Source organism: Pogona vitticeps, chromosome 3 (assembly GCF_051106095.1).
Source record: "Pogona vitticeps strain Pit_001003342236 chromosome 3, PviZW2.1, whole genome shotgun sequence".
NCBI lineage: Eukaryota > Metazoa > Chordata > Lepidosauria > Squamata > Agamidae > Pogona > Pogona vitticeps.
The window spans coordinates 113,711,044-114,832,500 of NC_135785.1; the positions used below are offsets into that span (position 1 = coordinate 113,711,044).

General features: G+C 41.2%; 13 protein-coding genes, 2 long non-coding RNA genes and 2 pseudogenes across 55 annotated transcripts; 9 read left to right on the forward strand and 8 right to left on the reverse strand.

Annotated features, from left to right (window-relative positions):
• The first annotated feature begins 26,495 nt into the window (after nucleotides 1–26,495).
• COMTD1 (catechol-O-methyltransferase domain containing 1) lies at nucleotides 26,496–40,686 on the forward strand. Its single transcript, XM_072995002.2, has 7 exons — nucleotides 26,496–26,661; nucleotides 30,796–30,923; nucleotides 34,711–34,816; nucleotides 37,948–38,066; nucleotides 38,680–38,734; nucleotides 39,620–39,753; nucleotides 40,255–40,686. The coding sequence occupies exons 1-7, from the start codon at nucleotides 26,580–26,582 to the stop codon at nucleotides 40,402–40,404; spliced, it is 774 nt and encodes a 257-aa protein (XP_072851103.2). The 5' UTR covers nucleotides 26,496–26,579; the 3' UTR covers nucleotides 40,405–40,686.
• Nucleotides 40,687–55,031: 14,345 nt separating this feature from the next.
• VDAC2 (voltage dependent anion channel 2) lies at nucleotides 55,032–81,964 on the reverse strand. Of its 4 annotated transcripts, XM_020796133.3 has the most exons (10): nucleotides 71,360–71,529; nucleotides 70,097–70,158; nucleotides 67,541–67,612; nucleotides 66,381–66,430; nucleotides 65,810–65,962; nucleotides 65,666–65,718; nucleotides 63,465–63,692; nucleotides 60,062–60,212; nucleotides 58,252–58,309; nucleotides 55,032–55,591 (listed from the first exon to the last, which is right to left on the reverse strand). In XM_020796133.3, exons 2-10 carry the CDS (start codon nucleotides 70,131–70,133, stop codon nucleotides 55,500–55,502), a joined length of 894 nt encoding a protein of 297 aa, XP_020651792.2. In that variant the 5' UTR covers nucleotides 70,134–70,158; nucleotides 71,360–71,529; the 3' UTR covers nucleotides 55,032–55,499. The 4 variants fall into 4 exon arrangements, with proteins under 4 accessions (XP_020651792.2, XP_020651791.3, XP_078247215.1 ...); XM_020796132.3 differs by lacking the exons at nucleotides 70,097–70,158; nucleotides 71,360–71,529 and adding an exon at nucleotides 73,950–81,964; XM_078391089.1 differs by lacking the exons at nucleotides 70,097–70,158; nucleotides 71,360–71,529 and adding an exon at nucleotides 71,682–71,822.
• Nucleotides 81,965–97,291: 15,327 nt separating this feature from the next.
• SAMD8 (sterile alpha motif domain containing 8) lies at nucleotides 97,292–225,170 on the reverse strand. 5 transcript variants are annotated; one of them, XM_078391087.1, is made up of 7 exons: nucleotides 225,000–225,170; nucleotides 124,929–124,983; nucleotides 110,684–111,273; nucleotides 105,240–105,335; nucleotides 104,309–104,426; nucleotides 103,205–103,355; nucleotides 97,292–102,296 (listed from the first exon to the last, which is right to left on the reverse strand). In XM_078391087.1, the coding sequence occupies exons 2-7, from the start codon at nucleotides 124,929–124,931 to the stop codon at nucleotides 101,992–101,994; spliced, it is 1,263 nt and encodes a 420-aa protein (XP_078247213.1). In that variant the 5' UTR covers nucleotides 124,932–124,983; nucleotides 225,000–225,170; the 3' UTR covers nucleotides 97,292–101,991. The 5 variants fall into 5 exon arrangements, with proteins under 5 accessions (XP_078247213.1, XP_078247212.1, XP_078247214.1 ...); XM_078391086.1 differs by lacking the exon at nucleotides 225,000–225,170 and adding an exon at nucleotides 187,566–187,592; XM_078391088.1 differs by lacking the exons at nucleotides 124,929–124,983; nucleotides 225,000–225,170 and adding exons at nucleotides 115,408–115,501; nucleotides 121,780–122,984.
• Nucleotides 136,332–142,485, forward strand: DUSP13A (dual specificity phosphatase 13A). The gene is made up of 3 exons (XM_020796160.3): nucleotides 136,332–136,560; nucleotides 138,337–138,554; nucleotides 140,319–142,485. The coding sequence occupies exons 1-3, from the start codon at nucleotides 136,400–136,402 to the stop codon at nucleotides 140,531–140,533; spliced, it is 594 nt and encodes a 197-aa protein (XP_020651819.3). The 5' UTR covers nucleotides 136,332–136,399; the 3' UTR covers nucleotides 140,534–142,485.
• On the forward strand, nucleotides 144,115–159,743 carry LOC110080337 (dual specificity protein phosphatase 13A). The gene is made up of 3 exons (XM_020796159.3): nucleotides 144,115–145,009; nucleotides 154,431–154,648; nucleotides 155,533–159,743. Exons 1-3 carry the CDS (start codon nucleotides 144,780–144,782, stop codon nucleotides 155,742–155,744), a joined length of 660 nt encoding a protein of 219 aa, XP_020651818.3. The 5' UTR covers nucleotides 144,115–144,779; the 3' UTR covers nucleotides 155,745–159,743.
• On the forward strand, nucleotides 176,866–188,411 carry LOC110080339 (dual specificity protein phosphatase 13B-like). Of its 2 annotated transcripts, XM_020796161.3 has the most exons (4): nucleotides 176,866–181,400; nucleotides 183,358–183,564; nucleotides 186,303–186,523; nucleotides 188,121–188,411. In XM_020796161.3, exons 2-4 carry the CDS (start codon nucleotides 183,404–183,406, stop codon nucleotides 188,321–188,323), a joined length of 585 nt encoding a protein of 194 aa, XP_020651820.3. In that variant the 5' UTR covers nucleotides 176,866–181,400; nucleotides 183,358–183,403; the 3' UTR covers nucleotides 188,324–188,411. The 2 variants fall into 2 exon arrangements, with proteins under 2 accessions (XP_020651820.3, XP_078247217.1); XM_078391091.1 differs by lacking the exon at nucleotides 176,866–181,400 and having other exon boundaries at nucleotides 183,361–183,574.
• On the forward strand, nucleotides 188,881–221,718 carry DUSP13B (dual specificity phosphatase 13B). Of its 2 annotated transcripts, none has more exons than XM_020796136.3 (4): nucleotides 188,881–198,600; nucleotides 214,621–214,812; nucleotides 217,324–217,544; nucleotides 221,364–221,718. In XM_020796136.3, exons 2-4 carry the CDS (start codon nucleotides 214,622–214,624, stop codon nucleotides 221,585–221,587), a joined length of 636 nt encoding a protein of 211 aa, XP_020651795.3. In that variant the 5' UTR covers nucleotides 188,881–198,600; nucleotide 214,621; the 3' UTR covers nucleotides 221,588–221,718. The 2 variants fall into 2 exon arrangements, with proteins under 2 accessions (XP_020651795.3, XP_072851100.2); XM_072994999.2 differs by lacking the exon at nucleotides 188,881–198,600 and adding an exon at nucleotides 209,455–213,180.
• A 98-nt stretch (nucleotides 225,171–225,268) lies between the features above and the next one.
• On the forward strand, nucleotides 225,269–275,004 carry DUSP29 (dual specificity phosphatase 29). 6 transcript variants are annotated; one of them, XM_072994996.2, is made up of 4 exons: nucleotides 225,269–225,412; nucleotides 259,068–259,290; nucleotides 268,792–269,012; nucleotides 274,697–275,004. In XM_072994996.2, exons 2-4 carry the CDS (start codon nucleotides 259,115–259,117, stop codon nucleotides 274,951–274,953), a joined length of 654 nt encoding a protein of 217 aa, XP_072851097.2. In that variant the 5' UTR covers nucleotides 225,269–225,412; nucleotides 259,068–259,114; the 3' UTR covers nucleotides 274,954–275,004. The 6 variants fall into 6 exon arrangements, with proteins under 6 accessions (XP_072851097.2, XP_072851096.2, XP_078247216.1 ...); XM_072994995.2 differs by having other exon boundaries at nucleotides 259,101–259,290; XM_078391090.1 differs by lacking the exon at nucleotides 225,269–225,412 and adding an exon at nucleotides 225,914–226,056.
• Nucleotides 253,455–259,061, reverse strand: LOC144588369 (uncharacterized). Its single transcript, XR_013543890.1, has 2 exons — nucleotides 256,982–259,061; nucleotides 253,455–256,365 (listed from the first exon to the last, which is right to left on the reverse strand). It is a non-coding gene; the product is annotated as an uncharacterized LOC144588369 (long non-coding RNA).
• Nucleotides 275,005–284,651: 9,647 nt separating the features above from the next.
• Nucleotides 284,652–452,857, reverse strand: KAT6B (lysine acetyltransferase 6B). 11 transcript variants are annotated; one of them, XM_078391092.1, is made up of 18 exons: nucleotides 451,932–452,857; nucleotides 450,689–451,158; nucleotides 419,708–420,647; nucleotides 369,175–369,283; nucleotides 354,852–354,967; nucleotides 353,263–353,344; nucleotides 344,077–344,209; nucleotides 338,388–339,319; nucleotides 337,335–337,456; nucleotides 330,783–330,898; nucleotides 328,039–328,180; nucleotides 320,498–320,659; nucleotides 318,572–318,665; nucleotides 302,612–302,843; nucleotides 298,684–298,843; nucleotides 297,063–297,353; nucleotides 294,107–294,407; nucleotides 284,652–288,520 (listed from the first exon to the last, which is right to left on the reverse strand). In XM_078391092.1, the coding sequence occupies exons 3-18, from the start codon at nucleotides 420,323–420,325 to the stop codon at nucleotides 286,089–286,091; spliced, it is 6,042 nt and encodes a 2,013-aa protein (XP_078247218.1). In that variant the 5' UTR covers nucleotides 420,326–420,647; nucleotides 450,689–451,158; nucleotides 451,932–452,857; the 3' UTR covers nucleotides 284,652–286,088. The 11 variants fall into 11 exon arrangements, with proteins under 11 accessions (XP_078247218.1, XP_078247222.1, XP_020651804.3 ...); XM_078391096.1 differs by lacking the exons at nucleotides 450,689–451,158; nucleotides 451,932–452,857 and adding an exon at nucleotides 435,666–436,217 and having other exon boundaries at nucleotides 339,264–339,319; XM_020796145.3 differs by lacking the exons at nucleotides 450,689–451,158; nucleotides 451,932–452,857 and adding an exon at nucleotides 435,666–436,212.
• Nucleotides 452,858–470,334: 17,477 nt separating this feature from the next.
• ADK (adenosine kinase) lies at nucleotides 470,335–845,919 on the reverse strand. 11 transcript variants are annotated; one of them, XM_078391110.1, is made up of 14 exons: nucleotides 845,743–845,824; nucleotides 839,961–840,050; nucleotides 838,969–839,487; nucleotides 819,528–819,657; nucleotides 818,021–818,095; nucleotides 790,180–790,233; nucleotides 725,603–725,681; nucleotides 672,579–672,751; nucleotides 668,918–669,026; nucleotides 601,733–601,903; nucleotides 559,552–559,587; nucleotides 554,057–554,171; nucleotides 521,586–521,672; nucleotides 470,335–471,518 (listed from the first exon to the last, which is right to left on the reverse strand). In XM_078391110.1, exons 4-14 carry the CDS (start codon nucleotides 819,551–819,553, stop codon nucleotides 471,394–471,396), a joined length of 1,050 nt encoding a protein of 349 aa, XP_078247236.1. In that variant the 5' UTR covers nucleotides 819,554–819,657; nucleotides 838,969–839,487; nucleotides 839,961–840,050; nucleotides 845,743–845,824; the 3' UTR covers nucleotides 470,335–471,393. The 11 variants fall into 11 exon arrangements, with proteins under 11 accessions (XP_078247236.1, XP_078247237.1, XP_072851089.1 ...); XM_078391111.1 differs by lacking the exons at nucleotides 839,961–840,050; nucleotides 845,743–845,824 and adding an exon at nucleotides 837,551–837,635 and having other exon boundaries at nucleotides 838,969–839,084; XM_072994988.2 differs by lacking the exons at nucleotides 819,528–819,657; nucleotides 838,969–839,487; nucleotides 839,961–840,050 and adding an exon at nucleotides 479,372–479,400 and having other exon boundaries at nucleotides 845,743–845,892.
• Nucleotides 540,325–540,479, forward strand: LOC140706112 (U1 spliceosomal RNA; annotated as a pseudogene).
• Nucleotides 605,597–605,751, reverse strand: LOC140706142 (U1 spliceosomal RNA; annotated as a pseudogene).
• Nucleotides 845,920–845,973: 54 nt separating the features above from the next.
• Nucleotides 845,974–868,995, forward strand: AP3M1 (adaptor related protein complex 3 subunit mu 1). 5 transcript variants are annotated; one of them, XM_072994982.2, is made up of 10 exons: nucleotides 845,978–846,113; nucleotides 847,750–847,919; nucleotides 849,570–849,845; nucleotides 850,894–851,065; nucleotides 851,601–851,738; nucleotides 852,558–852,643; nucleotides 860,883–861,016; nucleotides 862,936–863,143; nucleotides 864,494–864,638; nucleotides 868,074–868,995. In XM_072994982.2, the coding sequence occupies exons 3-10, from the start codon at nucleotides 849,573–849,575 to the stop codon at nucleotides 868,172–868,174; spliced, it is 1,257 nt and encodes a 418-aa protein (XP_072851083.1). In that variant the 5' UTR covers nucleotides 845,978–846,113; nucleotides 847,750–847,919; nucleotides 849,570–849,572; the 3' UTR covers nucleotides 868,175–868,995. The 5 variants fall into 5 exon arrangements, with proteins under 5 accessions (XP_020646927.1, XP_078247235.1, XP_072851083.1 ...); XM_020791268.3 differs by lacking the exon at nucleotides 847,750–847,919 and having other exon boundaries at nucleotides 845,974–846,113; XM_020791266.3 differs by lacking the exons at nucleotides 845,978–846,113; nucleotides 847,750–847,919 and adding an exon at nucleotides 846,362–846,525.
• A 1,108-nt stretch (nucleotides 868,996–870,103) lies between these two features.
• On the reverse strand, nucleotides 870,104–964,617 carry VCL (vinculin). Of its 3 annotated transcripts, XM_072994981.2 has the most exons (22): nucleotides 964,141–964,475; nucleotides 937,408–937,478; nucleotides 926,122–926,272; nucleotides 924,616–924,724; nucleotides 918,900–919,022; nucleotides 916,166–916,326; nucleotides 903,518–903,608; nucleotides 902,108–902,255; nucleotides 900,333–900,486; nucleotides 899,468–899,643; nucleotides 897,910–898,100; nucleotides 895,675–895,874; nucleotides 894,653–894,781; nucleotides 889,012–889,161; nucleotides 888,129–888,237; nucleotides 887,027–887,329; nucleotides 886,287–886,411; nucleotides 885,754–885,939; nucleotides 880,594–880,815; nucleotides 876,462–876,665; nucleotides 874,713–874,817; nucleotides 872,375–872,528 (listed from the first exon to the last, which is right to left on the reverse strand). In XM_072994981.2, the coding sequence occupies exons 1-22, from the start codon at nucleotides 964,306–964,308 to the stop codon at nucleotides 872,382–872,384; spliced, it is 3,423 nt and encodes a 1,140-aa protein (XP_072851082.1). In that variant the 5' UTR covers nucleotides 964,309–964,475; the 3' UTR covers nucleotides 872,375–872,381. The 3 variants fall into 3 exon arrangements, with proteins under 3 accessions (XP_072851080.1, XP_072851081.1, XP_072851082.1); XM_072994979.2 differs by lacking the exon at nucleotides 880,594–880,815 and having other exon boundaries at nucleotides 870,104–872,528; nucleotides 964,141–964,617; XM_072994980.2 differs by lacking the exons at nucleotides 880,594–880,815; nucleotides 924,616–924,724; nucleotides 926,122–926,272; nucleotides 937,408–937,478; nucleotides 964,141–964,475 and adding an exon at nucleotides 919,403–920,582 and having other exon boundaries at nucleotides 870,104–872,528.
• A 35,424-nt stretch (nucleotides 964,618–1,000,041) lies between these two features.
• On the forward strand, nucleotides 1,000,042–1,029,827 carry LOC144588370 (uncharacterized). Its single transcript, XR_013543891.1, has 3 exons — nucleotides 1,000,042–1,000,164; nucleotides 1,001,151–1,001,251; nucleotides 1,029,729–1,029,827. It is a non-coding gene; the product is annotated as an uncharacterized LOC144588370 (long non-coding RNA).
• On the reverse strand, nucleotides 1,006,341–1,023,755 carry PLAU (plasminogen activator, urokinase). The gene is made up of 11 exons (XM_020791246.3): nucleotides 1,023,637–1,023,755; nucleotides 1,020,249–1,020,381; nucleotides 1,018,172–1,018,229; nucleotides 1,017,732–1,017,836; nucleotides 1,015,791–1,015,965; nucleotides 1,014,692–1,014,783; nucleotides 1,013,609–1,013,804; nucleotides 1,010,620–1,010,765; nucleotides 1,009,568–1,009,708; nucleotides 1,009,102–1,009,247; nucleotides 1,006,341–1,008,661 (listed from the first exon to the last, which is right to left on the reverse strand). Exons 2-11 carry the CDS (start codon nucleotides 1,020,309–1,020,311, stop codon nucleotides 1,008,473–1,008,475), a joined length of 1,311 nt encoding a protein of 436 aa, XP_020646905.3. The 5' UTR covers nucleotides 1,020,312–1,020,381; nucleotides 1,023,637–1,023,755; the 3' UTR covers nucleotides 1,006,341–1,008,472.
• Nucleotides 1,029,828–1,121,457: the final 91,630 nt, after the last annotated feature.

The following is a 1,121,457-nucleotide window of genomic DNA, read 5'->3' on the forward strand; positions in this document are numbered from 1 at the left end:
TCTATGGCTTTTTTTATTATGTTTAGCGATGTTTCGCTATAGCGAAGGTTAATCTGGAACGGATTAACCTCGCTATGCGAGGCACCACTGTATTTGTATATCCAGGGATACGAACACAGATCACCCAACTCTATATTTAATCATACCAGCAGGTTATCCAATGATCACATGTTATTTAACTTTTTTTGAAATAGAATATAATGAAAGGAATTTGTGTCTTGATCCATGGCACTGAGACCCACAAGACAGCAAGGCCAGCTACAATATATGTAGTTTCCTCTTGGCAAATGGTCACCATGATCCTGTCATTCAGTTGTATCCCATGGCTTCCTGTCATTGCCATGCACTATGAAGTCCTTTCCAATTTATGGTGACAATATGAATTAATGATGGGCAAAAGACTTTACTATTTGCAGCCCTCTTCCATTCTTATAAATTAAATGTTGTGGGTTCATTTACAGAGTCTATCTCTTCCTCTTTTCCTGATGCTCTCAGTTTTTTCCCTACTATTATTGTCTTTTCTAGTGAGCTTTTTCTTCTCATGATATGTCCAAAGTACAAAAAAAAAACTCTGTTCAGTCATTTCAATGTCTACTAAGAGTTTCACTTCATTTAATATCTGTAAAGCCATCATCCAACATTTTGAAAAACCCGATGATCAGCTGTTTTGATCGTCGTAATGTGAAGAATCGGTTCCCGAAGCAGGGAACTGATCTTCGCAAAGCGAAATTCTCCCATTTAAAACATTGTTTTGAGATCGCAATTGCGATCGCAAAAACATCGTGGTGAAGCGGATTCATCGTAATGCGGGGTAATCGTTAAGCAGGGCACGACTGTACTGCAGTTTTTTTCCTTCAAATTGAAATGTACAGTATATATTGAAGATTTCCACTCTGTGAACCATTATTTCGTTTTTCGTTTTTTCATATAGATTGGTATATTCTTGTTCGACCTTTAATAGAGTCAGTCTCTGTAGCTTGAAATAGGTCTATTGGCATCTCATTTAAGATTTATTTATTCCAAGTGCTTGGAAAGTAGCTTTCCCCTTTCTTTCCAAAACTCTAAGTCTTTCATCAAAAGATTCTTCTTTGAAAGACCTATCAATCTTGCATCTTTTCTGTATAGTTCTTCAGGATGTTGTTTCCACATTTACTTATTTTATTCTGATCAGAAAATATATTTCCTTGTTGATGTTTCAGCATCCCTAATGTTGTTTTAAATTTTCTTCAGTCTCTTGGATTTTATGGAAGAGATCTTTTGCTTTCCCTTTTTCTTATTCTCTTCTGTTTCTTTGCAATGATTACTAAAATAGTCACCTTTTGTTTCTATGTGGAAATCTCTGAACAGATGCATTTAGGATAATGACTATTTCTGTCACCTTTTACATCTGCTTCTAATCTATCATTAACAATTTTAAACTTTAATTTAGTCCTCCACGGAAGCTTTCTTTTTTTAAATTTCACTACATGTATAGTCTTTTTTCATTCTTCCCTGATAGCATTTGTGACGTTTACCCTTGTGGCCCCGGCTTGTCTCCCCAAACACAGAGCTCACAAAGGCAAACCAAAACCTCTTGACATGCTGCCACCAGTTGATCTCCTTTTCAATTTATGTTACTTAGGAAAGATGAAGCTCCATTCAGTACTGACTTATTAATAAAACAGGTTTATTGATTACAGATGGTTTCTAGGATAATTCATAAGCAAATTCTTTCAGTTTCACCAAGCATCAATATAAATTTTCTATATTAAATATCACAGGTTACTAATCATTCCTCAGGCTAATCACTCCTCAGCCCCCAAACTATCCTTCTCTCTGATTCCTAACACATACTCCTCTGACTCTCCCCTCCTCTCAGGCTCCGCCTTTTTAACATCTCTCTCGGCTCCGCCTCTCAACCACATTAGCATAGAGCATGAATAATACATGACTTATTACCTAACAAAGGCTGAATGCTACAGCATCATTCCACAATTATTCCGGTTTCTGATCAGCTAAGTTTAATAACACAAAGCAGTTCTTTATATGGATTTAAATTCACAAGGAATGTTGTTTACATTATATTTTGTCCCTATTGTTGTTTCATTGTTCTTCTTCGCCTTTATCTCAACTTGGATATTAACTGTTCATAATCTGTGCACTTCTAGTCTTGTTTTTGCAGAGAGAATAGTGCTTATCGATCTTCTGCTTCCAATGGTATAGTCTATTTGATTTCTGTATTGTCCATCCAATGAGGTCCATGTTGACAGAAATCTGTTAGGTTGATTGACACATATATTTGAACTAAACACATTGTTGACTTCACAGCACAGCCATTAATTAAATTTGCTCATGGAAACCACAAAATTTGTATTGATATTTAATTATTTGGCTAATGATTTGTTTAGTTCTTTATCTATTCAAATTTTATCCTAGGTTTGCAGTACAAGTAGTAATCAGGATGTCTAAGAAAAAGATAACTCAAGAAAAATAATAATATTATTATTATACCAAAAGCATTACAGTCGTGCCCCGCTTTACGATTACCCTGCATTACGATGAATCCGCTTCACAATGATGTTTTTGTGATCGCAAAACGATGGTCTAAATAGGGTTTTTTCACTTTGCGATGATCCGTTCCCTGCTTCGGGAACCGATTCTTCGCAAAACAATGTTTTCTTAACAGCTGATTGGCGGTTTCAAAATGGCCGTTGGGTAATTAAAATGGCTCCCCGCTGTGTTTAGGGACGGATTCCTCGCTATACAAGCAGCGAAAATGGCCGCCGTATGGAGGATCTTCGCTGGACAGTGAGTTTTGAGCCCATTGGAACGCACTGAACGGTTTTCAGTGCATTTCAATGAGCTTTTTATTTCCACTTTACGACATTTTCGCTTAACAGTGATTTTCCTGGAACAGATTATCGCCATTAAGCGAGGCACCACTGTACAGTATTAAACTGCAGAAGCAACTGAATAAAAACCCATCAATAAAATATATATAGATTATTAACTAATTAAAATCTATTTTGGCAAAAAAAAAAAAAGTGAGACTGAAAGCTAAAATTCTTTATCTTTGAATGCACGCTTATGGGCAACAGAAGGGAGAAAATTCCATGATCCCAAGTCAAGTTACCCTGAGAAACAGCATGTCATAATTAGAGCCTTTGCAATTTTCCTATCAAGTACTGTAGATATTCTTGACAAATCTGACAAGTGAATTGTCTTCTCCTTTCCTTTCCTTCCATATACATTCCCCATTACATTTTGCCATGGAAACCTACCCCAAAAGTAGCTGTTCTGGGGGTCAAGAATGGTCATTTATTAATATGGTTAAACATTAAAGACCATCACTGGACTGTCATTTGCAGTTTGAATTTACAGACAACTACAGTGGAATCTTTTACACCTAGCAATAAGCTTTGTCTGTCACCCAAAATAAATCTCTTCATCCAATTAGCAATAAATTAACTGAACTGAACTTCATTAGTGAGCAGCAATCTGACCCACCTACCCTAAAAAGCTGGGCAGAAAATATATCCTAGGCCAGCCACGCTGCTTTGATTGCAATAGCCACAGAACAACGGGTCCCTTCAGAGCCTTTCTTCTGTTTCAGAGAAGAAAGAGGAAAGGCGGCAGCAGCAACAACAGAGAATGAAGAAGAAGAAACCAGTGTATATGGTGCTTAACAGAGAAGCACAAATCATTTTTGTAAACGAAAAACACACCTAAGAAGAAAGCACGATGACAATCACACATCTTCAAACACTGAAGAAATTCCCTTTTCTAATGACGTGCAATCTGTAATGCATAATTTCACTAGTTACTTTTATTTTCAGAATAAAAGAACAATAGGCCCCAGAGTTGGAAAAAAAAAACCTTCTGGCTGACATGGAGGCACTACAGCAGTGGTGAGAGAACAGGGGTAAATTATCCCAAATGGGGTAAAAATGAAAATCCTGGGGGTAATGAGGACGGTCGCGGCAGCATGGCTGTCCTCATTACCCCCATGCATTTTATTTCTGACGATGCTGTGTGTAGGCGGGCATTCCATCGTGAGGAGAGTGAGCCACAGCAAGTAATTGCACAGGGCACCCGCCTGGCCTCCTCACCTCCAAAGTGGGGGGGAGGCCAGTGGACCGGGCCAGCTTGACTCTTTGCCCGGCGAAGCCCTGGCCAGGGCTCTCCTTCCTGCCCATGCCCGCCCGCCCAGTGCGCTGGCGAGGAGGCCCCCTTCCCACCCTGCCTCACCTGAGCTCATGGCCGGTGGACCTGTCGGCCTTATGGTGCCCGCCTCCCCTCGCCAAAGATGCGCTTTGCCAGTGGCGTGGCAGCTCCAGACTGGCTGCTCGGATGGCGGCCACAGGTCCCGGGTGAGTGCAGAGGTGGGGAGGGAGGGATCAGCCATGCACAGAGAGAGCAGAGGGGTGGTGCTTGGAGGGGGTGGGGTAATGTCAGCTTATATAAATATTGGGGGGGGGAGATAAAAAAGTTCTCTGACCCCTGCACTATAGCAATTTTCTGCTGAATATTGCACCCTTGTGCAACCTGTGGGACTCCTTGCCACAGGATGTGTGGCAATGGCATCTGGCCTAGATGCCTTTAAAAGGGGATTGGACAGATTCCTGGAGGAAAAGTCCATTGCAGGTTACAAACCATGATGGGGACGTATAATCTCCAGGCTTAAAAGGGAGGTATCTCCAAATGCCAGATGCAGGGGAAGGGTATCCGGAGACAGGTATCTTGTTGTCTCATGTGCTCCCAGAGGCATCTGTTGGGGCCACTGTGAGATACAGGAAGCTGGACAAGATGGGACCTTGGCCTGATCCAGCAGGGCTCTTCTTATGTTTTTAAAAGGTCAAGATAAAGGTTCCCCTTGACATTTTTTTTTGTCCAGTCGTGTTCGACTCTAGGGGGTGGTGCTCATCCCCGTTTCCAAGCCATAGAGCCAGCGTTTTGTCCGAAGACAATCTTTCGTGGTCACATGGCCAGTGCGACTTAGACACGGAACACTGTTACCTTCCCACCGAGGTGGTCCCTATTTATCTACTCGCATTTTGCATGCTTTCGAACCGCTAGGTTGGTGGGAGCTGGGACAAGCGACGGGGGCTCACTCTGTCATGCGAATCCGATCGAAGACTGCTGGTCTTCTGACCTTGCAGCACAGCGGCTTCTGTGGTTTAGCCCGCAGCACCACCACGTCCCTTCTTATGTTCTTATGTAAGAGCAAATAGCAGCCAGATAGGCAGCAATTTTCCAGCAAAAAACAGCCACAGGCTCCCAATTGACTTTTCCCCAGATAACAGTCATAAGGTTAAGCATCCTTTTTTAAACTTGCCAGTAACTATCTGTCCAGTGTAGTCCTAAGACTTAGTCAATACATTCAGTAGAATCAAATCAAACTCTTCCTGAATTGTGCTGCTCCAGATGTTTCTGTGGAAGAACACTCCTCTGCAAGTAGAAATCCAGCAAATCAGGGAAATAATCACAATATTATGTTCCATCAGGGAGCACTTAGCATTTAGCCTGGCAGATCCCTACCCTCAGTGGTAAAGTCTAGGAACAGCACTATTTCTTATATAGCATGTGCAAACCTTCAAATCAAAGCAAAGCATATTTCAATGAAAATTGCGGTGAAATACTGTAGAAGTATATTCAGCATTTATTTTTGGGATCTGCATCCTGATTGGTTGGTTGGTTGGTTGGTTGGTTGGTTGGTTGGTTGGTTGGTTGGTTGGTTGGTTGGTTGGTTGGTTGGTTGGTTGGTTGGTTGGTTGGTTGGTTTGGTATCACACTACACTATGCTCACGTAATCTGTTATCCTGCACCACCAATGTCGTTTCAAACTCCAAGAGTGACCTTTACTCCTGCCATCTTTATTGTCAAGAGGGGGTTAACTAGCAGAGACCACCCAGACTGCTTTTTGCCATTATTTCTTTAGTCAAAGGAGCTCCCTTGATTTTTACATGTGGAAAAATAGATGCAATTTGAGAAAATCAGCTTGCATAATGAGCAACCCTGATTATTTCTTTAATCAATTTGCAGCTCTATTTTCTGCAATGTGACAAGTTTAAATGGCATTCCAGTAGCTTTTCATGTAAGGTGTCACTCTGTTTTCTTACTAATGCCTGAGCAAGTGCCTTGCCTATTGTCAGGTTGTTAATTCTCTATTATTAAGTACTCAGGAGCTTCTTCCTTGAAAGGGCTGTCAGTTTCCCAGGTAGGATGGGTAAGCTTTAGAAACCTGAGGACGTGTCAGATGTTCTGTGCTTCCTTTTAACTGGCTGAAAATCCAAATTCCCAAAGCAGGAGCTTTTCTATTGAGTAGTCCCCTATATCATTTTAAAAACAACATGGATATAATGGGGTGAGTGGGGAGGAAGCAGCCAAAGAAATAAGAAACCATCACACATGCAAATCTTGAATACCCATCAGGAAACAAGAACAATTTCTGATCTATTTTGAGGGACAAAGGATCAAGTTTGCTGATTAGTAAAATGAAAACAGTTGGGCAGAAATCATGTGGGAACTGTTATGTATAAACTGGCAGTCACATGTGTGGAGGGCACATCTAGCAAGAGGTCTGTAGCGTGCTCAGACGTGCCTGTTGAAACTGGACACAGGGCAAACACACAACATAATGTAGAAACTGCTTGAGACTGTCCATTAGATTTTGGTCTGGAACGTAGGTCATCATAAAAAGTCTCTTGACGTTATAATTGGTTGTGCAGACTCCCCTTTGAACTGTGCAGCACTCTCTGCCATGAATAATACTCACTTAAAGGTATGCACTTTGGATTTCTTGGCACAATGAGCCTTTCCCCAACCTCAATCTGCAATATAGCGGTAGCAGTACTAACCTACTGACCAAAACTGCCCTAATGGTTTCTGTAATGATGAGCAATACTCTCAAACCTTGATCTTCACTCGGTCACGCATCAGTCTACACTAGATTGTTCCTCGACATTGCTGCCATGAAAATGTTCTTTATTTGAGTGTTTTGTATAAGAGAGTGTGTATGTGTGCATAATAGGAGGAAAAAAGTGAACACCAAGAGAGAAAAATAAGAGTTTCAGGTTGCAAACAAGGGTTAACACATACATAGGTCCCAAGTTTGCAGTAACACACTGAAGTGTTGTTATCAATATTCAGCATAAGGTGGCAGCATTGGGCCACATGAAACCTACCTCCCAAACCTCATGCAATGTGAAGTTATCATTTATTGGACTTTGTCCTTGAAACATAATTTTATCAAGGCATTTTCCTACTTCTCTTCTCTTCTCTCTCTCTCTCTCTCTCTCTCTCTCTCTCTCCTTTTCAAGGTGCACAGTTTTCAAAGAGCTGAGATGTTCAGCTCATCCGCATATGCTTCATGCTCTCAAGTGACAGTAATTTCCAACTGCTGCTTTTTAAAAAAATCCTGTACAGCATGACTGCTTTTCTCTACTTGAGAATGGTTTCTCATTCCCTTCATGTGCTTTTGTGTTGTACAAATTGCTACTACGTAAGTGTGAAGGCAAGAGGAGAAGGGGACGACAGAGAACGAGATGGCTGGACAGTGTCACCGAAGTGACCAACATGAATTTGACCAAACTCTGGGAGGCAGTGGAAGACAGGAGGGCCTGGCATGCTCTGGTCCATGGGGGTCACGAAGAGTCGGACACGACTAAACAACTGAACAACAACAAAAAAGCAAGAATATAACGCTCTGGGTGCCAAAGGCTTTACTTTATGTCCCTTGGCTTTGCACACCTTGGCCAGACCAAATGAACTTGTGTACCAAGAGGAGTACCCACATAAACACATTCAGGTGGCTATGTGCGCACATGTGTACATGTTTTCTAAAGGCTGCTTCGATAAACTACAAAGACATAGAGGCCAAATGATGTGGTTTGAGAGCCAAAATGAGCTCTGCAAGCCTGTGACATGCCAAGGGCTGTATGAGATTAACTCAAGGGCCACCGCTGGCCTGCCTTGTGCTCTAGCCCTGTTTAGGTATCTGTGGAAGTAACAGGGACACATTTGTGTCCATGGAGGTAACGGTGACAAATGGTGCATTCCTCCCCCCCCCCATTTGCTTTATCAACATTCTCAATGGTTCAGCTGCTGGACTGGGAAAGGAGGTAGAGCTCTTTGGCTCCTTTTGGCGATGAATTACTTGAGCTGACACTAGGATGGACATGTATTAACTAACAACCCCCTTTCCCCATGTTGTAGTTTTTGCAACCTCGCATGCTGCCTCTAGTAGGTATGGATGGGAGGGACCTTTCTGGGCTGGGGTGACTATCAATCTTTCTAGCACTAACCAATTTTTTCCTTCCGCACCTCTAATTCAAAGAGAGCCCCACCTTTCAGCTCTGAGTTTTTTTCCCTCTCTCAGTCTGCTGAAAACTGTTGCTGAAAGTCTGTCAGCCATGTTTGTCAGATTGCTGTTTGATATGTTTGACTGAAAGTTTTAAAAATGTTTTAATTCTTTCTCCTACTATTGTCTTAAATGAGTTATTGAGACTGTAAGTGACAGTTGATGAAAAAGGGGGACTCTTCTTTTGTGCAGCTAGAGGAATTTAACCAAAAATTCAAAATTCTGCCACATCCCATCCATTCTTTCACCTTGCCTTTGATTCTTCCTTTAGTTCAGGGCAAAGTCATGGATGATTGTTTCTCCTCCCCCTCCCCCTCCTCTGCTTTTATCTTCCTCTGGCTTTTATTGGGAGCCCCCAGACTCCAGCCACTTCTTCATTCCCCTTCCTTATTCACAAGTAGCTGTGGCTTCGCAGAAAACATTCCCCTTCCTCTAATTTTGCTATGTCAGAAGCACTCAGCTGCTCAGTTCCTGGGAGTCCTTTGGCTCCTTTTCCATACCAGCACTTCCAGTGTTGCTGGGGTGCTCTCTTATCAAAGATTCAAGGTTTATTGTCATAATAAAAGTACTGTTCTAAAAAAATGTACTAAAGGAGGAAGAAAACAAGGGCAACACTAAAAAAATCTTTTAAAAATATATATTAAATTAACAGAATTTCTGCAACTTTACCTGCAGTAGCAACTACACACCTCTAGGAGGGAACAGACCCAAGGAAAGATACTTAGGGTTGCCCACCTGCGCACTGCCTTCTCCCTATCTTCCTCACTTATAGACTTCCAGGGTTGACTTCATGTCCTACCACATACCTCTTCCTCTCTCTTTTCATTACGTGATCAACTGCTAGCAGACACTCTCTTTCTTCTATCCCAGATATTTAATTTCCTCTACCAAAATTTTCTCTTCGCTGAAGGTGGCTTTTTGCTGATGGTTCCAAACACGAACTATATAGTTGGGGCTGGATGTTTTACCTCTAATGTCTTTATAAACGAGAAGATCAAACAAGTAATGGAAGGAGTTCTGTGGCTGCTAGGAGAGATTCAGTTCCTTAACCCCCACAGCCTCTCCCTGAAGCAGGCTTCCTGGACAGCTGAAATTATCCATTAGGAGGCTTAAATCTCTTTTGCAGCCATGCTTGTAATGCCTCTAACAGCATGCTCTTTAAAGACAACGAGCTCGTACAAACAAATTACAGCTTGTTAAATAGTTCCTGGCTATGCCAAGAAAATGCCTGAATTGCAGGCTGCGTTGTCAGACCAAGGAGATTATGTTCGAGAAACCAGGCAGTGAATGAAAATGATAACTTACTGTTAATAGACTTGTAGGGAGCCCAGGTATTTGCCCCCATCCACCGGCAAGCAAAAACCATAATCCTGCTGTCCTTCTCCTCCTCTGAGTTCAGAAGGATGGGAGCAAAAAGGTCCCAGCTGCCAAAACAGCCTTCTGCTTGGGGTGGCGGCGGCGGCTGTGTGGTCCAAAAGGGTCCATTTGGTTGCTTGTCAACAGAGCAGCTGTGAAGATCCACATCTTACTTTCAGCAGTGAGTGACCTCTTCCAAGGACAGCAAATGCCTGAGCAGCACAGCCTGGGTTGCCTGCTTTCAGTGGGAAAACTTGAAGACAAGCAGGCTTTCTTTCCCCCTTCATGAATCAGCTTTTAGCACCAGGTGTGGCAGTTACTACTGTCCTGCTAAATGCCCAAGAAGAGGGAAGAAGAGCTTATGATGAGACAATGTCCCTCTTAGGCCTGGATTCAGCATTCATGAAAAGTCTGAAATGGATGTTCATCAGTATAATGAGGCTATCCTCTTCCTCATTTGCTGGCAAGACTCTGAACTTGCCCTGTCAAGAGTTGTCTTCAGTGTGCACCCCTTATAACAATAATTACAAATGTGATACTTGCATTCTTAACATTGCTGCCCACTAATGGCTCCAGGGCCAACCTGCCCAGAGATTGTGCTTTGGGCTCACAGTCATGCAATCAGTGTTTGTGGGGGGAAGACCAGCATGCTGTCAGATGTGCTCAAATCAGCTTCCACCACATAAGCAGGAACACTGGCCAATCAGATAATTCCACTTAGGCCTCAATTCCTCTGCATAAGGTTGTCCAAATACCTTGATAACGTTGCCCTCACCTCCTTCTTATTGACACCAGTGGAATTTTATCCTTTCTTCACACAGACACACACACCCCAGAACTAACCCCTTAGAGTCTGGAAACGTTGGTTTTCTTGGATTGGTTCAAAAAAAATTACAATTCCAAATTTAGTCTGAGGGGAAGGGCCAGAGACTATATGTCTGTATATCTATACAGTATACCTAAGATAGCTACAGACTTCCCAGAATATGCAGAAACCACTGTGCTTACCATTACTGTTAGTTAGTAGGTGACTGGTGTAGTCTAGTGGATAGAGTGACAGACGTGGATTCAGGAAACCTGGTTTGGAGTCCCTGTTCAGCCATGGAAACTCGTGGGTAGGGGTTAGAATTGGTAAAATCATTCCTTAAATATCTCACTTGCCATGAAAGACCTGTTAGGGTTTCTGCAACTCAATTCTGACTTGACAGCACATAACACACTAGTTTTAGAATTAGTATTTAAGTTGACTTGGCTTGGCTTCCAGACTGATAGCCATTCAACCTTAAAAGGTTGGTAGCAGTATATACACCTGGACCTGCAATACTTGGAAATGTATCTTTACTCCCAATAGAAATTCCATTGTCACCAAGTAGAGCACTCCACTTTTAGGTAACACTGTATTATTATTTATTTTCACTACCAGTTGGCATTCTATATGGCTACAGAGCATGGTCACTCCTCATTGGGCTGTTTAGAGTGTGTCGTTATTGTGCACTCTTAGGTTGTTCTTCCAAAAAAATATTTCTGGACTTCTACAAATCACCAAGATTTCTCTCTGTATGCTGATTCCGACCACTGTCACCATGCTTCCCAGAGGTCCTTTCTTGACTCTTAGAAGTTGATGTTCACTATCCCTTCCTCCCGTCTTTGAGGGGGAACATACAACCCAGTCTTTTCATGAACTAAGCAGTGGTCCCCAACTTTGGGCCTCCAGATGTTCCTGGCCTTCAATTCCCAGAAATCCTGGCCAGCAGAGGTGGTAGTGAAGGCTTCTGGGAGTTCTAGTCCAAGAACATCTGGAGGCCCAAGGTTGGGGACCACTGAACTAGAGCATACAAAGAAGTGGCCCACTTTGTATGCCAGTTACTTCATTCCACCATTTAAAGGCACACAAACATTACCTCCAGAACAACTCCCAGAAGTCCTAACCAGCACAGCTAGTGGTGAAGGCTTCTGGGAATGTTAATCCAGTAACATCTGGGGACCCAAGGTTAGAACTAGAATCATGCAAAACTAATGTTGTTTATTAGGCACATGTCCCCCCCCCCACTTAAACATGTAGAAATCCCCAGGGATATCTAACAACGCTGCAGGACATCTTCTCTACTAATGCCCCACACCTTTGCAAATCATTCTTTCTCTTTCACTTTCTGAACCACTTTGCAGAAGCCTGAAAAATTCATGTATACCAGGGAAACCTGCAAACTTTCCTCTTGGAAAAAGTCTTCTAATTGTCCACCCACAATAAACAACCACATAATGGAGATCTGCCACTTTCCTCGATCTAAGGAATCTTCAGCAAGGCACCTACCTATTCCATTCCCTTCTCAGATCTGTTTGCATGCCTGGCAACAAGCACCACTCACACTGAGAATATCACCCTGTTTTATGGGACTGTGGACATAGAGAACTCGGTAATAATTAACACGGTTGCTGTCTGGATGGAAACGGATATGGGAGACTGCTGTATTTTGGGAAGCAGGCAAAGAAGAGGGAAGGAAAGAATGAGGAAACACAAGGCAAGAGAAAAACAGTGACAAAACCAGACGGGAAGAGATGTTATGGCAATCACTGACTGCATTCCATGTACAGGCACAGCCCTATCCATTGCTGGGCATCTCACCCATAACCAAGAAGAAGCAACATGTTCATTTGTGGACTTGGAAGCAGCTTGACTTGGAAAGAAAGCTACTCATGCCATCTAGTTACAGGGGAAATGGCCTCTGCCTCCATCCAAACCAGTAGGGCTGATTGCCCAAAAAAGGCATTCCAGCAGGAAAGTATATGGTCCACAATAAAATCTGAGATCCTGTACAACAGGAGACCAGCTGCATCCTTCTCCACCCTCTGGCACCCCTTCCCCGATTATCTGGCTCCTGCCCCTGCTGCTCAGGTGAAATAAGACCATGGACAAAATAGTCTAGCAGCATCAACACTGCCGCTGCCAGCTGGGCATCTCAGCTTAGTTATCACATTACTTTACAATGTGCTTCCAAACGCTTGTTTACGTATGGCTGCAACAGCCTTTAACAGGCTGCTCAGCACCAATGAAAGTCTAATAAGCTGGGGGGGGGGGGAGAGACATAGGACACAATTTTGAACTGAATTAGATTTCTGGCCCATCTAGCCCGGTGCTATCAGCGCCGGCTGCAGCTGCTCTCCCATGAGTTCAGTGGGTGACTTTCCTGGGTGTGTGACTCAAGAGCTGTTTATCTCGAGATCTTAGGAGTTCAACCAAGGACCATGTGCCAACATGACTTGCTTTTAAGGTGTGGCCACTCCAAAGAAAAGGGCGGCTAAATCAATATTCTTAGCAGAGCCTGGAAATGTTACTCTTTTTTTTAAACTACTGCTCCCAGCATTCCCCAGTCATAGCAATGCTGATCTACTGCTAGATGTCCTGCTAGGCGTCCTGAGCAGAGTTGGGGCAAGTTATTTTTTTTTTACTAGAGTTCCCAGAATCCCCCAGCCAGTCTAGCCACAATGGCTGGGGATTCTGGGAGTTAAAGTCCAAAAGTAACTTTTCTAGACTCTCATTGTGGGTGTCTGAAAAACCAAAACTATTACAAGAAGGACTTGGGCTCCACCATCAGTGTCACACAAGAAAACCTTGACTGAGTGCAACATATTCCCATATTCGTAGCACCTAATCACTGTGCTCCAAATTGCCAGGTTTGTGGTCTGATTGTTACCAGCATGGGCCAATTCATTAGGCACATGCATGGAAATGGGAGGGTGGAATTATGACCCTGACAAGGCAAAATGTACATTAGAAAAAGAAAATTAGACTCAGTACAATTAAAATCATAACAACCAAACCACATCACCTAAAACCATTTCTGTTCAGTCAACAAGGAGAACTGAGGAAGGATTTAGGGATGGTGCCATAATTCCTTATTGGCTTTCTAATATGATCCTGGCAAAGAGGATGCACTAGCCTGTGATTTGAAAATACAAAAGCAAGGAGAGAATGATGTTGCAGGAAAATACTGAACATTAATCCATTAAATAAATCCATTCAATCCATTAAATGAACACACAGAGAGAACAGCAGCCCATGACTAAATGTTTTAACCTTAAAATATCCATCGCCAGACAGCTGAATTCTATTTAACGCCTACAGCATGAACCTGCAGAACAGGAATTAATCTAAAAAGGCAGATGTGTTGTTGTAAAATCAAAAACAAAGAAAAGCTATTTTAAATGAACGGAGTTGTTTTGGGCCTAAAAAGCCTATATACAGAAGGTGTGTGACTGGTCAAAGGTATAGGGCTAGTTTATTAACCTCAAGAATGTGCTGGAGATGCCAGAAGAAGATGGGAGAAAATGAAGTTAGGAATTTGTGACCTTTAAAATATCACCTATTAGTATACTGTGTATTTGGAAATTAGCATTATCCTAATCCTTAGTATTTGTGTTTAATCAGGCAGAAAACGAGCAGTGTATTCCAAAAATGTATACTTTGTGCTTTCATAGGCAATCTGTTATGTAATCAATAGCTGATGTACATGCTAGAAAAAGTATATGATCAATGTATTAAGTCATGAATGGCGAGACACACTGCTTTCAGCGTTGCACTCCTATTCTGCAGAATAAAGAATAGCATAAATCCTTGTGCTGTCTGTGTTCTTTGTCTCTGTAGGTGATTGGGTTAACCTAATGGGATTCCTGGACCCCATTTTTGGGCAACAGTGTCACTTAAAGCCAAAACCCGGCACACATTTTAAAAAGCTAAGAGAAGCACATCTGCGTCTACACCAATTGATACTGTAGTCTCAATTAGTGTAAACCCATGTAATCAATTAGATCTACCTACGTGTTGATACACAGTTTGTAAATCAATTCAGTAGGTCTACTTCAGTTGGGATTATGGGCTGGATTTAGAGATGGGCATGAATAAAAAAAATGAATTGAAAAAGTCATCCAAAATCACTAATTCATCAAATATGTGTTGCTTCGTATTCATCAGACATGACAACACCAACGAATACGAATCAACAAATTTTTAGTGATTTTTCAGTTAGTCAATTTGCCAACCCATTTTTCACACTGTGTTCGTTCCCATCTTGCCACCTGCAGATTGCTTCTGTCAATCAGAATCTTGAGACAGCCCCTGCTCCAGGACGTAGTTCCCATTGGGGCTGCAGCAACTTTCAGCAGATGGCCCAATGGCAAGGCACAGGAGGTGGGCACTCATTTTGTAATCAAGATGGTTGTCCCGCTTGGGCTCCCATTGTCCACTGTGGAAACCATGGCTGTCTACTGTTTGTCACTTTTTGGGGGGGGGGTCTGTGATATTTCCCACCCACCCACCCCGGAGGACCATCCACTGAAGAGTCCTGCCCAACATCTATGAATCCATGTGGAAGTGGGTCCATGACCAGCTGTCATGGGCACACGGCCATAAGGTCCACTTTACAGCTGACATGTGGACCAGAGGTCACCATGGGTATCTCTCACTCACGGCACACTGGGGGCAATTGGAGGACCTGAAGAGTGGCCGGGCATCAGCGAAAGGGCCACAGGGGAGCCACTTGTCTTGACACCAGGGTAGAGGGCCATTCTTCTGCAGATTCAGAATATGGAGGCTCAGTCAACAGGGAGGAACATCACTGATGGGTTTCTGGCAGTGCGGAATGAGTGGGCACCTGAGGGTGATGTCATTTGTGGGCACAGGGTGATGGATGCTGGGAGAAATATGTTGGCAGCATTTGGTGTAGCAGGCTTTGAGGGCATCGTGCGCATGGTGAATAAGTTACATCTTGTGCATGATGCCATTGGCCTGGGCAGCAAGATTAAGCCTGAGTGGGATGCAGGCAATTGGGAGATGTGAACATTTCTATAGAAATGCTGCCAACTGGTGAGCCGTTTTGAAAGCTGCCCAATGGCTGCATGAGAGACAGGAGGAGTTCAGGGGAAAGAAACATGCTCTCCTGCAGAACCTGCCAACCCTGGAGCAGAAGACCCTTTTGGAGGACATCATGTCCTCTGTGCCCATTCTGCCCATGGGGAGAGAGGTGGGCATCAGTGCTACAGATTGGCTTGCCCTCTCCCAGATAGTGGAGGTCCTCAAGTCCTGCCAGGAGACCACAGATGTTCTCTGTGGTCACAATGCAAGACTGAGGCAAGTCATCTCCCTTATTCGCACACTTGACCTCTTTCTCAGGGATCTTCCCTACTTTCATGGACCAGGGCCTTGGTGTTGAGGTTACAGAAGAGATTCCATCGTCTCTGCAGAGACAGAACTTACCGCTTGGCTTGCCTCTGTGATCCCCACATCAAGGGCAGCTTGGCATCACACACTGCGGAGCCAGAGGAATGGAGAACAGAGCTCTTCACTGCGGTCTGCAGGGTGCTGGGAGCATGACACGTACATGGAGCCAGGAATGCAAGGGTGCCAGGATGTGTGGGGGAAAGGGGCTCTCAGGAGCCACATGCAGGAGCTTCTTCTGGCAAGGGATCCAGTCCAAATTATCAGAGCAGGGTGATGAGCTGGGCAGTTGCCACCACAGGGGAGAGCACACAGGTGGCATAACTCTGGAGAGGCTGTGGTGAAAAGTACCTTGCATAGCCCGCCCAGCCCCCCCCCAGATCAGATCCCCTGCAGTACTGGGCACAAAAAATGGGCATATAGCCAGAGTTGTCCATAGATCTCCTTTCCATTATCCCCTACCAGTGTCCAGGGTGAGCGTGTCTTTTCTCTTCTCAGTGAGATGCCCTGACCCTGCCGCTCCTGTTTGGATCCATTAACTGTGGAAAGGCTGTCATTCATAAAGGTTATCCTTCCCTTGTTCGGCTTCCCTTCATTGAACCCAATGAGACAGGGATCCTGTCCCAGCCTCTCTGCCTCCTCAACCTACTAAATTCAAATCTACCTCTGCCAGTCCCTTCAACCTCTCTGCTGCTTCTGCCCACTCAGGGAAATCAGTCTGCCTGCCTCTCTCCCACCTCTGCCACTCAGGGGGAGAAGTCGACCATTGTGCCAAACATCTCTGTAAATCAGGGGAACAAACCGACCTCTCTGCAACTTCTGTAACCCAGGAGAAGAAATCTATCTGCCCTCCAGCAAGAGGAACAGACCTACCCGACTGCCAGCCATCTCTGTAACCCAGGGGAACCAGCATAAGCCTACGTCTATGGCGCGAATCTGTGAATCAGGGGAAACTACCCAAGCCTATCTCTGTGCCACCTATGTGAGTTAGAGGAACCAGCCTACCTCTATGCCATCTCTGTTTGCCATGCTCCCTGGCATGAATCAGTGCTGAAATTTCCTCCAAGCCAGCTGCTAAAGGGCATTTTCCTCGGGAGCCTGCTTCATGGGTGTATAACATGGACATCTGAAACCCAAACTTGGAGAGATTTTAGAGGAAATTCAAGAGAGGCGTCACTGTGATTTTGGTGTCTCTCGGTGCCTGAAGGCACCTTCCTCAAGAGACCTACTTTGTGGGTGTTTCTTAGACATCCAAAACTCAAACATCACCATACTTGGGGAGGTTATAGAGGAGAGTCAGGGGAAGTTTCCCTGAGACTTTGGTGTCTCCAAGTACCTGGGGGCCATTTTACAGGCCCAACAAAATAATGAATTACTTTGTGATTCATTCCACAAAAATTCATAAATTCATGATTTGTGATTCATGCACCTAGATGAATCACAAATCAAGACAAATTGTCATTTTGCTAATTTGTGCCCATCTCTAATTGGATTCAGGCCCTAAGTATCAACAATCTGACCATCTCTGACTTGTAAGTCCAATTTCACTCTAGTATCTGATGAAGATGGAAAAATTATTGCCTATGAATGCATGTGCTCTTTCCATTACAATCTCTTTAGTCTGGACTCTGCAGTAGAGGTGCAACTGGACACTTTTACTATACTATTGATGCACAGCAGTGCAGCACTAGATAATGTGCAACAGAATAACTCAGTATTTCATGAGGCAGTTCTAAAAATAGGGGCACCCAAAACAAAAGTTTAGTCCAAAAGGCAAAGGAACATCTTTTAGAAAATGTGCACAAAACATGTCCATAGTGCTTTTGGTGCAATATAGTTTTTCTCCCTCAGCTTGTCTAACTCAAGGAAAGGGTTAGAAATTGGAACTTGGCATTCTATTCTGCATCTGCAGAGCAGATATGACAACAGTAGTTTATTTGAAAGGTTAAAGGGGGTGTATGTTTCTCCATTGTACATGTTGCACTCACACCTTTGCTTCACCCTTTCATGAAGTATAAAAAACCTTTCAAAACATTTTGGCACAGAGGGACTATAGCCACATCCAAGCTGTTCCTGATTCTATCCTCTCCCACCAACTGTAGTACAGATGGTGTGCTCATCCCCTGGAATCCTCTAGCACTGAATAATTCTACATAAGGGAAGTTTCTGTTGGGATTTGTGTGTAGTGTGTGTATATGTAAACTTCCATTTTAAAAAGCTAGAAAATTTAATTCTTTAAAAAAAAAAAACCTCCAGTTTGTGACTGCGGGATATTGTGCTTCTATACCCATGATTCAAAATGCAAGGAAATGGCCCAATATTGCTGCACAATATCATGGCTGCATTGACACTTAGAAAAAGGATGCCTATCATTCTCGAAGTGACACCACATAAGGGAAAATCCCAGAGGTTGACACCTTTTTTAAACCAGTTAACGACATCTCACCCAGACAAAGCATTTGTCAGGGCTGTTTGTCAACAAGTCTAAATGGTAGTGAGCACAAGAGGGTGTCCTGTAGACCATTTTGACGGCTGCCATTGGTGCTGTCAACATGTAAGCTGCCCTTTGCTATGTAAAGCGTGGCATTCTTTTTCCTGCTGACAAGATGGGAATAATATTGTACAGTAATATCAGGCCATTTCCTGACATTCAGAATTGTGGATATAGATGCACAATATCCCACATTCATAAGCAGGAGGTTTTTAAAAAAGAATTGACTCTATTTTAACCAAGAGAAATCAGTGATACTTCAGGGACCACCTCCACTACATCAAAGGCTCCAAACTCAGGTCCACACAAGACAATCAGCACATTGTTAGATGCAAAACTGCTTAAAGTGACAGAAGACATCAGGTTCTCCAAGCACAGCCTTGTCTCTGTCTTTTCCAAATTAGCTTTTGTGATCAGTAACCAGAAGAGAAACACAGGCTTCCTTCGTGAATCTGCCTGTGATCTGAAGGAAATGCATGCCTGGAGGGAAAATATTGTAATGGTATATACACATTTCTTTTAGTGTCTGATTTGACCTGCAGGATTCCTGATAGAGGAAGAGGAGGAGGAGAAGTAACCAAGGTGATGGGAAAGTCAGGGGGAAACAGCTACACTTCCAGAAAGGAGACAACAAAGCTTGGGAACATTATTTTTTTTTAGGATTCCAGAACCTTCAGTTCCCAGAACCACCTGGCCAACATGGGGATTCTGGAAGCTGTCATTCAAAAAGCAACTTCTTCAAGTTCTGGGAAGCAGATTGCTATCATTTATCACACACACACATTCAGAAACAAACAAATACGCTGAGTAACCCAGAACTATGTGGAAGCAAGAGATTTCTGCTGAGGGTCCCCAAAACCAATCGCGACTCAAGGCTTCATTTTCTATAAGCACATTATAATAATGATTATTCATTGAACTTTGAAACAGACAGGAGAATAATGATTTTACTATCTTATGGGTCCAACACTGATATCTCGCAGGCCAGTCCCTCAGTGACAGTCCTATGGAAAGGAATCATGTCATCCCACACCATGGAAATCTCTGCCACCCTTCCCATTCATTTTACTTCATTGAAAACTTGCCCACTAAATTGTGCATCTCAGCTCCAGACCAAAAACAAAAAACAAAAACCCACATCTGAGGTATAAAAGTGACATATGCAGAGTTGATCGAAGGCAAACTGGCTAGTTTTACAGCCTGCAGGGAAAAAAACCTATCATATATTCTCCCGATGACAAACAACCAAGAAAGTAATTGAGAGCCTCGCAGAAACCAATGTTGTTACCTCAGCATTATTGATTTTTGTCAGACATCTTAATCTAGCACATGACAAAACTTTGGCCATGGCAGTAAGATATAGCTTTCGAGGCAAAATGGTATTTATAAAAGGAGTTTATGATCCAAGTTAGGGATTCTTTTGAAGCCAGCCCCAGGCTATAAATGAAGAGAGGAGAGTGGACTTTTCCATCAAATGTCTTTCTTGTTCTGTTCCTTGATGAGGAACAGCTTGAGTGGCCGTCTGCAGGGACACTGAACTTTAAAAATTGGGCAGTTAATTTTATTCAGCTCAAGTATCCGATTCTGGAAATGCAGATGTTTCCTCAGAATCAGTCTGCGGTTGAAACTAGACTTCACAGATACTGTGTAGCTATCCAAGCTCTCCTGGATTTTATACCATACCAGTTATAAATGTCAAAGGAAGCATTGTTTGTACGTGTTCTATATGTTTATTTTCTCAAGATGCAGAATCTGATTGACCACTAAAGAAAAGCAGAAAATATTATCTTGCTTTTGTCTGGTGTGTGATAATCAATGTTTATGCACATAATTAAAGACGGGCACCAATCTGGGTCGTCGGATCATGCTGGATCATCATACTGGCACCTCAGGCTGGATTCCCTCACTCACCAGCCAGTGTGTGCTCTGCTCCTCCTTCTCTTCAGTTATTTCACCAGGCACAGCAAGAGCACAGACTTCTCTTCTCGGCCTCTTCCAGCAGCTGCCCACTCAGACAAGGAAACAGGGCAGAAATTGCTACAGCACTGCCTTTGAGTGAGCAGCTGCTGGAGGAGGCGAAGGGAAATCTGTGCTCCTTCTGTGCCGGGTAAAACAACCGAGGAGGAGGCGTGGAGTGCATGCCAGGTGGTGAGTGGGAGAATCCAGCTGCAGGGGTGGGGGACCTGTGGTGCTGGTATGATGATTCAGCACAATCCAACAGTCTGGATCTATGCCCATCTCTACTCAAAATAAACTAAACCAACCAACAGTAAGGACAACCCAGTTCTCCAGCTCCACTCTGGTGTCCATATCCAGAGTGGACCACCTTCCACTGTCTCCACCTAGTTTCCAAATCAATGGATTCAGATGACATGAAAGGAGATGTTAGCTAAACATTGGGAAGAAATTCAGGAACAGTAGTGCCTTGCTTAACAACGATAATCCGTTCCAGGAAAATTGCTGTTAAGCGAAAACATTGTAAAGCGAAATTTAAAAACCCATTGAAACGCATTGAAACCCATTCAATGCGTTTCAGTGGGCTGAAAACTCACCGTCCAGCGAAGATCCTCCATAGGGGCGGCCATTTTAGGGTACCTATATAGCGAAAAATGGCTCCTAAAAACAGCGGGGAGCCATTTTGTATGCCAGGCGGCCATTTTGAAACCCGATGATGACCTGTTTTTAGATCATTGTAATGCAAAAATCGGTTCCCAAGGCAGAGAACCGATCATCGTGAAGCGGATTTTCCCATTTAGACCATCGTTTTGCAATCACAATTGTGATCGCAAAAACCTATTCGTCAAGTAATTTCCTTGTTAAGCGAGGCAATCGTTAAGCAAGGCACCACTATAGTAGGAGCTCCTTGGTACTGAAACAAAAGTCCCTCAGAGAGCTGTGGACTCTTCTTTCCCAGGTTTTGAACAGTGATTGGAAGTCCATCATTCGGAGATGTTTTGATTGTTGATTTCTTGCATCAGCAGAGAGTTAACCTGCTGACCTTCAAGGTCTATTCCAACTCTGCTAATCTATTATTCTGCCGCTGGTTTCACCATCTTCCATATGTAGAGTAGGTGCAGGCCAAGTGCAGCCCTACAGATGTTGTTGGACCAGAGCTTCCATTAGTTCTAGCTGGCACTGCTGATGGTAAGGAATTCAGGGAGCTCTAGTCCAGCAACACCTGGAGGGTAATGGTCTGAAGTGCATCATCTGTCCAGGCTCCCTGTGTGATCTGGAACCCTGAAAAAGCAAGGTTCAAAAACATGCAAAGGAAATCCACAGACTCACCCCACAAGTTTCCCCTCCATTTTGAGCAATAGAAACAGTCGCTTTTGGGACAGGGCTAGTTTACATTCCTCTTTGCTTATTGAACTTACACAGACTCCTAAATTCTACACAAAGGTGCTGTAGTCCTGTGGAAATGGGAAATCCAAACTTGTTCTCTTTGACCGGAAGCCTCTGTGAGCTCAGTCCACTGCAAGCATAAAGAATTCCCTAGATCTTTCCCTCCAAGAAATCCCATGTGTAGCAGCTCCTGGTCACAAAGGAGCCAGGTAGAGTGAAGTGATGGGCCTTCAGCCCTCCATTGTCTTTCTTTGCAGGGAAACTACTTCTAGTCATACATATGTAAAGTGAATGTTAAGAAAGACCAAAATCAGAGATAGCAGTGTACTCTGTCAGCAATGGTTCATGGAGGCACCCTGCTCTGCTTCAGACAGACACACGTTCCTATTCTAACTGGAGTAAGTGGGGACTTTTCTCTCCTGCTCCACGTTGCCTTGTTTTAAACCTCTTAAATTCAGTCACTACAACTGCATTAAGAAAAATTCATACAAGAGAGTAGAAAAATAGAAATATCAAGAAATATGTATACAGCAACACTTTCAATGAAGGTTAATTCATGGTTTATTTTATTTTACAGGGTATTACAATGTGAACTATATTTCCACACCTAGAAAATAGGTAACTTCTAGTGAAATGGGGATAATTGACTGAATTAATCTATATGGGAATGCAGCTGTATTTATAATCTGTTTCCTTGAAAATAAGCCTAACCTGAAAATAAGCCCTAGTATGATTTTTCAAGATGCTCGTAATATAAGCCCTACCCAAAAAATAAGCCCTAGTTAAGTGAAAGCCTGCCCTCCACCACTGTCCAGCAACCAAAAGTTGATGACAGGACTATATTTGAATAAACACAGATTGTACATGAAAAAAAAAAATAAAGCTCCCCTGAAAATAAGCCGTAATGCGTTTTTTGGAGCAAAAAATAATATAAGACCCTGTCTTATTTTCGGGAAAACACGATGGGCGGGGTATAAATAAATAAATAGATAGATAGATAGATAGATAGATAGATAGATAGATAGATAGATAGATAGATAGATAGATAGATAGATAGATAGATAGATAGACAGACAGACAGACAGACAGACAGACAGACAGACAGACAGACAGACAGACAGACAGATAGATAGATAGATAGATAGATAGATAGATAGATAGATAGATAGATAGATAGATAGATAGATAGATAGATAGATAGATAGATAGATAGATAGATAGATAGATAGATAGATAAATAAAATATATGGGTCCTACTGTATAAAAATATGACAAAACTTGATATCATCTAGCTATATACACACCTCACATTGACATAGCACTTTTGAACTTTCAAAACTATTATCGTTATGTTTGTTGCCATCGCCCTCAGCAATACATTAATAATTTTGTATTTAAAATATTGATAATGTGTAATATTTTTAAGTGATCAAACCATTTCATGTGCATTATCCAGTCATAAACTCTATAGCAGCTCTACATAGTAAGTAACTGTTATCCTCCTTCATGTTCAAGAAAACATGTTATGGACAACAATGGCAACAACAGTAAGAATATTGATACTGAAACCCACCTCAGGAGTTAATATCAGACGTAAGATTCAAGCTGGTGATTCAAAGTTAGGCATTATACTGCAACAGTTCTCACAACCACCATCCTTCAAGAACTATGGAATACCAACTTTCACAATAAAGGTTTATTTGTTTTATAATCTTCAACAAGGTGAACCATAGAAACAATTACACAAAATGTTAGAAATTGCATGCTTTCTCTTGTTTTTACTCAGAATTGCCACTAGATGGAGGCAGACTGCTGGAAATATGATTTATAGCCACCTTTAGAATGTTACTAGTTATTTTTTCCCTTCCTTCCTTCCTTCCTTGTCTTGTTTTGGGCCCAAAAACAAGCCTGGAAGAACCAGTCCTAAACACCTTGTATCCATGGGAGATTTCAATCCATTCTCCAATTAATTTGATTGATGCAGATACATATAAGGCAGTTATGAAATGTTTGTGGCAGCTACAAGTTATCATCATCCTTAGAACTGCAGAGCTGGAAGGGACCCTGTGGATCATCGAGTGTGCAGTCCAGGTGGTCTACACTACAGGACACTCTCTTCTACTCACTAGCATTCATGAAAGAGACATGAAGGAGGGGGGAAATCCCAGAACCTGACTCCTTTTTTTTTCATCAGTTAACCACTTCTCACCCAAATACAAAGCAATTGTCAGGGCTGTTTTTCAACAAGTTCTCTAGGTATCTATTGCTTGGAGATAAAAAAAAAAAGGTAATTAAAATGTCTAGGGGAAAAATGGCAGTTAATACAATGAAGTGGGGGTTGGGTTGAATTAAACCTTTTCTCCCAGCACTGTGTTCCTAATCTAATAATACTCCTCTCCAGTTTTTGTTTGTTTGTTTGTCTGTTTGGGGTTTTTTTGTTAAAGAGGAAGAGGGAGAATACGACAACGTCTAAGTAGATGTGTACGCACTTGCTGTGCACGTCTTGCTATGCCCAGCCATTGGAATTACTTCTCTAAAAATAAAACCAGGAAGACAGTTTCAAGCATGAAACTCAGCCATTTCATCGAGTCTGGCCCTCTCTTGTTCAGCTGACTTGGTGGGACAACCCTCCCCCACCCCCACCCCCACCCCCACCCCATGCTAGAAGCCCTCAAACACTGCCAAATCATGCAAACTTGCCCACCCGTGAGGCCCAAGGGTTCTGTGCTGACATTAGCAAACTTGTGCAAGGGACGGCCTTCTCCCACGAGATGGCCAGGTGCCAAGGCAAATGGAACAGCCCTGCACTATTGCAACAGTTGCACAAAAGGCATTTTGGCAACTGTGGCATTTCCCATCCCTGCGTAAGCCGCCTTTATAGATACCCACCTCTCTCTCTCTCTCTCTCTCTCTCTCTTTAATTTTTTTACAAAACCAGCACCACACCCCCTATTCTTTGTCTGCCTATTCTGATTAGTGATTACGGTATCTCACTAATGTCTGCTAACACAAATAAAACAACCTTAGCTGCAAGTCCAAAGGCCAAGCTTCCTGGTGATGTCCATCTTAAGAACGCAGGCTGTTTGCTTGCATCTTAGGGGGACAGGCAGACAGTGCAGGGCCCTCTGGGTGGTGCTGGATTACAACCCCCAGCATTCCTCGGTGTTATTTATGCCAACAGGACTGATGAGAGATGAAGTGCAACATCTGTAGGGTTTGTTTTGCTCACCCCTGCCATAGGGCAACATGCCTGCAATAGGGTTAGAGCGGCTGGTTCTAAATATGAGGGGCCTTTTGGGTGCTGCAGTCTTTCTGGTAGCAACAGTACCTTAACTGGGCCTTTTCATTTTACCCCCAGTGCCCCTCCCCCTACAAAAAGTATAAAGACAAAAGCATTATAAAAAGTGCAAGTTAATGCAGCTGGCTGGATAGCTCAGTGAGGGGGATATCAGCTGCAGAGCATGGTTGGGAGTTTGATTCCCTACCATGCCTACCCCGGGAAAAGAGCCAGCCTGTGCAGCCTTGGGCAAGCAGCACAGTCCCAGAGGGCCCCCTAGAAGAAAAGGATGGCAGACCCCTTCTGAGTGCTGTCTACTTAGGAAGCCCTGGGATGGGTTGCTGCAAGTAAAAATTGACTTGATGGCATGTGGGGGGGGGGGTTGCTCACTCGAAAGACAGATCCTGAAGCTGAGGCTTCAATACTTTGGCCATCTCATGAGAAGCGAAGACTCCTTGGAAAAGACCCTGATGTTGGGGAAGTGTGAAGGCAAGAGGAGAAGGGGACGACAGTGTCATTGAAGCTACCAACATGAATTTGACCCAACTCCAGGAGGCAGTGAAAGACAGGAGGGCATGGTGGGCTCTGGTCCATGGGGTCACGAAGAGTCAGGCACGACTTAGCGACTAAACAGCAAAAAGCAGGGGGGAGGGTGTTTAGATACCCCAATATATGGGAAGAGACATCTGTTTCACCAATAAGCCACGGGTTCCGGCGGCACCGTTGCCCCCCCCCATGTATTTACCTACTTCCAGGGGTCTGCCCTCAGGAAACATACTAGCTCCCAAAAAGGGTATTGCTGGCATGTAGAAGGGCAACACCGCCATGCTTGTGCTTGTGGCTTAGAAGCGGAGCGGCGAGGCGGGGCACTCATTTCAGTCAGACATACCCTCGCCTCGGAAGGGCTGTTTTTAGACCGTCGGCAGGAAGCACCAGGCCTTAGAAAAGTCATCTTTCAAACTACAGCCTCCCCAGCCAGCAAGGGCACTGACCTTGCCCGCCCTTGAGACGCTGGCGGAGGGGGCTCTGGGAGTTGTAGTCCAAACATAACTTATCTGAGGAACCATCCGCCTTCCTCGTTCCCCCGCTCCTTCTCTCTCTCTCTGCGGTCCCTAGTCTGGCAGTGTCTCCGGTCCCGGCTGAGAGAAGGCAAGTCCCCCAACGCCATCCCAGCGTCACCTGGGGAAAGATGATGATGATGATTGGGGGTTCTGCCGGGTCTGGACGCCCGTCCTTTTCTGGCAATATTGTCACAACGCCTGAACGCCTTTGCACCGCGAAGGCTCTCGGCTGCAAAAACCCCAATCATCACCAGGGTTAGGAATCGGGGTTGGAAGGTGGGTAGGCTCGACCCCGGAGCGTTTGGACGGCCAGCTCTCGGGCTCGCGATTGCAGCCGGGCGTCACGTGACCTGCCCCGCCCGCGGTCCCGGGACTTGAATGGAGCCCCACGTGACCCTCTCTCCGTAAAGGCGGCGCTGGGAAAGTTCCGCGGGGGCGGAGGTGGCGCGGCTCGTTCCTGCCTGGTTGGCTGGGAGGGGGGGAATCTTCTCTCTCTGCCCAGGATGCCTGCATTCAACATCTCCAAAGAAGCGCTGGTTGGGACGGCAGCCCTCGGGGCGGTGGCTCTGGCCGGGTTCTTGGCAGGTAGAAAGGAACTTCTGCCTCTTTCTCTCTCCCCACCCCTCCTCACCCTCAGCCAACCCCCGACTCCGTTCTCACCGCCATCCCCGTGCGCCGTGGTGTAGTTTCACCCCCGTGCCATCCACTTTCTGATGCAGAAGGGAGAAGCGGGGCCCGCGTTGCTTAGGGTCAGAACACGGGGGCGGAGGGGGATCCCGACGTTCATGGGCTTCGGCTGGCCTTCCTGGATTTCAGAGGGCTCTCCCAGGGAAGGTCGTCGTCGCTACATATTTTGAGAAGTAGTCACAATGGGACTGAGTCCTTTCCTAAAAGTGTTGGAGCAGGCAATCCAACAGGTGCAGTTTCGTCACCCTTGTGCGGCGAGCTGCCGTGAGGCGCGCTTCTTTCACCTTTGCGCTCCGTTACCCTCGAGGTTGTCGGAGCGGTCGTCCACCTTTCTTTTCTCGCTGCCAGGCGGGTGGAGCGGTGCCTGCTGGCAGGGGTACCGAGGCGGGGCTACCAGCCTTTGGAGGGCAAGGGCAGCCAGGGCTTGGCACCTAGGGGTGCCCCTCCCAAAAGACAGGGTGACGGGAGGGGGTTACTGTCTTTGAGCCCAGGCAGCGGGGGGGGGGGGGAGAGCCACACTCCAGGCGGAGCCATTAGCAGCCAGAGGAGCGATCTGGAAACTAATGGAGGGGAAATGATGGGGAGGCGGGCATATCCCCGCTTAACACCCCTGTCCCCGTTCACCCATTAGGAGCACTGTCCCTTTGCAACTTAAAGACTTTTTTGGGGGTGATTGGCCAGCACCGAAGATGCCTTATTTGATACAAACTGGTTTGCCAAAGGGGGTTAACTAAGCAGCAAAAGCAGTAGTGCCCCCACATATGGTAACCGAAAGGGAGGGAATTGTGACAGGTGCCACCAGGTGCCCATTTTCCAAGGCCAAATTCTTCCAGATGTTACCCATAAAAGAGGAATTTAAAAATATCTGAGTTTAACCTGTGTGAGAGTGTGTTCCCTCTCGTTCTCCAAAGCCCTTGGGTTAGGTTTGGGAGCAAAAGCCATTTGCCCCATATTTAGGGAAGACATTCAAAGACGCTGAGCCCCAGGACTCACTCAGACCCGCCAAATACAGGTGTGATTGTGTGCTGTGCAGCACTCAGCATGGAGCAAACCTTGTGTGGCGCTACTGATTGGAACGGATGGAGGAAGAGGGTTGCCCCATGCTGTGCTCATCCCAGCGCTGCACATTGAGTCCTGAACAGTGCCTGATCCTGCATAACAGAACCACAGTCCTGTCGAGGGTTTCAGTGAAGCCTGGAGGAAGAATGAGGCAGCCGTGTCATTTAGTGCTACCACACTGTGGTTAGGGTTCATGGCTCGGCCAGCCCCAGACAGGAGCAAGGGCTATAACACTTGGCTTTCTATCCGAATGAATTTACTGAGAACCATTCCTCAGAAATAATCAGTTTCATCATGTAATTCCCCTCTTCCCCATAGAAAGGGCACTCTTGCTTGTGTTCTGTGTTGCCATGTCAGAACCAACGTACAACTAACAGAGCTTTCAGGGTGAGATATTTAAGGAGTGATCTTGCCCGTTTCACTCCCCCAGCGAGTTTTCATGGCCAAGTGGGGATTCGAACCCTGTTCTCCAGAGTCCTTGTCCATCACTCTATCCACTACACCACACTAGGAATTGCTCTTGCTTGCTGTCCCCTTAAGACATATGTTTCACAAACGTCCTTGCCCAGCTTGACTCCACCTCCAGTAATCACCTGGTGATTTATTCTTCTGGCATCTGAAAGTGTGCACTTGAGAAAGAGGTGAAGGTTTGACTGTCTCTACACAATTGCAGAGGGACAGCCCCTCTAAAGGTATAGTCACGCAGGGAGAATATTGGAGGCCATCTGAGATAGAGCTTCCAAGAACTTCCACCATTAGATTTTGTTGAGAGAAAGAATTTTTTAAAAAACCTCCAGAAATAATTTATAGTTGTCAAACAGAGTTGATCTAGTTTATTTCAAATATTTGCACATTGCTGTTAATCTCCAGAACTACAACCCCGTTTTGAGAACTGCACATTTTTTTTTCTGACAGTAGCCACCAAATTGATACCCAGAGTGGTGTAGCGGATGGAGTAGGACGCAGGAGAACCAAGTGTGAACTCCACTTGACCAAGAAACTGACAGGGGAGGGTAAGATTGGTAAAACTCCTCCTTCAGTATGTCACTTACCTTGAAAGACCTATTAGGATCGCTATAAGCCAGTTCTAATTTGCTAAACATCAAAGACATAATACATCTATTGAATTGAATACTGGGGGGACATAGAAAGATTAATCCAAATCATTTATATAGAATCTCATGTCATCGAAGCCTGAGTTGGATAAATGTTCAACTATGTTGCAGAATATTTTGTAACTTTTTAAATACATGGTATTTATAAATACAATGTATAAAACTGTGTAAATACATTGCCTTATAAAACAGAATCAGATTTTGTAACCCTTATTTCGTAACTGAGCTCTTTGAGCTGAAATACTTTTTAAATTAAGATTATTATCCCATAGTCAGCCATGATTGACTTATAGCAAGCCTAATAGGGCTTTTAAGGTAAGTGAGATACTCAGGGAGTGCTCTTACCAGTCCCACTCCCCCAATGAGCTTCCGTGGCTGATCAGGGATTCAAACTCTAGTGTCCTGCTGTTCCACATCCTCCATACAAAGCACGTTACCATAGTCTCTCGAGATTGAAGGATGCCTACACTGGGTCCTAGTGCATCACTCTGTCCAATACACCACACTGGGTACCCCAAAATAGAGAACATTTCATCCTCCCTGATTATCTCTAAGGAGGGAAATCCATGTAGGGCCTAACAGCAGTACGTCTTCTAGGAATGAGAGAGGGAAGCATGGATTTTCCGCTCCCTCCTGTGTTCCAGAACTTCTTTGTTCACACGTAGTCTCAGTCTACAACTAAAGGGAAAGATTGCGCAGCCTGAGTGAATATGCTTCTTCTTGCCATGAATGAGGAAGGCCTCAAGTATGAGGGAATGACCTATACAGCCACCACGAGTGGGTGGATCAGGTTGAGCTGCTTTGATTCCTAGTAAAAGTCACACTCCACTTTGTGATGCAGCTCCCTCATAGCCTGTGTAATACTGGGAATACAGATGCAAGATTCTCATACTTATTCTTGCAGTTCTGAATCTCCACTAAGAATTTAACATCTGAAATGGTATGGAGATGTAGAGATCTCCCTTTCAGGTGATCAGAGGCTGCTGGGCTCAGGTGTTCTAAAAGGGAATCAAATGCTTTTATTTGTTATTATTGTATTACTGTTGCATTTTTTCTCCTTCACTGTGCCCACGGAGAAGCCCTTGTGGGAGAATATGTCTCTGGTGCTCTACAGTATGGCTGGCCTTGGGTTTTATGCCTAGGGGTCGAGACAGGGCAGCCTCAAGCAACACAATGACTGGAATTCTGTTGCTCACATTAGGTTTGTGAATCAGTGGAGGTTTAGTGAGTCAACTCCTCCGTAAGTTCCATTGATTCAATGGGCCTACTTTAGTTGCAACTTACTATGCTAAGAAACTGGATTTCACTCCTTATCCTGGGTTGATCCCGGGTGCGACACATCATCTCCAGAAGTCATTTCAACCACATGGGATTCTTTGCTGGGAACATTAGGCTTCTTGAGTTCTAGAACTGGAGGGCATCCCCACCCCTTGCCAAAGCAGGACATGTGCATCCCTGACAGGTGGCTATCTAACCTTCTGATTAAAAACCTTCAATGACAGAGAGTCCCCCCCCCACCTCTGATGCTCTCTATTCCATTGCTGAGCCGCTCCTGTTGCCTTATTAATGAACCCCTTTATTACATATAAGCAAAGACTTAAACATACAAGTTGTTCCTTGTTGAAACCTGTGCTTGCCTCTTGGCAGATGACTGCATGGTTCCATCACTTTAAAAGGTAAATTTAAAAATGTATATTTAAAGAGAAAATGGAAGGGACTGATCCTGCCACAGTCACCCTTAGCATGGCTTATTGTGAAACATTTCAAAACTATTTGTTGCAAGTATGTGCCTGTGCCTTTGGATTGAAATGGGAGTGTAATTTTGTCTCATGTGGTTGTTGATCTGTTTGTTTTTAAGGCAGAAGATATTCAAGGTTACATTTTGGTACTTTCAAAGGTTCGTCCTATGAGAAGAACAGCCAATTACAGCAGTATATTCTAGATTACTCCTTACGGGAGCACCCTATCCTAAAGAAGTTGAGATTGGTTAGTATGCATTTTACTGATGTTTTTAAAAACATTCTTTTAGAATCTGCCTTGCATTTCACAGACACCTGGATATGAGATTCAGATTATACAAAACAGCAGCTTCACAGTTAGAAGCGGAGATTCCTTAAGAGGTAAAGGATGTTTGATTGTCCCAATGAAAGGTTACCACAGGTCTGCAATTTGCAGTTCCATTTGCATTTGATTGGTAATTGCTGATCTGGGAGGTAACAATAAGTTTTGTTTGCAAGCTGGTTCCTCAGACACAGGCATTTTGAATGAACATTGTTCTGGACAGATGGCATTTTTATAACTTCGTAATTAGAAAGGTGACATCTCATATCATTCGCCCTTTAATTTCATCTTCATTGTTTATGGCATGTGGCATCTACTTACAAAATATGAAGTAGAGACCTTCTAGAATATATTTTTAAAAGGTTTTATTGCATATTTGCTTCTCATTCTTACTATTGCTTAACATGTAATGCAGCCCAAACTGAGTTTGGTGTTGGATATTGGGTAAGGAACCAGATCAGTCACAATTTCAGGTAAGAATCTTGAGGGGAAAAAAGGTTATAAAATAACAATATAAAACAAAGAAATGAAAAGCCTTGCACCAATAAAAAGAAAATGCAACAAAGATGGTGCTAGGTGAATTCAACATGAATTTGACCAAACTCCGGGAGGCAGTGGAAGACAGGAGGGCCTGGCATGCTCTGGCCCATGGGGTCACGAAGAGTCAGACACGACAAAACGACTAAACAGCAACAGGTGAATTCCAATTCCAAAGGAATTGTGACGACTGGGGGCCACCAATGAAAAGGCCCATCTCTGAAAACTACCTGGCTTACTTCCGTTGGTCAGAGAGGGGCCTTGGAGGCCTGGTTGTCAACTGGTTGTCAACTTCCGTTGTTTGGTCTCAGCATGATTTGGGCACTAGAGGTTAATACAGGCACTTTGAATTCTGTTTAGAAATAGCTTAGTCTCTTGAATAACTGTTTCAAAACAAGTGAGGTATGTTCCTTGTTCAATCAACAGCTAATAAACATGGCTTGCAGTTTTCCCTAGTTGTAATTTCTCAGTTCTCCAAAGCTAACCCCAGATAAAACACACTGCAGTAGCACAACAAGGTGATAGCCAGGGGCCTGGAATGTTGTGGTTAGGTGGTCTCTACTTAGAAGGAGTCTGGCTGCTGGATGTGCTTTGTGGGATAGAGCTTGCTTACCTAAAGTTGAGTTCATCAGCTTCTCCAGTAGTAATATTGCTCTTTCATGTGCCATGTGAGAGACTTAGACACCAGTCAGAGCCCAGACAAATCCAGCCAGTCACAGTACCTTCTGCCGACCTGCGCTGAGATTCAGCTTTTGTGGTTTATAACTAGGGCAGACATCTTTCTGATGAGAATTTGCTTAAGAGCAGTCTGTAAGATTATTCCTCTTTGGCACCAGCATCATCACAGCTGAAGTAAAGTTACTCTCAGTGCTCCGACTCCTGAGGGGTGTAGGAAAGCTAGAGGGCCTTAACTCAGCGGTTTCCAACCTTTGGTTCTCTGGCGTTCTTGGACTAAAACTTCCAGAAACCTTCACCACTAGCTGTGTGTGCAAGGATTTCTGGGAGCTGTAGTCCAAAAACATCTGGAGGCCCAAGGTTGGGGACCACTGGCCTTACTGAACTCCATGGCCTTCGCCACAAACCCTCCTTCCCAGATCTTTTTAACCATACCGTCGAGAGCTCTCTATAATTCAAACACTGGCTGAAATCCTGTTGCATAACAGTAAATTGCAACTACAGTAGGCCCATTGAATCAGTGGGGCTTATTAAGGAGTTGACTCACCAAATCAGCAGTTATTCAGTGGGCTGACTCTTATGTGCCTCAGTATGCTAAGCAACAGGATTTCAGCCTGTGTCTAGTTCCCACTGAGGTAGTAAACCTGTTCCTGGGCTGTACCAGTTTGAAATGCAGATGGAGGCAAACAGGATCAAATGATCCTATGTACGTAAGAAGTCCTGCACATCAAAGCTGAAGCGCAAGAGGTTCTTTCTACCTAATGTGCTCGTTTCGTATTGTACAGCCATTTTGTCCTCCTTTTCTGAGACAGCTGTGTGTGAGCTGACACACACACAAAACACACCCACCTCTTATCTGAACTGGTAAATCTCAGGTTTGCCATCTGACTGAGAATTGACCTGTCCCTTTCTATTCCCTTGCAGGTGCTGTAAACTTGCTGAAGCCACCATTCTAAATTTAGTCAGGAGTAGGACCTGGTCAACACAACACAATTCATAGGCAAACATCTGCAGGGTTGCACGCATTAGTTAAATCCGAAGAGTTTTGCCACCCACTGGCCCCTTCTGATACAGTGGTGCCTCGCTTAGCGATTGCTCCGTTTAACAATGTATTCACTTAACGATGGGTTTTTAAAAGAATTTTCCGCATCGTTTAACGATGTTTCCTATGGGCGATTTTCGCTTAGCGATTTCGGGACCATGCTTCGCATAGCAAATGCATTTTGGGTCCCCTGTTTCGCTTAACGATGTCCATTTTTGCAATTTTAAAAGTGTCTTAAAATGTTCAAAACTGTTTTAAATGCTAGGAATCATTAGTGCACCTTCTAAAACATGTGCAAATGTAATCTGGCTTTGTTCTGAGTCTTCGTTAATTTTTGGTGAATTTTTTTCTCCCCCATTGGAATGTATTGAACCGATTTTGACAGCTGTCAAACGGGCACTTCAATGCATTCCAATGGGGAGAAAAAAATTCACCACAAATTAACGAAGAGTCAGAAACTGTTTTAAATGCTTGGATTCGTTAGAGCACCTTGTAAAACGTGTGCAGACTTAATTTGGCTTTGTTCTGACTCTTCGTTAATTTTTGGCAAAGTTTTCCCCCCGATTGAAATGCATTGAACCCAATTTTGACAGCTGCATTCAATGCATTCCAATGGGGGGGGGGAATTCATAGACTAAAGTTGCCTATTATATGCATGTCACAAATTTCATTTTTTTAATTGCTATGGCATCATGAAAGCAATTAAATGGATAGATGTTGAACTGACTGTTCATTCTGTGCTTAAGCCTCCAAGACAGCAATAACATTTTCTCCTGTCCATAAAATAAGACCCCTCTAGGATATATTATTCTATAATGAATGGAAACCTACAGCAAACAGCTCAGTTCTGAATGTAGTAGCGGCTGTATACCCATTTGTATCAAGCTGAAGATCAGTGCAACACAGAGAAGTAGAGCTGTCTCCATGCTGCAGGCCTTTCTGCCTAGGCATGCCTCTGAGCTTCTTCTGGAACCCATCCCTGAGATAGTAATTGTGGTTGCATGATTTGTGATTAATCTCCCTTTGCCATCATCTGATAAAGTGGTTTTTTCCTGGCACTCCTATCCAGCAAGTGTAGTTTTGCCATGGCCGAGACAGCAGCTACAAGCCTGTGCAGGTGTGTTCAAAAGTATGTATCGCTTATCCTCAGATAAACTTACATAGCTTTGAAAACTGAAATCGCAATAGCAAAAATGCTGAGGGGTGAGTAACTATTGGGTACCCACTGTGGTGTTGTGGGCAGAGTAATGGACTAGGACTCAGGAAACCTGGGTTTGCCGCCAAAATCACTTATGCTGGCCCTGGAATATGCAATGTAACTATAATTCATCACGAGTGCACATTACTCCACCATCACCTAAAACAAACAAACAAACAAACAAAACAGCACTACTGAGAACTTTAAGGGATACATAGCTGGCTGAAGAGCAGCATTAACATTTTGGCCTCTTTTTCTAGATTACATCACAATGTCGTCATGGCTTTATGATGGTGTCTTGTGATGAGGCCCAGCTTCTGGCAAACCTGGCAAAGCTGATCAGAGCAAAGAAAGCAATTGAAGTTGGTATGTAAGCCTCTCACCCTCAGCCGGGGCTCCAGGAATGTAGAATGTGGATCCAGGTGCATCACCAGAGGCAGAGTGAGGGGAGAAAAGGAGGAAGCGGAGTGCCTGTTCATGTTCTAGTCATTACTCCTTGGTGCCTGTGTGTTAATTGGCTCTACAAGGTCTAGAACATCTTAATCCACAGCTCGTGGGGTGTAGTTGGTGGATAGGGAACTCAGAGAGACCTGGGTTTAGATCCCCACTTGACTGTGAAGATCACTAGGTGATGTGAGGGAAAAGTAAGAAAGGAGTGGAACATATACAGTGGTGCCTCACATAACGTTTTTAATTGGTTCCAAAAAAACAAACCTTATGCGAAAAAAACTTTATGCGAAACACCATTTCCCATAGAGATGCATTGGAAACCGGTTAATCCGTTCCAATAGGCACGGATTGCCGTCCTTAAGCGAAAAAACCCATAGGAAACATCGTTAAATGATACAATGTATCCTCCATTGGAATGTATTGTAGCTGACTCAATAGGTTTCAATGGCTTTGCGAAGTCAATTTTTGCAAAATTAAGTGTGTCATAAAAGGGTCAAAAATGGTTTTAAATGCTTGGATTAGCTTCTGCACCCTCTAAAACGGATGCAAAAGTTAATTTGGCTTTGATCTGACTTTTCGTTAATTAATGGTGAATTTTTTTCCCCCAACTTTTGACAGCTGTCAAAATCTGACAGCTCCATTAATTCCTATGGGGGAAGAAAAAATTCACAAAAAATTAATGAAGACTCAGCAACTGTTCTAAATTCTTGGGTTCGTTAGAGGACCCCCTAAATTGTGTGCAAACCTGATTTGGCTTTGATCTGAACTTTCGTTAATTTTTTGTAAATTGTTTTCTCCCCCATAGGAAAGCATGGAGCTGTCAGATTTTGACAGGTCCATTGGTTCCTATGGGCCAAAAAACAAAAATTCACAAAAAATTAACGAAACGTCAGATCAAAGCCAAATCAGGTTTGCACATGACTTAAGGGGTCCTCTAACGAATCCAAGCATTTAGAACCGTTTTGGACCCTTCTAAGACACTTTTTAAATTGAAAACAAAAAAAACGTTAAGCGAAGCAGGGGACCTAAAACCAAAAACGTTAAGCGAAGCATGGTCCCAAAAACGCTATGCGAAAATCGCCCATAGGGAAAAACGTTATACGAAGCACAATCTGCCTCTGAAAAAATAAACGTTAAGCGAAAAAAACGTTAAACGAAGCAAACGTTAAGCGAGGCACCACTGTATAGTGTCTAAATAAGAAATCAGTCCTTCCCACACTGCAGACTGAAGCAGAAAACTAAATACAGTATGACTAATTCTTTAAAGAATTAACTCCAGTAATAGGCTCTAACTACATCGCTGGCTGTATTTTAATCATAGGACAGGCATGGTGGGCTAAATGAGAAGGAAAAAATGTGTGAAGTCGTGGGGTGGTGTTTGTTTGGAAACACCAGGTGTGTGTCAACCCTCTTAGCTGTAACTGAGGTTTTGTTGGCGACGTGCCTTCTCTCATCGTTTCTGTCTTAATCCAAATTAATACAGAAGAATACCTGGGAATTATGTTAGTCTAAACACAAATCTACATACTTCAGTTCTTACCTTAACCCAGAGTCTGAAATGAACATACTTTCAGATGAATAAAATTTCCCTATTAGCTATCAGTCAGGCTTGTGGAGATACAGTGGTGCCTTGCTTAACGACGATAATCCGTTCCAGGAAAATCGCTGTTAAGCGAAAACATCGTAAAGCGAAAATAAAAACCCCATTGAAACGCATTGAAACCTGTTCAGTGCGTTCCAGTGGGGTAAAAACTCACCGTCCAGTGAAGATCCTCCATACAGCGGCCATTTTCGCTGCCTGTATAGCGAGGAATCCGTCCCTAAACACAGCGGGAAGCCATTTTGAAACCACCGATCAGCTGTTAAAAAAACATCGTTTTGCAAAGAATTGGTTCCCGAAGCAGGGAACCGATCATCACAAAGCGAAATTCCCCCATTTAGACCATCGTTTTTCGATCGCAAAAAGATCGCCATAAAGCCAGTTTGTCGTAATGCGGGGCAATTGTTAAGCGAGGCACCACTGTATTGTATTTCTCTATCCCATCACCTCCTGGAAAATAGAAGGGGAAGATATGGAGGCAGTGTCAGATTTTATCTTCCTGGGCTCCATGATCACTGCAGATGGAGACAGCAGCCACGAAATTAAAAGACACCTGCTTCTTGGGAGGAAACCGATGACAAATCTTGACAGCATCTTAAAAAGCAGAGACATCACCTTGCCAATGAAAGTCCGAATAGTCATAGCTATGTTTTTTCCTGTTGTGATGTATGGAAGTTAGAGCTGGACCATAAAGAAAGCAGACCACCGAAGAATTGATGCCTTTGAATTGTGGTGCTGGAGGAGGCTCTTGAGAATGCCCTGGACTGCAAGGAGAACAAACCTATCAATTCTAAAGGAAATCAACCCTGAGTGCTCACTGGAAGGACAGATCCTGAAGCTGAGGCTCCAGTACTTTGGCCATCTCATGAGAAGAGAAGACTCCTTGGAAAAAACCTTGATGTTAGGAAAGTGCGACGGCAAGAGGAGAAGTGGACAACTGAAGATGAGATGGCTGGACAGTGTCTGCGAAGCAACCAACATGAATTTGACACAACTCCGGGAGGCAGTGGAAGATAGGAGCGCCTGGCGTGCTCTGGTCCATGGGGTCACGAAGAGTCGGACATGACTAAATGACTAAACGAAACGATGGCAAAGACAGGAGAGGAGAAGATACTGCAAAGTGCCTGGAGTTTAGAGAACAGGGCTAATATTTCTTTAGCGTAGATAAGAAGGAACCACAGGAAGGTCTGCTCTTTTGAGCCAAGTTGGTGAGGGGATGGCAGTCTCATACAAAATGAGGTCGAGAGTTGCTTAAATGCATCTTCCTGTACCCTCCCCCAAACTTGGAAAGTGCATAATTAACTAATTCAAGATGCTCCAGCCAATCAAGGTCACTCATGTGAGAAAAAATAAGTGATGTTATTTTGTTGTTAAAGGTAGGGTCTAGAACTCTTGGGATTGCTTTGTTATAGACATTGAAACTAACTTAACAATTTCTTATTAATAGGTGTTTTTACAGGCTACAACACTTTAAGTATGGCTTTAGTCCTACCAGAGGATGGCAGAATTGTTGCCTGTGATGTCAGTGAAGAGTATGCCAGTATTGGGAAGCCTCTCTGGAAAGAGGTAATCGAGGTCAGCTGGTACTTCCCAGAGCTAAGAATGGGAGCTAAGCTGCATGTGATATAGGAGGTCACATATGCGCACCATCTAACTTCGATTGGGTGTTTAAAGTTGAAGGAACTATGTGCTTGATTGGAAGAGTTATGCTGGTACTGGGGGGGGGGGGAAGAATTCAGCACAGTTGTGCTTACACAGTGTAAAAACAGTGTTGTTGTTTTTAGAAAAACAATAATACAAACATATGATGGAATTTTCCTGCATGTACAGATAATGCTGATTATGCAGCCTAGTGATGCAGGTTACTTTGTCCACGACCACACTATTGCTTGCTAGTGTGTGCATGTGGTACCTCTTGCACAACTGGAGAATTTAGCCAAACTCTATTAGCGCACTGTCTTCCCCTACCAGTTTTACATTGGATTTATACTGTACTTAGTGCTTCTGTTGCAGGCTTAATGCCTACATCTGCCAAAATTAAGTACTAACACTACCCTGACAACAGGAGTAATCAAAAGGGTTTCTGTAGAGAGGCAGAATTTTGTCCAGCTTCTAATCTCAAAGCACTTTGCCATCTTTCCCCTTGGGGTGCCTTTGATAATGTTTCCTCTCCTTTCAGGCAGGAGTAGATCATAAAATTGACCTAAGGATAAAACCAGCCATCCAAACTTTGGGTACGTACACATGGATCAAAACTACAAAATGTAAAGATTAAAACTAACTGGTAATATGTAAGAAGAAAAGTAGGAACAATAACAGACTAGCTTCACCGGTCCAGTAGTGAGGTGGGAAGCAGAGGCTTACTCAGAAAACCACAACTACTGCTGTTTCCTCTTTTTTGTGGGCTGTGTGAATATTCACATCTTTGTACAGTGGTGCCTTGCTTGACGACGTTAATTTGTTCCAGCAAAATCACTGTAGAGTGAAATTGTTGTCAAACGAAATAAAAAAACCCATTGAAACGCATTAAAACCGTTCAGTGCGTTCCAATGGGCTGAATACCTGCTCGTCCAGTGAAGATCCTCCATACGGCGGCCATTTTTTGGTGCCTGTAATGCGAGGAATGCGTTCCTAACATAGCGGGGAGCCATTTTCTTCGGCCGGCGGCCATTTTGAAACCCAACAATCAGCTGTTTGCTGATCGTCATAAAGCGAAAAATCGGTTCCCGAAGCAGGGAACCGATCATTGCTAAGCGAAAAAACCCCATCTAAACACTGTGACACCCCATCTAAACTTCAGCGTTAAGTGGATTCGTTGTAGAGCGGGGTAATAATCCAGCGGGGCATGACTGTAAATGGCACCTGCACGATATTCTGAGAGATTAGTGGAAGTTACTGGGCAGGCTTTTCTAATTTTACTGAAAAGCTTAGCTCCTCTTTGAGGTCCTAGAAAAGCTTTGGATGAGCAGAAGACCTCAACGCTTGGCTGTGATCGAGCAACAGCTGTTCTTTATACAACAGCCCCAAGCTGTGTAGGAGAGTCTGGAAGTTCTAAGTCCAACTTAGGAGGCAAAGTGGCTTCATTTCTACATGTAAAATGATATTTCTCTTATGTCTAGATGAACTTCTAGCAAATGGTGAAGCTGAAACCTTTGATTTTGCTTTCATCGATGCTGACAAAGAGAGTTACAATGATTACTATGAAAAATGTTTACGCCTCGTAAGAAAAGGGGGAATAATAGCTATTGACAATGTAAGTACTGCAGGAAGAAATAGAAAAGGTCTCATGGCTCCTTAGCATTTAACAAATTTATTGGTCTAATAACCCTTTCTTCTCTGAGCATGAAGTTATCTACAGTTGGCAGATACATACACACACATAACACATGCATAGAAAAATAGTTAAAATTGACAGGGGCAAAGGCCCAGAAAAATGAGGTAGCTCCTTCACTTAATGGCCCTTTTGGCTCAACTGTTTACATAGTATCAGCCAAGGGCAACATTTCTATCTCATAAAGCAAAGGTCAGTCTGTGAAGGCAACAAATTGGTTTAATTTCTTGTGGCAAACATTGCAGGTAGAGAACTAAAGATTGACTCAGAAAGCATACTTTAGATCTGGTAGAACACAGGCAAACTTCTAATTTTAGATTCCAGTTCTATCTGCATATGATTATAGTTGCAATAAAAAGTGAGTGTGGTGTCCGTCTGTTCCTTTGTTTTTCTGTTACCCTCCTCTTTCTTTCCCTCTGTTAGGTTTTGTGGTCGGGGAAGGTACTTAAACCAGCAAGTCATGATATTGCCCAGATGATGCATCAGTTGAATGAAAAGATATTCCATGATCCGCGTGTGGTTGTAAGCATGATCATGATGTGGGATGGCCTAACATTGGCATTCAAGCTCTAATGGAGGAGGAGGAGAAAGAGGAGGAGGGTGGCTTTGAAGAAGCAAGTAGGCTGAGCCCTGAAAACCTCTTCACATATTGGGAATGAAGAGGAAACATACAATTATGTGTATTTTGATCTTGTCTCAGCAAAATATTTCAGGCTTCAAATTGTAATATAAACAAAGAGGAGGTCGCTCCAATTATTTTCTTATCTGCTACAGCGATGGCTAACAATCATGGACAGAATTATGAAGAAATTGCCTTGTATGTTTTCAAGATAAAATGGAGGCTGTTTTTTCACAGAGAGTGTGAACGTTTGTTTTTCTTAACTAAGTAGTCTGTTTTTCTGATTTACCTAGTGAAGTATATTTGTGTTTTTACATGAGTGCAAGAGGAAGGAATGGGATATGAACTAATCTGGACAGTAGAGGCGAAGGGGTGGTTTGCTTTACTGATTGGTAACATTTAAAGTGTTAAAGATCAGAAGAAGGGCAGGATCTGTTCTCAGTAATCCCACAGTGTGTAGGACTTGGAATAATAGACTAAAGTTACAGGAAGTCAGATTTTGGCTGACTATCAGGAAAAACCTCCTATGTAACTGTTAGAGCAGTACAACAATGGAACCAATTACCTTGAGAGATGGTGAGCACTCCAAAACTGGAGGCATTCAAGAGAAAATGAGGCAACCATCTGTCAGATATATTTTAACTTGTATTCCTGCATTAACCAGAGACTTGGACTGTAAGAACTTTTAGGCCCCCTCCAACTCCAGGATTCTGTGATTTACATCCTGGTTTTTCTCCAGTGATTTCAGGGCAGATTTCCCTCTTTCTACATTACCTTCATAACAGCCTTGTGAGATAGACCATATTAAAACAGTGTAGCATGGCTAAAATCACCCAGTCAGTAGATCTCAAGTCCCCATTTAACAAGGTAACTTTTGCACCACACTACCTTTAAATTGGCTCCTTTTCAGACAGTCCATTGGGCAAAATCTGTTGCCATTGTTCCACTGATGTAAATTGGATCAAAGCCCTCAAAATAATAAATTTAAATTAATTGAAAGCTTCTTATCCCTGGGGAAGCATTTGGAATCCTCAGGTCAGTGGGCAGGAGCTTTCGCAACTTTTAAAAAAGCCATAGCCAAATAAATCCCTGCCAACAGTCCTGATCCCAGTAGCTGCAATGCAGCAGAGAATATCTGACTGGCAGCAGAGAAATTCAAATGTAGTGAGGGCTGCAAAGCAGGAGAGTGGCATGTGAGTGCCATTAATCTCTAGGGGCACACATTGATTCTGCTGTTGCTGTACATTTTTCTTATGTATTGATATACTTCATTGTACAGTGGTGCCTCGCTTAACGGCGATAATCCGTTCCAGGAAAATCACCGGTAAGTGAAAACATCGCAAAGCAAAAATAAAAAGCCCATTGAAAGGCACTGAAAACATGCGTTCCAATGGGCTTAAAACTCACCGTCCAGCAAAGATCCTCCATATGGCAGCCATTTTCACTGCCTGTATAGCGAGGAATCCGTCCCTAAACACAGCGGGGAGCCATTTTAAGTTACCTGGTGGCCATTTTGAAACCGCCGATCAGCTGTTTAAAAATCATTGTTTTGCGAAGAATCGGTTCCCGAAGCAGGGAACCAATCATCGCAAAGCGAAATTCCCCCATTTAGACCATCGTTTTGCGGTCGCAATTTCGATCACAAAAAGATCATTGTAAAGCGGATTCGACGTAATGCGGGGCAATCGTAAAGCGAGGCACCACTGTACAGTACAGTCCATCCCAGAATGTGTCCATGACCGTCTGCACTTGACACCTTGCAAGGAGTTAAGAGTGTTCATTATGTTGAGCCATCGTGACCCTCGCCGTAGCATTGGCAGATTCGCATCACTGGTTAGCCTGATTGGGTGGAGCTGTTTAGTAGTTTGGGTGGGGGTGGGGCGCGGGGGAGGGAAGGAGCAGGAATGGTTTGTTTGATGGAACTGTCATCTTGTTACTCTGATAGAACTGAAAGAGTCCGAGAGCCATTACAACTCTTTAAAGTCTGATGGAGAAGGGCAGCAGCTTCCTTTGCCCTTCCATCCTAAGCTCTGCTGTCCGAGAATCACACAAGCAGCTTTGGCTCCTTCAAAACAGGGGTCTTTATTTGTACTGTAGTGCAAGCTGGATCCATTATGAACCAGAAGGGCGGTCCCTTCTAAAACAAGGAGATGAACTGGTCAGGTGGACAAACTACTCCGGATGATACCGTTTGTGTCACCATAACACCCAGTAGGCATCGATTTCTTGTCCCTTCTTGAAAGCTAAATGCAACTTCGCCTGATAAATTATTGGATGTGAAACCACCAGGGGAAACAAGGAATCTCTAGGTAGGACTTGAAAATAATGGATGGGTGTCTGCAAATGCGGCCATAAGAAGCAACTGCATGTCCCCTACTCCCTCCAAGCTTCTGTGTAATTTTGTACTCGGTTCATTGCCTGATAAACACCTGCATTTTAGTTCAGTGGTTTAGGTATCTGGATGTGGAGCCAGAGATTCGGAGTTCGATTCCCCACTGCGTCTCCTGTGAGTAGAGCCAGCCTGTGTGGCCTTGGGCCAGCTGCACAGTCCCAGGGCACCTTCAGAAAAACAGGATGGTAAACCACTTCTTAGTCTCTACCTGGCAAACTGGAAAACCCTGGAAAAGGTAGCCATATGCCAGAACTGACTTGATGGCACAGAATTATTTGCTCTTATTAAGGTATGAATTAAAGATGTTAACACCTGATAAAATGCTTCTGTCTGAAAGGCACAGTCTAAAAGCAATGCTTTAGGAAAAAAGGAATGAGCAGTCATAAAATCTGAAAAAAGAGGGAAATTAATGCATCGTTCTGAACAAGGTATTTATCTCTCTCTTGTGCACGGATGAGTACATAACTAGCTGCTCTAATATTTATTCCTATTATTGCAAATGTAAATATTGCCAATAACTCATGGGATTTTTGCATTACATTTCATATTTTAGAGAATGATTTAAGTCCACAGAAAAGCAAACATTTATCTTTTTCTATTGTTCGCATTACTCTCTTGAGTTCCAAGCAAATTGTGCCTACTTATATTTTATGATTTTTAGACAATTAAAATATTTTATGAAGGCAACTAAAAGTCCTCCCCAGAGTTAGCAGCAAGATTATTGATTGACTAGTGCTGTATTAAAAGGGGAGGTTGGGGTGTAAAATCATTCTTCAAAGATTCATAATTTGCTTCTCTTTGATGTGCTAAATACAGCAACCTCCTACACTGTTCAGACTCCAGGGAGAGATTGCAGATTCAAAACATTTATTCCTAACAATGCGTCAGAGTTACTGAAAATAGTTCACACTTATGCCTTACTGCCAGTTTTAGAAGCAACTCACACGTCAAATTACTGCAAACATTTACAATACCAACGTTCTTTCATTACAGTAAAACTGCAGTAAGAGCAATGGAGGCCAGTCTCTCAGGGCAGGGAGACACAGGTCTGCTTCACATTCAGCCTACCCAGTCCTGCTTGTCTCCTTATCAGAGACAGGGTTTGGGTTAAAGAGACAGGAGAGATGAGCTGCAGCTGGTAGGGATGTCTCTAATTTGGAGGCAACATGCCGCTTGGTGCCCCCCAACTGAGTTATAGAAGGTATGGATGGGGTGAAATAAGGCAGACTACGAGTGAGTGAGTTCCAGGCTGCCTCTCTGTATGGATGCCCATTTTTGCTGCTGGCTCAACCTTTTTACCTTGACTCCGCCCACTATTAGTTTCTGTGTTTTCTACCCCATCACCCCTAGTGGGCATCAGCTGTTACCAACCGTAGGATTAACATGAATAGAAGGTCATGAGACACAGGGAAAGACTACATTCCTCTTAGGCTTGTCCCATAATGGGATGGAGGCTAGAGTTTGAATGTAGCGGAATAGGTTCTCTTCAAATGCTTTTTAACAATGAACACTAGGTTGGATCCAGATTTAGTAAGAACTAACATGTTGAATTGACTACTCAAAAGCCTTTGTGTAGACCACAACAAACTATGGCAAGTCCTTAAAGAAATGGGAGTGCCAGACCACCTCATCTACCTCCTGAGAAATCTATATGTGGGACAGGAAGCAACAGTTAGAACTGGCTATGGAACAACTGATTGGTTCAAAACTGGGAAAGGAATACGACAAGGCTGTATATTGTCCCCCTGCTTATTTAACTTATATCCAAAATACATCATGTGAAAGACTGGACTGGATGAATCCCATGATGGAATTAAGATTGCCAGAAGAAATAATAACAACCTCAGATATGCAGATGTGCAGATGATACCACTCTGATAGCAGAAAGTGAGGCGGACTTAAGGAACCTCTTAATGAGGGTGAAAGAGGAGAGTGCAAAAAATGGTCTGAAGCTCAACATCAAACAAAGATCATGGCCACTGGTCCTATCACCTCCTGGCAAATAGAAGGGAAAGATATGGAGGCAGTGACAGATTTGACTTTCTTGGGCTCCATGATCACTGCCGATGGTGACAGCAGCCACGAAATTAAAAGACGCCTGCTTCTTGGGAGGAAAGTGATGACAAACCTAGACAGCATCTTAAAAAGCAGAGACATCACCTTGCCACAAACGTCCACATAGTCAAAGCTATGGTTTTTCCCAGTAGCAATGTATGGAAGTGAGAGCTGGACCATAAAGAAGGCTGACCGCTGAAGGATTGATGCTTTTGAATTGTGGTGCTGGAGACTCATGAGAGTCCCCTGGACTGCAAAAAGAACAAACCTATCCATTTTGAAGGAAATCAACCATGAGTGCTCACTGGAAGGACAGATCCTGAAGCTGAGACTCCAATACTTTGGCTGTCTGATGAAAAGAGAAGACTCCCTGGAAAAGACCCTGATGTTGGGAAAGTGTGAGGATGAGATGTTTGGACAGTGTCATCGAAGCTACCAACATGAATTTGACCCAACTCCGGGAGGCGGTGGAGGACAGGACGTCCTGGCGTGCTCTGGTCAATGGAGCCATGAAGAGTCGGATACAACTAAATGACTAAACAACAACAAAACATGTTGAATTAGACCTGGGTGCACCATCATTCTCTTAAGTGCCACTAGTTTTGATGAGTCAATTCTAAGTACATGGCAAAGTGGAAATCCAGCTTGTTGAATGGAAGTGTTAGTATGTGAGGGATGGGAATGATTATCAGCTGTGGGTCCAATGGCTATTTTTAGAGTATATATTTTAATTGCATTTTAATTGTTTTGACTTTTTATTGTATTTTAAATGTTGTAAGCTGCCCAGAGACCTTTGGGTAGTGTTGGCGGCATATAAGTCAAATAAATAAATAAATAAATAAATAAATAAATAAATAAATAAATAAATAAATTTGGCCGGTGATGATGAGAATACCAACCTAAAATGAATTAGAAGTATAGAAGCACTACTCTAAGCTATCATGCATTACTTTTACTGTTGTTGCTGTCCTGCCTTTCATTGGCTGATCTTTCGTTGGTACTGTCTTGAAATCTCCCCATGCACAAAGACATACAGGGTGACTGTGTTTTGTCCAGCTCTTCAAGGATCTCAGAGCAGCATGCATGCTATTCCACCTGCTGCTTTGAAAAAATTCACAATGACCCTGCCAGGTAGCTTTGGCTGACAGAGGGAAACCGTGATAAGCCGGGTCTCTAAAGACACAAGACTAGTTTCCCTTCTTAAGACTTCCATTACACGTGCATCCCAGTCCCCTAGACATGAGGAAAGTGCGGTTAGCTGGGCAACTTGCTCCAGGCCACTGCAAAGCAAAGGCCTTTCTGTTTTCAGTCCTTTCCTAGCATTTCTCACCAGAGTCCTGCCCAACACACAGGGGTCGCTGTAAGGGTCAGCGTGCACGCACGCACACACACAGACACACATCTACCCCAGGGCCCCATAGTCTGCTGGAGAATCCTGGCATTTCCTGTTGATCCCTATGCTTACCTTCCTTCATACATGGAAGGCAGTTCCCCATCCCCTTAGGGAGAACTGCTGTACACAGCAACCAGCATGAACAGTTCTCTGTTTCATCTGGTGTTATAAATACAGTATTCTGTATCATATGATCACAATCAAAGCAAAGTTTGATACAGCCAAAGAGAGGATCTAAGGTGATGCACATTGAAGGGAAAGCTGAGGAGGAAAGAGAGAGATCATAAAGTATCTACAAGATTTATTACTACCTAGCTTGGCAACCTAAATGGTGCTGACATAGATTAAATTTTTCACTGCGCACACACTCTGCAGTATTTTAACTAATTGATTACATTGCTTGCAAACCACTTTCCTAATAAAAGACAGCAATGCTGCTTCCAAGATAAAAACCAATAAAATAAAAAAACTATTAAATGTACAACAAGATAGGCAGCATCCAGTCAAGTCGATACTAAAGATGGGTGCCTAAGAGCATCTAAATGGATGGATATGTTCTAACTAAGCAGAACATCACCATTTTACCAGACTTGAGGGGAAAATAGGAAGCTGCCTTCTATCAGGACATTGGTCTGCCTCGGATCCATGTAGTCAGTCCTGATTAGCAGCAGGTCCTAGGTAAGAGACTTTCCCAGTCCTTCCTGCAGATCCCGAACATGGGGAACCTCTGCATGCAAATGTATACTTAAGACTCAATTACACCAAGAACATAGTGATGCAGTGCAGTCAAGACTCTGCTCATGACCTGAGTTTGATCTTGACGGACTCAAGTAATCAGCTCAATGTTGACTTTGCCTTCCATCCTTTGGAGGTCAGTAAACTGAGTAACCAGCTTGCTGGGGTAGGGCAATGTGTAGCCTACGTACTTAAATTATAAACTACCAAGAGAGGATGTCAAGTGCTATGGGGTAGTAACCCACACGCTTTGCTTCAAAGTACAGCTACTCCCTGAAGGGGAGTTCCTTCCACAACGCAAGGGCCATCAGAAAGACCTTCCTTTGATTCACTCTATAATGTTACTCTGGTTTAAGTGGCATGCCCAGTAGTACCTCCAGTGACTACCTACCTCAGTGAAGAGGCCAATCAGCAGTGAAGGAACTGCTTTCCTGGATCGCCTGCACCAAGCTACTCAGGCCCTAAACTGGAGGTAGACATAGAAGGCACACAGGGTGTTCAGTGCACAGGGGATTAGAGAGAGTCCATCTTGATAGCAAGCAGCATGTTTACAGGTCCACACTCCCTTTCTCTCAGGAACAAAGAAACAAGTGGATTAAACAAGATGCTCCTTTGCAACAGTTCAGCTCAGTGGAAGGAGTTTGCTATTTAAGCAATTTGTAAGTAAACAAATATTATAGCCAGAGAAGGGTGCATGTGATGATGTTCTCCAGTTCTAGGAGGAGCAGGGTGAGTGTTTTCTGGTTCTAGAAAAGCCAAAGACGTTCAACCAGATTTCCCTCCCCCCGCCAACATTTCTGTCCAGTGCTATTTTGCAAACCAGGGAACCGCTGCTGCTGTGGCTCTCACTTTCTCCCACAAAACGGAGGGTGTTTGGCAAGCTGGCTTTACCATCTAAGAATCATCCACAAATATTGTGGTGGCAAGGTGTTGGAAATGCTGCCTGGAATCGGGGTATGAGTTTTAAAAGGAAGCATTTCGCAGCTATATTGTGTTCAGAGGGTAACGAAGGTTTTGCCATCCTTTAGCTTTGCCTCTGAATGTAGCTGGAGCTCCCCCTCTTGGTTCAAAGTGCTCTCTTTGGCCATTGACTTCTCCCACTGCTACAGAGACGCCCCCTAGAGAAGGAAAAGGAAGCAGTGCCTGGCTTTGATTTAAGACAAATGTGCAGAGAACTCTATCCCAAGAGGGACAAAAGAGAAAAAGAAACACAGAGATGAGATTTTGTTTCCAAACACGAAGTTTTCTTTTATTAATTATGTTAACAAGAATGACAAGACACGTACTTCCCACCAGTATCTCATGTCAATCTTTGGTGCAAAAATCCAGACTGCAAAGATAGGAATGTTTATGCGTTTCTTAATCTTTACTTTGATTTTACAGAGAAATACTGTATCAGATTATGCATTCCTAATGAAAACTTGTATTATTTTGTTGTTGTTGTTTCCATGTTCTTTCAAATAAAGTTTAAAAAAACCATGTGGAGGTGACAGTGAACAAAGGATGTCTTTGTAGGAATAAGGTAGCACTTAACTCCCAAAGATTATCGCCACAGGAAGAGCAAAGGTCCAGGGGAGGAAATCGTGAAGCATCCTGCCCATATCTGAGTATGATTGGTGTGGATGAGACAAAGCAACTACCCTTTCCCAGAAAATAAGACCTAACCTGAAAATAAGCCCTAGTACTGTATGATTTTTCAGGATGCTTATATTATAAGCCCTACCCCCCAAAAAAGCCCCAGTTAAGTGAAACCGCACCCTCCACCATTGTGCAGCAACCAGAAGATGGCATGACTGTATTTGAATGAATGTAGATTGTTGCACATGAAAAAAATAAAACATCCCCTGAAAATAAGCCCTAATGCATTTTTGGAGCAAAAATTAATATAAGACCCTGTCTTATTTTTGGGGAAACACGGTAGGCTGAGTCTTAGGGATGATTTGCATCATCAGCAGAATCACCTGGTAGGCCTGTCTCCTTTTATGTATACTGTGAAAAAAAAACACACACATTTGCATGTGCACATGTCTATATATTTATATGTACGTATATGTGTGTGTACACACACATACAGTACATACATATACACACACATATATATATACACATATATGCATATACATACACATACGTATCCTCTTACACAGAAACCAAACAGCTTATGATTTCCAGTTAAATAATCTGCATAAGGAAGTTTGGGATATAACTATCAATGATAAGCTTGCATATAATATAAAAGTTAAGAGGGGGATAACAGGCAGAGATGAATTTATAGCTATATGGGGAGAAGTTATCGGTTTTATACTAAAAAGGGGAAGAGGCAAAACCCTTGCACGAGTCAATGCAATTCTGGTAGGGACATGGGGCTCAACAAGGGTAAATGAGCGATCAGCCAAGGAGGCAGGGCAGGGGAGCCTGTGCTCCTGCCGGTGACTGGTCGAACAGGGAAAGAGGGGGAGGCGAGGAGCCCTGCACTGGCTGGTGGGGGGGGGATCCAACCAGGGAGGCATGGAGAGGGAACGAGCAGCACCTGTGGTGCCACACATACCAAGGCATGTCCCTCCAAACTGCGGTTCGTGCCCATCTCTACTCCCAAATGGTCCTGTGTGGAGTGGGGAAGCACTGTGGTTTTAGATGTTTGTTAGACTTCTTTTTCTTTCTGTGTTTGGGGGGGCTTTGTACAAATAAATATTCCTAATAAAACAAACAAAAAAGGAAAAGGATGAGCTAAACTTTCTCCCTGATGCATTTGCTTTCTATGTGCATTGAGGCAATAGCCATTTATCCATGCAGGCAACTCACCCCCAGCGTCACCACACATACACACCCTACAGCTTGATAAAAAAAATCCATTACCATGTGACACTCTTGGTCCCTATAATCTGTTTGACTTAGACCCATAAACCTGGTCAGTCACTGAGTAAATATAGAGTTTGTTTTAAGACCAAACTACATAATATATGGGATTCTATGCATTTTTCATCCATAGTGTGCCTTTGTTCGTTCACGTGTAATCTAAAGGAACCTGGGAGATATTGCATCTGAGTGAGTAAGAGGGAACAGGAGAGAAAGAGCCCTGAAGCCCTTCTCTGCTCTTTTTTTCAGTTCAAAAATGCACTTACAAATGTGGCATAAAGATGTTAGGAATGTCACAGGCCAGGTGATCGAGACCTTCGATTTCTATATATACATTGGGAGCATAAAGCCTCTTTTCAAATACAGAAATGATTTTATGAACCCTCAGATTGAAGAAATAAAATAAGGGCTATGCAATCTGACATACAAAAGAACAGAAACGCATAATGCTAACAAGTTAGTAAATGACTCTGCAATGGTAACAGCAATGAGTTATTGGCTAAAATCCAGTAGTGAAACAAAGCAAGAGTAGGCCCACTGAATTGCTGTCCAACCTCCTTCTGCACAACTAGCCCTGATCCTGCCAGTGGCCATTCTGTCTCACAATCATTCTGCCACTAATGGCCTTATCCTGTACCTTACCTTAACCTGCATCTGCAGTCAGTAACCAGTTAAATACACTAAGTGGCCATTGTTGTATACAAGGAAACAGGCCTATGTGCCAGCTGTGCAAGCCAAATACACAAATCTCTCTTTCTCTCAAATCCCAGCCCCTTAAAACCTCTCTTAAAGAAATGAATATGAAGTCATCCTATCTGGATAAATTTCTTCATCCTATTTAGTGTAGGATCCTTAAAAAACAATAGCTTTTAAACTGAAGCAAGTGTGGCTAATTTATATACTTCAAGAAAACCTATTCATAGCCAAGGGCACAATCCACCAGAAAATGGATCCATTGCCACTATGCTTTATTTCGGTGGAGCCTGCCCAGGAAAATTAATTCCTCCTCCAGGAAATATTCATCTTTAAAATGTATGTTATTTTGGCCACCTACTCAAGTATTCTTCTTGTAGATGATTTGTCGATGTTGTCATTGACCTATTACACCTATTTACATTTCTCCCTCTGTGGGAATAAAACAGCTACTGTACAAGTAAAACAGAAGGGAACACATGCCTTTTGCAATGGATTCTGAACCAAACAGAACAGAACAGAATGACCAGCAGATGGCAGAACTGTTCCACGTAGTGTTTACTGTGAAGCACACATATTTGTGGGTATATTATAGTGGATTTTTCAAAACATTTTTCATGTACTTTCTTAACCTCATAGACTGCTAAGCAGCCATTTCCTACCAGACACCACCACTGAATCATCAGAGATAGCTGCATGGATGGAGCCCACTCTTGTGGCTATAAGGAACTGTGAACTGGCCTGCTTATTCAGCCCAGGCAACTACAAAGAATGCTCAAATACACTCATGAAACCATTCCGTGAAGCCAGAATCACTCATACTTCTCCCCTTAGCAGGTTTCATGGTTAGCATAGCAGTGGGGAGGGAACTGTAATGTCTGATCACTGCTACGGAGAGAGATGTGCCTCAGACTGCAAAGGCCGCAACTCAAAATAAAGAGGCAAATGTTCACATCAACATCTGGCCCTCACTATGTGACCCATCCAAGTCTAAGAACCACCACTTTCTTATATGGCTTCAGGTAGAAAAACAGAGAGGCTAATTGTTTGTCATACTGCGCAAATTCATCTCTTTGATAATTTCAGACCACCCCTCCAGTTCAAGGCCTCTTGCATGGCTCTTTGAACACTGAATTCTCCACTATGATTCTTTTCACATCTTAGTGCATCTTTTAGATGGTCTAAACTTTAAAGCACACATATCAGAGAAAGCCTTGATTGCCTTCTGTGACTTCTTTGCAAAGGATTTTGGAGAAACCCCTCCTATCCACTGTGATTTAGGTATCATGTTGATTACGTTAGAGGCCATGACAGTCACAATGTGTCACATTTGCCTTCTTGCCTTGTAGCCTAAAGACACAGACAGGGCACTAGGACGATACTTACATCTGAGCTCATAACCCTTGACCTTCTGGGTGAATTAGTACGGCTCCAGGGTGGCCAGACTGCATCAGTGGCTTAAGCTGATAATTCAGCTATACTCTCTCCTGGACTAAAAAAAAAAAAAACCCACAGTTGACCATCCTCAGCCATGCCCTGGGAAATTTAGGTTAAGACTCCTAGTTTGCTTTACACAGTGGTAACCCTGCCAAGCAGAATAGGTAGAAATCAGAGGTCTTTTACATAGCTCCACCTGAAAAGCAGGAATAATGACACTGCCAACAGCAGAATGCTGCTAATAAAGTTCCTTTTTCAATGTTCAGAGTCCATGTCACCTCTCTCACACAATGACATAATGTAATGCTCACCCCCAAATCAAGAATTGTATTGTTAAATGAAGTGGAACCTGCTGCTTTCAGTGACAGCAATTCTATTGCATAAGCTGAGTGGCATGAGATACTGACCTCTAAATTTTTTTAATGAGATTTTTTTTAAAAAAAAAAAACTTTTTTTACTTTTATGGTTAAAATGCTTCTTCTCTGACATATTCTATAAGGGTGCTAGGTTTTAACTTAAAAATGTTCCCTAATTCAAAGACCTTAATTGTAGAAAATGATTATATTTCTAAATCTAATACTATGAAGCAATGTATTCATAAAATTTTTAAAAATGAAAAGGGTCTACCAGTTCTTGGTTTGGGGTATCAATTTTACCAGGTTCACATGCTTCTGTATAAGTACTTATATTAATCTTGTATCTTGTACTAAAACCAGTATTATTAGGAAAAAAATTGCAATTCTCAGACAGGGTCTAGCTCCAGAAATAAGTATTTGTTAACAGCAATATATGAAGACAAGAAATAACAGACTTTACCACTCCCGTTTTCCAACTCTGACTAAAGTATGTCTTGAGTCCCTCCACCGCCCCCAATGTTGGAAATTTTGGAAACACTATCAAGATCTCCAGGAGTACTTTTCATTAGCTTACCTGAACACAGCTGATTCCTTTAAAACAGCAAACTTTAGCTACTGACTCTCTGCAACTTCAAGCAGACAAAATCAAAACGCTTTATCTCTCTCTCTGAAAGTGCATGCTTTTAAACACTGGAAGCATCAATAAATAGAGCGTTATTGGAGACGGAGTCAAGCTAAGCAAGGAGATACTCAAAATATACCTTAACATTGTAAAAAGCAAGAGAGCACTTTCGGGGGGGACAATCCCATGAACAATTTGAATCTTTCTAAGAAATAATTTAACCCATAATTTAAATCAGTTTCATTTCAAATGCAGCTTGTTGACAAGTTTTACAAGATCAGAAAACACAAGATCAGAATGCAGCAGCCTGGATTTTGCCGGTGCTAACAGCACTCAGCACTTTATCCTGGTTTGTATCAACTCCTCTGGCTCCACTTGGTTTAGCAGCCTGATCCAAAGTACTAGTGTTGCTCTGATCCTAAATGGCAAGAGGCTGAAATATCTGAATGGGTCTCTCATAAGACCCCTCCCTAGTCTCACAGAACATATTTGGAAAATCCTACTTTTGTGTTTATTCATCTCTAAAGGCGTTACGGAACACAATATTTTTACTTGTTCCATAGACTGTCGAACTGTTTTCATAGCACAACACAAACTTCCTTGTTAATGAATTTTATGCAGCAGATTGAAACTGACTATGCATTGGATTCAGGCCAGTGTTGCAAACATTGAGTGCTTATGTCCAAAATCAGTCAAAAGCTGGGAGAAATTTCAATAACTGAAAGGGGATGTAGTGCTGTGGCTAAGAGGCTAAGTACTATGAACTTTAAAATGCTATATGGATACTATAAGTAGTATCCCTTCGTCAGATACACAGGAAGTAAATAGTCAATGCTACTTTTAAATGTAGTGCTGTACTTAAAGATGAAACAGACTGTGTCAACGTGGTTGTCTTGACTTAGTTCCTACAGGGGTCTTTCAAGTGCATTGATTAGCATCTAAAGAGATCCCCCCCCCCCAAGATTTACCTTTGGAACTTACAATTTAACAGGTGTTACTTTCTTATTCCTGTGTGTTACATGTCAGTCAAGACAATTCAGACTTATGCTAACTCTAGTAGGGTTTCCAAAGTATAGGAGCTATCTAATGCATAATTTTACCAGCTCTCTTAGCCACCACCTTGTGAGTTTCCATAGCTGAACAGGAATTTGAACCCAGGTTTTCCAAACCCTAGTCTAATATTTTATCCACTGTAACATGCTGGCTTCTAATTACTCCCAATTTATCTGACACAGTAATAACTGTACTTTAATCTTCACACATTTGTTCGTTTCTGTAATTTGAGTTGTTATTCTAAGACAAATCCTTAAAGGAGCTTAGTTCTGAGCAGAGATGCAGAACGCTGCGCTACTGAAGTATCAATACATTGATAAGGACTTAATCAGTGATTAATTTAAGGTTTTTAGTGGACTGATACAAGTAATATACAAGAAAGAAGCTAATCCAAACCCAGCTGACCTCAGCAAGACATTCTCGGTATCAGGAACAAAGCAAAGCCATCAGGGTTGCTTCTAAAAAGAAACCCAGACCATGCAATAAATGGCTGAGCTCAAACAGGCACCTACATTTACTTTCCATATGAATAGAATAAGACACATTTAGGCAAGATCAGAAAAGTATCTTCCAGGATTAACAAGAGAAGGATCATAACCACAGTTTTTTCTCCAAATTGGAATCCTAGAAGACACCTTTCCTCTCTGCCTTACATGACATTCTTAGCCCACGGAGCATTCTCCCTTTTTGTCAGAAGCTTTAAAAAAAGTCTTCAGGGAAGTACTATGTCGTAACAGGAAATGAGCCTTAAAAAGGCCTCACTAACATGCTGGCCTTATCAGCCCCTTCCAACTCAATTATTCTAACTCACAAGCAGATTCCTCAAGAACTCTCGAGGGCAGGCATAAACAGCTTCCAGAAACTGAACTTACAACAGAAATAGCAGAAGGCCAAGGAGCTAAAGTATACAGAAATCAGCTTTTTAAGCACAAATTTAAGACTGACCTCAGCTCTACCTTTAAATAACTTAAACCTGAAGGCACAAGGGGTGTGTGTATTTGTTTTATTCATAATTTTGGAATTGCCGTGGGATACCAAAAGTATTTCTAATTAAGGTGATCTTAACAAAACTATTGACCTCACTTTTCAGCAAATCCACTGATCCATTTTGTTATTTCGATAGCTATATAATGTGTTAAAAAGAAACATAACATGCACACATTTGTACAGGTTTTCATAAAGTCTATTTCATCATTTGTGGGCAGCGCATTCAACAGTTAAATACATTTACATAATGTATTATGCAGTGACTGCACTAATGCAGGATTGAAAACTAGATAGGTAACCAATTTAAACTAAAAACCAGCTAACAAGTAACTGCCTAAATACTCAGAATACAGCTCTTGTTCTAGGCCATCTCTCTGAGGAGGAAAAAACCTCCAAGTCACACTGAAATTATATTTTAAGGCCATGTTCTTCCAATATCCCATTTCTTGTGGCAGTTTTCTTCACACCTGTTAAGCCTCCAGTTCTAGGCCAAGACCGAGTTTATGTCCACCAGCATTAATGTTCTTCCCATCGATTAGGGCAGACATACTGAGCTTCACACCTGTAAATCAATACAAGCAAAAAAAAAAAAACCCTTTCAGAGGTGACAAGATGCATTCAGTATATTACTGTTCCTAATTTTTTCCCCAGGAAAAAATGAAATTAAAAGTAATTTTTTGCTGAACCTTTTTGTTCTCGTATACAACTGACACAAAGCCATTAGCTCCGAAAATTTCTATCAACTGATTTTTAGCTTCCCCTCTGTGGGTTTTTTTCCCACCAACAACATTTATGCTTCTCAGTGCAAGGACATAATTTTTGCCTCACTTTGGGAATGAGGGAAAACATTGCAGAAACACACACAAAAAGAGCAAGCACATCTTCCACCTGGCTTTCCAGGAGTCATCGTTTAGATCAGGGCTTCCCAACCTTGAGTCCCCAGATGGTCTTGGAGTAAAGCTCTAGGAAGCCTTCACCATTAGTCATGCTGGTGAAAATTTCTGGGAGTTGTAGTCCAACAATTTCTGGGGACCCAAGGTTAGGGACCACTGGTTTAGATACAAAAAATGATTTAACACGCATCAGAATGTCATCAGAATGGATTAAATCATGCTGACAGCAGCTATCAACATGTAGTTGATGAACCCTACTTTATCAGAAGTAACTTTTTATTTCTTCAGTAACAATGAGCAATAAAAAACTAGTACCAGAATATGAGCATCATGACACCAAGCCCTAGCAAGGATCTTTTCATGCAATGAAAAGGCTTGAATACATGTTGACAGACAACTGTTTTTCTACATTGCAAGGCATGTCTCCTGATTTTGCCCACAATGATTTTTAAAAACCTTCCTGTAATGGGACTCTTGTTTGTATGAATGCAACCCAATGGCTTTGAGGATCTCACAATTTCATGGACAAACATTTCCTCTACCCTTATCCTAATAAAAAAGGATGCATCATCGTTTCAGACACTCAAACTCATTCTTCAGAGTTTTTAATTTAATAAAATGTAGAGTTCTCCTGCACCACACTAGCTGCTGTTTTGCCCAGCTTTCCCAGTGTTCTGAATATATTTTAGCAGTTTCTTCTCATCTTTGGCAGATTGTTTGATGGATACTCCCACTCTTCAGCAGCAGACCACATAACTCTGTTTTTACAGAGCAGGAGGAAAAAGCAACAAATGTTTGCAGTTGCAAGGCTAGTTTCCCTGCAACAAGTCACCCCATGACTCCATTATGCTTATACAGCAAATCACACTACCTCTGCAGACTACCAAAAAGGGCACTGCAAACAAGGGAGGTCTCTCTCATTGCTCTTTTAAAACAGGGTTTATCAACTCAAACTCCAAAAATGGTCAATAAGTCACTTTCCAGCTACTGGGCAATTTTTTAAATTTATACAAATGCAGTATCTGCCACTCAACAAAAGTCACCAGAAAAAACTGCACAGATTATCAATCCATTGGTTGCCAAGGAAATTGTAAGGATGAAACTTTTAAGTTAAACCAAATGGGGAGAAAACATAGAAGAGGCCCTTCTCAGAATCATTTGTGGCTTTAAGGTACAATGGACCCTTGACTTACAGACGGCTTGACTTACAGACTTTTTGAGTTACAGACTTCTCTGGCCGCAAAATTTAGGTTTGACCTGCAACCTGAGAATTGACTTACAGACCAGAAAAAAACCAAAATGGAACAAAAACGGGCTGTTACGGGATTAATCGGTTTTCAATGCACTGTAGGTCAATGGAGACTCGACCTACAGACTTTTTGACTTGAGAACCGCCTTCCAATACGGATTACGTTCTCAAGTCAAGACCCCACTGTATACAACCTTTGATATACAAAGGTTTGGGGATTCCAAAAGTCAACCACAATATAAATTTATATTTATTTTTATATTTTCCTGCTTTTTTTTGTCTTCTATCGATATTTGGAGGGATTTCCCCTCCTTTCCTTTTGTTGCCTAGAGTGCCCGTCGCTCTGTCTTTCAACTGGTAGACCACTACTGCTTGCACTGCTGGACTGAAACTACAGTGGAACCTCTACTGTATCAGATCTCCCCTCAGCCACCTTTTCTAAAGGCTAAACATACCCAGTTCTTTCAGTCTTTCCTCATTGGGTTTGATTTCTAGCCCCCAGATCATCCTTGCTGCCCTCCCTCTGAATTTGTTCCAATTTGTCACCATCCTTCCTGAAATGCAGTGTCCAGAACTGGACACAGTACTCAAGATGAAGCCTAAGGAGTGCTGAGTAGAGTGGAATTAGTACTTCACAGGATTTGGAAACTATACTTGTGATAATGCAGCCTAAAGTAGCATTTGTCTTTTTTTGTAGCACATCACACTGTTCGCTCATATTCAGCTTGTGATCTACAACAATTTCAAGATCTTTCTTGCTCGTAGCATTGTTGAGCCAGGTATCCCCCATTTTGTAACTCTGTGTTTGATTTCTTTTCTCTAGGTGCAATACTTTGCACTTATCCCTGTTGAATTTCATTCTGTTATTTTCAGCCCAGTGCTCAAGCCTACCTAGATCATTTTGAATTTTGTTTGTCTTCCAGGGTATTAGCTATTCCACCCAATTGTGTGTCAACCACAAATTTGATTAGCATTTCCTGCACCCCCGATCCAGTTCATTATTCATCGTCTTCTTAATTACAGTCTGTATCCAGCCTTAATCTATCTTCCAAATCTTCAGTTCTTATGACAAATATTTACCTGGCCTCAGGGTCTGGGTGTAACCAATTCCAATTAGACTAGAGTTGTTCACTTTTGCCTGCAAAACAATAAGCAAGCAGAAGCAAGTGAAAAAGGGAGACTGCTCAATTCACTTCAATAACAATGTCATCCAGCAAAATTAAAGTTGTAGTTTAACATTGTTGAGGAACTCCAAATATAGACCACTAAAAGATGGAAGAATTTTATTTATGCACATAACACACTGAAGTAACAAACTAAATGCTTAAAAGCTGCAACATCTAGCACAATGTTTTACCATCTTCAGTGTGTATGGAAATGGGGGGGTATAAAAAAGACACCAGACATCTGACATTATAATCTCCCTGCTGCAATGTGACCAAATGGATCCCATCAATTCACTTTTCAAAAATTCAAGCACATACAGTGGTGCCTCGCTTGACGACGTTAATCCGTTCCAGCGAAATCGCTGTAGAGCGAAATCATCATTAAGCGAAATAAAAAAGCCCATTGAAATGCATTGAAAAATGCAAAAGTGATCGCAAAAACCTAATCATCAAGCGGATTTGTCGTTTAACGAGGTAATCATTAAGCGAGGCACCACATGTATTAAGATTATTTATACCTCATTATCAGCACTAATCATTCAAAAATTTCAATAATTTTAAAATTTATTGGAAAATTCCCTTTGATATTGCCAACATTAACACTTATTATTTATTTATTTATTTATTTAACTTATATGCCACCTACTGACTGTCTTGCATCTGGTACAAGCACTGAAGTGAAATTCTATGCCATCCTATGGAATACAAAATCCTGGAGATGTGGGTGTGCGATCCACACTGACCCAAATCTTATTTCATTGTATACCCCTACCCACCTTGTTTCTTATTCATTTGGATATACACTGCCAATTATATAGGGATGCCATAATGGATAACGTCTTTCTTGTGGGTGCATGATCTAATCACTGGCCAGTGATTGGAAAAATGTTTCAGCAAATCAAAGGTGACATTTGAATACTTGACAGAAGGGCAATCTGTGGCATCCTGAATCATCTCCACCCACCAGTCTGAAATAAAATTAGGTTGCCAGCTAGAAACAAAACCCCATAACATTTTGTTTTGTCCTGCACCTTTAATATCCTGTTTCTTAAGCTATCCTGCTTGCTTTCTCAAATAATAATAAAAGATCATGCCTACTTTTCATTACCTTCATTGGCTTACTAGTGAAAAACAAACTGTTTTGAGTACCTTTTACTTTAACTACTGCTCTAATGCAACTACAGGGAAAGATACATCCAGGGATCAAAGAGCAAACCCTACCACCTAAAGCAGGAGTATACCATGGCAATCACAAATTTTTATGACTACTCTCCAAAATCATCCATAAATTGTTGATCACCTACATAAATAAAATGCATATTTAGTATTAGATAGCAATGCTCTGAAGTGAAGACATACACAAGCTAAAATCTCCTGTTCTTTTGCCGTAAAGACTACACAACAATGAGACTACACCTTATAATATGTACAATGAAAATCAGGGACATTCTTAATTATAACTGCCATCTACCATAGGTGGCACTTTGAAAATAAGTGGAGGATGGATCTAATGGACATGGCAGAACTTTGCAGCAATGTCTTGGAACCACAGCCCTTATGTTTAATGCAAAGAGACAGAACCATTACACTTTGGGTTCTAACAGCCAACTGCTATTACCTCCACCAATAACCTGAATACAAAACAGACCAAGAATAGAGAGGGGGCTTTTCAAGACAGGAGAAGCAGAACTTTCATACCAAATGTGGTTGAGGTGCCTACTTACGGAAATAGAAGCAGTGGGATCCAACTGGTACTTTGCTGCAATTCCAAAACGGGTACTATTGGTGCCCGCCATCCAGTTAAGATTTATAGCAGTCTCAAGGTTGTCGCTGACTTTTTGGTAAATTGAGCCACCAAACTCTGACCCATCATTGCTGAAAAATATTTTTACAATGATTGTAAAATTAAACAATTAAAGACAGAAATGGTCATAATTGGTAATAATAAAATTAAACAATTAAGACAGAAATGCTCATAATTGGTAATAAACAAAACGAGGAAACAATTAAAGCAAACACGTACCACTGTCAATTCCATTTTCATCATCAGCATTAGTTGTACTGATGAGAATGCAACACTCTCCTCAGCTGTGCACCAGTGCTGACACTGAAGAATGCCAGAGCTGTGATACTGCACTCAAAGCAAAACCCTGCTAAACCAAATAATATTTTGACCTAATTTGTGGCCGAATGCAAGACTAAACTTCCCCTCATATCTACTGGTGCACTTGGATCCACTGGAAATACTGTAGGATGCCCATACAGGAGAACAATGTTCCAGTATGGCCCATGTATATAAACCCAGTGAATGATGTATGATCAGCTGCTGAATTTTAGGAGGGGGGAAAAAACTCTACATGAGTAAGTCAGGTGTAAACAAGCAGCCACGGACAGGACTGATAAGCTCTTAAATTTCTCTGCACATATGTTATGAGAGCAAAGGAGGTAAGCAGAGGGAAACACATTGCTCTGCCATCCTTACCATGAATTCTTATCCTGCCCTCTTTATGGTAAAACTGGGTAGGGAGGTTCCCCAAATAAACAGAAAACAGGTAATAGACATATGTGCAGAAATAACTAGAGATTTTTCCCCAGAAGTACTGTAATTAACATTTTTTGAGAAATACAAGCCCTGACTTCTAATTAGCAGCAATCTGGCCCAGCAATTTATGCTATTCAATTTATGGAGTAGATATGTGTAAGACCGGATGTGAGAGTAAAGCCCCTCTCACGGGAATGCCGTCCCATCTGCCTACTGCCAATAAAGAAATACAGACTTTGCCTATTCCCCCGCCCAGGAAGATAGGACCACCGGGATGAGACCTGGGGAAGATAGAGGAAAATTTGAAAAGGGTAACTGTCAAGGAAACCAGGGCTGTTTTGGTGGGAATGGAACGGAAGCCACGGGTAGAAGTAGGGGCTGGTCTGGCGGATATAAAGAGGGTGAGGAGGAGTTACCGCCAGGTTGGGAATGGATTTGGTTAGAAGATCTATGGGCAGGGAAGGTGGAGAAGCTCCGGATACCAAAAGAGAAAGCAGATGCCCGGAGAAGGAGGGAAATCGGCCCTAGACCTTCCATTTGAGGAGAAAAAAAGACAAGTGGAGAAGGAAGTTGAAGGAGGAGGAGGAGAAAGAAAGGAGATAGGAAGGAGGGTGAGGGAGATGCAAATGAGGGGACAGCCAGGGGACCATGGCAGACCCACTCTCCCTCCAGAGACCTGGCCTGGCTGGACAACAGAGACAAAGACAACATCCCCCTACTAGAAGGGGAGGCAGGACAGATATTAAACCGGGGTGTATCTCTGGACTGGCTGGGGCCGTGGAATGTTCAGAGGGGGAAACCCCTTTAAAGTTGAAGAATGGAAACCCCTTGCAGACACGTTGTTGGGGGGAGATAAAGGTTGGAATACGTTTGCTGACACTGGTTTCTTGTTGAATAATCCAATAAATGTTACACTGATTTCAAAACCCTGCAAGTCTAGTGATTTATTTGAAGAAAAACTGGAGCCAGAGAGAGCACCCTCACAATATGAAATAGGATTCTAGCCAACATGCTATCATCCCTCATGCACTTGGCTATTTGTATCATGTGAGCTGTGAGGTATTTTCTAAGCTCACCAACAAGTCTTAATGCTTACTTATAAGGCCCTAAACGGTTTAGGACCTCGATATTTGGCGGAACGCCTCCTCCCACCAAGGTCTACCCAGATCACCCGTGCGAGTCAGGAGGTGAGGCTGAGGAGCCTGATGCTGAGAGAGGCCCGGAAGGAGAAGACATGAAACCAGGCCTTCTCGGCGGTGGCTCCTCACCTATGGAACAACCTCCCTCTGGAGATTTGCACAGCACCTATGCTGGGAATCTTTAAAACCCAATTAAAAACATGGTTATACATCCAGACGTTCCCTCCAGTCAATACCTGATTTCTTTCTATTTTCCTTTATTTTTTCTTATACTTTATTACAATTGTTATTGAATGACTATGCACATTCTTGAGTTTATTGTTTTATCCTACATTGTAAGCCGCATGGACGAGTAGTCCAGATAGGCGGGGTATAAATCAAATAAATAAATAAATTAAAAAAAATAACCTCCAATATATTGTGAGATAGGATTGTTGTCCAGGCGTAAAATAGATTTCTTATGTTCCCTGACTTCAATCAGAATCCCAGTATTTTGAAAAGGAAGGAACGTCACTTTTTTTTTTAGGGCAACCGACTGATAACCAGAGCTGCACGCAAAGTTTCTGTTCCAAAATGACTGGGGCAAAAAATGAAGCGCTCCAATGGTGAAAAGCAACAGATTTCTTAGGAAAAAACTCATCCTAACCATTTATATTTATGATGACAAAACAGTTATTTGCAAATGTCTGATTTGGTGACATTCTCTACAACTGTCCAAGAATCAATATCATGCAATGCTAACGTTCTAGTTCTGTGTGGATTTGAAATATGCCTCTGGGGGTGTTCAAGTCCATGACAGTGGACAATTCAGAACACGCATAAAAACCAGTCTGGATCACACCAGCTCTAGCTGCTAAACACCATTTCTATCAAGCAGGTGAAAATTATTTTCTGTATGAAACTAATGTGCTGGCAACACAAATGTTGTTTCCCTGTCCAAGTTCATTCAAGTGTAGAAGATATTTATACAATACATAACAATGTGAAACCTGAATGTGTAAACACTTCCATGACATACACAGCTAAAGTTGTATGAAACAGAACAGAGCAGTGGTTCCCAATCTTGGGTCCCAGATATTCTTGGACTAAAACTCCCAGAAGCCTTCACCACTAGTTGTGCAGAACATCTAGTTATCCAAGAACGTCTGGGGACCCACAGCTAAGAACCAGTGCATTTGCGCAAGTACAAAAAAGAAAGTTCTCTCCTCATTATAGCTGACACCTGGATTCTTACAATGGATACATTTTAGATCAATGTTTTGAAAGCCACTTTTGCCCTTTCAGATTTTCAAGATGCCTTCTAATAATTAAGCTATTAGTAAATAATCCCTTGAGCATTGAAGGCACACTTATAGAAGCCACGGCAATGACAAATTACTTTCCCATACGTAATAAAGTTGACCATAAATATTGACATTTTAATTGCAAGTCTGCTTTCATACTTACACATTAGTGTGCAACTGGAAGTCTCCAGTCTTGTAACCCACAGCAAAGTTGTTTCGTGTCAATTTGGATTTGGCACTATCAAAGGTCATTTGGTAACCAGCAAGCCAACCCTCATAACCTAAAACAACTGCGCCATGGATGGCAGGTCCCGCAAAATCAAAGTCAACATCGCACCCAAGATTTACGCATTCACGTTTATAAGCAGATTTGATTTTGCCACTCTTCTTTCTGAAATGAGAAATTATTGAATCAGAGTCTTTCTTCCTTTGGAATACTTGAGTTATACTGAATCTCATCATTACAGGGAAATAAAGGACAACCATTTAGAAGCTGTCTTGGGTCCTTTTAAGGAGAAAGGCAGGGTAAAAATATTTTAAATAAACCAATGCAAAGTATAAGTAATCACAGACAAAGTATAGCAGCTAAGCAAAGTCCTGAAAAAAAAAGAGCCCAGCTAAAATTAATGGATGACATCTAAACATTTAAAGCAGCAGTTCCCAGCTTTGGGTCCCCAGATGTTCTTGGGACTAAAACTCCCAGAAGCCTTCACCATTAGCTGTGCTGGCAAAGATTTCTGGAAGCTGTAGTCCAAGAACATCTGGGGACCTAAGGTGGGGAATCACTGATTTAAAAGGAATGAGACACCATGCATTTATTTCATATTTACAAAACAATGCTGGGACAAGCAACTTGTTTAGCATCAAATCCCTGCTATCTATAAAGCAGTGGGAGAAATTCTTTGAAATTAAGGCAAGATGATGCCAGTCAAGTGCATACAATGACGATCTGGACCAGCAGCCTGACATATATAAGCAGTTTCTTATTCTTTCAAGTGTCATGCTAAAATCATATGACTGAGTGAAGGAACACAGGAAATTAAAAATTTTAGTATACAGTTGACATTCATGTATTTTCCCCATGGAAATGTTACACATAGAACTTAAAATAAAAACTAGTTTGGCATTTTAAAACATTTTATGCAGAATGTAGAAATGAAACCAATTCAATCCCAGGTAACCGGTTCAAGGTTGACTCGACCTTCTATCCTTCTGAGGTCAGTAAAATGAGTACCCAGCTTGCTGGGGGGGGGGCAATGTGTAGCCTGCATAATTAACTTGCAAACCACCCAGAGAGTGTTTTAAGTGCTATGGGGTGGTATATAACCAGCACACTTTGCTTTTCACTTTTTCTCAGAACATTTTTCTTTCTGTCTTTTATATCTATAACTTTTATACCCATAATTACAAATAAAAAACTAGACTGTAGAGAAAGAGATTTAGCAGGGTCATATGGATCCAGGGACTTTATGATGCCCATTTTGGCTCTGACTGAGACTTGGCAGAAGATTTTCTTCTATCTCCAAGTCAGATTCACAGCAATCAACAAACATTTTGTTCAGTTCTTCACTGCATGTTTGAGACCAAAGAAATAAACCAACTAAGTTTTATAAAACTGATCTCAAACTAGCTATGTACTTCTCATGTAATTATTTTATGCCCATCTATGCTGTGCTATCACTACAACTTATCACTTACAAATCACTAAAAAAAAGTTAATACACGAAGATTAAAAAGAAGCAAGAGAGTCCTTTTCCTGTAGACTTGCAAAGTAAGAAACATAACGCAAAAGAAAAAAATTATGAAAAAGAGGAAAATAAGCAAATTTACGTTCCTGAAATTACACAAGTCCTACTTAGCTGTTCAGAACAGGGTTAAATAACTATATGAGAAAAGGAGGCAGATGACTACACCACCTTCTGTTGTGGCTTTCCATATGCAGAGACCAACAATTTAAACAACACAGCCTCATCTACATACTCAGACTCTCTATATACAACAGAAGTAAACAGGGCTAGTATGCTCCACCTCCTCACATATTTATTTTAACTCTATTTCAACACCTGAAGGGGCCAATATCTGGTGGCACACTTCCACTGGATCCCACTGTTTCCCTTCTCTCTCCTGTGGATTCTAAATGTTCCAGAGAGCTGGGAAACCTTCTACAACCGCTTGTGGCATGTCAGGGGGGTGTAGTAAGAAGGGAAGTCCCAATTCTGCTGGCACTGAATATGCCATTGGATCTTGGTCTAGAACTATAGTGTTAACATTAGCATCTGATAAACACAATAAGCATAATCTATCTTTCACTTGGAATGTCATCTACTTGGAGAGTACCAACAATTTTAATAGAGAAAAACCTACCCGGTGTTTGGCGAGAAAGTTGTATCAAATGTCAATTTCAAACCTTTGGCAATCTAGATTAGGGAGAGAAAAAGCTGTTAAACAAAATGTCAGTGCATTCTTTTTTAAAAAAATTAAAAATTTAATAAACGTAAATTCTATTACCTGATCTTCAATTGCCATTTCTGTTCCTAAAGTGTTATCTGTATTCCATTTTTCTGTGAAAGTCACACCATACTCAGCCCACTTGTATTTGGTCTCCAAGCTTCCATGCACTTTCCCTGTGTCTGTATTTGATGAACCAGCTGTTGCAAACTCCTAGGAAGACAATGCAGGTTAAGATATTTTTTAGTTCAAGAAACCAGTGAGATAAAGAGTAGCCACAACCCTCCACTTGTAAATTAAATCTATCTGAAATTATGATTTGGAGGTCAATATTACTTCGCCCAATATGAACATCACTGTTCCTTTTCTATTCCTGTTTTCTCAGAATGCTTGCTTCTGACCAAAGATGCCATGGTACGCAAGCAAGTCTGTGCCTCAGAGATCCAGAAATGCACTCTCCTTTTACTCCAACTATCTAGAGATTTCCTGAGAAATTTACCACCAAGAGATTTCAGACACCAGCTGCTTGTAGATATGCAAAAAAGCTAGGAAAAGCTGAAGGAAAACAAAGTAACAGCTTTATCAAATTTGCAAATTTGCTATTGCGTAACATTACAATGCTGGCACTTACCACTCCACTTGCAGATTTCGTTTTCACATCCAATTTCACCAGACCAAAACCTTAACAAACAGAAAGGAAGTTACTGTAGTACTATCTGGTTTTCCCAAAAATAAGACCTAACCTGAAAATAAGCTCTAGTATAAGTTTTCAGGATGCTCACAATATAAGCCCTACCCCAGTTAAGTGAAACCCCACCCTCTACCATTGTGTAGCAACCAGAAGATGACACGACTGTATTTGAATAAATGTAGATAGTTGCACATGAAAAAATAAAACATGCCCTGAAAATAAGCCCTAATGTCTTTTTTTGGAGCAAAAATTAATATATAAGACCCTGTCTTATTTTCAGGAAAACACGGTACCTTTTTAACAGGATACAGCTTGAATATAATTCCAGACAGAACTATATGAAAAAATTTTGAAAGTTGAAAACTAGAAAAATGGTTCAAGTTACTATGGTTGAACAGCTGATACTAGTAACAGAATCCTGATGCAAAAATCTATATGGACGGACAAAGCCCCTTAGGTACAGTACAATTTCAAATGGAAGGTCTAACATCCTCACAATCTCATCCCTCCCTAGAACCAGTTCCCGCTCCAGGTGCTCAACAATCTCACAACCTGAGAAATTCTGACCTACTTGGGGTTCACCTCAATGTGTATGAGTGAACTCTCCCATCTCCTGCTTCTGTGAGAACAAACAATACCGTGTGCATGGGAGGGTACAGTTGGCATCTTCTTTTAGCAAATTACATATACCCTCTTCAAAATGCCTGGCCTCACGCTAGAAAAACACAATACAAAAGCAATAATTGGTATCCTAACATAATCTTGTTTCCTCAAAGCACTTCATTTAATACTTCTACTTCTTTGCCAATCCTGAATAAAGCTTCAATGTAGTAAAAAGCACAAATATATTATATGTAAGAAAAAGACCAATAACAAATCTTTACGTGAACTAGATCAGATGGAACAAAATTCTACAACAAGCTCCACTATGTCTCATTTGTACTCAAAAATACAACATTCTAGTTATACGTGTTTCTTTTCAATATCAGTTGAAGGAAGTGGACAAATGGTCCACAAATGGTTTGTAGTCTACTTGCAAAAACATAAACAATACTGTGCTAAAATAAGAACAGCTTATTTAGTATGAATATTATCCATACCGAATCCTTTGTTGAAGATGTCTCTGGCAGACTTGCCGAGGTCTGCATATGCTGGTGGGATAGCCATTGGAGCTGGAGAGGCACAATAATAGGCATGTTAGTACTGCAAAAAATGAATATACATTTAATTTCACCATCATTATTATATGTTTTATTTTTCAATGCTAGCACATATTATACTACTCTATAATTAGATTCTTTATCTTTAATTTTACTATATCTGTATTTTTCATTATTTTATAGCACTTTATAGTAATCTTTATTTACTAAAAACAAAGGAACAAATGTACTACTAGCTGGATGAGGATAACTGTTCTAGCATTTCAGCCCTCAAGTTTCAAAAAAGAAAATGGTTCTCTGATGCTACCAATGGCATTGCTAGATTGGAACATCCGCTTTGGGGGTCTTCATGTATGGCATGAGGTTGGGATGTTATATGTTTTTAATGAATATATTTTGCATTACCTTTGTGCAATATGTTTGGAGAAAAACTGGGCTAAGGGAAATACATATTCTTATATATTTGCATAAAGAGTGTTGCACTGGAATGATATTCTCCTGATAAACCAGAATACATTCAGGTATGCTGATGAATGCCATGTCTATTGTTCTAGTGCTTTACTACCACAACTGCAAAGCTAAGATGACCAAAAAACTCATTTCATTAAAACCAAAAACATTTCAGACCAACATACCCAAATGTATTATGACTAGCAAGGGCATACTACTCCAAGGCAACGCCTTCTCAACATTTTATGCAAACATTAAGAATATGCACTTATTTTAGCACAACCTTTATCAAAACATATTAAACATAGATAATAATAATCAAGGCAACTACACATAATACCTTCAGTCATCCCACACATGAAAGTGCTTCAAAACAGATGTTCAAATTCCATGCCACAAATCTGTTTCACAACAGATCTCACTCCAAATAAAATCTCATATCCGCTTTACTTATTAAAGTCTGTTATCATACAGGAGATCAGTTTATTTTGTAATACAGCTTTGCTTGTAGATCCTAGGAATCTACAGCAACCCTGAAAAACATGGAAAATCCCATGATATTTAGGACACACAAATCAGTTTGTATATGGGTATACTACAAGGTTACAAAACGTTTAACATTAATGTCAAACGTAGCTAGCATATTATTATTAACACAGTATTTACTATTCCATTCCTGAAGTCTTGATGTGCAGATATTAGAATGTGATATTTTCCTCTCTACTGCAAAAAAAACACCTTCACTGACTGATTTCTGCACATCAGGCTATTTTTAGATATAAGAGCAAGCCAGACCAGTTACATTCTAGGCAGTTGTAAACCCTGGCTACTACTCAAAGCAACAGATTTTTCATTTCACAGAGGAATGAGGGTGGCAGTAGTTCAATTAATATTTTGAAATGTAGTTGGCACAACACTACCTTTTAAAAGAAGTGTTCTTCCAATTCCACAAATACACAACCACTTTATATCCCAAGAGCTGTTCTGTATATGAAAAATCTCCACATACAGCAAGTTTCAGATCATACACGGCCAGTTTTCATATTACTTCCATTTGCAATTTTATTCTATTTGTATTCCAGTTATTTTATAATCTGTCCAAACAGTACTGCTAAAAATTGAAGTATAAACATACCAAATAATATTTTATATTGTGATTCTTATTTGAAATATGAAGAATTTAACATAAATGAAATTTCACAAATATTCCAACACTTTTTCTAATATTCATGAAACCACAAAAGCACCATCTCTATGCTTCTGCTGCACTGGATAGAAATATTATCCTTCATGCCTCAATGCTCAGAAGAGTCATACAGGCTACAGGCAGAACTAACAGGTAGTGTGTCACCTTTTCTTCCTCCTTGTCTGAACCAAAAATACATAGTACTCTCCCGGGCTAAAATATGTTGTCAAGTTGATCAAAATATTTGTTTAAGGAAAAATGCCTACTAAACTAAAGTTATTAAATGCTAAGTTCAAATTAAATGAATGAAAGTAATTTTCAAGTCAACAGATTTCAAATTACAGTGTCAGTCTTATAAAAATTATTTCATTTAAAAATGAAGGAAGTGGTGGCACTTCCCAATTCGTTATGCAGAAAGCTTCAGCAGAATGTAAGGAGGGGAGAGAAAAACCTCTGCAAAACATAAGCATAACATTGGCAAGAAGCAGCAAGCATACACTGATTAACCAAAAGTCATGAAGATTATGCTGCACCCTTCCCTGAAGATATCCTTTCTAATTGCTCCACACCCTTATATTTAAGCACCCCAAGGAATTTCTAAAAGGTTTTACACACCTCTACATCATGAATGTATTCAGCAGTACATACAGAGGCAGGTGACAGATAACAGAAAAGGTTTTTTAAGCACACATTCAAGCAGCACAGTACAGTATTTATCTCAAATACTTTATATCATAAAAGACAACTATTTCTGCCTACTGATTAATCACTGTTAGATGTTAGTCTATCTTCAAACCTCACAATTATTGTAACGTATAAAACTGTTAGCTTGGTTACTTCAACAACTTGTCCCTACTTACGTCTTGGTGGGAGCTGACATGCTGGATTAAAATTCATAGCTATTTAGTCCAATTTAAAGAATCTATAAAATGATGGGGAAATCACATAAAAAAATAAACTACATATGTTTAGAGTGAAGGTTAGCAACTCTTTGTGTACAGACAATGGCTTTCCCCAGTATTATGCTACAATTGGAATTATGTGCCTTTTTCAATCTAACTGTTCCTTCACTCATGAAAGCTTCCTCTGCCCCAGAAAAGAGACAATAATGTGGCCTACCAACTACTGTACTGTGTTCACCAGGGGTTGAAGAAAGGGCATGAGAGAGAGCCGATACATTTCAATAGCAGCACATTTTAATACCGCAAGAGGAACACTTCCACGTGGAGACAAGAGTGGCTCTTTCTCTCTCCCTGATTCTAATGTTTCCTGCATCTGCACTCCGGGAGCAAACCCTCCCACCCACCACCTATTTATAAAAGTAGCGCTTCAGGAGCTGTGAGTTAAAGGAAAAGACAGGCAGCAAAACTGGCCAGGGTCAAGCATGCGTGCACGGAACGAAAAAGAATGAAGATACATTCCTGCAAGAGGCACTTTGCGAACAGAAACAGAACAATGCAATGCCCCAAAGAGGACACATGCTGACAACATTGGGGCGGGGGGAGCGGGCAGGCACAAGATAAGCAGAGCAGACCACCATCTAATGTTGCAATAGAATAGCCCCTCAATTCATCAGAAACACAATTCAATTTAAAAGGGCCTTTCTGCCAAGCCCACAGGCCCAGGCCCACCCTTGTCTGTCGAGGGGCAGGGAGGGGGACCGTAGCCGCCCAACAGAAAAGAGAGGGGCAAACGGAGGGTATGATCAAGGAAGCTCCCCTGCCAGGTAAGTGGGGGGGGGGAGGGAAATCAGCATACAGTACACCCTTCCTTCCCATTTCACATGCCCACTAAATACGACGAGCAGTTATTCCGACCGCCGAACTCTTGGAAGAGGCGGGAACTACGCCCTGAACTCACGAGGAGGCCCTGCTCCACCCAGCCCCTTCCTCTCAGCCCAGCCCACTCCACAGGGGTGTTGTGAGACAATTTGGGGGGGGGGGGAGGCGGAAGAGAAGGCCACGTTCCCTGCCCGGGTCTCCTCGGAGGGCTCGCAATTTATAGGGACCGGGGGGGGGAGGGAAAGGGACCTGGCAACGGACGAACCCACTCCTAGAAAGGGGGTCCTGGTCTCCCCCCCCTTCTCCTTCTTCCCACCTTGTCGCCATAGCAATCCCACTTACCAGTCTAGCCTGGCGAGGGAGGTTCCTTTTTCGCCCACCGCGCACGCTCTCCTCTCTCTCTCTCTGGCCGCGTGAAGGCCGCGCTGGAGGGCGAAGTGAAGGAGACACCCTAGCGCTCGCCCGCCTGCGCCCGAGGACCTTCCGCAACGCTCGGCGGCTGCCTGCTCCGGACGCCTGAGCGGAGTTCCTACTCTTAGTGCTCTCTCTCTCACTCGGTGACTTTCCCAACACCCTCCAAGAATCGCCGGGCAGACCCACAGTACAAATAAACACCCCCTGAACCGGCAGGAAATGAGAAGACAGACGCGGGGGGAAAAATCACCTTGCTAGTCAGGCACTGAGCTAGACAGCCCAGGCACGAAACCCAGCGGGGTCCTCGGCAAGCGGCTCAGCTTGGAAGGCGGAGCGAGGAAAGGGTCCTTTCCTGCCTGCCCTGGGGGGTGGGGGGGAGGAGAAGGAGGAGGAGGAGGGGCAGAGTGAGGCTTGTCTTATCTAACCAGAGGACGAAGTGACGGCACTCCGGGCATGCGCTGTTTGAGGAAGCTAGCCGCGTGTTCTCATGCAGCTTTAGTGCCTAATCGGATGTGCTTTAGGAAAAGTTCCATAATAATGGAAAAGCATCGCATTGGGATCGAAGAGGCAGCCGTAGGTCGCTTTCTAAACCAAAAAAGTGTAGGTCGTAAACATAATTTAAATATTCACCTTTTCATGAATGGTAAGAAGCTACGCAATTGGTTTGATTATATGCTCCCAGAATGGCATATCAGACAAAAAACAAAAACAAGAGGCAGAAACGTTGTGGCACATTCAAGACTAAAATCTGATATGAGCTTTCGTGGATCAAGCCCACTTAAGCAATCAGAAGCGAATCAAATGCCAGACCATTCCCAGAATGGGTGGTTTCAAGCCTGTGTTTCAGCAGAACTACTTCGTTCTATGCCTTGTTTGTAGAACACTTTTGTTCCTACTGTATACTTATGTGCTCATACTCATTCGGTAAGTCTCATAACTTAGGGCTTTTAAACAGGCAGGTCTCAAGATACAATATCCACCCAACAAAAAGTAGGGGGGAAAAGAGACAAGACCCAGGAATTAACTTGTACTGTATCTTACAGGAAGGGACACCCAATTTCCATGTTCTTTTTAAACCCTGCTTACGATCTCCTTTTCTGTCTGAGGAGTCCTTCCTCTTGCTCCTGAAGACTTCCTGCTGAAGCTAGTGAACCACAGAAAGCTTGATTCCTTTTGAATGTAATCCATCATGTCCCTGAAGTCCCCCTGAGCTGGAATTCCTCTCACAGTCAGAATTCAGGAGTTCGCTTAAAAAAAATTAGTTAATCTTTTTCTCCTGAATCCCTGGTTGTGGCCTTGGAAATGTGTTAGCTTGCCCTTACTTGAAATCTCCACCCACGATTTCCATTGTTTTGCTCCAGCTGGAATTACAACACTCTCCAGCTCCTTCTCAAGACAATCCGATGAAACTAAGGACAGGTAATCTTTGTCACACCTATATCTATTTTTGGAGGCTTATTTTCCCTGGGTGGTGGCAGTTCTTTCATCTGTTCCCCCCCCCCCACTTTTGCTTTAGAGGAGAGTGTTTAATAAAGAAAGATCTTTCTCTATTCTCGTCCTTGTAACAACTTCTGCACCTCAAATTGCTTACTCCCACACGCTGGCTAGTTTACTCAGGACCTCCAGCAGCAGGCTGGACCCTCTTGGTCTCTGCGGCAGAAGCAAGTTCCACACAGTTCAGTTGGACTCATTGTCAAAAATTTAGAGGATTGCAACCTTACACAGATTGACCAGTCTGCCACTTCCACATATTACTTCCAAATTGTTTGAGCATGCAAAAGATTTTTCCTATCTAATTAAAATAGTTCCTGTCCCAGCTATGAGAGGAAAGATATTACAGCAGCACAGCCCATGCTGGGATAATTGAGTAGGACACCTGGGTGAAGTATGTTTAATTTGTAAGAGTCAAAAGAATGTGGAAATAATGAGTTTTCTTTATATTACCTCCAGCATTGCTAAGTACTCCCTAGAAAGTAGTGGTGAGCTAGCCTTTTGCTGTACTTAAGATCCCCCAAAATGCATGACTGTACACACCCAGAACCCTGACTGAATTCTTGTTATTAGTCTGGTCAATACTGTGTTCATTAATGCATTCATTTATAACTTTTCTGCCTGGGCTCCTAAATCAATGAATAGTAAAGCAGATTAAAATGTTCCAGAACAAATCAAAAACCAGAGCTGTAACTAGACGTTTGGCACCCACAGCAAAGAACACCATCTCCTACCCATTCTGCTTTCAGTGAGCCATGGGTGTGACTGTCACCCACCCCTACCAAGAAAAAGGAGCAGCAGAATGTGGCGCCATCCAAAATAAGAACTTTTTTTAAAAAAAGCTTAAGAGGGGAAAAAAATTAAGTCAATAGGGCCAGGCGGTATTGAAGTTCACTTTTCCTGCCACAGAATACCTAGAGTTTCCTCTAGCTTTTGGTGTCTGAGAGCAAAGCTCTGATTGCCCCACCCTAGTTATTGCCCTGTTAAAGAAACATTTAAAAAATAAATTGTAAAGTCATATACTCACACATATGTTTCTCTTTATTTAAGTGTTTATGCCCTTTCTTCTTTTTCTTCTTCTTCTTTTCTACCTTTTCTTCTTGCAACTCCAAAAAATTCAACCTTTCTGACATGAGTAAAAAAAAAAAAACCCACGGTGTTCCAGTTGCTTCAATGGAATCTGAATGACTGAAGCCTCAAAATTTGCTGGACTGATAAACTTTAGCACATAGGTTAAGAGGCTGTTTTACTGCCTCTCTATACAAACAAAGATATTTTAAATTTGCTGTCTTGAAAAAAGGATTTAGGGAACTGTTGCAAATGGAGGAAGGTTAAATAAGAGATAGCCCTCTCCTGCAACTTACAAATCAGTGGGAGGGGCATGTTTTTAAACTAACACAATTTGAGGCAGTCTTAACCCACTTCTATGAAAGCAGAGCTTGGAAAGCTTTTTTTATTTTTACTACAGCTCTCAGAATCCTCAAGCCAGTGGATTCTTGAAGATGTAGTTCCCCCCCCCAAAAAAAATTGCATTTCTAAATTGGAAATACTCTGTTGGACTTAGTAGATCTAACTTCAGAGTAAGGAGTCATTCAGTCAGGGTGGTCATGTCTGAATCAAAATACAACCCCATTCTAACTACTGTTTCCTCTTGAGGTTGGCAGACCCTAAGAGAGCTCCTTTATTTTATGTATGTACTCAGCAGTATCCCATTGAACTCACTGGGACTAATGTGTAAATATGCATAGTGCCAGGCTGCAATAAGATGCAAACTTACTTATAAGGAAACACCATTACAATTAATAGGCCTTGCTTATAATAAATGCATTTAAAATAGGAGGCAAATGTTTGTTTTGAAGGAAAATTCTAATAGATGAGCTCCAGTCTTTACAATGTGATGATGAAAGCCACACCTAAACTTTTTCTTGCTGTGTAGTGCTTAATACACAAGCTATCTCGTTTTCTTACTTCTTTGTCTTGCATCATTGACAGCGGACAAATAGGCAGAACTGCAGCGGTTGAAATCCTACTGATGCTTGTAATGGTTGCATAGGATTTGTGTAACTTGCTTTGGTTAATTGCAGCTAATTGACAAGATGCCAGGATGTGCCTGAGGCACATGCCATGGACCATGTTCCAAAGCTTACTTGGCTTGAGGCCTGATGAAATGAGAAGCAACAAGCTTGATATCAAATCAGTCAGCTTGAGAGCATGCCCAGAAGCCACAGTTGGGAAACGCAACTCAAGAAATTGTTGCTCCACAGGAACACAACAAAATCCAGAATCCACAAGTGGACAATACCTTTATTAGGATGAATTAACTGCTGAGAAGCAGAGGAGATGGAAGCAGGTCCTCCTTCTCCACAAGGACAAAGCAACATCAAGGGGGTTATGGTAACTACTTACAAGGTTTCTGCCTATAGACTACCCAGAAGTGGTTTACTTGTCCCTTCTTCTCATGGTACCTTGAGACCATGTAGCTTGCCCAAAGCTACACAGGCTGGCTCTTCCAGTGGCAGATTGAGCCTCTGACCACTGGCTTGCTATACAGTCAGCTTGTGTCTACATTAGCAGTGACCAAAATACAGTAGTCAGGATCATTGGCAAGGGTGCATAGAAACCACTCAGTTGTATCAAAGGATGGGCAACATGTAGCCACACCAGGGCTATGTGGCCCCAAGACTCAAACATCCCACTGAAAAAAGCACACACCCAGAGACCTCCAGGAGCAGCATTTTCAGCTTAGTTCCTTGGGGATCCCTCACCAATAGAACCTGGAAGTTTCTGACCATTTTGGGGCCCAGTTCAGCCCATGGTTAGGCTGGGGGCAAGAATATGGCCCAAAATTCACTGAGAATGGCCACTCATCTTGTGCAGCATAACTGAAGACTAAACTTCAGTTTCATGCTTGGGAAGAAAAACCTAGTTAAAGTCAGATGGAAAGATTACTACCAAGCCACTGAGTACTTGTGCGGACTTCTTTGAAATTTTATTTTCTGCTGGTAGATCCCAGCACAAATGGCCAAATGGCGTATTTTCTAAGCCATCCCAAAACTCATGCTTCCCCTCTTCCCATTTTTCGGAGGCTCATCATAGTCTGACAAAACGGCATAATCTCCTTAACAACTGGGAAAACATTCCCTTACTGTACCCTCTCCCATCCAGTCCCAGTGAACTCTTGGTAAAGAATTATCATGCTTTTGCCTGAGACACAGATTGCCACAAAGTTCCAATCAAGTCATTAGGATGGCCGCTGCTGCTTGGATTTTCATTAATGAATCAACATGAATAGGTGTTTTTAGCTATTAAAATGAGGTATTGTTATTGCAGATTTTCAAGGGTTGGCAGGTCGGCAACATTCCATTCTCTGAGATTTCAAGACCAAAATGTGAGAGCAAGGGAAATATGATACAGAGGCAGTGAATATGCCCCTGTGATGTTGTAGGCAACAAGTCCTTCTGCAGCAGTGGCAGAATGGTATGTGTGTGTGTGTGTGTGAGAGAGAGAGAGAGAAATGGACAGCGTGGAGACACAATGATTAAAGTCCAGTGAAGTAGTGCTAGCAAGGGTTTACTTGCCATAGTGTTTTGGGAGTGGTTGCAGGCTGAATACTACAACACAAAGTGGAAAGCAAACAACTGTTACTAAAAGGAAAAGGAACATTTTACAAAATGGACTGGGACAAAAGTAATGCTGGAAGAACTGGTACATCTTTAAGTGATTTGAACTGGAAGGATGGATTCCAATCAAGTTCAGAATTTTTAGATGAGCAGCATCCCATTTCCTGAGATTTCAGAGACAGAGTCCTGAAAACCCCCCACACACACCTTTCAAGGTAGAAAGCTAAGCTCAATCAATATTTTGCTCCTACGTGCAGTTGCTTTCTGCCTAAAGTCAAAGAAACATGATAAGGGATTCAGTTAAATCTCTCCACATTTTCATTTTTCAGCTTTCTACGTTGTAATGTGCCCTCAAGTTGCATCTGGCATATAGCACCCCTAATAGGATTTTCAAGGTTTGTGAGATATTTAAAAGTAATTTTACCAGAGCCGTCCCCCCCACAACACATCAGTGAGTTTCCATGTCTGAGCAGGGATTTGAACCCATATTGTCTGAGTCCTGGTCCAGCACTCTGTCTATTGCATCACACTGCTCTAGAAAACTAGTTTTGATCAATGTCTGCTGGACATTTGTCAGGGAAGCCAGGAAATAGTTCTAGTGAAGCCAGGGGGGAGTGAGGTGTGGGCTAAGTTATGCTGCCCTACAGCCTTCTCCATGCATTCTGTCAATGTGGGTAGCAGGGTTGTTACCCTCTTGAGGAGAGAATTTAATAAGAAATAGGCAATGCTCCTTTTGTGGGGGGGGGGACAATAGCTAAGAATTCCATAGCCAGCACATGGTTGGCTAGCAGTTGGGCACAACTAGTGGCCAGACTGACTGTGGAATTCTGGGAGTTACAGTAAAAAAACCACAAACTTTTCCCATCTCTGAATGCAATATAAGGTTGACTTCTGAAACAGAAAGTTCCATAGTGTGAGAGACAGAATAGACATACAGAGACAAGATTTCTCAATATGATATAAAGAAGTACAGATGGCAAAACAGAGATGGAAAAGCAGCCATCTGATATGCACTTACCTGGAAGTAAGCCCCATTGAGTTCAAAAGCACTTCAGAGTAGAAATCCGTAGAATAGCACTGTAGGACTATATTCTCATTTGCTTCAATTTAAAATGAAGGAAATCCAGTGTAATACAAATCCAAATACAGAAGGAAGCAGTCCAAGCAGATGTAAGAAGTCGTTTTAATGTAGCACTGCTTAATAAGTCCCAAAGTGATGCAAGCTGAAATAATGGTATCAAATAAGATATTTGCATATGAAAACAATGTAATTTATTCAATATTCCTACATCAAATTGGACTATGAGTGTAGAAATGTTTTTCTTGTTTTTTTGGACTACAACTCCCTAGTAACCAGATTCTGGGAGTTGCAGTCTGAAAAAGTAACTTTTGAAAACTTATTGGGCTAAGTAGAGCTATGTGGCAAACAGAGTTAACTGGATAGCTCCGCCAGTTCAATATCTGGTTTTGGAGCCATAGGTTGGGACTTTGATTCCCCATTATGCATCCTAGTGTACTCAGCCTGTGTGGCCTTGGGCAACCTGCACAGTCCCAGGGCACCCATAGAAGAAAGTGTAAACCACTTCTGAATCCTCTCTACCTAGGAAACCCCAAAATGGATTGCCATAAGCCAGAATAGACTTGATGGCACATTAATTACCTAGCAAGTAAAAATGTTGTAAGTGCACACTGTGTTGTAGAAGACGATTCCTGCTGGTCCACAACAGTGACAAAACTTGCTTCCATTCTGATAGAGCTGGAAGGATTTTGGCCCACGGCACGTTGCTGAATTTTATTTACCCTCAGCTATAGCCAGTCTGGCTAATGAGGAGGAATGATGTGACTTGTTACTGAACAATATCGGGGGGGGGGGGGGGGAGGTTCTCTACTCCTGCTGTGTTCACCATGGCGGGAATATGCTTTCCTCATGACACACATAGAACTAGAGGCCACTGAGGGAGGAATCGGAAATGGGCAGGGCAGCTGATATTTTGCTGCCCAAAATGAAGATTCCAGTCTCACGCAAGTTGGCCAGGTTGATTGTTCAGTCTTGCTTGGTCTTTGGTGATGGGGCAGCATCCTGCAACACACCTGAGGGCAATAAACGTGCTCAGCAAGTGCGAAAGAGAGTGCCTAAAATACCGATCTTTGTCACTCAGTAGAACTGTAACAGTCTGTCACTATTGACAGACTGCTCTATAGATCCTGACATTTGCTGCTTGAGGCCACTGCCTTACCCTGCCTAATGGAAGGGCTGGCCATTGTAAGGGGTTAAAAAGTAAGAATAATTGAATGATTCTCTCAAAGGATTCATGTCTGAATTAGGTTCCTTCAAGGGTGTCTATGGAGACTGGTGCTTTCTGCCTTTTCTTTAAATTATCTGGGCTTTTATTAGGGGAACTGAGGTATCCATGCTTGCTGTTATCCAGAACAGAGAAAACTCAAATGGAGCCAATCTCCCTGAACTGACTATTCAGTAAAATGGCAAGCTTAAGTGGTAATAGGTATGAAATGGTGAACACACTGAGGCAAATTATCCTAACCACCTACACAGTGACATTGTATGGACAGTTGGCAAGTCTCTCACAATGAGATCTTATGGTTGCAGTGGATAGCTCAGTCAAAATGCTGACCCAGTACATGAGGAATCTGAAGGAGGAAAATACCATGCTGAAGACTATCAGGAAAGAAATTAAAATAAAATTGCCAGTTGCTGTGAAGGGTCCTGTGTCTTTTATAGCCATATTTGGAATTTGGTGTGCAATTTTGACTTCAAAACAGAAATTGTAGAGCTGGAAGAGGTGAAGAAAATGGCAGGCAAACAAAACCATGAAGGGTCTGGAATATCTTTTCTTGTACAAGAATGGTTAAAGCACAGGGGCTGAAAAGAGCAGCCACCTTGAAATCAAGAGTGCAGGTCAAAAGAAAACAATAAAGTACAGACACTGTTAATACTGAACATTCTTACAGCTGGTAACATTTCTGGACTTACTGACAGGGCTGAATTGTAGCCCTCTAACCTGCTGTTACCAGTAAATTTAGCTCTCAAGGAATACTGTCTGAAAGACTGTTTTGTTGTTGAAGTTAAGATAACCTTTCCCTTGTTCCTTCCAGCTAAAGGAATATACTGCCAGGTTCAGTTAAGCAAATGTAACTTGGAGGCAGGGTTAAAAGCTCTCTTCTAGGCAATCAGGCATCTCCGTATGTCTTGAATTTCCGCATGGCTTCTGGCTAAAGGAAGATGAGTCACTCATGTGGAATTGCAATAGAAATCATGAGAGCTTTGGGCACAGTAAAATAAACACGTAATTATTTGTATGATCCCTGCTTCCCTAGCATCCCCACCCCTGAGGGGCAAATGATCATAACACTTACACATCTGTATTCATGCTAAGCTATCTGCACATACCCTAAAGTTAACTATTAAGACTAACAGTTAACTTCAGTTGGAGCCTTGTGTCTTTTCCCTACTCGATGACCTGCTGGTGAATATGGTTACTGTGCTTCATCCCTCTGTGTGGTAGCAACCAGGCAGTACATAAGATACACTCTTCATAATATGAAATTGTGGATAGTCATTAACATTATCTGGAGAGTACGCAAATTAACCCAACAAACACAAAGCCAAATGCTGCTCCCACAATATCAAGAACTTCGGCAATCTGCACATGCATCATTCAACTCAGATTATCCATGGCATATATAAAAACTGACACCCAATGTTCAGCCACATCGATGGTTCCCAGTCTTGGGCTCCCCTAAGTTCTTGGACTAAAACACGGGGAGATTCAGTCCAAGAACATCTGGGGAACCAAGGTTGGGAACCAATGAGCAAAATCAAGAGCCAACACAAATAACTCAAAGTGGGATCAAGCAAATAGCAACAGCCTTTATTTATTTATGTATGTATTTATTTTGTCTTTGGTTGAGTTTTAAAATTTTGATTGAAATTTGCTGCAAACAAAGACAAAGGAAAAAGTATACAGTATGATTATACCGAACAATATCACATAAGAATATTCTATAATCCAATCAATGAGTCACCAGTCTTAATCAACTCATATTCACAGTGATTAAATGGGCCTACTCAGAAACTTTTGGCTTATTTCAATAGTTAGTAAGAAGACTCCAGTTGTCTTTAACGGACTGAAGAGTCTCAAGGCTTGGAAAGATGTACCGCCATGTGAAGGTGGGGTAAAGGGTGAGCCCTGTCTTTTTGTCTGCCTCTATAGCTCTCCCAGGACATAGATCTGTTGTGGACGCCACAAGTTGATTCCTAGATTCAGCTACTACTGGCAATGAGGTGGCCAGCAACATGAGGATGAGGGGAGTGAAGAGAGATTGTATCTCCCCTGCTCAAAGTTTCAACTTCAAAGCCAAATTTCTCTTTTTCTCTCCTTGCCATCAGTGTATAGAAATTCCTTGAGTTTCTCTGGAGTGTTAAGGTTGAAAGACTTGGTGACTGCTTTGCAGTCATTGCAGTTATTTCCCTACTCAGTTCTAGAATATGAGCTGGTTACCAGGCCACCAGGAAATGCTTGCTCTCCCCATCTCTGCCCCACCCAATTACTCACTTCTCCTCAAACAGGCAAAAGAACCAGAAAAAGCCAAAGCCTATCCTCTCAGCTGCGTACCTCAGAGCCAGTTCTGAATACCACAGTTGTCAGAACAGACTGGTTGTGCCAACCTTTGTCATACAACAAAGCCTCCATTCACTTCTTCTAAATAGAAGGCAGCATGAAATTATGAACAGCATGGGGAGAGACAGAGGAAAGAATGGAAAAGGAAATGTCAAACTGACTGGCAGCAGATTCAGGACAGGCAAAATAAAGTGGTTTTTTTCCCCTACAACATCTAGACATAAGTGACCAGATTTGTGCCACATGATATGATTATTGCCTAAGGTATGCAGTACAGTCCTACTGTAGATATGACTATTTAGAAGTAAACCCAATTGACTTGATTCTAACTTTCTCCAGAATTTCATTTTAGATGGCTATTTAAAAAGAGGATAGGGGTGTATGGAATGTGAAACATAAGGAGAATTGTGTTAGACTAAACTAATGTTCTTTCTTGTGCAAATCAGATGTCTTTTGGAAGCTCAGAACAGGACAAGACCAAAACAGCTCGGTGACTGTTATTCAGAAAAATGGTGTGTCTGATAATATAGTTGCACCAAAAAAAAAAAAAGGCTTTTTGTCACAACACATTTGTTAATCTGTTGAGGTACACTATGTTTGTGTTTGTACACAACTATACTGTACTGTGTTTCCCTGAAAATAAGACAGGGTCTTATATTAATTTTTGCTCCAAAAACGCATTAGGGCTTATTTTCAGGGGATTTTTTTTTCCATGTACAACAATCTGCATTTATTCAAATATAGTTGTGTCATCTTCATCTGGCTGCTGCATAATGGTGGAGGGCAGGCTTTCACTTAACTAGGGCTTATTTTTGGGGTAGTGCTTATATTACAAGCATCCTGAAAAATCATACTAGGGCTTATTTTCAGGGAAACAGGGTACTATTTTGTTAATTATTTATTATCCATGTGCCATCAATTCAGAACCAACTTTTAGCAGCCCTGATAAGATTTTCAAGGTGAATGAGATATTTTAGTAATGGTTTTACCGGTTCCATTCCTTGAGTGAGTTTCCATGGCTGAGCAAGGATCCAGACCCTGGTTTCCAGAGTCCTAGTCAGTCACTCCGTTCACTACATCACACTGGTTATCTTACTTTGTTAATAAACACTGTTAAGATAATCATTAGTGTTTGGATTTCTTGCATTTCAACCACCTCTCATCCCACTGATTACTTTTCCTCACTAACATATATATACACCATGTTTCCCCCAAAATAAAACAGGGTCTTATATTAATTCTTGCTCCAAAAAACTCACTAGGGCTTATTTTCAGGGGATGCTTTATTTTACAGTCATCTTCTTCTGGTTGCTGCACAATGGTGGAGGGCGGGGCTTCACTTGACTGGGGCTTATTTTGGTAGGCTTATATTACAAGCATCCTGAAAAATCATAAAGGTAAAGGTAATGGTTCCCCTTGACAATTTGTCCAGTCGTGTCCGTCACCATCCAGATGGTCCATATACTCCCCCCCCACAGCTTTCCTTCTATGTATCCACAGCTATCATTTCCAGCCCCTGTCGTTCCTGTCACAATGGAACCCTACACCGGGAGGGGGCGGACTCACACCTGGGGGTGATAATTAGAAGGAAGATTGATTGGGAAGCAGTTTCTGTTTAGGAAAGTATCCCTCTGTTGCACTGGCTGCTCATACAGAAATGCATTGCACACAACAGACCGAGATCTATCTCTCTCTCTCTCTCTCTCTCTCTCTCTCTCTCTCTCTCTCTCTCTCTCTCTCACACACACACACACACACACACACACACACACACACACACACACACACACACACACACACACACACGACATTGGCATACCAACATTTCGATGTATTTTCCCACAGGAAAGAAAAAATTATTACTTGCCAGTAATGTTATGGCGGCATCCCCCCCCCGTGACATATTTTTAGACATTCACTGATGTATCAGGCACAATTTTTATATGCATTGATGTATCAGGCACAATTTTTAAAAAATGTGAGCACTGCAGTAATGGCAGCCACCTTCCTGGCTTTGATTCTGAAAAGAAGCGGGGCAGGTCATGCACACAGGCAGTCCTAGTAAGAAATGCACAGGTATAACAAAAATACAAAATAACACAACTGTCCTGGCGATGGGGAAATATTCCACAGTTACACTGCTAGGGAGGAAAACGTCTCAGTCTCGACTCTGCATCGTGTGACCAGGAAAAGAAATACCAACATAATTGGTAGATAACTTTGGTAGATAATTTTCCTCACATAACCAGGACTTTATTGATCTGTATGCCCAGTCTACATATGGAGATACAGAAGTGGCTCCTAGAGTCCCTCAGAGTAGTTACAAGTAACCTAGTTTGTTCGGTTGGGAAATCAATAGTACCTGTAGAAAACAAAATGGTTCTAGCTATGATAATTTTTTAACAATGCTACTTCTCCCCCCAGAATCCTCCAGCAGCATAGCCAGTCAAGACATAACTCAATGTGACGTGCCCCTTGCGTGTCCCTGGATTATTTCACTAATCTAAGGCCCACACCACTTTCCTATTTAATCTGCCACCAATTGATCTCTGTCAACATTATTTACTTGGAAAGATTGAGGTCCATACTGCATGTAACTTTTAACAGAAAAAACAGGTTTATTGGATACAGTAGATTCCTAAAAGACGTTAAAGCTTTCAGTCGTTTTGTAATAACTTATTCCACACTTAACTCTCCCTAAATTCCACACTCTTAATTGCTTTCCAACTTCCCACTGACTATTTACTCTTCCTATCTGCTTCAGCCCTTCCTTTTTTACTGCCTCCACTTCCCAACAACTCTTATTGGTGCATGCGACACACTCATACATATGCATAGGCAGGGTGATCACTACACCCAACAATTTATTTAAGTTGAGGCATCAGCAGTATCCATCTGAAATCTTCTCTTTCTAGCTTTACATTTGACCTTTATAGTTAGAAAACTGCAAACTCCCCCCCACCCCACAAAAAACCCAGCCACCAGAGTTTGTTGAGATATAGCCCACCCAATTGTTTTAAGTTGAGACTTCAGAAGTGTTCTGTTTCTGGCTCTTACTATTTTGGGGATCCTTCAAGACAAACTCACCAACTTTCTGCTGTATTCATAAGGGTATATTTGAAATATACAATCACCATGTATCTTAAAGGAGGCTTGCAAATTAAAACAAATCACCTCTCATAAAACCAGTACAGGAATAGCAAGTTAAAACGGTGCCCCATATTCTTACTAGATGGGATGTAAGTGTGAAAGATTACTGTCTTTTTTAGCAGCAGAATACTTGGGAATAGTTGAAGCAAATGTACTTTCCAAGATAGGACATTCCAAGAGCTGGACAGTACGTTTAAAAGGGCCCTTCCCTTTAATGAGCCAGTGGGCTAATTTGGGAGGAGATAGTATCGGAGTATCTCGAGCAGCCAGGGCTTTAAAGATAAAGAATACTTCAAATGATAACTAGAAACAAACTGGTTTCCCATACTAGAAACATAAGAATGATTCTTGTATATGCTAACCAGTGTCTCTACAGAATTACAAAAATTCCAGTGACTGGAAGTGATTAAAATGTGCTGATTCTCTTCACACAAACTTTGGGTCTCTCAAGGTCAGTCTCCTCCTTTATGACCCTGTCTGCCTACCTACACTAACATCAACAGTTGAGACCCTTGATGTTGTGCTTATTCAGTACAGTATTTTAACTGGAGGTGGCAGAAACATGCGAAACAAACCTCTCCACGGTTGGGCCAATGTTGTGGACTCCTTGGCTTAGGCGAGCCTTTTGTCTCTCTCTGGTGTGAGTCTATTATCAGTATGAAGATATTCTTTCTCAAGAAGCTTGGAACCTGACTGGAGATTGATCATGGAAGGGCTGAATTTTTTTATTTGATGTTCCTTCTGTCTTCTTTCCCACAACTTCCACTCTTCAGTTTAAAACTCCAATTGTTTTAAAATGATGAAAGTGAAATGCTTTGGACATTACATTCAGACACAGAGGCTGAACAAAACTGTTCTTGTTCAGAATGTTGTGTTTTTTTAAAAAAAAAATTAAGACGGGATAGTGTTCCCCATCCCCAAAAAACAGAGAGTAGCTCAGCAGGCAATGCAGGGGTGAATCTTTTCAGCCCAGAAGCTTTGTTAACACCAATGGAAAGCTTTAGGTCATATGATGTACAGAAGCTTTCGTACTTAATAGGAGTTTATTTTCTGGGTTGTGAAATATAGATTCATGACATGTTAGTCCCTTTCTAAGCACAGTTCCCAGTTACTATATGATATTAGGTCAAAATGAAAAAGTAATATAACCTGCCCTGCCCTCACACACCATGAAAATATTTTTCCTCACTTGTTGAATTTATGACAGGACAGTGATTGTGACACAGGATAAGTCACTGTTATGGTTGTCAGACATCATAGAGTGTAAACTTACTGCCAGTCCCTTACACCTGTGTCCAGCATTTCAGCCTACTCTCATCTCAGACACTCAGTTACAGGGCACTCTATTCTTCTATTTGAAGATGGCAGCATAGACAGTGACCAGGTAAGCATGGCCAAGGGAATGAACAAAAGTGACAAGCCAGTCTCCAATTCATAGGAATACTGGAAATGGATACAGACCTCTTGATATCTCAATCTGTGTATTTCTCTTTTCAGATAATGAATTACATTTTATTTCTTCATATGTACTTTTCTTTTTTGGCCAGGAGAAACCATTTAATTACATTCTAGACTCAATGGTCAGCATCCAATTTTTTAAAGGGACGTGGCATTCAGCCACCTGAGACTGAGTGCTCTAGACTTAATGGTATTACAGATATCCTTAATTTAGGTGGTAGTGTATATTATTCTGCTTTCATCATCTTGCTGTACCTTGGAGATTTCTTGCTCATTCTGAGGTGCTGCCTCCTCAATTTGTGCCTCAGAATGCAACCCTCAAACAACACCATTGCCGAAAGCAATTCTTTTTGGTCCTTTCAAATTTGGTTGTAACTCCTGGCCTAGAGAAATGGCACCACAACCATTGCACAGCATGTGAATAAAAAAAAAAAACACGCTCCTTTGTTGGGCGAATTTTCATTTTGTGAATAACAATTTTAAGGAGGGGAAAAAACAGCTAAAGAAAAAGATAGGTTACCTACCTGTAACTTTGGTTCTTCTAGTGGTGCTTTGTGAATTCACACAAATACAGGTTAATCCTGCGCCTGCGCAGGACGTCTGGATGATTCTAGAGCTTTAGAAAAAAGAGTCAATTAGCTCCCCCCCAGAGGTTATATAGGCTCCGCCTTCTCCGTCTTCCTTTCAGTTCCCTGAGTCCGCTGTTACCGTATAAAATTAGATAAGTATGGTATCATAGAACGGTACCGTGACAGACAGAGGGGAGGAAGGGAGGGATGTGTGAATTCACAGAGTACCACTAGAAGAACCAAAGTTACAGGTAGGTAACCTAACTTTCTTCGTAGTGGTCTCTGTGAATGCACACAAATGGGTGAATAGCAAGCTGTACTCACCGGAAGGAGGGCCGTCACGGTATCAAGGATGATAGTATCGCCCGTCCAAATGCCGCATCATTTTTGGCTCTGACATCCAAGTGGTAGTGTCTGGCAAACGTCAGAGGGGTGGCCCAGGGAGCCGCCTTGCATATATTTTGTAGTTGGACACCTTTGAACAGGGCTGTCGAAGTGGAGACTGCCCTAGTAGAATGGGCCTTCAGTCCGTCCAGAACAGGCTTATGAGCCAGCTGGTAAGCCAGTTGTATGAGCTGAACAATCCATTTGGATACTGATTGTGAAAAAGCAGGAGCACCCTTATGTGGTCCATGGTAACACAGGAGAAGACGCGGGGACCATCGGATGTGCTTGGTATGATGCAGGTAGAAGGCAAGGCTCTTCTGATGTCAAGAAAATGGAGTTTATGCTCTAATGGCGTGAACGGAGAAGGGAATAGTGTTGGAAGCACAATAGGCTGGTTAATATGAAAATCCGATACCACCTTTGGTAGGAAGGAGATGTCCATGTACAAGGTGACCTTGTCAAGATGCATTTGAAGATACAGGGACTTCCAGCTTGATGTTGCAACGAGACAGCAGCAGGAGGACAGAGCTCTGTCCCCTGGGCTGAATTCTGACCCATTTTGGGACACCGCAAGGTGTCAGAACCACCCTGGAGGGGTGGTGAACTGGGGGAAAAAGCCTGTTGATCACGGGGGGCGGCAGCCACTCCGGTTCGATCCAGGAAACTCCCTAATCAGCCAATGGGCAGAAATAAGCAGCTTCGGCAAGCTTCCAAGTCGCTGGCAGCCGTCTGAGAGAAGCAAGGAACAGCACCTGGCATCGCTGTTTTTCCATCGGGTGAGAATTCTTTCGCAACTAATTGCCTACGTACTCCTATATATGGAAAAAAAGAATTGCTATCTTATCTCAGTAACTTTTTAAAGCGGCAGAAAATCTGGTGAGAGGGATAGCTGAAGAAAGTAACTTTTTAAATTACACTTTAAGAATATTTACAACCTGGCGTTATAAGCTTAAGAGACCTTCTTCAAATTAAGTGTGGACATTGTTTTGTCTATCTAAAGTGTTTGGAATGATTCCCAGAAGAGGTGGCCTTGGACATTCTGTTGTTGCTTAAGGCTGAAAAACTGTTTATCTCCTCGTGAGCTTCTCTTTGCATTTGGCTGGAATTAACCCTAAAGTGGACTTTTCAAAACTGTTCCTTGGGTCGAATTTGGTTCAACTCTACATAGCCAAAGCGGAACCCCTGAAATGACTCTGGAAATTTGGAATATCTGTTTATAAGCACCTAGGCAGCAGAAACAGAATGGGACAACAAGGACAATTTTGGAATGAAGTAAAATTTAGGCTTCAACAAATACTAACAATCATGACATTTCATTATGAAGAGGCAAAATTATCCAATCAACATCAGAAGGACTATAGTCCACAAGCGACTGAAAACAACAAGGAAGGAAATGGGAGTATCACAGATGATGTATGCCAAACTAAAGAAAGGTTACTTACCTGTAACGATGGTTCTTCAAGTGGTCATTCTGTGAATTCACACAAAGGGTTAATACCAGCGCCAGCGTTGGTCCTCTCGGAACATTCTCTAGCTGCAAGAGAAAAGTAACAATGTTTAGGACTACCCCTACTGCGCACACCCAGCCTAACCGTCCCTCAGTTCCATTTGTCCGCCACAGGTACCCGAAGTTATAGAGATACCAGTGACAGAAAGACAGAGGGGAGGCCGGGCGGGATTGTGTGAATTCACAGAATGACCACTTGAAGAACCATCGTTACAGGTAAGTAACCTTTCTTTCTTCATCGTGGTCTTCTGTGAATGCACACAAAGGGTGATTAGCACGCTTACTAACCGGATGGTGGGCTGTCACTGAAGAACTGATGTTAGCACTGCCCTCCCGAATCTCGTCTCATCTCTTGCCCTCACGTCCAATCTGTAGTGGGTTATGAAGGTAGAGGCATTGGACCAGGTAGCGGACCGGCAGATGTCAGGCAGGTCAACGCCACGGAGTAAGGCAGTTGATGAGGCTATAGCCCTGGTGGAGTGTGCCCTAAGTCCTTCTGGAGGATCTCTGTGGTTGAGCTCGTAGGCAAGAGCGATGGTAGATACAAGCCACCTAGAGAGCGTCGACGGCGAGGCCGGACAGCCCTTCTTTGGACCAAAGTAACAGAGAAAAAGTCTGTTGGCTTGTCTAAATTCCCTGGTCCTAGAGACATAAAAAGCCAGGGATCGCCGAACATCGAGCATGTGGAGCATGCGCTCAACATCGGTAGCCGGAGACGGAAACAAGGTTGGCAGAATTAGTGGCTGATTCACATGGAAGTCCGAGACCACCTTTGGGAGAAACGACACGTCCAGATAGAGCATAACCTTGTCCCTGAAGAATTGAAGGAATGGCTGATCAGAGCGGAGCGCTGCTAACTCACTAGCCCGACGAGCAGACGTGATAGCCACCAGGAACAGCGTCTTTAAAGACAGCATCTTAAGGTCACAGGTAGCCATGGGCTCAAAGGGAGGCCTAGAAAGAGCATGAAGAACCAAGTGAAGGGACCACTGTGGGAGTGGTGGACGAACGGGAGGTCGGAGGTTAGAGAGACCCCTCAAGAACATCCTGACGGTAGGGTGAGAGAAAAGCCGGGAAGAGGGTGAGTCTCTGGGTTGGAAGAAAACAACCGCTGCGAGGTACACTTTGATAGTAGATATAGAAAGGTGAAAGTCAAACAGGTAACGGAGGTACTGTAGAAGCGTGGAAACAGATACAGGGGACGGAACGAGATCCCTCTGCTGGGTAAATTTCAAAAAACTTTTCCACTTGTACGCATACAAGCGAGACGTGGAGGGCTTGACGGCGTTAGTCAAGACCTCCTTGATTTCGGGATGATCCTCCACGCTGTCAGATGGAGCGTGTCGAGGTCCGGGTGAAGGACTTTGCCCGCCTCTTGGGTCAGCAGGTCCGGCCATAGAGGAAGGGTCGTGGAGTCCACAGCCATCTCGACTAGAGTGGGAAACCACACCTGCCGAGGCCAAAAGGGTGCGATGAAAATGGCCGGAGTCATCGAACGTCGGAGTTTGACTAGGGACCTCTGTATCAACGGAATCGGTGGAAACATGTATAAGAGGCCCTGGTTCCATGGAATCATGAATGCGTCGCCGAGAGAATGTAGGCCGAGGCCGGCCCGAGACGCATACGTGGGGCATTTCGCATTGTGAGGGGATGCAAACACGTCCAGCACCGGGGTCCCCCATCGGTAGCAAAGGTCCTGGAAGACCAGAGGGTTCAATTCCCATTCGTGTGTCTGATGTTGAAGCCTGCTCAGAGTGTCTGCGACTGTGTTGTCCTCTGTGGCCACATGGATGGCTACCGGGTAGACATGATGACGGTAACACCACTCCCAGAGGAGGATGGAGAGGTATAGGAGTGAGTGAGAATGAGTTCCTCCCTGCTTGTTGACATAGTGCATTGTGGTAGTGTTGTCCGTCACCAGCTGAACTCCGCGGCCCTGTAGCAGTGGAAGGAAGGACCTGAACGCTTTGATGACTGCAAGTAGCTCCAGGTGATTGATGTGGAGCATGGTTTCCTGTGGGGTCCAGAGGGCATGAATGATGTGATGGCCGCAGTGCGCCCCCCAGCCGGATGGACTGGCGTCCGTTGTGACTTGAGCGGTGAGACGGAGTGGACGAAAGGGCCGGCCAACCATGAGGTGGGGTGTGTACGTCCACCACTGGAGCTGTCTGACTAGCTCCGGCGTGACACGAAGACGTTTCCTCTGGCTGTCCATCATAGGGTCGAAAAGAGTCAGGAACCATGACTGGAGCGACCGTAGCTTGAGGCGAGCGTGGGCTAGCGCCGGCGTCATAGAAGACATCAGGCCAAGAAGATGCTGGGCATGATGGGCTGTCACCCGACCGCGAGGCTGAAATTTTCTGATGGCTCGTTGAATCTTGTGTATTCTCTCCGGGGGGAGAAATGCACGACCCTTTACGGCGTCCAAGCAGACCCCTATGTATTGTACTGTTTTGGAGGGGACGAGTTGAGACTTCTCTTTGTTGACAGTGAGACCGAGATTGCGAAGGAGATACAGGATGAATTTTGTGTCTTTCAGGGATTGTCTTCGTGACGTGGAGACCACTAGCCAATCGTCCAGATAAGGATAGACGTGGATGCCCCTGAGACAAAGGTAAGCTGCCACTGGGGCCATGACCTTGGTGAAGGTTCGGGGAGCTGTGGACAGGCCGAATGGCAGGGCCTGGAATTCGTAGATTGTGCCCTGAAAGATGAACCGAAGAAACTTGCGGTGGTCGGGGTGGATAGTGACGTGAAAGTATGCGTCCTTTAGATCTATAAGGACGAACCAGTTGTTTTTCTTCAGCAGGTGCATGATGGACTCTAAGGTGAGCATTCGAAACCGTCTGGGTCGCAGGTAAGTATTTAGGAGTCTTAGATCGAGGATGGGCCTTATGCCTCCTCCTCTTTTTGATACAGCAAAATAGCGGGAGTAAAACCCGCGTTGTATGTCGCGAGGTGGTACTGTATAGATGGCATCTTTTTCCAAGAGAGATGAGATTTCTTCCTCTAGCGAGGGATCGAAGGAGGAATGATTTATGAAACCTAGCGGAGGAGATTTTATAAACTCCAGCTGGTAACCGTGCTGAATAATCTTTAGAGCCCAAGTGTCGGTTGTGATGGCAGACCAGTTGTGAAGAAACGGCTGAAGACGGGTGGTAGGTGGTGAATGGGTAAAAATGGGGGGCCGAAAGTCAAAGGTACTGTTTTTGTTTTCTTCCAGGTGGTTTAAAGGATTGGCGGCGATGAGACGGACGAGGCCGGTATCCCTGGTATCCCTGAACAGAAGAAGAGGACTGTCCAGAGCGTTGCTGAGGTAAGTGCTTATAAGGACGGTATTGTTGAGAAGGTTGTTGGTATTGGCCGTAAGATTTACACCATTGGGGTCTTCGCTGTCTAGATTGAGTTTGAACAGAGTAGGACTTGGCAGTCCTCTTGGCTTTGTGGAGGTCCTCTAAGTGGGAGTCGGTCTTTTCATTGAATAAGCCGCTGGCGTCGAAAGCGAGACTCTCAACTTTCGATTTGACATCATCCAAAATGTCTGCAGAACGGAGCCAAGCGTGCCTCCGGATGGTGATGGCAGACATAAGAACTCTAGCAGCAATCTCTGCTGCATGTCTAATGGAGAGACGTTCATGCTTGGATACCGTCTGAGCCTCCTCATATGAGTTTAGAAAAGCTTGCCGGGTGTCTTCAGGTATCATTTTCAGTCCTGGCAAAACTTTAAGCCATAACTGTTTGTGATAAGCCCCCAATACAGTCTGGTAATTGATGACTCGGAGCAGCAAAGTGACAAGGGAGTAGATTTTCCTGCCGATGATTTCCAGTTTTTTACCCTCCTTGTCAACGGGGGTAACATGAGCCTTGGCAGATGGTCGTGAACAGCTTGTTTCTACAATGAGTGAGTTTGGAATTGGATGTTTGAGCAGAAAGTGGGTGTCAGCGCCATGAATTCTGTAAAAGTTCTCTGTGCGATGAGGAACATTAGGGGTATTCGCGGGCTGAGCCCAGAATTCCTTAATGGCCTCCATAACCACAGGCACAAAAGCTATACTAGGAGGAGCGGTACTGTCCTTTTTAATGTCCCCGAAGAACAAGTCTTCGCCTGGAGGTGAAGGAAGATTCAAGTCTAGTTTCAAGGTTTTAGCAAGTCTGGACATCATCTGGGAGTAGCAAGAAAAGTCCTCAGATGGAGAAGATGCGTGAGGATCACCAGTGTCTGAAACCACCACATCTCCCTGAGGCAACTCGTGAGGTGGCAGGGGTGGGGGTTGTTCTTGATCAGAGTCAGAAGACTGCTCTGTGGACACCTCATCTGGATCCGAGGAGAAGACATCCCTCTTCTTTTTTGGAGGTGGTCCCTCGATGCCGACTGACGCTGTCGGAGGTCGTGGCGGGACCGCAGTGGGCGCCGACGTCGAAGGCACTGGTTGCGGTGCAGGGGCAACCGGTAGCGAAGGTGGCTTATCTCCGACTCGGATAACTCGGCGCCGACGTCGAGGACGGGTGGACTCCGACGAAGAAGACAGGTAGATGTACCGGATCTTCTTATGGTACCGATCTCGAGATGCGGACGTCGAAGACGAGGAAGGAGACCTCGAGCGCCCATGTCGACGTCGATGGTGTTTACGACGCCTGGGTCGGTCCGAGTCCACTGAATAGGAAGAAGAGGATCGACGTCGATGTTTGCTACGACGTCGATGGGATCTGCGCTTCTTCCTAGAGCGTTTGCGCTTCGAAGATTTGGAGTCCGAACGATGGGAAGAGTCGGACTGGGTCGAAGCCCGATGCCTCTTCTTCGACCGTTTTCGTCAAGGAGACTTCGACCTCGAGCGGTCGGAGGAAGGGGACCGACTCGGGGAGCGATGTTTCTCCGTGCGAGGACGTTTGTCTCGAGGGGATTTCGACCTCGAACGCACGGGTGAGCGAGGCACCTTGTCTCGTGGAGATCTCGAGTCCGAGTGTACGGACGAGATCGACAAGGGAAACGACCCCTGGCCCGCAGGAGATGGGCTATGTGGGGCAGAAGTGAGACCAGTAGTGGCTCCGACTAACTGGCTCGGCGTCGGGGAAGACATTCCCGCTGGTAGCACGGCTTCAGTGCGTCGAACCGGAGGTGGAGCGGGTGCGTCGGACGAAGCTTCGAAGCGTCTCGACAACCCCTCGAGAATCGGTGAAGGTATCGAGCCCGAGCTCGGAGAAAGTCGAAGAGATGTCACCTTAGACTTGGCGGATGCCTTGGTTTTCGACGTTTTCGACGGTTTAGCCTTCGCCAGAGCAGGGGCTGGGGGCTCGGGATTCGAAACAGGAGCGGCCGATTTCGACGCCGCGGATTTTTTCGACATTTTCGAAACTTTGGAGACCACCGATTGTACAGGAGCTGCTCGAGAAGTGGAAGCCATCTCCCCCTCCGAGGGCGCTGTGGAAGACAATGTTGACTCCCACAGGTGAAGTTTAAGGCGCTGCTGGCGAGCCTTAAGAGCGGCTTTAGTGAAAGCTTTGCAGTGTGGGCAAGTTTTGGAGTTGTGCGATTCCCCCAAACAATACAAACAAGTATCATGGCCGTCCTGGTGGGGAATTTTGCGATCGCACACCACACACCTGCTGAAGGGCCCGGACGGGGACATAGGGTGGTAAGGCACCGACGTCGACTAGTTTAAGGGAGAAGGCAAAGCAGTCCGTAAGCAGTCCGGGTAAAAGCCAGAAGAAAATAGAGTAAACCGAGGAATAAAGGCCAGATTTCGAATAGAACGCAGCTAAGAACGAGAGGCTCCAAACCGCTAGGCGGAAAAATGGAACTGAGGGACGGTTAGGCTGGGCGTGCGCAGTAGGGGTAGTCCTAAACATTGTTACTTTTCTCTTGCAGCTAGAGAATGTTCCGAGAGGACCAACGCTGGCGCTGGTATTAACCCTTTGTGTGCATTCACAGAAGACCACGATGAAGAAGCAGCAGCTTGAGAAAGTTAATCTAAGAAAAACATCAGTCTTGGACCAGAGGAGAGTACCAAGGGAAGACAAAGGGAAAAAAACAGCAAAATTAACCAAAAAAAGCCTGGAAGACTCATTGAAGATAGACCAAGTACAAAAAATGGACATAAATCAGATCTACAAAATGGTTTTAGAGGACATGAAAGATGACAGCATGTTTAGAGATATAGCAGGGAATGAAAAAAGAGGAACCAGAGAGGGAATTACCTAGAAAGATGAAAAAAGGGAAAACAAGGAAGGGCCCCTTAATATTGGAAACATGTTTATATTTATCATTTGGATCTGTAAAAGGGTATATTCTATATATTAAAAGGAGAACTAAATTGAAATAAGGGAGCCCGAATCAGGGTAAAGATGTAATATGGTGACTTTTTATTTTTATTTTAGGCAAACTAAACTAGATATAAAGCTGGGTCATGGATCTGGAACCACTTTCAATAAGAATGTTAATAGAAGATCTTGAGAACTTTATATAATATGAGAGTAATATTATGATAGTAGCTATACTATATACTAAAATCTGTATATGAATGGTTTGAAAGAAGGTCGGAATTTGGGGGGGATAATCGAGAAGACACTGAGATGTAAAAAACAAATAATTGTAAGCAAGTATGTAACACAATGTCTGATAAGCACAAACAATGTAGATAGATTGGAAAATTAATTAAAAAATGTTTTTTAAAAAAGATGTATTTGAAGATACAAATGCCTCCTTTTTAATGCCTGCACTTTCAAACACTTTCAATTAGTTTTGGAGCTGATATAGACCAAAGAAAGGTGCAGAGTATAAAGAAGCTTAGTATGTGTTTGATGTTGTGTTTAATATATTTTATCAGTCCTAATGTGCTCAGTATACAGTGGTGCCCCACATAGCGACGATAATCCCTTCCGGATAAATCGTCACTATCCGGATTCGTTGCTATACAGGGCAAAAAAACCCATAGGAATGCATTAAACCCTGTTTAATGCGTTCCTATGGGGGAAAAACTCACCGTTATGCGAAGATCCTCCATAGGGGTGGCCATTTTCGGTGCCTTTAAAGCGAGGCAACACAGCGGGTGGCCATTTTGGAACCGCCGATCAGCTGTGCGAAAATGGGGCCTTTGGGAGGATCGTGGGGGAGGGTTCCCCCACGGTTCTTTCGAAGCCCCCGCCAGCATTTTCGCCCAGCTGAGCGGCGGGAGCTTCCGAAGGACCGCGGGGGAGGGCTCCCCCACGGTCCTCGCAAAGCCCTAGCCGGCATTTTCCCCCAGCTGAGTGGCAGGAGCTTCCGAAGGACCGCGGGAGAACCAAATGTACCAAACTCCGGTAGGTAGTGGAAGACAGGAGGGCCTGTGTTGTGGTTCATGGGGTTACAAAGAGTCAGACACGACTTAACAACTAAGCAACAAAGCAGTTTTTAAAATAAAAGGAAATGTAAATAATAGGTAGAAGAAACAGAGAGGCCAGGGAGGGAGAACATACTCCATAGGATAAAGGGGAACTGGATTCATCCAGAAAAAGCATTGAGCCTAAGAAACAACAAAGGGAGTAATTGTAATTTGCTGCAACTGTAGCCTTAGCACTTTAATTCATATGATAAAAATGAAAAGCTAGCAGAGCAATCTTACGTGTGTTTGCTCAGAAAATATTTTTTCTTGTCAAGTTCTGACTTATGGTGACCCTTTCCAAGATTTTCTAGGTGGCGAGTACTCAGAAGTGGTTATTTCTTGCTTCTTCTAGGGGCATCCTGGGACTGTGTAGCTTGCCCAAGGCCACACAGGCTGGTTCTACCTGTGGATGCACAATGGGGGTTGAAGTCCCAACTCCTGGCTCTGCAGCCAGATACCTAAACTACTGGGCTATCCAGCCAGGAAGTTGTTCAGTCTCACTAAATTCAACAGTATTTTTCCTAGTTGAGTATATATTGGCTTTCAGACTAAGTACAGTACTGTAGTTGAAATTCCATCTGAAGGCTTAGAAGGGCAAATCAGCAGTGTGAAATTAAAGAGAATCCCAAACACCCACAACCTCCAATATATGAATTTTCATGTAACACTGATGAGTTCATGAGAATAAAGCTGAGGGCAGTAATGGGTCAAAACTTCACATATATAATCCTCTCAGAGCAGGCAAGGAGAATTTGGACACATCTGAAAGGCATGTTTATTTATTTATTTATACCCCGCCTATCTGTTCAAAATGGCCACTCTAGGCGTTTGGGTTTGAATCTGCTGCAAATCTGCTGTCAAACTTGGTCTTTGTTTCAGAGTAAAATAAAAGAACATTTGTATTTCACATGTCCATGCCTTGTCTTGATCATTAAGTTAGAGATAAAATCTCATTAGAGATTTTGATTCCTTAAGCCAATATTGTAATTGGGTTTAGACAAAATGCTCTTACTGGGATTTTTTCCTTTGCAATAAATTAGCAATTTATTACAGTGACATTTTTAAAAGATCTATACAACCTGGAACTAGATCAAATATATTGGCCAATGAGCGAGACTAACTGCCAACTGCTGACAACTTTAAAGCTACAGGTTCTATAGTTGCTTACCATGTTATCAACCCATATAGAACAGGATAATCCTTTAAAAGCTTTGGGGACTTTATTTAGGCAGTGTATCTGTTCCACTCTGGTACTTGTTTTCAGTACTTCAAACCATAAAAGTCAAACATAGTTTTGAGTAATCCATGCACATGATCTCATCTATTTATAAACTGGAGTTATTATGATCAAGTCTCTATTGGCAGGTGTCCTCTTCAGCACAAATGACCAAATGATGTAATTTCGCCCAATGCAGAAATCTAGCAGAACTATTCAAACCCAGGCATGGCTATTCTAGACTCTAGAGTAGAATGCAGTTACCTTCACATGTTGGTTGGCTGTTCCTTCCAGCAGTTTGAACCAGCACAACTAAGGGTGATGAATGCTGGGAATTGTAGTTCAACAGTGTTTTAGACAGCCTATCCCTACTGTGTAGACTCGATGCAGGAATATTGACACATGGGAAAAAGTGAAATTAGTCTAGATGGATGTTTAGGTAAGAATATTTATGACACAAAGGATTGGTCATACTGTAGTCTGTTTATTGATCTTAAACTTTATTTAATGTTTCAACAGTTTAACAGAACACATACAAAACAATATTATAAGTTAAATCTAGATTCAAATTTGAGAAAAATCCACCTTTATTTACACATCTGTGCTTCAAGCTGATCTGCAAAAGAAACATTCAAGCTTCTCAGTAACACTTTATTTTAGTGCCAGTAAAAGTAAAAGACCATGTCAAGCACCATGTCAACAACTTTAGACCAAACACTTTCCCCTACATTCCCTGGTTACACTGAGGAAAATGCAAAAACACAGTGGAAGTGTTATTCATTTAATGTATAATTGAAAAAAACAGGTACATAGAACTAACAAGACTGTAAAATCTTGTTCTTAAAATAGGACAACTTCAAGCCAGATTAGCCTTTTCAACATAATTAAGACCCCTGCCATCTTGAATATGCACAGAGGGCCATAAAGACATCCTCATACCATGGGATTTACTGGTCTAGTTTGTCAGAGAGTCAGTTAAATACCTAGTGAAATCAAAATGTTCTGATTTCCTACTGGAAACATGTAGAGTACATACCAGTCTCAACAAAACGTCCTTACAGCATTGTTATACAATTCAGCAACAGGCAGATGTTTGTAGATCGAGTGAGTTCTTCTTTACTGAGTAATTTCACAATTTCAAAACCTATTATTAGTGGAAACTCAAACCAAATAGTTAGAGGATGGAGTGTGCATAACATATTCTGCTCTGTTGATTATAAGAAACTTTTGCACATTTAAAATTTCAAAGAAAGAGAAAATTTAGATATTGATTTCTTCATTCTTTATGCTGGTTAGCCATTTCCCAATTGAGTATCAGGGCTATAATCCAAAAGCTAAACAGCTTTACCACCACTTTCTATTCCAAATAGTAAGGTGTTCAAATAAAGACAGTACTGCTTGGAAGACCCAGAAAGGAATGACAAATGTAATCCATTTCATTTTTCTTAAGAAGAGGAAAAGAACAAACAAAAGAAAAGGTTGACCATTCAGACCAGAAATTTCTGTATGTGGATTCTATTGGGGGGGAATATTTAATGGTGGTAAAAAAGTGTAACAGGGGCTATTAAATTTAAGATGATGTATCAAAGAAAACATAACTGTTTAAAATACAATAATCCATAAAAAGACAAATTTTGATTGGAAATCAAGTTGCAAATGTAGGCCACAGAACTATAAAAAATAATTTAAAGTTAAAGAGATTGTACTAAGTATTATTCTTAAATAATGTGACTACCTCACGTGCCATTAAAAAAAAGGTAAACTTTGCCCCAGTCCTTTCTCTTGTACCATGTAAACTAAATGCATGGGCTCTAATACAGTTTCTGTTAATGGCAACTATATCTTTAATTTCTGTGCTTAATTCCAACTATGTCCCAACAGAAACCAGGGCACAGAGGTGACAAAGAAATATCTATGCCATACTGAAAGATATTACGTGTCCAAATGCTGCACTGAAAAAAAATCCTGTAGACAGAAAAATATTATGTCCTAAAGGGAAATTATAATTTAGCGTATTTCTACCAGTTTGCTATTTATTTTTTCTATTTTTTCATTCTAAATGGATGAGCATTGCATCAGAGATGACATCACAGCTGCCTCACATGCCATATTCCAAGCACGGATTGACTCAACACTCCCTCTAAGCTGCGCGTGAGCTGCTCCATTGGGCATGCGCAGCAGAGTGAGTGTACCCACACTCCATATAGACGGGGTGCAGCCTCCACACAGAGCTCCAGAGAATTAGAGGGAATGTTGGAATAACTGTCTGTTAGATGTGACTGCTTAAAATTCATTCAGGGATTAATGTTGAATGCTAGAGTCCACTGCTTCTTCTTATTCATTTATCCATCCATCCATCCTTCCATCCATCCAAGTTTCACTGGATTGGGGTCTTTCCATTTGAACTCACCACTTAATACTGCTTACGGTATAACGTAAATCTCAATGGTAAATTTACTGATGCATTAAGAAAAAGGACCATCTCCCTAGAATTCCCAGCTGCATTTGAGATTTGATCTAAGCAACCACCATTGTGCTTCAAAGGATGCTAAACTGTGATGCAAAAATCCAGAGCAGATTATGGTGTCCGATGAAGTAGAGAGAAATGTCCTCTTATGCCCTGCAAAAGTGCCATCCTGAAGAAAAATACAATCCCATTCAAAAACACATGATGTGCATCTTAATATTTATTTAAATAATAGCTCTAGAAAGGATGGCCACAGCAGTTGGTTAACGTATATGAGAGCAGCTGCTGCTTCTGTCTTTGGGATACACAAATCATGATGCCATGGAGTAGACCAGCAACATAATTCTTGCCACACATCTTCACATACCAATCCTTCCAATGTAAAGGTCCAAACATAAAGGAAAGGATCTATAACATGGATTCAACTGCAGAGTACAGACTCTGCAACACACTATGTGAGAAAAATAAGACATGCTCTGAGATACTATTTTCCCATTAAAGTGGCAGATAAAGATATTGAATATGTATAAATACTGTAATACTGAGGGAATATTAAATATAGGTAGGAGATGTACAATGTTCTAGTCTGTAAATGGTTCTCAAGTGCAGATTAGCAAGTTGAATTACACTTATTTCTAGATCAGCACATTTTGGAAATAATTCTTGAACACTGTTCAATGCAATGGTGCATGCATTTTTTGCACATAAATATTAAGCCAAATGCAGCAATGCTTGGCACAGAATTAGAAAAAAAAGGTCTCATTGTGGAAGCAATAAAAATCAAGTGACAACCCTATGGTACCGCAGTAAACTAGAAAAACGAAGCAAAGTGGCTTTGTGGGACTGACTTAGTTTAAGTTACTGGGAAGATATACTGGAAAGGGGGATTAAATGGTTACCAATGGTAATTCCAAGACGTCTGAACTTCTATTTGAACATTCAGAGACTGGCGAAACGTTAAGAAGAACAACTTTCAGAACACAGCCAAAGAGCCCAAAAACCCCACAACAACCATCAGATCCCGGCCATGAAAGCCTTCGAGAATACATTCAATGTTTGTTAATTATTCATTAATTTTAAAAGACTTCAAAACACAAGATGGCTGATCCTGTTCTGATTTGTAGAAACCTAGTGTGCTGCGTGGACGTCTTGTAATAGCATATATTCTGCCTAACCACAGTTTTAACGCTATAAGTGATTCAAATACAGTGTGACTGAAGATCTTGAACTTACTAGACTGAAGATCTGAACAGCCTAATAAATACCAAGTGGTGTAAGCAAGACTATTTTTAACAAACACATTTTAATATACAGAATGAAAATTAATCCAATGCATGAACAGCTGGTGCTAGACTAGCAAATCGTGAATGTGAATCTCAACTGTAACACACAATTTTGAAATGCTACAATCTGAAGCACTGTTGAATCAATGTGCTAATATAACCATTGCCATTTTACACAAATAGTAACACAATTTCCCATTAAATGGATGGCTTAAAGGATTAAGTGAAAACCTGAGTATTTTCTATAAAAGCTAGACACCACAAACAAAATGTAAGGTTTGCATGACTGCCAAGTGCCATGTGCTTTGCTTGTACTTCTAATGTTTTAAGCTCCAGTTCTATTCATTATTCTTGCTATAATCATAGTACTTTCTAAATAAGTGAAAGTAATACTTATCACAAAAGTTAAGCTGATTAAGACAGTTTTCAACTTGCAAGAAAAGTAAGAATAAAGTATTCACTGAAAATATTCAGATGTTTTTCAACTAGCCAATTATATTGCAGCATCGACCAGTGTAATGTGGAGCAGAATGAGATGTTTTTGTCAGTCATACATGAGAGCAAAGAAAAAAGATTGCTATCAACAGTATTCCCAAAAGCTACTGTTCAATTTCTTCCCATTTGCTTCATCAAAATAGAAATAAAAATAAATGCCACAACATTTCTTTTGTTCATAGGGATAAGGCCTGCTATTATCCCAACTTAACAATATTCTTCTAGGAGCACTATTTAAAAGCAAAGACAGACTTAACGGTTTAATACTGTAATGAAAAGTTGTGGCACCAAAACTAAATCACTATCATTTCAAAAGATAATTTATTTTTTAATTAATTTACTGAAATGTAAACAAGAAAATCTTCTAGATGGTAGAAGAGTATGAAGTCACTTACGTCACGTAAATGAAACTCCCATTCATTCTCATCACTGCCCCTTCTGTACCTACGACACACAGCATGTATTTCTCAAACATTCAGGGAGGGTTTTGTTGTTGTTGTTTTGCCAGTTGAATGTTCCTCTACTCATTTACCTCCCGAACACACCTTACTGTCATATGACATTCATTTTGAAGTATAACATTAGTTTGAGATACATTAGCTAACTAAGTGATATTTGATGTAATCTACAGCCCGTCATTCCCTTATCACAGGACAACTGAAAGTCTTCCAAATGCTCGAGTTATAAAGATTACTGAAGTAGTAACTCAACTTTATCTCATTCATGCAGCATTTCACTACAGGTTAACAAATTTGTCTGCATATTAGAAATGGCAACAGGTAATTCTCTTCTTGTTGTTGTAACTAAGAGAAAAAACAAGGCCAGAGGAGGTCACATGGATAAGAAGAACCCCATCCTATTCTTTAAGAAAAGTTAGTCACAAATACTTCACACAGGTGCGAATTAAGCCCAGTGCTCTTTAGCCAATTAATCTTTTCATTATAGCTGGTTTAGAGAAGGGCCAACAATATTCATTTGGAACGGTACCATTTACATTGCATTCAAAAAAAGAGAACATAGGAAACCAGATCCTGGCCCTCCTACTTTGCTGATAAGCTCTTGTGTTAGCCAATGTGTGATAATAAAGAAACAGTCTTGTGGTGATATAGAAGGCAATAAAAACATCAATGGAGTAGTGTTCATGTGCAGCCAAAATGAAGAAGATTCCAAAGAGATTCAGCACCCAGGACAGAGTGTGCAAGAAGTTCCAGCTTCTTGGTGTATCTAAAGAAGAGAATACAGTACAGTATTGTACCAGTCATAACTTCTGATGCTTCATAATGATGAGAAATGAGTTTACAAGAATCAGAGCTAACTAGAGGAAACAATTGGACCCAAGATTGCTAGGAGGTTAATACTATTCCTCTTAGCTAGGATGACAAAGCAAAGAACAGTATAACCCTCACTGAGTTTAAGTGAATTCATAACTTGCTTCTGCATCCTGTCACTCTCAAACGGATCTTACTCTGTATTTTTGCCAGCCACTGCCCCTCACATGTGTGTCCTCTGGATTCTAAGCAAAAGAAAAGGACCTCCTTCTCACTTTTGGGTTCTTATATAAATTTTTCAGCAGTGGTTCCTCACTTCGGGTAGCCTAGGTGTTCTTGGCCTGTAATTCCCAGAAGCCTTCATCACCAACTATGCTAGCTGTGGTTTCTGTGAGTTGCAGTCCAAGAACACATGGGTTACCCAAGACTGGGAAACTACTGTTATAGAGCACCAACAGGACATAGACACCATACGTGAGTTGGTTTATTTGTCTCCTTGCTTGTTTTATGCTTTCTATGAAATTCATATTGGATTTGTACCAGTTAAGATTCACTTAATTTGGTATCAGTTCATTGACTGTGAAGAGAAGCTAGGCTAAAATATTGTTTGTACTTTAAGAACATAACTGACAATCCATTCTTTGAGCATCTGACACACCAAGTGATGTTTTTCATAACAATCTGATCAAAAACTGCTGCCTGTACAATTTTATGTCCTTCCTACTGAAAAATGTAGGAAGCCACCAGAGAAACCCCCATTTCACATGCTAAACACACAATGGTGCATGAAGGCAACTTATTATAAGAGTTGTGATGAGTTAAATTCATAACAATACTCTTGTCTAGTTTTGATGTTATACTTACATTCAGTGACAAAGAAATTGAGCATAGTCAAGACAACAGTATGGCCGCTGAACATGTAGTCTCCACACGTATGCACTCCTGTCAGTGTCATGCCAAATCCACTCCAAATTGCAAAGGCTCGCTGAAGTTTTGCCCAGACATTGCCATAGAGCTAGAATGAGAATCACATACCACATTTTAAAGGAACACATGAAGAACAGTTGAGGAGACTTTTTAAAGTGCTGTATTTGCCCCTTAGTCAATCCAAAGGCACCAACAAAACCAAAATACAGCTCACTTTTTCTTTTGGTGATCTTTGGAAACAATCAAGAATTAATTGTACAGGATTTATTCTGTGTCTCGCAGGAAAAACACCATTCACATTCTTGAAATATAAAACCTAAAAATAAGTTTTCAGATCTACAACTCAATTTATCATGCTCTGAACAGACATCTATATATGTATTTGCATGCCATAACCTCACATAATCAGGTGAGATAAAATCTACATACTTTCATAGGCCTTACTGTTTTAATCACTCTACTGCTGATGAAGTATAGGGCTTTATCAATATTCTAACTTGACATTTGCATAGCATCATAAAAATATTCAGAGTTTTTCATTCACTTTATTTCAAAATTCTGCAGAACATCCTGCAGGATAGTTTATTATTATTTGAGACAAGGAAATGAATGCAGCGGTACAGTGCATGATTTGCATCCATAAGATTCATAGTTCAACCTCTGGTTTATCTAAGTAGCAGGTGATGTCTAAGACCTCTTCGGAAGACCCTGAGACTTGTTGTCATCAGGCAAAGCAGATGAGTCCTATAACCTGTTGCCCTCAAGATATATTGCAGTACAACATTTATTATCCCCAGCCAGTAGAGCAGTAGCCAGGCAGCCAGAGGTGATGGAAGCTGTGGCACATCACATTTGAAGGGTAGCAGGCTACAGAAGGTTTAAGTAAAACAATGTTTCATGAGATGATAGCCTGGTGAAAGAATGGTTTCTATATTCCTAACATGTTGAAAGTATAATTGCTGCCCTTCGTTCATAGCAAAAGCAGGAGACAAACTATGGAAGAGTGAGGATGACAGAAGAGAGAAGGAGATACCTACTTACCTTTCCAGAACACTGCAAATGTTGGCCTGGCACAGACAGCGAGGTCACAAACATTGTAATGCAACGCAACAAGAACACAGTACCCATAAGACTGCATAACCGTCGTAAAAGAATAGATCTACCAAAGCAAACAAATAATAAGAGTTGCTTTAAATACCTAGACTTGATCCTAAGAAAGACAAATTTAAGGAAATTTATGGAAGATGTTTCCTGTCCCCATGTGTTGATCAGGAGGAGCACTCTCCACAAATGCTAGGGGGCTAACTGCATGAGGAGCATGAGACTGAAAACCTTCCTTCCAGGAATGTCTTGAGAGCCAAGCTTTTGCTCCAACCTGGACACATGGACTCCCTCTGCGTTAAAACCATCTTTATCACATGAACTTCAAAATCACAAACCAATTTAGTATGACTGCTTTTTGAAACTAGAATTTTTGGCTTTGTTTGGGTGCCAAACAAGAACTTTTTGTAAATTGCCCATTAGTTTAGTGACGGTAGTCTATTTTCATACAAATAAAGAGAGTCTGCCATGCTTTTGAAGAAGAAACATCACCTTTTCTTGGAGATAAATGGTATAACATCTCAAATTATCTCCTGGCATGGAAACCAGTAATGAGTTTGAATATACCCTCCTCCTTACATGCACACAACTTCACATAAACATTTTCATTTGTTAAATCAGAGTTCATAGTGATACTCGAACCAGAAAAATGTAGTTTATGCATTTCTTTTAGTACAGCATGTAAGCCAGAAAAAACTGAAGCACTTCAAAAGCAACAAGGCCTGTTATAGTTCATGTCCGAATCTGGAAGAAAGGGATTATATCCTTGGATCTTGCATTCAGTTACAACACAAATATAATGGACCATAACAGAAGCGCAGAGCTTTCTACTAATCTATTACTTCCAAATGAAAGAACTTATGAACGATACCTGTGTTTGTGAAGGAGGAGTACAATTAACCAGATGTAGCAGAGAACCACTCCACATACTTCAGTCATGGCAAAGGCCCATGGTATCCTAGGAACACTAGAACAGAATAAGCCATTTAAAGTCAAGGTCTCCGACTACAATCTCAGATACAATAAATTAGTATACATATAATCAGCATTATACTCTAAACTATTTGGTTTGAATGTACATTTTTCAAGTATATACACAGCACACAACTAGTTAAGGTAAAAAGATTGGTTTAAGTGCAGTGTTGTTATTTCAACATGACATATCAAGAAGCACACTGGAGTTTATCAGAAGAGTCGCGTTTCTTTAGAGATAAATATCTTACCCATTTACATTTGAATTTGGCTTACTTGATATAAAACTGGAAAAATTATTCCAGCAACTAACCAGACAGCAAGACGATCTGTCTTCTGTTCCGCAGCCACAAAATATAAACTGCTGAATTAAACTGGTTGTCACAACAAATTGTGGTAGTAGATCAGCACAAAGAACAGAAGCTTGACCTAGTAAAAGAAAACACTTAAAAACACCAACCTCACAAGTAATATATCTGTCTGAACCAAAGCAATATGCTTTCTAAAGTCTGTTAGGTAAGAGAAGTGTTGTTAGTAACAAGTTTGGTATAAATCTACAATATGCTAATCTTCATTTCTTCTACAGTGGGCAAAAGAAACCAGTCTACATTTGGAAATATGAGCCAAATTAATATATGAAAGAGTGGATAAAAAGTATATAGTATATAGATTGCTTCAATCCACACAAAACCACAGGTCCCTGAAAACACTGAGATAAAAAAATTAAAGTTCAAAAATCAAACACTACAGACGATTCAGAAACTGATTCTACTCCCCTTGAAAGATTCTATCATTCCTTTAGACATCTAAAGGGACATCTATAAGTCACTTAATATCAGGCACAGATTACATGACTGAAGTGATTCTGTGTATCATTAATTCTGTTTTTAATTTCTGTCCTGTCCTTATCAAACCATACTGGCCCACCACATTTAAATTGATTTGTCTTGTATGTAGCACACAAAGAAGTCAATTATGGTGAAGGTTAAATATAAACAGAACAATTTCAAAATATCTGAGGATGAAGACTCAGAATTAAGAAGATAAATGTGAATTAACAGAATTAGACTTGAGTAAACTATAATTACTATTCTACAAATACTCTGTATCCTTGGCTAGCATTCATGGTGAAAATACAAACCTTTTCTGGATAAAAGCAATGTTCAAAGTGATTTAAATGCTCCTTAGAATCAAAGAATAATGGAGTTGGATGGGGCTGATAAAGCCATCAAGCCCAACACCCTGCTCAATGCAGGAATCCAAATAAAAATATACTGAACAGATGTCTAACCTTCCCTTGAATGCCTCCTACAATTCTTGTTGGAATTGTTTGTAGTTGTGTCTTAAGAATGTCCTTTTATAGAAACTCCCACCCATCTTGGACTCCTTTTCTTGTTAGGGTCCTTACTTATCAATGTTATTTATAAATCATAAATTCAATCACACTAAAATGAACATTTTAAAATACTGCCTTTCTTTGTGAAATTTCTTAATGTTAATGTAGCCTACAAAATCAAGGGCCAAACAAGATATGAAAGCAGATCTCTGTGTTTTAAAAACAGATCCCCCTCAATTATGTAGAAAGGAGAGAGATACTTTTTAAACAGATGAAAAATTAGTGTTAAAACCTTTCCTGCTTCCCTCACTGAAGCATCTTTTCAATTGTTTCACTCACCATGTTTTGATACAAAGAGTAAACTCAGGTGAGAACCAGTTATGTGGAACAAGAAAATAAGTCCTATGTGGTCCTTGTACACAATCCAAAGACAAGGAGAGATAAAACGATTATCATCCCACTGTTTGAAACCCCCACCCCCAAACACTAGCTTGCAACCCATACAGGTCTTTGTCAGGCTAGGCACCACTTTGTTGTGGATGGTACAGAAAAATGGAGATTATGTTATGGAATGTGTTCTGCACTAAAAACTCCCCAGCTCTACTTTATATACAGCTGGACAGAACTGCCTCAAGCAACAGTTATACCCTTCACGACATTTCTCCACATTTACTCGAGAAATGAGTGTCAGTGTCATGTAATAAATACACAAATACAAAAAAAGAAATGAAATAAAAATAAATGCATTTAAAAGTCATCTAGGTGGCATAAAGTTTCATAGACTGTAGAGCATGTCATAAGACATATGTATGAAAACAAATATATAGAGAAAAATGGGAGCCACAGAGAAAGGCTGGCTATCAATTTTTAGATTATCTATTTTAATTGTATTTTAATTGTTTTATCTTTTAATTGTATTTTTATTGTATTTTAATTGTTGTAAGTCGCCCAGAGACCTTTGGGTAGAGTGGGCAGCATATAAGTTAAATAAATCAATCAATAAATGAAAAAATATAAATAAATATTTTTAAGTGTAGAACCAGTATCTCAATGTTTTAAAATGTAAGACAACAAGAAGGGTGTTGCCTGGCATTTAAAGAATTAGGCATCAGATAAAATCTTCAGCAATATCATTCCAAGATGACATAGTTGAGAAGACTTTGCCCTGAACTGCCACGTTCTTAATTCCAAGGGTGGAATATCTAGATTCTAGAAAGTCTCCAAAGACAATAGACATAACAGGTAAGCATTCAAATAACCAGCTCAAATACAGACCAGGAACCAGTGAAGCTGTTTAAGCAGTGGCATTATAAACCTGAAAAAAGACAACCCAGAAGATGACAAAGAGGATACTAATAATTAAATGCCATCAAGTCAATTCCGATTTATGGGAATCCTTTCCACTACCACTGCTGAGTCATAGCAGCATTACAGACTGGAAGGGTGCACAAGTACTTATTCTTGAGACCCAAACACTTAGAAAAAAACAGCTGCTTATGCACAACAGAAAACACTACAAATCAGCCACACAAGTAATTAAAGCCTTGTTTTTTTAAAAAACCAAAAATCTCCATATGGCAACTGTTTCTTTTGGGAAAGCCTCCAGATACCATCCAGGTGAATGTGATGTCTGCAGCTTATAAGCAAAGAAAAATTGTCTGTTTCCCAAATCCTGTTAAGAGAGAGCTTATAACTACCAGTATATCTATAATACAGTCTGGGATTTTCTGCACAAGATAGAATAACTACTGTATCAATAAAATGTCCTTTACAAGCACCAACACAGCAAAGAGTGGATCAAGTAATAAACTTAAGAGCTGAAGACTTTGAAGCTACTGATGACCTGATCTATCCCTCACATCTATTCAGTCATTGCCCTTTTGTTACCCCCTGTACTATTAGCAAATCACAGCCATGGGAAAACTTTGCCTTTTTGCTGGCCTACAAAATCTCATGAACCCTTTAGCTTTGCAATCACTGTCAGCAACTCATGCTTCCTGGAGACAGCATATGTTCACTATAACATTGCCACAAATACACAATTCCTCAATTCAGCTGATGCTTATTCTGTAATCACATGCTGCTGTATTATTAAAAGTGAACCAGTGGACAGCCATTATCTTCCACTTCTTTTTTCTGCCCACAGTGGTTTAGAGCTTTTTCTTTCAAATCCTTCCCTAATGCCCTGATGACATAATTTATCCTAGGATAGAACTGTTAACATTCAGGAGGCATGATTTCCCTCTTCACTGTCCATAAAGGTAAACCTATTTTAAAAGCTAGTTATGTCTAAATTCCGTTTCAAACAATACAGAAATCATGTTACCAGAATAAATAAACAGAATTCTTTGTGTGATATTCTGGCCCAAACCTCAAGCTAGGGAATCCAAAACTACATCTGGAGGATTATACTCTTGTTCCCGCTAAGAACATGCATTTGAACTGTCCAGTGTTCATGGTATCACTTCTACAGGGCAGCAAGTACTTTTGAAATTTTTTTGGCAGATTCCAAAAATATTTTGGAACCATTTAAAATCTCAAGTATGAATGAGAGATCACTCATCAATACAGAGAGTAGCTATCCTGTGTTTCCATATAGATTATTTGGATTAAATTATATTCTGTTGATCCTATTTCTTTGTAATGAACTTTGACATCACTTAGCAGAAAAGGCTACCAAAATGCCTCCATTTATTCACTTTATGTTTTACCCTTTTGATGTTTTGATGTTGATTAACTGTAAACCATCAAAAGCCAAATGTAGCTTACATCTGAAGTAAATTTATGAGGCAAAACATTGACTATATCTCCAAACTGTCCCAGGGGCATGGGAGTACATTATGTTATATATTTTGGTTGTGTTGTTTTTGTTTTGTGTTCCTCATCTAATCTCACTAAGAAAACAACTCAATATTAATTGCAGAATGGGTTCATAATACATTTTACACCTGCCAGACCTAGAAATGGTTTGTCTAGAGGCCCTTTTTTGACATTCACTAGCTTATTTCAGACCAGTTTTTTCTATAGAAATAAGAGTTTAGAAACATAAGAAACTGACTAATACTGGCACACAGACCTTAATAATAAATTACATGGTGTCAAGTTGATTTTGAGTTTTAATGACCACTTCCAAAGTTGTTTTAATGTACAAGGTACTCAGAAGTTATTTAAAATTCCTTTCTTACAGGAGAAATTTTGACCTCTAACTAAGTAGCCAGGCATCCAATTTGCTGAACTATCCTCACAAGATGTCAGCATCTTCAAACCATATGTAAATTAATTCATGTCCAAAAATTTCAATCCCATGCTTACAGGAAGTTAATAGTCATACATTAGTATAGGTCATGAGTGTATAAATCAATTCATTCCTGTGGCCACCATTATATTTTTAGTAAAATAAAAAGTAATGGTCAGCTTAATTTTGAATCTGGGTTTTGTTTTTGTACATGGCATGGTATGTGTTTTGGAAGAAAGTTGCATCCCATATAGAAACAATTCTCCCTTGGTTTAGAAAAAAAATGAGGGGGCACAAAAATATCCTTGGAATTGCATGATTCCCACCAGCCATCTAAGATTATGAGTGCATCCCACATCTTTATAAGTAAGGAGGGATGCAAATAAATAGGCTGCTTCCACCAGGTGGTTTTCATTTTTCAAAAACAGTAGAGAATTGCCTGATATTCTCTGTGTTACGTATATCACCATGTATTGGCAAGTCAATTCTGACCGATGGTGATCCTTTTCAGGTTTTTCTTGATAGAGAGTATTCAGAACTGGTGTATCATTTCCTTCTTCTAAGAGCACCCTGGGACTGTAAAGCTTGCCCAAGGCCACAAAGGCTGGCCTGACTTGCAGGAGGCACAGCAAGGAATCAAACTCCCAATCTCTGGCAGTCAGATACTTAATCCATTGCGCTATCCAGCCACCTCATGTGTTACATACTTTGGACTAAACAGTTGAAGAATTATGAGTTAAGATTTTTTTTTGTAGGGTAAAGTTGCACTTACCTGTCTAGGAATATGTCTGGTAGTGGTGGGTAAGTTTGCATGTCAGGTACTCGTTCATGGACAATGACCATGACGAATGATGTGAAACCAAACACAATGAAAACATATATACAACTCAACGCTGTCTTCCAGTACTCTGGGTTCAGTCTTCGTGTGGGATGTTTGTTTTTTCCATTTGCATACTGATACTGCTCAGCATTCAAATCAGCAGCAGGCTCACAGTCATCACAGTCCCGTTGCACGTCACCATTACAAAACCAGTCTGTTCCTTGAAGAGAGCCCACAGGGGACAGAGAACCAATGGGGCTGTCACTGTTGTAACCAAGCTCTTCCAAAACTTCAATATGGTGCTTTTGCAATTTGCGAATTGACAACATGAGCCTTTTGATATCACCCAGTACTTTAATTTCCAGAGGTGGAGACCTCAAGTCATATTCTGTCAGAGTCAGTAGTGTAATCCCATCCAGTCTGTGCTTATCACACAATATTTCCACATACTCACAAAACCCTTCTTCCTTCAGCCATTTGGCTACATGCCGGGTAGTCCAACGCTGAATGCAAGCTTTACCATTGCCTTCCATTTTCTCCACCTAGGTTTAAAAATATGTTTCAATTATTAAGACAGTAGAAGCCCAACATTCTCAACATGTAATTTTTCCGAATTATGATTCAACTAACTAAGGCTTAGCTGAATCATAATTCGGAAGAATTACATGTGGACTCAGACCAGTGGACTCAGACCTGAACTGGGATCCTATTGAACATCAGCAGAGCAGAAAACTCCACCAGCATAGCAATATTAGGATCTTCCTTCTTGCTGCTGTGCAAGTGAAGATCGTCACTGAGAATATGTGCCTTGCCCTTGTACTGTACACCTCCTTGAGCAGCAATAAAAGTATCACACTGCTTGGTTTTGGGAGAAAGAGAGCTCAATGTGCTTGGCAGAACGCTTAGATTTGCATAAGTACAAATGAAGAAAAATGCAAAGATGACATATTTCAGACAAGCTGCTAAAACAGAACTGTGCATGTGTGTCCACATTGGCCCTTCACTATTCATTTCTATGGGAATTAGAACTAACCCATGGGTGCTGCCATGTAGATCACTGAATCCTAACTCCTGAAAGAGGAATAAAGATGGCTAATTCCTATTTGTGTGTGTGCAGAAATAGTCTGAAGTAACTGGTCTACTTTCTACAAAGCCCATGGCCTCACGTTGCCCTTGTTCATTTATACAGTGGCTTTTAAAATATGTTAAAATGTTCAGTAAAGAGAAATCGATATCAGTGTCGATATCTGTTTGTCCCTACATTTCAAACAGTAGTGGAATTTCCAAAATAGAACTCTTCTGTTTAAAACAAAATAGAACTGCACTTTTGTTTGAATGAGATAGAATCTGAGGTACAAAAACAGTGAATCTATGTACTGATATTTTAAGTGAGAAAGGAAGTTGTTCTGTAGTCCAAATTTCTTTGTTTTGGAGGCCATTACCAACATTTTCTGCATTAAAACAAAGATCGTATTAATTTTTAAAGAATTCGTATATATAGGTTCGGGAGCCAACAGAACCATGCATACCATTTGAATTTTCAATCAACAATATTTACAAGCAAATTTTATTTTTTTCCCTAAAGAGCTATCGAAGTTGAAAGCCAACATCTCTCACTTTTAAGGATATAGTAGAAAATTATGAAGACCAGTTTCCATTCCAAAGATTTAAATATTCTGTTATCTAACCCCAGTATGGAATTATTCACATTTCTAATAATTCATTTAAAATTACTATAGGGGCTCTGTTTAAGCAAACTTTGTAGTATTATGCTGCTGCGGCAATTAAGCAAGCATAAATACACTGCAACCTTACAAAACACTACAGGGACCCTATGAACACCTTTACCTGTCTACAAACACTACTATTAATGATGTGTGCTACACTAGTAACCTGGGGCAAAAAAAAAAAAAAAAAAAAAAACCACAGAAGCTCTTTGCCAATTTAAACACTCTTTCTCTGACTAACACTTATGAGTCAATTCTTACTCATAAGTGGCTGATTACAAGCCTATTACACTATACGTAAGTGTTAAACAAAACCCCTTCTGACACATTAGGGAGAAAGCTGGCCACAAAAAGCAAGCACATAAAAAAAGAGGTACAAAGTCATTCCCTCCTTCCAGTCAATGACAGTTAACTACCAAAGTTGTGGAGGTGGAGCGAAGGCTTCTCGTTTTCTGGAAAAAAGAGTGGAAACGGTTCCCACTTACACCCTATCTTGTTCAACCTTTCTTTTCTCCACCTGAGGGACTCTCCAGTGTGTGCTAACTGCTCATTGAACAAAGTCTCTCTGCTGTGCCTACTTGCTAGGCAGCCTCTTCCTGTTTTTGACAGCAACCTAATTTGATTCTTCTTCACAGAGGCTCAAGCACACTGCACACACCAACTTGACACAGTCTCTTATATTTTGGTCAAGCCACAGCATATTGATTGTCTTCTTTTTTTTCTCTCCACTCACTAATTCTAGCTAGCCTTCATTTGTAAAAGAGAAGCTGATTTTAGGGTCATGATACCTGACAGTATTGATCAAATATGTATACCTTTATCAAAGCACAGCCACCATCTGTAATTGTACCAAATATGCAATCAACACAGGACAGCTAGGAGATTTTTCCAAGTCTGATCTTATGGGAGCACAAAATGTCCAAATACTGAGTCATGACTAATATGATTTTTGTTTCTTTAAGGAATACTGTATCCAGATAGTTTCTACTGAACAACTTTTATTTGGGGATTCTTGGAATTTGAAGATTGATACTATATAGATGCTTCCTTCCAAGTCTCTTCTTGTAGGCCTTGCCATTTTGTTCAATAACCAGCGCGCAAGCTGAAGCTACACAAATATTTTCTTCATCACATTCTCTGGAATTCTGGATAGCTTGTTTAACAGCAATCACCAGATAGTGTAGCACAGAGGTCTCCAACCCCCAGTCCTGGTCCATGGCCTGAGCCAGACCGGGCCACGGAGGCAGACCTCCCCCCCCCCCACAAACGCACTCCTCCCTCACACACAGCCTGTTTGTGCCTGCGTGTGCATGCCTACGCTGACGTGAGTGCTCCCCCACCCCTTCGCGCATGCCCATGAGTGCCCTCTGAGAGCCAGGCTGCCCGTTACGCATGCACATGAGCACAGGGGGGGGGCACCTTCCCCAGCCAGTCCACAGGGCTAAAAAGGTTGGGGACCACTGGTTTAGCAGATAGAGCTGGGGATATTCGTGTATGAATATTCCCCACAGGTGGAAATAACAAGGGTCCACTCACCATTTCACCACTGGCGCAAGCTCGGCAGAGCCTTCCTATCACACCGTTGCCAGCAACTGATTAGCCACTCCTGGCAGGAGGCGGGATGACAAGCCTCTCTGCCAGGTTGCAGAGTGGCTAATTCATGGCGGACAGCACGATAGGAAGGTTCCGCCGAGCTCACATCAGCAGCGAAAAGTTGAGTGGAGAGTGGACCCTCATCATTTCCACCTGTGGGGGGATATTTGTATACAAGTACCCCCAGCTCTAGCAGCAGACTTTAAATGCCACGTGTTTCACCAATATATACATTTCGCAGTACATACAGGAAAGAAGAATACTAATCACTGTATACTAATCACAGACAACATTAAAACCACTGACAGGTGAAGTGAACAGATTGATTATATCATTAAAATGGCACCTGTCAAGGGCTGAGATATATTAGGCACCAAGTCAACAGTCAATTCTTGAATTTCATGAGTTGAAAGCAGGAAATATGGGTAAGTGAAAAAAATCTGACTCTCACAAGGGCCAAATAGTGATGGCTAGGCAACTGGATGAGAGCATCTCCAAAATGGCAAGTTTTGTGGAGTGTTCACGGTTAGTACCTACCAAAAGCGGTGCAAGGAAGGACAAATGGTGAACCGGGATAAGGGTCACATGTGCCCAAGGCTCATGGATGCACATGAAGAGCCTCGTGGCGCAGTGGTTAAAACGCTGTATTGCAGCTAAAACTGTGCTCACGACCTGGGGTTCAAATCCCAGGTAGCCGGCTCAAGGTTGACTCAGCCTTCCATCCTTCCGAGGTCGGTAAAATGAGTACCCAGCTTGCTGGGGGGGGGGGGCAATGTGTAGCCTGTATAATTAAAATTGTAAACCGCCCGGAGAGTGCTTGTAGCGCTATGGGGTGGTATATAAGTCCAAAAACAAACAAACAAACAAACAAACAAACAAATAAATAAATGAATGAATGAATAAATGAATAAATGAAGAGCGAAGGCTAACTTATCTGGTCCGATCACACAGAAGTGTTAGTATAGCTCGAATTGCTGAAAAACCTAACGCTGGCAATGACAAAAAGGTGTCAGAATATACAGTCCATCTGTTTGCTGTGTATGGGGCTGTGTAGCCACCAAATGGACAGAGTGCCCATAATGACACCAAAAGTGTCTACAGTGGGGATGTGAGAATCAAAACTGAACCATGGAGCAATGGAAGAAGGTTGCCTGGTCTGACTAATCATGTTTTCTCTTAGATCAGGTGGATGGCCAGGTGTATGTGCATTGTTTACCTGGGGAAGAGATGGCAGCAGAATGTACTATGGAAAGAAGGCCTGCCGGCAGAGGCAATGTTACACTTTTGGCAATGTTCTGCTGGGAAACCTTGGCTCCTGGCATTCATGTGGATGTTACTTTGAAACATACCACCTACCTAGAGATTGCTGCAGACCACATACACCTCTTCATTCCAATGGTACTCCCTGATGGCAGTGATCTCTTTCAGCAGGATAATGCACCCTACCATCCTAAAAAAAATTGTTCAAAAATGATTTGAGGAAAATGACAAAGAATTCAAGGTGCTGCCTTGGCCTCCAAATACCGCAATATCAATCTAAATGAATATCTATGGGAAGTGCTGGAACACCAAATCCAGTCCATGGAGGCCCCACCTCTATACTTGCAGGGCTTAAAAGGATCTACTGCTAATGACTTGGTGCCAGATACCACATGACACATTCAGAGGTGTTGTGGAGTTCATGCCTTGATGTATTGTAGCTATTTTGGCTGCACAAGGGGGACCTACGCAATACTAAGCAGTTGGTTTTAGTGTTATGACTGCTCGGTGTATATACCTATGGATTGGATAATTGTCTTTGTGAACTACATGAGGTTTGGCCACTGTATAAAAACTAAGCTGTAATACTGCCTTTTAACTCTTGTGTGTGTTTTGTGTCATCAAGTCGGAGCCAACTTATAGAGATTCTAATAGGGCTTTCATGGTAAGTGAGACTACATAAGTGATGTTGGCAGGAAGCCAAGAAACTTAAAACCAGCAATTTTATTGGTGACCAATTATGACTGGACATGGCACACAACAGAATACCTCTACAGCATGCAACATTCCTAGCCCCAACACTGCATCTGGTGGCACAAACAAAGGCACAGCTAGGGTTACTGTGATACAGGCTATACAGATCTTGGAAAAAAATAAACCAATCATCCCAAGATACTGTAAAGATGTAAATAAGGATGGCAATGTGCTCTGTATAGGGATGTTCTGAAAATTTAAATGGTGCAAAATGATGCTGCCAGTTTCTAGAAGGATGTGCGAAAACAAACGATCAGTTCTACAACAATTTAATTAATTATTAGTTAGCTTTATGCTCAACTCTTCCTCTCTCTGTGCCTATATATTTATGGTCCTGCCTGCCTGCCCCTATATGCTGTAATCCATCACCAATTAAAGTCTACACTTGATGCCCTGATCTGTATTCGACCACTATATGGTTACATAAACATCCAGAAGGAAAACTGTACGTATTCTCTATAAGTGAACAGTCTGGTGTTCACAGGAAAGATTACAAGACTTCCAAAAACATTTGCAAGATCCTTATTCAGAAAGATGCTTGGAAGTTGTGAATCATGCCAAGTATTTGATTGCTGTTTCAAAAGTTTTACTTTCATTGATTTAATTTGTCTTATTAAGAGGAAGCCTATTAGGACTCCATTTAAAAGAAAAAAGAAAAACAGATACATGTGCAGTGCTACTCCAGGAGGAACATGAAAACTGCTCTTGAATTTTTAGATTTCAATTAAAAGTGTATCTGGTTCTGTAAACTGGATAGTATTGCTTCAGTGGCTGGTTACATGGAACGTTCTTTCATATTAGTTACTGAAACATCCAATCTTATGTGTCATCAAAAGGAAATAAAATTATAATTAACCCTCTTGCACTGTGTAAACCATGAAAAGTTTACAGGAGTGAAACTGCCTCAGCCTTACAAGTCTTCATTTTCCACATATGATCTACATAAGGGAAATAGCTAGTGATTTCTCTGACAGTGCAACTAAGAGAATCTTCTGATGTGGTAAATAAATGGAAACTATTGATATCGTCACAAAACACTAAAGTGCCTGATAGACCAAATTTGGATAGCTAAGCCATCCTCATACTATGTCTTAACCGACCAGATAGGCGGGATATTAATTAATTAAATAAATAAATAAATAAATAAACACAGAATTGCTACTTATAAAAGATTAATGTGTTTTTAAAAACTGCAAACAATTAGAAATAGGTTGCTAATGTGTAAGCCAATACATAAATGGTGTTTCAATGTGGTCTTCTTCAGCTGTTTTGGAATACAATTCCAGCTATTCCTCACTACTGAATTGCTCTCTACTTTCATGCTGGCCAGTTGACTAGACCTGGAATTCCAAAACATTTGGAGGGGATCAAGTTGGAAAGTCTGTCCTAAGGTGTTATATTTGAAGATTCATCTGGGTATATGTTTCACAAATACATGTTTTGCTAATCTATACATTTATAGATTGGGACCTCAATACCTGGCAGATCGTCTTCTCCCACCCAGATCTACCTGAATCACCCGACACAGCCGGCAGGGACGGCTGAGGGGTCTGACGCCGAGGGAGGCCCGGAAGGAAAAAACAAGAAATCGGGCCTTCTCAGCGGTGGCCCCTCGGCTGTGGAACACCCTTCCCACTGAAATTCGGCTGGCACCCTCGCTGGGCATTTTCAAAAGCCAGCTGAAAACTTGGCTATTCAAGCAGGCCTTCCCTTCAGTCAATTAAGTCATTCTTATTTTTCTTCTTTTATTCTTGCCATCTTGGGACTCTTTGCTTTAAATTAACTGTTAAAATTGTAAATTTATATTACATTTTATATCATTTTGTTTTTAATGTAAAACTGTATATTTTAAATTGTTTTTATCTTCTAAGTTGTGAGCCACCCAGAGTAGACTATGTCTAGATGGGCGGCATATAAATGCAATAAATAAATAAATAAATAAATAAATAAAATAAATGTAGTTCACTAATAAACCTAAAACTGGAAAGACTCATTCCATGCCACCCAAACATACTGTCTATCTAACAATCTGAAATTTTTGCACTGTTTAGCTCTAATCAGCAGAAATTACAGGCTAAATTGTTTACTCACTTTGTTAGGAATTTGTATACCATTTAATGCAGGGACGGACAACCATTCTGCAGGGTGGGAGATGCAATGACTCCTAGGCTGCACGTTGGCCTGCAGCTGGACTAAGTACTAAATGAGGGACTCTGATATCCATCTCCTGATTCAGATAATACTTGCTTATTACATTATACTATGTTTTTCTTCCAGTGAGTTCAAGGTGATGTATATGGTAGAGGTATACCAACCTCTACCTTATTCTCAGGATAATCAGTGAAGTTGGTCAGAGTGTGCAAGAACAACCATCTAAGGTTCAAAATTGCCATTTCTCCACTGCTAACAGCAGATTTGTTCTACTCCATCCAAATGGATGACTGAACAACTGGGCAGCAATTCAAAATGAATGGGGCACCCTGACCTCCTGCTCAAATGGTCAAAGGCGCAACTCAACACTACAGGAATACATGTATGCCCATTCATATTCACTAGCAAACTACACACTCCTGCAATACTGACATCTCTCCTTTGGTACCTCCCTTGGTTTTTATCCCCATTAGAGAGGAAGGGCAAGCATTTATTCCTGTCTGTATGGAATTCTACCTGCTAGCCTCCATCCAATGCCCTTTCATCAATGACTACCAGGCTAGGACTTAAATACAAAATTAAAGAGGAATCTCACCTACCCACCTGTGTAACATTCCTCCTCTCACACACAACAGGAAAAAGGAAATAATCCACTTTCTCTGGTTTTTAGTTTATAGTAAACAAACTGACACAGATTTTCCCTGCACTGGTAAGCACTCTGGTAAGAAATCTGACAAAAGGAACAAACTGTACATCAGCCAACATAAAGAGCAACAGCTATACAAGTTTTAGAAGTCTGCACAAATGCAAAATATAACTATGAAAAAGTTAAATTTGGAAACCATATTTTGAAAATAGTGTTCCAGAGTTACTGTCACTTATTTAAGAGATACAAAGCAATAGTTCTAAGAAAAATGTGTGTTTACTTTGTATAATTCCAAACTGTTCCTAGCATATAAAGGTACACATGCCTGGGAATCTATCCAAGTGCTCACAGACACTTACCACTACTAAACATTTTGTATTATAAACACAAAACAAGACTGTTGAAGCATGTAGGCCACCCATAAAGACATATGTTGGGAATGAGTACATCCCACAATTTGACATCTACAAGAATTTCTATGATAGAGATGTAAAAAGTAGGGGAGAGAATGAGAGGGAGAAAAGCTTTCCCACATCTTGCAAAAAAATCCAAGAAGTTTTAAGGAAACGAAGGGAAAGTATGTACAGTATTATTTTCATTTTCAGAAGGAGTGAAAATATTTATATCACTAGGGCTAATAATGCTGCTGGAAAAGTTCTAGTTCCAAAGCTCAGAGGTACCAATATAGTGATAGCAGTATTACTGCACCTGCCTGTATCAGAAAACAAGCTATAACAGGACTTGATGGAGGGGAAAAAAACTTTAGAAAGTATAGTTTCCATGACATCTTCAGGTATTTGGTCCAAACTAGGAATCTCCAAGCATATTGCTTCTATGATATGGCAGTACGGCTTTCATACCACAAAGGCTCCTCTTACTTCATACTTCACTTAGATTCCTCCATTTTCTGTGTCAAAACAAATGTGTTTCAAAGTACAGTATATGCATACTAACTGACACAGTGGAGAAAAGTGGAGAAGATCAAAAGTTCCAAATCAGCAACACCGAATCTCTTAAGTCATTTTCTGATTACTGTGTTTTTCCAAAGTTCTGCCAACCATTCACTGAAAAGAACAAATAGATGTAGGCTCAGCACAGCAAAGTTTCTGTAACTTTTTTATGAAGCCTTCATATTAACTAACACTGAGGTCCATCCAGTTCAACAGGACTAAACTTCCCTAACCGTGCACACAGGGCTGCCACATGTGTACTGTGAGGTACTATTACAGAGTTCAGTAGTAAATTTAGTTTTATTGCACTCCTTAATTATTTTCCTAGCTCTCTCTCTGACAAACATGTTTTCAATTGTCTTCTGTAGGACAACACTGATGCCTATGAATGTTTCTAAGCTCAGATAATAAAAGCTTCTTTTTATTATTATTATTTTACAAGAATAGAAGAATTAAAAGAATTAGGCCATGTCACCAGTCTGACAACACAGCATATAATGATTCAGAATGTTTTTAAGGTGGCACTTCCACGAGAAACAATGTTGGCCATTGGCACCAATGGTAGCTTCCTTCCTGTACCAAGTAGCCTAGAAGAGTCATCACAGGCGTATGGGGTGGAAATTTAAACACACAGACACATACACTTTGTACAGCTCCAGTTCTTAGCAAGATCTTCTCCCCAGCTGCTGAGAACAAATTCATGCAAAGCTGAACCATGAATTAACATAATTTACAATTTGGTTCTAACCCACATTACTTCAGATGGTCATGAATAGCTCTCCAGGACCAGTACAAAAATGTGGACAAGTGATTTCAAGCACATGATGTGGAATAGCAGAACACCTCAGACACTGATTCCTAGTGTGAGATTATGATGGTTAACAAATGCCTCATGTTCATGTAGAAAAGAGCTGAGGAAACCGGCAACCCTCCAGAGGCTGTCAGATGTTACTTCCAATCAGCACTGGCCAGACTGTTCAATGGTTACTGGATGACAGGAGCAGTTATTTACCAACTACTATACATGGAAGACTACAGGTTCTCCATCCCAATCTAGAACATTCTTGAAGATATATGCTTTCCACAGAAGAATTTCACTTACTCACTCCCAAAGATGCTTGGCTCATTCACACTCTCCCATCCCACCGAGCATCATACAAAAGATCCAGTATTCAACAAGCAGCCAGATGCCCTCCTGTGAAGCTCACAGGGAAAGCACTCTGGTGACCTTCTCCACTTGTTTGTTCCCTGAAGATGATGTTCAGAAAAGATTGCCTCCACACAGGAACACGGAAGTTTTTAATAAAGTTTATTGACAACGTGTAGCCATGCTAGCACGGAGCAAGTGAGGAGAAGGCTTTTCCCTAACTCAGATCAAGACCTGAATTTAAGGATCTATTTAACCTAACAGTCTCCTAACAATAGAGACAATGCCCTTGACAAACCCACAAGCAGGGCATCAAAGCTAAAGCCACGCCTTATCAGTGCCTAGCAACTGATAGCCAAGGGTAGACCATCTCTGCAAATGGAGGCTCCACTCACCTACCACGGCTGATACTTAAAAGATGCCCGTTGTACACATTTCTGTAAGTTGAGACTGTCCTGCCAGGGGAGTCGAGAGAGGCGTCTCGCCCAAGATCGTGTTGCCAACAACCAGCAGCCAGACACTCTGGAGCCGGACAAACGCTGCCGCCCCACCTATATGGCCCTCCAAAAAGAAGCCACTCGTATGCAAAAAGCAGGCTGCTCCTGAACATGGAAGCTCTTCTTCCCTCCCCCCCCCTTGGTACACAGCGCTTATGATAAGTGGTGGAGTCCTCGCAATGGCCTGACTGCCCCCACAAGCCAATCTCGGTTCTGCTCACCTTTTAAACCGAAAAGCCTTTACTTTCAGAGCCGGAACCGCCCCGGGAGCCCAGCCCTTCTTCCTCCTTTCCCAGAGCAAGTCCTCCTCCTCCTCCTCCTCACCTGGCGGGCAAGGCGCCCGGCCCACTACGTGTTGCCACAGGGGGTCCGAGGCAAAGGGCTTCGTCTCCCGCGTCGCCGTGCCTTCCCCATCACACACACCACGCAGCGGTCCCTCCGGCTGCTGCTCCTGCTGCCGCCACCGACAGGTCGCCCCGGCCAAAGGCAAAGCCAGCCAGCAACCGCCCCGCCCCGGCCCGCCCCCGTAGCGAGCGGAAGAGGCGGTAGCCGGCCTTCCACCGCTTCCGCGAAAGGAGGGCGGCCATTTTGAGCGCAGGAGGTGCCTCCAAAGTCCCGCCCCCGCCGGAGGCCCGGAGTAACGGGCTGTGGGAGATTCGGCGGCCTTTGGCTCCAGGGTGGTTGGGTTTTTTTTTCCTCTTCCTTCCCTCATAATATCCTGTAAGAAAAGAAACAAGGAGGCGCTGCGGGCTGTCCTTACTGGCCGGGGCCTTCGGAAGGCTAGCCAGCCAGGGGTGAGATTTGCTGATCTCAGGGGCGGTTCCTTTTCGTCAGGCGCGGGAGGATCCCGGTGCGAGCCGCAAGGGTTGGGGGGGTCGTCCGAGCTCGGTGGAAAGAGGAAAGAAAGGCGGTCATCTCCCTTCCGTCGACTTTCTTCGCTTGTTTACAAAAATCAGACGAGCCTGGCTCGCCACAGGGTACCGTGGTCCCCACGACCTCCTGCAAAGTCGAGGAAGGATTTTGCCCCACATATTAAGGGCAAGTTGTGTGGCAAAAAATCTTTCCCTTCACCTGGATTGGAAGCCAGTCGCCTCTCTGATGGGAAGCGAACAGTCTGGAGCAGTGGGAGGGGGGGAATCCTTACAGGTACCAATTACTACGCATTTAAAATGGCACACGGCTCGGGATGTTACTGATGATGAGCAGCTGATGATTGCCTGCCCACTTCTTTTCAGGAATGTAAATCGCCATGTGTAATTACCAAGACATGTATAACTGCCAAGTCTAAAAACACTGTGTTAATTATCCTATTTATATACGTACATAGCTCCAATGTAAGAGTCAAAGTTTGGACTTTCTAGTCAAGTCGGGAATCTTTGTTGTTGTTTAGTTGTTAAGTTGCCTCCGACTCTTCGTGACCCCATGGACCAGAGCACGCCAGGCCCTCCTGTCTTCCACTGCCTCCCAGAGTTGGGTCAAATTCATGCTGGTAGCTTTGATGACATAGTCCAACCATCTCCTCCTCTGTTATCCCTTATTCCTCTTGCCTTCACACTTTCCCAACATCAGGGTCTTTTCCAGGGAGTCTTCTCATGAGATGGCCAAAGTATTGGAGCCTCAGCTTCAGGATCTGTCCTTCCAGTGAGCCTCAGGGTTGATTTCTTTCAAAATGGATAGGTTTGTTCTCTGCAGTCCAGGGGACTCTCAAGAGTCTCATCCAGCAACACAATTCAAAAGCATCAATTCTTCGGTGGTCAGCCTTCTTTATTGTCCAGCTCTCACTTCCATACATCGCTACTGGAAAAACCATAGCGTTGACTTTCCGGACCTTTGTCGGCAAGGTGATGTCTCTGCTTTTTAATATGCTATCTAGGTTTGTCATTACTTTTCTCCCAAGAAGCAAGCGTCTTTTAATTTCATGGCTGCTGTCACCATCTATTTCGTGGTTGCTGGTCAACCAGACCAGATGGGCGGGATATAAATCAAATCAAATAAATAAATAAATCTGCAGTGATCATGGAGCCCAAGAAAGTAAAATGTGTCACTGCTTCCATATCTTCCCCTTCTATTTGCCAGGAGGTGACAGGACCAGCGTCCATGATCTTAGAATGCAAGTTAAGACCATTCACACTTAAGAGGTGGGTGGAGTGACAATCCTTTTATGCTTAGGCCAGTCATCATCTTGGTCCCATGTTTAATCATGTGCCTAATGGAAACCAAGCTGCATGTAATTTTCAGAAATTTTTGAGTGGAAGTTGACATGCGGTTTTGGGAATGGTATTCTGTTTTGGTGATTATGTGACAGTGACCAGGTCTTGTTGGTGTTTGTGTAACTTGCTGTGGCAAACTGAAGAAGTAACAGGATGCATCTTGATCGTGCCATTAGGCACATGATTAAACATGGGACCAAGATTATGACTGGCCTAAGCATAATAGGATTCTGTCACCCCTCCCTATCTTTTAAGTGTGAATGGTCTTAACTTGCATTCTCAGTTATCACTGATTAAAATTTATTTAGCTTTTCTCTTTGCACATTTTCCCCCTTTTCCAACATGTTATTGAAGCTGTGAGCTTTGTCATTGCATGACTTAACATCACAGAAACCTTTGGTCCTCCACATGCTTCACCTGCAACTCCCATCCAACCTACTCTGTGTGAATAATGTTAAAGGAATATACCAGTTATAGTCTCAAATGTCTGGAGAGGCAGACATTCCCACTTCTGCACTAGATTATCATGCTAGATCTTGGCTGCTCCATGTTGCCAAAAGGACAAAGTATGTCCAAGTCATGGTGCTAGGGGGTTCTTATGATTCAAAATCAGGAGAAGAATTTCACATGGTAGCTGTAATAGAATTTATGATCTTTGTGAATAGGTCCTGTATGCAGTTGTTAGCATTATGCCATGGAAGTTATTTTGATGCAGTAATTTGGCGGGGCAGTGGAATATGTTTCCCAGCAACTGGGTTTCTTACGACACGAAATAGTAGAGTGGGCACAGATTTAATTGCAGCCATCTAACCAAATGGTTGGTGTTTATAAAAAGTGTTTTCTAAATGGACAATAAAGGGAGTAAAATACATCTGTCATATTGCAAGAATATAGTGTAAATGTTCAACTATGTTCCTGATCAAGCTTGGTTTGGATATATTACATTCTACCAAACAGAATTCACAATGTTATTTTAAATTTTTGGATTCTTTTTTAAGAGATTAAAGATAGCTAATGTATGCATCCTCTGTCAGAACAATTCTTGTGGAAGTAGAGAGTACAGGTGGTGTAGGAGGGAAAATATTGTTTACATACAGCTTTACACACTGAGAAAGAATGACAGAAAGGAATATAATAGCAAACGAGCCAAACTGAACAGGTATTTGCATATCTTGTGAATGTGTGTGCATGTTGTATATGAAGAGGGAGTTACCTTTTGCTCATGCCCATACACAGTATAAAAAAGAGGAGAGTAAAACTCACCATTGTTCTTCACTTTATCATGCTGAGCTCTGCTGCTTTCTTTTGCTCTTCTCCCCTACAAAAATACAAAAGTCCTACATGATCAGACCAGGGGAAGCCAGATGCTTCTGGGAAGTTCATAAGAAGGCAACAGCCCACTCCTCGTATTTGCTTTCTAGAACAGCTAGTCTTCAGAGGTAAACTTCCTCTGAATGTGGAAGTTTCATTTAGCTATCATGGCTGACAACCATCAGTCAATCAAGTTGTTCCCCCATCAAGGACCACTAACTCACATTCATAGAAAATGGCAGGAGATAGTCACTGTTTTGCTTCTGAACACTAGTGAAGTTAAAAGGAATGAATCCACCTATGTATTTATAAATAAATAGGTTTGAAAGAGGGTTATTTTGTACCAAGAATAGTACTGTAATCAAGATTTGACAAAGTACACACTGTTACACACAACACTTTTATAGTATACTGCTTTCCTGCCAGTTTAACTTGAAGGTACAAGAATTAGCTGAAACGTTTTGTCTTTTGGCCAATAACCAGATTTTAAAAAAAATAAAAAGCAAACATACTTCAGCATTTCCTTTTACAGGTGGTGTCTTATTGTTCAAAATACCTCCCTCTTCCCTACAGTACAATGTAAAGCTATTTCTTCATTCTATCACCTAGAAATACCAACTCTCTGTAGCTTTTTGCCATTGCTTAACTTCTGTCTTCACTGCATCATCTTAAGAGTTGCCTTGTAGATCCCACTTTGAGAAGTGGAAATAACAAGATTTGAGATTAGGACCACAGAAACGGTCAGGGCTAGGATTAAAATAGCAGTGAGTTCTTGGATTATGTGACAGTCTGAATTATATCATTCATGAGTGTTTCACTAATGCATTTACTGGCATAAACTGTTCATACATGATTTTCAGCAATAGAGGTTTTTTTCTCCTATTTTTCTCCTATTACACATTCAATAACAGCATGTTGTTTACTGTGCATTGACTCACCTGAAGTAGCACTCTTTATAATGGCTAAAAATCAATTTGCATTATACATTCAAGTTGTGTTGCATATGGAGTGTATCACAATAACAGGTACACAGCATCTACTTTTCAGCTGCTTCACAGGAAAAACTATTGAATTAGCCTTTGTATCTAAGTCTTTACACCTTGCTGAAATCTTTCTCCTGGCTGAATTCTCCTTCCCTCAAGCTGGTGCAAAACCTGAGACGTTCCTGAATTCTACCTTGGTAGTTTGTTTCAATGAGAACTAATTCAGTATGGACTGGGGGTGGGAAATAAAACCCACTCTGCAAATGTGCTTGCAGCTCACATTACACAAAGTGAAAAAGCCAGCTAGGAGGATGGGTGATGTCAAATGACATCATAATTCACTTACTGTTCAGTCTTAGTGTAACTATACCACCAGAATCTCTAGGCCCATGCTGTATGTCCAGCCATAACCCTTATTTAGATGTTCCTTAAATGGATAAATCACAATACTTAAGAGGAGAGTGCCAGACCCTTCCTCTTTATCATCACTGTCACCACTTGGAAAGCAAAGGGTCTGAAGAAGGGATGTTCCTAATCATGTGTAGACTCTGTATATACTTTGCTTCCTACATAGAGAACACACCAATTGAGTGAGAAAAGACTAGGCATACAGATGGGCATCGAATCAATCAACTATTGATTCGATGGTTTGTGTCAGTTTGTTTTTTCAGCCAAACAGGTGTTCATTGGCTCCTAGCCTTGCCTCCTACAGCTGGCGCCCACTCAGAAGCAGTGCCAAGAGGAGGCAGGGCAGGGCTTCTGAGTGGATGCCCACCAGAGGCGGCAGGGCTGGGAACTGCCAAATACCTGTTCAGTCAAAAAATGAACCACTGAAGTGGTGATTCATGCCCATCTCTAGGCAATCACCTCTTAAGTATAGTAGTTCTACCTATGGGAGTAATGCCAACTTAATCTTCAATTATTAAGCATTCCACATGCAGGATACTCCCTCATTAAGGATCTACACCCTGAAATAAAGATGTACTTTGTGTGACTAACAGATTTGTATTAACATTGTTAATATATCTACTGTCTCTAAATTTTAGAAATATATCTTTAGATCAGGGGTCTCAAACATGTGGCCCGGGGCCCATTTGTGGCCCACCGGATGATAGTTTGTAGCCCCTGCCTTGCCTGTCCCCCTGAAGTGCCCACACATCCTCTGCTGTCAAGAGTAAAAAAAAGCCAAGCCTCACTCACCGGCTGTCTTTGAAGACAGTGCCTCTTGCACCCTCCATCTGGAACTGCAGCCTGCCCACCTGAGTGTGCCTTTTTTTGAGGGGGGGCTCTCAGAGGAAGGCTGCTGGACCTCCGTGCATGTGTGTGTGTGCATGCACGCACCTGTGGGGGCCCCGCCCAGTTCTGTTTAATTTCATGGGTACCAATGCGGGCTTTTCTCCTTTGGCAAGGCGATTCTGGGAGGCTTTAAAAAAATTTTGTGCCCTCCTCCCCCCCCCCCGCTAGGCGGTCGCCAAAGCTCCCTCCCTTTTCTTCTTCGTCCTGCTGCTGCTGGTGGTGGTAGTGAAGAAGGAGCTGGAGGGGGTCATGGCCGGTGATGACGGCTTGCACACTCCTCCTCCTTGGAGCCCCAGCCGGGCTAAGGAAACTCCCGGGCGGCTTCCTCGGGCTCTTGCTCCGCTTGGCGGAAAATCTGATGCAGCCCAGCCTCACCCAGACTCTGCCTCCAGCGGCCCCCAGGTAAATTGAGTTTGAGACCCCTGCTTTAGATATTTCTCCATTTTTAATATTTCTGTTTTAGAACCTGTGGAACTCCCTACCACAATATCTTGGTGTTTCCCAACTTGCCTGTTGCCACCAATTCTCTTCATGTACTGTATTTTTCTGTGTATAAAATGCCCCCATGTATAAGACTTTTCTAATCCAAAATTAAGAAACCGAAGTGGGGATTAGCAAGTGTAGGGGAAAAGGGATTAAAGCGCTGCAGGATCACTTTGATCCCTTCTTTCCCCTCCACTTGTTTTTGTTCTCTCCTCAGCTTATTTCCATGTATAAGATGACCCTCAATTTTAGTCTAAAGATTTTAGACAAAAGTATAGCATTATACACGGAAAAAATATGGTACTTTGAAATCTCATTGCAACTTAGTATGATTGTCTTATAGAAGAGATGTACAATAATGGAAAACTCAGTGTGATTTATTCAATAAGAGTATTTAAAGGAATGGCAGAAGACAATTAAGTACATAATTTGATTTTTTTTTAAAGTACTTAACTGGACAAAATCCAATAGTAAGTCACAGCTAGCGTAAGTTCTTTGAAACAGTGGAGAGTTGGTGGATCAACTCATCTGTAAGTTCCATTGAGTCAATGGGCCTACTTTGTGACTTGCTACTGAATTTCTGTCAATGATAATTTATAAGACTCAAGAGCCACTGTAGTTGACAAAGTCTTTTAGGTGGTTTTTAATCCCAGGCCAAATTCATTAAACTGCACCCCAGTAAATCTGGCACAATCTTTCTCTGATGCCAAAGTTCCTCCAGTTGTACCTCTGGCTGCTTGGAGAGTTGAGCTGACTTTGAAGCCCACTTACTTTGTCCTTCTTCTGATAACTCTTCCACATAGCCATCTCCTCACATAACACTGGCACCTGCTCCCTTTGTCTGCTCTTCCCCAGCAATATGTCATAAAGCAGGTGATGACTCAAACCTTTGCTTTCTCAGTCCTCACCTCACATCACCATCTCCAACTGGCTGTGTTGTCTTGGGCAAGCTTCACAGTCCCACGATGCCCCCAGAAGAAGGAAAAGGTAAGCCACTGCTGAGTACTCTCTACCAAGGAAATTGACTTGACAACATACAATTATTTAAGCTATTCTCAACATTTTTTCGCCACGGCAATAAAGGCAGTATGAAAGAAATACAAGCCAGATCAGGACTGTGTAAATCGAATAATGAACCTTGTAAGGTGGTGTATGAAGAATTGTTTCCAATCTGTGGCCCCCTTCAAATGTGCCAGGGGGTCAAATGGCCACTGTTGAGAATAGCTGGAGATTAACAAAAGAAATACAGTGGTGCCTCGATTTATGACCATAATCCTTTCCAGAAGATGGACGTAAATCAAAATGGTCGTAAGTTGAAGCACTATTTCCCATAGGAATTCATTGAAATGCAATTAATCCGTTCCGGCAGAAGAAAAAAATCGCACAGACAAAAAACACTGCAAGATTCATTGGAAATGTGATTAATCCCTTCAGGCTGAAGTGGGGGGGGGGAGGAAAAGCAATCAAGCGTGCAAGACCCATTGGAAATGCACAGAAAACAAAAGAAGCAGTTCAGAAATGCACAGAGAACAAAGGGGGGCAGTTGGAAATGCAAAGAAAACAAAGGAAAAAGCAAGGGAAGCATGCAGGACTCATTGGAAATGAGGAAACCCCCCAAAAGCAAACAACCCTCAAGACCCATTGGAAATGGGGGGAAGCCAAAAAACAAACAACCCCCCAAGACCCATCAGAAATGGGGGGAACACTCTAAAAAGCAACCAAAGCCACCAAGACGCACCAAAATGGGGGAGGGGAAGCCAAAAAACAAACAAACCCCTGAGACCCATCGGAAATGGGAAAAAACACTCCAAAAAGCAATAACCCAAGCCCCATCAGAAATGGGGTGGACAAAAACAAATAAACCCCCCAAGACCCATCAGAAATGGGGGAAAACACTTCAAAAAGCAATAAAAACCCCCAAGACCCATTGGAAATGGGGAGGAAACAAACAAACCCCCCCAAGACCCAACACAGCACAGAAACATAACCCCCCCAGCTCAAAAACATGCTGCAAAAACACCCGTAACAGTTTTTAAAAAGCAGAAAACAGCACTTTATCTTACCAGGCAGCTTGAAGCCTCCCTCCAAACACACACACACACTTCACTCAGAAGCAGAAGGAGGCAGTCCTGAGCCTATAACAACGATGCACACTCTCTAACTGCTGGGGTGAAAGAGCTACAAAGAAGCAGCCTCGTCGCCACCTGCAGTTAGAAATTTGAATTTTCTGCCTTTTTCCCCTGCCTTTTTCTGTTCATATGTGGAAACTCCAGTCACAAGTAGAAGCAAAATTTTGCGGCTGGAGCTGGTCATAACTCAAAATGGTCGTGAGTAGGGACGCTCATAAGTCAAGGCACCACTGTACCTAGCCTTCCTCTTCCTTTCGTCACCAAGCAGCTACCAGTAAAAATTGGTGCAACACAATATCAGTAGAAGACCTCCGACCTTACCAGTTACATTCTGACATCCCCTTTGGTCACAGAACTCTTTCCCAGAATACAAAATGTAAGTGGTTGTGGCAAACCCAGACCTACTGGGATATGTCACACAGTTACACTAAGCTGCCACCAACCATTCCCTTTAAGAAGTCACACAGACCAGGGATGGATTTTTAAACAATAAAAAGAATAAGGTTTATTTTAAATACACACAGGGAAAAATAAACAATCAGGTGAATAAAATAAAGTAACGTGGCTTATTCTCACTCATACAAGCATACAGGTTGGTTCACCTAGAACCCTTAACTTGAAGCACAGACCCTGAACCTATCAGTTCTGGCTAACCAACAGACACCTGAACCTATCAGGTTGGTACTCTGACACACAGTAGTACCCTGTCTGGCACCCAGACTTCCACAACAGCTTCTTCTTCCCAGCTGCTGCTTCGTCACATCCCAGTGTCTCTCAGCATCTCATAGTATCTCTCTCTCACCACACAGGCATCACACATTTATACAGTACAGCCCCTCCTCCTGATGTCCCGCCTTCCACTCCCCATAGGATGGAACTTTCCCTCCAAACCCATGACAGACAGGTAACATCAGTGCTGTATGTAACACCTCCCCTCTTTATAAGTTGTTTTGTAGGGGGAAAGCTAACGTGCTTTTCACCAAAAAACAACCTGTATAAAATACACAAAACCAGTTATACATACCATACTTACTTACTTATACTTACATTCTAAGTTAACCATAGCAATTAGACATTTAAACATTTACCATATACATTACATCCATTTACCTTTATTCATACAAACCAAATTCAAAAACAGGTACATTTTACTTTTTGTCATCATTATATACACATAGTCCATGTTTCTTTCGCCGTCTTCATTCTTCAGGTCTTCTTGATAAGGCGTCAGCAACACAGTTCACTGACCCTCTGACCACCTTCACTTCAAAGTCATAGTCCTGTAGGTTTAAAGCCCACCTCATAAGTTTGCTATTGTGGGTTTTCATTGTCTTTAACCATTGCAATGGTGAATGGTCAGTACACAGAATAAAATGTCTTCCCCAGATGTAAGGCTTGGCCTTCTGGATCGCGTAGACTATGGCCAAACACTCCTTCTCCACGGTTGCCAAATGTCTCTCACCTTTTTGAAGTTTCCTACTCAGGTAGGACACTGGATGCTGGTCACCATTCTCATCCTCCTGGCACAGAACTGCTCCTACCCCGCTGTTAGACGCATCGGTGTAGATGATGAACTCCCGGTCGAAGTCTGGAGCCCGCAGGACTGGATAGTTGATTAGCGCCTCCTTCAACCTCTGGAACGCCGCCTCACAGTCGCTGGTCCACGGGATGCGGTCATCAGCCGTCTTCCTCGTCAGATCGGTCAGCGGAGCCGCAATCTCGCTAAACCTCGGGATGAACTTTCTGTAGTAGCCCACCAACCCAAGAAATGATTTGACTTTTTTCTTGGTGTTGGGTCTAGGCCAATCACGAACAGCTTCTATTTTGGCCTCCAGGGGTTTTATCATTCCTCCCCCCACCATGTGACCCAAGTATTTTATTTCTGGGCTACCCAGCTGACACTTGCTGGCCTTTACTGTTAGCCCTGCTGCACTTAACCTCTGCAGCACTAACTCCAGGTGTATCAGGTGATCTTCCCAGGTATTACTGAAGATCCCTATGTCGTCAATGTAGGCCACTGTAAAGTCACTGAGCCCTGCCAAGGTCTGGTCCATCAGCCTTTGGAATGTGGCTGGTGCATTTCTGAGACCAAAGCTCAGGACTCGAAACTCATAGAGACCAAAAGGGCTGCAAAAGGCAGTCTTTTCTTGATCCCTGGGATCAATTCTTAATTGCCAATATCCCTTTACCAGGTCCAATGATGAGATGAACCGACAACCCCCTATGGTTTCAATCAGGTTGTCTAGCCTGGGCATTGGGTAGGCATCAGGAGTGGTTACACGGTTTAATTTCCTGTAATCAACACAAAACCTAATGCTCCCATCAGGCTTGTCCACAAGGACTATCGGAGAGGACCAAGGACTAGAAGAGGGGACGATTATGTTCTCCCTCAGCATCTCGTCCAGCTCCTTCCGCACCTTGTCCCTATAGGGTCCCGTTACTCGGTATGGGGATACTGCCTGCGGGGGTGCATCCCCTGTGTGGATCCGATGCATCACTCCCTTCACTATCCCCGGCTTGTTGGAAAACACCTGTTGATATTTACTAAGCAGCATTTTTAGTTCTTGCTGCTGGTCTTGGGTGAGTGCAGGACTGATCTTTACCTCCTCTGGGTTGTATTTTACTTCCCCTCTACCCTCCCAGAAGGGTAATTCAGCTTCCTCACTCTCAGCTGCTTTTATCGCAAATAAAACCCTCTGTTCCCCTCTGTAGTAGGGTTTTAGGGCATTCACATGAACCACCCTCCTTGCTTGGTTCTCCTCCTGCTCTATAAGGTAGTTCAGGTCTGACATCTTGGAAATGACCCTATATGGTCCTGCCCATTTGAGCTGCAGTTTATTCTCTCTGCAGGGCCTAAGCCAAAGCACTTCCTCCCCTGGGTCAAAGTGCCTCTCTCTAGCTTTGTGGTCATACCATGTTTTCTGTCTGACCTTCTGAGCTTGCAGGTTTTCTGCTGCCAGCTCTAGATTTCTCTTTAGGTCATTCATCAAGGTGTCTATGTAAGTCACAACGTCTTGTGGGTCATCCTGGGTGATCTGCTCCCAATTTTGTTTGATCAAATCAAGGGGCCCTTTCACCCCTAAGTGTGCAGCAAACATGTCAGAGTGCCCCCTTTGTAAGATCATGGGGCGATACTTTTCAGGTACCACCAGCTGACTTCTGATCCCATCTCCCCCTTTTGAGATATTCCTCAGGGTTTCTCTATATAAAATCCCCTTTTTCTCCAGAAATCTCACTGGGGTTTCAGGTGTTAGCTGGGTGTCAGTCACCTGTTCAAAACACTTTTGGAGAGTGGCGTCTGCCTTTTGCTCCTGTCCAAATCTGCTGTCTGTGGTTAAGGTTTCCACCACAGCTTCTGAACTCCCCTCTGCTTCCGTCTCTGGCTCATCATTACCCCCCTGAACTGTCCCTGTGGTGGCTTGTGAGCGTGTAATCACTAGCACCCGTTTCACGTGTTCAGCCAGGTCATTTCCCACGAGCACGGCTGCTGGCAGAGTCGATGAAATCGCTAGCCGCCAAGCTCCCCTCCAGCCTTGAAAGTTGACAGGTACCTCTGCTACTGGCAGAGAGATTACCTGCCCCTCAATCCCTGCCACCTTCATGCTCTCATTTGGGATTATAAACTCCCTAGGAATGATATCTGGATGGCACAGGGTTACCTGGGAACAAGTGTCCCGCAGCCCCCTATACTGACGGTCAAGTATTCCTACGTCCACCCCGGCTGTCTCAAACAACTGAGAATCTGTTTTCACCAGCAAGCAGCGTTTTACCTCCACAAGAGGACCATTTTCCTCAGCCTGATCAGCAGCGGTAGCTGTTCCAGACTGAGTAGCCATGGCAACAGGCTCCCTCAGTGAGACTGAGCCTTGCTCTTTCTGGACACAGAACACAGCTTTTGGCTTGGTTCCACTAGACTCCTGAGGCACCATTCCTTTTAGCTGCTTTAATTTCTGACACTCTGAGATTAGATGACCCTTTCCCTGACAGAAATAGCATTTTCTGGTGTATTTTGATTCTCTCTCATCTTGTTTTGGTTTTCCCTCCAAAATCTGAGGTCTTAGTTTCATGTCTGAGGGCTTCCCTTCACCATGGGCCCCTCCCCCTTGCTGGCTTTTCCCTGGTCCCTGAGAGTACTTGCTGTAGGTTTCTTTGGGTTTACCTACAGATTTCCCCTCACCCAAGGGCTTTCTTATTTGGGAAATAAAATCTGCGATCTCTGCGGCTGCTGCCACAGATTTCGGTTTCCTTTCCCTCACCTGGAATTTCAATTCCCCTTGCAGGACTGAATAGAACTGTTCCAGCGCTATCAAATCTTTAAGCTGCTCATAGGTCTCTGTCCCTTCCTGCGATAGCCATTTCTCAAGCAGCCTCACCAATTGGGCCCCCACTTGGGTAAAAGTCTGTTCTGGTTTCTTGGTGAGGGACCTGAATCTTTGTCTTAGCTGCTCTGCATTTATCCCATGTCTGGCAAACACCAGTTTTTTAAACTCTGCAAAATCTTTCATCAGTTCCTCAGGCATCTCGGCATAAACCTCAGCCAGGCTACCACTGATTAAAGACCGCATGATGGTCATCTTCTCAGTTTCCCTCACTGAGAAGTCCACAAACGCTCTTTCCACTAAGGAAAAGAACACCTCAGGACAATCTCCCTTGTGGTACACAGGGAATTTCTTCAGGTCAGCCTTAGACAGTTGGCCTCCCTCAGAATCCCTATTGTTATTATTGTTCTGGTTCATCAGTTCCAATTTTCTTAACTCATACGCCATCCTTTCTTTTTCCAGAGCAATTTTCTCTCTCTCCATTCTTTCTTCTCTCTCCATTCTCTCTCTCTCTCTCTCTCTAATTCAAATGCCATTTTCTCTCTCTCTAATCTTTCCTCCATTTCCCTCACCCTCAGTTCATGCTGTTGGGCTATGAGTATTTTTCTAAGTTCTGGGTTCTGCTCTCCTGTGCTGTCACCCTGCACTGAGCCAAATTCATCCTCAGAACCTTGGTCAATCTGGGGGTCTTTCACTTCACTCATTTCGGCCATCTGGCTTCGAGTCAAGGGCATAATCCCCCCTCAGAACAGGCTGCTTTAAAAGTCAAGCCTCAAAATAAAACGACCACTTTTTTCCTTTTTGCCTCAGAACCAGCTCTCCCTAGAGATTGCTGCTGTTCTTCAGCACTAACTTGCAACAGTATCGAGTCAGAGCCTACCCCCCTCTGCTGGGCCTCTCAGCTGGCAAGCTAGATCACTGTTACTACGCAGTTTTGCCTCAGCTTTTTCCCGCCAAAACTAGGCTGCCTCAGAGCACCTTAATCTAAGTCTCCCCAGTTGGCACGTTCTTCTACTAGCGCACCTCCCCGTGAGGTACACCTAGAAGATTACCTACGCGCCTCAGACTGTCCCTGACTAGACCCCCCTTGCTCTGGGCACACTTGCCAAGGCTTTGCTGGACCGCTGGACAACTGGACCAGTCGTATCCCACACGCTGGACACCAATCAATGTGGCAAACCCAGACCTACTGGGATATGTCACACAGTTACACTAAGCTGCCACCAACCATTCCCTTTAAGAAGTCACACAGACCAGGGATGGATTTTTAAACAATAAAAAGAATAAGGTTTATTTTAAATACACACAGGGAAAAATAAACAATCAGGTGAATAAAATAAAGTAACATGGCTTATTCTCACTCATACAAGCATACAGGTTGGTTCACCTAGAACCCTTAACTTGAAGCACAGACCCTGAACCTATCAGTTCTGGCTAACCAACAGACACCTGAACCTATCAGGTTGGTACTCTGACACACAGTAGTACCCTGTCTGGCACCCAGACTTCCACAACAGCTTCTTCTTCCCAGCTGCTGCTTCGTCACATCCCAGTGTCTCTCAGCATCTCATAGTATCTCTCTCTCACCACACAGGCATCACACATTTATACAGTACAGCCCCTCCTCCTGATGTCCCGCCTTCCACTCCCCATAGGATGGAACTTTCCCTCCAAACCCATGACAGACAGGTAACATCAGTGCTGTATGTAACAGTGGTTACATACACAGTGTTTCTCAGCAGTGCCTTTGTTAATAAACTCATTACAAGCTGTAGGTTCCAATCCTCCAGGATTTTTGAGTTCAGCTTTACAACCAGGGAGGGCTCCAGGGAGAAAACTCATAAAGGCCAAAGGACAATTCATACCATGCAGCATAAAGAGTGTTTAGCTGAGAGGGAAAGGCGTTTCTGCTCAAGGGACAAGATAATCCTGTCTATCAGAAATAATCTTCCCGTGCTCTTCTGCTCGTTAAACTTTTGCAACGGCTATCACCCAGTGATGGCTTTCCTTCAAGGAAGGCTAGAGTCTGCACTCCTTTTGCAATCTTTGCTTTAACTGGCTCCCTGCCTTGCTGCCACCCAGCACCTGTCATTGCAAATCGATTGTAAATGACAACTGCAAATTCTTATGCAGTAGAGTAAAAAAATAAAAAAGCAAGCCAGGTTCCTTTTCTCAGATTTCAGAAGGAGGTTGTAGCTTTGGTGACAACAGTGATGGCTGAAGAGGGCAACTCACTTTCCAAAGGACTCAAAGGCCCTGAAATATCCCCAGTGGAGACCCCCACTGTTAAGGAGTTGGAAGAGCTCTTGAATACTGGGAGACCTTCCTGTAACCATGTTGACAAAGTTTGGCCTAATCTTTTCTTGGGAGATCTGTAAGTAACCCTTTGTGGAATTGTTCAGCATATCTTTACCAGTCATTCGGAGTTCCTCCAGTGTAAGGAATGAAGCTGAGTAAATACTAATGAAACAAATACTACTTTCAAGGGACACTTGCTTTCATTGGTTGGATGCCAAACTAGTTGCCATGAAGATGTCGCCATTTTAATCAGGAGAACTCAGTGTAAATCAGTGGGACTTTGTTACGCAGACGTGATGTTAGGAAGGCATCTTAATATTTTATGGAATCCTGCTTTCTGAGAAATACATTTTTCAATTAAGCTCTGATAAGGCATTAATAATGTATGGTCTTTCATTCTGTGCCTACTGGACTCTAGCACAAAGTGTGGGACCCTTGAATATTTCATTTTTTTAAAAAAGCAGATTCTCCTCCTTGCCATTGTGGGCAGATATATCTGATGCTATGCAGGCATCATCTGATAATGGCTAGAGTGTTTTGACTTTTTAAATATCGGTAGTTAATCAGGTGATATATAAATCAGTAGTCACATTCACCTTTGATTGAAAATAAATCTGATTTATTTCTGGTGACTAAAACCAGTTTTGGCAGCTACACGTATGAAATCAACTTATTATTTTTCTTTTCTAGGAGCACATTACTTGTACATGTTTTGGCTTTTTTAAAAAAAAAAGCGGATACATTGCTAAATCAGTAGCTGCATTCATCTGAGAAATTATTTTAAACATCATAAGGCAGTCCTGAAAGACTGGCTGTACATAAAGTAGCAGAGAGCATCAGTAATGACAGTGGGAAAACAAGTTTTCATTGCCAGAATGGAGCGAACTGGGAGGATGGTTGTATTATAGAACATATAGATGAAGTGATGCAGTAATAAACTCTTGAAAACTGCACCTTTAAAACTAGGCCTATCACCTTTCCTATAAAAAGAATACTTCCCTAATAAACAAAACTTTTCTACTTTTCTTAGGATGCGTGGACACATTTCTTTTATAAAGAAAGAGGTAGGTTCAGGTAATAAATCTAAAGGCTGAATCCACAAGTTAACATTGCTCTTGTACTGGTGTTTGATTACTCTGCAAAAAAAAAAAAATCATGGTTTTGGTTTTGATTACTCAGCAGGCTTGCTGTATCACTGAAGAATTTAGCAGGGCATCAACTATTGTTGGAGCAATGTCTGTTTTTCTTGGAAGTTCTCCCAGGTCCTATAAAGCCTGACTGTGACTCACAATCTGATATCACTAAGTCTAACAGTCAGCCTGCACTCAGTTGCCAGTTCACCGTGTTCAGGCTTTGCGCTGTGCTCTGAGGACTCAGCCTAGCTATAAAAGATTACTCTAGCTTTCATTACTGCACTCAACATTTTCAAATATAACCACGCACATAATGTTTTGGATGTTCTCTGATTTAGTGCTGGATAGTCATTCATGGTGTGAGATTTGATTTTCCTTAATGTGCGATAGTTTCTCTATAAAATGTGAAAGGATCCAAAACCTAAGAAAAAGCCTGGAATCAGGACTCTTTTCCTACCTGTCTGTTGCTGTTGTTATTGTTGTTAATATGTGCTGTCAAGTTGGAACTGATTTACAGAGACCCCAACAAGGCTTTCAAGGTGAGTGACATATTTAAGGAGTGGTTATACCAGTTCCACTCATCCAGTAAATTCCCATGGTTGACTGGGGATTCAAACCCTGGTTTCCGGAGTCCTAGTCTGTCAGTCTATCTACTACACCACACTAGGTATGCTTCCCACCTGTCCTCCTGCCTTATACTTTGTTTTTCTTTTCTTTAGTGTTACAGCCCACAACAGATTTGGCTTATGGAAAATGGGCATTAGCCACGTTTTAAATGCTGCCCATGGCAGAATATTTTGCCAAGGATCCCATGAATTTTATGGCACTACCATTGAATACCACGGTGTACCAGCCTACGACCTTCCTGACTTCGACCTAAGTCCCTATTTTTACCCCGCAGCAGAATTTATACACAAAGCTTTAACTTCTCCAGGAGGTAGGAAATCACTCTGATCCATAAAAGGTTGATAATATTGTACTAATCCAGCACTAATCTTCCTGAAGTAATGGATGCTAAAAATGAATTGACAGTTCTTCCATTTACATGATGCCTTCCTGTGACTGAAGATGGAGTGAAATAGATAACAAAACCCTCTGTGTCCTTTCCCTCCTTCTCAACTATCTTCATTTTGGGGAAACAGTCATTTTCCTTGGCTTCTCCTTTCCTTTGCCTTTTTTACCAGTAACTCCCAAATCCATGCCCATTTCTGGTTTCCCTTTCCTTATACACAAATACTAACCCTTTCCTCCTTTTCTTACTTGCACATAGAAACCTTGACTTCTTGAGAGGGTTTCATGTATTCCCATTGCTTATGGGAAGAGGTGGACTTCTACCATCTCCCTCTGAACTGTATATGTCAGAGGCACAGATGCCTGCTTCCTACCAGCCTATTGGCTCCTGCTTCTTCTGGTCAGAGCAGGAACACAGTACTGTAGTTCATTTCTCCCTTTGTGGTTCTCATTGCCATTACTAGCAAACAAAGAAACTTGGGTAATGATGACCCTTGGGAGATGCTGTTTGAGAATTAATCTAAAAACCCTCATTACCTACATAAGTATATCTAATATTGTCTAGATATTTTTTTCTCTGAACACATAAAACTGCAATTCACACCCAAGCTGAAATTTAATTCCAAACTCTACAATTTAAAAAAAAGTTAGCACTGAAATTTTGAGATACTAATGTTACATGTGACTTAAAATTTTGAGATACAGTGGGGTCTTGACTTGAGAACTTAATCCGTATTGGAAGGCGGTTCTCAAGTCAAAAAGTTCTCAGGTCAAATCTGCATTTCCCATAGGAATGCATTGAAAACCATTTGATCCGTATCTGCTCTTTTCCGTCCATAGAAACTAATGGGAAGCTGCTATTCTGCCTTCGACCACTAGAGGGGGATATTTTGTTTCTTTTTTTTCTTAGGTCAAGAAAGGTTCAGGGAAGGCAGGGAAAATACAGTCCAGGCAGTACAGTACCAGGCAGTCCGAAGAGTGTCTCCCAATCCACTCTCTAAACGCTGGGAGGAGTGAGGAAGCAGACAGGCACCCTTTTCACTGGCCAACAGTTAACTGAAAGTTCACATTTTGCACTTTCCCTGCCTCCCACGTGGGTTTTTTTCAGTTCTTAACTCAAATCTAAGTACTTAAGTCAAGTCAATATTTTCCTATGAGAGCGGTTCTTAAGTCAAAATGTTCTTAACTCGAGCCGTTCTTAAGTCAAGACCCCACTGTACTGGATAAAGATTTGATTTTCCAAGATATCTGCTTCTGCTGAATTGTGGGGGATTTATGTCCAGACAAAACTGGGTAAACAGTACATTTACACAACTTGTGAAGTGCCAAGGGTCTGCAGCTTGAATAGCAGTAGTGGCAAACATTATTCAGTATTACTACATTTGATGGGTTTGGGACGACCCAGTGCAAAAGACTGTAGAGCTCCTACACCTTGGCAGAGAAGAGGGATTTTAGCAGGTGCCATTTCTCATGCAGAGTACATTTGCAGAAATACTCTACTCTACATAACTATTAAAGGTGTAGGAGAGCAGTATTCCTTTGATTCTGGCCATGCTAGCTCAGGTTAGAAAGGACAACTGTCACATGTACTAGTTTTTATTTTTCCGTTTCCATTTAGTTTTTTTGGGAGTATAAATGCTATATTTAAAGATCATCAAAAGTTTTGCTAATCTTCCACTTTCACTTGCAGCTAAAATCTTAGTGCACTGTGCAGTCGGGATAAGTCGGTCATCTTCCCTGGTGCTGGCATATCTCATGATCTATCATCATTTCTCTTTGGTTCAAGCAATTCAGACCGTGAAAAGCCATCGGTGGATATTCCCCAATCGAGGGTTTCTGAAACAACTGAGAAATCTGGACATTCAATTAAGACAAAACAACAACAAGAAAGCCCCAAATGCCTGATGATCAGAAAGAAAGAATATTTTTTGAGACATGGAATGTTTTCATTTTTTTAATATTAATTTTCTAGTTGTTAAATCAAGAACCAATGCACAGTGATTACAGCAACTAATATGCTGATCAATACAGTGACTGAAATCACTGTTATGTACTGTAAGCAAAGTCTTAAGTTTTGGTCTGCTCCTCACTGTTAAAGAAGAGCAACCACCATGATTCTTAGGACTCTGCCACCCATGAGAAGTATGAGACAGTCTCTTTATTTAGCAGCAAGAAATGGACTGAATCTATATGTGGGACAGGAAGCAACAGCTAGAACTGGATATGGAACAACTGATTGGTTCAAAATTGGGAAAGGAGTACGACAAGGCTGCATATTGTCTCCCTGCTTATTTAACTTATATGCAGACTATTACATGCAAAAGGCTGGACTGGATGGATCCCAAGACAGAATTAAGATTGCAGGAAGAAATATCAACAACCTCAGATATGCAGATGATATCACTCTGATAGCAAAAAGTGAGGAGGAATTAAAGAACCTCTTAATAAGGGTGAAAGAGGAGAGCGCCAAAAATGGTCAGAAGCTCAACTTCAAAAAAACCAAGATCATGGCCACTGGTCCCATCACCTCCTGGTAAATAGAACGGGAAGATATGGAGGCAGTGACAGATTTGACTTTCTTGGGCTCCATGATCACTGCAGATAGTGACAGCAACCATGAAATTAAAAGAGGCCTGCTTCTTGGGAGGAAAGTGATGACAAACCTAGAGAACATCTTAAAAAGCAGAGACATCACCTTGCCGACAAAGGTCTGCATAGTCAAAGCTATGGTTTTTCCAGTAGTGATGTATGGAAGTGAGAGCTGGACCATAAAGAAGACTGAGCGCCGAAGAATTGATGCTTTTGAATTGTGGTGCTGGAGGAGACTCTTGAAAGTCTCCTGGACTGCAAGGAGAAAAAACCTATCCATTTTGAAGGAAATCAACTGTGAGTGCTCACTGGAAGGACAGTTCCTGAAGTTGAGGCTCCAGTACTTTGACCATCTCATGAGAAGAGAAAACTCCTTGGAAAAGACCCTGATGTTGGGAAAGTGTGAAGGCAAGAGGAGAAGGGGACGACAGAGGACAAGATGGTTGGACAGTGTCACCGAAGCGACCAGCATGAATTTGACCCGACTCCAGGAGGCAGTGGAAGACAGGAGGGCCTGGCGTGTTCTGGTCCATGCGATCACAAAGAGTCAGACACGACTTAACAACTAAACAACAACAATGGACTGAAACTTGTGACCTGGTTTACATGAACACAACAGGAGCTTGGTCAATGTATGGAAATGTTGGAAAAGGCCACCATATAAGCCCACATTTTGTATGCCTGTTTTAAAAGCTCCAAGGTGGAAGAAGAATGGTCTTGGGAACACACCTCCCATTCAACTACAAAAGAGAAAGAGAAAACAGTGGCCAAAAAACAAACCAAAGCAAAACAAAATTCTGACACAGCCAGGCTAAATATCTTATAATAATTATCATATTTACCTGCACCTTACCTGCTGTGGACTCAGGACAGGACATATAATGTTGCCTAATTTATCTTCCCAACAAGTCCCATGCAATGGGGCAGAGATTAGAGAGGCAGAAATCAGCCTAAAGTCTCCAAGCATATTTATTTGAACAGGGATTTAAATGTAGACCTCCTTGGTCCATATAATATATTCCATATTCCATCTATTCTACCACAATGGTTTTAAAGAGAAATCTATTATGTCCCAGCAATTTGATTACAAATCTTGATTCTCTGTGTAATATTCTGAATAGCTGTCTAGAAGAACGAAGCATGTATTTATTGTAGAAAGGAACTCCCAAGACCTTTCCTGCTTGGTTTGATGACTCAGGGCATACAGTAATTCCTTAAACCTTCTTCATGGCATCTTTTAGAAATATTAAGAATAAGACAAAAAGAAACTCCTCTAAAATGGAAAAATGTGCCAATATTCATCATTAAAAATACTATTACAAAAGATCTTTATCAGAATTAATGAGGATGAATACGTTAATATTTCATTACAATTTATTACCCAATTCCTATGCAACATTGTTCATGCATTTAAAAGGAGAGAGGCCTCTTTTTTTGGCTGGGCAAAATCAGATACAGAAAAGGGGTCAGATTAATGATAGTGCAAAATCTGTTTCTGATACAGATTTAGACTTGCTGAGGCAGAAAACCTCTTCACCCCTCAGGCTATTCTGAAGGATATAGCCCAGTCAGGAAACTTTCACATAGTTCAACACAGAAAAGTCTGAAGCACTCCTGACGCTGTTAGACTCCTTAGAATTAGACACTTATTCAGGAAAAAATGAAGGCACTTGCTGAATCAACATATTTGCATTCAAAGACAACTGCTGACGTGGAGGACAGTTAATTACTCTAGCTATGGCCAGGAAGGTTATGTAATCTACACTCTCAAAGTTAATTACTAGTGTTAATCACTATTGTCAATTTGAAATTTCATTTTCTGTGCTTATATCCCTCTTCATCCCCATAGTGTGAATTACTACATAAGCCTGTGGCTCAATATTTCACTCCATATATCGGAGGAAGCAAATTGGAATACAGTATATTCAGTTCCCCTCCCACGAAGCACTGTTCTGTACACAATGACAATGACTGTTGGCTATATTAAGCTAAGGCTACTACAGATAACAATCAAGAACAATATGATAATGTGTATCTTTAATCACCAATGGAACTTGTGAGGTGGCACCGCTTACTTAATAAGGAAATATACCTGGGAATTCCAGCAGATGCAAAACAGTATTTACATTTGATAATGTCCTAACAAGCCTTGGCTTATACTCAGTCCACTTAGATGGGTTTTCAACATATCTATATCTCAACGGTCCCTCTCAGGAGTCTTGTCCTGTAATTTTTCTTCTCCAGAATGACAACTTTCAGATCATGTGCAAAGTGTCCAAGTAAATTAAACATTTTGAAATAGTCTGTTTTTTTCATTTTTACCTGTTTTGCTAACAGACCAACACAGCTGCCTCTACTAAAATGATTCTAATGGCTGTTTCAAGAGTTCTCCATTCACTGCTAGGATAGCTGCTTACAGCACACATTCATGACCAGAGGGGCTGCATCCAAATCCAGACCTGGAATGATGATATTGAAAACAGTGTTCCTATAATTCACTGCTGTAGTTCACTGTTGCAGCTCATGTAGGGATTTCTGCTTGAGCATGAAGTTGGAGATGGGGCTTGAATCATAGTGCAGAACATACTGTTCTGCTGTCAGGGGGCAGAAGATCAAATTCTTGGTATTCATGTCAGATGTAGCCAACCCTCAATACCAACTACAGTAATCAGAAAGTTTCCTACTGCCTGCCAATCACAGAGGCCAATGTTGTACTCTGTCATTCCCCTTGGCATTTGAACAGTGTACTGAGGCCTCAAAGTACAAACTGGTCATAAAAACTGTGGAACCTATATATTTTCCCATATGGAGTTAATAACAATTTTTGGAGTGGCTGGGTATAAATAGATTTTAACTGTTGTAATAATATTAGGGGAAATTGTTAAACACCCCCACCACACACACACACACACACACACACACACACACACACACACACACACACACACACACACACACACACACACACACACACACACACACACACACACACACACACACACACACACACACACACACACACACACACACACACACACACACACAGCACCACTTCCCTAGTCTGTTTCATGGACCTGTTTTTTTGTTTTTGTTTTTTAAAGTGAAACATCCTGAACACAGATCCCCTGCATTCATGTCACCAAATTCGACCCTCAAGTTCTGAGGTTCTGAGTATAAGATCTGGATTCACGGACAAACACTGACAGCTGCCCATAACAGCTGCCTATAACTGCTTCTGAACTGCACTGATACACCTTTCTTATTTTGGACAGAGAAGTGTACTTATTAACTGTATCTAAAGAAATTCCTGCTTTGAGCAGGGAGTTCGACTCGATGGTGTTATAGGCCCCTTCCAACTCAATCATTCTATGATTCTATGAATCACTAAACAGTAAAAATATGTTTTTATTTTTCTTTCTTTCTTTCTCTGGGGTTAACTTGCTGCTGTGACTCGGCAAAGATTGTTCTCATACCCATTACCCACGTGGGCGGTGGGAAGGGATGTCAAGTGAGGTACTGCAAGATGTTCACCTGTTTCTCGCTGTCAAATGTCAAAAAGTAAATGGAGCTCAGTAAGCTTCAGCAAGGAGGAGGTATGAGCAGACTGACAACCAAACCACATGACAGCCAAAGGATCCATTTCTGGGGAAGAGATGACTGCCACCTTCGGCAAATGAACATCCTTCAATCTGCTATGTCCTCTGTGGAAGAACTAGAGCATGCTGTGGATAGCTGCAGGATGGAATTAAATGAGGTAGATGAAGTGTGGCCCAATCTTTACATAGGCAGCATGTAAGTGTTACCTGGTGCAAAATTATTGCTTTAATGTGGTGGTGGTGGAGAATAAAGAATTTTTGCCAAGGAAGCTGATTTTACAACGCAGCGTTCTTTTGTTAGAGCTTGAAGAAAGCATGGCACTAGGACTGTTTTTTTATTCTGCCTTTCAACATTGTGAATTGTGGAATGGTTTTCAAGACAGAAAGCACTTTATGAGACTTTTAAGTACCACTGACAGGAAGACAGGAAAGGATGATCAGCATAGACAGTACTATTTTATATATAATGAGCCCAAATATCCATGTTCTCTCTCAAAGAGCAAAGAAAAGAAATAATCCTGTGGTTTTTGCCCCCAGAAAAAAATGGGGTTATTTGTTTATTTGAACAATTTCTATGTCTCTTACCATATCTGAAAAATATGTCATGGTAGTGATTGCTAGCCAATGTGAGCATCTAAGTGCCACAGCACTGGCTACTGTTTCTGGGATTATGCAGATTAGCTTGCTTTGTTTAGTGATTGGTCTTCAGGATTTAAGCATGGAATTCCCTTGAAGTCTGATTTCTCACGCACAGAGAAAGACACAGCCTCAGTCAGCAGTCTGTAACATTAACCTGCTTCCAACTCGAATCACAACTCACAGAGGCAAGACAATGCAAGCTGTACGGCTAATCTTCAGACTAACAAACTGACTTGACCTCATGTGCATGGGTCACTGCTGTGCACCTGCTAAAGCCTGGTGTATTCGTATTGGCTTATGGAATCAACTGGCAATATGAAAGCTTGGGAGACAGAACAACGACAATTCCATTCAAGTTAGATGTGCAGCCCTTGGTGTAGAGCACATACTCAGCTAGGCTGTCAAGACACCTGAATGCTGGTGGCAGAAAACTCAGGGAACCTAGGACTGGCTGCTACAGGCTGCAGTTGGAGAGTTATTTATTTTATTTATTTTATTTAATTTATATGCCGCCCACACTACCCAAAGGTCTCTGGGCGGCATATATCTACAGGTGCTGCAGAAAATAGCAGGCAGATGCTAAACATTTGTCAGAATATGACTAAAGATGTTAGCTGATTTGTTAGCGCAAAAACGCGGTTTAGCAGAGTATTTATTTATTTATTTATTTATTTATTTATTTATTTATTTATTTATTTATTCATTTATTCATTCATTCATTCATTCATTCATTCATTTATTTATTTATTTATTTATTTATTTATTTATTTATTTATTTATTTATTTATTTATTTATTTTATATCCCACCTATAGCAGTCCAGGTAGTCCAGAATAACTCACGCTCACACCAGCAGCTTCTCCTCCACCAACATGTATTTATAAGGTATTTACAGCAGTTCAGTCTGGCAGCATAACAGGTAGCAATGATCACCAAGCAGGAAGATACATCAACTGTTCATCTCACACATATATACACATACAGATCTGCTTGTGTCCAATCATATTACGTGTTGCATCATCCATGAGTCAGCACTGCTGAGTCATCATGACTCAGTTTTAACACATCTGTTCATCATGGCTGCTCATTAATATACTTTATTCTGATCAGACCTTTAAATTACCTTGACATGATTTTTATGCCTTCATAAAAGGTGGGGAAAGATCCATTCTATCTGAGAGAAAGACTGTCCACGGTGCTCCAATCTGCCCTGCCTTAGAGACTTCAGAAGGGCAAGAGGGTTTGCTAAATGAGCTCAGCTTGTCTTTGCTCCCCAACTGATTGCAGGGACTGAAGCCCTCTGGGATCAGAAGCAGAACACGGCTTCTGTGTAAGAATGATCCAGGGATTTTGTTTCCTCTCACTTTGTCTTCTGTAGTGGAACTGGGTGAAGAAAGCACTCAGCCCACCTACTGAATGACATGACTCAATTTGCAGAAAGCATCCTTCAACAGCTTTTTAAAGGGAAATAAAGATACTGACAACTTTGACATTATATGGCGTTTCTTCTATAAACAAGGATATCAGAATCCTCAGATATCTAGACAGCTACTGAAAGAACCGATCAGAATAATAACACAGTCAACCCACTGGGACTTCTTTTCGCCCTAACTGCCTCCTCTGACAGGAACAACTGCTGGTATTCAACAAAATGTCACTATGTAGCAGGTGCACATAAGTCCCATCTATGTAACTGAGGTATTATTATTTTTTTATCAAGTAGTGTTTAATGTTTATTTAAAAAATACAATGGCCTGATCAAGCATGTCACTTCAGTTACTTTCACTGAACACCACATGGACAGGCTAAACAGTTAGGAAAATGAAAGATGTCCGTATTAAAATGTGTTGACAATGACTAGCTGTATCCTTTTGCAGGATTTTTCTTCAGACAACACATTTAACCATGTACAACTGAAAAGCCGTTCTGTTAATGAACAGGCAGCTAACAACTCTGCTTGATCTGTGACTGTGACCTGGTTGAGGTCCCATCATGGTACAATTTTGAATCAATGATAGTACTAATAATTTCCAGAGAAGGGGCCATGTTAGTCTGTTTTAGCATGCTGGCATAAGGAGTAAAAATAAAGAAAAAAAACCCATACAAAATAATATAGCACTTTGAAGACCAACAGTTTTGTCATAGTGTGGATCAGACTCCACTTCCACAGACACTGGAGTACAAATACATAACTAGTACACTAATACATGTCTCCATGGCCAAGGGAAGATATATAAATAATAGACCAAGTGACAACTGGCAGCGCCATCAAGGGCCCCAGCATTGTCAGCCATATCAGGGATCAATCTACGTCACATGTGTCAAACTCAAGGCCTGCAGGCTGAATCCGGCCCACCGGGCCATTTCATGTGGCCCTCGCAGTGTTGCCTGCTACTGTGCAGTATACAATACACAGGCACTTATTTGGTCACCCATAATGCTCCACAAGGATGCTGGGAATCTGCCCATCGGGACTTCTAATCCCAGCATTCCAAGCAGTGAAGAGTCAGAAAGTGCAGTTGCTTGGATGGCATACAGCACCTTGGAAAATGTAGTTCTCGCTATTGCCCACTCCTGTTCTTACATTCATATAGTCTTACACATATAACTGGCCCTTTGAGGGTAACCATAATGCCAATGTGGCCCAAGATGAAATTGAAGATTTCACCTCTGATCTACATGGTGATATATGCTATCTTCTGCCAGCAGTACACTGTCTACTTTCTACTTAAAGCAAAGAGGACAATCTCTACAAAAAAAATGAATAGACACAAATCAGATACCAGGAACAGCAGCACAGATAAATACCCTGTTTCCCTGAAAAAGACCTAACCTGAAAATAAGACCTAGTATGATTTTTTAGGATGCTCATTATATAAGCCCTACCCCAAAAATAAGTCCCAGCTAAGTAAACCCCGCCCTCCACCATTGTGCAGCAACCAGAAGAAAATGACATGACTGTATCTGAATAAACATAGATGGTTATAAATGAAAAAAATGAAACATCCCCTGAAAATAAGCCCTAAAGCATTTTTGGAGCAAAAATTAATATAAGACCCTGTCTTATTTTCGGGGAAACATGGTAGGTTTCAGATCACTTCAGACTCCTGGGATGATCTGTTATGGATCTCAAAGTTGCTACTGTAGAAGAAGAAAAAGGGAATTACAAAGGGAGATGCAAGAAGAAGACAACAGAAATAGGCCATATAAACGTCTAATGTATTTACAACGGCCTCAGTAGAAATCAAGGCATTTTAGCCTTTTACATGTATTAATAAACCTGCTTTCTCAGATAACTTATGGATGTAAAACCGTTGGCTCACCTTGACAGAGTCTGACCTCTGTCCCAGAAAAATTTCTTCGTATTCCTATTAGGGATGGGATTTTTGGATTTTTTTTACTACAAATCCCATAAACATCCCTTCTAAGAGTTCTACATGACAGACATTCTGGGCAAAATCCAAAGAAACAAGACAAGAGAAAAACATGTGGCATCTTAAAAATTAACTATTATATTTTAATGTGAGATTTCGTGAACATGTCCACTTCATCAGAGATGAGGAAAAAGAACAAAATGTTAAATGATAGACACCTAAATGTGGCTCACCTGGAAGAAAGGCCTAAAATGGAAAGCTCTGAGGCCTAGCTAGACACAAGCTTTCTGTTTTTGCCCCAGTACTAGCTGGCAGCTTTCTTTCTGAACAGAAAGCTAGACAAAGCTAGGCCTAGCAGCCTTCCACTTTTTATGTCAATGCACAACTGCTATCAATCATCCTGCAGTATATTTCACCCATGGTGTTTCCAGGATCACATGATCTGACTTTTCATGACAGGAAGGAGCTGAATAATTTTGCTATAGTGCCTCCAGTTTCTTGATCACCCTCACTCACAACACTCTGTTGTATGCTCTCTCTTTCTATAGTGAACATTCACTATTGGTATTGCATCCTCTGTGTGGCCTTCTCTTCACAAATTATTCCACAACAGGCAAATAAATTATATATCTAAAGAAAATCAATAGGGCATCAATAGAAATATGAGATTTCGTGCTCCTGATGTATATTTGTAACTACTGCCTATGAATTCTCCTGACACAAGAAACATGTTCAGTGTTTTAGGGCAAGTGTAGGCAATGTGCAGGTTTGAAGGGATTTCACGTAGCCCTCTGCAAGCTGTGAAGAGCTACTTCCATGGCCTTCTCATAGGTTGCTGTACAACTCTATAGGCAACCAAAAGTACTTGGGGTGCCCTTGATAACCCCCCAAGTGACTTTTGTGTGCTCATGTTAAAGAGGAAAAAAACAGAGTAGATACTACATTTTGACTGGTAGCAATAAGAGCTCTTCATCTGGAAGGACTTTAAACTTGGTATAAGAAATCTCAAAATCAGCCATTGATATTATATATGTTTAGATAGCATACTATTGCCCTTGAATCCTGTTTTGCAGAATTTCTTTGCAAAAGCTGGTGAGAGAGAAGGCACTTTGAACTGATGATCTGGATAAGCTTTTGGTGAAGTTCCAATATAGAGAATTAACATTCAACTGGCATGAATACTGCCATGTGGTTTCATTAGCATGGGGCTTTCTTCATGTCCTGCTATGAACTGCTGTTTAGCATCGCTTGGCACTGATGAACGCCTTTCAAAGTCTCGGGATAATGTATGTGAACAGATGTAATTATAATTTCATTTGGACATGAAGGGCTTTAGGTGAGCATGTTTGTGTGCATTCATATGCTCACACCCATGCACACAGAGAAGGATAGCCATCTTCTTTCCCTTTGAAAAGAGGGGCTGAACATAAAATGTGTTCATTTTAACCCGAATCTTCTCTTTTGAAGAATGACAGATTGCATTAACAAAATTGCAGTTCAGATTTGTTTAAGTTATAATTAGATCCGGTTTCCAAAGAAGACAGCTGTAAGAATGCCAGTTAGCTGCTGGAATGTAAGGTACAGTCCTGATGTTAGTAAAATCCCAATCCCTATGGCCAATGTAAGATTACTCAGACAAGTTCTGACCAAGTGACCATTGGAAATTCATTCCCATTTTTTATTTGAACAGGTTCACAGAAGAATTGGTGGGAAAACACAAGAGGGCTACAGATTCAAAAACCTTACAGAATTCTGTATTCCAAGCTGAGAAATTACTATATTACCTGAAAACATCCATAGTATTTTAGAATAAATGATTTTATAGTCTTGATGATTTTATTGGGGGGGGGCTTTATGATAGGCCTGTACAACATGCAACTCACAACACCAAATGGCAGCTCGTAATAGAAACATATGGTAGCCTGCCAGGTATTTGAAAACTCCTTTTTGCTTAGCTCAGGAGGCACATCTCAGGTGAGAGATATGCAGGGCCCATATGATTCTCAGTTGTGCACAATCTTTTGAATGTTGTGCAATGTAAACTTTATATCACAACGCACTGCAGTTGAAATAAGAAAATTTAAAAGCCTATGGCTTGCTTAAACATTTTGCTTAAACCTTTCCTGACATACATATGCACTTTAATACCTGCTTCAAACCAATTATTTGTAGGCTTTTGGCTAAGCCAGCCTGTTACCCCCCTCAGACAATAAACACACTGTACACGTTAAACTTGAAGTAAAAGGCCACAACTTTATTAATTGAATTACAGCCACAGTTTCCCTGGCTAAGCACTGGAGTCAGATATGTTTCCATCGGGAAGACAAGAGTGCATGACTTCCCAGACCCCTCTGGGAAATTACCCAGGATGGCAGATCCTCAGAGACCACATGGGCGGATGCCGCTCTGTGGCTCCCTGTCACCCAAACTGGGGCAGCTCTGGTCCTTGGTCCTACCTACCCCCCCAAAGGGAAGGGGTTCACCGATAGCAGGAGGCAGGACCCTGCCCGCCCACTATCATCCCCCCCCGATCCATCTCTAATGCTCCCAAACCACCAGCAAAGCTGTGACATAGATATAAAATGAGCTGCAATAACAGATCACCCATCTAACACAAACCATTACTAACCTCTATATCTCTTAAACACAGAACAGGTGGGGAAGCCTCCACAAACCCTGGCCTAGGAGCACCCTTTTATCTGGGATGGAGTAAGGTGTGGCAGGCCCCGCCCCCAAGTTGCACCAGCCAATCCCTGGTTGCCAGCACAGCCCTTCACTGGACATCATGCTCCCAGGCTCCCTTGTGGCCTGCCATGCGGCAGCCGCCCTTACACAGAGCCGCAGGGGAGCGCGGGAGGCCAGGTTGTGGCTCCAGCTACAACACAGGACTCCAGTGAGTCTGGGTCCATTGTTAAGATGTCCTATGTCCATCAGGAGGCTGGTGGGTCAGCAGCAAAATGGCTCTTGAATTGCTTCCCTTATATTACGGCAGTTTGTGGCAAGTCATGAGGGCTACTGCTAGGCTGTGCAACTCCCTTCCGAGTGTGGCTAATCATCCTCATCCCTCCTGTCCTTATGTCAGCAGGGGAAAGCCTTTTCATTATCACAGGCTTTTGGCAATTGACAGGCTGTTGAGAAAGAGGCTTGCAAGTTTGCAGAGCTTTGACTTTGTGGTAAAATTCCTTTTTGCTACCCTGTTTTCCCGAAAATAAGACCTAACCTGAGAATAAGCCCTAGTATGATTTTTCAGGATGCTCGTAATATAAGCCCTACCTCAAAAATAAGCCCTAGTTAAGTGAAACCCCACTCTCCACCATTGTGCAGCAACCAGAAGTTAACATGACTGTATTTGAATAAATGTAGATTCCTATACATGAAAAAAAACATCCCCTGATAATAAGCCCTAATGCATTTTTGGAGCAAAAATTAATATAAGACCCTGTCTTATTTTCAGGGAAACATGGTGCATATATCTACGGAGATAGCTACAACTTCCCCACACTCCACTCCTTTCTTATCAACTGCCACTTAACCTCTCAAAAACTTCCTTTGAGACTTTTGTTAAAGAAAGAACAAAAACATTTATTTGGTTACAGTTACTTGAAGTTACAGATTTGTATATACTTACCTTACACATACTCAGCAACCAACTGAACAGATCAGCAGCAAACTGTATTGTAACATTATAAAATGTTCATTTGTGGCTTTAGTATTACCATTCTTTGTGTATTTATTTATAACAGTTTCTAATCTTGTTGTGAGATATCTTGAGTCCTAGTTTTTTTAATAGAAGGAAGGAATTGTGTAGTTTGTTGAAATCTAGCTTCTGAAGTGTGAGCCCCTTATTCTAAAAGCATACTCTTTCTTTCCACTTGTTCCTAGAATTTGTGGCTTTAGTAACAAGATGTAGTTAATCGATGCCATCACTTATTGTAACAGGCAAAAATGTCCATTGTATTTTGCATAATTTTCTGACATAATTTCTAATTTGCTTGTTAGCAAAGCTAGTAAGGAGGCTGATGTCAATCATGCTGCCCAACCTGTTTGTCAGGCTGACCTAACTCACTAATAATTCAAGATAACTGATTAAACAACTATAGCTTAAATGTATTCGCGAAGGCTTTCACGGCCAGGATCTGACTGATGGTTGTTGTGGGTTTTTCGGGCACTAGAGCACAGAGTGCTGTCCTCTGAAGATACCAGCCACAGAGACTGGCAAAACGTTAGGAAGAACAACCTTCAAAACATGGCCAAAGAGCCCGAAAAAACCCACAACAACCACAGCTTAAATCTTTCTAATGATACCCACTGGGCAGTGTGAGAGTACAGAGAAACAGTCTTTTTTGTCTCCCTCTCTTGAGGATCGGGGATGTCAATTGCAATTTTGGAGGAAAACTGACAGTGAAGCTGGAGTGTGAAGGCGAGCTGAAATAAAGTGAGCCGTCCTTGATAACAGAAACGGCTAAAGAGGAAAGAGAATGTTGTAGAGCTGAGGTTTCAAAGGAAAAGGAAATCTTAATAGAAAAGACGGGAAGGATAGAAGAGATTAAAGGGAAGGTAGAAGTCTGCTTAGTGGAAGAAGGGGAGAAAGGAAAAGGGAAGGAGCTAAGGATGTCAGTTTGGGAAGAGGGTATAAGTATCCAGGGAGAGAGGAGGCTAGTCAGTAGGTTTGAAAACGAGGGAGGAAAAAGGAAGGAAGAGAGTGACAGACAGAAGATAGAATACGAAAAGACGCACGGGCTCCTGAGAGATTTCCCAAACCTGAAAGTTGGAGGGTTATTACCAGATCCGGAGCCAAAAAGAGAGGGAGAGACAGTTTATGAGACACAGGAGTGGACGATCATCGTCTTCCCATGGGGGCAAGGGCAAGGCAAAAAGGTAATAAGACCGGACCCCACCTTTAACAAAGTACCAAAGGAAGGAGACTGGGCAAGGCACCCATGCTGCGGCACGATCTGTGCAGTGAGGAGCGCTCCTCTACGACACCCCACCGACCGCAAACACTTTGGCCCAGCAGCTCAATGAGTTATCCAGACTTTCAGCGACAGTTGGCCTCTTCCAGTTATGGCCCGTTACCCAACTTATCATGTTTTGACCCAGTTGAAATAGTTATTTAAAAGCCAGAGATTAATAAAAGTGAAGTTTTGAATATGACTGACAAGTCTCCGTCGTTATTTCCCGCCAAAAGTCAGGAACTGCCGCAAAATTTAAACGAACCCAATCACATGGAGTTAGGAATATTAAAGCGTTTGGCATGCTCAGGGCTGCAATAGCTATTCTCTATTAGAAACTGTTATAAATAATCAGAAACTGATATAAATAATCTCACAGGATTAACAACTGTGCTTCCAATTGAAAATAATGCATGCTCTTTTCCTATCTGTTTCATTTAAAAAGACTTTTAAAAAAAACAACACACACAACCTATTAAAAGGCAGTCAACTCCAGGATTTGCTTCATGTCAGGGAAAGAAAGCTGTATGATACAGATCTTGAATTCTTGCTGCCTGGAGGCACAAAGTTAGCATTCACACTATTTAAGTCAGTCCTGCCATGGGCCTAGGATTGAGCCACCCTGTTAACCCTTGCTTTCTGTTTTCCCACAGTGTAATAGCACACAACGAGGAAGAACTAAGGAAATGTGGCATCACCCACATATTGAATGCTGCACACAATGCTTGGGGAAGCAAAGGAAGCCAAGACTTCTACGGCAAAGAATTCCATTATCACGGAATAGCAGCAGAAGACTCTGTAGACTTTGACCTAAGCACTCATTTTCACCCTGCCTCACAATATATCCACAAAGTGCTAAGCACTCCAAAAGGTCAGTGCCTCTCTTGGCTGAAATTTCATTTCATTTATGAATCTTAAGTCCTATCTAAATATTATCGCAAATGAACTGTCAAAGCAATGATAGTTCTACAATATGGCTTCCCAGGTCTGTATACAGTCTCAATTCTTCATTCAAATCCGTGACCCTCAGACCATCAGGATAGGATTTATCATAGCTAAGTGAAAGAAGTGCCATTGGGGTAGTGCCAAACAACAGGGTGGGCAATTTAGTATATTCAGTGGCTGCCACGGGCACACTCTGTCACTAAAATTCAGCAACAAGGCATATAGGCAAATTGCTGTGGCAAACCACACACACACATACACACACATCTCATTTTGAGTTAGCACATTTTATGGGAAACACCAATAATACTGTGTTAAAAAATACTGGGATCAGGGCTATATAGCTTTTGATAATCTGGTTTCTCTTCAGATCATACGTATTCTTTCCTTTCATGTTGAGAACTCTGGAGATCAAAAGCATTTTTAGAATATTTATTTTACAGTTATTTTTAATGATAGTGTAAAAAAGATCAGAGCAGAAGCACATTTTAAAAAAAACTGGCAACACAACTGGTTGTTTCTGCATCAGATTCCTAGAGAATACCTATTGTTGCAACTCCCATTTGGCCAGACACAACACTCCATACCTGTTAATTAAAAATACTTGTTTTAAACAGGGTTTTCTCAGTATGCTAAGCCATTGCTTTAGGGGTCGGGGGGGAAAAAAGCCATAGAAGCAGGTGCAACTCACTTCTGCAACAGCACCCATCTTGGCCTTGTCCCTCCTTTTAAATTCTTACATGTAAATCAAAATAAAATAGTTCTAGACAGTTTCATACCTGTTAACTTTTTAATCATATTCCCACCTAGGAAAGATCTTAGTTCACTGCATCTTAGGCAAAAGTAGATCAGCAGCCTTGGTTCTGGCATACCTCATGATATACCAGAAATTCCCCCTGGCAGAGGCTATGGAAAGAGTTCTGCAGAAACGAGCCATCTCCCCAAACCGAGGGTTCCTGAAACAGCTGCAAAACCTTGACCTGGAGCTACGATACAAGATAAACCTATGTCGACTTTTATAACATGAAGAAAAGAGAGAAAAGCCAAGTGGTAACACCTCTGTGCGTGTCCACCCTAAGTTATGCATTATTCATAAGTCGTATGTTAATGTGGTTGTGAGGCGGGACCCAGGGGGTTGCTGAGAGGCGGAGCCTGGGAGAGAAGGAGTTCAGACAGAGACAGAAACAGAGAGGAGAGGAGAGGAGTTTGAAGGCGGAGAGAGAGTTTAAGGAGTGATTAGTCAGAGTGTGAGCTGTATTAATTAAGATAGAAGTGATCAAGGTAAAATACTGAAGCTTTGTGTAACCTTAAGAATGTGCTTACAATTCCTGAAACCACATGTAATCAATAAACCTGTTTCTGTTAAGTCAGTACTGGATGGACCTTAGTCTTTCATAAGAAATATAAGTTGATAGAGATCAACTGGTGGCAGAGTGTCAAAGGGCATGTTGGGATACTTGTGTGAGCCCTGTGTTTGGTAAAACAAGCAGGGGCCACGAGGTAAACGTCACAATTGGTGTTCAGCGGTGGGATACAAAATAAGCCAGTGAAGCCAATGTTTAAAAGTGAATTTTCTGGAGCTGTAGGTGCCTTTAATCAGAGGTCTGTGGTGAAGAAGTGGATGACCTGCTAGAGCTTTTGTGGAAAATCTTAGTGCCAGGGCTTCTGAACCCAGATCTGGGAAAACTAAAGATAGGGAACCAGTTCTAAAGGAAAAACTCTTTTTTGTTTACCTCAGGATTTGAAAGACCCAGTGGGCTAGCTTGAAATCCAAGGCTCTGAGAGATAAGGGAGCACTGGTGGATAAAAAGTAGAAGCCAGGGTCAGAGCAAATCTGAGGTGATAGGAAAATGAAAGCAGAGGTTTGAAAATAAAATTATTTTGCTCTCTGAGAGCAAGAACAGCTCAGACATACACAGTAACGAAAAGGTTGAGTGAAGTGCAACAACATAGTTACTGGAATTAACAGCAGAAAGACAGGTCTTTTTAAAAAACAGTACAGACATTAAAGACCAATTCACTCAGACTTAAGCATACCACCCAAATGTAGCCAAAAAGGGAGTAGTGAGGCAGAAAGTTTACCTTGGGAAGTGGAGGGAAATAGAGACCCTCTAGCTCCAGTGGAAGAGGAGGAAACTGATGAAAATGCCTCAGAAAAACAAGGTTTTCTAAGCTCCCAAGATTTTGAAAAATGGAAGTTGGAAGAGGAATTCAGGCTTCGAGTAAAGGAATTAGAAATTAGAGAAAAAGCCAGAGCTGAAGAGAAAGCTAAGGAGGTAGAGCTCAAAGAAATGGAATTAGAGAAAAGGAGAGGGCTGAGGCCAGACAAATGTAATTAAGACAAAGAGAAATGGAATTCGAAATACAGATGAAACAATTAGCATTAGGTCCTCAAAATAACCATAATAATAACAACAACTTTAGTGAGGGAAATCTCTCAAAAATCAACCTAAAGAAATTTCCTCAATATAGGAAAGGAGATTGCCCTGAATCTTTCCTGATTTTATTTGAGAGCATGTGCTGGGACTTTGAGATTAAGGATGGTGAAAGGATGATGAGATCTCAGATAAGTGGGGATTTAGTTGAGTTTTATTCTCAGATGCCTCTGGAGCAAGCTAGAGATTTTGAGGCCTATAGAAAATGGTATATTCTAGATTTGGCATAAATGCAGAACACCTGAGAAGAAAATTTCGTTCCCTTACCAAAAAGCCTGAAGAATCTTATGCCCAATTGGGGGCCAAATTGATTCAGTGTTTGTACAAATTGAGGGAACATGAAAATGTCACTTCTCTAGACCAAACGAAGAATGTGGTTGGTTTAGACCAATTTTATTCCATTTTGTCTGGGGATTTGCGTTATTTAGTCAAAGACAAAAATCCTAAAAATGTATTACAGGCATCTGAATATGCTGATTCCATTACTGCGATTAGAGAGCCTAACTTTTCTGAGGTAAAATTTTACAGGCAGAATTGGGCCAATAGTAAGAAACCCTTCAATAGAAATTACAACAGTAAAATGTCAGGGAAAGATAGCCAGCTTAGTACCTCACTTAAGTTGCCAGAGCCAAGTCCGCAGAAGCAAATGAACTCTGAGGAAAAGTTTAATAGATCTTCTCAGTGTGATCGAAGGACTTATAGACAGTGTTATAACTGTGGCAAGTTTGGGCATATAAAATCAAATTGTAGGAAGAAGAATAAAAATAAAAATGGAAAAGATGATAGTCAGACCAAAAAGGTTTACTGCATCAAACCTGTGAAAGCCACTGAATGAGGCTGTAACAATGGTTCTGTCTCCATGGCAACTAGCACAACAGAAAATTCTGATCTGCCACTAGCCAGAGTCGTTCAGTGCTTCCTTATAAAGACAGATAATATTTTACTACATAACCCTGGTGAGAAAATTCTTATTAATGATAAGTCTTATGTGAGGGTTGTTGTTACCTGTTCCCACATAACCTTGTGTCATCCTGATGTGGTTCCTAAAGAATAAATACTTCCAAAACAAACTGTTACAATCAAGGCAATAAGTTCTACTCCAGTGATTTTACCTAAGGCTAAAGTAAATATAAACTATAGAGACTGAGTTGGAATTTGGGATGTGGCAATTTCTGACCAAATTCCAGCACCTATTTTGATCGGATTAGATCTCACTAAGCATGTGCGGAGTGCTTTTGGAGTAACACATTCCCAGGGAGAGCAGTTAACAATCCCTGAGGGAAAAATGGAATCCCTAACTTCTGAATCAGACCTGGGATGCGCCAGTTTAGAGGAAAACCCTGAGGTAGCAGAAATGGCTGAGGTGGTCATATTGAAAAACCCTAATAATTCATTGTTTGATAAGGAGCAGAAAGAAGATATTACTTTAAATAATTGTATTAGAAGAGCTAATGAGAATCCCATTCCACTGACCCCTGAACTTCCGGAGAGCTTTATAGCTGATAAAAACCTGACATATAGAGATGTTTTAAAGGTACCTCATAGAGGGGGAGGACCTCACAAACAATTACATGTCCCTGTGAAGTATAAAAGCACAAAAGCAAAGCGTGCTGCTTATATACCACCCCATAGCTCTTCAAGTACTCTCCGGGCAGTTTACAAGTTAATTATGCAGGCTACACATTGCCCCCCCAGCGAGCTGGGTACTCATTTTACCGACCTCGGAAGGATAGAAGGCTGAGTCAACCTTGAGCCGCTACCTGGGATTGAACCCCAGGTCGTGAACACAGTTTTGGCTGCAGTACAGCGGTTTAACCACCGCACCACAAGGCTCTATAGAGAGAAGATTTTGGAGAAAGCTCATAGGGATGTGTTTGGAGCACACATGAGTGTCTCCTGTACAAAACAAAGGGCTGCTCAAAACTTTTACTGGCCAGGAATGGGTCAGCAAGTTAAGCAGTTTTGTCAGACATGGGGTTGACAAGACAAAGGCTAAGCTATCATCATCATCAGTGAACTTGACCCCTTGCCAATGCGTAGGTCTGCAGCTGCAAAAACACTTAAAACCTTGCATGGCAAATCCCTACCTAACAAACCAAAGAATAAAAGAAATAGAACCAGATGAAAAGCTCAGTGCATCTAAAATAAACCAAGTGCTTGAGATTGCACTTAAAAAAACCTGCCTGTGAATTTGGAGGTGATCCATGATAGAGGTTCCCCACATAGGGAGAACTTATCAACAAAAGTACCTGGGGTGAATTTGTTGATGAGGAGGAAGGCAAGAGTAGTAAGATCACAAAGAAAATGCAGCCATAGATGTTCTGGAGGAGGGGAAGAAACTACCTACCCTTTCCCCAGCTGAAGCCACGAGCCAGAAAGAAAGCAGGCTTCACCAGGAAATGGCAAGTGGAGGACGTCCAGTGGACATCAGAGTGCCAGGTGACTATTGAGCGTTGGAAGAGAGTGCGGACTTCAAAATCAGTATTTGTTGCTCCAGACTACAACCAGGAGTTTATCGCGTACATTGATGTGTCAAGTGTGGATCTGGGAGGTGTGCTGTGCCAAGCGGGAGTCTACACCCAGTGACTGATCAGGAGATTCCAACCTGGTGAGAGACATTTGTCTGCCATCAAGAGGGCATGCCTATCAATTGTTCGGATGCTGCAAAGACTGAAACCCTACATTTGGGGAAGGAAATTCGTCCTTTGCACCAACCCCTTCCCTCTGGTGTGACTGCAAACTATGGAATCCACTAACAAAAACTGGCAAAATGGACATAGAACCTGCAAGATTTTGACTTTGTAATCTGCAGCGTAAAAGGGACTCAGAGCGTGGATGCTGATACCTTGTCTCAAAGACCAAATAACTAATGGGTAGATAAACAAAGTTTGTAATGTTTTATTAAATGTTCTGTTTGTGTATAGTTATGGATGTTGATGAACTGAGAGGTAGAATGATGGTAAAAATAATGGTGAGTTGCCTTATTGATGTGAATGTGATGCAATGTAATTTGTATTAATGTGATTAATGCAAATGTTTTAACTGTATTAATTGCCTTGGATGTTTAAAGTGCTGAGTTTGATTTGGTAAACATAATAATAAAGAGAAAATGGTATTCTAAGGTATGCATAAGTATTGGTAAGTTATTGTTATACTTGCATGTACTTAGGTGTTTGTTTATGAGCGCAAACTGCTAGGTTTCCCCTCCTAAACGAACATGTTTAAGGGGGGAGGAATGTGGCATCCACCTTAAGTTATGCATTATTCATTTGTTGTATGTTAATGTGGTTGTGAGGTGGGGCCCAGGGGGTTGCTGAGAGGCAGAGTCCGGGAGAGAAGGAGTTCAGTCAGAGACAGAGAGGAGGAGTTCGGAGGTGGAGAGAGAGTTTAAGGAGTGATTAGTCAGAGTGTAACCTGTATTAATTAAGATAGAAGTGATCAAAGTAAAATACTGAAGCTTTGTGTAACCTTAAAAATGTACTTAAGAATTATTCCTGAAACCACGTGTAAACAATAAACCTGTTTCTGTTAAAAAGTCAGTACTGGATGGACCTTTGTCTTTCATAAGAAATATAAGTTGATAAAGAGATCAACTGGTGGCAGCGTGTCAAAGGGCGTGTTGGGATACTCGTGTGAGCCCTGCATTTGGTGAAACAAGCAGGGGCCAAGAGGTAAATGCCAGAATCTCAAAGAAACATTAGCTTTGCTGCAACCAGCAGGAGCAGCCTATGGTCCAAGTAAGGTGAGAGCACTTCAGCCCAAAATTTTGGATTGAGACATTCCTATGCTCAGATATTAGACTACTTATGGCCAATGTTAAAGGTTAAAACTATTTGTGTGGTATTTGGATTCCAGCAACTGCTCTCATTGTAAAATACTATTCATTTTGTTGCAGATAATTTCAAAGATTTCCTTTTGGAAAAAGTTTAATGAATAGACCTTAAAGTCTAGATTGTATAAGAAGGCAGGATTTGTTAAAGTTTGGAATCCAAGCACTTCCAGTCAAAACATATAGTTTAACTATTGAGTCTTCTCCATCTTAGAGATTTTGTGGGTCTAACAAAAACAAAGGTGGACAAGGGAGTAAGACACAGAAGGGTTAAAAACTGAAGACCCTGAATGGAGCAGGGTGATTATACAGTAAAAAGATATTCGAAGCAGAATGTTTTTGTGATCCCACCTCACTACAGTGATGCCTCGTAATACAAATGCCTCACGCAACGAAAAACTCGCAAGACGAAATCATTTTGCGATGTTTTTGGTGACTCACAAGACAAATTTTTCTATGGCCATGCTTCACAAGACGAATAGGAACGCATTAATTAAATTTCAATGCATTCCTATGGGAAACCAGCTATACTGGCTGGGAGATTCTGGGTGTTGTAATCTGAAAGAGTAACTTTTCATAGCTCTGCCTTTGAATAGGAGATGGGGTGGGACTTAAAACAAAGCACAACCCCTATGTGTGGGTCTAAATGCATATTTAGCTAAAAGAATGAAAATGCTCTTAAATGTTAAAATACTTATAGGCTATTTTGAGGACAGATTTATGTGGGCACATTGTCTAGGAAGAATGGGACAGGAACTCTGCCTTTAAAAAAGCGTGCCAGAGTACTAAGGGTGCAACTAGATGGTTGAATTATCATGCCCTGGATTGGACTAGATCATGATAAATAGGATTACTTTGAGGTGCAGTATGTCAGTTGGAGTAATCTTTTTATCCACATGCAAAGATTGGGTGGTTTGGGGGCAGGAAACCCTACTGCATATCAAGCTGACCTACTTGGCCCTTCTTCCCTTTAATTGGGGAGGAGGGAGAAAATAACGAACAATCCCCCTCCTTGCTTTCTGTTGTCTCCTCCTCTGTGGGGAAGCTGGAGGAAGCTTTATATTAAATTTTTTTAAAAAAAACGTTTCCTAAGTGGCATAGATTATCAGTGCTGCCTTACAATGGCTTTTAAAAAGGAGGAGTGGAAGGAAGCTTCCAGTTTCCCAAGGCTATGAAGTGGCTTAAGCAAAGTAATAGTTTAAGCCATCGTTTTGGCTCATTCCTGAAAATTACACAGGCTGGAACTGAACAAAAATGGAGCAACCCTGCCTGCAACAACAACAATGTTAAAAAAGTAGCCCCTGACAGGAACCCAAAAAGGTATCAGGAGGCATGAGTCAGGGACAAGCAGGTTCACAATGACCTGCATACCATGTAGTTGTCAGAGAAAGGAGTGAACAAGCCAATCCCCAACTGAACCAAAACATGGGACAAGTCCCTTATGTCTTGCACCGTAGTTGATTTAGGTGCTCCATTTTCACAGTAGGCTGTAGCAAAATTGCCTCATAAACACCAACTTTTCAAATACTCTGCATACATTAAGGTTCCAATAAAACAAAGACAATTCACACACACACACTTGATCTTAGCCAAAAGGCCAAGAAGCTATGACAATTCAATAAACAGAAGTTAAATCCAGGATTGCAAATTCAAAAGGCAAACTCTAACATACATGTACAGTATTGTCTGTGATCATTCCTATGAACATTGTTTCTGGGTTGGAATTTAAACATGAACTTAGGAAAATGGCAGTTGTGGCTGAGGGCTATTCCAGATAGGGCAAAATACTCTATCTGCACTTTCAGAAGAGTTAGCCATATTAGTCTGTGATAAAGAAAATGAAGAAAAATAAGGGAAAGAAAGAAAACATTGTGGCACCTTAAAGATTAAGTGCTATACTGTATTCTAATGTGAGATTTCGTGGACAAGCCCACTTCCTCAGAGTATAAGGTAAACAAGGTGCACTGTTGACTTGGGTTTTTTCCAACTGTCAAGCTGACATGACTTGACACGTTATGTTCATTCCTTTTTCCCTGTGCCTTTCTGTGTGTCCTGTTCTCAGTTGTGGGCTTTGCTCCAGCGCCAGCAAACCTAGTCTTGCCAGAGTATAAGGTAAACAAAGCACAGTTGATCCAAAGCCAGAATCCAAAACAGTCCAAAAGTTACGCAGCAAACAGGGAGAGTCCAGAAACAGAGTCAAGCAGTACAAAAGTCTCTCTCACAGCAAGGTTGGATACAAAGCATCTAGAACAGACATTGTCTATCGCAAATACACAATTCCAAACTGAAGGCTATTTCTTGGGCTGCCTGGACCCTACCCTGAATTCAGTTGCAGGCATTTGGCCCAGCTGGCAAGAGAGCTCAACTGCAGGATCTGGCCTACTGTTCTTTTTCCAGGAGGAGGAACTTGCCCACAAGGAGATTCTCTACTCCCAAGGAAGCCCATTTTCCCTAGGAGACTCTCTCTGCAATCAGAATAAGCCTGGTTAAGGTCCTTGCAGGCTCTCTGTGGGCTCAAGTCTTCAACCTGTTCAACTTGTGTGGATTGAAAATGGATCCAGCCTCCTCTGACTCTGCCCCAAAGGTGATTTCATCTGGGAATTTCAACTCCTGGCCTTCTGAGTGTGCACCACCATCTCAGGATTTTATCTCCTGGATCTCAGAAGATCCAGGTCTGCTACTTCTAGAAATCCCTCACTTATGTTGGGTCTGAGAGGGTCTGACATGTCTTCACTGGATGATGTATCTGCTGATGACATAATGCAGTGCTTTCTTGCCTCTGATGAAGTAATGGAGAGAGCAGAGTTTAGTTGCATGGCATTTTCAATAGGAATTTCACATCATTGTCAGGGCTCTTGGATGGAAGTTCCAGAAGCAAAACTCCAGATGAAAAGTCAATTTCTAAGGACAAATCTGCCCCCCTCATTGCAAGGACCCCAAAGGTTTCTAGAGGAAAAGTCGTTTTCAATGACGTGGGTTATCAAAATGCAGTTCTGACACATATTCTTGTAAGCCTTTTCATCGGAGGTGGAGCTTTTATCCTGTTTGGAAAAGCCTTGGCTGTTGAGTGAACTGTAAAGAGAAGCAATAAGTGAAGAAGAAAAAAGAAAATCCAAAAATAGAGCAGCAGAAAGACTTGTTTTGTGGATCCTTCTTCATCCTCTGGGGATCACTACTCCTCCTGGGAATTATTCTAGAACTTTACCTTGGTGGATTTACAATGACTTTTTGAACCTCAGTGTTTGGGGGTGGGGTGTTATCTCACAGTCCATCGATTCAATTTTTTCTTTCTGTTTAAGTGCTATTCAAATTGTTGCCTCTATTATGTTATCTGACTATGCTGCACACCATCCTTTTTTTCTTTTTGGTTTTTTCCATAAATACAGTATTTACTTCTGTTTATGGTAAACTGAGAGCTGCACTTATTTATTTTTATATTTATTTATTTATTTATTCTATTTATACCCCGCCTATCTGGTCATTGCGACCACTCTAGGCAGCTTACAACATACAATACAACACAAATATAAGAAAAAATTATAACACAATTAAACAATTCTACAAGATGGAAAACATATGAAATGAATCAGAGAGAGGAGGGGAAAGAGTCAGGGATTAACTGGGGGGGGGGAGGCCTGGCTAAACATTCACATTTATAATTGATTTTTAAAAGTACCCTGCGAGGGAGCCGCACGAATCTCCGGAGGCAGATTGTTCCAGAGACGAGGAGCCACCACCGAGAAGGCCTGGTTTCTTGTTTTTTCCTTCCGGGCCTCCCTCAGCATCAGGCTCCTCAGCCTTACCTCCTGACTCGCACATGTGACACGGGTAGAACTAGGTGGGAGTAAGCATTCCACCAAGTATCGAGGCCCTAAACCGTTTAGGGCTTTATATGTAAGCATCAAAACTTTAAAGTCGACTCAAAACCGAATGGGCAGCCAATGCAGCGTGGCCAGAATAGGAGAAATATGGTGGTATTTTCTCGCTCCGCTAAGGAGTTTCCACGTCAGTTTCAAAGGTAGCCCCACGTAGAGCGCATTACAGTGGTCTAATCTCGAGATTATGAGTGCATGAACCAAGGTAATGAGCACCCCCACATTGAGATAGGGTCGCAGCCGGGCTATCCACCAAAGGTGGAAAAAGGCGGTGTGGACCACAGATGCCACCTGAGTCTCCATGGTGAGCGCCGGGTGCAGATGGACCCCCAGGCTGCGAACCCCACTCTTTGCAGCAAGGGTCAACCCCCCCCCCAAACAAGAGGGAATCACCCAAGCCTCTGATAGTGGGGGCATCCACCCTCAGAACCTCCGTCTTGTCTGGGTTCAGCCTCAGCTCATTTTCCTGCATCCATTGCAGTACAGCCCACAGGCAGTGCTGGAGGGACAGGACGGCATCACCTGCCTAGAAAGGAGATGTAGAGCTGTGTGTCATCAGCATACTGATGACACGATGCCCCACACCCCCTGATGACCCCACCCAGCGGCCACATATAGATGTTAAATAGCGTTGGGGAGATAATCGACCCCTGTGGAACCCCACAATTGAGACTCCAGGGGGCCGAGACACTCTCCCCAAGCTGTACTCTCTGGGGACGGTCCCCCAAGAAGGAATGGAGCCAGGCAAGCGCCAAGCCACCAATTCCCAACTCGGAGAGCCTCCCCAGGAGGATACCGTGGTCGACGGTATCAAAGGTCGCCAAGATGTCGAGAAGGACCAACAGAGATATTTTATCCCTGTCAGCCTCCCTCAACAGGTCATCATACAGGGCAACCAATGCCGTTTCTGTACCATGGCACGGCCTGAAGCCCGACTGAAACAGATCCAGAGCATCTGTTTCATCCAAAAGAGCCTGAAGCTGTTCAGCCACCACCCTCTCCACCACTTTACTGATGAAAGAAGCACTTCAATCAGGTTACATAGAAAGAGACAGAAAAACCAAAATTATCAAATAAAAAAACATTGATCCCCACAGGAAAATATTTTCTTTGCTACCCACAGTAGCCTGTGTTAAATACAATCCAGAGAGGAGAGGGGGTCTTCCAGACTAGATTTTTCTCAACTGTTTCCATCTCCCAAGGCAAGAAGAAAAAGGAAATACTGGGACTGGCAAAAGCAGAACATCCTCTTTTGCCAGTCTTTCTTTCTGGATGTTCTCGCTGTTTCTGCTAGTCTTACTGAACCTTCTCAGCAGCCAGCTATGTTTTACATATATTATAGTGTGTGTTTAATGGAGAAGGTATCTTATGAATAGGAGTCAAAGTAAAGTCACTTTTAATCCTCTATCTGCATCAGATCCCTGGTGGCAAGAAAGAGGAAGGCTGACAATACAATCCTAATACTGTACATGTCTACCAGAAGTAAGTTCTGCTGCACTGAAAGAAATTCACTTCTAGATGAATATGTAGAGAACTGCACCCTAATCTTGCTCTAGTCATATTGAGGATAATTTTTGAAAGTGTCTTTTGCATTTGAAGAAATGAACCTGTGTTCTGCGTTTATTTTGTGACATTTTTATGCCGTGTGTTTAACACAGTGCAGATTCAAGCTTGCCAGAACCTTCTGGTACATTGTTCAGATTGTGCTGAGGTACCAATTTTTCACTTTGTTGATCAGCTGCTGTTTACCTGGTTCTGCACAATATCCCTGCCGATACTTCCATTATTATATTCTGATTCATGGGACTGCTAGGGAAATTTAAATTATGCCTGGTTAAGATATGCAGCTGGAAGCCTACCGCTGCAAAAGCTGTAGTCTTTCAGGTCAGACAGAGTTAAAATAAGAGATTGAAGAATAGCCACATGCTCTTAGATCCCAAAGTTTCTGTCAAAAAATATAACACTCCCAAACTCCCTACATATAGGGATAAATTAGATGACTGGGTGTAAGCCATTACAGCCACACAGAAGGTTATATTTCCCCAGAATATCCTGCTGTTTGAAATATTACCTTCCACTCAGAAGGAAATCACGATAGGGAGACTAACTAGCATTGGGCTCATGGCTATTATTTGCTTTCTTAGACATAACCCTAGATAGCATTCAGCACAGCAGAAATGACACCCTCTCACCTGCCCCTTGCCCCGTATCTTTCTCTTCTTCTGGCTGAAAGCAGAGTAGGAATCTGAATGGTAAATACTGAAAATGGCCAAGCAGGGAGAAAGAAGTAGAGCAGAATAAAAGACCCTGCCCAAGATTCCAGGCTTAAGTGCCAGGCTTTCTGTTTCTGTGTTTAGACAAGGTTTTGCTACTGTTCCCATCTTGAGAAATTCTATTTCCATCACTACTGTCAGTTACAGAACCTAGGATTTTAGCCAAGGGCCCCCTCTCCAATCGATTCCCAGTTCTGGCTTTGAGTGCCTTTGCTAGCCTGCATTCCTGATGTGAAAATTCACGTTCTACTTGGCAGGGCCTAAAACACAGGAACCTCCTAGCCCCACTTGAGAAGAATCTATCAGGGTTCTAAGAGAAAACATGCTTTCCAACAATAATGAGCTTTTGGTAGGTACTTTCCCTCCATATTGCAGCTTCTTACTAAGTGCCATTTTTTTTAATGTTTAAGGAAAAATTACTTCTATCCTGCAACAAATTGGTTGAACTCATTTTTCTTCTTCTATGCTCTCTGAAACCCTCCTTTCAACCGCTTTTTTCACCCCCTTCTCTTCCCAGAATCCTCTGACCTTCAAATGTGTTCGGTATCAATCTCTGCACCTCCCTGAGCACTATTGTCTGTGCAGGCCCAACAAACCTGGCTTGGATCTTGGGGTTCTCTTAGCTTCTGGACCATGCTCAGTTTGTCTGGATGTGCCGCCCCCAAGGTTCAAAGATGTATTTATTCTCACAACATATGTAAAGTCATATTTGATCTGTCCCTCAGTTTGATTCTTCTGTTAGTCACTAATCGAGATAAATCTGTCTAATTATTCTAAGATTATTTTGAAATATAAAGCCACCCTTCATCAAATTAAGTTACCATCACCATCAATTTATTACTTACAATGTGTCTATAATTGTATTAAGTATCATAAACAAATCAGAAGAGACAAGGCCTTACAGTGTAGTAAACTATGACACATGAAGAGAATGAATCAGGAAAGAAGGATCACGTACAAAAAAAAAAGCCAAAGAAAAGGAAATATGTTATTCATACATCAGTGATTAATTGTGAGGTACTTCCCACTTGCTAGATATTGCTAGCTTGGGAGAAAACTACGTGGTTGCTTTTGATTATATGCTTCACTTTCCCTGTAACAACAAACATGCCTCTTCTCTTTTTCTTCCACAGGATTCCATTTATCTCTGTGTGTGCGTAAATAGCTAGATAATAGTTTTCATGTACGTACCAAACTGTTGGGGATAAATCTGAATGAGATGGAATACTGAAATGTAATATACATATATTAACACTGTTACTGAAAAATGTGTGGAAACAGGACCCCACAAAATAGGACGTTAAAAGTATACCCTCAAATGTTTCAAGAACTGCTTCCGATCCACTCAGATGAAAATGTGGTGCATGATTGTACATGACCCAAGTCTTACTGTTTCCTAGTAAAGTGTGTGAAAACACAGTTTTAATTTCTCTGCCAAATTCAAGAGGTATAGGAATCAGCCCTCTAAGTAGAGAATTAATTCCAGGTCAGCTAAATCCTAAAAATTATCCAAGTTCCAAGTTCAAATGTATTCTATTAGCTAAAAGCCATCACTAAAAAGTATCATATATGTTGATTACATGCCAGGCATATTGAATAAAAGAAATTTCTACTACATCATAAAGATCAACATTATGTCTCAGAATATTTATGTGACAGAATGCTAGGTTATGAGCATCTTTCAGCCTTTCTGGCTTGGATTTAGGAGGATGTCTCACGGTAAGGAATATGTGACTATACTTGGTGAATGCAAGCTTTAAGCACATGCATGTCAATATAGCTATAATAACCATACTTTGAACAAGGATCACTTTTCAGAATACAATACATTCATTCCAAAATACGTTCAAACCCAGAGAAAGTGATTGCCATGTATCACTACTTTTCATGGATACACTTATTAAGATATACTTCTAAGGGATGTCTCCAGGCAGATTTTTTTTTTTTTGTCACCTGCTGACTTTTTCCATTCTTGAATGGAGGGCTGCCAGCCGAACCACAATGCAAAAAGGAAGATGTGCTAGATTTCTTCCCTACTGCAATTTCAGGCAGCTTAAATATTGCACCTTGTTCAGACGAAATGCTGGTGTGTTCCACAGGATACACAGATCTTCAGAGCAAAAGGGTTTGCCAGAACCACACAACTGGAATAACAAAGGCAATGGCCTACAAGCTTGCAGGTAGCCTAGGCTTACTTAGCTTGTTCTTGCCAAACGCACAATAAATCAAAAGGACCTTGGTGCCTTTGAAATGTGTTCCCGGATGTCCACTTTATTCTCTGTTTGCAAATAAATTCCTCTAATATATGGTTCTGTTTCTGAACTGATTTTTCAGAGCAAATTTGCTTTGGTTTCATGCTCAGAGAGCATTCTTGAACTGTTGGGCACAGAACGTATTTTACTCTCTTCCTCCCAAAGATACACTAGAAAGAAAAGGAGTTGAAAAATAGCTTATTTGTCACATCAGTGCACAGCTCTTCTTTGTCTGCAGTATCCACAACAATCAGTTCTTGCCTAGGAGTCTTTGTTCTTGACATCTGTCTCAGGTAACTCACACATTTTCATTCAACAAATCTTATATATTTTTTAAAACTGATGGTTAAAAGGCAACCATTCTCATTTCATGAGGATAAGAAAAATTGTCAGGTAGGCTGCAATCAAACATTGCTATAGTTAGAGCACACCTTAGGTACAGGCTAAGTAATGCTCAAGACAGAGACTAGGGGCTTATTGATAACCAGACACCCATCAATGCCACCTATAAGAATTCTTGGACACAGATCTATGGCAAAGCCCTGTTTCACCTCCTCTCCGGTAATCAGTTTTTAAATGGCACCTGATGGATTTAAAAAGCATGATGAGATGGATGAACCACTTACACTCCTAGGCTGAACAGTGAATTATATCTACCATCCATTCTGCAGAATGTCTGTCTTTTACCTCAAGCAGAAATGCATAATGTATAGCAAACCTATTGGTACTCCGCTGAAACATTAAATGGTGCCTAAGTCATTACTACACTTTGGGCACAGGTTCATCAATAGAGTAGGGTAGCCTGGGCTGATTTCAGGGCCAATATTTTGGGCCTGATAGCCCTGACATCCCTCAGGTGGCCGCCCAGGGAGTGGCAGGCAAAGGGACAGTAGTAACGTGGTCCAACATGTGCACATTGACTGACATGAACTAACAAGACTCTTTGAAGCACCCTTATAGCCAAGGAACAGCTGGCAAAAAACAGATACTCAGGGTTACAGATACTCATGTTATTTTTTTAACTTTAAAAAATATACTAACATTTCTACCACAAAAATGGTGCTTATTTTGCACGCCTATTTAGCATTAGATACCAGAAATAATCTCCATTTTAATTATGAAGGTGTTTAAAATGCAAAACTGTATACATGCTCCCAGTATTCCATTTTTAGCAGGAATGGCAAACAGTTTTTCCCCTCCCTCCGTAATACAGATGTGGGTAAATTGCAGCCCCTTGGCTGCATGCAGCCCACCAGGCACTGCACTGTGGCCCCTAAATTAAAAAAAAAAGCCCCAAATTGTCATTTGGCTAGAATATAGGACATGAAATTGGCCACATCAGAACTCTCTCTTCCCCTTTCCAGACTTTTTTTTAGGCCTATAGCAAACGTGTAATCATTTCCTGTTTTGCAAAAAGGCCACCGTATGACTAAGAGGGATGAAAATGGCATGAAATAGTCAGTTGTCACCCTTAAGATTGTGATAAGCCACTGAACCAGGAGCCATGATAGTTAAAAATGACCATGGTACTGTTATGTACAGTCAAGTTGCACCCAACTTATAGCACTCTTAATAGTGCTTTCAAGGTATGTGAGATAATTAAGGAATGGTTTTACCAATGCCACACACATCATACAAATTTCCTTGACTGGACAGAGACTTGAACCTGGGTCTTCTGAGTTCTTGTCCCTCTATCCCCTATACCTTGTTTGCTCTTGTTAATGGTAAAGATAAAGGTTTCCCTTGACAAATTGTCCAGTTGCGTCCAACTCTAGGGGGCGGTGCTCATCCCTGTTTCCAAGCCATAGAGCCACCATTTGTCCATATACAGTTTCTGTGGCCAATGTGACTAGACGTGGAACGCCATTACCTCCCCACCATGGTGGTACCTATTTATCTACATGCTTTCAAACTGCTAGTTTGGCAGGAGCTGGGACAAGCAACGGGAACTCACTCCGTCGCATGGAATTGATCTTACAACTGCAGGTCTTCCAACCTTGCAGCACAGAGGCTTCTGCAGTTTGATCCGCAGCACCACCACGTCCCTTTGTAATATTTAAGGGGTTATCCAAATTTGATATAAAAAGAACAGAATTGTGGACTGTGGCCATCTTTGATGGAAGTATGTGTCATCCAGAATTTCTAGTGTACAGATGGTACACATGGTTGTGCAGGGTAGGATTGCAGACAATGCAATCAGAGAGAAATGATATTTCAATTAGAAAGTACTGACAGTGGCAACTACATCATTAATACTCACCACTTAGAAAACTATGCTTGCCAGTATAACATAAATGTACTGGCAGCACAATAGCCAATGGACATGAAAATCTCATCCCCATTGAAGCTTCTGTGGAAAGACTGGAAAAACATCTTGCTAATCTCTCATACAAAGCTCCCTTTGAAGTTTCTTTGTTTCACAACAGGAACTGTAAAGTTAATGACTGTTCAAAGATGTTGACATGTTACCCTTTCTTTAAAATAAATGTTGTCATTGCAGATTTGTGGCTATTTATTATTTCTTACTGAGACTGGTGTATCTGCCCTAAATAGAATAGATAAGGATGCTGATGATGGAAAATGTTGCATCACATTGGAAGATGAGCCAGTGAACAAACAGTTGATACTGTGGGTGACATTGCTGGGTCCTATAACAGTATGGTTGAAGTATTTGGCTGCAGAGCTATAAGCTGGGAGTTCGATTCCACAGTGTCCTTTGGATGACTATGACAGAGAGCACCCAAAATATTTCAGAACCACTACAGAATTATTACTCTGGAACAGTCTGCTTGCTATCTGTATGAGCATCTCTTGCCTAGATTTGAGGCCAGAGGTGGGGCATATGTGGCCTGCCAGATGTTCTTAGTCTGAATATTCATTCAGCCCTGCACAGCATAGCCATGCTGGAGGTTGCAAAATAGCACCTTCTGGAGAGTGGCATTTTGCCACCCACTGCATTTTAGGCCTTAGAGAGTATTCATTACATATGCATGTAAATATGTATGTATACATTTTATCCCACCCTTCGTCTGAAAAACAGTGCTCAAGGCAGCTCACAGACATCACAAAAACATTTTAAACCGTAGAACCATTAAAATCATCATAATAATTAAAGCATTAAAACAACCTATCTTTATTTTTAAAGTTTATTTTTTTAAAAAAAATCATGACACACTGAAATGATTCTTGTCAGCTGCAATCTTTTCTCCTTTCATCTACTGCAAGGCTAAGACTCCTAATTCCAGAGAATGCTTGACACAGCTTTCTGTGCCCTTCTCTTTTAACTCAGGGTGCAACTACATTGGCAATTTACCTCGTGGTTGGCATTGCATTTGGCAAAATTGAAATTAAAACTGATGATTAAAGTTCACGTAAAGCCCAGCATTTTTCACCAGGGAATTGGCTCTTTTTATTCGGCTGGTAGGGAATGGCTTACAGATAAGCTGGCTGGATACCTCAGTGGTTTAGGTATCTGACTGTGGAGCCAGAGGTTGGGCATTCAATTCCCTATTATGCTTCTCAGGAGAAGAGCCAGCCTATGTGGCCTTGGGTAAACTGAGCAGTCCTAAGGTACTCCCAGCAGAAGGGAATGGTAAACTACTTCTACATATTCCCTAGTTGGAAAACCCTAAAAATGTTGGCCATAAATGAAAACTCACTCAACAGCTTACTTCTACTACTACCACCACCACTATATAGAGGGGAACACATCACAATATATTTTACTATACATATTACTCAGTTTGATTATCATAATCTCAGTTGGCCATCCTCAACACCAATTACTGCTACAACACAAACGCTTCTATTTCTAGATCTAAAAATGCAAACAGCAAATTATGTAACTGGAATCCTACTATCTTCCCATTTCCCACCAACTACTCAGTGACAAACACATATACAGTTTCACTAACTGTTCAAAATATGGCATCAATTTGGGGGTTTTCTATAATGAGCAGAACCTATAATGATTGCCCATTACTAGTGTCCCTTTTTGACCAAAATTGCAGAGCATTGCATCAACATGAAAAGCTTCCCCCAGTATTCAATTTGAAAATATTTACATGTACATACATGAATCCTTTGTTCAATGCACTAGTAAATAAGCATACCTGACAGCTCTTCATCTTCCCTGCCCATCCAGAAGCATAGGGAAAGCAAGCTGTACTGTGTGCTGAGGACATCGCCAGCCTTCACTTGCAACCATTTCTTCACATATATACAGTTCATGCTAAAGTGAGAACCCCCCCCCCCTTTTTAAAAATTGTTTTAAATTATCGCAAGAACTGCTTGTCAGTTGTAAACATACAAAAAGGTGTGAGGGGGAAGAAAAGACTAATCTACTAACTGTTGTAGTCTCAAACAATATTACATAAAGAAAAGAGAAATACTGTGAGGGAAGACAGATTTATCCAGGCTGAGAAAGTCCATATTGTTGCATGTGACCTGAATATAGCATACCACCACACCTTCCCTCCTGGCTTTCCTGATTGCACCAGAGGAGCAACAGATCAGACAGGTGTGCTCATCCAGGTGTGCTCATCCAGGACCGAGCACAGCAGATGGAACGCTGGGTACAGCACTACTCTGAGCTATATTCCAGAGAGAATGTAGTAACCGAAGAAGCATTAAATAACATTGAGTGCCTACCTGTCTTGGAAGAGCTGGACAGCGAACCAACCCTAGCAGAAATAAAAGCGGCCTTGGACTCCCTCGCCTCCGGCAAGGCACCTGGAAAGGATAACATCCCTGCTGAAGTGCTGAAATGCTGTAAGGAGATCATCACCACCGAACTGTACGAAATCTTTTGTCTCTGCTGGAGGGAAGGTGGAGTACCACAGGACATGAAGGATGCAAACATTGTCACATTGTACAAGAACAAAGGAGACAGGGGTGACTGCAATAACTACCGTGGCATCTCTCTTCTTAGCGTTGTAGGGAAGCTGCTTGCCCGTGTTGTTCTGAAGAGGCTCCAGGTGCTTGCAGACAGAGTCTATCCAGAATCACAGTGCGGATTTCGAGCTAATAGATCCACCACTGACATGATATTCTCCCTCCGACAGCTGCAGGAGAAATGCAGGGAACAACAACAGCCACTCTTAGTGGCCTTCATAGACCTTACAAAAGCATTTGATCTGGTTAGCAGGGATGGCCTTTTTAAAATACTTCCCAAGATTGGATGTCCACCTCGTCTCCTTAACATCATCAGATCTTTCCATGAGGGAATGAAAGGCACTGTAGTTTTTGACGGCTCAACATCAGACCCCTTTGACATCCGAAGCGGAGTGAAACAGGGCTGTGTCCTCGCACCAACACTTTTTGGGATCTTTTTTGCTGTCGTGCTGAAGCATGCCTTTGGAACTGCAACCGAGGGTGTCTATCTCCGGACTAGATCAGACGGAAAGCTCTTTAATCTCTCCAGATTGAGAGCGAAGACCAAAGTCCAACTGAAATGCATGCGGGACTTCCTCTTCGCAGATGATGCAGCCATCGTTGCCCACTCTGCTGAAGACCTCCAACAACTCATGAATCGTTTCAGCAAGGCCTGCCAAGACTTTGGACTAACAATCAGCCTGAAGAAAACACAAGTCATGGGCCAGGGCGTGGACTCACCTCCTTCCATTACCATCTCTACACAAGAATTGGAGGTTGTTCATGACTTTGTGTACCTTGGCTCAACCATCTCTCTGGATGTCGAGCTGGATAAACGCATTGGCAAAGCAGCCACCATGTTCTCTAGACTCACAAAGAGAGTATGGCTCAATAAGAAGCTGACGACACATACAAAGATCCAAGTCTATAGAGCCTGTGTCCTAAGCACACTCCTGTACTGCAGCGAGTCCTGGACCCTTTGTGCACGGCAGGAGAGGAAGCTGAACACGTTCCATATGCGTTGCCTCCGACAGATTTTTGGCATCACCTGGCAGGAAAAAGTCCCAAACAGAGTAGTCCTAGAACGAGCTGGAATTTTCAGCATGAATACATTGCTGAAACAGCGACGTCTACGTTGGCTTGGGCACGTCGTGAGAATGGCTGATGGTCGGATCCCAAAGGACCTCCTGTATGGAGAATTAGTGCAGGGAAATCGCCCCAGAGGGAGACCACAGCTGCGATACAAGGACGTCTGCAAGCGAGATCTGAAGGCCTTAGGAATAGACCTCAACAGATGGGAAACCCTGACATCTGAGCGTTCAGCCTGGAGGCAGGCACTGCATCGTGGCCTCTCCCAATTTGAAGCGACCCTTGCCCAGCAGGCCGAGGCAAAGAGGAAATCACAAAAGCAGCAAAACCAGGGAGCTGGACAGGGGACAGATTGGATTTGTCTTCAGTGTGGAAGGGATTGTCACTCTCAAATTGGCCTCCTCAGCCACACTAGACGCTGTTCCAAGTCCTCCATACAGAGCATGCTACCATAGTCTTTCGAGACTGAAGGATGCCTAAGGGAATGGCTATTTCGTCCCAAGTTATCTGGCATTGCTTTTCTCCAGTTTCTGGTAAGTGTGATCACCTATCCTGCTGCAAAGGAACAGTTGCAGGGCTGTTTAGAGTAACACTAACAATGAGGAACTTTTTTACAGCACTTCCCTTCAACTGAGTACCTGCTGTCTCCCCTCCTCCAAACTATTTTTCTATTTTTATTATGTTTGTCAAAATTGATGCTGTATCAGAGAAGTGCTATATTACTTCTGATCAATAAAAATAAAAAAAGAGGATGGAGAGAAGGGATGTTTCTGGTGGAAACTGCTGATTCCAGCAAAGATGGATCTTTTTCCTAACAGTATTTTTTTTCTTATAGCTTTCTGCCTCTGAATGTGTGTTTGTGTGTGTGCGAGTGTGTACACACATACGTATGCCATCTCAAACTTTGAGGCAAAAAAAAGCAAAGAGAGGGCAGGAAAATGGCACAGCACTCATTATGATCTTCTCAGCAAAACTGTGTTTTAAGTGTCAAAGAGGAGATTCGTCCTCATCTCCGTTAGGCAGATTGTGATTGCAATTTCTGCTTTTCAGTCCTAAAGACAAAGCAGTCCCTCCCCCATGAGTAAGAAAGGAAGTGAGCTCTGGTGAGAACCTTTGGTCTAGATGGGTGGGATAGAAATCCAATCAATCAATCAATCAATCAATCAATCAATCAATCAATCAATCAATCAATCAATCAATCAATCAATCAATCAATCAATCAATCAATCAATCAATCAATCAATAAAAAGCTTTGCCTCTAAGGCATACCAATTGAAAAGAGATCTGTGAACAATTGCAACAGGATAATTTATCATAGTAGTATGAACAGCTACCACAATTTCACCAGTGGAAACCAGCAGGGACTCTGTCTGAAAAATCTTGAAGCAAGCTGGGTGTTCCTCCCTGAGTAGCTGCACCCTTAGTATATAGCATTCTGATTGACGATGTGGATATTGATTGTGGTCTGAATTCCCCAGAGTGAGTAAGCTTCACTATAGCTTCAAATTTCTGTTTTTGTTTGTTTATTCATTTTTTGCTTTAAATGGAAGGATTCCCTAGACACACATACAGTCATTGGAAATAAAATTGTGCCTAGTGTGAATGAGACAGATAGGCAAAGCTCTTCTCCTCATGGCCTACTCGTGGGCTTTGTGCAAACGGAACACTGGACAATAGAGGCCAGATATACAGATCCAGCTAAGCTCTTATGTTTTCTGTCCATCATACCCATGTGGCAGCAGCTCTGTAGCAATCCACAAAACAAACATGTGGAATTTCTCTTCGTGTTCATAGCCAGTTTAGTTACTGCCAACCCATAAATGACTAAGAGAACTTGGGTGGAGATGACTGGGAATGCAGTCTTTCAGTGCAAAGGGCAACAAAGTAAAGAATACACTGTAGGAAATAGTTGGGGATTGGTACAGGGAAGGGAGTAGCCTTAAAAGTATTTGCTTCTAGGACTGACATCCTCTCACCTAAGCAGGGTGTGTTCAGCAAGGGGATACAGCAAGAAGCACAATCTCTTAAGATACATAAACATGTTTGCATGAAAACATGGGAATGCATTCATATGACCAACCAATGATAGAAGTTTAACTGTTTAGTTATACATTGAAACTGTTGCTTTCCTCAGTAGCTCAGCTGGAATTCCATATGAAAGTTAGAAATCAAGCTAACAGCTTTAGAACACCTTGGCCCTCACCACTCAATTTACTGATAAAAGCAGAAGCCATGTATATATACTGGGGAGAGAGAGAGAGAGAATCTGTGTTCTTGTCAAAATGTACATGCTTAGGGAGTGCACTGATGTAAAATCAGCAGTTATATATATTTCTTGTGTAGATGCTACCAGGGTTCCAAAGGCAACCATACTGTATTCTAATCTTCTAATTCTGTTCACATGGTTGAGCAGTAAATGCCCAAATGCCTCTCATCATAAGAATGAACATTCAGTTAGTAGTCCAAATAAACCTGTGAAGTCTGGTCATGGTAAATAAAAGTTCAAAACTTCAGCCGATGGTATGATTGTGATCATGTATGTTGTCTGCCTTTTCTCACATTCTGTAAATCTACTTCTCCCAGGACTGATGAGCTTAGTTGCAAACAGGTGGGGCATACAACAAAGCACATCACACTACCAGTGTGAATATTGGTGAATTGTCTTAATATGCTGGAACAGCCATTTTGGTGACTGCTTCCTCTCACTTTTTATGCGATTGTAGAGCAACACCTAGTGTTCAAAATAATGAATCTCTAGCATTCATTTTAACAGCTGTCTTATGGAAAAGAATATTTTTGGCCAATGTGAAGACACTAGAAAATAGATGGTATGGGTTGACAAGGTGTCACATCTGGAGACAGTTCTGAACACATGCAGTAAATCTGGCTTTTTTTAAATGAGTGATTGAAAAATAGACAGCATGGGCCCAGGTTTATATCAACCCAAATTCAGGGAGTGACAACGTCAGCTATTCACCTTGCAATTTGCATTGGATTGGATGCAGATAAATTTGAATTAAAACCTGGTGACTACATGACATAAATCTCAATGTAGGAAGCCCATTGTGGAAGTCTCTTTTGAGTTGGGATTTATCTTTTTTGCTCTGGTGGCAGGAATGATTTAATTTTTTTTCCTGTTCAGGATTACATCACTTTTGCCTGCTTTCTTGCCCAGTATGATTGTCTGATCCAATGCAAAAGGAAGCTCATAGAGATGTCAGTTCCCTGCAACTGATTTCCCCTTGCCTCCAAACTTATATATATAAACTTGTACAGTATATATAAATATAGCACTAGAATATACTATCACTAGGGCACTTGGAGAACAATAAAAAAGAGAGGTGGAAATGGCCAATTAACACCTTGCTGCCATCTTAAAGCTACTGGATTTCCTTGTGAACCAAGCTCTCTACCTCTGCCCCTGTGGACTGCTGCAAATTGTTGTTGGATGGCTACAGTGAATGCACCTACGGAAACCTGATTTGATAAACCACAAATCACTGTGGATCAAACCATATTTTCCCCACAGTGTAGTCACACCCACTCAGTGGTCTTGGGCAAGCTACTATCTCTTGCCTTGGGCAGCTTTCTGCAACAAGATTCACATTGACCTGATTTGCACCGCTAGACATCCTAAAAAGCTAAAATTAAAGCTGAATGTCCTAAGTTTCCTAATCATGACAATTAGGAATGGAATTTTTGTGGTGGGGGACTTCTACTCTCTTAATTCAGAGTGAATGCCCAGGCCAAATTATAAAAATAAAATGCTTCAAGAGCGGCAGGGGGTAAAATAGCCCCTTTATCTCCCTGCCATTCCCACATTGTGTTAAGTAGGAAGAAAAGCTCTCCACTGTAGTGTGCGAGTTGTAAGGATTCCCCACAACTCACAAAGGTTCATAACAGAGCAAATCCCAATGGAGGGCTACAGTAGAGCTACATTAGCAAGCTACAGACAAAGCTATTAATTTCCTCCTCTCTCCCTGTGTGGTCAGTTAACATGAATTGACTTAGGAAGCCCAACTTCCCAGATGTGGCTTCACCGTGAATCAATTTACATTTGTCTTTCTGGTTGATCACACCCTATTATTCACTTATCAGAATAAGGATGGCCTTCCAATTACATTGGTCAGGACAGATAGGAGGAGAGGCTACCAATTGTGCTCTTAAAGAATATCCCACAACTTCGCTCCCTTACATCCTTCCTCCATCACACCATTATGTGCAATGTGTTGGATGCTGTGTGCTTCACACATGCACAGGTATCAAAGACAAGATGGGATTCACAGGGACTGTTCTACACATCCAGTGAAGTTTCACAGCCTAGTCTTGCTCACTGTCTGAACAACAGGCCACCTATCTGTTCTCAGACAGATATCTGTACATTCATGAGAAAAGGTTCCATACATGTGTAGAACTACATCTGAAGAGAACTTCTGTTCCTGACCAAGAACTCTTTGCCTCCACTATCCAACAGGTGCTGTGAGAAGAAGGGATGAAATGGCTCACAGCTCTCAGGGCGTGCAAGGCTTCTTGGGTGGGCATTCACTGAACACCCAAATGAATTTGTACATGAACATCCTCAAAGTGTTTTAGACCTTAGCAGAGGATTCAGCACACTGAAAGTAATGTGTTTGTCATGCAATAACTCCATTGAATATTAAGATTAGATTCTAGAACCAAGATTTGTACATATAGTCAGAACACAAATCCATTTCTCAAGTTCAATTTGCAGTCTGATCGCTGCAAACACATCAATGTGACCTATGCTTCAACATTTCACAGGGGACAACAGAAACATGTTTATAGTATCTCTGTTATATTAAAGGTTGTTAGATATTCCCACACCCTACTTGCCAAAGATTTGACTCCATTGCTGTGTATATTATACCCATTTACTTTTCAGTATGTTGTCCTGCATTTAATTAAAAGCTAAGAGTGTGTTTAGTTTAGGGTTATATATATAAGAGAAAGACACAAGACGTCAAGAAAATAGCATGAGAAGAAAAGTTAATTCCCCCTCCCTCAATATTATAGTTCTTGTCTTAACTAATATTATCCTGTTAGTCCATGTTATCTGCCAACAGTTAATAGACAAGGAGATCCAGCATGGCTATTCGAAGTCTCATCTAGTTTGGATTTTGGTGTTTATATTTATGAATATATTTAATGTCTCTGCCTTCAATTTCAGAATCAGAAAAAGATGAAAAAACAGACAAATTTGGGGAACTGGACTTACTTCCTGATAGTGAAACTGACCTTCATTGTAGTGGCCGGAAGGAGCCTTTAAGATTCAAGCTAGGACCCTCTTGGACATCTTCAAGCACTTCATCCTGAGGTGATTTATCTCTCAATGATTAAAATATTGGCATGGTATGCACATTTAGGACACTGTTCTACATGATAAGTCTAACTCTACCTCAGACCTCACACTCATTTTCACGGCAGTCAGGAAAAGTGTGAAGACCAACACAATGTGAAAGTATGTATTTTTAACAGTAGTGGATATTAATACTCTTTTGGCAGGAGTTGTGTTTAACCTTTGGAAGCATTACAACATGACAAGCACACTTAGTGAAATCCTTTTAGCAAAGCAATGCTTCAAGGCTTCAATCTTACTCTGTCTATAAATACGTAGCTCTGGGGAATGCCTGTACGACAAGCCTCCTGCCAAGTTGAATCTTCATAATCTTTAGTAGTATGGAGCTGTGTTATCTCCCAGACTGAATCTCCTGCACTTATCTAGGAGGTGTTCTCTTTCTGCTCTAATTACAGGTTGCAGTACAGTGCACGGCGAGTGTGGTAAGACTTACAACCACAAGCACGTCAAATAACAGAGTATGAGCAACTTAATCCACAAGCTGTTGGAGGAGGGCATGCTGTTTATCCGAAGCCAAGAGTGGGCTGGACAGCAGTGGCTAAGAAAAGAAACCCAGCAAGAAGAACAGGAGAGGCAAGCAACGTTGCCCACAGCCAAAACAAGACAGCACAGAAGAGACTCCAAGGACTTTAGAGAAGACAGAACAATAAATTACAAAAGGGTACCCAATTCTAAGGTAACAGCTTTTCCCTTGTAATAACTGTAATTTGAAAAATGAAAACAAGAGGTCTTGCCCTGTTATGAAACTTCCACCAGGCTTCCTTTCACGAAAACAATTCCTCACCACCCCGTGATTTACCAGGCCCCGTACAGCTAGCAAGTGCTTGATGATCCCCCTCCCCTTTCTGCTTGCTTAGGCAGGAGGTTTATATGTATCAGTAGTTTTATCCATGGGACTAGCAGCAACAAGGGGCAACTTAGACTGTGGAAACTGTGCAGGTTTCCTTAAGGCAAAAGATAAACACTTCCCAGAAATACTACTATTATGTTGTTGTTGTTTCAACTCAAAACTTTCAAACTGCCTGCCCCTGTGGTTATTTTCAAGTTGTTGGACTTTGTTTCATTGTCAAAAGCACAAATTGCCTGACTCACAAAATCAACATGTTGTGTAGCTATAACTGTTGTGTGAAATTTCCATCTCCCCCGAAACATGTATCTCTCTTTCATGAAAAGGTAGACTTGCTTAAGGCAAGCATGCAGCAAAAAAATGTGGGGTGGTATTTTGTTTCTTTGTTTTCATTTGTCTCTCCAGCAAACAACAGTTCCTGGCTCTGATAGGCACTCAAATCCTTCAAACAGATGTTTTCCTTAACCATCATTGGTTTTTTTAACTGCAATCTCCTTTCTTTGCTTTGTAAAACTGAATGAGAAAGAGAGGACATCTGATTTGTAGAATGTTAATGAAAGGCTTACAAGCTTGGAAAACTTTGTTAGAGAACCTCCACTTGCGTCAACTCATTAAAAAGAACAGAGTCCAGAACTGGAGGTGGAAGGAATTATGTTTCACACTCCTGCATGCTCTGATTTCATGATGCAAATGAAAATTATCTCCTGGGGAGGAGATAGTGTCCCAAATAAACCCAGCTGCCTATGAGAAGTGAAAATAACAGTTTCATACACCTTTCATAACTGATATTTCCTAAAATACATATCCCCATGAGGGAAGATTAACTTCTTAGATTCCAATGAAATATGAAATAAAGAAATATTCCAGCAATGCCATTTTCTAATTAAACATAGAAACTTCTACCGAGCTGCCCTCTTATCACCTGAGGTTTATTAGAAACATTCACTTTCAGGGTCAAATTAAACAAGGCACTGAACTAAAAATTAGCAGATTATTTTGATCCTCCCTCCAAAATACAGTTCCTTCAGAGCCTCATGCCTGTGTAATGAGATTTGCAAATAAAGCCCTTGTTTCCCTCTTAACGACCAATCACCAAACAGCAAGCTAATTTTCAAAATGCAGAGCTGAGAGATGTGCTAGGACAAACAGATGCCTCTGATCCCTTTAGGAAGCACCACTTCTAAATGCAGAGCTGGCTGTCTCACCATGATTGGCCTCAGATTGAGCTACTTACATCAGCTCCAGGAAGACTAAAAACGTAGTCTTGCTGGAGCTGAAGACTCCAGGAAACCAACTTCCTAAAAACTATCAGAAGCTATACTTTAGACTTGTGATTATCCAAAAAGAAACAACTCCATCAGGCCACCCAAAATCCTAATTAAAATTTAGTCATATTTCATCATTAGGCCAGTCATTAGGTTTTTATTTGTTTGTGGCCCTTAAAACTCTCCAAAATAAAATTTGCCTTTAAGCAGCTTATGGTTTGGAAACTTAGTTCATGTCATTTTGAACAGTGTATCCGTGTTAGTCTATTTCAGCATGTATAGAAAATCCAGGAACAGAAGAATTGTGGCACCTTAAAGACTAATAGATTCAGTTCAGTGTGAAGCTTTGTGAATTAAAATCCACTTCCTCAGGCACATGGGGCATAATAGTTGGGCCATCGGTTTTCCCCATTGAGCTGTTGGCTTGTGAACATGGAACTCCTTGTCGCCTATGGTAACAGGCAAAGTGTTAAATCTGATTTCGGTATGAAAGTCCTTTTCTTTCTTTCTTTTGCTTCTAGAAAGACTATTTCTGAGGCATCCAATGCAGGGGATCAGAAAGCAGGAATGAATCATGCTGGGAACCATTCCTCGAAGAACCACAGCTCAGAAAGCAAACAGCATTACGAAACACCAGCTCTCTCTGAGCTGCAGAGGCTGGTGTGGAATAGAGGAGGATCGGACAATCATGTGGACCAAGTGTGGCCAAACCTCTACCTTGGAGATGCGTAAGGGAATGTAGGAATTACTTGCCAGTTATTTACCTCGCAGAAAGGAAGCAGGGGGTTAGATTAAAGAATTTATTCTCTTCCCATTGATTTCTGAAGCTGTCCTCATTCCAGTGGTTTCAGAGGCAAGGTCAAATTCGTGGGCCTTTAGAAGTAAGCAGTCATACTGAAATATAGGTTGATTCCTCAAACAGCTACAGGTAGCCTGTATGGTGCCATGTTATGTACATTAGCCTTGTTGCATTTGCATTAGGGAAAACAATGATGCAATTGTTTTCTTTAATCAAGGGTCCATCTTTATGGAAAGTACTGTGGCCAGCTAGCTGCCTTCTGGAAGTTCACATATTCTCTGTGATTCTGTAGTAAGTATTATTGACCCCATGCAAAATCAACCTCAACTCTACAGAGCACTTTTTCTGCCCTGTGGATATGTTTTACATTTGAAGAGGACAAGCATGGTTCAGTCAAAGCTTACGAAATATGTATAGGTTAACAACCATAGGTTTAGGCCATCGCCCTTAAAAAGAATAATAATGTGTTCCTGTTACTCTTTGAAATATTTAAAAAGAAGCACATTGTCTTGTGACGATGTTGGAAAAGTAGTTAAATTACATTACTGGTTGTGCTTTCTGATTACTTCCCATTGCTTTTCTAGGGGTGCAGGACTAATGAAAGAATGGCATGATAGTTGAAAAATTCACATCTATATATCTCTTTACATATAAGACCTTAAAATGCACTTTAAAAGCAATGTTTGAAAGTAACTAGGAAGCATGACTCTTAACTCCAGTATGATAAGCTCAATAATATGAATTACATTACTTTAAGTGTAACTTTATTACACTTACTTTGCTCCCAAAGTAAGTTTGTATAACTAATTACCTTAACTGTAATCCAGTACTTTCACAATCTACTACTACCCTACCAAAAATTTAACAGGTAAAACTCCTCCTGGCGTTGAGATAAGCGGTGGCTTCTAAATTTTGTTTGTTTACTTGCTATTTAATGACTGAAATGAAGTAGTGAGTAACAGGTAGAACAGGCCTATTAAATCAGTGGGGATTTGGTAAATCAACTCCGTAAGTCCCATTGATTCAGTGGACCTCCTCTAGTTCTGGCTTACTACTGGAGCTCATAAATCTCCTTTTCCAGTCTCAGCTTCTTCTTTCAAGTTACTAAGGGAAACATGCACGATTGTACCTATCCAATGCATATAGTCATTGCTGTCTTGCGTGGTAGGTTAGTCTGGAACAGTGTGTTCAGCACCATTTTTCCTACCAAAGAAAAAGAAAAAAGTAGTCATAGCAGTAGTTGTGGGGAACATCACCAAATGACTTTCCACATTTTTGGAATATTTGACATTATATTTATAATATCTATCTTCATATATTTACTCACAAGCAATTTATTGTACATTTAGTGGTTTATCCCTATATACTGTATGTCTGTGTGTAAAGTACTATCAGCTTTTAAATACACAGATCAGAGGAAAGCAAGCCTTCTAATGTACCTTCTAGTTTACAGTTACAACCGTGAGAAAATCAGCCTCGGGTGCGTTCTAGGACTTTGAGGGATGGGTGGCGAAGACCTGGTGGGTTCTATAAAGACTCATAATAGTTCTGCAGTCAAGAAATACGGTAATGAGGCATCATCAACCCTGTTAAGTCACTCATCTCACTCTCTGACTCAACCAGTTTCTGCTTCCCTATACTGGACAGGCTTGTGCTGCAGTTTCATTAAAAGTCAGGGGATTGGTGGGATGACATTTGAGGGGGAAAAGGGATGGGCTAACAATGTAATGTGGAATTTTTGTAATGAGTGAATGAAGGATAATAATTCTAGAACAACGGACTATGGGGAAGCAGGCTTGCTTGCTTACTCAGTTTTTCACTAATCTGCAGATACTAGACAGCACGGATTCTAGAAGCTGCAGCCTCTGAGAGGGCTGAGGATTATACTAAATGATATATTTTGCACATGTTTGGAAGAGGTGCTTCTTCGGGTAATAAAATATGCCTGAGTGCTATAGGGCATCATTTTGCTCAGCTCCCTATCATGCATTTAGTGTGCTTTTTGTTGTGATTGGTCATTGAAAGATAAACAGGTATCCCAGCACAAGCTTTTCACACATTGCCTCCTTGCAGGTTTGGCTTTCTTTCTTTCCTGATTGCTCATCAGGAGTTAAATCTAGGTTTAATTTGCACATCCGACTGCTCAGGTATGCAGCTCCGAGGAAGTCCTGCCATTGGATGACAATGCACTCGCTGCTTCTAAATGCAAGCTGAGTGCCTTGTCTAGACCAGGCTTCTTTGGCAAACCTCTTGAGGCACATACAGTGTCTCCTTGTGTTACAGGAAGAAATACATATTCCACTAAACATCTCATTTGACATCAGTTGATGAAGATTCCTGAGACCCTGTAGGGTCTCTAGAGGGAGAACTACTGGTTGTCTGCTGTTTCCATGAACAGATTGACAAGGAAAGAAAGACAGACTGACTGTAAACATGACTGCCCAATGGAACAGTCCATGCATAGCCACAGTCCAATAGGCAGGGGCTTCTATAGGTTTCAGACAGTGCTATGTATTGGAGCAGTGGGAAAATGGGAACTTCAGTGATGCTCGGGGAGCTAAGTTATATGTGCTTATTTGTGCCTCCACAGGAAGTTCCTTGGAGGCCTGTTAAATAAATCCACTTCTGTATGGAGCATCGGTAGCAACCTTCGTTATCTTTCAACAGATGGGCAGCTAGAAGTAAAACAATCCTTCAGAGCCTTGGCATCACCCACATCCTTAATGCAGCAGACGGACCATACAACATCAACACTGGAGCTCGCTATTACAGAGACCTGCCCATCGAGTATTACGGGGTACAAGCCTTCGATGACAATGCATTCAATATAAGCATCTTCTTCCATGATGCTGCTAACTTCATACGCAAAGCCTTAAACAGTGAAGGAGGTAAGAAAGAAAGTGAGCTGGCAGTAGAAGTAGGAGCCACATTCAAGCATTAGAATTCTCTATGCCAAAAGCTGCAGCTCTTCTGATTCAGCAAAGCTATTTAAGGGCAGACTTTAATCTTGCCATTTTTAGCAACAGACTTACAGCTAAGCAAAGGTGCTTTGCTTAATTGGCTCTACTTGGTCACAGCTGGGGCATCTCTGTGCCTGATCCCCTGAGGTTGAGGGGTGCATGTAGAGATGTTGCCATTATTAATTCTCGTGAAATTAGATGTCACTGGAGTTGAGGGATTTACTCTAGGTAAAGGTAAAGGTTCCCCTTGACATTTAGTCCAGTTGTGTCTGACTCCAGGGGGCGGTGCTCATCCCTGTTTCCAAGCCATAGAGCCAGCGTTTGTCCGTAGACAGTTTTCCATGGTCACGTGGCCAGCGCGACTAGACACGGAGCGGCATTACCTTCCCACCGTGGTGGTACCTATTTATCTACTTGCATTTTCACATGCTTTCGAACTGCTAGGTTGGCAGGAGCTGGGACAAGTTTCGGGAGCTCACTCTGTTGCGTGGATTCGATCTTACGACTGCAGGTCTTCCAACCGTGCAGCACAGAGGCTTCTGCGGTTTAACCCACAGCAGCACCGCGTCCCTTATTTATTCTAAGGATGACCAAATTCTGCATCCAACCCAACATGCTTGCTTTCTACAAATAGTGTGGCTTATTTGCAAAATCATAGTGACTCTGGAATACGGGTGCCAATGATAATTTTCCATCATTCTAGATTTCCCAATGTAGAAGGAAATGAAGGTAATGCTTGCCTATATACTGAATTTTGTGGGGATTCCATTATATTAAATGGTCTTCCTAAACCATTCACACATCCTTCCTGCCAAAAAAATTTTTTTGAGATTAACAAAATTAACACTACAGCATGTATCTGACATATTTAGGTTAGATGACCACAGTTAGCAGTGGATCATATGGTATTAAAAGATACTTATGATCCATACAGTATATTTAAATGTTCTGAAAATCTAAATTTAATTACCTCAGAAATCCTTATATCATGTCTTTAATGTACATCAATGTTATAATCCCCATATTGTGGACACTTGGGAGGAATCTCAGGACAGAAACAGACAAAAGAGTAGCTTCCCTGTTGGAAGACAAAAAATCTGACTGCTTTGTATTCTCCACAGCTGTCCTGTTTACACAATCATCATGCAAACAAAGCCCAGTATTTGCCTCCTAAGGACCAATCACCAAACAAAAACAAACTAATTTGCAACTTGCAAAGCAACACTGGTAGATTATCAGACCTCCTCTGTGCCTTAAGGCTATTCTGCTTTTAAGTGAAAAGCTGCTTCCTCATCTCTTTCTACCCTAAAAGAGGTTTTCTGAAGGCCACCTAAGGTTAGCTGAATGGGCAATTTTCAATCCACACATTTAAACTTCCAACAATAATTGTAACATTATGTCCTACACAAATATAGATACTCCTCCACCATTCATCTCATGAAGTATATTCTTTGCAAAATCAAGATGTCTAATTCTGCGTGTTCCACATTCATTCAATGCTGCTTTTTTTCTTTTTCTTCAGCAGGAAAAGTATTTGTCCATTGTGCTATGGGGTTAAGCCGCTCAGCCACTTTAGTGCTGGCTTATTTGATGATCCATGAAAACCTGACGCTTGTGGAGGCCTTAAAATCAGTGGATTCACACAGAGGTATTTGCCCAAACACAGGCTTCCTCAGCCAGCTCCGAGACCTGGACATCAAATTAAATAATGAAAGGAAAACTATCTAAGCGCTTGAGGCAAAAGGTAGTGAAATTGCATTGGAAGGACCACAGATACTTCATTATGAAACCATAATTCAAGCAGCACAACCCTTGTTTACTCAGATCCTTCTATATTAGGGGTGTTCAAGCATATGTGTTTTTTTTACAACAAAGTCCCAGAATTTCCCAGGCAGTATGGCCACTGGGACACCTTTGTTCTGTATGCAATAAAGATATGAGTTTCATATTTGTCTCTCAGGGGAGATGAATATGAAGCTTGCCGGCACAAGTGGCTGGCACGATCAGGGCCTCTCCCTTCAAACTGGGCATCCACTTATGACTCGCCTCATGACCCATGTGGGCATCATCATCAAAAGCATACCAATCATAGCAGTAGCCCAGCTGGTGCTGCCCCATCTCTCTGCTCGGCTGGCCACTCCAGCAAAGGGGAGGGATGGTGAGCCTCCCCACTCAGCTCCTGAGTGGCCACCCAAGCAGGGAGGCAGGGCAGCACCAGCCGGGCTACTGTCATGATTGGCGAACTTTCGAAGATGCCAGCCATGCATGCTATGCGGCAAGTCGGGAGTGGACGCCCGGTTTGACAGGGGAGGGTCCAGTCGGACTGGCCAACTGTGCCAGTGAGCTTCGTATTTGTCTCCCCCAAGAGACAAATGCAAAGCTCCTATCCCTAATACGTAATAATAATTGTGTGCCCTCAAGTCAATTCCGATTTATAGTGATCCTTTTCAGGGTTTTAGGTAAAGAGTACTCAGAACTGCTTTACTTTTCTCTTCTTTTGGGGGGTTTCTTGAACTGTGCAGCTTGCCTAAGGTCACACAGGCTGACCCTCCTGGGAAGCACACTGGGGAAACTGAGTTCCCGACCTCTGGCTCTGTAGCCAAATACCTAACCCACTGAGCTATCCAACCAGCTGTACAGATAAATAGATACTCATCCTGTATATACTCTACTCTTTATATATATGCTCCACTCATTTTATCAAACACTTCCAGTTTGATTCATGGTAGCTCACAACTCGATTACACCATTGGTCTTCAGCTGCTAGAACATGGCCCATCTAACTTGTAGTGAGTCAGTTTTACCATTGTTTTTGAGAAATACGGGGAAAGACAGAGTAGGGCAATGAAATCACATGCCACAGTGGAGAGGAGATCCAAGTTTGAAAACTCATAATTATTATCCCACGCTGTCTTAAAGCTACCCTATGGGATAAATTCAGCTACGAGACAGGGAGTGGCCTAGGATAGTTGACCCCATTCATTCATCTGAAAGCTTTCTAACGTGACTTTCAAGACTTAATAATGTTATCAAAGTCATAAAAACAAAAGGAAATGTGACCGGCTGCTATTTATTTAATTACTGATGCCGCTGTTTGTAATGGGGTTGTAAATAGAGACAGGCACCAGCCTTGGTTCGGAGGTTCGTGTTGGTTCATAAACATGGCACCTTCCCTTCCCCTGCCTCCCCAGCTGGATCCCTCCTCACCAGCCAGTTCAGGCCTCCTCCTCCTCCTCTTTGCCCATTTGACCAGTCACCGGCAGAAGCACAGGCTCCCCTGCCTTGCTCCGTGGCTGATCAGCCATTCAGACAAGGAGTCAGACCCATGACTCCTGCCAGGGACTGGTCAAACAGGCAAACCCATGCTTCTGCCAGGGACTGGTCAAACAGTCGAAGGAGGAGAGGACCCATGGTCTGACTGGTGAGTGGGTCATTGGCTAGGGAGGCAGAAGCAGCAGCTGTGGTGCTATGCATACAAACCTCCAAACCAAGATTTGTTTGTAAATCATGTCACTCAGCACAGAATTTTCTTGCACTGGATGAATGGTGGCATATTTTCTTCATTCACTGAGATATCAAAATAAAATAAAGTAAAACATACTTGGGAGAACAGAGTCATGTTATTGTTACAAAACAAGACTGGGATGCTGTTTAGTGGTCACTGGTATGTTAATATGTGTATAAGACTTAACAGTATTCAAAATACTTTTTATATATTTATCTTATTACAATCCTTAAAACAAAATAATGGTGTTTTTTAATCCCAGAACTGCAAGGCAATGCAGTTTGAAAGGTAAAATACACACTGTGTTGAATATTATATATAGAATGCAGATGCACTCTGATTTCTTCCAAGTAAATGTAAGTTCAATATAATTGTAAAATGCAAAAACCGGGAAGGTTTAAACATTTCTTGGTTGGTGGGGACAGAAGGGGAATGTTTGCCAAGCCAGCCAGAAGACAAATATTTGAACTAGTGGAGACCAGCATGTTAAACTTCTGCTGGTCTTAACACTGTCATGACTACTGGAATAAAATGATGCTTACTTCTGTTCCTTGATGAGAAAAACATTTACTTGGAAATGAACACTTCTGGCTGTGGAAGAGGATAATTTATATTTAAAGCAAAGTAATATAAAAATGACCATCTGCAACAGATTATTGGACTATGTCCAGAGGAGATGAATCAAGGTGATAAAGGGTCTGGAAACCAAGTTCTGTGAGGAAATGGTTCAAAGAGCTCTGTCTGTTTAGCCTGAAAACTAAAAGACAGAGAGGTGATATGATGATCGTCTTCAAATATTTGAATGGCAGTCTCCTGGAAGATGGAGCAACTTGTTTTCTGTGGCTCCAGAGGACAGGACATAAGCAAATTGATTCATATTTCAAGAAAGGACTTTTAGGCTAAGCATTAGGAAGCACTTCCTGATGATTAGTTAGCAATGGAGTAGATTACTTCAGAAGATGGTGGACTCTTCCTCCTTGGGAGGTTTTAAAACTCGGTGACCATCTGTGAGCGATGGTGTAGCTGTGAGTTTCCTCCAATGGCAAGAGGCTGGAGAAGATCCATTCCAACCCTACCTATGATCATTCTATGTACATGCCTGACTTCCAAGCAATATAGCAAGAGGAAACATGCAGATGCCCTCATATGCTGGGAGGCCCCGAGTCCAGATTGGCATGGTCCCTAGTGAGGTGTGGTGCAGAATCCTCTCCCATGGTAGAAGGATTACAGTGGTCTGGGCATTCCAAGGATTTTTATACCCTAGCCTCCTTGTGTTGAAACTGGCAGAAAGGAATGGGAGACAATAGCCACATGAAAAGGCATGTTACTCTTAGAACAACAGGTTCTAAGATCCAACATGCAGTTTCATCCTATGCAGGGGCAAGATCTGTTCTCAATCATCCCAGAGTGCAGGACACGCAACAATGGGCTCAAGTTAAAGGAAACCAGATTTCAGTTGAATATCAGGAAAAACCTCCTAACTGTTAGAGTAGTACGACAGTGGAACCAGTTACCTTGGGAGTTGGTGAATACTCCAACACTGGAGGCATTCAAGAAAAACTTAGACAATCACTTGGCAGATATGCTTTGATTGTATTTCTGCCGTGAGCAGGGCGTTGGACTTGATGCCCTTATAGGCCCCTTCCAACTTCACTTTTCTATGATTCTATGAGTCTAGCTTCCACTAAATTTGTTTATTTATTTAGTTGTTTGTTTGTTTGTTTGAGTTACATACCACCCATCTGGCAGCCAAGGCCACTCTGAGTGGTTTACAACAAGTAGACAGAACAACGAAGTAACAAAATAAAACAACATCAATACATTTGGGGGTGCAAATCAAATATCATACATTGCAGTGAAAACAGAGATACAATATAATAAATTACAATTAAAAGCATGAAAAACGTAAAAACATGGAACATGGCAGTGTGATGGATGTCATCTGATTGCGCACTGTTGTCTCAGGCTGTTGTTTGTTCAGGGAAGACCTGTCTAAATAGCCAGGTTTTTAATAGCTTTTTGAATATGCCCAGTGAAGGGGCTAGGTGAACTTCAGGCGGAAAAGAGTTCCATAGTTGTGGGGCTGCCGCCGAGAAGGCCCAATTTCTAGTAGCTGATTTCTGGGCCTCTCTCGGGATCAGAACTCTCAGCCGCCCTGCCTGCGACAACCTTATAGGATGGGCAGACCTAACTGGAAGGAGGCGCCCAGCCAGATTATCGAGATCTCAAACCATTTAGGGCCTTATAGGTTAATACCATCATCTTGAAACTGGTACAGAAGCAAACAGGTAGCCAGTATAAAGGGCCAGGGTGAGGAAGATATGTTGGTATTCTCTAACCCCACTCAGTAGTCTGGCCAACACGTTCTGGATCTGCTGTATTCTCCATCACAGTCCCAAGGGCAGCCCCACACAGAGGACATTACAGTAGTCTAAACAGGTGACATGGCATCCATGAAACAGTGTATACAGTACATGTGTTTTATGAAGCACATTTTCTGTCCAGGACACTTCACACATGCTGCCCCACATGCTGATAGCAGGGTTGTTTGTCAGTACTGCCCCCTAACCTGCCACCCTCTACAGCATTAGCTACAGTACTAGGCATAATCACCTGGCGTGGTTACAGAGGTGACGTTCCAAGCGGGCACTTCTGAATTCATAGCTTAGTTTCTTACCCATCCATTATACACCCGTTCTTTCTTTGTTTAGAAGACTTTATACCATTTTCCACAATTCAAACATATGTAAAACTTTCAGGGAAGAAATAGTTTTTATAACAGCTACTTCAAGGAAGGAGCAGATTTCCTAAATTCAAATCTGCAAGAGAGCTCTGCTTGCATATAGGTAATTCTGAAAAGCTGCTAGCAACTCTTTAGACGGCAGTAATCAACTGCTGTAAGAGTTAGTCATAATCCTGGTTTTTAGAAAAAAATTATTTTGGTGATATTTTTGAATATGTCTCAGCTGTTCAGAGAGATCTTAGGAGTTCTTAGAGGGACTTCCTTCTGTTTTGCATGTCAAAATGAATGCTAATGATAGAAGAAACACTGAATTGTAAAGCTCTTCAGGGAAAAAGTGGTGGGCTTGTCATGAATTTGATTATGAAAAGTGTAAAAGTAGAATAGAGATGGATTTTGTTTCATAACTGCAACGAAACAACTAGAAGCTGACTAATGTCCAGGTGTTAATTAGGGAGGAAAAAATTGTACAAGGTCAGTTCTTTTTCCAGCAGAAGAAAAAAAAGTAAAGAAGAACAAGCTGACCCTTATCTTATCAAAACTCCAATGGACAAGGACACAACGGCTTAATTTAAGAAAGATGGGCGAAGAGAGAGAAGAAGAGCGACGGAGAAGAGATGGAAGGGAGAGAGACGACACACCGAGAGATAGGCAGCCGACAGGACTTTATTTTGAGATTGCGTAAGAATGCTTATTTAAGATATAGTTAGACAGTTCATTATTTTCACTTTATAGAGGAAATGACTGGTGGCTAAGGCTGGGGGTTATTTTGGAAATAATTTGGAAATACTGAATGACGTTAAAATGAGCTTGTTGAAATGATATCTTTTGTAATAAAATATAAAAAGACAAATTGTCTGTAAGCTGTCTCCTTGTTTAGACTAAGCTACTGTGGTAAATTGGATATTTTGGAACTAGGATTGTTTTGATCTGGCCACATTACGCTACCAAATTAGGGTCCTAAATTAATGAAAGGAAGATTAGATCTTCCAGAGCTCCTAGACATTATTTATTTAAAATCGAGACAGACTTCGGTGAAGGAGTGAGAAGTCGCCTAGGGCAAAATTACAGGACCCGATTTTGCTGGCAATAGGGATGGATCATTCTGAATCCCTCTCTGTTTCGTGTAAAGGCAGTTCTAAGGAACACTTTTACGACAGAGCTGACAATTATTTTTTTCCAAGAGACAACAGAAGTTAAGAAAATGGCTATAAACCTAGACAGGTACTGTAGTGGAGCTGTCCTGAGCAGAAGGGAGAACTAGCTTTAATCCACAGCCTACAGCAGCTAGCTTTGCTTTCAAGCACTTTGGAGTTCAAAAATGTTACTTTTTGGACTACAATTTCCAGAAAGAATAACTTTTCCAAACTCTATTCTATATTGGCTGAAATGTTACTGGTTACAGATGCTTGCTTGCAAGAGACAGCAGATTCAGTGAAGGAAGAAATGCTTCTTAAGGTTCTCACCTCTATTTTTTCCTCCTTTGCATGAACATATATGACTGATGTGCAAGTGATTGGACTGCCGCCGTCCCCCAGTCAAAATGGTTTCCTCTGCCTCAATGGTAGAAGCCCAGGCTGGTGAGAAAGACTCTTTGCAATTTACTAGTGTGGCCATTGAGTGGCTTGCACGCAGGTCAGACACAGTCCAGCCAAAGGCAAGCATATCAATGTCACTGAATGGGACAGCTAAGCACAAAATTAAATTTATCTCTAACATTGCTAAGTTATGCAATAAGGTATGTGTTATTCATGAGTTATATGCTAATATGGTTAAGAGGTGGGGCCAAAAGAGATGTTAAAAGGTGGAGTCAGAGAGGAGGACTCAGTTGAGTTGAGTCAGAGTCTGTATTAGGAATCGGAGATAGAAGGAAGGGTCTGAGGAGTCATTAGTCTGAGTGTAAACTGATAATTTCTATAGAAGCTTAATATTGAAGCTTGGTGAAGAATGTGTTTATGAATTGTTCCAGAAACCAGCTGCAATCAATAAACCTGTTCTATTAAAAAGACAGTGATGAATGGACCTCCGTCTTTCCTAAGTAAACTAAGTTGATAAGGAGATGAACTGGTGGCAGCGTGTCAAGAGGTGTTTTGGTTTGCCTTTGAGAGCTCTGTGTTTGGGGAGACAAACAGGGGCCACGAGGGTGAAAACCACAATTGCTTTAGTGAAGTAAGCCACAACTAGAGCAGACCCATTGAATTGTAGGATTTGGTGGGTCAACTCCATTGTTGAATCAATTTCCATTGATTCAAAGGGCCTATTCTACCTGAAATGTTGTTGTTATATGCTGTCAAGTTGGAACTAACTTATAGTGACCCTACCAGGGATTTCAAGGTAAGTGAGATATTTTAGGAGTGGTTTCACCAGTTCCATTCCCCCAGTGAATTTCCATAGCTGAGCATGGGTTCAAACCCTGGTCTTCAGAGTCCTAGTCCATCATTTTATCCACTACAGCACAGAGGGTATCATTGTAATAATCATCATGTGCTGTCAATTCATTTCTGACGTATAGTGATCCTTTTAAGGGTTTTTAAGATAGAGAATACTCAGAAATAGTTTACCATTCCCTTCTTCTGGAGACACCTGAGACCGCAGCTTGCCCAAGGCCACACAGGCTGGCTCTGTTCACAGGAGGCACAGTGCGGAACTGAACTCCCAACCTCTGACTCCTCAACCGGATACCTAAAGTAAAACACTGTGCTATCCAGCCAGCGGTTGAAACTTAACAGTGCTGAATAAGAGAATTTCAGCCAATATGTTAACTATTTTACAGAGGTTTTCAGATAATTCTTTAAATTCTAAATCTACACGATTAATGGATCTACAATAAATATAACAGAATGAGATACTGCATAACTTTAGGCATTACTTTTAATGCAATGTCAAATGAATCTATAGCCTTACTTGAGTGTTAGGTTAGGATCTATAACCTCCCCACCCCCCAAAATGAAATAGTTTTAAATGTACAGATCTATGTTGCTCTCATTAATTTCACCCGGAAATTAGATTTCTGTTTTTAGTCATCACTTGTATGGAGTACTGCTTTCATAGCAAATATGTAAAATAGATCAACAAACAACATTATTTTTTTATTAATATTTTATTTTTAACAAAGGGTAACAGGAAGGAAAAAGGGATTAAGGTTAAAGGGAAGAGGAGAAATAATGACATACTAATATCTCTTCTATACATATTGCCATATCAACATTCCAAATTGCTCTTTTTGCTATTTTCTGCCTTCCAGATTTAAGTTCTCATTCTAATGCATGTTCTTCAAGCAATGTCTACTGATTCAATCCATTTGTAGAATAAGTCCCATCTTTCAGTTGCCTTTTGTAGAGGACAGTCCTTCATCATTTCTTATAAAATGTCCATTTCCGCTGTTTCCCGTATCTTCTCTATAAGATCTTGTTTCGGTACCATCAAACTTGTCCAATTTTTGGCATAACGAATTCTAGCTGCAGTGACTATGTATATAACTATATACTTCTTTGCCTTATCTATGTTATCAGGCATCATACTCAATAAAAACAGTTCTGGGGTTAATGGCACCCAGAGCAATATTTGTTGCAACACAGCATGTACTCTTTTCCAATATTGCTTCGCTACTCTACATGACCACCACATATGATAATAGCTTCCCACATGTGCTTCACATTTCCAGCACACACTTGATACATCTGTATACATCTTCAACAATTTTTCTGGAGTCATATGCCACCTGTAAAACATCTTATATATATTCTCTTTAAAATTAACCGATCTTGTAAGCTTCATATTTTTTTGCCATATTTTCAACCATTGATCAATATCAATATTATCCCCTATATTTTGTGCCCACTTAATCATACATTCTTTAACCATGTCATCTTGCATTTTGATTTCTAACAGATAATTATACATTTTCTTGACTATTTTATCTTTTGAACCTAATAAAAACTTATCAAATGTCGTTTGTTCTGAATAAAAGCCTTCTATTTTGTCTTTTGTATATCTAGATTCCAGCTGTGCTCTGGACCACCAGTCTATAAGAAACAACATTATAACCTGGTAGAGAGAATGAAAAAACACATTAAGGTGTTATGATTCTCTTCAACAGCAGATGTCAGTATAAATCCAGGCCAGTTAAAGAATTGTGTTTAACAAGGTTGGAATCAAATTCCAGCAACATCTAGTGTTGTTGTTTTTCTTCAAAAATGGGGGAATCAGCATTATGTCTTTGTCCCAGAATATAACCTGAAACCTCTTCCTCCACTTTATCTTAACACTCTAATCACACAACTCTCATCACTTTCAACAGGCCAGATTTCTGTTGGTAATTGACACATAAGTAAGTTAAAGTGCAAGCCTCCCTGATAATTTATGGGGTTCCAGTGCCCCACTAATTGGTGCCTCATTAGTTTAGTGAACTCTCCAGAGAGCATTTGCACTAATTGGGCAGTATACAAGTTGAAATAATGAATGAATGAATAAGTTAGCAGCAACTGAACGATAAGAATTATGCAGTTTGACTTACATGTCTATGCCACCAACAAGATTCTAGCCTCTGTTTTACATAAATATATTGTAAATGATCTTATTAATAATGTTAGCCACTATAGCCATTTTGATTTCTCTCAAGGCCAATTGGTCACAAGACTGAAACAAAAGGCAGGTGTATTATGACATAAGAATGGTACTGTAAATCAACCTCACATCCAAAATTTATTTAAAGCATATTCCAACACTGGTGACTATCATGTTGGTGCTCTTCTGTATCTCGCTTCCCAACAGATGTTGGGAAGTCCTCTTCTTACCATGAAATGTGGCAGAACAAAAGTTCTCAGAGATACCAGTCTAGCAGTCCATGTGGTGTAATGAATAAAGTCAAACTCGGAGTTGGAAGACTCCTAATCAGCGATGGAAATGGGGGAAATGGTAAATGATTCCTTGGACATGTCACACACTTCAAAAACCCTATTAGGATGGTCACAAATTGAAAGTGAACTGACAGCATATAATAACCAAATGTCTGTCTGAAGCACTCTTGGGTTTGTCCTTAATGGAATACATGACAGAAGTAATGGGAATCTCTTTTATACCACTGCACTTTTATTTGTGTAAGAATAGCAAGACTTGCTATTGTTTGATTTGCCTTTCCCCAGAGCTAAGAAAAGTTACTTTTTATACCTACTTTTCCCAGAATCCTCCAGCCATCATGATTTTCCCAGCTCTGCTTGTTCCATCTTCATCTTGGTGACAAGATACCCAGTGTGAGGACAGAGTGATGAGCTAGGACTCAAGAGACTCCTATTCAAATCACCGTATAGCCATCAGAAGTCACAAGGTGGCTGTGGGAATTGGTAGAATCATTCTTTAAATATCTCACTTGCCTTGAAAGACCTGTTAGGGTCACTATTAGTCAGTTCTGACTTAACAGCACATAATAGACACCCCTAGATAATAGAGGTGCAAACTCTAAAAGCATGAGCTCAGGATGGCTCTGCTGAAACCAATTCATAGTTGACAATCCATTCTCATCTGGGCTCCTTTCCATCACTGCCCAGCTGCTTTTCACTCTGAAATGTTTGGAAGTCCACAAGAAGAACACAGTTCATGGTTTATAATTAACACAATTAAAAATAGAAATTGAATAAACTGAATGCAGCAAACAGGGCAGAGAGAGATGGTTGTGTAACTACCAGCCTTGAAGGAAGCGCCAGAAGGGTGTCATCCTCTAAAAGAGTCAAGTGCAGGCATTGGAGCAGCTCTTCCTAAAAGGCAAGTCATTTTAAGCTTGATGATAAGCTGATACTCACTGAATTTAATGCATGCATTGAGTAGCACAGTGTTCATTAACTGAGCAATTTGATTACAATTACAGCTGCACAGCATGTTGTTGTTCTTGTTGTTGCTTTTGCTGTTGTTGGGACCTCAGAAAAAAGAACTGAGGGTAGACCTGCCAACTCTTCCTAATATGGATTGTATATTAACATGTGACTATGTGGTTGCCTGCCTACCTAGAGGAAAAATAATAGATATTTAAAGAATCTTTTTTTAAATGTAAAGAGAGAAACCAAACACTGTAATGAAGCTGAGATTTACTTTATTTTTTAAAAATAATAAATTTCCACATGCAAATTCCAAAACTGGAGAGATAATTTTGCATACAGGTAAACTCCAGATCTCTTGTTTCAGCAACAAGAATGCCTGAGAACTTGAGACTGCACAGGACTTGTTAGTAAATCCCCATCTCACGGCAAGTGAAAGGGCTGAAATTTTGCCTGAGCACATTTTCTGCAATGTTTGAGAGCAGGGCACCAAAAGCTGTTGTTGCAATGGTGACAGGAGCCTTTGGCTGCAGCAACTCAGAAAGCTGCCCTCGTGAAAAGGGTCAGAGCATGAAAGAGGATCTCTGGCCATCCCTGGCTGAGTAGATCATGTCCTAGAAGGGGAAAAAGAAGTACAGGAGGCCAAAAAAGGTGGGATCAAGGGGGTTTTGAGCTGCAAAATGGTGAAGTTCCTTGGAAAAGAGGGTTGCAGGTACCCGTTAGTCCAGAAGAACAAAGACATGAAGAAGAGGCAAGAGTGAAGAGCCTGAAAGGGAAAAACAGAGAGAGAGAGAGAGAGAGAGAGAGAGAGAGAAGCAGAGAAGAGGAAGCTATGCAATTGGAGGGAAGCTGATATTGACATTGGTTCATAATGTCACATACTGTATCTAACCACACTGCTTAAATATGCTATTATTACTGTATAATACTAATATTAATACTGATACAGATGTTTCAGAAGCAACTATGTGAGTTCGAAACATCGCTCTTTGTAGTTGAGCATTCACAGACATGCTCCTAAATGTGGGATTTAAGTGTCAGTTTGACATTCAACTTTTGAATTTCCAGCACTGAAATTTGGATAGGCAAATTTCATGCATGCAAACTTGACATGTAAAGATCCAGGCTCTTTCCTTTTTTGCACAGCTCCAGATGTTTTTGTGTGTAGAGGCCTGGTGTTTGCATGTGAGAGGGGGAATCTTGCAAATGTATCTCGGAGTGAATATTTAGGCAGAATGTGCCTTATAGGGCAATTTTAAACACTTTTATTCAGAAGACTAACCTAGTCCCAAGCCATTTGGGATTTTAAGGCTGTACTGTCCTCACCAACCTGGGACTAAGGGCCTATTGAATGCAGTAAGGTTTCCCTCTGGGTATACCTGTGTTGGAATACCCTAGATAGGTCATAGGAGACACTTTGTTAAAGCGGAGGGGGAAGGAACTCAATCCCTCACCCACAAGTTACAGGTTCTGCTCCCATAGCACCTGACAGCAGACAACAGAAACATGGCTACAATGGAGATCCCTATGCATATGGCGGGGGCCTAAATATTACAGTACAGTATTTCACATATATTACAGTGGCAAAAATCTTGTTGCTCACTGTTGTAAATCAGACTAGAGCAGGGCCATTGAATCAATCTGGATTTGGTGAGTCAATTCCCCAGTTAGTTCCACTGATTAAAATGCACCTACTCTGCTTTGAATACTGTCTTTTAGTGTGGTATTTGTTCAGCCATTTTCAGTACTTGTATACTTACTGTTTTTAGCTTTAAATTGTGTATTTTAATGGTGTAAGCCACCTTGGGTCCTTCTTAAGGAGAAAGGCAGGGTAAAAATATTTAAAATAAATCAATTAAATAATGGCAACTTACAATGCTAAAGGGAATCACCATTAGAAAAGGCCATTTGAACCAATGGAACTTATGGAGGAGCTGACTCGTGGAATCTCCATTGATTCAATGGGCCTGCTGTAGTGCAATTTTCTACACCAAGCAACAGGATTTGGGTCAGTATTTAATAGTGCTGTGAGCAAAGTGTAAGTGGGAAAAAGGAGCTTTGGGGTTCATAATTGCACTCTTGTGGGAGCAAGGAGCACGGGGGGGAACAGCAAAGGACAGAGGGAGGGAAAACAAGAGTCTGGAGGCTAACTCCTCAACTCTACTGAAAAGAAATTAAAAGAAGTAGACCAAAGGTGGTGTACATTTTGAGAATGAGATCTGGCAGCTACAGAAAACAACTTCACTGACTTCATTAGGGAGGATAGATGAAAGTTTCCCCACCCCCACACAACCACTTCTAGACAACATAGCCTAGACCAGTGATGGTGAACCTTTTTGAGCCTGAGTGCTGAAACTGCAACACAAAATCAACCTATTTATTTCAAAGTGCCAACACTGCAATTAAAACCCAAATACTGAGGTTTTAGTTTAGAAAAAAAGCAACTGCTCCTGCACTGCAAGGGTTAAATGTTTGCGTCCCCCCCATGGGTGGTATTAACAAAGAAATACTTAACAGTCCTCCAATACCCCATTGGGCAAGACTAGTAATGTTCACCATTGCACCCCTCTGCTGGACCACTGCACCAGCAGAGGCAAGTGCCAAAATCCGGATCAGAGGACGGGTAAGTATTTCTCGATGGTGACTTATGGCTCGAGTGCCCACAGAGAGGGCTCTGCATGCCAGCTGTGGCACACATGCCATAGGTTCGCCATCGCTGCAGTGACATAGACACCATGCTCTAGTAATGTTATAGGAAGAGCCACTATCCTACCTTCGGCCGAGAAATTAGACCAAATTCTTGAGCCTTGCTTGCAGTTATAGTTCTGCAAGTGATGCCATTGCAAAGGAAAAACCTAATAATAATCATCATCATCATCATCATCATCATCATCATCATCATCATCATCATCATCATCATCATAGCATGATGCTTATATACCACCCCATAGTGCTTGAAGCCCTCTCTGGGTGGCTTACAAGTTAGTTATGCAGGCTACAGATTGCCCCCCCCCGCGAGCTGGGTACTCATTTTACCAACCTGACCTCGAAAGGATAGAAGGCTGAGTCAACCTTGAGCCGCTACCTGGGATTGAACCCCAGGTCGTGAGCTTTGGCTGCAGTACATCAGTTTAACCACTGCGCCACAAGGCTCTTAATAAGGCTTCCTTTCCTCATTTCCTTGGTTTTATCTTTTTTTTTTTTTTTAGAAAAGAAAATTCTTGCCAATGGAAAGAAGCTTTGTTCTCTGTTCTTAAGCTGTTAAAAAAACCCGCAAGAGCCATTATTATTATCCTCTATAGAATTACAGGCATATCTAATATATTATGTTGATTGTGCACCAGTGTCCATGCAAGCACACACATACGGGCTCCTGGTGCAAGCTTCACCCTTCTCTCTTCAACTGTTAAAAAAAGACCCTCCACTAGAGCAGTATAATGAGTCTTCACAGGATAGTAGCACCGGACACTACAATCTCCCACATTGCTGCTTGTGTTGTTCAATCTTCTTTTTTTTTCCTTTTAATTTCACATTACTGCCCTACATTGTTGCCTCAAAATACAGAAATGTAGGAACCAGGTGATCAAACCCACAAGTGCCTCGTATGCCACCCAGGTTTGTACCAAGCAACAATAAAAACATTACAAGCCCTAGTGTTTTTCTACCCTAGCTCCCAAATACTGCCACATCCCATCAGTTTGGCATCCTTGGCAACTGCTCAGCTTGCCCAAGCCAGCCCTGTTGGGAATTCAGTCCAACTCAGGCCGAGGCAAAAAGAAAGCTCGTTTTTGTAACAGATGTGCTGGTTTTCATATTATCCCTTAAGCCAGCTGTAGAAATCTCTCATGGCATACCCGTTTATTTCTGAAGCTTTCTTTTCTGTCTGTTGTTCTACTACCACCGCCGCCGCCTTGCTTCCGCTCTTTGTTCTGCTCCCACCCCGCTGTCTGTGATGCCAGCAGCAGAAGCTTTAAGTCCCAGACCTACTTTGAGAGGCAGGTAATTATGATGTGCATCTGGTATGATGATCTTGGCTTCAGCAGGTGGAAGGCACATTGCCACTGCTGCGATAAATTTGCAGATCTGTTTTCCTGGTTTCTCTTTCCCTGGATACCAAGCATTTGCTGCTGTTGTTTTGCTTTCAAATCACAAACAGTTTTACTAGCTGCCGCAAAGAATCTTCTGGTAAATGTCTCTGATATATAAAAGATTTGAGCAGTCATTCACAGAAAGCAAAATGCAAGCATAGAGGAGGAATTCAAATGGCGGTTCATTTTTTCCCTCTCTTCTTGCTGGTCTAGAGAGACAGACTGCCTGTTTTACAGATTTATAGGAGCAAATGTTGGAAACCAGACCAAGTACGCCAGTAATACAGCACAGGAATCACTCTGTGTTACATTCACTGTCCCACAATTTAGGTACAGTATGTGCAGAATTCCTGTAAATATTGTGCTCTGCAGTGCCTTTTCTCACTCCATAGGTTGCTTGTCAGCACCGTTCCAACTAGCCGATAACATCTCCTTTTGGTAATATTAATGGCCAGAGAACTCATCTGATTTTCTCTGGGTTTTGATTGTGTCGGTCAGGGAGAAAGTCTGTTAAATTTGGCTCAGTTGAAAGGAAATATTTATTTCTCTGCGTGGTCTCTTTCTTTGTCTAATGCACAAAATTTTTTAAAAATTATGCCGACACCAAATATCACAAGCCACCAGTTTTTGCCTTGTAAGAGTAAATCTGTTGCTCATAGACCTAGTGGGAAATGACAGAGGAAGTAATGCCAGCAAAATAGTCAAATATCTTGGTCAGGACAGAGTGGCTCTGCTGCTAGTACCCTATATCGGTACCCTATACTGAATCCTATTGGCGTTTGTGTAACTTCCTGTAGATAATTGCACTGGATTGATGAGGTGCTGGGGCACATCTTAGTTGGATTCCCGATAACACACCCAGTTACACAGCTGAGATGCACCCTGGCACTTTGTCAAGTGGCCACAAATAGCCATAGCAAATCTTATGGGATTCTATTCATTTGTGCCTGCCAGCTATCATATACAATCAAATATATTATAGCAAGTAGTCCTTAAATTGTTTCTTGGTGAATTTGGAATACTTCTTGGAAACTCGCAAAAATACGCAGTTTCACCTGAGTTCTCAAGCCTGCTACTCCACCCCTTCACAGTGCTATTTTTCCTCCATAAAAATGTGCGCACATACAAAGACTTTCTCTCTCACACGGGCCTTCCCCTTCCTCCCCTCCTCCTACTTGTTCACCCCTTACCAGCTTCAGTTGGATTAAAGAAACCCCTTTGTACCCCTCCTGGTGTTTTCTCTCTTTTCTTATTTCAGCCTCCCCAACTTTTTTTTTAATTTCACAAATCTTTCTCCCATCCAGAATCATACAGCTTTCTTCTAAATCACCCTCCCCCGAACCAGCATCTGGATTTTTTTCTCTTTGTTTACTTCTCTAAATACATGTAACCCACCTGCATATTATGCAGATTATTTGCACATTATGCATATTACATGATGAGTCCTGAAATGGCACATGCGCATGCATGCACCCATACATGCCTATAATTTCTCACTTCAGAGTACTCTTTCAAAGGATCTGGCTACATGGGGCTGGGGGGAAGAAAGGATAGACAAGAGGTTTGGGCTGAACTGATTCACATTTTTCCCATTCATTATATGACGCGTCAGGAAATGCAAATCACACCAGAGCCCCACACCCCCAATCCATAGTTCTTCCTCCCCACCAGAGACCCTTTTACTTTTTAAAAAGTCAAATCCTTATCCTTCACTTCAAAGCATGTGATTACCTGAATCACTGAACCAATGCAGAAAGAAAAAAAACCAAATGAACATGTGCATGTATGTGCACCTGTGCATACACCCACCCACACAAAGCGGTGCTTTGGCAAAGCACTTTCCCCTCTGCCTCACCAGGTAGTACAAGATTACAGTGCATGCAAACACAAAAACAGTGCCAGCATGCGTTCGCTCCATACAGTCTCTCTCCCAATGTACTTCTTTCTTTTTTTACAGCTTCTCCTGAGTGGGCACAGCTCCTGATTATTTATTTAGTCTTACAAGCACTCCAGTTGTCAAGTAAGATGAGAAAATAGTCACCGAGGCAGGAAAATCCTTTTAATTTGTTACACATACACCCCTAGAGTCATAGACAAGTAAGGTTTACCAGATAGCTGGGTTATATAGCAGTAGAACCTTTGCTATTCCAGCAGTGTGTATGGGGGGGGGGGATGAATGAATGTTTTTGTAGCTTGGAGCCTCATAGCCCCACTTGGTGAGCTCTACCGTTTACACCAAAACTCAAGGCTTCTTACTTTTGCAGAGTCCCTTTGTTTTGAGAAGCCCTCTTACGTTTGAGGAGCCCTATTACTCCTGACTAACTTGTTCCCTATGGCTTTTTGGCCTAAGGAGTCAATGTTACCATGTGACTCCATATAATCCAGCAGGCTTCAGACTACTTAAACCAATAAATCCAATTTAAAAATATAATCACTCTGGAGTGCACACCCTTAGAATCTCCTTAGTATCTATGTCAAATCCCAGGTGTCTAGGTGTCACAGTCTTAGAGGTGTGATGGAGGGGGAAAAACACACACACACAATTTTTATTATTATAGAATCCTCTGTGACAAGGTTACTAAAGGCAAACAATTTTCCCTTCAAGTCACCTTACTGGCCTTTTGACTTAACATTTCTCCACAATGGGAAGACACAGGAATGCACGTGGGTTTCCTTATTTTTAACAACAGTCAGTAATGAAATCCCCCTTGAAGCTAAGTATCCACCGAAAGACATGCCTCAGAATTCTATGCAGTGTTTTCTTGATAGAGAAATTGGTGTGTTTGGAAACATTCAGAGACCATTTGGAGAGATAACTGTTACAAAATTAGCAAACAAAATGTAAGAGAATCAATATACAGTATATCGGCTCTAGGGCAGTGCTTCTTGGCTATGGTTATGGAAGTGATAGTCCCACAGATCTGAAGGGTACCGAAGTAGGGATGACTCAGAGTCCAGCTCTGCGGTGTGCCTGACTGTTCCATGTGTCTGCTCCAACTAGTCTTGTGGTGCTGCATGCTGACCAAGAGCCTCCGGTTTTCACTAGGCAGCCTAAGCCTCTCTTCCCCCACATTTCCTTAAAGATCTTGAGCCTCAGACGTGCCTCTTTCCCACAACACTGCCTTGACTACAATCTTCTCCAGCTCCATTTTCTCTCACACATTTCAGGCTTAATCATGAAATATGGTCATGGGAAGAAGCAAGACAAGATTTCATCTATTTCACTGCATCATTCAGCTTGCACCGCTAAAAGGATGAACTAGCTGATTCCCAGTCCCTCTGTGCTGGCTTGACCTTTGTGCTAATTTGATTGATTATTTTTAGTGCATTACAGTATACTCAGCCATCTCAACTCGCAGGGCTGTATGCTAATGATTTATGGGAGACATCTGGGATTCCATGGAGTAGCGTACAGATTGTGTCACTGCTATCCGAGAAGGCTCCATTGATCCCTCCCGATACCCAACAAAGCAACGGAGTGTCAAATTCCAATCAGCTTCAGTTTACAAACCCTAATTGAAACAGGTGGCTACAACCATTCTATAGCTCATGGTATCCTATGGTAGGAATAAAATTAGAAACAGCTGAGTTTCTTAATTCCACCAACAGAGGTTCTTCACATTCTATTCCTAACTAACAACAGGGAGGGTAGCTTTTTCCTCCTCTCCAATAGATTAACTCCATGAATGTCCAAATCACCTCTATGGCTAGGTCAAGGGCCTACATTTGAACATCCTCAAGATGACACAGCAAGGAAAAAATAGCCCCCCATTGTGATTGAGCAGTAGTTGTTTTAGTAACTCTATTATACCTGAAAATGCTTCTGAATGATGAGCAATATTATCAGTGCAGGCCAAAGAGTCACCTTTTCAGAAAAGCTAAATGAGTGTAAATAGTACACAAAGCTGGTACACACACCAGTTTCACCAAATAGTCATTCAAGGTGTAGTAGCCGAGTGGATTGCTATGGAACTTGGCTTTCAGCCAGAAATGTAGGCAAAAAGTCTTCTGAAAGACAGAATTCCTTAAGGAGTCATGAACAGTGGAAGGCAAAGTCTGGTGTCTTCTTTCATGGTAGCTCCACAATGTACACAAAGTTTGTATGCTTCAGGGAACTTGCAAACAACATGAATTGAGCTGACATGATATAGCACAAACATATTCAGACTTTGGGTTGAACTAGACTGCCATAACATGGTTCCAAACTTGATGGGATGACATGGGACAGGATTGAACATTCCTCCCCAATTCCCCATTGCTAGTGACATGTAATTACTAATTTAAAGGTGTTGTGGATAACTGTGCCCTTATAGCCACTTGCTGCCATAGTTGGAAATGTGAACTTGAAGCAAAGAAACATATTTTCTTTGGCATTTATAGTTTCTTTGGCCCTGTAGTTCATAAATTGTGATCCACGTTATTTAACAGCAGGTTAAGCAACTAAAGTCTAGCTAGTAATACCTTATTTGACTAGAAAACAGTATTTTTCTTGCAAATTGGATTAAGATAGTAAAAATTATTCAGTGCCTCTAGCACTGGATGATAAGAGCTTTCAGTGTTATTTCCCTCAAAGAAAATAATGGTGGAGATGGTGCTCTTTTTTCCTTTTCTTTCCAGCAACCTTTTTACTACAGCTTTTATTCACTAAGGCAATTATATCTGTCAGTTCTTACACCTTCTGAAAGGATGCCTCTTCTTGTGCTTTTAGCCAAAGTAGACAATGTATGGCTGACTGTAATATGGGGTAAAAATTGTGATGTTCTGACCACCACCTCCTCAGTGAACCATGCCATATTCTAAAATACATTTCTTGTGAGAAAACTTTGAACAGAACAGCAGGTATTCATGTGGGGGCGTATTTGTGAGTAACACCTTGTCTTTTTAAAGTAAAGGTGTAAGTGCAACTTTCTCTGCTTGGTGAGTGAGTATACGTTTCTTCTTCTTTTAATTAATAAAAGAAAAATTACAAATAACAAAATTAAAACTAAAAATACAAACTCAATGGTGACTACACACAATACACATTGAACTTTCCCCACCTGTGCCACCTTCATCCTTGGGACTAGGTGAACAATAATTTATTCAGTTTATACCTCTTTTCACCCCATACCTCTCAAAAATGCATTGATTCTTTTGCTGGCATATAGCCTTTCCCCTTTGAAAACACATACTCCAAGAATAAAGTCCCTACATCTTTGAAATCATTAGATTTTACCATTCCTCTTCGTATTTTCATTTCACATGTTAACTTATGAATTGCCAAGCTTCACATTTCTTTATACGAGTCTTCAAAATTGATTTGTTGGTTGCTTTTCCAATTCTTTGCAAATATTAATCTTGCTACTGTAACCATTAGAACAACTAACTCTTTCTGATATACGTTTCTTAGGGATCCAGTCCTTTGGAAGAGGTTGGTGAGTCAAAGATTTTCTATTCCCCTTGACTATTAACTTTGTTTTTTCATTCCATAGCTTTAGGTTCCCCCCCCCCAGGTGTTCAATAAAGGAAGAATTTCTTCTTCCAACATTTCTGTTCATGTGTTCCTACCTTTTAAAAAGTAGAGAAATTCTCAAAAGAGAAAAAAAGAATTCCGTAGAGTCCCAAACATGGCCAGAAGGTTAGCCTCATGGTTTTAATGTGATTCAAATTTCCTGGTTGAGATTGTCATTATTCTCATCTTTGTAATGCTGTGACAGGATCACTGTCATATTGTTACCCCTGAAAATGGGTTCTTTATCTCCGGCGAAGAACACAGACCAAGATGCAAAGACCGACTGTCTATTATGCCAATTTATTAAAATACACAGCCAGGGCCCAACCTCTTAAAGGCAGAGATGGACCCTGAACAATAGGAGCATAAACATTATATAGGTTTTGAGATACAGCGTTGGGGATATAGGGGTTTTGACCTGATTGGTTCTTTGGGTCTTTGACATAGGATCTTCCTGATTATTGGCCAAAGAAGTTCCAGAGGTTATTCTAATTGGTCGGACTACAATGTCCATGTTATGCCCTCGTGTCCAGTTGACCTAGGATTGAGATGTTCTCTTGAGGAGTCAGGATGTCTGCAAGGAGTGCATCTGAATTACTTTTATCTCCCTTCCCCATGTTGATGTTACTTTCTTTGTATATGTAAAATAACCCAAGTTGCTAGATTTGTGGCGTTTTTGTTTTCTTCTCTTCGCACATTAGGGTCAACTATCTAGGGTATTTGTCTTCATAAATGTCCTTGATGACTCTGCCCCTGAGTCAGATGGCCCCTTTGTTGTTCTTTTGGGGAGGAAGATAGCTGAGGATATCTCCTTATATTACTCTTATATTGTTTCCTCTTGTAGTCTGGCTTATCTCACAAGTGAAGCATGTTGTAGCTTTTGAAGTGTAAACTATCCCCTTCTCCCTGTCTATTCTGTTCGTTTCTCTGGCCAATCCTCAGGATATGCATTTCAAGAATAAAATATTACATATCTGTTGCAATGATCTTCAAGAATAAAATATTACATTGCTTACAAGGTACATGCATCAAAAAGTTGGCATTACATACATATCAGTAAAAGGCAGTACAGAGGATTCTTTAGCATTACATACATATTAGTAAAAGGCAATACAGAGGATTCTTTAGCATTACATGATATGCAGGAATACATTTAGGTAGCCTCTGAGCATGTTAAATGTATTATGTCTGTCGGTCTACTAACAATATGTGCCATCTGGAGCTGCCCTTGATGATTGTTGGACAGTTCAATTGATGCAAAATGCAGCCTCTTCCTCTTCCCTTCAAGGATAGGCTGCATATTTCACTTGTACTCCAAGCAAGTGTTGATCTATAACATCAAGTCTCCTCTCCCCATAACCTCAGTCAATGAAGACGTATGCATGTGTGCTGACGTCACAAAACAAAGGAACTATGCATGTAACGTCTCAGTAACAGCCATGCATTGTGATACTGCACGGTATTTAATAGTAATATCATTTGTCTTTCTAGTGGGAAGGAATAAACACAATGGAGAGAAAGTAGCAAATAGCTGCTAAAACACAAAAAACCCCAGCAAACTCATTTCTTTTAGAGATTACCACAGATGTGTTAAAATCAACCCCCACCAAACCTTTTAGCAGATATGGGGAGGAGTATACATTGATTTGCTCTCACACATTTAGTTTGGGCCATACAAGAGGCTCCCAAACAAAACCGACTGTCCCATCGCAGTACCTCATTCATGGATTTACAGGAGGTCCAGACAATGATATATTCAAAATCCAGCCCTCCCATGTTTTCCCATGATTCCTTCCATCTTTTTTCACGCTAGAGAAAAATTACAAAATGCTCTTTACTTGTGCACAGCAGGAGCCCTAAATCTGGAAGCACACTGTGGCTTTCTTGAGATTCCAGGTGCTAGCGATAGTTAAGGAGACACTCATCAAAACATTTTCCCGGAAATCTTCTTAAAATTAAAACTTGCTGACACTTTGAGCAGCAATTCAACCGCGCTTTCTAAATGGATTGAAGCCTAAACGAAACCCACCGGTTTCACAGCAGCTTCAGTTACCAGATCCCCTTCTGGCAGCCTCGGCCCTGCCAAATATTTCACCCTCTTCAAAGGGAACACAGGCTGGAGGGAGGGGGTAGAGAGAAGGGGCTGCAAGGACTGGCCGCCAGTCTTTCCTTTGCCTCGCCTGCCAAGAGCAAAAGCAGGCCCTGGGGATCTCGCTTCCTCCAGATGATGACTTCAGCAACACCTAGCACCAGAGAAGAACACAACTCCCTGGGCAGGTTTAAATGTTTGTGTTTCCCTGCAAATGTTGATGACATCATTGACGCGCAAGGGCTTGAACTCCGCTCTTGGCAAACAAAAGCCCTCTGGGTGACTCTTACACCAGGGGTTGATGCTCTTGATGGATATTTATGTAACATTGCCTATAATTACAGGATTGTAAAATGAGGTCTAAACGGTACTGGTAATAAATTCTGAACAGACAAGGCTGCAGTAAGCCACGGCACCCTCACTTGCTCTCTCATATATCACTCTCACACACATACGCACACATGGTTCAACATAAGCTGTTAAACTCACCCATAACATTTGTAACCAGGAAAGGGAAAATACACAAAATATTTTAAGAGCGTTCAGCAACACAGAAGGAATGGAAAGTCTGGATGGCTCATGGCTGGATTGGCCAGGATGGTGGCCCAAAACCTCTACCTGCTGGCGTGGGCCCAGAACAGGCAAGGCATCTTGGCACTTGAGGCATTATCTACTGACTTTACTTCCAGGAAACATGCCTCTGCCACATTGGCACCACTGTGCATGGCTTGAAGAGCATGGTTAGAAAGAGGAGGGAATCATTCTAGAAGGAGTGTCCACATGGAAAAGGGGAGATTTTTAAAATGCTTCTGTGGCGACCGCCCATGTCACTCATGCCAATCATATTCATGAGCTGATTTGCATTAACCTATGAGAGGACTGGAGAAGCGGAGTCAGCAGTTACATGAGGCTTGGCGGAAGAAAGAGGAGTCAGGGCTGGTTAGTCAGAGAGATAGGGAGCAGGTAGGGAATTGAGAGAGAGAGAGTCAAGAGATGAGAGTCTGAAGTAGAAGTTAGTCTGTGGTAGTTAGAGAATGTGGCAGAGTTAGGAGTTAAGAGTGTGGAACTTATAGAGAGCTAAAAGAATTAAGAGTGAAACAAGTTATTAATAATCTAATGAATACATTAAAGTCTGTGAAGAACCTGTTTAAGCAAACTGTAATCAATAAACCTGTGTTGTTCAACTGCATACTCAGCTTGGACCTCAATCTTTCTAGTTAAAGGGCGTTGACAGAGATCAGCTGGTGGCAGCGTGGTAAAGGATGTGTTGGAATACTCACATGAGCTCTGTGTTTGGTGAAAGAAGCAAGGGCCACATGGGTAAACGTCACAGCTTCTTGTAAAAGAAGATAACTCAGGCATCAACCACCATAGTCTAACCAAAGATTTGTTCAGGACCAATGAACCAAGATATTACTTAGGCAAATTAGCAATGCCTAGGGATATAATTTTTGGATTTTCTAGACCTCAAATGCCATTATCCTTCACTCTGTTAGTTCTACCTATCTCAAAGACACCTTACCAGCACCTGAACGTGATGCACTTATGAGAAGGGCCAAAACCAGAAAGCTTTGAGTCTTAGTAAAGCCTCTTTCTGCCCAAGCTTCCTGTTGCCTCTCCAGTGTTTGTTGGGAGCCTTTTTTTCTGATCAGGAAGCTTGGAGTGGTGGAGTGGGGGCAACGATACCCGGTATCATTTAAAGACTGTTCTCCCTATCTGGTGCACGACTATTAAATCTGAATGCTAAAACTGCCTAAGTGCCCTTTTGTGATGTGGAATTAATTTATGAAACTGCCTTGCACAGATGGCTTTTAAAAAAATAATAACCAAATCAATGCATAAGAATATCAACAGCTATCAGTTATAAGACCTCACTTGAGTACTATATGGCAGTGAAGAACCTCAAAGGATGGCTATCACCACGATGTGCTGCTTGTGAGCTTCTGTAAGTATAAAGCCAGATGCTGCTATAAAAAAAACAGGCTGAACATGAACATGGATCTGAAAAAGATCTGGAAAAAGTTATTTTTTGGGGCCAATCTATCTTAGAATCCTTTAGCTAGCCAGCATGCCTACTCCATGTTGGCCCGGCCACTCTGGTAGCTGCAATCCAAAAAAGTAACTTTTTGAGCTTTCATCTAATCAGCAAGAACATTGGTATATTGCAACAAGCAAATGGGACTGAACCATGACAAGAGGCTTTAAAAAGTGAGGAGCCTTATGGGCAGTTTTAAAGCAAGGTCAGTCAAATGCATACAGCAAGAGGCAGATGACCAAACTCCAAAACTAAAGTGATCCAGAAACAGCGTAGAGGAAGATACTATGTAATGGCACACCCAATAGACTTGAGTTTCCTGGTGCAGAATGTTTATTTGGCTAGCTAATGGACTGGGCATCTGCTTTATAAAGTTGGACATCCTGGTAAAACAGCCATTCATAAGGGAATCCTCGGAAAGCTTTGTCACTGGTAACCAAGGACCAAGGACCTCTTTATCGAGAAGACTAGGCAGTCTCACCTGTTTGGAGGAAACACGGATTGTTGAACTGATACATGTGTATATTTAGACCTACTCTATTGGGACCATATCCCACAACAGGCACCACACATACATCCAGCATAGTCCAGGGAACTGAAATGTATTCCGGTTCTTGCACCCCATGGCCTCTGGTCACCTTGTGAAAAATATGTTAAGTGGAACCCAAACTGTTGTTCACAGAGCCTTCTCCTAACCTGTCAGAAGTTATTTCCAGCTGCTGGAGAGATTTTCTTACAAATAGTTGGCCGCTTAAATAAGTTTGCATCCCAAGAAACCACCAGCGGCGCAGCTTTCAAAGTTAGCCAGTCGGGCTTCGATCATTATTGTGAGTTCAGTTATTCTCATTCTATCCCCACGGTACTCCCTATGAGCAAAAAAATTAGACAATCAGGTTTAAGCGGTCAATTACCAATCCCAATAATGGTCGCAAAACATGTAATTTGCGGAGAGAGGTCATGATGGAAATGTTTTTCTAGAAAGCTTAGGGGAAAATTCACCTAAAGGCCTGTGTCTGTGGCTTAATTCTTACTGAGGTGGTTGTGCCTCTGGGGTACTGCTTCGAGTTGCAGCTGCACACGATTAAATTCTCCTCCCTAGAACACAATTTCCTCTCAAAGAATTCTCACCTAAGTCTTTTCCTATGTGCAAGCGCTGCAAAGGCATCATTTTGAATGGAGTAACTTTCAGTCATGTGACACCCACATCCACACACCCCACAGGCACAGTCTGAAGTGGTATAGCCCAGGTATAGGTTGAGCACTTCAGTATGTGGGTTGCTGGCTCTCAGGTTTTAGCCCCAAGGCTCAGATTTTCATGTCCATTTTCAGAGTCATAGGCGTCGGACTGGGAATCTCAGGGACAGGGATATTGCAGCCCTATATTTTGGGGTTAATCCCATGTGTTTGAAACCTGTTACTTTCAGATGCTCAAAAGCATCCCAGTCTTCTTCATTATCTTGCATGTTTTAGAACTGTTGTTGGCCTTTAAATTCATCACAGAGGCTCCACACTGCCCGTCACTCATATGCTATTTGCAATTGTTGCTGAACAATCTGCCATTATTGTTACTCACACCACTGTACATAGCCTTGGACTCTGATCCTACTGACAATAAAAACCGCTCTTGTATCGTGTTCAACTAAAAGAAACCTGACTCAAATTTAGGTGTAAACATGAGGTACATGCACGTGCAGAGTAGTGTTCCAGGGGAGTGAGTTTTTCTGCTCCTCTGCTCCTTGTTTGTTTTGAGGTAGATGTAGAATCGATTCATTGGAATCAATTCCACATGTGTGAATACCCCTGGGCAGGAGCAGAAAAAATCATTCTCATTCACCCACTAGACCCCAAATGCTGTTTTGTGAAGGACAGCGCAATCTTGTCAAGAAGGGGATGACCACCTCCAAAGGGGTTATTAGAATCCTCAACCAGCACAACAAACATCTCTAGATTAAATGTCAGTTCATTCCCTCTAGGAACTGAACTCCATATTAGCCCCTGAAGCCTCCAGCGTTGGTTCAGGTTCCCACTACCTCCCTGGGATTAGAAAACAAATCCTGCCTTTGCAGAATCCCATCGACTGGTATATGGGTTTTGTCCTGAATTCAACAGCAAGTCTTATTTTTATGCCAGAAACTTTGAAATTTATTATATGCTTGGCTGAGTAAAAATTTGACTCAAGGTTTGCTTAAATCCAGCACTTTGATCACTACACTATAATTGATCATCATGAGGTCAAAGGACTCCTGGTTCTCTACTTTGTCTTTTAGAATGTCTTGGGATTCACTACATGGGGATGACTTGCGGCGGCCCAGGATACGAACAGCTTCAAGCCTCAGTTCCAGCAGACTAGGGGACTATAAAACACCAGAACTGGGGGACCTCCAGCGCATGCTGTGGACACCTGTGCCCTGCCGTGGCAACGTCAATGAGGTCTGGCCAAATCTCTACATTGGAGATTTGTAAGTAATGAGATCGGTGCGCTTAACAGTAGTCCAAAATGCCCTTGAGGGCCACAGCTTTTCCAGTCCAGGCCTAGAGGCTCGAGAGTTCACTGCTATAATTGACATTCAGCCAGATAATCAAAATATTTATTTTGGTAAGCATTGCAGGTAACTTCCAACCCACCAGGTAAATATTATCAATCAGCTGACACCTTTCAGTACAGTCAGGGCTTTTGTACTTTTATATTTTAAATTTTCATTGTGCAAGAGTCCTGCTAAGCTATCTCTATAGCAGTTTATTTTTACATTTCTTGCATTCCAACAAAGCATTAAATTGTGCATACTAAAAATGTGTGAGTATGGCAGAATATTACTTGGCTCACAGATCATCACTGGCCCAGATGGCAAACCTGACAGGGCACACAGTGACTTGAAAAAGCACAATGCTTGACCATGGTATTCTGTCTGCATGAATAGATTGCCACAGTTTACTTGTATGTTTCAACCAGTAAACAAATAAGGTCGGGGCAGATGTCCTCAGGATCACCTAGGTAACTTGACTTGACCCCGAATAACAAGGCTACAGAGTGAGTCCACTTCTGATCCGCTGAAATACCGGCAAGAAAGATCTTCTTAGGTGCCCCACTCTAAGGAGTGTTGGTGTTGTCAGATCAGAAACCACAGCTGTAATAGGATTTGGAATTCAGGCAGAAGGCCAAGTCAGTGCCATAAGTCTTGGCAGAGGTAGGAAAATTCTCTTTCTTAAACTACAAGTCTAAAAAAAAACTGTAGTGAGTATGGCTGGCCAAACTAGCTGGGGTGTTTTCAAAGGTGTAGCCAAAAACATAACTTCTCCCACCTCTAGTTCCTGGGATGAACCAACTGGGAAGCATACATACAGGAAGGTTCCTGGCCCATACTATTTGTATTCTAGCTTGAATCCCCTGCTCCTTCTACTTAAAACTGAGCAGGAAACTGGTAAGCATAGCTACTGACTTCAATTAAATCCTTTCCCTGCACAGTAGTTCTGTTACTGGGGTGGGCAACTGGAGCCCTCTGGATGTTTTGGGAGTGGATAAACTCCATGAGATCTGAAAGGGATTAGAGGATTGGTAGCCCCTCTGCTTATTCAGATCTCTACAGGGGCCTCTCAAAAGTCCTCTAGTCATTTGCAGCTCCCATGAAGCTTAGACATTCCCTCTTTTTCATCCTAATGGCTTTCAATGGGGGGGGGGGAGAGACTTGCCAAGACACAGGTGCGTGTACTGAAACTCCTCTAAGGACTTGGATTTTTTGGCTACAGTGACCAGAATTCCGGTGAGGAATTCCTGGTAAACTCTGGGAGCTATGGTGAAAAAAAAATCTGAAAGGCCCATGTCTATTTATTTTAGATTAGGCATCCTTCAATCTTGAGAGACTATGCCTATTTACTGCCATTGTGACATACCATTAAGTGGCATTCATCTTATGGTGACACTAATAGAGTTTTCAAGATTTGTGAGATATTTAATAAGTTTTTACCAGTGCTACCCACCAGGGAATTTGCAAGCTATCCAGACACTTCAACCAAGGTCATTCTTTGTTACTTTGACTATTATGCCATGCTGGGTCTCTGGTTTACTGTTACAGGATGTGATTTCTGCTGGCTTATCTAGTTAATCAAATGCTTTTAATGTTTTTACATGCACCTACAATTTTCATGAATTTATTGTTTTCCAGTTTAAGAACATGTTGGAAATGAGATCATATCAATTCAGTGGCTGAAATCCTGTTGGTTAGCATAGTAACTAGTCAAATTAGAGTAGGCCCACTGAATCAGCAGGGGATTTGGGGAGTCAACTCCTTCATAAATTCAAGCGATTCAAATGGGCCTACTCTAGTTGCAAATCACCTTAGCATAGTAAGTCATGTGGAGTAGGTTTATTTGAATTAATGGAACTTGCGAGGAGTTGACTCACCAAATCCCCACTGATTCAATGGGTTTACTCTAGTGTGACTTATTACACTAAGCAACAGCATTTCAGCCAATAAATATAGAAATAAACTACAAGTATCAGCATTAAAACAATCCCAGACACTCCAAGCACCATGCTGAGTGGAAAAAAATATAAACACTGTTGCTAGAAATTTGATATTTTTCAGCACTTGAAAATGGGACAATGGTATCCAGCCCTTACAAAAGATTTTGCCAACATAACTGAACAGTTCTCTTTATCTTCCCCACTACTGTGGATCACTTAGAAGCCTGCCAAACCTCTGAGCACAACAGGTAGCATATTGAAAAAGTACCTCTATCAGCCACCTTCAACTCTTTGAAATGGGAAGGAGTGGGGAAACAAACTCCAGTTGTCTGCCTGCAGGCTATTTAGCAGGAGGAACAATGACTCTTAAAAAGCAAGTTCGGAAGATAATGTATTGAGGTTCAATGTATGGGGCTTGTCCAGGCTAGATATTTTGTGTGTCTTTTAACAGCAAGAAAAGTACATGTAATATCATAATAAATGCAACTGAAGTACTCTTTTTTGGCAGATATATCGCCCGTGACATTGAACAACTTCGCCGAATGGGTATCACTCATATAGTGAATGCTGCTGCTGGAAGATTCCACATTGACACTGGACCCAAATTCTACAAAGACCTGCCTGTGGACTACTATGGAATTGAAGCAGATGATGATCCAAAGTTTGACCTCAGTATTTACTTCCAGCCAACTGCTAAATATATAAGAGCAGCGCTGAACTCTCCCAGAGGTAAATGTGAAAGGCCAGGGGAATACCATTTATCTCATTGCATAGTACAACAGGACCCCCTTATATGGGGGAATCAATATCTGCTGATTCACTTATCTGCTGGCTGAAAATACTAAATAAAAAACCCCAGAAACATGGATTTATATGTATTTCCAGAGTGTATTTACCAGAACTGGCCCCTAGAGTGAGCCAGAGACCATGTAAGGTATAGCAGTTGATACTTCTGTGTTTTCTGGCATCTGCAAGCAGGATTGGAACTGACTCCAGCTGCAGCAGATACTGCAATAAGATCCGCATACAGCTATGTTTGTTTGTATATGTTTAGAGACTGTCAGATGACCTAAGTGGTTACACATCTCTCTCTCTTTCTTACCCACACACTTGTGCACAACACAAGACCCTTTACTGTACACTCGCATACAAATGTTCACAAACATTAAACACACCTGTTCTTGTGTAACCACTTTCCCTTCCCCAGCTGTTCCTGCCAGCCTGCTTTGTGCCTCTGTGCTGCAACATCAGTTTGGAGAAAGCCTCCTGTGCCAGTTGGAGGAAAGCTTTTTCTACCATAAAAGTTACTTATGGGAGGTGGGAGAGGAAGGAATAGAGTGCAAGGAGAAGGCCTATGGGTCAAGGCTTTGTACCCGAAGCCCAGCCTTCTCAAGCATTCAGAATGCCCATAATAGACAGACTAATTAATTAATAAAATCTGGCATGGTCTATTACCTTGTACTCCTCTCATGCTTTGGATGATTCTTCTCTGCCTTTTAATTTTCTAATAAGCATGCTCTGACATCTGAGCGTTCAGCCTGGAGGCAGGCAGTGTATCACGGCCTCTCCCAATTTGAAGAGACACTTGTCCAGCAGGCTGAGGCAAAGAGGCAGTCCCGAAACCAGCAAAATCAGGGAGATGGACAGGGGGACAGATTGTATTTGTCTTCAGTGTGGAAGGGGTTGCCACACTCGAATTGGCCTCAGCCACACTAGACACTGTTCCAAGTCTTCTATTCAGACCACGTTACCATAGTCTCTCGAGACTGAAAGATGCCTACTAGAAGCGGTCACTCAGCTTCTTCTTTAACAGGAGGTCATGTGGCTGAACCCGGCACAGGTAAGGCTGCTGACCAAGATGGCCTTGCCCTTCCAAATTAGGTGCTTCTGGAGCAACCCTGCTTTGTATACTTCAGGGTGGCAGGAAACTGGAATAATCAATGTGGTCCTAGGCTAGAGGATTGCTCTTGATTTTGATAAGAGGCATTTTTAATCCAAAACCCTGGCAAAAGCCAGCAACTTGCTTTATATTTACCGGGATGTCGATTCCTCCTTTGTAGTAAAGCCGCTGAGCTTGTCTGGTGTAGGGTTAGGGCTATAGAGCGTGCATGTCAGAGGGAGGTAAGAGGGCACTGGCTACAGAAACCCTAAATTTACCAAGCCTTTCAATGTATGATGGTAGACAAAATGTGTTGTAGTTGCATGAAAATTTGGGTAACTTGATTAGTCTGCAGCCCTCTAAAAAACCTCTGCAAAAAACCTCACTACCAAGTAAATTTGTAACACATGTCATAAGCTAGGCTGAAGGATTCGAGGTGAAGCTGAAACATTCCTACCTAAATCTTTTGATTACTCACCATGTGTATGTTTCAAATATTATCTGAACAGATTGGTTCCCCCCCCAAAATGATAAAATGTCAGTATTCAATGATTTAAAGTAACATCTGTGTTTTAGTTGAGTTTCTGTTCTTATCACAATCTCAACCAATAAACAGAATCTGAAATATTGAATTCAGCAAGTTGAAAAGGACTTTATGAATATTTAACTACAACCCTAACGCTGACCTTTACAAAGAATGTCCGCATTTGCCTTCTCATCTTGCTTTATGAACGAAATTGTTGCCTAGATGTCTCCACTGGTTCCTTCTTATGCAGCTATATTTAGGAATCGGACTTAGGTTTCCTCTCATGCTACTGAGAGGAGATGGCACACAACCCCCCAGGGAATCTGCTCCCCTCGACCAGCTAACCAGGAACTCTCACTAAGCAGGTGCCTATGATGTCACTGTTCACTATTTCTTTCAGATATAGAGGCTGCCGCCTAAGAGAGATTGGGCAGGAAATAAAAATCAGTTGCCGCAATCTGTTAAGAGAAGAACAGATGTTGTGTGCGTATCTCCCTAGCTGAAAACATCTCCCAGCAGGAGTGTGAGCTATTGGGAGTTAACATCCTTTGTGAGAGGAATGGAACCCATCTGCCTCCCCCTCCTCAAAAAAGGATGATTGGTGGTAACAAGTGCAAAGCCTCAGTTCGCTGCTCAAATATTTTTTGACAAGAGAAATATGCACACACATTTTGACATTTGTGTCTTTCAGCAAGATTGTTGGCGTGTGTTTGTGTGTGTTTAGTCGTTTAGTCGTGTCCGACTCTTCGTGACCCCATGGACCAGAGCACGCCAGGCCCTCCTGTCTTCTACTGCCTCCCGGAGTTGTGTCAGGTTCATGTTGGTTGCTTCGCAGACACTGTCCAGCCATCTCATCCTCGGTCGTCCCCTTCTCCTCTTGCCATCACACCTTCCTAACATCAAGGTTTTTTCCAAGGACTCTTTTCTTCTCATGAGATGGCCAAAGTACTGGAGCCTCAGCTTCAGGATCTGTCCTTCAAGTGAGCCCTTCAAGATTGTTGGCAAATCTGTGTAATTATTAGATTTCATATTCCCAAAAATGTGGGAGCCAGCAATGACCTGGTTCCTTGTCCTAATAGTGCTAGACATGACCTGAAACCTCCTGGACACTTACAAGAGCTTCATCCCTGCAGGCCTGTTCATTTTCCAGTATTATGTTGTGAAATTCTGAGTCTATGGGCTTGAAGATGTCTAACATCAAATCAGCCTTTCTACAATTCTGTGCAAAAAATGCAGTTAATTTGAATAAGGATATTGACTAGACATGTCTTTACCCCTTTCTAACTAGTTTTCTGAAGTTGGCTCAGATCACTGGAATGTGTAATGGGGTAGGTGGGATAGTCAGCTGGAAGTGTGACAAATGGACACCTAAAGGAGTGCAGGTATAACAGGTGTCTCCTCAAGGGAAATGTTTCCCTGAGCTCTCTTTGTTGTTGTTGTTTAGTCATTAAGATGTGTCCGACTCTTCATGACCCCATGGACCAGAGCACGCCTGAGCTCTCTAGCCTCACAATAATTTATTGACAAATGATGTCAAGGTGGACATTCTTTTAAAAAGGGCCTTCTTGCACTCTACTAAAGTCTGCTGCTTCCTTTTTTAAAAGACATCTTTTGTCTTGTGAAATAGGGCAGTTGTCATTAGGAAAGTTTGAAGAACATGGGCAATGAGCAAGAAACCCAGAATGGAGTTTTGCTTCAACCAAACTCAGTACAGTTAGACTCCAATATAAGAGTGTGCTGGGATAAATGTTGGGTGCCTCTGGCTTCTACCACTTGCAGTGAATGGAACCACTTTTCATGATGGAACTGGATGAATATATAGCATGCACACACTTATTGGTAAGTTTTAGATGCAGGTCGATCGGTAAATTTTGGCATCTACTGTTTCATGGCAAAAAGTGCCACTTTTGTCCACTAACATTCAATGGCATTTGCCCTTTGTTGTTAAAGAATATTTACTTTGGCATAGGTCAAAAAATTGAAGAAAAAGAAAAGGAAAACAGGATTATGGCGAACTATAGACATTTCCCACTGACTGTCATACAATTGTGGTTTACTGGCAAGTCTAAATATTTACCCAGTTTCTTAGTATGATGTATAAACCATAGCATGTGATGAACACTTCTTTCTCCCCAATTTGCAGGAAGAGTATTGGTTCACTGTGCCATGGGCATAAGCCGCTCAGCAACACTTGTGCTTGCCTTCTTGATGATATGCGAAAACAAGACTCTCGTGGATGCCCTAAACAGTGTGCGGGAGCACAGAGGGGTCTGTCCAAACACTGGCTTCCTCAGCCAACTTCGAGATCTTGACATCCGGCTAGCGAGTGAAAGGGGGAGAGCGAGAAGCGATCCTTTGAAGCTTTAGTTGGCGGTTCCTTAAACTGTGTGTCAAGCCTAGGAGAAAAGGCAGGAAAACAAGATCCCTCTGGAGTACCTGAACTCTTGTGTCTGTGCTAGTAAATGTTTCTGGGAAGTGAAATAAAAAATAGTTATGTATTTCTTTGATGTTAGCAACTCATTTGAGATTAAAGGACTGCCAGAAACTTGGCACGCATACTCTGATTGATGCATGGACAGGTGAGGTCACTCGCTGAAGGGATCATAATTCAATGAAGCATATAAAATGAAAGGAAGAAAAGGCTGCATTGATTTGCCAGGGAATAAAAGTGCAAAGCTCCGGCCAGACCCGAGGTGAAGTGCAATTGAGAATTTCACAGTTCAGTAAGGAGTGAGCTGATATACTGAAGTGGGGAAAAATTAAATGTGGAAGAGAGCTCAAAAGGCATCCATGTAAAAGTAGAAACAGGAGAAAAGAGCCAACCTGCTGTATGTGGTTAGAGCACTGGATTGGGACTTTTGCCTGGGATCAGATCCCTACTCAGCCATCAAAGACACTGGATGACCTTCGGCCACACTCTCTCTTGGACCTCCCTTATCAACTCGTGGGATGGACAAGAACCAAGTAGATCCACCTGAGCTCCCTAGATTGGTAACCTAGCTGGGTTACCAATGTAAGAAATAATTATGTAAAACAAATGAGTTATTTAGTCTGGCCTGGAACATTGGCCTTCAAATGGGAGAATGAGTGTCTCTCTATCTAAACAGGTAGAACTGCTGGCACTATTTTCACAGCTGTATTTTTATTTTAGCAGTTATTGTGCAGTGTCTGTACAGTACATGTCTTTTCTCCTGTGGAACTAATAGCAGTTGGAGAGAGCTGGGGAAAATATTTATTATTTCCTACTCTTTCCACAAGACTCTGACAGTGGCATGGGTGGGTTGGCTCTCGCCTTCACCACAACCCTGCAAGTTAGGTTATGGTAGCTCAGAGAGGTTGTGCGGCTGCCAGACTCAGCTGGAGAGCATCCCGGTGATCATAGAGATGCAAGCCCACTATTTTAACCACCACACCAAACTTGCTTTAGCCTGAGGAAATTGCACAGAAAGGAAAAGCGACACTCATCTCCTCAGCTGCTACTTCCACCATTTTTGAAACAGTCTCACGAGGTTGCTGATCAGTAAAACAAAGGCCCTCGGAATCCCACTAGTAAATCTCTCATTATGTTTATTTTGGCACACAAGCCCTCTGTGCCTGCTAAGCACCAGGCAGGATTGCAGGCAGTTCCCCTCACTGATTTACTGGACTTCAGTGGATTTCACTTCTGAATCAAAAGTTGGCAACCTTTGTGGAGCATCAACATAGCTGCCTTGCTGCTTCCTGCCCCTCCAGCCCAACTACACCCCCCCTCTTCATGTGGATTTAACGAGTTAAGTACCATAATTGGCTCTGTAGTCTCCCCACTTGGCTTTGCATAGAACTGATTCATTACCTCACTTTCCATCCACAAATAAAGCCCTCGGGAGTGATGGCCAGATAGATAAATAATACAGCACAGGCATTTAAACAATGCTAAGGCTTAGCTTTCCCCAGCCTGGTGTCCTCACATGTGTTGCCTGTTGTATGGCAATGTGAGGGGGCTCCCCTCTCTGCTTCTATAAGAGCCTTTAAGGCTGGGCCTGCTTCTGTTGAACAGGTAAAAAGGGGGGACTGGCCGCAGTGTAAAGCACAGAGGAATGGACAGGAAGTGTTGTGACTCAATGTGTGCAAATTTATGTTTATGTACTACAATTCCCAAACCACTTGGAGCTGCAATAAAAAAAACATCTGCATACCTCTAGTTGGGACCTTCCTTCCCCATGTTCCTTAACCACGGGTGCCTTTCTTTCAGCCAAGTTTACAGTCTTTCTTAGAGCCCAGACAAGGTTGAGGTGTTGGGGGGGGGGCAAAAGTATAGGAGGGGGGGAAAGGTTTAACACCCCTCTCCTACTCCCCCCACTTTCCAAATGAAATGGCTTTATAATATGGACCTGTCAACTTCATAAACAGCCTCTCTTTTTTTTGTAGCTGGGAGGTCAAATGGCTGCAACTACCAAGCAAGGAGTGAAAGCCAAAGCTGTGTTAGATAAAATTGCCAGCCAATTTGCAATAATGCACTCATTACCTGGTGATTATGAGAGTGATTTAACACAGCTGGCTTTCTCTGGGTTTTGCACCAGCAGTCAGGGAAGCCTCTTTAAATGAGCTCACTGTGCAAAATGGATCTGGAGGTCTCTCTGAGAGAATAAATATTATAAATTTGGAGCTCCCCAGTATGCACGACACACCAAGGTCAAGGGTCACAGTGACTGAATTCACAGCATGTAAATTCTCTAAAGTGAGTTTGTATATGTGCACTTTCTGACTTTTATGTGGCCAGTTCTCTCCCCCCCCCCCCCAGCATATACCTATGTGTTAGTTTATACCAAACTATTCCTAAACCACTTTCAAGACCAACTAGAGGGCATGGGCTCCTGTATCCGAAAGCAGTCCTCGAGTGTTTCTTCTCCTACCCACAAGGCCTACAAGTTGTTGCTTGCGCTTGAAGGTGCTTTTCTGGTGTTTGCATTTCCCTGTGCAGTTGATCAGATAAAGGCATGCCCTTAGTATTTTGATCCAGCCTGAATAATCCGGTGGCTTGAACCTGCTTGTCTGTCACAGCATGGGCCTTGTATATTCCTGTTTCCTTCTGTGCTTTGAGACCCTGACCACCTCAGTCTGGTGACTCATTGTCTTTAGTCCCCATCTCATGCATTATAGTATTTCCAAACCTTTTTCATTTTCCTGTAGTTCAAGAAAGTGTTCTTAATTCTTAGTGGTTGTTACTTTTACAACAAGATTCATTTTTCATCTTTAAGGGTAACAATACATTTATCACATTAAAAAGTATTATCTATTTATCCGTCCATGTATTAGATGTATACATCCCCTTTCTGTCAATTATACAGCAGCCTGATTCAGACAATCATGTTTTGGCTTAATATACTGAGGGACGCTTGAGGCTCTTGCCTCAATGTCCAGCCTCTTCCCTTATGTCTTTATGACAAGCGGCAGTGAACAAAAGAAGATCCCAATTAATCCTAACATCCTGTTTCAGCCCAAGGATGAATCTAGGCCTACTATGTTCAGAACTAGCCAAAATGCTTGCCATCTTTGTCTTGACTGTACAAAACAGAGCCCAATTACAGCTATCTTGGTTTCATTGTCATGAGGAGGGACTATGATGCAGGTGACAACCCAGCAAAAAAATTAAAATAAAAAAAATCTGAAGGTTTATCCAGCTGGGGCACATTTCAGAATTAAATACCCATGAAACATGATTCAAGAAAACTGATGCATACATTATACTTATGGGAAACACAGCATACAAACTGTGCAGATTTGTATGATATCCACTTACCTGATGGATGAATGTTCTACTACAAGCAATAATCAGGAATAGACAGGTTGTTTGCTCACAAAACTCCTGTCCATGGCAGCTTCCAACACCAGTCCATTTGTATTACTCCATTCTTTCCTCACCATGTTACTGCTCTCTTCATTCGGATTGGACAGAGGTGTCCAGATCTAGATATTTCATTGGACTGTGTTGTCTGATATCATGGCCCCCAAATAAGGCTGCTCCTGCACACCTCTGACCAATCAGAATTACGAAGAGGTGAGTCTCACCAAGGATATCAACCAACTGAAATGCCTGCTGCTGAACTATCTCCTGCTGCTAGTTTGAGCAAAGGGGAGCTGACATCCTGTTGGGATCCTCGCTGAGAAATACATACATTCATTTGTGGGCAAGTGAAGAAAGTGGAAAGGGAGGTAAGGTAAACAAACATCTCAGACATTTTAGGCTTTTCTGAGTAACAACTGTACATGATTAACTTTTTTTTAATGATAATTAGGAAGAAGGCAACATCAGAATTCCTTTATCCTAGGTCTGGTAGTGCCTATACCTGGCTCTGAACTCCGTGTTCTGTGTTGTTTGGCTGAGATGCTGAGATGCAGCTTAGATTAGAAGATTCACTGTAACCTCTTTAGTGCCCACCCTTGGTTACAATGATTCAAAACACCTTCAATGCTCTGGGGGAAAATACTAATACCTGTAAAACTCTTAACCAGTTTTGGGTTCTCTTTGTTGAGGCATGTTTACACTCCTGCATGCAAATATAACTTCTGGTTGTGTGGGAGGAAGGAACCTTTGACCTAAGTTGCTTGTTTGTTTGTCCCTTATTGACCAATTAGCAAAGCCCTTCTGTTCCCCTGCTAGAAAAGCCCCTCCTCTTGTTTCACCTAACCGGAATACTTTCTTGCTCTTTCTTCAGAGTAGTTGATCTCAGCAGTAAGTAAAAAGCTCCATGCAGAATGGATAATTTCTGGCTGACAGAGAAACCTTTTTTTCCTTATTTTAACTTTCCCACCACCTCTACTAACTTCTGATGCATTTATGAAATCTACAGACAGCAGTGAGTAAACATGTACAGTATTTTCTTTTTACCTTAAAGCAGAGCTTTATCCTCAGAACTGCAGGCCCTATAGCAGTCTCTACATGTTTTGTTAGCTTCAGTTCTCTCCTTCATATAACTTCTCAGAGACCTATTTCCATTAGCTTGAGTAGTCAACCTGTCACCCCCACCCCAAGTCATGGTAGTCCTGCATCAACAGCTGCCTTGCATTTCCCATCCATAGAGTACTCCACTTGTCTACTGTGGAGAATGTGCTCCTGTTGTTGCTTTTCATTCCATGTGTTCCAGAGATAGCTTTGCTTTTGAGGCATGCCTATCAGCACCATGCTTTGGCATGAAGAGAAGCTCATGTATAGAATAGTGTAATACTTTACAAAATTACTTGCAGTTTTCCAAGGCCCAATAATATATGTGCACTATTTGGAATGATGTCAATCAGAGGTCTTGGATCCAAGATTTTCTGCATAGTAAAATTTCCTTCCAATTCTTTATGCTCTTTGCAACATAATATTGGCTGTAAATGTTGGTTAACAAAATTAGTTTCTCACATTGATCCTGCCAAACTGACCTAGGTTGTCAGAGGCTGTGTAGTCATCGCAAGGTGTTCAAGGTAATGAATGGCACATAGAATCCCCTTTCATAACTTCACGCTGAAGGCGTGCTACATGCATTGTATCCTGATGCTTTCTGCTCGAATAGGGCAATCTATCTTTTGAATCAGGAGTAAGGGTCATTCCAATTGTCGAAGTCTACCCTGTTTCCCTGAAAATAAGACCTAGCAGGATTTTACAAGAAAAAAAGTAAGGCCCAGTTAAGTGAAGCCCCACCCTCCACCCTTGTGCAGCAACCAGAAGAAGATGACAGGACTGTATGTGAATAAATGTAGATTTTTTTTGTACATGAAAAAAATAAAACATCCCCAGAAAATGAGCCCTAATGCTTTTTTTTTGGGGGGGGGGAAGCAAAAATTAATATGACCCTGTCTTGTTTTTGGGAAAATAGGGTCATAATAATAATACCTTCATAATACCTTCCTCAAGCACATTGAGTTCACATTGATGTAGGACCACTCCGCTCTCTATATATTTATATTTATATTGTGTATATATTGTATATATACATTTATATTTTGCTCCTTCATTAATTTTCTACCCTATTTTCCCAAAAACAAGACAGGGTCATATATTAATTTTTGCTCCCCTCCCCCAAATATTATACCTTCCTCAAGCACATTGAGTTCACATCGATGTAGAACCACTCAGCTATGAGGAAGATGAGGTTCAGATCTCATCTCAGCCCTTAACTCAGCAACACATCATTCTGTCCATAAAAACTACTCAGAAATAAGCCACACTGAATTTTTCCAGTTAACATTAAATGTATTTATTGTTTATTTTTATTTATTTATTTAACTTATATGCCACCCACACTACCCAAAGGTCTCTGCTTATATTTTTATTTTATTCTGCTTTTAAAACTAAATTTATATTCTGCCTTTCTGCTCAAAATGGCACTCAAACAATAAAATTCTGATAAAAAACATATTTAACATGTTATTCAACATATACATATGAAGAAATAATTGCTCCGACTAATTAAAAGGCCCTCTAGTAGTAAGCCAGTTTCACTTCCAAAGGCTTGTTATGAACCATATCATTCTGCTAGCAGATAAAAGTCCAGTCTCTTTTGGAACTCAGTCCCAGATCCTGGGGCCAGCTCCTGAGAAGAGGCTGTCCTGTGTTCCCAGCAATTCTGCCTTTGATGCTGGCAGGACTGGGAGAAGGTACATTCCCACAGATCTGAAAATCTGGAGATGCTCATATGAGAGAACATCATCTTTCAAGTGGCTAGGTCCCAAACCGCAGAAAAAGAGGTGGCCTTTCATTTCAGTTGTTGTTCAACTGCAACTCGCATTCACAAGCCACTGGAAATAGGTATTGCATGTCACCAACATCTCTGGAAGGTCCAAGATGCCCACTTCATAAGTCAAAATCAACACTTTGAATTGTGCCCAGACACAAAGGAATAACCAGTGAAACTATATAAAAAGAAAAGTCATATGTTCCCTGAACTGACCCCCAACAGTAGTCTAGCTATAGCATTCTGGAACATCTGGAATTTCTGGGAAATGGTTCAATATATAGAGTGTATTAAGTGTGATATGATCAAGATAATTGTTTCCAGGTCAGACTGGTTTATGAAAGGTAACACCCGGTACACTGAAGAAAATTATGCAAACCAGCTCTTGTATCTTTGTTGCTACCTAGAATTCTAGGCACAATATAGGATCAAGGATCACTTCTAGTTATGACTCTCACATTTTAGGGAGCCTGATATCCATTTCACCAGGTTGAATCCCAATGTTCATGGTTGATTTTCCATTGACCAATAGCACACCAACTTGTTTGGATTTAATTTCCAGTGATTCTATAATCAAATTCAGGTAATGCTCAGAGATATCAACCGGGGTCGGATAGTAGACCAAGAAAGAAGGGTACCTCACTCCAAATTATGAGGAGTGCATGCTCTCCCTATCCTTCTCACACACACCTGTAGTGCCCACAGCTTTCTTGGTATGCAGGGGAAAAGAGCAGCAGAGCTGGGTTGCCCCTTTATTGTTGTTTTTGTTGTTTAGTCGTTAAGTTGTGTCCGACTTTCCATGACCCCATGGACCAGAGCACGCCAGGTGCTCCTGTCTTCCACTGCCTCCCGGAGTTGGGTCAAATTCATGCTGGTAGCTTCGATGACACTGTCCAATAATCTCCTCCTCTGTAGTCCCCTTCTCTTCTTGCCTTCACACGTTCCCAACAGCAGGGTCTTTTCCAGGGAGTCTTCTCATGAGATGGCTTCAAAATCCAGCTTGTACTTCTGGGAGTTCTTGGTCCATATACTGCTGAAGCCTACCTTGTAGGATTTTGAGCATAACCTTGCTAGCATGTGAGATGAGTACAATTGTACGGTAGTTGGAGCATTCTTTGGCACTCCTCTTCTTTGGGATTGGGATGAAGACTGATCTTTTCCAATCGTCTGGCCACTGTTGAGTTTTCCAAACTTGCTGGCATACTGAGTGTAGCACCTTAACAGCCTCATCTTTTAAGATTTTAAATAGTTCAACTGGAATGCCATCACCTCCACTGGCCTTGTTGTTAGCCATGCTTTCTAAGGCCCACTTGACTTCACTCTCGAGGATGTCTGGCTCAAGGTCAGCAACCACACTATCTGGACCAGAGCATGCCAGGTGCTCCTATCTTCCACTGCCTCCCGGAGTTGGATCAGATTCATGTTGGTTGCTTCGGTGACAATGTCCAACCATCTCATCCTCTGTCATCCCCTTCTCCTCTTGCCTTCACACTTTCCCAACATTCAGGTCTTTTCCAGAGAGTCCTCTCTTCTCATGAGATGGCAAAAGTACTGGAGCCTCAGCTTCAGGATCTGTCCTTCCAGTGAGCACTCAGGGTTGATTTCCTTTAGAATTGATAGGTTTGTTCTCTTTGCAGTCCAGGGGATTCTCAAGAGCCTCCTCCAGCACCACAATTCAAAGGCATCAATTCTCCGGCGGTCAGCTTTCTTTATGGTCCAGCTCTCACTTCCATACATCACTACAGGAAAAGCCATAGCTTTAACTATTTGGACTTTTGTTGGCAAGGTGATATCTCTGCTTTTTAAGATGCTGTCAAGATTTGTCATCGCTTTCCTCCCAAGAAGCAGGCGTCTTTTAATTTCGTGGCTGCTGTCTCCATGTGCAGTGAGTATGGAGCCCAAGAAAGTCAAATCTGTCACTGCCTCCATATCTTCTATTTGCCAGGACGTGATGGGGCCAGTGGCCATGATCTTAGTTTTTTTGATGTTGAGTTTCAGGCCGTTTTTTGCACTCTCCTCTTTCACCCTCATTACAAGGTTCTTTATTTCCTCCTCACTTTCTGCCATCAGAGTGGTATCATCTGCATATCAGAGGTTGTTGATATTTCTTCCGGCAATCTTAATTCTGGCTTGGGATTCCTCCAGTCCAGCCTTCCGCATGATGTATTCTGCATATAAATTAAATAAGCTGGGGGACAATATACAGCCTTGTCGTACTCCTTTCCCAATTTTGAACCAATCAGTTGTTCCATATCCGGTTCTAACTGTTGCTTCCTGTCCCACATACAGGTTTCTCAGGAGATGGATAAGGTGGTCAGGCATGCCCATTTCTTTAAGGACTTGCCATAGTTTGCTGTGGTCCACACAATCAAAGGCTTTTGCATAATCAATGAAGCAGAAGTAGATGTTTTTCTGGAACTCTCTGGCTTTCTCCATAATCCAGCACATGTTAGCAATTTGGTCTCGAGTTCCTCTGCCCCTTCGGAATCTAGCTTTTACTTCTGGGAGTTCTCGGTCCACATACTGCTGAAGCCTACCTTGTAGGATTTTGAGCATAACCTTGCTAGCGTGTGAAATGAGTGCAATTGTGCGGTAGTTGGAGCATTCTTTGGCACTTCCTTTCTTTGGGATTGGGATGTAGACTGATCTTTTCCAATCCTCTGGCCACTGTTGAGTTTTCCAACTTGCTGGCATATTGAATGTAGCACCTTAACAGCCTCATCTTTTAAGATTTTAAATAGTTCAACTGCAATGTCATCACCTCCACTGGCCTTGTTGTTAGCCAGGCTTTCTAAGGCCCACTTGACTTCACTCTCCAGGATGTCTGGCTCTAGGTCAGCAACTACATTGTCTGGGTTGTCCGGGATGACTGGTGCTATCACTTTGTTATTCTGTATTAAATTTCTGTTAGCTTTTCTTTTGCTTACCTTGAGCTATCCCCAGATATTAGATCTATATCTGAGATCACAGGTAGTTTTGCTGCTATTCTTTGTACAGCTAAGTAAGGGGAGGAAATCTAACCTCTTGGAGCTTACAGTGTATTTCAGCAGCAAGGAAGAAATGAAAGGATAGTATGGACTCTGGAGCAGCAAAGCAAATATGCCCTTCGGTACTAGTGGTACCATATCATCTCACCACCCATGAATCAAAATCTATGTAAATTGACCTGAGCAGACTCCAATTAAGAACCCAAATTTGGATTTAATGGCAATCCTTTAATAAACATGGTAGTTTCAGAAACCATGGGTCTCCATTTTCTATCAATTTGAATTTTCACTTGTGATTTAGAATTTAATTTGAATTCCTATGCCAGCAACAAAGGGACGTGGTGGCGCTGTGGGCTAAACCGCAGAAGCCTGTGCTGCAGGGTCAGAAGACCAAGCAGTCATACGATCAAATCCACACGACAGAGTGAGCTCCCGTCGCTTGTCCCAGCTCCCGCCAACCTAGCGGTTCGAAAGCATGCAAATGCGAGTAGATAAATAGGGACCATCTCGGTGGGAAGGTAAACAGCGTTCCGTGTCTAAATCACACTGGCCATGTGACCACGGAAAGATTGTCTTCGGACAAACGCTGGCTCTACGGCTTGGAAACGGGGATGAGCACCGCCCCCTAGAGTCGGACACGACTGGACAAAAATTGTCAAGGGGAACCTTTACCTTTACCTTTATGCCAGCAACACATCCCTCTGGTTAATATTTATCTGAATGGTGGGAGAAAAAAAAATCAGAAGCAGTTGTGACTTGAGTTAGGAACATAAACAGGTCCATCTAAATGTTGTTCAGAACTGATGTGCAGTCCTCTAATGTGAGTCTCCTCCCATCAGGTCAGCTTTGGTACCAGAGATTAACACACAGAACTATGTGGACGCCTTAGTACCTCTTCATCTGCTTTTAGTGGTACCCACAAAAATGTATAAACACATCTTCATACAAATATTTGCAAAATTATTTTTTTTTATACTGAGACAGTGTTTTATGATTGTTTAACAGACCATTTTCCCCACAGGAAGGGACATCTTTTCATTTAATATTTTCCGACCATCTCTAGCTAGGAATTACTCACTCCGGCAATTGGTTGTTGCTTGATAATTCTGACACAGTGTTCCAGAGAACATCTGTTTCCACTTGAGCTCTTTCAACTTTCAGATGTGAAAAACAGAAGTGTCTCTTCATTCCTTGACTCCCACCCGCAATTGGCAACTACTTACGATTGCAAAATTATTGTTATGCTGGACATTCATATTATAGTTGTGTATCATATTTATTTTTGGATCATCATTAGCATCTAGTGGGCCACCCCTTATCTATCTCAAGGCATTTATAGTACAGCTATACAGTTTAATGTAAGGAACTAAGATCTGAAGAAGAGAACCAAACCACATGCCTCCACTTACACACACACACACACACACACAGAGAGAGAGAGAGAGAGAGAGAGAGAGAGAGAGAGATTAATATGATCCTTATTCTATTGTTTTAAATTCAGAATCATTGTTTCACCATCTGCTCTTTGTATGCAACCACCTGTGCTAAAACAATATGTTATTATTCCATGGAGATTTTCAAGTATTATTATTATTTAATTCTCATGGAAGATTTGGATTTAAATTTGCTTTCTCAATCCATTCAGGAGGGGGGGGAGACTGCAGTTCTCAGGCCAATTAAGAAAAATGTTATTTCTCGAGGGTACATGTTTCCTACCCTGGGGCAGTTCTATGCATACTCATGTCTCTGCCTTTGGATACACTCCCACTCTGTGCTTCACATCCTAAACTGTGAATCAAAGTGAGGTGAGTTAATCCAGCTGTGGACCTTTAAGAGTTTCACTGTCCAGATCCTTAGCATCCCATATAGTTCTTCAAGCCCTTTTAGAAAACAGCTGTAAAGGGAAGAAAAAGTCTATAATGGTAGGTTCTGTGTCTGACCTTCAGGCAGAGCTGGCCCTAGTATAAATACCACCCTGGGTGAGGAGTGCCTTCAGCAGGCACATGGGTACGCACATGCACAGTCGTCCAGACAGTTTATGGGCTTTGAGCAGGTGTGCTGTTGAAACCCTGCTGAGCACCAAATTATTGCATGCACAGACTATGTGTGAGGTCTCTTAGCTGCAGCTCTTCCATGCACAACAAAAGATGTACCTTTTTTTATTATTACATGAAGATGAGCAACAAAAGATTGGGTTGTGCTGCCCATGGGTATCTCATCCAGATTCCAAACCCTTTCTGTCAGACCTTTTTTCTGTTTCCTGAGGCTCAGTCTCACCAGCCTTCAGGTTCTGACCTGCTGCTGGCCTTTTTCATTACTAACTCAGGAAGGGTTCCTCCATGAAGGCTTGGCCTCACACCTCTATTTTATGCCTTTCCCTGTGATCCCACGAAAAATGACTCTCCTTAGGTGGCATTCACTTGCTCACTACTGAAACTCTTTCCCTGGCATGCCTGGAGTTAGTTCTTGTTAGCGCAAAATCAGTGGAAATTCAGCAGAATCAGCAGAGTATTGATCAGTCCAGGTAGTTCAAATAATTCATGCATACACAAGCAGCCTCTCCCAACATGTATTTACAGGATATATAGAGCAGTTCAATCTGGCAGCATAACAGGATAGCATTCATCACAAATCAGGAATATATCTTCTGTACAGTTTCACATATATATACATATACACATCTGCATGTGACCAATCACATTAGATGTGACATCATCCATGAGTCAGCATCCATGAGTCAGCATGACTCAGCATTCTTACACACCTGTACAATATGGCTGCTCATTAACACACACCTTGTTCTGTTTGTGGCCCCCAACTTGCCTGCCCTGGCCCAAAGTGCCCACGTGTCCTCTGCTGTAAAGAGTTAAAAAAAAAAAAGCCTCGCCTCACTCACCAGCTCTCTCCCAAGACAGTGCCTCCTGCACCCTCCATCCGGAACTGCAGCCTGCCAGCCAGCCCACCTGTCTGCCAGCTGGCAGGCTGCAGTTCCGGATGGAGGGTGCAAGAGGCACTGTCTTGCGGGAGAGCCGGCAAACAAGGCATGCTGCTGGCCCTTTTCCCCGAGCGCCCGAGCCGCCACTAAGCGATGCCTGAGAGCGGAGCTTGCTCCTGGCTCGTCCTTGAAGAGCGCCTCCAAGCCGCCAACAGCAGCTGCCACCGCCGCTGCCTCTTCCAGGGAAGTGGCTCTCTGGCTGTCTTTCTCTCTCAGAACCCCCAGCACCAGCCTGGCTAGTGGCCGCCTCAGTGCCCAGCAGTGCTTCCTCCTCCTCCTCCTCCTCCTCTTCGTCCTGCTTCAGCCATCTCGGCTCTGGAGGCTGCCTGGGCTCGCCTTGCAAAGTTTGCTCCTCGTCATGGTGGGGGTAGCTGCTGCTGCTGAATGCGCTTTTGGGGGGGGGTCAGAGGAAGGTTGCCGGACCTCCGTGTGTGTGTGTGTTTGTGTGCATGCATGCACCTGTGGGGCCCCCGCCCCTTTCTGTTTAATTTCGCGGGTACCAGTGGGGGCTTTTCTTCTTTGGCAAGGAGAATTCTGTGAGGTGTTTTTTTATATGTTATGCCGTGCCCTACTCCCCACCTCGCTAGGCAGTCGCCGGCCCTCCTTCCCTTCTCCGCTTCTTCGTCCTGCTGTTGCTGGTGGTGGTAGTAGTGAAGAAGGAGCTGGAGGGGGTCGTGGCCAGCGATGAGGGCTCGCGCACCCCTCCTCCTCGGAGCCCCAGCCGGGCTAAGAAAATTCCTGGGCGGCTTCCTCGGGCTCTTCCTCCGCTTGGTGGAAAATCTGATGCAGGCCAGACTCACCCAGACTCTGCCTCCAGCAGCCCCCAGGTAAATTTAGTTTGAGACCCCTGGTCTAATGGCATGTTGGGAAAATTGCAGTCTTGCATGCGTTAACACTGAATGCCAGTAGGAGGGGGCCATACCTTTTTTAAACTATTTGCCACTACTTGCCTCCCATTCTTTCTGATTGTTATCTGATTTCTTTGTTGGTGATTGCTTTCTTTTCCCATGACTACCTTTTTAGAAGCAAGCATGGAGTCTTCCTCTTAGCTAGAAACACCATTTTGTCCTTTTGGACTACAGCAGATAACTATGAGTATACTTCTCTGTTCCTAAGATACATTTAAAATCATCATGTTACCACAAAATCTCTAGACTGTATATCCCAAGGGCTAAATCTTGTCATGCTTTCTCCTTTCTTCTTGCATATGAACAGAGTTTGGAAATGTGACCATTTTTGGACTAACATTCCGAGAACCCATCCCCTTTTGGGATCTTATTGATGACCCTAACCCAAACTTCTTAAAACCAAAGCATATCGTTTAGCCACTTGCCAAAAAAGAAAAAGAATCATGCAGAATGTCTGAAGTATGGGCAGTTGTCATGCTTGAGCTTACCCTTGATGAGTTAATAATACAGCAACAAATATGAGATTGTCTCTTTGACAAAAATGAAAAACCTGGAAAAAGTAAACGAAAAAGTAAAGCTAACACAGCGTATTTGGTTACATGTGGCACTGACTAATAATAAAGCTAGAATGCAATCTACCTCTTAGGCTTTCATGTTTATGGAGGTACTGAGCAGACCTATTGTAGCCCAAGGTTTTATGGACTTCAGATGGATGAACAGTAGAGAGAATGGCTTCCTGCTCCAAAGCAGGTGTTAATTAACGGGGCAGAACTGGGACGAAGGTGCTACCTCTTGTTTACTGATACAGTCACTGTGGTTATCTTGTCCCAGACAGCACCGTCTGTGTTTCATTGCCCTTGGACCTCAGTTTTTATCTTCTCTACCATGTTGATTTATTCTTGTCAGTGGAGAAAATGGGTTCCTGTATCTGATGAAATGAACCATCGTTCATGAAAGCATGCTGGTGCAAGGTCTTTCCCTACCTGAGGTAGCTGTGGTGCTATACCCCACAATGCCACACCATCTCTCTCATGCCCTCCATCAATCTTTTCTTTACTTTTCTTGTTTTGCTGCCAACCACCACTGTCAAACCCAAATTCCTGGCTCTGAGAGCATCCTTCCAAGATTTACTTGTGCATTTTTCCTAAGCCATTCTGAAATGTCAGGCTATACATAAGTGTTATTTTTTTAAATTTACGTATCAGTTAAATGTATTTCAGATGGAAATCACAATCCTAGGTACTCTGAATCAGGCGTAAGTGGGGCTTATTTCCCAATCTGTGTGTCTGTGGATGAGCCGTGATGCACATGATGTATTTTATGGTCCAGCGACATTTATTCAGCAACATTTCCATTTACTCAAGGAGGAGGACTCTTCTTTTCATTTGGATCTTAACCAAGAGGCCTCTTTTGAGATTAAACTCGTCCACAGTTAGGCACCACTTCTTATTTGATGTCACTGAAACCAAAAGGCGAGTGGAGTTTTGCTTCAGGTTGTCAGAAGGATTTGCAGTAATCACTTGCAGACAGAGTAGATGTACAAACATCTGCCCCTTCTGGACAAAGCAAAACATATTAACAGGCTTTCCCTCAGTAATACTCTCACATCTTGCTTCTAATCTCTTTAAGCAAATTGCAAACAGGGACCTTTGATGTATCTGCCAGCCAAAGAAATCCATTTCTTGTTAGTCGATGGAACTGCAAGCATCTCCCCTCTTTATGTGTGTGGATGATTATTACAACTTCAAAGCCCCGACAGCAATGTTTGGCTCTTTGAAATTCCCGGCAGATCATATGTCTTTAGGCCATTCTTATTAACAACAGTGTATGAATGCTATCTCCTCACCCAGTTCTTTTCTCTTTTCTGATAAAACCAGTTTTTGGCTCTCTGCTTAGCCAAAGGAAGGGTGTGTTGGAAGTAAAAAGCATCAGTGTGTGCAACAGGTAACCTGAACTAGAAGCAGGCAAGGGAACAATAGACAGACCGATAAATAAGTGGGCTACCTTTTATCTTCTTTTGTCTTCCCTGAGTGTCCAGCAAGTTCTATGTAAATTGCTTCACTTCTTCATGGCATCTAAACTGTTGTTTTGTTAGAGGCAGACAATCACACACAAGAGGCCTCTCCCATAATGGTTAGCAGCATATTTTCATGTATGGAAGCCTGCTCTAGGACTTGTGTAATCAAGTTTAAATCTATTCTTTCCACATTATCTAAGAATAGAGTTTGTGATGCAATAAACATAGATTTTCCTTCTTTACAGACATACACACTTCTAGAGTGGTTACCCTTATTCAATAACCATACAATACTAGCCTATTGTATTATGTGAGCATAGATGCCAAATCTTCAGCATCAGCATCATCTGAGAACTGCAAAGTTGGAAAGGATCCTCTCAATCATGGAGTCCAGTCCCTCTCAAGGAGGCACAGTGGGGAATTCAATCCACAGCCAGATGCTCAACCACTGAGTCGTCATTTTTACTAAGCAGGGTACTGGGTTTAAGCCAACTGTCTAGACCTTCCTGCTATTTAGAACCATTTGGGAACCCATCGGTATGGGCTTTCTGGACCTCTAAATGGCCTGCCCAGGTCTATAGACCTAATATGGCAGCCATGCACATTGTGTGGAGCATGCACTCCAGCATCACAAGGAGGTAGCCAAGCTCCCAACATGACTGGGTAGTACATGGATGTTAGTGCAATATCACAACGGATGCCACACTAGGGATGAAGGTCAATTTGAGGCAGTGAAACAGAGAGTGAGTGAAAGTAGAGAGGAAAGCTTTATGACTGGAAATATGCATTTGGTTGCTGACAGATGGGTATGGGTAAAAGTAGATTAGGAGGAAAAGGCAACGTGCCAGGGGAAAAAAAACAACAACCCCGGGGCAAACATGTTATAAATGCTACAGGGGATCAGAATATGTTGGGCCATGTGATCAACACTGCAAGTTTGAGCTTAAAGGTAATTATAGCTTGAAGGCAACTCTGAGCATGTTCAGGATGAAGGTAAAGACAACAACTTTACTCTAGGGCACAGAAGGCAAAGTTGTCGTCTAAAAAAATGAATTTCTCTCATCTCTGTGCCAAAGTGATGCTTGCCCCCCCTGCTCCCCGAAAAGGGCCAACATGGCTATGCCTCCCAGGGGCATCGGAAAGTAAACTTATCTGGCATATAATGCCTGGCACAGGGAGCTTAATTGCTCCAGAATGAATCATCTGCTTGTAATTTAAACTTAGAATGTTAAGAGTATATGTGGCAATGTTGTTGTTGTTTTTTTGCTAGAATTCTTCCTCAAACTCTAGACACATTTTTTTAATGACGTCCATGTTTCTATGTGTTCTTCACTGAAATCATAAGAAATCCACCCCCTTTCCTCAAAACCTTTCAGCAAAGATGGGTGTTTTCTGAACCAGGTGTTACCATGTGTGTGCAGGTGGAGTATCCCTGTTACCTCTAATAATTTTTAGCAGGATTTCCCTGCCTAAAAAGAGCAAGCTACAGAGCAGGCCATTAATTGTTCTTTAATGTTATTATGAAAAGGGTGGAGGCAGGGGCTACCCTATAGGGGACCTATAGGGTAGCCCCTATAGGTCCCCTATCAACTTCCCAGTCCTGCTGCCCCATTCCAAATTGCAGCAGATCCATAGTGGGATACCTACTTTTAGCACACGTAAAACCTATCAGAGCATTTGATCAAAGATCATCCATGTCACATCTGGTTTTAATGATTCCTGCAAAGCAAAAGGGCTGAGGTTCCTCTGGGTTGATCATGAGTCTTCTTTTATACAGGACAATTCTCCGTTTGAAGACCTACTGAATTTGAAACGCTATGTAATCCAAAATTGATTGAAAGATCAAGAACTATAAGCAGGGAGAGAAATTATGGATTGAAATTTCCCATTCACAGTAAGTGCCTGCACAGTGGATTCAACAGCCATATGGGTCATGTTTCCTCTTGGATGAGGCATATTATAAGTTTCTTTGTATTGTAAAAATAGTATCTAATTTTGTTACTAGACATACAAAAATATATGCAGCTTTATGCAAACTAGTGACCTCTCTCTCTCTCTCTCTCTCTCTGATTTTAGAATACAGAACTGTGTTAGTCTGTGCTAGTGCATCAGGTAAAAAGAAAAGAAAAATTAGAAAGAGAAAAATGTTGTGGCTCTATGTTAACATGAGCTTTCGTGGACAAGGCCACTGTCTGAGAAAGTGAAGTTGTCCATGAAAGCTTGCATTAAAATATAGCCGTTGGTCTTTCAGCTCTTTGCCTTCTGTATTTTTTGTTTTTCTCTCTGGCGATGCGTCACTTGCCAGCCTAGGTTCCTCTGAAAGTGGCAGATTCTTATTGTAAATCACACTAGCTGAAATCCACTAACATAAATGTATGCTGTGTAAATCTCATGATGCCATCAGCTGCTACTGTATTTTGTAAATGAACAGTTTCTCACCCTCTTTGCGGGGTTCCTGGGTTCTGTTTGGTCCTAGGGAAGCCTTTGGGGAACGCAGGATGGAGGGAAATCTTAAATGTCCAAAAATCAGCACCACAGGTCTTCAGCCATTTCAGACTTCCTGCCCCTCTCCTGCTGTCCCAAAGGCTTCCCTAGGATGAAAGGAATCCTAAGGGAAACTAGGAAATTTGGGGTGGGTGGGTGGGTTAATGGCCCAAATAAGGCCATGGCTGGTGACCTCATCAGACTTACTGTACATGATGTAATTTTACATTACTAGATTTTAGTTTCTGTATCTAAAAGGAATCTTTTATGGATGAATGAGTAACTTAGGCTTTCACTTTTATTTTTGGGTGGTGGTGGGACTGTCTTTGAGTTCTCATCAGTGTGGGTAAAATTGCTCCAGACAAAGCAATTAAATCTAGAAGCATACAATTTACTAAGGCAGAGCTTCAATGTAAAATGTTCTGGGTGTAGAAGGCAATGAATATTTTCCAGATGGAAAGCTGAAAGTACCTTGTAAAATGGAGCTCTTTGTAATCAATACTCTTGCTCTTGGGTTCATCTGCAATAATCCAGGGATGTTATGGCACTGCTGTCGCAGCACGATAAGTCTGAAGCTGGTGTGTCTGTGTGAGAGTGGCATATGGATTCACTTTGCATATAACTGGGCTGTCGTACAGCAGAAGATAAGAAAGTTCATGTATGCATATGCTTTCTTAGGTTAATGGTTTTGGCATTCTATCTGCACTGCTATGCTGCTATAAACGTCCATTAAGATAATATTATATGATTGTACTTGTAAAACTTCCCATGCAGTTTCCCAAACGCAGTTCTTTGCCCTTTTTAAAAAAAGGAAAACTGCCAACCAAAGAAACTCTAATCTTCCAATCAGAACTATTTAAAAACAACAGCACAAAATGTATTAGTTTTATTATAACGTCTTGGTTGAGAGATCTTGGGTGTATCCAGATATCTTTTGGACACTCTGGACCAGCCAGGAGGTTCATCCGCCATCTTTTGCTCACAAGTATACCACCTCCTTTTCAGAACGGCCCCTCAAATTCTGTCAACTTGTAGGAGTGTCAAGTGGCCAATCATTCTCAATCTTTCTTCCTTTGTGTCCAAATAACCACAGTACAGTTAATCTCTCTCTCTCTCTCTCTCTCTCTCTCTCTCTCTCTCTCTAATAATTTTTGCCCTATAACAGACAATATCAAGAGCATTTAGGGCCCTATAACTACCATGAAGTCTTCCATAGTACCTACTGAGGGGCATTGATTACACTGACATAGGTGAGAAGTTCCCTGATCTTCTCCAAAATCACCACCACCATCATTATTAATTTTAGAGCTGCAGAGCTGGAAGGGGCTCTATGGATCATCAGGTCCAGCTGCTGTTAAGGAGGCCCAGTAGGGAACTGAGCCTCCCGCCTCTGATTCTGCAGCTTGAGACCTAAACTGCTGAGCTATCAGGCAGTTCTCAAGAACTGCGTCAATGCAAACCCCTCATTTCCTTAATTTCACATTGGTTCTTCCAACTCCACTCCATAGCCTGTTAAGTGACTTGTGTTTTTCCCCCACATAATCATCCTGACATTCCCTGCTCTTCCTTCAAGATTCAGATATGTTCTGAAAAACATTTCTCCTTGATTTTAATCTGGGAGGGGCAGAGTGGTAAGCAAAGTGTTTGATATATAGATATTTGAACATTTCACTATCATCTGCTACCTCTCTCTGTGTTTCATATGGGTACAATGCCTACTAGGTACAGTAGTTGGTTTTATCAATAAGGGATTGGTTTCAGGCATCCAGTAATGATTCTACAGCTTTCATCTCTTTCAGTTCTACCAGTTTTGCATGGGCTGAACTATAGTACACTGGGCTGGTGTATTCATGTGCAGAGTAGCATAAGGCCAAGGCAGTAGTTCTTAGCATTACTGGTTTACAATAGCTTTCGGAGGGTATTGCTCCTTGTAGAGACCTTTTGCTTTACAGTGGTGCCTCGCTTAACAGGCGCTCCGTTTAGCAATGAAATTGCTTAGCGACAACTTTTTTTAGCGTTTTTGTGCTTCGTTTAGCGATGGTCCCTATGACCGATTTTGGCTTCGCGATGGTTGAGACCATGCTTCGCACAGCGATTAAATTTTGGGTCCCCTGTTTCGCTTAACGATGGTTTAAACAGCCTCATGTTTGCTGTTTTTAAAATGTTTTTCTGTTATTTATAAAGTTTAAGTTTACTGTTTAAAATGTTTGAAATCATAAAGTGCAGTTAATAAACCCTTTGTTAACCAAATTTGACTTTGTTCTGACTCTTTTTTAATTTGTTGTTGTATTTTTTCCCCCATTGAGATGCATTGAATAGGTTTCAATGCATTTCAATTGGGGAACCGCGTTTCGCTTAGCGATGTTTCCTATGGCGATTTTCGCTTAAGGACGGCAATTCATTCCTATTGGAACAGATTATCCAGTTTTCAGTGCATTTCAGTGGGAAACCGCATTTCACTTAGCAATGAAATCGCTTAGCAGCGATTTTTTCAGAACGAATTAACATCGCTGAGCGAGGCACCACTGTATATTTAGGCAGTTTCTTATAAGTCAGCAGATGATCCAGTGGCACATTTAGGTATTGAGGCAAAAATCGTTTTCAGACGCTCTTGTAGATAACCTGAAGTTTCTGAGGTGCCTGTTTGTTTCTCAAATGGAAGGCACATATCTGAGTCTTAGCAGGGATTAAGTTGATTTCTGCTATAGTATGCAACACATTCTTCTAATCCATCTGTTAGAATATGTTCTACCATATGAAAGCTGTCAGAATGAGCAGGGGTGGTTCTGCTACTCCCATTAGATCAGTGGTTCCCAACCATTTTTGAGTTGTGACCTCCTTTTATAACAGCCAAGTAACCTGCAACTCCCCTGCTACATATGCATAAAAAGACATTTTAATGGGGTAAAGTCCCTTCTGAGAAAGTAGAGGCTTCTTTCTCCCCCAAAGGCCTTGTTCCTCATATATACAAATATACACTAACTTAAATATCCTGCTCCAAAAGGTTAAAGAAGATGTTATTTAACAAGGTAAGTGTGAAGGCAGGAGGAGAAGGGGACAACAGAGGATGAGATGGTTGGACAGTGTCATCGAAGCTACCAACATGAATTTGACCAAACTCCGGGAGGCAGTGGAAGATAGGAGGGCCTGGCGTGCTCTGGTCCATGGGGTCACGAAGAGTCGGACACGACTAAACAACTAAACGACAACAACAACACATAATCTATGCCCCTGCAGAAAATACTTTATGACCCCCTTGGGTGTTGTGACCCCCAGGTTGGAAAACCCTGTATTAGGTACTGTAAAAAGGTAAAGGTAAAGGTAAAGGTTCCCCTTGACAATTTTTGTCCAGTCATGTTCGACTCTAGAGGGCTCATCCCCATTTCCAAGCCATAGAGCCAGCGTTTTGTCCAAAGACAATCTTCCGTGGTCACATGACCAGTGTGACTTAGACACGGAATGCTGTTACCTTCCCATCGAGGTGGTCCCTATTTATCTACTTGCATTTGCATGCTTTCGAACTGCTAGGTTGGCGGGAGCTGGGACAAGTGACGGGCGCTCACTCCGTTGCGTGGATTCGATCTTACGACTGCTTGGTCTTCTGACCCTGCAGCACTGGCTTCTGCGGTTTAGCCCGCAGCGCCACCACGTCCCTGAGCTTTAGGGTTTATTTATCTACACAGATATCATCCAGGCCTGCTGCCTTGTATTTTTGTAGGTGCAAATAGCATTTCCTATTTGCTTACGATGAATGATCTTGCAAGGTCACTGGTCTTCAATTGTTTCTTTCTTTCAAATGTTAAGTTCTAATTTATTGAGATGATGTTTAGATCTGCCATTAATGAGGAGCTGGTGGGCTATCTGATTTACTGGAATGTTTGCATGAGTAGGGCCTTTAGCTGGGTTCTTCTTAAGCTGCTTTAATCCTTTTGATTGTTTCTTGACATGTTCTTTGATGAGATTTCCCCCCCCCCCCAATTATCTCTTTTAGTTTTTGAGACTGAAGAAATACATCTTTGTCCACTCAAAATGGTTTCTTCATTCAAGGGATTTGGTTGAAATAGTGAAAAATAATTATCCATTTGGAGAGCTATTGCCAATGTTAAACATTGGAGGAGGTTGATTCTACATCCTCAGGTTATGGACAGCCAAGGCCTTTTCACATGGTCGTAGGCTTCTGGGACTGGACAAGATGCTCAGTATGATTTCATCCAATGTTATGTTGAACACCTGCATCTCAGCTTTTGAAAAATTATATCTTCTGTAGAATTATACTATTGATGTTGCCATGAATGTATACATTTTGGACTTGTGATGTATATTTGGAATTGCTGTACAGATTGGGGTACAAGTTGGGTTATAGGCTTACTAGCAAATATCAGTTATGGGTTATAACCACATTGCCATCTTCTTCTTTTGAAAGATGGTGACGTTTACTATTCTGAACAATGACTGGGTGGGATGTTTTCACTCATTTTAGCAAAAGGTTGCATTGGGTGGCTCATGAACAGAGGGTAACATGCAATTATTTAAATTCAGTGTTATTATCTCTGTATTATCCGGTTCTGTGACAGCGGTAGATAATATGAGATCAGTATAGTACTGTATAGTGCTTCCATATTGTCTATGAGGTCTCTCAACCAGAAATCTCAACTTGGAGTGTAGCTGGTGGCTGTCTACATGTTTTTTTAATACAAAATACTGCACAATCTTCTGTCAGGCCCAGCAATGCAGTAGCTCTTATTTAGATATTGATAAGCCCTCTGTGTTAATAGATTATTATCACTGACAAACCCTCTATGTTGATAGGGATTATGGTTACCTTTGGCCTTGACAAGGACCCTTTTGTTATTGATGGTCACTTGCAGGCCATAATCAAAGTCATCCAATGGTGTTTGTACCGCCTCATGTTTGAGTGTCTGGAGTGGAAGGACAGATGCTGTCATTGTCCAGAGGATGCTAGAATATGTTCACATTGTTTGAGGAGGCTCATTGTGTCCCCCAACTCTATATGAGTGATAGGGTCAAACTATCTTGACAATAAAGAAAATGTATATTGGTTTTCCTCACACAATCTAATTCCCCAATAAGAGTCTTGACAATTGGATTTAAAGACTGAGTCTGTGTTTACCTTCCAATGACGAAGCACAAAACAAAGGTCTCTGGAATGCAATATGCAAAGGTTGTGGGGAGCATGTGATAGGATGGATCAGAATACAGTGTCACTGAAAGTTGTTTTACCTGTTTAAAATGCAAGTCACATCAACAGAGACTCTGAAACCACATTCAATTCCCTGAAGAACCTGCCAGAATGTAGGAACTGACCTCTTCATGCAGTCTGAGAAGTCCATGGCAAAATGTCCCTTCTGTAAAAGTCACAGTTCTTTTTGTCCCGGCTTGTTACAGAGCAGAGTTTGGTGCTATGGCAACTTCCCAAACAAAACAAAATGAACCACCTCAAAAGTGAAAATGACAGAAGTAATTTTTATTTTTCACGTTTAAAAATAGAGTTCAAGATGTCCCATGAAGCTAAAGGACTGGGAAGTGATGGAAGTTCATTGCATGGTTAATCGGAAAACGTAAATGGAAGCCTTATTATTCTTTAGCCTTGAGAAGTAAATGCACCCCCAAAAAAACCATCTATGTCAATATTTTACAATATAAACTTCTCTGAACTATGTATGCGCGAAGGCTTTCACGGCCAGGATCTAATGGTTGTTGTGGGGGTTTTCGGGCTCTTTGGCTGTCTTGTGAAGGTTGTTCTTCCTAACGTTTCACCAGTCTCTGTCGCCGGCATCTTCAGAGGACAACACTCTGTGCTCTGAACTGCATTTTCATTGCATCTTTTAACTGACAGAGGGATGAACGACAATGGTGAGTTTTGGTGCATTTGGTTTTCTATTCTGCTCTGCCTTAGTATTTTAGTGGGTGTATTTTATCTATTTGTTTGTTTGTTTGTTTGTTTGTTTGTTTGTTTGTTTGTTTGTTTGTTTGTACCCCGCCCATCTGGTCTTGCGACCACTCTAGGCGGCTGTATTCTTTGGCAGGTTGTGACAGCATTTTGGTCAGTGCCACCATCTGTACAAGATATTTTTCCATTTATAAGATGATACTTTTGTCTAAAATATTTAGGTTAAAAAGTGAGGGTTGGCTTATACACGGAAGTAAGGGGGGGAGGGATCAAAGCACTTTGATGATTCCAGCTTTCCCCCTCCATTTTCTTTGGAAGTGCGGAAACAGCCAAGAAGACTAGAAAAATAAATGAGTGCCTGAGGATGTACCACATTTTTCCGTGTATAAGATGCCCCCATGTATAAAACGCCCCCCTTTCTAACTCAATTTTTTTTCTTCACAAGAGAGTGGAGGGGGAAGGCAGGAATCATCAAAGCGCTTTGATTCCTGCTTTCCTTCTCTATTTTTTGCAATGAAAGTAAAGGGGGAAAGCACTTTCCTCGCAAGAAAGTGGAGGGGAAAAGCAGGAATCAAAGTGCTTTGATCCCTGCTGTAGGGATCGCCACGTCACTCATGCCATTCATATTCATGAGCTGATTTGCATGAACCTATGAGAGGACTGGAGAGGTGGAGTCAGCAGCTACATGAGGCTTGGTGGGAGAAGGAGGAGTCAGATAGGGCTGGTTAGTCAGAGAGAGAGGGGACAGATACTGAGAGAGATAGAGCTGGTTAGGAAAACAGGTAGAGAAGGCAGTAATGATATAGCAAGAGAAAAGAAGTATGTACTGAGAGGATTGTTAATTATTTGCTTATGTATAATGTGTATCTAAGAAACTTCTGTTACTCAATCTGCTTCACTTCAATAAATAAGATCTGCTTCTGTTCACAAAACAAGTGTTCTGACATACATCATTTAAATTGTGGATTGAAGTAATCCACCGGTGGCAGTGAGAAGAAAACGCAACGTGAGCCTTTGTAAGGGAAAAAAGAATCAGGTGCCACAAGGGTAAATGTCACCCCTGCCTCCCCCTCAACTTTCTTGCGATTAAAGAAATTTCGGGTTAGAAAAGTGGGGAGGTCTTATAAACGGCAAAATATGGTACATCATCAGACACACATTTATATTCCCAGTCTTCTTGGCTGTTTCCCCAAGTCCACGTCTAGAGCTTTGTCTTCATTGTACTACAGCTAAAGTCATAAGAGTAAAGGAGGAGAACGGAACAGTAAGATTAGTATGATAAGTTATGCTAGGAATTGCAAGAGAAAGAAATTGGCATATGGTGGAAATCAGAAGGTTTTTATTAGGGAACGCCCCTCGAGGGAAAAAAAACCCCACTGGTGGGGAGTTGGGTTTTTTAATGATTTTGAAAGGGTTACAGGACTTTTACAAGCTTTTATTTTAGGGAAAATTTCCAGAAAAGTGAATTTTAAAATTAACTTCAGTATGAACAAGAACTCCAGTAGGCCCCGTTCTCCTCAAAGACCAAGCAGGAGACAGAGGAGTGGAATTTCCCCCTATCTGGACGACCCCTATATGTGGATTTTTTAAAAAGGTGCAGGCAAAAGAAAGATGGGGAGGTTTTTTAAAAAATATTATATTTTTTTTTACAATAAATAGAATTGTCTCTGAAGCAGAATTCTTGCTCTCAAAAGCCAAAATCAACTCTAAAATATTTGGTTTAATTCTTACAGAGGCAACAAGGGTACTTATTATTTTGACAGCAAGAGATAAACAATAGTTTAATACTCCATACGTTTGAGAAGATCAAATTTAACAAAACAACAATAAACTAAAATATATACACATCACCCTTCTGGCTCCCAAGGCTGAAAAAAAAAGAACTCTGAAAAATGGGAACACAAATCGACCCTTACAGCCAAAAGGTATTGAGAACAATACGCTGTCCAACAGAAATGACAAAGCTTCAGGAATGCACAATCTAACGTTTGTAATGTCTAGAATAACACCCAGATGTTACACTCGTACTGTAAAAAGGAACAATTCTTACAGTTTCCTCATGAGGGTAGCAGCTTCCAGAATGCGATAATAAAAACATTATACTCTCACAACCTGACACATTACCACAGCAGGACAGGCAGAGGAAATCAATCAATCAATCTGTCAGTCAGTCAGTCAGTCAGTCAGTCAGTCAGTCAGTCAGTCTATCTATCTATCTATCTATCTATCTATCTATCTATCTATCTATCTATCTATCTATCTATCTATCTATCTATCTATCTATCTATCTATCTATCTATCTATCTATCTATCGGCTGTTTTTTTTAAAAAAATGAATGTTTAAATGCTTTTATCTTTACTTACCCTCACGATCGTCCTTTTTGGTTTGTAATACTACGACATAAATTGTTACTGCTGCTTTATCCCCTTTTAATGCCAATAAAGGTTTTAAGAAGAAAAGAAAAAGAAAAGATCTTTACTTGAGAAGAAAGATCTCATAAAGCCATTGTAAGAAAACAAGACTTCCACTCCCCTTTCTAGCTTAACATTCCTCAAATCTTTGCTATTTTCCTTTAAAAAAAAATCTGTGCCATGATTTTATTTTAAAAATACACCTCACAAAAATTACATTCCATAACTATACTATTTTTCCTCATCAAAAACGCATATTGCAGTATCAGGAATTAATTCTCTTTCCCCCTATATATCAAAGGTGAAAGAGAAATAAGTGTACAAAAAAAACACAAATAACTTCTTTAGAACATTCACAAAAGCTGGTGTTAAATGAGTGGGTTCAACTGGGAGCAAAGAGTGAGGGTGAGAGAAAGAGATGGCTAAACAGTCGTAGGTTGAGAATTAAGATTTTTTTTTTTTTACTTTAACAGGCCTCCACTACACTTGTGTTCCACAATAAAAGGCTTGTCCACACTGTGGCTTTGTCTCCACTCCTTCTGGTGTTGCCATGAATCATTCTGGGGTTTGTTTGTTTGTTTGTTTGAGATTTAAATAGATGGTCCCCGTACTGCATAGGAAGGGCGTTTGTGGCTGCATGTACTGAGATACAGCTGGTTCTCCCAGTGCCACCTGTCCACACACATCCAGAATTGCTCCCTGAGGTCTCGCTCCCACCATATATATATTGCCATCTCCTTTTGCCTCTCATTTCTGCCCTCCCCTTTCCTGGTTTTTACCTGCTCACAACTACAAACTTTCATGTTTATTTTCAAACCTTCACATTTTTGTTTAATTAAAAAAACTTTTAGTTTTCACTTTTGTGCCATGCTGCACAAGTCGTAACATTTATTAAAGAAAAAAATCAGAAAGTAAAAATAACTAATAGTCAAGAAGACTAAGCAGGACCAGCAGTTAGACATGGAGGAGTGGAAACTTACCAGCAGAAAAACGCCATGAGGAAACATCATCAAATGATACACATACACAGTGTATGGATCAGCACACATCAACACAATACTGGCATCCACACAAACAAATCCTGCAGTAGAGCTAATCTGAGCAAAATAGAACAAAAATATACCATATCACACTGGTTGTATTAAAAAACACAAACCCAGAGGACCCCGTTAAAACTAGTTTCAACTTTGTATTGTGTACACACTTGGCTGCAGTACTGATATCATGGATTCAAGGAATATTAAACAACTGCACAATGTGGACAGGCCCAAACTTAAATGTAGGCAGTATCCTTGTTTTAAAATTTCTGTACAAAGCACACAGTACAGACAGTAATAATAACAGAAGTTCAACTTTGAAAGAACCAGGCATTCTGCTATTTATCAGCACTTCCTGTAAAGCAGAGCCACCAGACTATGAGAAGGACTCAAGAAAGATTGTGCAGGTGTCTCTGTCTGAGTACCATCACTCCTGGTGTTTCTTGTCCTTGGCATTACCTCAATTCTTCTCACTGAGGTCAGTCACAGATCCGGTCTCCTACAGTTCTTTCACCTCACTTTATATCCTGATTCACCACAATCAAAGGGTAAACACTGAGGTCAGCTAAACAAAATCCTTGCACTCGGCTACAGGTATGCAGCCACAACTGTTTGTCACATAATTATTTGTCATAAAGGGATTTTAAAGAGTTGCAGAATGCCCTCCCTGCAAAATGAAAAGAAGCTATCCTTTCTTCCAGCTGCAAATCAAAATACATCTGGCAAGATGGATTTACAAGTTTATTACATGTATTATCTAGATGGAAGGATGATTATGAAGAGCAGGTGAAGATGAAAAGAAAACGGTGTGCTTGCTTCTTGTGTTCACATGTGCATATTTATGTTCATGTATCCAAGGGTCACCTTGTCTCACTCCCCCAACGGCAGTGTATCGTTTAGGCACCAGAAAGAGAGGGCATAAGTTCCCCTGTGACAATCCTTTTTCGAAGGATCAAGCAGCTACTCTAGAAAAGCCTGGCAAAATGTACTGCATTATGGTTGAGATCATGGACAGCTGCTGCCAGCCAGAGCAGACAGTGATGAGCTAGATCAGTGGTTCTTAACCTTTTTGAAAGAAACGCCCCCTTGAGCCATTGAGGAAGTTATCATCGCCCCCCTCCCCACGGTGATGATATCTTATTTATTTATTTATTTATTTATTTATTTATTTATTTATTTATTTATTTATTTATTTATTTATTTATTTATTTATTTATTTATTCATTCATTCATTCATTCATTCATTCATTCATTCATTCATTCATTCATTCATTTAAGACACTTAAATCCAATGACCCCTGAAAACAAAATTCAATTCCAAGAAAATGAAATGCCCCCAAAAGTAATTGCAAGCGAATTTTAAGACGCAAAAAGAAATATAAAAAGGGCATAAAAACAAACCGCAATGCAGGAACTAAAAAATTCAAGACAAAAACTCTGAAACTAAATTAAGACTGGAGGAAAATATATATTCATGCACATTGTAAAAAGGCTGCAGCCCATCTTCACAGGTTTGGCTTGCACCAGCGCCCCCTTACTGCCCCCTTCTGCTCCAACGCCCCCACGCCGCCCCTTTTCGTTCTACCGTCCCCCTGAAAAATGAAATCGCCCCTTGGGGGGCATTATCGCCCACGTTAAGAACCACTGAGCTAGATGGACAAAAGTCAGGTGCCTTATGGTGTAAAGCACCTCCTGGACAGTGTGAACAGGCCTAGACCCAAGGGGCCAAAAGCAAGGCTGGGTTTGCACTCCAAGACCTCTATCCAGCCTTGTCGTGACTGCAGCTGACCCTGAGTTTGAAAAAGGTGTCATTCAAGTTTGGAAAAGGTATTCTCTCTGTCTTTTTGGATGATAACTCCCAGAATCCCTCAGCCAACATGAATAGCGGCCCAGCTTGGGGGTGGGGGGGGGAAAGGAAATCTGGGTGCAAAAGTCAAAGAAGTAATGCTTCCACCCTCTGACTAGAGTTCATTTCCTCCAGCAGTTAACTGAAAGTTGCCAATGGTTTGAACCAAGGAAGCGAGAGCTGACCTGGCCCCTGACCTGAGGATTGGCTAAGCCCACAGATGCCTGCCTTTTGTACTCTGTCAGAAGCTGCACAACCAAAATGAAGGGCTCACCAGCCTGAACCACTTGCAACCTGTTCGCTGAACTGCCAAGGCCAACGGTTTCAGGTCACATCAGGGAATAGTTTTAGTAGCAGATGTAAAGATTCTCCCCTTTGAGTGGGTATCACACAAGGTCAGTCAGCAAATCCGGCTCTAAAAATAGATGCCCGTTTCAAAGTTGGTAAGATTTCCTTTGTCGTCCCTGTCACACTCCGAAGATCCACGCTACCTACAGCTCCCAGATAAGCCCGCAGGTAAGCCACGATGCGAGAAGCTGGACTGCCTTTCCTCAAATGCTAGCCCATTCCCTTTAAAATGCTAGAGCAGAAAACAGGGGAAAGGCACTGAGCATTTAAAAAGCCTTTCAAAGCAGCTGGTGGCTTCTTAAATCAATTTTCGAACAGAGGCAAGAGTAATATTAGATAGTCACTCCCGGGGGAATAAAATGAGGTCGTTTAACATTCCAGAATGTTATATAATCAGTTCCACTTTCATCTTGTTGGCTGAACCTTTTTATACCTTTCCTTCAATTTACTGTTTCATGGAAATTTGTTTTATAGATTCAAAACTTGTTTTTTTTTGGGGGGGGGGAGAACTTATATTTGGATACCCTTTCTGCTCTCCCCACCTCCTCTGACTTTTTTTTAAAATTATTATTACAATAAGCTTTCACTTGCATCTAACTCCATGGTTGCGCCAGAAATCAGATGGTTTCTGTCTGTCAGTCAGGAAATTCTAAGGGTTTGTGCCTGGCAATTAAAAAAAAAACTAACCCAAAACTCACAGGTTTCACAATAACTCCTTGTTAACTCATCAAGACTAAGGACAAAAACCTCTAGAAACAAGAATTTGAGACATTGTTGTCTTGGATAATACGAGTGAGTAGAGAAAAGGGGCAAGGAAATTGTAATTGAAGAGAGATTATATTTGATTTGTGAGGCAGTTGAAATCTGCAACAGCCCAAGACAAAGATCTTCACTATCAAGAAATGGGGAATACTTGGGAAATTTCCAGGACAGTGGACAAAATTAACTTCTTCTAGTAATTAGCTACTCCAAAAATGTAAGTTCAATCAATCAAGATTCAATCTAGAATTCTTGGTTACTTTAGTTTCAGCCAAAAAGCTTCCTTCAGTTTCTAGTTTCGGTGGCCATCCCTGCTCAATGAAATATGCCTTGTTATTGAGCTTTTGAAAAACATTGCACTGTTTGATCAGAACAACATTTAAAAAATGAATGTGACTCGTGTGTTCTCCTCGGATCTTAGTAAATCCCAGATAAATTTAAGAGACATGGGGCTTTTTTGGTGAGGTCTAGGATTTGCAAAATATCAATGGAGGCAGGGGCAGAAGGGTTAGATTTGCAAATCTTCACAGCGCGACTGTCATGGGCTGGGTAGCTGCATCTGCTCCAACAATTCTGGCAGTCTTTTTGGTTGATTATTTGGTTGCTTTAAAAATGTGATCTTGCATTGATAAAAGGCTGCCTTTTCCATGAGGCAAAGTGAAGTAGCTGCCTCAGGCAGCAGATTTTTTTTTATTTCATTGAAGGGCAGCAAATAGTTATTTGTTTTGTCCTATATTGTTTCCTCTTATATTTTGACTGCTGAACATGGGGAGATAACATTTAAGTGATTTATGCCTCAAGGGCCACTCAGTCATACACCTGAGTCACTTTCTTTATCCACTGAAATCTGAAGCAGTTTTTTCTGCTTCAAAGACACTGGTAACCTGATCTACCAAATGATCTTCATAGTGCCACAGCACAGGGTTTTAACTTGGAAAATGGAAATCTCCAGCATCATTTAGCATCTAAGATTAATCATATTTTTGGAGACAACGCAACAGATCTCTTGCCTGGGTTAGCTCCTTCTCACTGCCATTTACCCATTCCTTTTGAAGCAGTGCTGAAATATAGAATACGACTGGCACTAGGTGCAAAATTTTATGAAGTGACATTGTTGATCCCAGGAAAGCCATTAGAAGTGAGGCCAGCCAGCAGGCCTTTCCAAAATGGTGTGAGTCTGACTGGTAGGGAAGAGAATGTCTCCTGATGTTTTAAAATTTATTTATTTATTAGATTTTCATACCACTCTTCTAGACTATGTCTACTCAGGGCAGCTCACAATAAAATTATTCATAAAACAAAACCATGAATTACATCAACAGTGCTAAGTGTCAAGAAGGAATTGGGTCCCCGGTTCCAAGGGTTCATGTCAGGGGATGTGCTCATGCTTGCAATGTTATCGGCACTGACATGCCCCTAACTTTAGCCCACAGAGATACAGAGTGGTGGGGAGCTGGCCCAGCATCCCAAACCAATTCACCACATGCCCATTAGATCTGTAAGCCAGCCAATAGCCATAAGAGCATAAGAAGAGCCCTGCTGGATCAGGCCAAGGGCCCATCTACACCATCTTCCTGTCTCTCACAGTGGCCTCACCAGATGCCTCTGGGAGCACATGAGACAACGAGATACCTATCTCCTGATAACCCTCCCCTGCATCTGGTATTTGGAGGTACCTCCCTTTTATACATGCCCAGCATGGCTTGTAACCTGTGATGGACTTTTCCTCCAGGAATCTGTCCAATCCCCTTTAAAAGGTATCAAGGCCAGATGCCATCACCTCACTCTGTGGCAGGGAGTTCCACAAACTAACAACACGCTGGGCAAAGAAATATTTTCTTTTGCCTGTTCTCACTCTCCCAACACTCAATTGGAGTGGATGTCCCCTGGTTCTAGTATTGCATGAGAGGGAAAAGAGCTTCTCTCTATCCACTTTATTCATCCCCTGCATCATTTGATATGTCTCAGTCATGTCCCCCCTCAGGTGCCTCTTCTCTAAAGAGCCCCAAACGCTGTTGTCTTTCCTCATAAGGGAGATGCCCCAGTTGAGTCATCTTTTTAGTCGCTCTCTTCTGTACCTTTTCTAGATCCACTATGTCTTTTTTCAGGTGCAGCGACCAGAACTGTACGCAGTACTCCAGGTGCGGCCTTACCATCATTTTGTACAATGGCATTATAATGTTGACGGTTTTATTTTCAATCCCATTTTTAATGAAACCTAGCATGGAATTGGCTTTCTTCACTGCCGCCACACACCGGGTTGACACTTTCATTGAGCTGTCCACCAGCACACCAAGATCTCTTTCCTGATCAGTCATGAACAGCTCAGAACCCATTAGCTGATAACTAAAGTTTTGAATTTTTTTTTTGCCCCAATGTGCATTACTTTGCATTTTCTTATATTGAAACACATTTGCCATTTTGCCGCCCATTCTCCCAGTTTGGAGAGAGCTCTTCACAATCCCTTCTGGTCTTCACCACCCAGAAAAGTTGTGTCTTCTCCAAACTTGGCCACCTCACTGCTTATCCCTGTCTCCAGGTCATTTCTGAACAGGTTGAAAAGCACCGCTCCCAGGACAGATCCCTGGGCCACAGTGCTTTTCACCTCTCTCCATTGTGAAAATTGCCCATTGACACCTACTCTCATTTCCAGGTTCTCGACCAATTCTCACTCCATAAGAGGACCTGCCCTCTTATCCCCTGGCTGTGGAGTTTTCTCAGCCATTGTGATATTAGCCATCTTTCAATCTGGAGAGGGACAGGAGGCTGGTTTCCTTCAGTCATCTCTCTGTGGGCAGCTATTTTTGAGAGAGGGAGAGAACAAGACACCCATTTTCCAAAGCAAAATATTTTTTATCACAATTAAGATCAACATCTTTTTGTGGTATTATGGTGTTTGATCAAAAAGCAGAAAGCAAACAAAAATTCAGCAGGTGCATTTGTAAGAGAATAGATAACCTGCTGGATTTCAGCCTTAAAAGCAAGACTCCAGTCAAGTTGTTCAAAGCCCTAGAGAGCCTAGACTCTTCCCTGGGGAAGAAATACTCTGCACACGTGGAACTCTCCTCTTTCTTATGATATATGCACCATAGTTCTCTTCTTCATGCTCCTGCAGAGGAAGCCGGAGAATCCTAGCTATTCGATGCCAAACTACACATTACATGAAAGGTGGTGGCTCTCACTTGCATCATTTGCCCGCCCCCAATTTAAAATCAGGCACTATGTGTAGAAAACCCAGGTCAGGACCAAGGAGTGAATTGAGAAAACATTTAGCTCTCTTTGAATCACTGTCCTCCAAATTTTTATTTCAATTAGGACCAAAACACCTGTTTGACAGTTATTTTCATGCACCCCAAGGAGCAGATCTACTACGATACATATGTTTCAGAGCCCCTAATACCAGAGGGGCCCCAGAAGCAACTTTGGTCCACATTTTAAAAGAATATTGCGATGATCTGTTACGGAACAACTACACTGAAGATAACAGTGGTTACCCAGACCTTATTGCTGGTTGCAAAGGGCCCTCCATAAGAATTCAAGCTTCAAGGCCTCAGAATATTCTGTTTTAAATAGCAGGAATTGGCCAATGATATCATTCCTGTTGTGCAGCCAAAGCAGTGCAACAAGATTCTGGTCAAAGGTCAATAATGTTTTATTTATCCATGTAATTTACCTATTTTCCCCCTCCCAATATTTCATACCTTATTCTGCAACAGGTCAAACTGCTAGCTAGCTTCCCGCTAGTGTGCCCTGTTGCAAAATTCCTTCTGATTCATTTAAATGTCATATTTACATTTGATCGGCTACTATCTTCTGTCCTTTGACAGCAGCTGTGACTATGCTGTTTAACCATGCTGGCAACATCTTTTCATGTTTGCTGCCATTCTGATTGGCAGCATCTTCTATACAAAATAAGCTTCTTAAAGGAATTTGTCTGCCTGGACTCAGTCTTGCAAATTTTTTTTAAATAACCTTCAAGCACTCAAAAGTCTTCTCTTCTGAAATTGAATGGGCTCTACTTGAACTTTCTGAGCAATCTACCATTCATGTATATATTGGAGGGAATCCTTTACCCTTGAGAGTTTTTTTTTTTAAATGACAACTCCTTTGATCCATTACCATGGATCACACTGGCTGGGTCTTCTGGCATTTGAAGCTCAGCCCTTCATCTTGGACATATATGTTGTATCCAATATCATACACTATTCCTGAGAGATCTGGCAACCCTCATATTTTTCGCCAGATCCTGGGTACCATTCAGTACTAAATCAAAGGCTGTCTCCTTTCTTGTCAGCATCATAAATAATTAATTGAAAGCATAACAGTTTACGATGACCAGCCATGTCCATTTGGCATAACTTCAAGATACATTTAGCCAGCCAATTTGAGGATAGTTAAACTCATCTATCAGTACAGAATTTTGCCCCTGGCTCCTCTCTGATGTCTTTCTGCATCTCTAGGTCAGCAACATTTTGTTTCCATCATTTTATTAATACTTCGGTATGGTATTTTTAACCATAATGATTCTTGGACTAAATTTCTTCCTTTTATGGTAGTTAGTTTATTGCAGTCTCTTGCGGTCTTGATATATGGGCAACTACATTTCCAATACTGCCCGTCTGATAAATTTTAAGTCTAGAAGTATCTCCTTTTCTGCCAGCAGGCCTCCAATAAAAAGCTCCATGGTCTGTATACAAATACCAGACACTATTTCATTCGTTTTGGCTTTCAGTCTTCTAGCATTACTGTAATAAAAACAACACACACATTATGTTAGCCTTCTTGAAATGTTTACAGGGCGTGTCATTTTTCCTGCAACACTACAGGGTTTTTTACTGTCTGCCATTAGTTTCCATATGCTCATTGTCAACATCTATCCTTTCCTCAGTTTATTGCCTGCATTTATATACTACCTTTCTGCCAAGACACTCGAGGCAATTAAGCACTAATGGCAGTTCAGAACATTTTAGATCATCATCCCAAGTGGATGAGTCATCCTGAACTGGACACTGTTCAGCTCCTGTTCAGCTCTTCTCAAGTAATTTAAGAGCTGCTTAATAATCTTTATTACCACCATCATCATTTTTAAAAGGACTTGTAATGTAGTTCCATTACAGGATTTAGGAGTACAATCCACCAGGTGGTTAGTTTATGCCAGGCCCCGGTGTCTGTGCGATCATGGTAGGGGCAGCTCTTCAAACTTTATTGGACCACAACCTCTGTTCCTCCTAGCGGAATAGCCAGTTATTAGGGATGATGGAATTGCAGGCCCGCAACATCTGGAAGGACACACACTCCCCATTCTCAAATTATCACCAGTCCTGCACTATCACTTAAAAAAACAAACACCACATTCCTTACCTTCTGGCTTCCCCAATCAAGGATTTTCTGCGTTAGAAAATTCCCAGGTCCTCAAGCTGAACCATAGCTACACGCTGCGGCCAAGGTCTGAGGAGACACTGCCCCTGCTTTTAATCTGAGAAACCCTGTTTATTCCACACTAACTAGTGGAGGGCATAGCCAAGTTCTTTCTTTGGAGAAGCTTAATAAATAGGCAAAGTCTTCCCCTTATATCTGAGTGTTTGAAAATACTGGGCTCACGAGAAGGTAATATGACATATTATTATTTTTAAAATATGTATGGTGTAGAAATATATCGTGTGGGTCATCTTCAGCCAGTTTAACTGCCTTACGGTGAACATTCTGTGAACAAGCAACAGACGCCATTCAAATCTTTTGGCAAAACTACATACCGTGTTTCCCCGAAAATAAGACAGGGTCTTATATTAATTTTTGCTCCAAAAAACGCACTAGGCCTTATTTTCAGGAGATTTTTTTTTAATCATGTACCACAATCTACATTTATTCCAATACAGTCCTGTCATCTTCTTCTGGTTGCTGCATAGTGGTGGAGGGCAGGGTTTCGCTTATTTGGGGCTTATTTTTGGGGTAGGGCTTATATTATTAGCATCCTGAAAAATCATACTAGGGCTTATTTTCAGATTAGGTCTTATTTTTAGGGAAACAGGTTATTAATGAGGGATGTTTATTAAGTCCTCTTCAGGAAAGTTGTTTTAGTTCAGGCAGGGGGAGTAAATACAGGCTTATAAAGTATTGGTCCAAGTATTTTGCCAGGAGCATTTTCTTACTCTAGCAATGACACCTTGCCTGGGAAAGAGGTTACATTTTCCCCACAACACCAAATAATAAAATATTACACCATTTTCTATTTAATCAATCATAAAGGCCTTGTAAAGTTTGACAAATGCTGTTTCATAATTAATCCACAACCACGAGGACCAGTGGAAAACAAATATGTAACAAGGTCAGAAAACCACCATATCAGAGAAAAATAAATTGAATGGATGTTTCCCCTCAATATTTCTTTCCTTTTCATTTCTCTAAAACCAAAGCTTCAGCTTCTTTGGTTTCCTGGAGGAAGGAAAGGATATAGATACATGAAAGAGGGCAATGCTGAACATATACTCTTTCCATGTTTCCATGACAACAAATATTTTAAAGGGATCAAAATATTTCCAAAACAAAACAATATTTTTCCCCATTTTCTTTAAAGGTCCACAACTACAGATTACCTCACCCACTGTTGCTTTGGTGATATTGTTTTTGTCCCTCAGATGCGCATCTCTCTCCTTCATGATGGCCTGGTTCTCATAAGGAGGAGGGTCATGCTCCTGCTTGCAACAGACAATCAAACATTCCCTGTGCAGAGAGGCTATATATTAAGGGAAAAGTAATGCTTGTAGTTTAGCTTTCTTCTTGCCAAGACTGTTATCATTCAGTTTTATATCCCAATAAGAAATGAAAAACATCAATTTCCCTATTCATGTCTTTTCCTGGTTATACAGTACAGTATTTAGTAAATCTGGTGTGAAGTGCAAGAGATAAAACTTCCACTATTTACAAGAAATAGGACTGTCTGGACCCCAGAGAGAAACCATATAGCACACATATGTGTCACAGTGCTTCACAGACAGATTTGGCCATATAATGACAGCCTTCAGGGAGAACAAAGCCATATCGTTCAAAATGTGATTAGTTAAGCATGACATTTTGAAGAAATCTGTTGCCTGATATGATGACATGTCACAACCTTTTAACTGTGAAACTCTGGTATCCCATATAATTTGACTGTGATTAAAGGAAATGCTTCCTAGTACAACATTGCCCTTTTTCAAAACAGGCAAGCATTTTAAACTTCTTTTAAAACAGCCCATGCCCCCAAGTCATCCAAAGAGAGATGTTTTTTTAACCATAGCAAAATAAAATAAATTCCTCCTCACAAACTCACTTAAAAAAAAAAGAAGAAGAATCAGAATCAGCTGTAGACCTGTCCCCGAGTAATACAGGCACAGTAATACATTTGGGAAGAAAACTTTGGCTGGATTCTTTTCTCTCACAATGCCTTCTGGTTATCATTCTGTCACAGGATATTTTCTGTTTTTTCATCTGTCAAACATAGACTCTTGAGACCAGATGTCTTCCACTGCCCTGAAAACAGGGAAGATAAGTGCGTACACGGCCGTCAAAGTAGACCCTGATGGGGATTACTGTACTCCTGGAGCATTTGACCTGGAGAGGCTCTTTTGGAAAGGCAGCCCGAAATATACGCATGTCAATGAAGTCTGGCCCAACCTCTACATAGGAGATGAGTAAGTGATGTAAACCCTTCCACAGTACAAAAGCAGCCTCCATCCCCCAATGACCATGAAGGCTGTCATGCTTGTTATAAATGAATCACAGCAAGATGCGTTTCTGACATCATAACCTTTTTCGGCTATGCTGTGTAGATGTAAGGGAGCATATTATTTGTCAGGGCAGTAGCTGAGCAACACACACACACACACACACACACACACACACACACACACACACACACACACACACACACACACACACACACACACACACACACACACACACACACACACACACACACACTTGCATTCACATAAGGTAGCATTGTTTGAAATCCTTATATGCACTCACCTTAGTTGCTGTTCTGAAAGTGGAGAGAATGGTGGAGAAGCAAGGGCCGGGGAACTGATTAAAAAACCGAGTGGAGGAATTGACAAACTATACGGTATGTCATACAAGAGCTCTTTCTTTACTAGAGTGCATTCTTATTTCCTGGCACTTAATGGTTATAAAATGGAACCATCTTGGAGGAATATGAGCACACACACACGCACACACACACACACACACACACACACACACACACACATAGTGCAGTTTTTGGAAATCATTAGTGATGCCTTATAAGTGTGTAGCAGCTGAATACCAGAGTTACTCTTTCGGCTCCCACATATTACCGTAACTTTCTCTATGCTCAGTCTCTGAAGATGAGCATATAGGGGTGTTTTTTGAGCATGCTGCCCGGATGTGGTGAGGCTGTGATCTCTCCATGGCAAGAGAATGGGATGCAGTAAGTGCTCCGGTGGTGTCCCTGTTCCACCTTTACTGCATTGGAAAAAATATCCTGAGATAGCAGAAGGCCAAGAGCTGCCTTTTTGGGCATAGGCCTCCAGGGATACAGGGGCAAGAGCAGGACTGACAACGTCCCTTCTTCCATCATATATCTCAAACCATATGGCTGAGGAAGAGGTATTGGGGCATGGTGTCTATAGCAAGAGTGAGGATCAGACTCAGCTGCAGATTTGGAGAAGATGGTAGCACTGGACAACTTGCCCTCAGAGGAGATAGCAGCTTTCAATACACTGGTGGAGAATGGAACAGAACTGAAAGAGAGAACAAGGGGATCCCTCCTCATTCGTTCACTATGGGAACATCAAAATCATTAAACAGTTAAATCAGTAATATAGTGTTCAAGATGGGGAATAATAAACAAAGAATTAGAATTCAAGAATTGACAGAAGGGAAGGCCTGGCTACAGAGCCAAGTCTTTAAATGGCTCTTAAAAACACCCAGCGAGGGTGCCAGGCGGATCTCTGTTGGAAGGCTGTTCCATCGTCAAGGGGCCACTGCCGACAAGGCCCGGTTTCTTGTTCTTTCTTTCCGAGCCTCTCTCGGCGTTAGGCCCCTCAACCGTCCCTCCTGGCTATGCCGAGTAATTCGGGTAGATCTAGAATAGCATTGTCACACAGGTCCATCCTGGGCCATGATTGCCCTTCCACCGCACTGCCTGCCCTGCTGCAGCTAGGTGACAGTGGCATTGATGGCCACTGGGGCCCAACAGTAGGGTGCACCAGTTCCAGTATATGTCAACTCTGCAGAGAACCCTGCTCTTCTAAACACTTTCTATGATGCATATTTTCTTTATGTTTTCCTCTCTCTTTCTCTCCACAACCTCCCTGCCTAAAGCACCATCTCCCAGATACCTTACTCACTGGTTCTCTGCCTGCTGGCTTTCTGTGGCATGAATAATTCTGCCCGACACTGTTCTACCACCAGTTCTCCCTTTGATGACTTCTTTCCCAAATACTGAGTTTCAGCTACTGTTGCGAATGAATGAATGAATGAATGAATGAATGAATGAATGAATGAATGAATGAATGAATGAATGAATGAATGAATGAATGAATGAATGAATGAATGAAGATTAGTATTTGACAAGGGATGGGAAGCGGCTGAGTAAGGATGCTGCAGCAGGAAAGTGACTCACATTTCTCTTTTTAGACATCCAAGGTTCCTTGGGTATCCAGCATATACTTGTAAGATGGATGGTGGCACATGGCAGGCTCCACCACAGCTGCTCCTGCTCACAATATGTAAGGGTGTGCATGCATAGCTATACTGCAGACATGCAAGGGAGCACACTGAAAACTGGAGTGGAGATTGATATCCTCCTCCTCCTCCATTGTGTGTGCATTCATTAACACCCAAGCAGGCTTTAGTTCTACTCTTAGAATCATCAGTAATTTCAGGACTGGGTATATTCCATAACAGCAAACATACACTGCAGTAACTGATATAGAACTCGGAATCCTTGGTTTCAAGTTTCTAGCTGTGGTGGTGGTAAAAGCTAGATTTAAAACTACTGTAGCCAGTTTCTGACAAACTTAGAAGTACCAGAGTAACTATTTCCTGACATCCCCCTCCTGAACTACTGGAAGTGGTAGGGATTGTGCAAAAGTAAACCTGCATCTGGTTGCATTTAGACATGTCTTAGAATTCTGCACTTATTGGCAGAATATTCTAAGAGCAGCTCTGAATATTCCTCTCTCTCCCAGGAGCCTTGCCACTTTTCTTCTAGCAGTTGGTCCCCATAAAGCCCTGTGAGCAAGCAGGAAATGTGATCCTTACACACAAGCAAGCTAAATTCAGCCGAGCTTAGCTCACCGTGGTAGAGTTCATGACAAATCCAGTGGGCTGGGAAGGACGTATCCAACCTGCCAACAGCTGGGACAGCTCTACCTTATGCAAACACCATTTGCTTGGCCTGTTTTATTCATAAAAACATTTATATCCTGCCTTTTGATTTACCCGGAATGCCCTGGCAGCACAAAAATTAAAACACCACAGGACATTTAACAACAATGATGACGGGAGTGCAGAACAGCAATCAAAAAACTTATATCCAAGACCAAATAAAAAACCAACCAAGAAGCAAAAATTAAACAACAGAATAGCAGCACAACAGGAATCTTCCCTTCTCACAAATATAATACTGACTTTGTCAGATATCTAAAAACTATCATGGAAGAAGGAAAACAAATCCATCATTATCACTAGAAGGCAGGCTATTGAACAGTGCCTGCAGAGGCAGGAGCAAACTACTGTACACACAGATGCATGTGATGATGAAGCCCTGCTGTTATAAAGAAGAGCAATTTGCAAACACTGTGATTTTTTTTATCAGAGGAGTTTTCAGTGGAGGAGCAAAAGTAAAGTAATACAGGGACTTACAGGAAGAAAAGACTTCTTGGGTGATAGTTGAGTCTGAGTGGACGAATATGGGGCGGGGTGGGGGGTCTTTGCATGGCTTGCCTCAAAATTACAGCTTCTTAAAGCTGCTCAATATTAAAAAGAAAAATACAAAATATCTTGCATGCATAGCAGGGAGATATATAACTTGCCCTTCATTCCTTCTGTAACCGGACCCTGTTGCAGATATTTCTTAGAAGAAATTAAAATGTCACGAGCATTTTTAAACAGAGAATAAACAAGACTTCAGGTTCAGTCTTTTCCTGGGGAGATATAGAGACGTAAAGCCAGAAATGGGCAATGGGTGTGAAAAGGTAGAAAAATTAAAAATCATAATGTAGGGCTTCTGTGGTTTAAACAGATACAAGAACTAGAAGGCACATTCCAGCCATAGATACTTATTTTAAAAAAGCTTTGTATGTAACTGTTTTGATTCAAATTTTATCTCCTTCGTGTTAAAATTTAACATGCTAAATGGAGGACTCAGGATCACGGATTTTGTTACATGATGAACAGGACCAGAGATGGCATTGCCAGAAGGCAACCTTGGGCTGATGCCTAACTTGCTGGTTTTCAAGCAAAAAGCTCTTCTGCTGCAGCAGACTATGCCAAGAGCTTCCTCTTCCTAACAAGGGTGTCTGGTACTCGTAAACTCTGAGAGCTGAACAAAAGTGCTGGAGGTCTGCTATATTTCCGAGGAGTTAAGGGACAAAACAGTCTTCAAGTGGCAGCAAAATAGGGTGGGCAACAGACCTTCTCAAAATGATTCCACTGGATGTGAACAAGCACTAGGGCAAACATAGGGTCGCTAGAAGAGTACTGTAACCTGTTGGGGTTTGGACTTGGAAGGAGAAAGGAGGAGGTTAAGAGACAGTGAACGGTTATGCATATGGAAACCTAAATAGCCATCTGTCAGAAATATGCTAACTTGGATTCCTGCATTGAGCAGGGGCTTGAACTCAATGGCCTTAGAGGTACCTTCCAACTCCATTCTTCTGTGATTCTAGCCTGATTGATCAAGTGAGGGATTAATACTTGAAAGCCATACTGGATGAGACCCAGAATCCTCTAACTCAACACTCTTTTTGCATGGTGGCCATCCATATTCCTCAAATAGGACATTAAAAGCTCCTGTTGCCAACTCTGCTTCCACCCGACCACGGCCTGCCTCTATTTTGCTATTATAGTAGCTTTCATAGGCTTGTCCTCCATTAATTAACAAATTAATTAGGTATGGGATATGATTGCTGCCATCACCACAGAGTGTTCTCACATTGCACAAAATTGTGTCCTGTGAATTTAGAGGCAATTTAAATTTAGTGATTCTCATGTTCTGATTTAAATGAGAAAAAAATGGAAACAATTCTTAATCCACCCCCTCCTCCCCAGTTCTCTAATTCTCAAAAAGTTGTTATAGCTAATATTTTGCCTAAATCTGTTAAACCCAATCTTGAAGAGCCCACATTCTCTTTTGCCAATAGCAGACAGTCAGTGAGTTTAGGGATATAAATATTTAAGCTCTGAAGCACAACTTGGAAAGGATTCAGGCTCTGATTTAGAGAACAGGAAGCTATTGAAATTCTGAATAGGCACACAACATTTCCTTCCCCGGAATTTTGGGATATTCCTAGAACTATCAGTTTCCCCATCATTACTCATTTAGATTAAGCCTCAGGCTAAGCCCCTGCTATGTTAGCAGACTCTGAATGCGTTTAGGTCCTCTCTTCTGCCGCTGTATCACACAGTGGCTCTAGCCACCATATCATTACCTTTGATAACTGCTTTCCATGTCATCTCCTGCATAGATGTGCATGGTAGGGACTATGCTACAGTATTTTTATTTTTGGCAGCCTCTTTATTACAGCTATAATTCACTGATGTTGCCACTTTCTGAAAGTCTGAAGCCCTTCCCCAAATGAACAGTGTACAACAGCAATCATGGGGTGAAAATTGTGTCTTCCTATTCCCCACCCATGGTAGAACTACCGTATTTTTCTGGGTATAAGACCCCCATGTATAAGACGACTCCCAATTTTCTAACCCAAAATTCAGAAATCAATATTTTAAACATTAGATAGGAACACATTTTTATTTAGTAATCAGGCAATATTTACATGCGAGTATTTTTATTTATTTTTCTAATTTTCTGACATCTTTATGGGCTCAGAATGCTCCAACATTAACCAGTCACTGTTGCATCCATGCACTGCCTACACGTTCTCCTCCGCTTCAGCTGACGTCAGTTACATAAGGCTCATGATGGGGAAGCCTGTTTGCAAATACAAGCTATTGGCAGTTTCGCTCATGAGTGGAGGCAGACTGGCTTGCGAAGACATAGGCAGTTTTGCAACTGTGCAGTTTTCTCCTTGGCTTACTTCTGTGTATAAGACGTCCCTCCATTTTTAATCTAACAATTTTAGGAAAGAGTAGCATCTTATACATGGAAAAATGCAGTAGTTAAAATATATCTGATATTGGAGTGAGTTTCCAGGATAATTTTTGAGACAATGCACCAATACATGGGGGAACAGGGTGGGGAGAGATTTGTGAGAATCAGACTTGTATAACAACTCTGTCTCCTTTGTGAATAATTGTGTTTTCTTTATATTCTGGTGGAACCGGATGAGAGCATTTGGTCTGCTTTCTTCAAGGAAGCTGCGGTTTTGTGTTGCTCTTGACAGTTTGCTTTGTTATTTATATGATTTCTTTCTTATTTTCCCTTACCTTAGGTTGTTCAGTAAAGATAAAATCAGATTGCTAGTCCTCCAAAGTATGCAAATAGTGTTCATCCCTAACACTGATGTATAAATCAAAAATTTGTTGTTGTTTAGTCGTTATGTTCTTTGTGACCCCATGGACCACAGCACGCCAGGCCCTCCTGTCTTCCACAGCCTCTCAGAGTTTGGTCAAATTCATGTTGGTAGCTTCGGCGGCACTGTTCAACCATCTCATCCTCTGTCATCCCCTTCTCCTCTTTCCGTCACACTTTCCCAACATCAGGATCTTTTCCAGGGAGTCTTCTCATGAGATGGCCAAAGTACTGGAGCCTCAGCTTCAGGATCTGTCCTTCCAGTGAGCACTCAGGGTTGATTTCCTTCAGAATGGATAGGTTTGTTCTCCTTGCTGTCCAGGGAAACCCAAATCCCTCAATAGGAGAACCCAAATCCCTCAAAGCAAAAATAAAATAAAAATATCCGGACAACAGATCAACTCCCCCTTCTCAATCAGAAAATGGGCACAGTGATGTGTCCTCTTTGTATTTTAAATCCCACCCACACAAAGACAAGTGGTAAGCTCCATTGTTGGACATCCTAAAAAGAAAAAAAAATGGAGCAACTCTGGCTTAGCTAAGGTTATAGATCTTCCCCATCTCCAGACATGGGTCACCTGGATGAGACTAGGAAAGGTTAGGTAAGTGCAGAAAAAAAACTGTGCTGCAAACATCTCATCTGCATATGTCAAAGTGTATGCATCTTTTCAGCTCATTCACATTACTAGTGATGCTCTGTATACGGAGTGGCCCATGGAACTGTGGCATGAGACCCTGAGCTCCAGAGCACATGCAGAGAGCTGCCTTGTGGGCCACCACCCTGAGCAGTCAGACACTCATAGAGCACTTTCCTGACTCCAAGGGCATCTCAAGGTATCTCTGTAGTTATGAGCTACAAAAATACTGTGCTCTTTACCAGACATAGTACGTACATTCAGAGTTTGACCACTGCCCTGCAGATTACACAGAGTCTGTTTCATGACTTCCTGAAGGAGCTCCCCTGTTGCAAGATATACAAAATGCTAAACACACACAAAAAAGCATCAAGTCACAGAAGCAGAAGCAAGTGAAAAACTGGGTCAAATGCTGATATTCTAAATCTACACCAGACATCAGCAAATTTCATTTGGCATAGAGACATGCACAAAACAGCCATGAAGCTACTAAAATACGTGCAGATAAATTGGAGTTTTGCGTGTACATATATGAATTACAGTACAATCCTTTCAGGAAAGTTTGCCGCTTTCCAAGAGCCTTTATTAAGAGACAGAACAGGGCTTCTGCTACATTCCTCTTTCACCTTTGTCTTTCTTAACTCATTAGGCGGTGGGCCCTTCACGGTATCAAAATTTAGCAAAAGGAAGCTTCAGAGGGAGCTTCCACTACAACCTTAAGGACATGTTTCCTTTTAATTTGATTATCTGATAAGAAAAAGAGAGATTAATGTAGCCTTAAATCAATGGCACACAGTGTCTGTGAAGCAGCTGGAGCAGATGTTTATTGTCCCCCTCAGAGCAGAAGGTTATTCCAGTCTCTCTGTAATTTTTCAAACTGCTCTGAAATAAGGGGTTGGAGTCAGCTCCTGTCATACTTAGGAGTAAACTTGCTGGAATCAGTGGGACTTAATTTAGTCTTCAGATGCCTGTTTATTTCCCAGAAGATGATATTATGGATCATATATTGCAATTTTTGTGGTTACGAGGCCATTATCCATTAAGCCAACTACTTTCTATGTATCTTCTAAGACCAGTGGTTAGGGTTCAGTAGCTACATTCCCTAGTTTGTTTGTTTGCTTGTTTATTTTATATACTGCCCCACAGTGTAACACACTCTTTGGGTAGTTTACACCAAAGCATACAAATAAAGAATAAATGCAAAGCAATATATAAATCAACAAACAAATCAAAATACAAGGCTAAATTGAGCCCCTCCTTTGCCCTTTGGATTTGCTCCGAGTCTTCCCTTCTGCACAGAAACATTTGAAAAGACAAAGAAAGAAAGCAACATGGCAATGTCTTGCATTTTAAAAACTAAACTTGATGAATCAGATCTCTGCTAGTCCTCCAAAGTATGCAAATAATGTTCATCCACAATGATCAGGTTTCTTTTTTTTTCTTTCTTTCTTTTTTCTTTTAATTTATATTTATTTTCAATGGGAATAGGATTTGGGATAGTGGGCTGGGGGAGTGGACATGGGTAGGGGAAGGGTAAAAATCCAGACAGGGTACTTTGACATCCACATATACAATTCTACTAGATTTTTTTTTAAGAACAACTTAACAGGTTTTACCAGAATTACTGTAGTTAATAATCTCTTCGTTCCCTGACTGGACCTTCACATTCTTCTTTAATCTATGCTTTCCATATTTCAAGTCCAACTATAACATCATTCCAAATTTTTGCATCCTTTTTAAGATAACCACATTCCTGTTGTCTTCCAGTTTTTCCCACATTATAGCTGCAGTCATTACGTGTATTTCCTAGCAGACTGTCCTTTTGCCCCTACATTGGGGACCTCAAAACTGAGGGGTCCTGGTCAGTTTCAGGAGCTCTCCCGAAACTCTACCAGTCTTGCTGTGATAAAAACCCCGCCTCTCCGTAATGATCAGGTTTCTTGAATGGGGGTGGGGAGGATCCATTTAAGCTTGAAAACTAGTTTTCTGCCACTATCAAGGCAATGGAGTTGGCAAATTGTTTTATTTTAAACACTGCTGTAGTACAATTCCTTGAACAGGCATTAGCAGTAGTTCACATATTAAATTATCAGCGTTTCCTCTTGAATTGCTTACCAGCAGGCAAGTTACATAATCCTCTTATATTATTCATAATTTATGTAATTTGTGCATCAAAAAGATACATTGGGATGGGATGCTTTTAGAGCATATTCCAAACTGAAGGCATCTGAGAACTTTTCTACATGTAGCCATCAGGCATCAACAATACTTTTTTAAAAAAATGTTCAAAGACATTTATGCATCTGAAACCACAGTGGTAGATGTAGCCTAGGATGCATGGTCCATCACAGATAAAAATACCATTTGCCTTACAATGGAAACATATGATTTATGATAACCTGCAGGACAGCTACTGACTTACAGGAGAAGCAACTGCTGCCTGAAAACCACTTCCATTACATTACATTCAAAGCAAAGCAAAGCAAACCAAAAAATAAAAGAAATAAAGAAATAAAGCCTACATTCATAGGCTTTATTTCTACATAATTTGCTCAATTGCAGCCACAAGAATGGAACTGCTTCCATTGAAAAGCAGGGACACTTATGCCAACATGACATTAAATACATTGAAAATTAAGCACAACTGGATTGAAGTGATGCAGGATAAGTCTTCTGCCTGTGTGCTGTTGCATCTGCAGTGCCTGATTCACAGCTCACCACTTGATGTTGCAGGCTTGATGTGGAAGGCCTGCCTTCTGTTCTTGGCTTCTTGAAAATATTTGCCTTTGCCATGTCCCTGTCTTTTTCTTCTTTGAAAACAGGAAAACAGCGCTTGATCGTTACAGCCTTGAGAAAGCGGGCTTCACCCACATCCTGAATGCAGCCCATGGTCGGTGGAATGTCGACACAGGACCAGAATACTACAGGGACATGGCCATTGAGTACTATGGGGTGGAAGCAGATGATCTACCCACCTTTGATCTTAGCCAGTTCTTCTACTCTGCTGCCAAGTTCATTGACAAAGCACTCCAGAATGAGACAAGTAAGGAATATGAGCTGCAAGTTCAGAGAAGTTCAGATCTAAGCTGCACATGCTGTTAAGCTGGGTAGTTGACAGAGTTGGAGCACAGTGGTTGAAAGTCTGACTCCCCACGGTGCCTCCCATGAGAGGCATTGCTAGAAGGAAAGACTGGTATACCAGAACTGAATATTTTATACTTAGAAAACCCTTGGAGGAGTCGCTGTAAGTCAGAATTAATTATGGCACATAATTATGATTGCTAAGCTGCATAGACCTTCTCAGCCCAAGATTCTTATTATGTGATCAGTGGAATCAGTAGAAAAAGTCTCTCGTGCATTTAGTGTCATATCCTATTTAAATGCAGGGCTGATATACATTCTACCATCAGTTGTACAAGGGGTAGCTGTGTTAGTCTGTGCAAGCACTGTAGGTAAAAGCATAAATAGAAATAAAAAGTAAAAAATGACAAAAACATGGTGGCACCTTAAAGACTAACTTTTATCTTTTTTAATGTGAGCTTCTGTGGACAAGTCTTATAAAGTGGAGTTGTCCATGAAAGCTCACATTAAAAAAAGAAAAAAGTTAGTCTTTGAAGTGCCACCACATTTTTTAAACGTTTTATTTTTATTTTTAATTTTTATTTCTATTTTGCTTTTACCTATACTTCTAACAGCAACAGAAGTACATCTGTGTGCATATACAGCTTTTCTGTCATCCCATAACATCTACAGCCTGTCCCAACTAACAATGGAGATAAAATAGCTGGGTTTTTTTCCCCTAAGCTTTTGGCAAAGCTCCCCCACAGGCACAAGCTCTGGTACCTCTCTTCTTCCGAGCTAAACACCTGGTCAACTTCTTTAAAATGGAATCTAAACTCATTTCAGTACTGCCGTTACTTCTTGCATTTGGTTGCATCCGTCTGCTTTTATTGGTGTGCATGTCAAATGCACAGTATTATTTGGTTCTCCTCATAGACTCACAGCAGAGACCCATCACCTGTTGGGAGCATCCCGTCACCTGTAAATACAGAGAAGTGGGGTGTGCATGCTTGCCACCTATTACGTAAGCCTTACATAAAGCAACATCACTGTCGTCCTTGGGAAAGCAGCTCTTTGTTTGAAAAGGACCCCAAAGGTTGACTCATTGGTCAAGTTTAAGCCTGTAGGCATGCTAACGTGCCCACAACAGGGATTCAGTCTATTTTTTTAAAAAAGTAGGATATTATGGATGTTTAATAATGCTCACATTATAAAATATGAAGCTTTCTTCTTGGAATAGAAAAATTATAATTACAAATAGAAAAGAAAACTGGGATCACTCATGCCTTCCACCACCCCAAGAGATACTCTTCCAAAGTCCACTTGCTGGAGCTACTGAGACCTGTCCTTGGTTCCGAGTGAGATTTCCTGGTAGGGATGGGCCGTCTTCTGTTAGAACCTCTTCAAGTAAGGCAAAAAGTCAGGGCCAACATCAGCCTCATAATCATGTCCTGTCGGGGTGGTGGTGGTTGAAAACCTGCCGCCAACCCAAATAATATACAGTATAGTGTACTAAATTGGAAATAAGCCAATATGAAAATGGGGGATACTTCTGCTTGTTCTGGACCCCCTCTAAATTTATTAATCCTTTTACTCCACTTTCAATTCTAAGCCCTCTCCCCTTCTCCCTGTGAACCAAAGGAAGGGGTTTACTCTCCAGCCTGGGCAATGGTGTGGGATTAGGGCAGTTATCATTCAAAATACCCAGAAGACCAAAGATTCCCCATCACTTTAGACCACACAAACATAGCTAGGCTGTCAGTAGCAGAGGTGATGTTCTGGCTGAGGGAATAAAAGTTTCTCTCTCCCTCCTTGACTCCTGGAACACCTCATGGCAACAACCAGGACTCAAGGTCTCAGTCTGTGCCTCACACTGTCCCATTGGAAGTGCCAAGAAATGTCTCACAAGTCACAGAGATTGCAGTGGGCAGCTTGGACAGACAGACAGACAGAGAACACAATGTCTGAGACTTCCATGTATGAGCAGCAATTAACTTCCCATTTGTTGTTGTAGGGATAGAAAAGAAGAAAAGCTAGATACTGGCTATAAAGAAGGATGATTGAGCAAGCATGTCTTCTGCAGCTCCAGAGGCTAGTGACCAAACAAACGGATCTGAATTTAAAGAAAGTAGATTTTGAATTCATAATAGGAAGAATTTGTTAACAGTAAAAGCCACTCAGTCATGGAATGGGCTACCTGGGAATGTGGTGGACTCTCATTCACAGGAGTTTTTTAAATGAAGTCTGGATGGCCATCTATAAATATATATAATGATGTGTCCATGGAAACAGCTGACTGGATAGCTCAGTGGTTTAGGTATCTGCCTGTGGAGCCAGAGTTTGGAAGTTTGTTCCCCACTTTGCTTGCTGAGAGAAAAGGTAGCCTGTGTGATCTTGGGCAAGCTGGCCAGCCCCAGGGCACCCACAGAAAGGAATGGTAAATGGCTTCTGCATATTTTTTAACCTAGAAAACCCTGGAAATTGACTTAACGGCACACAAATATTATTATCTATGAAAATATATACAGTATAACAGAGGACTGCCTAAGCTTCATGGTCTATCAAAATGGTTACACTGTTGTGTATAGCCTAGTTAGATTGCTCAGGATTATCACAGATGTATCACAAGCCAAAGAACATAGGGGTGCTGGTTTACAGTGGGGCCCAAATTGTGCTGGGCTCCAGGCCTTGATGTAGTCCATGGGTTAAGCTAATGTTCGAGGTGATCAGAAGTGGGCATCTGGGGATCCTAAGGAAGCCCTGGAATTTTCTCCCTCCCCATCTCAAATGCTGACAGTTTTTAGCTAATTGTCTAGCAAACGTGGGTTTCCTCACTACCAACTATCCCTGTGCTTGCAACCCACATTTATTTCTAACTACACCCAGAAATCACGTTGACAGCAAAGTCGTGGAAACATTAAAGTGTCTGTGGAATCACAGCTTGATTGTTACAACTCATTACACACTGACCTTCAGCATTGCCCTGGTTCAAACCCGAGAAGTTTAAAATAATAAAAAATTGCTATAACATTGGCTGGGTTTTAACTTCTTATTCCTCATTTTCCACAAAATAAGCTCCACATTAAAACCCAGCAGAGGAATGCAAGATGTCACCTGTTGACCCACAAAGCCTTCAGAATCACAGGGCCACTTATCAAGTTGCCAACCCTTGATCCACCCGTTGTTTAGATTGACTGCTTCCCTCCAAAATGGATGGGCCTTTAAGGTCCTTCCACTTTCACCAACTGCAGTCTAGCACTATAAATTATTCTCTTGTTAGGGCTGCAAGGGAAAGGATGTTGGCTTCAATAAATAAATACATAAATAAAAACTAAATCAGTATCTTTTTCTTTTTTCTTTCAAGCTTTATGCCGAGATAATAGCATGCTCTGTGCTAATAACAATGCACCTGCAAATCAATTTTGAGTTATGCTGTCCATTCCCAGGGTATCCAGTGTAGCAAGTACTCAGAAATATTTTACAAGTCCCTCCTTTGGGTGGGTGTTCCTGAATCATGCAGCTTGCTAAAGGCAGCACTAGGTAGCAGAGCATTAACTCAATCAACTAACCACATGCTCTGGGTGGGTTTAGATGGTGCCTCTCATGGGAAGTGTGGTGGGAAACTGAACTCCCAAGCCAGGGTTCCACAGGCACTCCAACCCACTGAGCTTTACTAGGTCTCATGTGCTGTAGAGATGTATAGTGAATATGTATTTTCCCCTACATACCCATCTGGCAAAATGGGAAACTGTGTACTGCAAAACAGAGCAGTTGGAGCCAGGTTTAGAACTTGCTTGTGCTGTTGATTCCATAGTATATAACTGCAAATTCTTCACATTAATCATCAAATGAACCACAATCATCAATTCCTCTTCTAGTGGCTAGGAGCATGTACTTATGATTTTGCCAGATTATTCCTGAAGGAGGTCCTCCACATTGGCTTAGTTAGGTGCACATTCTGGTTTGTAGCCCTTCTCTGGCAAAATACCATAGCAGCTAACACAATACGTACCATCGGGAAATGAAACCTGTGAAGGTGTGAATCTCTTTACAGTCTTCTTTTGTCACATGCTTCACATGCCTTATCATTAACATCTTTGTGGTAGATAGCAGGTGTTATAAGCTGATTTAAAAGTATTTTTTGCCTGAAAACCAGAATATAAATATTAAAAAAATACTGGTCATTCTCCTTCAGCATGCATCATTGCCTTTTATGTCACTTAATTTCCTACTAGTGGGAATGAAATAGAAAAGAGGCAGCAATTTACTGGATGTAATATAAAATGGAAGCTGGCTGGATAGCTAAGTGTTTAGGCATCTGGCTGCAGAGCCAGAGGTTGGGGAGTTCAGTCAACCATTGTGCTTCCTGCAAGTAGAGCCAGCCTGTGTGGCCGTGGCCAAGCTACATAGTCCCAGGGCAGCCCCAGAAGGTAAACCATTTATATTCTCTACTTTAAAAAACCCTGGAAAGGGATGATGATGATGATGATGATGATGATGATGATGATGATGATGATGATGATGATGATGATTACTACTACTACTACTACTACTACTACTACTACTACTACTACTACTACTACTACAGTGGTGCCTCACAAGACGAGCGCTTCATTTTACGACGAAATCGCATACGACAAAGTTTTTGCGATCGCAAAAGCGATTGCAAAACGATGTTTCCTATGGGTTTTTTCACTTTGCCATGATCGGTTCCCTGCTTTGCTAACCGATTATCGCAAAACGACGATTTTCGCATAGCTGATTGGCGGTTTCAAAATGGCCACCGGGTTAAAAAAAATGGCAACCTGCTGTTTTCTGGGAGGGATTCCTCACTGCACGGGCAGTGAAAATGGCCCCGCTATGGAGGATCTTCGCTGGACGGTGAGTTTCAAGCCCATAGGAACGCATTAATCGGGTTTTAATGCGTTTCTATGGGCTTTTAAAAATCGCTTTACGATGTTTTCACTCTACAGCGATTTTGCTGGAACGAATTAACATCGTAATGCGAGGCACCACTGTATTATTATTATTATTATTATTAGGCAGTATCTTTAGGATTAATATTTGGAGGTCATTCTGCTCTCTATTGAATATAAGCCCCTAAAGCTTGTATGCAATATGACTTACCTCTAACTTTCCTTACAAATCATGGTAAAAATTTGCTTTATTTGACCAAGCATGGATTTTTACCATTGGAAAAATGCATGCTCAGGGCTTAGTCTTGTGTGCATTTACTGGTAAGTGAATTGTATTCTGTTCAGTAGCACGTACTTCCTTGTATCTGTGAATCAAAATGCAGTCTAAATGATCTGAGGGGATAAATTCTTGCGCATACATCTGTTAAAAAGGACTAATACGGGAAATGAAACATAGTCTTTTTTGTCACTGTAACACAAAGGGGTTTATCATTTGAGCCTATGCACGGGCACTCAAAGCAAGTTGTAGAAAATTCAACAATTTGGATTTATATTGTCGACAGGAACCTGTCCTAGGCTGAACTGATTTCCCAACAGTTAGTCTGATTCTGAGAGAATTACTGTAGTGCTGATCATTCGTGAGCATCAGCACAGTACTAACTTGTCATTTCTCCAGAGGATTTATTTATCCCCTGGTATGCCTGATACAGAACCTGCACGTTTTTTCTTCCTTTTCTCTTCACTTCCACAGACAAGCTCTTGGTCCACTGTGCCATGGGTCGCAGCCGCTCAGCTGCCCTTGTCCTGGCTTACCTGATGATCTACAAGAATATGACAGTGGTTGATGCCATCGATCAGGTGCTCAAACACAGGTGCATTCTCCCAAACCGAGGTTTCCTGAAACAGCTAAGAGAACTGGACATAAAGCTGGCCCTGGAGAGGAGAAACATCGCCAATGGGATGGACTCTGCCAACAAACAGGATGCCAGCACTGAAACAGAGATTTAACATTCCCTCTTTCCCAAAACACAAGCAGCTAAGAACCAGAAAGTCTGAACATGGAGTTGTTTGTTTCTAAGTAATTGGTTGTGTGTGTGTGTGTGTGTGTGTGTGTGTGTGTGTGTGTGTGTGTGTGTGTGTGTGTGTGTGTGTGTGTGTGTGTGTGTGTGTGTGTGTGTGTGTGTGTGTGTGTGTGTGCGCGCGCGCTTGTGGGTAGGTGGATAATCAATAGTGCATTAGATGGTTTAAGGTTATTTCAGCTTGAAAATACATCAGAGGGAGAAATAAAAAAGCAATCTTAAAAGGCAACTGGAAATAGATGGAGAAGACAGCTCTTTAAAAAACGTTCTTCAGAGCTGTTTTTACTTAGAAGTGGTATACCACTCCCTTCTGGGGCACTCTGGGACTATGGGGCTTGCCCAGGGCTCTTCAGGCTGGCTCTTCTCCTGGACACCACAGTGAGCAGTCAAACTCCTGACCCTTATCTCTGCAGCCAGGTGCTCCAAGCCACTGAGCTTTTTTTTTAAAAAAAGCAACCAGGCTTTATATAAACTTTATATGTAAGCACAAACTGAGCAGCTACTTACTTTAATATTGTGACTTTTGAAGCAGTGGAATTGCTTGTTTGTGACAAATATGGAACATGTGCACTGCATGTCTAAGCATATCCCCCCTTACCCCCCATTGGACCAAGACATGTGCATAGGACTGAATGCCTGCTTTAGATGGACTTAATTAGGTCATCTGTCTCCTGGCTGGATTCCTTTCTAATCTCACCCCCAGTCACAGTATATGCTTAGCAGTCACAACATTAAAATATTGACAGGTGAAGTGAACAGCATTGATCATATTGTTACAATGGCACCTGTCAGGGGGCGGGATACATTGGGCAGCAAGTAAACAGTTCTAGATATAGGTACAAACCTTGGTTTGGAGGTTTGTGCCAATTTGTACATGTGGCACCTTCCTCTGCCTACCCAGCCAAAGACACACTCACCACCAGCACATGCTCCTCTCCTTCTCTTTGGCTGTTTGATCAAATCCTCGGTAGGTTTGCCTGTCCTGCCTCCTTATCAGAGTGGGCAATCAGCCAGGGTGGGGCAGGGAAGCCTGTGCTCCTGCCGGAGACTGGTCGAACAGCCGAAGAGGATGGGGAAGAGGAGTGCATGCTGCCTGGTGAATGGGGGATCCAGCTGAGGAAGTAGGGGAAGGGATCTTGCCCATCTCTAGTCAATTTTGGAATTTCATGTGTTGGAAGCAGGAAATATGGGCAAGCAAAAAATTTTTAGTGACTTTGACAAGGACCGAATAGTGATGGCTATGCAACTGGATCAGAGCAACTCCAGAATGGCAAGTCTTGTGGAATCTTCCAGGCATGCAATGGTTACCCTGTTTCCTCTAAAATAAGACCTGCTATGATTTTTCAGGATGCTCATAATATAAGCCCTACCCTCCCCCAAAAAAGCCCTAGTTAAGTGAAAGCCTGTCCTCTACCATTGTGCAGCAACCAGAAGATGATGACTGTATTTGAATAAAATGTAGATTGTTGTACATGAAAAAAAAGACATCCCCTGAAAATAAACCCTAATGCGGTTTTTGGAGCAAAAAATAATACAGTGGTGCCTCGCTTAGCGATTGCCTCATTTAACGATGTATTCGCTTAGCGATGAAGTTTTAGGAGCGATCTTGTGCTCCGTTTAGTGATGTTACGAATTTCGCATAGCGATGTTCGGGACCTTGCTTCGCTTAGCGATGACAGTTTAGGTCCCGTTTCGCTTAGCGATGTTTTTGATAGCTCCATTTTCGCTATTTTTTAAAGGTGTTAAATTGTTTAAAAGGGTTTAGAGTGCTTGAAATCGTTAGTGCACTTAATAAACCCTTTGTTATCCAAATTTGGCTTCGTTCGGACTCTTTTTGAATTTTTGGTGATTTTTTTCTCCCCCATTGAAATGCATTGAAAAGGTTTCAATGCATTCCAATGGGGGAACCGCGTTTCGCTTAGCGATGTTTCCTATGGTGATTTTCGCTTAAGGACGGCAATCCGTTCCCATTGGAATGAATTATCCTGTTTTCAATGCATCTCTATGGGAAAACGCGTTTCGCTTAGCAATGTTTTCCCATAGCGATGTTTTTTCCGGAACCAATTAAAATTGTTAAGCGAGGCATCACTGTACAAGACCCTGTCTTTTTTTCGGGGAAACTGGGTAGTACCTATCAAAAGTAGTGCAAGGAAGGACAACTGGTGATCCAGCATCAGGGTTGTGAGTGCCCAAGACTCATTGATGCACATGGGGAGCAAAGGCTAACCCATCTCGTCCAATAACACAGAAGAGCTACTGTAGCTCAAATTGCTGAAAAACCTAATGCTGTCCATGACATAAAGGTCTCAGTGCATCATAATTTGCTGCATATGGGGCTGCATAGCTGCAGAATGAACAGAGTGTCCATGATGACCCCTGTCCACTTCTGAAAGTACCTACAATGAAGATGTGAGCATGAGAACAGGACCATGGAGCAATGAAAGAAGGTTGCCTGGCCTGATGAATTACGTTTTCTTTTAGATCAAGTGGATGGTCATGTGCGTGTGTCTCATTTACCTGGGAAAGAGATGGCAGCAGGGTGCACTATGAGAAGAAAACAGGCTGCAATTGTTTTAGAATGGTTTACAGAATATGACAAAGAGTTCAGGGTGTTGACTTGACATCCAAATGCCCCAGATCTCAATCCGCTTGAGCATCATTGGCATGTGCTTAAACACCAAATTTGATTTCCTACCTCGCAACTTCCAGGACTTAAAAGGATCTATTGCTAATGTCTTGGTGCCAGATACCACAAGACATGTCCAGAGGTCTTGTGCAGTCCATGTTTCAACACATCAGAGCTGTTTTGGCAGCATGAGGGGCACCTACACAGTATTAGTGTTTTTAATGTGGCTGATCAGTGTATATGTGTTTTATATTATATCTGAATATACACATCTGCAGGTGAACAATGACTACTTTCTTCCTCTCATGAGAAACATAACAACTCTTAGAATCCTATTAGCTAACATTTTCTTTATGTTACTATAAACAGTTATGCACTCATATTGTCATAGAATCATAGGTTATCAAGAAACACCATTCTAGAATTAAGGTACACAACTGACTACAGCTCAGTTACCTGCCCATCATCTGATTATGCAGTCATAAAGATACATTCTCTGTGACATCATCATAATCACTGAACTATACAGCTGGAAGAGATCCTATGGGTCACTGATTCTAGCCTGTCAAGAAGGCACAGTGGGGAATTGAACACTCAGTATCTGCATCTGCAGCAAGATACCTAAACCACGGAGTGATCCAACAGTTCATGTGGTCCTATTGCTAGTCCTGGTCAACTGCCAGCTAGGTCAATAGGGGCAACAGCATGGGGCCAAAGTCAATTAGTAAGTAACCCACCAATGAGTATTCAAACCCAGTTGGCTAAGTCTTAAACCAGACTGGACCATCACCCAAACAAGGACACAGGAACCTGCAACTTCTTTCAAGCAGTATTATGAACACTACAAAGATGTCTATAAAATGCCCCCTTTTCAGAACACCATAGGTCAGTACAAGACCAAAAAATCAACCATGTTTCCTACTTATAAGTTTGGATAGATGCACAGCACTGGAAGGCAAAACCTAGGACATAAACTGTGGTCTCACATGGAAGCTAAGAATGTGACAGTAGCTGGTAACACTAGCAGAAGTGTTCATCTTCCATAAGCTTAAAATTCTACCAGGACACACAGAGAACTAAATACTATAGCAGTGATGGCGAACCTATGGCACACATGCCACAGCTGGCACGTGGAACCCTTTCTGCCGGCACACAAGCCACAGATCACCAGATCGCTACTCCCCTTGCCCCCCACCAAAACTCAGAAGGCAGCTGCAGCAGGTGCTGGCGTTTCAGTGGGCGGGTCCGGAGCAACTGGTGCTGGCAGCAGAGGGGGCTTGAGGCACCTCCCTGCTGCGATTCCCTCTTCCACCACCACTTCTGGTTCTGAGTCCTCCAGGTCTGCCGCCGCGATTCCCTCTTCCAGTTCTGGGTCTGCACTTCAGGATCCAGGTCTGCTGCTATCGCAGCAGCGGCACACCGCCCAATGTTTTGGTCCCCCCCCCGTTTGGCCATGCAAACCCAAAAAAGTTCGCCACCACTGCACTATAGGATATACCATTTATATACCTGAACATATAAACTACTTAGCTATTCTAATTCTGACCCCATACAGTGGGGTCTTGACTTGAGAACTTCAGTCAAAAAGTTCTCAAGTCAAATCTGCATTTCCCATAGGAATGCATTGAAAACCATTTGATCCGTATCTGCTCTTTTCCGTCCATAGAAACTAATGGGAAGCTGCTATTCCACCTTCGACCACTAGAGGGGGATATTTTGTTTCTTTTTTTTCTTAGGTCAAGAAAGGTTCAGGGAAGGCAGGGAAAATACAGTCCAGGCAGTACAGTACCAGGCAGTCCGAAGACTGTCTCCCAATCCACTCTCTAAACGCTGGGAGGAGTGAGGAAGCAGACAGGCACCCTTTTCACTGGCCAACAGTTAACTGAAAGTTCAAATTTTGCACTTCCCCTGCCTCCCACGTGGTTTTTTTTCAGTTCTTAACTCAAATCTAAGTCAATATTTTCCTATGAGAGCGGTTCTTAAGTCAAAATGTTCTTAACTCAAGCCGTTCTTAAGTCAAGACCCCACTGTAGTTGAAGCTACAAAGTACCTAGACAGAACTAATTGGGTCCAATCCAACCAGGTGATTCACAAAAATGTTGAAAGTTTCAGCCAAAATAAATCAACACCCAGCATATCTCCAACAGTTTTTCTTAAAAGAGCTTCATGTAAATATCGGCTCAGCATCTTGCAAAGGATTCAAGATGACCCTATATCTTATCCCACACACTTCATGGACTGCCTTTTCTCCTCAGGAGACCTTTACTGAGTCACTGTTTGCTTTCTTCCTTTTCTGCTGATTAACTTAGATAGCGTTTTTTTTTTTTTTACAAAAAATTATATATTCATGTGAGGCCCCCAAAATGGAGGCCTTAGTGGGAGTGCCGTCGCTCTCGAAGAGAACCCTTCACACTCAAACATCACCACCTCCGTCCCCAACGCGTCGGGTAGAGAAAGGCGTGGAGACCCCAGATTGGGAACAAGAGGTTACCGAACCCCTTACCTTAAATAAGGGGGTAGATACGGGAGATTTGGAGGCGACTATGAAAGGGTTAACCCTTACCCTGGGACCCGGGGGATCTTTGGCGGGAAGACGGAGGGAGGAGATTGAGGCAGCGGCGGGAGATATAAGAGGGAAGCCGGCGGAGATACCGGGGGGGATGGGAGTGGATCTGGATGGAGGATCCCTGGACCCACAAATGGGAGCAGGTCCGAGTCCCCCATGAAGAGGCAGAGAAATGCTGTCAGCTTGGGCTAAAGCCTCGTCCTTCGTATTGGGGCGAGACAGAGGCCAAGGAGTGGAGAAGGAAGCTCCGGGAAGAAAGGGAAGCGGTAGCCCGAGAGCTAGAAAGGAAAAAACAATGGCATATAGCCGAATTCAGGAAGTTGGGGGGCTACCCGGTCCCTGGGGAGTCGAAGGAGGAGACGGGTCGTCCTGGGGTGAGTGGAGCGGGGATGAAGAGACTTTACCGCTGAAATCTCTGGACGAAGAATTGGACCCTGGGCAGGGGACTGTGCCGTTATTAACAGGACCTTGGAACCCAGAGACGACAAACCCTTTTATAAATGGTTTATGGACCCCATTAAAGCTGAGCAATATGTTGCAAGAATCCTTGAACCCCTTTTTAGGGGTGAACCCTGTTGGAGTTGATGTTGCAATAAATACTGAACCATTTGATTTACCTCAACCGACTCGTCCTTTATTTGAAGAACAGACAGCCCCAAAAACTGAACCCTCACAATTCAAAACAAAAATTGTTACATGTATCATCTATACAGATTTGGATATACCAGTTAAGAGTTAAGAGTTCTCCCAGTTAGGGAGAATATGTGCTTCCTGCTTGCTTCAAAAATAACTCCTCCTGATATACTGTATGTCCAGATCTCAACAACAGCTGTAACTGTTTCAAATGTTCAGGCATGATTGTGAGCTCATAAAATTGAGTTGCATCATCACAAAGGATGGGCTGATGGCCAACCCAGATGGATACTGAGAGACCTCCAGGTGTACAATGACCTTTCCATTGTTTGAAATACAGGTAGATAGTAGAATGGCCACAGTGCTCATGCTTGGGTTTCTTCCAATGTGTGTATAACTCTGTCTGCACAACAGGTATTTAAAGCCTTCATTAACAAATACTAAAGTCCTCCATAGTTCTTTCCATAGTGTACACTAAAGTGCAGCGAACTGCTATTTCACTAAGGTAAACTAAGCAAGTGATTCATTTCTTGTACTTTTATGGATGCTCTGTGATGGCAGGACCAATCCCGAGACACAGGGCCTCAGGCACAATAGTAGAAGGCAGCACCTTCTCCATCCAGATGCCTAGTACACAAGGCCAACCAAGTTATTTTAGCACAATTGTGTTTTATGTACAATCCAAGACCAAGTTATTTGAAATATATATAATATATAATACCAAAAAATTATTAAGTGAGGAGTAAGTGATATATGTAGTGCCTGTCACAATCTATAAGAATGAATTCCTCATATAATGGCTGGATTCCCTAAGGCAGCATCAGTGGAATATATATGCAATCATAACCCAAGGTGCAAAAATCATTTTTCAACTGGCCATTTCTTATAGCTCACATCTTTTCTTTCATATCAGAAATTCAGCCATCTCCAGTTTCAGAAAACTGCTACAATATTATATTGAGACAAGGAATTTATCACATAAAACAAAATGTTAAAATCTTAATGGGTATTATACTTCTGAATTAGCAACAAGGAAAAATGTATCTTAAAGAAGCTGTAATTTTATCAACAAGCAACCTCAAAGTACAAATATTGTAAAGTAACAAAGAGGCAAAAAATATCGAAACATTATCAGGTCATCCTCCACCCCATACTAATTTCAGCAGAGTAGAGGTGTTACTTTAGTTACCAATTTAAAAGAATTGTGAATAACTTTTGATTTGCATCCTGAAATTCAAAAATCAATGATTTTTCAAAACACACCTTCTCATACAGAAATCCTTAGGACTTGATTCCCAAAGTATTGTTGCACACCAGGAATACTGAGAAATAAGAAGTGCAATGTAGTAGTAGTAGTAGTAGTAGTAGCAGCAGCAGCAGCAGCAGCAGCAGCAGCAGTAGTAGTAGTAGTAGTATTTTTATCTATAAGGAAACGTCTGGTCACAAAACCTCAGTTTGCTCACAAGACAATAACAAAGCAAATTGACAAAAAGGTTGATATACTTTGCCCACAGATTATGTTCCAAATGCAAAATATGATAAACATGCACTCAGAATAAACACATTACTGTATTTTCTGTATACATTTGCTAGATTTGTATCCTTCCTGTCTAACTGTGTTTTAGAAAATGCAGTAAATACCGTGGATAAATGAACACTAGTAGCCTTCAGAACTTTTTAAGGGAAGAAAATACTAGAGCTATGGAGCCATGCAATCAGGAAGAGTGGCTTTTCCCTGAAGTTACATAGTAATAAATTACAAAACAACGCACATGCTTCCTGTGTGCTTTGTTTGCAAAGAGAATCAGCCTAACAGATTTGAGGAGGACAATTCTATTTCTTAACCAGATTCTTTGTACACACAGAATTGTCTGGTAGCCATAGTATCCTAATAATTTTAAAGTAAACACAAAGTGTGCTGCTTATATACTGCCTCATGGTGCTTAAAGCACTCTCTGGGTAGTTTAGAGTTTAATTATGCGGGCTACACATTGCTCCCCCACCCTTCAGTGAGCTGGGTACTCAATTTATTGACCTTGGAATGATGGAAGATTGAGTCAACCTTGAGCTGCCTACTTAAGTCTGGGATCAAACTCCGGTTGTGAGCCAAGTCTTCATTGCAGTATTGCAGTTTAACCACCATGCCATGAAGCAGTATCCCCAAAGCTCTCCTTTTCTCTCTCACCAGTCTTTCTCTCACACTGCTGCAAAGATGGTTTATCCTTTTTCCTATGGTCAGAAGAACTTCTCTTTCTCAGTTCTTTAAAGGGTTTGAGGGTTCTGTAGACGAAAGTTGCTTTGAGAATCCATACAGAAATGGATTTTCTAAATTTGTTCTTGTCTTTAGGGAAGATTAGGGGCAACTACCACCTGGTGACTGAAAATGCTATGTATCAATTTAAATTAACTAAAACAATCAATTAAAAATCACTCTCAGTGTGCACAACCCAAGGGTCTCCTTCATATGCATACCAGGTTTTAGTATCTAGGTCTGAGCATCTTGGACCTGTAGCAGAGACAATCACATGCATGGGTATACCCTGTTGTTCTTTCTTCGGTGCAAGATAGTTCTGAATTTATAACGGTGGAAACCAGGAAAATAATTTCTACTGGAAATGTGCAGTATGGCTTTGGTATGCTTTGCTTTGGCTGTCAGCAAGGCCACACATTGAGCAAAGCTTGACCAGAGTTTTATAGCTGTTACTAACAAGAGAGCTGGGAGGCAAACTGCCACACTAAATATCAGGGCAAAAAGTACTGATTAGCTCATGTAAGAGCCTGAGAATGTTTCTGCTTGGCACATCCTGGTTGACGGAAGTCATAACATTAATATGAACACGAGTTTGAATGAGAGGGGAATTTCTGTGAGACTAAAAGATGCGTAATCAGGAAACATGCTGACCCAATGAGATGCTGTGCCCTTTAGATGGCATAGTGAGATGAAAGGATTTTGGCAAACAGAAATGGATATTACCAGAATAAAGCACGGGGCTAAAAGGTGAGGGCATTTGAGACAGATGAACAGATGACCTCCAGTGGATGGATGACCTCATCACCTTTATATACCACACCCTGGACCACAGCAATGACATAAACATTATGGAGCAAAACATTTGAATCAAAATATATTTCTGATTTCTCTCTTGTCTTTGCTATTCAACTTCACTTTAGTCTTTCTGATTCTGCTGCTGCTACATCAGTACCATCTCCATATCAAAGCAAGGCACAGGATAAAGGAATTCCATTCCAAAGTATAAACATATTCAAGGGGAATGCAAACTTTTCTAGAACAAGCATCATCTCACATTTCTGAGTATCTCTATCTAATCTGAAGCTCTCTTTTACCACTCAGCTGACATCCCATAGCACTTTCACTAACATTCCCATCTGTCTGGGATCATATTTTGGAAGTGAGTGGTACAAATTTGTCTTCTGCTTATAGATGTCCTTTCAGACCAAGCATTTGGCTGATATTATGCAGTAGCTTTACTTAGTTGTTGAAAAGGCAAAAGAGATAATATTGAATCCCCACCCCCACCCAGCATACTGATGTACAAAGGCCACAGAGTAGAACAATGGTCTCCCTATAGTCACATTCTGAAAACAATGTTCCAAGAATATTTGCAATCACTAAAGTACAATGCCTTGCTAGTAACTTCTTCACAAGGGAGTTCAGAAAAACACCACTCCTGTTACTTGCTAAAAGTCACTAAGACGTCAAAGAGAACCAACAGGAATACATAGCTTTTCATCTCCATCAACAAACCATAAGTATGTCAGACCATGACAAGACACAAGAGGCTAAAATGGCTCATCATAATTTATTTTTATGTTAAAATGTACAGCTTGTCTTTGCTTTATTTAAGTGACTGACTAAAAAGGTAACATAAATACAAGAGTGTGTCACTGGGTCTATTTTTATACATGGATCAAGCCACTTCTTGGCTCTTACAGTCACTCTGTACAGGTACAAAGGCTACAAAAAAAGAAGCCATATAAACAGACACAAATACTTTCTGCTTTTTTACATGCGCTCTTTAAGCTTCATTTGAGCTATTCACACGCTACTGCTCTATTTACTTTTCTTAAAAAATAACTCCAATATTTTATAAAGATAGAAAAATCTACAGATGGAATGAAAATGTAAAGTTAGAGGCATTTCCATAAAATAGCAACTTTACACCAAATTCACTAATTTTTTTAAATCCTGCCAAGTATCTGTATATGAAAATGTTTCAAAATCTTGATAAACATTGATATGCTTCAATCAATCAATAAAGTTTGCTTTTAATAAAAACAGAATAAGCTGCCATTTGTTTCCTTCACTGGGGAAAAAAATCTGCCACTAGAACAAAAAGGACTTGCTTTTATAGCACGTGTTCAAGGGTGTAATTCATCAGGATGTTCTTCTGTGCCAGCCCTGTGGAAATTAATCAGATTTGTGCAAGAGCACAGAAACACACAGGGGATTCTCCCAGTGGATTGCACTCAAATGTCTGAACTAATCAAAATGGTAATAATTTCACAGCTTTAAAAAAAACACCCAAGATTTTTAAAAATCTAATTAACAAAAATATAATTTTTAAAGCCCTCCAATTAGAGCAAAAAAATGAAAGCAAAAAACCCAAGTAAAGAGAATGGCTTACTGTTAAGCACAACACTTGTACAGTACTACAAAACGCACTGTCAATAAGAAAGACATTAGCGGCATGCGGAAGTGTCAACTTGAGGAACAAAACAGTCCATGAATGCAATTCAAAAAGGCATTTACATGGTGAAGGGGAAAGGGAAAGGGAAGGGAAGGACAGAACAGGAGGAAAGCTCACAGTCCAGCACAACATCAGATATACTCCAAAACTATGATCTACATTTCAAATGGGAGCAGGCACATAAAAAATGGCTGTGAACCATCAGCTTGTTTTGCATGTCTGCAGTACAACCAAGTTCTTCCTCACCACAGAACTTCAGTTATAAAATAAAATAAAATAAAATAAAAATAAAAATCAAACAAACTAGAATTACAAAACGAGGAAAATAAAATGAGAACACATTTATATAAGGCTTTCTGCTGCATACATTTTTTTTAAAAAAATGGTGCCAACAAATGTTTTTTGCATTCACACCAATTGCTGGTTTTGAAATCGTACTCAACATCGTACCAAAAAGGACACATTTCTGTGCACATCAAATCTGGCACACCAGTCTGGTAGGTCCACTGTCTCCCCCTCCCCACAAGATCCTACCTACGCATGTAAGAGCTATTCAGAGACTGTTTAGAGATGCCAGTATTTATATAGCCATGATGTGCTGGAGGAGTATACATCATGTTGCTATGAGGGGTGGTCTGCATTGACTGTTGTGCATATGGCTGGCTTCCCATCATTCCCATTTGCATCTGCATAGGGTACTGGGCTGTTTGATTCATATAGCCATGGTTTGCATGATAGCCTCCATTCATCATAGGTTGGGACATACTATACCCATTCATAGCATTAAGAGTGTTCATATTCATATTCACAGAATTAACATTGTATGCTGGAGCTGGCATTAAGTTCACACTCATGTTCATACCACGCTGCATGGTTAAGGTGCGTGCTGGCCCTTGCATGGTCACAGTCTGTGAGGCACGCCCATAGATCTGGGGCTGGTGGGCTGCAGCAGCTGGTGGGAGAGGTGTTGACTTAGTTCTAACATGACCTTTGCCAGGCATCTGAGTTTGCAGTCTTTGGGCATGGGACAGGCCAATATTGGAGGAGGCCATGTTACGTTGCAGAAGGGGAGGTGGCAAATTCATGGGGGGAGGAGTGAGGTTAGGGGGTGGAGTCATTGTAGCCTGGACTTGCCCCCCTCCTGCAACTGGGTGAGGAGATTGAGAAAGCTGAACTAGTCCTGTGCTACTGAGAGGAGTAGATAAAGAGGCACTATTTGCATAGGAAGTAACAGCAGCCGAATGACTATAAGGCAACGAATGATCCATAAGTGTGTTGGTTAACTGCTGCAATTTGGCAAGGCTGAAGGTAGCAGATGGTTGTGGATAATGCCCTGCTGCAAATTCCCCTTGGCCCATTCTTTCATACAAGCCAATGTTGGCATTGCTGCTGTCTGCAATTTCATTTAACTGCATAGGTGGGCTGAAGTTAGCAGCCATGCTGCATTGAGGAAGCTGCTGACTGCTGCTTGGGGGCCTTTCAATTACACAGCCTTGCGGAGATTTCACATTGCAGGGAGGGGGGGAATTGATGCTGGTGTTCTGCATCAAGCTGCAGCTTCCATTCATGTTTGATATCTGCTGGGTCACTGCACAGCTGCTCTGTGTCATGTTGCTGGATGTGAGATTGCTGTATGAACAACTGTTCTGTGAGGAGCTGTTTCCACAGATGTTATTGCCCATAGTGGAATCATAGCTACTTGGGTTCTCATAGTTCTCTGTTGTACTCTCGATGCTGCCCAGATCACTAAATCCACTGTCGACAACCTGCTGAGAATGGTCAGAAACAGATGGAACATCCATCATGGGACTAGTCTCCATGTTCTGTAGAGATGGCACAGAGATGGCACTTTGATCAGGGCTAATTTGAGCATAACTGGTTTCTAATGCAGGCACATTTGGACTACTAACAGAACGAACAGACTGGCTGGGATGAGACTGCACAGATGAGACCGGGCTACTGTGATCAGACTGTTGACACTCATCCAGCGTGGTCATCTGTGGGCTTTGGTCAGGATTGCCATAGGTCTGCAGGCTTCGACATGCCTCCTGAGTCTCTGCACAATCCTGAAACACATCTTCCTGCTGTGTTGTTTCCTGTGTTAGAGACTTCACTGCCTGGGCTGTCTCAGAATCTATCTCCACAGTTTCTCCATTTGGATCTTTGAATGTAGGATTTAGTTCGGTATTGTCAGTCTGGTTTTGATTGCTTATACTTTCACTACTTAACTCAGATTCAGGTTCCAGAAGAGCAGGAAACTCCTTATGGTCACTGTCATGCCCAGCTGCAAAGTCAACAGTGGAATCCATTAGATTTTCCTGATTTGCATTGCTCTTATTTTCAGTTGTGTCTAAAAAAGGTTCCTGACTCTCAAGTCCTTCTTTGAGAGCCTCCTGAGGTTTCCTTTCTGTTGAGCCCTCATGGTTCTCATCCTCATCCTCATGATCCCCCTTAGGAGCTTCTTCCACCTCCTCCTCTTCTTCCTCTTGGACTTTTAAATGCTCAGATTCACCTTTCTCCACTTCAGCTTCCTCTCGCTGGTCTTTATCCTGAATGTTCACATTATCTGCTTCGTCTACTAGGTTACTTTCCTCTGTTGTTAAATCATTTTCTTTTTTTTCTGTCCTGGATTGCTCCAAATACTCCGAAACTGAATCTCTTGTCTCATCTTCAGATGGCAGAATGCTTTCAGAGTTTTTAATTTCTTCTGTAACAACAAATGCTTGGCATGGGTTATTTTCAGCCAACTCTTTTGACTCCTCTCCCGCTGCCTGATAGTCAGGCTCCATAGGAGTCTCAGGTGGAGTGTACAAATTAAGTTTAAAACCTGGTTTTCTCTCTTTGTTTTGCTTCCACTTGGCTGGACACTGCTTCATTCCCGTAGGCCACCCTTTACACTTTATAGGTTGAGGATTGTCTTTATTACCATCTTCCAGGATAGCTCCATCTTCTTCTGCCTTCACTGTGGGGTATGACGAAGAAAGACAAGAAAGCAAGTTAGTCCAACTCAAGACCTTCAAGGGCTGTTTTATGAAATGTAACCAAGAAAATACAACTTCAGACATCCTTATTCTTATCAACTTTATGGCAGGAGTGTTTTCACCCACGCCTTCATTTATTTTAAAAGAAAAAGCATGGCACAGCTATGAACTAAACTAGTTTTTGTGAATACAAGTTGTTTTCATTGACATACACAAAAGGACAGTAACAGTAATGTCTTTCATTCTAGCCTGTTGGATTGTAGTCAGTTGATACACATTTAGTTCTGCCCACTTGATGGGTTCTGTACAAGTTTCTACTACTTGTACACATACAAGTTCTATCCCCCACAACCCCATTTGTTATAGTTGTGAATTCTCTAAAATAATTTGATTTTTAATCAGGAAAAAAACCCAGAAAACTAAAAAACAGCAATGGAAGTGCAGACCACCAACAAGCACAAAACCCTATAACTAGTATCACTGATACAAATTCCAGTATATTACTATTCTATACAGGAATCCAATCCACCTGAAGAATTTTATATTGTGAGAGAAATCATAAACAGGTACCATTTCATCTGGAAAATTTTACAGACAATAAAAAGGTAATATTTTATTTGGAAAACGTTTAGTTTGTCACTGCATGTACATTGTTAAGACATGTTGTCAGAGAAATCCAGGCAACAGTTACATATCTTTTAAACATTTATCCTGCCAGATGCATTTCTCAGTATACATCTGAACCAGCTTCTGAGAAGTTTTCTTGGTTCATGTCTGTTTGACTCACTGCCATGTGACATTATTCCCAGACTGCAATAATGGTGAGCACCTTGATGTTTAGGAAAGTATGGTCAGAAAAGTAAATGTGAAGACCATGACTAAACTGCCATCTTCAAAAACAATTAGTAACTGTTAGTAATTAGTAAACATCCATCTGAAGTATGCTTTGTATGTATTCAATTTAAATATTTTACATACTTTGTCCTTTTGTAGAGCAATGAAGATGTGGTAGTAACATCATAAGAACACTGTGAGTTAGAAGGTAATTGTGAGCCACCTAGAGTGGTCGCAAAACCAGATGGGCGGGGTATAAATTAAATAAATAAATAAAATAAATGAGTGTCATCAGAGGACTATAAAGAATTGTGTCTGGTCACAACAGAAAGGGCCGCTTTGCTGGGAACAACTGTCTTCAAAGCAACCCCTCTGTCTGTGGAGGAATCATTCCAGCCTGCCCCACACAAGTGCTAACCTTACTGCTATAGTGAAAATATCCAACTTGGGCATGGATCTGGATCTAGTTTGGTTGCGATTTCACGGACATCGTGTAATGGCTAGGAGATAGGTTGCACTGAACCATGCAATAAGCAGCCCAAAATGTGAGCTATTTCCCCTCTGATTGCACTCTGTGTTATAAAGCATTTTCTATGGTGGGGAGGAGGTTGGGTTACAGACAAAACACATGTGAAAAACATGTTACTAAAGTACACAACGTTCAGAGATTCCTGCATCCTCCAGCTTACAGCAATTTCCTCAAAAATTCACATATATTTTTATTTCTGACATCGCATTTTGTATGTATATTGTTCCAAGAGTAAGCAAGCTGAGGATTACTTGAGGATTCTCCCAACAGAGAAACAATACCACCAGCACTGTCCCTAATCTTCAGCTTGTTTAATGTATGGAAAACCGCCCTCAGTATTTATTAAGAACTGCAAATTCTACCAAGCCTATAACAGAGAACAAACACTTGCCTTATCTTATCAGATTAAACATTATAGGATAAACAAAACCAAGCATAAAACTTTACAGTCATTAAAACTAAACCTCTTACTTTAATCTAAAATTCTTGTAAGACAGAGATTGTCAAACACATAAAAAAAGGGGGGGGGAATGGAGCTGTCTGGTTTTAAGGGAAAGGAATCCATTATGGTAAAGTTTATATTTTCTGTGCTTACAAGTCTCTTCTGAACCACTAAACCACTTGGCATTTTACCAACAAATTACAGAATAAGCAAGTGTATGTAATTGAAAAGAAGTTCCTGTGAACAGGAAACCCCTAAAAATTACACTGAATGCAATATTTAATGGAAATCTAGGACTGTAGAGCTAAATGCTGTTACATGCATCGAAGGGCTGATTTTTGAGCCACATTTTTCTACAGCAATATAGTCACAATATGGGGGGGGAGACCACTGTATAAGAAGTGAAATATGAGAGTTTATTTTGCCATCAGAACATTGATAAGGTGACAATGCATGTTGTGGCTGCTATTCCTGTAAATTTATATTAATTTATCACAGTGCCCTTTCTTTATTTAACAGAAACATATGTTCTATGAAAAAAAAATCCTAGTATGGAAAAAACCTATTTTAGTTCCAAGTTCTGAAACCTATTCTTGAAGGTTCTCAAATCTTCAGTTTGAAAGGAGACAGAAGGTAAATGTGGCTTGAAACTTGTACTAACCAATTAAAATAGTAGCCTCTGTGGTGCATGTGCATAACTGAAAACTGGCAAAATTGGTGGAAGAAACATCAATAATTTCACATATGCAGATGACGCTGTCCTGTACAAAGCAGCAACTGCCTGAAACAACTTCTAGTGAAAGTGAAAGAAGAAAGTGCCAAAGCAGGAATGAAGTTGAATGTTAAGAAGGTAAAAACCATGAATACAGAAGAACTACAGTACTTTAGCAGTGATTATGAAGAAATTGAAATAGCTAAAAGATTTTTTATACCTTGGTTCAATCTTCAGTCTTAATGGGAGACTGTAGTGAAGAAATCAGAAGAAGACTGAGACTAGGAAGGGCAGCAATGAAGTAATTAGAAAAAATCATCAAGTGTAAGGATCTGTCTGTCTGTCTGTCTGTCTGTCTGTCTGTCTGTCTGTCTTCACCCATCTGGCACCACGGCCACTATGGGCAGTTTACAACAGTAACAAAACCATAAAATAACAAAATAATACAATAACAGTGGAGCGCAAGACCAAGGTCATCCACACTCTTGTATTTCTGATCACCATGTATAGATGTGAAAGCTAAACAGTTAAGAAAGCTGACAGGTGAAAAAATTGATTTCTTGAAATGTGATGCTGGAGGAGAGCTTTGCGGATACCCTGGACTGCCGGAAAGACTTTTTAGTATATATTGAGTGAGAATCGATTCCAAAAAAGGAGTAGGCAGTATAGATCATAATACAAATATAAGCAGACCAAAAAAATTCAGAAGAAAGTCTGCTTTGTAGGTTACAGCAAGGCCTTTGACTGTATGAATCATAAAAACTATAGCTTGTTTTGAAAGAAATGGGTGGGTCCTTGTGTTATAATCTATATTCTGGACAAGAAGCTACAGTTAAAGTAGAGTAAGAAGAAACAGAATGATTTCCTATAGACAAATGTGTCAGGCAAAAGTATATTTGATCTTCCTATCTGTTCAATCTGCATGCAGAATATATCATACAAAAAGCTGGATATGACTTGAAACGACTTGTGATCAAGGTGAAAAAAGAAAGTGCAAAAGCTGGACTGCAGCTGAATATTAAGAAGACAAAAATCACATCTACAGAAAAATAACTGTGAGCTGTCAAGTCTATTCTGAGTTATGGTGACCCTTTTTAAGGGTTTGCTAAGACAAGTATTCAGAACTGGTTCACCATTCCCTTCTTCTGGGAATATCCTAGAACTAATCAGCTTGCCCAAGACCACATAGGCTGGCTCCTCTGGAATGCACAGTGGGGAACTGAACTCCTAACATCTGGCTCCGCAGCCTGATACCTAACTTACTGAGCTATCCAGTCAGCTACATAACTGTTGGCAATGAAGAAATTGAAATTGTTAAAGATTTGTATACCTTGTTTCAATCACCAAATGGACATCAGAAGACTGAGCCTTGGAAGAGCAGCGATGAGGAAACTAGAAAAGATCCTGAAGTGTAAGAAAGTGCCATTGGACAGTGCCACTGGAAAGCTGGACAGCAAAGAAAATTGATAGACAAAAAATTGATTCACTAAAATGTGATGTTGCATGAGAGCTTTGTGGATCCATAGATGCAAGAAACACAAATAAGCGGACACTTGATCAAATGAAGCTTGTATTCTCTCTAGAAATAAAAATGTCTAAACTAAGGCTATCATACTTTAGGGACATAATGAGAAGACAGGACTTGTTGGCAACAACAATAATGCTGGGAGAAGTTGATGGCAGTAGCAAAAGAAGAAAATATGAGATGGACTGAATCAGTAAAAGAAGTCATAGCCTGAGTCTGCAAGACCTGTTACTGACAGGAGGTCACAAGGTTGCCACATGTTGAAAGTGACTTGACAGTAATATTCAACAGTTCTTCATGTTATATTACTGAACAAAAAACTCTCTTGTGATCTCTGTATTGATATCTGAAGCTTCAGGAATAGTTGTTGGAGGTGGAGTCTCTTTTGATCTCTATGCTTGTCTAAAGTCCTTTCCAGCTCTACAATTCTATATCCAGTGCTATGATTTCAGGAGGGAGGTGACTTGATGACCCTTGGGATTCCTTCTATGGTTCACACTTCACTCTGGGTAGAATGAGTCTCCTTCTAAGATTGGTTGAAAGGTCTGTGTGACTACGTAAAGTCACTGTGTCCTCTAGTTACGCTGGTTACCATCAATCTAGTTAATGATGTGGTCATGTACCATCTTGTGACTCACTATGACCCTCTGCAGAAAGTTTTCCAGCATGGATGCATCACACTGATGTGCTTGGCACAATAGTTAAACCAGCACCAATGCGATCATCTGAGGATAGTTGTTATGAACAGCCCGTGTTTACTGTGACTCACACGCTTGCTGCAACCAGTCACATTTTCAGCTTGCCTAACCAGAGTAAACTGCAAGGATGTGGCTGCCTTTCCGTGTGCTAGTGTAGTGGTATAAAGCATCTTCATAAGAATGTATCTCCCTGTTTAATAATGAGTCTGTGAAAGGTAAGGGAAGACGTTAAAGGAGAACAAGAAGGAGGGAAGGAAGAGAGGGAAGGAGGAGGAGAGAGAAGAAGGGCAAAAACCATAAACAAAACCCAAACAAGACAAACAAAAAATCCACGTACTGTACTTTCCTGATAATTACTGGATGACAATGAAAAGATGAAATAAATTACAGTTATGCCACTGCTAAATCACAGACTAAAGGAAGCTGTGATGCTTTCAAAAAAAAGGTACCCAATCCACTGAAGAACTGTTTTACTTTGAACTAGTGGACCCAAATTCTCAATTCAGACAAAATCAGGCAAATCAGTTATAAAATTCTGAAAGGAACCAGAATTAAATAGAATAAAAATGAATTAAAGGGACGCAGAAGCATAAAAACTACAAAGTATTTCAACAAAAATCAAAACACAAAATAAAATCACTATTCAGAGTTTTCTGTACAGAAACTGTACAGAAAAAGCAATCCATAAAAGGTAATTTGAGATATTGATAGTCTAAGCCTATGTGCATTTATTTAGATTAAAGTCCTACTAAGATTAGCAGGGCTCATTTCCAGGTCCATGTGCCATGTGCACAGAATGGCATCCTATATATCCATTTTGCACTCACCTCTGCATGGAGTATCATTCTGGTAACAGTGATTGTCCTTCTCCTGCTCCTTTTCCTCTTGCTGATCTTCTTCCCTCTCCTCCAACTGACACTGGAATACTGTTTGAGTACCAGTCTTTAATTCATCGTTCTCCTCCTCTATCTCAGAGGTGGGTTCCAACTGTGTCACAAGCTGCTCTTCTTCTGAGTTATCAAATGGCTCATTCAGAACTTCAGTGGTTTCAGAAATTGTTTCCGTGGTAACACTGCTATTAATCTTTCGGCGTTTACGACCCCTTTTCTTTTTCAGTATGAAAGGTCTCTAAAAATAATGTTAGAAATGTGAAAGTTAAGAAGGAAAATTGACAACTTTTTGCAGAACATGCAAAGTTTTATGACACACAGGTCAGTGTATTCTGCCCACAGTTCAAAAGTTATTGGCTGTGCCTCACAAATCCATCTATGTACTCTCTTCTTTGTTGTATACAGTGGTGCCTCGCAAGATGATTGCCTCGCAGGACGATTAATCCGCAAGACGATTGGTTTTTGTGATCGCTGTGACGCTTCCCAAGACAATGTTTTCTATGGATGATTTTCGCAAGACGATGATTTTTCCCCATTGGAATGCATTAAATAGATTTCAATGCATTCCAATGGGGAACCACGTTTTGGAAGACAATGTTTTCACAAGACGACATTTTCGCAGAACGAATTAACATCGTCTTGCAAGGCACCACTGTACAGTATACATGCAAAATTGCTGCTATGGACTTCACCAACACTTTACTGAATGCCCCAAACATTTTCATCCACCGTTATCCACAGTGAGCAACTATATGGACCCAGGCTTCTCTCACAAACTGCTTTTTGGGGCATGTGACATGTTGTAGGAGGAGAGGAGCTGATCTTACCCCAGTTTCAACTGGCAAAACCAATTGCCATCAGTGAAATTATGCCATTCGATCCAGCTATTCAAATTCAATTTAAACTTTCCTTCGAACATGTGTATATAATTTTACCACTCACACTCAGTTTCAGTCTCTAATACATGAAAATACTGTCAGCCAACACTAGTTATATATTTAAGAAAGTCACCTCAATAGTTGGGGGTTCATTGCATTTAATTTTGTATTTGACTACTTTCTGTAGACTCAAGTATGTGGTTTCAATGAGTACATTTAGCCTTATGCTATATGAAAAAGTTCTTCAGGTCTATATATGTTCTCTTTATTTATCAGCTATATTCATGCCCTGTCTTCTTCCCATAAGCTCAAGGTAATATACCTGATTCAATTCCCTGCCCAACTTAACCTCGTAACAACTCTGTAAAGTAGGTCAGGCTAAGAAAGAGTATCTAGACCAAGATCACCCAGTGGATTTCAAGGCTCTTTAATGTACACAGCTTATAGCCGTAACCCTGTACTAGGGTTACAAAGACCCTGCCAAGGGACTAGCAGCAAGAAAATGCACTTGGAAATTATCCTGTTTCCGCTGCCCTTTTTTCAGTGTGAACTGGTAGATGCGTTGCTTGCAGGTCAGGGGTGCAAGACAGATTAGTCTTTTTTCTTTACTGCTTGAGGAGAACACTCTGTGTTTTGCACAGTAGGGATGTGTGAGAAATGTATTTCATTCACAATGTGATCCTACCAAATGGACACTTGGGACTATATAAGAACAATAATATAGTTAGATTTTCTGAAGTATGTGAGACATTTCACAAAAAATAAACCATGCCAAAAATGCTTTATTTGTTGAAAATGTGCATTTGCAAAAGTGCATAAAGAAGGGTGTACATTTTAAAAACGTATACAGTATAAGAATTTAAAAAGTGTGTATATTTGAAAAAAAACTTGTATAAGAAGAAAAACATGATAGACAGACAGGCATATCTTTTTAGTGTGCCATAGTGGACAGAATGATGGACTAGGACTGTGTGGATTCCCCACTAATTGGAACTTGCAGAGTGGGGAAAGCTGGTAAAACTAGTCCTTAAATATCTCACTTATCTTGAAAGCCCTGTTAAGGTTGTGACAGTTTGGTTCTGATTTGATGGCACGTAGCAATCATACCTACCAGGAGAGGCACAAGCTCCCAACACACACACACGCCTCCTCTACACACACTGGCAGAGATCATGCTAGCAAGCACCAAGCATAAGCAGGAGGAGAAGCGTCTGAAATTGCTGAGGGAGGAGAGGAGGTGTTCAACTAGCCAAAATTCTGAAGTATTCTAAGTGTTTAACTAGCCAATATTCTATTAAGACCACAAAACTGCCAAATCAAAAGCAGAAGTCTTTTGGTCTGTTTCCAGCAATTACACACTCTGGAAATGAACCAAAAAGAGAGTGATCCTACCTACACACACACACACAAACTGGAAGTCCCTGACAGGGGCCAGAAAAGTGCAGATAAGACAGCTCTGAGGGAGAGCTGGTTCACCCCAGCAAAGATGTCATCTAACTGTCATCTTTAGAAATGAACCAGCCTTCCCCGCAGCACACCAAACCGTGGGCTAATACAGGTGTAGCCAGTCCCTAATTTGTCCTTCTACATTGTACAAAGCTAGAAAGAAGTGGTGGCTCATGAATAGGGCTAATTTACAAGTAGAATAAAGGCATAACAGCAGCATCCTAATGCTAGGTCTTAGAAAAGTTATGTGGCTCCTGATTGTTTGTACAACTTCATCGTACCTAATGACAGGTCAATACAATGAATCTACCTTTTAAACAAACAAAACAAAGCATAGAACAATGTTGCAATGTCCAATGTATTTCAATTAATCTAACTTAAAGCTAGTAGACGGCAAGATTTTAATACAATTCTTGATTTTAAAAGTATAAAAGAAATAAAAATTATGAAATAACAAAATACCATCTTAAAAAAGAACATTTTAAATGCTCAACAAACTTTATGTGCAGTTCTACAGATACTTTTTAGCAGTCTGCTAATGAAATCCATTCTAACTTTAAGCAACTGACCTTTCTCTTCATAGCGAGCAACTGCAGTTTTCCTAGTTTTGGTGGAGAATTTTGATTATGTCCATCCACATCTTCTTCCTCTTCCTCACCATCCTCCTCTTCCTCTCCACTGCTTTCTTTTGGTGGATCTGTGGACTGCCCTTTCTCCATTGCTAATGTTATGTTCTCTTGAGGTCGCAAATACTTGTTTTTAGACTGTAGTTTTGCAGGCAATTGCCTATTAGCTCTTGCAGAGAACAGCTCCTGCTCTTCTTTTTCCCAGCAGCTTGCTTGTTCCATCAATCTTTCAGCCTAAGGAGCACAGAGGTGAAAGAAACGGTTTTGAAATACTGTAGCAGATAGCCAATATCCTTTGAGTAATGGGTGGCAAATGTACTTCCTTTGAGACCTTGTCCAGCTGTAGTTCCCTTCAAGCCATAGCCACCACAGTCAGTGGTGCTGGATAACAGGAATTCCAGTTCGACAAAATCTGGAAGGCTCTAGATTTCCAAACATCACTTTAAGCTCTGCTTTTTAAAAAAAAAGTTACAACAAATCAGCTTTGATTTGCACTAAAGACTACTTCAAGCTACAGTGTCATAGCTAATTCATCCTAGTATCTATTCTGTAATTCATCTTTGCCAATTCATCTTAGTAATTCTCCTACAAAAAGTAAATGGGATAATTAGCATGATTAATGAAGCATCAAACTGCTGTTAGTTCTTCTATAGCTACATCACTTATCCTCTGACATGCATCACTTGGAAGAATTTCATAAATGCAATGGTTGTTATCAAAAGTATCTGAGATTTATTTCAACTTCATTGAAGCCCATGTACATAAGAGTAATACAGAAACAGAATAAAAACTGAATAACTATTATTTATGTTTCAGGCCTAACAATAAGAAAATGCAGAATGCAGGTTTTACCGAGATGACTTACTCTTCTTTGGCGTCCATATTTAATATGGCCACAGCTACGTATACCCCATTTCAAACAAAAACAACCCTGTGTCACATTGACTAAAACTCTGCCATGCATGTTAACATCTCAAATGGTTTTCCTCTTCCTCCTCCTCTCGCTTTTCCAGAGTAGACTGCCGATATAATCATTCACCCCTCACTGCCAAGACCATTAATCCTTTCCTCATTTCTTAGGACATGAAGCACTAAATCCTTTCTTTACCATGACTTTACTCCCATCTTCTCTCTCTGCCTATTTTTCTTGCTCTTCCTCTTGCTCAGATTTTCCTCTTAGAAAATTTCATGGCATCACTCTCACTGAAAGTGTAGATCACCTCCTCTATGGGTTTGTCTGACTTAACCCTTACACATCCTCATTAGAAATGGTGATTAGGCTTCCTTGCATTGTGTCTTCCTTTTGACATCCCTTCTGCTATCCCCCTGATACCAGTCTAATTCAGATCATAAGCACTGTGGGGCAAGGACCTCTCTGCTCCCTATGTTGCTACTTAAGCAATCAATAGAGCAACAAATAAACAAACATATTATGCCTAGCTTGCCTTATGAGCATCTATGGGAGCTCGGTATATGAATATATGTGTTATGCCAGTCATCTTAAGCAGGTCCACTTTTGCAAACATTTAGAAGATAGTTGCCAGATTTGTGTGTCCTCTTTTACCTCTTTTTCAGCTTCTCTCTCTTCCTCAGAAACTGCTGCATTAGGAACCAGAAGGGGAGTCCACCTCAAGCTTTCTGGATCTACTTCGTTGATTCGTGGATTGGTTTTCAGTTTGTCCATGTGACCTGAAATCAGTTTCTCCCTTCTAATTACTGTAAATCTATAAATAAAAACAAACAAACCTGATATTAGGAAGGAGCTATATCAATAAGCATATTGGAATAAATATATTTCTGTTAGCAATTGGGATCCAGGAGGTTTATTTTTTATTTATTAAACATTTATTCCTCCTTTCTATAAGAGCATACCCAAGGTGGTGAACAACAATAAAGAGCATAGAAACCATTTCTGTTAAACCATTACTTTATACCTGAAACAACCTGTAGTCTACAGCCTGATGAAGAATCAGACATCATGACATAGTTATGCTATAAAGATTACAGGTCAAATTAGGAAACGTTTAGGTTAGGATATTTCAGATTTCCACCATCACCTAGTACGGACCACTCTGACCCTTCATGGTACGTTTCTATTACAAATTAAATATTGTATGAACCTAACAACTTGTCCCTTAATCCTTTTTTCACATCCACACTGAAAACAATGAAGTTGTAAAAAGGAAAGGAGGAAAAAAATGAATTTATCAGGAATTGCTTTTCTTTTCTATGCAGGCAAGAGACATTTTGCAGCAGAACCAGTCATTTGCAACTAGATACACCATGATATGTTTATACATCTATATACAGTACGTATGAACAATTCTTTGTCCTGAACACTACTCAATGGAACAATTTTTGACAGAATTCTTTTTCCAGAGGCAGTTTGCAACAAAATAATGGAGTCTACCCAGGATGGTTAGAAGACAGTCAGGAACCAGGTTTTGATGGCAAGCAGATGACGAAACATACATGGTGAAAGCCATGCAAGTGAAGTCATTAGAACAGCACAGCTCTCTATCTGGAATTTATGTGGACATGGATCCTTAGAATTTTTATGACATTTCCATTCAACAGCAGATGACAAGTAGTCATTGGGCAGTTTGTCAAGGACAAAGAAAACCAAAGGAGAAATTCAAATGAGATGAGAGTACTTCGCAACAGAATGATTAAAATACAGTTTTATAGCAGAACAGGGTGATCAGTGAAGCATGGTGAGGGGTGTAAAACATCGTGAAAACCTCAGAAATAATAGAAAGCCTAAAACAGGAGGACACTGACTTAGAAAGAGTCTAATAGAATGTATAATTAGAACTATAAGTGGAGGAAAGCAAGCTTACTAGAGTGCAAATACAAATACCACCCATAACAGAGAGTGTGTGATGATGACAGTGGAAACAGCAGTGGCCAGAAGTTTTGTTAACAGTGATACTGAGGTCAAGGAAGAGTTAGAAGAAGCACAAGCAGCATTGGCAGTGCTATTACAGGTACATCTGATGGACAGGGGCCATTTCTGTAAATGAAATGGAAGTGGCAGGGAATGTGGCTACCCTTATGGAGGTCAAAGCTGTCCCTGCTATCATTCCCAGAACTCCATAAGCCAATCAGCACTTTGGTTGATCAGACATGAGCAATAAGGTCTCAGAATGTGCCAGAGGGAGTGAGTTCATGGACTGAAAACACACAGTACCAAAATGGGATTATGTGACATCAGGTGAAGGGTGACACAGCATGGATTGAATGTAGTTTTGTGTCCACAAAGTCTGAGCTGCCACCCCATCAAGAAATCCACAGAGATCCAAGAGAGACCCACAAGTGAAGAAATAAATATGGGCACGAGGGATAGCAAGGGTTGGCATGGCAAAGAAAGAGGTGTGTTCAAATAGACGGAGCATAAGGGAAGATTGTCCCAATGAACTTTGTTCTGCTCCAGATCTTAATCAGGATATTGCAGCTGAAGACAGTAGCAGCTTGCCAGCTGACAGAGAATGAAAGGTCATAATGCAATGTAACATAGGCTCAGTATTGGTGACTACCAACCAGAGGATGCAACACAGCATGAGTTCAATCATGTTAACTGCTTGATCAGCCCTAGCTGTGGCAGAAAGATGCTAGGAGAAAAGAAGCAAAAAATGAGCTAGCGATTTTGCCACAAGCAAAACCGAGGTGAAAGTTGGACTCAGTGTCTAAAATAACTTAGAGAAGACTCTGTTTTCAAAGCAACAAAGTACTTTTGAAAGTGTCTGTGACCAACTCAGCTTACATGAAAGAAGGTGCGTATCTTTGCAAGGAGAAGAGTAGAAACAGACAACTTCTTTGGTTTTCCAGGGCTGTCCTTTACCTGCTCTGTCCTGTGTCGTCTGTCCTTAAACCTTAGATTACAGTTCCTAGGACTGCTGATGCCACTTATTCCCTTCTCACATCTCTCTGCTGTCTTTATAAGGAGGAGGCATCTTGACTTTGTCCTCTAGAGATGAAAGGGGCAGCCATGGCTGCTTTCATCTCCAAATTGGTTAGCTAGAACTAGGACTTCTATCACCGCCCCCTTATCCCAAGTGTATTTCTCTAATAAACAAAAGCTTGCATCTTTTCTTAGAAAGAAGTGTGGATGTGATTCCTTTACAAAGGGAGGGAAATGTGCTCTGGTAATAAATAATTCTGCGTCTCAAAAGGCTGAATCCACAAGTTAACATTGTTCTAGTACTGCTATGTGTGTACTCTCCAACATGTTATGGGCTCCAGAACAAAGAAACTAAGAGAGTGTTATGCAACCGGAGTTAACAGTTGCGGTAGCTGAAACAGCTAAATCAGAGATAGGAATTTGGAGTACTTTCATGCAAGTTTGAAAAATTACATGCAATTAGTTAAGATAGAAAGAGAAAGGAAAAACGGCTTTAGTTGATTAACAATAACCCAATCACGAGGTTGTAGTCCAATGATAATAATAATAGCAACAACAACAATGGGTGGGGAGAGAAACCCAATAAAATACTGCTATAATGCTACAGACATTTCTCAACAAATGTTGTTCATACATCAGTTCTAAGAGAACTAAAAGGCAAAACACTTAAGTTGCCCATTTAGGAACATTTTAAGAAGACAAGCATGGACCCTGTTATCTGTGTAAAGCTCCAGAATATTATGTTGTTCCATGCAGGTGTCCAGTATATCCCATTAGTGTGATCACAGAGAGAAAGCAAAAGAGGAATGACAGCTAGACCTCCCATAGTAATCTACCAGTGGTCCCCAACCTTGGGCCTCCAGATGTTCTTGGACTTCAATTCCCAGAACTCCTGGCCAGCAGAGGTGGTGGTGAAGGCTTCTGGGAGTTGTAGTCCAAGAACATCTGGAGGCCCAAGGTTGGGGACCACTGATACTAGGGGGCACTGAATGAGATCTGACTCTGTCCGGAATCTACTGTATAACCTATGACAATGGAATGGGCAGAACAAGACTTACCCTCTACTCAGCCACTCTAGACTTCATTCTCTCCATGAGGTGTCTTTCCACTGCTCTTAGGGCCAAGTGGAAGGGGAGGAGGCTTTTTCTGTGCACTAAGCGACTTTCTTGCTATCCCATCAGATATCACAGATGGCCCAAAGAAAGTCATGTTACTCAAATTCAGGGTTGGAGGACCGTAGGTTCCTCATCCCTGCTCTAAATACTTTTGTCTTGCTGTTTTACTCTGGAGGTTGCTCAGGCTGAAGAGGCTCCAGGCAATTTTGGAGAGCAACTGGGCAAAGTCTCTCCCCACTCTGAGTTTTCCATGCTTCTTCCTGCCTATGCAAACCTGATCAAAGAACTTCTCTCAATCCAAAATTCCTTCCCATCTCTAGAGAGCCAATGATATGCTTTACCTTTTGTATGGATCCTTCTTATGAGATAAAAGGAAGATGAAACACAAGAAAAATACGTGTAACAGCACCTCAAGTGGACAAACAGGCTATAAAATGCAAATCGGAAGACAGCAAAGCAAAGCAAGGTTTACTGACTTTTCTTCTCTCCTGTCTATCATGCTGTGCTGCTGCAGGGTGGTGGCAATGTCATGAGGGCACATTCCAGTTGCTCGACTCAGTCCTTTGATGCTGATCTGTTTCTCATGATGGCCATAAAGATACTCCAATATGACACTTTTCCAATAGGCCAAATAGGAGACACGGCCCAGATCAGAGAGTGGCTTTTCAGGTGATCCTGCTTGTCCCTCTCTTCTAGAAAGTAAGTAACCTAATGGGAGGGATGGGAGTAAAGATCACAAATGTGTCACTAGCAATGTTTCAATACATCTTTTAAGAAATGCTTCACAGAATAACTTTAAAATGAATTTCAGTGACAAACAGCTACAACAGGAGTGGGCAACCTTTTTCCTGTGGGAAACATTCCTTCAGGGCAATTTTTGGGGTCTCTATGCCAACAGGGAGTGGAACTGGAGACAGCAGCAGCCAATGTAATCTCCTTTTCTCTCTTGTTGTGGCACATCACTCACATACTCTTCTTCCTTTTCATTCCCACTGAATAGGCTGATGAGGAATGGACAGATTGTTCTTTCCAGAGTCTGAACAGATTGCTTTTGAAATTGGGCCAAGGGCCATATGCAACCCTAGGACTACAGGTTACCCACCCGTGACCTACATCAGTGAATACTGGAGGACATTTTTTCCTAACTTTTGCACAGAAAATTTATGAAGATTTGTCTTGGCTTACCTCAAAACTCATTTTCCCTCCAAGTCAAAACCACCAGGGTTTTTCAAGACACTCTTTTCAAAAGCATGAGTAGAGTGTGCTCACCCTCCCTTTTCCAGACTTTCCACACCACCCAAAGCAAAAATAAGATTCCTGTCTTTAAGAACAGGAATGCATATGGCAATGGAGGCAACCCAGGAGTGGTTTCACCACCCTGTTCCTACACAAAAATCATGTTCTCAAGGACATTAATCATTTTCTGCCAGCAAGCGTGGGGCCTGAAATGCTCTGCTTCCCAAACTGAATCAGGACGCTATGGTGACTAAAGGCCCAATGTTCCTGGATAAAGTTTTGGAAGCAACTTCTGCTGTCCCTGCAAACCAAGCATTGCTCCTTGCCTTTTGGGGAAATTAAGGTGTTTTGTTTCATGGCTTAGAAGGGGGTAGGTAAACCCACAGAAAGGCTGGCTAGTAATGAGAGCGGAAAGTGCTCCTGAAGCCAGCTCAAAACTCAAAGGAATCTGGAGCAAGCTGATAATGGAATGAGGATTTTTTGAACTGAAAGAGTTTCTATTTTAAACTCTCCCCCTTCCAAATCTGCACATAAAGGACGGCATAGGAACATGTTGTCAATATTTTACATCTGGGTGGATGTTTACAACAACACAAGAAAATAATTTTAAGAAAATAGCTGAACATAATAATTAATTGTCTCATTATCAATATTTTGTATGAATACAGGACCCACAAGCTTACAAGTAGGCTCTGAAAGGGAATCCAACACAGCCCTCTTGATTTCTCTGTCTTACATATCCCTTTCAAGGAAATGCAAAATGTACTGTACAAATGTTAAAGTATATCCATAATTACAGCTTTGAAAAAATGATTGTTTTTATAAAGTTATCTGTAATACCAGATTTTTAACTATGTAAGAAAGTATAGATGTAATGTCCTTTCAAACGTACATTTGAAGATACTTTCTTTAGCACTTAAAGGCAAGTCTGCTTGAACATAATGGCAATTTTAAATCTGGCTGAGGATCACACCAACACATACCTCAAGGGGAAGATAAGTCTGTGATTTTGCTTATGTATAGCTTTATTTCCAGTATCAGCCAAATAGTGATAATCTCAGTGGTTTTTCAGGAATTTAAATAACTGTATTTTAATTTAATAGGTTTACAGTTTTCCCTCTCTGTACACCCTGCGCTGAACTGAATTATCTTGATTTTCCAACACTGGGATTTTATTTTTCAGAAAACTTTAGGCAGACCTTCAAGACAGATCAACAAATGATTTGTGGAAAGCCCGGTAAAATTCAATCTCCCCACCTCCACATGCACAAAGAATACTTATTGGAGTGTTTGTATATGAAGAAAAGCCACTGTTTAATGTTAATAAAAGCCAAACTGACCTTTTTTCCAGCTATGTTGAGATAGTAATTAAGGAACTTTTAAATGATTACAGCCTACTGGTATTTAAAGGGCTTCACTATGGGGATACTCCCTTTTTCTGAGTTCAGGCATTGGAGTTCTTTTGCCTATTGGTTTCTAATTTTGCTGTAAGATTTCTGGAACTAGAAAATCCTGCTACATCACCAGCAAACAGCAAAATAAGTACAACAGGAGTGAGAGTTTCCTTTGTAACTGATTTTAGCAGAAGGTACGACAGAAATACAGCAGCAACATCTATCCATCTATGTCCACCAAAGCTAGATAGACAAATTGTTTTCTTTTTTCTCAACAAAGCAAATTTTGAACATCTCTCAGCACACTGGTTTATGTTACTCAGCATTCTTGTAGCACTTCAATGTGTGCAAAGCACTGCACACACATCTCGTTCTTGCCATCCTTATAACTGCCCTGTATGACAGGTCAATATTATTTTCCTCATATTGCGACTGGTAGGATGAAACTGTGAGTTTGCATTGCCTAAGGCCACCTGTTGAGCTCATGGCACAGGAGTTGTATCTCTGTCACTCAGTCACTAATGTATATTAATTATCAGCAATATACAAGGATGTCTTAGGTTAACACTACATAAATAGCACTATATTACATGCAGACAAGCTGACATATTTTCTATTTTTATTCGCTGAAATTCTTGACCTTTAGGATGCAAATAAAATTCAAGGAATTATCAAAGCACAAAAGACAGAAAACTCAAAGAATTCCTAAACATTCTTAAAGGTTATATACAGTTTTGCTCATATGAGCCACGACTTTGAAACAGAAAACATTAATAAAAGTGATCCTCCAGAATGGCAAAACTGTGGTTTTCTAACTGCCTTCTGGGAGATCCTGGCAATATTTTTCAGGAGATGAGAAAGCACCTTGCTCAGTACCACAGATCTTCCCCTTCAGTGAGCACCTTTAGGAAAGTGTTGTGTATATTTTCAATTCACAGGAGCCAAATGGTTGGGCTCAACAGGCCTGGCCAGCAGGCTTTAAGAACCATATGCACAAAAACACAGCATGGAACTCTCTGAAAAATATGTGGATTGTGAGGCAGGCACATCAATACAGAAAGGATTCTGTGAAGGTAGAAAGTCTCAAAATCACTACATGAAAAGGATATAAACAATTTCAAAGAAACTCTGTAGTTCTGCAGATTACAAGTAAACACCAATATTTATGCTCTGGCTTGTGAGATTCTTCCATACAAAGACTGTAGTATAATGAACAGCCACAATCCTTTGTGACAAGCTGCTCTTCCTGATAAACACAGCTTCACCTCTGGCACTTGCAACTTCATAAAAGTCGACCTCAGTACAAGGAAAGTAACATCTATACAGCAAGGGTGGGTAATCTGTAGCCTTCTAGCTGCTATTAGACTACATTCTCTTTTTTTGACCCTTTGTCAGGAAGTTGGTGTCCATCAGTCTATGGAAGGCCATAGGGGCCTCACCTTTAGTGGACACATTAACTGCAGGGCTCATTTTACTACAGCATACATTAGGCAACTGGTTGTGGTTAAGTTACATCCATTAAATTAAACTTACCAAAAAGATTCCAAATAATTGATCTAAGTTGCAGGTAAAAAAAAACATTGATCTTGGCTGCTCGTGAATTTATCCTGAAGCATCTGAAATGAGTACAACATGTCCCTGTTAAATAGATCACCCCAATACTGTAATATCCATCTTGTCTAAACAGTGGATATCCTTAATCCTACACGATTTCCCAAGGGTCTACAGCCTAATTAGGTATCAGCCAAGATGGCTATCTTTTAACAGTCAAAGCACTCCATCTGAAGCATTCAGTTAATGAAAACTATGTGTTGCAAGATAAAAATGAAACTTGGGTAGGGATGGGGGAAAAAACCCACCTTCTTTTCAGAGAAATAGATGGAATTGAACCAAGGCAATCAAGTTTACACATTTTTTAGTCTTGAAGTTAAGCTAACAGCCAAACATTTAGCAATGCCAGTTCAAACACCTAACTGAAATAGAAAAATCAATCCGCATCAACACAGGATTGCTAGTTTTGTCAAACTAGACTTGCAAGTGTGAAGTAGTTCATCAAAGAAGAAGCCTAATAAACTCATTAAAATCAAGTTTCTATGATATTCAATGCTAATAGCTCTATTCTTATGTCAAACATGCTTTGTCCCTGGTCTTATCATACAGAATCAAGTGATATTGCAGGAGTAGGATAGAAGCCTTCCAAATTCACAAAGTCTGCATCTTTACCGGTAAACTCCATATCCTCTTGCATCCCACACATCACTCAATTTGTAAAGGCAGCAATATTTAAATACACGAAACTACTATAATAGCAACCAATTTATCTAACAAGGCTTTATCACTGGCAGAAGACATACCTTCCAATGGGTTCTCTTTTTTCTACATGGTAATCTAACAGGTAGAGTAGCAATCTGCTATACCAGCCCTTACCTTTGCAGTTAGTTTAACAGCTGCCTGCCCAGATGAACCAAGTAGCCACCAATCTAAGAGAAACACTCAACAGTTAGTTGAGACAAAATGGACAATACTTCCAAACAGTCAAAACACCCCACTCCTCTGACCAAACTGGAAGATTAACTTGCTGCTCTAAATAAGGGAAAGGACTAATAAATTTTATTTAAAGCAAACAATTCTTGAAATTTTCTAAGCTCATAAGCTGGTGCATGCACGGTCTATGAGAATGTGCCCACCTTGATTCCCTTCCAGGCCTGCTGTCCCGGTGGGTGGCGCAAATGACTTGAGACTCAGACACAGGATTTGCACCCAAAGACTCAGAGTTGGGTCTCAGACCCAAAGACTTCCAACATCCCTAACAAAGAGTAACAAACTATAAACACTATAATTTAGATCCCTCAACAGTGGAACAATGGCCCAAATGCCTGTGTAGTCATCCTCAAGTCTGTCAAGATGGGACAGCTGTTAAGTAGTAAGAGATGATACAGACCTCATTATTGTAATAGGCTCACCCTTTCTGCCTAAAGGAAGCTACTGAAAAACCTCTGTCTGAAAACCTGCTCTTGATCCAGTCCTGACCAACCAGAGATTCAGCCTGTAGTTACTACTTTTGGCTAAGGTAATGGAGAAGTTGGTGATTCTAAATACCTTTGCTTCCATTCTGTCGAATATCTGGCTGAAGACTGAGACTGACTTGATTGCTTGACAAAGATAACACAAAAGGGTACATGACCTTGCTAGACCTTATGGACCTCTCCATATCTCTCAGCACCATGGTACCCTACTATGGATTGCATCATCAAGTTCAATTTTTAAAATAAATCTAAGCTCTTTTATGAACACTGACTGAAATCCAGTAGTTAAGTCACAACTAGATTGTGGCCACTGAATCAGGGGATTTGGTGAATCAACACCTATGTAAATCCCATTGATTCAATCATCTTACTGTGGTTGTGACTAACCACTGGATTTCAGCCACTAAATAAGAAATTAAAATGACATATTCCCTTATTTACAAACTAATATTTTTTAAATGGTTGAGTACTTCTAGTTCTAAGTGCTTCAACCTGCAGTGGTGGTATATTCATTTGTCTTCTTCAGAAGTGTCTGCCCATGGCCACTCTCAGAGCTGCAGGAACTTTCTACACCATCTGCAAACATGCAGTATTCACACTGGGGGCTGCAGTGTTGTATGTACATAGTGAAAGCTGTTTGCATACCTTGATTAGGCAGAAATCTCATTCCAGCTGATCACACGTCCAGGACTGTGAAGAGTAACATATGGAGCTCAATTTGGTAGTCAATTAATGTGCATAGTTAGACATTGAGCTATTAGAACAACATATGCAAACCACAATCAGGATTGCCATGCTGGTTTTCTTCGCTTCATTATACTGCCTAATGACACTCATTGAAGTCCTACAGTGTTCAGTCTGTGTACTACTAAGTTGCAAGTCCACAAAACAAAATGCAGAAGAAATATTCTCAAATTTCTAAGATTTGCAGTAAAAACAAGACCAGCATTACTGTAAGGAGGAAGGTGAAATAAAACCAAGCAATGAAACTGAGTACTGAAAATAATTTTAATTGTTGACAAAGCTGGTTTATACACTACTCTGACATCCTCTGAATTCTAAATGGGGCAACACAGGTAACTGGTCTGAAGATCTCATGTAGCATTCTTCTTTTCATCATTTCTAATCATCTGTAAACTGGAAGAGATTATATTTATTGAAATACAGGGTCTCGTTGATTCTGAAAGAATCTGGTGAAATGAAAGAACTAGTACAAAAGGCAAGGGTCTCACAATATGAACGCCTTGTTCAAAAGAAACTCACGGGGAAATAACCCATTCCCCTCCCTCTTAAAACACTGCCACCATATCTCATCCCCGCAGGCCTTCTGCTCTAAGTTGCAATTTGGTGCAGACCCTTTGCGCTATGATGCAGGGTCTCAATCAAATTGCAGCTTCAAGTAGAATTCCAGGCAGCAGCTGAACAGCCTACAGTGTGAAATATTGTACACATGGCCCTTAAGGTCACAAAGTCCTATTTTGTTATTTGAACATACTGAAAGTTTAAGGTCTCTGTGAATTTTACCCAAGCAGACATGGAACCGTGAGATACTAGAGTGAAAATTATGATTTTCTAACCTTGCCCCTCTCCTCCCCACAACTACTTTTTGATGGAACATGCCTGATCCTGGAAGTATTTGCTAAGGAAAAACTGATTTAATAGTACAGTAATACCATGCTGGACTTTTTATCTGACTTTTTAGCATTTGCTTTGTTTACTTCTACAATGGGTTACAAAGATTATCTAACTTTAAATTGTTCAGTAAAGTGAGATTTTCTTGTTGGAACATATCTATGTGAATCTACATGGCAAGAAGCAAGAAACTCCCTAGAGAAAGAAAACCCTTCGTCTTATAGCACAAAGTTACAAGTAAAGCTAAATCCCAAAAAGCAAAGAAACCAAAGACAACAGATAAGGTAAAAGGTAAAGGTTCCCCTTGACATTTTCAGTCCAGTTGTGTCCGACTTTAGGGGGTGGCGCTCATCCCGCCTTTCAAGCCACAGAGCCAGCGCCTGTCTGAAGACAGTTTTCAATTGTCACGTGGCCAGCGTGACTAGGGAACGCCGTTTTACCTTCCCACTGAGATGGTACCTATTTATCGACTCGCATTTGCATGCTTTCGAACTGCTAGGTTGGCGAGGAGCTGGGACAAAGCGACGGGAGCTCACTCCGTCGCGTGGATTCGATCTTATGACTTCTGGTCTTCTGACCCTGCAGCACAGGCTTCTGCGGTTCAGCCCACAGCGCCACCACGTCCCTAACCCCACCCCAAATAGGGTGCACTCTTTTTCTATCTTAATGTTTCCCATAGTTAAACACAAAAAGAGAACTCTGTTCAAGGAAGAGAGGATTCATCTTTCTATCTACTAGCGTAACCACAATTTGACAGCATGCATACTTCTTATAAAACAGATAAACCAAGTGTTTTCAGTCCAAACTCTTTTCATAAAAAGGCTCTTTTTTAAAAAAAGGATTTCTATCCAAACTCACAGTCATGTAATTGTTACACTTCATGTAAGAGATACAGCTGCCATACATTTGGTGAAGTAACATACTTAGTATATTTTAGTATATTCTTAGTACAGTATATTCTACACAACATGAAATAAATGGCATCACTATGTGAGAAAGACAGCGAGGATGAGGCTTCCCTCGCTGGAGCGCTGTCCATCATAGACCCGCAAAGTAGAATGAAAGCATGGTTAGAACAGCCCAAAGAGGGATGTAGGAAAGGCACACTGAAGAAAGGAAATCCAATACCCTGGTGTCAGACTTAAAGGGGACGAGTATTGGAGAAGGAGAAGGAAAAAGAGCAGGAAACCAGAAGAAGATAACCTGGGAGGTGGGGCAAGGGGACGCTATAAAAAGGGATGAGCCCTTGCCTCCAAGGTGGGAGTATATATGGAAGAAGGAACCTTGGACAGATAGATGGGAGAGAATCAGAGTTCCTCATGAGGAGGCAGATTACAGGAGAAGATCCCCCATTCCAGTTCATCCTTCTTATGGGGGGGGGCTAAGGAGTGGCGGAGAAAGTTGAAGGAAGAGAGGGAGAAAGTTGAGGCAGAAAGACAGGCGAGGACAGGATAGAGGATTCTGGATATTTATTTATTTATTCTATTTATATCCCACCTATCTGGTAACATGACCACTCTAGGCGGCTAGAGAATGAAGGAGAAGAAAAGGGATGGCGAGCACTGGATAGGCTGGGGGATACCCAGTGGGACGAGATTCCCAGAGATGACACTGTGTCCCTGTTGCTGGGTTTGCCGATCCCCACTTTGAAGCATTGGACGTCCACTGATCTCCCAGGACCATGGAATACTAGTTATAATAACCCGTTTGTTATGGACAAATGGAAACCCCTGTTGGCCACGTTGGCTGAAGGAGATAAGAATTCAGATACAATTAAAGACACTGGTTTATTTGTTAAGAGCACAATAAATGTTCCTTTGTTAGAAAAGCAATCCGCGTCTGAAGCATTCCTTTTGAACGAGCCAGAGTTAGCCCCCCACACACACCAAACCCTCACAATGGGATTGGAGGGGAAAAAAATCAGCAAAATTACAGAGGGGAGATGTATAACAGGAACATAAACATTTCAAGCAAACTTTTGACTCACACTTTAGCTGAACTACTCACTTACTTTAATATTTCATATACAGTTACTCTTAACTATATAACAGTTGGTATAAGAGTTGAAGAGTGATTGTGGCTGTGTTTGCGTGTGTAATTTTACATCTGAACACCTGTACATTTCCTGTGAAGACTCTATTTGGTTAAACCATATCCAACGTTCCTTCATCTGATTCAATGAAATATTTTATTTCTACAACTGAGTTATATTTCAAGCAATATTATATCCACGCCATATAAGCACAGAAGTATATTTTGATCTTGCTGGCACGCTTTTTGATACATAAGTATATTACAACTTCCCATCTCCTTCTTATCCACAATCTATTTGGATGGCCCAAGGTTTAAGTACTGACACAATCTATGCCTGACTGATACTACTCTCAAATTATCACTATCTGGTTACCCTTGATGAAACAAAAATCATATAAAACACAGTTTAACCAAAAGAAACTGGCTGGAGAGCTCAGTGGTTTAGATATCTAGATGCAAAGCCAGAGCTTTGGAGTTTGATTCCTCACTGTGCCTCCAGTGAGAAAAGCCAGTCCGTGTGGGCATGGACAAGCTGTACAGTCCCAGCGCACCCACAGAAGAAGAGAATGGTAAACCACTTCCATGTATCCCATCCCTTGAAAATCCTGAAAAAGCTTGCTGTGACGCACCCCTTACATGTCCCCAAGTTGTTTCACTACTCTGAGGCCCATGGCACATTCTCTTCTTTATGCAGCCACCAGTTGATCTCTGTCAACACCTTTAATTAGAAAGATTGAGGTCCAAGCTGAGTATAAAGTTGAACAACACAGGTTTATTGATTACAGTTTGCTTAAACACGTTCTTCACAGACTTTAATGTATTAATTAGATTATTAATAACTTGTTTCACTATTAACTCTCTTAGTTCTCTGTAAGTTCCACACTCTTTAACTCCTAAACCTGCCACACTCTCTAACTACCACAGACTAACTTCTACTTCCAACTCTCATCTCTGACTCTCACTGACTGAACTAACTAAACTCAGACTCACCCTTCCCTTCTGGTTTCTCTGGCTCCAACAGCTCCCATTGGTGTATGCAAACAACCTCCTACATGAGCCAAAGCAGTCGCCACATGTCAGAACTGACTTGACGGAACATCATATTTATTTAATCAAAAGTATAAACAATGTGATAAATCACTACAAAAAAGCTTTGGAAGAATAACAAATACTCAACATATGGTATACTGTCTGCATTACTATTTGCAGAAATGGTGCAGTCAACTACGTTTTCCAAAATTTGCAATTGTTTTTCCATTTTGGTGACCTTCTTCTTTTTTTACAAAAAAGTTCTGGTGATAACACAGGTGATCCTCTTGGACAAGAACTATCCCTTAATTCACTGGTTCTTAACCTTGGGTTACTCAGGAGTTTTGGACTGCAACTCCTAGAAGCCTTCACCACCAGCTATCCTGACTGGGGTTTCTGGGAGTTGCAGTTCAAAAGCATCCGAGTAACAAAGGTTAAGAACCACTGCCTTAATTTGTCTGGCTGCTCTTCTGTCAAGTAAAAACAAGACTAAAAGAAGTGTATGTGTGTGTTATGCGTTTGTATTAGAAGCATTCCTCCCAATCCCTGCAAAAAAACCTCTTTAGTATTTGTGAAGATTAACAGGTTTAAAATAAAAATACAGTAATCATAACATCACTATTTCATTTTATTTTTAAGTAAAGTTGGTTTGGCCCCCTGAACACAGTTCAGATTTTTTATGTGCCCCCCTATAGAAATTAATTGCTCACCCCTGATGTAATCCTATACATGTCTACTCAATAATACTTATCACTGAGGCCAGTGGAACTTATTCTCAGATAAGTAACCGAACTGTAGCCTCAGGGATTTTCCAGATGTAGCATGTGTTCCTCTTTGTTTCAGCTCCTTTTTTTTTTCAGTTTGGTGATCAAAAGTCCTGGTATTTACCAGGATGTACATCCTAACTATTAAATGACTAGCACTAAGATGCTTCACTGTTTGCCCACAATTCATCCTACTGCTAAAGATTACAATAAATAAAGTTTTTCTTTATTGGGACAGTTGTAGTGAGGATATCTCATCACCAGAGCAGGCAAACAATGCATGAGAGCATCTGGCATTTTCATGCACTTGCTCCTCCGCAGCATCTGTCAACCTCTTGAAAGGACACCGTCAGTGAGGAAGCAGCTGTGAGGAGGGTGTATATTTGCATTTATTTTGTATAATGCTGATTATGAAGTTCAAGGAGTGAAATTCTGTGGAATGCTTCCCCATGGCAAGGGATCTTTCATTCTCTCCACAGAAGCAGCCTGCAGATGGAAAAGGGAGCAGGGATTTCAGTGGTGAGCTTGAACTTCCTTACTAAAATGCCTACCTGGTGCCTCAAAGTTACAGTCCTTCCCAGGTACAAAGAGGCTTAAAAATAAACAAGGACTTGGGGAGGTATAAAATAGAGTGGGATGTGCTAGTGGCAACCGCAAACTGAGATAAGAGGAATCCCATCTGGCAACTGGGGAAAATTCTGCTAAAAGATCTTCTAAAAATGAATGTTGTGCCTAAAAGAGCCCGGAGTCTATTGTCTATCTATTCTCCTAGATTAGTTCTTATTCTGTGCTTTTAAGAAATGTGAATTATCCTAGCCAATATCTGGAATTTTAGTCTATAATAGGGTATGTCCTTCAAAATTTATCTCAGTGGATTAAATCTCATAGATTACATTTATTCATTTCAAAGATACCATAAATGTATGGTTTTTAATATGGTGTTTGTTTGATCCTTTTTAGTAAGTGTATATTCACTGGTTAGCTTTAAAATACTGTCTTAATTATGTAAGCCGCCCTGGGTCCTTTTTAAGAAGAAAGGTGGGGTAGAAGATATTTTAAATAAATAAATACATAAATAAATATTTCATTTTTGTTTTGTTTTTCTTAAACAAAATATGGAAATCCAGTCAGTTTCACCAGAATGGAAAAAAAAATTAATACAAAATGAATAATGATCTCTGATGGTAGTCCATTATGCACTCTGGCTGGTACATCCCAAATTTCAAAGAATCGTGAATGACAAATGATGTAGAAGTACTGAAAATACTTTGTTTATTGCTTATTTTGTTGCAAGGAGGGAGAAATCAACCCAAAAGGTGAAATGACAACAAACAAAATCTGACAATAAATGCAGAGGGGGGTTTCTTTTCAATCCCAATAAAAATGGCCATATCATAAGAATGCAGTGCTAAATGACCATATCAATAACTGCAAGATACTATACTCAGAATTGGCAGGTGCATTTTTGTGTGTTTTTTCACTTTGAAAGACACCCCCCCTTGAAATGATTCCCAGTCAAGAGGAATGTGCCTGACATACCTATTACTGGCTGAGAGAGAGAGACAATGAAGCACAAACTCCTCTAAACATATATTTCAAGATCCACATGATAACTTTCTCTACAAATGACCAAAAGTATTTAAGATATCATATGCAGTGATAACTTGCAGGGTGCTTATAGGGTATGGGAGGAAAATGGAGGAATTTCTCCCCTTGCAACACTTGAAGTAAAAGGACTTACTGCTCACAGAACTAGGTCCCCACTAGAATTGACATTTACCAGTGTAACCAAAAAGATTCTGGAGAGGCACACAGTTCTATGTAGGAAAATTTCCACCATGACCTATTTACCTTTTAGGTGAAGAATTCATTTGATGGAGGAAGGAAAAAAGAACCTGCAAACTTACCCGCATTTCTCCACCATGAATCCTTCAGACAGGGCTGCTGATAAGGGCCACTTCATACAATATGCATTTTAGGTGAAGTCCTTGTGAAAAACCATTTTTAAAAATGCAAGCTCCAACAGCACTCAGTTTAGTTTACATTCTTATCTCCAATGCATCGCATAGGCATAAACACAATTTAAACTATGTCAGACCCTGAAATTAGGTGTTTGACTCTAAGAAATTCCATATATCTCCAAGGAAAAATCAGAAGGCTGTGTTAGTCACAGGTGGCATTTATCCCAATAAATGAAATCAAAAAATCACAATCATTTCAAAATTCACTAGTGTCAAGGTATAAATATTTCATAGTTGCAATCATTCCAAGCAACTTCTCCTTGTCTATTCCTACCCAGCTTTATTTATCTACCCTGCCTCTATGGTCCATGTGCACAAAATCACCTCAGAGTTGCTGTAAAATACAAAAGTCTTACAGCAATGTAGAAAACTGTAGGTACATAAACTTAAAAATATATCCATCCAACTTATGGAAAGCCACAGGTGTTAAAACTTAGGTTTTAGGCAAATACTTAAGATACAAGAGCAATATCCCCTCTAATTTTGTAGAATGCTGGGTGGGATGTCCACCCTATGTTCATGGGGTTCCGGCCGTGACCGGAAGGAAATGGGCAGCAACACTGACTCAACTGCATGGCCTCAGTGCAGCGCTGTGCAGAGGGGATGTTGTACAGGAGCAAAATATAATAAAATATCAAAAATAATGTTTTGAGTTAGATTCTAAAAATACAAGAGCTCAATAACATAACAAGCAGAGAATATATCTCTAAAATACACAAGTGAAAGGCAAAAGCTATTAAACACACATTCAAACCTTGATAACCACGCAAATATGAAATATACATTACAAGGGAAGACAATCATTAGTCAAAACTGGTTATCAAGACTGCTTGAAGCAAGGTGGGTGGCATTCTACTCTTTTTCAACAGACGTCGCTGAATCTGCCCTAACTGGAAATGAAAACATTTAACTTACTCCCCCCCCCCACCTTCAATGTTTGAGCAATATTTAACAGTAAGAATTCCTTAGTTCTCACAAAACATACAGGTTTCTTAAACTAGTGATATTCCAAGACTTAAGAATACTGAATCTTTCAAATTTCCCTTCTTTCTTCTTCCAATATTAAGAATAATTATATCATTTAGTATATTAATAATAATAGATAAGAAATTGTGTGGGACATTCTCAGAAGCATTTTTCAATGGAAACATACAAGAAGTATCAAAGCAGTGCTATTCCTCAACAAATATGAAGAGTACTCAACATGAAGGAAGGCGATATGTCCCTACATAAGGGTTAGTCCACATTTCTCTGAAACATCCTGTACTCAGAAGTTTCTAGGCAGTGAGCTCATCAAGTCTGATTGTTTTAAAATAGTGTGTGGATGCTGAAGTAGACACTCTAGCTTGTTATGGGATTGCAGTTTCCATCATACTGTACATCACCATCAGCAATGCTAGCTGGGACTAATGGGAGATATGTTTCAGGAAAATCTGAAGGCTACAATCATCAATCCACGCTCTAGAGTGCAAAGACAAGATTTCTGGTGCTCCTCTTCTACCAATGAATGAGAAAAGTGTGTCCAATACTCATGGTGCTAGAGTTTCCTAAATAATACTAGTTCTAGCCACATGAGGGGAAACATACTCATGTGTAGAAATGGTCCAGAACTAATGAATCTAGTCAAATGAAAAATTCAGACACAAGTTGACAAATAAAGACTGTTCTTGCTGCCCATATGGAGATTTAATATGGTACCTCTCTAGTCCAGTGTCTTTCGGGAGCTCTCCAACTATGAGGACACGAAGAGATGAAAAATAGCAAATTGATGCTTGAGAAACATGCTAAAATGGCAGCTCTCCTTGGTTTATTGATATAATTTTCAGGGCCTAGAAATACTTTGAAGTACTTTTTCTTTCAGAGTCTCCTAAGTATGCAGGGTGATTGCTTGCTGTGCTTCTTATTCAACAGATTTTCTCTAGTCAGAAAATACCTGCTGAAGCAGAAGACAACAGAGTACTAGAAATGATAGGGTTCATCTAAAGACATATTATTCTATATACAAATATGCCTCCTACCCTGAAGTGGAAGAAAAATGTACAAATACAAAACCCCATCAGGATGTTACCTTACACCTGAAACTTTGTATCTGAGCCACATTATTTGTATTGTACTCATCCAGTTAATATGACCATGCTCAATGTGAGGGCATAATCTGTTACATTAAGATATGGCTTCCAAAAGATGGTTTCCATAAGTTCCGTTGAAGAGTCAGAGAATTTAACCACATCATATGCCTACTGAGTTATATACGTATTATGTTTTATTGTTATACCAATTTTGATCATACTGAAACAATTTAAGAGTTATTGTTTGAGTTGTTCAAAGTATATGAAACCTACAACTGCATGAGAAATATTATACCCACTGATACAGTGCTGCCAAAATGATCCTTTACTTCAGGAGTAAGTAATGACATTTTAAAAAAAGAGAAAAGAAACAAGGGAAGAAAAAAAATTAATAGTATAGTCTCCCATCATTAGCATTCTTCAGCTAAAATAGACTCCATGTCACATATATGGAAACTAGAGAATGCCCTGGATGAACACCTTCCTTGGTTTTAATCACAAATAATTGCCACTCTTTCCACTAATGAGCAATATAAATGAATGCAATTTAGACAATTCATTCAGCGTAATAGCTTTGAGAGCTAATATTACTGCAGAGAGTTGTACTCAATTTCCTGGAGTACAACAGAGGCAGATTTTTCACTTCAGGGAGCTTTTCCTGTGACTACACAAATACAGTGGTGCCTCGCTTAGCGATGTTAATCGGTGCAGCAAAAATCACCGCTAACCAAAAACATCGCTAAGCGATTTTTAAAAGCCCATAGGAATGCACTGAAACCCCTTCAATGCGTTCCTATGAGCAAAAAACTTACCTTTAAGCGAAAATCCTCCATACGGCGGCCATTTTCGCTGCCCAGTATGCGAGGAATCCATCCCAAAACACAGCGGGCGGCCATGTTTTTTAACCGGCGGCCATTTTGGAACCGCCAATCAGCTGTTGGGAAAACATCGCTATGTGAAAATCGGTAAGTGAAACAGCTTACCGATCATCGCAAAGCAATTTTTCCATTTAAAACATCGCAATGCAATCGCAAAAACCAAATCGCTATGCAATTTCATCGTTAACCGGTGTGTTCATTAAGCGAGGCACCACTGTAGTAATAGAAATCCCATTATCTATTGGTAAAAGCAACAATGATAAAACAGGTTAAACGAAGTTCTTATGTCATTGTATTCCCATAACAATCATAATTTCCCAGGAACTTGAATGTAAATAAATCCTTTCACTTACTGAAATCAATGAGAAATCTTCCAAATCCTTGCCTTTGGTACTGAGGCATGATCATTATGCAGGAAACATTATACTTCTGTTGGCAGAGCTTTTCCTGTGGGAAGAAAAAAACAGATCAAGTATGCCAAAACACTGCTGAGATGGGCAATTCCAAACTCTTGCTTTTATCTTTGTAGAAGAGCCCAGCAAGGTGAACTAATAATAAAACAAAATAATCCCATAAAATTTAGTATCACCTGTGAGGCACAGGAGCAAACCAAACTTAACTTCTAAAAAAATTGTATTTTACAAGATATCACCTTAGGAGTTAAGACCAGAAAAAAAAGGTAACAAACTGCATTAGCAAACTTGAATGAAATGGGATGGAATAAAGAATTTTGTTTATATTCTAACTTTTTTGTTCAGTATATAAAATTAGTAGATAGTACTACAAATTTATCTACTGAATATATCAGATTGAGCCACAAATAATGGCCAGTAAAATAAGTTACCACTTTTCAATCACTTTCCATCTGTCTCTAAGTACTTCTAACTGGCAGAACCATTTATTTAAAAAGGTGTTTGAAGCACAGGTTTCCTACAACCACATGCAGTAAGTGGATGGCAGTTAGTTATAAAAGATGTGGAGAAGGGGATGATCAAGCTTGATGCTGTCATCAAATTATTGAGGGTGATAAAAACACAAAGGATAGCTATGGGCATGTACATGCTGACCTTCGACCACAACAAGATACAGAAAAGAGTTTAGTAAGCCTTGGAAACTCATCTAAATCAGTGAAAATAGGGAATTTAGGAAGTATTACTCATGTTCCTAATCCACATAATCATGAAGCTAAATTCAGCTATTGTTGATGCACGTCTGTGATTTTAGTCTCCATAGTTTCAAGTTCTAAAGGAAAAGAATGAGTGTTCAGTCATCATCTCCAAAGAAAATAGTCACTATGCTTAGTAAGGGGTGTCAATTCAGCTTTTGTTGTCCTCTACATACGGGAAGTGATGTGTCTGCATTGCAGATGTTCCAGCATGTGGGCTCTACATATAAGCAAAGCCTGTGATCTTCCAGATTCCTGCTCACATATAAAGGCCAAACACAAGGATGAATGTCTCCACAGCAGATGCATAGCTTTCCATATCTAGAAAGCAGTGACAGAGAAGGGAGAAGCTAGGTGCTCCCTTCTAAGAGTGATTTGTATATCTTTGAATGCAAGAACAGAGTACTGTATTCTAACAGTTAATGGTATGCATATACCAAGACTTTCTACCTACACTTGATTGTACATATCCATCAAGCAAATGGGACATTGCTTCACACCAAAATGTTAAAGGGAGAACAAGCCACCTATTAAAACCTTAAAACATTAAAACCTTCTCCTCTGTCTTCAAGCTTTCTGAAGGTTTTTGTCCTTCTAAGATTGTGGTCTGTTCCCAGGCCCCCATGATGTACTTCAAAACAACTAGTATAGACTACAATTCAAACAACCTAGAATTCCCTTTAAGTGTAGACACATTAGAGATTATTGCCTCAGGAGAACTATCCCCCCCCCCCCCCCGAATCCGTAAATAGCAGCTCACTTGCTGCCTTTTGGCTAAGTGCTCAAGAACATGCACAAACCTGATTAAGTCTACATATGCCAGATAAGTTAGAAGTACAACTCTACAACTCTTGACAGAGTACAATAATGACTAATGCTTCAAACAATGATTTTTCTTTGGCCTTTAATCAACAACATCTCAAGAATTAGGGAAATAAATAGGGCAGAATACTGGGTAAGCTGGTGAGTAAATACTAGGTAAGTAAATATTTACTTATTTATAATCAGAAAACTGGAATTGTTTTTAGTTGAAATTATGCACACCAAAACAGAAAGTACTGAAACTTTCATACAAAATCATGATAGTCTTACAATGCTGAAATCAGACTTTTACCTTAGAGAAGTATCCAACCAAGTGGCATCCTTTCTCATCGTTTTTTGTGAGAACATAGAAAAGAAATGGCTCGACATCATAATATAAGGTTTTGTGGTCCAGAAAGAGCTTTGCTAATAAGCAAAGATTTTGGCAATAAATTTTGCTCACATTCCCATCAACCTATGAAGAAGAGAATTTTCAATGTCAATATTTCACAAAATTGTAGGGTCATTGTATACCGTATTTCTATGAAATAAATGCACAGATACAGAGCGATATTGGTAAAAATCCTCTGTTTTTAATATTGTAGGCAACCACTAGTTCCACTTTTCCCCTGAAACAAACAAACAAAAATCTTAATATTAATTGTCTACATTTGTTTTTCTTTCTGATTAAACAGAACAGAAATTTGTGGGCACATTATGTTAAGCTGCTGATTACTGAAGACAGGAATGAAGGAAGAGAAAGTCAATACCAAAATTCCAAGCTTTGGAAGTATTGCTTACTAACCAGGGAGCTATAGTTTGGCATTATGCACAGTGGTTTTTACACAGAACTACAGAATCTATTGTTACCTTAAGTGAAATACTGAAAGTTTCAGAGTGACGCAACACAAACTGCAGTGGCCAGACTTCTTAGCGAAGTGAAAAAATACCAACATATTTCACCCACGCTGGCCGCATTGCATTGGCTGCCCATCCGCTTCCGCATCGACTTCAAAGTGTTGATGCTTACGTATAAAGCCCTAAACGATTTAGGGCCTCGATATTTGGCGGAACGCCTACTCCCACCAAGATCTATCCGTATCACTTGTGCGAGCCAGGAGGTGAGGCTGAGGAGCCTAACGCCGAGGGAGGCCCGGAAGGAAAAGACAAGAAATCGGGCCTTCTCGGCGGTGGCTCCTCGCCTCTGGAACAACCTTCCTCCTGAGATTCGTGCGGCTCCCTCGCTGGGTATCTTTAAAAATCAGCTGAAAACATGGATGTTCCGGCAGGCCTTCCCTCCAGTCAATCACTGATCTCCTCTTTTTCCCTTCCTTTATTGCTTGCTCTATCTTCTTGATATGTTTTACTCTGTAAAAATTGTCTTATATATACTTTTATTGTGTATTTTTATGTTGTAAGCCGCCTAGAGTGGTCTTAGCTGGCTAGATAGGTGGGATATAAATAAAATAAATAAATAAAATAAATAAACTAATCTTATTTAATTTTTCTGCACTCTCCATGAAGTTGTGGAGTTTAGCTTGATGAAGTGGAATTTTCTCCACAAAAGTTTGCAATTTGTTATTTTATTTGTGCAATAAAAGGTATCACCATCTCTTACATTTATGTAATCTTAAGGACTAAACAACCTTTTCCTAATTCTTTCTTAAGATAGACTAAGATTTCCTTTGACTCTAAATAAATTCTTTTATGAACAAAGAGATTAAACCAAATATTTAAAGCTGTTCCCCTTTATTTTCTGAATGGAAATCTGGACTTAAATGTGTTCTTTCCTAGATGTGCTCTCTTATATCTGCATTATATTTTGACCTGCTATTTTTTCGAACATTCTCCGTCATTTAGTTACCCATTCAATGTGCATTATTTATTTATCAAAAACTTCCATCTTGCCTTTCTGTTTTTTTACAGAAATACTGAAAGCTGCTAGCAATAACTCACATCCAAATACAGTCACAAAAGATACACAAAATCTACGGCAGGTGTCATATTAATCCTCAAATAACCAGAAACATGAGAGGAAACAAGTCAAATATGCATGGATGTGGCAGTAAGTGCCTCAGTTACGAAGCATTTGCTTTATTTTGACATTAACTATATTTCAGACAGCGTGGTATAGAGTATAAGAAATTGCTAAAAATACAGATAGGCTTACATAGAAATTATTTGTTGTTATCAAGTGCTGTCAAGCTGCATCCAACTTGCAGTGACCCTAATAGGGCTTTCAAGGCATATAAGAAATTTAAGAAGTCGTTTTACCAGTGCCACCCACCAGTGAGTTTCCATGGTAAAATAGAGATTTGACCTCAGGTTGCCTGACTCCTAGTCTATTGCTCCATTGATTACACCATACTTGCTCAACATTCAACAACCAGATCATAAGTGTCTCCAACTTTTGAGGGTCACTGAGTGTAACTGGAGTGTCAAGAATGTTGTGGGCAATTTTACAAAATGACTCTCATTTCCTTGAAGATAGATTAGTGAGGATGAAACAAAATCATTTTGCTCAAAATCTTAATACAGCAGAGAATGGGCCAATGACAAATAATGAATTGGCATAAGAAAGCATCACAAACAACCCATTTCACAGAAGGCAAACTGTTGATAACCAAAGATATTTGCACAAGCACAAAATAATCATCAACGAAAATAAATAAGTAAAGCAGTTCAGAAAGAAAGAAAGAAAGAAAGAAAGAAAGAAAGAAAGAAAGAAAGAAAGAAAGAAAGAAAGAAAGAAAGAAAGAAAGACAGACAGACAGACAGACAGACAGACAGACAGACAGACAGACAGACAGACAATGAGTGTGAAAATAAAGATGTTTCTGCAGGCTAATGCTTTGCTTTTCAGCATGTCAGCCTCCTAGTTTTTTTAATTAACAATTTATACAGTAATAAAATAATTTTCGAAATTGGGAGGGACAGAGATTCACTGGACACAGTCCATGTGCACAGCAGTACTCCAGGACTGTGACCTGGACTGAGGAAACAAAGTCAGTATAGTTGCACAATATGTTCCCAATAGTTGATTTCAGTCAACAAACTTCCATTTTATATCTACTAAAATTTCTGCGTACTTTTCAAAGACAGTCTCAGAGAACATGTTAGAAATAATCTAGATGTAATCAAGGCATGAATTATTTATTGTGACCAGCTTGTACTTCCCTAGGACTGAGAACAGTTGAAAAAATAGTTTTAAGCTGGCAAAAGACTTCCCACGAACATCATTACATACATACCAAAGAGCAGGTCAGAGTGTGAGAACTACACTACTGAATCTTCAAGGAAAGTTCAACTTTGTCTTACATTCATATGTCAGACAAATGGCAAACCTACAGAACCTCACCCACTTCTGTTCCAGTTTGTTCACCTTCATCTGGGACATTGCCAGTTCAGAAATTCTACTCCCTCCTTAAGTTTTACTGAAAGAATAAGTCTAAGCTGCCATAGTGCCAATAACATGGCACGACGGATCCCCAGATGGCCTCTCCTCCTAGTAGGTGTTGAATAGCATGAAGGACATATTTTATATTAACCCAAAAAGTATATTTATATTAGCTCAAAAAGTATATGGTATGGTAAAACAACTGAAAGCAAACTACACAAAGCCATCAAAACTCACAAGACTAGCGATCACTGCAATATATTATACAGCTTGATATATATAGCAGTAGTTAACAGAACAGCAGCATGGATTTCCTTCTGCAAAGACATCTGCTTTGCAGTTCCTGCCATTCCAGGTCTAAAACACAGAACTCCTGCTGAATTTTAAATATATTCTCATAACAGCTTCAAATGCAATCTTCCATTATTTCAACACAACTGGGGGGAAAAGGGATGCATAATCAGACTTTGTTAATCTAAATATTTAGCTGAACACTTTTTTCCTTTCAAATTGTTGTCAGATCTACATTCATTCATTCGGTACTACTGACACTTTCAGCATTATATTGTCTAAAAGTATTTTTTGCAATATACTTAGTAATTTTGCCCTATCAAATCGATTCTGATTTATGGTAACCGTTTTCAGTGTTTTGTAGGTAGAAAGTACTCAGAAGTGGTTTACCATTCCCCTTTTCTGGGAGCATCCTGGGATTGTGCACTTTGCTCAAAGCCAAACAAAGCTTACTAATCTGGGATGCCCAGTAAGGAATTGAACTCCCAAACTCTGCCTCTGTAGCTATTTTTATTTATTTTATTTAGGTGTTCTATTTTTACCCCGCCCATTGTAGATTCAGGAATCTACAATGGTTCTAGATGCTTAACCCACTGAGCTATCCAGCCAACATGACTTCCTTACAAACTGAATTCTTAAGTAGGCACATACTGAAGATTAAAAGCCTGAAGGTGAATTTCAGTAGAATATGTAGAGTGGAATCCACAAAAAACACTAGAATTCACATAAAAAGGAAGGTATATGTAAACATAACGAGTTCTATAATTCCTACAAACTTCATGCAATGTGACCAAGAGGGAAGAATTATGGAAGCTATACTGCAAAACATATGGAAGGCATCAGGCTAGCTATCCCACAAGGAAAACAACTCTCCAGTTTTCCTTGAGGTGTTGCCAAAAATAAGATGAATGGTATAAATCTGCACACTTCAGGAACAAATAGTGAAGATTTAGCTAGAATCACCTCTCATGCTACAGTCAGGTGAAAATCAAAGTACACCCTCTTTGAATTCTATGGTTTTACGTATCAGGACATAATAAAAATCATCTGGTCCTTAGCAGGTCTGAAAATTAGATAAATACAACTTCAGATGAACAACAACACATGACATATTACATGGTGCCATGATTTATTTAACAAAAGTAAAGCCAAACTGAAGAAGTCATGTGTGAAAAATGAAGTACACCCTTACTGCTTCCATAGGAATTAAGGGACTAAGTAGCAGCCAAGTGCTGCTAATCAATTGCCACTGAGTAACTGATCATCAGCAAGGGTGACAACCTCTATAAAAGCCAAAGTTTTAGTGGTATGCTGATCTGTAGCATTCAGGTGTATTAACACACGCGAAGGAGGAAAGACATCAGCAATGATCACAGAGAAGCAACTGTTAAGGCCATTTTCAAACAACTTGAAATCCATAATTCTATAGTGAGGAAGATTATTCACAAATGGAAAGCATTCAAGACAATTGCCAATTTTCCCAGGAGTGGACATCCAAGCAAATTCACCCCAAAGCAGACTGTGTAATGCTGAGAGAAATTGCAAAAAAACCCACAAGTTACATCTCAGACTCTACAGGCCTCAGTTATCATGTGAAACGTTAAAGTTCATGACAGTACAATTACATACAGTACAGGTATGGTTTGTTTGGAAGGGTTGCCAGGAGAAAGCCTCTTCTCTCTAAAAAGAACATGGTAGCACAGCTTAGGTTTGCAAAGTTGTATCTGGACAAACCACAAGATTTCTGGAACAATGTCCTTTGGACAGATGAGACCAGAGTGGAGATGTATGCATAATATACAGTGCCATGTTTGGTGACAACCAAACACAGCAGCACACTCCCACTGTCAAGCACAATGGTGGAGGTGTGACGATTTGGACTTGTTTTGCAGCTACAGTCACTGAGTTGACTATGAATTCCTCTATATACCGAAGTATTCTAGAGTCAAATGTGAGGCCATCTGTCCAACAGCTAAAGCTTGGCCAAAACTGGGTCACACAACAAGACAATGATCCCAAACATATCAGCCAATCTACAACAGAATGGCTGAAAAAAAAAGAATCAAGTTGCAATGGCCCAGTCAAAGTCCAGATCTCAACCCAGTTGCAATGCTGTGGCAGGACTTTCAGAGAGCTGTGCATAAACATATGCCCACAAACCTCAATGAATGGAAGCAACATTGTAAAGAAGAGTGGCCCAAAATTCCTCCACAACGGGAGAGACTAATAAAGTCATAGAGAAAACTATTATTTGATGTTATTGCTGCTAAAGGTGATTCTAAAAGCTGTTGGATCAGAAGGTGTACTTTGTTTTTCACACATTGCTTCTCCATTTTGGCTTTATTTTTGTTAAATAAATCATAGCACCATGTAATATGGCATGTGTCGTTGTTCATCTGAAGTTATATTTATCTAATTTTCAGACCTGTTAAGGACCATATGATTTTTATGTCCTGATATGTAAAACCATAGAATTAAAAGAAGCTGTAGTTTTTTTTCACATGACTGAATATTTTTCACTTCACATCAGAAGAAACTCTAAATCAGCCAGTGATTTATTTACATCGGGATGGCAAACTGTTTTCTGTCAAGGGCTGTATTCTCACAGGAATAATCTCAGGGTCTGTGTGCTGCTGCTTGGACTCTGCCATTGCCAGCACTATGCAGACTCCTTATTCCTTCTCCCTGACCAATATAGTGTTGGGGGAGAGACAGACTGCTTTTGCCAAATACTGTATGTAAATTGATCACATACAGAGAAGTTAAAAAATCAAAACAAGGACTGCCCAAAATTAGATCAAGGTGTATAGCCTAGTTTGTAACGAGAACAAATATGTCCACCTAAGAGATTTGGTAGCTCAGTATCAAGTCCTTAATATGGTATCTCTTTGAATGACACAGCAAATATCTAAAATAATCTCTCAGTCTTTGAGCCATATATTTCTAAAAATTTGCCACACTGGCCAGGAACCTTTCGAGATTGCACAGCATAACTGGGTAATCACACAAGAGATTCTACCTGACTAGCTTGCCATCCATTATGCTCTCCCACCTCCTTCAGCCTGGAAAATGGGTCACCACATAGCCAAACTGAAGGAGAAACCATTTGCACAACTTCCCTTGTTCATGTGGTTTTTTTCAACAGGATTTTTGCAACTGTAGAATAGTTGATGATCTGACCAAGACAAAGCAATAACATATTAGCTCCTTATAGAAGAATCGTAAGGAACCAGTCGACACATTTTCTGCCGAGCAGAATTTCCAAAGACGGCTTAAGTCGATTAAATAACGAAGGGAATTTCCTACATGACACTGTGTAAAATACTTACATTATGCAGCATCTGGACCAGCTTAACTATTTTTTTAAAACCATGTCTACAAAAGGGCATTGTACTATTTACTTATGTGGAAAGTCCTCCTAATATATATCTACTTTCCACTGACTAGGAAAAAGTTAAAACTTACTAAGACTCATGTGTATGAGAAGTCAGGGGGAAAAACTATTTCAGCATGTATACTATTCCAAAGGACAACAAAAAGACACAATTCAAACCAATTTAAAATACTGGTATTACAAATAAAGAAAAGGATCAAATTTGAAAGCTACCTCAAATATACAAGAATGATGAGCTGGGAGGACTAAGGTTCTGACAAATACATTTAGGACCAAATGAGAAAATCCTGTTCATGTAAGTTCTATGGTGTAAAGGTAATGACGTAATCAACTAGGTGAATTTACCCAAGTGCTGGGTAATCCATTTCATTGTTGGGAACCTGCGGGAGCCACACTGATGGGAGAGAAAAGTCTTTAATTACAAAAACTAATAATAATAATCACTGGTATTGGGATGACTTTACCAGCAGTGGTGATTTTTGGTAATTAAAGACTAGCTCATCAGATCAGAGATAACAAGAACATGATTCGGGGTGGTTGTAATAATTTCAACTAGTTAATGTAATGGAACAATTCTGAATATTTAAAAGTGCCGTACCAGGCTTAAACATTAAGATTCAAAACACCTATCAAAAGTACACAGCACTCATATTTCTTGCAGGGCCAGCCACAGACCTCCAATGGTCAGAGGAAACTTTATTTCTCTTTACAATATATGCTTGCTCTTCAAACAGCATGCAGCCGTTACTAAGACAAAGGAACTATCGCCTACCTCAAAGACTGAAAGGTCCTTCCTTCTGTAGATTTCATTGGCTGGAGGATGAAACCAGCCACACTTTTTTGCATGCCTTAGCAAAATATTTTTACTCTTCATATATTTAAGACAGAATTCACACAGGAAGAGCTTTGACAGTCTGTTGATGTTTAAAAATCAGACCAGTTAATATCAATTTTTCATTACAAAAGTCCTGACCAACATTTCTATTCAGTTTGATTTCAATATGCATTACAGAAGGAAAAGAAAAAACTGGAATTGAAAGAATGTAAATTATTCTTAATAATAAATTAATCATTAAGAAGTCAGGGTTATGAACAATTCTAGTTAGGAAACATAGTTCCAGGACTTCATGAACTCCAGCTAGCCATGATAGACAACATTTTAAATCCTATCAGCAAGCTCTGAAGCACTATCCCACCAAAATATTGGAACAATATTATACACATTTTCAAAGCCTATCAGTTCATCAGACCGAGTGATGTTACAAAGTTGTGTGTCAGTAGCTCAGTCTTTATCTAGTTTAATGAAAATACAATCAACAAATAATAAGCAGCAATTGATTTCCTATCTTGGAATGCTCCCTTCCAAATTTTAAACCTAATATTTCTCCCTTGTTCAAACAATTTTTATTTATAGCTCAAAATTAATCATTCATGTTTCTGTATTGCAAAAATCCAAATGAGGATGGACTATGGATTTTAACTGACAAATTTCCTTTATTGATTCTCTATTTTAATATTTTCACTTGAAATGGTGAAGAACTACAAGCTAGCATAACTTATGAACATTTAAGATTCCAAATTAAAAATAAAGAAAAGTTCAACTCAAGCACAAGCCTTTCTCACTGCTTCTAATATGGAAAAGAAGGAAACAGGTACATCTACACGGTTTACAAACTACATCTAATCTATACATTCAGAACATGTGACATGTGGCATTTTACAGCATTCAAATAACTCCATGCAAACTTATAAGGCAGACAGGGTTCACGGCATGAAGTTTCACTTTGCCTGTTAATTTTAATACCAGTCTTCCAATTCTTATTGAAGCAGCACGTAAGTGTCCTTCACCATTAAAAAGTTGCTTGGAAGCAAAGGGAATATATTCCAAATATGGAAAGAGGATGGGCTGAATTGTTTTACTGGTGTTGGTTTTTTTTTTTTTTTTCATTTTACATACAAGTTTAAGATCTCTCTATGAAATTAGAAGCCTAAGAGCTATACAAAATATCAATTATGATCGGGCTGACAGACATACTTCTTCCCACTTAGGTATCTATATGGTCACTGGCTCATTTTAAAGTGCCAGTTTCTTCTCTGTCAGTCATTACTACTATAATCATATTCTTCTTCTTGTTGTTGTTCCAGGAACGGAAAGTCAATCAAGTTAGGGTTTTTTGTTTTGCCATCTTCAAAGTGAATGTTTTTGGGCTCATCTGGTTACAAGAACTTACTAGCCCCTTCGATAAGATTCTTGTTAGATCTCTGCAGAATTCATATTTGATAGTCATTGCAAGTTTCTGAACTCACTGCATTTTAATTTATTAAAAATTGACATCATTATTGATATATTCAATCAAAAAAGTATGCAATGAAGATATGTATCTATAGATATTCCCTTGTTCTGGAACTGGGGACTGGAACTTACATGGTATACCTCTTTACTTTGCTGCAAATCACTACTGCTGACCAACAATACATTTTTCTCCTTTTGGCCTGATACTACAGAAATTAAATTTTTGTAAAGTCTCTGAAGTAAGAGTTCCTAATCAAAGCTGAAAATTAAGAACATTTATACAAAAAACAATGTTGCACTTCGTTTTTCAAAAAGATAGCTCTTTTAGTGTGTTTCAGCATATGGAACAAAAATATTTTTAAAAGAGTTGTGGCACTTTAAAGACTAACAAATGTATGGATTATGATCCTCTTTGTAAGATTATGTCATCACCCCATTATTATGTTCCATATATGAGTAAGTGAACGACAAACCATGAAATATCCCACTGAAATAAATTTGTCAGTCTTTAAGGCAGCACAAATCTTTTATTTTTATTCCTGTTAATCTTCTATTTTTATTTCTGCTATAGTTGCATTTTATTGCAACCATATCTCTTTCAGGCTCCCCAGGACAATATCACCAAATTTGATGGCAAACTGTGCCACAGAATGTCTGTGGCAACCAGTAAAAACTATCAAGTTCTTGCTTCAAATAAGTTTTCATGGTTTGCCACCAAAATTCAGAGGTGAACTAGGAAAATCCCATTAAAACAAACAAATAAAAATTCCTTCCTTGTTTAAACAGAAGCTAGCTTTGAGCTCTACAGGAATCTTCAGCAGACTATTATAGAGCTGTGGCTGGTGCATAAGAAACAAAAATGTTCCAAAATAAATGGCCAGAGTTATGGACCCAGTTTCCATTTTTAAAGTAAGTTCCAGAATGGGGGCTGTAGAATGAGCTACATATCTGGCCCACATATCTGGCCACAGATTTTGAACTTTCATTTCTTCAGTTCCACCCCTATCTCTGTAACGTCCAGCCTGACGAAGACTTCTGTGGAATCCAAACCTAGCTTTTCCCTCTGATCTATTAAAAATATCACCTGCCTTTGTCTTTGGATTGTATGCAAGAACCACGTGGCTTTTTCTCCTCTTTCCGGCACAGCATCCATTGGTGGAAAGATGCAGCCTACAGAATAGCTAAAGTTGGCCACTGTTAAAAATGAAAGGACTATTCCTTACCTTGCATATTCCTGTGGATAAGGTGAGGAGTACCAAGTCTGTATCTCGAATTTCCCGAATTCTATAACAGATGGGTACCGTCCATTTGCTTCTCCTCCATTTTTACAACCAATCTTCTATTAATGACAAGTTTTAAAGAAGTTTGTAAGTGTACAACAAAAATTCTTTTTCCATCATGTCCCATTAATCAGACAGTTTTGCTGGATTCTAAAAATGATACTATGTATTAAGTTGCACGAATCTGTTTGCAGAGAATTAAGCTTGCTTACTAGCGCTTGTGACCCTGCCCTGTGTCCATACTGAGACCTCTGAGCCCCCCCCTCCTTGGAGACGAGCCTCGCCGCGCTGGTCGCTGGACGCGTCGGGGAGATCTTGCCACGGAGCTTTGGCGCGGTGGATGGTCGCTGCTACCAGCAAGCGCGGAGCGTAGGACGCCGGGTTCGCCTGCGGAGTGGTGGTGAGCGGCTGCCTGAAGGCGTTTGGGGGACCCTCGTTGCCTGGGAGGTGCCTTGCCTGGTGGAGTTGGCGGAGGAACGGGGCATCTCCTGCAGATTGGGGACCTTGGGGACGCGCCTGGACGGACTGCTGGACTTGGGGGTAGCTGAGAGGGTCCAGGATCCTGCAGCATCAGCGGGAGCTGGGAGGTCACCGGAGCGTGGGAACGCCGGCGCCATGTTGGAGATTCCCCCCCCAGCTCCTTCTTCCCTCGCCTGCTTCTCTGCCTCAGCCTGCTTGCTGCCACTTGATCTCCCCCCAATTGGATCCTTAAGGGGGGAAATGGCAGGGTCCAAGCTTTTTCCAGCTTGCTTACTAGCGCTTGTGACCCTGCCCTGTGTCCATACTGAGACCTCTGAGCCCGTTATTGTGATCTGGGACTCCGGCCGTGTTAACGAAACGCCATTGACTCCAGTTCTATCTAAAGGGTCAAAATCAACTGTCAGAGAAAAACAACTCTCGGCTATATGTGGGGCATAACCTTTGGGGGAATTTTGTAGTCATATTGTGTTCTTATTTTTTTTTTTAATTGTTAATATTTTTTGTTTTCTGTTAGATTACTTTTGTATATTTTATAATTGTATATGTAATTTATTTTGGGTTAACTTGATTGTTTGCACTTACCTGTCTTTTTTTTTTTTTTTTTTTTTTTTTTTGATATGGTTTGGAAGGCCTGCCGTCCCAGCGAGGGGCCCCAGAATATTTCTGTGATTACGGGTAGGGGGAAATATGGCGTTGGCTCCGTCCCTGCTCGTGTTAGAAGAACTAGGGACAGATGTTTAAAGGCTGTTCCTTGTTCTGAGACGGAGACCAGCCTCCAGTATCGAGGTAGCCAGACCAGCCTACCTTCCACTCTACGCCTGGTGTTGTTGAATGCCAGGTCTGTATCCAATAAGGCCCAGGTAATTCAAGACCTTATTCTGGAGGAGGATACAGACCTGGCTTGCATAACCGAAACTTGGATCGGCGGAGAGGGGGGTCCCCCTCTAGCTCTCATCTGTCCGCCCGGTTATGCTGTCCAACACCAGGGCAGACTGGAGGGTCGGGGGGGGGGAGTAGCCATTGTCCATAAGTCCAGCTTGGAGGTCACTAGGCGCTCCTCGGTGATAAAGCCGGGTCTTGAGGCCCTCCACGTGTCTGTCGGGGCCAGGGACGGTATTGGGATCTTGCTGGGCTACCGTGCTCCCCGCGACCCAGCCACCTCCCTACCGGAGCTGGTGGACTTCGTCTCCGCGACACTGTTGGGTTCCCCGAACCTATTGGTGCTGGGGGATTTCAACGTGCGCGCGGGGGCGGAGACATCTGGTCCAGCTCTTGAGTTCTTGGAGACCATGGCCTTCTTGAACATGTCCCAACATGTCAACGGTCCCACTCACGTGGGGGGTCATACACTCGACCTGGTTTTTTCTACCAATGGGAGCGAGAGTGGTCCGATGGTGACTGACCTTGAGTCGGTACCCTTGTCATGGTCGGATCACCACCTAATAAAGTGTACCATTAAAATGGCTCTCCCCCCCTGCAGGGAGCAGGGATCTATTGTTATGGTCCGCCCTCGAAGGCTACTGGATCCTGTTGGATTCCAGGATGCCATGAGAGGTGTTACGGCTGACCTGGCTGGCGCTCCTGTCGAGGCTCTGGTGGATGGCTGGTTTGCTGCCGCGACTAGGGCTGCTGACATGATCGCACCTAAACGCCCTCTCCGGCGCAGAGACCGCCCGGCACCCTGGTTTAACCGGGACCTCCGGGCGAGGAAGCGGGTCAGGAGACGGCTAGAGCGCAGGTGGAGAGGGGCCCCGACGGATTTTAATAGGATAGCTGTCAGGGTCGCTACTAACCTTTATCTTGCTAAGGTAAAGGCTGCTAGTAGATCATACCTCGCTAACCGGATAAGCGAGGCGTCCAACCAGCAGGCGGAGTTATTCCGTATAGTACGCGACCTTTCCGGAGTTGGTCCGGGTGATGGGCCTCCCCCTAGTTTTTCGCCGGACCAATTTGCAGCATTTTTTAAATCAAAAGTGGAGGCCATCCGCCGGGACCTCTCTCCTTTTTTGAGTACAGTGAGTCGAACTGAGATGTCCAGCGCTCCGTCTTGCCCGGTGATTTTGGACACCTTTCAGCCTGTTACGTCTGATACTGTCTCCAGGGCGCTTGATCGCTGTCGTGCCACCACCTCCTCTTTGGACCCTTGCCCGGCCTGGCTAATCAAAGCGGCCAGGCCGTTAACAACGGAGTGGGCCACGGCTATTATAAATGGGTCTCTCCTTGAGGGCAGATTTCCATCTGCCCTGAAGGACACACTCATTAGGCCCATTAGGAAGAAACCTAGTTTGGCGGCGGACGAAATTGGCAACTACAGGCCCGTCGCCAATGTTTCCTTCCTTAGCAAGGTAGTCGAGAGGGTGGTGGCCGATCAGCTTCAGGCGCTCTTGGAAGAAACAGATGCCCTGGATCCATTCCAGTCGGGCTTCAGGCCGCGCCACGGCACAGAAACGGCTTTGGTCGCCCTGTGTGATGACCTACTGAGGGAGGCCGACAGGGGTAAAGTGTCCCTGTTGGTCCTCCTCGACATCTCAGCGGCCTTTGATACCATTGACCACGGTATCCTCCTGGGGAGGCTCTCCGAGTTGGGAATAGGTGGCCTGGCATTGTCCTGGCTCCGTTCCTTCTTGGAGGACCGCCCCCAGAGAGTCCAGCTTGGGGAGAGGGTCTCGGCCCCGTGGAGCCTCAATTGTGGGGTTCCACAGGGGTCGATTATCTCCCCAATGCTATTTAACATCTATATGAGGCCGCTGGGTGGGGTCATCAGGGGGTGTGGAGCTTCGTGCCACCAGTATGCGGACGACACGCAGCTCTACATCTCCTTTTTGCCAACCGCAGGAGAAGCCGTCCTGTGCCTCCAGCGCTGCCTGGGGACTATACTGGAATGGATGCAGGAGAACGGGCTCAGGCTGAACCCGGACAAGACGGAAGTGCTGAGGGTGGGCCCCCCCACAGTCGGGGATTTGGGTAACTCCCTCTCTTTTGGGGGGGTGACTCTCCCTGCTAGGGATGGGGTACGCAGCTTGGGGATCCATCTGGACCCGGTGCTCTCCATGGAGTCACAGGTGGCATCGGTGGTCCGCACCGCCTTTTTTCACCTTAGGCGGATAGCCCAGCTGCGGCCCTACCTGGAAGTGGGGGCGCTCACCACCTTAGTACATGCGCTCGTAATCTCAAGATTAGACCACTGTAATGCGCTCTACGTGGGGCTTCCTTTGAGGCTGCTGCGGAAATTACAGGTGGTGCAGAATGCGGCGGCCAGATTACTTAGTGGAGTGAAAAAATTCCAACATATTTCGCCCACTCTGGCCGCATTGCATTGGCTGCCCATCAGGTTCCGCATCGACTTCAAAGTGCTAATGCTTACGTATAAAGCCCTAAACGGTTTAGGGCCTCGATACTTGGCGGAACGCCTACTCCCACCAAGTTCTACCCGGGTCACACGGGCGAGCCAGGAGGTGAGGCTGAGGAGCCTAACCCCGAGGGAGGCCCGGAAAGAGAAAACAAGAAATAGGGCCTTCTCGGCGGTGGCTCCTCGCCTGTGGAATAACTTACCTCCTGACATTCGCGGAGCTCCCTCGCTGGGCACTTTCAAGAATCTATTAAAGACCTGGATGTTTCGGCAGGCCTTCTTATAAAACTATTTTTTTGATTTTCCTATCTCTTTATTGTCTTTTTTCTCTTTTACCTGTTTTTGTATTGGTTGTTTATTTTTATTGTATTTTAACGTTGTTGTAAGCCGCCTAGAGTAGTCCTCGCGACTAGATAGGCGGGATATAAATAAAATAAATAAATAAATAAATAAATAAATAAATGCTAACAGTCCTTGTTTACTATAGCTATAATACAGGAAAACCCATATTCACTAAAGGGCATATAGGAAGTGAGCAATTGCGACTCAGCAAGCCAACAGATTTGGCTCTGAAAGTATTTAACCTCCTTTTATAAGCAGCTGGACTTCATTCTAATTTTCTATATCAAGCTCAAAGATGAAAAGATTTTATACTTCATATAAAATACGTAAGAAAATGGATAAGAGACTATATCATGAACAAAACAGATCAAGATTACTCTGAAATTAATAGTTTATTTCAGGAAAGGCAAACATATAATGGGGGAAGGCTTGAAAACATGGGAATAAAAGAAAGAAACACACACACACAAAAAGAAAGGAAAAAAGGAGAGATTGAGAAATAACAGAAACCAGCTGGAATTTTTAACTAATGAAGGAAGAGCTGTATTAATGCTACATTCCTCAGCCTTTAAATTCTATTCTAATTTCTCCACACAACAAAAGAGGATAAAAGATGCAATGGAAAATAAAAATGAAGAAGTAGAAAAGAGATAATGTAAACCTTGCTCCATATACAAGCTAGTTATAAGAAGGAACCAAGAAAGTAAAGGGAGCATCAGACCAAAGCTACACAGAGAGTCCCTTAAGTTCTGAAACCAGTAAAAACTAGTCCCTAGCTTCTCTGTCTAACTTACCGATTTTATCAGGCCCAGAGCTCACTTACTCCATCACCAAAAGATGGCTGCTGACCACGTATATGGTACAGCCAGCTATGGTAGGGAGTGTTCATAAAAGTCTTAAAATATTTCTCTACGTGAGAAGATCATAAAGAACATTATGATTTTCTCACTTAGTGAAATATTTTAAGATGAGAGCTTGGGGGGTTATAATGTAAGGGAAGCATACTTGCTTACCAGTTTATACACACATTTTTAAATCTCTACTGTCATCATGTGTATTGTAATATATTTTATAAACAGTATTGCCCATATTATGTTATTGAAGTTTTGGTATTAGAGTATTTCTAATGTTTTTATTTGCTGAAAGTATGGTTACATAATTATTTCCAAACTATAATATTTGCTGAATAGAATTACTGTATTTACTGCTATTTACTAGAAGTTATTATTGGAAATGAATTCTCATTTTAGTTGTGTTTAGTATCTACTGGGAGCTGTCTCAGGAACAAATCGTTGTGGAAAAGCAGTGTATGATCCCTGCCACCCCCTCAGAGGTGTGGTGAAGCAGGGCTGCTATCCTCCATTGTGGGCTCCACTGACTCATCAGGCTAATAATAATGAGTTGTAACAAAGTCCTGTCACTCATTTCTGGGAGTCTTTCTACTCAAGTTCTGGTTACTGCCATTGGATTTGAGTCACCTAATATCTACTGCTACAGCTGAGTCTAAGTCACCAGCCCCAGCAGTTCGGCTTTCCTCAATAAGGGTCAGTGTACCTGCAGGGCAGCTGGCCCTCGTGCTGCAGCACTCTTTGCATTCCTGGTCAGCACTCTTTGCATTCAACCCTCTCTGATGCTGGGAGTGGCATCTTTAGTGCCACTTCTGTGTTGGAGTTGGGCACCCCCACACAGATGGCTTGCTAGGGTAGAGCTGTGCCTCTAAAAAGCATATAAACTACTTTACAAAAAACTAAGGATGGGATGCAACATTAGATTTCAATTGTTAAAAATAAATAAATCAAGTAGATCTATGCAACCATGCTCCCCTTCCCACTACAGTTCCCCTCAGTGTTGCCTCAAAATTAGTTCTGGAGGTCTGGAAAGCCCCTGTGAGCTAGTTTTGGGGCTACAGAAGAAGGGGAAAGGAAGAAAGTTCCAAACATTCCACCAATGCAATACTGGATTTAACAGAATATATAATGCAAAATGACATGTCATTCATTCATAGTCACCATGGGTCAGAGGTAACCTGATGACACATTAACAGCAATATAATGCATGATCATGTCAGATCTTGCTTAAAATATTTAATTTTTTTAAGAAAGAAAGGAATCCACACTTGCATATAGCTGTTCTATACATATCAGCTATCTAGGGTTATCCTTGACAGTTTCTACTCTATTAAAAAGGGGAACTAAATTTAATGGGACTTTTAATTAATCCTTAAATTAATGCAAGCTTAAGCACAGTATGACAAAATCAGCATGATTTAGCTACAATTACATACTGTTAACTACCAAACTATACCTGGGAACTGGGAACCATACCTCCATAGCAAGTTCCTGGGCCTGCTTAAACATTTCCAAATCTTCTTCTGTAACAATGTCCTTGCTTCCCATCAGAAACAGATCAGAGTTTTCTTCTTTGATGCTTATTTGAATTTCTGTACCTGTTATTAAAAATGAGCAGAGAGTTAATGCACCAACATGATGGTGAAAATTGCCCTTATGCTACCAGAATGACATTTCCACTATATACCATAAACAGTTATAACTGTAACATCCTATTTCTCACTTGACAGCAAACCTTTATCAAATTATAATAGCTGTACCACAAAAATATTTTTACATTTATTTCAAATAAATGCTGCCAGTTATCAGTAGGATTTGAATTCACCACCGAAATTAGCTTTCACACTCTACCCCTACCCAACAAACTAACAATTTCTGTACAAAACTATACTGAACAATTGAAAGAGCAGCACATATTTCATATATTTTAGCAAAACTCCCAATTTCACCTTATTGTTAAAGATAAAGCTTTCAACACTCCATTAATCTTAAGACAATACTATTTAAATCATATTAGAAGAGGCTAAAGCTAGTAATACATTTCTTTTCTTAAAGAACAGATTTATATAAAAAAATACAAAAAGCAAATTTCACAGCAGTTATAGATCCAGTGTTGTGTAGCAGAATGGAATGTGGCATGGAAAAGCAATGGAGGAGAGGGAAACAAAGAGTTGAAATGGACATCCTAATAAATGCCAACAGTACTGTGGCCAAAGAAAGGGGAAAAGGACAGCATGGAGTGGCTACCAACACACTACTACAAAAAGCATAAGCAACATTATGAACACATAGGGTTGGGGGCACTACTGTTGCTACATATGCAAAAAAACTGACAAAGAACAAGGTGGTACAGGATTAGTTGGAAAAACACTTTGGAGATTTAATCAGCATTAGTTAAAAGATCAACGTTCACTGCTTTGTATGAGAGTGAAGTAAGAACAAGAAAAATAGCTGAGGCCTATGTGACAAAATAAGAATTTGGATTTGGACGGGACGCAGGTTTGGTTGGCGCTTTGACCTGTTGCTTACCATCATTCTGATCAGGTTTAATCCTTCCGTCTGCCAAGCTCCCCTTCCCTGGTGAGGGGGTCCCCATCTGAGGGGTCACTTTATACTTTAATCTGCCTAGAATCATGCGCTTTTTAAGGAAAGTTGTTTGCTTGAAGTGAGCAACTGCTTTAAAAGCACGTCCTCTAGACATACCCCATCCAGAGGTGGAGGAATGAGAAATAAACCTACTTCTAATCTCTTTCTTTCCATAGAAAGCAGTACTAGACTTGGATGCAGAAGAGAACGGTGTTTTACGATGCAAACGTTTGGGCGGTGCATAACTTGGATGCCCTTTTTTTCGAGACTGTCCCTGAGTGGCATAAATATGAGAAAGTCCATCAAAGAGTCCCTTTAGCTGACTGTTATTAGGAAGGCTGCTAAAGGAGGGTGCACTTGACTGACTGGAAGAGCTCTGGGGAGAATTAGAAGAGATGGAATTGCCAGATTTTTGTGAACTGGGGCTCTGACCAGAGATGGGGGTTTGGTGTGGAAGTGAAGAAGGTTTTAGCTTTTGTGTGGTACCTGTAGCCAACACATGGGAAGTACATGTTTTTTTCTGAGAGGCCATTTTCCTTGGATGGTAATGCTTTGAAAAGTCTATTATTTCACCTCGTGATCTGCGACCATCGGGTGATGGTGTAAAAAACTTAGTAAGGCCATCTATGAGCCCTTTGGTTTTCTTGTTAACATTAAGTGTAGAGGCAGGTATGTAGGTGGAGGTGGAGGTGATGATTTTGGTGGCGGTGGCACCAGGCCAGGTGGGGTCTGTAACAGCCAATCTGCTGCTTGATTCCTTCACAGATGCAGCATGACCAGATGAAGGTGTGGTACAGACTTTAGTCTTTTGACCCCTACCAGGTGACCCCCTTCCTGTGAATGCATTCATGGATCCTTCAGCGCTGGTTACAGACCTGGCAAAGAAATTTTGGAGGAAAAATTGAAGTTAGCACTGAAGAACATTATAAATCAATGGCACCACTATAGCATACAAACTACTAATGACACTTAATTTGAAATTTAATGAACTTGTGACTATCTGAATAGTTACCAGTCATGAGGTCTCATGAAACAAAAACAACAAAAGAGCTTTGTAGCACCATAAAAACCAACAATTTTTGCTTATTAGAACCTTTTCTGGACTATACTGTATATCATGAAGTGGACTGAAAGTAATCCTCAAAATTTCATTGCAAATAAACTCGCTAGTCTTCAAGTGTTCATAACATTCTTTGTTGTTTCTGCTTCAACAGACTAATACAGCTAATCCCATTTCCAGAAACTGCTGCAAATAAAAACATGTCCCCATGTTACTTTCAAACAAAAGCTCTTCCAAGAGATTGTACAGTATGCTAAATTTATTTTAGCTGATTTTGGGGAAGGAAAGGACTGGTTAAATAATGACAGTTAACTAAGGCTTGCCTCAACTCTAGTCCATCACTCAACTTCCTGAAGAAGCCATCTTCTCTCAACTTTATTTCCTCTGTTATAAAATAGTAAATATGATTAGATATCCAAAGCTTTTGTAAGAACAGAAAATGCAAGTGTTATTAAGCACTCTTGTACATCAAATAGGTATAATAAACCTAAAAACTGAAAGTACTGCACTGGGAAATTTTATCCTCAAGAAGCCTGGGGGGAAGATATAATAGTGCCCTTCAAATACTTAAAAGGTTGTCATACAGGGAAAGGACAGAATCTGTTCTCATTCAGTGAAGGATAGCACTGTAAAAGGCTGAAGTAACAAGAAGCAAGATTTCAGTTGAATGTCAGAGAGCAGAGGGACAATGGAACCAAGTACCTCAGGAGGTGGTGAACACTTCAACACTGGAGGCATTCAAGAGAAAGTTAGACATCCAACTGTCAGATACAGTATATTTTAAATTGGATTCCTGCACTAAGTAGGGAGTTGGACTTGATGGCTTTATGGGCCCATTCCAACTCAATTATTCTTTATTTTTATTTTATTTATAAAGCTTATAGATTGCCTTACTTAGTGGGGACACTACCTGGGCTAGTTTACAAAATCAAGGAAAGCATACAACCAACTAGAATAATAAAAACAAATCAGAAAACATAACACCACAAATTAAAAGAAAAAGTTACCCAAAATTGCCACTTGATAACTTAAATCAAACAAAATTACATACAACATAACATAATAAATGAAATATGCACTAGCATAGCAAAAATAATCAAAGCCATAATTACAAATATAGTGTGCAGGTCCCACAGAGCAGCCTAAGAGGTTGCCAAAGGCCTCCTTAAACAGTTCTGTCTTTAATAATCTTTTAAAGATCTGTAGGGAGGACCCCTGTCTCATAGGAAGTTTGTTCCACAGCGAAGTCCATGATTCTATAAGCCAGTGATCCTCAACGTTGGGCTTCCAGATGTTGTTGAACTACAATTCCCAAAAGCCTTCGCCACCACCTCTGCTGGCCAGGATTTCTGGGAGTTGAAGTCCAAGAACATCTGGAGGCCCAAGGTTGGGGACCACTGCTATAATCCTATGAACCAATGCAGAAATAACAGCTTCATTTCAGCAAAGTTAACAAATTGAGTTAATTTCTTCTTCCCCACTTTGAACATAGCTAAAGGATTGTCAGCACCAGTGTTAACCTTGATTAAGATGATCCCAGATTTTTCAACCATGGTCATCTTCATAATCCCATATTGTAAGTATTCTGTTATTACAACCTTTCTAATACTCTAACTAAGGACTTTGCTCATTTGAACTACCAGAAAACAATAAAGGGAGAAAGAAAAAGTGACAATAGAATGAGCTTCCCTTCCCTGATTTAAACATCTAGAAGAGCAATGCAACACTTCTACCACACGTGTCCAAATCCTATGTGTAAGGCTTGAAATTTTTTTAGAATGTATCACCAGTTAGTTAAAAATTTCATCAATCAGCATGACTGGACTTGCAATTTATTGCGATAGGGAATCACTGATTTATACCCTCAGACTTGGGTTGCTTTATTACCTGCGTGCCTGTGGGGTCATGAAGCTTGCATTTTGAATGCCTTTCTTTTGAATGTCTCCAGCAAAAATAAAACTGAAAGCAAAAGCACCCAGCCTCTTAAGGAGCCACAGTTCCTTCTCACCCCAGGATGTGTCCTTGTTCAGTTGAAATTGGGAGCAGGGAATCTCCATATTCTCCAGCATGGGACTACTCTACATTCTCCTGCAGAGCTATATCTTTATGCGCTTCTTGTGATGGGAGGGAGGGGAGGACTGCAGGATTAGAAAGAGAGAGACAGTTGGAGGGGAAGGAGGCAGGCAGGGAGGAAGCTGTCACACGTCCAGCAGCATTTTTCTCTCAGCACAGATGGGTAGATAAGCACATTTTTCAAGCCCTGCCTATGTGAGACTGCATAGATAAGTATTAAGAACACAAGTTCAAGTAAGAACTTCCAGAAGAGTAGTTGTATTAGTCTGCTGCAAACAAAATAATGGAGAGTGTTATGGCATCTTAAAGCCTAACAAATATTTTTTAACATAAACTTTCCCAGGCTACAGCCAATTTCCAAATCTATGGGAAGTGTTAACCTGAGTTACAATACTTTATCTGATTATTTGGACTACAATCCATAAAAGCTTTGCGTCATGAAAAATTCATCAGTTAAAGTAGTTAACTAAAGCAGTGGTCCCCAACTTTTTGGGGGCCACAGACCGGCTGAGAGGAGCGAGCTCCATGCGGGGTGGGGGGAATTGTGTGACCTCAATAACTATTCTGCTTCATGAACGCTATAAAATTAGATCAATGTCATTACACACACACACACACACACACACACACACACACACACACACAAATGTTGTACAAAAGCAGAAATTAAACCAGTCTTTAAAATAGTGTTTGAAATTTAATATTAATGCATATAAAAAGCATAAAATAATGCAATAATAGTAATAAAATAAAAGGAATAAATAGTACAGGAGCCCAATATCAACCTTGTGCAAGGCACAGTTGGAAAATACTGAGGAGCAAAACTCGTGTTTTACCGGAAAAGTACATAAAGCTTGCTCAAAGAAGTACTGATTTAAACTAATAATTGAAGATGCAGATCACTTAAGGAAATATTCAACAGTATTTTATTGAAGTAAACACCAAACTAATCTCTATTTGTGATCAAATGGTGAATCACTCCACACATGCATGTAAGCAAGCAAGGTTATCAAACTGAAAACCAACAGAAAGCTACACAATATCTTTAAATTTATTCTATATCCTCCCACCTCCCATCCTCTTATTAAAGTATGTATTTTGTAGAAAACAGTTTTCCACTATTTTTTTTCTTAGCAATAACATCATACTTACTTTTTAAAAAAATCAGAGATGAACCAGTCTGGGGCAGCCATAGGCCCCACAGAACTCCAGCAGCCGTTCATCCCTGTTTAGCCTATGTCCTACTCTCTACACATAACTGAACATAGATGATTCTTAGTAAACACAGCCTGGTTAATTTTCTAACTTGTTACCCCAGGTTTCCTATAAATTCTGATGCCAAACACTGCACATGTACTTTCAAGTAATGGGTCTTATATTTCCGAAGTGCTGTAAATCCTATTATTTGGTATTATAGTACTCCACAGCTATAAAACCCATTACCTGGAAGCACATCTGCTAACAACCATTTGCCTATGGAGGTTAACAAGTTTCTGATGTCATATTTTCACATCACTGTTCAATGCTACAAACAAAGGACCACTAAAGAATGATCATTCTGCCATTAACAATATATTTTATTTCAAATTGATTTAATAAAATACTATACTCCTGTGAATGAGATACATTTCACTCAGACTAGCCTGCGGATCTAATCTGTTCTGATATTTTTCACAGCGGTATTATTCTGGAACTGATAACGACATATCAATTATTCTCACTTCTACAGATGCAAAATACATTTCAATGTCTATTTCTATGTTAAATCTTTGTATTATATATTAGCATGACATTAACATGATACCCCTCCCCTCATTTTATATGCCTGTAAAATATGAAGAAATTTACCCATAGAACATACACTTCTGAACAATCACAAACAGCCAATTTTGAAATTCTACATCATATTTTGATGCAAAGACAAATTTTGATCCTTCCAACACTTCAATGAGGGTCAATTAACTTTTCTCATCCCAATGCTTAATATGTAGGCTCCCATAACTGAAAAATAAACTTGGTAATTTTGCACTTGCTGGCTGAGACATTGTTCACTACCAAGTGAACAATTCATATAGTAAACACTCATTTCCAGATTTTCAGAAGGTGATTGGGGGGGGATCCACAACATATACAACTTCCACAACTTTTAACACCAGAAGACATTGATTGGGTGACAAGGGTAATACTGGAGGTCACATGAGTCACATTCATCTCATTATTTGCAAAGTAAGTCAAATTAGTACAATAAATCCCTGTGCTAAATTCCATTAGCTAGAATGTTGTGGTGTATGTTTCTACACTTCTTTCAAGCCTCCTTTCTTATAATTTTATGTTTAGAAATACAATGCCAAATATCACAAAGTTTAGTGGCAGCAAGATATGTAATACAGAGCAACTCAGTTGTGAAAAAAGGAAATAAACCCTGAAAGATACTCTCCCATAAGAATTCAGTTAAGACCGTCACAATGGGAGAGATAAACCAGATACAATAATACTTACAACATTCGTTGCTTTAATTTATTTTTTGGTCGCCCAACAGGTTTTGTGTACCGCCGCCTTATCTGTGATGCTTTCTCATGAAGTAACTTTCTACCTTTTTTCTTTGGTCTGCAGACCTGGCAAATCCACATCCCTGTATTGATATTAATATAAATCCAGTTTATTGTGTTAACTGTTCACACTAGCAATATGTTCCCAATTAGCATGCAAAATGAGAAATGCAAGTCCTTTCTTGTAAACACCGATTTTCTATCTAGAAGGAGAAGGAGAACCTTTGATTTGCATGACACCTCAACCTACTGTCTACCCTTTTCTCCCCAAATGTTTTGGCAAGAAACTGAATGTATGAGATGTGAACCTAAGATCTAATGAATGTGATATCTATGTGATTTCTCAACCTGAAAATGATGGCTGTCATGTTAATTCATAAGCAGAAAACAAAAATCAAAGACCCATAGAGAAGTAATACCATTATTTTAGCCAACGACATTTCCACTACAGTGTGACAACTTTCACATTTTTCAGAATTATTTATCAGGTGAAGTTATTTTAAAGGGGATGGGGAGAAGTAAGGAAGTACAAAAATCTGGCTAGATTTTTAAACCATGAGGTTTGTAGGTAAACCTAGTCTCAAGATGGAGAATGGAGGCTCCAAGAATCATGGATAGCTATGAGATATCATATTACATTACTAGCAATGCCTACTGGGATTTTAAAAATGGTCTTCAAAATACAAGGCTGGTTGCAGAACAGAGAGCTGTCTCTTGCCTTAGGTTAGGAGCCACCACTTTTGAAAGTCTGGGAGCCATATATGCCACCTTTGGACCTTGGAGGAATCCACCCATTCCTGTTTCCTATCCATTCACCCCAATATTTGCTTGTTTTAATTTTAAAAACAATAATGTGTTCTAGTTCCTGAATTTTTTTAAAGTAATTTTCCTGGAGCATTGTGGGGAGGGGGATGGCAAAACTTCCAGCAGAACCAGAGGAGGGCAAAAGGGGACATCCTGAGTTTTTAAAAATATATACAGTGGTGCCTCGCTTAACGAGTGCCTCGCTCAACAATGAATTTGCATAACGATGGCCTTTGCTGGAAATTTTACCGCCTCACCTAACGATGTTTCCTATGGGGGATTTTCGCATAACGATGTTTGGGACCTTGCTTCACTTAACGATGACAGTTTTAGGTCCCCTGTTTCGCTTAACTTTTTTTTGACAGCCCTGTTTTCGCTATTTTAAAAATATTCTAAAATGTTTTAAAATGTTTAAAATGCTTGGAATCGTTAGTGCACCTAATAAAACCTTCGTTAAAGTAATTTGGCTTCGTTCTGAGTCTTTTTGAATTTTTGGTGATTTTTTTTCACCATTGAAATGTATTGAATAGGCTCCTATTGGAACGGATTAACTGGTTTTCAATGCATTCCTATGGAAAATGGTGTTTCGCTTAACGATGTTTTCACATAACGATGTTTTTAATGGAACCAATTAACATTGTTATGCGAGGCATCACTGTATATTAATTTTGGTCCAGATCTCAATTTAATCTTATTTTCAGCCTTTTATACTAATGGGATTGCTTGCAATAAGCTGTAATTTTTTCTTATGATAGTATATTCCATTTTACAGAAGCTCAGTTATAAGATAAAATATACTAGAACAATTCAGCCTATTGTTGTTGTAAGCACCTAACCTGCTCCTGTGCTGTATTTTTAGCCAATTAATTATGTCATACCAACAACAGACACATTCCTACTTGAGAGACACTTTCTGTTTCACTTTAAATCTATTATTTTGAAGTGAAAGTGTGAGTGCTCCAAGGCTGGAGACATTCAGGAGAAAACCGGACAGCCATCTGTCAGATCTGTTTTGATCTGAATTCCTGCACTAAGCAGAGGGCTGGACCTGATAGCCTTATAGGACCCTTCCAACTACATTATTCTATGATTCTATGATTTTGTCTTCTCAGATAAGAAGCAATTGATGTCCATTAAAAACAAAAACAGAACAGAAAACCTTTAATTGCATCTTACTTTCAGTGCCACTGCTCTAAGGCATCTCTGTTGAAGAGGGAAGAATTCAATGGTATATGCCTGGGCCACAATGGTGAATACCCAGGAGTCAGAAATGACGGTGCACTTGGTGTTGAGGTAAGACACTATGGATGAATCTGCAGGTAGTGTGAATGGATCAGGGACCTGTACGTTAGGAGTGTCATGGTCTTTGTGGACCTGGAGGTCGACTATGAGGTTTCACCTCCTTTGGTTGCTTCCTACTGACTGTTGAAGTGGAGTACTTCAATTGATGAGATTGTCTCTACAGTGAGTGAGAAGAAGTCCTTGGTGAACACTGAAGTTGGACAGATGGAGGTCCGTGTTTGGAGAATGTATGAGTGCTTCTATGTACAATGGTACCTCTACTTATGAACTTAATCTGTCCCAGAAAACGTTAGTTAGTTGAAACATTAGTAAGTAGAAACAAATTTTCCCATAGGAATGCACTGAAAAGCATTTAATCCATTCCGGCTGTTTTTTGTTCTTATCTAAAGACGCTGTTCACAAGTAGAGGCATTAGTTCCCATAGGAACTAATGCAAAGCCGGTTAATCCATACTCTACCACTAGGGGGAGAATTTTCTTCTTCTTCTTCTTCTTCTGACCTAAGGTGAACTTAGGTCAAAAAAAGGGCAGGAAAGTTTTTTTTTTCATTCGTATCTTGAACCTCTGTTCGCAAATAGAGGCAAACCTTTGCGAGTGCAGCTGTTTGTAACTCGGATCATTCATAGCTAGGGACGTTCGTAAGTAGAGGTTCCACTGTATACCTGTACTGTTTGGAATGGAGATGAGAGGCTGAGCATTGAGATCCATTTTCTTGAAAGTAGTTCTCTTTTTGTATAGTTTATCCATTGCATTGCTGGTATTTAACAAGACTACTGCTATTGGGATTAAACAAGCTGGTATTAAACAAGACCTCCTATTGGGACACAAGATCTACAGAAAACCCACCCACACAGACCGGTACCTACAGAAAAACTCCAACCAGCACCCACAGCAAAAAAGAGGCATAATCAAAACACTGGTAGACCGTGCAAATCGGAACTGTGAAGCTCAGTTTTTCTGCACTGAACTCAACCGTCTGAATTGGGCCCTACAGGCAAATGGCTACTCCAAAAATGAAATCACAAGAGCCATCAAACCAAGAAAACAACACCAAACTGAAGAAGAAAAACAGCTACCCGCAAATAAAGTATTTCTGCCATACATCAAAGGGGTCATGGACTGCATGGGGAAACTTTTGAAAAAACACAGCCTACAAACAGTATTCAAGCCCACCACAAAAATACAACAAATATTACGGTCAGCAAAGGACAGAAGGGACCCCCTCACCACTGCAGGAGTATACCGGATACCTTGCAGTTGTGGACAGGTATATATTGGGACCACAAAATGCAGCATTCACACCAGAATCAAAGAACATGAGAGACACTGCAGATTAAAACAAGTGGAAAAATCCGCAGTAGCTGAACATGCCCTAAAACAAGCTTGACATGAAATTCTATTTCAAAATACTGAAATACAGGACAACACCAGCAATCTGTATGTTAGACTGCACAGGGAAGCCACTGAAATCCATAAACATAAACAAAACTTCAACAGGAAAGAAGAAGGCCTGAAACTAAACCCAGCCTGGCGGCCCATTCTGAAAAATACAACCTGCAAAAGGTCAACGAACTCCAACCCAGCCACAAGGGCCAGAGATCATTGCACAAAAAAGACCAGCTAACGACACTCATCAACCACAGTGACAGATAATCTCTCCCTCTCCCCCCCTTATCACAACAAAAACATGCTGATCACCCTATCTCCTGAAAAAAGACAAAAGCCGTTCCCACAGCTATAAATACTATCCAACAAACACCAACAGAGCATGGACAGCGTTCCTACTCCAGTCTTCTGAAGATGCCAGCCACAGAGACTGGCGAAACGTCAGGAAGAACAACCTTCAGAACACGGCTTAAGAGCCCCGAAAAACCCACAACAACCATTAGATCCCGGCCGTGAAAGCCTTCGCGAATACAAGACTACTGCTGTCAAACAGCAGATCTTCAGTTCTGAATTCAGAGTATCCAGATAGTCCAGAAGAGCAGCAACAGGCTTGCCTCTGTGACACAACAGAAATAGACATGGTCTTTGATGCACAGTCTGCAATAGGCTTGGCCAAATGAATATGGCATGCAGTAGAAAAGTGGGCCTCCTGCATGAAAGAAAGGGCAACTACCTTGCAGTCCTGTGGGAGATGACAGAGGAGAGGCTCCAGCTTTTCCCATATGAACTGCTGTTAAGCAGTCATTGCTGCTTAGCAGTTTGCAATCCAAATACCTAGCGAGGCTAATGAGGAGAATGACACCCAAGCTAGTCCAATTGTATTCCCGCGTTGTTGACATGTGTAGCCGTGGATCTCTCCTTTACCCTTTGATTGTGTCTCTTTACTATAACAAAGTACAGTTTCAGGTGTCTGACCAGAAAAGCGGTTGTTTCTTCATGTACATTGTACATGTTGCCTATATGGTGAGAGACAGAAGCTGTGTGCGGGTCTAATACTGGTAGTGGAGGCTCAAGAGAATGTCACAGAGTCCATATCAGTATGAATGAATGCAGCCATGAGAGCTTTCATCAAAGGAGTTTTATAAATTGCAGGGACCTGTTTAGTTGGTTGGGAGCTGGGGAGATTTTGCAAGCCTTACTACCAGATTGGAGTACTGTTTGATATCCTCTGAGGGGGTAAGCAGGTATCCTGTCCTATTATTAGAGGGTCAGTGGATAAGACTAATGGTGAGGGGAAAGAGTGGGAGGACACATTTTGGAAATCTTCAGAAGAATCCAAATCAGGAGAGTAATCCTACTGTACCAGTTCTGATGTTAGTGGAGTCAGTTAATGAATAGTTGAGGTGGTTTCTAATGGTATGGACTGGGTGGCTAGCCCGCAGAGTTCCTGGTAGGCCAGTGCCAAGAAAGCTGATACAAGGGATTTGTAGGGTGCATGAAGCAGTCTCTACTGATGGAATACGTCAGTTGGCATTGACATAGTATAAATGCTGCCATTTGTGATGCAATATCACACCTTGTGCTGGTCTAGGCATTGGTGTAGTGTTGAGAGGCCTCGTCGAAACAACTGCTGGTGGTACTCTATGGTAGGTATCACAAGGATGTTGACAGTAGGTTGATGACCTGTCCCTGTACAGTGGACCCTCAACTTACAGACAGCTCGACTTACAGACTTTTCAAATTACAGACTTCTCTGGCCGCAAAATTTAGGTTTGACTTGCAGCTGGAGAATCGACCTACAGACCAGAAAAAAACCAAAATGGAACAAAAACGGCCGGTTACGGCATTAATCGGTTTTCAATGCACTGTAGGTCAATGGAGACTCGACCTAGGGACTTTTCGACCTGCAGCCACCGTTCTAATACGGATTTATTCCGTAAGTAGAGGGTCCACTGTAATTGGGTGATCAGCTTCTTGTATGATAGTGGCCATGTTTGTCTCCAGCCCATTATTTGTAGTACACCACATCTGGTGGTCTGCAGGACCAAAGATCTCCCCTCATTGGTTTGAAGGAATGGAGAGAGAAATATATATTGAGTGTCCTGAGACAGAGGGTACAGTCTATATAATTGTTACAGGAATCTGGAGTGTCATTAGTATTGATTTGAGGTTGATCTAATGCAGTCCTGGCTGTGATACAAAGGTGGACTTGGAGAGGTGGGTTCCCCATATTGAGAATGTCTGTGTCGAGGGCTAGGTGGAGTCGGTTTCCTTTGGTTTTGGACCAGAGTTGGTGGGAACTGCTATCATCAGTACCAAGGCAGTGTCTGAAAGGTAGCATCTTGATCTTGATGCTGAGGCAGATTTGGCATGGCTTATTGCTTATACCAAGCGATGTCGGGTTGATACTCATGAGGTGTGAGCTCTGTAGCAACATGATGTGCAGCTTACTCTCAGAGAATGAGCTTACAGCATGACTGTTGTATGACTGTCAGAATTGATGTGGAGCAGGTGTCTCAGGGAGCTGGGTAGCTCTAAGTGGTACAACACCTGAAGATGTCTTCACAGTCTTGTCTCGCTTCTTGTGCTTCTTTTGCTTTGGCTGGTAGGTCTGAGACCTGTTTTGTTTTCTTCTAGAGAAATATTTTGTAGAAGATTTGGTGTACACCGTACTGCACTCCCATTAAGTCATCTGTGCCAGTACAAAGTATGTTGAGATTCTCAGTACCAATGTCAAAGGTGTCAATACAATCCCACAGGGCTGGTATCAGTGGGAGCAAGCTCAGCCATGAGAGCTTTTTTCAAAGGAGTTTTGCAAATTGTGGTGACCAGTTCAGTTGGTTCTTCAGCGGCCACAGCTGCAGCTTTGGAGGATTGTTTTCAAAAGTAACACTTTAGGTGAAAGATTTGGTTTTTAAGGCCTGCCTTTCCATATACGGCACTAATTGGTTTTCTGACTCTGTCTGAGGCAATAAGGGCACTTGTAAGCATTACATTAAGGCAACTTTCTCTCACAGACAGAACATTATTTGAAGGGGCTCTCTCAGGTATAAATGGCCACACAGAAAGGAGAAATGAACATAAAATAAACCAAGACTTTTTTTTTCTGTAGAGGCAGAGAAAGAGTAAAACAGAAGACAAAGGAAGAAACTATTTATAAAAAGCAATGAGAGAGAGAGTAGGAAGGAAAAAAAGTTCCATGCTATCATGGCAAAGAAAGAAGGAACTGAAGAATGGACTGTGAGATGCCAACAGATATGCTTGAAGTCAGAGGTGGAGCCACTGAAGAAAGCTGTTAGGCTCTAGAAGTGTTTGAAGACAGCTTCATGCAAGTGCTAAAAGCCAGGGGTATTCATTGCAGAGACAACAAAGAAATAATGTTTACCTTTCAAGTCAACTAGTGAAAAACTCATTTTATGTCTTATTAACTGCTGTAAAAGGAGCAGTGATAACAATATGAAAAGCAAAATGAACAGCTACAATCATGCATAGCCATTTTTCTTTCCCTGACAAGATACTCTCCACAGACCTCACCACTACTCTTTACAGTAAATTCATCAACATTTCCAAGGTGAAGTAGACCATTCTAGCACCAGGAGCCTTTTCTTAACATGTCAGGTAAAACTGTCAATATTATGATAAGGGCAGTGATGCCAGGAAATACCCAATCCATTTCAAAACATCTGTGTTTATGTTTTTAAATGCTCCCACATAATGAGAACATCTGTGTTTGTTTTTATGCTGTCTGTCATATTCTGATGCCTCTTGTGTTCTGTGTTGGTAGTGTTGTAAAGGTTTTCTCCTCTTACCACGTTGGTTTCTAAATGTCCATAATGAAAAGGTGCAGGTGCGTTGCAGCAGTGCATGCTATGTGGATGGACTTTCCTCATATTGCATATGCAGCTTTACTTATTTTCCCTCCAAAAATCCTGGAGACAGCAACATCTTAGCAAAATTCAGACTAATCTAGTATCGAGAACTCTGTGTGAATTTGCATGTTAAATAAACTATAATCATTTCCTATGTATGTAATTAATGTATATATTACTTCTGTAGTTATTTCTTAAGTAAAAGTTTTATCTATCAATGAAATGTTGCAAAGTACTGTATACATATTGGTCTTTACATATCTCATTCAAACTGTTCTACCTCAACTGTCTACTTCTATTTGGAACTTCAGTGATCTCCAATATTTCAAAGTTTACTGTTCAAAGTTACAGTTCGTTGTTTGTGATCATCTAGTTTTATTTCAGTTATTTAGAATATTTGTTTTCGAGATATATATTTTCTTCCTAGTGGTTCTTCAGGCTACATCAGTCAAATAGCTGCTTGTTTTACATGGGACGTCAATTGCACTTACAGAATATATTTCCACAAATACAGAACTGTTTTATCATGATTTTAACATACATAACAAATAAATGGATTCCTTTGTCTTTCTTTAAGTTTTTACCATAAAAGATTAAATTAGTTGGTTTTAAAAAGTGAGGAGGAGAAGCATTAGGAGACCCACTTTCTGCAAATTAATTTGAATATTAAGAATCTATCATCTTATCAAATGGCTTAGCATGTTTAAATAATAACATCAAAAGATTTACAATGAATTCAATTTTAAATGAGTAATTAAGTATTTTAATCAGGTTAGAGACGAAGTAATATAAACCTTAATCACAAATAACTAGGCAGACAATTCTGCAAGGCATCAGTGTCTGAATATTTACTTATTAGTTAATTTTACACTAGTTGTATTCAGATTGCTTCTCTGCCACCTATCTCCTGGATTCATCAGTTTCTCCTTTCTTGGTGCTTTATGTTAAAGATTCTAGTGAAATATACTATTTCCATGTTGTTTAAGTAGTTTATTTTATAGGAAACAGCACTGCAAGACTCACAATGTTTTTAAAAAGCCAACTCTTACTCCAAGACTTATTTCAATTAAAGTTCAACCAACTAATGGAACTGATTTCATTCAGGTTCATTTCACATGGTTAATTTCAACAGGCCAGTTTTGTAATCTGCTGTATAAAATGGTTTAACTAACTATCATTAGTATTTACAAGAGTTCCAGCTTCAGACACAACAGGCTGTGGGGAATCCAAAATGGAAGTAAAAACTTCCAATACAGTATCTTCTGAACACAGGGGAGGAGGCAAAGGGAGCAAAAGAGCCAGTAAGCACTGAGGTAACTTCCTTTTCAAACAAGGAGATAGGCCAGAGTTTGGCCTATCCTAGGCCATGACGTCTTTCAACTCAGATTTTTTTCAAGTGATCATAATTTACGTGTGGGTCGGACAGGTGGGATTCCAAGAACAGAAAATTCTGGGATGTGGACCCCTCTCCCCCCCAAAAAAGAAACAAACAAAGAATGGCACATGCCCATTTGGCATGATGTCCAAACACAGACAAGGCTTATACAGCTCTCAAACAAAGCTCAAGTAGATCCTTATGGAAGCCATAAATAATGTACAGTATTAAAAAAAAAGGAGCCATTTAAAATCTTCATCATGCCATATTACAAAGACTCAACGTGCTCTAATACTTTCACCTAAATCAGGAAAATAATTCATGATACTGTAATGAAAACCCAAGACTGTGCAACAATGCAACACCAGGACACACACATGCAAAACAATTTCAAAGATCACCTTTTGGCATTCGAGAAAGTGGTGGGTCACAGCACTCCATATGGAATCCTCTATCACAAGAATCACAGAAAAGCATATTATCCTGAATATGAAATTGAGAGAGACAGGAAACAAAAAAAATATTTTCATTATTAAACACTGTAAGTTAATAATCAATAACGCTGTTAACAGTTCTGCTGCCTGGATTTTTTGTGTGTGTGGTTTTGTTTTGTTTTGTTTTGTTTTGTTTTTTGCAATGCTGGAAAATTTGGAATGTGCATTGGTTTAAACTGTGCTTGCTGTAGTATTTCAACTATGTAATTCTATTCAATTGTAAATTTTTATTCTGAATAGCCCTGGGGTATTTTGTATGAAGTTAAGAATAAAAATCTCTTTAATAAAATAAATATTTTAAAGAATGCTACTTATTGGACTAACCCTGCCAATGTGATTCAGGGAAACCTAACCAAGTAGGCATTCACCTTGTTCCCAAAGCAATGGCCACAGTTTCAGTGAATATTTTCAATAGGACTGGTTAGTAAAACCTAAATAGTAGGGAAAATGTCCTCTTTCATAGATACAACAAAAATGCATGTAGCCTCTGCTTGGTGAAAATTTGTTTCGACAGCTGTACACCTGTGGGGAAACGCCAAAAGTTCCACATGCAGAATCAAGCGCGAAAGCGATTTTGAAAGGCAATCATTCTAAAAGATTAAAAAAAGCACTAAGTAGGAGAACAAAGTAGATAAATATGAAAAGGTGAAGGACAAATACAATTAAATAGAAATTGAGAAGAGGCTGACGAAAAATAACACAAGTGGGAACTACAGACTTTATGCTTAAACAGCAAGCAGGTTGATAACTACTGTATTTTTTGCTCCATAAGATGCACTTTCCCCTCCCAAAAAAAGGTGGGGGGGAAGTCTGTGTGTCTTATGGAGAGAAGCTGGTGATTTCGCCCCCACTGGCCCCGTGGGGGGGAGCCTTGCAAGGGTCGGAGGGAGCCTTCCAGGACCCTTGCGAGGCTCCCCCCACCCCCACGGGGCCAGCAGGGGCGAAATCACCAGCTTCTAGGACATTTTCTGACCCTTTTAAGCCTCAGAAAAGGTCCTAGAAGCTGGCAATTTCGCCTCCGCTGGCCCCATGAGGGGTGGAGGGAGCCTCGCAAGGGTCCTGGAGCCGACCCTAGGACCCTTTGGAGGCTCACCCTGCCCCCCCTGCCAGGCCAGAGGGGGTGAAATTGCCACCTTCTGGGACTCTTTTGAGACTTGGCAAGCTTCAGAAGAGTCCCTGAAGGTGGCGATTTCGCCCCCTCTGGCCCCCGGGGGGGGCAGGGTGAGCCTCCAAAGGGTCCTAGGGTGTCTTCCATAAGACGGACCTCTCCATAAGGCTAACCAAATTTTTAGGAGAAGAAAACAGATTTTTATTTTCCTGTTTTCTTCTCCTAAAAATTTGGTGTGTCTTATGGAGAGGTGCGTCTTATGGAGCAAAAAAAAAACGGTACCTATCAGTAGATGCGAAAACCACTTTGTGAGGTACAGAAACCACAAAAAAACAGCAGACTGAATAATAATTTAAACATTACAGTGAAATAAGGAATTAAAACTTACTGCATTTTTGCCTTGGATTCTACAGGCACTGCATGTTTTGCATTCAATACACTGCCATCTTAAGGCCTTGACGTTTGTTGTCAACTCCAGACAAAATTTCAGACAGGATGGATGCCCTACAAAAAGAGGCCCTTAATTTAAGTTTAGTAATCCATACAAAGACATAGCAAATTGCATAATGAAATGTTTATCTATTGAAATAGAAAGGTATTAAAATTATAACAGCTTCTGAAAAATATGCTTTTTTGTTTTTTCTAATCTATCGTTGTAGCATAAATTTAGTAATAACAAACTGCATTCTTAATTTCATGACTTCCAGAAAATGTAGTAATATTTTTGTATATCAGTGGTTCCCAAACTTGAGTAACCCAAGTATTCTTGGATTGCAACTCTCAGAACCACTAGACAGCACAGCTGGTAGTGAAGACTTCTGGGAACTGCAATCCAAGAACACCTGGGTTATTCAAGGTTGGGAACCTCTAATGTATATTACTAAGACAATCAGAAAATTATAAAAATATAAGGAGAAATTAGCGCTGTTCAGGGTTTGTGTCACTTCAAACTGAAGCATCTCTCCAACCAGCACCAGGAAACTGATCACACACACAACATGACATATTGATAATCATAGGTGACTGGAATGCAAAAATTGGAAATGAAGCAGAACCACACATTTTTAGAGAATTTGGCTTGGGAATCAGAAATTCAGAAATGAAGCAGGAGACACTCAAAGAATTCTGTGAAGACAACTATCTCTCTCTCTTTGAAAATGCACACTTCAAAAAATCTAAATAGACAACTGTACACAGGGACATTATCAGATGACCAACATAAAAATCAACCATACTAAATAATCAGAAGTAGTGGATGGGAGAAGGTATATTCTTCCTGCAAAAAAGAGGATGAGAAGCAGACTGTGGTAGAGACCATGACTTGTGAATACCAAGGATCAGATTAACTTTGAAGAACATTAAAAGAATCATAAGGGAAAGGTTCCCCTTGACATTTAGTCCAGTTGTGTCCGACTCTAGGGCATGGTGCCCATCCCCATTTCCAAGCCACAGAGCCAGTGTTTGTCCGTAGACAGTTTCCGTGGTCATGTGGCCAGCGCAACTAGACACGGAATGCCATTACCTTCCCACTGAAGTGGTACCTATTTATCTACTCACATTTTACATGCTTTAGAACTGCTAAGTTGGAAGGAGCTGGGACAAGCGACGGGAGCTCACTCTGTCGCGTGGATTCTATCTTACAACGGCTAGTCTTCTGACCTTACAGCACAGAGGCTTCTGCAGTTTAACCCGCAGCACCACCACGTCCCCATCATCTAAATTAGTGGTTCTCAAACTGGGGTCCCCAGATGTTCTTGGACTGCAAATCCCAGAAGCCTTCACCACTTGCTGTGCTGGCCAGGATTTCTGGGAGTTGCAGTTTGAAAATCACTGACTAGATAACACATACATTTCTTCAAGAGAGCAGCCTCCTTTAGGGCTATTTCAGGAACTGCATTCTTTTCTTAGTGGTACAGACCATCTCCAAGATGTAGTAGAAAATGTGGCCTGACAGTTCAGATCAGTCTTCTACAACAGTTTGCACTCTGAACCTCCTAAACCAGACTCTCCTTTGTTAATGCACTGAAATATCTTCATGCTTATCTTATCTGATAGTATTATGATTTACTGATGGTGTATCTACCAGTTTTATAGCCACCTTTTCTGGCATCGTTGGTTGTCACATCTGTGACAACCCCAGACCTACTGGAGTATACCACACTTTAATTAAGCTGCCACCAACCATTCCCTGTAAGGAGTCACACAGACCAGGAATGGATTTTACTAAACAAAAGAACAAGGTTTATTTAAATAACAAACAGGGTAAATAAAAAGATCAGGTAAATAAGATACTGTAACGTGGCTTAGTCTCAATCATACATACAACAGTTTGGTTCACACAGAACACTTTAAAGTAAAGCACAGACCCTGAACCTATCAGTTCTGGCTACCTATAAAGAAACCTGAACCTATCAGGTATGTACTAACTGACCCACAGTTGTACTCAGTCTGACACACAGACTCCCACTCCCACAACTAAACTTCTCCACACAAGCTCCAAATATATATACAGTACAGCCCCTCCTCCCTGATGTCCCGCCTTCCACTCCCCATAGGATGGAACTTTCCCTCCAAACCCATGACAGACAGGTACCATCAGTGCTGTATGTAACACCTCCCCTCTTTATAAGTTGTTTTGCAGGGGAAACGCTAAAGTGCTTTTCTCCAAAAAACAACCAGGATCAAAACACACAAAAACAGTTATACAATAACACAATCCCATACTTACACTCTAGGTTAAACATAACACTTATGCATTTAAACATTAACATTGACAATACATTAAATTACCTTTATTAATACAAACCAAGACTGATCAATAAACAGGTACAATTAACTTTTGGTCACCAAAATATACATAGTCCATATTTCTTCGCCGTCTTCACTCTTCGGGTCTTCTTGACAAGGCGTCAGCAACACAGTTCATTGACCCTCTGACCACCTTCACTTCAAAGTCATAATCTTGCAGGTTTAAAGCCCACCTCATAAGTTTACTATTATGGGTTTTCATTGTCTTTAACCACTGCAGTGGTGAGTGGTCAGTGCACAGAATAAAATGTCTCCCCCAGATGTAAGGCTTGGCCTTCTGGATCGCGTATACTATGGCCAGGCACTCCTTTTCCACTGTTGCCAAATGTCTCTCACCTTTCTGGAGTTTCCTACTCAGGTAGGACACTGGATGCTGGTCACCATTTTCATCCTCCTGGCAAAGAACTGCTCCTACCCCGCTGTTAGACGCATCGGTGTAGATGATGAACTCCCGGTCGAAGTCTGGAGCACGCAGCACTGGATAATTGATGAGCGCCTCCTTCAACCTCTGGAACGCCTCCTCACAGTCGCTGGTCCACGGGATGCGGTCATCAGTCTTCTTCCGCGTCAGATCGGTCAGCGGAGTCGCCATCTCGCTAAACCTCGGAATGAACTTTCTGTAGTAGCCCACCAACCCAAGAAAGGATTTGACTTTTTTCTTGGTGTTGGGTCTGGGCCAATCACGAACGGCTTCTATCTTGGCCTCCAGGGGTTTGATCACTCCTCCCCCTACTATGTGACCCAAGTATTTTATCTCTGGGCTACCCAGCTGCCACTTGCTCTCTATGCAGGGCCTAGGCCAAAGCACTTCCTCCCCTGGGTTAAAGTGCCTCTCCCAGGCTTGCTGGTCATACCAGGTTTTCTTTCTGACCTTCTGAGCTTGCAGGTTCTCTGCTGCTAGCTCTAGGTTTCTCTTTAGGTCATTCATTAAAGAGTCTATATATGTCACAACGTCTTGTGGGTCATCCTGGGTGATCTGCTCCCAATTTTGCTTGATTAAATCAAGTGGCCCTTTCACCCTTCTCCCAAACAAAAGTTCAAACGGACTGAACCCGGTACTGGCTTGTGGCACTGATCGATAAGCAAACAAAAGGGATTGCAGCTTCTGGTCCCAATTGTTTGGATTCTCTGCCAAGTAAGCCCTAATCATGCGCATCAGAGTCCCATTGAACTTCTCCGTTAACCCATTACTTTCGGGGTGATAGGCAGTGGTTTCCTTGTGTTTAATTCCACAGATTTGCCATAACCGTTTCATGAGCTTTGATGTAAACGATGTGCCCAAATCTGTGATTATTTCTGAGGCAAATCCCATCCTGGACATATACCCCACCAAGGCATCTGCCACTGTGTTAGTTTCAATGTTAGTCAAGGGAATGGCTTCGGGGTACCTCGTGGCATGGTCCACAATGGTGAGAATGAACCTGTTCCCCCTCTTTGTGGCCTTGGGCAAAGGTCCCACAATATCCACTCCTATACATTTGAACGGGGTGTCAATCACAGGCAAAGGGCACAACTTCGCTTTGGTCCTGTCACGGTTATTCCCCTGCCTCTGACACACATCACATTGTTTACAGAATTCCTTGATCTGCTTCCCTATTTCAGGCCAGTAAAAATTCTGTGTGATTCTCTGCTGTGTTTTGTTCACCCCTAAGTGCGCAGCAAACATGTCAGAGTGCCCCCTTTGTAAGATCATGGGGCGATACTTTTCAGGTACCACTAGCTGACTTCTGATCTCATCTCCCCCTTTTGAGATATTCCTCAGGGTCTCTCTATATAAAATTCCCTTTTCTCTTGAAATCTCGCTGGGGCTTCAGGTGTTAACTGGGTGTCTGTCACCTTTTCAAAACACTTTCGGAGAGTGGCGTCTGCCTTTTGCTCTTGGCCAAATTTGCTGTCTGTGGTTAAGGTTTCTCCCACAGCTTCGGAACTACCCTCATCTGCTTCAGCCTCGGGCTCTCCAGTACCCCCCTGAACTGTCCCCGTGGTGGCTTGTGAGCGTGTAATCACTAGCACCCGTTTCACATGTTCAGCCAGGTCATTTCCCACGAGCACGGCTGCTGGCAGAGTCGATGAAATCGCTAGCCGCCAAACTCCCCTCCAGCCTTGAAAGCTCACAGGTACCTCAGCTACTGGCAGTGAGATCACCTGCCCCTCAATCCCTGCCACCTTCAAGCTCTCATTTGGGATTATATACTCCCTAGGGATAATGTCTGGATGGCACAGGGTCACCTGGGAACAAGTATCCCTTAGCCCCCTATACTGATGGTCAAGTATTCCTACGTCCACCCCTGCGGTCTCAAACAATTGTGAATCTGTTCTCACTAGTAAGCAGCGCTTGACCTCCACAAGAGGACCATTTTCCCCAGCCTGATCAGCAGATGTAACTGGTCCAGATTGAGTAGCCATGGCAACAGGCTCCCTCAGTGGCAAGGAGCTTTGCTCTTTCTGGATACAGAACACAGCTTTTGGCTTGGTTCCACTCAAATCATGAGGCAAATTTCCCTTTAGCTGCTTCCATTTCTCACACTCTGAGATTAGATGGCCCTTTCCTTGACAGAAATAACATTTTCTGCTGTACTTGGAGTCTTTCTCATCTGGTTTTGGTTTTCCCTCCAAAATCTGAGGTCTTTGTGGTTTCATGTCTGAGGGCTTCCCTTCAACATGGGCCCCTCCCCCTTGCTGGTTTTTCCCTGGTCCCTGAGAGTACTTGCTGTAGGTTTCTTTGGGTTTACCTACAGATTTCCCCTCAGCACCTAAGGGCTTTCTTATTTGGGAAATAAAATCTGCGATCTCTGCCGCCTCTGTCACAGATTTCGGTTTCCTCTCCCTCACCTGGAACTTCAGTTCCCCATGCAGGACTGAATAAAACTGTTCCAGCGCTATCAGGTCTTTGAGCTGCTGGAAGGTCTCTGTCCCCTCCTGAGACAGCCATTTCTCTAGCAGCCTCACCAGTTGGGCCCCCACTTGGGTAAAAGTCTGCTCTGGTTTCTTTGTGAGTGACCTGAATCTTTGCCTCAGCTGTTCCGCATTTATCCCATGTCTGGCAAACACCAGTTTTTTAAACTCAGCGAAATCTTTCAACAGTTCCACGGGCATCTCTGCATAGACTTCTGCCAGGCTGCCACTGATTAAAGATCGCATAATGGTCATCTTCTCAGTTTCCCTTACTGAGAAGTCCACAAACGCTCTTTCCACGAGGGAAAAGAACACCTCAGGGCAATCTCCCTTGTGGTATACAGGGAATTTCTTCAGGTCAGTTTTAGACAGGCTGCCTTCCCCATTCCCTGGGTTCCCCTCATTATTATTGTTATTACTATTTCTACTCATTATCTCCAGCTTCTTCAGCTCAAACGCCATTTTCTCTCTCTCCAATCTTTCTTCTCTATCCATTCTCTCTCTCTCTCTCTCTAATTCAAATTGTCTTTGCCTCTCCCTTTCCTCCATTCTTTTTCTCTCTAATCTTTCCTCCATTTCCCTCACTCTCAGTTCATGCTGTTGGGCTAGGAGCATTTTTCTGAGTTCTGGGTTCTGTTCTCCCGTGCTCTCATCCTGCACTGAACCAAATTCCTCCTCAGAACCTTGGTCTACCTGTGGGTCTCTTACTTCCCCCATTTCTGCCATTTGGCTTCGAGTCAAGGGCATAATCCCCCCCCAGAACAGGCTGCCTTCAAAAGTCAAGCCTCAAAATAAAGCGACGACTTTTTTTCTTTTGCCTCAGAAACAGCCTTCTATAGATTGCTGCTGTTCCTTCAGCACTATCTTGCAACTGTTGCCAGGCAGAATCCACCCCCTCTGCTAGGCCTCTCAGCAGACAGGCTAGATCACTGTTACTTCACACAGCTTTGCCTCAGCCCTTTCCCGCCAAAACAGGTTGCCTCAGAGCTCCCTAATCTAGTCCCCAATCTGAGGTGGCACGTTCTTCCACTAGCGTACCTCCCCGTGAGGTAAGCCTAGAAGATTACCTACGCGCTCTCAGATTTTCCCTGACTAGACCCCCCTTGCTCTGGGCACACTTGCCAAGGCTTTGCTGGACCACTGGACAACTGGACCAGTCGTATCCCACACGCTGGACACCAATCAATGTGACAACCCCAGACCTACTGGAGTATACCACACTTTAATTAAGCTGCCACCAACCATTCCCTGTAAGGAGTCACACAGACCAGGAATGGATTTTACTAAACAAAAGAACAAGGTTTATTTAAATAACAAAGAGGGTAAATAAAAAGATCAGGTAAATAAGATACTGTAACGTGGCTTAGTCTCAATCATACATACAACAGTTTGGTTCACACAGAACACTTTAAAGTAAAGCACAGACCCTGAACCTATCAGTTCTGGCTACCTATAAAGAAACCTGAACCTATCAGGTATGTACTAACTGACCCACAGTTGTACTCAGTCTGACACACAGACTCCCACTCCCACAACTAAACTTCTCCACACAAGCTCCAAATATATATACAGTACAGCCCCTCCTCCCTGATGTCCCGCCTTCCACTCCCCATAGGATGGAACTTTCCCTCCAAACCCATGACAGACAGGTACCATCAGTGCTGTATGTAACAACATCTTAGCATATGACTTCTCCAACTGTCATTTATTTATTAGTTCTTGCCTGTCACATGTTTCCTACATAAGACCCCACATTCAACATAATGCATTGTTCCTAACCTAAGAATTTTAGCTGTCTTAAACTGGAAATAGGTAACAAAAAATTAGAATTTAGTTAAAGATTCATTTTGAAATAATTAATAATACAATCTATTTGCTTAGTTATATCAGACTGCACTATAATTGCTACACTGTCAATCTCAGCATTTCATACTGTATAGACAAATACATCTAAGCAAGCAATTAAACACAATTTACCTCTAATGAGGCAGAGAGAATGCATCAACGTAAATTCAAACTGAAGCTAAATCATGACCATGAAAGTTGGAACTTTCAATTATAATATTCCCAAGAACTGTCAGTGAATTAACTGTTGTAATGGAAACAAAGCTGATAACATACTGACAATGAAAAACTGTATTTGCAGATAGGTACACTATGAGAAGGAATGAACATCTTAAATTCATTTAGTAGATACCAAATCAAATTTTACTTTCGTAAGTAAACTATGAAGCCCATAAAATGTATCAGTTGAACGTCAGAGCAAAAAGATGCATCATTTGGTTATTATTAGTAAATCCATTTCTCTTTCAAAAAAAGGGGGCCATTATTTACCTATTCTCAGTGCAGTCACAATGGAGAATGAAATATGAATTGTGTGAGATGCAAGTGCTACATAACTGAAACAAAGATATATCTTCAGGGCTAAGGCTTATTCAGTGCATAAGATGGATATCACTTCAAGATGGCATTAATAACAAAGCATGCCTTTTCTGTTCCAAAGCTGTCACTCTTAAAACCTTCATTGCCTGTAAAACCTTTCCACTCCATTCCAAACTTCACAAGTTACACTTGTCCACTTCACAAGTTACAAAATAGTCAGAAGTGTTTTTGTTCCATTTACATTTGATGCACATTTGACCTTACACCCAACCATTTATACTTATATGTAAGGGGAAAAGTCAAGACAAGTAGCCCTTAGAAACTCCTGTATAAAGCATGTGTGTTCTGAGAGTCCTGTAGTACTCAAGAACATACCTGAAATAAAAAGGGCAAAAACTTGTCACAGATATATGTATGCCTGTAGAAGGGTGATGGTGTAACTCACAGTAGCGAATTATTGCTAATTAATGAGTCACTATATGGATTACTGTTTATGCTTATTAGTGGTAACTTGCCACTGTAAGTTATCCTATCACCCCATCCACTAGCACGAAACTGCAACAAGATTTTGGCAAAAATTTAATCTGCTGTGCAAATAACTACAGCACATCTTAGTTAATGTTCTATCACTTTATATGCATATCAATAAATTCTAAAAGTTTATTCTTCTTCCTCTACCTCTGGCCATTCATTCCATACATATAGTTTAGTTTGTTAATCTGAGGAGTGAGAAAGGGTCACGATAACAATGTATATTAAGAGTTCTTCTTCCAATTCCATGGAATGGAAACCCTGCTGCTATTGACAGTATACATCTTCTCTCAAGTTTTGATAGATTTAAGATTAAAGAAGCCAGTAGACATATCAAACATCTTAAATTCAGTCCATGCTCTAACTGAGGCTACAATTCTATTCCTCCAATCCCAAACAGCAAAGCCTTTTTTAAAACAAAAAGAAGAATCGGACAGATACTATGTAGTTACAGATACAGTAAAAAGGAAAATCGGATAGTTACAGATACAGTAACTATAGTAACTCTGATGATGTTAGCTGCCTAGAGTGGTCCTGAGTTGGCTAGATAGGCGGGATGTAAATAAAATAAAATAAAATAAAATAAAATAAAATAAATAAATAAATAAATAAATAAATAAACTCTGTAACTACTGTATCAGCCAAGTACTTTCAGACTGGGTTCAGCCACACAAACAACGGGCAACTTGTCTCAGGTTTTTTTTTCCTGTCATTTCCCTTGTTGCTGAGTTTTTTCCCACATGGCTAAAGAACTGGCATACCAATCTTTATCAAAATGTTTCCATAAACATCCCTTTGTACATATCAGTAGCTCTCAACCTCCAGTAACTCAGACGTTCTTAGATCAGAAGCCTTCACCACCAGCTGTGCCGGCTGCGGTTTCTGGGAGTTTCCAAGCATAGTTTGTTTATCCAAGATTGGAAACCACTAGTATAAGTGAACAAATCACTTTGTTTCGTGGTAAGGTATAGTGTGATGACCTAAACTGTAGGTGTTCTGCTTCCTGGGCTGACTCCTCTTCTCTCTCTTCCCAACCCATACAGTTGAATTTCCCATGTAGGTATAGTTTCAAAGACTAGTTAAAAGAGGGTGACTAACCCTCCAACAGATTGAACAGCCTGGAAGCATCTAGATTTCTCAGATCCCCTTCACTTGACATATACATGTTCCTCTTTCTTTGTCAGACCATGTCAGACTTATTTATTTTCTTATAGGTTGTGTTGGCCCTTTCCCCCTTATGTCATCATGATCCTACTACAGAGCAACACCAAGGCACATGATGCTTATTTTGCAGCAAAGGAACCAAGTTTATGATGTTTTCTACAGCCCATGCTAATGAAAACTATTTTTATTTTATTTATTTGTTCAATTTATATCCCGCCCATCTAGTAAATTCTACCACTCTGGGCGGCTAAGCTCTCAACCACTTCATTTCCTTTTTCTCGTACCATGATCCTCCAAAAAACAGCAAGGTGAGAGTTAAAAAGGTAAACGAGCATGGGAGAATCAGACAGGTGCAGGGTAAATGAGAATAATGAACCCATCTAGGAGGATGAAGAACTAGCTGGCAAACAATGCTAGATCCAAAAGAAGGCATTATATTTTATTATATATGGAGAAGATCTGTGGTAGAAAACCCGTATCTAATTTCCACCTAAGAGAGATCAAATAAAGACAATCCGCCAAGTCTATAAATATCAGCATCCCTTACCTCTTATTTAAAAATTCATACAGGCTCAAAGGAGGGAAATTAGATATACTCTAGATGATGATGATAATAAATATAATTACAAAATTAGACAACGGCTTATAAAATTAAACACGACAGAGTGGCAAAACTAGTGCACTGGTCATTATGCAAAAAATATAACTTGTCAGCCTCTAAAAACCCATGGGAACATCACATAGAGAAGGTGTCAGAAAATAAGGAAGTCAAGATCTTGTGGGATTTCCAGATCCAAACAGATAGACACCTTGAACATAACACACCAGTCATAGTAGTAACAGAATGAAGAAATGTCTGGATCATTAACACTGCAATTCCGGGGGATGCCAGAGTTAAAAATAAAGAATTGGAAAAAAAAAAACTAACAAAGTACAGAGACCTGGGAATCAAAACATCTTGCCTCCAGGAGAAACACACTTCAGTAGTCCCTGTAGTCATTGTGGCTTTGGGAACATTATCAAGACACTTCACACAGTACTATAAGCAGTTGTCAGAAATAACATCAGAGCTAGGAAAAAAGGGCAATATTAGGAACAGCATACATGCTGCACTGATATTTAACAGATACTTGTTAAAACTTGTATCTGTTCTATAATACCAGTCAATGTTTTTATAATATTGACTGTGCCTGGTGTTTAATAATAATAATAATAATAATAATAATAATAATAATAATAATAATAATAATAATAATAATAATAATAATAATAATAATAATAATAATAATAATAATAATAATAATAGCAGTGAAATTTAACCACTTCATAGAAGTGCAATTTAACCACCTACCGTACTTCAAAATTCTACAACTGAAGACTGGATGAAAACAGGTCGCATATTTCTGATAATAAAAAATTATCATAAGGGCAACAAACCCAGTAATTATCGACCAATTACATGCCCTCCAACAATGTTCAAGCTTCTCACAGGAGTCCTTGCAAGATCAATATATAATTTACTTAACTGAAAATTCCCTGTACCTAACTGAACAGAAAAGTCAAGAGGCACAAAAGATCAGCTGCTTATTGATAAAATGATACTGAAGAATGTGAAAAGATGAGAAATAAACCTTAACATGGCCTGGATAGGCTATTAAAAAGGCATTCGACTCACTGCCACACAGCTGGATTAACACCTGCCCAAAATGTTTGGGATTAGTGAAAACATTCAGATGTTCCTCAAGAAAAACATGGAAAAATGGAAAACTGTCTTAATGACCCATGGTGATGCAATTGGGGAGATTAGCATCAAAAGAAGACTATTTCAAGGGGATTCATCTGACTAATCCTAATGTCAATAATTTTAAATAAAACTGGATTAGGCTACCATATTTAAGAACAAGCAGGAAAAATCAATCATCTCTTATAAATGGATGACCTAAAACTACAGTATATGCAAAAAAATTCACTGGAGACAGAATCACTGCTAAATGCAGTACAAATATTTAGCGACAATATCCAAATGAAATTTGGAATTGACAAAGGTGCAGCTCTATACACTGGTGACAAGATCCAAAAACTAGATGGAATAGAGTTAAAATGGCAATATTATAAAATCACTGTCATGGATTAAAATTATAAATACCTTGAAATACTAGAAGCAGATAACATCGTACACACAAAAGTTAAACAACTAACAGAAAGGAAATAGTTGTGGGTTTTTTGGGTTCTTTGGCCGTGTTCTGAAGGTTGTTCTTCCTGACGTTTCGCCAGTTTCTGTGGCCAGCATCTTCAGAGGACTGGAGTAGAACTGAACAACCTTCAGAACACAGCCAAAGAACCCGAAAAACCCTCAACAACCATCAGATCCTGGCCGTGAAAGCCTTTGAGAATACACAGAAAGTGAATAAAATCTTAAAATCAAAATTAAATCGTGGAAATACAATCAAAGCCAGAGTTGAAAATAAAGAATTGGAAAAACTAACAAGGTACAGAGACCTGGAAATCAAAACATCTTGTCTCTGGAAGAAAGACACTTCGGTGGTCCCCATAGTCATTGGGGCTTTAGGAACAATATCAAGAAATTTCACACAGTACTATAAGCAGTTGCAGATCTCAGAAATCACACCATCAGAGTTACAACAAATGACAATATTAGGAACAGCATACATACTGTGCTGACATTTAACACAGTAGTCCCCAACCTTGGGCCTCCAGATGTTTTTGGACTTCAACTCCCAGAAATCCTGGCCAGCAGAGGTGGTGGTGAAGGCTTCTGGGAGTTGTAGTCCAAGAACATCTGGAGGCCCAAGGTTGGAGACCACTGATTTAACAGATACTTAGGTTTTTGGTTAAAACTTGTATCTGTTCTATAATACCAGTCAATGTTTTTATAATTTTGATTGTGCCTCGTGTTTCTGAATAATAATAATGTGCCATCAGATAGAGTACAGTGATGCCCTGCTAGACGACAATGACTTCTTTGCGATCGTAATTGCGATCACAAAACGATGTTTCCTATGGGGGATTTTTGCTTTACGTTGATTAGGTCCTTGCTTCGCAAACTGTTTGTTCGCAAAACGATTTTTCCAGCTCCGCAAAATGGCTTTCCTTCGCAAAATGGCTGGCTTCCCTTCGCAAAGTGGCTGTTTTCCAGACAGAAGCTTCGCAAAACAGCAATTTTAAACAGCTGATCGGCGGTTCTCTATGGGCAATCTTCACTGGATGATGAGGTATTTCCCCATTAACCGGTTTTCAATGCATTCCAATGGGTTTTTTTTGGCATGACGATGATTTCACTGTACAGCGATTATCATTGTCATGCGGGGCCCCGCTGTATTCAGAAGTGGTTTATTCTTGTCCTATTCCCTTAAACTAATTGAACTATCCAGCCAGCGGACTCTAGATTCAGGGTGCAAAATTCTTTGTCTGCCAAACCCAGCTGTATTCTTGTCCTATTCTTGTACCATATCAGAGTCTGTAAAGATTACATCTTAAATGCAGGTGAATACATTTTACTATGTTAGTTACTAAATGGGTATTTTCATTTTGCTTTCTTTTAAAGTCAGGAAGAGTATTATTTCTGAAAGACATCCAGCTAAGTTGTAGTGTCAAGATTAGCTCTAGTATGTGGTTACTTCTGTTGAGAGTTCTAATGGCTACTAGATATTATGTAGGTTAGTTTTACCTGTGTTCCATGCATCAATTTTCACATTCAAACCTTACTATATCACGACCCGTTGTTACAATTATATGTAGTACAGTGGTGCCTCGCACAGCAAGGTTAATCCGTTCCGGATTAACCCTCGCTGTGTGAAAGCATCGTTGAACGGGGCAAGAAAACCAACTGGAACGCATTAAACAGTGTTTAATGTGTTCCAATTGGGCTGAATACTCACTGTTCAACGATGCTTCCGGGCGGCTGGCAGCCATTTTTGCGCCCTCCCCTCGCTGAACGAGGGCGCAAAAATGGCTGCGATCAGCTGTCCGGCGGGTCCAAAATGGCCGCCGGAACAGCCGAAATGGCCGGCCGCAGCGTTTTCGCGCCCTTGGTAAGCGAGGGAGGGCGCGAAAACGCTGCGCGCAGCCATTTCGGCTGTTCCGGCAGCGTTTTCGCGCCCTCCCCTCGCTTACCAAGGGCACGAAAACGCTGCGCGTGCCCATTTTGGGGTCACGCGGCAGCCATTTTGGACCCGCCGACCAGCTGATCGGCAGATCGCAAAGCGAATCGCTTACCGACCTTCGCTCTGTGAATTGTGCCCTGTCTACGTGCCGTTTTGCGATCGCAAAAACGGCACCGTTGCACGGATTCGTCGCTCTACGGAGCGACCGTTCTGTGAGGAACCACTGTAGTTACATATAAGCTTGTGAGATTCAGTTTTTCTTCTTGTGAGAGAATTTATAGGCATTTTTCACATGAAAAATTAGTACTATTATGTACCTATTATAAAAATGTATGTAATAATTTCAAGAACTCCATTTTTTTCTAAACACACAGTGCACCACAAGCTTTGTATATGTATATATCTTGGAAAACAAATGCTCTTTGTCTCACTTGGGGATTGACGGTACGTGGAACATATACTCCAATTAAGAATATAAATTCAAGGAGCTTGTTTCTCATTTACTTGGGTTTGGGAAAGAAAGAAGAGAAGGAAAATTCCCTCTCTTTCCTTTAATATCCAAAGGCACTTACAGAGTTCTCTTGTATATGCCTGGAACTCTTCCATGCATAGGGGACATTCAGTGGGTGAGGCTTCTATGCACACTTATATCCCCCCCCCTTGCACAAAGATACCAAAATACTGTATGCCTTTCCATGAGCACTAGTCTCATTCCACAAACAAAAGCTCCTTGTATTTTGCCTGGGATAGCCATCAGTTTACGAGCACACACACACAGCTCAAGTTCAGCCAGAATGAAAAACTTACCACTGCTGCCACAGTCAGCACAGGAAAGGAGTTCTTCTGGTTTTTTCTCACGGTTTGATTCTTTTGTTCCCAAACAGAAGCTACATATTGGAATGGGATCGGCGCGTGGCTAAGGAAACAAATGATTTGATCAGCTGTTAGTTCACTTTCCAACACAGAATTGTGCTTTCTTGGCCTCCATATTTTTTTCCATTTTATTATGGAAGGCTACGATTTTGCTCTGTAAATTACTGCATCCTCTATATTTAACCAACCCAGGTCATTAATACAAGTTTATACAGTTCAAAATTAGGACAATACTAATAATATCACAATGCAAAAATTGGTTTACAGCATTTAACTATATTTTTAAAACATTACTATATTTTTGGTCTCAGACATGTAGGGGATAAAATTAAGAAACCAGTTCATAAACAGGCATGACTGTTTATTCTATCACCTTTTAAAGCCATGAGACGTCACTTACGTCACATCTATGGCTCAGAAATAATGAAAATCTTCACCTCCAAAAGACCAGTGAAAAAGCAGTCCATGGGCTTTTCAGAAATTGGTTATTTCACTGTATACATATATATATATATGTATATATACTGTATATAGTGGGGACTTGTACAATGGGACTTGCTCTCAGATAAATATATATAGAATTTTAAAATGATAGTTTCTGTACCTTTGTGCAAGTGAAAGTATCCACCTGCACAAAGGCACAGAAACTGTATCATTCTAAAATTCCATATATATTTATCTGAGAAAATAAGTTTGAGCACCATTGTGCTCAAACTTATTTGAGAGTTGAGAGTTGACATGATGAATTGCACCAAAAATGATGCTAAGTCTTGGAAATGAATTCTGAATCATTCAAACTGAGAAGTATTTACATTGTAAGGAATTTAAAATTCCACAAATATACCTAATACATTTTTAGAAGTCCCCACTAGATACATTTGTTTTTAACTCCCCTCAAGAGAAAATGGAGTCCAAGATCCTAGAGCAGTGGTTCCCAACCTCGGATAATCCAGGCTATTCTTGGATTCTGAGAGCTGCAATCTAAGAACACCTCAGTTACCCAAGATTGAGAACTACTACTCTAGAGCAGCGTTCCCCAACCCCCAGTGCCAGTCTGTGATGTGGGTCAGACTGGGCTGCCGAGGGAGACCTCCAGCCGCCACCCACGCACACTCACCACTGCACTGCCTGTTTGTGCCTGCACAAGTGGCGTGCTGCCATTTGCACATAGGCCCGCATGTGCGCTCATGCAGGCCCACGCACTAGCACACTTGTTCACGCATGCACGTGACCACGGAGGTGCCCCGCCTTCCCCAACCGGTCCAGGGACCAGAAAAGGTTGGGGAACGCTGCTCTAGAGAATTACTAGATGGAGAATGGAAGTTGCAGAAACAACCATGGCTATTTGGTGAGGTTCCTGTCATATACTAGCTGTGCAGCCAGGCACGTAACATGTGTCATACGATTCCAGTGCCAACACTACACTAAAGGAGCACAGCATTGCGCATAGCATTGCATTTGAACCTCTGGTGAAATATTATAAACATTATCTTGCAGGGAAACGGAAGGAAATAGCTCAAGGAGTTATTTGGCTAATTATTCAAATCCATAATATATGCTGGAACAAAACAGTTCTCAAATAGGAATGGGATTTTTGATTTTTTTTTGGACTACAAATCTCATAATTATTCTGGGAATTCCACCAGACAAACACCTAAATGTGGCTAACTTGGGGAAAAGGCCTAGACTGGAAGGTTCTGGGACCTAGTTAGGCCTAGCTTTCTGTTCACAAAGGAAGCTCCCAGCTAGACATGGGGCAGATTCCTTTCTGTACATGAAGCAAAGCAGAGTTAGGCCAACAAACCCTTCCAGCATCGGTCTTTCTCCCAAGTGAGCCACATTTATATGTCTGAAGTTCTGTCTGCCAGTTGGAACTCCTAGAATGATGATGTATAGGATTTTAAGCTCCAGAAATCCAATTCATGTTCTCAAATGTCTCTTAGTAGACTTCCTTGGAAATAAAGTACACTTACCAATGATAATAATTACATCATAAAAATCAGTCCAGATGTATCTGCTATTAATCTGTACATTATGCCAAAAATTATATACACATCCCCAACAGGTGACAAAACAATACCTTAAACTTGAATATGTCCATCATTATGAATTATAAATAAGCATTACATTATTCAATTTATTTTAGGAAGTCTAGGAGGAATTATACATGCATCACCTCACAGACAATGCTCTGGAGGGTGTTGCAGTTTTATCTCCAGAGGTTTGTGAGTCACAGGTGAAATACAACTGCAAAACTATTTATCACATAGGAAAATAGAAGCTAAACCTACTAGAGGGTTTTAAGAAGTCTGTATTCACCATTTATTAATGTCAAAATAATTCTAGTTAAATGAATTTGAACCTCTTAAACTAACTTAATTCTAGAAGGAAAACAGTTTTCATAATAAAATACTGTAGAGTAACTAGACTTCAGCTGAAAACCTTAGAATGCAGCCAAAGACATAAAATGTATGCTCCAATTATTTCATACACAAACTACATTTTATGGCATCCAGATTGATTGTGAACACAAGGTTTCAGACATTACATAGTTTTATACACTTGTTTCCATCCTTTGCCAAAGAAAGCATTCTATACCCAGCACACATCTGCATCTGAAAATTAATGTTAACAAATAGGGAGGGAGAAGGTGTTAGAGAATACTACAATTATTTGTCAATGATCTAGCTGTTTTAGTTTGTTTCAGCAGGTATCGCAAAATAAACTAAAATAAAGTAAAATTAAAAATCTTATAAAAATAAAACAAAAGACCAGAATTTATTTCAGTGTGAGTATTCATGGGTCACAGTTCATTTCTTTAGACATAAGGAGCGGAACTGTTTAGCAACATACCTAGTATCTTTTATTTCGTATTTTATCCTTACAATAACACTGTAAGATAGACCAAGCTAAAAGAATGTGATTGGCAAGAGGCCACCCAGCGAGTTCTGTAGCTCAGTGAGAATTATAACTGGATCTCTCCATTCCCAATCAAGCCACTGTGCCACACTAGTTCAAGCTCAAGTCCAGCTGTTGAACAATTCAAATGCAAGAGGTATGTCTGCTCCTAGCAAGTGCTGCCATCTTCAGGAGAAGATCATATATTATAGGGGGTATTTATAGCTTTCAGACTGCTGCTTGTCATCTCCTATTGAGAGAATCACATTAGGATTGAATGCTATTCATGTCCACCTAATACAGTTCACCGCAGAATTTGTAGTTTCTATTTGCATTTTTCTTCCTACAAAGTGCTCATCTAGCATAGAGTACAGCAATTTGCAATTCATTCTTTACTATCCATGTCTGCCTTGAATTGCATGGGTCTGAACAACAGTTTTGGGTATACAGTGGTGCCCCGCATAACGATGTTAATCAGTTCCAGGATTAACGTCGCTATCCAGATTCGTCGCTATGCGGGGGGAACCCATAGGAACGCATTAAACTCCATTTAATGTGTTCCTATTGGGGAAAAACTCACCGCTAAGCGGGAATCCTCCATAGGGCCGCCATTTTCGCCACCTCGGTAAGCGAGGAATTGGCGCGAAAACACTACCGGTGGCCATTTTGTTGATCTGGCGGTCATTTTGGAACCGCCGATCAGCTGTTTTCTAAACATTGCAATGCGAAGATCAGTAAGCAAAACACCGATCATCGCAATGCGATGTTTTGCCACCTAAAACATCGCAATGCAATCGCATTAGCAATCGCAAAAAACGCGTCGCTATGAGGATTCGTCGTTAAATGGTGCGCTCATTAAGCGAGGCGCCACTGTACACAGTTTTTTTTCCCAAGTAAGTGACTGAGTGGGTAAATACTCAGTAAGTAAATATTCAATATATAAATATTCAAATACTGTGTACCTGGCCACCCAGAATCCCATGCTGGCATCAAATTGGTCTGCCTGCCCCCAAACAGATCTTCTCTAATTCAGCTTCTAGATCAGAGGATCATAACGACTTTTAAGGCTCATTATACAGTAGTACCTTGACTAAAGAACTTAATCTGTATTGGGACTGTGTTCTTAAGCCAAAACGTTCTTAAGTCGAAGCACCATTTCCCATAGGAATCATTTAATCTGTATCTGCTGGTTTTCATTCTTAAATCAAGGCGGTGTTCTTAAGTCGAAGCATTAGTTCCCATAGGAACTAACGCAAAGCCAGTTAATCCATATCTACCACTAGGGGGCAAATTTTTTCTTCTTCTTTTGACCTAAGGTGAACTTAGGTCAAAAAAAGGGGGCAGGAAAGGTTTTTTCTTCTTCTTCTTTTGGTTCTTAAGTTGAGGCTCCGTTCTCAAGTCGAAACAACTTTTTGCGAACGGAACCATTCTTAACTTGAATTGTTCTTATGCAGGGACATTCTCAAGTCGAGGTCCCACTGTATATGGTGCTGTATGGAAAGGATTCTCGCTATAGAAGAGAACCCCAATAGAGAGATCAACACTCCTAACCTCAGCACTGTTGAAGGGAGAAGTGCAGTGTATACTCACAATTTTTCTTATGAAGTCTTTTATATGTTTAAAGTCTTTTATATGTCTAAATGTCAAAAATATGCCAAACTCTAATATTTCATACAATCAAACTATTTCATGGCACTAAGGTAGCATAACATAAATCTAGGTCTGACAAAAATAAGCATTACACACATTTCACGTTTGCCCAAAATTTCCAGTGGCTTCAAATAACTAGAAATATTACATCTGTGTTAGAGAAATTTACTATCAGCACTCATGTGGATAATAATACAGAGTGATGCTGAAATATCTCAACACACTAGAATCTGCTGCCAGATTGCAGAGCAAGAATATACAAACTGCAATTTTTAATAATGGTTTTTAAAACAGAGCAGTTGCTTTCAAGAAGATCAAACTCTGCTCTCTGCTTTTTTCTTTCCAGGCTGGGCAGCAAACTGACAGAAAAGCTTTCTATCCCATGAGGCCACACTGGTCAGAATGACATCCAATAAGAATAGTACCGTATTTGCCGGCGTATAAGACGACTGGGTGTATAAGACCCAAATATAGTTTGTTATATACTAACCATATAAGGCTACCCCCTCCATATAAGACTGCACACCTTCCACACACCAAATAAAAGGTGCTATTCATTGGCACCATTGTACGACCACAGCACGACCACAGTGCTTCTGGCCTGCCCCTGCATCTCCCTGTGACCAGCACTAGTGCGCAAGTGCGCATGTGTGAGCTCTGCGTAAACAAGGGGCGGGCCAGAGCACCGCTGCTTCCCACTGAGCAGAACAGGTTGGTCAAGTCGAAAAGGCTGGCACCCCGGTCTCGCTGCTGATGCTCGCCGTGGCTGCGCTGGATACCGCGCAATACTGGACAGTATGTAGAATGAGGTGGGCAGGCATCGGGAGGCTACTATGGACACTGGGCGAGCATCGGAAGGCCACTATGGGCAGCTATGTCTATCCCAACTGAAGTGCACCCGGCGTATAAGACGACCCCCCCACTTGGAGGCATGTTTTTCAGGGTAAAAAAGTAGTCTTATACTCCAGCAAATACAGTATTTCTTTTTGTCAAAATGATAATAAAAGTGACTTCTAGAAAATAACTGGAGTAATGAAAACAGTGATCTGTTATTATAGCTTTTCCTTAAGAATGTTTAACTTACTGTTTAAAATAACTCATTCAACAATACAGTACTGGGAGGTAGTGATACACATATACATGTTTGTATCACCATGTCAGTAAGCACAACTATTTCTCTGGGGCAAAGCCAGCTGCTGCACAATTCCAAATAGGGATGTTCAACATCCGAATTCAAACCAAGATTGAAAGAAATTTTAAATGAATCATTAGATCTACCAAGCTTGACAAAGCTATGGAATTTAGAAACAAAGAACACCTGGTATTTCTATTTTGTGTGCATTCTTAAATTCCCTGTCCAATTCTGTCAAGTACTTTGACTTCAACAGGTTCTATGTAAATAGTAGAGCTTTCAAAAAAGGTCTACAATTCAGTCTTCCAATTAAAAGGAAGTCACTGCTGAATGCTTATTAAGGAAACTTAAATACAGTGGTGCCTCGCTTAGCGATGTTAATCGGTGCAGCAAAAATCGCCACTAACCGAAAACATCGCTAAGTGATTTTTAAAAGCCCATAGGAATGCATTGAAACCCCTTCAATGTGTTCCTATGGGCAAAAAACTTACCTTTAAGCGAAAATCCTCCATACGGTGGCCATTTTCGCTGCCCGGTATGCGAGGAATCCGTCCCAAAACACAGTGGGCAGCCATGTTTTTTACCCGGCGGCCATTTTGGAACCGCCGATCAGCTGTTGGGAAAACATCACTATGCGAAAATCGGTAAGCGAAACAGCTTACTGATCATCGCAAAGCGATTTTTCCCATTTAAAACATCGCAATGCAATCGCTTTTGGATCGCAACAACCAAATCGCTATGCGATTTCGTCGTTAACCGGGGTGCTCGTTAAGCGAGGCACCACTGTATAGAGTTAGACAGCTAACAAACGCCTCACACAAATTAGCTTACCTGAAAAAAAATCTTCCCATTTTCCTGGAAATGTTTTTTTAAATGTCTCGATTTCTTAAGAAAATTAATAATAAAATATGTACAGTATCTTGTAAAAAACCCCCACCCAATCATGAAATTTATAGCATTTGAAATTGTCCTATCTTGCATATTTATGAAATTAAAACATGCTGAGTGAAACCAGGAAATATACCCTACAGAATAGGGCCTACACTTGATGAAACAATCTTGCATTTGAGTATGTTTTTTATGTCTTCTCTCGGTCAACAAGAATCTGAGCTTGGTTCAGAACCAGTGTGGCACACTGGTTAAGAGAACTGGACTAGGACCCAAGAGAGATCTAGTTCTAGCCCCCACTGAGCCATGAAGCTCACCAAGATGACCTCAGTCCAGTCACACCCTGATTGATTTACATCGCAGAGTTGTTCTTGTGAGGATAAATCTGGAAAGAAAAGAAACACATATGCTATCTTAAGCTCATGAGAAATGTATGTTATAAATATAACATATAATAAATGAACTAGATAAATGTGAAATGCGTCTTGAATCTGAGTGTTGTACTTGTCTACAGGACAATCAGGAAATATTTTTTTAGTTATGTAGACAGAAGTGGCCCTCAAGAGCATTTTGCTGCCTCGAAGGCCAACTTCATAGGGTTCTCTTAGAAATGGCTTTAGAAGAGATAGTTGTGTTAGTCTGTGCTAGCATATCAGGCAAAAATGAAAGGAAAATTTAAAAAAGGAAAATTTTGAGCTAACTGCTATATTTTAATGTGAGCTTTCATGTCCAAGTCTGAAGAAGTGGATTTGTCCATGAAAGCTCAAATATAGCAGTTAGTCTTTCAGGTGTGATAATGTTTTTGTCTTCTTTTTTCTTTTTCTTTTTTCCATAGAAAGATTTTTATTAAAATCCCTTTTATATATTGGCTTTAAAAACCTGACTCTTTCTATTCCTGGTGGCTGGCATGAGTGACAGCTTTATGCATCAGCAGCCCTGAAGGGATCGCACAAGCCCCATATCCCACAGCAAAATAAAACAAAAAGCCAGAGGTTTCTGTCCATGCACTTCCTGTTTACATTTTTCTTTAATGGCTTAAAATCCTGGGCCTGATGTAGCCCATGTTAAGGACGGGGACTATAATGTTTCCCCAGGAGCTCTGACAGCTATGCCATGAAGTATAAAGTAACTTAGGTATTTGCCAGCTATACTATATTTAAAAACTGAGGGTGCGACTATACAGCAGGGGAAATGCAAATTCACTCACACTGTAATTTATATGGCTAATAGAAAACAGGAGAGTGCCTTTTTTCTGTTTGCTTGAAGTTCTACATATAGACCTGTAGGTGGTACGATTACAAAGAAGTGCCTTACCCCCCCCCAAAAAAAACCAAAACAAGTCTTCCTACTTCTATTTCCACATATAGCTAACTCACTTTTTTAAAAAAAAATCTTGCTCTTGGAGACAAGCTCCATTCCTTAAGTTTTCATACAAAAGGAGGAGGTGGTGGTGTCTGGGAAAAAAGAGTTTGCTCCCTCTAAATGTGTGCTCCTGTATGTGTGTGTGTGTGTGCGCACATGTAGAGATACACACACACAAAGCTCATGAAACAAGAGGCGAGGAGGAAGGTGCTCAATTGGACTTTCCTTTCTGCATCAGTTCAAAGTAATCACACTCTGAACTGAAGCTAAAGGATTCGGATTTTTAAAAATAAGAATGGTCTTTGCTGGAGAAGAAAAGCTACAGACTGAGGGGGACTCTGGGTTAATTCACATTTCCCGTTGTGTCATATGATCAACAAGAAAAATGTGAATCAGCCTGGCTCAAACCCATATTTTCTGAATTTTTTCTTTGTGTAGCCAGGCTAAAATTGATCACATCTGGTGTAAGCAATCTTATACAGAAATCTTCACGCAATGCATTTCCAAGGACTTTGAGTAATAAAAACCCTGTCTTAAAATTAACTAATTTCACTCACAGCTAAAGAGAAAAATATTTTAGCATCATTTTCCTCCTGCATCCCTCAAAGTTTATCATTTTTTCACTGGAAAAAGTTAAACCATCCCTGGGGAAACATCTCTAAAACAAGACCTCTCCTATCTTTACTGAGTATCCTCAAGCCAGTTATCCTCTTTAAAGGGAGAAATCAGTTTTGGTTAAGACATAGAAACTACTGGCAAAGAATTGACTCGGGGAGAAAAAAGGGGGTGTAGATGAAGCAGGAAAACAAATTACAAAGCAAACTCCACTCAAAATTCGACAGAGAAATCAAAATTAAAAGAGGGGGGGGGAAGGAAGTACCTCTGTAGGAAAACAAATCTCTCATGTTTTAATTGCTCAGTTATTTATGCAGAAAAAGCATGCCACATTCAAGGGTAACATTCTTTCAAAACATCATGCTAGAATTGCTGAAAATACACCTGCAATAATGAACAAGCATATTCATCTACACCACCTGACCACCTCTGCTTGGCTTCCCCAGCAAGCAGGAGCAGTTAAAGCAATCCTGAAATTGTCAGCTATGCCATACAAAGAAATGTTACTTCAAGTCTGGGTTCAGATATCATATGAAGCTTCTTGTAGCAATTACATAAAGTTTACCATTACATCAGAAACCAGATACTTAGGCCACCGCTCCTCTGAAATCAAGGTTCACAGTTGACTTGCATTCTCCAATAATTGAAAGGACCAGTAAGTCTGGGTCTAGCTTTTCACTTTTCCACCCGTTTAAATAAAATATTTTTAAACAGATCATAGATTCCTCCCATAACAGAAAGCAAACTGAGACATTGAACTGTTGCCCATTACCTCCACAAAGGCTGTATTCTTTATTAAACTACAATTATTTGAACAAGGTCATGCACTCAGCATTGAATTTGAAGTACAGTACTTCTAGGTAAAATGCTGCCAGGTCAGCATAAAACAAGTCAGCAGAGGCCTCAAGTCTGATTAAATATTTAAAAAGAATCATTCACATCTGTTTTTATCTAAGAATAAAGTTGCTTTACATCTCTTGAAGCAACTCATTAATATCCTCTACATATCTTTCTCAAAGGTTACATGAATACCAATGCCTTCAGGTGCATCTGTCATAGAACCTACACAAAAAGCTAGAAGGAAGAGCACAGTACACTTCAGCAAGTATACTCTTAATTAAGGTAAGAGGCAATCAAATTTAGCTACACTTTAAATTAAAAGGAAGAAACCCCCAAAGAAAATGGACCATGTACTGCACTTTTGATCTAAACCTTTTTATTATTCATCTCCTTTCCTTAGAAAGGTCACTCGATAACAAGTATTCAATACATCTTGATTCAGCAGTAATTAAACTACATAAGTATCATGTTCAAATATAAAGCTACAGTATTTTTATTTTTATTTGCAAGGTATCATTTTAAATTATCCTTAGATTCAAATATTCAAAGCAACAGATATTTCACCTGTTGCTCTTATGCCATAATACAACTGCAATAGATACTGTGCAATATGTACACTCAATTTTTCATTTATACAGTACCACCCACAGGTCAAAACCTGACAAAGATAGCCCTGTCCCTAAATGGATGGCTGTGGTGATCACGCTGCTTTGGCTCCTGTAGTAGGTTATTTGCATATACCAATGAGAAAGATTGAGAGGCGGAGCCAGAGAAACCAGAAGGGAGGAGTTAGTTAGAGGAGGACAGTTAGAATAAGACTGTGAGAGAGTCTGACATGAGAAGTCAGTGAGAGTCAGAGATGAGAGTCTGACGTAGAAATTTGTCTGTGAGAGTTAGAGAGGGTGGCAGAGTTAAAAGAGAGTTAAGAGTGAAAGAAGTTATTATTAAACTACTGAATACTTTAAGTCTTTGAAGAACCTGTTTATGTGATCGGTAACCAATAAACCTGTTTTATTCACCGTTACTCTCAGCTAGGACCGCTATATTTCTAATTAAAGGTTGTTGACAGAGTCAACTGGTGGTAGTGTAAAGGAGGGAACGCGTCATGGGCCTCAGGCTAGTGAAATAACCTGGGGACATGTAGGGGCGTGTCACAATTGGTGGCAGCAGCGGGATACAAAGAAATCCAGTGAAGCCGAAGTTTAAAAGTGAATTTTCTGGAGTTGTACCTTTTTAGTTAGGTCTGTGGTGAAGAAGCAGGTGACCTGCTGGAGCTTTTGTGGAAAAGCTTAGTGGTGGGGCTTCTGAACCCAGATCTGGGGGAACCAACTCTAAAGAAAACTTCTTTTACCTCAAGATTTGAGAGACCAGTGGGCTAACTCCAAATCCAAGGCTCTGAGAGAAAGGGAGCAGTGGTGGATAAGAGTGGAAGCCAGAATCAAAACAGATCTGAGGTGATAGGTAAATAAGAATAAGACCAGATAGGCGGGATAGAAATGAAATAAATAAATAAATAAGAAGTTAAAAAGAAAATTATTCTGGTATTTGGAGGCGGGAATTGCTCAGACACAGAAACTGGGTGACAAAGGTTGTGAGGGGGAGAGCAGCCAGAGACAGCTGCTGCAGTCCCCTGAAAACCTGATAGTTCTGAGGGAAAGGTTAATAAGGTCCTTTATAATGAACTGAAAGCCATTAAACAATGTTATGCGTGTGGGGAGAAAAGAAACTAAAAAGAATAGGGATTTTAACCAGCATAAAGATGGAAATTCCAGTCAGCCCAAAAAGGTATTTTGTGTGCAGTATAATAAGGCACAGCAATCGGCAGTTGAAGTTGAGGCTTCTTCCTGTCACAGCACTGTTGCTAAGGAAACGGACTTGGCAGAGAGCCCAGACATTCCTGAAGCGAGAGTGATACAATGTTTCCGAATCCAGTATGATCAAGATTTATTGAACAACTCTGGAGAGCCTATTTGAAATGACAAGGTAAAGTATCTAGGTATAAAAGATACTTGTTCCCAAGTTACTATCTGTCATTCAAACATCATTCCTAAAGAGAGTATGTTGGAACAAAACATCACCCTGAAAGGCATTACAGTGGTGCCTCGCATAACGATGTTAATTGGTTCAATTAAAAACATCGTTATGTGAAAACATCGTTAAGCGAAACACCATTTCCCATAGGAATGCATTGAAAACCGGTTAATCCGTTCCAATAGGAGCCTATTCAATACATTTCAACGGTGAAAAAAAAATCACCAAAAATTCAAAAAGACTCAGAACGAAGCCAAATTACTTTAACGAAGGTTTTATTAGGTGCACTAATGATTCCAAGCATTTAAACATTTTTTAAACATTTTAGAATATTTTTAAAATAGCAAAAACAGGGCTGTCAAAAAAAAAAAGTTAAGCGAAACAGGGGACCTAAAACTGTCATCGTTAAGTGAAGTAAGGTCCCAAACATCGTTATGCAAAAATCCCCCATAGGAAACATCATTAGGTGAGGCGGCAAAATTTCCAGCAAAGGCCATCGTTATGCGAATTCATCGTTGAGCGAGGCACTCATTAAGCGAGGCACCACTGTAGTTCAGACGTGGCGGTGCTGCCAATAGCCAAAACAGGAGTGAGATACCAGGGGTGGTCTGGTATATGGAAGGTAGCAGTGTCAGACCAAATCCCTGCTCCCTGTTTGATCAGCTCAGATATCTCTCCAAAAATGTGCCGTGTTTTAGTGGTAACCCGCTCCCAGGGCAAGCAGATTACAGTCCCTGAGGAAAGACTGTTATCCCTAACCTCTGAATCAAACCTGAGATGTCCCAGTTCAGAGGAAAACCCTGATGTAGCAGAAAATGACTGAAGCGGTCATGTTGAAAAATTCTAATAATGCTTCCTTTATTTTAGAACAGAAGGAAGATACCACCCTGATTCCGTGTTTAGAGAAAGCCAAAGAATCTCCCTTCCCATTGACACCTGAACACCCAGAGAGGTTTACAGGTGATAAAAACCTGATATATAGAGAAGTTTTATTAGCACTTCATAGGGCTAGAGATGGACGTCTCAAACAATTGCTTGTCCCTCTGAAGTAAAGAGAGAAGATTTTGGAGAAAGCTCATAGATATGTGTTTGGAGCACACATGGGTGTCTCCTGTACAAAATAAAGGGTTGCACAAAACTTTTATTGGCCAGGAATGGGTCAACAAATTAGGCAGTATTGTCAGACATATCGTTCATTCGCTTAGTTGTTTAGTCATGCCTGACTCTTCGTGACCCCATGGACCAGAGCACGCCAGGCCCTCCTATCTTCCACTGCTTCCCGGAGTTGGGTCAAATTCATGTTGGTTGCTTCGCAGACACTGTCCAGCCATCTCATCCTCTGTCGTCCCCTTCTCCTCTTGCCATCACACTTTCCTAACATCAAGGTCTTTTCCAAGAGTCTTCTCTTCTCATGAGATGGCCAAAGTACTGGAGCCTCAGCTTCAGGATCTGTCCTTCCAGTGAGCACTCAGGGTTGATTTCCTTTAGAATTGATAGGTTTGTTCTCCTTGCAGTCCAGGGGACTCTCAAGAGCCTCCTCCAGCACCACAATTCAAAGGCATCAATTCTTTGGCGGTCTGCTTTCTTTATGGTCCAGCTCTCACTTCCATACATCACGACAGGAAAAGACATAGCTTTGACTATTCAGACTTTTGTTGGCAAGGTGATGTCTCTGCTTTTTAAGATGTTGTCGAGGTTTGTCATCACTTTCCTCCCAAGAAGCAGGCGTCTTTTAATTTCGGGGCTGCTGTCACCATCTGCAGTGATCATGGAGCCCAAGAAAGTCAAATCTGTCACTGCCTCCATATCTTCCCCTTCTATTTCCCAGGAGGTGATGGGACCAGTGGCCATGATCTTAGTTTTTTTGATGTTGAGTATCAGGCCGTTTTTTGCACTCTCCTCTTTCACCCTCATTACAAGGTTCTTTAATTCCTCCTCACTTTCTGCCATCAGAGTGGTATCATCTGCATATCAGAGGTTGTTGATATTTCTTCTAGCAATCTTAATTCCGGCTTCAGATTCCTCCAGTCCAGCCTTCCGCATATCTAGTTCTAACTGTTGCTTCCTGTCCCACATATAGATTTCTCAGGAGATAGATAAGGTGGTCAGGCACTCCCATTTCTTTAAAAACTTGCCATAGTTTGCTGTGGTCCACACAATCAAAGGCTACTGCATAGTCAATGAAGCAGAAGTAGATGTTTTTCTGGAACTCTCTGGCTTTCTCCATAATCCAGTGCATGTTAGCAATTTGGTCTCAAGTTCCTCTGCCCCTTCGAAATCCAGCTTGTACTTCTGCGAGTTCTCGGTCCACATACTGCTGAAGCGTACCTTGTAGGATTTTGAGCATAACCCTGCTAGCGTGTGAAATGAGTGCAACTGTGTGGTAGCTGGAGCATTCTTTGGCATTACTCTTCTTTGTGACTGGGATGTAGACTGATCTTTTCCAATCCTCTGGCCACCGCTGAGTTTTCCAAACTTGCTGGCATATTGAGTGTAGCACCTTAACAGCATCATCTTTTAAGATTTTAAAGAGTTCGACTGGAATGCCATCACCTTCACTGGCCTTGTTGTTAGCCAGGCTTTCTAAGGATTACTTGATTTCACTCTCCAGGATATCTAGCTCAAGGTCAGCAACCACACTATCTGTGTGGTCCAGGACATCCAGATCTTCCTAGTATAATTCTTCTGTGTATTCTTGCCACCTCTTCTTGATGTCTTCTGCTTCTCTTAGGTCCCTACCTTTTTGGTCCTTTATCATGTCCATCTTTGCACAAAACGTTCCTTTAACATCTCGAGTTTTCTTGAACAGATATCTGGTTTTTCCCTTTCTATTCTTTTCCTCTATTTCATTGTACTGTTCATTTAAGAAAGCCCTCTTGTCTCTCCTTGCTATTCTTTGGAAGTCTGCGTTCCATTTTCTGTAACTTTCCCCATCTCCCTTGCATTTTGTTTCCCTTCACTTCTCTGTTATTTTTAAGGCCTCGTTGGACAGCCACTTTGCTTCCTTGCATTTCCTTTTCTTTGGGATGGTTTTTGTTGCGAGCCTCCATCCATAGTTCTTCAGGCACTCTGTCAACCAAATCTAGTTCCTTAAATCTGTTCTTCACTTCCACTGTGGATTCATAAGGGATTTGGTTTAGATTATACCTGACTAGCCCAGTGGTTTTTCCTACTCTCTTCAGTTCAAGCTTGAGTTTTGCTATAAAAAGCTGATGATCAGAGCCATAATCAGCTCCAGGTCTTGTTTTTGCTAACTGTATAGAGCTTCTCCATCTTTGGCTGCAGAGAACATAACTAATCTGATTTTGGTATTGGCCATCTGGTGATTTCCATGTGTAGAGTCGTCTCTTGTGTTGTTGGAAAAGAGTGTTTGTGATGACCAGCTTGTTCTCTTGACAAAACTCTATTAGCCACCACCCTGCTTCGTTTTGAACTCCAAGGCCAAACTTACCTGTTGTTCCTTTTATCTCTTGACTCCCTACTTTAGCATTCTAGTCCCCTATGAGAAAAACATCTTTCTTTGGTGTCAGTTCTAGAAGGTGTTGTAAGTCTTCATAGAATTGGTCAATTTCTGCCTCTTCAGCATTGGTGGTTGGTGCATAAACTTGGATTACTGTGATGTTGAAAGGTCTGCCTTGGATTCGTATTGAAATCATTCTATCATTTTTGAGATTGTATCCCATTACAGCTTTTCCCACTCTTTTTTTGACAATAAGGGCTACTCCATTCCTTCTATGGGATTCTTGCCCACAATAGTAGATATGATAATTGTCTGAGCTGAATTCGCCCATTCCCATCCATTTTAGTTCACTGACACCCAGGATGTCAATGTTTATTATTTATTATTGCAGCATCGGACTTTCCTTTCACTTCCAGGCACGTCCGCAGATGAGCGTCCTTTTGGCTTTGGTCCAACCGCTTCATTAGCTCTGGGGCTACTTGTACTTGTCCTCCGCTCTTCCTCAGTAGCATGTTCAATGCCTTCCAACCAGAGGGGATCACCTTCCAGCGTCATATCTTTTAGCCTTTTGTTTCTGTCCATACTAGTACTTCAGTTTGTAAGTAGCATTCTGAATGTCTTTGACTTTATATAATAATTGACACTTCTGACATGTAGGACAGGATGAAAGCATTCATTTTTTGGTACTGTAAAGTACAGTACAGAGAGCAGAACCCTGTCAGTTTCTGATGCCGTGAGATCTGATAGCATTTTGTTAAGTGATGCTCAGAGGTGTAGCAATTTTATCAGAGGACTGCTGATTGGGGGGGGGCACTGAAAAAAAAATCCACAGGAGGAAGCTAATGAAACTCTGTAGCACACCTCTGATCGATCAGAGGTACCATGGAAATTACACAGGCACTGGCAGTGACAGTTTGTCACATGGTGAAGAACTGTCACAAGTGCTGTGGAGGTGTTTGGTATGGTGATGACATGTCTCATACGCTGCAGTTGGCCATACCCATCCAATGTCTTCCACTTTGGATGTCCAGGCGGCAGCATGCCATGCAGTGTGTTACCTGCTGGCCAACCAAGCAGTGAATTTTGGCATCAAACACAAGGGCAAAGTTTTATTTCCACCTGCCAACACATGCAAACAGGGAGCAGGGGTGGACATTCCCCCCAAAATTTACTGAGCTCTGGAACATAAGAGTCTGTACATGTGCAAGACCAGCAAGCATGACTCAAAGAGACAACAAAGATGAAAGCAACCTCTTTCTATTTAATGTTGTTTGTCCTGCAAGCACATTTTTCTTCTCAACTGTTGAGGAAGAGGTCAGTATCACGAATCACATCTAACACTAAACAAGTCTTTTGCTTAAACAAAGTTTGTAATTTATTAGCAAATCTCATTTAAGCAAGTGTCAGTTCCTCGGCAAAAATCCCATGGTTCCAGCTTGGTTTGATCACTCATGGCAGCTTTTATCAAGAGCACAGAGTCAGCCCCTACCACCCCTTCCCTCACAATCCCAGGTGACTGAGATTCCAGCACTAACCCCCTGTGGAGAGTCAGTCCAGCAGGGCCCCAGTTAACTCCACTGGGGTCCCCAAAAGTCCCAGTCCAGAGAAGCAAGCAAGAAGAATGAATCCCAATCCAGGGCGCAGTTCTGTTAAGGAGGGCTGGTGAAGGTGGGTGTTGGGGACTGGGCTCCGCAGCACTGCTTCTCCTGGAGCCTGCTTGTGTCTCCAGCACCAAGTTGGAGAGGGGTATATTCCACAGCTCCTATCAGACAGCAAAGATCCCAAGGCTGGGGTGATGCTGGGGGCTGCATTGCTTCCATGGCCAAACAGGCTGGGTAGAACGAGGTGCCTCCCCTTGTCCTCTATCCTTGTTGGCACTTCCACAGGGGCACAGAAAATGAGGCCCCTGTACTCCACTGCCTCCTCCGACATCTCTGTTCGGTTTCTTAGAATCAATAGAGAATGTTGATTGTTTTAATAAATTACTTTCAATCAGCAAAAACTATAGGTGCAGGAACTCTCAACTGGAAGGGAACCACAACTTGGGAAAATGACTAAAACTCTACCCATACCACTAGGGATCTGGTTCAGATCATTTCCCCTATTAGTCTATAGCAGTGATCCCCAATCTTTTCAAGTTGCAATTCCCTTTTATAATAGCCAAGTAACTTGTGCCCCAATGACACATTTGCATAAATAGGCTGTTATCACTGTTCCCTATCATGGTTGATCATCAATGCTGCTGCTGCTCACCCCCCCCCCCCCACTACTCCTGCTGACAGCACTTCAAAACTGGGGAGGGAACAGGATGCGGAAGTTAAAGGTAGAGAAAAGAAAAGGCAAAAGATTTCAAAGATAGGTCAGGGGGTGGAAAGACATTGTGCTACTCGGGGAAGGGGCAAAATATTCCTGCAGAGAGGATCCCTCTCAGAAATTGGCACAAAACTTTCTTTGCACCCGCTGTAGAGGCAGGCCATTTCTTTTTGTGTTCCCCATTCAGGGATCTGTTGTGCATATGGAGTTCCTCCTTCTTTTTTAATTTTTTTTAATTTTATTTTTAAATCTCAAAAAAAAAAAAAAAACAAATACAAGAATACAAAATACTTACTATTACACTCTAAACCACAGTGCACCCTCATACCCACGGGACCCTTTGCAGAAATACTTTTAATATGAACCTCTTTTCCAAAATTGTATTGATTTTTGTTTAGAGGCTTTCCCCTTTCCTTTCACTAATACAAATTCAATAAATCTACCACAAATAGCATAAAAATATTTGAACTTATTTCCCCTCTTTTCATCCTCAGTTCAGTAGTCAATTTACCATTTAATGCAATGTCCCATACTTCATTATACCAATCTTCTAATTTAATATCATTTTATCTTTTCAGAATCTAGCTATTAATATTCTAGCACTTGTCATAAAATTGGAAATCAATTCCTTTGAGCAATAATCAAGTTCTACCTTATCAAAAATTGACAACAAAGCAATTTTAGAATTGAATTCGATATCTTTTCCAAATATATCACATATTTCCTTAAAAATACGTTTCCAGAATTTCTAAATCCATTTACACTCCGACTACATATGAGAATACGTGCCAATTTCTTCATCACATTTCCAACAGGCCTTAGAATAGTCTGAATTTATTATATTCAATTTGACTGGAGTCATGTACCACCTTAAACTATTTTTTAATTCCTTTATTCTTACCAACATTAATCTTAAAACTCTCACCTTCCAAATTTTTGTCCAATCCTCTATTTTAATTGCTGTCTTTAAATCATGTTCCCAAACTGATTTCAAACCTTCTGTCTCCTTTTCCTCTTGTTCCAAAATTAGCTTATAAATTCTACTTACTATTCCCTTCCTCAAAGCATCTTTCTGCATGTCTTCATGTGATGATAGGAATTGTTTGTACTTAGTACATTCTCTACATTTGCCATTGTTTTCAACAACTATTTTTCAATATTCCCATTTAGTCCCTCCTCCTTTTTCCTTTTCATCCCCTTCTTTAGGCTCTCTGGAAGGGGCTTTTGGGGGGGAGGCTAAAAATTATCTCAGTCAACCCTTCTCAGAAAGTTGAACCATCCTTCTTCCCCAAAGTGCATGTTTCTCATAAACACACACTAACCAAAAGGTCAAGGATGAAATTATTTGACAAGGGCTACAACATATATAAGATGAAACCATCTTATGAAACCATCCAGAAAATACTTTGCAACTCCCTTTGAGAGTCACAACTCTCAGATTGGCAAACACAGGTCTAAAGTAAGAAAGAAAAAACATGACTATTAGCTACATCTTTAAACTGCTGTCTAGTTTGACCTTGTTCTTTTCAGCTATGAAAGAACATTCTTGCTTCTAAAAGAAATCTTATTCCATTATTCTTTAAACTAAATACAGTACTGTAAGTGCTCTAGAATCACAGTAATCACTCTTAAAACAATCTGCATAATATGCACCCATGAGTATTAGTGAGTCTTGACAAAGTCTAAAATGCTTTGCCCTGCAGCCAACACAAGCTTGATTTCAAAGGCACTGTACAGTAATTGAATTTAAGAGGTTGAATTACTTAGAGTAACACACTAAGTGGTAGAGCTTTCGCTGTAATACATTCGGCTGAGGAACAGCATGATCTTCATTAACCTCCAAATACCAAATATTAATATCTTTAGCTCTTGAAATTACAATCTGTAGCAACACATGTATCAATCTTTCAAGTCTTCCAAGTGACAACTGTTAACAGTGAACTGATACTAGCAGTTTGCCTGATTCATTCTTGGGAATGAAACGTGTCTAATTCACAGACGCATACAAACCTTAAGTAATTCTACCCCATGCAAAATGGTATTAACTTTATAGGAAGCTTACAAAGCACCTCAAAACCTTTTTGTTACATAATTACATTAAGAACAACCAAATCACACTTGTGCACAATCACATAATCTAAATAAAAATGTACGACTACACAGAGAAGACTCCCATTTCCAGACATTGTATAAACAGTTGTATGGCAGGACAGGAATCAATGGATTCTAAGGAAGAAAGAATGTAAAACAAAGGATAAAAGCCAAGAGAGCAAAAAAGAAAAAGAGGATACAGTATATATAAGATGTAGCCAAATACTAAGTCTGTAAAACTGAAAATATATTGAACTGAATCCAGTACGAACAAACAAGCAAAAGAATGTTTATTAAGTTATTCAACAATACCTGCTTGCCAATCAAAGTTATTTTAGAATAAAGTGCAACAACAATGGAAAACTCAGAGGTTGAAATAAACTTTCACAGCCAGCAAACAAAAAGTTCCTGCTGCAGTTCTCAGGACACAGGTGTGCTGCTGCACAAGTGTGCCTTGATGCATGGGCACATGCCCCCCCCCAATATCAGTGGGGCTATTCATTTGCTGGTGAGGAACAAACTGAAAATTGTGAATTTTCTTAGACTAGGCAACAGGATTGCAGCCAATCTATCCTGAAACTAAATACACAGAATACAAAAGATTAAGAGAAATATATAAGAAATGCTGCAGAAACAGTCAGGCAGCAAAGAGAAACCCAAAGTGGTGCTGGGGAAATCCTGTCTGACACCCTGGCCGCTGGCCTGCAAGGTCCCTCAGGGTTCTTGTTTTGTCTCACATGTTATTTAACATCTACATGAAACTTCTGGCAGAGGTTGTCTGGAACTTTTTCGGGTTCAGTGTTACCAGAACGCGGATGACGGCCAACTTTATCTCTTCTTGCCACGTAAATGCAAGGAAGCTGTCTTGGTTCTAAATCAGAGTGTGGTATTAGTAATAGACTCACTGATTAATCAATAACTGTGACAGGATGCTATCAGCTTTTTTTTTAACGTGGAGATTTTGACTTAATTGTTCCTATTTCTTTGCACATTCCATGGCAAACTGTGATATAACAAGTGGAGCTGTTCCCAACCTCAAAGAGATACTACATCTGCTATCCTTTTGTCTATCAAACCACTGTCCAAGGCACAGATGCCCTGTTGTAGTGACTCATTAGCAACCTGAAATGTTTATCTCCTTTCAGGACTCCTTCATCCTTGACACTGATCAATAGGGACTCCTATTGTTACACACATAATTTGTTTTTGCTAAAGGTAGGAATTCATCAGCAACAAACTTGTTTGATATGTTTTCTGCAGGCTTTAACAAAGGTTTATTAAGAGGCCAGGAAGAGAGCTATAGGTAATCAGGAAGCACATTCCTTGTGGGGGGGGGGGAGAGCAGAGTAGTGGGCTGTCAAAGTCAGCGGAGTGATATCTGCCCAGCCCAACTTTCTATGGGGCATAGTAATGTAGTAGTCAGGATATGATGGCATATTTGCATGTGCATACTGTGTACTGTGAGAGAAGATACAATAACAGAATGAAGTTAAATCCACAACTTAGTTAATGTCTTGTTTTCCATTTATGAGAAAGCATAATACTTTTAATTCTTACAATATTTGTAAGATGACATCTAAACCAGAAATAGAAAAAAGAAAAAATATTAGCGAAATGAAGAAGAGTAGAGTGATAGAGTGATAGCCAATGTAGTGTAGTGTGTATTAATTAGGACTCAGAAGACCTGGGTTCAAATCCCTGTTTGGCTGTAGAAATTCACTGAAGAGTGGTAAACCATTCTTTAAATATCTCATGTACCCTGAAAACCCAATTAGGATAGCTGCAACTCTCTGCTATGTATTATGTGACACAATCGCACACAACACATAGCAGTGATATATTCCTGGCACAAAAGTAGTATTGAATGTGTTTAAAATGTGGAACAAGAGCAAAATGAAGCAGATAAAAATTAAGGCTCAAGACAGACCCTTGAAAATCAGTAGTGGAAAGGATCATTACAATTATTGGCTACCTCAAAGAAACATACTGATTCTCTGAACATAAAAAATTGAAACAAAGGAAGTATGCCTTTGTTTCAACAGGGAGAGTGCACCAAGGAGCAAAGAAACAAATGATCAATGGTCCTAAAAGCAGAAATCAAGACAAATAAAAAGATCACAAGACTGTCAATGTGTTTTAGTGAATAAGAACCAGGTTCAGTGAACAGACAAAAAGGAATGCAATGCTTCACAATATAAAGACAACTATAAATGAACAGAAAAAGAGACATTAAAAATAAGGTATTGAAAATTTTTCCAAGTAATTAAGTAGTAGGATGATAGCATTTTAATGCTAATCATCATTTATGTACCTACACAAAACTGCATTTAAATGGAAATTTGTTCAAATAAGAAATACAATCTCCTCTAACTGTTTAGTGTCTCACATTTAGCCACAACATATTTGTCTTTTTCATTTTCTTTTGGTTTTGCCTGATACGCTTGCACAGCTTAACACCTCTTCTAGAACTAAATTCAGCCAGAGTTCAAATTGAACCACCACTACTACCATGAGTAAAACAAGTTTGGGTACTCTGTCTCAGCAGTTGTTGTATTCTTGAAAAACTGAAATGAATATGAAGTTTTTTGTTTTTTGACTTTCTAATATAGGTGATATGTTGTGAGACAAAAGGTGAGAGGGATACCCCACTCACCGGAGAGCCATCCCTCCTCCACAACGAGGATAAGGAGGCAAGACCCCAGCCAGGACCCAAACCAAAAGAGAGAGTTCAGCATGGGACAGAAATAGAGGAACTGAGTGAACAGATACAGAAAATAACAATGGAAGAGGTTTAGGAGGAAAAGGCGGGAAAGGAGAGGAAAAAGAGGAGGGAGGTAAAGAGGAATGAGGGGCAGTTGCCGCCAGGCTGGGAATGGATGTGGATGGAGGATCCCTGGACTGGGTCATGGGAGAGGCTAAGAGTGCCCAAGGAGGAGGCTGACTATAGAAGGAGAAGGGAGATTCCACCCAGACCCTCATATTGGGGAGAAGCCGAAGCGAGAGAGTGGAGAAGGAGATTGAGAGAGGAGAAAGTGGAGAGAGAAAGGAAGGAAAGATTAGAATGGAGAATAAGAGAGATGAGGAGGAAGAGTTACAGGGAGAACACTGGGAGAATCAAGACCCAGACAGATGAACCCTGTGGATTGATGCCCGGGATGACGAGACTGTGCCAGTCGTGGAGATCCGTTCATGTTCAAAGATTGGAAACCCCTTCGGGACACGTTGGCAGAAGGAGATAAATCTCAAGATCATGATATGGACACTTGTTTAACGTTAAATGCACCAATAAATCTTTCACCTGTTTTGAAGCAACAAAAATCTCCTGATTTCTTTGACTCAAACATGGAGCCAAAAACCGAACTCTAACATATGTGCGGACAAAACTTTCAAGGGTAGTGCTTTGTCCTTCCCTCCACTTGAGCCCCAGAGGAACCAACAAAACAGCCATTTTCTTAGCAATAATTACATTTTTGCCTATTCTCTTCCTAGAAGCACCCATGCATATATGCCCTCCCCATTTCAATTTCAAGAAAAGGATTTTTTTTTAAGTGTAACTTAACATCCCTTTGAAATTTTAACAAGTAATAGCAGCTAACATTCATATCTGTGCATCTCACACATCTGTAGAAAATGGTCATATGCCTTCTCACAACTTCATGGATGAAAGTTACTGGGATATAAAACCAACATACTAGAATCAAGAGGACAACTACATAATCATCATTTTACACACACACACACACACACACACACACACACACACAAGTCTGCAAAGAATCACAATTTTGAAACCACATTTAACCTAATTTTAACTGCTGCTACTAAAAATTTGGCAGATTGTACCATTACCTGTCTATCTCTGTCTGGAGGAAGAAAAGATGCATAAAAATCCAATGAGTAGCTGGGCTTATTATCTAACAAGGGATAAATTAACTCTTTGCACACATCTCTGTAAAAAGAGCAAAACAGTAATACATGGGCAAGCGTTTCAATACTATCACTACACAGGCAGATACAGTGGGGTCTTGACTTGAGAACTTAATCCGTATTGGAAGGCGGTTCTCAAGTCAAAAAGTCTGTAAGTCAAGTCTCCATTGACCTACAGTGCATTGAAAACCGATTAATCCCGTAACAGGCCGTTTTTGTTCCATTTTGGTTTTTTTCTGGTCTGTAAGTCAAATCTCAGTCTGCAAGTCAAACCTAAATTTTGCGGCCAGAGAAGTCTGTAACTCAAAAAGTCTGTAAGTCAAGCCGTCTGTAAGTCAAGGGTCCACTGTACAGTTTTGTAATGCAATTGTTTTGAAAGAACCCACAAGCAGTGCTGAAGGCTTGATATTAAGTAATGCACACAAAAAGGTCCTTCTGTATCTATGATCTGTTAGCACTTATAAATACTGTATCTGAATGACTTGTTAAAACAGTCATGTCAAGGACATGATTTTTTTTATTGTAGATAAATTATTTTGATGTTCAGTATCATAAAGGTGGCACTGCGGGTTAAACTGCTGAAGCCTCTGTGCTGCAAGGTCAGAAGACTTGCAGTTGTAAGATCGGATCCACGTGACAGAGTGAGCCCTCATTGCTTGTCCCAGCTCCCGCCAACCTAGCGGTTGAAAAGCATACAAAATGCGAGTAGATAAATAGGTACCACCTCGGTGGGAAGGTAAACAGCGTTCTGTGTCTAGTCACGCTGGCCACATGACCACGGAGGATTGTCTGTGGACAAACGCTAGCTCTATGGATTGGAAACGGAGATGAGCACCGCCGCCTAGAGTCGGACACGACTGGACAAATTGTCAAAGGGAACCTTTACCTTCTACCTATCATAAATGAACTGCTCTACCAGAGAAATCTCACTTTGCCATAACCAAAGGTGGTAAAGTGGTAGTCCAAATGTATGCACTTTGGACTTAGTATCTTTCATCCATCTGCTCTCATGTGAATCCTGCATAACAAAAGAAAGCAAACTGGAAAGAACTAAATTCAACTGTAGCCAAGAGTTTTCCGTGTATAAGACACTCCCCCTCCCCACTTTTCTAAAACAAAATGAAGAAATCTAAGCGGGGCTTAGCAAGTGGAGGGGGGAAGCATGGATCAAAGCGCTGCAGGATTGCTTTGATCCCTGTTTTCCCATTTCTTGCTAAGCCTGCTTAGCAAGTGGAGGGGGGAAAGCAGGAATCAAAGTGCTTTGATTATTTCTGCTTTCTCCCTCCACTTTCTTTGCAAGAAAGTGGAGAGGGAAAGCAGGAATCATCCAAGCAAATATTTACCAAAGAAACTTAAGACTGTACACTTTCTATTGATTTTAAGTTCGTATTGGCTCAGCATCTGAGCCAATGGTTTGGCTCTATAGACTTCCAGTACTGCTCATATAAATTTATAACCAGAAAAACTGCCTCAAGATTTTTATATATGTGGAGCCTTTTCTACAACATATTCTTGTTGGGCTATCCACGTTCCTGATGCCTGAAAAGTCACACCTAAATACATGAAGACTCTAATCTGTTCAATAGATTGTCCCTCCAAAGACCATTGAGTCTGTAACCTTTTGAGAATACCATTACTTTTGTCTTGCTATAATTCTCCTCTAAATGTTCCTTCTGGCAATAATTCCAAAATGTCCTTAGTTGTTTTCTCAGACTCACTTTAGTCTGAAACAACAGTACTGAATCATTTGTACATAATGGAACTGAAATGGATTTAGTAGCTGGTTTGGGGCCATGAAAATCTGGAGATGTCAAATACTCAACAAGATCATTCATATATAAATTGGACAGGATTAGAGCTAAAACACAACCTTGCCTGACCCCCCCCCCTTTTTTTTTGATGACACAGGATTTGTAAGATGCACATGGTTAATACACTGTGCTGTCAATCAGGTATTACTATAAAGAAATGCTTTTTTAAATTGAGTCTTTTGTTCATACTTGTAGAGGATAATTTTTCCCGAAGTTGTGCACAAGATACGGAATTAAATGCTGCCTTCAAATCAATAAGGACTGCATATAAAACACCTCTTTCCTTTTTACACATTTATCAATAAAGTGGGCTAAATCAAAACAATGATGTAGAAGAGATTGCCCTGGGCTAAATCCTGCTTGCGCTACTGCCATAATATCTTCATCTTCAATCTAATCAATTACTTTATTACAGAGATGCTTACAATAGAGCTTACTTTTCTACACATAGCAAGGTGACTGGGCAATAATTAGCAGGATCAGTTTCATCTCCTTATATACAGGAACAATTACAGATATGCCCCAACTTTCAGATAATAAGCCCATTTGCTCTATGAGGAAGAATAAAAGTGCCAATAATGGGTCCCACCAGGTAACATTGGTTTTTATAAGTTTGGGGGGGGGGGGTTTCATTCCTGGTGCTTTGTTGTTTTTTAGTTGATGAATGAGACTTTCAACATCATTTACTGAAACTGGTGGCCAAGTGGGGAGATTTTCCATTATTACTGTTATTTGGATATAATGGAAATTAGAATCGGAAAATAATGTCTTATAATGTTGCATCCATTCATTGGGATCAATAACACATATTGGGAAAGATCAACCCTTATTCATTAAACCTGTTATTGTGCACCGAAAAAAGACCGGTATCTCCATCACTGGAAGCTTTTAATAAAAATTATTAAGCATCTTTAACTGCTTGTTGCTTTTTCTCCTTAATCAACAATGTACCTATATGCTTGTCTGCTGGCAACACACTCCATTAAGAAGACCTGCAAATGAGTTTTCCTGTACAGTACTTCTGATAAATACTCCTCATTTGACTGTTCATATTCACTACCAAACCAACCAGATATTGAATTCATTTTTAAAAAAAACTGTTTTATGCATGTGGAATATTGTGCTTCTGTATCCACAATTCAAAACATCAGGAAATCGACCAATATTGCTGCATAATATCAAGCCCTCTTCACTGATTTTAATTCTATATTGCCTGATAAAGAACCCAACAATGAATTCAGGTGTTGTTTAATCCTGAATACAGATTCCCAATTAGGAATCAACCCTGTGTAAGAGTGTACATGAATAGTAACATCACATGGTCCCAATTTCATGCAGTTTGTCTGCCTTTTTAAAATCACTCTTATCTCTAAATTACTCTTATCTTTAATTTGCTCATCTTCAGTACTAATAGTTATGTGGCAGGAGGTCAGCCTATGTATCCACCAGTCCATCTAGTTTCTCAGCAATGCAATGCAACTGTTTATAAATGGATCTGACAGTCTGTCTAATTAGCATACATGGCTCTCCATGTAATTTCATTTGGTCATCAAAATTTCTAGTCATGTTAGTTATGGGAGGGGGTGGCTTGCTGATCTTAGCTTACCAGCTCCCTCAGCATCAACTGTAGTCTGCAAATTCATTACTGCACATAGAGGGTCAAAATTATTCTAAGGTGGTGTAACGAGTTCCCAGTACATAGTTTGCCTACAGAGGATGAAAAATGTTTATCCAATCTTCTCAGTTTAATATCTGGTAGCAGAGTGCATTGACATCTTTGTACAGTATAAGTTTCTTGGTCTTATCAGTATCTTAAAGGTCTTCATATTTTCCAACTATCACCGGTGCCCAATTCTTTGTTAATATGTACTTAATAGTGAAAAAAGTCTATTCTTGCAGTAAAAGTCAGTTACAGACTTCTAGAAATGACTTGTCTGCTTAATTTTCTTAAAATGTTATTAGACAGCAAACACTCAAAGCAGTAAAACAAAACTCCCAATTGGAAGGTAGTCAATCGGTACAGTCCAAACAATCCTACTCAGACTCCAGCTGAACATAAAAATATTACCAATGTCCAATACCAACAAAAAACTGGAGAATAACAGATAACTCAAATGTGTTGAGATTATCCCAGTCTTGGGGAGGGGATCAATGTTTACCTTGTACCTCCAGATTTCCCCAGACCATGATGGAGCAATAAAGTAAGTAGCAAGAGATTATGCCTTTCCAAATTTGCTTGCTTGCATCAATTCCATTGGCTTATTAATTAATTGTGAGAGCTGCTGCTGGCCACCATACCAGGACAGAAAGAGACAAGGCCTTTTTCTCACCCAGAAGAAGTTGTGTGGCAAAGAGAATCTATGGTCCTAATTTACTACTGGATTTCAGCTAAAATGTAAAATATAGTATGTTTAGAAAAATAACAGATGGCCTATTTCTAAGTCTACCTAGCATTTCTGTAAAAATATGGAATTAATAGCAGTGTCATACGTAACAGAGCTGGTTGAATAGCTCAGTGGTTTAGGTATCTGGATGTGGAGACAGAGGTTGGGAGTTTGGTTCCCCACTGTGCCTTCTGCAAGTAGAGCCAGCCTATCTGGCCTTGCGCAAGCTCCACAGTCCCAGGACGGCTACAGGAGCAGGGGAATGGTAAACCATTTTTGAGCATTCTGTAGCTGGAAAACTTTGAAAAGGGCTGCCGTGAGTCAGAATTGACTTGACAGCACATGATGATTATTATTAATAATACATAACAGATATTTCATGTATGAAATAGTCCCAGCAACTCAAACTTTAGTCTTCACAGAAAAGGATGATTATGGCCTGGAATAACAACCAAGGTTTTGGAAATAGGTAACTGAGAAAGAGAACACCATTTTAATGGATGATTATGGTACTTACAAAACATTAAAGGCAGACCATTTTCCACCTCTCAGAAAGAAAAATTACATTCCGTTTGCAAACAGAGCTCTGTACTTGTAGGGTTTATGCACAGAAATAGAAAGGTTACTTACCTGTAACCATGGTTCTTCGAGTGGACCTCTGTGAATTCACACATATGGGTTTAGTCTGCGCCTGTGCTGACATTCTCGAAGCATTCTAGAGCTAAAAGTAACAATTTTATGGTGTGATCCCCCATGAGGCACAAGCTCTTCCCACCCAAGATTCCCCTCAGTTCCTGCAATTTGTCCGCCGGGCATGAGTTATACAACAATAAGATACCCGTGACGACAGAGGGGAGGATGGGTGGGTAGTGTGAATTCACAGAGGTCCACTCGAAGAACCATGGTTACAGGTAAGTAACCTTTCTTTCTTCTTCGTGGCCTCTGTGAATACACACACATGGGTGACTGTCAAGCTTACTTATTGGCAGGTGGGACGTCACGGTAGGAAGGATGGCATCACATTTCTGCCAAATCCAGTGGTGTTGCATGTACCTACGTGTAGCCAGTATTGCTCTGCAAAGGTAGATGGCATGGATCATATTGGTGCACGGTAGATGTCAAGAGTCTCGATTCTACTCTGGATGCAGCCGAGGTAGACAGCACTCCGTGGAGCGAGGCTAAAGCTAATTAGATGGTGACTCGTCTGACCGCTGGCAAGCCATAGATACAGCCTGGACCATCGATCTAGAGATGGATAGGAAGAAACTGGACTTTTGAAATGAAAAGAATGAAAGCATCAAAAGAGCCTGTCAGCTGTTTAGAAGCTCTGGTAGTGTCCAGAGAAAATGCTGGTGAGCATCTTACATAAATATTGTGGAGCATGTGCTCTAAAGGAGATGATGGTGATCTGAAGAATGATGGTAAGATGAAGCATAGATAAACATGAAAATTAGTCGAATACGTCAGGAATGAGACATTAAAGTAGGAAGTTACTTTATCAGGAAAATTGAATAACAGGTGGATCGAATCACAATCCAGCTATTTCGCGTGTTCCCTTGGCAGATATGACAGCCACTAGGAAGGCTGTTCAAAGTAAGTAATTTGGCATTTGAAGAGAAAATGGGCTCGAATGGCGGGCACATGAGTGAATTTAGAAATCTATAGACCATTGAGGAACAATGTGTTTACATGGAGGACGGGTGGTACCGAGTCCTGTGAAAAGATGTTTGACCCTAGAGTGAGACAAAAGTCCTACCTACCAGAATAATCTGGTTAATGGGCAACAATAGCAGATATATAACATTTTAAAGCATAAACAGAAAGCCAAGTAGGCAACAGTTCCTAAGAAAGTTGGTAAGGTAGTTCTTTGTTTCAGTATATTTAATAAAGATTTATTTATTTACACATCGACATTGAGTTCATGGTTTTTGAGCTCGATCAAGCACTGATGCCAAAGTGGGAGTACTTCCCAGGTTGCCAAGTTCATAGAAGTTAGGAGGTGAGGAACCAGAGGGAACTGACATGTATCTGTCTATATCGATCTGAGACAGGCGAACTAGGACCAAGTACCTCAAGGAGGTATTTGGATCGCATTTGATTAGGAATGATGGTGATGGAAGATTCTCCGTAGAATGAAATGTATCGGAGGGAAGAGTTATGGAAGAGTTATCCTCTAGTTGGTCAAAAAGAAAAGATACCACTATTGGAGTGGTTCGAGGCTGAGTCTGGATTGCTTTAGCACTGAAGCCGTGGAGGTCATGAATTTGGGGAGATGATTGCTAGTAATTTTTTTTTATTTTTTAGAAAAACATACGCTATAGTACCAGTACAGGTAGATGTCCATATCTCGCAGAGGAAGATTATTATCAAACTGATGTCCTGTACCATCTGAAAGACCTTGCAAATGTTGAAAAATTGAATGGCAGTGAAACCTTAGGAATTACTGATTAGATAATAGTGTTGAGGCTGGAATCTGAAACTTACGGTAGAATACACTGTTACATACAGCACTGATGTTACCTGTCTGTCATGGGTTTGGAGGGAAAGTTCCATCCTATGGGGAGTGGAAGGCGGGACATCAGGAGGAGGGGCTGTACTGTATAAATATGTGGAGCGTGTGTGGTGAAGAGAGACAGACTGTGAGACACTGGGTTGTGACGAAGCAGCAGCTGGGAAGAAGAAGCTGTTGTGGGAGTCTGTGTGTCAGACAGGGTACTACTGTGTGTCAGAGTACCAACCTGATAGGTTCAGGTGTCTGTTGGTTAGCCAGAACTGATAGGTTCAGGGTCTGTGCTTCAAGTTAAGGGTTCTGGGTGAACCAAACTGTATGCTTGTATGTGTGAGAATAAGCCACGTTACTTTATTTTATTCACCTGATTGTTTATTTTTCCCTGTGTGTATTTAAAATAAACCTTATTCTTTTTATTGTTTAAAAATCCATCCCTGGTCTGTGTGACTTCTTACAGGGAATGGTTGGTGGCAGCTTAGTGTAACTGTGTGACATATCCCAGTAGGTCTGGGTTTGTCACATTGATTGGTGTCCAGCGTGTGGGATACGACTGGTCCAGTTGTCCAGTGGTCCAGCAAAGCCTTGGCAAGTGTGCCCAGAGCAAGGGGGGTCTAGTCAGGGACAGTCTGAGGCGCGTAGGTAATCTTCTAGGTGTACCTCACGGGGAGGTGCGCTAGTAGAAGAACGTGCCAACTGGGGAGACTTAGATTAAGGTGCTCTGAGGCAGCCTAGTTTTGGCGGGAAAAAGCTGAGGCAAAACTGCGTAGCAACAGCGAGCTAGCTTGCCAGCTGAGAGGCCCAGCAGAGGGGGGTAGGCTCTGACTCGATACTGTTGCAAGTTAGTGCTGAAGAACAGCAGCAATCTCTAGGGAGAGCTGGTTCTGAGGCAAGAAGGAAAAAAGTGGTCGTTTTATTTTGAGGCTTGACTTTTTAAAGCAGCCTGTTCTGAGGGGGGATTATGCCCTTGACTCGAAGCCAGATGGCCGACATGAGTGAAGTGAAAGACCCCCAGATTGACCAAGGTTCTGAGGATGAATTTGGCTCAGTGCAGGGTGACAGCACAGGAGAGCAGAACCCAGAACTTAGAAAATTGCTCCTAGTCCAACAGCATGAACTGAGGATGAGGCAATTTGAAGTGGAGGAAAGATTAGAGAGAGAAAAAATGGAGGAAAGGGAAAGAGAGAAACAAAGGCAATTTGAAATAGAGAGATTGGAAAGGGAAGAAAGATTGGAGAGAGAGAGAATGGAAATGGAGAGGGAGAGAGAGAAAATTGCTCTGGAAAAAGAAAGAATGGCCTTTGAATTAAGAAAACTGGAAATGATGAACCAGAACAATAATAACAATAGGGATTCTGAGGGAGGCCAACTGTCTAAAGCTGACCTGAAGAAATTCCCTGTGTACCACAAGGGAGATTGTCCTGAGGTGTTCTTTTCCTTAGTGGAAAGAGCGTTTGTGGACTTCTCAGTGAGGGAAACTGAGAAGATGACCATCATGCGATCTTTAATCAGTGGTAGCCTGGCTGAGGTTTATGCCGAGATGCCTGAGGAACTGATGAAAGATTTTGCAGAGTTTAAGAAACTGGTGTTTGCCAGACATGGGATAAATGCAGAGCAGCTGAGACAAAGATTCAGGTCCCTAACCAAGAAGCCAGAACAGACTTTTACCCAAGTGGGGGCCCAATTGGTGAGGCTGCTTGAGAAATGGCTGTCGCAGGAGGGGACAGAGACCTATGAGCAGCTTAAAGATTTGATAGCCCTGGAACAGTTCTATTCAGTCCTGCATGGGGAATTGAAATTCCAGGTGAGGGAAAGGAAACCAAAAACTGTGGCAGCAGCCGCAGAGATCGCGGATTTTATTTCCCAAATAAGAAAGCCCTTGGGTGAGGGGAAATCTGTGGGTAAACCCAAAGAAGCCTACAGCAAGTACTCTCAGGGACCAGGGAAAAGCCAGCAAGGGGGAGGGGCCCATGGTGAAGGGAAGCCCTCAGACATGAAACTAAGACCTCAGAATTTGGAGGGAAAACCCAAACAAGAGGAGAGAGAATCAAAATACACCAGAAAATGTTATTTCTGTCAGGGAAAGGGTCATCTAATCTCAGAGTGTGAGAAATTGAAGCAGCTAAAAGGAATGGTGCCTCAGAATTCTAGTGGGACCAAGCCAAAAGCTGTGTTCTGTGTCCAGAAAGAGCAAAGCTCATTGTCACTGAGGGAGCCTGTTGCCATGACTACTCAGTCTGGAACAGCTACCTATGCTGATCAGGCTGAGGAAAATGGTCCTCTTATAGAGGTAAAGCGCTGCTTGCTGGTGAAAACGGATTCTCAGTTGTTTGAGACAGCCGGGGTGGACGTAGGAATACTTGACCGTCAGTATAGGGGGCTGCGGGACACTTGTTCCCAGGTAACCCTGTGCCATCCAGATATTATTCCTCGGGAGTTTATAATCCCAAATGAGAGCATGAAGGTGGCAGGGATTGAGGGGCAGGTAATCTCTCTGCCAGTAGCAGAGGTACCTGTCAGCTTTCAAGGCTGGAGGGGAGATTGGCGGCTAGCGATTTCATCGACTCTGCCAGCAGCCGTGCTCGTGGGAAATGACCTGGCTGAACATGTGAAACGGGTGCTAGTGATTACACGCTCACAAGCCACCACGGGGACAGTTCAGGGGGGCAATGATGAGCCAGAGACGGTAGCAGAGGGGAGTTCAGAAGCTGTGGTGGAAACCTTAACCACAGACAGCAGATTTGGACAGGAGCAAAAGGCAGACGCCACTCTCCAAAAGTGTTTTGAACAGGTGACTGACGCCCAGCTAACACCTGAAACCCCAGTGAGGTTTCTGGAGAAAAAGGGGATTTTATATAGAGAAACCCTGAGGAATACCTCAAAAGGGGGAGATGGGATCAGAAGTCAGCTGGTGGTACCTGAAAAGTATCGCCCCATGATCTTACAAAGGGGTCACTCTGACATGTTTGCTGCACACTTAGGGGTGAAAGGGCCCCTTGATTGGATCAAACAAATTTGGGAGCAGGTCACCCAGGATGACCCACAAGACGTTATGACTTACATAGACACCTTGATGAATGACCTAAGGAGAAATCTAGAGCTGGCAGCAGAAAACCTGCAAGCTCAGAAGGTCAGACAGAAAACATGGTATGACCACAAAGCTAGAGAGAGACACTTTGACCCAGGGGAGGAAGTGCTTTGGCTTAGGCCCTGCAGAGAGAATAAGCTGCAGCTCAAATGGGCAGGACCATATAGGGTCATTTCCAAGATGTCAGACCTGAACTACCTTATAGAGCAGGAGGAGAACCAAGCAAGGAGGGTGGTTCATGTGAATGCCCTAAAACCCTACTACAGAGGGGAACAGAGGGTTTTATTCGCGATAAAAGCAGCTGAGAGTGAGGAAGCTGAATTACCCTTCTGGGAGGGTAGAGGGGAAGTAAAATACAACCCAGAGGAGGTAAAGATCAGTCCTGCACTCACCCAAGACCAGCAGCAAGAACTAAGAATGCTGCTTAGTAAATATCAACAGGTGTTTTCCAACAAGCCGGGGATAGTGAAGGGAGTGATGCATCGAATCCACACAGGGGATGCACCCCCGCAGGCAGTATCCCCATACCGGGTAACGGGACCCTATAGGGACAAGGTGCGGAAGGAGCTGGACGAGATGCTGAGGGAGAACATAATCGTCCCATCTTCTAGTCCTTGGTCCTCTCCGATAGTCCTTGTGGACAAGCCTGATGGGAGCATTAGGTTTTGTGTTGATTACAGGAAATTAAACCGTGTAACCACTCCTGATGCCTACCCAATGCCCAGGCTAGACAACCTGATTGAAACCATAGGGGGTTGTCGGTTCATCTCATCATTGGACCTGGTAAAGGGATATTGGCAATTAAGAATTGATCCCAGGGATCAAGAAAAGACTGCCTTTTGCAGCCCTTTTGGTCTCTATGAGTTTCGAGTCCTGAGCTTTGGTCTCAGAAATGCACCAGCCACATTCCAAAGGCTGATGGACCAGACCTTGGCAGGGCTCAGTGACTTTACAGTGGCCTACATTGACGACATAGGGATCTTCAGTAATACCTGGGAAGATCACCTGATACACCTGGAGTTAGTGCTGCAGAGGTTAAGTGCAGCAGGGCTAACAGTAAAGGCCAGCAAGTGTCAGCTGGGTAGCCCAGAAATAAAATACTTGGGTCACATGGTAGGGGGAGGAATGATAAAACCCCTGGAGGCCAAAATAGAAGCTGTTCGTGATTGGCCTAGACCCAACACCAAGAAAAAAGTCAAATCATTTCTTGGGTTGGTGGGCTACTACAGAAAGTTCATCCCGAGGTTTAGCGAGATTGCGGCTCCGCTGACCGATCTGACGAGGAAGACGGCTGATGACCGCATCCCGTGGACCAGCGACTGTGAGGCGGCGTTCCAGAGGTTGAAGGAGGCGTTAATCAACTATCCTGTCCTGCGTGCTCCAGACTTCGACCGGGAGTTCATAATCTACACCGATGCGTCTAACAGCGGGGTAGGAGCAGTTCTGTGCCAGGAGGATGAGAATGGTGACCAACATCCAGTGTCCTACCTGAGTAGGAAACTTCAAAAAGGTGAGAGACATTTGGCAACCGTGGAGAAGGAGTGTTTGGCCATAGTCTACGCGATCCAGAAGGCCAAGCCTTACATCTGGGGAAGACATTTTATTCTGTGTACTGACCATTCACCATTGCAATGGTTAAAGACAATGAAAACCCACAATAGCAAACTTATGAGGTGGGCTTTAAACCTACAGGACTATGACTTTGAAGTGAAGGTGGTCAGAGGGTCAGTGAACTGTGTTGCTGACGCCTTATCAAGAAGACCTGAAGATTGAAGACTGCGAAAGAACATGGACTATGTGTATATAATGATGACAAAAAGTTAAATGTACCTGGTTTTGAATTTGGTTTGTATGAATAAAGGTAAATTGATGTAATGTATATGGTAAATGTTAAAATGCATAATTGCTATGGTTAACTTAGAGTGTAAGGATAAGTAAGTATTATATGGTATGTATAACTGTTGTTGTGTATTTTATCCAGGTTGTTTTTTGGTGAAAAGCACGTTAGCTTTCCCCCTACAAAACAACTTATAAAGAGGGGAGGTGTTACATACAGCACTGATGTTACCTGTCTGTCATGGGTTTGGAGGGAAAGTTCCATCCTATGGGGAGTGGAAGGCGGGACATCAGGAGGAGGGGCTGTACTGTATAAATATGTGGAGCGTGTGTGGTGAAGAGAGACAGACTGTGAGACACTGGGTTGTGACGAAGCAGCAGCTGGGAAGAAGAAGCTGTTGTGGGAGTCTGTGTGTCAGACAGGGTACTACTGTGTGTCAGAGTACCAACCTGATAGGTTCAGGTGTCTGTTGGTTAGCCAGAACTGATAGGTTCAGGGTCTGTGCTTCAAGTTAAGGGTTCTGGGTGAACCAAACTGTATGCTTGTATGTGTGAGAATAAGCCACGTTACTTTATTTTATTCACCTGATTGTTTATTTTTCCCTGTGTGTATTTAAAATAAACCTTATTCTTTTTATTGTTTAAAAATCCATCCCTGGTCTGTGTGACTTCTTACAGGGAATGGTTGGTGGCAGCTTAGTGTAACTGTGTGACATATCCCAGTAGGTCTGGGTTTGTCACATACACATGAAAAGATTTCTGAGACCAAGGATGGGACGGATGCCTCCGTCCTTTCTATGTATATAATAGCACAGAAGTAGAAGCCATTCATAAGCCAGATGTAGGAACTTGGATTATGGCATGTTTGCCCAGGAGGCAGTGGTCTCTTCCTGGAGGATATAGACAAAAAGAGTGAGTCTAACGTTACTCAAAGGGGAACAAAGACAATTATATAACATAACCTTGAGAGATGTGGTGACATTCTTGTATGAACCAAAATGTCTGGGAGGCTGAAACTCAAGATATGGTTGAAAGGACTATGGGTAGAACTGAAAGAGGGATGAAAGGGCTGTCGGCCCATATATAATTTAGCTGTTTTCCTATTCTGTGTAAATAATAATAATATTTCTAGTGTCACCAGTCTAAGATTGAAGAGACTGGTACCATGTAATGGAAGATATTCAATTCTGTCCTATGTGTCCTTGATGAGCCAGTGGATCGTGACTAGGTAAGCCTTCTATAGATACTAGGGATGTGACAGTAGTTGAAGCCCTTTGCATGTCAAGCAGCAATCCTGTGTTGCTTTGCTAGAGTCGTGGTCTCAGAGCAAGAATTTCTAAGCTCTGTTTTAATGGATTTCAAGAGAGGTAGAATTTGAGACCAAAATTGCTCCAGGTAGCCGCCTATTGTGATTGATAGTTGACCACATGGAGCAGAAGTGAATGAAGGGAATAAGTCTCCCTGCCAAAGACATCAATGTTTCCGTATTCTTATTAGTAGGGTTCAGGGAAATCATTTCTCGTTTCAGATAAATTTGTTCTACGATGATAGAAATGGGACTGGAGTCATCCCAAAATTTCTATGTCATTTCCTCGTACCTTGTACCTGTGATACATTCTTCCTAGATCTTTAATAGGAAATGGCTTGGTGCAAGCATCCTTTATTAGCTTCAGCATAGTTAGTGTAAGTGCTCAGCTAAGTGATGGCTGGGTCTGGAAAAGGCGGTTCCTCCATTCCCAATAGACGGGATGCGGTGAACCGAGAAGTGAGCTGTGCGAATGAAAAGAAGCACACTGAAGGTGACAGAGGATGATAATGGATCGCATCATATTGGAGGGAGATTCGTTCAAGGAGTGAGATCCAAGCTTATGTCCAGAATTGGCAGATTCGAAGCCAGGACCGGTCGTGCTCGATCATAATGGGCCTTGACACGAGATGGATTGGAATTTGGAAAGCATCTTTTCCTGCCAAAGTGTTGTATGGTAGAGAAAAAGAACAAAAATCTTTTCCATGTTGAGGTCGAGCCTAATGGATTCAATGTACATCGAAGATAGTGGCAAAGCTGGTAGCTACGATACAAAGAAGTCAAACGGACTGACTGGTCAACAGCAGAGAAGTAAAGACCCTGCTCAGTTTGCAGTCCTACCAGCAGTTCTGCCGGTCAAGGCACTGCCTCCCCCCCTGTCTAGGGGCTGCGGCTGGTAACTTTGGGGTTGAGGCCTTTAACGTTCCCGAAATGCCATAGGCTGATGGGAACATCTTCAGGCTCTTGCAGATGTTACAGCACAATGAATGTGTCACCTTCTAGAGCCTGAGCAGGTTATCAAGAATAACAACCTTTTTCTGGCTAAAAAGCCATACACCAACAAATAGCAGGTCCTAACCTGTCAGTTGCTTAGACACTGGTTTTCAGGCGTATCGAGCAGCAGTGCGCTCGTGATGCACCTGCAACAGTGCCTCCCAGTGATGCGGAAGGCCTGAACTGTAAGCGTGCACATGAACTACCTGCAGGGTGGGCACAACCAAACTCCATAAGTGGTGATAAGCCCTCATGGCAGAGGAGTATGTGGCTACACGGCGACCAAAAACAAATAACAACGCCGACCAAAGAACTCATCTGTTGACAGTAAAGGAGTGTGACCATCAGCGACAACCGAGAGGGGTGTAGGAAGATTGGCTGGAAACTCTTCCACCCTCCAGCGACTCATGTGAGTCTCAAACCTGAATGGGAACAGCAGGTTTGATCAAGGCTCCAAACATTATGATGACGGAGTCGAGTTCGAGGGAGTACTACATCTGTAAAGCGCATGTGGAGGCATAAAGCACTCCATAGCCCATGGTTCAGAACGATGCCAGGTAGAGCGGGATGGTGATGGTGGCTGAGAACTCATAGCTCCTATCCCAAACAAAAAGGGACTGGTCCTACGCAACCTTGTCAGTGTGACAGGACCTACCTGAGGAAAATTCTCCAGACTTACCTGACAGCGGCAGGATTCTCGGGTGGACCCTTGTGAGTCCTTTCCTTATGAGCCTATGCGGGCACTGGCAGCTGAGACAGGGCCGCAGGCTACTTTGTGAGCGAGCCCATTGATAAAGAGGGCTGTTTTGTGCCAACTTAACAGCCACCTGCAGGTGCTACCCCAGGCAGGAATATCACCGACTAGCAGGGCTAGTGGTGGGAGTTGCTGCAGCCCCCCCTTTCAGAGGCAAACTAGGGCTGTCAAATGCTGCCAGAAAGCTTTCGCCTCGGCACCTGGTTTTGGAAATAGCAGCCACGTGAACAAGGCCTCTGATAAATCAGGCCCAATATACCAAACACCCAAGGGTGTTACCCCAGACAGGCAAAGCACTGACATGCACGGCTAGCCGCAGGAGCTGAAGGGGCCCATAGTATCCCCAAAGGGAAAACCCAAGCCTTACCATATGTCGCAGGCACATCTGCAGCCTCGGTGTGCAGCTCCCTCCAGAAGTCGCAGCTACATGAGCAGGCGCACAAAGGAGGGTTGGTGTGCGGCACTCAAACACAGAGGTGCTTCCCATGTCAGGAGGAATCACTGACAGTCAGGGAAGGTGACCGGGGCAACAGGAGGCCCTTCTTCTCCTAGGGACAGGGCGACAGAGCCCTAACTCCTGCAGGGTCCCTTGAACAAGCCCCTTGAAACAATCATCCATCGATGATTCACCAGTCTCTCTCATGGTTGCTCAGAGAGAGGGTGTGGTGAGACATGCCTCCTTTTCACTCTCTTCTCCTCATGAGATAGAGAGACTTAAGCTCCAACTCAGGAACGTCAAATGCCCGCCCTCATGTAGGGCTAAAAAGGGCCACGGCCGGACTGGACGGTAGCGCAGTCACTAAATGGCCAGTTGGAGCAGAGGCTATCAGGTGATCCCGAAGTCTGTGCAGGTAGAGCTGGCACGTCGTCTCCTCAGAGGCAAATTCGCTAGCCTCCGGCGAGGATTCCTCTGTTGATGTAGACTTAGATTTTAAGGACTCCTTGGCATTGTCGTGTCCCCTACTGCGGCCTGCACCTATCTGGGTAAGATGTAGCTTACACAGGCAGAAACTCATTAATGTGCCTGAGAGTCAAAATGAGTAGGCCGAAAAAGGCGGGAAAGGAGAAAGAAGTAAACAGTTGAAGTGTGTGTGGGGGGGGAGGGGGGTAAGCCAAGTAGCTGGCAAGCAAAAAAGAAAACAACTCACAGGGGATCATAGATTAGATAATTGAGAAGGGAAAGAATCCAATTTAGAGGGAATTGATCAATAAGCTAAGGGGGGAAACCCCTGTGGAAATAGCTCTATGCTCTGTAGAACTTTACAGCACGGCGGAAAAAAGGAACTGAGGGGAATCTTGGGTGGGAGGAGCTTGTGCCTCATGGGGGATCACACCATAAAATTCTTACTTTTAGCTCTAGAATGCTCCGAGAATGTCAGCGCAGGCGCAGACTAAACCCGTATGTGTGTATTCACAGAGGCCACGAAGAAGAAGTATACTTTTTTGAGTGGGGAGTAAGAACAGTTGTTAAAACACTAAATTGTTTTTGCCAAGAGTCCTAACACATGTCTTGCTAGGAAGAATGAAAAGTATATCACAGCACTGCAGAGCAGAAAGAGACTTTCTATCTAGTCCAAACACTCCAGATACAGGAACTGTTCCACTACAGTAGGAAATGATGGATTGCAACTCTAGCTAGCCATAGCCAGCAAGAACCAACAGTGAGGGATGTTGTGAGTAACCTGAAACATGACTAGCCAACCTCTACTTAAAAACATAGACAGTCCATCATTTGATGCAACACATTTCACTATCCAGCAGCTCAATCTCTCAGGGTGGTCTCGCTGTTGCGAGCTCCACGGAGCCTTCCTATCTCTCCGTTGCTTGTGATGGATTAGCCACTCTGTGATCTGGCAGAGAGGCTCTTCATCCCGCCTTCTGCCAGGACTGCTAATCTCTCGCAAGCAACTGAGTGATAGGAAGGCTCAAAATCGTGAGTGGTCGGTCTGGCCCCAAGGGGCTGGACCCTCATCACCTGCACCTGTGGGGGGATATTCATATTCACATACAAATACCCTCATCTCTAATCTAGAGGCTTGTATCGACACCAGATCTACCCTGGTCTTGCTCTCCCAGAATGAGGCCAGGCAATATCATATGGAATGTGTGAGTTTGATGGTATCACATGACCTGCCACCTGCATGGTCTTCGGCAGGTTGCACAGTCGCAGAGCACCATTAAAAGAAAAGATTTACGAACCATTTCAAAGTACTTCATTCTGAGGCTTCTTCTGAAGTACCTACCAAAACAATAAATTTAATCAAACATGGATTTTTTTGGTGCTCCCAATTTCTGGATGCCATTAAACTAAAGTCTGATGCTTAGCATCACAAACCTTCCACACTACATCTGAGAATTAGCAATTATAATACAATGAAGTGCCACTTCCTCTTATTTCCAAAAGCTTCACAATCTGCATCCAGCATAACTAACGTGTTTAGTTATGCTGGATGCAAATTAACACAATTTCTCTTAAATGCCAACCATTACAAATAGCAATGGTTTGGCCCATGGTACTTGTCAATGTTGTATATGTAAAACACACACTACCAGATTTCAATATTTTAGGAACCAAACTGAAGACATTTTGAGCCACCAGCAACAACAGATTATTCTGGATTAATGTGAACAACTCAGCATGCTGATCCATGCTGCTCATTCATTTCTGCTTTGCTACTTCCACAAGGAGCAGCTAGACAACTCACAGAATGTCTGCAGTTATTACCATGTGTGAAACAGGAACTGAGGCTTGTTTCTCTTCAAGCAAGCCAGATCCACAAACCAAGATATGTTTTGGCTTATGGCTTTGACATTTCTCAAGAGGCATGAGCCAGAGTTGCAAATCTGCATATCATAATGAACAAAAAAAGAGACAGAAGGTCTGTGTTCTGTAAGATGAGAGAACAAGGAACAATCAAGCAGTGTTCGCCAGCAGATGAATGAAGAGTGGCCAACATGGCATCTGTGTTTCACTCTCTCACACATACAATTCTCACATACCCATCTCCGTAATATTGGGAGGGTGGGAAAACAGTGAATGCATATCATCTGGCCATACCTAACTGAAAGAGTTCTGCTGTAAATGCAAAAACAAAAAATGGCACAATTTTGCATGTCTAACACATCTGCTAAATGGTTCTCAAAAGCACTGTATTTCTCATGCCAGCAGATATGTGAACACCCAAGAAATCCACCAGCAAAGACAGTCTGGCAACTAAAATTACCAACAAATCCCCTGCTTGTTTCTGACCATTGCACTGCAAAGTGCCATTGTGGGCATGTGCTTGTCAAAAATCCTCAAAACATAACACTCACAAGATTGGTCTGGCTACAACTCTTTGCACACTTACTCCCCAGTAAGTTGCACTGAACTAAAGCAGGACATGCTTCTACTAATTACATGTATAGAAAAAGGACTGTCAATTTTATCCAGTCCCTTTTAATCAGCATACAACAACAGCAACAACAAAAACTCAGTTTTAACTGTAAGAAAAGAAGCAACGAGTATTCAGCTTTTTTTCCCATTTCCCCATTTGAGAGAATTTTTCAGACAGCATATTCATTCATCAGTCCCTCTGTCTATTCTATCTGATTCACCATCTCTTTAACATTTTTCTTAGCAAGCACTCCAATTTTACCCTACTTTCCACATGTTGGCTTGCTGCAACCAGAAAGATACCATATCCCTAAAGAATACAAAAGTTGGAAATATTTGTGTTAAGATGCTCAGGAGGCTTTACATTATTTCTGCAGACATACATGTGAGCTATAGTCTATTAATCAATTTGACATATATAATAAACTAGAAACCCCTGCCTTGTTTTTACCTACAATATTTACCTATCTTTGTACACAAGTATAATTAGAAACTCTAAAAAACAGTCATGTTCAATAATTTATGAAGTCTAAATATGCTTATAAAGACTGAGTAGAACAAGTATAGGAAACATTTTCCAGTATAAGGTTGTACAAAATTTTAAATTTTCCTGAACGCAGAATTTTAGTTTATTTAATTTATAAATAATTTGTGCAAAACCTTTTTAATGATGCTTAAATCATTGTACAAATCATAAAAATAACAAAGCACAGCCATGTTAAATGACTTTTTTTATTTCGTACAAGGCTGAATATCTGACATCAGTCAGGACACCCCTTAGCATAATCTTTGTATCAAACAATGGAGGCGGGGGTAAAACACCCTACAGCAGATGTTCAGTGCCTGATCTGAAGAACTCAATGAATTACAAAAGGTAAACTTAATTCATTGAGAGAATAAATACACATCCACCCACTAGAAAGAGAATTTTCTAACCATCTGCAAAGCGACAGGACTAACTGCTTCAAAAACAATTGGATGCATGATAACATGCCCTCATGTCAGTATGCATTTACAACTTAGCAACAGCCTTTTTTAAAAAGCTGAACTTTACAGAAATGTTAGGAAGAAGCATATGCTGATGACTTTGTAAACAGCCCTGATTGAAACAGATGCCCAAGATATCAACTGAAGAAGGCAGAAGCTGAAGCACTTAATTTAAATACATCTGTCTGTCAACCTTATAAGTATATGTATTTATGACAATATTTCAGTTATTTATACACTTCTTGCAAATGAATAAAAGTTGTCTATACACTTCTTGCCTTCTCAGTACCAGAATCTACTACTTAAAGGCAAATTACGATTGCTGGCTTGTTTTAATTGTACTGGAAGAAGTCTTATTAATAACGGTTGTTGTGGGTTTTTCGGGTTCTTTGGCCATGTTCTGAAGGTTGTTCTTCCTGACGTTTCGCCAGCCTCTGTGGCCGGCATCTTCAGAAGACAGCACTCTGTGCTCTGGTCACATTAATTATTAATTAAGCTTATTAATAAGCTTAATTAATAATTAAACTTATTAATAAGCTTATCAAAATAAACTTTCCAGATTTTAGTTCACAGTAAATAACCAAAGACATTTTCTCCCGACGCAGAATTTTGCTTTTTCAAAGACTTTTTTAAAAACTTTAGTATTTTCTATACTTTGGTTCAACCATTAATCCAAACGTAGACTGCAGAAGAAAACAGACGTCTGATTTGCAGCAGTTACAATGGAATTACAAAACATTCAGAAGTACAAGGATGTGTTGTTGGAGCTCAAAGCCAAGATCATCCTGATCTGGTGCAGATTCCTGTTACTCCTGACTAGGTTCAAATGTGAATGCCAAACAATGTAGAATGCTAAGAAGAAAAGAAATGATTCATTAAAAATATGACATTTGAAGAGAGCTTCACAGATCTCATGAACTGAAAGAAAGACAAATAAATGGATTCTAGATGAATCCTGAACTCTCATTAGAAACTATTAATGCTTAGATTGAGGCTATTATGCCATGGATGTATCATGAAAAGACAAGATTCATTCAACAAAACAATAATGCAAGGGAAAGAAAGAAGCAGAGAAAGCAAAAGACCTAACTGTGAGGGTTCATTTGCTGTGGGGTCAGTCACACTCAATAAAGGCTGAGACCGGTTAAACAATCCAACAGGTTCAGTATTTATTGGAACATTAACGCTAACAGGAACAGTTTGCTTAACTTCATTTAACTTCTCTTGAGCCTCGGGTCTAGGGCGCAAGGGTGTCTACAAACTTCCCAAAAAGGGGTTAGTCTCTTCCACAGTCCAAGGACCAGTTACATCCTTCACTGGCCCTCCGGTTTCAGGGATACCATCACCCGGTAGGTTCAAGGGAAGGGTTTCTTCATCGCCACTCCAGCCCCATAGGGTCGACTCTTCTCCGGGGCCTTCCAACCAGGGTCCGGGTAAACCCCCATCTTCCGCAATTCCTCCATATGCCATGCCTTTTTCTTTTCTATCTCCCTCAACACAGCCTCTCTCTCCTCTCTCAATTTACGCCTCCAATCTTTAGCCTCCGTTTCCCCCCAATAAGAGGGTCGGGGTTTCAGGCCTTGGTCTCCTTCTTCTCTCCGCCTCCTCATGCAGCACCTTCACCTGCTCCCACCTGCCGGTTCACGGATCTTCCACCCAGATCCATTCCAAGCCACCTGGGATCTCTTCCTGCTTTCCCCTTATATCCCCGGCGGCTGCCTCTATCTCCTCCCTTCCTTTTCCCGCCGAAACCTTCTCCCCCTTTGGTGTCAGGGTTAACTCTTTCAACACCTGAGTCAAGTCTCGGGTATCTACCCCAATCTTTTGGGTTCCTGGTTCTTCAGGTATTACTCCTAATCCCTCAGTATCAACCTGCTCATCCTCGTGACGGGGTGGAGAAGGAGGGGGTAAGGTTTGGGTAATTTGGGTCCACGACGGGAGCGACGGCACTCCTACATAGGCCTCCTGTACGGGAGCCTCACACTAACATGGAACAGATGGACTCAATAGAAGAAATCATGGCATTTGTAAGAACAAAAGAGGTCTGCTAATGCTAGAACTTTTGGACATCACTATAAGTCACTATATAAGTCAGAAATAACTTGATGGCACAAAACAACAAAGTACTATCTAAAATAGTACTCACGTATCTATGTCATTTTCTTTCAGAAGCATGTGCCCTCCAGCAATTTTCCTAGAGTAATTTTGGCACATGCTACTGCTTAGGTTAAGCCTACAGGTTTTAAGAGAGTAAACACAAAACGTTTTCCCCAAGAAAAAGCGGTATAGAAAAAAACATCTATAAAAGCAAAAACAGAAACACCCCACAAGGGCAGTAACACAACACATGGTCATATGGCAGATTTCTTCCTTTTTAAAAGCCTTGAATTTATGGTTCCTAGAAAAGGCTACATTTTAGTCCCAGGTCAAAAAGCAAGCATGATCACACACAATAAACTAGAAAAAATAATTGCACTGCAAATCAACATAGCTATAACATAATGAAACTGGAATGTCTGCAAAGTTGTAGTCACAAGTGCATATAATTCATTAATATATAAAATTATATGCTTTGGCACCTGCAAAAGTTGTTGTATATGCCAAGTTTCTGCACAACACCTGCTGAATAACCCCCTTTTTACTACACAATCTCTGTTCAAGTCTTTCCACTCCCCACCGCCACTGACCCCATACAGTGCAAGGAGAGGTGTTTTTTTCAATGTTAAAACAACTAATACATTTACTGTATAAAATAATTTAAAATCATCCCTTTAATCACCTGAGAGCTCTCCTGGAAATCTACACTGCATTTAGAACTTTAAGAAGGTTGCCTAAGGAAATAATGATGTGAAAACTGGAAGAGTGATCAGAAAAAGATTAGGAAATAAAACTTTTTCCAGATAACTTTTAAATGTTTTCTTCCCTGGAAAAGTTAAGAATTTTTATGCAGTATTTACTCTTTCATGATAAAGGGTGCAATCGTATTTTAAAATAATTTTATAACAGTTACAGTGCTGCAGGATTTCTCAACACAAAACGCTGCATACTAATGATTATGCAGCTATTGTGTTTGTCAGGATCACAAAACAAGAAGCACTGCTGGGATGTGATGCTGGTAAAGTACTTTCAGTGGCAGGAAAATAGACGGCATCTTCAAAGTTTTTCCTAAAAACTAGAGTCTGAGACATGGCATAAAAACCTTTATACTCTACACAGTCTGCCTCTGATTTAGATGCCTTTGTCCTCTCTACAACATGAAATAAACTGACCAAGACCTTTGTAACTCCCAAGTCTATGGAAAGAGTTTTTTAAAAACAAGTTTTCTGCTCTTTCAATTCTTTTAAAACCTTCCACTTACCTAATCCATAAAGCTCCAAATTTTACAATCAGAAAATGAACTACTGCCACACACCAATTAGAGATACATACTTCGAATTATACTGTTTTTCAAGCATACATCTACTGAGTTTGAGTGGAATGTATGTTAAAAACATGTTCTGAATAGCTAATTTTGTCTGATAGTTTTATGTTGCTTGCGGCCTGTTCAAAGCATCTCTCTTCAGAAACAAATCACAGTGTGTTTGAAAAGGTTTACTCTCCCAAATTAAGTAGAACTGCAGCCTTGCTCTGCATAATTGTAATATAGCAATATCCAAGTTTATTGCTACTCCTTTATTACATTAAAGGAGTATTTATTTATCAAGTTTTTCCTCTAAAAGTATTAAGTGTTTTTCCATTTCAGCTTCCTAACATTGAGGTCTATATGTTGTTTTTAAACCTATGTAATTTTTTTTCTTTTTAAAAAAATACCATGTGTTGTACCAACTCAATTTCTTAAACTCGTAAAGTTTGAGTATAAGGAAACAGTTTACTGTACATATTAAACTTATCCTTGCTTGATTTAAAAAAATTCTAGGCAATCCATAGTTCTACAAAAGAGCTGGTGCTGTGACTGTTAGCCAAGACAGCACACCACTTCCAAAACTAGTATTATTTACCTACTTTGTGAAGTTTTGAATTTTACCCTCTATGGCAAGCACCAATGACATATGACCACCTTGCCTAATGATGGCTTCTGAAAAAAGAAATCAGTCCAATTGATGCAGGACTCAAGTGCAACAATGGAAGTGTATGACTACAGGTTGCAAAATTCAACTCAACTGAGTCCAACATTTGTTGCAAGAATTCCAGCCATAAGTAGGAGATATATACCCATTAAACTTAGCAGTATTCCTCTCTAGTTTCTTTTGACTACTTTTGCAATGTCAACTCAACAAAGACCACCACCTACAGTACTACAAGAATTTCCAGTATTGTAGTCATGTTACTTTGCTGAACTGTTCTGTGTATTTTACAGAGACTAACAACTTATTTATGATATAAATTCCATGTACTACAGTCCACTTTACCAAATAGCAAGATTTACTATTAATATTAGGATCTTTCAGTTATAAAAAAAGAACATTCACAAACTAAACAACTTCAGCTGTATGCATTTTATTTTGTTTTCATAAGAAGCTCTCAAACTTAGTCTTATAAAGCATCAACTGGAATCTAAAAAAGCTCAGTGCGATTTCTGACTTCTTTCTCCAGGCACCTCCCACCATACCATCAGTTGACTGAAAGAAGAAAAGCCTCAAAGTATGAAGTAATTGGTGTACTAGCTGCTTCTGGTCAATATATTCAAAGTCTAACTCATCCAATCATGCTGAACTTTGCTTCTGGCCATGACCTAGCAAGGAAACATTTGGAGCACAAGCCACCAATCTAGAAAAATCTCTTACACTAGACACATTCTATATCAAGAGTCTCTGTACAGCACCACAAGAAAGGGAAAATAATCTGATGATTCTGTACTTGTTGTACATTCACTAGCAATCAAGACAGTATAGCACATAAACAAAATAACTAATCCACTCATGCTAATGCTGGCATCTGTCCCCAACAATAACAGCTTCTATAATATCTGCTTTCCTTTCTCTTGTGTAGTACAATGTATTGAGCAAGAAAATTCTCATGTTTGGTTATAGAAACCAATATCCTTTTTATACCACCCTGAAAGACAAACACTTGCATCAGTTGAGACCTACAAGATAATTTTTAGCCAACATGCATCAACTGGCCAATCACCAATGAGTCATTAATTTCACAGACCTAACCCACATGCCAAAAGGGAATTAAAAATACCTCAGTTACAGTGGCTCAAAGTCTTTTGATAATGCAACATATAGAAGGAAATCTAAATTTAAAGAGTTTTGGAGCTGCAGATACATGCTCATATTCTAAAATGTCGTGTCCTAATATACAATGATCCAAATTAGGTCTAAGACACAGACCCTCGTTACAGCACAAAACCTGCCCACCTCCATTGGTCTTTTCAAGGATGGCAGGGCATGCACCTTCACTTCTGAAAGGATCTTTTGACTAGTGCTTTCGCCAAACCTAGTTTCTATCACCCTCAGTAAGGTTTTCCCTTTGACACCGAAAGGAGGGGTGCACTAGTCTGAAGATGCAGACCTTCTTTTTCCCCAAGGGATCCTTTACGACATTGTATGGGATACCCCAATACTAAGGTATTATGAAGAAATCCTGTCCAGACACTTTCTCTTACTAAGAACAACAGCAGCACAGGGCAATTCATGAATTAGATATGTTACAAGAGGTTACAGAAAGGCTCAGATAACATTCTACATTAACATTCTTCAAGCTTGTGCCTTCCTGCTGAACTCCTGTTGGGCTACTAGCTTCATCATCCCTAGCTAACATGGCTAATAGCTATGCTGGCTAGAGATGGTGGGGGTGGCAGTCCAGAGCAATGAATAGACATTGGGTTGAAGGTGGCTGTTCCATGTGACATTGCTGAACACTGAACTTCCAACAGCAAAAACAGATTTTATGAATCTATCTTATAAACTCAGCATTTTTTTCATGAAAGAAAACATAAAACAGGTAAAAAAGCAGATACAAAAACCATCAAGGTCTTTTATTTCATACTAAAGTCTTGCTATATTAATTGTAAAACACAATGTGCCTACAATTACAAAATTGTAACAATTCTGAGAATAAATTGCACATGTTCCTTTTCAATGGCAAAAAGGAAAGGACATGATTTAAGCTGCGAAATCAACCCAAAATGTAATGGACCTATACATCTTTGTCTATGGTCACATATTTGTATTTTAGAATAAGCTTAATCAAGAGATTATTTGCTGAATCATGCCATTTTTTGAGATCCTATAATGTTAACAGCAAAGAGGAATTCTAAACATCTACATGAAGACAAAACCTATTAAGTACTACTGATCAATCCACAAATTTTTCTGCACCCATCAGTTACAAGGATATGGCAGGCCCTTCTCAGCTTTCAGCCTGCTGACCAATCTCTTGCAAAGTAGCCAGTGAATAACAGATAATGCATCTTTTCCCTGCAAAAGCAAATGCAGTCAGCAAGGAGGGCCCTTTACTGAGAGTCCGTTTACTGGTGTAATACTGTGAAAAGTAAAGCTGTATTATTTCTTCAATTTCTTCAGATGTTTTTGGGGAACACTGAGGAAAAACTGACTACATATAGAATTTTATCTATTGTAAACCGCACAGAGTAGTGCCTTGGCACTAAAGGAAGTGGCATACAAGCTGAATAAATAAATGTACACAAGCAGCTTCTGATTTAACTCTGAAGTACACAGGTATCTCCAAAATTTTACTAGACAATTTCTTAATCAGTAAACCCTGTAAAGGCCCCAGCAGAATGTGAGAAAGTTACTGGCTATGCTGGTCAGAACTGTGGTCCAATAAGTAATTTTTCCTCTGGTCTCTAGGAAAGATTAGCAAAAGAAGAGGAGAAGGAAAAGTTTTAAAAAGAAAACAAGAAAAAAAGCAGGAGACCTAAAAAATGAGCAGCTATGCACTCAACACAGTAATCCAGAAGGGCGCTAAAAGTTACAATGGAGACTTCATTATATTCACCTGCCATATACAGGATTCAGTCAATAAACCTGATAGTGCCACAGTCTTGATGCTTCAGTTTGAGAACAGAAATGACAAATTGCATTGTGCTGGCAAGAAATGGAACAGAAATCCTGCCATCTAGTACATGGCAATACTTGCAAACAACCACACTTTCAAAAATAGGATGACTATGGGGAATTGCCAAAGGAGTTCCTTGCTGTATTTCTTTATGACACTGCTGCTGTTTTCAATTTCACAGGGAGATCAGCAACTCTGATCGGTACTAAAGAATTCACAACATCATTAAATTCCTCATTTGGAAGCAAATGTAATATCCCAGAAACAAAAATGGATGCTCTGGAGCAAGAAGATTTATACAGCTAGATTCCAATTACTTTCCTACCAGACAAGAACATATAGAGTTTGCATACAGGCTCATTCATTTTCATTTTGCAGGAGAAATCAAAACTTTTCATTCACTTTCACTGATAAAATACTGAAATGCCTCAGTACCATTTGGTAGATATACACGTTTTTGTCAATATATGGGCTACTACTCACATATCAAAGTATCCTAAATACAGTGGTGCCTCGCTTAACGATTTTAATTGGTTCCAAAAAAATCATCGCTATGGGAAAACATTACTAAGCAAAACGCGGTTTCCCATAGAAATGCATTGAAAACCGGATAATTCGTTCCAATGGGAACGGATTGCCGTCCTTAAGCAAAAATCGCCACAGGAAACATCGCTAAGCGAAACGTGGTTCCCCAATTGAAATGCATTGAAACCTATTCAATGCATCTCAATGGGGGGAAAATTACAACAAATTTAAAAAGAGTCGGAACAAAGTCAAATTAGTTTAACAAAGGGATTATTAAGTGCACTTATGATTTCAAGCATTCTAAACATTTTTAAACATATAAAAAACAGCCAACATGAGGCTGTTAAAACCATCATTAAGCAAAACAGGGGGACCCAAACTGTCATCGCTATGCGACGCATGGTCCCAAACATCGCTATGAGAAAATCACCCATAGGGAACATCGTTAAACAGAGCGCAAGATCGCTCCGAAAAAGCCATTGCTAAGCCAATTCATTGTTAAATGAAGCGCTCATTAAGCGAGGCACCACTGTATAAAGTATAATCTCCCTGAATGAGGCAACCAAGGTTAATAGTATAAAATAGAATTAACTTCCCATATACTAAGAACACATCTTTAAAACATATAGATCAGCATGCAACCACTGAAACAATATAATTACACCTACCTGGTCTTTTTCATGAGGCAAAAGACTGACAGGTGGGAGGGAGATTGTAAATGAACTGTATTTAGATCTTCCTTTGCTTTCCAAGCTGCCATAGTTCACCCTATATTGAGGTCCTTCTTTTAATATTCTCCCATTATTTACTGCACGTTTGGCCCCCAATCGTAATCTTCGTTGAAACACAGGGTTGTTGAAAATACCTGCAAGATCATGTTGACTTCTCAAGTATTTTTCTATGTTTCTGAGGGAAGAGCCATTTGGTTCCTGGAGCCCTTCAATTCCTCTTCGCAAAAGTTTATTCCAATCCACATTCCGAAGCTCATTACAAGTTCCCCTGGATCCTTTAACAGACTTGGGAAGATCACTGGGTTTAACAGAAGAAAAACGCCCAGGATTATCTGGGTCCTTGTAGGAAGCAAGGCCTTTGTTGGTAACTTTGAGAATAGAGCCATCTTGAACACTTAGCTCCAGCTGTTCAGAAACAGTCTTTTTATCTAATCCATGGGACACACAGACGGCATGACAAATTCTTTCTTCTGATGGTCTCTGCTTTTGCCTTTTAACTTTTTGTATAGCTTCGAGAATCCACTCTGTATAAAGTGGGTTGGCAAGTTTTACCATGGCTGACCAATAACTTCCCAAGAACAAGGGTCACCCATAGATTTATTCTCAAATCCAATTAGTGACTCTTCCAAAAGCATTCAACAAAAAAAGAACAGATGTCTCTTCATGTTCTGTAGCGCCAACTCAAAAATCATCCATCCATAGCATACCAGTAAAAATAAAACAGATAATTCAAACATTGTGGGGGATAGGGAGGAGTTCTTCATCAACCAACATGGGAAGGTGGAAGTATGCTATTATACGAAATGGAAGACATCTCTACAATTCAGTGGGCCTTTCCTTCTGGATGACTGAAGTATCTCCGGGTCTTTACAGAAGCCTATAGAGATTTTTTATAAAAAAAGAGCATGGTTAGTGTCATTACACTACAGAACCCCATCCAACTTTCAAAAATACAAGTATATACCATTTTAGCAAAGAAACTGCATCTCTACAAGTCATGCTTAGCCCGTACATGAAGTTACTAGTGAAAATTTGAATGAAGCAAAAGAAAAATGTCTTTTCTCTAACATTCGCACTCGGTATATAAAGTCATTAAATAATAAAGATAAAAATGAGAAGATAAAAATCAGACCATTTTATAACTGTATCCTTACTCCTTAGTGAGTTAAGATACTACATGATTGCATGCATTCATTGTCCACTTTCACAACTGTCCAGACCTAATCATGTTTCCTCAGAGTTAAATCCTATTATCAGTGCACACTTACTCTGAAGTTCCTCTAGTCTTGAAGGTTATGATTTGAAGACCTGGCATTCCATACCTATGCACAGTAACTCTCACTGGTCACATTTTTATCCCAGATTTTGCAAGGCCTTAAATGCCAACAGTGGTGTGACTATGTTTTTTAAGAGCTAAGGCATTACTCCAAAACATGGTTCTCTGTATCATAAAAGAGCAGCCCACAAATAAAAAAGTAACTTTTAAAATATGCACCAAAGATTCTTAATAACAATTTTTATTCCAGTGTTCAGGTTAAAGGCTATCCATGCCCATTATGCTATTAAACTGAGTTTTCAAACTTTCTACCACTGGGGAACTAAGGAGACAGTAGTATTTGATAAGTTTTGATTCATGGAAGCTTAGCTACAGCTATTGAGATAACTTAGGAACTCTATAACTTACACAGAACCTTAGAAATCTGACGGACATCAGCAGAAAGCCATATCCATGATTCAAAAGCAGCATTACCGGAGTACCCATAATGCAATCTCCAAAGCTAACAAATGTAGAGGCTAATCAAAAACTTATGGGGAGCCAATGGGAATACATGAGAGCAACAGCACTATCCCGCTCATGTGTTACAACCGATTTCCTCTACTTTTTTCACTCTCTGAATGGTTCTATATACCTATATGATTTGGCACATTTTTGTCTAGCCTAGAAGGTTCCAAATATTCTGAAATTTCCTCTCAAAAGTTTGCTTCCACCGTACTGATCATTTTGATTAGCCTTTTCTGCCTCTTTCCAACCCTTTTCAAAATACCTTCTCCTTCCCTCCAGTGTCCACAGAGCTATACCAATCAGAACCATACATGTTATTTCAAGTGTGGTCACTGGGCATGCAGAGATTTGCATAAAGGCATCATAATACTTTTCTAGAAATGGCCATGATGATTCCTTATGGAATTTGCACTCTTCACAGTAGCTGCAGACTGTGGAGCTATCCACAACAATGTTAAGAACTGGTAAGTTGTAACCAGCTCCATAACTTTTGCAACATATGCAAGTTTACTCAGATATAAAATATCGACATCCCAGAAGAACACAGAAAAATAGAGAAGGACTCTCTCTCGGGGGTCCTGATTTTCCCAAGCTTGCACATTTCTACCCTGAAAAAAAGTTCTACCAAGCTGAAACAGGCTTGACCCATTATAAGTGTGTTTACAAATAAACAACTAGTCTGTCAAATTATTTATTAGTTGACATGCTAGCAAGTTAAATATGCCGAAAAACAGGGAGATGAACAATTTACTGAAGCAATCAAAGCTGTAAAGTCATTTATAAGCTTATTTGAGCTTATTACTGCATTATTTTCACAAGTAGTTTTACTGCTGCCAATGCATTCCTCAGAGTACCTGTGTTGTGGAAAGTACAAAATTGATTCAGTTTATGAAATCTGCAGGGTCTAAGAATTCTTATACTCCCATTATTATGGCAAATAGTGCATCAACAACTGCACAGGATCACATAAAATGGAATAAGCAGTGTGCTCTTTTATTTTTAAAGTACTACGTTGGCTTAAATTCTGTTGCACAATTTTACACTGCATAAGATTGATAACATCATCAGCAACAGCCATATTTTGTGAATTAAGTTTTCAGTTCCCTCCCTCCCCAAGGTTCTTGGGGAAGTCCTTAATATTTGAACATTGCTGCTGCTTGTACTAATCCCATCACCACCACATTTCAGACATTAAAGATCCTACCCCAGTCACATGGCCCTCAAAGGCTTCCCCAGGACAAAATGACCACAAATGAAGCCTTGAATCCCTGAAGGAGAGGTCAGAAATGTTTAATTCCTGAAATATGGCCATGGTTGATGCTGTCATCAACTTTCTGTATCATATGGTTGCAAGACAGGCTTTCAGCCATCAACTGTTAGCACTACTAAATTATTCCCTTCCACAAGTCTGACAATAAGCAAATATGCCTCTTGGAACCATTAGAATGCCATTAAAAAATTTCCCCGTCACCACCCCATCTATTTAGATATGTGAATATGCATATGGCTAATTTGGATTTTATGAACACTTTGTTAAAATATCAAAGCTAACCCCACGAAAGGTATACATTTAAAAGTGTGTTATAGAACAGTAACAAGACTTTTCAAAGGTTCAGTTTTAGTAGTTCTTAACCTTTGTTACTCAGGTGTTTTTGAACTGCAACTCCCAGAAACCCCAGCCAGCAGAGCTAATGGTGAAGGCTTCTGGGAGTTGCAATCCAAAAACACCTGAGTAACAAAGGTTAAGAACCACTGATCAAGAATAGGTTTACAAGTACATTGTTGTAAGCCTTCCAGAGACCTTTGGGTAGAGTGAACGGCACATAAGTTAAATAAATAAATAATAAATAAATAAATAAGCACAGCAGGTGATTACACCTGATGGATAGCTTTTAGATAAGAACACCAAATCACTCTACACTGAAGTCACGTCATCTTGATTTACATGAAATGCTAAGTCAGAACTGCTGCAAATTCTTGCCTATGTAGGGAGTAGATCACAGGTGGTGATAACGAGGGTCCAGCCCCATGGGGCCAGACGGTCCACTCACTGATCCGCCGCTGCCGTGGGATCCGCAATCCTTCCAATGACTCCAGAGCTCACAATCGGCTCACCACTCCTGAGAGGAGGTGGGACGACAAGCCTCCCTGCCAGGTCAAAGTGTGGCTCGCCGATCGCAAGCTCCAGAGTACTGGAAAAATTGTGGAGCATGCGGTGGCAGCGGATCAGTGAGTGGACCATCTGGCACCATGGGGCTGGACCCTCATTATCGCTACCTGTGATTTACAATTTAAATAAAAAATTGATTTTTTTTAACTTAAATTGTCAAGAAATCAGATTTTTAAAAGTTTAAATTGTGATTAAAATCAATTTAATTAAAATCAATTTAATTTAAATCCACATTTGCTTGAAAAAGCAACAAATTCCTGTAATCTGGGGAAGGACAAGAAGCTGAGCTGCAGCTCTTACCAGAGGCCAATATTTCACTGAGAGAAAGATGGAAATACCAGAACTCAAGTGTGTTTGGAAATACCTAACATGAATCCAAAAATCATTTCCTGAATCTTAAAGGTGCTTAAGACTGGCAGTAGTAAACAAAATGCCCTCGTGGACACTTTTACCTGTTTCCAGGGGCAGAGCCCTGGCATTCACAAGAAATGGCACTGCCAAGCTCTTGTACAACTGGCCAGTGGTACTCATAAATGTTAAATAAGCCTCGATTCTAAGAGACTTCACCCAGCATCTTGCATCAAGGGTTGTCTAAAGTCAAACACTGATCTTGATGGGTATATATAAACTTGAAGCAGGCCTCTTGTCTAATCACCAGGAATAAATTTAAAAATTTCTCTGTACAACTGAGGAGGATGTTTTCTCAAAGCTGGTTCTTTTTTATATGTGGATTAGAAAGCACACTGGTGATTACAAGATTTTCATGAAGCACTTTGCAAAAGAACTAAACTCAGTGGCTATTACTTAGCTGATTACTCCTGCAATTCATCACACTATTCAGAGATGTTAAACTATTCATGTGAGTATCTGGCTGTCTCTTTAACTCTCTCCATCACAATAAAATTAGAACAAACTGTCTTGCTACTACCCCTGCTTTCTACTGGACAGGACAGGACACTTCCCAGGGACCAGCAGATTGTAAAATATGTTGTCTCAGTTAGTTCCAACTGCTAGCAACATTAGAACTAAATAAGATAGCACCTTCTAGTGGGAGCCTTTAAAAAAAAGAAATTCTAAAAACATAACTATAAACAATTTCAACAAGAAAAAAAAGGGGGGAGGCAGCAAAAAAGGCAAGTGTGGCTTAACAAAAATCTCAGGGAGGACTTAAAAAACAAAAAAGACATGTACAGGAAAGAAAGCCAGGCCACCAAGGAGGAGTACAGACAAGTAGCAAGGAAATGCAGGGATGGCATTAGGAGGGCAAAAGCTGAGGTTAGCTAGGGACACTAAAAACTATAAAAAGGCATTTATAGGTATGTGAGTAGCAAAAGACAAACAAAAGACATAGTGGCACAGCTCTGCAATGGAGATGGAAAAATGATAACACCGGACAAAGAAAAGGCAGAGGTGCTCAATTCCTATTTTAGTTCAGTCTTTTCCAATAAGACAGACTATGAACTTCCAAACACATTGGAAGTGAAAGTGTAGGGGGGCAGGATTGCAGCTGGAGACTGATAAACAAATAGTCAAGGAATATCTTACCACCTTGAACAAGTTCAAGTTTCCAAGGCCAGATGAACTGCATCTGAGAGCACTAAAGGAACTGGCTGAAGAACTATCAGAACCGGTATCCATTATTTTCTTGGATATCATGGGAAACAGGAGAGGTGCCAGAGGATTGGAGGAGAGCTAATGTTGTCCCTATCTTCAAAAGGGGCAAAAAATAGGAACCTGGGAATTACAGGCCAGTCAGCCTGACATCAATCGCAGGCAAAATTCTGTAACAGATCATAAAGTGGTCATTGTGCAAGCACCTAGAAAACAATGCAGTAATAACTAGAAGCCAACACGGATTTGTCAAGAACAAATCCTGCCAAACTAGTTTGATCTCTTTTTTGATCAGGTAGACGTAGTGCATCTTTACTTCAGAAAAGCTTTTGAAAAAGTGTTCAATGATATCCTGATTAGCAAACTAAGTAAGTGTGGGATGGATAGATCAAGTGTCAGGTGGATACACAATTGGATAGAGAATCATACTCAAGAGGGTGATGATTAAACTGATTTTTTCTTCCTCCAAAGAGCCAGTTTCTCCATACATACACTTACACACTAACTTTAATAGCCTGCTCCAAAGGTCAAGGAAGAAATTATTTAACAATGGTTGTAACAAATATAAGGTGAATCACAAACACCCCCTCCAGAAAAGACTTTGTGACACACACCCCCGGGGGAAACACTTATCTAGGTAGACAACACGCCACAAGACTATTTTTGTAAGCCCTAGCTTCCTCAAAAAAATTTGCTACCCAAATCCGGCAGCAAATCACCCTGCTGAGATTATTCAGCAAATCAATAAGAACCCTTTAAAACAGGGGTCTCAAACATGCAGCCCAGGGGCCAATTGCAGCCCGCGGGACCATAGTTTGTGGCCCTTGCCTTAATATGAAAGTTTAAGGAGTGGGAGCAGCGGAGGCGATACCTACTTGGCGAGCGTGGGGCTTCCTCCCCACCTTGTAGAGGATGGGTCCCACCTGCCCCCCTGAAGCGACCACGCATCCAGAAGGGAAGCCCTCTCTCTGCCCAGCAGTCTTCTCCCTCAGGGGTTTGGCGCCACTGGAGCTTCTGCTTTTAGGTCTCTCTCTCTCCCCCCCCCCTTCGCGGGTCACCTGGCGAGGCTGCTGCTGCTGTTGCCTCATCCTCTCTGCGCTTTTCCTTCCCCCCCGCCTGGCACTCCTCTGCTTCCTGCCCAGATGTGCCGTGGGAGGGGGTGCTGCCAAGAGAACAGCCTTCTCACACATGCTCCCCTCCCCCCCATTTCCCTGAGCCACACTGGGCAAGACCACAGCATCTTGCCAGAGTGGGAGTCAAGAAGCCCCAGGAAGCCCCATTAGCCCTTGGATAAGGGAAGAGATTACTGATGGGGCCAGCCTTGCAGAAGGGGTGCATGCAGCTGCTAGGGGTGTGTGCGTGTGCACAGGGAGTGGAGGAGCGTGAGGCGGGGAATGGAGAAGCGCAGAGAGGACGAGGCGACAGCAGCAGCAGCCTCTCCAGGTGACCCACAAAGAGCAGGGGGAGAGAAACCTAAAAGCACAAGCCCCAGTGGTGCCAAACCCCTGAGGGAGAAGACTGCTGGGCAGGGAGAGGGCCCCCCTTCTGGATGCACAGAGCCATATTTCAAATTTTTGCAGACCCCCTTCTCCTTTAATGTGCAAGATGCCCCTCCTGTGCTTCAAATGGAGTTCATTGACCTGCAGTGCAACTCTGAACTCAAAGCGAAGTTCAGGGAAGTGAGTGGAAAAGCAGACAAGCTTGGGCAATTTTTGAGAGATTTGACCCCCAGCTTCCCTGAGCTGTCCTGATTGTTCAATCGGACCATGTGCCTTTTTGGGAGCACATACTTGTGCAAAAAGCTCTTCACCTTGAACTTCAATAAGTCCAAGTACATGTCCAGACTGACTGATGATCATCTTCAAGCCATACTGAGGGTCTCAACTGCTTCCTATCTCAAGCCAAATGTGGCTCAGCTATGCAAGAGGAAGTGCTGCCAGGTCTCTAGCAGCAAGGAGTAGGCAAGAGAAGCCATGTTCAGTTCATGTTCTTCCATGTTCCATTCATGTTCAGGACAATTCATGTTCATAAGAAGATTAAAGGTTAAAGAACTGTTAATGCAGACATTTGAATCTGAATACAGCAGATATAGAAGAAACCACATATAGAAACATTATTATTATTATTATTATTATTATTATTATTATTATTATTATTATTATTACCACCACCGATTGGTTGATTTTCTTATTAATTCTTAATTTGTTTATTTATTTTTTCATCTTATTTTGTGTTAAAAAATAAAGAAATTTGAAAAGATTGGCTTTTTTTTTTACAAAGCTTTTCTTGTTGGAAATCTGATGTGGCACAGCCTCACCCAGACTCTGCCTCCAGTGGCCCCCAGGTAAATTGAGTTTGAGACCCCTGCTTTAAAGCAAATATTTCTTCGTTGGGTTGATCTGTTTCTTCTTTTGTTTTCAATGGCTATTTCCACATAAAGACAAAGAAGAGTTTCAGTGGTTTATTTTACCCCAGTTTTCTTCCTAAATGGCAACAGGAGAGACATGCTGAAGACAGTAGCCAAAGATCGATTTAAATTGCCTACTCCAGTTTAAATGAAACAAAAGTATCAATGGAGCATGTTATTTGTTTCAAAGTGAAAATGCAATCTTTTTCATGTAACAAAAATTTGACAGTGCACACTGAATGTGCCTCTGGGCAGATTTACCACCCACTAGAAACTGTCTGTCCCTACTTTATCTTTTCCAGCTTCTGAACAATCCTATGGATACAAGATCTGCTTTAATGCTACAGTTCTGCACGCCTTAATGATGAAGGGAGTCCCAATGAATGCAAGAAGATAAATTGCAGTAGGCAGCATTAATACCTATTGTGTAGCATTTGTTTTTTTCAGCTCTTCACCTCTTTGCACTGTAAGCCTATCCATGTTTACTCTAACTTGATGTATTTTTAGTAAGTACAGGACTAGAACCTAAAGGATTTATGATATAATTATACACACATTTACTTGAGAGTAACCTAGTCACATAAACAAGTCCACAGAAATTAATTATCTGCAAAAAAACAAACAAAAAAAACAACCCTAGCAGTTTACTGGTGACAGGAACTCACTGAATTAACATAGTAATTACCACTGAATTAACATTAATTATAAATGTTACTACTAATGTTGAATTAATGCATTAATTGAAACATTATTTCCTCCTCTTCTGCAGATGGGATGTCATTCCATATTCCCCCTCTCCAGAGTAAAAGAGGAGCACACCTTCATTCAAATATTTTATTTATATTGGGTAACCCAACCTTATTCCATAGGGGCCTAGCAGTTGAACTGACAAACACAGATAGCTAAACACCTACATTCTAAATCCAGTTATTTCTGGCCAGTTCAACAGCACTGCTTCTGCTATAAGAAAAAGAGATATCACATACTTTGGTTTGCTTTAAAGCTTTTCCCCTACATTCATTAGTCATTTTAACTCATCTTTATTTTATTTAAGCCGTTTTACAACCAACCACTACACAGCCAGTTCATTAGAGCCTTCAGTGACAGCCTGGATCTTACTTGATCTAGAAAGGAAAGGCCATGCAAATCATCCCAGCTTTACCTCATACAGAAGTTGCTGGGTTTCAGTTACCCTCCAATAACATTGCTTTTCTAACACTATCCATAAGAGACCAAAGCAAGAGGTTTTTTTAAGCTGCGGCTAGTACTTTTGAACTTATGTGAGTGCAATAGGAAATGCCTGCTACAATCTCAGCAGCAGCCATAGATGATGTTGCAAAATCTATGAAGACAAGTTTTACTATACTAACCCTATACATACTTTCAGTGAGACTTTACAGTGCTACACTTTAGAAGCATAACTCAGACTGGCCAATTTGCAATGGTTCTCAACTTCTGGACTCTTGATTATTGTCAACTATAACACCCAAAAGTTGAGATAAGTGCCAAAGGCTCCTGACAATGCTCATTTTTAGCTTCTCTGTATTACAGGAAACAAAATGTATTTACTTTTATAGGGCCAAGGTAGTGTTATTCGGTATATAGTTCTGGAAGACAGGTATTTTGAAGCAGTGGCCAAAACCCTGTTGTTTACGCCTAATAAATCACACTAGAGTAGGTCCATTTAATCAATGAGGATTTAGTGAATCACTAAGTTCCACTGAGTCAAGTGGGCTACTCTAATTATGACTTACTATGTTAAAGTAAGTTGTAGGTACAGCATACACATTTCAAGTATATATTGGGACCACAAAACACAGCATTCACAACAGAATCAAAGAACATGAAAGACACGGCAGACTAAAACAACTGCAAAAATCGGCAGTAGCTGAACATGCCCTGAAACAAGCTGGACATGAAAACCTATTTCAAAAGACAGAAATACTGGACAACACCAGCAGTCATTATGTTAGACTACACAGGGAAGCCGATAACAACAGAATGGGCCACTGCAATAATAAATGGGTCTTTCCTTGAGGGCAGGTTTCCCTCTGCCCTCAAGGAGACACTCATTAGGCCCATAAGAAAGAAACCTAATTTGGCGGCGGATGAAATTGGCAATTATAGGCCCGTCGCCAATGTCTCTTTCAATGTTTCTTTCATGAGCAAAGTAGTCGAGAGGGTGGTGGCTGACCAGCTTCAGGCACATCTGGATGAAAAAGATGCCCTGGATCCATTTCAGTCAGGCTTCAGGCCGTGCCACGGTACAGAGACGGCATTGGTCGCCCTGTACGATGACTTGTTGAGGGAGGCTGACGGGGGTAAAATATCTTTGTTGGTCCTCTTCGACATCTCGGCAGCCTTCAATACCGCTGACCATGGTATCCTCCTGGGGAGGCTCTCTGAGTTGGGTATTGGTGGGGTCCGCAGCCTAGGGGTACACCTGGACCCGACGCTCACCATGGAAACACAGGTGGTGTCGGTAGTCCGCACCACCTTTTTCCACCTTTGGCAGATTGCCCGGCTGCGACCTTACCCAGACACGGAGGCGCTCACTACCTTAGTACATGCGCTCGTATTCTCTAGATTAGACTACTGTAACGCGCTCTACGTGGGGCTCCCTTTGAAGCTGATGCAGAAACTTCAGGTGATGCAGAATGAGGTGGCCAGACTCCTTACTGGAGTGAGAAAATACCAACATCTCTCCTACTCTGGCCATGCTGCACTGGCTGCCCATCCGTTTCCACACTGACTTCAAAGTGTTAATGCTTACATATAAGGCCCTAAACAGTTTAGGACCCCGATACTTGGCGGAACGCCTGCTCCCACCTAGATCTACTCAGATCACCCGCAAAAGCCAGGAGGTGAGGCTGAGGAGCCTAACACCGAGGGAGGCCCGGAAGGAAAGGACACGAAACCGGGCCTTCTCGGTGGTGGCTCCTAGCCTCTGGAATAACCTTCCTCCGATTATTCGTACGGCCCCTACGCTGGGCACTTTTAAGAGTCAACTAAAAACATGGTTGTATGTTCAGGCCTTCCCTCCTGTCAATATTTAATTCTTTATTTATTTTTTCTTTCATTTATTATTTGTATTATTATTCTATGTGTTATGGACTGTTTGTAAAATTCTTATGTTTTATCGTATACACCTTTATTGGAAGCCGCCCAGAGTGGTCGACCAGACCGATGGGCGGGATATAAATCAAATAAATAAATAAATAAAATAAATTCAATCTATGGAACTTACAGAGGAGCTGACTCACCAAATTCCCATTGACTTAAAGGACCTATTCATATGTTTTACTGCACTAAGCAACTGGATTTTGGTTATTCAATTAAATAGGTAGCTCAATTTATTACTTTAATAATAATTTTCATTTAAATGGGTTATTTCCAAACTTTGATCCTCAATACCTGTAGCTCTACATGGAAATTCCTTGTTGTTAGTGGTTACCCATACATGAACCTAACTTTTACATACCCTTTTCCTTCAGAAATGGAAGGGAGGGAAATCATGTTATCATGCTACCGTATGCAAGACAAACAGAGGTCATTATTTTGAGATACAGAGTACCTCCACCACACATGTATGATCTTTACAACTAGACAAGTGATCAGCCTATTAGCCCAGGTTATGAATCATAGAAAAGGATTAGTTCACACATATTTATTTATTTATTGGATTTCTATCCCATCAAGACCAAAGGTCTACTCTTATACACTTGCCATTTCATAACTGTTGCACCCAGTGATAAATGAAATCAAAAAGCTGGGCCAAATATTTATGTAAACATTACATAACTTTGGGCAAAGCATCCAGTAACTTTAACTGGATGCTTTGCCCAAAAATATTATCATGAAGTTTCCATCTCTTGGGTAAAGTGTAACATATATTTTATAGTTAAAACATTCCAACAGTCCTTAGCACAACGCTGACAAAGGCTTTTGCCATATTTGCGTATCAAGTTACAATCTACACATGCAAACAAGTATAATGCTCATGTATCACACAATGCTTCCTTTTGGAGCCAATCTATACATACATTTTGGGGAGGATTATAAAATAGTCTGCAATCAAACTGAAATTAAATGATGTGCAGATTCCATCCAGTCACCAATCAGCCAAGCAATATAAAGTCAAGTGGATTTTCCCCCCACCTTCAGATTGCCCTAGGACAGAGAAAGTCTGGTCACAATAACCCACATCTTATAAACCTTCTAGTTAGACTACCAAAATGCACACACTGTGGGGCTGCCTTTGAAAAAGGTCTAAAAATTGAAATTTGTACAAAAGGCTTGAGTTAAGGTTGAGCTAAGCAAGACAATTCTTTGATGAACTACACTGACTGCTCACTTTTCAGTGCAGTCAAGGACAAATTAATGCACAGCTGTTGACAAATAAAGTCCTAAATGGATTTGGAGCTGATTATCAAAATGAATGCTTCTCCCTGTAACATTCTACAAATGAAGCAAGATCTACTGGGAAGACCCCATTCACAAATCATCTCAGAAAGTCCAGATTTCTGGGCCTCTTAGTAAGATCCTTCTTCTATGTGGCAGCACCCCAGCTGTGTAACATTCTTCCACTTGGAAGATAGACTGGGGACAACTATGGCCAGTTTTCAAACAGTAGTTATTTGACAGGTCTTTTCAACCAGTTGGGCCAGTTATCACCCCTTAGCTTAATTTCACGAAATGACAGAAAAATAAAGATTTAGAAAAACCTGCATGCATTACCTCAAACTTCTTGAAAAATGCTGCAATAAAGAAACAAGCAAACAACAACAAATCCACCTGAGGGAGCAGCTGGGCAAAATAACCCAGTAGTTTTGAGGAGAAAGGGTATCATTCATAAGTTTAACAAAAATATATATCAAGGCATCTCCACAGCCATATCCCTTTCCCAGATCCTCCTTAAAACCCACCAAGTCAAATTTTACATTCTACACATGCTAGGGCAAGGACCTGTCTTCTTGTTTACATCACCAGGCACCGAAACATTTTGCCACATCCATCCTTTCCACTCCAATGCCTCCATACAACCTCCTTTCACATCGGTTTCAGACAAAAAAGTCCCTTGAGCAAGATTCTGGCTGCAAAACTTTATAAAACACCACACACACACACAAATTTATTGTTTTTTTGTGGTTAGGTTCCACACAACTTAAGATAGTGGGATATTCAAGGAATGGTTTTAACACTGCCATTCCACGGTGAATTTCCATGGCCAAGAGAAGATTTGAACCCATGTTTCCTGAGTCCTAGGTCTAACCCTCTATCCCACAATATCACAGTGGCTTTAGATAAGACCAAGACAATAGGTACATAAGCCAAATCTGTCTCCGGGTGAAATAAAAATATGCCAACAGCAGCCATCTGCCATGCCCACCACCGAAGCCTCATCAGGGCCAAAAAGAAACAGAGGAAAGAGAGGTGGGAAAAAACAACTTAGGGTTTGATGAAATTGAGGGAAGACGTCACTCTAGACAGAAGCACAGTGGGGTCCAGGAAGCCTTATTACATTTTAAATGCCCTAAACTTTTAGCTTCAAATCCACAGAGCCACTTTCTCTCTTCCTTCGGGTGGCAATCTAAAGCAAGCCACGTTCTTCTTCCCTTCTGGTCCAGATCTACGGGAAAAGTCCTTCTGTCCAGCTGCCCACTCAAGAAATAGAGCCTGCCCTGGTGCGACTGTCAAGCCGGCCGCGCACCCTTCAAGCTGCCCCCGCCGCCGCCCCCCCTCAAGTGGCCCTGAGGTGACTGTTTACCTTTCCTACCCTTCGACCGCTTTAAACACGCGACGGCCTCCCTTTACGCCTCCACTATTGGCCCCGACCCTGACCCTGTACGTACGCCCTCCCCAGGGGAACATGGGCCACGAAGGGCCGGGGAGGGTCTCGGGGTCGGGCCCCGGCGCCTCACCTCAGCCGGCGGGGGGCACTCGCGACCCACCCGCGCCAGCCGGCGGGAGGCGGAGGGCGATCGACAAAAGAGGCGGAGCCAACCGCCCGGGGCTGCCGCAGCTGCGCCCCCTGCTGGCGCCTTCGCCGCCGAACTTTTCTTTCTTTCTCTCTCGCTCGACCCGCGCTCTCCCTCCTCCTCCTCTTTTCTTCTTCGGACGCCGTTTTTTGCCTTTTAAGCCGCCGCCATTTTGTTTCGCCCTCTCCCAGTCACAGCGCATCCGACATGACACTTGATGACAGCCCAACGTAGGCTCATTAAAAACCTTGCTCCCCACCTACCCTCCCCCTTGTTGTGCCGTTGAGCGAAGCCCCGCCCACCAGTTAGACAGCTGCGCTCACTCTGGCAACGGCGCCCAGCCCATCGCCTTCATTATCTTGCCACCTCCTTTCCCAGCGAGCCCGCTGGGCCCGATCATTGGAGGGTGAGCGGTGTCAATCACGCCCCCCCCCCCCCGCTTTCCTCCCCTGTAGGGAAAAATGCGCCTTGCGGGGCCCTCCCCGTGGCCAGGAGTGACTGTCCTCGATATTCATTGGTAGGCAATTACAAATAGAAAAACGATGCAATGGAGGAGTGCAAATTGAGCGTTTTTATAGGCCGCCGGAGCCATCCATCAAACCTTATTACCAACTCCTTTTCTCTTTCCATTTAACCTTTCTCCCGCCGCTGAAGTTTGTTAGCTGGCAAAGCACCCGCCGCGAAAGGGAGGAGGGGCGCTTCGAAGCGTGCCTGGAGCGGAGGGGCGCGCGACACACACTAATAAGCACCACTTAAGTATTTCAGTTTCACGCCACGTGCCGCGAGCCTTTCGCGAACCATCCGGTCGGGCAAGGTTTGAAATAAACATGCTCTCATCATGACTCATAAACCCTCCTCCCTCAGTTGCCTGGCAAAGCAGCAGCAGGCGCAGGAGCAGCAAGCCCTGCGCCGCGATATAGGAGGGCAGTGATTCCCAGCCGCACATCGTGGGCTGCTCAGATGCGTACACGCAAACTCGCCCAGCTACTGTATATACAATGCACATGGGGCTCGCCTAACCCGCCCGTTTCCTGCAGAAAAACAATTACAGCCAGAAGACCACGGGGTGGGAGTATGCAACACACACGCACCAGAAAGAAACGATGCACCACACACACACTCTCTCACACACACGGCCCGGTCGCCCTCCTACCCAAGCCGGCTGTCGCTGCTACTTCTTCCACTTCTCATTTCACTCCACGGTGGGGATGGGATGGGGGGGCGCGCCAGCTTCAAAATGCCAAGGGCCCCTGCAATGCAACGCGTGGGTCCGAGCCGAAGCGTTTGTAAACACGTGCAGTGGGCCTCCGGCATCGGCAAAAAAAGGAAAAAGTCCGCTAACGGGCCACAACAAGACCCGTTACACAGAGAACCCGGAGAAGAGGGTGTATACATTGCAGCCTTGTCATCCAGAGGCAAACACCATCCATCCATCCATCCATCCCTCGCTCGCTCGCCCGCACGCACTCCCGCAACTCTAACCTCAGCGCTGCAGGCTCTTTGCTCTCCCCCCCCCTCCCTTGCTTGAGCTTGCAAATTGACCTCCTCTCGCCTTTCCTCCGCTGGCAGATGCTTCTGCAGAAGCGGTTCCTGCGGAATGTTGTCGTGGCCGCTCCTGCTCCAGCAAAACAGGCGATCGCCGCCGCCGCCGCCGCCGCCAGCTCCCCTCTGGCTGCTTCCTCCTCCTGGCCGCAGCAACCCGAGCCAAGAGCACAACAGTCGCGAGCCTTTTCCCCTCCACCATCCCCCCTTTCCCCAAATACACGGAGCCGGCAATCCAGCCAGGAGTGACATGCGAGGCAACGGGGAGTGTGGGGCGGGGGGGGCTGGGAAATCCCAAAATCCAGCGGATTTGAGGTTTGGCATCAATGGGGTTTTTTTTTTCCATTCCCCCCCTCAAAAAAAAAAAAATCAAAGGTAGCGATATTAGGGGGGAAAATCAATACCTTTTGGATCCTTCCTCTTGATTTGCGAGGCTCCTCTTCTTGCCCCCCTCCCCACCTTCACCCCCACCAAAAAAAGAGAGCAAACGGGGGGGGAGCCCCACTGAGGCATTCAGAAACATACAAACACAATACCTTCAGACGGGGGGGGGTCAGAAGGGGGTACACTCTCAAACACACATGCACCGGAGGGGAGAATTAATATTATTAATTTCCCTCCTCTCCTCCCGCCGCCAATCTACCTAGTGGAAAATTTAATTTAAAAAAAATTACAATCTTCAAACCTTTCTTGAAGCTAAATGGCCGCAGATCGCAAGGACTGGTTCTAAAACACAGGACTTGATAACAGCTAATTGAAAGGTTAATCTACATAGGCTCTGACAGAAGAGGTCCCTCCCCGTTTCTGTTTTTTTTTTTTTTTTTTAAATCTGCTACTGGCAAGTGGGAAATTGAGCTTCTTAGAAAAGGGGGGGGGGTGATAGGGGTGCCTCTGGTGAGCCCACCAGACGGGTTTGATGGTTCAGGGGAGATGGCTGGATTGGCAGAAAGTACTGTTTTGGGGTGGGGCGAAGTTTTAGTTTTGCCTCCTCAAGATGTATGCATGCAGAAGTAAATCTTACTGATTTTACATTTCCAAATGACTACAGCCTCCCTAAGTAAAGGAAATAAGGGCACCTGAGAAAGCATGACAGAGAAAATCTGCCATAATAGGCTTTGAAAAGTATACACATTATTCATTGTAATGAAGGAATCCACACACAAATTGAACCAAGGTTCAGCCAAAACCAGAGGATGTGGATCTGAACTTGGGAAGCTTTTCCTAAGTCAGCCTCTTAGCCAGGCCCTCCAATCAAATGCTGTTCAGATCCTTTCAAATTGACACAACAGCACTGGAACCGGGAACCATATTGGTTCAAACCGTCTGCTCTGCCATTCATTAAACCATATTTTCTCCTCTACCCCCAATACACACACATGGTCAAGTCCCCTCTTTCTTCTTTCTTAAAGAAAGCACTAATTCATTGAAGCATAGTTTCCAGATATTCATTCTATGAAAACAGTCTACAAGTTCATCCATCATCAGAGAAATATTTGCTAGCTGAGTTGATATAACCAAGGACATCTATTTCCACAACCAGCACTGCCTGGAAAAATAGTGTCACTTTCATTGCTGAGTTTGAGGACATTTCCAAAAGTTGGTCATTTTCTGAGAATAACTGTGCTGGTGTGGTGGTTTATCTTGCTTAGGTAAGAGCAACATCCCAGTAAACCAATCTGTTATTGTTAGTTTAGTCTCCTGACACTGAAACTACTCTATGCAGTTCCTAAGAAACAGTTACTTTTGTCCCATGTGTGGTCTGGAGAATAGCTTCCTTTAGGACACTCTTCCTGGATTCTCCAGGCCCCACGATTCTTTCTGAGGACTGTCTGCACATATCCACCAGAGCTGGAAGAGAGCTTTGCCCATAACCTGGATCATCAGAAAGACAAACAAGTGGGTCTTAGATCAAAGTGAGTCTGAACTGTCTCAGTAAAAATAACAAAACTGAGGAGGTCCTACTCTGGGCACATCTTGAGAAGGCAAGACTCACTGGAGGGGACAATAAAGCTAGGAAAAGTTGAAGGCAATAGGAAAAAGGAAGACCAAATATGAAATTGACTGATTCCATAAAGGAATCTACAGACTTGAGTTTACAACCACTGAACAAGGCTGTTGAGGACAGGATATTTTGGAGGTCACACATTCATAAGATCACAAATCAGCAGCAACTTTGTGTCACTTAACAAACTCGGAGGTGAGACTCATGTACTGGAATATGAAGTGCCTTCTCCCAGCATTTCATAGGGAGGTGCTACCTCACCTTGACCATGAGATGTTCTTGGTAAAACTAAGAACATGGACTGCTACTAGAAATAAGATCTCCTATTCGGTCCTTCACTCCTCCATGCCAGAAAGGCCACTTTGCTGCAACTGACAGTGGCCGTGTTGACCTGGATCTCCAAAGCTGCACAGCATCATAGGACTCTGAAAAAGTAACCTCTCCCAGGATGAATGTCCTTGTCAAGAAAACCAGCCTGGCCACATCTATTGGTCAAGAAAAAAATAGTTGCTAGAATGGTGGTTTTGCTCTTTTCACAACTTGCTGTTTGTCTTATTCACAGATTCATCGGCCAAAATCCTGTTGTTTAGTGTAGTAAATCACACTGAAGTAGGCGCACTGAATCAATAGGGATTTAACAAGTCAGTTCTTCCATAAGTAACATTGATTCCAATTGGCCTACTCTGTGACTGCACTTTACCATAGTAAATCATAGAGCAGGCTCCTTTGAATCAATGGACCTTATAGGCAAATTAACTTACTAAAGTTCCATTGATCCAATGAGCCTTCTCTGCAATGGTTCACTATGCCAAGTAACAGGATTTTGGCCAGTACCAGATAGCTTCCCAACTACAGATCCATCTCATCCAATTTCACCTGTTGAGTTGGCTGGATCTTGGTTCATATTTATGTATACATGAAAGCTGCTCTCAAAGTAACTGGAAATATAAATCACCAAGAATAGATTGAATACCAAAATTTCAAGCTGCAGAGACTGAATATGTTGAATGCCAAACAACAATATGCCAACAAATATGAACAACAAAACAATGGGTTGGAAATGTTCAGTATCCCAAAGAAAGGAGACACCAAAGATTGTAACAACCATAGGACTATTGCATTAACTTTCAATGCAAGCAAAGTGACATTCATTATTTTGCAAGACAGACTTTTTCCATCTATAGAGCAAGGAATAGTTCAGCTAGATTCAGAAAAGGAATAGACACGAGAGATCATATTTTACATATATGTTTGCTTCTGGAGCATACCAAAGAATTTCAGAAGGAAATTACTTTGTGCTTTAGGGATTCCAGTGAGGACTTTGACAGAGAGGCTCACGAAAAGCTATAAATACAGGTAATTCTAAAACAAATGGTTGTGCAAACTATACTCTGAAGAAGAGGCTAATGTTAAGGAAAATATGGGAAAGCAGAATGAATATTATTTCTAGTGAATGTTGGACTAGTTTCTATTGCTGAGTTTTGAATTTTTGGCTAAAATCTTCTAGCTCTGCAGCAAAAGTGTAGGGATTCTCAGAGCAGAATAGCTTCAGGTTCTCCAGATTAGTTCTTTTCTCTTTAACCAGCACATACAATCTCAATAACTCACTCTGAGACATTTGTAAGAGAAATAATAAAATAATAAAAACATTTTATTTACTTACCATTGAACAGTCCAAAGAGCAAACTGATAAACATGACTGCTTTCAGCAACAAACCTCAACAGATTCTAAAGAGGGAAAATGCACTGAGCAGAGAGGTGGAGCTCTCTTTGAATTCAGAGACAGGAAGGAACAATTGGTTAGTGCTGGAAAGATTGACATTCCAGTTTAGAAAAGTCCCTCCCAGCCACACCTTCTCCAGGCACCATGCAAGGTTGTTAAAAACTCCAACAGATTCAGCTGAAGCAGAGATTAAAATTGGTAGCAGAAACATAACTAAACTATGCAGATGAAGCTAAATTAGTGGAAGAAAATCAGCATAAATTGAAATAATTACAGTTTAAAGAAAGGTAAAAGAAGAATACACTTGATCATTAGGAAGATAAATTTTTTTAATTATTACAATTATTTTTAGAAACTATGAAGATTTACAAAACTTCATTGCTGTCAATTAAGAAATCAAAATGATTAACCGTTACCTCTACCTTGGTTCAATTATCAATAAATGTGATGACTGGAGATAAGAAATTAGAAGACTGAGACTTGGAAAAATATCTATGAAAGAACTAGAAAATGATGTGTTGCTGGAGACCAGGGACAAGATTATTTATTTATTTATTTATTTATTTATTTATTTATTTATTTATTTATTTATTTATTTATTTATTTATTTACGGTATTCTCAATTAGTATATTAGGATTGAAAAGCTGCACAAGGAAGAAAACTGACAGAAAAAAAAGTTGAATTTATTCTAAATATGGTATTAGAGCTTTGCATATTTCAGAGCAAATGATTGTGTTTTAGCTAAAATAAAACCTGAACTCTCTCTTGAAGTAAAACTTACTGAACTAAAGGTGTCATACTTTGGACATATCATGAGAACACAAGACTCACTGGAAAAGACAATAATGCTAGGACAAGTGGAAGGCAGCAGGAAAAGAAGAAGAACAGTCATAAGAAGGACTGAGTCAATAAAGGAAGCCATGGCCTTTGTCTTCAAGACCTGAGCAGGACTGTCAACGACAGGACTTTCTGGAGGACATAATTTCACAGAGTAGGCATAAACTGAAAGCAACTTAATAGCACATTCCAACAAAGATATACATTACTGATACATTTTTGCCTAAATGGAAAGCATTTTTCTTTGATTCATTTTACTTCATTTTGGTTTTTTAAACAATTCCATTTTATCACAGTCATTTTTATTTTATTTTATTTTGCATTCTGATGGGCTAGATCTCCCTCCCAGCTTTCTGTCACCTGCAAATTTGACAGGGACTCTTGCCATCCCTTCACCTAAGTTACTTACTGATCAAAATGTGGAAGATAGCACAACCTGGACTTTGAAGCTTAACTTGAAGCCTCCCTTGGACAACCTCCCTTGGACAGCCACGAAGATAGTCTGGTTTTGAGCCCATCTTATTGTATCATCAACTAGCCATCATTTAACCAGCTTCCCACCTGACATTGATGGGTAGCTTTGCTAAGACAAAAAATAATTTACATGAACAGTATTTTGTTATGGCGGAGCTTCAATGGTCTTAGACAAGGGTGTTGTCTGTTGCGTATTTGTTGTGTTTACTTGGCATTACCCTGACACCTTGGCTGATGGATCCATTTCGTACAGGAAGATGCAGTTGAAAAGCTGCCAGGAAAATTGCTAGCACGGCTATGGATTGCCCTAGATGTATAGAGACATACAGCGCAGGTGCCTCCTCCCTGATTGGATAGCCCTTTAATTAATTAATTATTAGTTCATTTTTATACTGTCTTTTCCCCTTTGGTTGACAGCAGCACTTTTGTTCAAACTATCCTCTCTCTCCAAATCTGCTTTATTAGAGAGTGGTGTGTCTTCAAGATGGCAATTTACAATTAAGTGCTACAGGGGAGTTTAAATGCCCACCTCCTTCTCCTGTTATTACTCAGCTGAAAATTTCTTCTTCCACTAGTTTCCTTTATTTTATGTAACTGCCATTGGGGTTTAAATGCATGCATTTATATGTGTGTAATTTGGCCAAAAGCTGGAAAAAGCTATGCTGGCCATCCTTTCAGGAAGCCGTACTCAAAAACATTGGTGTCTTCAAGCTCTGTTCTGGCCCTAAGCATCAGGAAATATTACACACTCTTAAAGATACCTAACCAGCAATAATAAGTCCCACTGGGTCCAGTTGGGCTGACTTTTAGTTTAGTGGTTATAATCTTAGCCAAGCAAGAAGGTGCTTAAATCCTTCCTGGCTTCCTGCTCTTCTGAGAAGCTCTCCCTGATCCCAAGTCAAAGCATTCCCCCCTGCAGTGCAAAACTGAATGGGTGTATCACACAAATGCATTGGGACCGAGAAATAAACCTCTACTGCACAAAGATCCTACGTCCTCCCTGCTTTGGCACATTTTGTCTTCACAAAAGCAATAAAAACCCTAAGGATGTAGGGTACCCCATCAAAGTTGTGAGGGATTGTACCAGTCACTATTCACATGATTTGCTGGAGTTGCATTATAATTTATGGAAAATCAGTAAATTGCAGCTTGACATGAGTCACAACACAGCTTGGGAGAGTCAGTAATTGCTGTTTCTGTCCCAGAGAGAACAAACACATCTCCAAACATGATAATTTTGTATCTCTGACCTTTTCTCTCTGTTTGTGTGATAGTAAAAGTTAACTATTGGGGATTAATTTCATGAACGTTCAAACCCCTATCAACGCTCTGCCGAGTGTGAACACAGACCTAAATGTGATTGTCAACACTGTACATTAAACAACAAGGTAGAACGAAGCACACAGAGACGTTCATAAAGAGGTGGTGATGTTTGCCATTCAAGGGCAATAAATTATTTTAGATAATTCTGTACTTGGAAAGTCCTCAAGGATTATGAGCTAAAAAGGAGGAAGCCCTTTCTTTTCTCCCCAAGTTAGACATTAAGCTAGAATTTTAATTTTCTTACAGTGAAACCGTGGCTCCAAGAAAACAATCAACAAAGTAATATGTGACTATATCTCTCTGTTTATGGAGGAGGAATATAGTATAAATTAACTTCAGCAGAAAAGAAAACAGCACAGCAGTGGAATAATTAATACCAGAATAAAGCATCACTTGATTATCCCCCAGAAACAGATAAAAGTGTGAGCTCAAAAGCACCTTCACATTTTAAGTTGGCAGCATTTAACAAGCCAGAGAAAGCAACACTGGCATAATCATAGTATCTGGATAGCTTTGGTAGTATTTGGGAAGCCCAATTTTAATGTGATTTACTTCATTCTGAAGTTATGGTCAGTTGCCAGAGATCCATGGGGAATGGTAGAATGGATGATGGACAAATTAGCTAAACTGACTTAGACAGACAGAGAGATAGACATCAATGAAAAATTGAATTAAACTGAAAAGAAACCGAGTATCTTTTGAGCTAAGGTAAACTGTTTGTGACTGAACCTAGATAAACATATACTTAGGACACATTGTAGCATACACTTAGTTTTCGGTCCTCAACATTAAAAGCATAAATTAGGAGAACCAAAATTGGGTCTTCCTTTATGACACGGGGGGCGGGGAGGGTTGTTTTCTTTCAGCTCTTGTAGAAACCTGGGCAGAAAGGATTCCTGTATTCTGCTCCACGAGAAGATACATGTATGTGAGCTATATTCATATTTTTTAAAAAAACAAAGCCAAACTAAACCTTACACTAATTAAAATGTAAACTGGAAAAAAAATAGATAAATGTTCAAGCATCTTCTACATTTTGAAAGATCTAAGTCAAAGTACATACTGTAATAATATCAGACTTTACTTTTTCTTGTCAAAAATGCTAGAATTACAGAACTGGAGTTGCTTTTAGTGTAAGCTAGAATACAGGAGTATGTCTAGACATGTGAGGCTGAAATGTCCCTTGCTTAGAAGAGTCTCCCAGCAGTAACTTCCAAGATCAATAGCATTATTTTATGACACCTATATAAGGATGTTGTATAGGCCAATTCACCTAACACTGTGAATTTCCATTGTGTCTCCTCCTGGGAAATACCCCAGCCTCTCCCCCCCCCCCCGCCCCATTACCACGTACAACAATAATGGAGAGGGCAATCTTACTACACATGTCTGCTCAGAAGCAAACCACGTTAAGCTCAATGGGATGTAATACATACATCTAAGTGCATATAGGGAACAAAGCAATTTTTCACAGGACTTTGGAGTGTGCTCTCAAAAAACAGGGTGCTGCAGCAAAGGCCCAACTGATCTTGAGAGAATGTGCAGCCTCTCTTAGGGCAGGAAATTAATATGGTCAGATTAGGTACTGGTGGAGGTTTCATGAGTTACCATAAGTAAATGAGCACTGCCATGTGAAGGACCAACTGTGACAGATGGATGCATTATTTTCCCCAGCATAGCCTCTAACTAAAGCTGTCTACTATGGGTAAGCTGCTTTCCAAATTCCACCTTTATAAAAATGTTAAATTATTTTTCCGTTCCAAGCATATGACATTCCTTGCCACGAGATCTCAGCATTTTTTAATGTGACCTGCTTCTGCTGTCACCAGCCCTTTAAAACTCCCTGGTAACCTTTTAGTATATAAGCTTGGGTTTTGATATGGTGCATAATCTTTTGAAACTAGTATACAAGTATTTCTTTCATTTAATTTCATTTATATACCACCCCATTAGTGCTGAAGCACTATTCTGGGTGGTTTACAAACAGTCAAAACAAGTTACACAGAGCAATAAACACTAGAAACAACATAAATACTAAATCAGAGGCGTAGCTCCTCTGGGAGTTGATTCCATAACTGTGGTGCCACCGCGAAGAAGGCTGTACCTCTGATACAGTAGATTACTTTCAGGTTTCTCTTGGGGTGGCTATACAGAGGAGCCTAGCCTGAGGAGATCTGGTGGGATGTGCAGATGACATTGGGGGAAAACACTCTGACAAGTAACATGGTCCCAAACCATGGAAGGCTTTATACATGAGTGTGAAAACCTTGAACCTGATCTGGGACACAATGGGTAACCGGTGGAGGCTGAACAGCACTGGGTGATGTGATAAAATTTGCTCACACCAGCCACCAGTCTGGATGCCATGTTCTGGACCCGCTATAGTCTCCGAATCAGGGTACGCTCCATGTAGAGAGCATTGCAGTAGTCAATCTGGGAGAGGACCAGTACCTGCACCAACATCTTGAGGGAGCCCTCGTCTAGGAAGGGGCAGAGTTGGGCAATAAGCTTAAACCAGTTAAAAGCAGATTTGGACACAGCTGTCATCTGGGAGTCCCAGGAAAGACACGGTTGCAGAAGAATGCCCAATTTGATCCCTAAGTGTGAGGTCAACACTATTCAGTCTAGGGAATGATCCCACATCAGCCTTTTGGAGGGGTTCCCCAGGCACAAAATCTCACTCTTGTCTGGATTCAGTTTGAGTCTGCTTGCCCTAGTCCATTCCAGTACCAAAGCCAGACGCTCAAGTGTCTGGATGGTTTCCACTGTAGAGGTGGTAAATGAAAGATAGAGTTACACATCATCAGCATACTGATGACACCTTACTCCAAATCTCCTGGTGACCTCCCCGCAGAGCTTAACATGGATATTAAACAGCATTGGGGATATTGACTACCCCTGGAGCTCTCCACAATTGGGGGTCTAAGGGGCCAACAACTTATCCCCAAGCTACACTCTGTGGACACAGTCCTCAAGGAAGGAGCCAGCTTAATGCTATGCCCCTGATTCCAGTCTCCAAGAGCCTGCCCAGAAGGAAACCATGGTTGACAGTATCAAAAGCAGCTGAGAGATCAAAGCAAACCAGCAGGGTACAATGACCCCTATTGGCCTCCCTTAAAAGGTCATTGTGCAACCAGAGTCATCTCAGTACCCTTTTGAGGCCTGAATCCGGACTGGAATGGGTCAAGGCAATCCTGCTCCTCCAGGTATATCTGAAGCTGGTTAGCCACCACTCGTTCAATCACCTTGCCCATAAAAGGTATATTGGTGACTGGACAAAGGTTATTAAGATTATCTGTTGCCAACTGTGGGCGTTTGATAATGGATTGGATGGTAGTTTCTTTTACACGGGAGGGAAGAACTCCCTCTCTCAGCAAAGAGTGGACAATGTTTGCAGCCCAATCCACCATAACCATGTTGGCAGCTTTTATTAGCCAAGCTGGGCAAGGGTCGAGCACAGAGGTAGCAGGTCGACAGCCAACCAGCTCCCTAGACACTTCCTCTGGTGTTAGAGGGTCAAATTGGACCAAGACGGCCGATGGAGGGGGCGCAGCAGTGGTTCCGCCCTCCCCCAGGCAGCTAAACAACTGGTGGAGTCGAGATCAGCATGGATGCCCTCATTTTGGATCTGAAAAAGGCTGCAGATTGATCAGTAGAAAAGTCAAAAAGCAAGGTCAGAGTTGGCCAGGTCACGAACCACCCGGACGGAAGAGTTCCACTTGTCAGTTTGCAGCCTCACCAATAATCCTGATGTTAAAGGCCTATTTTTTTTGTTGCTGCCTTTAAGGCACTGCCATACAGCAGCCAAATTTCGTGCTGACTGGTCCCTACTCCACCTGCTCTCCAGCTGTCTCCTTGTTAAATGACTGTTAAAGCTATTATGTTAGTTTACAGGGAAAAAAACATTGTCAGTTAATTCAGCATTTTCAAGAACCTCTGGTTAGCCATTTCGAAAAATGTTGGGAGAAACGTGCAAATTTCTGACCAGGCATGCCTGGGCACGTTTGCAGCTTTTACTGACCAAGCAAGTACAGAAGAAAGTTGAGAAATAATAAGACAATGGAATAGGTGAATTAAAGTTTTCCCCAGCACTTACTACCTCCATTTGCACCATGTTGGAGAGATGTGAACTTGGCAGCATTCAGATCAGTGTGAGGGCTATTTTACAGCTAGAAAGAGCTCCTGAAACAGTACAGTGGTGCCTTGCAAGACGATGTTAATTCGTTCCGCGAAAATCGCTGTTAAGTGAAAACATCGTCTTGCGAAACACATTTTCCCATTGAAATGCATTGAAAACCTGATAATCCGTTCCAATGGGAACGGATTGTCATCGTAAAGCGAAAATTGCCATAGGAAACATCATTAAGCGAAACGCGGTTCCTAAGCGAAGACAGCTGTCTAACGAAACAGAGACCATTAAAATACTCGTATAGCAAAACAATACCAAGCTATCAAAAACATCGTAAAGCGAAAAACAGGGACCTAAAATTTAACAGTCTTGCGAGGCAAGGTCCCTAACATCGTAAAGTGAAAATCGCCCATAGGAAACATCGTTAAACGAAGTGCAAGATTGCTCCAAAAACCTCATCGTAAAGCGAATTCATCATGATGCGAAGCAATCGTCTTGCGAGACACCACTGTATCTGGACGGCAACTGGCAGCCACTATGAAGAGGCCCATATAGATCAAATTTGTTCATTCCCCCCCGATAACGTATAGACATTCCAGTCAATCATGACCTTCAGCCATTTGTAGAATGTATTACTATATTAAATGACGTTTATATTTCCCCCGAAGTAGGAAAAAATATTCAAATAGATAAATGTTTTCCTAGTGGACAGTTACATGTGAAAACGTTTCTGATAAGCAGGGGCCTGGACTGCTCAAGAAGTCATTGCAGCAGACTTCTCTTTATTTACAGTCTGCAGAATAACCACATGAACTGACAAGGACCAAATCAACTTGCTTGTGAAACCTACTCTGCAAAACGTCCCCGGATCTCTAGTTTTGTAGTATTAAAACTGCCCAAGACAAAGTAATTTACTCATATGCTCTAACAGGAGGTGAGCTCACGGGCTGGAAGGAGTTGGAGGTCTATGAACAAAGCAGAAACATCACGTACAGTTGTTGTGCTTAGTCCCAGCGCCTTCCTTTCTCTATGGAGTCTCAGAGGCCTCTATGCAAAATAGGAGCAAATTAATTTTGTCCAGGAAAAAAAAGGAAACTTAATTTTCCTCTGACCTTTTCATTTAGACTTCTTTATTTAAGTGAGGGAAAACATTTCACTAAACAAAGGCATAAAATAGTAAATATAATCAGTACAAAGAGTGGTAAGACAGTAACACATATCATTTAAGATAATCAGTGGCATCAAGTAGCACTAGAAGGAGGAAGAGATCTTGGGGGTGGGGGCAAGATGATTTTCAGTCGTAAACAGAAGCAACCCATGCTAGGGGGAAATCATTCGGTATTGGTGGTGCTGCCATGGAGAAGACCTATTTTTATCAGGAAGCCATGGTACAGGAAGGAAAACCTCCCCCTCGGAACTTAAAGACCAGGGTCATCTGTATGGGAGAAGGCATCCCTTTACATAACCTTTGATACTGGCCTTCTAGATAATCACAGTGATAACCTGGGTCAGTAATTAAGTGGCAGCCAGTACAGAAGTAGTGTAGGAATCATATGTGCACAAGTATTATTGAATATGCACAGCTCACCGGTGTTGTTGAATACAAGTGCAGCACGAATGGGGTGCTACTGCACTCACGTTCCCAAGGATATAATCAACAAACCAAGTATCTGGGACAGGTGAGCTTGGCCTGAGTAAACCAGGATTGGGATGCTGAGAAGATATGTCAACAACTAGGGTTCAGATCCAGTAGGCATAGTCAACCAGAGAAAGGGTCCAGTTCCAGAGTGGACAGCACAGGGTAGCTTCCAGAAGAAGGTTCCAGATGCCAAAACCAGATACCAGCTTAGCAAAGGAAGGACTGGGTGGCACCATGTGAAGCTCCCAAGGATGACTGAACTGGAAAGCACAACAGAGTGTGCTACTAGGTGGGCTTTGTCCCACTGTTAGTGAGTTCTCACTGTTAATTTTAATGTTTGTTTTTTTCCCCTGTCAACTACATGTAGACCTAATCTCAAGTAGATCCCATCTGTTTCCATGATTATTTGGTATATTTTGTTTGGCTGGCAGAGTTTGTAGGTTCGTGGGGGGGGGTTTGTAGCATTTTTGCTCACACTGTTTTGTCCGGCTTGTGTGATTGCCTATATCAGTCCTTTTGGAGTAGTGCCACTCACGTTGAGGGTGATGTTTTCACTGAATCATGTGACGATTCAGCATGATTTTCCTCCGGGTCATACCCATTGGACTGACATCTCTTAATTTTTTAAAGAAATGTTAAAAAATTAGTAGTTCAGCACTGTATCAGATAAGCGATGCAACTATATTTCAGAAGTGGCTGTATCTTGTCAATGCTGGATTTACTCATTTCAGCGGGATATGTTTTTCACTGTTTTTAAATAGTGGCATTTAATATCAGTCTTGGTTCAATTGGTTTTTTAATGTTATATTTTACTGTACTTTTAATCATGCCTATTGTATTGGTTTAACTGACTGTGAGCCCCCTTGAGTCCTCTATGGCAGGGTTCCCTAACCCCTGGGCCACAGACCTGTACCGATCCATGGCCTTGGAAGGACTGGCCCGCCGGGACAGATGATTGGCGAGCAGGAGGTGAGTGGCGAGTGAAGCTCCGCCTCCTGTCAGCGCACTCCTACTTAGGTTCTAATGTCGCTGCTGATCTAACAGGAGGTGGAGCTTCAATTGCAGCTCACCTCCTGCTTCTGCTTGCCACTCATCTGTCCCGGTATGATACATGTAATGAGCTTGACTCAAAGCTATCCTTCAACAACCTACTGCATAACAAGTACCCCCACACCCTGGTCCTTGGGAAAATTGTCTTCAACTAAACCAGTCCCTGGTGTCAAAAAGGTTGGGGACCACTGCTCTCTGGGAAGAAAGATGGCATAGAAATTGAACAAATAAACGGATCTATCAGTCACAAGGAGCCAGCTGGTATCTACTGGGGTCTGTTGCCTAACCCTACATTCTGCCAGCATCATAATATGAAAATAATCTTACAATGTATCTCAAGAGGACAGTGATAAGTAATCAACCCCAAAACTATAGGTCAGTACAGCTTAATAACCAGGAACTGAAAACATGCGTTCTAAATGATTTATCAGAAGAATCTTTTGGGCTGAAACATTGTTGGGCACAAGTACTTGCAGAGCATAAGGAATATTGGCCTGACTTCACTGCAAGTCAGGCCAATATCCCACTTTCTTCTATTCCCTTCCCAACTTATTCATGATATCTAATGAAGGAGGTCAGTTAATCTGTCAATTAATTGTTTGAAAGACACTTTTCCACACCAGTTCTTTCAAAAGTGGGCAGTTCACAAATGTTTTAAATCAGTAAATGGGAAGGCCTATAGTTTGGCAGTGGCACAACCGCAACAAGACCCCTGCTTCACTTTCCAGGTATAGTTGGAAAAGTCCCATCAGAAAGTTGTAGGTTTTTCGGGCTGTCTGGCTGTATTCTTGAGGTTTTTCTTCCTAACATTTTGCCAGTCTCTGTGGCTGGCATCTTCAGAGGATTGGGGTCAGAACTCTGTCCATGCTCTGTCCATGCTCTCAACAGAACATGGACAGAGCTCCTACTCCAGTCCTCTGAAGATGCCGGCCACAGATACTGGAGAAATGTTGGGAAGAAAAACCTTCAGAACATGGCCAAACAGCCCAAAAAACCTACAACAACAATCGGGGCCAGCTGTGAAAGCCTTTGAGAATACATTCCCATCAGAAAGTTGGTGCTGGAAAGCGTAGCTTATACAGAGGTAGTTGTCTGGCTGAATATCCAGGAGCTTCCAGTACCTGAAACATCTCTGTTTATACACGTCACTCACTGGAATAGAAAAGAACACACCTGCCTCCATTCCTCTCTCTTTCCAGTAAAATCCCAGTCAATTGTGTTTTATTTAATAAATCAAAAAGGGAAAGTCGTATCTCGCACACAGGCAGCAGGGAAATCATGCTTCTCCCTCCCATCTTGTTTGTTATTATCTCATAGGATACAATATAAGGAGAAGGGAGGGGGAATAAATCAGAGTGAGAGAGGAAATCACCCCCTCAGCCCAGCACAAACAGTAGCACCAGCTGCATCCCCACACGCCACTAAATTAGCCAGTCTGTTGTTGTTGTTTCTTCTTTTAATTTTTTGTGTGAATTCAAGAATAGGTCACAGATCTCCTGGCAACTCATGAATGAGGCCCTTTATGGAACAATTCGCCTGGAAGTAGAGCTGCTGACAGATGCACTGGGTTCGTTCCATTAATTAAACAACAGGGGAAAGAACCCTCTTGTTCCCCCCCCCTCCCACTGCTGCAATCGCTCCCTTCCCCGTTCTCCAGGGTAATCAGAGCCTGAGCTCTTTCTTGCCACCCATTCTGGCCTCATTTGCTGTAGGACTACTGCAATCATCCCTTCTATCCTTGGCCACCCATGGAAGGAAGGAAGGAAGGAAGAACACTACCATCAACACATTAAGTACCACCAACAAAAATTCCCCTCTTGTCTCCTCCTCCATGATTTGCCTAAGCTGCTTAATGATCCTAAGGAACTGAAAGCTTTCTTCCTGCTTTTGAAGCCTCACTTAGATGTTAGCAACAACTAAAAAGAATGGGAAAACTCCTTGTCCTTTCCCCTCTCCAAGTGGGAAGGAAGATTTCAATTTCTCAAGATCCTTAACAGTTAAATGAAGCGACAGGGATCACACATGCTGGAGCCAACCAAAATGGAATGTTATTCCACCAAAAACAAAAACCTGTAGCTGTAGCCTTTGACAAGGACCTGAAAAGATGCAGATACGACACCAATCAAGAATACTGTAGGTTGGTTCACAATGGCATGCATGTCATGTGGTCACTCGGTAAAGGAGTGAACCAGCTTGTTCCCCACACAGACCAAACTGTGGAACAAATGCCTGTCTTGTTGCACCCTTACCTGATCTGCTGGCTTGCTTCAGGTGTCACTGTTTCAGATCAGGAAGCTCTCCATTTTGATACAAATAAGCAGAATTAGAAAAAGTTATATTTTTGGACTATAACTCCCAGAATGCCTCTGCCATCCTGCCTCAGGAACCCTTGGAGTTATAATTGAATTTGGTAATTTTTCCAAGTTCAACAAACAAGATGGGTGATATAAAAGTGAAAAGGGAATTGTCGTTGTTCCAGAAGGCTGTATTTCTCTTGACTGGCAGATGGAAGGCTCCAGAGGGAGCAGTGGAAAAGGGGTGTCATTTCTCACCATCAAGTCTGGAAATAATTGGTTAAACATTAATTTGTTAGCCCAGTTCATTACAATCTTCATCAGTGGTTTTAAAAGACATTATTTAAATTGCTAAATGCCACCAGTGTTCACAGGTTGAGTGATGATTAATGTTCCATGTTACTTCAATTTGTTTCTGTTTTTCTCTAGGAATGAGAAAGATAGAGCAATTTTATTTATGCATTACTAACTATTAATGTTACATGTTTTCACAAAACCAATTAAACTTAATTTTACAAATTAATGTTGGCATTAATTAATTAGACTCAATACTAAATTTCCCAAGGTCTGGTGTCCCCAAAACATTCCAATGCTATCAATCTCATTTACTGAATGCCACAAAAGTTAGGTGGTTATATGGTATTTTGAGAGAACATATATTACCATCTACAGAAGTGTTAATATTGTTGTCAAAGGCCAAGAGGGGGCCACAGCACTTACTTATGCATTTTCTTAAAATTAAAGTCTCTTTTGCACTAAGATAGGCACTCACGATGGTTAACAATAGAAAATGCAAATAGAAATAACATACTGAAGCACAAAAATCAGTTAAAAGCACAATTAAAAACACAGCAATAATAATAATAATAATAATAAATAAACAGCGCCCAACCAGTTAACTCCTACCCTTAGCAGACAAACCAGCTTAAATACCAAATTCACATCTCTATAAAAACACCTTTGCCTCTGGCGCATGGTCAAAAGACACCATTGCCTCCCTTGTCAGGGAATGATCACAAAGTGAGGCCCTCTCTTCTCCTCTTACCTAACGGGTCTCTGGTGCTGGCAGTACTGGGAAAAAGCCCTCTCCTGAAGATGTAATGGCTCACACAGATTCATGTGGGAGAAGGTGGCTATTTCAAATGTCTCCAAGGCCTTCAAGTTATACCTGGAAGCATTATACTTGTATGCCACTTACCCTGTGTCTTCAGATACGGCTGCAAATCCACTTCTTCAAAAGGCACATCTGGCCACTTCAGTGGGCTTCAATGAGCTTGCGGTGGAGGTGAGGATGCACACCTTTATGCACACCTGCACTCTCATCAGCCCAGGGTGCTTCTCTATCCAGATCTTCCCTAGAGCAAGGCTAATTTAAAATGGTACAAAAGCACCTGCAAGCTATTCTAAAGGATATCCACATCTGAGCAGAAGTGGATCCAGCCTGAAAGCAGCAGCAGATAAAAGTCACGTCTCAAAATGGCTCTGTTGGCTGATCATTTGGAGTAACCGGAACGGGTCCCAACGTATTTTCACACTTCAGTGCAGCCGAGCTTGAATTTTCCTGACCGTGGAGCAGAAGGCAGTTCTGTAATAAATGCTTCATCTTTCCCCAATCATCCCAAATTATTCACATGAAAGATCCTGTTTTCTCTCTTGAACTCTAATGAAGCTCCCGTTGAACCAATTACTCACTTACTATTCATGTATTGTCTAACAAGGATATCTGTGAAGCGCCATCATTAGGGAGAAGATGTGATTGGCTTGGGTTTTCCCCCCTCTGCGTTTTCTCTGTTTGCTCCAAAAGCCATTGCTTTTAGCTAGCAATTTCTAGGCTGATCAACTGATGGAAAGTGATAAAATGAGCCCGGTAGCAAAATGCAGGATGAGAAAATACTTCACATTAGTGGGCATATAATTATGCTTTTCATGACATTGACTAAAAAAAAATCTCTGTGATAAAATGAAACAACTGGGTGGGAGAAGTTCTGAAAAACATCATTTAGCCTTTGGTAGGATAATTAACACAGCAATTCAATTTATCTTGAATTCTGTGTTCAGTCCTCCAGAGCACACAGCATATGTCAAAGTTCTCTCTCTCTCTCTCTCTCTCTCTCTCTCTCTCTCTCTCTCTACACACACACACACACACACACACACACACACACACACACACTCTCTCTCTCTCTCTCTCTCTCTCTCTCTCTCTCTCTCTCTCTCTCTCTCTCTCTCTCTCTCTCTCTCTCTCTTCTGTTTTCAGTATGCCATAATTTTTCTTACCAGCAAGGGACAGCTACACAATGTCCTGTGCAGAAGGTTCATAGGTATCAGAGCTCTAAGTAGCACGACACCCTTCAGCCCTATACAGCTATTTGGTGCTAGGATGGGAAGTGGTTCTTCCTTGGACAAAAGGAAAATAGACAACACACACCACCACCACCACCATGGCTATAAATAAATTGTAGAGACTTTGTCTCAGGGCAAAGAAGTAAATCTACTGGTGAGGATTAGAAAAGTATTTGGCAACATCTCCCAGTAATATTCACCACCACCCCTTTAAAAAAAAGTATTAACATTCTCATTCTTTGGGAGATATGCCACATTCTCTTCCTTCCTTTTTTGTGGGGCCCACATGACAGTGCCTCACTACAGAGTTGGCAGGAAGTGGTGCCACTCACCAAGGTGCTAAAATGCTAGTTACAGCTCTGTAAACCCCCACACATGGAATTCTGCTTTGTATTTTTACTGAAAACAAACAAGAATCTTGTTGCACCTCAAAGATCAACTAGTGAAGGTGCCACAAGACCCTTGTTTTTTGCTGCAACAGGTCTTCTTCAGTGTAACACAGGTACACCTCTGAAAATATTGTCACATATTTATCCATAAGGGCTTCATCACCCACTTTGTCTCAGAAGCAGCAGCAGAGCCGAGCCTGTGTCACTGCATGTGTTTCCTTCCCTGACAGGATTCTATGGAGCTGCTGCCAGGGACCTACAGAAACACACAAATGCCTATCGTAAGGGTATCTTTAATTTAAGTCCAGCACCTTGGCAGAAAATATCACCCAGTCCTGAATTCCTTCCATTTATTAGACAAGACAACACATTTAGGTACCACATGGGAACCACCCATGGTACATTTCATTTTTTCGGCTGAACACCCCTTGCGGTATATAGCCAGCCAGCTCTAACTCCGTCAAGTACTGCAGTACCTGCTTGAAAGTTCTGTTCAATATCCATAGAGTCTAACTCTTGTTCCTCATCCAGCCTCTGTGCTTTCAAAGCCTAAACGTGTTCCTTTCTTTTTTGCTTGGCTGTCCTTTATGTTTGTGGGCCTGAGTTGAGCTTTATGGTTAACCTGGGGGGATCTATGTGGCTTTCAGTTTAGTTCCTCATGACCTCTTCCTACTATAATTCCCCACTCCACTCTGGTGCCTGTCCCAGATGCTCTTTTGTTTCCTGCATTGACAAATGTGGGTGCCACATTTGACCAGAAAGACCCATTTGTCTTAAATATTGAAAAAAATATCACACCACCCACTCTGATAAAGTGCCATTGAATCCACCTATAATGCAGCCCAACCATTGAGCTCTATAATTTTATTTTATTTTTGCCTTGCAGGGGACGCTACATTGTAGATGAGTTGTTCGTTCTGATTCCAATATGCAGTAGTGAATATGAGTACAGTGGTGCCCCGTATAGCGAGGTTAATCCGTTCCGGATTAACCTTCGCTATACGAAAACATCGCTGTGCGGGTAAGGAAAGCCTATTGGAACGCATTAAACTTAGTTTAATGCGTTCCAATAAGCGTCCAAACTTACCCCTCCAGCGATGTTTTCGCGTCCGGCGGCCATTTTGGAGCTGCCGATCAGCTGATCGGCGGCTCCAAAATGGCCGCGGATGGCCCGAAATGCCCCCCCGCAGCGTTTTCGCGACCTCCGTAAGCAAGGGGAGGGTGCAAAAACACTGATAGGGGCCATTTCGGGTCATGCGGCGGCCATTTTGGAGCTGCCGATCAGCTGTTCGGAGGCTCCAAAATGGCCGCCGGAGGCCCCAATCGTCGCAAAGCGAGTGCGGCGATTGGGGCAGATCCGTATAGCGATCCCCAAAAAGGGTTCGCTATACGGATTCTTCGTTAAACGGTGCGCTCGTTAAGCGAGGCACCACTGTAAATCTGGAGCAATGGGAAATGATCACCACAGAGCAGTGTAAACATTTTTAGCCACATTACAAGATCTTGTGGCAAGTATCTTTCTTTATCTCTGTTCTCTCCTTATTAATTCAAGTAGAACAGGGTATCTTAGGGTTAAAAATGCAATGGCAAAATGATTTGGATGAAGAAGTAATAGGAGAAGAATGGGATAAAATATGGGATCAGAGAATTATGAAGAACATGTCAGTAAGGATAAAAGAAAACTGTTATAAAGTAATATGGAGGTGGTATTTAACGCCAGTCAAAATGAATATGATGGACAAAACTGTGTCAACATTATGTTGGAGTTGTAAAAAAGAGAAGGGGATGTATTTACATATGTGGTGGCTATGTGAAAAAAGAAAGAAAGAATGGAAATTAATATTTAAAGAAATATCTGAAATAATTGGATTGAATATTCCAATGTCTCCAATAATAGCTTTATTGAATATGATTAAAGATCAACTGGTGAAATAAAATAAGGATTTAATAGTAATAATGATTACAGCAGCAAGGATAATTATGGCAAGGAATTGGAGAAATGAAAATCAATTTAACCTGGAGGAATGGTATAGAGAATTATGGGACATGGCTATTAATGATAAACTGACATGTGATATGAAAATAAGTAGAGGCCAAATAAAAAATAACGATTTTAAGAAAATATGGAATGTATTTTTAGAACATGTATTTCGGAGAGGAAGGGGGTTTACACCGAGGGAAGAAACAATGAAATTTTGGAGTGAAAATGGTTGGAATGAAGTGTAATGCTAGTCCTGAAGGTGATGGGTGCACATGGGTAAATGTACTGTTTTGTTTTGTATTTTATAGTTTTTTTCTGTAGTAGTAGGTGTATTTTGTATTCTTTTAATAAAAAAATAATAATCCCTTGCCTCTCCTCATGTTTATTACTCTCTTTGGTGTACCCAGGCTCGAACAAAGGATCTTCTGTTAAGGTCAGCCTTGTTCCATATTTAAACCAAATGGTGATGACTCTAGCATCCCTAATAATGGGGAAGCGTTTGTTTGGTTTCTCCTTCGTAGTAAAAAAAAAACACGTTATGGAGTATTAAATCCAATGGATACTCCCAAATAGAGCAAACCCATTCATTTAATGAATAGGACTTGTTATGAATGCACTTAAGTAAATCTCATTGATTCGATGGAATTATTCAGTGGGTTCATGCTGCTGCATTTTCAAACACGTACCAGTTTCTGCTACATGCTGCAGAAGATGGGAGAGTTCCAAAGCCAGCAAGAAGGAACAGGTTTCTGAAGTTGTGTTGTGTGAAGGCTGCACCAGTGTATTTGGGGCGGGGGGAATCTGCCTGGCAGAAACCCAGACTAGAATAATACATAAAGATATTCTGTATTTCTGTAACATTTGAAAATTCCTTTCCACCCAGCACTCATTTTTTAGAATAGCTGGCTAGATAATTCAATGAGCTGGGTGTGGAGCCTGAAGTTGGGAGTTTGATTCCCCAGTGTGGCTCCTGGAAGAAAAGCCAGGCTTTGTACAGTAGTCTTGTGCAAGCCGCACAGTCTCAGGGTGGCCCCAGAAGATAGGAATGGTTACCCACGTCTGAGTACTCTCTACCTAGGAAACCCTGAAAAGGGTCAACATAAATCTGTACTGTATTAATTTGCTGGTAGAACCAGGCCCATAAAGGAATTGTATTTTTTTCTGCTGTGGATGAGACAATTGCAGAATAGATCATGCAAAACAAATAGCACACATTTTTTTTCCCATTTTTACATGATGTAAAATTTTGATTTACATGGGCATGGGATTTTTTTTAAAGCATAAATTTCTGAGGCTTACATGGAGTCATCTTGGCTTTGAGTTCATTGGCTAGGGAGTTTGATACCCAGGCATTAATTAGCACTTGCTCCCGCCCTGTCTCTGTTCCTTGCAGATTTTCACCATCCCCTTTGCACACCAGACAAATAAGCTCATTAGGTATCCTGTGGTCTGTGCCTCCAGAACACCCTCCGTATTTCAGTTTTGGAATGGGCAGTCAATACTCGCTGACAAAGGTGTTCAGCCCTTGAATGTTTATGGGAAGCAACTGAAGCTGGTCCTCTAAGCGAGCAGCCCAAACAAAGCTTATTCATGTGTCAGTGAACACACGAGGCTTTGGTTGTGCCAGTGGCTCTGACAGCTTTCAGAAGCCGAAGGAAAACGAGAGCTCTGATTAGTAATAAAGTGGGGATTCTCCTTCAAGAGCTGTGCCAGGAGCCCAGGGGTTCCAAGATGAAGTATGGCTTCTCTGCACCGTGCAAATATTTAATGTTGCTCTAACTATCCCCTGGTTACTGAAGTGTGACAGTTAATAGCCGTCAGCTGCTAAAGCTGCTGAACAGCCGGTTCTTTCGAAGGAAAAGGAGTAGTAAAAATGGAGCTCAGTCAGTCTGGAAAGCTACAAATCATACATGTGCGGTAGCTCAGCAGGCAGGTCATCTTCCAGATTCACCGTGTGGCTGACCCAAGCTGTCTTTCAGAAGCTGTTGACTAAAGCTTGAGACGGAGGCATCATATATCATGTACCATCTCTTGCTGTGTCTACTTTCCTAGGATGACTGTCTGCAGGTAAATCAGGATACAGGAGTTCTGTTGCAGCCTATAGAGACCAATGTTTTTTTTTCCTGTGCTAGATTGCCAATAACTTGTAAATTCAGAGGGGGGAAAAGGGCCCTTGATGATGGCAGCATAGAAGTCCAACCAGAAAAGTTACTGCAACATAATGTGTATGTATTAAACAGCACTGTCTTTTCCACAGGGAAGCATTTAAAAGCAAAACAAAATACATTACAACATTGTATTAAAATATGGAATCAAACACCTAAAACACTTAAAATCTCAAGGATCATTTCACATCTAGTAATGACTTAAGACCCCTGTTTGGTATTTAGTTCTTTTCCTTTGAAGCTTTGTTCTGTAAACAGTGACAATGGTTAGTGAGTAAACAAACTCCAGGCTATAGAAAACAACAGCAGAAACAACATTTAGTCGCCTAGAGTGGTCTTAACCGACCAGATAGGCGGGATATAAAATAAATAAATAAATAAATAAATAAATAAATAAATAAATAAATAAATAAATAAATAAATAAATAAATAAATAAATAAATAATTGTGGCAGTACATGTATGATAATGAATTAAGAATCCCAAACTACTTTTGAAGATTGTTCTGTAAGGTGGCACTGGTTAGTTATGGGCTATGGAAAATAACATCATTATTGTATTATTTTACATTTAGAAAATAACAGCAGATAACAACATCATTGTAGTATTTTATTTTTGATAAGGGCTTAAAAACTCTTGACGAATATTAATCTATTGAGACACACGGGTTGCTAGTCTGACCCAGCCAGTTTCCTAAGTATGTTATTTCTGGTGGCAACTTTCTGTTTGCTGTTTCGACAATGTTTTTGTAGGTCAGGGTTCAATTCAGTGACACCCATAGGCAACAAGAAGCATCAGAGAAAGAATAACTATTTCTGCCGTTACCTCAATTAAAGGAAGGCACATTTATCTATTGATTTAATGGGTAGTTTTCTCCCAGTTTGGGTCACTGTATACTTCCAATGAAATATATTCATACAAGCCAGAAACTTCATTAAATAGGATAGCAGGTGGGATAGTGGTTAAAGAATTGTATTAGTAAACAATTTTAAAAGCTCTGATTATGAAATATTTAAATTTAGAATTATGAATGTATTTAAGTAAAAAATGTTTCTATAATGCATTTCCTGTCCTTCATTGATTTCTAGCATCACTTAGGACAGTGATGGTGAACCTTTTTAAGCCCGAGTGCCCAAACTGCAACACAAAATCAACCTATTTATTTCAAAGTGCCAATACTGCAATTAAAACCTGAATGCTGAGGTTTTTAGTTTAGAAAAAACAACCGCTCCTGCACTGCAAGGGTTAAATGCTTATTTCCCCCCCCCCATGGGTGGTATTAACAAATAAATACTTACTGGTGGGGCAAATCTGCCTTCCAGTGGTAGGGAGTTCCAAAGGCTGGGAGAGTCTTTGAAACACAGCTGCATCTTTGATAGCGCAGAGATGGTGTTAAAATACTCGTATGTGTTTCAAACACTTAGGTTGTTTTCTTAGCAGGCTCCTTATAATATCTTACTCATGGCAAGGGCAAGAAAAAAATGTCCAAAAAGAGGCAAAAAACCATCAAAGTCTTCATTGTGTGACTGTGCCCATCCTTATTCATTTATTACTTTCATTTTTCCCCTAGCTCAGGGCTTAGGAAAGTTCCTTTTGGTGCAAATGCTGGAAGATAACTTTCTGGAGCACCAGCCTAGAATCCTGTCAGAAGGCCAACATGGGGAGATTTAACAATCAGAGGGATTGGTCACAGGGGATACATTAATAGGTCACAAATTTAAAAAAAATCATGCAAAATACAAGCTTTTGTGGATGAATCACATGATCAGAGGGACTGCTGACATCATCTTCAGGACTCAGCCAATCTCGAGGGTGCTGCTGCTGCCATGGTGACCCAACCCCTTTTCTCCTGGGACTTTGTGACCTCACAGGAGCCCCCACCTCTCTGCTGGCAGATAAAAAGGGCTTGCTGGGCAGGGCAAGAGACCAGAAGGGAGGCCAGTGGCCAGTCCGGCAGAGAGAACGGCAGCAGCTGCAGGGGACCCAGCCCTTCTGCCCAAGGCAAGTTCTCTCGCGAAAGCCAACGAATTTGCTAAGTGGGCTTGTGAGTTAACAGTTCAAGGCTGGCAGAGATTTGTGGCTTGAAGCTGGCTGATGTCGGTGATGGACCGGGGGAGGGGAAGCGGTGGACGTTGGCAGACAGAAGCTGGTGGAATCTCCCTGTGGAAGCTGGCGGAGGCCGGCAGAGGTTGGTGGATGAAGCCAGGGGATGTTTAGCCTCCTGAAACCAGCTGGCGGAAGCTTGGTGGGTATTGGTGGATGGAAGCCAGGACGTCTGTGTGAATGGCTGGTGGAGTGAATGTGTGTGTGAATGGGCTGGCTGGCGTTCCATGGGGATGTCGCCGGGGCGTGTGTGTGACCCAAGCATTTGGGAGCTGGCAGAGGCTGGCTTCAGAAGCGGAGTGGAAGAGATGAACGGGTGGATATTCCTGGTGGAAGCCAGTGGATGTTGGCAGGCGGAACTTCAGGATGAAATTGCCAGAACACTGGTTGGTGGATACGCCTGGGTTGAAGCCAGTTGACGGCAGTAAACGAGCTTGCCCCTTAGTTGTTTCTCTCTCTCTCATAGGGTCCGAAGTGTCCTCTTCCCCAGGGGGATATGAGGGACCAGAAGGTAGGCGTCCTCCTGGACCTGAACCAGGCTGTTGTCTCCACTGAGGATACCCATTTAGCCTCTTCTCCAAAACCAATAAAATAATTTTCTGGAATGGTTTTGAAGTGCTGTCTTGTTTGTCAGGGGCTGTCACGGGATTATCTTCCCCATCCCCTCATTATATCTGGGGCCCAATGCCTGAGGTGGGTCTTTGTGAAGTCATGGTGTGGGGCCTTGCGATGTCACAGGAATTGGGAACATAATATTCTGTGTCGTGTTGGACAGACACAGGAAGCCAGTGAGCCCTGGTGCCATTCGGAGAGGGTTGGAGTTGGGTACCCAAACACTATGACCACCCTGTAACAATAAACAAGACTCGCTCCTTCCCTTCCACCACTGCTCCTCACATTTGTTTGCCTGGCCTGGAGATTCAGGGGAGCCCAGCCATTGCCTGGCACAGCAGCTCATTCTCTGAGACCTGGCAAGCCTCATCTTCCTGATCAACAGCATGAACACTCCATGGACAGCTCCTTGCAGAGTACAAGTGGGGAGAAAATATGCCACTTCAAAGAAACTTCCAGTCCAACCTCTCATGCCAGTGCAGCAACCGAGGAAATGGAGATGGGCAATGATTTGGAGATGAGCAGACATAAAAATTCATGTGGATCCATGCCATGGATAGATGGCAAAAATACAATGGTACTGCAAAATCTGCTGCTTGAGGGCAGTGGCTGCCTCTGAGTGCCTAGTGCAGTGATGGTGAACCTTTTTTGAGCCTGAGTGCCCAAACTGCAACACAAAATCAACTTATTTATTTCAAAGTGCCAATACTGCAATTAAAATCCGAACGCTGAAGTTTTAGTTTAGAAAAAACAACTGCTCCTGTACTGCAAGGGTTAAATTCTTATCTCCCCCCCCCCCATGGACGGTATTAACAAATAAATACTTACTGGTCCTCCAATCCCCCATTGGGCTAGACCGGTAATGGTCGCCATTGCACCCCTCTGGTGGACCACTGCACCAGCAGAGGGGAGTGCCGAAATCCGGGATCGGAGGATGGGTAAGTATTTCTCTATGGCAACTTATGGCTCGTATGCCCACAGAGAGGGCTCTGCATGCCATAGGTTCACCATCACTGACTTAGGAGTTCAAATTGTTTTAGGAATATGGAATACCTTTGAGCACTTGGTTTAGGAATACTGTCTGTGATTCTTCTGGGCAGATCCCTCCTGAAATATAATGGTAGCTAGAACAAAACCATCTCTGACTCCTCTTTTTTCCTGTCTACTTGAATACCTTCAGGTATATCATCAAGGCAATGGTTTATGCCCACCCTACAAGTAGATTTATATCACCCATTACTATAATTCAAAGAGACATACAATAAAGTTCACAAAAGTAGTGGAATTTGACTAAGCGAGCTGTGTATCTCCATAGTCTGTTGTTCAGGAGCTAACAGGATGGCAATTTAAGACCTCTGCTTTCCATTGTTACTGATCTTAATTGTAAATTCACACCAAAGGGCCTTCAGCTTAGCCCTGTTCAGGCATTAAAGAATCCAGTGTTACTCAGCATAGGGGAGAGCCGTAGCCCAGCCAACTTCCTTCTCACTTGTCACTTGCTTTGCACATTCAGTGCTGAGTCTGAAAAGAAAAATCATGCTTGTACATAGAAAGTATGTACCAGATAGAACCCAGATGTTCAAGGGTTCCTGCTTGCATGGAGAGCCCACAGGCCAACAGAAGCCTCTTCTCTTCGAACCTGACATTGTTAACATGAAGATAGCAGCAATGAAGGGAATAGGGCAAGGTGCTTTCCTCTGAGCAGGTTGGCAAAGCTTGTTTCTATAATGCTTCTATAATAAAGCTTCTTGTTCCCCTTGTTCCAGGTTCCATTAGCCCAACTCTCTGTACTGTGCATACTCTTCCTCCTTATGGTGGATCTCCTGTTCCCCCCGTCTGCCACTCACAGAAAAAGAAAGAAATCTGTGTGACAGACTGAGGGAAGGATGGGTGGGTTCTGTGAATTCACAGATGACCACTCTTAAAGAACTATCGTTACAGGTAAGCAACCCATCTTGCTTCTTCATGGTCTTTGTGAATCTCATGTGTATGACTAACAAGCTCACTTATCGGTTGGTGGGATGTCAAGACAATACAAAAGAGATTACGGCTCTGGCAAATGCAGCATCACGTTTAGCTCTGGCATGCAGTCTGTACTGCTTGACAAACATCAAGGACTGCCACCATGTTGCTGTTTCGCACATGTCTCTCAGTTGAATCCCTTTGAGAAAGGCTGTGTATGCAGCAACTACCTTGGTAGAATGCCTTTTCACAGAGACAGGGATTGACTTTTGTTGCCACTTGATCTGCATTGCCATGTGATACGCTCACCTGTTTTTGATCCCTAGTAACTGGCAAACAGCTTGTTTGAATTTTGGAACTGTTTAGTTCTTGAAGCATAGAATGATGGGATTGTTCCTGACATTGAGCTATTCTGTCAGGCTATATATCCCTTGAGCTCTCATGTAATAGGGAGAGCTTACTTAGGGTCTGCTGTAGAGAATGGCTGAAGGCTGGTGAGCATGCATATATCCTCCTCTGATGCTGACCCCACACAGACAATGTCATCCTGCTCTTTGCTCTAACATTGTGGTGAAGTTATGGCTAGGGACTGATGATCCTTTGGCGTCTTTGGTTTTTGCTTGTTTCAATTTCTTTGTGCTCTTGGAATCTCAAAGGCTTCTTCCTCATTTTATGTTATGGAGGTTGACATTGACATGGGCGCCAGGGTCAATCTCAAGATCTAAGAGCTGTCCTTGATATCAAAGGAAGGTATCTGTTGGATAGAGTTCATTGTGTGCTGAGTCCTAGCCAAAGTGGCCTCTACCTGGATGATGTTTTGCAAATAGCAGGCTAAACATCAGGTTGGAAACTGTCTGTGCATTGTTCAAATACAGGAAATTCATGTTTCATGCAGTAAAATTAATATTCAATGAATATTTTGATTCCTCCTTTTTTCTCAAGCTTCTCTGTCTTACTGTGGAGGAAATTGAGTTCAAAATACACAGTAACTTTTTGTTTCACCAGAATGTTCATGGCTCCTTCTGTCTTTCAATATTAATCTTTTGCCTACTTCTCATAAATTGGTGAAAACTACAGGATGCTCAATTTCTTGGAATTCAGCAGTTTATAGTTTCCATTGCAACAAAAATTAAAACCATTTAATCCGATTAGTGAATTTGTAATTATTTTTTAAATAAACTGATTTTAAATATAGTTAAACATGATAATTCAATGAGCAAACTATGTTATATATAATGCATTTTAGATTACTGTATTAACTGTATTACTGTATTAACAACTTGACTTTGGATCTGCTAAAAAAAGAAAAATTAAGAATTGCATTTTAAAAAAAGTCTCAAAACAGGAATAAAATTTTCCCCCAGGGCTTCAAAATCTTACATCTCTAGTTCCTATCTTTTGGCAGTTTCCACTGTTTTTTTTTAACCGCTATAAAAAGGGGAAACCGGGCTCTTCATTCAAAAAGGCAAGCTTTCTTGGTCTATTCCAGGAAGTGCCAAAGACAGAAAATATAATTGTATTCTCGAAAATAATTCTTGACAGAGTAGCTTGTTAGGGCTCCTAGTAGGCTAAAAATGTGGCTCAGAGAAACTGTCCTTTCAGGAATCATCAACAAGACAAAATGTTTAGGAAAGTAGCTTGAAATCCTTGAGGCTCTAAAAATGTCCACATATGTTTCTCAAAAGGTTTTTAAAGTGGATTTATTATCTTCTGGAAATAAGCAGGCAACAGAGAAAGAAATAGAACAGTAAAGCCAGGCCTGAGTATGTGCCCTTCATCTGGCAAGTACTCATTGTTCGTTTAATCCATGAGATGCTCAAATAGCAGCAGTGCCTGAAATTAAGACTCTGCAGTCCTTCTTTGATCTTCTGTCAGACTAATGAATTGTTTAATCTCCAAAACCTCAGAAACTCTGAATGCTAAAGGGGAGCAGTTCTACCTTTCCAATGCTAGCCCTGAGTTCACTATACAGGAACTATATTTAACCACACGCCAGTCACATGATCACTGAAGAGGAACAACACAAAGACACATCACTTAATACTGCTGAGATTTGCCTGCCATCACTCCTTTGCAGGGTGATTTATTTTCAATCCCTAACATGCCTTACACGAACATTTCCTCACATTAAATCTGCAAATGCACAAAAGCCGTCACATTGCAACTAATTGTCATTTTCTGAGTGTTTATTCCCATATTCTGCCCTGAAAGTTTTTTTCTCCTACCGCCTCACCATAAAAATGGCCACCTCCATGAGAGAAACAAACGATGTATTTTCTTCTCTCGCATGCTGCCATTAATTTAGCTTGAGAAATCTTGACTCAAAGCACTTGTGTAGTGGTTCTCAGTCTCTGGTCTTCAGATGCTTTGGATCTCAACTTCCTATGAACAGCTCCAGTAAGCATGCCTAATATTCAGGGATTCTGGGGAGCTGAAATCCAAAACATCCTGAGGAATAAGGGTGAGAGCCACTGCCCTAACAGGGCTGTTTGACAACATTTCTATTGTTCAAAGTGCAAAGGATTACCCAGCACTCTTTCCCACATTCTCATGCAATGTACAGAAAGTTAGGTTACTTACCTGTAACTTTGGTTCTTCTAGTGGTACTCTGTGAATTCACACAAATGGGTTATCCTGCGCCTGCACAGGAACGTCCGGAAGATTCTAGAGCTTAAGAAAAAAGAGTTAATTAGCTCCCCCCGCGGGGTATATAAGCCCCGCCTCCTCCATCTTCCTTTCAGTTCCCTAATCCGCTGTTACCGTAAACTAGATAAGCATGTTATCATAGAATGGTACCGTGACGGATAGAGGGGAGGAAGGGAGGGATGTGTGAATTCACAGAGTACCACTCGAAGAACCAAAGTTACAGGTAAGTAACCTAAATTTCTTCGTAGTGGTCTCTGTGAATGCACACAAATGGGTGAATAGCAAGCTGTACTCACCAGCAGGAGGGCCGTCACGGTATAATAGATGACAGTATCGCCCGTCCAAATGCCACATCATTTTTGGCTCTGACATCCAGTCGGTAGTGTCTGGCAAACGTCAGAGGGGTAGCCCAGGTGGCTGCTTTGCAAATGTTCTGCAGTTGGACACCTTTAAATAGGGCTGTCAAGGTGGAAACCGCTCTGGTGGAATGTGCCTTTAAGCCCTCTGGAAGGGGTTTCTTGGCCAGCTGGTAAGCCAGGTGAATGAGCTGAACAATCCACCGTGGTATTGATTGAGAAGAAGCAGGAGCACCTTTGTGTGGTCCGTGGTAACATAAAAAGAGACACGGAGAGCGTTGGATGGACTTGGTGTGGTGTAGATAGAAAGCAAGGGCCCACCTAACGTCGAGAGAATGAAGTTTGTGCTCCAGCGGTGTAGTTGGAGATGGGAAAAAGTTCGGGAGCACAATAGGCTGATTAACATGGAATTCTGACACCACCTTTGGTAGGAAGGAAATGTCCATGGATAAAGTAACTTTATCTGGGTACATCTGCAGGTACGGAGGGTCCGACCTTAGGGCAGCAATCTCGCTTGCTTGTCTGGCTAAAGTAATGGCTACTAGGAAAGCAGTCTTCAAGGAAAGAAGTTTTTCAGAGCACGTAGCTATTGGTTCAAATTGAGGTTTAGTAAGGGCCTCTAAGACCAGCGGAAGGGACCACTGGGGTGCAATGGTTTGGGAGGGTGGTCATATGCTTTGGAGACCTTTTAAAAATCTTTTGAGCGTAGGGTCAGAAAAAAGCCTCACAGAGTATGAATGAGGAGGCTGGTGTGCTACAATCGCTGAAATGTAAACTTTAAGCGTGGAATGAGCAAGTCCCAAATTGAAGAGATGCAGCAGAAAGGTAAGTACCGTGCGTAGAGAAGCTGGTACCATGGTCATGCCCTTAGATTGGGCAAACTTGGTAAACACTTTCCATTTGCCTTCATATAAGCGTGAGGTAGAGGGCTTTCGTGCATGGTCTAGCACCTCGCGGAAGCGGGGGTTATCCTCCACGCCGTCAGGCGATGGGACCAAACATCGGGATGGAGGAGAGCCCCGTTGTTCTGCGATAGGAGGGATGGTATCTGAGGAAGGTGGTAAACTTCTTGTGCTATGTCTGATAGGTGAGCGAACCACGGTTGCCTCGGACACCAAGGGGCGATGAGGCTTGCATCTGTACTGTACCGCATTATCCTGGTCACAGTCCTGAGAAGCAGCGGTATTGGAGGAAACAGGTACGTTAGTTCCCCCGACCATGGTATGAGAAAGGCATCTCCCAGGGAGGCGGCGTCCATGCCCGCCCTGGAGCAGTATCGGACACACTTGGTGTTGCGGTGGGATGCAAAAAGGTCCAGGGTGGGCTGTCCCCATAGTGCGCAGATATCGCAGAAGACCGTGTGGTTCAATGCCCACTCGTGCATCCTGGTAGGGAGTCTGCTCAGGTGGTCCGCCAGAGAATTGTCCTTGGAAGCAATGTGGATCACCTGTGGGAAAACGTCGTGGGAGCGACACCAAAACTTGATGGTTAGCTGGAGGAGACATGGTGATCACGTTCCACCCTGCCTGTTGACGTAGTGCATCACTGTGGTATTGTCCGTTACCAGTTGCACGGCATGGCCTTGGATGCAAGGAAGGAAGGATTGAAAAGCCTTCATGATGGCTAGCAGTTCTAGCTGATTGATGTGCAAGGTCCTTTGGGTTGGGGTCCAAAGATCGTGAGCACGGAGGTTCTGGCAATGCGCGCCCCAACCTGAGGGGCTGGTGTCGGTTACAACCTGTATTGACAGGTGAGGAGAGTGGAACAGTCTTCCCCGTGACAGGTTATTGGAGCTGGACCACCAGGCGAGGCACCGCACGACCTGAGGAGGGATTCTCAACCTCTTGGACTGCGGGTCTGTCACGGGATTGAACTGGGTGATGAACCAAGACGGCGGGGTCTGAGTTCGAGTCTGGCGTACGGTACCACCATGGTAGTGGATGCCATGAGCCCTAGAACATGTTGGATGTAGTGCACTGTAAGTATGGCACACGGCTTGAGCTTGCGCATGGCTGCTTTGATCTTTCGAATCCGTTGTGGTGGGAGAAAGGCCTTTGTGTGAACAGAGTCCAAGGTTGCTCCTATGTAGGAGACTCCTTGAGAAGGTATGAGATTGTAATTTTTTGCATTGATTTTTAGTCCTAATTTCTTTAGAATGGACAGTGTGAATTTCATGGCCAAGAGCGCTTTGTGATAAGGTGTATCTGATGATCTGGTATGGGATTTGTACTGAGTAGTTTCGACCACAATGGAATTGGGTGAAGGATGCTTGGCCAAAAAGTCAGTCTGAACCGTGAGTCTTATAGTGGTGCTCAAGCATGCGTGGCACCTGTACCAATGTAGGAGGTTTGTCCCAAGAAGATTTTACCAGCTCAAACAGAGCAGGAATGAGACTGAGGCTAGGAGGAGAGGTTTTGTCCTGTTCCATATCATGGAAGACAAGGTCCCATTCTTGTTGAGGGATCTGTGCATCAAGCTGTAGGGTTTTCGCCATCCGTATAATAAGCTGTGCATAAGATGAAAAGTCCTCTGACGAGGGCTGAGATGACGAGCCTTGGGCAGCAGTGTCAGGGGCGTCAGAGTCGGTGGACATCGTAGATGGATTAGACGACTGCGAGGCGATCGAAGGAGAACGCCTCGGTACTGCATCTTCTGGTGCCATTTCCACATCCGAATGGGTAGACTGGGAGAAGGGCACGGTATCATGGGCATCAGGACCAGAGTAGAGCGTCATAGCTTGAACCAAAGAATGTCCTCCACTGTACTTAACACGCTTGGAAAGTGCTGTAGGTATTGTGGGAAATTGCCTCTTACGAGATGGTGCTTGAGGTGTAGAAAATTCCTGTTGAGTATGTGGCTGACACAGGATAGAGGAAGCCATGGTATGGTGCCACGGTACTTGTGCCTGTGGCTCTGGCTGGTAGGCGTAGCCTGGGTACGGACATGGTTGGAATGGAGCATAAAAAGAGTGGCCAAACTGTGGTAGTCCTTGGGGACGGTACCCATCGCCTCCATCCCAAGGCTGGTACGGAGCGATATTTTTGCGCTTCGTGGTACGCTTCCTAGGAGTTTCATGATCAGACTCCTGTTCAGATGGAGACTCGGTATCAGCCCGCTCTGAGTATCGAGGGCTTGAATGGGCAACGGTCTGGCTGGCGTCTGGCTCAGCCTCAAATCGGCCCTAGTTTGGTAATATGCACATATGTTCCTGAGCCGTCTGGGCTAAAGGAACGTGCTCCTCTGTATCAGAGAGTCCAATTGCTTCCCTCAAAGACTCCTCGAGCAATATTGAAGGAGTGGGAGGAGGTACAACAGGCAACTTAGCCGGTTTCTTCGCTCTCTTAGGCTTATCGGTAGCCTTCTTTTTTGCAGGGCGCGAAGGCGGTTTGGCTTTTGGCGGTTTGGAAGTGTCCTTAGCCTTAACCAGCACAGAGACAGTAAGCAGTTGTTGGTCTGCCGAAGAGTCCTGTTTAGAAGCCTTAGCATGCGGAGGGAACAGTGCTATGAGGAAGGCGCTTTCCATGTTTGGAGACAGAGTCTTTTCGTAAAGGAAAGCTCGAAGTCTTTGGTGCCTCAGCTTAACTGCTTGCTTTGAAAAACCTTTGCAAGCAGAGCAAGACTGATCTTGATGCGATTCTCCAAGACAAAACAGGCATTTATCGTGTCCGTCTGATAAAGAGATTTTTTTGGAGCAGACAACACACTGCTTTAAGCCCCGAGGGTCCATAAACAAAAAAGAAAAAGGGGGATCGTTGATCGAGGGGGTGGGAAACGTGACAGAACAAAAGAAGTAAGTCAGAATCAGCAAGTTCTGTCGCATAACCGTTAAAGTAAGATAAAGGAAATAATAAAACAAGAGAAAAAGGTAACTAGCTACCTTAACAGTCGATAGTACTTAACGGTTGATAGCTCTGCTCTTCCTACGTCCTACAGGAATGGCGGAAAAAGAGGAATTGAAAGGAAGATGGAGGAGGCGGGGCTTATATACCCCGCGGGGGGGGAGCTAACTGACTCTTTTTTTCTTAAGCTCTAGAATCTTCCGGACGTTCCAGCGCAGGCAAAGGATAAACCATTTGTGTGCATTCACAGAGACCACTACGAAGAAGCAGAGTTACTTAAGAAAGCAACACATTGCTAAATAAATCACATATCTTGCCATCCCTCTGAGAAGTCAGGGTGAACCCATGCAGATTCATGTAATCTGCACCAGCCTGAACAAGTCACAACATTTTGCTGCACTTGACAAAGTATTTCAGGAAGCATACACTGTTTCTTTTGGGGAGAACATTTTTAATGCATCATCTACCCGGATATGGACAAAATTTATGCTTTGCACCAAGGGTGCAGTTTACCACTGCATCAAATATTACATTAGCTATCAAAAAGAAAAGACATTAAAATAAAACAATGGCTGGTATAATTTAACTCCAGCTTAATATTTAGAGAATGTATGTCTAATTCTGAATTTCTTTTTTTGACTTTGGGAATAAATTAACATAGAGATATAGCGACAAGTTAAAATTCTTCATCATGTATTACATGGCACACTAGCTGAAACTTTTTATCTACCTTTTCATATACATAATGCCTTAAATTTGAAAGAATCAAGAGTCTTCTTAAATGTAATCTCCTAATTATGCCACTAGGTTTTGCCAATGAATAATACTGCTATTCTAAGACTTTGTGCTGTCTGGGAGTGAGGAGAGACAGACATTAGAAGAAGATACCCTTTTTTTTTTCAAAATATAGTTCATTATGAAGCTGTTGCAATCTTTATTTTAATACTGTGGGGACAATCTCTAGATTTGCATTGTTTTATATGATTAAGCTGCCCTGGCTGGGCGCTCTTTATCCGCCGATATCTCCACAGTGGAAAGGTTATTGATAAGTAATGCATAACCATGTCCCTCCTTTCTAAATGATCAGCCTTCACAGAAATACAATCAGAATTAAAATGAAGAAATAAAAAATGTGACTGTCTTTATAAAAGAAAAAAAGGATTTATTCTGGCACAGGCTGGGTATACCAATGAAAAGTCAAAGAAGTCCTGTATCACAATTGCTTTATTTATCAGTATCAAATTACATAGTAAAGTAATGAATGACATCATCAGAATGTCACTCTTGAATACTGTAGTACAAATAAAGAAAATGTTTTATTTATTTGAAGTACATTATCTTCTTAAAACTGTGCGTTGAAATAAAAGATTTTATTTTGGCAAATCTTGATGAGACAGCCTGCATGAATATTTCTGTACTTCATTTTCACACCAATGTTTCTATATATGTAGATATATATGTATATATGTGCGTTTGTATAATACTTATATGCATACATATACATAAATACATACATACACACACGTACACATACACTTTTGAGATGTAACCTTAAATTCACAACTTGAGAGAATCATCATATGGGCTTTGTTTACATCATAAAATTAACCAGATCCTGCCTGAAAGGCCCCAAGTATTAATCCAATATACAATTAGAAATAGGGTCCCACCCTCAATTAGGAGCACACTTCAAAATAACCTAAAGCAGCTTTCCCAAAGATGGAGCACATCCAATCTGTTGGGACTAAAGCTTCTGTTATCTCCAACAGCTCAATTATCATGTAGACTGGGGATGATGGGGGTTGCAGTCTGGGACATCTGTGAATGTAGCATGCATGGGAGCAAAGACAGTATATTTTTCCTATATATACCAGTGCAGTATAATTAATTCAGTCTATCATCAACTGAACTTGTTGATGATTTCTTACTTGACTGAGGTGAGCAACATCAGCCAGTTCTGCATATATCAGAGGAATACACTAGAAGTGTTACACTATAGCTAAACATTTGTGGGTGTTTTCATATAGTGCTGCTCCTAGAAACGGTAGGGAAAGAGAGTGCCAAGCAGAATCAGGCCCGGCAGCCTCTAATTCAAGACATGCAAGACACTGTTGGCTGGAAACAGGAAAAGGGCATCACAAGAGAAATGTGTGATAGGTACAAGTGAACAGAAGTACAGAAGTCTCAGTGCAGGGCAACTGGGGGAGAGTGATAGGGAGGAAAGGGTGGGCAGTGTCTCCTCGTGATTCCTTGGCTCACCCAGCATCAGTGGAAGTCAGGTTTCTCTGGGAAGGTGCAGCCAGAACGCTTTATGATCACACTAGCAGCATAGTGCCCAGCACGGATGCACTCTGTCAGTGGCCGGTCATAGACGAGCTGAGACAGGAAACCTGAAGGACAAGAGGGAAATAGAGCACTTGGTTGAGAGAGATGCCTGTCTAGCAAAATGGGAATTCATAATAAAAATGTGGCATGCTGCTCCAAGTACACTGATGGATAAAGTATCAAATTAATATTAGAATCTGTTTCAAGCAAATTATGTACCCAAATCAGAGCTCTACTGAACCAGAACATCCATTTAATTCTCAGCATCTCAAATGTAAATATAAGCTTTTTATCAACAACAAAACAACTTCTTCAGCGCTACCTTACCAACTACAATGTAGTATACACCTTAACACTATAGATTTCATATGGCTTTTTAAAAAAATTCAAAGCCAGTTAAAAACCATCCCTGGTCAAACCAATATACATTATTGTGATTTGACACTTTTAAACAAAAAGATTTGAAAGTATTGGAGTTCAATGCAAAAATCAAGCGAGAAAACAATGGGAAATCAGGGAACAACTCTTGCTATTCAGCATAGGCTCCGATTTAATGAAGTGGAATGGGTGAAGTGTAAAAGTGCTTTGATTTATCTCCCAAGGCAGTTGCTTCTAAGACAATTGACATTCACATCAAATTGTGTTTTGATGTTGACAGCATTTATGTATTTCAATAGCTTCTGAAAGTCAGGTTACTTATTTAATAGTCCTAGAGAGGATTTTAGGATCTTCAGCAGGCAATGTATAAAAGGCCTATGGAGAAGGAAAACCAATGGGATCAACTTGAATTGTTCTCTTCTGGAAACCTTCATTCCTGCTTTGGCACTCAAGGCCTAGGCTGGCATTTATTACGTCTGGGACACATTGTTCATTAAATGTATACTTTGCTGTATCCCATAAGTCTATTACAGCTTGCAGTTTTTCCCAGGTGAAAACATGCACTATGTGATTTGCATCTGATGTGTGTGTGTGTGTGTGTTGGTAGAGAGATTCTGCTTAATGAAATGAAAATATTTCTCAAAGCAACCATTACTGTATTTTAAACAAGATAAAACGAAAAAAGTTCAAGGAATCCTATCGATAGTGAGGCGGCTCAGCTGTTCCTATAAGCAAGCTTAAACTTAAGCAATCTCTGCTCCTTGTTAAATTTGCTGCTTCAGTTCCTCTTGAATACAATAATCTTCTACTACATCCAAACCTACAAATCACACAGTGCATTCACCCTCCAAACGAGAACTGGAAACCATGCTAAAACTATATTTCCAATTCTAATATGGAAGGAAAGTGCAAGGTGTAGTTCCTTGGTTTAGATGTGACAGCAAATTACAGTGTATGCCACATAGAAAGGCAGTACATGAAGTGGAGCACATGAGGAAACATGTGAGTGTGAAGCGCAGTTATGCAAAACCAGAGAAAGACAGGTTAGTTACCTGAAATCATGGTTCTTCAAGTGGACCTCTGTGAATTCACACAAAAGTGTTAAGTCAGCGCCTGCGCTGGACCTCTCGGAATCTTCTTGAGCTTTAAATAGAAAAGTACCAAAGTTTAGCTTGTCCCTACTGTGCATGCTCCGCCTGCCAAAGCCTCAGTTGCATTTATCCGCCACAATAGCCTGAGCATGTGCCAGACCTAATCAGTGATGGATAGTGGGGAGGCTGGGTGGGATTGTGTGAATTCACAGAGGTCCACTTGAAGAACCATGGGTACAGGTAAGTAACCTGTCTTTCTTCAGTGTGGTCTCTGTGAATGCACACAAAAGGGTGATTAGCACGCTCACTTACCGGAAGGAGGGCCATCACTGGAGGATGGATGTCAGTACTGCTCTCCCAAAACTTGTCTCTCTTTTAGCTCTCAGGTCTAGGCTACAGTGAGTGATGAAAGTCGAGACATTAGACCAAGTGGCTGTCCTGCAGATGTCAGGCACATCAATACCACGCAGCAGGGCTGTAGATGAAGCCATGGCTCTGGTAGAATGAGCCCAAAGGCCTTCAGGTGGAGTTTTATGTTGAAGGTCATAAGCCAATGAAATGGTGGAGACAAGCCATTGTCGATGAAGATGCAGACGAGCCCTTCTTTTGCCCATAGAAGCACAAGAACAGTCTATTGGAGGATAGGAATTCCTTAGTTCGAGAGACATAAAATGCTAATGCTCTTCTCACATCAAGGGTATGGAGCATGCGCTCAGTGTCAGTGACAGGATTAGGAAAAAGGGTAGGTAGCATTAAAGATTGGTTAAGATGAAAGTCTGTGACTACCTTAGGAAGAAAAAGAGATATCTCGGTGCAAGTCCACTTTGTCCTTTAAAAATTGCAAAAATGGTTAATCAGATCTAAGAGCAGCGAGTTCACTTGCCCTTCTGGCTGATGTAATAGCCACCAAAAACAATTTCTTAAAAGATAATAGACGGAAGTCGCACATGGCCATGGGTTCAAAGGGTGGACTCATGACAGCATGTATCACTAGTTGGAGGGACCACTGGGGAACTGGTGGTTTAACAGGTGGTCTTATGTTAGAAAGTCCCTTGAGAAAGGATTTCAGAGTAGGGTGAGAAAACAGCCAGGATGAACTTGACTCTTGAGGTTGAAAGGATATGATTGCAGCAATGTAAACCTTTATGGTAGAAATTGTCAGATTATGATCAAACAAGTATCGCAGGTATTGTAGTAGAGTACACAATGAGACAGGGGCGGGCACGAGGTGCCTAGTTTCAGCAAACTTCAAAAAGCTCTTCCATTTGTAGCTGTACAGGAGGGAGGTGGAGGGCTTCCTAGCCTTATCTAGAACCTCCTTGATCTCGGGGAGATCCTCCACGCTGTCAGGTGCATGGTCTCTGTATCTGGATGGTAGACTTTGCCACATCCTGTGTAAGGAGATCTGGCAGGAGAGGTAGCTTGGTGAAGTCGGAGGCCATCGCTAGAAGTATGGCAAACAAAGACTGGCGAGGCCAGTAGGGAGCAATGAGTATCGCTTCCACCCTCATCTGGTGGATCCTTATTAGAATTCTTTGCACCAGTGGGAACAAGTATGCTAGGTTGAAGGTCCAAGGTATCATGAATGCATCCCCAAGGGAGTTCTTGCCATGTCCAGCTCTCGAGGCATGTAGATTGCATTTCTTGTTGCGATGAGTAGCAAACAAGTCCACTATGGGAGTTCCCCATTGGCGACACAGTGAGTTGAAAACTCCGTTGCTTAACTCCCACTCGTGGGTTTGGCCTGTCATCTGGCTCAACTCATCTGCCAACACATTGTCTGTTGTGGAGATGTGTATCGCCACTGGAAAAATGTGGTGCTGGTAGCACCACTCTCAAAGATGCACAGTCAGGAACGGGTGATCCGGAGCGAGTCCCTCCCTGTTTGTTGATATAATACATGGTCATGGTGTTGTCTGTGACTACTTGAACACCACAACCTTGTATCAGTGGGAGAAAGGCCTTGAATGCTTTCAGGACTGCCATGATCTCCAGATGACTGATGTGGAGATTTCGTTCTTGAGGGGACCGTAGGGCATGTACTCAGTGTTGTCCACAATGCGCCCCCCAACCTGTTGGGCTTGCATCCGTTGTCACTTGTACTGTTAGTTGAAGAGGTTGGAAGGGGTGTCCTACTAGTAAATGGGGGGAGAGGTTCCACCACTGGAGCTGCTGAGCCAGTTCTGCTGACACACGAAGACATTTTTCTTGATGATCCTTCATGGGATTGAAGAGGGTCAAGAACCAATATTAGAGAGACCTCATTTTCAGGTGGGCATGTGCCAGCGCTGGAATCGTGGATGCCATGAGACCTAACAGGTGCTGTGCATGTTTCACAGAGACAAGTGCTCTGGGTCAGAATTTTTGGACAGCTTTCTGTATTTTCATTATCCTTTCTGTGGGTAGGAAAATTCGACCCTTAGTGGCATCCAACCGAGCACCAATGTAATCCACTATTTGTGATGGAGTGAGGTATGACTTCTTGAAATTGATTGACAGCCCAAGATTTCTCAGAACATGAAGTATGAATTTTGTGTCTTTCGGAGCCTGGTGTCTCGACGGAGAAACTACAAGCCAATCGTCTATGTAAGCATAGACTTGGATTCTGTGTAGATGTAAGTAAGCAGCTACCGGTGCCATGCACTTTGTAAATGTCCTTGGAGCTGTCGAAAGCCCGAATGGAAGGGCTAGGTACTGGTAAATGTTGTCCTGAAAGATGAACCGAAGGTATTTGCAGTGATTGGGATGGATGGTCACGTGAAAATAAGCATCCTTTAGATCTATGACTACAAACCAGCTCTTTTTCTTCAGCAGGTGAATTATGGAGTCCAGAGTCACCATTCAGAAGTGTCTTGGATGGAAGTAAGTGTTTAGTGTTCTTAAGTCCAGAATGGGTTTGATTCCTCCACCCTTTTTTGGTACGGTGAAGTAACAGGAGTAGAACCCATTCTTTATGTCTTCTGTGGGAAATTTTCGAATAGCATTTTTCTTTAGAAGAGATAGAACCTCTTCTTTTAGAGCAGAATCGAAAGATGTATGCTTTACCTGCCCTAGAGGAGGATATTCTATAAATTCCAGCTGGTAGCCGAATTGTATAATTTTTAAGACCCAAGAATCTTTTGTGATGATCATCCAATTTTGAAGGAAGGGTTGTAATCTTGTCGTGAGATGCTGTCCGAATGGTGTGATGATGGAGTCAAAGGTACTGTTTGGACTAGGTGGCTTGTAAGACTGTGTATGCTGAGTTGACTAAGGATGATAGTCAGAGGTTGAAGAGGAGGCTTGTGATGATCTGTGTTGAGGTAATTCTTGAAGGACTTGTATTGTTGTGTAGGCTGAGAGTATTGTGTATACGGTTTGTGCCATTGGTATTTATTGTATTTAGTCTGAGGTTGGATGGAATAAGACTTGGCTGTTTTCTTCATTTTGTGCAGCTCTTCCAGGTTTCCATCGGTTTTCTCATTGAAGAGACCAATGACGTCAAAAGGTAAGTTTTCTACCTGTGTCTTAACATCTTCCATAATGTTAGCTGCCCTGAGCCATGCATGTCTCCTTAGGGTAACAGCTGACATTAGGACCTTGGATGCAGCTTCAGCTGCATGCCTGGTAGATAACTTCTGGTGTTTTGAAACTGTCTGGGCTTCTTCATATGTATTCAAGAAACCTTGTCGAATATCTTTATTCGAGTCATTTTAAGTGCTGGCAAAATTCAGAGACATGTTGTTTTTGGTAAGCCCCCAAGGCTGTCTGGTAATTAGTGACACGTAGGAGGAAAGAGATGAGTGAATAAATTTTCCTTCCAAGTACTTCTAATTTTCTGCCTTCCCTGTTTGTTGGAGTTACATGGGATTTCCCCATTAGTCTTGTGCCACTTGTTTCCACTATCAGCAAGTTGGGGATAGTGTGTTTGAGCAGAAAAGTGGTGTCATTCCCATGGATGCGATACAAATTCTCTGTGCATGGGAGTTGAAGTAGATGGCTGGTTCCCAGTGTCCCTGATAATATCCATTAGAGCTGGAATAAATGTCAGGCTAAGTGGTGGGGATCTTTCTTGGTTTATGTTCCCGAATATGAGATCTTCTGTAAGTGAAGTAGGTTGTTCAATGTACATCTTTAGTGTCTTAGCCAGTCTGGAAAGCATCTGGGCATAGGATGAAAAATCTTCAGAAGGAGAGGAAGCATCTTTGTGGGCCGCATTGGATTCAACTACTTCTCCTTCTGGTAAATTGTCTTGACATGGCTCCTGAGGGGCATCGTTCTCAGGAGCAGAAGAGTCAGCTGAAAATATGTCCTCTTGGTCTGAAGTTGAAGTGTGTTGAGGTCTCTTGTGGGAATATTTGTCGACATCGTGGGAGGACGAAGCTGTCTGCTGAGAAGATCGTACGATGGTCGATGCCATAAAGGAAGGAACAGACTCAGTAGTACACTTCTTGAAGCTCTGGTGAAGTCTTTTCTCTTGTCGGCGTTGATGTGTTTCCAACGTCGATGTCTGGGGGGAGACGTCGTTGGAGAAGAAGAAGAGGATGAAGTGTATACATATTTCACTCTCTTCTTCCGTCTATGTCTATCGCTCAACGTCAAGGAAGTGTCTGAGGAAGAGTAATCCCTTCGACGTTGATGCTTCTTGGGCCTTGGTTCGTATTGGTCGGAGTCATCCAATCTATCCCTGTGTCGACGTTGAGAAGACCGAGGGAGTACTACCACCTCACAGCAAGGGGATCAACGTCGATCTGGGGAAACATGCTTAGTTTTGGTTGGACGCTTTCGAGGTGGAGAATCCGGTCTCGAAATGACAGAAGAACAGATGGAGCCAATGACGCCCGCCTGGTTGATACAGGGCTATGAGGGGCAGAAACCAAGCCTGCAGTGGCACTCACAAGCTGGCTAGGCGTTGGAGAAGAGATGCCTTCAGGTGGAATTGGCTCGACTTGTCTAGGAGGGAGCGATGGGGCTGCCTCCGACAAAGACTCTCGGTTCCTAGAGGAGTCCTCTAAAATTGGGGAAGACAAAGAAGCAGAGACTGGCGGCAACTGCTTATGATGGTCTTTGGATTTAACAGCAGCCTTCGTTTTTGTTTGCTTCACAGGTTTGGAAGAGGAAGCTGTGGTTGTCTTCATCGAAGAGGGTTTCTTTACAGCGACAGACTTTTTAGGTGGTTTATCCAAAGCCTTACTCATCGAAGATAGAGATGAGACACTGCGGGTTTCTGAATGAGTGGTTGCAGCAGGGGAAGAAATTTTCCATTTCTAACGGTTTGGATGAGGAAAGAGTAGAGTCCCAAATGTGACATTTAAGTCTTTGTTGTCTTGCTTTTAGAACAGCTTTAGTTAAACCTTTACAATGCTTATAGGATTGGGTTAGGTGGGACTCCCCTAAACAAAAAAGATAGTGATCATGTCCGTCATGAAAAGGAAGCTTCCTAGAGCAAACAACGCACCGGCTGAAGGGTCCAGAGTGTGACATAAGCTGGCACAAGATGGAATCGCCTGACTTAAAATCTTCGTGAGGCGAGGTAAAAGGCAGGAAAAACGGGAAAGTCCAAGGCAACCAAGTTAGGCGGAAAAAAGCTACAGGAAAAAATCCAAGAACATGATCCGATGTTGGGGCAACAGAGGGCAGAGTAGTCAGGGAAATTACGAGTCGGATACCGTAAAAATCAGTCCAAAAACAGATAAAATAGCAAGCTCGATGTGAGAGGTTCCAAATCACTCAGGGGAAAAATGGAACTGAGGCTTTGGCGGGCAGAGCATGCGCAGTAGGGACAAGCTAAACTTTTTTACTTTTCTTAACCCTTTTGTGACTTAACCCATTTCCTGCCTGGCCCCTCACTAATGCTTTCCCTCATGCAATCACTGGTGAATCTCAAAAACAGAAGTTCCTATTTGCATGGAAAGTAGCCAGCCCATTTCCTGTTCCTCCTGGCAGCAGACAGTGGGTGGCCAAGTAATTGTTAATGTTGGATGTCAATGCTGAGCAGAGGGATACAGCAATCCAGGTATATTATTTGAAACTGGCAGTCTTGTTATTGTGGGGATCTTGGAACTAGAAAGCTGGCTTGATAACTGGTGGTAAAACAGGTACAGATGTACCTGAAAAGGATCCCAGCAGTTCTTTCATCAGTACTGATCATTCCATTGCTATGGGTCTTGATACCTAGAATGCAGTTATGTACAGTAGGTTGAAGCAAGGGAGCCCTCTCACCTACAAAGATATTTTGGTACTGATGGAAATTGAGAGCAAGAGTGGCAGCAGGACATAGAACTGGAGCAGGGATGTGATATATTAAAGCCAATAGCAGCCAAAAGCTTGAGCACTTAATTGTTGCAGGGTGGGGGTATCCATGAGTAAAGCTGCTTTTTAAAAAAATCACCCTTATTCTAGCTATGTAATGGCTGTTGTTGCTTAGCAGTAATGGAAATATACTCTGCTTGGGGGTATTTTATTCTTACTTGACATATTCCAAGGTTCAGACATGGCACTGAAAGTGAATATAGGGTGCTGGCATAAATGAAAATGCACAGAAATTTTAGTAGTTTTACCCAAGATTAAAGTCCCTTGTTTTTTAGTATTAAAAGATACTGGCCAGGATTCAATGACACACTTCCACTAGAGCTCTCTTCCTTGGCTTCTGCTGGCAATGAATAGCAAAATATACCATAGTTGGGCACTAGTTTCTATTAATAAGTATTCTGCATCCCTACGAAGTAAAAAAATAAAACAACTTGTGCTGTTTTGTCTTTATTTGCTGTTTTACTGATCACTGTTTTAGTAGGCTTCTGTTTTTTATCTGTTTCATTCAGTGAGCTGTTGCTAAACAGAGTTGAAAAACGAAAAGAAAATGGCCAATCTCATTAGTAGATTTTAAGCAGACTGGCTTGCCAGTGTTCTTCTGCCTAGGCAAGAACAGACTGCTGAGATATAAATAGACATGCTCAGTACAGAGTGCACCTTCACTGGAAAACAGACTGCAAACAGAGAAGAATGATGAATTCCCAGGACATAAGGTGAAATACTGGTGCATTTATGTATGGGGTGTATGTCTAGTGAGGGTAATAAATGCCACAAATATCTCAGCCATGCACAGTACTCTGCCAAAGGCTGCCAGGCATCTTACTTTAGTGGCAGCAGTCGTGGCAAGACATTCTACCTATCGAGTACGGCCATACTTTAAAAAGTAAAACAGCATGTCTGGCAAAAATTGTATGTTTTCTGAATAAGGCGGTGAAAACAGTCTGCTATCCATTAGATTAACATGCATTCTTACAAGACAAATCCCAAGATACAAAAACATTGTCAGGCATTAGAACTTAACTGCCTGGAAGGCATGGAATTCGCTAGTGGGATTGTTGGTGGTTAAAACCTGACAGCATATAAATAGTTGACAGTGAAAACCAGCTAGAACAGACAGACAGACACACACACACACACAGAGTTGAGCTTGGCAAAGTGCACTGCCAAATAAGGGGCTTTCCACAGAGATGAAAAATGAACCTTTTCATTTTGGTCACTGCCCAAAAACATACACAACAGTAGCAGAAGGTGAACAATATTTTGAGGGGAAAGGTAATAACAGTTATTGTTCCTGATACCTAAAAGCAACACCCCTCTCAGTTCATGCCTTTTTAATGAACTGATGACCACAGAGATGTACACACTCGGAAGCTTTGGAATTGCAGTGCAAGGAGAGGCGGAGTGAAGGTGCCAAAGAACTTTAAAAGAGAATTCCCAAGACTTTATCAAACTATTAACTCTTATTGGTCTTTGAGGAAGCCATGAGAGTTAAATATATAGTACACACAACCCATACACATTTGTAGTGTATACATCCCCAAAGTTTTCTGTATTAGATCTAGCATTGCTGCTGCAGCCTTTTAAAATTGACTGCACTCCTTTAACCATTCACAGCAACAAAGAGAAATCTAGTTAAGCTGTAATAACCTAAATCCAATTTCTAGTCCCTTGAGTAGATGTATTGATTAACTACTGAGCAGTAAATCAACACCTAGGTAAACCTCACTGATTCATTGGGTTTACTCTATTTGTGACTAGCAACTAGATTTAGGCCTATGTATTACAAACAGAAATGGGATATTTCTCTTTGTCTCTTGGAGGAGACAAATACAAATGTCACCACCACAGGGGACCAGGCCTTTGGACCCTAACCCCCAGAACTGGCTGGTCCACTTATCGCTCATGGCATGTGGCTGTTGTCATTCGTGCTGTGCCAATCGTGGAAGCAGCCACTTCCCCACCTTCCTGTACTGCTGACCCCTCTGCTGAGGTGGGATGATGAGTCTCCCCGCTTAGCTGCTGAGTGGTCAGCAGTGCATGGGGGTGGGGAAGTGCCAGTCAGGCTACTTCTGTGATCGGTGTAGTGCAAACTATGACTGTTGTGTGCACACCACTACAAGCAGTTAGTGGACCAGCTGGTTCTGGAGAGTGGATCCAGAGGGCCCAGCCACCTGTGGAGACAAATATGAATATCCCATCTTGAATTACAAAGCACTATCCTGTGTGTACTTTGAGGAGTATTAGATGGTCCTAATGTACAACCACCACTTCAAAATGTTTCCAAATGTAACTTCAGGTTCCTATGCTTGTACTGAGCACACATGGCGAGAGGAAAGGGAAGCCCTAGTACAGTGGTTCTTAACGTGGGCGATAATGCCCCCCAAGGGGCGATTTCATTTTTCAGGGGGGCGGTAGAACGAAAAGGGGCAGCGTGGGGGCGCTGGAGCAGAAGGGGGCAGTAAGGGGGCGCTGGAGCAAGCCAAACCTGTGAAGATGGGCTGCAGCCTTTTTACAATGTGCATGAATATATATTTTCCTCCAGTCTTAATTTAGTTTCAGAGTTTTTGTCTTGAATTTTTTAGTTCCTGCATTGCGGTTTGTTTTTATGCCCTTTTTATATTTCTTTTTGCGTCTTAAAATTCGCTTGCAATTACTTTTGGGGGCATTTCATTTTCTTGGAATTGAATTTTGTTTTCAGGCGTCATTGGATTTAAGTGTCTTAAATGAATGAATGAATGAATGAATGAATGAATGAATGAATGAATGAATAAATAAATAAATAAATAAATAAATAAATAAATAAGATATCATCACTGTGGGGAGGGGGGCAATGATAACTTCCTCAATGGCTCAAGGGGGCGTTTCTTTCAAAAAGGTTAAGAACCACTGCCCTAGTAGGTGGTGGCGCATGGTCTTTGTGCAATTGGAATTGGTTCGTACATACCTTTGGTCAAGTTTCTTGAGTGTAGCATATCAATTGTTCTCTGATACACTTCTCAGTTAAGATACCAAGCTCCAGTGCTAATGACAGCAACACAACTCCATCATCTAATATTGGGTGGAATCCGGCTGCCATAAGTTACACTACAGACCCCTAGTGATATCCATGCTATGGTCATAGGGGTCCTTCATGCTAGAAAGTCTTCAAGAAACACATAAAGAGGTAGGGAATGATTTAAAGTCAGAAAATTCTTGCCACTGGGGCCAGCAGTGGCGATTTTCCAGCTTAAAATAATTCCCTACGCCTTTCCATGGTTCCCAAAGGCTTCCTAAGATGAAGGGGATCTCTAGGGATCATTGGCACTTGGTGGAGAGCGGGGATGGGAAATGGCTAATTTCCCAAAATGCTACAGCGTGGCTGATGACATCGCCAGAGATCTGTGGCATACCTTAACACCAAATGGATTCCGGCCATTGTATTTATACTGTTGAATATGACCCTTCAGTAATTATAATAATCCAGCTATGTACTTTAAAGATAGACTAGCAATATGTGTAATTAAGCCACCTTGATAGTGTTTTTGGTCTCAACTCAAGATGTTGTCCATTTTCAGTAATATGTAACCTAAATAATCACAGGTTAGGACACCAAAACAGTCAGCTCTTGACACATGCTCTTCTTGTCCGTCAATATAATGAAGTTCCTTGTGCATCCCAGCCGTATATGAGGGCAATATGGCATGGATGCATGAAACAGCCGTCAGTTGCTGCAACCATGTTGTGGAATTCTGCCATGAGAGGTTTGTCTAGCTCACTATAGACTATTATATTTTTCTGTCAACTTCTCTCTCCCTCCCTCTCTATGTGTATCTAAGATAAGAGAAAGAGCTATGCTATTTTTCAAATTAGAAAAACAATTTAAGTAGCTGTTGCTTTCTTGAGCAGGATAAAATTTAGCTAACATTAATGCACCCCTCAGCACAACTAAAAATATTATACATTTTACCATGACTTCTCTTTACGGCAGTGGATCAGGACCAGTGATATAATTACAACTGGACATACTGATGGAGAAATGTCATCTGCAAAGTTAACACAGTATACTGACTGCTAGGCGGAGCTACATTAGAATTTTGTGTCTCCCATGAGTGTAATAGCTGGCCTTAGACATATCACAGCCCATCTGCTATATAGAATAAGAATATGGATCTACTGGATGCAACAAAATGTATATGAAATGGAATTGGATTTAGAAGATCAAGCATTGAATTTAACCACTAATTATGCAAGTAGCTCTGGGGAAGCCTCCATGCTTTGTCCTACAGAATGGGAAGATCAAGACTTACCTCAAAGTCTTGTTATGGAAATGAATTGGATAGTGATTGATTATGAAGTCATGTTGGTGTGTCTACTATGTTCCTTAGATATTTTTAATGAAAAGCACCATATATATTTTGAAATAAAATTTTAAAAAGATGAACAACAAATTTTGTTTTCTCTATTGAAATTCAGATGATTCAAATTATGAAACCTAATGGTTTAAAATGGAAATGGAAGCTTCGTATTCATCTCCCACGGGAGACAAATACGAAACTCGCCACCAGAAGTGGCCAGTCCAGTTGGACCCTCCCCCACCAACCGAGCATCAACTTTTTGCTTGGGGCGTTGCGCACAGGGTCATCGTCCTTCAGGCTGCACCAATCGCAGAAGTAGCCCAACTGGGGCTTTCTCGTCTCCCTGTGCTGCTGACCAATCAGCAGCTGAGCAGAGAAGCTTGTCATCACGCCCCCTCACCGGATTAGTCAGCAGCACAGGGAGGTGGGGATGACAAACTTCCATAATTGGTGTGACATGAAGGGAGACAGCCATGTGCATCACGTCACAAGTGGTAGGTGGATGCCTGGTTTAGTGTGGAGGGTCCAATCAGACTGACCACCTGTGGTGGTGGGCTTCATATTCGTCTCCCCCAGGACACAAATACAAAGCTCCCATCTCTAGTTTAAAATGTAGTAAAAAGCTCTGATTGGTGACTGAAACTATTTTGCCATTGCTGTCCAAAAATATTTACTTTTAGGCCCAAACAGGGAAAACAAAGTACAAAGTAGGTATATAAATAATAAAGCCCCAAGACAAACGGCGCTAAGTATAAAGAAAGCTACTGTTATTTGACAGTTTTAAATAAAAGAAACCTCTTTGCAAATTGCATATTGTTTAAGATATTTATATAATCTTGATTATACAAGTTAGAACTGGATATGGAACAACTGATTGGTTCAAAATTGGGAAAGGAGTACGACAAGGCTGTATATTGTCGACCGGCTTATTTAACTTATTATGCAGAATACATCATGCGGAAGGCTGGACTGGAGGAATCCCAAGCCGGAATTAAGATTGCCGGAAAAAATGTCAACAACCTCATATATGCAGATGATACCATTCTGATCGCAGAAAGTGAGGAGGAATTAAGGAACCTTGTAATGAGGGTGAAAGAAGAGAGTGCAAAAAACGGCCTGAAACTCAACATCAAAAAAACTAAGATCAGGGCCACTGGTCCCATCACCTCGTGGGAAATAGAAGGGGAAGATATGGAGGCAGTGACAGATTTTACTTTCTTGGGCTCCATGATCCCTGCAGATGGAGACAGCAGCCACGAAATTAAAAGACGCCTGCTTCTTGGGAGGAAAGCGATGACAAACCTTGACAGCATCTTAAAAAGCAGAGACATTACCTTGCCAACAAAAGTCCGAATAGTCAAAGCTATGGTTTTTCCTGTAGTGATGTATGGAAGTGAGAGCTGGACCATAAAGAAAGCAGACCGCCAAAGAATTGATGCCTTTGAATTGTGGTGCTGGAGGAGGCTCTGGAGAGTCCCCTGGACTGCAAGGAGAACAAACCTATCAATTCTGAAGGAAATCAACCCTGAGTGTTCACTGGAAGGACAGATCCTGAAGCTGAGGCTCCAGTACTTTGGCCATCTCATGAGAAGAAAAGACTCCTTGGAAAAGACCTTGATGTTAGGAAAGTGTGACAGCAAGAGGAGAAGGGGACGATAGAGGATGAGATGGCTGGACAGTGTCTGCGAAGCAACCAACATGAAATTGACACAACTCCGGGAGGCAGTGGAAGATAGGAGGGCCTGTCGTGCTCTGGTCCATGGGGTCACGAAGAGTCGGACACGACTAAACAACTAAACGAAATGATAATCTTGATTCTGCTTTTGCAAATACATCTTTTGAAGCTGAGAAACATTCATGCTGGCTCATGAAAAAAGAGAACTAGCTTTGTTTATATGAAAGGTCTCTGAAAAATTCCAGGTGGAAAATGCGTCTCTTCTTTTAAAAGATAACATTCTAAATAGAAAAATCACTGCCACTACTTTTTAATGCTATCATTGGCACTTTATGTTGCAGTTGGTGGAAACAGCTGCTCACCCTAGCCAGCCACGTGTTATTTATAGAGGTGCTGCTGTGATATTCAATCATGCCCCCAGCCCTTTGTTAACTGTCCTATGATTTCTGCAATTTTGTTCAGTCACTGGTATGGCTGATGGGGTGCCCCCAAAGCTGGTCAATTTCAGCTAGGTGGTTTGCAAAGCAGACAGCTGGATCACACAACAGATGATTTGCCATCCCAATCAGCATACAAACCAACTTAACATCAACAAGATGCAAAGTCTCTGATTAAATGTGAACAGATGGCAGCCATGGCAGCCAAAAACTGTGGTAGAATTCCCTTTATCAAACCAAGGACTGGCTATTCTAAATTGAATCCTGTTTTCTTCTTAATACTTTGATGAAAACTGGCTTCTAATTTTATATCACAATATAACATATTCTGTATTAGTCACATTGAAGTAAAAGGGCCTATTTAGAGGTGAAGAATCTAAGAACTGAAGCATATTCAGCACTTAACTACATTTTACATGTTAGATGCAGAGGAACTCATACTTTTGAACTGCTGAGATATATCAATATCAATATAAAAATATAAGAAGAGCCCTGCTGGATCAGGCCAAGGGCCCATCTAGTCCATCTTCCTGTATCTCACAGTGGCCCCACCAGATGCCTCTGGGAGCACATGAGACAACTAGATACCTGTCTCCTGATACCCCTCTCCGGTATCTGGCATTTAGAGGTACCTTCCTTTTAAGCCTGGAGATTATATATCCCCAGAATGACTTGTAACCTGCGATGGACTTTTCCTCCAGGAATCTGTCCAATCCCCTTTTAAAGGTATCAAGGCTAGATGCCATCATCATGTCCTCTGCCAAGGAGATCCACAGACTAACAACACGCTTGGCGAAGAAATACTGTATTTTCTTTTGCTTGTTCTCACTCTCCCAACACTCAATTGGAGTGGATGTCCCCTGGTTCTAGTATTGCATGAGAGGGAAAAGAGCTTCTCTCTATCCACTTTATCCATCCCTGCATAATTTTATATGTCTCAATCATGTCCCCCCTCAGGTGCCTCTTCTCTAAAGAGCCCCAAACGCTGTCGTCTTTCCTCATAAGGGAGATGCCCCAGTTGAGTCATCTTTTTAGTTGCTCTCTTCTGCACCTTTTCCAGATCCACTATGACTTTTCTGAGGTGCGGCAACCAGAACTATACACAATACTCCAGGTGCGGCCTTACCATCATTTTGTACAATGGCATTATAATGTTGACGGTTGTATTTTCAATCTCCTTTTTAATGATACCGAGCATGGAATTGGCTTTCTTCACTGCCGCCACACACTGGGTTGACACTTTCATTGAGCTGTCCACCAGCACAGCAAGATCTCTTTCCTGATCCGTCATGAACAGCTCAGAACCCATTAGCTGATAAATAAAATTTTGATTTTTTTTTGCCCCAATGTGCATTACTTTACATTTTCTTATATTGAAACACATTTGCCATTTTGCCGCCCCTTCTCCCAGTTTGGAGAGATCCTTCTGGAGCTCTTCTCAATCCCTTCTGGTCTTCACCACCCAGAAAAGTTCCGTGTCATCTGCAAACTTGGTCATCTCACTGCTTATCCCTGTCTCCAGGTCATTTCTGAACAGGTTGAAAAGCACCGCTCCCAGGACAGATCCCTGGCGCACACTGCTCTTCACTTCTCTCCATTGTGAAAATTGCCCATTGACACCTATTCTCTGTTTCCTGGTTCTCAACCAATTCTCACTCCATTACAGGACCTGCCCTTTTATCCCCTGACTCTGGAGTTTTCTCAGCAGCCTTTGGTGAGGAATCACATCAAATGCCTTCTGAAAAACCAGATAGACAATATCCACTGATCTGTCTACATTCACATGCCTGTTGACCTTTTCAAAGAATTCTAAAAGGTTTGTGAGGCAAGACTTACCCTTACAGAAACCATGCTGATTTCCCTCAGCAAGGCTTGTTCTTCTATGTTTTTTAAGATTTTATCTTGGATGAGGCTTTCCACCATCTTCCCTGGAACAGATGTTAGGCTAACTGGCCTATAGTTTCCTGGGTCCCCTCACCTTCCCTTTTTAAAGATGGGTGTGATGTGTACTATCCTTTAGTCCTCTGGCACTGTGGCCATTTTAAGGGACAAGTTGTACATTTTAGTTAAGAGATCAGCAACTTCATTCCTCAGTTTCTTAATAACTCTTGGGTGGATGGCATCTGGGCCTGATGACTTATTGATCTTCAATGTATCAATTAGGTCTAAAACATCCTCTCTTTTAACCTGCATCTGATTTAATTCATTAGTCAGGAGGGGCTGTTCGGGCAGCGGAATCTGCCCAAGGTGTTCTGTTGTGAAGGCAGATGTGAAGAATTCATTTAATTTCTCTGCACCATCTAGAGGGGCAGCTGCTTCTCTGGCAGGTTTCCTGCTTCTAATGTATTTAAATAAGCTTTTATTATTCCCTTTTATATTGCTGGCCATACATTCCTCAAAGTCCTTCTTTGCCTTCCGTATCATCTTCTTACATTTCTTTTGCCAGAGTTTGTGTTCCTTTTTATTTTCCTCATTTGGATGGATTTCCATTTATGGAAGGACCCTTCCTTGCCATTTAAAGCATCTCTAACTATGCTTATTAACCATGCCAGTACCCTTTTGAACTTAGTTGAGCCTTTTTTTCTTTGTGGTATACATTTCCACTGGGCCTCTACTACCATCGTTTTAAACAGGCTCCATGCACTTGGGAAAGACTGAAAGGGAAGGTAACAAGAACCCAATCTTTCCAGAGTGCATGGAGCCTGTTTAAAACATTTCTTTCTAACTTGTTTCCTCATCTCAGGGAAGTCCGCCCTTCGGAAACCAAGGGTTTTTGTGGTAGATTTGCTTGACACTCTCCCCCCAACATGCATGATGAAAGAGATTACAACATGGTCACTATTCCTTAGCGGCTCAGTGACATGCATGTCCCTAACCAGGTCCTGAGTATTACACAATATTAAATCCAGAGTCACCTCATGGTGGGCTCCATGACAAGTTGCTGCAAGACATAGTCATAAGGCCAATAATTTTCTCAACCTCGTTTCTAACTTTTCTTTATAAATTCTGTCCCCTTAGAGATGAAATATGGACCTGGCTTTTCCTCTAGTTTCACAAAGAAGAACTGAAAATAAGAATTAAATAACCAAATAATAAGAATCAAACAAGGATTTTGGGTAGAACTGTAGAGCTGAAAGGGTCCCCAAGGGTCACTTAGTCCTTTGGGTGACTGATTGTTACCACTGCAACTGCTCAAAAAGGTATGCTTGTAGACCTTAAAGATCTATCTCTCTCTCTCTCTCTCTCTCTCTCTCTCTCTCTCACACACACACACACACACACACACACACACACTTTGTACACAACTCAAAGGCACAAGTGGGTGATTCCTTTATTAGACCACTAACAAATTTAAACTATTATCTAGCTTTCGAATCTGCACAGGTCTCCATGAAGCTAAACACTGCTGTGGGTGGTACAGAAAGACTTTAAAAGTTCAAAAAATCATGGGCAGGCTTCTTAATTAAAATCAAAGATCAAGATGGGGGGCTGAAGATGTTAGACAATATGCCTGCCAGTCACTCTGCAACCTCCCCACATCGCCAAGTAAAAGTTTTACACAAAGTACGGGTTTTATTTGGACTGGGGTTACCAAAACAAAGAACCTTTTTTTTAAACTTTTACTCATTCTTTGGGTCTTATTTATTTAATTTATACATTCAAAATATTTTTATCTTGCCTTTCTCTTAAAAAGGATGCAAAGTGGTCTACATCATTAAAAAGGGCAATATTTAAAATTCTGAGAATTTTCTGATGTTTGTTATATATGGATGTAAAAAATAACAGCTTGGCTCTAATACACAGTCAAATCTAGAATGGAAACTATACAGTATGATTAACTTTGGAGTACACAACTAACTTGTGGAATTCACTACAAAGTGGTGGGGACTAAGAATAAATGTTAGAAACGAGTTAGACAAGTTCATGGAGAATCAGTGTAACCCACAGCTAGCAGCTGTGACAGCTAAATGGAATTTTTGTGCTCAGTACATACCTTCAAGATACAGATGGATGGATGGATGGATGGATGGAAGGAAGGAAGGAAGGAAGGAAGGAAGGAAGGAAGGGGTTGCTTGCATCCATACTCTGCTTAGGCTTCCTGAGGCATCTGTTGCCGATACCGTAGTAACAGAATGCTAGACTAAGTAAAGTGACTCATCCTAGAAACTGCTTTTCTTAGAAAAGATTTGGAAACAAAAAGGGAGGTGGGTGTAGGACTAGCAGGGCTGTCACTGGTTGAATCGTACATTATTTCATCATCCTGCCAACTTTTCTCTTCCTATCCCATCTTCCTGCTCCTTGGCCACACCAACTGATTCCCAGCTCCCTTCCTCTACCACCTAATTATCTTCTTAAGTTGATTTAATATGGGGGGGGGGGAATAAATTCAAAACACCCATGTCCATTGAATTTGCATTGTTTGGGCCAACTAGAAGATCTGGATTGTTTTCTGGTGGTGAGCTGACATGGCACTCTTCCAGAAATATACGTATAATTGGCTGTATCAAACTAAAAGTGAAAAAAGAAAAATCTCACTATCAAGAACCACACAGTATTTCCTCACCCCCCACCATCAAAGTTCTGCTTGCTGAAAAGTATTTTTTAACAAGCAGTGATAGCTCTCATGAGTTCAAAGACATATAGGAATGCTCCCCTCACCAGACTACCAGAAAAAAAGTTTAAGAGAAATGTGATTAATCTATTACAGCTCCTCTCAATTGGCCATGGCTATGTCGGTACCTGATTTTAAGGGATACATTTCTGGCCATTCTAGTTTATCCTCTTGCAGCTGTACCTAGGATTCTATATCCAGGACAGATGACAATGAAATACTGCACTTCAGTTCATCCATCCTGACACCATTTTAAGGACTTCCTTCCCTCTCACCAAGTAAAATCAATACCATGTTTGAGCCAACACATTTACAGCTTTATTAAGATGTCTTGCTTGTTCTGAAAAGCTGTGGTAGCAAATTGACTCAGCTCAGTTAAACTGAGGGAGCTGGATAAAGAGGGCCCATCGATAAGGCTGTTATAAAAATACTCTGCAGGAGACCAGATAGCTGGAACAGTCTGAGATGTGTCAATATCTTTATTCAATATCAATATTTTTCCTCTCTAAGAATGAAAACAAAATATCCAATGAGATCACTGCTTATCAAATAGACCCCATGCTAAAGTATTACATAAATGCTTCTTTCCTGGTCGTCTACTGAAATATTTTTTTCCATGACACATTCAGCATGGCTTACTGTAATTACTCATACAATCCCACTAGAAAGGCACATGAAATACAATCAGCAGAAAAAGAGGTTACTTACCTGTAACCATAGTTCTTTGAGTGGTTCTCTGTGAATGCACACATATGGGTATTGTCTGCACCTGCGCTGACTCTCTCGGAAGATTCTAGAGCTAAAAGTAACAATTTTATGGTGTGATCCTCCATGAGGCATATGCTCCTCCCACCCACCATTTTCCTCAGTTCCAAACTTATCCGCCAGGTGCGAAGGAAACATTTAATTAAGTAGCCAATTAACCCGTGACGGATAGTGGGGAAGGATGGGTGGGTTGTGTGAATTCACAGAGAACCACTCAAAGAACTATGGTTACAGGTAAGTAACCTCTTTTTCTTTTTTGTGGTCTCTGTGAATGCACACATATGGGTGATTAGCAAGCTGCACTTATCAGTTGGTGGGTCGTCACGATAAGGATGACAGAACAGCTCTGCCGAATGCAGCATCCTGGTGTGCTCTGGCGTCCAGCCGATAGTGTTTGACGAACGTTGATGGCGTGGACCAAGTGGCAGCATGACAGATATCAGAAACCTCAGTGCCACGTTGAAAGGCAGTAGAGGTGGACAGCGCCCTGGTGGAATGAGCTGTTAAATAGTCCGGAGGGGACTTGCCCGCCAAGGTGTAGGCAAGGGAAATAGTTTGTTCAATCCAGCGTGCTATTGACTGAGAGGAAGCTGGGGCCCCTTTATTTGGGCCATGGAAGCAAAGAAAGAGTTTATTAGACTTTCTGAAAACTTTTGTTCTTTCGACGTAGAAAGCCAGGGGATGTCTGACATCGAGATTGTGGAGCATACGCTCGAGGGGCGACGAAGGAGAGTTGAAGAAGCAAGGTAGTATGATGGGTTGGTTGAGGTGGAAGTCGGAGACCACCTTTGGAAGGAAGGAAACATCAAAATAAAGAGTCACTTTATCGGGGTGGAACTGGATAAAGGGAGGATCTGCTCGAAGGGCAGCGAGTTCACTGGCTCGCTTGGCTGATGTAATTGCCACAAGGAAAGCCGATTTGTTAGGAATTTGAAGTCAATAGATGCCATGGGCTTGAACGGGGGTCGCATCAAGGCATTGAAGACGAGTTGTAGCGACCACTGAGGGGTGATACGTTGTTGAGGGGGGCGAATGTTATTGAGCCCCTTGAGAAACCTTTTGACAGTTGGGTGAGAAAATAACTTGGAAGAAGGGGAATCGTCAGGTTGGTGAGCCATGATTGCTCATAGATAGACCTTCAACGTGGACTGGGAGAAGCCGAAGCCAAAGAGATGGAGGAGATACGCGAGGAGAGTCTCCAAGGAGACAGGTATGGCAGGTAAGTTATTATCCTGGGTGTACTTTAAGAAGGACTTCCATTTGTTCTCATACAGGAGGGTCGTGGAAGGTTTACGGGCCCGAAGGAGGACGTGCATGACGTCGGGAGTATCCTCCATGCCGCGAGGCTGAGAGAGGCGACGTCTGGGTGAAGAACGAGGCCGTGGTCGAGTGACAGGAGATCCGGGCGGAGAGGAAGGAGGAGCATGTCTGACGACATCGAGACCAGGTGAGTGAACCACAGCTGACGAGGCCAGAACGGGGCTATGATGATCGCGTTGGCCCTGTCTTGTCGGATGCGAACGATTACCCTCTGGATGAGAGGCAGAGGGGGAAATATGTAGAGAAGATCTCGGGACCAGTCCATTAGGAACACATCCCCCAGAGAATTGCTGTTCTGCCCCGCTCTGGAACAGAACCGGGGTCATTTCTTGTTGGCATCGGTTGCAAAGAGGTCTATTGAAGGAGTACCCCACCGTCGGTGTAGCTGGCGAAACACGACATCGTTCAGGGACCACTCGTGCGTCCTGGCAGGTAAGCGACTCAGTCGGTCTGCCGGGGTGTTGTCGTCCGTGGAAATATGGACAGCAATGGGGAAAACATGGTGGGAGTAGCACCATTCCCAGAGGGTAACAGCTAGATAGAGCAGAGAGGGGGAGTGGGTGCCCCCTTGCTTGTTGACGTAGAAGAGTGTGGTGGTGTTGTCCGTCGCTAGCTGCACCACTTGATTCTTGATGAGGGGAAGAAAGGCATGGAATGCTTTGATGATTGCCAATAGTTCTAGGTGGTTTATGTGCAGAGACCGCTCTCGGCTGGACCAAAGTCCGTAACCTGTGTGCTGAAGGCAATGGGCACCCCACCCTGTGGGGCTGGCGTCGGTAGTGACCTGTATGGAAGGTCTTAGAGGCAAGAAAGGTCTGCCGACCAGCAGGTTGTGTGAGTGGAACCACCAGTCCAGTTGAGCGACTAGTGCCGGTGTAAGTGGTAACAGAGCTGATGGGGGGTCTGAGGAGGGGTCAAAGAGGGAAAGGAACCACGCCTATAGGGGTCTCACTTTGAGCATGGCGTGCTGTACAACGGCTGTTGTCGATGCCATAAGTCCCAGGAGGTGCTGGGCGTGATGTGCCGAGACATAGTGGCGCGACTGAAAGGGGCGGATGGCTTTTCAGATTTTCTCGATCCTGTCCAGGGGCAGAAATGCCCTTGCTTGAAGGGAGTCCTCCTTCATGCCTATGAACATGGCCGTCTGTCGCAGGGTAAAATGTGACTTTTCGCGATTGACCTTGAGGCTGAGATTGTGCAGAGTATGTAGAGTTATGTCTCGAGCTGTTATGGCGTTGTGGTACGATGCCGCTACTATCAACCAGTCGTCAATGTAGGGATAGATGTTTACTCCCTGTAGCCGAAGGAAGGCGGCTACTGGCGCCATGCACTTTGTGAAAGTCCGTGGGGCAGTGGAGAGCCCGAATGGGAGGGCACAGAATTGGAAGGCGGTGCCGTTGAAGTGGAACTGGAGGAATTTTTGATGATCCGGGTGGTTGGATATGTGAAAGTAGGTGTCCTGGAGGTCGATGATTATGAACCAGTCTCCCTGAGAAAGCAAAGGGATAATAGAGTCCAGGGTGAGCATGCGAAACTTGCGAGGGGATATGAAACGGTTGAGATGAGTGAGATCAAGGATGGGGCGGAGGCCTCCATCTTTCTTAGGGACAGTGAAGTACTTCGAATAGAAGCCGTTAAAAGACTCTGAGGCGGGGACTGGTGTAATGGCATGTTTTTGGAGAAGATTAGTGACTTCGCCTTGCAACGCAGAAGAATAGGGAGTGTACCAAATGAGACCCAAGGGAGGTAGCTCAGAGAACTCTATAAGGTACCCAGAGAATATGATGGATAGTGTGACAAACCCAGACCTACTGGGATCTGCCACACGTTAACTAAGCTGCCACCAACCATTCCCTATAAGAAGTCACACAGACCAGGGATGGATTTTTAAACAAATAAAGAATAAGGTTTATTTAAATACACACAGGGAAAAATAAAACAATCAGGTGAATAAGATATAGTAACGTGGCTTAGTTTCACTCATACATACACACAGTTTGGTTCACACAGAACACTTAACTTGAAGCACAGACCCTGAACCTATCAGTTCTGGCTAACCATTCAGACACCTGAACCTATCAGGTTGGTACTGACACACAGTAGTACCCTGTCTGACACACAGACTCCCACACCAGCTTCTTCTTCCCAGCTGCTGCTTCGTCTCTTCCCAGCGTCTCCACTTCACCACACAGGCTTCACATATATATACAGTACAGCCCCTCCTCCTGATGTCCCGCCTTCCACTCCCCATAGGATGGAACTTTCCCTCCAAACCCATGACAGACAGGTAACATCAGTGCTGTATGTAACACCTCCCCTCTTTATAAGTTGTTTTGTAGGGGGAAAGCTAAGGTGCTTTTTCCCAAAAAACAACCTGGATAAAACACACAACAACAGTTATACATACCATATCATACTTACTTATACTTACATTCTAAGTTAACCATAGCAATTAGGCATTTAAACATTTACCATATACATTACATCAATTTACCTTTATTCATACAAACCAAGTTCAAAAAACAGGTACATTTAACTTTTTGTCATCAATATATATACATAGTCCATGTTTCTTTCGCCGTCTTCAATCTTCAGGTCTTCTTGACAAGGCGTCAGCAACACAGTTCACTGACCCTCTGACCACCTTCACTTCAAAGTCATAGTCCTGCAGGTTTAAAGCCCACCTCATAAGTTTGCTATTGTGCATTTTCATTGTCTTTAACCATTGCAGTGGTGAATGGTCAGTGCACAGAACAAAATGTCTTCCCCAGATGTAAGGCTTGGCCTTCTGGATCGCGTAGACTATGGCCAAACACTCCTTCTCCACGGTTGCCAAATGTCTCTCACCTTTTTGAAGTTTCCTACTCAGGTAGGACACTGGATGCTGGTCACCATTTTCATCCTCCTGGCACAGAACTGCTCCTACCCCGCTGTTAGACGCATCGGTGTAGATGATGAACTCCCTGTCGAAGTCTGGAGCACGCAGCACTGGATAGTTGATGAGGGCCCCCTTCAACCTCTGGAACGCCGCCTCACAGTCGCTGGTCCACGGGATGCGGTCATCAGCCTTCTTCCTCGTCAGATCGGTCAGCGGAGCCGCAATCTCGCTAAACCTCGGGATGAACTTTCTGTAGTAGCCCACCAACCCAAGAAATGATTTGACTTTTTTCTTGGTGTTGGGTCTGGGCCAATCACGAACAGCTTCTATTTTGGCCTCCAGGGGTTTTATCACTCCTCCCCCTACCATGTGACCCAAGCACTTTACTTCTGGGCTACCCAGCTGCAGTTTGTTTTCTTTGCAGAGCCTAGGCCAAAGCACTCCCTCCCCTGGGTTAAAGTGCCTCTCCCCGGCTTTCTGGTCATCCCAAACTTTCTTTCTGACCTTTTGAGCTTGCAGGGTCTCTGCTGCTAGCTCTAGGTTTCTCTTTAGGTCATTCATCAAGGTGTCTATGTATGTCACAACGTCTTGTGGGTCATCCTGGGTGATCTGCTCCCAATTTTGTTTGATCAAATCAAGGGGCCCTTTCACCCTTCTCCCAAATAAAAGTTCAAATGGACTGAACCCGGTACTGGCTTGTGGCACTGATCGATAAGCAAACAAAAGGGATTGCAGCTTCTGGTCCCAATTGTTTGGATTCTCTGCCAAGTAAGCCCTAATCATGCGCATTAGAGTCCCATTGAACTTCTCAGTTAACCCATTACTTTCAGGATGATAGGCAGTGGTTTCCTTGTGCTTAATTCCACAGATTTGCCATAAGCGTTTCATGAGCTTTGATGTGAACGATGCGCCCAAATCTGTGATTATTTCTGAGGCAAATCCCATCCTGGACATATACCCCACCAAGGCATCTGCCACTGTGTTAGTTTCAATGTTAGTCAAGGGTATGGCTTCAGGGTACCTCGTGGCATGGTCCACAATGGTGAGAATGAACCTGTTTCCCCTCTTTGTGGCCTTGGGCAAAGGTCCCACAATATCCACCCCTATACATTTGAACGGAGTGTCAATCACAGGCAAAGGGCACAACTTTGCTTTGGTCCTGTCGCGGTTATTCCCCTGCCTTTGACACACATCACATTGTTTACAGAACTCCCTGATCTGCTTCCCTATGTCAGGCCAGTAAAAATTCTGTGTGATTCTCTGCTGTGTTTTGTTCACCCCTAAGTGTGCAGCAAACATGTCAGAGTGCCCCCTTTGTAAGATCATGGGGCGATACTTTTCAGGTACCACTAGCTGACTTCTGATCCCATCTCCCCCTTTTGAGATATTCCTCAGGGTCTCTCTATATAAAATCCCCTTTTTCTCCAGAAATCTCACTGGGGTTTCAGGTGTTAGCTGGGCGTCAGTCACCTGTTCAAAACACTTTTGGAGAGTGGCGTCTGCCTTTTGCTCCTGTCCAAATCGGCTGTCTGTGGTTAAGGTTTCCACCACAGCTTCTGAACTCCCCTCTGCTTCCGTCTCTGGCTCATCATTACCCCCTTGAACTGTCCCCGTGGTGGCTTGTGAACGTGTAATCACTAGCACCCGTTTCACATGTTCAGCCAGGTCATTTCCCACGAGCACGGCTGCTGGCAGAGTCGATGAAATCGCTAGCCGCCAAACTCCCCTCCAGCCTTGAAAGTTCACAGGTACCTCCGCGACTGGCAGTGAGATTATCTGCCCCTCAATCCCTGCCACCTTCATGCTCTCATTTGGGATTACATACTCCCTAGGAATAATATCTGGATGGCACAGGGTCACCTGAGAACAAGTGTCCCGCAGCCCCCGATACTGACGGTCAAGTATTCCTACGTCCACCCCTGCTGTCTCAAACAACTGAGAATCTGTTCTCACCAGCAGGCAGCGCCTGACTTCTACAAGAGGACCATTTTCCTCAGCCTGATCAGCAGAGGTAGCTGTTCCAGACTGAGTAGCCATGGCAACAGGCTCCCTCAGTGACAATGAGCCTTGCTCTTTCTGGACACAGAACACAGCTTTTGGCTTGGTTCCACTCGAATCCTGAGGCACAATTCCTTTTAGCTGCTTTAATTTCTCACACTCTGAGATTAGATGGCCCTTTCCCTGACAGAAATAGCATTTTCTGGTGTATTTTGAGTCTTTCTCATCCTGTTTTGGTTTTCCCTCCAAAATCTGAGGTCTTGGTTTCATGTCTGAGGGCTTCCCTTCACCATGGGCCCCTCCCCCTTGCTGGCTTTCCCCTGGTCCCTGAGAGTACTTGCTGTAGGTTTCTTTGGGTTTATCTACAGATTTCCACTCAGTACCTAAGGGTTTTCTTATCTGGTAAATAAAATCTGCAATCTCGGCGGCTTCTGCCACAGATTTTGGTTTCCTTTCCCTCACCTGGAATTTCAGTTCCCCATGCAGGACTGAATAGAACTGTTCCAGTGCTATCAAATCTTTAAGCTGCTGAAAGGTCTCTGTCCCCTCCTGAGATAGCCATTTCTCAAGCAGCCTCACCAATTGGGCCCCCACTTGGGTAAAAGTCTGTTCTGGTTTCTTGGTGAGGGACCTGAATCTTTGCCTCAGCTGTTCCGCATTTATCCCATGTCTTGCAAACACCAGTTTTTTAAACTCTGCAAAATCTCTCATCAGTTCCTCTGGCATCTCTGAATAAACCTCAGCCAGGCTACCACTGATTAAAGATCGCATGATGGTCATCTTCTCAGTTTCCCTCACTGAGAAGTCCACAAACGCTCTTTCCACTAGGGAAAAGAACACCTCAGGACAATCTCCCTTGTGGTACACAGGGAATTTCTTCAGGTCAGCCTTAGACAATTGGCCTCCCTCAGAATCCCTATTGTTATTATTGTTCTGGTTCATCAGTTCCAATTTTCTTAATTCAAACGCCATTTTCTCTCTCTCCAATGCCAATTCAAATTGTCTCTGTTTCTCCCTTTCCTCCCTTCTTTCTCTCTCTAATCTTTCCTCCATTTCCCTCACCCTCAGTTCATGCTGTTGGGCTAGGAGCAATTTTCTGAGTTCTGGGTTCTGCTCTCCCGTGCTGTCACCCTGCACTGAGCCAAATTCATCCTCAGAACCTTGGTCAACCTGGGGGTCTTTCACTTCACCCATTTCTGCCATCTGGCTTCGAGTCAAGGGCATAATCCCCCCTCAGAACAAGCTGCTTTAAAAAGTCAAGCCTCAAAATAAAACGACCACTTTTTTTTTTTGCCTCAGAACCAGCTTTCCCTCTAGATTGCTGCTGTCCTTCAGCACTACTTGCAACTGTAGCGAGTTAGAGTCTACCCCCCTCTGCTGGGCCTCTCAGCAGGCAGGCTAGATCACTGCTACTACACAGTTTTGCCTCAGCTTTTTTCCCGCCAAAAACAGGCTGCCTCAGAGCACCCTAATCTAGTCTCCCCAGTTGGCACGTTCTTCCACTAGCGCACCTCCCCGTGAGGTACACCTAGAAGATTACCTACGCGCCTCAGATTGTCCCTGACTAGACCCCCCTTGCTCTGGGCACACTTGCCAAGGCTTTGCTGGACCGCTGGACAACTGGACCAGTCGTATCCCACACGCTGGACACCAATCAATGTGACAAACCCAGACCTACTGGGATCTGCCACACGTTAACTAAGCTGCCACCAACCATTCCCTATAAGAAGTCACACAGACCAGGGATGGATTTTTAAACAAATAAAGAATAAGGTTTATTTAAATACACACAGGGAAAAATAAAACAATCAGGTGAATAAGATATAGTAACGTGGCTTAGTTTCACTCATACATACACACAGTTTGGTTCACACAGAACACTTAACTTGAAGCACAGACCCTGAACCTATCAGTTCTGGCTAACCATTCAGACACCTGAACCTATCAGGTTGGTACTGACACACAGTAGTACCCTGTCTGACACACAGACTCCCACACCAGCTTCTTCTTCCCAGCTGCTGCTTCGTCTCTTCCCAGCGTCTCCACTTCACCACACAGGCTTCACATATATATACAGTACAGCCCCTCCTCCTGATGTCCCGCCTTCCACTCCCCATAGGATGGAACTTTCCCTCCAAACCCATGACAGACAGGTAACATCAGTGCTGTATGTAACAGATAGAACCCATTTATCAGAAGTGATGGATTGCCAACTATGAAAGAATGGGACCAACCTGGTTGAGTTCACTGGGCAGGAAGGAACGTTGTAAAAGGGAAGTATAGATACGTGTCAGTATTGCTTATCATTTCTCTGCCCTTTGCGATATGGTTGGCGTTGGTGAGGTAGGGCCTGAGGACGGTACGGTGCCATGAGAGGTTGCGGGGCAGGTACAGCCCTGTCAGGTTGATTAGGGTGATACTGCCTGTAAGGTTGATATCTCTGGGTTTGATATTGTTGAGACTGAAATTGGGTCGAGCGGTAGAAAGGCCGATGGTAAGTGGAAGACGGCTTCTTGTGAAAGTTCTCCATGGTATCGTCAGTCGTGGAGTTGAACAGACCGGCACCATCAAAGGGCAAGTCCTCAATACGTGACTTGGTGTCATCAGAAATGGTGGAAGATTTGACCCAGGCATGGCATCGAATGGAGATAGCAGTGACCAGTGTTTTTGCGGCCACCTCAGCAGAGTGACGCGCTGTAATTCTCTGGTACTTGGCCAGAGAAATAGCTAGTGAATGTATATTGATGAGATCAGATCTCATGGGTTCAGGAGAAGCCTCAATGAAGGGGAGGATCTGGTTCCAGAGATGACGCTGGAAGGCGCCCATGGTCGCTTGATAGCTGACAGTCCTAAGTAAGAAAGCCTGCAGGGAATATATCTGCTTGGACATGGTGTCGACTTTCCTGCTGTCCTTATTGGCAAGGGTTGGTTTGGACTTAGTCTGGGTCCGTGTCTGGCTGGACTCAACTATGATAGAGTTGGGCACTGGATGTTGGTTGAGGAATTCGGCATCGGCACCGTGGGTTCGATAGAGACCATCGGTGCGGCGAGATATTTGCATGATGGAAGGAGGTTTACCCCAAGTGTCTTTAATAAGACGAAGAATGGATTTGTTAAAGGGGAGACTTAAAGGAACTTGTCTCTCCTGATCGATGTCATCGAATACGGGGTTGACATCAGTGGATGGAGGTTGTTCGACATTGAGATTGAGGGCTTGTGCCATTTGAAACATGAGAGCCAAATACGAGGAGAAGTCATCTGAAGAGGATGAAGCGTGGCTGCCCCTTGTATCTGGAATAGGCGGGGGTTCGGGCTCATGGGAGGACTCTGATAGGTGTGCCTCTGACGATGCAGGAGAGACTGGAGATGAAGGGTAGTCCGATGGACCAAAGCCCTCCGCAGGGGGAGCTTGATGCTCCTGGATCGGGAGGTGTTCGAAGGCAACTTGAGATGGTATCGGGTCAGACAGTTCGGGCTCTGGGGGCAAGGCCTCGCGAACTTTATCGCGCATCCGCTTGGATGGAATGAGTGGGCGAGCGGATGGGGCCGCAACGCTCGAGGCCAGGGCAGTCAGGGAGCGGCATAGGGGAGCTCCGATGTCATTCTTGGTCGCTTAGCTTGGTCAGGCTGGTATCCTCCGTACCAGGATCGTCACATAAAGGGGTCAAAGTGGTATGGTACCATTGGAAAAGGGTAGAAGTCGCCATGCGACGGGGCCGATGCCGGTGGAGAGATATGCTTTCTCTTCTCCGTTTTCTTTCTTGAGGGAGGAACCTCCAGGTCAGACGCCGAGCTTTCAGGTGCCCTCCCTGAGTCAGGGTGGGAATGGGCTGAGGCCGGGCTGGACTGTGGCGCAGGTGCGCTGAGGCCAATGCTCGGAATATGGGGCGGCATCATGGGGGTGTGTGCCGCATTATGGGCGTCATCTCCATCCGAGACCAAGTCGGGGACTTCTCTGGACGATTAGGATAGGAGAATGCAGAGAGGACTGCAGGAGTTCCACTCTAGGGAGTTTGTCCTTTCTGAGCTTTTTAGGAGCGGGCTTGGGCTTCTTCTTCGAGCCAGCATCATGCGCTCGAGACTTTTGAGAAGGTGGCAACTTGTGCTTACCAGGCGCCTTTGCTTTGTCAACAGTGTCCTTAACTGGTAGCACGGGAGGCGAATCAGAAGTGGATTGCCCCGCTGGAAGTCTATCAGCAGAAAGAGCTGGTGATCTGGCCACTTCTGAGGATGAAGCGGGATTCATGGCTGCTTGCCAAAGGCAAGACTGAAGTCTTTGGAGCCTCTGTTTTAGTGCCGGCTTGGTGAGGCTTTTACAAGCAGGGCACAAATGGGTAGGATAGTGTTCACCCAAACAAAAAAGGCACTGGCTGTGAGCGTCCGAAAGTGCAATTTTATTCGCACAGGTTGAACACCTTTTAAAAGGAGACGGAGAGGCCATAAGCGAAAAGAAAACAGAAAGGACAGGGGAGGGGAGGGAAAGAATAAAGAACCGCAGCCAGTCGGTTAAGCAAACAAAAGGCTTGGAGGATCACTAAGTAGTGTAATTAAGGTAAAGAAAACAAACAAAAGCTCAAAAGAGCCTAGAAAAATGGCCAAAAAGGCAGAAAGCGGAAAAAAGGAATTGAGGAAGATGGTGGGTGGGAGGAGCATATGCCTCATGGAGGATCACACCATAAAATTGTTACTTTTAGCTCTAGAATCTTCTGAGAGAGTCAGCGCAGGCGCAGACAATACCCATATGTGTGCATTCAGAGACCATGAAAAAGAAGAACATATATTCATTTCAATTATATGTATTTGGGCTCACTTTGGGAATGGAGGTGAAGACATTGAGGTTTTTAGGAAGAGTATAACAGCAGAGAGGCAAGTGGAGGGCCAGAAGGGAAAAAAGATGTAGTGGTCAAGGCAGGACATTTCTAGAATTGTTTTAATTTAGAGATAATGTGATTTGATGGCAGATAAAACACAGGGAGCAAAAGAGAAGTGAGCAAAGACAACAAAGGATGATAGGCTCAGCAGGAACAGAGGTGCTGTTACAATTTCCCATCTATACTTTAAGTAAGCCGGATGACTGCTGAGAGAGCTCTGAACATCTCTCAGAACATGTGTAATACTTAGGCTCATTGTGGGTCAACACTGATTTTGGTTATTTACAACAAGCACCTGATACACCTTTCTCATCCATCGGAACTGTATCAGCTGGTCAGACAATGCCTGGCATTTGGTACAAAGTGTCATGCATTATAGGTAGCCTAAAGATGTGTTTGGGGAGAAATTCAACAACATACACAACTCATAAAAAAGTTATTTCTCAATTCACATCAAAATCTACAGTCATATAATAAAAGATAAAAACATGAAGTCGCTAGATAGTAAGGGATGACTAAGAACAAAAACTAGACTATAGTAAGAATATAACTTTTTGTAGCAGCTCTACATTCCAACTAGGGTAGCAGCAATTTCACCACTATCTCTTTGTTTCTGAGCTGAATAAAGTTAGTTAGTTAGGCATCCTTCGGACTCGAAAGACTATGGTAACATGCTCTGTATGGGGGACTTGGAACAGCGTCTAGTGTGGCTGAAGAGGCCAATGCGAGAGTGGCAATCTCTTCCACACTGAAGACAAATCCAATCTGTCCCCTGTCCAGCTCCCTGGTTTTGCTGCTTTTGTGACTTCCTCTTTGCCTCGGCCTGCTGGACAAGGGTATCTTCACATAAATAATGGCGAAGAATCATCAAACAGATTTCCAAATGTTTTGTTATCTATTTACATGCTCCAAGGAGAAAAAAAAATCCCATCACATAATTAGATAAGGGCAAATAGGGTAGCCTTGTATTTTCCAAGGAGCAATCTCATATTTGTGGGATACTGCTGAGACAGATTCAGGGGAACATTCACTTGAACAATGCTTTTCTGACTGCTTCTATTTTGTGTGCATGTGTAAAGTGAATTCTCCAAGCTTCTCTTCTTAAATTCAACCCACAGCAGCTTTCCCTAAATCAGTGGTCCCCAACGTTTTTGATACTGCAGACTGGTTGGGGGAGGATGGGGTCCATGTACAGGGAAGGTGGGGCACACCCCCAAGCTCACTTGCATGCGCAAAGGAATGGGGGCACTCACGAGCATGCATGAAGGGCAGGGCACTCATGTGGGTGCATGCACACACATGCACAAAGTGGCAGAGGTGTTTGTGCGGGTGGGGTGCTCAGAGGCGCTCACACGCACTTGTGCATATGTGGAAAGGGGCTGTGGGGGAGTGCATGTGGGGTGGGTGGGAGATCTGTCTCCGGGGCATGGACTGGCACCGGGCCACAGACCAGGGGTTGGGGACTCATGTTCTAAATCAAATGTGTGAGAAGCAGACAGTATAAAACATATTAAAACAATAATAAAACATCAAGATGTTTCAAACAAAATTAAAGCCAAATTGACAACTAGCAACAATGCAAGATGCAAAAGTATTACAATTCTTTAAAAAACTGAATTGCTGGTGGAATTTAATTTTTTTCATGTGCTATCAGAAAGACATAGGGAGGGGAATCCAGCATCAGAATACTACTACTGGGAAAGTTGATGAGGTCCTCGCTCATGATGCCATCAAGACTTTCAGGAGTATATCCTCAGGAGAACAACGGAAGATTATGCAGAACATACATAGATAAGTGTCAGATCTCAGCCCATCCAAATACTAGACAACCCTCCCCAACCTACTGGCTCCCTCCCCCCTCCAATTATTCCTACCCAAACAACAACAATGGTGGACACATATAACACAATTGATGGTCCTGCCCCACCAGAATTACTCCATTGCACATTGAATGAACAGGGTGCCATGATCTCAACCGCAGTGACAGGGATGACCCCTCTCAGTGAAGTAGTGGTTCCACCTCCTGATTCCACCATTCAGTTGGTTTGACATCCAGAATATGCCCCATTTCGAAAACAATTTCCACCCCTTAAGGTTTCTTTCTTGGAATGCAGAAGGATGGGCTGGGAAAATTTATGATCCTGAGACCAGAGAGCTTTTATTGGGGCAAGAGATCATTCTCCTCCAGGAAACATAGTCGATTCATGATGTCTTCTTGGAAGACTTTAACTCTTTTCCCCTTCCTGCCACCAAATGCAAGACTAAGGGCTGCCCTTCTGGTAGGCTAGCAATGTTGATTGCATTGCACATTCCTTCTGAGCTAGTATTTATGTATGACAGCTATTGCAAACTTTTGAGTAGTAGGGTTAAAACCTCTACTCACGAGCTACTTATAGTAAATGTGTACAATTCCCCCCTCCCAGAGGAAAGCTGATAGAGAACGACAGTGGCGCTATCTATTTCAAGTGCTAGAGACGGTTAAATTAGGTTTCCCCAAGCCTGGAACTTGGTGGCTGGGGATTTTAATGCCAGAGTGGGGTCAGGGCCTGAGGTCTTCAAGACAACGTATGACCCAGCAGGTGGAGAGTCTTTGCCAGACCATTGTTTCTGGACAAGACTCTCTAAGGACAAGCAAATCAGCCATGCAGGGCAACTACTGTACTTGCTAGTTTCAGTATTCTAAGTGGCCTCGTTTGGCTCAATGGCCTGGCTGACTTGAACTTCAACAAGGAGTTCATCTATATCTCACCACACGGAGCAAGTGTGATAGATCACATCTTAATACCTGCTCTGCTACTTCCCACTGTGCTTGAATTTAAGGTTGGACCATTAATCCTCAGTGAACATCTACCCCTACTTTGCACTCTTGTTATTCAAACAAAACCCCATGGAGCAATTAAAACAAGACCATGCTCATATTCCAAATGACTCCCCACAGTTAAAATAAAATGGGATTCAGCTAAAAAACCCTCTTTTTTAAGGATAATTTGCAGAGCAACCAATTAATGACCCCCATCCATAGATGCTGATGTCTGCACCCTGCAAGCATACATAAATAAATACGAGATCTTTGTTGAAAGCCTTTTAGTCTGTCTTGGATGGCCTCTTACCCATCCAACTACACATCATGCAAAGGGCCTAACAGGGTCTGCCTCAAGTTGAAACAAGAGCATCAAATCTATAGTGCCTTTTGGAAATTTAACTATTCTAACCTGCTCATCAGCTACTTTAATGTTAGGAGTCAACTTACAGTGGCCACTAAAGTTTTCAACATTGTACAGCAGCCCACTGGGATATGCTATCTGAAGCTATTAAATGTGGGAACTCCAAACGTTTTTGGGAAGTAGTCTCAGGGGCTTTTCAGAAGAAAACTCATCCACTCCCCTCAATTCCGTCATTTATATGGGAACAGCATTTTTTGTCACTCTACTTCAATGACTGCAAGAACTTTCTCCCGTTTGATAAGAACAACTTCAAGGGAATGTGCCTTAATGTCAGAAGGTAGCAGTTTTTTGTAAGCTGATAAGCAAGTCATATGATGTAGACAATCCAACGCAAGACAGTTTGGGGGGAGATCTGGGTTCCCCTATGTGGCAAATGAGTGGAAACAAATAGTCTCTTAGTCTTGCGGAAAGACACCATTCTTTTCATAGAATGCTAGGACTCTCCTGACATCTAAGAGATGGAGGGATCGCTCAAGATCTGTCGATGGCTGTGGGAAGAAGGTAGGTAAGATGATCGGCTGACGGACATGGAAATCAGGAACAACTTTAGGCAGGAAGGAAATATTGGGATAGAGCATGACTTTGTCTGGGTGAAATTGCAAGAATGGGGGATCCACTCGAAGAGCTGCGAGTTTGGATCCCTACATGCTGATGTGATAGCTACCAAGAATAAAACTTTAAATGAGAGAAGCCATTCAGATGAGGTTGCGAAAGTTTCAAAGGGTGGTAGTGTAAGGTGTTGGAGAACAGTATGCAAAGACCATTGAGGTGGTGGAACATGCCTGGTCAGTCGCAAGTTAGCCACACCTTGTAGAAAGGTCTGATGTTTGCATAACGAGGCATCATCAGAGTCCCTGGGTTGGTGTGCTACAATTGCTGATAGGTAAACCTTAAGTGTAGATAATGAAAGATGACAGTCAGAAAGATGAGAAAGGAAAGCCAGTAATGCAGAAAGACTAGTTGGGTTCGTAGGAAAGTTCTTCTGATGTGTAAATTTAACAAATGCAGACCATTTATACTTATAAAGCTGATGAGTATAAGGTTTCCTCGCATGAGCCAGAATAGTGTTTAGGAAGGGTAGATCCTCCAGGCTACAAGGTGGAGTGATTGGAGGTCAGGATGGTAAGTCTGTCCCTGGTATGGAGTGAGAAGGCAGGGTACGAGCAGGAGACAAACAGTGTTGGAAGCCATCGACTGAAGCATGGTGAACCATGGCTGTCTTGTCCACCATGGAGCTATGAGGATGGCATTCACGCAATCCTGCCATAGCTCGACAATGGTTCATAAGAGAAAAGGAATTGGAGGGAAAAGGTAAAGGAGGTGCGAGGTCTACCTTGCCATGAGAGCATCGCCAAGAGAGTTTGATCCTATGCCTGCCCTGGAGAACTATCGGGCACATTTGGTGTTGTGTGCAATGGTGAAAACATCTATTTCGGGAAGACCACATATGTCACAGAGCTGGAGGAATATGGAATCGTCGAGAGACCATTCGTGCATCTGCAAGTGAAGTCTGCTGAGAGTATCCGTGAGTTGGTTGTGTTCGGAGGGAATGTGGATCGCTATAGAAAAAACATGGCAGGCTAGGCACCATTCCCAAAACTGAACGGCAAGGTACAGGAGCTGTAGTGTGTTCCACCCAGCTTGTTGATATAGTAAAGCGCTGTGGTATTATCTGTAGTCACCTGTACGGTGTTGCCAGTAATGAGAGGCTCAAAGGTGTGGAACGCTTTGAAGATTGCAAGCAATTCCAGATTGTTGATATGAAGGGTCTTCTTGTAAGGAGACCAAGTGGAATGAATGTGTAGGCCTGTGCAATGTGAACTCCAGCCAATAGAACTGGCATTAGTGGCAATTTGAGTTGTCAGTTGGAGGGGTGCAAAGGGTCTGTCGAGAAAAAGGTTGGCCGGAGTAATCCACCATATCAATTGAGCTGCGAGTTCGGGAGTAACCTGTAGGATTTTGTTAGGCGGCTTGGAGAGGGGGCGAAAAGGGAAAAATACCACGCTTGTAAGGAGCGCATCTTTAATTGGGCGTGCTGTATGACTGATGTGGTGGAGGTGATGAGGCCTAGAAGGCGTTGAGCCTGAAGAGCAGTTACAAATGCGTAAGGCTGAAAATATTGGATGAGAGAGTATATCTTTCTTGAGGGAGGAACACCCATGCTGCTCGAGAATCTAGGATGGCGCCTATATAGGTGACTCTCTGTGAGGGAGTTAGAATGGATTTGTTCATATTGACCATGAGGACCAGATCTGCTAAGAGAGAAAGAGTGAGAGCAATGTCGCACTGAGTTTGAAGGCATGACGGAGCAACTAACAGTTGATGTAAGGGAACACCAAGATTCCTAGAGTGCGGAAATGGGCTGCCACAGAAGCCATGCACTTTGTAAATACCTGTGGTGTGGTGAAGAGTCTGAATGGGAGGTCTTTGAATTTGTACGTGACGTGGTCAAGGGAGAATCATAGGAATTTGCAATGGTCCTGTCTGATTAAGATGTGGAAGTAAGCGTCACTCAAGTTGATGACAGCGAACCAGTCTCCTCCTTGAAGAGGAAGAATATCTTCTAAAGTCACCATGCAAAAACGCCTCTGGAGGATAAAGTAGTTCAGGTCCTGAAGGTTGAGGATGGGCCAGAAACCTCCGTCTCTTTTGGGGACAAGGAAATAACGGGAGAAGAAGCCCAGGTCATCATTCTATGGGATGATTACTGAAATAGCATCCTTCGAGAGCAGTGACTGAATCTCTTGTTCCAGGACATTTGATGATGTGATTAGGACTACCTTGGGTGGTGGGAGGAATAGAAACTCTTATCATGTAACTAATGGATATTATAGACAGGACCCATGAACTGGTGGTGGTGGATGCCCAAGATGGAAAATGGGGTGCTAGGCAGGTGGTGGTGGACAGTGGGATATGAAGACAGCAGATCTGGGTGATAGGGGAGTCAAAGATTCCGCTTGATTTTCTTATCAGGTCATCAGAAGGACTGTTGAGGACGCTGTCGCTGTGTGTGTGCTGTCGATTTTGGTATGAGGAAGATGACTGAGGTAGGTATCTTTGTTTTTCTGAAAAGGATTTGTATTGGTGGAAAGGACATGAGTGGCACCACTGATACTCTTGGGGCCTGTAGTATGGCTGAGTGTTGTACGAATGCACCTTCTTTTAATCTTTTATAGGTTACAGTGGGGTCTCTACTTAAGAACGTCTCTACTTAAGAACAATCCAATTTAAGAACAGCTCCATTTGCTAAATTTTGCTTCTACTTGAGAACAGAAATCCAAGATAAGAACAGGAAAAAAAACCTTTCCTGCTCTTTTTTTAACCTTAGGTCATCTTAGGTTAAAAAAAAAAATTCTCCCCCTAGTGGTAGAGTACGTATTAACCAGCTTTGCATTAGTTCCTATGGGAACTAATGCTTCAATGTACGAACACACCTCTACATAACAACAACAACAAAAAAAACAGCCAGAACGGATTAATTGGTTTTCAGTCCATTCCTATGGGAAATTTTGCTTCAATTTAAGAACGTTTCAACTTAAGAACAAAAATTCCAAAATGGATTAAGTTCTTAAGTAGAGGTTCCACTGTAGTTTCTATGGACGGAAAAGAGCAGATACGGATTAAATGGTTTTCAATGCATTCCTATGGGAAATGCAGATTCAACATAAGAACTTTTCAACTTGAGAACCACCTTCCAATACGGATTAAGTTCTTAAGTAGAGACCCCACTGTATCTAGTATTTCGTCTGTCTTCTCATCGAATAGACTGATGCCATCAAAAGGTAAGTCCTTGGTATGCATACAAGAGTAAACGGAGATGTGTGCTGAGCAGAGCCAAGCATGTCTCCGTAGGGCTACAGCAGTGGCCATATGTCTAGAAGCTGCCTTGATTATCTGACACACTGTTATGCATTCTTGGATTGCTAACGCCATAGCCTCTTGATGAAAAGTGAGGCCGCAAGGCTTGTATTCTCCAGCGGCTGATTGTAAGGTTGGAAGGGCCTTGTTCCAAAGGAATCTATGATAGGCCCTCATCGCTGCTAGATAATTGGCAGCATGGAGAGTGAATGACACCAGAGAGTAAACTCCGTGTCCAAAACTGTCAGGTTTTCTGCCTTCCTTGTTATTGGGAGTAGTGTTAGAATGAATGTGTGATCTATTTTGTGTTGCATCCACAATTACCAAATTGGGAGGTGGATGTTTGGAGAGAAATTCAGTATTTTGGCCATGGGTCTTATATAAGTTCTCAACTCTTCGAGAGATTTGAGGTATCAAGGATGGTTTGGCCTATGATTGCTTAATCATTTTAAGAAGGGATGGAATGAACCCCATCCAGAGTGGAGGAGTTTGATTCTTGTTGATATCCTCATACACCTTGTCTGATTCTGATTGGATGGGTTGTTGCACGTCCAGATCCATGGCCTTCATGATGCGCAGAACTAATTGAGAGTACAAAGAGAAATCCTCCAAAGGAGATGGAGGGTTGGTATCGGCCATGTCTAAATCAGGTGTTGGGAGATTGGGAGGTGATTCTTGCAATGCCATTGAATCTGAAGATTCAGTATCGGAAAATTGTATAGGTGATGATGAGGATCCCTGTTGAAATGAAGAGGCTGATGTATCTGGAAGAGCCTCTGATGAGTGGCGTTTCGATGCTACAGTACTATGCTTTAATGGTACCAATTGAGTAGATTGGTTTGATTTGGGACACCTGTGAGGCTTGGTGTTATTTGCGGGTCCTGATGAAGGCCCAGTATAAGTCGTAGTAACTTGTAGAGAGGATGATCGAGTATAGGAGAGCGTGGCTGATTCAGCAGGTGGTACGGACACCTTAGTTGATGGTCGTGGTTTGTTTGGTACCAAAGACATTTGCACCGAGGCTGGATGAATCAAGGTACCTGACCATGGTGTTGTTTATGAGCCTTATGTATTTTCGGTACTGGGGAAGGTGGAGGATGGATGATATCATCGTCTGATGACAGACGGTTAAGACTGCCTCGGATGGTATATAGGAGATGATAAAGAATCCGAAGGGTCAAACGGGTAATAGTATGCGTATCAAAGATGCTTGGGCTTGATGTAATGCCCGGTATTGGGCTCCCAATAGTGGTATGAGTGATTTTGATACCATTTGAGTGGAGGCTCAAAATAGACCGGAGGCTTGTAGACAGTAACTGTTTTAGACTGATGGTGTCGAGCCTGAGAGCCCTACGATACTGACAGTCCTGAATGAGTATGTGACTGGTATCGGAACGGCCGGTGTCTTGTACATGGTGTAGCTTCGCCTTACTTTTACACAAGGGTAACAGGCCAGGAAGGATAGACACTGATACTGAGTTATACTCACATACAGACACTGAGCAACCCAAAGATTTGGGGCTCGAACAGGCCAAATGCAGTAAAATGGTTACCTCAGCTGAGGTATCCGCCCATGAGGGCAATTGGGCCAGTAGAGGAGAGGGTGGTTGGCCAGACGGAGGTGGAATGGAGTCAAGGCCAGAATCTAGTTGTATGGTGGGTTGATCTTGTGTTGCAGGCTGTGGAACTGGAGGCTGAGACTCAATGGAAGATTTCTTTGATTTTTTTGGTTTGGAAGCGACTGGTTTCGTAACAGCTTTTAGTGTCAGGGTGGATTGGGATGTCAATCCCGAGGACTTCAATTTCATTAATTTCAATTTAGTTTTGGTGGTTGTCAGTAACGGAGAGTTAACGGTAGAAGGTGCCAGGAGTGGTTGTGAGGCTTGTATCTCACCCATAGTAGCTGGTGGATGTAGGGATCGCCCCGACAAAAAATACCTAAGTTGCTGCTGACAAAGTTTGATGGCTTGTTTAGTGAATTTTTTTACAGAAGCAGCAAGTAATCGGTTGGTGAGATTCCCCCAGGCAAGACAAACAAGAATCGTGGCTGTCCGTGAGAGGCAGTTTGTTAGGGCAAGAAATGCACCTCTTAAACGGTCCTACGGGGGCATAATGGGCGGGAAAGGCAGAAAGAGGTGGAGAGGCAGAAGGGAAAAATGGGATCAAGTCTCTACAAATAAAAATGGGATCAAGTCTCTTACAAATATGATGTATTTAAAGTCTATTATTCTATAGAATCAATTTGTTTTGTCATTTATTTCTGTAGAGAAAAGAACCAAGAAGCGCGAATGGAGAGCTTGTCAAGAGATGAAACCTCAGTGGCGGCAAAAAGGAACTGAGGCAATCATCAGGATGGGTGGACCACGTGTGTTAGGGGGCGGTCCTGCTGAAAGTGTTTGAGCTCTAGAATATTCTGGAGATCCCTGCACAGGTGGAGATTAACCCATTAGTGTGCATTCACAGAGACCATGAAGAAGAACAAGCAGTTATTAAATAGACTGAAATATGGGAAGGCTCCTGGCCCCGACCTGTTGCCCCCAGATCTATTCAAAGCAAACATAAGTTGGTGGGCACCAATTTTGGCTGAGCTCTTCTCAATTGTGGATAGGTCTGGGATGATACCCAAGACCTGGATCCAGTCTATAATTTTACCTATATACAAAAAGGGCAACAGGAAACTACCGGACAATTACAGAACAATTAGTCTGCTGTTGGTAGTGGGCAAGGTGTATGCTAATCACTTACTAAATTAGCTCACCGCCTGGATAAATGACAACATACCAGGCCCTGAGCAAGCAGGCTTTCAGGCAGACAAGTCCACCATGGACCACTGCTTGGCACTATCCCATATTACAGCCAAGCAGGTGGCACACACCAAGACGTACCTGTATGCTGCCTTCCTAGATCTCAAAACCACATTTCACTTGGTGGACCAAGAACTCCTTTGGATAAAGCTACCAGACGCTGGCTTAGACAGGAGATTGCTTTTATTAATCCAGAGACTATATACGGATAACACCTGCTGTATTCAACTATCCTGCCACAGCAATGTTTCTGAAGAGATCTCCATCAACAGAGAAGTCAAGCAGGGCTGCGTCCTTGCCCCTACTCTATTTAACCTGTATATCAATTATCTTGCTCTTCTCCTCTCAGAAGTGAATAGCCATTGTCCTAGATTGGGACACCTGGCAATCCCTATTGTTTTACAGTTGTGTTCAAAATTATTCAACCCCCACTGAAATTGAATGTTTTGGCCATTTTGACATTGATTTTGATCATTCAGTCATCTTGCTTACATTTACATGAAAGAGGCACTTGTAGGTCAGAGAAATATAACCTTAAGTTTATAATGAAATAACCACAAATGTCTTTTCTGTGCTCACATCATTATTAGTTTTTATTCAACCCCCAAGTGACATTCAATCTTAGTACTTAGTACAACATCCTTTTACAGTTATAACAGCTTTTAAACGTGAAGCATAGCTCGACACAAGTGTCTTGCAGCGATCTACGGGTATCTTCGCCCATTCTTCATGGGCAAAAGCCTCCAGTTCAGTCAAATTCTTAGGCTTGCGCACTGCAACTGCTTTCTTTAAGTCCCACCAGAGGTTCTCAATCGGATTTAAGTCTGGTGACTGCGATGGCCACTCCAAAATGTTCCAGCCTTTCCTCTGCAACCATGCTCTAGTGGACTTGGAGGTATGCTTGGGATCATTGTCCTGTTGAAAGGTCCAACGTCTCCCAAGCCTCAGGTGTGTGACGGACTGCATCACATTTTCATCCAATATCTTCTGGTACTGAAGAGAATTCATGGTACCTTGTACACGCTGAAGCTTCCCTGTACCTGCAGAAGCAAAACAGCCCCAAAGCATTATTGACCCTCCGCCATGCTTCACAGTAGGCAAGGTGTTCTTTTCGTCATATGCCTTGTTCTTCCTCCTCCAAACATAGCGTTGATCCATGGGCCCAAACAGTTCTAATTTTGTTTCATCAGTCCACAGAACACTATCCCACAACTTTTGTGGTTTGCCCACATGACTTTTGGCATACTGCAGTCGACTCTTCTTATTCTTGGGAGACAGCAAGGGGGTGCGCCTGGGGGTTCTGGCATGGAGACCTTCATTACGCAGTGTGCGCCTTATTGTCTGAGCTGAAACTTCTATACCCACATCTGACAAATCTTTTTTCAGTTCCTCAGCAGTCACACGGGGACTTTTCACCACTCTACGCTTTAGGTAGCGCACAGCAGTCGAAGTCAGCATCTTCTTTCTTCCACGACCAGGTAGCATTTCAACAGTGCCCTTTGCCTTGAATTTGCGAATGATGCTTCCTATGGTGTCTCTTGGTATGTTTAACTTCTTTGCAATCTTCTTATAGCCATTGCCCTTCCTGTGAAGACAAATCACCTCTTCTCTTGTCTTCCTGGACCATTCTCTTGACTTCACCATGTTTGTAACCACACCAGTAAATGTCTAGAAGGAGCTGAGTGTCACAGTCATTTTAAAGCTGCCTAATTGGTGCTTATTATGCTTGATTGGTGCTCGGTGACATCCACAGGTGTTTTCAATACCTGATCGAAAACACCTGAATGAACCTCTCTTCTTCAGAGTGGTAGTTTTTAAGGGGTTGAATAATTGTGGCAATGAAGAAACCACAAAAGAAACATTTACTACTGTATTACATAAACAATTGATGTTATTTTAGTTGCATTTGCTTCTTTAAAACGTCCTTGTAGGATTTCATTCTGAATACAATTCCAAATGTACACTATAGTCCCTAAACCCCTTTACAGCACTGGGGGTTGAATAATTTTGAACACAACTGTATATGCAGACGATATGGTACTCCTGTCATGTACTAAGATAGGTCTACGACGGTTACAGTGGGGTCTTGACTTACGAATGGCCCGAGTTACGAACATTTTGACTTACGAACCGCTCTCATAGGAAAATACTAACTTGACTTACGTACTTAGATTTGAGTTACGAACTGGAAAAAACTGAAAAAAACCACGTGGGAGGCAGGGGAAGTGCAAAATTTGAACTTTCAGTTAACTGTTGGCCAGTGAAAAGGGTGCCTGTCTGCTCCCTCACTCCTCCCAGCGTTTAGAGAGTGGATTGGGAGACAGTCTTCAGACTGCCTGGTACTGTACTGCCTGGACTGTATTTTCCCTGCCTTCCCTGAACCTTTCTTGACCTAAGAAAAAAAGAAACAAAATATCCCCCTATAGTGGTCGAAGGCGGAATAGCAGCTTCCCATTAGTTTCTATGGACGGAAAAGAGCAGATACGGATCAAATGGTTTCCAATGCATTCCTATGGGAAATGCAGATTTGACCTGCAAACTTATTGACTTGAGAACCGCCTTCCAATACGGATTAAGTTCTCAAGTCAAGACCCCACTGTAATTGCAAAATCTATCAATTGTTTTTCCTGTAACAAAATAGCCCTTAATTACGGCAAATCCAAAATAGTTGCATTCAATAAGGCTTGGAAACTCAACCTTGGCTATTTTATGGGAAAGCTATCGAACAGATGAAATAATTCAAGTATTTAGGGCTAAACCTCCACTATCGCAACTCATGGGCCAAACATCGCTACATTACTGCTAAAACGGTAAGGCTGTCAATGCAAGCAATACTTTGCTTTTTTAATGCATGGGGCAACGCAAACATCCCTGATGTCCTGAGGGTCTTCAAAGCTAAGGCTGTCTCCTAACTCTAGTATGGGATCCCAATCTGGTTCAATGCCTTCAACTCTAGAACTCTTTCCTCTACAAAATCTTTGCTGTTCCCCACTGTGTGACATATGCAGCTTTGTGCTTGGAGGCTGGATTAACTAGACTGAACACGCAAGCGTGGTTGAGACAATTTAAGTACTGCCTAAGAACTTGTTTCCTGCTAGACAAAGACTCCTTAATTAGGGGCATCCTGTCTGACTCCTTCCATTCTCCCTGCCTAATACTGTTCATTCAAAAGGTTCAAACTCTGGGCATTTCACTAGACCATTTGGGTGCTCTATTGTTTATGCAGTTGTATAGATTGCTAAAAGTTAGGCTTTTGGACACTGAAAGACAAGACCTTTTGGGGGCAGCCCGTAAAGTTTGTTCACCTTTAAACTTGCAACTCCCTCTCTCTACACATTGACAATTTGGCCAGTTATCTGCACATTATAGACAGCCCACACGAACGGCGTGCTTCACTCTCGCAAGATGCAATCTACTTCCATCTAATACTCTATATGGTACATTTAATTCCAAACCAATGGAAACACGGCTCTGCCCATGTAATTCTGGGGCCCTTGAGTCCATGGCACCTATGCTTCTTTACTGTACAGTATGCAATGGTATCTGTGCATCCAATTTGGAGCGAATACTTGCTAGTTTACCTGGTCGATCAGAGGAGGTAATTCTGTACACTCTCTTATTAGGAGAGAACAAAATGTATACCAGGCAGATTGCCAAACATATCTATCTATTAATACAGCAACACAGTTCACAATTTCCAACAAACTTCTTGTTCTGCCCTCATGGAATGTAATGAACAACCTCCTAGGTTTGCCAAAGCCTCGTTGCTGAGCCTAGCTGTTCTTTCAAATGATTTATTTATTTATTTATTTATTTATTTATTTGTTTGTTTGTTTATTTATTTATTTAATATGCCGCCCACACTACCCAGAGGTCTCTGGGCGGCTTACAACAATTAAAATTCAATACGGTAAAGGTAAAATATTTAAAATACAATTAAAATTGCCATCGGACCCACAGCTAATATTATTTCAATTAAAAGCCTTCTGGAACAGGAATTATGTTCATTTTGCTATGTTTCATCAGTATTTATACCACTCGTCCTCTTTGTTTCCTTTCTAAGTGGGCATACACTTCTTATCTGGGCGAGGACTGTTGCCTGTTGTGTTATATGTTTCCTTTCAGATGTCAATAAAGGTTCTTGACGTGACTTGGCATGACTAGTGGGAAAGCCCTTGCCCAAGTCACATAACACATTTAGCAAAGGCACTCGGAGGACAGCCTCTGAAGATGATCGCAGGGTCCAAGCAGATTACATATAGAACAAACAAACAATCCTTCAGATAGCCTGCTTCCAGGCCTTTTAGAGTTTTGAAGGTTAATAGCAGTAATTTGAATTAAGCCCAGAAATGGCCTGGAAGCCAGTGCAGATTACAAAACACTTGTGTTAATAAATTCATGAAGAACAGACATTAAGCAACTTTGCTGTTCTATTTTGGACCAGTTCAAGCTTCCAAACTATCTCCAAAGAGCTTGTGCACAGTGCATTACAATGATCCAGATGGGAACATAGATAACTGTAAGCAGACTATCTTTATCCAAAAGTGGTTAGACCTCATCTACCAGGCTAGCCTGATGAAAGGTGGTTTGTACCAATGAGCCCCTGAGGTGTTGCTCCTGGCAATGGTAGATCCAAAAGCACCCACAAACTTAAACCTGATCCTTAGGCAAAGTGCAAACCTCTCCAGAACAAGATGAACACTATTCAGTTGGAGAAACTACTTGCTGATCCTCCAGTACCTCTGTCTTGCTTGGACTGAATCTCACTTGGTTCACTCTTTTTTGGCCCATCAGCTTGCTCAGAGAGCATCTTACTACCTCATCTGGATTTGATGGAAAGGTGTCAGTGCTGGGTATTATCAGCATCCTGATAATTCCCAGTAGTTTTATACAAAGGAGGGTGGCAGTCTATGGAGATTTGGGGACACAGTTTCATGACCCAACCTGCTGGTTGCAACACCTTTTGCTATTGAAATCTGGTGGTGTGGCATTGAGAAAAATGCTTCAATATCAGCATTTCCACCTTAAAACAAGACACACAGGAAGCCTGTGTCTTATTTTGAAACTGATGTTTTCTGGAGGTTTCTAGAGAGAAGTTTACCTCTAAACAAGTTTTTTTTCCTAAGTGTGTTTTAAAAAAATCAGAAGAGCTTGCTTTAAAATATTATTTTCATGTGGCTGTGTTTTTCAAATTTAATGGTGTGGCAGGAAAATCAGTGCTGGTAAAAAAAAATGGTGTGGGTGTACATGTGCATACAGTCTGGTTGTGTACTGCCCACTTATGTGAAGATGCTGGAAAGTTTGGGGGATAAAACACAGTCCTCAAAATTCTTGCAACATAGCACCACAAGACAGATGAATTATCCCCCAAGAATGGTTCTGGAATTGACCATTTGAGTAAAAGAAACATTGCAATGCAAAACTCTAATCCAAAATCAGACGGTTTATTCAGACTGATGGAATAGAAAACTGCAGGTTCAAGAAAATCAGCAGGGTTCTATTCCCCAATTTGTATATAGTGGTGCCTCGCATAGCGATGTTAATCCATGCAGCAGAAATCGCTGCTAAGCGATTTCGTCACTATGTGATTTTAAAAAGCCCATAGAAACGCATTAAAACCTGTTTAATGCGTTCCTATCGGCAAAAAACTGACCTTCATACAGCGGCCATTTTCGCTGCCTCTTAAGCGAGGAATCCATCCCTAAACACAGCGGGCGGCAATTTTTTTTACCCGGTGGCCATTTTGGAACAGCCGATCAGCTGTTTTAAAATAGTCGCTTTGCAATGATCGGTAAGTGAAATAGGGACCCGATCATCACAAACCGAAAAAAACCCATTTAAAACATCGCAATGCGATCACTTTTGTGATCACAAAATCTTCGTCGCTATGCGGTTTCATTGCTAAATGGAGCGCCCGTTAAGCGAGGCACCACTGTATTTGCAGTCATCATGTAATAGATTAAACAAGGGCATTTCTGTTCCAAAACCAGACCTAAAGCTCATCATCAGCTGCATTAAGAATATCTGGAATTCTCTAGCAACCACTTGGACACATTGCTCAGGAAAGGAATATTGGTAATTAACCAATAGCTATTGCCATCTTCAATATCCAGTCTTAGGGTTCTCCAGAAGCGGCCTAATTATTAGCTCCTTTCTTGAATTACTCCCACTTTCTCAAGGAAGAAGTTACTACCTGCTGAGAACCTGCTGGATATACCCTGCCTATTAGATTGAATAAATCAGGAAGGACTGAGGGCAAACTTGTAAGTCATTGATTTAATTTCATGTTAAGGTATCAGCTGAAGATTTATTTTCTTTTAAAAAAGGGAAATGGAGGGTGGAAAGAGGGATAGACCAATGTTTTTCTTATTCCCTAGCCACTTCTACTAAGTTATCACAAAGAGGAGTGTGTAAATGGGTTGTCTCAGGAGAGAAGGAAAAATAAAATAAAATAAAAAGACACTTTTTCCTGTTTCTATTCTGCAGACTCCCCTCTTCCACTGTGCAGCAACAATGTTCTCTATTCATACTACACAGGAAGACCTATTTTGCTGTTTATAGTTGTCCTGTACACCAAGCACCTCCCATGTTGAGAGGTCTGGGCAGCATTGTTATGCTATCTGACACAAGATTGTGAACATGCCTCCTGAGGTATGGGGGTACACCAAACATTTTGTTGCTGGTCACAGTTTTTCCTACTTTTAAATGAATCTGAAAAGTTTAAAAGGAAGGCAGATTTAAACATGGAAAATATACATCCTACTGTACAGCCTAAATGCTTACCAAAGTGACTAGACCTTCCAAAATTGACAGAAAAAAATCACTGACACCATATAATTTTATAGAATCTAGTATATAGAAGGCAAGTTGTTGATAATAATTTGTCTTTTAAAAGCTTGGCTCAAGATGCAGCATCTACCTTGCTGGGTTCAAGATGACGTAGGTTGCTAAACAAAAGAGGGCTGCAGTCTCTTTCAAGTAAAGACATACTTCAGCAGAAAATTCTGCTACTATAACAGGAAAAAGGTTTTCAATATGAAGGCTGATGACATTAACATGGAATAATCATGTCAACACTGTATATAGCTGCAGGAACAAGGTGTTCAGAATTAGATCAGGCACCCATGTTAAGTTACTCTCTTCCAGAGTGATCTTTGTTTAGAAGGGAAAAGGTCATGACTAACATATTATTCATTTCACTCACTGCCTGAATCATGCAGATATCTAGAACAGAAATCCAATGCACTCTGCATCATAAACCCATATATAGAACGATGTGATCATCTAAGTGCCATAATCTGAGGGCAGAAAATGTGGAATGAGTCAGAAAACACGGACTAGAGACCAATGGAATGCCTATTCCATAGCAGTGAGGAACACTTTCTTCTACACAAAGCTGTCCTGCAGAGCTGTTTTGAGTGGTCAGAGGTCTACTATGATCTCACCCGTAAGAGGAGAATGTTGACCATTTGACAGTCCTCTGAGCAATTTACATGACATTGCACATAAAATAGCTCAGAGCCACTCTGTCTTGGATGTTGGGGTCCTGTGGATGAAAGCTTATCTATTGCTTGACCAGTGTTAATTTTGTTCTGTGGAATGTGGATAGGATCCTTGGAGTGGTAAGAGCAACTATGCGTAGTTTGGAACCTTTTCCTTAATGGATTATAAAGTGGCTAGAGAAGAAGCTGGCTGAGTAGTCAAGGGGAGAGATGTATGCCTCTTTGGGCAGGGTAAAATTCTACCCTGCCTCAAAGAGGCAGTTGTCAGACCTTTACTGAAAAAAGCCCTTTCTGGACACCACAATATTACTGGCCAGTCTTCAATAATCCATTTCTTTGTGGTGTTCAATAACACCAGCCCTAACACCCCACTGACTGGAGCCACTGCAGTACCGTGCCTCGAATTCATATCCTGCTTGGGATGTGACTTGGAAGCACTGTGTTGCAACAGCTAATCTTTGGTTCTTAGAGTGCCCCTTCTCTAAGCAAGTCCTCCTGTCTCAATGGAAGATTTGCTTATTCAAAACTCTTCAAACCAAATCCCTTTTGGAAATGCATATTTTGTGTTGAAGGAGAAGGGAGAATGTATACCAAACAAGTCTGCTGAGCACAAAGACACACAGAAACACACACAGACAGAAATCCTGAAGATTGCAGCTTTCCATCATATAGAATTGGTGGAAAAAACAGCAAGAGTAGATGCCCTCTACCGCCTCCAACTGAAACCATTAAGGGCAGGGTATTCTTGTTCTAGGGATGTGGTGGCGCTGCAGGTTAAACCGCAGAAGCCTCTATGCTGCAAGGTCAGAAGACCAAGCAGTTGTAAGATTGAATCCACGCCATGGAGTGAGCTCCCATCGCTTGTCCCAGCTCCTGCCAACCTAGCAGTTCAAAAGCATGTAAATGTGAGTAGATAAATAGGTACCACCACAGTGGGAAGGTAATGGCGTTCCGTGTCTAGTCGCGCTGGCCACATGACCATGGAATGCTGGCTCTACGGCTTGGAGACGAGGATGATCACGGCCCCCTAGAGTCAGACATGACTGGACTAAATATTAAGGGGAACCTTTACCTTACCTATTCTTGTTCTAGATGCTCTGTCTAGCTTAACCTCTTACTGCCTACCCTATAAAGCAATTAAAACTCATGGTTCAATACTTTCCTGAAAGGAAAGTATAGATGTATTAACTCAAGTACTGAAATAAATTCTTTATGTCTTGTTTGAAAACTTTTAGCATATGGGAGAAAAGCATGGAAACCAACCTCTTCACTCATATCAAGAATACCACACTGCCTTCTTCTAAGATATTTTTCCTTTTAAAAGCGGCAGCACCAAAAACTTCAGGTCAAACCTCAGAACTGCATTTGAGGAGAGCTAGGGTCCTAAAAAGTGAAAAATCCCAGGAGCTTTCACCAACAGTACAACCTTCAAAATGAAAGAGCATGTTGTTGACATACACAAGGATTAGTGTAAGATGCATTTTCAACAATATTGGGCTTTGGTTTATATATAAAAAAACTCTCCTGCTCTGACATTAAAAAAAATTAGCATGGTTGCAAATGATATAAAAGTATTAGCAGGTGTGATTCTCCTTGTGATGTTTAAAACATTAATTCTTCACAGTCTTTTTGCATATGCACATCAACAGTTCAGGAAACAGATGAACACGGAAGATAAATTATAACTTAAACATTACCCTCAGTTATTTGCATACTCTTTAAAATTCAGTACAATCTCTTTAAAAGAAGAGCAACATGCTAACATGATTAGGCCAGCAGGGACTCTGAGTACACTACATAACATATTTGATGGAGCTTGTTTATGCAACATTCTGGCAGAAACAATTAATTGTGTGAAAACAATGTGGCTATTGCATAATAGTGCATTATCTTTCAAAACACAAAACACATTTTTTCCTGAGAAAATTAACAATCCTTTAAAATATAAAACATAGAATACTGAAAAGAAGAAATTGACACTCTATATTAGAAAACAACACCTGTTTTCTAATAAAGTAGGGGGCTGGGGTAATAAAGAACACTTTAAAGTGTTATTCTTTATTACTTTAAAGTAATAAGGCAAACAGTACGTACCTCCCACAAATGCATCTCCAGCTCCATTGGTGTCAACAATCTCACTCTGGTCGCTAATTAAGACTGGGAAAGATCGTACTTCAGTATCTACAATGGAAGCAGAAAAAGAAAATAATCCCTTAGAATATATTTCCTAAGAACTTAAATCATAGTACTGTGGAGTAACAATCTTTAATATATAATGTCTCACCCTGGAATCTAAAATCAAGACATAAACCATCCAATATTGAACACTCACTAGACCTTCTAGAGCCAATGAATGTAATAAAAAAGATTTGGCATCATCTGCCCACCCAAGAAAGAAGTAAAGAGCACAATCTTTGTTTTTAATTCTTTTTTTAAAAAAAGAAGATAAAAATAGTGAAACTGTTTTGTAAAAAATGAGCCTGAAAACTAAATGTCTTGGTTTTACAAACTCAATAGAAGCATCTTCTGGTTTTGTTTCCAATCTAAATAAATAAATAAATAAATAAATAAATAAATAAATAAATAAATAAATAAATAAATAAATAAATGAATGAATGAATGAATGAATAAATAAATAAATAAACAAACAAACAAACAAACAAAGGCATACTGAAAATTACGTCAAGTGATTTTAAAAATTATGAAGTTGAATATGCAACTTATCTCAAGCAAATTATAACACACAATATCATAACTTTTAGACTGCTAGGGGCACAGATTAAATAGATGAGTCTAATTAATCGGCTAGGGTTTTCCAAGAGGATAATATCATAAATATGTGATAAAGCACAATTACCACTTTGTTAATGTGTAAATTAACAGAGCACAAGAAGCCTATGTAAGCCATGCCTTGTAGTCAATGTGCCTCAAAGAAGTAAAGAGATGAAAATAGGCTTTGACCCTAATAGTACGATAAAAAAAATAGGCACCCCTCCATCAGCCAATGCCACAAGAGGCCATCAGACCTTATACATGTGTGTAATTTTGTTCAGGTGGGACTATCAGGACGAGGTAACATGAAACAGCAAAACATAGTTGTCAAGATATGTGTGTTAGGGCATTTTCTAAGCAGCACATTAAAAACAGTTCATAGATACAAAGAAAATAAATATGCACATCTGAATTTCTTCACACTTCTTAAACAGGATAAATTTCTGTTAGGTCTGTGAATGGATTACAGAAATTTTTGTCACTTTATCCTATACATTTTATCAGATTTACTCCTCAGTTAAACCTTCACAAAGTCACATGGGAGAAAAAATATCACTACACATTGGATGAAATCCTATGTTACACCACATAAAACTGATGAGATCACCAGGTGTGACTAGTGTTTGGAAAAAGATCTCCTCACCCCCAAAGGTCCTGAGGCTCCCATGGAATTTCTTTCATTGTCAGGAAGCCATTGGGGCCTGCAAGATTTGCAGCGAGGAGTCTTTAACTATTAAAAATCACTACCACTGAGATGACTTTGCTGGTGGTGGGAATATTTAGTAATGAAAGGCTTCCTCTCTCATCCCATGGCCTCCCACGGCTTCCCAATTGTGACAGGTATTTCATGTTAGCCTCAGAACCTTCAGGGGGGAAAATCAGAAATGTTTTTATTTCCAAAACCTTGCTGCAATGCATAACATATGGAACAGGATTTAAGCCCTTGCCTTTGTTTACTTATGATGCGTGGTTATGTTGTTACAAACATCATCTTAGAAGAAGCATGTGTTCTTGTGTTTTCACGCAGACAGAACACATATTCTAAGATAAAGTTTGAAATCTACAGGTTTTATTAAACCCATACACACATATATACCATATTTGCCGGTGTACAAGATGACTTTTTGGCCCTGAAACACATGCCTCCAAGTGGGGGGGGGGCGTCTTATACGCCGGGTGCACTTCCAGCAAACCCTCCCTCCCTCCCAGGGAAGTCACTTACCTGGTAGTAAGACCGAGTAGACCGAGCTCTTCCTTGGTAGCCTGGGAACAGCCTGACTCTAGCGCCGAACAGCTGACTGTTGGGAACCAGCAGAGAGGTGGCAGCCATTTTGAGATGCGACCACATGGCTGCTGCCTCTCAAAATGCCTCTCAACCTGTCTCTGCTGGTTCCCGACAGTCAGCTGTTCTGTGCCGATGCTGTCCTTCTTCTGGCAAACCCTCGCTCTCTCCCAGCGAAAGGAACCAAAAGCGGCAAAATGCATTCTCCTCATGATGCAGCCAAAGCAGAATCATGCATCTGGAAGAGGGGGTAGTCTTATATGGCAAGTATATAACAAACTCTACATTTTGAGTGGAAATGTTGGGAGGTCGTCTTATACACCCAGTCGCCTTATACGCCGGCAAATACGGTATTTAGAAAAAGATATATTAAATATCCTTTTCTAAACTTCTGGAATGATTACCTGCAACCATTTTAGCAAGCCAGTTTTAAATTGTTAATATGTATAATCATATGCTGAACCATTTGTTGAACAGATGCATAGAAAATGAGGCAGATATGAAGTGACATCGGTTGCAATCTTATGGTCATTTATGTGGAGTAAATATAGGGAAATGCAGTGCTGCTTACTTGGGACAAACATGTACAGCACTGTACATCATATTTCAGATAAATATGGTGAAGAACCAGACAAGTTTATGATAAAGTTCAAGAATGCTGCATTCTGAGGAATACTGAGGTGTGTTTCTATGAGAATGTACCAGTCTTTGAAAAAGTTTAGGTTTAAAAAGTAATTAATTAGAGTTAAATATTCCACATTGGAAATTAATTTGTACTGTTAACAATTAAAACAAAACTGTTTAACTGTTTAATGAGTTAAACAATCTTGTTTAACTGTTAAGAGTACAACTTAAATTAACATTATTGACATGTGACCTGAAAAACCTTTCCCTCCCCTGGCAGAAGGGACTTATTATTCTACATTCTCTCTTCCCATAGGGAAAGGAACCTATACTTCCCTTTAAAAACTGAATTTATGTCAGATAGCCCAACCTTGGCCTTATGAACACATTTGGACTACAAAACCCAGAAGCCTAACTTACAATCATGAAGTATCTACAGCATTTTTCAAGCTTCTGGAAGCTATAGCTAAGGAGCATCTTTCAAGATGTATTCACGAAGGCTTTCATGGCCGGGATCTAATGGCTGTTGTGGGTCTTTCAGGCTCTTTGGCCATGTTATGAAAGTCCTTCTTCCTAACATTTCGCCAGTCTCTGTGGCCGGCATCTTCAGAGGACAGCTGTACTGAAGATGCTGACCACAGAGACTGGCGAAACGTTAGGAAGAACAACCTTCAGAACATGGCCAAAGAGCTTGAAAGACCCACAACAGCCATCTTTCAAGATCATCAAAAATTTCCAAGGTTAAAACCATAGCTCTGTAAAAAAAAATTATAACACCCTGACAACTCCCAGTAATTATTCTTTACCATAACTCTGTAGAAAGATTTAACTAAAAGTATAGGCCTAATCAAATTGTACCTTTAAAATGAAGCACCAGAAGTGGTACAATAACATTAGTTGTGCTGCTTCACCTTAAAATTTTAAGTTAAAATACTACCAACTGGGTACGATTAAAAATATCTCAGGAAGTGGCTATACATGCAGCACAGAATTGAAAACTTCGCTGTTTAAGATCAAAACTCCCATCATCTCCCTATCTTGAACGGCCATACTAGCTGTAGGATTCTGGTGGGTTAAAGTTCAAAATGTAGCTTCATGTTATGCACTTGCACACATAGATGTGTGGAAAATGCCCTAATCCAAAAAGTGCATAACAAGCTTCATACATACAGTAAAGGCTTCAAACCCCTTCCTTCCAAAAGCAGTTTTTCCCAACCCAAACACAAGTTGGGAGAGTTTCAAAAGCAACTATTGCATCTGGTTGTCTGAAAAGGATTATGAAATCAAAATATGAGGAAGCAAACAAAGTCACCTAAAGGAAGACTGAAAAACAGTTCCCAGATGTTATCCTAGAACAGTGGTTCCCAATCTTGTGTCCCCAGATGTACCAAGACTAAAACTCCCAGAAATCCTAGTTATCCCCAGCTAATGATGAAGGTTTCTGGGAGTTTTAGTCCAAGAATACCTAGGGATCTGGAGTTGAGAACTAATGTCCAAGAAGAAGTTCTGTCTGTAAGTAAGGGATGTTTCTAAGTATTTCTGCTATGTCATTCTGTTCCTTTAATTTTGTAGAATGGAATTATCTGCTAGTGTATGTTTTATTTCTGTATAACTTTCAGACTGCATGCCTCTTTACTACATTAATTACTTAAGCTATTATTACTATTACTGTTACTATTACTATTACTATTATTTGTACCAGTTTTGATCAGTATTCGTTCATAATACTATTTCATAAAGATCAACAACATGGATATAATGGGAAGGCAACTGTTATGTGCAAAACAGAAGCATTTACTAATCGTTTTTTACTATACGGTGCTACAAGAAACACAATACAAAGATATAGTTTGTTTATGAAAAGGGAGAATGCATAGAACGGCACACTAGGTTTTAAAATAGCGACATGCTGTACTTGCTCTGTTTCACTCCTTGTTCATCTTATGGGTCCATAATTTCTTTAAAACCTTAACAAATCAATACACAAAATGTTTCATCACAGTGTTTCAATTTTGGGACACCTTATAACAGAACCTCAGAGAAGGACATGAATCCTTTTCCATAAGTAACACTCCTCCTCTTTCCACTTTTTAGTAGCAAGTTACTCAGAAATGTCATGTTTCTAACCTTTACCACAGACAAGATTGTAAGCTTCTAGACAAAAATTTTAAAACAGCACAGAAAAATGCAACTTCCACTCTTTAATTTTAAGCATTAATTCACTATCACTAAATAAATTCTTGAATTATAAACTTAAAGATTTTCTAATTTTACTCCTTAATAAATGCAGCTGTTTTAAAAATACGGCCTAATTTCATATATGAGAAAGGATGGGTACTCCTGCATATGACAAACTTTGCATAAATATTTCCATGTAAGGATCCTCCTTTGTTAAACGGTGTTTCTTCTTTGGAATCAGTACTGAATTATTTTCCTTCATGTGGTTTAGAATGAGACATGATTGATTCTTAGCAGTGAGATCTTGTGATGTACGCTGGTTTTCATCGTACGCAAATCATTGAATAAAAGCTAAAAGCCATTCTGTAAACACCATTTTAATAACACATTTTGACAGACATTGTTCTGTCTCCACAGAGGCTACACACCTTTTAAAAAAGCTGGGATTTTCAAAATTCTATTAAGAGCTTACAGGGCATAAGAAACATTGTATGCCTGGTACAGTATTTCCTTACTATCCCATTGCAGATTTAAGGGCGCAATATTATGCATAATACTTAAGAGTAACTCACATTGAACTTAGACATACTTGTGACTAAACATGGATACGAGTGCACTGTTTAACTTTTAGCTGATTTTTTTCCAGGCATGTTTACTAAAATTACAGGGTTATAATGTTCTTTTGTTTCCACTGATTCCTCCCTTAGGATCTGTAAAATATATTGCCTTTAATTAAGTCTCCGCAGAAAACTAATCTTTTGCTAGTTCTAAAAGTAGTGTATGCTTACTTAGCAGGGCGTCATAAAACATATGTAGTTTTTATATTTATTTGATGTGGAAGATGATGCATAGTGAGATTTGAAATTGTTGCTAATCTCCCACAGTTAGATTCAGCTCTCAGCTAGATTCATTAAAAAAATTAGGATAAATCACACTGATCTCAGTAGAATTACTTCTGGAGCATCATAGTATTAAAACCTTGTACAGGATCTGTGCCTCCAGATGAAAGGAATTTATTTGTCCTAAATTAGTTGTGGATTGTTCCTTTGATAATTAAGTGCACAAGTCTATGATTTTTTTAAGGCTCACTTAATTAGTATCCACATGATTTCATTTAATTGTTGCTGTAATTGGAATGTATACAATCTACTCCCTTTCAGAATAATTACATGCACATTTTAGTATAAATTATGGGACAGTTTATTTGCTTTATAGATTATTTCCCACATATGGAACACAACTCATTAGGATGCTAGTTAATATAATCACAGTTGTGACATACATTTTCTAGTAGGAACTCCTGAATCATATGTCCACAAAGCAAACCTTTAAAATCATGCCTGTGGGATAAAGATACTCATAAAAGTAAAAGAAAATGGCTTAGTAACGGACATGCCACCTATATAGAAATCTGGAGCTATTAAAAAAAAAACAGGTTTCTCAATATGAATACAGTAACTAACATACTACGAGGCTTAAATTAAAAATATTCATCATCTTCATTCCCAAAAGACTGCCAACTTTACGCACTGCCCATTTTTTAAATTATTCTTCTTTTACACATTTTCAGTACAAAATTACTATGCAATTGTATTTTGGTATTCAGTTTTCCCCACCAATGACCATGTATTCTAGGCTTATGCTTTGTTTTGAAAACCCAAATAAAATTGAACATGTGTTTAAAGAAAATAGTGAGTTATGACTGTTGTAGCAAAATGACAAAAAAATGAAATGCTTCATTAAATCTCTGGAATTTCTCTGACTGGAGCAACAAATTATTATGAATGGAAGACAAAAGAGGGAAAATAGGTGTTGATTTCATATATAGATAAGAGGCTAAATTATTGAGCACTCAACACAGGGAGAATCAGCTGAAATCAATTGAGTTATTCCATTTTATTTCTGGTTGCTATACACGGCTTAATGATTTGTTACTAAAATTACCAAGCTATTAAGAGAGTTACAAGACAAAGTGCCATCTTTTGCCACAACAACAGACAGTTCAATGTAGGCCACAATGGCCAAAATCCACTACTAGGTCACAACTAATGTAGGCCACTGAATCAGTGGGAATTTGAGGAGTTACCTTCTCTTGAGGAGAAAAGCGGGGTATATTTTGAATTAAAAAATAAGTTTTTATTCCAGATGCTAGAATATTCTAGGCTTAATTTACTCTGAAGGTTATTTTCTGTGATGTAAGAGAATTTTCAGAGGTGTTCTCTAAGTATTGGCTTTCCATGATATTAAGATGTTTGAAAAAAAAATCAAAATGGTACTGCTAGCAGTAATAATTACTGAGTAACTGTAGAATTCAGTAATATGCTGCCTAATGATTGGGCTTCTGTCTTGGGCTGGTCCAATCTCCCCCTAGTAAAAAAGGGGACCACATAGCCTATGAGCGTTTCCAAATCTTAAATTCTGGATTCCATTTCTAAAGCCTCATCAAGAACAACAGAAACAATATATTTTTATGGAAGAGACTTGATGAAATTACCTTTCATCAGTTATACTTAAGTATAATTATCAACACAAGCTTTTATTTGTGATTTGACAACTACACTTGAATATTTTCTTGAAACATCTAATGATACGACTTCCAACTCAAACAAAGATTATTCTCAATATACATATTTTTTGAACACAGAACGCTCTTTCTGATATGGAGATGAGGCAACACAATGCCACTCTTATGAAGCACCACATTTATACTGGCACCTGCTTTTCCCCTACAGGTGTTTATCATCTTTTGGCTCACCTTGTTCTGTCAACATCTCTTTTATCATTGTTCTTTGTTCCATTTTATTCCTGCCAACTGTCAAGATAGCTACTGGGTGAGCTTGGCGTACATTGTTACATTCCAACTGAAATAAAATATTCCCTTTTTTCCTGTGCACATTTTGAGTCTTTCTGCCAAGCGGAAGGTCTGAATATTTTTTGCAAAAGGTAAATGCCAGCAAAGCCAGGTAAAGAATTGTGTTGTTGTTAAATTCTGTGTTCACATCCTTAGTAATGCAACCAAGGGGATAGCTGACTTAACCAGCTTCTTGAGAAAACACCAGCGGACTAGAGGAATTTGTCATTTCAAATCTGTGGCATAGATGTGATGTGTTCCACTGTCAAACAGTTTTTTTTTTGCCAGAACATTATATCTAATTATATGTTGAAAGCTCTCCGTGTTATCGTAAGTTGTGTCCTCCACCTTCGGTCCTATCTTTTGGATCCACAGAAAACAAGCTACAGAGGGCAGAACTCAAAACTAATGGATTCTAATTGCAAGAAAGGAGATTTTGAATTAACATTAGAAAAATTTCCTGATAGTAAGAACTCTTCTACAGTGGAATGAGCTACTCAGAAGGTGGTAGCCTCTCTTTAATTGGACGGTTTAAAACAGGTTAGATGGCAATCAATCAAGGATGTTTTAGTTGGGGTTTCTTGCCTAGGCGGGGATTTGGATTAAATAAGTCTTGGAGCCTCTTCTAACTCTACAACTCTATGATTCTATTAAACTGCTAGAGGCAATGACCGTAATAAAACATTTCACTTTTCGCTAGAGGCCAGATATAGGAGTAAATTTAACCTTTTACCTGTAGCAGCTTTGAATGTGGCTCTATCAGTGTTACAGTTAGCTTTCAAGGCTAAATCCTTCATTCCTCATTTTTAAATGTTTCCTTACTCTGACAAAACAGCTCATTAGGCTATTAAGTACTAGAACAGAGATAGAAATGCTTATATTCACTACCATATCATAAATGAAGAAAGAGGAGGATTGGTACATCCATCTCACCACACATACTTCAGGGTGAGCATCATATACAGAGTGTTGTATGGCCTAGTTCTCACTCACTGTCAAGTATATGCTTCAGACTGTAGACGAAGGCACAACAGAATGCCTCGGTGTGCAAAAAAACCCAGAAAATGACTGGGGCTTTATTTCAATCCTTTCCCAGCTATGAGCAGAGGAATAGTTTCTCCTTCTGAATGCCAGCTCAAAATTATTGTAAATGTTGCAGAGTAACTGTATTACTCCCAGCTCCCTGCACTGTATTTAATGTTCAGCCTGTTCTGGGGAACTCCCAAACTTGCTCACCCTTTTGTAATGTTCTAGTCTGACTTCATAAAGTTTCTGCCTGATTGTGGAGCCCTCACAGAGGTTTACAATCTTATTAAGAACTTTATTGGGGCAAAGAATACTGCTTAGGAGATCCAAAGAAAGGATATTGCAGAAGAATGTAAACCCACAGTTTTCTACTAGAACTCTGGGGAAGGAAAGAGTACTGTATATGGAATATCAGGAAGCAATATTCAGCCTACACAGCTGCCAACATTTCATAAAATGGAGGGCATCAGTGTGCAACAGATTGCCCTTTCCATATAAGTGTACCATACAGAAAGAGATGAGAACCAGGTCTTTGAACATGGAAAACGGTTCTCTGATAGCAACAGAGTCCCAGGTTGAACAGTCCCATTACTGGACCACTAAAAAGCTGCAAATAAGAGGAACATTCAAGTTCTTTTTATATGTTCAATAGTCAAAGACTGAATAAAACGAGGTTAAAGTAAATAGTTCAAAAATTAGTGCAGAAGTAATAATGCCCTTGGCTCATAAATTCAGACTGCCAACATGTGGCAAAGATAATAAAATCATCAATGGCAATTCTTTCTCATTGTGCAGACAAAAGATCTTTTCAGAAGCCGTGCTCTCTGTCCTGTGGTCACAAGAAGCTAAATCAGTGGGTGCAAGACACAGAACCCTTCCATTGGTAGCACCAAAATGGATGTGATGCTCTCCTTATGGAAATCCACTGAGTCCCTTCTCCTTGTACTTTCAGGAGTGCACTGGAAATCTAGTGCTTTCAAGAGTCTTGCAATGCTTATCTACTGTTTGGTCTAGTTATAATTGTCAGTTTACATTGGTGCACTGTTTTTTAGTTTTTAGCTTGTTATTTTAATCTATAGTTTTAAATTGCTTTATTTTATTTCTTTGTCAGATGTACCGGATAAACTAACACACAAAAAAGAGGCAGAGCAAAATAAATGTATAGCTAAATCTGCAGGTAATCCCCAACCTCTGACTGAGAATGACACATTTCCAAAAATATAACAATAATGTGTAAAGAGGCTTCAAAACAATTATGTAAGTTTTTTATTATTATTATAGATTATAAAAGTCTCAGTTTTTATATTTTCCACTTAATATATAGGTACTAATCTTGTGTTAGCCAGTGCCTTAAATTAAGTTCATGATTCTGAAACTTAAATATTCAGAGCAAATAAAGTAAGAGTTTTCAAGTAACAATTATAAAATAAAGAACAGTAAAAGACAATATCCTCATTTGTCATTTCAAGAAGCTTTAGAAAAAGAAAAGCATCAGTAGTTTATAGCTTGCTGAAGTGCTTACAGATGGAACGTCAAGAGATCTGTGCATAAACCAACATGTGAAATAGGTACTGTAATCTAGCTACTATAATTACACAATTATTGATGAGGTTGCTGTTGATAAACAATGAAAGCATTAGGATTTTTTTTACTACTGATAAAAGAAGCTGTTTATCCTCTTTCCACTATATCCTAGGTTAATAAGATCGACGTTGCAGATGTTCATGTATGGGCATTGATGTTTAATGGAGCGTGATACTCTAGGTGGTTCCCATAACCTCGCTTTGTCTGGTACGAGCTTACTCAATTGATATGATAATAGAGAAAAGAGGGCTGAAACAAGCTGGGCTGTCCTAGCACAATTTGCATAGCTTTTAAATTTGCTTTTATTTGATAGTTAACTGCTTATGGCATTCTTGTTCAGTTGTCACTGACAACAATATATTATACAAACAGCACTACAGAATAATTTAGCAGGTGGTATAGAGAAGGGAGAGGGCACAGAATAACCAGTTTACTGCACTTTTAATATCAATTATCCAAATTGAATTCTGTTTCTTGTTTTGTGAATAACTTGTAATAGCCAACATAATCAGTCCAGGACCTGTGAGAGTTTGGTACACAAATACTGGCATCCAATTTAAAATATTCTGCTATGCAATTTGTTTTCTTGTTGTTGTATTTTATAACTGCCAGTTAATGAAATATGTCAATGAATTCAGATAAAATTGATACACATGTATCTGACCTCTGCCCAAGTACAAGAGAGAGAACTTGTATGAATTTGCGTGTTTTTCCTTTCTCACAAGCCTGATCACAAATATCAATGACACTGCTGAAATATCACATGTACCACAGTGTTACTTGGAAATGGGGAAGACTGTATTTATTCTCTGCAAATACCTGAAATGGGGTATCTAGAAAAAGTATACTTAGAAAAATATAATCAAGTCATTAAACAAACCTTACACATAAGAAAGCTCTGTAGTTCAGTGGTAGAGCACCTGCCTTGCATGCATAAGGGTACCATGTTCAATTTCCATCATCTCCAGCTACAGCTCAGAATGAATTGCTCCTAAAAGCATAGAAAGTCACTGGCAATTGTTATAATGAATGCTGTGGCAGACAGAACAATGGTCTGGCTCATTGTAAGGCATTTCCCTATGTTCAGAATCTTGATCTCTAGTGCAATTTTGTCAAAAATAATAGGACATGTCCCTTGTGTGTGAAGATCAAATCAGTTTGTGGTACTAGCACTTGCTGTCTTTAATTTTCAGATTCCTGAACAACATTGTTTCAGTACCTGCGTTCACCAAATTATATCTCTAAAGATCGAATGGCCTACCAGACCCAAAAATGAATGGAAGAGACCTTTCCCCATCTGGTGTCAAATACAAATTTTATTTATTTTATTTATTTATTTAAAAATATTTCTATGCCGCCTTTCTCCCCAAAAGGACCCAAGGCAGTTTACATGACTAAAACCAGTGATGGCGAACCTATGGCACGCATGCCACAGCTGGCACAACAAAGCCCTTTCTTCTGGCACGCAACAAACCTTTTGAAGTGGCTGCAGCTGGGATTCCCCCTTTCTCTTCCTGTTCTGGGTCCTTTAACTTCCTGTCTGTCCCCATGATTCCCCCTTTAATTTCCTGTCCGTCCCCATGATTCCCCCTCAAACTGCCACTTCCTGTTCCGATCTTGGTCTTCCGGGTGGCACGGCAGCCACTGATTTCTTCCCCACCCCCTCATTTTGGGCACTCGAGCCGAAAAAGGTTTGCCTCCACTGACTAAAACAGTATTTAAAAGCTAAAACAGAAAGTATACAAATATTTAAAAAGAATTAAATATTATATTAAAATGGTAACTAAGATCAATATTAAAACACATGTAAAACAACAGAGTGCAACGGTCCATTTAAAACCCCTCTCAGATCACCAGTCATTAAAGAGAATCCTGCCTGAAGAGAAATGTCTTTGCCTGCCTACGGAAGGAGAGAAAAGAAGGGGCCAGCCTAGCTTCCCGTGGGAGGGAGTTCCAGAGTTTGGGATCAGCAACAGAGAAGGCCCTCTCCAGTGTCCTCATCAAGTGCATCTGTGAGGTGGTGGAACTGAGAGAAAGGCCTTCCCTGATGATCTTAATGCTCAGGAAGGCTCATAGAGGGAGATATGGTCTTTTAGATAGCTTGGACCCAAGCCATTTAAGGTTTTGTAGGTTAAAACCAGCACTTTGAATTGGATTGGTAGGCAGTGGAGCTGTTGTAACAGGGGTGTTACATGTTCCCTGTAACCAGCCTGAGTTAACAATCTGGCAGCGGCATTTTGGGCCCTCTGGAATTTCCAAACACTTTTCAAAGGCAGCCCCATGTAGACTGCATTACAGTAATCCAACGGAGATGTAACTAGCGCATGTGTCACCATAGCCAAATCAGAACTCTCAAGAAAAGGGTGCAGCTGGCATTCTAGTTTTAATTGTGCAAAGACACTTCTGGCCACTGCTGAAACCTGGGCATCCAGACTCAGAGATGAATCCAGGCTGCATGACTGTGTTTTCACAAGGAGTTAACCCCATCCAGAACAGGCTGCAATCCTATACCTTGATCTGGTTTTCCACTGATCAGGAGTATTTTTGCCTTAAGCTTCAGTTTGTTCATCCTCATCCTCATCCAGTCCATTATTGACACCAGACACTGATTTGGAACCAAGATTTAGATTTAGATAGAAAGGACAGATAGAGTTAGGTCTTAGCAGCATACTGGTAACACCAACCCCCAAAACTCTGGATCACACCTCTAATGTAGATATTAAATAGCATAGGGGACAAAACAGATCCCTGAGGAGCACCACAGATCAAAGGCCAAGGTGTTGAACAGGAGACCCCAGCACCACCCACTGGGTTCTCCCCTCGAGGAAGGACCAGTGCCACTGTGAAACAATGCCCCAAAGAGATAGCCCAGAATACTATAGTCAATGGTATTGAAAACCATTGAGAGGTCCAGTAGAACCAACAGGGACATATTCCCCCTTTCCATTTCCCAGCATAGGTCATCCACCAAAGCAACCAAAGCAACATCTGTCCCATAACCAGGCTTGAAGCAAGATTGAAATGGATCTAGATAATCTGTCTCATCCAGAAATCCCTGGAGCTCAAAAGCCACAACCCGCTCCTGCAGCTTGCCCAAGAATGGGATATTAGAGATTGGCCGGTAATTATCCAGTACTGTGGGGTCCAAGTAGGGTTTTTTCAATAGTAGTCTCATTATTGGCCCCTCCAAGCAAGCTGGGCTCCTACAAATGGTCAGGTGTACCCTTGCCTCTGCTGCATTCTGGAACTTGACCATCTCTCTATGTGAGACCATGTTGACTGCCTCTGGTCCTTTGGATTCTTGATTGCTATCTCAAACTGTATCCTCTGTTCCACATAGGTTGCTTCTGACTGAGCTGGGCCCTCAAGGCATAGAGGACAGCTGCACATCATCTAACCATTTGTGTGAGTGGCAACTGTTCCTATAATTATCTTTCTATTGCAAACACAAGATAAGCAGTAAAAGTAATTGCAAATAAGGCTCTGAACAGATCGCAACTATACTACAGTATTTGGAACTATGCAAGCAGTTGAGGTATTAAGACCCACTTTATCACCTTTCCTATGGTCAAGAAAGAATATCTGAAGATAGACTAGGTTCTAAACCATTTCCTATCCAGGTATTTCCCATTTCATATTGTTTTCACAAAAGTTTAAAATATACACCATGTTCATTCATGGAAAATGAATTTACTCTGGTGGCAGGAACAATAACTAAATATTAAGTGACTTCTTTACATATATGAAAATCTGAGTCAACGGCCACTTTCTTTAACAAGATGATTACTGATCTCAACAGGTCAAATCCAAAGTCAATAAAGTATTTATGTGAATGTTTGTGTGGCAATAATTTTAAGCTACATAAATATTTCATAATACAACTTCATGGTGTGGATATTTTTCTTGCCATGCTTGTTAAGTACATTAACTGCACTTTTCAAAACTATAAAACTGAGAAAATACCACAGATGAGAAGGTTATCTGAAATACACCAAGGTAATTGAAACTTTCAGAGGTGGAAACTCTTTACACTATATCACAAAAATCAGAAACATTCAGGAGTGGCACATATTTAGGACCAATCAGTAACATCTCTTTTTGAATTATTTTCCAGCAGAGCATCTGTAATAATATGAAATATTACTCACAATATTGTAAGACTGAAGGTGAGAGTAAGATTCCTCTCATGGGAGTGCTGTCCCTCCCACCCTCTGCCAACAAGGAAGTCCAAACGCCACCCATTCCCCCTCCCAGGAAGATAAAACCACCTGGAACAGACCTGGGGATCATAAAAGAGAAATGGGAGGAGATGACAGTTCAAGAATCCGGGACAGTTTTGGCGGGAATGGAACAGAAGCCCCAGGTGGAGGTAGACGTGGGGCTTGTGGATATAAGAACGGGGGACAGGGATCTGCCTTGTGGTTGGAAGTGGATCTGGTTGGAAGATCCATAGACTGGGAAAGTGGAAAAGTTAAGGATCCCAAAGGAGGAGGCGGATGCCAGAAGGAGAAGTGAGAGTAACCCCAAACCCTCTTACTGGGGAGAGCGAGAGATGAAAGAGTGGAGAAGGAAGCTGAGGGAAGAGAAAGAGATGGTTGAGAGGGAGAGGAAAGATTGGAATGGAGGGTGATGAAGCTGCAGAGGAGGGCACCATCGGAAGACTCTGGCTGGAGGACTCCCCTTCATGAGATGAGGTCTGGACCAATGACCGTGACAAAGACACAGTCCCCTTACTGGAAGGGGAGACCAGACAATTATTGAACACAGACTTTTCACTGGACTGGCTGGGTCATTGGAACGTTCAGGGGTGTAACCCTTTCAAAGTTAATGAATGGAAGCCCCATCTAACCAGTTGTTGGAGGGAGAAAATGGTTGGACTACTTTTGTTGATACAGGTTATTTGTTAAACAATCCAATAAATGTTACCCTGATTTGCAAACTGAGAAAGTCTGCTGATTTATTTGAAGAAAGGCAGGAGCTCAACACTGAACCCTCACAAATATGCTTTTCTTTTTTTTAAAAGGATCCATCTGTATTGCCCTTTCACAATTACTTAAATCTAAAAAGTAAAATGCATATAACAATGTTGAATATGAGCTCTATGGAGCTGTGTTCATATGTTAAAACTGTCTAATAGGAAAAGTGTTTATAGTTATTTATTTAAAATACTTAGACCCCAACTTACTTCTTAAGAGGATCTAAGGTGGCTTATATCGTTAAAACAAAGTTTTTAAAAGAAGTATTAAAACAAAAACAAAACCCTCAATTGGCTCAATTTTAGGAAGTTACTGAGCACAAGTCTGCCTGAAGACAAACATTCTTTGTCTGTTTCTGGAAAGACAGCAAGGAGGGATCCAGCCTGGCCTCCTGTGAAAGAGTTCAACAGCCCACAGCAGATGACAGAGTAAATCCTCTATAGTGCCCTCACCAAATGTACCTATGAGAGTAACAGGTTTGAGAGAAAGGCCTCCTGTGATGATTTTAAAACCTGAGCAGCCTCATAAAAGGAGATACGGTACTTTTCGCTCCATAAGACATACCTCATTTTTAGGTGAAGAAAACAGGAAAAAAATATTCTGGCAATTTTGGCCTGCTGGGCCCGCGTGGGTGGATGGGGGAGCCTCGGAAGGGTCTGAGAGTGCCTTCCATGACCCTTCGGAGGCTTCCCCCGTGGGGCCAGCGGGGGCAAAATCGCCAGCTTCCAGGACCCTTCTGAGGCTTTCCAAGCCGCAGAAGGGTCCTGGAAGGTCACAATTTCACTCCTGCTGGCCCCATGGGGGTTGGGGGGAGCCTCTGAAGGGTCCTGGAAGGCACTATCAGATCCTTTGGAGGCTCCCCCTGCCCCCCCCGCGGGGGCGAAATCACCAGCTTCCACGACCCTTCTGAGGCTTTCCAAGCCTCAGAAGGGTCCTGGAAGTTCGCAATTTTGCCCCCGCTGGCCCCAAGGGAGTGGGTAGGTGGGTGGAGCCTCTGAAGGGACGTGGAGGGCACTTTCAGACCCTTCCAAGGCTCTGCCCACCCCCCCGCTGTGCCTGGGGGAGCGCTGTTTTACAGTATTTGCTCCCTAAGACGCAGACACTTTCTCCCCCACTTTTTTTGGGGGGGGAGTGCGTCTTATAGAGCAAAAAATATGGTACATATTGGACCCAAGTCATGAACCAGCATTTTGAATTGTACTCAGAAACAGACCATCAGCCAGTGGAACTGTTGTAAAGAGGGGAGTTACGTGATCCAGTAACCAGCTCTAGTTAACAACCTGGCAGTGGAATTTTGGATTTGCTGAAGTTTCTGAACACTTTCTGAAGGCAGCCTCATGTAGACCATGTTGCTGTAATCCAAACAGAATGTAACTAGCACATGTAATCATTATATCTCTGAAAACTGCAGCTCTTAAGAGTGTTAAGTTCAAAGCATTTCAACTGCAGGCAGTATAACATTATTAGCAAACAATGAATAATCAAAAGTAGCAAGAAAATCTCATTAATGAAAAGAAAAGCATACAACAGAAAAATAGGAAAGTTTATTTATTAAAAGTATTGATCATGACCTAAGGCACTCTAGACATTGATCTTTGTGAAAGAAAAAATGTTAACAGAAGCCTATTATTGATCAATTGCAGAGCATGCTAAAGAAGTCATCTTGTACATCTGAATTTATTGCATTAAAAAGAAAGAAAAATAGAGATCAGCACTGCAGAACAAATAAAGACAAAGAAGTGACATATTTCTAATACACACTCAGGTAGGTTTATGATAAGAGAACTTTAGTTTCAGTGCAAGAAACAGATTTTTACATGTAACCCCCAGTTCTTGAAGTAAAAGGGGCAAAATCTAATTGATTCTAACAAATCCAGGTTATACTTAACATTAACATGCCGTATTTTTTGCTCCACAAGATGCAGCTGACCTTAAGACGCACATAATTTTTAGAGGAGGAAAACAGGGAAAATATATTCTGAACCAAATAGTCTAATAAAATATTTAATAAATTATAACAGAATAACATTTGAACCATGTAAAGTGAACAACAGTCAACAGTGGCATTAAGAACCATTACCACTGTCATTAACTAATGGAGAGACTTAAAGCTTTGTGTACTCTAGTTTATGTACCATAAATTTGTGTACCATAAATTTAATTCAAGTACATATAGACCATTATCAGCCAGTGATAAGACCTATACCACTCTACCTATATTTTACATTTCCTTTCATCCATCTCCTCCCCATGCTTATAGAAATGTCTCAATGACAGATGAGATTGTTGTGCAACTCTGCCCAGCTACAGCTCAAGCCTATATTAAGTTAGAAATGGTTTGTCTGATTTGGCACTGCATTGAGAGTCCTTTTTAGTTGTGTGGAGGATGAATAGTGGAATTAAACTATTTAACAGCTGGTTTTCCTTATTTACTTTAGGTTATGCAAAAGAACAGCAACACAAAGCTTAACCTGATCCCATTCACCAGCAGTAGCACATGTTCAGCATAAGACCAAATCTCAATTTTCTGACATAACTGAGCGTTTGTAGCATGCAAGGCATAACAGGTTAGGCCACACAAAGCCATGAACAATGTTCTTGACAAGCCAAAAAAACCTGAATACAAACTATAGTAGCTGAAATCAGGAAGCAGGTGCTGTAATCCAGTTAGAAGTCACAAGGCACAGTTAGTTTCCTTGCTGCAGCACCCTTTGGAAATACATTCTCTATTAGATGCCCAGAAATAGTAGAAAAGTTTGCAAGTTGAATCCAAATTTCCCATAGAAATGCACTGAAAATTAATTAATGCATTTTTATGGGGGGGGGGGAGAAAGGTCAGAAACTTTAAAAAACTTAAAAGAAAGTCACTTACCAGGTACTGTAGACTGAGCCTGGCTCTTCACAGTGCCTTGGTAGACCCCAGAACAGCCAAAAATGAGCCCCAAACAGCTAAAAGCCAGCAGGCAGCCGGCAGCCATTTTGTGCTCTTCTCCGCTCCTGCTCCTTTCCCCTCCCCTCTCCCCACCTAACAGCTGATCGGCGCTGGTCTGAACAGCTTCCCAGGAAGCTTTTACAGCAAGTACTGGTATACACATTTCTACACAAGCAGGTTTCAACTCAAACGGAGCACCTTTTCACCCAAGCACTAACCCCAAACAAACAGCTTTTAAACTACATTTTACATTTTAAAATGACAATACCAGGCAGTCCCAGGTCTCTCTCCTAGCTCTCTAACTACTTGGACTAGCAAGGAAGCAGACAAGCAGCCTCTTCACTAACTGAAAGTTTGAATTTTCCCGCTTTCCCTGCCTTCCCTGCATATTAGGTATGCTAATATCCGTGCACGGGAGGATTATGGGAGGAACATCCAGCCTCTGATGGGGGTCCCGTGGGGTACCCCAAAACACTGAGTAGCTCTCTTGGCCTCTTTCGGGACTGGGGCTGTGCAGCCCTGTTCTGATCAGGAGGTGCAGCCAGGGGGTCACCATGCCTTTGGGGGACAGGGCACAGAAAGGGACAAGAGGTTCAGGGGCCATTCCAACTCATACCTGGCAGGGGGGATACCATGATCATCAAAGTGGTTTTCCTAGGGTGAGGCTCACCTATTGTACTTTGGATGTGCTGACCCCTGTGATTTCCCCAAATGTAGGAAAATCAACTGCCTAAGTGGGGGACTGTGTTTGTGGTTTCCCCTGGTCTTTCTAGAATCACTCTTTCCCCTTTGGTTCTTGGCTGTTTTCACTGCCTGCTGCCATAGGCCTGTTGGCCTTGCTGGTTTTACAGGTGGGCTCTAGGAAGCAGATCCTGGAAAGCCAGCAGTGCAGAATGGTGAAGTCCAAACAGGAAGCAGTCTCTGGTCCCAGTTCAGAGGCCTCCCAGCATGGCAGTGGGAAGCTTCTGGATAGTGTTGGTTGAACCCTTTTTTACTGTATTCGCTCCATAAGACACACATACTTTCTCCCCCACTATTTGGGGGGGAAGTGTGTCTTATGGAGTGAAAAATACAGTAAATATAATCTGGTTGGTTTGTTTTTTATGAATAACTTATCCAATACCACTAGTACTATTACAATATGTGAGTTACTGAAAAATGGGAATACATTATGGGAAAGCATAAGAGAGTCTTCTTTTCTATATTATTTACTGATACTACAGTCCTACCCCTCAGTCAATCTTTCTGAAAGCTTGAAGTCTGTATCTGTGCCTTTTACTGGCTGACAATTTACAGTGGCAATTATGGTGTGAAAGCTGGTTTTCTATACTTTTAGCATTTCCCTCTAGCTAGGAGTTACTTTTAGCAGAACATATCTGATCCTACTACGTATGTGTTGCCTGAGAGTAAATTTTATGCATCATAACTGCTTATGGAGAACGAATTTGCAAAAAAACATTTTGCAGTTTGCAAGGCCTACCTTTTAAATAGACATTCAAATGGCAATTCCTCCTGTTTTGTGAGGGAGTGCAGTTTTCTTATAGATGCAGCTGGAACTCCCAATTCAAAACAAGGACACGCTGAAGCCTCCTTCTTGGGAGGCTTCAGCCAACATACACTTCCACCTAACAGACCACTACAGTGTATTTCAACTAGCCATGCCTATGCCTAGATAGTGCACCATTACTGGCATGGGACAGCTGAGATGAAGCACAGGCTTTGATCACATCAAAATCTACCAACAGCAGATTTCCATCATAGTGCTATGTGCAATTAGATAGTCTTCAGAAGGCCAGTTCAACTGATGCATACTAGCAGAAGGAAGTCTTTCTGTGTTTAACAAACATAGTCTTAGGTAATGAGGACTTTTTTAAAAAAGAGAACTAAAAGAGGAAGCTCAGTCCTTGCATCTACTTGGTATAGAATTTAATGTACTGAAAGAATGAACCAATGAGCCCATATCCAAAGTAAAGGATGTGGTTCTGAGGTTTGAATGTTCTTGCTTTTGGGCACATAGTTTTAACAATGTATTTTCTCTTCTTTTGAGAATATGTACCTGTGCTTCTGTTGGGCTAAAATTTTTATTCTGAGTAATTATTTAGTTTCATTACAATTAATCTTTCAGGGAAACAATTTTTAATCTGCTGTGGACTACAAAAATATGGAAAAGGATCAGAAAATTTTGCCCTTGTTTATACATTCATTAAGGCATAGAATTGCAACACAGAAGTGCAAAAAACTGTTGTAAACTTACTCTCTGCTTTACTGCACTTCCCTCATGCAAATAACTGTTCAAAACAAAAATGGCAGTCATGGGGATGTAATTCTTGTAAATTGTGAAGCTTCAGACTCATGTTAATGAATAAATCAAATGTGGAAGTAAATGGGTTCACTGCAATCCTCTGCCATGCTAATGATGAGCAGGCCCCACCAAATGAAAGAATAAGGACTCTTTTCAGATTCAAACAGTATCAGGTAGAAGAAGGTTTACTTGGTTTGTTTAAAGAACAGCCCTGTAAGACCTGGGCCATAGACTGCTGCTTGTGACCAGAGAAGGGATGGCATAGTATGCCAACCTGAAACTCCGGAATAAAGTATTGTCTCTGTACTCGGATCATGAGTCACATATGACAAGAATCTTTCTGCACAGCATTTTCTCCCAGAATAACTACATGTCTAATCCCCATTTGTTACGTACACTGTATGCACCTTCATTTCAGTTGGCATTTTTAGTTGTTGCAAGGATATTGCATTTGCATGGAAAAGCCTGCAAATATTCCATATACCTTTTGAATATTGATGCAATGTAAGTCATGGAGAGAGAGAAACCTCCCCAACATTTTGATTCACCCTTTGTGACACTACTCTTTCTCTGCTAAACTTGCTGTTGCAGATAAAGCAATAAATGTGCAAGGTACTTGACAAAGTACGGATGTTCTAGTGTAACAGCCACCCTCAAACCTCAAAGAGTGGTTGCTACTTCACTTTAAAACTCTGCTGCCACCAACTTATCCTTATAAATCAAGCGAAGGACAAGTGTAACTTTGAAAAACAAAAACTGGTTTATTGATTACAGGAAATAAATATAGTAAATCACCGGTAACTAATCAATTAGTCAATCACTGTTCTTAAATCACTGGCTCACACAGACTATTTCTCACTGACAGGCTCTCTCACTCACTATAACTAACAACCACTTTCAACTCTCAGCTCAGACTCTCATCTCTATCTCCCTCTCACACACCTCACCCCCCTTTTTATACCAGCTCCTCCCCTTAAGTTCCACCCTCCGTCACACCATTGGCTGATGATTCACTGCCCAGCTGTGATGGACAGGTGAGGGCAGGGCTGAACGTTACATCTAGTAAGTAATTTCAACAGTAAGAGAATAGCAAGAGAAAAGGCAGCATAATTTAAAAGCAGAAAGCTTCAGATAGTTGAGGCTGCTATAGTAGGGACTTACATGGATACAAAAGCTGGGAGCTAAGAGAGGGAGAGCTCTGAAGGCACATTCAAGGAGTTTCTGTTAAACTGAGAGTAAACATGAAAAAAGGTGGGAATTTAAAGAAGGCAGTTGTGTGGACAAAGGGATGACAGTGAATCATTATGGTCTACAGAACTTGGTTGAGGGGGGCTGAGGTGCACTAATGGAAAACCAGGGAATATAAGAAACAACAATTTGAAAGTAAATTAAACAGCTGGAAAAAATAAACCACTACATGGACAAAAGCTGAGAAATATTGATGGAAAGCATGATTATAATTCAACATGGGCATGGCTAAAACTGAGGACCCTTAAGAAAGAAACCGAAGGACTGATTTTTGCTGCACAAGAGCAAGCACTACAAACCAATGTGATGAAAGCTAAGATCCAAGGAATTAGTGCTAACAGCAAATGCCAACACTGCCAAGAAAAAGATGAAACTGTGTCAGACCTCATCTGTAAGTGTCCAAAGACTGCACAAATAGATTACAAAGTTAGACATGACAGAGTGGCAAAATAAGTGCACTGGTCATTGCACAAAAAATATAACTTCCCAGCCTCCAAAAACCTGTGGGAACATCAGATAGAGAAGGTGTCAGAAAATGAGATCTTGTGAGATTTCCAGATCGAAACACCCTAAGCACACCAGACATAGTAGTAATAGAACAAAAAAAATGTCTGGATCATTGATATTGTAATTCTGGAGGATGCTAGAGTTGAAAATAATGAATTGGAAAAACTAACAAAGTACAGAGACGTGGCAATCGAAACATCTTGCCTCTGGATGAAGCACCCTTCAGTGGTCCCCGTAGTCATTGGGACTTTGGGAACAATATCAAGAAATTTCAAAGTGTTAATGCTTACATATAAGGCCCTAAACGGTTTAGGACCTCGATACTTGATGGAACGCCTGCTTCCACCTAGATCTACTCGGATCACCCTCATCAGCCAGGAGGTGAGGCTGAGGAGCCTAACGACGAGGGAGGCCCAGAAAGAAAGGACACGGTGGCTCCTCGCCTCTGGAACAATCTCCCTCCTGAGATCCGCGCGGCCCCCACTTTGGACACTTTTAAAAGTCAATTAAAAACATGGCTATACATTCAGGCCTTCCCTCCAGTTAATATCTGACTTTTCTTTATTCTCTCCCTATGTATTTTCTATTCTATTGTTGTATTCTGTTTATTACAATATGATTTATGTAATTGTGTGTGTTTTTTATATTATTTCACTGTTTTTACTATATTGGAAGCCGTCTAGAGTGGTCTTTTAGACCAGATGGGCGGGGTATAAATCAATCAAATAAATAAATAAATAAATAAATAAATAAATAAATAAATAAATAAATAAATAAATAAATAAATGCAGTTGCAGATCTCAGAAATCACATCATCATTGTTACAAAAAACAGTAATATTAGAAACAGCATATATACTGCGCCGATATTTAACAGATACTTAGGTTTTTGGTTAAAAGTTGTATCTGTTACATAATACCGTCAATGTTTTTATAGTTTTGACTGTTGTTGTTTAGTCATTAAGTCGTGTCTGACTCTTTGTGACCCCATGGACCAGAGCACGCCAGGCCCTCCCGTCTTCCACTGCCTCCTGAAGTTTGGTCAAATTCATGTTGGTAGCTTCAATGACACTGTCCAACCATCTCATCCTCTGTTGTCCCCTTCTCCTCTTGCCCTCACACTTTCCCAACATCAAGGTCTTTTCCACGGCGTCTTCTCTTCTCATGAGATGGCCAAAGTATTGGAACCTCAGCTTCAGGATCTGCCCTTGCACTGAGCACTCAGGTTTAATTTCCTTCAAAATGTATAGGTTTGCTCTCTTTGCAGTCCAGGGACTCTCAAGAGTCTCCTCCAGCACCACAGTTTCAAAAGCATCAATTCTTTGGCGGTCAGCTTTCTTTATGGTCCAGCTCTCACTTCCTCTGGAAAAACCAGAGCTTTGACTATGCGGACCTTTGCCGGCAAGGTGATGTCTCTGCTTTTAAGATGCTGTCAAGGTTTGTCATCGCTTTCCTCCCAAGAAGCAGGTATCTTTTAATTTCGGGGCTCCCGTCACCATCTGCAGTGATCATGGAGCCGAAGAAGATAAAATCTGTCACTGCCTTCATATCTTCCCCTTCTATTTGCCAGGAGGTGATGGGACCAGTGGCCATGATCTTAGTTTTTTTGATGTTGAGCTTCAGACCATTTTTGTGCTCTCCTCTTTCACCCTCATTAAGAGGTTGTTCCATATCCACTTCTAACTGTTGCTTCCTGTCCCACATATAGATTTCTCAGGAGATAGATAAGATGATCAGGCACTCCCATTTCTTTAAGAACTTCCCATAGTTTGTTGTGGTTTCCACAGACAAAGGCTTTTGCGTAGTCAATGAAGTTTTGACTGTACTTGGTGTTCTTTAATAATAATAAATATCATATTGCCAGAGTTGAAGATAAAGAATAAAGAATTGGGAAAACTAGCAAAATAGAGATTTGGCAATTGAAACATCTCACTTGTGGATGAAACACACTTCAATGGTTCCCATAATCACTGGGCTTTGGGAACAATATCAAGAAATTTCATACAGTATTGAGAGCATTTGCAGATTTCAGAAATAAAGCTATGAGAAGTATGAAAAATGGCAATATTAGGAACAGCATACATATGGCACAGATATTTAATAGTTGCTTAGGCTTTTGGCTAAAACTTGTATCTGTTATATAATACCAGTCAATAATTTTGATTGATGGTGCCTGATATTTTTTAATAATAATATCTTACAACTGCACAGCTATAAGGGACCCTATGGATGGAATTCAGTCCCTGTTAGGAAGGCACAGTGCAAAATCAAACTCCCAACCTCTGGATCCACAGCTCGATACCCGAACTACTGAGGTATCCCGTAGTTTTTATGAGAAAACCTAATGAATGTTATGAAAAAACTAGGTTGAATGGGGAACATTCTTTATATGACATAGCAACAGCCCAGTCTGTCACTGAGTGAACACTCAAGAAGCCACAGTCGATTCCAGTTCTCTAATTAGTGTACCTTTAGGATACAGCTGAATCAAAAAATATACTCTTATTGCTTTTTCATACCTTTCAGATGTACATATACAGAGACATACTGTTGAATATATCTAAATATGAGAGAACAGAAAACTAAACATTCTGGATTTTAGATTTGTCCATGGTGACTCCCAAAGTGCCTAGGCTTAATCAATTAATTCACAAAACAAACTAGGTTTATAATTTGCACTATAAATTGTCTTTAAATTATGTAAATATTTCAACTGACAAATACTGGTTTCACATTGCTAACTGCTGTTCCTTTCCTTTTTTTTTTTTAAAGGACATTTGGTGAAAGTAAAGTTATTTTGTTAGGAAGCAGGGATGGGCACAGGTATGACTTCTGGAATTTATTAATTTTGGGTTATTTCAGGTGGCACATCATTCGTTTTCAAATCTTTCAGATACTGGTTGTTTTGTTGAACATGAAAGGGAATGGCTCTTTCGGGTTCTTTTGTTTTGGGTCTCCCCATTCGTGTTATATGTAGTGTTTGTCCAAAAGCTTAAAAATCCCTACAGAACCCTTATAAATTACTTTGAAAACGCAGGGGAAAGTTACAACACATTAAGAAAAAACACGATTTTCAAAATTCTAATAAGTAAAACACTGGTGGTTGGCAATCCATACACAGAGGGAGGAAAAGGCAAATAAATAAATAAATAAACAAATAAACAAACAAACAGACAGACAGACAGACAGACAAACACCACCTCCACATACCCCCTGTCCCCAAAGTCAAGAAAAGCACAGAAGCAAATAAAGGCAAAAATACAGATGAAGTCTCATTCTCCAAATCAAAATGACTCATTACAGTTGGAAATGATGATTTTCAGGTATTTCCTGTTGTTCTTATGCACATGGACTCCCGTTGCTGGGGTAGTTCCTTGGTGATCTTTCGATCAACCCAGAATCCAGCAAAAGAAGATTTTTTATCACTAGTACAACTAAAAAACTGAAGGAACATAGGAAAATGCTGTTTGGCTTTATTAACATAGCACAAAATTAAAGGTCAAGTAAATTATCTACTCTGTTTTTAAAAAACACTACCTTAAGTTGCCTTAATTGGCCTGTAAGACTCACAGGACAAAGGCTGTACTGCACCTTGAAAGATTATCACTAGAAATGGGAGTATTCGTATTTGTATGAGAATATCCCTGCACAGCTGGACTTAACGAAGCTATAGCTCCTGGGGCTGGACTGTCCACTCACGCATCTGGGGGCAGTGACAGCCCTGCTTATCCCTCTAATCACTCCTGGAGCGCTGCCCTCTTCTGGCTCGGCTGGCCACTCAGCAGCCATGCAGAGAGACTCATTCTCCCTCTCCCTGCCTGGAGTGGCCAGCCAAGCAAGAAGAGAGCGGAGCTCCTGGTGCGATTGGAGGGATGAGTGGGGCTGCCGCCACTGCCAGATGAGTGAGTAGACCATCCAGCCCCAGGAGCCGGACCCTTGTTAAATCCAATTGTGCGGGGATATTCGTATACAAATACGAATACCCCCATCTCTAATTATTACTAAAGGCTGAGAAACTCTCTCTCTTTCCTTTTTGCACTACCTGATATCATGCAATGTTGTCAGTATATTTTATTTTTACAGGCATTTTTGCCTCCTCTCATTCACTGTTTTATAATGCACTGTATGTGTGTGTGGCTGCTCGATATTCAAGAGGAAAGGAAGGGTGTATGAGTGTTTGGGGAAAACAATAACAAATCGGGATATCTTATGAGAATTGCCCCACAGGCCATGCATTTTTATGTTCTTAATCATTATTAAACGTCTTCATGTCACATGCTGCCTGGTGAATGGCTTCATCCTGACACAAGAACAAATTACAAATGAAATGGAAGATCAAGCGGTATTAGAGGAACTGCCTTTGGGAAATGAAAATCTTTAATTCTCTTTTATTATTGACATTTATTTGGCTGCCACGAATAACAACACAGCAAAGAAATTCTGCCATGCTTGTGTGCTGAACGGCTTATCCCTAGGCTCAAAAACTGATTTAGCATTTATTGTGTTTGCTTATGTAGCTGATATAGCAGCATACACTTCTCCATCTTGAATCTATCAGAAATCCCTATTGTTGCTTAAAAGAGGACATATATTCCCGAATGGATCATATTTTTCAAAAGGCACCAACACGGTATATTAGAAACTAAAAAAAACCTTTTAAAAATCGTAGTTACAAAAAATAATATCTGAATGGATTATTCAATATGTTATCAGCTCCAGCTTTGAAGAATGAAAGAGATATACAGTGGTGCCTCGCTTTACGAGTGCTCCGTTTGACGACGAAATTGCTTGATGTTGAAGATTTTGCGATCGCAAAACGATGTTCCCTATGGGGGAATTTTGCTTTGCGATGATTGGTTCCCTGCTTTGGTAACCGATCATCGCAAAGCAATGATTTTCGCACAGCTGATTGGAGGTTTCAAAATGGCCGCCGGGTAAAAAACATGGCCACCCGCTGTTTTCTGGGACGGATTCCTTGCTGCACAGGCAGTGAAAATGGTTGCGCTATGGAGGATCTTTGCTGGACGGTGAATTTGAAGCCCATAGGAACGCATTAATTGGGTTTTAATGGGTTTCTATGGGTTTTTAAATATCGCATTACGTTTTCATTCGGCAGCAATTTTGCTGGAACGAATTAACATCGTCATGCGAGGCACCACTGTATAGTGCAAGAAGGTACTAATATATATTTGAAAATAGTACTTCATTCAAATGTTCCTCACTTTTGACTATAATAGCTAGGTTTATTGATAGCTGTAATTCAAAAACTTCTTAAAGGCTGCACTTTGCTCACCCTTACATTAAATCCTTAGACAAGTTCCAAGCTATCCTGAAATCCTGCAACCATAGCCTGTGAGAGGCAGTAAAACATTTTTGGTTCTAGAAAACCACTGTAGAACCCTGAACCAGGATTTGCCTTTTGCTGTACCATGTGGATTAACCAATTAGTATATAAAGCAAAGGAACAGAAATAAGAGATGCATGAGAAATATTTGGATATTTAAGAAGCTGAACAGTGGAATTACGCAAAATGACGAAAAGCTCAAGAAGAATCTGAATATAATCAACTTTTAAACTGTCTGAAGATTAAAATCTATGGTAAGTAATGAAATTCAGTGCCATGGATTTATCAACAGAGAACTGAATCTTGAATAAAAACAGGTTGCTTACTTATAATTATTTTTTGAGTAGTCATCTGACAACCCACAATTGCGGGTGTGCTGAATGTTCTGGAATCTGCTATGGCTGAGTATTTTGGTTGGGAACCTCACACTTAACTGTACATGTCCAGGCATTCTCCTCCTTTCCACACCATTTCCCAGTCTGTCACTTAGAACAAAAAATGTGTGAACAATGGGGTGTCCTGAAGACGGGAAGAGGTGGTTTGTGTGAATTCAAGGATAACCACTCTAAGAGCAACTGTTACAGGTAAGCAATCTGTTTTTGTCCTTTACGATCTCTGTAATTCACACCTACAAGAGACTAGAAAGCTCACCTGTGTGGATGGTGCATCAAAGTTATAGAAAAACTAACTATAAATTTCATGTATCAGGGTGCCTCTCAGGGAAGCTCTGAATGTAGATATTACCCTTGTAGAGTGTCCCTTAGGGGACTTAGGGAAGGAGTGATCTGTTAGCTGAAAAGTCAATATGATACTCACCATTTAGAGAGGCTTTAAGGTGAGAGAGTAGATGTTGTTTTATCATTCATAACAGATTAATGATTTATTAAATTATTCTAAAGCTTTCCAAAAACTGCTGTTCTGGAGATACAAAAGGTCAACACAATGTAGACTTCCAGAGAATATAGAAAATGTTCCAACTGTGAAGGCGGGCTTTGACAGAAGGTAGGAAAAGACAAGTTTTGTGAAACACGGAATGAAAGACACAAGTTTTGGGGAAAAATTATTTTGTCTTGTCAAAAACCAGGTTTAACATGCAAGGACACGGTTCAATGTCCCTGTTGAAGACGCCATGACTAGGAAAGCTACCTTGATTGAAAAGGGAAGAAGGGCAGTTGTGGCTACAGATTCAAATTGGTTTCTAGTCAGCTGACACAGTATTACTCTGGGATACTCTGTACAGATCCCAAAGCGGTAATAAACCAAACTCTGTGGTGCATCTGTTGTTTATCATGGAAAGAACCCAATGGTCTGTTGTAATACTTTGCCACTGATGATTAACAGTGGCTCAGTCTGCCCTGAAATATATGGTGGAATGAGTACTGGGAACAAACAGATGATAGTCAGTGGTGCAGTATGACAGAACATGTTGTCTAGAATTTGTGTCTTTATGTCTATTTTAGAGGTACAACCTGCATGAAGTCAGTTGTGAAGATTGTTGTGATGTTTTGTAGGAGGGTAATCTTGCTTTTTGTTGCTGCTATGAAGACAGTCTATTACACTGGTGAAACTACGATAATTGATGGATTCTGATACCCAGTTTTCTTGCTCGTATTCTTAGCTTTTCATGGTGAAGCTTATAATATTTTATTGCTGAATAAATCTAGTTCATTAAAGGGTAAATTTTCAATGGTAAAATGTACATCAGGAGCCAGACCAGATGATCAAGCCATGCATGAGGCCATAGAGCACCAGAAGCAGCCAGGTACCTGGAGTCACAATCCAACAAGTGACATACTATTGTGAATGTCTATGGGCTTTTGCATAAATGTTCAGTGATGTTTGCTTGTGTTCAAAAAAGTAGATGTTTTCTTCCATAAATACTGCTGATATGCTCCCATACAAGAGTTGACATTCTTAATGCCATTGCCAATGAAGAATAGATGTGGTAGCCCACAGAATCCGGCTTACAGGCCTCTCTGTCCATTAGACTTCAGAGTAATCTCCGTTTTTGGTTTCCCTTGAGGTACATTCAGAATTGCTGAGGTGGTAGGGATTTCTCAAAAAACAAAAACAAAAACAAAACAAAAAAACCCAACCCAACCAAAAAAACCACCACCCTACTATTTTCAAAGCAGAAGAAACTGAAGAAGATTTTTGCTATGATTGGTGAATTATATGAAGAAGATACAGTAACATCAATATTGTGATCGCTACAGCTATGTGGATTTGAACCCTATGGAAAACAGAGTCCAGGACCTCTCCCACTTGCACATGTATTTCTGGACTTAAAGCAACAGCCAGTCCAATAAATATGATTCAGTGGGTGATACTGGCAATTAGCTTGGCATCTGGAGAAGCCAATGTTAGGTCTGAAGATGTACCCAATCTGTATTATTCCAAAATACTATTGGCAGGGAAGCAAGAGAGACAATGTCCATGAGTTCAGATGTCTACACAGGAAGAAACAGTATCAATCAAATGCACAGTAATGCTGTATCAAATGCCTGTAATACTGATACTGTCATTGCCTCAGGTATTGGCTGAAAGAGTGCACTAAGCACAGTTTTGGATCTTAGGATGCATAATGGTTCTGATACTGTTTTCCCGAAAATAAGACCTAACCTGAAAATAAGCCCTAGTATGATTTTTCAGGATGCTTGTTATATAAGCCCTACCCCCAAAATAAGCCCTAGTTAAGTGAAAGTTCACCCTCCACCACTGTGCAGCAACCAGAAGAAGAAGACATGACTGTATTTGAATAAATGTAGATGGTTGTACATGGAAAAGAAAACATCCCCTGAAAATAAGCCCTAATGCGTTTTTGGAGCAAAAATTATTATAAGACCCTGTCTTATTTTTGGGGAAACACGGCAGCAGCTGAGAGAAGATGCTGATTGCTTTGGACACAGCATGTATCTCTTTGAAAACCAAACAGCTTGGTACTGATTGTACAGATGCAGTTGCTTGAGCCACTGGAACCAGATGTGGTTGAACTCCTTCCAAGAACAATGACATGGGATCCTAAAGATCAGGTGGTTTGAGAAGGCAGTGGTGGATAAGGTTTTGAGCATCTTGAGTAATAGAAGTTCCAGTCTTCATAGTCAAAAAGTAATACCAAATATCATTGAATTCATGTCCCCTATGGTATTCAGAGGCAGACTAGTAGAGCGATATTTGGTCTCATGGCTATGACAAAAACCTACAACTATTTCTGAAATGCAATGAACCTGGAAGGATAGTCATAGTCACTATATATACTGTGAAGGGGATATGTAAAAGTCAGAGAATGACCCCTGGAGCAAGAACAGGATCAATAATAATATGGTTTCAATAGGAATAGTTCAATGTCAAGTTTATATGGAATTTTTTTGGCAATGCAACACCACTGGCCCTGAAGACTTCTCCAAAATTTCTCCTTTAGAAAAGAAAGCTATTTGCTTTGGAGAACTGTCAACCTCTCTAGAATAAGACTTGAAGGAAGGATGAGATGCAGAAACTGTGGCAGAGTCTGGAGGGCATCTCCTGTACCATATATGACCATGTTTGCAGTTCTGGTATCTTAGCAGATTTAGTATTTGAGTCTTCAGAAACCTACTGGTCTGTTAAGAGATCAGCAGAAGGAAGAACACGAACATCCTTCTTTTCTTTTCTGTTTCTTTTTTGGGTCTGATAGATGAGATGAAGATACAGTATTTCTTTAGATTTATTTTATTCTGGTTGAAACCAAGGGGATAATATTTATCGTGGTTCTGTAACTTTTTGGTACGGAGCCGTGAAACTGGAAGCCATGGGAGAAGGGGCCACTAATTTTGATACTGAAACTATTTTGATGGAATATTTATAAAACTGTCTGAAGATCTAAATCATCTCCAAGTGTCAAGGAACATCAGCTTTTAAAAAGTGAAAGTAAAGCAAAATATTGCCTTTCCCAAAAGGTGTGTTGGTCATTTCACCACCCTGTTTTTCCTGTCTTGGGAAGCAAATGCAGAAAAAGCGCTTCCATTGTCCATCTGAGAAAGATATAGTGTCTCTACAAGTTATATACTTTTGGAAAGAATTGAGGGGCCGTAAAATGGTGGTGGTAACAGAGCAATCTAAATCTACAAAGATAATCCCCCTCAAAAAAAGTGAGTCTGAAGAAGGCACAAGAGAAAAGACAACTGTTTTTAAACTATTTACAAACACCAAATGAAAAAAAAATCAGCTTTGAGGAAGTGAAGAGAAGATGTGATTCCAAGATCACAGAAGTGAAAAGGAGGTAAATGCTTGGACCAGTGCAACTGAGTGGGATGGGACTCCAGCTAAAAACATTACTCATCTATAAGAGATTTTGGAATGTTCTCTCCATATGCTACGCCAATAGCAATTAGTCACGGACACAACAAAGAAAAAACACATTTTTCCCTATAGAAATCAATGACAAGGACTTTTTACACTGCAAGGATCACCAACCTAGTCCAGTGTAGTCAAAAAGGACATGGATTTATTCTTAAAGAGTGTATCAAAAGGCAAGCAGCCACGTTTCGATGCCTAAATTGGCATTCTATAGATCATCATTTCAATCCCAGAGGCACACAACAGCAACTAAACCTGCCTTTGGAACATGAACCCAGCCTCTCTCCTCCTTATGTTTTCACCTTCCCTGGGAAACAGCTGTTCAGACTATTTCTCTGTATTTTGTAAAACACTGTTCTTGTCCACCTGCCATCTTCTTTTTTTGTAACTGCAACAGTATATTTGCTGATTGTCACAGGCTTCCCTCTAGAATGCATAATATATTCCAAACCTAGGGGAATCATACACTTGCAGGACTACTTTGTTGGCATTCCTGAATTTGTCTGAAACACAGTGGCCAATATTTATGACATTATTTCTACCATCACTTTAACGTTGAATGAAGGTCTTCTGTAGCTTGGATAAAATGTTTAAAAACAGGATACCTGTGGCCATAACAGTATCATCTTTCCCTTGGGTGAACACGACAATCCGCTGTCTTTTAAGGTTTACTTTTGGCAAGGCTTGTGCCTTCCGGGCTATCTCTTTAATATCCTCAGTCTGGTAAAACAAAAGACAAAAAAATATTGTAATGATCAGTATAAAAACATAGAGTGAGATTACAATCTTACAAGCAGACACTAGAAAACTATTTTGTAGAGAGCACTATGGAGAGTTTTTAGCAGCAAACAATAGTATGACAATAATATGGCTTGGTTTGGTTGAAACAAAACACAATTCCATTAGCTTATTTTTAATAGAGAACTATGGTTTGTTTTAAAGTTAAAGTGGTAGTTATGTAAATGGAAAGAAACAAAATTGGGAAGTGCTTGAATTCAAGGCTCACAGACGCTCAGCTGTTCTCATTTGAACCATGAATGGGTAACCTGGGGCCTTAGAAATACGGTTCGACAGTATTTCTCACCACTGGCTAGGACTGACAGAAGCTACAATCCATAAAATCTGGTAGTCTGCACTTTGGTTACTTTTCATCTTAAATGTGATTTAGATTGCTGTCTGAACTGGTCATTTAAATACAGTGGTGCCTCGCTTAACGAGCGCACCGTATAACGAAGAATCCGTATAGCGATCCCTTTTTGGGAATTGCTATACGGAGCTGCCCCAATCGCCGCACTCGCTTTGCGACGATTGGGGCGTCCGGCAGCCATTTTGGAGCCGCCGAACAGCTGTTCGGCAGCTCCAAAATGGCCGCCGGACCAGCGAAAACATCGCTGGATGGGTAAGTTTTGGCGCCTATTGGAACGCATTAAACTAAGTTTAATGCGTTCCAATAGGCTTTTCCTGCTCCATACAGCGATGTTTTCGCATAGCAAAGGTTAATCCGGAACCTATGTGGGGCACCACTGTATATTTAGAGTAAAAAACCATAGTAAAGTCCTGTAATAGTTTTACAAAATTATTCTTCCTAAAAAGAAAAAGAAAATACTAATGGAAATCAGCTGAACACATCATCTTGGTATGCGTTTCTTACACGCTAAGATTATTATTTCCCCAATTTGTATCACTATATTCTTATTCACACTAGATTTATTCACACTAGACTTTATTTGACAGTCTCACACTATCATAATTTATGTTGTCTATATTCTCCTAGACTAATGAAATCTTATTCCCTTAGATTAATGAAATCTTGTGTAACAATTCAAAACAAACTGACTGTGATCTTTGTTATACTACTCGGAGATTAATTCTTATGTTTAAGAATTAATGGCACAAAACACAGCAAAAAGAAGTGTCTGAAATAATTCACTGTTCACTTCTCTCCACAAGAAATATAAATGGTCTTTTTTGCCCTCCAGCTGTTTATCTGTAAAATAAATCCCCATTTATTATTAAACCTTTAAAGTGCTTGTGGAGCAAGAGATGTGTGGAATAATGTACAGAGCTTTGATATAATATATCACAAGTACATATCTTGTTACTTCTGGAGGTAATTAATGCCTAAAAGTGTTCTTTTTTCACACATAATGCAACAACTGGGAATGCAGTTATTTTTCATACAATAAACAACTTCAATTTTTTTCATGTCTTCAGGGGGTGAAAAACTCTTTTGGTGTACATTTGAAGGGGATTCCCCCCACTTCAGACCATTCTTTTACTTAATAAAAGATAATTCCCACCCACACTCCCGAAATAACAGGTAGATTCTTCAAGTAGAAATAACCCAAAAATCTTAAAGATCAAATTATTAAGATAAGGTCTAAAGCAGAGAAGGGGAACCACTAGCACATGTGCCTAACCCATAACCCACCCCAATCTACCTTGCAAAGAGGCCAGGGGATGCTTCTTTCCAAAGTTCCCAACAGAAGAAAGCTCAAGGTAAGTACAACTGTCCAGATCTTACAGCGGGTGATTCCACCTTGAAGCTGGCTCCCCCCCCCCACTGAAGGGACCATGGTCATCCCCGTTATATAAGGTATGTGACCATGCTCCCTGACAGAGTCTGCAATACACAGAATTTAATGGGTGGAGATTCCAGTTCTCCACTCTGGATCACATAGTTCAGCCAAGGCTCTGCAATCAATTTCTAATTCTTGCCTTTAATGCCTCCTCTCACACAAATCTGTCCTATCACAAATATTTTCTTTACAGGCTCTTCTTGGGTTGCTCTCACCTTCTGAAAGGTTATTTTTTGATGACTCCCACTTTCAAGGCAACAGATGCCTTGATAAAAAGAAGGCTTTTATTTTTGTTTCTTGTTGTTGAACCCCAAGCACAGAACTCCTTCCCAAGAATTGTACCCTCTTTCTTAAGTTTTAGGTACTAGAAAAAAAACACTCATCTTTGCTTCTGCTTTCATTAAGTGATAATGTTTGCTCTTCTTGCTTTTATGGAGTCCTACTGCTCTGTTGCTTCATTATTAATCTTTTTGCTGGAAATTTCATTTCAGAGTAAACATGAGGAAACTGCAGCCCTGAATACTTCCCCATGTGAGAAATTTCCTTGCACTTAGAAAGCAAGTGCACCAGGGAGAAGATTCTGGCTTAATATTCTCCATTATTTAACTCTTTTTAAAATGGAGATGCAAACCTTTTTAAAGCAAGAGAGCACTGAGAAATACAGCTCCCTGTTTCATGCTCAAGGAGGTTTAATACAAGAAATACTTTCTAGACTCTACCCATCTATACAGGATATTGTGTGTTTTGGATTAAGAATTTAATATAATAATAATAATAATAATAATAATAATAATAATAATAATAATAATAATAATAATAATAATAATAATAATAATAATAATAATAATAATAATAATAATAATAATAAATAATATATTGTCATTGTAAGTATATACACATACAACGAAATTCACAGACAGCCAGAGCCCAGCTTTGTATAAACACTGTGTATATAAACACTTTGTTAGGAAAGACAGGCATTACCTAAAGATGTGGAAGAAATCTGATGGTATTCATTTTGTGTTTCTCATGCTACAGTAAGGTAAAGGTTCCCCTTGACATTTAGTCCAGTCGTGTCCAACTCTAGGGGGCGGTGCTCATCCCCCTTTCCAAGCCATAGAGCCAGCATTTGTCCGAAGACAGTTTCCGTGGTCACCTGGCCAGTGCACCTAGACATGGAACTCCGTTACCTTCCCACCGAGGTGGTACCTATTTATCTACTCGCATTTACATGCTTTCAAACTGCTAGGTTGGCAGGAGCTGGGACAAGTGACGGGGGCTCACTCTGTTGCGTGGATTTGATTTTACGACTGCTGGTCTTCTAACCCTGCAGCACAGAGGCTTCTGCGGTTTAACCTGCAGCGTCATTACATCCCCCATGCTACAATATCAACACAGTAAAACATGGTCTACACCAGTGGTTCTTAACCTTTGTTACTCAGATGCTTTTGAACTGCAACTCCCAGAAACCCCAGTCAGCACAGTTGGTGGTGAAGGCTTCTGGGAGTTGCAGTCCAAAACTGAGTAGCCCAAGGTTAAGAACCAGTGGTCTACACAGAACTTTCTGTCAGCTTCTGAAAAGTGTTCTCAGCTAGCAATCAACTAGACATCCATGCTCTCATTATATTCCCTTTCGTTTTCAAGGTATTTCTTGAATACCCTAAATGGTGGCCCATTGTCAGTGCTCCTTTTTATGACTAAGCTTTGGAGATGTGTTAAAGTCACAGATGAAAAACCCTCAATGGACACTTATCAAACATTATAAATCACTGATGGCAGTTGTGATAAGTCACTTGCTGCTCCCAAGACAAGGGGCAATGTAAAATTAGATCACATCACTGTGCCCTTCAGCAATGCTCAGTAATCAAATATGGCATACTTATGATGTTCAGCAGAAACTGCTAGGAATTGTTTAAAAATGATAACAAAAAGTCTAATATGAAGGTGTTCTGCAGACACATGTAAATGCATTTTGTCACTTGGTGTGAATTGAAACTAGGCATGTAACAGGTACGCAGTTCACACAGACCAAAAATAAATAGATAAATAAATAAACAGGCCTTACATCATTATCAAGAACTGCATCATCACTTTACTTGCCATAAATAAGATATTATATGAAGTAAAAGATTTTGTTCAATCTTAATTTCTGTTATAAAAACTGAATAACAAAGGATACAGTCCTAACACTTAAATACTGATGATAAAGAAGTACTGTATGCACTTTTGCATTATCTTGAAAAAACTGGACCTTGCAACCTTCTCTATCATTAATTCTCCATATTTCTGTACTTTCTTCATTTTGTCTATAATATTCCTATACTTAAAAATACTTCTATCTATCCTTCCTCTTTTGGCCTCTCTATAATTACATATTACTTTTATTATACCGACATCAGAATTAAACACTCTAGGAAAAAAATCATTAGATACAAATATATAATGGCAATTGATATGCTTACGATTTATTGCTTACGGGAGGGTACCTAAGTTCTAATTGTGGACATATTATTCCTTCTTTGGGTATATACTGTACAATGCTTTGAGCCTTTTCTTGAAAAAAGCATTTAATAAATTAAATTAAGAAGAATATATATTTGCTTCTGTAATACGTTTGCCCAATGAACAGAACACAAGCAAATGCTGAACAGAAAGGTATTTTATACACAATGGAGCACATTAGTGCAAATACATTAAAGGTTACATGAGAGTATTTAGGACATATGAGCATACAGTCCCTATTCACTGTAAGCGCTAGTTCTCTGATGAAGTGGCTTTGGTATAACACATGGATAACTCTAGAAAAAGGCATTCACAGCCCAAAATACTAATGACATGATTAAAATCTTTTAAATGGTGTAGTTAACAAACTAAACAAAAGGCTGATTCCATGTGCATACTTATGTATATGCTAAGAGACTGCACATGTATGCAAACCGAGATGGAAAATAGCACTTCTCTGTGTTAACAAAAGCACAGCCCACTTCTCCAAAAGAGGCTGTGTGTAAAAGACAGGGTTTACATTAATCAGGTCTTAACAATTCCACATACAACCTTACTGAAATTCATTTGCATAACGATAATCCACATATGGCAGAGTTTAAGTTATTTAAAATGGTGTTATATTTCAGTATTTAGTCTTGCTTCACCACTGCTTTAGCAGCAGATCCTTATGGAGTGTAATTCAGCTAATGAGGTGGCTTTTTAACTGAGCAAACTGACAGGTCCCATATCTGCAGAGGCAGCTTGAAGCCGTGCCCAACCTCTCAGCTTCCCAAGAGGCTTTTCAAAATTCAATAAATAACATCTGTAGGCGATGTTGGGTGCAGACCTAGCAGAGTGCGTCATAACACTGAGCTGGCAGAACAAAGAAACCATGACGACTGCCAAGTTTCTATAGCAACCCCAGCGAGGCTTGGAGAGTATAATAGCACATCAATCACTATCCAAAAGAACTTCATTATCAGCAGGAAAAAAAACCCTTTTAGAATCTGTTTAGTGTGCAACGTAGGTTAACTCACCTCAAAGCCTTGCTCTCTAGCAAAAGTGGCAGCTTCCTGAAATAATAATAAAAAAGGAACAGTTAATTATAAAGTGCTAGATAATAAAGAAATAACACATTCTGAAGCTCATTCAGGCAGTCTCCTTTTACATAATTATCTCAACATGCAGTCGTTCAGTTACTTGCACTGAAAAGATTGCTTCTTCTCCTGACAAGATAGCAGTGAAATGTCAACAGACTTTGCAAATGAAAAAAAAGAAAATACATGTTTTATATCCACTGACAAAATAACTTTGGACAAATGGCTTTCAACAGGAAAAAGGGGTGGTTAACTACAGGACGTATCACTCTTAGAGTCTGTCCAGACAGGGGAATTTGGAGCAGTCTAGTTCACACTCAAAAGATTCTTCAGTGAAATCTATTTTCTCTGTCATTTGAGTTATCCTCCCATTCATACTAGAGATGCTTATTCTCCTATGAGAAGGGTCTATACAACTCTTTGGATTGCTGATTTACTTGCATGTAAGTATACCCAATTCACTCACAAGTAAGTTTCTTTTTGTTAAACAAAGTAAGTGGCATATCAAAAGAGTAACAGAACAACCTAGATGGCATTAGAATTGCGCTGTGTCATTTGGGAAATATTTTTAAAAAGACAAAAAAAGAAGAGGGGGTTCCTCTGTTCTCCTATTTAATGTCACAACCTACCTATTATTTCACAACGTTGTCTATTTGGGTGCAAACTAGCCATCTGTAGAGGCTGCACAATGAGATAATTAGGAACATGCCAAATCATGCCAAGAAAATCAGAAGCCCCTAGTCCTGTGCCAGGAAGAAATGGAATAGGTCTTAAGGAGCAAGATGGGTTGGCCTAAGTAGAAACATGTGTGGATGACACAATTGAGTTTGAATCAAATCCTACCAAAAGCAATCAAATAGCAATGTACATCTCCACCTGGACAGGCCCTCAATCAATTCTACAACACCTTCCAGACTGAACATACGCTTGCAGTTAGAAACAGCACCATGCACATCTCTCCCCAGTATGTTTAGGGCCACTTACCCTGTGTCCTTTCATAATCACTTTGACAGTTTCACTGACAGCACTACTGGCTGGAGAAGTACTATGTGATTAAGACACAATTCACAGAAAAATATTTCATATTTTAGGGAAGAGAAAATATGGAGCTGCTATTTTCAGCAATTGTCCAATATAGTGTGCAGCATACATTTTCAGCCGACCAGAGATTGAACTAAGGTTTCTTGTCTACTGGTCCATACTACTTCATGACATTACTTGATTCTAAGAGCTGTGGATTTAGAATTCTATTCTTAATTAATAAGAAACATATTACCTTTCAAGGATTAATCTAATGCCTAGGTTAAGACATTCTGGTTGTTATCTGGAATTGATTTCACACTGAATAGCATGTACTTTCAATTAAAATAAATCTAACCCCTAGTGGAAAAAAAAAGAATCCCTTAAAAATATTCTGGTATTTCAATCAGAGCTTTATGACTCTGACTTCTTCTGTCCTCAAGAAACTCAAGCAACACTGGAGTAGTAGCAGGTGCTCTTTATTTAAGTCATACTAGTGTGGTATGGTGGATAGAGTGAGGGACTAGGACTCAGAAGACCTGGGTTCAATTCCTCAGCTCTGCCATGGAAACTCACAGGGGAGTGGGAGTGGTAAAATCATTCTTTAAGTACCTTACTTAACTTGAAAGCCCTATTAGGGTTGCTATAAGTCAGTTCTGACTTGATGACAAATTACAACAAACATGAATAGCTCCAATTAGACTTTGTTTTTCAAATGAAAACAGTTGAGAGAAAAGTAGCTGTGTTATTTCCAAGATGAAGAAATTATCAAAGATAAATTAAATATATTGCTTACAAAAACACAGAGTTCAAAAGATAAACAACACAATAATGTAATATTCCTATGTACAAAATCCTATATCAAATAAGGTTTTCACTTATTTTCCCAAATATTAGATTTAAAAATCACATCCTAAATTAATAACAGAAGATAAAATTCAGAAAATCTCAGCATCACTTAAGTCATTTAAACTGCAATTATTATGCCTTTTTTATAATCCCTTTTTGAAAAGGAGTATGATTATATGCATTAAGGCTAAATTCACTGAGACATTATTCTGCTTAGGTCCATTAAAATAAATGACAGAAGCACAAAAGAGCTGCTCTTCCAAAGTTCCCACTGATTTTGGTGCAACTTGTGCTGGAGAATTTTCCAGGAGGTTGTGCTCCAAATCATTTATGGAAGCATTTAGTATTTCCATTTTTAAGCACTGAGTAAAAAAAACATACTGGTAAACTATCCAAGAATCTGAAGTGGGAACAAATGATCATTGAAGCAGGAAGCTGAAGTTAATAAAATTTGATAAGCTGAAAAAGGACATATCCTCAGGCTAATCGCTATAGAAACAGAAGGCTGACCAGGTTAGCCTAAGCTCTGGTTAAAAAAAAGAAAGAAAAGAAAAAGTGAATCACACTTTTAACAATTGGGTGCTGGCAAGGTTAGCCACACTGACATTTTACTTACAAAAGACTCCCCCCACCCACCGCCCCCATACAATGCTGTTGTCGGTGGCATTTGCTAGCCCAGCTGTCAAGGCAAAGCATAAGGTTCAAAGGTATCAAGCAGTGTATTCTTAGAGCAGCATGCAATTAACAAAGCCTAGGCCTCCACAGAGTGGGGGGAAGATGCCTGAAAGCCTCCACTATAAAGTATGGCACTTACAATGAACTACAATAAAATCCAGAAAGGCTTAGGTGGGACTGGGAACCAGACAATGAAAAAAGAAAACAACCCCCCTCAAAAGCGTAATGGGAGCCATAAGTTCACAGCAAATAGGAGCATGTGGACTAAACACCACATATTTGAGCCAGATGACAGTTTTAACTTCAAGTTAAATTGAAACAGGAATTTAACCTATCTTAAGGGGGGCATGTTTAAAAGCTGTGGTGCAAAAAGACAGACATTTGTGTTGAACAATTATTTGGCCATGAAGCTTGCATCCTGTACACTCTTGAAGTCACAGACCTATTTCCACCTCACACACTTTCAAGTCCTTCTTGGAAGATGGACTTCACTTTCATGTGGTGGTGTTTCAAGGTTATTTCAAAACAGTACTCAGGGCAAAACAAGGTGTCCTCCACTTCTGCTTCCTGTGGTAGATACATTGACATGAGCTGAAGATCAGGCCTAAATTCGAGTCAGTTTTTCCTGCCACCTTTAATTCCCTACTGCAGATTCTCTCCCTCTTGAAAACACTTCTTTTGGGTATCACAGTAGATGTGGTTGTGTTAATGGGTGGTGACTATTGCCTCCCCCAATTAGATTTCTCAGGCCTTCTTTGTCTCACACCCCTGTTCAGTGTTTTTATGCAAGAAGTTCATTGGGCACAAATCATGTTTTTTTTCATACCCTTTATTGTATGCAATTCAGGAACTAGCCCTTATGTTTGACATTTGCATGATTACTACTAATGGAATTAGGAAGGCCTTAAATAGCTTGGAAAGTTCAAAATAAAAAGGAGCCCTTTCAGTGTCAATTTACAATAAATGTAAAATAATGAAATAACCCGGTACCCATCTGTGCTATACAGCCACCACAGCAACTCATACTGGGCTTCACATACATAATAAAGCGGACATGTTAAAATCTAACCTTCGAGAAGCAGTAACATATGGCAACTGGTAGGATAACAACAGCGAGCTAAGGCGCTCCCTAGTGCAGGTGATAATAAGGATGATAATCTTTACATTAAAGGCTTTCCATTTTATATCTGACATCAGGAATCACAAAGGAGATGGGATTAAGGAAATAAACAATCTTCACAGAAGCTTTACAGCTCCCAGGAGAATGCTGCATTTTCATTCATGCATGACGTATGACAAGAGCAAAGCAAAAAACAAGCTAGAAAACAAAACAAAATTCAACAATGGAATAGAATTTTCTTGTGTTTCTAGATTTTAACAGCAGTTTGTCCTCCAGCTTTGATAAACTTTCCTCATTATGCAGTCATTCATCCTGCATGATACCCAAGGAAATAAATTTTAAGCCGCAGCTTTTGAAACTGGATTTCAATACTTCCCCATCACACATTCAAAATGTCCACATCATCCTCTTCCTGAAGCTTCTATTCTTCTCCCCATTTTGAACGGAACCACTGGTTTATAGCCCTTCATGTGTTAGAATGCAGCACCAAACACTAAAAATGTAACTAGTCAATAATACTGAACATAAAAATGGCCTGTAAAGTTTTTTGTAATAAAGGAAACCCAAAGAGTAAATGGAAATCCACACTGCATAAAAAGTGCATATAGGTGGAGCTGTTGAATTACTTCCTATCACTTGACTCAAATCACACCCTTTCCTTTCAGCACAACACCAACTATTCACACAGGAAACAGGAGATAAAATTAAATAGATAACAATTAAAAGGTAACTTCTACTATGTCAAGACCTTCCATCTGGCTTAACTTTCATGCTGCTTTTCTAACTGTCTTTTGTCGGGGACAGCTTCCTTTTATGGGTGGAAGGTACTAACTTGAAAGCACTTAGGCACTGCATGGATTTTACTGCAGTTGGTTCCACTGCATTAAATGGAACTGCCTACAGTCCAGAAGGAAGTACAGTGGTGCCCCGCATAGCGACGTTAATCCGTTCCAGGATTAACGTCGCTATACGGAAACATCGTAAAGCGAAATAAAAAAGCCCACTGAAATGCATTAAAACCCGGTTAATGTGTTCCAATGGACTGAAAACTCACCGTTCAGTGAAGATCCTCCATAGCGACGGCCATTTTCTGTGCCTCTTAAGCGAGGCAAAACAGCCATTTTGAAACCGCCGATCAGCTGTTAAGCACTGCTTTGTCAGGATCGGTTCCCCAAGCAGGGAACCAATCATGGCAAAGCACTGCCAGCTAGCCAGCCCGGCTTCCCCCCTCCTTTCACCCAGCTTGGGTGGATGGGGGGGGAATCCCTCCTCCCCCCCATCCACCTGAAGCCGGCATTTTAGCCCGGCTGGGGTGGATGAAGGGAGAATCCTTCCTCCTCCCCCCATCCACCCAAAGCCAGCATTTTTGCGCGGCTGGGGTGTATGAAGGGAGAATCCCTCCTCCCCCCCTATCCACCCCAAGCCGGCATTTTCGCGCGGCTGGGGTGGATGAAGGGAGAATCCCTCCTCCCCCCCTATCCACCCCAAGCCGGCATTTTAGCCTGGCTGGGGTGGATGAAGGGAGAATCCCTCCTCCCCCCTCTATCCACCCCTAGCCGGCATTTTAGCCCGGCTGGGGTGGATGAAGGGAGAATCCCTCCTGCCCCCTCTATCCACCCCAAGCCGGCATTTTAGCCCAGCTGGGGTGGATGAAGGGAGAATCCCTCCTCCCCCCCATCCACCCCAAGCCGGCATTTTCGCGTGGCTGGGGCGGATGAAGGGAGAATCCCTCCTTCCCCCCTATCCACCCCAAGCCGGCATTTTCGCGCGGCTGGGGTGGATGAAGGGAGAATCCCTCCTCCCCCCTCTATCCACCCTAAGCCGGCATTTTCGCACGGCTGGGGTGGATGAAGGGAGAATCCCTCCTCCTCCCTCTATCCACCCCAAGCCGGCATTTTTGCGTGGCTGGGGTGGATGAAGGGAGAATCCCTCCTCCCCCTCTATCCACCCCAAGCCGGCATTTTCGCGCGGCTGGGGTGGATGAAGGGAGAATCCCTCCTCCCCCCTCTATCCACCCCAAGCCGGCATTTTCGCGCGGCTGGGGTGGATGAAGGGAGAATCCCTCCTCCACCCCTATCCACCCCAAGCTGGCATTTTCGCGCGGCTGGGGTGGATGAAGGGGGAATCCCTCCTCCCCCCCATCCACTCGAAGCCGACATTTTAGCCCTGCTCGGGTGGATGGGGGGGGGAATTTTCCCCCAGCTGAGTGGCGGTGGCTTCTGAAGGACTGTGGGGGAGCCCTCCCCGTGGCTCTTCGGAAGCCACTGCCAGCATTTCCTCCCAGCTGGGCGGCGCTCCGAAGTGCCCACTGGTCAGCTGGGGGGAAATGGTGCCTATGGGGAAACATAGGAAACATCGTAATGCAATCGCTTTTGCGATCGCAAAATCCGCATCGTTATACGGATTCGTCGTTACACGGGGCGCTCGTTATACGAGGCACCACTGTAAATAAGTGGATTATGACTTGTTCAAATATTCTATGGTCCTTTTATAACCAGACAAGATCTGTCTAAGGTCACAATTCTAAACATTCTTAAACTCAACTGGACTGCTTCTGAGTATACAGAATAAAGATGTAGTCAACACAATCATCTATGAGGGTCCAACTAGAATAGTAGAAACAAACCTTTGTTCCTTTCTATGTAAACAAAAATTCAAATACTGGACTTAGGATCCAATGAGAAGCCAGTTAATCTTCAGAACAGGGCCAAAGAGCCCGAAAAACCCACAACACCCATCAGATCCCGGCCGTGAAAGCCTTCGAGAATACAGCCAGTAAAATCATCCCCACCCTTTACTCTGTTTATTTGTCAAGCTCTTATTACAACAAGAACTCTTCCTTATTTTAAACTTTATTAATTTATAAGAAAGAACAGATCCAGCATTGATGGAGCTGGCTAATTTTTCTTCTGTGGCAGTTGCATTCTTTGTTGAGAGGAGCAATCCTGCAGAGGCTGCATGCTAGTGCTGGTTAGAGATGAAACCAGTGGTCAGTGGGGCCACATCCAGAATGAGTAGGGCCATTCTCTCATTTTCCCTTATTTTTTCTTTCTGAAAACTCTTCTCTCCCATTTGCAGGAAGAGAAAAAACGTAACTCTCACAGGATATCACAACTGGTTGCTAGTTCAGGGTTCTGGAAATTATGCCAAGAGCTGCATAGGGTCTTAGGGTCACAGATTGCCCACCCAGTACTGATAGGAGGCTGTAAAAATATAAATAAAACACAAAAGGGGAATTATTTCACAACTTGTACAGGGACTAACAAGGAACAGCTAAAAAGCATCTTCAGTGCAGGTGTAGCCACAGGTTTCTCTCCTTATTTACAAGGCTTCTGCCTAAGAGTTCAGTGGTAAAGAAAACAGGGATCATTTCCATTTTGTATCCCAGCTTAACTTGATCCCAGACAACTGCTGATACCTGAAGGGCACAGTGGCTGTAGAACCTTTATATAAATTTCCCCATAATCATCTTCTGAAGGGCCATTTCTAAGAAGTGGTATTCAAATATCGAAGGCTTTACTGTTATCTAATGAAACTAGCACTAGGGAGATGAAACCAAAATTCAAATTTACTATCACAGTAAATTGTAAGAAAATTGGGCCAGTAATCTAACACCGGGACATAATCCCAGCATGGAACTTTCTATCACAGGTCGTGTAAATTTGTTGAACCTCATGCTCTGAATGGTCATCAACATTTTAGAGCCATCTTTAACTAGTGTTTTGCAGCAATGAATCCATACTATGGAGAGCTTTGCTTGTTGTTTTGAATTAAAATTAATTTTGATGCTCAGAAGGATGTCTGCTCCCATTTCATATGTCATTTAATAGGCTTCCAGATATAGTACTTTCTCCTCCCTAAAAAAGGCCCTAAATAGCTCATCTACCCTTAAGGACCTAAAGGGTTTCATTGTAGACTCCAACTGTCTAATAATAATCAGTGGAGATTTTCTGCCTTGAGAAAGGCATGTTTATTACTCAATTGTTTTAAATGAATATACCTCAGCTACTGCTTGATATCTTGCATTGGTGGGTTATTGAAGCAATAAAACTCTGAGCAAAAACTCAAAATTCCTCATTTATCTTGTTGTTGTCCCATATCTACATGACTCAGGTACAGACTGAGACAGTGAGACTGAAGACGTCATTTAATACTTTAAAACATAGGGGTTACAAATGATTTGGTACACTGAGGAATAGTTTAAAATATTTAAACGGGGAAGAAACAATAGAAAATCAGATAAAGCAACAGAACCTATAATTTACAGGCATAAATTTATGATTCTGGAGCTGGAGTCCTGGAGGCAGTTCATGTCATTCTGTCAACTCCTGCGATTTCGCTGGAACCAATTGTATTGGCTCTTGCCTTTCCATTGGACTATTTCAGTGACGTGGAGAGGGGGGATTTGCTGCTTGGGTAACAGCCTATCCCCCATATTATTTTACCCAGGCTTCGTGGTCTGGAGAGGGCACTCCAGCTTCGCATACGGCATTGAAACAACATGGAAAGGGATTGCCAATTTCGAATTGGCCTTCTCAACCTCACTAGACGCTGTTCCAAGTCCTCCATACAGAGCATGTTACCATTGTCTCTTGAGACTAAAGGATGCCTAACAACAACAAATTTATGATTGTCAACACAAACAAGGGTAAAAAGAAACAAGAAGATTAATTATACACAATAATAAGTTAAACAAAAGTTTAACAGGAAGGGCTTGTAAGGTATAGGGAAAATACTACATGGTATTATAATAACATAATTCACAGATATATGAATGACAAGGAAACAAAGGAAATAGATCCATAATGTTAAAATGGTGACACTGAAGAAGGCCAAAAGAGTCAACACAAGGTTGTGGCTCCTTCCCTTTGGAATAAACTTCCAACCCAGATTTGTTAGGCTCCTTCCCTCTCTGTTTTCAAGAAATTAGTAAAAACTGTATTAGTTCAAGCTGTCTTTTATTGATGCACAAATCTGTCTTCATCTGTTTAATTTTATCCAAAGTTATGTTTTAGCTAGGGACAGGGTTTTATCTATTTATGTATTAATCGTTGGGCATTTTTTTGTATTTATGTGTGTTTAATGTGTTGTAAACCACACAGAGTGTGTGCAACTATGGGGCAATATACAAACTGAAATAATAAATAAGTAAATTCAAAATAAAACATTAAACATAAAATGCATTCATGCTCTGAGGGAAAACTGGATGAGGTATGTGCATTTAAATGCCTAATGATAACAAAGACACACAAAAGAAGCCTAATAAAATGAGTAATACACATTAGTAAGGAATTATGAAGCACGCTGGCAAAATTATGGAAGTCTGAACAAAGCTTCAACTACAGTGCAACTTTAGAGGAAAGCTTGCTTCACTTTGGGAAATAAACAGAAGGGTCTGGACTGAACTAATTTGGCTGGGATATTGGTCTTCATCTAAACAAGATGCATATTTCTAGTCAATCTGGAGCTTTAATGGAAAATGAACATTCCAATTTGTAGAAATGTTTGCCTTTATAATATAGCTGAAAAGAAGATAATGTCTCCAGTAAGATTAACAAATAGGGTCTACACATATATTTTGTTTTGCTCAGAAGAACATAAACTTCATATAGAAACTGTATGTTTATAATATATTGGCTAAAATCTCGTTATGAAGCTCCATGTGTGAAGGAGTTTTTCTTTACCCATGGGTTGCACAGAGGGGTTCTTCTCATCACTCAGTCACACTACCTTCTCTCCCTGGATGGGTTATATCCTGGAAGTTGGTGCACAATGGTTGGGAAATGCCTCCTGAGGCCTGTGTCTTTTCCTAGCACACTCTGATTCCCTTACTCCTGGATGCTCAGGGAAAACACACTCACTAGCAGGTTGTTGCTCCTAGTTGCAAACCAAACCTGCACAGAATTTAACGTAACTTGGTGTTAACTACATAAAACACAATTCCTTCACACCATGTACACAACAGTGATTACATTCTCATCATCAGTAAACTGTAATGAAATACAAATTATCACCAATTAAAGGCTATTTTGGGGTGCACATAACTTGTACACAATGTGGCGAAGTTGTGTAACCCTGAAATGAAGTCTTCATTTTGCTGCTGCTGTTGATGTCACCACCATCATACAGTATATGTAGAGCTGTGCAACAGATTTCTGCTAATAGGTGAGCTGAAAGTATTCCCCCCCCCCATGATAACAAGGATGATGTATAACAGCCATTTATGCTATTTATTCATGGTAGCAAAAACTTATATTACTCACTTGAAAGATTACCAGTATAATTCAAAGGTTCTCCTATATCAAGGTCTTTGCCACAAAGAAAACAAAACAAAAACATCATCAACTAACCAAATAATGAATAACAAATGGAAGTCTACAGTACTATCCAGTTTCTTAGTGCTATCTGATAATGCATTTGAGGAGTTGAGATGTTCAAGGAATCATTTACTATCACTACCCGAAGGAATGGTTTATTCTGCCACTCAGTCATGAGTTTCCATAGCTGAGTAGAGATCTAAACTCAGGTTTCCTGAGTCCTAGTCTTACACTCAGTATTATGCACAAGTGTAAGGTAACATGTTGTCCTAAAGAAGTCCAGTATCTACTGCTCGTCTTCAGCCCTTAAAGGTACCTTTTTAGTTCACACTGCCAAAGTAATTCAGAGGGTAAATAAGTGGATATACAGTATATCTGGATGTGGGGATAGTATCATGCATGCATTTTACTGTATCATCTCAGTATGTTTTTAAAAAACAAGAATGAGAGAATTCCAGTTTGCTGCCACAATGAACCACAGATCTTGCACACAGCTGGTCACTTAAAATGTGTCTGTAGACATCTCACATTTTCTTAAATGCTGTACTGAGAAACACAAATCTACTTTCTTCATTTAGCTGCTGTAACTGAGGATGAAAATGGGCAAGATGGTGGCAATGTTTTAAACCTGCTCACACCGGGGCTTCTGATCAAGTTACAAGTGAAACATGGGGTTACAAGGAACCTTTCAAAAGCTAGAAGGCGCAATATGATAAACAGTCATGTGATTTTGTCATAGATCAGTATTAAAGAACTCTAATCTTTTAGAATTCAAGTCCATGTTGTTGATTACAATATACTGTTGCATAAAATATATATGGCAAAGATGCCAAGATCCTTCAACTCCTTTATCCTTTCTGTTATAATCTATATATTTAAACCTGCCCGTCTGCAAAACTCCCTCCCTTTTAGTAGTTGATTTTATGGTCTAGTTTTAATTGAGACAGATTTGTTTGTTTGTGGTCTATCTTGCCTTTTTTTCCAAAATATTATTACATTTAATAGCAACTAAAACATATCAATTTTTAAAGAAAAACAACAACAACAAAACAAAGCACTAATCAAATGAAAATTCCTTTCTCAGTAGGCAGTCAACTGCTGGAAGCTTGCCAAAAGGAAAAGATATTTGCATGTGTCAGAAGGGCATGGAGAGGCCTTGTCTCTACTGGAGAGGAAATCAAGTTTCAAAATAGGGACTGCAGCCTCCGGTCAGAGATGCCAGTTTCAGATGCTACCTCTGGTGGTGTGGAGTGGATCTCTCTCCCACTCTTGTTAGATATTTTGGACCTAATTTTAACCAAGGAGACTGCACATCGGGCTTTGATTTTTGGTCATATTTTACCCAAAGTACTGGACACTGCAGTTTAAAAAGCATATTGAGAAGCTAGAATGTATCCAGAGGGAGGCACCCAGAATGGTAAGAGACTGGAAACCAAGCCCTATGAAGAAATTTGAGGGAACTTGGCACATTGAGCCTGCAGAAGAGGAGACTGAGAGGCATTATGATAGCCATCTTCAAAGTATCTGAAGGGCTGTAATGTGGAAGATGGAGAAGGCTTGCTTTTTTGCTGCTCAAGAGGATAGGAACAGAAGTTCAAGTTACAGTGGTGCCTCACTTAGCAATGTTAATCCGTTCCAGAAAAAACATCGCTAAGTGATTTAATCGCTAAGCGATTTTAAAAAGCCCATAGGAACGTATTAAAATGCGTTTAATACATTCCTAAGGGCTAAAAATTTACCTTAAAGAGAAATTCCTCCATAGCGGCAGCCATTTTGGGTGCCTCTACAGTGAGGAAAAACAGCGGCAGCCATTTTGTTTTTGCGGTGGCTATTTTGGAACCGCCAATCAGCTGTTTAAAAAAGTTCGCTTTGCCATGATCACTTCCCTGCGATCATTGCAAAGCGAATTTTAGCCATAGAGGACATCGCTAAGCGATTGCTCCAGCGATGCCCAAAAGTCCATCGCAAAGCGATTTCATCGCTCAACGGAGCGATTGCTAAGCGAGGCACCACTGTACATGAAAGGGGGATTTCAACAGAACACCAGAAAGAACTTTCTAACAGTGGGTGCCATTCAACAACTGAATTGATTGCCTTGGAGGACTCTGCTTCAACACCTATCAAGAAGGCTTTAGCTGTGGATCTTCTGCATGGGGAGATGGCTTGTAAAACAATAAGGATAGACAGCTCAAAAGAGGTTGTAAAAAATCATCTGTCAGACTGACTGCCGTTACCTAAATGAAACATTACCTGACAGAATAAATACCTTGGCAGATATACAGTTCACATTAAACCCAGTGTTTGCTTCACTAGACATTAAAAATAGAAACTTGCAATATTTCCAAAGGTAAAGATATCAGGGTCCTAGGTAGAACAGGCAAAAACCATTGCTAAGAAATAATTAGGCAAATGTTTAAAAAATATCCTTCACAGTTGAGCAGAATCAAAAGTAATTTTTCATATGGGCCACTAAAATAAGCTTGTCTTAAGATAAAAGAATCTGTTGCCATTGTCAAGAGTTTGTGATAATGAAGTGTCTGAAGATGTAAATGATGAAGTTGTTATATGCTTTGTTAGAGATAGGCCAGCTTATAGCCACTGGAAAAATGCTTTTTGTACTCTGGAAGTAAACAGAAGATAGGCAATGAAAGAACCACATTTACTAAATACAACAGGTAATGACTTAATAGCTTATGCTAAAGAAGAGATAAAGCCTCTTTATAAGCAGTCCTGTTGGTAGAAACATTGCAAAATGCTGGAATGTCACGATAATGTACCAGTAGATAACACACAGCTAGAAGCACATGAATATTGTCAGATTGCTTTGATGTAAATAAAAATAACCTTGCTGCTCAAAAACTCCGAGAGATAAACTTTAGATTGCTATGATACTTCTTGTAATCATTCGTGATAAGAAAAGAAAATTCAGTTAGAAAATCAAAATAAAGAGAGGAAATTATATGGGAATTGACATCTGTAATTAAAAATCTTATGTGGACGAGTGATTAATAGTAAAAGTTATTTTTGGTATATGAATTATTACATTGTTTGACTATGGCAAGACAATTATCTTCCACAAATATAGCTTAAGATTTTCTTTTATGCATTTCTGCCAAAGTGATGATTTTCACTTTTTATAAATTACTTTTATTTTTTAGATATTTGCTTAATAAAACAAAATAAAAAGTAAGCAATTTATACTTTGTATAAATTCCATGTATATACCTTCTTTGTATTATACCTTATATAAATTAACTTCTCCATCCAAAAAATGGGTTAGAGATTTACTAGGATATTCAAAATACATTTTCTTTTAATACTATGAATTAATTTGAGTCTCTCTCACACACAAAATCTCCTCTACTTCCTAAAAGGGGAATGCCCTTCCTCCAGAACTGCTAAAGGCTGTCTCTGATTGGCGGGCTCCTGTTTTCGCTGTTTACATCTGTTAATTGACCTGGTATCATGCCCAAAGCATGGACACAGGCCATAGTGATTCCCATCTATAAGAAGGGTGATAAGAAATCCCCTGCAAATTATAGACCAATAAGCCTTCTTGCCATCACTGGAAAGTTGTACGCCAGCTACTTACTCCAAAAATGACAAGGCTGGCTTCTAGACCAAGACATCCTGGGCCCTGAACAAGTGGGTTTTAAGGCAGGAAAGTCTACACTAGACCACTGTCTGATCCTATCACATCTGATCTCCAATTATGCTTCGCAGCGTAACACTCGTCTGTTTGCAGCTTTTTTAGACCTAAAAGGAGCCTTTGATTATGTAGACAGAGATATCTTATGGCTACAGCTCTCTAGGTTGGGCATCGGTAGGAGGCTCCTCTTTCTGATTCAAAAACTCCATGTGGGCTCTACCTGTCGCATAAAAATGTTGACACAGGGGGCCCTTTCCAATCAGATTTTCTCCAAAAGAGGAGCGAAGCAAGGCTGTGTTCTAGTGTCAACTCTGTTTAACTGATTTATTAATTATCTTGCCCCACTCCTACATAGTATCAATGGCCGCAGCCCCAAACTAGGCCCTATACAGATTCCAATCCTATTATACGCAGATGACATGGTTCTGTCCCCCACAAGAGTCGGTCTAAAGCAGCTAGTTAGAAGTTGCCATGACTGCTTGAAACGTGACAAGCTCCAACTAAATTTTCAGAAATCTAAAATTATAGTCTTTGGCAAAGCATGAAACCCTTTTCTTGGTCTTTCAATGGCAACTCTATCCAACAGTTCAGAGAGTTGGGTGTCTTTTTTCATTATAGACACACCTGGTCGACTCATCAGCAGACAGCAATTACCGTATTTTTTGCTCCATTAGATGCACCTGGCCATAAGACGCACCAAAATTTAAATTCCAAAAATTAAATAAAAATAAATATAAATAAACAGAGCAAGTCTCACGCTGGGACAGAAAATAAAATCACCAACAAACAAAGCAACATAGAAACATACCCCCAGCCCAAACCTCCCCTCCAAAACCCACCCAGAACATTTTTTAAAAAGTAAAAAGCAGCACGTAATTTTTAAATACCAAAATATAAAGTAAAAATAAATAAACAGAGCAAGTCCCACGCTGGGACTGCAAAAGAAATCACCCAAAAAACAAAGCAACATAGAAACATACCCCCCAGCCCAAATCTACCCTCCAAAACCCACCCAGAACATTTTTTAAAAAAGTAAAAAGCAGCACCTTACTGGTCCAAAGTCTCCCGGAGGTCCTCAGACTCCAGTGATGGTGGCAGGGAGGGGAAGCCCACAGGGCCTTCTGAGGCCTCCGGAGGCCTTAGAAGCCAGTGATGGTGGCCTGGGGGGAACCCCACGGGGCCTTCTGAGGCCTCCGGAGGCCTTAGAAGCCAGTGATGGTGGCAGGGAGGGGAAACCCACAGGGCCTTCTGAGGCCTCCGGAGGCCTCAGAAGCTAGCTATGGTGGCCTGGGGGGACCCCCACGGGGCCTTCTGAGGCCTCCGGAGGCCTCAGAAGCCAGCGGTGGTGGCCTGGGGGGGGACAGTATTCGCTCCATAAGATGCACACACTCCCCCCCCACGTTTTTTTGTGAAAAAGTGCGTCTTATGGTGCAAAAAATACGGTAAGTCAGCAAAGCTTTCAGCACAGGCTAATCTTACACTTCCATCGTACTTAGGGCCACTAATACATCCCTGCTGTGCTGCAGATTTTTAATGCCAAATCAGCAGCACAGCTTCTTTATGGATGTCTGCATTCCACAACTCCGTGGAAAGGGTCCAATCAATGTTTCTATATAAAATCTTTGGCCTGCCCCGCTGTGTCCCCTATGCAATCCTATGCCTTGAAGGCAGCCAACACAAGGTCGAGACCTTGGCTCGGCTCAGATTCTTAAAATACTGGGTCAGAATCTTTTTCTTCCTAGCCTAGGACATCCTATTTCAAGCGCTGCTTTCTGACAGTGTATTTCCAAAATGTTTGGCCCTATTTCTCAAGAAAATCAAGACGCTGGGGTTGTCACCAGATCTGCTGGGTTCAATACCCCTATCCCAGGTATTCCGTACAATAAAAAATTCTGGATATTGAGGTGTAAACTCATGGGGAAAAAAGCAAAAAATAAAAAAATAAAAAAATCAGCTCCTTGTCTGAGAACACCAAGCAAGCAGCTAAAGGAAAAATACAATCAAAGCTCATCTCTAAGCTAAAATTATATACTATGGGGCAATTTGAGTTCAACAGTCAGCAGTATTTGTTTGTTTGATTTTATTTTTATACTGCCCCATTAGTAATAAAGCACTGTTCTGGGCAGTTTAAAGGCAGGTTAAAACAAACAACCAGCAAGTTAAAAATAGACAAATCAGTAGCAAAAACCATCTAAAGAAAAGGATTTTATTTTAAAAAAAGAGGGGGAAATTCCCAAAGAAATCGGGGGGGGGGTGTCTGAAAAATAATCCCTAAAAGGTATGTTAGCACAAACAAGCTGCCTGGCAGTGGCAAAAAAAATCCAAAGAAATGGGAAAACATCACCTCAAAAGTCCAGGCAAAAAAGGAAAGACAGGCAGCAGTGCAAGATGGAGGGCACCAGGAGATCAGCACACAGTCATCCTACCTTCCAGAATGACTGAAGCACTTGTTTCCAGGCCCATTTACAGATTCAAAATTCTTGCTCTCTCTGACGTTCTGACTGGTTGACTACTGACAGCCTTCATGACATTATTGTTGGGTGGGGGATGGACCAGAGATCTGGACTACCTGGATAGATACAGCCTCCATGGCCTCAGCAGGGCCTATTATACCAACTACTCTTTTTCTGCTCTCCCCTCATGGCCTGGTCTACTGCCATATTTTCCTAAAGTGATAAACCAGGTTGCTAGACCAATCTGGGAAACATGCAAAGGATATTTGGCACCCTGGGGCAAGGTCTCAGTTACAGCCCTGAATATTTTTGCTTGGATAGATAGCCTAATAAAAGGGTATATCGTGCTTGAAAAAAACATGTTTGCAACACATGTACATATACTAAATGCTGCAGCAACTGCCTTTGTTAAGGTTGTGAACATACCATCCTTTTCCTATGACCTTTCCTTTGGGGACCTGTTCCCACTTGAAAGCTCCTACAGCTGGAAATGCCGCAAGGCCTTAGAGAATAGTCAAGCCCTGATGACAAATGCAGGACTTTCCCCTTATCCCTAGGTACCTTGAGGGGTGCTGCATGAATCTAATTGCCTTAGAAGAGCCACGATAGCTGTGGGGAATTATAAGGCTGCTTGCAACAAAGCTGAACTCTTAATCTGGAAAATATGAATAGTGATCTTGGAATACAATCACAGAAACAGATGGGTAGAATAATGGGATGAAAAACCATAACAGGGGCCTGGGAGTTTTGAAAAGAACTACTGCTCATCCTTCTGGGTGCCAGAGCATCAACAGTTTTCAGACCTATCTGGAAGTTGAGAATTGGAGCTCTAGGAATATATTTTCTATACTTGAGTTTCTCTGGAAATTGTAATTGATATTTTATGTCTTGAACATTATTATAAATTATGCCAGGCTCCAATTACCCTTGTACAACACATGGTTGAGTTTTTGGAAGCTCACACAAGAAAGCATCTAATAGCTCCTTTTGAGAGCAGTTCTCTCTTTTGCAAACTATCCCTTCATGAACCAAGACAGTTGGTGATAGGTTGTGACAGGGGTGGGAGCCTCACAGCAAACTCTCTAGATCTGGAACAGCCTGATGTACTTGTGGCTACTGTTGGAGCCTTCACTCTTTCAAGAGCACTTAAATACGTTCTGAAACATTCTGTTCTTCCAGCACTTTTTATCCTTCCACTGGCAGTTGAAAACCCACCTCTTCAAGCAGGCTTTTAATAACAATGAGAGAGTCTCCGGATGCTGGTTTTAGTTTTTCTAAGTTTGTGTTTAAAATTTTAATGTTTTAGTTACTTAATAGATTTTTAATTGTAGTAGTATTGGTTTATAATTTCTAATTTATTGTGGCTTTAGTTTTACTTGTTTTAACATTGAGAGTTACCTTGGATGCCGTCACCAGGAAACAGTAGCCTACAAATGATACTTATTAAACAAACAAACAAACAACTAAATAAAATCTAGGCTGTAAGTTATTTCCATATAAGACATAATAAAACAGACATCCAAGAGCTAAAATTAAAAAGGAGTAGATTTTACATCTTTATAGATATTCAATTCTAGAAAGGTATGCACAGTACCTGCTAAACAAAAGCAATACAAAGATCTGTCCACAGATACATATGATTATGAGCATATGGTGCTGGATATGAAGATAAGTACACAATGGCACTTTATTAATGACTCAATACCTGGTCATCTTCCCATAATGTTAAGTTACACCATCCTAAACCTGCCAGGTGCTATGCGCCCAGGCAGTCTGGATTGTGTGTGCAAGTAGACCAGATCTGAGAGTATGGTATGGGGAGTGGAACCTGTGCCAATACCAGGAGGGAGAGCAGTGAAGTCCATAGTAGGTATAAAAACAGTGAATGTGCTTGTAGTGTCAGTAACAAGAATGGACATAGCAATGTCATGAAGACCTATCCCAAGGTCACTTATGATGCAGAAAGTGGTAGGTGGAATGATCATAGGAAAGTGAGTATCTGGGTGGGTAGTCCAGTGAATATGCATGGTAAATATATACCAAGGTTTGAGATCAGGACCAAGATGAAGAACATTCTGAGCATGTCCCATAGACTGAAGATGGCGAGAGTGAAATGCTTGGCACGTAGCAAGTAGATTATGGTACTGCCAATCCAGGTGAAGTGAGTGTACTTGATAAGAGATGGATGGAGTGGGCCTCTTCGATCATACAGGAGAGGAGCTGGATAACTCTCCATCTGATGGGAATGATAGTTCCAGGCCTGGAGAAGAGGAAAAGCAAGCCAATGATACCTGGAATGGCATTGGATAGGTCTGCAAGGTTGGCAGCAGAGTGTCCAAAGCAACACAGAATGCCAGTGGCTGTGGAGTGAGCAATTCCATTGATTGGCAAATCAGTATCAAAAAGCAATGGGATGAATGGAACAAGTCCAAGGGTCTAAGCCAGCAACTGAGATGTTGTAGGCAAACCAGAAGTTGAGGTTGGAGGACCAAGAGTTGGTGCTGAGAAGGTCAAACCAGGACTAGCTGGGGCCAATACGGAAAACACCAGTGGCATCAATGATGAAGTGGGCTGCATTGTTGTGAAGAGAGTCGGCAGTAGAAGAGAACAAGAAACCACCAATCTCGAATGAGCAAGTAATGTCAGGACCGCCAGGGATGGTTTCTTGTACTTGGAGTGCTTGTCTCTTCTCTTATCCTTGGTTTCCCTGGGCCTTTTAAACTCTGAAGGAGATAGACTAGAAGAACACTTCAGGGAGGCATGCTTAGCTAGTCTGGCGTGCCTCTCTCAGATGACTGAGATGGGGAGGCTGGTGGAGAAGTGGCTTTGCTCCTGGTCAGCATGGGCATAGGCAAGGTGGTAGAGAGCGTCACATTGGCTGTATCTACCCCCTGCATCGAGGTGGCATTCCTTGATACTGGATCAAGAGATATCAAGGAGGGAAGTGAAGATGGCAGCTTCTTTGGGAGGGCAACTGATAGTGCGTGAAGGCTGGTTTTGAGCTGCCTGTCCCACTGCTCATAGGAACTGTTCCCAAAAGCAAAGGCTAAGCTTGGACTTATGAAGATGGAGTCCTTTTTGTGAAACCCTTGTAGATTGTACAGGGCTGGGAGAGGTGGACTTCACCAAGGCAGAAAAGGCAGCACATGTGGTGATAGGCAGGGGCTATATATTGACAGCACAGGAAGGACACTTTTGAAAAAGCCCTTAGAGGCCATGCAGTTGGGCTATGTCTGCTGCAGGGTGGAAAGAAAAATAATATAAATATTGGGGGGGGGGGGGAGTCTATGAAAACCTATAATCAACTAGAGATGAATGAAAAAAATGGGTAAGAGAAATAAGAAATGAGTAAACGACGGAGAAGACAAATGGTGATTCTATTCAGCAAGAATGTTCCTAGATATGACCATTCTAGTGGACAAACAGGGACTGGGGGCGAGTGGTACATGTGTGTTGCAGACGGTGGGCAGGCTCCTACAAAACAGCAGAAGGAGGGAGCTTAGCTGTGCAAGTTCCAAAGACTGGTTCTAAAAAAGGCACAAAACCAATTGTTAAATCTGTAGAGACCATGAAGAATGACCATACATTTATCACCAATGATTTGAAGCCACATTCCCTGGCCAATAATAACACCCAGCATTTGAAAACAAAAAATATATATAGTTTATTTCCATTTAAATTAAGGAAATGTGTGCATAGATCTATTTAAAGATTTAAAAACGTGAGAGTCAATAATAACATTGAAGGGAAGCTGGAGGGTGGGAGAAGTAAAGCTTTCTATGCTGCAGCTGTATCAGTTCAAAAGAATCATGAAGCATTTGTCTAGAAATAGCTAAATAAATGCACAGCAGAATCATCTGGTCACTCTTTATAAAATTTTCTTTTAGCTTAGCAACCAGATGAAGATATGAAAATTATGGAAAAATTCTGTTTACTATACAGAGAAAAAAGAAACAACAGACGTTGAAATTGCTCAAGCCACTACTTTAACCCCAGATTCTAGTTTTGTGAGTTCAGCCTCTTTTTGCTAGAGGCCTTCTGGGAGGCCTTAAAGCAACATACTACAACATAGTATAGAGGTCTTAAAAGTTCTTATTAACTCTGGCTACATTTGGACAAGAGGGAATGCTGAGCAGTTCCATATTATATTACCAATTAACGTTTAAATAGCACTTTCAATTATATGATTTAACTTTATGACCATTTTACAAATTGGCTTAGGTACAAAGATAATGTAAATTCTGCCAGAAGGCTTTATTTATACACTCTCAAAGGCAAAAATGAAATATTCTTCACATATATCGGAGAAGTGGGGCTCTACACTCTACAGCAGAAAAGGAAATTAGAGGCCCCCTTCCCCAGTATTTTTAAATACTTCATTCTTTCCAAGAAAAACAAGTTGTAAACTGCTGGCCAAAAGCTCTGAATTCCTGCTCCTAGGAAAAACATACACACACTAATTAACTCATGTTTCTAACCTACAGTAGAATGCTGTCAGAAACGCTGTATCAAGGCATGGATCCATACTTACTACTACAAATGTATCAAGAGCAATACTTGTACTGTACGTCCAGAATGTTCCAGTTTGACATTCAGCTGTCCTGGATTTGCATCCCATATAGCAGGGGTTGTTAACTCCTGGTCCGCAACCCAGTGCCAGTCCGTGGGCTTGTAGGAACTGGGCTGTGGATACGGATCTCCACCCCCATGCAGGCGGAGGGACATGTCATGCTTGTGCGGGGGCGTGTCACTCCCATGGTAGGCGTGTCACACTCGAGCGGGGGGTGTTGCACCTGTCACGCTCATGCATGAGCACAGCACACACGCCACAGGTGCGACACGCCCACCGTGTGAGTGTGACATGCCCACCTTGTGAGCGTGACACACCCACTGCGTGAGCATGGGGGTGCCCACCCTGCATGGGGCTTACTCCCCCCAGCTGGTCCGCAGCCCCAAAACTGTTGGGGACCACTGCCATACAGTTTTACTTGTGTGCTTGGACCTTTCCAAATAATTTGTTGTTTCTTAATTATCTTCTTATGGTATGTACACCTATTAATATCAAAAACTCTGGGTTCTCAATTGGAAACCACCAATACAGTAGTCACCCTGAAATTATAACTATAGCTACAGTATCACATAGCTACAGAACACGGTTGAACACTGAGCACAAAATGTGTAGAAGGAAAAATAATAACATTTTAAGTTCCTTTATATCAAAGTAATTTATTTTCCAATACTTACTTTGGTACAATTTGATTTTGTACAACATGGTGGGAAATCAGGAACGATGCAACACACTGAAATTCAGTGCCATTAAATGTTCTCTGTGATTTAAGGAGAGATTATCTCTATATTTTTACATATATTTGCAAATATGAGTGTAGGATCACATTCTTCAAATGAACACTGAGATTCTTAGGCACTCTACTGCTTCATCCTGTATTTATTCAAACCTTCCATGAAATTACAACATACACCCAGCACTCCACCTTATGGATGTATATAGGAGAAAAGTACTTTTCACCAACTGAGAAGAATTGTCTGCCTAGGATTCCCTCCTAATATTAAAAATGGATTGTGGGACTGAACCTTGGGAAGATCTGTTCTGCCAAGATGGAACAGAGCAATCTGGACAAACTGAAGGAAAGAGATAAGCTAATTGCAGAACAGTTCCTGACAAACTGAAGGAAGCTAAAAGAGATACACCAACTGCAGTGCAATGCAAGATGTGCCCGTCTGTATATGCTAATTCTACAAAGGACAACAGAATTGTTCTGAGTAACCTGAATTAAGTTGATTGCCCAGTTCCCTGAATTCCTGTATTAACAAGAGCAAGATAATTCCATCCAGTAATCAGTTTATTTTCCCTTAAAGAGAGGTACATCTGCTCATTTTACCCTTAAAAAATTTACACGGATTTCTATGGTTTTTTTGCAGACAAGAAGTTGTGGGAAATGCCACATGATTCTGCCCTAGAATCAACCTAGGGTGACTATGAAAATGGCAAGCAAGATTAGGCTAAATAATTTTTACTTGCCCAAGAATCTATTTCACAGTAGAACAATCAATATACTTTTAATACTAAATTTTATGAACCTCTCGAGTAAAATAATAAAAAAAACCCTCTTCTGAAATCAGAAAATTGACTTTGGCTCAAACTGAGGCACAGCGATACTTAGCACAGCTATACTTCGTTTCTACCACTGAGGCAAAAACAGAACACTTATTGAAATTTCTTAACCCTGTCATGCTTCTGCTAATGAAGGATTATATTTTTTTGTCCGAGCATTCATCTTGCAATTGCTTAGGGAGAAATACTGTAGTAACAATAAGTGTCACATTTAAAATAATGTCTGGAGTCCTTTTCATATTTATATAAGGCTTGCATAAATTGCTGCAGTTAACAGTAGGTAATGGATGTGGTTCTGAACCATGCCTTTGTTGTGCAATCAGGTGCACGACTAAGCATGTGAGTGAGATGCACCTTGGCACTTTATCAATTACAGTGGTGCCTCGACTTACGAACACCCCTACTTACGACTATTTCGAGTTACAACCAGCTCCGGCCACAAAATTTTGCTTCGATTTGCGAACAGAAAAGGGCAGAGGAAAAAGGCGGGAAATTCAAACCGTTGGTGGTGAAGAGGCTGCTTCTTTGTAACTCTTTCACCCCAATGGTTAGGAAAAGGGATGCAGCGGTGAGAGGATGTGGCGGAGGCAGCAGTGGGGACCCAGAGCTGGAGGGGGGCTGAACCTGGCCAGGATGGTCCAGCCACTTGCCTCCTGGCAGAGGCAGCAGCGGGGACCCAGTGCTGGTGGGGGGGGGGGCTGAGCCTGACTGGGATGGTCCCGGCCAGGCTCAGCCTCCTGGTGCTGGGTCCCTGGGATGGTCCGGCCGCCCGCCTCCCGGTGGTCCTGGTGCCAGTTGGGACTCAGCGCTGGGAGGCTGAGCCTGGCCAGGATGGTGTGGCCATTCGCCCCAGTCTCGCCCTCTGTCATGGCTGGCCCCGCCGCGGAGTGAGTGCGATCAGAGGAGGCTTCGGACTGGTAAAGTAAGGTGCTGCTTTTTTCTTTTTAAAAACTGTTCTGGGTGGCTTTTGCAAGGTGGGTTTGGGCTGGGGGGCTATGTTTCTGTGCTGTGTTGTTTTGTTTTTTGGTGATTTTTTTTTGCAGACCCAGCGTGGGACTTGCTCCAATGTTTATTTTTGGGTTTGTTTTGTTTTTTTCCAGCCCCAGTGCATTCCTATGGGGCTTGCAGTGTTTTATTTTTATTTTAATTTGTTTGGTTTTTTTTTTTAAATGCTGGAAATGGGAAATGGTGCTTCGACTTACGACCATTTTGACTTACGTCCATCTTCTGGAACGGATTATGGTCGTAAGTCAAGGCACCACTGTAGTGGAGGCAAATTGCACAAAAGTTTACATTAGCAACAAGATCTGGTAATCTTAGCTGTGCCTCAAACACAAACAATTTCTGTACACTTCCTTTAAATTAAAAATTCACTATGTACAAGCCAGGGTGGATTTGATTTAAATCAAGTTGGTTTAAATTGTGATTTAAACCACAGTATAAATAATTTCCTACCAAGACTCAATTTAATCGTGCAATTTCTTTCATGTGAAGAAATGCATTCTTGCTTGCCATTATCTCCATACCTATTTTCACAAACTCTGTGCCCAGTTTGTCCTCACTGCCAATATTCCTTTATTCACTGACACTTTCTGTACTTGAAAATGTGCACTTTTAAAGAGAGATGTGAGGGCTTGATTTTTTCTATGCAAAACTGCAGAGGAACAATAGCTGGGCTTGCCACTCTAAAGGAGTAAGCATCAGAGAAGGAAACTACTGAAACCAATCTTGGGAATTATATGGGTTCCAAAAAAGTCTAACATTGTATCATGCCAAGAGGGGAGAGAAAAGCCCCAGACGTAATGTCAGTTCAAACTGGGAAAGATGGTTGATCAGGGCTGTTATTTTTCATGGCCCTATGTTGCTGTTAATCTCAGACATATATCCCATCTGACAACTACAAATTTTTCTGATGGTATCTACCAGACCTAAGTACTAGAAGAGACAGAAAGATTAACCTAAACAATCTATACTGTAACCCATGGAATTCCATAAAAATGAGGCTTCAATCCAAGAACTGTTGGATCTCACATACAAAACTATTGTAGACAATATGCACATACTATCCCAAAACATAAAATTAGAATGTATAATCTTTATTATATAATGAGGCCTTTGAGCTACAACACATTTCAATGAAAACTATTGCAACATTTTGAAAAAATAAACAGAAAGCATTTTAACAAAACAAAAATGTATATAACATTTTGAAAACTTTTTTTAGAATTAAAAAAAACTTTTCTCTACACCTTGGCACAAGCTTAGAGAAATGCTTCATGAATACTTTAAAGTTCCCCAAGGCTAAACCCTTCACTACAAGCAAGTTCTGGAGCAGAGCTCTGGAAATTATTTGCAGAAATTCAGCCGTAAGCAACCCTGCAACTATGAGAACATAGCAGTAAAGTGCTCACAGGACACATTTCACCAATACAAACAGATTTGGATAAAGCTCTATACATGATGTTTCTGTTGTTCTCAGAATAAACAATTCTATGTGTTTATATTTTGCCTTCGAAGGCAAGGTCACATATTTTGGCCATCCAGATGTTAGAGTACAATTCCCATCACTCCTCATCCCAGCATTGTAATAACGCTGGGGGAACTGCATTCAAGCATCTGGACAGCTGCATGTCGCTTCTCCATTCTGGCTTTATTTTTATAAAATAAATAATGAGATGGTTTAATATGCCATGTGTTATTGTTCATCTGAGGTTGTATTTACCTAATTTTCAGACCAGCTAAGGACCAGATTATTTTTATTATGTTCTGATACATAAAATTATAGAATTCAAAGAGGGCGCACTTTCTTTTACACATGATTGTATAGCTCTGAATAAATTGGGGATTAAAAGTCCATACATACTATTCATTTTTTTGTCGTGAATCCTTTTGGAGATCCATGGAACTATCAATTTTTAACAATGGCTGAAATGCTGTTGCACAGTCATGCAAAAGTGGCAAACTCATGACTCAGTATACAAGAGATGAAATCCATTAAGAATTTGTTAACTAGTGGCAATTTTACACTAAATGTTGTGTGTTTTGTATAACATGATTTTAGCCAATGTGTTTAGCAACGTGGAACTCAGTGAGCTATAATGTAGTAGTTACAGCTCAGGAAGCATGTACAGTGGTGCCTCGCTTAACGAGTGCACCGGTTAATGAAAAATCCGTATAGCGATCCCTTTTTGGGGATCGCTATACGGATCAGCCCCAATCGCCGCACTCGCTTTGCGACGATTGGGGCTCCGGCGGCCATTTTGGAGCCGCCGATCAGCTGATCGGCGGCTCCAAAATGGCCGCCGGACACGAAAACATCGCTGGAGGGGTAAGTTTGCACACTTATTGGAACGCATTAAACTAAGTTTAATGCGTTCCAATAGGTTTTACTTACCCGCACAGCGATGTTTTCGTATAGCGAAGGTTAATCCGGAACGGATTAACCTCGCTATACGGGGCACCACTGTATTGTTTTGCATCTCAGAACAAGTACGGGAATGGAGTAATGCAATCATTGCTATGGTAACTATAACACTACAGCAAACATAAAACATACACACATTGAGCCACCATGCCTGTGGCTGCTGCTTTGGAACTGCAACAAGGCGCCTCTTTTAAACTTAAATCTGACATAAATGTTTGGTGTCTCCCATCTCAGTTTATTTCAGGAAAGACACAAATCAGATATTTCATCTTCTCTTGAAAACTTGCAAGGGCACATAACTCTCCAAGCAGCCAGGAAAAGTTGAGAGAACTCACATGAAACAGAAAAGCTTTGATAGCAATATTCAGGGGGGTTTATGATTGCACTACTTACAATTCTTGAGTCTTCTGCATGGGAGGAAGAGCATGAACTTATACTGCAATATGCATGATCACAGAAATTTGGAACAGTGTTGCTGTTATCATGGAAATGATATCAGCCACCTATAGAGATCTCATGTAAAGGTACTGCTTGATGAAAAGGCACCTTGTGATTGCTTGTCCAGTCACTGGCAGACATGTGGATTCTCAAGTTACTTTTATTATGTTGTAACCATTTGTGACCTTACAGCACACTTTTAAAGTACCTAACTTTCAGAAACATGTTGAAAGCTAGAAACTTTAAAATGGAAAGTTGAATGATTATTCTAAACCACTGAATCAATGAATTATGTAACATTGTAGATTCTGATAATTTGGCTGGGAGAGGCTACTTTCCATATGAGCTGCAAGAGAGTAGTGGACTGGTAGTCTCTCTGGCCATTAGGCATTGTACAGAATGCTTGTAAATTTGATATTTAACTTGAGAATGAACAAGCCTGGCAATACCCTTGGAGAGAATTCAAAGAGAAGTTGGTTTTGAAAGGCAACTTGTATAGAGCTTAATGCCCAGAGACACAACTAGTCCCCTAATATTTACAGGTCCCAAGAAGCCTAGCCCCTCCCAGTCACTTCTTTCTTCCTCACAGGCAGACCTTCTTAATAGATTTAGAGTGAAATAGTGGGGTGATAATGTTCCAAAGAGCCTTCTTTTCCCTAATTCTATATTTCTCTAGCTGGAACTTGACAGCAATTAAAGAAAAATCAGAGCAGATGAGTAAAAATGTATTACACCTTTTTAAATAAAGGGAGGCTAGGGAAGAATAAGCAGATTTATAATTTCTTATATACTTAAATTAAGCAAAAAATATGCTCATTCAGATTTTGCACAATTCTGGCTCTCTAGTCTAGCAATGCCACTTTTGATACTGGGGATATTGGAAGAGTCACTGGAACTAGAATAAAAATTCAATTCCCCTTAGAGTCCTAAAACCTTTTACTCTAATGTTTCTTTGCAGATCACAAAGAAAAAAGTCCTTGAATGATACAGTCCAGTACAGAGGACAATTTAAGCATTTCAGCATAGCTAGTCCTCTTAAGTCATTCTAGTTCTCAGTTCCTTAAGGAATAGTGTCATTGCACTGAGTTGGTCCCCACATCTAACAACGAGAATTTACAGATCCTAACTTTCAAAAGATAGGTAGTGATCTGCCATTGCATCAGTAAGTGAAATATTTGTTTGTAAGGATGGGAGCTTTAATCTATCAATCTCTTATTTTTCCTTCTTTCCTACTTCTCCCTGTTACCTTGTACCAAGGGAGCAGCCAAGACCAAAAACCTAAGTATCAGCTAAATATAGGTGTAATATGTATGCTGTTCCTAATATTGCCGTATTTACAACTCTGGTGGTGTTATTTCAGAGATCTGCATCTGATAATATTTTATAAAATCCCACAGCATTGTTTCCAATACTACAGTGACTATTGGGACCACTGAAATGTGTTCATTCACAAGCAAGTTATTTCTATTGCCAGGTCTCCGTATTTTGTTAATTTTTCCAATACAGTGGTGCCCCGCATGATGACGATAATCCATTCCAGGAAAATCATTGTACAGCGAAATCGTCGTCATGCAAAAAAACCCCATTGGAATGCATTTAAAACCGTTTAATGTGTTCCAATGGGGAAAATACCTCGTCGTCCAGCGAGGATCGCCCATAGAGAACCGTCGATCAGCTGTTTTAAATCGCAGTCTTGCGAAGCTTCTGTCCGGAAAACACCCATTTTGCGAAGGGAAGCCATCCATTTTGCGAAGGGAAGCTATTTTGCGGAGCCGGAAAAATCATTGTTTTGCGAACAAACGGTTCACAAAGCAAGGACCTAATCAATGTCATGCGAAAATCCCCCACAGGAAACATCGTTTTGCGATCACTATAGTGATCGCAAAAAAGTCATCGTCCTGCAGTTTCGTCGTTCAGCGAGGTCGTTGTCTAGCAGGGCACCACTGCACTTTATCTTCAACTCTGGCATCCCTTAGAATTGCAGTTAATTATCCAGACATTTCTTTGATCTTTTATTGTTATGTCTGGTATATTATAATGAAGGTGTCTGTCCATTTGAATCTGAATCTCTCACAAGATCTTAATTTGGTCACTTTCTGACACTTTTCTATCTGATGTTTCCATGGATTATTGTATGCTGGTAGATTAAACTTTTTAACATAATGACCACTGTTTTTTAATTTTGCAACAGTATCATCTCTAGCTTTGTAATCTGTCTGTGCAATCTCTGAACATTCACAGATGAGATGTGACACTGTTTCATATTTTCCTTGGCAGAATCGACATTTGCTATTTACGTTAATCCTTCAAATTTTAGTTTTCATAACATTAGTTTCGAGTGCTTGGTCTTGTCTGGCAAAGATCAGGCTTTTGGTTTCTTTCTTGATGGTGGCCAATTTTAGCTATGCCCAATTTAAATTATTATCATGTTTTCCATTAATATTTCTCAAACATTGCCCACACAGTGGTTTATTTTTCCAGCTCTTTTATCTCTAAATTGCTGTTTCTTATATTCAACCTTCATTTCTGTTGTTTTAAGATGTTTTAATTTTATCGCTTTAAGTAATTTTTCTCTGCTTCTTTTAATATAATCATGTAGGTCTTTTTCTTCTTCCACCACTACCTGTTGTATTTGTAGTAATCCAGAACCTCCAATTTTCCACAGCACATATAGTCTGTCCACATAAATTTTCAGATGTAATGATGTAGACAGTGTTTTAAAGCCTCCACTATATCCCTAGTAACAGAAAATGGAAATGAGAGGTAGAACTAGTAGTATTAGTGTGTTAATTCCATTCCATTTCATACTTCAGAATGTCTCCACCCAGAAATTTCATTAGATTTAAAAAACTACAGGAAATAAAAATAAGCATATTGCAAACCATAGACCAAATGTCATGAGATGCAACACTACTCTCTCAACAGCATTTTAAGGAATCAACCCTCTCTCTGGAAATGATGAAAGCCAACAAAGTATTTCCCAGTTCCACCCCTGCAAATCAATCTAAACAGAAGCTATAGTAAATGGATTTACCTGAAACACCTAAGAGAATCAACAGGATCACATTTCAGAAGGCTGTGCAGGGATTAATTTGGCCATCCCACCACAGTATTTGAGTCTGATATTTTAAGAAAAAACAATTAAACTTTCTGAGTTAAAAAGAAGAAAATTACTTCCTTACACAGCCAACAGAATAAACTATTAAAGGTCTTTTCCATAAAGTATCAATTTCCGGTTCCAAATGACTTATACGTCTTTACTATAGTGAAAGGATAGAGGTGCCATATCAGGAACATTAAAAAAGGTATTTTCCAAGGTTTTCCCCCCGAGTTGTACAATCATCTGAATTACTAACTTGTGAGAAATAGAATACCCTGCAGAATGTCTAGAATGATGATACAAATCAATGAACATCTGATGTAAAATCTATCCTGGACAATGTAAAACAGAAACAGGATTAACATACAAAATAATGCTGGGATAGTAGGATGCTGCCACCACTATCCCAACAACACTCAGGGTGGTGTTTACCTCAGTGAGATACCTCAGGTCATTTACCTTATCAGCTAAAGTGAACAGACAAATATAAAATTTCTGGGCATAAAGTTTGTCACAGAGGTAGAAAAATAAATGGCTAAAAGGAAAAAAAATAGTTTATTTCTGGCTCTTTGAGCAGTTCAATTAAGGTTATACCTTTTGCCAGTTTTACAGAACCATTTCCCCAAAGGTAGTACAAACCAGTGGTTCTCAAACTGAGCTCCCCAGATGTTCTTGGACTGCAATTCCCAGAAGCCTTCACCACTTGCTGTGCTGGCCAAGATTTCTGGGAGTTGCAATCCAAGGACATCTGGGGACCCCAGTTTGAGAATCACTACTATAAATGATATAAACTAAATATTCTTTTTCTTTGAAGTGCTACTGCTCAGTAAAATATCTCACAAATCGCTCTCTCTCTCTAATATGACATCTGATATAGCCAATGTTTTTAAATTTTAAATTAAGTATTTGAAAATTATCTGAAATATGAAGAACGAAAAATCAACCTGTTTCTCACAGAGCATTCACTGGAAAACCTCTTTACCATTAAAAAAAAACTTTCCTACATGCACTACTCTCTCTGTAGAACTGAGAAATTGTATTTTTTGCTATGGGACAACTGGATTTTAAAACAGGAAGGGATCATTCCTACCCTACCAAAACAATTTATGATGTAAGTGGTTAAAAGCAGCATTAAACATCATACACATCTGGGCTGTAGTTTTCCCCTTCATTCAACATATTAGGTAAACTACTCAAATATCAATTACAAGAATTTATATAGGAGCAATTAAGGTAACACTGCAAAATGGGAACATTAATTGAAACACATGAAATGTGCTACTTTATATATAAAATGATTAACTCCAGAATGCCTATGATAATTCCCAGTAACATTGAGCTTCATCAGTGGTGGCTGAAAAGCTGAGACATGATTTAAAAGCATTTCTTATTACTAAAGCTATTGGAGAAAGAAGAGAAGGGGGAATAGGGAGGAGAAAGCTGAAATAGCCCAGGGCTGCTTCAGAATCCTTCCCAGATCACAGCTTTACAACATGTTGCTGACACTGTGAACTTCTCTGGTGCTAGGAGTAGCTAAATTTTCAGCCAATGTCCATTCAATAGATATTAATGCAGTATGAAAAAAGATTATTCTTCTAATTTACCAGTAATGGTGATGATTCCACAGCCTTTTAATAGTTGAAAATTTAATGCCCACCCAAATAATAGAAACAATGGATCTAAAGTACGCAAACAATTCATTTCAGTCAGGCTTCAGGCCGCGCCATGGTACTGAGACGGCATTGGTCGCCCTGTATGATGACCTGTTGAGGGAGGCTGACAGGGGCAAAACGTCTCTGTTGGTCCTCCTTGACATCTCGGCGGCGTTTGATACCGTCGACCACGGTATCCTCCTGGGGAGGCTCTCCGAGTTGGGAATTGGTGGCTCGGTGCTTGACTGGCTCCATTCCTTCTTGGAGGACCGGCCCCAGAGAGTACAGCTTGGGAAGAATGTGTCGGCCCCGTGGAGCCCCAATTGTGGGGTCCCACAGGGATCGATTATCTCCCCAATGCTGTTTAACATCTACATGAGGCCGCTGGGCGGGGTCATCAGGGGGTGTGGAGCATCGTGTCATCAGTATGCGAATGACACTCAGCTCTACATCTCCTTTTCACCAACTGCAGGTGATGCTGTCCTGTACCTTCAGCGCTGCCTGGGGACCGTACTGAAATGGATGCAGGAAAATGGGCTGAGACTGAACCTGAACAAGACGGAAGTTCTGAGGGTGGGGGCCCCCGTGTCTAGTGGCCTGGGTGACTCTCTCTCATTCGGGGGGGTGACCCTGGCCGCAAAGAGCAGGGTCCGCAGCTTGGGTGTGCATTTGGACCCGACACTCAACATGGAAACACAGGTGGCGTCAGAAGTTCGCACCACCTATTTCCACCTTTGGCATATAGCCCGGCTGCGGCCCTACCTTGACACGGGGGCGCTCACTACTTTGGTGCATGCACTCGTAATCTCTAGATTAGACCACTGCAACATGCTCTATGTGGGGCTGCCTGTGAAGTTGATGCGGAAACTTCAAATGGTGCAGAATGCAGCAGCCAGACTCCTTATTGGAGTGAGAAAACACCAGGCTGCACTGGCTGCCCATTCGTTTCCGCATTGATTTCAAAGTTTTAATGCTTACCTATAAGGCCCTCAACGGTTTGGGACCTTGATACTTGGCAGAACGCCTTCTCCCACCAAGATCTACCCGGATCACCCGTGCGAGCCAGGAGGTGAGGTTGAGGAGCCTGACGCCGAGGGAGGCCCGGAAGGAGAAGACACGAAACCGGGCCTTCTCGGCGGTGGCTCCTCGACTTTGGAACAACCTCCCTCTGGTGATTCGCAAGGCCCCTACGCTGGGCACATTTAAAACCCAACTAAAAACATGGATGTTTACTCAGGCCTTCCCTCCTGCCAGCACTTAACTCTTTCTTTGCTATCTATTGTTTATTATATTTTTCACTGTTTTATTATTGATTATGTTATGGTTTTGTATTTTAATGAGTATATGTCTGTTCGTAGCCACCCAGAGTGGTAGAATATACCAGATGGGCGGGATATAAATCAAATAAACAAACAAACAAACAAACAAACAAACAAACAAGGTTTTTGTTTTAAATCCAATGCTTATTTTTCTCCACTAAAGAGCCTTGAATGCTGCCCCACTCCCCTTGGTGCAGGTTACTGCAATATATAGCTGTTTTATTATAGTCATTATTTAGGGGAGAAAGCTGTTTCTTTGAGAACTTGACTAATTGATTGGACGGAGTTTTGCAGTTCAGTTACAGCAAAATATTTTAAATGCTATTGATGAACTACTTCTCCTTCTTTACTCAAACAGAAATACCACAGTACAAGAAATAATTATCAGATAGTTGTTGTGGGTTTTCAGGCTGTTTGGCCATATTCTGAAGGTTGTTCTTCCTAACGTTTCATCAGTCTCTGTGGCCAGCATCTTCAGAGGACAGAAGTCAGAACTCTGTCTATGCTCTGATGCAATTTGTTTCGATAGCTGATTATTTATAGCTGTGGGATCATATTTTGTCCTTTTCAGGAGATGAGTGATTATGGTGATCAGCGCATTTTTTGTTGTGGGTCTTTTTGTTGCGATAAGGGGGAGAGATTATCTGTCACTGTGATTGATGGGTGTCGTTAGCTGGTCTTTTGTGTGCAGTAATCACCGGTCCTTGTGGCTGGGTAAAGTTTGTTGACCTTTTGCAGGCTGCATTTTTCAGTGTTGGGAGCCAAGCTTTGACATCTTCTGGAAAGATCCTTTATCAGACACTCTGATACTCATCCAGCAGATCTTTCTAGAAGACATCAAGGCCCTCTTCCAACACTGCCTAACGACCAGCTACTTTCAGTGGGACAATGAGTTCTATGAACAGACAGATGGAGTGGCCATGGGGAGCCCCCTCAGCCTGGTTGCAGCAAACTTCTACATGGAACATTTTGAAAAACAGGCCTTGGCTTCGGCACCCTTTGCACCCACAATCTGGTTCTAATATGCAGATGACACCTTCACAATTTGGAACCATGGTAAAGAAAAACTGGAAGAATTTCTAGACCACCTCAACAACATCCACCCAAATATACAATTCACCTTGAAAAACAAAATAGAGGGCCAACTCCCGTTCTTAGATGTCATGGCCATATGCAAAACTGACAGTTTGAGATCACATGAAGCCATGCGTTCAAAGGGGTGACGAGTGAGGCAATGTAGCACAGTCTGTAATGGCCACTGTGGTACTGGTTTCTTCAAAGGTGGTCTCATAGTGGACAGACCCTTAAAAAAGGCTTTTAAAGTTAGGTGTGAAAACAACTGGGATGACTCAGAGCCAGGAGGTTGGAAAGCGACAATGGCCGATGTATAAACTTTCAATGTAGATTTGGACAGTCCGAAATCAAAGAGATGTCGAAGATAAAGGAGAAGGGTAGACAAGGCTGCAGGTGAAGGTTGTAACTTGCACTCCTCAGGAAACTTTAGAAAGCTTTGCCACTTGTATTTGTAAAGTAATTTGGTGGCCGGTTTTCTTGCCCTGTCAATGGCCTCAATCAATGATGGGAAATCCTGCACGCCGTCAAGTGGAGTGCTTCCAAGTCCGGGTGAAGGATGTTCCCTTCGTTCTGAGGGATCAAATTTGGTAGAAGTGGTAAGGTTATCTTGTCTACCGCAGTCCGAAGAAGCATGGAGAACCACGGTCAACGCGGCCACCAAGGAGCAATGAAGATTGCTTCCGCCTTCATCTGAAGAGCTCTGACGAGGGCTCTTTGAAGAATATGTATCGGTGGGTAGAGATAGAGAAGTCCCTTGTTCCACGGGATCATAAATGCATCCCCTAATGACCCATCTCCCTTCCCTGCATGGGAGGCATATTTCTCGCATTTCCTGTTGGTCATTGTTGCGAACATGTCTATGATTGGTCGACCCCACCTGTGGCAGAGAGTGAGAAACACCTCTTGATCTAGCTCCCACTCGTGAGATTGGAACGAGCGGCGACTCAGCTCGTCTGCCAACTGGTTGTCTGACGTGGAGACATGAATGTGTTGTTGGTAGCACCACTCCCATAGATGGACAGCCAGAAACAGTAGGGACCTCGATTGTGTTCCCCCATGCTTGTTCACATAGAACATGGTGGTAGTGTTGTCTGTGACCACTTGTATTGCTCTGCCTTTCACAAGGGGGAGAAATGCTCTGAGTGCCTTTATGTCCACAATCAACTCCAGGTGATTGATGTGGAGCGAGGCTTCTTGAGGGGATCAAAGTGCATGAATTTGATGGTCCTTGCAGTGGGCTCCCCAGTCCAGGGGGCTGGCGTCTGTTGTTACTTGACGTTTGAGTTGTAGGGGTCGAAAAGGCTGTCCTATCAGCAGATGTGGTAGGAACGTCCACCACTGAAGTTGATCTGCTAACTCTGGTGTGACCTTGAGTCGTTTGTGATGACTGTCTGCCATAGGATTGAACAGAGTCAGTAGCCAGGATTGGAGTGAGCACATCTTGAGGTGTGCATGAGGCAGGGCACAAGTTGTCGATGCCATGAGGCCTAGTAGGTGTTGCGCAAGCTTGGCTGATATTCTGCCCCGGGGTCTGAACTTCCGCACTGTCTTCCTGATTTGAATGCGTTCTGGAGGTAGAAACATGCGTGCATGCACAGAATCCAGATGTGCCCCTATATAATCCATCACTTGTGAGGGTTCCAAGTGGGACTTTTCGTAGTTGATGGGAAGACCCAACGCTTGCAGAGTATGAAGAACTTGGTGAATGTCCTTGACTGCTTCTGCCTTGGATCTGGACACAATCAACCAGTCGTCGATGTAGGGGTAAATTTGAATTCCCTGGAGACGCAGGTAAGCTGCCACCGGAGCCATGCACTTGGTGAAGGTCCTCGGTGCAGTGGAGAGGCCGAATGGAAGGGCCACATACTGATATATGGTGTCCATGAAAATTAGGTGTAAGTATTTCCTGTATTTCCGATGAATGGTGACGTGGAAATATGCATCCTTGAGATCCACAACCACAAACCAATCTCCTTTCTTCAGCAGGTGAATGATTCCCTCTAGGGTGACCATCCTGAAGCGGTGTGGTCTGAGGTAAGAATTCAGGTCCCTCAGGTCCAGAATTGGTCTTAGGCCGCCGTCCTTCTTGGGTACTGTAAAGTACCAGGAGTAGAATCTGTTTAGGATGTCTCAATGTGGTACCTTCTGGATAGCTTGTTTCGCTAGAAGGGTGAGAATCTCTTTTTCTAGGATGGGATCAAACGATGTAGGCTTGACCCATCCAGGAGGAGGCAATTCTATAAACTCCAGCCGGTAGCCTGAGCTTATAATGTTTAAGACCCAGGAGTCTTGTGCTATCGTGAACCAATTCTGAAGATAAGGAGACAGGCGGGTTGTGTGATGAGTGTCCGGGATGGTTCTGGGGAAGTCAAAGATATTGTTTGGACTTTTGACCAGATGGTTTGTAAGACTGTCGTTTATTAGACTGGGGTTTAAAACTGGATGTGGACGATGAAGCTTGGGATGAACGTGCAGGAACCTGGGTGCGGAAGGACCAATAGGCCGAAGAGGTGGATTGCTGATATGTCTGTTGTGGAAACCTAGGGTGCCATTGAAACTTTGTGGCTCTAGGTTGTTGCTGTATAGAGTAAGACTTTGCTGTCTTTTTGCGCTTATGCAGGTTTTCTAGATTCTCATCAGTTTTCTCACTGAAGAGGCCAGAAGCATTGAATGGTAAATTTTTAATTCTGGCTTTAATATCGTCCACTATGTTGGCTGATCGAAGCCAAGCATGTCTTCTTAAGGTGATAATAGAAGCAAGGTTTCTGGCAGTGGCATCTGCAACATGTCGAGAAGCCAAGCGTTGATGTTTGGACATGGTTAGTGCCTCAGCATGTGTGTTAAGACACATTTGCCTGATGTCTTCTGGTGCAACTTGCAGGGCCGGCAGTACTCTTGCCCAAAGCTGTTTTTGATATGCACCCATGGCAACTAAATGAGAGCCCTTAAGGCAAATGTGGTCATGGTATACAGTCTTCGGCCCAGGACTTCTAGTTCCCTACCTTCTTTATTGGTAGGAGTCGGATGACCCTTAGTAGGAATCCTGGATGTACTAGACTCAACTACCAGGGAGTTAGCCGCAGGGTGTTTCAATAAGAAGGTTTTGGGACCATGAACACGGTACAAGTTTTCTATTCTGTGTGACATGGATGTGGAATTCCCAGGGTGCTCCCAATATTCCATAATGAGGTCTAGAAGTTCAGGCACATATGACAGACTGACAGGGTGAGACCTCTCTCTCCTTGTTAATGTCCCCAAAAATCAGGTCGTCTTCATGTGCCAGTAATTTCTCTATCTCTAGCCTTAACGTGGTAGCCATCCTAGAAACCATCTGGGAATAGGATGAGAAATCCTCAGATGGGGAAGACGGGGGAATGTCAGCAGCATCCGACCCCAATGGTTCTCCTGGAAGAGGAGTCTCCAAGGAGGCTTCAGAAGTGACTTCCTCCTCCTGGTCAGAGGAGCTTTGGAAGGCTTGACTTTCCTCATCAGATGAGTGAAGGATGCTGGGATGCTGATTCTTATCCTTGCCCACAGCAGATTTGTGAGGCATGGGAGGATGAGTGGGTTGAGGCTCTATAGGTTGAGCATAAGGCTTTTGGGCTGTCGATGTGGAGGCCCCCTTATCAGTCGACGTCAACGGTGTATGCTTGTCGACACCGGAGTCCTTTCGGTGTTGATGTTTCTTTGGAGGTGAAACGGAGGAGGAGGAGGTGTAGCGCGTCCTCTTCCTCTGTCTTCTACGGTCTCTCGAGGTCGAGGAGGACTCGGATGAATAATCCCTCCTTCGGTGTTGGTGGTGTGAGCTCCTCCTGTCGACACTGTCGTCGGAGTTGGAAGAAGAATAGTCCCGACGCCAATGCTTCTTACACCTTTCGACACCGGAACCGTGTTTGCGTTTGCGATGGCGTCGAAGCTTTTTCGGTGGAAGTTCCTCATCCTGATCCGACACTGGGCGTCGAGGAAAGAGAACTTCCATAGGCTTCTCAGGTCTCCGTGGTGGAGTTGGTGGAGACTTGGAGCCAAGAGACCCTGGTGCCGAGGATTGGGATCTAGATGCCCGCCTGGTTGAAACAGGGCTACGAGGGGCACTGGCTATGCCAGCAACAGCTTGCACAAGCTGGCTAGCGGTAGGTGACCTCTCGGTGTCGAGAGGAGGCTCCTGTTGAGGGGGCAGGGAAGCGCCCATCTCCGACAACGAATCCCGGTCCCGAGATGAATCCTCAAGTATAGGTGAGGGAAGAGCCGTCGAGATTGGAGGAACGACCAAGGTAAGCTCCTTAGACTTCGATTTAGGTTTAACCGGTGGCTTCTTTTGTTTCAGCTGTTGCGACGTCATGGAGTTGGCAGACGTCGAAGGGACCGAAGTACCGGTAAGAGATGTCTTAGATGAAGATTTCTTCTTAGGCTTCTCTTTAGGCTTTTCTTTAGATAGTTCCGGAGTGGGTGAAGAAACCACTCTAACTTCTGAACGGACGGTGGATGTGGATTGAACGGACTCCATGTTCGATGGTTGCGAGGCAAATAAGGTCTGCTTCCACAGAGAGTATTTGAGGCGCTGTTGACGAGCCTTGAGGGTAGCTTTAGTGAATTCTTTACAATGCTTGCAGTCGGTCGTTAAATACGTCTCTCCCAAACAGAAGACACAAAGGGAACGTCCGTCTTAGAAGGGAAGCTTCCTCGAACAAGAAGAGCAGAGTCTAAAGGGCCCTCTTTTCGGAGACGGCTTCTTCCTATGTGGCATAGGCTGATTGAAGCGGGAAAAAGCAATAATGGAAAGAATCCGGCACGCGCGTGGCGCCTCAGCGGGTGCTAAATAGGTAAATTAGGTAATTAAAGGTACTTGTGGGATTGCCAGAGGCAGCAGAGAAACAAGAAACACTCCGTGGTCAGGGTAACAGAGAGAAGCAGGTCGAAAGAACAATTCCAGGTCAAAACACGAAGGAAAAGACGCAATTTAAACGCAGCTTTAACCGAGAGGTTCCAACTCTGTGGGCGGAAAAATGGAACTGAGCTGTTGGCGGGTGGAGCATGCGCTGTACAGGACAACCTAAAACTTTGTTACTTTTCTCTTTAGCTCTAGAAGATTCCGAGAGGCCAGCGCAGGCGCTGTCTTTACCCACTGGTGTGGATTCATAGTGACCACGTTGAAGAACACACAATTACTTGCCCTATGGCTCTGTTAACACTACTAAGTATCTAAACAGGTACACTCTTATATGTTTGTACTGTTTTCATACAGTAATAAACATTTTATCTGAGTCACTATAATTGCAGATTTAAATAATCTCCAAGCTACTTGAAGAAATCTGACCTTTCTGATTCTCATTTTCAACTTCCGTCTAATTTCTCTCCTCCTTTATGAGACATTTCTCCTTGAAAAATTAAATGAGACAGTTTTGTACTTTCTAGGCAATTTTCCACCCAGATATAAAAATAACTAATAAATAATCTTAGAACTGCAGAGTTGGAAGGGACCCTATGGATCATCAAGTCCGGTCCCTGTTAGGAAGGCACTGTGGGGAATTGAACTCTCAACCTCTGACTCTACAGCCAGATGCCTAAACCACTGAGCTATGCATGATGGATTTGATATTTATTTATTTATTTATTTATTTATTTATTTATTTATTTATTTATTTATTTATTTATTTATTTATTTATTTATTTATTTATTTATTTATTTATTTGATTCTTATCTTGGTTGTATCTCAAGGCACTGGTTGTATCTCAAAGCATTAGTTCCCAGAGGAACTAATGCAGAAGCGGTTAATCCATCCACTAGGAGGAGACTTTTTTTTAACCTAAGATGATGTTGTCTAAGGTTAAAAAAGGGTAGGAAAGGAGGGAGGGAGCCTTTTTTCCCGTCGTATTTCAAAGCGCTGGTCGCAAGTCAAAGCAAAATTTTGCGACCGGTGCTGGTCGTAACTCAAATTGGTCGCAAGTCAAGAGGTTTGTAAGTTGAGGCACCACTGTTTAATATGCAATTCCTGGTGCCATACAGTACACCAAGCTACAGATGACGGCATTAATACAACCAAGTCTAGTCTACAGCAAGGTCCACTGGTCCTTCTGCCCCAGTCCAGCCATGCCACAAATTCTTCCCTGCCTGTGCCACAAGATGGACATCCACGTCTAGAGAATAATGATTCACCTTCTGATCCTCATACTCCTTTCTGATTACAGAATTGTCACATTTTACTCATTGGACACACTTTGGCATTTTGGTGTAATCATTAAAGCTTCTGTAACATAAACAGCTGGGATTAGTATTGAAAGTGTCCTTGGACTGTGAAATGTATATAAGGTGAACCATTTTACAAATGAATTACGAAGTAACCTGTAACAAAGCAGGAGGAGATAATTGACCTTATCTGAGTGTTAAGTATCCTGAGGCAAAGTTGAGTGTGCTTAAATCCTGGCAGTTTAATTATCCAGTGATTACAGTAGGCTTGGAAGGTACTATGACTAAGAACCATTTGCAGAATGACACTTATTAAAAAAACTAAATGTAATAATTTAAAAAAATGACAATAATCATGTTCTCCAATCATGTATTGCTACATAATGACCAGAGACTGTCTCTAAGTGGTTAGCAATAATAATTACTTTTATAGCAAGTGTCCCATGTTAAATTCATTATATGAAGTCTAGTCAATGAGCTAAGGCAAGATATTTTTACTAAGTCCAAAGAAAACTCAAGAAACTTATCAAAGCATGAGCTGAAATGTTCTGATAATTCCACAGGGCTGCTGTAGTCATGTAGAATCATGTACATAGATAAGAAAAAGGGTATTTTACATTCTAATTAATCATAATGGCTATTGTGAAACAGTTTGATATGTTATAGAAAAAACATGACTTGTAATTGTTTTAAGTTTATAGATGGTAATACTTTTCGAGCAGACTATATTGAACTGTATTTCTATGCACTACTCTCCAGCAGGTGTACTCTGAGACACTAGAAAGGATAGGACAGTATATAAATCTCCATCCACTAAAGTGATCAGAAACTACATTGGCATATGTGTCACTTTCCTCATATCTCGTTGTGTATAGTTTAATAATGCAGACACTCATCATACAGCTGAATTCAGCCCAGCTGCCATGTTTGCAGTTGTGAAACAAACCATAAATTGAGATAAAAGCCACAGATTTGCAGAGGGCATAATGGGCAGGATGGAAGTAAAATGATAGGCATAATTTCTGGTTCTGTTTATCTAACACATTCTGTGTGAACTACAGTTTGGATAAGATGTTTCTAACAATACAGGAGCCTTGGCACTGCTCCTTCATTTTGCACGAGTGAGGGACAGGATGGAGTTTTTAACATAAGCCGACTTGTCTGTTGAATCACTGGCCAAAAGCTTAGGACAGCCTTGCAATTACATCTACCAGAAATTACTAACCCATAAACATGTTTTTTACCTTACCAGTCAATACATACCTATAGCACTAATTTGCCAATTAGCAAACAAGAACTATCAGCTTCCACATTTGGTTACCTGGACATAATTCTTATTCTTCCAGAACAATCACTTGCTTACAAAACTTATTTCCTGCCCTTTGCAGTGTATTTTATGTCTTTCATAGGTAAAGTACAGTGGTGCCTCACAAGACAATTTTAATTCGTTCCATGGAAATTGCTGTCTTGTGAAAACATCGTCTTGTGAAACCCAGTTCCCCATTGGAATGCATTGAAATTCATTTAATACGTTCCAATTGGGGGAAAAATCACTGTCTTGCGAAAATTGTCCATAGAAAACATTGTCTTGCTAAACACAGTTCCCCATACCATATTGGGGAAAAGCAATCCCCTCACCTGCATTGCCTTTGGAAATTCAATGGGTCTCAGATAGCCTTCTCCCTTTGTCTCTCCAGCAACAAAGAAAGAGGGTAAAAGGAGTCAAACCCCCTTCTGTCCCCTGACCCCCCAAGTCATGGTGACCCCCTGGCTGTACCTCGCACTCAGTACAGAGCTGCACAGCCCCAGTCCTGCCAGAGGCCAAGAGAGCTCCTCCTCAGAGGCCAAGGATTGTGGAAGGAACACTTAGCCCCTGATGGGGGTCCCACAGGGCACCCCAAAACACTGAGGAGCTCTCTTGGCCTCTGGCAGGACTGGGGCTGTGCAGCCCTGTACTGAGTGGGAGGTACAGGCAGGGGGTCACCATGACTTGGGGGATCAGGGAACAGAAGGGGGTAGGAGATGCAAGGGCCATTCCAACTCATACCTTGTAGGGGAAATACCATGTTATCAAAATGGTTTTCCTAGGGAGAGGCTCATCCATTGCTGTTGACCCTGATTTCCCCAAATGTGGGGAACTCAACTACATAATTTGTGTTAATGGGGGCATTATGTTTGTGATTTCTGTTGTTGTTTTTTTTTACAATCTCTTTACCCTTTGGTTCCTGGCTGTTTTCACCTTCCTCTACCATTTAAATTTGCAGCCATAGTACCATTGGTGATGCTTTGCAAGATGGTTCCCCCCCCCATTGAAACACATTAATTACTTAAGACTTACTTTTTTATCCCAAAAAAGTGGGGGAGAAAGTGTATGCTGCTGGCTTTCCAGGAAAAACAACGGCATACACATTCTCCCCCACTTTTTTGGATAAAAAAGTAGGTCTTATGTAATTAATGTGTTCCAATTTGAGGGGAAACTGTCTTGTGAAACAGGGTCTCAAAAAAAAAAAAACTGTCTTGCGAGGCAAGGACCCAAACATCATCCAGCGAAAATTGCCCATAGGAACAATCGTTTTGTGAAGCACAAAAAAGTCATTGTCTAGTGAATTCCTCATTTTGCGAGGCAATCGTCTAGCAAGGCACCACTGTATATACCTGTACATATATATTAAGAGCAGGAATAGATGTGTTAGTTGTAGATTAGAAATACTCACCATCTCATTTCCAAAAAGGATGTCAACATAAGGGAAAACTTTCATCATTGGTTCCTTGTAGAATTGGCTAATAAATGGTGCAGAAAGATTCAAGGCAAAGATCTTGTTGTTTGCAGAAGCCTGAGAGGCCACTTTCAATATAGATTCTGGTGACACTGTCAAAAAGAAACCCTACAAACAAATATATGATAAATGGTTATTCACATATATTTTGTGAAACATTGCTGGGAAGGGAAGAGTACTACCCCTCCAGATTTATCAACAATTAAGAATAACTGAAGAAAAAAATTCAGAAATATTCATTAAGTTGCATATAAACAGAGAAAAAAGGCAACTGTCCTTATAGTTAATTCATAACTGATTGCATATGAATGTCTTACTAATTAAAGAGAAGATCAACTTCAGTATTGCAAATGAACAGAAAGCACCAGGCAAGAACTTGCAGATGAGAAGTAGGGGAAAGTATAAAATTTTTCAGGTTGTTCGAGCCATCATTAAATAGTACTATTATTCATCTGAATAAATATACACCATGGTTGCATGAACAAGTATGAGAAAAAGAACATAGAACATTTGCAAATCAGGGAAAGGACACTACTGAATTCCCAAAGTTAAAGTTAAAACCTAAATGATAAATTATTAAAATATTTTTAAAAGCATCAAACAAATATGCTCCTACAAAAGGCTCCTATTTTAAAAATCCTCTTAGTGAACCAGTCATTTAAAAGAAAGTCTGCCTCAGGAGAAAGGTCTTCATCTGCTTGCAGAAGGAAAGCAAAGATGGGGCCAGCCTGGCCTCCTGTGGGAGGGAGTTCCAGTGCCTGGAAGCAGCAACAGAGAAGGCCCTCTCCTGTATCCCCACCAAACAGGCCTGTGAGGGTGGGGAGATTGAGAGAAAGGCCTCTCATGATGATCTTAATAACCAGGTAAGCTAAAGGTTTTAAATAGCTTGGGCCACAGCCATTTAGAGCCTATTAGGCTAAAATCAGAACTTTCAATTAACTAACCGTGCCAATTTTGCATGGGATTTTGGGGTGTTTTTCTGCTACTACTACCAGAATTTAGCAGGAATTCCCCCAGCTAGAATTCTGGTAGATTTACTTTTTTAAAAAAGTACCCAGAGGAGTTTTATGATATATACCCTTTTTTGCCAAGGCTATGTCTGCAGCAACAGCCATTAAAGTATAGAGTAGGACATGGATGGAACTTAGAAAGCTCCATCCATGTCTTTCTCTGTGCTTTAATGGTGACTATAGAGCATTAGGGAATGGTAGGTTTTTTAAAAGGCACCCTCTACAGAGTTTAATGAACAGAGAAACTACATTTCCTAATGCTTTTCCGTTCCTGTGGAGTTGAGAAAGCTCCACCCATGACCATGTTTTAATGGCTGTTGATGTAGACACAGCCGTGGCAAAGGTGTATATCCTGAAACTCCTCTGAGAACTTGACTTTTTAAGCTAAAGATACAGTGGTGCCCTGCATGACGACAATAATCCATCCCATTGAAATTAGTGTTTAGCGAAATCATTGTCATGCGAAAACCCTTTCCCCATTGAAATGCATTGAAACCTGGTTTAATGTGTTCCAATGGGGAAAATACCTTGTCATCCAGTGAAGATCGCCCATAGGGAAACCATTTTGCGAGCACCGATCAGCGTAAAAATGGCTGCCCTGTGAAGCATGGGTCCAGAAAACACAGGGCAGCCATTTTGCGAAGCCGACGATCAGCGGAAAAAATTGTCGTCTTGCGAACAAATGGTTCGCGAAGCACGGACCTAATCAATGTCAAGCGAAAATCCCCCATTGGAATGACTGTTTTGCTAATCGCTATAGTGATCACAAAAAGTCATCATTATGAGGATTCATTGTTTAGTGGGGTCGTCGTCTTGCGAGGTACCACTGTACAATACTAGAATGGTAACTGGGAGACTTCCTGCTGAATTTGGATTGCTGCAGTGTAAAACTATCTTAAAATCCCAGGCTTATCACCCATTCTGCAACACAGATGACCATCTTATGCACCCCGGGAAGAAGTCCTAGAAACTCTGGGATACAGTATAGCCTATTTCTCTAGCAAGGGTAGAAAGAGAAAGATCTAGGCTCAGGTTGAAGGGAGGCATGTCACTGTTGTAGTAGTGGGCAAAGAGGAAATCCTCACAGTCCTTTTCAGAAGGCAAAAATTTTGTCAGCTCAGTGGAGGAAGCTTGCAATGGGAGGGACCTTCTGTTGGATTTTTTACAACCTCACATGTTGCCTGGAGCAGGTATGACTAGGGAGGTTCTTTCTGGTCTGAGTTGACAGTCAATCTATCTAACACTAACCAATCTTTCCTTCCCTGTCTCTGAGTTCAAGGAGAGCCTCACCTCTCTACTGTGTGCCCTTTCCCCTCTCTAGTCTGTTGAGTCCTGTTGCTGAAAGCAGTGATGTTTGTTAGCTTGATGTTTAACTGTTCAATTGTAAGTAATAAAGCATTCTTTTATTTCTTTCACTAATGTCTCAGAGTGAGTTACTGAGACTGCAAATGCTAGTGTGAAGGCAGCAGGAGAAGGGAACGACAGAGGACAAGATGGTTGGACAATGTCATCGAAACAGTGATTTTGACCCAACTCCGTGAGGCAGTGGAAGACAGGAGGGCCTGGCTTGCTCTGGTCCATGGGGTCAATTCTTCGGTGGTCAGCCTTCTTTATGGGCCAGCTCTCACTTCCATACATTGTTACTGGGAAAACCATAGCTTGGACTATGCGGACCTTTGCCGGCAAAGTGATGTCTCTGCTTTTTAAAATGCTATCTAGGTTTGTCATCGCTTTCCTCCCAAGAAGCAGGCATCCTTTAATTTCGCGGCTGCTGTCACCATCAGCAGTGATCGTGGAGCCCATGAAAGTAAAATCTGTCACTGCCTCCATAGCTTCCCCTTCTCTTTGCCAGGAGGCAAAGGGACCAGTGGCCATGATCTTAGTTTTTTTGATGTTGAGCTTCAGACCATTTTTTTTGCACTCTCCTCTTTCACCCTCATTAAGAGGTTCTTAAATTCCTCCTCACTTTCTGCCATCAAAGTGGTATCATCTGCATATCTGAGATTGTTGATATTTCTTCCGGCAATCTTAATTCTGGCTTGGAATTCATCTGTTTGATTGCAAGACTGCGAACTGGGATAGAAGTCCATGATGACAGAATGTATTAAATAATTTATATCACTGATTTTGAGACAAACAAGTTTTGTATGTTTTTTATTATGTAATTCTTTTGTTTTCATTTATAATACAACAGAAGAATGACAGCCTTGACCCCAAGCCCAAGACTTCTTCCCAATGGTGCACGCCAACCCCCCAGGTCATCCTGCATAAATATGCAACTGCAACTACTTCTTTGACATATAATTTTTTAAAAAGTAACTTTAGAAATTCAAGAAGTATTATAAACTGTCCTATAAGTTTGAGGACAGAAACTAAAACCAAATGGAAAATATAAAACATAGGTAAACCATCCAATACAACCTATATAACATTAGTGAAAAAGATGAAAATTAGGACCATAATCTAAGTAGTACAGTTGACATATACCGTATTTTTCGCTCCATAAGATGCACTCCCCCTCAATAGAGGGAGAGAAAGTATGTGCGTCTTATGGAGTAAATACAGTAAAAAAAAGGGTTCAGCCACCACCAGCCAGGAGCCTACCACTGCCATGCTGGGAGGCCTCTGAACTGGCACCAGAGACTGCTCGCTGTTTGCACCTCACCATTCTGCACTGCTAGCTTTCCAGGATCTGCTTCCTGCAGCCCACTTGGAAAACCAGCAAGGCCAACAGCAACAGGTAGTGAAAACAGCCAAGAACCAAAGGGGAAAAAGTGATTCTAGGAAAGACCAGGGGAAACCATAAACACAGTCCCCCACTTAGGCAGTTGATTTTCCCACATTTGGGGAAATCACAGGGGTCAGCACATCCAAAGTGAAATAGATGAGCCTTACCCTGGGAAAACCACTTTTACAATAATGGTATTTCCCCTGCCAGGTATGAGTTAGAATGGGCCCTGAAAATTCTTCCCCTTTCTGTGCCCTATCCCCCAAAGGCATGGTGACACCCCAGCTGCACCTCTTGATCAGAGCAGGGCTGCACAGCCCCAGTCCTGAAAGACGCCAAGAGACCTACTCAGTGTTTTGGGGTGCCCCACAGGACCCCCATCAGACGCTGGATGTTCCTCCCACAATCCTCCAGGCACAGATATTAGCATACCTAATATGCAGGGAAGGCAGGGAAAGCGGGGAAATTCAAACTTTCAGTTAGTGAAGAGGCTGCTTGTCTGCTTCCTTGCTAGTACAAGCAGTTAGAGAGCTGGGAGAGAGACCTGGGACTGCCTGGTATTGTCATTTTAAAATGTAAAATTTAGTTTAAAAGCTGCTTGTTTTGGGTTAAATCATGCTTGGGTGAAAAGGTGCTCTGTTTGAGCTGAAACCTGCTTGTGTAGAAACATGCATAGGGGTACTTGCTTTAAAAGCTGCTTGTTTTGGGTTAAACCATGCTTGGGTGAAAAGGTGCTCCATTTGAGTTGAAACCTGCTTGTGTAGAAACGTTCATGCTTGCCTTAAAAATCTGCTTGTTTTTCTTTAAAAGCTGCTTGTTTTGGGTTAAATCGTGCTTGGGTGAAAAGGTGCTCCGTTTGAGTTGAAACCTGCTTCTGTAGAAACATTCATGCTTGCCTTAAAAATCTGCTTGTTTTTCTTTAAAAGCTGCTTGTTTTGGGTTAAACCATGCTTGGGTGAAAAGGTGCTCCGTTTGAGTTGAAACCTGCTTGCCTGGGAAGGGTTTCAGACCAGCGCCGATCAGCTGTTAGGTGGGGAGAGGGCAGGAGCAGAGAAGAGCACAAAATGGCTGCCGGCTGCCTGCTGGCTTTTAGCTGTTTGGGGCTCTTTTTTGACTGTTCTGGGGTCTACCAAGGCACTGTGAAGAGCTGGGCTCAGTCTACAGTACCTGGTAAGTGACTTTCTTTTAATTTTTTTAGGTTTCTGACCTTTTTTTCCCATAAGAATGCATTAATTAATTTTCAATGCATTCTTATGAGAAATTTGGATTCGTCTTGCAAACTTTTCAACTAGTTCTGGGCATCTAATAGAGAATGTACTGTATTTCCAAAGGGTGTTGCAGCAAGGAAACTAACTGTGCCTCGTGACTTCTAACTGGATTACAGTACCTGCTTCCTGATTTCAGCTACTATAGTTTGTATTCAGTTTTTTTTGGCTCGTCAAGAACATTGTTCATGGCTGTTGTGCCTCGCATGCTATAAATGTTCAATTATGTCAGAAACCCGAGATTTGGTCTTATGCTGAGCATGTGCTACTGCTGGTGAATGGGTTAAGCTTTGTGTTGCTGTTCTTTTGCATAACCTAAAGTAAATAAGGAAAGCCAGCTGTTAAATAGTTTAATTCTACTATTTATCCTCCACACAACTAAAAGGGACCTCTCAATGCAGTGCCAAATCAGACAAACCATTTCTAACTTAATATAGGCTTGAGCTGTAGCTGGGCAGAGTTGCACAACAATCTCATCTGTCATTGAGACATTTCTATAAGCATGGGGAGGAGGTGGATGAAAGGAAATGTAAAATATAGGTAGCGTGGTATAGGTCTTATCACTGGCTGATAATGGTCTCTATGTACTTGAATTAAATTTATGGTACACAGATTTATGGTACATAAACTAGAGTATACAAAGCTTTAAGTCTCTCCATTTGTTAATGACAGTGGTAATGGTTCTTAATGCCACTGTTGATTGCTGTTCACTTTACATAGTTCAAATGTTATTCTGTTATAGCTTATTAAACATTTTATTACACTATTTGGTTCAGAATATATTTCCCTGTTTTCCTCCTCTAAAAATTATGTGCGTCTTAAGGTCTGGTGTGTCTTATGGAGCAAAAAATACAGTAAATGTAATATTAGTGAGATGGGCAGGTAACACTTCATTATATGCAGACCTTTCTATGTTGATGAAAAAACCTAACTGTGCAACTCAAGACTATTGATGACAGTTGAGTTGTCATAATGAACTTCTATCATCTTACCTTTTTTAATCTTTGGAAGAATTAAGAATGAAATGTAAAAAGAAAGATTTTTGGCAGAGTTTAGGAGCATAGGATTCTGTCCAATTTTTACTTCTCTTCCAAGGTTTAAAATCAACTTCACTTTTCAAAGACAAAACAAAATGAACAGGAGACGAGAGACTGGGGCTTGAGCATTCACAGCCTCACACTGATACCACTTCCTCCTCCCGGGATAAATACACTGTATTTAAAAGAACCATTCAATAATAAAACTGCTCTCTCTCTCTCCCTCTCCCTCCCTCTCTCTCTGTGTCTGTATGTATATATATATATATATATATATATATATATATATATATATATATATATATATATATATATATATATATATATATATATATATATATATATATATATATATATACATACAGACAGACACAGAGAGAGAGGGAGGGAGAGGGAGAGAGAGAGAGCAGAAATTTATCATGGATCTTACTCAGAAACATCAAAGAGTGGGGCAGTGAAGTAGGGGCTCTGGTTGAAAGGAAGGAGCCACAATATGGATGTGAAAGTTCCCTTGAAAAGCCCTGATAACTTCACCAGTACTGTTCACATTTACTGCACTTTTAAGCAAGAATTTATCTTCCAACTCCAAAAAAGAGAAGTTATTGGTTGAGTCTTCAATTTTCACTTACTTGATCCAGAATGCTGTTGTTTTAAACTGGACAGATTATAGATGGCACAAATGCAAAAAATTCTGATTTTCGTTCTAGTGCAATTTGTACTGTTTATTTTAATAGAAGCATGGCTCCATAAGTGGAAAATGACTAAGGTTTAAGCTATTGTTTTATTTCAAGTGGGCAGTGTTCCCATTTTTGATGAAAGCTGAATTTCAAACAGCTTTCTGTAAAGTAAAATGCTGAACTGTCAATGTGTATGCTTATATTGACCCTGACATTTTCTTTTAAATGAATGCCAACATGTCAAAAGGAGAAGGCTGCTTTAAAACTGGAATAGTTTCATTAAAGCTAAAGCAAACTCTTAATTGTTGCCATATTTGTATTTATCATTACAACAGCTGCACAGCAAGACCTGAAGATATAGCAGTGAACATAAATAACACTGAAGTTCCACCTTTGCATGTTTAAGACTACATTTTAGAAATTCACATCTACTTCTAATTATGAAGGCTTAAATTCAATTGCTAGTCCCAACTAGAATAGACCCAGTGAATCAACTGCAGAATGGCAAGTTGTATTTTAATTGTGTTTTAATTGCTTTATCTTTTATTGTAATGTAATTGTTTTTTAATTGTGAGCCACCCAGAGACCTTTGGGTAGAGTGGGTGGCATATAAGTTGAATGAATGAATGAATGAATGAATGAATGAATGAATGAATGAATGAATGAATGAAACTCCTAATACTTCAAAGTGTCTACCTTAATCAGGACTAGCACATGGATTTAGGCCAAAGTGTGGTAGTCAAATTCAGGCAACAGTTTTATATAGACCTAATGGGACTTTTGATTTTTTTTTCTTTGAACAACACATCTCCAGATAGTGTTATATATGGCCTTTTAAATTCTGTGGAATTTCAAAACAGTCTCCCTAGGCCACCTATCCAAAGTATTATGAGACATGACATGGAAGTACCATGACAGTTTCACAGTTACTGTTCTCATGGAGACCTAACCCACGAGGGACGAAAAGGTATATAACAGCAAAGTAAAACATGTTACATATCAGGTTCACAGGAAGTTTCTGACACACTACAAATCTCCCACATAGTTCACGAAATGAATTGAAAAAGTCCTGCATTCACTTTTATTAGTTTTTAATGTGAATATTAATTTTCATTTCATTTTTCAAGTTTGTCTATTGCATTTATACTCTACTTTCTTCCACCAATCAAGATGCTGAATATACCTGTTCATTTATTTAAAACTACTCGACCGCTTGAACAACTCTGTTAGAATAACTTAAGAGTATTGGGCACAGTTAGCTGGTCTAGAAACCTTATTTAAAAGTGCTAGAACATGGCTGAGCAAACTGAGAACATGAAGTCCAAAAGGATCCACTGGATCTCTTATAGTGTTTTTTCTTCGTTGCTACATTATCAGCTGGAAAATAATTGTCCCTAATAATTTTGCCTAAATTTACCCTGGAATTTCATCATAATCAATTATTATTTATATGCCATCCTTCCTCCAAATTGAACCTAGCTCAATACAGGACTTTTTAATATATAATTATAAACACACACAATAAAAATAAATTAAAAATTACTTCACACAACACACAGTTGTAAAACAATAAGGTACAAGGTATTGGATCACAATCAAAAGCCTGAAGGAACAAATGCTTTCAGTTGTTATCTAAACTTAGCAACGTGGGGCCAACCACATCTTCTTTCCATAGAAATTTCAAAATAAAGCTTACATCACAAAGATCCTCCCTCAATACATCACACCATGGGCATACTCAGTGGTATGAACACGAGCACAGCATCACAAGCCGATCTTGAAAACTGTCTTGATCTATATGAAAGGAGTCAGTTTTTTAAAAAGTCTTTAAAGAATGTACCGCCTTACTGGTTAACCCAGCCTTGAAATACATTAAGTATTGCTAGCTGCCTAGAGTGGTCCTCACCGACCAGATAGGCAGGGTATAAATCAAATAAATAAATAAATAAATATTGGTACAAACATTGGCTAAAATCCAGCAGTGCATGGCAACTACAGTAGGCCCACTAAATCAACAGAATATATAGAGCAGTTGATTCACCAAATCCCCACTGCTTCAATGGGCCTACTCTAGCTGCAACCTTATAATTGAATTTCAGTTGCTTTCTAGCATCAAAGTAGTACTATCTAACCTATTCTGTTTCATTCAGATCTCAGCACAGTTAGACCTTACTGCACTGAAAAAGTCCACAGAAACAATATTTTAATGTCTAGACAAGCACTGCACAAACTACAGAACTCAGTCTATATACTCTGACAGAACCGTCATTCAGAAGGCAAACAAACGTCTGAAGCAAGTGGAAACTGCCAATACGGAATGCTTTTCCATACAAAAAAATTCCTTTCACCTAGAAAAGTAGATGTTAGGAAGCCATTTTCATATTCATTTTCTACAGGCAGTAAACGACCTATTTCTCCCATAGAATCTCATGAACTCTCAGCAGCATTCTGAAGGCACAGGACCCAGACATAGGCAATGGGAATTAGCCATACTAACATACACAACTGTGGCTTGTAAGGTGAATAAAGACACAGCACAAGGCCAGTCAGAGACACTGACTGTGAAACATTAGGCTGAAAGATTAATAAGAATATAAAGAAAGGTAGAAAGGCACTTTTGAATTATGTGATTTCTCTGGGCCATACCCTTTTAAAGGCCATACATTTCATGTACTGGATTAACATAACAGCCAACAGTTCACCTGGATGGTGATGAGATAAACCTGGTATACAAAATGTAGGGCAAACACATAGGAAGACTTGCTATCCCAGCTAGAATTTTAATTTTGCCACTATCATTGTGGTATGACTCTGTATGGTATATGCTTGTTCCAAGGCAATGTTCAATAGGTTGAAATCCTGTCAGGAATGTAATGAACAGTTGGTATAATAATTAAGACTGACCACCTTGGAAGACGATCTCCTTTCAAATATCTGATGCAGTGAATCACTCTAATGAAGAACTGGAGATGCTGTAAAAGAACAGCGTATTGGTGTTGGCGCTTGATTCGTTAAGAACATTAAGAGCAGCCCAGTTGGTTCAGATCACAGATCCCTCCAGTTTACTCTTCTCAAAGCTTCCTCATCAAAATAAATATATTCATTTTGATGTAATCAGTTACATGTGTCATTATTTGAATCTTGTTCATAGGCTGAATTGATGATTCAGCAAAATTGTATTACTGGTGGGAAAGAAAAACAAGTGTGTGTGTGTGTGTGTGTACAGAAGGCAGAAGAAATTATCCAAGATTATGCAGCCAAATTACATTTGTGTAAACATGTACAACCTGAGTAGTTAGATGTTCACTTCTAGTGGAGGTGGGGATGACTACTGACAGCCAATATTCAACAATACAGTGGTGCCTCGCACAACGATTGCTTCATACAACGACGAATTCACACAGCAATGGGTTTCTTTGAGGAATTTCCCCCATCATTTAACGATGTTCTCTATGGGGGAATTTCATTCAATGATGTCCCTTTTTCGCTCCTGTAAAAGTGTCTTAAACTGTTAGAAACCTGTTTTAAATGCTTGCAATCGTTAGCCCACCTCCTGAACCCTAAGCAAACTTAATTTGGTGTTGTTCTGAGTCGTCGTTAATTTTTGGTGATTTTTTGTTTTTTCTCTCATTGAAATGCATTGGACGGAAAGTTCAATAGAGTTCAATGACAGAAAGAACAAAAAATCACCAAAAATTAATGACGACTCAGAACAACACCAAATTAAGTTTGCATAGGGTTCAGGAGGTGGGCTAACGATTGCAAGCATTTAAAACAGGTTTCTAACAGTTTAAGACACTTTTACAGGAGCGAAAATGGACTTTGCAAAGCCATTGAAATGCATTGAGTCGGCTTCTATGCATTTCAATTGGGGAACCGGGTTTCACTCAACTATGTTTCCTATGGCGATTTTCGCTTAAGGACGGCAATCCGTTCCAATTGGAACGGATTAACCGGTTTTCAATGCATTCCTATGGGAAATGGTGTTTCGCAGAACGATGGTTTCACACAGCAATGAATTTTTTGGAACCAATTAACATAGTTGTGCAAGGCACCACTGTATGATGAAAAAGGACCAAAACATTAAGTCTCCAAATCTAAAAACATGTTGGCAATTAGAAGGTAGGGGTGCAAGCAGTGGAAATTCCCAATCATATTCCAGACAGTTAAAAGAAAAAGAATGTCATGAAGCAGAGACTTACACAGGTCAGCAATGTACTGCGCTTACGCAATTGCCCAAACTGTGGCTCTCAAGTTGCTGCAGTTACAGGAAAGTTTTCATCTCTTCAAATAATAATCACACCATGGTTTAATATAAAATATTTATTGTTGATACAAGTTATTAATAAATAAGTTTTATATCACTTGAAAGAAATATTTTCTTGTTTTTTGCTTTATCACAATGCTGAATGTATCTATATTCTTATTTTGGTTTCGTATGTTATATTATTTGAATATATTTTGATTATAATACAAGTGCTCAAAATAAAATAGAAAAAAACATTCACAATGCATCATCTATTGTTGCATTGATGCTTCGGGGTGGGCGGGTACAGAAGGCATGCCCAGCTTCTAGCTACCAGGAATCACTCTTGTCAGTGAATACACTTTAATATTTATTTATTCAAAGGTTGTTGTGGGTTTTTTGGGCTCTTTGGCCGTGTTCTGAAGGTTGTTCTTCCTGGAGTTTCGCCAGTCTCTGTGGCCGGCATCTTCAGAGGACAGGAGTAGAACTCTGTTCATGCTCTGTTGCTTTTTGTTGGATAGCTGAGTATTTATAGCTGTGGGAACAGCTTTTGTCCTTTTCAGGAGATAGAGTGATCAGTGTGTTTTTGTTGTGGATGTATTGTTGTGATAAAGGGACGAGATTATCTGTCACTGTGATTGATGGGTGTCTTTAGCTGGTATTTTTTGTGTAATGATACCTGGTCCTTGTAGCTGGTTAGAGTTCGTTGACCTTCTGCAGGCTGTATTTTTCAGTGCTGGGAGCCAGGTCTTGTTAAGTTTCAGACTTTCTTCTTTTTTGTTGAAGCGCTGCTGATGTTTATGGATTTCAATGGCTTCCCTGTGCAGTCTAACATAATGATTGCTGTTGCTGTCCAGTACTTCAGTATTTTGAAATAGAATTTCATGTCTAGCTTATTTTAGGGCATGTTCAGCTACTGCTGATTTTTCCAGTTTTTTTAGTCTGCAGCGTCTCTCATGTTCTTTGATTCTGATGTGAATGCTGCGTTTTGTGGTTCCAATATACAGTCGTGCCCCGCTGGACGATGACCCCACTCTACGACGAATCCACATTACGTTGACATTTTTGCGATTGCTTTTGCGATCGCAAAACAATGTTTTAAATGGGGGAATTTCACCTCACGTTGATCGGTTCCCTGTTTCGGGAATCGATTTTTCGCTTTACGACGATCAGCAAACAGCTGATCATTGGGTTTCAAAATGGCTGCCGGCTTTCAAAATGGGCCCCCGCTGTTTTCTAGGATGAATTTCTCGCTATACAGGCACCGAAAATGGCTGCCGTATGGAGGAACTTCGCTGGACGAGCAGGTATTCAGCCCATTGGAAGACATTAACTGGGTTTTAATGCGTTTCAATGGGTTTTTTATTTCGTTTGACGTTTTTGCTCTACAGAGATTTCACTGGAACGAATTAACATTGTCAAGCGAGGCACCACTGTATACCTGTCCACAACTGCAAGGTACAGTGGGGTCTTGACTTAAGAACGGCTCGAGTTAAGAACATTTTGACTTAAGAACCGCTCTCATAGGAAAATATTGACTTGACTTAAGTACTTAGATTTGAGTTAAGAACTGAAAAAAAACCACGTGGGAGGCAGGGAAAGTGCAAAATTTGAACTTTCAGTTAACTGTTGGCCAGTGAAAAGGGTGCCTGTCTGCTTCCTCACTCCTCCCAGCGTTTAGAGAGTGGATTGGGAGACAATCTTCAGACTGCCTGGTACTGTAATGCCTGGACTGTATTTTCCCTGCCTTCCCTGAACCTTTCTTGACCTAAGAAAAAAAGAAACAAAATATCCCCCTCTAGTGGTCGAAGGCAGAATAGCAGCTTCCCATTAGTTTCTATGGACGGAAAAGAGCCGATACGGATCAAATGGTTTTCAATGCATTCCTATGGGAAATGCAGATTTGACCTGAGAACTTTTTGACTTGAGAACCGCCTTCCAATACGGATTAAGTTCTCAAGTCAAGACCCCACTGTATCCGGTATACTCCTGCAGTGGTGAGGGGGTCCCTTTTGTCTTTTGCTGACCATAACATTTGTTGTATTTTTGTGGTGGGCTTGAATACTGTTTGTAGGCTGTGTTTTCTCAAAAGTTTCCCCATGCAGTTCGTGACCCCTTTGATGTATAGCAGAAATACTTTATTTGTAGGTGGCTGTTTTTCCTCTTCAGTTGTTTTCTTGGTTTGACGGCTCTTTTGATTTCATTCTTGGAATAGCCATTCACCTGTAGGGCCCAATTCAGATGGTTGAGTTTGGTGCTGAGAAATTGAACTTCACAGTTCCGATTTGCACGGTCTACCAGTGTTTTGATTATGCCTCTTTTTTGTGTGGGTGGTAGTTGGAGTTTTTGTGTAGGCACCAATCTGTGTCGGTGGGTTTTCTGTAGAACTTGTATCCCAATAGGAGGTCAGTTTTGTGTATGACCATGACATCTAAGAACGGGAGTTGGCTCTCTATTTCTTTTTTTTTATGGTGAATTGTATATATGGGTGGATGTTGGTAAGATGGTTTAGAAATTCTTCCAGTTTTTCTTCACCGTGGTTCCAAATTGCGAAAGTGTCATCCACGTATCATAACCAGACTTTGGGTGTGAAGGGTGCCGAAGCTAGGGCCTGTTTTTCAAAATGTTCCACGTAGAAATTTGCTATAACCGGGCTCAGGGGGCTCCCCAAGGCCACTCCATCTGTCTGTTCATAGAACTTGTTATCCAACTGAAAGTAGCTGGTCGTTCGGCAGTGTTGGAAAGGGGCCTTGATGTCTTCTGGAAAGATCTGCTGGAGGAGTGTCAAAGTGTCCTCTATTGGTACCTTGGTGAATAGGAATACTACGTCAAAGCTAATCAGTCTATCCCCAGGCTTGAGTTTTAGGGTGCTGATCTTGGTTATGAAATGTCCTGAGTCTTTGATGTAGGATGAGGTTTGTCCAATGTGCATCTGTAGGAGGGTGGCTAGGTGTTTTGCTATTTCATATGTTGGGGAGACAATGACACTTACAATGGGCCTGAGTGGGATTGAGTGTGGATTTTGGGGAGTCTGTATAATCTTGGTGGGAGAGCTTCTGTCTTGTAGGTTCATTGAAAGACATTGGGGTGCAGGGAGGAACTCTTGATCAGCATGTTTGTTTGTTTTGTATTTTGTTGGTTGGGTCCTGTTTCAGTTTTCTGTAGGTGGTGGAGTCTAGAAGTTCTCTGATTTTGTCCTTGTATTCTTCTGTTTCCATGATTACTGTGGTGTTGCCTTTGTCTGCTGGCAGAATGATGATGTCTGGATATGAGTTTAGGGACTTGATAGCATTTCTCTCCTTTCTTGTTACATTGCTTTTTGGGGGGTTTGCTTTTCGTAGGATCCTTGTCACTTCACCTCTTATTTCTTCTGCTTTTTCTTCTGGAAGATGATATAATGCTGAGTCCACATTGGCAATGATGTCTTCCACTTGAATTTTACTGGGTGTGACTGCAAAGTTTCCTCCTTTGGCTAAGACCAAGGTTTCTTCAGGGGAGAGTTGGCATTCAGATAGGTTGATGATGATGCGTGAGGTGTCTAACGTAGGCTTCTGTTGGTATTTGTTGGGTGGTATTTGTTGAATTTCTGTTTTTGTCTGGTTGTGTGGTTCACCATTTCTTTCTTTCTTTCTTTCTTTTTTATTTATTTATTTATTTATTTGATTGATTGATTGATTGATTGATTGATTGATTGATTGATTGATTGATATCCCACCCATCTGGTCTAAAAGACCACTCTAGGCAGCTCTGTAGGAGAGGGTATCGATCTTGTCCCAATCTTGACTTCTCATTTCTTTCTTTCTTTCTTTCTTTCTTTCTTTCTTTCTTTCTTTCCTTCTTTCTTTCTTTCCTTCTTTCTTTCTTTCTTTCTTTCTTTCTATCTCGCCCATCTAGACCAAAGGTCTACTCTAATATGTGATCATTATTGTTATTTATATACTCATATCATACTTTAATTTGTTGCACTCAGGGCACCATACATGGTTCCCTGTTTTCATGCTTTAGCCTTACAGCAACCTTGAATGTGGGTGAAAGAGGAGATAGCAAAAAATGGTCTGAAGCTCACCTTAAAAAAACCCAAGATCATGGCCACTGGGTCCTATTACTTCCTGGCAAATAGAACGGGAAGATATGGTGGCAGTGAGAGATTTTACTTTCTTGGGCTCCATGATCACTGCAGATGGTGACAGCAGCCACAAAACTAAAGGACGCCTGCGTCTTGGGAGGAAAGCGGTGACAAACCTAGACAGCATCTTAAAAAGCAGAGACATCACCTTGCTGACAAAGGTCCGAAAAGCTATGGTTTTTCCAGTAGCAATGTATGGAAGTGAGAGCTGGACCATAAAAGAAGGCTGACTGCCAAAGAATTTATGCTTTTGAATTGTGGTGCTGGTGGAGGATTTTGAGAGTCCCTTGGACTGCAAAGAGAACAAACCCATCCACTTTGAAGGAAATCAACCCTGAGTGCTCACTAGAAGGACAGATCCTGAAGCTGAGGCTTCAATCCTTTGGCCATCTCATGAGAAGAGAAGTCTCCCTGGAAGAGACCCTGATGTTGGGAAAGAGTGAAGGCAAGAGGAGAAGGGGACGACAGAGGACAAGATGGCTGGACAATGTCATCGAAGCTACCAACATGAATTTGACCCAACTCCGTGAGGCAGTGGAAGACAGGAGGGCCTGGCATGCTCTGGTCCATGGGATCACAGAGTGAGACATGTCATAACAATTAACAACCACCTTGAATGTTAGGTCAGGCTGAGAGACTATGGCTGGCACAAGGTCATCCTTTGAGTTGGTAGCTTAATGGGCACTTGAATCCAGGTCTCCGAAATCCAAGTGAAGCTTTAGCCAATACAGCAGTGTGGCTTCCTGGGAATTCTGAAGTCACATTAATAATATAAAATGAGATCAAGATTTTAAATAATTATGTTATTTATGAGTACACTATTTTGAATTGTTTTTTATTTACTGATTGGATAACAATGAATTTCTTGTGTTTGCTGATCTTGGTCATGTTTTCTTCCGAATGAAAACACTGTAAGGATGGAGACTTCAGATTCTACTGATGGATCTGTAAGAAATGAAGGCTGATGGCTACAAAATCTGTGGTCTGGAGTGCAAGATAAACCAAAGGGCTGCCAGGACTGTAGTAGACTGCAAGAGAAGTCAACACGGCAAGGGTTACTGATGACTCCTTTTTCTTTTATGCTTCTCAGAAATTTAGCTTCCTCTAAACACATTTTTGAGACAGCTTGCTGTTCCCATACAGTTAAATCAAATTATTAATTATAACAAGATTAGATATGTTGAATTAATGGGGCATTAAGAAGTGTTGACTTCACAAGTCTTATTCATTCAATGGGATTTAGCCCATAGCCTCCTATTTATTGTTTTACAGACAACAAAAACTATTTATCGTTCAACTAGATAAACTGTTAGAATTGACAAGTTGAAAACAAAAATGCTTAAGAAAATGTTATCCTCCCTTCCAAGCTCCACTAAAAATGTCAAATGTAAATATAATTTTTAAACCAAAGATGTCAGATTCTTATGCTAATCATTAGAGGCTGACATTGCCATTCTTCAGCCTTTGCAGATGTGAATGGTTATCACTTTGTTTGTACATCACAAGAGACAACATAATCAACAGTCTTCATGTCTTACTGTTTATACTTTTTGTTAGTGCATTTTGTGCATACCACCCACCTCCTTTTGTTCGATTATGAAACTTGTTATAGCTTAAAATAGGGAATGGTGTTGTTAGGTGCTGTCAAGTCAGAACTGACTTGTAGCGATCCTACTAGGTTTTTCAAAGTAAGTGAGATATTTAAGGAGTGGTTTTACCATTTCTCCTTCCCAGATGACTTTCCATGGCTGAGTGGAGATTTAAACCCAGGTATCTCTCAATCAAATATTTTAATAAAAGAAATGTTAGTTTTTTTAAATCTTTAAGATGGTCTCCCTATACCAAACAAAAAAAGTTGACTCTTAAGTTTAAATATGTTAATCTGCAGCAAAACCTCTATTTCCCTTTATTTATAGTAAGAAAACAAGGAAAGGCAATTTTCACTCATTAACTAGGAAGCTAATAAAACCAAAAAATACAATCTAGGCTGGTCTTCAAACAAACAAAGAAACAAACAAACAAAACAAAACCAGAATGTGAAGAGATGTCTCCTTATCCAACCACTGTTCTCTTCCTTGAATCCACCACCAGCACACAACATCACCTGGCAAAAATAATCCAAGAAAGGAAAGAAGGGATAAAAGAAAGGAAACATCCTGAAGGAATTAGGAGGTGGGGATCCAAAAATTATCCCTAAGGAGTTATACTGACACTGGAGGAATGATGCTTAGCAGAAGCAAAAATAATCATAAGAAATAGGAGGGAAGTCTCCCCAAAAAGCCTTCGTGAATACATCTCCCCAAAAACATCAGAAAAAAAGAGGCAAAAATGATTTACAGGCATAGAGAACGCAATCAAGATGGAGGGCACCAAGGTACTAAGCAGCACACAGATCCTATCCAGTTCCAAGGAAGAACTGAAGCAAATCCAGACACTTTTGTAATTCAAACTTCCCTCTCTCCACTCCTGATTGTTCCAATTGGCTGCTGACAGGATTTCCCACATTATTTGACAGCAAGGTTCCCGCTAAGCTGGACACATGACTCTGCTTCTCTCCACGCAGCTCTCTTCCTTCTCTGTGCACTGATTGCGTGAGACATGCACCCACACAGGGGCAAGGCCAAAAGAGAGAGGTGGGCCCCTGCCCGGGGCTGTGTGTGTGAAAATTAGATGGCACATTGTTTGACAGACAAGAGGTGAAGGAAAGAGCAAATGAAAGAGGGAAACACAAAAGAATCAAAAGCTTTCATGTCCCTATCTTTTGCTAGAACAGTTTAAGTGGCTATCTTTCAGGAATTAATGAGGAATCTGAAAATAAAAGAAACACTCTTTTACATATATTTTCTGTCTCACACATCCCTTTGACATTTCGGTTAACCCTCAAAGTTCCATCCCCAGTTTCCATACTTGAAGGCAGGAGAGAAGAACCTCAGCAGGCAAAGGAAAGGAAAGGAAAGGAAAAGAAAGGAAAGGAAAGGAAAAAATTGTCAAGGAGACAGGTGGACAATACTTTTCCAGACTTCTTGGAGAGCAAGAAACTATCCTTGCTCCACTGACAGCCCATATAACACAGCAGACTGGCTGAGGAGCAATAGAGTAAACAATCTTTATTTTATCAGTGCACTCATCTGTTTTCATGGGGATAATAATAATAATAATAATAATAATAATAATAATAATAATAATAATAATAATAATAATAATAATAATAATAATAATAATAATAATAATAATAATAATAATAATAATAATAATAATAATAGTTGTTAATTTAACACTCTGGGTGGTTTATAATAACTAAAGAAGAACAGTAGAATAACAAAATATAACAAACATCAATAAATTTAAAAGTGCAAACAAAATGCCATGAAATGCAGAGAGAGACATAGTAGGATACAATAGAATTCAATAAAGAATATAAAAACATTAAAACATGCCAGATTAAATATTATGTTGTCCGGAGTACTACTGCATCAGATGTTAATTGGTTTGGAATGGCCTGTATAAATAGCCAAGTTTTTAATAATTTTTAAAAAGTGCTTAGTGAGGGGGCCAGGCGAACTTCAGATTGGAGGGTATTCCACAGTTGTGGACCTACCACTGAGAAGGCCCAGTTTCTTTTTTTTTTAAATTTTTTTTATTTTATACAAAAAATACAGAAAAAACACACATACATAACATCAAAAATACAAAAAAAAATACAAGTAATAGTGCTTATTATAAACTAAATTCTAACGTGCACCCCATACCCACGGGACTCTATTTCCTATAATAATTTTTGTTTACATGTTACCTCTCCAAAATTGTATTGAGTATTCTTTAGAGGCTTTCCCCCTTCCTTTCACTAACACAAATTCCACAAATTTACCCCAAATATCATAGAAATTGTTACAATTTATTTCCCCTCTTTTTATTTTAAGTTCCATAGTCAATTTATCATTTAATGCTATGTCCCATACTTCACAATACCAGTCTTCAATTTTAATATCATTCTTGTCTTTCCAAAATCTAGCTATTAATATTCTAGCACCTGTCATAAAATTAGTGATTAATTCTTTCGACTGATGGTCCAAATCTGTGTTATCAAAAATTGACAATAAAGCAATTTTGGCATTAAAATCAATATCTTTACCAAATATATCACACATTTCTTTAAAAATCAATTCCCAAAATTTCTTAACCACTTTACATTCCCACCACATATGTAAATATGTACCAATTTCCTTATCACATTTCCAACATGCTTATATTCAATTTTACAGGAGTCAAATACCACCTTAGACAGATTTTTTTTAAAAATTCCTTTATTCTTGTTGACATTCATCTTAACGCTCTCATCCTCCACATTTTTGTTCAATCCTCTATTTTAATTTCTGTTTTTAAATCATTTTCCCAAATTAATTTTAAATTTTCTATTCCCCATTCTTTTTCCTCTTGTTCCAAAATTATATTATATATTTTACTTACTATTCCTTTCAACATTGTATCTTGCATATCTTCATGTGATGACAGAAATTGTTCGTACTTGGTAAGTTCTCTACATTTACCATTAGTTTTCAACCAATCCTTTGTCCAGGTGTCTAACTGAATAAGATTATACCATGATAGTTTATTAGATTGAAGTTTAGACATAATCAACTCCTTCGATCTCATGTTACTCATCCAGTCCTTCAATCTTGCAACCCTTTTATTTTTAAATAGTTCTACTACATCCTTTAGATTTGTAGGAAAGTTTTCTGTCTCAGTCACTAATTTTAATGGTGAAGTTGAGGGACAAAACTTCTCTTTATATTTATTCCAAATATTTAACAGGATTCTTAAAAAAGGGTTTTTTATCTGATTTATTAAACTTCTCTTTACTATATTAAACAAGTATCCTTCAGCATTTCCTTTTATTTCTGAAGATTCCATCTCCCACCAAATTAATTTTTCTTTATTATATATAATATCTCCAATAACTCTTAATTGATTTGCTATACAGTGGTGCCTCACACAACGATGTTAATTGGTTCCAAAAAAAATCAACGTTGTGTGAAACATCGTTGTGTGAAACACCATTTCCCATAGGAATGCATTGAAAACCGGTTAATCCGTTCCAATTGGAACGGATTGCCATCGCTGAGTGAAAATCCCCATAGGAAACATCGCTGTGTGAAACAATGTTTCCTCCATTGGAATGTATTGAAGCCAACTCAATACATTTCAATGGCTTTGCGAAGTCCTTTTTCGCTCCTGTAAAAGTGTCTTACAATGTTTGGAAGCTGTTTTAAATGCTTGCAATGGTTAGCCCACCTCCTGAAACCTATGCAAACTGATTTTGGTGTTGTTCTGACACTTCGTTAATTTATGGTAATTTTTTGTTTTCTCCATTGAAAACCATTGAATGGTCTGTCTAATGGTTTCCAATGGAGAAAACATAAAATCATCATAAATTAACGAAGTGTCAGAACAACACCAAAATCAGTTTGCATAGGTTTCAGGAGGTGGGCTAACCAGTGCAAGCATTTAAAACAGCTTCCAAACATTGTAAGACACTTTTACAGGAGCGAAAAGGGAGATCGGGAAAGGGCTCTTTGATCTCCGTTTGCCTTTTAAAGCTCTTCCCAATCTCCCTTTTCACTCCTGTAAAAGTGTCTTACAATATTTGAAAAAGAGACATCGTTGTGTGAAAATCCCCCATAGGAAACATCGCTGTGTGAGGCGGCAAATTTAACAGAAAAAGGCATCGTTGTGTGAATTCATCGTTGTGGGAGGCACCCGTTGTGCAAGGCACCACTGTATAATAATTTTTAACATTGGGCATACCTAAACCTCCTTTTTTTTAAAGCCTTATACCAATATCTTTTATTTATTCTAGATTTTTTGCCTTGATTACAAAATCCCTGCCAATATTTAAAATCCTCTTCTTCTAATCGTATTGGGAGCATCCTAAATAAAAAAGTAATCTTTGGTAATATTTTCATCTTAATTAAAGCGATTCTCCCAAACCATGATAGTTTCAATTTAGCATACTCTTGCAATTTATCTTTAATTTCATTTTTTAATTTATTAAAATCTTTCTCTTTTAATTTTTGAGTTGTTCTAATTATGTTTATACCTAAATATTTGATAAGATTACACATTTTAACGTGATATTTATTCACAAACATTTCTTGTTCCTGTATATTATAGATAAACATCATCATTTGTGATTTTTGCCAATTAATCATTAAACCTGTTATTTCCCCAAATTTTTCTAAATGGTTTTTGATGTTTTCCATACTTTCTAATGGATTTTTAATAGTCAGTAAGGAATCATCAGCAAACAAATTAATTTTAATTAATTCATTTTTACCAGTTTCTTTAATTAATTTATCATTTCTTATTGCGTTAGCTAATAATTCTATAACCATGCAAAACAATATTGGTGAAAGTGGGCAGCCTTGTCTAGTACCTCGGCCTAGAAAGATCTTTTCCATTAGACCATCATTAACTATTATTTCTGAAGTATTATCTAAGTATAATTGATCTATAACCTCTCTAAACTTTTTACCAAATCCCCAACCTTTTGTAAGAAGTTTTAGTGTTGACCATTCAACACAATCAAAGGCTTTAAATATATCCAATGATAAAATCATTGCTTTTATTTTTTCTTTTTCTATTTCATGTATAATATTTAAAACTCGTCTAGTTAAATTGTCCATTTGTCTACCCTTAATGAAACCACATTGGTCTTCTTTAATATAATTTGCTATAAATTTATTTAATCTATTTGCCAATATAGCGGTAAAAATCTTAGCATCTTGGTTTATTAAAGATATAGGTCTATAGGATCCCGGATCTGTTTGATCCTTATTGGGTTTTGGAATAAGAATCGTTAATGAATGCTTCCATGAGGCTGGTATTGTCTCTCCTTCCATTATCTTATGATAAATCATTTTTAGCTTAGGTATCAAAATGGTGCTAAAGTGTTTATAATATTCTGGACCCAATCCATCAGGACCTGGTGTTTTACCATTTTTTAATTTATTTATGACTTCAGCAATCTCTTGTTCATTGATCTCTTCTTCTAATATTCTTTTATCATCTTCCAATAATTTAGTTTTTAAATTATCATTTATATATTTTTCTATACATTCTTTCTTTAAGTTATTTCCTTTATATAGTTTCTGAAAAAATTCATGGAAAATCTTCAATTTTTCTTTCATTATATTACAATTTTTACGTGTACTATTGCATCAGATGTTAATTGGTCTGGAATGGCCTGTATAAATAGCCAAGTTTTTAATAATTTTTATAAAGTGCTTAGTGAGGGGGCCAGGCGAACTTCAGATTGGAGGGTATTCCACAATTGTGGACCTACCACTGAGAAGGCCCAGTTTCTGGTGGTTGTTTTCCAGGTCTCTCTCGGGGTCAAAACTCTCAGCCACCCTGCCTGTTACGATGGGCAGACCTAACCAGAAGGAGGCGCTCAGTCAGATATCAAGGTCCCAAACCGTTTAAGGCCTTAGAGGTTAATACCATCACCTTGAAGTTGGAATGGAAGCGAACAGGTAACCAGTGTAAGGCAGCCAAGGTGGGGGAAATAAGTTGGTATTTTCTGACCCCACTCAGTAGTCTGGCTACCACATTCTGGACCCGTTGCAATCTCCGTAGAAGACCCACGGGCAGCCCCTTGTAGAGGGCAATACAATAGTTTAATCTCAAGACTACCAATGCATGGACCAGCATGGTGACGGACCCGGTGTCAAGGTAGGGATGCAGCTGGGCAATCCTCTTTTCCTGTTGCTTTCAACTTTTCCCAGCATCTTTACCAGTGAATCCTGTCTTTGAATGAGGCGTGCAAAGTACTTTAGCCTCAGTTTATAATTTAAGCTTCTAGATGGAGTTCAGGCTTGATTGATCAAGCACCCATTATTTATCTTTCTGTCAGTCTATAGTATTCATGAACCCCTCCTCCAACTCTACATTTCAAATCAATCAGTTTTTCCCCTCTCACCTTTCTTCCCTCTCAGGCTGTCACATCTACAGATACTGATCACCATAATTTAATTTTTTTTAAAACAGAAAACAAATACAAAAATACAAACAATAGTGGTTACTATACACTAAATTCTCTCGTGCACCCCATACCGACAGGACCCCATTGAACAATATTTTTATTACAAACTTCCCTTCCAAAATTGTATAGATTGTTGTTTAGAGGCTTTACCCTTTCCTTTCACTAATACAAATTCAACAAATCTACCCCAAATAGCATACAAATATTGGAACTTATTTCCCCTCTTTTCATCTTGAGTTCAATAGTCAATTTATCATTTAATGCAATGCCCCATACTTCACCATACCAATCTTCTAATTTAATATCATTTTTGTCTTTCCAAAGCCTAGCTATTAATATTCTAGCACTTGTCATAAAGTTAGTAATAAATTCCTTTGAATAATCATCAAAATCTCTTATCGAAAACTGACAACAAAGCAATTTTAGAGTTAAATTGAATATATTTACCAAATATATCACATATTTCCTTAGAAATCAGTTTCCAAAATTTCTTAACCAATTTACAATCCCACCACATATAATACGTGCCAATTTCTTCATCACATTTCCAATAAGCTTTAGAGTAATCTGAATTTCACAGGAGTCAAATACCACCTTAAACAGATTTTTAAATTTTTTTACTTAATTCTTATTGACATTCATTTTAAAACTCTCATCCTCCACATTTTTATCCAATCCTCTATTTTAATTTCTGTCTTTAAATCACCATCATATAGATGACCTTTTCCTTGGTTTCTGGCAATGCATCTCTTCTACCTGAGGATCTTCCCTAGCTCTTTTATTACAAGTTTCTTGGCTGCAGCCTCTCTTTGGATTAAATGATTAAACTGAAGTACTGTATCTAAAGAGTTTATTTTAGTTTCTTCATTGTCATCATTAAAATTAAGTAACTGTTCTGTAGACATTCATTTTGGTTTCTTAATCTTCAATTGTAGTCCTTCAGTTTTGCACTTTGTTCTTAAAACCTTCCTCAGGAGTTACTTGAAGTCATTGCTACTTTCTACAAGTAATATGGTATTCAGTTGCACGTATTAAATTAATGGTATTGCTTCTGCCAATTTTCGCTCCTTCCTCATCTGCATCTAACTCAGCTTTCCATAAAGATTGCATACAGATTGAACAGCATCTATCCCTGATAACTAGTGCCAATTTTATTCTTGAGGCAGTACACCACGAAGATGTAGCCTTCTGCTGTTCAGATTCATTCTCTAACATGAACTGAAACAGTGCTCATTCATGATGGACAGCTATGGGCTACAGAGTAAAGAAATGTAGTAAGGACATTACAAATACTCACAAATGTTCTTGTTCTACAAGAAAAAGGGTGTCTTGACATAACAACAGTAATTAATGTGCTGCAACAATATCAGCAATATCAGCCTCGTGGCGCAGTGGTTAAAACGCTGTATTGCAGCTAAAACTGAGCTCACGACCTGGGGTTCAAATCCCAGGTAGCCGGCTCAAGGTTGACTCAGCCTTCCATCCTTCCGAGGTCGGTAAAATGAGTACCCAGCTTGCTGGGGGGGGGGGGGCAATGTGTAGCCTGTATAATTAAAATTGTAAACCGCCCGGAGAGTGCTTGTAGCGCTATGGGGTGGTATATAAGTCCAAAAAAAAAATGTGTCTGGGGGAAGGGCTACACAAAAACAGAGGAGTTGCTATTGTTTTGTAAAAAAAAAGGACTGAAATTTGAAAATACACAAAATCTCATCATCTTGCTTAGTGGGGACAAAACTTTTAAAAACAATTTTCATTCTCACTATGAAAAAGTAAAGTTCCAGAACTCTTAATGCAGAATCAGTCAATAACATGCCACACTTGCCGAAGTTCAACAGCCCCAGAGGGTTCATTCATGTCGAGATAATACTAACTCAAAGAATCGAGCAATAAGTGCATCCCCAAGAAACTCCTGTGTAGAGGGGTCATAGTTACAATCTACCTGAAAACAAGCGAAAAGAGGTTTGAGAGAAGAAAAGAAATAAGTCAGTCACTGTGAAGTGGCCTAAATCCTATTGACACCTCTCAAGACAGGAAAACTGGAGGAAGAGTGAATGAGGCTAGATACATACTCATCTTTAACTAAAAGATAGCACAGGAAAAAATGTAGCATCTAGAAGAAAAACCATGGGGACCTGAGATAGGGTGCTGAGTCTGATTTGTGGAATTTTCAAGTTGGAAGACCTGCTGTACTATATACTAGTTTGTTTTTTATACTCTAAACAATATCCAAATTATGCAGTGCTAACTTAGTCCATTTGTACTGTTTAAAGAAAAGTAACATTGCACTGATTCTTTCAAAACCTCAGAACTCCCTTAATGCCTTAGCAACCTCAAGAATCTTAGGAAAATCTTTTCAAATTAGGCAAGTAATTAACTTAACAATATTTTAATGTGATAAACCATTTGCTAAATCTAATCATTCTTATATTGCTCATTGTTTCTGGGTTTTAGTTTTTTGCTTTTTAATTCTCCAATTAATTCTTTTTAATTCTCCAATTATACTTTGGAATATATCTTATGTTCCTTAGAAGGAATGGCTTCTGGCCACCCAAAATAACATCTGACTGACTGGCCTTAGGAAGCATGGGCCCAACTAACTTAAAGCTGTTGTGTATTACACAAATACAGTGAGTAATGCTTGATGGCAAGAGTTCAGAGAGATGTGTTCTATATTCTTATACAATGAGAGTCAGCTTTCAGTTAATACACTCTTATCAGTTACTACTTAGAATGAAAAGTTATTCCCAGAGACAGAGGCATGGAATAATGATGTAGAGATCTACCCAAGAACACAAGCATTACTAGTGTTGTGGTTAACAGCTCCCACACAGATACTGCAAAGTATCTAAAATGAGCTGAGTGAGGATTTTGAGGAGTGATTACGAGCGGTTTTATTTGCAGAAGAGATTATGTGTTACCATTCGGATTCTGTGTAGTGCTTAGAAGGCTAGCTGTATGAGAAAAAATGTCAGTTACGTTGAGGCTTGTAGGTTGATAGGTTAGTATTGGGGTTAGGACTATCTGCTGCTATGTTGCCTGTTAGTATGTTACTACGGAAGATGCTATGAAATTGTTCTAAGAAGTTGATAAGCAGAAACCAAACCTATACCAAGTCAAATGTTCAAATATTATTCAAAATGTTTTAAAGGAAATGTTCTTAAAGTTAACTATGACTGAATGATTATTGTTTTATCTGCTGGAACACACGTGTACCATCTTATTCATGATCTGTGCGGGTTTTTTTATACAGTGGAGTCTCGACCTACGAACGGCACGACTTATGGACTTTTCGATGTATGGACAGCTCCAGCCGCAAAATTTTGGATCGCCTTGCGGCTGGAGCTTCGACATAAGGACCAAAAAGGCAGGGAAAAAGGGCGGGAAACTCAAACTGTTGGTGGCGAAGAGGCTGTTTCTTTAGCTCTTTCGCCCCAGCGGTTTGGAAAAGGGAGGCAATGGGAAAGCCCAACCAGAGCAAGCAAAGGGCAGCGCGGCAGCGGCGGGGAGAAGGTCTTGCTCCCCAGCCGGGGAAGCCTAAAGGAGAGACTCCCTAGCCTCTCCCCCCTCTACTCAGTGCCCAATACCGATGGATTCCCCCCGTCGCCGGGCCTCTTACATGCAGCCGGAAGCTGGGCTGGCCGTCCCTTGCAAGCCGGGGCTATTTGCAGGCGAGTTCTCCCTGGCTTCCGTCACCGCTAAGGGGAATCTCCCACCGCCCAGGGCCTCTTCGGCACGGCGGTAACCGATGCCGGCCAGCCCTCGCCTGTGCTGATGGCTGTAGGCACGCTGGGGTGTGTGTGGTCACCACAGGAGGAGCAGCAGAGAAACTGCAAAGCTGCCCGGTGGGGGGAAAAGCCCTGATTGGCTCCCGCCTTTCTCCCCCCCACACCCGGCTTCTCCGCTGCTGAAACCACCATTGGGGCAGCCCTTTGGGAGAAGCCGGGTGGCGGGGAAGAAAGGCAGGAGCCAATCCGGCCTTTTTCCTCCACCGCGTGGCTTCTTCCGAAGTGCTGTGCCCTATGGTGGTTTCGGCAGCAGTGGGGGAGAAAGGCAGCAGGGGTGGCCAGACTCGGTGGCCAGAGCCTTGGCCCAGCAGTGGGGGTTAGAATCCAGGAGGCCTTCTGGCAGCAGCGGTACAGGTAAGGTTCTGCTTTTTGCTTTCTGAAAACTTTTTTTTTGGTCTTTTGCAAGGTGGGATTGGGCTGGTGGGGTTATGTTTGTGTTTGTTTTGTTTTTTTGCAGCCCCAGGGGCTTGCAGTGTTTGCAGCCCCAGGGGCTTGCAGTGTTTTGGGTTTTTTTGGGGGGGGTATTTTTTCCTGTGGGTCTGTGCTGGGTCTGTGCTTAAATGTGCTGGGTTGCAAAGACTGGGCTAAGGTGTGAGTTGCAGACTCCTGCCTATCTGTGTTTTTGGTGAAGAATTCTGTGGGTCAGGCATTCTGGCTTGCAAAGACTGGGCTAAGATGTGAATTGCAGACTCCTGTCTCTGTGTTAAACATGCTTTAAAATTGGCTTCGTAAATTCAAAAGTGCTTTTAACACTCTTCACTGCCTCCCCCTCCTTTCCCGACCTCTTCTTGACCTAAGAAAAAAAGAAAAATACCCCCCTCTAGTGGTAGAAGGTGGAATAGCAGCTTCCCATTAGTTTCTATGGACAGAAAAGAGCAGATACGGATTAAATGGTTTTCAATGCATTCCTATGGGAAATGCAGATTCGACCTACAAACTTTTCGACCTGCGGACCGCCTTCCAATATGGATTAATTACTTAGGTCGAGACCCCACTGTACTCGCACTTAATTTGCCATGTACAAATTCTCAAAATTTCAACAAGCAGTAAGTACAGTGGTGCCTTGCATAGCGAGATTAATCCGTTCTGGATTAACCTTCGCTATGCTGAAGCATCGTTGAACGGGGCAGGGATTTCCATTGGAACGCATTAAACATGGTTTAATGCGTTCCAAATGGGCCAAATACTCACCGTTCAACGAAGCTTCGTAACGGCCGGCAGCCATTTTCGCGCCCTCGCCTCGCTTAACGAGGGCGCGAAAACACTGCGCGCGGCCATTTTGGGCCATTTTGGCCGCCGAACAGCCGATCGTCGGGCTTCGTTTTGCGAAGATCGGTAAGCGAAACGCTGACCGGTCTTCGCAAAGCGAATTGTGCCCTATAGGAAAAACGTTAAGCGATCGCATTAGCGATCCGAAAAAACGGATCGCTATGCGATTTCGCCGTTATGCGGTGCGCTCGTTAAGCGAGGCACCACTGTAGATACTTTCAAAACATATTGGGGGGGCAGTGTGAGGAGGGATCTCTTTGTAATAGGGTTCCTCTAGTTCTATCTAGGTTAGCTTAGCTCATCCATTCAGGTCTCAGTAACACATGCTTATATCATCTATTCAGTCCAGGTAACACATGCTCACCCATAATCTAGTCATGGATGATACCTGTTTTATTAATGACCACCCTGGCAATGAACAGTAGCACCAACAGACCAGAGGGCAGGTTGTAATAGAAAACAGGATCTTCAAGGGGTGGAGAACACATGAAAAAATTACTTCGAATACCTACCTTGTTCCCCCTCTTGTCATACCTCCCTTTGCCCAAAGTCACACCATTATGAGAACTCTGGTACTTCTCTTTCCCTGGGCATTTACCCACAGACATATGCCAATAATGTTGATGATAGCATTCACACAATGTCTACCTCCAACTAAGGTGTTTGACTCTAACCCAACAGATACAGTAAGTATAGTAAGTATCTGTTACTGAATAGAAATTCTGAAAATATTTATAGTATCAGTTAACTTAAATGGTCCACAGCAATCATTGTTTTACTGTCTGAATTATGTTTTTAAGCCTGGCTTCCTTAGAATGGTGCTACTTGAGTGACAGTCTGCAGTAATGCTTGATCACTAGGGCCACCACAACCTCCCTAGATCCTTGCCCAGAGTAGTTCATTAAAGCTGCCAGGCCAATAACAACGAAATGGGCTACTTCCATCATTAATGCATCTTTTCTTCAGGGCAAGGTTCCCCGTGCCATCAAGGAAACACTCACTGTTGTTGTTTAGTCGTTAAGTTGTGTCCGACTCTTCGTGACCCCATGGACCAGAGCACGCCACGCCCTCCTGTCTTCCACTGCCTCCCAGACTTGGGTCAAATCCACGTTTCTAGCTTCGATGACACTGTCCAACCATCTCGTACTCTGTCGTCCCCTTCTTCTCTTGCCCTCACACTTTCCCAACATCAATGTCTTTTCCAGGGAGTCTTCTCTTCTCATGAAATGGCCAAAGTATTGGAGCCTTAGCTTCAGGATCTGTCCTTTCAGTGAGCACTCAGGGTTGATTTCCTTCAAAATGGATGGGTTTGTTCTCTTTGCAGTCCAGGGGACTACCAAGAGTCTCCTCCAGCACCACAGTTCAAAAGCATCAATTCTTTGGTGGTAAGCTTTCTTTATGGTCCAGCTCTCACTTCCATACACCGCTACTGGAAAAAACATAGCTTTGACTATGCGGACCTTTGTTGCCAAGGTGATGAAACACTCATTAGGCCATTCATAAAAAATATAACTTGGCAGTGGATGATATCAATAACTATAGATCCATCCCCAATGTCCCGTTCTTAAGCAAGTTAGTCATCAGGAGTTTTGGAGCTTTGTGTCACTAGTATCTGGATGACACCCAGCTCTATCTCTCCTTCCACCCTTCTGCAGTGGATACTGCCCCACCCTTGTGCACTGCCTGGGTGACTTCCTGGGGTGAAGGATAACAGACAGGCTGAATCCAGTAGGGACACCCATCCACAAGATGAAGGTATTGTCAGTGGGTGTCCCTACTGTCTGTGGTTTGGGTGCTTCCCTGTCTTTTGGGGGGGTACTTTCTCTGCTAATAATGAAGCGCACAGTCCGGGTGTACTCTTGGACCTAGCACTGTCAATGGATACACAGATAACACATGTGGTCCAATCCACCTCTTAGGCAGATCACTCAGTTTTGTCCATATCTTGACACCAGGTCCCTTCTTGCACTGGTAGTCTCAAGATTAGACTACTGCAATGTGTTCTGTGTGGCTGCTATGGAAACTTCAGCAGATTCAGAATATAGTGGACAGACTGTAGTAGGCATCCTTCAGTCTCGAGAGACTATGGTAACATGTTTTGTATGGAGGACTTGGAACAGCATCTAGTGTGGCTGAGAAGGCCAATTCGAGAGTGACAATCCCTTCCACACTGAAGACAAATACAATCTGTCCCCTGTCCAGCTCCCTGATTTTGCTGCTTTCGGGACTGGCTCTTTGCCTTGGCTTGCTGAACAAGTGTCTCTTTAAATTGGTAGAGGCCATGCTGCACCACCTACCTCCAGATCGAACGCTCAGATGTCAAGGTTTCCCATCTGTTGAGGTCTATTCCTAAGGCCTTCAGATCCCGTTTGCAGATATCCTTGTATCGCAGCTGTGGTCTCCTTTTGGGCGATTTCCCTGCGTTAATTCTTCATATAGGAGATCTTTTGGAATCAGACCATCAGCCATTCTTACACCATGCCTGAGCCAGCGTAGATGTTACTGTTTCAGTAATGTATGCATGCTAAAAATCCCAGCTCATTCTAGGACTACTCTGTTTGGAACTTTGTCCTGCCAGGTGATACCAAAACTACATCAGAGACAACCCATATAGAACGTGTTCAACTTCCTCTCCTGCCATGCACAAAGGGTCCAGGACTGACTGCAGTACAGGAGTGTACTCAGGACACAGCTTCTATAGACCTGGCTTCTCTCCCTCTCTCTCTTTATTTAATTTATATGCCGCCCACTCCACCCAAAGGTCTCTGGGTGGCTTACAGCAATTTAATTACAGAGAAAACAATTAAAATACAATTAAAATATATACTCTAAAAGTTGCCATCAGGATCCACAGTTGATGTTATTTCAATTAAAAGCCTTCTGGGACAGGAAGGTTTTGACCTGGCGCCGAAATGTCATCAGCATTGGCACCAGACGAATCTCAGTTGGGATGGCGTTCCATAGTCTGGGGGCAGCTGCTGAAAAGGCCCTTTGTCTACAAGCCGTCCCTCTTACCTCCTTGAGGGATGGCTCTTTCAAAAGGGCCCCCTGGCTAGATCTTAACTGCCAGGTAGGTTCACATGGAAGGAGGTGGTCCTTCAGGTATCCAGGGCCCAAGCTGTTTAGGGCTTTATATGTCAAAACAAGCACTTTGAATTGGGCCCAGGCAGCAATTGGTAGCCAATGTAATTTAAACAGAATTGACTTGATGTGTCCCCTAGCGGCCCCACCACTCACCAGCTGCGCAGCTCAATTCTCGACCAGTTGCAGTCGCCAGACCATCGTCAAAGGCAGCCCCACATAGAGTGCATTGCAGTAATCTACATGAAATGTTACCAGTGCATGTGTAACTGTCATGAGACTCCGCTCCTCCAGGTAGGGCCTTAACTGGTATAATTTCTGCAGCTGAAGGAAGGCGCCCCTGACCACGGAGTCCACCTGGGCTTCCAGAGTTAGATTAGGGTCCAGGAACACCCTCAGGCTGTGGAACCTCTCTCTTAGGGGGAGTGCAACCCCATTCAGGGTAGGGAAATGGCCCTCCTGCCTGTCCAGGGAAGCACCCACTAACAACACTTCCATCTTGTCTGGATTGAATTTCAATTTATTAACCCTCATCCAGTCCTTTATCAGGTCCAGACACGAGGAGCGGAACCACTGTAAAAAGGTGCCCCCGACTCTCAACCCAGCCAACTTATCCAGAAGGACATCATGGTTGATGGTGTCAAAAGCCACTGAGAAGTCCAGAAGTATCAACAAGGTCACATGTTTTGCTGGGTCAGCACAGTCACAATAGACTCTTTGCAAGGAATACCCTGTAGTACAGATTCAAATAGCCTACTATGATTCCAGTATAGTGGAGGACTGGCAGATTTTACAGGCCATGTTGCTGTGACCTTCTTCTAAATAAACAAACAACAGTCCAAATGGGATTTCGATGCTTAAAGACAGAGCAAAACTAGTAGAAACAAACAATCTAGGGCCATAGTCCTCCAAAGGAAGAAAATAAGTATATGTTTTTCTGAAGACAGAATTAAACAGTGAAAGAAAAAACAGGGAAACAATTAAAATGTAGTAATGATTAAAAACGGAAAAAAACAGTATCTGTGTACATGCATGATAAGTAGTTCCATGGGCACTACGAAAAAAAAAAGCTGTACCAAGAGACTACCGGATTTATGTTATTCCTTATTATATTCAACACAAACATTAAGAGTTTTTGACAGTGGGAAAATAGCAATTTAAGGATACAGATGTACAGAGAGAACACTTATTATTCCACACAGGTTGCTACTTCTTTTAACAACAGAATTTTCTATACAGTAGATGTGGTTAGTTTTGGATTTTACTTGTTTGAAAGTGAGTGTTGCCAATCATTAGCTACCTACTAGCACCAGTAATTTTTTCTCTGGTGAGCATTTGAATACTGGGCATCAGTTCCAATTTCAACTACATGTTGCTGACAAAGGCTGTGTTCAGAACACAGTATTAGAATGAGGTGATGCATACACAGTGAAATAAAGAAAAAGTGGTTTTCTGAGCAGGAGGATAATGAAATACAGGAACTAGTGCATACTCCTTTGAAGTCAATAACAAAATGCAACTGGTTTGAGTGGTTCCAGATTGCACCACATTTTTCAACACATAATAACATCACAAAGGACTATGAAATCTTGAATCACACTGAACTATTAAAAATGCTCAAGAGGTACAGATGTAATTAAATTACTGCATTTTTCATACACATCAATTTTAATGATAAATTCCAGTTTTCCCTTGTTAAATATTTCTTACGTATAGGATTTGCTATAGAAATAATAAACATGAAAAATAAAACTTTGAAAGGCAAGCAAAAATCACCTGATTTATCTATTTACATTTGACTTTTAAATAGAACCTGGAGAATGGCCAGTATCCTAACTCTGATCTCAAAAAGACCTGCTGGAGATCTCATTTTCTGCTATTTTCCTACGGGACATTCACAGGGCAAGGTGGTGTTGGTGTTATAAGGGACTAGTGGAATGCAAAAATAATTCTGGAGTTCCTGTATATGAAATTCAGTTATTCTCTATTAGACTGTAACTTTTCCTCTCATGGTCACCAAGAGTTTAAAAACATATATATTGAGACATGGACTTAATTCTATAGATATATTACTTCTTCCTAACTTCTGTTACCCCTTTTTTCTGGGTAACACTAACCAGACATGCAAGGTTCAAATGCCAAAGTAAAAGAATTATTTTGCTGAGCCAGTGAGGCTGGTGCACATCTGCATTAATTGAAATCTCAGCATGATTCTTCAGGATGGAAACTGTATCTAAAGCACATACAGGATGAGATCTCAGATGTGTGCCTGCTTTCCCTGACACACACAAGGCACCAGATGCTTTTGTTTATGGTCTATCCTGATGCTTCAACATTCCAATGACATAATGGAGAATGTAATAATTTAAAATTTCCCCACCCATTAATGAAAAACGGGCACTAAAACAAGAAATTAAGATAATCATGATCATCAAAGGATAAAAATGACATAAAAATGACAATTCTCTGTAGGCAATGAAGCAATTATTGAGGCAAGAACAAGCAAGCAAACTACCAAAGAAGATGTTATGTGCCAACCAATTAAATAATTAAATCAAAGCATCAACAATAATTGCTTTTAAAAAGCACCCTTGTTTTACAAGGAAACATGTCCTTAAAAAAAAAAACAGTACAAAACCAGGGCATTAGACTAGATTTCCCTTCAGGTCCCTTCTGCTTGTACAATTCAATGATTCTATAATCCTGCCTATATGCTCTGCTCACTTTACTGGAATAGGTAAACTGACAAGCACAAAGGATAACTGTAAACTTCCATTTCTGTTGCTTTGTATCTAACACTTTTGTTGGGGACCTGTAAAAAATATTTAAAGTCCTGTTCATTCAAAGAAACTTTTACTGAGTAGGTAGAAAAATCATGTTTACTTTGCAATAACCTCAAACTTGGCTAAATTTACGGTACTCTGATTTGATAATACTATTTTTCTCCACTAATAAATTTTTGTTTTCAAATTCTTTATCTCCAGAAAGGACTATGTTTCATTAATTTAAATTTCACATCAGTTTCTTTTTATAGTGGTTGCGTTTATAAGATGTTTAAAGAATGGGCCACAATCTGTCTTTGTGACTGATTTACCTTCCTTTGGTCAACAGAAGTGGGAGGGAATTAGCTTTCCTCCATGCTGCAGTTATTTCTCCACATGCACTCCAAAAAACCCTGCTCTGGAGTCAGTCCTCAAGCACAGTGGAAAACTGCAGGGGAACGGAGAAGGAAGTACTTTCATGCTAGTAGTTAAATGCCAATGCAACACTGGTTTTAGACCATGAATAAAATGTGAAAGCAAAAGGGTGATTATAGCTGTGGAAATACACACAGAGAATGTCAAAGGAGAGTCTTGACATTATTGTCCTGACCATGTGGTATTAAGTTAATGTTACAAACAAACCTACAAAACCAGGTGGAATTTGTGGGATTTAAAACAGACATAGGCTTTAAAAGTTGAGAACCTTTAACACTGCAGCTAATCCACATAATAACTCAACCCTTAAGGTCCCAGTTACTAACAGATACCATATGCAAACTTTAATATAAGCTGTATGTATCAAGATATCTTTGTCAGTGGAATCATGTCATCTGCTTTTTAATAACTCACTTTAACTTAAATTAGGAGAAATATTCTAGAGGTACATATAGTAATACATATATGCATTGACTAACTTGTAATGAAGAGAAGTTCGTTTTAATGAACATACAGTACTTTAATCCAGAGATTGTTCTCTTTTATTTAGATGGTGAATATTTTCAGAGGGCAAGAGGATCTTTAAAATATTTGTAAAGGGTAAGTTAAATATATTAACATATTATATGGTTCATACTGTGGGTAACACTCTCTATTGGGCTCTGGTCAAGTAATAACATTCTAACTTTTAGACTCAGGTCCCTATTCTCATTCTGTAGGTAGAATGACTCCCTCCAAAACTGTCCAAATCAGAACTGTTTCTTATATTATTCAAGTGATATGACTGCTACTATAGCAGCTGTGAAGTCAGTAAACTGAGAAGAACAGTATTTTACTGCTACTTCTACCTGGGACCTGCTAGAGGTGGTATAGAAATCTGTGAAGAAACTACGTAAAACTTTGCAGGCAAAATTACTCAGATCCACTCTGACTTGGAGTAAGCTGGTACTGGATGGGATCACATTCCCTTTGAAAAAAAATGGGTGGCAACTTGGGAGCGCTCCTGGATTCATCTCTGCCCCTGGATGCTCAGGTCTCAGCGGTGGTCAGGAGTACATTTGCACAATTAAAACTAATGCGCCAGATACATCAGTTTCTTGAGCGATCTGATCTGGCCATTGTGATACATGCCCTAGTTCCTTCCTGGCTGAATTACTATAACACATTCTATGGGGGGGGCTGGCCAATGGAAGACGTCAGGAAACCTCAGTAGGTCCAAAATGCAGCAGCCAGATTGCTGACTGGGGCTCGTTACAGAAATCACATGACCCCTCTGTTACAGCAGCTCCACTGATTGAATTGTGCCTGGAGACTGATTGGCAAAGTGTTGATTTTAACCGATAAAGCCGTACTAATATGAATGTTTTAATGACTGTTTTCAATATATGGTATTATTATAATATTGCCTATTTTTAATGGTTTAAAAGTTTTAATATTGTTGTACGCCGCTCAGAGACCATTGGTAATGGTGCGGCTAAAATTTTTGTAAATAAAATAAATAATAAATAAATAAATGGCCTGAGTCCAAGCTACCTCAAGACCATATCTCCCATTATACGCTGACTTGGGTGCTAAGATCATAAGTAGGGTCTTTCGCTTGGTCCTGCCACCTTCACAGGTGTATCTAATGGAGTCACAGGAGAGGGCCTCTTCTGTTGCTGCTCACAGACTTTGGAACTCCCTCCCACAGGAGACCGGACTGGCCCCATCTTTGGTGTCCTTCCATAAGCAGACAAAGACCTTTCTCTTCAGGCAAACCTTCCCTCAGTGACTGGCTATCTGTGTGTGGTTTTTTAAGTGGATAGTTATGCATTACTGCTTTGAGAGGATTTTTAGTACTATTTGTATTTCCATTTTTATATTTTCCATTTCTCAGAGTAGCATCATTTTTCTTTAATAGCATACTTATTGTTCTTAGCTTTAATGTGCCCTTTTAAAGATGTAAGAGGCTTCTTCTTCTTTGTTCTTAGTTTGAATTTATTCTATTTAATGATGTTAAGCGCTGTTGTATACTTACAGTTCTCAACTTTAAATACTTTCACTGTTGTAAGCCACCTTCGGTCCTTTTCAAGGAAAAAGGCAGGGTAAAAATATTTTAAATAAAAAATAAATAAAAATAAATAGAAATCAACAACTGTTTTTCCTCACCAGTAGATGAGGCTAGCCTGTAGTCTTCCAGGTATGCTAAACTGTCATCAGTCCTAGCCAGCATGTCCAATGTTTAGGAACAATGGAAGTAGAATTCAGTAACAAGTATTAGGGCAACCTCACATTTGCCTTACCAGGATGAGACGATTTGGGAAAGGGTTTGATCTATACATCTGAGGAATCTATTCCAGCAGGATACCTGAGGACAAGGGAGCACCCTGAATGACATAAAAAGCATAGCCTTTCCTCTCTGCCAAGGGGGACAAATAAAAAGCAGGTAAATATTCGTCCCTTCGTTTTCATCAGGGTCTCTGGAACTGATGAATATGAAGGTATGCATATCTGATGAATCAGCGATTTCTTAAAAATACTGCAATTCTTCTTTTTATTTGTCCCCATATCTAATGGATATCCAAGGTCTAGGAATGGGGACATTACCTGCCCTAGTTTAGTTCTACTGGAGAATTTAACTAACAGTTCTTCTGAAGTGGCATTAAATGTGCCAACCTTGTTTCAGACATGAAAAATTAAGAAAAGTTCAAACAAAATTGTTCTAATTAAGATCTAACAATCTGAGATTTCATCCTGACAGGAACTTCTTGTTCTGGCTGAACAAAATCTGTATGGCTCATTTCATCATACTAATTAATTATGCTTTTAAAATACAGCTAACACTTTTTCTATCTCCTTTCACTTACAGTGGTGCCTCGCAGGACGATTGCCTTGCGGGATAATTAATCTGCAAGACGATGTTTTTTTGCGATTGCTGTTGCGCTTCACAAAACGGTTTTTCCTATGGGCGATTTTTGCTAGACAATGTTTGGGTCTGTGCTTTGCAAGACGGTTTTTTCCCCCATTGGAACACATTAAATAGATTTCAATGCATTCCAGTAGGGAACCACGTTTCGCAAGATGTTTTTTTTAGACTGATGCTTCGCAAGACGGGGTTTTCCCCTCATTGGAACGCATTAAATAGATTTCAATGCATTCCAATGGGGAACTGTGTTTCACAAGACGATGTTTTCTATGGACGATTTCCCCCCCCCATTGGAACACATTAAAAAGATTTCAATGCATTCCAATGGGGAACCGCATTTTGCAAGACAATGTTTTCGCAAGACAGCGATTTTCGCGGAATGAATTAACATCATCTTGCGAGGCATCACTGTACTAGGAAATGGTATTTCACAGACATACATTTTTACAGGACATAACTTTTTTAAACTCGGGAAAGAGAAGAGATTCTTCACTTGCATTTAGCCATATCCCTTTGCAGGTGGTACATGGAATATTACTATAATGCAAAACTAGCATACTGTACTAGTTTTGCATTAAGATAAGTACATAATTAGTTATATACACATAGATTCTCAGAAAAATTAAATAGCAAGTCTGAAGATAATTAGAAAATATAGTTAATTTTTGTTTATTGCTCCTAATAATAATTTTGCAAACTATATGAACCAACAAAGGAGAAATTAACTCTTTTGGCAGATTTCAGTAAAAGGAGCAAATTAGCAATACATGGGGATGTATTTCAGTACCATCACCACATAGGCATATAAAACTTTGTAATGGAATTCTTCAAAAATAACTCTTAAGCAGTACTGAAGGTGTGACTGTAATTCAAGTACAGGAAAAGGCCCTTCTGTATTTAGTAATTGTGAATAATGTACTTGGAAACACTGTGCCATTGTATTTGGACAATTTGTTAAAAAATTCATACCAAAGGCATTATTTATGGTGACAACAAATTATTTTCATATTCAATATTGCTGCTTTAGCTGATTTTTCATCACACCACCACCAATGTTCAATAGATGTTGAGGTGAGAGCCCAAACGTACATATCCTTCATCTGTTTGCTGTCATATGAATCCTCCATAAGAAAGGAAAGTGTAGGTTCGAAAGAACTGAATTTAGCCATAGGCAAAAGTGAAATGTCTTGAGCTGTGCCTGGGTAAAAACTGAAGGAAGACCATTTTCCAATTGCAAAGATCCTAAAATGCAGATTCCTACAGCAAATGTTTGCCTACATAAATTAGAATATTCAGTTTCTAATAGTGTTTAAGTTCATATTGGCCCAGATTTGAAACCCATACTGCAACAGAGCTAATGACTTGGCTCTATAGACCTTAAGCACTAAAGGTATAAAACTGAGACCATTTTTTCATTCTTGTTTCAAGATTTGGATGCTCTACAATATTAATCAGGTCATACATTCATGGCACAAGGGTACACTGGGCAAAAGACCTGTGGACATGTGGGCTGAATTGGCCTACAGAAATATGGCCTATGGAATGGCCTGCCTATGGAACGGCATTGAGGAAAACTTTGGTTTGTTTCATACACAGCACAACTGGCTGTTTCCTGCTGGCAAAAGGGCTGAGGATTTATTCCAGCCTGGACATCTGCATGATGGAATGAGTTAAAAGGAGACAGATACATGGTTGCTGTTGCAACTTGGCTCTGGCTGAGCTGGAAGACAATGGAACAGTATAGACAGGCTACAAGGTGAATATTTTCTGTGGCTCCAGGCCCAGAGTGTACTCCGATAAGATGCTATGATCACATTGTGTGCCGCAGGACAAAGGGCGATTTACTTTCTGGGAATAAGGAAAAGTGGTGAAATGCACCCCACCCCCCCCCCCAGCTTGCTATCTACCAACACAGAATTGAATTCTAAGGATGAAAGTAAAAAAAGTCAGCCAGAATACTGGAAAATTAGGGGCATGAGTGGAGCAAGAAACCATTGTTCCTTGGGACTCGGAGTCACATTATTTCACACATCCATGTTCACATGCAGATGCTTCTCAGTTCACTTTTTATTGTGTAATTTTTATTTTTGCAGATTTTGACTGCTCTGGGGTCTTTAGCTTGGCTTCATTTTGAGCGAAGTTTCAGTTTTTACAATGGGTCAAACTAATCCATCTTGGAGTGATTTCACTACTCCATTTAAAATTTTCCTTCTGGTTTCCCATCTGGATTTTTCTGGATCAGCTCTCCTGAACATTCCCCAGAATCTTCAGGAACCTGTTCCTTGGATTAGGTAACTATATGTCTTTCTTTCTCAATCTTTAGGCCAAACAGCTGGACAAATACAGTGTTTTATAAATAGCTAGCTTTGGCTGATTTGCATAACTGTAATTTCATCTGATACTTTAATACAGGTTGTTCTGCTTCACATTTATTTATGTATGTATGTATGTATGTATGTATGTATGTATGTATGTATGTATTTATTTATTTATTTATTTATTTATTTATTTATTTATTTAATCATTGTATTGTATTGTGTTAGAAATTCATTGATTTTCCTTTCATTTCTTTTATATTGTGTCTTCATTTCATGAATCTTATTCCCTGTTTATCTCCTGTGATTTAAATGAATCTTCAAATTAACTGCACCCGTGATAGCCTCAGAGCTGCTCTGGTTACACCTTCTGGGGCATATAAAGAACCATGCTTTCATACAACATCAAAAAAGTATTACTGTTGGGCTGTCCATATTCCTTATGCATGAAAAACCATGCTTAGGTACTTGAAAACACAAACTTGTGCAATTACTTGCCCTTCCAAGGACCATTTAAAGAGTCTTGTATCATTCTGAGAATACAATAACTTTTGTTGTTATTCACCTCTAGATGCTCCTTCCAGCAATAATTTGAAAATGCCCTTAGTTGTCTTCTCAGACCCATTTAGTTTGACATAACAATGCTACATCATCTCCACATAACAGAAATGAAATGGATTTAGTAGCCAGTTTGGGAGTATGAAAGGCTGGAGATGTCAAATGCTCAACAATATTATTCACATATACCTTAAACAAGATTGGAGTTAAAACACAGTCTTGCTTAACCCCTTTTGTAGATGACACGGGATCTGTAAGATCCTTATTGATAGTACACCCTACACTCAGCTAGGTATTACTATAAGGACATTAAAAGAAGAAGAAGTCTTTTTGCTATAGTTGTGGAGAATACATTTTCCTGAAATTTTGCATATAAAATATGGGATTGAATGTTTTCTTCAATAAATGCTGCATACGAATCACTTTTTTCCTTTCTTGACATCATTTCTTGGGCTTTTAGGTTAAGATCACATATAATATTTGTGAAATATGTGATATTAACCTAAAAAGCCAAGACCTCTCACAATGCCTTTGATACTTTTTCAAACCTATCCTAAACATTTTATACATATTTACACAAACTAAAGAAGTTTAGACTTGTAATATTTTTGTCATAAAAGAGCCAGTGAAGTTGTCACAATCCTTCCCTTCTCAAACATGCTTATAAAACCAATGGGTGAAAAATAGGATCTTAAAGCAATAGAAATAATATTTTAAAGCAGAGTTAATGATGTGTAATTACTTTAACTATAATAATTCTCAAATACTTTAAATCACATAATAGTTGTAGATAAACCCACTTGAGAGAAGAAAACAGTACAATAGTAAGAGGAACGTGGAGCAGAGTCACAAGGAAGAAATAGGACAGACCTCAGTTGCCTGTATATTACAAAAAACTCCAGAACAATTCAAGAAAAAAAGAGAAAGCACTAAAGTTGCACATTTGCACGGTGGGAAAAAACCATCAAATGTTGATCAGTTATGCTGATGTAGTTAGAATGGCTGTCAGGGAGATTACAGTGGTGCCTCGACTTACGGCCATAATCCGTTCCAGAAGATGGTCGTAACTCAAAGCACCATTTCCCATAGGAATGCATTGAAATGCAATTAATCTGATCTGGCTGAAGAAAAAAACTACACACACAAAAAATCACTGCAAGACTCATTGGAAACACGATTAATCCCTTCTGGTCGGGGGGGGGGGAGAAAAGCAATCAAGCCTGCAAGACCCATTGGAAATGCACAGAAAACAAACAGAGCAAATCGGAAATGCACAGAGAACAAAAGGGGCAGGTCGGAAATGCAAAGAAAACATAGGAAAAAGCAAGGGAAGCATGCAGGACCCATCAGAAATGGGGGGAAACTCCCAAAAGCAACCAACCCCCCCCCAGAGTCATCAGAAATGGGGGAAAGCCAAAAAAACAACCAAACCCCCAAGACCCATCGGAAATGGGGGGGAACCGAAAAACAAACAACCCCCCAAGACCCATTGGAAATGAGAAAAAACACTCCAAAAAGCAACAAAACCCCCAAGATCCATCGGAAATGGGGGGGAACGAAAAAACAAACCCCCCCAAGATCCATCACAGCACAGATACGTAACCCCCTCAGCCCAAAACCACACTGCAAAAACACCCAGAACAGTTTTTAAAAGGCAGAGAACAGCACCTTACCCTAACAGGCAGTCCGAAGCCTCCCTGCAAATACACACATACGCTCACTCAGAAGCAGAAGTGAGGCAGTCCCAAGCCTCCTCTGATGCACACTCTCTAACTGCTGGGGCAAAAACAGCTACAAAGAAGCAGCCTCATTTGCCACCTACAGTTAGCAATTTGAATTTCCCGCCTTACCCCGTTTAATGACAAATCTGCTTGACGACGATGTTGTTGCGATCGCTTTTGCGATCATAAAACAATGGTTTGAATGGGGTTTTTCTGCTTTGCGATGATCAGTTCCCTGATTTGGGAACCGATTTTCGCTTTACGATGATCAAAAACAGCTGATCGCTGGGTTTCAAAATGGCCACCGGGTGTACAAAATAGCTCCCCACTGTTTTTAGGAGCCATTTTTCACTTTACAGGCACTTGAAAATGGCCGCCCCTATGGAGGATCTTCGCTGGATGGTGAGTTTTCAGTCCATTGGAACGCATTGAACGGTTTTCAATGCATTTCAATTGGCTTTTTTATTTCGCTTTACGATGTTTTCGCTCTACAGCCATTTCGCTGGAACGAATTAATGTCATTAAACGAGGCACCACTGTATATTTTTTCATAGCTGTACCCTCAAAGAATGGGGGGGGGGGAAGTAGATACATGTTATTATAGCTACCTATTACATGCTTTAGTTTCACATAGCCACATTATTGAATTCTAAAGGAAAGATTAATAATGTGTGCTGTGACCACAGTTATTTTATAGAACAATGGGATGCTGGCACACCTGACACATGCATAAGCACAATTCAGAGAAAGAAAATAGGAACTGTCATGCCAAACAGGAGCAGTGACCTTCAGTATTCTGTACACAACAGTAGCCAGCAGGAAGACCCCCAGCAGACTGTTTCCTATTGCTCTGTTATCTATCCCGTTGCTCATTCTTTTATTGGGAGTAAGCAGGAATATCTATTTACACATCCAAACCACCTCTTGTCCTTCATATGGCACATAGTCATAACAAGTTTAAAAACACAAAATATAATTAAAAGCTCCCAAACGTCATCAAAACAAAGAAAAGAAGCAGAAACAATAAAATGCACTGCATCAGCTACTTAAAATGTTTTTGGTGAGCAACTGGTTCCAAACTTTGGCCAAAACAGTTGCAGTCCTGATGCAAATTGCACTTCCATAGGAAGAGTATTCCATAGTTAAGGTGCTACAATTAAGACTTTTTTTCTTTGTTAACACTTCCTGTAATTATCTTGTCTCATATGCAGACTTATTTCAGTTTCAAGCAGTTTAGAGCTGTAAAGGTAGTGTACTAGCACTAGTTGAAGCTTTCAGATAGTCTTTAAAAGCAACCCCATACATTAAAGCAGTAATCAAGTCAAGAGGTAGTCAGATTGCGAAGTACTACAACTAGATAGTGTTTGTCCAAGAACAATTTTAGTTGTTGAACTGGTAAACCAACTCAGCAAGCACATAAGTCTCAACTCACTGTGATACATGGTGACAAACCATCAAATTAAGCACCACAAGCAGGGTGCAACTCTCTATAGGAATGCCTGCACAACCAATTCCTTCACACAAGAACAAAGTAATCTAAGTCTTCCTTATCGGGATCCAATCTCTGTTCCTTTGTTCCTATTCACCCATTACTAATTTCATTACAACAGCAATAAACTGAGGCTCAATTAAAAGTTCCTGGAAGGGCCAGGCTGTAGCCCATGAAAAATTATTGCGGTGATATGTATTATATCTTAAGGTGTTACAAAAACTTTGTTGTTTTCACTGCAACAGCTAATACGACTGTCTTCTAGACCTGTGGTCCCCAACCTTGGGCCTCCAGATGTTCTTGGACTACAATTCCCAGAAGCCTTTACCACCACCTCTGCTGGCCAGGATTTCTGGGAGTTGAAGTCCAAGAACATCTGGAGGCCCAAGGTTGAGGACCACTGCTCTAGACCACTGGTCCCCAACCTTGGGCCTCCAGATGTTCTTTGACTACCACTCCCAGAAGCCTTCACCGCCACCTCTGCTGGCCAGGATTTCTGGGAGTTGACGTTCAAGAACATCTGGAGGCCCAAGGTTGGGGACCAGTGCTCTAGACGCTCAGAGGATCTCTATTAACTATGGACCCTGAAAACTGGCACCACTTCATTACCTTTGCCAGTTTCTATGCCAGTTAAGCACTTTTGGATGTCAACACAAAAATTTTATGGCAGAAAACAAGCTCCAAATATTGGCACATTTCTTGTGTGTGGTTTTAATTAAGGATCCAATTAGACGTATTAATACACTTGTGCTTGGTGGCACAAAACAAGCACAAATCCTTGGCATAGGTTTTGGTAATGACAGCAGTCACACTGGATTTGAGCTAACACAGCTCAAATAAAGTGAGGTTTCTCAGTGTGAAAAGCACCTTTTTGTCAATAAAGATAAAATTCCCCACACTCTGAAGAAAATACATAGCTGTGTTCCTGTTACACGGGGGGGGGGGAGAATTCTCTTCTTGCTGCTCCTTTTTCTCTTGCTCTTTTTCTGTAACCTTTGCAACTGGAACCTTCTCAGGCCAGGGATTTCCCTGTTTTGCTGCTCTGTGAGGGCTATGTACAGTGAAGCCACTGATTAAGTATTCAAGGACTTAATTAGCTGCACATTTGCCCAAAGCTAACAAATCCTTAGCTAGCTTCAATCTATGCTCTATATACACATGGAGAGACTAATGAGAAGTGAAAGTAAAGAACTGAGCCCTAGGCTAAGCAGAGAGGACTGATGTACGTATTGCTCTTTCAAACTGCAGTAACTGAACCATGTAGTTGCACAACCACTGATTTGGATAGGCAAAGGATGACTAAGTGAGTGCTAATCTCACTGCAGTTTATATTGTAAATCAAGAAATAATTTATAAAAGTTAACATGACTCTGAAAGTAGACGCCACAGGAATTTTGATGATGGGCCCTGTTTTATCTGCTCCTTGCAAGTCATTTACTGGTTCTACAATACTCCAAGCTTAAAAATTTAGAGGAAAAACTAAATCCGTAAAATAACCCCTGCCCCCATTTCTTATTTTATTTTAATTACAGTGAACCACTAAACAAGATTACAGGAAGAATTCAATACACTTCTATTTAAAACTGAAAAAGGGGGCTGAAATAAACTACTGTCATCTCTAAAACAATACATTTATATTAACAAATATATTGATAAAAATTAAGGTTAGTTGAGCTCAGGTCTGAAGGCTGATTTTGCACACCTTGTGCACTTATCTACTGTTGTCTCCAATAAACCCTGTTGGATAATAAACCATACAGTATTTGGAATCCAGAAAGCTATCTATGTAGTTGTGTTGTTCTTTGGATTCTGGTTTGGAAGCAGTGGAAAGTTCAGAGAAACCATATGGAGATCACTGTGAAAGACAACAAGAATTAAGGGCAATGAGATTCAACAGGTAATTTCTGAGCAGTATTGAAACATAATGGGAAACTGCACTTTGTTCCAAATTGCATCCAGATGTTTGCATATCCTTAGTGAATAAAGGAGAAAAGGGAAGGGAATAATACATGAGCCTAAGGCTCACCACAACATGTTCTTCTAACAGTAAAAGTTAGTATCCTCTTGTGTATTCTGAAACAAGCTTTGTGCTTTGGCCTACAATTTAAAGGAATGCTTTAATTCAGTAATAAATAGTTCAACTAAAATAAAAAAATTCCTCTACTGAATAAGCTGATAAACACTGTAGTATCCAAACTAACCCTCTTCATCATGATAACCCAGAACAGTGGGTTGTTTCTCCATACCATACTATTTTACAGATGAAAAACCAGCTCTACGTTCATGGTATTAGATTAATGTTCCAACAGGAAATGCTGCTGAGCTGAACTTGCTTCATGCTTTCAAAGGCTAACTATAAATTTAAATTATTTCCTGGTCTTAAAGGATAAGCAAAAGATAAAAGAGACAGAGCAGAGAGATCCTTGTTCTGAAGAAAAATACTGCTTCCTGGAAAGGCTGTCAAGCAAAATTTCCTTTAAAGGGCATGTACTCCAGAATATCTAGCTTAATATCTTCAATAAAAGAATGTTGGGGCACCAGTCGTTTTCCATAAATTAATTTCTTCCATAATCCTTTCTGGTCACCAATAGCATACTACACACAATTTACGTATTTTGTTTAATAAGCTATCTAAGGAATTGTGTGTTCCATAATGAGTCTGTCTGGATGTTAAGATCTTTAGGAGGACATCTTCAGAATGTCATTTCCTGTGGAAGCTCACTTGATGTGGTAAATGAATTAGAATTTCTCTGGTGCATCTCTCTTGTAACTGTAATCAGTTCTCATCAGTCACTTCTGCAGAAGGTCTCTGGACATACCTCTTTGATATGGTCTTTGAAACTGTTTTGATTATTTTAAATATGTTATTATCTGAATTGCTTTAGTGATTTTGAGTTTGCCCCTTCTCTATATATCACCATATATATTCATTTATTTAATTTATTTTAAATATTTTTAGCCCACTATAAAAGCACCCAAGGTGGATTACATCAATAAAGGAAAATATTTAAAGCTAATAAGAATAAATATATAAATACTAAAAAGAATGAAACAAATGCCACACTAAAAAACAGTAAACAAAAGCAACACCAAAATACATTTAAGCCAAAAGGTGTAATAATCAAAAACCCACTCAGGCTCCCAGTCACTAAAGGAAAGCCTGTCTGAAGAGAAAGGTCTTATAGAAGGACAACAAAGGTGGAGCCAGCCTGGTTTCCCGTGGGAGAGAAATTCCAGAGTCTGGGAGTAGCAATAGAGAAGGCCCTCTCCCCCCAAAACACACTTGTGAAGGTGGTGGGACTGAGAGAAAGGCCTGTCCTGATAATTTTAACACCTGAGCAGACTCATAGAGGGAAATGAGGTCCTTGAGATATCTTGGACCCAAGCAACAATCTGGCTGCTGTGTTTTGGACCTACTGAAGTTTCTAAACATTTTCTAGAGGCAGCTGCATGTAGATCACATTATGGTGATTCAGCCAGGATGTTACTAAGGGATGTGTCCCCGTGGCCAAATAAGACCTCTCCAAGAACAGATGCAGCTGGTGGACTAGTTTTAATTGTGCAAATGCACTTCTGGCTAGCACTAAAACCTGGGCATTCAGGCTCAGAAATGAATTCAGGAGCACTCTCAGGATGCACACCTAGGTTTTTAGAGGGAATGTTACCCTGTTCAGCACAGTCTTCATCCCTATTCCTTGATCTGCCTTTTTACTGACCAAGAGCACCTCTGTCTTGTCTGGATTAAGTTTCAGTTTATTTGCCCTCATCCAGCCCATTACTGACACCAGGCACTGATCGAGAACTGGAACACCTTCCTTGGATTCAGATGGAAAGGAGAGAGAGAGTTGGATGTCATCCCCATACTGGTGACACCAAAACCACAAGCTCCGGACAACCTCTCCCAGGGATTTCATGTAGATGTTAAATAACATGGGAGACAAAACCGAACACACCTTGCAGGTCAGCGGCCAGGATGTCAAACAGGAATCCCCCAGCACCATCTTCTGAGTTCTCTTCTCCATGAAGGACTGGAGACACCATAAAGCAATGGCTCCAAGTTTTATCCCAGAGAGATGGGCCAGAAGGATATCATTGTAAAATGCATTGAAAACAGCTGAGATTTCTAGCAGAACCAACAGGGGCATGCTACCCCTATCCAGTTCCCAGCAAAGGTTGTCCACCAAGGTGACCAAAGACGTCTCTGTTTCCTAACCAGGCCTGAAGCCAGACTGAAATGGATCTAGAAAATCTCAGGTCCAGAACCCCCTGGAGCTGAGAAGCTAAGACCTGTTCCAGCACCTTGCCCAAGAATGTAGTATAAGACACTGCTCAGTAAATATTCAGCATAATGAGATCCAAGGACAGGTTTTCTAAAGAATAGTCTTATTATTGCCTCCTTTAAGCTTGCTGGGATCCTACCCTGTTGCAAGGAGTTCACCATTCCTCTTATACACTTGACCAATCCCTTTCTTGCAACTTTTATAAGCCAGATAGGGCAAGGGTCCAGCAGACATGTGGTAGCTTCCACCTCTCCAAGAAGCTTGTCTGCATCATCAGGCTGCAGAAAATGAAACTCAGCCACCAACACAGGGGAAACAGGGGCCATAGTTACACTCGCAGGACCTGAATCAACTACAGCATCCAAGTCAGAGTGGATCTGAGCAATTCTGCTTGCTAAGTGTGGTGCAAATTCTTTGAGCCATGATGTAATAGGCCCTTGACCACTCAAAAGACCTCTGCTGGATAACTTTGCAGACAGAATGGTGTCAGAGAAGAATTACTTCTTTGCCACCACCATATATTATTTATTTTGCAGCATCTGCACTGGGAAACATTTTTTAATACTTAGTGCAAGGTGTTAACTTTTTACTCTAAAATCCCAAATGTCCTGGTACCTGATTACCTTAGGCGATACCAACTCCCACAGGGTTCTCTCAGTGAAGACCTTCAAGTACGGCCTCCTTTAAATTCCTCGCCATGCAACAAACTACGTACCATTTTGTACATAGGTAAGCAAACCTGGCACTTGCCTCTCTGCTGCTTCTCAGTGGGTAAATCTGGTATCTATACAAAGATTTTCTAATACCAGAAACCAGAGTTCTGGCTGAAAACCAGAGTTCTTTCCCAACTGCCTTTACCTTTACTTCTGATATTTAGAACATTGCTATTGCAGTGGTATGTGTGTCCACCATTAGATTTCACTCAAGGAAATAACAGGATTATTTATTACTACCAGGAGCCAGACAAACAGCACACTGCCTCAGCTCCAAGGCTTACCATGCGGTGTAAAGGGAAAGAAAGGAACAGAGGTGTTCCACCCAGGCCTCTAGGAGGAAAGAGAAATCAAAATGCAGATTTCCTTAAATCTACCTATTTAGGATAGGATTTTCAGAATTAAAGGATTTCCAGTCCCATAATTTGGTAGAATAACTCAGGCTGATATCGGATTGGGAGCCTGCAGACCAGCAGAGGTAGCATAGCCCTCTTACCTCTACAGTATTCATATGCTACTGCTTCAAACTATTAGAAAAGTGCCCCAATGCACTGTGGGAGTCACCAGGCTTCTCAGCAACTTGCAAATGGGTATGTGGGCATGAGTTTCAATGGAGGCTGCCACCATATAAAGTGCATCATGCAAATTATAGGACCAGGACTCCTTTTTTAAAATTAATTATTTTAAAAATTATACAAAAATGAAACACCTAATGACACATTTTAAAAAAAACCCACCCTATACACATTGTGCTCCCCCACACTGGGACCACTGGGATTTATAACCATTTCCCACTCTATGTAGCTTTATTCTTGTGAAGGTATATATCCCTTTCAATTTATTAATGCAAAATTGATGAATTCTCCCCATGTATCTGTAAATACATTTTTGCTTACCAACCCCTTCTCAATTTTAATATTACATGTTAACTTCTGATTAATAGACTAGGACTCCTTTATTTACAAAAATCCCTTCACTACCTATAGACATACATATACAGTATATCACGGAAGTGAGTACACCTCCTCACATTTCATAAATATTTTAGTATATTTTTACAAGTGATAACACTGAAGAAATGACACTTGGCTACAATGTAAAGTATGACACTGCTTGTATAACATTGTAAATGTGCTGTCCCCTCAAAATAATGCAACACACAGCCATTAATGTCTAAACCGCTAGCAATGATAGTGAGTATACCCCTATGTGAGAATGCCCAAATTGGGCACAAAGTGTAAATATTCTGTGTGGCCACCATTATTTTTCAGCACTGCCTTAACCCTCTTGGGCACAGAGTTCGCCAGAGCTTCACAGGTTGCCACTGGAGTCCTCTTCCACTCCTCCATGATGTAACGTTCAGCCCTGCCCTCACCTGTCCGTCACAGCTGGGCAGTGGAACAGCAGCCAATGAAGGGACGGAAGGTGGTGCTAAAGGGGGAGGAGCTGGGATATAAAGGGGTGTATGGTGTTTGAGAGATCAGTTTGGAGAGATTAGAGAATGAGCTGAGAGTTGAAAGTGTTGGTTAGTTAAAGTGAGTGAGAGAGCCTGTCAGTGAAGAAAAGTCTGTGTGAGCCAGGGTTTAAGGAACAGTGATTGATTAATTGATTCTTAATTGATTCTTTATCAGTGATTCACTATTTTTATTTTTCTGTAATCAATAAACCAGATTTTGTTTTGAAAAGATATACTTGTCCTTCTTTTGATTTTTAAGGATAAGTTGGTGGCAGCAGAGTTTTAAAGTGAAGTAGCAACCACTCTTTGAGGTTTGAGGGTGGCTGTTACACATGATGACATCACAGAGCTGTGGATGTTAGAGACCTTGCGCACTGCCACCTTCCGATTCAGGAGGCTCCACAGATGCTCAATAGGGTTTAGGTCTGGAGACATGCTTGGCCAGTCCATCACCTTTACCCTCAGCTTCTTTAGCAAGGCAGTGGTCATTTTGAAGGTGTGTTTGGGGTCGTTATCATGTTGGAATACTGCCCTGTGGCCCAGTCTCCAAAGGGAGGGGATCATGCTCTGCTTCACTATATCACAGTACATGTTGGCATTCATGGTTGCCTCAATGATCCGTAGCTCCCCAATACCGGCAGCACTCATGCAGCCCCAGACCATGACACTCCCGCCACCATGCTCGACTGTAGGCACAACTCACTTGTCTTTGTAGTCCTCACCTGGTTGCCACCACACACGTTTAACACCATTTGAACCAAGTAAATTTATCTTGGTCTCATCGGACCACACGACATGGTTCCAGAAATCCATCTCCTTAGTCTGATTGTCTATAGCAAACCGTATGCGGGTTTTCTTGTGCATCATCTTTAAAAGAGGCTTCCTTCTGGGATGACATCCCTGGAGACCAATTGGATGCAGTGTGCACCATATGGTCTGAGCACTGACAGGCTGACCCCCACCCCACCCCTTCAACCTCTGCAGCAATGCTGGCGGCACTCATACGTCTATTTCCCAAAGCCAACCTCTGGATATGGCGCTGAGCACAGGCACTCAACTTCTTTGGTCGACCATGGTGAGGCCTGTTCTGAGTGGAACCTGTCCTGTTAAACTGCTGTATGGTCTTGGCCACCGTGCTGCAGCTCTTTTTCAGGGTTTTGGCAATCTTCTTATAGCCTAGGCCACCTTTATGTAGAGCAACAATTCGTTTTTTTCGGATCCTCAGATAGTTAATTACCATGAGGTGCCATGTGGAACTTCCAGTGACCAGTCTGAGAGAACAAGAGCAATAACACCTGCTCCCCCTTCACACCTGAGACTTGTGACACTAACAGGTCTCATGACATCAGGGAAGGAAAATGTACTTGGGCCCAATTTGGACATTGTCACTTAGGGGTGTACTTACTTTTGTTGCCAGCAGTTTAGACATTAATGGCTGTGTGTTGCATTATTTTGAGGGGACAACACATTTACACTGTTATACAAGCAGTGTCATACTTTACATTGTAGCCAAGTGTCATTTCTTCAGTGTTGTCACATGTAAAAATATACTAAAATATTTATGAAATGTGAGGGGGGTGTACTCACTTCTGTGATATACTGTATGGAAACCCACTCTTTTAATAAACTGTTTCACAGCTACAATCAGCTTTGCTGCCATCCTTGCATTTATGTACAAACTACAGCAACAATGGTCTAAACTGCAAGATTCTCATATACTTTATATAGTACTGTACAGCCTCCTCCAAGGGATTTATCAATATTTGACTATTTTGCATGGCTGGAATAACCTAAGTCTCTCAGTCACAGGCCTTCTTCCTGACATATGGTTACAATAATTATAACCTTTACCAGCAGGGTAGTTTGTTACATGTTTACAAATGTAAAAAAAGAAAATAATCCAATAGAAAAAAGGATTGCATTAAAAAGATTATAAACTCTTGTCTTTCTTGCAGTGGGGCTGATACTCACATGGTCTTTATAGATTCAAACAAAAACAACAAGACAAAGTGGAGTTCCATAGAGGAGGGGCTATTTTATTTGGGAGGGGCATTTCAGTCCCTCCTTCTGCTTTGCTGCAGGTCCCTCTTTCATCCTCATGGTGTCAGAGTCTGATGAATTCTTGACCCAGCAGGAAAGGAATAACTTGGAGGAACAAAGAACTCTAGCCAGCACAAATGGTGAGTGGAAAAACATATGAAAAAGAGAAATCAATGGGGGCAAGATATTTTTAAAGAACATCAGGGAAGAAGCTCTGTAAAATGAAAAAGAAAGTTTTAAAAAAGCAACTATTAAAGGATGACAAATACTGTAGTCTGAAATAATCAGAGAGCTGGAAACACCTGGAAAATTATGGTTCCTATACCATAAATGTTTCTAGTTTTAAAAATCTAATTTTCAAATTCAAGCAGCTTAGCCCAGCTGGATTAGGATATCTGAGAGATCTAGGATAGTTGCTGTAGAAATTACAAGGACACCAAGTGAATTTTCTCATTTTTCAACAGGGGACATGACAGGTGATGTTCTTTCTTGTCTACCTCTCAGTGTAGAATCCTAAAAAGATCCTAAGGAAGTAAAATAAGTGTTTGATATCCATTTTTCAAGAAGACAAAATTTCATACATGAAAGCATAAAATTTAACAGGCGGTGTGGAGAGCAGAGGAAAACTGTAGAAGCTTTTATCACTTCAGTACACATTCAGACAAAGAGCGTAATAATAAAAGACACGCTTATAAGGGACGGGATGGCTATAAAAATAAAATATGAAATTCAGCTCAACTTCAGCTGGATCCAGGTCTCAAACTAGATGACACAAATAGTGCCAAAAGTGAAAATGCATGAAATCATAAGTAATCTTCTAAATTACAAGCTCATCACACAAACAATGGTGGCCAAAATCCTATAGGCATAACTACACAGGAATAAATGGTGACAATGTTATCAGACCATGACATTGATCTTTAATCCTATTTAATTTAAAGCTTCCTATTCCACCCCAGTCCAGGTTTTGTGACACACTATGGATCCCTTTTTACCTGGTAATGCTTTGAGAGTCTTGAGACAAAGAAAGAAACCTTTTACATCTGAAAACCACGACTGGATCACCCAGATCACTGGGCACTGACCTAGCAATGATTTCCTGATATTAAAAGCTTGCTTCCCAGAAGCCAAAAGGAATCCCTAGGGAGTATCACAACTGGGAGTTTATATCAGATTAAATTAAAAATTAATGTCATGACCTGATGATGTCATTGCCATTTATGCCTGTATAAGTTATGCAAGAGGATTTCAGCCAATATGTCAAGATAATGTGTACACGATAAACAATCAAGAAGAAAATAGGAGAAATCAAAATAACAGTCTGAAATGTCAACACAGAGCAATACTTATTGCTGAAATTTGTTTAAGCTGACAAAGTACTTTTTTAAAAAATAAAAATCTCAGAGTATCACATGTCACATGGAATTTCTACATATCTTTGTTTCAGAATCAGTTTCTATATTGTCATTAGAATAGAGGCCAATATAAATCTAAGTGGGGGAAAATGCTCATTTTAACATTGCTATGAGAGGGGTTGTCACTGCAATTTTCATGAAAGCCTGACCATTTCAGAATTACAAACATGTATTAAGCTTCTTCCACAAGCTACCAACATTATAGTAAATATTTGAGGCCAGTTGCAAAGAGGACTGGAAAAACAGGAAGGTTCTCCATCAAGATATGCATAGGATACAGGACCATGCTGCACCATAACTGAGGCTGTCGGTTACACAAGCACTGCATTTAGTACAGTGACTGTATAATATCACACAGAATAAACAAAACAGTAGAGAAATGCAGGAACCAGTTGGTTTTAAGCAAATTTTCCTTTCTAAGAATTTTAGACAAGTAAAAGGCTGGAAATATCCTGTGACTCAGGTCTAATTGTACTAAAAGATCCACTCTTCCTGGATGCAAATAAAAAAAATAAAATTTTGTACAGTGAATAGGGATGTGGACAGAAGAGTCAACTCTGAAAAATAACTACAGTTACTCTTCTACTGCTTGATTATATGGCAGAGATATGAAAAAGTGCAAGAAATATTTACTAAAACTTTCTTTCTTAACATAGAAAATCACAACTATACTGTTGTTGTTTTTGTTGTTTAGTTGTTAAGTCGTGTCCAACTCTTCGTAACCCCATGGACCAGAGCACACCAGGCCCTCCTGTCTTCCGCTGCCTCCCATGAGTGTGGTGTACTGTATCTGTGTTTGTATCTAAAGAATGGGAGATGGAAGAGGCATGAAAGATTCAGAACCATCACTCCAATAAATGCTACATGCTGTGTTCAGCTCTGTAGGTATCTGTCAAATGCAAAATTCTACATAACCAACTTCAGAGTAATAATGATGTTTTATCATTTTAATTACTATGCTTAGGAAAAAAATCCCTGAAGTGTACATGTTGGGGTGGTCTAAATTAACTGTAGTTCTGATAGCCCTAGGGTAGCAGAAATAGATTGAACTACCACATTTCATAGCAGTTACAGCAGCTGTCTTGTTGCCTCAGGGAATCTGGGTATTTAACAAAGCAGACAGCTTGGCACTGGCATCTGATTAGCAACATGCCAGTATGGTTGGGCAGAATTTGCAGAGGCTCTATTGTTTCACTATTTGATTAAACATCTGGCAAATTTGCTATTATATATTTTTCCCCACTTACAATAATTCTGCATGGGGTGTCATGTCTTCCTTGCTACTACTAACCAGGTGTGGAACTGCCCATTATATAACAATAAAAATGGGTGATTTAATGAAGCTTTGAGGGGGAAATAGTGAATATAGAACAAGATGCAGAAGAAACTCTGGTTCTCATTCATTTTTAGTTCCCAGGAAATGATCTGAAAGGGCATGTGAGATAGAGAATATACGTGAAAACATATGCAAGATCAGCTTTATCAAACAAATACTAAGACAAAGAATCTGAATAACTGTCTTTTTAAAGGGGTAGTAACTAGACTTTAATATCCAAAATATTTTAGGAATATAACAATAGTAAATCTTGGTACATGTAAGACAGTTGCCTAGTAGCCTATCTCCAAGTAAGATACTCCCCCGCAACCATCGCTGTCTCTTATATTTTAAACAAACATCACTAATTATTTGGACTTGTCAGCAAAGTTCAAAGCACCAAATTCTCTGCAAACTGCCTTCTTTCCCGAAAAGTACATTCTTTTACTCTATCAAATCCATCTGAGGAAATAGGACTTGATGTTTTATTCAGCAGAACTGAGGAAAACTATTGCACAATAGGTTAATTCAAAATGGCAGCATAGAAAATGCATCTGTCAGTGGGGATCAAATTACAGAGCAAGCTCCTTGCAATGCTTAGAAAAACAAGTCGGCAGCTCTACGGATTATGTACATGCATGTGTTTAAAGGGGTGGGAAAGGAGCTAAATATCTGCACTAACCTCCAATTAAAGTCAATCATAAAAACAGCCTATTTAATGAGTACAGATTTCTTTCAGTAATTATAACACCAACCACTTTTTCCCTCTCTTAAATCTGTAATTCTGCCTTCTTGTTATTACTTGCTTTGTCATTAATTGCCTCAGGACCTTGATTTCCTAGCAACAGATTTTGCCACCAAACATTTGGCTCTTGTTCAACATTTTCTCTGTAAAAAACAGCACGGCTGTTGTAGCTGGGCTCTTGCAGCTAGACTGGCTCTGTAAATGCTCTAATAATGCATTATTCTCTGAAATCACATGGGAGAACCAATGCCCATGCCACCTCTAAATAGTGAGCAAAATGAAGTTTACCTACAATTGAAAGCCTAAAGAGGTAGCAGGAAAATAATCTGACAATGTCTGATATATACCAGTGATAACTTAATTGTGGACATGTAAATACAGGCAATCCCTTGCATGCTAAATAGTGAGGGAAGTGTCAGGTTCATGCCAAATGATTCACAGCAAATTTATTTCTCTCAAAAAAATTACTCATTGGTTGGCTATTATTCAAGGGGGCTTTTTGTCCTCTCCTCTCCATTGCAGCTCTGTATTCCCCACAGCTGCTCCTGGGAGTCAGAGCCCTATTGATTAGCATAGAATGTGTCTCATACAAGATGTCCCCCCAAAACAGATTTGCATCTATTTCTCTGAACAGTTTTCCACCCACTACGAATCTATACTTTAAAAAACACCTCAATATAAATGATAATTTTCAAAAATAAAACAAAACCCCTATATGAAGTACACAATATTTCTGCCACTGAATGTCTCAAGGAAAAATTAAGAAAGTAAAGTGTTACAATACACCCCATAAAATAAAGCAATGGATTTATTTCTAACCATATGCGATAACAAAGTGATATGAAAAACTGTGAAGGCTGAAACAGCAATTTATTTATTCATTTTACTTTTATACAGCCCATCTGGCTACCAAGGCTACTCTAGGCAGTTCAATAACAGAATAGAGAACAATTTAAAAACACTAAACATAATAGCTGTATGAAAATCAAAATTAAACATCAGTACACATACAGAGAAGCAAAATCAGCTGAAAGTAACTTGAAAATAATTTTAAACTAATTTAAAAGGCAAGGTGGCGGAACTAATCATATGAACTCTGAAACAACCACTGGGCTACGGTGCTGTAAACTCCAGGAAAGTCTGTCTGAAGAGTCATGTTTTTAAAAGATTATTTGAGAATTCCCAGTGGGAGGGCCAGATGAATTTCGGGACGGAGATTATTCCAGAGATGGGGAGCGACTGCCAAGAAGGCCCAGTTTCCGGTCTTCTTTTTCCAGGCCTCTCTCAGGGTCAGTGATCTCAACCGTTTGACCTGGGAGGATCGTTTAGCTAGGCAGATCTCACTAGAAGGAGGCATTCTGCTAGGTATCAAGGTCCCAAACCATTTAGGGTATTGCATGTCAGTGTCATCATCTTGAAGCTGTCATGTAAATAAACAGGCAGCCAGTGCAAGGCGGCCAAGGTCAGGGAGATATGGTGGTATTTCTTCACTCCACTCAATAGTCCAGCCACAATATTCTGGACCTGCTGAAGTTTTCGTAGCAGCCTCATGGGAAGCCCCACATAGAGAGCATTACAGTAGTCTAATCTTGAGACTACCAAAGCAAAAAGCAAAGTGTGCTGCTTATATACCACCCCATAGTGCTTCAAGCACTCTCTGGGCGGTTTACAAGTTAATAATGCAGGCTACACATTGCCCCCCCCCCAGCAAGCTGGGTACTCATTTTACCGACCTTGGAAGGATAGAAGGCTGAGTCAACCTTGAGCCGGCTACCTGGGATTGAACCCCAGGTCGTGAGCACAGTTTTGGCTGCAGTACAGTGGTTTAACCACTGCGCCACGAGATTCCTTACCAATGCATAGACCAGGGGTCTCCAAACTAGAGATGGGGGTATTCCTATACGGATATTCCCCCACAGGTGGAGATAACAAGGGACTGTCCACTCATGATTACGACGCTGCCGCGGGCTGCACGCAGCTTTCCTATCGCTCTGTTGCTCGCGATAGTTTAGCCAGTCCTGGCAGAAGGTGGGATGACGAGCCTCTCTGCCAGGTCGCAGAGTGGCTAATCCATTGTGAGCAACGAAACACTGTTGCTGCATGCTCCGTGCTCCCTTCCTATTACTTCAGAGCTCGCGGTGGATTAGCCACTCCTGGCAGGAGCCTCACTACAAGGTCGAAGAGTGGCTCGCAGGCCACAAGCTCCAGAGCGATAGGAAGGGAGCCCATCGTCCGTGGCAACAGTGGAAGGCGACTGGACAGTCCGGCCCCAGCGTGCTGGACCCTCGTTATGTTCACCTATGCAGGGGTATTGGTATACAAATACCCCCATCTCTACTTGTAAGTGAAATGCAGCACCAGCCTTCTCATTCATTATAATTATACAAATATATGTTCCCTTTTTATCCACTCAACTTATTTTTAATGAGGTACAAGATGATGATAATGATGATGATGATTAAAAAATATCAGTCAGAGTCAATCAATATTATAAAAACTGGTTTTATATAGCAAGTACAAGTTTTAACTAAAAGCCTAAGTATTTGTTAAATATCAGTGCAGTGTTTAATGCGTTCCAATTGAGCCGAATACTCACCGTTCAGCGATGCTTCCCTATGGCCGGCAGCCATTTTCGCGCCCTCCCCTCGCTGAACGAGGGCACGAAAATGGCTGCGATCAGCTGTCCGGCGGGTCCAAAATGGCCGCCGGAACAGCCGAAATGGCCGGCCGCAGCGTTTTCGCGCCCTTGGTAAGCGAGGGGAGGGCGCGAAAACGCGCACAGCCATTTCGGCTGTTCCGGCAGCGTTTTCGCGCCCTCCCCTTGCTTACCAAGGGCACGAAAACGCTGCGCCCGGCCATTTCGGCTGTTCCGGTGGCCATTTTGAAGCCGCAGAACAGCTGATCGGCGGGTCGCAAAGCGAAGGTTGGTAAGCGAACCGCTTACCGACCTTCGCTCTGCGATTTTCGCCCATTGGGGGCATCGCTCTGCGATCGCATTAGCGATCGCAAAAGCGTCACCGTAGAGCGAATTCATCGCTCTACGGGGCGCTCGTTCTGCGAGGCACCACTGTATCTTGTTCTATTACTACTATGTCTGGAATTTGGTTAGACATTAGATTGTGCAAGGAAATAACATTTAGATTGAGGTGGAGAACCTGTGGTCTTCCTGACCCATACTTACTCTCAGGATCAGTCATCATGTCTATTTATTTATTTGAAATATTTTTACCCCACCTTTCTTCTAAAAAGGACCCAAAGTAGCTTACATCATTAAAACACAATTTTAAAAGCTAAAAACAGTAAATTATTCAATATTTAAAAAGAATTAATAACATTATAATAAAAATTTTAGGTAAGAGTATTACTAAAACAGATTTAGAAGCAATAAACTACAAACCATGCCACAGAGTTGCTAAAGAAAAGCTTGTCTTAAGAGCAAGGTCTTTGCCTCCTTGCAAAAGGACAACAAACCTGGCCTCCTGTGGAAGAGAGTTCCAAAGTCTGAGAGCAGCAACAGATAAGGCCCTCTCTTGTGTCCCCCACCAAGTGCATCTGTGGTAGGACCAGGAGAAAGACCTCCCCCAATGATCTTAACACCTGGGCAGGCTCATAAAGGGAGATGCAGTTTTTGAGATAACTTGGACCCAAACTGTTTAGGGCTTTATAGGTTAAAACCTTCAAAGCTGCTGTGCTGGACTGTCCAGTTGCCAATGATTATACAGGAACCTGCCATCTGGTTTCTTATCATGATGCTGCAACAGAAGCTTCTGCTGTTTCTGAGGACGTCCCTGAAAACCATTGAGGATGACAGGTGGAGCCAAAATCTGATCATAGAACTGGAAGATCAGATGCCCAGTTACTCTTCCACAGCCACAGTGATATATTTCATTCTCTTCAAATATATATCCTTCCTCCCATCTTTCTTTGGGAGTGACGGAGACTAGAATCAAATCAGAATGAATCTATAACATTTGTAGGGTGAAAAGTTCAAGAACCTTTTCAGCCACAGGGGAATTAGAATAGTGGCCACTATTGACTGTGGTCATAAGAGTATTAATGTGTTTTGTTGCCAGGAAAGCATTCATTAAACTTCTGCATATCAAACTAAAGGTAATGTAAGTCCACAATTTACATAAATGAATTGTTCTTACCAGATAGGAGATCCCTGAAACCTGACAAATACTAGTCTCATGTTCAAAATGGGAGGTAAAAAGCACATGACAACTGCCAACCAGTAAGATAACAGGAAAGGTACCAGAATAGATCACTCTTTTCTATTTCTATTATAATTCAGCTACAAATTCTCTATAAAGAGAACACTGCCCTTTAATAGCACCGAAGAAATCAGTGACAATTCCCTGAGGAGCCAGGAGTCCTACTATGCCTTGTGGAAGAGTTAGGCTATTTTAGCCTTAGGCAAGCTACTATCTCATGATGCTTTACAGGTTCAGATGGAAAATAAAAAGTTCCAATCGTGGGGGTTACCTAACTATTAATGTCTATTGCTGCAGACCTTGTTAGCTTATTGAGGAGCAGATGTACTAAACTCCGTTTAGATTTTTTGACTTAAGCTTCCAGAATTCCAGCTGGCCTAGTTCCCAACATAGTGCTCTACAGAGGTTTGCATTAAGACTCCCATAGTTCCCCGAAACTGCCTCAGGCCTGTTCTAACTGTAGCGTCAAACATGAAAGAGGCATCAGGTTTCTTATCTGTGCCATAGAGTCTTATGCAGTATCACCAGCAGTAGGCAACATATAGAAGATCAGATGCCCAGTTACGCCGATGGGTCCCTTGAAAAGGTTTGTTCCCCAGTTTCTCATTAAAGCTACAGCACTATTGCCTCCCATGAATGGGACTGATGTTTACGCAGGTACTCTACACCACCCATGTGGCTTAGCAACCTTGGGAATGGCACCCCCACACTGGGTAACAATACCTTGACCACACTTTGTGATGTCACTTTTCATCACCTTTATAAAGCCTCCAGCAGAGACTTTAGGTAGAGTTATCATGTCCTCAACAGAGGAAAGCAGCTTGGCAACAACTCCTGAAAACCAAAAAGTGGAAAAGACAGAAGATCTTTCCTCCAACAAAACAACTGGGGTGAGGAAGTCAAATCTATTTCACCGGACTGAGCAGGATGCTTCCGACATATAAGTGGTTGAGGAAAGTTTTCTTCCAGGTGCTCCTTTTAAAAATCTGCTTGTAGGTTTCCCGAAACATCCTATTGGGCATCCTAAAATATACCTCTTTTTTTGGATCCTAAAGGGCTGCTTTAACAGCCTGATTTCATTGCAGAAATACCAAAAACTCCTGTAATGAAGTGGTAACTTCTGAAACCAAAAAGTGCAAAAAGCAGAAGAGCTTTCCTCCAACAAAACATCAGGTGAAGTATTCTAACAGTTTGGAGAATGAAATAGGCGGCAGGGAAGGATCACCAATGACCACAAGTTACGACTCTGAAGAAGATATGAAATTGGAGGCGTGACACCATCATCAGAAATGGAAGATGAAAGGCAGCTTCATCCAGCACTTTGTCAGCAACTTGTGCTTAGGAAAGGGAAACTCCGACTTCAAACCCCCACTGAGGCGCGCCTGTAGCATTTTCTATTTATTTGATCTATGGTCTATGTTATATTGAAGGGACATGGTGGCGCTGTGGGCTAAACTGCAGAAGCCTGTGCTGCAGGGTCAGAAGACCAGCAGTCGTAAGATCGAATCCACGCGACGGAGTGAGCGCCCATCGCTTGTCCCAGCTCCCGCCAACCTAGCGGTTCGAAAGCATGCAAATGCGAGTAGATTAATAGGGACCACCTCGGTGGGAAGGTAACAGCGTTCTGTATCTAAGTCGCACTGGCCATGTGACCACGGAATATTGTCTTCAGACAAACGCTGGCTCTATGGCTTGGAAACGGGGATGAGCACCGCCCCCTAGAGTCGAACACAACTGGACAAAAATTGTCAAGGGAAACCTTTACCTTTACCTATGTTATATTATGTAATGGTTTATGTTTGTTATGTAATATAATGGTTTATGAATATTCATGTTGCTGAGAGGCGGCGCCGAGAGAGATGCTATAAGAGGCGGAGCCTGAGTCAGTCAGTCAGTCAGTTAGAGAAATGTAAGAGTCAGGCAGGAGAGAAAAGCCAGACAGAGTAATAGAGTGTGTAGTTTGGGAAATTTAGGTGTGATTAGCTACTGAAGATATTTATGAATCTCTGTAATCAATAAACCAAAGTTTTATTTAAAAGAACTTGAAGTGTGGACCTGAATCTTTCTGAAGTAATGGTGACTTAGAGATCACCTGGTGGCAGCAAGTGTAAAAGAAGAGAATGTTTGCCTTCGTGTGCTCTGAGGCTTGATGGCCAAGCAAGGGACACGAGGGTGGACGCCACACCACCATCGTCCTCCATGCCGTGAGGGAACAAGCCGGGTAAGTGGGACTCGTTCAGCCCTGGAAGGCAGCCCATCTAGGAGAAGGAAAACTCTGACTTCAAACCCCCACTGAGACGCCGCCGTCAGCCTCCATGCCATGAGCGAGCAGGCTAGGTAGGTGGGACTTGTTAGCCTGGGAAGGCAGCCCATTTAGAAGGAAAACTCTGACTTCAAACCTCCACTGCCATGTGTCTATATCCACCAATGGAAAAGGCTTCAGGAGTTAACCTTGAGGCAAAAAGAGCTGGAATCCTGGAGGCAGTTCGTGACATTCTGTTGACTCCTGCAACGTCGCTGAAACCAGTTGTATTGGCTCTTGCCTTTCCATTGGACTATTTCAGTGACGTGGAGAGGGGGGATTTGCTGCTTGGGTAACAGCCTATCCTCCATATTATTTTACCCAGGCTTTGTGCCCTGGAGAGGACACTCCAGCTTTGCGTACAGCGTCAAAACACTAGACGCTGTTCCAAGTCCTCCATACAGAGCACGTTACCATAGTCCAGGGGTCTCAAACATGCGGCCCGGGGGCCATTTGTGGCCCACCGGATGATAGTTTGTGGCCCCGCCTTGGCTGCCCCCCTGAAGCACCCATGCGTCCTCTGCTGTCAAGAGTAAAAAAAAGCCTTGCCTCGCTCGCCGGGTCTCTCCCGAGACAGCGCCTCTTCAACCCTCCATACGGAACTGCAGACTGCCAGCCAGGCCACCTGTCTGCTGGCTGGCAGGCTGCACTTCCAAATGGAAGATGCAAGAGGCGCTGTCTTGGGGGAAGAGCCGGCGAGCGAGGCGTGCTACGAGCCCTTTTCCCCGGGCGCCTGAGCCACCGCCGAGAGATGCCTGAGAGCAGAGCTCGCCCCAGCCCATCCTCGAAGAGTGCCTCCAACAGAGCCACCAAGAGCAGCTGCCGCCGCCGCTGCCTCTTCCAGGGAAGTGGCTCTTTTTCTCTCTTGGCACCCCCAGCAACAGCCTGGCCAGCAGCCACCTCAGCACCCAGCGGTGCTTCCTCCTCCTCCTCCTCGTCCTGCTTCAGCCACCTCGGCTCTGGAGGCTGCCTGGGCTCGCCTCGCAAAGTTTGCTCCTCTGTCATGATGGCGGTAGCTGCTGCTGCTGCTGAGTGCGCCTTTTTTGAGTGGGGCCCTCAGAGGAAGGTTGCCGGCCCTCCATGTGTGTGTGTGTGTGTGTGTGTGTGTGTGTGTGTGTGTGTGTGTGTGTGTGTGTGTGTGTGCGTGTGTGCACGCGTGCACGCACGCACGCACACCTGTGGGGCCCCCCGCCCCGTTCTGTTTAAATTTGTGGGTACTGATGGGGGCTTTTCTCCTTTGGCAAGGCGATTCTGTGAGCGTTTTTAAAAAATATTTTATGTTGTGCTCTCCCCCCGGCTAGGAGGTAGTCAGTGCTCCCTCCCTTCTCTGCTTCTTCATCCTGCTGGTGGTGGTGGTAGTAGCGAAGAAGGAGCCGGAGGGGGTCATGGCCGGCGATGAGGGCTCACGCGCCCCTCTTCCTCCTCCTCCTCCTTGGAGCCCCAGCCAGGCTAATGAAACTCCTGGGTGGCTTCCTCGGGCTCTTGCTCCGCTTGGCGGAATATCTGATGCGGCCCAGCCTCACCCAGACTCTGCCTCCAGCGGCCCCCAGGTAAATTTAGTTTGAGACCCCTGTCATAGTCTCTGGAGACTGAAGGATGCCTATGAGGTGTGTTATGTTCAAGGTGTCTATCTGTTTGGATCCAGAAATTGCTCAAGATCTTGTTGTGCAATCGTTGGACATTCACAGATGAGGTATGACACAGTTTCATCTTTTTCTTAGCAGAGTCAACATTTGTTGTTAGCACTAATTCCTTGAATCTTAGCTTTCCTCATACTGGTTTGGAGTGCTTGTTCTTGTCCCCAGGTTTAGCCATGTCCATGCTGAATTATTATCATGCTTTCCAGTAATATTTCTCACATATTGTCCATGTAGTGGTTTATTTTCCCAGTTCATTACTACTTAAATAACTGGTTCTAAAATAAACAGTGGGACTTACAAGATTCTTTCACATTTGCTTTTGGCTCCCCTGTGAGTGCTCCTTATGAATTTAAAAACTACCACCACTAATCTTGCACTTTTTTCTAAACAAGCCACAAATTCCTCAGTTCTTAAGTTTTAAATTGGGGTGATAGCTAATAGGAGCTAACATTTCTGAAATTCTGAAAATAGGAAATACTGTGTTTCCTAGAAAACAGAACCTCCTCTACCTACTCTAAAGAGAAAAAACAAACACACTGCCAGTAGTGCTGTACACAAAACAACTCTGCATCAACCTAAGAGCCAACACTCTGCATCTACTGACACTACCATAAAAACTATTAGAGAAGCAAAGTGAATTAACATCTCCAAAGAAAACAACAACAAATAAAAATGCAGCTCCATATCTCCACAGCTATTTAAGAGTAACCAATTTCCTAACATATGTACCTTTCCCCATAGAACAGTCACCAAAGTGAAAACTACTGCTGCCAGTCTCCTATTAATACTGTTTGAAGTTTGAAAAATTATTTGAAGCAATTAGAAGCAAATCTAGCCTCTGATTCAAAGTGGAAAAATGGGATGTTGCATGGATCCTTCTGTACAACAGCTTTGAAAGTGAATGATTCTACTGTAATGGCTTCTGTGGTCAATGCTAATTTTTTTATTTATTTTTTTATTTGATTTATATCCCACCCATCTGGTCTTGCGACCACTCTAGGTGGCTATGGAAGTACATGTGAAAAAAATATAAGGAGTTATTGTTGGAGGAATGTTTGGTTAATTCTCTTTTAATTGGCAGAGCAAAAACAAAAAACAAAAACAAAGCCCAGCTGTAGCAGAGGGGAAACATGAAACGAAACAGCTAAAGGCCCCAGCTTCCACCCAGTCCCGTTTATTCTCACAGTGACTAGCCCTTTGTAAATAAAAATCACTTTACAAGTAGCTTAAGTATAAAAAGAAAAATCATCTTTACTCACAGTTGTGGAACTTCAGGTATACAGGATAAAAAAAAGAAACAGCAATCGCAACATGCTAGGAAACTCAGATAGCCATGAAGCAGACTTCACATGTCTGCTCAGGTTCAAAGTTAAAAGAAGAAGAACAAGAGACAGCAAACAAAAGCAAGCAGGACAAACAAGAAGATGGGGTAGGCAGGGGCTTGCCTCAAGCCCGGGCAAAAGGACTTTACTAAGAGATTAGTGGCAAGGCATAATTATGTTAGGCTGGGAAGCTTCCCTTCCCAGTGAAACCCATTGTTAGGCTGCATGCAAAAATTGTTATTTCCTTCAAGTTATTGGCTTTGTAAAGAGCAGTGACTGCCAAGCTTCTGCTGTAGCTTCCAGAAGGCATGGCAGCTATCATTCTTGGGTAGGACTTTTGTGAGCTGTGCTCTTTAAACACTCAACGTCTTGGTAAAAAAACGTATCTTATAAAGTAATTCTTTATTGGAAGTGTGTGTGTGTTTTCTTGGGGGGGGGGTAACAGCATGCAAACAGATGCCCTCTACAAGGGACATATTAATAAATAATTATATTTAATAGCCAAAATTGGTGTTAAATGTTATATTTAAAACAATATTTTATAGCATTATATTTATTGATGGCATCTGGAATCATCTGGGTGACCAAGTCAGAAATTTAATGCCATTTCCTATCTTTGATGAGACCAATATATTTTAACTATGACTTTAGTTGGGGGCCACAGTTATGTGCAAGACCAGAAGTTTCTTGTCCCCAATTCAATTGACATTAGATAGAAGTGACATAATATGCTGCTTAGGTTGTAAATAGAATTGTACTCATGCTACATGTTTCTAAATTTTTGTGAAGTCATTGATTAGGATTTGCACACTGTTCTGCCAAATATACTGTACTGGTTTGCAGACACAATTGGATAGAATGCTGACATCACTCCACAGATTCAATGAATTAATTATTGCAGAATAGTACAGGGAGTGGCTTGTGACTCTATATACTGTACTAGCTTTACTGAAAATGGCATAAAAAGAGCAACAGACAGAGGAACATCTCTGAGCAAGAACTATCTAACAATATTAGCTTTATTTATGCTGAAGCATGGTGACTTTGAGGCTTTTGAAAAGGATTTCTCTGTGAGTGGGCTCCAGGTTCAGGTCTTGCTGTCTCCAAAAATTAGAAAATGGGTCACCTTATCACTCTTTGCTGAACATATCAAGCAAAGCTATAGCAGCCACTATTATCTGTTAACTATCCTCTATTGGGGCTGGACTGCTGCAGGCAATATACTGCATTGTATACTTCCCTTGGGGAAAATGCCTTATAGCACAATTGTATGAAATAATCTGTTGTATTTCCAATAGAACTGACTTGTGTCACTTGGTTTTTGGGACTGAGATTAATATTCCCAGTGACACAGTCTGCTGATCTCTAACATTGGTCTGGGTATGTGCTTATCACAGGGTTCCAATGTACCCCAATAGGATGGGGGGTGGTACTGGATGACACTTTTGGAATCTGGTACCATTGAAACCTTTTTTATTTTAAATTGCAATCACATCAGTCATCTCTTCATTTCTAGCTACAGTTTCAAGGATCTATTGGATCCTAACAGCTATTACCGTAAAAACAAACTGAACAAGAAATCACCTATTATAAAATTAGAAAACATTTTGGGGTGGAGGATATGTACATTAAAAGTGAACAAGCTAATGAAAAAACGCATCATCTGAAATAGCGTTCAAACATGTGGCAGGTGCTGTTGATACTCCACATTTTGTACATTCCTTGCAAGGTGCATATTTGCCTGCTAATTATAGAGGGCACCCCTCATACAACAGGCAGGGAAAATTCATAAATATGACAACACCTGTAGGAAATATAAGCAATAACTAATAGAAATAACTTTTTAAAAATGAATTTGTGCTTGAAATTACCAGCTGTTCCCCCAAAGCACATATAACAGAATGGCAGCAGCTGCGATATAGCAGCTATACAGTATATCCACATTACAATTGTAATCTGTCATAGCAGACTTCTATACTTATTAATTGCAATCAGTCTTAGCAGTATTACAGCAAGAAAACCACAGATTCCATAACTGAAAATGAACCAGAGATTAGTCTGTAATAAACACGTGAATTTGGTATTCATATTTCATATTCTCAGAGACAAGGATAATGCCTTCAAATATATTCTGAACATTTAAATTTACTCTGTACTTGATGTAACTGGTACATTAAATTTTTGTAGACGTGCATGCAAGGGAATATTTTGCAAGGATAACTAAACTTACAGCAATGTAATAAACTTTAGCTCTTTCCACCAGCTTCCAGTTCTTCTCCACATCAAGATGTTTTTCCTTCTTATAACAATTTGCGGCAGCCAGATTAGCAATAAGAGACCTAAAATGATAAAGAGTCGACAGTGTTGTTTATTCTTTTAGGGCAATGCAACCTCCCCAAAATGCATAACTGAATTGGTGCAGAGGTGCTTTGAACAGCAGAATGTGTCATGCAATGCTCTTTATTATGATCCTGCTATGCTGGCAGGGCAGGGCACTGCAGAGAGCTGGTGTTTCAAATAAGTAACCATTTATCATGTATGACACTAATTGCCTACTACCAACCTTAAAGCTATGCGCTGCAACTACACATCTCATAGTATCCTATACAGTGGGGTCTCAACTTACGAACGGCTCGACATACGAACGTTTCAACTTACGAACCGCTCTCATAGGAATATATGGACTCGACTTACGGACTTAGATTCGAGTTACGAACTCTTTTTTCCCTTTTTTAAAAAGCTAAGTCATCTTAGGTTAGAAGGAAAAAAGAAAAATATCCCCCTCTAGTGGCAGAAGGTGGAATAGCAGCTTCCCATTAGTTTCTATGGACGAAAAGAGCAGATACGGATTAAATGGTTTTCAATGCATTCCTATGGGAAATGCAGATTCGACTTAAGAACTTTTCGACCTGAGAACTGCCTTCCAATACGGATTAAGTTTGTAAGTCAAGACCCACTGTACTAGCATCATAAAGATGGCATCCCATGAGAAACAAGAGCAGCAAGTTCACCCTACTGTGCTGTGTTGTCATCACTGTGGTCATGTGAAATATCAGCAATAACCGGGCAGCTGATACACAGTTCTATCTCAGTTATTAGTAGAGAAGGGTAGTCTGAACAAAGGTTGTAATTTTCTAATCAAGTTTTAGTTCAAGATCCAATTCAATAGGCTGTTACTAGATAGTCTGGTCTTGGTCTGTGGCACATTTGGGGATGTCCAGACAAACAATTTTAAAAGAAGTAATCAGCATCCTCATTCACAAATTAAGAATCCACCATACTCCAGCAGACAGCAAATTTAGGAATTGTTCCCAGTGAAAAAGTCAGAGTTTAGATTTACAGAGATGAAGTCCCTGTTTGGTGAAGTCTTTGCAGATGGAACAACTATGAGAGAAGTGGGATTCATCAAGGAAGAAGAGGCATTTGGCGTGCTGATCAGTAGGAGCAATACCGCCTCTATCCTCACAAATCACACATTTCTTGAAGAGCACCTTTGCAGCCGCAAGAATGGGCAATAACCATTGTTAAAGCAAAAATTTGGGGCCCAGCTCTAGCAAGGATTGCTCTTCTTGTCATGGAACACAAGTAACTGTTCCTTATTTTTAAGGAACTAGGAAAAATATTAACTGTTATCACAAACATCAAGCTGTTACGATTTTAAAAAAGCAAACCAATAAAATATATAAGGTTCTTTCTATTATGCATATATGTGCATCTTGCTTTATAAAATTCTATGGAATTGTATTGTTTTTAATTTACTATGAAATCAAATCTTATAAGGAAAATGCTTAATCAATCAACAAATATTCTGCCCTCTTAAACTAGATTTATACACTTCCAGATTATAAGAGCTAGAAATTTTGGGCCAAATCTAAATCAGGTAACAATGAACATGAACCTGATGTTTCATGGGAGCATCATCTTTCATGATGAGTCCATTTATGTTATCTTTGCAAAATCACACGAACCAGGGCTTTGCATGGAATGCTTGATAGATATTTGTTTAAATCCTGTTTACAACAGTAAATCACAACTAGATATGATTTGTTAAATCCCCACCAATTCAATGGGCTTACTCTAGTTGCAACTAACTGCAGGATTTCAGCCACTGTTATTATTTATTGTGAAGGGAGAAATGCCGCTCTTTTTCTCAATATCATGGATACTCCTAAACAGAATGCATACTCTTTTTTTGCAGTCATTTAATTAAATGAAACATAGTTTGATGGGATAGATAACAGTCACTATTTGAGGAAAGTAATCTGAGAATTACAGTGAACTAACTGCTTAGTCAATGCAGTGAAGCAATTAGGACACCAAAGATTTTTACCTTCCTAGGGAAAAAACACAGCACAATGCAGAATCAAAATCACATAATCAACAAGACAGCAAGATTATAATCTCCTTCCCTTCATATGGCACTTCTTATTTCACACCTGTTTCTTTCCATGTTGCTTCCTTTGCTATAGGGTTAACAGTTAGTTTTTTTGTTATCTCATAGTAGATGCTGATTTCAGACGAGGTTGCTCTTTTTTTATTCACAGCTAAAATAACAATTCCTTGATGCTCCATCTTGCTTTCCATAATTGTCAACCCTTGGTCTTAAGTATGTTTACTGAAACAACAACATTTTCTGAAAGAGATGGAAGCCTTCTTTTCTGGACTATAACTCCCTGTATTCCATCTTGTATTCCATGGGCACTAGACATGCTGGTTAAGGAATCTGGTAAGCTGTAGTTCAAAAAAAATGACATGTTCCTATCATAAATGTTTGCTTCTACATTCTTTCAATAAATCATTATTTAAAGAAACTGCATTTTATATTTATTAGATGTAATAACAAATAACAGTTGAAAGTCTGAAGTAAATGTCCTCTCTAATGTACACAATGATACAGTTCAGCATTACTTTCAGACCAGGCTATAATTATATTACTCTGCACTTCAAAGAATAATTACGCCCCTATATCATTTTTAAAATGCTGATATTCTTTCTCATCCTTACCTTTTCAGTAAAATTCATTATGTGACAACATAAAATGAGATTAAAAAGAGATAAAATAAGCAAAGCTATCCAATGCTTTGGTTACACTGACTTCCTTTGTCTAATCTGTAAAAACTTAAAATTTAACCCCAGAATGGACTACATAAAGATTGCCTGGTAGCACTTTCTTCCATAGACCAAAGAACCCGTGCAGACACGATGGCGGCAGATTTCAACTCACTGTGGAGGTTAGCTATTATCTTCCACATCCCTTTACTTTCAACATCTTGCCTGATGAGGAGATACTATTCTCAAAAATCTGCATTTTTTTGCACCTTCTTGGCCAGCCTATTAATGATGCAGTCTGGAATTTGTTTTATGACAAGACGATCACTGCTTTTGTTTTGTTACCATTTTTAGAGTGTTTGTCTTGATTCATATATCCTGTGACCATTATTACACTCCTGTAGGGTAAACCAGAACTAAGTTCATATTAGCAGTGGGAAGGGGATAGTGCTGGGCAAATCATATCGTGCACTTCTTAATTTTTAATTCAGCTATTTAGTCCCCTATACCAGTTCTAAAAATCTTCCCAATAATTTTATCATCAAAATTTCTTGAACCCAACTGTCTAGCACTGAAAAATGGGAACAAAAAGAATGACAATGTGCTATGCCAATGCTTCTGACTTAATTATGGGAAAGGTAAATTAATAAAGAGGAATTAATAAAAAGGTGAGATTTTTGAGAAGATAAACATGGAAAGGTGATTCTAGTTAATCCTGAGTGTAGCTTACAAAATGTACTTGAAGACTTTTGCCATATTCTAACTCAAGTAATTGATTCCTTAATTTTTCTATATTTATATGCCAAAAAGAAAAAAAATCACTGTGGAAAAAAATACTAGACCTGTTATCACTTGTGATGCAGGCTGCACAGGTTCCAGTTGGTTCTTCACTCTGCTCATAGTAATGTGCATCCACATGAGCTTCTTCTGCTTTCTTCTTTAAAATCTCACCGAATTTATCTGTTCCAATGCAGCCAAAAAAAGTTGCAGCTTTGTGAGGGAACTGGATCATCCACTATAGTCGGACGCAAGGAAAGAATAATTAATTTAGAATGTTGGAAAATATATTTTTATTCTTATATATCATCACCTTGAATACACACACACACTAAAACTGTTCAAAGAAAACAAATGATAGCCCTTTAAATTGCAAAATAAAAAAACTAATTCAACAACACTTTCCTATCTAGGCAGATTTAACATTATTCAAATATTTAGGCTTATCAAAAAGATTATGCATATTAATACTATTTAGAAAAGGACTGAATATCACCAATATTTTCAACTACAGTATAATCAAGTTTATATCAAATAGATCTAATAATATATAAGCTAAAGAGCAGCAGCATAAATTATATGGACTTTTTCTTTTTAATGTATTATCTGGTCAAGGACCAAGCAATACTGAGCAACTACAGGTTAACATACAAAATGTTATACCTTGACATTTAAAAAAAATATTTCTATTGTTTTCAATGCTTATTAGAGGAATTATTTCAAGGCAAATGCTAATGGACTAGAACCCTGAAATATTAGCACTCCAGTTAGGAAATGGGAATTCAAATGTCTGATTGCAGGGTCCATGTGTGCCCTACTGTAAATGTGTTTCAGATGAAATGGTCATACAATGTACTTTCAAAAGTAACAACAAAATGGCTAACCCTGAAGCAAACTACTGCTAATTTTTTAAAACTCTAAATTATACCTTGTAGCTATTTTTTACGTTAAATTACACCTTGTTAATTTGGAATCCATAACATGATTTATAGCTGGAATATAAACATAAATAATTCTTACGAGATTAAGGCTGAATAATAGAGAGTACAATACTCCCTTAGTATCTAGCACTGTTAAAACGTCAAAACTCTTTAAATACTAGCCAAGGGAGTTTCAAAACTAGTGTGGTTTAGTCTTACATAGCAGACCATAACGCTTTCCAATTTTCGCTACAGCTGATTATTTAGCCCCACCAACACTGACAACTGACTGGCTACAAAATGCCATGATCACTCTTATATTCTGGACAAATTTCAATCAGTAAACATATATTTATCAGCATATACCTACAGAAGTAACAAAAACAGGAGGTAAAGGTCAAGTGAAAGTTTATTGACTATGATAAACTTAGAGTGCCTCTATTCAATTACTTTTTCCTTCAAAGTGTGTGTGATCAAAGCAACAGAGATTTCTGGAGAGTCACATAACAAGCTGTCTGTTGAGATTGAAACATCTGGTCATTATTCCCTAACACTGCAACTTCATGCAGAGTTAGCAACAGGGTATGCTTCCTCTCCATTTAGGGAGAGAGTGACACATATGGCCAATCATTTAATCTAGAAAGGGTTCACTCTGTGCTATTACATACAATTGTTTTCTGCATTTTATGGGGTTTTTCAGTCATCACTGGACTCCATCAGCACTGCTGTCTGTTACAGGCTTACGCTCAAAAAATTTGAAAACATGACAGTAACAGCATTTAATTTTGTATCAATCTCATTTAATTTAGAAAGATGGATCTCGTCAAATAAAGGTTTACTCATTGTCACATTTCACCTTTCCTCCAGTTTGCTAAAAGCAGTTTATTAGCCTGTTAAGGTGGATTTTTACACAGACATATGAGGGAAACAGACTAGCCTTTCATAGTGAAGAATCTGTTTCCAAGCCAAACACTAGACTTAAGCCATTGCAAACCCCTTCATTTTTTTATTTTCTACATCCACTTTGGCATATTTGCATATCATAAAGCAGAACAATAAAGTTTGAATGGATTTTAAACTTTTTATTTTAATGACATTATTACTTTTAAAATAGTGATTACTTTCCAACAGAGTATAAACAAATTAAACTTTCATTTCCCATTAAGCTTTTCAGTTTTGACTTTTTGTATATGCTCTCTCACATAGTAGAATATGTACTTTTGCCTACCTCCTGTAAAACTGATTTCCTCCTGAGTATCTTTGCACATACACACACATACATACACACACACACATACACACACACACACACACACACACACACACACAGTGGTGCCTCGCAAGATGAAAATAATTTGTTCCGCGAGTCCTGTCATCTTGCGAAATTTTCATCTTGTGAGGCGCATTTTCCATAGGAATGCATTGAAATTTAATTAATGTGTTCCTATGGGCCAAAAAACTCTGGAAAAGTCACTTACCAGGTAGGGAGCTGGGGAAGCACCATCGGAGGACTGGCGGGGGTCCTCTGCAACCACAATTGCTGCTTTCGGAGGTCCCCCGGCAGTCCTCCGATGGTGCTGAGGAAGTCTTCAGAGGCTTCCGAAGCCAGCAATCGCAGTTTTGGGAGACCCCAGCCAGTCCTCTGATGGTGCAGGGGAAGCCTTCAGAAGCTTGCCCAGCACCATAGGAGGACTGGTGGGGGTCCCCCACAACCGCGATCACCGCTTTCAGAGGTCCCTCGGCAGTCCTCAAATGGTGCAGGGGAAGACTCCGAAGGCCTCTGAAGGCGCCGATCACAGCGGGGGGGACCCCCGACAGTCCTCTGATGGTGCTTCCCCAGCTCCCTACCTGGTAAGTGACATTTCCAGAGTTTTTTGGCCCATAAGAACACATTAATTAAATTTCAATGCATTCCTATGGGAAAACGCACCTCGCAAGACGAAAATATCTTCGTCCTGCAAGGCACCTAAAAACTTGCAAGACGCTTTCATCTTGTGATTTTTTTGTTGTCTGAAGCATTCATCTTGCGAGGTACCACTGTACGTACGTACGTACGTACGTACGTACGTACGTACATACATACATACATACATACATACATACATACATACATACATACATACATACAATCCATCTTACATATTAATGTTCATTCTACAACAAAGGAAATGCAGCTACATTCTAGGCTTGTTTACTTGGAAGAAAATTTATCTAAGTTCAATGAGTTTACTGCCAAGTAAAATTAGAACCTTACAGCAAGATCTAATGTCAAAATGGCTGAATCTAGTAGAATTGGGAGGGAGTGGTTCCCCTTTCCACAGCAGCCCCTAATAGGCCCCCAGATGCTTCTTGGATGGTTGGGAAATAATCTAGAAATGACTTTTGAGTGACATCCAGGGCTGTGATAGGAACACGGAAATAATTTAACTTCAGTTGCCAGAACAACACTACACTACACTACACTAACCCTTCTAAAGGCTGCTTCACAGAAGAGTAAAGAAATGTTAGATGGCCACAAAAATACTTGGTGGTCCACTTTGCAGAGCTGCTATAGCCTTCCTTTTGCCTAATTTCAAAGAAGAAACAGAAACACGTGCAATCTCAAAAATGAGGGTTGTTCTGCAAACAGTGCAATGGTTTTCAAATCATTGCACTATTCGTATAAGTGCCTAATACCATATGGTAAAGTGTGCTTGCACACCTATTCATATGACCAGTTTTGTAAACAATTTTGTAATGGACTTTTCTCCATTACAAGTGCTGCTTCAACAACTGCTCTTGCACAAATAGGAATTTAAATAGGATGCTTTCTTTTGCTTTTTAAAAAGAAAATGGAAGCAAATTAACCATAAGCACTTTCCATAAGAAGGTGTATATATTATCAGAACTACACTTCCTTAGAGTTTTTAAACTTTTGTTCCTTCCATACCTCTCAGTGACCCAAGTAAACTAAAATGAAAATGATAGAGATAAATTATGAAACAGAACAAATTAGTTTCCTTCCACAGACCAACAGTTTTGTTGGTTGAAGTGAATAAATAAATAAATAAATAAATAAATAAATAAATAAATAAATAAATAAATAAATAAATAAATAAATAAATTTATTTTAATAAACAAACAAACAAACAACTGAAAAAATATTTATAATTGTAATGACTGGTTTAAATGTTTAAATTAATTAATTTGCTCTAAATAGTAATCGATAATAGCACATATGCATAGATATAAGAAAAATATTGTGTAAAAGAGTACAGTCGTGCCCCACTGGACGATTACCCCGCTCCACGACGAATCCGCATTACGTTAATGTTTTTGCAATTGCTTCTGAAATTGCAAAACGATGGTTTAAATGGGGGAATTTCGCTTAGCGATGATCGGTTCCCTGCTTTGGGAACCAATTTTTGCTTTATGGCGATCAGCAAACAGCTGATTGTCAGGTTTCAAAATGGCCACCAGCTGCTCAAAATAGCTCCCTGCTGTTTTCTAGGATGGATTCCTCATTTTACAGGCACTGAAAATGGCCGCTGTATGGAGGATCTTCGTTGGACAAGCAGGTATTCAGCCCATGGGAACACACTGAACAGTTTCCAATGCGTTTCAATGGGTTTTTTCATTTTGTTTGACGATGTTTTACACTCTACAGCGATTTCGTTGGAACAAATTAACATCGTCAAGTGAGGCACCACTGTAACTTGTAATAGTATTGTGAAAATGTTTGGAATTAATTGTTCACTACTTATTGTGTTGTTCATGAGGTACATTATAAGGTTTCCCCCATGAAACAAACTTTTCCTGGGGGGGGGGATATGTGACGAATGCCCATGTCACTCCTGTCACTCATAGCTGGAGCTCATTTGCATGAGCTTATGAGAGGACTGGTGGGGCGAGGTCATTCAGTCAGTCAGTTAGTGAGTTAGAGAAGGAGAGTGCGAGGTGTGAAGGAGAGAGGTTGAAGACCAAAGAGAAATAGATAGTCAGAGAAGACAGAACTGATATTAATAAAGATACTGTATTTTTTGCACCATAAGACGCACTTTCCCCCCCACAAAACAGGGGGGTGGAAAGTCTGCGTCTTATGGAGCGAAGAAAACAGATTATATTTTCCTGTGTTCTTCTCCTAAAAAAATGGTGTGTCTTATGGAAAGGTGCGTCTTATGGAGCGAAAAATATGGGTAAGTTGGTTAAAGTGAATAAATATAGCAAATGGTGATTGAGTGTGTAACAAAATATACGAGGTTTCAATGATTTTGATTCTGTACAATGATTAAAGAACATCTGTGATTCAGATTCAACCTAATATCTTTTAATAAACAAGTTCTGTTGGCAGCAAGTGTCTGATTAAAGTTTTTTATAGTGTGGATACAGGAAATCCACTGGTGGCAGCGAAGGAAAGAGAGACCGACACCAGAGTGAACCCTTGGTTTGGGGAAAACAAGCAGGGGACACTGGGTGAATGTCACAAGTGGTTGTTGTGAACATGATATAAGTTATTATAAGTTATAAGTGAACAGTTAGCGTTTCTTACCGAAAAAACAATATGGAGCATTCACAAACCCAACAAGCACTTCCCTTTCTCCTTTTGTCACATGCAGCTGAGAATGAAGAAGCAATTCAGCTCTCAAGCTGACTCTCAAATGATAACCATACTAAATACACCAGTGCCAAGAGATTCACAGGTGTTGAATGGCTTTAGAATACAGTAATTATAGATATTATTTCAAATGAATGAACACCATAAATGGGATTTTGATCAAGTAGCACACCAAAATACTTTCTTAAAAGAAGGGAGGAAAGGTGAATAAAAACCATTTATTAATTAAGTGGCTTTTTAAAGACAAGTTTTACAATATACAAGGCAGTGCTCTTCCTTAAAAATCAGCATCAAGATCTACTACTGTATAGTGGTACAATCTCCCCCTACTCATAGGCTAAATATTGTCATGTCAGAGTTTGAGATTTTGATATGAATATGTATTAAATACAGTGGTGCCCCCCCACAGCGATGTTAATCCATTCCAGATTAATCGTCGCTATCCGGAATCATCGCTAAACGGAACTAAAAACCCCATAGGAACGCATTAAACTTTGTTTAATGCGTTCCTATGGGGCCCAAACTCACCGTTCAGCGAAGATCCTCCATAGCGCCGCCATTTTCGCCGAGGGCAGCACGCGAAAATGCTTCCAGTGGCCATTTTGGGCACCCGCCGGCCATTTTGGAACCACCAATCAGAACATCGCAATGCAAACGCATTAGCGATCAAAAAAAATAGATCGCTATGCGGATTTGTCGTTAAACGGTGCGCTCGTTATGTGAGGCACCACTGTATAAATGTTGTATAGCTGAAAGTAAAATGGATGATTTTACCTGAGTCATTGTACTGTTTGTATTCAGGTGTAGTTACCAAGGTTTGAGACTTAATGTTGTACAGCTGTGATACATGATGAAACTTTGTGTAACTGGAAAATGAAGTTATGTATTTTCTGACTGGTCCCAGAACTGTACGTAAGTCATGTGTAAAGGGCACATTTTATCTGCTGTAAGTCAGGTCACCTTTTTCTATGCTATATGTTGTATTATGTCATGTTATGCTGCCAGATGAATGTCTATTCTCTCTGTATATACGTTAATAGACGATATTTTACTCTCTTGATGTCATAGTGTCTATGCAAACTAATATCTCCTAACTCTGCTAATGTTCTGAGAATACATGCTTAACCAAAGTTCTCAACACATAGTGGTATGAGAGACTGAATTTGCTAGAATATACAGTAGAGGAACTGTGCCAACAATTTTGGTTATCAACTTGTAAAAGCCCTTACTGAACATGTATTTTGGCAGCATGCATACAGACCATGTCACCTTGTACAGAAAAAAATATCCCCTGACATCAATGACCAATTAAAATAATACTGTTTATTCATTAAAAATAATTTGGAGAAGAATGCAGCAACATACTGAAGTTTAAAATTAATCAGACTTGCTTAAATATTGTACTGGCAAATGATGTCAAGATTTAGAATGTTCACTGATTCCCTTGTAGTTAGATAGAAACAATGTAATATTTTTGCTAACTATTCCCTTAATATGTTAATGATATCATTACATGATTTCAGAACTACAACAACATGTAATTTCATTTATTTATTCTCCACAGAGGCAGAGGGGAAGTGCAGATTAAGAGTATGTCAAGATGATAAAGTGACAGCTAATGCAAATTTATTTTTACAATACAGCATGTAAGAAATGCAAATGTTGGTTAAAACAAAGTAGCTTCAGGCACTCAAGGTGTGCTTCAGGCATTGCATGAATGAGTGAAATATGCTAACAAATTAGAATATCAGAAGCAAGTAAAGGGAGAAGGAAATTGAAGGTTCCATTTAAATGGCATTAAAAAGACAACCTGACTAAAATCAAAACACTACCACCTCAAACAATTATAAGCATTACCACCTGAACTCAGACATACCTCAATAAGGCACACCTGTAAGCAATCTGTATTTGATTTAAAATTAAATCCTAGGAAAATGTAACAGTTGTCAATCAGGTATGTATATATTTAGGAAAGAAGAGTATCTTCTATCTAAGCAATTTTGTTCTTGTTTTGTTTTTGTTTGTTTCAAGCTGCTTTTCCTTCTCAACCAAAAGCTTTTGAAAGAAATAGCTGTTGCTGTTATGTCCTGTCAAATTGCTTCCAAATTATGGCAACCCTATGAATTAAAGACCTACAAAAAGTGCTTATCATTAATAGCCTTGTTCAGGCTATAACTTCCTTTATTGAGCTAATCCCTGCTTTTCTTTTTTCTGGCTGCCTTCAACTTTTCTCAACATTATTCTTTTCTCCAGTTAATCTTATATCATGAAATGAACAAAGTATGGTAATGTCAATTTATCTTCCCCAGACACTTCATGCTTGATTTGATCTAGAACATGTTAATTTGTCTTTCTTGTTGTTAAGGTTAAATGTAAAGCCCTCTCAAAAACACCATATTTAAAATTGATCTATTTTTCCTCTCAGCTTTCTCTACTGTCTAGCTTTCACATATGTACACCATAATTGAAAATAAGAGTGTGGATGACCTTTGGCCTTGTTCACCAGTGGCACATTCTTACTATTCAGGATCTTTTCCAGTTCCTTCATATCTGCCCTCTAAAGTTTCAGTCTTCTGTCTTCTTGGCTGCAATCTCCACTGGAACTAAAGACTGCACCAAGGTACAGAAAATATTTAACTATTTTGATTTATTCTTGCCAATGTTAAAGTTGTGTAAACTGTCCTATAGTCATGATTTCTGTATTCTTAGTGTTCAGCTATAATTCTGTGTTTGCACCTTCTTCCCTATCTCTTCCTAGCATGAAGATGTTGCTTTTCTCTGCTACTAATATGGTGTAATAAGCACATTTTACAGTTATTGATAGTTTTGTATCTAGTCCTGCTTTTTTATGTCTTCCCCAAACAGAATGAACAGCTAGGAAAGTAAAATACACTTTTCCTTGACACATTTGCAACTTGGAGATCATTCTGTCTCTTCCTACTGTAACGAACATCTTGTCCACAGTATAGTTTATGCACTAGGACAATCAAATATTGTGGCACAACAACTTCTTTTAGAATGATCCACAGTTTTTCTTCATCTTCACAAAGTATTTACTACAATGTATAATGCATAGACTAATTTTCTTCTGAAATTCCCTGACACGTTCCAGTAGCTGACATATATTTGCATTATGATCACCATTGCCTTTGCCTTTTCTGAATCCAAGTGATTAAACTGATTTCTTCCAAGAGATTTGAAAACAGCTTTGATGTGTGTTCTTCAAGGGAAACTGTCAACCTTGCATCTTTTTTACTTAGCTCTTTAGCATATTGTTTTTCATCTTCTATATATTTTACCTTGCATTTCTCTGATCTTTCAGCATACCTAAACTAGCTTTACATTTCCCTCGGATAACTTAGGTTTTATGAAAAATATATTTCACCCTCCCTTTTTGTAGTTCTCTTACATTATTTCTTTGTAATCATTAATATAATACTTCATTCTGTCCTCCTCTGTAAGTCACTGAAAAGTTGCAGGTATCTTGACCCTACTTCTGTTGCCCTTTACTTTTGCTTTAAGAATTTTGAGAACATCATCAATCATCTATAAGACCTTCCTTTTTTCTCTTTTGATTATATCATTTGTGGCCTCTGATAGCATGCATAAGTGCACCAGAAGAAGGGGTTAAAATCTGTAAGGATTTTTGTCCCATAAAAACTGCCATTGATAGGAAAGGAGTAGGCAGCACAAGCCCCCAGGTTAGTAGAGGAACAAGAATGGCCACCACCTTGGAGAGAAAGCCAGTTGGTTGGTCTCTCATATAGTGGGCAGGGAGAGAAGGAAGAAGCCACGGGGCTTCTCATGGCTCAGGATATAAACAAGTGACTTACTGTATATTTCTGTGTATAAGATGATACTTTTGTTTAAAATATTTAGATTTAAATTTAGGGTTGTCTTATACATTGAAGTAGGAAGGGGGGAGGGATAAAAGTGCTTTGATCCCTGCTTTCCCCCTCCATTTTCTTTGCAAAAAAGTGGAGGGGAAAAGAACTTTCCTCACAAAAAAATGCAAGGAAGTGGAGGGAGAAAGAAAGTGAAGGGGGAAAAGGAAGGTTATTACCTGTAACTATGGTTCTTCGAGTGGTTAATGCACACAAATCGGTTTAGACTGTGCCTGTGCAGGACTCCTTGGAATATTGTAGAGCTTAAAAACATGCGATTAGTAGGACGTTTCCCCGTGACACGTATGCTCTGCCCGACCATAATGCCTGTCGCTGTCAAGGCTTTAATTGTAACCAAGCTCAAGAACCAAAGTGACAGACAGCGGGGAGGATGGGCAGGATGTGTGGATTCACAGAGGACCACTTGAAGAACCATGGTTACAGGTAAGTAACCTCCCTTTCTTTTTCGTGGCCTCTGTGAATGCACACAAATGGGTGACTAGCAAGCTCACTTACCGGAAGGAGGGCCGTCACAATAACAATGATGTCAGCACAGCCCTTCCGAAATTTGCTTCCTTCTTGGCCCTGAGGTCCAGACAGTAGTGTGTCACAAAGGTCAATGGTGTAGACCAAGCGGCTGCTCAAAAAATATCAGAAACATTAATGCCATGCAATAAGGCAATTGAAGTAACCATAGCTCTTTTAGAATGCGCCTTTAATGCATCTGGTGGAGCTTTGCCAGCCAGCTCATAGGCCAAGGTGAGAGTAGACACGATCCATCTAGAAATTGTCTGTGAGGAGGCTTTATGTGGGCCATGGAAGCAGACAATCTAGAGGAAGTGTGGAAGTCCGTAGTCCTAGAAGTGTAAAATGCTAAGGCACGACGAACATTCAAGGAATGGAGCATCCACTCAACATCCAAAGAAGGATCAGGATATAAAATTTGAAGGATCAAAGGTCGATTAAGATGAAAACTTGATACAAATTTGGGAAGAAAGGAGATGTGACGGCTGTGATGATGTCACCTGCCTGTCACTGCTATGGCTGGAGTTTATCTACCTATGGCAGGACAGGAGGTGGGACTTCAGTGGGTGGAGTTAATGTATATAAGGGGGGAGTGAATGTGGTGAGTGGAGAATTAGGAGATGGGAAGATTGGGATGAGATAGGGTTCGGTTAGGAACTTGGTTAGGGTGTTAGGGCCTGTTTATTCATGTTATGAGGTACTGTGCTAGTGTAGGTCTGAATGAGAGAGTGATTGAGGGGGATACTTTATCACATTGATTGCCTTATTTAGTTTCCACAGTGATTTACTATTATTTATGTTTTCTCAATAAACAATCCTTTTTATTTTGAAATCCATACCATTGTCTGATGAGTCAGATCAATAAGTGTGGTTGGTGGCAGTGTGTAAAGTGTGAATGAGAGTGACGTGACCATTGTGACGTGAAAGGAGGACGTCACAATAAAACTGGTGTCCAGCGTGTGGGATGCGACTTGTCCAGTAAAGCCTTGGCCAAAGTGACCAGAGCAAGAGGATTTCAGTTAGGTCACCTGAAGTGTAAAGCGTGGGTAACTCTCTAGAATTTGACTCAAGGGGAGCAAATTTAGTGGAGAGGCGCTTAAGCTTCAGAGTGGAAGAACTGATATATGAGCTCTGTGGTGCCCATTTTGTGAGCGAGAGTGGCCCAAAAGCGAAAGCTGTGGTGACTTGGTCAGAGTGTCCTGAGTTAGGTGAACTCTGAGGGGACAGACCAAGAGCAGCAAAGCTGAGGGATCTCCATGGTAAACAGCACCTGAGAGAGGGTAGAGCTGTGGTGAAATTGGAGTCAGCCAAAGGCAGTAATATAAGATAAAGTATCCTTAGTGGGCAAGAGGCCCAGGGAAAAGGGTAGAAGGACACACCAGTGGAGCGTAGTTACAGTTACAGGCCTAGCCAGATCAGCTGGTGTACACTGCTAATAAATATCAGACCTGAGCACAGAAAAGAAAAATAGTATTTTTACACAGAGGCTTGAAAATAGTAAGGAGCCTTTTGTGAAAGTAACATGCCTTTAACGCGTAGCCAAATGGCTGAAAGTGAGCCAAAATCTCCCGAGATGTCTGTTGGGTATGGAGATGAGTTTAGTGGCGAGAAAGGATTCGTCTCAGTGCAGGAAGAATCTAATGGTGAACAGTTATCAGAACTGAGGAAAATTCAGTTAGCCCAGGCACATGAATTTCAAATGAAATAGCTAGAAAAAGAGGAAAGAATGAGGCAATTAGAAGTAGAAAAGGAGGAAAGAATAGAAAGGGAAAGGATTGCCCTAGAAAAAGAGGAAAGAGAGAGACAAAGACAATTTGAACTGGAGAAGGAACGTATGGCCTTTGAGATTAGAAAGATGGAATTGATGAACCAGAATAATAACAACAACCGAAATTCTAGTTCTGAAGAAGGACAGTTGTCAAAAGCAGATTTAAAGAAATTCCCTTCTTATAAACAGGGGGACTGTCCAAAATCATTCCTGACACTTTTTGAAAGAACATGTGCAGATTTTTCTGATAGAGAGTCAGAGAAAATGATAATTTTAAGGTCTCTAATCAGTGGAAAAATGGCTGAAGTTTACACTGATATGCCAATCGAAATAAGTAAAGATTATTCAGAGTATAAAAAGATGGTTTTTACTAGATTTGGCATTAATGCAGAACACCTAAGACAGAAATTCAGAAAACTTACAAAGAGATCAGATGAATCTTACACCCAACTTGCTTTTAATTTAGAAAAATGTTTGGACAGGTGGTTATCGCAAGAAAATGTACAGACATTTCAACAATTAAAAAATGTTATAGGATTGCAGCAGTTCTATTCCTTACTCCATGGTGAACTTAAATACTTGGCACAAGAAAAGAAACCTTCAGATGTTAGACAGGCAGCTCAGATTGCTGATTTTGTTTCTCAAATAAGGGGGCCTGTAAATTCTGAGGGAAAATACATGAGAAAAACATGGGACCCTAAGTACTCCAAAGGGTTAGTTCAGAGCCCGCCAAAAATGGGCGGCCATTTTGTTGAAAAACCTTCAGAACAGGACCAACCCAAGAAACAGTTTTTGGAGGGAAAGGAAAAATTAGAGAGATTTGCCGGAAAAAGCTCGTGGGGGGAGAAAATTTGCTTTGCCTGTCAGGGAAGGGGACACATTGCTTCCCAGTGTTTTAATACAAAACAAAATAAAGAAAATTCTCCTCAGAAAGTGAATGTAAAAGAGACAAAGGCTGTATATTGCATACAGAACAGCCAAATGACTCCCTCCAGAGATAGCTCTGTTACCATGGAAACGAAAGCAGAGGCAGCTAAGAGCTCTGAAACTGATACATTGAGAGAACAGATTTCCAGTGATGATGAAAGTCTGCCTATAGCTGAGATTAGACATTGCTTATATATTAAGGCTGATTCTTCGTTATTTGAATCAGCGGGAGACAATATAAAGATCTTTGAAAACAACTATTTAGCCTTAAGAGACACTTGCTCCCAAGTTACTATCTGTCATTCGGATATTGTCCCTCAGAATTGTTTAGTCCCTAATCAGCAACTGACTCTGAAAGGGATTGGGAAAGAGGCAGTGATTTTACCTGTGGCTGAAGTTCTGGTTGATTATCAGGGATGGCGAGGTAATTGGCAAAGACGGGTTACTTACCTGTAACCATGGTTCTTCAAGTGGTCATTCTGTGAATTCACACAAAAGGGTTAAATGAGCGCCAGCGATGGTTTCTCGGAATCTTCTAGAGCTTACATACAAAGAAACAAAGTTTAAGGTTGCCTGTACTGCGCATGCTCCACCCGCCCTAGCCTCAGTTCCATTTATCCGCCAGAGGCATCCGAGCATGAGCTCAAGAACAACCAGTGACGGACAGTGGGGAGGCCGGGCGGGATTGTGTGAATTCACAGAATGACCACTTGAAGAACCATGGTTACAGGTAAGTAACCCGTCTTTCTTCATCGTGGTCTTCTGTGAATGCACACAAAAGGGTGACTAGCAAGCTAACTCACCGGAAGGAGGGCCGTCACTGAAGGACGGATGTGAAAACCGCTCTCCCGAGACTTGTCTCCTTCTTAGCCCTCAAGTCTAGTCTATAATGAGTGATGAAGATAGAGACAGTAGACTAGGTGGCTGTCTTACAGATGTGTGGTACATGAATGCCACGGAGAAGGGCCGTAGAGAACGCAATGGCTCTAGTAGAATGAGCACGAAGGCCTCCAGGAGGAGACTTGTATACGAGTTCATATGGTAATGAGAAAGTAGAGACAAGCCATCTGGAGAACGTTGAAAACGATGCTGGTAAACCCTTTTTTGTGTCCAAAGTAGCACAAAAAACCCAATGGAAGAACTAAATTCCTTAGTTTGTGGGGCATAAAGGGCATGTGCTCTTCTGACATCCAAGGTGTGGAGCATGCGCGCAGTGTCGTTGGCAGGATTGGAGAATAATGTAGGCAACAAGAGTGGTTGGTTCAAATGAAAATCCAAGACTACCTTTAGAAGAAAAGATACGTCTGTGTGCAGGATTACCTTATCGTTGAAAAACTGTAAGAAGGGTTGATTTGCCCTAAGAGCAGCAAGCTCACTAGCTCTTCGAGCAGAGGCAATGGCCACTAAAAACAGGGATTTGAGTGACAAAGGTCTTAAATCACACATGGCCACCGGCTCAAAGGACAGACGCATAAGTGCATGCAACACCAAATGAAGAGACCATTGAGGTAGTGGACGTTTAACTGGCGGCCTCAGATTTGTAAGTCATTTTTTTAAAAGGCTTTGACAGTAGGGTGAGAAAAAGGGCGTGGTGCTGGAGAGTCGTGAGGCTGGAAAGAAACGACTGCAGCAACATAAACTTCCAAAGTGGAAACTGTAAGGTTAAAGTCAAACAAAAGAGGGAGAAACTGCAGTAGCGGAGATAATGAAACTGGGGGGAAACTAAACCCCTAGATTCAGTAGACGTTAGGAAACCTTTCCACTTATAACTATATAGGAGAAGGTTTCCTTGACTTATCTAGAACCTCTTAAACTTCGGGGATATCCTCCACGAGGTCAGGTGGAGAGTGTCCAATTCCAAATGGAGTATCTTGCCTGCATCCTGAGCTAGTAGAGCAGGAAAAGATGGAAGCTCGACAAAGTCCGTGGCCATCTGTATGCACGTTGGAAACCACGGTTGACGAGGTCAAAAAGGTGCAAGAAGAATTGCATCCGCGGAGTCCTGCAGAAGTTTTACCAACGTTCTCTGCACCAGCAGAAATGAGGGGAAGAGATACAGAAGGCCTGTGGTCCAACGAACCATGAAGGCATAGCCTGCAAAGCTCGTGCCCTTTCCAGTTCTGGAAGCATATAGAGGATATTTCTCGCTGAACTGGGTGGGGAATAGGTCCATCCCTGGAGTCCCCCAACAGTGACATACTGTAAGTCCTTGAACTCGTCATCATGTAAGTCCAATTGTGAGTATGACAGGAGAGACGACCCAGCTCGTCTGCCAACTCGTTGTCCCCCATCGCCACATGTATCGCCACGGGGAACACATGGTACTGGTAACATGATTGACACAGGGTGACTGCTAAAAAAAAAAAGCAGGGACCTTGAACGGGTGCCGCCTTGCTTGTTAACCTAGTGCATGGCTGTGGTGTTGTCTGTGACTATCTGAAAACCTCGGCCCTACACTAGAGGGAGAAAGGCTTTGAACGCCTTTATGGTGGTTGGAAATTCCAAATGGTTGATGTGTAGATCCCTTTCTTGTGCTGAGCATAATGCGTGTATTCTGTGAGGTCCTCTGTATGCTCTCTAGCCTGTTGTGCTCGTATCTGTAGCCACCTGAACAGTCCGGCGAAGAGGTCGAAAGGGCTGTCCTATTTGAAGATGAGGAACAAAAGTGCACCACTGGAGTTGTTAAGCTAACTGTTGAGTTACCAGCAGACGTTTGTGTTGCTGATGTTCCATGAGGTTGAAAAGAGGCAAAAACCACACATGAAGGGACCTGAGTGTCAGACGAGCATGAGCCAGACCTGGGGACCTGGAAGCCATGAGGCCTAACAGGTGTTGAGTGTGTCATGCCATGGCGAAATTTCCTGATGGCCGGGGCAAAAGGCGAGTTCTTGTGACTAATTTTGAGACCTAGATTGTTTAAGACATGAAGTATGAATCTTATGTCTTACAGAGCCCGATGTTGGGACGTGGATAGCATGAACCAGTCGCCTATGTATGGGTAATTTTGAATACCATGTAGACGCAGGTAAGCCGCCAGTGGTGCCATGCACTTCGTAAACGTCCTTAGGACTGTTGCAAGGCCAAAGTGAAGGGTCAGGAAGTGATACACGGTGTTTTGAAAGGCAAATCTGAGGTATTTGTGATGAGCAGGATGAAAGATTATGTAAAAATAGGCGTCTTTGAAGTCTATGACTACGAAGCAATTGTTCTTCCTCAGGAGATGGATTATCGACTCCAACGTGACCATGTGGGAACAACGGGGATGAAGGTAAGTATTCAATGTTCTTAAGTCCAGAATAAGCCTCATATCTCCATCTTTCTTGGGAATGGCAATATACCTTGAGTAAAAGCCATTGGTGATGTCTGTTTGGTTTGAATGGTGCCCTTCCCAGTGAAGATAGAACCTGTTCTTTTAGAGCAGGATCGAATGATGTATAATGAACCTGCCCTAGAGAAGGATATCACAGAAATTCCAGAAGATAACCAAACTGAATGATGTTTAACACCCAAGAGTTTTTTGTAATTGTGCACCAGTTTTTTAGATATGGCTGAAGTATTGTCGTTGGATTGGACACGGGCAGAATTGTGGCTGAGTCAAAGATAGTGTTTGAATTTCTTTGCAGGTGAGTTATAAGACTGACGATGCTGTGAATGCTGTGGTTGGTAAGTATTAGCAGAGGAAGTCGCAGATGAAGATCTAGGTACAGACTGACCTGTGAATGGGTTGTATTGCTGTGGTTGGATGTACTACAACTTGGCAGTTTTCTTAGTTTTGTGAAGGTCCTCATTTTTGTTTAAAAGACCAGAGGTATCAAGTGGCAAAGTTTCCACCTTAGTTTGAAATCATTAAGGACGTTCACAGCTCTGAGCGAAGCATGCCTTCTTAGCGACACAGATGACACGAGTACCCTAGACACAGCTTCAACTGAATGTCTAGTGGGTATTCTTTGATGTTTGGAAACAGTCTGTGCTGCCTCCTAGGTATTCAAGAATCCCTGCTTGACCTCTTCTGGCAACATCTGCAGACCTGGTGGAATCTTGAATCAGAGCTGCTTCTGATAAGCACCTAGGGCTGTTTGATAATTAGCTACTCTGGGCATGAATGCAATAAGTGAATACATTTTTCTGCCAAGCAATCTCCAGTTGTTCTCCTTCTTTATTGGTAGGGGTGACATGAGATTTTCTTGTAGGTTTCGTGCAGCTAGTCTCCACAACCAAAGAATTGGTTATTGGGCGGTTAAGAAGGAACTTTGTGTCCGAGCCAGTCACATGATAGAGGTTCTCCGTGCGTCTGGACAAAGAAGGTGTGGTGGCGGGCTGATCCCAAAATGCCTTGATGATATTGACAAGAGCAGGCAAAAAGGACAGAGTAGGAGGAGAAGATCTTTCACTATTAATGTCCCCAAAAATGAGGTCCTCCTCAGGCGGGGGTGGCTCATCAACATGCAGTTAAAGAGTCTTAGCCAATGTGGACAACATGTGAGAACAGGAGGAAGAGTCCTTGGAAGGAGAAGAGGCATGGGGATCGCTCGTGTCCGATCCGATCACTTCACCTTCAGGCAAGACCTGTTCGCGCGAGTTGCCGTGGTAAAGTTTCATCAGAATCTGAAATCCTAGATCTGAAGGGGGCGTCTTTATCAGAGGAAGGAAAACGTGCCCCTTTTACGAGATCGAGCATCTTAGGTAAAGCAAGGGAACAGCGCTGCTGTAATGGCAAAATAGCCGTCGACGCCGACGAAACGGGTGCTGGAACCCGTGCAGGCTCTCTAATAGAGGGAGAAGAGGGGGAGGCATAAATGTATTCCACCCTCCCTCGACGCCGATGTAAATGCATCGATGTGGAGGGAGAATAGAAGAGTGTCTCCTCCGGTGACGGCGTCAATGCTTCTTAAGGGCCGCGTCCGAAGTGGACAAGCCCTCTGACCTTAAGCTATGTCGCTGCCGAGAATGTCAGTGGCGGAGAACAACTTCCCTCCTCGGGGATCGATGTCGATCTTTCGCCGCATGTTCCTTCTTGCGGGAACACTTGCGCGGAAGCGAACTCGGTCTGGAACCGACCGGAGAAACTGAAGGAGCCAAAGCCGCCCGCCCGGTAGAAACAGGGCTGTAGGGCGCAGACACCAAGCTTGCAGTGAATAGGCAAGCTGAATAGGTGTTGGGGAGGGAATCCCCATCGTCTGAAGTGGCTCGGTCTGTCTAGGAGGGAGAGACGCAGTCACCTCCGACAGAGATCCTCCATCTGGCGAAGAGTCCTCCAGGAGGGGGGAAGGAAGAAATGCAGAAACTGGAGGCAGATCTGTAAGAGTTTCTTTATTCTTCACCAATTCCTTTTTGATTGCTTTGCAGACGCGGCGGCTGCTGATTTGAGGAGGAAGTAGAAGGCTTTAGTAGCCACAAACTTTTTAACAGTCTTTGTCGAAGATTTACTGGGAGTCTTGCTGACGGGTACGTGCAGCGGCTGTCCTCCATAGAGGGGTGAGCGGTGGGGGGGACTCCATGGAGGACGGTTGGGGAGATGACAAGGCAGCGTCCCACAAAGATACTTTTAGCGTCTGCTGCCGTGCCTTTAAGGCGAGTTCGGTGAAAGCTTAGCAATCAAATGAGCTTCACTGAGACAAACAGGCATTTTTCAGGATGGTCCTGGGAGGGGAGCTTTCCATTACAAACAATGCACCAGCTAAAGGGACGGGGGGGGGCATAAAACAACAAAGCTCCGTCCACATACACGCAGGGCCGGTAAAAAGGGCGGGAAATTTCCAGGCAACCAAGTTGAAGGGAAAAACAAGTAGAAAGTCCAATAAAGTAAGCCAGGTAAGGGCAGGGGACGACAGAGTAGTCAAAAATCACGCAAAAGTCCGAAAAAAACCAGAAAGACCAAAAAGAAATATGTATTTCAAACAGCTCAGTCCGAGAAGTCCCAACTCGCACAGCGGAGAAATGGAACTGAGGCTAGGGCGGGTGGAGCATGCGCAGTACAGGCAACCTTAAACTTTGTTTCTTTGTATGTAAGCTCTAGAAGATTCCGAGAAACCATCGCTGGCGCTCATTTAACCCTTTTGTGTGCATTCACAGAAGACCACGATGAAGAAGTGGGGGTTTCATCTCAAATTCCTACACCAGTCCTTATTGGTACTGATTTATCAAAACACGTCAAAAGTGCCTTGGTGATTACACGATCAAAAACAAAACAAATTAAGGTGGCAGGAAATGGTACTGAATGTCAAGCGAAAGAAGAAATTATTCCCCAAGCTGAGGCGTTTTCTTTAGAAATACCTCAGAAAAACATATTTGTCAGAGAACAGACATTAGACCCCACCTTAAAAACTTGTTTTGACAAAGTGGAGGACAAAGAATTATCCCCTGAGTGCCCTGAACGTTTCATTATTAAACGTGGGTTGCTTTATAAAGAAAAACTGATCAATATTACAAAAGGGGGACCTGAGGTTAAAAGTCTGTTGGTTGTACCAGATAAATACCGCCCCATGATTCTGGAAAAGGGACATGCAGACATATTTGCGGCACATTTGGGTATTAATAAGACCAAACAGAGAATTTCCCAAAACTTTTATTGGCCTGAAATAGAAAAACAGGTTAGAAATTTCTGTCAGAAAGTTGATTTGTGCCAGAAACAGAGTTATAACAGTGACCAGACTGAGGTTAAGATGTGCCCTTTACCAGTAATTTCAACACCTTTTAAACGTTTAGAAGCAGACATTATAGAACCATCTTTTACATCCAGGCTTATAACTAGAACGTGGCAGATTTGTGGAGTGAAACACTTAGTGAATTCTCCCTATCATCCGGAAAGTGATGGGTTGGCAGAGAGATTCAATGGAACCCTCATGAGGATGATTAAAGCCTATTTAACTGAGAACCATAATAACTGGGACCAAAACTCACAGTTAATTTTATATGCCTACAGATCAGTCCCACAAGAGAGTACTTGTTTCAGCCCTTTTAAGATATTATTTGAGAGACATGTGAGGAGTCTGCTTGATCTAATTAAGCAAAATTGGGATCAGATTGTTAAAGAAGGCCCCCAAAATGTGATCACATGTGTAAACTCTGTGGTAAACAGCATCGAAAGAAATCTAGACTTGGCTGCTGAGAATCTAAAACCACAAAAAGTCAAACAAAAACTGTGGTATGACAAAAAGACTAGGGAACTTCAGTTTATTCCTGGAGATGAGGTCTTTCTAGTGAGGCCCATCAAGGGGAACAATCTACAACTGAGATGGTACGGCCCATATAGAGTTATTCATGAAATGAGTAACCTCAATGACATTCTTGATGAACACCTAGACAAAAGGGTTGTTCATGTAAATGCCCTTAAGCCTTCTTGTAGTGGAAAAAAATGTGCTGCTTGAATTGAAAGCAGCTGATAAAGGAAAACATGAGATACCTCTCTGGGAATGGAGGGGTCAGCAAAAGTTCATCTCAGGGGAGGTGCAGATCAGCCCTGCTCTATTCATAGAACAGCAGAGTGATCTAACATTGGTTAATAAGTATCAGCCAGTTTTCTCCAGCAAACCTGATGTAGCCAAAGGAGTGTTACAACAAAATGATCCAGAGCTGATGAAAAAAAGGACCAGTGACCTTGTTCCATGGTCCTATGACTGCAAGGTGGCTTTTGGAAAGCTAAAAGAAGCATCAACCAACCGCCCTGTGTTGCATGCTCCAGACTTAAATAAAGAATTCATCGTCCACATCGATACTTCGAAGGCCGGGGTAGGAGCTGTGCTGTACCAATGTGATGACTACGGAGACCAGCATCCTGTGTCCTACCTGATCCAGAAACTTCGAAAGGAAGAAAAGCACGTGTCGACCATCGGAAAAGAGTGTTGGGCCATCGTTTACGCGATCCAGAAAGTGAAGGCCTACGTCTGGAAGAGACATTTCATTTGGTGCATGGACTACTCACCTTTTATATGGCTAAAGACTATGAAAGCCCAGAACTGTGAACTAATGAGGTGGGCTCGCATTTTGCAGGACTATGACTTAGAGGGTAAGGTTGTCAAATGGACAATGAACTGTGTTACTGGCGCCTTATCCCAAAGACCCGAAGACGACGGATGAGTAAACATGGACTCTTAAAAAAAAAAATTAACTAAGTGTAAAAAGTTGCAAATTGATACTGTGACTGTATTATTACCTATGTGTATATTTTTGCAGATGGGTATTTGGAAAGTAAGTATATTTAAGAAGATATGTTCATGCTTTAAAATGTTATGTGGTTATATTTATTTATTTATTTATTTATTTATTTGATTTTTACCCCGCCCCTCTAGACCATGTCTACTCGGGGCGGCTTACAAAATAAAACAAAACAGTATAAAAATATATAAAATCATAAAATTACAAATTTCAATTTAAAACAATTAATTTAAAGAGAGGATTACCAAGATGGAATAGCCAAAAAGAAAGAAAGAGAGAGAGAGAGAGAGAGAGAGAGAGAGAGAGAGAGAGAGAGGGAAAGACTTAATTGACTGGAGGGAAGGCCTTCTTGAATAACCAAGTTTTTAACTGGCTTTTAAAAACACCCAGCGAGGGTGCCAGCCGAATTTCTGTTGGGAGGGCATTCCACAGCCGAGGTTATGGTTATATGGGGGTATGTATTCGTATATTTCATGTGCAGTTGTTTTGGAATGAAAAGCACTTTAGCTTTTCATCGCAAAACAACTTTATAAGGGGGGAGGTATGTGACGGCTGTGATGATGTCACTTGCCTGTCACTGCTATGGCTGGAGTTTATCTACCTATGGCAGGACAGGAGGTGGGACTTCAGTGGGTGGAGTTAATGTATATAAGGGGGGAGTGAATGTGGTGAGTGGAGAATTGGGAGATGGGAAGATTGGGATGAGATAGGGTTCGGTTAGGAACTTGGTTAGGGTGTTAGGGCCTGTTTATTCATGTTATGAGGTACTGTGCTAGTGTAGGTCTGAATGAGAGAGTGATTGAGGGGGATACTTTATCACATTGATTGCCTTATTTAGTTTCCACAGTGATTTACTATTATTTATGTTTTCTCAATAAACAATCCTTTTTATTTTGAAATCCATACCATTGTCTGATGAGTCAGATCAATAAGTGTGGTTGGTGGGAGTGTGTAAAGTGTGAATGAGAGTGACGTGACCATTGTGACGTGAAAGGAGGACGTCACAGGAGACATCAGGATATAACACTACCTTGTCTGGGTGGAAATGTATATAAGGGGCATCAGCCCGAAGGGCAGCTAAGTCACTCGCTCGTTGTGCAGAAGCTATTGCTACAAGAAATAGTCTCCTGAAAGAGAGGAGTCGAAGATCCAAAGAAGCCATTGGTTCAAACGGGGGGCCAGTAAGAGCTCGTAACATGAGTTGACAAGACCATTGAGGCAATGGAGGTCAGACAGGTGGGCGAATATTATGTAAGCCCCTTAAAAACATATTCAAGGTTGGGTGTGAGCATAGGCAGGAGGCTTCTGAACCCGCAGGTTGGTAGGAGACAATAGCGGAGATATAAACCTTAAGTGTAGAATGAGCCAGACTTTGATCAAATAGGTAGCACAGAAAGATGAGAAGACTATCCAACAAAAACAAAACAAAAAAAACCTGGAACAGACAACAGACCTCTAGAGGCAGCGAACTTAGAAAAGGTGTTCCATTTGTAAGAATACAACAGCTTGGTGGAGGGTTTTCTGGCTTTGTCCAAAACCTCTGCTATACTGGGGGGATCCTCCAAGCTGTGAGGTCGAGCAACTCCAGGTCTGGATGGCAGACCCTGCCGGCATCTTGGGTCAGAAGAAATCGTTGGGGAGGCAGTCTCAGGAACTTGGAAGCCATGGTCTTGAGGGTGGTAAACCGAGGTTGATGAGGTCCCCATGGGCCCACTAGAATGGCATCAGCACATAGCTGGTATGTCCTGACTAATGTTTGCTGAATTAGTGGGATGGGAGGGAACAGATAAAGGAGACCATCTTCCCAATTCACCATCAAGGCATTGCCAAGGGAATTCCTGCCTCTTCCTGCTCAAGAACAAAACTTGATGCATTTGGAGGCGTCCTGGGTTGTGAACATGTCGATGGCTGGAGTTCTCCATCGTTTGCAGATCTGAGAAAAAACAGAGTCATCAAGCTCCCATTCGTGAGTTTGAGTAGACAGGCAAGTCAAACGGTCAGCAATATTGTTGTCTTCTGTTGACACATGAATGGCGACTGGAAAAATATGGTAGTCGTAACACCATTCCCAAAGATGAATCGCCAAATATAGGAGTGACAATGAGTGGGTGCCTCCTTGCTGGTTGATATAATACATGGTTGTGGTGTTGTCCATAGCCACCTGGACCCCTCAGCCTACTGTTAGAGGATAAAAGGTGCAAAATGCCTTGATAACCATCAGCATCTCTAGATGGTTGATATGAAGTAGTTTTTCTGACTTGGACAACAGGGCATGGATTTTGTGAGGGCCACAGTGTGCAACCCAACCTGTTGGGCTGGCGTCCGTTGTAACCTGGCCTCTCAGTTGAATGGGCTGGAAGGGACGACCCACTAGAAGGTGAGGCACGAACGTCCACCATTTTACCTGACTCACAAGTTCTGGAGTTACATGCAGATGCTTGGTAGGTCTGTCCATCAAAGGATCAAATTGAGACAGATACCAAGCCTGTAGACAGCACATTTTCAGCCGTGTGTGTGGGAGAGCAGACGTGGTTGAGGCAATGAGACCTAGAAGATGCTGTGTATAGTGGGCAGAAACTTTGGCATAAGGACGAAAAGGGTGGATCGCTCGACGTAGTTTCTAAATTCATTCAGGAGGAAGGAAGACTCTGGCCTTGACTGAATTCTAGGTGCGCACCAATATAGTCTATGATCTGAGACGGCTGAAGATGAGATTTTGCAAAGTTGACCTGCAGGCCAAGGTCTGTCAGCGTCTGAAGAACAAAGTTGGTATCTTATAACGCCTTGCGGTAAGCAGCCACGATCAACCAATCGTCTATATACAGAAAGACCGTGATATTGTGTAGACAAAGGTAGGCCGCCACAGGAGTTATGCATTCTGTGAAAGTTCTTGGGGTGGTGGAAAGCCCAAAGGGGAGAGTGCAGAACTGATAGGCTGAATCCATGAAGTAGAAGCGAAGATACCTGCAGTGAAACTGGTAAACTGATAGAAATATGAAAATAGGTGTCCTGCAGGTCTATAACAACAGACCAGTCGTTTGGACAAAGAAGAGGGATGACCGAATCCAGGTTGACCATATGAAAACGTCTTGGATGAAGGTAAGTATTGAAGGTAAGTAGTCTGAGATCTAGGATTGGTCAGAGACCACCGTCCTTCTTGGGAACTGTGCCATAGCGGGAACAGAAACCATCTAGAAACTCTTGAGGAAGAACGTGTTGGATAACATGCTTCTGGAGAAGAACAGATACCTTGTCCTCTAGAGCAGGTGAGTAAATTGTGAGTTTGAGGTGGCTGATAGGAGGAAAATCTGCGAACTCCAAGAGATAACCAGAATGTATGGTGGCGAGCACCCAAGTGTCTTTGGTGATGATAGACCACTTGACGAAGAAGGGGGCTAGCCAGGGGTGATGGGAAAGGTTGGGGATAGTTCGGAATAGGACAGTCAAAGATACTGTTTACTTTTCTTTGCAGTACTACGGAAGGTTTGGCGATGCTGGACAGGAGCCTGTGATCTAAAAATAATGGTAACAGCAGAAGCCGGAGGATTGGACCTCTCTTAGGCAGGAGGTCTGTAAGAACGATAGGCCTGATGGGAAGGTTACTGATAAGAGTGTTGGGCATTGAAAGGTCTATGCCATTGGTAGTGTTGATATTGTGGTTGTTGGACAGAATAAGAACAAGCTGTCTTCCGGATCTTATGCAAATTGTCCATCACCTCACCTGTATTCTCATTAAACAGGCCAACTCCATCAAATGGAAGGTCTTCAATGCAGGACCTAGCATCATCTGTGATTCCCACTGAATGCAGCCAAGCATGCCTCTTGAGTGCAATAGCCGAAGTCAAGGCCTTAGATGCTGCATCAGTCATGTGGTGGGATGATAAACGCTGCTGTTTAGCCAATGTTGTCGCCTCCAGGGGAGCGCTGAGAACAGTGGCCCTAGTATCTTCAGGAGCAGTCTGGAGAACTGGCAAAACCGTGCTCCATAACTGCCTCTGATAAGCTCCCATAGCTGCCTGATAATTTGACACTCTCATGGCAAATGAAGCTAGAGAATAAAGTCAATGGCCCAGAACATCCAGCTTCCACCCTTCCCTGTTGGTGGGTGTAACCTTTGACCAGTTTCCAGCCTGTGATTGATTAGATTGTATTATGATAGAATTAGATGCAGGATGTTTGGTGAGAAAAGTAGTGTCACTGCCATGTATTCTGTTGTGATTCTCAACACACCTAGGAATCTGAAGAGACTTGGACGGTTGATTCCATGATTCTTTTATGAGGTCCAGCATAGCTGGAATGAAAGCCAAACTCAAAGTGGCAGACTTATCTTGGTTAATGTCGTCAAATATGAGGTCGTGCTTGGGAGGAGGGGTTGTTCTATATTTAGCTCCAAGGATTAAGCCATGTGAGTATGAGGTAAAGTCCTCAGATGGAGGATATAGATCAGCAACATCTGACTCAGGAGTTGGCAGATTTGAAGGAGACTCCCCTGAAGCTTCTAAAAAGGTGGATCCTGTTCAGAGACCAACAATATGGAAGAATCTCTCACAACAGAAAGAGGTGGAGAGAGTGAGAGACGATGACTTCTTGAAACATGGGTGGAGCTCGAGGAATTGGTGCCGAAGTGTCTGTTTCAAGCAAATGAGAAATTTCTGAAGAAGCACTTTGACAAGAAGACCAGACGTGAGATGCCCTTGGTTGCAATATGGAGGACAATGGTACCAAAGGGACATGAGACCGTTTTGACAGAGGGACCGCTTACTGAGAAACGTCTTGCTGAGATAAATGACATTTAGAAGCCGGCTTCGATGGCGGGGGGTCAAGCTGATAATAAGCTCAATGTCAATGCCGAGGAGGAGAGGGCAATGGGGAAGAAGAGCCATAGACATAATGCACTCTTTTGGACCTTACATAATCGCCAACATCATAGTAGGGATCGAAGTCGGGGTCATCCCCATGGTATCGACGTTGATCACCCCTTCAATCAACCTCTACATACAAAGGCTCCTCATAATCTGAGAACGCCTGACATCAAGACAGACAAGGAAGAAGTATAATCTCCTGATGCTGAGGATACTGTTGGGCTGGAGAGATGTGCCAAGGTTTAGCCAGCCATTTACATGGAGGAGTCTGCTGTGGCAACACCTCTGAGTTCGACAGTTGAATTACTGTTGCCCGCCCGATTGACATAGGGTTCGAATGGGCTGAGGCCGGGCTGGAGATGACATCAGCCTCAGAATGGCCATGACTAGGAGACAGGCTCAGTATTGATACCGAAGCCTGAGCCTGTGGAGGTGGTGCCAAGTCGAACCCTTCAGAAAGGGAGTCCGGATCTGGCAACTCCCGAGACAACTCCTCAAGTATGGAAGATGGAAGGGAGACTCGTATTGGAGGAAGTTCTCGAAGTTGAGCAGATTTAGAAGATTGTTTAGCCTTCTTCCGTTTGCCAATAGCTTACTTTTTCTTAGGATCTTCCATGGACGGTGATTTCGACATCGAGGCCGACGTCAATACTGAAGACTTCTTCGGTTTTGATACCTTTGAAGAAGACCTCGGAGATGGGATAGCAGGAATCAAAGAAGCAGCAGGCTCGGGACAAGGAGTGGGAGGAGCAGGGATCAAGTTCTTTGGTAGTTGGGCTCGAAGGTGTGAGTGATTTTTCCCACAGATACGACTGAAGCCTATGCAAATGGAGCTTAAGGGCAGGTTTGGTAAATTTTTTACACTCCTGACAGGAGTGAGTCTGCAGCCTCTCTCCTAAACCTCCCTCAAGGAGGTAAGAGGGACGGCTTGTAGACAAAGGGCTTTTTCAGCAGCTGCCCCCAGACTATGGAATGCTCTCCCAACTGAGATTCGTCTCGAGCCGACGCTGATGACATTTCGGTGCCAGGCCAAAACCTTCTGTTCCAGAAGGCTTTTAAATGAAATAAAATCAACTGTGGGTCCTGATGGCAATTTTTAAAGTATCTATTTTAATTGTATTTTATTCGTTGTATCTTTTATTGTATTTTAATAATAATAATAATTTATTGTCATTGTAAGTATATACACGGTATACCCATACAACGAAATTCACAATTTTAATTGTATTTTAATTGTTGTAATTGGCCCCCCCAGCCACACTAGACGCTGTTCCAAGTCTTCCATACAGAGCACGTTACCATGGTCTTTCGAGACTAAAGGATGCCTAACTAATTGTTGTAAGCCGCCCAGAGATCTTTGGGTAGAGTGGGCGGCATATAAGTTAAACAAACAAACAAACAAAATAAACAGCGGTCGTGGCCGTCCATGAAGGGGATTTTGTTGGCACACGATGTACACCACTTAAAAGGACCTGACGAGGCCATAAAAATTGGTGGAAACAGGGGGAAGGGGGGGAAGAAAAAGGAAGACTCATGGGAAAAGATCAATGATTGTCCAGGATCAAAAGCCGAAAGATCAGAAGCCAAGTTGTTCACAACAACGTCCGTAATTTAAAAAAAACACAATCAGTAATCAGTCCGAAGGTCAAAATAGTCCAGAAACAACAAACAGTAGTCAATCCAAAATCCGATAACCGTATGCCATAACCAGTCCAAAGTTGAAATTCTCCAGAGATTATAAACAATATTGGATAAACCAGACCAGAATAAAAAACAGAATAATAGGAAAAAACAGCTCTAGACACGAGTCTGATCTCAGCGGTGGTAAAAAGGAACTGAGGCATTACCGGCTGGAAGAGCATGCACACTGTTGGGAAACGTCCTACTAATCGCATGTTTTTAAGTTCTAGAATATTCCAAGGAGTCCTGCGCAGGTGCAGTCTAAACCCATTTGTGTGAATTCACAGAGGCCACGAAGAAGCAGCAGGAATAATCAAAGAGCTTTGATTCCTGCCTTCCCCCTCCACTTTCTTGTGAGGAATGTGGAGGGAGAAAGCACTTTCCTCGCAAAAAAGTGCATGAAAGTGGAGGGGGAAAGCAGGAATAATCAAAGTGCTTTGATTACTGCTTTCCTCCTCCACTTCCTTGCAAAGAAAGAAATTTTGGGTTAGAAAAGCGGGGCATCTTATACATGTAAAAATACAGTACACTGTTGGCATATGTGCCTTTCCCTGCCATTATTCTTACCCCCCCCCCAAGACTACTAAATGTTCTAGTTTTTACCCCAGGGTTATGAATCACTGCTCTATCAGATGACAACTGAGTAAAAAGAGTGCTAAAGTCACATATAGAGATAATAAAAATACTGAATTATTTGCATTGTCAAAAACATCTGGAGACAAGAGAACAAGTCATAGAACCCTCTGACACAATAAAATTTAAAAACTGGCTGGGTGTGGGTGGCATGTGCTGAAGAATTATTAGCCTTCCAAATACTGCTGATCATCTAACAAAAAGTGTAATGTCATTAAAACCAGCTTTTATTGAAGAGCTGGAAAGAGGCCAACATAACACCAATGTTTTAAAAGGTTCTGTGGTTTTGCCTGATTATTTTTGGCCTCTTCTGATGTATTATCTTCGACAAAACAAATGCTTTTAATATTATTCTTGTGGAGGAATGCACATGGAAAGCATTACAACGTCATCAAAAATCATGTCGAATTTTCCAGAACATATCTGAGCAGTGGATTCCTGCTGGCTCTTGCTTTCAATTGTTTTCGGGGGGGGGGGGTTGGCAGGGAGGAATGCTGACTTTAAGTTCCATGTTCTTCTCCTGCCTAGCTTAATGGGAATGGTTGCAAAAACACACAGCCGAAGCAAATGATTACACCTGGATCATGAATTGCTTTGAGAAAACTATGTTTTCACAACATTCATATCTGATTGCCACCTTTTAAAATATTTTGGTACTATAAATGTTCATAGGTAAGAAGTATCACTTTGGAATTTTGAGACATGGTAATCAGTGTATCAATAAAATTTCATCCCTTGACAGTGACCATTTGATATTATGACTAATTCTGTGAACCACAACTATGGCAAGAAAGTAAGGTTTTTCTTGTATACAAGACAAAGAAAACACTTTGTCTTCCAAAATACTGTATATTCTTCTTCTGAAGCAGCATTCTGAATTTTCTGAAAACTTACTGTAACACATGTAGGAAAGCAATCTGGTTCTAGTCACTGCTGTAATTAAATACAACTTGCAATATGATAACCTCAATTTGGAAGTGTTTTCCTTTACTGAATGCCAAAAGCAGCAATCTTTAATCCTAGAAATGTATCTAGTTTCCTTTTTAATCCATTATCCATTGTAATAATGTCTGGGATTTTAATATGTGATAGCAGTACTGAAAGCTCTGCCAAAACACAAGCTTTGCAGATTCAAAAATAAATAAGTATAAGTACCTTAATCTCTATATGAAACAAGCATTAAAAAATTTAAAAGATACTTATTTTCTACTATCGTTAAGGTAGGTATCCATATGGAAGTTATTAATCCCTAAAATATTTTAAGCTACTCAGACTCAGAAAGATAATATGACCTTTAAAAGTTATTGAGCTTTCAGAAGTGTAAAGCTTTGAAGATAGAAAATTCTCAGTATAATCTTCTGAGGAAAGTGGAAATCTGAATCTTCAAACTAGTAATGAGTTACACTCTGCAAAAACATTACATATTACAAAGAAACAGCAAATTGTAGCATTGAAAAACTAATGTGAAAAACAAAACATTTCATCAAAAAAGACTGCTTGATATTTTATTCTATTGTTTTTAAGATAACAGATTTCACACAAGCCTGTGGGAAACTAACATCTTCTAGAACATGAATGCAACAAGCACTCTCCCATCTTAATTTCCTACAACACATATAGAGGAGATACCATGTCTGATCTTTAGGCATGACAGATAGAGAGACAGAACAAAAGCCATCATGACTACTAGTCGCTGCTTGCCTCATTCATACCTCAGGAATGAGAATACAGTACTGGAATGACACTTGACACCAACCTGCATGACACTGTTCTAACTGGTCAGGGATTCTGATGCCTGAACATCTAAGAGCCCTATAGAACTTTATAAACCTCTAGGGGAAAATCAGAAGCCTGTGTTCACTGCAGCTGGCATTTATCCCAAAGGGTTAATTCCAGAAAGAAATCAGATAATCATTTCTAGTTATTTCTAGTCAAGTCTTTTTATTGTTGCAAAAGTTCCAGGCAATATTTGTCTGTCTAATTCTATAAATGTTATTTATCTACATTGCCTCTGTGTTGCATAGGTACAAAAACACTTCAGTTTGAAAATATCCAAAAGTCTTACATCTATGAAAAACTGTAGGCACAAATACTTAAAAAATATATGAAAACCAAATTTCAGTTTTAGGCAAATATGTAAGTCAGTATTCATACACTACACTTGATCTTAGCCAAAAGGTTGAGAAGCAAAATTCAATCCAAAATACTCTGTGTGTGTGCGCGCGCGCACACACACGCACACATACAAAGTTAAAAAGAACAATGGGGATGTTTCAATTACATTATAAAAATATTCCTAAAAAGTACATTTAAACAGAAGAGAACACTTCTCCAAAACACAAAAGTTTAAAAGAAAGAATTATAAATGTAAGTAATCTTCAGTCTTTAAACCTATCACTGTACATGAAAAATTATTACATAAAGTTCATACACAGAGAAGCCAGGCTTGTGCCTGTATACATCTATGGAGGGAAATCCATGTTATTTCTATTGCTGTTGTTTCTGCTACATGATTATTGTTAATATCTGGTATGTGCAGCATGGCATGGAGATAATTGTGATGTGAAGATGAGCTGAATTCCTGTGTGTCTTGTCTCCCTATATTTACAATTTTCAATTGTTTACCTTTCACTTTCAACTACAAAAAATCCTTTCCTCAGGGACCTGGAGAACCAGGGGCCTGGAACACCAAGGAAATTTTTAAATAGGAAATTCTATTGAATTACTCCCAAGGCTTGTAACTTAGTATCTGGCAAGGTGCTATTATGATTATAATGTCATTGTTTTGCAAAGCTTGGAGGACAAGGACTCTGCAGCATAAACAATCTGTTAAACCAGAATCCTGGAACACCAGAACAGTGGGAATCCAAAATATTGTAGTTTCAGAGAATGTAAGATATAAGACCTGCAAAATCAACCTCTGTATTTACAGACTGCAACACAAATATGTTCAACTGTGTAGTACATTATTGTAGAGTGACCTTGCTTACCTGGAGCTAGCTAACTGTTTTGCAATGCCATTAGTAAACCATTGTTCAACCCTTAATTTTTACAATACTTTCATTTTCAGGGCTAATTTTTCTACATTCTCTTAATTATTTTCAAACTCTATACACCCAGAATGTCACATGTTTATTATTATTTATTATTATTTATTTAATTTATATCCCACCTATCTGAATCACATACCATGTTTCTCCGATAATAAGACCTATCCCGAAAGTAAGCCCTCCCCTTAATTTGTAGGATTCCTCTGAAGTAAGCCCTCCCCCGAAAATAAGCCCTATTACCCTACTCGCGCCCTGGGTAAGATTACCGAGGGCGCGAAAAAAACATCCCTACAGCAGAGCAGAATGCAGTAGGGAGAAAGCAGAGCTTCGCCCTTCATGGTAGTGCTTTCGTCTCAGGGTGCGCCAAACGGAATCCCGGGAGCCAACAGCCGCGCGAGCTCCTCCTCCGCCTGGAACTCCCCTGCCCGGCGCGCGAGGGAGAGAGAGGCACGAGCCCCGCGCGGGCGCTCCTGCCCCCGGACCAGAGAGGAGGAGAACAAAAGCTTCAAGGCGGAGGGGAGGAGGCGACCAAGGCAGCAAAGCGAGGAGCATCGCCTGCAAGCCGAGCGGGCACGCTCGCTCGCTGTGTTTTCCCCCTTCCCAGCAAAGCCCGCCTTTTTGGCTCCCCTTCCTCCTCGTTTCGCTTCCCCAGCGGTGAGGGCTTCGCAGAGAGCCAGAAAGCGAGAGGAGCCAAGCAGGAAAGCAGGAAGGAGAAGCCCAGTTCTTCTCAGTCGCTGCCTTTCCCCAGCCTCCGTCTCCTCCCTGGCCGAGCCCAAGTAGCCGCCGCCGCTGCCAACGCCGCTGCTGCTGGTGCGGCTGTCGCCAGCTTTTGGGGAAAAATGCTCTGGTTTCTCTTCAGATCGCATTTTTGGGGGAGGGCTTATTTTAATAACGGGTCATTAAAATAAGCCCTCCCCCGAAAATAAGCCCTCTGCCCTTTTCTTTCCCCCAAAAGATAATAAGACAGTGTCTTATTATCGGAGAAACACGGTAGGACCATTCTGTGGGGCTCCATAAGGGATTCATTCTTTCAATACAATTCTCTGAACTGTATCTTGCTCCCAATTATTGTGGTCCTTGACTCTTTGATGGTGTCTGAACCTGAGCTCAGTCAAAGGGCACAGAAGCAGTACCCATCATGTGATCTCCCACAGATCTTTCATACCTAGCTTTTATGTACCTGTTGCTAGGCATGCTTACCACTTTTTTATTTTTAAAATTGTTCTGGTACAGTAATATGTTTCTTCCAGAATGGACAGTTATAGGACACAGCAGCTGTTGGGCCACCAAAGTGTCAATGAGTCATTACCCCCATATTAGTGTACAGTGGTGCCTCGCTTAGCGACGTTAATCCATGCAGCAAAAATCGCTGCTAAGCAATTTCGTCGTTAAGCGATTTTAAAAAGCCCATAGAAAGGCATTGAAACCCCTTCAATGCGTTCCTATGGGCTCCAAAACTCACCTTAAGCAAAAATCTTCCATTGCGGTGGCCATTTTCGGTGCCTCTAAAGGAAGGCAATACAGCGGGCGGCCATTTTGGAACTGCAGATCAGCTGTGCAAAAATGGGGGTTCTACGATGATTGCTTCCCCGCGATCATCGCAAAGCCCCGCCGATCAGTTGGCCGAAAATGGGGGCTTTGCGATGATCGCTTCCCCACAATCATTGCAAAGCCCCGCCGATCAGCTGTGTGAAAATGGGGGCTTTGCGATGATTGCTTCCCCGCGATTATCGCAAAGCCCCGCCAATCAGCTGTGCGAAAACGGGGGCTTTGTGATGATTGCTTCCCTGCGATCATCGCAAAGCAAATTTTCCCCATAGGGGCCACCGCAAAGCGATTGCTTTTGCAATCGCAAAAACAGCGTCGCAAAATGATTTTTTCGCTATGCGGAGCGATCACTATGCGAGGCACCACTGTATAACGGTTGAGATGAACTTCTGTGAAGGTTCATAATTTAGCTTATGAAGAATTCCTTGCTGTACATACCCCCTTCCCATTCCAAACCCCTCACTTTTGATGTTTCATGAGAGGTATTATTTCTTAATGCATTGGTTTCAGGTTGGCAAAACACAGTCTGTTCTCTCCATGCACCCCAGTTTCCTCTTTTCTTTATCATTTTAGGTTACTTACAGAATGAATGAAGAACTAACTCTCTCAATTACACAACTAAAAATCAGAGAGTATCCAACCTACCTATTCTGATCACAGAATGCTGACCAATGAAGATAAGCAATTTAAGCCCAAATGTTCAAGCCTGGCATGCTATGTTAATGTGAAAATGTTTAGTCTATGGGAGGTTTGCTGGGTAGCAATGTGGACCTTGGGCCAACAAAAGGGCCTCTACTACTGCAGTAGAAGATTGTGCAATACATCCATTGATAAGTGAATTAAGTAATGTAGCATCTCTACAAAAGGTGAATTGCAAGATGAAAAACAGTATACAGGAAAAATAATTTTTAACTTTTCAGTTCAAGAAATTACTTTCAAAAATAAATAACCTTTATATTTTAAATTCAATGTCATTTGAATTTAATCAAAATGTTGTGATTATAGTTTGGCATTGAATTCACTACCATTTCTTTGAAAAACTGAATGAAGTCACATTTATGTAAAAGAATAAAAGTAACAGTTTTGAAATCAAGCAGTTCTAAAATGATGATCATTATTATTACAAACAACTCACATGATGATTCTATATACATTTACTGAAAAAATGAAGGTCACGAAGAGAGACAGACCTCTGGGTAACTGCATCAACAAAAATTGAGTAACTAGCAGAAATCCATGCTCATTTGAGCTGTTGGGGTGGTGGTGGTGAAGCCCTCTTTGAAAAATCAGCACTCTAAGTCTGAAACCCCTTTTGCAAAGGCCAGACGTTGCAAAACAATATTCTAATTGTTGTAACCAACTACCATGCACAGTCCCTCAGGAAATTTATGAATTACAACATGACTAACTCAATTTACATAGGGATTATTATGAGGAACCTATTTGCCATAACTCATACCACTAGATGTTTTCACTGCTCCAAACATTATTCTCTTAATGTGGCAGTTTTGGAATATTCTAAAACATATTTTTCTTAAGGGACTACATTTGGATCAAAAAGTACATTTAGATTATTATGATCTTGCCAAAATGACAATTGCTTCTGACAATTACTTCACATAAAATTGTAATAATTAAGAAGTTTGAGAAAAATGTGACTTTACTTATTGACAAATAAAATGCTAGCCATTTTAGCGTAACCTTCTGAAAGAAATCCTCAATAGATCAATAACACTAGCTCATAAAACAAACTGCAGATTTAAATGAGTAACAGGAAAATTCTATTCATTTTCTCATGGCAGTTTTATTGAATTTAAGCCCCAGATCAGAATAAGACAAGGTGGCCCAAATAAAAACATATTTTGTTTATGAATTAATAAATTTCAGTGTTGTATAGAAATAATCAAAATATTGTTTTAAAACATACTAAGCAATACTTAAGATGCATCACATCAGAAGTATATAGTAGTTTCTATACAATGTTTATTTTACTGTACGTCGTCTAGTTGTTTAGTCGTGTCCGACTCTTTGTGACCCCATGGACCAGAGCACACCAGGCCCTCCTGTCTTCCACTGCCACCCGGAGTTGGGTCAAATTCATGTTGGTAGCTTCGTTGACACTGTCCAACCATCTCGTCCTCTGTCGTCCCCTTCTCCTTTTGCCTTCACACTGTCCCAACACCAGGGTCTTTTCTAGGGAGTCTTCTCTTCTCATGAGATGGCCAAAGTATTGGAGCCTCAGCTTCAAGATCTGCCCTTCCAGTGAGCACTCAGGGTTGATTTCCTTTAGAATTGATAGATTGTCGTCCTTGCAGTCTAGGGGACTCTCAAAATTCTCCTCCAGCATCACAATTCAAAAGCATAAATTCTTCGGCGGTCTGCTTTCTTTATGGTCCAGCTCCCACTTCCATACATCACAACAGGAAAAACCATAGCTTTGACTATGCGGACCTTTGTCGGCAAGGTGATGTCTCTGCTTTTTAAGATGCTGTCAAGATTTGTCATCGCCTTCCTCCCAAGAAGCAGGCGTCTTTTAATTTCGTGGCTGCTGTCTCCACCTGCAGTGATTATGGAGCCCAGGAAAGTAAAATCTGTCACTGCCTCCATATCTTCCCCTTCTATTTCCCAGGAGGTGATGGGACCAGCGGCCATGATCTTAGTTTTTTTGATGTTCAGCTTCAGACCATTTTTTGCACTCTCTTTCACCCTCATTACAAGGTTCTTTAATTCCTCCTCACTTTCTGCTATCAGAGTGGTATCATCTGCATATTGGAGGTTCTTGATGTTTCTTCCAGCAATCTTAATTCCGGCTTGGGATTCCCACGGTCCAGCCTTTTGCAAGATGTATTCTGCATATAAGTTGAATAAGCAGGGGGACAATATACAGCCTTGTCGTACTCCTTTCCCAATTTTGAACTAATCAGTTGTTCCATATCCAGTTCTAACTGTTGCTTCCTCTCCCACGTATAGGTTTCTCAGGAGATAGATAAAGTGGTAAGGCACTCCCATTTCTTTAAGGACTTGCCATAGTTTGCTGTGGTCCACACAGTCAAAGGCTTTCGCATAGTCAATGAAGCAGAAGGAGATGTTTTTCTGGAACTCTCAGGCTTTCTCTATAATCCAACGCATGTTTGCAATTTGGTCTCTAGTTCCTCTGCCCCTTCAGAATCCAGCTTGTACTTCTGGGAGTTCTCGGTCCACATACTGCTGAAGCCTACCTTGGAGGATTTTGAGCATAACCTTGCTAGTGAGTGAAACGAGTGCAATTGTACGGTAGTTGGAGCATTCTTTGGCACTGCCCTTCTTTGGGATTGGGATGTAGACTGTTCTTTTCCACTCCTCTGGCCACTGTTGTGTTTTCCAAACTTGCTGGCATATTGAATGTAGCATCTTAACAGTGTCATCTTTTAAGATTTTAAATAGTTCAACTGGAATGCCATCACCTCCACTGGCCTTGTTGTTAGCCAAGCTTTCTAAGGCCCATTTGACTTCACTCTCCAGAATGTCTGGCTCAAGGTCAGCATTTTGCTGCACAGATGTATGTAAATAGTCTATGTTGCTTACTCGGAAGGAAATATCTCAAACTTAAATTAGTTTAGATGCACATGATTGCTCCCTTAAAATGTTTGTTCAAGTACAGTAATCATCAATGTATTCAACATTTGTGGATTTGCAACTGTACATAGCCACACCTTCAGAACTTTTGAGATGAAGAGAGAACTTTTTCTGCAGCACCGCCATCTAGCCACAATAGACATACTGACACACTATCCCTCCGTTCAAAACTTTAGGCAATACAGTGGCAGAGCTTTAGTTGTCAGCAGGGGTTGAAAAGAGGAGAACAAACAATAAATGCAAGCAACCTATTTTTCTGCCATGCATTCAGACTAATGGGTGAAGACAAGCAAGCTCACCTTCAAAAATAGCTGTAGAGGCACAGAGGTGTGCATCTGCATTAACAGGAATACTACAGAGAGAACTGCATTTCCAAAAGAAGTGTCCCATCAAGACCTGGCATTCAGATGGTAGTGCCTGATGACAGCAGATTGCTGAGGCCTGGTTGCTGCTCTACATTACTCAGGTAAGGAGACCCCTCTTTAAAATGCAGCACAGGATGCCACACTCAACTGGAATGGCTTCTAGGGGTGTCAGGCAAAGGTCCATTGGTCATTTGGTAAGTCAATATTATTGTTTTTACAAACCAATTGACAATTTTAAAAAGCCAACATTCTTACATCCAGCATGGGGAGAACTTCAGTTATTAGTATCAAGGAGGATGCAGGGAAAAGTAGGAACAGAGTATCTTGCAAAGATAGAAATCAGGTACAATCTTGGGCTGGAATGTTACTGTATATCTATCTTGCCTGCCTACTACAATGTCTGGGTACAACTGGAGATAAGGCATGTCTGCTCTAAGAGCAGAAGGGTCCCCTGTGTGATGTACCAAGGGCCACCAGAAAGGCTATTGTGGCAGTGAGGAAGCCCAAGGAAGCAGTGGCCAATGGCTCAAAAGAAGGCTGAAGAAATTAATTGCTGCCAGCCATGGTTTCTATACTCAAAGGTTTTGTTTTGTTTTCAAATAGCGAGCAACAGATACTTATCTGGGTGACTATTTCCAATTTAGGCATCAGAATAATTGGTTCTGCATCATCAGGATATGAACAGTTGGGATGATCTCTTCACTGCCTTGAAAACTGATCATAGACCTTTGCAGCAGGATAGATATTTGATATAATTCCATCTAGCATTGTTCCTAACTTCAGCTAATTGACTTTTAAAATACAGTGGTGCCCCACATAGCAACGTTAATCCATTCCAGGATTAACATCGCTATCCAGATTCATCGCTATGCGGGGGGGGGGAACCCCATAGGAACGCATTAAACTCCGTTTAATGCGTTCCTATGGGGAGAAAACTCACCGGTAAGCGAAGATTCTCCCATCTGGCCGCCATTTCCGCTGCCCGGTAAGCGAGGGCAGGGCGCAAAAACGCTGCAGGCGGCCATTTTGCTGATCTAGCGGCCATTTTGGAGCCACCAATCAGCTGTTTTCTAAACATCACAATGCAAAGATCGATAAGCGAAACGCTTACCGATCACCGCAATGCGATGTTTAGCCTATCTAAACATTGCAATGCGATCGCATTAGCGATCGCAAAAAACACGTCGCAATGCGGATTCGTCGTTAAACAGTGCGCTCATTATGCGAGGCACCACTGTATTATACCTCCTGTGGAATGGTTCTGTTGATGCAATTACAGCAAAACAATAAGTAGACTCCAGCCTATATTTTGTCCTGATCCGACTCACCAAGGCCTTGATATATACCAATCCTGAATGAATTTTTAATTTAAGAATCAACCATGTGAAACACCATTCATTAATATGATTCTAAGTTTCACAACAATAGAACTCTCACCTAAAGAGCTACATCAGTATAGATCTCATATACAAACTATAATTTTGCAGCACTGCACTGTTGGCAATAACACATCTATTTAATCTGAAGTGAGGGATGCAGGGGGCGCTGCAGGTTAAACTGCTGAGCCACTGGGCTTGTTGATTTGAAGGTTGGCAGTTTGAATCTTCATGATGGGGCAAGCTCCCGTTGCTTATCCCAGCCCCTGCCAACCTAGCAGTTCAAAAGCATGCTTTAAAAAAAAAAGAATAGATATCACCTCGGTGGAAAGGTAATAGCGCTCCGTGTCTAATCATGCTGGCCACATGACCACGGAAAGTGGCTATGGGCAAATGCCGGCTCTTCAGCTTACAAACGGGGATGAGCACCAGGCCCTAGACTCAGACACAACTGGGCTTAATTGTCAAGGGGAACCTTGACCATTTCATCTGAAGCAATTATTTCTTGAAATAGCTAAAACAAGCTCAATTACATCTAATGGTTTTGCTCCATGTCCTTTTGGTGTTACATGACTGCAGAAAGGGCAAGAAACTAAGTATTCCCCCTTGATAGCGCATGCTTCCCTTAGCAGGCCTGGTCTGTGACAGTGGTCAAGGAACAGAGGATCTACACACAGGGAAATGTTTGTGTGGTTGTCCTTATGCCCCAATTAAGATACTAGCCTTTATATATATATATATATATATATATATATATATATATATATATATATATATATATATATATATATATATATATATATATATATATATAGCCTTTTTATATATATATATATAAGTTCACATAATTCTAATACTTAAAAGCAATTCCAATATAGCTTAGTTTTTGCATTATTTCAGCTTCTAGTCTGAAATGTGTTCACTTACTTTTTTTAAAGACCAAGCAAAATTTTAAAAAAACCACTAGAAATGAGCTTATCTCAAAAAGAACTAATGAATGCAATAAAGCAGCAGCTGTACTGCTACTATGCATATTCATAAACAAACTTTCATGTTGAATTATTAGCAATGTAAAAATGTATTATAGGTGTAATTTCTGAAAATCAGTGTGGTACAGAGAGTGACAAGCGAGGATTAGAAGATTGGGGTTCATATTCTGACACATGGAAAGCTCTAGTAAATCTGAAGTTTTTGGCCGATATCTTGTGTGGTACAGGACAGCAGAGGAGCAAGCACCAAAGTGTTTCCCTTGCTCCAGGAAGTTCCCCTCACATGTCATGTCTCATAATAGATATTTAAGCCACTTCATAAACATCTCACTTAATGGCATGTAATAACAATATACAATTTCTAAAAGTAATTTAATACATAACACAGCTCACATAATTGTATTTTCATCTTTTTCAGCCTTTCATAATTAATGAATGTTGTAAAATGTTTTGATAACTTCCAAAAGGTAGAACCAATGAAACCACAGGATATGGAGAAGACTCGCCATGACAGAGATAAGCATGTCCTTATAATCATAGAAGGAAAAACTCAATGAAGTGTTGCCTAGCTATTTTCCATTATGCAAACCTAGTATACAAAAGAAATCCTGCCAATACTTATTCAATTTATAAAAGAAAGCGTCTTGAACTGTGTATTAATTCTGTATTGTTGCTCAGAAGCTAATGACTTGGCACTGTTCCATCTCGATTTCAAATTAAAGCAACACGTGGATTAAAAGTGCTACAAATCGTTACCACAAAATGCTTGCAAGACAAAATCTTATTGAGCTGTACATTTAAAATGTTATTTTAGCCTCAGCCTCCTCAGAACAGAAAGGGAGAGAAAAATACACAGTTCAAGTCCTAACAAATTAATACTATATCCAACATATCCATATGGAAAACATGATCAAACTGGCAGTAAAAACTGTATCACGTATCACACTATGGCCAATATCCTATTGCTTAGTGTAATAAATCACACTAGAGTAGTTCCAGTAAATCAATAGAAATCTAGTGAGTCAACTCCTCCATAGGTTCCATAGATTCAAATGGGTCTACTCAAACTATGGTATGACTTATTTTTACAAGTGTAAGTAGCAATTAGAGTAGGTCCCTCTGAACCAAATGGAACTTATGGATGAGTTGACTCATGGATTTGCATTGATTTAGTGGGAGTACTCTAGCACAATTTATTAAGCTAATAAACAAGATTTTGGCCTATGAGTAGACATGGGTGTGGTGATCACCCTGCTTTGGCTCATGTAGGAGGTTGTTTGCATACACCAATGGGAGCTGCTGGGAGGCGGAGCCAGAGAAACCAGAAGGGAGAAGTGAGTCTGAGTTTAGTTAGTTCAATCAGTGAGAGTCAGAGATGAGAGTCTGAAGTAGAAGTTAGTCTGTGGTAGTTAGAGAGGGTAGCAGAGTTAGGACTTAAGAGTGTGGAACTTAAAGAGAACTAAGAGTTAAAAGTGAAACAAGTTATTATTAATCTAATGAATGCATTAACATCTGTGAAGAACCTGTTTAAGCGAACTCTAATCAATAAACCTGTGTTGTTCAACTTTATACTCAGGTTGGACCTCAATCTTTCTAATTAAAGGGTGTTGACAGAGGTCAACTGGTGACAGTAGAAAGGAGAGAATGTGTTGTGGGCCTTAGGCTAGTGAAACAACCTGGGAACATGTGAGGGGTGCGTCACAATGGGGTATTTGTATCCTGAGGGATAAAAATACGAATATCAGCACCTCAGGTGCTAGCAGAAGCAAAACTCTCCCCCCAGAACCTGCCAGTCCACTTCCTGCTCTCCATGCAGCACATGTGGCTGTCATCAGCTGCATAGCACCAATTGCAGAAGTAGCCTGACTGGTCCTTCTCCGCCTCTCCACACAGCCAACCACTAATGTCATCCTTCCTCCTTGACAGAGTGGTCAGCTGTGTGGAGAGGTGGGGAAGCACCAGCCAGGCTACTTCCACAATTAGCACAATGTAGCTGACAATGACCAGTTTTTTTTTTCAATAAGCAAACAAATACTCAATAATTTATTCAAGACTACTTTTGATTTCTTTTACAATGTAGACCCTTCTACATACAGTCCCTAAAACTAAAGCAAACAATGAAACAAGAATTGCTAACATATTGAAACATTTTTAGAGAAATTAAAAAGCAAAAACGCAGACTGAAATTACTACATATTTGCATAAAGTTACCCCTTCAAACCTATTTAACATGAAAACTAGGATGAAGATATCTGTAAATATGAATTATAAATACAGTACAGTATGTACAGCTAATCCAGTAAAGTTATTTCTCTCTCTCTCTCTCTCTCTCTCTCTCTCTCTCTCTCTCTCTGTGTGTGTGTGTGTGAATCAACTGTTTATGCTTTGCAGTTATGTTTTTTGGGGGGGCATAAGAGTTACACACGGATTTTGAACTACACCGGGGTCCAGAGTCCCTAACCCCAGCATTGTTATACTGAAGCAGAGGGGGACAAACCCTTTCAGTCCTAGTGGGCCTCAAACTAAACACAAGTGGGAAAATCAGCCAATCCACTTGAATGAAGTGGAAACACTCATTTTTTATCTTTTGATATAACAATGCATGAGCATATGGATCTCTTTTCTCACTGAGGCATCTATGTGCCTGCCCCCAGTGCTTACTTGCTAGATCCTTCAATCAGGGTACAATACTTGATAGAATATTTCTGAAACCGTATGAATGCTGAATACTTCCTAACAGTCTCACTGCTTCAGGGCACTTTTAAATGGCCAAAAACTATCCCTAAGAAACAGCCATACTGCATAAGATGATACAGGAAAACCAGAAATGATGTGCAAGCATTTTGGTTCTTCCTATCCCATGGTATGAAAACTAAGCACACTTTGTAGTGCAGAATGTTAGGAGATTCACCCAAACAAAGGAGGCACTTGGGAGTATCTATTCAATAATGGTATTTTAGAACCATAAGCACTGAATTTTTTTAAAGTGTTGTAGTGTCATAAACTGTTGTGAAGGGTGCTATTAGGCAAAAAAAACACACAACATAAATACAGACGCACCATTATAATTATCACAAAACTATATGCAACACAATCAGTAGGAGAAAGTGCTCAGTAATTATAGGTATACAATGGATGAGAGGTTCCAGAACACTGTTGCTTTAGCAGTAGATGAAAAGGAACTGAAGGAAATTGGAAGGACAGGGATGGAAATGCATAATTCAGACAATGAAGTTCTGCCAAAACACAGTAAGACTCAGCTCTGAAAGTTTCTGAAAGATTTTGCACAGGAAGACCCATTTGTGTGGTTTGACAAAGACCATAGAGAAGAAACACAAGGTTGAATAAAATAAAATAAATTAAAATTCTTGCACATTTTGAATTCCAATGTCTATCCCCACAGGAAAGAAATTAATTTCCCCTGAATAGAACCAGGGTACCGACAACCAAAACACATTGTTTCTGCTTTGGTGCATCATAGCTGACTGGGAAAAAAGGAACAAAAATATGGGTAGAAAAAAAACATACTTAATGACAAAGACTAAGGTATGTTTTTGTTCTACATACATTTTGTCCTGTATTCTTGTTGGCATATCTTTGTACCAGACAATTTTTATTGTTGGGGGGGGGGGAAGGTATGCACCCATAATTAACAACTACACAGGAAACAAAACTGATGGATGCCTACATTGTAGAAGCAACTTTTTTTGGGGGGGGGAGTTTTTTTCCTACCAACAAAAACTTCAGGTGACAATAGTAAAGGTAAAGGTTCCCCTTGACATTTTTAGTCCAGTCGTGTCCGACTCTAGGGGGCGGTGCTCATCCCGTTTTCAAGCTGTAGAGCCATCGCGTGTCTGAAGACAGTTTCCATTGTCAAGTGGCCAGCATGACTAGGGAACACTGTTTTACCTTCCCACTGAGATGGTACCTATTTATCTACTCGCATTTACATGCTTTCGAACTGCTAGGCTGGCGAGGAGCTGGGACAAAGCGACGGGAGCTCACTCCGTCACGTGGATTCAATCTTACGGCTGCTGGTCTTCTGACCCTGCAGCACAGGCTTCTGCGGTTTAGCCCGCAGCGCCACCACTCAATACATGCCTATGATGTCTCAAAAATAATTTCAGTCATTTGGCTACAATTCTCACCATTGTCTCCTTTCACAAGTCCATATGAGAAGAGGTGGGAAGGTAGACTACTGAGTTGGCTAAATGACACAGGCCAAGTCAATGGTTTATGCCAAGACCCAGTTGCTTGATAAGAGGCAGCAAGAACAACTGGATCAAAATCACATCATGTACTAAGCAGCATAATCCATCTCTGTTTCTGATCCACTAATTTGGCCACACTCCCCCAGGTTTAAAAAAAGAAGCAATAAGTCCTGTTATCACTGTATTGCTCTGGATGTCTCATGAACAAATGTCAAAGGTTTGTTGATCAATGATAGCCACCGTGTACTCATGTGCTATCTGTTGATAGCAACTTCTTTTTTAATTTCCTTTACATTATTCTGTGACCTCAGTCTGGGTCACCAAATGTAAGAAGGCAAGTCATCTCTTCAAAGTCGGGGGGCAAGTTTTTCTAATCAAGGCAGAAACCATGGGTATTCTATTTTAATTCTTCATTAGTGACTGGACAGTCATCCTATTACTGATGTTTTATCAATATGTTTAGTTTTATCCCCGAGTAAGCTAAACCTCTTACCCCAGAGTATTTTATAACATGACGATCCCACCACAAACATATATGCTCCTATAAAGTCATAAAATTTCCAGTACAGTATTTCAAGCTTATACTGATATGTACACAGCTTGAACCTAAGGGCTAGTACCGTATTCAATATGTATACATGCACAGTTTTGAAGTTGGAAGATGCAAGTCTGACCTGATGAAAAGCACCTCATCGGACTGAGAGAGATACTAATTGTGCATTAACTTCATACTGTTCCTTCTTATGGAAGATGAAATGTTGGTATTATTATTTGCTGCCCAGTTTGAACCAACTTATAGCGGACGTAAGATGGCTTTTAAGGTAAGTGATATATTTGAGGAGTGTTTTTACCAGTTCCATTGGCCCAGTGAGTTTTCATGGCTGAGCAGGGATTCAAAACCAGGCCTGCTAAGTCCGAATACATCACTCTATCCATTACAATGAGAATCTAATAACTGCATGCCATCAAGTTGATTCTGCCTTATGGTGACCTTTTCCAGGGTTTTCTTGGCAGAGTAACTCAGACATGGCTTACCATTCCCTTCTTCAGTGGGTGGCCTGGGAGAGTGCAGCTTGCTAGTGGTTTCACAGGCTGGCTCTTCTCCCAGGAGACACAGTGGGGAATGAAACTTCCAATCTCTGGCTCCACAGCAAGATATTAAAACCACTAAACTATCCTGCCAGCTAAGTGAAATATTGGTGGAGGTGATTTCCTAAGACTAGCCTTTCTCCAAATCTGATGCCACCATTCAGACTTCCCATATAAATACTGAAATATAATTTATAACTTTTTGTGCAGAGACCCTTATAACATTCCAAGCTCTGCATCAAACTGCTTTCAAAACTGGATAACAGGTCTCACTGCTTGTTTCAATATCTGGAGGAGTGTTGCCCACTCAGTATTTAGTGGATCTGAAATAGGGGCAAATTGCAATCCTTATGCTGCTCAGTACATGATCTGACTTTGATTTCCCATCTGGAAAGAAGTCTTTGGCTGTACAGATCCTCTCCCATTCCCATGTCCCATAATAGCTGAGCTTGTTCCTATAAGCAAACAGAGGATGATCTACATTCACAATGGCATTTTTCCTTTACTGGCTTCATTTATTTCCCCAACCACTTGACTCTGAGTCCCTTCAGAAGAGTCTTATTAACATTTAGAACAACCAGAGAAGGAAAGAAATCAAATAATAATGTTAAAAGATTGGCTACAAAACAAGAGAAATATTGGGCTTTTAAGATTCATTGAAATAACAGAAATGAAAGACTAAGCGTGTGAGACAGATTCAAGCATATGTGAGAGTTATGAATAACAATTATTCTTAAATTAATTATTTGACATGCTTTTTTGTATTCTACAATAAATTATCAAAGCAACACAGTATAATGATGGCAGCTATCATGTAACTGTGATTATACTACTAAGCAAATAATGGCTTTACTTACAAATGGAAGTATTGCTTTACTTACATTGATAAACTGTATCGATTAAGAAAAATAAGAGCATTTCCATGTTAAAAGATACATCTCATTCACCAAATGTAACAGAAGAGAAAAATAACCATATATACAAAACCCACAAAAATGTAAAGTCCTTTGAAAATTCTATTTTCATTATACACTACAGTTTCTGGTTGTTCTATCAAGATTGGGAAAGACATTGTTACCTACACCACTGGAAGAAAAACCTGAAACCAGCCACTCTGAACTATTTTAAAAAATCTATAGTTGATTTATTTATTAAAACATTTTACCCTACTTTTCCTTGTGTGTGTGTGGTTTCCTTTAAAAAATTAATTTTTAACAAAATAAACAAAACTTAAAAACATAAACTAAAATACAAACATAACTCAAAATATACAGTGTTTCCCAACACCTTCTGGATTTTTAAAATTTACTACATGTCCTGTCTCTCTCCAGAAATATAATGATTCTTGTCCTGGGGTATAACCTTTTTTTAAACAAATACAAATGTTAAGAAAACATTTCATAGCTCCTTAAAACAATTCGTTTTCACTATTTCCTTTCTAACTTTCCACTCAATTTATTTTATTTATTTATTCTATTTATATCCCGCCTATCTGGTCGATAAGATCACTCTAGGCGGCTTACAAAATTATAATACAGTAATACAATAATAATAATAATAATAATAATAATAATAATAATAATAATAATAATAATAATAATAATAATAATAATAATAATAATAATAATAATAATAATAATAATAATAATAATAATAATTTTTTAAGAATTATTACATTGAATAGTAAAAGCTTCAAGATGGGGAAAAATGGCTATCATTAATAGCCATATTCCACATTTCTTTGTACCAATCTTCAATATTAAACTGATTATTATTTTCCCACTGCTTTGCAAATATCTTGCTGCTATTACCATAAATCAGTGGTTCTTAACCTTTGTTACTCAGGAGTTTTTGGACTGCAACTCCCAGAAGCCTTCACCATCAGCTCTGCTGTCTGGGGTTTCTGGGAATTGTAGTTCAAAAACACCTGAGTAACAAAGTTTAAGAACCACTGCCATAAATGATTAATTCTCCCCTCCCCCGTTCTAACTGAATATTTCCAATCATATTTAACAGAGCTATTGTTGAAGACCTTTGTATTTCAATACCCATGATTTTCTTTTATCTCTTTGAAAATCACTGTCCATTCCTTCTGCCTCATTTCACATGCTCACCACATATGTATATATGTACCCTTTTCTTTCTTACATCTCCAACATGAGGGTGATACTTCTTTGTTCATTATATTTTTTTAACTGGGGTTAAATAGCTCCTCCATATTACCTTGTAACAATTTTCTTTGATTCTTATTTTCATTATTCTTTTATACCACATCTTCTTCCATTCATCACCACTAATTTCTTTATTTATATTTCAACTCCATGTGTCTTTAAGAGCTATTATTTAACACATTACTTAAAAGGGGATTATTATTTTTTACAATATTTTTACATTTTCCTTAAAATAAATATTCTCCACACTCTCTTTGTACTTATAAAACTCAAAATCACTCCAAATTACCTCTTTCCTATTTGCAATAACCTCTAGAATGGGCCTCAAATGATTTGCTATATAATATAATATTTGGTATACCCAAACCTCTTTTTCTTTGAGATGTATTTTTTAATTTATTCTTGGTCTTTTATTTCCATTACAGAACATATTAATCACATGCTGCAATTAATTTTGTTCCTTATTGCCTATCTTTCTGGTAACATCCAAAATATAAAACTTAACTTGGGGATTATATTCATTTTTTATACTGCTATTCTTCCAAACCACAGTAACTTCAACTTTTGGTATTTTTTTAATTGTTCCTTAATTCTTTTTTTCATTTTATCAAAATTCATTTTCATAATCTCTTGCAAATTTCAACAATGTTTATCCTTAAATATCTAATAATTTAATACTAGTTTTTAATTTACCCTTACATTTATCTTTAATTCCCATTCTCTCCTTTATCATAATTTGCTAACATAAATTCTGATTTACTCCAATTTGTCTTTAACCCTTCTACTTATTCAAATGATTTAAATGAATTTTAAGCTTTTTTATAGATTTTAATGGATCTTCAACGGTTAATAATGAATCATCTACAAATAAATTCACTTTTATTTTTCCTCTATTCTCTATAAATTTGTTTCCTTATCTTCTCTAATTACATTTGCAAATAACTCCACTGTTAAAGCAAATAAAACTGGAGATAATGTGCATCCTTGTCTTGTTTCTCAGTCTAAGGATATTTTCTCCGTTTCACCATCATTCACTAAATCTTTTTCTCTCTTCTCTGAATATACTTACTGAATAATGTGCCTGGGTAATAAACCCTATTTTTTTAATAATATATTTAATACTAACCATTCCACCGAATCAAATGCTTTGAAAATATCTAATGCTAATATCCCTGCTTTTGTTTTTGTTTCTTTTATCGTATAAATTACATTGAGTACTCTTCTCATTAAATCCCCCATTTGTCTACCTTCCCCAGTGTATTTATCAACAAAATTAATCTCTTAGCTAGTATAGCTGTAAATATCTCAGCATCTTTATTTATTAATGAAATCAGTCTATACGATCCCATATTCGTTGTATCCTTACCTGGTTTTAAAATTAGTATAATCATCAAATATTTCCATGATGAAGGAATTTATTCCCCCTCCAGAATCTTGTTCAATACAGTTTTAAATTTAGGTAGAAGCTTTTTGAATATTTTATAGTACTCTGGACCCAATCCATCCAATTCCCTACTTTTAATTTATTTGTAACCTCTTCTATCTCCTTTTCAGTTATATTGTATACTGTTCATTCTTTTCAACTTTTCTTCGTATTTTCCTACTTAAATTATTCCCTATGTATGCCCTAACTTTTGTTACTAGTATATAATTTCTTTTAAAAAACTTGCAATCCTCATCCTCAGTTTTCTTTCTAATTTTATTACATCTTGTACTTTTTTCTTTTTTAATTCTCTCTACTGTATTTTTAACTTTTTTGCCTGAGTAAGCCTTGCTAACAATTTAGAACTCTTATTTCTTGATTTCTAATATTCTCTTTTTAAACATATTAAGTTCCTTTGTAGTCTTTCTAGATGTATACCTTCTAATCTTTTCTTTTTTTGGCTGTAAATCCAACATTATCTTGGAATCTCTAGATATTATAAAAAGCCATTCTAATTTTGAATTTTTTTCTAGATCTTTACTCCTTTTTCCTGTTGCTTCCTTAAATTATATGGGATTTTTAATGCTCAATCCTCTGACCACAAATTTCATTGCACCTCATATTATGTCATCCTCCTTCTTCATTAATTTTCCATATTTCTTCTAGATTCCTTTTAATATTTTCAATTATGTTTTTAAATCTAAATATCTTGGTATACATCTTTTTGCCTCTTCATAATCACACTTGATGTTAAATTTCATATTAATGTTTGCATGATCAGATATTTGTAGGATATATATTTCTGTAATATTTACTCTTGATAATAAATCATTTGTTACAAATATATAATCCATTTTAAAATATGTTTTACTGCCGAATAATAAGTATATCTCCTTTGGTTTCCTTTTAATTCCTTTCATACATCTTTCAAATCATTTTATTTATTAGTTTATTTAATATCGTCTGTTTACTTTTCCTTTCATTCTTTTGTAATTTTGTCTTGTCCAGAATTTTATCCATATTCATATTACAATCTCCTGCCATAATAACAAAACTTCTCCTTACTTTACCTAATTCCTTAAATACTATGTTAAAATGTTTTTCTTGCTTCTTATTCAGTGCATAAACATTAACTAATGTGCATCTCTCTCCTTTAAGTTGTCCTTGTATCATTATCCATCTAGCTTTCTTATCTTTATTTACTAGATTAACTTTGAATACACATTTTAGATATCAATCTAAAATCTAGATAACACCCCTCTAGATTTTGACATACTAAATGGTCTTTGATAAATATCAATCCATTTTCCAATGAGTTCATTCACCCCTTCTTTTTTAATGAATTTTTGTAAGAACACAATGTCAGTTCCCCCTTTATTTAATACAATCTGAATTTTAACTCTTTTCATTTTTTATTCTAGGCCTTTCAGATTCCATAAGGACACTTTAAAACTTTTAACCATTCATGTCTTCTAATAATGTGCATCTCTAATTCCAAATTGTGAACGTCCCCCATAATCTTCAAATAACATACATACATATAATTCAAAAGTAAAACAAACTTAAATTTCACATCTGCCCACTTAAATAATAACCCCTCACTCATATATTCCAACCCCTTTCCAAGACAGCTAACTTTCTTCTTCTCACTGATTAAAAAAACACAATACTTAGCAATTATTTTTTACATTGCTATTGTTATTTCTCCCCTCCTTTCCTTTCTCTCTCTTCAAACTCTCTCCCTTCTTTTGTTTCATTTGTTCCTCTCTCTCTTTTTCTGCTTCTCAATCAAATCTTGATCTCTCATTTTCTGAATTGACTCAAGACTTTTTCAGACCCGCTGTTCTCTTCATGCCCCCCATTTTCCTTCCAATAAAATATCCATCTCTTCTTTTGCTTCATTTGTTCCCCTCTCTCTTTTTCTCCTTCTCAATTCATATACCCCCACCTCTAGTAATAAAGATACCTCCCACCTTTCTCTCCAGATCATATACAAGGACCAAAGAACTTTCTTTCTTTGATTCTCAAACCAGATATATCTATCTTATACTCTTAGCAAGGAAAGTAATCAAAACAATTAAGTCATCTATTAAATATAATATAAATGATGAAGAAGAGCTTAGAATCCAGATTTTTTTTTCTCTTCTGTCCATATGACAGAAGAGGGGAGGCATTTTTCTCATAATGTGCTCTATCTGGATCAGGTAAACATAAAATGCACTGGATTTTTGTTTAGTACCAGGTGTCTTCCAAAAAGAAAAGGGAAGATGCCAGAAATAGAGGCCATTGGGCCACACAAATGATAAAGGGATAAAGTTGTAACTTCCAATCTGACATTTTAAATATTGAATAGTATGAGTGTAACAAACATGAATTTTGATTTTGTCCATTCACAGTCCACGGTATCCATGGAAGATTGGTATCAAGTTCACCTGCCCACACAGGTGCCAGAAAGTGTGGCTAGAGAAACTCTCTGCATAGCATAGTCTCTGATTCCCTCTAGTGGCCAGTTCCAGTAATATACTTTGGAAATGAGTATTTATGGGGTTTTTTATTTAATATTTTCAGGCAGCAGATAAATGAAACTGTGGGTACTGATCCCACAAATATGACAGTCCTACTGTTTTATGTTTCTATAATTTTTCTGCCTACCCAAAACTGATTAAATATTTTTGATTAGTCCAGCACTGCAGAATTTCTTATGTAGAAAAATTACAAGCTTTGATATGAAATACAACTTTTTTACTCTTACTTCTACTGTATAGGGAGATTATTTTATATGAAGGAACATATCACCTCTGACCTACACTGAAACACCTCTGAAGGCTGTATTATCCATTTCCCCACCTCTGCCAAATACTCTGATTAGCTCAGATTCAGACTCCCTCCCAATGTTTAAAAGGTGCCTGAAAATGCTTCTTTTCAGAGAGGCCCTTCTCAGTTATCTGCCTTGATTTTAAAACATGCATCACATTCTGCTTCTTATAATTTACGTTTCTTGAGCTTATGCAATTGTTTATGTGTGTTTTTAAAACTTGGTGCTTGTCTTTTTTATCTTGCTGTAAACTGCCCAGAATAGTGCATTGTACTACTGGAATGATATATAAATTTAAGAAATGCATGAAATATATTATCTATACAAGTGCAGACAAAGATATTTATAGGAGCATTACTTTTCTGTGCTTTTTATTCAGGCCATTAAATGTTCCTAACAAAGACCAACAGTTTAACAGACTGGAAAGTTACAAAAAGAAGCAAAGGTGGCAGCTTTGTGTACTTGGTACAAAGAGGGAGGGTTGGGGAGTAGAAGGTGGAATTTTGATGATGTGTCATCCTAATGTGGTGACTAGTACAATTAAGATAATTCAACATGATGGAAGGATTTGGAAGGGAAATTGCCTAACATAAACGTCTGAATTGAAAAATGCTCATGCTGATTTTGGAGTTTCCCATTACTCAGCTTCTAGCATTACAAATCACCCACCAGGATCCTACATCCCATTTCTGAAGCTCTCATTACAATACCTGTACAGTAGTGCCTAGACTTACAAACGTCCCGACATATGACCATTTCGAGTTACGACCGGCTCCAATCACAAAATTTTGCTTCGACTTGCAGCCGAAGCTTCAAGTTACAACCAGAAAAAGGCAGGAAAAAGGCAGGGAATTCAAATTGCTAACTGTTGGTGACAAGGAGGCTGCTTCTTCATAGCTCTTTTGCCCCACTGGTTAGAGAGTGTGTGATTGGAGGAGGCTTCGGACTGCCTGGTAAGGTAAAGTGCTGCTTTCTACTTTTTAAAAACTGTTCTGGGTGGGTTTTGCAGTGTGGTTTGGGGCTGGGTGGTGGGATTATGTTTCTATGCTGTGATGGGTCCTGCAAGGTCCCCCTCCCCAATTTCCGATGGGTGTTGCAAGGTTTGTTTGCTTTTGGGGTTTCCCCCCATTTCCGATGGGTCTTGTGGGGTTTGTTTGCTTTCTGGTTTGCTTTTTTTGCATTTCTGATGGGTCTTGCACGGTTTGTTTGCTTTCTGCTTTGCTATTTTGCATTTCCAATGGGTCCTGCATGGCTTGTTTGCTTTCTGCTTTGCTTTTTCTCCATTTCCTATGGGTATTGCATTTTTTTTTTGCTTTCTGCTTTGCTTTGTTTGCATTTTCGATGGGTCTTGCACAGTTTGTTTGCTTTCTGCTTTGCTTTTTTTGCATTTCCAATGGGTCTTGCACAGTTTATTTGCTACTAGCTTTGCTTTTTGCACTTCTGATGGGTCTTGCATGGTTTGTTTGTTTTTCTTCCCCTCCCCAGCCAGAATGGATTAATCGTGTTTCCGATGGGTCCTGCAGTGTGTGCATGTTTCTTTGGCCGATACAGATTAACTGCATTTCAATGCATTCCTATGGGAAATGGTGCTTCGAGTTACAATCATTTCGAGTTATGGCCAGTTCCGGAACCAATTAAGTTAGTAAGTCGAGGCATCACTGTACTTTTGACACCGTTATTTTTGATGCTTGATATTTGCTCTATCTTTCTTTAAATCTGCCCCATCCCCAACACTTTAGCAAAACTATTAGGAGTTCCAATGATTTGTTATTGTTGTTAAAAAGCTGAGTCCTATTCCTCATTTATTTCTCGGTATCTTTTCTTATGGTAGCCTCAAGGTATAATTTCATTTATTTGCTCCAAATTTGTTTCCCCCCCCCCTGATATCACTGACCACAATATCTTTATAGGATGGCTAATGAGTCAATTATTCTTTTTAATCTTTGGTTTGCAACACTGCCGTGTTTCCCCCAAAATAAGACAGGGTCTTATATTAATTTTTGCTCCAAAAACCCATTAGGGCTTATTTTCAGGGGATTTTTTTCATGTACAACAGTCTACACTTATTCAAGTACAGTCATGTCATCTGGTTGCTGCACAATGGTGCAGGGTAGGGTTTCACTTAACTGGGGCTTATTTTGGGGGTAGGGCTTATATTACAAGCATCCTGAAAAATTATAATAGGGCTTATTTTCAGGTTAGGTCTTATTTTCGGGGAAACAGGGTATAAGGAGCTCTGTTGGATTTAGCAACAAAGCTAAGCAAGTATATAATTAGCATCCACAAAAAGGAAAAGTAGGATTTTAAAAAAAAATCAGCAACTTAGATGGCCAGACATTTCATGCATATATGACAATCAAAATAGAATACATCCTACCATGATGTAATTCTGCTTCTGAGTCATAAGAGAAAAAAACTCTGGGACACAAAGTATTTTAATATTTAACTCTTACAATCTTCTATATTTAACTAATCTAAAATGCAACAGACCTGGGCCACTTTAACGGAATTCTGAGTTGATCCACCTGCATGGTATTCCACCTTAAATTTTTTTACAAGTTCTTCAAATCTGTAAAAAAATAAAGTGGAAAAGTGGGGAAATGGAAAAAGAGAGAAAAGGTAATTACATTTTATACTTTTTCACACTTCACACTATTAAACTATACATTGCATTAAGAAATAGCCACAATATTTAACAGGATATTAAAGCACACTGTTTTAACAAGGCAACAGATTAGCAAAATGGAAATGGTAGGGCACTGTACAAGCTTAACATACAAATTAATCCAAGGATTGACTGCAACCCCCTCCAAAATCTCGCTGTCGGGATCTGCAGATGAAGCCTCTGTTGTTGGGATCTGCAGATGAAGCCTCAGTTGTCGGGATCTGCAGATGAAGCCTCCCCCCCCCCTTGACCAGCAAGGAGAAAGGAAGAGACAAAGCACTCAAGTGTGGTTTCAGGACGGGATCCGGATGATCAAAACAGCATGCCATGCAGCAGCTGTTCAGCGGGAATTTCTCCCGATCCTTTGCCGTGCCCCCTTTTATTGTTTTCTACTACATTTGCACAAGCTAATCAAGTACAATCTAACCAGAGACAGGTAATACCCTAGATACACAAGCAGGCTAATCTACCCAGAGACAGGTAATACCTTAGATACACAAGTAGGCTAATTATCATTCTTTACTGGAAGCTAGTACGCTGTTTACGTGATTTGTGCGCTTAAGCACAATGCTACTACCACAGATACATACATTGTAAAAGCATACATTTTCCCCACATCTCGCAGATTATCTTTATGTTTCGTTGTAGTGGTTTATTAGTAAAAGACAGAACTGTAGGATGGTGAAGCATTTTCAATATTTCCAGAATTAAATTTGGCAGACAATTATGTGGCCAGCTTAAAGTAGTTATAAATTATCCAGTCAATTAAATTCTAAGTCTCCAATTCATATTTTCAGCATAAACAGTGCTAACCAGGCCACAATTATTCAAGTAACTGAATACATTGGTATGGTTTAACAGCATGGAACATAAAATAAATAAGTTAATATTTTATATAAAGTTGTATCATAGTGTCATGACTGGGGCCTTACAGGAACCCAGCAACCTTAGTGCAGGCAGGATCGGCGCCATCTCTCTGGGCAGAACTGCTCTAAGGATTGCAAGACTGGGCCCTTTCCCTGAAGCTGTTGTCCAGCAGTGTTACCTGTGGAAGCTGAAGACTGGGCTATATAAGAACAGAGCTTCCCATGCAGACCTTTGCCTCAGCAATGAAGGTGTCTGGCTGTGGTGATAGTTCTGCATTGCCTGGCAGTCTCCTTGTTTCTGCCTTGCCTCTCCTGCATCCATAGACCCTGCTATCTTGATATGGTTCCTCCTGGCTTTGGCTCCTGGACTGTCTAACCATGATTTGCACCATCCTTCTACCTGGCTGCTGTTTGGACTCAAATTCTCAGCTGGTTGGTCTTGGTTCGTGGTCGTGCTCTGGACTGGGTCCTGGTGCCTCTTCTACTGAAGAGCCTCATGGCGCAGTGATTAAACTGCTGTACTGCAGCCAAAACTGTGCTCACGACCTGGGATTCAATCCCAGGTAGTGGCTCAAGGTTGACTCAGCCTTCTATCCTTCCGAGGTCGGTAAAATGAGTACCCAGCTCGCTGGGGGGGGGCAATGTGTAGCCTGCATAATTAACTTGTAAATCGCCCAGAGAGTGCTTGAAGCGCCATGGGGCGGTATATAAGCAGCAGGCTTTACTTTGCTTTTACTGAACCCTGACACATAGTTTTGAAACATTCTCTATTATCTCAACTGCCTACAAAAGAGTCCCTCACAAAAACACAATACTGAACACATTAATTGTACAGCTCTTCATTTGTACATGAGGCTGATACACCATCTTCTGAGTAGTCCTGTTTCAGGTACATCAGTAAACTAATTCAGCATTATGGAAATCAGATTCTCGTTTTGGACTCTCCTCTTCTCTCTCCTCTTCCAGCATGGCCACAAGGAGACTGGATGTCTTCACTTCCATTTCCACTTAACCAATTTATTGTTGCGTCTGAACATTAAACAGTGGTTAATCTTAAATATGGTACAGGGCAGGGACAGGCAAAAATGGAGCAGGGGTCCAAATGTGCCTCTAGCACCTCTACCCTTCCCAGTTGGTGCTCTAGACTAAATATCCACACAGCAAAATATTTTTAATAATGTCTTAAGCAATCTGTTTTGCTCAGAAAATCCCCCTGTGAACAACAGGGAGAATGGGAGCAATTTTGACATGTTGCTGGGACAGCACACTTGAATTATCCATTCCTGACTGTGTTAGAAATGTCCATAACACGGCTTAAGGAAATTGTAACTGTTTGGGGAGTATAGGAAGCCCCCTCCAAGTTTCAGGAATAGCCCCCAAGACCTCTGGAATTTGTCTATGTCTCATTTAACAAAACAAGCCTAACCACAGCTGGGTATAAACCAGGATAATCACGGTTTATTATTATATCTAAACTTGGACAAAACTGAAGCATAGAATCCAAACGTATAGTTTATTTGTGCTACAGAAAAGCATGGTTTGTTCTTATTTAATAATAAAAAGCTGCAGAGTAACTCATAAGTGATAGCAGTTCATTGCAATTTCTGGTGATTTTGTCCAGTGCAGCCCATATCGTTAGTTACCAGCCTCAATCCATGCACAAAGGAAAACACTAGAATAAATGTTTGCCCCCAGTAACCACCATTACAAAATAAAAGAAATTGCAAATCAAGTCTAGAAAATTGTGTGTGTGTGTGTGTGTGTGTGTGTGTGTGTGTGTGTGTGTGTGTGTGTACACCCACACATACACGTCAACCATATATATATATGGTTGATGTGTGTGTGTGGGTACACACACACACACACACACACACACACACACACACACACACACACACACACCAAATTGTCATAACTTGTCCATTAACACATCACCTTCAATTTTTCTTCTTGTCTTGTTGGTACATCCCCCATTCAGCTAATAAATCAATTCAATGAACTTCCACCAAAAGGACCTTCCTGCTCTTCCTCTTTCCCCTTGAAAATAATAGCTTGATCTTGTTTCTTCTATTTTTCCAATTTCTTGTTTCCACTGACTGTCATCAATAAGTCCCCATTCGTGCAACAAACTATACCTTGATCCAATTAGCTTACTTTACAATATCTTCTAGCAGATAGCACTCTCACGTATACTGGATATCCCCAATTGTTTTATTCTTCCAAAGGATGACCGTCATCAATTTTAAAGAGCATCTGCAAAATACAGTTTTATAGCAGAGCTCTTGATATACTTGAATAGGTGCCTCTTTATATACCAACTGTCCAGACTTTTATCTCACCAATTTCATAAACGTCTCAATTTTGGGGGGGGGGGGGGAATGCAAAACTCACAACAAAATATCTTGGAAGCACTCTAGTTCTGCATTTAAAACTTACACAATGTAATCTCTCTAAATCTTCTTGACCCCAAACCACATCTGGAGCTACTACTTTTATCCATTTGAAGACCTTGTCTCTCAGACTCATCACCACATAACTTTACATTTTTTCCCTCCATCCTCTGTCTTCCAAATCAATCAGTTTCTTATCAACCTTGCTCTATTGAGAACATTTACCTTAGCCATTTTTCCATCTCCTCAACTCTTGAAACCAATGCTTTTACTTTTTTCTCAGTTCCTGATATTATCTATATCAGCCTTTGACTGCATCAGATAATTTAGATCATTTTTAAAATTTTTAATCCAATGATGCATCCATATTTTCCTGTACTTCCTAATAATTTCTTAAATTTATTTAACATTTTGTCTTCTTTTGCCACATCAGTTCTCTTAGGCTGAATCTATTTACCCCATCTGTATTATTAGATCTATGTTCCTCAAAGGACTCTACTCTTCAAGGTCTAGATAAACTTCTTTCTGATGAATGTAGCCTTTCACATTTCATCTTTAGATCATCATTCATTTTGACTGACCTCTAGGCATCAAAATATGACCAATCCAACCACCAGAAGTAAAGCTCTCACAGAAATACCACTCAGTTTTTTTCAGTCATCTCTCTGTCTGTATCTGTCTGTATCTCTGTCTATCCACTTTCTTCTTAATAGTCTTATATCCAAGAGAAGATCCAAGACTAGGTCTTTTATTTTTCTTGAATCTGCTTTTTACAAACAAACAATAGATATTTCCATTACTCAAACAGCAAGAGTTCAAAAGATCACTTCCACCCACCTTACCACACCTTCAGTCTCTGATCCAGTTCCATAACTTCAAGTGATTTCATATGTTTTAACCCTTATTATCCTGGCTGAATTAAACAGATTTTCCAGCCAGTTTTAAATCATGCAGGAGGTGGTTGCTTCTTTCCTCCCATTTTCAGCTGTGGAGACTGTCTGCTACAGCAAAAATTCTCACAGAGAAATTAGGTTTTGTAAATCACCACCCACTTAATTAGCCCTTACTCACTGATGATATGGCTGCTTTTCAAGGGAAATCTTTTAAAAATCTTCACTGAGGAGCTAAAAGCTTTTGGTAGTTAGCTGCTGGTCACAATAAGTCAGAAATGCCTTCTTTACATTCTAAAAAAAATGCACCAAGTAAGTTGTGGGATATTGGCCCATGCCAATAAGAATTCTAATGTGTTATATATTAGTGTTAAGGCTGTAGTTTGAGCATCATGTACTCTGCAGACTCTGCCAAAACAAATCGGGATAGTGCTTTGTTTAATATATTCCCAATATATTACTTTGGTTGCAACAAAAAAAAACTACCTCACCTGCAGAAGCTATGCATTTGGGGGACTTTTTTCTGACTTGTTCTGCTTTTTATTTACTTCCAAAAAAACTTTAATGGAAAGTGGCTGACACTTGCAGATGTTGTTTATAACTCTTCAGAATGTCTACATATAAGTAAAGTTCTACAAGGATGTGGCAATACAGCATTACTCTGGTGGTTCAAAATGTCTTGTCCTAGTCTGAGGATTCAGATTATAGTGTTTCATAGAGACTCACTCTCAGCTGGAAATTATATGACACCAAACAGGCACAATTCCTATCTCTTTCTCATTATGAATAAAACATGGAGCAGAAAGTAAATGTTCTAGGGGGACAACAGTCTCAACAGTAAAACTGCCATCACAAGATGGGAGCACTCTTACAAAAAAGTGAATGGAAGAGGAGATGAAAGTTGTGTACACATCTTCAGGAGGAGATCTGATGTATCTGGAGGCTTGATTTAGGTGATGAGAAAAGGAATGCTACCTCTGAGTGTAAGAGAAAGGGATGGCAGACAAAAAGGACAAAAGAAATTAATATGCAGGACTAGGTTGGAATTAGGTTGGAAGGAATTATAAATGTTAAATAAAAATAGTTTTATGTATTTTCTACATGAAATACCTGATCGTGCAGCGAAGATCCTCCATAGGGCAGCCATTTTCCGCTCCCTGTTTTGTGAAATGAGGTCAGCAAAACAGCAGGGAGCCATTTTGAGAGCCGCTGATCAGCTGTTTTTAAATCGTTGTTAAGCGAAAAATCGGTTCCCGAAGCAGGGAACCGATCGTCGTGAAGCAAAAAAAAAAAACCATACAAACATCATTTTGCAATCGCTATAGTGATCGCAAAATACTCATCGTCAAGTGATTTCGTCATCTAACGGGGTAATCGTCAAGCAGGGCACCGCTGTATTTCACTTATTTTTTTTTTATGTAACACTGTTTAAGAAAACCAATTCTTGTTTTTGCTCAGAGTCTTTTTAAATGACATGTTCAGATGAGCAAATATATAAATTATCCAGATTTTAAATTTTTTTCTAATGTTACAGGCAAACTACATCCATATAATTCAACTGGCACATGCCTACCTAAAGTAATCACTTGTCATGGAACCTGCCAGCTAGAGTCCTCACTATAGCCACTCTGCCATGCATTCTCTGAGTGGGAGCACCAAGAGTAAGCAGGCACGAAGAAGGCTGATATCCCTTCAGCCCACAACATGCCTTCAGTCTGTGAGGCACTGCATGCTCCAAGGGTTCTATACATAAAACTATGATAGGATACCACCAGCTCCCATAAAAATCAATATTATTATAGTAGCTGGATGAGACTAAGGACTGGAAAGTTAGATCACATTCTCCCTTTCAATCACCTTCCATACAATGGCTTGAAAGGCTCTATAAAGTTTATTTTAAAAATGGGGGGGAAAGGACAATTCAAAACAGTTCTAGATACAAAAGCAAATGTGGGTACAGGATTATAACATATGACAAAACAGAAAAACCACAAGAAAATAATAAGTAATTTACTCTAACTATCTCACCTAAGGAGAACAGTCAACTACAGTGGTGCCTCGGTTAACGAGCGCCTCGGTTAACGACTAATCCGCATAGTGACGGATTTTTTGCGATCGCAAAAGCGATTGCATTGCGATGTTTTTAATGGTAAAAAATTGCTTTGCGATGATCGGTAAGCTATTTCGCTTACCGACTTTCGCATAGCGATGTTTTAAAAACAGCTGATCGGCAGTTCCAAAATGGCCACCGAGGGAAAAATGGCTGCCTGCTGTGTTTTCGCGCCGATTCCTCGCATACCGGGCAGCGAAAATGACGGCCGTATGGAGGATTTTCGCTTAAAGGTGAGTTTTAAGCCCATAGGAACGCATTAAACTGGGTTTAATGCATTCCTATGGACTTTTTCTTTTTGCATAGCGACGAATTCGGATAGCGATGATTTTTCCAGAATGGATTCTCGTCGGTATGCGGGGCACCACTGTAAATATGTGGGGCCACTCCCTGTGATCCATTGCATAACTTCATATGCAATGGGTCTCCTCATGGGTACACCCTGTGGCTGGGAAATTAAGCACAGCTTCCCTAAAGCTATGCTAAACTTCAAAAGACTAGATTCTCGATCCCCCTTTGAGCAAAGGAATGGCCCATTAACACCTGGGTTAACCATCATGCAAATATTCACTTCAATAATTCTTACATGCCTCCTTCCCAGCTTCGAAACCTGCATACCCTGGGCAAGAAAGCATGCCAATTTCCTAACTCACAAACAATTGGTGTCTACTTTGACATAGAAAGGTAAAATTTGAAGCTCTGCTTTGAAATCTTTTTTATCTCAGCCCTTCTTTGAAGGGACCCCCCTGCCAGGAGATACAGGAAAAAAGGATAGGGAAGAGGGGCAAACAAGCTATCTCCAGGGGATGAAGGTTTATGTCCTCATACCCTCACAGGCACAGAAAAGTCCAGAACATGAATTTCATTTTCATGTTCCCCCAAATCTCTAATATCTTCATAGTACTACTATGTATTCAGTTCAAATTCAAAGGAAGGCTATATCTCTACCCCATTTCAATTTACTATGATGCCCACACTGGTGCAACTGTTAGGGTGCTGTACTAAGACTACGAAGATACTGCTTTAAAGGCCCACATGAAGTTCCTTGCATCGATCACCATCTTTCAGCCTCATGAACCTCATAAAATGTTGTGAGATATATTAGAGGAGGGCTGTATACACTGCCAGTAGACAGGTAGGATAAGAATGAAATAGATCATCAGCGCAAATAGGAAGCATTGTACAGTGCCCATGTTTTACGCATCCATATTTGTTAATATTTATACTTTTGCAAAGTCAATTCAAAAATATGAGACATTTTAAAAAGGATTTAAGTATCTATCATCTAGAGCTAATCATATAGCACCAAGTAAATGTGGATAGCTTTATTTCTAAGGTTTAAGTGTACCTTTAAAGATATGTTAAAAATCTACCAAAAACATTTTATGCAATGTTCAGCAACATTTCAAATATATCTTTGAGGATACCTAAGCATCCCCCAAAAACTGAGAGACACTTTTAGGTAACAGCAAATAAAAGACAGTTTCTTAATGTCAGGACTCTTCAAAAAGCCAAAAGTATGGGTAAAACTGTCTGACTTAACTAAAAAGAAAAATGTCTTTGAATTACTATCCTTAACAGCTAATGTTTTAACCTTACATTTGTATCAATGTTACTTTTTCCAACTTGTTCCAATAATGCTTAAATGCAAACATATGTTTAAAGGGTTCTTTTGGCGTCTATCAAACTGACATTTAAATGTTTTTTTCCAACCTCTAACGTCTGTGGTGAAGTATTTCAAAGTTATGAACCTTCAAAAATGCACCGGCAAATGGTCTCTTTCATATATTGACATTTGGTCTTCATAACACGAACCTGTTTGGAATTACTGGCTTCTGAGTTAGTTGTTATTTGTTTGGATGAGGCAATTGTACAAAATACAGTACCACTCTGAGATAATTATAGTCTGCAATAAAAAAAATACTCCCAAAGATGTTGCTATTCTCGGATGAATTCAACAGTGAAGTGTAATGTTTAAAGCTTTAGTATAGGCACAATCATAAATACAATCACATTTTCACTGAAGTTAAAGACAAACTATTATAATTATTTCTTTCAAAGAACAGGGTTGTTTCAGTAACCATGTCTACGATGAGAAGTAAGAACGTAGCAGTACTTTAGTACTATTTGTAATAAGGTGATACTTTTATCAGGCCATCCCAAAAGGAACTAGATGAAACTATGGGCTAGGTCAAACAAAATCCAACACCATTATATTACCTGATGAAACCCAGCTCTTTGCCTGCAGCATCCCTCCTTCATTTCTTCCTGTAACAACATGCTGACAACTACTGAAAGCTAGCTTTCCCCCCCTCCCGCAGTATTTCCCCCTTTTTTTTCTGCCCTGCTTACTTTTTACACCTTGCTTCACAACACAATGCTTCAATGTTCTCTTGAAAGCTTACAAAGTTCTTTATTCTCAGCACTTTTTAATGCCTTTTTGGATTACCTTAGTAAAGATACCCCCTTAGTGTAGTTTTAAGATTCTGTTTTGTGACAAGAATACTGCTTCTGTTTGTAGCATTTCAGCAAAATCATATACCTGCATATATTCAGAAAGAAAGGATTCCCAAGTTCCAAGAGTACTTATTTCCCGGCAAACATATATGTATAAGATTGCTTTATGGTGCCTGACAGTGCATGTAGGAAACAACTACAGTAGATTAGAATATTACCACATAATTGCAAGTGTTTCTCATTTTTCCAGTTTAAAAATGCTTCCAATTTTTGTGTGTGAATAGATAGCTAGTTTATGAATATAGAATTTATGAGTATCTTACCTAAAGTCAAATATTCCTAGCATAAACCGTTCTATAATTTGAAGGAAAAATTAGATAAAAAGCAAAACGATGAGCATATACTGATCACATTTAAACAATTTACTGGCAATTCACAAAACCCTATTTCTCCAACCACTTGCCCCTCCTTTCCAGTTGTTCCTGTGACAGTGTGCCAGATTGAAGGCGTCCATCTTTAACCACTTAGCCACACTACCCTGTGTTTAATGAGCCCAGGAGAGTCAAATGTGATGATAACTAGGAACCTGACTGGCCCTGATGCCTCCCAACACTCTAGTCTAGCCTGACTGAGGTGTGCTTTCAGAGATCCACAAGGTTAGATGCTGAAGACCATTAAACTGATTGGGCAAGTTAGAACTGCAACCCCAGCCACAAAGTTATCAAGGCTCCTGGCAGCTGATCAACACAAGACCTGGGTTTAGTACCACAAACCCTCTTAGCCAAAAATCTAGATAACTGAAGGGAGATTTAAAAAAAATAAAGATAAGGAAGAAGACAAGAAGGCAAAAGTTTCAAAAAGCTCTTGAAAAAAAAAGTCAATTTGAGGCAAAGGCTAAAACAGTTAAGAGAAACACACCAGAAAATTAGCTAATCAACCTAACACACATTAGCTTAGCACCAGCATGGTTGCGGAGAATGCACAGATTCCTGGCAAAGTATAACAGAATAGCAACTGAGCATAACATCTCCAAAGAGGTGAGCTAAGCCAACAACAGTAACTTCTGAACCCCTTTTTATATATTAAGTTTCATACTCTGGAACGTTCCAGATGATCTGCCAATTAGACTTTTAGTTACCTCAAGTGTTCATGAAGACAAGGTCACTTTTTACCCCCTCCATTCACAAAGAGGAAGTTATTTTACAACTAGCACCGTACCAGGGAACAAGGTGAGTTGGCTTTGCAGGCAGGAAAGACAAACTGCAGGTGTTACTCCCTTCTTAACTGGCAGTCACTGCTCTCCCCATTCTTAGTCAGCCATTCCCAGGCATTGAGAGAAAACCCTGATTTTTTCAGTAGAGCACCCTCTTCCATTTTTCCCAAATCCTCAGTTTCTTCACATTTTCATGCTGAATTAATCTTAAGGGACTGTACACAATTATAATCTGCTGCTTTTATGGAAAAAACGGATAGATACGGGAGTATTTTCTTTGGATCAACTGACTGGTCAAGATGATGAATTTCTCCCACTTTCTAAACTGACAGCTATACACAACTTGTCAAATTCTGCTGAAAGATAGTATTTACCGTGTTTCCCCCAAAATAAGACAGGGTCTTATATTAATTTTTCCTCCAAAAAACACATTAAGGCTTATTTTTAGGGGATGCTTTATTTTATATATATACTGTACAATCTACAGTACGTTTATTCAAATACAGTCATGTCATCTTCTTCTGTCTGCTGCACAATGGTGGAGGGCAGGCTTTCACTTAACTAGGGCTTATTTTCAGGCTAGGTCTTATTTTCAGGGAAACAGGGTAGTTACAGCAGTCAGTGAGATGCTGTAAGTATGGCCCTGCAGTATTGAGAACTTCAGCTTTCCCCAATTTTAGATTATTTGTAGTTATTTGATGCTAGCTAATAAGTATGACTCACTAAATTGGAGACAAGTATATTTAAAATATTTAAACCAGACTTTGTAAATTGTGCCTAGGACAAGCTGATAGAGAGAAGGGAGAATGGTTTCAAATCAGTGAGAGGAAGGAGAATAAGTTACTCTCTTCTTTGTGGAAGTTTGAGAAGACTCAATGCCAGATTGGCATATCTTCTGGAAGAGTCAGGAAACTGGCACATTGGGTATAAAAGCAGTGGTGGGATTCAAATAAATTAACAACAGGTTCTATGTCCTAATGAAAAATAAATAAATAAATAAATAAATAAATAAATAAATAAATAAATAAATAAATAAATAAATAAATAAATAAATAAATAAATGCCCAGGACAGTGGGATCCGATGAGGGTTTCTTCCACAGTGGTCTCCCTACTGCCTATCATCACAACTACTTCTCACATGATTAAGACATCTAGATAAGTGTATATGTTTGGGCATACCACTGCTGTTACCCTCACCGTGGGCATGTGCCAAACACACACACACAAACACACACCTCACAGTGGGTGCTTATAACCATGTTTGACAGAGAACTGACACATCTCTCCTTCCCTTTACCTCCTTTTTCGCCCTATAGCTCACAAGTAAAAATTGCTTCCCTCCCCTTTCCTCCTCCTGAAATGACTGATAGCCCTGTTTGTTGTTACCTGGAGGCTGCCTTTGCGCACCTGTTGTGGAGTTATTCTCTCCCCCCCCCCCCCGCTTCCTTCTGGCTATGGTCTCTTTTCAATCTGTCGTCACTCCACCTCAACCCCACCACCTCAATCGGTCCTTCAGTTACTGACTCCTCTGAGGTCTCCTCCTCCTCCATCTTTCCCCTCTACCCTGCACCCACCGCTTCTCCTTGCCAGTCGCTTTGAGGGGCGTTGGTATTGGTGACGGCGCTGGTTATGATGATGGCTTCCCTCAGAGCCCTGGCAGGCCCCACCTCCCCCACTCACCCTCAGCAGCCGCTTCCTCCTCTTTGTTCCCTCTTTCCCTTCATGCCACCGTGGCACAGGTGGCATGGCTGGCAAGTTGTCCTCATAGCACACCAGACTCATGTTACATCCCATCCAACCATGGTACATCCCATACAGTACCCACCGTGGCAGATAGGTGCTTTTGACTGTGGCACCTACAGCGACCTTCGGTGTCACTGAGCTCCGGCTGTCCAGAGGGAGCAGGTCAGAACTCCCTCTCCCCCCCACACACACATACACACACACACAGTGCCCAGAGTGCAGGCTTTGCACCGGGCACTTGCAGCTGTGCCTGAGCATGGAAGGGGCTGCCGAGCCTTCTCTCACACCACGTGCCCTGCTCCTCCCCCTGCTGCCCTCCCTGTTTCCAATGCCTGTCCCCCCCCCGCACCCCACTATTCCCTGCTTCCATGCCGATCTCTCTCCCCCCCCCCGGCATGCCATAAAAGGGGTAATTCAAGGATGAAGCCCCCCCTCCCGAAACAACTCAGGGAGTGGCAAAGAGGGGAGGAGAGCAGCCTTAGGTGGCCAGCCAGAGGAACTGGTTGAATTAGGTGGCACCGTGCCCAGAGGGAGAGAAAGAGGGAACGGGGAAATGACTTTTCCCATGAGTGAGACAGACGGACACGGAGACACCAGTCCAGTGACAGTGTCTCAGAAACAAAAGGCGGCCGAGGTATGGGAAGCTGGTGGTCAGGCAAGTTCATGGAAACTGGCACACACGATTAAACTATCCTCTGAGAGCAACAAAGAGAAGCACTGTTGGATGGAGAATGAAAGGCATGACATAATAATATGGAAGAGCAGGGAACTCCGACCCTGGAGCGGTCAAGCAGGAGCAGGCAAGGCACAGGGTCAGGATGGAAAAAGGTAATAAAGAACACAAAAGCTCATCTCCCTTCCCACCACCAAACACACAGGTAGTACAGATCCAAATAACTGTTTCCTATTCATTGGAGGGGGCAGCTCTGGTTTACTTCAGCCTCCGGCCTACACTCAGGATGCAGGGGTAAATCTGAATGCGCAGATACTCAACGTGACAATCTTCGTAAGCTGGGTCCCAAAGAGAGTCCCACAGTGCGCACAGCTGTATTGAACCATGCCAACAAACAGGTGCTAGCAATTTTCGTTTCCACCAGGGACGGGTATTTTGTCAAGTTTATGGGTTTTAACTGTCAATTCCAGACTAGCCCATCTCCAAATGCTTCATATTATTATTATGACAGGAGGGATCAGTTTGTTGTTGTTAGAAATATGGATTTCCCCACCACCAGCTACTGTGAGGATTGCAGCTAAATTCAGGAAACAAACAGGGGGTGTTGCTTTGGGTTGGAGAAGATCCATTGGAGCTGCTTTCCTGGGAAAGTCAAGAAGATAACTTTATCCTGCCCTGTGCCTATCAGGCGGTTTACTGAACTTCAATAGAACTCGGGGTGTTCCCCCAGAAAGAACTCCGGATTCATCATATGGAAGTTAAACTCGCTTTGACTCACTCCAAAAACTCCCCCCCCCGTAATCTTCTGGTCTCTAAATGATATTTAATCTATGCACAACCCAGATCTCTCTGTATTTACGCAGGAGAAGTCCCCTTGAGATCAAGATGGTTTAAGCAAGTAGAATACACCTGTTTCAATTCACACGTGCATACACACAAACAGCCATGCATGGATCATCCCTTTTCCCCTCCTGCAAAGAATGGAATCAATCCTGATGATGTTCGCGGGATGGCCTTCCTTTCTCCTTTTACACCTGGGATTTTTCCCCCCACAGAAATGGTATGGCCTGTACTCATTTTGGTCAATATAGCACCTTGGAAAGGTTGTGTACCATTCTACATATCTATATTTCATCATATGCTAAATTACATGTCTCATATTTTAAAAAAATCCTATGAACAAAAAGAAGCATACTTTCTTGAAAGTAATCTCAGAAATGAAAGTTTGAAAGCCAATCTCAACACTCCAGTCCTCTGAAAATCCCAGCCACAGAGACTGACGAAACGTCAGGAAGAACAACCTTCAGAACATGGCCAAAGAGCCCGAAAAACCCACAACAACCAATATCAACAAATGCTTGATTAGTATGCTCTCATGTATGTCTTTTCTGGAGAATGCTGTCTTCTCATGATGGTCCCTCCCCCTCGGAGTCCCTCCAGCCCCCACCCACCCCCCATGTTGACCTGTGGTCAAGATACCCCTGAATGTCTGGAGAGAAGAGTTTCAATTCCCCTTATTTATTTATATGTTTATGTGTTTTCCTTTCTTGGCCCTGGATATATGGCCTTCAAGAATAGTAAATCTTACTAGTGTTAAAATACTGATAGCTGTCTTCCTCCTTCTAACAGAGTGGGCCATATGTGTGCCATTTGTCTCCTGAAATTGTCAGTTTTGGGGCAGGAGGAAGAGTTCTTTGTTATTCTAAATGAGGCTTGGAGGTTTGGGTGTGATCTCTTTGTGGTGTGAGTGGCTTTTCTATTGCATACCTTGCTTGTGTGGATCAGTGGGACCGTCACCGGTTCATGCATTGGATATTCTCTGAGATTTAAAAAAAAACCTTTCTAGGCAGAGCAACAGTCTTATGTGGTACCTATAACTTGAAAAAAATCATAGTAAAACGAGGACGGTTGGGTGTTTGACTGAAGCGGTCTCACCCCAAAACTTTTTCCCTCTGTGTCCTGCCCTCATGCCTTGTCAATCACCCCCCCCCTCTGCCTCGAGGCCATGAGCTTTCCTCCAGTGACATCAAGGACTCATCCTCCCTCCCCTTTCCCCTAGTGACGCCTCTGCTCTTTCCAGGGCTTTATCTCTCTCACCCACACCCACCTCAGACGGCTCAGTGTGGTGCGGGAAGGGAGGCAGCTAATTGTGCCCCCCTCCGCCCTGCTCATCAATGGTCACCTGGCCCCTCCTTCTTCATTCATCTCAGGCCAGCAAACGGTTCTAAGAACCAATAGTACATTTAGGAAGTGGTTCTATAGAATAGGTGCGAACCTTCTGAATCCCACCTCTGTATAAAAATGAGGAGAGAAGTTACTTTGTTTAACCTTACTCTCTTAGGAGAACATCATGGTCTGCTGTTTTGCTACGAATTTCTAAATGAGAAGTTAACAGAACTGGCCACTAGAGGGAGCCAGAGAGCACATTATCTATAGCACTTGTGTTTTTTCAGTATCTGCAGGAGTAGGGCTTGGAACTCATACCCTGTAGATGGGGGGGGGAGGTTTCCTACTGGATGTATTTAGAACTATTGCTTACTCAACAGAAAAATATGTTCTGTGTTCACTAGATACCATAACTTTTTAAAAAATGTCTAAATAAATCTGTTAATTGCTGCTGTTGATGCAATACATCTCATTCATCTCGTAAGTATATGTTTTGGCTATGTCCGGCCATAGCTTCCTTCTGAAGGCACCATTATGTATATTCACTTTGCATTGGAGTAATCTTTGAATTTTGAGGATGTACATATTTCATTAGATTATCTAAATGCCTCATGGAAATTAAGCAACAACCAAATGAACTAGATTCTCCATTGCCTTATGGTGGGCAAATGATTACAGCAACACTAAAGGAACAAATATCTATTTTTCATTAATCAGTGGTTATTTCTTCTTAAAAAATCAACTTCATAGTTTAGGCGTTGTTCTAGGCCTGGCCATGGTTGAAGCCACTTCTAAACAACTTAAACTGATTTGCTAACTGTATGTATTGGGTGAGTGATTAAACATAAATGTTAATTTTAACTTCTTGACTATTTTCTTTCATTTGATGCTACCCTGGTACTGCCAGAAATCTTGTGTGAATAATGGATTGCCATTTTTATCCTTCTGTTTTGTTAAGAACATTTTCCAGGAACGTTTAATATTGAGACTATAAAACTATTACACAATAGATCTATGATTACATCCTTCTGCAATCTGCATTTACTAATTCAATTTGCCTGATCAAAGCATCTTCATGTGTATCTTCAGCCACAGACTTGCCTTCAGCAACAATCAGTTGTACTTGAAGAAACATCAGTAGAAAGGACTAGATGTAAGGTTACTTTCCCTCTGTTCCCCCAGAAGCCATTTGAAATAGCTCCCCAAGGACTGGAGACCCTTCTCAAAAAGAAAGACTGTGAAATAGAAATGTGAAAGATAATTGTTCCAGTGGGTACACAAATGTCTGCAATAATATTTTAATGAGCATACATGAGTGTCTAGAAACAACTTCTTCTGCAAATTTAGATATAACACATTATAAGCTGACCACCGGAAGACATTTACTATGTGTAGATAAATAAAAAGATTCTTGAATATACCAACCTATAATATACTGTACAGTAAATCTCAGATCCTTCATATGCAACACAGAAATACAAAAAGATGAGACAGCTTTGCTGGTCCAAATGTATTTAATTCTCTCTACAGGGATTTCAGTCTGAAACACCAAGACGAAGCGTGGGTACAAGATGGAAAAACAGTAAGCAAGCACAACATGTGATGTTGTACAACATTAGAAATGATCATGAGGCACATTTCCTAAAATATTAGCTTTAGCTTCCAATTTCCTAGCTTTGTGGTGCTTGAGACATCACAGCCTTAATGCTGGTCTTTAATTAGGTTTCTAAATTGTTGAATATCATAATCCTGTCGGCCAGTTGAACAACTTCAGTGGCGCTCCACAGATATGAAATGTCTGCCTCCAACATCACCAACTTGAAGTATATTTGACTGTTAGGCTGTATTAACAGAAGTATAGTTTCCAAATCCCACAAGGTTTTAGTTCCCCTCTATTCTGCGCTGGTTAGGCCTCACCTTCAGTATCGTGTCCACTTCTGGATACCATACTTCAAGAAAGATTCTAACAAATTGGAACAAGTTCAGAGGAGGGTGACAAGGATGATCAGGGGGCTGGAAACCAAGCCTTATGAGGAAAGGCTGAAAGAACTGGGCATGTTTAGCCTTGAGAAAAGAAGGCTGAGGGGTGATATGATAGCACTTTTCAAATACAGTGGTGCCTCGCTTAACGAGCGCACCGTATAACGATGAAATCGCATAGCGATCCATTTTTTCGGATCGCTAATGCGATCGCTCAACGTTTTTTTAATGGGGAAAAATTCGCTTTGCGAAGACCGGTAAGCGTTTCGCTTACCGATCTTCACAAAACGAACCCCGACGATCAGCTGTTCGGCGGCCAAAATGGCCGCCGGAAGCCAGGAAATGGCCCAAAATGGCTGCGCGCAGCGTTTTCGCGCCCTCGTTAAGCGAGGCGAGGGCGCGAAAATGGTTGCCGGCCATCCTGAAGCTTCGCTGAACGGTGAGTATTTGGCCTATTTGGAACGCATTAAACGATGTTTAATGCGTTCCAATGGAAATCCCTGCCCCGTTCAGCGATGCTTCAGCATAGCGAAGGTTAATCCGGAACGGATTAACCTCGCTATGCGAGGCACCACTGTATCTGAAAGGCTGCCATACAGAGGAGGGGCAGGATCTGTTCTCGATCATCCCAGAGTGCAGGACATGCAACAATGGGCTCAAGTTAAAGGAAGTCAGATTTTGGTTGAATATCAGGAAAAATGTGCTAACTGTTAGAGTAGTACGACAGTGGAACCAGTTACCTCGGAAATTGGTGAGTGCTCCAGCATCGGAGGCATTCAAGAAAAACTTGAATAATCACCTGGCAGATGTGCTTTGATTGTATTCCTGCACTGAGCAGGGGGTTGGACTTGATGGCCTTGTAGGCCCATTCCAACTTCACTTTTCTATGATTCTATGAATAAAAAATTATAACAACTACAGCAATAAGTTTTGTTTTCTACCTATAGACTAAGTAACTGACAAGCTATGAATAAATCTGAAATGCAGTTATAATCCTTATCTCTTTCTCTCTTATATACAAACACAAACTACCAAAATTATTTACCATATAAATATACAGATAAATATACAGATACAGATACAGACTCTTGTTATATTCCATGCCCTGCCAAGCATTGCCCAAATTAAATAAATAAACAAATAAAAGCGGTAGAAGTGTGACTTGCAGGACCATAAGATTTGTACCAGGGAACAACAGGAAGTTCTTGACTCACCTCAAAGGAAGTGTGCCACTTACTCAGGATTTCAGCCTCCACTTACAACAGGAGAACTTTATTCAAATAGGCATAATTAGTCTACAAAACTAAAGAACTTTGAAGAATGTAACATTCACCATTCACATAGCAATCTCTCCCAATGAACACCATTGCAAAGGTTCTCTATTATATATCTTTTCTCAGCTTTGCCTCCGCCTCCGTGTCAGTATTCTAATTTACCTGCTCTGTTCCTGGAGATCCCCGTTTGGGTAACTGGCTGTGCACTCTCACAGCCTGCTATCTGGCTGTGCACCCTTACAACCAACTGTTAGAGGCTTCTTGTGGCATTGGAACACCAGCTGATGCTCCATTTAGCTTCACCCTGATGACCCCTGCTCATTCTTCCTCTGGCATATTCCAAACATAGCATAAAGGAAAGATTCAAGGTTGCAATATCTTACACAATTTCTCCTTTTCTTCTCTCTAGCTTTTGCGTTTCTGCCCGTCCCTATTAATTCTAATAACTTTGTGACAAAACAAAACATTTTAAAACAAATGTAAACATATTTTCTGCAAGTAAAAGACCAGCTTTCAAACAGCATAATATTTTTCATATAATATCTGATATAACAGATACTTATGCAAATAAGGTATCCCCATTAATACAAATATTTATTTATTTATTTATTTATTTATTTATTAAAATTATTATCTCACATCTTGTGGCTAGGGCACTATTCTAAGTGGCTTACAATAACACACACATACAATTGCTACACACACAGAGAGAGTGTGTGTTTTCTTTGTGTGTGCGTGCATACATGTGTGTGTATATAAAATATGTTTTGTAATACTTGCCAACTTGCTTTAACATAGTCCACTGATGCTGCCCTACCAAAACTAATTCAGAAGTCTTGGACAGAAGGGACTACACTGTACTGGCTTCATATCCAAACCAAAGAAAGAGAAAGACATGAGTCCATTAATGTTCTAATTCTAATTGTACTTAAAAATTAAGGAATCTTTAAAATGCATGCACTTCACCAATACATGCACGTAAGGCCAAATATCATTATATCCACAATTGCAAGAAGCAGGCAGTGAATGAGGCACTGTGAGGGTTACAGCAATCCTTTTCAGTAACTTGGTGTGATGTACTGCATGTTATAGTTTTAAGGGAATGTTCAAATTTAGTTTCTCTGGAAGCCTCAGTGGGATCTTTTCTTTTCTCTCTCATTGTGTGATCAAATACGGCTACATATCCTCACATTTATAACAAAAAAAAGAAACTTTGCTAATTTTTTGCTGAATAATTTAGGAAACTCTACACAGGAAGTTCTGATTTTTTTACAGAAAACACTTTTTTCAAACACCTTCCTTTCAAATACTTGCTGAACCCAAAACAATGTGACTGAGATGTGAGGAACATAAGCTGTGCACAAAGCGGATACAGGGCTAATGGGAGAAACAGTTACCAATTCAGCAAGAAAATAAGCAGCATCACAAAGCACCTTGTTAAAAGTTCAAAGGCAAAAGGAAATTTATGGCAGAGGTTGAGGGGCCCTACAGATGGCATTAATAACTTAAAGATAGTTTCAGAGTTTGTAATATTTCAGAAATACTGACAAGTTTTAGAGATTTCACAGAGTTACTCGCTCTCCCTCATACACAACTTTCTATACTTCCTCATGGCAACTGTCCCAGACTAAATTATACCTCTGTCCATGTAGTTAGTTACTCAGAACTGCTAGTGTAAATTTATCCTTCTGGACGCCCCCCCCCACATGGACCAATGAAGAGTGAGCATGGATAAAGGTAACAGATCATTGTTTGGAGCAGGGGCAAAATACAGGGAGTGGAGCTGCAATGGAATGAAGCAGCTAGAAAAGGGAAACAGAAGAGAGAGAGAGAGAGAGACAGACAGAGAGAGAGAGTTACATAGAGTGTAGAAAAACTAATCTCATTATCACAAGTTACTTCCTGGTTCACAGTGATAAATTGTTTTTATGTGTTTTATATAGTACGAAAAAAGTCAAAAATAGTATTTTGTTGTAGGTTCTATATTCAAGCCTGGAACAAGCTGTGAGCAGTAAAGTAGTTTATTCCATCCCTCCAGACATTTTCAAAGGACAACTGATCAGATCTGAGCAGTGGTACAAAGCCCTGTGTTGCAAAGATCTACAAGACTACTGTTACAAGTCTGGCTGAAATTGCTAAAGAAGCTTTACAACTCTGAATTGTTATTCACTGCTTTGTGAAACACATTACAGACTGGGCTGAGACAGCAACTGACAACAAAACTGGAATGCAGTTTACTGCTATACCCTATTACATGGTGTCAGACTATTCAGAGGGAGAGTAATTTACAGCAGTACTGCAGTATAATCCACTCTTCATGTGGACCTTGGCGTCTGGGGCACTATCTGCCTACTCAGGAACAGCTCGATGTAGCATCCCAGCGAATATATGGGAAAGGTATTTTACTCAGCTATTTGAGGAGGCCAAATGTACCCAATCGGTCAACATTTCATGGTCAGAGTTAAATAAACTGCCATATTGGGATCCAGTCACTGAAAATGAAATTAGGTCATTAATAGCCTGTATAACATCTGGGAAGGCACTGGGTCCGGATCTAATTCCAGCGGAGTCCTTAAAGTCTAATGCAGACTGGTAGGCCCCCCTTTTAGCTCAGTTATTCACATTCATTAACAACATTGGGCAAATTCCACATTCATGGTCAGAGGCAATAGTGATACCAACCTATAAGAAGGGGGACAAGAACAAATCCTCAAATTATAGACCAATTAGCCTTCTCTCTATAGGGATGTGGTGGCGCTGCGGGCTAAACCGCAGAAAGCCTGTGTTGCAGGGTCAGAAGACCAAGCAGTCGTAAGATCGAATCCACGCGACGGAGTGAGTGCCCGTCGCTTGTCCCAGCTCCCGCCAACCTAGCGGTTCGAAAGCATGCAAATGCAAGTACAGTAGATAAATAGGGACCACCTCGGTGGGAAGGTAACGGCGTGCCGTGTCTAAGCTGCACTGGCAATGTGACCACGCTGGCTCTATGGCTTGGAAACGGGGATGAGCACCGCCCCCTAGAGTCAAACGCAACTGGACAAAAATTGTCAAGGAGAACCTCTACCTTTACCTATAGTGGGTAAGCTTTATGCCAGACAAACGACAGACTAAGCTCATGGATTGAGTTGGAGAACATTTTAGGGCATGAACAGGTTGGTTTCCGAAAGAATTGCCCCACCCTTGACCATTGTATAGTTTTAAACCACCTTGTAGAGAACTATATGGGCCCTTACGGGAATGACCTGTTTGCAGCTTTTATAAACTTAAAGTCTGCCTTTGATTCAATTCTCAGAGGAAATTTATAGAAAAACTTTACTTGTCCTCGATCCCATATCCCAATAGAGAGAAGGCTAATCCTTGATTATACCTTATCAGAAGCCTCTATCAACAGTCCACAATTAGTATAAGATGTGGAGTGAATGGAAATTTGTCAGACCCCATTCAGGTGAAGAGAAGGGTTCGCCAATGTTGCATATTGGCATGCACACTATTCAACTTGTATCTTAACAACCTCTCTAAAAGTTGTTTAGCACCTGAATATCACTCTCCGAAACTGGCTAAAATCAATGTACCCCTGCTATTATTATTATTATTATTATTATTATTATTATTATTATTATTATTATTATTATTATTATTATTATTATTATTATTATTATTATTATTATTATTATTATTATTATTATTATTATTATTATTATTTATTTATTTATTTATTTATTTATTTAATTTATTTATTTAATTTATACCCCGGCTATCTGGTCGGTGAGGACCACTCTAGGCGGCTACTATATGCAGACGATGCAGTTTTCATATTACTCTCGGAAACTGGCCTTAAATGAACCATACGTGCCCTTGTGAGCAACTGCAGGAAAAACTCACTAACAATCAATTTTGACAAAACCAAAATACAGTAATGGTCTTCCACAGACATAGTAAAACCAAAGACTGGGTTATTGAGGGTCAATGGATAGAACAGGTTAAAAAATTCATATACCTGGGAATTACTTTTTCACACCCTCTTCTGGTCCTACCACAGACAATCAGCAGTACAGGTGGCCAGTAACACAAGTAACCTACTGTATTTTTCTGTTTACAAGACGACCCAAAGTATAAGACGAACCTCCCTTTTTCTAAACCCAAATTTTAAAAAGCAGGGAACAAAGGGCTCCCTTTTTGCTAAGCCCCATGGCTTGGCAAAAAGCAAGGAAAGTGGCTGTCAAAGTGACTGCCGCTTTTCCTCGCCTTTTGAGAAGGTTAGCAAAAGGCACAATGGGTTTAGCAAAAAAGGAAGGGGAGCCGTTGCTGCCTTTCCCTTGCTAAGGAGGCAGGAAGAGGCACCCCAGCACACGCCTCCCGCTGCCTCCACTACAGGAGGGAACAAGGCAGCGGTGATCGGGGGGGGGGGGAGGAGGGAGGCAGCAGTTGGAGGTACCGGAGCGTGTGAATGCTCCTTCACCTATGCGTCCTGCTGTCTCTGCCCCTGGAGGGGATGGAGGGGACAAGGCAGAGACTGAGCTGAGCCCTTCAGTCTCGCTGGAGGTGGTGATGGGGGGGAGGCAGGCATCAAGAGGCGCCAGAGTGTGTGTGAATGCTTCTTCGTTTCCATCTCTGCCTCCTCCTCCTCCTGCTGCTGCTGCCTCGACCATGGAGGGGACAAGCAGTGAGCTCTGAAAGAGGCAATTGGGCGAGAGCAGCGGGAGCAAGAGGCACCCGGGCGCACGTGCGACTGCTTCCTTCCGTTTATAAGACGACCCTCAAATTTTCCTCTAATTATTTTAAGAAAAAGTGTCATCTTGTACACGATAAAATAAGGTACTTAAACAATTTCACTATGTCCAGGGTGGGGAGCTGATTCCTGTGGCCCTAGAGATAGTCAAACATAAAATCCTTGTGCAGCTATTGTATAGTATTGCTGTTTGGATTAAAGGTTTTAACTCCTCCATCGAAAGCATTTTATCAAATACGTTGTGATCCTTAACTGCTTTCCCTCAGCCCTTCTAAAAGGCTGTTTTAATAACACCCCATATGGGGAAACGATTTGTCTCTGTGGGAAATAAATTATTGAGACCTTGGTGCATATCATTTTAGAATGTAGCCTATATAGGATCAAACGTATTCAATACCTTGGTTCAGTCATAAGTAAATGTATTGGTCTACCTCCCACAGACTATCTGAATTTTCTGTTGTCTGGAGAGAATCAAATAATAACCACAGTTAGTGGCTAAGTTTTTATTTTCAGCTACAAGAACTCGCAAAACACTGTAGCAAGATTTTATACTATACTATGCATTTATTTTATGTATTTTATCTTTGTATAATCGGGTCTATGACTGCACAATCAAACTTTACTTAATTTATTTTCAGTTTGCCAATACTAAATTCTTTCAGGGCACATTTTGATGCCTTCCATGAAAAAAAAATTCATGGTCCCACAAATACTTTATTCCACATCTTCTCTACCTCATTAAATTCCCTTACAAAAATGTATGAATCATAAGCAAACTAGAATATACTTGATTTTTTTCTTTGTAATTATTAAACTCACTGATATTTTCTTTACATATAATTTAGAAAGATGGGTAAAGATTGTCTGAAACACTACTTGATACAGAGCCAAAACCTGTAGTCTTGTATAACTAAAGTTAATGAAGACACCAATGAGCAGGTCACCAAACAGCAGGTCACAAGGACACTGCCATCATTAATATCGTTAACAATTAAGACTAAGCGCTTACAGACCTGAAAAGAAATGTAGCAACAGTCAAAACAAAACAAAAACAAAACAAAAAACCCCACAATCCACCCAGCCTTATTGCCTGCATTCTATTACCCAACAGTGCTCAATGCACTTAGAACAGCTGCCACCATCCCCACAACCAGGCTTCTTGCCTCAACAAAGCCTAGCAAAACCAAGACACTAGAAGCTAGTATGCAGACTTCCTCTGCACAGAAAATCCAATCAACACCTGCATAGGCTTTTGTGTATTTTATTTGGGGGGAAAAGACTTAAGCAAAACAGGATGAAATTATGACACAAAAAAACAAAGGTATAACTTGCTCAAAACATCCTTAATGAAATAGAACATTACAAGAAGTTACAAAATGCCTCCTTCGAACTAGATTTGCCCGTCCTGTACAATCCTCTCAGGCCAGATGGTTGAGAGTTTTGACCACAAGAGAGACCCAGAAAATGACAACTAGAAATCGGTCCTTCTCAGCAGTCACTCTACAACTCTGGAATAGTCTCCTGCCTGAAATCCAACTTTCAAGAGATTACTAAAATCATGGTTGTTCAGACAGGACTTCTTGGACTTCAGAACATCTTAATAAAGTGGTGCTTTTTAACAATTACACCTTCAACCCCTCCGCCATGCCTTTTCATTACTTTAATTATTTTACTTGTTGTTGTTGCATTTTGTTTTTAAGTTGACATTCAATTAATCTTTTATATTGTTGTTTATAATGTTGTGGAATTTGTAAACCTCCCAGAGTGGCCTTGGTAGCGAGATGGGTGGTAGAGAACTCACACTCACGCACTCACTCACTCACTCACTCACTCACTCACTCACTCACTCACTCACTCACTCTTCTTGGATCATCTCTAAGAAGGTACAGACTTAGGAAAATAAGAAATGTTCTGGCTAACTTAGCTCTCTTACTTAAAGTATTTCTAACCTATGCTGTTACCTGAAGAGAGTCTCCTCAGAAGTAAGCAGACCCTATCAATGATACGAAGTCTGTTTGTCCTTACTTGAGTGCTCTCTCTCCCTTCACTTGTTTTTCTTGGAGACGTTGTTTTTTAGCCATGGAAAGCAGCTCTTAACACTTGAATCCCCAAATCTCTCAGGCCTGCTTTATACAGAACAATGCTTGATGTTACAGATGCCTTAAACAACTGTCAATGCTTTTAACCATTTCAAGTGCCTTCAAGTTAATGGATTGCTTCCTTACCAATCACTATATCCAGAGTAGGAATGACTTTCCCATTGATCCCTAATACATGTATCAAAGTCTGCATTGAACAAACCTCTCTACCTCAGATAAACAGGAGAGCCATAGTTCATTCCTCTTTGAAATGCAATCTGGCCAATTCTTCCTTGCAATCTTCTGGCCAATTCTTCCTGGTAATTACAGTGACAGAGGGCACTTCAAATGTTTGATTTCCTCAATTTGGTCTGCCGAGCATACATTATAATTCTATGTAACTCATTTTTCCCAGTTCTGTTACATACGGTACATAGTTTAGAAAGAAGGGAAAAATAGTTTGAAGTGCTATTTGATGCTGAGCCAAAATCTGTAGTCTTGTATAACTGAAGTTTATGAAGACATCAATGAATTTAAACAGCAGGTCACAAGGATACTGCCTTCAGTAATATCACAAGCAATGAAGACGAATGCTTACAGACCTGGAGAAAAATGTAGCAACAGTAAGGGGGGAAAATACCATCCACCCACAGATCATACTTCCCCTTATTGCCTGCACTCTAAAACAGTGATCAGGTCCATGGCAGAAGTAGGATGATAAAGAAGCGACAAACAGAGAAAAGGAACCTGCCTGGAATCCTTGTAAAAAACAGGCTACTCCTGTTTATAGTGTATTTTGCTGCTATAAGCAGCAGTAGTCACACTGCAGACAGGCAGCAAATGTTCCTTTGTCAGGAACAGATGAACAAGATGTTGAATTCATCCAAAAACCACAGTCACAGAACTTAACCCAAGACTCAGATCAAAAACAGACTTGAGATATCATGTAACTGGTAGAGAGGAATTTCTAACTAACATGAGGATTTGAGCATTGAGAGCAGGAACTCTTCTCACTACAAGAATTACAGAAATTAGCTTGCTTTGATTGGTGACTGGACTTCAAGACTTAGGCAAAGGATTCCTTGGTAGCTGAAACACTGAAAGACTACCTCAACCACCTCTCTGCAATATGCATTTGCTTTCAGCTTTACTCAAGGGCAATTCGACATCTGTTTCTGACTCCAGTGAATGCTCTGTTGCCTCCACGTAAGGAGGACAAGGAGAGAGAAGGCTCATCTAACTGGAAGGGAGCAAGTACAAGAATTTCTGCAGGTTTGTCTTTAAAAATGTTGGGCAAGTAATTAATTTCTGGATCATTTTCAGCCTGTAAGAAAGTTGCTAAGATTTTACCTATTGAAGCTGAAGTAAACCACATTTCCATGGGTAAAAGTAAACAATACATTTATTGTAGCATATTTTTGGCAGAGGTGCTCCTCTAATTGATAAAAGACATCTGCCGGAATTTACCATGCTATCTATTGTGATCAGCCACTGTAAGTCAAACAAGTTGCTGGGGTAGGTATCTATGAGGAACTCTTGCTGTAAGAAATAAATCAGGTTAATGGCACATTAATACACCCTGCCCTTAACTTCTAATTTGACTGGTTGATGAGCTTACATGGCCATTGCTTCAGCCTCCCATACATATAACATTAACTTTCCAAATATGTTTCTTTTAAGTATTTTTGCAAGATATACAAAAGTCCAAAGAGAAAGCTGGCTGTATTCATGTGTTCATTCAATTAAAGCTACAGGTAATTAGGAGCTGTGACTGTGTATGGATCCTTATTATTATTAAAGTTAGCTTCCCAAAAAGACTTTTCTTCAATGTATACAAGTGAGGCCCAAAGCTAGGGAGATACCATGATGTCAGGGGCAAGGCTCACAGTATTATTCCACTTCTTTTTAATGACATGACCCTTCATGTGGCTAAGGTGTGAAAGAGATTGTAAATACTAATTTCAAAATGATAATGTCCAGTTTAGCAGATGAATATTCAGGAGAATATATAAACAGTAAATGGAAAACTTACTTCCAAAGGAGATAGAAGCAGTACCACAAATATCATTTAAAAACCACAGGAAAAAGCAATATTTTCACCATCAAACAATGTAACATTATATTGTTTTATTCAACAATATACAGTTCAATTTACATGTACCGAGTACGCATTTCATATTCTTGGAGTCATTTCCTCCTCCTAGCCCAAGGAAGCAATTAGCAATTTTATTGAATATTATTTTCTAAACTACATTTCTTCCATTCTCTATTGAAAGATAAAGTACTTTTCTCTCAAAGAAATAATTAATCACTGCAGCATATTGCTCTTGTAAAAGCAATTTGTTCTCTTTACACATATTAATTACAGAAATATGATTTCAAGTGGATCTCTAGGAAAGCTTGACAAAAAATGCACTTGATAAGATCGTAGAAGTCATGCATCCATCATTGTTTCTAGTGCTACAAGAAAGAATCACTATAAACTGGGGATAATTTAAGATTATAATAACAAAATGATGTTTTAAAAATTTATTAGATAACACACATGCACAGCCACTGCAATCCTACTCATATCTACTAGGATCTAATCAGTACTACTTACTTCTGAGTAAACATATCTAAAGATTGTGTGTACTGTACATTATACTATGTCAATTATACAGAAAACAATCCAGGGATTATTTCACTGATTCCTAAATTAAGATTACACATTTTATTTCACTTCACTTGCTCTCTCTTTAAATATCTGTTTCTACTTTCATAAATAATTCTTGTCAGAAACACTGAACAAGAAACATCAACAGGAAAAAATTGCTACCCACAGCAATATTTGCCACTCAGTCTTACCAACAGGATTGCTAGTACTGTAATTTGTGTTTTTTAAGGATTGGGCTTTGTTTGTACTCCCACTGATTCAGGCATTAATCGTGTCTTGAAACTGTTGCCCCATATTTTATTTTATTTTATTTTATTTTATTTTATTTTATTTTATTTATTTATTTATTTATTTATTGATTGATTGATTGATTGATTGATTGATTGTATTTATACCCCGCCTATCTAGTCATTTCGACCACTCTAGGCGGCTATGTATATAAACCAAAGGGAATAGTGCAAGTACTGACAACATTTTTGATTGGCTATATTTTCATTGAGCTATCCGCCAAGATCTCTTTCCTGGTCAGTCATTATCAGCTCTGAATCCCTCAGATACAACAAAAAGCTGTTTTATTTTATTTATTTATTTATTTATTTATTTATTTATTTATTTATTTATTTATTTATTTATTTATTTATTTATTTATTTATTTATTTATTTGATTTTTACCCCGCCCCTCTAGACCATGTCTACTCATGGAAATGTTTTCTTCTTCTAACATTTGTTCTTCGAATATTCTATGCATTGATACAACTCACCTTCTCTGGCAAAGAGAAAACAAAGAAGGAGAGGTAACACTTAGAATGGTATTGTGTAAATAAGGGTAGAGTCACACCTCTGAGGTTTGAGAGGTATGGATGTGAATTGTGATATTAAAAAGACAATGTGCATGTATGCAGGAAATTTGTACCGTATTTGCCGGCGTACAAGATGACTTTTTTGGCCCCCAAAACATGCCTCCAAGTGGGGGGGGTCGTCTTGTACGCCGGGTGCACTTCATTTGGGCCAGGAAGACGGTCAGTCCGGACGAAGGGAGGGAAGCAGAGCCGGCCATGCCTGAGTGGCCAGAGCCCGTCACCCCGTGCCACTGAGGCCACTCGCCCGCGCACCACCAGAGAGCTGCTCCGCCTTCCCCTCCTTCTGCTGCCACCGCCCACTTCCCTTTCCTTCTGCCCTAGCAGTTGAGCCAGCTCTCCCGCTTGCCTGCGCGCCACTGGAGAGCTGCTCCTCCTTCCCGCCCTCTGCCGCCCGCCCTCTCGCCCTTTCCTTCTCGCCCTCGTCCTTGCTGCCCATGAACTTCTAAGGCAGGCCCAGGCAGAGCCCCGGGCAGCCACCGCCGGCACCGCAGCAGAGTGGATTTTGAGTGGATGTTTGGGGAGGGGTCGTCTAATACTCCCAGTCGCCTTGTATGGCGGCAAATACGGTGTTTATTTTCCAATACTTGGGTCTATTTACTAGGAGAATGGCAGAGCAGAAGAAACACAGATAAATATTTATGTAGCTGTAAATACAATTTTTGGTTAAAGACAGATGTAACTGATATTTGGCAGAACGCCTCCTCCCACCAAGGTCTACCCGGATTACCCACGCGAGTCAGGAGGTGAGGCTGAGGAGCCTGACGTCGAGAGAGGCCCGGAAGGAGAAGACACGAAACCGGGCCTTCTCGGCGGTGGCTCCTCGCCTCTGGAACAATCTCCCTCCGGCGATTCGCGCGGCCCCCACGCTGGGCACCTTTAAAACCCAATTAAAAACATGGCTGTTTATTCAGGCCTTCCCTCCAGCCAACTCTTGATTTTTTCTTACTTTTCCTTTTTATTTTTAGTGCTGTTCTTGTTTGATTATTATGTATTTGTCTATGTTTTATTATTTGATTTTATATTTGGAAGCCGCCTAGAGTGGTCCGGTGGGCCAGATAGGCGGGGTATACATTAAATAAATAAATAAATAAATAAATAAATAAATAAATAAATAAATAAATAAATAAATAAATAAATAAACCTTAATATAGTAGAAAAAGCTAAGGAATTGAACATAATTAAGGAAAAACATTAAAAGTTTGTAATTAACAAAACAGTACTTATTACTGCTGATCATAACTGCACAGAATGCCTGGTCATTACTAGAGATGGGAGTATTCGTATTCGAAAACAAATATCCCTGAACAGGTGGTGTTAATGAGGGTCCAGCCCCTTGGGGCCAGATGGTCCACTCACCAATGTGACGCAGACGGTGCAATTCTACAAATGGCTCCGCAGCACCCAATACGTTCGCCACTCCTGGCAGGAGGCAGGAGGACAAGCCTCACTACAAGGTTGAAGTCTGACAGAGTGGATTGCACCCTGCAGAGCCATTCGTAGAAGCATGCCGTCTACATCCATGGTGAATAGGTGAGTGGACAGTCCAGCCCAATGGGACTGGATCCTCGTTAATGCCACCAGTGCAGAGATATTTGTATTTGTATACGAATACCCCCATCTCCAATCATTATTGTCACAGATACAGGGAAGAGATAGCTAAAATAACAGATTTTTTATCTTCACACTGTTAATATTGAGAATAAGATCAAGATAAGGTCCTGGTGAAAGCAATACCCAGGAAAAAAACTGTACAGTAGTGTTTTAATTTGCCATTACTTGGGCCATACATGACATTACATCTAAGGTGGGATTGTCACAACCAATCAATCAATCAGTCTTTCTTGTTATTTATGTATATGCTTCTTTTCTCCATAAGGGATCCAAGACAGCTCACAGCAGATAAAACAACAGAATCAAAAACATGGTATAAATACATTTAAATAACAAATATCTACCATGTTTCCCCCAAAATAAGACATTGTCTTATATTAATTTTGCTCCAAAAACACATTAGGGCTTATTTTCGGGTGATGTTTTATTTTTTTCATGTACAACAATCTACGTTTATTCAAGTACAGTCATGTCATCTTCTGGTTGCTGCACAATGGGCGGGCTTTCACTTAACTAGGGCTTATTTTTGGGGAAGGGCTTATATTACGAGCATCCTGAAAAATCATACTAGGGCTTATTTTCAGGTTAGGTCTTATTTTCAGGGAACAGGGTATTAAGATAAAAAAAACTTTAAAAAAAATAAAAATCAGCATTCCTGAGATAACTTACTGCTTAAAAGCTTCCCTAAAGAGGAAGGTCTTTGCCTGACAATAGAAGGACAAGAGAGACCAACCTGACTTGAGGCAGCACTCCGAAGCCTAGGAGCCGCCACTGAGAAGGTCATATTGTGTCCTCACCAATTGAGTTTGGGAAGGTGGAATCAGAAGAAGGGCCTCCCCAGAGGATCTTAAAAGCTGAGAAGGCTCATTTGGGTTGATATAAAGCCTGCACCCAAACCTTATAGGGCTTTATAGGTAATAATAAATAATAATACTTTGATTTGGGCCTTGAAACAGACTGACAGCCAATGAAGCTGTTGTAGTAAAGGGGTGACATGTTCCCCATAACCAGTGCCAGTCAGCAATCTGGCTGCAGCATTTTGAATCAGCTGAAGATTCCAAACACGCTTCAAAGGCAGCCTCACATAGAGTGCATTGCTGTAAACCAAAAGAGATGCAACTAAACCATGTGTTAATATGGCCAGATCAAACATATCAAGGAACAGGTGGCGGTGGCACACCAACTTTAACTATTCAATGCACTCCTGGCCACCATTGAAACCTCAGAGTTGAGTCCAGGAGCACACCTAAGCTGTGGACCTGACTTGTCAGGGGGATTATAACCCTATCCAGTACAGGATGGATCCCTATCCCCCGATTTGCTTTGTGGCTGACCAGGAGCACGTCTGTCTTGTCTGGATTAAGTTTCAGTTTGTTAGCCCTCACCCAACGCATCACTGACAACAGACAGTGGTCTAAGAACAGAACAGCTTCCTTGGAATCAGATAGAAAAGAGAGATAGAGCTGTGTGTCATCAGCATACTGATGGCAATGAAACTCTGAATAATTTCAAAACTCTGGATAATTTCTTTCAGGGGTTTCATGTAGCTGTTGAATAACATGTGAGACAAGACTGAGCCTTGAGGAACACCAATGGCTAGGGTGTCAAACAGGATTCGCCCAACACCACCTTCTGAGCTTGGCCATCCAGGAAGGACTGGAACCGCTGTAAAACAATACCTCCAAGACCCATCCCAGAGACGTGCCCCAGAAGGATACCATGTGAGGCAGGACAGGCTGCAAAATGCCTTTTGTTGTATATTTTGGAGATACAGCTGTCATTATTAACGTGATTAATAACTTTCAACTTGAATACGTGGGAATCCAGGCATATGTCTTCAACCAATAGAGAGGAATAGCTCATTTTTCCAGAATCTCTATAGTAAAATGCAACGTTGCTTTGAAAATGAAATGAAATACAGAATTAACTAGTTAAGCTATTACTTCCTAGGAATCTAAATCAGAATAACTCCCAGCCATTTAAAAAAGGGTTTTATTTATTTTACAAAAACAGATGTATACAATATATAAAAAACCACCAATATCGTAACGTAAGGACAGAAGCTCTATATAAACTCAAAGAACTGGAAAACCAATTATTTGTACATAATGCAATCAGTATTATATTAGATTAGCTGGAAATACCCTCTTTGCAGGCACACTGTTCAAGACGGTGATGACAATATACTGGATTTTGGACAGTTAGCTTCAAAATACATTCCTTGAGCAATTGCAGCAACTTAAAAAAGCATAGGTGGTTGTGGTTCAAGTCATTTTATTGCTTGCCACACTCTTCCTACTGTCACTGATAACAACGCCCACATCGTCAAAAGACAAAATACAACCTTAAATACTGCAAAGTAGCATTGGTTTCAGTTTCTCAGTTGAGAAATACTGAAATATAGACAAACTGGATACTTCAATTTCAACTCCTTGGTTTCATCCTATAAAGTAATTTCTTATTAATTGTAATTATACTCCATTTCATTTCAGCTTAAATCAATAGACTACATAAAGTCAGATTATAACTGCTTTTCCTGGAAATTTCTCATTTATGATGCTTCAATAACAATGCTCCTTTCGCTTCTATCCTACTCCACAGAAAGATTTTGAAAAAAACAATTTTTTTTTAAGGTTTCCTTGGAATGATGCTAAAACACACAGCAAAGTGTAAGATCAAGTGTCATCATTCATTTTATGCTTGAAATGGATGGCAGTTATTAACCATATCTTACTACACTGGACTACCCATCATCTGATTACAAACAAAATCAGAAAGAAAATATTACTCATTCACATGGTTACCTTCTGTTTAAAAACTACCTCAGTCCACTTGCTTAAATCCTAGGCAGCACCACCATCTGGTGCTACTACAGCAGTAATGCAAACCTATTATTACAGTAAAAGATTTGGGGCAGTTGAATTTGTAGCTCTCTTATTCAGTTTGCACTGTTTATAATATGCCTGTGCTGGGTTCACTGTGTAGCACCCTGGGAAGTGCTGTCATAGGATTTGCTTTGTTAGCGAGCGCCTGTTAAATTTTAATATCCTCACAATAGTCATGCAACTGTTCAAAAAGAAAAAAAACTCTTTAAGGAATGATCTGATGACTTCTGACTGTAAAGGTATCTAATAAAATACAAACACTATTCATCTCTCCCTTCCTGCTTCCCCGCCCCTATACATGTACACATTTTTTCTCCTTATCTGAATGCCCTAAACTAGTTAATGTGCTAAATCTGTTATCCTAAGCCTGAACCTGATTAATGATGTACTGTAGCTAAGTGGAATTAAATTAGTGTATAATTGATTAGTACGTAATTGGAACAGTTGCAGATTTACCAACTTTAATTAGGATGGCTTATTATAGATAATTTATGTTAGAATATAAAACAAATTAGAAACAAAACAGTGCATCAAAAGCTTAAATTTAGATAAGGTGGACACCCCATAGATAAAAAACACTTTATATACATATGTCTTGCCAAGTTCTTCCAGGCAAGTAAATCATATCAAGCAAAGCTATTTAAAAAGTTAACCTGCTGATTAACCTTTTACCTTGGATTTTCTAAGTAACTGGGTACTCTTGACAACAAAGAAGCATATGAAAGTCTAGCAGACATGAGGGAGTGCATATATTTAAATCCTAAACCTATTTATCTGGAAACAAATTGCACTATAAGCTCACAAAGAACTACACATGCACATATGTATAATAGTGTTAACAAAATGAAGATGTTTATTATAATAAATCTATTATTGGATCTAGTGTCAAGAAGATACTCTTAATACAAGAAGTAAAACTTACTGTGGGCATGAATTGCTTTTCACTACTATGAAAAGAATACTGTAGTAACAATTATGTTTGTTATCTTCGAAACTAATTATACTAATAATGCTTGAGATAATATACAGTACATACTGACATGTCACACTTTAATATTTGCTCTGAATTTTTTTTACACATTACAAGTTGGAATGCTTTTTCTTTACTTAAAATAGTGTCTAAGCCAACACTTACTGTTTAAAACAGAAGAGTGTAATCTAATCTTCGCCAGTAACAAACCTACTATCGTGCTAAACCACTAAATTGATATTAACCAAACACACAGTAAGGTTAATATTGCTCCCTTAGCCAACTAAATCCATAGTATAAAGGATAATTAAAATAGTAACACAAAACCACGAACAGTTATATTTCCTGAAAGATACTATATTCACAGGTGTTCAAGTATGATGTACAGAAATAAAAACACAGCTGTGAAGTGGTGATTTAAGTGAACCTGATTCCACATTGAGCTATGAGCTCACTATTGGAAGGCATTACTGATAGAAGTTATATACGGTATGAGTTATGACCTGTAAAGAAGGCATACAGATTTCTGTTTTAGCAGAACAATTCCTAGCATTTCCCAGATAGCACAGCTGTCTGATGAATTCTGGGAGTTGTGGTCCAAAACCGACAAATATAAACACCTCTACAATGAATTTTTGAATGTAATGTTCATAATGCGCATATAAATGCAAGAATAGGTGATACTTTTATAGGCCCCTAATTTAAAAATCATACAATATGGGAGCTTTTGTGGGTAAATCCCACTTTTTCAAAGCAAGTATCAAAAGTCCAAAACATTTTTGGCAGGATGGTGTTTGCCAGGAGGTTACTCTTAGATGTAAAGTTCTTGGCAGGATGCATTTTGCCAGGCATGTCCATCTTAGATAAGGTAGGAAACAATAAGGTTCTTTTAAAGTTGCGGCTGAGGCAGATGTGGGTTGAATTTCACACCCCATTTCTTCAAACAAAAGGGAACAGGTCCTGCATGCACACATCCCCTTCTCTCCATTTGGCAATTCTTCAAAACAGATGTGCCTTCTGCTTGGCCAGGGAAGCAGGGGTGATGCAGAAAACTCATGTCCTCCATCTGGGAATTGGGGTATAATTTAGTAAACACACCAGGTCTAGCCAACTGGGTTCAGAATAAAGTAAAAAGAATGTTACCTAGTGGTTGCAGACCTGCTCCGCTGGTGTTGAGAGTCCGTGTGCCTTTTTGTTGGTGTGCTGGAGGGGTGTCTCTTGGAATCTTCATAGTTCCATTGAAATAAAAGGGGTGGGGGGGCTGTGTGGCCATTACAAAATATACACGCAAGAATAGACACAATTTACAGAAATGAGTGGGTAGCTTCAGGGGAACACAAGCTGAAATCCAGTAGCATATCAAAACTAGAACAGGCCCATTGAATCAATAAGAATTTGGAGAGCCAACTAGTCTGTCAATTTATTTGACTCAAAGGACCTACTCTAGATGCAATTTATTACCTGATTTCAGCCAGTGAGTCATATATTATCTAGTGTGGCACTGCCCTTAACATGTTGCAGAAGACAACTACCCTAAAAGTAGTAAATTGTTGAGGCAACAACATGAACATAGTCTTGCTTTATATCTCAAGCATATTACACCTGCAGAAAACTTAAAATGTAAGACTGAAAGAAATTGAATTTTCCAAGACTGTGTGACACATCAATCAGTATTACCATCAATTTTCACCCACTTCAGTAATTGTCTTCTGCTACACTTACTGCATATAAGTTAGAAAATTTAAAATGACTGCATTTAAAATTGTTTCTCGAAGAAAAACTACTGTAATTTGACTTACAATCAACATGTATTACTTCATTCTCAATGTCAACACACATTGTCATTTTTTGTATCACACAAAGACAGAGGGGGGCCCCATGACATCATTAAAGTATTTGCCATTTGACAAAGCTAGTTCTTAACTTAGCTTGTCAGTTAGATATAGAAAATTTGGTAAACAAAACATTTTCTTTTGTTACAAACACAGAGCTGCCTTTTGTGGCATTATATTGTGTATATTACAGAATACTGGGACCTATAACATAATGTTACAGTGTACTGTAGAATGTTCAGGGTTTTAGCCAGCTATATTCTCTTTCAGGATAGTCCACTCAACGTTTCTCATAACAGCCAATCATGATTCCATAGCCACAGAGCATAAGGAGTTCTCACTAAGCCATTTGAATTTCTCAACATTCACCCTTCACATCCCCGTTTACTTCCCCCCTTAACTATTACAGTAGTATATTTTTGCATATCCTGGAATTCCCATGGGCCTCCTGATATCTTCCTCTTGGTGCATGATACTTGTTATTCTGGCTGCATACAGATTTCCAATCAGAGACACAATGTATTTACTGTGTCAGAATGTGTCAAAATTTTAAAAATTAGAAATTGATTCGATTCATGTAAATTCAGGCAGCCTATAAAAGGTCATCTAGGTGGTCATCTAACAGTAAGGAAATTGATTCAGTTCTTCAGGAAGTATTATTATGGGGGGGGGGGGGAAGAGTGTTATCCCAAAGCACTACAGTATTTCCTTTCTTCTTCAACAGGCTAATTAATTAAAATAACTACTGTACATGCCACTAAGTCAATTCTGAGTTATGACAATCTTTTCCAAATTTTTCTAGGTATAGAGGTGGTTTAACAGTACCTTTTTGAGATTGCTCTGGACTGTACAACATGCCCAAGGCTATACAGGTTGCCTCTTCTATCAGGAGGCATAGTGAAGAATCGAATCCCCAACTCCTGGCCAGGTACACTACTAACTCAGCTAGCCAGCTCAATAATAGTATTTGTTGTTGCTGTCACTTCCAATTTATGGCAACCCTATGAATGAGCGATCTCTGAAACATCCTGCCCTCAACAGCCCTGCTGAGCTCTTGTAGACTCAAGTCTGTAGCTTCCTTTAGGGAAACTGTCCATCTCGTATTTAGTCTTCTCTTTCCCTGTTGCCTTCCACCTTTCCAGCATTATTGTCTTTTCCAGAAAATCCTGTCTTCTCATAATGTGTCCAAAGTAGGACAGCATCAGTTTCAACATTTTTGCCTCCAGAGATACTTCAGACTTGCTTTAATCTAGGACCTACTTCTTTCTCTTTCTGGCAGTCCAGGGTATCTATAAAGCTCTCCTCCAGGACCATATTTCAAACAAATAATTTTTTTTCCTGTCAGTATTTTTTCACTGTCCAGTTTTCACATCCATATATGGTAATCGGAAATACAAGAGTGTGAGTGATCTTGGTCTTGCTCTCCAGTGATATATCCTTACGCTTCATGATTTTTTCTAATTCCTTTGTTGCTACCCTTCCGAGTCTCAGTCTTCTGATTTCTTGGCGGCAGTCTCCATTTGGATTTATGATTCAATCTAGCTATGCAAAATCTCTATTTCAATTTTTTTCATTAGCAATGCTAAATTTGTGTAATTATTCTGTAGTACTGATCTTTTGTCTTCTTAACGTTCAACTGCCATCCAGCTTTGGCACTTTCTTCATTCACTTTCACTAAAAGTTGTTTCAATTTATTGCTGCTTTCTGCCAGTAAGATGGTGCCATCTTGCATATCTTAAATTATTGATGTTTCTTCCACCAATTTTCATGCCTCTTTCATCTGAACCTGGTCTGGCTTTCTGTATGTCGTGTTCTGCATACAGACTGAATCGATAAAGGAATAAAAGGCACCCTTGTCTGACACCTTTGCCTATAGAAACCATTCTCTCTCTCCATATTCTATTCTAGTGGTAGTTTCTTGTCCACAATACAAGTTACTAATCAGGACAAACAAGTGCTGAGGCACATCCATTTCTTTCAGAATAACTTATAGTTTCTCATGATCTACAAAGGCCAATGCTTTGCTGTAGTCTAAAAAGCATAGGCTGATCTTCTTCCGAAATTCTTTGGTGTACTCCAGCAGCCGGCCGACGTTTGCAATGAAATCTTGAGTGTTTCTTTCTTTTCAAAATCCAGTTTGGCCATCAGGCATTTCATACTCCATATTAGGAAAAAGCCCTTGTTGCAATACCGGAAGCATAACTTTCCTTGCAAGAGAAATTAAAGCAATGGTTCTAGAATTACTGTATTCCTTGACATGTCCTTTCTCAGGGAACGGGATGTATATTGTATATTTCCAGTCTGTGGGCCATTGCTTTCTTTTCCATATTTGTTAATGAATTCCTATTAGGGATTTTACAAATTCATTCTCTGTGTCTTGAAACAGTTCTATCAGTATTCTATCTACCTCAGTTATGTGTTTCTTCCTAATTCTTTCAGAAGAGCTTTCACTTCACTTTCTAGAACTGCAGGTGCTTCATCATAGGCTTCCTCTTCAGAAGAGTCTCTTGCATGCCAGTTACCTATGATTATAAGCAAAGGGAACCTGTGGACTGGGGTGTTAGCAATGGATGACTCCCTGTAAGTCACGGAGGAGGAGATGGGACTTAAGGAAGCAAGGTATGAGAGGAGGACTGTTGGGTCAACGTAGTTTATTGGGATGCAGTTGAGGTTCAGGAGGTCCAGCTTTGGCCAGAGTGTTTGATGGCTGGCTGGGAAAATATCTACCGCCGTGATCCTGACATGGAATATTGGGTAGAGTTCTTTATGCCACCTGAAGAGACCTCCCAGACAGCCTAGTCACTGTCAGTCAGATGGCCCTCCCTCCATTCCTCCTCATACTGCATGCCTTGTAACTCAGGAGAGAGAAGTCAGGTCCCTAGAGGTCCAGACTTTGGCCGCTGCCAGTAGAGACTATGGAGGTGTGTTGGGGAAAGGAGCCCATGCTATGTTACTTCAAGGACAAATGAGTGCTTGTATCCAGCACCCATATTGGAATACTCCTTGCTTAACCCATCTGCATGGCATTCTGGAATTGGCAGAGGAGGTAGGGTCTACCCCTCCCAGTAAAAGATGGTTGTGGGATTCCTAAGACCCCCCCCCCTCATTTATTTTAGCCTTTGTGTTTTTTGAACAGACTGTTTTTGTTTGTTTGTTTTCATGTTCTTGCATTAGGAAGAAAAACAACTTTTATGTGAACTGTTGCAAAGAAACAAAAGGAGAGGAACAAAAATAAAACCTCTTCTAAAATGTCCAAAAAATCTATTTGAAATGTAACCTTAGATTGGAGATGTGGAAAGATCAGCAAGGGAATGTATTATCTGACCAGGATACAATAAAGAGAAGATGGAAACAATATACAGAAAAGAACCAGATGAAGAGAACCTGTATAAAGAACATGCAATTTTAAGATGGTGAAGTGAAAGTTGTTCTCAAAGCAATCAGAAGCAATAAACCACCAGGAATAGTTGGAATATCAATAGATCTATTTCCCGTTACAAATACTGAATCGATGAAAACTTTTAATGTCAACAAATATGGAAAAGTTCAATGTACATTCCAGTCCCAAAGAAAGGAGACAATGAAGACTGGAAGAACTATAGAAGAGAACATTAATTTCCTAGATGATGCTCATGCTTTCACAACAAGACTTTTACCAAACAGAGAATAAGAAATACCAGATTTTGAAGTTGGATTCAGAAACAAATCAGAAACTAATCATACTGCAAATACATGTTGATTTCTCAAGTGCACCAAAGAGTTCCAGAAGAAAATCAATTTGTACTTTATAGAGCACACTGATGCCTTTAACTGTGTGGATCATTCTAAAAGAAAAGCCTATACTCTAGCTCAGTGGTTCTTAACCTTTGTTACTTGGATGTTTTTGAACTGCAACTCCCAGAATCCTCAGCCAGCACAGTTGGTGGTGAAGGCTTCTGGGAGTTGCAGTCCAAAACTCCTGAGTAACCCAAGGTTAAGAACCAGTGCTCTAGCTAAGAGACTTCTATTAGAACAGAATATGGAGACATAAGATTCTTTTGGCAAAGATGTTAAACAAAGGTTTATTTTATTTTCCTAGCTGTTGAGCGTATGACCAGAAGACATACAGAAAATTGGACTAGAGTCTGTTGGAGTGAAAAACTAACTAAAGACCTGGCTCTTTAGGCAGGCTTTCCCTCCTGTCATCACCTAATGACTTTCCCATTTTGAATTATACTGTCGCTGTTGTTAAATATATTGCTTTTTCTTTTATGTCTTATTGTTAGCCACCCAGAGTAGACTTTGATCTAGATGGGCGGGGTATTAAATAAATAAATAAATAAATAAATAAATAAATAAATAAATAAATAAATAAATAAATAAATAAATAAATAAATAAATAAATAAATAAATAAATAAATAAATAAATAAATAAATAAATAAATAAATAGCTAGCTAGCTAGCTAGCTAGCTAGCTAGCTAGCTAGCTAGCTAGCTAGCCCTTTATAATGGTTTTGGACCTCGCTATCTGGCAAAATGCCTCCTCCCACCTAGATCTACCCAGATCACTCGTTCTGGCCAAGAAGGGCAGCTGGGGGGCCTAACGCTGAGGGAGACCCAGAGAGAAAGAACAAGAAACCAGGCCTTCTCGGCAGTGGCCCCTTGCCTCTGGAACAGTCTGCCCACAGAGATCTGTCTGGCTCCCTAGCTGGGTGTTTTTAAGAGCAAACTTAAGACCTGGCTCTTCAGGCACTTTTCCTCCTGTCATTATCTGATTACTTTTGCCACCTTAAATTGTTGTCTTTATTTTATTATATTGTTTACACTTTTATCTATTATTGTTAGCTGCCCAGAGGAGATTTTAGTCTAGGTGGGCGGGGTATAAATTGAATGAATGGATAAATAAATAAATAATCTAAGATATGCAGATAACTATCATTAACACCAACATGATTTTGACCCAACTCCGGGAGGCAGTGGAAGACAGAAGGGCCTGGCGTCCTCTGGTCCATGGGATCATGAAGAGCTGGACACGACTAAATGACTAAACAACAATAAATCATTAGCAGTTCTGATTTGATCTTGCAAATTAAAGGTCATGACTTCTCTTATTTAGTTAACCTATTTAATGTTAGCAATGACTTGAAATAAATAACTGAAATAAGTAATTGTGACATGAAATAAATACTGGTGAAGGTGAGTGTAGAAGCAAGTATTGATGAAGGTGACAATTCAAATTTAGACTGATCTTTCACTAGAAGTTAACATGACTAAATCCACTCTGTTCTATTTTTGAAACACCACAAAGTGGGAAATATACTAATGGTAGGAAAAACTTCCTAATGCTAGGAAGTTGTTGCAGTAGGAAAGAGGAAGGTCTAACATTAAATAGATTAACTAAATAAAGGAAATCAACAGCCTTTAATTTGCAGGATCAGAGCAGGACTGTTAATAATAGAAACTTTTGGAGGTCATTAATTCATAGTTTCACTGTAAATTACAGAACTGACTTGATCACATACAGCAAAATGGCTGGGATTATGTTAGAATAATGTATGCCACCTAAGGCCAATGACATCATCAGGGGAGGAAATTTCTGGAATAAAAACATTTCATACTTGTGCCCTGGATCACCCACAGATCCCATGTAATCTCTTTCCTTGTCAGGAACCTGTGAGGACCATGGGATGGCAGGAGTCAATCTTTAATTATCAAAAATCTAAAATCAAGCACAACAGGGCTTTTCAAACATGTCACCTTTGTACAGCAACAAGAGGAGAAGGCATGTACAGTGGTGCCCCACATAGCGAGGTTAATCCGTTCCGGATTAACCTTCGCTATGGGGAAACATCGCTAAACGGAACGGAAAAGCCCATTGGGCCCAAATGGGCCCAAATGGGCCCCAAACTCACTGTTCTGCGATGTTTCCCCATCTGGCCGCCATTTTCGCGCAGGGCGTGAAAATGCTGCGCGTGGCCATTTTGGGTGTTCCGACGGCCATTTTGGAATCGCCAAACAGCTGTTCCCCCATCGCAATGCGAAGATCGGTAAGCGAAATGCTTACCGATCGTCGCAAAGCGATTTTCGCCCTATTAAAACATCGGTATGTGATCGCATTAGTGATCGCAAAATCTGCATCGCTATGCGGATTCATCGTTAAACGGTGCACTCGTTATGCGAGGCACCACTGTACTAACACTTGCACAAATTTGATTGAGTACTAATGAGGAGTAATTTCAGAGTAGGGAAAGACCCCCGTATCTGTGGGATCAGTGTCCACAGTCTCACTTATCCACGGTGGAGCTTCAAAGATGTTTTGGGGTTGCTTTGCTGCTTCTAGCACTGGATGCCTTGACTGTGTGAACAGTATCATGAAATCTGATGATTACCAAAGAAGTTTGGGGTGCAACGTAGTGGCCAGTGTCAGAAAGGTTCATCTCCACCAGAGGTCATGGGTCTTCCAGCAGGACAATGACCCGAAACACACTTCAAAAAGCACTCTGAAATGGTTACAGACAAAGCACTAGACTAGGGAGTTCTGAAATGGCCAGCAATGAGTCCAGATCTGAATCCCATAGAACACCTGTGGGTAGATCTCAAAACAGCAGTTGGGAGAAGTCATTCTTCAAGTCTAAAGGCCCTGAAGCAGTCTGCAAAAGAAGAGTGATCCAGAATTCCAGTAGAGAGGTGTAAGAAACTCATTCACAGTTACAGGAAGCGATTGATTTGAGTTATTTTTTCCAAAGGGGATCCTACCAAATATTAGGTTAATGGTGCTAATACTTTTGGCCAGTGCATTTTTGGTTTTCTGTGTGGGATTGTATCAGATTTGAATTTTCTTCTCTGTTTTTTTTTCTGTTGTTCCAACTCAAACCAAAGAAATGAACATGTACCAATTTTCTGAGAGAAAGGCTGCATTTTCTGACAGAATTGCAAGTGTGCCAATACTTTTGACCATGACTGTATGCTTTCATATACCAGTCGCTGAGGAAATGGAAGGAGAAGACTACCTCCTGCTTATGGATTTCCCATAGACATCCTGCTGGCCCATCTTGGGGAAAGGATGATAGACTAGATGTGCCTTTTTAATGATCCAGCAGGACTGTTTTAACATCCCAGGTTGCCCCAAAGCTCTTCAAGCACCTCAGCAAAACTAGTGTTCAGTCCCTTGATTTAAAGTAACTATTAAACTGGATTAAATAGTCTCTTGGAACATTTCCAACTCTACATAACAAAGTTCCACTTATGAATATTATAAGATTTTTTGCAGAGTAGTACATATAATTCAGAACTATACACATGTGAAGCCCGATTTACACAGGAAAGTTTTTTGCTTTTAGATAGGAGTCTCTACGGACCAAGTTGACCAAGCAATGAACATAGATGTGGGACATTTGAGATACTCCTGTTAGGTGAAATAGCTGTGTGATATTCCTGTTATGGAGGGCATGCTTTACACATGCATCATATTGGGGTGTTGTAAGCTAGTACATACAGGCTTGCCACCAAGTGCTTGGGAGAATGAAGTTTTCTTATCAGGAATGAGTTGTAGATCATTGATGATGTATGTGAGTGGCTCAGTTGCAGGCTGAAGGTAACAACTAATTGTGTTTTGTCTTTTTATCTTCAGATTCTGTGTTGTAGGAGGTTGCTTTTGAAGAAATTTACTTGATCCACAAAAGGTCACATTAAAATATATGAGTTAGTCTTTAAAGTGCAACTTTTTTTACTTTTTTGTTTTCAGGTGTTTGTTTTTCCAATATGCTTGCACAAACTAATATGGCTACGTCATCAAAAACTGTACAGTATTCAGACAGATAGACAAAACTGTATTCCAATACAGTATACTGTATATTTTGCCTCTCACTTTCTAACCTACTGTTCAACTGCATCCTTGAATGACAAAGAAACCACAGAAATGCTTATGTGCTGAAAAGTAAATTTATATTGAGAACACATATTCTGCTCTCACACTCTTCTTTTTAAAATGAAGACTTTAAAAATCTACGTACTTTCTTATTTGTATGGTGCAGTGAATTTTATCTGCATAAAGTAGCAAAATATTTTTAAGAAAAATGTCTAAGGTAGATAATGAAGTGACACTGTTGTTTTAAAAGGAAGTACTCTTTTTGAGAAGACATTCCAAGTGACAATTCAATAACAATATTCTCTTATAATCAGATATAACTTGAATATGCATGTTAAAGAAGTGAGTGGGTACATGTCCTTTTTCTTTAACCGTGCCATTGCTATGGAAGTGAAAAAACTGCCATACAGCAGATATTTTAAATAAACTTGGCAGGATGCCTTGGCATACAGGATATTCTGATTTGTTACGTAAAATCAATGTTCGTAGAAATGAATTATTTTCCTTTTGCTATACTGATACAAATTCCCTTTTATTAGGTCTTACATAGATTAACTTTGGTATTATCATCATAGTAACCATCTTAAACAGACAAAAGCAACACAGTATGACAGCAGCACCATCCAGTGGCAGTCTATTCATATTAATTTAAACTGACTGCAGCTTTTTTAAACTAATAATATAGAAAAAACTGATCATCCTAAAATAATAGATAGAGAAACTAAAGAGATTCACATACCTAAAACAGAAGGAACTGTCTCATAAACAGAAGAAAATAATAATGTGCTATTAAGCTGGTAAAATGGGGAAAGGAAAAGAAAAATTTCTTAAAGGCAAATAGATTTATTTCAGTACTGTATGAGCTTTTGCGGATCAAAATCCACTTCTTTAGACACAGGAAGTGCAAACACATGTCCATTATATTTATTTCCATTCAAGTAAACATCACACCTAGATGAAGATACAGATAACAGACAAGGTAACAATGGCTTGTTAACACAGGAATGATACTACTGATCTGTTAATTAGTAGAACTAGCCAAGGTACTAAGTGGTATGCCAAGTAGGCCTGGCTGTTACAGGAATGCTAAGAGTTGTTTATAGGACAGAGTTCAGAAGCTATCAAGGAGAGAAGGGAGACAACTATTTTATACCCATGTTACAGAAAGTTGAGTTAATACATGTACTGCACTAAGAAGCCTTGATCTCTACTGAGGTTCTTAGTGATGCCCTTAAACATGTTTATACAGCCAATTTCTATCTCCCTATTGAGCCCTCCAATACAATTCCTTTCTTCTGGAACAGCCACTCTGAGATCCATAACAGAACATCCAGCAGTCACAACGATCTCAGGATACCCTCTTCTGCTCACTACCATTCACTAAGTGACACCATGCAAGGGAAAATCCCATATGACTCCTTTTTTCATCAGTTAACCACTTCTCACCCAAACACAAAGAAATTGCCAGAGTTGTTTTTCAACAAGTTTGAATGGTAGTGGTTACCAACAGTGCCCTTCTGTACTCTACATAGAACAAATAGGACAATCTCCACACAAAAGAATTAATGGAGAAAAATCTAGAAAACAAAACTTTGATCCAGGGTCTAGGAACATTCAATGTACATTCCATTCCTCAGGAAAGAAGGTGCCAAAATATGCCACTACAGGACAATTTTATTAATTTACCCTGCAAGCAAAGTGGTGCTCAGGTTGTTGCAACAAATACTATATGTTCTGAGAATCAGGTATTCCTGAATATCATGTATGGATGTGAAATCTGGACAGTGAAGAAACTGGAGGGGGGGGAATTGATTCATTTGAAATGTGGTGTTCGAGGAGAGCTTTGCAATTACCAAATTGGATTGCCAAATAAATGAGTTCTGAATCAAGTCTGAAACTATCCTTAGAAGCAAAAATGACTGAACAACTAGCTTATTGTGTCAAATAATATGCAATGGTGCTTCTGGAATGTTAGGATCAACTGACAGAGTGCTGTGACTGGCCAGAGAATTCCCCAATGTATTCACTATCCTCTCATTCTTTGAGGAAGATCCTTCCATATTCCCCATGAACAAACTGAAACTGTGGTACTGTACTTTGGGCACATCATGCGAGGATGACTCATTAGAAAAAACAGTAACGCTGGGAAAAGTTGAAAACAACAGGACAGAGGAAGATCAAATAAGGGATGTACTGACTTAGAAAAGGAAACCACAGCTTTGAATTTGTAAGAGCTGAGCAAGACTGTTGAAATTAGGACTGATATTATTTAGTAAGATTTTACATTATAGCTAAAATTGTTTGGGTTACATCTTGCCTCAATATTAGATTCAGGCCATTTCCTCTGATTTTGTCATAGCCAGTGTGATTCTGAACATGTCCTATTCCATTCTAATTGAGCTGTCTTATACCAAGTATTAAATAGTTAAATATTGTACTTTTTGGTTGTTGTGGGTTTTTCGGGCTCTTTGGCCATGTTCTGAAGGTTGTTCTTCCTGACATTTTGCCAGTCTCTGTGGCCGGCATCTTCAGAGGACTGGAGTAGGAACTCTGTCCATGCTCTGCTGGTGTTTGTTGGATAGTATTTATAGCTGTGGTAATGTCTTTTGTGCTGTTTTGAGTTTACCACGATTAACACATTTCACATTCCACCACCACCCTCAATCATATGTACTTGTAGAAACAGGCTTTCCTTTCACCTCTGTGTACATCAACCACTATACATCCTTTCAGCTTTAACTGATTTGCTTTCACGCAGTACTATTCATTTTTGTCCCTTGTTCTTCTCCAGCAGCTGACTGAGTGCTTTCCAATCTGAGAGTCTCATCTTCCAGCACTATCTCGCTTCATTTGGATAATTAAAGGTTTTCAAGGTAGGAATGTTCAGAAATGGTTTACCGTTGCTTTATTCTGCACAGTACAAACGTGAGATAATGTAAATTTTACTGTTATTGTCTGTGGAAGATTCTCCATCAGTGTAACCTTTCATTAATGCTGCTACCTCAGTAGCTGCCTTTCAGGAGTTTCTCTGTCTCATAACCTCTAGAATTATCCATTTTCATTTGCTGATGCAAGCATTAATCCTGAAGAGACTGATGCACCTAAATCTGATGTCTCAGCTTTGACCATTCCACTCTGGGTCACTGCTATGAACCCAGATTCGTAACAGAGTTTAGCCTCCCGAAGGTATTGTTCTCAGCTTCCCTGACACACTCAAATCCCTCACCATACTGGGATGTGCATTCAAGAGGATGACTAGCCATTTAATTATATATTACACCTGTTTATCAAGATTGATTTTTCCCACCTCCATCTTCACATCTTTGGGTGCATACTGTGGTTTTCAAAATATCCATTCTAAATAAAGTGTTTTACATACTTTAGGTGAGTTGGGAGATGTGAATTCCTAGTAACAAGAAAAAAACAGGCAGTACATGAATAAAATTGAAAAACAAATATAGCTCTATAAATCATTTTGACATTGGACCAGATACTGATAGCGGCAAGCAATTAAGAATCCACTTTTTCAAGGAAAAGACAATACTTTTTCCCATTCCTCACTCATAGTCTACTAAGAGGTATGTTACAACAGGATCCTTTTTCATGCCTATATCATAATATTTTTAAAAGGCTTTTAAAAAAAGAAACATCCTGTCAACATCCTATAGGACTGATTTTCTTATTGTCACAGGAGTCTTTTTCACATATATTCATCTGGTGATCTCTGCAAAGTATAATCTAGAATGTATTCTATGAACAGAGAAAGTCAGTCTTATGCTTCATGTAGCCCAGTATTGTCAGCTCTGATGGGCAGTGCCTCTCCGGGGTTTCAGGCATGATTCTTTTTCTTCCCACTGAGAGATCCCTGGTGGTCTCCCATCCAAATACTAGTACAACTCCATCCTGCTTAGAGTTTGAAATCATGAGAGTGCACCCAGAATTGTGGGCCCTATGCATGAGTTCTGCATCTCCTCACTAACATATATCAGAAACTGCACAATGAAGAGATGGAAGGTAACATAATACAGTACTACTATTCATCTCAGAAGCTTCCAAAGAATGCCAGAGCTAACGTGCAGCACTCCACAAACCACTGCTAAGATGTCCATACAAACCATGCATTTACACATATTTTACCCAATGCTTCCTGCCTCCCTCATACAGTTGATCAGATGATCTTTTTTAAACCACGGCATAACATTCTGTTAGTTGCAAGTCTATGGCAACATCAATAATTATTTTTGTGACTGTATTAAATGATGATACTATATTTACAGATTTTTTCCTAAGTTTATGTCATTAGCCTTTCACCAGTTATATTTTAATGCATTAACATATATATTGTGTATGTATGCACATGCACACATCTTTTACTACACATCTCAACTTCTTATTTATTTTTCACAGTTTTCTGACACATTACAGCAGTTTTACAGTGTTTTTTTTCAGCTAACATGTCCTCTTTATCTCCTTTAACATGGTCAACAGATTTTATAAAAAGTTAAAAACTACATTTAACTGAGTATATATTACAGAGGCACAAATCTACACCTATGAACAAGAATTAGGTGGGGAAAGAAGATCATTTCTAATATCTGCTTTTCAACAGGCTGTGCATCATATAATGTTTGTGGAGACTCAAGTTACTATCCCATACCATATATAACTGCAACTTCAAAACCTGAGCAACTCTTGATATTTAGAAAAGACATGCGCACGTTAGAGAGAAATTAAACATTATTCCACACTGATTTTTAGTCACAGTACTGAATGCTAGCTCCTCCAGCATTACTTCCAGAATGTGTTCAGGCTAGGGTATGATATGCTGTTACTGTTGTTTTTCTGAATGGAACATACAAATTAATTTACAGCTCAATTACCAGTACTTTGGTAAAAATTATGTGAAAATTATCAATCTGTAGTAATTGTACTTTAGACAGTAGGGCATGAAGAGCGAGCAAGATATTTTGTATAGGAGTACTTCAACATAAAGCAAAACTGCAGTTCTACATAAATACTATAGAGGGAGCCAACTACCAGACAAATTAGAATTATTTGAGAACACTGAAGCAGCTCCTGTAGGCATACCTGGTTCCCATCAGACAATTATCGCTCAATGTCTACTTCGTCTAAGATACAAAATGTGTACACCAAGAGCCAGTGGATACCTAATTGTTCACCAGTGCCCAACAAAGATACAATTGTCTAGACTAATTTTCAGTTATGCAAACTTCTGAAGTGTGGCAACTTGCCACTTAACCACCTCTGATGTTCTTGGCAAACAAGCAATTAATACTGTAATAGGGAACCCTGACAACTGAAAGATGAGTACTGTACAGAAACCAGAACACCACACACTGATACTGAACTTCTTTAGAGCATCTGGATTTTTTAAAACTATGATGGAGCAGTCTGCTTCAAAATGAAGTAGTAACATTTTAGTCTGTTTTTACAAGTGGTTGTTATGATCTCAGATATTAAAAAGTATAAAGTAAAATTTAAATGCATTTTCAGTTTTTATAATTTTTTTGCACTATGCCTTTTTAATTTCTCTTTCACACCAAATAAGTTTGGGAAATTACAGACATTTCATAGTATCTTTGAAAAAGACTGCATTCAAAATTTTATTGGCCTAACAAACTAGATTATTTCCAGTGTCTCTTGGAGGTGGCTTCTTTTATATTTATGTAAAGCAACCTTGACAAAATCAAAGGAACAAAATGAGGCTGGATTCTGTATTTACATATACACTACAAAGCATGTCACAAATCTGTATACAAATTCTATGTAAAAACTCTGCAAGATCAATATTATCCACAATCTGCAGATGTAGTTTGAGACCAAGATCACCTAATGAATTCATAAGAGAGGAAAAAGTTTAAACTATGGTTTGCCAATTTGCCAATTAGCCCATTAGCTTCAGTGCATCACTAGTTTCTCTTAATACTGAATGAACAAAATATTTCATAACAGCCAAAATAGCATTATACTCTGTTCATCATATATTGAAAGGAAGACACTTACATGACAAAGTTTTAGGGAGTAGACATTTGGCATTTTTATATCTAGCCTAACAAGACAGGCTCTTGTCCAGCAAGTTGTGCAGCCAAAGTTAAAAGTTTAGAATTGCACACTTCTGAAACAAATGGAAATAAAAAGGGAAGAAGCAACCTCCAGTCATCTTATTCCATGTTAAGGTGCAAGGGAATAAGTTTGGGCATGTAAGAAGTATTTCATATGGTGGAGAGAAGGTCCTTGGTAGAAGGGAAATATTCAGAGGCCATAGTAGGACTCCCTGCTTCCCACCTTTAAAAAACACTCAAATCAATCACAGTTTGAATGTCTATCATGACCTCTAGTGGCATCATTTATGCACTGTGGTTTGCTGATTTCCAAGAAAATTAGTACTGTACAGTGGTGCCTCGCTTAGCGAGTGCACCGTTTAACAAAGAATCCGCATAGCGACCCGTTTTTTGGGGTCGCTAATGCGATCGCATTGCGATGTTTAGATAGGCTAAACATCGCATTGAGATCATTTCTGCACCCGGTGGCCATTTTGGGAACAGCTGATCGGCGGTTCCAAAATGTTTGCCGGGTGCAGAAAATGGCCGCCCACACCATTTCCGCGCTCTGCCCTCGCTTACTGAGGGCGCGAAAATGGCGGCGCTATGGAGAAACTTCGCAGAACGGTGAGTTTAAGAGCCATAGGAACGCATTAAACTAAGTTTAATGCGTTTCTATGGCGTTTTCCGTTCCGTATAGCAATGTTTCCCCATAGCGACGGTTAATCCGGAACGGATTAACCTCGCTATGCGGGGCACCACTGTAGTTTGAAAAAACTAACTTCTTGTGATGAATACAGCAAAGTGTGAATAACATAATGAACTGAAGTGATACGTATGTCTTTCTTACTTTAGAATGTTGGTGAACTCTGAGAAAAACACTTTACGGCACAGGATACTATCACATGACTTCTCTTTGATACCAATGTCAAAATTACCTTTTCTCTTGTCACCTCACTATTGAGACAATGGTCTCTTTAAAATCACCACAGAAATAAACATATCAGGCAAAACCCAAAAGGGAAAAATATATTTAAAAATTTAAAAAGACAAAAACCCATGGCATCTTAAAGACTAACTGCAATCATTTAATATGCGTTTTCCTGGACAGGTCCACTTCTTCAGACATATAAATATAACAGTTAGCTTTTAAGGTGTCACAGGTTTTTGTCTTTTTTATTTTTTAAATTATTAATATTATTTTCTTTGGGTTTTGCCTGATATGCTTGCACAGACTAACATGGCAACTTCTTTTAAATCTACAGAAATAAAAATGTTTCGGATTTTGGTTGAATATCAGGATCTGGAGTGGGGTCTCGAGGCACTTCTGTGCCCGGGATTCCCCTTTCTGCTGCCACTTTCGGTTCTGCTGCCACCACAGCCTGCCGCCCGCTGGTTTTTTTGTGGTGGTGAAAAGGTTTGCCACCATTGTTGTAGGCAGTTATATAGATAGCTTGAGTGTCATTTTTTCTTTCATTACTGGCCTCTGCTGTGGAATCTTAACTGCTTATATTTCATCAGCACTCCTGCATTCCATCTTAGCTGTTATCTCAAAACAGGTATTACAGAATCTGCACCCTGAACATCCCCCACCTGCCCGGTTTAAGGCAAACCTATCAGAATCACAGTAACATTCTTTGGGCCTTTCTCTCCAGTAATTTAATTTCATCTGATATTTGACCTAAGAGTCAGTTGACATTTATTTTCTCTCTAAACCTTTTTGTGTCTTTAATCCTTTACCTTTTCATCCATTTATGCCACAGATCTGTAAAGTTTTACACTCAGATCTACATACAACATTCCCTGTTTTAATTGACAAGACCTGAATTCCTTCCTGAAATGCTTGAGCCCCAAAACTGAATATTTGAAATTTAGCCTCTTTAAAGGTTTCTTAATAGACACACTGGAAAGAAGGATGTCGCAAACCTCTGTGAACTCTGCATTTATAATAAGGAAGAATTTCATATCTTCTAACTTGGGAATTTCCCATCTTTGAGCAATCTTTTCAAGCCTAAAAAAGGTAAAGGTTCCCCTTGACATTTTTAGTCCAGTCGTGTCAGACTCTAGGGGGCAGTGCTCATCCCGTTTTCAAGCCGTAGAGCCAGCGCTTGTCCGAAGACAGTTTCCATTGTCACATGGCCAGCATGACTAGGGAACGCTGTTTTACTTTCCCACTGAAGTGGTACCTATTTATCTATTTGCATTTACATGCTTTCAAACTGCATGGTTGGCGAGGAGCTGGGACAAAGCGACGGGAGTTCACTCCGTTGCGTGGATTCGCTCTTACGACTGCTGGTCTTCTGACCCTGCAGCACACAAAGGCTTCTGCAGTTTAACCCGCAGCACCACCACATCCCCTTTTCAAACCTAGTCAAGAATAAATCAGGAGTTTCACCATGAGGATAAAAATTAAAATCCATGTGAGATATTTTTCTCTTAATAAGAGTCTCACACTGCTTTTCTCCACTCCTCCTCATTCTGAACCTGTCCATCTCCAACTGATATTGTCTCTCTTTAAATTCTTTCTCAATTATTAATTCCCTTTCTCTATCCTCAGCTGGAAGCCTTAATTCTGTCTCTTACATTTCAGTTTGGAGCCTTAATTCTGTCTCTCTGGCTTCAGCTTCCAGACTTATTTCTCTCTCTCTGGCTTCCATTTCCAACATTTAAATATTATTCTGTTCTCAGAATTTCTAACTGAAAAGAATCCATAAAAGCATACAGGATTTTTATTTAGTATTTTCAGCCAGTAAATAAGTGAATCAGTGGATATTGATTGCAGGGACAGAAGGAACCTACTGCAATCTTCTGTTATTTCCTCCCTTCATCAACATCTATCTCTTCTTATGTATGTGCATTTTTACGCCTTCACTCAGGCCCTTATGTTGCTTAGTACTTAAGTTGTGTCCAACTCTTCGTGACCCCATGAACCAGAGCACGCCAGGGCCTCCTGTCTTCCACTGCCTCCCGGAGTTGGGTCAAATTCATGTTGTTCGCTTCGATGACACTGTCCATCCATCTCATCCTCTGTCGTCCCCTTCTCCTCTTGCCTTCACACTTTCCCAACATCAGGGTCTTTTCCAGGGAGTCTTCTCTTCTCATGAGATGGCCAAAGTATTGGAGCCTCAGCTTCAGGATCTGTCCGTCCAGTGAGCACTCAGGGTTGATTTCCTTTAGAACTGATAGGTTTGTTCTCTTTGTAGTCCAGGGGACTCTCAGGAGTCTCCTCCAGCACCACAATTCAAAAGCATCAGTTCTTCGGCGGTCAGTTTTCTTTATGGTCCAGCTCTCACTTCTATACATGACTACTGGAAAAAATATAGCTTTGACTATGCGGACCTTTGTCAGCAAGGTGATGTCTCTGCTTCTCAAGATGCTGTCTAAGTTTGTCATCATTTTCCTCCCAAGAAGCAGGCATCCTTTAATTTCGGGGCTCCCGTCACCATCTGCTGTGATCATGGAACCCAAGAAAGTCAAATCTGTCACTGCCTCCATATCTTCCCCTTCTATTTGCCAGGAGGTGATGGGACCAGTGGCATGATCTTAGTTTTTTTGATGTTCAGCTTCAGAACATTTTTTTTTGCCCTTTCCTCTTTCACCCTCATTAAGAGGTTCTTTAATTCCTCTTCACTTTCTGCCATCAGAGTGGTATCATCTGCATATCGGAGGTTGTTGATATTTCTTCCGGCAATCTTAATTCCGGCTTGGGATTCCTCCAGTCCAGCCTTTCGCATGATGTATTCTGCATATAATATACAGCCTTGTCGTACTCCTTTCCCAATTTTGAACTAATCAGTTGTTCCATATCCAGTTCTAACTGTTGCTTCCTGCCTCACATATAGATTTCTCAGGAGATAGATAAGGTGGTCAGGCACTCCCATTTCTTTAAGAACTTGCCATAGTTTGCTGTGGTCCACACAGTCAAAGGCTTTTGCGTAGTCAATGAGGAAGAAGTAATGTTTTTCTGGAACTCTCAGGCTTTTTCCATAATCCAGCATATTTTAGCAATTTGGTCTCTAGTTCCTCTGCCCCTTCGAAATCCAGCTTGTACCTCTGGGAGTTCTCGGTCCACATACTGCTGAAGCCTAACTTGGAGGAATTTGAGCATAACCTTGTTAGTGTGTGAAATGAGTGCAATTGTACGGTAGTTGGAGCATTCTTTGGCACTGCCCTTGTTTGGGATTGGGATGCAGACTGATCTTTTCCAATCCTCTGGCCATTGCTGAGTTTTCCAAACTTGCTGGCATATTGAGTGTAGCACCTTAACAGCGTCATCTTTCAAGATTTTAAATAGTTCAACTGGAATGCCATCACCTCCACTGGCCTTGTTGTTAGCCATGCTTTCTAAGGTCCACTTGACTTCACTCTCCAGGATGTCTGGCTCAAGGTTAACATCTACACTATCTAGGTTGTCCGGGACATCCCAATTTTTCTGGTATAATTCCTCTGTGTATTCTTGCCACCTCTTCTTGATGTCTTCTGCTTCTGTTAGGTCCCTACCATTTTGGTCCTTTATCATGTCCATCTTTGCACAAAATGTTCCTTTAATATCTCCAATTTTCTTGAACAGATCTCTAGGTTTTCCCTTTCTATTATTTTCCTCTATATCTTCTACACTGTTCATTTAAGAAGGCCCTCTCATCTCTCCTTGCTATTCTTTGGAAGTCTGCATTCAATTTTCTGTAACTTTCCCTATCTCCCTTGCATTTTGTTTCCCTTCTCTTCTCTGCTATTTGAAGGCCTCATTGGACAGCCACTTTGCTTTCTTGCATTTCCTTTTCTTTGGGATGGTTTTGTTGCTGCCTCCTGTACAATGTTCCATAGTTCTTCAGGAACTCTGTTCACCAAATCTGGTTCCTTATATCTGTTCTTCACTTCCACTGTATATTCATAAGGGATTTGGTTTAGATCAGACCTGGGCAAAATGCGGCCTTCCAGATGTTGCTGAACTGCAACTCCCAGCAATCCTAGCCCACACAGCCAATAGTGAGGAGTGTTGGGATTTGCAGTTCAGCAACATCTGGAGGGCTGTACTTTGCCCAGGTCTGGTTTAGAATATACCTGACTAGCCCAGTGGTTTTTCCTACTCTCTTCAGTTTAAGCCTAAGTTTTGCTATAAGAAGCTGAAGATTAGAGCCACAATCAGCTCCAGGTCTTGCTTTTGCTAACTGTATAGAGCTTCTCCATCTTTGGCTGCAGAGAATATAATCAATCTGATTTCGGTATTGCCCATCTGTTGATGTCCATGTGTAGCGTCGCCTCTTGTGCTGTTGGAAAAGCGTGTTTGTGATGACCAGCTTGTTCTCTTGACGAAACTCTACTAGCCTTTGCCCTGCTTCATTTTGAACTCCAAGGACAAACTTATCTGTTGTTCCTTTTATCTTGACTCCCTACTTTAGCATTCTAGTACCCTATAATGAGAAGAACAGTTTTCTTTGGTGATAGTTCTAGAAGATGTTGTAAGTCTTCATAGAACTGGTCAATTTCAGCCTCTTCAGCATCGGTGGTTGGTGCATAAACTTGGATTACTGTGATGTTGAAAGGTCTGCCTTGGATTCATATTTAAATCATTCTATCATTTTTAAATTGTATCCCAGTATAGTTTTTCCCACTCTTTTGTTGACTATGAGGCTACTCCATTTCTTTTATGGGATTCTTACCCAGAGTAGTAGATATGATAATCATCTGAATTGAATTCGCCCATTCCCATTCATTTTAGTTCACTGACACCCAAAACAATGGTTCCAATGGTTTTTTTTTCCGCATTACGTTGATTAGGAGCCATTTGTTCGCTAAACTATGATTTTTCCGATTCCGCAAAATGGCTTCCCTCCCTTCACAAAATGGCTGCTTTCCAGACCCCTGCTTCGGAAGATAGAAATTTTAAACAGCTGATCGGCGGTTCTCTATGGGCGATCTTCACTGGATGATGAGGTATTTTCCCACTGGAATGCATTAACCGGTTTTCAATGCATTCCAATGGTTTTTTTGTTGTTGTTTTTTGTTTGTTTGTTTCTTGCTTGATGACGATTTCACTTAACAGCGATTTTCCTGGAATGGATTATCGTTGTCAAGTGGGGCACCACTTTATGGATTTTTTGCCCCAATGGAGATGGCTCTGACATAACAGTTAATAATGGGAGAAAGGAAATGGCTGACTTGAATCTCACTTACATTATGAAAGTACCCAGAGGCTTTAGACAGCCCGCTATTTTTCGTGGTGGGTGGTCTTGCTAAAGTATGAGGCTTCTCTCCCAACCTTACTATGGGGATAATATAGGAAGAAACATATGTACATCAAACACATCAGACATGAAACAAAACTAAGTAAAATCTAGTTACTAAAATCTATTTTAAAAAAGCTCACATTCAAGGCACCATATTAGATCTTTCTTTCATGTCCAATTTTGGTATAATATTGTAGTCCATTAACATCTGGGGACCATGTTTGAGAATTACTTTGCTAAGGAATAGAATATGCAAAGTCTATTTATGTAACTGCATTTTTTTGATGGAAGCACAAAAAATGCTTTTACTGTGCATCATGGACTTGCATTTTTAAAGCAAACTTTACTAAACTATTAGGTATGATAAAAAGAAAATAAGTTTTTTTAAAAAATCTATCTTCACTGTTTACTGTTGCAAACAGTCAACATGAACTAACTATTTAAGGAACCAGACAGACAGAGCCTTTTCCCTCCCACACAGGAGACAGTCTTAACTGCAGTGGAAGCAAACAAGCCTTCAACAGGCCATTTTTAAAACCAGTCATAGAATATCCTCAACACTTTAAAAAAAGGAAAAAAAAAACCTTGGAATATATTTCTGCCTTTTATCCATCTCCCCATCCCCAACATGCTTTTTAAGATGCCTTTTATTTATTTATTCAATTTATACCCCACCCATCTAGACTGAAGTCTACTCTGGGCGGCTAACAATAATGGATAAAGGTGAAAACAATATAATAAAATGACAACAATAATAATACAATTCAAGGTGGCAAAAGTAATCAGGTGGTGACAAACGGAAAAGCCTGACTAAAGAGCCAGGTCTTAAGTTTGCTCTTAAAAACACGCGGCGAAGGAGCCAGACAAATCTCTGTGGGTAGACTGTTCCAGAGGCGAGGGGCCACTGCCGACAAGGCCTGGTTTCTTGTTCTTTCTCTCCTGATCTCCCTCAGCGTTAGGCCCCTCAGCCGCCCTTCCTGACCAGAACGAATGATTTGGGTAGATTCGGGCAGGAGGCGGCATTCCGCCAGATTATCAAGGTCCTAAACAATTTAGGGCTTATTTATTTGTTTGTTTATGTATTTATGTATTCATTCATTCAATGTATACCCCACCCACCTAGACCAAAGTCTACTCTGGGTGGCTAACAATAAGACATAAAAGAAAAAGCAATATAATTAACAACAGTGACAATATAATTCAAAATGGGAAAGTCATTAAGTGATGACAGGAGGGAATGCCTGCCTAAAGAGCCAGGTCTTTATTTTGCTCTTAAAAACACCATGTCATCATTAACACCTTGAAATCAATGCAGAAACGAACGGGCAGCCAATGCAAGGCAGCCAGAGTGGGGGAAATATGCTGATATTTTGTCACCCCACTGAGAAGTCTGGCTGCCGCATTCTGCACTATTTGAAGCTTCTGTATCAATCTCAAAGGCAGCCCCACATAGAGCGCATTACAGTAGTCTAATGTCGAGATTACAGGTGCATAGACCAGAGTGGTGAGCGCCTCAACATCAACATAGGGACGCAGCTGGGCAATCCGCCAGAGATGGAAATAGGTGGAGCAGACCACTGACGCTACCTGTGTTTCCATGGTAAGCGCCGGGTCCAAATGGACTCCCAAGCTGGATACCCAATCCAAAAAAACAACAACACCCATGTGTTTCAGCATTAGGCATTGTGTGGAAATAAGGTACTTAGTGACTGACAATTCTCTTTCTAACAAGTTTAGGTCAGTGTAATCCACATCATCAGAAGTGAAATTTGAAACCTACCATCTTTAAAGAAATTCTGTAATCCCCATTTTGGAACTCAACTGTAAACAAGCAAACAGACTCACACATCTGGCCATATATTTTATGAATGTTATGTTTTTTTTATGTTCTGAAATGCCTAGCCTGACAAAAACTTGGGCAAAATTGAAAGCTATCTTCTGTGTGTGACATTTTACATGTATCATAAAGGTATAACCCACCGTAGGCTTCAGATTGTGTACAAGAACCACATAGCTTCTTCTTTCCTTCTTTTTTTAAAATATGAGACAGAGATCATAAAATGTACCATTTTCTAGCTCCCCATTTCATTGAAGATTTATTATTTATTTAAAAAGGGGGTTGCCCCTCTCTTACCACAGATCTGCCAGATGCTATAGGCACACACATGCTGTAGCTCTCTTCATTCCTTCATTATATATAGAACAAGCTGCTTAAAAATAGATGGTCTACAGAAAGATTAAAAGTAAATAGTGTAAAAAGAATTATTTGAGTCAATAATTTAAGAACAAGGGAAACTACATGCTTCAGAGGGGTTAAAAAAAAACCTCTCAGGGACACCTCTAATTTGACCTAGGAAAGTTATTCAGTTCATTGCATTGAACTGCTGAAAGCAGAATAAATCTTAAAAATTGTTTTCAAATCAGGAAAAGAAAGAATCAAGATAGTTAGGAATATAGATATTTTTGTTGAGCACATGGAAGTTTTTACCATTTCACAAACTTTTAGACCTCATGTTGTCAACTGTTTAATTATTTTTAGCCAGAAAAGCAGGATACAAACCATCATAATAAAACATTTTGTGAACACTTACATTATTTACAAATTTTTATACCTCGGTTTCCTACAAAAATAGGAAGTTCTTAAAAAAACATTTTAAAGTAACACAAACATCAACTGCTTGAAGAAACTGGTAGACATTGGGGAAAAAAATTCCATAAAACATTCATTTCTCAGGAAGTCAGTAAAGGAATCATCAATCCCACAAACCAAAGAGCTGTAGCAAAAGAAAAAGCCTCTATGCTTTTCAATGAAAGAAAACCACTGAATGTGCCCTTGGCAGAGCTCCAAATTCTAGGCCCAAAATACAGAGAAATCCCTCAGCCAATCATACTCAGATGTTGGAAGGATACAACCTCCAAGTGAAGCTAATTTGCAGTGGGAAGGTGGCCATTTAATGTATCCTGTTCCTAACTAACCTTCATATCTTGAATAGGGAAGACTGGACTTCCAAACACCACAAATGAATTACCTCCAATCTAGTGAAAGTGTTGCAAAATATGACTTCTGCATTCCCAAAAACTGTCTTCAACCCACATTTTATCCACCATTGAGACACATTTTCCTCTAGCCATTGGCTTCACAATTACTTCAGCAGACTTTGCAATATTAGAAATTTCCAGAGGAGTTGTGTGACTATTTCATCATTTTTACAATTACAAACTGAGTGGCATCTCAAAGACTAATCTCAGTTTTATTTAGCAAAAATATTTGTGAACTTTAAGAGAAACTTTCCAAGAAGCAGCCACAAATAAGAAATATTTAACTGTTTAAAGGAAAAATGTGGTTGTAAATCTACCATGCATGGTAAATTTGGTAGATTATGACAGTACTTAACATCTGCATTGTGTAGGGAAAGTGTACTGAGTAGGAATACTTCAGGGCAAAAAGAAACGTCCTACAATGAAGCAACTAAAACAAACAAAGAAGCAACCTAGACATTCATAGCTAACAAAAGACATTTTTACCTGTGGTAGCCTCCCTAACATCAGCCTCCAAGTGCATCAAACTATAGCTTGCTGGAGACTGTGGAGACTATAATCCAACATATCTAGTGAGTATCATAAATTGGGGAAGACTGAAAAAGTTCACTTGATAAGCATAAGCACTTGATAAGCACACAAAACTACAGTCAGTTTTGTGAAATTGCTGCTAGAGGTACATCTTTCATGTAAATTCATGCAATTCATCCAACCAGACAGCTGCCAGGTATCAGAGTACACATGAGTACTGTCAGATGCAGTGCTGGTTGGGGCAAAGGATTAGTTTCAGTGTTGAAGATATTGCTGTGTCAGCACCTAGTTATCACTTCCATAAAGGATATGAGGAAATTGTACTATACTAGCTAAAGAATTAATATTTTGTTCCTGTGAATAGATCACATAACTTTTTTTGTATTTGCTGTTGAAAACACCACAATCAACCATCTGGGAAGAATTCTACTAACATAAGGAGAAGCTTTTCCATCAGAGTGAAACACAATCAGCCTTCCATCTCCTCCAATCTTCTTGGTAGGTCTACCAATTGGGCAGTAATTGACTTTCTAACCTAGTATGATACCAAGACGTATTCTTCTATCCTGCTGTTGAAAAGTATGAGACTATACAGTACTTCACATTTTTCTGTAGGAAGCCTACATGTAAGATAACAGATAAATCTCCAGGGGAGCAAATTCTACTTTTGTTTATAGAACTGCCCACTGATGCCTCAGTTACTTCTCTCTAAATCTAAATTCCATTTTACTTTGTGACAGACTAGTTTCATGAACCAATCATATTACATGTGGCTCAACTTTTGAACTGCCTTAAGCTCAAGTTTTATACCTTCTTTTCTTAAGGAATTCTTGCTATTAACAGACTACACAGCCTCTTTTTTTGGCATTTATTTGTGCAATAGTACATGTGACATCTATGCATTTAACTACTACCTGCAGTGTTAAGTTACCTTCACAAGACCTTACTTTGGTATCCATGCCCCTAATCTAGCTATGTGTGTCACTTCCAAATTGCAATAATCTCCAAATCCCTACTCTTAAATTTTAGGTAGCCATTTAAACCTGAGAACAGGGAGTCTTTCTACTGATTATCCCTCCCACTAATTCAGGCAAATAGCCAATTTTTCTTTACACTCTTGCAATAACTTTGCCCCAGCTAAAGGTTGACTTCATTCTTTTTGAATGTAGTAATATTTTTGGTGAAACACAGTTTCGTTTATTTTGGTAACATCACACCAATCATGGGACATAGCACTGACCAGCACTATTAATAAGTATAATAGGCTTATGACAGCTATCTTTAAAATAAACAACAGTATTGATGAATCAGAAAGTTTTTTTAAGGAATTAAAAGGTTCAATGACCAGGCAAAGATAAAATACAAAACAATGTTTAAACTGTTAGTTTCTTCCGTAAATAATTGTAAGAATTTACTTTTCTTCTTTAACATTTTACACATTTCCTGTTCCTTATCTATACTGTATATGCCTATAGATATTTTCTTCAACACTAGTTTTATCAATACAATATTCGCAAGCTTTTCTCAAAGCAGACCACTTAAATTCTAACTCACAGTTCTGACACCAGTAATTAACCCACAGCTCTTAACTGACACACATCTTTTGGTAACTCTCTCACAAACATACTCTTAATATACAAAACAGAACCTCTCCAGCCACAAACCATACAGACTAATCAGTCATAGTTCCATTCATAAGCATGCTTCCACATTACTCTAGTCTTAATTGACACTTCTGGCACAATATATTTGCGAAGGCTTTCACGGCCGGGATCTAATGGTTGTTGTAGGTTTTTCGGGCTCTTTGGCAGTGTTCTGAAGGTTGTTCTTCCTAACGTTTCACCAGTCTCTGTGGCCGGCATCTTCAGAGGACAGAGAGTGTCAGACATCATTGAGTCAAGGTACACAAAGTCATGAACAACCTCCAATTCTTGTGTGGAGAAGTCCCAAACCCAGCAAAATCAGAGGAGGTGAGTCCACACCCTGGCCCAGGACTTGTGTTTTCTTCAGGCTGATTGTTAATCCAAAGTCTTGGCAGACCTTGCTAAAATGATTCATGAGTTATTGGAAGTCTTCAGCAGAATGTGTAACAACAGCTGCATCAGCAGCAGCAAAGAGGAGGTCCTGCATGCATTTCAGCTGGACTTTGGTCTTCGCTCTCGATCTACAGCAGGGGTCCCCAAACTTTCTAGCCCCGTAGACTGGCTGGGGAAAGCGGGGCACCCACTTGCACTTGTGCAAATGCGCGAAGGTGCGCGTACATGCTTGTGCACATACCTGAAGGGCAGCGCAGCACTCATGTGGGTGCTCGCGTGCTCACACGCAGGCACAAACAGGCTGTGGGGGGAGTGCGTGTGGCGGTGGGGGGGAGGTCTCTCTCTGCGGCCCGGCCAGGCTCAGGCCATGGAACGGCACTTTTCATCTGATCTAGTCTGGAGATAGACACCTTCCATTGCAGTTCCAAAGGCGTGCTTCAGCATGACAGCAAAAAAGATCCCGAACAGGGTCAGCATGAGGACGCAGCCCTGTTTCACTCTGCTTTGGATGTCAAAAGGATCTGATGTCGAACATCAGATGTCGAACAACATCAGAATGAAGCAAAATGTTTTCAAATTATGGAACATGAAATGGAACACTTACTCTGATTAATTATTATTTTATATTACAGACTGCAATTGGTATTCCTGATTCATTAATCATTAGCAAACCACTGGTGCATCATTTGTCGCAATCTGGTTATCTTTCAGGCTTAGGGGTATCATGCAGTTCTGTGACTTCTCAACATGTTACTCAGAGCATACCAGATAGCCCTAGCTGTACAGTAGGACATTGTATATGCAGGGGATAGGTTCCTCAATTTACTATGGATGCTTGAACCTTTGAATACAAGGGAACGCTATATACAACATTCAAGGGGATGGGACAAAGGCCACAAGGGGTACCCTTGTATGTTGTATATAGGGCTGCAGCAAGCCAGGAATAAGTGAAATTATAGATACTGATCTTGCACATACGATGGTCCTACTGTACAGTGATTTTTTTCACATAATCTGTGTCAAATACAGACCATGTAAGCAGACCTTTAGAGCATGTAAAAACAGTTTCACAATGTCGATCCATTTCATTACCATTTACTTTGAATAAACATTTCACATCCTATAAGAAGCATTATCACTCAAACTATGTCATATAGAACTTATTCCTTCCTTGGTCATTCTGAGTGATACTCATTTCCACTGATTTACCGCAACAAAATATTTTGGCAGTTCTTTGTATTTTCATAAAGATCTCATTATGATTGATCATAAGCCATCACCAAGATATGAGCCACTGCATGTGCCATACTGCTTCATTTATCAACATACGCGTGTCAGTAGTACATTAGCATATTTTGCCCTATATCACAATGGGCACAGTCAACACAAACCTACCCAATTACAAACACTGGTTGTGCAAGCCAGCTTGCCACCTGGGCAGGTTCTCTTGGGTGTAATATAGTTTTAATCTGTTGAAACAGTAAAATAATCCAAAGCCATGCTTTTTCCATAATTTCTAGCATTTTGTAACTTGAAATCATATGGCACTTCTGAATGAGACTTTCATTGCTAGAACTGCAGAATTTTGTTAGCATTGCTCCTCAATTTTATGCTGGTACACAAAATTTATAAATCAATTTGTTATTTTCTGAACCACAATGGTTTCCACAAAAGTTCTCCAATCTATGCACACAGTCACACTTCCCCTGAAAACTCAGGTTTGCAGCTTGGGTGTACTCCTGGACTCATCCCTGAGCCTAGATGCCCAGATTTCAGCAGTGGCCAAGAGTGCTTTTGCACAGTTAAAACTGGTGTGCCAGCTGCACCCATTCCTTTAGATTTCTGATTTGGCATCTGCCTTAGTTACATCCTGCTTGATTACTGTAGCACAATCTACATGGGGCTGCCTCTGAAGATGGTTCACAAACTTCAGCCGGTGCAAAATTCAGCAGCTAGACTACTGATTGGGGTGAGTTATAAGGAGCACATAACACTCCTGGTACAACAACTGCACTGGCTACTAGTCCGTTTCCATGCACAATTCAACGTGCTGGTCATTACTTATAAAGCCGTATACATCTTGGGTCCAAGCTATCTGAATAACAGTTTCTCACCATATGAGCCTTCTCAGTGTTTAAGATCATTAAAGGTTGGTCCCATTGTCCGTGCAAGCACAGCTGATGGGGACACAGGAGAGGGCTTTCTCTGTGGTAGCTCCCAAGTAATGGAACACTCTCCCTCAGGAGATCAGGCTCCCCCCCTCCCGACAACTTACTCTTCCGCCGACAACTAAAGACTCATCTCTTCAGGCAGGATTTTAACAATCATGACTGAATCCCTGAATGTCTTCTTAAGAGTCATATAGTTTTTAATTTTCACCTACTTTTAATACTTTAACTGTATTTTAATTAGCATATAGTTTAATTGTTCTTTAATGTTTAACTTATTATGTTTTTAACTATCTTTTTTAATATTGCGAGCCACCTTAAGTCTCACCACCAGGAAAAAGGCAGCATATAAATGAAAGAAAATATTAATTAAATAAATACAGTGACATATGAAAATAAGCTTCAAGGGCACGGGGAAGCAGAATCTACTCACATCTTCTTAGTTACTCCATCATAAAGTATTCTGCTTTTGATATGTCAATACTAATAACTCGCTTTCTGAAGCACTATCTGGATGTTGGATGCTCTACTAATGTTATGTCTATACTACCTAGTCTTCTCAGCTAAAACACATCCACTTGTGGTTATAAACTTTACTCAATATGCAACCACTCTTGTGAGCATTTCTCACAGCATCTCTCCACATTTCCTAATGCACCCACTTCTTCAGACAGGCTAGAGAGGTATTTTCAAACCTGTATCAGTAAAAAAAAAAAAAAAAAAAAAGAACAGAAAACAAAGCATTTCTTAAGCACACTGAAAAAGGCTTGGATGTATGTGTACGGGGGTGGGTGGGTGGAAATCCTCCTGACATAGACAATGTTAAAAATATAGGTCATAATCTGATCATACACTTTTGCTAGATTCCACTGCTTCTTCCTGAGTCAGTAATTTACAATTCCTCCTGCAGCCCCCTGGGCATCCTACAAACCTGCTGTGGAAGGCTGGGCAACCCTCTGGAGCATGCCTGTAGTGCCAAAAGGGCTGTAGCAAAAGGAAGAGATGAAGGAAGTTCCAAGTTCACATTGAATATCAAATTACACCATTGGATTGTGGTCATATACTTATGAGGTCAGTTTTAGGAAATAATAATGTATCAAATGTCTTACAGTTCTTTATGCTTTGCCTCTGCCAGGATCTGGTCATTTGGTTTCAACCCATATCTGAAAAGGAAAAATGGAAAATTAGTTATCCAAACAAAAAGTTCACAGACAAGTCCATTTCTGGTTTTAGAACCTTAAGACTAAAAAGTCATCTATTTTACATATTTGGGACAAATCGGTGCACTGGCAAACATACTGTTTTATTTGATTCACCTTTATTGGGGTCTTTTCCAAATATAACTGAACAATTTATCAAGTACAGCCATCTTTCTCCCCATATTAAAACTTCTGCCATTAAGACATCCATGCCCATCATTTAACATGTTCAGATTGCAATGGTATATCCACTTGAACAAAAGAAAGATACAGTGGTGTTTCGCTTAACAATGTTAATTGTTTCCCAAAAAACATCGCTATGGGAAAACATCGCTAAGCGAAACACCATTTCCCATAGGAATGCATTGAAAACCGGTTAATCCGTTCCAATGGGAACAGATTACCGTCCTTAAGCGAAAATTGCCATAGGAAACATCGCTAAGCGATACAATGTTTCCCCCATTGGAATGCATTGAAGCCTATTCAATGCATTCCAATGGTTTTGCGATGTCCGTTTTCGCTATTTTTAAAGTGTCTTACAATGTTCAAAAACAGTTTTAAATGCTTGGGATCGTTAGTGCACTTTGCAAAACCTGTGCAAACTTAATTTGGCTTTGTTCTGAGTCTTCATTAATTTTTGGTGATTTTTTTTCTCCCCCATTGGAATGCATTGAACTGTAGGTTAGTTCAATGCATTCCAATGGGGGAGAAAGAAATTCACCAAAAATTAACAAAGACTCAGAACAAAGCCAAATTAAGTTTGCACAGGTTTTGCAAGGTGCACTAACAATCCCAAGCATTTAAAACCGTTTTTGAACATTTTAAGACACACTTAAAATTGCAAAACTGGACATCGTTAAGCGAAACAGGGGGACCTAAACTGTCATCGCTAAGCGAGGCAAGGTCCCGAACATCGCTATGCAAAATTTCCCCATAGGAAACATAGCTAAACGGAGCGTAAAATCGCTCAAAAAACCCATCGCTAAGCGAATACATTGTTAAACGAGGCAATCGCTAAGCGAAGCACCACTGTATACTGAACTCTTGGGGACTTACTATTGACTGCATCTGATATACTTCTGTATCATGTTCATGTCATATGACATCTTAGTGCTAATTTTCAAAAATAAAGGCAGATTTTAATTTCTGAAATCTTTTGCACATTTTATCTTATTCATTAATCTTAAAAATTAAATTGTGTTTTTAAAAAAGATGTCATTCTACTTCAAAAGTTATCTTGGTACCTTTGAGTGGATATTTTATCTATACTTCTTACTGCCAACATAACTGCTGTTCATCTTTCTAGGCAGAATGCATAACTGCTGTTTCAGCAACATACTGACTAGAAGCCTGCTGCTGTTAAGAAGAGACTTAGAAGATCTTTTTGCATATTTGACATTTGTTTTCTATCTATAGCTCACAGCAAGACTGTGCTCAAGAAAAAGACAAAACTATAGCTTCACTATGCCTCTAATCAACTATAGTTTACACATTTAGGCATGTGTATACCCAATATGAGATACCCAATGTGTAGTGGATAGAGTGGTGGACTAGGGCCCAGTACCCCTGGTTCAAATCTCCATTCAGTCACTGAAACACACTGGAGGTGTGGAACTATTAAATCCACTTCTTAAATATCTCACTTACCTTGATAACTGTTAGGGTTACTATAAGTTAGTTTCAAAATTGAAGGCACATAACTACAACACATCTCATATACTTCTAGATTATCTTTTGACTAGTTCAGTTATTTGGTAAACACAGAACATATAAACACCACCACAAGATCTTCTGATGATACTTATAGAAATGATATGGAGATTCTTATTTAGGGAATGTAACATGTCTCAGTTACTGATGTGGAATATACTGTAACAATCCAAAATAGATTAAAACCAATCTAAATCTTGCAGAGATTAAGCCCTTAAATTCCATTGCATACCAATATTTCGTACAAGGCATTTCCATTACTCTCAGAAAGCACCCATCACCTATGCTTCCCAGTCTATCATATGTTAATCAAAGGAGTTCAACCTCAATTAAAAAATTTACATAACTATAAGGGAGAAAACTGAAAATAAGCACATTAGTGGGATTGCAGTTTGTGAAATTATTTATAATGAGTACCTTATTTACACTTTATCAAAACATTTCATACTGAGAATCTCTTGAGCCCTCTCTCTGTTCCACAAAACATTTTAAATCAGTCCACTCTTTTAGATGCTTTCACTGTATCAAAGTACGAGAAGTAAACTATTTGTGACAACCCCAGACCTACTGGGATATGCCACAGTTTCACTAAGCTGCCACCAACCATTCCCTGTAAGGAGTCACACAGACCAGGAATGGATTTTTAACAAATAAAGGAATAAGGTTTATTTACATAACACACAGGGAAAATAAAATGATCAAGTGAATAAGATACAGTAACGTGGCTTAGTCTCAATCATACATACACCAGTTTGGTTCACTCAGAACACTTTTAAATAAAGCACAGACCCTGAACCTATCAGTTCTGGCTAACCATACAGACACCTGAACCTATCAGGTTGGTACTGACTGACACACAGTAGTACCCTGTCTGACACACAGACTCCCACTCAAGCTCCTTCTCTCAGCTCTTCTCCAGCTTCTCCTCCTCCACACAGGCTTCACATATATATACAGTACAGCCCCTCCTCCTGATGTCCCGCCTTCCACTCCCCATAGGATGGAACTTTCCCTCCAAACCCATGACAGACAGGTAACATCAGTGCTGTATGTAACACCTCCCCTCTTTATAAGTTGTTTTGTAGGGGGAAAGCTAAAGTGCTTTTCACCAAAAAAACAACCTGGATCCAAAACATACAAAAACAGTTATACAATAACATACAATACCATACTTACTTATACTTACTCTAGGATAAACATATCAATTAGACATTTAAACATTTACCATTTACAATACATCAAGTTACCTTTATTCATACAAACCAAACATGTGTAATAAACAAGTACATTTAACCTTTGGTCACCAAAATATATACATAGTCCATGTTCCTTCCGCCGTCTTCATTCTTCGGGTCTTCTTGACAAGGCATCAGCAACACAGTTCACTGACCCTCTGACCACCTTCACTTCAAAGTCATAGTCTTGCAGGTTTAAAGCCCACCTCATAAGTTTACTATTGTGGGTTTTCATTGTCTTTAACCATTGCAGTGGTGAATGGTCAGTGCACAGAATAAAATGTCTTCCCCAGATGTAAGGCTTGGCCTTCTGGATCGCGTAGACTATGGCCAGGCACTCCTTCTCCACGGTTGCCAAATGTCTCTCACCTTTCTGGAGTTTCCTACTCAGGTAGGACACTGGATGCTGGTCACCATTTTCATCCTCCTGGCAAAGAACTGCTCCTACCCCGCTGTTAGACGCATCGGCGTAGATGATGAACTCCCAGTCGAAGTCTGGAGCACGCAGCACTGGATAGTTGATGAGGGCCTCCTTCAACCTCTGGAACGCCTCCTCACAGTCGCTGGTCCACGGGATGCGGTCATCAGTCTTCTTCCTCGTCAGATCGGTCAGCGGAGTCGCAATCTCGCTAAACCTCGGGATGAACTTTCTGTAGTAGCCCACCAACCCAAGAAATGATTTGACTTTTTTCTTGGTGTTGGGTCTAGGCCAATCACGAACTGCTTCTATCTTGGCCTCTAGGGGTTTTATCACTCCTCCCCCTACTATGTGACCCAAGTATTTTTTTTCTGGGCTACCCAGCTGACACTTGCTCTCTCTGCAGGGCCTAGGCCAAAGCACTTCCTCCCCTGGGTTAAAGTGCCCCTCCCTGGCTTCCTGGTCATCCCAAGCTTTCTTTCTGACCTTTTGAGCTTGCAGGGTCTCTGCTGCTAGCTCTAGGTTTCTCTTTAGGTCATTCCTTAAAGAGTCTATATATGTCACAACATCTTGTGGGTCATCCTGGGTGATCTGCTCCCAATTTTGTTTGATCAAATCAAGGGGCCCTTTCACCCTTCTCCCAAATAAAAGTTCAAACAGACTGAACCCGGTACTGGCTTGTGGCACTGATCGATAAGCAAACAAAAGGGATTGCAGCTTCTGGTCCCAATTGTTTGGATTCTCTGCCAAGTAAGTCCTAATCATGCGCATCAGAGTCCCATTGAACTTCTCTGTTAACCCATTACTTTCAGGGTGATAGGCAGTGGTTTCCTTGTGTTTAATTCCACAGATTTGCCATAACCGTTTCATGAGCTTCGATGTAAACGATGCGCCCAAATCTGTGATTATTTCTGAGGCAAATCCCATCCTGGACATATACCCCACCAAGGCATCTGCCACTGTGTTAGTTTCAATGTTAGACAAGGGAATGGCTTCAGGGTACCTCGTGGCATGGTCCACAATGGTGAGAATGAACCTGTTCCCCCTCTTTGTGGCGTTGGGCAAAGGTCCCACAATATCCACCCCTATGCATTTGAACGGAGTGTCAATCACAGGCAAAGGGCACAACTTTGCTTTGGTCCTGTCACAGTTATTCCCCTGCCTCTGACACACATCACATTGTTTACAGTACTCCTTGATCTGCTTCCCTATTTCAGGCCAGTAAAAATTCTGTGTAATTCTTTGTTGTGTTTTGTTCACCCCTAAGTGCGCAGCAAACATGTCAGAGTGCCCCCTTTTTAAGATCATGGGGCGATACTTTTCAGGTACCACTAGCTGACTTCTGATCCCATCTCCCCCTTTTGAGATATTCCTCAGGGTCTCTCTATATAAAATCCCCTTTTTCTCTAGAAATCTCACTGGGGTTTCAGGTGTTGGCTGGGTGTCTGTCACCTGTTCAAAACACTTTTGGAGAGTGGTGTCTGCCTTTTGCTCTTGGCCAAATCTGCTGTCTGTGGTTAAGGTTTCCACCACAGCTTCGGCACTCCCCTCTGCTTCCGTCTCGGGCTCATCAGTACCCCCCTGAACTGTCCCCGTGGTGGCTTGTGAACGTGTAATCACTAGCACCCGTTTCACATGTTCAGCCAGGTCATTTCCCACGAGCACGGCTGCTGGCAGAGTTGATGAAATCGCTAGCCGCCAAACTCCCCTCCAGCCTTGAAAGTACACAGGTACCTCAGCTACTGGCAATGAGATCACCTGCCCCTCAATCCCTGCCACCTTTATGCTCTCATTTGGGATTATATACTCCCTAGGAATAATATCTGGATGGCACAGGGTCACCTGGGAACAAGTATCCCTTAACCCCCTATACTGATGGTCAAGTATTCCTACGTCCACCCCTGCTGTTTCAAACAACTGAGAATCTGTTCTCACAAGTAAGCAGCGCCTGACCTCCACAAGAGGACCATTTTCCCCAGCCTGATCAGCAGATGTATCTGTTCCAGATTGAGTAGCCATGGCAACAAGCTCCCTCAGTGACAAGGAGCTTTGCTCTTTCTGGACACAGAACACAGCTTTTGGCTTGGTTCCACTCAAATCATGAGGCACATTTCCTTTTAGCTGCTTTAATTTCTCACACGCTGAGATTAGATGGCCCTTTCCTTGACAGAAATAACACTTTCTGCTGTATTTTGAGTCTTTCTCATCTTGTTTTGGTTTTCCCTCCAAAATCTGAGGTCTTGGTTTCGTGTCTGAGGGCTTCCCTTCACCATGGGTCCCTCCCCCTTGCTGGTTTCTTCCTGGTCCCTGAGAGTACTTGCTGTAGGTTTCTTTGGGTTTATCTACAGATTTCCACTCAGCACCTAAGGGTTTTCTTATTTGATAAATAAAATCTGCGATCTCGGCTGCTTCCGCCACAGATTTCGGTTTCCTTTCCCTCACCTGGAACTTCAGTTCCCCATGCAGGACTGAATAGAACTGTTCCAGCGCTATCAAGTCTTTGAGCTGCTGGTAGGTCTCTGTTCCCTCCTGAGATAGCCATTTCTCTAGCAGCCTCACCAGTTGGGCCCCCACTTGGGTAAAAGTCTGCTCTGGTTTCTTTGTGAGGGACCTGAATCTCTGCCTCAGCTGTTCCGCATTTATCCCATGTCTGGCAAACACCAGTTTTTTAAACTCTGCGAAATCTTTTAGCAGTTCCTCTGGCATCTCTGCATAGACTTCTGCCAGGCTGCCACTGATTAAAGATCGCATAATGGTCATCTTCTCAGTTTCCCTTACTGAGAAGTCCACAAACGCTCTTTCCACTAAGGAAAAGAACACCTCAGGGCAATCTCCCTTGTGGTATACAGGGAATTTCTTCAGGTCAGTTTTAGACAATTGGCCTCCCTCAGAATCCCTATTGTTATTATTGTTCTGGTTCATCATTTCCAATTTTCTCAACTCAAACGCCATCCTTTCTTTTTCCAGAGCAATTTTCTCTCTCTCTAATCTTTCTTCTTTCTCCATTCTCTCTATTTCAAATTGTCTTTGCCTTTCCCTTTCCTGCATTTTTTCTCTCTCTAATCTCTCCTCCATTTCAAATTGCCTCATCCTCAGTTCATGCTGTTGGGCTATGAGCATTTTCCTGAGTTCTGGGTTCTGTTCTCCCGTGCTGTCACCCTGCACTGAGCCAAATTCATCCTCAGAACCTTGGTCTACCTGGGGGTCTTTCACTTCACCCATTTCTGCCATTTGGCTTCGAGTCAAGGGCATAATCCCCCCCCAGAACAGGCTGCTCTCAAAAGTCAAGCCTCAAAATAAAGCGACCACTTTTTTTTTCTCTTTTGCCTCAGAACCAGCCTTCTATAGATTGCTGCTGTTCTTCAGCACTAACTTGCAACTGTTGCCAGCCAGAGTCCACCCCCCCTCTGCTAGGCCTCTCAGCAGACAGGCTAGATCACTGCTACTTCACACAGCTTTGCCTCAGCCTTTTCCCGCCAAAACAGGTTGTCTCAGAGCTCCCTAATCTAGTCCCACCAATCTGAGGTTACACGTTCTTCCACTAGCGTACCTCCCCGTGAGGTAAGCCTAGAAGATTACCTACGTGCTCTCAGATTGTCCCTGACTAGACCCCCCTTGCTCTGGGCACACTTGCCAAGGCTTTGCTGGACCACTGGACAACTGGACCAGTCGTATCCCACACGCTGGACACCAATCAATGTGACAACCCCAGACCTACTGGGATATGCCACAGTTTCACTAAGCTGCCACCAACCATTCCCTGTAAGGAGTCACACAGACCAGGAATGGATTTTTAACAAATAAAGGAATAAGGTTTATTTACATAACACACAGGGAAAATAAAATGATCAAGTGAATAAGATACAGTAACGTGGCTTAGTCTCAATCATACATACACCAGTTTGGTTCACTCAGAACACTTTTAAATAAAGCACAGACCCTGAACCTATCAGTTCTGGCTAACCATACAGACACCTGAACCTATCAGGTTGGTACTGACTGACACACAGTAGTACCCTGTCTGACACACAGACTCCCACTCAAGCTCCTTCTCTCAGCTCTTCTCCAGCTTCTCCTCCTCCACACAGGCTTCACATATATATACAGTACAGCCCCTCCTCCTAATGTCCCGCCTTCCACTCCCCATAGGATGGAACTTTCCCTCCAAACCCATGACAGACAGGTAACATCAGTGCTGTATGTAACACTATTAAAAAAGGTTTTGTGTATATTTTAGAATTTCATATTTTCAGTCTTAAAATGTCAGAAGACTGTATTATTATTATTTTCTTAAGAGGAACAAACATTGCAGTTGTGAATGAATTATGGCAATAAACCATTTCTACAATGTGTGCATTGCACCAGCCCTTAAGTAATGCTTTCCCAACACTTTTCGCAAATGGTCATAATAAGAGATCAATACACAATAAGAAAATTGTGTTGAGCTTACAAAAAGTACAACTAAATTGCATGTTTAATATTCAGAACAAATTGTTAGTACTGAGCCCATTCTGTCCTGTCTCTGACACAGATAATTGAGTACCACTCTTTAATTCACAGTAAGGAAGGCAATGTAAATACATACATTTGAAAATAAGATGTACAGTGGTGCCCCGTATAGCGAGGTTAATCCGTTCCGGATTAACCTTCGCTATGGGAAAACATCGTAAAACGGATCCAAAAAACCCATTGGAACTCATTAAACAAAGTTTAATGCGTTCCAAATGGGCCCAAAACTCACCATTCTCCAATGTTTTCCCTTGTTCCGGCAGCCATCTTGGGTGTACCAGCGGCCATTTTGAGCGTCCCGGCAGCCATTTTGGGTGTACCGGTGCCCATTTTTTGTGTTCCAGCGGCCATTTTTTGTGTTCTGGTGGCCATCTTGGTTGTACTGGTGGCCATTTTGACAGTCCCGGCGGCCATCTTGGGTGTACCGGCACCCATTTTTTGTGTTCCGGCGGCCATTTTGGAACTGCTGAACAGCTGTTCCCCCATCGTAATGCGAGCATGCCCTCGCATTAGCGATGGGGAAATCCGCATCGCAATGCGGATTCATCATTCAACGGTGCACTCGTTATACGAGGCACCACTGTAGTTACCTTTCCCCCCAACCCATAAAACAGGTAGTTGCTTTAGTTTTACTTACTCAATGGCCTTCATTTGCTACCTGTAGCGTACACCAAACTCATTGAGTAGACTCAGGCAGTAACTACCCAGCAAGAGAAATGTGAATTAACTCACCTTCTCTTGCTGCCAAGTCATACTGGGGCATTTGGTTCTGTCCAATATAAGGGGCCACAGAAACAGAAGAGGAAAAGCCTTCTACTTGCATTTGAAGTGCCTTGTGGGTGATGCAGTTGAAAGAAACTGCCTTAAGAAGGCTTTCCTCCCAATTACTTCCATAGCTTAGTGAGCATTCTTAAACTGTTTAAAAAATCTAAATGAATAAACAAATTTGGGGAGAGCTGGTAAAAAAAGTGGCAGCTTAGGGGAGCAGAGACTTTGCAGAGTGAGGTGAGTACTGCTCTGCTTGTATGTATGCACTCTCCCCCACTTTTTGCCCCCTTTCCCTCCCCCCGCACATAAACGTATACCACTTTCTGCTCCTTTTTCTCCCAGCTGGTACTTCTCCTTCCACTCCTATAGACAAGTCGCCCCCACATTCACACAGGAAGAAGCCCTTTCAAATCTTTCTGGCAAGAAAAAGTAGTAGCCTCTGGCCAGGAGAGTAAAAAGCCAATTTGCAAGCCAAAAGGGCTGGACAGATTTGATTTAGCCTTTGCATCATGTGGGCAGAAAAAACTAATCTGAATTAACCCATTTTGTCAATGGAGCAAATCCCAAAGTATTTGATGGTGCAGTTGGGCTCTCGGTTATGATTTTAAACTACTCCTCTTTTATTTAGATCAGCCTTAGCTACCTTGATACCCTCTGGATTATGCTATCTTCTAGCTGTAGGTGGCAAGAGTTCATCTCAAAATCACCAGGCTTGGAAAGCCTGTATCAAACCCTTCTGTGGACTCCAGATCTTCAGCCATAACTCCCATCATTCCTGTCTTATGATCTTGCTGGCTGAGGTTAATGCGAGTTGGGATTCTATAACATCAAGAGGGCAATGAGTTCTCCACTCCTACCCTACTGGAGTCTTAAAAACAAATTCCTTTTTAACATATCAGTATAAATTTGGAGAACAACAGTTTTTAAACCATTGTCATTTTAACGTGGTTTAAAACAAAGGGACGTGGTGGCACTGCAGGTTAAACCACAGAAGCCTCAGTGCTGCCAGGTCAGAAGATATGCAGTCATACGATCGAATCCACGCGACAGAGTGAGCTCCCGTCGCTTGTCCCAGTTCCCGCCAACCTAGCAGTTTGAAAGCATGCAAATGCAAGTAGATAAATAGGTACCACCATGGTGGGAAGGTAGACGTTGTCTAGAGGGGCGGGGTAAAAATCGAATAAATAAATAAATAAATAAAATAAACGGTGTTCCGTGTCTAATCGCACTAGCCACGTGACCACAGAAGATGTTCTTCGGACAAAACGCTAGCTCTATGGGTTGGAAACAGACACATCACCATTATCTCATTTGAAGTCATGCCTTACTATTCATCAACAGACTGGCTCAGATAATGGGTTCCTTCAGTTTGGTAGATTAAAGAGTAGAGCACCAGTATTGCCTCGCTTCAGTAATGGACTGGATGAAGGAAAACAAACTGAAACTTAATCCAGACGAAAAAGAGGTGATCTTGGTCAGATGAAAAGCAAAGGAGGGAATAGGGATAGCAGAGTACAGTAATTTAAATCAGCCTGGGCTAGCCGAGACTACACTCCTTCTGAAAAAGCAGTCTTGCAGTTTCAGTGTACTCCTGGATTCATCCATGATAATGAATGCCCAAGTTTCACCAATCACCAGAAGTGTACTTGCACTCTGAAAACTAGTGTACCCACCATGTCTATTCTTTGAGATATCTGATTTGGCTACAAGGCCATATGCTTCAGTTACACCCCACTTAGAATACAGTAATGTGCTGTATGTGGGGCTGCCTTTGAAGACAATTCAGAAACTTCAGCTGGTTCAAAATGCAGGATCTAGACTGCTCACTGAGGCCAGTTACAGGAAACACATAATACATCTGCTAAAACAGCCACACTGGCTACCCATCCATTGCTGGCTCCAGTTCAAAGCACTGTATTGAACTATAAAGATCTATAAAGTTTGGATCCAGGGTGCCAATATTTTTGGCCATGACTGTATCTATAATTAACTATACCAGCCTTGTATGTGAGCAGTTTTGACTGTCTATATAGTGTATATTCTAGGATTGGAATTTAGCAGGGAGGACTCTGGTCTCTGAGTAAGATTTTGTAGCAGAAGTTAACACTGAGAATTATCAAGAAAAAAAGAAGTCATCTGTTTTAGAGTAAGTCCAGAGAAGTAATCTATGCTAAAGTTTATTAGGAAAAGTCTGCTTGGTGAGCTTAGAGTACGTGTGTCAGAAAGCTAAGAGTCTATAAAGAAGTTACACTGATCTTAAACTACAAATATATTTACATTTTACTCTTGTTTTGATCTTTATCGTTCATACTTTAGAATATCTCTCTCTCTCTCTCTCTCTCTCTCCGTATTACCCAAGGTTCCCTCAATAAAGGGAAACTGTTCAAATCAAACTCTCCACATTATTTATTTTATACAGTATGTAACTAAGATAAAATTAAGCTTACTGCAAACAGACAATACATCCACATCACACAAAGCAATATGTTATCAGTAATACTTAATTAAAATACAAAAAAATTCACTAAACATCTACTGTAGATATAAAAAGACACCAGCTTACAAAAATGAGGCCCTCGCTGGGACAGAACAGAAGAGGCAACCTCTGAATACTTGGCTGAGTTTGTTGGAGGTGTTCTTTTGAGCTTTACTAAAGGCACTAACAATGGCTAGGTTTAAGATACTAAATATACCAAGGAGATGCTGGCAACCACCTGAGGTGTGACACTAGTGTACAAATTAAGAAAAGTCCTTTCACCCTCAGGAATTAAGGTCACCATAAACATCTAATCTTTTCTTGAAGTTTATTCATGAATGTTTCTTTTTGGCTTTGTTTCCTTACAGTGTGAAATTACATCTAAGTCATTTCAAATCATATTTTTATGGGATTTTGGTCATGATTTCTTGCACAGTAAAAGATAAAAAATATACAGTAAATGCCTTATTATAAGGTACACAAGATACCATTCTGGACACCGCATAAATGCAAGCAAGCAGCTGTAGCCAAATGGAAGATTACTGCTCTTTGGTTTCATTTCCAAGCACTTAAGAGACACTTTAAAAACTAATGATCCTTGAATGAAGTTAGCATTTTGAAGATAAGACTATAATATAAGAAATGATTTAAATAACATGGTGCTATTAGTAGCAATCTAAAGCATATTAAGCCTATATCTCTTGATAAATATAAAATTACACATACTGGAAAACAGCTAGATTAAAATCAACCCTCTTTTATAATATGGTAGATTTTTGCAAGAGATTTTCAAAATCTGAACTGGCCTAAAACACAAGGTGTTTGGTTTAAAATAAAGATAATCTAAATAGAGATATCTAAATAGGAGGAAGAATTTAATGCACACAAAGTAATAGACTTACATTCACTAATTTGCTCTTATGTGCATTTATTCATGTAGTCTTCATTTTTATGATCTATCATACATTCAGAGCTTTTCTTGAAGAAGAAGTCGAGGCAGGAGGGCAGGTATATTTGGGTAAACATTTTGGTGAGGTGTTTTTTCTAGGCTGACCTTTGTTTTCCCTGACCGTATGGTCTGAAGGGGGCGGGGTTTCAGCTTTAAATGAGGGTAAGCAGAAGCTCCAAGCCCTTTTCTTGAAGAAGCAGCTTCTATTTCTGACCCTAATTTGATAAATAGGAAAGCCAATTAGCATTGCATACACCAAGGGCTAGCAAACTTTTAAGGGTCGAATCATACTTCCGCACTATTAGAGAGCAGGCCGGGTAAGTGGGGCTCATCAGCCTTGGAAGGCAGCCTATCTAGGAGAAGGAAAACTCCTATTTCAAACCTCCATTGCCTTGTGGCTATATCCACTGATGGAAAAGACTTCAGGACTTAACCTTGAGGCAAAATCTAGAGCCGGAGTCCTGGAGGCAGTTCGTGTCATTCTGCCAACTCCTGCAACATTGCTGGAACCAATTGTATTGGCTCTTGCCTTTCCATTGGACTATTTCAGTGACAAGGAGTGGGTGGATTTGCTGCTTGGGTAACAGCCTATCCTCCATATTATTTTACCCAGGCTTTGTGCTCTGGAGAGGGCACTCCAGCTTCGCATACAGCGTCAAAACAAAACGGGAAGTAGCAGTTACCGGTTATAAGTCTTTGCTTAATTGGCATAGAGCATGACGCCAGGGACTACTTCTGACGGTGGGAGAAGACATTGCACCTCACTAGGTACAGTATATACCGCCCACCTTAAGTTGGGCAGCCCCCAGCCACTAAGGTGCTACCTCGCCACGGTCTGTTAACCTCATGGGGTGCATGGGGTTTAGGGTAAAACTGACAAGCAGATTGATAAGCCTGCACCATACAACAATCATAAGAAAACGTCTGCCCTAAAGCTGGGCACCTGGAATGTATGGACAATGACCCCTGGCTTTTCTGACTATGGCTTTTCAGATAACCTGCAGGAAATAGACGACGTGCGCAAGACAGCTGTCATCGACATGGAACTGAGTAGACTGCAAATGGACATTGTTGCACTGCAAGAAATGAGATTGCCAGACTTGAGATCTGTCAAAGAAAAAAACTCATTCTTCTGGCAGGGAAAACCATTGAATGAGATCAGGGAATATGGTGTTGGCTTTGAAGTCAGAAAGACTCTGCTGAGATTCATTGTTCCACCTCCTGTGTGGAGTGAAAGAATCCAGTCTCTGCAGCTCCACTCATCAGCGGGACCAGTCACCCTCATTAGTGCATATGCACCAACACTGTCATCCACTACAGAAGTGAAAGACAAATTCTACGACGATCTGGCAGCTACTATCAAAAAGTCCCTGAAAGGGAGCCACTGTTCATCCTCGGAGACTTTAACACTACTGTTGGTGCTGATCACAATTCTCAGCCTACTTGTCTAGGCCGTTTTGGCATCGGAAAGATGAACAAAAATGGCCAACACCTGCTAGAGTTTTGCTGTTATTATCATCTTTTTTTCAGCAACACATTCTTTAATACGAAGCTTCAACACAGAGCCTCTTGGAGACATCCAAAATTCAAGCATTGGCATCAGCTCAATTTGATCCTCACTAGACATTCTAGCCTTCCTAATATTATGATCACACGCAGTTACCAGAGCGCTGATTGCGATACTGATCACTCCCTGGTGCGTAGTAAAGTAAAACGGCGAACAAAGAGACTGTATCACACGAAAAAGGAAGGAAGACCATGTACTCACATCAGCAAGACTCACGATCAAAGAAAAGTGGATGAATTTGCCCAAGTGTTTGAGGAAAGCCTTCCAGGCCCAGCTGAGGCAAATGCACCTGAACGTTGGGAACATTTCACAAACGCTGTCTATAACACCACCTTGTCCACATTTGGCAAGAAGACCAAATACTGTAGATGGCCAACTGGTTCGAAGCCCATTCGGAGGAGTTGATGCCAGCCATTGAGGATAAGAGAAGAGCTCTAGCAGCACACAAAGCCTGTCCTAGTGAGCACAACTTGCAAATTCTTCGAGCTGCTCGTAGCAAAGTCCAATAGGCTGCCAGGAGATGTTCCAATGATTATTGGCTTCAGCTCTGCTCTCAGATACAGATAGCAGTGGACACAGGTAACATCGAAGGAATGTATGACAGTATTAAGCAGGCTTTAGATCCAATACAGAAGAAATCAGCTCCCTTGAAGTCTGCTACAGGTGTGATCATCTAGGACCGAGCACAGCAGATGGACCGCTGGGTGCAGCACTACTCTGAGCTATATTCCAGAGAGAATGTAGTAACTGAAGAAGCATTAAACAACATTGAATGCCTGCCTGTCTTGGAAGAGTTGGATAGTGAACCAACTTTAGCAGAAATAAAAACAGCCTTGGATCCCCTCGCCTTTGGCAAGGCACCTGGAAAGGATAACATCCCTGTTGAAGTGCTGTAAAGAGACCATCACCACTGAACTGTATGAAGTCTTCCATCTTTGCTGGAGCGAAGGTGGAGTAATACAGGACATGAAGGTGCAGACATTGTCACACTGTACAAGAACAAAGGAGATGGGCGACTGAAATAACTACCGTGGCATCTCTCTTCTCAACATTGTAGGGAAGCTGCTTGCCCGTATTGTGCTGAAGAGGCTCCAGGTGCTTGCAGACAGAGTCTATCCAGAATCACAGTGTGGATTTCGAGCTAATAGATCCACAACTGACATGATATTCTCCCTCCGACAGTTTCAGGAGAAATGCAGGGAACAACAACAGTCACTCTTAGTGGCCTTCACAAAGGCCTTTGATTTGGATAGCAGGTATGGCCTTTTTAAAATACTTCCCAAGATTGGATGTCCACCTCGACTCCTTAACATCATCTGGTCCTTTCTTGAGGAAATGAAGGGCACTGTAGTTTTTGATGGGTCAGTATCAGATCCCTTTGACATCCGAAGTGGAGTGAAACAGGGCTGTGTCCTTGCACCAACCCTTTTTGGGATCTTTTTTGCTGTCATGCTGAAGCACGCCTTTGGAACTGCAACAGAAGGTGTCTATCTCCGGAATAGATCAGATGGAAAGCTCTTTTATTTCTCTAGATTGAGAGCGAAAACCAAAGTCAAGCTGAAATGCATGCAGGACTTCCTCTTCATCAATGATGCAGCTGTTGTTGCCCACTCTACTGAAGACCTCCAACAACTCATGAATCACTTTAGAAAGGCCTGCCAAGACTTTGATTAACAATCAGCCTGAAGAAAACACAAGTCATGGGCCAGGGCGTGGATTCACCTCCCTTTATTACCATCTCCACACAAGAATTGGAGGTTGTTCATGACTTTGTGTACCTTGGCTCAACGATCTCTGACACGCTGTCCCTCGATGTTGAGCTGGATAAACGCACTGGCAAAGCAGCTCCCACGTTCTCTAGACTCACAAAGAGAGTATGGCTCAATAAGAAGCTGATGACATATACCAAGATCCAGGTCTATAGAGCTTGTGTCCTGAGCACACTTCTGTACTGCAGTGAGTCCTGGACCCTTTGTGCATGCCAGGAGAGAAAGCTGAACATGTTCATTATGCGTTGTCTCTGACGCATTTTTGGTATCATCTGGCAGGACAAAATTCCAAATAGAGTAGTCCTAGAACGAGCTGGAATTTTTAGCATGTATACATTACTGAAATAGCGACGTCTATGTTGGCTTGGGCATGTTGTGAGAATGGCTGATGGTCAGATTCCAAAAGATCTCCTGTATGGAGAATTAGTTCAGGGAAATCGCTCCAGAGGGAGACCACAGCTGTGATACAAGGATATCTGCAAGCGGGATCTGAAGGCCTTAGGAATGGACCTCAACAAATGGGAAACCCTGACATCTGAGCGTTCAGCCTGGAGGCAGGCGTTGCATCACGTCCTCTCCCAATTTGAAGAGACCCTTGTCCAGGAGGCCAAGGCAATGAGGCAGTCCCAAAAGCAGCAAAATCAGGGAGCTGGACAGGGGACAGAATTTATTTGTCTTGATTGTGGAAGGGATTGTCACTCTCGAATTGGCCTTCTCAGCCACACTAGACACTGTTCCAAGTCCTCCATACAGAGCATGTTACCATAGTCTCTCGAGTCTGTAGGATGCCTAATCTAAATCATACATTCAGAAAATTAAGCACCCCAAATTGTCTATTTACCCTGAACATGCATCTGAACAAGATTTTAAGCCGCAATTAATACTGTATGGGGTTTAAAGGGATTTTGATCTTAACACTGAAATAATAGGTTTAAATGATTAAAAATGGACCGAGAAAGTAAGAATAGCCTAAAGCTTGTTAATCATTGCATTACTGTAATGAAGAGTAATGCATTTACTACATTCAGTTGGGCAAGTAACTCTAAGCTGAAAAACATAGTTATGTCTAAAAATAGAATATATGATTACCCAGAAGAATCGGAAGGTTAGTTATTCAAGCAGGGGGAAAAAAGCATTTCAAATTCCTAAGTGAGCTTCCTTCTTTTCAGTAGTCTTCAGCTTCAGCTCTGTGCCCTAAAAGCAGTGAACAACGCCATCTCCAAGAGGCTTAGAATGAGGGTAAGCATTACACAGCATATATGGCCTCCAAAGAATTCAGTGACTTCCCAAGCCCCCCAAGGTAAAACAGTATTTGTTTGAAATTACAAAAGATAATGTTATATGCTGTCAAATTGCATGATGAAGCTTTGTCCTCTTTTCCACAGTTCTGAAGCTTCTAACTCTTTGAGTTTTACTGTGAGGAAAGAAAGGGTTACCTGTTGCTTCCCAAAGTGGTTTTGTTGTTAAAAAGGATTGAATTAGCACTGATCTTCCTTTCTTGTTTGTGGAAATAGTTAGTGTGTTTGCTGTTCCATGTTTCATTCACACTTCCTATAATAAATGACACTATCTGGTCACCTCTTCCCTCCATGTTTTGCTGATATGGGGCCTGTTTGTGCAACAGTAAATCATGCTCCACATGCAAGGTGCGAATATTTTGATATGCTAAAATAGTTTATCAAACAGCTCTTCTAGTTACATAATTTATTCCCCTTTTTGCCTTCTTTTTTGTTGCTTCATGATAGGAGAGAATGAAATGCACTGCAATTCAAGGCCTAAAGTTGCTTCAGTAGCCAGCAGTTGAGGGTGGTCAACTATTTTCTTCTGTGAAACCAGGTCACTTAGTAAATTACAGTTTATCTCCTCCTGTGCTCCTTCCTGAGCTTTCCCTACCCTTTCTCTCTTACCTCTAGTTTAATCTGCATGGTGGAATCCTGTATCAGGGCTTGCCCTAAACACCTCCACAGCTATGTTTCTTTCTACACTGCCCTTCTCCCTATAGAGGAACAGAAATGTCACATTAATCCTGAATTTAGAAAGGGAAGAGGGAAACAGAAATGTCCCACTAATCTTGAAATTTTATCCATAAAGTTGTAGGTTTATGTTAGAATCTACTGCCGTCCTGTGCTTTCTTGACTGCTGCTTCCTGATCCCCATGGTGCATTAACATTAAACTCCTAGGAAGTGCCATTGTAGTAAACCTCACACATACACTGGGTACAAATTGGTACAAAAATAATAAAGGATACTGAAAGGTTCCAAAAGGTGTGGGAACTCATGGGAAGAAACCTGAGACAAGACAAGAAAAGACGAACATGGAAGCTCCGTAGGGTAACTGCTTTGCGATATGACTACTCCATTCATATGAAGAAGTGTGCTTAGATGCATGAAAACTTATGAAAAACAAAATCTACTCTAACAAGTACTATGTTGTGATTTCCAGTATGTTTTGTAATACTAGACACTATCCTGACTGTCCACTAATTTCACTGAAAGGTGAAAGCAGAACAGCTAAAGCACCAAGCAATCTTTCAGATGCTGGCTAAAAGCTTCACTTTTTGACTGCAATCTTTTTAAAATAACACTTATTAGTCTCCAGTCATGGACTTAAGCCAGCATTACTATACTAGTGTTGCTAGATTGCACAGAGATTCAACAGGTAAGAGCAGGCAAAGAGAAAGACCTTTATGTGCTTAACTCCAACATGTTGGAGAAAAAAGACAACATCAAGAAAGGAGAAATGGAAACTCATTTGTACATAAATGGATAATTTAGACGTAGAATGCTGGAGTGATAAATAAACAGCATCAATACAGCCTTCTTTCTAAATTAAGCATGTTGCAAGAAATCAAAGCAGTAAAATACAAAATGTTTCAGGATCTATAAAGTTAGACAATTAAATATAGGATACAGTATATATCCAGAAAAAGATTCAGATTTCTTAATCAAAACAGAGATTGCAGCAGGATGGATTTGATGTAAATCAAATTGATTTAAATCATGGTTTAAATTTGAAAAATCATTGATTTTTAATCTGCTCTGGACTGCAACAAACAAATCAGAGGCCTACAATTTGAAAAGATAATTACTGTATAAAGGACCTAGAAAAGATCTTCATGTACAAACATGTTTCACTGGACACCAGGACCCAAAACCATCCATATTATGCTATTCTCAATGACTATGTACAGCTGTGAAAGCTGTACAGCTGTGAAAGCTGTACAGTGAAGAAATCTAAAAGTGAAAAAAATAGATTAATTTGAAATGCAACATTAAAGGAAAAATTTGAAGATATCATGGAGCACCAGAAAGACAAATAAGGGGATGATAAATTAAATCAAGCCTGAAGTCTCTCTAGAAGCTGACATGACTAAACTGAAGCAATTGTACTTTGCCCCAGATTCGAAGACAAGATTCACCAGAAAAGACAAAAATACTGGGAAACGTTGAAGAAAGAAAAAAGATTCAACAAAAAAATTGATTGACCCAGTAAAGGAATCGCACCCTTAATTTTCAAGACCTGAGCAGGACTGTTAAATGATAGAACCTTTTGGACGTTATGAATTCATAAATTTGTTGTAAGTCAGAAGCATCTTAATGGCAGCAACAACAACAAATGTGAAGTCCAATGCAGCATCTGGAAGGTCCTTTAAAGATTTCTGGTTTTGCTTGTTTCTTAAACGAAATCATTAATAAATTCAGTTTTAGTTGTGGGAAAAGCAAATTCTATATACAGTACTGGGAACAAATTCTGTTGAACTGCCTTCTGAATAGACAAATACAAAGGCAGGGCTGGAGATCTTCTTTTAACTAGTTTTCAATAGAAATCCAAATAAGCCAAAACAAAAGCATTTGCTTAGAAACAAGGGATTATCAAGAAGCTCCTTAGATAAAGAAACTCAAAGTAATGAGCTGCTTTCCAGGGAAGAACAAGCTGATAATAGCAAGGCATGATATTCAGTAACTATATAAGGGAATGTTAAAGGGTGGAAACAATTCTAAATCTGTATTTTAATGTTCTGCATGTTTCATGATTCTAGAACTACTGCATATTTATGCAAATTGCAGAGATTTTCACATTGCTTATATAAATTTAGACTAATCTCAAATAAAATCTCACCTATGCCTCCTCTGCTAAGTAAATAGGACTCACAAGGCCAGCCAGACACTTTCATTGGGCCCCTAGAAAGATATACTGTACTGCATTGAAACTTATCTCATTGGTTAACAGCAAGAAGAAAAAGGCACTTAATAAGCCTTTGGCAACAGAACTAGTATGGGCCATTTCTATGCAGTCAGCCCAACCCAGATAGCTTTCTCTACAATGCAAGAAGATGGAGCCAGATATTGATAAGCATAACATATATTTAAATAAAACATGCTGTATTTTCTGCTACTGAACTGGCACCCAAAGCAGCATGCCATAATTTTAGAAGCCATACAATGAACAGTATCTGGCAAGCAATACCGGGTATGACTGAGTATAATGAACTGCAGCTGGTATGTGACACCACAGGACCTCATGCCAATGGAAGAGAACTATAAGGATTCAACAGATGTAAAAACAGGAAGTGGCTGGTAGCTGATCCCAGCCAACACGCTTCAAACTTCTGGAACAAACTGAGGATACAGCTAAACTAGCAGCAGAGAGCAAGCTAGTTTGGGCCAGTCGAGAATGGTTGGGCTGGGCTAGAACAATCTAATCAAGCTTGACCATTCACATGGAAATAGTTCCTGCCAATACTGTGAAAAGGCTTAATAAGCAAGCCACTTGCAATAGTCTACATACAGGCAAAAAAGAATTTTCACTTCCCCTGCCCTATGCCAAGCAGAGGAAGAAAATAATTTACCAATATACTGAAATGTTTTGCTTATTATGCCACTTCACAATATTGAGAAATTAAAAGAGGAAGGCTCACTTTAGATAGGTTCCGGTGATCTCACATGCTGGAACTGACCCAAATGAGAGAGATCCTACTTGCACCAGAAAAGGATAAGCCCCTTGACATGGACCAAAAAGTTGTGGGTAGGAACACTCTGGGCACAGACTGGTTCTCTCTAGTAAATATGTTATCCTATCACCACCTTTAAGAGTACACCCTACAGTACTCCAAACAGCAGGCTAAACAGCCCGTGTAGGCTGCCTCTCAGCAGTGTGCAGATACAAGTATGCAATACATAGGAAACTAGTTCTTATACCCTTCTATAAATTGACTTTTTAGTAATCAGCTTGTAAGAGCATCTAAAGACTCATTTGAGACACAATATGTTACTAAGACAATACAAGTAATTAGCTTTCTACCTACAGTACTTCATGGCTGTTCCATCTTTCACAGGCATGAGTTAGAATTTTAGGAAGAGAGTCATCATATCTAAGAACCAGTTGAAGTTTGAAAGACACCTCTGCTAATCTCAAATCTTGCTTTCAAATACACCCAACAGGCTAGGGTAGGTACAATCATGCAGATATCCACTGTAAAATACACAGAAAGTTGCTTATGTATGCAGAAGACTTAAGCCCACAGATTCTTCTTGGAGGATTAGGGCATGGGGAGAATAGATGAGAAAAGGAGAACTAAAGTGATATAATTGCTAGGATTGTTTAAATAAAGCTCTACCCACTAGACAGTAGGGTATTTTGTAAATACCATCAGCATGGTTTAGTACTCTGCAGCTGCAAGCAGGGTGGATAAAAATAAATTAGTTTTTAAAATCAAATTAATTGAAGTAACAATTGAAATTTTAAAAATGATTTTTAAACTTTTATTGTCAAAAATATTATTTTTTAAAAAAGTTAAATAATTGCTTAAATAATTATTTAAATCAATTTAATTTAAATCAAATCCACCTCGGCTGCAAGGAGCAGAAACAAAAAGACTACTGCCAAGAATCTCAAATCTAATTATAAAACCATGTTTCTACATACACTGGTTTTTGTCAATTTATGACTGCAGACAAATTACAGAAATAAATTAAGTAATCTGCATAGAGTTCAATAAATACAGCTTTTCTCTCAGAATCTTAAAGAAAGCCCTTGAAAGACACACACAAAAATGAATGTTTTTCTGACAACAAGAGTAGCACAAACAGGCCCTGGCCTCTCACTGTATATACTTCAGCAAGAATTACTAAGTAAAAGATTCAAAGATGATTCCAAGAGAAACAATTATTAAGTGATGGCAGTGAAAAACAAGCAATACAGCAAGAGCAAACTACCCGTATTTTTCGCTCCATAAGACGCACCAATTTTTTAGGAGAAGAAAACAGGAAAATATAATCTGTTTTCTTCGCTCCATTAGATGCACAGACTTTCCACCCCCCTGTTTTGTGGGGGAAAAGTGCGTCTTATGGTGCGAAAAATACGGTAAGTACAGCAGTAGAGGAAAAGGCAATGCCCAGGAACCTTATGAGATGGAATTTCCTTCAGCTGGGAATGCTATTTAGATCTTCTATCAAACCTTCAGGTTTCTGTCTGGATTAACCAGTATCATAAAAGAGATTCATTTCATTCTTAAGATAGAAGAAAGCACCCATGTGATGCAGACTTGTATGTGGCACTTGCAACCTGTGGCAAGGACAGAATTGCTGCCCAACAAGCAGGTACAAAGGTTCACTTCTGTTGCCTTGAAGACCTCAAGAGTTAAGTTGAGGTCAGGCAAAGAAGGCTAGTAACTTTTGCCAACTTTTTTATGAGACTATTTTAACAGGAGTCTCACTATGACAGTATGGAACTCCCCCAACACACACAAGTATGAGACAGAAAAACAAAAACACACTACTAGATGGTGAATCACCACTGTACTTTCCATGAAAGGAAAAACCTCATTTAGTTACTAAATTAGAAATTACATGATTGGGATATGCCTTTTCTTTGGAAAAATCTACAAAATGAATCAGTCCAAAAGTAGAAAAGGTGGTACCTTTTATTTAGACCATAAAAATCAAACATTAAATTAAAGCTTTTGTGAATAAAATTCACCCTCAGGGTTAGAGTAGGAAAATTATAAATGAAAGTCCCCAGGTCGTCATGGCAGAGATGATCCACCAGGCACATAGTTTAAGGTGAGTTGAGAGCTGGTTTCAAGCAGTTTGGGTGAGGTTGTTTTTAAATGCCTTACCCCTGGTGCCATTCGGTCGGAATTTTCCAGTCAGTCTCTAGGATAGGGAGCTGAATCGGGATTTTCTGTGTAACTCAGGGGTGACTACAGGACCAAGCAAAAAAGCTCCTGGTCACTCATGGGACAGGGCAACAACTCAATGGATCCTCTGTGTCTTCCAGTTGGCATTTGTGGTATTAAAAAGTTTTTAACAAAGGTGCTCAATGGTTTGAATTGAGAAAATAAAAATGAAAAAGATTGGGCTGCTCGCACCAGAGGAGAAAGGGAGTGATAGCTAAATGTCCAACAAAGCCCAGGATCTCCCCTGGATACTCCAGCCGCTGAGACGCTAGGTCAGGCTCAGACTACAGTTACCACACACTACATATTCTCTTGCAGTCATTTTTGCCAGCCATTTAATGGAAGTAGAGACTTGTGTCATCATTGCTAGCTACTACTGTATTTGTTTTCAAAAATCTTCTCTCTTTTTTCTTATCTGGCTTAGCTTAATAAAAGGTTCATTTCTAGGATTGAATTTATATGTAACTGTGGATGAATGCCTGTGTATGAGTGATGAAGGAGATTCTCATATTAAATATACTGCAAATTCATCTTGCACGGACTTTGACTGGTTAGGTCAGCATTAACGCTGATATCTGTCTTTTTTCCTTTGCCATCCATTTTTTAATTTCTTAGTGATGGTGCAAATCCTGCTCCTTACAACCTTACTTCCATAATTGCTAGAAGGGCATCTCTGGATTTAAAAAATCCTCTTATCTACCAAACCCCTCAAAACAATGCTGCTGTGTAGCCCCACCTCAAGTCATAATTATCTCTGTTTTCCCCATTCAAATTAATATAGATTTACACACACACACACACACACACACACACAAAACCTCTCTCATGGATTGGGTTGGAATATCACAAAATTGCATAGGGCAGGTTGGACACCCACCTCCACGCTCTTTCACAACAGTGGTCTGGGTTGGGGAACTGCCGTTCATTCCTACTATATGACAATAAGATTTCAAAATAACAGGTTTCCAAATACTGTATAATATGATTCAATAATGTATATTACAATGCAAGGGCAATAGATAGAACAGCACAATTAATGTCCCTATTACTCTGTAACACAATTATAATCAAACATTTCAGAGAAAAAGTGATCAAATATCTTATTTTAGGGAAGAGTACTGGATTATAAATTCCAGAGTAGACAGATCTTAATGTCACAAACGAAGAATTGCAAGAGCTAGGGCCAAAACATAAAGAGAAGGCAGGCAAACACTTTTTAAAGAAACAGACTGATGTTCCCTTACTTCAACAGACACTTAAAAAATTGAGTATGCTGGGTGGGGAGAGGCAAAATATTCTAGCTCTTTAAAGATTTATTCTAGCTTTAAAGATCAATAGTTTTATTTCAATACAAGCTTTCATGGATCAAAATCCACTTCCTCAGAAACAAAACGGTTATGACTTTAAACTGCTACAATATTTTGCCTCACCACTCCACCCATTTCTTTTCTTTTGCCAACATACTGACACAGACCAATCTTGTCTGGAAACTGTATACTGTATAAAGAAAGGGTTACCTTTTAAATGTAAATGGTTGGCCATCAAATGTCAGGCTTCAGGGTCATATAGGACTATCCATTAACTTCAATTTTCATTGTAATAACTACAGAATTATGCTATATAGATTTATTTGTTCAATGCCATTATACTTATGATCTCATCAACAACAATTTGAGAATGGCCAGTGTTATTAATGTATTTGTCATTGTCAGTATTATTCAATGTCTTTCTATACGATATGATTAAAAAATTAGTCCATGTGCAGTTAGTAGATATGCACACAAAGAGAAAGAGGCATATATAAATGTATACACACATATTTACATATGTGAAATGGAACCACTTCCTGTACACGATTCAAATTATTTATAGATCATAAAAGCTTATGCCATAATGAATACGGTGGTCAAGATGATGCACACTTTGCTGTTTTTGTATATTATATGACATTATAAAAATAAGACTGGTCATTCTGCATATGCACCATCAAAACCCAACATGCATTTCTGAAATGTGAGTTGCAAACGTAAGCTTGTGGTAAAAAGGGCATCTCACGACAAAGCTTTGTTTTTGCAATTAACAGCAGAAATCCTGTTGCACAGGTCTCATGGATAACAGAGAATGTCATCATCAATGCCAAATCACTGCTGACCAAAGATGATTTCAGGGTGCTCATGACCTGTACAGAAAGCAACGAAATTCCATGTGCCTCAAATGCTCAAAGAAGCCTTTTCATCAACACCAATTTGTTAATGATATCATCACCGTTGTACCATGCAGAGCTGTGCAGCAGGATTTCAGCCATTGTTGTTAATACACATTAAATATACTGCAAATCAAAATGAAAGTGTGCTGTGATCAACAGGTTCTTTCTTGTTAATCATGACTAAAGATTTAAAAGAGATCATTTAAGATTAATCTTCACTACTACATTTCCTTGAATCCAAATGACCAACTTGTCAGTTTTCTCACTCACAATTACAAGGCAAAACAGTGAGAATGATACTGCAAAGAGCTGTCAATTCCTGCTGTCTCAGAAGCAGAGAAATATTAATAAGACTGAAAAGTGACAAATTGCAAGAATGATCACTCTCAAAGCAAATTATGTTATAGTATAAAAATGGCTGGGTCCTGCCTTTTCACATACTAGATCTTAAGGGAAGGGTAGTTGCCTTTTGACACTGAATTCTTACAATACTGAATGAAGAAGTAACACAGAAATGCTAATCAGCATTTTGAAGCCTTTTTGGGATCCCAGCAGAGACAAAGCCACTTGCAGAAGACTTTCTGAGATGGGCATCAAAGCTGGCACTGACATCATGAAGTTACTCACACTTGTGCAGTACCATCACAGTGCAATAATTGGGAGGATCTTGCAATAAGCAGGTACAATTATTTCTTTCACTCACTCGCTCACTCTCACTAAATGTCCACTTGTAAGCATCCCAAGGTTGTTGCTACCAGCTTTTGGTTGTTATCTGCAGTCGTCGTTTAGTCGTGTCCAACTCTTTGTGACCCCATGGACCAGAGCACGCCACGCCCTCCTGTCTTCCACTGCCTCCCAGAGTTGGGTCAAATTAGTTGACACTGTCCAACCATCTCGTCCTCTGTCGTCCCCTTCTCCTCCTGACTTCACACTTTCCCAACACCAGGATCTTTTCTAGGGAGTCTTCTCTTCTCATGAGATGCCCAAAGTATTGGAGCCTCAGCTTCAGGATCTGTCCTTCCAGTGAGCACTCAGGGATGATTTCCTTTAGAATTGATAGGTTTCTTCTCCTTGCAGTCCAGGGGATTCTCAAGAGCCTCCTCCAGCACCACAATTCAAAGGCATCAATTCTTCGGCGAGCTGCTTTCGTTATGGTCCAGCTCTCACTTCCATACATCACAACAGGAAAAACCATAGCTTTGACTATTCGGACTTTTGTTGGCAAGGTGATGTCTCTGTTTTTTAAGATGCTGTCTAGGTTTGTCATCACTTTCCTCCCAAGAAGCAGGCGTCTTTTAATTTTGTGGCTGCTGTCTCCATCTGCAGTAATCATGGAGCCCAAGAAAGTAAAATCTGTCACTGCCTCCATATCTTCCCCTTCTATTTCCCAGGAGGTGATGGGACCAGTGGCCATGATCTTAGCTTTTTTTGATGTTGAGTTTCAGACCATTTTTTGCACTCTCCTCTTTCACCCTCATTACAAGGTTCTTTAATTCCTCCTCACTTTCTGCCATCAGAGTGGTATCATCTGCATATCGGAGGTTGTTGATATTTCTTCCGGCAATCTTAATTCCAGCTTGGGATTTCTCCAGTCCAGCCTTCCGTATGATGTATTCTGCATATAAGTTAAATAAGCTGGGGGACAATACACAGCCTTGTCGTACTCCTTTCCCAATTTTGAACCAATCCGTTGTTCCATATCCAGTTCTAACTGTTGCTTCCTGTCCCACATATAGGTTTCTCAGGAGATAAAGTGGTCAGGCACTCCCATTTCTTTAAGAACTTGCCATAGTTTGCTGTGGTCCACACAGTCAAAGGCTTTTGCATAGTCAATGAAGCAGAAGTAGATATTTTTCTGGAACTCTCTGGCTTTCTCTGTAATCCAGTGCAAGTTAGCAATTTGGTCTCTAGTTCCTCTGCCTCTTCGGAATCCAGCTTGTACTTCTGGGAGTTCTCAGTCCACATACTGCTGAAGCCTGCCTTGGAGGATTTTGAGCATAACCTTGCTAGCGTGTGAAATGAGTGCAATTGTACGGTAATTGGAGCATTCTTTGGCACTGCCTTTCTTTGGGATTGGGATGTAGACTGATCTTTTCCAATCCTCTGGCCACTGTTGGGTTTTCCAAACTTGCTGGCATATTGAATGTAGCACGTTATCTGCAGTAGTCCCCTCAAATCAGTAAGTTAAATTGTAAGAGCATCAATATAGCATAACAAGAATCTCCTTCTAAAGAAAATTCATGTCAATATCCACTGACACATGCTTTAAGAGAGCATCCAGTCTTATGGTTTTGTATATGTTTTCCTAATAATCACTGTTCACTAAAACATCGCAATCCCTACTTTATTCATTTTCCCGTAAGTCTACGGAGTTTTCATCCAAGTTCTGTTGTTTTTGTTAGCGATATACTGTATTTTCTCCCATAGTCTGGAGAGGATCCTCATGTATTTTTGTTCTTGACAATGCCTCAATCATTGTACATTACAATGATTACTCATCTGTCCTTTTAAATTCTGACTTGTACCATTATGCCCTTCACCATGTATCTTGGTAATTTTTCAGCTGAAAACAAAACTGTTTCACTTAAACATACAAATATTATGTTTTTAGCATGCTTCATCAAATGCATATTGATGCACCTACGCAAACTTATAATTATTGTGTGTATCAACAGGAAAACCAAACCCGTCATTTCAAGAAAAAAATGTACTAAGGCATTGCCAAAAACTCTGTATTTAACTCCACAAAATTACATACTGTAAAACATGGAAATTCAATTCAATTCAATGTCATTGAACATACATACAACGAAATTCACAAAGACCTGACCAAAAGCACACATACACCCTCATAACAAACCCTAAATCTCAGAACCTCATAGTATCCACACAACATAAAACACAACAGACCAAGTAATAATAAATTGAACATGTCTGAATTAAAACATGGAAAACCTTAGACTTACTTGTCCAGGAAGTCCTTGTCCACCACTGCACAGATATCAAGGAGAGGATTTCCCATTCCAAAAAGTACATTTTCACTGTAAGATAAAGTGGCCCAAGTTAATTTAAAGAACTGGAGCATACTGATAAAACAATATTACACAATACAGAGATTAGAAAATATTTCATCCCTACAATCAATTATGAATACAGTGGGGTCTCTGCTTAAGAACGTCCCTACTTAAGAACAATCCAACTTAAGAACAGCTCCATTTGCTAAATTTTGCTTCTACTTAAGAACAGAAATCCAAGATAAGAACAGGAAAAAAAACCTTTCCTGCTCTTTTTTTAACCTTAGGTCATCTTAGGTTAAAAAAATTCTCCCCCTAGTGGTAGAGTACGTATTAACCAGCTTTGCATTAGTTCCTATGGGAACAAATGCTTCAATGTACGAACGCACCTCTACATAACAAAAAACAGCCAGAACGGATGAATTGGTTTTCATTCCATTCCTATGGGAAATTTTGCTTCAACTTAAGAACGTTTCAACTTAAGAACACTATTCCAAAACGGATTAAGTTCGTAAGTAGAGGTTCCACTGTATTTGAGGAAGACACTAAGTGAAGAAAACAAATCAAATTCAGTATGTTTACATGTTAGTTCTCTGACTCAAAGACTTTCTCCAAAGTGCCTGCATTATAGTTTTCCAACAACTGGCTGATGTTGTAAGTTCTCAAATATTAGTTTACCAAAACACCATTAATTCTGAAAAATTGTTGTCTGCATGTACAAGCACCTCTACCTATGGTTCTAATATTTTAATCACTTTTATTTAAAATCAAGCTGCAGTCTTTAGTCTAATAATATCCAATCCATAGGATATAAATTATTATATTGCTATATTTGCAATTTCCACAAATCCTTCCTACCCAAGACTAAATTACTGTATGTCTCTATTAAAAATCAGATTTCACTGTTTTCTCTTCTAAATCCTGCCTCACAATTTTCACCGCCAAATAAAAACTTCCTGAGCTATTTGATGAACATTTTCAAATTATTACACTCTACATTCATTAGATCAATATTTTACTGGTCTTTCTGATTATTAAGGTTGGGACTTGCAAATCTAGAGATACCCCAATTATATGACACAACTGGGGAGAGGGAGTGATTATATTCTAAAAAGCATACTAAACATACCAACAGCATTCCCAATTAAACAGCTTTCAGGATGAAGCAAGATCAGAAGCTGTTGCTAGCCAGGACAGCTTATGCTTTACTACACTGACGAAGGATTTGAGTTAGAATAAGGAGCCGTTTCCTGTTATTGCTAGGCACAACATATTCTATGGTTCTGTCATTTCATAAACTAAAGCAGTTAATAATTTGGAAGGGAAATATAAAGAGAGTACTGTATCATATTCTTCTGTTCCAGATTTTGCTGTTGGGAGTAAAACCAAAATGCACTTCACCATCTAAATCACTGAGTAGTATCACCAAGACTATTCAAACACCAGCACCTGCATTCACCTAATCATCTTCAGCCCTTGTACCATTTAAGCAGGTTGGCTTTTTCCTGCTCCACAAGAAAGCAAGATCTGCCTTCTTTATCCAAAATTAAGAGCACTTATGGGAGCTTAAATAGTTATGTCCAGTGATCCTGCAATGAGAAGGGGAGGTTGAAATTAGTCCTTGACATTATAAAAGGAAAAACTGCTTTCCTTTTGAAATTATTTAAGCAGCAAACAAAAATAAGTAAAAGTCAGGAAATATTTAAATTTTTAGTCAATAGCTGCTGCTCCCACACTCTGAAACTCCATCCCACAGGAAGCTTGGCTGGCCTCATCTTTATTGTCCTTCCACAAGCAGGCAAAAACCTTTCTCTTCAGACAGACATTTCTGGGGGGTTTTTTAATGGACTGTTGTACTTCGCTGCATTGAACATGTTTTGGTGTTGCTCGTGGTTTTCTGTATGGTATTTGCTTGATTTTTTTAGTATTTGCATAATGACTGTTATTAGCTTAAATACAGTCTTTTTATTTATGTAAGCTGCCTTGAGTCTTTAAAAAGACAGAATAAAAATATTTTAAATAAATAAATAAAAATAGACAGAAATTACTAAATTATATAAAGAAAATCCTGAATTTGAATTCACTGTAAGACAAGAATTTTATCATTGGTAACAGGTTTTGAAAATACAGATCAAAGCATATGATTTTAAATGCAAGACATAAATGAGCCCCAGTGAATTAATTAAATGTTGTTTCCAGTTTATAAAGTTTAGGATTCAGTAATGAAAGTTGGTCCAAAACCAGTATTAATCATTTGCCAGTTTTTGCTGACTATCACATGCTCGGATAAAACAAGGGTGAATAACTTCGAAAAGAGATGAACTTTGCATAGTCAAGGGGTTAGTTTTCTGCAAATTAAAGTGTAACAAAATGTTATTTTTTTATAAAGTTTGCAACTCTAAGTTGTGAACTCTGAAACAGGCATCATAGTACTTTTCTCACTGCTTGAGTGTGTAGGAAAAGTAGTGAAGACTTCCTTAAAACAGGGTAGGATCCCATCATGCTTAAAGGAGGCAATAGTAAGACCATTGTTGAAAAAGCCCTCCTTGGATCCCAAATACTTAATAATTATCTACCAATATCTAATATTCCATTCTTGGGCAAGGTGCCAGAGCGGGTCATGGCTTCTCAGCCACAGGGGTTTTTGGATGAGACAAATTATCTAGGTCCAGTTCAATTTAGCTCTAGGCCTAGTTATGGGATGGAGATTGCTGTGGTAGCCTTGATGGACAACCTGTGCTCGGAAATGGATAGGCAGTGTTCCCTGTTGGTTCTGCTGGACCTCTCAATGGCTTCCAGCACCATCAACCATGGTATCCTCTTGACCCATCTCTCTGAGATGGGACTTGGGAGTCACTGTTTTATGGTGGCTCCAGTCCTTCCTGGAGGAAAGAACTTTGAAGGTAGTCCTGGGAGATTCCTTTTCAACATCCTGGTTGCTGGTCTGCGGGTCCTTCAGGGTTCTGCTTTGTCTCCTATGTTATTTAACATCTACACGAAACTTCTAGCAGAGGTTTTCCGGAGTTTTGAGGTTTGGTGTCACCAGTATGCAGACAACATCTAACACACACACTCTCTCCTTTCCATCTAAATCTGAGGAAGCTGTTTCGATTCAAGCAGAACCTGTTTCAGCAGGGCAGGAGTTGACAATGGGCCTATTGGGGTTACCAACCCTGCCTCACCCTCCTTCTAATAAGCACAGTGAAGTGCAATTGATGGCCTACTCTATAGCCTGTTCTTTTTTAGGCAAGGAAATCCTGCTAAATCCATTAGGAGAGGTTTTCCAGAGTTTGGTGTCACTAGTATGCGGATGACACCTAACTCTATCTCTCCTTGCCATCTAAATCTGAGGAAGCTGTTTCAGCCTGAATCACTGTCTGGCATCAGTAATGGACTGGATGAGGATGAATAAACTAAAACTTAATTCCAACAAGACAGAAGTGCTCCTGGTCAGTTGAAAGGCAGATCAAAGAATAGGGATGCAGCCTGTGCTGGATGGGGTTACACCCCCCTTAAAACACAGGTGCGCAGCTTGGGGGTACACCTGGATCCATCTCTGAGACTGGATGCCCAGGTTTGGAGGTAACTAGGAGTGCCTTTGCACAATTAAAACTAGTGTGCCAACTGTGTCTGTTCCTGAAGAGGTCTGATCTGGCCACTGTGGCACATGCCTTAGTTACATCCTGACTGGATTACTGTAACACACTCTATGTGGGTCTGCCTATGGAAAGTGTCAGGAAATTTCAGCAGATCCAAAATGCAGCAGCCAAATTACTAACTAGGGCTGGTTACAGGGATTGCATACCCCCTGTTACAGCAGTTCCACTGGCTGCCGATCCATTTCACTTCAAAGGCACAATTCAAAGGGTTGGTTCTAACCTATAAAGCCGTAAACAGCTTGAGTCCAAGCTATCTCAAACACCGTGTCTCCAATTATAAGCCTGCTCGGGTATTAAGATAATCAGGCAAGGTCTTTCTCTTGGTCCTTCCTATGTGTACTTTGGCAGGGACACTGTAGAGGGCCTTCTCTGTTACTGTTCCCAGACTTTGGAATTCCCTCTCACTGAGGCCTGACTGATTCCCAACTTCGCTGTCCTTCTGCTAGCAGGCAAAAATTGTTCTCTTCAGGCAAGGTTTCCTTCAATGACTGGCTGCCTGAGTGGGATTTTTAAATGGATGATGCCTTACTGCTTTGAATATGTATTTAGTATTACATTTGTTTATCATTTCTCAGAGTGGTATTTGTTTGTTCCTTTTAAATATTTGTATACTTACTGCTTTTAGTTTTAATTATTATATTTTAATGATATAAGCTGCCTTTGTGTATTTATTGTTTTTACTATTACAGTAAATATTGTATTTTAATGATGCAAGGTACCTTAGGTTTTTTTTAATGAAAAAGGCAGGAAATAAATAAATAAATATTGCTATATATGGTGGGTTTAAATTGTGAATTGTCCTAGCTGCCGCTTTTTTTTTGCATATTTACTTCTTTTTATCGTATGACACCATCTGTGCTTTACTTATGAAACATATTCTTGCAAGAAGAAAAAGCCAAATCTGCACACTCATGTCTAGCTGCCAGCTTATTTAAAAGCAAGGTCTGCAGACCTTAAATCAGTCACAATGAAAATTGTTCTCTTCCTAGAGATATCTCACAGCATGTGGGTCTCAAGGTAATCTAGTAATTGAATTGAATCACGTAGTCAGACTTACTGGTTTATGCACTTCTACTAAAGGCAAGGGATATCTGATATACCAGACACTGCTGTTGAAAGTAGAAGGATAATTAAACTCCAGGGTTGTAACTTTAGATAGCTCTTCAGGAACTATGGAATGAACTAGACAGAATATACGCTGGGGAGGGGGGTTTTCAATTAGTTAACTACTACTACTCCAAAAATGAATGAACAGAAAAATGTTTTGAAGTTGTTGTGCTATGCTTAAGCTATCTACACAGAGTATTTTAATTCATTTTGATAAATTTTATTTGTATCTGAGTGTTACACAATTTAAATCATGGTCATATATGAAATATAAGTGAAAATTAAAAACAAATAAAAATATTAAAAATAGACTATTTTTGACCAGAAACAGGATACTTCAATAGTGTTATCTCAGTCATTTGCTAGAATTTGTTTTATACATGAAGCATAAATTGTATGCATGCAAATGCTCCATTGATTGAATTTCTCTACAGTCACAGAAAATGTGTCCTGTATCCAAGTAACCCCGTTTTATTTTATTCTTTTTGTGATCTTCCTATTTAGCCTCAAAGTCAATTAAGTGACATACAAATGGTCTTGCCCGAGTGTTGTCCTGGTGAGGGACACTCTTCAGCATTCATTCATTTGACAAGGTGTGTTATTTTTGTTTTCCATAGATTTAGCCTCTTCTGGTTTAATACTTAGAGCTCGAGATGTGTGCAGAAAAGTCTTCCTTGATTTTACCCATTCTCTAGGGCAGTGGCTCCCAACCTTTCGTAACTAGGCATTCTTGGACTGCAATTCTCAGAAATCCCAGTCAGCACAGCAAGTGGTGAAATCTTCTGGAATTGATGTCCAAGAACACCTGAATTACCCAAGGTTGGGAGCCACTGGTTAGAGGGGGGTGTCCATGAAGATGATGAGTTTGGTGCTGTATTGCCTTATTTTGTTCATTACTTGCTAGCACCTTTCTATGTACTTCTGGAGGGGCAATGCCAGCCAATAACATACTTTTTCAGTGAGGGCAGGTTTGAAGCAGCAAGTAATAATTCTGCATGTTCCGTTATGAGCTACACCCACTTGTTTGGTATATGTTGATTTACACCATACAGCACTAGCATATTCTGCTGTGGAGTAGCACAAGGACAAAACTGTTGTTCTCATTGTTTATGGATGTGCACCCTGGTCTAACTCAACTAGTTTTCTAAGTATGTTATTTCTGGTGGCAACTTCATTTAGCGTTTAGACCAGTGGTGTCCAACCTTGGCTCTCCAGATGTTCTTGGACTTCAACTCCCAGAAATCCTGGCCAGCAGAGGTGGTGGTGAAGGCTTCTGGGAGTTGAAGTCCAAGAACATCTGGAGGGCCAAGGTTGGACACCACTGGTTTAGACCATATTTTTGTAGGTCAGAGTCAATCAAGAGTAATACACAAATACTTTGGGGTATGGCAATGTTCCTAAATCTTGTCTTCCCAGGTAACTTGGAGCTTCCACACTACTTCTCTGTTCTTTAAGTGGAAGACACAAAACTGTGTTTTTAAAGAGTTTGGTTTCAGCTGATTGTTTTTATAATATAAGGAAAGATCTTCTAATGCAGAAGTTAACCAATCTTTGATGGCCTCAAAGGTTTCCCCATGGATTGTCAAGGCAGGATAATCAACATAGATGAAATTCTTGAAGTATTGGAATGTTGGTTGATCATTTGTGTAAATGTTAAAAATTAATGGTGCCAGGACGCTACCCTGTGGGTGACAAATTCCTTTGATTTCTCTAGTGACTGTGTCTCCCTCAAAACTCTACAAAGAATCTTCAGTTCTGAAGTAGAACAGTGACAATTTTTGTTAGCCCACTATATTTAGTAAGGAGCTAGAGCTTTTTGAGCAGCAACTGATGGGGGACAGTATCATATGCCACTGTAAGGTCGACAAATGCTGTTCCAGTTATTTTACATGTTACAAAACCATATTCTATATGATGGGTTAGATTTAAGGTTTGAGCTATACAACTTCCTAGGTTTAAAGCCTGAATTGTCTGGAATTATGAGAAGTTCAATTTTATTCATTCAAACATTTTGCATCAGTGGCATAGTAACGAGATTGGCCTGTAGCTTCTGGGATCTGATAATTTTGATAATTAACTTATTTAAAACCTATGAATCACCTACCTCCAAGAATTGCTTAAAACATGCTTCCAATGAGCATACAATTTCAAATGTGAATTATCCACATAGTTTTGGAATGTTTAATATTAGCTATATTTTGCAAAATTAAATTGCATTCACAGTAAACAGAAAAGGTTACACAACTTACAAATACTGTGTCCTATGGAACTAGGCCAAAATGCTTATCACAACTCCCTCTGTTCATATGTCCTCATTTGACAGCAGTACAAACAAAAAACATGAATTCACAGCAGTGAGTCTTTATAATGCAAGAAGCATGGATGAACATTTTAATACAATCATTACATCTTTACATAGCTGGTGCCTCAATTTACCATATTGACCACTAGCTTACACGGTTTTAAAGGAATATTAAACAATTAACATAGACTTACACCTACCAATAGACGACACTTAATTTGAACCTGTGTTCAAAGGCAATGTATCTGTCAAGTAGCACCTGAGAAAAGCTGGAAGCATTACTGTCAGCAAACTCAGTGATGGATCTTTAGTCCAATCTAGTACAGCTTTTCATATGACTTTATAGAAAGTTCCTGGAGGCATTTAGGAAGTACTTATGCATCAGCAAACCAGATGATTACTACTTTCAAAGAGCTGTTGTCAAGTATCTTCTGGAGAGTCCCTGGAGTCTGACGCCAAGCTAATAGATTTTTCTTGATGAGAAGATTAATAAATAAACGGAAAGACAGCTTGTCCATTATTTGCACTTCTTCCTGCAATAAGCAGTTTCCTGGAGCCTTCCAGGGCAGCTATCTCAATTTTCAGAGATGACTATCAGAGCTAACATAAATCAAGTATACTGTACTTCCTAGAACCTTCTGAAAAGTTCATTCCAATATGAATGTTAACTCCATGCATGTTATTTCATTTCTACAGCATGTATCTCCGTTTTGGATAGAAGGCATAAGGAAGAAAGAGAAGCATAAGGGCACATTTTGTTCCTCCTCCTACTAATTCAGGAAAATTTCTAGAGAATCAGTGTCATATAACTCCTAAGCCTACACATGGTAATGACCACAGAAACCAGCTGCTTAAAACTTCAATTTATCTTTCTTTTTTTAAAAAAATATAAAAATAGGTAAATAAACGCAAGGCTATATAACAGGAGTATATTTCCATGCTTATTGTTCAAACAGCAATGCCAAAGGAACAAATATACCTATCTCAGAAGAACCCTCCTTTTTTTAAAAAAAATAAGTGATGCATACTTATAAGAAACACTAATTAACTCAATGAAACTTATTTCTGAATATATGCATGAAACTGTCAGATCCTTAAATGGAGAGGAGTGTAAAGCCATCCGTATTTTAAAGAACCAAAACCTAGCTCTCTGTATTGAACACGGAGACCTAGGTTTAAATTTGTTTAGAGACCGCGCTGGACTGAAACCTTAAAATTAATTCCTATTTTAACCCTTGTCGTTTCCAAACCCCGAGGAGTGCGCTGTTCGCTCTCTCCCGAATTACGTTAAAAATATGATTAAATGAAAATGTGCAAACATTTGAGCGGAGGAAGGCATACGTGAAAACTAAAGCGAAATACCCGCCACCCTCTCCCATGTCCTCCTAGCCGAAAGGAGGACTGGACCGGACCGAACCTCCCTCAAGCGCAACCGCCACCCAAACCGCCCCAACAAGGGACCCGGGGAAAGAGCGGCAGCCTCCGCTTTGGAGTTACCTCAGAGTGGGCATGGCGGCGGCGCTGCTCCGGGAATTACTCCTGCTTTTGGGGACTCTGCTTCAGCCGGAGACGAAGCGATAACAGGAACGCGGAGCAGCCACCCGTCTCCTCAGCACGCGACGGCCAGCCCGACAGCGCCTCGCCAGCAGCTCCACCGACTTGACTGGGCTGCCTCAGGCGAGGGGGGGGGCGACCAAGTCAGCCACGCCAACTCCGCCTCTCTTCCCCGCCTGCTCGCCGCCATTGGCTGGACGGGGCAAGCCGGCGATCTTGATCAAAAAGCTACCGCTGAAGGCTCGCTAGTTGAACCTCATGCGGTCCTTGAAAACTATCGCGGTTCCCGAAGCGGACATCCGCGCTGCGCTGAAATCTACAAACGTGCGCTTATTGAGGAGGAGAGCTAACTGGAAATCTTCCACAAGCACGATCAGTTCCAATTCAATGAAGAGGTGGTTCCGCCATCTTTGCTGTAGGCAGAAACTGGAAGCTCCTTTCCGCCATCTTTGCTGCGGGCAGCACTCGCACACATACAGTTCCACGCAGACACGTGGAAAGGCAAGCTTTTCCTTGGTTTCTCTCTACGGCTAATCCTTCCCCAAATTCGCCGTCCTGCTGAAAGACTCATCACCACCAGGCGGGAAGAGCAGTTAAAAAGAGTTAATGGCGAAAGGGTTTACGAAACGAGTGACAGAATGGGAACGAAGCGGCAATTCTGTGAGCAAAAAGGTCCGCATGATGTTGCAAACTGGACTACTGGAGAGAAGGCAGACAGATAAGCGCCTGTTATTTCTTCTCTCTTCACTGATCTATGTCCAGTCACCCCTAGGCTACCTACCTTCTGCAGCTTGTGCAAGGTTTCTTTGTAATGGCTGCCTGAGGAGACCTGCAGCCAGGAAAGCTTCTTTAAATAGATTTAGGGGTTTTTCCCTCCCTCCTGCTCAATCTATAGATTTTGTTACACAACAAAAGTACGTTTTTCTATTTTAACCTATCAACCACCAGGGTAATTATTATCTTCAACAAGCACTAAGCTACTGCACTCTGTGAGCCTAAACATCAAATAATCCTGGTAGAAGCATTGGATATGGTTCCGGTCACCACATCTTAAAGAGGACATCATGACACAGAAGGGGCAACTGAAATGATTAACAGGTTGGAACAACTGCCCTATAGTGGAAGATTACCATCCAGGGACTCTTTATTTTGACAAAAGATGGCGGGCATGATAGAAGTCCACGTGGCATGGTAAAGTACTGTAGATGGGAAGAAGTTGTTCCCCTCTGTCATAATACTAGAACAAGAATCATCCTATTAAGAATGGTGGAAGTTTCCCTGAGGTGTTTTTTTAAGTAAATAGTCAAACTCTGAAATTCACTGCGACATAATGTAATGATGGCCACTGCATTGGACAATCTTTAAAAGAATTAACCAAATTCATGCAGGGTAGATGTGTTGGTGGCTACTAATGATGGCTATATTATTGCTTTCAGTTTAAGAGATAGTGCTCTAATACTCATCTTGCTGGGAAATATGATCAGGAGGGTATTTTTGCAATCTCATCCTGTTTATGGGCTCCCCATCGGCATGGCGCTAGCTATTCTGTATTAGACAAGCCATTTGTCTGATCCAGCATGACTCTTTCATTTTTTAAATAATGTAAACAATAAGGAGAGTTTGATTCCTGGAAAATACAGCTTTCACGCCACATTGTATGTTGTGTGGGAGAGAAAGAGGGAGTGCTAAATATGAATTACAGAAAACAGGCAACATGCCAGTCAAGATGGATTATGTTGTGTTCTATGGGATAGCTTTTCTACCAAATCTCAGGAGGAGGAACTAAATTGTGGATAATTATAGGCTCCTTGGAGTTCACCCAAGGAAAGGGTTAAACAAAGGATTCATTAGGTTGGCTCATGGGATGAACAGGAACCTCCCAAGCTTCTTGACTGAATTTGGGCTGCCTGATATTAAGCACAAAAGCTAAACCTTCACGAGAAAAACAAGTAGTGGGGAAGTTCCAGGGATGAAATCTAGGAGGTGATTCTCAGTTCCCTGGACCACACTGCAGGGCACACCAACCTAACAACTAAACCAGAAAGGACTAAAGGTTCACTTCCACTCTTGTAAAGAGGACTTTTAGGGGAAACAAAGTTCAGGAAAGTATTGTGCTTTGTTTTGAAGGAGGATCGCTAATCTTGGAGACTTCCTTTCTAATAAATTGTACAGGAACCACTGGATAGGGGCAGAGACCACACAAACAGTCAAGTGAGGGCCACATCATACCATCCCAGACATAAAGCTTCCCAGAACAAAAGAAACTAGGAGGTATGTACCTGCACAGTGCCATAACTTGTTGATGTACCTTCAGTATTGGAGGTTACTTCCTCCTCAGGTTTCAGATTGGCCAGTTTGCAAAACACTCTAGCCAGAGGTGCTTTGATTTATAGTGATTTAGCAATCAAGATGGTATTTACATTCAGTTCCTACTTATTCTCAACTCAGATCAGGTCAATTTTTATTGATTAAAATATAGATTAGGACACCTAAGCCATGAACTTTGATTTCAAAAAAGTCGTGTAGCTAGGATACCACTATTAGGATGCTTTTGCTGTCAACTGCCACAGATCCCTTTTCCCAGGTGCATACAAATTTCATTAAGTTTTTTTAAATTAAGTATATTAATCAAATCCAACTATCATGCAAGAAATGGCAACAATAGATTTTATATCCTTTGCTCTAATCTTTTTGGCAGTCACAACACATAGAATATTTGATTGTTTACATACAGATCTTTATAAATATTTATCTGACAAAGATTTATCGGCCTTCCTTTCAACCAAAATATAATACATTCCTCACTGGGTTCAACATTTATATTTCAGAATAACACACAATGAATAATATCCCCTTTTTGTGATGCCTCACATATGCATACACACTAGAAATGGGTACACATGTCTCAAGTCCAAATATAAAGAATGCACTGCCAGCAAATATAATTCCATAGATGCCTTCCTCAATTCAAAATATCAACAAATTAAAATAGAGAAAATGATCTCCTATGTTAAAAAGATGGTTATCACCACTTAAATCGTATTTATGGGATAATTTATTTATCATCTACATTTATACTAATAATTTGTTTCCTTAAGTTAAATAGAGGTCAGGTATATCAGTCTATAACAATCAGGTATAACAATGTAGTTGCTGATCTTGAGCCAGACATCCTGGAGAGTGAAGTCAAGTGGGCCTTAGAAAGCCTGGCTAACAACAAGGCCAGTGGAGGTGATGGCATTCCAGCTGAACTATTTAAAATCTTAAAAGATGATGCTGTTAAGGTGCTACATTCAATATGCCAGCAAGTTTGGAAAACTCAACAGTGGCCAGAGGACTGGAAAAGATCAGTTTACATCCCAATCCCAAAGAAGGGAAGTGCCAAAGAATGCTCCAACTACCGCACAATTGCACTCATTTCACACGCTAGCAAGGTTATGCTCAAAATCCTACAAGGTAGGCTTCAGCAATATGTGGACTGAGAACTCCCAGAAGTACAAGCGGGATTCCTAAGGGGCAGAGGAACTCGAGACTAAATTGCTAACATGCGCTGGATTATGGAGAAAGCCAGAGAGTTCCAGAAAAACATCTACTTCTGCTTCATTGATTATGCAAAAGCCTTTGACTGTGTGGACCACAGCAAACTATGGCAAGTCCTTAAAGAAATGGGCGTGCCTGACCACCTTATCCATCTCCTGAGAAACCTATATGTGGGACAGGAAGCAACAGTTAGAACTGGATATGGAACAATTGATTGGTTCAAAATTGGGAAAGGAGTATGACAAGACTATATATTGTCCCCCGGCTTATTTAATTTATATGCAGAATACATCATACGGAAGGCTGGACTGGAGGAATCCCAAGCCGGAATTAAGATTGCTGGAAGAAATATCAACAACCTCCGATATGCAGATGATACCACTCTGATGGCAGAAAGTGAGGAGGAACTAAAGAACCTTGTAATGACGGTGAAAGAGGAGAGTGCAAAAAAGGTCTGAAACTCAACATCAAAAAAACTAAGATCATGGCCACTGGCCCCATCACGTCCTGGCAAATAGAAGGGAATGATATGGAGGCAGTGACAGATTTTACCTTCTTGGGCTCCATAATCACTGCAGATGGAGACAGCAGCCACGAAATTAAAAAACGCCTGCTTCTTGGGAGGAAAGCAATGACAAACTTTGACAGCATCTTAAAAACCAGAGACATCACCTTTCCTGTAGTGATGTATGGAAGTGGGAGGTGGGCCATAAAGCTGACAGCCGAAGAATTGATGCCTTTGAATTGTGGTGCTGGAGGAGGCTCTTGAGAGTCCCCTGGACTGCAAGGATGACAAACCTATCAATTCTAAAGGAAATCAACCCTGAGTGCTCACTGGAAGGACAGATCCTGAAGCTGAGGCTCCAATACTTTGGCCATCTCATGAGAAGAGAGGACTCCTTGGAAAAGACCTTAATGTTGGGAAAGTGTGAAGGCAAGAGGAGAAGGGGATGATAGAGGATGAGATGGTTGGACAGTGTCACCGAAGCAACCAACATGAATCTGACCCAACTCCGGGAGGCAGTGGAAGATAGGAGGGCCTGGCGTGCTCTGGTCCATGGGGTCACGAAGAGTCGGACACGACTAAACGACGACGATATCAGTCTTTTAATATTAATTAAAACTGCCTTGTTTACTCTAAACAATGCTCAACACTGAAAAGAGACCTACTATACAAGGAAGTCAGGATACGTGCTTTCACAGCACCTTCCATGAGCCCTGAACACTGAACATGCTATCTGGAGTTTATGGGAGCTGCAGTCATTTTCAGGTTACACAAACCTGTGCTTAAAAACCCCCATGGCTATACTTAAATGTCACAATGGCTGAACTTGTTTTTTGAAGTCAAAGGCTGCATCAATTCATAGTTGTATAACTTGAAAATTGAGTCTATACTTACTGTAAGCACAGCTTAATTCAGTGCAGCTTAATTTAAATACACCTATAGTGCCACAGGCTTAAGCATATTTAGCTGACACACTGAAACAAGGATTTTATTTCTGAACAAACATGCAATGGATTCAACAGTAAAAATGCAGGATTTATTTTATCCTTTTGGCTACTATGCTAATTGTTACTGCTGGATCCAATGAATGTTTGTTTGAATTAAGATGTTGGTTTTCATGAGTGTCAACAATTTATTTTATAAAAAAAATCCTGCACTGGACAGAGTCCTATCAAGTATGCAGAATAAATACAAACACTGTTGATTCTGTTTGGCAGGACCATTGATTTCAAATTCAAGGGTCATTTGCTTCACTAGAATGAGCTTCTCTTCTTTCATTTAAGTTAAGGGAAGATTTCTATGTCTAACAGTTGTATGGAAGAAGCTTATGCCAAATTTACATTCTACACATAAATATGGAAGATGCAGGTGCCCTTCCCTTTCTTTCACAGAGCCACCTTTCTTTCACATAGCTACTTCAATATAGTCAACGTCCCCATTTCTTTCTCATTCCCTTGGAGCAAGGGTGGTTGTTTATCTGGTACAAAAGTTCTTGATTTAAGGTTTTGGCACCAGAAAAGTTTACTTTGATTATGCAAAAAAAGGAAAGGAGAGATAAGTGCTTACGCTAGTCTGTACAAGTTTGCGTCAAACATCACAAAGCATTGCTGACCTAAAAATTGCAAAATTTCTAATTACTACATCAAATACTAACAAATGAAAAATCTGACCATGAAAATTATCTCTGAACTTAAGTCCCACCAAAGGGGGGGGGGAATACATTTCAAGTGAGCACACTTAGTAGAAAGCAAGTCTCCCTGATCCCAGAAATCCTCCTGTCCAGTCTGCATGCAAAGCATGATTGAGAGTCTTATTTGGAACTAGGGCCAGCAAGTGGAAAGGAGGACAGGTTTCTTGTACCTTTCTGAAAAGCCCTCTTCTATACAGCTATTAATGTCAGAGGAGCCCAGCCCTCTTGCATCTGGCCAGCTAGTCTATGGAATATGGTTGCATGAATATCACAGTGCAGTACATCTACTAGACAGTACTTGTAACAGCACTAGGGAAGAATAATAAGGCACAGAACAAAGATAATAAGGTCCTTCCACTCACTGCTGCTTGGCTGTTTCCTTTATACTACAGAGTCTGTAGGCCTGCCAGTGAGAATATAAAAAAACAACATTGTTTTCATTAACTTGCTAGGTCTCTAGCAAGCAAATGGAATTAATGTGAGATATGCATCTGCAGATCTCATTCTCAAATCAGTAAATCTAACAATAGTTTGGCCCTTCAGAGGATTATGCACGTGCATACAAGCAGCCATTGAAGAACTACCACTGCACACACTGTTTTGCGGAGTAGATCCTTAAATTTGATAGGATAAATTCAGTACAATGGCTTATTCCTGTTACATATCTCTTCAGTCTATTAATGTTTATGTGATAAGATGCTATTGAGCATTTGTTTTAAAGGATAACATATACATAAAAAAGATTGTCATTCTGATTAAGATCTGTGATTGTTATCAAAGTACAAATAACATATGTACTCTGGTTTAGCTAGTTTTACTACACCTAGCTTGTGAGTTCCTTCTACAATGCTACACAGATAATTTTGCTCTCACAACAACCTGAATTTGACAAGTTCCTTGAGCCTCTTTTTCTCTAAATGGGGGTGTGTGTCTGAATCCTCTCTCATGCAAGAAAGAGGAAGAAAGGCATCATATCAGATATCCTCCTTTTATTGCACCCTTCCTACCCCCTCAAGCTGTGGGTTCAAATTTTGAAAGCTCAGAAGAGCAGGTGAAACTGTCAAATTAGTATGGAAAACACAAACTTGAACAGATGACTTTTATAAATAATGTATATCATGTTGCATCTGAAGGAAACTTATAAAATAATTTCAAATGAATTTCTAAGATACATCAAAAATAATAGAACAGGCAAAACTCATACCCATGCAATTCAAGGTAGAGACAAGAGAAGACAATCAAAAATGACTGCATAAAAGGTCAGTCTAAATGAAAATGATATTATTTGCAGAAAAATTAAAGCTAATCAAAAGTTATGACTAGATATTTTAATCTTTTCAATCAAATCTACAGAACAGGAACCATTCCTAAGATTTCACAGGGATTATCTTTAATATATTACTCAAAAAAGGAAATTCCAAAGCTTTCGGTAACTACACTAAGGTTAATGAGCCAATTGTTGAAAGTTTGTGTTTTTTAAAAAGATAAATTAAAGTCAAGAGCAAGGAAGGAGCAGGATATATGCATTTTGGCTTCAGAGGAGGATTTGGAATCAAGGAAGTACTCTTCTTTATATGTACGTGTAACTCAGGGAAAGATGATGCAACATTAATGAGGTGTGTATGCCTGCTTTGTTGGATACAGTACAAGTCTTCAGCAAAATCCAACATAGCAAGCTAATGGAGTTGGTGGTTAACAAAGTGTATTGTTTCAATAGATATTTATATCATTGGCAATTAAAAGATGGCAGAAGACATAGAGATATGAAAAGGAACATCAGAAGGATGTGTGATTTAGTACCCTTTTCAGTTTATACACCAAGAACATATTTAGAGAAGTAAATGCTGATTCAAATGATGGCATTGTTGTTAATGGAGAAGTTACCAACAACATTTTGTATGCAGACAAGCTATTACAAACTGAAAAAAGAATCAAAATATTGTATGGTCTGGAAAGGTTACTCAACAAAATCAATGAAGTAATTAATGAGCATGATATGAAAATGAATATTCAGAAAGCCAAATTCATTATAATAAAAAGCAAGCAGCCAAACAAATGAAGTTACAGATCCCAACTGGACGTGTGGGGATCTTAGAATTTGGTTTAATGATCAGTGAAGACTGGCTTTGCAATAAAAGCTGGAATAGAGATGGTCAGTGCAGCTTCCTTAAAAGAAGGTAATATGCAACAAAAAATTGAAACTATTTTTTAGCTAATGTAAACAGATTAAACTCAACCCAGAGACGTAAAAGAAATTATGAACAAATGCAGAAATTAAAATTGGACATTATCTGCCTTCAAGTATGAAAATCAAGAACCGTTTTATGAAGAATCCAAAAAAGAAATAGTAATGAGATAATACGTCAAAAATATGTGAAATGTTTTTAATAAATGTTGAAAATGTAAAATATAGGAGGGTACTTTAAACCATGTTGGGTGGACAGGTAGAGAAGCAGAAAATTATTGGAGATAAGCATATAAAATATTGGGGAAAATGTATTTTACAAGATACAGTATCATTTAAACTGGAATTGTGTTTATTTATTTATTTATTGGACTTATATACCGCCCCATAGCGCTACAAGCACTCTCCGGGCGGTTTACAATTTTTAAATTATACAGGCTACACATTGCCCCCCCCCCCAGCAAGCTGGGTACTCATTTTACCGACCTCGGAAGGATGGAAGGCTGAGTCAACCTTGAGCCGGCTACCTGGGATTTGAACCCCAGGTCGTGAGCACAGTTTTAGCTGCAGTACAGCGTTTTAACCACTGCGCCACGAGGCTCTATAATAATTTATTTAATATTATGCCTGACACTGTAGATAAAGAAATGAGACATTTGATAATACACATAATTATTATAGCTAGGATATGATATGGGGAATATTGGAAGAAAACAAAAACATAGTCATTTTATAAAGGATGAAAAATTTGGAATGATTTTATAGCTGGACTCGAAATATCTACTGAAAATCATAGATAAAAGAAGAATGTGAAGGCCCAATCAGGGAATGGAGAGAAATAACTATAGCAATTCGGTCAAACTTGTTAAGTTGTTCTTGTTATCTTTTTATTCCAGTATAATTGTATAAGTGTATGTAAAAGTACCATCTCACTCTCTGGAATTCTACCCTTCTCCTACCCATATCTACTCCCCCAGCCCCCTATCCCAAATCCTATCCCTATTGAAAATGAATAAAAAAATTAAAAGTGGTTTTGAGAATGTATACTATATAATGCTAGATATTCACAGTTCTACTGTATGGCATGGAATTTTGAACTTTGACAGTCACCTGTAAGAAAGAAAGAAGCATTTGAAATGCTTACTGATTGCTTGGATTGAGAGTGTGACCAATAAGACAACAAGAATTTTAAAAAGTTATAAAACAGAGAGAGATAAAATACTTGTGCAATGAGAAAACTGCAGATTGATAGAAGTCACCATTCCTGTCAAAATAAATTAGAAGAGAAATACTGTAACAGGAACATTTATTTGCTATGAAACCTTGGAGACTGGTCTGAATATAACATTGTATCCAACATCAGTTTAGCCATAATGATTTCTAGGAAAAGAAAAAGACATGAAAGCAGGTCTATTTAAATAAAAGTACTGTATCTTCAGCAGGTAGTACAGTACTATGCCATCAAAGAGTGGGTGTTAAAAATTTCTCAGCGGAAGGAAAAAGCGTAAGCAGCAAGGTAAGAAAGCCCATCTCATATCTCCCTATAAACTACACCTTAGGTATGAGTCTGTCAATATGCAGGTCTCTCCAGATTATCTCAAGAGTCTAGGCAGGCTAAAACAGGACAGAGACAGTCCAGAATACTGGAGTCTTAAACTACTTTTGTTTTCATCTTTATACTAGTCTTAATTTGTCGAGTTAATTTTAAAATTTTTCACCTTCCAATTTACTTGACAGATTTTTAAAAATTTCTTATAGCACTGTTTCTATCCCACATTTCAAAACAAGTCTTTCAGAGCACTTTGCATAAAGTTTTAAAAGTAACCATCAATCTACAGCTTGTTTCCAATTGTATCATTCTGCTGGCGCAAAGCACCTCCCATGTGGAGAAACGCCATTTCCATTTTAGTCCAAACATTAAACCTAGAATTTTGAGAGCACTTGCCCAAACCATTGCCCATCCCATTATGGCTTAATTCAAGTATTGTACATATTCCTTGCTGTAGTTGTTCTGCTAGCAATTGTGCAACTGCTGGTGAAGGAATGCCAACTCTTGTAATCTCTCGCAAACTCAAGATTAGTTTATTTATTTATTAGATTTCTATCCCAGCCATCTAGACCAAAGGTCTACTCTGGGCGGTTTACAAATTTAAAAACAATAAAAACAAAAGGCATATATTATAAATCCAAGATGGGAAAAGTATAAGAAATTAAGATACAGCAGGAGGGAAAGCCTGCTCAAATAGCCAGGTTTTAAATTTGTTCCTGAGAACACCCAGAGAGGGAGCCAGGAGGATCTCCACTGGCAAGTTGTTCCAAAGGCAAGGGGCCACTGCCGAGAAGGCTCAGTTCCTCATTCTTTTCTTCTGGACCTCCCTCGGAGGTTCTCCCTCTGGCAGAACTGGGTAGGAGAAGGCGCTCTGCCAGATATCGAGGTCCTTAAACCATTTTGGGTTTTATACACTACACTTGATCTTAGCCAAAAGGCCGAGAAGCGATGGGTTTTATATGTAATCATAAGAACCTTGAAATCAACACGGAAATGAATGGGCAGCCAATGAAAGGCGGCCAGAGTGGGGGAAATGTGGTGGTACCTTTTCACCCCAGTAACAAGTCTGGCCGCCACCTTCTGCACCATCTGGAGTTTCCACATCAGTCTCAAAGGCAGCCCCATGTAGAGTGCATTACAGTAGTTTAATCTCAAGACTACGAGTGCATGGACCAGAGTGATGAGTGCCCCCACATCAAGATAGGAACGCAGCTGGGCAATCCGCCAAAGGTGGAAATATGCGGAAGTGACCACTGACAACACCTTGGTCTCCGTGTTGAGCGCCAGGTCCAGATGTACACCCAAACTGCGAACATCACTCTTGGTGGTAAGAGTCACCCCCCCAAAAAATAGAGGGAATTTCCCAAATAATTGATGTCTGGGACACCCACCTGAAGCACCTCCATCTTGCCCAGATTCTGCCTCAGTTCATTCTCCTGCATCCACTACAGCACTCGAGGGATGAAATAGCATCCACTGTTGTTGGAAAAAAGGAGATGTAGAGCTGAGAATCATCAGCGTACTGATGACATGAAGCCCCACATCCCCTGATGACCCCTCCCAGCGGCCTCATATAGATGTTAAATAACATTGGAGAGATAATCGACCCTGCGGAACCCCACAATTGAGGCTCCACAAGGCCGAGAAACTTTCTCCAGTCTGCACTCTCTGGAGACGGTCCTCCAAGAAGGAATGGAGCCAAGCAAAAGCCACCAATTCCCAACTCGGAGAGCATCCCCAGGAGGATACCATGGTCGACGGTATCAAAGGTGGCTGAGATATCGAGGAAGACCAGCAAAGACATTTTGCCCCTGTCAGCCTCCCTCAATAGGTCATTAAACAGGGCGACCCATGCTATTTCCATGCCGTGGCACAGCTTGAAGCCCGACTGGAAAGGATCAAGGGCATTGGTTTCATTACAGTTGGCTATAACTCCACAAAAAATACAATACAAATGTTTTAAAACCATAGCATGGATTACAGGATAACGGAATTACATGTTACTAATAATTAATAAGATGCAGCAAACCTTTATAAGTAGTAAGACAAGAATGGGTAATCATTCAAAAAAAAAAAAAGCAACAGAACTTCACACTGGCCAGAATCCTGTTGATGTTTATACAAGGTTTGCATAAATTGCTGAGGCTAATTGATGAGACATGGGGCGTATGTCAGTTGAGGAATCAGACATGTGGTCAGAAATATGATCAATAAAGATCCCAGTAGCTCATCAACTAGACTAGATTAGCCATGGCAACATATGCAAGTTTTATAGAAATACTAATAGGGTTATGTTGGTTGGATAGCTCAATGGTTTAGGTATCTGGATGTGGAGCCAGAGGTTGGGAGTTCAATTCCCCACTGTAACTCCAAGGAGAAAAGTCAGACTGTGTGGCATTGAGCAAGCCTCACGGTCCCAGGATACCCCGAGAAGAAGGAAATGGTAAACCACCTCTGAGTATTCTCTACCTGGAAAAACCTGAAAAAGCCTTCCATGAGTCAAACTTGATTTAATGGCACATTATGATGGTGGTGATGATGATTAATGGGATTCTGGCTGCTGTTTATGGAATGAAGCAAAATTCTGCAGACAGGTTTATGCAGCTGACAGTACATGTCTTTCCACTGGAGGAAAATCCCAGATAAGTGTGCCAAAGATTATACCCATGGCACTTAATTCTGAGTAAACATCCTTAGGGCTGCATTGGTAGTCTTTTCCATCAATATGCTACATCCGCTTGCCCATCCAGCTCAGAAATAAAATGTAAGCTATTCTCTCTCTGTCCTCAAGAAACTGAAAGCAACCTACCAGTGGTATGCAGCCTTCTGTGTCATCAGACATTAGGTTACTCACACAATTTCTTAATGTAAGTTTGTATGGCCTCAGATGCTTCTTTAGTTTTGATGAGGCATGTTCACCTCTTTGAAACCTTCACAGAAAGTAAGGAAAAAATTGACTTGTAACATCTGTTACACTTCACCTTGCACAAAATGTCTTAAGATTAATTACAAGAATTCACAATTGCATGCTAATTTACTTTGTTAATTTATAAGCAGAATTGCAAAACCGCCTCCATATTTAAATATAATAATGCAGTTAAGAACAGCATGTATGCCACATTTTGAGATAGTGGATAATAAAACAGATTAAGACTCAGAACACACGGTTTAAGTCCCCATTCTGCCATGGAAACTCATGGCAGGGTCAATGGTAAAGCACCCTTCGAACATCTCACGCATCTTGAAAATCTTGTCACTGTAAGTCGGAAGCATCTTGATAGTATATAACTACAGCATCATATTTGAAGTCAAGACCAAAGTTCCCATCCTGCAAAAATGAAGGAGCGTTTTAACTTTAGTTCCAATTGAAGTCACAATTTTAAATTTACTCAGTGCACTTATGAGCAAACAGTACTGAACAGATATCAAATTACCACCTTTTTTGTCAGAAAAACCACAGAATACAATGGCAGCTACTTTTCATAGAACTGCAAATGGACATCACACTTCATTCTCAGGTTTCTTTCTCCAAGACAAGAACTTTTTGTGTAACAAAAGGATCCACAACATTCCAGAGTTCTCCTTTTCTCTCTCTTTCTGCAGCCAGAATTCAATTGTTCTAGCACCTGAGTTAAAATAATTTTTAATTCAATTTAAGTACATCTGCGTATAACCAAAATTCCAAGTTCTCAACATGAAGGATCTTGTTAGGCTTTGTATTTTGTTTTTTTAAAGATACTGAAAAACAGAACACACCACGAAGCTATATGTAGTATAATAATTAAAAAAACTGTCTCTTACTGTTAGAACACAGGTTCCACCTTTGACAAGCAAGAAATTATTTGTTTTGGGATGCCAGGAAAATAGAATGGCTTGGATGCAATACAGTGGCTGGAGAAGAGAGAAGATGGAAATCAATACTGCCAGACCACAGGGGAGACTTTTGAGGTACATAAGGGAATGCTATATAGCAGGCTTTTCTTACAAGTTGCAAGGGCCAAGCAACACACACACACTGTCCTCATGCCCACAAAAATGGTCAATAGATAACACAACTCCAAGCCCTTAGCTAGCCAGGACAAGAGGATGAAGAAAACAATGTGCCATGGAGTTGGAAAAAGAGGAACCGTCCCCAAGAAAACATACATACCTACTATTTTGGTAGAGAGATGGGTTAGACATTTAATACTGCCATCCTCAGAAGCAAACTCTCATTCCCACTTCAACTGTGAAATAATTTTCACAGGTCTCCACTTCTATACGTTAATACTTGAACACACCAGAGTCAATTTGGCTTCATAAATGATGGTGTTCAAAGCTTACCAGTACTGTGCATGTTCTTGATAAGAAGGGTAGAATGATACTTCGATTTTAACTGCACATGCTTCATTTCTAAAACCAGGCTGTAAGTGTGTGATGGGGTGAGTATGCCAAATATCCAGCTTGCTCACAGCGAGCTGGCTAGGGCACCCAAAAGAGGGACAGAAGACAGCTGGGGAAGGTGCAGCGGCCTAATTTAGGAACACCTGCCAGAAGCAGCCAGGAGCCAGATAAAAAGGAGGGAAGAGAGGGCTTTAAGAGGCTGCTGGTCAACAGAAGAAGGAACCTCGGTTGGTGCCCAAGAGGAGCTGCTGCCGCCGCCGCCACCCAAGGGAGCCAGGAGGGCTGTGTGATGTTCCTCCACCCAAAGGATGACTGATGGCGAAGCCTCCCCCATAGTCATCATCTTGGAAAGGGAAGGACTGGGGGAAGGGAAGAGCTGGGCAGCTGACTTCCATATCAAGGACAATGCAAACGCTCATTGAGCTGGGCAAAGTCTCATGTTGATGGACCTGAACTGTGAGGACTCTCAGTGAAGATAACTGAGGATCCTATTGAGGGAGAGGGTGCCTAAGGACTGGTGTATGCCCCTCTCTACCTGTTTCTTCCAAGGCTGCCGAGATTCTACAAAGCTGTAGTATCACTGGAATAAAGCACTGTTGCATTTATACCCTGAAGTTGAGTCCATCGAGTTTGTGCCAAGGAACTCAGCCATGGCCAGCTCTGCAGCGCCAGAGGGTGAACATGCCCACAAAGCGACATCAATTCATTTCTAATGGTGCTCTAACTTCATTTTAAGGACTTTTAGTGCCAAAAGTACCATGATTCAATCTGTGAGCACTGAGTTCTAAAAAGACTCTCACCTTTGTGAGTTTCTCATACTCAGTGAAGACCTGACAAGGACAGTATCTCTAGCACACTATACAATGCTGCATTCCTTGTTTCTGACTGGACTAATTTACTGGAGGCAAAGTTTTACCTTATGGAAACTTCTACTACACTTAGTTTACTAGATAAAGTATCAGACTAGGGCTCAAGAGACCCGGGTTCAAATCCCCACACCATTATGGAAACTCGGTGGGTGTGTGGCAATGGTGTGCACCATTCCTTGGACATCTCACATAACTCATAAACTCTATTAGGATCACCATAAGTTGAAAGCAACTTGATGGCACATAAGAACACCACACACTTGACCTTAGCCAAAAGGCCAAGAAGCAATAGATGACATGATAATATTACAGAACTGAGGAAGCTTGATTGGTCTGCCCAGCTCAGTGAAGACAACTGTCTGTCTTGGGAGCACAGCACAATCAGAAAGGGGCTGCCTCTCATTCATAGTACACTGCATGTTGGGCAGGAAGTCAATGATAAATCATTCAAACCTTTTAATCTACAAATTATACTAAGCAAGAATTCATTTTGTAGTGATTATTTTCTTTTTCAAAATGTAGTTCCCATGTTGACCATTACCTCATACTGTATTTAGGATGTGGTGAAAAAAAAGAACTTAAACAAAATAGGCATGTCGGGAGCCTCAGCTGTGAGACTTATTAGTTACAGACACCCATATAGCCAACTACTTGCACAGATTTTATCGTGGCATATATCTGCAGACAAGATTAGTTGTGCTTTTATTAAAAAGCAGTAAGAATACATGTTAACTGCTTATATGAATTTTTATTGTATTTTAAATATTGCTAGCCGCCCAGAGACCTTTGGGTAGTGTGGGCGGCATATAAATTAAATAAATAAATATTTAATATATGTTGATCTCATTTTCCAGACTTGTATAAATTGAACAACATGCAAATAATTCTATGAAATGCAAAGCAAGGGGGAATCTAGGCTATGCCAGTATAAATGGAGACTAACAGACAGAGCTTGCTTGCATAATCAACATTTTACAAAAACATGTTATACAAATCGTACAACTTTTTGAGCAGAAGAAAGGTTCCATTCCACATATATACCATAGTGTGGGCCTAGGGGGTACATATGCCCCCCTCAGATTCTGAGGATTTCTCCCCTTTGTCCTGGGGATGTTTTATGGGAGCCTCAGGATGCAGGGAAAGGGAGCCTTAAACAGCTTCAGTACTGGTGGGTCCCAATCCCAGAGATGTCAATCCACTGGCAATGTTTGGCTGTTAAAGGCTCTCCCCACCACCACCACCATCACATCTGAAGGTTCCTTAAGGATCTCCCAGGGCAAAAGGGAATCCTAGGGAACCTCAGAACCCAAAAGGTCAGAGAGATTGGAGCTTTCAATGAATTTAGATCAAATATTACTGTTCCAGACTAATGGCGCCATCCTACTTCTGTGGCATAAACATGTATAATAGGACTTCAGCCAAGTATTTATTACTATTCTCAGGCTACTTAATTAAGTTTTGAAAAGCTGTGCAATATAGCCTCATATACTAATGTCTGTATTTATGAAAAAGTACTTTAACACTTAAGAGTCAAATTTATGTTACATTAAATCCATGATCACACTTAACACACAGCTGCTGAAATCCTGTTGCTTAGTGTGGTATGTATTAACCAGAGCAGGCACACTGAATCAGTAGGACTTTGGAAGCTTATATTCTCGCCATATTACACTTGCTGTCTTGTTAAAATTCTGCGTGGCCCACCAGTATGTTTTAGATTTACAAGGCAAAAATACTGCAGACATGCTAAGTATCTTTGTGGGAAGGTAAAGATAAGAGAGTGACCACCCCAAGGTCAGAGACTGGCCACATGGAGACTGAAACATAGGTCTCGCCAGTTCTAGTCTAACACTCTGGTTCCACTAAGTTATATATTAGAGTTCTAATAACCTATGTGGACTTGAAAAAGTTTTATCTGGAAAATATGTCAAGCATGTTAAATCACATTATACTGTAAGGCATGGATGGCCAATATGTGACTTGCAGGTTGTATGTAACTCTCCTAAGAGCATTTTTGAGGCCTTTATGACTCCCCACGCCACCGATAAACCTCCTTCCAAATAGTGGTGATTAACCTTTTCTGATCCAGGATGCATCCAGGAGCAGTGTCTTTTGCTCCATGGAAAATCAGAGGCTCCCTAAGCCTTAATAAATGTTTTTGCCCCCCTGCCTGCCACTTTAAGCCCTAATTTATTGTAGGACTTATTTATAGTACAGCCTTTGCACAAACAATGAACGTAAACATGGTGGATTGCAGCAGGCTCCAGCCCTCCATGGCGAAAATCCTGATTGCATTGACTGCAGCCTATCCACTATTTTAGCCTTTAAAAATGGCTGGAACGGATTAATCATGTTTCAATGTATTCCTATGGGAAATGGTGCTTTGAGTTACAACCAACTTGAGTTATAACCATCATCCCAGAACGAATTAAGTTCGCAACTCAAGACACCACTGTATATCTGTACAGGCATAGGCAATTTGCATACAGTACTTGCCTGTGAATACTTTCATGGGATGAGGAGTGTTTGCAGTTTCCTGACATGTGTTTATTGTATTCAAAGGTTAACCTCTGCTGTGTGGAAAAGTCAAAAAGCAAAACTGAGATGGAGATTAACAGCACAATCCTACACAGTCTGACTCTGAAATCCATCTGTATTTAATGGTGCTAGCTTCCAAACAAGTGTGTGCAGGATTACAACATACACTATAATGATCTGAGTTGAATTTGAGGGCCTGTTAAGCATCCTTTTTTCTTTTTTCTTTTGGTTTCTATATGTGGATCACTGCACCAATTAGAAATGAAGAGACAAATTGATTCAATGTTTTAAGCAGTAATTTCCCCTGATTTGACCAAATCCCTGGGGATTTGTTGCTAACCATTTGGACACTGAAATGTTACTCAAATGCCTTCCTGGCTACCAAAGTACAGTACAATAGTGCCTGAAGTTCGTAGTTCTGACTGTCCTTCATTCCTTGATCTCTGTAATGCCTTCACCTAATATTCATAAGAGAGTGCAGTTTCTTCCAGAACAAGTAACTCTGACTTTCTTAACCTTTCCACTATCTAGGCATATTCCTAATCTTGACAAAGTCCTTGAAACAGACTTTCAGACGCCCATGAAATGAGTTTTCAGGCATGCATGATTCTATCTACACCTAATGTGCTGTATGTAATGTAAACCTGAACACTTTTCCATACAGGTATACTTGTCAGAATACCAAAGGCTGTTTTCACATGATAGTGTCAGGACCATGGACTGCAACTGTCAACCAGCCGCTGACAGCAAAGTACTGGAGTGGGGTGGGAGCTGCAACCCACATCAGGAAGGCCCCAGTCTCCCCCTCCTGCAGGTCTGGGAGACAAGTGTAAGTACTTAAGGCCCTGGCAACAAGTGCACATTGCAGGCACCGGGTACTTTCGAGATGTGATTTGTGATTTCCGGGGCCTTCGAGGCGCCAACTTCTCTGGTTAAAATCGCCACAGCTCTCTGTCCGGTGAACACTATTTCCCGCCCGGGAAAGCCTGCAACAACCCTGTCTCAACCCTTGAATCCTTCCTACGTTCTTCCCACTTCTTCGCCACCGTTGTCTCGCCCTCTTCCTTAGACCCCGCGGCCACCTGTCTCTTTCCCTGGGCAGACCCGCTCGCCTGCGACCTTCGGCCACGTGGAGCGAGGAGGAAGGCATGACCCGCGCGCGGCCGGCTCGGTCCCGGAAAAGCCACGGGACGCCACACGCCGCGGCTCCCCTTCGACACTCTGCGAGCGGCCCCCTTCCCCCCCCCAATGTCCACGGGTAGGGCACGACAAGAAACTCAAGAAAAGGGACACACACACCCCAGCTCGAACGGTTAAGCCCTGCGACCCGACACACACAAACATCCCAAGTGAGCGGAGCAAGGCTGCCTTTCCCGGCCTGTCCCACCGACAGCTCCTGGCATTTCTCTTCTGCAATGATGGGGAGGGACAAGGCGCCCCCGGACGAGACACGGCCGCTAGTGGCCCACTCATCATCCAACCTCTGCCGGTGGGCTCCACCGCCTGGAAGGAAGCCCCGTCAGTCCCGCGGCAGAGAGGAAAGTCACCCTGACACGCGCGCGTGCCTCCTGGTATCTCGTGGCCAGGCATCTCGCGCCTCCAGCCCGACCCCGGGCAACGAGACAAGACCGGCCCGCGCGCTCGGAACCGCTCCGGTGCCCCGACTGCATACCGGCTGCAAGCGCCCCGCCTCCCTGGAGAAAGCAATGTTAACCCCCTCCCTTGTATTTCCCCAAACCCAGTCGCGGGGAGAAACCGAAACCGGACGCTTCCTCCTCCTTCCCTTTATTTACCTAAGCCGAACGTGTTCTTCCAGCTTTTGCTTTTTGGCCTGAGGCTCCTCCGCTGCCATCTTCATGCTCCGTGCCGCGACCGTCTCTGCCCCCCCAGCGCCGGGCTGCTACGTTTTCCCTCCCCTCCCCTCCCCTCCCCTCCCCTCCCTCCGCAAGAGTTGCCGACGAGTTCCTCTCAGGGTTGCCGGCAGAGGGCGGGCGGAAAGCGGGGAGGGGCGAGGCGAAAGCAGGCAGGGTAGGCTTGGAGGAGTGCCTGATCGGCGAAGGGCGTCGGTCAGTCAGGAGAGTAGGAGTAGTGGCTGAAAGGGAAGGCCTCGGGTTTTCTTTGAAAGAGTGCCTTTTGATCTTGTTGCAAAAATTAGGATTCAAAGGTGTGTTTTTTTTTTCCCCTAGCAACTTGTGCAATGGAATTAATGGTCTCCCACGCGCATACACACACGCTGCGGCGGCAGAAGGCAACCAAGCTCCGATCGCTGGTGTGCCTTCCACCCTGCCGACGAGAAGCCTCCGGGGCTTGTGGGCAGCCTTCCTAAGGGGGTGGAAGGGGCTGCGCCCCGGTCCCCTTCTCCCGGCCACGGCCGACGCCTGGCTCAGCAGGCACTTCGCCGAGGCGCCCTGCTGGGTGGGGCTGGGGGCGGGCTGGAGCGCGGGAGGGCTTTGCGGCCATCTTTTCCCAGCACGAACTACAGCACTGTTGTTGCTGCTGGTGGTGCTTTTCCTGGGTTGCTGCGGAGCCTGGCCGCCTCCCCTCTGTCCGCCTCGAGTGGGGTGCTCGCTGAGAGGGTGAGTCCGGGGAAGCGGGACCGCCAGGGAGCACGCTTTCTTCCCTCCCCCCCCCCGCCCTAAAGGCAGCAACTTTTCGCTCTGCCGCCACGCGAGCCCGGTGGCCCTCGGCCTTCTCGCCTTCTTGCAAGGGCTGCGGCTCTGGAGGCCACGCTTCCTCCGAAGAAGCCCGCGTGGCTGAATGCAGGGAGAGGGCTGAGGGAGACCGGCGTCAGAGCCGGTTCTCCCCGTGAGGAAGGGTGGCAGGAGGGCTGGGAATAGTATCTCTGGCCCGCGCCGTGCCTTGGGAAGGCGGTTCCCCCGCCCTGAGGAACTGGAGAGGCTGAACTTTTGGCCACAAGAACAGGGAGGGAGGAAAGGAGGGCGGTGGAAGAGAGGAGGAGGGCCTGGCCTGCTCTGGTCCATGGGGGACACGACTAAACAACCACAGTAAGGAGGTGGGGAGCAAGATGGAAGAAAACGAAAACCAGGATGAGGCGCTCTTTTCAGTCAGCTGCTCAGACACGAGCCCTGGGTGGTTCATAGCCGGAACCCCGGAAATGGTGACTGGTTGTTTGGGAAGGGTTTTAAGTGGACTGTTGTGCTTGCTCTGTTGTTTCAATGGTACAGTATTTTAGTTACCATTGTAATATACTATTTGTTTAATTCTTTTAAAATATTTGTGTACTTACTGTTTAAGTGTTGAAATACTGCTTTAATGATGTAAGGCGCCTTGGGGCCTTTTGGGGAGAAAGGTGGCATAAAAATGAATGAATGAATGAGCAAGCCACGGGTGACCATCTGTGGGCAAGAGTGTTCAAATACAGCTGCCTCTGTGAAAGTTTTGTTTCAGATGCAGCCTGCCATTAATATGCCTCTTTTCCTGATCCATGACTCTAGGCAGAGTTGTCAGATTGATACAGTAATTCCTGTAGAAAAGAAGTAGGCATCCCATTTTTTTAAAATGGCCTTCTGTTGTTTCTTTTCTTGGCATACTGAAATACTGGCTGGTGTTCCCCGTTGTCCTGGCTACAGGAGTCTTTCCCTATTTTGTATGTTTTGGGGATGGGGAGAGAGGAGTTTGAGGAAGACTTTGCCTGACATTTGCATGCAAGTTCCTGATGGATCTGAGCTCATAGGAATAATACGATTTGTTCCCTCTAAGGTTAAGATTGTAAGGAAAGAAAAGGATTAGATTATTATCTTTTGATCTGCTCAACTCTCTTCTGTTGCCTGTTTTTTTAGCCATAGCAAAATGTAAAATACAGGAATAATTTAAAGAGGGGGAGACAGGGAAGAATGCAGAGGTTCTTGGCAGCCAGTCACTGCAAGAGGAAGAGTTGTGATGTTGTTGACCCTGTCTCCACAGTAGAGGCAAGACTAGAATTTGCAACAGGCTCCATGGAGAGACTTGGGTGAGCACCTAACGACCCAGACAATATGCAGAACACCCAGCCTCACAGTATGTTTTGTTGATCTAAACCAGGTTCTGTCTGTCCTGGTCACTGTAATTGACAGTTTGGGGGATAGTGGTGTTTAATAGTGTTCAGTTATGCTATGCATATAGTGTAACAGTTTCTCTTTATTTAATCTTATATAATAGAATTACAAAGCTGGAAGGGACACTATGGATCATCAAACCTAGCCCATGTCAAGAAGCAACAGTGGGGAATTGAACTCCCAACCTCTGGCTCCATAGCTATTAGTATAAAACCATTAAACATTCTGAAGTTAGTTGATGGAAGCCAGATATCTGCTAACCCATCACAGAAACAATAAACCGGACAGTTAATACGCCATGCCAGCTTTCCATTGGCTCCAGGTTTGCAACCTGACAGAGTGAAATATATCATCTTCTACCTCTTCTGCTGATGCTGGAATGCTGAAATGTGTGACACTGAAAAGCTCCAAGCACCAGCCAACTTTGTGCTCTATAGATTCTGAGCAACAAATAGTTGGAAGTTGAATGAGGGGAGAAGTGAGTCCTTGAAAATGAAGCTCATTCACTATAGCCATACTGTATCATGTTTAATGGTGCTGTCTGAATAAAGTCAGTGGCTAGCTACTCTGGGCAGAGGGCAGATACTGCCTTCATTGTGCAAGTGAGAGCACACAACCGTCACCCTTCTCAGGCAGTCTGGATATTCATACATAACCTATGTCATCTGTGCTCCTGAATATCCAATATGCAGAAAAGGGAAGCAGAAACCTAGTTAGAAGAGATTCTGTCACTACCTCAGATTACTGTAGCACAGCTTGGAAAAACTACCCTTTTGTACTATAATTCCCAGAACCACCTACCCAGCATGGCCATTAGTCATGCTGTCTGAGGGATTCTGGGAACTGTAGTCTCAAGAAGTAACTTTTCCAACCGCTGACTAGCTCAGTCATAATAACTAAGAGTCTTAAATGCTGATCAAATGAAAGTGAATCACTTGATAAGATTTTAATGATCTCTGAGGGGAAGGGAGCATCAATCACTTTGTGTATAACTAGCAAATGACACCACACCCTTGCAGATTGGCAAAAGTAGTGGAAGCAGTGAAGCAGAAGAGCTAAGGTTAACAGGGTAGAAGCCCCATTCTGACATCCCTCCCCCAGGCTTTCCTCTTCCCTTTGAAGTTGCTTACGATCATACAGTCATGCTTACAGAAGCTGGAAGAGAGATTGATTTTCCCAGGAACAGTGCAGTGTTGCAATGCAAAGTATTAAGGATGGTTAGGTCTTGAATGGACAGTTAAGAGCCATTAGTTTTACAAAAGAGCAGTTTTTTATTCTTTTAATGATAATTAATTGTACCGTTAGTCATAAATATTCATGATTAATTCAAAATGGTTCATTTTGAAGTGCATATGTTTTACCATTGAAAAAGTTACGTTAGCTCCTCAGTCCCATAGCCAGTCTGATCACTGCCAAACTGCATGCAGGGTTTGTTACAGTTCTCTGTCTCATATGTTAGTTATTCCCATATATATGACTGAAAAGAATTGTTACACTGGAGCAGAACTGAAAACGAAAACTGCTTGTTTATTTTTTGTTAATGCATATTACTGTTTCTCCAACAGAAAATGATCCACAGTCTGTTTCTTATAAACTGTTCTGGTGATATATTCTTGGAGAAGCATTGGAAGAGTGTTGTTGGCCAGTCTGTGTGCGATTATTTCTTTGAAGCTCAGGAACGAGCCGCTGATGTTGAAAATGTTCCTCCTGTCATACCCACGCCTCACCACTACCTCATCAGCATCTATCGGGACAAAATATTCTTTGTGTCTGTCATACAGACAGAAGTGCCACCACTCTTCGTCATTGAATTCCTTCACCGTGTAGCAGATACTTTCCAGGTTAGTCTATAGAGGAGGCCTGTGACTTCTGAGAGAAAACTAAGATCAGACTCACACAGAATGTCAGCAGCATGTAAAGTTCTGACCAATGAAAAAATTTCACATGTGCCAAATTTTCTGCAAATACCTTAACAAAACAAAAAAAAAACACCTCTGGCTCGTTTGCTCACGTTGTTAACCAATGATCATAGGTAGGCTGTGTTTTTTTTTAAAAAAAAACCCTCATAAGACATATTTTGCATACTTTTCTAAAAAGCATTATTTGGAAAACATTAATTAACTGCAAAAACCCACAATTCAATAGAAATTAAGTTGGGTAGCCAGAAAGGGTATAATAATACCCAAATCTAAAAAATGTAATTAAGCTTTTTCAGGTGATTTCCAAAGACTGAGCTGTGTTGGCATGCTGGCAAAATTAAAGGTGGGGGAAATTAAAACAGGCAAAATATTGTGTTACTTTAAAGACTAAAAACTTCTTCTACCACTCCGAAGAGGAGGCAGGATGAGGGTTCTCCCAGAGCAGCCAATGAGTGGTTGGCTGCTGGATGAGGTAGGGAAGGGTCGCCCGAGCGCCTGCCCCGACTGGAACACAGCTGGAAATGGAGGAACCCAGTGGTGTGTGAGGGAGGGTGAGTGGGTTATGCAGATAGGTTCCTCTAGCGCGGCATGACTCCATTCATGTCTACACAGGAAAGATGTAAATTCAGAGGGTTCCTATTCTGGCTTGATCATGGAAACTCGCTAGGGGAACCGTGGCATTCGTAAACTCCCCGTCAAACATCTTACCCATCTTGAAAATCCTGTAAGGGACACAAAAATGAGATGACTGGACAGCACATAACGACAATGCCATATTTCAGGTGCAGAGCAGTAATAATAAAAGTAGTCTTTAAATATATACCTTGATCACCGTGTTACAGCTACCATCACTATCCCCCAACCTTGATGACACGTAACAACACATTTCCTTCATAAACCTGGTTTGAGGGTGTCGGCGCAGCTTCAAAGAAAAATAATTTGCTTTCTTTACATTCTTTGCTTGGTTTAGGATTACTTTGGAGAATGTTCTGAGACTGCAATTAAAGACAATGTTGTTATTGTGTATGAGCTTCTTGAAGAAATGCTGGACAATGGCTTTCCACTGGCAACAGAATCCAATATCTTAAAAGAGCTCATTAAACCTCCCACAATCCTGCGTTCTGTTGTCAACTCCATTACAGGTACCATGACTGCTTCTAAATGCAACTATTTACTTACTAACATGGGCTTCACTGTTGTTTCATCCTTCTCAAAATTCTTGCTTAGATGTATGAAAGTGAGAGATAGGGAGGAAATTTTGGATCTTTATTGATTCCCTGTTTTTTAACCAGATGCTCAGCAATAAGAAAACCTGTCTTATTAGCCTGTAGCTTCCAGGTTTACCAATTAACTATCCTTGGGTGATTTTGTCAAGAGCTTTAAAAAGTCAATGTAAATACCATATTCGCCGAATAGGTTTGATCCTCTTGATTGACTCCAAATCAACGGGGCCAGACTTTCCTTAGCAGAGTTTATGTTCTACGGCAAGATTTATTTGTCTGTACACATCATCATACTGTTTTGTCATTGGCCTTTTCATTGATGTAACTGGATCAAACATGAGGCTATGTGGCCTGTAACTCCTGGAATCTGATTTTAAAATCTGCACGTTATTGCTTGCATCCTGAGGATAGTGGTTTCTTACCAGCATCTTTAGACTTTTCTTGTATTTCCAAGGCAGCAGTAATGTGGGGGATACTCTTCCAACTGGTCAGCTGTCAAACATTCCATGGCGAAGAGCAGGTGTGAAGTATACAAACAATGAAGCCTACTTTGATGTCATTGAAGAAATTGATGCCATTATAGACAAATCTGGTAAGTGCTTTCGAAACTTTTTTTATCCCTGGAAGAATGGAAGAGAGCATTAGAGTAGCAGAATTTGAAAAACCCTGAAATTGAACAAATCCATATTCCTAGGCTATATAAAAATATATTTTAATAATATCTTTTGTAGTGGGTAAATACAAGTTCTGGGGGGCCTTATCCAGCACTCCACTAACCCTTCCATATAGTTCTTCATAAACATCTTAAAATTAAGAAGATTCTTTGTGTTGCTGAATAGCATCACAAATGGAGTGGATTTGATTTAAATCCTGATTTAAATTTTAAAAATTGGATTTTGGATGATTTAAATAAAAATGATTTTTTAGATTTAAATCAATCTGATTTTTTTTAAATGTTGATTTTTCAATCAATCAATCAATCTTTATTTGCGGTCTCTGACCCATTAGGATACATACATGTAAAGTTTAAAATAAATGGAAGCAGTTAAAACATTTCAAGATAGCTAAAACAGTGTAAGTTAATAAAATAGCTTACCCATACATTGTTTTTTATATTAATATTAAATACAATCAGTCAATCTTTATTTGTGATTATTGATTTTTTAAATTCACCATGATCATAAAGAACAAAAAACAAGAACAACTTAATTATTCCCTAATGTGATTGTTCAAAATCCAGTGCCCTCATGGCAGGGGATGTCCCTGCTGACAGCCTGAAGTCAGGTGTTGTAAAATGCATTGTGGCGATATCCTCTTCTTCTTGCTGCAAATAACTCTTCTGAGCTTTAATCTGCTCACAATATGTTGTGAAAGACCACACAGCCAAGTTATTTCTCCCTTCTCTCCACAGGCTCAACAGTCTTTGCAGAAATCCAAGGGGTCATTGATGCCTGCATCAAGCTCTCAGGGATGCCTGATCTTTCACTTTCTTTCATGGTAAAGTGAACTCTGTTCTCTGAGCTTCATATAATGTTGATTACTGCAAATCACATTGTGAAGGAGAGATTCCTAGAAGTGCTTACCAAAATTTTCACAATGTTCAGGGAACGAAAGACATTATTTTACCACCATTAATGTATAATTTTGCCATGTTAGTCCCTTTTTAGCAAGCCTTCTAATTTAGTCATGGCACGTTCATGAAGAATTCCACAGGCGGAGGAACTATAACATTGTCAGTGGCTACTTTTAGTTCTTCCTTGTCATAAAGTGGCTTGCAGAGTCAGCACATGAACACAAAGGAACTTATTCATTAGTTTGAGGTGTGTATTTTGTTTTTTGTTTTTTTGTTTTTACAAGTTACCCTTTCTAGTTAGTTTCATTGTGTATATCGGAAATTCCTTAGCCCTGCACAACTGTATTGCAGTAATCGATGGCTATGGCGTAAGTGGGCTCTTGCAGGAGGAAGCAGGGCTGGGAAGTGCCAAACACCTGTTTCACTGAGAAATGAACTGGTACGAACCACTGAACCAGTGGTTCATGCCCATCTCTACTTGTGTGTGTATGTGTGCACATGCACGCACGTGTAGGAAGGGAATGTTATGCCATAGCCATTGATGATTGTGCCTACTTCTAGATGCAAGTGCTTCCTATTTTTTTCTAGATTCTTGTTCCTGGGGAGAAAGGAGGGTTTTCAGTACTATCCAGCAAGATGATAATAATAATTTTAGAACTGCAGAGCTGAACTGACAGTCAAGTATCAAGCCTAGGTGAAGATGGGCGCCTCTCCCCCAGACTATATTGGGAAAAGATAGAACCTTAACAAAAGGTGGGGACAAAATCCTGTTACTTAGCACAATAAATTGCATTAGAGTCGACCCACTAAATCAGTAGGGATTTGGTGAGTCAGCTCCTCCGTAAGTTCCACTGATTCAAATGGACCTACCCAAACTGTGAATTACTATACTAAAATAAGTCAAAGATTAAGAGTAGGCCCAGTGGAACCTACAGAGGAGTTGACTCACCAGATCCCCTTGATTCGGTGCAATTTACTATGCTAAGCAACAAAATATTAGCTAGTATATGCCAAGAAGCCAGAAACCTAAATTGATAGTAACTTAAAAACAAGAAGAGGTATCTAGGAAAATGAAGAGAAAAATGTCTAGGAATTCCTCTCTGCTCCTCCATATGTGCCTGCAATTCAGAAGGATACACCAGTCTCTTGTAAAAGTTAATGGGAATGACCGCCTTGTCTTCTTCCTAATTCTGTGAGAACTGGAATTGATACTTGAATCCACTTGGTACTCTCAAAGTAGGTCTAAGGAATTGCTGGGACTTACTGTAGATGACTTTTGACTGACCACTCAGCAGTTGATCCTAGTGGTTTTACTCTGGTTGAGACTGGGCAATAGGATTTTGGCCTATGGGTGGGAATCATTTGGGAAGGAAGGTCATGCTGCCATTATAAAACTGGTGTGGCCATGCTCGGAATAATATCTGCAATTCCTACCACCTTTCTGAAAGGGTATGATAGAACTGGAAAAGTTTGAAATGAACAAGGAGCTGGAGCAGGTCTTCTGGAAAGAAATGCTACAACATTTGAGGCAGTCTATTTTCTTGGTGATGCTGGTCGTGGTGGTGCTGCAGGTTAAACTGCAGAAGCCTTTGTGCTGCAAGGTCAGAAGACCAGCAGTCGTAAGATCGAATCCACGTGATGGAGTGAGTTCCCGTCGCTTGTCCCACCTCCTGCCAACCTAGCCGTTTGAAAGCATGTAAATGCGAGTAGATAAATAGGTACCACCTTGGTGAGAAAGTAACAGTGTTCCGTGTCTAGTCGTGCTGGCCACATGACCACAGAAACTGTCTTCGGACAAACACTGGCTCTATGGCTTGGAAACAGGGATGAGCACTGCGCCCTAGTTGGACATGACTGGACTAAATGTCAAGGGGAACCTTTACTTTTACCATTACCTTATTTTCTTTAAAAAGTTAGGGAGATATGATAGAGGTGTTCAGAATTATCCCTGGTGTCAAGCAATAAGGAAGAATTTTTCTTCCCTCTTTCACAACATGAGAACCCAAGATGATCATCTGAAGCTGGATGGTGGGAGTTTGGGGGCAGATAAAAGGAAAGAATTCTTCATACAGCACCTAGATAAACAGATGACTTGGCTATTGCAGGATGGATCAATAGCTGTGTGGGCTGGGGCTTCTGAGAGTTGCAGTCCAAACCTTATGGATTTATTCCACCTTTTTGATAAAGAAAGTCTAGACGGTAGGCAATAGGAAGTAAAAACACACACACCACCATGGAATAGCTATAGGTGGTCAAAATTATGTTTAGTATTCAAATCAAAGCAATGCCTCCCAATGAGGGGGTAGAGAGTGAACGCCATCATTTATCTGAATCCCCTTGAGGGGCTGTAATGTGGAACTGAAATCCCTCAATCGCAACTCACTGCCAATGCTGTAGCTACTGTGGGCAGAGTGTTATTCTTGAGTCACAGCCTGGTAGCTGGTCTTAAAGATACTGTGCTCTTGATCTTAAGGCTATAGAAGTTAGAAGAGTATTCGTACTTATTTGTTTTTATGGAAGCATGAGAAGAGAGAGATGTCACTTCTTAAGATTACAAATCCATGTGAATTAGTAATTAAGTACTGCAATCTTACGCATGTCAATCTCAGAATTTGTTGCCATTGTTTTGACGGGGGTGTTACATACAGCACTGATGTTACCTGTCTGTCATGGGTTTGGAGGGAAAGTTCCATCCTATGGGGAGTGGAAGGCGGGACATCAGGAGGAGGGGCTGTACTGTATATATATGTGGAGCGTGTGAGGAGAAGCTGGAGAAGAGCTGAGAGAAGAAGCTTGAGTGGGAGTCTGTGTGTCAGACAGGGTACTACTGTGTGTCAGTCAGTACCAACCTGATAGGTTCAGGTGTCTGTATGGTTAGCCAGAACTGATAGGTTCAGGGTCTGTGCTTCAAGTTAAGTGTTCTGTGTGAACCAAACTGTGTGTATGTATGATTGAGACTAAGCCACGTTACTGTATCTTATTCACTTGATCCTTTTATTTTTCCCTGTGTGTTATTTAATAAACCTTGTTCTTTTATTTGTTAAAAATCCATCCCTGGTCTGTGTGACTTCTTATAGGGAATGGTTGGTGGCAGCTTAGTGAAACTGTGGCATATCCCAGTAGGTCTGGGTTTGTCACATTGATTGGTGTCCAGCGTGTGGGATACGACTGGTCCAGTTGTCCAGTGGTCCAGCAAAGCCTTGGCAAGAGTGCCCAGAGCAAGGGGGGTCTAGTCAGGGACAATCTGAGAGCACGTAGGTAATCTTCTAGGTGTACCTCACGGGGAGGTGCGCTAGTAGAAGAACGTGTAACCTCAGATTGGGGACTAGATTAGGGAGCTCTGAGGCAGCCTGTTTTGGCGGGAAAAAAGCTGAGGCAAAACTGTGTAGTAGCAGTGATCTAGCCTGCCTGCTGAGAGGCCTAGCAGAGGGGGGTAGACTCTGGCTCGCAACTGTTGCAAGTTAGTGCTGAAGAACAGCAGCAATCTATAGAAAGCTGGTTCTGAGGCAAAAGAGAAAAAAAAAAAGTGGTCGCTTTATTTTGAGGCTTGACTTTTGAAAGCAGCCTGTTCTGGGGGGGGGATTATGCCCTTGACTCGAAGCCAAATGGCAGAAATGGGTGAAGTGAAAGACCCCCAGGTAGACCAAGGTTCTGAGGATGAATTTGGCTCAGTGCAGGGTGACAGCACGGGAGAACAGAACCCAGAACTCAGAAAATTGCTCCTAGCCCAACAGCATGAACTGAGGGTGAGGGAAATGGAGGAAAGATTAGAGAGAGAAAGAAGGGAGGAAAGGGAGAAACAGAGACAATTTGAATTGGCATTGGAGAGAGAGAAAATGGCATTTGAGTTAAGAAAATTGGAACTGATGAATCAGAACAATAATAACAATAGGGATTCTGAGGGAGGCCAATTGTCTAAAGCTGACCTGAAGAAATTCCCTGTGTACCACAAGGGAGATTGTCCTGAAGTGTTCTTTTCCCTAGTGGAAAGAGCGTTTGTGGACTTCTCAGTAAGGGAAACTGAGAAGATGACCATCATGCGATCTTTAATCAGTGGCAGCCTTGCAGAAGTCTATGCAGAGATGCCAGAGGAACTGATGAAAGATTTTGCAGAGTTTAAAAAACTGGTGTTTGCCAGACATGGGATAAATGCGGAACAGCTGAGGCAAAGATTCAGGTCAATCACCAAGAAACCAGAGCAGACTTTTACCCAAGTGGGGGCCCAATTGGTGAGGCTGCTAGAGAAATGGCTATCTCAGGAGGGGACAAAGACCTTTCAGCAGCTCAAAGACTTGATAGCGCTGGAACAGTTCTATTCAGTCCTGCATGGGGAACTGAAATTCCAGGTGAGGGAAAGGAAACCGAAATCTGTGGCCGAAGCAGCAGAGATCGCAGATTTTATTTATCAAATAAGAAAACCCTTAGGTGCTGAGTGGAAATCTGTAGATAAACCCAAAGAAACCTACAGCAAGTACTCTCAGGGACCAGGGAAAAGCCAGCAAGGGGGAGGGACCCATGTTGAAGGGAAGCCCTCAGACATGAAACCAAGACCTCAGATTTTGGAGGGAAAAGACTCAAAATATAGCAGAAAATGTTATTTCTGTCAGGGAAAGGGCCATCTAATCTCAGAGTGTGAGAAGTTAAAGCAGCTAAAAGGAATTGTGCCTCAGGATTCGAGGGGAACCAAGCCAAAAGCTGTGTTCTGTGTCCAGAAAGAGCAAAGCTCCTTGTCACTGAGGGAGCCTGTTGCCATGGCTACTCAATCTGGAACAGTTACATCTGCTGATCAGGCTGAGGAAAATGGTCCTCTTGTGGAGGTCAAGCGCTGCTTGCTCGTGAGAACAGATTCTCAGTTGTTTGAAACAGCAGGGGTGGACGTAGGAATACTTGACCATCAGTATCGGGGGCTGAGGGACACTTGTTCCCAGGTGACCCTGTGCCATCCAGATATTATTCCTAGGGAATATATAATCCCAAATGAGAGCATGAAGGTGGCAGGGATTGAGGGGCAGGTGATCTCACTGCCAGTAGCGGAGGTACCTGTGAACTTTCAAGGCTGGAGGGGAGTTTGGCGGCTAGCGATTTCATCGACTCTGCCAGCAGCCGTGCTCGTGGGAAATGACCTGGCTGAACATGTGAAACGGGTGCTAGTGATTACACGCTCACAAGCCACCACGGGGACAGTTCAGGGGGGTACTGATGAGCCAGAGATGGAAGCAGAGGGGAGTTCAGAAGCTGTGGTGGAAACCTTAACCACAGACAGCCGATTTGGCCAAGAGCAAAAGGCAGACGCCACTCTCCAAAAATGTTTTGAACAGGTGACAGACGCCCAGCTAACACCTGAAACCCCAGTGAGATTTCGAGAGAAAAAGGGAATTTTATATAGAGAGACCCTGAGGAATATCTCAAAAGGGGGAGATGGGATCAGAAATCAGCTAGTGGTACCTGAAAAGTATCGCCCCATGATCTTACAAAGGGGGCACTCTGACATGTTTGCTGCGCACTTAGGGGTGAACAAGACACAGCAGAGAATCACACAGAATTTTTACTGGCCTGACATAGGGAAGCAGATCAGGGAGTTCTGTAAAAAATGTGATGTGTGTCAAAGGCAGGGGAATAGCCGCGACAGGACCAAAGCAAAGTTGTGCCCTTTGCCTGTGATTGACACTCCGTTCAAATGCATAGGGGTGGATATTGTGGGACCTTTGCCCAAGGCCACAAAGAGGGGGAACAGGTTCATTCTCACCATTGTGGACCATGCCCCGAGGTACCCTGAAGCCATTCCCTTGACTAACATTGAAACTAACACAGTGGCAGATGCCTTGGTGGGGTATATGTCCAGGATGGGATTTGCCTCAGAAATAATCACAGATTTGGGCGCATCGTTCACATCGAAGCTCATGAAACGGTTATGGCAAATCTGTGGAATTAAGCACAAGGAAACCACTGCCTATCACCCTGAAAGTAATGGGTTAACCGAGAAGGTCAATGGGACTCTAATGCGCATGATTAGGGCTTACTTGGCAGAGAATCCAAACAATTGGGACCAGAAGCTGCAATCCCTTTTGTTTGCTTATCGATCAGTGCCACAAGCCAGTACCGGGTTCAGTCCGTTGGAACTTTTGTTTGGGAGGAGGGTGAAAGGGCCCCTTGATTTGATCAAACAAAATTGGGAGCAGATCACCCAGGATGACCCACAAGACGTTGTGACATATATAGGCACTTTAAGGAATGACTTAAAGAGAAACCTAGAGCTAGCAGCAGAGACCCTGCAAGCTCAAAAGGTCAGAAAGAAAACTTGGGATGACCAGGAAGGCAGGGAGAGGCACTTTGACCCAGGGGAGGAAGTGCTTTGGCCTAGGCCTTGCAAAGAGAACAAACTGCAGCTGGGTAGCCCAGAAATAAAATACTTGGGTCACATAGTAGGGGGAGGAGTGATAAAACCCCTAGAGGCCAAAATAGAAGCCGTTCGTGAATGGCCTAGACCCAACACCAAGAAAAAAGTCAAATCATTTCTTGGGTTGGTGGGCTACTACAGAAAGTTTATCCCGAGGTTTAGCGAGATTGCAGCTCCGCTGACCGATCTGACGAGGAAGAAGACTGATGACCGCATCCCGTGGACCAGCGACTGTGAGGAGGCGTTCCGGAGGTTGAAGGAGGCGCTCATCAACTATCCAGTGCTGCGTGCTCCAGACTTCGACCGGGAGTTCATCATCTACACCGATGCGTCTAACAGCGGGGTAGGAGCAGTTCTTTGCCAGGAGGATGAGAATGGTGACCAGCATCCAGTGTCCTACCTGAGTAGGAAACTCCAGAAAGGTGAGAGACATTTGGCAACCGTGGAGAAGGAGTGCCTAGCCATAGTCTACGCGATCCAGAAGGCCAAGCCTTACATCTGGGGAAGACATTTTATTCTGTGTACTGACCATTCACCACTGCAATGGTTAAAGACAATGAAAACCCACAATAGTAAACTTATGAGGTGGGCTTTAAACCTGCAAGACTATGACTTTGAAGTGAAGGTGGTCAGAGGGTCAGTGAACTGTGTTGCTGACGCCTTGTCAAGAAGACCTGAAGAATGAAGACGGCGAAAGAAACATGGACTATGTATATATTTTGATGACAAAAAGTCAAATGTGTCTGTTTATTAAACATGTTGGTTTGTATGAATAAAGGTAACTTGATGTATTGATAATGGTAAATGTTTAAATGCCTAATAGAGTGTAAGTATAAGTAAGTATGGTATTGTATGTTATTATATGATGGTTTTTGTTTGTTTTGGGTCCAGGTTGTTTTTTGGTGAAAAGCACCTTAGCTTTCCCCCTACAAAACAACTTATAAAGAGGGGAGGTGTTACATACAGCACTGATGTTACCTGTCTGTCATGGGTTTGGAGGGAAAGTTCCATCCTATGGGGAGTGGAAGGCGGGACATCAGGAGGAGGGGCTGTACTGTATATATATGTGGAGCGTGTGAGGAGAAGCTGGAGAAGAGCTGAGAGAAGAAGCTTGAGTGGGAGTCTGTGTGTCAGACAGGGTACTACTGTGTGTCAGTCAGTACCAACCTGATAGGTTCAGGTGTCTGTATGGTTAGCCAGAACTGATAGGTTCAGGGTCTGTGCTTCAAGTTAAGTGTTCTGTGTGAACCAAACTGTGTGTATGTATGATTGAGACTAAGCCACGTTACTGTATCTTATTCACTTGATCCTTTTATTTTTCCCTGTGTGTTATTTAATAAACCTTGTTCTTTTATTTGTTAAAAATCCATCCCTGGTCTGTGTGACTTCTTATAGGGAATGGTTGGTGGCAGCTTAGTGGAACTGTGGCATATCCCAGTAGGTCTGGGTTTGTCACATTGATATCTTATATCCAGCTAAGTGTGTGGAGGCTTGCAACTTTATCAGACCTGTTTCTGAGTGAGTATAGGATTGCGCTGTGGATTTCACTTTATTGTTGAACAACCTCATGAGACACATGTGACTGTGATTTACTGAAGACCAATTAATGTGTTTAGCTGAACTAGCTTTTGAGTACAAGTTGATCCAGTAGCACTTGGTTAATATGGTGAATAGCTATATTGTGAGATAAAATCATGTGAGGCACCAAAGAGATCCTAAAAAGATATATTGCGATGGGTGAAATCACCCTGACTTTCTTTCCATAGAACCCAAGGCTCCTGGACGATGTTAGCTTTCATCCTTGTATTCGGTTCAAGCGCTGGGAATCGGAACGAGTCCTCTCCTTCATTCCTCCTGATGGAAACTTCAGATTGATTTCGTATCGAGTTAGTTCACAAAAGTAAGTCTTCAAGGGTCAGAATTGTGTGTAATTGTTCTTCAGTATCACTCAGGAATGTGCTTAGCAGTCTAAGCATGCCTATAGATGCGTTCTGCAGTTTTCACAAGAAGTATCTTATGTCCTTAATAAATAGTATGTGTGCAGTAAAAACAAGATTATATTTTTTGGGGGGGGATATATGGAAAGCCCTAGCCACAAGCTTGCAATCCAAACCAACAGATATTCTGCAGAGAGGAAGGAACACTGTTTTCTTGTTGCACTTAGTTGTTTGCTCAGGCTAGTTTTCATGCTACTGTTGTCCAAAAATGCTCCCCAAATTTGCCACCTCCGTGATTGTAAAATGTCAGAGGAGACTACTGTATTCTGGTAATTTTTTTTCAATGGCAGGGGCATGGCACTCCAGTGGCCTTGTTTTTAATTTGAAGATGTCCCCCTCAGGGATTACCATCCTTACAGTGTCATTTCTAGAACACTAGAGGGAAGGAAAAATGAATGGCACCCTCCAAGAGGATGTCCTTATGCTCCAGAATATTTTGAAGGATGAAAAAACTGAACCCCCACGAATTATCCCAGTTACCAAACTGTTCAAGCTTAGTGCTCTCCTGCACTGCTGTAGTTCAAAAGTGGCTCCAGAAAGGGAACTTTCTTCAGACAGCTCCTCTGTGCATGGAGAATGAATATAGACTATTTCACTCGCATCTAGAGGACCTATAGAAGGGAAGTGGGGAAGTTGTGGCACTCCAGATGTTGGACTGCAGCTACCATCAGCACTTGCCAGCATAGGCGATGCTGAGGAATGTTGGGAATTGCAGTCTAGCATTGTGGGGGCAGTGTAGACAACCCTGTGCTAGTGCAGAGGCTCCTATTCACATCATGCGGGGATCTTGCCAGCTTTTTTTTTTTACTGTCTCTTAATTCCTTCAGTCTCAGACTCCAAACTATTTAATTCTAAGCCTTCTGAGAGGCAAGTGTGTGAGGGGTTCAGCCCCAGCACTCTTTATGCAGAGCAGACTTCCACAGCATCTGAGCCACAGTTTAACACTAGCCACTACCCATGAAAGGAGAGCCACCAGAAATCCATTATGTCTCGCATTGTTTCCCATTTGCTTGTCTGAGGACGCTTGCCCCACAAAAGGAAAGATTGCCAGTTTCACTGGAGAGAAGATAACAAAGTTCAGTCCAGGGGGGTGGGGGCGAGTGCCTTTAAAAATGACACTTATGACTTTTTTTTAAAAAAAGTGTTCCATTTTTTTTCTGTCCCTCACCACTTGTGTGCACCAACTTTCCTCAGCATTGGTGTGAGAGGGGTCTCATGTAGGGTCTCTCACTAGGCCCTCTGCCCCCCCTCCCCATGACAACAAGGAGCCAAGAAAAGTATTTTCCCCATGTCTTCAAAAACAGTTGGAAGATGGAACTACATTCCCTATGAATTCTGATGTGGCAGTTTTAACAAGAGCCCCAGCACTCTTGACACAGCTCCCACCAGGTACATTTAGCTCTGAAGGAGAAGGGAATGGTCTTCACTGGCAGGAAAGAATGGAGGAGTGAGGCAGCTCTGTTGCAAACCAAGTCTGAGCGTTTGAGGGAGAATGTGTTGATCAGTGCTAGAGCATTTGCTTTGCATGTAGCTGGTCCCAGAATCAGAAGCCAGCATCTTCAGATAGGTCTGGAGAAACCCTGGAGAGCTGCTACCAGTTATTATTGATGATACTCAGCTAGATGAACTAATGGTCCAACTCAATATTAGGCAGCTTTCTTTGAGGGTCCAGGGGAGCCTATGAGTTCACCATTTAAACCCTTCACCCATGTCGTACATTGCATAATCATGCATATATACCATGTAAGTAGAATGCATCCTGTCTGAAATTACTTGTATAATAGGTGAGTGCAATTAGCTTTTTACACTGTTGTTTTCCTAGTTTGGTGGCCATCCCAGTGTATGTGAAACATGCAATTAGTTTCAAAGAGAATTCCTCGACTGGAAGATTTGACGTCACAATCGGGCCCAAACAGAACATGGGGAAGACAGTGGAAGGCGTCATTATGACTGTTCATATGCCAAAAGCAGTACTCAACATGAACCTTACAGCCTCTCAAGGCAACTATACATTTGATCCTGTTACTAAAGTAAGTCCATCATGCCACTCCTGTCTCTCAGGATACAACCATTCACCAGAGTTCCTTTTGTTTTGTTTTTAGAGGCTTGCCCCACTATAATGAAATGAGGCTGTACAGTTTGGAGGGAATCACTGCCATCTTCACTGAAACAGTACACCAGTTTCTGTGAGCACTCGACTCTCTCACTCACGATATGAGCATCTTCTACCTTGTCTGCTATAGGATACTGTGAGCAGTTCACAGGAATTGTCTGCCAACACTACAACTACACTGTTAGGAAGAACCCTCATTGATGTGCCAACCCTCCAAAATGCACATGGCGGCAGTGTGCATGCACACTCATACTTAGTTAAATTTGGGCATGTGTTACAGGCAGTCTTGCACCTCTTTCATCTAACCCATAGTAAATATTTTTTCTCTAGATTACTGTGAAGGTGTAGTTCTAACCTTAGTTCTTGAGTTTTCAAGTTTATGAAATTTGCAGGTATCAGACAAGAAATGTGAATTGTGTTTGCTCCTCTGAACACTACTGGGAATTGGTGTTATAGCAGGAACAAATTGATTCACTTCGAGAGCGTTTTCCTCTAGAGTATTATGATCTGCTTTTCTGTTCTTGCCTCCAAGACTCCTGCTTAAATGTTTAAGCTGCAACAGGTGCTAGAAGGTTCCATGTCACTAATCATAGTTTTGTTTCTCATCATCTTATTGGAGTTTGTGCTTTTGTACAGTGGTGCCTCGCTAGACAGTTACCCCGCATGACAGTTTTTTCGCTAGACATTGGCTTTTTGTGATCGCAAAAGCGATCGCAAAACGATGTTTCCTATGGGTTTTTTTTCGCTTTGCGATGATCAGTTACCTGCTTCGCTAACCGATTATCGCAAAACGAAGATTCTCACACAGCTGATCGGTGGTTTCAAAATGGCCGCCGGGTAAAAAAAATGGCCGCCCGCTGTTTTCTGGGACGGATTCCTCGCTGCACGAGCAGCGAAAATGGCCGTGCTATGGAGGATCTTCGCTGGACGGTGAGTTTCAAGCCCTTAGGAACGCATTAATCGGGTTTTAATGCATTTCTGTGGGCTTTTTAAAATCGCTTTACGATGTTTTCGTTCTACAGCGATTTCGCTGGAACGAATTAACATTGTAATGCGAGGCACCACTGTATTGGATTAATCTGAAGTCCAGAACTGTGAGAGGGGAAACTTCTCTTAATCTTCCCATCCTCTTTCATCCACCCTCAACCCCTAATAGTGCTGACTTTCTCTGTACGATTACTGAAAAGGTTCACTGAGGGAAGATGTGTGAAGCATAAAAGGAAGTTTGAAAAAAACATTATGTAAATATTGGTGGTTGGCTTTTCAGGTGTTAACATGGGATGTTGGCAAAATTACACCCCAGAAGCTGCCAGGTCTTAAAGGAATGGTGAACTTGCAGTCTGGTGCTCCCAAACCAGAAGAAAATCCTAGTCTGAATATTCAGTTCAAGATACAGCAGCTGGCTATTTCCGGTGAGAAGAGCTCTTTATGGGGCTGGGGGAGGCCTCAGGTTTTTGCAAAATGTTCTTTGTCTTGGATTTGAGTATTGAGTCCAGCCAGTTGAGGTGAAGCTAAACCTCTCCAGCACATTTCAGTTTTCTCCTCTTTCACATTTACACTTAGTCTTCCCTTCATAGAATCATAGAGTAGTGGAGTTGGAAGGGTCCTATAAGGCCGTCGAGCCCAGTCCTCTCCCCTGAATGCAAGAATCGAAATCAAAGTATATCTGGCACATAGTTGACTAATTTTCTCTTTAATGCCTCCAGCACTGGAGACATTCCTGAGGTAATTGGTTCCATTGTCATACTGGTCTAACTATTAGGAAGTTTTTCCTGATATGCAGCTGAAATTTGGCTTCCCATAACTTGACCCCTTATTACATGTGCTGCACTCTGAGATAGATGATCAAGAACAGAGCCTGCCCCTTCTCTGTAAGACAGTCTATCAAATATTTGAACAGTGCTATTATATCTCTCCTCAGTTGTCTTTTCTCAAGGTTAAACATGCTCAGTTCTTTCAGTCTTTACAGAGCTTGTTTCTTAGAGCTTCTTCATCACCTCCAATCTTCTGATCATCCTTGTTGTTCTTCTCTGAACTTGTTCTAGTTTGTCAGCATCCTTCTTAAAGTGTGATGCCCAGAAATTGACACACTACTCAAGATGAGGCCTAACAAGTGCTTAATAGAGCAGAACCAAACATACTGTTTACAAAATGGGGGATTCCTGGCTCAGCAATACTATGAATGAGAAAGATCTTGGAATCACTGTAGATAACAAGTTGAATATTAGCCAAGAGTGTGATGTGGCTACAAAAAAGGCAAATGCTATTTTAGGCTGCCATAACAGAGGTATAGCCTCTAAATCCTGTGAAGTACTAGTTTCTTTTTCCTGTGTGTAGTACTTTGCACCTATCCCTGTTGAATTTCATTCTGTTGTTTTCAGCTTAGTGCTCAAGCCTATTAAGACCTTTTTAAATATTTCCGTCTTCCAGGGTATTACCTACTGCACCCAATTTTGTGTCATCTACACATTTGATAAGCATCCCATGCACTCTCTCTTCCAAGTTCTTAATAAAAATATTGAAGAACATTAGTCCCAGGACTGAGCCTTGTGATACCCCCCCCCTTTCCCCTCATCCCAGTTTGAGAAGGAGCCATTGATAAGTGCTCTTCGAATACAATTCTGTTAGCAACTATGAATCTACCTGACAGTTGTTCTATCCAGCCCTAGTTAGCTTGCTAAACAAAATATTATGGGGCACTTTGTCAAAAGCTTTGCTGAAGTCAAGATATATTATCAGGGAGATTACTAATTAAAAATGAGATAAGATTTGGCAGGATTTCTTCTTTACAAATACGTGTTGGCTTCTAGTTATTACTACATTATTTTCAAGGTGCTTGCAGAGTGATTGCTTTAGGATTTTCCAGAATTTCCCTGGGATTGGTGTCAGGCTGACTGATCTGTAGTTACCTACCCTGTTCCCCCCAAAATAAGACCTAACCTGAAAATAAGCCCTAGTATGATTTTTCAGGATGCTCGTAATATAAGCCCTACCTCCAAAATAAGCTCCGGGTTAAGTGAAACCCTGCCTTCCACCATTGTGCAGCAACCAGAAATAGCATGACTGTAAAATAAATCATCCCCTGAAAATAAGCCCTATTGCATTTTTGGAGCAAAAATTAATATAAGACCCTGCCTTATTTTTGGGGAAACACGGTAGTTCCTCCTTTTTGAAGATAGGAACATTAGCACTCCTCCTATCATCCAGTACTTCCCCTGTGATTTCAATAAAATAACACACAGTGGTTCTGAGAGTTTTTCAGGCAATTCCATCAATACTCTTGGATGCAGTTTATCAAGCCCTGGAGATTTGAATTTGGTGAAAGTAATAAGGCATTATCTCAAGCTGCAATTCTTTTCCTCGACTTCTATTTCACATTCGTCTGGAGGGCCATAGTCTGTCTTTTGGAAAAAAAACTGAGCTAAAATAGGAATTGAGCACTTCTGCCTTTTCCTTGTCATCTGTTTTCATTTTTCCATCCCCATTGAGATGGCTAAACCACTGTTTCTTTTTTCTGTCTTTTGCTAAACACGTACAAGTGGTGCCCCGCTGGACGATTACCCCACTTGACAACGAATCTGCTTAACACTGAAGTTTTTGCAATTGCTTTTGCGATCGCAAAATGATGCTTAGATGGGGGAATTTCGCTTAACGTTGATCGGCCCTGTTTCGCTTCACGACGATTTTTCGCTTTACGACGATCAGCAAACAACTGATTGTCGGGTTTCAAAATGGCCACCTGCTGTAGAAAATGGCTCCCTGCTGTGTTAGGGAGGGATTCCTCGCATTACAGGCACCAGAAAATGGCCGCTGTATGAAGGATCTTTGCTGGACGAGCAGGTATTTCGCCCATTGGAATGCATTGAACGGTTTTCAGTGCATTTCAATGGGTTTTTTAATTTCGCTTGATGACATTTTCGCTCTACAACGATTTCGCTGGAACAAATTAACATCATCAAGCGAGGCACCACTGTATATGATATTTTTTGTTGTTGTTGAGTTTAGCATCTCTAGCTAGCTTCAGCCCATTCTCACCTTTTGCCTTCCTAAAACCATTCCTGCAATTCTTTGTTACTTATCTGTATGCTTCCTTTGTGGTCTGGCTTTCATCCATTTCTTATATTCTTTTTTGTTTTTAGGTCCTGTAAGGTTCTTCATTTTTAAATATATATACATATATAACTTTAATATTAACAGACAATAAAACATTTCCTGGCTACAAGCTAACTATGACAGGACAGGATTACACAGTGAAGGGCTGATTCTCACTACTCAAAGGTTCTCATTGTTATTTTGGGGGACAAACTGAAGGGGCAACAAGCAGGAACACAGCTGAGAGAGATGCAGCTCTCATCTCGAACACTTCCAATATGAGAGACAGCCTTATTTTAAAAAAAAGAAAGCCATGTGGTTCTTTCACACATTCTGATGGTGAGAGTGAGTGATAAATTTATTAGACTGCTAAAAAAATCAGACATAAGCTAGCTTTCAACCCTGTATAGATCTTGAGCAGGTTGGGCACCACCGAATTGTGGCTAATGCGGAAAAAAGAAGGCATTGATTTCTTCTTTGTTAGATTGAAAACACATTATCTAAAACAGTGGTGCTCAGCCTTCAGTCTCCACATTTGGGAGCTCAGCTCCTGGAATCTTTGATACTGGCCGTCTGGGAGTTTTAAGTCCAAAACTTTTGCAAGGCCAAGGGTTGAGCATGACTGACTGGGCTTTCAAAGATGGGAGCTTAGAGATGGCCTTTAACTTCATTGTGATTGTTTTGTACTCTTACCAATAATTTATATGTTTTGTTTTCAGATAGTGTTTGTACATGCATTTTATTTCTGTTTTCAGGACTGAAAGTAAACCGCCTTGACATGTATGGAGAAAAATACAAACCATTTAAAGGAGTGAAATACATAACCAAAGCAGGGAAATTCCAAGTGCGAACATGAGCCCTGCCTTGCTGGCAGATAAGTTTTGATTTTTGTGTGCGTGGGTTTTTTTTCCATTTGAGGGGAAAATGAGACCTAGTGACTTCAGCTACTCTTAGATGCCAATTCTAACAATTCCTCTCCGATTAGACTCATTCCCAATGCGCTGCCGCTCTTCAACTTAAATTGTAGTTTATTAAATTTTTTATATGTGGCTTTGAAATAGAATAATCTTCTGTAACAGTTTGCTTCTTATCCAGTTGGTTCATGAAATGATCATCTGGAACTGTCCACAGAACCAGCCAACACCATACACTGCCAAGCAAACTACCAAAGCACAAGATAAAACACAGGCACTTCTGGACAGAGAACAAACCATACGCTGGACTGCGCTGAAGGATGCTGATGAACTTACAGCCTGTTAGAAATGGTGATTTCATAATACTTTTCAAGGCTGATTAGGAAAAGGCAGAGGACCAGAGCACTCAGCTGTTCGGAAGACGGGATCCTCAGCAATACAGAAAAGGTTTTCCCTGCACTGTTTACAACATGCTGCCTTTTAAATCAAAACTATTTGCCTTATCAGCTTGTAAATTCAGCAGACAATCTGTAGCCAAGCCTTGATTTTTCTACAACTTGCTTTAATTTTGAAGGTGAAACATGTATGGAAGTGAAGTCTTTGCATAGTTTAACAGGTGTTACCGTTTTGAAAGTGTCTTGCCACCTTACACTTAATTGTTTGTGCCATGCATATACCTCAAGAGTAGCTCAATTTAGGCAGCAGGCTTTATTTAAAGGTTATGTTGCTAATTTGTAACGAAATAAAAGGGAACTCACCTGTGTCACCTTGTCATTCAGTTAATTGTTTGGATCAAATAATCCAACAGGACAATTAACAGAACATGTTGATACAGTCTCTACTACGTGTTCGTGTCTTTACTTGTTGCACCTACTGTAGCAAGCCACCCAGCTGAAATCCTGTTTCTGTAACTTACACCACATAAGGCTGTGGTGATCTTTCAGAAATTAAACATTTCTAACTTATCTCCTCCCATGTAATCTCTCTGGTTGCCAGGAAGCCTGGGAGGGAGGTGGGGTCCACAGTACAGCAGGAAGAGGTCTTTAATTACTGGAAATTGCCAGCACCAAGATGATTTTACAGGTGGTAGCAATTTTTAGCAAACATTTGTTCCTCCCATCCTGCTGGTTCCACAGGATCACAACAACCAAAGAGATTACACAGGAGCCTCCAGACCATCAGGATAGAAATTGAAATAATAATTAAAAATGACATCATCAATTACAGGGGCAAGATTTGAGTCTTTGTTTCAAGAAGCAATGTGTGAAAAGCTTCATCAATTTGAATCTTTACAGAGAGATGACAAGGAGGTTACTGCTGACTAGGGAGAAGAGTGAGTGCACCAAGACTGAGTAAACCAGAACTTTTTTTCCCCCCTAAAACAATTCAGTTGCAGTCTTTTTGGTGTTAACTAAGAGGCACTGGCGCACAGCTAGAAATGGAGTGGGAAACACTTACATTTCTATTATGGAAACAATTGAGCTCAAAATGAGCATGTTTATTTTATGCTGACATTTGCATTGCCTTGAAGTGACTTGACTAGTTTTAGTAAATAAATCAGTAGGCCATTACTCCATAGCAACAGACAATCTGTCAAAAGCTGCATATCCTGAGACTATATTAATCTACGTAAGGTGCTGGTCCTTTCGTAGAGTGTCAGTGTGCTCCATTATCAAAAACAGAATGACAAGAGGGGAAATACCCTATATGATTACTTCCGTATCCATAGTTCTGACATTTTCCACCTCCAAATAATTCATGTGCTCTTGAACTAATTCTACAGTTGCTAAGTCTTGCCGGTAATTTGAGGGAAACACATAAATAGGCAAAGATAAAATAGTTCAATTCCAATAAAAATCTTGCACTGAATATTTTTTATACAAATGCATTTTTATTTTGTTTGAACAGAACAAAGAAGGTTGAAAATATTAGCATATACAACAAAATTCTGGTTTATAAACAAAGGTATTTTAGTGGCAAAATGTTCCTGACATTCAAGTTTGCTTCATCTTAGGCCTGGTGGAGAAGAGTGTTCAGGAAAGCATACATTGCATAAGATGTAGAGGATATTAAATTCTATAAAAGATATTTCTGCTTAGCACACATTCTGAATACCCAAGACAAGTATAATTCAGAGCTTTCCTTCAAACATTCCTTAACAAAAAGCAGTCTTTGGTATAAACCATCATGTCATTAAAGGCATTAGTAATATTGCATTAATAGAAAGTCAAGCTCTTAAATGGTGGTGGTTTTTAAAAAATCACAATGAAAGGCTGAACTTATGAATTGATAAGACATTCCAGAAGACCTGAAAGACATCTAGAGCAGGGGTGAGCAAAATGTGGCCATAACTCTCCCCTCAGCCTGCATGGATGACACCAGGCAGATGGGGATTGCTGTCAGACTCTGGAGGAAAACATGCCCCTCTGCCTGCTCGAGTCTCTCTTCTTCCTGCCGCGTTTATATAAACCAAGCAAAAGGAAAGGCATACAGACCAAGGCTGAGATACTCCCTTTCGTGTGTTGGTTCTGGCAACGTACAGCCAGAAGCTAAATTACAGTTTTGAGTACCTTGCAGTCAGCAATTACCAGGCACAAGTAGTCAAGAAAAGGAAGAGAAGCAAGCTCCCTCTGCTTTTGGCAGCTGGAGACAAGAGATTAAACATGACATTTCTCTGCTTCAAAGTTCTGTTTTAAATTGCACCAGAGATTGAGGGCCCATCAGGGGAGCATTAAAGAATTTCAACAGGCATACAAGTGACACAGCCCTTTTGTCCACCCAAACAGCACACTCCTACTCTCCTGAGCATAAAACAGTGGTTGCATGGGAGCACAGGGACATTGCAGCATCAGTACATGAGTTTTTGGCAAGTACACAAGCAGCTCAGAAGTAGAGTCAGTGCCTCGGGAAGGAACATCTGCACATGACAAATGTGCTCTTTCGTCGTGTCAGCAGAGCCTCTGTGTGAGAGAGTCCTATTGCACAGGGCCCAAGACTCATTCTGTGCAAAAGCTACCTGCGTGTAGCTCACACCTAAAGCATGCTAAAATAAGGCCATATTATTTTAACTCTAAACACCCTCCCCAAAACTCAATGTCCTTACCATGGCTGAAAGAGACCACTCCAACTGCGAGCTGATCCAACTAGAAGAGATTGCATTTATGAAGCATGTGTTGAGCATTTCATTAGGAAGCATGTAAAGCCCGAAGCGAGAACTCTTTCTGAAGTCCAAAGGCAGATGTTCTATAATCGTACCACCAATCCCTCCTCTATAGCTCTTAGGTAGAAGAGATCTATTTCAGCAGGGCAGAAAAATTCCCAAACCATACTTCCTTAAACAAGAACAATCGGAAGGACAGGGAGGACAAGCAGCAGCCCTTCTAATGTGGGAAAGGCCTTAATGCTCAGAAAACTTCTTCACCTAGCAACTGTTCTTTATTAAGGTGAGACACACAGGAAGGCTGGGTGCTCTCTTCCTTGATGCCTGATAACCCCCCTCCTGGCAAAACAAATCTTCTAAACAACCTTTACCAAACAGTCCTATCATCACAGCTTGCCGAACTGAAGTTGGTAGGCATTAAAAAGATAATTCCCTGATTTTGATACTTGAAATATTATTAGGAGGGGGGGAAGGTAAAAGGTTTTCAGCAAGGAAAGGTTTTTGTAGAAAATTAAAGTTAGGAACACACTTTTCTGGAAGGGGTTAGAAAAAAGAAGAGAAGACTGAAATGCTGGACTACTTGTTTTCTGATTGTCCCTCACAAATAACAGCTAAGCAAACCAAGTGTGTCCCAGAGTTTCAATCAATGCTCAAGTGAAATCTTCATGTATTGCCTTGCATAGAAACCACTGGAATATACACTGCATAATGGGGAAGTGGAAACTAAAATTATAGTGTTCATGGAAACACATACTAAAAAACCGTCAAAAGCAAGAGAAAAAGTAGTCACCGTTTTGGAAATTAACTATGGTGAGGTTAGATACCAAAGGTAGCTCAACATACTGTTAAAGCCCTTGAAATGGGCTAGTTTTAATCTTTGCAGCACCATCTGGCTGTTTACAAAATTCTCTTTGCTTCGCAAGGGATTTTATATATAAAAAAGGACAACACTTTCAGAAGAAGGAGGGTTTTTTTTGTTTGCTTGTTTTTTACTGGTACCAGGGTGTTTTTCTGACCCAGCGTAGAGTGAATCCAGCATCTGTTCTGATCTTAATAGAGGCAGCCTCAGCTTCTCGAACTGTCTCCTTGACAGACTGCATGAGGTTCTGGGCATTGTGAACCAACATCTCAGTGGCCTGCAAGAGAGAGAGGAGAGTGTGTGCTCTAAAACATGTCTTTGGAGAAGCATTATCTGTCTTTTCAAATTAAATATTAGGTAGGAAAGACGACCTGGCTTATCCTAGGCATGCACTAGAACAACCCCCAATAATGCAGCTGAAATTGCAAGCAGAGGGCAAAACTCTGACATTATTGGTATAAGAAACCTGATTGTTTTAATTTTAATGGAATCTTCTCCTTAGTCTCCCAATGTTCTCAGATATTTATGCCCTTGAAAATCCTAAATACCGTATATCTACAAAAACGTTTTTTAACAAGTGAAGGTTTCATGGCTGCTTTGCTATGGATGCCTATACGCATCACTCGAAAAGAATAACACTCCATCTACCTGCAGGTGTGCAGAGATTATCCTGGAAGACAGCAGCTACAGGTACAAACAAGTGTCTGCACATCTAGATTCCATTTTCAGATTTTGGAAACAGCCAGACTTATTTGGACTCTGTCAGGAGCTCTTCCTATAAACACACATTCTTAGTTTCTTTTTTTTTATAGCCAGAACCCAGGGATTCTGGGGGTTATAGTCTTAAGAGATGACTTTCTACCTCTATCCTTTAAAGGAAAAAATGTGGATGAGAAAAGCATAAGGCCCATCTGTTTCAACATCCTGTATCCTAAAGGTGGCCAGCCCCCAGGTAACACTTGGTGCAGCAGTCCCTGTTTGCCTCCCACCAGAGGTACTGTTAAAAAGTATCTTTAGCTAATCCTCCAGGAATATATCCAGTCCCTTTTTAACACCAGTGGCCATCTCAACATCTTTTTTCTGATGGGAAATCAATCAATCAATCAATCTATCTATCTATCTATTTATTTGTTTGTTTGTTTGTTTGTTCGATTTATATCCCACCCATCTGGTGTATTCTACCACTCTGAGTGGCTTACAGAATATCAAAACAATTAAAAAACATTAGCATACAACAATAACAAATAGTGCAGGAATAAATAAATAATAAATGGCAAAGCAAAAGAAATCAGTAGTTGATAGGAGGGAAGGCCTGGATGTACATCCATGTTTTCAGCTGGCATTTGAAAGTACCCAGCGTAGGGGCCTTGCAAATCTTCGGAGGAAGGTTGTTCCAAAGGAGAGGAGCCATCGCCGAGAAGGCCCGGCTTCGAGTCTTTTCCCTCCGGGCCTCCTTCGGCGTCAGGCTCCTCAGCCTCACCTCCTGGCTCATGTGGGTGAAACGAGTAGATCTTGGTGGGAGCAGGCGCTCCTCCAAGTATCGAGGTCCTAAACCATTTAGGGCCTTATAGGTAAGCATTAGAACTTTGAATTCAATGCGGAAACAGATGGGCAGCCAGTGCAGCATGGCCAGAAAAGGAGAAATATGTTGGTGTTTTCTCACTCCAGTAAGGAGTCTGGCCACTGCATTCTGCACCACAATCTGATAGAAACAATAAAAAGAGAAGTTCAAGGTCACTGACTACCACAAAAGATAGCAAGACATGATTTAAATAGCACCCCCTTTCATTCACATGAAAACCAACAACAAATCTGGTGCATTCTGGAGTAGGGGTGAGGGAACTGGCCACTTCCAAAGTACTTTTTTTAACCCACCAGGGGGTGCTAGCGAATAACATTGAACACCAGCTGAAAATGTTATTGCCTTATTAAACCAAGCTCGATTAGCCTTTATATCATAAACTATAATTGGTTATGGCACACTGCCCAGCCAGAAAAAAAATAAAAAGAAAAAAAAGCAATTTCCCACTGATTGTGCCCTCAACCAAAAGCAATCCTGGCCCCAGCTCTCTGACAAGGACAGACAGGTCTGGGTAGTGAATGCAACAGCAGGCGGGCCACATGCCTCCTATAAGACCTGCTAAAGATGTGGGTTTTCTCTAGAGTTTGATTTGGAAGGTTGGGTCTTTCCCTTTTTTTCAAAAAAGACTTGGGAGGTGGGATGGGGGCGGGGAATCATTCAGTACATTTGATTCAGGACGTCCTGGCCAATGAGCATACCCATGAGCCCCTCTTTTTAATGACTGCCCAATCAAAGTCAAAGAACTGCCTTCAGCTTTTCACAAGAGCCAAAAGGAGGCACTGCTGTTAGAGAACATTTCCCATCTTCCTGCAAGAGAGAAATTTGTTCGGCCAAAGTCCCCACCCATATCCCACCAACCCCCCCACTCAGGAATGTTACCTGTTCAGACTCCTCATCGCTGATATTAGTCCGGCCCAACATGGTCGCTTTGACAGTAGAGAGGATTTTCAGCTGGGTACTTATGGTTGGGATGCGTTCACAGACCTGTGTAAAAAAAGAGAATACAAAGCCTGGTCAAAGAATCAACTGGGCTTCCTTCTAAATATAATTCTGTCATTGCTCTTCAGGCACATGATCCCTCCCAAGAGCCTATTTAAAAATAGCAAAGTTGTGAGCATAAACAGGACATGATTAATTTTCCTTATGAACAGGACCACTCATCTCAAGGCAGCCATGATTTTTCTCTGGAGAAAAAAAAAGGAGCAGCATACTTCAGTGGCAGGAAAAAAAAGTGTCTGACATCCATTTTCTCAAAAACCTGTGGACTGTACTGGAATTAACTTTATGAAAGGATCTCCCCATTTCAAATTTTCTGTCACAAACCCTGCTCTACAGATTTGTATCATTTGATTTCGCTGACTGTGTCCTTTGTGGGACACCTTTCTCCTCGTGAGAGGATCCAAGGCAGCTCACATTGTTAAAGAAAGTAACAATAAATTAAGTTAGAAACAATTAAATGTGCAACAATAATTTAAAATCTATTAAAAGGGTCTTAAACTTTTAATAGACTTAGTGGGGGGGGAGAGAACTGCATCCAGGGATTCAATCATGGTTATTAAAAGGCTGCCTGAGGAGGTGGTTTGTTCTTACATGCCTCTACTTATACACAGAATGGCAGGGCTAGAAGGAATACCAAGGGTCATCTGTTCCATCTATTCCAGCCTTTGTTGAGGCACGAAATTCAAGCTAATGCATCCTTGAAAAATCATTATCCAACCTCTGTTTAAAGCCTCCAATGACAAGACAGTCTACAACCTTCCAGTGCAGTCTGTTCCACTACTGACCTGCTCTCTTCATCAGGACATTCTTTCTAATGTTTAAATGGAATCTCCTTTCTTGTTATCTAAATGTATGGGTTCAGGTCGTGTGTTTCAAAGCAATAGAAAACAAGCTTGCGCCACCTTCCGTCTGGCAGCCCTTCACATAGCTATACAGTTGCACCTCACTATACGATGATAATCCGTTCCACTGAAATCTCTGTTTAGCGAAATCATTGTCCAGCGAAAAGCATTTCCCCATTGGAATGCATTGAAACCTGTTTAATGCGTTCCAATTGGGAAGAATCATCGCTGTCTAGCGAAGATCAGCCACAGGAAACCCGCTTTGCGAACTGCCGATCAGCTGTTTAAATAGCTGTCTTGCGAAGCTTAGGTCCTGAAAACACCCATTTTGCGAGCGCGGAAGGAGCTGTCAAAATCATTGTCTAGCGAAAATTGTGAAGCAGGGACCAAACATTGTTCAGCGAAATTCCCCTATAGGAATGACTGTTTTGCAAATCACTATAGCGATCGCAAAAAGTCAATGTCTAGCGAAAAAACTGTCATGCGGGGTAACTGTCTAGCGAGGCACCACTGTATAAAGATAACTAGCATATAAACCTTTAAATCTTCTCTTCTCCAAAGTAAAACGTGTCTAATTCCCTTAACCATTCCTCACAGGCCCTGCTTTCCAGACCCTTCAGTATCTTGGCCATCATTCTGTGGACATGTTCCAGCTTGTCCATTTTTTTTAAAGCTATGGCACGCAGGACTGAACAAAGTACTCTTGGTGAGCATGAGACCCGAGACTGATCACCACCTGAAATGGATCAATGGCAATCCAGAGTCCCGTGTCTCCTTCACCACCTACCTGCAACAGGTTTGTTCTGATGCGCTTGTCAGTGCATTGTTTTGCCACCTCCTTGGCCAATCTTGTTACTTCATCTGAAGCTTTCGCTATATCCTTGGCACACTGGATGAGCGCTCGTTTATTCCCACTACCGCCTCTTACCAAGCGTGACATCTCAGCCATCAGAAGGGCCATCCGCTTGGCAGCAGCAATTATATCATTGCCCTGAAAGAAAACAGGAACAGTTATAAAAGCTTGGGACCAAGGCATCTGCCCAAGCAGTTACCCACATTCTGTAAGCAAGCCCTCAAGGAAGTGAGATGTTCGATGCAGTGCAGTCATCGCTCCACAAAGAGCATGGAAGATCTTTGCACAACGGCCAGCGGTGAGATATTTTCTTTCCCCAAATTCCGTGAAATCAAGCTTCGGCCAGGAAAAAAACAGCTGTTGTGGACACACAGAGTGTTAGTTTTGTTGCTGAAGTGAAAGTGACCAAGTTCAGACATTGTAACCTTTTATCATTTAGGAGTCTATCATTCCAAGAAGGGTGCATGAAGATGCCTTAAACAATGATTAAAGCATCCTGTTAACAGTGGCGAACATTTTAGCAGCAAATAGGAATGGACATGGGGCATCCAAACTGGACGGAAACTGATGAGTTATACTGTTGCTCTGTATTTAAAAGGTGTCTTGAAAAGGTGAATGTTGCAACATTCTATTTATTTGGTCAATTTGACCAAAAGGTAATACAGTACTGGGAAGGGATTTTCTTAACTGTTGATTATTTCTAACACTGGATTTTGGAAAGAAAAAGAGAGAGAGGAAGAAGGCATCTCAGAATTGGCATTCCTCCTTTTGGGTCAAATGGAAAGCCTCTTCTGGGATGGGACTTGTGGCAGAATGTGCACACATCACTGAAACACAACGAAAAGGAGTCCTCACAATCATTCTTTTTCATATGCAAACATCTGCAGATTGCATCCATTACAGTGGTGCCTCGCTTAACGCGCGCACCGTTTAACGATGAATCCGCATAGCGATGTCGCTTTTGCGATTGCTTTTGCGGTCGCATTGCGACGTTTAGATAGGCAAAAACTCGCATTGTGATGATCAGTGTTTCGCTTACCGATCTTTGCATTGCGATGTTTACAGAATAGCTGATCAGCAGTTCCAAAATGGCCGCCAAGTGCCGAAAATGGCCGCCGCAAGTGTTTTCGCACCCTGCCCTCACTTACCGAGGGCACGAAAAAGGTGGCGCTATGGAGGAACTTCGCTGAACAGGGTTTTTTGCGCCCCATAGGAACACATTAAACTAAGTTTAATGCGTTCCTATGGGGTTTTTCGATCCGTTTAGCGATGTTTTTGCATAGCGACGATTAATCTGGAACGGATTAACATCGCTATGCGGGGCACCACTGTAATTGGCTAATCAATACACATAATTTATTTATACTGAGTAAGATTTTTTTCATCTTTCATTTCTTTCAACCGCCTAATTAGAAGAATCACCACCCTGTCTTTCCTCTTCAAACAAAACTGTTCTTCCCTGAGAAAAGGTATTGTGTACATTCAGCTATCACGATAAACCATGCTTTGTTGAAACTGGCTTGTTTCAGGCAAACTACAGTTAGGATTGGTCAGATTCCAACCATTTGGCAGCAAGCTCTGGTTAATCCAAGTAAAAGCTCTCTATCTTCTCCTTGCAGTTGGGAAGCACACAAGCCAAATGCTCTTTGTGACTTGCTCCCATCACAATAAGTCATGGTTTTTCATGATGCCCAAATGCAGCAAACAAATTAAGCTTTGAATTTTTAATCCAATCTTAATCAGTCCCTGTTCTGAAAGCAGTTTATTTAACAAGGGATTACATATATTGGCCAAAATCCTATTATTCACATCTGCCATCTTGAGTCTATAATCAGTCACATAACTTGGTGCGCAACAGGAAAAATGAAGAGCCATATCTTAACTAGTGGCAAGTCGCCACTGACATTTATACTGATGGACTGATAGCAATGTAATTATTCAGCTGTATTCCAGCCACTGGCACTAATTCACCCTCTAATTCAGGAATGCACACAACATTTTCAGCCTTGAGAACGACATGTGAGACTAACTTGGGTCACACCAGCAGTCCTCTTTGCTTCCAGGAGTGGGATCCCTCCATCTCCCCTCCTAGCACCGAAAAGGGCACCTATATGAGGACCTCTGGGAGAGTAAGCAGGAGGGAAAAACTGTACGAAGTTGGCAGGAAACAGATGGGGTGGGGGGCTGTGGGGGTTGTGGAGTGCGGAGGGCAATCCTCCAACGGGGCTGGTCTAAGTGTAGGGGAACTGCACCTCTCCTTTACTGTGCATTCCTGCTCTCTTCGAAACAAGTTAGCATCAACAGGGTCAATGTAAATTCATCTCTAGATTTTTAATAATGATACCATTTGTTTTGAATTTTTGGGTAAAATGCTGAGTTAATATGCCACGTTGACCTCACAGGTGAAAGTAGAAAGCGTGTCCGAGGTATAATCGCTTGCATGCAATTAAGAGATTACTTTGCATGCCAGCGATAGTTGTGCTCATGCTCCTCAGAGACATACTTCCAAGCTTTATTTGTATGCAAGTGACCAGAGGTTGTGGAGACACAAAATTTCTCAAGAGCCACATCTCAGGACCACTAAGGCCTGTTCAGAACATTATTTTTAACCGGTACACAGAAAATACTGTATGCATACAGACAGGTGGACAAATATAATAGATGCAGGGCAAGCATGAATGTGCCACTATACACATTATATATTGTCACCCTGTGCCTGCCAAGTGAAGATGGCAAACGTGTGTTTGCTGCTAAGCAGTATGTCAAGCAACTCTTAAGAGCAGTATGCCAGCTCCCACGGACAGGAAGGACCAGGTCAAGCATTTTCTCAACTGATTCCTAAAGAGGGAATAAAGCAGCTCAGATGACAGAGGCAATTGCAATAGGAGTCAAGTGTCAGCAACTGCATTTTGCATGCCATTAAAGGGAGGAAGGGAGAGGGAGGGAGAGAGAGATCTAATCTAAGAGGCCCAGTGCAGTGGCATGTTTTCAGGCACTAAAGTTCCACTTGATACAAAGGGAAGTTTTCTCCTCCATTTCAGTGGGACCTGCACAGAAGAACCTAGCACTGGATTATACTTCATTTTAATTTGCACCTGGGGAAATCTAACTGGGATATTGTACCCAAGACCAGATCTAGATGATACACAGTATCTGGAGAGGCAAGAAAGAAAGTAAAAAAATCTGATTTGATTCAAGCTTTCCTACACATGTACGCAACGTAAATCTTAATAGCTGCACAGCCACAAACTTTTTGCAGCATGCAGTACCAAAAGTGAAAAAGTGATCCAACAGCTTTGCAAACTAACACTTGTGTTTAGTGCTACCAAGCCAACTTCTGAATGAGACACTGGTCAGAGATTTCCATTAACACAACAGTGAGACACGCATATAACCCCCACCACACACCAAAGTCTGAACTTAGAAACGAACACATTCAGCATAGCCTCTCAACAAAAGTCTTCTCACAACAGCCAGCCTTTAACAATACAGCCAGGTGCACATCAGCAGATCCAACTCCTTGGCAACACCGCCATACAAAGCCATTCCTTGTCCCTCTGATATTTTAGTGGAAGCTGTTGATAAAGAGAGGCAGAAAGCACAACGATGCGTGTTAAATGACTTTGGGAATGACGAAAAACGACTGTCTTATACTCTGGAAGTTACTGAGAGACTGTCAACCATGGCTTCACAGGTAGTCAGAACTGTTCATTTTTGTTTTCTCTTTCCTTTTCGATAACCACTGCCATTGAAGAGACAGGTGAGGCAAAAGACCACAGGAAAAGGGAGCCTCATTAAAAGAAGGAGGGTCAGGGCAGAAGGTGATGAGCCAAATGAAGCTTTAGCCTGGCCGCTGACAGGCCTAACAGAACTTGTGAAGCCACTCTCAATCCTCAACAATGAAATGCAGACAAATCTGAATTCATTCCAATTCAAAAAAAAAAAGAAGGAAAAAGAAAAGGCAATGGGACCCGGCACGGATCAAGAGTGATGCAAATGTGTCAACGTTCCAAAATGGCTGGATGCAACGCGGATCAGTCGCCAGGGGGGAAAATGGAGGAAGTACCTTACTAGACCACTTGGTGGCTTCCCGGTGCAGAGACTGAGCAGCGGCCAGAATGGGCTGGTTAACAGGTTGGTTGGTAGGCATTAACAGCAGCTCAGGCTCGTAATCATCTTCAATGTCAGAGGGGAGAGTGAATTCAACATCTGCTTCCTCCTCCTCCTCCTCCTGATCTACATCTATATCAGCCTCAGGGGCTTCCTTAACCTCATCAGTCACATCAGGCTTTGCAGGTGCAGGGAGCAAGGAGGATGAAGAAACAGGGAGAGTTAGCACAAAAAAAGCAGGAATCTGATCAAAAAGCAAGAACTGAGCCTGGTTTAGTAAATGTCTTGTTCTAGTAGGCAACGGGAGGATTTGGAGGAGCAGGGTGAACATCATTCCAGGGGGAAAACACTGCCTCTGAAAATCTGCAACACCTTTCAGGGAGAGAAGAGCAATGTTTCAGAAAACAAACTGATACACATTTCTAAATGTCTCATATTTCATGGCAACATTCTCTTCTGGCAAGACAATAGCATCAGCGGGAGGAAAAACCAAAGCAAGCAAAACACATGAAGATTACTTAGAGATGCAAGATGAAAGCTTTAATGCTGTGGATCAAGTGCCTAGGAAGCTGCCAGGGAATAGGAGCGCCAGGTGCTGCTTTCTGTTCCCTGGAGAGATGTCAAGGTCACAGGAGGACCTACCACAAGACAAGCTAAAGCAGCCAACTCAGAGGCAAGTGGTGGGTGCTGGCAAAGGTGTGAGTGACAGAGCACCGGGCACCGATCCTGCAGACACCTCGCTAAAACGAAGGGAAGCAGCACATGACCGTGCATTGCTCTCTCATCTACAAGAGCTCCTGTTCATTTTAACGAGGTTAGGCACAGGAAAACCTACTAGCAAATTGTGCTCCATGTTCATTAGGGTAATGAAGAAAGATGGGAGAAAGATGCCATTTGGATTCTCTCCCTCAGGCACCAAGATGTCTTGGGCCAGCAATGAAAAAGGCAAGTTATTAAGAGCAAAACACAATGCAGAAAGGGAGGGAAAGCAGAAAAAGGGAAAGGGATGATGGATATTAGAGGAAAGCCTGCTTATTAAAGGATATTATCAGCATGTTAATCATCAGAGAGAGAGAGAGAGAGAGATGTTAATGGCAGGCAACAAAGCTAATCTGAATGTTTCTGTTAGCAGAAGGTTAATGAGATGGAGCCAGATTGTTTTGCCACAATGTTGTCCTACAAAAATCCAAATAAGGATTTTGAGTCATTTGCTTCAGCATCCTGGTTCACATCCTGTGGAATGGAAGCATCTAAAAACACAACAGCTCAGTATTATTGTAGCCAAACTCCATGGAATCGAACCATTTCAGAGGGAAAAGAGAGGAAGTATTGGCAAACAAACTCCACATTTATCAGTAACCTAACAATGCAACCAGACCAACACAACTGTCATAAATTCATTTTTTTCATGAACGGTCTCTGTCCTTGTGTTAACTTTCGGAATTTTTCATATGTTCCTGGCTCCCTCTTCCCGAGTTGGGTGTTAACCATTTCAATAAATACTATACTGGCATGCTCCCAAATAAATCTGGTGCAGCTTTTGATGGCCATGCCTGTTAACAAGCGCCAAGTGGCCAACTCCTTCTTTTAGCCACCTGCACCATATGCTAAGTTACAAAGCAATAACAGGAAAGAGCTTATTACCACTGAGGAACGCTCTCTCCCAACATAACCATTCCCTTTAATGTTATTTTAAAACATAAACATAGGTGGAGAACGTCTGTGAGAAGAGCCTGAAGATGAAGATGTATATGGGTTTGCTAAGTATGTCGAATAAATCCATTTAAAAAATCTTGTTTCTTGGCTCATTTGAATTGACTGTACACTGAGGTCCCCTATACTGAGTGGTCAAACCAAACTCTATCCAATAACTAAAAATAACTGTACCATCTTTATAAGATCTTTAGTGCTACTTATTCTACACTGCCGTGTGAAGAATTCTACACGTTTCCAAATTCTGCAGAGTTTTTCAGAGCACACTGATTGACTCTTCCCTCATTATCTGTGAGTGCACCACAGCCAAACGTGATGTTGTCTACAACCCAGCAAAGGTAAACACTGGACGGGGAAAGCAAGTGAAGGAGACAAAACCGTCAGTTCACCGTTCAACAAAGACTTCAGGAAGAAAAGAAAAAGTAAAGAGCATTAAGAAGCATTTGTACAATTGAAACCATTTCATAAGGTCGACGCAAGAGCATTAAAGAGAGGATTGTACAAATGAAACCATAGTTTTGAGATCTGCACAAAGCACACCTCCCTTTTCATAGCCCCTTGGTGTACGCACTTGTACCTGTCAGACCCAGTGGCTGACACAAGCTACGGAAAAATTTATTCCAATTATACCAGGAGCTTCAAAAGGAAAGTTTTTCCTACCTTGTTAAGAAAGCAAGATTCCTTTGTTAACTATCTGTTTTCTTTAGGTTTTACAAGACCAACTCCTTTATTTCTGTGACAACCATGTTTTGGATGGGGGGCATTGCAGAAACTGTCCCCCTGAGCACAATTAACCATGGGCTGCAGTCAAGTCATCAGTTTTCTTCTACTTCTGGTTTTCATTCATTTACCTAATATTACAAATTCACTTTTAACATCTTGATGATACGAATTTTGACACGTATAGTGAAAGATTTAAAATCAGTATTTTAATTGTATTGTTTCCCACAGACATCTAATCTTCATAAGCACAATACTGAGATTCACTGGTACGTATTTATTTCAGGATTGTTTTCTTCAGGAAATTCTACTCTTACTAGTATAGCCTGAATTCCGTTTTGCGTTGCTAAAAATTACACCAAAAATGTTAACAAGGAATACCATAGTCATTATCAAGCTACATGCTGAGTCACACCATAGAGGATGTCTACAATGATTTCTTAACTGAATGCAATTCATCTCCAGAAGCTTGTTACACCAGCATAACTAGGCAAGAGCACTTCAACCAGTAAGCATTTACGTACATTCTTAATGTCAGAAGACATTAAGCAAAAGAAACAAGAACAGTGAGGTTTCCCAACTTCGTTTTGAGTAACAGTTGCTAATACAATGTCTAGCTATATGTGAAGGACTTCTTGCACAGGGCATGAAATCCATGAATCATGATGGTTTTCAAACAACTATGGTCTTTTAAAAATGAAGTTTTTGAAGTTCCATTTAACAAGGACTAAAACATTGGAAGGAATATTAAAAACTTCCATGATCTTCTTAATCAGATTAGAATTTCTATCCAGAGTTACATCTAAAGAACCAACCTTATAGCAGACACATGAAATACAAAGGGAGGAGGAGAGTGTTATGTTTTATGGATACACTACCCCATTTTCAAAGCACAACAATGAGAGTAGGACACCCTTTTTGATGCCATATTGAGGGGACCATTATACTGTGTTGAAAAGGGCTGAGGCTGGTGGTAGGAAGGAGCAAATCCAAAACAGATCAGGATGGCCCCATCATCTCCCTATCTCTTCCTGCATTTTCTTTCTCTTGCAAACATAAGTGCACCCACAACCCATACACACAAACATATGCATCAGTAATCCATCACTCACCTCCCCATTCTTGTTCTCTCTCTCTCTCTCACACACACACACACACACACACACACACACACAGACACACACCAGCCACACCTGTCAGTGCACTGAGGCAAAAGGAAAAAGCATTCGCTCTGGTTGCCATCCCATTGTGCAGCCTCCTACACCTTTTTTCCACCACAACATAATGTAATGCAAAAAAAAAAGGCTGGCAAAAAGGCTAGCAGGTGTATGCTCACTCTAACAACTGAAACAGGGGCGAGTAATTGGCAGCAATCAGCCTGATCTCATTCAGCTCTTGGATTCTTTTCAAAAACCTTATGGATGGGATCAGTTCATTACTTCATTACAGTGACCAGTCCCTTTTTCCAGCAATCCATGAGGTAAGAAGGAAGAGAAGGAGAACAAGGGATGACAAAGAGAGAGGGAGTCGAAAATTGTAGTACTTTTGGCCTTATTTGGGTCCATGACTGGCTTCTGCTCAGTCTACTGTTGAGAAATGTCCTTGAGCAGAAAAAGCAGTTGTACACCCTGACCTAAGGTGTCATTCCTGTGTTGCTCTGGGCAACAGTCTCTATAGCTAGAGCTCATGTGCACTGGGCTGCCAGCAAACCAATGCCACTCTAGGCATCACATTCCTGTGTCTACTCTTCTGTTTTTTCATCACAGCAGCACAAGGTTTGTGGAAAACGGCCCAGAATGGAGGCCAAAGTCCCTAAGCAGGCTACAGTTTGCCCCAGAAAGCATCAAGACAATTCTAGGGCTCCATTTTTCTAACTTGCACCACCACCAAGCGTCATTGAAAAATGCTCTCGTGGAATAAAGCTTTGTATTTTCTCAGTTTACTGCATAGAGATCATTCTTTTCTCACATATCTCCCCAATCGGCTTACTCTTGTTCTGACATACATGGTATTTTTGTATCATTATTGTATTACAAAATGTTACACTAATATGGCAGCACATCAGTACTTTTATACCTTAAATTGCACCATTAGTATTAGACAAACACATTAAGAACAAATGAATTACCGGTAGAAAATACCAGACCAGTGACGATGACAACAATTCCACTGCTGAGAACAAAAGGCTATCGAAGATCCATAATAACTTCTGGGACTAAAAATAGTCTTTTCAGCATCCAGATCTGGTCACAGCTTTGTCACATTTCTTCATTCGTCTAACCAACACTTTGAATCTATTATTGAATCATCTCTCACAATAAATAAAGTGGCACTGCTACTTGAACCTTCTTCCAATACCTCCAAGGAGTAGCTGTGTTTTTTGTTGTTATTTCAGCAGACTAAGTATCTAGTAGCAACTTTAAAGATTCACCAGTTATAGCTGACATAAAGTTTTGTTGACTAGTTCATCAGATCTAGTCCAACATACAGCCTGTGCCAAATAAAACCTTTTAAGTCCTTTAGTTGTTTCTAGACCCACACACCCTTTTTTTGGCTTGCATTATTCTGTATGGAAGTGATGCTACCTTATATAAGGTTTGGACTGATCACAAAATATAGTCTTGAGTTAACAGAGAAGCAGCAAGTTAATGATTAACCCTCAGGTGACATCAACACTTCTTACCTTGCTGGACCACTTCCTGGCTTCATCATGGAGCTGCCTAGCAGCCATCATCATGGGCTGGTTCAGCACCTCGCCAGCCTTCTGTTCCGGGAACTCTTCATCTTTTTCCTCTGGAGGAGGAGGTCGGGGAGGAGGAACCTCACCCTCTGGCAGAGGTGGTTTTGGAGGAGCAAATTCATCAGTGAGCTAAGAAAGAATAGGAAATGGATTCCATCACACCAGCACAGCAGTACCACTGCCAGATGTACAGCAACCCACACAATGGGATTTTCCTTGCTTTCATTGGACACACTTCAAATTCAAGCGGATCACTGTTCCAACATTTAGCAAAATGATGATGCTCAAAATACTCACTTAGGAATATGGCTTATTCCTTTAAATATCCTATAAAATTACCATTTGATTAACAATTATTGGAGGAATCTCCTTTATATACATTTTTTTAATTGAAACCAGTCCAGTCAAATTCCTGCATGTTCTCCCTCTCCTTCAGCAGCAAATCCACTTAACTAAGACAGTGATGTAGGACTTACATGAAGTTGGTCAAGGTCAGGGGGAGGAGGAGGGAAGTCAGGTTCCTGGGGCTGGAAAGCTTCTCGGACTTTGGCCACAGCTCCGAGAATCCTGTACCCAGAATCCAGGAAGTTCTTCTGCAAACCTGGAAAAGGGAAGGGAAAAGGCCTTTATTTTGATCCAGTGAAAATGTCCTAGATATTTTTACATAAAGTCAATAAGAGTTACACAAGTATCACCTTACCCATGCAGCAGCATCATTCAACAGGTCAAAAATTTTAAAAAAAATCTTGAAAAAAAAAATTTCTTGTGGTGACTACTACTGAATTTTAGGCTGAAGTATTTTTCACTGAGTAGAAACGGTTAGTACCAACTAGCATTCCCCACCTTCAAACGGACTACCTCTTGTACTGTTATGACAGACTGAAGAGTGCAAGTCGGTCAGGCTGAAACCTGGAAAGACACAACACCAAGCCAAATGCCACACTTTCCAAGCCCCAACATCTGCTATGTTACAAAGCAAGCATTTTCTGGTCAGAGTAATAAAAGACCAGCTAAGAAGTGAGGCAAGAAGCTGTGAGATAAATGTTAAGAAAGTGCAAGGACGTTCACAAGATTAAAGTGACCAATGTCCCTTTTCATTGCATTTAATCTAAGAACTGAAATTCCTCTTGCATCCCCTTGTATCAGTCCATTTGTCTTCTCTTCAGCCCATCTCCTCATTAACTGAGCAAATGGGTAAAGCAGATTTCCTGCTTACCAGGATCAGAAATGTTGCCCGCCACAGCTTTCGCATCCATCACCATGGGTGAGATGGTTTTGCTCAGGTCATCAGAGGCAGCTTTCACAGCTTCGCGGAATTTCGGATCCTCTGAGTTTTCCACTTCCTTCTTTGCTACCAACAGAATCCGATTTGCACGCCGGGCAATGCTGGTGGCCCCTGCGACCAGCATCTGTGGTTGAATGTTTGCCATGGCCACTTTGCATTTGTCCAAGTCTTTCTTAATGGCTTCCTCGGAGGCATCCAGCAAAGACTTGGTATCGATTGCTTCGTCGACAAGACCTGGAGGGAGAAGTTGGCATGTTACATCCCATTATATCCAGGGCTATGAACAGCAGCACTTGAGACGGACATCTCCCTTGCATCTACTTCATACTCCATGCTGTTCAGCACCAAGCTGGTTGGAGTTTTGTTAATATGGCAAAATATAGCCTGGCTGGGCAGAATTTTAATCCTTGAGACATTTGGCTCTTCTCATCTGTCCTTCTCCTGTTGCCACCAGAGGATTTGCAACCCCTCAAATTCTAAAATACTGTTAAACATCAATTTGTTTACTTATTTTGGCCATCATCCTCTTGGGTTGCACCATGGATGGAACTAATGTCACAGAAGCAGCTGCAGCTATTTGGCAAGATGCTGGCACAACTGGCACACAACCAAAACTTTATCAAATAGTTATTCTCACAACTTGAACTTTGCATGTAAGCAATCTCCAAGCAGATATTGGGCATGGATATAGTTATGAATACGTTTTCATATTGCAGGGAGTAGAAGACTAGAATTCTAGTAAACTAGTTTTACAGTAAAACAACCCGTTACTACATAGAAGCATAGAGGGACTTTAATGTATAAAAGGATATGCTCCATTTCTTCTTAGCAAAATACAAAATGCATTCAAATATAGGCATGATTCTTCTGCGCTGGTGATTGAAATAAAGGTCCAAATGGCATGACTATAATTTGGCAGCTGTACCAAGAGGCATTTGAGATGAAAACACAGATGACAGCTCATTGAAAATCACCTAGCTTCCAAATCCTTTCCCTAGAGACGTCTGCTCAGTGCTTATGTTGTATATTTTACCTGTCATTTTTTCCACATTATCAATCCACTGGTTCTTCATGGTCTCAAAGTGCTCATATGCAGCTTGATTTCCAGGGTTCCTTAGAAGGATCCGAGCAGCAGATACTACCTGCCAAGATAAAGAGATCAAATTAGATGGAAGTCGTGCTATGCTGGAGTGCTAAAACAAAGAGCCTAATTATGATCCCTCAGGTATCTACAAACACACCTCTGATTTAGTGGATGAAGCTCACATGTGCCTATATTTTTTAAAGATCCTGCTGTGCTTTTGAGAGGCACAGTAGGGCCATCTTAGGATAACAGAGTTACCATAAAAATTTAGAAACTGGTCAATTCCTCAGTCTCAGACTTGTGCTCCTGGGCATGTAGTCAAAGTACAGTCTCGCCCTAATCTGTTCCAAAGTTAATGCTTTAGTCTTAAACTTTTCTTCTCATTCACATCTGTATCTTGGCCCCATGTCATTACCTGCTTCAGTCTAAGCTAAAGGCATCATATAGAGATGTATGTTAAAAAAACAGTTGACACTTTTAATTTTGGAAATACGTATCTTCCATTGCATTTAGATGGTTTAACTAGAATGCTAAATAAATAAAATCTCCAAAGATGAAAACAGCATACCAGATATGGGAAAAGCACATTCCTTTAACACTCTGCTTGTTGGAATTCCTAAAAGCTGACCACTTTGGCAACAGAATGCTTCAGTGGACAGAGCTTGGTCTGGATCCAGCAAACTGGCTCTTAAGCTACCAATACCTGCAACACCTTCCATCAGAGGAAACAGATATGATATACTGTATATCCAAAACTGACCACACTTGTAAAAGAACACAAATATCTATAGGCCTTTGCAATGGAGAGGTGAGGGGGGAGAGAGAGAGAGACCTGAGGTGTGAGGTCTCTTGCTGACTTCACAGTCGCTTGTATGCCTTCCACTGTACTCTTATTGGCGGTTCCAACAGCAGCTGCTTTTTCTGCAGTGGCACCAAGTCGGGCAGCATGGTTTTCGAAGTTGGTTGCTCTTTCATCAAATACCTGAGAGATGAGCAAGAAATAACTGCTTTAAATGAATACTTTAAAATACTTTAAAAAGTGAAATCAGGATTTCCAGAGGTTGGATCCCTAACCCATACACCTAAACCCAAATGAAGCAATGGTGCTTTTATTACAAAAACTGGATTTAACTGAAAGGGCTAAACTGTAGCATATTAAAAAAATTAATTACCGTATTAGCCTCGTGGCACAGTGGTTAAAATGCTGTACTGCAGCTAAAACTGTGCTCACAACCTGGGGTTCAAATCCCAGGTAGCCGGCTCAAGGTTGACTCAGCCTTCCATCCATCCAAGGTTGGTAAAATGAGTACCCAGCTTGCTGGGGGGGGCAATGTGTAGCCTGCATAATTAAAATTGTAAACCGCCCGGAGAGTGCTTGTAGCGCTATGGGGCGGTATTGTACGTCCAATAAATAAATAAATAAATAAATAAATAAATAAATAAATAAATAAATAAATAAATAAATAAATAAATAAATAAATAAATAAATAAATAAATAAAAATATTTTCCCCTGTATAAGAATATACTTTCGTCTAAAATCTTTAGACTAGAAATTGAGGGTCGTCTTATACACGGAAGTAAGCTGAGGAAAAAAAAACAAGTGGAGGGGAAAGCAGGAATCAAAGTGATCCTGCAGGGCTTTTATCCCTGCTTTCCGCTCCACTTGCTAAGCGTTAGCAAAAGGAAAGCAGGGATCAAAGTGTTGCAGGATCGCTTTGATCCCTGCTTTCCCCTCTCCTTGCTAAGTCCCATGGGGCTTAGCAAAAGGAGGAGGGAAGGATCAAAGCAATTCCATGGCTATATAAGGGGGAAAGGGGTCAAAATGACTGTGCAGTCATGGAACTGCTTTGATCCCTTTCCCCCTCCTTTTGCTAAGCCACGCGGGGCTTAGCACAAAGGTAGAAAGCAGGGATCAAAGCCATCCTGCAGCACTTTGATCCTTTTTACCCTACATTTGCCATGCCCCACTTAGATTTCTTAATTTTGGGTTAGAAAAGTGGGGGGGGGTGTCTTATACATGGGGCGTCTTATACACGGAAAAGTACGGTAATTAATTAGCATAGCATAAATTCCTCTTGCTAGCACTAGCTGCCGATTCACATGTGTACCTCTTTCAACTATATATGCAAACAGGTCAATGCCAACAGAGCATTCTTGTCACTTTAGATCATTACACTTTCCCGTGTACTCGGTTCACACACACATCAAGCAGAGTACATCCCCTGGACTAGCAATCCAAGCCAAAATTCTGGCTTGATTTACAAATTTGGGAACTTGGGCAAATCCTAAAATATTACATATTTTCCCCTTAACAGAAACAACCAGGACAGTTCAGGCTTAGCTCTACAAGCATCACTGGCTTAAACAATTAAATGAGTTAGACCTGCCCACCTCAACATTCACCACAGCTTTTTCAGCTGCTTCTTTCTTATTTGCCTCAGCTCTCTTTGCCTCTTTAGAGCGTGAAGCTCACTTGTCTTTCCTTACCCTCCTGCTTCTCCAGAGCAACACATGGCCATATGGCACAGCAGCATGGGGAGGGGAAGCCCTTCGAAGCTCACTCAGCCTTTATCAGAAATTTGAGATCCACAAATACATTCCTTGCACCTGTCATGGTAATGCTGGATTTCACAGTGGAATAACAGGGGCATCACAACCTTAAGGACAACTTTGTATCCCTCATACTGATTCAAGAGGGCAATTAACGGGTTTGCAAAACATGTTGTCTTTTGCTTCCAAATCTTCTGGGAATGCCTCTAACATTCAGCACAAGAGAGATCAATTTCAGCCCTCTTCTTGAGCTTCAAGCAGAGGAAGTGGGTAGTCATCACCCTGAAACTTGTACTGTACTTCCCAGGTGTGCACAGCACCTCCAGCACCACCCTTCCATTCTTCTGATGAAATTGGAGGGAGAAAGCACTTTCCTCACTAGAAAGTGGAGGGGGAAAGGAGGAATCATCAACGTGCTTTGCGAGGAAAGTGCTTTCCCCCTCCACTTTCCTCACAAGAAAGCACTTTCTTGCAAGAAAAGCAAGCGCTTTCTTGTGAGGAAAAGTGCTTTCTCCCTCCAGTTTCCTCACAAGAAAGCACTTTCTTACGAGGAAAGTGCTTTCCCCCTTCCACTTTCTTCGCAAAAAGTGAAGGGGGAAAGCAGGAATCAAGGCACTTTGAAAGCAGGAATCGCTTTGATGAATCACTTTGATGATTCCTGTTTTCCCCCTCCACTTTCTTCTGAAGAAAGTGGAGGGGAAAAGCACTTTCTTTACAAAAAAAGTGGAGGGGAAAAGCAGGAATCAAACACTTTGATCCCTGCCTTCCCCATCCACTTTCTTAATAAGAAAGAAATTCTGGATTAAAAAAGTGGGGGGGGATGTCTTATACATGGGGGCGTATTATACACAGAAAAATATGATTGTCATGATGATGGGATATGTAGTCAGAGAAATGTAAAATGGAGTCAGACAGGTTCTGTGTGAAGATGATTTGAAAGATATTGGAATGTGTTTGCCATGAGAGCGTTTTTCTGAAGACCGTTACAGCCTGGTTCGAGCTAGTTATGAAGGCCAAATTGAGAGGCCCGTGGAAGACTCAACATTCCAAGCTAATTGGAGAAGAGATAAACAGCATCTGGACCCTCATGGGAATAAAGGGAGGAGGAAGGTGGTACAGCCTCTTGAGGCTAATTGGTTAACAGCTAGAAGTGTCAAGAAGGAGGAAGGAGTTAGAGAAGGTAGAAAATGAACAATGGGTTATGTGAAAGTGGTTCAATGATTCGTTGTTGTTCTGATCTACATTTTGATTCCATGATGATGGGAGATAAATAAACTTGATTGAGAGAAAATGTAAGTAAAAGAGAAGGAAGGAGGTGGGGCCCACCTTGGTTTGCTTATTAGTGTTTATTATTTTTAATGGGAAAGTTATTTTATTTAACTGCAATGGCCTTTGAATATGTTCTTGATGCTAAAGCTTGTGCAATATAAACTGATTTCTAATGAAATTCTATTTTTCTAATAAAAATTAATTATAAATATCCTACCAAAGGACTGGTGTGAGCAGGAAGCAGCTAGTGTGCCGTCCTCCCAGGTGCCGGCGCCCGAAGAGGACCGTGGCTGTGTGGAGGGAGTTTCTAGTAGAGACTGAGACCGAAGGACAGAGAGACAGGCGTTAGAGGTCTGCCTGGCTGATGAAGAGGGGGCAGAGCAAGATTTAATCACATGGGAGGAGGTCCTAAGTGAGGGGGGAATGCGCGGGCTTTTCAGATAACGGTAGAACCACCAGGGGAGAAGGTGGAAAAGGCGGTACAGACAGAGCCTATGATAGAACTGGAGAGTTTGGCTGGGCTACTGAAGGAGTTTCCCAACCTTCGCACCAAAGGGGGATTGTTGCCGGATCCGGAAGGGAAGAGAGTTGGAGAGGGAGAACTGAATGCTCTAGAATGGACAGTGGTCGTCTACCCCCGCAACTACCTTGGGGGAACGGAGGGTGATTCATCCCAGTCCCTTTTTGGTACAACAGCAGCCGCGCGAGGGGGACTGGGCAAGGCATCCCTGTTGTGGGACTATATGTGCGGTCAGGACCACACCACTGAGGCCGATGACGGATCGCAAGAGGTTTGGGCCAGCCCCGATGTAAGAAGTGCGTGGACGACGCCAGAATTGAGAGTTAAAAGTTATAAAGTTTTGCCTGAACTAAGCTTGACAGACCCGTTCAAAGCTGTAGAATGAGAAAGTTTGTTAAATAAAAAGGAAACTGTTCAAGTTACCAATCAGCCTCCTACGCTTATTGCTGCGCCTTCAGAGGGGCCGCCCTTGGTGGGAAACGACCCCGTTCACAACTGGTCTCTTGAACAGCAGGGTCTAGCTAAATCCAGGAGGTGGAGAGGGCCACAAACTAGCTATCTTTTAAGAGTCCTCCCTAACTGAGCTTTAGTGAGTTCTAAGGAATCACAAAGCCAATGTATCTGTACTTGCAAAGTACTGGTTAAGAGTAAAGTGTTCTTTTAAGGTCAGACTTGTTCAAAGGGCTTACACTACGCACTGTTGAGGTCTTGGGACTTGCCCCAGCACAAAGGTGGTAGGTAAGTGGCCCGTTGAACTTTCTGACTGAGTGCAGGTGGCCCTTTAGTGGGTCCGGTGCATCCCAACAGTAATTTCCTTTTCAGGGATAAGTCAGGAGCAATCCATGAGAGTTATGTATTTTGACTTGTTTGATTTGCAAGCCAAAGTTTATGGTCCCTGGCATGCTTCAATCTGAATTCCAGATCAATCTAATTACATATAAAACAATATCATCTACAGAGTTCTTAAAACATGTACCTTTCACTACTTTGGCCCAATGACAATAACACCGTTTCACAGAATCATAGAAAAAAGTAGTCCTAGAATGAGCTGGAATTTTTAGGATGTATACATTATTGAAACAGCAATGCCTACATTGGCTTGGGCATGTCGTGAGAATGGCTGATGATCGGATTCCAAAAGATCTCCTGTATGGAGAATTAGTGCAGGGAAACTGCCCCAGAGGGAGACCCCAACTGCGATACAAGGATATTTGCAAGCGGGATCTGAAGGCCTTGGGAATGGACCTCAACAGATGGGAAACCTTGACATCTGAGCATTCAGCCTGGAGGCAGGCAGTGCAGCATGGCCTCTCCCATTTTGAAGAGACCCTTGTCCAGCAGGCCGAGGCAAAGAGGCAGTGCTGAAACCATCAAAATCAGGGAGCTGGACAGGGGATAGATTTTATTTCTCTTGATTGTGGAAGGGATTGTCACTCTCGAATTGGCCTTCTCAGCCACACTAGATGCTGTTCCAAGTCCTCCATACAGAGCACATTACCATAGTCTCTCAAGACTGACGGATGCATAATCAGAACAGTGACGTAGGAAGGGGCCTATAAGGCCATCAAATCCAACCCCCTGCTTGATGCAGAGATACAAATCAAAGAATATCTGACAGGTGGTTGTCTACGTTTATCCTGAATGACTCCACTGTTGGAGCACTCAACACCTCTCAAGGGAAATGGTTTCACTGTCGTATTCCTCTAAAAGTTAGGAAGTTTTTCCTGATATTCAACTGAAATCCGTATCCCTGTAACTTGAGTCTACTGTTGTGTTTCCTGCACTCTGGGATGATGGAGAACCGATCCTGCTCCTCCTCTGTATGACAGCCTTTCAAGTATTTAAAAAGTGTTATTACATCACCCCTCTGCATCCAACTTGTTGTGATCTCATGCCAACCATGTTCAATGTGCAAATATGCCTGAACCTCTACAATTACACTTCATGCATCCGTAAATTGGATTGTAATTATGGTAGCTAAATAAACTTGTTAACCTACATTCTTTGCTATGTTAAAAGTGCTTTTTGGTTCCTCATTATATAAAAGCAATACACACAGATGAGAGTTAAAATAACACCAAAATGCAGTGTTGTCTGCTGCTGAATATAGGAAATCACTAGACACAGGTTTACCTCATCTCTGTTGGGTGCATCTGGAGGAGCAGTGGCAGCTACTGCCAAGAGTTTGATTGGAGTTGTTGTGTCACTAAACACATCAGATACCTCCTGAGTCATCGCTTCTTGCATCCTTGATTTAAGATCCTGAACATAAATTAGGAAATAACACATGAGAATTCTTTTATCAATATGGTATGACAATTCATGATTTGAAAGCAGAATTCTGGGTATGGAAATAGATAAGCCAGTTTTGAATCATGTTCAGCCATGAAACTGAAGCTAAAGAACACATTAAGGGCAATTTTAAGGAAGTGGGGGGGGGGGTTTCAACCTAACTTCAGACACTGAAATGGTGATGACTGGAATGGATATTATCTATGATAGCTGCAGCATCCTATGTGCATCCTCTGCTCATAGCACACCCTCCATGGTCACCTCATAAGACCATAGCCAATGAACTGAGGAAGACTGTGATGGTGATGAAGTCAGTTGTTACATATGTTTCTTTCCCACAGTTACTCGTGCAGCATCATTCAGCTGCATGGGCCATTCCAGTTTATATTCCCAATCTACAACACTACAGAGAAAGTATCAGAAAAGAACAGAAGTTCTTTTAAAACGAAGGCTAAAAAAGTAACAAGAGGTAGCTATTGATGGGAGAGATCAACACTGAACCGGATTAGCTTTGTATACACAAACCTGTCAAGGAGTGCCAGGTGTCCTCTTGACTTTTTCTACCTCTGCTTTTGAAGGATGAAGGTGTCACTTGCCCTAGATTTGGAGCAAGGTGGACCTGAACTAGGAAGTGGCCAGGAGCCAGTGGTTGGAGGCAAGTAGAAGAATGTGAGCAAATTAAAATTAAGAGAGGGGTGGCACAACAACAAAGGATGTAAGACTGGAGTCAAAGCTATTATGCCCGTGGCCTGCTGTAGTTATAGAAGTTGCTGCAATATTATTAATGAGGGTCCTTCTGTTCAGCTAGTTCTGCATATTGACAGGTAGCCCTTTATTCAACAGGGAGAACTCCTCCTCTTTACCTTCAATGAGTCCTGCAGCTGTGCAGCAACTGCTCTGGCTTGTGGCGATTCTCCTTCACCTCTCGCTGCCAAGTCTGCTAACTGGGCAGCCAGCTGCTCTACACGGTCACATTTGGCAAGCAGGTCTTGACGGTAAGGTCCCATCATGACGTTGGCAAGGCGGCGACCTTCAGCCACCAGTCCCCGGATTGCAGCCTGGCCTGCATCAAATGTTATTCAGCTTGCTTTATTCATGAGCTATGACAAACAGATCTCCAGATTTACCATCCAAAAAAATTCAAAGCATGGTTAACACCATTGAGGGATAACAGTAACAAAACCGTAAACATACAAAATCACTATCTATAGAGTGTTTTCTCAAGAGTGTTTCACATATACAACCTCAGTGATCCTTACAATAATCTTGCTGTGTAAACCATTATTATTTTCCCATATTGCAGATGGAGTGGTGCATAGAGTGAGCAAAACATGTTTTTCCTAGGACCACCTAGTAGGGCTCTGGTGATGTGAGACTTGACCCTAAACCATCAAGATTGTCATCTGTGCTCTCAGCCACTACACTATAACACTTATCAGTTAAAGTTCCAGTTGTATCTTGATAATAACAGTAGTTCTACAGTTGTTTTTCTAGTCTAGCCGAGTCATAAACGGTTTCTATTACAGTGGTGCCTCGCATAACATTTGCTTCGTTTAACGTTTTTTTCGCTTAACGTTTATTTTTTCAGAGTCAGATTGTGCTTCGTATAACGTTTTTCCCTATGGGCGATTTTCACATAGCGATTTTGGGACCATGCTTCGCTTAACGTTTTTAGTTTTAGGTCCCCTGCTTCACTTAACGATGTTCATTTTTTCAATTACAAAAGTGTCTTAAAATGTTGAAAAACGGTTTTAAATGCTTGGAATCGTTAGTGCACCTTCTAAAATGTGTGCATACTTAATTTGGCGTTGATCTGACTTTTCGTTAATTTTTTGTGCATTTTTTTCTCCCCATAGGAAACAATGGAGCTGTCAGATTTTGACAGCTGTCAAAAGTTGGGGAGAAAAAATTCAGCATAAATTAACAAAAAGTCAGATCAAAGCCAAATTAACTTTTGCATCCGTTTTAGAGGGTGCAGAAGCTAATCCAAGCATTTAAAACCATTTTTGACCCTTTTATGACACACTTAAATTTGCAAAAATTGACTTCGCAAAGCCATTGAAATGTATTGAGTCAGCTTCAATACATTCCAATGGAGGAAACATTGTATCGTTTAACAATGTTTCCTATGGGTTTTTTCGCTTAAGGACGCCAATCCGTGCCTATTGGAACGGATTAACCGGTTTCCAATGCATTCCTATGGGAAATGGTGTTTCGCATAAAGTTTTTTTCGCATAAGGTTTTTTTTTGAACCAATTAAAAACGTTATGTGAGGCACCACTGTATATTTATGGCAGAACAGGTGCCTTCATGTTGGAATCACTCTCAGCAGCAGCCACTCAAGCAATATGTCTGGCTCTCCTTGCGTCAGTCCAGATATACAGCACTGAGTTGTGTCTCAAGTGAACTTGGCTCCTGACATTCCCTGGTCCAAGTAAAACACAGCAAGCTGACCTTACTTCCTGTAACTTGATGAAGAGAGTTATTTCTTAGCTGCAATACCTAAAGTCTAGATTACTATCAGTTCCTTCCAAACCTGCTCCTTAAAAGCAATGGAGGCATAGCAATGAGGAAGGGAAGTAGAAAGGGTAGGATGTTACACAGTGCATCAATAAATGCAAGTGAGGAACATTCCGGTCTCTTTGAAATATGTGGCTATAGATATTTCAAGATATAATTTGTTTCATACTCATATTTATTTAAGCAAATTTCTTATAGGACCCCCACAACTGTGGCTTAATGCTTAACTGGCAACTCCCACTGCAACAGTTGGGATTTTTTAGTTTAGAAAAAAAGCAAAGGGGACATGAGCAAGGTAAATGAAATTATGTAGGACATGGAGCAAGTGAAAAATGTAAGGTTTTTTTCTCCCTTGACCTAACAGTAGAAGCTGGGGTCATCCAATGAAGCTGAATGAGGAGGGATGCAGAACAGAAAAGTGGAGTAATATCTTCACATGGTACATTGTCAAATTGCGGTATATGCTAGAAAGAGGACCTGGGTATCTGGACCTACTGCACTCAAATGTTCGATTGAGCGTTTTTAAAAATTAAACTATACTTTTAAAAAAATCTAGGAAGAGACACAAAAAGGCTTACCTACACCACGGTCATCAACTGTAGGATTGTCTATCCATCTCTGAGCTTGCTCTATTTTGCCTTCCAAGTGGACAGCTGCCTTGACAGGCCGACTGTTTGCAACAGCCCTGTTGGTTTTAGACTGCAAATTCTGAAGGGAGGTAGCTATTTGCTTGGCTAATGCACGAGCTTCTGGAGAATCTCCTTTCCCACTGCAGAGAAGAGAAACACTATTAAGCAATCCCTGTGAAATAGATAAACTAAATTGTTTTCTGTAAGAAGGACAACATTTAAGTGCAATAGAAGGGAACCACTTGGTTACAATCCTAACCTCTCATTAATTTTGTTTCACAAAGCCCATGAACCATATTTAATAACACAAGACTGTGCTGAAATCATGTTGCTGCTAAGTTATGCTGCATATGGCTGACAATGTCATCAACCACAGCAATTTTGGAAAGCTTTCCAATTTCTTCTTCTTAAGTCCCAATACTCCTGTGGAATCACTTGCATCTCCAGGAAGTCATTGGGTGCAGGAGAGGGAATAAACTACTTAGAATAGCTGCTGCTCGGACAATCTCACTGGGGGCAGTGAGTTTTAGTAATTAAAGACTCCAATCCTATAACCTAACAACTTCGTGACTATGAAGCCCTGAACAGCTTCTTAATAGTGAACGGGATTCCAATGGAATCTTAGCACCACCATGTTTGGGGAAAGCACATAATAGGAGACAATCAATCAATCAATCAATCAATCAATCAATCAATCAATCAATCAATCAATCAATCAATCAATCAATCAATATGAATGAATGAATGAATGAATGAATGAATGAATGAATGAATGAATGAATGAATAGGGGTGGGAGCCCAATTGAAGGTTTGCTTTTGATTTGATCACTCACAACAGCTGTGCAGTAACATTACTAATGACCACATCTGACACATTTAAAGGGGCAGAGTCCACTATGACACTAGAAGCATACCTTATTTGTTACTGCAAACTGTCAAGATTTCATCCAACTCATCCTGGGATGCCATATCCCAAGTGCAGAGAATGATGTCTGAAATCTCTTCCCCAAAAACTACTGTTCCCATTATTATCAGAAAAAAAAGAGAAGCCTCTGTTGTGAATATCTCCACTGATTCTCTCCTACCCACAGGGGCCTATTGATGGAAAGCAAATGCAAGACAGAAACAACAGTAATTGATGAAATCAGAGGGCAGACTATAAAGCATGGGTGTGCATCTTTGGCAGGTCTGGAAACCAAGCCTCTTCACACTTTTTTTAAAAGTTCACTTTTGGGCTGAATAAAATACTTGTGCCTTGCTTTAGAGGAAAATGACCCATCCTGGAGGCTTCTGGGAGCACAATGCTCTGCTTTTATTCAGGCAACAGAATTCCAGGAATTAAGGGGGACCAAAAAAAATCGGCAGAGTGTTTATAGTACCCAACTTCTATAAGTAGAGTCACGACAACTCTAAAGCAATGGAATTTACACAGAAACAATGCTCTGGCACTGCAAGCAAACAAACAAACCAAAAAAGGCATATTAGATCAGTTAATGATAACACGTACTGTTTCCGGAGGTCTGACAGTTTAGCAGTCAGAGCAGAAATTTCTCCCAGAGACCTCAAAATATCATCTCTCTCTTTGGGGTCATCACACATTTCTGCAATTTTTCTAGCTTCAGCCATGAGGCCTCGAATGTGTTCTTCTCCTTCACTGCCTCCATTAGGGTCTGCTAGCCAGCTCTTCAGATAAAGAAACACATAACAGCATTTGACTGAACCATTTATTCATAATACCAAACACCTCTGTGGTCTGAACCGACCTTTTCCAAATGATTACCCTCCCAGATACATTCACATACAAGGCTCCTCATCATAAGACAAAGACTGCAGCAGATCCATTTTTTTAGCATATGGTATTTCTAAAGCTTTATTTATATCAAAGGGCACAGTGTATTTAAAATTAATAATTTTTTAAAAATTCATTTCATAAAAACTGCTTTAGATTAAGTTCTTGGAAGAAATGGACGAACGAGTAAGAGTCTCAAATCACTTACGATAAAGCTCTTATTTTTTAAAACATACATGCTTGAAAGTTACAAACTATCACAAGAGAGATTTCAGCCATGTCAGAACACAGCTAAACTAGTTTCATGTTAAAGAGAAAACATGTGAACCCCAGAAACAAAATCTCACTGTACAAACAACTACCCTTCAAGACAAATAAGGATATGATGTGGAAGTTCAGCTCATAGTGCAAAAGAAATTTACTTAACTACCCAAAACAAATCCCAAGCAGGATTGGAGCTTACTATGTGGCTTTGACTGAAATAAATCTAAAAACTACTCAAGGAAGAAGGCCTGGTACAAGAAGAGTAGACTTTAATGAACCCATAAACATTCAACAGAATTCAAGAGAGCACTGTGAGTACCTGAGCCGCATCTATTTTTTTTGCAATCGCTTGCTTAGAGTTGGTCATGGCCTCCAGCTTACGAGCTGCATTTTCCACTTTTGCTGTCAGCAAATCCAGTCCTTGGGACACTTGCTGAGCCTTCTGCATGGCTAGTGGTGTGGCACCTTGTCCTCTGTTTGGAGGAGGAGAGAGACATTAGTTCCTACATATTGCCTGAATAACCCTGTCAACTTGGTTCCACGTACATCAGTAGGAGCAACTGAACTATACAACAGGAAATGAGAACTTTGGAATGGAGGAGAAAGATCCTGGTAACTATAATAAGAGGGGCAGAGGATCTGATTACTCCCACCTCAGCCATTTTTGTTTTTACTACAATCTCTTCACTTGAAAGTTACTAACAAATATTAAGTGTATGTTACTTCCTGCCATAGAAGAGCCAGCTATAAGGAGAACTGCATGTGCCTATACTTCTGAACAGGCAAAATGCTAAGTATCTTGCTTACAGAGATGCAAGACTAAATTCAGAGTAAACCAACTGAATCAATAACATTTACCTAAGTACTGACTTAGTAAGTTCCATTCAGTCAGTGGGTCTGTCTAGTTGGAAACAGTAACTTGATTTAGCCATAGAGTATTGCCACAGAAAACTGCTGAATAACTGACTGATCAACAACCTGGTTTGGGAAGGTTGATGGCTTCCTACCAATAAGTCACGCGTTCAAACACAATATTTCAAGCAAACAGACAACTTAATTAGAAAACAAGTTCTGAAGAGACCCTGATACAAAGGGTCTCTTCAAAACAGAGATGCAAAAGGGCGACCATCTCTTTCTATGTAGCAGAGTGATATCACCACAAACCTACTCCCTCAACAAGTGCTAAATGACATGTTCCCTGAAGCTCTTAGCTACTGAGCCTGCTCTGGACAACATCTGAACATCCCCGCTTAACTCAAGAGAAGGGAGGAGTCACCCATCTTTCTACTGAGCATTTCAGAGCATGCATCAGATGTGCAGAATTTGCTTTTAACTGGGTTCTTCCAGAAAAGCAGCCATCATGCTGATACTTTGATTTCTGCCAGCTCAAAAGGTCATAATGCTCAGAGGTGATTTGGGGGAGCAAAGGGTTTCCTGGCAAACGGACTACAGAACGGTAAGCAAGGCAAGCCAAAAAGTGTCAATGTTGCTGCACGTGTGTAATGCCAATGTAAAATTCAAGATAGAAGGGCCTTTAAACAAAGATGACAAGAGAACCAGATTTTAAATGAGGCACATGGACAATTAAGCCACAGCTCTCATCCCCAAATCAGGTTTTAATAAGAAGTCAAAGGATGTCTATGTACACATCTTTTTTAAAAAAATGGGAGAAGTTTGTGTACCACTAAATGAATTAAAAACATTGCACACTAACATCTACATTAGAAAGATGGGCCCCTTCCATTTGTGAAAAAGAATACTGATGCAACCGTTCCCAATATGAGATGCTAGAAGAACACTCAAGTGTTCAAATGGGCATCCTTCCCTATAAACAGAGGTTTTCTGGAAAGGAAGAGAGAGTTTGGCATTAAAACAAAATAAAAAATCTTGATCAGAGCAAACCATGCACGTCTAATTACAGAAATTCTCCATAAGCCTTTGAAATGTAGACAGAGATGAAGGTAGGCCTGGATAACTCACAGAAAAAACAATGTGTAATCCCTCATTCATGTTGACCCACAAAACATACCCTGTTTTTAAAGGCTATTTCACAAACACAGCACCAAATGTATTTAGGAGGAAGAGGGCATTTACCTAGCACGAAGGTCGGCTACTTGATCAGTCAACTGGCCTAGCATTTTGCAGGTTCCCAGAATCTCTCTGCGTTCTTTGCCTGCACACAACTCTCCAACTTTTCCTGCTTCATCCAGGATCTGCCTTATGGCTTGTTCACCAGCGTCTCCTAGGAGAGCAAAAAGGTGAGGATATGGACAATGAGACCCATACATTATTTATTCAGGGAATTACTAGTCGTATCAGAAACTAACAAACATTCAGTGCAGGAAGGACAAAGAATGTGCTGTACAAGAAACATAATCCAGTTTAATAGTATCTTCCAGCAGGATGATACTATTCTAGCAATAGGCATATCATTTCACATGGTTAAGCATGATGTGTATCATTGTAAATCAATATTAATGTCAATTAAAATGGAAAGGTAACAGCCAAGAATATTGTAGGCAATTTTTATTTTTATTTTCAACAACGTTCTTCCGTCAGATGATTGCACAAAAAAGAACATCACTTTATTATTTTTTTCATGGATTTCTTGTATGGAGTACTGTCATGTTGTTTGGGATAACGCCCCCTCCAGTCTCATAGTTAAATAGTGACAGCAACAGATAATGCACAACACATATTTTACAAGATTTCTGATCAATCACAGTGAGCTAGATACAGGTAAAAATCTTCCGAAAGCTTGTAGGAATCTGGTATCAAGATGCAGAGCCAGCATTAATTTCTTCTACGGAGTTTCATTCCTGTATGTTTTTATTGCAATGTACAACATGTTTCTTAACATCAGAGCCAAGCTAGCACAGTAAATAATTATGCAAAATCTTTCCAAGCAGAACTGCAGTAACCAGAATACTAATTTAAGGCAGGTTCTGAACTAAACAGATAGGATGACCTGATAAAACAAGCAAAGTTTTCTAAGCCAGTTAGAATAGAGTCAATTTGCTTTATATTAATATTTTAAGGCATAGCCCCTAAAAGCTTTCATTTAAAGCACAACATTAAAAGGTAAATTATGGCTTTACATAGTTAATAACTGAGCAAACAAAGCTCTTCTGGATTTTTATACTGAGCTCATAATTCTGCAGTCCAGTAATCCTAGCTTTCATTTTAAGAATAAATGTTTTTAAAACCTCCAACCCTTATGGATTCAAACAAAGCTTGAGATAATGTCAATATTTGGAGGAGAAAAGGGATAGACCAGGATTTCCAGTAAGTGGAATGGAACTTCAATGTTGTGAATGTTGGCCCCTTAAATATTCACAAAAGCACAATAAATTTTACAAAATAAAAATCTGCCTAATTCAAACAGGTCGCATAAGTTAGTTTCTCTGGCTGCAGAATTCTTCACTTTAATGTCACACACTGCATGCAGCCTTGCACACAGTTTTGTCTATTTTTGACCACCATAAACACAGATGTAACTATTACCTGCCGGAGCACTGGGATCCCTAAGCCAACCTTTGGCTTGGTTCATCTTGGAATCTATTAAGGCCAATGCTCTTTTCATGGCTTCTGTGTCCTTTACAAGAAGAAAAAGGAAAAATGGGATTTATCCTAAACACTTATTTGCAAAATTGATTTTGACAGATCTGCAAATCACAAAATGAAGCACAACATCCTTGCATTAAAATCAGAAGGCTCGGGAGCTTAATGTTAAGTATCAGACACATTCTTGTCACTCAAAATGCAGAAAGTCTAACATGCTTTGTTTTAGATTTTATTATGCTTCTTTTCCCAAACATACACCAACTCCAGTTCAAGGAAGAAGGCACCCTTTCAGAACTACCATAGTGTTAAGTATATTATATATTTTTAAAAAATACATAGTAACCACACTTCTCTACATGCATTGTCCATTTCCCTCAGCCCCCTCATGATTAGGGCAGGATGGGAGGTATTTACTGTAATCTAAACCACAGGGCACACAGAAGACAGATGTAGCTTCATGCAGAGTAATTATCGGTAGAATTACCATCCTTCTTTCCTAGAGAGAGAACCATGACTGTAAAAATCAGCCACACAGTGCGCACTGTAAACCAGAATAGGCAGCAGTGCAAATGATTTAGACCACATTCTTCTGACTGAAGACGCAAAACACAGAATGGTCCTTACCATTTTGTCTTGTAATATTTTGACGAGTACTCAGTCAGAACAAAGTACTTTGTTGATCTAAGTGGGGAACTCATGTACAATGTTCATTCACCTTCTCCATTTCAGAACCACCTAGTTCTCAAAAGTGAATGCAGATACACTGTTTGGCCCTATAAACATTGCTGAACTCCAGACAGGTGAAACTCAAACCGAACCGTAGAAAATTAAGTTGGAGTTTCAGTTATTTCTTTATTATTTATTATTATTTTTCACTCTCTTTTTTTGGTAAGAACACAGCTTTCGAGATAACACACATCACACTGCCGCGTGTGTGTTTAGTCGTTTAGTCGTGTCCGACTCTTCGTGACCCCATGGACCAGAGCACGCCAGGCCCTCCTGTCTTCTACTGCCTCCCGGAGTTGTGTCAGGTTCATGTTGGTTGCTTCGCAGACACTGTCCAGCCATCTCATCCTCGGTCGTCCCCTTCTCCTCTTGCCATCACACCTTCCTAACATCAAGTTTTTTTCCAAGGACTCTTTTCTTCTCATGAGATGGCCAAAGTACTGGAGACTCAGCTTCAGGATCTGTCCTTCAAGTGAGCATTCAGGGTTGATTTCCTTTAGAACTGATAGGTTTGTTCTCCTTGCAGTCCAGGGGATTCTCAAGAGCCTCCTCCAGCACCACAATTCAAAGGCATCAATTCTTCGGCGGTCTGCTTTCTTTATGGTCCAGCTCTCACTTCCATACATCATGACAGGAAAAACCATAGCTTTGACTATTCGGACTTTTGTTGGCAAGGTGATGTCTCTGCTTCTCAAGATGCTGTCAAGATTTGTCATCGCTTTCCTCCCAAGAAGAAGGCGCCTTTTAATTTCAGGGCTGCTGTCTCCATCTGCAGTGATGATGGAGCCCAGGAAGATAAAATTTGACACTGCCTCCATATCTTCCCCTTCTATTTCCCAGGAGGTGATGGGACCAGTGGCCATGATCTTAGTTTTTTTGATGTTGAGTTTCAGACCGTTTTTTGCACTCTCCTCTTTCACTCTCATTACAAGGTTCTTTAATTCCTCCTCACTTTCTGCCATCAGAGTGGTATCATCTGCATATCGGAGGTTGTTGATATTTCTTCCGGCAATCTTAATTCCGGCCTGGGATTCTTCCAGTCCAGCCTTCCGCATGATGTATTCTGCATATAAGTTAAATAAGCTGGGGGACAATATACAGCCTTGCCGTACTCCTTTCCCAATTTTGAACCACTCAGTTGTTCCATGACCAGTTCTAACTGTTGCTTCCTGTCCCACATATAGGTTTCTCAGGAGACAGATAAAGTGGTCAGGCACTCCCATTTCTTTAAGAACTTGCCATAGTTTGCTGTGGTCCACACAGTCAAAGGCTTTCGCATAGTCAATGAAGCAGAAGTAGATATTTTTCTGGAACTCTCTGGCTTTCTCCATAATCCAACGCAGGTTAGCAATTTGGTCTCGAGTTCCTCTGCCTCTTCGGAATCCAGCTTGTACTTCTGGGAGTTCTCGGTCCACACTGCCACAGTGTCCACACTGTCCACACTGCCGCAGACTGCTTTAAAATATTTAAATAGATTTTTAAAACTGGCTGGGGTGGATAACTGTTGTCCTGCTCTGCTGAGACTGTCAAATAATGCCTGAACATAAAAATTATAAAGAGAGTCATCAAAACGCAAGGGGAAAGAGGGCTCAGTCGTCCTTTTTGAGCATGGAGTTCCACAAGCAGGCAGTAGCCATTGCAGAGGTCTTCCTCCAGACTTTTAATACATAGAACAGCAAATGTACCAACAGAAGAACTGTCAACAATGCCATGGATGTTAATGAAGTCTGTTTTGTATCTGTTTGGTTGAAAGAAAGTTAATTTGAACAGAGGTACAGTGGCCATAAGCCTCCCTTTGCTGTGACACTTGCAGGTCTGCAGATGTTGCTAATCTACCACTCCCACTGCTTCTAAAAAAGGAGGGTCTATGAATGGGGATTATAGGAATGTTAAAAGCAAAAGCAAAGTGTGCTGCTTATATACCGCCCCATCGCGCTTCAAGCACTCTTGGGGCATTTTACAAGTTAATTATGCAGGCTACATATTGCCCCCCCCCCAAGCGAGCTGGGTACTTATTTTACCCACCTCAGAAGGATAGAAGGTTGAGTCAACCTTGAGCCGGCTACCTGGGATTGAACCCCGGATTGTGAGCACCATTTTGGCTGCACCTGTCAAGTCAACAACATCAGGGACCCCACGTTTGGCAATCATGGGATCTAAGGAAATAATACTACAGCATATCTCAAACTGTTAGGAGATTTACTATAAACAACGAAACCACATTAGTTTATCAATCAGGGCCACAAACACATTCAAGCCACTGATGTCTATATCACCATCATCATTCATCAGCACCTGAACTTGATGTGTGGTGGTGGTGGGATGTTTCACAAGGTTAAAAAAAAAACAGAACGAAGGGCCTTGCTGTAAACAGAAGCAGCCATGTGCATAATAAAAGCACTGCTTTCACATTATAATTTAAAACATACCCTCTAGAATGGCACCAAAACAAATGCATCATTCAGAACTGTTTGTTTGGGAGCCAAGATGGGATGACCTGGAAGCAGACCAGACTAAGGTCTTATAAAACAGGTCTAACATTAACGACCCACATCACACGGTTTCAGTGCAAGTGGGACATATTTCAGTGACTCAGGACAGTACTGTATTAAAAATTAAATGGCTCAAATCTAAGAGGAAGGCATGGTTTAAGATCTCTTTTAAAAAGGATAGGAAGGTAACAAATGGCATGGCATAGGCATCCTTCAGTCTCGAGAGACTATGGTAACATGCTCTGAATCGAGGAGTGTCCTCTCCAGACCATGAAACCCGGGTAAGGTAATATGGAGGATAGGCTGTTACCCAAGCAGCAGATCCCCCCTCTCCACATTGCTGAAATGGTCCAATGGAAAGGCAAGAGCCAATAAAACTGGTTCCAGCAATATCGCAGGAGTTGGCAGAATGACATGAACTGCCTTCGGGACTCCAGCTCCGGATTTTGCCTCGAGGTTAACTCCTGAAGCCTTTTCCATGAGTGGATATAGCCACAAGGCAGTGGAGGTTTGAAATCGGAGTTTTCCTTCTCCTAGATGGGCTGCCTTCCATGGCTGACGAGCCCCACCTACCTGGCCTGCTCTCTAATAGTGCGGAAGGATGATCTGACCCTTAAAAGGTAACAAATCTGCTGATGCTAACAGAGCACTAAGAATGAAAATTACAGTGATCTTATAACAAGGGATTATAATCAGCAAATTGCTTTCTTAGAAAGCATCCCTATATGATTTTGGTGTGAAAACAGGAGAGGGCCTTTTTTGATGCTGCTCCCAGACTGTGGAACTACCTCCCACCGGAGGCCAGTCCAGCACCATCTTTGCTGTCCTGCAAGCAGAGGAAAACCTTTCTCTTCAGGCAGGCTTTCCCTTAGCAATTGGTTGTCTGAGAGGGGCTTTTTAAAATCAAATGTTGTGCCTTGTTGCTTTGAATGTGTCTTCGGTGTTGATTTTGTTTACTATTTTAGTGTGGTATTTGTTTGTTCCTTTTAAAAGATTTCCATACTTTTGTTCCTAGCTTTTCTCTTGTCTTTTACTAATGTAAGCTTCCTTGGGTTCTTTTTAAGAAGAAACGTGGGGTAAAAATATTTTAAAGGCAATAAAATAAAAGGCATTTTTAACAAGTGTCAAGCAATAAAATACAATATAAACAAATAAAAGGGCTCTGATACATGTCCTCCCGCTAGCCCCACTGTGAACATGGCATTAGAGGCTCCATCTACCTTTATGTATCTTAGCTATTCAGTGACAAGGAGCTTGTGCTTCATTGGTGGCTTCAAGAATCTTCAGCCTGTATTTAGTTACCGGTAAATAACTACAGAAAATAAGGAGCCTGAGAAAGCCTGCATTTGTTCATATTGGGGTAGGTGGCTAGGTGGGTATTTAAGAGACTTTTCCTTGTGGCAGTCAGTAGGCACAGCCAATGTTCCAAAGTGTTTCAGCCCCTGCTTAATGAAAAATATCCCCCCTTTTTAAAAAAATTGCAAACAAGATTCCAATACGTATGAAGTGATACAGTCTGGAGATGCTGAGCTATATCTGCATTTCATTACCAAAAAAGGCAATGCTAGAGGAAACACACAAACCTAATTTTCTGACATAACTGCTAACTTAGTCACCAGGCATAGACCTCAGTGCTGGAAATGCTAAAACATCTCGAGAGCAAGCCATCCAGAAGAGGTAAGAAATCCCTCCCATATTCTTTAGACTTAAATGGAAAAGATATGAGCATTCAAACACTAACCCTTTTTATGGAAGCTATTTTATCAGTTATTATTATTAACAAGTCTTAATAATTCCAATGTGTATTTTACTGCCAATCCAGAGCCAAAGAGAGATATGCGTTGCCAAAACCAAAAAATCAAACAGACAGTCAGAGAGAGAAAGAGAGACAGAACGATGCTAGCAACCCAGGGGAAAGTGTACCAGTCTAGCCTTCTATTTGCTATGTTAGCTTCCTACACACCAGGGGTATCAGGTATGGATAAACATTCAAACATAAAAACCTCACAACTGCATTCTGACACAATACAGTTCTGAAAAAGCTATCATACCCCTTTTCTATGGACTGCAAGGAGGAAATGCCAACACCACCTCCATATGTTCAACTCTCAATGTATAGTGATACAAATGCAAATGCAACAGCCATTTTAGCCTCAAATAACTCATTGGCCTGTTGTCATTCTAACACATCTCTCCTATATTCATTTTCTACATTATGCCAGTTGCATAAAGAGGTTCCACATTCAACAGATGCACTGTCTGCCTCAGAACCTATTACCAGAGATGGGCATGGACTGCCGGTTTGGCAGCTTGCACCGGTTTGCTCATCAGCCGAACAGGTGTTCAGCACTTCCCAGCTCTACCTCCTCCAGCAGGTGCCCACTCAGAGGCAGTGTCCTGGCTTCACTGCCCCGCCCCCTCTAGCCACTGCCTCTGAGTTGGGCACCTGCTAGAGGAGGCGGGACTGGGAAACACCGAACACTAGTTCAATTGATAAACGAACCAGCACGAACCACCAAGCCAGTAGTTTGTGCCCATCTCTACCCATTCTCAATGTGATGTGGTAGTTTTACATCAACAACAACAAAACAGTTGCTCAGGCAGGAGCATGAATCAACATGACTCTTTTTGATTTAGAAATAAACATTCTAATTATATCCTAGAGAATCCTCACATTCAATATCCAAGTTTAGGGACTGGCAGTATTTGTAAGCTGGAGCGTAACTCCCATGGCACTCACAGTCTGTACGCTCTTCAACCTTTAAAAAGTTTTGTTTCATATGGTTACTTTCATAGTTTTATAGCTGTCAAGCAAAAGGTTAAAAGGCAACTGCAAACACTATAGGGGTGGGGGAGAAACAAGTAGGAGCTAATAAAGGAATTTCTAACTGTCACGATGTCTCAAACTACAGGCCACAAGTCTAAGGAACTTTAGCACTAATCCCATACACTTTAAGACACCCATAGCTTTCTCTTTCTTAAACAGGAGTGGTCCAGAACACATGGCTAGCTATGTCTGAAGGAAGCTTCAATAGTATTTTATGATATGATGTGGAGGTTTGCCATTCAAAGAAAGGCAGAAAGAGAAGGGGTCCACTGAACTTATACCAGACCCAAAGAGATGTCCAGTTCTCTTTCAAGGACTTCTCATTTTCCTTCTTCTTTGTGGAGAAGCTTTCTTTTTTTTTTTCTACCTGGCCTTAGGCAAAAAGTGGCATGGCAAACAAAAAGTAAATCACTAGGACTCTCCCAGCTAAGATACTGCTAATCTTACTATTTATGGATGTCAAATACTTTTCACATCTGAAGATTTAGGAAGATACAGAGCATTCTTCTAAATCCTCAGATATTCAGTTCTGTATCTGAGAAGAAGGTTTCTTAACCTTACACATATACTGTATGCAGCTGTGCTTTGTTTTCGCTGCGGAGAAAAGCAAGTGTCACAGCCAATTAAAGACTGGGCTTACTAGCATTTTGGATCTGCCTGAATCTAGGTGTCCACCCATAGACTGAAATCAGGGAAATGGCAACTGAACTCAAAGATAAATGAGCCAAAGAAAGATCTTGTCTTAAGCACCAAGCAAATATGTTTTTCCACATGCGAAAAGCAGGACAGGGAGAAAACAAGACACAGACTTCCCATTCATTCTACCCTCTTACAGATATAGAAAGGAACTTTTGAAGTATGTGGGTGGGTGTACTCAGATGCAGAGAGAGAAATGGAGAGAAAGCAAGGAGGGGCAGCACATTATATGGATCTCAACACATGGCAAAGCTTATTAACAGAATGTATGAATGCTGATGCAGTATTACAACCCTGCACAAGGAAGTATCAGCTGTAGTTCAGTGACTCGTACATGCATAATGATTCAATCTATGGACCGCAATACCGTATAACATTTAAAATAGGAGTGTGGGAGTATTGCTGCACCACACAAACAGAAAAGTGCACTGATGGAATTTCTTAACTATTTATTTATTTATTTATTTATTTATTGGACTTATATACCGCCCCATAGCGCTACAAGCACTCTCCGGGCGGTTTACAATTTTAATTATACAGGCTACACATTGCCCCCCCAGCAAGCTGGGTACTCATTTTACCGACCTCGGAAGGATGGAAGGCTGAGTCAACCTTGAGCCGGCTACCTGGGATTTGAACCCCAGGTCGTGAGCAGAGTTTTAGCTGTAGTACAGCATTTTAACCACTGGGCCACGAGGCTCTTCGCCACTAGGCACCATTTAGCATAACCCTCGCCCTAAATCCACCTCTTTTGATCTCTGCAGGACTCTCTCCAACAGGCACCTGTCAAGCTGCACCACGCCTCCCATGTTTATATTTAGGATGAAAGTGTATATGAAAATGCAAGAACAAATATATTTCAGAATTAACAAAAAAAAAATCAACATAATCTCCAGTCAGGATTGTTCCTTTCAATCTGCAGATTTCCAATCTGGAAGATCTTTTAATCTAAAAAGATGCCCTGATTTCTGATTCTGGGTTGATCAATCATTTATAATTTTAAAAACTTGTTGTTTCTAAAAACAGTTTTTTTTTTGTGTACATGACATGATCTGCTGCCTTCAGCTACTTCTGGATACCTCAGCTAAGATAACCTGCTCCTCATTTTTAGAAGCCACCTAGAGAGGATTCCAAAAACAAAGCTAGGTTTCTCTTTAAAAAAACAGTGGAGTTTATGGGGAACACAGAAAGAACTTCCCCAAAGAGTATGAGGGCTGTGAGAACATTTGGGCACCCAATGGGCAATGACAGCAGACTGCTGGCTCATCCTCCACTCCAGGAGCACCACTGGATTGCTTCTGACTCAAATGAAGTAGAAAAAAAGGAGAAGGAATTTATAATAACACTTAAATGCGAAAAAAAAACAAAAAACCTTAGGGGATAAAAATGCCACCCAGCAGAGAAGTACCAATTGGCCTTAGGACTTAGTACAGTGGTGCCTCGCTTAGCGAGTGCTTCGCTATGCGATGAATTCGCATAGCGAGGGGGTCCGGGCCATCGCTGGAGCATTCGCTCAGCGATGGCCCCTATGGCGATTTTTCGCTTTGTGATGATCGCTAAGCGATTCGCTTAGCGATCCTCGCAAAACGAAGCGGGGGAGAACAGCTGATCGGCGGTTCCAAAATGGCCGCCGGAAGGTCCGCGCCGCATTTTCGCGCCCTGCCCTCGCTTACCGAGGGCGCGAAAATGGCGGCGCTATGGGACAGCATCGCTTAACGGTGAGTTTTCAAGCCATGGGAACGCATTGAACAAAGTTCAATGCGTTTCTATGGCTTTTTTTGTCCCGTTTAGCGATGTTTTCGCATAGCGAAGGTTAATCCGGAACGGATTAACCTCGCTATGCAAGGCACCACTGTATATGGATGTATCTGTAAGAAGAAGCAGTGTGTTACCATAGCTATTCATCTTCGAAATCTGTTCACAGTTCACTGAACGCAATGTCCACTGTACCCAGAACTGGCTTCCCTTGGATCATGGTTACTGGTAGCTTGATTCTAAGTCCTAACTTGTGTGCATTTTGTGCCATCAAGTCGGAACTGACTTATAGCGATCCTAATAGGACTTTCAAGGTAAGTGAGAGTTTTAAGTAGTGGTTTTACCAGTTCCACTTTCCCAGTGAGCTTCCATGGCCAAGTGGGGATTTGAACCCTGCTCTCCAGAGTACTAGTCTTACTTAAAAGCTAAGTAAGATATTTAAGGAGTGGTTTTACCACTTCCACTCTATCCACTACCCCACATTGAGAATCAAGTCCTAACTTACTCTTCCAAAAATACTGCATCGTTTTGTATGCTACCACTGCATTGCCATTGTACAACTTCCTCAATTAAATCAAAATCAACCTGCATCTGTTTCCAGTTACAGTGCAAACCAAAACTAATGCTCACAAACATATCCTTTCCCCTTCTTTCATAAAGCTAACAAGAGGGGAAATAGTAGCCAGCACACGTTTGAGACATTTACCAGATCTCCTTTGTGTAGGGAAGAAAGAAAAGGAAATGAAAATACCTACTCTGAGATGGCAAGATGCTCATAAGCTATAGAAGCAAGAAGCAGAAATTTAGACCTTCACATCCACCAGGAAACCTGTCATCATTAAACCCGCATTAGCACACCCTGAGATGGTATGGATGGCTGTCATCACTTCATAAACCACTCCATACCTCACCGTGGAGCTGGTAGTGCTTTCAGTGCATTTTAATGTTCCTGCCTTCAGAAGTGAGTACAGTACAGTGTAACAACCGACACACAGAAAAATGCACCGCACACAGTCTGCACACAGCACAACATCCCATGGCCATGCGTTTCTGTTTTAGTACAAAAGATAAACATGGCAGGTTGCAGAACCCATCTTACCTTCTAAAAAGGTGAGAAAAGAATATAACACACAAGAAAAGAAAACACAGAGAAGAACAAAAAGATGCATGAAAGAAGTCATGATAAGAAGTAAATGGGTTGTTCAACAGGGAAGAATGATGGGCATGAATACACAGACTGTAGTCCTCTCAAAGAAAAGACTCACAAATCTATTTGGAAATACCTTGTTTTTTCCCCCCTCGCATCCCAGATATTTGAGAATACTGGTTAACTGACAACAACAAATAATAATAATATTTTTTTAAAAAAAAACCACTTAAGAGTTTTGGTTTTAAGTAATTACGTTCACAAATGATTGTTAATGGATATTTAAGTACAGTGGTGCCTCAATTTACGAACATCCCTACTTACAAACATTTTGACTTACAAACAGCTCCGGTCGCAACATTTTGCTTCGACTTGCAAACGGAGCTTCCACTTAACGAATAGAAAAAAGGCAAGGGAAAAAGGCGGGCGATTCAGATTTCTAACTGTAGGTGGCGACAAGGCTGCTTTGTACTGTAGCGTAGCTCTTTCACTTTCAGCAGTTAGAGAGTGTGTCGTCCTCCTGCTTTGGTGTGTGTGTGTGTGTGTGTGTGTGTGTGTGTGTGCGTGCGCGCGCGCGCGCGCAGGGAGGTAAGCTGCTGTTTTCTCCTTTTAAAAAACTGTTCTAGGTGGGTTTTGGCTGGGGCGGGTAAGTTTCTGTGCTGTGTTGTTGGTGGCTTTGCTGTTTATTTTTGGAGGGTTTTTTTTTTCCTTCTTCTTAAACCTCAGCAAGGGAGGTGGCTTTAATGTTTGTTTCTGGAGGTTTTTTTCCTTCTTAAACCTCAGCAAGGGAGCGCCTTCTGACCGGACTTGGTGTGTTCTTTTTAAATTTTTGGTGATTTTTTTTTCTTCAGCCGGAACAGATTAATCGGTTTTCAATGCATTCCTATGGATAATGGTGCTCCGACTTATGAACATTTTGACTAGCGAACACCATTCCAATACAGATCACGTTTGTAAGTCGAGGCACCACTGTACTCATCTACTCAAAAGAACATTGCATTGAAGAGAATGCAATCTAATTTGCTACATAAAAAATTACAAGAATACAGATGCCAGGATATTACTGAGCTTCCCCAAAGTAGAAAGTCTTGGCAGTAATGCAAAGTTGTACCATTCACTGACATGCTGTCACCATGCAAGTGGTCCTCTTCATGAAGAAAAGCTACTCTCCACTTGGACAAGTGGCACACTCATGCTGCTACACCTACGGGATTCATAGCTCAACAGAATACTGGCCAGTGAGGTTCAGTCTTAATTGAACCCAACTATAACCACAATAAGATGACAGCAGAACGTCACCAAACCAAGTTCAAAGAAAGACTACACTGTCTCTCTGAGAACCTCACTTTCAAGATGGTTTACAGAATAAGACAAGAACACCTGATTCCACTGTAATCCTGGCTGGGTGACATAATACTCAGCCAATGGGGAATTTTTAGAGGAAATAGAATCCTCTCACATGCTCCTGAACTAAATCCATTTTCACTTGGTGTAGTTCAGTTGTAGAGCACATGCTCTGCATATAGCTCCCAGATTCAGTCTGTAGTGGTCTCTGGCCAGCGCCATGGAGAAATTGTCTGAAATTGAAGACAGCCACTAATGGTGAGAGTAGACATCACTGGTCTGGGCGAATGAACTAGGCAGTTATGAAGCATCGTCTTGTGTTCTGAAAAAGAAGGCCGGGCTTGCCAGGCTTGTTTTAGCAGCCATTTCAAGTTGCCAGTCTGGTACTCTTGAGGAGCAGCACTTAGATTCCTAAGGTCATCCTTATACATTTCTGGAAAGAGGCCCTCTTTTTCTCCAGAAATTCAAGAAAAGGTAGAAACTGAACTGAGGGCTAAGCTTTATTCAACAAAAGGTGCTTAATACGATGTTCCAGTTCTGTTCAGGCTTACTAAATAAAGTACCTCCAAGCCGAAGGAATACCTTGGGCATGGGTGGGTCCTATGTCCCCATTCCATTTCCTTGCCCCGTTTCCCTTTGCGAACCATCCAGATCTTCATCTTCCACAATACAGTATTTAACATTGTTATTAAACAGGATTTCTGAACCTCTGACATTCTGGCTTGTTAAATATTTGTCAAAATAATTTGGTAGAATGAGATTCTGAGGTTGCATTTTCCAAGAGGAATTGACAATTCAATACATATTTTAATAGACCTGAAAACTCTGTCCTCTCCATGATTACTCTAAGATTGATATCAAGGGTAAGAGGCAACAATATATTAGCCTGGCTAACTGAAATACTTCAATATGAATATAATTCTAGTGTTTCTGCTTGTAACTCAAGAACTGGTTTTCCTATAACATTTCTAAAATATCATTTCCTGGCATTCACTAGCATGAAGTATGTCCTGTTTTGAGGAGAACTGGAAGAAGACTCTTCGGTTTCAAAGAACATGCCCCTACCAGATGTGGAAATAAGAAGTACAGTGTAATGAACTACAGGCCTCTCTACCACTTTGGTTACTACAGCAAATAAAGTGAATGTTAAATATGAGGTTGTGACGGAAGCTGCTCACAGGAGGAGAAGAGGAAGGAGCACTTAAGCCCATTGTTAAGTTCCTTTTCCCAAATCATAGTACAGAAAACTACCCAAGTTGGTCCACTTCATTTCTTTTACTAAGGGTGTCTATATGTAATGAGATACACATTTTAAGTAATCAAATAAAAGCCTATTTGAACTGAATGGAGGCTGCAAATCAATACTATAACATTCCTATTACAGTATATCATTTATTGTTCATAAACTAGTCAATTAAACACCACAGTTAATTAATTTTGTCTATAATTTCAGAGGTTAAAATATGTACAGAATCAAGCCATGCCACTCTATAAATTCTTTCAAGTACAAATTATGCATTCTTGGTAACTTAAGTTTCCACGTTATGGAAACTTAAATAGAAGCACCCTAACACTGTTTTAAAAACTGGGACCACACCTACCTTGCTGGCCCAAGCATCTTCATCCCAGGATGTGAGCTGCAATACACGGATTATTTCATTTATTTCTGCACTCATCTTCTCCACTGTGAAATTGCGATTTTTCAAGGCCTCTTCTATTCCTTGGCTTTTGGAATTTTTAGTTGTTACAAAAATCTTCATAGCTGTAAACAGTGTATAGCAGATCAGAAAAGCCTACCAGAATATAAAATATGCTGTACAAAATGCCCCTAGGCAAAATATCAGTCAGGAGTAAGTGGTGATCACAGTACTTGGTTATTTCCTATGATGTTTGCAGGACACTCATTCTTCATGGAAATGAACTAAACACAACCAATTAAAGTCTACAGTTGGTTGCAACTTCCACCACAGAAGTCTCACATAGCATATTGTGAAGGGCACCAATTTCTCAGTCACTGAAGCATTAGAGTACTTCTGTAATCTCATTCAAAAGTCTTTGCCCATGCAAGGAACAAAGAGTCATAGTCAATGTAGGACACCTCAATAAGACATAAAACAGAGGTAGGCAACACATCATCCATGTGCTACATACTGGCCCATCTAGGCCATTTCTGTAGGCTCTATAGCTGACCAACAGCACAATGCCATCCAATGCCAATAGCACACTACTTCAAAAATGTTTATTCTAGAACGAGGAACACTAGAGATGTTTTAGAGGAAGGCTTCAGGTACTACCTATTTTCCTCTAACAGAAGGCATGAAATACCCAGTGTCTTGTGTTAAGGCAAAACCACCATTTTTATAGAACTACAAGTGTCTGGTGGTCTTCTTCCACTGCCATGCATCAAATATTAGCATCACACAGTGACAGCTGTAGGAGTGCAGCCTGCAGCAGGCTCCCCCAGGCTGAAAATGGCCACAGCAACTGCTAAACCTGTGTACCACTACTTTAAGCCATTGGCACTGCATGTGCCAAGAGATACCCCACCCCAATCCAATCAGCATTTGAAGATGAGAGATTGAAGCTTTATTAGCAACATTTTCAATTGCATCCAGGTATCCTTTATGGCACTGCAAGGGGTCACAAGGCACATCCGTCAGATGATATCTGTTTGTTTCACTGGTACTTCTTAAAATATTACTATCCCAAGCCACTGTTTGGGTTGCTTGCAGAGTTGACCTGGTCCTGACTTAGTAACTCAAGAACTTTATTTCTATCACAGATGTTGAGCCTTAGATCCTCAGTCTGGGCTGAGGATACCTAGGGGATTATTCTCTCCCATATGTGCCACTGTCTAAGGTGAACTGAGATTTAAAAAGGCCCTCTGCAGCTGCCAGTGCATTCTGAAATAAAAACAGCCCTGTGCACAAAACATGACAATTTCAATGGTGGGCCCTTGTTTACAGAATTCACTTCTGAAGAAAACCTGCTAAATTGTTTTTAATTCCCCTGAAACAGTTAGTGGAAACAGTCTATTCTTGCCAAGATTCAAAGGGGTAGACAACTAGAAGACGTAAATTACAACTGTCATTCCCCTCCTTCAGAAAGTTTTGCTTTTTCAGTTGTGATTTTTTTTCTCACATTTTAGCTAAGCTTTGTTGCATTCTAGTACATCTGTAGACTCAACTGTGGAAGAACAAGGGGGAATGGGTTGACAGGAAAGTAGATTATTGTTCAAAGTAAGTCCACAATAGTACAGAAAACGGAAGAAGACCGAGCTCTGTGAAGTTACAGTAACAACTACTTTAATTCCAAGGAATCAAAATCAAATGAGAATCAGACCATTTCTGATCTTCATGGCAAGAGTTATGGAAATTAATGCAGGCCTCTTTCCACCACCAGTAATGTGCAATGACTCTACCAGAAGTCTCAACTGGGATCAAGGCCAAGGAAAAAGCAGTAACATAACTATGGACACAGCCTGCCCATTGTCAGCAAAATGTTGAACATAAGAGTAGGATTTGTTTTTGAATGTTGTTCTACACCAGGGATGAGCAGCCTTTTTACTATTAAGGGCCACATTCTCTCCAGAGTTATCTACTGGGGGAAAGCAGACACATGACAGGTGTGAGTAAGCCTGAAGCCAGTGCTGAACAGAGTTGGAACTAAGAGTGGGCAGGGTCACTCCTCTCCCCTTCCTGCCACTATCTTTTCTCTTTCTCTTCCCTGTCTTGGCCGAACACACAGACACCACCTTCTCTCACCTTCTGTCTTCCTCCATGATCCACAGGCCCCAGGCAGAAGGACAGATTGGGCCTGCCAAAAATACGAACTGGCTACTGCGGCCAGAAGGCTCTTGAAATGTGCTGCATGTGGTCTGGGAGCTAAATGTTACCCACTTCGGACTTGGGCCTTGTTTTCATGGAGGAGCTCAATCTGTCCCACCACATAAAATCTCAGCCACAACAACTGCAGTTGTGTTTTACAAGCAAACATCACGCATAGAATCAAATATAAATAGCTCACTAGTTCATATGCCTCAGTAAACTTAAAAAGGAGATGGATAGCTCACAGAACTCACAGAACTTAAATAGGAGATATGCAGGACATTCAGACTGGGATCTCGGAGGCGCAACTCTCCCTCCAAGACAGCTACAAATAAAACTACACATTTAGTGTCAGCAGTTCATTTCAAAGTCGTACAAGAAGCTTCTATTTCTGAAGAGCCCTAAACATGCATCTACTGGCACAGATGCATGTTGACAAATAATTTTACAAGCTATGTACACTCAGTATGATGCGTTGCAATAACTTTTTGATCACGCAGAAAGTTACCTGAAATAAGGACTGGCAACAGTTCCTTGACAGTGTTCATGGAGTTCACCAACATGACCCGGTGCTCCTGGTGAGTCAATTCTTGTTGTCGTTCATCAATCATTTTGGCCATCTTGGTCATTCCTACATGAAGAAAGCCAATTACTTCATGAAAACTACACGGCTTTCTGTCCATTGTAAGTGAAACATTTCATCCTTAATTGTCCAGACTCAAGCAGGAAAGGATAAGGCTATTGTTTATTTATAATATTTATTTTATTAAGTTCACATTCCACCTTTCTGCCAAAAAAAAGCACTAAAAGCAGCTATCAATATTAAATGCTATTTGAAAATGATTTTCTAAGTATAGCAATCAATTAAAATACTATCAGAAACACAGTAATAATAGCAACAGATAGCATCCAGCCGATTAAAAACCCCTTCAGCAACAGATTGGCTTACAAGGATCTGCACAGATAAAAAATATATTCACTTGCCACTGGAAAGAAAAGAGAGAAACCAACCTTGCTTCTCTCAGAAGCAGGTTCCACAGCCAGGGACTGAGCATTGAGAAGTCTCTCTCTGACTTCCCCTTCAAACTTGCTTCTCATGGTGGTACTAAGAAAAAAGACTCCCCTTAGTATCTTTGAACACAAGGAGGCTTATAAGGAACAATACAATCTGGAACAATACAGCCTAGATAGCTCAGTGGTTTAGGTTTCTGGCTGTGGAGCCAGAGATCAGGGGTTTGATTCCCCACTATGCCTCCTGTGAGTAGAGACAGCCTGTGTATTATTTTTTCTAGAAGACTCTGAAAAGTGTCACCATAAGTCAGAATTGACTTAATGGCATGCAATTATTATTATTATACGCATGGCTTTATAATGTCATAAAGAACACTTTGAATTATGTCTAGAAAATAGTGGAGCTGTTGTAACAAGGAAGTAACACACGTATCTCCTGTAATCTTCCCTAACTAATAGCCTGGATGCTCCATTTTGGACCACATGAAGCTTCTGAACACTTTCTAAAGGCAGTCTCTATGTATTTAAAGTACATTGTCCAAAAGGTATGCTAACTAAGGGATGCGGTATTGCAACCAAAAGAAATATCTTCCCAAACGAGTGAAGTTGGAGCGTGGCCTTAGCAATGCAAATGCCCTCCCAGCCACTGCTAAAACTGGGCATCCAGATTCAGGACTAAATCCAGGGGTATACACAGATAGTAAGCTTCTGTCTTCAAACGTAATGTGATTCTAAAAAACCAAACGCCTATTTCCTGATGTTCCTTTCATTTGCAATAGTTCCAAGAGCACCTCTGTCCAGTATGGATTAAGCTTCAGTTTGTTTACCCTTATCCAGTCCACCACTGACATCAAACACTGATTTAGAACTAGCACAGCTTCTGGTACTAGAATAGTCATATGACCCTTTCAAACATGGTCTTGCTGAAAGCACAGAAATCCTATCATTTACTAAGTAAATTCAAAACACAATAGTCAGAGTCCTGTTTGCAAACAGCAAGCATAATGGCTACACAGCCAAAGTACCCTATGTTGGATTCACTGATATCTGACTTGCAGTTACAAAAGCCAGAGATCACTCCATTGCTTTGACCAGGCCTTCCTGCTTACACAAGGAATTGGTAGATTTCCCCCTCATGCAAGTGATGGGCGGGAAAGGAACTGAGAGTAGACTGGGCCATTCCATATACATTCCAGGACATTGCGCAAGATGACTCAGTATTCCCCATGTTCATTGATATACAAAAGAGGATCAATCTGCACAGAGGAATATTAAATCATGTGGTTTTTTAATTAGATGGAAACTGCTGTTTAAAATATTAAAAAGTAATCAATTAAGAAGAAGCTGTCAAGTTAGCAACATCTGGTGTTTTGGACTTTTGAAGAAATGTGTGCTTAAAGGAAGCAAAGACTACAACCAACTTGTATCAGAAACATATACGTGCTTAGGCAAATTAAGAATAACTAGTCTGGAGGCTACACCTATTATGAAGCAACATGTCAATATATCCCAGAACGTATGTCAATATATCCCAGAATGTATTCCCCATACAGGGAATCTGTATGAAGCAGATTAAACAGTTGACATAAACATCAAGCATTGTCCCAAGAACTTACTTAAGTATGCAATGTGGCTGCCTCTCTTACATTCAATTTACATATCAGTAGGCCCACTGAATCAGGGGATTTGGTGAATCAAAACCTATGCACGTTCCATTGATTCAATGGGCCTACTCTAACTGCAACTTCCTACTGGATTTCAGTCAATGTATTGATTAAGGAACCATAAGGTCATGCATATTTTATTATTCTGATATTATCCTCCAGGCCAAAAGACTATGCAATCTTCCCAATGTAGTGCAATTCAGAAGCCCTGCCCTCCTCCCTACCAACCCTCCTTTTATTTACCAAGCATGATTTCCTAAACAAAAGATTCACAAGCTTACACTTATACTATATCCCAATTTAGATGAGGATGACTCCATCCTTCAGTCCTTAATGCTGCTAGAGTATTGAGATTATCTGATGTGGATCTATATTCATACCACACAACTCATTTGCACCAGAAAATACAGGCAGAACTTCAAAATGTTCTGAGCTATCCAGGTGAGCTACTTAACAAACCCAGTGACATCAAGTAGTGTACAGTTTGTACTAACCCTAATGCTGCTCCTAGCTATTTCACATGCTCCACCGGTGGATCATAATTCCCTAGCAAATTGTGTTTTGCATACTGAGGATTAACTCCGATCCATCTCTGGTTAAAAAGATTTTAACCAGAGATGTCTTTGGGGAGATGTCCCCAAAAACATCTCCCTCCCTAGGGACGCGAGGGAGCCACTTCCAGTCAAAATAGTCAATACTCGCTCTGCTGCAAACATTGGCAGCTCTCTCTAAATACACAAGACTCTGTTTCAATTCCCCCCCATTAAACAATATGTCAGGCTGAAACATGATCAAGTCTACCCAGAAAGCATTTCAGCTCCATGGAGAGGCTACATCTTGAAACTCCCAGACATAAATCTATTCCCAGTTTAGTAAATCAATTATATTTATTTTCTGAACCAATGTCTGCACATCTCTCAGGAGACAGCAGTCAAAATATTATTGAATTCCATGCCAGACAAGGTCATGTCAAATAAGGTAGCAGCAAAAGGACATGGAGGAAATCACAATTCAACTATAATCCAGCCAAGGAAAATTACATCCCATGAAAGATCTGAGCTAGGCAAAATATTATCTACAAAATTATTCTATGTAAATAACCCAATGTGCTTGGTACAAGAAACATAAATGCAAGCCAGCATAACCAATAATTGTATGTTGTGGAAGGAATGCGGGGTAATAATGTATGAATTAGGTATCTGATATAAGAGATCAGTATATGAGATTTTAACACAAATGGATATATTTAGCAGCATAATATACTAGCAGTAACACTAATTTGTAACCATCATCATGAATTTAATCTGGGGAATTAGAAAGATATTTTTCATGAACCTCAGGCCACCAAACTTCCTGAAAATCCAATAAAGGAGTCTGTGAGTAAGTGGTGTGTCGAACACAGGAGCATTAAAAATACCAGATTACCGTAAATGAAATCAGATTAAGTCTGAAAAAGAAAGCCAATTCACATGAGTTGGCACCCTAAAAGCTCAGGACAGAGCTACAGAAGGACAGGCTTCAGTAAGTATGGAGCAGAACTGGTGAACGGAATATGTTTATCGTACCAAAATGTTCCTTGAATAATTATGCTGTAAACCGCCCAGAGTGCTCTAGCACGAAAGGGCAGTATATACATTGAAAACAGTAACAACAACAAATTCTGCAGGCTTCAGACACCGCTCAGTGACAAAAGTTTGCTGTTGCTACTGTTTTTGTTTTAATCTGATACCAGAGGAGAAGAATCTGCTAGCAAAAAACATCACCCAACAAAAACACTGTATGAATAGATAATTCCACCAGGATGAAATACAGAATCCAGCCTTGTCTTGGGAATTTAGGGCTTTAGAAACAAAACCACCTTGTTTATCAACTACCATATGATTATGAAGTTAATCAAGAGGAGGCTGTAAAAATCACTGTCCTCCAAGACAAGACCTCTTCAAAGCACTCAAACTAAATCAGCCTTTGACATTACGATATATTAATTATTTTAAACAGCTGCACGGGACAATTCTTTACACTGCCTCTGGCCCTCAAGCGACAGAGTCTCATTCCACAGTCTTGGGCTACACTTAAAATCTCTGCATCTGCTTGGAACGAATAGGCATGCCTGCCTCTTTCCCTGCTCTCATCTCTCTTTCTCTCTCTCCATACTTCCACTTTAAATGGTATTGGAGAATCCTTTGCTCTAGCCTAACCTCCTTTCTATGGGGAGAGATGATAAATCAACTCCACTAAGAGAATGCCTTTCTTCCCACTGCTTCTGCATTCCAGCCTGAATTCTCTACACCAGGGGTCGTCAACCCCCAGTCCGTGGACCATGGCCTGAGTCGGACCAGGCCACGGAGAGAGTCCTCCTGCCCCCCATGCACTCCCATCCCCACAGCTACTTTGTGCATGCACGTGCGTGCCAGTGCTGGCGTGAGCACTCTTCCACCCCTGCACGCATGCGCCTGAGTGCCCAAGCGCCCATGCAAAGGGGTAGGCGTACGTGCAGGGCGTGTGCAGGTGCTCCTGCACATGTGCAAAGGGGTGGGAGAAATGCTCACGCCAGTGCTGATGGGCATGCGTGTGCTCTCCCACTGCTTTGCGCATGCACACATGAGCACATGGGGGGTGCCCCGCTCTCCTCAGAGGCTCAGCCGGTCTGCAGTTCCAAAACAGTTGGGGACCGATGCTCTATACCACAGGAATGCTTCACTCCTTACACTCCTCTGAACCATCTATTATGGTCAAAATGGACGCGATAGTGGCAGCCACATTTGTTTATTCACATATCTGCCTCCTTCATATCTAAAGGGAGGGGGGTGCTAGCAGTGGCTAAGTTTAACATTGAAGAATGCATGCCAGAGAGGAGAGCTTTCGCAAGTGAATTGGATGGAAAGAAAAGTACCCAAAGGCAACATATTATGGGCAGATAAGGTAGGGGAAGCATTCAACTCACCTCATCTGTGTTAACATTCAGATCTTTTGTTATACGCCCCCCCCCAATGTTTATACATGCATGGGGAGGGGAAAGGCGTTTGCATTAGGAAAACGAGCATATGACTTCCAGAGGCTCATTTGCTCTCTCCATCTCAGTCATCAAACCACAACTAGTGGCAGTCCTCCTGCTCTGACTGACTTTCCTAAAAATGAGAGCAACTACTTCTTCCTCCAAGTGTTACACAGGAACAGTTGCAACACTATGTGGTCATTTTCTCACCACAACCCCAATAGCTTGTCACCGACAGAACAGAGAGGAGATTGCCTATAGCTCAAAACGTTTTGCATAAATAACCTTCGAGGGCAGCACTTCACATGCTTATTCAAACGGCTACTCCTTGCCACATCCCCAGACCAAGCCAGGAAATTCTACAGTAGTACTGTGGTATCCACAGGGGATAGGGTGGCCCTATAGTACTTTATTTACTCTCCCTAGCAGCACATCTTCATACAAAACTGCCTGAGACCGAATGATATATTTATATCAGGGCTGTGAACAGACTACCAGCAGCTGAGGAGAAAAACAGCACAAGAATATACGGAGGAATAATGGAAATGTCTAACCTGGCCCCAGGTTCTTTGTGTACGTCACCAAGTCCTCCATAGTCTCCACCACCTCTGCCACAGTTAGGTATTCCAGAATCCCTTTGCAGACACGGATGATTTTCCGCACCTTAAACATAAGAATTAGGTTTATATTCCTTCTCTTACAAGATCAAAGTAAAAGGGCTGCTGAGATTTAAAAACAAAACTTGCAAAGCATCTGCTGTCATACAGGCAGCCTACAAAACCTGCCCTGTGCTCTTGATATGTTCATCTTCAGGGCAAAGTGGATGGGGTTCGGGGGGGGGCTAATATGCATTTTCAGTTTTTTCCCCCCTGTCCTGTTTACATTTTTAAATGTAATGGTTATGAATGTTTTGGGGCAATTTTACAATGGGGAGGGGGTATGGGATGCTGCCCACAGTCTGCCCACACCTGCTCCAGAACAGTGACACTGCTGGGTGAAGGCCTGTATCTGCCATCTGTTCTCTGCTGTGCACATTCAGCCCACTTTGAAATGAACAGGAATGCTGCACGCAAAGGAGCAGAAGTGATCTCCCAGATTCCTTTTCAATCGCGCTTTTTCAAACAGAAATGCCTATTTTTGTTGAGATGGAGGCACAATTTCTTAAAATAAGTGTACGCAGTCAGTACTGAACAACTGGTTTGACACTGTGAATGTGTCAAATGATTTACACCGTGGGAGGACTATTGCACATTTAACTAAAGAACATCTTTATACTGCAGATTCTCTATAGAATCTCACACACTTCTAGCATGAAAATGGAAGCTTGCAAACATAGTACCAGATTAGATAGATGAAAGAAACTTAAATGCTTTGAAAAAGCAAGAATTATTACTTTCAAAGAAACCAGTAAATCATGGTACAATTTCTGAGCACTGAGCACTAACAAATCAAGAAGCCAATCATATTCAATAGCCTTCATATGCTGAGATTTAATGCAACCCTTTCTCATGAACTTCCATAACACCTACTATAAAGCACTGAGAAAAATACAAAAACCCTGAAGGTATTTCCAATGTATTTATTCTCATTTAATACTAATGTGATATATTACTGTATTTCAAAAAGAAACAAGTTTCTGGAAAGTGAAAGCTTATCAGATACTCTTCAATGTGAAAATGACATTTTAAATTAAATCACGGAAGTGATTAGAGGAGCCTCACGGCACAGTGGTTAAACTGCACTACTACAGTGAAGACTCTGCTCACAACCCAAGTTCGATCCCGGGCTCAGGTAGCCAGTTCAAGGTTGACTCATCCTTCCATTCTTCCAAGGTTGGTAAAATGAATACCTAGCTTGCTGGGGGTGGGAAGCAATGTGTATCCTGCATAATTAAACTGTGAACTGCCCAGAAAGAGCTTTAAGCATTATGGGGCAGTAGATAAACACTTTTGTTTTGCGTCTAAAGTAGCTAATATTTCTAAAACATTAAAAAAGCAGAAAATTGCAGATCAGTATTGAAACACCCAATCCATGTCGTATATGCCATATAGAGAGCCCACCTCAGCTTCATCAAACGTGAGAAGTAAGTCCGATGTCCCAGAAAGTATACCTCTTGATCCATCTATAAGGTAATCACGAGCAGGTACTGAATAAGGATCTGTCTGGAGCATCTGAGCTGCCTGCACAAGTTTTGTGCAAGCGTTTTCCACCCTGTGAATAATAATTACAAAAGAAAAATTACTGCCGGTTCTGTTACTTAGAAAGGGTGGGACAACAGAAGATGGGGCAACCCATTTCTTACCAAGAATTCTCATTTATGCAATGCACAGATTGCTTAATATAACCTCTATTTACTCCTATCACTACCCTCTGAATTTCAATTAAAATAATAAAAAACAGACTTTTATTTAAAGTATTATTGCGGCTTTGAAATCCAGTACTTAGGGAAAATACCATGTTATGTTCAAATGCATGTGGCTGTTATTTAGAAACTATTTTCGGTTTAAAGGTTGACTCCTGAGAGGGAAGTACTTCATGCAACATACTAACCTTCCTGCATCTTTGTTTGTGTGTGTGTGTGTGTGTGTGTGGTTGCTCAGTCATACAAGTGTGAAATGTACAGAATAGTTTATTTTAAACCATCTCTCAGAAAATTACAAACTGGATTCAGAAGACCTGACAAATTAAGAAAGTGAAAAAGAGTAACAGAAAGCTCCTCATCGTTCTTACATGAAGTCCAGAAAGTGATCTTAATGTTCCCACTTTGCACTGGCTGAAATCCTCTTGTGCAATTTTATGCAGCACAAGCTGGATGATGTCATGATCTCATTATGGTAATCATGTAATGTTTAATTTAAATTAACTGCGATTTCTTACATGAGCTTTCCCTTAATGACTGGCTGCCTATGTGTGGTTTTTAAATGGACCTTATTGATTCAAATGTGGTTTTGGTGTTGCTTTTGTTTACCATTTTTAGTGTGGTATTTCTTTGATCCTTTTTAGTATTTGTATACTTACTGTTTTTAGCTTTAAACATTGTCTTTTAATTATATAAGCTGCCTTGGGTCCTTTTTAAAGAAAAAGGTGAGGTAAAAATATTTTAGTTAATTAACTAATTGACGTTCTTCCATAAAAACACACAAAATGATATTTTAGACAGATGACTGCCACGTATAGCAGAATCCTAGATGTGCAAATTAAGCTGTAACATAGATGAACAGTACCACATCATATCTACAAGCTAAATTTAGCAAAAGATTAAATATAATTTGCTTGGCTGGTTTTAAAGACCTTCCGAAGATTTTCTAAATGTCACTGCAGAAGTGCTAAAAACATATATGTCCTTTCTAGATTTTTTAAAAATATACTTTAAATAAATAGCTCTGCATCTAAAAACAAAACATTATTTCTCTAAGTATGAACACTTATTTTATTCTCTTCTGTATTACATACCAGTTTCATAATGTAAACCTATTTATTTCAAAGAAGCCCTGGCCTGCCTAACTTTTTATATGCAACCAATATGATTGTATAGTTGACATCACTTTTCTAAGCCATGATTACTGAAACTTAAAGAAGCTATCAGCAATTGAGCCTCAATTGCTATATACGCTTGGTACAGTTCCAATGTAAGCAATGCCTAATAGCTTAGCTTTCACTGAGATATTCAAGCTGGCTTTGGGCTACAGCACTTCAGCCAACAGGTGGGAATTCGCATGACCACATTTCTATGCTCCATCCAAATAAAATATTTAAATCTCTCAATCTAGAATATGGTGCCAAGAAGATAGGCTTCGGACTCCTCTCTTCTCTGACATAATTGTTTTTATGCATCACTAGCTTTTTATACAAAGGAGGGTTCAGAAAGGTGAACCACCATATCTGGAACCCAGACAAAGATTTCCTGCCTCTGCGCAAACTGAGACATTTTCAGAAGGAACAGAGCAGATGCTGGGATCTAAAGATCTATGCAGGATCAATGCTGCGGACACGAACCCCAGTAAAAAAAAAAACCAGGTGATGGTGACTGTTTCAATTTAACTTCTGGTTCCCATAATTGTGGGCTTAGACACACGTAGGTATGGGAGAAGCACAACTGGAGTTTTTCCAAGTTAAAATTAGCCATGGATGTGACTGACGTGAAGTGGTGTCACAGTACATGGGAGGCAGGAAAGTTCCCCATTCTCTCTGAATTGTGCAGTGGATACTGGTCCAAGCCAGTAACTATGAAAGGCAACTTATACTGATGAGAGACTACAAGAACAAAAGGATTATTCCTCCTAGGACAACAACCTTGAGTCTAAATTATGAGATTTTTCACATGCCTACTTTAATAAGGGGCATAAATAGGTGCATTCACTTTAAATAGGGGCATTCAGGGATTTGATTAAGGATCCCTCATTAAGACCCCGATTGGTCTTACCCTATAATAGATGCAAGTGTTGATGTAATCCTTAATCACAGATAAGGCATGTGGAAGGGAGAACACCTGCCCAGGCATGGAGAAGGCAAGGAAAAAATTGGCAGCATCCAACTGCTTAACCATCACTCAACAAAGTGCAGCGCACCACTCTAGAGATAGGCATAAAGCCATGGTTTGGTGGTTTGTGCCAGTTCATTTAGTAGCCAAATAGGTGTTAAGCCCTTCATAGCCCTGTGTTCTCTGGTGGGCACACACTTGGAGACAGAATCCTGGCGTCCCTACCCTGCATCGTCCAGGCACTGCCTCTCTGTGGGCACCCATCAGAGAAAGTGGGGCTTTGAAATGCTGAACACCTGTTCAGCCACTAAATTAACCAGCATGAACCATCGATTTGTGCCCATCTCTAACTCTAGTACCCAGATGTGCAGAAAAATCCTTGTATGCTTTATAGCAGGCATAATCACTTTTCCATCTCTGCTGATTTTTCCAAGAGAAGCAATTCTTCTGCTGCTTTAAATGAAAATTTTCAAGCAATTAAAATGCCATATATTTAAAGTTGTATAAAAACTAAGTTTGGTCCCCTCAAGCACATATTCATAAACAATTCACCAATCAGACTTTCAGAAAGATTCACACATGTAAGTTACTTTTTCCACCCTAGTAACTGTATGTGTATGTCCGAGCTGCAATGTGTCCCAGCCATGGATTTCAGGCTTTCTTTCTGTTTTCTGTCTTCCCACCTCTCCACAACAATTTGGCAAAATATTCAGTCCTCTAGGTAATGGGTACACATTCGTAATAAATAGCATGTGCTATTGAGAGAATTGCCAGCAATGACCTTTTCAGGAAGGAGTTGGTATTTGACACTGTCAAGGAAAATGTTTGAAAGATAATGAAAGTGATTATTATGCTCTGAAGACCTCAGAAAAGAAAATCATTACATGTTCAGAACTGATGCATGAAGTTAATTACAAATGCCAGTCAATTGGTTTTCAAGTGTCAAATGAAACCTGAGGCAAGCAAATGGCAAGGGCTTGGGAGAGGAGAGGAGAGGAGAGGAGAGGAGGGGGAGGTGCTACAGCTAATTCTTTCTGCCCAGAAAGAGAGAGGGTTACACCTACAAGGAGGAGAAGGAGAAATGTGATTTGTGAAAACAAATCTCGGAAAACGTTCAAGATGTATTTAGGGAGCTATGACCACTGCTCTATATTGACTCCATAAGAGAAGCCACAACCTCTTGTTCACAAAAGCTGGGCAAGGCCATTGAGAATAGGACATTATGGAAATCACTCATTCATAGGGTTGCCGTAAGTCAGAGGTGAACTGACTGCACGTAACAACAACAACATGACAACATTACAAAGTCCAGTATATGTTAACCAAAATTAATAATACAAAGAAGTTTCATATTTCTTTCTTTTAAAAAAAATATTCCATATTAAAAATTTGGATGAAGGTCTTGTTCTCACCAGAGTGTTCTGTCTATGTCTGGGCTATGCAATTTCACAGCAGAAGCAAAGGTCTGCCAAACAATGAGGCCACAACTGGACACTTCCACACCAGTTTTGTACAGCATTTACTTTTCTGGACTACAACTCCCAGAAGTCTCAATTCCCTTTGCTGGTTGCTGGATTCCGGAAATTGTAAATGCTTCAGTCATGTGAGGTTTCTCTTGCAATCTGAAGGGGACAACAGCCCAAACTATTCTGATGAGGCCATAAACTTTCTGAAACTATTATCACAACACCCATCTGTGACACCCGAGGCGAGGCAACAGAAGTCCTCGCCGGAGTGTCGGCCTCAATTAAGAGAGAACAAGAGACACAGACAGCATCTCCGACTTCATGCGTCGCGGTCAGACACCAGGGGGTAGACACAGGAGACTTGGAACAGGGGCTACAGAGGATGTCTGTGGCTACACAGACCCAGACAGAAAAGGCGGGAACTCGGGTAGCAGCAAGACCGTTAATAGAGGCAGGGCATGGGGAAGTGAAAGAGGAGGGAGACAAGATACGGGGGGATGGGAATGGATCTGGGTACAAGATCCCTGGACAGGGAGAAGTGAGAGGGTAAAAGTGCCTCGGGAGGAGGCAGATTACAGAAGAAGAAGGGGTTTACCCCCCAGACCGTCGTACTGGGGTGAGACAGAGGCAAGGGAGTGGAGGAGACGTTTGAGGGAGGAAAAAGAGAGAGTGGAGAAGGAAGAAAGAGAAAGGAAGGCATGGTGTTACATAACAGCACTGAGGTTACCTGTCTGTCATGGGTTTGGAGGGAAAGTTCCATCCTATGGGGAGTGGAAGGCGGGACATCAGGAGGAGGGGCTGTACTGTATAAATATGTGATGCCTGTGTGGTGAAGAGTAGATGCTGAGACAGACTGTGAGACACTGGGTTGGGACGAAGCAGCAGCTGGGGAAGAAGAAGCTGTTGTGGGAGTCTGGGTGTCTGACAGGGTACTACTGTGTGTCAGAGTACCAACCTGATAAGTTCAGGTGTCTGTGGGTTAGCCAGAACTGATGGGTTCAGGGTCTGTGCTTTAAGTTAAAGGTTCTAGGTGAACCAAACTGTATGCTTGTGTGTGTGAGAATAAGCCACGTTACTTTATTTTATTCACCTGATTGTTTTATTTACCCTGTTTGTATTTAAAATAAACCTTATTCTTTTGTTGTTTAAAAATCCATCCCTGGTCTGTGTGACTTATTATAGGGAATGGTTGGTGGCAGCTTAGTAACTGTGTGATAGATCCCAGTAGGTCTGGGTTTGTCACATTGATTGGTGTCCAGCGTGTGGGATACGACTGGTCCAGTTGTCCAGCGGTCCAGCAAAGCCTTGGCAAGTGTGCTCAGAGCAAGGGGGGTCTAGTCAGGGACAGTTTGAGGCGCGTAGGTAATCTTCTAGGTGTACCTCACGGGGAGGTGCACTAGTAGAAGAACGTGCCAACTGGGGAGACTTAGATTAAGGTGCTCTGAGGCAGCCTGATTTTGGCGGGAAAACGCTGAGGCAAAACTGCGTAGCAACAGTGAGCTAGCTTGCCAGCTGAGAGGCCCAGCAGAGGGGGGTAGGCTCTGACTCGATACTGTTGCAAATTTAGTGCTGAAGAACAGCAGCAATCTCTGGGGAGAGCTGGTTCTGAGGCAAAAAGGAAAAAAGTGGTCGTTTTATTTTGAGGCTTGACTTTTTAAAGCAGCCTGTTCTGAGGGGGGGGTTATGCCCTTGACTCGAAGCCAAGTAGCAGAAATGAGTGAAGTGAAAGACCCCCAGATTGACCAAGGTTCTGAGGAGGAATTTGGCTCAGTGCAAGGTGACAGCACAGGAGAGCAGGACCCAGAACTCAGAAAAATACTCCTAGCCCAACAGCATGAACTGAGGGTGAGGGAAATGGAGGAAAGATTAGAGAGAGAAAGAAGGGAGGAAAGGGAAAGGCAATTTGAAATGGAGCAAAGGGAAAGGGAGAAACAAAGGCAATTTGAGATAGAGAGATTGGAAAGAGAAGAAAGATTGGAGAGAGAGAAAATGGCGTTTGAATTAAGAAAACTGGAACTGATGAACCAGAACAATAATAACAATAGGGATTCTGAGGGAGGCCAATTGTCTAAGGCTGACCTGAAGAAATTCCCTGTGTACCACAAGGGAGATTGTCCTGAGGTGTTCTTTTCCTTAGTGGAAAGAGCGTTTGTGGACTTCTCAGTGAGGGAAACTGAGAAGATGACCATCATGCGTTCTTTAATCAGTGGTAGCCTGGCTGAGGTTTATGCCGAGATGCCTGAGGAACGGATGAAAGATTTTGCAGAGTTTAAAAAACTGGTGTTCGCAAGACATGGGATAAATGCAGAGCAGCTGAGACAAAGGTTCAGGTCCCTCACCAAGAAGCCAGAACAGACTTTTACCCAAGTGGGGGCCCAATTGGTGAGGCTGCTTGAGAAATGGCTGTCGCAGGAGGGAACAGAGACCTATGAACAGCTTAAAGACTTGATAGCCCTGGAACAGTTCTATTCAGTCCTGCATGGGGAATTGAAATTCCAGGTGAGGGAAAGGAAACCGAAATCTGTGGCAGCAGCCGCAGAGATCGCAGATTTTATTTCCCAAATAAGAAAGCCCTTGGGTGAGGGGAAATCTGTAGGTAAACCCAAAGAAACCTACAGCAAGTACTCTCAGGGACCAGGGAAAAGCCAGCAAGGGGGAGGGGCCCATGGTGAAGGGAAGCCCTCAGACATGAAACTAAGACCTCAGATTTTGGAGGGAAAACCAAAACAAGATGAGAGAGAATCAAAATACACCAGAAAATGCTATTTCTGTCAGGGAAAGGGTCATCTAATCTCAGAGTGTGAGAAATTAAAGCAGCTAAAAGGAATGGTGCCTCAGAATTCTAGTGGGACCAAGCCAAAAGCTGTGTTCTGTGTCCAGAAAGAGCAAGGCTCAGTGTCACTGAGGGAGCCTGTTGCCATGGCTACTCAGTCTGGAACAGCTACCTCTGCTGATCAGGCTGAGGAAAATGGTCCTCTGGTGGAGGTAAAGCGCTGCTTGCTGATAAAAACAGATTCTCAGTTGTTTGAGACAGCAGGGGTGGACGTAGGAATACTTGACCGTCAGTATAGGGGGCTGCGGGACACTTGTTCCCAGGTAACCCTGTGCCATCCAGATATCATCCCTAGGGAGTTTATAATCCCAAATGAGAGCATAAAGGTGGCAGGGATTGAGGGGCAGATAATCTCTCTGCCAGTAGCAGAGGTGCCTGTCAACTTTCAAGGCTGGAGGGGAGATTGGCGGATAGCGATTTCATCGACTCTGCCAGCAGCCGTGCTCGTGGGAAATGACCTGGCTGAACATGTGAAACGGGTGCTAGTGATTACACGCTCACAAGCCACCACAGGGACAGTTCAGGGGGGTAATGATGAGCCAGAGACGGAAGCAGAGGGGAGTTCAGAAGCTGTGGTGGAAACCTTAACCACAGACAGCAGATTTGGACAGGAGCAGAAGGCAGACGCCACTCTCCAAAAGTGTTTTGAACAGGTGACTGACGCCCAGCTAACACCTGAAACCCCAGTGAGATTTCTGGAGAAAAAGGGGATTTTATATAGAGAAACCCTGAGGAATATCTCAAAAGGGGGAGATGGGATCAGAAGTCAGCTGGTGGTACCTGAAAAGTATCGCCCCATGATCTTACAAAGGGGGCACTCTGACATGTTTGCTGCACACTTAGGAGTGAACAAAACACAGCAGAGAATCACACAGAATTTCTACTGGCCTGACATAGGGAAGCAGATCAGGGAGTTCTGTAAACAATGTGATGTGTGTCAAAGGCAGGGGAATAACCGCGACAGGACCAAAGCAAAGTTGTGCCCTTTGCCTGTGATTGACACTCCGTTCAAATGCATAGGGGTGGATATTGTGGGACCTTTGCCCAAGGCCACAAAGAGGGGGAATAGGTTCATACTAACAATTGTGGACCATGCCACAAGGTATCCTGAAGCCATACCCTTGACAAACATCGAAACTAACACAGTGGCCGATGCTTTGGTGGGGTACATGTCCAGGATGGGATTTGCCTCAGAGATAATCACAGATTTGGGCACATCGTTCACGTCAAAGCTCATGAAACGCTTATGGCAAATCTGTGGAATTAAGCACAAGGAAACCACTGCCTATCATCCGGAAAGTAATGGGTTAACTGAGAAGTTCAATGGGACTCTGATGCGCATGATAAGGGCTTACTTGGCAGAGAATCCAAACAATTGGGACCAGAAGCTGCAATCCCTTTTGTTTGCTTATCGATCAGTGCCACAAGCCAGTACCGGGTTCAGTCCATTCGAACTTTTATTTGGGAGAAGGGTGAAAGGGCCCCTTGATTTGATCAAACAAAATTGGGAGCAGATCACCCAGGATGACCCACAAGACGTTGTGACTTACATAGACACCTTGATGAATGACCTAAAGCGAAATCTAGAGCTGGCAGCAGAAAACCTGCAAGCGCAGAAGATCAAACAGAAAACATGGTATGACCGCAAAGCTAGAGAGAGGCACTTTGACCCAGGGGAGGAGGTGCTTTGGCTTAGGCCCTGCAGAGAGAATAAGCTGCAGCTCAAATGGGCAGGACCATATAGGGTCATTTCCAAGATGTCAGACCTGAACTACCTAATAGAGCAAGAGGAGAACCAAGCAAGGAGGGTGGTTCACGTGAATGCCCTAAAACCCTACTACAGAGGGGAACAGAGGGTTTTATTCGCGATAAAAGCAGCTGAGAGTGAGGAAGCTGAATTACCCTTCTGGGAGGGTAGAGGGGAAGTAAAATACAACCCAGAGGAGGTAAAGATCAGTCCTGCACTCACCCAAGACCAGCAGCAAGAACTAAAAATGCTGCTTAGTAAATATCAGCAGGTGTTTTCCAACAAGCCGGGGATAGTGAAGGGAGTGATGCATCGGATCCACACAGGGGATGCACCCCCGCAGGCAGTATCCCCATACCGAGTAACGGGACCCTATAGGGACAAGGTGCGGAAGGAGCTGGACGAAATGCTGAGGGAGAACATAATCGTCCCCTCTTCTAGTCCTTGGTCCTCTCCAATAGTCCTTGTGGACAAGCCTGATGGGAGCATTAGGTTTTGTGTCAATTACAGGAAATTAAACCGTGTAACCACTCCTGATGCCTACCCAATGCCCAGGCTAGACAACCTGATTGAAACCATAGGGGGTTGTCGGTTCATCTCATCATTGGACCTGGTAAAGGGATATTGGCAATTAAGAATTGATCCCAGGGATCAAGAAAAGACTGCCTTTTGCAGCCCTTTTGGTCTCTATGAGTTTCGAGTCCTGAGCTTTGGTCTCAGAAATGCACCAGCCACATTCCAAAGGCTGATGGACCAGACCTTGGTAGGGCTCAGTGACTTTACAGTGGCCTACATTGACGACATAGGGATCTTCAGTAATACCTGGGAAGATCACCTGATACACCTGGAGTTAGTGCTGCAGAGGTTAAGTGCAGCAGGGCTAACAGTAAAGGCCAGCAAGTGTCAGCTGGGTAGCCCAGAAATAAAATACTTAGGTCACATGGTAGGGGGAGGAATGATAAAACCCCTGGAGGCCAAAATAGAAGCTGTTCGAGATTGGCCTAGACCCACCACCAAGAGAAAAGTCAAATCATTTCTTGGGTTGGTGGGCTACTACAGAAAGTTCATCCCGAGGTTTAGCGAGATTGCGGCTCCGCTGACCGATCTGACGAGGAAGAAGACTGATGACCGCATCCCGTGGACCAGCGACTGTGAGGCGGCGTTCCAGAGGTTGAAGGAGGCGTTGATCAACTATCCTGTCCTGCGTGCTCCAGACTTCGACCGGGAGTTCATCATCTACACCGATGCGTCTAACAGCGGGGTAGGAGCAGTTCTGTGCCAGGAGGATGAGAATGGGGACCAGCATCCAGTGTCCTACCTGAGTAGGAAACTCCAAAAAGGTGAGAGACATTTGGCAACCGTGGAGAAGGAGTGTTTGGCCATAGTCTACGCGATCCAGAAGGCCAAGCCTTACATCTGGGGAAGACATTTTATTCTGTGTACTGACCATTCACCATTGCAATGGTTAAAGACAATGAAAACCCACAATAGCAAACTTATGAGGTGGGCTTTGAACTTACAGGACTATGACTTTGAAGTGAAGGTGGTCAGAGGGTCAGTGAACTGTGTTGCTGACGCCTTATCAAGAAGACCTGAAGACTGAAGACGGCGAAAGAACATGGACTATATGTATATAATGAAAACAAAAAGTTAAAATGTACCTGGTTTTGAATTTGGTTGGTATTAATAAAGGTAAATTGATGTACTGTATATGGTAAAATGTTTAAATGCCTATTTGCTATGGTTAACTTAGAGTGTAAGGATAAGTAAGTATAATATGGTATGTATAACTGTTGTTGTGTATTTTATGCAGGTTGTTTTTTTGGTGAAAAGCACTTTTAGCTTTCCCCCTACAAAACAACTTTTAAAGAGGGGAGGTGTTACATAACAGCACTGAGGTTACCTGTCTGTCATGGGTTTGGAGGGAAAGTTCCATCCTATGGGGAGTGGAAGGCGGGACATCAGGAGGAGGGGCTGTACTGTATAAATATGTGATGCCTGTGTGGTGAAGAGTAGATGCTGAGACAGACTGTGAGACACTGGGTTGGGACGAAGCAGCAGCTGGGGAAGAAGAAGCTGTTGTGGGAGTCTGGGTGTCTGACAGGGTACTACTGTGTGTCAGAGTACCAACCTGATAAGTTCAGGTGTCTGTGGGTTAGCCAGAACTGATGGGTTCAGGGTCTGTGCTTTAAGTTAAAGGTTCTAGGTGAACCAAACTGTATGCTTGTGTGTGTGAGAATAAGCCACGTTACTTTATTTTATTCACCTGATTGTTTTATTTACCCTGTTTGTATTTAAAATAAACCTTATTCTTTTGTTGTTTAAAAATCCATCCCTGGTCTGTGTGACTTATTATAGGGAATGGTTGGTGGCAGCTTAGTAACTGTGTGATAGATCCCAGTAGGTCTGGGTTTGTCACATGGCAACTGGAGGAGGCTCGCCAGAGGAGGTGTTTACAGGACCCTGGGACCCCTATGCTGAGGGAAGCGACCCCTTCGACTTGGAGAGGGGAGATGAAGAGACATTATCTTTGATTAAGGTGGACGTTGAAGGGAAGGTACCAGGTGAAGTTACCCCGTTTACCAAAGGACCTTGGTATGAACCTAGTTTCAATCCCTTTTTACAAGAAGCATGGACACCCTCATTTGACCCGTTGGCGATGAGAGAAAAGACTAATGACAAGTTTAATGTCGATGCCTCTTTATTTGATGTTCCAATAAACCCCAGTTCTGTTTTCCAAGATCAAGAGACTCCCGTGTTTGTGTCTGGTAAGCCTGAGGTAACTACTGAACCCTCACACCATCATATTTATTTACTTACTTGATGAATGCAGGCGGCATGTCTCTCTTCAAAATCTGGTCTTCAGTTGTTTGAACTGTTTCTTTCCCAACCTGAAAGGGAAAATAAAGCATCACACCATCATCACCAAAACGTCAATACAAAATTCATAATCAAATTATCAAGAAATGATCAGCAGCTTTTCCCATAATTTAATATCTTTCCAGGCCTCTTAAAATGAGCCAATTATCTAAATTAGTGGGATGAAACAGATAAAACAGAGTACTCCTGGGTTATTACAGATATAAAGGGGCCATATGGGTGTGGCTTTATGATTTGTCAGAAAAGAAATATACAACCCAGCACAACATTTGATTCCTGTAGTGGATGCTACTGAACTAATGTAGTTTCACACCAAAGTGGTTAATAGCCTGAACTATGAAGCACTGAGCTTCTGGTTTAATGCTTACCTACCCCATTAATTTTTCATACCAGACTTAAGAAGCCCTATATCTCTTGCTCTCCTTCAACCTCACACTGGACAGTACAACTGCTTATATGGTTCTTCTTGGGTTGTACAAGATTTTAAAATGTGACGTTGTTTTGGGAGTTTCAAATGCTATATTACATGGAATCATGTCAGTTCCAGATGCAGATCTAAGAAGTAGCCACTTGGTTCTTCCTTTTCCTACCAAAATCACCAAAAGGACAGAAAAAATTAATGTACCAACTTCACCAACTTCAAATGGACCCTCTTCTCTAGCAAGAAAACAATAACAAAATAATTGGACAGCTTGTCTGGTTTATTCTTAACTGGTAAACAATGCCACAAAAATGAAATGAAATTATCAGCCTTTCATATTGCAGCAGAAGGCTGAACTACATGTCAGAGCTGAAACTCAGTTTCTCATATGGGAACAAGCTTTCAAATCGTTGCTGTAGCAGAACTACATCACATACACATAAAGGACCATCTCACTATGCATGAAATAACACACAATATTATAAGTAAACAGAAACAAAGTGCAAGTAACTTCTTAATTGATAACAACGTAGACTCCAATGGTTCAACACAACTGGGTGTAAGTCTGCCATATTTTGCATGTCGCTGCTCCTGGCATTTAAGATGCCCACTAACTTCCCCTGGTATTTTTTTAAAACCTAAGATACTGTGCTGTGAAATTCCATAATCTCTGGAGTGGCAAGGACATTAAAATATAAACACATGCACCAATTTGTCAACTTATTGTACAGCGCATCAAGTTTCATGTGCACACTGAACACTTTGCAGTTTTTATCACCCTTGCTCAGAGATGGCGAGAGAATACATTTTTACCTATCACCTTTGTGCTGCAACCTTCTAAAAAAGCCTGGCTTGGTTTCTATTCCAACCTCATTGGAGCGCAGAACAATAATGCTCCTGTAAGATTAAGGGCTGGGGATGCCCTGCCAACATTCTCTTGTAGTCCCCATTTCTAATGCTCTAATTTGGAATACATATGTTAGTGTTGCTGCCATTCCGACAATCAAAACAGCAGGGGGGAAACCACAGGAATAGAACAACTGCCTCAGATGATTACCCTTTTCAGATTTACTCTGTCACCCTTGACATTTCAGACATACAAATTACCTGCCAAGTGATAAAGACTCCATTGCCTTGAACACATTCAAAGCAGATCTCCTCTTTTTGAAACAAAAGCTTCTTCCAGGGATCACAATAATGATCACCCCGCACAGGATGCTGCCATCTGTTAAAACTGATGGGTCTGTTCTTTCTGGAAGAACTTCTAACAGTTCTATGAAATATGCACATCTTTATAACACAATATAATTCCAAGGAACAGGATGCCAGACCACTGGGGTTCCCCCCTTGTAATTCAGGATAAATATAGGCAGAACTCTTAGATGCCTGGGAGAATTTAAACCAGATGTGTGACTTGCTGAACTCTATGCAAGTCAACACCTTGCATTCTTCTATTCTCAGGTGAGGGGTACTGAGCTTTGCTATCTTAAAGCTTGTCCTCTTGAAGTACTTGTTGTTGCAAACTTTCTGCAAAAGACTACAGAAGACTGCTGGGATGTGCAATAAATAAAGCATGGCTTAATCCTTTGCAACCCTAACTACAACCATTGTCAAAATGACCATTGCCCTAGATTGATTAATTCTTTTTCGAATACTTTTAAATAGATACAAACCATATACTTTTTGTTTAAAAAAAATCCATGTTAGCTTTCCGTTGTTTGTAGATATTACCTTGACCTGCTTCTGTTCCATACTGTTCCAGTGATTTCTGCTATTGACACACCTAGGCTAAATACACGCAAGGATCATACTGAACTGGCTTTACTACTACTAAGTAGAAAAGTATAGAAAGTATACCATCTGTTTTGCTATCTCAGAAATTTAAAAGTTACTTTTAATAACTAAACACTCGCTATCATACTTCTAGCAATCATAATTTTATCAAGAAAATAGTCAGAATCAAAATTCTAAGGTCACAAGAAGGGCATAGCTATCTTTAAAACAACAACAACAGCACTCTTTGCTGTCCCCATTTTTAAAATGTAATATAAGCCCAGATCCAATTATATGTTTCTGTCAGGTCCTACAAAAATGGCAACACACTGTTCCTCTTGCAGATCCTGTCATGCACCTTAAAATTGCCTTCAGAGGAGTAGGAAACTGTCTGGGTATCTCACATAGAGTAGCAGCAAAGTGGGGATGGGGAGAGAGGGAAGGGTCTCATTCTGTTGGCCGAAGATACAGAAAAAAAACCTGGAATTTGGATACAATTCACTGCTTTTCATCTACCTTTTTTCTAAAACCCATCTCTAAATGTGATCTGTTGGGGCATGGAATAACACATTCTCTTCCACTTCACCTTGTCATCACCCAGCACAGAGCCAGAAGCACAGCAAGAGACAGAATTCAAACCCTGTGATATTCCTCCTCCACCATTTAGAGTCCAGAATCCTTAAAGAGAAAACTGGAAAATCAATGATACCAGAAAAAGAAAATTCACCAACTTACAATCATAACATAGTTTAATTATGTTCCTGTTGATGCAAAAAAATCAAACAAACATAACAATAATAGAACCAATGGCAAGTAGCTACTAATTCATAACCAGTTACTTCCAAGCTCATATTATTATACAGTACATTGTTTTATTTAATACTTCAGAGAAGGCTTTTCAGAACGCTTTGGTCTCATCAATGTGCATAGCAGAGAGAAAGATATTTATTTTACACTAAACCTTAGGCAAAAGGAAACCTGCTAACTTGGGTGTTTCACCTTATTTATCCTCTTCAGTTAGAGACGGAAGTGTTTCAAACAGAGATGGACCAAACCCAATACAACAATCAGTTTTTGCAATTTAATTTTGTAGTTTTTTTTGTACAGGCAATCATGCATCTCCTCTGGACCAGGATAAACTAAATTTTAAGGAGACTAAAATATCAGACTTTATTGTTCTCAGAAAATCCTAACAAGGCTAATTAGAAATCCAAGATTTTGGTCATTTTTGTATATGTGAGTGAGGAACTGCATTTATGATGCCCTGGTATAATTTCAAGCAGACAGCCCAAACATACCAGTGCTTTACTAGCAGTCTGAATGGATGAACACATTTGAATTAATGAAACTAGTTAATTCAACACTTGTGTCAGTCCCACTGATTCAGTGGGTCTACCCTAGTTTGAAACCAAGAACTAGATTTTGCCATATAACAACCAAAGAGCAAGAAGGAACAGCTTTGTTGAGGGAGTACAACAAAACTCCTTTGTCATACAAAGGATTTTTTTGAAGTGCCATTTAAACTGAGATAAAGTTGTCAGTAATTATGACCAAAAACCTTGCAAAACAGAAATCATGTCTAGAAGAGCAGCCACATGTTATACACCCCATACAGTGGATATTGGAAACCTATTTTATCAGGGTGGTGTTCTATGTTGGGCTGCAGTACTTAAGACACCTATTACTACACACACACCACCTACAACCATGCGGAGAGTCTTCATATCAGGACTGTACATTCCTGTTTGTGGCTGCCAGTGTGGCATAAAAAGATATTTCTAAAGATGGAGCGGTTCTGTCCCAGCTGTGCATTCTCTGTGGGCCTCATATGTTGCCCTAGGTTTCTGACTGTAACTCTCTTTGCCTTCCTGATACAGCTGCATTAGCAACTGATCAGAGACTGATGATGTCTGAGGACCTGCCTTCTGGCTCCGGCTCCTCCATCATCCCACGGTCAATCACCACACACTCAGGTTTTGCATTTAAACCATCAACGTTCATTTCAGGTACTTCTAGGAAACCGGCAACATCAACCTTAAGGTTCAACAGAGGGTGCCGAAGGGGTTAGTGTCTTGAACAATGAACAGTTTTTGAAACTCACTGTCCCAAAGTTCTTGTCCGGGTTTCCCGACTCTGTTAATGGGGAAGCCCTGGTGATAATGGCATCACAGGAATCTCTCTTCGGGTGATACTGGATTGTCCCGGTTGTCTCTCCCCCAATAGAGGGATCTCCCTGGCTCCTGGATTGGTGTTCTCTCCTTCCCACGCATATAGATGCATCTCTCCTTTTCTTTCTCCACTCTAGCTCTCTCTTCCCTAATCTTCCAACCCTACTCTCGGGCTTCCTTCTCTCCCCAGTAAAAGGGTGTTACCACGGTGGTGCCTCTTCTTCTTCTTTCCACCTCCTCCCGTGGTACCATAAGCTTCTCCCACTTACATAGATTTTCCATCCATATCCACTTCCAACCTGGGGCAATATCTTTTCTTTCTGTCTTGTCTCCGCTTCTCCTACTTCTCCCTTTTTATCTCCTTCCCCCCTCCTGCTCTTTCTCCTCCACAAATCATCTCACACCTCCTTTCCTGCCTGCTCCAACTGTCCTGTCACACTGGCTATTTCGTTCCTTTCCTTCTGTGAACTTCCCTCCATCCTCACACTATGTCTCTGTCAGAGCCCTGTTTTGTGGCTTGGTTCTCTACAGCAGCCATTCTATAGGGCCCCCTGGGAGGCCCTGGCATATTTGAGGGGGAGGGGTCACAGTCTGGAAACCATTTCTTCACATACCACCTTATAAAGTTCATTATACAACTTAATTCTGATTCGGCCTATATTTCTCTCATGTTGTGTTTATTGCCGTGGCCAAAAAAAGGTTGACCTGCCCTCTAGAAACCTTCATCTTTTCACTACCCTTGCATCACATCTCACCACTGCTTTATCCCACTTCAGTTTCAACCTTCTGCTTGCTTTCTTCAGCTAAGTACTGACCATTTTTAGTTGTCATCAAGTTACTGAATAAATTTTAGATTTTAATTTGCCTCAGAGTTTGGTCAGATATGATTTTAGCTGGCTATACATAAAGCAGACAAAGGGTACTGAGGCCAGAATAATACTGTAGTGATGTTAATCTGTTTCTGGTCCCGTTCCCACAACCATGACAAAAGTACAGACAGTAAAAACTTGCGGCTTGAATACTGCAGTGCATACATTTAGAAATGTGAACTACAATCCATTTAGCTGATGCTAAAATAAATCTGTTAGTCTTAAAGACCTCACAAGATTCTTATTTGTTAAAAAGTTGATGGCTCCTCTGCAGAATGCTATGATGCAAAAGCAAGAGTCTATCACCTTCATTTTGGGACAGAGTGACTGCAGAAACTGTGCTCAGTATATTACAACGGGTTGCAAAAGACACATCGTGATGCCTGAAACTGGCTTTTGTGTCGCCAGCTTTTATGGACAACAGCCTACTTCATCAAAGAATACAATGAAACAGGCTCTCGTCTGTGTAAAGTCAGCCTTCTCATTCTGTGCAATGGAGTCCAGAAGGCAGTGTTTCCCTTCCTATGGCCTCCAGTTCTATGTTCCAAAAATAATAATAATAACAATGCCTGTTCAAGTCCCAGGAAATGGGGGTGGTGGAGGTATCACTTTAATAGCTTCTGCACACCAAGTGAAAAGATGAATTTTGAAAAAACCATGAAACAACAAATGGAAGTTTCAATAAGATCACACAAGGATGTTTTTTGTTCATACACAATTTGTATTTGCTTTTAAGCTTCACGGTGAGAGTAAAGAGAAACAGTACAACAGATCATGGCATGACCACACAGCAGACTTCAACCAATATGATGTTCATTTCTATTTAGTTTTAAAATGCTGTATTGACTAATTGTCTAGATACTCAGTGTATCTGGCTATGGAGTAAGAGGTTGTGAGTTTGATTCCCCACCATGTCTCCTGAATTAAAGCCAGCCTGGGTGGCCTTGTGCAAGCTGCACAGTCCTAGGGTGCCCCCAGAAGAAGGGAAGGGTAAACTACTTCTGAGGATTCTCTACCTGGAAAACCCTGGAAAACATCACCATAAGTCAAAATTTAACTTGATAGCACATTACTATTACTACTGCTGCTGCTGCTGCTGCTAAGTAGTAGTAGTAGTGGTGGTGGTGGTGGTGGTGACTAATTATGGCAATGGTAAATAAATTTATTTTTCAATTAATGGCGTCTACCTTATTATATTTGTTGTGTCATTTTGATAATGTACTTGCTACTGTCCTAATATTAAGAAAGATGTATAATAACTAAATTTTACAGTAAAATTTTATATGTTTTTAAAATGCAAACTTGTACTGTAATTAACTGTTCGTATTTCAGCCACTTGCATCATTAAACAAAGACTTCCTCAGTGCTTATTTTTTCTGCATGTACATCTCTCCTCAATGAGTTTTATACTGTTTTATACTAGAATTAATCACTGCTTAGCGCAGTGGTCCCCAACCTTTTTCACATCACAGACTGGTTTAGCATGCATGGGCGGGGTGTGCATACATGCATGGATGTGGGGCATCTGTGTGTGCATGGGTGTACATGCGTGCATGTAGGGGGGCCATCCATGCATGTATCCGTGTGTGAATCTGCAGGGCATGCATGCGTCTGTGTGTGCATGGGCGGGGTACATGTGCGTCCGTGCCTGGGGGAGTGTGAGTGGGGCAACAGGAGATCTGTGTCTGCAGCCTGGTCCTGTCAAGGCCATGACCCAGTACTGGGGGGTTGGGGACCCCTGTCTTAGAGAAACCCATTCATGTACTCCATTCTGTCTGTAAGATCTGAGTGTCTCGTTCTTTGTTCCAATATAATTATTAGTGAACAAAAACACATTATATTGGATGCACATTTTAAAAGCTAAGATATGGCACAGTTTTCATAGCAGGTTATCAAGAGGAGGGAGCATTCATTAAACAAGTAGGCATACATGCCCTCTTGAATTGCTCTCTCTGTTTGTCTGACACTCACTGTAATTTAACAGGCCTGCCTGCCACCTTGAAGCAACTCAAGCTAAATAGACGAAGGAAATTTCCATCAAAGCCTTGTTTGTATTAGGAGTAAGTGAACTCCAGGTCTTGGGGTAGTTCTGATAAAGAAAACACAGTGAAATATTCTGTTTGATTGGACTGCCAGAAAAATATTAAGCAGCGTTAACAGAATACATTGGGTCAGGAGAACAAATGCATTGCCTTGATTTATTTCAAAAGAAACAAGTACCATGAAGGAGATTCTGCACTGGAAGAAGGATTTGTTAATCCTGGGAGGATTTTCATCAACAGAAGACTGGAGGAGTCTCAGAGGAGAGAACTAATGGAAAAGACTTCCAATCCTTAGTTTAAACACACTATAGGAAATACTGTTCTACACAAAACCGCTTGCTAAAATTAACTTACTTTTAACTATCACACACACCACATAAAGCTTTGACATCCTGTAAGTGGGAGTCCCTCGCAGTCAGCTCTGCAAAAAAATACTAGCAAGAAACTTCTGCACAAACACAAAGCAGATTTCATCTACAGTAACTAGCAGTAACAGGCTAAGATGCAAGCTGATTTTTTTTGGATCTTCCTCATCCTGTGGAACAGCTGCACTTCATTTCTTATTTTTAAACTGGAAATATCTGACTGATCCCAGCAACAGCTGGGCCTGAGGCTAGAAAGAAACCGGAAAAGAGAGCAGCTGGCGCTAATGTAAACCCCATGACCTTACTGATTTAGCCCAATGGCTGAGGAGTCCTAAGAGGCAATCCTCTTTGGTTAGGTTTAGAAGGAATACTAGAGAAGCAGAAAGCTGCTGTTCCTAGACAGCAGATACACAGGCCCTAATCGCCTTGATTTTGGCGTTTTTATGCATCATTCATCTGATTTTCGGAACTCTCAAAGAGTTCTCAAGATATGTGAGATGTCAAAAGAGTGGTTATCATTGCCACACCCAACCTGTGTTCCTATGACTGAATAAAGACAACCTGAGTTCTAGTCCAACAGGTCTATCCACAAAACCACTGGACTTCAATTTACATGTTCAGGAGGCATGGAAGGACAATATCTTCATAACTAGCATTATGTATTAATTTTGTAGTCCAGAGGTTAAGATCTGTTGTATTCTCACTGGTGGGTGGCGCTGTGTGCAAAACTAAGACTGCAAGATTTTGGAGACAACAGGAATCTGGATTCTGAACCTTGAAAGTACAGAGGTTTCTTGGGAAATTTCTCCAATTGATGACTGCAATAATATCTTTCTGAAAGAAACTTAAGAGACACAGGCATACGATGTATCCAACTTCATATTTCAATTGTTGCAGCAAATTTGTCTTTAAAAAAAAATACACACTTTGAACATCTATAATGGTTTTTACAATATTCGTTTTAAGGTAACTCTGTCAATCCCCACCAACTGATACACTGACATTACTGCAATTCTGTTATTTCAAATGTATTAAGTACCACTGCTGCTCAAGACAGGCAGCTACTTCTCAACCATGTAAAAATTAGTAGAAAAAGGTTTACAGATTAATTAACTTAATTAAGGGGATGTAGTGGCGCTCCAGATTAAACCGCAGAAGCCTCTGTGCTGCAAGGTCAGAAAACCAGCCGTTTTAAGATTGAATCCACACAACAGAGTGAGCTCCTGTCGCTTGTCCCAGCTCCTGCCAACCCAGCAGTTCGAAAGCATGTAAAAATGCGAGCAGATAAATAGGCACCACCACGGTGGGAAGGTTACAGTTTTCCATGTCTAGTTGCACTGGCCACGTGACCACGGAAAACTGTCTACAGACAAATGCTGGCTCTATGGCTTGGAAATGGGGATGAGCACCACCCCCTAGAATCAGACATGACTGGACTAAATGTCAAGGGGAACCTTTACCTAGAGAAGCAGACCACACCCCATTCAAAGCCATGCTTATTACCCATTGCTTTAAAATCTTTTAAGCTTGGCCCATATTAAATCACGAAGGCTGCCAGGTTTGCACTCATTCATTTACAGTTCTGCATATGCACCAAGGCATCATTTCTAATGTTGAAATAGGCTTACTCACAGGAAAAATGTTCATAAGACTACAGATGCCTAACAGTGTAAATCATTGCAGATTTAATCTGAAATTAATTAGCATGCTACACACACATTTATTTGTTACACCTGGCTTATCTTTCTCTAAATATTTCATTTAATTTTCTTTAATTTTCTATTTCATTTAATTCTCTATAAACATTATTTTTCACTAAAATATATTATTTCTGGAGATATTTTGTGTGGAGATGGAGGCTGTGATCCAAAGACAGTGAAACAGCAATGCTACATCTACACACCTTGGAGTAAACACCGCTGGCTATGGTGGGTCTTGTATTTGAGTAGACAGGCACAGGATTGCACTGCCAGACTTCACAGAGTCTGTTATAATAACTATACGATGAGCCCCTCCCATTCTTATTAAGTAACCAGATGTCTCTAAAGCTTCAGTGTTACATCCACTTATATGAAGGATAAAATGAACAAAGCCACTCTGAATTGCACAAACTTTGCTTCTCAGAGAACCTTATTTCTGCAAGATCAGGATGACTGGCTCATTGTACAGAGATTTACTGTACAGGAAACAACAGAAGCCCTTGCACAGGGAGGGATGGTTGGTGCCCGATATGAGTCCAAAGAGCGAATCCACAAACAGCTCAGACACACTACATGGGGTTTTCATCTCCCCAGCATGGGCTGCCCCCATGAGCGAAGCCTTCGGTCTTCACACTTCTGACCCAATGACATTCTGTGAATCACTGATGTCACTCACACCAAGATTTCCTGTGCCTAACAAAGCTAGGTCCAGAGCTGAATCCTGTGTGATTTCCTTCTTCTTTCCCCTTTCTTCTTGGAGACAAACTGCTCAGGAGAAAGGGGGGGGGGGTTCTGACAGCCAAAGTGGACAGCGGTGGAGCAGAGATCCCGGGGAGACTGAAGCAGGGGGAATTTTGCAGCCCCCAATGCTGCTTCTCAGATCTTTCTTAAGTGCATCATAAACCCCATAAGGTCCAACTTAACTTGGAACCAGTTTAAGTGCCAACCTTTTTCTTTAGAAAATCCAGTGGAAGTCAGGAGACCCATTACACAATACAAATGTAGAAGACTGTCACGCCTTCATTTGACCACTAAAAATCAAACAATTAATGCAAGCTTTCATGGATTAAAAATCCCTTCATCAGGCACGCACCAGTAACTTGGGGGAACTGCAGACAAATTATAAATGAATGTCCCAAAAACTCAATGCAAAACTCTTCAGGTGCATTTAAAGCTGGCTACAGTGCTTTGATTCTTGCTTTCCCCCTCCACTCTTTTGTGAGGAAAGTGCTTCTTTCCCCCTGCAATTTCTTTGCATAAAGTGGAGGGGGAAAGCAGAAATCAAAGCGCTTTGATCCCCCCTCCTTACTTCCATGTATAAGATAATGCTCAATTTTTAATCTAAATATTTTAGACAAAAGTATTGTCTTATACAGTACACAGAAAAATACGGTACTTCTGAGCAGATATGTATAGGATTATTCTGCAAATAAGATTTATTAACTATTTTTCTCTCTGTCAAAACAAGTACTTTTGATCAACTACTTCTGCTAACTGGAAAAATGTGTTTTTACAGTATGCACAACACAGCACTTTGTTGTTTACTGCACTGTAACTTCTGAACCTTGATGTTTGATGGCTCAACCCACCACGTATATGGTCCTAGATATGCTGAGAGTTCCCGCCACCCTACCCCACCATTAAGAGTTACACATTTGATATACAGATACAAAACACAGAGGACTGCTTGCCGCTGACACCGGCCACTCTAGCACTTCATTCAGAACTTACTATTGCCCATGTTTCTGGAACCTTATAGCCAACTGGATAGTTCAGTGAGCTGCAGCACAAGAGGTTAGGAGTCTGATTCCATACAGTGCCTTATAGAACAGAATCCAGCTTGTGTGTCTTTGGGCAAGCTATACGATCCCAGAGCACCCCCAACAAGAAGGGAATCATAAGGTAGTTCTGTGTTCTCTATACCTAGAAAACCCTTTAAAAGGTCAACATAGATTGGAATCAATTTAATGGCACATAATTATTGTTTACTATCATTCATTGCACCTCAACGGGTTTTTTTTAACAGTTTGGGTTTTAATTTGATATGATTGAAGAGTTCTCGTTAACTGCATTCAGCTATGAAATCTATTATGATACAGTATAGCAGATTAGAAATGTATTTTAATTAACAAATAAATGAAATGCTAGATTATATCCTAATTGATTGAGGGAACTGGGCTGAGAAGTAGCCTGGGAAAAATTTCAAAACATCCCGCAATTCAACATTTTCCGGAAAACGCAAATCATAACCAACAAGATGTTCTCAGTTTGCCATGTAAGAAGTTTTGATCGCAACTCCTGACAACTTCCTATCTCAGCTCTGAAGCAGAGTTACACAACTCTTTAGAAGCAATTATTCATCATCCCAGTTCAGCCAATCAGTGCCTGAGATCACTCCCATAACACAATACAGATACTATTTTTAACAGTGCTATTGTTTTGATTCTGCACACAGAGGTTACAAGTTCTGACTTACCTTTTATCTGGCAATGCAGCATGTCAACTTCAAACCCATTAGAAGAAATTAATAGATTCTCCCATCTGATATGTAAGATTGAATGACTGGATTCTTAGTAAGAAACTTCTCCACTAATTATAAACCCCCTCCCCAATTCTAGTTTTCCAAGAAGACACAGAGATTTAGCCAAGAAACTTAGAGGAACTGCTTCTAGTAATTGCTTCTTTGTTTCATTCCCTACTGTGTAGACAATGGCTTTGATACACCAAGGAAAATTGCATGCTTCCTTCCTAACTGGCAAGGCCCGAGGCATTCAGCACTAGTCTTAACATGAAGACAGAGGAAACCGTGAACACATGCTATGCTAGTATACTTACTCTTAGAACAAGAGTGAACTCCTTGTCTTCACCAGCAAATCGTTATCACAAGGTGACATTCAGATACCATTAATCTAAAGCAGATTAATAATTGTGTCAAAAAGCAAACTGTCACACACACCCCAATACATACACTGGTTTAATTACATTCCCTCCTCCTATACCCCAGTAGACATTTTTATGGCTAACCTTTCACTTAGATTTATTATGTGCCTGCCAACAAGATATCTTGGACTATTAAAACTACTGGATCCTGCCATTTCGTCTCTCCAAATAATGAAAGCAAGATCGCAAGCTGTAAGTCGACACATCTTTTAACAGAAACTTATTATCATATTCCTTAAAAGGCCAACATAATTTAAGAATGTGTGGTGCTTTAAGCATCTACGTGAGCCTCTTCTGCATTTTGCCAAGACTGTTAGTCAGAAAGAGCAAAGATTTATAGTGTTTGGTTAAGCACACTTGAATTGTATTTAGCCAAGCTGCACTACTTTGTGTTGGGAAGCAGGAAAAAGAACTCTGGAATCAGCTATCAAAATTTACTGCAGCTTATTTATTCATCAGAGCGAGAGAACAGATCTGGTCCTTAGCAGCAAATGAATAGTGAAACAAGTGAACAGCTGCAGTGTCTCCAGACAATCTCAATCAGCTCATACTTAAGACAAAGCACAAAGAAACTGCAAATAAGCCAAACAGGGAATCCCAGGGCCAAAGTATGGAACATGTGCCAGGACTCCCATCAGACTTGCACAAGGCCTTTTTCTTTACTCTGAAGCAGCAGCAGCAGGCAGGCAGCTACTATGTTGATTGGAGAAATGATGCTGATGATGGGTAGAGATGGGGGTATTGGTATACGAATACGAATATCCCCGCACAGGTGGAAATAACTATAGAGTTATTTTCAAGGTGGAAATAATGACTGTCCACTCACGATTTCGCCGCTGCCGCCAGCTCCGTGGAGGCTTCCTATTGCACTGTTGACCGCAGTCAATTACCCAGTCCTGGCAGGAGGCGGGATGACAAGACTCCCTGCCAGGCCGCAGAATGGCTAACCCATTGCAGAGAACGGCACAATAGGAAGCCTCCGTGGAGCTGGCAGCAGTGGCGAAATTGTGAGTGGACAGTGGACAAACCCTCATTATTTTCACCTGTGCAGGGATATTTGTATACAAATACGAATACCCCCATCTCTAATGATGAGGCGTTTAACCCTTTCAGCTGAAACCATTTCCCTACATCAGTACCCCCTAGAGACACAAATAAGAACCTACATTACTGTATTAACTTCATGCCCTAGCCTTTTTAATCGAACAAGCCGCAGTGCTAGTTTCCAACACACCTATTATTCAAATATGATTGCCAGAACAGCAAGTCAAGATTAAAATGCCTGCAGAACTAAAGCCATCTAGCATTTTATCACATACACAAAAGAAGTATCATGCTACGCCATCCGTTCAAAAGATATTCCTAAAAAGTTATGCCCTCCTTGATGACAAACAGAAATAAATCCTGCAACCAATGAAGTGCTGGAAAACCATGCAGGAGGTGGGCAAACCTATCTGCCCTTACTGGCCAGGAGGATTTGCAAGATGCAAGCACCGTGTGAAAAGCAAGCCCTGCCAGAATGTTGGATTATTCCCTATCTCATGAATGCGGGGTGGGGCACATGTAATTAATAGTCTCCTTTCTGCAAACTACAAGCAGTGGCTATCTCTGAGAGCGGCATGTACCAGGACTGCTGCCTAGAAGATCCATCCTACATCAAGGCCGCAACCCTATCAGATCATTTTGATCCCAAAGGGCCCAGCCAGGTGCCTTTGGGAAGTCCACAGGGAGGAAATGAACACAACAGCAGGCTTCCACTTGTGTCCTCTGGCAACTAATATTGACAGAATAAAATATATAGCCATCATTACTAATAACTATTGACAGCTTAATCCTCCATGCATTTGTCTAATCTCTCTTTAAAGGTAATCTAAATTGGTGGCCATCGCTACATCTTTCAACTGCAGACCCTACCATCTGACTGCTGCCTGTACAAATTTTAAGAATGGGAACATTTAACGTATATTTGCAAACCAGAGCTAGCATAGTGAGATTCAAGGCATAAAGATGAAGGAAAAAAATATAAGGACTGCACAGTTGCTTTTTTTCTGCAGTTAAAAAGCCTAGATGCCATGGAAAAATCACAAATCATGACATATGGGAAGGTTAAGTTATTTTCTTGCTTTGTTCCGTGGTACTCCTAGCAGTTTAAATAAATTCATAAGAATAAAACAAGCATTTGGAATGGTATCTTTTCTCAAGTCTCTCAAGGAGATAATCGGCATGTTTTTACAGGTGACAGGGAGGAATGTGAAAACTGTGAACACAGCTTATCAGCTGATCCTTCCGCTCCAAAACATTCCTTGAACAGCTCACACACCCCAAAAATAATAGTAGGATTGCCATTAAGTCGGAAGGGACTTGTCACAGAGGGTAACTCATGACCAATTCAGGAAAAAAAAAACTATGGGATGAACTATCGCCATCCATGAGCTGTCCCAGCACAAGACTCCACTATATTTATCTGGAATGCAGCTAGCTTCCTTACACAGGGCTGCAATCTTAAAGAACTTAGTGAGCAAATAAATCTATAGTGATAATATAAGAAAATAACTGGAATACAGCACACCACCCCACACTTTTAAATAGAAGCTTTTACTAAATATCTATCAGAGAAAGAATATTTTATATGCATAATGTTGTTATATAATTTTCTAGGTATTTTAAGAACCCTAAACAAAGGTGTTGCATGCCAGTAATTTTGTTTGACTAAATAGAAATAAAATCACAATGAAAAGTGATAAGAGACTTTAGTTATCTAGTCTGAGCAACAGCACTTGATTAATAGATGCTAGCATAGGAGCGAACATGCACCCCCCAGCAGATGTTCTTCAACTGCAACTCTCACGGATCCCTCGTTATTAGTCATACAGTACTTCAAATAGACAGTAGCTCATGGCCAGTTAGGAGTGATAGGAGCTTCAGGTCAGCATCCTCTGGAAGACCTTGCATTTCCCACTAGTATTCAGACCACTAACAACACTTGTTAGCCTTTAATATATCACAGGATTATGTCTCAGGGGAAAAAAAACTTGCTTTTCATTCTTAATTTTTACAATAGATTTTACAATAGGGAATTATATTAAGTTGGATGTGAAGGACAGGAGGCTAGTGCGCTGTCCTCAAACCAAAATGTTCAGGAGGAAACGTATGGATGTGTAGAGGGAGTGCTTATAGAGACAGAGGAGGAAGTAGCAAAGGAGAAGGTGGTGTTAGAAGTAAGTCTAGCGGAAGACAAGGAGGAGGACAAAGGGGAGGAGCAAGATCTGATAGTGTGGGAGGGGTTATAAAAGAGTGGGGTGATGCGCGGGAATTTAGAGTGGAAACAGACCAGACACAGAGATGTACTAGAGTTTGCGCGGTTCAAACAGAGGGAAGTGAGGCGACGTCTGACAAGGTCTTTGATCTGTCAAAAGATTTCCCTAACCTGAAGACCAGTGGAGGATTGTTCCCGGACCCAGGCATACTGAGACATGAGGGGTGAGGGGCTAGACCGCTAGAATGGACGGTGGTGGTCTAACCCCGCAATCAAGGTGGAGGGAGGAAAGTTATTTGCCCCAGTCCCTTTCAACAATCCACCTCTCGAAGGGGACTGGGCGAGACACCCCTGTTGCGGGACAGTATGTGTGGTAAGGAGTACCCCCTTGAGGGTGATAACCAATCGCGAGCGCTTTGGTCCAGCCCCAATGTAAGGAGCGACCTGTTTACAACAGAAGCTAAGATTTTAAGTTACAAGAGTTGTTTTGATCCGTTTAACCATTACTATGTACGGCCGAAGGCTTTTGCAAAGACTGAAACAGAGTCAAAGATATGTGACCAAATCCTATTTAGAGGTACAACTTCTAAAAACTATATGGGCTAAATGCTGTGGTTTGTTTCAGTCCTAACCAGTCTAGGCCCAATGAAATTAAGGGGCAGTTTACTGCTCCAAACGTTAACTGTTTCCCCAATTTATTAAACAATTCACAATTGAAAAACCAAACCTTAAAAATCAGGAATTTTGTTTTCAAGAAAAATTCATACTTGAAAACTGGAAATTAAAAATAAAATGCAAAGAGCATAACATGAATCACATTTTAAAATAATAAATAAATCCCAAATGTCATGTGTTTATTAGGAAAAAGTCATATTTCACTTCACTCTGATGAAACTTTCATTTGGTTTTAATATTAATAAAAAAACATTCTGAAAATAAACTCAAAACTCTCCAGCAGGACAAAATTGACTATTCAGCCTTCTGAATCTCTAGATACAATTTTGGATAGAGATGCACACACATGGAAAAAATGTAGGATATATTTTGGTTTAGTCTGGTTTGACTAGAACCCCTAATATCCTTTAGGTTGAGGCTGGTGTAAAATACAACGAATTAAACAATTTAGAACAAAGCAATTGATTTTTGAGTCTCAAACTGAACAGAGTTCACATTTCCTTCCACACTGAAATCCCCTCTTGTTTGCTTCAAACTTTCTTTATCTCAGCAATGTATTTTAAGAGACAGGGAGACTCCTTTTTGTTCAAATAAGTGAGATTCAGAAATCCTTGCCAATCTACTGCAGATCTCTACAAGATTTGACTAGTAGCTCCAGATCGACCTTCTTCTCCATCCCTGGTTTATGGCAATTTCAGTTATTCATAGGGCTTTGCCCAAAAGATCTTTGCAACTCTACGCATACATTTCATAAGCCACTAAGATTTAGCAACAAGGCTAAACCAGCTCTTTAGGCACATTTGACAATTGGAACGAAACAATTTCTTCACACCCAGCTAGGAAAAAAAATGTTTCCAGCATAACTGTATAGCTGCTTATTGAACAGAGGCATTTGTCAGGATTGTCTCTGAAAAGGAACGACTTAAAAACCACAAATACCGCAAACCAGTCTTCCAACTTGTGACTAAGACAGTCCCCCTCTTTGGGCTGGTTGCAAATCAGTGACACTATTTACGTGTTGTCTCGTGCAGTGGCAGCTTCTCACTAAGGGAAAGATGGGCACCATTTCACCTCAGACTCAGCCTGCCCCTATTCAGACTCTTCTTCCTGCCAGCCTCCTTACCAGAGACAGAGAGTCAGATCACCTGTCTCTGTTCTCCTCCTGCTATGTTTGCATGCGAACATTTGCCTGTCTTTCATTCTCTCTCTGTTTCATTGTCCCAGCATTATCTGTCATCCCTAGCTCCTTGGCCATGCCCAACAGACTATACAGCCCTACCCCACAAACCCAGGGGAGCACAGGAGAGAGTGCATCTCCCAGGGCCCTAGACAGCAGGATATGCTGCCACTGATAAGAAAGGATCTCCTGATACAGGACAGCTGAAGGGGAGGGGGACAGAACAGCAGGAATCAGAAGATGGGAGTTGCATGGCTCAGGGTCCTCATCAACCACATCAGGGAGACATACTGTAGGGATAGAAGACAAGGGGAGCCACCTCCTCATGCCCAACCTGTTTGGCCATGTAAAGGGCTGGGGTCCTGAGTAGAGATGGGCACAAAGTACTTTGGGACCCTTCAGCATAAGTTATCTGGGCGGCAGCACAATTGCCATGCATTCCCTCCCCCTCCCCCTCTGACCTGCTGGCACACACTGCTCCTTCACTCCCTGTTGTGCAACGTTACAACAGTCCAGGCAGGACTTCCTTTCTCCGCCTCCTCCAGCAGCTGGCCACTCAGATCAGGAGGTGTGACAGGGATTCCTGCAGCGCTGCCTTTGAGTGGCCAGCTGCTGGAGGTGATGGAGAAGGGAAGTTCAGGCTCCTGCCCAGACTGGAATATTGCAGGGCAGGGAGGGAAGGAGCTGTGCATGCTGGTAGATCAACGGGTGAGCTGACAGGCGGTAGGGAAGGAATTGCATCAGCCATGTAGCTGATTTATGACCGTCTCTAGCCCTGAGGCTCTCGCAACACGGTTCCAGCTGACTCAGCCTCACCCAAGCCTTGGTGACCTTGCCACTCAATGAGAGCCATAAAGCCTCCCCCAAACCAGCTTCAGTACTGGAGACATAAGCAGCTGCAATAGGAACAGCAAAGAGGGCTCTAGAAAGAGCAACGCCACAGAATCCACTTTTACCAGCCATCCTTCAAAGGACTGAACATGACTCATACTTTCCACCCACTTCTCCAGACCTGGACTTTTGGGGACCCCAGTGAAATCAATTCAGGTCCCAGACAGACAGTGTCATGGAGATGGGTAATAGAAACTAAAGCCCCTGGAAATGCAAGGGAAGTGGCAGTAGGGGTGGACTTTGTACCTTTGTACCTGCCGTGAGTGATCAAACCAGGGTGGAACCCATGGAATCTTTGCTGGGGGACTCAGCCACCAAGCCCATAGATGGCAGGGGGCCCAGCGGGACCCACACTGTAGCAAACAACTCCCTGATGACCTCATATACCTCAAGAACCCCATTCGTCTGCCATATAACACATACAAAACAAAGAGGAAAAATAACTGATGATAATTCACCCTTTCTGAAAAGCAAACCAAACTGGAATACTTTCTCCCATCACAGTTAGGCTGAAAGAAAAGTTTGGAATCATGGTAAAAAAACAGGCTTGCAAACTCCAATTTGAGCTACAATGGCTGGAACTGGTGCAGACCAAACATGGGCACTGGCTTCAAGATCATAGTCAACTTCAGGGAAGGACAGGGGAAGGTTGAAAGACATCAGATGTAATGGAGAAATGACAGTGGGTGAAAGTTCGGCTCCATTCACCTACAGGTATGTTCTGATGTAAAAACCAGATACAGTATCACGTGAGATTGACTGAATTTGCCTAGGTACTACTGTTATGTCTACTTTAGTGGACTTAAGTGGGTGAGACAGCTGGAAGACTCACTGCTCACAGCCTCTGTCAGAGTCTGGTGACAAGAGCAGTATCTACGTATGTTATGGCAGGTGATGGATCAACAAGCCCTGTAAACTCTGAAAGACCTCATTTCTGACATGTTGAACTCTTTACAGTTCAATAACCAAGTCCCCTCCCTTTCCACTTCCTCCAGAGACCCTGCTGATCCCTGCTGCACCTACAAGACAATCAGGCTAAGCGATTATGTTTCGTTCCACTCTGCAATCAAGTGGAAACCCTTACACACTAAAATCCTCTGTACACAGGAACCACATTCAGCTGAAAAGGCCTGTATGTATACATAACTCCAGCAATTCATTCTGAGGACAAGAGATCAATGTCTTCTTCTGCAACCATGTGGTGTAAATTGTGGTGTTACAAAAGCCACTTAAGTGAGGTCACTACTAAGACATTTGAGGAATCAGGCATGGTTTCTTCCTCATTCCTGCATAAGAGATTTAGACTATTATCCTATTAACTCCCCAATACAATTGTTACTATAACAGTGTTGAAATTATGCACATACACCTCTAACCACTATCATAGCCAATACCATGGGCTAATGGATGTCACTTTCAAGAGAATTAAGGCCAGTACCAAGTTACAGGTGTTCAATAAATGTTATATATCAGCCAAAGTCCACCTTTTGCAGGTATGGGGGATGCAGATAAGACTTTGCTATACACACAAAGAGTACAATATTTTCTTCCACCAGAATAAGGAGGGAGAAAGCTTTTCTGAAGAGGACTGAAGGCTGTTTCTAAAGAAGAAATGTAGATTAATCCCTTTGTCCAGGCAAATCACGACTATGCTGCCTAGGATTCCACCCAATATGCCAATATTAATTTATAGGTCAAAAGTGTGATTAAGCAAAACTAGTCTCCTGTGACTTCTAAGGCCACATTTCTAGTTATAAGGTTCCCTGGAGGGAGCCATCTTTTACTTCTACTTAAGCAACAAGCCTACCCCATTTGCCCAAGTTAAATCCTCCACTGAGCACAAATGAACTTGCTCCTGAGTAGACACAGGCAGGATTTAACAGTTCATAATAGTATGATAATTTCCAAATACATTACTGATGTATTATTTAAACAGCGCAAAAAGTAGGTCCTAAATCTATGAATAAATTTAGCTGTCCCACACAATGTAAGATTACCATCTAAGATCATACAGGATTTCAGGATCCTGAGCTCTAAAATTAAGTATTGAGTCAAAGCAAACAAGAATGCTTGAATATTAAACTACATATGAAAAAAAACTACAAAAAAAACTTGAAACATAGCTTTGCCTTCATTTCTCACTAAATACACAGCAAATGGGAAAAATAATTGAGGATGAGTTCTGTTTCTTTTTTTTTTTTTTTTAGTCACATATTTAAACTTAAACAATGAACAGAATTCTACTGGAAACATCTCAGCTATACAATTGTGTGCTAAACTGAGATAAACCCCAACAGCTCATCAATTAGCCACAATAAACCAGGTTAACGTGTGACTCTAGAAATGGCGCCAAAGTTAAATGTTTTGCTTCTTTACATTCTTACGTTTTACACACACTCTCAGCTATAGTCCCCCCTGAAGTAAATTCCACATCTAACACTTCAGCTATCTTTAACAGTTGTTATTTTATGTCCTGAAACATTATGGTTATTGATGCCCAACATTTAGTACACATTTGGACAGAAATGTAAAATTGTGCACCTAACATGACTTAAGAACTGGAACACTTGTAGAATTATACAGCTGGATATAGGTGCAGATAAATCCTTTTAAAGTTATGTGAAAAGTTTTGACAAGGTATAAAACCACATATTTAAATGCAACCTAAGTGAAACAAATTTAGTTTGCATCTCATGCAACTGTGCTATACCACATCTCTGGATTTAGCTGAAACAAAATAAAATTATTTTGAGGATGAATCTGAAATTCAACACTCTAACTAATCAGCATTTACCGGTATATCTCAGGTATTCAAAGTACTCTTCACATAGCAATTCACATTAACACTTGAAAGCAGTTCAATGTTATTATTGACATGGAGGCCTAACAAACAACAGTTTGCTTAAGACCTTTGAGTAAGTATGTTTTGAATGTTACTTCCAGGCTTTGGAATGATACATTTTAAAATTAGTTAAATGTTAGAAATTGGGAAATTAACTGTAACTGGAGTTACCGTTTAAAACTGAAACCACTGAATTAGTGTTACTAACAGTTGATTTCAACATCAGTGGATGCACTCTTTGCAGAGGCCACATGTCAATCTCATTTCTCTCCCTCCTCAGTTTAAAAAAACTGGTTTATGCTCAATATTCCAATCTTGGGACTATAAATGGAACTAAACTACAGCACCCAGGAACCTTAGCTAATGTAACTAAGGCTCTGCAATGTTGCAGAGCTTCTGGAAGCTATAGTCTAAAAGAGGGATTCCCGACCTTGAGTGTCCAGATGTTCTTGGACTACAGTTCCCAGAAATCCTAACCAGCACAGCTAGATGTGAAGGCTTCTGAGGGTTTTAGTCAAAGAACATCTGGGGATCCAAGGCTGGGAACCATCATGAGCCCCAAAGATGGGAACCTCTGCTCCAGAAAGAGTCAATTAGCCACTCCCAGATCTCTTCTTCAAGATAGTACTACAAGAAGACTTGTCTTATTGCTGAAGATATACTACTGAACAGACAGAGACAACTAAGCTGTCAGATTTGAATCAAGATCCACAAGTGGTTGCTAATGAAAAAGAGCCCTTCTTTACCCCAGAAGTTCTGCTATTTTCATCTTTCATGTTTATTAATAATTTCATTTTGAGTTTCATTCACATTGGCATACTTTCACGCAACCATGGAATGTGCATGACTTCAGCCATACATTGGGCCCTCCTTTCTTGTTTGGAGACCTTTGGGGGGGCATGCAAATTCCCCCCCAACTTCATCTTGCACACAGGCTACTTGGTTGTGATTGTGCCCTGACATCATTTTTTCAACTGGGAGACTAAAGCCAGTGTCCTGGTTTTTGTTTCTTCATTTGTGTGACAGCACAGCTGACCTGATTTGTTTGCAACAAGGAAATGTGGTCACTATGGTCTTGGTGACTGCCCAGTCTCAGATAGGCCTGCTGCCTGTGGCAGATTTTAATGAGGTCTGTGCTTGCAAGTGTGATGGGGTCAGACTAGCATTCAGGGAGTAGAGGTTGAAACCTTCATTTGGCCACAGAAACCCGCCTGAGAGTGGCAACGGTAAACTACTCACAATGGTAAACTACTCCTTGAACATTTCACATACTTACAAAACCCTCCAAGGGTCTTCACAAGGTAGAAGTGATTTAACAGGATTTAACAAATACTGTACTCTCAGTCAAAGCTTCTGTCTTCGCTGTGCAAAAGAAGTTTCATAGGAATGGGCAACTGGCTCTTTATTGAGCAATGGATCCTAGCTTTAGGGCTCCTGATAGCCTTATGACTACAACTCACAGATGTCCAGACAAACACATCAGTCTTTCTACCATATCAGCTAATGTTTCTGCATTATAGTCAAAGTGCATTTATAGTCTTGAGCTTAGGTTACCTAGTATGAATCCAGTTTTTAAAGAAAACCATAGAACTTTACCATTTTGGAGAGAATGTGGACTGAAATGGTTCCCTCTTCAGAGACCATGGACACTAACCTTTCTAACAAGTAAAACTCATATAACATTAGGTTTTCAAACAGTACTTTTAGACATTAGATTTAGATGGCCTTTTGTCTGATGTCGGTCCCCAAGCAATGAATTTAATGTTGAGGCATTCATTTTTCACATTATTTCTACATTCCAGTTACTTAAAAATAACATGCTAGGACTGCCCTGTTAAATGCTATGGCACATTAACTCTTCAAGCATACAAACGTAACATTACTCAGAAAATTGTGTCACTTGTATCCAGCAAGAATGTCCCAGTGGTTTTCAAAACAAGAGCAAAACAAGACCTTATCTACCAGCACAGAACAGCAAATTACTAAGTGAAGTATGGCTTCTGTTTTTTCTCCTCTTTAATGAGAATTAAAGTTAAGATCTTGACCCTATTTTTTCCATCCATTTCCCAATTTAAAATCATGGGATATGAAAGAAATCTGTTCGAAGTGGGCTGTGCTGAGGGAGTCATTAGCACTGATTTTTTTTTAATACAGACAACTGTTAGCCATATAACAGAGTTCTAAAATGCAATCTCAGCATCCCATCAGAAATAAATACCCCTACAGCAAGCCAACAACAGTGCAAAACAGCCTGAATCATGATTTAAAAGGCCTTACTGCTTTTAGCAAGCTGAGGTCTTTTCTCCCCCCTGCATTGACACTGCACTAAAGCAACTGTAACAACCACAAGGAAAAAGGATATTTATAGTAATTAGTTTTAAACATTTGGCCCCTCAGGAAAAATGATTGACTTTTTAAAAACACGTGTACTACAGAAATGGTAGATTAGGAACAGAAATTAAAACTTTCCCACATTTCTACCTTTTCTGTGAAACATATGATTTTTTAAAAAAAAAATATGCAAGACTCTTGTGAGCAACTGTTGCACCGGAGGCTAATAAATTAACCTGCTAATTAGCAACTCTCACACAATCAATTATTCTGCACGGATTAAACATTGTGGTGTGTTCCTTTCAAAACAGTAATGAAAGTGTCATCACTCTTATTTCTCACCTACTAAAATCACTGCTACTGTTGAACTCCTTACAGCACAAAAGAACATCTCCCCATGAAAGATACAGATAAAGAAATGAAAAGCATTACTGATTTGCAAAACGTTTGTGGCAAGCATGAGAGTTCTGAATTATCTCATAACCAATATGTATCAACCATGCATATGTATGAGAAATATTTAGCCAACTTGCCATAGTAAGCAAGACCTTATAACAGATTAGTATATTGAATGGGCACTCTGAAAAGGGGGCAGAGAGAGAAGAGAAACACAAATGCCACCTTGGCCTCCTTAAGAAAAAGGTAGGATGTAAACTGATTCCACTAAACAAATGTGCATTTTGTGTCATCGAGTTGCTTCTGCCTTATGGCAACCCTATTAAGAGTGTCTAAGGATCCAGAAGTAGTCTACTACTATCATCACCACCCAGTGAGTTTTCATGGCAGGATGAAAATTTGAACCCATCTAGTTCAACAGTCTTATCTACTATACCACCCTGGTTCTTAACTTTAAAAATGCCTACTTTAAAAGAAATAGCTCAGAAAAATTCCAACATCCTCTAACTTAAGAGAAGAAATAACAGATAAAATATATGTGTGTGTTTATATTAATATATATGTAATCATATTTTATTTATTTATTTATTTGATTTATATCCCGCCCATCTGGTCTGGTCGACCACTCTGGACGGCTTCCAATACAAAAAATATACAATAAACCATAAAAATTTGACAAACAGACTGTGACACATGCAATAATAAATCAAAAAATGAATGAAAGGAGAAAGAAGAAATTAAGTATTGACAGGAGGGAAGGCCTGAACGTACAACCATGTCTTTAGTTGGCTCTTAAAGGTGCCCAGTGTATATATATATTATATATATTATACTACCTAAAGTCCTTGAATAAAGAGAAAAGGCTGGTGACTGTCCAAGACAATATTTAGGGATACTTGCTGCAGCTGTTCCCCTTGCAGCTCATTCCAATCTGTCTGGAAAGGACTGAAAGGAAATGCTGGAAAGAAGAGTAGGAACACATGCCAAGAGCAGAAATCCCAGAAAAAGAAGTCTTCAAAAAACAGTAGCTCAAGTAAACTTCAGAGAACCAAGGTTGTGGGCTTTATACTTTCCTTCTTTTGGCCCTCAGGCAAAGAGGAAGGGCAGGGGTGCAAAGAGGAAGGTTATACTGGGGGCAAAGCAGCAATGGGGAAGCCCCCCATTCAATTCTGTAGTCATTCCCCCTAGGACTGGGCAGTGAAATTTATCCAAGAACAAAATTTCATTGTCTAATCTTTGTCTGGAATCTTCCATTTGCTGCCATTTAAAGTGAATGTAAAATTAATTTTCTGTCCATTTATTTGTCTGGACCTTTTAAGTATGCACAGAAAAAAAAACTGTCGGAAACTACCATTTCCGACTTGAAAGAGTAGAAACTGTATCATAAAATCACAAAATAGGAGGTGTTATGACAGAAGGACCTAGGGAGAAAGGAAGGAATAAAACTCCCAGCTGGTAATGGAAAAAGAGAGAATGAAGGCAATCTTACAAAGCAGTAGATACAAATGAAGGGTAATAAAATACTGAAAGGAGAAATTAAAGCCAAGAGGTTGCTTTGGTAACAGGACAGTGACTCAAAGCAGTTTTCCAGAAGTTGTGGAAAATGTAGAGGGGCATGAGGAAGAAAGGAAAGAAGGGGTTGGAGATGGATGGATGTCTTTTATTTACCAAATTTAAGCATCACACGGCTTGTTACTCTGCCATGGTGCCCCTCATTATGCCACCCCACCTAGTGACCTCTTAATCCCTTCACTTTTAAGAACTCTCACCTGACAATATGCAACATGCTAGATGGCAAAGACAGAGAGATGCGACTCCTTCGCTTTTCAGAAGGAAATACCACACAGTTCCAGGAGTTTTCCCACTGGGTTTTGCCTGGCAGAGTGGACTACACTAAAGACTGTGAGAACACCGTAGAGGGAAGAGGACAGGGGATCCCTCAGTCAGGAGTTGCAATTGAAGCAGGGAAAAGAATAGGAAGAGCACCAGAAAGACCTTTCAGGAAGCTGAGCGGGTGGCATAAAGGAGGACTTGGAAAGGCAAACGAGAACCTGGAGAAAGTGGGGTGATGGAGAGTGTTCTCGTCACATACTAAAAATGTGTAAAAGCTTGAGAGCCGGTGTAATGAGTAAGTGTGGAGCTAGGACTCAGGAGAACTAGGTTCGAATTTCTCCATGGCCATGGCAACACTCTAGGCAGGGGTAGCACTGGTTTAAAAAATCACTCTTTAAACATTTCACTTATCTTGAAAACTCTATTAGGGTTACCAGAAGTGGGGAGTCGACCTGAGGATACTTAACACAAGCATCAATTTAACAGTCATGGGTGGCTCATTAAGCTGCCCCCCTCCCCCGGCAGGGCGAAAACTTTGGAGGACGTTTTTGAAGCAACTGAAGGAGTTTGATCAGAGGGAGGGCAGAAGGAGGAGGTGTCAGGAAGGGCATTTCTTCTCTCTTCGGTGGCGGGAGAAGACCTTTTAACCTCGCCAAGTTCCGGACGGTCTCAGCCGCGTCAACAGGCAGACAGCCACTCCCCAGCCAGTGAGACAAAACCAGGAGCTCCAAGAGGTTAAGATGGCCCCGATTTCGGCTATATATTGAAGCTTCGAGAAGCTCTTCCTGCACTCCACAAACATTTCCTCCACCACTTAAGCCGGGCCTGGCTGAAGTTGGTTGGGACGAACAACGCCCCGACAGGCAAACTCTCTCACAACGAAGTTTCTAAGCCACTCACAACGTATCCCTCGCACACCTTCCGCCCTGCCCTCGGAACTCCCGGCCGGTCGGCGCCCCCTCCGCCGCCCCGGGCACTCCCTCTCGCAACTCACCCGGACCAGATTGCTGACGGCGGCTTGCACCGCAGCCACGGGAGCGGTCAGATCCGGGATGGCCTTGCCGTCCACTTCGCCCTCTTCGTGCATGATGACCAGGTGAGAGATCTGCTGAGCCACCGGTTCGAGAATGCTCTCGATCGTGCGGGTGTGGAAGACCGGCATGGTGGAACGCAGCCACGCAGCTCCGCGATGCAAGAAGGGAAAAAAAGATAGAAATGGGGAGGGGGGGAGAGGAAAAAAACTTCTGGGGCTGAAAAGCCGGCTTGGGAAACGAACGGCCTGTGGGACGCTTCTGAGCAACGTCCTCGGCTGCAAAAAAAAAAAAAAAAAAAAAAGGCCAGTGGAAACTCTTCCACCGGTGCCGGGACTTGAACACGCAGCCTCCTCAAACTCCTTTACCCGGCAGCGCTGGCTGACCCGTACTGACTGACGCCCCTCCGCAGCCAGGCGGCGACTTTCAGCCGGCGCACCCTAACCCATGCCAAGCCCTTTCCCGCATACCTTCCGCAGGCTCGGACAGAAACAGCCGCTCCCGCCCTATCTTGCTCCTCGGCCAATGATGGAGTACACCCTCCGCTCTCATTGGAGGCGCGCCCGTGTCTATCTGCATTCCAACTCCACCCTCGGTTGTTGGGTTGGTGTTTTTTTTTTCCCCCTTCTTCTTTTCCCGTTTCTCTCTCACACTCCTGCCTAGAGGAGTTTGGTTGCTCCAACACTGGTTTTCCCAGAGTTGGGATGACGTCAGACATTCTGGAGTCCATATAAGGAGATTATTAAAGCGTTTGGGACAAGAGGGTGGGAGAGGATTCCTGAGCGGGTGGGTTGAAGCTCGTTCTCCCCTCCCCTCATTGTATCCTATTCCTAATTCCATTCCCTATTAGTATTTCCTGGAGTAAATTGCCTCTTGTCCACTTACAGTTTAAGCCTATGCACGCTTACTGGGAAGAAAGCATATCCTTTAATAGAGTTTCTTCCCCAATACAGAGAAGAATCCCGCGTTCTGTGCCCATTACTTAGGATTCTGCCTTACTGAGTGCAGTGAATTGGGGGGGGGGGGGGAGACAGATGAGGCAGGTAATACGCCTAGTCTAATGATTTCAGGGACACCTCATCATGTATATATGTACGGATTATGTGATTTGGACCACATGTGTTTTGAGTTAGTCATAACACCAATAATATTGTGGGAGACAAAGTGCCAATTGTTGTGCCCACTTTCCTTGCTGGGGGGGGCTAATGCGTTCATTTATATATGATGGGTACACATGGGAAATGGATATGTAGCCAGTGCTCTGCTTACAGTTGCTGTCATCTATTTTTGACGTAGCTTTTTTGTAAATGCATATTAAATTGCTTTGCGCTGTTCAGCCGGATCATGTGCAGACTTTGTTTTATTCTTTTTAAAAATCAGGCGTGGTTAGCTTTTCTTTGTGGGTTTTGTAGAAAACCAAGCCGAGGGTCCACCTTCCCCCCCTCCCCAGCCCTTAAAATGTTATTTAGATTGGGGAATTGTGTTCTTAGGGGATAGGGTGTTTTCTAAGTTACCAGACTGTTTTCTTTTGCCAATGGCTACTTTTTAACACTTTTAAGAGAGCAGTATCTGAATGTTACCCATCTTCCTGTCAGTTTATTATAAACCGCACAAGCACCACAAGGGTAAGGGAAGGGACTGAATAACCACTTCCCTCTGTGTTGTATGTCTTTGAAGAAATTACCATACTCGCAACAATGCAATGGGAAGGGCTGCTCTGACCGAGCCTCCTTTGGCAATATACTTATATCAATGTATTCGCGACGGCTTTCATGGCCGAGATCTAATGGTTGCTGTGGGGTTTTGGGGCTCTTTGGCCATGTTCTGAAGGTTGTTCTTCCTCTGAAGACACCGGCCACAGAGACTGGCGAAACGTTAGGAAGAACAACCTTCAGAACACGGCCAAAGAGCCTGAAAAACCCACAAGAACCATTAGATCCCGGCCATGAAAGCCGTCGCGAATACATTGAACGCCTCTACAGGGAGGAAACAGTCAGAAGCAAAAGAACACACCTACTATGTTCCTTAACATTTCTACTATGCTGCAGAGACACAAAAATCATATCAGCCTTCCTCAGGACATAAAGGACCATCATTTCCCCACAGGCCAGCCGCATCTACGACCGCCTGGAACATGCCCTCCTACGGGAAAGAATCCACACAACCCGCAAAAAAACTGGACTCCACAGACAAAGAATTACTAGGCCTACACATCACTATCAGCCAAAAAATTAGAAGTCAAGATTGGGACAAGACTGATATCCTCTCTTACAAAAAGAAGGAAAAAGAAATGATGAACCACATAGCCAGACAAAAACAGAAATTCAACAAATGCCAAACAAGCCAACAGAAACCTACACTAGACACCACGCGCATCATCATCAACCTATAGGGACGCCAGCTCTCCCCAGAAGAAACCTCAGTCTTAAGCAAAGGAGGAAATTTTGCAGTAACACCCAGCAAAAATCCTGTGGAAGATACAATTGCCAACGTGGAATCAGCATTATATAATCTTCCAGAAGAAAAAACAAAGGAAATAAGAGGGGAAATAACTAGGATCCTACGGAAAGCAAAAACCCCCAAAAGCAACATAACAAGAAAGGAGAGAAATGCCATCAAGTCCCTGAATTCAGACCTGGACATCATCATCCTGCCAGCAGACAAAGGCAACGCCACAGTAATCATGGAAGCAGAAGAATACAAGGACAAAATCAGAGAACTTCTAGACCCCATCACCTACAGAAAACTGAAACGGGACCCAACCAACAAAATCATGAGAGCACAGGGTGCTGTCCTCTGAAGATGCCGGCCACAGAGACTGGCAAAACGTTAGGAAGAACAACCTTCAGAACACGGCCAAAGAGCCCAAAAAACCCACAACAACCATACTTATACTGTATCACACTGCAGAAAGCACTGCTTAATTTGTGCCAGGGCAGATCTTACCAAGGCTCAGCTCCATAATACATTTTCTGTTCATGAAAACAGGTCTTGAAATGTGTACAGTAATAGATAAAAGTTATCCTGACCACATGTGGAGTATTTTCTGAGCAGCTGGCTAGCACTTAGTCCAAATAAGGACAAAGTTTCAAGAGTAAAAAAGTAAGTCCTTCAACCACATATTTTTTCCTTTCTTGTAATTTAGCACATATGTCAAAATCATCAAAATGGCAATTGCTCACTAGTGTGTTGAAACTTTTGCTTATTTTCATATGTGCAAAATATGAATACATTTTATGGAAATTGTCTCCTAATGCAAACAAAAAAAGTTAAAATACACCTTGTCCAATACAAGGTATATTAGATTTCTCACTCCAACATTTTTCTGCATTAACAATATTCATACATTGCCCTAAAACATGGAAATTTTAACTGGAGTCTTGCAAATATGTGCACAAAATTGTTGTGATGTGCATTTTGAGGTACCTTCGTTTTAAGTCTGGAGATTATACAAAGGAGAACTCATATAATAGAAACTCATACAAAGCTCAGGATGGGGCAGGATGCATGCAGAGAGCACACCTCTCCCTTCTTGGTCAAAGATGACTAATGCACATATTATTTCAACTTATAGGCTGACAGATAAGTCCCTCTCCCTACTGCTGCCCCACAGTGCAGGACTGAACAAAGTAAGCAGGGGCATCTAGGTCATTTTCACACATACTGTTGCTGAGCCCAGCCTCTCTGATCCTTTACGTGCTGTTAGAGCACTATAAACAATGGAACTAATTACCTCAGGAGGTGGTGGGTGCTCCAACACTGAAAGCACCCAAGAGAAAATTGGATAGTTATCTGTCGGATCTGCTTTGATTTGGAGTTGGACTTGATGGCTTTATGTGCCCCTTCCAACTCCATTATTCTATGATTCTATAATTCTACTTGTGCTTTATGTTTTTGTACTATTTTTAAAGGAGCATGCAAATATTGCAACAAATAAGCACACTTGGAGAAAAGATGGAGCATCCAAACATAATTGGTGACATTGAAATCATGCAGTGATTCCAATGTATGTCGATTTGCCTTAATAAAATTTCTTGTAACTCAACATATAACAATGTTTGCATAAAATGGTATGGCTTCATGTTCTTGTATGGCAGTTCTAAAAAGCATAGTGAGGGGCTAGAAAGGACGTAATCTGCTAGCATGACATTTTATCTCCAGAATCTTGATACTAATGGTTATCAAAATCAGGATTCTATCTCTTATTATTGCTTTAAGTGTAATTTAGTGCTTCTCTAACAGCTGGGAGTGGATCCCTCTTTCTAAATTTATGTTCTCTTCCCATCCTCAGCTAAGTGTAAGCCATCTGTTCAGTGGGTGAGTGCATGTGAGTGAACTGTAGCCATGTGCAAGCAGCTGTGTAGGAAGATCTATGAGTTGTGAAGGGATTTCAAAGTTTTGTAGGCTTTTTAAATTCCCCTCTTTTCCATCATTGAGCTCTACTCCAACTCAAGTACAGTAACACTGGCATTCATCTCAGATAAACGTCCTCTTATGGGACACTTCTTTGAAGGGAGACAATGCTATGGTTTGCTGAAATTGGGACAGCAAAGATATTTGTCTTTTATTTCTGACTTAATTTTTGCCTAGCTAGTGAGAGTTGTGAGAGTTTATAACTGGCCTCAAAAAAAGATCGAGAGACTTAGGCCACATCCATTTTGTAAGGTGCTCTGTTTACTAACAATGCGATAAATACTAAAACAAGATTACAAAAATTGTGGTAGTTTTTAGATTTGAGATCTTCCTTGAATGTAAGGGGACGTGGTGGCACTGTGGGTTAAACCGCAGAATCCTCTGTGCTGCAAAGTCGGAAGACCAGCAGTCGTAAGATCGAATCCACACAACTGAATGAGCTTCCATCGCTTGTCCCAGCTCCTGCCAACCTAGCAGTTCGAAAACATGCAAATGAGAGTAGATAAATAGGTACCACCACGGTGGGAATGTAACAGCATTCCATGTCTAGTTGCGCTGGCCACATGACCACAGAAACTGTCTTCAGAAAAATGCTGGCTATACGGCTTGGAAACGGGAATGAGCACCGCCCTCTAGAGTCAGACACGACTAGACTAAATGTCAAGGGGAACCTGTACCTTTACCTTGAATGTAAAACCTGAGTCAAAGGGTCTTCCCGGCCTCCTACCCTGTGATTAATAGATGTCAATTTAAATAGTCTTTGCAAAACTTAATACTGAAATGTGGATATACCACCTCAATCCAACATAACACTCATGGGAGTGAAAAATCCTATGAGCATAATTGCAGCAGACCACAAGACGCAGCACAAGATTTGCTACAAGCATTCAATCTGGTTGCACAGAAGAAACTTGACTGGATCCCACTCTTGCACTTATTTTGTAGATGTGTTACCATGTACACAACAGAGCTTGTGCTCATATAATGATGCTGTGGAATACAGATTGAGTTTTTCCCAAAATCATTTCCTAAAAGAAGTACGGTACTGTAATTACTTGCATAGTTATAGTTCTATTGATTGTAGAGAGCAAGCTTGCAGCATATTCTTCTAAACAACTCAGTGAAGTTTGGAGAATATCAAAATATAATTACTCCACTGATAATAGTTAAGCATGCTGCCTAATTCCACCAGGGAAAATATAAGGATACAAGGATCTAATTCAAGTCTTTTGGAACTATATGTATATATATAAAATACTGTAGTTAAAATTGGGAGGAAACCCTCTTCCTTTTCTTGGCTTTAAGAATGCATACTAGTTTTACTCATACAGGGCTCTGTACTAATCTGAACTCATATAGGTTCTGTTGATGGAAAACAGATGCTGTTGGGCAGCATAAACAGCTACTTTATATGGCATCCAGCTTGTGCTGCTACTGTTAAGTATAAAAATATACAAGTATGTAGACCTGTGAACATGTTTTATGACGCATGGAGGGATATATATCCAAATTATCAGTGTGGTGTGGATGCTAATTTGTCCCCCTACTTGTTCTTCTATTCACATTGAATTTCAAAAATAAAAAAACTGTTGCCTGAAATAACTTCTAAAAGTAATGAATTTGCATTGTATTGTTTTCAGTAAAAAGTGCACTCCCCCTGAAAGCATTGAGGGACAGGCAGTGCCTGCAGTTGCATGTACATCCAAACATATATATGCATGTATGTGAGACGATGCATGTTATGTTAGTGCATATTCCACATAAAGTAGTTAACTCCAGAAAGAAAACCTGCATTTAAGTGTCCATTTTGATAATCACCTAAAATTACCTTTTCTCTGCCTGCTGACTCCAAATTGCTAGGTAGAGGGACAGCTTGCTTAAGCACACGTATCCTCGAAGGCCAATCTCCTTGATTAATTTGATTAATCTGAATTGTGGTATTGGGGTACAGCTTTGCAGATGCCATGGGCCCCAGAAAGACAAATAAGTGGATTCTTGATTAAATCAAACCTAGAAGCAAAAATGAGGAAACTGAGGATATTGTACTTTGGACATATAAAGCTCACTGAAAAAGACAATACTGGGGAAAGTGGAACACTGCAGGAAAAGAGGAAGACCATATATGACATGGACTGACTCGGTAAAGGAGGCTATGGCATGGGGTTTGCCAGACCTAGTAGGGCTTTTAATGACAGGCAGTTGCTCTTTCGTAGGGTGGCCATAATACAAAAGTAAGCACAACACTTAATGGCAAGAACAAATGGTCATTTAAACTTGGGGGTGCAATTTTTGTGTGTGGTTGAATAATGAAGATAGATCCATTGTCAGTTTACTAAAGGACAGGGTGCATGTGACATTTGTTTTGTGGAAACCCTGACATGTATTTTTTAGAAGTTGATCATGGTGAGCCCAACTGGGACAATGCTTCAAGGGAAAAGGCTTTAACCTTTTGTTCCCATCATACTCCCAGTCAGAGTCAGATGATATAAAAGCAGAAGTATAAAATCTCCTTCCAACCAAATGGGAAATTTCCTCTCTCTTTTTGTACACGGGTGTGTGAATTTCAGTTAAGACATGGATAAGCAAAGACATAAATCTCTTTTCCCATGCTACAGAACCAGTCCAGCTACAGGCACTCCAGAGCTACTCATGTAACAAATGTTGCATCTCATTTGATCCAGCTTCAGCTGCTGCAGAAGTCAGCATAAAGTAGGTTATTGCAGAATATATTAATACAGCAGGCAGAGAAAAGCAACGTGTAATAGGAGGAGGAGTTGGTGGTGGTGGTGGAAGAGGAGGGAGTGGGAGACAGCTTTGGAACAGTAATTTTGAGTGTGGGGAAACTGACGTAAGTAAACATGGGCATCACTATTTTCAGTCATAGACTGTTGCTACATGCCTGTGTTGCCACCAAGAGCAATACCAAAAAGAAACAGCAGGCATAGTCTGTCTTTGAAGGCCAACTGCTCTGGAATTCAAGGGGGGAAACTATGGTGTTCCAAGTGGTTTATGTTAGAAGAATTTAGAATGGAACAACAAAGATACAAGTAGTAGTATGGTTTACAGGAATGTCAGAAGAACAGAAAACAAGTGTAGTGTGAAAGAAAGTAAATAAAGCCAATCTAAAATATTATTCTCTGTGGGTCTGGAAGCTTTAAACGTGTGTGTGTGTGTGTGTGTGTGTGTGTGTGTGTGTGTGTGTGTGTGTGTGTGTGTGTGTGTGTGTGTGTGTGTGTGTGTGTGTGTGTGTGTGTGTGTGTGTTTCATGACACCCAACACATCTATTTTCTCTTATCTTGTACAACATGACACAGCAGCTTTGCTTTCAAAAATACAAGGAACTTGGTAACCAGATGTTTGTTCAAACTACCCTGTTCTCTGAACACTATCATACTTTGCCACTTCCTGTAAGGGCTGCTCTGCTTTCCGATCTTTGTAGGGCAGGGAGTCTTTGTCTTCCGTCTGACACTGTCCAAAAATACCCAGGTAGCATTTTTGCTGCAGTGTTATTATAATTTCTCAGTTGAATAAGGGGAAAAAAGTCATACAAAACAAATGTACCTGGATTCAATCAAGTTTATTCCAAGCAAATATACATGGGACTGTGGCATGAAGTCTTTACCTATAAAGCCCAATACCTCTTGGGTCCAGGATACCTGAAGCACCATATCTTCCCATATGAGCCTTCTTGGTGTTTAAGATCATCAGAGGAGGCCCTCCTCTTGATCCCATTGCCAGCCCAGGGACAGGTGATGGGAACTCAAGAGAGAAACGTTTCTGTGGCAATTCCCAGGTTATGGTATGTTCTCCCTTGGGAGATCTAGCTGGCCCCCCTCCCTTTACCCTTCCGACCACAGCTAAAGACTCATCTCCTCAGGCAGGCTTTTAACAGTCATGATTGAATCCCTGAATGTCTTCTTAGGAGTCAGATAGTTTTTAATGTTTATTTGCTTATAATTTTTCAATTGTATTTTAATTAGCACATAGTTTAATTGTTCTTTAATGTTTAACTTATTATCTTTTTATCTTTATTCTTTTTAATATTGTGAGTTGCCTTGAGTCCCTTTAGCAGGAGAAAGGCAGCCTATAAATAAAACAAATAAAATAAAATAAAAATTTTTAAAAAACTGAATACATCTGTTTTGCTCAGCCATAGTGAGGAGGTATGTTGCCCGCCTGAACCAGAGCAACAGCAAGCCTTTTCCCCTGGGCCAATACTTTGGGCAGTCATGAGATTCTGCCTTGGCCTTGATCCGATCGCTGTTCCCCATTTGCCCAGAATTGTTGACAATGACTGGCAGCAGCCCTCTGGAGTTTTAGGCAGAATTCTGTTCTTGCCTTTTGTGATGGCACCAAGGATGGAGCCTGGGGCCTTCTGCATGCAAAGGAGGTGCCTTGCCACCTCACTCTTAATTCAAATATCAGTTCCTTCCTTCCTCTCTTCACCTTCCAGCTGCCACTTCAAGCAGATAACTCCAGCCTTGCTGTGGAAAAAAAATAATTCTGAGTTGTATGTGGGCTTATGAGAACTGGGATGGAGAACGTGAAAGAGAGATCAAGCCAAGCCAAGCCTTAAAGTGGGCCAGAACTCTTTCTCATTTCCCTCATTCAAAAGAAGTTGCCTCTGAGAAGGGAGAGCTGCTTTCACCATCATGAAACGGAAGCATAAGCTGGCAGATGCCTACTGTTCTCTTTCACTGACCCTGCCTCTTCTCAGTGTCAAAATACGTATTTTTCACTTGTTCAACTCCTAAAGCAGTTTACAAAAGCAAGACACATAGCAAAACACATCAACAACCTTCAAACATTGGGTAAAAAATAACAGTGTGACCAAATGAATGAAGCAAGAGCCAAAGCAAAGCACACTAAGAATTGTCAATAATACAAAGAAGGATACAGGTCTTCAGTTGTTGCATGAAATCTGACAGATTGGCTCCTGAGAGGGTCTCCTGAGGAATTACATTTCAGAGATGTGGGAATAAAAACAAGTCTCAAAGTTCATTTTCTGTTAGAACTGAGGGCACAACTGTACTGTTGAATTAAATTGAGAGTGGGCAAGGGTTTTTAGAAATTGTTTCAACGTCGCATGGTTTTTGTGTTGGTGTGTATGTCCTCATGGAACAACTTTTAGCCTGGCTATAAGCTGTGTATTATCTTGGCGCTTTGGTGCTCCACATCCAAGTTTTTCCTCTGCACTGGAAACTTAATTCTTTACCTCTACTGTCTCTTGTGCCTTTCTTGAGGCAGAGCTTGCCTGGCTGATTTTTGTTCAGCAAATCCATCAACAGCAGCCTAAAATACAGCCCACAACTACTCTAACAGTTGTTTCCTGTCTTTTAGGAATCATCATGTCTGGTTTAAATTGTGCTTTTTAAATATTTAATGCTTTTATATATAAGTTTTGAAGTGGCATAGTGCTAGAGCAACAGAGCACTAAAACAGAAACAGATTTTTTTGGGGGGGGGAGTTTGGAGTATCCTGCAGTCCACGTGGGACCCAAAACTTGGCAAAGTCCACACACACACACACCAGCACTATTTACTCTAGCACAGGCTATCAACCAGAATTGATTTAAAATAAACAACCCTCCCCATGGGTGTTTAAGAAAACCCGGCTCCCGGCTGAAAAAAAAGAGTACACTTAGCTATACATCCTGTAGTTGGAGATGTTTAACTTGTTTTCAAATGTGCCAAACCTGACGCAAAAACAAGAGTACTGTATTATTACGATGTGTGGTTGAGCCCTCAGTGTCATCCATGAAAGCTAAACACCAAAGGATTCAGGCCATACAAAAAGAAATACTTCTTTAAGCAGCACATTGGGTTGTTTCTGGTACAGCATGTGTGTTGTACAGCAGCTTGTTCTGCTTCCTTCTTGTCACTTAGTTCCAGAGGAGAGCAGGGATTCATTTCCTTGCCAGTGATGCCCCTTTGAAGTGGCAGAGGAATGTTTTCAAGTGTTGAACATTTACAGAAATCTTCAGTCAGAACCTACAGGGTTTGCTTATCAGTTAAATCATTTTTGCACCCAGGTTTGCAAGAATGCAAAACAAGCAGAGGTAGAAAGAACCAACTTTCTTCCCAAATGGCTGCACAAACACCAGTGGTACAAATCAGAAAAAAAAAAAAAACTTTGCTTTTGGAGGGTTTGAAAAGGAGCAGGAAGTTAACGGAAAAGCACCTAATAAAGCAAGATAAGAACAGCATCATAAGGATGCCAGGAAAATACAGATTACAGAACTCTGCTATTTGAAGGAAGACAAATGCTGGTCTAGAAGACTCCATAGTTAAACTGCTGGGTAGATCAGTGGTTTACATATCCAGCCATGGAGCCAGAGGCTGAGAGTTCAATTCCCAACTGTGCCTCCTTGGCAGGGGCTGGACTCGATGATCTGCAGAGTCCTAGGTCTGGAGTTCTAAGATGATAATGATGATGATTATTAAACATTGGAATTAGCTACCTTCAGATGTAGTCATGGCTGCCAATTTAAACAAGTTTAAAAAGAAACGAGAAAATCTAATTGACCTCTGGGTAGTTTGGGCGGCATATAAATTGAATAAATAAATAAAATAAATAAAATAAAACTATTAGCGCATTGCTTCTCAACCTTAGGTCCATAGGTGATCTTAGACTAGAAATCCCAGTGATCCTGGCCAGCACATCTAGTGGTGAAGGCTTTGGGGGATTTTAGTCCAAGAACCTCTGGGGACCCAAGGTTGGGAACCATGGTATTAGTGGCTACTACAGTTGATGATGGCTGTAGCTTGCCTCCCGTATCAGAGGCAAGGATGCCTTGGAACACCAGTTGCAAGGACAGGCAGGAAGGTGTGCTCTTGTCCAGCAAATTTTCCAAAACTTCACACTGAGCAGATGTCATTCTAGCTCCACTACCCAGAGTTTTCTTAACTTGAAGATGTGTTGTATAACTTGCAGCTTTGTGGGTAGAAAAACAGCCCATATGCTCAGCAATGACCTCTTTTATAAGCAAAGAAGCAGGTATTTCTATCTTATGAGACAAAAAGTATTCTAACATTTCCCTTTTGTTAAGTATGTATTTTCATGTGCATTGCAGTGCAGAACAGAAAACCTCTGAGCACCTTGAAGGAGAGTGACAGAAATACAGACATGAGGATGGTCACCAAAAACAAACATGGGAGAGGGGGGCCCCCTCAGTGGATCATGGGCAGAGTACAATGCAGGATGTTTAAAGAATGGTGAAGAAGGTCCACAAGAGAAATATCCACAACTAACCTGGAAATTCAGGGACAGAAAGAGACGGGGCAGGAAATATTCCACACAGAATAGAACTAGTGATATAGCCACTCCTCTTTTTCTTGCCAATGCCAATGTTATTGTCCTCATATACTGTAGATAATAACACATCAAGTGGCATAATTACAGAATGTAGCTTTCTGACTAATTACTAGGACAATTCCATGTTCAATAGAAATCTTGAGATAACAGTGCTTAGTATTTGCATTATGCAAAGCCTTTAATCTTCACAGCATTCTATAAATGTGTACTAAACTGTGCAAAGCATTGAGGAGCAGGAGGAAGCACACAATAGCCAGAGTTTTGAAATAGAAAGCAGTTAAAAAGTGGTGCTTATTTTTTAAACAAGGCTTTATAGAGGAGATATTGATTGATGCCCATTATATTAATATCTCAGTCACCTCAGGGCACCAGCATCTTCTCTCTTATTTTAATCAATTTCTTAGCCCACATTTCAATACCATAATGCTCCCAAAACAGTACAGCAGCTTAGAAAACAATACAACTAATTATATAGCAACCATTTTGACTAAAATTTTTTTTCAGTAAATTACAATGTGAAAATATTCTTCAGCAGTGAATATAGAAATATTTTTCTACTCGATGCTATGAAAGACAGATTTTTAAGACTCTTTTGAAGGCTTCCACACGCAAGCCAAGTTGTATCATTCTTGGGAGGACATTCCATAAGTTAGGAACCGCTGCTGAGAAGGGCCTCTGTGTAGGAACCCACCAACTTTAATGATCTTAGTATCATTAAACAATGGCAATCTGTGAAAGTAGGCAGGGGTTCAGATAATCTGGACCCTGGCCATTTAGGAATGTCAAAATAAAAAAAAACCTGTACTGAATCAGACCTGGAAATGAATTGGCCACCAGTGGAGCTGGTACAAGATTGGAATCATATGACCTGATTCTTCAGGCAGAACAAAGGTTTGACCAGCTGAAGTTTCAAACCTATATTTAAAGGCAGCCACCCATGGAGTGCACCTCTAGAGAGATATCCAGTGCAGCATCTGGCTGTGCAGCATCTCGCTGTAGCTAGATCTGCCACTGACTACCTCTTTGCTCTTGCTGAAAGGGAAATTAACAAAGGCCCAAGAACATTGCATTGGAGTCTAGGTGCTATGCTGAGATATAGAGAAGGGGCTCATTAGTGCTGGCTTAATCTTCTCCCAGGGATAACTTTTCTCTCTACAGGAACAGTAGTACCCACCATTGTGATATAGCGTCATACATTGTCAACTACACTAGAATGAATAAAGCAGGAATTTTTGTACTGTGTAACATTAGAGACAAGGCAGTGTGGTGTAATGGCAAGATGCTGGGAGAGATGGATCCAAATCCCCACTCAACTGTGGAAGCTCACTGGAGGATGGCAATGGTAAAACCACTCCTTACATACCCTCTGAAACAATATTAGAGTCTCCATAACTGTGATGTGATAGGATGGTACATAACAAAATCATAAGAGCTTTGTGGCATAGTGGTTAAAACTAGACATGGGCACTACATAGTTGTATCTAGGGATGTGACATACGAACCCAATTCTGGGGGTGGCCCAATTCCCACCTCCAGAACTGGCTGACCCTCTCATGGGCTCAGCGCAGCACTGGGATACCTCCTTTGGTGGTGGTGCACCAATTCTGGCAGGATCCTGACTGGCCCTCCCTGCCTTCCTGTGCAGTCAACCACTTTGGTGTGGAGGCAGGACAGGGAGTCTCCCCACTCAGCAAACGAGTTGCTGATTTGCACCTACTTCCTTAGAATTTGCCTTCAATGTGAATAATAATTCTGGTGCCTTTGTAAATCATATACTTGGATCTTTCAGCTACTCCTAATCAGTAATGTCATTGCAAGTCATGTTTCTTGGTTTGGGAGCATGACTCATTCAATTCGAGGAGAGCGCTAGCAGCAGTGAATTCTTTTCTCCAGTGTACAGAGGCGCAACAGGGAAGTGCTATGGCATGCCACAGCAGCAACAAGCAAATCTGGTCAGTGTGTGAAAAGGATAAAGTGGGACTTAGATTCAGGAGTGGTGGAATGAACACCTTTCCCTGTTCTACTATACCTTTAAGTTTCATAAGGAGAAATAAGCACAAAATGATTTTTATGATATTGAGATGAATGTTAGAGGTCATCATACTACATTGACAGGGTGTGGAACCCAGTAAACATGCTCACGTTGCCTCTGATAATATGGACTACTGGTATCTGTGCCAGGCATGCATTTTAGCAGCATGTGAAGAAGCCCCACATGTGTGTGTAAGGGAGCATCATGGGAGGTTCAGAGCCCAGCCAGCGTCTCAAGTAGAAGAGGCAGAAGTAATGGACTTGTATAAGTCTAGGATGAAAATTACTTGACTTTTTCCCTTCTTGCATTTTTTCCTACTCACAGTTATCCCCTGGATTAAGCTGTATCTGTACTCAGAATGAGCACATATCCAGGCACTGTCTGTTTTCCATCCGACATGGTAGATACACTAGAAATGATGTTCTTGACATTTCCTATTGCCTAAGCTTATGATTCAGGCCTCAGCTTTCTCCTACAACTCTCTGATGCCTTGGATCTAACCAGAACATTCTCTTGCAAGGGGTGCTGCTGTCATAGCGTTCTAGTCACAAGCAACATGAAATTAAGCAGGTGGCAAAAGATGCCCTAAACAAGAAGTTTATTGCCTCCCCTGCATTGCCAGGAAAGGCATTTTTCTGATGCTCACCTCCTGTTGAGTGAAGTGAATTTTGCCCCTTCTGTGACCTTTACACGATCTTTTTCAGGCACTGCTATTGCAGGTCCAGCCAAAGACACTTGGCTTCCATGGCTAAACTAGTTGTTCTGTTCTCCTGCTGCAATGCATTGGTGGCTTTGGCAGCCAGCAGGCTGGCACACTGTGTGGGCAGACAGACGGGCACCTCTGCCATTTCCAGTTGCTTCATCAGCAGACAGTCTTAATGACAACCAATGGAGGGACACTTCAGTATTCCAGAGTACTTGGTCTCTGACCTCAAGTGGCCAGCAGGCAACAGATGAACTTCTAAAAGAGATTCCAACAAGAAACCTCTGTACAAGAATTTATCATGAGTTTCTCCTGTGGTCTGAATAGGGACAAAGGCTATTTCATCTCACCGCATATGTTAATAAGCTCATATATTCAGAGATGTTTGCACCACCATCCAACTTCTGTTTATTTAATTACTACTCTTGAGGCAATTTTCACAGCCTGTAAGTTTTGCATTTCTGTTCCTTTCTGAATTTCTGATTACAGTTATCCATCCACAATAGTTCATTTAGAGGTTAACTCCTCTCCCCCATTGGAGAAAGACTTCGTCACATGTTTTACTTATCTATGCTAAGATGTCCTTGTTACCTCTCCATTTAGCAACAGCAGTCAGGATACTTGCCAATGGTTGCATCTTTTGGGTTTTTTTTTAATTATCCTCCATCCCTTTCTCACCCAAGTATAATTACAGATATCTGCCTATGCAGTTAACAATCTGTGCATGGGAAGAAATAGTCATCTGAAGAAAAGTGGCTGGCATAGTGGGTAGGCTAGTACTTTTATTCTGAATCTTCATGGTTTAGTCGTTAAGTCATGTCCAACTCTTCATGACCCCATGGACCAGAGCACGCCAGGCCTTCCTGTCTGAATCTTCTAGAACTTTATTTATTTAGGAGAATTTTTGCAGACTGAAAAATGATCTGAGATAAACATTCTTGCGATAGGGTTTTGGAAAGCCACAAATATATTTGCATGGCTCATATACTGCAGGCAGAAGTGTTAAGAGTGCCTGCTTGGCAGAGAAGAGAAGACTGACAAACCAACTAAGATAAAAAAGCAAAAAATAAAATGAGATAGTGTATCTAAAATTGAGACCTGCAGAGACTGGAACGTTGTTGTTAAGGCAACTGAGTATTATGACATACTGGAGCTATCTGTAACTACTCTGGGGAGCAGGATGATGCTGTGGGCCCAAGAGCATCATCCTGCCAGTACTAAATATATTGTCATTACATATTGGCTTGCTTTAGAGGTAACTTTCCATCAGACATGTTTTTCTCCAAAGGGAGTTAGGGAAGCCTGTGTTCCCTGGCTTTTCCCTTTGTCTTGTACTTGATTTATATTAGCTGAGTGTAACAGTCCCTTTGGAATTTAAACAGGAATCCACAAGGGGTTTCCAAGTCATCAACCAACTTCCAAATATGGTAGAAAGTAGGCAACAGCAGTACAGAAAATAGTGCTTAGCACGAAGGCAAAATTCAGGCCCTGCCAAGGCTCCCAATACTGTATATGCCCCCCCCCCCAGCATTTCTTCAGAAAGGTGCTATAATGCTTTTGACAGACTGAAGGGCTTGTTACTGGCAATGGCGGTCTCTTCCCAGCCTGCTGCCGCCCTTGCATTTACTTTTACCTCCTTGGTGCCATGCCTTCCCTGTGATGAACAGCGAGACAGGAAAAGAAGACAGAGAATTGCACAAGAGTTAGGAATGCCCTCTGCACCAAGTAGCTCTCCTGAGAATATCTAACGTGCAGTTCCTTCAAATGCTTGTTTTTTTCCTCCCAGAAAGAACTACTGCCCAGGGTACATGAATTAACAGCCTCAAATGGATTGTTCTCCCAGACAAGTATTGATTACTACACCCCCAGGAAGAAAGTGTCTTAGACCAGACAAGCCTAGAGAATTTTATCCATAAAATCTTGGAGAGCATTTAAGACAGACTGTTGCTTTGTGGAATGCAAGCGTGGCTGCTATTATTAATGAGTGGATAGGAGCAGGGTTTTTTGTTTGCTTTGTCTTCCAAATGTTTTGTTTTTTTTCTTTGCCTTTTGTGCTCATATTTAGATAATTTCACGTAAAATAAAATGTTTGTTATGTTTCCTAAATTATTAATTTTGTGTTACTTGGATTGATTGATAGTGGTCTCATTTTAAATTATATTTATTTTGACATATTGATGTTTATTGTGAGCACCTGTGGTCACAATTCACTGTAGAAAAGTGACATTTAAAGTAAACTTGGACTTGTAATTACGTGAAAGAAATGCTGAGGAAGATAAAAGAAGATGCTAAAGCAGGATTACAGTCAAACATTAAGAATATTAAAAATTATGACTTCAGAAGAATTATGTAACTCTAATGCTGACTTATGAAGACGTTGAAATAGCTAAACATTTCCTACATAGTGGTTCAGTCCTCAGTTCAAGTGCAGGCTGTAGCCAAAAAAAATCAGAAGCAGACTGAGATTTGGAAAGGCAGCTATGAAAGATGCTTACATATAAGGAGTTGCAATTGGAAACCAAGGCCAAGGTAATATATATCATGGATTTTTTTAAATTGCTGTATCTGTCCATGAAAGCTGGACAGTGACGAAAGTGAGTGGAGGGGGAGAGAAGAAAGATTGATTTGGAGTGTAGTGTGGGAGGAAGACTTTACAGATACCACAGAGTGCCAGAAAGATGAATAAGTGAGTACTTGATCAAACGGATCCTGAATTTTCCCTAGAAGCCAAACCATTACTAAACAGAGATTGATACACTTTGGGCACATCATAGGAAGCTAGGGTCACTTATTCAGTTATTCACTTGTGACTGTAAGATCAGCTAACAAATTTGCCATCTTCTCTGTAGGTTCCCCTGCACTTGGGACGTGCTGAGGAGCATGAGAAGGCTAGCCCATTGGGGATGGCCAGTTGGACAATGGACTGAGAACATAAGGACATAAGAAGAGCCCTGCTGGATCAGGCCACGGGCCCGTCTTGTCCAGTTACCTGTATCTCACAGTGGCCCCACCAGATGCCTCTGGGAGCACACGAGACAAGTAGAGACCCATCTACTGATACCCCTCCCCTGCATCTAGCGTTTTGAGGTACCTTCCTTTTAAGTCTGGAGATTGTACATCCCCATCATGGCTTGTAACCTGTGATAGACTTTTCCTCCAGAAATCTTTCCAATCCCTTTTTAAAGGCATATGAGCCTTGCCTGATGGGCTGGAGTGCACCAGTGTTCATCCCGGTCCACCGGGGAAGGGTATATTGAGAGTTCGGAGTTTCTTTCCAGGCTGTAGGACTTCGACTAGAGATTATCAGAGTGGTACAGCAGTGGCCACAGCAGTGAGGAAGAAGCCGAGGCAATGAAGCGGCAGCAGTGGCATTGAGGAAGAAATGGTGATAAGGAGGTCAAGACTACAGAGAAAGAGGTAGCTGAATACCCCAGAGGAATCAGGGAGGCTCATATTGCTGCTGGGAGAGACTTACAGTGCCATCTCTCCTTGGTGCCTAGTAGGGCTTGTTAGTGGCTCCATTTTTCTGCTGGAAAGGGCTTGACAGCCATCTCTGTATCTGTGGGCAGCTGCATGTAGGCACATGCCCTCTCTGTGGGGAGGGAAGTGCAAAATGAAGCATATTTTCAGGCTTAAAGCCACTGAGGGCCCTGGAGCTACCTCTACAGGCAGTCCACGCCACTCAACCACCTTGTTACCATTCAGCCACCTCATAACACAGAAGGCTAAGTGGTCTAATACTCTTTGGTGTACTCCGAGGAGCTGGCTGTACTTGACTGTACACCACAGAGACTGGCGAAACATTAGGAAGAACAACCTTCAGAACACAGCCAAAGAGCCCAAAAACTCCACAACAACCATTAGATCCCGGCGGTGAAAGCCTTCGCGAATACATTAAACACTACTGTGTTTCCCTGAAAATAAGACAGGGTCTTATATTATTTTTGCTCCAAAAACTGCATTAGGTATTTTCAGGGGATGTTTTATTTTTTCATGTACAACAATCTACATTTATTCAAATAGAGTCATGACATCTTCTGGTTGCTGCACAATGAGTCCCTGGTGGAGGGCGGGGTTTCACTTAACTGGGGCTTATTTTTGAGGTAGGGCTTATATTACGAGCATCCTGAAAAGCCATACTAGGGCTTATTTTCAGGTTAGGTCTTATTTTCAGGGAAACTATATACTAAAACATATTATACCTCTTAGTATAGTATGGTTGGGCTGCTTGGCCATAACTGCATTAAGTAGTTAAATCAGTTGGATACTTTTTAGGCTGCCATTGGTTCTGTCTAATGTAATCCTGGGCCTATTTTTGTGAAGTACTGTACTTAGAATTCTCCATTCTGTTTTTTTTCCCCGAGGGGGGGGAGTTGCATTAGAACTCTCTAGCAAAGAGTTCTAAGGCTGTCATCAGACCACAACTCCCAGCATTCCACAGGATGGCACCATGGCGACTACACTGGTACCAAATTGCTATAACTGTGCCATGTAAATACCCTTGACATCTCAGCAATATAAACACTTCTGCATTCCTCACACATGGTGTTTTCCTCAGCCCTTCTTCTGTCTCTGGATATGTGCTGCCTTGAGCTTCACCCATTTTCTGTTCCTCAGGCCTCACCCCATATTTACATGTAAACTTTCAAATTGGCATGTTTCAAGTGGGACAGGATCACTAATACTGTGTCTGCATTAACAAAAAGGCTGCTAAAAACAGCGTAAGAGTTAATAGTTAAGAAAGGAAACCACTAGTGCTTCTACCACCATGCTGCTAAAAAATTATTAATTCCCTAATTCCAAAGCTATGTCTTGATTTGGAAGGGAAAAAAACCCCAAAACTCAAGCCCTTTGTAACTGTAGTGTAAACACTGGAAACTAAATATTTGGGCTAATTTAAAAGAAAGTTGTTTACCAGGGTAAACACTAAGTTGAGCGAGACAGCTGAGACCGGAAAATAACATACTATTATCTTCATGCTGTTCCTGCTTTTCCTCTGCCTGCGAGCAAGCTTATCATCTGCACAAATTTTACAACGGAAGCAAGGCTAGAATGCAGTTTGCCAATTGCATTAGCCTTTGCAGGAAGATGCTGGCGTTTCAGTGGAGAGAAACAAAGGAGCGCCTGATATTTGCAGATTAATACAGTTGGGTGAAACATCACCTGGCAGAGCCACGAAACATTCCTGCCATTCATTTTGCTCTCAGAAACAGTTCCAGAATGGGCTAGCAAACCATCCTCAGGCAGCCTCCCATAAGATGATGCCCTCCAGATGCTTTGCGCTGTAACTCCGATCAGCTGAGCCAACATGTTCATTGGTGGGGGATGACCGTATGTAAACAGCTAGGGGGCTTCCTACCTTCCTTCCTTCCTTCCTTGTTTATTTACTTTCCACCTTTTTCCCAGTGCAGCAAAGGTTAGGGAAAGCCACTGTGGGGCTGTTCTTGCCCTTATGCCTTTCACAGCTGTTTCTGACTTGTACTTCAAAAGGTTGCAACAGTTACTAGCTCTAGTTCTCAGTCTCTCTCTCTTTATATATACTGTACATAGTTTCCTTTGCCTCTTGTTTCCTTTGCCTCTTCTGCTCCTTTCCTTTTCCTGTTGCTCTTTCTCAGAGTTGAGCTTATATATATTTCTTATATTGCTTTGTTGTGTGCTGTGTAAGGTGACAGCATCACATTGCCCTCATCCCAATAATAAAAAAACTAGAGGCTTACTGATATGTCATTTTGGATTACAAAATTCCATAGGCAGTAGTCCAATACCCGCCACAAGTCTGCATAGAAAGAACCACAGGAACGTAGAAAGTTGTTCTACATTAGGTGCAACCATTTCAGCATGGCCAATATTGACTAGCCCTGGCTCTCCTTAACTTAGTGTTTCCCAACCTGGGGGGGTCGTAATGCATTTTTAGGGGTTTGCAGGTCGCCTTATATGCTGACAGAATCTTTATTGCTTAATCCAGAGACCATAGCAAATGCATTATATTACTACAATTACACACAAATATTTTCCAAATACACATATAACCTCAGGTTTTAGAAAGAGGCTCATTCATCTATAGAATGTCATGGAGGTTTATCTTCCTCAACTTCATGTCAAAAGCCAGTGGCAAAATACAGAAAGCTCCTGCTGCATTCAAAAGTAGTTTTGCTAAATACATTTCCACACTTGATGATTAACAGCAGGATGTGTTGCTACATTTGTTAATGACCATGAGTGTGGCAAGATTCTTTAGTTGAGAAACTTTAAGGTCCTGTTTTGCATGACAATCAGAAAATGCAGTTTCTGTTAATTAATTTTACATTTTTTGATCAGCATTCAGAAGGTTGTGGAGCTTGGCTTTTGTTGCAGGTGAAACATTTCAAGTATAATTAAGGTGGTTCTGAGTTTTATTTATTTGTTTGTTTGTTTGTTTGTTTGTTTGTTCGTTCATTCGTTTGTTCATTTGTTTGTTTGTTCGTTTATTTATATGCCGCCCGCATTACCCAAAGGTCTCTGATGCAGAGCTGAGAAATGGGGCCTTCCTAAGTATTCTGGCTGTGATTATACAAAATCCCCATTCCCTTTTCCACTTTTGGGCCCCTCACATTGTGCACCAGCTGCTCTTTCAACTGAGTAAAACCCTTATCCAGTCCCCTGATTCTCTGTCCTCAATCATGCTGCTCAATGTAAATCCAAAGCTAAGGATAATCACAGAACACTGGCCAATGTTACTGGTATCCCTGGTAGGATTATCTCGTCTTGGGCTTTGGCCCTGAAATCTAAGGGACAGGGATATTGCTGACCTCACAATTCTGAACTGATTGTGGACTTCATTGTGATATTCAGCCAGAGATCTACCAGCAGATCCAAATTTATTCCACCAAATTTATTCCACCAAATTTATTCCACCCTAGCTTTGCTTTAGATTTTTTTTTTGACTTATATACCGCCCCATAGCGCTACAAGCACTCTCCGGGCGGTTTACAATTTAATTATACAGGCTACACATTGCCCCCCCCCCAGCAAGCTGGGTGCTCATTTTACCGACCTCAGAAGGACAGAAGGCTGAGTCAACCTTGAGCCGGCTACCTGGGATTTGAACCCCAGGTCGTGAGCACAGTTTTAGCTGCAGTACAGCATTTTAACCACTGCGCCACGAGGCTCTAGATAACAGTGTTCCTCTTCCTCTGAGCAATGTACTTACTTCCAACTGTGTGTATTGTAGCCCTTAGCTCCAAACAGATTCTGGGAAGGAAATACCTGGTAGCACTACTTCATTGGCCTTTCAGTTCATTATTGTGTATCAACACTGTTTGCCTGTTTGTCACATATACACCATTTTGCAGTGGCTACTAAGAGTCATTTCTGAGACATTATAGGGACATGTCATGGTTCCTAGTTCTTAGGTTTTGGCCATGAAATTTCAGGGAAGGGAAGGGTGCTTGCTTGGCAGCCCTCATCACTGGCCTTTATTGTTAACATGCTTGTGAGGGTTCTTAGAGTCCCTCCATAGGCAAATGGACATTGAATTGATCATTAGGCACGCTTGTCATTATAAGGAAAGTCTGAAAGCATTCACAACAAACAAAACCTTTGTTGCAGAACTATTTACAAGCAGGTCATTGGACCCGTGGGTAGTCCTCTTAACTTTCTTCCACCTAGAGCTTTAGTCCCCTCGGGTCCTCTGGGCAGCCTTGCTTCCCCTCCAAGCAATAACCTATTTCTAGCACACAGAAAGGGGAATAGTGCAGAGTAAGTTCTTTCCTTCCTTTGAGTCTTTGGCCACCATGCACAGTCTTTTAAATGGTCTCTGATGCCTCTGCCCTTCTCAATTGGGTCAGAGTCAGTATGGCCAGTTTTAAAAATAGGCATATGACATTATTTGGCCATATCACTATAACATCATCTAAGCATTGTTTTTATATACACATATATGCAAATACACAGAAAAGCAACTAGAAAAGTGACACCATCATCAGTGGGACCAGGTTACAATAAAGCGTTACTCTCTTTCTTCATAGGGGTGCATCCAGTCATATAGTGAATGACCAGAAAGTGATAATAATGGACTTGGCCATTTGTGATCCTGTGATAATATATTTAAATAAATCCTGAATTATTGCTCCTTAGTTCTGTAATTGCCCTTGACTATGTCGGCAGTGCTCAAGTATCTCAGGAGTTACACAGGGCTGTTAATGCTGGGGAATGGCGTGACTAAGCTGCCTCTGAAAAGACTGATACAGAATATTGGTTTTGATGTTCTCCCTCGCTCCTCATAAAGAATGGGGGAAGCATCTTGTGCCTCCAGGAGGTGATTTCTTTTCATCACAAGGCTTTGAAGCTCTCCTTATGCTTCTAGTAATAGTGTCATTGGACTGAATACTAATAAACTTATAGATAAAAACCAAATGTTAGTTTGTTCATCTGAGATGTTCACTCTGTTGACAGCTAAACATACACAATTTTGGATGGATACTACAGATGCCCCAGTTTAAATTTTGGGAGCGATAGTTCCAGGAAGTCAGTTGAGGACATTTGGGCGTTGTAGTTCTCATACTTCAAGAGATTTCCAAAATGGTAAGAACACAAAACATAAATGTTGCAGTGATACTGCAAATGTCCTAAGTTAAACAACAGAATGGGCTATACAGTAATCTTTACTGGCCATGTTAGCTTGGGAGGGGCAATTAAGGAACTGTAGTCTTTCTACAAAACTGAAAGAGTCCAAACTACAAACCCCAAATGTTCATGTATGTTGCTGATTTTGCACCTTGAACAGCTGAATAGGTTAGCTCTTGACTGGCTATGGTGGCTGGGCAATTCCTATAATTATCCTCTTTTTATCAAAATGTAAGAGCTATGGGCATGAAATTTTGCACAGGTACTACTAATTTCTAATTTTAAATAACTAGATAAGTTATATCTCAACTGGCCATGTGGATTCTAGGAACTGCAGGGCAAAGAAGATACATTTCTATCCTGTGACCACTGATCTAAGTTCTGGAATAATAAATAATAATCATGTGCCATAAAGTCAATTCTGACTTTGGGTGACCCTTTTCAGAGTTTTCCAGGTAAGAATATTCAGAATTGGATTCTTCTGGGGGGTGCCCAGGGACTATGCAGCTTGCCCAAGGCCACAAAGTCTGGCTCCACTCACAGGTGGCACAGTGGGGCATTGAACCCCTGACTTCTGGCTTCACAGCCATATACTTGAACCACAGCCAGCGATGTGCTAGAATAGAGGGAGGAGTGGGAAAAAGAATGGTACAGTATCAAAGAAAACATGGGGGCAGGGAAAGAAGAGAGGCAGAGCCCTTGGAGTAGGGTGGTCGTAGAATGTCTGAGTTTCTAATGTGTCAAAGTCCTGTACATTCATGAATTAACATATTAACAAAATAACACGAGCCAAGGATATTTTTGTGTTCAGGGCATAGTATCAAGCTGTGCCTGCAGTTTGTCTCAGTCTGATAAGTTCCCCAATTTGGTTCATCCGCTTTTCTATTTTCACTGACACTTACAGTCTCCATAACTGACTCCAAGACATTAGTTGGAGAAAGAATAAAAAACATTTCATTACTTACAGTGGGCTAGATCAAAAAGAAAACTAAGAAGAAGAAAAACAACCATGACTCCTTCTAGCAAAGGCCTCAAGAGATTTGCTGCTTTAACAGACAAAAGAGAGAGAAAGAGATACAGAGCAGAAAGGTGGGTTCTCTTTGAATTCAGAGGCTGTGAAGAAACGATTGGTTAGCACTGGATAGATTGACAGTCACTCCAGCCTAGAAAGGTCCCTTCCAGCCAAAACTACTAAAGGCAGCGTGTGAGGAGGAGAAAATGTTTGGAGACCAACTGTGGGCATGGTTGGTGTCCAGCGCTGCCAAGATGACAACAGCTGTTCTCCCTGGCACAAACTCCATGGGCTCAACTTCAGGGTGTAAAGAGTGCTTTATTTACAGTGGTGCTAAAACTTTGCAGAATCCCTGCAGTCTTGGAAGAAGCAGGTTGAGGGGCATACACCAGTCCTCGGGCACCCTCACACTTGATGGGATCCTCAGTTGTCCTCACTGAGAGTCCCCACAGTTCAGGTCTCTCAACATGAGACTTTGTTCAGCTCAAGGAGGGTGTGTATTGCCCTTGACATGAATGTCAGCTGTCCAGCCCTTCCCTTTGGTCCTTGCCTGTCCAGGAAAAAAAATCTCAGTACTCCACTGAAAGCTCTGCCTTGTGGACCTTCTTCTTCTTCTAGCTCTAGAATGCCAACTCCCTGAAATCAATGGGACTTCCTTCCAGATACACATTGGTTGGTCAGGAATCAATGTAACTGTTTGGGGGGGGGTGCCTTCTGCATCAGCCATGGAGAAATAGATCAAGTGGCAAACATGTTGTGAAGCCCAGAATCTATGCTCTCTTTATGCCTTAACTATCAATCCTCCAGTTCCCTGACTCAGCTGGGCCATCTTGCTTCTGTGGCAATGCAAAGGCAATTTCCTCCTCCTAAGTTACAAAACAAAAGTAAAAATTGAAAAAGCAAAATGTTCTGCTATTCAGCCCCATAGTTAGTAAATGCAACAGATTCTGTCCAGATGCCAGAAAAGAACATCAGAGATCAGCTTTCCCTAACCCTGGGCCATCAGTCTTCAAATCCCATTATCCCCAGCCACCTTGGGCATTGATCAGGCCATTTGGAGGCTGAGGGGATTTGTGGTCCTATACATCTTAGCAGTTGAGCAGAGACCACCATTCTTGATAATGTTTGATTATCCAGGTTTGGACCAGAAGTGCAATATCAACTGCATCCTATTCGCATTTACTGAGAAGTCCGAAAGGACATGAATTTAGTTTGCTTTCAGTGCCCACAAATGTGCTTTTAGACTACTTTTGATGAAAGTGCTGTAAATAAAATAGTAAATTCTTTTTAAAACCAGATTCATTCAGACAATGTTCCTAAAGGTATGCTAAATGTGAACACTTATTGAAACCATTTAATAATATTATTATATTTATGGAATAGTGCCTTTTATTGACCTGTTTGGAAGGTGGAAAATATTGAGAACTCTCTTTTTTTTGCTTAGGCTAGTTAGCTAATCAAAATAAAAGCACAGTGAGTTGGAGTACCTGCCTCTGGAGTCAGAGGTTGGGAACTCAATTCTTCACTGTGCCTCCCAGGAGAAAGCCAGCCTGTGTATCCTTTGGGTGGTACAGTGGTCCCTACCTAGAAAACCCAGACAAGGATCACCATAAATTGTAACTGATTTGATGGCACAAAACTATTGTTATTATTAACTCGTTGCTAGGCTTAGTTCCTGAGATTCATGGGTATGAAACCCCTTGCTCAAGACAAGGTGATACCTGTCAGCATGGTACAGGGAGGCAGAGGCGAAGCCTCATATTCAAACAGAAGAGAAAGAGCAAATTGGAGGACCTGGTATTACACCTCAAATGCAAAAGTACTTTCTCCTTCTCCCCTGTGTTCCCTAAATAGATTTCTGATGGATATTTTCTGCTCAAGCCCTGGTCACCAACCCCTGGTTCAGGAGGCCCAGACTAGAAGAACGCATGGAGAAATGGGTTGGTGAATTGTTAGAGTGGGGAGAGAGGGACGAGAACCCCTCTGGTGGACAACAATGGTGCCCTCCTCTACATTTGGCTCCTTACTCTGAGATGTGATGTCTTCCCTTGGAGAGCCAAAGAAGGAAGGTGAAAAAACAACATCTAACATTCAAGGTCTAGCCTAGTTTGTTACCAAAACAAGAATGATTGATTGTTTCTGGATCAAAGTGGCCGCAGAGTCAGCAGCTGCCGACAGCAGTTTCAGTTCCCTTTCTCCTCTTTCTTCAGTAATGCCTAGTAATACAAAACAAGAAACAGGGCACCTCCGCTCTGCGATCTTCCCCATCCTCACAGGCAGCAGCCAATTATGGGAACAGTAGTGCAGAAACTCACAGGTGTCTTTTTCTATTTCTAGAAAAAGCTTTGTCTCCTCATTGGTTTTTTGAGGGGCAGCCGTGTGTTGCCTCATAACATCTACTTCTGGCAGTCAGTTGGGGCCCCTGCCTTTGCTGCAGGGTGGGGGAGCATGAGTGGGCAACCACAAAACAAAGGACTTTTTTGGCTGTGGTGCCTGCCCGCCTGCCCGCCTGCCCGCCTGCCCGCCTGCCCGCCTGCCTGCCTTCCTTCCTTCCTTCCTTCCTTCCTTCCTTCCTTCCTTCCTTCCTTCCTTCCTTCCTTCCTTCCTTCCTTCCTTCCTTCCTTCCTTCCTTCCTTCCTTCCTTCCTTCCTTTGGAAGTCTATTTCCAAAATCAGTGCTACAGTCCTTTCAGCACAAGGCAGGAGATATACTGTAGTCCATTTACCTCAAAAATATCTTTAAAATGGCAAGAGAGAAGCAAGATGCTACCAACATCCCAATTGCCAAATGATATGCATCTGTCATATCATGGCCTGCCTTGCTGACTGGGGGGTGGGTCTGAAAGTTGTACTGCAAGGTAATTTCTGTTCTGTGAGCATTGAGCTGAGGTAAAGGAAGATGGAGGGGGGAACAAGGTTAGTGTAAGCATTTCGAGGACAGGAAAAAGAAAGGTTGCATACTGGGGTGGAAGTTGCAGGTTTCTAATCCAGATGAAACCAGATATATTTGCTGGTAAATAAATAAAACAAATAGATCAAGTGGCAAACATGTTGTGAAGCCTGGAATCTATGCTCTGTTTATGCCTTAACTACCGATCCTCCAATTCCCTGACTCAGCTGGGGCATCTTGCAGATGGAGAAGCTGATGAGAAGAGTGCATTTCACCATACAAAGAATGGCCTGTTTTATTTTGCCAGAGAAATTAGGAAAGAACTATGCACTCATAGTTGAGGATGAAGTCAGTCTTTCAAAGGCTTTCCTTTATACCAATTTAGAGCCTGTTTTAGAAGTCAAGTAATTCTTTTGTCTTTGTTCAAAAATGTAGAGAAGTTGCCACATGCTGTACATAATAACAGGATGTTGAACATAACTAGTTTTGTGCATTCCCAGATGTTTTGTGAGCTTGGTGACAAGCAAGCCTTATTTTATGCAGTTTTTATTTTTATCTTAGACAGGCTGGCACAGAGCTAGAATCCGGCTTGCCACACCAAGGCGAGCTAGGAATGTGACAGTGAAACCATGATTGCCCCATTTCAGACAGCTAAGGAAATATAATCCCGAATGATTCTAATATTCAGAAGTCATTTCAGTTTCCACTTCTGGGTTTGTTTGAGGAACATGTTGCCCTTCAAATGCTTTTGATCACAATGCCCATCATCCCCTCACCACAAGTTCTGCTGGCTGGGAGAAATGGGAGCTGTAGTCCAGCAGCATTTGGAAGGTCATCTATCTCACACCACTGCTTCAGGGGTATACAAAGTCTCAGCAATAGTCACCTACAGCAAGGCTGAGGATTGTGTGGCCCAGCAGATAAGACTCGGCAATGAAAAGGGGAATTGAAAATCAGTGAAAAGGGCAAGAGGCAGGGTCAGTTTGTGTGTACCAACATACTTCAGGTCAGGAACAGGCAAGATATGCTATCTTATTTACACAGATGTGAGAAGCCAAGAGTAAAGATGGTAGGATAACAGTTTAGTGCCTGACCTCAAACCAGCTGCAATCAAAGTTTCTTGCTCTTAAGGGGGGTGGTTTCTGCCATATAGTGATTCAACATGGCATGGCAGACTTTGACTTTGATTAATCTCAGGTAATTCTCCTCTAAAACACAATAACCCTGAAATTCAGACCTTCAGGGTGCACTTGGTAGCCACATCAAGCTTCCTGTCCTGACATTTGGTGGGGACAGATGCACTGTCTCTTGGGTTATTGTTATAGATTGCATTGCTCTGCTCCTACACTTTGCACAGTAACTGTGCCCACAGAAATTGGGCAGAGAAAACTTCCTTTGGCATTTTTATTTCATACGAGGAAGCACTTTATCTCCCTAAAATAAATTTGTCATCCAATGTCACTATAAATGGCAGAGGAATAGAAGCAATTAACAGAGCTGGCAGTCCTTAATGGCATCTAGAAATGCTGTTGTGCAGATGGCACTCTCTGTCAAGTTGACTCATTCTGAGAAAAGACAGGAAGCTGCTGGCTATTCATGCAGGCCACTGAGGATCAATAAAATGTTTTTGCATCACTATGTATTTCAGTGCAAGGAAAAGAAATATTAAGGAAACTGTCCCTTGACTAGCACCATCTTGAATGACTAGTTCTATGTGATGCTGAGATGGGATGTGGTCTTTGTTCAGAGATGACCTGGACGTGTCAGAAGATTGTATGGATCTCATATCAGTGAACCATAACCAGAACCTCTAATTTAAAATGCCCCCCTTTAATGTCTAACATGATCATTGAGGCTTTCTCTTTTTCTAAGGGATGAGAAGGTCCAGGGGTAACACTACTGAAGAAATGAGCAACATACAACCTCCACAGCTATTTTTGCAGCACCCTCCTAATGCAGTTCCACATTTCAAACCATTCAAGCAAGCAAATGTGTCTTGTTATAACTGAAATAAGCACTTCCCCACTGGGTTTAGTGGGTTTTAGCAGTTTGTAACCAAAAACAATATGGCATTGTGGTCTGCCAATAAAGTCCCATGGTCCAGTAACATAGGGTACAGACTGCAGCAAACTGCACGGGGGTGGGCTAGCTCTTCGAACAACCTAAGCTGCTCAGATCTGCTCAGGATCCCATTTCCTTTGGATATGATTTTGGATATGATGACACTTTAGGCTCACACTGTATTTCTAAAATTTGCTTGATTTAAAAATATACAAGAAAAAACTATTGGAAGGAAATGGGAGCTCACAGAGTAGGCAGTAAATTTCCCAGCCCTACAAAACCACTACAACCTGATTTATTTCACCTTTTGCCAAGCTGTAGCTCCAAATTCTCTACCTATTTTTTCTTAAAACTATTGTGGGCTCCAAGTATTTTCTCTGCTTCCTCCAGCTAGCTGGGGCTGCTAGTATTTCTTTTTTAAAAGAGCTTTTTTAAAAAAGGAAAAATGTCTAGGCATGCAGTAATAGGAATAGATGTGTATTTTGCTGCTCTGCAAATGCATAACAACAGCAACAAAATTCTTTATGAGATGTGAAGTAATTAACCTAGCCCAATCATAAATCTTTGTGGCATTCATAAATACAGCGATAGGCCTGAGGATATCAAAAGCTATAAATTACAGAAGTGTTAAAGAGAATAGGCTTCCCAGTGTTATTTAGCAGCTTGACACATCGGACATTGTCTCAGATTAATTGATCCTAATAACCAATGTACATGGCTGTTTCTTGAGATTCTGAAAGGGAATAAGAGAATTTTTTTAAAAAGAAAGACTTCAACTGAATATGCAGACAACCTATTTTTGAAGGAAACCCCTCCTTCCACTTATAAATTGTGGATTGAGAATGAGATTGTCAGTGCCTCATTTCTCATTAATAATATTCCTAAACTACCCTATATTTATTAAACGGGGACAAATGACTACAAATACAGGAGTGGAGAAAAAGTGGTGATCTCTGGGACTTTTGATGAGGAAACATACCAAAATTTGGAGAACACTTCGTAACACAGTTGAATGACATTAAGATACTGTAGTTTCATCTACATCAGTCGTATCATAACCATTCCCCAAGCTACAGAAGTGTCTAAACTTCTGATCTCAGGGGAGAGCCTACGTAATCACTTTTTATTCTACTGAGAATTCAACCTTCGTCTTGTGGTCCATGAAGCTTCCCATCACCACCATATTTCAAATGCATAATTTCCCCCCATCTGCTTTCTTCACTGTCCAGCTTTCTAAGTCTTTGTCTTTGTTTTGATTTCTTGGCTGAAGTGTTCACTTGAATTGGTTTCTGAACCAAGGTATACAAAATGGTTAACAAATTTCATGTCTTCATTGTCAGCACTGAAATAATAAAAATCACCATTAGGATAAGGTGTCATCTGTATGTCTTAAATTATTGACGTTTTCCCCACCAATTTTCACTCCTTCCACTGAATCCAAAACCAGCTTTTCATATGTTACATGTTGTAATGAAATGGCATCATGAATAAATAGATCTAATATCAATAACTCTTCTTTCAGGTTTATTACATTAAGAGAAGGAGTGTGGATATTCGATACAAATGAGTCATAATATCTTTTCATTTAAAAATTCTTTACTTCACTTCCTGTTCTCAAGTCATATTGTGAAATAAAGATTGGAAAGCGCAGTCAAGGTATTCCTTAATAATCTTTTTCAGCTGCTCAGTCCTAGAAACATGAGCAGGCTTCCAGTTTCCAAAGAACTGCTTGTTTAAACAGACGAGAAATCCTGCTTCCCCCTTTCATATTTCCTGAGGGGCTATGTCAAACATTTACAGCTTTCCTGCTTCAGAGACTCCCTCTGAGAGCCTTGGAATCCAGATTGTCAATGCAAATGTCCAGCTGGTTCCAGGTGTTTTACAGCAGGAAAACTCTGGCCTGCAAAAATGTTATTCTAATTCCTTCACTGGATGGAAGTAATAATACCTTATTGTTCCTGATTATGATTCAATGCTGAAAATTCTGAAGCAAAGTAGGTCTGCCTCCCTCCCAACACTCTCCCATACTGCACTGGTATGTAGGCTTCCCAACCAACAGGAAAGCTGGAGAGGCTTGAACCAACTCTTCATCTGATATCTTGTGTGACGTGGTTACGGTGCTGGCCTGGAACGTGGTTCAGTTCTGTCATTTGCCGAGATGGGACTCAGATGAATGCTGGTTGCACCAACTGATTACTTTGTGAAGAAGAAGCCGAGAATGAATTATGATAAAACAAAAATTTAGTTCTTTGGCAATTGTAGAAGCAAGCACAGGTAGACCATTAGAGGCAAACACTGGTCGACAATTAATGCCCTGCAAATTGATCAATGGACCTTCTTTAATACTTGTGACCAGTGGTCTTGACCCTGGAAGGCACATCTTAATGCAGCTCTTACTTGGACCCCATCAACTGGGGATAAATTCTAAAATTCTCATTTTTAAAAGATGGCCATCTAACAGATCCTTTACTTGAAGTATTTAAGTGCAACGTAATAACACAACTACTGCATGAGGGTTAAGTCTAAGGATGGAATGAGATGCTGCTTTCCCAGTTGGAAACACTCTAGAATTACACTCTAAAATGATGGGTCTTCCTCAGGGAACTCCTGCTACACAACTGATGTTGGGGGAGAGGCATAACTTCAGTAGCTGTAACTGTATACCTTACACTGTTTTAAGAAGCTTGATAGCCTGTCAGAAGACCATTTAGTTAAATCCTGTTATTAACACCACTGGGAGAGGAACCAGAGGGGGAAACATGTCCCATATTTTACAAATGTACTCCTTGCACTGGCTGACTTCCTTGAACAGGATGTCAATAGAGAGGCTGGTTTTATTCAGCATTTGAAATTCTCCCTTTGGTGCCCCTAGTTTAGGAAGTATAAATATACTTCAGGGCGCCTAGTCAGTCATAATGGTCCATCTTTAAAGGAAGCATTTACCAGCTTATATTTTCAAACTGTGTTGTCAGCATACCTTGAGGACAAATTCTGCAAAGTTCTGGTGGAACTGCACCTCTTCTCCTGTGACCAGGATAAGTGGACCAGGTCCTCTATTGTACAAAACCCTAAGAAGCAGGACACTGGACAGATTATTCATAACTTCACAGGTTCAGAAGTGGGATGCATTAATGATTTGCTATTGGATGCATTCTTTTATGTTAGCTACCATGTGGCCACTTCAATCTTGTTCTCTTTTAAAATTAGAAAGAGATTTAGATCTACTATTTACCCACTAGATATCTAGCCAAAATGTTGTGTTAGACCTAGCTGGGAAATTTGGTTATTTCCATTAGAACTGTAATTACTATTAACGTTTTGTATTTCCTATTTTACAGTTTAATTCATATTATTGGAATAAATTCTATGTTCCAGTTTTAAATTGCTATGAAATGTAGCTACAATAAACACATGTATTTCCTTTCTCACTGCCAACTGTTTCCACACATCTACTCTGATAGCATAATCACTGGCCCAACTATGTCATTCACAACGTTTACTTGTTTATCTGCTCGGTAATCTATGCCATCTTTTACTAAAAGGTGGGGCGACCTCTATGGAAGAGAAGAACAAATAAGACCATCTCTGCTCAAGATAATGAATGGGACAGAAGCCTGGTCAGATGTGGCAACATACACAAGCCACTTTCAAAGCATTTCAGCATCCCACAACATTCTATTACTGAACTGTTCTGGTTTTTTTTTAACTACAAAGAAAAAATGGAGAAGACAAAGCTGAGGTAAACACCATAAACATGGGTAGGCAAAGTGCAACCTACAGGTCATATGTGGCTCTCAGGGCCCTAAATGCATCTCCAGCGCCCATGAGTTCATTGCTGTTGTGTCTTGAGATCAGTCGAACTCACAACGTAACAATTGCCATTTCGAACATCAGGCCTTTGTCCCATTTATTGCCCTTCCACCCTCTACCTGCAGGGACGTGGTGGCGCTGTGGGATAAACCGCAGAAGCCTTTGCTGCAGGGTCAGAAGACCAAGCAGTCGTAAGATCGAATCCACGCGACGGAGTGAGCGCCCGTCGCTTGTCCCAGCTCCCGCCAACCTAAAGGTTCAAAAGCATGCAAATGCAAGTAGATAAATAGTGACCACCTCGGTGGGAAGGTAACAGCGTTCCATGTCTAAGTCGCACTAGCCATGTGACCATGGAAGATTGTCTTCGGACAAAATGCTGGCTCTATGGCTTGGAAACGGGGATGAGCACCACCCCCTAGAGTCAAACACGACTGGACAAAAATTGTCAAGGGGAACCTTTACCTTTACCTACCCTCTACCTAGTTTTTAATTTGCACAGAAAGCCATATTTTGGGAGCTCATAGCACTCCTGGGCCCCCATAGCTTTAAAACATGTTCTTTCAAATTAGCCACTAGAGGATGTGAGGGAGATTTTTCCATATCTACCTGAAAGATACTGTTGGGTGGGGTGTCTTGGAAACAGGTTTGTACGTGCAGCCCCAGGAACTGGCTTGGCCTTGATTTAAAGGCTTAAATAAAGACCAAGATTTTTTTTTAGGTTGCAATAGCTATTCATAAGACAGTTTTCTTTATAATCTTCTTATAACAAAAGTTATTTTCAGAAGAACATCTCTGGCATCAGAATCTCAAATTAATTCACAAAGCACCACATGCTTCTGAAACAGAATTCTTTGCACTTCAAAGACGGCCATATGCTTTCCTGTTAAACAATTTGCACCAATTAATCGCTCTACTTATTTTCGCAATGCTTATGTAATAAATACTTCAAAAGTCTGTTACTTGTGCTAATAGTGCTATTGTCGCTTTGAAGACTGTATTCCTCTTTACAGATTCCCCAGCGATCTGTCTGCACAACAATCTGTATTTAAAGATTTCAGTACAAAGCAGTTTCGACTAGCCTTCAGGGCCAAAATTCTGGGCACCCCCAAAAAGAGGTGGTTGATGGGGAACTGCTATTGGCCATGGGCATGTTTCAATGCACTAGGCATGACAACGACAAGTAAGGGTCAAAATATTTCTTTCTCATTATTTTTCAAATACTTTATACTCAGGATGCAACCAGTCACATATGTACATGGTTACAGTTGCTTATTTTATTATTTTTGCTTTTGAAAACATATTATCTTTCCCCTACACCAATATGGTGCCCATTCCTAAGTAAATCTGCTTAGCTTCGACACAGAAGAAGCAAATTCCATTTTAGTCTTATAATTCTGATAGTGTGTAAAGTATCTTATATTTTGTCATAACTGGCAAGCAGAGCTTCATGTGTGTGCATGTTGCTCTAATAAATGGATGAGTAAGTTCAGACGGCTTGGTAGACAAATTTATGCCACCCCCATCCTCTCTGTGGCCATCCACACACTGAGGTTTGGATCAATGCTTCCATCAAGGACCCAAAGGGAGAGTCTCATTGTTATGAAGGTTAAACTCAACACTGTGTTAACTTTGTATTGTATAGGCAAGCCTGACTAAACTGAGGCTATTGTACTTTTGGACATCATGAGAAGACAAGACTCAGTTGAAAAGATAATAGGAAAAATAGGAGGCACAGGTAAGCAGTGGCAAGTGAGGAAAACTTAGCAAGAGAATAATTAATTTAATAATGGATGCCACAGCCTTGAGTTTGCAAAACCTCAGCAGGACTGTAAATGCTGGGACCCTTGAAAGGTCATTAATTCATGGAGTTGCCATAATCTGGAAATGATTTGAGGGCACCTTTAAAAAAATACACACATGGGTGCTGCACTATACAGCAGACCCATTGTGGGTGGGTCGGATCCTCTTCAGTCCATGTTGCAAGGAACTGTAAACATGCTCCAGCTTTGGAAGGGGTGGGTGCCAACATTTTTGGGAAACAGGTTGGTTGGCCAACCCCACTTCCAAACTGAGCTGCAACACATTTGCTCCTCACTTCTCAACTGAACCTGGGAAATCTCCTGCCTGAGCTGCAGCCAGGGTCTATTGAACGGGGGTGGGTGGGGTGATGCTGACGTCCGCATGTTAATGACATGAGGAGAATGATACAAAACAAATTGCTGTTTAGGCTAGCGATGTGAAAGAGAGACTGCGAGAAGGGGAAGTGTATTGAAACAGCTCTTGTGTGGTGGGAACATGGGAGTGGCAGAGAAAGCCATAGCTAGCTGTGTTTTCTGCCTCGCACATGTACTTCTTTGAAACCGGCTGATGGCCAGTCACTGCCGGGAGCTGTGTGTGTGTGGAGCTTCCAAGGCTGCCCGTCTCCTTCCTGCTCTGCTTCTGTCACTTTTCCTGGAATATAAGCAAAAGAACTCCAGCTTCTTGAAATCCCGAGGCAGAAAGGGGCCATTCACAGGAAGAGAAGGCAGAGATTAACCCTTTCTGCGGAACATTTTAATAAACTGAATTTTCAGTGGCACATTTCAGCCTGAAGTACAGCAGATACATAAACACCTCTGAAAGAACTGTACAGTCATTCATAAGTTCTTGTTCTTGCCAGGTGAGTCCCTTACATTCAATTCTAAGGATCAATTTTATTTTAACTCACTTGTTGCCCGCTACAGGCCCTGTGATGCCACAGGAAGTCCACCAGGGAAAGGTAACACTATCATGCAGCTACAACTGGTTTAGGTAAAGGTAAAGGTAAAGGTGGCTCTTGAGAGTCCCCTGGACTGCAAGGAGAACAAACCTATCAATTCTAAAGGAAATCAACCCTGAGTGCTCACTGGAAGGACAGATCCTGAAGCTGAGGCTCCAGTACTTTGGCCATCTAATGAGAAGAGAGGACTCTCTGGAAAAGCCCTTAATGTTGGGAAAGTGTGAAGGCAAGAGGAGAAGGGGACGACCGAGGATGAGATGGTTGGACAGTGTCATCGAAGCAACCAACATGAATTTGACACAACTCCGGGAGGCAGTGGAAGATAGGAGGGCCTGGCGTGCTCTGGTCCATGGGGTCACGAAGAGTCGGACACGACTAAACGAAACGAAAGGTAAATGTTCCCCTTGACAATTTTTGTCCAGGCGTGTTCGACTCTAGGGGGCGGTGGTCATCCCCGTTTCCAAGCCCTAGAGCCAGCGTTTTTGTCCGAAGACAATCTTCCGTGGTCACATGACCAGTGCGACTTAGACACGGAATGCTGTTACCTTCCCACCGAGGTGGTCCCTATTTATCTACTTGCATTTGCATGCTTTCGAACCGCTAGGTTGGCGGGAGGTGGGACAAGCAACGGGAGCTCACTCCGTCGCATGGATTCGATCTTATGACTGCTTGGTCTTCTGACCCTGCAGCACAGGCTTCTGCAGTTTAGCCTGCAGCGCCACCACGTCCCTACCTCAAAACTGCAGCCTGTGATTTCACAGACAAGCTGCCATTTCTATGTGGCGCTAATGGGGCAAGGGGAAAAATACTGATTCTCCTTTCTATTATCAGTTATAGCAGTGAGCTAGATAAAAGTGTGTTATGGTGTGTTGGCTCAAACAATTTTTAGATAACACTTCCCTGTTACAAATTGGGTGAATTCTCTGAGCCTCGTGGCGCAGTGGTTAAACCCCTGTACTGCAGCTAAAACTGTGCTCACAACCTGGGGTTCAATCCCAGGTAGCGGTTCAAGGTTGACTCAGCCTTCTGTCCTTCCGAGGTTGGCAAAATGAGTACCCAGCTCGCTGGGGGGGGGGATGTGTAGCCTGCATAATGAACTTGTAAACCGCCCAGAGAGTGCTTGAAGCACTATGGGGCGATATATAAGCAGCACGCTTTTGCTTTTGCTTTTTATTTTCAATTTTAGTTTACCAACAGAGGACAGATTCCCCAAGTACTGTACTTAATATCTTGGATGACTTGCTAAACGTCTTAACCACCCAGTGTAGACACGTTCTAGATGGGTGGTATATAAATCTAATAAATAAATAAATATAGACCACAAGACAGCAATAGACAGGGTCAAAGATGACCTTTCCATCTTTTTTTCCTCCCCAGATCATAACTACCTGATGTTTCTCACTTAGCAGAGAGCAAAACACCACAACTTGATTATGCTGTTACATAGCATAGAACTAGAAGCAGAGCTTCCTTAAGAGGTAAGTGGCATTTGTTTATCCTAGTGTGGTTTTGTCTCAATCCATATATTGCAAATCTGTTTGCTTTTGTTTTGTGATTGGTCATTGGAAGATAAACATGCATTTCATTTGCAAGTTTTTCTCAGGCAGGTTACTTTGAAAGAATTTGCTGTCTGAAGAGAACATGTTGTAACAGCAAGAAAATAAAATGTCACTTCATGTGTGATTTGACCCTCAAGAGAAGATAATGGTTTCAGATAGTTTCTTTAAACAACCTAACACATTCAATTTCATAAGACATTTCCAACAGTTAACAGAAATGCAGTATCTGCTATAAAAATGAAGTTAAATCCAGATGAACATTCAGAATGTTGGCAGTAGCTAAATTCAATAGGAAAAGCTATTCAGGCTTTAATAGAAGCCTAATATAAGTTTATCATGATCCACCCAGTCATATATCTGTATATAAACAGTATCAGTAACAAAAATATCAAATAACATGCCAGAGTTGAGAAATAATTTTCAGAATGCATAACGAAAAAAGGAATATTCCACAGAATAGTAGACTCCTACCAGATTTACCTAAATACAGGACCAGCACTGTGCATATTTCAACCATCCTGATAACATTTACAGGATAGCTTCTGTTTGCTAAATAACACCTAAATCTCCCCCCCCCCCCATTTTTAATATATATTTTTGTTTTGCAAAACATATTCCTTACTGTGATGAGTTCCTTTTGAGATATAGGCATTGCATATAGGGTTGATCGCTAAATAACTGTGGAGAATGAAAAAATACAAATTGCAACAAAATGTTTTTCACTTGTATTTTAAGCAGTGATTCATGGCATCTACATACAGTACTTCAGTATCCAAAAATTTAAAAAAATTGGCTGAAATTGAATAGTAAGTTACAAAGAGAGTAGACCCATTGAATCAGTGAAGAATTTATGTGTCAGCACCTTTGTACATTCCATTAGTTCAATGAACCTAGTCTCATTGTCACTTATTATTGGATTTCAGCTATTGTATCTCTAAATGAAGAGGAAAACTTGATTATGCTGTGTATATTATTATTTCAAGTCTCAAAATCCTTCAATCTCATTTTCAATGGAAACAGTTGTGTAAAGAACCTTTTGTTGGCCCTAGAGTGTCCAAAGTTGAATTCTGGGGGGTGGTCGTCATCCCCCCACCTCTGTACAGGTCTACCAACCACCCCTGAATCCTCAGGCAACAGAGGAGCAGTATGTTTTTAGTGTGCCTGCTTCAATTTTCTCCTTCTTGCTGTTAAGTGAATGGTGGTAAAGCTCCCTCAAGTGGTTTATTAGGAACATGATGCTCTTTCCAACGTGGGTTAAGTATTACTGTAAAGTAATGGGTAAAAGTAGCAATTTTTAAAGCACTAGTAAATGTCCTTTGGTTTGCCAGATTGGAAACCCGTTGGTTGCATCCCCATATCCTATGTTTCTTCTTTCCCTCCCCTAACACCTTCCTGCCACATTAATCAAATTATTTTTCTCTCTTCTCCTTAATGTCAATTATCCAGTACTCATCTACTCAGTCTAGTACTCACAGGAAATACAACTTCTTTGGACTATAACTCCCAGAATCCCCCACTCAGCTGTGGTTAGTCACAATATAACCTATCCAGTTATTAAATCTGGGAAATTAGTAGTATCCATGCAAAATTTCATCTGTCTGGCTCTACAATTTCCCAAATTCATCATGTAATATCTGTGGATTGAACCCCTAGAAATCGCCACCCGTTATGACCAAGCAATATATATCCTACGTGTCTATTTTTTAATAAACGTCATATGGCTGAGTGGACTACAAAATGGATTGATATGCAATTGTTTTAGTTGGGAAATCAGGAGTATCTGAGCAAGAGCTCATGTTTCTAGTTACAACAGTTTTGGTAAGGTGACTGCAAGTCTCAGAAGCCACTAGCTGGTATTGTCAGTCAAGATATAACTATTCCTAGTGACTACAAATATATCAGTTTCCTATGCATATTTAATAGATGCAAAAGTCTTGAGTAAGTAGCTTGAAAAGTAGTATCAAGGCAAACACTTGTAGAATTTGTTCCATCTCAGTGTCTGAAACCTCTGCTTAGAAATGTAATATCTGTAGCAACCGTTAGTCCGGAAAACTGTGGAAAATAAACTGGAAGGCCATGGGACATAGACATGTGAACCTATAGAATTGTAGAGTTTGGAAGGGACTGCATGAGTCATTGAATCCAACACCTCGCCAAAGGGGGAAATACAATAAGTTGCACAGCGTAAGAACTTGGATAAATTGTTTTGTTGGACTACAGCTCCTGTACCCTACCCCACCCTAGCCAGCCAGTATTCATTATTATGGGCCAATAGCTTCCTATACAAACAATGTAGGCACCTCTGCCAACAGATTTCTGCAAACAGGTTACACCTATTTACCAAAGGGCATCCTGTTCTCAAGATGCCAGCATTTATACTGTGAAATTGTGGATGGCTTTACTCACTGGCTGATTACGCAGCAAGCTTTATTTTTCACAAAGAGTAGATCAAAACACTAACCCCACATTTTGCCTTGTATCTGTGGTTCCACTAGGGCTAGAGACTTAGTTGGGTTTTTTTTAATGAAAGCTTTGAATCGGGGCCAGAGGGTTTTCCAAATGGTCATTGGTGGTACCTTTAAAATGCCCCAGGCAGCATGTCCAGTTGATGTATAATCAGGAGCAATCAGGCAGTAAATGTACTGCAAAGAACTTTGTCCTGCAAGACATTTGTTGCATAGTGTCATAGACTGGCAAGGTAGCTAACAGGATCTCTCTTTATGTTTGCGTCTCTGCCTTCTTCATAGGGAACTGTGCTAAAGTTGGTCTGTTCATCTCAGCATTATGTATGCTGGCTGGCTGTGTCTTTCCAGGGTCTCAGGCAGAGGGTTTTCCCAACCCTGTATGGAGGTGATAGAGATTTAGCGCACCATTTTCAACATGGTAATCCTGCATTCTACCACAGTGGAGGCTAGGGACTCCAGTGTCACTAGAGTGGTTAATCTGCTTCAGTTTTTAGTAGGAATTTTACATGAGCCAGTCGAGGTGCTGAACCCTATCTCTTAAATAGGTCTTTAATAATTCTTTTTAGAGTTCAGACTAAAAACCCACAGAAAATTAATTGCCCTGTGACATCAGGGTTATCAGCCTCCACTGCTCCATCATTATGCTATAATTGCTCCCTATGAATATTGGTTCCCGCTGAAAAGAACAGATCTCAGTACCAATTGGGCCTGGGGGCTGATGTGGCAAAAGAGGAGCTCTGATCCAGATCAAACCTAAATTCATCTATCTCCCTATTTGGTACAGTAGCTTCCATCTCGGAAAAAGGACCATAAGCCTCATTGACTTCAATGGGAATTTTCCTCTGCAGATTGTGCAGTTTTGTCTGTTTAGGTGCGGGGTGGCTTATGTCTCTCCAGATGTTGTTGGATTGGAACAGCTGTCAGCCCTTGCCAGCACACTCAGTGGTGAGAGCTGATAGAAATTACAATTCAACATCACCTTGAGGGTTACACATTGCCCACCTATGCTCTATAGCAGTGGTTCCCAACCGTTTTTGAGTTGCGGCCCTCTTTTATAATAGCTAAGTAACCTGCAACACCTCCACACGTGCCATGTTTACATAAAAAGGCATTTTTAATGTAAATTCATTTCTTATCAGAAAGTAGAGGCTTCTTTCTCCTCACAAAAGGGTCTGTATCTCACACATACACTAACTTTAATATCCCTCTCTAAAAGATCAAGGAAGAAATTATTTAATAAGGGCTACAACATATATTAGGCGATGGGTCACCCCCAGGTTGGGAAATGCTGTTCTGTAGATAATGAGGCTGCTATTGATTCAGACCAGGCTCAACATCCATTCATTGTCACTAAAGATCAAAGATCTTTTTACTAGAGCTCATCCTTACATGTGATGAAGGAAGGATGGACAGATTTCACTGCAGGTAAAGCCAAAGAGAATTTAAAAAACAAGATACTATAACCTCCACCCCTGATCTAATCCTGCAATTATAAATCAGAGGGAGGAGGCAAAAGGTAGGGAAGGAAAAAGTGTCATGGAAAATCTCTGATGACTCTGTGGGGTACATGCTGAGTGTATAGAAGGGGAAAAGGTAGCTGGGTCCTCACTTCTCAGTTTCTCTGTTGGCTGCAAAGAACTTTGTTGTGCATCCTAACAGAAAATGAAGATGGGGGGAAAAGTGGACTTTGGAAAAACATACTCAAATCAAGAGTCAATGGCTGGAGCCCTATTAGTTATGCGCACTACCATAAGTTTCACCAGCAAATTGCTGCACGTTAAGAAGTCAATGTAGGCATATCCTGTTGCACACCAATCACATGACTTGATTTACATGCAACTGGAAATGCCTAGGTTGACTTCTTAACGTGCAGCAATTTGCTGGGGAAAGCTATATCCCGGTGTTAACGCTGGCTGAAATACACAACAGTTTTCCTGCTAGAAAGTTTGATACCATTACAGTGGACCTGACCCCACAGTGGAGCACGGCAGATGGCCATAAGTGTGCCAAGTAGACCATGTGGGAGGAATGCCTGGAGGGCTCAGGAGCAGCAATTAGGAAAGGCTGTTCTGCTACAACATTGTTTGCATAAGCCAACACCTTCCTCCAAAGGCATATGCCTCATGCTGCCTCATGGTAGGGTTGCCCCAATATTGTATTAAGGTCAAGCTTCTGATCATGGCTTGAGTTTAATGCCAATGGGCACAGGGAGCCAACTCAAGATTGAAGCTTTCCATCCTCCTGAAATTAGTAAAATATTGTAAATGTCCAATTTGCTAGGGGGCAAATTGTTGTTCACATAATTACGTTATAAACTACCCAGAGAGTGCTCTAGCACTATGAGGCTTATTTAAGTTGAAACAACAACAACATTGAAGGAGACAGGTGCTCTTTCTTGACTCTTCAGACTTCGGAACCTGGAGTGGAAATGATAGGTTCAGAATATGGTATAACCACCTAAAAGCAAAGCAAGTAATAAATACAAGAAGTATAGTACGGTAATTGCACCTAGCTAAGGAAATAAAAAATAAGGGAAGTCCATGTATCTGTAATTTTTTATTGGTTTTAATACACATGATTTACAAAGAATAAGTTAAATAAAGAAACATTATTAAATAATAATGGAGGTTCCAGCCCTCACACATATTTTACATGTTCATTGACTAAAAACATACTTTTTTAAAAAAAGGAAATAAAACAACTACTTCTATTGGAGTCTTAGAAAAGAGATAAATGGTTTGTTACAAATATTCTTCATTATGAGGGACTACCCAATGCCCATCTCTGTTTTTTCCTCAAGTGCAGAAGAGACATTGCAAACACAGTAAGGGTTAGTGGAAAGGCTTTCATAGATGGAGACAAATAGGGGGACTTCCCTGAGAATGAGAGAATGTGACAGTAAGATCAACATTGTTCCTGTATTTACCAGCTTTTGTTTCATATCTCTTTACCTGTTGTGCCCTCCCGATTGAATTCTGCCAACTGTAAGCTGATAAGAGATCTAGAGATTGGTTGGAGAGTCCTGGACCCCACCCCACCCTCTTCCCAAGTTTTCCTGAGAAGACATCTGTTCAATTAGGCTAACTCTCTTTTTTACTTATGTACTATATCAAAATAGGCAACCCATGACCAGACTATACCTTGTTAATCCATGGGTATTAGCCATGTTGGAGCAATGGTTTCCAACCTTGGGTCCCCAGATGTTCCTGCACTAAAACTCCCAGAAGCCTTCACCATTAGCTGTGTTGAACAGGATTTCTGGGAACTGTAGTCCAGGAACATCTGGGGATCCAAGGCTGGAAACTACTGATCCAGAGGATGCCCTTCTGTGACAACCCATTGAAATGCTGACATTATTCTACACAACTAAACAAATACGGCAGGATAAGATTCTAAGGAGAAACTCTGAGTTAAAGAGACTGTCTGAATGTCAATATGGAGGGGATTAGCTGAAATATATTCCTGAATTAACTAGCTTAAAATATTACGTTCTTATCTGGCCAATCTTAGCAATTTCTGCAGATCTGTTTGTACTATGTCAGAAGTAACTACACCCTAGAATCTGTCTTTTCCTTTAAAACCAAACATGTTGAAATCTGAAAATCTGGTAGCATTTTAAAAATGTTTTTCATGTCATTGACATTTTTGTTTATAGTCTCTTATCATTTAATGCCAGTAATCCTTAACAGATTTATACTTGAAGTCAGTCATGCCCAGTTCCAATTCATTGCACATGAGAACCTAAAGTAAGTCACACTTAGAGTAGGCCTATTTGAATGTTACAGAGATGTTGACTCACCAAACCCCCAAGTGATGGCCCAGTGACATTTTTGGTTTCCCAAAATCACAAGTATCTCAGGTGGTCTGGCACAACTTCATGGACATGGCAACATGTTTTCGGGTAGGTTACAATAGTCTCTCTAGGACAGTTGTGATGACATGGACTAAAAAGCATGGGTAAAATACAACTATAAAATAAAATTTCACCAATTTCTAGAAGGTTCTTTGTAGCTAAAACCGCTTCAGTTTTCTTTGGTAGGAACTGAAATGCTGAGGAGCATCCACAACCCCCTCTTCCACTTTATTGCTCTTGAACATGCTTCCAGATTTTGAGAACACAATGGCTGCTGGCTTGCACCTTTAGCATAGCTTTCTTAAAAGCTATCATTCAAATGAAAAATAAAAATTGACAGTGCAGCCTAGAGAAAGTTTAAGTCACTTAAGTTCCATTGAATGCAGTTTGCCAATATAATTAAACCCCATCCCTTAAGCTGGGATACCTGTGCTTTTCAAAATGGCACCAACTTAAGGAAGTGAACAACTGATTTTACCAAACCACAACTGACATAGTATAATACTGACTCCTTTAGATAATGTGACCCATGGATGACAAAACTCTCCTTATTTAATTATTAAATATTACTGGTTTTGCCTCCCCACAGAAGAGTCTTCATACTGTTCACAGTGATGGCTGTTGACTTCTACCTGAGACAAAATGATGTGCATGTTAACAAACTAACCCCCAAAGAAGCCTTAGAAGGCAACTTCTAAAGAGGAAAAGTCCACTCCAAAACAAATCTCGGAGTTTCAATGCACAATAATGTCACTTGGCTCAGTTTCCATTAGTTTTGTTGGTTAACACCAAGGCTTCATGTAGCAGTGGAAGGTCCCCTCTTCATTTAGGAGGGTAGTAACTTTTGAAATGGACTCCATTGATGTGGGATTCAATCCAAGGGAGGTACTCTGTGACTCTTGTGTAGACTCCGGGCTTCTCTTTTTGAGCACAGCCATCGCCCCAGCTGACTATTCCATGCAGCACCATTCTGGAACCGAACTCACAAATGAGGGGACCACCAGAATCTCCCTGATAAGTGAAAACACAGGGATAATGGTTAGTTTTCTTTAAGTATTTGCAGTATAACTGAGCTTCAATCAAGGACTGAACATGAGTCAAGGAAGTGAAGAAAAGAAATCTCATGAGTAATCAATGCATCTAGGCAATTGTGACATCAGTGTTTATGCACCTGCAGTAGTGACCCATTTATCTAGTAATGGGATACAGTGAAACAGAAGAGTAGGGCACCTTCAGCAAAAGCATCAAGGAGACCTTCCTCACAAGACCTGTGTCAAGTTTTGTGGATGCAGGTCTAAGCAACAGAATGGCACTCTGGCCCTTGTTGCAAAAAGATGCAGCCCATTTGCAAGACATTTGGGATGGAGTGGAATTCAACAGAAACAAGTCTTCTACCTGACCACAAACTACGCCTGTCACGGAATCTGAAAAAGGCATGTAAGCAAACCTACACTGCACGAATCAGTCTTCCAGTGTAGGCCCCCGGCACACAACATGTTGCCATTTACCACACGATTCTCGTAGTATTTTCGACACATGGACTGCGATATCAAGTTCACATTGGTTGATTTCAGCATCCTTGAGTAGAAAATGTCAGCTGTAGAAAAAAGAGATACAGCATTTGAATGGGGTTATTCTCAGTGAAGTCTGAGGAAATCAAAACAAGAATCTCAGAGTTTTCCTCACTGAATGTTTCACACGACCCTCATTGTCTTAAGTTTTGATGTAGCGGATTACACTACAATCCAGAGCACAGCATGTTAGTTTCATGTGTGCAGAACGAGCACTAAAGGAAGTAGGTTTGTCGCACCACCTCAGCCACTGGGCTTCAGCCAGCTTCAAGAAGCTGCTGTTCATAACATGCCATATAACCAGCGTCATTTCCAACAGACAGTAATGTAACAGGCATCCACTTACTCCTGTTTGCTTTTCCATAGCCAGAAACTTCACATTCAAAATTGTCTCTCAGTATGTCATTTTGAGATGGCAAACAGATGGTTTTGACAGTGTCTGTCTCTTGTGCACACTGACCAGAAGCTGATCTGATCCTCATGAGGGCTATAAAACAGAAAGGAAAGGGGTGGGCGGGCAGAAGTAGGCATGTTAATAGGGAGCCCAACATTATTAAACTTGATGTTTATCATTATCACTGCTTTGTCGTTATCACTGCAGTATTTTAACCATGTTGCTCACCTCTACCTGTTGCCCTCCCTTCCAAACAGTAATTTAGGGTAGAATTTCCAATACAAATGCACACAGGAAGCGCTTGTTTTTTGTTTTGTTTTGTTTAAAAAGTAATTAAAACTGGTTAACTCTATACATAATCTGGCCTTCTACAGACCCATCTTTAAAAATGACTTAAATTAGTCATCACTAGACATAAGTCCCACTTCCGAGTAGGGCTCTGGAGAACAGGCTTCAAATCCCTACTTGGCCATGAAAACTGACTGGGGGAAGCAGAAATGGTAAAACTACTCCTTAAATATCTCACCTACTTTGAAAACTCTGTTAGGTTTGCTATAAGTCAGTTCCGACTCAGCAGCACAGAACGTGCACAGACAACCTAAGCCCCACTGAACTTAGTGGATCAAAATTAACTACTGTATAGCTAAACATGAATCCATATATATATATATATATATATATATATATATATATATATATATATATATATATATATATATATATATATATATATATATATATATATATATACACACATAAATACTGTATATAGTGGGAAATAGCTTTATAATATGGATATAATATAATATATAACATAACATAACATAACATAACATAACATAACATAACATAACATAATATTATATTATATTATATTATATTATATTCATATTATATTATATTATATTATATTATATTCATGTTATAAAGCTATTTTCCACTCAATTAGGCCTTGATTGCGCAATGCCAGGGACACAGAAGGGAAAACTGAGATGTCACCTTACCAATGTCATTATCATAGTCCCCCCTTGCATGTGAATATCTTTCATGAACAATAATTCTATCAGCATTGAATTTTTGCTCCTTTGTATCAGTAGCATTCAGTGCAGACTTTCCAAGGACAACAGTGAACTGAGATGACTGGAGAGCCCTGAAAAGAAGGGGAAAAAGGAGGAAGTTACAAAGATGTTGAGAGGCATGTTCACAATGTTGTTTGCCGTTCTCTTGCTGCTCCTTTTATCCCCGTTCCCCACCCTCATCGTATCAGTTTTGTGGCTTCTTCATTATGAATGGAAATAACTATAATGTAATGTTGCCCCCCCCCCCATTTGGGCCTCATAATGTTTTGCTAGAAGATTGATGGTATTTTAGCTCCTTGTGTTCCAATCTTTGTGGCCATACTCTCTTTTTTTAAAAAAAAAATCAAGGATATCTTGTTATGAACTAGCAAAATGTAGAAACACATCTGCACAACCTATAATTACAACAAGGGAGCATAGTATCTTTTTTGGCATTCCAAATGATTCTGAACCACTTCAGGTCTATCGTCCATCTTCCTTGTTCAGCACAGTCCTACAGTGTCGACTTATATTATCTATATTAGCAAGGGTTCACAATTTAATAAACCACCTTTTAGCCTTTGGTTTTTTCTACTTACAGTGCAAGCCTAAATATATTTTCTCACAGGTAAACCTCAGTCTCCAGTGAGAGTTATTTTCCAGTCAGTATATATAAGACTTCAGTCTTAGTGTACAATTGGCACATTTGGTGGGTACTACACGAGAGAGGGCCTTCTCTATCACTGCTCCCGCTTATTCCCACAGGAGGACCAGGCTGGCCCCATCTTTGTTGTCCTGCCACAAGCTGGTGAAGAACATTCTCTTCAGGAAAGCTTTCCCTTCATGACTGGCCAGTTTTAAAATCAGGATGATCAGGATTGTGTTGTTCTTAATCTGTTTTAATAATGCTTTTATTTGACATCTTTAACGTAATGCATATTTTGTTATTTTTAAATATTGACTAATTTATTTAATATTGAATTTTTATCTCTCTCTTTTAATTATACCTCATTGGATCCCTTTGTGGAAAAACATGGGGTAAGATATTTTAAATAATAGTAATAATAATGCCCCAGTTGCTAGGAACATTGAGACCTACTTTTACCTTTCTTAGGTTGAATCGAAATGCATTTTATAGGGTTCTGTGGTTGACACTCATAGTGATGGATTGTTTAGAGTCTAGACTATGTAAACAAGGCTTCTTATCAATTAAGGTGATCTCTTAGCCTATTAATGTTGTATTATTATTATTATTTTTTTAAAAAAAGCTATTCCCACATTGAATACAGAGACTTATTGAATGCTGCAATTGAACAGAGTCTGTTTTGGAAGAGGCATTCTTACATCCTCTGTCACTCATATGAAGGAAATCTTCCTTGGCCCCCAAGCTAATATGGTACATTGGAAAGAGTATTAGGCTAGTATTCTAGGAGACCTGGGTTCAAATCCCCATTCAGTCATGGAAACACAATGAGGGTGGCAATTTAAAAAAATGTCTTAACCATCTAATATATTTTGAAAACTATTAGGGTCGCCATAAATCAGAAGCAACTTTACATCCCACAACCACAAAATGGTCTTCACTGTTAATATTTGTGTGGATAATCTAAAAATAGAGTTAATCAGCACTGCTAAATAATAATGTTTAGTGGGTATATCATTGTGACCTTATGCCATAACCCTAAATGCACACACTAGACAATAAGTTCCATTTAATTACGTTGACCCAACATTTGGGTAAATTGGGTGTGGACTGTGTAGTGTCTGCAGGTTTCACTTTAACTGCAGAAACATTATTTTATGTGTGCAAATTACTGGCCTCCATCCACCTGCCTTCTTTATTCCCTGCAATGCCACTGGGCCTCACATAGACTCAGGGCATTCTTAGAAGCTAAAGATGATGGCTGGCTGGAGGATAGAATGACATTAGTGTTCCTGGCTGGCCTAAGTGGAATATAAGAGAAGAAAACAAGAGACTCCTATTGCTTCATAGGCTTGCACAGACTAATGCAACTATCCCTTCTACAACTCCTATTGCTGTTGCTATTGCATGAGTGGGACACCAGGATACAGCAGCAAGGCAACAGGGACAGTAATGGGGTAAACAAGGTGGAATGATAGGTGAGATGATAAAATGTGAAAAGGCAATCGGAGACTATGGTTGAGGTGGAATAGTGTGTGGGAAGAACAAGAGAAGTTATGAATAGCTGTGGGGTGTCCTGATTCAGAAGTGAAAAGCAGAGAGTATATATGTATGAAAGAGAAATTTACATCTGTCTCTGCTGAAAGTGGGCAGTGAATATCTCTGTGTGTGTGTGTGTGTGTGTGTGTGTGTGAGTGAGTGAGTGAGAGAGAGAGAGAGAGAGAGAGAGAGAGAGAGTTTGGGTTTATGATCCTGAATTTGAGAGAGAACTAAGGGTTCAAAGGGCTGGTTTTATGCTTTGAGCTTAGACTCCACCCCTGCCATGTATTCAGAATCTTAGACAAGTTGTCTTTTAGCCTCCTCACATTGTCGTTCTGTGAGATGCAATTCTGTTGGAACAAAAACTGTATTTGAAGTAGAGGATTTTATGTTCTGGAGTTCAGACCCCACTTCTACCTTGTCCTCTGCTTACTGGACATGTTACTCATCTTTCAGCCTCACCAGGTTGAGAAAAATGTGCTTTTCTGAAAAGGGTGCTTTGTAGCTATCCAGAAAGGGTGCTTTCCAAGAATGGGTTATCACCTGTGACAGCTGCACACCTTTTCAAAGTGCTGCATGTCCTCACCAGCCCATGAAAGTTGGAGGCCCCAATGAATAATTACAGGCTTGAGAGGCTGGCGTGTTAAAGATTTCTTTGATGAAGGAACAGCCCTACTAGATTTTGTCTGCAGAACCTCTACCAAGAAAATCAATACATTAGTTGGAGAACAAAGCTGATAATGAAGTCCTTACTTGGTATCAAAACAATGAGCTGCTGTGAGGACCCAACACGGATCTATGAGGCTACCGCCACAAAGAAATGACTCCTGAGGACCTCTTCTGGCAGACTGGAAGATAGTTGCTATCCAAGGCTGAGACTCAATTGTTGCTTTTCGCCCGCCCACAATCTTAAAGCTCTTATTCATACTCCTCTGGCCACATGTGGGTTCTGGAAAGCAGAGCAAAATTCAAAGCAAAAGAGGATTAAAAAAACATGAAATTTTACTTAGATGAAGCACATACAACAGATAGTTCCTCCTGCTTTAGTTCTTCACAATAAAATTTAGGTTCTTAGTAGGTTCTAGGACTCCTCCCCATGATACTCAAGGTGTGCTTGAAACTTTGTTGCTTATCCTTTTCTGGGCAAGCACTAAGGGCTGAGGCACATATTCAGCAAGATTGAATAGAAAAAAGTACTTTTCCTGAGACCGTACTGATTAGGACTGCAAAGAGGGGCTGCATTTAATAATGTTCCCACCAAACAGGAGCACATAGTACATCAGGGAGGAGACTGGGCTTGGATCCTTCTAACAGACTGTGAGAGTTTTCTGTTAACAAAGTGTTTTCGTTTCATCATGTTGTCAAGCCACATCATGCCTTTCTCCAGCTCTGCAGGCAGGCACTGCCTGGGGCCATTAGGGCATCTAGCGGTCCTGTTGAATAGCAAGGACATTCAGACACTGTATTGTCCAGGATCTGTGGTGCCAAGGATGCTGATGTTTGAACAAGCCAGCTGCGGTGGAGGAATGAAAGCATGAATGTGTGAGCAAAATGTTCACTTTTCCCCAAGGGAACATTTTGCTCCCCAGACCTGTTATTTTACCCTTGCAATCCTGCAAATTCTGTGCATAATAGTCAATGTCAAATTACTCTCCACTGCTCCTGCCTTCCCTTTTTTCTCTGCAGTGCTAAGAGAGCCCGCCTTGCAAATGAGTCAAATGTCTGTAAAACTCTTAGAGCACAGAATGTTTTCTTTCTTGAAACAGCATTCCAGTTTCTTAGTATCTACTTTGGCTTTGAGGTTCGTAGTATCTGACACGCCAGGCAACAACTTACGTTTTTTACAAGTAGGTATATCACAGGGTGTTGAAGAAGTTCGGTATCCTTTTCTAACGTAACACCATGGTTTGGATTGGCCATTTGGGTTTCTGAGAAACAGTAAAACATTCAGAAAAATCAGTAATACCAAATGCCACCTATAGAGGACAGCAAAGACTCTTCAAATTGACCAGGATCACATAATATGCTTAAGATACCTACTTTGCCTATGAATACAAATACAGTGATGCCTCGCTTAGCGAGCGCACGGTACAACGACGAAATCGCATAGCGATCCCTTTTTTGGGATCGCTAATGTGATCGCTCAACGTTGTTTAGATAGGGCGAAACTCGCTTTGCAAAGATCGGCAAGTGTTTCGCTTACCGATCTTTGCAAAACGAAGCCCGACGATCAGCTGTTCGGTGGACAAAATGGCCACCAGAAGCCCCGAAATGGCTGCGTGCAGCGTTTTCGTGCCCTCGTTAAGCGAGGGGAGGGCGCGAAAATGGCTGCCGGCCATCCCGGAACATCGCTGAACGGTGAGTTTTCGGCCCATTTGGAACGCATTAAACTATGTTTAATGCGTTCCAATGGGTTTTTTTGATCCGTTCAGCGATGTTTCGCTATAGCGAAGGTTAATCCGGAACGGATTAACCTCGCTATGCGAGGCACCACTGTATATAATTGTTGAAATATGATCCACAAAAAGATTCAATTCTAGTCACTATGGTTTGAACAAGGGGAAATATTTGTATTCATGTATTTATCAGCTGATAGTAGGTTACCACTGGAGAACACCTGGTGAATAGCCAAAGCTAAGGTAATTATCACTGGCTGAATGTCCTGTATTTAGTCCCCCGACTTGTTTACAATCCCCACCAGGATATTTGTTTGTTTGTTTACTTGTTTATTTTCTGAGCAGTTTACAACAAATTAAAAAAAGACAATAAACAATAAACAGCAGGTCATAAACCCCTCCATCCCACACCAGCCTTGAACACTGGTAAATAAAACATGTACAATAAAGAGGCGTTATATGTATACAATGAATATCTATAAATACTGCACATATCTGTTTAGAGGTATATAAATCTACCAGCTCTGCATTACATTTACCTGCAATAGTTGTGCTTGCCTAAGCCATACTCCAGAGCGTTCTCCATTTCATTATTGTAAGGCCATCTCTTCAGCATGGGAGAATCCCAAGCCAGGCATCTTTCATTGTTCTCATTCACTGACTCCATCCCTCTGTAGTCTTCTCCATTGTCAGTATAACAATGACTTTCCACATCTTGAAGGGAACATGATTATCAGTTCTCATTGAGCATGGAAGATGAATTACTGTCAGTGGTAGGGCAGTCCTGCCTTTTTCTATGCAACATTCAAAGTGACTTGCATTCAAAGGAGGGATTAGATTTTTTTAAAACCCATAGTTCTTTCATTTCCCTGGCTGGATTATGCTGGCCAATAGAATTCTCTGGTTTGTAGAAGTAATTTTTGCAAGTTTTGATCCTAATATTGGTGACAAAAGACGTTTCCACACAAACATCAAAATCTAGGTAGGAAGAGACATCCAGTATCCACAGTAATGGTCTTAGATAGCTTGTGACCAGAACGAGGAGGCACTGACCCAGATATCATAGGATGAGAAACTTTTCTGTTTTGTTTGTAAGCTACCTCTAGCAACTTTTGTGAAAGTAAATCAATTCCAATCATAGTCCAAATGAAAAAACAACAGCAATGGACTGAGTTCCTACTCCTGTCCTCTGAAGATGCCGACCACAGAGACTGGCAAAACGTCAGGAAGAACATGGTCAAAGAGCCCGAAAAACCCACAACAACTATTAGATCCCCGCCGTGAAAGCCTTAGCGAATACAACAGCAATGAATTGCTAGATAGCTCAGTGATTTAGGTATATAGTTGTGGAGCCAGCAGTTGGGCGTTCAGTTCCCCGCAGTACCTCCTTGACAGGGGCTGGGTTTAATGGTCCATAGGGCACCTTTCAGTTCTGCAGTTGTTGTTGTTGTTGTTGTTGTTGTTGTTGTTGTTGTTAATAATACTAATAATATTACTATTACAATTACTATTATTATTAAACACTAGGTGCAGTCAAATTATAAAAAACATTGACTGGTATTATATAACAGATACAAGTTTTAACCAAAAACCTAAGTATCTGTTAAATATTGGCACAGTATGTATGCTGTTCCTAATATTACTGTTTTTGTAGCACTAATTGTGTGACTTCTGAGATCTGCAACTGCTTATAGTACTGTGTGAAATTCCCAAAGCCCCAATGACTACGGGGACCACTGAATTTTGTTTCTTCCAGAGACAAGATGTTTCATTTGCCAGGTCTCTGTACTTTATTAGTTTTTCCAATTTTTTAATTTCTACTCTCACTTCCCCGGGAATTGCAATGTCAACGATCCAGACATTTCTTCGTTCCATTAGGTACTACTATGTATGGTGTGTTATGTTCAAGGTGTCTATTTGTTTGGATCCAGAAATCCAACAAGATCTTGACTTCTTCATTTTCTGACACCTTCTCTGCCTGATGTTCCCAGGGGTTTTTTAAGGCTGGCAAGTTATATTTTTTACACAATGACCAGTGCACTAACTTTGCCTCTCTATCATGTCTAACTTTGTAATCTGTTTGTGCAATCTTTGGACATTCACAGATGAGGTGTAACACAGTTTCATCTTTTTCTTGGCAGTGTTGGCATCTGCTGTTAGCACTAATTCCTTGCATCTTAGCTTTCATCACGTTGGTTTGGAGTGCTTGCTCTGGTGCAGCAAAAATCAAGCCTTCAGTTTCTTTCTTAAGGATCTCCACCGAAGGCTTGTTTTTGCTGCACATTATCATCATCATCATCACATCAAGAATTAGTAGAAGCAGAGAGAAATAAACTCACAAAGTCAGGTGGGAAAGATAACATGTAGCAGTGTCCCTGGCCACAGTACAGACTAACACAGTGGCTTGCATTAAGAAAAATGGAGCAGAGAAATCTGGCTGTACATTTGTACGAAATGCAGAAAGCTGTCAAGTGTTGTACCTATTTCACAGTGATCTCCACTATATCCTTTAGGGCATAAGCAGCGTTTCATACGAGAAAACAGATGGTAGGTGATGCACTTTCCCCCATTAAAACAGGTACAATCTATAAAGAAGACATAATAAAAATATAAAATTTCACGCCATGTGATATTTGTTACACAAACTTTTTTTAAAATATTTTTTTATTTCTAATTTTAATAGTGCTTACTATAAACTAAATTCTAACGTGCACACTATACCCACAGGACTCCATTTAACAATATTTTAATTATGGACTACACAAACTTCTTACTTTGTGCCAGATCCCCAGTACATGCAAACACTGGTTATACAACCTCAGTGGACCCACCAACCAAATAAGAAGCAAACAGCAAACAGTCTCGTTCTCAAACCAACAATGTTTTAAGATAGCAAGAGAAGCAGCAAATATCTCTTTACCTTTTTGTTCATATTTAGTCTTGCTTCCCAGCTTTCTTGGTGTGTGCCAATGATAAGTCTAAGAAAGAACCATAAGAAAGAATGTGTTATTCTACATAAAATACATGAAAGTATTACTGAGGTGCAGAATTAGATATCTGGCCATGGAGTCATAGGTTGGGAGTTCAGTTTACCACTGTGCATCCCGAAAGAGACAACCTGGTGGCCTTCGGCAAGCTGCACAGTCCCAGATGCCCCCAAAAGAAGGGAGCAATAAAACACTCCCTTCTCTACCGAGAAAACCCTGAAAAGGGTTGCCATAAGTCAGAAGTGACTGACGACATGTAATACCTATTACTAAGCAGATCTCAAACTACTTTTTCATATTTGATTTGACATCAGAATAAATGTGTTACATAGTTTATTATTTCCAGTTTTTGCACAGGAAAATGATGTTATATATTAGCCTCCGGCAAGACAATTGATAAGCTGTGATTTTACAATTCTACAATCCTTACCAAATGCATTAAAAAGTGGCAAAAAAAAACACCCCATATTTGTCCTTAAGGTCTAACAGCCTGAAAGATCAAACTGCAGTCGTTCTAATTGTTCTAAATTAAAACTTGGTAACTTTGGTTTGCAGAAACACTTGATGTTTTACAGTACTGAATTTTGTCTCTAACATTATGGGTAATGTATTCGCGAAGGCTTTCACGGCCGGGATCTAATGGTTGTTGTGGGTTTTTCGGGCTCTTTGGCCGTGTTCTGAAGGTTGTTCCTGACAGAGCATGGACAGAGTTCCTACTCCAGTCCTTTGAAGATGCCGGCCACAGAGACTGGTGAAACGTCAGGAAGAACAACCTTCAGAACACGGCCAAAGAGCCCGAAAAAACCACGATGACCATCAGATCCTGGCCGCGAAATCTCTCATTCTAAGTATAGCAGAAATCTGCAAATGTTATCCATGGATGTTTATACTTCTTTTCTGTTACAAATCAAATCAAATCCCTACTTTGTAGGGGGAAACTGGTTGGCTGATCTGTTCTTGTATCACAGAATATCAGAACAGGAAGAATAAGCTACTGTTCCGATTCCAGGGTCAGCAGTCTAGGGAATCCAGGAGAAAGAGAATCAAGGATCAAAATAAATAGACCAGGCTTCAAAATGCAAGGCAGGAGTGAGGAACATATGCCCTTCCAGATGTTGCAGAATGACAGACTATTGACCATACTGGCAGGGGGCAGATGGGACCTGTAGTTCACCAAGATCTGCAGAGCCACAGGTCTTCCTGAGGTAAGGTGGGGATGGAAAACTATAAAGAGTTGGTTAGATGTGGTTAAATAAGAAGAAAAGGATCCCAAAGAAGAAATCAGTTGGAAAAGACTTGGAATCAATGGACAGACTGACTGAGGACAGAAGCAAATGGTGGAGGTAGCCCATTATTAGAATTGAAAATGCATTCATCTGCAGTGGTTGGTAATGACAAATTTGGGGGTACTGTAAATTCATTCTGCATTTTTGTCTGCAATCTGTTTTGAAGAATAGGCCCCCCGCATTGGATAGCACCTGTAAAGTGCAGACTAAAATCCAGAGCAAGTTCACAGAATCCCCAAAACTGCCACTGCCATTCATACGGAAGGGAATATTTCACTGTTTGTGAAATCAGACTTCAAAGGAATCCCACACTTAAGACTGATCCCCAAACAAAGCAAAGCCAATTTGCATAATCTTAGAGGTGAGATGCCAATGACACTCAAATGATTGCAATAGCTGAGAATTCCCTCTTCTTGTCACGAGTGTCCTGTAATGTCTGTTTCTGGCCTGAGGGACCCAGCACCCAGGAAAGATGGAAGCTCACATAATGCTGCAAAATAAATCTCTAACAATATTTGGCTGTTTATTACAAGAACCTGGTCAGCACTGTATTACAGAACATGCTCCATTACATGCACAAACAAGAAAGAACAAATACAAGAGAGGAACAGGGGCTAAAAATAATGTTGGGGTGGATGAAAGAGGAAGCTTTGCATTTATGGTCAAAAATGGAAATAAGCCCTAGCTCTTGCCGGTTGGACTCCCTCCTGGTTGCAAAACTTACTGATGCCTCTCTGACTGGGATGGGAACACTCAGCATTACAAAGACAGCGATGAGCAACTTCATGGCGTTGGGTAAGAAGTTCCTATTTTCAGCAGTTTGGTTCACTCCTCTGGTTCTTCTTTTTTGAGGATTTCTGAAAGGAAAAGAATAACTTCAGCCTTCTAACATGAAACAATGACTGCATTAAATTGCTTTTTCTTTACTTCATAATGACCTTTTTGTGCTTGAAAGGGTCACTGCATTGGGAGCAATCTCCCTTAAAGGAACCTTTTTGTGCTTATGAGAATCACTCCAGCCCAGATTCCCGCCAAAAAAGAGTAGCTCTGCTACTGGACCAAACAAGATATGAATTTGGCACAAAGCAGGGTTGGACTGGTTCATAATCTTCTCAAAGTTGTCTGATTATTGAAAACTAGCTCACACCAGACTATGCCACAAACAGTCCAAAATGCAACCTGTTTCTCTATTCCGTTGCATCCTCAGTCCCATAAAACTCAATGGGACTTAGTTCTAAAACTGTTTGCCTAGGATTGTGATGCAGACAAAGAAAACATGTTAGGGTATCTTTTACCACTGATCAAACCACTTGCCATGTTGCTGGTGTTTAGCCATCTGACAATTAGACTTCAAAGTATAAATATTGCAGACCCATTACTAAAACGGTGCATGTTTTCAACTTGTGTGGTGTAGACTCTCTCATACAAAATTTGCTTGCATACTGAGTGGTAGTTTTCTCATGAAAGCCAACACCTTATCCCCGGAAAGTGATGAACAAATCTTTACAAAGCCTGAGGTTATTTCATTTCTGCATGTAGCAACAAAGAACAGTGTTTCAGGAAGGTATTGGGAAATATATAGGCATATCATATTTCTGTTTCCAAATTAGGAGACAAGCTAATACCAATCTGATTCAGGCAACCCATTTGTGTAAATAGACAATCAAGGCATAAGCAAAGCTGATAGACACTATAGAGAACTGTCAATCTGTTCACCTCTAGTTTTTTATTTTTGCAAAGTCAGCTGAGCAGGAAAACAATGGAGTAGAAAATAGATAAGTTTGTTTGTTGGTATTTCATTCACTGCTATATTCATCATGGCTAAATTACATATTCAAGAGGGGAAAGTCACAGCTGTGGGCTCTGGTTACGTAAAGTCACTTAAGAGACTTACAATGCAAAAGTAAATCTGGTTGAGTTCGACAGTGCTTGCTCCCTGGTAAGCATGCTTAAGCCTGCAGCCTTGGCGGCAATCCTAGGCATACCTCTCTGTAACAGGATCCCACTGTAACACTGCTACATAGCTGTGATCCTATGCACAAGAAACATCGAATGTAAACATGCACAGGATTGGGCTGAAAGACAGTTGCACCAGGGGAACAGAACTGCCAGTGATCCAAAGACTTGCCCAATGCTCCGTCAGGATTGCCTGTCACCTTCATTGGTTGTGATTGGTGGGACTTATCTATACATTCCCAGCCTTCAAGCAGCTGGTCTCCTTCCTAGTGATCCTGAAGATGATCATCCCTACAAGATATTGTCTTTTCCTCTGTCTTCAGCAGGTCATCTCTCGCTCGCTTGGCTACCGACACCTGTTGATTTGTTATTCAGAGCAATCTGGCTCCACTGGCCTCTAGCTCATGCCACTCTACATTGTCCCTGGCCAGAATTCAGACAATATCCTCTCTGTGGAGGCAATTTTTTTGTAACAATCCTAGGCAGCTTTCTCAATTTTATCCAGGCTGTGGTTACACTGAAGCCAATTAAACTATGATCGCCTTGTGCTCATATTAAAAAGAGTAGAACCACCACCAAACACAAAAAGCAAACCACGCCGGACTTGCAATTATAACTGTTCTGTTTTGACATCATTAGGATTGAGTTAAAGCAGATTCTGTATAAGAGAAAAACATTCAGGATAGTTCAATGTTTTAAGTAGAGCCAGAGGTTGGGAGTTCGATTCCCCACTTGTGCCTCCTTACTCTATGATCCATAGGATCCCTTCCAGCTCTGCAGTTCTAAGATGATGATGACGATTCCATTTCCTACAGAAGCTTTTCTCCTGGCCCAGGTCCTAATAATCCTTTTCCTCTCGTCAAGGTTGCCACAGAAGAAACAGGATATGGGTTTTCAGCCAGCCATGTGCTTGGGCAGAGGCCATGGCAGGTTTCCCAGTGCTTTCCTTAAAACGATCTCTGTCACGGTTTTTTGTGGGTTCCTGCTCCAGTTGAGGAATGGTTGCTGTTCAAATCTGCCCGATGAGTGGGTGTGTAACCATGCTTCACAGGCACCACTGCTTTCTCAGCAACATCTGCCGAGTGCCTAACCCTGGCTGTAGCGCAGATAGTTGTGGATTGGACAGGTGACCCCTGTGCACAGAGAGTTTGGTCTAGGAATAAAGGTGTTGCCTTTTAGCACATACCTCATCTACCCTTGTCTGAATTAGCCTCAGGACTGACATTCTGCTTAATTCAAATAAAAAGCATCAACATGCCAGTGAAAGTTTAAGGGGCAGACCGAGCAGATGTTTAATGAGACAACAGCATTGGTTATGTAGCAATTACCTTTGTCCCTCAGCTTGCAAGAATGCTTTGTTCCCTAAACTGAACCCCCTGAGGCAAAAGGGCAGGAAGATGCAGAGGGAAAGTGGTAAAGAAGCGTCTCTGCTCAGACATTGGCAGAGAAAAGACTCTGGTGTTAAACAGAGGAACGTTCCATCTTAAAAGAACCCCACCAATAATTATATCAATGTATTCAAAGGCAGCAAGAATGACAACCCTCCTGGGTGGAAATCATTGCTGAAGGATAGAGTTCTTGAGTTATTGGTCACAGAAAGATGGCTTACCTGCTTATAGAAACTTTAAAGGCACCCCCAAACATCTACATCTATTCTTGAAGCTAATGCTGTGTTCTGATTTCCAGAGAGATCAAAACCATAATAGGCAATGTAATTTTTGACATATAGAAAAGTGTGAACAAATAGAAATATTTTGAAAAGTATGCTAAAAAGTTTTAGTGAAAAGTATATCCACAGCTCATAATGCACTGCAATAATTAAGTTCATGTCCTTAAGCACATGCATAATATATCAACAAAAGATAAAATAAGCATCTTGCTTCAGTCACTTGTTCCTTATAGCAGGCTCATACAGCACACGGTTATGTTCCCTGCCTGAAATTACTAAGAAGGTGGGCTGTAGCATTCTTCTGAAAATTCCACGAGGGGGATTCAAAATCGTAAAATTCTTTGCTGCAGATACATCCAGGCTTCTTGCAAATAGGCATAAATCAAAAGGATGTGAAATGACCAGAAGTAAAGAAGCAGTCTTTTTTTTTTAATGCTGTGGCAGTTTCATGCTTAAAATAATTAAGATTTAAAGATGTTACACTTACCAGCTGAATAATGGTGGCAAATGTGTGCTATAGTCTATGCATTTGCAGCCAGTTCAGCAACAACAGAAGTCTCAGCCCTGCTGATTCTTTAACAGTCAGAACACTGCCCACTTTCTGGTTCTGCAGAGGAAATCACTCTCTATATAAACCCTCAGCCTGAGCTCTGATTGGATGCTTGTAGCCAATGATGCATTCCAGCTTGATGACATAAATGATACTGCTCTGCACTGCATGAAGCTTTGCACCACTGGGAAAATTCAAAAGCAAAGGACACTTAACTCTTCACAAACAATGATCCCTGAAAAGTGACTCAATGGGGAATTCTAAAATGCAGCAGACTGCAGTTTCACTACTCAAATGTGCATAATAGGTGCTGTTCAATGAATTCAAAATTAGCTGTTTATAAAGACCTCTTTTTTCCAGAATTCAGTGCTCATGTGTCCTCCTGATCATCTAGAATTACATCCTTTGCTGGAAGAGGAAATGGATGTTTGGTGTTAAAGCAATGTGATCATGAACCAAAATAGATAATGTTTTCATGTTTACCACATCTGGTAGATTTTATCAACTCATAAGTTAAATCAGCCATGGAACCCTTGAAATAAACAATTTTATATCACAAAGTGGGTAACTGCACTGGGCATTTAACCTGGCAATTGGTAGTGGGTTGGGGGCAAATGAATTTTAATTAAAACATGATGACTGCAGAATGTAAAACTTAGTTTGAGGAAGCCCAGTGGGATAATCTGTTTCTAAATGGGGAATCTTCTTCTTCTTTTCAATCAGCAGGGCTTATTTAAATATGTTCCGATCAGGTTGACATCGCTTTTGTCTGCTTTCTACAGTGTGTGATTGTCTGACTGAAAGGTAAATGGGTTTTTGTGAGGCTGTCAGTTCCCTTCAGCTGAGCAGTTGTTTCTGCAAAGAGTGGTAGGTTTTTTTTTAAAAAGGCTTTCAAAACAGTGTTGGAACACATTATTAGTAGGGTATTTAAGAAACTTTTTTAAAACTAAATTTTAAAAAAGAGAGGCGGAAATTGCCAGTTAACACCTTGTCAAAGGCAGCTTTTGATGTGCAAACACATCTCTCTGCCATTGCCACTGGCGATTCCTCCAAATTGTTGATACCTGTACAGCTACAGTAATTTTGCCTGCAGAAACCTGATTTGAAAAAAATGCAGATCACGGGGAATCCAAGCATATTTCCCCCTTTCTGTAGCTGCACTATGAAAAATAAGCACCCCTTCAAATGGAAAGGATACAGGAGCTGATTATTTCTCAGCAAATGTATGTCATCTGGGCTTATCTTATGCAAAGAATATCCAAATTGATAATGAATTATCTTTGATAAGGAATTAACACATGAACTAGGCACACAGAAAGACTATAGCATCTCTTCTGTATAACGTACAGTCCTCACAACTAAATCCTGTATTGTTTCATAATCTGTTTCATTACATATAGCACAAGGGGGCAAGGAAGCAAAAATACTTCCGAAACACAGTAAGAGTAGTAGCACAATGATTACTAACATTTGGTCATTTATACTATTAAAGGAGGAAAAGGTTACACATGGAGCAAGCTCCATCAAAAAGCTGTGTGTTATCTGCCCACAGCAGCACGGAGCAGAAACTTTTGAAAGGGCCATTTAAGGAGTGATTTTCCATTATAGTTTGCAAAAGTACCGTAAATGTCAAAGACAAAAGGTAACAAGATGGAAAGTTTTAAGTCAGTGCCCTGCGATGTTCGCAGCAGTGTGCACTTCTCTAAGCAGCTCAGGACCCAGATGTGTTTTAAAGCCCACTTTCCCCTGGACTGGACAACCCTAGATTAAAGGTTGGCTGAGCAACTTCTGCTTCTGATGCCCATAATAAGCGAGACCCATTGGGCAGTCATACAAGGCAGACACTTCTCAGCAAAGGCAACCCAGATGGAAAAGTCCTTCCCAATGGAGATCAGGTTGCTTTCTTCACTCATAAAATTTAGGCTTCAGCTGAAAACATATTTTCTGTGTGGCATATAGGCAAGTGCTATATGTACAATATTTTAGTAATTCATTGTATGTTTTATTAATAGCTTTATTAATAAGCTTTATTAATACGCTTTATTAATAAGCTTTATTAGTTGCCCTGCATTCTTCATGGGGATAGGCAACACATAAACTAATGAATACTATAAGTATTGTTTGTGATTGTATCTTCTTGGTGTTTTTCTTAAAGCAAAACAGCTGTTCCAGGTTGTGCAGAAGGTAGATTTAAGGAGAAAGGAGTGCTCTGCCAAAGCTTTCCTGCCCCACCTAGGTACCTGTTTGGCACTGCCCTCTTGCCTGCCGGCTGTTCTGGGCGCAATTCTCTACAGCTCATTCATCTCAAGCGTCCAAGTAATTCATTTGGTTGACATTTCATTTGAAATGGAACAAATTACAGTATTCACAATGGACCCAGGAAATCACCGCAGACAGAAGGAGCTGCTGCTCTTTTTGTGGAAACAAATTGTTTTTCTTCCAGGAAAAATTGTGACTGACGTGAATGATGCTAAAGACATCATTAGAAACAACACTTGGAACAGAATTATTTCAGGGCAGAAGGAAAGTCCTGGTTTCCACTAGGGCCACAGCACTCATGGAGAGGAGTTTTATCCCTTTCCTATCCGGCCTATACCTATTTACCTGTTAGTATGTCTCATTAAACTTACGCTAATAAGCAAATTAATTTTGTTTAGTGTATTGTGGTTAAGGAATTGCTTAAGACAGCTGTGCAAAATTACCTCAAAAAAGAGGAGAGGAGAGGAGAGGAGAGGAGAGGAGAGGAGAGGAGAGGAGAGGAGAGGAGAGGAGAGGAGAGGAGAGGAGAGGAGAGGAGAGGAGAGGAGAGACAGCACAGATGTGTAGTACCTGGATTGAAACCTATGTTAAACCTAATGAAATGCCAGAGCTTTTTCATTTTTGGCTGAGGTCTGGAGCAGCTGAAGACCACATTTGTCAAGGGCAAAGGGTCTCATCTCTTAGCCCTCCCATCACACTCCTTTCAAAGTTTGACACTGCTCCCATACCTGCCCCACCTCAATTACAAAGGAAAACACTGCAGAAAGCTAGCCTGTGAGGGAAACCAAACCTCAGATTGTCTTCTAAAGTCAGTATGTATCCCCACCACCACCAAAGTTGTTCTTTGACTGCTGTGCCATTTACAACTTTACAACAACTTGTTACGTGTCATCTTTTGATACAGAGCTGTAATAGTAGTTTTGGAACTACTGCCTAGGCAAGAAGGAGGATAATATAGTGTACCCCTAAAAGAAATAGGAAGTGTGTACATCCAGGGAAATATAGGGGCAGTGAATAGGCCTGAGAACTCTAGTTTTCATTGCCCTCTAAATTTTGGTGCCATGAAACAAGATCACAGTTGCCCTGGCCCAGTTATCTCCCTAGTCGAAAAGCAGACTGTGTTAAGAAGTTGACCATAACACCTTATCATCCTAGCAGAACATGCCATCTAACCTCTCAATTCTACTCTATTGTACAGACTAGAATATGGTGCCTTTCAAACACATTCAAAAGTATTTACTGTCTGTATAAGCAGTTCCAGTGGTCGGAAGGGAAGCAGTCTGATGGCATTTTGGCAGTAGACAAGAAAGAATCTGCTTAGTCACCACCTGGGCATGGTCACATGGTTGAAAATCAGAAAGGGTGTTCCTTCTTTTGGTAAAATAGAAAAATGTATGATTTTCCCTGTGGTATAGGTCATTCTTAGTAGTTCAAACTGATGAAAATGACGCATGATATACTGACAGCAATGCCATCAGAATAGGCAAATGTTCGGAGCCCCACTTATTAGGAGGAGAAATAAAGTCATCCTCCCCTGCCTCACACTGAACACTCTTCCACCATGGATTGAACATCAACTTTTGTATACCTAGAAAGAAGAAAGCAGCTTTTGTCTGGGACTGAAAAGCTCATTAGAGTTGGCACCAGATGGGCGATCCTTTGGGGACAACATTTTGCATTCGCCGCCAAGGGTTAAAGACAACAAACAGGAGGTGGCATTATTTCCTAGTCTTTACAATACAAAAAACAGATGGACACAACATCTGGATAAAAATATTTTTGTTTCTGTCTGTGAGAAAGAACAGAAAGAACATAACTTTACCTTGGAAGTACAACACGCACAATCGGCTTGTATAAATTCCCTAGTTGTCAGATCAGCCCATGTGAACCGGAGCTATCAGACCAGAGGGTCAGACTTGTTGGTCCCGGAGGACAGGCAGTGAATGCCTCAAATATACTGTATAGAGACAGCTTCAGCCAAAGCCTCAACTTTGTCTTATAACTGAGGCTGCAGCACAGAGAGCCAGACCTCCTTGACATTACGGTTTTGACTTCTTGAACTTAGCTCCTCTTCTAAACTTCCTCTATATTTCATGCCCCACAACTTACTGTCACCTGTTTCCTCATAGATCCACTCTCTTCACATGCAGCTATCTCATGGATCATGGATGCAGCCCTCTACCGTTTTTCTAAAGGTCTGGAGGCTTGACTACTCATCTGACCCTGGTACAGAAGCCAGAGGTTTCCTTGCCCCCCAGCACAGAAGTTGGCATGTGTGCCTATATAACACCCAGTCTCTGCTTTGGAGAGGATGTGCCTCCACATAGCCTACCTGCTGAAGTATCTTCTCTCTAGAAACATAACCCCCGCCTTAGATCCACAACCTCAGTCAGATCCCCCTATCCTGCTGCACCAATTCGAGATTCCTGCTCCACAGTTTTGACAATCACTGTCCTAAGTTGAATACTGAGGCAGGCCCATGTGAGGCATCAGGTTTTTGACTATGACATCCCCGATGCCCAAAAGGATGTGTGAGAGAGGCCTCATTGATCTTGACCTAATGAACCATAACTGGGGCATTCCACAGGAAGGTACATTAGATGCATTGAACTTGCCCCCAAAATGTCACTTGGCAAACTGTTTTGTTCTCCATTTTCAGAGACATGACAGAATAACTAAGCTCTGGCTCTCTTACTTGGACATTAAATAGATATCAAGATGCTGTCAGTGTTGCACCTTTGTATATTTTCTGAAAAGAAGGAAGAGACCTTTGGGTAGAGTGGGCGGCATATAAATTAAATAAATAAAATAAAATAAATAAGTTTTGGAAAGCCAACTTTTCTGCAAAATGTTTTCCTCTGTGCCTCTTGAAGATACAAACGCCCCCATTATAATTGTTTACTCCACAGATTGCTTGTAACTGTTCCAAGGATCAAGGCTTTCTGCATGACATTCAAGGACATCCATCTAAATATTTGAGGCAATATAAAGCTGTCTAGTAGTATATTTGAACTCCATGTGGTGTAGTGGATAAAGTGATGGATTAGGAGTCTGGAGACCAGGCTTCAAATTCCTGCTCAGCCATGGAAGCTCACTGGGAGAGATATTGTAATATAACATTCCTGTGGGATGGTTGACCTGTAACAATAACCCTAGTAAAAACCATTCCTTAAATATCTTACTTACCTTGAAAGCCGTATTAGGGTTGCTATACGTTGGTTCTGACTTAATGGAACATGAGACACACAGTGGTATATTAGCAGAATTCAGTCACTAACATGTGGCACTATAACACAGTGCAACTGTCTGTGTACATTAAGATGATAAATAAATTCAAGATACAGGGCTATAAGCTCCCCTTCCCCACTCTGTGAACAATCATGGTGGCGTTGTGTTCTGGTGCTGAGTATATATTTTCTGTCCCTCCATTTCTCGTGACTTGCTTTCCAGTTTCTTGTGACCCACTCTCTCTCTCTCTCTCTCTCTTTCTCTCTCTCTCTCTCTCTCTGTGTGTTTTGATGGACTACCTGCCTATGACTCTAGTTATTTGTTCCATTCCTTTATACTTAGTCCCTTGATCAGGCTTCTTTCACCATCCTTGAGCCTGTCTGTGGTGCTATCATATTGCTGGGATTAATGGCAAATGGACAATACCCTTCCTCAGGCATGAGAGAGGCTTCACTTCCTGACTGAAAGCCGTACTGTTCCTCATGCATTCTCCGTAACTTTAATCTTATCTCACCTTGGACTCTCCCCTCCTCCAATTTCAGGTGTATCCAGCATGAAGAAGCAAGCTGAACAAAGAAGCCCAGCAGCTGAAGGAAGTGGTTCTTGATGATTCAGGGAGTGACATATCCCTCCCCTGCCCCCTGCCCTATTCCACATGCATCTACTGTATTGCCTGAATGGTAAGTCAGCATGGGAAAAGAGCTGGATAAATGATTCAGAAGCACCTTAAGCCTTGGGCTTCCTTTCACTGAAAAAAAAGGAGCCAGATAAGAACAACCCTCAATTACTCTGCCTTGGGCAGGATATGGAGCTGAGCCAATGTCAGTCACCACTTTTTTTTAATGCATTCCATTGCAGTGGGCTCTTTGCACACCTAGTTCCATTTGATCTCCTTTTGGATCCAAGCCCGGCAAACTGTAAAGTTAACTTGTTTTCTGCAGAAGTGGCTGAAAGATGAGCACTAGCAGAAAGTAAGAAACTCAGCAAGAATGTTGTTATCTCAGTAACTTGAAAGAGTCTGCTTTGACCACTGGTGTAAAACTGTGGGTTTTGACAAATGGAAGCTCCAAGCCTGACCCCTTTTCCTTAGTTCCCATTCCAAATTAAGTATCTGTCTGTTGACAGATTACCTTGAGTATCTTATTTAGAAAATATATTCCCCTGAGTGTATGCCAAGTCTTTCAAGAGCCACTTCAGGGCACAGCAAAACTGATGTTCTGACCTGCTATATAAAGTCCACCCAATGGAAGGGGGAAAATAGATCAAAATGGTAAGAATGGTACCCAGGAATAAGTGATTACTGGACAGACCTAGAAAATTACAGGCCTAGATGAGGAAGTGATAGAGTACAACCAGATTTCACCTATAGTTCACCGATAAAACTGGGATTTACCATTTATCCTGGCCTATGATAGTTGCCTATCAGATTCCTTGAGTGATCACCTGGTCTTTGCACAATACACAAGATACACCAATAATGGTCAGCCACATAAAAAGGGCACTTTTTCTGAAATGATGTATGTAAAATACAAAAAGAAAAAAGAAAGAAAAAAAGCTCTGAAAATACTCATTAATGCAAACTAAATACTATTATAATTAACTGATGTAAGCTTTACATGTGAGGGTTTTGTTTTGTATTGTATTTTAGGATTACTATTGTATCTGAGTTTCCTGCCTGGTAATCTACAAAGATTGTAGTCCTTGATACATCAGCATTTTGTCAATATCCTCCCTTCTCCTACAATGTTATCAATTCATACGGTTTGCTAATCATCTTGGAATTTTGCACACTAATAACATTATTTTTTAAAACATGTTGATCTGTCAGAACCTACTTGCAATATTTATATTTTTCGTGGCAGATGCACACATTCTATTCTGGAAGAAATTCCCAAGAAGCTAGGCAACAAAAAAAATACCACACACAAGGTTTCAAAAAATCAGCACAACAAAGCCAATAACTGAAAAGGTTAGATTGTAATTCTGACACTGCAGGAACCCAATTGGCTCAAACTCATAATGAAAGAATAAAGCATTTGCTACCTGTTCATGCTACATAGCAGATGCATTCGCAAAGCACAGCAAGAGACCCTAGCTTGAACAAGGAAAATGGATCCATTCTGCTCCATCATTCCCATCCACAGTGGAAGTGGTTAAACAAATTATTTTGCACTTTTTTTTAACGAAAGACACTCCTAGCAGACCATGCTGGTTCTCATTTTAGGACCAAAACTATTTGTTTATTTGTATTTGCGAAGGCTTTCACGGCCGGGATCTAATGGTTTTTGTGGGTTTTTCAGGCTCTTTGGCCGTATTCTGAAGGTTGTTCTTCCTAACATTTCGCCAATCTCTGTGGCTGACACCCATCAATCACAGTGACAGATAATTTCTCCTCCTTATCATAACAATACACCCACAACAAGACACACTAATCACCCATCTCCTGAATAGGACAAAAGCCTATCTCACAGCCATAAATACTCCACTCCCAAGCAAACTACACCAGAGCACAGAGTGCTGTCCTCTGAAGATGCTGGCCACAGAGACTGGTGAAACGTTAGGAAGAACAATCTTCAGAACAAGGCCAAAGAGCCCAAAAACCCACAACAATTTGTTTGTTTGTTTGTTTGTTTACCCCACCCTTCTAGTTTCCCTTCTTTGGTTTTTCCTTCCGAACAAACCAAAAAAGAAACCAGGAACAAACCTTGGATCCTTTCCGAAGAGAATCTAGAGGAGGGAAGCCAATGAACTAGAGAATGGAAATGGAGCAAAACCTTGTGGGTTGTTTAACCATTCTTGCTGCAAGCAGGAACACAGTAGCATCCTGACCTCTCTAGCTTGTCATGTTGTACAAATACATTGAGTGTCTGTACTTAGTGGGCCTTCTGTGGAACGGTAGTCTTCAGTGTTGGTACCACTCCTGAAAAGGCCCTACTCCTTCATGACAGTTGTTGGTTTGCTTAGCAGAAGCACCTGGAATGAGGCCTCCTGTGAGACCAACATGAATCATAAAGATTCATCCCAACTAAAAGTGACTTACAATTATGTTAAGGATGATCTCATTTCCCATTAATAGATGTCAACTTCTGTGGTTATTTTTTGTTGTTGTTTCTTTAAAGGGGAGCACCATCACATTGCTTTTAATTCCATTTCTTTAATGTGAAAAGTATTCACGTGCTTTTTAAAAATCCACACTGTTATCAAAGACATCAGAATCAATAATACACCAGAATGTTCAGCTTCGCTTGGATCCTGTATGTCCATCAATTTGTTTGCTTTAAAACAGGGACCTTGGCCATGCAGATCCTAGCTGCTTTTGCAGTCCTCACAAGGACCTGTTGGCTTGTAAGTTCTGTTGTTGTTTTTAATTTTGGCGGCTACTGCACCATTGAACTTAAAAGCTGTGCTGCAGTGGGGAGGGTGTAGCCAGCAGCAGGATGATCCACGGAAATGAAACTGATACCCAATTACCTATCCCTTGAGTTAGAGGATATGTCGATCACCAAGCTGATTTCCTTGATGTGTTGCCGGTAGTGCACATGTTTGGACACTTAGGATAAATCTTCCTTTTATAATTTTATCATTTTCATGCCCATGTGCTAGCGATCTCAAAAAAAAAATTGTTTACTGAAAGCTAGAAGCATGACACTGTTGACTCAGCAGCTCTTTCTGGTACATCACCTAGAAAGAGAAATCTTACATTGCACATTTCCAAACACAGCATTGGTAGATGCTGAATCCTTGCTTCAGCTAGGAGTCCCAGAGGGAGCTGGCAGAATCAAACAGCCAGATTATTGTGGAAGTGGGAGCTGGGCAGTTAAACTCTCCGAGGTTACAATTTCGTTCACAGATCCATCAAAGTAAACCCCTCTGAAGAAAGCTGGAGTGGCCTCTGAGCACAAATACACAGGGTCTACTGTGCCAGTCCTTAGATAATCTTCAATATATACCTTTAGCCCTATTCATTCAGTTTTAGAACTGGATTGTATTAGACATTTAGTTCTTCTCTTCCACTTGTTTGTTATATCTATGTATCTTTATAGAAGTGTTACTGAATCAACACAGCATAGAAAACTGAGGACTAGTGCTTCTTCTCTTGCTGGGAATCCGCAGCATGGGTGGGAAAGGGAGGGGGCTTTTCAACTCCTCCCTTTGCAAGTGGAATCTCGGATTCACTTTTTAAAAGTTTCTGGTCCTTATGGCCAGGATAAGGTGTGCACAAACAATGTCTGGTGAATCAGAAGCCTAGATTTCCAAGGATCAAGTGTGTGGTTTCAATCATTTGCAAACCCAATTTCTTTTTCCTTGATTAGCATAACCATAATAAATCATCAGCATCATATGAACATTAAGATGTTACTCTGTGTAGCAGAAGTGTCAGAAGATGCCTTACCTGATATTGTGGTGGTTCTTAAAGGCTTGCATGCTTGTGCTCCATCCCTTGCTGTATCCGTTCATCATTGGGGAGGATCAAAATCGTAACACTTAGAGAGTGTCATAGACACTTATTGAGTGACATTTATTAAAGTGTGCATGTAACTACCTAGCAAACGGGTTGGTTATACTACCAAGAATTAAGAATTATTTTTACCAGACCTCAGTTAAAGATGTGGGCTGAAATGCATTGCGTGATTTTAACATAAAAAGAATTGCCAGCCTGTAGAAGTGCAGATTGCTTTCCTGAAATTGGATATGTTTCTCCTTAGTAGATATGTCATCATATACGGCAATCCCATACGTCTTCTTAGAATTAAGTCGTATTGAAAACTAATTCACCAGAATACAGCCATGTGCACTTACACGGGGAAGTTCACGTAACACACATGCAATAAGTGGTCAAAGTTAGAAATTAATAGAAATTCTACTTTCTAAAAAAGAAATAAAAATATCTTTCAAATATTTTCTAGTTACTTGGTATTTTTGTCCCAAAAGATCTCTAAAATAGTTACAAACAGAAATACAACATTTTGCACGGATACCCCAAAAAAAGTAACTGGATTACCTACATATGTAAAAATTAGTCATTTCAGAATCCCATCTGGGACAAATGCTTAGGGTTTTAGTAGTATATGATCATTGGCATTTGTTGGACTTTTCTGTAAAGCACGTCAAGAGGCAAACCGACGTTCAAAGGAAACTGCATTTCCTACTATCATATCATTCTAACTCCAGCACTCTTATGCCTTTTGTGACGTGTGCATACGTACTCAGACCTAGAAAGAAAGCCTGTATTTACATTTCAATGATGAATTGCATGTGTGCTAGTGAAGTCCATGATTCAGTTTTTCCTCTCCCTCTTTCCATATCCCTCTCTCCTGCCACCATAGGAATCTCACATTGCAAACGTCTGCCCAGTAGAAGGAAGATGCTTTTCATTACAATGGAAGAGTCTGCTGAAAAAGGAGGAAGGAGCTGGAATCTGGATTTACCTGCCTCTCCTTTCCAACATTGGCTGAAACTGCACTCTCCAGGAGGAAAAAAAGATGAAATCTGCAGTGACTCTGCTCATAGTATACAATGCCAAGTACTGCAGCTGTTCAAAATGGTGCCCAGTCTGTTCTTTTCTCTGGTTTTTTTTTTGTTTGTTTGTTTTATGCAGCAGTCGAGGGCAGTACAGGAACGCCACTTTTTCCTCTGCCAGTTGTCTGCCTGCCTTTTTCCCACCCCCTTGCTTTTCCTTCAATTGCCCCATTTATTTGTCCCCATCATGCCTTTGGTTTTTCTTTTCAACTTTGAATTTCCATTCTACTCGTGGATGGGCTGTTCTCTCTTTCTAAATTTGTAATTAAAATGCACATTGGAAGACGTGCATAAACACATAAAAAATCAGGAAGGGGTGTGCTGGGCATAATGTGACATCATGCTAAGCCCACCACTACTATCACATGTCCACAGTAAGGGTGTACTTACCCACCCATCCAGATCAGAACAAAGAAAAAAATAAACCTGCAACTTTGGCATGTGTTACAAGCAGGATTGGACCTGTTTGCAACTGATCAACAGCAAACACACTTTCCCTAGTTTATTGCATAAGTGTAGTTTCAGCCACTGTCTGTGCACACACTTTTATTCTTTTTGAGAACTTGTGTGTGTGTGTGTGGAATCCGTTAAAAAAACTCCAGCAGCAATTAATGTAGTGGTGGTAATTTTTGACACTCTGTTACTTCCCTCTGAAATATGAGATGGCAGGTTCATATAATTTTAAGAAACACATAGCTGAGGGAATGTGATTTTATAATCAGATACTCTGAAAATTGAGAGAGCACTGATCCTAGATACAGCATTAGTTATCTCTAACTGGCTACAGATGAACTTCTGTTATGAGAATCTTTTCTAACTACATTGCTTTATAAATACTTCCAGAAATTAGTTTGGTTCTCAATTGCAAAAGATATATGAAACGCATACAGTACATGTACACAGATGCCACTGGTTTCCCCACCTGAATATTTGGATTGATTATATCTCAGAACAGGTTCCACCAGAGAACCTAATAGGGTTCCCTGATAGCTTTTAGTAATGCCTGGTCATAAGGAGTTTGTTGTTAAGTGTATCATAAAAACAGCAGTTAGGTTTCTTTCTGGCTGCAAACTATGGGTGAAACGAGACAGTGAAATTATCTTGGGCTAGATTAGGCTAAACAGAGTTGCTTGGAAGTGTAGTCTGACATTTGGAATGATGCTTGCATCCACACACAAGGACTGGAAACCACACTGTATCTCAAAGTGACCTTATTGAGCCAGTTCCTCCCTCTCAGCCTTCATGTCTTCTGCGTCCTCTCCTGTCTCCCTCTCTGTGGAGAGTTTGGGATATTTTTTAAAAATGCATTGAAGTTAAAACAAATAGAAACTAATTATTCTGAATTACGTTGAACACGATGTCAGAAAATAGGCACTTAACTGTGGTGGGAATATGGAAATATATGGGTATTTTGGCCATTGGTTTTCAAGGAAATAAATGAAATAATGAAGTGAAATATAGAGGTATGTCCTAAAATACCGTTTTTATCAGTATTTGACAAGGAGCACTGGAATTGGACAGCCAAGGAAATAATTTCAAATTTAGGTATGTTATTTCTTCATTTCCATATTTGCTTTCTTTTTGTATAAATAAAATTTTTAAAAAATGTATTGATAAGTGATCTGTACCTTCACTAGCTTGGCACTGGAATGACACAGTGCAATGCTGGACTCTGGAGGAGGAGGAGGAGGAGATCACACACACACACCCTGCCTTATCTTCCAAGGGGAGTGGAAGGAAGCTTGGATGTTTTATTTATTTATTGGTAAGTGACATATCACTTCATTGGCTTGTCATCAAAGTGTAAAGCAAATGAGAGAGAGAGAGAGAGAGAGAGAGAGACCCCTGTGTATCCTGGATTCTTATTTTATTGATAAGTGGCATACCTGCTACCCAGGTGACATAGAACAGGATTGTGAAGAAGAAAGACAAAGAGAACAAAAATCTCCTGCATCATCTCTTGTCACTCCCTGTATGAAAGCAGGGGAAAGCTGGATTTTTCCTTCTTCATTTTTTTGCCGCCTAGAGTGGTCCTCACCGACCAGATAGGCGGGGTATAAATTAAATTAAATTAAATAAATAAATTGGTAAACGAATGCTTGCCAACCAAGTGACATAGCACCAAATTGCTGAGAGAAACACCTGCTAGTACTGTTTTAATTCAATACTGGCCATTGCACATGCTGAAAACTGAACTAAAATGGAGCAATCCTCTACAAACTAAAAACAGGGACCCCTGCCAGTGATCTAACAAGGTACAGATAGCCATGGAAAAGGGTTGAGCTGGTTTGCAATTACCGACATGTCTCATAGTCACTAGAAAATAGATCGAATTTGACCATATCAAAAGCGGTACAAAACATGAGATAAATTGCCATCTGAATGCACCCTAAGTCCTTCACCTATTGTCCACTAGGCTTCTGCCATCTCTTTTCCTTTTATTCTGTTTTAAAAGAATGTTTACAGATCAATTTTTCAAAAAATTTACTTTTGTGATCATATGCTGTGAAGCAAACATATTTTTCAAAAAATAGAGGCTGAAAATACTGTTTTTTTTTTTTTAACTATCATAGTTTGATGAATGCAGTCATGAAATGGATACCTGAAACATCTGAATAGGAAGCTCCATTCTCACCTAAGTATGAGTGGGTGACAAATGAGGTGCATGAGCAGTGGGGTGAAAAGAGAAAAAACAGCACAAAAAAACCCAACATCTAACCTGACATAACAAAAATGCCTCATGGATTAAAGACATTTGTAAAGAAACTCATAGGACAAAATGTGGATGATATTGTAGTAACAACTGAAATGATTAAGAGGCAAGTAAAGGATGATGTGAAAAACTGGAGTGCCCCTGGTCCAGATGAGCTCCATGGATTTTGGTTAAAGCATTGAACAAGTCTCCATCAATTTATAGCAATGCAATTTAACCACTTACTCCAAAATTCTACAACTGAAGATTGGATGACAAGAGGCGGCACACTTCTTATAATAGAAGATCATCAAAAGGGCAATCAACCAATTACATGCATTCCAACAATGTTCACGTTCCTCACAGGAGTACTTGCAAGATCAACATATAATTACAGTATTTAATTGAAAACTCCCCATACTCAACTGAATAGAAAGGAAGCATTAAAAAGATGAAACTGTGTTACAACTCATCAGCGAATATCCAAAGACTGCACAAACAGATTATAAAATTAGACATGATAGAATGATAAAATTAGTGCACTGGTCATTATGCAAAAAATATAACTTGCCAAGATCTTGTGGAATTTCCGGACCCAAACTGACAAGACAATTTGAACATAACACACCAGACATAGTAGTAATAGAACAAAAAAAAATGTCTGGATCATTGAGATAGCAATTCCCGGAGATGCCAGAGTTGAAAATAATGAAATACAGAGGTCTGGCAATCAAAACATCTTGCTTGTGGATGAAATACACTTCAGTGGTCCCGGTAGTCATCAGGATTTTGGGAAAAATATCAAGAAATTCCACACAGTATTATAAGCAATTGCAGACCTCAGAACTCATCCCATCAAATCTACAAAAAAATGGCAATATTAGGAACAGCATATATACTGCACCAGTATTTAACAGATACTTAGGTTTTTGGTTAAAACTTGTATCTGCTATGTAATACCTGTTAATGTTTTTATAATTTTGATTGACTGTGCCTGGTATTTTTGAATAATAAATAAAACAAAATAATAAAGACATGAGATTAAAAATGAATGAATATTTCTGAATATGTGTGGTATATTTGAATAAGAATAATAACTAAATAAATACATAAATAAAAAGAGGGGGGTTTCCTTTATAACAAATGTGTAGAGTGCAGCTTGTGGTCTGAAGGAAAAGATTAGTTGCCAGATCCACCAAAATTTAATGATTTGGGGTATACAAGTGTAGTGTGTGGAGCGAAATCTTATTCCCCCAAATGGATAGTTTCTTTGCATAAATTAAACTAAGGAACATGCAGTCGAGAAATACAACTTGCAAGAGTATGATTCTTCCTTAAAACAAGCTCTTTTATTGAAAAGGGCAGAAGTACCTAAATTCTGCAACTGTGCTCAGCAGTGAAAAATTTCTGCTGCTGCTGCTGAGCAAACATCAGAGAACAAATTTCCTTGCCCAGGTGGCCTCTCTTGTTACCTAGCATGCTCCAGCACAACTCACAAGCCTTTGAAAATCTCTTTTATGGTGCCTATAAAGCGCAGGTCCTGGGGGCATCCTTTCTTTTCCACTTTGCTTGGGGTTTTCCTGAAGCCTTTGTCTGGCTTAAACGGGGACCAAAAGGAAGACCGGAATAGAAACAGCTGTTCACAAAGGAAGGGTGGGGAGAATACTAACAGCTCAGTCAGAGAGGGAACAGAGAGGAAGGGCTGTGTAATGACTCAAAGGAAGGAAGAGGAGGAAGTAATCATTTATATGCCATGAGGATGCTGACTGAAGCCTGGTCTCCCAGGAATGTATGAAACTTCACAGCCCAATCCAATCTGCATACGCTTGTAATACAAATCAGGGTTAATATTTTATTCTAAGAGGCATTTAATGAATGAACAGGACCACTAAATCAGGGTTATTTGTTCTGCATAAATACCTTCATTTTGGAAGACATTAAAAACTAACATTGTTGCATTGCTGAAGGAGGCCTATTTTATTGTCTGCATCATCCCCCCTATGTCATAATCCAGGACCATGTGTAGACAACAGTGACTTTTTGTTGTTGTTTAGTTGTGAAGTCATGTCCAACTCTTTGTGACCCCATGGACCACAGCACGCCAGGCCCTCCTGTCCTCCACTGCCTCCCGGAGTTGGGTCAAATTCATGTTGGTTGCTTCAATGACACTGTCCAACCATCTCGTCCTCTGTCGTGCCCTTCTCCTCTTGCCCTGAATATTTCCCAACATCAGGGTCTTTTCCAGGGAGTCTTTTCTTCTCATGAGAAGGCCAAAGTATTGAAGCCTCAGCTTCAGGATCTGTCCTTTCAGTGAGCACTCAGGGTTGATTTCCTTCAGAATGGATAGGTTTGTTCTCCTTGCAGTCCAGGGGACCCTCAAGAGTCTCCTCCAGCACCACAATTCAAAAGCATCAATTCTTTGACTATGCAGACCTTTGTCGGCAAGGTGATGTCTCTGCTTTTTGAGATGCTGTCTAGGTTTGACACCGCTTTCCTCCCAAGAAGCAGGCGTCTTTTAATTTTGTGACGGCTGTCACCATCTGCAGTGATCATGCAGCCCAAGAAGGTAAAATCTGTCACAGTGACTTTAGCAGGCTGTAAGAGTTTATGTCAAATAAATACTGTTTGTTAGTTCTTAAGGCCACCAAAAAAGAAGACTCTTTGTTCCTTTCCCTGCATCACTTAGTGAGTAGTTGTGTTAGTTGGAGGAAGCTGCATGTTCTTATCCAAAAAAGCAACTTGTCCAGTATGGTAGAGCAAAGGAAATGTAATGGATGTCTGCTAGATGGTGCCAATGGTTATGCAGGTGATTAATTACATAAGCTTCCTACTTCTACTCTTCTATAATCATCATCATCATATGCTGTCAAGTCAATTTTGACTTCAGGTGACCCTTTTTCAGGGTTTTCCGGGTAGAAAGAACTCAGAAGTACTTTACTGTACCCTTCTTCTGGGGATGCTCAGGGACTGTGTAGCTTGCCCAAGGCCACGCAGGTTGGCTCTACTCTCAGGAGGCATAGTGGGGAATCTGCCATTTGCAGAATTTTTGAAAGTATATTGTCTTGTATTACTGTAGAGCAATTAAAAAAGACTTTTAGAAAACTCCCAGAACCCTTCACCACTAGCTGCGTTGGCCAGGATTTCCAGGAGTTGCAGCTCAAAAACATCTGGGGCCCCAAGGTTGTGAATCACTGCTGTAGAGGATGTGGGCTGCTCTTCAGCTGTGATATTAAACTATGGAATAACCCATGTGGCCTTGTTTCCTTTTGTACGGCTTCAAAGCTAGAAAGACTACTTTCTCCCTATATGACAGTTCCCTTTCATTTCAAGACTCATCCCCTCCATCTGCAAGTCATACTCTCACCCAGTCAAAATTACATTCAAACTATATGGGACACTGGGAATTACCAGTCTCAGTCTCCTGTGAATATACATTCCCTGTCGGAGAGGTAATTCTGATGTAAAAATTATGTACTGGACAAGGAAAAAATCAAACAAACACTCTCCCCTCAACGTTGCTTCTGTGACCAAATCCTTGCAGTTTTTCACGTCAAGGCCTACATTTCCCTCAGAACGTGCTAGGAAGCAGATCATGCATTTTCCAGTGTCACCAGCAGTTTTATTTTTCAATTTCTTCACATTAATATCTTGCAAAAGAAATTAAAAATCCCAAGAATGTTTTATTCAAAGATTAAAAAGAATTTTGTTGTGGGTTTTTCGGGCTCTTTGGCCGTGTTCTGAAGGTTGTTCTTCCTGACGTTTTGCCAGTCTCTGTGGCCAGCATCTTCGGTGGACTGGAGTAGGAACTCTTTCAGAGCATGGACAGAGTTCCTACTCCAGTCCTCTGAAGATGCTGGCCACAGACACTGGCGAAACATCAGGAAGAACAACCTTCAGAACACGGCCAAAGAGCCCGAAAAACCCACAACAACGATCAGATCCTGGCCCTGAAAGCCTTCGAGAATACATTAAAAAGAATCCCACATCATATAGGGGTGGGTTCATGGGATTGGCAGGTAACAATGCAATCCTTTCATGTCTAAGAAGAAAATAAGACTCACTGTGGGTCTTACTCCCAAGTAAACATGTCAAAGAATTAATGGGATTATTTGGAGAAATAAGGTTTGGGGGCAAGCCATTTCATAACATTGTTATTAATTAAATTACCAGTTCAATTTTGCCAGTTGTTGGTTGTCTAACTGTTCCCCCTCTCCCTCCTTGGCCCTATGCTTTTGTGAGTCTGTTGCAGCAGAACCATTGTAGCACCTTGAAGACAAACAAAGTCTAATTGGCCTGATGCTTTTGTACAGTGCAGACCACAAAAAACTTGTGTCAAATAAAGTCTAAGTCTTTGAGGTGCCACAACACACACACACACACACACACACACACACAAACACACAAACACACAAACACACAAACACACACACACCTGTTTCAATCAGAACAGCCTGCAGAAGCATGATGAGGAGCAGGACCATGGCAGCAAGCTCTATGTTTTATAAAGCGGCTTTCCTCTCAATTAGAAAAAACTGCTTTTTCATGGAAAAATTACTCTGTCCTCATAGGCAGGAAGTTCTGGAAGCACACATACAGCTTTGTAGTGTTGTCATCCCTGCTAGAAACGAGAAAGGGAAGAAATCCCAGCAGTATATTGTAATGAGATTTCCAGACCTCTTTAGTCATGCCCATGAGATTGACATCATATTTTGATCTGGTAAATTGGCCTGTTACTGATAAAGATTGCTTTCCAAGAAGAGAAGACATGACCTCCATGAAAGGACATGGAAAGATTTTAAATAATGTAATGGTCCTTTCTGTTCAACTAAACCCCATCTGATTTATTCATTAGGTTTTGCTGGTAGTTCCAAATGGAAGTCCTCCGTGGGAGTCAGTACCACTGGCTTGCCAAGGCGTCCTCTGTGCAACCAGTAAATCATGTGTGAACTCCATTGTTACAAATTCTCGAATCCTTATTGGCTCCAATGAAGCACCATTCATATGACCTGCTGGGGACTAGAAGCATTGGGCCAGCAACCAAGTGTTATATAACCAGCAGATTGAAGTCCTAAAAAATACTACATGCCATTAATCTCTTAAAAGCATATCGTTTCTTAACATTTCTAGCACAGGAAAAAGTGTGACATCTACATGCAGGGAACTGTGTACAGTGGACCCTCGACTTACGGATTTAATCCATATTGGAATGGTGGCTGCAGGTCGAAAAGTCTGTAAGTCGAGACTCCATTGACCTACAATGCATTGGAAACAGATTAATCCATAAGTGGCCATTTTTGTTCCATTTTCGTGTGGTTTGTTTTTTCCAGTTTGTAGGTCGATTCTCCAGCTGCAAGTCGAATCTAAATTTTGCAGCCAAAGAACTCTGTAACTCGAAAAGTCTGTAAGTGGAGCCGTCTGTAAGCCGAGGGTCCGCTGTACTGTACAATGTTCTCCACAGGTAACAGATTAGGGATCCTTCAGTCTCAAGAGACTCTGGTAACGTGCTCTGTTTGGAGGACCTGGAACAGCATCTAATGTGGCTGAGAAGGCCAATTCAAGAGTGACAATCCCTTCCACACAAATACAGTCTGTCCCCTGTCCTGGTTTGGGGACTGCCTCTTTGCATCGGCCTGCTGGACAAGGGTCTCTTCAAAATGGGAGAGGCCATGATGCACCGCCTGCCTCCAGGCTGAATGCTCAGATGTCAGGGTTTCTCATCTGCTGAGGTCCATTCCTAAGGCTTCAGATCCTGCTTGCAGATATCCTTGTATCGCAGCTGTGGTCTCCTTCTGGGGTGATTTCCCTGCACTAATTCTCCATACAGGAGATCTTTTGGAATCTGACCATCAGACATTCTCATGACATGCCCAAGTCAATGTAGATGTTGCTATTTCAGTAATGTATACATGCTAAAAATTCCAGCTCATTCTAGGCAGGCCTTGCTAAAAAGATTCATGAGTTGTTGGAGGTCTTCAGCAGAGTGGGCAACAGCAGCTGCATCATCAGTGAAGAGGAAGTCCCGCATGCATTTCAGCTGAAGCATTTGGTCCTCATTCTCAATCTCGAGAGATTGAAGAGCTTTCCACCTGATCTAGTCCGGAGATAGACATCTCCTGTTGCAGTTCCAAAGGCGTGCTTCAGCATGACAGCAAAGAAGATCCCAAACAGGGTTGGCGCAAGGACACAGCCTTGTTTTACTCCGCTTCGGATGTCAAAGGGATCTGATGTTGAGCTATCAAAAACTACAGTGCCCTTCATTTCCTCATGAAAGGACCTGATGATGTTAAGGAGTCGAGGTGGACATCCAATCTTGGGAAAGATTTTAGAAAGGCCGTCCCTGCTAACCAAATCAAAGGCCTTTGTGAAATCTATGAAGGCCACAAAGAGTGGCTGTTGTTGTTCCCTACATTTCTCCTGCAAATGTGTGAGGGAGAATACCATGTCAGTGGTGGATCTATTAGCTTAAAATCCACACTGTGATTCTGGAAAGACTCTGTCTGCAAGCACCTGGAGTCTCTTCAGCACAACACGGGCCAGCAGCTTCCCTACAACACTGAGGAGATGCTACGTCACCCCTGTCTCCTTTGTTCTTATACAATGTGATGATGTTTACATCCTTCATGTCTTGTGGCACTCCACCTTCCCTCCAGCAAAGACAAAAGATTTCTACAGCTCAGTGGTGATGATCTCTTTACAGCACTTAAGCATTTCATCAGGGATGTTATCCTTCCCAGGTGCCTTGCCGGAGGCAAGGGAATCCAAGGCCACTTTTATTTCTGCTAAAGTTGGTTCGCTGTCCAACTCTTCCAAGACAGGCAGGCACTCTATGTTATTTAGTGCCTCTTTGGTTACTACATGCTCTCTGGAATATAGCTCAGAGTAGTGGTGCACCCAGCGTTCCATCTGCTGTGCTCGGTCCTGGATGATCGCGCCTGTAGCAGACTTCAGGGGAGCAGATTTCTTCTGTATTGAACCTAAAGCCTGCTTGATACCATCATACATTCCCTTGATGTTACCTGTGTCTGCTGCTATCTGTATCTGAGAGCAGAGCTGAAGCCAATAATTGTTGTAACATTTCCTGGCAGCATGTTGGACTTTGCTATGAGCAAGTCAAAGAGCCTGCAAGTTGTACTCACTAGGACAGGTTTTGTATGCTGCTAGAGCTTTCCTCTTATCTTCGATGGCTGGCATCAACTCTTTCAAATGGGCTTCGAACCAGTCTGCCATTTTTTGGTCTTCTTGCAAAATGTGGACAAGGCAGTGTTATAAACAACGTTCCTGAAATGTTCCCTTCGTTCGGGTGCATTTGCATCATCCAGGCCTGGAAAGGTTTTCCTCAAGCGCTTGGGTAAATTCCTCCACTTTTCTTTGATCTCGAGTCTTGCTGATGTCAATACGTGGTCTTCCTTCCTTTTTTGTGTGATACAATCTCTTTGTTTGCAGTTTTACTCTACTACACAACAGGGAGTGATCAGTATCACAATCAGCACTCTGTAGCTGTGTGTGATTGTAATAGTAGGGTGGCTAGAATGTATAGTGAGGATCAAATCGAGCTGATGTCAATCCTTCGATCTTGGATGTCTCCAGGAAACTCTGTGTTAAACCTTTGTATTAAAGAATGTATTGCTGACACAAAAACCATAATAACAGCAAAGCTCCAGCAAGTTTTGACCATTTTTGTTCATCTTTCCAATGCCAAAATGGCCTAGACAAGTGGGCCAAGAATTGTGATCAGCACCAACTCTAGCGTTAAAGTCTCTGAGAATGAACAGTGATTTTCTCTCGGGGATTTTTTTTGATAGTATCTGCCAGATTGTCGGAGAATTTGTCTTTGACTTCTGTTGTAGAAAACAGTGTTGGTGCATATGCACTAATAAGGGTGACCGGTCCCACTGATGAGTGGAGCTGCAGAGACAGGATTCTTTCACTCCCCACAGTAGGTGGAACAATGGATCTCAGCAGAGTATTTCTGACTGCAAAGCCGACACCATGTTCCCTGGTCTCATTCAATGATTTTCCCTGCCAGAAGAATGAGAAGTTTTTTTTTCTTTGACAGATGCCATATCTGACAATCTTATCTCTTGCAGGGCAACAATGTCCATCTGCAGTCTACTCAGTTCCATGTTGATGACAGCTGTCTTGCGCACATTGTCTATTTTCTGCAGGTTGTCAAAAAAGCCAGGGGTCATTGTCTGAACATTCCAGGTGCCCAACTTTAGGGTAGAAGTTTTCTTATGATTAAGTAGGTAACATACTCACTACAAATATATTTACTGGGAAGCCATACCCTATTTCACCTTTCCTGCTTTTGCACACACAGGAAAGGATGTGTATGAGGGTCACACATGATGACATGGCAATAGCCAGAAAATGCTGTTGGACAAAAATGGGGCTTGTTGAAACACCATGTGACTGGAAGATTAGGATTGTTGGACTTCTGTATACTTGACTTACAAAGAATAGAATTGATTAATGAGGCAGGAAAAGGAAATAAGGTTTTACTACAGAAAGGTCGATTAAGAGCCCTGTTCAACCTTTGAAAGACACTCTTTTGTTAATGTAACCTGAATCTACATCTCACAGTCTTGCTACATTTTTAGCTATTAACAACTATCCTGTTCGGTGGAGTGAGCTAGGCAGCTGGCTTGAAGAGCCATGTAAAAGCAGCATTTACTTAATATCTTTTTTAGTATTTCTTTACTCTCAGAGGGAAGCACTTGTAGTATTTTGTACCCCAGGTATCAAAGTAACCTGTCCATTCTTGGGTGACACACACAGGGCTATTGGGGCCTTGGTTCTCTCTCTCTCTCTCTCTCTCTCTCTCTCTCTCTCTTTTTTTTTTTTTTTTGCCTCAGATGGTTAGATGCCTTGAGCTGGCCTTGGCTATGAGGTGGAATATTGAGTGACTTACTGAGGAATTGTCAGGAATGGGAGCTTCAGCAGAAATGAAATGACATGAAATGAAAGCGGACGTAACATTCTTAAGGCAGCAAAACCAATGCGGAAGATTCTTGGCTGTACATGGTGCTTTCCATGATATTATTCACAAGACACTGTTCCTCTCCTTGGAACAGTGAGCAATGATTTATTTTTGTTTTTCTTTAAGAAATGAAACAGTAAATGAATAAATAAATGTAGGAATTTTCACACAGTGACTAGGACATTTTTTAAAGGTGCGCAGCCCATCTGAAGCACAGTCGGAGAGGGAGACCAACCCCTAAACCAATGTTTGATCATGTGAAAGACCTGCTGCATCTCTCATTTGAGTGTGACGCTGGGCTCACCAAAGGCTGATAAACATTCTGCTTATGTTACAGACCTATTCAGCCACAGCATTATTCCTGCAGGCCATCTCCAGCTGACTTCTTTATGAGCTGCAACAGAAAAAGTGCAAGAAAAAATAAGGCCAGGAGCAAAATATAGGAAAGATATACTGTACACCATCCTCCAGAGTAGAATCTTTATATTGGGCATTCACACAGTGGTTGAAGTCCTGTTGCCATAAGTTACACTATGTAAAGCTAATGACATCATCAGCCACAACAATTTTGTTTGTAAATAAATCATTTCCAATTTCTTCCCCGAAGGTTCTGAGGCTCCCATGGATTTCCTTTTGTTGCAGGGAAGCTGTTGGGGGCCACAGGATTGGGAGTAAGTCTTCAATTTCCAAAATGACTTTACCATCAACGTTGATTTCCAGAAGTTAAAGATTCCCTCCATCCCTCACAATGAAAAGGATTCCTTGGGAATGATGGGAACTCCGGGGGTGGGAAGAATCCGAAATGTTCAATTTCTAATAAATAACCACAGCTGATGACATCATCAGACTTGTGCAGTGCCACCTATAATAACAGGATTTCAGCCAATTATTCCTAAACCACCACCACCCTACCTTTTTGCAGCATATTGAATAGAGAACATTGAAGGGAAGCAAAAATGTCAATGCAAGGTCTTAGCACCAAGGGTGAGATAAGATGAGAAAGGATCGCATCTGATCACACCACAAAGGGATGCTTCTGTCTGTGGAAGAATCACTTCAGCCTGTCCCCAAAAACAGAGTACACCTGCTGCTGGACCAAAACGTTCCAACTTGGGCACGGATCAAGGACAGGCTGGTTTACAATCTCCTGTATGTTATGTGATCACCAGGATATAGCTCAAATCACACTGTGTCACAAGCTATCCAAAATACTGTATGAGCAATTTCCCCATCTGATCAGACCCTCAGGTACAGGTGATTTCCAGGTTCAGCATTTTCTTAGTTCTCAGGATCCAGCCTTTATGTGGGAAAGGAGTTTCTCTTCATGATGATGCATTACTCCTTGCTAATTGTACTTTACTAGTTTTGTTTCCCCGTTTCTGATGAGACGTTACCTACCTGCCTCCTTCCACTTTGCTTATCTAGACGGAGAGAGGAGATAAGGAAGGCAACTCACTTGATAGGGAATAAATTAACCTCACTGCTTCTTGCCTCTTAAAGCCAGGTGACTGGGTTTGACTGTGCATAGCTGGAAGCGATTGTCCTGTTCAATGAAACTCACATTAAATGTGGGGCGTGAGCCAGGAAGTTGAGGCCTTGCAGGAGGGATGTAGGGAGGGAGAGCCTTGCGCATCACACACACACACATTTATTTCTAATTGGAATGAACTGCATGCTTTCATTTATTATTTTAAACGTTGATAATTAAAGGGAAATGTTACAAAACTTATTCGACAAGATGGTCTGTACTCTCCAAGTTTCAATATTTCTAAGGGCTGTCTGTTTATAACTGTGATTATATTCTGTCACATTTCTTCTGACTTAAGGCAACCCTTATTGTGTTTTTGAAATATGTAAGATGTTCTAAGGAGTGGTTTATATTTGCTGTTCCCTCCAGTGAGTTTCTGTGGCTGATCACAAACTGGGCACAAACTGAACTATGAACCAAAAAAAAACTGCAAACCATGCTGGTTCTTGGTTTGGTTTGTGCAAGCCGTTTTGCTGAAATGAAATGAAGCACCAAAATTTTCCACTGGATGGTTTATTTTGCTTTGGCAAAATGGATGCCCACCTGCCCCCTGTACCTATCACCTCCCTACCTAATCCCACTGCCTCCTCTTTTTCGTCCTCTACCCCCCACCATCTTCAGAGACAATGGCCTGGCTTCCCTCCCAGGAGCTGGACCTGCTAGGTCTCTGTGCATGCGCCAGCCCTGTTCCTTTTTCCGGGGTTAAGGAGTAACTTGTGGTTCGTGGGTAGCCATGAACCATCTCAATTAGTCAGTTTTTCCAGTTTGTGCCCCCCTCTGTTCCTAAACTCTCATCTGACACTATATCCACTAACTCACACTACTTCTACTCTACGTACCATACATGCATTTTTTTTATTTCTGTATAGCTCTATTATACTTATTAAGTTTTACAGATGTATCATAAGCTCTTAGTATTTCTGATGGTACTGTTGATCACATATTATCCATATTTTCTGCTGCTTAGAAAGCCCCCATTTAACATATCAGGAAACACCAATTTAGAGAATTGGTTGAAATAGATTTGTTTCCAACATTCTCATCTTAATATTCCTTTGCGAATGTTGCTGTTGGATATATGCCAGATGTCTTTAGCCTATTTGAATATTCTCACAGTATTTAATAACAAAATGTTGTAAACCTGAGTGCAACAGTGTAAACCTCAGTGGTGAATTACCACTAGTTAAGAAGCAGGTGCTTATATTTTTTCTCACACCTTCATGATTCAGCATGTGACAAGAAATACAGATTTCTACTTCTTAACTAGCCGCAATTTAGCACTGAAACTTGTGCTATTAGACTTAAATTGGTATGAGTAAGTAAAAGGATTCTGGCCAACATCTGAGAGTGGACATTTCATACAGACAGATGGAAAGCAATACGCTCCATATTTCGCAGCATAATATGCAACCTCCATACTTTACAGACAATGCCTTCCCAGTTAGTTGATGATAAGACACTTCCATAACCCATCCACATTTGCTGAGCATTTGGGAGCATGTTTTAATAATTGTGTCTCAGAACATGTTCAAGTTCCTCCTATGCCTGAAGATTACAAAAGATAAAGCTAATGCAAACACGGTCCATACTGGAGGATGCAGATAGACATTTACACTGAATTAAGAATTTTCAAGTTATGCACAATGATTTTTTTTAAAACAGCTTCAGCATACACATTGCAACCAGCAGTAAATGTATGAGGTATACCAGGACTCGAGAGACTGCAGAACAGAATGGGACAACATATGAATGTATTTTAATTCCTTTCAACATCGCTATGTGTGATTTCACTTATTTTTGTTTGTTGATAGTAATGTAACCCTTTTGCTGTCACATCAAAATATCTCCCTTGCAACTTCGAAGCTTTGCCTGACAAGTTCAACAAGGGATGTTTAAAATTCAACCTGTGGAACTTCTTGGATAGTTCCCCCCCCCCAAAAAAAAATATTTTTAACACTGCTGCCTACTTTTTCCATAACATGTCCAAGTGCTGTGGGAGTTGTTTGCCTCAGGATTTGCATGCAGAAGCTTCTGTGGCGTTTTGAGACTGCTTACCAAAAAATCTACCAAATGACCCAACAGCAAATCCCGATAGGTATATAGCTTACTATTTGGATTGCTTTGAGGGCTGTTTGGTTTGAATCAAATTACAGTGTCCACCTGTGTTTTGCCTTAGAGAGATCCACAACCAAATTTTGAAGCAGTGATTAATTTCCATTAACTTTTTTTTTTAAAGTGCTTAGCAATTCATTCTGCTGCTCATCATATTTTGTTTGGGGTTTTTTAAAACTTGGGATTAATAGAAGAATCTATACAATTATTCAAAGGTGAAAAGGACTGCTTTAAAAAACCTCTCTAAAAGTGCCATTAGAAGTAGTTTTTAAAAAATAAGTAGGAAATATTTTTCACTACACACAACTCCCCAATCATTCACCCACTTGTAACATTACATCTCAATGTTAGAGTGTCCCATCCTCATTATCCCAAGAGATAATTAGTTATACATAATAATGAGTACAGGTTCTTATATTTAATTACTTCTATGTTCTGGAACCAAGGGATGCTGGCATTTAGACAGAGGTATTTTAAGGAAGCTGCCAGTTTATAATTCAAAAGGAGAGCAGTTCAGAACAAAGGCTAGGAACATACAGTGAACTCCAACTGCTGAACATGTTAAGAGGGCTTGCTTGTGAACAGATAAATTATCTCATCTTGATAAATACAGTACAACCTATTTTTTTCATGAATAATAAATCATTCATGATGAAACATATACTGATTGATTAAGCATATACTACTTAATTATTCCTTCATGGATAGAGGCTGGATCAGGCATGAAGAAATGACACCACCACAGCTAAAAGGCTCATCTACTTATCAGGATGTTGCTAGTTCAAATGCTGTCTTCGGTAAATAGAGAAGTGGCCACCACTCTCTCTCTCTCTCTTTCACCCTAAGCCCTCTGAAGAAAGAAAGAAAGAAAGAAAGAAAGAAAGAAAGAAAAGAAACCTCCCACCTTTTTCAGTTTTTAAAAATATGCCCCTGTGTGAACATTTTGCATTTCCCAGAAATTGGGCTTTTTCTTTTCAAAGGCGGAGATTTTACTCCTTGATTTTTTTCTTTTTTATTATTTTGTATTTACTTATTTATTTTGCTGTAGTAAGCTTTATTGCTCGGTCATAGACCCGTTCATACAAAGGTAAAATACATAAAATAAATACATTATATAATATAGAATGTTACTATAGCATTTTGCACATTCTTATAGCTGAAAATAAAAACTTAGCCACTAACTGTGTAATTATTTGATTTTCTCCAGACAACAGAAATTTCAAATAGCTTGTGGGAGGTAGACCAGTAAATTTAGTCATGAGTGAACCAAGATATCGAATGTGTTCGATCCTATATAGGCTACATTCGAAAATTATGTGTGCCAAGGTCTCAATAATTCTTTCCCCACAGGGACAAATCCTTTCACCATATGGGGTGTTATTAAAACCCCTTTTAAAAGGGCTGAAGGAAAGCAATTAAAACTAGCCCTTGAAAAGGCAAAGCGATATCTCGGTGCTGTAAAAGAATTTGCCAAAATCCACATAGAGTTGGTGTGTGTTGGTGAGAGTCCATGCCATTGATTATGACTCTGCAAGACTGTTTCTTTCCCAAACATTTTAAAAGAATCTCTCCATAGAGAGCGAAGTGCTTTCTCTTTATGTTGCAATCTGCATGTAGCAGAATACTATCATTGTACTTGCCTTGGTTTCTTTTCAGCTGTTTCCTGTAGATTTTGGATTTTGGTGTTCATTTTCAAGCAAATATTTGCTTGCCAGAATAAAGCTGCCTGTTTGTACACTTCAGAAATCTCTCTTGTACTGTATTCCAAACTGGCACAAGAAGTAAAGAGGGCATTTTATAAACTGGCATTGGTATTAAGTTGTTGTTGATATTTGCTGGTGGGGGGGTGGTAGAGGCATGGGTACAATGTTAGCCAATTGTGCCTACACAATCCAAGTACAGTATAGTGTTCTCCACTTGTCTAATCATATCCTTATCTCATCTGTAAATCACTGGGGACTGGCAGCGCTCTGTCATCCGTGGGAAGTTGCTTATTCAGTCTGGGTGTGGACTGTAATTGCTCAGATTAGACAAAAGGTCTGCGGGATGTCCTTATTTGGCACGCCACTAGGTGTAGTCGCCTGAGACATAACACAGTTAAACATAGCATGAAAGGAATAGCGTTCAACCTGAACATCTTGTTTAATATCTGGCCTAAATGGAGTTAACACCTTTATTTAGAATTTGATCCTATATATTTGTATAGATGAAATGAGTGATTTTTTCTCACCAAGAGGCGTTCTCCAGCAGCTTTCTCATGGGCTGCATCCACGTGGAGCTTTATCACCTGCGACCAGGGCGTTGCTGGTCTGTGAATGAATTCATCGTTTAATTTAAAGATAGCTCCTTGGACATCTTGCTTTGCTTTTTCTCACGTTCTCAGCTGTTGGGTCCTTTCCCCACTAAATTTGGCGGTGTGCTCCACTTTCAAATCCCCAAAGGTCACTCAAAGATGCCCAGCTACTGCTCTGGGTTTGCCATTTGCAAGTGTTGTTTTAAGGCTCTGATGATGCAACTCTCATCAGGATTGCTTGGAAGTAAACCCTACTGACTTCACTGAGACTTACTTCCAATAAGTGAATGTATAATTGCAGCCACGGGGGCCCTTAAGTGGAACATCTGTTTGAACCCCCCTATTTTCTCACTGCCTTCTGTGTCAATGCCATTTTTTCCCCTCAGCTGGGGGAAAAATACCTCCATATATACTTACAGTATTTATTTGTATTATTTATATGCCATTTTCCTCCCCAAACAGAACAGTCTTCCTGCAAGTCTCATGTTCCATCAACTAATCTAAATATCAATAAAATAAAATATTTAAACATAATACAAATTACATTCCAGTTATTGTAAGTTATCTTGTTATCCTGCAGCTCGTGATTTTGAATGCTGGTCATGGAAGACAAATGTTGTTGTTCCTGCTGCTGCTCCTCTCTTTCCCTAACCCACGGCCACTGCTTTCCCTCAGCCTTATTTCCTGTCAGCATTTTTCTAAGCTTACAGTTTGACACAAAATGTGCACTTGGGGGAAAAATGTGTGTTTAGAAACTGATAGAAGTGCAGATGAAGAGACAGAGACGAACTATAAAGGCTTTGACTATAAATAATTTAAAACATTAGGCAGTGTCAAGTAACACAGTTGTATTTATTTTATTTAAAATATTTATATTCTGCCTTTCTCCTGAAGGATCCACGGCAGCTTACACTACTAAAAGAAACAACGTAAAATAAGAAATTATTACAACATTAGAAGGGCTGGCTGGATGGCTCAGTGGTTTAGACATCTGGCTGCGGAGCCAGAGGTTGGGAGTTCTATTCCCCACTGTGCCTTCTACAAGAACATCTAGCCTTTGTGGCCTTGGGCAAGTTGGACAGTCCCAGAGTGTCTCCAGAAGAAGATAATAGGAAACCACTCTTGAGTATTCTCTACCTGGAAAACTCTGAAAAGCGGTCCCCACATGTCAGAATTCGCTTGACGGCCCATGATTATCATTACAATATTTAAAAAGACCGCAGAAGCCTCTGTGCTGCAAGGTCGGAAGACCAGCAGTCATAAGATCAAATTCACGCGACAGAGTCAGCTCCCGTCACTTGTCCCAGCTCCTGCCAACCTAGCAGTTCGAAAGCATAGAAATGTGAGTAGATAAATAGGTACCACCTTGTTGGGAAGGTAACGGCATTCCATGTCTAGTCGCACTGGCCATGTGACCACGCAAACTGTCTTTGGACAAATGCTGGCTCTACAGCTTGGAAACAGGGATGAGCATCGCCCACTAGAGTCAGACACAACTGGACTAAATGTTAAGGGGAACCTTTCCCTTTCCCTAAACAATTACAGTGGACCCTTGACTTACAGAATTAATCCGTATTGGAACGGTGGCTGCAGGTCAAAAAGTCTGTAGGTCAAGTCTCCATTGACCTACAGTGCATTGAAAACTGATTAATCCCGTAACAGGCCGTTTTTGTTCCATTTTGGTTTTTTTCTGGTCTGTAAGTCAATTCTCAGGCTGCAAATCAAACCTAAATTTTGTGGCCAGAGAAGTCTGTAACTCAAAAAGTCTGTAAGTCAAGCCAGCTGTAAGTCAAGGGTCCATTGTATATTAAAAACGTATAAGTAAAAACATTATTAAAAACATGTTAAAAACAACAGAAATACAATAGTCTCTTTAAAAATCTCCTTAGTCAACCAGCCATCTAAAAGAATGAGTGCTTGAAAAGAAAGTCCATATGGATATAAGACATAAGACATAAGAAATTTATTTGTCATTGCGCTCACAAGTGGGTGCAACGAAATGAGGTGCTCTTCCCCAAGGTAAAACTGGACAACACTACAAAAAAAAGTTAAAATATACACAACTTTCACCATCCAAATATAGATACCCCGTTTTCTCTCAGCAATTAAAATTCCACCAAAAACCTATGGCCCCGCATTTAAACTCAATACTGCACTTGGGTAAAAACTGTTCTTGAATCTGCTTGTCCTTGCTTTCAATACCCTGAATCTCCTTCCTGATGGTAATAGTTTAATATCCACCATTTTATTTGTTTGTTTGTTCGTTCATTTATTTATGTCCTGCCTTTCTCCTTAAAAATGACCCAAGAGAGCTTACATTATTGAAAGACAATATTTAAAGCAAAGAACAATGAGTAAAAAAGGCAGTTTACATAATTAAAATGCAATATTAAAGCTAAAAACAATATGTATACAAATATTAAAAAGAAACAAACAAATATCACTCTGAGAAATGGTAAACACAAGCAGTATTAAAAATATAGTCAAAACAGTTAGGCATAACAATCCATTTAAAAAAATCACATTCAGGTAGCCAGTCACTGAGGGAAAGTTTGCTTAAAGAGAAAGGTATTTGCCTGTGGGCTAAACCAGTGGTTCTTAACCTTTGTTACTCGGATGCTTTTCAACTGCAACTCCCAGAAACCCCAGTCAGGACAGCTGGTGGTGAAGGCTTCTGGGAGTTGCAGTTCAAAACTTCTGAGTAACCCAAGGTTAAGAACCAGTGGGCTAAACCACAGAAACCTGTGCTGCAGGGTCAGAAGACCAAGCAGTCGTAAGATCGAATCCACGTGACGGAGTGAGCACCCGTCACTTGTCCCAGCTCTCGCCAACCTAGCGGTTCGAAAGCATGCAAATACGAGTAGATTAATAGGGACCACCTCAGTGGGAAGGTAACAGCGTTCCGTGTCTACGTCGCACTGGCCATGTGATCACGGGAGATTGTCTTCGGACAAAATGCTGGCTCTATGGCTTGGAAATGGGGATGAGCACTGCCCCCTAGAGTCGAACACGACTGGACAAAAATTGTCAAGGGGAACCTTTACCTTTATTTGCCTGCTTGCAGAATGTGGGGTCAGCCTAGCTTCCTGTGGGAGGGATTTCCAAAGTCTGGGAGCAGCAACAGAGAAGGCCCTCTCCTGTGTCCTTACCAAATGCACCTGTGAAAGTGGTGGGACCGAGAGAAAGGCTGCCACTGATAATCTTAATACCCAAGGCTTCTTATAATGAGAGATACGGTCTTTGAGATTGCTTGAACTCAGGCCATTTAGGGCTTTATAGGTTAAAGCCAGCACTTTGAATTATGTTCAGAAAACAGATTGGCAGCCAGTGCTGCTGCTGTAACAGGGGGGTTGTGTGATCCCTGTAACTCGCCCAAGTCAGCAGTCTGGCTGCTGCATTTTGGACCTCCTGAAGGTTCCTGACACTTTCCATTGTTAGCTCCCCAATGTGCACATTACAGTAATCCAGCCGGGAAGTAACTACAGCGTATGTCACAGTGGCCAGATCAGATCTCTCAAGAAACAGTCATAGCTGGCCCACTAGTTTTAGTTGTGCAAAGGCAGTTCTGTGCACCTGGGTTTTCAGAGGGAGCATAATCTCATCCAGCACAAGCCAGCAAAATATTTGTAAGCTTGATGTTAGGCTTTTATGGGAATCAGGTAATCCTGCAAAGTATTGATTTTAATTTGGCAAAGAGTTAATGAACTGCTCTTGAAATGCAGCTGCCTGGGAAACTGAAAGGAGAGGAAATCTCCATCCTCACTTCTGCATGTATTCTCATTATAATCACGTTGCCAAAATTAATGAGAAAAATACCATTCAACTCCTCTAGAGCAAAGCAGGAAACAGGGATACAAAGAAATCCCTGCTTGCTCACAAGATATTCTGAGAAGCTTCCTTTCTTTAAAATGACTAATGTCCATTTCAAGTATCTCACATCTGAGAAAGGGACGTGGTGCTGCTGCAGGTTAAACCGCAGAAGCCTCTGTGTTGCAAGGTCAGAAGACCAGCAGTCATAAGATCAAATCCATGCGACAGAGTGAGCTCCCGTTGCTTGTCCCAGCTCCTGCCAACCTAGCAGTTCGAAAGCATGTAAATGCGAGTAAATAAATAGGTACCACCTTGGTGGGAAGGTAACAGCGTTCCGTGCCTAAGTCGCTCTGGCCACGTGACCATGGAAACTGTCTTCGGACAAATGCTGGCTCTATGGCTTGGAAGTGGGGATGAGCACCGCGCCCTAGAGTTGGACATGACTGGACTAAATGTCAAGGGGAACCTTTACCTTTACTTACACATCTGAGATTGTAACTCTGAACCAAGCAGTGTATGCTTTTCTTCTCTGTTCCCATGAACATTTTGGAGAGGCAGTCAAAGATCTGAGACTGGGGTTGCCAGGAAAAACTGGGATGAAATCAGGACTTGTCCAAGAGGCAAGGGAAGGGTCTCTGCTCCTCAGTGCCAAGAACAGAAATAGACCCAATTGGCAGTTAAATGTTATTTGAACACTGGTGATAGGGCAAATTCCTTCACAGCCACTAAGGGTGGCAGACTCAGCTCTCCAGCAGTGGAGACTGTCCAGTAGAGTTCAGCTAGGGGACTTTCTGGAGGACCTAGAAGAAATAGCTATGTAGAATGTCACTGATACTCCTCACGCCCTCCAGGATCCAGTGCCTGGAGGAATCGCCTACCTAATAATATAGTTGGCCCTCTCTGTTGGGAGTTTTATTTAAAATCTTGCATGCTATCTGTAGTTTGAGTGACTGGGAAGGACTTTTCTGGGCTAGGGTGATGGTCTATTTATCAAGTACAGTGGTGCCCCGCATAGCGACGTTAATCCATTCCAGGATTAACGTCGCTATCTGGATTCGTCGCTATGCGGGGGGAACCTATAGGAATGCATTAAACTCTGGGGGGGGAAAAACTCACCGCTATGCGGGGAATCCTCCATCCGGCCGCCATTTTCGCCACCCGGTAAGCGAGGGCATGGCGTGAAAACGCTGCGGGCGGCCATTTTGTTGACCTGGTGGCCATTTTGGAACCACCAATCTGCTGTTTGCAAAACATTGCAATGCGAAGATCGGTAAGCAAAACACTTACCGATCATCGCAACACGATGTTTTCCCTATCCAAAACATCGCAATGCGATCGCATTAGCGATCGCAAAAAATGCGTCGCTATGCGGATTCGTCGTTAAACGGTGCGCTCGTTAAGCGAGGCACCACTGTACTAACTAATTATTCTGTCCAGCTTTTGAATTCAAAGAGAGCCCCACCTCTCTGCTGAGTGCTCTCTCTCTCTCTCTCTCTCTCTCTCTCTCTCGTCAGTTGGTGGCTATTTTTGTTGCTGTTGATATGTTTGATTGGTTACTAGCATGTGAGCAGTAAAGAAAACAGTATGTATGATGAAGGAAAAAGTGGAAAGGTAGTAACCAACAACAAGATGACTAAAAACAAATGATCTTTTAAGGCCTGAATTCACCTCAAAAATGGAAAAAGATTTTTTTACAATGGCAGAAACAGAAATCTGATGTGATTTGCATACAAGAAACCCATATAAAAAAGCGAATCAGAAATTATTGGAATGTCCAAGATTAGAAAAACTGTTTGCAGCTTTAAAGTAAAAAGAAGAGGGGTGTAGCTATGTATATAATGAAAGAACTGGAACCAAAACTAATTTTTCCTCAGACAATGGAAGGATACTGATGGTGGAAATCCAAAGAGAACCAACGAAAATGTTAATTATAAACATTTATTTACCAAATGAAAACCAAGACAATTTTTAAAACAATTACAATTAGAAATAACAAACAAAGATTATGATCACTATTATGTGATACGGGGCTTTAATGCTATTTTTGATAAAGACCTAGATAAAAAATCAGACAAAAAGAAAAAGAGGAACAATCTCAATAAATTTTCTACAATTGGTGGAAGAAGTAAATATCATAGGTGCCTGGAGGATGAGATACCCAAATACAAACTATTGTACTTTTTATTCTAATAGACATAAATTGTGGTCAAGAATTGATGCATGTTGGATCTCAGCAAGACTAATGAAAGAAATAAATATTTTGCCTAATATATTTGCATATCATAATCCCATTTCATTACAATTGGGTAGCAAATCAAGAAAGTTTTGCTGGAGGCTCAATATGTCACATTTAAAGAATGCGGAGCTTATCAAGCAAATAAAAGAGGACATGGACTTTTTTTTTCCTAAAGAGAACATGAGGCCAGAAACACCAATGACAATGGTTTGGGAGGCAAGTAAGGCTTTTTTTTAGAGGGGCAGCCATAAGATTTGCAACAAAACAAAACAAAAATAGAAAGACAGAAAAAAATATCAGATTTTGGAAAATAGATTAGCCTCAGATGAACTACAGTTGAAACAAAATCCACCAAACACAGAATTTAAGGAGAAGATACAGTTAGTACAACACCAGATAAATATATTGCTTACAAAATAGAGGGCTTCTACATGGAACCAATGGTATTTGATAAAAATTTGTTGGATTCAAATGAGAAAGTAATTTAAAAAATGTATGATTATCTGCTTGAAATTAAAATGCAAGATGAGATTGTAAAAGAACATATGATTAGGTGGGCACAAAATATAGGACATAATATTGATATTTGCAAATATGGAAAAATAATATAAAGCTCACAAAATCAGTAAATTTTAAGAAGAACATATATAAGATGTTTTATAGGTGGCATACAATTCTGAAAAATCTGTCAAAGATTTATACATAGATGTCAAATATGTGTTGGAAGTGTAAAGCACGAGAGGGAAGCTTTTATCATATGTGGTGGACTTGTAGAGAAGTGAAACAGTACTAGACAGCAGTACCTACTTTGTATTCGCGAAGGCTTTCATGGACGGGATCTAATAGTTGCTGTGGGTTTTTCGGGCTCTTTGGCCATGTTCTGAACGTTGTTCTTCCTAACGTTTCACCAGTCTCTGTGGCCGGCATCTTCAGAGGACAGCCAAAAAACCCACAGCAACCATTAGTACCTACTTGGTTACAAAAAATATTGCTCTGTAATATTCCACTAAGCCCAGAATTGTTTTTACTGAATACTATACTGAATAATATAGATAAGACAAAGAGTTATCTAGTTATACATATGGTTACAGCAGCCTGAATTCTTTATGCCAAGAATTGGAAGAAATAGGAGATACTGAAGCAAGAGGAGCTTCTGGAGAAGATTTGTGAAGCTGGAGAAATGGATATTCTATCAGAAGTGTTGAAAGATTGTCCAATACAAAAGGCAATTGAACTATGGGATTTATTACGTATATAAATGGCTTGATTCAGTAGATAGAGCTTGATAAACACGGAATTAAACTAAGAGGCAAGTACAAGTAGAAATCTGGAAGGGCAATCAAATTGTAGAAAGGCGAAAAGTGGACTTGATATTGTAACGCGAACAATATGATTTGATATTTTATGTTTTCCTTCTCCCCCCCTTTTGTCCATTCACCTTACCTTCTGCACCCGTTATCCTATCCCTAGTTTAAATTTAAAACACACACACACACACACACACACACACACACACACACAAGAAAGCAGTACAGTATGTACTAGTCTGTAATTTCAAGCAACTGTAAGTAAAGGATTTTTTGTGTGTGTTCTTTCTTCTTCAAAGGCCCCAGAGTGAGTTATTGAGACTTTTAGTGCCAGTTAAATGACAAAGGGGAACTTTTAGCTATTTCCCTCTGTGGATCTTTGTACTTCTGCTGTGTAGCAAAAAGAGAATTTTACCAGAAATTCAAAAGTCTGCAACATGTCGAACTATCTTTGTAAACTATGAGACTATATGAATCATCCAGAAAAGGGAAACAAATAGCTGGAGAGTTTGGCCAGCTGAGACAGCATATGAGCAATCTGACAGGAGGGAAGAGAACCAGATGAAACAATCATGGGAGCTTAACACATGTAGAAGAGGATGGCCATGGCTAGCTCAAATGAAAGGGAGCAGAGAGGTAAAGAACAAAACAGAGATTTTCAAATTTGAGTGACAACAGAACTATAATTCCATTTTAATCTGAGAAAAGAGTTAGTCGTCGTTGTTTAATCGTTTAGTCATGTCCGACTCTTCGTGACCCCATGGACCAGAGCACGCCAGGTCCTCCTGTCTTCCACTGCCTCCCGAAGTTGTGTCAAATTCATGTTGGTTGCTTCGATGACACTGTCCAGCCATCTCATCCTCTGTCGTCCCCTTCTCCTCTTGCCGTCACACTTTCCTAACATCAAGGTCTTTTCCAAGGAGTCTTCTCTTCTCATGAGATGGCCAAAGTATTGGAGCCTCAGCTTCAGGATCTGTCCTTCCAGTGAGCACTCAGGCTTGATTTCCTTTAGAATTGATAGGTTTGTTCTCCTTGCGGTCCAGGGGACTCTCAAAATCCTCCTCCAGCACCACAATTTAAAAGCATCAATTCTTCGGTGGTCAGCTTTCTTTATGGTCCAGCTCTCACTTCCATACATCACTACAGGAAAAACCATAGCTTTGACTATGTGGACTTTTGTTGACAAGGTGATGTCTCTGCTTTTTAAGAAAAGAGTTAGAAACTATCACAAATACTTATATATTTAAATAACAATTAAAATAATACATAACTAACAATTAAACTGCTGTACTGCATTCAAAACTGTGCTCATGACCTGGGGTTCAATCCCAGGTAGCCAGCTCAAGGTTGACTCAGCCTTCTATCCTTTCAAGGTCAGTAAAATGAGTACAGTACCTAGCTTGCTGGGGGGGCAATGTGTAGCCTGCATAATTAACTTGTAAACTGCCCAGAGAGTGCTTGAAGTGCTATGGGGCAGTATATAATCAGCACACTTTTTGCTTTTCCCTTATAATACTATATTTTTCCATATATAAAGTATGACACTTAAGTCTTCCTTGCTGATGAAATCCTATATGGTGCCACGGTGAGGTTATGTTTGTTGGAAGTATCTGGGTTCAACTCTGCTTACTCTCAAGAAGATGCATGCTTCTGCATGAGGAAGACACAGAGATGTTCTCAAGTTTCTGGCGCTGCCATTTATTTGCTCTGACCTGTGCTGACCTTCCTATTAGATTACTATTCTTGGGTTACTCTTGTCACTGCCTTACTGCTCAATACTTTCTATTGTTTCTCTGAGAAGCCGACATCTAGCTTTTGCGATGAAAAGGGTAGCCAAGGCTCCTGACATCTCCAACTGAGGGTGTGGTTACAGGAAGAAGAAAAACTTTCTTAATGGAATCTAGCATGTTTCAATTCAATTTTTAACATACTGACTACATGATGCACAGAGAAGCACAGTTTTTTTTAGGCCTGGGAAGTCTGGGGTTTTTTGGTTGTAAAGCGACATATTTTACTCAGCTGTGTGAAACTGCTGTTTATTTTAAATTGCTTGTGAAATTGATTTATTTTCAGTCATTTTGGTATATGTGAATGCCTCTGTTGGAGTAAATTGTATCTGTGGGGTTTGTCAAGTGACGGATGCCATGATCATAGGTTATACATTCTATCTGTAATATTGATCTGTCCAGCTTCGGAAGAAATTAAAAATAGCAGTGGCGAGTGGCTGTGAGAGCCACAAGGGTGGGCAGGCACGGGACAAAGTCTCAAAGCCAATTATTCTAAAAGCCCATGTAGCCTCCTTGATTATGATACAACATAGTTAAAAATGGATTTAAAGTTCTCCCGAAAGGATACACCCACCAAACCAAAACCCATGTGACTTTCAACTGACTTCAAAAAACCTCAAACCAGAGTGGGTGGGCAAGGAACATTGTCTTCCACCCACTCTGTCCCACAGCATGGTCACAACACTCCCTAACAAGAAAAAGGAGGAAGAAGATGTGATGTCCACCCAAAAGAAAGAAAAAGCTGGGGGCTAGGAGGTGTTGCTGGTTGTTTTTCTAACACTCTTTCGTAGATTCACTGTAGATGATGATACTCTCTCAATTTTTGTGTCCTGGGACAAAGCCCCAGTTGCTCTGCACTAGTTATAGCCCTCACCAACCACAGGCCTTTTTTCACCTTTCCTGTCTCAAGGGTATTTATTAAATAAGCACAAACATTATTATTTTCTTAGAATTGTGGACAAGAGGGGGAATAATGTTCAGGTAGCCACTCGCAAGTTCCAAAGGGTTAAATCTATAAGTGCTCCTGGCCTGCACTTTTGCTTGCTCTACAACAATGTTCCCCTTCTGATCCTCTGCATTGCAGCTCACCAGATCCAAAGCATCTCACAGGCAGTTTAGGTCTGATCACCACTTCCATCTTACTAGCCTCACACTCTGGGATTTCTCAGGATGCTTTTTCTCCTCAGCTTTACAGACCTCACTTGGCTTTCTTCAGTTGGAGTGATTGGTGGACCAAGCAGCATGGAGGTTCACTCCCAAATTCCAGAGAGTCCTGCTCAGGTCACAAGCCACCTAGGCCTCTAATTCCCTTGAATTGCCTCCCCCCCCCCCAATATTCTGCTGTTGATCTTGCCACCTGTGGTCTCCTCACACCTCTTGGCCTCCCTGAATTACATTTATTTAAATGAAAAAAACAGTTCACAGTGTAACCAAAGTGATAGCTACCTTGCTTGCTTACTATATTTTATTAATAATAATTATATCCCATCCTATATAATGAGATCTCAAATTGGGGAACAACAAGAATGGTATAAACCAATTGAACTAGTATAAGACATCTGAAACAATTAAAATTTTTAAACAGTATAATACATATAAAATAACATACACATTTTAGAACTATTTAAAGCCATTAAATCTGTATATAGAATACAAAGAACTCTACAAATGAATGAGGGCAAGGTTCTTGAACTCCAAAGGCTCTGGTGAACAGGTGTGTTTTCAAGTAGCACCAAAATGAAATCAGTGTCCATACTAGCCTCTGTGAGGGAAAGTGAGAAAGCCTTCTCCTATGTCTTTGCATAGCATATCATTCTCAGTGGTTGGAAACAGAGAAGGGCCCCACCAGCAGCTCTCAACCATCAGGTGGGCAGGTCAGCTGCTTCCTCAAATATCCAGGTCTCAAGCCAGATTAAGGGCTTTATAAGGCACTAGGTAAAGGTAAAGGTTCCCCTTGACATTTTTGTCCAGTCATGTCCGACTCTAGGGGGTGGTGCTCATCCCGCTTTTCAAGCCGTAGAGCCAGCGCTTGTCTGAAGACAAGTTTCCGCTGCCACGTGGCCAGTGTGACTAGGGAACGCCGTTTACTTTCCCACCGAGATGGTACCTATTTACATGCTTTTGAACTGCTAGGTAGGCAAGGAGCTGGGACAAAGCGATGGGAACCCACTCCATTGCGTGGATTCGATCTTACGACTGCTGGTCTTCTGACCCTGCAGCACAGGCTTCTGCGGTTTAGCCCACAGCGCCACCAGGTCCCTTATAAGGCACTACCAACATCTTAAAACAAAACATAGATCGGACACTCTGGTAGGGAAGGTCCAAAGCAGAATTTAGAAGCTTTCCTCTTTTTTTGGCCACACTTCCAGTAAATCCCCCCATAAAGCATGGCTGATGGCCAAAGGAGTTGTGTTATTCTGGGAACTGTGATGTTAAAAAAAAAAAGCTTTCCCAGACTCTCCTCCAAATATGGAGTTTGTGTAAGTGGGTTAGGACACCCTGATTTCTCCCCCTTATTTCTCTCCCTTTCTTGAAAATTAAACTCTTTTACTGATTTTCAAGAAGTATATGACAGGTAAATACAGCTGGATGCATTCATATCTGTACAAAGAAAGAGTAGAAGGTAAAACACCAAAAAGAGGAAAAAAGAGAAGGAAAATAAAAAGGGAAGAGAAAGAAACACTGGGAGTAAGGAAGACGAGGAAAAGGGGTATAGGTTTAGTTCATTCTGCTCATAATCAATCTCCAATGAACCAACAATTCCTCAAATCAACAATGTCTTGTGCACAAAAGTTCCATATATGCATCTCCAATATCTTTGTAAAGATGGCATCTTAGCATATGCTGGTACAGTGCATGTTCAAAACTTGCAAGAGTAGTTAGCTCTTTGGACTACTGATTAATTGATGGAATGGATTTGAACTTCCATCTCTCCAAAATCTGGTGCATGGCAATGAGAAAAGCTTGTAAAAGCCATCTGTGTTGTCCTGCACAGAGCCTTCAAGCAGCTGGGAGGTAGTTCAAGAGGGCCTGAAAGGCTGATACAGTATCTCCAAAGAGAGGTCCAGTACAAAATTAATTTTGATTATTACTGTATTGTTGTCCAGAAGGGAGCCACCACTGCACACAAGCACATTATGTGAAGCACCCTCTCTCCCGCATACCCAGCATTTCTGAAGATCACATCTGTTTATACATTAGGGTTTTTTTCCTAGTATTCATGAAATAATAATCTGTTGTTGTATCAGCATTAGTCTACAGTCTGGTGAGGCTAGACACTCTAAGGCCACAATAATTTTCTATTGGCTATCTAATATGCTTCACTGTAGCTCTACTCCAATCTTCCTGTATGATGCATAAATCAAATTTGTCTAAGGCCTTAAGATGTTTGTACTGCAGACATGTACTGCAAAACCTGGATAAGAGTCTCTAGCAACTCTTGAAACAAGAGTCATAGAAGCATTCAGGGCAGAAGGAGCAAAAATTGCCACCAATAGATGTTGCAGTCTAGCACTGGAGGGCAATTAATATTTTTGTTGCAAAGTCTCAAAGGGCAAGAAATCATCTTGGGACACCCTGATTTCTAGAAAGTCTCATAACAGGATGTTTTCACTTCTAACAGCCAAAACTGAGGACATCAGCACAAAACAAGACAAGTCACAGAGGGGGCAAAGTGTTGAGCTGCAGGATTTCCATTGCCTGTTAATAAACAGGAAGCAACTCCTGAAGAAGCTTTTCCAAGCAGTCGAGTTCATTACATTCGAAGCTCGCATGCTGTAAGCTTCATTTAACGGTAGAATGAATACATATGTGAATACATAAGCAAGCAAATAAAAAAACACTTCAATAACTTTATAGAGGTTTGAATGAATCATGTACCAGGTAATGGCAAAACAACTTCAGTAGGAAGAAAAACGGTGTCCATTAATATTTTCAAATATTAATGAGTAGGTTAAGATTGATAAAAAATCAATTAAAGCTTTAGTCTCCTAGTGGAGCCCGATCCCTTATGTGAGGAAAAGCAGACTTCATGTGATGAGTTGAAAATGAGGTAACAATGATGACTAGGCTTAAAGCAACAACAACAACTGAAATCCAAATTAGATATGGTGTGCTTTTTTTAAAAGGAAATATACTGGAAGGGAATAGGAAAGCACCCACTCATTCTCAAGATCTTTTTTAAAGTCCCATTGCCGTTTGTTTAGAAACTCAGCCCACAATTATGTAGATAGAAGATAGTTCCAGCGTCAAACCACGGTTGCATAAACTCAATTTAAACTGGTTGCTATTTGAACGTAAATAAAGGAAGCAGCATGGACGCAGTAAATTAAGAAGGACTTGTGCAAGTTTGGGTCAATACACTCAAACAAATGCACTCATTTCCCATGAGGAAATCTCAAACCACACTCAGGATGGAGAAATTGTCTGCCATAAACACAGTCTACATACGTTTTTCTTCATCATCATCAGATCTGAACCAGCATAACAAGACTTAAACTCATGCAACATTTGAGCAGCACCTTTGTTTATGCAGAAACTTAGTCCCAAAAGATTTTTCTGTACAGCGCCTCAAATCATCATGGTTTAATCAAATGTTAGCCATTACAATGCTCTCTCTCAACTAGTTTTTCAGGACCACACCACTGTATAGAGTGAATGGAAGTACTGTATTGTGTGTGTAAGACTGGTGTTGTAGCTGTTTGCATGTTCTCCTTGCACCAGGCGTGCACCAGGAAATAATAACAGTTTGTGGCCTGTTTGCATAGCAGAAAGATACCATTTCACTGTACAGTATATGTGTTTTCTGAGATACTGCCTTGAGGTTGAATAGTTTATTAAGCAATTTATTAAAGATTTACAGCGTGAATTAGTTAACACAGAAGATAAGAACTTAACAGAGAAAAAGGCTTATTGTTTTATTCTCCACCACTTGCATTAAGGCTTTTTTACTGTTATTTTTTATTTTAGTTCTCACACTCCTATCTATGAATTTTAACTTGTTTCATTTTATGTTGTAAGCTACCCAGATAACATTTTTGTTAGAGCCTATCAGCAACATGCCTTTATCTGTATTACAAGCCCCAACTGTTTGCATTATGAGGTTTCTTCAGCCAGGCCTAAAGTATCAGCCTCTTTGTTTCCTACAATATACATGTTTGACTTTTGAGGCATCATAAAGACTTCATTGTTTTTGAAGGAAAGGAAGAGAAATACTAAACAAAATATATTTTCAGCTACAGATCATCCTAGCCTGCTTTCTTATCTCTTTTATCAGTGGCTTATAAATGGACGCTAGATGGCCATCTGTTAGGGGTACATTAGCCATGGATTATCTCCTTTAGCAGGGAGTCAGAATCCATGACCGTTGAGGCCCCTTCCGGCTCTACCGTTCTAGGATTCTTACCAAAGAATGTTTTTAACAGACACCCACCTTCCACAACAGTACTAGCCTGGTAACCAGGCAAGTTCATCTATGACAGCAAATAACACTGAAATAATAAGAATTTTGGTTCTGATTCCCCTATCTCCTACCTTGTTAAAGAAGCTACCAGATACCTGCATTTTCTGATTTGCCCTGCAGAAGAGAACAATGTATAGGTGAGCACCTGCCAAAGGCTAGAAAAAAAGCTAAATTATTTCCACAGAACACTGCTGTTGTTGTTAACCCTTCAGTAAATGGATTCACATAATTACTTTTCTCCACACCACTCATGGACTTTTTGTGATCACCAATAGGTTGTTTGAAGGGATCTCACACACTGACCCTATGGTGCCTCCGACAGTGCACCATAGGGGAAAAAACAGGGAAAGAAAATAAGGAGCAAAGCAAATGTTGAAAGCTCCACCCAATGCAAAACAAAACAAAACAAAACATGATGATTCCCAAACATTCCCTGAGGCCTTTACAGACATCTGGTATATGTAGAACAGGTACCTGTTTGTATCAAGAGTGGCATTCAAGCAGGAGGCTGTAAAATCAACTACACATCATCATACTATACTGATTTTTTTTTTTAAAGGGAGCTTCTGGTTGAACACTGGCACTCCACTCCTGAACAAATTTTCTTAGAATATTTCTCTATGATTGCACTTCAATGTGTATTCTCAGGATTCCAGCCTTAACTAACCTTTAAGAGTCTGTTAAAATGGTGTTGCTGTTGTTGTTAGCTTGCAAAATCACATGCCGTCATAAAAGACCCTGAAGACTAGCAGAGGTAGTGTGGAAATAGTAAAGAGTCTTTAGATACAGTGGTGCCTCGCAAGACGAATTTAATTCGTTCCATGGTTAATGTTGTCTTGCGAAAATTTCGTCTTGTGAAACGCGTTTTCCCATAGGAATGCATTGAAATCTAATTAATGTGTTCCTATGACAAAAAAAGTCAGAACAAAGTCAAATTTGGTTTACAAAGGGTTTATTAAGTGCTCTTTAAAGCCATACATATTGTGCAGATGATTTTAAAAAATTCAATCAAAAAACTTTAACTTTTTAAACATCATAGAAAAACATTTAAAAATCAGCAAACATGAGGCAGGAACAAAAAACGGAAAACATTCTTCTTGCGAAGCACGCCCACAGAAACATTTGCCTTGCGAGTCATCAATCCCATTGCCAAAACCATTTGTCTTGCAAGTTATTTTGTCCTGCAAGGCATTTGTCTTGCGAGGCAACACTGTACCTTAAAAAGACCAAGAAGTTTTGTTTGCGTAAGTTTTTTTAAGCTGCAGCCAGCTTCATCAGACGTACAATATGTCAGCAATATTGTGACTTAAGCTGTCATCTTAAAGGGAGGTTGATTATTAATTAATTACATACCATTAGCTCAATTCCAATTCCTGGGTTTTCTAGGTATTGAGTACTCAGAGTCGACAAATTGATTAATAGTCCAAAGAGTAGCTTTCCACAAGACAGAATATTTAGAAGCAAAACTGTGCTTGTCCTTGGATCATTGATATTATATCTATTTTCAGAAAAAGAGTTTCTTAACCTTCTGGTGATCACCTTCTTTTCTGCTTTTTGCATAGAACACATGTAGCATCCAATGCTTTAATTAATTGACATGCACAAGTCTGGGAGTTCTTTTACCATGAATTATGGAGGCTAGAAGAGATCTGAACGGCAAACTCTGCTACAAATACAACATGCAAACAGCATAATAAAAATATTTTTAAAATAGTCTGTGCATCTCCTACAAAACCCCAAATGCTGAACCAGATGGGGCTGATTCAGATCAATTAGGATTGGGTCTCAAGCAGGTTGACTGGGCCTGGTTTGCAGCTATTGTGACCAATTCAGCTTGATCTAGAATGAGGGGGTGGGTAGAGAGAGGAAGGGACAATATGTCTCCAGCAAGACCATGTAAGGTAATAGTCCTGATGGAGTCACAGGCAGGGGAAGTCAGACTTCAGACAATGACAACTCCAATTTCTAATATATGCACAAAATCTCTCCCAAGATGTCCCATCACAGCGTTTAGAGGGAGACAGCTGGTGTGAGGGCCCTGAAATGAATACATTCACTTCTCCCTTTCAGGTCTGTGCTCTTTTGCTCAGTTTGTTTGTTTATCTAACTTATACACTGCCCAACAGTATATACGTTAGTTAGATAAACAAACTCTGAGTGGCTGACAGCCTACACAGAAATACAAGTAATCCAATAAATTAAAAGCAATGAACACACAAGTAAACAGTACAATACAAAGCAATACACCACAACATAGCTCGCTGAAGCCAATATAAACGAGATTTAAAACACAGGTAATCAGAGGAGGACATTAATAAAAGGCAGCCTTAAATTGTTCCATTTTTAGAAGTTTAGTTTTTTAAAAAAAAAAAACTGGGAGGGTGAATGCCTGGCAAACCTCAAGCGGTAATTTATTCCATAAATGAGGGGCCACCGTAGAAAACACCCACTTTCTAGCAAAGACTTTCTTGCCCATCTGTGGTGTTACAGTTTTTAATAGTAAAGGGTGTTAGGAATGACTGTACAAGAATTGTATATCCTTTTAAAAAGGAAACTTAAAAAGCCAGCATCAAAATCCTTAGAGCTACCTATCTCCAATGTGGGTGGAGCTGTTTGCTCTGAAGGTGTTGCCACCACATCTCCAAATTTCATTTATTTATCTTAAAGAAAGAAAGAAAGAAAGAAAGAAAGAAAGAAAGAAAGAAAGAAAGAAAGAAAGAAAGAAAGAAAGAAAGAAAGAAAGAAAGAAAGAAAGAAAGAAAGAAAGAAAAGCAACCCATCCACTCCCAAACAAATCTAGAACTATAGCAAAGTTGGTCATTTGTTAGGGAAACAAGGAGATCTCTTTGTTTAGAAAGAAACAAGTGACCTCCTATCACATCACCAAAAAAGGAAAAGTCTCTTTGGGTCAGTGCGATTCTGTGACAGAGTGGGATATGTCACCAGGAAAGGCTGAGATTCACATCCTCATTGACCCTCTTAGTTGGAAGTCATGGGGTGGGGGGTGGAGAGCAAAAGAAAGTAGTTACTTCTGCTGCTAGTGGTTTCAGATTTGGTGTGACATGCTCTGTGAGAGAGATGCTTGTACTGTAGCAATAGTCACTTCATGCTGTTGTGAGCCATGGCCAACTTTAGGGTTTTTCTGATCCTGTGACTTGGGGTGAACTTTAATCTGCAGAATTAAGGGTACATCTGTTGACTTCACCATATCACAACAGACCATAACAGTAACATGCAAACATCATGCCTGTATTCTAGAATATAAAAACCATCAGTTTATTACAACTTAAAGGGGCCACATTACCCACTTCACTTTCATAAGACATGAGCCCATTGGTCTGTGAAATGACCGGAATGGTATCTTTCCTACTTATTTTTTTTAATGGAAAGAAGGTACACATGCAAAACGCACCTAAAAGCACTTCCATATTAATATAGTTGTTCAAGAGCTCATTGATATTAAGAGCAACTGAAAAGAAGCCTTTAATATACCTGCTATTTACATCATTTTGTATCATGGTTCCAATCCTATTTAATACGGACATGCACTAGCCAAAAGATTCAGGTCAGGCATCCCATTCAGTGATTTGGAAAACATTCTGATTCACCTTGGGCCAGTTCAGTTTGGGGGCCAAATCTCAAAGTGAGCACCAACTTTTAGATTGAAAACCCAAGCTTTGTGTATCCTAGGACTGTCAATGGAAATGAATAATTACTGTAGCACTTCACTTTTTAATGAACATAGATAAAATCTATTAGTAGCTTCTCATGGTAGGATGACAGCTTCCAAATTTCAGACAAATAGGTGCAGGTGTTTGTCCCAGATGCTTCAAAAATTATGTGAACTACCAAAAAAAAGGTCTCTTTTCTTTGAAGCATTGGACATATGAAGGTATTGTTTTCCTCTTTACATGGAGCAAAGCCTCCTGAGTGTCAAAGCATTAGGTTTAAGGGGATTTGTGCAAGAGGAGACTTCATAGTTTGAGAGTTCCCAATGCATTCCCCCCCCCCGGTTTATTTCTAAGTAATTTTATACAAGGCATGTAGAGGTAGCCATTTCTAAGAAATCTGGAAAATGTCAGAAGGCTAGACAATGCACTTTTGTAAAAGGGGAGTCATTGCACTTTTTGAGTTTGGGGCTGATTTGTTCTCTATTAATCCTCCCTCAGCGTTTCGGAGGGGGGGGGAGAGTACAATTTCTATGACCATGGCATGTGTCCTATAGGAGAGCCCAGATAAAACAAACAAACAAAACAAACAAATGCCTGTTGTGGGTTTTCTGGGCTGTTTGGCCATGTTCTTAAGGTTTTTCTTCCTAACGTTTCGCCAGTCTCTGTGGCCAGAATCTTCAGAGGACAGGAGTCAGAACTCTGTCGGTGCTCTGTACAAAAAAACAAACAAACCCTGCAATAGAGGTAGGGAAGCATGTAATGCCCAGTTGGCATCAAAGCCACAGAAAGTGTGATAGGATGGGTACAGGATGGAAGTGGACTTGGGGCGTACAAATATTATTTCCATTGATTCAGTCCAAATTATTTGACTTGTCCCTGAAACTGTTTTGCTTCAAGCTGATCTGTAGCCTGCCCAACCCAATTTGTATCTGAATGTTTTAAAGTATTTGTTTGTATAAAGCATGAAAATGCAGAAAATAAAGGGCTCTGACCTTGGCTGGGGAGGTGAAACTCAGTGCCATCAACACATATGCCTGCAGTGCGTGGGCAAAGCTCTCTGCAGTTTCCTTCCTTTCTTCCTCCTCCCTCTCCCACTCCCCTGAAAGCTCTCACCCTTCCATGGCCCAGACCACAGGAGAAGGATGCCCACGGCTGGCGTTGAGTTCCTCTGCTTGCTTGCTTGTTTGATTAACTGAACTGTATCATATTCCTTCAATTTCCTGAAGCAAGGAAGATTTTTTAAAAATCAAAGAGACCAACACCCCCCCTCACAAAAAGACAACCCCCCACCCTGAATCAGGTTTGTTCTGCAGAGCCCAATGGCCATCCCATTGCAGAGGGATGCTGAGGTCTCAGGGTCCAGGTTGTGCACAGTTGCCTTCGACAGCAGGGGCAAGGCCACCTGGACCCAGCCAACAGCATAGCATGCCAAGCCCAAACTCACGCACGAGCCAACTAGCCAGGATAGGAGCACAGGAGTGGAAACTGGAGGACTGGGACTGGGACCTGAGTGGGAGCACTGAGCCAGAGCAGGGAGCAGGAATGCAGGAGCAGGAGGGCTCGGGAACACCACAGCACGGTCAAAAAACTATGTTGCTGAGGCAGCTGCTGGGAGGGAGAGTCATTCCTTAAGTAGGCCTTCCCTCAGGACTCCCAGATGGACCTCATGAATGCCCTTGTAGCTGCTGTCTTGGCAAGACTGGATCCTGTATGCACTGGCTCTTCCTGGGGTCAAGCTGGCCCTGATCCTGCAGCTGCAGTGCAGTGGTGCAGGGGAAGCCCTACCACCACCCAGATCCTGGCAAGAGGGAGGGGGGAAAGGAGGGAGCAAAGTGCAAAAAAAAAAAAAAAAAACAGTAGCAGACACTAAAAAAGTAAATTACAAATGTGGGGGAGGAGAGAGAAACATCCCTTATGTCCTATTCCCTATGCAGCTGTGACTGTAATTCCTTAAAGGCATCTAGGGCAGAGAGGTAGCTGACATGTATTAGATAAGGGCATGCTTCAGATCTCATTCTTTGAGGATAAAATCCTGAAGCAGGAAAGTACTGAGTGATGAACAAACTGAAACATGATGGAATTTAATCTGAACCCAAAGGCTTCTGAAGCTTTGTTAGTGATATGGATTCAGAGGGACACACAGATCTGGACACCATATCTACAGCTTTATTTCATTCTCCTCAAGTTACCCATGTAAGGAAAACAGCAATGTGAGAAAGGGAAAGGGCGGCTGAATTGTTGAGCTTGGCCACACTAGTTTCTGATCACAGCAAATGGTTTTACCACGGCTTTCCAAAACCAGTACTTTGGGACAATGTTGTTGAATTCATACATAGTAGGATTTTTTCCCCCATGTTCAATGTTTTTATTCCTCTGCCCATCAAATATTAAAGATATTTTTGTGGAGTCTGTGGGACCTTGGGAAAGGTTACCTTTACTGGCTACTTGAGAAATGTTAACTATTCTTCCACTTACGGTCCACAGGGATGTGCTTTGGATTTTGAATTCAGAAGACAAAGTGAAGTAGCATTTCCAAACAATTTGAAATTAAGTGAGGAAGCCAAAGTGGCCCTTTGATCAGTTCAGGTTTTCCTAAGTACCCAATTTTGCATCTCAACTTCACAGGCTAAAAATACTGAAAATTTGAAAAAGAAACACTTGGCATTATATTTGAAAGTAATACTATAACAGAACCAGGAAATCTAAAGCAGAGCAGAGTGATAGCTTAAATGTCAATGAAAAGCCCATTCTCTTTTGAAAACTCCAGTCATGGAGCCCCTGTGAAAGCTCAGATCAAGGAGATCCCACTATCCTTGTAACTGGCAGCCAATTTTTCATCTTGGGAAGGGAAGGGAGACTGCTTTTTTTAATGCTAATTTTCAGTAGTGTCAAGTGTGAAATTGATAATGTTTTCCTTCTTTTCTTTTAGGCAGCTGCAGATCACAATACTACTGAATGGGTACTTCTGAACGAGAAATTTGAGCCATGGTTGTCTTGAGTTTGTCATTGGGATCTGAGTGGGGAGATCACAGTAAAATTAAGAATCGCAAACCATAATCACAATAACATTAGGAGATTGCAAGCAATAATCTACAAATGATACAATGTTTGTTTATTTATTTATTTGTTTGTTTGTTTGTTTGTTTGTTTGTTTATTTGTTTGTTTGTTTATTTCCCGCCTGTCTGGTCGGTTAAGACCACCCTAGGCGGCTAACAACATAAAATAGCACAAAATGTTTTATGTGATAAAACATAGTTTTTAAAAACTCTTCAAAATTCCAGACATCTAACCAAACACCTGCAACAACAATCTGTCATGGAAAAATGAAACAACACAATCCTTGAACTATAAATTTCGCCTGGTCCCCTTCTAAATCAGACAATCCATCAGAGCAACTAAAACCATTTGTGCCTTCAGCACTAGACTGACTTCTGGATGATACAGGTCTGAACTGGGCTTAACATATATAGAGATCAGCCTGCTGAGCAAGGAGGATCATGAAAGTAGATTTTAAAATCTTTGGCTTAACTAGAAACTGCTTTAGTTGCTGAAAAAGCAAGCTCTCAATGACAAAAGCATTTAAGAAGGCTAAGCAGTAATAAAATCAGAAATGTCTTTTTGTGGATTAGCACAGGAAGCAGATAAGAGTCATGGGAAAGAAAACAGAGGCATAAATAATCAGTTCCCACTGTGGGGAAATGATAATAGCAGGGTGGCTCAAGGCATTTCTTCCAGTATCAGCTCTTGTTTGTTTGCCCCCCCCCCCAACAGATTCATTTATGACATGATAAAATACTTAGGCTTGGAAGATACAATGTGCTCACTTGCACCTGCAATATATTTTTAGTGTTAGTTGACTCGGTGAAAGTGTTTGCTTTTTGAAGATGCAAAGACTAGTCATTTTTGCAGTTTACAACAATTCTCAAGATACAAAGGCTGAAGCACAGGCCTGAAAATCTAGACTCACTTTCATCCCACTCTGAAACACTGGATCAGATTTCAATTATTCACTGTGTACATGCACATATGTGCATGTGTCCGTGCGCATGAACATGTGCATCTATGTTTTTGTGTGTATCTTTTTTGTGTGTCTGGAAACTTCAGGAGTTCCAAAACACAGCCGTCAGATTGTTACCTGGGGCTAGTTACAGTAATCATATAACCTCCCTGTTATAACAGCACCACTGGCTGCTAATCCCTTTCCATACAGAATTCAAAGAGCTGGTTTTAATCTATAAAGCCCTATATAGTTTGGGTCCAAACTATCTCAAGGACCACATCGCCCTTGATGAGCCTGTCTTGGTCCTGCCACCTTCACAGGTGAGTCCAATGGGGACACAGGAGAGGGCCTTCTCTGTTGCTTCTCCCAGACTTTGGAACTCCCTCCCACGGGAGGCCAGACTGGCTCCCTCTTTGCTGACCTTCCACAAATAGGTGAAGACTGTTTACATATAATCAGTACACTTTGCTTTCTCTTCAGGTAAGCATTCCCTTTGGGACTGGTTGCCTGAGCAGGGTTTCTAAATGTTTTGTAGTACCATACTGCTTTGAATGTGTTTTTGGCGGTTCTTATGTTTTTTTTAGTATGGTATACATTTGATCCTTTTTATTATTTGTATACTTACTGTTGTTAAGTTTCAAATGAGATTAGGCATCCTTCAGTCTTGAGAGACTATGGTAACGTGCTCTGTATGAAGGAACAGCATCTAGTGTGGCTGAGGAGGTCAATTTGAGAGTGACAATCCCTTCCACACTGAAGACAAATACAATCTGTCCTCTCTCCAGCTCCCTGATTTTGCTGGTTTCGCGACTGCTTCTTTGCCTCGGCCTGCTGGACAAGTGTCTCTTCAAAATGTATCAACTTCGCCCTTACCTGGATGAGTGGAGTCTGGCAACAGTCACACATGCACTGGTAACAACCAGACTGGACTACTGCAATGCACTATACATGGGGCAGCCTTTGAAGATGGTCCGGCGACTGCAACTGGCACAGTACTGGGTTGTGTGGCTGGCAACTGGTGCCACTGCACGGACTCATATCACGCCGGTTCTGAAAAATTTACAATGGCTGCCGGTTGCTGCTCAGGCCCAATTCAAAGTGCATACTTTGACATATAAAGCCCTAAATGTCTTAGGACCTGGTTACCTAAAGCAGTGGTTCTTAACCTTTGTTACTCAGATGCTTTTGAACTGCAACTCCCAGAAACCCCAGTCAGCACAGTTGGTGGTGAAGGCTTCTGGGAGTTGCAGTCCAAAACTCCTGAGTAACCCAAGGTTAAGAACCAGTGACCTAAAGGACCGTCTTCTTCCATACAACCATGCCCATCCTCTAAGATCAGGGCAGGAGGCTCTTCTGAAGGTGCCATCCCTAAAAGAGGTGCAGGGATGGCATGTTGAAATAGGGCCTTTTCGGTTGTTGCCCCCCCCAACTTTGGAACACCCTCCCTATAGTGATCTGCCTGGCTCCAACACTTTCAGCTTTTCGGCGCCAAAGCCTTTTCTGTTTAGCCAGCATTTTAATTAAATAGTATTCTTTTTTTCACACAGAGAGCAATATGAGTAATTACATTATGAGCAATTTTGGCTAGGTGGAAAGCTAAAAGGTAGATAAATATATGTAGCTATAAATTTCATAAAGATTAATGAAGAATAATAATATTAGATGCTTTGGTTCTTATGGTTTATATATAGAGCTTAAATATGAGTGAATCATTACATAGATTATATAGACAAGATTAGACTTACAATATCTTTTTACGTGTAAAAGTGAGGATCTTTCAGAAATTCATTGAGCTGGCCTAGAGCTTCTGTGTGGGGAGGTGTGTGTGGCTAAGCTACCTTTATGATGAAATTAGAATTGTTTATGATGAGTATTGGTTAGAGGTGTACGCAGGTGAAAGAATATATAGAGACTTTACAGTGGGGTCTCTACTTAAGAACGTCCCTACTTAAGAACAATCCAACTTAAGAACAGCTCCATTTGCTAAATTTTGCTTCGACTTGAGAACAGAAATCCAAGATAAGAACAGGAAAAAAACCTTTCCTGCTCTTTTTTTAACCTTAGGTCATCTTAGGTTAAAAAAAAATTCTCCCCCTAGTGGTAGAGTACGTATTAATCAGCTTTGCATTAGTTCCTATGGGAACTAATGCTTCAATGTACGAACGCACCTCTACATAACAAAAAAACAGCCAGAACGGATTAATTGGTTTTCAGTCCATTCCTATGGGAAATTTTGCTTCAACTTAAGAACGTTTCAACTTAAGAACACAATTCCAAAGCAGATTAAGTTCTTAAGTAGAGGTTGCACTGTAGTTTCTATGGACGGAAAAGAGCAGATACGGATTAAATGGTTTTCAATGCATTCCTATGGGAAATGCAGATTCAACATAAGAACTTTTCGACTTGAGAACCACCTTCCAATACGGATTAAGTTCTTAAGTAGAGACCCCACTGTATAGACAGCACTTTAAAAGCCAGTAAAAAGAACGAAAGAAATGAATTCCTAGATTCACAAGGCTATAAATAATTAAAAATCCCTGGTTTATACATGGAGCAAAGAAATATAACAAAAATGGGGAAGTGACTTGCTGAATGTCTTAAATGGTTGATAAGTACAGGTAATGCTTAAATTAGATTACATATTCTGATCACAATTGCTTAGAAGGTATTGATGATGAGTTAGAAACATGAAGATACTAAGTAACTTATGAACTATAGTTGGTCTATGCAATTAAGAATGGCTTGAATATAAGATCAATACAGGTTTACGTTTATATATTAGTCAATTTATGTATGTTAATCTTTAGGGTTTATGTAGTCAGAATTATATATTAAATGGATATGGCCTAAAGATGCTTAGTAGGGCAATATGGTTTATGTAGTCAGGTTTATTTGTCAGATGGATATATTCTCCCCGCATATATGTTCTGTGTTTGCTTTGTATGTTTGTTTGTGTTTAATAAAAGAAAAAAGAAAAAAAGAAAATAGTATTCTTTAGCTGGACATATGAGCAGCAGAATTTATTAATATTAAAGTTTTAATGATTGGTTTTAATATAGGATATTATTATAATATTATAATATTGCCTGTTTTTAATAGTTTTAATGTTTTTAAAGTTTTAATATTGTTGTACGCTGCGCAGAGACTACTGGTAATGGCAGGGCTAAAAAAATCTTGTAAATAAATAAATAAATAAATAAATAAATAAATAAATAAATAAATAAATAAATAAATAAATAAATAAATAAATAAATAAATAAATGGGAGATCCCGCTTGCAGATATCCTTGTATCACAGCTGTGGTCACCCTCTGGGGCAATTTCCCTGCACTAATTCTCCATACAGGAGATCTTTTGGAATCTGACCATCAGCCATTCTCATGACATGCCCAAGTCAACATAGAGGTTGCTGTTTCAGTAATGTATATATGCTAAAAATTCCAGCTCATTCTAGGACTATTCTATTTGGAACTTTGTCCTGCCAGGTGATACCAAAAATGCGTCAGAGACAACGCATGTGGAACGTGTTCAACTTCCTCTACTGCCATGCATGAAGGATCCACAGGACTCACTGCAGTGCAGGAGTGTGCTCAGGACACAGGCTCTATAGACCTGGATCTTGGAATATGCCGTCAGCTTCTTATTAAGCCATACTCTCTTTGTGAGTCTAGAGAAAGTGGTAGCTGCTTTGCCAGTGCATTTATCCAACTCAACATCTAGGGAGAGAGTGTCAGAGATCGTTGATTCAGGGTACACAAAGTCATGAACAGACTCCAATTCTTGTGTGGAGATGGTAATAGAGGGAGGTGAGTCCACGCACTGGCCCATGACTTGTGTTTTCTTCAGGCTGATTGTTAATCCAAAGTCTTGGCAGGCCTTGCTAAAACGATTCATGAGTTGCTGGACGTCTTCAGCAGAGTGGGCAACAATGGCTGCGTCATCGGCGAAGAGGAAGTCCCGCATGCATTTCAGCTGGACTTTGGTCTTCACTCTCAATCTAGAGAGATAAAAGAGCTTTTCATCTGATCTAGTCCGGAGATAGACACCTTCTGTTTCAGTTCCAAAGGCATGCTTCAGCATGACAGCAAAAAAGATCCCAAACAGGCTTGGAGCGAGGACACAGCCCTGTTTCACTCTGTTTCAAATGTCAAAGGGATCTGATGTTGAGCCATCAAAAACAACAGTGCCTTTCATTCCCTCATGGACCTGATGATGTTAAGGTGTCGAGGTGGACATCCAGTCTTGGGAAGTATTTTAGAAAGGCTGTCCCTGCAAACTTTCAAATACCGTTCTTTTAATTAAATAAGCCACCTTGGGTCTTTTTAAAGGAGAAAGGCATAGTAAAAATATTTTAAACAATTAAATCATTGCACTCAAGAAACGCATCAAGTGGGCAAAAGGAGAGATAACCAGGGTAAGGCTAGTGAACTGTTATCTCATCCATTAGAATTTGCCCAGTAGAAAGATATCTCTGCATCTCATATTAATACTCTTGATTTACAAGCCTCAGGAGTACATTTCTTTGATTTCAGCTCTAGAAGACACTTTCACTGGTGCTGAAAATATTCAGGTGCAAGTAGCCCTGCTTCTTTTGCATGTGCTTTTGTTCGCCATCTACCACCCTCACCTCCCTGTGAGTTTTTTTTTTAACCTTGTTAACTGCATGAGTTGGGTTTCAGTCACTAACATTATGATGCAATCACAGGAAAAAAAATCTCTCCCACCAAACTTTTGTCCGGTTGATCTGTAATTTAAATCAGGGAACACAGTACAAAGTGCTGTTTGTGCACCAGTAATATATGCCCGTTGTACCCTGACCTCCTTGTGGGTAGCTCCCATAAAATCCATTTTCCCTGAGGATACACTGAGTTGAATATTGGGGATGTTCTCATGTAGATGTACTCATTCATCCCATTTTAGTTCTTATAATATAGTATGCAACACCTGTTTTTAAAGTAAATGTATAAAACTTTTTTAAAAATATGTACATAACACAAAAAACAAAGCAATTGTGATATCTATAATGTTATAACTATTCCAACATGCAGCATGAACTTCAACCAGTGTGCTTCTTTGGAGCCTGACTTCTCTAGTCAACACTTTGCAGTTAACAGCTTTGCGGGGGGGGGGGACCAGAGTCATCAAAGTGGCATATATAATTCACAGACACCACAATGAGTCAACTCTGCTGAGCCCAGATGATTCATAACTGACCTAGTTATTTTTCCTTGTCAGTGTGCGACTGTGCCTTCCCTGCACCAGTTCACTCTCTGTAGCAAGTTGGGAGGTTTCATCTCAGGAAGTGAGGATAGTAGAATTTTCATTGTGCCTTGTGTCTTCCCAGGTTAGAAGACGAGTGTTGTCATTGCCTCTTTGGCGGCCAACTGTTGTTTCACATTTCTTAGTGAGATCATTTCCCACCAATTTCTGACAAAATGGTTGCATTATTTCACTGGTAATTGTGATTATCTTGCAAAGCCCCTGGAGATTGCACTAGCCTTTGCACTTACTGCATTTGCATGTTATGACAATCCATGGAATTTGACTTATTGTAATGTGTAAAACTGCCTCTGTTTTTTAAACAATTACATTTTTTAAAAAAATCAGGCCCAAGTAATTATTTATTTTCTTGTTGACTTAGCAATTCCAGTTTGTTTAAACCATGGTTTGTTGTACCTTCTGAACTCACAGCCATAGATTGCTTCTCCAGCTGCCTATTCTGAAACAAATGCTGGCAAAAAGAAAGAGAGATAAATAAACCAGAAATGGAGAAAACAAATTAGAGGATTTTTTTAAAATTACCTGCAGTGCAAATCATGGCTTAAGCAACAAACTATCTCAACACAGAACATGGCTTAGCATAATGTGCAAAATGCACCCATTTTCTTGACACGGTACTGATTGGTAATAAGACAGATCCCTTCAGTGTTTGATTTTTCTTTCCTGCTGCTTTGGCAAAACTCAATATAATTGCCTGGCCCTGGGCCTCAGATGTAGGAGGCATATAAAACTTCCAAAATTTTTCAGGTATCTCATTATCCTGTATTACAGCAAACATGTTTAGTAATGCACATGAGAAACCCTTGTTTGAGACATCAGAACAAGATATTGTATATAATATAATTCTGCTTTTAATTCAGGACATACAGTATGTCTGGATGTAGATGCCATGCAGTTTTAGGTACCAGCTCTCTTCCAGTCTCCATGGAATGAAGCACTGAGACCCCCGTCCACTGAAATATTTGGCATCACAAGGAGTACTCTTCACAAGACTGAAGCTCCTGCAGCAATAGTACATGTTTTAATATTGGCACAATCAGGATGCTTTCTAATTACTAGAAAGCTATTGCCTTGCCCTGGTTTTTAACAGAGAAACATACAGATCCCCCATGCCAGTTCTGTGAACCTTTTGCGATATACAAATATTGTTCTTAAAGTTAAGAGCTAAGCTCTGCTTCTTGCTTACTTGATAAGAAAAGTTGTAGCTAGGCAAGATTCAAACCAGTTCACTATGATGATAGATTGAGTCAAGGCCCCCGGATTTCCTTGGTAGTGCCAGAGGAGAATTTGGCCTTCCACCTATGCAGCTGCAAGGGAAATTATCTTATCAAGAGGGGGTGGCTAAAAATGAATTATGATTTTGTGCCAAAAGTGTGCAGCTCAGAGCTAAGAAACTTGTTCACGCACACACAGCCTGCAAAACACAGCAGAAAGAGTGGGCTGGAGGGCAGAAGAGAAGCTCTAGAACTGGAAAAGCGAGGGAAACAGCCGGTTTTGCAACACACCCATTCACACCCAAACCACTCACAGCTAGACCACCACATTGTTAGACAATGAAAATGATCCAAAACCTGGTGAGTCATGTAGATCAGAGCTAGGTGACCTAGATGTCATGATAACTCATGCTAAAAAGCCAAAGGCAGGGGAAGGAAACTGCAGAGGGAAATTTTACTTCGCAAAATGCAAGAAGAGTATTTCAGCAACGGATCTGAGAGACTTCAATGGTAACAGTTTCTCAGAGGGAAACCTCTGCCAGGTTTCTTCCAGGTGGGCTGCTTCCAGCTATATCCAAATGTAACGCGGCTGGCCACTCTCAAGCCTCTGCTAACTCAGAGAGTGGTCACCACACCACTTCACAAACTTGCTGCCACCAACCTTTCCTTTAAATGAAAAGGACAAGGGTTTCTTTCAAACATAAAACTGGTTTATTGATTACAAAATAAAATGAGTAAATCACAGTAAGATAATCAAGGTGTAAATCACTTTCTGGTTTATTAAATCAATCACATAGATTTTCCCTCACTGACACTCAGGCACGCAGGCCTCTTTCTCTCACACACCAGATCTCTCCAGATCTCACTCTCTCACTCAATCAATCTCCCTCACACACTCTTCACCCCCCTTTTTATACCAGCTCCTCCCCTTCAGTTCCACCCTCCGTCACACCATTGGCTGATGATTCACTGCCCAGCTGTGACGGACAGGTGAGGTCATGGCTGCCCGTTACACCAAACATTGCTCTTCTCTTGTAAACGGCAGCTTTCCAGCCTGTTACAAATTATTTAAATTATAGATCAACCAAAGTTACAAATAGAGTAGTCCTAGATCAAGCTGGAATTTTCAGCATGTATACATTACTGAAACAGCAACGTCTACATTGGCTTGGACATGTTGTGAGAATGGCTGATGGTCGGATTCCAAAACATCTCCTGTACGGAGAATTAGTGCAAGGAAATTGCCCCAGAGGGAGACCACAGCTGCAATACAAGGATATCTGCAAGTGGGATCTGAAGGCCTTAGGAATGGACTTCAACAGATTGGAAACTTTGACATCTGAGTGGTCAGCCTGGAGGCAGGCGTTGCATCCTGGCCTCTCCCAATTTGAAGAGACCCTCGCCCAGCAAGCCAAGGCAAAGAGGCAGTCCCGGAAGCAGCAAAACCAGGGAGCTGAACAGGGAACAGATTGTATTTGTCTTCAGAGTGGAAGGGATTGTCACTCTCGAATTGGCCTTCTCAGCCACACTAGACGCTGTTTCAAGTCCTCGATACAGGGGACATTACCATAGTCTCTCAAGACTGAAGGATGCCTAAGCTAAGCCTGTTAGAAATGGCAGAATCCATTTTCCCAATGACAATCAGGATCTAGAAATGTCAACTTTTTAGAACTAAAGCTCCACAAATCTCTGATCCAGCATTGCTTTGTGGAAGCTTCTGGGAACTGCAGTCCAAAAGATTAACTTTTCTGAGCTCTTACTAACATTGTATACTTTCACTGTAGCTGTAGTTGGGCATGTCCTTTCTTCAAACAAATAGAATCACATGCTGGACTGGGAGACGCTTAAACGCTGTTCCTACTCTTAGTCTTGTTTGCCACATTGACAGCCTCACCAATGTAAACATTTACTCCTGGAAACTGCATGAAATCCTGAAATTCTTCCTTTTACTCAGTTAGGACAAAGCACCCAAATAAGTCTCATGTGTACATCCTACTATGTTCTGTTCAGACCAGTGGTTATGACATGGCAGCTGATGCAAAAGTCAGCATGTATAGGTTATTATCTTGGCAGCAATGTAATTTTATGCTCATATGCATTTTTAATTACATCTTTTAATTAGTACTGAAAAATAGTAGGTTTCCAGCCTTTTTTGATGACACAGAGGAATAATACTATAACACTCCTTCATTAACATCTGCATTTATAGTCATATACCTACAGGAACCCAGTAATGCTAATTTTTTAAAATGTATTTTAAAAACTTTCAAGTCACTACCATTTTATCAACATGGTTAATGACTGAGATAGGAAGGCCTTTCCAATCATTTTCTATCAAAATAAACCTTTGTAGCACTACACACACACCCTTTTCATTTAAAGGACAGATAGGTGGGAAAGTACGTATTTCAATGCTAATTAAAAGAACTACAGGATCACACAATGGCACCCACTACAAACATGTGTAAAACTAACTCTGGTTTATTTTCCTTACACATAACAAAAAATGTACTGCAAAAATCCACAATCTTAAAAATGTGGGAGGAATAAAAGATGTTTACACTGTAGAATTGGGCGAGTCTTCTGTTTACTGAAAAAAGTTGGACCTTCTGCAGTCTGAGAGAGAGAAAACAGGAGAGTCAGTAGCATCAAAAACAGAAGAGTCCATAAAATATCTTAACTGTCTGAAGAAGTGTTTGCCACAATACATGTGTTACTCTTTCAGGTGCCATAAGGTTCTTTAGGACAGAAACAGCTCCAAAATCAAAATCAAAATCAAACAAACAAAAACACACAGAGAGAGAAAAACTTGGGAGTAGGGTAGCTGTTCCTCAAGTCCACAGTTTCCCCCACATCCTTCCATACAGCCAACGGCTTATTTTCTTTGGTACAGTTCTGGCCTCAGCACAACCATCTTCCTCCTGTAATCAAAATGTCATTGCATCTACACTTCAAAGGCAACAACCTGTCACCCAAGGGGCAAGTGGAAAATTCATTACCCATATTAATAATGCATGTTCTTGTATCCCATACCAGTGCTCCCCCCCCCCCGAACCATACATGTTGAGGATATAAAACTCCGGCCTAAATATTGTACTCCATCTGCCCGAGAAAGTGACCTGCAAATGCTCAAACTGAAATTAACCTGTTTGTTTTTAAAATACCAGGCTCTGGTTTCAGTCCTGCTCCTTGATGTGTGTGTCTTTTACATTCCCTTTGTTTAAGCCTGGCTTCCTCACAGGATTGAAGGTTTCCTCACACCTTTTCCCACAGCATAATTTCCTGGGAAGCAAGGTGTGTATTCTGTCTAGCCAGCTTTTCCTGTCTGGGGTTCTCAATTTATATATCACTGGCTTTATTACCTGGCAAGGTGCAGTTTCCCAATATAAAGTCATCCATGACTTGTCCAGATCTAACTGGCACAGGAGCGCTGATTACATTATCATGCTGACAGATTTTGAAAAATGGCAGGGCAATTCTTTTTGCTGTCTGCAGAAAGAGATGAAAAGACTAGAGATGAACCATAGCACGGAACTGGTAGGCAGGTCCATGCTGTCTTAAACAAACTATTGCAGAAGTAGTAAAATGCAAGCCCAATCAGTCAGAAGCCAAGCACTGCTGAAAGGAACACATCAAAGGAATTTGTTGCTTTTAATTGCACTTTAATGTGTAATAGTTTCCTATCTTTAATTAAGTATCTCTATTGTGTTCTGCCTTGGGAACTCTTCTCAGGTGACTACATTTAATAAAAGAGACCTGGGCACAAGCTAGCATAGGAAGTCTAGAGTACAGGCCTTGAAAAACATAAATATATAGTTTATGTTTCGATTAGAATTGATGGGTGGAAGGTGTTGAGAATCAGAAGTGACTCTGGGTGTGGTTACACTATGAAAACTATTCGGGGGATGGATTGGGGTTTTTTAAGTCAGTTTAAAGTCACATGTTAGTCATGTGGTTTTTGGTCGTGTGTGCATCCTCTTGGGAAAACTTCTAATCCATTTTTAAACTGTGTTGTATATTGGTCGAGAGGGCTACATAAGCTTTTAGAATTGTTTCAGTTGAGGCTTTGAGCCTCATGGCGCAGTGGTTAAACTGCTGTACTGCAGCCAAAACTGTGCTCACAACCTGGGGTTCAATCCCAGGTAGCCGGCTCAAGGTTGACTCAGCCTTCTGTCCTTCCGAGGTTGGTAAAATGAGTAAACAGCTTGCTGTGGGGGGGGGGGGGCAATGTGTAGCCTGCATAATTAACTTGTAAACCGCCCAGAGAGTGCTTGAAGCGCTATGGGGCGGTATATAAGCAGCACCATGCTTTGCATTGTTTCTTGCTTTTTTGGGCTATCCTCACACTGACTACCTATCACAGGCACTTGCTGCTCTTGCTGTGCTGTTATTTTAAATATTTGTTTTATTTTTTATTCCTTTCAAAGAAGGATAGCACTAGTCCAGTGTTATAAACAGAGTGGGGGGGGAACAGATTGGACTGCAAAGTTTCACTGCAGCACAACACAAGCATAAGGAGACACACACAACAGAAGAGGATGGAGAAGGAGATGGAGCAATGAAATCAGCATCTGGAGCTGGTGAGAGAGAAGGCATGCCAGTGAGTGGCAAAGAGAAATTAACCAGAGAAACTGACAAGTTTAACAGCTTCTAGACTTCTGAAAGAGGGAGTACTTTCCCCCACCTAAGCTTTTTCTTTCTGCTGGCTGTCTTTTCTGATTTTTTTTTTTAAATCCTAAGCTATATGCCTGTTCTGAATCCCTCCAGCTTTGATTGCAAGCAGGAGAAATGAAGGAGGGAGCAGAGAGGGTCTGACACAGATGAGCATACATGCCTCTTACAACCACTTGCTGCCACCACCACCAGTGTTATTTTTAATATTTGTTATATTTAATTCAAAGTGGGATAGCACTACATAAATATTACCAATAGGAAAAAATATATACCATATTTTTTCGTGTTTAAAACGACACTTTTTCCTAAAACAATTAGAGGAAAAATTGAGGGTCATTTTATACACGGAAGGAATGCTCCCCTTCCTTTTTTGCTAAAGCCCCGCACCCCTTGCCTTTTGAGAAGGCACGGAGGTTAGCAAAAGGCACGCCTTTTGCTAACCAGGCGAGGAAAAGCAGCAGTCACTTTGGCAGCTGCTTTCCTTGCCTTTTGCCAAGGCACGGGGTTTAGCAAAAAGGGAGCCCTTTTTTTTTCTATTTGGAGATAGATAAGGGAGGTTCGTCTTATACTTGGGGTTGTCTTATACACGGAAAAATATGGTGACAGATCATACTGCAAGGCTGCCCTGCAGCCTGCAAACCTATGATCCTGGCATCCATTACTTGACAAACTCCACAGACACAACTTACTCAGACACGGGTGAGCACACATTCCAAAATGATTCAAAATAAATCACATCCACAGTTGAGTTAAAATAAACAGTGCTCTTGAGGCTGCTTAAAATACCTAATTTTTTAGGAAAAAAACCCTATGCTTCCTGGTCAAAAAAATGCATGCTTAGCTGTACATTGTGTAAACAGATACTGACGCAAACCCAGGAAATTTTAATGTGCAACTGCATCCTCAGTCAAATGCTGAATTCACTTGATTGTATAATTTATTCTTGTGTGAATTGCACTTGGGAGTTTAGAGGCAGTAAAAAAAAGAGACTGGTAGGAAGCATACTTTTCAAAATGATAATAGAAGGCAGGACAAAAAGAGGAATCAGCCACTTCAGATCTGGCAGATGGATTGTCCCTTCCCAGAAGGAACCTCATTCCTGTGACCCGAGAGATCTCCAACATGTTCTTCTGTTCTCAGGAATGCATCAGTCACTGGCTGGGGACAGGGAACTGGAGACTCTATTAAGTGTGAAAGGGAGAATCTGAAGCAAGACAGGCTGTCCTTGCTCAGAACGCAACTTGGGAAGGGCCAGAAAAATGGCAACAAGAAATGGGACAGAGAAGGATGTTGAGTTTGGTTTAATTACCGGCAGGGACACTGGCATCCAGAGCTGCCATTCATGTTTTAAAGGACATGTTGGGGCAGCGTTTGCAGAAGAAGACTGTTTTCATAAAGCATACTTTGTAAACCAAATTTGGTAAAATACAGTTTCTTCCTGACTGCTTTGATGTAATCCCTGGCTCACAGCGGATCCCTGATTTACAATGGCTTGCTTTGAGAACCTCTCTTTTGTGCAATAGTTCAAACAGTAGCCTATGTCCCTACCATCCAAAACCCACTTTGACATTCACTTAGACTGTCAAATGTATACATCATCAAGTGTGATAGCAGAGTATTTACAAGGGGGAAACGGGGATCATAGAGAAGAGAAGAAAGTAGCAGTCAAAGTGATTAGCAGCAGTAACAGAGGGGATGTGGAAGTGAAGAGCAGAGAATGGAGAGGGAGAAAAATATGTGCGAGTTTTAAGGCATTAATTTTTTTTTTCCAGGAACAACCCCATTATTTTAACATTAAGCCTATAAGGGAAATAGGGTTCAACTTAAGGATAGGTTGCTTTGTAGCTATCATGATGGACGCAATCAGGTCATAAACGCTGGGGTCTGCTATAGCTAAAAGAAGAGATTTGTAGTATCTAAATGTGTCTGAGGGTGCAGTTACATGTCAAAATACTTCTAGGTTTGTGTCAGGCTTAGTACTCTTGAAATGGATTTTAAAATATTCATTTGCATATTGTACAGATGTGTGTGCTTTGTTTGGCTGGGAAATGTGTTTTCTTTGGAGAGAGAGATTTTTTTAAAAAAAAACTTGCTAGAGCTTGTTTGTTTTAACTTGATTATGAATGATCTATTTTTAATTGGTTTTGCATGTGATCTCACTTGTATCAGAATAAATCGTGTCTATGAGTTTTGTAAATTATTGAATTGGATGCCAGGATCATGGGTTTCCAGAATGAAGGGTAACCTTGTTGAATGATCTGTTATATTTCCCCCCTGTCTGTAACACTGATCTAGCATTATCCCATTTTGAAAAAATTAAAAAGAAAAAAATATTAAAATATGAAAAGGGACCCAGAAAAATCATTTTAATTCCTTCTGGCCTACCTGCTGTTCCTCTTTTTCTCTAGGGAAGTGGAGTGACTGGGGCCGCTGGCTTCTAGCCATGGAAGGTGAGAGAAGAAGGGGTTGAAAGGGTAATCTTGCAGTCTCATCTGTTATATTTCTTTTAATCTGCAACACTGATCTAGCACTATCCCAGTTTGGAAAAAAAATATTAAAAAGATTTTTAAAAAATCATGTCACCACAGCAGAAGACCATGCTTTTGTCCCTGCCACCCAGGTCACCTCAATGTGGGAAGTGAATTGGCAGCGGCGGCAGCAAGGAGTGGCTCTGAGAGGCAGCCAGAACAAGTAGTGCAGGCACAGACAAAAACCTCAAAATTGGTTCCAGGATGATGTGCCAGGAATTTCACTCCAGGAATGCTTAGCCTTGGGAGGGGAAAAACACAGGAAGCTGGAGCCCCCGCTGTGCGAAATTTTTAATGATTTTTAAAAGCCCATGTAGCCCCCTCCACCAACATACCACACATGTTACACCTGGATTAAAAGTTGTCCTGAGAGGACCCACACGCCATCCCAAAACCACATGACTACCATGTGACTTTAAACAATTTTTAAAAACCATGATCCAACTCCCAATTTATTTCAGTAGTGTAACTGTGCTCTTTATAGTTATGTAAACTGAACTGTAAAGATCTTTAGATAATTTCAGATTTTTAGATAGAAAATCCTCATTGAACTCAGTGGAACTTTCAGCAGGATAGACATGGGAGTTACACTGTTAGATCATAAAACATATGGCAGATGTTTAATTACTGTTAATGAGACTGGTGGGTTACCACTGACAGAATGTTAAAAATGGACAAATTTGATTTCGGTGCATGGTTAACTATAAGATAATTAAGTGAGCCTGTAATAGATTCCCAATCTATTGCAGTAGTACTTTGTGAACAATGATGCAGTTTTCTTCCTTGGTAGTATTGCTAACCTTGAACCATCATGAACAGATCAAGGTGAGGAGTCTTGTTTTGTAAGCCGAGATTACAACCAGCCTCCAGCGTAGTCTGTTATTTAGTGTCTGGACATTGTTGAGAAGTTAATTTTGATTGATTAGGCATCCTTCAGTCTCAAGAGACTATGATAACGTGCTCTGTATGGAGGACTTGGAACAGTGTCTTGTGTGGCTGAGAAGGCCAATTCGAGAGTGACAATCCCTTCCACACTGAAGACAAATACAATCTGTTCCCTGTCCAGCTCCCTGATTTTGCTGCTCTCGTGACTGCCTCTTTGCCTCGGCCTGCTAGACAAGGGTCTCTTCAAATTCGGAGAGGGCCATGATGCACCGCCTGCCTCCAGGCTGAACGCTCAAAGGTCAGGGTTTCCCATCTGTTGAGTTCCATTCCTAAGGCCTTCAGGTCCCGCTTACAGATATCCTTGTATCACAGCTGTGGTCTCCCTCTGGGGCGATTTTCCTGCACTAATTCTCCATACAGGAGATCTTTTGTACTGCAGTAAGTCCTGGACTCTTTGTGCATGTCAGGAGAGGAAGCTGAACACGTTCCACATGTATTGTCTCCGACACATGTTTGGCATCACCTGGCATGACAAAGTCCCAAATAGAGTAGTCCTAGAATGAGCTGGAATTTTTAGCATGTATACATTACTGAAACAGCGACGTCTACGTTGGCTTGGGCATGTTGTGAGAATGGGAAATGAATACTGAAGTACAAATTTATCTTTTCAGGTACTTGTTTTTAAATAGGAGATAATACTCTAATGAGAGTCATACCAAAATTCACATGGATCTTTTGCAACAGTAACTAGTCACTCTGCTGTCCCCCCCCCCTCGATACAACAGTACAGTACTATATAGAAACATGCAAAGTCAGTTTGAATAGAGAGTGTAGCCTTCCTCATGCGTTAGCTAACGCAACATCATCAACATGGTCAGAGGGGAACCCCTATCTATGGCCCCCAATACTCAAGCAAGACCTTCTTCTTTTCAGAGTCATCACTCCCTTCATTGAAATATGACAAGGAGATGATGCAAGGCTCTCCCCCTGCAGATGACTGTCCTTGTTTCAGATTGCAAGCACCCAGCCATCTGGGAGATATGTTCCGTAATTGTGCAGCCTCAGCTGGATGAAGAACAGGGGAATCCAGAGTCAAGCCAGGTCAGTACACGAGTGAGATATTACCAAGACTTCAGGGAGCAGGAGAAAGAGTAGTCAGAGCTCAAGTCAAAGCTATGCCCTAAATCAAAGCCAAACTGGGTCAACATTCCAAACCGGGCAGAGTCTTCTAGGTAGGGCATGGCAATTGTGCTGGATTAGATAACATTGGAGTGTACTTATGAAAGTGGTAAAATGAGTGACAGTAGTACTGTGGGAAAAGTTGCAATCCATTTCATCCATATACTGAAGCAAGCACCCTTTTCAGCAAAAGGTTGTAGTGTGAGGCTTAGGACAATATCAAATAGGGATATAGTTTGTATTTTCTACTATTTGTGGCATGGTCCAATTCAAGCTGTTTCTGGCAGATGATGTACAGGTAATTGTTAACCAGCCCAGTGCCCAATCCAGACCTTTTGTAATCCAGCCGTAGGGCTAATATTTTTTTGGAGCTGGGCTGGAATAATTTGTGTGTGTGTGGAAGACTTGCTTTAAAGGAGATTAAACAAATGCAGAACAGGTGATGCCTTTAGTCAACCATTAAGAATATAAAACAACCCTTCCCCCAAAAACCAAACAGTGAGCTTTTGAAGATAAATCATCTTCAAGGCTGTGCATCAAGTTCTTGCGGTGCACTCCAAACTTATATGCCATTATTAATGTCCCAAATTCACATGCCTGCTGATGTTGAGGCCAGGTTCACTTCTTAGATGGAGACAGTGCAATATGCAAGTTGGTTTCAAGCTCATCCTCAGCTAACAGTTTGGAATTTATGGCCCATCTCTTAAAACAGATCATAGTCAGACAATCTGCCCCCCATCCCCCTTTTTTCTGCCTTTTTGAAGACCAACTTGAGTTCTCAAATATCATGGACTCTGGACATCAAACATGCAGTACTGCATGCCAAAGAAAGCATCCACCAAGTAAAACTATTTATTTGGCTTAAAAGGACTATATACATGTGTTTGTTTTTTGGCAAGACCTTGATAGGGCTCTACTTCCTTAGTCTGCAATTTTGCTTCTGTTCTCCATTTTTGAAAAAAGAAACAATAAACATTCATTCAAAAGCATCTTAATGACGATTTAGATATAAAGTGAAGTACAACCAGCAAAGCTCTGGCTTGGATTCAAGGCTAACCAATGCATGAAGCTATTCTGGATTAGTGTTGGGGTTTCTAGTAATGATATAACTGACATATGGTCAGGTATTGGTACACAATTATTAAGGCTTCATCATATTGTTTTATCAGATTTTAAATAGTTATAAACCATCCAAAACAAACTGCATTTTAATGTTTGTAATAAAATTGGGGACATGCTAAAGAACATAAACAGTCTGAAAAAAATGTAACCAAAGTCCAGAGCTTTCATTGTTTTGAGTCAAGATCAGTGGACAATGATGGGGTGATTTCACTCTGCCTTGTTAAAAGGATACTCTTTGGCAAATGACTCATATGTAGTACACTGTATGCATCCCTGGCTGCCTTATAATTGTAAGGCTCTGGTTTAGAATGATTTTTTTAAATGGAAAACTCCGTAATTTGAGAAACTAGGAGAGGTAGTTTAGTCTAACATTTAAAGGGCAATTATTTAGTTCACATGCCTTTGCAAAATGAATACTGTAGCTGAAGTAAATGAAATGTTTAAAGTAAAAGGAAGGCAGCTCATCCTTCCCTTGTTGTCAAATGTTTATCTGCATCTCCTTAGAAAGCTCCACGTCATTTCACAGAAATTTGAACACCAAAATAAATTTTTTTTAAAAAAGGGACAATACTGATTGCTTATTTTGTAACCTTCCTGTTACATGCTGGTATACTTTTTATTCCTCCAAAGGCCATATTTCAACATGCCGAAACTTATCAAAGTTCTTGGCATAATGCTCAATAATTTTATGCAAACATTTGGGGAATGTCCTGAAGTTATACAAGCAGAAATGAGCACAGCAGCTCATCTCCAACCTAAAGATTTCTCCGGAACCTATGCAAATTCAAGATTTGTAAAACTTTTTTTTTTTGCCTCTCTATTTGCATTTGCCTTCCTGTGTTTTCATTACAATCCTGATCTCCACTGCTTCAGGCTGTGTCCTGATCCATGTGTTTGGTTCTTCTTCAGTACATGAGGTACTTTTTGCTATCTTACAAACAAAAGGCAAAACATGTTCTTATACGCATCTAGTCAGGAATAGTTTCTGGATCAAACAAGAGGGCCTTACGCCCACATTTGGGGCGGGGAGATGCCTCTCATTGGTCAGGTGTGTGTCCAGCTCTTCTTCTTGGGTATTTGGTCCTGCAACTTTTAAAACAGGAACGAGGAATCTGTGGCTCTCCAAATGTTGCCGAATGGCACCTCCCACACCCCATCCCTCACCACAGGGGGTGGGATCTGTGGCTAATGGGAACTGGAATCCAAGCAACATCTGGGAGGGCACAGGTTCCCCATCCTTACTCTGACTTATAATCCCTCCATTAGATCATGTTCTTACTGAGGTGACTATTTATTTAATCATTTAAATTATTTATGCCAAAGTTTTAAAAAAATTATAAAGTTTGTCCTGAGGTGGCTATTTATTTAATCATTTAAATTATTTATGCCAAAGTTTAAAAAATAATAATAAAGTTTGTGCTGAGGTGGCTATTTATTTAATTATTTAAATTATTTATGTTGAAGTTTTTTTTTTTTAAATGAAAGGGAAAATGTGTCCACTCTTCTTTGCACAGCACACATTCCATATGTGCAACATATTAAGTTGCTGGTTCAGATGGAGTAGAAGACCTGAGTGCTGTTGCTGATGATATCTTTAGAGACAAACACATTTGCAAGTATACAGCAGCTGAAATCCAGTAGGAAGTCACAACTAGAGTAGGCCCATTGAATCAGTGGAACGTACAGAGGAATTGACTCACCAAATCCCCACTGATTCAGCGGACCTTCTCTAGTTGTGTCTTCCTACTGGATTTCAGCCATCATCTCATTTGCACTGACTGGTCCACTCTCTTTACCTTTGTAGCGAAAATTTGCTTTTAAGTGTGCTTACAAGCCTTCCTATGAAGTCCTTCACCTGAAAAATAGGTCAAATTAAACTGATTGACAAGCAGCAGTTTTTCCTGCTCTGCCTCCTTTAGTCAAGGCTGTTGCCCACACATGCCCAGAGTATTATATACCATGATGAATAGTATTCATTCTAGGCAACAGCATTTTGCCATCAGCACTCTGATCCTGTGTGAAGTTACTGAGGACATTTCAAACAAAGTTCCATTAGAAAGACTGGGCACAATGGGGCTACAGTAATATAGCTGCACTGGGTCTCAAAATCTTTGAACTTCTGCCTTTTACAGAGTTTGCAATTGCCTAAGGATAAACTTGAATTACTCACTAGCTGAATGATGGGCTACAGCCACAGAGAGTGTTATGTTAAGTACAATGTTGCTTATGACTAATTGAGATGGAAGATTGAATAATACTGTATCTGTGCTTGCTGTTCAGTAGATATTTTGCAGCAGTCATATGATTGGGTTCAGATCCTGATCTGGCATTCAGACCTGGCACACTTCTACTCAGAACAATTTAGATCCAGTTTGCATTGACGTGGCTCTAAAACTGAAACGAAGAGTCTAAAATTTGAAGGTTTTGCTTCTCACTGACTGTGACAGGAAATCCAAACATGACTGAACCTTTTCTTCTCTCTTTTAGAACTGGCTGAAATCAGGGGTTCTAAAACTTCTGAAGAAGGAGAGTAGGGAGACACTGGGAAGGTGTTAAGCCAGTGGTCCCCAACCTTTTTAATACTAGGGACCGGTTTTCTTGAAGACCATTCTTCCAAGGACCGGTAGGGTGGGGGGGGCGGTGGGCTGCCGCCACCAGCGTCTGTGAATGGGGGTACTTGTTATGCAGTACTGTAGTATGTTATGCATTAAGCACCATTTCCCATTGAAATGCATGGGAACAGGATTAATTCGTTCCAGCATTTCAAAAAAATACACAAAATAAATAAAATAAAAATAAACAGAGCAAGTCCCATGCTGGGACTGAGAAAAAAAAAAACACCACAAATCCAAAAACAAAACAAAAAAGCATAGAAAAATAACCCCCAGTCCAAACCCCACCCAGAAGAGTTTTTAAAAAGGAAAAAGCAGCATTTTACCAGTCCAAAGCCTCCTCAACCTCGTGGACTTCCACAGCTGCTGCTGGGAGGCCTCCGGCAGGCCTCCCGCACTTCCACCACCGCCTGGAAAGTGAGCAGCGTTGATGGGCCCAGCGGCAGAACGTAAGAGCCGGGGAAATTCAAATGGCCTCCCCACTGAGCTCTGTCTCCAACTGCTGGGTCCATCCGCGGGGGTGGTGGAAATAGTAGCCTTCCCCTGGTACGACTGCACTGCAAACATGCAGTTCCCAATGGACGCACATTTAGACTGGCTTTTTGGGGGTGTTGGTGGAGGTGGGGGCGGGGGGCGGAGGCTGTAATATCCTTCCTTCCCACCTCTCCCTGGAGAAAAGGAGCTTTCCGGGAGGGGATGGTGAACAGGAAAAGGGTTCGAGAGGGAAGAGCTCAGCCAGCACCCACCCTGTCCGCCTTCCTCACCTCGAAAATACGCAGCCACCCCCTGAAGGCTTCCTATGTATGCATTTAGGCTTCACCGGCTTTTGCCAATGCCCAAGGAAAGTCCGCGCAGCTGCACCTCCGATCCTGGACAAGGCGCGTTTCCAAGGCAGTAACTTTTGTGAAGACCAAACTACCCCAGCTAGCCACCCCAATCCTCACACAGCAAGCTTCCCCGTCTGGCGATAAAATCAGATCTGTTTCCGAGACAGGGGCTAATCTTCCTTGCCACGAGAAAGGGACCCGGACCCTCTCTTTCCACCGCCCCCCCAACCAGGACTTCGGTTTTGGAAATGTGGAAAGAAAGCCCAGGCATTCCAGGCTTGCACCCCGTGCAAGTTTGAGGTGCTTTCTCCAAACTCCCACTAATCGTAGGAGAGACCCTTTCCTTCTCTTCCCCCCACCCACAAACACGGCCAAAGAGAGAGAGAGAGAGATTGAGCCCTGACAGGGCAGACGAGGACAAAGCGGCCGCCCCGAGGGGAAGAGGTGGCGCGAGCTCTCTCCCTCAGGGTGGCGGTTTTGGCGGGACAATGTGCAGCCGGCGGGGACTGAGGGAACTGAGACCAGGAGACAGGGAGGAGGGCGGGGGGTGCACCGGCAAGACGCAGGAAAGGCTGAGAAAGCGGGACAAGGAGGCTGTCCGGGCGGTCCTGCTGCACTGGAGGAAATGGCTTCCCAGCCACCTCCATGCCCTCTCATGCAGCGCAATGAGTCCTTGCTGAATGGCAAGTGCAGCCAGGCAGGTGGGCAGCCCTGAGCGAGGATTGACCGCCATCCCCCCATCTCCAGGCAAAGGCAATCCTCAGCTGGGGCCAGCCTTGCCCAGGGCTGCCCACCCTCCCTTGCTCTCTGTCCCTCTTCTTCACTTAGCCGGGAAAGAGAAGAGCAGCAAGGACGGTGGCGGCGGCAGCCCGCTGTCCTCTCCAGCTGGCTCCTCTGCTCTTCTCTTTCCCAGCTAAGTGAAGAAGAGGGACAGAGAGCAAGGGAGGGTGGGCAGCCGATGGAAGGTGCTCAGCAGGGAGGGAGGGGGACCTGCCGGCCTTAGTTCCAAGACGCAGCCTGGGCGGCTGCACACTGTCCAGCGGCGAGGCAAGCGGGGCTCTGGCAGTGGGAGATGCTTCTGCTTCTAGAGAAAGAGGAGGCGGGGGCTGCCAGGCAGGACCGCCATGAGCGACGGAGTCAGCGCTGCAAGGGTGGAAATGAGGCCCCACTTCCCTCGCCGACAGACCTGTTCTTCCCAACCGGATCTCACTCCCGCCCTTGCAACGCTGGCTCTGTCGCTCATGGCGGCCCTGCCCGGGAGCCCTCGCCTCCTTCTTCTCCGGCAGGGGAAATAACCCCTGCCACAGGAGCCCCACTTGCCTCGCCGATTGAAAGTGCTCAGCAGGGAGGGAGGGGGCCGCCCAGGCTGCGTCTTGGAGCTAAGGCCAGCGCGTCCCCCTCCCTCCCTGCTGAGCACTTTCAATCGGCGAGGCAAGCCGGGCTCCAGTGGCAGGGGATGTTTCCCCTGCCAGAGAAGGAGGAGGCGAGGGCTCCCGGGCAGGGCAGCTAGGAGCAATGGAGCCGCTGCTGCAAGGGCAGGAGCGAGGCTCCGATGGAGGCTCCAGAAGGCGAGCCCCACTCAGGGCAGCAGCGGAGGGGAAGCCGCCCTCCTGGATCCTCTTCCACAGAGGAGGAGCAGCGCCCCTTGCAGCCCAGCCCAGCCCACCTTTCCCACCCGGGAAGAGGCAGCCACAGCCGGGCAGGAAGCAGCAGGATCGGCCACTCGCCCTGGGTGGGGTGGTGCCGAGCACAGTGACCGGCCGTTGGCGCTTCCTGGGCGGGCTGCCCACAACAGCTTCCCTGCAGTGAAAGAGCGCTGGGGGACCCATTAGGATGGAAACACACCCCTCAGCCAGTTCGACACACCCCGCGGGGGAGGTGGGGGGGCGGAGACTTGTCTCCGCGGCCCAGTTCCAGTAAACCCAGGGACCGACACTGGGCCGCAGACCGGGGGTTAATGACCCCTGTGTTAAGCGATTAAAAGGTACAATTTCTGTAGGAGTGATTGCTGAACCTAGCAAGCCGGAAGCAGTTTTAATTTATCTGACTGAAAAGGGGCAATGTTGATCCAGGCACCTTGTGATTCACAAGGCCTGCAGTGAGTCTTCGGCAGGATTCCTGTCACACACCTTTTATCCCTTCTGCTACTAATTCATGCACAATGTTGGCTGCCACATTCCAGTGACATGAATGAGAAGAAATTAAGGCCATGCAGGCAGAAAAGAGGAGCTGAGCAATGTGGTTGGGGAAAAGCCACTAAATAGTTAAAGCTACTTGAGTCAGCCTAAGTACCGCAGTTGTATGCATTGCTACTTTTCTAAAATATGCCACGATTGCATCTCAGGATTACCACACGCCTGCCCTGTCTACTAGCAAAGCGTAATGGGCTTCTGGGATAAAAAGCATTTGAAGGAAGCATGTTTTTCATATTCTGGAGTACAACAAGACTGTTTTCCATACTTTACTGATGTTTGCAAAAGACACCTAGCACAGTGCCAGGAAATGCAAATTGAAATAAATTACTCAGCCGTTTTATGCAAAACAAATTAAAATTAAAAACTGGAAATTCTCCATCTAATTCTCTTCCTATTCGTCCTATTTGTAGTTTTTACAGTGGCAAACAATGGGCCTCAGAAAGTAAAAGTACACTTCATGTCCTAATTCATGTATTTAGACTACCACATGAAAATCAATGCAAGGATTTCCATGAGATGGCAGGTCTTCTTTGCATCTATCACATGTCCAAGGTGCTCAGTGCATCATGCAGAGAGAGAGAGAGAGAGAGAGAGAGAGAGAGAGACCTACCACCATATCACTCAACATTGATACTGAAATTCTCCAGGAAGTCAGGGTAATTGACCATGGGCATCTCCTGCATAATAAAACTGGTCTGTGAAATAGTTACATGTGGATGCCATAAGAATGAGTTTGTTGTTTGCTTGCTTGTTTGTTTGTTTAATTTATATTCTGCCCATCTGGCTTCAAAGGCCACTCTGGGTGGTTTACAACAAATCAAATAGAACAAACAATAATCAGCAGTATAATTAGACAGCAATAAATTTCAAAATGAACCTCAGTTTAATATATAGAGAAAATAAATAAACATTGTAACAAAATATGAAAGAAAGACATTTAATAAAAGTATTCAAGATAGCGGGGAATAAATAGCTTAAAGGCTGAACACCAACGTGTTCTGTTGGTGGGATGATCTGGAAGGCCTGTCTAAATACTGTATTTGCCAGTGTATGAGACGACTGGGCGTATAAGACGACCCCCCAACATTTCCACTCAAAATATAGAGTTTGTTATATACTCACCGTATAAGACTACCCCCTCTTCTGCACACCTTCCACATACCAAATAAAAGGTGCTATTCATTGTCACCATTGTACGGCTGCAGCACGACCGCAGCGCCTCTGGTCCACCCCTGCATCTCTCTGTGACCAGCACTAGTGCGCAAGTGTGCATGTGTGAGCTCTGCGTAGACAAGGGGTGGGCCGGAGCACCGCTGCTTCCCGCTGAGCAGAACAGGCCGGTCACATCGAAAAGGCTGGCACCCCTGTCTCACTGCTGATGCTCGCCGCGGCTGTGCTGGATACCGTGCGATACTGGACAGTATGTAGAATGAGGTGGGCAGGCATCAGGAGGCTACTATGGGCACTGGGCGAGCATCGGAAGGCCACTATGGGCAGCTATGTATATCCCAACTGAAATGCACTGGCAATGCTTGGTGCAGCAGTATGCCCAGACTGCACATCTCATTCTTAGAGGATAGAGTAGCTTCCCCAAAGGAAAGGGAGACACTCAACTAGCAAACATTGGGCACACTCACCCACAGGAGCACCATCTTGTCCAGCTTCAGCTTCAGCCTATTATCCCTCATCTACTCCAGCACAACACCCAGGCAGCACTCAAGGGATGGAACAGCATCCAGTACAGAAGGCTGAAAGGAGAGATAGAGTTGATGTCATCCACATACTGGTGACACGAAACTACAAAACTCATGATGGCCTCCCCCAGCAGCCTCATATAGATACTGAATAGCAATGAGGAGATGATTAACACCTGAGGGACTCCACAGTTGAGAGACCAAAGAGAGGACACCATCTCCCCAAGTTGTACTCTTTGGGGTCGGTCCTCAAGGAAGGACCAGAGCAAGGACAAAGCCAGGGCACCATTCTCTAGAGTCTTCCCAGGAGGATAACATGGCCAACAGTATCAAAGGCCACTGAGAGATTGAGGAGGACCAGCAGGGACATTGTGCACCTGTTGGTCTCTCTCAGAAGGTCATCTTGCAGGGCAACCGATGCTGTCTCTGTGCTGTTATGTGGCCTGAACCCTGAATGGAATGGCTCAAGGGCATTGGCCTCCTCCAAGGTCTCCACTAGCTTGCTTTAAAAAGGGACATTGGCTTTCCATATGATATGTTCTGCATACAGACTGAACAGATAAAGGGATAAAATGCACCCTTGCCTGACACCTTTGCCTGCAGTAAACCACTCTGTCTCTCCATTTTCTGGCCTAATGGTAGCTTCTTGTCCAATATGCAAGTCACACACCAGGACAATCAAGTGCTGAGGCACACCCATTTCTTGCAGAACACCACATAATTTCTTAAGATCTACACAGTCAAAAGCTTTGCTGCACTCTATAAATTATCAACTGATCTGAAATTCTTGGGTGGCCAGTGAATATTTGCAATGGCAACTCAAGTGCTTCATCCTTTTCGGAATCCAACTTGAAAAGCAGGCATTTCTCACTACATAGAGTGCCTTTGTTGCAACACCTTCAGTTGCCACTTGAGTCTCTTCGGTATCCTGAATGAGGTGCATTAATGTCATTTGCACTAGAAATAAGTCTGGTTCCTCCATCCAATCAATTCTTTCATTGTCTCTGCATGTTTCTCTCTCTGTGGTATGCTATGTATAGCAGAGGTCATCAACCCCCGGTTCACGGCCCAGTGCTGGTTCCCAGCCTGAGCCTGACTGGGCCGCAAAGACAGATCTCCCACTCCACCCACCCCCACGCACTCAACCCCGCAAAGGCTGTTTGCGCCTGCGCCTGTGCTCGTGTGCATGTGCGAATGGTGGCACAGCGCTTGTGCGGGCACTCTCTCATGCACATGCTCAAACAGTGGTGCTGCCGCACGAGCACTTTGTGACTGTTTGTGCATGCGCACAAGTGCGCACATACGCACGCTCATTCATGCATGCGCACAAGCGTGGGGGGTGCCCTGCCTTCCTCAGCTGGTCTACGGACCGAAAAATGTTGGGGACCACTGATGTATAGTATTCAAAAGGGGGAAAGGCAGCTGCAAAAGAAGAAGGCAGATGTCTGGCTTTGGGTTTTTTGGGGCCTCATTAAATGAGATACAGTTTCCAAAACTAAAAGCAGTGCAGCCTCAAGTAGAAAAAAAAAGTCGATTTATTCTAGCATTAGGTACTTAGTCTGCATTTGGCAAATTAGCTTGCTTTATATTGCATTGCAGTGTGAACAGAATTGTCTAAATGACTTGATTAACTTCAGGAGCTGAGAAAGGGAGGTATATTAAAAATAATACTGAAGTCAATTAGCAGTAAATTACAGTGAAATTCTGTTTTTTTTATGCTAGATTTTTGAATAGTGTTCAAAGTGATATAAAATAATTCAATCCATGCCCCTACTTGATCATTGTTATCAACACACTGAGTGTGAAGATCTGAACAGGCGCTAGTAATCCTCTTTGACTGAATATGCTTACAAAATCTTTCATGAGCAGGATCCTGGAAAATGGAGCCACCACTTCTCTGGATCAATGTATTCTGATAAAGTTTACTAACTCTAGAGAGAAACAGAACTTCCAAAGTGAGGATTATTGCAAACAACAGCAGTAACTTGCAAAAACAGACTTCACACAGAACTTTATCTAAAATATTCTGTGGACTCTTCTGGAGAAGCTCAGTGCCACAAAACATTTGTCTGGAGGGCTGCAGCTAGAAGATGTGTGTATTCTAAACAGTCAAAGATTGTATCCTTAGAAGCTGGTAGTTCATTATATCCTTGCTTTGTGAAATACATTAATAATGCAAAATGGTACTTGGAGATAATGTGTGTGTGCTTAATTTAAAACATTATCTCCTGTGTGCTTTTTTGCTCAGCAGTGTTCCAGGAAGCTTATACCACACACTGAATGAAACAATTTGAAAATACTAGGAACACAACAAACAACAGTCTGAAGATCAGACATAATATGCTAAACAGATAATAAGAGGGAATGAGGCCAACACAGCAATAGAACTCAAACATCCAACAAGCCAAAGGCTCCTCAGAGCAACGTGTTTTTCACTCATGGAAAGGGCAATAGGAAGGAGTTAAATGGCAGGGCATTCCATAACCTAAGACCAGCAACAGAAATGATCCAGTCACATGTTCCTCCTTGACAGAGTCCAGAAGGCAGAAAAAAAATATGCAACAAGAGCTTGACTCCAAAGTAAGAGTAAATTCTTTGCTCTTGTGATCTTTATGTTACATCTTCATGTTGCAGTTGAAGGGCTGTTGCAATGAACAATGAAAAACAGTTGCAGAAAATGAAGATCATACAGATGTAACAAAAATTCAGACTAAGGCACAGATCTCAGATACGTAAATGAGATCATTAAGAAGTAGTTTTACCAGTTTCACTTTTCCAGTGAGTTCCCATGGCCAAGTGGGGATTTGAACCCTAATGTCAAGAGTCTTAGTCCTTCATTCTGTCCACTACACCACACTGCATATCAGAGGCACATTATCTTCACTGAAAAAAAGAAATCTCTCAAAACAGCTCTGATGTGTCAAGGTATGGACTCCATAAGAACTCTGAACGTGTCCTATGGTGTCTGGCACCAAGACATTAGCAGTCCTGCAAGTTGTGAGGTGGGGCCTCCATGGACTGAATTTGGTGTTCCAGCGTATCCTGTATATGATCAATTGGATTCAGATCTGGGAAATTTTGAGGCCAAGCCAAACTCTTTGTCATGTTCCTCAAACCATTCCTGAACGATTTTGGCAGTGCGGCAAGGTGCGTTATCCTTCTGAAAGAGGTCACTGCCCTCACAGAACACCATTGCCTTGAAGGAGTGTGTGTGGTCTGCCACAATCTCTAGGTAGGTGAAATATGTCAAAGTAGCATCCGCATGAATGCCAGGACCCAAGGTTTCCCAGCAGAACATTGCCCAGAGCATAACACTGCCTCCACCTGCTGGCCTTCTTCTCATAGTGCATCAATGAGCCTTGGGCCCTTGTCAAAGTCACTCAGATGTTTTCACTTGCCCATATTTCCTGCTTCCAACAAGCAAAATTCAAGAATTGATCATTTGCTTGCTGCCTAATTATATCCCAGCCCTTGACGGGTGCCATTGTAATGATATAATCAATACCACTCACTTCATCTGTCGGTGGTTTTAATGTTGTATAGTGTATATAGTGTATAGTGATCAATGTATATCCAAGTATATTAGAAAGCAACATCTGTCTTCAAGATTGGCCAACATTTCCTACATTCCTACTACATCCATATTTTAAATATGTTTTTTCAACATGGATTCATCTGGGGTTGGAACAAGATAAGGATTTACCTAGACAAGATGACCAGATCTAGATTTAAAAGAGGTTCTCATTGAAAAGATAGAGAACGTGTGCTTATCCAAACATAAGCTTTTCTTTCTTCTACATTTTCAAAAATAGCTTGTTTTCTTTCATAATTTCTTACTGGAAGGTAAACACGAGCTTCATTTACAAGCCTGATTGCTTTCATCACAAGAGACCAAATGCACTATTAGCTTCTAGTTGTCAACTGCGCATCTCATGCTGTTTGACTTTAATATGTAGAAGAAAATGATGCATCAGTCCTATAGCATGCTGGGGCTATGGCTTTCTGTTACCATGACTCCTTCCATTTCATCCTTGTTTGACCCATAAATGCATCCTAAATGGAAACCTGTTATGCCATTCCTCCTAAGAACCCTGTGGGTCAGACCAGTTTTCAAAAATAGGTATTCTTTCTTTTCTCTCTCTCTCTCTCTCTCTCTCTCTATTTCCAGTAATACATGTAACTACAGTAAGTCATGATTTCTTCAGGTTCTATGGTTCGATTCCAGCAATGATAGTATTTGTGAAGGTGGCTAGGGGAAAAAAACAGCTGCAGAAAAAAAGCCTTTTGATTGCACATGCCATTTTCTTATGACTCATTTGTAGTGACTGAAGAATCTCTGCCTCTCTTTGCAGAGCTGAGACATAGCATTAGTTGTGGTAAGCAGACCCCATGGGACCTGACTTCTGCAGAGCTGGAAATGAGAGAAGACTCACTGTTTCCTGTCTCACAAATCTCACTGGCTTGGGGTAGAAGGAGCCAAATGACAGCACAGGCTGACAGAACTATGAGGTCTTCAGGATGGAGCATTGTATTTGTGTTATTCTGCCCATGCTTTTGTTGCTTGGATCCAAGAAAGTGTGGGATTCTCATCCAAAGCAGGTTTTCACATAGCAAAGAATAGGAAACCATACGGCTCCTGGGGTATTTAAATCTCAATCTCCTCTTGTCGTGCCACCTGTTAAACCTTTGAGTGCTTTGCTGTGTAATCTGTGAATGCCTCTCTGTGCTGAATCGGAGAGGCAGCTGCTCTTGGAGGGATCTGGAATCTGATAATTCCATTTCTAATATAAAAAAAAACACGGAGACGTCTGCTCATTCTCACTCTTTTCCCTGGAGAAAGGAGAAAGGACCAGTCTGGATGGCCGAAGTTGGAGCTATCTCCATGGAAGAAAAGAGTCATCTGAAATAGAAGCTGTGTGATACATGAAACCAAGTGATAGATGTGGCTGTGATAGAAAATGGTGCAGGCAGAAAATAATGCAGTGTGGCTTTCCCTGAGTTTGCCTCCACAGTGGAATCATAAATTACAAAGAGTAATTGGAACAACTCAACTCCCCTCTTTTGGAGCTTCCCGGTGCACAGAAGTTACCACTGGAGTCTGATACTAAACCCAACAAAAAAAAAGGGAACCATCAGATGCCTCCCTTTCTCTCTTCTCTTGGCAGCAGTTTCCCCTAGACGCTGGCTGAAGACTAAAGAAGGTTAAAAAAAGATTGAGAGACAATGGACCTGTTCACACTGGCATATAGATATAGATCATGTGGTATGGTGGCTGATGGCATGGTTAGGATCAGAAAAAAATACCTTGTCTACAAGTTTTCTACTTAGAATGATCCTTTAAGAGCAGTTGCACACTTTTCTTGCCCAGTGGTAGAGCATGCATTCTTTTTGGAGATAGCAGCCTCCAGCAGCCTGTGCCATTGTGGGTGCAGATTCTGAGGAAGAGAGACAATGGAGGAGGGAGAATGAGGGAAGGGAAGCAGGTAGAAAACAGAACGGCACTTATAGAGGAACAGAGAAGTAAAAATATAATTTCACTTTTCCTTACCCTCCACAGATTATCAGGGGAGGCGCTTAATTGATAACTAATGGGGCTACAAGGGGATATTTGCTGTTTGGATGGGAGGAACACACCCAATGGCACATTGCTTCTCCCGCTAACTCAACAGACTCTTGGCATCTCAATCTATCCCACACCCAAAAACAGCCACTTTGGCCAGACCCAAAGGGAGAAAAACTGTGAACCAAGAAAAGCCGCAGCCAGCATCATCCTGCACTGCAATTTCTATCCTCTCCATATTCTCCTGTCTCTTCATAGGTAGGCTTTCATAATTTGCAGTAAAGGCCAAGGAACCATTTGATGAGGCTGCTCCTATACAGTGGTGCCTCGCTTAGCGATCGCTCCGTTGAGTGATGAAATCACTTAGTGATGGGGTTTTGGCCATCGCCAGAGCGATCGCTTAGCGATGGCCCCTATGGGGGAAAATCGCTTTGCGATGATCGCGGGGAAGCGATCATGGCAAAGCGACCCTTTTTGCACAGCTGATCGGCGGTTCCAAAATGGCCGCCGGAAAAACAAAATGGCCACCCGCTGTTTTGCCTCGCTTTAGAGGCACTGAAAATGGCTGCCCCTATGGAGGATCTTCGCATAAGGTCAGTTTTTAAGCCCATAGGAACGCATTAAACACACTTTTATTTTAACGCTTAGCAACATTTTTCCTGGAATGGATTAACATCGCTAAGCGAGGCACCACTGTATCTGTGACTGACTACAAAGCACTGGCAACCTGTATTCTGGGCAGCTTGAGGGCATGTCATTCCATTGTGATGGACAATACTTGTAACATGGGCCAACAGTAAAAGGATGGGATACAAACCCAGGGCCCAGTAACCAAAGGGCTCTCAAATGAAATTGTCACAGGACTTCAATTCCCTTTCAAAAATACTTTTTACAGCATGCTTTTTAAAAAGATTCAAGAGGGACAGCATGCTGTCAAAGAAAGTTTTAAATAAATTTAAATGTTTATATATGTCTACAAATACCAAGGACTTTTCTAATACAAAGGTAAATCACTGCAATATATGTAATGTGCCATAATGCCAGAACTTTTTATACTGCATCACGAGCATTTAGTTGAAGTGGCTAATTTCTGTCTCAGTACATGTAGTGATACCCAGTATATCCACAACATGATGTTTTGTTGAACTATACATAGTTTTACATCTTAAAAGACTTCAGCTATTTAAGTCCCCCTTCCCCCTCCCCCACCTGCCCGTCCACCCCCGGTATTTTGAAAAAAAGCCTCCATTGAATTTATTTTAAATTTTTAACATGACTGTTTCTTGGTCGGTTCACTAAGAAACATTTATTGGCAACTATTGTAATAAAATTGTATTGATTGTGGGTTTAATCTGGAATGATTCTAATGAAATATTCAATATGTCCTCCTTTGTCCTCCTTTTTGTCTTTCTATGTCCTGCTTTGTTCTCCTTTTTGTCTTTCTATGTCCTCCTTTTAGTACCCGTGTATCTGGCAACCCTAGCCTAGCTGCAGGGACTATAGGAGGAGTAATTTCTTCTAGCCTTTAAAGAACAGAACCTAAAATGCTAATCTTAATATAGGTTTAATTATTTTAATATGACATTTATATAGAATTATAAAACTGTGTTTGTTTTATAATTTTATCTGTTCAGAACTGCCTTGGGTCCCCTATAGCAGGGGTTCCCAACCCCTGGTCTGTGGCCCAGTGCCAGTCTGTGGCCTTGGCAGGACCGGGCCATGGAGACAGATATCCCCCCCGCATGCACTCCCCACACACATGCCCACCCACATGTATGGCCCGCCTACCTGCATGCATGAGTTCCCCACCCACCCGTGTGCATGTGTGAGTGTACTCCGCCCATCCGTACATGTGCGCCAGAGTGCTCCGCCCACCTGTGAGAGCACCCCACCCACTTGTAAGCATGGGGGTTCCACGCCCCCCACTCATGGACCCGCTCCCCAACTGGTCCACGGCTTGGAAAAGGTTGGGGACCACTGCCCTGTAGGGAGAACGGTGGTATATAAATAATATAAATAAATAAAATAAAATAAACATTGGAGAGGTGATTATCTAATGGCCCAGCACCCAAGGTTTTCATAAGTACATATTATGTCCTTGATTGCCAATTAACAAGTTAAGAATGGGAGAAGTTCATTGAACCTCATATCTGGGACTCCAGTTGCACTTCTCAGAGCAATGATTGAATCATCATTTATTGCTGCTAGAAACTGTAGGCCTAAATCCAGTTTTAATCCCAACTACAGCAATAAGTCTCAGTCAATGTGGGGTAGTGGATAGAGTGAAACTACATCTCAGGAGGTCTGTGTCTCTGTGGCATTCACCCTAAGTTATACATTATTCATGAGTTATATGTTAATGTGGTTGTGAGGCGGGGCCAAAGTGGCTGCTGAAGAGGCGGAGCCTGGGAGAGAAGTTCAGTCTGAGTCAGAGAGAGTTAGAGAGGAGAATAGTTTGAGGTTTTGGAGGCAGAGAGTGTTCAAGGAGTGATTAGGCAGTGATTAGGCAGAGTGTGACCAGTGTTAATTAATATAGAAGGGATTAAAGAAAAATATTGAAGCTTTGTGGAACCTTAAGAATGTGCTGGAGAATTATTCCTGAAACCACATGTAATCAGTAAACCTGTTTCTGTTAAAAAGTCAGTACTGAATGGACCTTTGTTGTTGTTTAGCCGTTTAGTCGTGCTCGACTCTTCGTGACCCCATGGACCAGAGCACGCCAGGCCCTCCTGTCTTCCACTGCCTCCCGGACTTGGGTCAAATCCACGTTGGTAGCTTCAATGACACTGTCCAACCATCTCATCCTCTGTCATCTCCTTCTCCTCCTGCCTTCACACTTTCCCAACGTCAGCGTCTTTTCCAGGGAGCCCTGCTCCCCACCCCCGCAAAGCGCAGTTTTCAGAGGCTTCCCCAGTGCATTTCCACTGCCTGTTTACCTGCTGGGCAAGCCTGGGGAAGCTTCTAAGACCCAGCGCCGATCAGCTGTGAGGTGGGGAGGGGGAGGGGCTGGATCACAGAAGAGCAGGAAATGGCTGCCGGCTCCCTGCTGGGTGCTGGCTCTGAGGTGTTTGGCACTCTTTTTCCTGCTGTTCTGAGGCTACCAAGGCAGTGTGAGGGGCCGGGCTCAGTCTACAGTCTACAGGTAAGATTTTTTTTTTTTGGTTTTGGACTTTTTTCCCCATAGGAACGCATTAATTACATTTCAGTGCATTCCTTTGGAAAACTGTGCCTCGCAAGACAACATTTTCGCTGGACGGCATTAACCATGGAACCGATTAATTTCATCTTGCGAGGCACCACTGTAGATGCTTTTCTGGAATTCTCTGGCTTTCTCCATAATCCAGCGCATGTTAGCAATCTGGTTTCTAGTTCCTCTGCACCTTCAAAATCCAGCTTGTACTTCTTGGAGTTCTCAGTCCACATACTGCTGAAGCCTACCTTGGAGAATTTTGAGCAAAACCTTGCTAGCATGTGAAATGAGTGCAATTGTACGGTAGTTGGAGCATTCTTTGGCACTGCCCTTCTTTGGGATTGGGATGTAGACTGATCTTTTCCAGTCTTCTGGCCATTGCTGAGTTTTCCAAATTTGCTGGCATATTGAATGTAGCACTTTAACAGCGACATCTTTTAAGATTTTAAATAGTTCCACTGGAATGCCATCACCTCCACTGGCCTTGTTGTTAGACAAGCTTGCTAAGGCCCACTTGACTTCACTCTCCAGGATGTCTGGCTCAAGGTCAGCAACCCCTCTATCTGGGTTGTCTGGGACATCCCGATCTTGCTGGTATAATTCCTCTGTGTATTCTTGCCATCTCTTCTTGATGTATTCTGCTTCTGTTAGGTCCCTACCATTTTTGTCATTTATCATGTTCATCTTTGCACAAAATGTTCCTTTAATATCTCCGATTTTCTTGAACAGATCTCTGGTTTTTCCTTTTCTATCATTTTCCTCTATTTCTTTGCACTGTTCATTTAAGAAGCCCCTCTTGTCTCTCTTTGCTATTCTTTGGAAGTCTGCATTCAGTTTTCTGTAACTTTCCCTGTCTCCCTTGAATTTTTTTCCCTTCTCTTCTCTGCTATTTGTAAGGCCTTGTTGGACAGCCACTTTGCTTTCTTGCATTTCCTTTTCTTTGGGATGTTTTTTGTTGCTGCCTCCTGGACAATGTTACAAGCCTCTATCCAAAGTTCTTCAGGCACTCTATCCACCAAATCTAGTTCCTTAAATCTGTTCTTCACTTCCACTGTGTATTCATAAGGGATTTGGTTTAGATTATACCTGAGTAGCCCAGTGGTTTTTCCTACTCTCTTCAGTTTAAGCTTGAATTTTGCTGTGAGAAGCAGATAATCAGAGCCACAATCAACTACAGGTCTTGTTTTTGCTGACTGTATTTGAGCTTCTCCATCTTCGGCTGCAGAGAATATAATCAATCTGATTACAGTATTGCCCATCTGGTGATTTACATGTGTAGAGTTGCCTCTTGTGTTGTTGGAAAAGAGTGTTTGTGATGACCAGCTTGTTCTCTTGACAAAACTCTATTAGCCTTTGCCCTGCTTCGTTTTGAACTCCAAGGCTAAACTTTCCTGCTGTTCCTTTTATTTCTTGACTTCCTACTTTAGCATTCCAATCCCATAGAATGAGAAGAACATCTTTCTTTTGTGTCAGTTCTAGAAGGTGTTGTAAGTCTTCATAAAATTGGTCAATTTCAGTCGTCTCAGCATTGGAGGTTGGTGAATAAACTTGGATTATTCTGATTTTGAAAGGTCTGCCTTGGATTCATATTGAAATCATTCTGTCATTTTTGAGATTATATCCCATTATAGTCTTTTGTTGACTATAAGGACTCCTCCATTTCTTCTATGGGATTCTTGCCCACAGTAGTAGATATGATAATAATCTGAATTGAATTCGCCCATTCCTGTCCGTTTTAGTTCACTGACGCCCATCTCCTGTTTGACCACATTCAGCTTCCCAAGGTTCATAGATCTTACCTTCCAGGTTCCTATGCAGTATCTTTCTTTGCAGCATCGGACTTTCCTTTCACTTCCAGGCACGTCCACAGCTGAGCGTCCTTTCGGCTTTGGCCCAACCACTTCATTAGGTCTGGAGCTACTTGTACTTGTCCTCCGCTCTTCCTCAGTAGCACGTTGGATGCCTTCCGACCTGAGGGGCCCATCTTCCAGCGTCATATCTTTTAGCCTTTTGTTTCTGGTCATCATCATCATGTGCCATCAAGTCAATTCTGATTTATGGCAATCCTTTTCAAGGTTTTCCAGGTAGAGGCTACTCAGAAGTGGTTTACCATTCCCTTCTTCTGAGGGGTTTTCTGGTACTGTGCAGCTTGCCCAAGGCCACCCAGGCTGACTGTACTCGCAATAGGCACAGTGGAGAGTCCAGCTCCCAATCTCTGGCTCCACAGCCTCAGAACAGCCAGCCTATGAGGCCTTGGGAAAGCAGAGGCCCAGTATGTCCCAGAAGAAGGGAATGATAAACCACTTTTGAGTACCTAGAAAAGCTTGGAATATTTGCCATAAGTTGGAATTGACTTGACAGCACACAGTTATTACAGTATATTGTTGTATCTAGTGGCTCCAAGTTCATCTGAACTGGCTTTTGATGGTAATCTTTCAACTTCTGAGGCGACTAGCTGAGATCTATATGACACCTGGTGGTTCCTAGTTGCAATTACATCAGCAGCATATTTACTGATTTGGCTGAAGACAGGTTTTTGACCAGACCATTAAGAGAAAAGCAAACAAAAGGTTCTGGGAGGAAGCTTTCCATTCATCTTTTTTTAAAAAACTGATTCAGTGAATATTTGGTGCCATAATATATCCTTAAATTCCCACACCACTTCCTCATTCCCCCTCACCCCGATTTGAAGAAATGATTAATTTGCCAATACAGTATTGTGAATTGGTGAAGGCTGTGGAGCCAATAGAATTGCTTGAGTCTGTATGCTATTTGAATGCAAGGGTCACATCAAATGGTATAGCAGTCCTCCTAGCAACTCTGTTAAGCCTGATCCGAAGCGCTCCTTTTACACTGTGTAGACAAGCCCTTGGACTGCAACTACCACAAATCCCTGCCACACCTGGCCGTGTTGTCTAGGACCTCTGGGTGTTGTAAATCAGTGCACCTGACAGGCCAACATCTTCCCACCCTGGCTTGTATTTTCCGGTGTTTCTGTCACGCACCCATTCCCCTGTTTGCTTCTCCACACAACTCAGGTTCACTTTCGGGTGTGACATTTATCGACTAGATAGGCGGGATATAAATAAAATAAAATAAAATAAAATAAATAAATAAATAAATAAGAGGAGATATTCCTCACTATATCAAATAGGACTCTTAATCAGTGTTATTTAATTAAACAATGTTTATTACAGTAAATCATATAAAGTAAATCATGGATGGTCTTATTTTATTCATGTAATCACTTGTACTTTTATAACATTTATATTTGCTTAGATAGAATCATGTTAATCCATGTATTTATTCATTTCACATCTTATTCTCTATCTCTCTATTCTTCTCTAACACCAGACTGGTCCTAACTGCCAAAACTGCATCTCTCTAACTGAAGTCCCTAACTCTCTAACTGAAATCCTCTCTAACTGCTACCTAACTCCAAAACTCAGACTCTAACTGCTCTTTAACTGTCATCCATTCTCTTATATATCCCTAGTCCCGCCTTTTCTGTACAGCCATTGGCTCCTGAATCAGGGTTCCATTGTGATGGACAGAAGTGGTTACTGACCTGTCCATCACAGTTTCCACCAGGGATTCCTTTGGAGAAGCAGCTGCTTCAGGTGGTACTGGGGCTGATTTTAAATACTGTCCTTAAGAGTTGTCCATGACAGAGTTCTGGTGGCCATATCTCAAAAAGTTAGATTTTTTTGACTGCAATTCCTACAATCGGCATGGAATCCTGGTTTGAGGTTGTGGGTCTTGCTGTCCAAAAATGCAATTTTCTTGAATTGTGTCTGCCAGGAGTACGTTCAGAGGTAATGGAATATCTTCCTTTGTGCCGCTTAAGTTGCTTGTATTGGGTGCTTGGACCTTTTTTTAAGGCTACTGTGAAATGATGCAAATATGACAGGAGAACTATGACTCAGATGCTGAGAGGTCTTAAAAATAGATAAGGTTTAAGACCCAGCTGCTTACATAACCACAAAATCCACATTAATCCTTCCACAGTGCTACTCAGAACACAGGACTTATCTAGCTGGCAGTCCTGTGGACACATAACTGCTCAGCAAAAGGAAAACTTTTCTCCCACAGATTTCAGTGATACTATTCACCAGCCTTCCCGGCAGACTTTCAACATTCTTTTGGTCTTGACACAAAAAGAGTGCCAATGTTAAAAGGTAATTCCATGTGTAGGAGCCATATTAGAACATGTCTCTTTGGAAAATTTCAAGGGATTTGTTTCATCCAGATATCCAACCATGGTTAAATAAATAGCCTTAAACATAACTTTCGGTATGCCATCATTATCTTCATGCATGCACAACACAAGAAAATATTGAATCTGTGGCATATGGAAGAACTCAACTGGTATCTACACTTCAAACATTTTAGCCCTGATGGATGCCAATACGGATGCTCAATATTATAGGAATATAGCATGAAAATATTGATGGATACAGTGTGTCAGCCAGGCCATCTTCCAAAACATTGTACTGTATTTCCTTTTCCTTTGGTCTATCTCAGAATCTTGGCAAAAGAAAAGAAAAGGAGGAAAAGAAATAGAGGGGAAGGTAGAATATTTTTCCTTATTTCTTCATTCCCCCCCCCCCTATTTTGTCAACATCTTTTAGAGCAGTAATTCTCAGCTTTTTTTGAGTCAACCGCTTTTCTAATAGTCAAGTAACCTGCAACCCACCCACCCCCATCATTATACAGTATTAGCATAACAAGGTATTTTAATGGGGTAAAGAAAACACATTAAAATAGATTTTTCAGAATACAGTATAATTCTAATCTTATATATTAAAATCAGTGTAATCATATATAATTATGTGGAGTGTAAACTTGCCTCTATCAGATAAAAATTGAGAAGGAAAAAAAAAGTCAATGCACTTTGAGTTTAATTTACTTTTGGGGTGGCGGCATTGAGTATACCCCATTTAATATACTAAATATAAAAAATAATTGCTATTGAAAGTAATCCAGTGCCCCCCACCCAGAAAACACTTTGCAGCCCCTCTTGGGGGCCACATCCCCAAGGATGGGACACTGTTCTTTAGAGATTTGTTTCCTAACTGTTTGTTTCTTATCTTGCAGTCAAGATAATTTGGCATCACAGTTGTCCTGTGTAAACAGAGTAATCTCTTGTGTCTTATTCTTCAATCACAGTGCACTGAAAAAGTGTAGCCATGGCAGTGGCCAGTCTTTTTAAAGGAAGGCCGAAGGCCATTACTGATCTTTTAATCGAGATCACTCTGGAAAATCTCCAAGTAACACAGGCTGGAAACGACTAGGTCAAGACAACAATGTTCTGCTAATCCTTTCTGTTAGAAGTGTTCCCAAGCCCAAAGCCCAGGATGCAAAAGCACAAGGCAAAGTTTTCTCCTACTCCTTTTGTGTCAATGAATTTACATCCACTTTTCCCATTTACTATTCACAATTTAAAGCAGGCCCACACTTTACAGCGCCAAAGAGATTGCTAACATCCAAGAAACTATAAGCAGCTTTGTTGAAAAGAGATGGGAACCTTTGTTTTGGCATTTCCTTCCTTTCTCCCCTACAATTAACAGCAAAGACTCTCTTGCCCCAATCGAAACTAAAATGAGCGTATGCATATATTCAGATAATGCATTGTCTTTGAATTTCTTCTGTTTAAATAATAGCATGCAGCACAACAAACTACATGTTCATGCCTCTCCTGGACCATTGGGTTTTGGCATGTTAGTGCAATGCTTCCCCACTTTAAACTAGGAATAATGTGACTATTTGTTATAATTCTATGCACTGAAATGAACTGGTGTACATCCTGGAAATCTGTTTTTCCTGCTGATAATTCCTTAATAGAGAAGATGCTCAAGCCAATTGCTCCCCTTTATGTTCTTTGCTTTATCATTTAATTACTCATTTACTTAAGCTGGCAGTCTTTTAACATCCCAGATGCTTGGAAAAGAAGAAACACAGTTAGGAGCTCTGGTCTTGTTAATGTGGACTTCTCATAGCTTGGACCTGCCCAGAGGTTGGAGATGCTACCTTTTTGGCCTCTGACACACATGCACTCAAATCCTGCAGTCAGTATGACTAGTTGCCATGTTGGCTTCAGGAATTCTAGGATTCATATTCCCAAGGGGTTACTTTTCCAAGCTCTAGATCAGCCACACATTAGCATGCATGAAAGAGCCGATGTGTACAATTCCAACTGCTCATCTCTCCGGACCACACTGAGATAAATTGTCCGTTTAACATTTTTGTCAGCATATACCTTAGCAGATTTGTCATTTCAAGAAGGAGCAAAGAAGGAGATTCAGAATGTATGTATGTTCAGGAACTGAAGGTATGCAAAACCCTAAACAACAATAACTTGTTGAGTACTGCTGACAGTTTGATGCAACACCTGTCCTGCTAAAAGCAAACATATCCTCAAGAGGTAACATGAGGTCAACACTGATTGCTTGCTGCTGAGCAGGTAAACCCTTTGTTCCCATTAATTCTGTTACTAAACTGTTTAGGATTAAATGCCACAGATATACCTAGTTGTAGTGGAAGGATATTCTTCCTTGTTGTTTTCTGATTTCAGTGGGTTGTTGTTAGTATTTAATGTGCCCCTTCTAAAGGGCACTATTGGCTGGGCTCTTGCCTAGCAACTAAACACTAGCTCTTTAGTCTGATCTTATGTGTAAGTAGTGAAGTAGTCAGTGGTTCTTAACCTTGGGTTACTCAGGTGTTTTGGACTGCAACTCCCAGAAGCCTTCACCACCAACTGTGCTGGCTGGGGTTTCTGGGAGTTGCAGTTCAAAAACATCCGAGTAACAAAGGTTAAGAACCACTGATTTAGATGATGCTTGGTGTGATTGTGACCGATTATTTCATTGTTCTTGCTCATGAAAAGTCCTGGTATTTCAACTCTGTAAGCCCAGGCTATATTCCAATACAGTGCATAAGCACAGTTGAATTCAAATGATAGAACTGTAACCTTCTCATGAAAAATGGAATCTATAGCTTGTTGATAGACATATGAGCAGTCATCCGATGAAACCTTTACAGGTAGTTGACAAATCAGTAGGCACTGTATTCTTTTGGATTGTGCATGGGTCCCTACCACACCACCATTTGGTTTGTGTGCCAGTATAGCACTTTGGATCAGGTCCCAATTGTGCACAGTCTGACCCAGACTAGATACAGACCAATAGTCAGATTTCCAAATACTCAGAACTCCCACTTACTTGGAAAATAAGATTCGCTATGCCATATTGTAAACATGCAGCTTTCCAGATTTGATGTCTAGCCATCTCAAAATCTTGTTTATCTTCTTGATTTCCTTTCCTCTTTTAAACTTGCACATTTAGCTGCTCAGTGCTGCTAAGTTCAGAAAAATCTGGGTTGTTGCTCACATTTAAAGCCTACACACAAGCAAGTGCCTCTCCTCTTCAGACTAGACAGTGAAAGCATGAAGGATGGATGGCAAAGGGGATGGGTATCGATGCTGTCTTTCTAAGCACTGTTACCTGTTTCTCTGGAGCAATACAGAAAAATCTCAGTCCAGACTGGAACTGGATCAGGGCTCCTTACTTTGATCCTAGTTATGGTTGGTGCAACACAAATAGCGCTTATTTGGTCCAGAATGTGGTATTTGGTGGAAGTCTGTATGTATCACTAGTTTTAACAACTGAGGGCAAACTATTTTTTTTAATAAAGTAAGATGCTGGCTGAAATTGTATAGTATGTCATGACTAGGATAAGTCCATTGAATCCATGGAACCTATATAAGTGTTGACTTGCCAAATCTTCACCTACTCTAGTTGCAACAACTTCTGGATTTCAGCCACTGCAAGATAAAATTGTTCTATTTTTATGCTGTTAGCCACCTAGAGTGGTCTTAACCAACCAGATAGGCGGGATATAAATAAAATTTTAAAAAATTAAAAGAAAAATATTAACTATAGCCTTTTCTTCTAACCAGTAGTTATTTCTGCTTATTAAATGGTACATTGTTCTGTAAATCAAAATGTGAAACATATCAAAAAGCTACCTGATTCTATAAATAAAACAATTCTTCAAAATCATGGTTAAAGGCTGAGCCTAACACTTTGCCATCAGAGGGAGCCCTTGACTCAGTAAATCAATTACAACCTGAACCCAAACTAAACTCCCTGCTAGGAGATTTTATGTAATGTTCACAGGCGCATGTGGGTTCAGTTTGGGATATTATGTTAGGTTTTATGGCCTTTTAGACCATAGTCTTCTGCCCACCCACTGAGAAGATGTTCCACTGAAATCAGTGGGATTATGCTGCAAAAAATAGGAACGTGATGTGAAGATTACCGTTTTCCTTTGGAAGGCATGTGCTATTTTTGACAGATCCCCTGATTGAGAAAGTAGTGGTCAGGCTCTTTAAAGAGCCTGTTCTTTTTCAAAAAGCCAGAGACCCAAGCTGGACAAAGCAGAAAGGTATCAGCAACTCCAAGAAAAGCAAGAAGGAGTCAAAGATGGAGAAGAACAACAGATATTTGGTGTCATTGCTAGCCCTGGAAATGCAGAGACTAGCAAGTCAACCCTATATACCTTCTTGTCCTGTTCCGACAAACACGTCAGATTTTCACCACTGTTCCTCTAAGAATTTCCTCAGTTGTGAAAATATGACTTGATTTCACTAAGGGCTCTATCAAACAGGTGTTTGTTCCACTGTCTGATGCACTGAGGGGGTGGTTTGGTTCACTTTTTCAGATCACTGAAGAAAACCAATCCATCCCCAGCGCACCCCTGTCCACACCTTTTTGGAACACCTGTCAAAGGCTTCTACTTTTTGGTGCAGATAGGTATACTCTAGTTTGGTTTGTTTCAAGTATATGCAATGTTGGAATGGACCAAAATTAAGTCTTACAGCTGTCAAAGCTACTGTGGCTCTTTCTGCAGTTAATTTCCAGTATCATGAAGTGGCTTAATAAAGCAAGCCACTTTAGGATATTGGCAAATTGAAAACTTCCTCTGTTCCTCTGTGGAGGGTTTAGGGAAATGAAATAATAACAACAACAATTTTGCCTCTGCCAGACCATCACTGGTGTGCTTAATCAATTAAATTTTAAAAATATTATTTTCCTTTGTGTGTGAATTGCTGATTGAAAACACCACTGAAGGCAGTCTCTTAATTGGCACTATACACAGGGCAAAGAAAAAAAATTCTTAAAAATATTACTTAAATAATTCACTGCAAAGTGAAGATCTAGTAGAGGCAAAATTTTTAATAATTTCGCTTCCCCTGTGCCTCCACAAAGGAGCAGGGGAAGTGTTCAGTTTGCCAATATCTTGAAGTAGCTTGTTTATTAAGCCACCTCATGATACCGGAAATTGATTGCAGAGAGAATCGGACTAAATAGGGTCGCTTGAATTCGGTATGTAATTTCGATGGGAGGATTGCACCAAATGACAGATTGCTCCTCCCCATCACCTCAAGCAACCCTATTTATACCACAGCAGCCCACTCCAAAAAAGACAGTGTAGGCATGGATTCATTTTGATTGATGTTGTGGAAACAGCAGCTACATGCGTTTGAAAACATTTTGTGGCGTTTTGTTTGTTTACTCAGATGAAGAATGAGGAGGAAAAAGAGAGTTTGGTAAGCTAGAGAAAGCAAATTAATACGTACATCTCACCACATAAAAATATTTTTCTCATAGAATGAGGGTAAAGCAAGAAGACAGTTGAATGGAATTATATCTGCAAAAAGTAAATAAAGTATTTATTTATGCTTTATTTAAATCTTTTCTATTCCATCTTTACAGAGGTGGGGTAGAAATTAGTTAACTAATTTAAGGCAATTGTGGATCATAAAAAAACCACGACATCATAAATAGTTTTCTGAGAGGTAGCCACATTAATCTGTTTCAGCATGTTGACAAAATTAAAGGGCAAAAAAGGTGGGGTAGGGAGAAGCAGAGGACAAAAAAATGTAGCTCTTGAAAGACAGATTTGCTTCCCTAGGAGATGCCATGGATCAAAATATATTTTCTCAGGCCTCCACAGCATTCATATTATGCTGTTTGTATGGATACATATCCTTGTGGTGGTGGTGGGTCATGAATGGGCAAGGATTCATCCAACAGGCAAATTGACAAAAGGGAATCATATTTAAAGTCAGTAGTTAAAGCACAAAAGGAGCCAAATTAGAACACTGTTCACCAGGACAGAACTGATTTGTCAAAAGCGTTTGGGAATAAACAAACCTACTTCTTTTCTGCTTTTGTAAACCGGCAGAGTTCTGGACCAGGTATCTGGAAAGAGAGTAGGAAGGTGGACAGCTGGCAGTAAACATCCCCATCCCATGCCCATTTAGACTTCGCTCCTGCTGCAAGAAAAAGCCTCCTAAATGAAGATGGGTTAGACCACTGGTTCTTAACCTTGGGTTACTCAGGAGTTTTGGACTGCAACTCCCAGAAGCCTTCACCACCAACTGTGCTGGCTGTGGTTTCTGGGAGTTGCAGTTCAAAAATATCCGAGTAACAAAGGTTAAGAACCACTGGGTTAGACTGAGCATCAGGAAAATATCCCTGCTTTGAGGCATTTACAATAAAAGGGTCTATCCAAAGCTACACTGTCTGCTTTGAAAATGCATTCATTGCATTCTGTTCAAACCTTCAGTCTTCTTTTAAGGACTAAGCTCAGGGAACACGTTTTTCTTCCAAGAACCAAATACAGCTGTCTGAGCACAGCAATGATTAGCTACCTAGATCTTTCCTCCTCCTCCTCCCTCTCTGGAACTGATTTTTCAAAATTTTTCGTGAATGATCTATCCTTTTTAAAATCCAGTGAATGTAGACAGTTAATTTAATAAACGTACAGTACATGCAGTACTTTATCAACATATTTACAAGGCAACAGCTTGCCTGTACTGTGAATGTGAGAAGCAGATAATAACCTGAAACAGCATTTGATTTCCTGATTATATTCCTGTCAATTACATCCCAAAAGCTAAACGTTAATTTGTTAGCAGAACTAAGAGCAGAAATTGCAAGCAGTAAAGAATACAACAGAATAGCTCAGTGTGGTGTAGTGGTTAGCGTGATGGAGTAGGTCTCAGAAAGCCTGGGATTGAATCCCTGCTTAGCCAGGCACATAACAAGAAACACCAAACCACAATTTCCCCCACCTTCATATGTGCCAGTTCAAAACATCTTAATATGGGAGAGGGGGCATTAACTGATGTTAGACAGAATGAGAATATCACTGCATGAATGCTAAGGCCTGGTCATTTTTACTCTGTCAGGTTTGGTATAAGACTTGGAAACTGTAACAAACAAGCAGTTTCTAATGCAGAAGGCTGCTCTGAATCCCTGTGGGAAACCAATCATTGTCAGTGTGCAAATATTTGTGTTCCACGATAGTAGCAAAGAGGATTTCCTGGTTATATTTATTCATTTTGCTCCTTCCTGCTTCTGTCTCCTTTGCTTTCTGTATTCATTCGTTCTGTCCTGCCCACAAGTACTGCACTTGTTGAGCTATGCCAGGGTAACTGGGATCACCCATGACCTTCGTGGGCAAGATCCAGTTTTACTCCCTTCAAAGACTGATGGGAGTTCTGTAATTGTGCTTTCATGTGATATTAGAACAGCCTGGTGCCACAGGGCCACACTGGATGCTATAGTAAATACATGGCTGGAGCTGAAAACAGATGATCCAGGCTCCATTCCCTTGCCCTGCACCATCTCAATTATATCTGATAAAACTTACTCCCAGTTGTGAAGTCACAACTTTGTGTATTTCCCAACCTCCACTCAACAGCTTTGGTTGCACAGGAAGGAAAAGCAGAAGCTCATGTTGTCATGACATGAACTAAATTCTGCTAGATATTTGCAGAGTGGAGGAGAATTTACTATCCATCTTCAGTAGTTGCCTTTTTTTATCATACCATCTAGATCAGTAACGTTATTATTAACCAACATTGTAATAGTACAGCCAGTGATGTGCACACACCCTGCTGCTTTAAACAAAATCCAAACTGAATTGTACCTTGCCTCCTGTACTATTATTGGACTTCCCAAACATGTATGTTCCTTGAACCGGTACAGTATATGGGCAGACAGAAACAGAACTAAAAGGCAGACATTAAAACAAAACAAAAAATTGAGCATCACAGAGTTTTCTGGACTATTGTTCAAAACAATTGCAATCAAAACCATACTTGTATATAACTATGGAAAGGAGTGTCTGCTAGTCAACCCACTCTGCTCCCACATGAAATAGCCTGACTCTTACTGAAGGATAGTAAGAGAGACACTATAAGGCAGGGCTTCCAGTTTGAGCACACCAGCTGAGCTCTCTGGGAATGTGTATGCTTCTCTTTAGTCTCCAACACAGGGGGCAGCAGAGACCTGAGGGGACACAGCACTGGCAGAAGAGTCAATTTGATTAAACTGTGTGAAGCATCTTTAAGTTCTGGGCATGAATCTCTGCTCCTTCTCTTGCTCTGCCCTTCTTGTCTTTTCAGTGTTCCAATATTTTGCAAGCGCAACAGACACATGCATAGGGCAGAGAATGAGTTGATGCATGCGCTTGGGCCTGTCATTGTTATCCAGAGCAAGAGGGAACAGAGGACCAGTGGTCCAATTTGTGAGCCCTCTTGTTTCATAAATCCTGGCAGCAATGTTGGAGGGCCTGGGGCAGAAACCCCTGGGCCTCAGCTGGTGGTGAGCCTTCCACAAATCCCAGCAGCAGCTTATGGCCTCCAATCTCCTCACATACCATGTGTGCTGTAGGCAGGCACACATGTAGTCCTTGCCTATCCTGCCTCTCTGACCTCACAAGGAGCCTCACAAGGGATCTCTGGTTTATCCTTGAAATCTCAAGTAATGGGCGGTTGGTTGCTGAGCTAGTAACTGTAATAGAGGGAGATAAATAGTTTGATGTATATAGCAGGGGTCCCCAACCCCTGGTCCGTGACCTGGCAGAGGTCTGCGGCCTAGGCAGGAATGGGCCGCGGACACAGTTCTCCTCCACCTCACGAGTATGAGTGTGAGCATGCTCCACCCCCTGCAAGTGCAACACCCCCCTACGAGCATGCCACATCCCCCGCATGAGCGTGCCACTTCCCCCCCAACCAATCTGCAGTTGGGAAAACGTTGAGTACCACTAGTATATAGAGAGGATGTAGTGCTACAAGTACAGCAAAAATAGACTGGAGCCCCAACACAACAGGTTTGGTTGCCAGTAAGATGCCAGACTTTGGATTTGAAAGTGAGCTGTATTAATTACAGCCCACTGCCCATCCAAAATGTATGCCATGCAGATTCCTAGGATATATAAGACTGGGCTGTGAAAGTACCATATTTTTCTGTGTATAAAATGCCCCACACCCCAACTTTTGTAACCCAGAATTTGTTTCTTCAGAAGAAAGTGGAGGGGGGAAAGCAGGAATCATCAAAGCAATTCATCAAAGCACTTTCTTGTGAGGAAAGTGGAGGGGGAAAGTACTTTACTTTCTTGCAAGGAAAGTGCTTTCCCCCCTCTACTTTCCTTGCAAGAAACTGCTTTTCCCCTCCACTTTTTTCGCAAAAAGTGGAGGGGGAAAGCAGGGATCAAAGCACTATAATCCCTTCCCCCTCCTTCTGTGTATAATACAACCCTAAATTTTTAATCTAAATATTTTAGACAAAAAGTATCATCTTATACAGGGACGTGGTGGCGCTGCGGGCTAAACCGCAGAAGCCTGTGCTGCAAGGTCAGAAGACCAAGCAGTCGTAAGATCGAATCCACGCGACGGAGTGAGCCCCCGTCACTTGTCCCAGCTCCCGCCAACCTAGCGGTTCGAAAGCATGCAAATGCAAGTAGATAAATAGGGACCACTTTGGTGGGAAGGTAACAGCGTTCCATGTCTAAGTCGCACTGGCCATGTGACCATGGAAGATTGTCTTCGGGCAAAATGCT

Excerpts from the sequence above, each read along its gene's own strand:
- DUSP29 (XM_072994996.2), top strand. The coding sequence starts at position 259,115 with ATGTCTTCCACTGCCCTGAAAACAGGGAAGATAAGTGCGTACACGGCC. Across the intron at positions 259,291-268,791 it reads AACCTCTACATAGGAGATGA|GAAAACAGCGCTTGATCGTT; the intron begins GTAAGTGATGTA and ends CTTTGAAAACAG. Across the intron at positions 269,013-274,696 it reads AGCACTCCAGAATGAGACAA|ACAAGCTCTTGGTCCACTGT; the intron begins GTAAGGAATATG and ends TCACTTCCACAG.
- ADK (XM_072994983.2), bottom strand. The coding sequence starts at position 845,807 with ATGAAGATGGCAGCGGAGGAGCCTCAGGCCAAAAAGCAAAAGCTGGAA. Across the intron at positions 818,096-845,742 it reads GAAGAACACGTTCGGCTTAG|TGAAAATGTACTTTTTGGAA; the intron begins GTAAATAAAGGG and ends TTTATCTTACAG. Across the intron at positions 554,172-559,551 it reads CTAGAGAGCAAGGCTTTGAG|ACTGAGGATATTAAAGAGAT; the intron begins GTGAGTTAACCT and ends TTGTTTTACCAG.
- KAT6B (XM_078391092.1), bottom strand. The coding sequence starts at position 420,325 with ATGGTAAAACTTGCCAACCCACTTTATACAGAGTGGATTCTCGAAGCT. Across the intron at positions 354,968-369,174 it reads TGCTGACTGTGGCAGCAGTG|GGCATCCATCCTGTCTGAAA; the intron begins GTAAGTTTTTCA and ends CTCTTTTTGTAG. Across the intron at positions 328,181-330,782 it reads TATCCACAGGAATATGCAAG|ACTGTCAAAGCTCTTCCTGT; the intron begins GTAAGGAATAGT and ends AAACATCAACAG.
- SAMD8 (XM_078391087.1), bottom strand. Across the intron at positions 103,356-104,308 it reads ATTTGCAGTGTTCTGGAAAG|CTCTATGGCAATGTCTGGGC; the intron begins GTAAGTAGGTAT and ends TTCTCATTCTAG. Across the intron at positions 102,297-103,204 it reads CAATTTCTTTGTCACTGAAT|ATACACCAAGAAGCTGGAAC; the intron begins GTAAGTATAACA and ends TCTCTTCTTTAG.
- LOC110080337 (XM_020796159.3), top strand. The coding sequence starts at position 144,780 with ATGGAGCTCAGTAAGCTTCAGCAAGGAGGAGGTATGAGCAGACTGACA. Across the intron at positions 145,010-154,430 it reads AATCTTTACATAGGCAGCAT|TGTAATAGCACACAACGAGG; the intron begins GTAAGTGTTACC and ends GTTTTCCCACAG. Across the intron at positions 154,649-155,532 it reads AGTGCTAAGCACTCCAAAAG|GAAAGATCTTAGTTCACTGC; the intron begins GTCAGTGCCTCT and ends ATTCCCACCTAG.
- VCL (XM_072994981.2), bottom strand. The coding sequence starts at position 964,308 with ATGCCGGTCTTCCACACCCGCACGATCGAGAGCATTCTCGAACCGGTG. Across the intron at positions 899,644-900,332 it reads AAAAAATAGATGCGGCTCAG|AGCTGGCTAGCAGACCCTAA; the intron begins GTACTCACAGTG and ends CTTTATCTGAAG. Across the intron at positions 889,162-894,652 it reads ATGCACCCAACAGAGATGAG|GTATTTGATGAAAGAGCAAC; the intron begins GTAAACCTGTGT and ends CTCATCTCTCAG.
- DUSP13B (XM_020796136.3), top strand. The coding sequence starts at position 214,622 with ATGTCTTGGGATTCACTACATGGGGATGACTTGCGGCGGCCCAGGATA. Across the intron at positions 214,813-217,323 it reads AATCTCTACATTGGAGATTT|ATATATCGCCCGTGACATTG; the intron begins GTAAGTAATGAG and ends CTTTTTTGGCAG. Across the intron at positions 217,545-221,363 it reads AGCGCTGAACTCTCCCAGAG|GAAGAGTATTGGTTCACTGT; the intron begins GTAAATGTGAAA and ends CCCAATTTGCAG.
- COMTD1 (XM_072995002.2), top strand. The coding sequence starts at position 26,580 with ATGCCTGCATTCAACATCTCCAAAGAAGCGCTGGTTGGGACGGCAGCC. Across the intron at positions 30,924-34,710 it reads TCCTAAAGAAGTTGAGATTG|ATTACATCACAATGTCGTCA; the intron begins GTTAGTATGCAT and ends CTCTTTTTCTAG. Across the intron at positions 39,754-40,254 it reads GAATAATAGCTATTGACAAT|GTTTTGTGGTCGGGGAAGGT; the intron begins GTAAGTACTGCA and ends TCCCTCTGTTAG.
- VDAC2 (XM_020796132.3), bottom strand. The coding sequence starts at position 74,055 with ATGTCAGAAAGGTTGAATTTTTTGGAGTTGCAAGAAGAAAAGGTAGAA. Across the intron at positions 65,963-66,380 it reads CGAAATCTGCAAGTGGAGTG|GAGTTTGCAACAGCTGGTTC; the intron begins GTAAGTGCCAGC and ends TTGTCTTCCTAG. Across the intron at positions 60,213-63,464 it reads TTCCAGTTGCACACTAATGT|CAATGATGGGTCAGAGTTTG; the intron begins GTAAGTATGAAA and ends AATATTTTTCAG.
- LOC110080339 (XM_078391091.1), top strand. The coding sequence starts at position 183,411 with ATGCTGGGAACCATTCCTCGAAGAACCACAGCTCAGAAAGCAAACAGC. Across the intron at positions 183,575-186,302 it reads TTGGAGATGCGTAAGGGAAT|ATGGGCAGCTAGAAGTAAAA; the intron begins GTAGGAATTACT and ends ATCTTTCAACAG. Across the intron at positions 186,524-188,120 it reads AGCCTTAAACAGTGAAGGAG|GAAAAGTATTTGTCCATTGT; the intron begins GTAAGAAAGAAA and ends TTTCTTCAGCAG.
- AP3M1 (XM_020791268.3), top strand. The coding sequence starts at position 849,573 with ATGATCCACAGTCTGTTTCTTATAAACTGTTCTGGTGATATATTCTTG. Across the intron at positions 852,644-860,882 it reads ATCTTTCACTTTCTTTCATG|AACCCAAGGCTCCTGGACGA; the intron begins GTAAAGTGAACT and ends TTCTTTCCATAG. Across the intron at positions 864,639-868,073 it reads ACAGCAGCTGGCTATTTCCG|GACTGAAAGTAAACCGCCTT; the intron begins GTGAGAAGAGCT and ends TTCTGTTTTCAG.
- PLAU (XM_020791246.3), bottom strand. The coding sequence starts at position 1,020,311 with ATGAAGTTGCTCATCGCTGTCTTTGTAATGCTGAGTGTTCCCATCCCA. Across the intron at positions 1,017,837-1,018,171 it reads GACTAAATATGAACAAAAAG|ATTGTACCTGTTTTAATGGG; the intron begins GTAAAGAGATAT and ends TCTTCTTTATAG. Across the intron at positions 1,009,248-1,009,567 it reads CTATGGAAAAGCAAACAGGA|CTGACATTTTCTACTCAAGG; the intron begins GTAAGTGGATGC and ends TTTTTTCTACAG.
- DUSP13A (XM_020796160.3), top strand. The coding sequence starts at position 136,400 with ATGGCTGAAGAGGGCAACTCACTTTCCAAAGGACTCAAAGGCCCTGAA. Across the intron at positions 136,561-138,336 it reads AATCTTTTCTTGGGAGATCT|TGTTACAGCCCACAACAGAT; the intron begins GTAAGTAACCCT and ends TCTTTTCTTTAG. Across the intron at positions 138,555-140,318 it reads AGCTTTAACTTCTCCAGGAG|CTAAAATCTTAGTGCACTGT; the intron begins GTAGGAAATCAC and ends TTTCACTTGCAG.